At 36.1% G+C, this 1153433-nt stretch overlaps 3 protein-coding genes and 1 non-coding gene across 14 annotated transcripts; 2 read left to right on the plus strand and 2 right to left on the minus strand.

Moving 5' to 3' along the window:
- Positions 1-222: 222 nt before the first annotated feature.
- Positions 223-99199, minus strand: LOC145688128 (uncharacterized). The gene is made up of 3 exons (XM_081761903.1): positions 98851-99199; positions 97738-97813; positions 223-3263 (listed from the first exon to the last, which is right to left on the minus strand). Exon 3 carries the CDS (start codon positions 3223-3225, stop codon positions 1738-1740), a length of 1488 nt encoding a protein of 495 aa, XP_081618029.1. The 5' UTR covers positions 3226-3263; positions 97738-97813; positions 98851-99199; the 3' UTR covers positions 223-1737.
- LOC145688129 (uncharacterized) lies at positions 46803-140200 on the plus strand. Its single transcript, XM_081761904.1, has 4 exons — positions 46803-47203; positions 99884-99995; positions 111611-111739; positions 139290-140200. The coding sequence occupies exons 1-4, from the start codon at positions 46854-46856 to the stop codon at positions 139302-139304; spliced, it is 606 nt and encodes a 201-aa protein (XP_081618030.1). The 5' UTR covers positions 46803-46853; the 3' UTR covers positions 139305-140200.
- Positions 140201-146832: 6632 nt separating this feature from the next.
- Positions 146833-146907, minus strand: TRNAR-UCG (transfer RNA arginine (anticodon UCG)). Its single transcript has one exon. It is a non-coding gene; the product is annotated as a tRNA-Arg (tRNA).
- A 73998-nt stretch (positions 146908-220905) lies between these two features.
- LOC145688130 (uncharacterized) lies at positions 220906-889992 on the plus strand. Of its 11 annotated transcripts, none has more exons than XM_081761906.1 (35): positions 220906-221653; positions 290945-291068; positions 344480-344585; positions 400586-400684; positions 421971-422081; positions 451021-451197; positions 470445-471009; positions 550138-550329; positions 553982-554090; positions 560977-561076; positions 566967-567263; positions 577781-577912; positions 586845-587133; positions 593893-594737; positions 612925-613051; positions 632983-633070; positions 633414-633538; positions 638498-638720; positions 639406-639599; positions 656205-656431; positions 667735-667895; positions 723935-724094; positions 726628-726845; positions 750135-750976; positions 809541-809692; positions 813473-813563; positions 814204-814329; positions 814685-814793; positions 820555-820721; positions 827115-827248; positions 831824-831999; positions 838155-838339; positions 840180-840320; positions 847524-847685; positions 884597-889992. In XM_081761906.1, exons 1-34 carry the CDS (start codon positions 221194-221196, stop codon positions 847637-847639), a joined length of 7368 nt encoding a protein of 2455 aa, XP_081618032.1. In that variant the 5' UTR covers positions 220906-221193; the 3' UTR covers positions 847640-847685; positions 884597-889992. The 11 variants fall into 11 exon arrangements, with proteins under 11 accessions (XP_081618032.1, XP_081618033.1, XP_081618040.1 ...); XM_081761907.1 differs by having other exon boundaries at positions 639427-639599; XM_081761914.1 differs by having other exon boundaries at positions 470445-470511.
- The last annotated feature ends 263441 nt before the right edge of the window (positions 889993-1153433 follow it).

Raw genomic sequence — 1153433 nt, forward strand, 5'->3', positions numbered from 1 at the left:
CCCATTTTTGCTAATTGGCTAGTCGAATTGTAGGAAATTAAACTCCCCTGGAGTAAGCAGTTTTAAGTAATTACATAACAATTTGGACGACCTGTTCACTCAGTTTATCAAACTTTCTGGTCAAGCAACATTAGTCGGCGAAATCAGTAAATTAATTTCAGGAAAACTACAAAATTTCAATATATATATTAATAGACTATAATTACACCTGATTTTATTGACTTGAAACAACACGTTAGTTGCACTAGTCCACTCACTACAGTGCTCACATATTTATTTATTCTTTGATGCCGTATATAATTTGCATATAAAATATAATCTTCATCTTTTCTAATTTCTATAAATTACCATACAGGCTGTGTCCCGCCATAATCTTCCTCAGTCCACATAGAATACATAAAGTAATAGTAAAATCTCTATGGGGCACAATCTTTCTTCCCTGATATTGCTTCCCTACAAGGTAAACCACATTCCTCCCTACTTTTCTCCCACTTCGCAGTTGTCAACTTTAAAAACGTTTCGGATATATCAAATATGTACATTAAACTTTACACTTTAACAATTAACAACATAGATTAACAATGCAATGCATATACAATGCACAGTAAACACGGTACAATATACATCTGACAACTAACAAATATTTAACAAACATCATTTCCTTTTTCTTTTTTCTCTCTTTTGAATATTTAAAGCTTTTTACTAAGGCACTTTATCTTGACAGTCACACACCGTAAAAGAAAAAGCGGTTGAGAGCACATATTGAGAACTTTTGTAGTGTTTGCTTATAGCTGTTCCTATTTGTTATTTTATTAGTATATTTGTCACGTTAAAGTTTCAACACTATACCTTTTTTTTGACATCAATCATACTCGTTGGTATGATAACTTAATATTCACCAGTTTCGATATTCTGTTACTCCAAATTTTTGGCGCAACAATTTCTAGTGTGAAATTCGAGTCTAGTTGTCTTGATGGTTCTCTCTCAACAATAATAAATGGTTTCTAGGAAAAACAGACCCTGCTTTACGTTGTATCACTTTTACAGATATACAATATACACCTATACAAAATCATGCATGTAACATGCTTCCTGGTACTCAATATACACTAATATAAAAATTGGTTGAATAAACGTGTACAAAATATCACATAAATTTACACAATAAAAAGTAATGGAACTTCGTATAGCTGTAAAATTGTCCCTGAACGAATCTAGTCTTATGGATAGCAAATTTGATTTAAAATATGAAGAGCACACATGTGACTCTTGACAGTAAATTCAATAGTCGTTAAAGTAATGTAATAGTGGCAAAAAATGAACATTTCTTGTCATGATTTTTCTTGAATAATGAACAATGTTTTATAAAGTATTACATTCAATTTGAAGGAATAATTGACAATAACTAATTATTTCACACATGCATACTAAAATCAACTATACACGTTAAACAAATACCATCGGTATTTTTATTTCACACAATTTATCCATCATCAGCGAATGTCACAATTTATCAGAGAGTGTTCAACAACGTGCAAGTTGTCTCCACTGTTTACGTAAGGCAGTATTGTAGTTTTGTCAAATCTTTATAAAGTTAATACTGTATCATTGCTTTGTACTTTTCTTGAAGCAACTACTTCCTGACAATTTCGTATTTTTCTTAATTCAATGACTTGAACTACTCAATGTCTTCCATATTATTTTCATTATATTGAGTACTATGTTTCGGGACATCATTTACCTTTTTCGTCTATACATTCTTTCCTCTTGAATAGCAAGGTGATAGTAAAGCCGATCGTTGACATAAAATATCGAGTGCCTATCAACTATATATGGAGAGGCATTTGCCGGTAGGATCCCATATGAACCATCATTACGAAATCCAACTGGATAGTATACCATAGGTTGTGGTGGCTGAAACGGCACAATTGGTTGTTGTGGCTGAAACGGTATAATTGGCTGTGGTGGCTGAAATGGTATAATTGGTTGAGGTGGCTGAAGTGGTGCAATTGGTTGTGGTGACTGAAACTGTGCAATTGGTTGTGGTGACTGAAATGGTACAATTGGTTGTGGTAGCTGAAACGGTACAATTGGTTGTGGGGACTGAGACGGTACAATTGTTTGTGGTGCCTGCTCTGTTACTCCTCCAGGTGGTAAATACTGAACTGATCCGGATGAATGTGGTTCGGAGACCGTTGGAAGATGTGACTCTGGTATATCTTCGCCTGAAATTTCAGTGATTACTACTGAGTTTGATGGATGTGCTTCTGAAGCTACTGTGGAAGACGGTACTTGGTTCTCTGGTAAAGAGGGAGAGGTACTAGGATCACTCGTCTCGTCTGCGGGAAGTAATGTATGGAAGCTTTGAGCAGGTAGAGGTGTATAAGGTTGGGGTGGAAATGCTACTTGGCTTGGAATAGTGCCATATGGCATTGAATATGGCTGAATCGATGAATGTGAGCCTGCACCGTACCAATAATGGGTAGGTGTGTTAAGTATTGTGGAAAATGGTTCCTGATTACGTGCTGAGACAGAAGCACTAGGAACATTCGTTTCGACTACAGGAAGTAATGCATTGCAACTTTGAACAGGTACAGGTGTATAATTTTGAGATGGAATTGCAGTTTGGTTTGGAATAGTACTATACATCATTGGATATGGCTGAATCGGTAGATGTGGGCCTGTAGAGTACCAATAAGTAGGTGTGCTAAGTACTGTGGAAGATGGCTCTTGATTATCTGCTGAGGCATAGGTACCAAGAACACTCATCTCGTCTGCTGGATATGACGCGTAGAAATCTAAAGGAGATGTAGATGCTAATGCATAGAAAGAATTATGTAGTGATGTATTACATTTAACCACTTGTTGTTCTGGGGATTTCCGAGAGAGAGACGTCAGTAATTTCTTAAATTGAATTGCCATGATGTTTATCTCTGATGGTTCACATATGTACCTACGAGGAAATCTTCGAGGGGGAACACCTACAGGATCTAATCGAGATACATATCTCAGGCCATATGTGCGAATTGTTATTCCTTTTGAAGTGCTTACACGAATGGCTGGCAAATCATTCTTGATGAAATATTCATAAAGAATGCGTGTTTTACCATTTCTTGTTGTATGCCATAAATGTTTCACTTCTTCTGGCAGCGAAAAGTAAGATGTTTTCTTTCTTCTAAGAGGTAAAGCTTCTGGAGAGTCTTTATTTGAGAATAGGAACTGCATTGTTTGAAGAGTATATACGCCTCACATCAATTCATGAACTGAAATGGAAAAGAACTGCATTAAAGTTACTTGTACAGAGATAAAAAATAGTATCAGACAATTTAATTTACATAAGAAAACATTGATAGAAGTTAGATTTTATTTTCTTCATACCTTTATTTCAAGATTGTTAATTTATAGGACAACATTGGAAAAATATACTCTAGATTCCATAATCTATAACAATTCATTGTATAGCCAGCCGATCAGAAAAACATATAAAACCTTCTGTAATCCTTATGTAACTTTACGTAACTAGACCGTGAAGCAAGCTTCTCAGTTGGGCAAGTGACCTGCCAATGGCAGAATACCTATGATAATGATGATTATAGCTTATGTAATAAACAAAAAACAATTTTGCCTTCCTTGTACTTGTCATTCAACCTTCTTATCTTTCTTAATTATTAGAAAAGCAAAATGCTTCCATCCCTGTCTAATAACTTTCGTACCATTTATACATTCTTTAAAAATGGACCAATACTTAAGGTTAAACTTAAATATCAACATGAAGTGACAAATGTTGGCTAAAGGTCCACGGAAAGACTATTCTCGAATCCTCACTAAATATCGCCGAAATTGATTTCACCCAAAAGACAGAATACTGAAGCATGAAAAAGGCCTGGTCACATAAAACAACCATCAACCAGACCGATCCCTAAGATCAACAATAGGCTTAGAACCTACGAAAAAAAAAGAAAACTAACAAACAAAAAAAGCTATCGCTCAGGTATTGTGTTTAAAAGAAATTTCTTCCAATCCTTCCTCTTTTAGCTTCTACCTTCACCATTTGCCATTTTACTACTATATTTTATTATTACACTAGGCTTGATTCTATACTTTTTAAGTCTTTTTGAAATTCCAATGCTCAAAACGCTTGTTTTCATCCACATACTTTCCTTGGTTTAAAACTATATGAAACCGAAAATTTCTTTCTACACGTGGTAGTAGATGCTATGTTCCCGTGTTATAACTAACTAACTAACTAACTAACTCTATGGCCTATGGAACCCGGAGGTTCAGTGCCGCGTTCACAAAAGCTCTCCACTGACTTCTATCCTTAGCTAACTGCATCCAGTTTCTACTTTGTATTCCTATCTCTGCGAGATCCATCTTAATATTATCATCCCATCTGCGCCTAGGTCTTCCTAATGGTCGTTTTCCTATGGGTCTTCCAGTCAAGACTTTGAAAGCGTTTCTACTTTCTTCCATTCTAGCTATATGACCTGCCCACCTAAGCCTCCTAGACTTGACGACCCTAACAATGTTGGGTAAACCGTATAAACTATGTACTTCCTTGTTATGGAGTTTCCGCCATTCCCCATTCTCGTTCCTCTTGGGTCCGAATATTCTTCTCAGGATCCTGTTCTCTCGCAACCATACAGAACAACAGGCATGATTATCGTTTTATATATTTTAAGCTTCAAATTCTTCGACAGAATTCGCGACGACAAGAGATTTTGAACCGAATAGTAACACGAATTCCCTGCTTTTAGTCGACATTTAATTTCTTCGTGAATATGATTTTCATCTGTTAATATTGATCCTAAATATTTGAAAGTATCCACTTTATCAAAAGTATTATTTAATATTTTAACGCCTCCACAATTTGCCGTATTACGGTCCCGACGCACTTCCATGTATTTAGTTTTCTCTGCATTTACTTCTAAACCCATGTCCCTGCAAACATTTAATAAGATCTCTGCATTTATTTCTACTGTTCTCCTATCATCCCCTATTAAATTTACATCATCAGCATATGCCATTACCTGGTGAATACCGTTCAACTCCAGGCCCTGGTTGCTGTCTTTGATTTTCCTTATGGCGTATTCCAGCACAAAGTTAAATAATAATGGCGACAACGCATCTCCTTGTTTCAGGCCATTTTCGATGTGAAAGCTCGTGGACAAATATTTTCCTACCCGGACTTTACTTTGGGATTCACTTAAACATATCTTAATTAACCTAATTAGCTTTCTCGATATTCCAAGTTCTGTAAGAACGTTGTATAATGTTTCTCTCCTAACCGAGTCGTAAGCCTTTCTAAAATCAATAAATAGTTGATGTACCGGGGTATTGTATTCCCACTTTTTTTCGAGTATTTGGCGAATGGTAAATATTTGCTCGATAGTTGATCGATTTCGTCTAAATCCGCACTGATAATCTCCAATAATTTCATCTGCGTATGGGGTCAATCTTGTTAATAGAATATTTGAAAGGATTTTATAGGATGTTGACAGAAGAGAAATACCTCGATAATTATTACAGTCAGTTTTGTCGCCTTTCTTGTGAATTGGAACAATGATCGATTCTTTCCACTCTTGTGGCAATTCTTCCTTGTTCCAGATAAGGAGAATGAGTTTGTGTATCTTGTTCCACAATTTTTCGCCTCCAGCTAAAATTAACTCAGCGGGAATTTCATCCACACCCGGAGATTTGTGTTTCTTTAATTTCTTTATAGCGCCTTCTACTTCTATTCGATTGGGTTCTGGAATATACGGTTCTGCGGTGTGTATCTCCTTTTCTCCACGCACATTAGTTTTTGGCTGCGTGTTCAGCAAATCGTCAAAGAAATCTTTCCATCTATTTAAGATGCTATCCGTGTCAGTGAGAACTGTTCCGTCAGCTTTCTTTAATATATAAGCACTTGGTTGATAGCCTTTCTTAAATTCGCTGATCCCCTTATACATGTCCCGAATATTTTTATTTTTACTATTATCTTCAAGTTCCTTAATTTTAGCTTTCAAAAAATCCCGTTTCTTTGTTCTAAAAGTTTTGGAAGTTTCCCGCCTGATATCTGCGAAATTTTGTGTAGTTATTTCATTCGGGTTTTGTAGCCACCGTAATTTTGCCTGTTTTCTCTTTTCTGCTAGTTTAATGCATTCTTGGTCGAACCATGGTTTGTTCCTACGTATTTCCGCGTGTCCCAATTTTTCTACTGCTGAACTTTTAATGTTATCTCTAATTTCAATCCAAGTATCCTCAACACTAATGCACTCCGAGACTTCTAAAACCGAGAATCTATTTGAAACTTCAATCTGGTATTCCTCTCTTACCTGGCTCTCTTCTAATTTCTTTAAATTAAATCTCTCCGTTTTCGGACATTGAATATTACCTTTATTGAACGATAATCTCTCCCGTATTATCGCTACTACCAGGTAGTGATCAGTGTCACAATCAGCCCCTCTAAATGACCGGACGTCAATTATGCTAGATTGCCTTCTTCTATCTACTAAAACGTGATCAATTTGATTATGTGTTTTTCCGTCTGGTGATGTCCAAGTGTATTTATGAACGTCGCGATGTGGGAATTTTGTACTCTTCACGATTAGGTTTTTGGATGTTGCAAAGTTCACGAGTCTAACACCGTTGTCATTACTTTCCTTATGCAAACTTTCGTTCCCTATAATCGGTTTGAAAATATCCTCTCGTCCTACCTTCGCATTGAAATCCCCTAATAGAATCTTCATATGGTATCGCGGGAGTTGGTAAAATATCCGTTCCACTTTTATATCGTCACTCTTATCTTCAGTTGGAGCATATACATTTAAAACAATAATATACACCACCGTCCCTTGAGAGTAGTAAAAGAAAGTCTGTCAGTAACAAATTCAACCCGTTTAATTGCTGGTAATATTCGTTTGTGAACGAAAAACCCTGTTCCTAACTGGTGATTTTTATTTCCTTCCCCGTGAAAGAACGTAAAATTTCCAGAATTCACAGATCCATTTCCTTCCCACCTAACTTCCTGAACTCCTACTAACGAGGAAACGGTCTTAAGTGTAAACAACCGATTTGGCTGGGGTTCGGATATGTGTTACGGGAGACCAAAGTAGGAGACATGTATTTTGGCGTTTGGGCCCATACACAGAAATTTCCGAAATACGGGGCCCCAAAGTGGCCCTACATGCTATAACTAGGAAGCGAAAGACGTTACTTGTACAAAACAGATTTGGGTGGGGTCCGGATATGTGTTACGGGAGACCAAAGAAGGAGACACATATTTTGGTGTTTGGGCCCATTCGCAGAAATTTCAGAAATACGGGCCCCAAGGTGGCCCTACATGCTATAACTAGGAAGCAAATGACGTTACTTGTACACAACCGATTTGGCTAGGGTCCGGATATGTGTTACGGGAGACCAAAGTAGAGAAACGTATTTTGGCGTTTGTTCCCATACGCAGAAATTTCCGAAATACGGGACCCCAAAGTGGCCCTACATGCCATATCTAGGAAGCGAATGACGTTACTTGTACACAACCAATTTGACTTGGGTCCGGATATATGTTACAGGAGACCAAAGTAGGAGGCACGTATTTTGGCGTTTGTTCCCATACGCAGAAATTTCCGAATTACGGGACCGCAAACTGGCCCTACATGCTATAACTAGGAAGCGAATGACGTTACTTGCACACAACCGGTTTCGCTGGGATCCGGATATGGCTATTATAAGCCCAATTTGAAGACATGTTGTTTATCTTCCGAAAAATACCTGACAGGGCGGCAAACTTTACTTCCGCCACTGTACCCGGTTTCCTGACAGCACACGCCGTATCGATTAAATATTAATGTTCACTCTCTTGCACAAAAGTGTATCGCCCGGTTTCCACACATTCTAGCCATAGAAATACAAGCGAAAAACGCAAACATTCTTTCGCTCCGTTGACACCCTCGTGGCCAGCAGATCCCGCTCGACGGCTTGTTCCAGCTGAACATCTGTTAGGAATTGCATGGGTACCACATACGCCAACTTCATGGCCTTATTAAAAATTTACCAATATCGGACCCGTACATTCGACATTCCTTTTTGTGGGACCTAACAACAAACACAACTCTCATACCTTTGGATATATTCAGTGTTGGGAAGTAACGTAACGCAGGTAACGCGTTACTTTTTAAGTAACGTTTCCTAGTAACGTGTTGCATTTTTTCCAAAGTAACTATAACGGTAACGCGTTACAAATTTTTAAGTAACGTACTTAGTTTGCGTTACTTTTTTCGCGTTACATTTCGGATGAGTAACTACAATATATGTATATTATTTTTCTGAAACAAACGTTTCTTTCCTGTAAGTGAATTTCTCGGAATGGAGCAATGGAGCATGAACGATGTCACAAACCGACAGTCAGTCACCGGCACTCAAAGAATCAGATAAGATCATAGTACCACTTGCTGTTTTTGGAAGATGAGGACAGCCTCAGCTAAATCACGTGTACTGATTGCAAGCACCTGGAAAGTTTTGTCATAGATTTTGACAGCTCCAAATCAATACATTCAGTGGTGAACTAGGAGTGCAATGATACCGGTAGTCTATTTTACTTTGATTGGTGTTGTTTTTATAAAGATGGAGAACGAAAATATTTTACCGTTCGAACATTTGAAAGATACTTCTTCTTAAAAGCTGAAGATGATGGTGGACAGAATTTAAAAGTAAAGTGGTGCTCCAGCGGGAAATTTTGTCAACAACTAGGGTACCATAATTAACGATATAGAGTAAGGGGTTAATATGAATAAACTGTGTTCTAATGAGCAGGCTTACTTTATTACTAGAAAATAGTTTGTTGATGGTTTGTAATATTGGAGTTCTTTCAGATCAGTTTGCAGATCCTAGTCCCGTGGATTATAGAGTTTGGAACAACTAACTTTAAAAAGCATGTATTGATTTTAGAATTACTGGCAAGTTTTGATTCACCTTCAGTTAATGTGTTCTCATTTTATTAGTTGTAGTGTAATGTTTCTCAATATTCTGTATTTTCAATATTACATAACAACATTGTTATCATTATATAATTAGTTTAGCAAAAAAATAATAAGCCATCATTTTTTCTAACGCATATTGATGGGCAAGAGTCGAGCTAAAACTCGACTCAGATTCAAGTCGAGTATTGAGTTGAGTCGAAGGTAATATTGTCGAGTCTAGTTCCGAGCCGACTCACTGTTTTTGGCATCTAGTTTCAAGTCGAGTTGAGTTTGATAAATGGTTCGCTCGTTTTAACTTGTTTTGAAATCATGGCCCGATTACACTGGAAAGCGAAAGCCATGAGAAATGTAAGTTAAGGAGTAATATGGAATACTTTTAGTGTTGCTCACGAGAGGGGACACTGCTCGCATCTCTTCTCGTCTCAATATCGAGACCACAAGATATTTTTTTAATAACAAGCTCAGCTCAGCTCGGCTGAACTGAGCCGATGGCTCGAGCCGGCTTGGTTGGGATTAGCCATTTGCTCGGTTCGGCTCATCTGGGCCGAAGGCTCTAGCCGACTCGGTTGGGTGAGCTGTTAACTCGGCTCACTTCTCGGTTCGGGTCGATAGTGAATGAGCTGTGAGCCGAGCTGCTCAAGTCATTGACAATTCTAAACCTGGGCCGAGCAGTTTTGACGATATTTGGCCAGTGCCCTATAACTTTTAACAATGTTTGGCTCGAGCCCGAATACTCAACCTAGACCCTTAACCCAAATTCAAAAGCTCGTGAACAGTGTCCTTGACTCTTAGACTTCACGATTACCGAGGTTGGCAATCAAATATCTTTTTAATATTCAAATACAAACCGCCCACCTTTCATGTTTAAACACAGTGTTGTAATAATAATAATAATAATAATAATAATAATAATAATAATAATAATAATAATAATAATAATAAAAGTAGTAGTAGTAGTAGTATCATTGATAACCTATATTGTCTATGCAAAATACTTGAAGAGAGTACTCGAAACTACACACCAGATTTGGCTCGATTCCACTTGAAACTCGGCTCGAATTCGAGTCGAGTTGGAGGAAATTTTTCGAGCCGAGTTCTCGTGTCGAGCTCAAAAGTGTCTGTTTCTAGTCGAATCGAGTTTCAAAGAAAACTCTCCCATCCTAGAGTGACCAGATTCTAACAAACGAAAAATAGGACACAAGTATAATAGTATATGGTAGTTTACAGCGTCGGCAATACGCATATCCTTATTTCATTTAATGTTAACCTTAAGTTAATCAACATTTTTTTATAAAGAAGAAGCACTCAACTAAAGTATTCCAGGAATTCAACACAACTCCAAATGCTTTGATGAATGACAAAATGGTTTATTTTTATGAACATAAACTTTGTGTTGGGCTAAAAAAAATGATTTTCGAAGCGTGGTACTATTTTAAGAAATGAGAGAAAATTTAGACCGGCACAAGATAACTTCTACAGGTACTTAACTTGATCATCACTAACATAAGTTGAAAAATAAACTTTCCCTACCTTACCGATAGCTCAACGAGCCCTTCTCAGTAAAAGCAATGTATTGTAAAAAAAAAAAAGGTTTGTTGATTGTTCTGCATCCCTAGTCTTTTGAGGAGTGTTAAAAAAACACAGCGGTTCATCATTCAGGAAAAGAGTGCATTTGATTCAAAATGTTGTGAATAAAGAATGAAACATTAAGATACTGCAAATAAATTAACTCTGGACATTTCGCAGAACATTTAAAAGAAGAATATTTCTTGATTTTCTAGGCGTCTTCGCAGCACGCAGGACAGCTCTTTGAAAAACAGCACTGTACTGCGAAAATCAGTACGTCTGATCACCGTAGCCCATCCCTATGAGTAACGCAGTATGGCATTTTAGTCAATGTTACATTATATGAAAATATTCATATAGCTGTCAAGTAAAAATTTACATAAAGCAATTCAGAACGTGAAATAATAATAATAATAATAATAATAATAATAATAATAATAATAATAATAATAATAATAATAATAATAATAATAATAATAATAATAATAAAAATAAAGTAGCAGTAGTAATAGTAGTACGGAAAATTGAAGTAATAAGATTTTTTCACATATTCAAAGTTTCAGACCTAAAAGTAACGCGTTAGTAACGCGTTACTTTCGAAGTAAAGTAACAGTTACTTTTTTGGGGCAAGTAACGCGTTACATTTTAAGAGAAAGTAAAGTAACTTGTAACGCGTTACATTTTTACAAGTAACTTACTCAACACTGGATATATTATAACATATTCCAACCCAAGCCAACATTCTGCACCAATAACGCCATTCGCTTCCTAGTTATGGCATGTAGGGCCACTTTGAGGCCCCGTATTTCGGAAATTTCTGCGTATGGGCCCAAACGCCAAAATACGTATCTCCTACTTTGCTCTTCCGTAACACATATCCGGACCCCAGACAAATAGGTTGTGTAAAAGAAAAGTCATTCTCTTCCTAGTTATAGCATGTATGGCCACTTTGGAGCCCCGTATTTCGGAAATTTCTGCGATGGGCCCAAACGCCAAAATACGTGTCTCCTATTTTGGTCACCCGTAACACATATCCGGACCCATAGCCAAATCGGTTGTATACAAGTAACGTCACTTGCTTCCTAGTTATAGCATGTAGGGCCTTTTTGGGCCCCGTATTTCGGAAATTTCTGCGTATGGGAACAAACGCCAAAATACGTTTCTCTACTTTGGTCACCCGTAAGACATATCCGTACCCCAGCCAAATCGGTTGTGTACAAGTAACGTCATTCGCTTCCTAGTTATAGCATGTAGGGCCACTTTGGAGTCCCGTATTTCGGAAATTTCTGCGTATGGGCCCAAACGCCAAAATACGTGTCTCCTACTTTGCTCTTCCGTAACACATATCCGGACCCCAGACAAATAGGTTGTGTAAAAGAAAAGTCATTCTCTTCCTAGTTATAGCATGTATGGCCACTTTGGGGCCCCGTATTTCGGAAATTTCTGTGTATGGGAACAAACGCCAAAATACGTGCCTTATACTTTGGTCTCCCGTAACACATACTCGGACCCCAGCCAAATCGGTTGTGTACAAGTTACGTCATTCGCTTCCTAGTTATAGCATGTAGGGCCTCTTTGGAGTCCCGTATTTCGGAAATTTCTGCGTATGGGCCCAAACGCCAAAATACGTGTCTCCTACTTTGCTCTTCCGTAACACATATCCGGACCCCAGCCAAATAGGTTGTGTAAAAGAAAAGTCATTCTCTTCCTAGTTATAGCATGTATGGCCACTTTGGGGCCCCGTATTTCGGAAATTTCTGTGTATGGGCCCAAACGCCAAAATACGTGCCTCCTACTTTGGTCTCCCGTAACACATATTCGGACCCCAGCCAAATCGGTTGTGTACAAGTAACGTCATTCGCTTCCTAGTTATAGCATGTAGGGCCATTTTGGGGCCCGATATTTCGGAAATTTCTGCGTATGGGCCCAAACGCCAAAATACGGGTCTCTTACTTTGGTCTCCGGTAACACATATCCGTACCCCAGCCAAATCGGTTGTTTACACTTAAGACCGTTTCCTCGTAAGTCCATCCTGTATTTCTCTAACTCCCTCGTAACAGATTTTAACGCGCCTGCCCTATAAAGACTTCTAATATTCCATGTTACAAATCTCATGTGCATTTTCTTTTGCTGAGGTCGTGCCAAGTTATCAGTCCTTGTCCGAGTCTTTTGTGAATGTTTCTGAACAAGTACCTTTTTTTACAGGATGAGGGTGTTAGCCTTACCCAAACCCCCAAGCTGGAGGACCACTCCTAGTCGTCTGTCCGCGACTGCTTATTCAGTATATTCGCAGCTAACCTCTATATCTAGAGGCCTTCTCCTCGATCCGCAACCTGAGGACGCGCCATGCCGTGGTGACAGGAACCCACGTTACACGGGTTCCCGTGTTATAGGGTCCTTTAATTAATTTTTATATTCCCCCATTTCTCCAAATGATAAGAAAATGAAATGAAATGAAATTTGAGTTTTACGTCCCACGGTTATGCCGGTTAGGCTAAAGGAGACGTTGATGATGAGTAATGAATGAAAAATGGTGGAATGAAGATAGTGGGAGGAAACGGGAGAACCCCGAGAAATCCCATGCACATGGTGTTTGTCCACCACTCCAAATGATAAGAATTTGCTGTGCTCACGTCCTAAAAGCGCAATATTATGCATTTTCCTATACTACTTTCTCTTTCGTATTTTCAGAAACTGTTTCTTCTTTAAAGAGCTGTTTTTTTCCTCTTTCCCCTTAAAGCTCGCACTTCTCCCCATGCACAAAATTGTTACATACAATCATTGAAACTTCAGGAAGGGATATAAGGTTGTTAAAGTTCTTTATGTATTGAGTGCATTCTATCAGCAGAGAATATGACAGTTTAAAGAATTCTGTATTATGCTGTTTTTATTAGATGTGTTAATAAAGTTTTCCAATCATAAAGCAAACAAGAACTGTTCACAGGCTGAGACTATTGAGTTAATCAACTCGGGCTATTGATTTCCCATAGAATGTATCATTTTTAGTGATGGTACCGATATTGAGACAGACGTTTATAAATCGGAACGAGATCGGGACTCAAGATATTGAGACTTATTCCAGACGAGACCGAGACAAATACTTGCAATTTGAGACGAAACTAATCCAAATCTCGAAAATATCTCTCTCGTCTAGAATATTGACAAAAAATATTCCGCCTTATGCAGAGTCATTTTGACGCATGATTAGCGTCATACTAAAAGCCTGACTGCTGCAGGAAACATATATCAGTCGAACTCTTTAGTATGGCAGTAATCACGCGTCAGAACGACTCTGTATAGGACCCATTGAAATTATTTTTACCCAAAATTATTGAATATTTAAGCTATATGTGGGACAGTGGAACAATTGCTTTTGTATGGTCAGAGTCATAGGGCATATACTCAGTATAAAGAAGGCAAAAACGCTATTTGTTATAATGTGTTATACATTATCGAGAATTCTCGTGTAACCACTGGAATACCGAAAAATTTTCTTTCGTTCTTTTTTTAATGTTTTTTAAAACTTATTTACTTTTATTTTTATTTAATTTTTAAAACTACTTATTTTTTTATAAAATACTTAAACAATACACAACTTTGAGTTATGATTCAATATATTTTATTACCTTGCCAATCATTTTAATTACTTAAAGACCATGTTGCCAACATATTTTTAAATTAATTTTGTAAATCTAAAGTTGAAATAATTTAATCTCAACGTTCCAAGATATTTTTTCACACATAAGAAATAACCAGGAAAAGATACGTCCAAAATTTCTTGTTTTACTACAACTGTTCGTATAAGTAATGATTCCAACTTTCCTTTGACATTGGGAGTGAAATCATAAAATTAGAGGAGATTTGAAGCAGGAATTCCAGAATAGACTAGGGTAAGATCATTAAAGGAGAAGTATCATCAACTTAAAACATTTTTCAACCAGCACTTTACATTAAAAATGTGAAATGAAACTGTATATCAATATTTTTTTTTAAAAAAAGAAATGTTTTCATTAACTGTCAAAAGTACTAAATATTTTTCTCTTTTTGTCTTTATCTCTACGCGAACTATATAGTTTCAGATATAATATCAATATTTACAGTGAAATTAGGGATCGTATAATTCCGTTAAACATACTAATGTGATTGTCATCATGCGCGACTCTATGTTCCTCACCCATTGTATCAGACTGGAGTGCTGGAAGCTCTTAGCATTCTTTATTTCTTAGTTTCTCTAAATTTTCGAAACAAATTACAACCCTATTTGCTAAAATATTGGCGTTCATGTACCCTAACAGCCTCATTTCATAACATTTTCAAGTTGGATGCGAATTTTCCTATATTTATTTTCGTAGTTTTAGAGTTTCAAAGACGAATATCATTCCTGCCAAATTAAATATGAAAGAAGAAGTTAAAATAGTATTACTTCATTGTGAAACAGACTTTTCCACTTCCATGAAATAAGGAGAAATATTCGTGGTGATATCCTCATCCTGCCTTTGCAGTTGTGAACAGATACACAATGAAGAACATTAGACGTACATGTATGCTCTACATTCGAGTCACATCAATATGACCACAGTCAGTGTATAGTTGTGGTTTTACGCTTCCATCACCTCGATATTGACAGGAGTTAGTGGCCACTACCCTTTGGCCGTCTTTACCATCAGATTTCCTCCAAAAGTAATGGATGAATATGATTAAAAATGACTTCACGGAGAAAGATGTTATACTGGAAGAATTTCGGAACAGAGATTTGTGGAGAAAATTCATCAAAAACTTAGACTCCACGTAAATTGGAAAAGTGGAGAGAAAGAAGAAGAAAGTACGAAAGCAAGTAGAACATGTATACAAAATATAAAGATTGTATGTCTAATAATTTTGAAGATCCGATAAACAGAAAAACACCATTAAATATCCGTTATCCACCTTAGGGACTGCATTCCAGAAAAAATCCATATCATCTACAATTTAAAGTTCAAAGAAAACATTTGTGCACAATTTTAAGGATCTACGATTAATATTTTTCAGAGATCCGACGAATGACAAAAAAAAAAAAAAAAAAAACTTTGGGGCCTATTAATCAAGATATTGTCTTATTTGCAGCCGAGAGCACAAAGAGAACATTTGTACAAAATTTTAAGGTTCTACGTCTAATAGTTTCAAAGATCTGGTGAACGGTTAAAGATCATTCAAACCCCCTTATCTTCCATTAAGGACCTCATTTCCCAAAATACAGTTTTATCAGCAGCTTAAAGTGCAGGGAGGACATTTGTACAAAACGTAAATATTCCACGCTTAACAGTTTCGGAGATCTCGCTCAAAGCAAAATATGATTCAAGCCACCGTATCGTCCTTTATGGCTACATTTCTGCATTTTAAGAAATCCTCTCTTATCTACAATAAGAATATAGAACATATAGAAAATAGAACAATATAGAACATTAATATAAAATTTCAATTTTCTGCGTCTAATAGTGTTTGAGATCTGACGAACCTAAAAAGAATAATTCAAAATCCCTTATTCCCCATTGGGACCCCATTTAAAAAATATCGTCTTATCTAGAGTCTAAGAAGAGCATTTATATACAATTTCAAGGTTCCAAGACTAACAGTTTTAGAGGTCTGTTGATGAGTGAATCTGTGAGTCAGTCGGTGGATTTACTCTATTATATATATATATATATATATATATATATATATATATATATATATATATATATATATATATATATATATATATATATATATATATAATTTAAATCATTTACTTGATAGTAGCTATGTCTATTCGATAAGCTTCGAATTTAAGATTTGAAATTCTTTTGTCTTATGTATTGGATTTTTTTTTTGGAAAATATTTGTTAAACATATAGTGTACTTTTTTTAAAAAATAAACGGTATTAACTAGTATCTGTATCTATCAAAAACAGATCATGAGTAGTACATGACATTTACACAGATAAACCGACCAAGGGATCTAAAACAACAGCATATAAATAAACTCCCTAATTTGATCATAGTTTCCCATATGAGGTAGATTGAACTGGGAGATGTGTAGTTTCCTCAGCTTCAAGAATTTTCTTTTTTCTTTTTTTTTAAAACTGAAATCTGTGGGTGCATGCAAGAACCTGATATGTTACAATTAAAGGATTTTGAAATAAATAGCTGCAAAGTTTTCGGGCTATAATACCTATATTTACTGCTTTGATCATTACATTTTGGTTTCAGTATTTAGTAAATGATCACAACATAATATCCAGAAATCGTTGTCTGGTTATATGCTGAAATATTATGTACACAATTGTTGGAAAGAAAAATGGCATTTTAGACAGACAGTTCTTAGCGTGCATGAAATTGATATGTTACATAATGGTGACACTAGTAGCGATTGTCACCAGTTTCTTCCTCTGCTAGCGTTTATATTTCGCTTTCTACGTCTGGCTCTCTTTCGCAGGCCCGTATCCAGGAGGGTCTAGGGGGGCCGGGGCCCCCGAAATTTTTGCTGGCCCCCCTAAAATTTTCACGGTAGGCTTGCAAATGAATTATAATATGGTGATGAACTATAATAGGATTGGATCGCGCCTCCCTAATCTCAGCCAGGCCCCCCTAAATTTTTGGGCTGGCTACCGGCCTGCTCAATTTCTTTGGCGCTGAAGTAACACTCTGAATATACCTGCCACGTTCAAATCGTTCTGAATCGGCTTCCTTTGCAATTAAGTAGAACATTTATCCTAACCGCTCATAAATAACCATAAATGGCATGAGTAATATCTATAGGACGGGCTGTTGCCATCGCTAAACTTATACCAGAAAATTGTATATTTTGCTAATGTATCGAATTGCAACATTTTTTTTTTCACCAGCTCATTCGAAATATCATCCTCAACTAAAAGTACTTGTTGATTTATCTCTCTTGTGTAACAAGGAAACATGTGACTTCCTTTTATGGTGTTCAGCTTCATTTTAAGTCGTGTGAAGATGATTTGGTTGCGCTGACTTTACATTCGTAGTAGTCTCGCAATTCTGGTGAAATATAAGTAAAAAGCTTTCGCAAATCCATTACTTTCGCAGTAGACAAGTTTCTTCATCCGAAGAACAGAGCAAGCAATTCATAGAGATGTGGGTGCTGGCCACGCACGGCGATGTTGATTGTTTGCCACTTATTTATATCGCAGAGTAAGCGATATGGACAATAGTAGATTAGTCCTTGGTACTTCTAATTTTGGAAGCTTTCTGTAACTGATTCACCTTGAACACATTCTTTGCAGAATACTAATGATGAAACAACAGAAGCAAGGTAAAAGAACATATTTCTCACCATTTCTGTTACTTGGAAAAGTTTGGCTCTTTTTGATGTTCTAATAATGTCGACCCACTGATGTGGAGTTTATACTGCTGTTGTAAAACTCTCCTTCTTTTGAATAATTCCAAACTTCCTGTCACAATATAGGAAAGTACGACCAGGGAACGAAAAAAAAATGCGTTGTACATCATTAAAAGTCCACTACAATGTCGTTTGCATCAAGAGTGGAAAGAGTAGAATGCGGCGAGAACATATCAGGTTCTTGCACGCTACAACCGTTAATTCCAATTCCTGATATTATGTGCGCACCAGCTTTTGGTGGACTTGTAAACTTCCCACAACTCTGAATTTTTTACAGGAAGTCGAATGACATTTGGAGCCTTCATTAATGGCGATAACTCAATTTTCACAAAAATGTCACATATCAGGTTTTTGCATGCACCCACAGAAATATCTTGCCAATTGTGTTATGACACTCATACCCGAAACCAACCTCAGATTCACATGCAACACAGACACGGGCACCAAATATTAGACCACACGAAGGAATATGGAAAATGAATGAAAATGTCTCTTGGTTGTTCGAGATCATTTCGTTAAGAATATTGTAAATTTGTCATGCTAAATTGTTGAATTATACTATTGGCTATACTGAAGAATCTTGTAAATCTCAACATTTACCATTTTTATTTGATAATTTCGTGAAAATATCGTCTTTGCATACGAAGGTGTAAAGGTAAGAAGATAAGTGCACCATTGATATAGAATCTAACTTACATGTAGGTCTACACATAAATTCATGATATTTGAGAATTGAAATTCCATTGTGGCTGAGTGGATAATTCCTTCTCCTTTATAGGTACGACCTGTATTTGTGAATTCCCTTTTCGATTAATACACTTGCGGTTCGGACCGCATGTTAAGGTATAGACCCGCGTTTTGTATAGGCTTTATAGTGAGAAAGGACATCTCAAAGTAACAAAACTAATCAACAGTTTGGGTGTTGTACATGTTTCTATACAGAGAATGTTGAGTTGAAAGTAAATAGCAATTATCAAGATTAATGAGTTCTGGATGTAATCCAGATATACAGAAACCCGGATAGTTGGGAAAATCATCGGAAAGAGATCATGTTGTGAGATATAAAATATCCAAAGTAGCTTTTGTTGACGGAAAGAATTCAGATAATTGGGTAAATCATTAAAAATGTTATATTGAGAGAGAAGAAACTTTCTAAAAGTCATTGATAAAGAAGTGCACGTAATAAGGTCTCCTTTACAACACACAATTTAAAAAAATACAGAAAAGGAATTACTGGGTTTCTTAGAAAGCTGGGTTATACAAGGTTATTCGAAAAGAATGATACAAAACTCAACCGTATTTACATAGTAGGCCCTACCGAAAGGACATACAAAAGCAAAATTGGTCGAAGTGAAAAAAAGAAGGTTGCAAATTTTATAGTTTGTGTTGTTAGTTTACGTTATTGATACTAGAGGTGCTAGTTGCTGTGTACACAGTTAACCAGGGAGTAATCTACACCCCCCCAACACCCCCCTAACACCCCTCCAAATTTCTTTACAAACACCCCTGGATGGAAAAGGAATACTCCCCCAATCTTGTATCAATCAGTATCATATAGGTTATATATTACACCAAGTTAGAAAAGGTTTAGCGTTTAGGAAAGAAGGCAATATTCTTATTTATTTATTTCAGTTCAAAATGCGAAGCGACCTCGTTCTCATGTACGACTTCGAGAACCACATGACTTCATTGTTTCGGGCGGTGTTTCGATCGAAACAATTGACAAAACAGACCGCTGATACCTACCCTCCTGGGCTCCGCGGTCGTTTCCGAGAAAAAAGATTGATGAACAGATGCAGATGACTGAAATTGGCAACGTCTTGAGCGGTTCTTCACGTACCTCCTCCTGAATGAGGAAAAATGTGACAATATACCAGATTCAGTTGGTAAGTGCTACTCTGCAACGGGCTCGTAACCACAGGGGGCTAGGAAGGGCCTGCTCCCCCCAAAAAATTTTTAATGTCTCCTCTAGACCTCAATACAAAATGCACAATTTAGACATTTGTAAGAGAATTTTTAATGACTTAGTCCCTCCTAACATATTCATGCACCCCCAAAGCTCTGTGGCTGGTTTCGAGCCTGCTCTGCAAGTAGTGTATCAATGGACGGACGTTAGAAGGGTGTAGTAAAAACGTTTTTAGAAATGAAGAGATCGATCGAAGTAAGAATTATATATATATATATTAGACTGAGTCTAGTGTTATGCAGGAACGCATTTGGTGCTAGCTTAATTTTTTGTAAAGTATATTTTTATTCACGTAAATTCATTGAGCGGAACAGGGCTCATAGCGAGTCACTTTTTAAACTAAAATTTACTTCTTTTTCAAGTTGGTCACTAAAAGTTACTTTTTTTTAAATTTGTCACTACAAGTTACTTTTTTTTTTGAGAGGTAAAGTGACTTTTTCGTGTGATTTATGTTTTGCATTGGCAGTTTTCTAAGAAAAATATAAAAACAAATGGAAAAAGCCAGAATCTTGTTACTCATCACTCTTCTGAAAGTTTCAGTACTTGCTGCCACATGTGAAACAGTCAGCTTTATTCTCACTTCAGCTTTTATTCTTTCTAAAGCACAGTGGATGGTTGGTGGATGCTTAAGTTCTCAAGGTGGGGTTGATGAGAACCCTTCTGTGTCTATTATTTCTTCTATCATAATAATCTTTTAGTTTTGTCTCGTAATAGTTAACGCTCCGCTCAATGTGTGTGTGCGTGTTTGTGTGGTTCATCATGTTCGTCTTGTGTTATGCTTCTTGTATGTTCTTCTTAAGAGTAGGTGATGAATTTGAATATTTCACGTTTTTGAGAACTCTTAATGCGAAGTTAAATATAATGTCTGGGATGAAGAAATTCGGAAATAGGCCAGAACTGGTTCCACTTACTCAGAAGCTTTTTACATCTGCTAAGTCTGCTTACTGTAACTACAAAGCTTACTTAGAAAACCTAAGAAAGGAGGAAGCCCAAAAAGAAGAAGTAAAGAAGAAACTAAATAACAAACAAAGAGAGAGGTGATGGAGAAATTGACAAAGGAAAAATGGGGCATGATGAAATTGTGGTCAATTTTTCGTGTGCTTGTGGCCATTTTTTAGTCACTTTTCAACTATTTACAAGAGATCAGACCACTATGAGCCTGGGATTATTAAAATTAGGGCATATTAAAGAAGACAAAACAGAAAGATACAAAATATTTGTAAACTGAAAAACTTGATTTCTTGAAAAAACTAAATCATGAATAATTCTCTTATGAAAGATATTCAAAGCCAATAGCGTAGCCAGGAAGGGGCAGGAACGGAGATTAAGAGATCAAATAATATTACAACAATTAACGTTAACAACAGGGTTAGAATATTAAAATAATGAAATTGGAACTATGTACAGTGTTAATTACTAAACGAATGTAATTTCAGCATGAGACGAGGAGGTTTTTCCCAATTAATATTTTTAAAAAAATCACCCACTAAAACTTGCTGGGGGTAAATAAATTGAAATAATAGCAGAATTTTGCAAAATAATTAGACTACAATAATTCATATGTAATCAATTCACATGTAATTACTGGGTAAAATAGTGGAGGTTAATTCCTAATACAGTGAAACCTCTCTTAACGGGCATATCTCAATAGTGGACATCTTCGTAAGAGGAAAAACTTTCTTATTCTTCCATGCCATAAATATGTATGGCGTGGTGTTACGAGAGAGAACCCTTCCTTTTAGGGACACCTCTTATTTACGGACAAATAATGAGTTCCACCGATGTCTGTTTTGAGAGGTTTCACTGTATTACTTAGTTTAATAATAATAATAAATGCTCAAATGTGTAAACTTACTGTATTGAACCTACCACTGCGAAGAGCTGATATTATTATTATTGTTATTATTATTATTATTATTATTATTATTATTATTATTATTATTATTATTATTATTATTATTATTATTATTATTATTATTAGTAGTAGTAGTAGTAGTAGTAGTAGTAGTATTGCAATGGTTGCATAACCAAATATACTGTTTTCTTGTTTGAGCTTGTTTAAAAATTATATCACTATTCTGAGTGCACACCCCCCCTTTTATTTTGAACACCCCCCAAGTAAAAATTTCTGGCGTACTTACTGCAGTTAACGGTTAACATTCGTAAGTCATAAACGGCATCAGTTCTAAAAAATATAGGAATAAGTCTTAAATTTTAGATCTCATGCGGTTTAGGACTTGTGCATGTTCCATTCACTTGCTTTAGTTCTAAAATTTGCCACCACTAGTAATTCCAAATGTAAAAGCTACATTAATGTTACTACGATTAGCATTATGATTCGAATTTGACCATCTACTTGTAATATATATATTTTCTTTAGGAATTTCCAACTATTCCCTTGCTTAGGGTTGAAATTTGCGAAGAATGAAAATATGTAATTATTTGCCCGACCCCATAAATTAAGAAAATTGTTTCAAGATGATAATTTTATTAAAATTTATTTGAATTTGATTTAATGTGATATGTGTTTTCTTTGAGACTTTCCCCCAATCCTTGTTGCTTAGGATTAAAATCAGTTAAGAACGAGGGTTGAACTGACCACTAATGATGATTGAATTAACTCTCACTCTCTAATTTAAAAATGTTTCTTGCTATAATATTTGTAACAATTACTCAATTTTGTACAATAATGTGTATGTTATATTTCAGTCATTCTCGCAGTTCCGTCGCATGAGATTGAAATCAGGAAATTAATGACGAAGTGCTCTAGCTCCTCTCTTCTCAATTTAATAGTGATTTTCTTCGATAAATTTCGTTAATAAGGTGCAACATGACATACAATATAAATGTTTTATGAAGCTTGCCAAACAAACGAAATGCTATAGATTAACAATGAGGAAATGAATTTAACCCTACCTCTATCGATGTTAAAAATATAAGTTCTGCAAAAATTTGCAAAAAAAAAAAAAAAAAAAAAAAAAGCGACCTTATAAATCATAGGGTGTTTTGTTTGAGATTTGAGAGTTATTGCTATTGTATAAAGTTTGTCAAAAGGAGGATTATTAATTCATGCTATCTCATGAATCAGATTAACCATAACTTTCCTAAAAAAATATCCGGTTTTTATGAAACATTGCATACATATTCTTTCAGACTTTCCAACGGGTTACATTATTATTGTACTACATTGATTAAAGGCAACAGGAGAATTAACTTTTAGGTCATATTTCACGGGGAATTTCCTTTTTATAAACTGTAACAAGTCATGTGCTTGGTGAAACTTCTTTCACAACTTAAATAAATATAATTCCTTTTCCATTAGAATTATTTTCCACTGTGCTATGCTACACACTAGGAATGCCCATCCTCTTTGGTACATGTCACATTCCGCTAAATTTACTTCATATGTTCTCCTAAAACAGCAGCCATTGATATTGGGACCTATAATCCAACTATCTTGGAGGTGACGTAGTGCGGTGGGGAACGACATATACTGTGAGGGATGACCTTGCAGATGATCTGTACATCCCAACTGCACCAGATTCAAATCCCGGTCATGGTTCTGATCCCGGTCATTCGTAATTACGACGTTGCATAAGGACACAAAAGAGAGACATTCGAAAAACTAAACTCAGCTATTTCTCCTAAAGTGATTCAATGGCTTGTACGTGAATACTTACCTCCCAGGCCTGGGTGCAGCCTTGAGTTTTGATTAAAATATATATTCTTGTATCAATTATTCTTTTCTAAAGTCCAATTATTCTAATTTCAAGTAAGTTACTTTGAAAGATCGTCTAAAATATCAATGATGCGCCATAAGTTATAACCCGTTCATCTCTGCGGGGCCTACTACAAACTACAAATCTAAACATTCGATAAAACATTGCACTATTAGCTACTTATGCGTACTTCTAGAGTATTCTTGGCATGGATGCGATGGTAGAACCAGAAGAAAATTTTTGAACCTGTGCTATTTAGAACTTGTGTAGTTTAAGACTATTGCACCTATTTGATTTTTAGGACTTCTGCCGTTGAGGAGTTTATAAAGGTTAAAAATATTATGTTTCTGTTCGGAGCGCCAAATTTTCTATATAGGTTATGAATGAGTGAGTGTTGGGTTTGTGTTCCGGCTGCCACAATTTACCTTATAAACACCATCGTTGAAGTCACCGTTCCCGGAACTAAGATAGTTTATTACTCGATACGCCACTGTATCCGATCTGGGCATGACGTCACACATGTAAAATTAAATGGAAGAACAGAAATGAGGATGTATTCCTCTATGCTAATTATCTAAACAGCGTGGACTACGTAAATTCCAGGGCGCCTAAAAAATAGTTTCTACACGAAAGTATGAGATCTCGAAAGGGAAAGTGATCTATTTGGGTTTCGAACCCACTACCCTGTTAATTAAATGTTTAATAATAATAATAAAAATAAAGACTAATTTTACGGTCATGAAATCCTATCTTCTCGCGGTATTCCAGGGCGTTAGGAAAATAATATCTCCCTAAACCGTGAGAGGAAGCGAAAATTTACTTATTTTACTCTTGTAGTGTATGTATATTATCACATACTGCAATGCTGAAAAAGAATTAGACTCTACTGTTTGATGTATAAAGATGAATTAGACTGACTTTCACTTTCCATGAAAATTGGAATAAAAGAATTTTGAAGTAAGTAGGCAAATATCCTGAATTCAAACTTTGACTGAAAGTCCTGAAAATCAGTTTAATTTCGTCCGTGATAGATTGCACTAGAAATTTCATGCTTTTTCTAATATCTTGACCTATCAAACCCTTATAGAAACGTTATTATTATTATTACTGAGGTGAGGGTTGCAATAAGTGGCTTGCAAAAGAAAGTTTACAAATTTAAATTAACAGTGAATAAAAGCTTTAATGATTAAAAATAAATGTTAAAAAAGTCAAGTATAACGAAAGAATAACAATGAATTTTGAAAGTATAATAACAAGTAAAACAAAAAGGAGGGTAAGGCGTAAGGCCTATTCACCAAAATGTAATCTAATCAAACGTATTGCAATTTTTCTCCTTCACCTTTGACTTGAATCAATTTCTGAATGATTTGACATACTTGAAGCAGGCAATTACATAGTTCTTCGTAACAAGTCTTAACTACACTCATTTTGATTTAATATTACACACTGAGTTTTTGAAATTAAGGATCCAAATATAATTAACTTATTAACCTTACACTGACCAATATCGATTGACATAATTATACGCATTAGCAGGTAATTGCTGTTGATCAGTTGATACATAATTTTATGATTTATGAAATTAAAACGAATATGTATAGCTTCTATGGAGTCTGCCTTTGAATACCAAAATTTAGACTAAGTAAATATGTAAATTAGTGGAAAGTGTGGCATAAGGATATAGAAGTCATGACTTTTAAATAAAATTGATAAGAAATTTTGAAAGAAAACCGGACTGCCTAATAAGAATAATTGAGTGATAGCTGTGTTTTGATTCGGTTTTACAACTACGACAACTTTGGGGCCTAGCTGATGCATATTTGCATATTTACTAGTTATTAACAATAAACATAGATTATATGATATATTAATGCGAGTTACGTCGTTATTTTAACACATATATTAAATATCTTAGCACACAAAAATATAGTAACATACGAATATATATATATATATATATATATATATATATATATATATATATATATATATATATATATATATATATATATATATATATAAATGAGATATTGACATGATACACACAATACCATTACTACATGAATATTACATACATAGATCTGAATATTAGGGTAACTTCGGCAAATAACGCTAGTCGGGTAATAACGCCATTTAAAACTTTCCACAGTGCCAGCATGAACACGTGGTTCATAAGGTGACTACTTATGAGTGTGTGATAAAGAGTGATGCCTGTTGTCTTTGCAGACACAAAAATTAGAGTCCAGCCACTCGTCAGTAGAGAGAAAGCAGTGAACAAGTATCGACGTGGCAGCCGCTGAGCAGAGGAAACAGCTCGCAATTTTTTAGTGCGTCAAACGAGTTAGGCGAATTGTTTTTGTAAAAGTAACATTTTACTATTACTAAAGATATGCGTCGATAGTGCCATACTTGCATAACAGTATGATATAGATAATATGTGCAGGACGGCTATTCTTAGTGTGGAAAGAATGGTCAAAACAAAGTCTACTGCTTCTGGAAATATCGCCACTATTTCGTCGGGAAATAACGCCACTCCACATTGCAATGAACAGTTAGAGCGATTACCTCGTCAATTTCGTTGATGGAGTTAATCCATTAACATTTTCATGCGTAACTGTTATTTTTCGGGTGACTATCTATATCGCACTCATGGTAGTATATGTTGAAGTTAGATTTTTGAAGATTAAAAATGAAATAATGTTGAAGGTTAAAAGTGTTTTTGAGGTTAACCGATTTGTTTGGTTAAACCTCAAGAAATACTGGCAAGGCTGAAACTTTACATTGTTGTGGTATGTGTGGCTTTGATTTGATTTGATTTGAGTTTTGCGTCGCTTTTAACGCCGAGGCTGTACCAGACGTGGACCCACAGATTAACATGGGATCTGAACTGTAAGATTTCGCAGGAAACGAACGCAGGTCTCCCAAGACAGAGATGCATACACTAACCGCTTAGCCACGATATAACTCTTTGATATGAGTAGGTAGGGATACGGACAAAATCTCGCGGCCGAAACATCGCCGCCCAAAATCTCGCCGGTCAAAACCTCGCGGGACAAAATCTCGCCGGGCCAAAACCTCGCCGCCCAAAACCTCGCGGGACAAAATCTCGCCGGGCCAAAACCTCGCCGCCCAAAATCTTGCCGGGCCAAAACCTCGCCACCCAAAACCTCGCGTGGCCAAAACCTCGCCGCGAATGAAACTTTTCTTTAAAATTTACCCAATGAGTTTCTTAATATGCAATTCCACATTACAAAATATAATAATAATAATAATAATAATAATAATAATAATAATAATAATAATAATAATAATAACGTCTCCGTCTACGTCTCATCTACGTCTCCTTTAACCTACAGGACATAATCAAGGGACGTCGTAAAAACTCATATATTATTTCATACTTTCATAAATATTATTAGATTTTTGTTGAAATTTTAAGTTTTTAGATGCTCCAAAGTTCACGAAACTAACCCCGTTAATTGTCATTGCTTTCCTTATGCAGACTTTCTTTCCCTATAACCAATTTAAAAACATCCTGTCGCCCTATCTTCACATTGAAATCCTCTAATACAGAAAGAGAATTTTCATATGGTATCGCGGGACTTGGTCAAATACCCGTGATACTTTTTCTGAAACAGCGTCTTTTATACCGTCATCCTTATCATCTGTTGGAACATTTGCCTTTTGGTCAGGCGAGATTTTGGGTATTCCGATATTTTGGGGCGCGAGGTTTTGTCCCGGCGAGATTTTGGCCCGCGAGGTTTTGGCCAGGCGAGGTTTTGGCCCGGCGAGATTTTGGCCCGCGAGGTTTTGGGAGGCGAGGTTTTGGCCAGGCGAGGTTTTGGTCCGCGAGGTTGTCGCCGCGAGGTTCTGGCCGCGAGGTTTTGTACCCAAACCGAGTAGGTATAATATCGTGACCGCTTCAGTTACCAACTTCAGCTATAGACTCATTTATAAACGTATGCTTGGCGTGATCCTCTTTACCGCCTAGCTCTCGGCATAAGCATACGGGATCTTATAGTTTCACCCTATTTGTAAGTTTGCATGCCTGCGTTTATCTGGTTCTTTATTTCTTGGTAACAACTGGCCGAATCTGAACCAAATTTGGTGGGCAAATATAAAGGTAACCAAGAAAGTTCTGTCGCTTTTTCACTCACCCTTTCGAACATCGATATGTCACCAAGAGGTACCTGAAAGATCAAAAATTGCCCATCAGCATCGACAAACTTCTGCCAACATTCTGGAAGGCCATGAATTCCATCGCGGTGGGCAGTGAAGCGAAGAAGGTATGAAGTGCATTTTGTACCTCTACTAGGGATTTGAACTGGCGTTCTCTAAGGTTATTGTCTAAGGAATAGATTAGGCGATAATCGGACGGTGCAATGGGAGTATGGCGGATGTAATAGTGTCTTCTACCCAAGGCGTAGAATGATGTCCTGTGTCATCCTAGCCACGTCGAGCTTAGCGTTGCTCTGTAACAGGAGGATCCCGTTTACGATTCAGAAGTGCTGGCTCTAGAGTTTGAGTCTTGAACACGGCTCAACTGCTGACAATACACAGTTGTATTGATGCTCTGACCAGATGCTAGCAGTTTCAGAGCATCAGAGCAGCAGTTTCAGAGCAGACCGCGGTGGCTCAGTGGTAGAGCGTTCACCTCCGGTGCTTGGGGTCCCTGGTTCGATCCCAGCTCGCGCCGTGTGGACTTTGTGGTGCACAAACACCGTGCTCGTGGGTTTTCTCGGGTTCTCCCCTTTCCACCCACTTTCTTTATTTCACTCATCTCTCATAATCACCGTCTCCTTTAGCCTAACAGGCATAACCGTGGGACGTAAAACTTAAAGATTTCATTTCGTTTCATTTTTCACGTTGGTATTCTATATGTAAACGTTAAATAAAAATTAAGAAAATAATATCATAGCAATAAATAGGTTGTATAGTGTATTTTTTGCAGCTATTTGTCATACGGAGGTAACTTCTCAATTTTCTGATTACAGCAAGTGATTTACGCTTTCTGAAAAGTAAAGAGACTATGCGGCTATAAGCAGAAATTATTATACAAACTCTAATCTTGGTTACAGACAAAACTCACGAAACCGAAAACCATGTAAACATGAAATCTACGAATACGAAGTCACGTCTAAGAGACTTATTTATACTTAAGAAAGAAGGCAGAAAGGATTTCTTTCCAAAGGATTTCAGTTCAATAATCTGCAATGTTTTCGTATATGGTCTCTTTCTCTCCGCCTCTTACATACATACATATATATATATATATATATAAAATATTGTGTTTGTATGTTCCACCATGTAAACAAACTTCCTACATATAGTACTTACAGTCTAAAAAAAGAGTACTCTCGGGGTAAGCTTTTGCAAGTTGGAGGGGGATATATATATCGGGTATTGCAAAATAAGTGTTACAACTCTTGCGAGGTAACTCCTGCCACTGAGACAAGAAAAAAGTTATCTTGAACTTTCGGCTATCGGACATAGTTACGGATCTACAAGGTGCCGAAAGCGTGGGAAAATGACTTTCGGACGCCAATAGTTCGAAAACTATCCAACGTAAAAAGGGCGGGTAAAAATTCACTGAAGATGTCATACCTGTTGTATTGAATTTTGCATGTTTCACAATCCTACAATGCACGCGCAAGGGATTCCCCAAAGGAGCATAGGGAGTCCTGGATAATCTGCCAAATGAAAATTGATCTAAATGGATATGAATTGATATGAATTGATAGGGTTTCTACCAGGTAGCAATAATTCGTTTGTATTAAGTCGATATCTGGAACAAATACAAAATGGTGGACACCCTCATGACCTTTGTGTGTGGTTGCATAATCGCCAGGTACGGATGCTGGCCAACAGTGACGTTCTGAGTATAAATTGTAGCGAATTTGTACTCAAATACTCTAAAAAGACATCTGGAGTATCGGTAGAGCACAACAGATGAAGCAGGGTGATTCACATGTGTGGAAACACGTAACGAAAAATGCCCAGATATGCACTCATACTCAGTAAACCTGAGTTTAAAGCCTTGGAAATGTAAGGATTAGAGTCAAGAACATGAAAACCATTGTTAATTCACCAATAATATTCCCTCAAACCGATGCAATATGATGTGTATGGTTGAGTACCAATAAGGATGCAACAACTGAGGCCAAGTTGAAATTGTGCAAGGGGACTCACTAAGAAACTGGGTAAACTCAAGGAATGTCAGTAGTGGGATCGCATGATCGATATTGAAATGTGGCCAATGTGTTCCACGACACGAAACGAAACATTATAACTTTACACTATGTTCCACTTTTGTAAGAACAATTGTTTCCCAGATAGTCCGAATATACTGTAAAAAGATTTCAAGACAATACTTCAATTTTTTGAGTTGTCAGCATCCCTCTGAACTGTGGGGGGAGAAGGCTATTATCTTGTGTATTAATGTACATTTGTAAAAGAATTTCGCAAAAATATTTAAACATGTTAGTGATTTTTTTTGTCAAGTATCAGACACAATGGAGTCCAAACTCAATAAAATGAAAAGTATTCCAGTTTTCATACATATGGAAAACGTATAATATTTTAAAAATTGCAGAAAACTCGCTGAGATACAACATTGTAGTTCCTGCAACAGTTAACTCATTCCCAAATAAATTTATTACATTGGAAATAACCCATAACTCACCATGATGAAGGTGGCTGTAGTTCGAGTTCCGTCCCCCCTCCCACTCTTGGACTTATCTTTTATTTTGTAGTTGCAGATTATACTACTGGTTCTCAAATGATGTCTAATATTTACGTTCAGTTACTCTGTGAACTGTGGTATCCGCTCCAGAGATTTTGAATTTGCCAAAATAAGTCCATGGTGAGTGTCTCCACTCCACACAGAACTAGCCTCTTCTGTCACTAATTTTTTCATGCGCTCTACTGATTGAGTGCCAGGGAAATCTTGTTACTTATTCACTTGCAACTGTGGCAAATTTTATGTTATGTTGCAGCTCATCTTTGCTTAAGTGTTGCGTTAGTAGTGGCTCCGTCACTACTCTCACTGTGCCACGCCGTCACTTGATAAGTTTGAGCGTCGTACGATATATGCGTCGAGTAGAAAACTTTAAGACGGTTTTTCTCCGTGATTTTTGGCCATTGCGCTTTCCCAGTTTGTAATATTAATTCTTTAAATTTGCACTGCCACCTCACAAAAAATGGCCCTGAAGTTCACTTACCAAAGTGTGCCTTCTCCTTGTGAGTATGCATTGAAATTGACATTGAAACAGAAACACTTGAAAAAGTTTCAGCCTTGCCGAGATTCGTACCTGGTCCACCAAATAGAAGTTCAAAGCGCTAACCACTCACCTACCGCGTCATTTAAACTTCCACCCAAACTAATACCTAGTTAAAGTCGTTTCATAAAAAAAAATAAACAAAATGCTCAAATATAACAAAAACAAACAAATATAAACGAAATATAAAAAAAAATATAAACAAGAAAATATAAGCAACTTGTGTGTCTTAATTACTTACTCGAGATTTCCTTGTTTAACTCAAAAACAAGTTATATAGACGTTCCTCAATGAGAAAAATGTCACGAAACGTTCTTCAAGTTGAGGCTACGCCATCGGCAGAGCCATATTTTGTGGGGAGGCAGGGGGCAACTTCCCCCCCAGAGAAGCTTTCCGCCTTTGGGGGGGCCATTTTCAGAAAATTTTCTTACTCCATATACGATACGAACATGAAGTTAGAAATGAAGCATCAAATAGGGTCGCTACATAACATAAACAAAACAGCACACAAAAAGTAAATAGAAAAAAAAATGAGTCGTGGACCCATTTCAGTAAAAAATGTCTACTATTATGGGCTCTAGAAATAATATTTATTCGTATAGCTTTCAGATTTATCAATATTGTCCCCTTAATAATTTTGTCATGTATGGAATGGACCCAGGGAGTAACTAACTGAGCCGTAGACCTTGCCGTGCGGAAGGGCCCACAGGCTCCGGGGACCCATAAACATTAAGAGAAAGTTGGAAAGATGGGGCCCAAGAACTAGAAGAACAACTTTTTCTAGAGGGCCCAAATAAGCTTATTAATCCTTGCTCCCCAGAAAATAATCTATGTTACGGCGCTGGTCATCGGTTGCAGGCATGGTCCCGATTTACATTATATTTCGTCTTTACCATAACTTCTAATTTCCAAAGGAGAAAAGACGACAGAAATTATTGTCACATTCTTTAAATTGTATCAACACGTGTAGAAATAGACAGTTCTATGTTTATGTTCCATAACTAATAGTTTATTTTCTTATGTTCGTATGAGGAATTTGTGGCAAATTGAGGACACATGATCATGAGGCTGCTGATCGTGAGGCGCAATCCACTAGGGGTTCGAATTCCTCTAAACAGCAAGGTCGGAATTTTAACTGTCCTCAGTATTTCTGTGTTCGTCTCCCTGTAGTGTTTGGAATACGTCGAAACGATATGAGGTGCCAGTGGCGAGCAATACTCCGATTGGGGCGATTTGTTTAAAAAAAATGTGAAAGCAGGAAACTCCCATTGGAGCTACCTGGGTTCAAATCCCGTCGTGGTAATTATTAATTTTTCTGAATGGGAAGGTAATGTTTATGTAATTGATGTTGTAATTATGTCATTCCTTTATTATTATTATTATTATTATTATTATTATTATTATTATTATTATTATTATTATTATTATTATTATTATTATTATTATTATTATTATTATTACCACAGAAGGAAAGAAAAGTAACATAGTCGAAGGTATTCATAGGAACAGAAAAGATATAGAGTATGTCAGATGTTTCTTAGGTTTGCATATGAACGCAATAATATTACGTTTATGGATTTACAGATAGAATTATCATTTTATGACAACAAGAAATGGAATATAAATATTTGTTAGCTGATAACAGTAACGCATTTTGTTTCGCCCTTATTTTAGATAGAAAGGTGAGGTGACATCTTAAATAGAATCATTCCCGTGACTATCGTTGTAAGTTCGATCACTACTTGCAATTTGTGCACAGCTACGAACAATTCCTTGGAACTCATTTTTGGCCCATAATACAGCAGTAAGGACGTGTGTAGCCCTTATGTATTCATCAATTCTTGTCCAAAAACGTTACGTTTCAGACGGTTACAAATGAAGTTGATACGGAAGATGTAATTTTGTGTTGTTGGCATTTCACCTGTGAAGGAGGTCGTCTCAACTCTTAGACCCAGAGAAATTGAATAGTTTTCATGTTAGTATACATCAGAAGTATCAGTTTTGTAGATTATAAAAATTACTGAATTGCCACAGCCGGAATCGAACTCGCGTCCCCAACATTACGAAACTAACGCTTAAGCCACAACTCTAAGCAATCACTGTTCTGGAAGAAGGAAAAAATGGATCTGCATTAAATTTAGTAATTACACAGTTTTACAATTCCTGTGTAATAATGCTGAAGCTTTCTGATTTCAGTCATGATACAATAGTAAAGTATTATGCAGAAAGAATAATCCAGAGAAGTCAATTTTAACTTGATAACTCATATGTACGGAGGCGCTATATGTATGCTCTCGCCTCGGGCACTGATTTTTCACGGCACGGCATTGGACAGATACTCATATTGATTGGAATCTGGCGTTTCCGGGCACAGGATTATTTTTTTAAAGTTAATTAATTTAATGAACCTTCCTTAGTACCTTGTTTCCTATTTTGACGTGTTTTATTCACTTTTACAGTTTTCTCACTAACTCTTTAAGAACAGTGACAAAAACACAGAAATATTGAGGACAGTAAAAATCACAAACACTATTCGCACGTTTTTCCTTTGCCTGAAGTAAGACAATAAAATATGGTGAACATGCAATTTTTAATCTTCTATCTATATGGTGTCAAATCCAGAGTTGGAGTGGGTCAGTGAGTCAAATGGATCGAGTCTTCTGAGTGAGTGGGTGGGTCGTGGGTAACAACATGTGATCCACTGTGACCCATCACTCATTATGACCCACTAAGACCCACCGACCCACTCTGCATTGTAGACAGCATCTTGTGAACAGCATATTTTTTGCACCCTCGACCCTAGCCATAGAAACTAAAAACACGTTTCTGATTGGTTGCAGCTTGCGATTGTCCAAACATTCTGGTGTCTGTATTGTGTATTATAGTAAAAACATTGTCACTTTATTGGAATTGAAGAAGAAGAAAGTTGAAGAAGCAGTTGAGGTTAAATTTATATCGTGGCAGTCAAGGTTTAACAAAACAAGCCCTGTGGAGGTTCTAACCCGCTCCTCCTTCTCCTCCTACTACTACTACTTATACTGTGGATTCATATGGCAAAACTGCACACGTAACATAACCATTTTTTGAGTATTATTTTCATCTTATTTTAGTGAAAACATTTTGAAAATTGTAAAAATAAAATATTAAAAAAAAACTTTCCTTGTCCCGGGTTTGAACCCACCCCAAAAGCAATTATAATTACCAGCTCATTGCGTTCGTACTTTCGGCCACGAAGACCGCCAGTAACAAACACTTTATTTTTGCTATGTTTCTGGTACGTGGCGAGAACGGATAAATCCAAGTTACCTGAACCGTGTATTTAGCTCCTATGAGTAGGGTAGAGCGTGATTTAAAAATATGCTTCTGAACACTGGTTATATTGTCTACGATTTACTTTCAATTCCTCCATTTCTCTTTTTCATGTGTTTATGTTTACTTACCTGAGATGAGTGTCGGTAAGTGAAGAAAGAACTTGAGACAATTTTGGATATTAATATTTGTAATTGTAATAATAGCAATAGGACCTATACTACTACTTGGCTTTCGAGACACACAGTCTGAGAGTTTTAGAGGAGCTAGCTACTGGAAACAATACATTTTTGAATCACTGTAGTATATAAATTATTACATAAAAATTGAAAAAAATGAAATGAAATCTTTAAGTTTTACGTCCCACGCTTATGCCGGTTAGGCTAAAGGAGACGGTGATTATGAGAAATGAATGAAATGGTGGAATGCAGAAAGTGGGAGAAAAAAAGGGATAACCCCGAGAAAACCCACGAGCACGGTGTTTGTCCAGCACAAAGCCCACACGGTACGAGCTAGGATCGAACCAGAGACCCCAAGCACCGGAGGTGAACGCTCTACTACTGAGCCACAGCGCCCCAACATAAAAATTGAATATAACTATGTGTGCTTAATCATCACTGCCAAATTGCAGTCAAATAAAATGGATTTAGGTATATAGTTAGGCCTTAATCCAAACTGTGATGTTATCATATTGCGTTCATTATAATAATATCCTAAGGGATAGTGGGTATCCGAATATTTGCGAAAAAACTTGAGTATGTCACAATCCGTTAAACTTACTTAGCTGAAATTCAGTATATTAACTCTTTATTGAAAATGAACAGAACGTCTCGTAGCATTTTTTAACATTCTCCTTTATGGGGAGGGGTACACTTTCTACATATGGTAAATAGATAGTGGGTTAGTTTGTAAAAGTAATCGAAAACGATCGGCCGAGTTCGATTCCCGGCAGGAGCTCATGTGGTTCGGATTCACGTTAATCCGTACTTCATGCCGTAAGCATCGGTGGACCACCGATGGGCAACTAGCGACATCTCGCCAATTATTTCCGGCCCCGCGTCGACAATCCGCGGTGGCCCCTCTTCCGTTTTGAAAATTATACCACCAGCGGCCCACCAGTAGCAGAGACGCGACAAAACGAGTCTCGACTTTGCAATAATAATAATAATAATAATAATAATAATAATAATAATAATAATAATAATAATAATAAAGGAATAACAGAATTAGAAAATCAATTATGTTAACGATACCTTCCAATTAAGAAGAAAATGATTGCCACGACACAGGGCCCTAACTTGAAACCGCCACTGGCCCCCAGAGAAGCTCCACGCCGTTCGAGGGGGACCAATTTTAAGACAAAATTGTCTTACTCCATATAAGATACGAACATGAATTTATAAGCGAAGCATCAAACATGTTTACTACATTACATAAACAGAACAGCACACAAAAGGTAAATAAAACAAAAAAGAGTCGTGGGCCCATTTCAGTAAAAAAGTCTACTATTAGGGGCTCCAGAAATAATCTATATTCGTATATTATTGTCAGATTTGTCAATATTGTCCCCTTAATTAATTTGTCGTGTATGGAACGGGTCCAAAAGCATAACTAACGACCCCACAGACCTCCGGGGACCCGTAAAGAGTAAGAGAAGGGTGGAAAGAGGGGGCCCAAGAGTTAGGAAAACGACTTTTCTAGGGGGCGTAAATACGTGTATTAATGCTTGCCCCCTCCCCAGAAAAATCTAAGTTACGGCGCTGCCACGACGGGATTCGAACCCGTGTCTGGCATACGAGTTTCATAATTTGCTAATCTACCTCAAATTCCTCCTACAAGGATAAAGCAATAAACTAGTAATAAAAATAATAGAAGATAAAAATAGAACTTTTATTTTCTACACGTGTTGATGCAATTCAAAGAATGCGAAAATAATGTCTGCCGCAGGCACGTAGCTAAGGGGTGAGTCCGGGGATCCGTACCGCCCCTTCGAGACCAAAAATGAAAAAAACATTAAGGAAAGATGAACAAAAAGAAACGAGAAAAAGTGGAATCAGTGTTAAAAATATAAAGCTACAACAAGCGTTTGGTTACTCTTTTTTATGAGGAGCTTTGTGTGGGGCAAACAAGGGGGAAGTAAAGTTAAAAATATATATTATTGTAACGGAGCATTCCGAATTGCATCTAGCTCCATGCTAATCCTATGGACTACAAATGACGATCAGATAGAGTCTCAGGTAGAACTTAAGAAATACCAATAATCCCCAATAATATGAGCCTGGCAACATAGGTTTCAGTAACAATTGTTAAAGAAATTTTCAATTTCGCGGCAACACTAATCCATTTCGCGACAGGATGTTTTCACTGCCGAAAGAGATCTCGTTGCTATCCTTAACGGCATTGAACGAAGACCAGAAAAAGAAGAAAAGACAAGAAGAACCGAGTTTGAAGGACCTCGGAAGACTATATCTTTTTCAATTTTTTATATCCTTTTACTCGAGATTTCTCTATAGTTTGTTACAAAAATACTTAGTAACGTATCCTCATTTTATTGTCCTAACAAACTAATATGGGTACCTTGGTTTAAAATAGTTTAGATTGATCGAGCCTTGTGTGGGTAACCACAATATTTCAAGTGACACCTCCCCATTACAAAATCCTGGCTACACGAACCAAAATATTTTACCAGTAAAATAGTTTAGAATGACCCAGCCCCTGGTGTGATGACCTCAATATTTCATTACGGATCCCCGCTATTACGAAATCTTGGCTACGTGCCTGTCTGCCGGCTTGCATTTTCGCAGATTCCAAGAATTTCAGATATCCTCTGATCTTATCGGCCCTTACAGATAGGACATCAACAGTCATGAACTACATATAGCGGAAATTAAGGCGAAACTGCTAGGGCAACACACACGTAATGAAAATAGTTCTTGTCGTGGGGTCGAACCCTGCCCAATGATTTTTTAAATTTTCATAACATTTTTTTCGTTAAAATTAGCTTGCAGTTTTACTATACGGATCCATAGTAAAAGTAATAATAATAATAATAATAATAATAGCAGCAGTAGTAATAGTAATAGTAGTAGTAGTAGGAACGGATTAGAAGCCCCGCAGGGGTTGATTAGGTTCTGTTCTCTTGCTCAAATTTTTCTGTACATTTTACATGACCAATTTCAAACAGCTGGCTAGGGTAGCGCGCGAACACTGAAACTCTTGGGATCGGCGTAAGTGCTGCCTTCTTTTCCTCTTTGGAAATTATTAAGTTACGATGAGGAAGAATAGTAGTAATGTAAATCGGGAGCAGTTAAAAACGATGAGGTAGTCTCAACTTGAAGATTGTTTCGTGATATTTTGCTCATTGACGAAGGTCTATATAACTTGTTTTTGAGTTAAAGAAGGAAATCTCGAGCAAGTCATTGTGACACTCATAAGGAAAGTCTTCTTATTATAGTATTTGTATAATGTTACATGCAACAATTTTAACTAGCTAAAAGTTTAGATAAAAGTTTAAGTGACGCGGTAGGTGAGTGGTTAGAGTATTGAAATTCTGTTCGGCGGACCCGGGTTCGAATCACAACCAGGTTGAAACTTTTTCAAATTCAATTTCAATTTCAATACATACTCAGTGTGACAAGAAATATCTTCTCTTCTCCAGAAAGAAAAAAAAGATGTTGGAATGAGGAGAATTGGAGAAGGTCTCTCAATGGAGGCATTCATTTACAAAGTTATTTCCAGCAGTTGTTCTAGATTTGGTATTTTCAACTACTTTCAAGCATTTCCTGATAAATGCATGGCCAGTATTTATATTTATGTAATCATACAGTATGTAAAGAAATAATATATTACATACACAGCAATATTGAGATTAATATATGGTGTTCTTTGGAAAACGCGATCCGAACCTACAGATTCATCTTAGAATGAAGAACTGTTTCGTTAGTCACCTACTTTACAATTTCGCCTGAATAAACACCTGGATCAGGTCTACCAACTGCTGTCAGTGTCGCTAAAAGTTACGTGTAATTTGGGTTGCATCTGTCTAGGCGTTCTCACAACTGCAAATTACCTGGACCCCAAGTAATGGACTTAGAGCACTTAGGTGGAGATACTTTTGTGGCTGGGTGTACACAATAGGATCAAGCAAGGAACAGTATCATGCGTCAACGCTACCAAACTAGCAAAAGCACAACACTTAAATGTGATATTAGCTCAAACTGATTGTTATGTCTGAGCAAGGCAAGTCCATTAGTTTCGATAATTGAGTTGCAGGGAAGGCAGATGACACACACAAGTAGTCTGAGCAAGGCAAGTACATTAGTTTCGATAATTGAGTTGCAGGGAAGGCAGATGACACACACAGGTAGTCTGAGGAAGGCAAGTCCATTAGTTTCGATAATTGAGTTGCAGGGAAGGCAGATGACACACACAAGTATTTTAAATTTATAGATTTTCCCCCCAAGTCAAAAAGTTGGTGGCACCTCATAAACAGAGCTAACGATTTGAAATTTCTTTTTTGATTGTATTTGAATTATTTGGAAAACAATTATTACTGTGGGAAATACTGTATAAAGTAATAAATATTTAATTTGTTGTTTTAAAGATCTACGATCTCATATTTTTTTTTCGAATTTCAAGCCAATGGCGGCACCTAAAAAAAAATGAGGTATCGATTTGAAATTTTTCTATGTTATGTTAAACACATTTGGCCAAAAATGGCCACTAAGGGTAAGACGATTTCGAAAAAACGTTTTTTCGATACACCCTAAGTATTATAATAAAAGTGATACGCGTAGGGTAATTTCCCAGTTGGGGTTGGGGCCTGATTATATACTAAACGTCATTTCATTTGACTTTGCAATTTGACCGTGATGATCACGCAGAGTTACTTTCAATTTTTTATATAATAATTCATATATTACAGGTGATTCAAAAATATTTTTTCCAGCAGTTGGATGTAAACTCCATTGGGAACATCACTATCCATCTCAACGACCGAGAAAATTATGGATAAAACACTAAGATTAGTCGTTTTACATTATTTTTACATGTCACAGCTCCCAACTTCAATAACTTCATACTACTACATTATTTTCGTCTTAGATTGAAAGTAATATGTCCCCAAACTTTGGTAAAGGTTGTCCCAGACATTCTGGAGTTACGCTGTAATATTCATTTATACAGAAACATTAAAATACTTAGAGCTCTGCGAGCAATGCCTTCGATGCTGCCCCTGTACATTCAAAATCCAATTGACATGTTCGTTCAGAAGTGTTGCTATTTATCTCGGTGATAACGAAACTATGGACTCTACACTAATATCGGTCGTTTTGAATAATTTTATATGTTACTCCCTTCGACTCTCCTTATTAGATGTGCGAGGGGATCTTACTCCTACTGGAAGTTGAACTTAAACTTAAAGGTCATAAGAACTGCTCCCAATGAACTTGGGGACCCCGAAAGATATGGGTTCGACATTAACATTGGTCATTTTCAATTACTTCTACATACCACAATTTCACACATTCATACAGGGTACTAATGGGGGCTTAACTTACGTGGCATCTGGAGTGCCACTCTTTATCTAAGCGATCCCCAAAATTATGGATTCGACACTAATGTCGGTCTTTTTTTTATATATAATTTTGATGTCAGCCTCGTTCATTCCTCCTAGGAGAGCAAACGGATACTGCCACTGCTAGGACTAAATTTGGTCTTAAATGGCATTAAAATTTCTACCAATTAATTTAGTGACCAGTGCTGCATTTAGGAGCTCGGCGTCCCTATGCACTTTTGCTCTCGGCGCCCCCAATAACTAAATATTTCACCGCCCCTTAATCTCTAACTTAAAAATAAAACTTAATTCAAATATGCTTAATTAGCGAATTTATTACAGTTAAATACCACTCACTAGATGCTACAGCTACAACTACGTAACAAATGGGAAAGATGTTCAGAATTATTTTTATATTTCTTACGCTATCATTAAACATATTAGAATAGTAAAAGAGGATTGTTTATGAAATAGTATATTTGCTCTTGATTTTTTATTTTTTTCGTACGAAAAAAATAAAATATTATTTAATTTTTAAGCTTTGCGTTCTTCAATTATGTTGCCCTCTAGGCAGTGACTTAGTTGGACTAATGGAAAATGAGGCCCCGTTAGCTGCGCTGAAAACTTACGATTCGACTCTAATATCGGTTGATTTCGATATTTTTATTCGCTCCGTAACCACCTTGGGTGCTAATGGGAGCTTAATTGGACTTGAATTGAAAGTACTACTGTTTACCTAAGCGACCACGAAACTATGGATTCGATACTAATATCAATCCTTTTCTAGCATTTTTGATATGTATCCCGCCAATAATCTTTTCCAGACTGTAAGAAATATGGTTAAATTTGTTCTAGACATATCATAATTATGTTCAAACACACACATACAACCACTTTTATATATATAAATACAGAGTCAGCGAGCGAGCGAGAGAGAAAAAGCGACCCAAGGCATCAGCACTTCCACATTGCAAAAGCATATATCAGATATTGAATTGAAAATCTATGTAAAGTCTTTCTCCTGTGGCATGCTTCATAAGGACAATTTCAGTCTGCTCAGGTGACCTTTGGTGTTCATGAATTTCTTGCGAGCGTTCCGACCGTTCTGTTTATACCCTCTTTTTATGCCTCGGATAATTTTTCAAGAACATAAATGACATGAATGTTGACAAGTGACCTCTATATGGCAAATAGCTGCAAATAAATACACTACATAATTTATTTATTGCTATTAAACCATTTCCTTGATTTGTATAATACCGACGTACTGTGAACATCTATCTCAGATGTTATATTTTAACCATAATAATTACTATGTTCTGCAATGATTATGTATACAACTGATGTATTTTAATGTAACTATTTTATATATTTTTTCATGCATTGAGGAAAATATAAGTTAAAAAACATTGACTCAGATGGGAGTCGAACTCATAACCTTACGACTTGAAATCCAACGGCTTACCGCTGAGCTAACCAAGCACTCTTCGGAAGATGATTCTAGCGATGTATAGCGGCTCTCTAGATACTTATGACATTCATATCCACTGCGAACGCTGTTTTTGTTCTATTTTGACTTTAATTTTAGTACTCAGGCGAGATTTACGTTCTATGTCTTAAATTCTCCATGATTTTTACCTTCTAAAATTTCGTGACACAACTTAGGAGACTGCCTGACACGCCAGTGTATTGCTACTCATCGGTTGAGAACTACTGGTCTAGGGAATAAAAAATGCTATATCTGATGATCGGGCTTGGCAAGGGACAAGCTTGTCTCGGCTCGGCGTGTCTTATGTGGTACTTCATTTTTCGGTAATTACTGGGCGGATCTGAGTGAAATTTGATTGCCAAGTAGCCCATAACATAGGAATTAAAGATAGGTCTATATATATATATTTGATGGCCAGGTTTGGCTAGACAACATATACTGTGTTTCACAGCTTTGCACGCCGGTAGGTTCTGAGTTCGGTTCATCTTGGCTTCTGGTTAAATTGTCTGACACTGGATATTTATCTAGTTTTGCAAATAAATAAATAAATACACAGACGTATATTAGGTATTAGCAGAAGTACCTGGCTTCGCACGGAAAGTATAATGTTTATACACAATATTTGAAAATAAAAATCTGAGTAGAGTAAATAATGACAAGAAAGGCTTTTTGCGTTGTCTCAGTCATTTCCCGGTCAACTGTCGTCTATGCTCTTGACTAAACTTGAGCTTAAATAGCGCCAGGACTGCTATTAATCAGTTTAATGAGTCGGAAAACTATATGGATTCGACATTAATCTAAGGTATTTTGGACATTTATTTCCCCCCCCCCTTCCCCCCTATAGCGATGGAGCTGAACTTGGACTTAGACGGGATTGCGAGTGTGACTATTCATCTTAGCGAGTCCGAAAACTAGGGTTCGATACTAATATATTAAATTTATTTGTCATTCCCTCCCCACCTCCTGTTGGTATCTTACCCCCACAGTATTGTTTTCCAAATTGTAAATTATACATACATGCCTACTTGATTGTAAAACTGAGTTTCCGTACCGAGTTTCATCTTTCTAACATGAGGAAATTGCGAAGAACTCTAATTTTTGGCATACATTTTTAACCACCTCTTTCCCTTTGAAGCTCCTCAAACCCACTTAGGATAAACATAAGAAAATGTTAAATAGCCTACGATCTACTCCAGACTTTTCGATAAGTTACTAACAAGTATGCCAAGGCAATGATGTGGATTTATGTGCTGGACAACCTAACTTTCATTTTTATATGTTAGACTTTCTTTTAGTTTCCTGGTGTGTTCGTTCCAGATCCCAGCATTTATTAGGCTTACGGCCTTGCACCGAGTTTCTCTTTTGGTACCATTTCTACTTTTTGTTAACACACTGTTCTATTTTTTTCTCTACGGTTAATGGTAAGGAAATTGTGAATGTTTTAAATGTTATAGCGGCCGCCACTTTGAAACAAGATGACGTACTGAAAAAAAATGACCGAAACAAGAGTTGTAGACATAGTTACAAGGGTTAAGAATCACTTTTCATTTTTCCTCTAGTAACAATATTAAGGTGGCTACTGATCTCATATATTTTCAAAAGGCTGCCAGTTTTGAATGTAAATAATAGATGTAGCGTACCAACAAACGAAACCAAGTACTCCACCAAGCAAATGCATATGCCATGTATTATCTTGGTACATTAAAATTGTGAACGCTGTCGTGTTAACAAGATTCATTATATCCATACACACGGTTATATTATATATACCCTGACCTGTTTATATAACCAAGAAAACTAACATTTCGAACTTTCCCTGCTGGTTACAGCAGAAACCCTAAGACTTTACAAAATTTGAAGATCCTGCTGCTGCGGGAGTACCTAAATATTTCGGGGTGTGAAAGTAGTCCCATTTAAAATACGTGATGTGGAATTTTTAAAAATCCACAGAACCTTCTAAAAATCAGATTTTTATTAGTTTTTATGATTTTGTTTATTAGTTTCGAAAGAAATTGAAATTTAAGTTTCTATTCTAATTAGAAGTACCTAGGTCTTCAAGTTTTTCACTGAGAAAAATTACTAGATTTAAGTAACATGGAGAAATTTTTGTTCTTTTTAGAGAACCTAGAAACAAAGTATTCACTTTTGGCATTTTTCTGAGAGTTAGTGCCAGGAGGCTACAAGCATGTCAAATTTCATCATTCTGATCCTACCGGAAATGACTAATAATTACGAATATAGAAGATATTCCATTTAAACAACATGGGATGATTTTTCGGTTTCCCATAAAACACCATTAAACTGGGATTTTTAATTTTCATGATTTACTTACAAGGTAAGCTATCCAATTTCTCGACGAATATCGCATTGAAACTTGCATAAGTGGAAGAACATATTGAAAGATGGAAATATGCCTACTCTTACGATTCGCAACGTCATAGAACCGGAAGTAAAATTATCGTTCTCCCATAGCCCCTGAAAGTTATGTACTCTGGCCATACATGCCAGAATGTGATATACTGGAACCTGTTTTCTCACGAAGACAAATATTGCAAACTCAAGATGATAACAGTTGGTGGTGATTGGGATCTCTAGTACGTCATTGATGAGAACCGATGTCAAATGGAACACGATACGATACACCGATTGTAAGTTCTAAACGAACACCTTTACCCGGTGGAGAAAAGGGACATGTTGAAACCACAACGCAAAAATGGCTTTCTCTGTTTATTATTATTGTTATGAGTATGTCTATTATTATTATTATTATTATTATTATTATTATTATTATTATTATTATTATTATTATTATTATTATTATTATTATTATTATTATTATTATTAGTAGTAGTAGTAGTAGTAGTAGTAGTAGTAGTAGTAGTAGTAGTAGTAGTAGCAGTAGTAGTAATAGTATGATTTGTGTTATTAAATTGAGCAGTGTGATGAGTAAAAATAATAATAATGTGAAGAAGGCAACAAATAGGTTATATTGTTGGGCCCGTTAAGTAACAAAGGACTTCGACCCGTCTTGAGTGTCCTCTAGCACTGCTATAAAGGTTCTAAAATCCATAAACAACCATACCCTAGCCGGGATTCTAAGTCGGGACCCTTGAATCGCTGGCTTGACGCCTGAACCAACACGAACATGAGGTCGGCAATAACACGAAGAAGACGACAAAGAAATAATAATAATAATAATAATAATAATAATAATCTTATACCAGTGTTCTTAACCAAATTCCGATCACAACCCCCATATTATCACATCCTTTTTCCACGACCACCTTATAATTTCTGGCTTGTAATAAGCTTATGTCGGAATTTTAATACACCTATTGCAGATGTTTCACTATATACCTCTATTTCTATAACAGTAGAATCCATTTCTTCTATATAGTGGATACAGTAACTTCTCTAAAAACGAATGGATTAAAACCAAATTTGTTTCGTTCATTCATATTAAAAACATCGAATCCTATTCGCCATACTGTTTCAAGGTGGAGGCCGTTTCAAAATTTTAAAACTTCATAACTCCCTCAATTTTGGATCATATGATAAGTGCATTTGGATTCTTCTGGTATTTCAATATGTAGTTCTAATTAGTTTTATATCGTACCTCTGTCATTTAAATTGATTTTTAACCAACTCTGCACCTGTTGAAAATGTTTAGTGGATCATTTTCTGCTGTTCTTGACAATATGCATACAAATAAAAATTGTCTATCAGAACAAAATTCAAAATAATAATTATTTAAAAATATTTTCCGTTAGTAGATGCTAATTATATTTATCTCTTTCGCTTATCTTCGCGACCGCCAGGTTGAGAAACCATGTCCTGTACTATTTTTTCTTCTTGTAGACCTCATGTTCCTGTGGATTGAGGCGTCAAGCCTGCGACTCAAGGGTCCTCACTTCGAATTCCGGCTGGGATTTGGTTTTAAAACATTTATAGCAGTGCTAGAGGACACTCAAGACGGGTCGAAGTTCTTCGTTACTAAACGGGCCCAACAATATGGCAATTTTTTTCTTCTTCACATTATTATTATTTTTACTCATACTGCTCATATTAATAATGCAAATCATACTATTACTACTACTACTACTACTACTACTACTACTACTACTACTACTACTACTACTACTACTACTACTACTACTACTACTACTACTAATAATAATAATAATAATAATAATAGTAATAATAGTCATACTAATAACAATAATAATAATCATAGAAAATCATTTTTGCGTTGTGGTTTCAACGTGTCCCTTTTCTCCACCGGGTAAAGGTGTTCGTTTGGAACGTACAATCGGTGTATCGTATCATGTTCCATGTGACATCTGTTCTCATCAATGATGTACTAGAAATCCCAATCACCACCAACTGTTATCATCTTGAGTTTGCAATATTTGTCTTCGTGAGAAAACAGGTTCCAGTGTATCACATTCTGGTATGTATGACCAGAGTACATAACTTTCAGGGGCTATGGGAGAACGATAATTTTACTTCCGGTTCTATAAAGTTGCGAATCGTAAGAGTAAGCATATTTTTATCTTTCAATATGTTCTTCCACTTATGCAAGTTTCGATGCGATACTCATCGGGGAGTTGGATAGTTTTCCTTGTTAGGTACTGTAACGCTATAAAAGCCTACAAGTATATATACCGAGTTGAAAATTTTTATTCCAATTCCAATTACCTAAGACATGTGATTTTATGCTAAAAATAAAAAAATAACCGTTTAAATATAATGGGAATTTTTATCCTCGTTGCTTATCTCCTGAAAATGTAAAAAAAAGAGTATATTCTTAACAGTTGCTTTTTCTCCTAAAGCTAGAAGCATGCCAAATTTCTACTTTCCACTTCAACTGGAAATACTCGTAATTGTATATCAGCGAATCAGTCAGTTTATGTAGCTTTATGTATTATAGCTGAGCACATATGGGTGTGTAGGAGAATAATATACCCACTTAAATAAACAACCTATGTAGTCGAAATGAACTTGAAATACACTTTTGGAACTTCAGTATACATTTATAAGCTATAACATTCACAAGAAATATGTATATAAATTTTCACGTTAATTGAATGCTGTTATTTAAAAACGAGTCATGCTAGTGTGCTTTAAGTTCAATTCAATTTTCGAAATTTAGGAAATTACCCCTAATATTGCTCTATTAGTGTGTTAAAAAGAAATATTATATTTACGTAGAGTATATTTTATATCCAAGTTTTAAAAGGAATAATAATAATAATAATAATAATAATAATAATAATAATAATAATAATAATAATAATAATAATAATAATAATAATATCATTATTTTATTGAAATAATTTTCAGCTTCATAAAGTATTCAATTATATTTTATTTCAAGAAGACTAAATATTAAGCAAGAATTTAAGTCTCTACTTTAAAATGTATTTTACGAGGAGATTAGTTTCAAAACACATCAGATAAAAATCTGCATTCTTCCGTACGATATGCTTTTGTGTTGGGCGCTCAATAGTCGTACTCCCAATTGCGTGTTCAAGTTATTCATTGGGTCCGGCATTTGAGCTATCGATCTCCTGCGGAGTATCTCGTCAGATGGCACTGAAGATGGAGATAATATGGGTGTACAAGTGTCATGGCGGAGGTTTTGTTGATTTTCGTGCACAGTGTGAATATCGATGTGTCGGAACAAGCTAGTCTTCGAAATTCAAATGCAGAATCCGACAACTTAAGCGGCTGGTGGCGGTCGAAGAGGGAAATGCCAAAGGCACATGGAACTGTAACCACACCAGCTTTCCCCAAAAATACCACGGCTGCTTCGGATCTCAACGTTACTGAGTCTAAGCGAGATACACTGCTTACAGATCATAGTGGCCATAGCGGAGCAGCAAATGCAGTTGTTTCTTTAATTCTTGTAATCATACTTGGCTTTGTTGCATCGATGACCGTGTTTTTCTGGAGAAAGTACAAACACATTAATATCAGGTATGGTATTAGGAAAATAAGTTTGTATTCTCTCGTTTTAAACAAACGTATGGTTTGATTTGATTTTACAGATTTATGTTTGTATTAGAGTATTTCAACGCAATATTTTGAATATTTGCGTTTATTTAGAAGTAATGTTTGTGTTAACTTCTGCCTTCTTTAACCAAAATTTTAAAATTGCTATAAAAAGAAAATAAACTATTTTGTGACTACAAAGAGACTGTCGCATGGCATAATTTATTAATGAAAAAGTTTAGTTGTAAACTGATTGATTTAGATTATTATCTTACAATTGTATTTCATTATATTCTAATAATTTTATTTTGTCACAATCGACATATTTCACATATGATATATAAAATTCCATCGAATTTCAACATCAGCATAGTTAAATAATGATTTTTCTCTTTTGTTTGCACGAAGTATACTTTTCAATTTCCATATAGAATACTTAAATTAATTTATGAACGTTCTATCTTTTATACCGTTTATTCAATTCACTAGAAACTACCTCATGACTATATGGTTATAATGCACGCCTTTTGTACTGGATATACGGGTTCGGTTCCCGATGGTAGCGCATAAAGTTTGAGTTTTATGTCAACTTGTAGATACACGTCTCATATGCAGAAAGGAACATCAATTTTAAAATCAGGCAATCAAATCACTATCTTGAATGAGCATCTAGCCTATATATAGTTACTGGGCATGGATGTGTAAGGTAGATTTAATCATTGTAAGTAAGGGATGAAAATGGACTTAGTTCGAAGTTGTCGCTTTTGAGTTGAGTTCATTTTTAATTTAACGTCCCTGTGAGCAGCAAGGTTGCATGAGACGGGATCTACTGATCAACGTGGAATCCGAACGACATGAGATCCCGCCGGGAATCGAACCCGGGCCTCCCACACCAAAGGCGCGTAAGCTAATAGCTTAGCCACGAAGGAGCTCATTTGTCACTTTTGTCAATATTGGATTACATTTCCTTAAATTGTCCAAAATATATACTTTCATATTTAAATTGTGATATAATGACATGTCTGCTTTATAACTCCGTGTTGCAAAGTTAAAACACAGAAATGGGATACTATAAGGTAGTTATTATTATTATTATTATTTGTTATGGCGACTCCATGCATCATTGCCAGATATATTATTAGCTCTACGTCTATAACAGACAAGTTTCTTCTCATAATTTACCTATTTTAACCCTTTTTGTTCATAATTCAAATTTAAATTTTTAATGTATCGTAATTTATATTACTCATATTATATCATGATTAACCCTTCGAGCCGAAAGCCCGAGTACGCATTCGCAATTGAAATACCTATCCTATGGGCTGGATCCCGAGCCTACCGTCGCTAAATACAGTTTTTAAAAGATTCTACATTACTTTGCCATATATGGAGTTGCCTCTATTCCTTAAATAGAAGATATAAAGGAGCATTATTTAAATACCATCAGTAGAGTAAGGAAGTAAGGATGTAAATGCCGCGTTGAAAGATTGAAATTAATTTGAAACTATATTAATTAATCCATTGGGTGATTCAAAATTCAAATAAAAATCGTACATAAGAAAACTAAAATTTTAATATATGATGTTAACAGAAACAACTAGTTTTGAAAACTGTTTTCAGCAGTGACTTTAGTAAATAATAATAATAATAATAATAATAATAATAATAATAATAATAATAATAATAATAATAATAATAATAATAATAATAATAATAATAATAATGCTACAGGGAACACAAGTATTAGCGTAAATTACATACAAATTTCTTTTGATGAATTAAGATAAATAATTTCAACTTGGCAAGGGTTCAACAGTAAGACATAACTGGAAAAGAAGTATTTGCTTAACAATTTCTAGTATTTCTTAAAATAATTTAAAACTAAGGCAACTTTTTAACAAGGTTTTATTTTGATGAAAAGAAAACATAGACCAACAAAAGATTTTTCCTAGCCAATGTCCCTGCCAGTTTCTCTTCCTCTTCTAAATAATGTCTAAAATTGTTCTTTTCCCCCACACTTTCTAACACCCTCTCATTCGTTTCCCGTTCGACCCACTTAATTCTTTCCATTTTCCTCCTCACACACATTTCGAAATCTTCCAGTCGTTTTTCATCATTTTTGTGTAATGTACATGTTTCTGTCCCATTGAGTACTATACTCTACACGAAGCATTTTATAAGTCTTTTTATCAACTCTTTCTTCAAGATTCCGCAGAATAGTATTTTATTAATCCTAATTGCTTCTTTCGCCATTCCTAATCTTGCTTTTATTTTACGTTGATACTTCATATCATCACTAATAATACAGCCCAGATGTCGAAAAGTAGTCACCTCTGGGTGATTTTAATCATACTAAACATGAAATTCACACGAATTTTTGAAATCCCAGTCCGAAGAAGAAATATGGAAGAAAAAATTAGGTGAATTCACCGTCTTTCTTTCAACTAATTTTAATCTCTCCAAAAGCAAAAATAAATAAATAAATGGTCTTACAAAATGCACTAAAAAGCGATCAGAATTTTGTGGTGTGGTATTGGCTTATAAGTAAAAGTTTTTTTTTAATGTACTAAAAGAGGGTTTCTTTTTTTGGTAGGGTAAAATGAAGAAATAAGCTAAAACAAAGCATTGTGCGACATTTCTTAAGGTTACAGGTTACGTGTTTTCTTTCTCTCTCTCTCTCTCTCTCTCTCTCTCTTTTTTTTTTTAACATATATTAGGAAGTAGTTTGCTTGCGCCCAATGCTGTTTAGTCTTAGTGGCACTTCTTCCTTTTCCCCTACCAAAAAGAAAATATGTCTAATTTTTTTAAAGTACATTTTCAATGGACTTTATTAATAAGTCAGTAACATTGAGTTGGTCACTATATATATATATACACACACAGGATGTTAATGAACTATACCAACAAACTGTAAGAGGTGATTCCTCACATCAAAATAAGAGAAAAAGTTCATATGGACCAATGGCAAAAAGTGCATAGTTTCAGAGCTAGAGCTGTCCAAAATCGCGAATAATCTAAATTTCAATAGGCCCTATTTTGAATTCTAGAAACTCTGGGTGGTGGTTTTTATCAGCGTAAAGGAAGCCACGCATACACAATCCAAAAGTGCATATTTCATCTATTGTCAATAGGTGTAGAGGGTATTCCCTATAGGGTATAATTCTCAGATATGTTTTCAATAGAGTTTTTAGATATACCCTGATTTCAAGAAGGGTCCAAAGTAGGCAAGAGGTAAACCTTGACAACAATGGACATCCAATGCTTCGTAGGAAAGGCGGAAGTGTTAGGAACCGGTAGCTCCATGTTTATTTGTATTCGGAATAACGTGTGACGATATGTATTTCGTCACGGTATATTTCACGTTTTCTTCACTTATAAGCGTGAAAGAAAACATTGCAGCATGCGTTTTTCCGAGTACGAGAGACCGTGTTGCTGACGATCCTTAACACTTCCGACATTGCACCAAAGGATTCCGTGTTCACTGCTATCAAGGCTTATCGTTTGCCTACTTTGGACCAATCAGAAAATCAGCATATCTGAAAATTCGGTTGATGGCATGTCTGAGAATTCACCCTGCACGGAATATTCTGTACACTCATTGAACATTATTGAAATATGCATTTTTGGATTGCGTATGCGTGCCTTCCTTTATGCTGATAAGGACCACATCCACAGTATCTAGAATTTGAAATAGAGCCTCTTGAAATTTGGATTTTTCGCGATTTTGTACAGCTCTAGCTCTGAAACTATGCATTTTTTGCTTATGTCCATATGAACATTTTATCTTGTTTTGATGTGATTAATCACCTCTTAAAGTTTGTCGGTATAGTTCATTACACCCTGTATATATATATATATATATATATATATATATATATATATATATATTCCCTTTTAGTGTATTTTGTAAAAAGATGACTTTTAAATGTGTGTTACGGTTGTTTTTACTTTCTGGTCTTTATTCAAAAACCTAGAATCAGTTCTTTGATCCTAACATCCTTAACTTGAAAATATTATATGGTTTCAATCTGTGAGCATACGTACCTTATTGTTTAACAGCGTTCTACAAGACTCACAACAGTCCATTCAATTTTTTTGTAAAAGAATATTAAAGAAAAAGCTTTCTAAAGGATGAAAGAACATTTTTGCCAGACACTGTTCTTAATTTTTTTCTTAAACGCGCCATATACGTATATGGTCTCGAATCAGCACTGAACGTTACCATCTGTTGAAGTAATTCTTAATTAGCTGGCAGCAACTACTCTTGCCTAAATTTATTTGATATAACTTTATTAATTTTGCACTAAAAGCATATGATAGAGTGAAAATTTTTTGAAAATATTATATTGTGTTTGAGTCTACGTACCTCTACAAACTTTCATAGCACTAAACTAGTTAGTACCGAAATATATGTTACAAGATTTATTTCTAACAAACAAACAAATACAAAAGCAATGTAATAGAAACTCCGTTAATTCAGAAGAAGAGAACTTCATTGGACAAATATCAGAAAAAAGAGAAAGAAAATGCTCCGTAAGATTGAATCTACAACGGAGCCTTTGCCTTAAAGTATAGGCTAGCCCGCTGGACAAGTATGTTGTACTGGTCAATATAACATTTCAGGATGAAATGCATTAATATATTAAACACACAAGGCACAACATTTAGTTTATTCACATTTTTAAGTGTAACAACAAGTTAGAACAAAAATTATGTGAAAATATTCTAGTCATCCAGTTTACGTTTCTATACAATTTTGGCTAATTTCAACTCAATCAGTGTGGATTAAGGAAAGCCTCAGAGACCGAATACATAATATTGTATGGAAGTCAAACAAATTTCAATTTTTATAAAATTTATCGGGAACGTATTCTTTGAAATGAGAATTTAAATGATTTTAATCTTAATTAGTTGAGATGATCAGAAAGAATCATAAAGCCTCCACCATATTGGACAAAAATCGAATGTGTATACATTCATGAATGTTATCGTGAATCACATCCTTTAAATCGTGGGAATGTTATTATTCTCCATTTATAGGCGGTAAACTCACAGCTCATTCTTGACTGATTTTAGCTTGAAGTAGTGAAAATGAATGAGAAACCTTAAGAAAAATGTACACCATATTGTATCAAAGTTGATTTTTCTGAATGGCGAATTTATATTTTGGAACATATTCTTTTAATGAGAGCAATAAATTGACCCTTTTACCCTTGACAGATTTTAACTCCAAACAGTGGAGATAAGTGGAATATTGCAAAGCAAAAATACACTAAATTGCATCAAAATTGAATATTTCTGACGAAACTTTGCGGTAGATATTATTTTCCATCATGTTGTTTAAATAAGGAAAATTCGAAGTCAGGAAAATTTACCCCTTTTACCTTTTCCTCTTCACTGATTTTATCTGTGAACAGTGGTGATAATTTAGAAGCACTAAAGAAAATATATGTAATATTATACGTGGATCGAATAATTTTATAATACTGTAAAACTGTTTTATTATCACATTATGTGCATGTGAAAACTCGTAACAAGGCAGATTTTACTCAGTTTGACCATTTATTCTTGATTGACTTCAATCTAAAGCACTAGAGATATTTCGTAAATTTCGAGGAAGTAATATGCTAGGTTTCATTAAACATGCAAAAAAAAAAAAAAAAAAAAATCAGAAAAATGCATACACTAATTTTTTATAAAGTGCAGTGTGCAACACTGCACCAGAATAATAACTCAGACTGCCCTTGCATGTTGTAATACCAAAACTGCTTTAAAGGAAAATAAAATAAATAGCCTAAACACTGGGATATAGCAATTAGCGTATGCGGTGAATAGCCCCTTAGTACTACCAGGGGTGGGGGCTCTGAGGCCCACAGCACTTTCTTTATTTATAAATAGAGAAAACATAACACTGAGAACTAAGCAAGTACGTTTTATGATGAATGGGGTCAAGCTTGACAATATTGATTTTTTTCAAACTTTTTATCCAATTAGAAATGTTACAACATGTAAAATAAATAATTTGTGGGCCTTCGAGGCCTCCCTTGTTGTCCCTAGGGTTTATGTGACATAAAATACTATTAGGCAGTGTTCTATTTGAAAAATAAAGGATTAGTCATGTTGTGTACTGACGTTTCCATTTTGTTAAAAGTTAATAGTCAGATGTTGTCCTTCACGACGGTCTAGTACCGGCATATTGTAGCTGGGCGGTCTGAGGCAATAAAATGATAATCATGATGAAAAACCATCATGAGTTTGAGTTACACTGAAGAGAATGCCTGTTTTTAATTGTAAACTACGTTTCTGTGTTCTTATTCATGCCCTATTACGTTATATAAATATATCAGATTGAGTCAAAAATAACTCCTGTTTTTTATCAGACATTTATTTTGCTTTCAGTAAATAATAAAGTTACATTATTTATTATGTGTTTACCATATTATGTATGACCTTCTCTCCCTGGCAGCTTATCAATTAATTCCTTATAAAACGTGGTTCGTTTGGACTGAAAGAAAATTTCGACAGCCTGACTGACTTCCTCTTCAGAATTAAAGGTTTTCGATTTAAAAAAAAGTTTTGTAAGAACAGGAACAGAAAAGGTTGTAGCCTGTCGAGGCAAGGTCTGAGGAGTAACGTGGGTGTGGTAAAACTGACCATCCAAGCTCAAGAAAATTTTCTTGAGTCACCCTTGTTGTATGTGATTTCATGTTGTCGTGTAAGAGAATGAGGTTTTCTCAATTGACGAGTGCAGGACGCTTTTCCTGGAGTTTCTCTTTCACTCTCTGTAGATGCTGAACACATGTATTTGTTGTAATCTTAAAATTTGACTTCAACAACACGTAATTAATTTTAGGTCTCGACAATCCCACCACACACACAATCAAATTTTCCATGGATGTTTGCTTTCGTATCTGATAGGAGTGGTTGATCTCTATTAGAACACTGTCTTTAGCGGACGATATTGTCATAAGTAACTCATGTTTCATCACCTGTTATAATCCTGACTAAAAAAAGGTTCGATTTTTACCTGTGGGAGCAGGATTGTTGCGATTGACGGGTGATCTTTTTTTATTCTGTTCACTGAGATTGTGAGGTACCCATAATCCTAACTTGCTGACTTTCCCTCATTTCTTCTGGGGGCGGCAAACAGTTGATTGTAATGTATTGAACCTTTCTGCTATATATTTTGTTGATTCATGTAGATTTTACTTCAATATTGTCATTAAAACATTGTTATTAAGGTCGGAAGGACGCCTCGCCCTCTGTTCGTCTTTTAAAGTCGTATTTCCAGAACGGAATTTGATAATCCAATTTCTTACTCTCCAATCGGTTATTCGTCCTTCACCGTATACACTTCATATTTCTTTTCAGTTGTCGCCTTTGTACTTTTGCCTTGTTTAGGTTCCCAAAATATCATATGACGAATGTGTACTTTTGAACTCTCGATTTTAGGAGTTAGGAACAACAATTTAATGTACATACACAACACAAAACAGTTGTCAAAAGACTAATTGAACTCTTATCTATTTAGTGAAAGTAAAAACGTGTTGTCCCGGTGACTCATTGTGGATATATACAAACAATAGATTCTACCTAGCTGCATCGGAAGTCATTTTTGCCTATATAAAACAATAACTCTGAAGAATTATAAAAGCAAAGATTTTATAAAATGTATCAAAAAGGAGAAAATAATAAAATTCATTAAAATGAGAACACAACTTTTTGGTAGAGTAAAATGAAGAAACCATTATTTAACCCATAAATGGTATGCCTGTTATCCACCTCTTACTGTGGTGCAGTGTTGGGCAAATTTCAATTGAATTAACAATTAACAATTAATCTGTAAATTTAATTGTTAATTGCAATTAACAATTGAAATAAGTAATGGTTAATTGTTAATTGCAGTTGGCCATTCAAAAAGGAGAATCAATTGCAATCGATCAATTGATTGAAAGTAATTGCAGTGGAAAGTAATTGCAATTGAATTCTGTAATTCAATTGCAATTGAAATTAATTGGCAATTGATTCAATTGCAATTGAATTCCACAGCAATTACTTTCAATTGATAGATCAATTGCAATTGATTTTCACTGATTAATTTTCAACACTGTAGTTCAGAGTGGGCGTGGGGCAATGAAAACTTTAGCCACGATCAATTGACTCACCACCCGTCGTGACCCACGACCCACCGTGACCCACTCTGACCCACCACCCATCATAAACCACTCTTACCCACTGTGACCCACAGACCCACCAAAACCCATTGTCATCAACTCTGACCCATGATTCACGCCCTCTTCTCTACTGACTAAAGAGTTTAAACTTGTAATAAAACAAGCCTATAAAATTATCACCCATCGGAGTTTGAATTTCTACGATCAATCGCTCAAGCTCCGCTCTATTACAATAACGGCGGATCTGACCTTTCTGAGATAAATAAAATAGAGTTTATTCGTGTGTCTGTCTATCTTTGTGCGGCCTGTGGACGAGACGAGGGGACCGAAACTTTTCAAAATTTGATCACGGGTAGCTTGGTCTAGGCCCCAGAACAAGACGAAGAACTTTTTTTTTTTAATTCCTTACTAGGGGGTCTCAGGGGACGTTTACCGGGACCGGCCTGGTAACCAGAAAAGTCGTCCGAAAGTTACCAAATTTTGGTCAAAGATACCTTGGTCCAGGTCCCACACCAAGGCAAAGCGTTTTCAACAAAATTCGAACCAGGGGGTCTCAGGGGGCGTTTACCGGGACATGTAAAAGTAGAACGATATCAGTGTCGATTTCATAGTTTTCGCGGTCGCTGAGATCAATTGTGAAACTCCGATCGCATTAACTTCCAAATTCACCGTATTCGGCTGCGGGCCGTGGGTCAACGAAGGGGGGGATACCGAAACGTAAAGTAATCCAAAATGACCGATATTAGTGTCAAATCCATGGTTTTCGCGGTTGCTGATATCAATGGCGACACTACCATTAGCGATGACTTTCAAATTCATCCACCGTTGTATGCGGGCCTTGGGTCACCAGAGGGAGGAATTCCGAGACATGTAAAAATAATCGAAAATGACCGATATTAATATCAAATCCATAGTTTTCGGAATAGCTGAGCTCAATGATGAAACTCAAGACCGCGTTTACTTTCATATTTATCCCCCATCAGCTAAGAAAGGGGGCATTATAAAGGGGATCACGAGACATGTAAAAATAATCCACAATGACCGATGTCAAATCCGTAGTTTTCGCGGTGGCTGAGATCAATGGTGATACTTTCATTAGCGATGATTTTCAAATTTAGCCACCATTGTATGCGGGCCGGGAGTCACCGGGGGTGGGGAATTGCGAGACATGTAAAAATAATGGAAAGTGACCGATATTAGTGTCAAATCCATAGTTTTCGCTGTCGCTGAGATGAATGGTGATACTTCCACAGGCGTTGACTTCCAAATACAGCCCCCATCGGCTGTGGGCCAGAGGCGTTGTTTTTTTTTTTTTCAAAATTGGAACCAGAGGATTATAGGGACTTTTACCGGCATATGTAAAAAGTAGTAGAAAATGGCAGATGTTAGTGTCACATTCATAGTTTTCGCGGTATTTGTTGGGGGTTGGTGGGGGCCAGAGGAGATTTTTTCACAATACGAACCAAGGGGCTCTGAGGGGTTGTTCACCGGGACATGTAAAAGTAGTAGAATTTGTGTCGAATCCATATTTATTGGGGTTGCTCAGACGTATAGTGACACCCCCGATAGTGTATACGTTCAATTTCAGCCCCCCATCGGCCTTCCCAATGAAAACACATGTACGTTGTTGGATATATATTCACACAAAATATATCCAATTTTAGAAATGTTTTTTAATTGTCCTCCCGTTGTTCAGTTCGTTTACATTGATATGTTATCTGATCCATGCGAAGAACGGGCATAACAACTACTACGAAATGGTAAAGTGTTTGTTATGGAACAAATTACAATGAATTCAATTATATAGATAATAATTATAATTCATAATTATTTCCTTGTTGAATTATAGATACTTTTCAGTGGAAAACTGAATAAAATTTAAAAGTCCCAAATCAACGTCAAGTAGACCAACGTAAAGGAAAAATGTATAAAATTTCCCATATAATTAAGCTTACAAACTTAAAATTTGCATGTAATTAATCTAAATTTGCATTTTTGTGTCGTTTTGTGCGCTATTTTCTCGTTTTCTGCGTCACCGGAAATGGGTCAATGTTATCCTACAAATATGGCGGAACAAGTTAATGCTGTTCCGTCAGGAACGATTTCGAGGTCGTTTCCTTCACATCATCTTGTGCGTGTTTTCTACCGTTTTGTAAGCCTATTTCCACGTTTTGTGAATCAATGGTAGTGGGTCAAAATGGGCATTCAAAGTGGGAAGAAAAATGATCCACTCTCCCACCAGTATCGAATTTCAAGGTCGCTTTTTCGCATTGTTTAGTGCATGTTTTTACCGATTCTGCGCATATTTTCACGTTTTGTAGGCCAACAAAAGTGGGTCAAAGACGACCTACCAATATTGCAGAAAAAGACATATCCAATCCACTTTCAAGGTCCATTTTGACCCACTTCCACTGATGCAAAAAGCGACACAAATCATGCATTAAAAATGTGAAGGAAACGACCTCGACATTCGATGGTGACGGAACAGCATTATGCTATTCCGCTATACTTGTAGGCCCTTTTGACCCATTTTCGTTGTCGCACTAAAGTGGAAATAGGAGCACAAAACAGTACAAAGCAGGCATTATACGATGCGAAAGAAACGACCTCCAAATTCGATAGTGGCGGAACAATGGCTCTATTACCCCACACATTGATGGACCATTTTGACGCATTTCTGGTGATGCTCAAAACGTGGAAGTAGGCGAACAGAACGGTACAAAATACACACTAAACGATGTGAAAGAACCAACCCCGAAATTCGATAGTGGCGGAACAGTGAGCCATTTAACTCCCACTTTAAAGCCCCGTTTAACTCACCTCGGGTGATGCACAAGACGAGAACTAGGCGCAGAAAACTTTAAAAAAAGGCACTAAAGGCACGATGCGAACGTAACGATCTAGAAATTCGATAGTGTCGGAACAGTGGGTCATTTTCGTCACACCTGGTAGGCTCATCTTGACACACTTCTGGTGACGAACAAAACGTGGAAATAGCGGCACAAAACGTAACAAAACAGGCACTAGTCAATGCGAAAGGAAGGACCTCGAAATTCGGTAGTGGCGGAGGAGTGAGTCATTTTCGTCACACTTTGGAGGCCCATTTTGACACACTTCTGGTGACGCGCAAAACGTGGAAATAAGGGCACGAAACGGCACGAAACATTCACTAGTCGATGCGAAAGGAATGATCACGAAATTCGGTATTGACGGAGAAGTGGGTCATTTTCGTCACACTTTGGAAGCCCATTTTGACACACTTCTGGTGACGCACAAAACGTACAAAACAGGCACTAAACGATGCGAAAGAACCGACCCCGTAATTCGATAGTGGCGGAACATTGAGCCATTTAACTCCCAATTTAAAGGCCTGTTTAACTCACTTCCGCTGACGCACAAGACGAGGAAGTAGGTACAGAAAACTTTTTTTTTTTTAAAAAAATAGGCACTAAACGATGCGAAAGAAACGACCTAGAAATTCGATAGTGTCGGAACAATGGGTCATTTTGGTCACACTTTGGAGGCCCATTTTGACACAGTTCTGGTGACGCGCAAAACGTGGAAATAAGGGCACGAAACGGCACGAAACATTCACTAGTCGATGCGAAAGAAAGGACCACGAAATTTGGTAGTGGCGGAGCAGTGGGTCATTTTCGTCCCACATTCGAGGCCCATTTTGACCGTCTTCCAGTGGCGCACAAAACGTCGAAATACGCGCACAAAAGGGTACGCGATGTGAAAATAACGACCTCGAAATCCGATAGTGGCGGAACAGTGGGTCATTTTCGTCCCATCTTCGAAGCCCATTTCGACCCACTTCTGGTGACGCACAAAACGTGAAAATGGGGGCACGAAACAGCACGAAAATTCAGTAGTCGAGTAGTCGATGCAAAAGGAAGGACCTCGAAATTCGGTAGTGGCGGAGAAGTGGGTCATTTTCGTCCCACCTTCGAGGCCATTTTGACCGTCTTCCAGTGACGCACAAAACGTCGAAATAGGCGCACAAAAGGGTACGCGGTGTGAAATTAACGACCTCGAAATTCGATAGTAGCGGAACTCTTGGTCATTTTCGTCCCATCTTGGAAGCCCATTTTGACCCACTTCCGGTGACGCACAAAACGGAAGTAGACTCACAAAACGGCACAAAACGATGTGAAGGAAACGACTCGAAATTCATTGGTGGCGGAAGAGCAATAATTTGTTCCGCCATATTTGTAGGCCCATTTTGACCCACTTCCGGTGATGCACAAAATGTGGGAATAGGCGCACAAAGCGACACAAAACACGCACAAAAGATGCAAAACAAAGTACCTCGAAATTCGTTGGTGGTGGAACAAGTTAATGACGCCGTGAGCACCAATATAAGTATATACTGTAGTTCTTACCAGGGGCACGGTGGGTCAGTGGTAGAGCGTTCACCTCCGGTGCTTGAGGTCCCTGGTTCGATCCCAGCTCGCGCAGTTTGTACTTTGTGGTGGACAAACACCGTACTCGTGGATTTTCTCGGGGTTCTCCCGTTTCCTCCCACTTTCTTCATTTCATTCATTTCCCATCATAGCCGTCTCCTTTTGCCTAACCGGCATATGCGTGTAACGTAAAACTAAAGATTTCATATCATTTTTTGTAGTTCCTACCATCAAGGCTGAGAACTGCACGGTCCAATTTTTTAGCCAAAGTAGAAGCCCAACCGGAATAGTGATGATGTCAACCGGCCCGGCTCGGTTCAACTGAGCGTACAGCTTGAGCTGGCTTGGTTGGGATTACCCATCGACTGGGCTCAATTGAGCCAATGGCTTGAACCGGCTCGGTAAAGACGAGTTATCGACTCGGCTCGATTGGAGCCAATGGCTCGAACCAGCTCCGTTGAAACGAGTCAATAGGCTGGGTTCGAGTTAGCTTAACTAAGCCAATGGCTCGAACCGGCTCGGTTGGGGCAATCAGCTCGGTTCGGTTCGGCTCGAGCTAGCTCGGTTGGATGAGCTGTTGCCTCGGCTCACTTCTCGGTTCGGCTCGATAAGTGAATGAGCTGTGAGCGAGCCGCTTGAGTCGTTGACAACCCTAAACCCGGGTCGAGCAGTTTTAAACATGTTTGGCTGGAGTCCCATAACTTCTAACAATTTTTGGCTCGAGCCGGAATACTTGCTCCTCCTGAACTCAAACCAAGAATCTCGTGACCGATGTCTTTGCCTCCTGAAGATTTCTTGACTACCGAGATCGACAGTTAACTAATTTTTAGTATTCCGATATAAACCGCCTATATTCCATGTTTATACATGTACATGGTGTTATAATAATAATTAGTTATAGTAGTAGTAGTAGTATCATTGATAATTATATTGTCTATTGAGTTGAGTTGAGTTGATTTTAGTTTAGCGTCCCTTTCAGCAGCGAGGCTATATGAGACGTGGACCTACTGATTAACGTGGAATCCGAACCACATGAGCTCCCGTCGGGAATCGAACCCGGGTCTCCCATTATATTGTCTATGTAGGATACTTGAAGATAGTAGTACTTGGAACTACACAAAGGATTTAGCTCGAATTGGCTCGACTCGACTGGAAACTCGATCCGAATTCGAGTCGAGTTGTGGGAAACTTTCGAGCCGAGATCTCGAGTCGAACTCAAAGATGTTTGCTTCGAGTCGAGTCGAGTTTTGAAGAAAACTCGCTCGAACTCGCTCGTGCTCATTCCTATTGTATGCATGACGGGCATATAGAGTTCTTTCGAGCGGGATAGAACCATAAACATAATATATTTAAAAAATACTTAGTTTCACGGCTTTCTTCCCAGGGGGGCGAATGGATGGTAGTTATCCAGCATTTCTTATAAGTACCTTATTTGAAATATGTAAAACAGTAACAAGTGGACAATACAATATACACACATCTTCTTATCTTCAGTTTTAATTGCTGATTTCAATTGCAATTAACAATTACAATTAACAATTACAAGTTTCAATTGTCAATTGCAATTAACAATTGAATGTTTCAATTACACCCATAATCCCACGGTTTCTCCAGTACATATATATACTCTACACAATGTTCAACCAGCAGCGTCAGTAAATATCCTCTTGATGGCAAATAGTGTGTAAAGGGACTGATTAGCATCGATTATCGAGCCTGTGGCCCGACAGAACATTGTTCCAAACACCCAGGAAGCACCCACTGAAAATTATTTAGTTACATAAGTCATTCCATCTTGGCTTTGAATTTCTGTTGCATAAGCTCATGCAACTTGTAATAAACAACAAAAGTCTTCAGATATCATCTGAAACACATACTACCATAAACAACACTACCTGTTTCCTCTTAATCATCATTTTCCCAATTTCTTATTAATTTTCCCTATAGACATCACGCCTGATACTCCTTAATCACGTAAGAAAACTCCTCTTGGAAGGAGCGCATGATATCATGTCATCGTGATGCTCACGAAATCATCGTTTAAATTCATAGATCAGAGAAGTCATGGGGTCTTGTATTTACGTTTAATCAGTCACTTCCAACTTGTCCGTTGGCTGTTGAAACGTCGACATCTATGCTAGTTTGTTTTTGGAGCCAATAAGACTGCGTGCAGAGAGCCTGACTTCTAGTCTGCTGTCTCCTTTGGTTTTCGGCTCTGAAAGGAGAACCAGTCGTGGTAGGTCATAGGAGGCCCGCCTTAGCCGTCTAACGCAGCAGGACCCGTTAACAACTGACGGTTAAATTGGAAGTGACTGATCAAAATAAAGACAAGATCCCATGTTCTCTGCGACCTACGTATTCAAACGATGATTTCATGGGAGTCACGACGACATAACATCAAACGTCCTTCTAAAATGAGTTTTCTTAAATAATGGAGTATCAGGCTGTGTTGACTAGAGGAAAGATTAGTAAGAAAGTGGGAAAATGATGATTAAGAGAAAGCGGGTAGTTTTGTTTATGGTGGCACGTGTCTCGGGTAATATCTGCAGACTTTTATTATTTCTTACAAGTTGCATAAGTTTATTAACATAAATTCTTTGCCAAGATGAAGTGGCTTATGTAACTAAGGAACTTCTTCATGCTTCCTGTTTGTCTGAGGCGATGTTATGCTGGGCTACAGGTTTGATAATCGATGCCAATCGGGTCCTTCACAAAAGTAACTTGTCAACTAATGCTTTATTTTGGTCGTAGGTAAATATATATATATGCATACATACATACATACATACACACACACACACACACACACACACACACACACACACACACATATATATATATATATATATATATATATATATAGTTATGTATCTAAGTACTACCAGTCATACTTTAGACTCCTCAATCTTCCAGCCATTAAAAAAAACTTTCTTCTTATGCGATTTAGACATATGGAAAAATCTGTAGGTAGCCTACATAAATGCTGCACGTTTCACTTCGAAATTAGCATCTTATTATTATTTCTCTAATGATAAAAACAATGATCCGATTTACTCTTTAGAGGATGTGTCCACTTTCTCCCTGCATTTTAACAAAAATAATAATAATAATAATAATAATAATAATAATAATAATAATAATAATAATAATAATAATAATAATAATAATAATCTTGTTTATCCTCATACATAACTTGTTTGTAATAATGGATGTGCTTGTAAAGACTGTCACCAAATATCTCTATCTTTCCCACATTTATTAGATTCAACCAAAGTAGAAGTATACGTACTTACAGTCTTAACACTAGATTCTCATTTTTACATCAAGTATTATATGTACTACTTTTATACTTACTTACAAATGTTCATTTTTTTGCTCCCGCCAGTAGTACACGTCTAACGTTTAGAAGTACACAACTCAAATACTTTCACTCTGACAGTGCCGACATATTTTTCTTAAAGAACTACTTCATGTGTAAAGTACAGAAAACTAATAACATTAGTTACGAACCATTTCAAAAGCAGTCCACTTTATCCTTCATTACTCTAAGAGAAATTATAATACTTTTTATTATGGTATAATTCAACATACGGTGACGCACTTCCTGTTATTAAATGACATCGTATTGTCACGGACACAATGTATTCTTACAAAAGAAGTATAGATAAGTAAGGAATGTGGTAACGCTACACCATGGAGATTTGATTTCTAATGTCTACCAGGCTTAAATATCGGTATGCAGAACACATGAATTTTACGTGAATCATACAGCATTAGCAAATAAAGAGTAAATACATGTGATATTACGTATAGCGCACTTGCAGAAGTAAACTTCCAGTATAAAATTTGCATTAAATTGGTTAACTTGTACAGAAAATATTCACAAAAGAGATGCTTGTATAGAGAATTTTCTTATTCCTGTAGATGTACATAAGATATCTACGTTCGATACAGATAATTCTAGACTGCTATACTTATATTCTACATAAGAAAACGGGCCGCGGTGGCTCAGTGGTAGAGCGTTCACCTCTGATGCTTGGGGTCCCTGGTTCGACCGCAGCTCGCGCCAAGTGAACTTTGTAGTGGACAAACACCGTGTGCGTGGGTTTTCTCGGGGTTCTCCCGTTTCCTCCCACTCTCTTAATTTCACCGTTTCATTCATTATTTCATCACTGTCTCCTTTAGCCTAACATGCACAACCGTGAGACGTATAACTCAAAGATTTCATTTCTACATAAGAAAGGTGTGCTTTACACAGAATGACAGTATACCTAGGTATAAGAACAAGATATGGCTACACATATCACATACATGCACATGATGAGGTCTATGTATCATTGCAATATATATAATAACAACATTATTTACGTATGTATGTTACGTATAACAATAATTTCGTATGTATATACTACTTGTGTAGACGTAAGTACTATTGTTTAAAATAACGACAATACAGTCATTGTCCTGATATATGGAAAACACATATATGCAAGTTGTACGTTACACACGTCAGCACTCGTAGAACCTCTCTCCTTATATTAGTATGTTAAGTCTCTTCAAAATGTATATACATTCCATACTTCTTATACGCACTATCACGCTGTACGAACATTTCATTTAGCTTGTAGTACACATGCACATTACCTTTTATACAAATGGGTGTGTGGTACCCTTCATACATATCTCTGCGTATGCTGCTGGATGGTTCCCACGGTAGGCATGAAATTACAAGATTTTAATTCGGAACATCCAGATTATAGTATATTTTTTTTTCTTTCAGCGCAGTTCATATATTAGAAAGAGCTTAACAGTTGTCTGCGTATCTGCAATGTATATATCGCTGGCAGTGGCGTATTTAGGGGGGCTTCCGGGCTTAAGTCCTCCCCGAAATCTTACTTACTATAGTAAAGTATATGAAATATCTTGCAGAATTTTCACATTTTCAGACAAAGACCCCCCCCCGAAAGTTAGCAAAGCACCACCCGAAACAAAATCGTAAATACGCCACTGATCGCTGGTGTACTAAGAAATAATAATAGTTAACATGTATGTGAGAAACATAATCCACTTATATCTTTTTATCACACAGGAATACAGTAGATTCACCCTATTTTATGGATACATGGAGGAAAAATCGTATTCACTCTATCTGAAATAAATTTTCTCGAATTCGCTCTTAATATACTCTCGATGTCGTAAGAACTTAAAATTGTTTTCTTTTGTATTGCTCCCTCTTGGCTATAGGGTTAATGCATTGTTTTGACCTGGAAGGGCCAAAATTTGATCACCAATGAGAGCTCATGTGATTCAGATTCTACGTTAAGCTGTAAATTTACTTTTCGTATAACCTTGGTACCGAAAAGGGCAATTAAACTTCAATTGTTAGGAGAAAATATTAAGCCTGCTGAAATGAATTTTCACAAAGTTAAAGTTACTGTCTTGAATGTGTTAAATTGTGTTTTCTATTTCACTTTCCTTTCACATTTTTATTCCTCTAATTATGTCATAATCATTCACTTTCAGTAATCATCCGCCTCTACCCCTAACAGCACAATCACATAGCAGGCATATGCCTATCATATTCCCTCAGGTACATGAGTATGTGTCCAGTGTGTGCCTTACGTACCTCTGAGAGAGAAATCACATGGATAGCAAGTGATAGTCATAGTCTATGTCCGCCCCTAAGCACATGCCTGACATGTACCTGGGGAACGTGCCTAGTATGTTCTAGGTATGTTCCTCATGCCGTAAGCGTCAATGAACCACAAAATTACACCCCCAAAATATGTTAAATCGCCTGTATGCGTAATGTGTTTACATTAAGGTGAGTCTAAAAAACACTTTAAAAAAGTTAAAAAAATACCCGACGTGGGGGAGAACCACCATCTTTTGGATTACTAGCCGCGTACTCTACCTACTTGGCCACGGAGGCGATAAAGACAATATCGCTTGTAGAGGGATAAATTATTGAGGTCTTTTGAATTTGGCTAATCAGAGTGCTTCTTTAACCGCATATATTCGACGATAACCGTTTGGGATCAGATAAAATCTACTCGCCATGTAATTTTATAACAAAATGATGAGTGTTTATTTACTTTATTTCATTGTTCTTCCATATTCACTTTCAAATGATCAGCGACAGTTGCCATCTAATAAATTTGATGCGTTTGTTGCTTCTAGTACACAATCGCTTAGAAAAAGAAGCAACAAATGCATCAAATGTGGGAGATGAATTGAGAACACCTAAAACTAGCATGCCTAGCACATCTTGTGCTGTTAGGAAACATGCAAAGTTTATCCATAGAACGTAGGACTAAAAACTATACAAAATAATAAACGGAAATGAATGTTAAAAAATGTTGATGAATTTACAGTGTGGGAGAAAAAGAAGGAACTCCAAAAATCCCATGGACACGATGTAGTCCACCACTAACTTTATGATGTAGGGTTGAGCCACAGACCTCTCCTCGAGCCAGAGGTAAGCACTATACCACAACCCTCTATGCCTCCTGTTTGTACATACAGTTCTTTGAAATTTTTCTTAACTATCTCCTAAGTGCAGAGCTATAGCGATGAGTACATCTCGACTCCTCTCCTTCACAATAACTTTGGTGCGTATTTGCACTAGCATAACAAACAAGACGAGGCCTTTTGAACGCCCTAGACGTAGTAGTAGACATGTTACCTAAATTTACTTGAAAATATACATGAAAATTTAATTCTGTGAATCCATGCATTAACTCAATCACCCACAAAGCTGAGAAATCGAAGGGAATCAATTATTCATTTGTTCGGTTTACAATTCTTCGCTTCTAAGACCTTACGTCACATGTGCTTAGCAGTTATATTTATGAGTAGCAACAACGTGGAAACTTAAAGACCGACATCTCCTCATGACGATCATTAACAGACATATTGAAAGTTGGCTTTTGATTTTTTGAAACACTGCCTTTCCAATTACTACCATTACTTCTAACATGAGCAATAATTATATATGTTCAACATAGTTCACACTTCAACCAAGTATAATTTCTTCATTCAAAGTATAATTTCCTAAAACACAATGTTTTTTCTTTAGATTTACATTAATGATACTGTCATAGATTTTATTGTAGAATTATCTTGAACAGAATGGGAATAAAATAATCCATAAACAGATAACGTTTGCTTCATATGAGCATCAAGCATGATGCAATCGTGACTTTTTGTAATAGCCGTTTCTTTTCGGTATCAAGTTATGTACGCCAAATTTTCATATTTTCAAGAATAAAAACCCATATATAGTCTATGTAACTCATCCTATGGGGATAATGTTTAGTATGGTGGCAGATATTGGTCTAGCGCACATAAGCATAGACCAACCTGGGTACACGTATACTTCCTTTCGGCGCTATGACCAGCCGAAAATTTCTCGGAAAATGGAAAAACAAAACTCGAATCCTCTCTACCATGCATACAACAAAACAAAATATCGAACGGGGTTCGAATGATGTTCCTCTCGCACTAGAAGTGAGCCATCGCTCTTTATCACTAAGCCATCGTGCTCTCAATTTGGAGGAAGAACTACTATTCTGAAAGATGCAAAAATCTAGTAAATGTTGTGTGTGATAAACCAATGCACAAGTTTAGACGGTCAGAATGTGAAATTTATAGAATTTCCTTGGATCGGATACGTTTTCCTAAGTCAGTTATTCTTAAGTGATGGGTCTTGTCACTCAAGAGATTCTGAGGGCCGCGGTGGCTCAGTGGTAGAGAGCTCATCTCTAGTATGTGGATTCCCTGGTTCGATCCCGGTTAGCTAAAATGTGGAAAGACGTATTTCAGTATTTCAGAAAATTTCACTTCTAATATTGAAATTTCTTTCATTTATTCAAATAAGTTCTGTTGGACAAAATGGTTTGTTCGGATTTTTTACTGTGTACTCCTGTTTTCTCCCACATTATCATTCCAAAAAATTTCCATCGTCATTCACTTGCGTTAATCATCGTCTCCTTTAGCCTAAAGGGAATAATTGTGGGATATTGAATAGAATATTTCATTTCATTTTCCAGGGTTTGCTGACTGTTTGTTGGTGGGTCGTCGTTAAGTTAGTTTTTAATACCTTGTATTATTGTTGCTATTATTTGTAAGGAAGAAGGGGTCATATGGATCTTTGCAAAGTGGGAGTCATAGTCTTCGAAAGACATAACTATTGTTGTAGGTTGATTGTAGGAAATGCTAAAAGTATGAACTAGATTAGATTTGTGAGTCTTTTTAGCATTATTAGTCGTATTATGGACGACAAAGGGTTCAGGAAATTTTATATTGTTGGAGAGACGGGGAGAACAATTCTGCAATGACTAAGTAAAGAGGCTTATAGTCAGATGGCAAAAATGTAGTGGCAGGGTAGTAAGTGGAAAAATAGCACATGTAACTTCCATTTATATTTGATAAGGTCTAGACACTAATATGTCAGGATATTTATTGAACACCCTTCGTATTAGCATATTTCACATTACAATTTAGCAGGCGTTTCAAGATCATTTGTATAAGATCTACGTAGTCAATAATAGTGAACTAAGTTGCATCGATTGGCTTATTGAGTCAGTAATTATTTCTTAACCTATAAAATATTCAATGAAAAGTATTTTAAATTCGAAAGAAATTGATACAGGAAATCACTGAAACATTCTTAAAAGTAATAACGCCAGTTTTAAATTCTTGGGTTGGGGCAAGCGGATTGACAAAAATTTTAGGAGACAGCAATGTTTTGTATACGAAAAGTGTAGTTTTATATTACTTTACCTATATTACAATAGACTACATCTGCGAGGGTAGGCGTCGTCACCGGGGGCGGTCGCTTGTCCTCCTATTTCCCTCTGGTGCTATCACTGATTCTTAGCCTTTACATAATTTACAGCATCAAACACGTATTAAGGCATGACAAGTGGAAGGGCATGGCGAACGAAACGTGTGCATGACAATTCTGCTAGAGGAACTTTGTAAGAGTAATACGGAAAAGACAGTCATGTAGCATACATAATAAAGAAAGTCAAAAGGTCTTAGATAGGAAGTTCAATAGTGAATTAGTTTAGGAATGTAAATACACTAAGAAAATATTCAAAAATTAAAAAAAAGAAATAAAAAGAAAAAAGAAAGATAAGAAAAATTAGAGTAGCGGATTCTTCGTAAAATACAAGGAATTTTAATGACACTTACAAAAGTTGCACTCTCCCATGTAACATACATGTTTCAGTATTTTCATATAGTCGAACGTTAAGTCCAAAAACTACAAGCTTTATTCATGTAACCTACATTTTTATGTGCGCCACATATATTTTTTCTGTGTAAAGAAAGGAAAATTTGGACATTGAAATGACCCTTTTTTCCGTTTAGGAGCGAAATTTTCGAATACGCTGAAATACGTAATCACTTATTTTTACATAACAGTTTATAGATCAATTTTTACATCTGCAATTTACGCGAATACTCACATCCCGCACTTCTGGAATAAATAAAGAGAAATTTCCATATTATTGAAATTGCCCAATTTTTGCCCCTTAGGAAAAGAATTTTCGGAAATACGCGTTTCTTTATTTTTAATGTAGAGGTTTTATGTCAAATTTTATTTTCTTAACTTCAAGAACTCGTTAAATACAAGAGCCACTCGGAAAGTAATACCCGATTGGTTAAAAAAGAAACACCAATGTAAATAAGAATAATTTATTATATACATATGAAAACTACTTCTTTACTCTGTTTTTTCATCATAGTTTCCATAAACATTCAAGCACTTATCATATCTTGCACTAGCATAGATATTCTATCATCATAAATATCTCCCGCCTGTGCCTTGAGCCATCCTGTGACCGCATCTTTCAGTTCCTCACCCATCGCGCACAGTACTTCTTGTAGCCTAACCTCTGTGTCACTATGACATATAACACAGTCCTGGAAATTTGTGGAAACTCATCGGAAAGCTCCGAGATTGTGAAACGTCGATTTTCACGAACTTTTCCATCAATTTCCTGAACGAGTTCATCAGTGTCCACTGATGGCTGCCACTCGTTTCTTCATCATGAATGTTTGTTTCTCTTTCACTCATCACACTTGATCCATACACCGTACAAAATTCTCGATAAATATTGTTTTGTCGTAAGAAAACGCATAACAGCTCGCGCCTCACACTTTGGGGGGTTCTATTCCAACACACATTTTGAGACGCTACAAAGTGGAACTAGTGATCAGACAGCCTTCATTCTATCAGGGGTAGATGCAGACTGATCTACCGCGCACATCTATGGAAAGATGGTAGCCTGCCCCCACTACTTTATGCATAGTGACCAATCAGAGATTAATTTCCGAACTCGCCTCGTACATTATTGTTAACAAAAAAAAAAAAAAAAAAAAAAATGAACCTCTTTACATCCTTAGGATACGTATTTCCTTTCTTATATCTTGGTTCCGTGACAATAGCAGTATTCTGCTACAATTTCACCTTTTAATCTATAGTAGCATGAGTTGGGCGATAATGACTCACTTCTACTGTTTTACATAATAGTGTAGATTATTGTCGAAACTTTAAAAATTCAATGCTGAATCTGAAGTCGTAGATGGAGTCATACAAAAGCTCGTATGATCAACGAGAGAGTAAGGGGGCGTGAGGTTCGCAGGGTTTATGAAGGAGGCGCCAAGTAAACAATGTTAAACCACTGTTTTAAAAACAACAGAGTGAATGGGCCCGCAATAAATAATAATAATAATAATAATAATAATAATAATAATAATAATAATAATAATAATAATAATAATTATTATTATTATTATTATTATTATTATTATTATTATTATTATTATTATTATAGGTAAACCAGTGTGAAGAGGTATGGGAGAAATGTGTCATAACTTCTTGAAAACTTCATTCACAATCAACAATAAACTGTTCACAAAGTTTTCAGGAAAAATATTGAGAATTTTGTAAGTTAAAAATTATATTACAATATGTTTAATATGTTTGGCCATAGAACAGATATTACTTAGCTACCAACGAGTTCGATATTATGAATAAATATGTTCTTCGTTCAAGGATATGATTCACTTGTGTAATCTTCCTGAAACTTAAGACATATATTGTCTGTCTTTATTCATGTGAATACAATGCCAAAAGTGACAAATGAGTATATTGTAAGAGGAATGTTGTTGACTCTTTCTGCGGAAGGCAACTAGAGTCAACACAAAACGGCACAGCCTGCATTCTCTTTGTGTTCTATATATATGTAGCATAAAATCCATGCGTTTAGCTTATCTACTTGTACAGCATATTCGTTAAGGTCAAGTTTGCAGATCATCGTAGGTATTTAGAAATCCTGTCTTTGGGGTTGCAAGTATTCGTAAACAACGATGAATAATGAGCTGTTTGCTGACTTCAAATGTTCATACACTCTTGAACGTGTTCCAATTATGTCTTAGGGTGATGTAAGTGCCTGGTACGCAAACTATTTTAACTTAAAAACTACACTCTTACAGATGAGGCAAAAATTGTTGCAAAAAGTACTTTGCAGAGCCGTAATGCATATAATTGCAGATTATTATTTTTATTTTTGAACTGATGGAAACAATAAAATAGTTTTTTATTGAGTTAATATTTGACAAGTAGGAAACAAATGGTTCTCGTGTTGTTTAAAAATAAGTTTAAAGAGCAAGGTAAGGAATTTCAATATTTTGAAGATTAAAAATGAAATTGTTCGGACAGTAAATTCTTCAAATAAATTACAAATTATTATTAATACATATTATAAATTATATGTGATTTACTTTGGACACGCCTCTATTACTTCTGATACATCTTTGACATGACATCCAAATCTTGGTACGTACAATCAGTAGAATAGCAGCTAAATCTGATAAAAAAAGCTGACTCATAACATTGTCATTCATGCTCAAATCAATTTTAGTGGTAGGCAGAAAAACATTTCTTTAGAGAAGCAAAACCTCCTTTTGAAAACTAAAAAGAAAAAGGGTTTTTCAAAACCGGTTTCGATTTCTATCAAAATCCGTTTCGGTTTTAAAAGCGGTTTGGTTTTCTATCAAACCGATTTCGATTTTAAACTCTGTTTGGTATTCTAACATAAACTTTTTGCCTCTTCGTTAACTACTATGCTATGTATAAGTGTCGGAAGTCTTATGGAACGGCTTTGTCAGTCCGTCCATCTGTGGACAGGTATCGAAACAAGAACGGTAACAGATAGCGTGAAACGATTCTCTTGCAATAGATACATCCCAATAATAGGTTCCATTATCTCCGTTAACCCCCTATCCGAAACAAAAGGGGTTGAAATTAACCATTTTCGGCTTCAACGAATATTGTCATAGAACAAAAATTGTAATAGATGGCGACAAGCAGATTTTTCACAATCGATTCAGTGTTTCAAAAAAAAAAAAAAAAAAAAAAAAATACTGTCTTCATCCGCAGTATTCTACCAAAACTGGAAGTGATTTAAATTTACTACCATTTTAGGTTTCAATACTGATTTCCATAGAGCAAAAATGGTTAAAGATATTGAGAAGCCGTTTTTTATTTTGAGTCCCAAGAATAGGTTCCATCTTCTCCGTTAACCCTCTATCCGAACCGGAAGTAGTCGATATCAACCATTTCCAGTTTCAACGTAGAACAGAAACAGTGATACGTATCGAGTAACGCTTTTTTGCAGTAGATTCAGCGTCTTTGAACTATCACCACCCATAACACTAAGCGGAAGCCGTAAATGGCTGAAATTAACTATAACTGGTTTCAACGTTTATCGTTATAAAACAAAAAGGTTAACAGGTAGCGAAAAGTTGTTTTCCGTAATTGATTCAGCGGTCCAAGAGAACATATCAGCACCATCCACAAAACTCTGGTAAAAACGGAACTTGTTAAATTTACTACTACTTCCAGTTTGAATACATATTTAAATGAGCGTAAACGGTAAAATGTATCAAGAAGTGATTTTCTGCAATTGATTCAGAGTCACATTAATAGGTTTTATCTTCTCCGTTAACCTTCTATTCAAATCTGAAATGACAGAAGTTAACCCTTTCCAGTTTCAATGTTGATCCTTATAGAAGAGAAACGGTAATAGATGTCGAGAAGTGGTTTCTTGTAATGAATTTAGCGTCTCAGGAGAGCATACCATCACTACCCACAACACTACTAAAACCAAAAATGATCTAAATTAACCATTTCTGGATTTAAGGTTTATCACTGTAGAACAAGAACATTAATACATAGTGACAAGCTGTTCTTTGGCATCCGATTCATCGTTTCAAGAGAACACATCGTCACTATCCTGAAACTCTACAACAACTGGAAGTAGTTCGAATTTACTAATACTTCCGATTCCAATACTGATATTCATGGAACAATAATGGTAAAAGTTAGCGAAATGGGATTTTCTACAATCGATTCAGGGTCTCAAGAGTAGATTTCATCGTCTACATTAACCCTGTAGTCAAGTAGTAGGAATTAACTATTCCCTTCTTTTAATGTTGATCCATAGAAGATGGACTGTAGTTGTTGGTTGTGAGTTTAACGGCCCTTTCAGCAGCGAGGCTATATGAGACGGAACCTACTAATTTACATGTAATCCGAACCACTTGAGTTCCAGCCAGGAATCGAATCCTGGTCTCCCATGCCAAAGGCGCGTACGCTAAGCGCTTAGTCATGAAGGAGCGGGAAGCTGTAACGGATATCGGGATTTTTTTTAATCGATTCCGCGTCTCAAGAATAGATTTCCTCTTCTTCTCTAACTCTCTATTCAAACCAGAAATGCTAGAAATCAACCACTTCCGGTTTCAGAGCATAGAGCAGAAATAGTAATAGATAGCAACAAGCGGTTTTTAGCAATCAATTCAGCATCTGAAAATAACATACCATTATCACCCTCAACACTCGACCAAAAACTTGAAGTTGTTGAAATTTAGTAGCACTTCCGGTTCCAATATTTATTTTCATAACCGTAACAGATATTTCGAAAAACGGCGTTTTTGACACAGATTCAGCGTCTCAAGAACAAATTTTGTCTCAACTTTTATTTATATGTTAAAACCGGAAGTGGTGAAAATTATAATTTTTCGGTTATAAGACTGATCGCGTAATGGATATAAGGGAAATAAATAGCTAGAAGCAGTTTTTTGGTATGGATTCAATACTTTAAGAATATGTTTCCCCTCTGATTTTATTCATACATTGCACGAGGAAGTAATAAACATCAGTTAGTTCTTCCGGTTTTAATGTTAAGATCCATAGAGCCAAAACAGTAAGAGATAGTGAGTAATGGGTTTTTGATATGGATTCAGCATTCGAGTAACAAGTTCTATCTTTGATATTATTTCTCTATTGTAATTAGTAGTAATGGATATACTACTTCAAGTTTGAGTATTTAATTAAAATCTTACTTCTAAATAGAGCCAAGTTAACAAATATAGCATATCACTCAGTCATGAAATAATTCTTTTAGAAGAAAATTTGATTCCAATTATTATCAGAAACTTATCTCTAAAGAAAAAACAATTGACGTACGTGGTTGCATAACTCCTGAAAGTATGGAGCTTCTTCGTGGCTAAGCGGTTGGATTCACAGCAGAAACTCATGCAGTTCGGTTTCCACGTTAATCAGTAGACCCCGTCTCATATAGCCTCGCTGCTGAAAGGGACGTTAAACTCAAAATGAACTCAATTTCTGAAAATAATATTTGCTGCCGCGCGAAAGTGAAAAGTGATATTATTTATCTAATATCAGAAATAGAGAAAAGAAGCGGTTTGTAAATGTTAGCTTTCAGAAAATAATCATCAATACCAAAGCACTAATTTAAATTATCTCACCATATTCAAACCTCATTTCTTAAAAAAAAAAACGTTGCACATATACCGTGTAAAACTGAAGCATGAATATTTCCCACCCAACCAGGTACATTCTAGGAACGTGCCATTTAAGTTCCATATGTACCGTTTACGTACCTGGTACTTGAAACATGTACATTTCATATGCATAGCACGTGTCGCTAGGTACGTGCCTTTCGAGGCATTTCTGACACTTGAAAGGTACTTTTACATGCTTCACTGGAATGTGAGGAATGTGAATGGCACATACCCCATGTACCATGGCATGGTTGTGCGTAAGTTGCTTCGTATTGCGACTAGGGTTGCCAATTGAGCCCCTTTGTGACGAGATCTGGCCATTTTGAGAACGTCGTTAGTCACATAATTTCCAAAGAGCCAATAGTGGCTTTTTAGCCATATGCTTTTCACTTCTATAGCCACTTTCTGAGTTTAGCCACATTGTAATATATTGTGTGTGTCATTTTGCAATTTTCTGACGTTTGATGCGTTCTCTAGGTTGTAACATTCTAAACCCCACTGGCAGAATTGTCCTCATAAAATTAGCATTGATGGTTATATTGTGACGTTACACAGCAGAGAATTAGTTCAAAACCTGTACGTTAAAACTAGACGTTAAATAAAATTGTCGGGAAGACGTAAGTTTAAGTATAAACTAACTCCTTAAAGAAATTCAGCCTGATAATATAGACATCCTTCAGGAAATGGTTATCCTTCCTTTTCCATTATTATTTGGCTATGAAACAAATGCCGGAGACATATACAACCGCTATATACAACAGTGTGGTGTTGGAATGTGTAATGATTAGGATGTGATGTTTTATTTTATGTTTTTGAAAGTTCAACACTTCCAATGTACCCGTAAAAATGTACTAACGAAATAGTGCCCATGTTTTTTCAATATTCAATTAGAACTGGACAATCTACATGAAATTTGCAATCGATCAGTGAAAACGTCATCTTTCTAGAGCCTGTAGTTTCTGAGATCTCATTGTCGAGAAACATATATGTGTATTTTAAAAGAGCTCCAAAGATGGCAGCACAATTCATTTGCATGTATTTCGGAGAAGGCTTACTAAAGGCAAAGGCCTTTGAACAATACTTTAAAAGGATAAACTTTGTGAAAAATATTTATTTCAGTAATTTATTTACACTACACTCTTTTAAAAATATTTGTCTTTGTTATAAACGTGAAATCACAAATAACCGTAAATCAAAGGTTTGAATGCTAAGATTATAGGTTAGAGCTCGGTCGGTCGTAAATGAACTGGCCACCTGGAATCTCTAACCAGGTAAAAAAATAGGGTATTCGTAGCTGGCGAAGAAAAATAACCAAGTCACTTAGTGTGTCCATCCCCATTTATTGATTTTATTCGCGATCTTCGTACATACGGTTGGATTACTTGCCTCTTTGAGGCTGAGGAAACAACCGTCGAATTATATTTAATACCTCTACGGAGGTTAACGCTTGAAATTGATCTTTTCTGGTGACAACCTTGCTTTTCCTCTTGGCTTAACGATTTATTTTTGATACTCTCCTCTTCGGAGGCAGAGATAACTAAAACTCGTTGACGACTTTGGCACCTCTATCGGCTAACGATTCGTAGTGCTTCCTCTTCGGAGGAAAAGCACCTTGACAAACTAAAACCTTAGAGCACTGCTCTAAGTTCATACAGTTTATTGGGAACGCCACTACCCTTCTTGCAAGCTGGCGCCATCCCCTAGTCTAACAATAAAGATGGCTTCTCAGAAGACATCCACCAAATCTGAGAAAAAATCTCAATCGACGAAGATTCCTGCTATTAGGGGCAAAATAATCCGAGCCACATACAAACCAGAAGACTTCCTTCTGCCCTTGGGCAAGAAGAAGCAAACAGCCACTCCAGGGGAGCTTAAATCAAAACAAAGTACACTTAAGCAATCAAGTGCCTCACAACCGTCTACTTCAAACAAGCCCGAAGATATGGACTTCACAGTAGTGGGAACACTGAAGCGACGTCGGTCTTCATTGGAAAACCTCAAGAAAGCAGACTATCCGCCTCTCCCAGTCAGCAATAGGTTTGACGTTTTGTCTTCCACCCAAGCAGATAATGCTAATGCCAGCAATAATACTGCTCCGCCAAAACAACCACCCAGTCATAAGCCTCCTCCAATTTTCATATACGGCATTACAAATACATATACTTTCATAAAGACCTTGTCACGAGCATTGAAGGAGCCTCCATTAGCACAACCAAATAAAGAGCGCATTCGAATTCAAGCGTCCAACAAAGATGATTATACCACCATCAAAACTTACTGTGAGCAAACGAAGACTGAGTATGCAACAGGTGTAGCAAAGAATGACCGACCTATTAAGGTAGTTGTCCGAAAACTACCTATTGACACAGATTTAGACGACCTAAAGGAAGAATTCTCCCGACTGGGGTACAAACCAACCAGCGTCCACCAAATGTCTCGTAAAAGCAAGACGGATGACAAGAAAATAATGATGCCACTGTTCTTGGTAGCTCTAGAAAGAACTGCAGCTGTCAAAGAGATATACGCAATTAATACCTTGCTACATTACAAAGTCGTAATTGAACCATATAAACCTCCTTCAGTGCTGCAATGTTACAGGTGCCAACGCTTGGGACATTCGCAAGACACCTGCCAAGCCCATCCGAGATGTCTCAAATGCGGGCAATCACATTTCACGCAGTCTTGCAGTAAAACAGACACATCCACACCTGCCAATTGTGCAAACTGTCAGGGAGATCATCCGGCAAACTACCGTGGCTGTCCAGTCTTTAAATCTTACTCTGAAGCTCTCAAATTGCCGGCACAGCAGCCAAAGAAAGAACCGAATATAACCAAACGAGGTTTCTATACATCTTCAGCAAAGGAACCTTCGATTCCCGCTGCTGACACCATCCAACCCATGATTACAAATACCGAAGATACTGAAGCTTCCACTTCTTCCCACACCCTGCCACTTACTGCCCTTCCTCAAGATAGTTCTAAAGAAGACCTCGACTTAAAGTCCGTTCTTTCCTTACTCAAGGGCTTACCTTTCCGCAAAATATTAACCCATATCAAACGTGGTATCACTCGTTTTCGACAAGCTGCAGACTCAGCTTCCAAGGCTGCAGTAGTAATAGAAACAATAGCGGAAATGGTTGACGATGGCTGTTTCTAAATCCAGCGTATTGCATCACACACTTATCCTTGCTACCTGGAATGCAGATGGCCTAGAGGGACAAAAACATATGCTTATCAGATTTCTAACCCAACATAGAGTCGATGTCATGTTCATCCAGGAAACACATTTTACTGCTCGAATCACTACTTGGCGCCTACCAAATTACATTGTGTACCGACAGGATAGAGTGGGCAGACAGAAAGGAGGATTGTTACTTATAGTTAAAAAGGCATTCCCAGTCAGGTTGATCACAATACCACCCTTACTTACTTTGGAGGCACTTGCTGTTGAGTTAATAACTCCAGGAGTTTCATTAATATTGGTCACTGGGTACAGGTCCCCGGCCACACAACTAGAACCCACAGACTTTGATGTCATAGCTAACTTAGGGCCAAAAGTCATCTTAGCTGGAGATCTTAATGCTAAGCATGGAGAATGGAACTCCGTTACTCCAAACACTGCCGGAGATGCTTTACACGAATATCTACTCACGTCCAACTTCATCATCAGTGCTCCACCAGATCCTACTCATCATCCAAAATTTGGCGGACAGCCCGATGTGCTTGATGTCGCTCTTTGCAAAGATGTGTCTTTTACTGTCCATCCTTATGTTATTTCGGATTTAGACTCCGATCACGACCCAGTCATTTTTCACGTCTCACATAGAAGCATCGCCCATTCTGCCCCTATATTCAAGAAAATAGAAACTGATTGGGCTGTATTTAAACAAGAACTAAACACTATGATCGACCTACGAGATCGGCCCGCCACCATTGAGGATATCGACCAAACAGTTTCTCACATTACCCTAGCACTTCGTACAGCGGAAGCAGCTAGCTCCACTACCAGAATCTCTCCAACACACACAGGTCAAGGCGACAGTCTACATCTGCAACTTTATCTTCATTTAAAACGTTGGGCTAGACGCAGATGGCAGCACACACTTCATCCTGCATACAAGACTCTGTGGAATAAACTATGTGGGAAGCTCAAGATGCTGACTCAGCGACAAAATCAACAGTACTGGGAAGACACTTTTAGAAATGTCACCGTCAATGATCGTAAAATTTGGACGTACTCCAAATCCTTTCAACGTTCCTCAAATGCTTCCAGAGCAAGAGTCCTACAGGGACCACAAGGACTGACTCAAGACCCTCAGTCGCAAGCGGACATATTCGCTGACTCTCTGCAAGCACAGTTCCAGCCCAATAGAGCACGTCTTGAGCCCTATTTCCGACAGCATGTCCGAACCACATTATATCGCATGAGTAATCAAAAACCTACACATGACATCACCTTAGTAACACCACGCGAAATAGAACGCCATATCAAGTGTCTGCCTGCAAAAAGAGCACCTGGGCCTGATGGGATTCGAAGTGAGGTACTAAAACATCCAACCCGAAAACTATTGGTCTTTTTGACATATTTATTTAATGCCATCTTTCAACTATGCTACTTCCCAAAGACCTGGAAGGAAGCACGTATCATCACCATCCTCAAACCTGGAAAGAATCCGCTGCTCCCAGAAAATCATAGGCCGATAAGTCTTTTGTCCCATTTGAGTAAATTATTTGAGCGTGTGTTCCTCTGGAGACTGAAACAGCATGTCGACAATAGTGATCTTCTACCCTTCCATCAATTTGGGTTTCGTGCTCAACATAGCACGACTACGCAACTCGTAAGAGTAGTAGATCACTTAACTGTGGCTTTCAACAGAAAACAACACACTCTTGGTGTGTACCTGGATGTCTCAAAAGCTTTTGATAAAGTCTGGTTAGCAGGACTATTATATAAGCTACACGACCAAGGTCTTCCGGATAGTATTCTGCATTTACTCCGCTCTTACCTCTTTGGCAGGAAATTTCATGTGTCTATTGATGGTGTCAAATCCTCATCCAGACCAATTAAAGCAGGTGTTCCACAGGGCGCTGCACTTTCCCCACTTTTATATAATCTGTATACAGCCGATCTTCCAACCCTACCACATTGCTTCTTAGCAACGTACGCCGACGATACCGCCTTTTTCACAACAAGCAGTTCACTTATACAGTGTTACATCTATATGCAACGTCAACTGAACAGTTTACAGGAATGGGCCAGACGTTGGAGGATTAAAGTAAATACCGACAAAAGTTGTACTGTTATACACAGTAGAAGACGTATACGCACCCGTCGAAATCTAATATATGAGAACGCATACATTCCTCACGCCACACATGCTAAATATTTGGGAGTAATATTAGACCGTGGGTTAACATTCGCTGCGCACATCAAGGACATCAAGCAAAGAGCATTACGCAAAATCACAGCATTATATCCAATCTTTCGCTGCAGTTCAATTTCTCATGAGGCCCGAGTGCACATATTCAAAATGATAGTCCTGTCCACACTTACTTATGCATGCCCTGCCTGGCAACATGCCTCATCCAGTCACCTTCAGACACTCGAAAGTGTGCAAACTAGAACCGGTCGTATCATTACTGGTCACGACAGATATACTCGCAACCGCCAAATTCTGGAAGATCTAGAGCTTCCCCCTGTTAGAGAAGTTTTACGCCATCTCCACCATAAGTTCTGGCGTGCCTTACCCAGGCATATTAACCCAGCTATTGCTAATATCGGCACCGAATGCGCTCTCCGGAACGTCCATCGCATGCCACGCATATAATGATTCTATAAAGCTCGCCTAAAGTCACCATCAGCCACTCTGCGACAGTTGCAGATGTAGCCTACCATACCTACCAACTCAATAGTAATACCCAGTTTTTCACCTGTACCTCTGTATTTTGAACTCTTTCATTCTACTCATAGAGTCAGGGGCTTTGGCCCGATACTCTGCATACAACTTCAATATTACCGTGACCGTGACCGTGACCGTGCTCGTAAATGGATACTTCCACTTGGCTCTCAACTCTCCGGCCGAGGTACCTAGGTATCGAGTCTAGGCTTTGATCGATCCTGAGTTGTGGACGCAACCAGGCAATCATTGCTACGGGCGTAGTGGTGCGGCGAGATAGAGGGTTTCACCCGAGAGAGGCCAGCTATTTTTGGCTATTGCATCATTTCATTTTTCTCATTCAGGCTACCTTCATCTGAGTTACGTACTTTGTTGATTCATCACATCGACTTAGACGACCATGGATATCGACACCGGACAAACAACACCCTCACCTTCTGCTTCAACTGGTGCTATCAGCAAGACTGATAAACGCAAAAACAGCAAGGGTTCGCGGGCAGGTGTCCGATCTCGGTCGCGATCCCCAGCCCCAGTGCGAACCACTCGCAGTCAGCAAAAATCGCCACCGCCAAAAAAGCACCACTCTTCGCAACCTGTGAAACCTTCTACCGAGATGGACGTACCATCTCCAGACGATAGGCAGCAGTTTCCTTCTCTAGAAGATATCTCAAAGCCGACGTTCTATTCTTATCTGCTTACTAATTACGATCCGAAGTTCCAAAACGAGAAACAAATTTTTCTTCAACTAACAAAGTATTTCACTCGAGCACAAGTCACACAGATCACTAAAACTCGCAACGGGATCATAATTAAATCACCAGATCCTAACTTCGCAACGACTATTCGAAATAAATACTCATTTGAAATTTTTGGGAAAAACGCTAACCTGCAGAAACTAACAGATAAACATATAAAACAGCAACCTCCTCCACGCCGACAACCTGCTTTATCAGTAGTCATACGTGGGGTCGAACCAAGTATAAGCGACGATGAAGTCAGTGAGGAACTAAAAGCTGAAGGGCACTCCATTCTCAAGTGTTTACGAATCAAAAGCGTACATGGCGCAACTTACATGGTCCGCGTTTTGACTAGCTCTCAAGAGACCATTGACGATTTACTTTGTAATGGAGCTTTCATTTATAAGAAACGCCACAGAGTGGAGCCATCACACACTCCAGCTCCCCTTCCATTGCGTTGCGAGAAATGTCAAATTTATAACTCTCATAGCACAGCGGAATGTCGCAATCCTGCGAAATGCGGATACTGCTCGCAACTTCATAACACGAAAACCTGTCCAAACCTTCAAAATCCGCCAGCATGTAGTACTTGTGGAGATGCTCATCCCACTTTTAGCTACAGGTGCTAAGCACGGCCCCGTCCTGAACCAAGCAAGCCAGAACTAGTCGTGCCCTTAAAGGTTACGGCACCTACCGACAATCCTATGGATACGCCAACTTCTGTTTTTCAACCAATTCAAATCAACCAGTTTCTTTCTTTTCTCACCACAGCACTTCAAAATATTCTTCCCTTTCAACGGCAACACGTCTTCCAACAAATTCAACTGGCAGCCAAAAGAATCCTCAATGTTAACTTCCAAGCTACTTACTCTGGTCAAAATGTATATTTTCACTCTTCTATTCTCAACACTGACCTTACAACTGATACACATTGAGTTTTCAGACATGGACTCTCATATTAGTTTATTGTTTCTGAATATCAGCTCCTTACAGGAACACCGGACTTTGTTTGAACAACTTCTTTTGGAGGAAACCATTCATGCATTCTTACTAAACGAAACTCACCTTACAGCTGCACGCTCTAGCAAAGTTTCAAATTATCATGTTCTTCGCCATGACAACACCATACCAGCCCGCAGAGCAAATGGTGGGGTAGCTATTGGTTTCCCTCGAAGCTTACCATATCGCATCTTTCATCCTCCAATACAAAATCTGTCTGAAAACTTGGTTGTTACGCTCTATTTTTCAAACCTTTATGTAACCATTGCCACAATCTACATTCGCCCTGGTCATGAGCTTCCTTATGGGTTTTTTCAATATATTTCCAATAACTTCAGAATGTTTGTAATCATGGCTGACATCAATTTTCACAGCCGTACCGATCGTCAGAAACGCCATTTCCAGGATTTCATCACCACTCACACTACCGGCACTATTCTGCAACTACCCAAACCAACTCGACATGTTTCCAACACTACACCAGATGTAGTCATAGTTTCGCATAATCTCATAGACCGATGCACTGTGCACGTACTCGATCCGATGGGCAATGATCACCTTCCCATTAAACTTTCTATCACACGCCGAGTCTCCAACCTATCCAATTCTATTCCATCACGTGAAGTCCTACGTTTTGATAAAGCAGACTGGGAAGCATACCGCATTTCTCTTGCACGCAGTCTTGAACACTTAGAAGCCCCTACTACAGAAGAAGGTTTATATCATGCGCTTGACGTTATCACATCATCTATTCAGGCATCCGCAAACTCTCATATTCCCAAGTCAACTATTTCTCCTCATCATCCTCAACTCCCACCCCATTACCTTCCACTTATTCGTCGTTCTAGAGAACTCTATAGAGATTATCAACGCACCGGCAATGTCGAATCCTTAAGGCTTCATAGACAATATCAACGGACAGTCCGAAATTACATACGGGCATATAAACAACGGCGTTGGATAGACACTTGCAATAAACTTTCAGATACTGCTCACCCCACGAAATTTTGGAAAAGATTCAACATCCTAACAGGTAAAAAGACACATACGCCATATCCATTAATTCACCATGACAAAGCTCTTCATACCGATAAAGATAAAGCGGACGCTTTTGCCGATTACCTACAAACCATTTTCACTCCTCTACCACCTACTAATCAGTCAAAAACTCATCCAGTCGAAAAAGTTAATTTTCAGTCCCCTCACCTTCAACCAAATCCATCCCACTCTCTTCCCGCTAACCACCCACTTACAGCTCCTATCACCACAGTCGAAATTCAAGACACCATAGCACGAAAACGTAATACTGCCCCTGGACTAGATGAGATCACATATCGCCATGTCAAAGAAGGACCGTATATTCTCCTACACCTCTTAGCTCTCATTTTTACATTTATACTCAGAACAGGTTACATACCGTCTCACTGGAAAACCTCGAAAGTTTTAATGTTTCAAAAGCCGGACAAACCTGCCAATAGCGTTGCTTCTTAGAGACCAATTCAATTAACATCCATCTACAGCAAAATTCTTGAACGTATTCTCGTTTACAGGCTCCACCAACACCTCTCTGTTAAAAACCTTCTCCCGAATCATCAAGCAGGCTTTCGTCCAAATTACTGTATCAACGACCAACTTTTACGAATGCTCACTATCATAACTGATCATTACAATACCATCAAACCATCCTGCTTAGTATTATTTGATCTTGAGAAAGCATTTGATAAAGTTTGGCACCAAGGTCTCATTGCTAAATTGTTGAATTTCAAACTTCCTCTTGCCTACGTCCGTTTTATTTATAATTTTCTCTCTTGCAGATTGGCCTATATCTCAATCAACAGTGCTCTTTCACATCCCATCTTTCTACATTCCGGCGTGCCTCAGGGTTCAGCACTTTCTCCTTTATTATATCTACTATACGTTGCAGACTTACCGCCACTTCCAGACAACATCCAACTTTTTCAATACGCAGACGACACAGCCTTCCTAGCCTTAGGGAACACAGTACAGCAAATTAATACCGCTATGCAGTCTGCTATCAACTCCTTCGTCAGCTGGTGCAACCAGTGGAGGCTCAAGATAAATCCAGATAAAACACAAACATTATTTCTTCTTCCTCCCGGAAAACGTAGTAAAATTCAGAAAAATCCATCTTATCTCAATTTAACCGTGGACGACACTCGCCTGAAACCCGCTAATTACGTTAAATATCTTGGTCTCACCATCGACAAACACCTTACCTGGCGTCCTCATTTAAAGACGGTTGTCGCTAAAGCTTATAATAGATTGAATCTATTACGACGCTTAACTGGAACGACTTGGGGCCTCAAATCATCTGTCGTCCTAAACACATACAAGGTTTTTCTCCGGCCAATACTAACGTATGGGTTCGTGGCTTGGATAAACGCCTCTCCCTTTTATTACGAGAAACTAAAAATTCTTGAACGACATGCCTTACGCATTGCATTCCGCATTAAATTACCCAGCCCTACACATGAACTTTATGAGCGCCTAAATTTTCCCCATATTTTATACCACCTCGAAACCCTCCGACTGAAGTATATTACTAAACGGTTCGAGGAACGACATGCCCTCCTCTTAGATACTATGAAATTTGATATAGCTTATACCCCTTCTCACCCCCTTCATCATACTTCACTTTCAATTCTATTTTCATTATACCATTACACTTTACCCCCTGATCATCCCGATCTTCATGCCGTTGCTGCTTATAAAACCGACTATTCTTCACCTCTCATCTTTCCATCCTATGTTGCACAGTAGTCCTTTTGTTCTAACAGGGTTCCCACTGTCTCCATCATGGTCCTGAGCCACCCCAGGACCGGAAGATAAGCTCATTCGTCCACTAACATATCCCACGTGTTGTGATGTCCGATGCACTTCATTTCCATCTCATATATTCCCCTCATTTATGATTATAGCATTAAAGCTATAATGTCCTTCATATGATCTCATAACCAAATAAAGGCAATGCCATCGCTAGAACTAGTACCTACTCCCCATCCTTATGATTATAGCATAATGCTATAATGTCTGCAGTTGTATCATACATTCACATGTATCTATCTTCGTAATATACCTGTTGTATATTATTTTTTTTATGTTTGTTATTAAAGCTAATTAATAAAGAATGCACTCATAGACCAGCACTATATACCTTCTACCCACAATCCTCTTCCTTCTCTTCCCATATAAAGGGCATAATCCTTTGGGGGAGCTAGCCATCAAGCTAGCATTAAAAAAAAAAAAAGCTCGTAAATGTTACTGTAGTATTTTAATAGATAGTTAAATTGCCACACAGATGCCGGAGGAGGGCATATATTTTCAGAGTTAGTTGCTTGGCTTTTTTTAAAAGTACAAGCTTCTAAATTCGAACGTAAAAATGAAGCGTTAAGGTTTTAGTATTTAAGTACTCGCACCCCCAGTTGCATAGCACTGCCCTAAGGAACATTACTGACATGCCTAGTACATTCCTGGCACATGCCAATGCCAAGTAAATGTGTCAAGTACATACACGGTACGTGATATACACATAATAGATACATTCCTCGGTATGTGTCATGCACGTACTTTTGGGCGGAAGTAACCTTATTCCTTACATGTGTATTTCACATGATTGCTCTATTCACGTACCTATCATGTACATTCCAATGTACCTCGAGGAACATTCTTTACACATGATCAGTATGTACTTCTGTTGGGTGGGTTAAATACAGCGCATATCTATGTTATCTCTTAAACTGACTAAAATATATCTCTCTATTTTTGAAATTCATTTTCCATCGTTTTCGACAGGTTGTAAATTGGGAAGGATTAATTACGACACTGATTAATAGACTTCGTTTTTACTTCCTTCATGATGATGGCGATCTGCGTTCTCGTCATTGTTTTATTATTGTTGTGTAAGGTGGAAGGCAGCACACGAGGCGGTTTATTGCGGATTCATGTATATATATATATATATATATATATATATATATATATATATATATATATATATATACTTAAACAAATTGTCCTGCAGGCTAAGCGAGACGGACGATATATGGAACTGAATAATTGAAGAAATGAAAATCTGAGAGGAAACAAGAGAACATCCAGAAAACCCATGGAAACGTTATTGTCTGCCATTTGGCCTGTGATCGCACCATAATTTCACTTACCAGAGGCGAATGCTGTATCACTGAGCCACTGTGGCTTAGGATTTCTGCATGGAACGTTGGACATTGTCACTCTGGATACACTTAATGAATGGTCGTCTCTGATACACTTTCTCCCAAGTAACAATCTTCCTGCAATTTGACCCTCTTTGAAAAACAGAGAGCTTTCCTATTTTGCACCACCAACGCCTTGCCTATTCAGCATATGGGAATTCGTACTACACCTTCTTTCGTACTACTCACTATCACTCAAGTCAGCATTAACATAAGACAGTTGAAATGTACGAGTGTTCAATGCTACTAACTAACAAAGAATAAAAGTGTACAGATCTTTCCAGGATCATAAAAAGTTTGCTCAAGACAGTAAACAGAATCACGCGATTTCATGTCTGGTATATGGAATATTTGAAGCAAGGAAAGCTACATATTCTTTTATTATAAGCAACCAACACTTCTTTGCCACTGTGCAAATTACAAAGAAGCTAGCGAAAGCTATAAATTTTAAAGGGGATATGGAAGGAACCGTTAAAATCGCCTGTGAAGATCTTAACAGGTTGACTCTATTAACGAACTCGGTCGAGATAATTGTTCTATTGTCAAAAATAAATAAATAAATAAAAATAAATAAAATATTTTAAAAAAAATAGCTTTTGTTCAAGATTTATCATGTAGAGCAAGGTACAAATTTCACAATAGTAAATCCCCACGTTAAGCGGTTTGCATATCCAGGCTCCTAACTATGAAAACATTTACAATCACTCCAACCCCAATCATTTCCTTAATAACTCTTAATAATATTTTTCTCCTTCCATTTCTAACACCCTCTCATTCGTTTTCCTCTCGGCCCAGCCATTTTTCTCCATTCTTCTCCACGCACATATTTCGAAAGCCTTCACTGTAAAAACTGTATAGTTGGAATAACCCAGAATTCTGGGTTGAAAAAGTGACAACCACGCCGTATTGTCTTAGAAATCAGAAAATATGGTTATAATAACAATACGAAAAGTCAAAACTAGTAAAAAATAAAAACCTCTGGCATGACCTGGATTCGAACTCACACCGCGCGGCTGTTAAGCGCGTGCGTTATCCACCAGACCAACCGGAATCTTAGTTTAGGTTGTGTGATAACAAGAATTACAGCGTACTTTGGAAGCAATTTTTAGTCACTTTGAATTTAAAAAAAGTCAATTAAAAAAACTAAACCAAACCAAACATCACCCGGAATATTGAATCAATGCCATTAAAAGCTAGTTTAGTACAGCAGCTATTTATCAATGTTAACGTATGTTTTGAGAGAAATTGTCTTCACTCTTGGCGAAGTGTACTGAGTGAACTGCAGTGCACTTCGCCAAGAGTGAAGAAAATTTCTCTCAAAACATACGTTAACATTGATAAATAGCTGCTGTACTAAACTAGCTTTTAATGGCATTGATTCAATATTCCGGGTGATGTTTGGTTTGGTTTAGTTTTTTTAATTGACTTTTTTTAAATTCAAAGTGACTAAAAATTGCTTCCAAAGTACGCTGTAATTCTTGTTATCACACAACCTAAACTAAGATTCCGGTTGGTCTGGTGGATAACGCACGCGCTTAACAGCCGCGCGGTGTGAGTTCGAATCCAGGTCATGCCAGAGGTTTTTATTTCTTACTAGTTTTGACTTTTCGTATTGTTATTATAACCATATTTTCTGATTTCTAAGACAATACGGCGTGGTTGTCACTTTTTCAACCCAGAATTCTGGGTTATTCCAACTATACAGTTTTTACAGTGTTCAATTGTTTCTCGTCATTTTTGCGTAATGTCCATGATTCTGCCATCTTGGTGGCCGCCGTATTGGAATCAACTTGTTCCACTTACCACAATTTTCCTCCGAGCCGCTCATATTTATTTCTAGGTTTGAATGACCAAGAAGTGTATGTACTGAAAATTTGATTAAACATTCGACATTTTATTTATTTATTTTTAGTAAAGCAATTAACGTACTGAATTATTACATTGGTTTCTTCTCGTTTAGATTGAAAGATCTATTACAAGTTCTATTAACATATCTATATTTCGGATTTGTGAGGTACTCAACCAATGAGTTTTATCAGAGTGAATTGAGTAGATGCTAGAAATACTCCTGATACTCAGTGTTATCTTCGAAATAATTAAGCACTTGTTACTGATCTGGTGGCTAAAGCTTTCTTTTGTTGCACAGGGCCCCGGATTCAATTCCTGGTGGGATAATCTTGAAATTTAAACACTTTATGCTGATTAAAAACCCACCTTATACTATAGATCCACGTCTCGTATAGCTCCGGTGCTGAAAAGGGACGCTAAACCCAACCATATAGAGATTATGTTACTGGCTGAAATGTACGTCACATGGGTTCTTGCAACACAAAATTTAGGACTTTATTTCAGTTCACAAAGATGAAGTGAATTGTAGGAGAGGCAAATAATGATGATATTATATTCTTTTCAGTCTCTTTTAGTTATGCGGTATTGAAATATTAATGAAATTAACAAGCCGAGATGAACCGTACTCAGAAAGCTCCCGCCGTACGAAAATGTGGAACACAGCCTCTGTTGTGGAGCTAAGTCTGTCCATGACTAAGCCTGGCCACCAAATATAGCCATCTTTAATTCCTATACGATGTGCTACTTGCCCACTGAAGTTTGTTTAGATCTGTCGGTAGTTACGGAGAAATAAAGTACCACATACAAGGTTAGGCGTGCCAAAATAAGCCTGTCCATGGACGATCTTGGTCATCAAATAGCTACAACACTTTTTATTTTCTTCATCCTTGACAATTTGCCTATCTAATTTCGTTCAGATCCGTCCAGTAGTTACCGATAAATGCATTCAATCTGACCGAGTCAAGCTGAACCTGTACTTACCCGATCCCGACTAGCAAATATAGCGAGTTTTATTTCCTAGGCAATGGGCTACTTGCCGACCGAATTTCGTTAATAAAAATATTTCAGTTTTACGTCCCATGATTATGCCCTTTATGCTAAGGTAGAAGGATGATTAAGGCAAGTGAACGATGGTGAAAGATTTGGTGGAATGAGAATGTGGGAGGAAACTACAGTGCCTCAAGAAAGTCCACGGACATGATGCTGTCCACTACATACTTACTTGGCCGGGGATCGAACCATGGCCTCCACTCACCACAGGTAAGCTCCCTACTACCGAACCATCGTTCCCCCTGAATTTCGTTTAGATCCGGCAAGTACCAAGAATACCACATACAAGGTGGGTCGAACAGAGCCGAGCATGTCTCTGCCGAAGTTCAGCTACCAAATATAGCATTTTTATACATGTTTCCATGGGCTATTTTTAGTCCAGATCCGGCCAGTAGTTACCAAGAAATGAATTGGCACACACACACACACACACACACACACACACATATATATATATATATATATATATATATATATATATATATATATATATATATACAGACATACCTGGAGTGAAACTGTAAGCTGGCGTTAACTTTCACCGGAAGCTTACGAATAGGAGGAAATGCTAAAATAAATTCCACTGTTCCACAAACCATAAAGGACTATGACTAGCCAGATGAGTAAGGTTCAACTGGGTAATACCTTTTCACCGCATTGGCTCCCAGGCGCCATTATTTCTGGCTTTATAGACAGGGGTTCGTTATCTCTTAATTCAGGTAGCTCCTCAATTACATCATGATACTGGGTAAACGTCAAACAATTATAGTGATCCCACCGAAAATATAATCAGAGTCCACATGCAACAAAGTCACTCGCGCTAAGACTTCGGCTAAGGAGATGCTAAGTAACATTAAAACTTAACATATACTTTCTATTTAATACCTTCAATTCGCACCCACAGATAGTAAATTTTGATACGTGTACTGTCATAAAAGAGCTTGAAAAGATGAATAATAGCCGACACTATGTAACTAATATGCTGAAATGTTTTGTAGCTTTGATGTTAGAGCTTCTGGGAAGTACTTTTTCTTGACATGACTGGAAGTGTTTATTATCTTTTAATAAACTATAAGAGAGTTTTTAATATCGGAAACCACAAACGGAACATACTGCATGTAAACAGAATTCATTTTCAATATGATAGTATAAAGAAAGAGTTGAGTTTCCGCAATGCCAGCTCCTTACCTACGCCACTGCTAAGTAGATATGTCAATTTCTATTTTCTACATTTGAAAAGATATGTGTTTATCGTGCAATTCAAATTTCACAAAATTGCTGTACTAACGGCGAAGGGGGATTGAGTTGGGTCAACCTTTTGCTATACCGCTTCCGAGTAGATATGTTGTACCTGTAGTTCTTTCTATAATTTCTGTGATTGAAAATATGAATGCTTATTGGATATTTAAAATTCCAGAAATGATATAAATGAAATCTAGGAAACATCCAAAATTCATACGTTCTAAACGAAACTTTTTTGTTTTCACGTGAACATGAGATGGTCCGGTTAATATATGAACCGGGGAAGAGAATAGTAAGTGACATATTCTAAATTTTGAGTAAACTATAAGAGAGTCCAAAATTCCAATGCAATTCAGTGCAATGACACATACCAATCAAGTTTGCCCTGCCATCTGCAGGTGTATTTAAAAAATAGAACTACCTACATATTCTTCTGTTTTTTGATCCCTACCCTTTCACCTAATAACTCAACTTCACTTGCCATTGTCTTCCTCCGAGCTGCACACACACCCACATCTACTTTTCTTATATATATGGGGTGCCCGAGAACTCCCAAAATATTTCTGGGAAAATGTCAATTTTTGTCTCCTTATTGCTGTTAATCTGAAAGATATTGACCCAACAACAACGAATAGACATTGTAAGATGGAGACTCTGTGGATTAATGCTTATCTCCCCATTGCAGGTAATCTGAATGATGCCGACCTTACAACAACGAATAAATGTTGTAAGGTAAGGATTCCATAGGGTGCCCTTTGTTGAGGTATCGCCGACGTTACCATAGAGAAACACCAACGTGAACAACAATTAGAGGTTTTGTCAACAAGGAAACTCTGGAGACCATACGGCAGGAGATCGAGCAGAGTCCAAAAGCTTCGACATGTTATCTCAGTCGGAAACACGGCACCTCGAAGTCCAATGTGTGTAAAACCTTGTGTTTCGTACTGAAGAAAAAGGCTTATCATATCCAGGTGCTCCATCATCTTGAACCTGAGGACTATACAGAACGCATGGCCATTTGCCAGGACTTAATTGAGACAGTCAATGATGAAACTTTGATGGCACATGTCCTGTTCAGCGATAAGACTGCCTTTCATACTTGTGGCCGCGTCAATTGCCACAACACCAGGATATGGGCTGAAGCTCAATCAAACATCATCATGAAATTTTAACGTAACACTCTCAAGGTAAACATGTGGTTAGGCATCACCCAATAGCACATTTACGGTCCATTCTTATTTGCTGAAGTAACAATAAGAGCAACATATAGTACCTAGACATGCTTCAGCAATTTTTGCAGCCCCAATTGTTTGTCAACAACATTTTAGATTCGGTGGTGTTTGAACAATAGAGCATCCCACGTCACTTTGGGCACATTGTGCGGGATTTTCTCAACGAGATGTTCCCAGGACGTTGGATGGGATGAAGCTTAACACGGTTCTGGGCAGCACGCTCGCCTAATTTAACGTCCTTGGACTTCTTTGTATGGGGTCACATCAGGAATCTGGTATACAAGTTGAGGATTAGGGATTTGGCGTCAGCGTGTGATCAGGTGCAACATGGCGAGGGCGATCTTGGTTATGGTGGGCGATCATGTAAAACTACTGTGGTGTCTTTGACTTACGGTATCTTCTTTGATATTATAAACACTTGATTTGAATTCAAGTGCTCCTTCACAGAAATGGTTAGGAGTTTCTTGGGTAGCCTGTACGTATACGACATAAACCTTCACCAGATAATTGAATGTATCTAGTAAATTACTTATTTTTTAAAGTATTTTCAGTTGTAAGCTTTTTTTTTCTTTTCTGTAAAGTTAATTTACAAGAGAGAAACGAAAAGAAAGAGAAAGAAAAATAAATCCAGGCTACGTGAAATATTACATTGTTATCAACATATATATATATATATATATATATATATATATATATATATATATATATATATATATATATATATATATATATATATATTTGTGAATTGTCCTGCTTTATAGTTAACTAGCTGAAATGCCGTTGTTTGCACAAGAAGAATAGGAATATGTGAAATATTAAGGGCGCTAGATAAACAAAGAAAATATTTTAGGAATTAAAAAGAGGATGGTAGGTAAAGATGGTTGGGGACTACTGTTTTAAACTTTATTTATGCAAACAAGTCTTAAAGAAAGCACTTAAACTTTATATAATCTTCCTTGTGCCACTTATCCTTTGCCCTGCCCTGGTGAGAATTTCATGCAATACTGGCTTGTAGTGACCACGTAGCAGTTTGGTACGTAGTACTTACGCACTCGACGACACAATTGCATCGAACAAGCTTATTAGTAAAGGCATGGCAATGGCATCTGTCACAAAATACTGCTTCTACATTTCGAATGCATGTACGAAATGCAGAACGTTTTTTTCCACTTATATTGTAATGCTTTAAATAGGCCTATTCCATCAGTAAATTTCCATTTCCCTACAGATGCTTGTGACAAAAAAAAAAAAAAAAAAAAAAAAGGTTTCATAAACTACTGGCAAATGTAGGCTCTGTAGGAAATGTAGGAAATATAGGCTCTGCGAAAACTTAGGCACTTGCGTGGCAGAGGGGAAAAGATTTAAGTAGAAAGTCGAGTGATATTGTCTTCAAGTGTAGACAAATGTATGTGTTGCATTTGGTGAAGATCATGAACCCTTGTGCCAATAGATGGAAATTTACAGGAAATATGTAGTAATTTAAATTTATTTTGAGTTTATCGTCCCTTTCACCAATGACGCTATATGAGACATAAAATTACAGCTTAATATGGGACCCGAACCACACGAGTTTCTGTTGGGAAAAAAACGTGGGCCTCCTGTACTAAAAGTGCATATTCTATCCATATAGCCATGAGGGAATTTTTTATAATAATCTATTAACAAGGACCATTTAAAAAAAGACACTGTTTATGTATACATTGAACACGTAAGTAAAGTATTAATTTATAAATATTAAAAAGTTTGAGTCTTTATCATGCAACTGTATGTAGAAACATTCATGCATCGATGATATGCGACAATTACCGTGACACTTGTAACACCTAGCTTCAATTATTACTTTTTTACACGAACACTCTGTGTTTTGTCACGGGAGACCCGAATTCGATTCTGGGTGAGAGCTCATGTGTTTGATTAAACATTAAACTGTAGATTAATGTCTCATGTAGCATCGGTTCTGAAAGGGACGCTGAACTCAAATCCATTCTTTCAACACTAGTAATGAAGATTAATAGTGTGAGTAAAGTAGTTTGATTTTACCGAAAGGGAAAACATTGACCGTAAAAAAGTAGACAAGTGAAGTGAGCATAAAGTGGAACCGAAAAATACAGGAACAGGGCAAACGTGTTCAGACTTCTGTAGTACTTAAGCAGAACAGTGGTATCTAGTTGTATAGTGTATGCATTACTTTTATCTATACAATACTCGTATTAGTGAAGAGCGCCCGCCCCTGTGTCTTCGGTTTCCTGTCCCTCAGTTTGTCTCCTACCTCTGCTCATTCCGGCTTTCACATTTTCAAGTGAATCAAACAATAAATATCATAGTAAAAGTGAACAACAAGTATTGGAATAACCGTTTCTGTTTCAATTATTTTCGTTAGATTTTTGCATTCTGTACATACTTGGTGGGTAGGCGTCAATTAAATAAACACTTCTGAGTACATTTTTAGTTATTTTTAGTTATTTTACCAAGTCATAGCTGGATTCTTAATCTCCCCATGAGAAGAGACATAGTATATGCAGTATTACTCTTACGATGGTTCATATGGCTGTCACTCTTACATTATGTGCTATTTCTACTTCACTACTACCTCTCCCTATGTGCCGCTTACATAACTTATATTACTTGAATTTTTTATCCTAGATTTTGATTTTCTTTTAAAAAACACTACCATTTTCAATGATTTTTTCGCGTTTTCAAGATTAATCAGTATCTGAATTAAAAGTGTTATTCATTTTCGCTAATAACAAAAGCTTACAAGGGACATCACCCAATTGTCCGGCTCCGATTTCAATGAAGTTTTTCTAGCTGATAGAGGACATATATGTATTATTTGTGATGACAGAAATTTTTGCCATGGTGCATATTTTTGTATTTTTTTAATAATTTTTAAGAGTTGTGATGTGGTTATTAGAGATTATTGCAGAAGTCCCTTACTAACCTTAGTAAACGGAGCGTTAATGAAAGAACAACCATGTAGATACATATAAGGCCTAGGGGGAAGTTGTATGGTATGTATGACCTTGACGGCAGCCATCTTGAAATCCGCCATTTTGAATTAAGGTCAAGTTTTTTAAAAGGCAATAGGGTAATATGATACATAATTTCGGGCTAGAATTTAATCAGAAAGACAATGGTAAAACTAGTTTTGAGATACACCCATTTGTTGAAAAGTTACAGGCATTTAATTGTTCACTTACTACGTGCGAAAGTCCCTTACCTCCGCTGCTACCCCGCGTATTAATGATAATAAGTCGATAAAAGCTTCGGTAATACATGTTATGCTTAGAGGGAAGTGATACAGTAAGGGTATCCTTGACGGCAGCCATCTTGAAATCCGACATTTTGAATTAAAGTGAAGTTTGAAAAATGAAAACCACAGCATGTTACACCTCATTTTAATAGCAAATTTTCAATGGCATGCTTATTTTTGTCCTATAGTTAACCAGTATGTATTTAGGACTGCTTCTAATGTGCACCAAACTTCCATTATTCGATTTTCAAATTGGCAACACTCCTAATTTTCACCGCATGTTTTAAGATTCCAACTGGCACTTTGCAATTGTTACCATGGATCATGTTTTCTAAATTTATTACATTTTTTAAGAGTTTCTATTTGTCGGTTCGTGAATAGAGTTTCGTTAAAAGCATCCAGCAATCTTTCTGAATTTTGAAGACTTGCAATCTAATTATTTCTTTTAAACGAGAATACATGAAAAACCTATGGACCTATGTGACGTAAAGAAATACAAATGAAATTATAACAAACTGGTGTTATACGAACACAAAATTACCAGGAAATGTAGCCTGCATGTTGCGCAAACGACAAACAATAAAATATTTTTAATAAATACAACTTTAAAAGAACAGCAGCAATGATAGAAAATATCAAAGAGGCATAATATGACTGTTCCCAAAACATTGCACAACAATTGTATTTCGTTTTTCTTTTTGAAGTGAATTTTCATTTGAGTTTTCGTCCTATCTACTATACAAGCTACGTCTTCGGTATTACCTGAATGCAAAGTTGGAGTTGTTTTGTTATGCGATGATTCATGTTAGTAAACGAGTTTTAGAAGCGCAGGTATAGGAAATAAATAATTACATGGATAGTCTTCAAAATTCAGAAAGATTGCTGGATGCTTATCCTAACACTATTCATGAACTGACAAATCGCAACTCTTAAAAAATGTAATAAATTTAGAAAACATGAGCCATGGCAACAATTGCAGTGCCAGTTGGAATCTTAAAACATGCGGTGAAAATTAGGAGTGTTGCCAATTTGAAAGATCGAATAATGGAAATTTGGTGCACATTACAATCCTAAATTCATACTGGTTAACTAAAGAACAAAAATAAGCATAGCGTTGGCTTTTTGGGAAAATTTGCTATTAAAATGAGGTGTCACATGCTGTGGTTTTCATTTTTCAAACTTCACTTTAATTCAAGATGGCTGCCGTCAAGGATACCCTTACCGTATCACTTCCCTCTAAGCATAACATGTATTACCGAAGCCTTTATCCACTTATTATCATTAATACGCGGGGTAGCAGCGGAGGTAAGGGACTTTCGCACGTAATAAGTGAACAATTAAATGCCTGTAACTTTTCAACAAATGGGTGTATCTCAAAACTAGTTTTACCATTGTCTTTCTGATTAAATTCTAGCCCGAAATTATGTATCATATTACCCTATTGCCTTTTAAAAAACTTGACCTTAATTCAAAATGGCGGATTTCAAGATGGCTGCCGTCAAGGTCATACATACCATACAACTTCCCCCTAGGCCTTATATGTATCTACATGGTTGTTCTTTCATTAACGCTCCGTTTACTAAGGTTAGTAAGGGACTTCTGCAATAATCTCTAATAACCACATCACAACTCTTAAAAATTATTAAAAAAATACAAAAATATGCACCATGGCAAAAATTTCTGTCATCACAAATAATACATGTATGTCCTCTATCAGCTAGAAAAATTTCATTGAAATCGGAGCCGGACAATTGGGTGATGTCCCTTGTTAGTTCAATCATAAACTGAACAAAGCATAAAGTCTCAAAATCAATGACGTAACAAGAAACGAGAGCTGTTGTGACGTCACTACTGAATCTCATATATATATATATATATATATATATATATATATATATATATATATATATATATATATATATATATATATATATATGAGTGTGTGTGTGTGTACGTTCCAGCATAACTTTGGAATGGGAGCCTTTTCGCCAATCCCAAGAGAAAATGAATGAAATGAAATCTTTAGTTTAATGTCCCAGGTTTATGCCTTTTGTTCTAAGGGAGACGATTATTAAAGCAAATGAGCGATAGTGGAAGAATTAGTGGAATGAGAAAGTGTGAGTACCCTGAGAAAACCAATGGATACGGTGTTGTCCTCCACAAACTTACTTGGTCCGGGATCGAATCAGGACCCTGCGGACGAGAGGTAAGCAAGCTCTTTACAGCTGAGCCACCGTGCCCTCTTTCATCCCAATTGGACGATTCGATAGTGATCATATATATATAGTTTATAGTAGTGGTACACACACACACACACACACACACATATATATATATATATATATATATATATATATATATATATAGTTCTCAACCTCAAGTAAAGTAACAAAAATGATGAAATATTTGAGTATGATTGTTTAGCTTAGAAGTCGACCTAGAATTAATGAGGAATAAAATGTTATATAAAAAAATCAATGTGAGGTAAGTTTTTCTACACTCAATATTATTTCTATGTATTTGGTGGTTTTCCAGCACAAGAAGGTAATAGAATTCATGTATTGTACATTACCTTCAGTGAAGTTTGCTTATGATCTCAAAGCACAAGACTGCACTTTAATCTCCTGGTCCACACAATGAAGTTACTCCTGAGAAAAGGAAACATTAATAATTAGTTTTTTCATTCTCCGGCGATGCAAATTTTTTGAAAAATACATAATCATAAGATTGTTGACAAACACTGATCGTATGTGTATATTCTGAAGTTAGCTATATCTCTTACAGGACAAAGATGCAAAAAATCAGTTTTGAGTAATATTTAAACTTTTTTTTATAACTTTCGTATAATTTGTATTGCATATTAAAGTTTACTCATTTTGTTTAATCTAAACTTCTTTACATTAATCCAGAAAAAAAAACTTCCAGGCAATGAGGACAAAGAAAGAACAGAAAAGATTTTTGACATTATATATGAATCTGATAATTGTTCAAATTTCTTACCCCCTTACCGCATGCCGTGCAATATATGGCACATTCCCTTTTTTCACTTAGGTTTTTTGTGATTTATCAAAGGCATCAAATGACTGTTTTGTCTGCTGTGTGAGATATTGACGTGTATGAATAAGAGATTTTGGTGTCATCTGGCATGTTCTTTGTGAATTGTAAGTGTGTCATATATGGCACTTACTTATTTCTCTTCGGAATTAAGTGAAAAATCTCAAATTCAAGTTTTAATTCATTTTTTAAGTTCCCATATGAGGATTTCCAATATTGACTTTTTTCGCTAAAAGAAAAAAAAATCATGCAGAAAGGGGTTAATTAATTCCTCATTTGACACAAAGAGTATCTAGAAATTGCCCCCAATATTGTACTTCAGATTTAAAGGAGCTTAATATAACTAAAGGATGAATAAATCCGAGATAATTTTTTTGAGGAAGATGGGATGTTTCAAGGCAATAATTCTTAATTTAATTTTTAAATTACTAATATATCTAAATTATAGTTAACAACTTGGAGAGATTCTGAACTCATTTCCTCTCATGTGGACCATCTACACGCAGAAATAATCAATCAGACAATACAACGTTTTCGGACATTTTTTAGGACTTAAGAAAGAGGCTTGGCTTCATTTCTTTTAATGTACTATAATGTAAATATGTAGTCTATTCTTACTATATATACGAACCTGATGATGGAGCTTTAGGCGATCCTATCCATTCATATATATTGCGAGCTCAATACGTACGCTTGCTTCTTCTGTCACTCTTGTCCATCAAGTCTTGTCACTCAACTCAGCCATCCACTGTCCAGCAGCCTAACTGGAGGAAGAGAGCTTGCGCATGCGCTTAAAACAATGAGTAATATACTTTGCTTGAAGTTGTTACTAAGACAGCCGGACATGACACCATAAATCTTTATTATTATTTTTTCATCATCAAATGATAAAATTGTTAACTATAATTCATTTCTAAGGTGAAAACAAGTTATTTTAATTCAATTGAAAAGACAAATTGTTGAACATGCAAAACAGGGCTTTAAATACCATTATTGAAGTTTCAAAATACAAACACATATCAACACGTACATCTTACAACCTCTATATCTACAAAAACAGAAATTAAGAAACGTGTTAGTGGAAGACTTCAATACATGATACAGACATCTTATTGTTTTAGACTTAAAAAAACGTAATACAAAACGTAAAGAGCACGTACATTTTTTGATCACACACACAAATTCATATCATGATTCCTTTTCCATTTCTGTTTTCTTTTCTTTTTTCGTCATTTTTAGGAAGTCAATTTGACAACAAGAGTTGATATGTCAACGAATACATGCGTCTATGTACAGAGAAACAACTATTTGCCACAAACACCCACCATATGAAACAAGGGTGAATAACTAATTAAATTAATAAATATGAAATGTCATGGAAATATCGTGACTCTTACTAATTTTGAAATGAACTGAAGCTTCTGTTATCATCAATTTAATTGTTGCGGAAAGAAATGTATAAAATTGGATGTCTGAATAAGTAGAACTATTGATAGAGCTACAAATAGTTATTCGTAAAACAAATTTACAAAAGAATGTATTCAATTTTGTTTGAAACATGAAAGCTTTAATTTTTACATTAGCTTGATTACTATGATTTTCGTACTCCTCTATGTAATCACGCGCTACATCAGTATTTCTAATGATAATCTGTATTGTTTCAGTCTTCCTACTTATCAATATTCGAGATTGAGCCAATCAGAAATGGAACCAGATTTAACTGACGTTGCGGATCAACTTGGCCTAGATTTGGCAGAATCTTCAAGTGATGATGAGGTACTAGTCTTATTGAAAAATAGAGAATATTATACTTTCTGGAAAGTCCCACACCATAGATTTTTCTGTTTTTTAGTTGTAGTGAATGATTTTGTGACAGGATAAACGTGGCAAGAATACTGCTGTGTGAACATGAAGGCTATTCTTTCCGAAATGTTGCTAGTGAGTTCAGTAGATGCAAGTCCGAGCGATAACTAATATTCCGCACCACAGTGGACAAATTTCTCTACAAATCCAGAAGTTCAGATTTTGTTGTAGGTTTGCCCCATTCAGAGAGTAGACAATTTGCGATTCTGCTTACAAACAAGTGTGAAACTCAACGGGGAGCACATTGAACAAATATTGTAGTTTTGCCTATGGTGCGGGACTTTTCGGAAACCCCATATATTGCTTACATTATTTAATGTATGGAGTACAATTATTTATGGTTTCGTGTTAGGTATTCTTTATTTTGATAGTCATCAGAGTTAGGTGACCTTTAAATTAAAAGTTTAATCATAAAATAATCTGAGCAATGTTATAATACTTTGAATATAAAAAAAATATTTAACAGACTATACCAGTAATTGTTTGTTTTATTATAGTTATTACAAGACACTATATTAGCTTAAAATATTAGTAAATGTAAAATAAGATATAAACTAACGAATTTTTCTGTTAGTAATTAAAAAATATATGTTATAGTTATATATAATTCCAATAAAATAATTTATGCATTTATTGCTTTTTTAACTTATTTTTCTATGAAAGAGAAAAAAATGTCTCGTATCCTTTACGTATTTTTGTCTATCAATTGTGGATATTCTTAATGTGAGATGTTATTCCTGCAGCAGGTGACAAATTATTATTTGTAGTACATAGTGACTACGCCAGAAGGTACAGGAGGATGTCTGAACCTTAGAAGGCTTACCCTGCCCCCCTACAGCCCCCTGATATTACGTATTTTAATGTAAGTGAAATAATATAAGACTATCCTTTTTGGTACACAAAAGGTACCTCCTTGCCAAAAATGTCTTTGCCCCTGTGCTTGCCATTCCCGAGAAAAGTAAAGTTGGAGTAGTCACTTGTGGTACATGACACACATTTCTATACACAAGAAACAGCGAATATACCACGTAATGTAAAGATAAACTTTTTGCATAGCTACAATGTTTGGGCTATGTTTTGGACATCTACATGTATATATACAGGGTGCTTCAAAACCACCGAAAACATTTGAAAGGTGATTCCTGATTCCAAGATAAGACAAAAACTATAGACCAATCTGGGTGTACAAATGCATTCTGTTGGCGCTATTATCAGCCGAAGGTTGGTCGTAAAAATAAAATAAAATAAAAAAACAGCCATGACTCGAGAATCGAAATTGGGTAAAAAAAAGAATGGCCATTACAGACGGACTACGACTTTGTTCGTTGAAATATTGTATTTCATTGTCTATTTTCCTCATTCAATTTTTGATAAAATTTCCCACGGATTCTCAAGTTCTTTTGGAATCACCTTTGCGTCACTCCTGCATCACATCCAGTTATTCAGTAATAAAATCTAGGACTAAAAATTATGAACATTTTCTTTTATTCGACTTCGATCCATGAGTTATGGCCGTTTTTGCATTTCTCCGACAAATTTTTGGCTGGTCATACCGCCGGAAGGAGGCATTTGTACTCTCAGGTCTATAGGTTTTGTCTTATCTTAGTGTCTTGAATCACCTCCTAAACGTACCGGGTTTGTTTTGAAACAACCACAGGGTGTTAGTACGCACTGTTGACAACGCTTGGGAGATAAAGTTACTCACAGAAACAAGAAAACAGAACAAACAAAACAAGTAAACATTTCCTTCCAATCGCTTAGTTTCAGATTTAAGAGGTGCCGTGAACGTGAGGAAACGAACTTTCGAGTTATTTCTGGCCAGACTAGCCATTGAGCTAGGCGACATGTTATCATCTTAGATTTGTGATCTGCTCTATCCGATAATGCATTGTTAGTGTCCATTGCATTTTTGTATATGTCAATATTCAGGGGTGTACTTGTAGTGAAATTTCTGTTCTTGCAAAAAGTAGGTTACTTATTTTCTATGGAGATGATGAATCGGATTTATATTGCTGGTTTTCAAAGCCTGAGACAAAGGTGGGTACCACTGTAGCTTCGGAGGGTTTACTAGTTGGTACTTTATCGCTATATTGTAGTTGTATTGTAAGAAAATTATTTAACAATAGTTATGAGTAACGTAGACATAGTACAATGAAGCATTCATGACCACTGGCATAGAACACGGGAACATTTAAATACTAGTATCAACAAAACTTTTCAGGAAAAGTTTGAGTGTACGGCAAGACAACAGTCCCAATTTTTAATTATGCATGCTAATGTTCGTTTCATTTTACCGAAAATAGATGAAATACGTTTACTAATGTTAGAATCACAGTGTGATATTTTTATAGTTAGTGAAACGTGGCTTGACAATCCAACTGATACAAGGCTCATTAATATACCTGGCTACTCCGTTCTTCGACAAGACAGAAAACATCATGTTGGAGGAATTTTAATGTATTATCTTGAAAATTTGGATGTAAAACTGGTTGAAATACCAAACTCAGATCAAGTAGAATGCCTTACGGTAATGGTGAAAATAAATTCGCTACGCATAGGTATCGTTTCAATGTATATACCGCCAAATACCCCTACACCAAATTGTCTATTCTTGAGGATCTGATTACACATGTATATTCACAAGTTGATTGTCTTTATATACTAGCTGACCTTCATTGTGATCAGCTTTGTCTTGACAAAGCCGAAACAAAATATTTGAACCGTATCCTGGACACGTTTGGGCTTGTCCAACTCATTAATGAACCAACCAGAATAACAGAGTTCGGTGAATCATTACTCGATCTTATTATTACCGATAAAATAGCATCATGCGATCACTGTCATCCGATCACTGGGTGACACATGTTATCCTGAACATTAAAAAACCGCCAAGAAAGTCATTTGATATTATTCGTTACCGCGACTTTAATATATTTAATCACGACGCATTTCTACAAAATGCTGAAGTCTTGAACTAGAAACAAATTGAATCTCAGGAAACTATAAATGCTAAGGTTAATTTTCTTCAGATGTCTTTAAAACATCTGTTTGATCAGCACGCGCCAATGAAAACAGCTAAAGTTTCGAATAACAAATTGCCTTATGTGTCTAGTAATACGAAGCTGCTAATGAAAGTACGCGATCGTTTGCTCCGCAGGTTCAAACGCACTAAGTTGCAGCAACACTAGGATGAGTACAAAGAGCTTCGTAATTTTACTACGGCAGTTATTCGACAAGAAAAGATTGCGTATTTTTCCTTTCGTATAAATAACGCTAAAAACAATAAAACACTTGGCGGACGTTACATAATTTGGGAATAGGTGGAAAAAGTTCATCGTTAAACCTCCCTGAAGAACTAAATTGTCCTGATGTCATAAATCGTCATTTTGCTAAGGTTTCCGAAATATCAGTAACAAGTGACGATACATTTGATAAACAAATAAATCGGATCAGTTCACTGAAACACACTGCTTGTGCTCTCCTTTCATGTTAAGACCTGTTCATGAACATGAAGTTAGAAGAGCAATTGTTAACATTAAATCCAATGCAGCGGGCTTTGATGAAATAAACCCACATATGCTTAAAATAGCTTTACCTGTTATCACATTTCTCTTAACTAATATTGTGAACTACTCTTTATCGAATGGTAAATTTCCTGATTCCTGGAAACTAGCTAAAATTCAGCAATTACCAAAGAAGCCTAGTATTAAATCAACTAATGGCCTTAGAGAAATAAGTATATTGCCAGTTCTTTCAAAGATAATTGAAAAGTTAGTGCTTCAGCAAATGATCTCATATATTGATAGCTCTGGCATACTTCCATGCGAACAATCTGGGTTTCGTAAATTTCACAACACTTCTACTGCTTTGTTAGGTATTAAAGACAATGTGCTTTTTGCACTAAATGACAAATATGTGGTCATACTAGTCTTATTAGACCTCTCAAAGGCATCTGATCCTGTACAGCATGGTGTTCTCTTAGCAAAAATGAAATACTATAACTTTTCAGTAAATACCATAAAATGGTTCGAATCCTATCTACATAAGAGAAAACAGCAAGTTACTTTACGTAGTTCCTCTCATTATAAAATTTCTGAAGCTGCTGTTCGTGATAGAGGTGTTCCATAAGGCTCAATTTTAGGGCCAGTTTTGTTTACCTTATACACTGCAGATCTGGTACCTGTTGTACAGCATTCAAAGATGTACTGTTACGCAGACGACACTCAATTGTTTATAAAAGCCTTGCCTCAGGACTTTCCACAAGTTGTTCGACTCCTTAACCAAGATCTTTAGGCTATCAGTAACTGGTGTATTGATAACGGTCTTGTTATTAATCCCTTAAAATGTACTTATGCTGTTCTAGGTTCCGCTAATCAACTTAATAAAATTGTTCCTGACAAATTAGAATTACAAATAATGGACTCAAACATTAGCTATTCACCTTGTGTAAAAAGTCTTGGAGTACAAATTGATGATAAACTTTCTACAGAATCATGTCTCTACTCAGTGTTCAAAAGCTCTAGGAATACTAAGAAACTTGTACAAAATACGAGATTGTCTGTCCAAAGATACCAAACTATTCCTGACACAATCGTTGATACTGTGTTTGTTTGATTATTGTGATGTTGTGTATGGCCCGCTTCTAACAAAAAGCAATGCCATCCTGGTCGAAAAGGTACAAAATTCATGCATCCGCTTCTGTTACAACATACGAAAATTCGATCATATTTTGCCTATTCTGAACAGCAATAGTATGCTGACAATGTCCAGAAGACGACATTTGCATTATTGCTCTCTCATTTATAAAATTCTTAAAACAACACGTCGCGTGTATTTATACAAGAAACTCACTGCTGGGTCAACTATTCACACTCACTTAACACGTAAAAGAAATACGTTTGATATTCCACACCATAGACTCAAGCAAACCACTGCGGCATTTTCAGTATTAGCACCAAGGTCATGGAATGCTCTACCAAATGTAGTAAAATAAGCTAAAACATTTAATTCTTTCAAGAAAATGTTAAAAATTTATTTACTCAGCCAACAAAATGTAAGTTCAGGTACCCATGATTTGTATTCTATCACTTGAACCACGTAAATGAAATCAGACTTGACTTGGTGCATATTCTTTATTAAATAATCATGCATTGTAAAAATATTTCAACACCCTCCCCCTCTATTGTGAATCACAAGCATAACTTATTTTGTCTCTATGTTATTGATCGGTTGTGTTTGTTTTCATGTTTGTATTTTTATGCTTTTTTTTCTTCACTTGTGGTACTTGTTTGTTTGAGTGTGTTTTGTTAAAAGTACCACTCTTTTCTTTTCTTTTTTATCATCTTAATATATACCTATATTTTTGTTGTATATAACCGTATCTTTTGACTCAATTGATTGTACGTTTTTTGTATAACTCAATGTATTTCCTTGACAAGGGTTAGGTGGTAGAGCAGCAATATGCTGAACCTCGCCCGCTTGAATAAAGCCTTTTTTTTTCAATGCATGATTCAGAATCGTGTACTTGCCCCCACAGATAGCGAGTGATTCCTGGATATTCCGATCGGATAGCCGGGTCCTATTCATGACACATGAAACGACGTCCTAGGAAGTAATAAGAATTCATTGACAAACTATCGATATCTTAAATAGAAGGATTTGCGGTGTGGTGTGCGTAGTTGCATAACCACAAGAGGAAATAATGCGTGTTTGTATAACAACAAGAAAATGAAATATTTAAGTTTTACGTCCCACGGATATGCCGATTAGGCTAAAAGAGACGGTGATAATGAGAAATGAGTGAAATGGTGGAATGAAGAAAGTGGGAGAAAACGGGAGAACCCTAAGAAAACCCATGAGCACAGTGTTTGTCCACCACAACGTCCACACGGTGCGAGCTGGGATCGAACCAGAGACTCCAAGTACCGGATTTGAATGCTCTACCACTGAGTATAACTACAAGAGAGAATAATTGTGAGTAAAATGAAATGAAATAATATTTTCAGTTTAATGACTATGTGGGCTAAAGAAATTAGTGCAACGATGATGAGTGAGGGAATGGGATTATTCCCCAAAAACATACACGGACACAATATTCTCCCGCCACAAAATCACTTGGCCTGGGACCGAAAATGGGAAATAAGTAGAGGTGAGGGCTCTATTACTGACTTACCAAGCACCCCTTGAGCTCCTTCGTTTCAATATAGTTAGAGTACGCGTCTTTGGCGCGAGATTCCCGGGTTCGCTTCCAGGCTGAAGATCATATGATTCGGATCCCACTTTAAGGTGTAGCTCCACGTCTCACAAGCCTCGCTGTTGAAATAGAGGAAAACTCCAAATCAATTAATCAACCCACCATGCACCCCTTCTTCCCCATTCTTTAGAGCAGACAAAAATTGTTGACAGCGCATGGGAGGTGATGACACACATAAAAAAAATGCTTATGTAACAGAAAGTTGAAATGAATGTATTAAGGATGTAGATGTCCCGAGAAGTGCGGGAAAATGCATAATGGAAGACGAATAATGGCAAGGACAACACTGCAGAAGTGTAGTGACAGGCGACCCACAAAAGAACAGAAAATGAAATTTTCAAATATGTAAAGCTCATAGAATAAAATGAGTTCCCCTGAACCACAGTCCGACCATTTGTATAAGTCACTGAATGATATTGTAAAGTTGCGTATCTGAACGATAAAAGCGAAATTTGGAACGGCTCAGAGACTGTGTTGAAACTGTCCGCCATTGGCCTCATTATGCCGATGGCATCAGCAAATCTGTTGTTGCCTGATTCGATGAAATACGCCTAGCATTTCTGAGACCACGGTGGCAGCTGCAGTGGGTTCTCGAGTATTATGATAGATGTTTCATACACTAGACTGTCATCTTACCTCACAGTAACAGTTCCAGTGGAGTATGTCAGTCAAGCGTGGTGGTGAAGGTGCAGAATCATCACTGGCAACCCAACTCTTTGCGAACACTTCATTCAGAAATTTCTGACATCCATGTCAACATGTACGGTGTGTTAGAACCACTGTCGCTGCCTAATTGCTTATGACACATTCTCGAGTAATACTAGCAAGACGTCACAGAAACGTAAGACAATTGCTGCCACGAAGACGGGTAGGTGATAGATAATTACCAATCAGGTACGCCATTTCTTGACCGATGTTAAATTTATTCTTTGTGAGCAAACCATATTTTAGACTACGATTTTTTGTTCCACATGAAGTAACTAATTTGTATATTGGTGGTAGCATGTATAATATATGCCACTAAAATATATTACCTTATAAAAATTGCTATTAAAATTTCAATCTAATCAGAAGATAAACAATTTTGAGGTGGTAATTTCAGTTTACCTGAGAAAGTCAGATTTAATATATATAATGGAGTAACAGTGTTACACAACATTTGTCATAAATTGCACCATATTTCAAATTTGAATATTAAAATCTTCTGATTAATACAACCTTACTGCGGTATTATATACATAGGTGTATTTTCACATGTAAATAAAATGTTTATATATATATATATATATATATATATATATATATATATATATATATATATATATATATACATCTTTTATATTATATATCTATAATTATATATATATATATATATTTGTGTGTATGCGTGTGTGTGTGCAAGAGAGATAGAGAGAGAAAAAGAGAGAAAGAGATAGAGAGAACATTTAATATACTATGAATTCGCACTTGTATACGAACTATACTCAACATGTATATATTCGAAGTATAGGTCTATTACAGAGATGGAATGGGTCGGTGGGCCAAGTGGGTCAAGTTTTCTAAGTGGGTCAGTGGCTCTTGGGTCAACAGCAAGTGGCCCACTGTGACCCACCAACCACCGTGACCCACTGCGATCCACCACCCAACATGACCCACTGCGACCCACCACCCACCGTGACGCACTGCGACCCACCACCCATCATGACCCACTGCGACCCACAGACTCAGCCTGATCTACCGACCCACTCTGCTCACTGCATTGTAGACAGTATCTTCTGAAGACTGGTAAATTTGTCTTCGTTTTACTTTCAAGACCTTCATTTCCTTTCCTTTTCCATTTGTTTCTGTCTACTTATCTGAGATGAGTATATCTAACCAAGTGAAAAAAGGACTTCACTTAATAATAGCAATAGGGCTTATACTACTACTTGGCTTTCGAGACCTGTGAGTTTTTAGAGAAGCTAACTACTGGAAAAAATACATTTTTGAATCACTGTAAAATGAAATGAAATCTTTGAGTTTTACGTCCCACGGTTATGCCGGTTAGGCTAAAGGAGACGGTGATTATGAGAAATGAATGAAATGGTGGAATGAAGAAAGTGGGAGGAAACGGGAGAACCCCGAGAAAACCCACGCACACGGTGTTTGTCCACCACAAAGTTCACTTGGCGGGGTCTGGGATCGAACCCGGGACCCCAAGCACCAGAGGTGAACGCTCTACCACTGAGCCACCGCGGCCCCTTGAATCACTGTAATATATAAATTATTATATGAAAAATTGAATGTAACTATGTGTGCCTGATCATCACGGACAAATTGCAAAGTCAAATGAAATTACTTTTGGTATATAGCTAGGTCTTAATCCTAACTGGGATGTTATATTGCTTTCTTATAATAATAATATCCTAAGGAGGTAGTGAGGATCTGAATTTTTGCGAAAAAAATGAGTATCTCGCAAGCCGTTAAACTTACGGATCAGTGTATTAACTCTTTATTGAACATAAACAGATTGTGTCCTAGTATTTTTAAAAATTCTCCTCTATCTGGGGAGGGGGGCACTTTCTATATATTGAAAATTGGTAGTGAGTTGGTTTGTAAAAGTGATCGAAAACGATCGATATTAGTTAAGAAAAAATCAGAAACAAAAATCCCGTGTTTTCCTTTATATATCCATTGCTTTTAATGCAAAAATTGCTGAAACTTATGTTTATTATATGGAGCGCTTACAGCACAGGGCAATCAGCCCATAAAGTTGTGAAAAAAATAGACATAAAATTTGTACTGTAAGCTTAATTACACGGAAATTTTAAGTTTGGATTGTACGCATAATTATATGGAAAATATTACTCTTTTTTTGATTTATGTTGGTCTACTTACCTTGATTTGGGACTTTCAAATTTCACCCTTTTTTCCACTGAAAAGTATCGATAATTCAAGGAAATATTTTTACTATGATAATTTAATTGAAATTCATCGTAATTTGGCCCATGGCAAACAGCAATGTGGCAATTGAAGGGGAAGAAGGAGGGAAATTCCCATTCACCTCTGAACACTTTCCAGGAGCCTCGTTCCCTTTTGCTTTCTAGAGGGGGAGGAAACTTGGTAATGGCATCAAACCTTCATGTGTAATTACAAACATTAAATTTATAAACAAATAAGAAATATCAGTTTATCTGGCTTTAATTGAAAATTTATGCACAAGATTCCCTATCGAAGGTGTGGTAGATGACGTTTCTGTTCTCCATGAGTCGATATTGCCAACTGACATGGTCGATATGGAAAAGATGTATGGTGATAGAGAGATGATACTTCTTGCTGAGTATTTCAAAACTGACCGAGAAAAATCGTTATCAGACTTAAGTCTAACAAGCAGATTGTCGATGAGGAGTTGCAGAATCGGGTACAAGTATTATCAATTTCCACGACAGAGTGCGAACGGGGATTTCCCCTTATGAATTTACAGATGACTGATATTAGAAATAGACTAAGTGCTCAAAGATTGTCTAACTTGTTGTTCATCAATGTTAATGGACCACCGCTAGACAATCTAAAAGTAGACGAGCTAGTTATTTCTTGGCTGAAGAATGGACATCATTCCGCTGCGGATGATTTACCATGAAAAAGTTCTGGAGGCCAACAGGAAATAAACCGAATTTCAGATTTGTTTTAAAGTGGGAAATTACGAGTCATGGAAAATGTATACTTGTATTACTAATGGCTTCATAATAATTGCAATTATGCATATTTGTAACTTAAATTTAACGTGATATTTTAGTGATTACACAAATTACAATTATGAGCATACTTTATGGAGAGGCTCTCACAGACGGTACCTGAGCACCTTTATACACTATGGAAAACTAATTTTCCAAGTCTTTTGTGAGAAACATATTGTGAACTGAGAAACCATAACCTTTTCCATATTGTACATGGGTATTTTCCTGTGAATAGAAGTTTCTTTTGGAATGCGTTGAGAAATTAACACTTGAAAGAATACTCTCTTAGTACAAGTATATTTTAGGCACACACTAATCCCCCCCACCTCGAAGTGCTTCAATTTCCTCACTGACAAACGCTTTATTATTTTATATCGTAGAGGTCAGATCCACCGTTATTGTAACAGAGTGGTGCTTGAGCGATTGACTAGAAATTCAAACTCCGATTAGTGACAATTTCAGACTCTTGTTTTATTACAAGTGTAAACTCTTTAGTCAGTACAGAAGAGGCCGTGGATCGTGTTCAGAGTTGATGACGATGGATTTTGGTGAGTCAGAGTAGGTCACAGTGGATGAAAGTGGTTCATGGTGGGTGGTGGGTCACGGTGGGTGGTGGGTCACGGTGAGTCACAGTGGGTTATGGTGGGTGGTGGGTCACAGTGGGTCACGGTGGATGGTGGGTCATGGTGGGTCGTAGGTCAGAGTGGGTCATGGTGGGTGGTGGGTCAGTGGGTCGTGGGTCAAGTTTTCATTGACCCACGCTAACTCTGGTCTATTAAACGTACTCAGAAACAGGGTAACAAACACACTAATACATGTGCTGATAGCGGCTTAATGGCTTGTTTACAATTAACCTTACATATGTATAGGGGAGGATCTAGGTCGGACTTCTGGGGAAGGGCAGTGGGTTGTAATACTGGTACTTAGAGCTACTTTTAAGAGCTCCAAACTCTGGGATGGGTTCTATTTATATATAAAATAAGAAAGTCTTCTCTTCTAGCGGGGAGGGCGATCGTCCCGATCGCCCCCTTTTGATCCCCCTGTGTATGTAGCATTGCCTTGCATCAGTAACCGATGAAGCATTCTTTTATCTTTCCAGATCTAAACAAACGGGTTTCAGTAAATGAGCCGCCATATAATTACATTTTTTTTTAGGGCAACAGTATTTGAAATACACTTGTTTTGCGATCTCTTTTGAGACAATTGGCAATATCTCTAAGCAAATCAATATGTATTATATCACCTTATATTAATGTACCATTTCAAATTATGAATAAGTATCTTTCTTATGTTTCCAAGAGTGTAATATTGCTCTCATTTAAAACACGGAGAGAATATATACGTGGACCATATGATAATTTTTGCCGAATCTTAAACTTAGATTTTTAACACGATCACTAAAATACTGAAAATACTAACAACAAACCCAAATACTGTTTATATATATATATATATATATATATATATATATATATATATATATATATACATGAAACCATTCAATTGTGCTCTCAATTTTACATCAGCCTTTCATACTAACATTTCATTTGCATTTACAGTTGGAGCCGGCTACATTAACGGTAAATTCAACTCATGTATCGGAAACTTTCCATCCTAAGGTAGGCACTCCAGTAACTAATGGTACCGTCGCAAGACTCAGTTCGGCAATGCTAGAGGATTCAGATGAGGTAACACCATAGACTACTATATATTTTTTTTTTTAAAAAAAAAAAGAATATTAAGTTTTATGGATCAAAAAATTTATAAAATTGATTTATAATTATTCGAAAATTAAATATATACTTACTTAAAACAGTTAATTTTAGTATTGTTCTGTAGAAGTATTATTGTGAACAGTACTAATTGCTTTAAGAAGTTTATAACATGTAGTAGCAATATTTTAACAACTGTCTCAAGGAGAGGAAACTTGTACTATCTAATGAAAAAAAAAACAACTGGGATTCCTCATTCCATTCCCGACCATGTAAGTTTGTGGTGGCCAAAATCGTATCCGTGAGTTTTCTCGTAGTACTCCCGTTTCCTCCTACTTTTCATTCCACCAATTCTTCCATCATCATTCACTTGCGTTAATCATCCGTTTCCTTTAGCCTAAAGGACATAATTATGAGACGTTAAACTGAAAGATTTCATAAAGTCATAACTGAATGATGATCATTAATATATATATAGGATTATTCAAAAAGAAAGAACAGATTTCAAACATTTGTTTCTTCCAAACTACAAAAGATAGAAACATGATTCGAACGTTACTTGATTAAGAAAAGTTTACAATTTATTGTTAGAAATTATGGTGTACATTCAATATGAGCACCGTGTGTTACATGACAAATGTCTCTAGTTATCGAATTCACAGCTTCAACAATTCGATCTCACAGACCTTCAAGAGTGTCAGGCATGGGAGGGATAAAAACACGGTCTTTTACGTAACCCCATAGATAAAAATCACACGGAGCGAGATCTGGAAACCTGGGAGGCCACCGGCGATAAAGTTGATCTTCTTCTCCTCCTCTTCCAATCCAACGTCCTGGAATGGTGTCATTCAAGTAACGTCGAACGTGGTTAGAGAAATGAGGCCGGGCACCATCTGGCATGAAGATGAAGTCATCTGAACCATCTCGAAGTTGGGGAAATAACCAGTTTTGAAGCATGTCTAGATAGGTAAATCCTGTCACAGTTTTCTCCATGAAGAAGAAAGGCCCATAAACTTTGGTTACAGATATCGCACAGAAGACGTTCATCTTTGGTGAATCTCTTTCATGTTGAATACCTGCCCAAATTCTAATGTTATGGCGATTAACTTTACCAGAAAGATGAAAAGTGGTTTCATCGGAAAAAATTAATCGTTGAGCAAAATTGTCTTCTTCCATATCACCTAACATGCTAATGCAAAATTCATACCTTTTGTTGTGGTCGTCAGGATGCAATGCTTGCAATAACTGCAGTTTGTATAGCTTCATGTGCAGACGATGTTTTAGAACTCGCCATACCGTTGGTTGAGGAATGTTAAGTTTTATGCTTGCTTGTGATGTGGATTTGTTTGGGCTCCTTTCGTAAAGTGTACGAATACGCTCGACATTCTCGTTCGATGTGCGTGGACGTTCCGTGCTTTTCCCCTTGCAGATGCATCCATCTTCTACGAATTTTGCTTATGATGCGGCGGTTGTTTATTAAATTGGCGGCGAACTACTCGCTGAACTGCAACAATGGACTCAAGTTTTGCCAATTGTAGCACACAAAGACTTCTCCTGTGGTGACGCCGTCATTTCACTACAGACAAACAATAACAAACAACAGCGCCAATGCGGCCGTGATTGGAACTTCTATGCGGGCTGTTTAAATTGTAAACTTTTCTTAATCAAGTAACGTTCGAATCATGTTTCTATCTTTTGTAGTTTGGAAGAAATAAATGTTTGTAATCTGTTCTTTCTTTTTGAATAACCCTATATATATATATATATACACACACATATATATATATATATATATATATATATATATATATATATATATATATATATATATATATATATATATATATATATATATTCTCGGAGATTAATTTTATTAGTAAAAGTATTCAATTTTAGTAGTTATTTCAGTTAGTTGTTCTCTGGAAATTCATGAAAATCATTACTAATCTTTGTTAAGTAGTTTTGAAGTTATTCTTAAATAAATCATTCATTATTGATTCAGTAAGTTTGTAGATTTTATTTGTTGATTAAATAGCCATGACAGTTAAAATACACAATAGTGAAAGCACGGGCGTAAGATCAGAGGAGTAAAGAATTGGCTATTTTATCCTAAGATTTCTGCTGGGGAAAGGTATTTTGTTCCACCTATGATTTTCCGTGCTAATTGAAACAAAACTGGCTCTCACTTTTAAAAACGTCTTTATCAAAGTCATTAAATGTTTCTTACACAAACCTATTTCATATATTAATTTTAGTAGTGAATATAGACGAAAGAACTATAAATGAGATACATAGGGATAGCATAAAATTATCTTTCTTTTTAGCTTGATTTTCTGTGTATTTTAACTAAACACTACTCTTTAATAAATGTCTTTTTTTTCATTTTAAGACAAAAAATAATCGGTGGTTCCCTTTTCGGGACATGCTCAGTGACGGCGCTAGAGAGGGGAAAGGGGTGATCGGTCCCTAATGGCATTGCCTTCCCCGACTACCTCCAGACATGTTGTATTGTAATGTAGGTTAAGTAACAAAATTATTTTTCGGTATACACAAAAGTAGGAACACTCTAAAACATGAGCATTTCCGCTCGTCGCCTTCAAGTAATTAATGCCGGCGTCATCATTGGATAGGCCATGAAGCTCATGGGTTGTGTAAATGCTCCACACTTCCTTGACTCCTGCACACAAGAGATGATGCGGTCAGCGTCACGCTACAACCTCTACTTTCAAAGGTTGTCCCAGGTACACATTTTATTGGCTTGTTGAGCTTCTAAGCCACGTTGTGACGATGATAGAACAAAAAATATCTCAGGCGATTTGCTCATATTTCATAAATATATTTTACTAATTTCACTACAATGTGGCGTCAGCAGTTCCTTCTGAAGAAGTCTGAAAGGGGTTGTGATTTTCTTGGTTAATTTTCTCAAACATACGTCAGGTTATTTTGTTCATATTTTATCTATACTACTACACATGTATGTTGATTCCTGTCACCATGGCATGGCGCGTCCTCATGTTGCGGATCAAAGACAAGGCTTCTAGATATAGAGGTTAGCTAGGAATATACTGAATATGCAGTCACGGACAGACCACAAGGAATGGTCCTCCAGCTTGGGAGTTTTGGTGAGGCTAACAACCTTATCCTGTAAAAAGAGACACTCGTTCAGAAACATTCACAGAAGCCTTGGACCAGAACTGATAACTTGGCACGACCTCAGCAAAAGAAAATGGACATGAAAATGAGATTTGGAACATGGAATATTAGAAGTCTTTGTAGGGCAGGCGCGTTAAAATCCGTAACGAATGAGTTAGAAAAGTACAGGATGGACCTAGTAGGAGTTCAGAAAGTTAAGTGGGAAGGAAATGGAATTGTGAATTCCGGAAATTTCACGTTCTTTTACGGGGAAAGAAATAAAAATCACGAATTAGGAGCAGGGCTTTTCGTTCACAAACGAATAATATTAGCAATTAAGCGGATGAATTTGTTAGTGATATACTTTCTTTTATTATTCTTAAGAGCCGGTGGTTTGATATTATTGTTTCAAATGTACAGGAGGGGACGCGGTGGCTCAGTGGTAGAGCGTTCACCTCTGGTGCTTGGGGTCCCGGGCTCGATCCCAGCCCCCGCCACTTGAACTTTGCGGTGGACAAACACCGTGTGCGTGGGTTTTTTCGGTTTTCTCCCGTTTCCTCCCACTTTCTTCATTCCACCATTTCATCCATTACTCATCATCACCGTCTCCTTTAGCCTCACCGGCATAACCGTGGGACGTAAAGCTCAAAAATTTCATTTCATTTTCATTTTCAAATGTACACCTTGTCTCAAAAAGGTTGAGCGCATTCTTTATTGGTGTTTTGAGGCAAAAATTTTCAAAGTCCAACTTCGGGTATCTTCGGGAAGTAGTAAACCAGGTTCGAACCTCCAAGCCAGCCTTTGCAATCGGGAAAAAGTTTGCAGATGTGTTTTTCTTCTTTTAAATATAATAAGACTTGTTACCAAGTGTAGGGAAAAAAGCAACATTGATTGAAATATTTAATGATACAATATTTCGAAACTTTGTATTAATGTCAGCAAATGGTTGTTTGTCATTTAGCTCTCCATTCGTGATGGGACATTTAGATACGTAAACGAATCTTTCCATATGTAAAAGAATGCTCAAAGTTAAGATATAGAACATAATTATCACCTGAGTACTAAAATAAAAGTCAAAGTAGAACAGAAACAGCGTTTGTAGTGGATATGAATGTCATAATTATCTTGAGAATATTTATACATCGCTAAAAGTACCTTCGCCGAAGTCCTTGTGGTAGCTCACTGGTAAGTTGTCGGACCTTAAATCATAAGGTTATGAGTTCGAATCCCATCTTGATCATTGCTTTTTTAAAAATTATATTTTCCGCAATGCATGAAAAATTATATAAAATAATTACATTAAAATACATCAGTTGTATATATATATAACATAATCATTGCAGAATGTAGTAATTATTATGTTTAAAATATAAAATCTGAGATAATTTTCACAGTAGGTCGGTATTATATATGAGAATGTTAAATGCAAGTTAGGAAAATCGTTTAATAGCAATAAATAAATTATGTAGTGTATTTATTTGCAGCTATTTGTCATACAGATGTAACTTCTCAATATTCTCAATACAGCATGTCATTTACATTCGTGAAATACAGTATATTCCTACGGATATAGAAAGTGTGTAAACAGAGTATCCAAAGTCGGATCCTGCTTCAAGACACATAACTTTTCCCGATCCCCTTAACGTCACGGGAAGAAACACAAATTCTCTTTAGAACGGAATATCATTACTTAGAGTCTCATTCGAATACGTTGAATATGCTTTTGTATATTCATTTCTCTCTCTCTCTATCTTTTTTTCTCTCTCTCTCTTTCTCTCTTTCTCTCTCTCTTTTTCGCTTTGTTTATGTGTTGCGGAATATCCCAAGTTATGAGATTGAGGTCTGCTCCACGAGGCGGCCAGTCAATTAAATCAATCTCAGGCTGCCCTGCGAACCATTCCAAAACCACACGGGAAGTATGTATTGGCGACTGGTCTTGCTGGAACTGAATTACACCATCAGGCTGAAATACTCGTACAGATGGCACCATGATATTACTCATAATATCTAAGTACTGAACACTGTCCAGGTGTCCTTCAATTCTGTGAAGCTGTTCTGCTCCTCGCCTGAAAATCCAACCCCAACATGAAATAGATACATGGCCACTGCGATTTCAAGCAGCAACACATCCAGGTTCATATAGGGTGCCTCTCGCGCGATACACAAAACGGCGTCCCTCATTTGATGTTGTGAATATGGATTCATCTGAAAAAACTACGTTTTCCCAATTGCGACCCACATTCGCCTGTGCAAACGCGAGACGGTAAATTTTGTGGTCGTCTGAGAGTTTTTCCTTCACGGCAGCAACACAGCCACGTAACCCAGCATGACGAAGCCTTCGCAGAGCTGTATGCTTACTACCAGGAAAAAGAGAAGCTTCCCTTAGCTGTCTAGACGTCCTTAGTGGGTCTAACCGGGCTTCGTTTACTAATCTCGCATCTTCGGCTTCGGTTGACTCATGCGGACAACCAGAAGATCGTAAATTACCAGTTTGACGTGTAGGACCATGTTTCCGAATCCATCGCCTTCCTTAGAGGCCGGGACACCTACTCGCCTGCTAGCTGCAATTGCAGAATAGCCTTCCAACTCCCATAAAGTAATTACTGCTGTACTAACTATCCATAGTTACCAATGTTCTGAGCTGTGAGCAGGAAGCAATAGGTAAAAGCTAGTACCTGACGTGTGGTTGGTTAATTGCACGACACGCCTATTGTGGGGAACGACTTGATCAACGACTCGCGAAAGAAATCTGAAAATGGTGCGCCGTAATAATAATATTAAAAACAGTTTTAATAAAGGAGTATTAATACATACGAAAAGCTGTTTAAAGAATGAATTGTTATACTGACTTTACACGTATAAAAACATATACCATATACCAAACAGATTGAGCGATATGATGATAGCTGTATTGAGACGAACCCTTTCGAAGTCCAACTTCGGGTATCTTCTGAAAACAGTAAACTAAAGCTGCTGGTTCGAACCTCCAAGCCAACCTTAGCAATCGGGATAAAATGTACAGATATGTTTTTCCTTCTGTTAAATATAATAAGACATGTTGAAATGGTATTAAGTGTAGAAAAAAAGTAAAATCTATTGAAATAGTTAATGATACAATATTTCGAAACTATATATTCACACTCTCGTTTCGTCATTGTGATTTCCATACGAAAAATAATAATTTACGTATGAGCTCAGTTATATTTCAGAAGCAGCTTCCGAAAAGCGGTCATGTTAGCTCAGTGGTACACCCCCGAGCGTTTAAATCGTGAGTTCGATACCCGTTCAGGTGAGATTCTTTTATGATATTCTACTTTCCTCAATGCATGAAAATTATGTAAAATAGTTACATTACAATTCATCAGTTGTATATATCAGTTGAATATATATATTCATATCATTTCACGACATAAGCAATTCTTATCTTTAAAATATAACATTTGAGGTATTGACAGAACGTCGGTATGTTATATGTGAATATTAAATACAAATTAAGAAAATCGTGTAATAGCAATAAATAAGTTATGTAATGTATTTATTTGCAGCTATTTTCATACGCAGGTAACTTCTCAATATTCGCATTATAGCATTTAGGTAGAGCATATCGAAAATCGGATCGTGGTTCAAGACAAAAAAACTAGCTAGCCCCAAACTGTCACGTAAGAAATTTGCGAATCGCAAAAGTAAAGTGAAGAGATTGAGAGCGGTAATACCTTAATCGCTCTCTCTCAACTCTCTCTTATCTGCATTTATACATATAAAAGTGTATGTATGTATGTTCCAACATAACTCATGTATGCCTAGAGCAGGGTTTCTCAACCTGGGAGTCGTGGCCCCTAGGAGGTCACGAAGATAAGCGGAAGAGATAAATATAGTTAGAATCTAATACCGGAAATTATTTTGAATTTTGTTCTGATAGGCATACTTTTATTTTTTATACATACTGTAAATAACAATAAAAAATAAGTCTACTGAACATTGTCAAAGGGTGCAGAGTTGTTTAAAAATGAATTTAAATGAAAGACGTATGATATGATATGATACTAATGAGAACTATATATAGAAATACTAAAAAAATACACATGGAACAAAACCTGCACATTGAAATACAATTAAAATTGAAACCTAATGAGATACCTAAGGATGGTGTAATTTCACTAGTGCAGCAATGCCCTGTTCAATCTTCGTGATGAACATTATGAAGCCATTTTCAACTGATAAGCGATTTCTTGTCTTTGTTTTAATGTTTACCATGAAGAAAAAACTTTCGCACAAGTACGATGTAGCAAATGGAATTATTACTTTTAAAGCAGCAGATACCAGACCTGGATATTCTTCTCTCCTCATAAGGCAGAACTTGTCCAAGTCTTCGTTACAGAAAACCAGTTGCAAAGACTTGTAGCATGATCATTCTATTATTTGGGCAAGAAGTTGTGGGCTTAGATCAGATACGTTACTGGCCTCTTCAATGAAGGAGTTTAACATCCATCTTGAACCAGCACCTTCGTCGTTGGAATATAGATAGTACAGTTACTGTATCCATTGTCAATGCCGGGCGCCGAAAAAAGGGGGCACAAATTTCGAAGGAAGTGTGTTACTCATGTTAGGAAAGTAGGGATGCACGCGAGACAAGATGAGACGAGAAATGGAATAGTCTCGTCTCGTCTCGTAACCTCAAGCGTTGGTCTCGTCTCGCGTAAGGTCTCGTCTCGCAAATGTGAAGTCTCGTCTCGCGTCTCGCATAAAACTTTGAGTCTCATCTCGCGTCTCGCGCGAGACTTTCTCGCATGGTCTTGCAGTCTCGCATATATTCTAGGTCAAAATTTTGCAATGTGTTATTCTATGGCTGTTAATGAATGATGATGTGATATTCTGTCCGAAGGCAGGTATTTGACCTAAAAGTCCCTTGGCAAGGTGAATGGTGGTTTGCCATTGCTTTCCATGGAATGAATGTTCATAACATCCTAAGGAGACGGAACCTAGAGTTCAACATGGTATCCGAACTTGTGTTCCCTCCGCTCCAAATTAAAAGAAAAGTTGTGCTGGAATTTGATCGCTGGACCATTAATTTTCGTCAAATTAATAACATAATTTACAGCAAAACCAACATAAATTGTTACCGGATCCAACATTGTTTTCCAGCTTAGAGGTGTCCAGCAATATTTGGCTCTTCTAAAATGTCGTCGCCACTATCAACATTTACACGTTTTGGTCGTTTCCTTGAAGGGTGATTTTCCAGTATAAAGATGTTTTTATACCACCAAAAGAGCTTGCACACAACAAAAGAACTCCTCACAACACAATACGACCCAATTCTTTTGGTTCGATCGCGCTTGTAGCAATGTTGGATTATCGCATTTTATCAACTTTCGCTTTCAACTTACTGCCAGATCTAGAAAATAAAATTATTGACAGATATAGGGCCATTCCTACCATCTCCCACGAAACCTATAGGGACATCCTGCCAAACCAGTATTTGAATTAAACTTCCGAACTAGAGGGGGATGTTTATAGAAAGAAAATACTTATTCCATGTAAAAATATCATGTTATTTCTGCGAGCCGGGCCGTGGATAAACTTTGACGAGAGGGGATTTCCCCGCCATCCCCCAACATTAATCGCTAGTAGTAATGTGAAAAAGACAGAAACAACAGAAATATCATTTTTCGCAGCAATAGGGAGTCTTATTCGTTTTTCAGACCAAAAATAGAAGTTCATGTATTCGTGCGCGCCCGCGTGTATGTGTTTGTGTCGCAAAATAAAGTCCTAAATCGATGCTGTAATAAATTTCCAATTTACAAAGCTTTTCTTTTTTAGAAACTAAAGAAGGCTTTAATTCTGAAAATTAACCTTGATTAATAATAAATCTCATAAAATGTCTATTGCCCCAATCACTTTTTTGTTCCTGGAGGCATTAACGCTCAACTTAGAAAACTCAATAAATGTAAAATTACTAAATATACAATTAAATGTGATTCATAAATGTTGCGAGACTGCGAGAAGTCTCGCGAGACTTATCGTGCGAGACTTAACCGAGTCTCGTCTAGCGTCTCGTCTCGCAAATGCGAGACGAGATGCGAGACGAGACGAGACTTCTCGCGTCTCGCGTGCATCCCTATAGGAAAGTGCATGTGCACATGTATAAAATAGAAGGAAAAACGTAATAAAATGTGCTCAAAATCAAGAAAAGGCAGGGTTTACTTTTGAAAATTTTATTGAGCTTCGTGCCAACCATGGTGGCCCCTGCAGCTAGTCTGTCGACCTCACTCATATGTACGGAGACATCGTCGTATACTCTCGCCCCGAGCGCTGATTTTCCATGCCACGGCACTGTTCACTATAAACAAGAAATGGATTCTACTATTATAGAAATAGTTATGTTAAAAATCCCACACAAGCTTATTATAAAACACAAATTATAAAAGGGTCGCTGGCAAGAGGATGTGATAAAAGGGGATCGTGATAGGAATTAGATTGAGAACCACTGGCCTAGAGTAATTTTAACCAAATTTCTTATAGTCTGAAAAAGAGTGCTGTCGGGTTACCTATGGTGAATGGGAGGGAGATACATACTCGTATAAAAGATTGCTAGAAAATGATCGGTATTAGTGTCGAATTCATAGTTTTCGGGGTCGCTTAGATAAATAGTGTGACTTTCGATTTCGCTTAACTCCGATTAAGCTCTCATTAGTAGAGATGGGCACGAGCGACTTTTCTTTGAAACTCGACTCGACTCGAAACAGACATCTTTGAGGTCTACTCTAGGACTCGGCGCGAAAAATATCCTCCAACTCGACTCGGATTAGAGTCGAGTCAAACTAAAACGAGCCAAATCCTGTGTGTAGTCCTACCTAGACAATACATAGACAATATAATTATTCTATTATAAAATTATACTACTATTACTACAAATAATAATAATAATAATAATAATAATAATAATAATAATAATTATTATTATTATTATTATTATTATTATTATTATTATTATTATTATTATTATTATTGTTACAACAGTGTGTATAAACATGAACGATAGATGGTTAGTAAAGGAATACTAAAAGCTAGTTGACTGCCGACGTCGGTAGTCATGACGTCTACAAGGCAAAGACATCGTTCATTACCCTAAGCTGTAAGCGTCGGTGGACTACAGATGGTCAACTATTGACCTCTCGCCAAAAATTGGTGGCCCCGCAGCGAAAAATCCGCGGTGGCCCCAGTTCCATTTTGAAAACTTTACTACCAGCGGCAGAGACGCGATGAAACGACAACGAACCACAAAATTACTCTCCCAAAATATGTTAAAATGCCTATATGTGTGATTTGTTTATATTTAGGTGAGTCAAAAAAACCACAAAACAAATACCCCGGGGTGGACGCGAACTATCAATATTACGATTACTAGGCACGTGTTCTTCTGATTTCCCCACGGAAACGATCATAAAAAGCTTGCTTGTTGATGGATAAATCATTGACGTCTTAATTTAGCCAATCAGACAAACCCCTACATCTCGAGTTCTAGGAGGTGATACCGTGAACCGTTTCAGATTTATTGCTTTCTGATGGGGTACTATCTATGTGCAAAATTTTAAGCATAATAGCCGACATGCATCTTCGGTGCCTCTTATCTTTAGTACAATTTTAACCAGAGATGGTGTGGGTCAATGAAAATTTGATCCACGACCCACCATGATCCAGTATCACCCACCACCCAAATGACCCATTGGCCCACTCTGACTCATCATCCATCGTGATCCACTCTGACCCACCACCAACTATGAACCACTCTGAACCATTGCGACCAACTCCGACCCACCAACACCCATCGACATCAACTCTGACCCATGATCCACGTCCTCTTCTCCGTTGACTAAAGAGGCAACACTTGTAATAAAACAAGACTGTGAAATTATCACTTATCGGAGTTTGAATTTCTACCGTCAATGGCTCAAGCACCTCTCTGTTACTATACTGGTGGATCTGACCTTTACGATATATAATGGCAAAGTGTTTCTCAACTTCCAAATTAAAATGAATTTAAATTTATCATATATAATTATTTCTTTGTTGCTTACAGACACATTTCAGTAGAAAATAGGATGAAATTTGAAAGTCTCAAATCAAGGAAAAGTAGACCAACGTAAAAAAAGAAAGAAAAACTAATTTTCTATATCATAAAGCACCTGGAGTGCCACTCTTTATCTAATCCACCTCGAAAATTATGGATTCGACACTAATGTCGGTCTTTTATATATATATATATATATATATATATATATATATATATATATATATATATATATATATATATATATATATATATATATATAATTTTGGTATCAGCCCCTTTCATTTCTCCTAGGAGAGCAAACGGATACTGCCACCGTTAGGACTAAATTTGGTCTTAAATGACATTAAAATTTCTACCAATTAATTTAGCGACCAGTGTTGCATTTAAAAGCTCGGTGCCCCTACGCACTTTTGCTCTCGGCGCCCCCAATAACTACATATTTCTCCGCCCCTTCATCCCTAACTTAAAAATAAAATTTAATTCGAATATGCTTAATTAGTGAATTTATTACATTTAAATACCACTCACTACATGCTACAGCTAGAACTACGTAACAAAAAATAACAAATGTGAAACGTGTTCTGAATTATTTTTAGATTTCTTACGCTATTATTATACATATTAGAACAGTAAAAGAGGATTGTTCATGAAATAGTATATTTGCTCTTGATTTTTAACTTTTTCATACGGAAAAAATTAAAATATTATTCAAGTTTTAAACTTTGCACTCTGCAAATATATTGCCCTCTAGGCAATGGGACTAATGTGAAATGTGGACTAATGTGGACTAATGGGAAATGCGGCACTGTTAGCGGCGCTGAAAACTTACGATTCGATTCTAATATCGGTTGATTTCGATATTTTTATGTCGCTACGTAACCACCCTGGGTGCTAATGGGAGCTTAATTGGACTTGAATTGAAAGTAGAACTATTCACCTAAATCACCACGAAGCTATGGATTCGATACTAATATCGACCAGTTTCTAGCATTTTTGATATGTATCCCGACAGTACTCTTTTCCAGACTGTAATAAATATAGTTATAATTGCGCTAGATATATCAGAATTATGTTGAAGCACACACATACATCCCCTTTTATATTCTGTATAAATAGAGAGTGAGCGAGCGAGCGAGAGAGAGCGACTAAAGGCATCACCACTTCCACATTGCAAAAGCATATATCAGGAATTGAATTGAAAATCTATGTAAAGACTTTCTGCTGTGGCGTGCTTTATAAGGACAATTCCAGTCTGCTCACGTGACCTTTGGGGTTCATGAATTTCTTGTGAGCGTTGCGACTTTGGATTCTCTGTTTAAACCCTCGGTTTATGCATCGAATAAGTTTTCAAGAACATAAATGACATGCTGTATTATGAATGTTGAGAATTACCCTCTATATGACAAATAGCTGCAAATAAATACACTACATGATTCATTTGTTGCTAGTGAACGAGTTTCTTAACTTGTATTTAACATTCTCATATATATAATACAGACCTACTGTGAACACCTACCTATTTCAGATGTTATATTTTAAACATAATAATTACTACATTCTGCAATGATTATGTTATATATATACAACTGATGTATTTAATGTCATTATTTTATATAATTTTTCATTCATTGCGGAAAATATAATTTTTAAAAGAGCATTGACCCAGATGGGATTCGAACTCACAACCTTATGATTTGAAATCCGACAGCTTACCAGTCAGCTAACACAAGGACTTCGGCGAAGGTACTTTTAGCGATGTATAAATATTCTCAAGATAATTATGACATTCATACCCACTAGAAACGCTGTTTCTGTTCTACTTTGACTTTTATTTTAGTACTCAGGCGATAATTATGTTCCATGTCTTAACTTTGAGCATTCTTTTACATATGGGAAGATTCGTTTACATATCTAAATGTTCCATTACGTATGGAGAGCTAAATGACAAACAACCATTTGCTGACATTGATACAAAGTTTCGAAATATTGTGTCATTAAATATTTCAATCAATGTTGCTTTTTTCAACACTTGATAACAAGTCTTATTATATTTAAAAGAAGAAAAACACATCTGCAAACTTTTTCCCGATTGCAAAGGCTGGCTTGGAGGTTCGAACCTGGTTTACTATTTCCCGAAGATACCCGAAGTTGGACTTTGAAAATTTTTGCCTCAAAACACCAATAAAGAATGCGCTCAACCTTTTTGAGACAAGGTGTACATGTCCCAACAGAAGATAAGGATGACGATATAAAAGACAGACAAAGAAGTGAAACAGATATATGACCAACTCCAGCAATACCATATGAAAATTCTAGTAGGGGATTTCAATGCGAAGGTAGGACGAGAGAATATTTTCAAACCGATTGTAGGGAACGCAAGTCTGCATAAGGAAAGTAATGACAACGGTGTTAGACTCGTGAACATTGCAACATTCAAAAACTTATCGCGAAGAGTACAAAATTTCCACGTAGCCGCGTTAATAAATATACTTGCACCTCACCAGACGGAAAGACGCATAATCAAATCGATCACGTTTTAGTAGATAGAAGAAGACAATGTAGTATAGCTGATGTTCGGTCGTTTAGAGGGGCTGATTATGACAACTGATCACTACCTGGTAACAGCGATAATAACAGAGAGAATATCGTTGAATAAAGGAAATATTCAACGTCTGAAAACGGAGAGAAATAATTTAAAGAAATTAGAAGAGAGCCAGGTAAGAGAGGATTGAAATTAGAGATAGCATTAAAATTTCAGGAAAAGAAAAATTAGGACACGCTGTAATACGTAAGAACAAACTTTGGTTCGACCAGGAATGCATTCAACTAGCGGAGAAGAGAAAACGGGCAAAATTACGTTGGCTACAAAATCCGAATGAAATAACTACACAAAATTTCGTAGACATCAGGGAAACTTCCAAAACTTTTAGAACAAAGAAATGCGATTTTTTGAAAGCCAAAATTAAGGAACTTGAAGATAATAGTAAAAATAGAAACATCCTGGACAGGTATAAGGGGATAAACGAATTTAAGAAAGGCTATCAACCTCGTGCTTATATATTAAAGAAAGCTCACGGAACAGTTCTCACTGATACTGATAGCATCTTAAATAGATGGAAAGATTTCTTTGGCGAATTGCTTAACACGCAGTCAAAAACTAATGCGCGTAGAGAAAGGAAAATACACACCGCAGAAACGTATATTTCAGAACATAACAAAATAGAAGTAGAAATCGCTATAAAGAAATTAAAGAAACACAAATCTCCGAGTGTAGACGAAATACCGGGTGAGTTAATTTTAGCTGGATGCGAAAAATTGAGAACAAGATATACAAACTCATTCTCCTTATCTGGAACAAGGAAGAATTGCCACAAGAGTGGCATTCATTGTTCAAATTCACAAGAAAGGCGACAAACTGACTGTAATAATTATCGAGGCATTTATCTTCTGTCAACGTCCTATAAAATCCTCTCAAACGTTCTATTAGCAAGATTGACCCCATACGCAGATGAAGTTATTGGAGATTATTAGTGCGGATTTAGGCGAAATCGATCAACTATCGACCAAATATTTACCATTTGACAAATACTCGGAAAGAAGTGGGAATACAATACACCGGTACATCAACTATTTATTGATTTTAGAAAGACTTACGAGTCGGTTAGGAGAGAAACACTGTACAGCATTCTTGCAGAATTTGGAATGCCGAAAAAGCTAATTAGATTAATTAAGATTTGTTTAAATGAATCCCAAAGTAAAGTTCGGGTAGGATTTTTTTTGTCCACGAGCTTTCGCTTCGAGAATGGCCTGAAACAAGGAGGTGCGTTGTAGCCATTATTATTCAACTTTGTCCTGGGATATGCTATAAGAAAAATCAGAGACAGCTACTAGGGCCTAGAGTTGAATGGTGTTCCCCAGGCTATGCCGTATGCTGATGCTGTAAATTTAATAGGGGATGATAGAAGGACAATAGAAAGAAATGCAGAGGTCTTATTAAACGCCTGCAGGGACATGGTGTTAGAAGTAAATGCAGCCAAAACTAAATAAATGGAAGTTCGTCGGGATCGTAATACGGCAAATCGTCGATGCGTTAAAATATCGAATAATACTTTTGATAAGTGGATACTTACAAATAACTAGGATCAATATTAACTGACAAAACCCACATTCACGAAGAAATTAAATGTCCAGTAAAAGCAGGGAATTCGTGTTATTATTCAGTTCAAAATCTCGTGTCGTCACGAATTCTGTTGAGGAATTTGAAGCTTAAAATATATAAAACAATAATCATGCCTGTTATTCTGTATGGTTGCGAAACATGGTCGCTTACTCGGAAGGAAGAACATAGACTGAGAGTATTTGAGAATAAGTTCCTGAGACGAATATTCGGACCGAAGCGGAACGGGAATGGGGAATGGCGAAAACTTCATAACGAGGAACTGTAATTTATACAGTTTACCAAACATTGTTAGGGTCAAGTCTAGGAGGTTGAGGTGGGCAGGTGATGTAGCCAGTGTGGGAGGAACGCTTTCAAAGTCTTAACTGGCAGACCAACCGGAAAACAACCATTAGGAAGACCTAGGCGCAGATGGGAGGACAATATGAAGATAGATCTTGCAGAAATACCAACACAAAGGAGAAACTGGATCCAGTTGGGTAAGAATATAAATCAGTGGAGAGCTTTCGTAAACGCGGCATTGAACCTCCAGGTTCCATAGGCCATAGACTAAGTAAGTTAGTTAGTTAGAAGTGATTTACTCATCATCGCTCAGGGAACATTACGCGTACTATAGGAACAAACGTGAAATTTGGACCGTCCACTCCTTTATCACGAAAGCGATTGACAAGGAAGAATTTTTAGATATATATCGTATGTGGATAAGGAGGGGTTCGTTTTCTTATTTTATGCTATAAGTAATGTATCTAAAAAATCACTGAGGTTAGGAAAATGAAACTCCGTTTATAAACTTAAAATTAAAAGTAAATGAACACGTTGTCCGATGCTTTTGTAATTTCTGCATCAAAATGAAGGAAAGTAGGAAATTTCTATATTAAAATTTAAAATTTTCCACTATCTATTCCGAAAATATCAAAAGTAAGAATTTGCTTAGGTTGAAGTAAAATTAGGCATGTACGCTGTTAAGTGGAAACAATAGAATGCGTTTTCCATATCTTTAATAACTCTCAAGGGGGAAGACGGAGAAATTTCTATAATCTTTTCTTGATATTAGAATCGATGCTGTCTGTTTCATCTTAACTGGGAAATTGATGAACTTTCGAAATGATTCATTGAACACAGCACTATTTTAGGGCTGGATTTTTGTAGTGTCACTTTCATTAAAATTTTGTATCCTAAGGGAAAGATAGGGAATTCATAATATATGGCAAATATAGTATCTGAATAGTCTCTCATGTTTGGGAGATGGAACATTTAATATAGGGAAGGAGGAATTTTCTATATTTTTTCAATATGTAGAGATGACACTGATATCGTCTGCCTTATCATCACGGGAAAACGGCTGAATAGTTTGAAATGAACTTTTGAACATACTATTTGCTTCGAGCTGGGTTTTTATCATGTCATTTTCATTGAATTGCTTATCCTAAAGGGAGAAAGTCAGTTCATGTATTTATCATGTATGCCAAAAGTTGAATATTCATGAACCTCTCATGTTAAGGAGATAAAATTCGACATATAAACTCCTTATTAAATATAAATGTTCTGGTACTTCAGTGTTAAAAATGTTTCTAAAGGGGATTAGGGAGGAAACTCTAAAATATATCAATTTTTCATTTTGTATTCATAAAATGACCGAAGTGAAAAAACGTTTGAACTGTTTGAAATTATTCTTTGAACATAATTAGCACCTGGGCTGCTTGGGTTTACATCAATTCACTGAGATTGAAAACAACATCCTAACGGGATAAGGAATAACGGCTGTATGGTATGAAATACTTCTTTGAACTTATTTAGCATACCTGGATCAAGCTGACAAGAAAACGTTTGGACGGAGCCAGAAAAGAAAACTTATTTTTTCGTCTTTGATTGTAAGCATATTCAGTATATCAAAATAAGTGCCCTTGTAAACATTAACAACTCGACTGCAATTGATTTGGTAGAGAAATGCTATACAGGGCTACTATAAATTCTTTAATTCGTTTTCAAAAGGCTTTATTGTCAAAAGTATTACATGTATAAATATAAGAAACATATGAAAGTAACCACAAGCTCGAAAAGTTTTCTGCTTTGTTTACATGATGGTCCTTTCCTATACTCTTTTATGAAAGCGTGTTGAACTACTATAACAGATGAACATGTCGCATATTCTAAAACACAAAACTCTTTTCTTGCTTTATCTCCATTTTGGACAGGTATCATCTTGCCATCTGGTGTCACCTGAAATACACAATGAAACTAGATGAGTCGATTATTTTCAGATAATAAAAAGAGCAATAGCTACCATATGTTTAGTATGTTTGTACGTGTAATATTTTTGAAAATGAATGAATCATTTATATACCCCGGTATATTTAGAACTTTCGAGAGTTATAAAATTCTCTTCCTCAGACACATTCCTAGACTTTTAGTTACAAACATGTAACTTAAATCTCTTGAACTAGAAATGCGAGTTTTACTTCGTTTGAATTGCAATTAAGGGACAGAAATCTTAAGATTATGAGCAAGATTTTCCTTCGGTATAAGTTACTTCGAATTGTCCCAAGAAGAGGGAAATAGCGGGGCTTAGAAAGAAAAAAAATTGCAACGAAAATGTTCATTTCCTGATTTTATTCGCTTTTATCTTAGCAACACTGCCTGTGAGACAAACAATAGAGAACTAAGGTAGAGCTGAAAACTGAAGCCAAAAGTTCGCTAACGATGTCTTATAAAAGATAAATAAAGAGAGCAATAGCTAAGGAAGATTTACATTAGATAAAGTGTTGCAAAATAGATGTCAATTCAGTTTAGTATTATAATTTCACTATTAGTAGAGTTGATAACTAAAGCTGAAATTACTCTATCAATCTGTAATTTAAGTTAAATGGGAACGAAAAATAAATTTCAATTCAGTTCAGTATGGTAACGTCATTGTTGGAACAGTTGAAAACTAAAGCTGGAAATACTGTAAAAATATCTTATTTAAGTTAAATAAAAATATTAATGACCGATAGGAATTTAAATTAGATAAATTGTTGCAAAATATATGTCAATTTAGTTTAGTATAACTTTGTAACCACTACAGTGTTGATAATAATAATAATAATAATAATAATAATAATAATAATAATAATAATAATAATAATAATAATAATAATAATAAATGTGTAACAAGTTATGTAAATTGAATATTTAATACAGGGCCGCATTTTAACAGCTGTTAGGAAACGTGTCCGTACAAATGCTGAAAAAAGAAAAATTCCACTTAAAATAAAATTTAAGATTAATATTCTTATGTAATTGACAATCTCACTTATAAACCTGGCAACTTATAATTCAGAAGATATATTCCAAGTTCGTCTTTGTACACGTGAGAACCCTATTAATGTTACCAGTAGAGAAAATCATTTTTAATAGTTAATGATACACTGAAGAATTCTTATGAAACAACTTCTAAAATGCAAGGAAATTAATTAGTTAAATACGGAAATAAAATCATGTAGTAATTAAAAAAAGAAGAAGAAAGTTTGCATTGAACTTCTAGTGACAACTGGTTTGGATTAATTTACACTTTCGTTAATAGTTGTCGCTATAATCGGTTTCAATAGTTATGCAATTCTCAAATTTAGGTAAATTTCACATTTTCATACAAAGTTGCACCTAGGTGTTTACATGCATAGTTTCTAAAATATTAAATTGTTATTTTCGGTACATACAGTGTTAATATATATATATATATATATATATATATATATATATATATATATATATATATATATATATATATATATATATAAAATCAAAAATATTTTATATTCTGAGCATTCTTTCTACACTTATAATATACATCATTACTTTCATATCAGCCCTTTGCATAAATTTAAATTTCTTGTACTATTCATATTTTATAAGTCACATTTCACTACTTGTAATTAAACACATAACTATTTTTCCGAGCTAGTAAGCATACATTTATACAAAAAATTAAAATAAGAATGCAATCAAATTTAAATATTTATGGGAATTATTTTTGTAAACACCAGCAAAGAAAAATTCTAAATAAAATAAAAGTATCCATTAAACTGTATTTGTTTCATTGATATTTGCAGTGACTTTATGTGCAATAATAAATATTACTAGCAAATCCGCACGTGCTGCGCAAGCGCAAGACACTATTGTTGTCTGAATGATTGAATATGATACAAAATTAAAAATATTTATGGCTAGCAAAATACTTTTCATAACACGTTAATAATATTATTTTTAATTAAGAATTTTTCGATAATTACTCGAATTTAAGACGTCCTCGAATCTAAGACGCATCCCGATTTCGCTGGGTTAAATTAAGGAAAAATAGTAAATGTTTCGTTTTTACTACTACTAAAGCGCTCTTTGATATTGGTTATTTTCGGTGATTTTTATATATCCCTCTCCCCTCCCCTTGTTGGGGAGTACGACATGATAAAAAATATCCTAGGCCTGAATGTCATGTAGGCTATGTTGAAAATTTGATTGAGATCTGTTGGGCGGTTCAAGAGTTAAGTTCTATCTATTTTTATATATTAACCTCCCCTTCCCCACATCCCCTACGTTCTACTGTGAAAGTGAAAATATTTAAAAAAAAAAATACTTTCCAGTCTCGAACGTCATATATGTTGAAAATTTGATCGAGATCGCTCAGGTGGTTCAAGAGTTACTAAGCTTTATATATATCTATATATATATCCCCTCCTCTCCTCCTACCCTAAGTTCTACCGTCAACGGGATATGACAAAAACCACCCCAGGTCCGAACCTCATCTATGTTGATAATTTGATTAAGATCATTTCGGTGGTTTAAGCGTGATGAAGTCACAAAGACAGTCACTTTCATTTTTACTTTTTTTTTTTTTTTTTTTTACATATACGTCCCTACATTGTGCCGTCAAAGTAAAACGAAGAAAACATCCCAGGTCCGAACCTTGTCTATGTTGAAAGTTAGATCGAGATCGGTCGGGTGGTTCAAGAGTTATTAAGTTTTATTCATTTTTATATATTTACCCTCCTTGCTTAAGCTCTACCATCGAAATGGAATAATAATAATAATAATAATAATAATAATAATAATAATAATAATAATAATAATAATAATAATAATAATAATAATAATAATAATAATAATAATAATAAAACTTTCTTGTTTCGAACTTCATCTATGTTGAAAATTTGATTGAGATCGATCGGGTAGTTCAAGAGTTATTAACTCACGAACATGGTCACTTTTATATTTATTGATTTTTGTATATCTCCCTCTCCTCCCCATCTTATACGTTATTCTGTCAAAGTGAAATGGTAAAATCCATCCCAGGCACGAACGTCATCTATGTTAAAAACGTGTGCGAGATTGGTCGTTTGGTTGAAGAATTATTAAGTTTTATTTAATTTTTATAATTCCCCCTCCTCCTCCCCTAAGTTCTATCATCAAAGTGAATATTTAATAACACTTCCAGGCCAGGACTGCATCTACGTCAAAAATTTGACTGACATCGTTCGGGTGGTTCAAGAGATTTAGAGTCACAAGCATAGTCACTTTCAATTTAGATCTGATTTTTTTTTTTTTTTTTGTTCACAGACACCGCTTTTAATGTATAGATTCTACGGAATAAAACTGGTTTGTAGATTTTGTCATTACTATAAATTTGAGACCATTGGTTTGAAAAGTTGAAAATTACATTTTTATTCACGAAGACTCGTTTATTCTACCAAGATATTAATAATTAAGATGTGTAGTAAAATATTGTACAATGCTCGAGAATACGGTCATTTTACCCTGTGGATTGAGGGATTAAAATAAAACTAGTCACGAACCATGTTCATTGCCTTTTCCGTGCTCTCAAAATCCAACTCCTATCTAGTAAAAGTAATTTGAACTGCACTACTAAAACCAACAAAACATTGTATCTAGTTTTACCTTAATTAAAAAAAAAAAAAACTTTTAACCAAAATAATGTTTCAGCTTACTATACTGCTCAAGATTTACTAATCAGCATGCAGATGAAACAAGTCACTAATGAAATAATAGCCTATCTTCTTACTTTCCAATGGTTTTAATAAGTGAATTGTCTTTCACAATTTCAGTTTAGTACTTCGTTTTGACTTTACTAATTACACTTCAGGTGTATAACGTACATTACTTCTGAAAAGTCGACAAAATTGCAAGAACATAAAGCCTTTAGCCTCCAACCCAGACGCTCAGCAAATCAGAAATTTATACGCCTGTTTCCATGATAACGCTACATTACAAAATATGGGAATGTAAACTTATACAAGACTATAAATATAATCTGCCTATTTTTAATAAGCTTCGAAGTTTCTTAATAAATAATTTTGAAAATATTTATCCCAATTAAATAAATCGAACATTTGGAATTCTACAATAGTATTGGAATTCTTCAATAATGTAAAGTCACACAATTTAGAAGAATTTCCCTAGATAATGCATTTCAATGGGTAACAAACTTGATTACTAATATCGGTATGAGCACATATAAGCTAGTTAAATAACTACATGACAAATTAATTAGCGTAAAGGAAAACTTGGAAAAATAAATAAATTATTATTAATATACAAAATTTGCAACAAAAATGATAATATTATAAAAATAACATTATGGGTAAATTTTTTTTAAAAAATTTGATTCCTACAACTTCATCGTTGTAGAGTTGAAAACTAAAGCCAAAGATACTCTAGCATTATCTTATTTATGTTAAATTAAAAATAGCAATATCTAGAAAGGAAATCAATTAGATAAATTGTTGAAAAATAAATACCAATTGAACCACTGATTGGAAAAAGGGAATAAGTACAATTTTTTGCGATTTTAACCTGAGATAGCAGATGTGTTCCTTTGAGATAGTTACATCGTTGAGTAGAAAATAGGAATGTTTGGGCAACTCTATATGACCAATGTAGAAGACAAAATATCTCGCTGATTAGAAAAAGGGAATAACTACGTTTCTTATTTCCTTCTTCCAATCACTATAGGATACCACCATAACTGTGAGCCTGTGTGTATGTAGACAACCATTAGAGCCGTCTGCTGACGTTACGATACTTCGCCTTGTCTTCGCATTGCACAATCTATAGAGAAATATTTGCCCCAATCAGTTACAGATTTACGTGTTTTCAGTGATACAAGTGGTGATCATACAATACCAAAACTGGAATCATACAATGACATTAATGCTTTTCAGTCTGATCGTGTCATAACGCTTTACCACTGTACAGCAATATTTGTCAGTCAGAGGTCACAGTTTTTACATGTGACCGAAATTTTGTTATAATCAAACGAGAACTCAAACAACACAATCGCATTTATTTACCAGCACAGTATAACCACATGATTACGAATGCAAGAAATACTGATACTCCATTTCAGGTTTACGAAGTTGTCAATGAAGAAATCTTAGATTTTAAACATTGGTGGTAACCGTTTTACAAGAAATCTTCAGGTAGCATTGTGGACAAAACAGTGAAATTCCAAGTAAGTAAATAGAGACACTGTTTATAAAGCAGAATCTCTAGGTTATGTGCAAGCTCATAAGTTTATCAATGAACTAAGAACTGATATTTTTCGATTACTCAAAAGTAATGTCACAAACGTTCCACTGCCAACGTCAAAGGCATACGATTGGCAAGTCCCGATCAATCAGAAAAAGATAAACGATTCTTCACAAATCATCAAATGCATACCTGACCAATACAAAAAGTTTTATAGGATGATTTGTTCATGGAAAACCACTGACCAAGAAACTGCAGAAGACGAAGATGCAGACGGATAGGACTCTATGTAAAGTCATTCTATTTTGACAACGTATTTTGCTACGTATTTTTCCAGCTGTCTATTGTATTACTTTTCTTGCTGTACGAATAACATGTGCTTTACAAAAAAAAAAAAAAAAAACGAACGGTGACAATAACAGTGTTAGAAGCCTAACATACGTGATAGTTTGGATACATATATCCAAGATTAACATACAACATTGTATTCAGCATGTATATTTTCATAGCTTTCTATCATAAACTGCACATTACATGCCCTACACACAATTACAATTGCGTCCAACTCTAATTGATTGGAAAAAGGGAATATTTTTTCCATTTTTAAGCTTATTTAACCAATTGCAGTGCTACAATACAAGATTCTCCTTCTTGTCTTAGTGTTTGTTAGTTCTTTTGCTACAAGTAATCAATTATACACTTTTTGCAACAAGTACAAACAACGCCTCGGGAAGGTTTTTTAGCGTTTTTGAAAACTTAGGTCTGATGCACTTATTCCCTTTTTCCAATCAGTGATTCAATTCTGTTCAGCATAATAACTTCTTGTGGTAGAGCTTAAAACTAAAGCTAAAAGTGCTCTAACTATCCTAGATAAATTAAATTTAAGAATGATTAATAGCTTAAACGGATTGTAGTTAGATAAACTGTTGAAAAATATATATCAATTCAACGTTATGTTAACTGCTAATATGCGAGTAAATCAAAACGATTTTGTGCCACAGGCAAGTCGGTGTGATCGAATTATTGCATTGAAGATTTGCATTAATGCGCACAATAAAAATTGCAAAATTATTCTGTCAAAAATGTTTAGTTTTAATTTATTTTACACTATTTGCCAAGACAAAAGGAAATAATATGATGAGTACGGTTTCGATTTGCCACATTGTCTTTCCAGACTGATCTTTTTCAGATGCTATCCCGACGGTTTTATTATTATTCTTCATTAACATTACATCGTGCTATATTGTCTACATTATGTGCACATTTGAGAAGTTGATCAAGATCATTTCTTTATTGCCATCCTGAATTTTCCTAATTGACTATTCCAAAGCGAAAGTAAAACGAAACAGGGATAACGCACTGCATTGTATTGTATCTTTGAATTTTATGTCTCAATGTAAAGGATGAAGAGGGTGATGAGGAATGAATGACGATAATGAAATGAAACTTGAAAGGACAATACGTAATTCCTATGGTCAGAGCGGGATTGAACTTCGCAACAAGCAGATCTTGCGGTCATGATCTTGGGAGATTGTTATGAATTTTGAAGAAGCCACGTATTTTTCTTCCTACTTGATACCTTTATTAAGGCACGTCGTCACTAACCTTACAGTTCTCTTGGGGATTCAGAATTTATCTAAGACATGGTGTGACTAATCTGTTTTAACCATGCCATATACTTACTTCAATCCCGTCAATAGTGAGTGAACCCTTTTTTCTCACATTTATTCTTTTCTCTAATACATGTGTGATGAATAATATATGTACCCCAATGATTAAATATTTTGTCTTAAGGCAATTATCGACATTCTACTAATAAGTACGGGGTTATCTAGACTCCAGTAATATTAGAGAAGATTTTGTAAATTGCTAATAAGGGCAGACATCCCTCACTAATTATTTAGATAGTTACGTCTCTTTCAAAGGTGTATCTGAATTGAAATGAAAATATAATGTACAAATGTAGTTGTTAAATGTTGCTGAAATGAAAATTTGTTTTTAATGCATAAACCAAATGGCACTTTGAATTTAGTTAGAAAGTATAAAAATGTAGATGAGACATAGAGATTAATTCAACTCAATTCCTGAATTTGGCTTTCTTGTATTCTTGTTCATATAGGAAAGTACTATAAATTTTATTAGTAATATTGCTATTTAAATTTCTAGTACATTGTCTGTTGTAAAAGGTTTATGTATCGTATATTTTATGTCGAAATGTAAGTGCTGAAATTTATTAAAAATGAAAAAATAAAAACTCGAATTGTTCATTTCGAAATTAGTATTTTCATCTACTTTGCTATGTTTGTTGAGAATAGCGCAATAATTTAAATAGGAAAGTACTTTGCATTTATCTACTTTACATTGAATGAACATGGATTTCAAAGGGTTTATTTCGCTGCCATCTTCTTCAAATCCTTATTATATCCTTATTTTTGCCGACATTATTTTCAGACTTCGCAGAAAACTTGATATATTTTTCTTTAAAAATTCTTTGAAAAGTTGGAGATCAGAATCAAATGAAACAATTAAAAACAGATCTGCTCAGAAAAAGCAGTTTACTAACATTTCATATACTACATCTTATTACCAAAATTAGTGCTCGTTGTTATAATTTATGCACTCGCGAGGAAATCGATTCAAGTGTGACACGAAATTGTAGTCGAGTTTATGCGTAAACGAAGTATTTTTGTGTATAATTAAACCCATTAAAGGGAAAAAATCTCGATCTCAACCGTTCCAAAGATATAGAGGAATAAGTGGAAGGCTGGTGCTCTGATATTTTGCGAATTTTTGCATATATAGTACAAGTAAAGCAGACTTTTAGAAATGAAAAATTTCTTCATCCACGTAACTTCAGTAATACGTCGCCTTAGAAATGAGGGTTACAAAACTGAAGACTCCATAAAAATCCTAGTTGAAGAATGTTTTGTGGAGGAAGGCGAAAACAACGAAGTTCCACTGTTGCCTGAAATAGGCGTGAAAGGTGTCTATTGATAGGTTTCTTGGTACGCTGAATCGAATAAAAGCACCACATGTCAAATAGGACGAAAAATGTAAAAAAAATGGTGGCTGTCCGAACTTTCCAAACATGTATAATTTCTACAATTATTAACCGATAGGAAAGAAAAATGGCCCAAAATTGCGTTTTACTATGTATTAGTTGAGGTTGAAAATCGTAACGATCCACCGAAAAAATTGAAAATAACAGCCGTTTATACTTTCCAAATAATCGTAATTCCCGCAATTATCAACCGATATGAATCAAAGTTGCAACAAAAATGTGTGTTTGCAATACCTTAGGCGATTAGGAACATCAGCATAATTCAACAATAAAGTTTCAACCTGGCGGCCGTTTGTAATTTAAAAGGTCTACTTGTCTTTTGCAGCCCTGCGTCAAAATGTGAAGTAGGATTTGTAATTTTCTGTTTCTGGCGATGCTGATTTAAATGAAAGCATTGATGGTCATCAAAACGAACACTAATATAGTAGTTGGTTTTATTATGACAATTATTAACTAACTGCTATTCAGATATTTGTTTTAAAGAAATGGTTTAGGAAGGAACGTCGAAACAAACACGAGAATGACAATACAGATACAGTACATTATTGGCCATAGTGTAGAAGAAAAAAAGGGGGATATCAGTACTATCATATAATTGTGCTCTTCATGTCAATGGCATTTGTTATTCCTCATATCTCCTTCTTTTTTCAGTCCTGGGTAAAAGCTAGGCCACTCACCTCAACATTCAGCACCACTTTCATTCCTTCTGGCGCATCTTTCGTAATGTTCAAAAGCAATGTTCAAACATATTCATTCGCAACAGCCGAAAATCCACAAAATATCAGAAAACCAGCTTTCTCCTTACCCTCTATATCCCCCAAACGGTTGAGATCGAGGGTTTTCCCCTCTAATAGAATTCATTGTTCACTAAAACACTTCGGTTGCGCATAAACTCGTCCACCTTTTCATGTCACACTTGAATCGGTTTCCTCGTCAGTACGATGACGTATTTAATGCTTGTAAAGGAAAAATTTTAGATATTTTTGTTGATTAATCTTATACAGTGGCAAGAGGATTTGAGGTTTTTAAAAATACCTTCTGCAATCCAAACATCTGCTATGAATAGGTTAATGCTGACATTTGTAAGTGCGAGTAAATAGTGTAAAAGTAATTTGCGGAATAATAATGTGAGTATGTAAGAATCCCTATGACAAGTCCTCATGAATAAGTTCTCATAAGAATCACTATGAATATATTTGTTGAGCTTTCACAAATGGTGCAATTTCAATGCACATACATACAATGTTGTTCAGTAGTTTGGAAGTACAAGAGATCTGTCGGAAGTCCCAACTTCAGATTTATGTTAATCAAATGCCGTTGGCATTGTTATCCTGGTAGTTTCTTCAACTTTTCGTCTTATTCCTCTTTCTCATCATCACTCGCGTATATTTCCCCATTTTTTGTAGTCTTGGAAACACAATCGTGCAAATATTTTATTTCATAAATAAATTGTTATTATGTATATTTTCATAATTATTCAGTGAAATATTTATTTTGTTTTATTATTTTCATGAAGTTGTTTTAGATTAAAATCGTCTGAAAGACTAACTTGTATTTGTAATTGCAGGAGCTATTGCAATGAACATGAAGGAAGCATAGTGGAACGATGGGAAGATTGCCTGTTGAAGTATTGGAAGCAAGAAACGAAGAGTGTTGTGTTCATTGAAGAGTGGTTGCACACAATAAAGGATATTTGTTTCTTCTATTTGTTACACGAAAGATTGAATCTGCCTTGTCTCGATAATTTAAATGAAATGCAAACTATAAGAGCTGTAAGGTAGTACTGAAGGTGTAAGTTTGCACATTGGTCCCTCGATTTCATTTGCTAGACATTGGGTTACATCTGCAAAAGACAGAAGTGAAGCAATTGTGTAATGGTTATTAATGAATGTAAGAGTTTCCGTCCAATAGGACGTCGAAATCCATAATAAGGCTGATTCCAACAGATCATTCAGCAGCTAATGTAGTAAGTGCGCAAGTGCAATATAGAGAGAAAACTTTATGAATGTTCTTTTTCTCTGTCGGTACAACTTAATACACAAAACGACAGATTTTTTTAAAAAAGCATGCTCGTCCACTTTTAAAAAAAGCAAACCTAGCCACACAACCGTGCCATTAACGAACAGTATTATTTAATCTTCCCTTTTTTGCCCTCATTGAACGAAGATATGAATAAACCGATGCAGGGAAGGAAATACCAACTGTCAGTATTTTGTTCTCAGTCGACTTTAAGAAATGTATGTAAACAATGAAGATTTAAATTATATTATTTCTTTGAAGCATTATAACTTTTTTGAAACGCTTTAAATAATTTAAGAACACAAATTATTATTAATTTTTCAAGCTATCTGATTAATATGTGTCATACATATAAAAACTACAATATATATGCATAATATATATATATACTATGTGTGAAACATAAATTAATTATGTTATCCTGTATAAATCATAGAAAGCTAATAAAGTATACTATTGTTTATATTTCGAAATGAGTGTTGAAGTTGATAAAATGTTTAAGAAACAACGTGTATTGACACAAGAAATGGGCTTACCAGTGTTTTGTTGTGTTTAGATTTCGGTGCTAGGGTATAAAAGGAGAGATGTTGCAGACGGAGTGATGCTGCATATGTTGTAGTTTCCCTAGCATGCACTAAATGGCAGCAACACTCTACAAAAATGTGTATCTGTCTTTTATCCCACAAAGCCAGTGGAGTAGACATCGGTCAGGTGAAGTATAAAGGAATGTGTTGCGTTCATAGCAAAATTGTCTGGTAAAGTAACCTTTGAAATTTTGTCGAAGATAAGTTTAGTAGATCTTAATAGAGTTCGCTGGTTTTTACTTGACAAATATTTTAAGAACACTTATTAGAGTGTTGTGATTTTCTTACGCAACATTTTGCACCAAAACTAAAACGCAAAACTAAAAAAAAAAAACTATTAGAAAGCAACGGGTGCGGCATCTCTCCTCGTGGAAAAGGATTGTTGCCGCATTTACACAAGGAAAATGCAATTTCGGGTTACAGAGTCTTCTTTTCTATTTCTGATACTTGCCAGTTAGGTTCTAGTTCACTTCCATTCATTCTCACTGAAACATCTGACCACAATCATTCACAGGATTTAGAACACCTCCATCGGATACCAATGGAAGTCTCTCGCTTGTCACAGTAAAACCAACAAGCTCGGAAATAACTTATCTGACACCAAAATGTGACCTAAAATCAATCACCAGGAATAGAATCAACCCGTCCAGTATTTACCTATAGTTTCACATACCGTAAGGCGGGGTAACTTTGCACCAGATTTAAGGAATTAAAAAAATCGCATGTAACTTACAAACGTAACGATTTAGAACACTGTATTTTATACATATATGCTGATATATAAGGAAAACATTCGCGCAACTACACGAGTAAAATTTCCGTATGACCATAGTTATTGAAATATAAACTTTGGTATAAAGTTACCCCATAGGTGGGGATGCTTTGCACAACATATCAAAAAGTATGTTCAACATATGCACATAGTGTTTCTGTGCAATGCTTTCCCTTCAGGATATATACATTTCACTTCCTACACAAAAGTGGATACAGTCTACAAATATTGATATTAGAATGATGGTACCGGTATCAGTACTTAGTATGCATTATCAATATTTGTAAAGAAAACTATGTATTTTCTGGTACCGGCACAGGAACCATACTGTGATAGTTTAGGATATGCCCACAAAATTGCCAACTCAGGAACAGAAAAAAATAATCCCCGTGAACTGATTTGCCGTGGTTGTTCTTTGTGTCCAAGAATACCATCCCAAACGTAATCAGTGGAATATTTACGGGTTTTGGGGCTTTCAGGCTGAAGCTCACCCAAATTGCATGATTTCTTTCTTTCTTTCTTTTTTTTTAAGTAATCTATGTTGGTCATTTCTATGTGTATGAGCTTCAAGCCCCCCAAGAAATTTAGGGATTTCTACACAAACGAAGCTTTTCTGAGTCCCTCTCAAACTATTTTTCTGGATCCGCCATTGTTCGTAATTTATTTTACAAAGAGAAATCCATTTCGATATCTACCTAAAAAGGAAATTTACCTAAAATTAGAAGGCAGGATGTACCAGCAGTAATAATTTTCTATCTAAGGGGGTTACTTGGACCGGTGCAAAGTAACCCCAATTAGCGGCTGAAACCGACCTCTTTAGTTTTATTGTTTATGACTTTAAAACGTTTCGCATTTCAATTTCAACTATTGTAACACACTCCCATTATACACAGTAATATTCTACGAAACTGACTTTGACGTAAATTCTTGTACATGATATCTTTCAAATTTTGGCGGCCTTTAGAGTGACTGCTTTCCATACCTCTACAGCAAAAAACTCACCGGGTAATTAGAGCTGAATTTAACCGCCAACATTATAGCCAAAATACAGTTAGATGTTCTATCTTACGGTAGCAGTTGAAACTTTCACTTTACAGTTCATTGTTTTACCGACAGAGGACTGTGCAACTCTTTTCCATGTTTTGTGCAAAGTTATCCCTGATGCGCAAAATATACCCGTCTTACGGTACACAGAAAGCTCCAGTAAGTAGCTACCTTCACCAACTCTCATTCCAACAGTTCTTCGCCAAGGTCAAAAGTTCAAACAGTCTGCCGAATTACTCAATTCGACTTCCAAATTTTCAAATACGAAAATAAAAAATCACAATCAACTTCCAGGATCAAAACTGGACAGATAGAAGAATCAACCGGAAAAAGCAACCTGTGCCATATGCTACATCGAGTGGACTTGAGTAAAACATCAAAAGCTGTGTGGAATACTGGCAAAACTACTTTCTTGCGGATTCCGAATCTCATTGGATTGAGTATATTACGTGTTGGAATTTTTTACACGAATGCTACGTTCTGTATGGACCACCGTGTATGTGAACTGCGGAAGAAATAATATTGATGCGGAAAACTTGAAGAACAAAATGATCAATTCCTCTCGTGTTTTTCGTGAAACTAAAAATTCGATGCCTCTATAATTTAAAAAAAAAATCCTTGAAACTCTTCCTAATGGATGTTATTTATTTTTTAAAGTGTATGGACTATAGATCTATAGTTAAGTTTCATTAAAGTAGATATATTTGTCCCCTATTTAGTTGTGAAAAAGTGCGGCATCTCTCCTCATTTTACCCTATGTATATTTTTGAATGTTGTATAAAGAAACGGATGTTTCGTCAAGATGAAAGGTAAGTCTACAGGCTTATTAAGATCTTAATCGAAATAATATTCTTTTATATTTAATAAACAATGAAAATCAAACACTTTTTTCTAATTAAGGTTTAATTCAAGCTTTGAAATGTTATCTTTTGAAACTATTTTACTACTTAATGTTCACCCATTTCAAAGGTGCCTGTTAAGTTCTATTTCATTTTTTTAAAATACAGTATTTTAGATTAACATGAAAATAAAATTAATTGCAGTCTACGTTTGCGAACCATAACTCTTCCCTCAAAAGTGGCGTAGTTTTTATTTGCTTTACTGAGTTCTCAATAAAATATTTCTTAATCTTAGGTAAGTTTTTCATAGCTTTTGATAGCTACAAGGAACTGTCTGTGTGAGTATCAATCAGCGTTAAGATAAGGTTATTTAAGATAAGTACAAGATATGTTGCTCTTAAAGTGTGTCTTTCGAAAAGCCTTCAAAGGGGTATTTACAAAACTGGTTAGTCTAGCAATGGTATACGGAGCAGAAACATGACCAGTAAAAGAAAGGACAGTAAAAAAAATAAGTGTTACCGAAATGAAAATTCTAAGCTGAATGTGTGGGATAGCAAGAAGAGACAGATTGAGGAATGAGAGAGCAAGGGGAACAACTAAGGCTATATAGATATCCAAGAAGATTCAAGAAAGAAGACTGCTATGGTTTGGCTAATGAGAAGAATAAATAGCTATGCCATCAGAAAAGTTATTGCAATAGAAGTTGATGGGAAGAGAGGCAGAGGAATTCAAAAAAAAAAAAAGAAAAAAGAAAATGGATAAATATGCTTAAAAATGGTTTAAGGGGGAAGATTTAATAGAGAAAAATCCGGATCTAGACTTTAAAGAAAAGACTCATCAGAGATGTCGACCCCACGTAAGTGGGAAAGAAGGAGACTGTTTGTTAGTACCCATAAGAAATACATGTTAATCTTGTATATGTTAATCTTATCCTTGATCAGTAGTTAGAGGAGATCAACAGTTTGGTTTGTGTGTTTAAAGTTAAGGTTCCACTCAGCACTAGAGTTATATGGGACATGGACTTACAAATTAACGTCGGATTCAAACCACATGATATTCCATTCCTGACCGAAGTTGAATCTTCCGCAGCTGAGACGAGAGTGTTCGTTATTCAACATCACTTGGATTCAACTATCCCGACTGAGAGTTTTCCAACGTCTTAACTACCATATCTGAATATGGTAATCGTTTTAGGGGATGAACAAACTAAGCTACTTAAAGAAGGTTTTTCGAATCGTTTTAGGGGATGAACAAACTAAGCTATTTAAAGAAGGTTTTTCGAAATTAGTAATAAAAATAGTTTTTGCTTGTGCGGATTGTATACCTCATAATATATTTCTATGTAGGTGTGGGTGTGAGTATGTTTCAGCACAACTCTTGAATACCTGGAGAAAATTCAACCAAACTTAGTGTACATTTTACTTGCAATATGGAAAAGAGTATGGACGGGATAAGACCTTTTAGGACACCTAGAAAGGAGAAGGAAGGGTAGACATATAAAATGATCGAAAATGACCGATATAAGTGTCGAATCATAGTTTTCAGGATCCCTGAGCTAATTGGTGATAGTTCTGATTTCCTTTAAGCTCAAGTTCAGCTCAGTGACTGTAAGACCCCTAGTGCACTTAGTAGGAGTGTCATATAAAAATGATCGAAAACGGCAGATGATAGTGTCGAATCCGTAGCTTTCGGTGTCACTGAGATGTATAGTGACACTTTCGATACCATTTAAGTCCAAATTCATCCCCCATTAGTACTCCTGAGGGGTAAATGGTGACATGTAAACATAATTCAAAATGACGGATGTTAGTGTTGAATCTATAGTGTTCGGAGTCTCTAAGTTCAGGTGCACTTTCAGCCCAAAGTCAGCTCCCAGTTGCAGTAAGACTACCTAGCAGTGTTAGGGGGAGGAGAGGAGGAGACATATAAACTGATCGAAAACGAACGATATTAGTGTCGAATCAATAGTTTAGTTGGTTGCTTGGATGAATAGCGACAATTTGGATTCCATTTGAGTGCAATTTGTTCTCCCATTAGTAGCCGGAGGGGGAGGATTAAATTGTGACATGTAAAAATATCGAAAATGACGGATATTAATGTTGCATCATTAGTTTTCAGCATCGCTAAGTTAATTGGTGACATTCCTCCTGACGTAAGTCCAAGTGGGGGTAAGACCCCTTAGCATTCCTAGGAGGAGTGGGAGGGGAAGACATACAAATGATAAAAAACTACCAATATTAGTGTTGAATTAATAATTTTCGGGTCCCAATAGATAAAGAATGACGTTCCAGATACTATTTAAGTTCAAGTTCACTCCCCATTAGTAGCCTGGGTGGGAGACGAAATTGTAATATGCAAAAATAATTGAAAATGACTGATATTAGTGGCGAATCCATTGTATATGAGTCTCTAAGTTGATTGGAACAGTGCCAATAATCTTCAAGTTCAAGTTCATCCTCCAGTATGAGTATGGCCCTCTAACGTACTAGGGAGAGTGGAAGAGGATAATAAATAAAATGATCGAAAACGACTGATATTAGTGTAGAGTCAATAGTTTTCGGGATCGCTGAGATGATTAGCGACACTCACGATGCGATTTAAATTGAAATTTAGCCCCTATTAGTACTCTTAGGGGGGGATGGTGACATGAAAACATAAAATAAACGACCGATTTTTGGTATCAAATCCATAGTTATTGGGGTCCTCAAGTTGGCTGACGTCACTGCCTTTTTCATTTAAGTCTACGTTAACACTCCTAGGGGTTGTTTGACAGCCCGTTAGCACTCCTGGGGTGATGGTAAGGGGTTGGCATGTAAAAATAATCGAAAACGACCGATATTAGTTTCGAATTCATGGTTTTCAGTGTTGCTGAGATTAATAATTACACTCTAGATAGCGTTAAGTTCAGCCACCATCGGTATGGGGGTGAGAAGGGTGAAAAATAAAATCTTTCAAATTAATGACGTTAGTGTCGAATCCATAGTTTGAGTTCGTCAAGCTATTATGTTACAATCGATATGACATTTAATTCCAAGCTAATGCGTGGTCGGTTATGTCAGTGTATTGGGAATTTACAGGGGCAACGCCGAAGACGTTGCTTGCACATGGATATTGATATATGTATATGAATGTATACTCCATCGCAGCTCCGGAACGTCTGGACCAATTTTAACCAAATTTGGTAGACATATGAATATCAATCTGAAAGAAAATACTGTGAGATTAAAACATCCCCAGGTGTGTTAGTGTAAGGAATAGTACGTAAAAATAATGCAACACGATTGATATTAGTCTCTAATCCATGGTTTTCATCTTTGGGTAAATAAATCGTGATGCTCCCAATGCAGTTTAAGTCCAAGTTGGTTTCCATCAGCAGTGGATGGACAGGGAGGGGGAGGATGAAAAATAAAATGTCAAAATGACTAAGATTTGTGTCGAATTCATAGTTTTCGGAGTCATGTAAACGTCTGAAATGACTTGTGGAAGATAGTACTCATCTTAAGGTGGGTTTTCAACCTCATAAATTTGATTAAAGGCGTATTCTGTACGGTAGGGTATTTCAATATTAATGCCGACAAATGCTCTACAAAACTAGGATTTTTTAGGATTTGGATTTCTGGGCTTTCGGCATCTAAGGCCATGTAGCCCTTCACGATTTGAGGGATGACGTCCCTCGGCGAGCACACAATCCGGGGAAAGGGAAGGAAGAAAGGATTGGGAAAGGAAGGAAGCGGCCTGGGACCTATAAGTTAGGTACCACCCCGGCATTTGCCTGGTGTGAATGAGGAAAACCCAGGAAAACCTCATTCAGGGTGGCTGGCCTGAAAAAGCTGTTACACTTTTTCGACCGAGTGACCCCACCGGGAATCGAACCCGGGACCGCTCGCACCGAAGGCGAGAGCGTTAGCGACTACGCTACGCGGGGCCACGCTCTACAAAACTATGAAGTCTATCGTAGTCGGGTCAAGACTTCACTTAGGAATTAATATGTGTGCTATCCAAAAGAACAAGTTTCAGAATCCTAAAAAAAAATACTCACGAAGCAATTTTTAAAGAGGGAGTTTGACTACGGGCATATAATTTTAAGTACTTTTCAACTATATCTATAAAAATTGTTGCGAAAGTACCATATGCTTCTGAAAGTTTGATACTTGGATAGGGCACACAGTAGTTCCTAAGCGAAATCTTGACCCGACTATGGTTTTTTCATGTTTTCGGCTGCCTATAACTCCAAAAAGAAGCATTTGTGCACCCAGGATGGTCTATATTTTTGTCTTATCTTAGTGTCAGAAATCAACTCCCGAGCCAATTTTCGAACGCTGAATTGTAATAGTGCGGAAAAGTTGCGTATTTGCATGCCACTAAAAGAGAAAACATTGAGAAGCTCTTGTATTTTATCTTCAACTCCCCAGCATGGAATTATTTTTAGCTACTTATTAATGGTAAAGCTATTTTTAAGATTACAGCGGTAAATTTATAGTTCGCGCATATGGCCTAAAATTAGTGAATTTTGGTTCAAAATCGATTTTCTGCTGTATCACTAATAAATGTACTATTGTATGAAAAATATAGGCAGGACCATTTCTTCTTACTCGTTTGTTCAAGGAATGATTTTATATGTTCAAAGAGTGCGGCAACAAAGTATTAGCCTGGAGCCCCAATTTCATCTGCCCATGAATTTGCCCGAATTTGAGTGCAAACGATAGCTTCCGATGCGTAGAACACGCCTGTGAAGGAACTAGAGTGGTCAGATGCATCGTTCCTGCGATATCGAGTTCCAAATCTGTGGGATACCACGAGATGGCGCCAGTATCGAGGTGCAGCTGCAAGATCGCCTCTTCAGGCCCCGAGAGTATTTGTATAAAGTGTGTAGCTAACACGTTATAGTAATCACAGACATAACTCCGTATGGTATTAAACTCTTTGATGAAACTCGTTGTTTCTATCTTGCCCTTCAGATAGATTTCAGCGACTTCGACGTTGCGAAGCCCATTCTGGTTAAGGCAAAAATGAAATCGAGATATTGCAATCGAACCGAGCACTACCTATTTGTGCTGACTGGCAAGGAGAAGGCAGGTAGAGTGGCAATCATTGCCTACTACTCTACGTGCGAATCTGGAGCACGTGCAGTAGGATGTTGTTCACACGTGGCAACAGTTATTTGGTACCTCTCTTATGGCCACAACGATGAGTTTGATGTGCCCTGTCATCGATTGTCCAACGTTTCACTTCGCATTGGAAACACTTTCAATGATGAGTATGTTTTTGATTGAGTTTCATAAACTAAAGTGCCACGTCGATATTAGCCTCGATGCTGGCGCCATCTCATAGCATCCCACACCTTTGAAGCGCCATATCTCAGGAACGGTGTACCTGACCACTATGGTTCCTTCACAGGCGTGTTCTACGCATCAGAAGCTATAGATTGCAATCACGTTCGGGCAAATTCATGGGGATATACAATTGTGGCTAAACTTGGCCGCAGTCTTTGATATGGAATCATTAGCTTACAGCTTTCTGTCCATTTTGCAAAATTATTTATGTTATAATAGTTCAAATACTAAAAAAGGAATTTCACTATCCTTCACTTTCATTAATGATTTGTCTTCTTTAAGCCTAGAGAGCATAAAAATCGGTCGTTAAACTAGGACGTTCTTCTTCTCCTCCTCCTCCTCCTTTTCTTCTTCTTCTTCTTCTTCTTCTTCTTCTTCTTATTATTATTATTATTATTATTATTATTATTATTATTATTATTATTATTACTATTATTATTATTATTATTATTAACTTCCCCGTTGATGATGTTACTAGCGCGAATGTCTTTTGTGTACGGCGTTCCAGGTTTTGATTTTCAATGGCTGAAACTTGAGAAATTTGAGAGCATTGTGGTGTTTCGTATTCCATCTTAAACTCTAAATCCACGTCTCATGTAGCCTTGGTGCTGAAAAAGGACGCTTAATTTAATAAACAAGCACATTAGTAATAATAATAACAATAGTAAACTAAGTCAAACCTTCCCTGCTGCTCAAGTGACCAGCACACTTATTATTTGATGCACAGGTCCCTAGTTGGATTCCCAATTGGAGATCACATGTTTCAAATTTCACATTAAACGGTAGTATCAAGTCTCATATAGTCTTGGTCTTAACAATGGGTGTGAAATGCAGAATAAACTAATAATTTACATTTATTATTTTTAAAGTATCGAAGTGAGGAGGTAGAAAGACAAAAAAAAAAAAAAGCTATTAACAGCACAATATGCAAGGTCTCCAGTGGAGAAGGCAAGAGATATTCGAATGACAAGATTGACGGGGAATTGGTGTAGGTCCATAAATGTAGACAATTATTTACAAACTTACTTCTTTCAATTGTTCCAGATTTGGTATTTTTAGTTTATTTTAAACATTGTTTTAACTCATTCATGATCAGTGCGGGAAAGTGGCCATTTGTGATCAAAAAGACGTCTGATTGTTTTCAGATTTTTTTTACAGATCGTTTAGGAGGCGCGCATCAACCTTGATGCTTTGATAGTGATTTGGTTATGCAGCACGCACAACATTTTCACAAAAATGCCATTGTTTGGATATTTTATGTACCTTTTTCTATATTATGGTCGTTTCCTGTTTTGTTTATGACAAATATATTCAATTTGTGCCTCAAGGGGGTTTCCTATGCTGTTTCCTTATTTTTTGGCCAAAAATTGTCAATTTTAGGCTAAAAATGCCTTTTTTCTATTTATGTTTTCCAATTGTTTTTGACTTTGAGCTTTATTCGATTTTTTCTGATATAAAATACAAAATAAAATATTTGTCTTTCTAATTGGTAACATTTCCTCAGTTATTGTCCAGCTCTTAGCTCCTTTTCACAGCCTACTATGCTTTGAAAATACCCAGAGCTCGACATGAAGAGGTGGCTAAACTGCGAGGTCTACCCACCCACCCGAAGTTATGTTAGCAAACATGATTTTACTAAGGAGCGGACGAAGATTTTCTTCTAGATTTCTCCTTGAACTTTATAGTAACTTTTTATTCGAAATGTCGGCGTGTTCTCTAGATTCCGATTTCACTTTGATGTAGCTTTTACGAACGTTAACGCCGAAAACAGAAAAAAAAGAAAACACTTTGCGATGTTTTAGACAAGTAGTTCAACTCCTTGAGTGTGACAGGAAAAGTTTCGAATTTCAGTTTTTTTTTTAAATATAGGCGCCTATTTTTTATTTGTAATATTATTGGTCAACGCAGGGTTGTACACAGAGTATGAAGTCCAATAATGCATGTCATAGTATTGTTTTTCTTTAAAATTAATGATTCGTAAACCAAAAATGCGAAGACTTTCCTTGCCACACCCAAGGATTGAAACAAATTGTGAAAATCATCACAAAGCGTGTTTCTTCTGTTTTCAGCATCAACGCACGTAATGGCTTCATAAAAGCGAATTTGGAATCTAGAGAATATATACAGACATTTCGGAAAAAGTTACTATAAAGTCCAAGGAGAAAGCTAGAAGAAAATCTTTGTCTGCCTCTTAGTAAAATCATGTCTGCTAACATAACTTGGGGTGGGAAGATGAACCTCGTAGTCAGCCACCTCGTCAATCGAGCTCTGGGTTATTTTCAAATCATAATAAGCTGCGAAAAGGAGCGAAGCGCTGGGCAAGAATTAAGGAACTGTTTTCAATTATAAAGACAATTTTTACTTAGTATTTTATATCAGAAAAATCGAATAAAGCTCAAAGTCAAAAGCAATTGGAAAACATAAGTAGTAAAAGGTATTTTTAGCCTAAAATTCATAATTTTTGAATAAAAAATTAGGAAACAGCATAGGAAACCACTCTTGAAACACAAATTTAATATATTTGTCATAAACAAAACAATAAACGACCATAATGTAGAAAAAAGGTACATAAAATAGCCAAATAATGACATTTTTTGAAAATGTTGTGCGTGTTGCATAACTATCAAAACATCAAGATTGATGCGCGCCTCCTAAACGACCTGTAAAAAAATCTGAAAGCAATCAGACGTCTTTTTGATCAAAAATGTCCACTTTTCCGCACTACCCATTTTAATATTTCGTAAAATGTTTTTTTTTCGATATACCCTACTGTACATGAAGGTGAGACGTAAATAATATGAAGCGACAATTAACATGTTGTTTGGAAATTGGACTAAAGATTTTAAACAAATGGGACTAAAAATTGTAAAATATTATTTGCGTTTAAAGAAAAAAATACTCAAAGTCTAGGTATATACTAATCGATAGGTCTCACTGAGCGTAAGTAAATAGTATGTGGAGTGTAATGCGTCACATGCAGTTTCCAAGAAAATTGAGAGAAAGAGATTATTTTGTAAACCTATAAGTTGATGTAAGAAAAACACGTCATTTATTAAGATGATACTAATACTGAAGTTCATACTCATAAAGCTCTCCATTATGATAGTAACAGGACATAGTACGAAGCTCAAAATTATGCTTAACTTTTAATCTTTAGTTTCTATTCAACTAAAGTATTGCTTAAAGGTAAGAAACATACCAGTTGATAAATCGCATTGATTCTAACAAAATGGCAAGCTTAAGGGTAAATTATGATGTGTAGTTTCCGAGAAAATCGACGAAAACAAACTTTTATGGTACTAAGAAATATATCGTTCGTTGCTAATAATAGCTTAACGTTCTGCTGGAACTGATTGTTTGAACTTATTTTTATGTCCTGTGTATATCACTAAAATACTCTGTTAAATATCACATCATGCCCTCTAACTACGACACAGACACTTCTAGAAGTAACACACATACCTATTAAAATTCAAATACAATTTAAATGTATTGTAGGGCCGTGGTGCTCAGTGGTAGAGCGTTCATCTCTTAGCATGGTGTCCTTGGTTCGATCCCAGTTCGTGTTAAGTGAACTTTGTGGTGGACAAACACTGTGAGAGTGGGTTTTCTCTTAAGTCTCCCATTTCCTGCCACTTTCTTCATTCCACCATTTTATTCATTTCTCATCACCAAGACTTATTTAGCCTACCCGACACAACAGTGGGACGTGCAACTTGAAGATTATATTTTAAACGTATTGTAACATTTGGTTCTATTAATTCGATTTTGACAAAATTTTATGTACTTTTGCAAGATTTGAAACCGCGGATAGTAATTTACAGAGTAATAAAAATTTGGTATTGTAAGTGTAAAGGTAACCAAGAAAGCTTTTGCGCCCACCACTTTCGAACATCCATATGTCACCTTAGACCTACCTGGAAGATCAAAAATAGTCCCCACCAGCATCGACGACCTTCTGCCAATGTTCTGCAAGGCCATGAATTACATCGCGGTAGAACTTGGTGGATCGTGAAGCGAAGAAGGTATCAAGTGTATTTTTCACCTCTGCTAGGGATTTAAATTGGCTTCCTCTAACGTGACTGTTAAAGGAATGGAAAAGGTGATAACCACACGGGGTCATGTCCGGGAGTTCGGCGAATACAACAGTGTTTCCAATCCAAGGTGCCGAATATTGTCTCGAATGTCCGTAGCCACATGGGGTTTAGTGTTGTCCTGTAACAGAAGGACCCCTTTGCGACTCAGAATTGCTGGCTCGAGAGTTTTTCTTGAACTCGGCTCAACTGCTGACAGCACACAGTTGTATTGGTGCTCTGAGCAGCTGATAGCGCTTCCCGATGCACAATGCCGCGAGCAGTCCACAAAAGACACGAGGACCTTCCTCTGGTGCAGAGCTGGTTTCGGCTATTTTGGAAGCGGATCGTGGGACGCTAAGCAATGATGACGGAGCCGCGGAGCTTCGCACAGCATCCACTTCTCATCACATGTCAACACTCTTTCCAGAAATGGCTCCTTCCTTAGAGGAGACAGCAACGAAACACAGGTGTCTGCTCGCGTTGCCTTCTACTAAAATCATGTGGGACCCATCGACCCAACTTGTAGTGCTTCCCAGGTTGATGGAGGTGCTACCGCATGGTTTCACTATTCCCACTGAATTATAGTCCCAGTTCCTCATATGTCTGGCCACTGTTCGCCCCAATTGCTGCCTGAAAATCTTCATTTTGTGCATGTGTTTGTCTTGCGGCACGTGGTGCGTCTTTGAGTGTTTCGTTACTACCATTGATCCTTTTAAACCACCACTGCATTGCCTCACCAAAAGCCTGGCGTATCTTCCACCCCGCTGGCTGCGTTAGACCACAGTTTGAACTCGTACAGGATACACGCCTTTATGACACCCTCTGGAAGTACTATATTCAATTTGTCCTTACGCAAGTTCACGGTGTAATCGAACTGCCACAGTCAGACAGTATGTTGGATATACCCACACCAATAACTGACCTTTGCCTTACCTCCATTCCCTTTCAGCTCACGGTGTGAAGGCCAGTTCAACACAGACCTTCATCAAAAGCGACAGAAGTTTCTTGGTTACCTTTATAGTTATAACTAGCATCGATTATAAGCTTCGCTAGGTTAAAATGAAAATTTAAATACACAATTCCGTATTTCATGTGTTTGGTACCCGTGAAATATGCAGTTTTCTTTTTCAGTGGCGTGAGTTGATAGCGACTACTAAAACTCTGGATTAGACACTAATATAGGCCATTTTCGATCATTTATATATATATATATATATTTCGGGACAAAGTATTGAAAGTGTCACTGCTCATCTCAATTATCCCGAAATTTATGGATTCTTCCATTAATATGGGTTATTTTTGATCAGTTTTATGTATTTTCCTTTTTCCTACCTCAAAGATGCTGGGCGGAATTTGGATGTAAACGGGATAGGAAGTGTCATTGTTCATGTTCATGTCAGCGACATCGAAAACTACGGATGGTACACCAGGGTTATTTTTGATAGTTTTATGTGTTTCCTTTCCCCATCCTCCAAGTTGCGGAGCTGTATTTAGATTTAATAAGCACCAGGAATATCACTATGCATGTCAGAGATCAAGGAAACTATAGATTCGACACTAATATTCGTCGTTTCCGATCATTTATAAATGTTCCTCCCCCTCCACTAAGTAGCAACGTCAAAGTGATATGAGAAAACCGTCTTAAGTCTGAAACTCATCTATGATGAAAATATCAGCGAAATCAGTCGGGTGATTGAAGACTGATGAAGTCAGAAAGACAGTTACTTTCATTGTTATTTTTATCCCTCCTCCCCTCTCTAAGTTGCATTGTGAAAGTATCTCCCCCACCCCTCCCATAAGTTGCATCGTCAAAGTAAAATGATAGAAATGATCTCAGGCCCGAACATCGTCTATGTTGAAAATTTAATCAAGATCGGCTGGGTGTTCCAAGAGTTAAGTTTCATTTAATTGTATATATCGAACTCACATCCCCCACCCTAGGTTCTAGCGTCAAAAAGAGAGGATTTTATTATTTAGGATTTAGATTTCTGGGCTTTCGGCATCTAAGGCCATTTAGCCCGTGACGATTTGAGGGATGACGTCCCTCGGCGAGCACACAATCTGAGAAGAGGGAAGGAAGAAAGGATTGGGGAAGGAAGGAAGCGGCCTGGGACCTATAAGTTAGGTACCACCCCGGCATTTGCCTGATGTGAATGAGGAAAACCCAGGAAAACCTAATTCAGGGTGACTGGCCTGAAAAAGCGTGTTACACTTTTTCGACCAAGTGACCCCACCGGGTATCGAACCCGGGACCGCTCACTTCAAAAAGAGAATATTAGAAACCTGTCAGTCCTGAGTTTCACCTATGTTGAAAATTTGATCGAGATCGGTAGGATGGTTCAGGAGTGATGAAGTTACAAAGACATTCACTTGTATATTTTTACATACATCTCCTCTCCCCTCCCCTGCGTTGTGCCGTCAAAGTGAAACGACAAAATTGTAGTAGGTCAGAGCTTCCTCCATGTTGAAAATTTGATCGAGATCGCTTGTGTGGTTTATGAGAAATCAAGTTATATATATATATATATATATATATATATATATATATATATATATATATATATATATATATATATATATATATATATATTCCTCTCCCCTCCCATCAGTAGGTTCTACCGTCAAGGTGAAATTATAGAAAACTTTCTAGTCCTAAACTTCATCTATGTTCAATGTTTGATTGAGATCGGTCAGATGATTCAAGAGTTATTAATGCAAACATGTCGTGCAGGGCCCTTGGAATTTTGTCAAGGTAAATGTCAAAGAGAGGTAACACAGGGACTGCTCGCAATAGAATACGAAGTGAAATGGATCCCTTACTTTCGTTAAACGTTACGTAAAGCACCTGAAGTTCATCAATTTTCGAACACAGTCTCTCGAATTCCTTGGGTATATTTATTTTCACCAGTAATTTGCTGAATACAACTTTATACATGTATTGAAGTAGTTACAGGGGACTATTTAAAAGAAAGTTAATAAAACGGAAGATCTGGTGATGAATGTGTTATATCTGTAAAATTTGACAGTACTCGAGGTCCTTTTGTTGACGCGAGAATGTTACTTCTAGAGGCTAAAATACATTTATTTTTTCAACATTACAGAAACTAACATTATTTATTACTCTGTTTGTTTCGTTTATTAAAGAATTAAGCCGATAATGTCTATGTTTGTGGGTTACGTGAATAATTGAATGCCTCATATATGATTCTAGTATGAGAATTCTGCTACATATGTACTGAATTTTGCATTGATCTCATGACATGGTACATGCTAGGAAGAAAAGAAAAGAAGAGAACAAAATTGGGTAATTTGATTAAACAACCTCAATATCATTTGGCCTATGACCTGTCCTTCTTGAACGCTGATATGTTGTTGCTCACGTTGAATAACATAACTAAACCTTAGAGAGAAAAATCTATATTCAAATACCATACAAAGAAACGAACAAAAATAACGTCACTTGCTCATAACCTAGTTGTACCACACAGCTAAAGTGTTGTGCGGTGCAATACCTGCCTCATTCATAAAAAGTGAGAAGCATTTTTTGAATAGTGTAGAACGAATAGGTTTATTTACTAATGGCATCTGGAACTAACTACTTTTTACTCTAGTCAATACCTTTTGACGCTTGTCGCTGGGTTTCATACCTCTGGTTGCAACCACCATGTCAGTCACACTACCTTGAGTGCCTAATTCAGACATAGAAATAAGAGTAAGATTAATTTCATGGTGATTTTTATGTATTTTATTTATGGTCATAGATTTAAAACATATGCCTTTGCAACAATTTCCTTCATTATTACACCAATCGTGAAGTAACATAAATCAAGTACTTCGTTTACAACAGCACAATATTATTAATAGTATTACGATTGCAGAACCAATATAAGCAAAAATAGATAAGACTTGAACTTTATTTGAATGTGTTTATTTCCGTTCTTGATCTGCCATTGCTTTATCAATTTCTTCTCTTTTATGAAAAGCAAACTTTAAATCGTGTAAGTTATTGGGGCAAGTATAGTGCTATATCATCTATTGTAATTTGTTGATCTTTAATTCACAATAATCGTAACTTAAATTTACTCTTGGGATTACATATATCTTGGTAACATTTAATTCATATATGTTTTGAGCCTAACACCATATCCTTTGCAACTTGGTTTTAGAAATAATTTACCAATCTTGAATTCATGCATCATAAGTTTCTTGTTGTTGACAAAGTATAGTTAACTTTCTTTGTTGAGGACTTACATACAACTATTCGTTATAATCTAATTATTTCCGCAATGCTTCGGTTAGGTGTATAATCCTTTTGTTACAGGTGTCTGGTATTGAACGTGTACAGTGTAATAATTTAGCTTGTCGTTCAAAATGAACATGAGTTGACTATATTGGAAATGATTGTTTACAAACATACCATTTATTTCTTAATCGTTTAAATTTTTCGAATTCCTGACTAGTTAATTTAGCATAATATTGTTTTGTTGTATCTATAAATAAATAATATTTTTCGGGTTGTATAAAGATAAATTTGCTAGTTGAATTTCTTATTTTGATAGGTAAAGGTAATACATGTAAATATCATAGCTAACATGTTCGGTTAATGGTAAACTAATCACATAGCCTACAATATTTCAATTACAAAATACTTCGAGGTTTAAGATTTGTAAGAGGAGGTAGCCATTTGAAACACTCAACGGAAATGGAAGGGACAGACCTTGAGGTAAATTCTGAACGTCAGCACGGAAATGATTAAACATTTTGGCTGGCTATATAATATGTGGTTGAAGAAATCCCTTTTGGGGGTTAATAATTGTTTGTAAAATTGTTCCAAAATCAGGTCGAATATCTTTCAATAGCCGATCGATTTTCTGTATGTGTTCGTTAAGAGTAATTTTCATATCGAGAGTGAGATAATTGCGAAGAAGCATTTTCTCACTTTTATTATTTTCGGATGTTAAATATTCCAGTCCTTTCTTTAACTCTTTTTCAGTTTCTTGAATATTGGATATAAATAATATTGCTGACTGTTTGCAAATTACTTTTGATTACTGTCATTTCTTTTTTCGATAGCTTCAAAAATCGACTTGTTTCTGTTCTAGATTTTTGATGTGCTCGGTATAGTATCGAGCGTCACCCTCGTCAAGGGTACAAAACAGCGTCTAGCTAATGGCCCTGATGATATTGAGGATACAACGTTTTCGTCTTTTCTTAGGCCCCTGTTCTGTGATCTGCGAAATTAGTAGTTGTGTGTCTCGAATGGCTTTTATTTTCTGACTTACACTTTATTCTAATGCGGAGAAACAACTTGTCTCATTACTTTTTACTAAGTTATGTTCACGCATAATTTCAGTACTCTTAATGTACATTAATACCATTTCAAAATTTTCATCTAGCCTAGTTAGATTTTCATACGTTATCAAGAGCCACTTGGTATTGTACAGTTGTGCCAGGTCTTTATATTCGTAATATAGTCCTAGACTATCTTGGAATTTTTCAAAACGGACATATAACCCAGTAGAAACATAAAGAAATGCGAGAAGTAAAGTGAATATTATATATTCCTTCATCTGGAAGAAAAAAAGGGTTTTAATAGTACAGTTTTAATCTGTTGGCGTGACTCTTCATTGCTTTATTACGCAAGTTTGAATAATACAGTTTAATCCATCAACTTCCTGAACTTTATATGGTTCAATCCATTGAAAAGATAATTTCTTAGACCTACCTCTTCGGATTGTTTTATCAAACAACAACACAGAATCACCTCCCTAAAAAATAGTTTCAAATGAGGTCTTATCGTAGTGTGCCTTATTGTTTTCTTTTGATTGCCCTGATTTACCTTTTGCTAATTGGAAATCTAGTTGAAGATTTTCCTTTAGGGTTTTCTCAAAATCATCATATTTATAATTTGGTTCAGTTACTTTATGTTGCAAAATACCAGGGATGTTTGGTGGAGTCCAAACCAAATCATGTAGATTGAAATTAGTCGCCGAATATTTGGTTTTCCTGATTGCAAACACGGCATAACAAACGTCCCAGTCTAGTGGATTCTCTGAGACAAAGTGTCTCATGATTTGTATAAGGTTCTAGTGCATCTTTTCTTTGGAACCATTACGTTGAGGAAGATAAGCAGTAATATGTATTTTATCTATCCCGAGTGATTTACAAGTTTCTCTATCGGTAAGAAGTGTTGAAGGGATCCCAAATTTCAAAATTATTTCTTCTACAAAAGCTTTACTAACGGCGTCCGCATCTTGTGTTTGGATGCCTATGGCAAATACGTATTTCAAAAAATCGTCTTGGAATGTAAGTATACATCGATTGCCTAAGTTAGTGGGTTTGTGTGCGCCTACAATGTCCATTGCGCACCGTTCGATGATTTGTTGGGGTGTTGTAATTTTCATTGGCATTTTTGTTTTATGGTATACGATTTTGATCTTATTATTTTGACACGAATCACATTTCTGTACGTATTTTTGAACATTTGATCGCGGACTTGGCCAATTATTTAAAGCACAGACATTTAACTCTAAGTGTTGATTAATTTTGTTTACTATTCTTTTTACACCTGGATATCCTGCTAGGGTCGAATTGTGAAATTGTTTTAAGATATGATCCTTTATATCCTGACCTAATGTGTAATTTTTTATAGTGATTATTCTACTGAGTGCGTCTGCATGGCAATTCATTTTACCTGACCGGTATTTCATAATCAAATACCTCTAGCTTGATCCGCCATCGCATCAACCTATAACTAAGAACTTTAGATTTAAAATTCCTTGCTAGGGTTCTATGATCTGTGTATATTATAGCCTTTCTACCTAAAATATAAAGTCGAAAATTTTTAGCAACCCACACTCGAGCTGTTAACTTCTTTTCAGAAGTACCATAGTTTTGTTTGTGCACGATTAAAGTACGCTATTGGTCTATCACTTTTGTTATCTTCCCTATCATTTTGACTTAAAATAGCTCTAATTGCGGTCCCTGATGCATCCCTACTAATTTGGAATGGCTTGGTAAAGTTCGGTTGACATAAAACTGGATATGATGTTATTTTAATTTTGATTTTTTCTAAAGCTTGTTGTTGTTTGTCAGTCCATTCGAATTTTGCTTCCTTTCTAAGTAGTAAATGTTATGGTTGTGCGATTTTACTAATATTGGGAATTCATTTTCTATAGTATTCACATAGCCTTTTATTTGTTTAACTGTTTTTGAACTAATTATTCATTGTCTTTTCCAGTAATCTAGGATCGGTACGAATTCCGTTAGCTGAGATATTGTGATCTAAATATACAACTTCTTTTCTCAAAAATTCGCACTCGGTTGGTTGTAGTTGGATTTTATGTTGCCTGAATCTTTGAAAAACCTCAATTAACCGTTGGTTATGGTCCTCTAAGGAAGACTATACAAAAGTAAGTTATTCAGATAGACTAGGCGTTTCATACCTACAGACCTGCAAACACTGTATTCATCAACCTCTGGAAGGTACTTGGTGCACCTTTAAGTCCGAATATCATCCGATTAAATTACCAATGGCCGTCAGCTCCTGTTATGGCTGTCAATGGTCTATATGATTTCCTTGTTTCTCTTGTTTCGTTTGTTAGAGAATTAAGCCGATAATGTCTGTTTGTAGGTTACATGAATAAATGAATGCCTCATATATGATTCTAGTATGAGAATTCTGCTACATATGTACTGAACTTTGCATTGATCTCATGACATGGTACGTGCTAGGAAGAAAAGAAAAGAACAAAATTGAATAATTTGATTAAAGAAAGTCAATATCATTTGGCGTAGACCTGTCCTACTTTAATGCTGATATGTTGTTGCTCACGCTGAAAAAATAACTAAATCTTAGAGAGACGAAGAATCTATGTATTATAATGCTACAATAACAATAAAAACGTTTTTTATAATGCTAGCCCTTGGGCTATCCACGCTGTAGAAGGCTATACCCTCTTTTAGGAAAGGGTTGTAACGGAAATGAAGGAATTTAAGGTTATAGGCTTTGGGCTAAGAAATGTTTCTTTATTTATTATTTTATAATCTGTGTCATTATAGTCTTTGCGACTATAATTATTTAATAGGTAATGTAATTAACAAAATATACATTGTTTCAAATAGAATAATTATAGTTTCAAAACAATATGATACAACAACAATATTACAATATGATACATAAACAATACTGTGTTAAAGAATTTAAGTCTGTATTAATGAGTATGAAGTATGAAATGAGGTGCGATACAAGCCACAACACATAGGTACTTTTATTAAAAACAAATGCGGGTTATCTTCTACCTAGGAGCGACACTAGGCTAATATAGACAGAGGAGGCCCTATTCGATGACAGAGGGGTTACTGCGTTTGATATGACGGGTAGATATGCGGAAGATGGACATGAAGGCGGTGATCTTGCATAAGTGCTAAGTCTGGATGATTAGGCTGTGGAGTATAGCAATAGAGTGTAAAGAGTAAATTGACAGGGAAATAGTTGTATCGTGGCCGAACAGATGAAAGGGAGAGGTAATGCATGGTTTCGAAAAGCAGTGATTGATCTTGCTGGTAGCGAATGGTGATGAGGTTTCGGCGGAGAGATTCAATGTGATAAAGCAATGTGGGAAATGTTATGAGAGAATACAAGTAGCGAGTCGGACTAGGAAGAGAAATACGATGAGCGATATGAAAGGCATGGCGCTCGAAGGTTGCCAGTTTGAAGTAGAAGGAAGATGGAGCTGATGTCCAGACAGTGAACCCATATGTCAGGACGGGACGAAGAAAAACATTATACGTATTTAGAACGATGTATGATGTAAGTCCCGATGTCGTGCCACTCAGACGTTTTAGGAGATTGAGACGGTTATAGACTTTAGTTTTAGTTAAGATGAGGAATCCAAGTAAGATGTTGATCGAATATAATACTGAGGAAAGTGGCTGTTTTACTTTGACGAATTAGTGAGTTCTGGAACGAGAGAGAGAGAATAGTGATGGATTGCTGTGGTGTCTGGATCGGTTGCGTGGTAAAGAAATACGATGACCTGTTTTTTAAGCATTTATAGCGAGCTTCCATTTTCGACACCACTGAGAGAAACCATTGATCGATTCTTTTAATATGAGATTGATGTGTCCAATGGTACGGCCGAGTGCAAGGAAGGCGGTATCATCGGCATATTGAAAGGTATGTACGTCTGCGGGCAGAGTTGGGAAATCGGAAACGAATAGCAAGTAGAGTAAGGGAGACAAAGCTGATCCTTGAGGGACGCCTGAGTGTAGAGATATTGGATGGATTAAATGATTGTTAATATGAACATGGGAAATGCGGCAAGCCAAAAAGTGATAGATAAAAAGGATATATGATGTTGGTAATTTAAGGTTGATGAGTTTGAAGATGAGAGCAAGATGCCAGACTTTGTCAAATACTTTCTCTAGGTCAGAAAGCACAAGACAGGATAGGCGTACGGAATTATAATGATTTGTGATAAGGGTGCTTAAGCGTTGGAGCTGATCAATGATGGAATATGACGGGCGGAAACAGGCTATGAAAGATGGGATGAGACTGCGTGCACGGAGCCTATGAAAATGGAGCCTATTGACTAGAATGAGTTCAAGTACTTTGCTAAAAGTTGGAGTGAGTTTATAGGGCAATAGGTTACGGAGAACTTTTGACCAGGTCTCTTTTGACTCGGTCCCTTTTGTAGCCGGGTCCATTTTGACACTGGTCCATTTTACGTAGAGCCCTTTTGACGCGGGTCCGTTTTGCCTTGAGCCCTTATGTCGCGGGCCCTTTTGACAATTGCCGTTTTGTCTCGGGCTTTTCTGTTCTCGCCCTTTTGTCTGGCCCTTCTGACATAGAACCATATATATAACGCAGCAGCTGAAATGCGTGGGGCAGGCGGCGGGGGTGAGTAAATTGATTATTTATTTATCCCTGGCTCAGTAAAATTAGTTACGCTACTGGTCATATCTCTTCCTTTCTCTTCTCTCTACATCATGTCTGAAGATGAATGTTCTGACTAATAGGCTACAGCCGCGGTTTAATGTGTAAGACGATATATGCTATCAAATGTAAATGTTATGGATTTTAAATTAATATATATAGGGCAATAAATCGAAATACACTATATCGTCGTTTTGCCCCCCGTCCCGTTGGAAAAAAGTCCTGCTGGTGTTAGTGATTATCATGTTACTTAGTTACTGTATTATATTGAGCTATACACAGAATAAGTACATCTGTTTTTTTTTTTTTTTTGTTTAATAATAAGAACCTTATTTACATTTATTACGGCCTTTGCTTTACGACAGCGAAACATACGTTCAGCGTAATCTGTTTGCATTCTCAAATAATGACAGTGAGACGAATGAAATAATTGACACACACATTTAGGACTTAGAAAAGTGTCCTGCAAACATGTCGTAGTAAATTCCTGAAGAGTGAAAAGCGCTAGTAGCAATTGTTAGCAGTTATTAACTTACCATATAAGACAATAAATTCAAAAACTGAGAATACGAATCTTTTCAGAGATGACAGTGTACTGATGCTTCAAATCTGTGCCTTTACTCCCTATACCTACGTGATTTCCCTAGTCAAAATAAAAACTATTCAAAATTAATCACAATTTGTTATGCAACCATCCCTTCCTTGGAGTACTATGCGGTCACATTCACGTCACGGCGATGTAAAGGCATTGTTAGCGACGAGGATACGTTTAAAAAACATGGCCGTTATTGAATTTTTAGAGGTACACAAAGCATCATATCCCACTAGTTATACATGCCAACACAACATCGTTGTATATAGTGGTTGTATATCTTTCAGGTGTTAGTTTAGTGCCCAAATGATAATGAGAAACGAAGGATGACCATTTCTCCAGTATAAAATGAATCTTTATTATTCTGAGTGTTTTGTGCAATGAACACCACATATATCGCTGACATTACAATTAATTGTGTATGTAATGCATTTGCTTATTACATACTGCATGCAAGAAAAAAAAACAATGATCATACATGAATTAGAAACTCCAACACTAAGTAGGTTCAAATCTTCTAAACCATGCGAGATATTGAAAAAATAATTTTAAAAAATCTTCCCTTTATAGTACCCCTTGACGATTTTATCGAGACGTCTATTACTTGTGTGTGAAAGTGGACATATACCGATGTTGTGAGGAATGACTAGGAGATTCATGCTGATATATGAATGATGCGCTGTCTAAAGAGCGCAGGTTCAGCTAGTCTATATATTCTAGGTTTATATGTTAGTCTCCAATCCTTTCGAAAATGATATCTCGAGAAACCATACGTGCTAGAAATTTACCGTTTTCGCTTGTCCATTCGCAACTTTGTGTAGATTGTCCAATTCTTACTCAAATTTTCAAGAAACTGTGTCGTTATTGTTCTATTCAACATTTAAGGGCCGTTTTGAGCCCATAAAATTAACGTTGTTGCAGGTCGAAACTACGGTGTTAGGCAACCTGTAGAGAATTTACGTATGGCGGGTTGACAGACATCACAGGCGATTTGCTTAAAAAAAATGAAATCTTTAGTTTTATGTCCAACGATTATGCCGGTTATGCTAAAGGAGTCGGTGATGATGAGAAATGAATGAAATGGTGGAATGAAGAAAGTGGGAGGAAACGGGAGAACCCCGAGAAAACCCACGAGCACGGTTCTTTTCCACACCACAAAGTCCACACGCCGAGAGCTGGGATCGAACCAGGCACCCCAAGCACCGGAGGTGAACGCTCTACCACTGAGCCCCCGCGCCCCCGGGCTTTGCTTAAATCTGATTGTCGAAACCTATTCCATGCTGGGAACTTCTATGGCCTTAAGAGACGCAATGAGGCGTACTCGGACGGATATGGATTTATTAGAAAAAAAAATTCCACTTGATATCGTGTTACTTCTACATATTTGCTACAAACTCACTTCAACATCCATATATAGGAATTCACTTCCTTTGTGAGTCTCCTATCCTTTACTTGCGTGAGTAAGGGGACATGCACACTGGGAAACAGACTCATAGTCATAACAGAACGATGCGCTGACAAGGGAATATCTTATATTGATGGTAGTATTGTCCAATCAAACAATGTGCAATCGATAGAGGAGTGAAGAAAAGTGAGAAATCCAAAGTTTTACGTGCCGACACCTAGAAACACAGGAGATACAAAGGAAAGAAGGATCTGAAATCATGTAAAGATAGCAATGTAGAAGACACACTGACACAGAAAGAACTTGAAAATGATTAAAGTAATCAAAATGACATTCACACAACAGTATAATAAGCAAACATTGTACCAACAAATATGCTCAATAAATCATATGTAATGCAGTGTTGCCTACTGAGTACAAAATGAAATTTTGCTAAATGACACGGAACACAAGCAAGTCTAATTATGAATAGAACCATACCTGTAAAGACTTGATGTACAATGTTGCTAACGTTTGAGGATAGGCCTATATGAATTCCTATATAGATCTTGGATGTAGAAGAGAACATACAATACACGATTCGAACTAGTTAAAATCAAAATATGAGACCACAAACAAGAATATAATCACTAAAGTAGGAAAATAAGTCACGAAGCACAGTGTCGAAACAGTTTTTCCCAAGTTGAAAATCAGAACAGCATCAAACACAACACTCAAAACTGAAATGATGCATGCGCTTGGATTGACAGTTGATTAGCAGATTCACTTTTCTGATGCACGTAACAATGTATCACTGTATGTATTCCTCTACATCCGAGACTCATATAGAGTAGGAATTTATATAGACCTATCTTCAAACGTTGGCAACATTGTACATCAAGACTTTACAGGTATGGTTCTACTCATAATTAGATTTTCTAGATGTTATAATTTGTGTTCCGTGTCATTTAACAAAACTTCATTTTGTGCTCAGTTGGCAACACTGCATTACATACGATGTTATTGAGCATGTATGCGGGTACAATGTTTGTTTACTATACTGTTGTTCAAATGCCATTTTGATTACTTTAATCTTTTCCAAGTTCTTTCTGTGTTAGTGTGTCTTTTGCATTGATATCTTCACATGATTCTAGATCCTTCTTTCATCTGTTTCTCCTACGTTTCTGGGTGTCGGTCCGTAAAGCTTTGGATTTCTCAGTTTTCTCCACTCCTCTATCGATTGCATATTGTTTGATTCCCTTATGAGTAGTCAGCGGAGGTACAGCGAGTCTATATTGAAATAGCAGTTCATACTAAGAATTACAAACATAGTCACTTTCAATTTTATAATATAGACTAGCCTTTAGCTAGCTGGGGGCTCCGCATCCAGACCTCGACTTCTTTGAAACTTCTCGTGTTGTCGTTTTCAACAGAACTGCTTCGGGGATCAGTTTCAATTCGTAGTGCCTAACAACTGAACGACGTTAGTGATCTTCCCTATCCTCCAAGAGTACAAGAGAATTTTCAGAACCAACATGTATGTTCTATTGTATGTTCGCTTACATTACCATAATTTATATCTCACTTTCATTAATGTTTCAATTTGTTTCGGTCCTCTGCGACCGAATTTAAGAAGTTACGCTGCATTAGAGTTTGGAATATTATATAATAGTTTGGCTTCCTACCGTCTCAGGCATGAAAATAGATGAATACACAGATATATTTCCTATGACATACATTTCTACAATCTGTTAAACATAAGCTTTCAGACGATATTAAAATTTGAAACTACCAGTATATTTTATTAGGGATTAGATTTCTGAGCTGTCGGCACCTATGACCATTTAGGCCGTCACGTATGAGAATGACGTCCCTTGGCGAGCACACTATCCGGGGAAAGGGAAGGAAGGAAGCAGCCTGGGACCTTATGTTAGGTACCATCCCGGAATTTCGCTTGTGTGAATGAGAGAAAGTCAGGAAAATCTCATTCAAAATGGCTGGCCAAGAAAAAGCTTTTACAATTTTCGACCGATTGTCCCCACCGGGAATCCAACCCGGGACCGCTCGCACCAAAGACGAGAGTGTTAGCGACTAGGCCACGCGGGGCCAAAACATATGTTATAGTGATGAGCGCAAGAGTCTTGGTCTTGCAGTTTTTGCAAGAGTCTTGCAAGCAAGACCAAGACCAAGACCAAGACCAGGAATCCCGATGCAAGACCAAGACCAAGACCAAGGGAAAAATGAAATGAAATCTTTGAGTTTTACGTCCCACGATTATGCCGGTTAGGCTAAAGGAGACGGTGATGATGAGTAATGAATGAAATGGTGGAATGAAGAAAGTGGGAGGAAACGGGAGAACCCCGAGAAAACCCACGCACACGGTGTTTGTCTACCACAAAGTTCACTTGGCGGGGGCTGGGATCGAACCTAGGACCCCAAGCACCAGAGGTGAACGCTCTACCACTGAGCCACCGCGTGCTCATTTTCAAGCCACACAGGTGTCATCTTGCGCCATGTGAGCTTTCTGCGCGGCCAAACACCGTGTGCGTGGGTTTTCTCCTGATTGTTCCGTTTCCTCCAACTTTCTTCATTCCACCATTTCAGTCATTTCCCATCATCACTGTCTCGCTTAGCCTTGGTGCATAATTGTGGGACGTTAAACTAGATACTTCATTCATTTCGAAGCATATTATCGGTGCTCTTCTTCCAAAACTAAAGAGAACTGTAGTATTGGACATCGGTAATTCTGTACACATAGATGCCGATTACATGGGTATGGCTTTGACTTCTAGACTCAACCATCCGTTCGAAATATTTAATGTATGCTCATAAAATTAATATTGAAATAAGATTTTCAAGACTTTGAAAAAAACTCTTGTGCATGTTACCGCAAGTTTGATTACATGGGCTCATGATTGTACGTTGAATAACTGTTTATCAATATAACTTTTAGGATCCGTAGATATACGGCACAACGAGGATTGAGCGATATAACATTATACTACAGCAATAAATCTATATTATAAAATTGAAAATGACTATGTTCGTGACTCCTAATCTCTTGAACCACCAGACAGACCTCGAAGAAATTTTCAACATAGATGAAGTTCAGACTTGGAACGATTTTTATCATTTTACCTTGACGGTGCAACTTAGGGAAGGGGAGGAAGGAGATATGTTTATGTAAAAAATAAAAATATAAGTAACTGTCTTTGTGACTTCATCACTCTTGAACCAGCCGATCGATCTTAATCAAATTTTCAACATAGATGAGGTTTGGACATGGGGTGGCTTTTATCGTATCACTTTGACGGTAGAATTTAGGGGAGGGGAAGGGAAATTCACCAAAATACAACTTAATAACTCTTGAACCACCGCCCTATCTCGATCACATTTTCAACGTAGATGAGGTTCGGACCTGAGATGGTTTCTGTCATATCATTTTGACGATGCAGCTTAGGGGAGGGGAAGGGGAGATATATTTTAAAATGATCGAAAATGACCGATATTAGAGTGGAATCTATAGTTTTGGGGGTGACTGAGATAAACAGCTACACTTCCGATGCTGTTTAAATATAAATTCAGCCCCGTAGATTGGCGGAGGTAAGGGCATATACATATAAAAATGATCGAAAATGACGAATGTTAGTGTCGAATCCATAGTTTTCGAGTTCACTGACTTGAATACTGACACTTCCGATACCATTTACGACCAAATTCAGCTCTGTAACTTGAATGAAGAAGAGAGACATAAAAATGATCAGAAATGACCAAATGTTAGTGTCGAATCCGTAGTTTTCGGGGTTGCTAAGGTGAACAGTGATACTTCCGATCCTATTTAAATGCAAATTCAGCAGCGCAACTTGGAGAAGTACATATATAAAAATTATCGAAAATGACCATTGTCAATGTCGAATCCATGGTTTTCGAGGTCATTAAGATGAACAGTGACACTTCCGATGCTGTGCCTCGCAACGTGGGAGAGGAGGAGATATATAAATGTATTGTAAATGACCGATATTAGTGCCGATTCCATAGTTTTTGGGATCTCTGAGATGAACAGTTATACTTCTGATGCCGTTTAAATCCAAATTCAGCCCCGGAACTTGGAGAGGAGGAGGGGAGAGAAATAAAAAATCATCGAAAATGACCGATATCAGAGAGCGCTTTAGTTATAGTAAAAACTGACTAACTAACGAAACATATTATTGATGCTAGTAATCCATATTCACAAGTGAGAATGATTTTGTACAGTTATTTCCAATAACTTGGAGTTTAATGCCATTATTTTGCATTTTTGATATAGGTCAAAAGTATTTATATAAATTGACTTTACACAAAAGACAGGCAGTTGAGTCGTTTTCACTTTTCACTCAAATTATTCTAAAATATTAAGAGGTTTTATTATAATAATAATTATTTTATTTTTTCCTCTCTTTTTGGGTCAGTATTGCTGAACATATCATCATCATCATCGTAATTATTCTGCCATTATTGACAGGTTACTTGCTGCAGCTGAGAAGCTTCGATATACGGTGGTCCTGAGCTAGTTTCTTCGTCTTGATGTAGCAATATTCTGTTTCAATACCTTCCTTCAATTACAGTCTCCTTCACTCCCTCACTCTCTTTCCTTCCACTGTACCCTCTAGCGTCCCTCATAATACAGTTCCTCCTCAGCCAATATTCCAACCAGTTCCTCTTCCTCCTCTTCATTACATCTAAAATTCTTCTTTTTTTCCCTACTGCTAATATTTCTAACACATTCTCATTTGTTTTCCGACCAACACAGCTAATTCTCTCCTTTTTTCACCATGCCCACGTTTCGAAAGCCTACAATTTTTAAATCGGTATCGTATAATGTCTACGTTTCTGCCCCTAGAGTACATATTGGAATCAGTAAAACAAAATCTTAATATTTAGTTGGAAGTTTGTTTAATACAAGGATTAGCTAATTCTTGAAAATGGTTGAAAAGAAAAATATGACGCCTTTAACGTGTAAAAATGATTTTGCAATTCACGGTATTCCAATAATCTGTACCGTCTTGATTTTCTTTCATGTTTTTCAGGGGTAGCCGCCCCAATTTGGGAACCAGTAGAGTGTTGGATCTGTTAAAAAATACAAAAAGTTTACGAAACGTTGTCATTTATCTTATAAGTAGTGAAGCGTTGGCACTCATTAAAAAAATAAAGGTCATAACCTATGTTTTACACTATTATCATATTACACGAAGATAAACTATATTACATTTAGAAACATACATTGTATTTCCGTTACTATTGGCTCATTGCAGAATTTATTCTCTCTTATATTCAGAGTAAAATTTACCTATGAAAAGCATAAGATTTCTTAAAAGCAAGACTTGCAAGACTCTTGCATGCAAGACCAAGACCAAGACCAAGACCGGGTATGCAAGGCCAAGACCAAGACCAAGACCAAGGGTTCCAGTGCAAGACCAAGAGCAAGACTGGATGTGCAAGACCAAGACCAAGACCACCCTGGTACATATATTAAATATACTGAAGTATTTTTTCTAGTACTGTATATTGTTATTATTACTCAATATACATTATTTAAAAGTAGATATAGTGGTATTGCTCATTAAAATTTTACAATCAAATAATACTAAAAATTCTATTCTAAAAGTACACCAATCACAATTATTTTTTTGTAATTTGGCCACCTGTCTAAGTTGCCCACTATTCAATGGAACGGGTAGGGGCCAACATAGACAGGTTTCAATGTATTTTACTGGCAACATATATTAGTTCGTTTAGCCAAGATTTCTAATGGAGGTATGACATGAAATACAGTGGTTACATACCAGGGGCTCGATCAATCTAAATATTTTACTGACAATATACCCATATTGATTTGTTAGGACAATAAAATGAGAATATGTTGGTAAGTATTTTAATAAGAAGTATGAAGAAATCTCGAGTAAAAGAATATAAAAGAAAGTATTGAAAAATATATAATCTTCCGAGGTCATTCGAACTCGGTTCTTGTCTTCGTTCTTCTTCTTTCTCTTATCTTCGTTTAATGCCGTCAACGATAATAACGAAATCTCTTTTGGCAGTAAAGATATCCTATAAAAATGATTAATGTTGCCGCGAAATTGAAAATCTCTTTACTAAGTGTAACTAGAATCTATGTTCCCAGACTCATATTATTGGTGATTATGGACATTTTTTAAGTTCAACCTGAGAGTCTCTCTGATCGAATCGGTTTATCGATCGTCATTTGTAGTCCATATGATTAGAATGGAGCTAGATGTACTTCGGAATGCTCCGTTACAATAATATCCATTTTCAATCTGACCCCCCCCCCCCAGTTTCCTCCACACAAAGATCCTCGCAAGAAAAAGTAACCAAACCCTTGCTGTAGCTTCATATTTTTAATGCTGATTCTTCTTTTTCTCGTTTCATTTTGTTCTATCCGTCCTTAATTTTTTTCATTTCTGGTTCCGAAGGGGGTATCTGAACCCCCCGGACCCACCTCTATGCTACGTGCCTGGCTGGGTCAAACGGGAAAGAAATGAGAAAGTGTTAGAAATAGTAGGAAAGAAAAGAATACTTTTAGGTGTAACGGAAACGAGGAAGAGAAGCGGGTTGGAACATTACCTTGAAAGAAACTGCGTCATGAAGAGCGTGCTAGCACATATGATGGGAGAAACAGGGAATGGCGAAAGAGGCTACAGTTAATGGATGGTATTAAAACACGAGCCAAGTAGTATAGGTTTGATTACTTGACCTGTTATGAGTCAACTAATGTAGGTTTGATGTGTATGCGTTGTTTAAGCCTAGTTGTGACTTATATTGATATACTGAATTTTGACAACACCGAGGTGAAGCTTGACTAGTCGCATAACTTAAAACATGGGTAGGAGATGTCGCTTACAGTACAATACTTAGTTTTCCTTGACTGTGTGAATATGTTCGAAAAATGTATCGCTTTCGTCGCTCATAAGTAGCAGCATTGTGAAGCAGATGTAAATCACCGATTTCTTTGGTTCTTGATCAATTCATTCATATTTTCACCTTTTCTACTTACTCAAAATGCCATACTACAACCGAATGATCAACGCGTAGTTTTTTAAAACTTCTCGTGTTGTCGTTTTCAACAGAACTGCTTCGGGTATCAGCTTCAATTCGTAGTGTCTAACAAGCGAACGACGTTAGCGATCTTCCCTAAAGAGTACAGAAGAATTTTTAGAACCAACATGTATGTTCTATTGTATGTTCGCTTACAGTACCATAATTTATATCTCACTTTCATTAATGTTCCAATTTGTTTTGGTCCTCTTGGACCGAATTTAAACAGTTACGCTGCATTAGAGTTTGGAAAATTGTATAATATTTTGGCTTGCTATCGTCCCAGACATGATCATATAGCCTCCCTGCTGAGCGGGACGTTAAATTCAAACTCGTCTCAGGCATGAAAATATATGAATACACATATATATTTCCTATGACATATATTTATACAATCTGCTAAACATAAACTTTCAGACGATATTAACAAGAGATACAACCAGTATATTTTATTATGGATTAGATTTCTGAGCTGTCGGTATCTATTGCCATTTACTCCGTGACGTATGAGGATGACGATTTTAAAATGTGTACACTACTTTTATTCTTTTTGACTTCCCTTTCGTATAAGACCGTTTAAACGTATGTTACCATATTAACAAATATTTATAAATTACTTGTCTGTACTAAGTATTCATGTAATATTAATAAGACGAAATGTGATGTAAAAAGTGTGTTTTTAGTGGTATGTGTGGAGCAACAATCATAGTACTAATCATAGTACTCAATTTTGGTTATCCATCTTACCCTTGTGTAAAATTAGACCAGATAGTCGGTAGTCTACTTTATATACATTTACGACACACGAGATGAGAAATTTTCGAAGAGAGACGAAAAAGGCTTGCTTAGAATCGATTTCATACGAGAGAGAACCATTTGGGAGGCGAGATTTTACAAAAAATGAGACGTGACAATATAATTTTTATCTCGTCTCGTCTCGTTTCGTGGGTAACACTAATATGACATTTTAAGAAAGTAATTGCCATTCCTCTTCTGCTACTGCCCCGTCGAATCTCCAAAAATCCTTTCCTAGTGGTACCTACTGTATGTCTTGTACAAATTTCAAGTTTCTAGCTTAAGCTGTTTGGCCTGAACGTTGATCAGTCAATCAGACACTCACTCAGTCAGGACTTTTTTCAAATATAGAGATATATGAATACAGGCCGCTACTAAGGGGAAGGAACGTGCCCCGGGTGTGTGGTTGGAGGGTCGCCTAAAAGGAAAAATGAAATGAAACCTTTAAGTTTTACGTCCCACGAATATGCCGGTTAGGCTAAAGGAGAAGCTGATGATGAGAGATGAATGAAATGGTGGAATGAAGAAAGTGGGATGAAACGGAAGAACCCCGAGAAAACCCACGAGCACGGTGTTTGCCCACCACAAAGTCCACAGGCGCGAGCTGGGATCGAAGCAGGGGTCCCAAGCACCGGAGGTGAACGCTCTACCAATGACCCCCCGCTCCCACGGCGCCTAAAAGAACAAAAATAATAGATGTACATATAAATTCGGAGGCGCTGAATTTCATGTTTTCCACGGGTGAGATACGGGTGACATAAACCCTGTATGGATATAGAAAATATAATGTCTATGAAGTTGACAAGCCACTTACGTCAGACCACAATTTCGACTTTACACGTCGCTAGTGCTATGTTAGTGTTCAATAGTGACGCAAATCGTTAGTACTCAACAGATAACGTATGCTTTTAAATGATGAGTATAGGACTTCTAACTGCATGCCGACAGGCCCACGTCTAAGAATCATCTCAAAAATGAGGTAACCGTTAGAGCAATGTAAGTATCATGCAATTCTCTGAAACTATGCATGATACCTTATCTTCATTATGTTATTTTGTTTATCTCGGTGTGATATATGCCTTATCTCTGGAGAATATCACAGTAAAACAAAATTTAAATATTAGGAGTACATCATACTTTTGGACTACATCTCATTAACCATGGAAAGATTGAGTAGTGTATACTTCAGGAGTAAGTTTCAGCTTAATTTGCATCGTATATTCTTAGGATTACAAAAAAGGAAATTTTTTCTTTGCATTAGAAGAAAATTCTTAGGATTACAAAACGGAAAATAATTTTTCCGAATTCCGGGATTTTTCGAAATCGGAATATTCTAAATTCCAGATTTTTCCGAATTCCGGATTTTTTCCGAAATCAGGATTTTTCCGAATTCCGGAATTTTCCCGAATTCTTGATTTTTCGAATTCCGGAATTGGCCATCCCTAGTTAACTCCAAAATAATTGCCTTTCGCTATCAGTTTGAATAGAGGGTTAAAAGATAAGATGATATCTCTTCTTAAAACGCTAAACCAATTCGCAAAGATTACAAGTGGGGACACTTAGTCGAAAAGGTGTAAAAGCCTTTTCAGCCAGTCATCCTGCATGAGATTTTCGTGGGTTTACTTCATTCACACCAGGCAAATTGCAGCATGCAGCGGCGCCGAGTTTTCAAAATTACATTAGGGCCACCAATGATAATATTATGAAAAATTTATCTCTGTGTGTGAGAGAGAGATGATGATGGATGTACAAGCGGAATGCGATCTTTTACGATTAGTATGTCTAACGAAGACTAGTTGTTCCCCCTAAGCCTTCGTTTCATTTATTAAGAATGTCTAAATATGTCACTTACCCCGGGATGTACTTGAACCTGAACCCACAAAGTAGGAGTGATATATATATTTCCTGAAAGCTTGGGTCAAGGTAAGATCAAAACTGGTTACCAAAATTGGAAAGGTCTCATGCATTCCGCTTGGGAGCAGGACTTCACTCATTTTTATTAAGATCTTCAAGCCTGTCTATAAAGTCCGTTGCAACCCCGAAAAATCTGAAACGGTGAGAAAGATATGAAAACTCGATCGAAATGAGATTAAATCTCGATTGAAATCTCCCGGCATACCAGCAACAGTTCATGGCGAGAATTTTGAAGCTAGTGATGGTCAGAGACCCGACCTTTTTAATAACTATTTCTGTAAAACATTTACCGCCTTTCCCCCTACAACCCACCTTCCTCTCTCCTCCTCATTTGTACTAACACCTTATCAGACCTCTCTACCACCCCGGGTGAGGTTTCGGTTCTCTTGCAGTCGCTTTCTCCACATAGATCTCTTGGGCCCGACAACATTCGCTCTCTCTATCTTAACAAAACTGCTTCAGCTATTTCAGTTCCTTTATCCATCCTATTCAATAGATGCCTCAGAGAAGGATATTATCCTACCAGCTGGAAACTAGCTTATGTGACCCCAATATATAAATCAGGACTTAAAGATCAAGTATCCTCCTATAGGCCAATATCTCTTCTTTCTGTAATATTTATTATCTGCGAAAAAATAATCAATGACAGGCTTCTCAAATTCCACGTCGCCTTACATTCACACCTCTCAGCAAGGCTTTCTACCGAAAAGCTCAAGTCTCACAAACTTAAGTACTCTTCTTTCCTGTGCAGTTCAATGTATAAATAACAATACTCAATTAGATGTCATTTATCTTGATCTCTCAAAGGCCTTTGATTCTGTCAGTCACATTCTTCTTCTCCACAAGCTTGCCAATAGGTTTAATGTACATGGTAAATTTCTCTCTTTAATCACCAGCTATCTAAAGGGCCGTAAACAGAAAGTTGTTATTTCAGGGGCGACTCCTAACCCCCAACCTGTGATCTCGGGGGAGCCTCAGGGAAGCGTACTAGGGCCCCTGCTATTTGTCCTGTATATGAACGATCTCTACTCTCACCTATCAGTTAATCCTAGTGGCCTTTTGCGTTTTGCTGACGATTGCAAATTATATAGAGAAATATCATGTTTCCATGACACAATTGCCCAACAGGAAGACATAAATTATCTTCTAGACTGGTGTGAAATGTGGCAATTGAAACTTAACAGCAAGAAATGTGACGGTGTTACGATTACTCTGAAAAAGTCTCCTGTTCCCTCCAAATACCATATTAACGATTCCCCTATAACACATTCTTCCAGTCATAATGATCTTGGTGTCATCTTTGATTCGAAACTCTCGTTCTCTGACCACATCTCCTCAATAGTTAAGAAATCAATGCGAATGCTGGGCTTCTTTACCGATTCACTGAACTACGTACTGTGGCATCATTAACAACATTCTATAAAACTCTAATAGCACCCAAGATCGAATACTGCTCTCCCATATGGGCCATGGCCGCACCTACACATCTCTCTAGACTTGAGTCTGTTCTCAATTTCTTTATTGCAATAGTACGTTTTCGTGTTCCCGCTCTTCGAATATTACCTAAGGAGGAAATTTTGCGATATCTTAATATCCAGACGCCGGAAGTACGCAGAAATACCTCGGATTTGAAGTTTCTTCATAGGATTGTAAATGGGAACCTAAGATCAGAAACTCTAATTCAACAACTATCCTTACATGTCCCTTCCCGCAAAACCCGGAATACCTACCTATTCCATCTTGCACGCCCTAGGTTGACAATTATACAGAGGTCTCTTTTTCACCGAGTACCCAACTATTATAATAATCTGACAAGTGAGGTGGACATTTTTTCGAGCTACCCGGTGTTTGAAAGAGCAATAAAACGCGTGCTGGCTAAATAATATTACTTGTGCACTCTTTGTTAACCTCTACGGTCCCGAATTTATTTTACTGCACCAAAAAATTATTTCTGAATATTTTCTAGTTAGTTATATGTATATCAGTGTATTAAAAGCAATTTCATATTAAAATGTGCCAAAGGGGCAGAGGGAGGGTATGTGCTCATTTGAGTACTTTAGGGGCGTACTACATATATTTATCGTAAATATAAAAATAAATAAAGGATGTTTTTGCAAGAAACGAAGCAAGTATTAGAAGCCAGGTATCAATTAAGATTTAGTTGTTTTGTTTTGAAACAAAATTCTTTATTTTAACATCATTCGTGATACATTCAGTGTGAGTATAATTACTTATGAGAATTTAGTTGAATTCACTGCATACCATAAACGACTTTTTGCAATTGTTTAGTGAAAAATCAAAAGTTAAAGGCGAAAATATTGTTGCAGTGTTTACAAGAAATTATGCTATAATTTTGTGATGTATCTTAACAATATGAGAAATAAAGAAAATGTACTAGTTGTATATTTTTACCTTCAGTACCTTATAAGATAAGCTGCTAACATAATCATGTAATTTAAATGTTTCATTAGAACAATCATGCATTTTACATCTCGAGAATAACTTTACATTTGCCGTGGGTAATACTATCTAGCATGCACTGTTGTTTTCATAACATATAACCTTGCAAACCCGGTGAATGGATTTACCTGGTGTGGAACGCAAGAAAACAACTTCTATTTTGCAAGCAAAGGAAAGCTTCGCAGTTTATGCATTTAATCCTTGTTCTTTCTCTGCATTTTTAAACCTACATCGATATTGTGATTTACCAGGGACATGATCTGGCCAGTGATTTACTGAATCATACTTTACATGATATTGAGGCATAGGCATAACATTTTGTTCTCTTTTTTTCACAGAAATCATCTTACTGTTATTGTTACTTGGCCTGTCAACTTTGGGACTGTCACGTTTTCTGGGTCAGATGCTAATAGAGAATTAGCAATGTCTGATCTAAATTCTTAACAGATCAAAATCGTCTTTTTTGGTGTACCTGCAAGCTTACAATCTATTTTATTCAAAATACAACAGCAAAATCCAAGAAATGAGTGTGTACTCTTACAGTCCATTTCTTAGTCTTAGTGGAGATTCTGTAGTACGAAATCAATCTATCTTGCAAATCTACACCCCCATTTTCTCATTATTATGTTTTACTACAGAAGGCCTAGGAACATAAATATGACACTTGAATTCTTTGCTGTATCTTAGGACTTGATCTTGTGGTAAACTATTAAAAGCCGTAGATAAGAAGAGAAGTCTCTTATTGTTCTTCCATTTAACTATAACTATTTTACCATCATTTCTACATACGACATCACTTCGCCTCTTACCATTTCCTTATCACTCTTCAGATTTTTAAATGCTCTTCCTGTCCTGTTTCGCATTACTGTACCAGCACAATGTCATTTGCCTCCAATACTTTTTCAGCAATGCATACACTTGTAAAGAACTTGTCAGTATACACAAATTTTACAGAATCCATTGGTTCAATTAATTTTTTACAACAGCTCCTCCTACTCCATACACTTTCGCTAACTCTTCAAGAAATGTATTTTTACTTTGATATTTCAAAAAATTTAAAAGCAAACCATCACACACTGCAAGAGCAATTTTTTTAATCTCCAAGGATTGGGCTTGGAAGGAACATACTGCTTCAAACCTTCAGTTATTTTCTGTCCTGAAAAATGTATAATTTGTTCGTCGATAGCAACGGACTTTTGTTTGTGATAGCAGGTTACAACCGTGTTGGATCTCATCAACTATTGGCTTCACTTTCCAAATTTTGTCTGGTGATTCGAATCATGAGATAAGTTATCTACAAAATGGAGCATATTTATTTTTAATGCAATTAAAAGAAAACAAAACTTAAAATAGCTTTTGAAAGATAAAAAATATCTAGCAATATGAAAAGTACTCAAATGAGTACAGGGAAATAATATGTATACATAAGTCCCGAAGTACCCATCTGAGTACATGATAATTTTTACTAAGTTGTGAAATGTACAGAACGTCCAAATCACGAGTAATGTTTTTATATCAAGAAGTTTCCATTAAACTACAAGAAAATAATTTTTTATACTATACCGAAGGTAAATCAAATAATATACTCACGTTTTTTTGTCTGGACTTTCAATCCCTTCCTCTCCTGCTGCAGCCATACTTTTGAATCTAACACTGTATGCTCAATGCTCCTATCTGATGGACCCAGAGTGCACTAAATTTGTTCTCGAATGAGTACTTGAGAAGCAAAACGTGTAAGGGTGCGATTGAAATGAAACGACATATATTTACGAAATATTAAAATGAATGTACTCAAATGAGTACTGGGGGACCGTAGAGGTTAATACTATTGATGTTACTGTTGTTGTTTATTTTTTCTTTTTTTTCCGCTTGTTGACATTTCCCTGTGAAAAATGGCACAATTATGCTGTACCTGGGAATTTGTTCAATAAATAAAATAAATAAATAAATAAATAAAACAGAAAAAAATATATTTCATCATTTCAAAAGTACAACGCATCAAAGTAAAATAAATTGTCCCACAGTTCCTCGCAGGGTCACAGACGGGGTCCAACTCAAATTTTTTAAGTGGAAAGGGAGGTCAATTTGCATATAGTATGAAAATTGGTGTTGAATCTTCTTCTTTCCTTTAACACCAACTTTCATATGATATGGAAGTTAGCCCCTCTTTCCATTTAAAAATTTTAAGTTGGACTCCGTCTGGGACCCTGCGGGTGACTCTGGGACAATTTATTTTACGTTGATATGTTGTACTTTTAAAATGATGAAAGGCATGTTTTTCTGTTTTCATATCTGTCTCACCGTTTCACATTTTTCATGGTTGCAACGGAGTTTGTAGACAGGCATAAAGATCTTAATGAAAATGGGAGAAGTGCTGCTCCCAAGCAAAATGCATGACACCTCCCCAATTTTGGTAACCGGTTTTGATTTTACCTTGATCCAGGCTTGTAGGAAATATATAAATCACCCCCACTTTCTGCGTTCAGGTTCAAGCACATTACTAGTTAGATGAATCTCATATCTTTTAAATATTATAAAGTTTACATAACATTACAGGAATTAACATGACAGGGAAACGGAAATATTTTTGCATTATATGCAAAATAAGACAAATGATGTGTCATGCAAAATAAATAAATAAATTAATTAATAAAATTGGCCAGGTATTTTTTTTCGGAATCTTTGTTTGGATAGGTATTGCGTCTGTGAGGGGTGTTCCAAAAGTTGACCAAAGCAGATTTTAAAATATTACCAGGAATTCAAAATTTCAGTTCCTCCTGGCGTTTGAAATTTGATGGGCCTTTTATAAAGTGGATATCGCCTTTTTAACCATTTTCTTGTTCTTCTCTCAGTGATGAGCTTTCCGGGTGAGACAATGTCTCTATTGGCAAGCTACGTGGGGGCAATGCTCCCATAGAAACGGAGTCGTTGGAGTACATACCCTTTTGCCCACATACACTCGGAACCAATGCCGGGATGGTAACTAACTGAAAGATCACAGATCGCTTCTTTTCTTCTCCACTTCCCCGGGTGGTGAGATCATGGAGGTACGTCATCCATTAGAGACGACAGGCTTAAAAGACCATAGATACTGGTAATTCACAGAAATGTGATTCGTATATCTATTCGATTGGAAAAGAAACTCCACAAGAAATGTCTTTTTGTTTTTATTCTATGTATATCAATATTGAAATCGAAAGTTGTGGTCGATTTCTATCAGTTTTGGTTTTAGTACAAAGTTAAACTAGAAATTAAATATATTCTTGGGACGCTTAATCAATTGTAGGAAATCCCTTCTCGCTATTAACTACAGTTTCTGTTCTATAGTCATACACGTTGAAACTGGAAATCTTTGATTTCTGCCTCTTCTTGTGGATGGATTACATCTAACAACAAATTCGATTCCTAATGTTTGATCTCATACACCCTGGCCAAAATTGATGGTGATCCAATCAAGTAGTGATTGAGATTTAATTCTCTCCCAGTCGGACGGATACACAGACATAGTACACTGAGAAAAATCCGTTCTCCGGACAGCGGTATATTGTACAAACATACGGAATCCTTTTGCTTACTACAGAAATCAGTATGGAGCATACATTATCCATATGCTACATACACACTGCCCTTAGGTGTTACAACATGTCGTTGCAGCGTGTCTGCCATTTAACAGTTTTCCGTATATAACATGCATATACTTACGTTACATTCCTCAGCTATAAGTTATACACGTCCATTTGTATGTGAGATCGTCCATTTGTATGTGAGATCCTATATTGTTTCATACGGAAAATACGTATAGATGGAATACTTATACAGAGAGTATTATAAGACATGCGTTTTCAGTTATACGTCTGCTGTACGTTAAGTCCAAAAACTGCAGGAATTATGCATGTAACCTACCTTTTTAAGTACGCCACCTACAATTTTTTTCTCAGTGTAAGTGTAATGTACGATGGATTTTTGGTAAATCAAACTCATTAGAACTAATCAAACATTCTACGGAGTTTTATACTCTACGTGGTAAACGCGTAGAAGTTAAAAAAGAGCGATGAGAAAGCTTTTGAAATATGAGAGTGGAGGATAAAAGAACTTCCTTGGGTGTAACGATAATAATTCAACAAAAGAGCGTTAGGAGAAGTTGAGGACGATCAATTCTGATTCCGCTAAAAGAAGAAAAGGAAATCGTTAGACATTATTTGAGAGATCTATGCAATCTACAAAAATGATAGAAGCCAAAGGAGCTGGGGAAGAAGGAATTTGCAATTGATGAATTTTATATTAAAGAATTTCTGTAGGAGGAATGTAATGAATCTTGCCTTCTTAATTCGCTGATGATCTGTGGCAATAGAATTCTTCCGATGATGATGATGTTGACTCTGCTGATTCATGGACATGTTAACCCTCTAGAGACAGGGTTAACATATAAACACATAGTTAATTTTATCATGCTGTGGTCTCGTGGACGATAGTTATTCATGAAAAAATCAGTCTCATGTCACAATAACTATAGAAAAGTAGATGATATTTCCGATAATATTTTAGAGTCTAAATTTTATTTAGTGGACCTAAGTAAGCGTCACATTCATCACGAATACTTGTAAGTTGTTTGTGCAGACTTTAGATGTGCACGATTAATCATATGTGACCAATTTTTTACCTAACAGTGACTACTAATGGGTGGGACATAAAGTACTCAGATTCCATATCACATCCCTCATTAATAACATTTCATTCCATAGAGATCAATAACAATTGCAAATGGCATCGAATCACATGAAATCGATACAAAAGATCGAATAGAATCTTCGAAATATAGAAAACAAAGGAAAAACATGCCCAATTTCTTGTATGATATTAAAGTAACTACGGCATGTAATACTAACTATGAAGTGACGTTACTTCAGGTGACCACAGTATTTTAAATTGGTAATTAATATAAGTTAACTTTTTTCTCTCTCCATCTGGAAAATTTTCTTTTATACAATCAAGAAATTCTTTCGAAACAACGAAGAGATCTTTCTTCATTAGTGTTCACAAAGTAGGCAGATATAGGGAAATTGCCTGATTTCTACAAATTGTGATTTTTGCAGAATTACCTAGTTTCATAATATATCTTGTTTACTACGTATTTCGATCGTGAGAAAGAAATTAACCATATTTTGTTTCATTTTTGTCATTTTAGAAGACCTAAAAATAGAGAAAATGTCAATATGATCAACCACAAAAATCAAAGCCAACTTTCATGTAATACTATATGCAATGTTCTAATTTCTTGAAGTATCTATTTGAAATACTATCCTTTGTGCTGTGCCATTAATCGTGAAATATAACTAGGTAAAAGAAAATTAATCATTAAAAGAGTAGAGCAAAAAGGAATATAAGAATGCTGGACTTCCGAGGCAAGAAATATTTCATAAACCAACAGCTGAAGATTTCTAAGCATGCCTGTGCTCCAGCAAGTGAAATACCAAAAATTCCTCCACAAGATATGTAGACAGTAAAAGCATAATGAAATTTGCAAGAGTTACTAAATGAAGCTGTGAGGTATTTTACAAGCAGGAAGATCAGAGATAAAAATAAGCTATGTAGTTGACTCAAAGACCTGTAAGAACTTCAGTGTTCGACAGAAATTTAGGGGTTAATATGAAAGAATAGAATTACAGACGATGATCAAAAACTTGATGCAGATAAAAGTATTTTTACAGCGATTAAAAGAAAGTTCAATTTGGATCATAAGTTGATAACACATCACTTGAACTGAATTCTAGTTGCTGACAGCAAGAAATTCTATGAACCATACCAAATTTTAATTACAATACAATGATATAGTAAACTGAGCAATAGTGATTACATAAATGGCTTGATCATTATTTTGTATCGTGAAGTATGTACCAAGCTAATGTATCGACTCAGTTGCTCCATGGAAATAGCGTGAACATTGTTATTCACCATTATCTGTCAATTGACATTGTGTTGTTATCAATCAATGCAATAGGCTGACAGAAAATAATAAATTATACAATTTAGTAATGTGGCATTTTGTGATTACATGTGCAAGGTATGATTATTCAGTACGTGAATAAACTACTGCCAAAAAATAATGACTGATATTACATGAAGAAACAAGTGAGGACATGGTAAAAAACGCAAAGACAGCACGTGCGTGACGATGGTTGTAGCTCGGAAAAATTTAAATGTTTTGATATGTTTCATGCTAGATCTCATAAACTACGCATGGCTCAATAATTAGGCCCGGTTTTGTTTAGGTTAAGTTGTACAAAAGCTTGCGAGTGGCGTTTGTTCCATCTTTCTAGCTCCATGATCATTGCCACGTCTATAGGGTGGACAATTTATCTTGACAATCCGCTATAACGGACAAACCAAAAGAGAGAGAAAGGCGAAACGTTGCACAAAGCAAGTATAAGAAGGGGGGTATCTATATATGTATTAAACAGAACGACCTAACAAACAGTGTTGCCAACCCAATATAAAGTTATATTTTTTTTCAAATGGCACTACGTCAGATTGTCACATATTTCAAATTAAGGTGTCAAACATAAACAAAAAATATCACTTTTATTCTTCAGTATTGCAAACCAATGATTTTATAGTATTAGAAACATCCAAAGTTCGGAAGCCTCTAACGTAAATACAGTATAACGGAGATCCACAGGATAATGCACATCGAAAGTACTTCAGTGTTTGATTCCATGTTCATGGTATGACTTGTTTCGAATGAATAGAAACGAAGTTACCAGGCTTGAAAATTTTAATTTATTGAAAGCCTTTATTTCCAAAAAAATGCTTAGATAAGTATCATATCTAGTTACTTGTGTGGTTTAAAATGGATGTGTAAATTATTTTGCCTTTTACAGCACTTTGATATCTCAAACCGTTTCGGAAATATTATAAACATTGCTGAAGTTTGCAACACTGCTTAAATCGTGCAATTAAGTGAACTGCTGAAGTTTGCAACACTGCTTAAATCGTGTAACTAACAGAACTTGTTGTAATTGTAGCTACTAAAAGCTATTACTGTAATGCTATAGAAGAGAAGGGAAACAACAAATCATTTTAAATATTTTTCACAAATACTCCGTTTTCAGCAGGATAGAATAGATAGGTGTAATGCAACCTTTTGAACACATTAACTTCTGTAACTAGAATTGGATTTCAATGATTGCTGATACATTAAGTGTCTTAATACCGCGGTCAAGTGCGACGATGACTGTCGTTGGTCCAAGGGGGAGCTAACTCCCTTATCATATAGACGTTTCAATGATCATTGAGCTAGAAAGACGGAACAAACGCCGCTTGCAAGTTTTTGCACAACTTAACACAAACAAAAGTGGACCTAATTGCTGAACCATGCGTAGTGTTTTGAGATCTAGCATGAAACATATCAAAACATTTAAATTTTTCCGGGCTACAACCATCGTCATGCACCTGGTTTCTTCGCGTTTTTACCATGTCCTTATTTTTCTGTCTATGTAATATCAGTCATGATTTTTTGACAATAGTTTATTCACATACAGAATTACTTTGTGGTCTATGCAGCAATTTTTGGCACTATGTGCTCCTGAGATATCACTCCCCAAGCATGTCATCAAAATCACAAACTTCAACTTTCGGATCCCCATAAATCTACTGTGCAAGTAGTATCATAGGTGTGGATATTTCTGCAGACTCCTTACATGCAATAGTATTCAGCACAAAACTTATGAATCCCCACTTTATGCCATTCCCAAATACAGACCCTTTAAAAGTGTAATTTTCTGTACTTTTCCTAGTGATTTCATGTATTGGTTTACAACACTACAAATTTATTTAGAAGCAAGTTTATCTATTTTCCGTGTACCTCAGTCTTTCCTCTAAACATTCGTTTTTGTTTGGTGTTTGTCTGATACGTACGTCCTGAGCAACTTTTGTTTTCGTAAACGCTTGCAAATGCAAAAAATGACACTCCACCGACAACAAAGATGGCCATTCAGGAACACTTGTATATACATACGATAACGGAATTAGTGTTATTGACCTTCTCATACACAAGGTTCATCACACTCCAATTTATATAATTTTCGGAGATGGTCGAGCAACCATTCTCGCCATCTTTGGACTACTTCAGATGGATTGGCCCTTATACCAGTACAAAAATCTCTTATAATATGAGTGACTGAACTAAATGACGAAAAGTTAAGCCCTCCCCGTTGGTCTAGTAATTAGTACGTATCCATTTGGTGCACGTACGCCAGGGCTATTTTGCCCTTGCGGCGAGGAGGTACTCGTTATCCTGAGGAACGTGTTGTCACGCGAAGTGTCCAGATAACGTGGAAGAACATAATTGATGAACCCAAGAATGTGTGAAGCACAGCTCATATTCTCCTGGATGAAAGATTAGAGGCAAGCAGCATGTGTTGCTTGTTGTCTCCCATACCCAAATGTCAGGTGTAGGGGTTGTATGTTAAGAGTGAACACATGCTAGATTCTCCACTCATCTGGCCACCTACGGACACTCAAACAGCACCTGAATTGTTTTCTGACAGCACAAAGGACATTCTAGATTATGAGGAGCAGCCAAGGATGATCGTGGGCTTGTAACGCAGGAAAGTAGTGCTCGTCTCCTCAGGCCGTGACCACTTTGGCTCCTGCCAGTTAGGACAGCGCGAATGACCGTGTTCTGGCACTCTGGTACGTCTGGGAAAGAATCATGTCTGCTACGATAATTCATTATCTTCCATCGTGATTACTATCAGTGACACACTACTACCTATACGAGCTGCGATTCTAATGTCATTCCACGATACGGTCACGCTTGAAGTAATTTAATTGCAATAGGCTTTCACTGTCGTCGATTTGCCATTGAGTAGGTAAACTGTGATCCATTCAAAACTAATCCGTACACTCAATTATATGGTTACACACGTCGTGTTGTCCACAGTTCTTCCAATTACTAGTAACAATTCCTCTACAAAATGTTAAGGAAACATGTACTATAGAGAGAAACATTCTGTGGTGATAATTTTAATCGAATAGGCAGATGTATATATTTCTTCTTTAAATACGGATAGATTTTTTTTTAAGTGCGTTTCCACAAATATAGTTTCTAGACTAAATAAGAAGTATTTAATAAATGTTATTGGGTTGAAGATTAAATAATAATAAACATAAGGATGCCAAAAAATGACAAGCCTTCGGCTAGCTGCAGGCTTCATGTTCAGAGCCCGCGACATTCTACAGAGATTCGAAAGAAATGAAACCGATAATTAAATAATAACATGTATTTGAGACTGTCTTTGAACAAATTGTATCATGTGCACATAGCAGCTAGTTCACTTACCTCTTTACATAAAAAGAAATGATTATTTTAAACATTCCATGACTACGCCCTTTAGGCTAAAGTAGACAGTAATGAAAAAGAGTAGTGATGAAATTTTAAAAAAATGAAATCTTTAGGTTTTACATCCCACGGTAATGCCGGTTAAGCTAAAGGAGACGGTGATGATGAGAGATGAGTGAAATGAAGAAAGTGGGAGGAAACAGGAGATCCTCGAGAAAACCCACGAGCACGGTGTTTGTCCACCACAAAGTCCACACGGCGCGAGCTGGGACCCCATACACCGGAGGTGAAAGCTCTACCACTGAGCCACCGCGCCCCATGATGAAATTTAATTTTGTGCTCTCGCACCAGTAATAGAAGCCGGGAGTACGTCACAAAATTGATACGTACTAACTACTAGACCAACGGGAGGGCTTAACTTTTCTTCATTTAGTTCAGTTACTCTCATTATAAGAGATTTTGGTGTGTGTGAGAAACCCAATACACTTGCTTTAATGCTCTTCGTGTCTTCTCGTCTTATTTAAGCTCGTTTTACATTAATCGGCTTTGCGATGAATCAGTTCTCATAAATTCTCCTTCTTTTATTATATACAAAATTCGAGTTGTCTACAGTATCATATAAAGATATAATTATGCAATCTTCCACAATGTTTATGCTGGGCAAAGTCAGATATCGTCATGGACATATACAATTATGAAGTGGGCATATACAAAATTGCGCTCTTTCCGCAGACAATTCGAATGACATTTCTTTCCTTAATATCTTCAAATACTGAAGTGCTTGAAGAAATATTATAAAAGAATATTTTATATATATATTTTAGGTTTTTGTAATTTAAATACATGTTTTAAATTTGTATTTTAGTGGAAATTTCCATTACAAGAACCTGATCTTTTAAGTTTTTCATTAAAAATAAATATCATGGAAAAAGTTTTGTTCTCCCCTTAGAGCCTATAGAAGTTAAAGATATTCATTTTTGGCAATATTTCTGTAGGTTGGTTCCCAGCGACTACAAACATGCCAAACTTTATCATTGTTGTCTTATCGGAAGTTTCTACTAATTATGGAGTGTAGAAAGTACCCCACTTGAATAACACAAGGATGATTTTTCAGTTCCCCACAAAATCGCACTATACCTGGAATTCTTTCTCTGTGTGATTTACTTAGATATCGCTGTTAAAATCCTACAAGCATCCCGAATTTCAAGTTTTTATTTCAATTGCAATTTCTTAAAACATAAGATTTTATGTGCAAAAAAACTTTAAATAACATGGAAAATTTTTTGCCCCCTTTTCTTACCTCCTGAAAATATAATAAATATATTTTTATCAATTTTGCTGTTGGTTTCTCTCCAACAGCTATTTTCTGTTGGGTCACTTAAAATTTCGATTTTCCACGTCGATCAGAAATATCCGTGATCTTATTCTAGTTCATGTTGCCTTATAAATTACTAGCTCAATGTCCGTTCTTCCCACGAGAACAAAAGTTTATAGAAAATATTTGAATCTCTCTTAGGGTACATATTTTGAGGACTGTGTAATGATAAATACAGAAGATACTCTACTTTTGGCATAAAGTTTGAACCCACAGACTACGCCCTTTAATTAAATTGATATGATTAAAAAAATAGTTTTAGATTGGTACTAACTATCGAGGTAAGGGTGTGGTGTTACACAGAGTTGATTGCACCAAATTTGGTGTAGGATTAGCTAATGAGAATAGAAAAGAACGTGAGGAATCATTCGTTTCGTAGGTATTCGGATCAGAAATAATAGGCCCTATAGTTCTGGAGAAGTATAGCCTGTCAATCAGATATTGATGGGACGAAGCCTTTGCTCACTGTTGCGGCCAATGCGGAAGTTAAATAAAATACATATATATGCTAAACTCATCACTATAGCAATTTCTTATAATTGTTCAGAAAATTTAGTTTGTCTTAACTCTCCTATTTTCCCTTGATACCACCGACCCTTACAACTGCCCATTTGGACACAACTCTTCACAGTGTTTCACGCACGCGTACTATGTACGATTAACTTACGATCATCGACGTCCCCGAAGCTCTACGTTCCCATCTGAATTTCTTACAACAGTTGCTGTAACCCGGTGTCGCATGTTCAGGCCTTGCACATACCTATCCACTTTAACACCAATACGGTTCTCTGAACTGTTTTGTTTATAATGCAATAGTTCCACAGCACACGTTGAAAGTCTGGCATCACAAACTGTGTACAAGTCTGCTCTTCCAGATCTGTTTATGCCTCCTTGATGGTTGAGTAAGATTCAACATCCATTGACCAGTTCAGAAAGTACAAGTCACAGATTCGAGTTTCGTCTTCGACATCGATTTACTTCTGTGTATATATTTTCTTTATTTTCTTAATATAATTTCTTTAGGCTTTCTAGTGATGCATACTCAATGAACAAGAGATAAGGTGGGTAATTGCAAGAGCAGTTGATAGATTTAGTATCCCTTCATTCCTCTGGTGAGACTGAGAGCGGACATTGGCGCATTTTCTGTGCATCTCATCTTTTCTGTTTTCGTTCTATTTATTTACCTTCTTCTGCATTGGCCGCCACAGCGCGCAAATGCCCCGTCCCATCAATATATGATTGACATGCCATACTTCTCCAGATCAGTAGGGCTCATTATTTCTGATTTCTTTCTATTCCCATTAGCTACTCCTACACCAAATTTGGTGCAATTATCTCTGAGTGACATCACACACTTTCCTCGTATGTTGCAAAAATCATTTCAAACGTGACAGACATTTTCCCGACTAATCTCGACACTAATCTCAGTCATTTTTTCATTATGTTTTTAACTTCTTCTCAGCTCCCGATGCAACTAAGCTTGGACCTGAACGGCTTTGGAAACGTCACTATTTACTTCAACAACCCCGAAACCTATGGGTTACTCACTAATATCAGCTGTTTTGCATTATTTTACATATCAGCCCTTAAAACTTCCGCATCCTAAGAGTGTCTTACTCCCACTATATCTTATCTAAATTATAAGTCATACGGCTACCAAGTTTGGTTGAAACTACTCCAGGCCTTCTAGAGTCACGCTAGAATATATATTCATACTCCTACATCCAAATATAAGGTACGAGCAACGCCTTCGCTGTTTTCCCTGTAAATTTCTAATCAAGCTGACATGCCCATTCTTACTTAGACTAGGGTTTAATGTCATCGGATGTTTTCACAAATCACCTTAGCGACCCCCAAAACTATGGATTCGACATTAGTTTTGGGTCATTTGATTCCCCCAATGCCATCCTCCATGCTCATGAAGGTTGAACTTGGACTTTAACGCTATCGGAATTGTGACTCTTGATCTCAAGGACACAGAAAACTATAGATTCGATAATAATATAGACTATTTTTTTTTTAGTTTTACATTTCACACTCTTTCCACCCCCTAGGTGTGCTAGGGGACATAACTCCCATTTTTTACTTAAGTTTGACTTAGAGGAAATCAGAACTGTTACCAACTTAAGGACTCCAAAAACTGTAAATTAGACACTAATATTAGTAATTTTCGATCATTTTTAAGTGTCTGCCCTTCCCACTCCATTCCACTGTGAGGAGGGTATCACCTCCACTGTGAACTAAACTTGGATTTAAACGTCATTTAAATCATTCCACCTATCCCAATCACTATGGATTAGAAACTATAAGGTAACCAAGAAAGTTCTATCGCTTTTTTTGGAGGTGTGTGTACAATTGATTCTCAAACTGTGAGTTAAATGCGAATGGAGATAAGGCGAAGGTCTGTTGTTGGTGTGTGTATATCTAATGTACTACCTGGTCGTGGCAGTTCAGTTACACCATGAACTTGCATAAGGACAGAGTGAACATGAGGCATCCACAGAGCGCCATAAGGGTGTGTATGCTGTACGAGTTCAAACTGGGGTAAAACGCTACTGCAGCGCATAGTGGCCGGAAACTGGGAAAAGAGGTCAAAAATCGATTTTGTCAACTTCACTACCTATGAAATCTGTATTGATACTTGATTATAAATATCTCTCCTGTTTCCAAACCCAGCGTTTCAGGCCATAGGAATATTTTCGCTGTCCATAACATGCATGTAAACACGAATAAATAAAAGTGCCGAAAAATCAGTAAAAAAATGAACCAAACAATATGATGTTTTTAACCATTTATATCGTTTCTGAGATCGATGAAAGCGGTTGGATAGTACATTGGACTCAAATACTGTGTGTTTAATGAAGAGTTCTATTTGTTCTTCATTGTCATATCATTTATATGAAAGATTTGTTACCGAAAAGTTACATATACGCTGATGTTAGTAGCTCTGCAGTCTAAGCTTATCCTTGCTTATCTGTAAAATAAGGTTTATTGAGTTGACCATGAGTATTACAAAGGTTGAGCATTGGAAGTAGGTGCAGCCAAGTGCAGCTGAAGGACTAAGCCCCATCTAACTGGAAATGTGTGATGAATAATGTTGTTGTGGTCGCAATCGAGATCCGCTATCTGAGCCTTACAAAGGGAAAGGGCATATTGTCTTGTATGTAATTTTTATTCCCCTTCGTCCCTGAATCAAAATTGTAGTGATAGCCTCATATATATAGCAGTGACAAACTATCAGTCAAGTGGAGCTGTTGTGCATTACACGTCAATGGAGTAGTATATAAGGAGATTCTATACTGAATCTTTTAAACTTACCAAAACAACGTAATCCTGAACTAAATTACATTGCAGTAAGTATTAGCGCTTCTTCGAATATGGTGCGAGCACAAAACCGCAAACTTTAACTTTGTATCCTAAGGCCAAACACACATTTGTTTTACACAATCTTTTTATTAGCTGCACATACAATTAGAGGGAGAGCACATTGAACCTGTAATCGCTTCTTGGATGCATATTAACACATGTCGTAACTTCGTACTGGCTACCGATGTCCAATTTTCATAAGGCGTCAACATGTTATATTTTCAATTTATAAACTATATGTATGATTCACGATGGTGGATTTCAAGATGGCGGCTTTCATTGTTCTGTGTCCTCCCAATTTCTCCTCATCCTTACTACTCCCCTACATTGTTCCCTTGATTATATTTTGCAGCATTTGACATTTATGCAAGGGGTTTAAAGACTTTCGGACCACCCTGTATCAGGGTTATGCTTAAAACAAAATATTAAAAACTAGTGTTTAAAACATGTTTAAAACGAGGGCTGTTGTTTTATTCAGTTTGTTTTAAACGTTTTAAACAAATTGTTTTAAACGTGTTTTTTTTTCGATGCTGGTTGGACATGTTTAAAACAACTAAAATATCAGATTGAAGAAGCTAATTTAATTTTCTAACAAACAACCCATCCTCCGCAGGATTTGTGCATGAAGTAAATTACAAGCAGAGTTATATTCTTATTATAACAGGAATTACTGAAAGAAATTCTGCACGTCAGTGTGCGTATAACTAAACCAACAGAAATTCACGTGAAGTATTTGAACATTTCTTAATTTCCAAGAATAAGGAGGTTAAACTCATTATACACTATTCTAAGATACAAATTCACAAATTCAAAACTTGGGTATTTTGATCACTATCATTTCCATAATAATGAACAGTTCTCACATCATAAGCTAGAATAAATCCTCTGACAAATACAACTCATAGAAAAGAGCAGTAACTAGCCTACAAGGAGCAAGTGACATATTTTAACTGAACAGTTTTCAAGATACATCTCTATCTGCAACATGGGTAGCTAATAATGATTAGTGTCTACGGCATAACAACACAATTAACTCTAGACACCCGTCAGGGACTTTAACAAAATTGTAGACTCTCACGTTTGGGGCTCTGGTGACCCCCTAATTATCACAAAGTCATGAGTTATACACCATTGGAAAACTTATAGACCACAAATTCCAACGAGGTAACATTCGTGAAATTCCCGCCGTATTCGTAGAAAAAGAACAGACAAAAAATTATTAAAAATATGAAAATATTGACTTTGCAAGGCCCCGGCAACCCTTGCTGTCACCCTACGCTGACAAAATGATGCTAATGTGTAGGTCACATACTTGTGACAATAATATAAGAAATGGTAGCCATCGCTGCCATTGCGTAATGAATTCGTTTTATGTAGGAAATATTTAAAAAATATATGCGCAGAAAAACATTCATTGAATTAGACATTCTCTCCTCTCCCTCACTATAGTACCACGTCAATATGCAAATCATTTTTGCTCCACACATCATGTATACGAACAAGAATTATGCCTCTAGACCACTTCAGTGAAATATATCTTGTGTTATATGGGACCGTCCCGAAAATAAATGTAAATAAACCAAATTTGACCCCCCTCTTCCTCTATAAACAACAAGTAAACATACAGGTTACTATCATGTAGAGGACTACTTCATTACTTCACATATCAATTTTTATGGATGTACCACAAAGGGGGGAGGAATACCCGCCAAAACCTGATGAAAAAAATGATGAAAAAATAAAAGAAACAACTTCATCCTCCCTCTCTCGGCCGTACATACACCCCCTATATACATAATACGCAACTGACGGAAAGCTTCATCCCTCAAAAATACTTTGGTACCAAATCATCTTTCTAGCTTAATTAAGGACTGAGTTATTGATGTTTGTTGTGAAAATAAATGTAATTTACGTCAAAGAAATTAAACTCCAAAAATTGGCTAACTTTGCCCCCTCTCTGCTTCCCATATAAGCAAGAAGTACAAATACACGATATTACCATGTAGTGGCCTATTTCATTGCTTCACGTAACAATTTTTATGAATCTATCCCCCAAGAGGGGGAATGGTCCCCAATAAAACTGTTGAAAAAACAAACTAACAAACAAACAAACAAACAAAAAAACACGATATTTACCATCCTCCCACATACATGAAATGCACACCAGCAAAGCTGCATCTTTCAAGAATAAATTGCTACCAAAACCATCTTCCAGCCTTAATTTGAGGTTCAAGACCGAGCCATTGAGGTTTAAAGCCCTGACACAGGAGTTGCGTCTATGGGCGTTTAAAGATCAAGAATGAAGACGACTAGTAGAAGTAACACAAAGAAACTAAACTACATATTCTGCGGACGGAGATCGGGAAAATCCCGATTTCTTTCTCCGGAATTGAACACTTGGGCGGATCGAGATTAGGGAAGTTCCCAAAATTTGATCTACCGGTTGAATATAGATGGCAAGCCATACCTAAGAGTGTAAAAATGTAATATATATGCCTATTTAGATTATTGTTTTAAAGAAAATAAGTATTTTAAACTTTTTTTGTTTAAAACAAAGTACTTTGTTTTAAACGTTAAAAACGTTTTAAAGAAAAAAACACGTTTTAAACATAAAACGTTTTTTTTAAGAAACGTTTTTTTTCAACCCTGTCCTGTATATATAACTGCACGTATTGCAGCAGGGGTTCTTCGAATCACTTTCGCAGTAGTTGCAATCGATTTATAAAGTACAATTACATTTAGAACGATAGAGAGACGTCCGTCGACTTCTATTGTTTCGGAATAAACTATTTTTATTCGCTTTTTCCGAGTTTCCGACCACTGTGCAGCGAAGCGGAAGATATGCCAATACGTCTCTGAGGGCGTCGTGACTACACGACAGTGCGTCGGTGGTTTAACAAGTTTAAGAAGGGTGACGAAACACTCGATGACACACCTCGTGCCGGAAGACCAACACATGTACAAAATGAAGATTTTCAGGCAGCAACTGAGGTGAACAATGCTCAAACATGTGAGGAACGTGCTACAATTCACTGTAAGTGGAGAAAGCATTCGCCAGCACCTCCATCAACTTGGAAAGCACTACAAGTTGGGTTGATGGGTCCTACATGATTTTCCTCCGGGCCAGAAGGCAACGCGAGCAAACACCTGTGTTTCTTTGCTGTCTCGCCTGAGGAAGGAGCCATTTCTGGACAGGGTGTTGTCATGTGATGAGAAATGGGTCCTGTACGAAGTTGCACGCTGCCATCATCATTGGTTAGCATCTCATGAACCTTTTCCTAAACAGCCGAAAACAGCACTCTACCAGAATAAGGTCCTCCTGTGTGTTTGGTGGACGCTTGTTGGATCGTGCATCGGGAACTGCTACCAGCTGGTAAGAACGCCAATGCAACTGTGTACTGTCAGCAGTTGAGTCGTGTTCAAGAAAGACTCAAAACTCTGGAGCCGGCAGTTCCGAATCGCAAAGGGTTCCTCCTGTTACAGGATAACTTTAAACCCCACATGGCTAAGATGACCAGGGACACCATTGTATACCTTGGATGGGAAACACTATTGCATCCGACAAACTCCCCGGACGTTGCACTGTCTTATTATCACCTGTTCCATTCTTTGGACAATCTCATTAGAGGAAGTTAGCTCAAATCCCTAGTAGAGGTGCAAATTACACTCGATAACTTCTTCGCTTTAAGGCCCACCAAGTTCTACCGCGAAGGAATCCATGGGCTTCCACAACGTTGACAGAAGGTAATCGACGCTAACGGGGACTATTTCTGATCTTTCAGGCACATCTTAGGTTACGTGTCGATGTTCGAAGGTAGTGGGCGAAAAACCGGCAGGACTTTCTAGGATACCTTTATAATTTTGGAAGTATTCCATCTGTTTTATGTCACTCCTACTACCTCCCTGAGCATACTAAGGGGTCTTACTGCACTCGAAGCTGAAGTTAGATTTAAAATGCATCAGAACTGTCACCAATTAACTTATGAATCTCATAACTGTGAATTCGACACTAGTATTTTTGTATTCTATTATTATTATATGTTACCAATCTCTTAGCGGTAATAGTGGAGTCTGAACATGCACTTAAACTGTTTCGAGACTGTCAGTATTCATCTCAGACACCTCTAGAACTATGGATTTTAATCTAATATCGATATTTTTTGATCATTTTTATGTCATCCCCTCCCATTCCATCTAGATTTAACATAGGTTCTTACCCCAAATGCACGATCAATTTAGAAACCTCGAAAATTATAGATTAAATAGTAATATTATTTATTTTCTATTATTTTTACATGTCACTATTCCTCCTTCAGGGGTGATAATGGGGCTGAACTTGGACTTGAATGGCATCAGAAGTGTGACTATTCATCTTAGCAAACCCTAAGACTATGAATTCGAAACTAATGTCAATCGCTTTAGATCATTATGTTACTCCTTCTACTCACCTACGCCAGTCAGGGGAGGCTCATCCCAACAAACTAACAATGTTTTCCAAACTAATTAATATGAGTAACAGGTTTCCTGAAAATTGCTCCAGGTATTTATCACTTATGCTGAAAGATGCATACATACATGTATATGTATATATACACGGAGTCCATAAAGTCCTGCAGGAAAGTAAAACTCTATAACTTGGAAACCGTTACCTTTAGGTGTATACATTTTTGGGGTTGGAAGAAGGGAAGTTTAAAGTTTTGTTCTGGACACAATGCTCGATGACGTTTGAGTGGGTAATCACGTGACTCAAGAAGGCTTCTATTAAAGAAAAGGCACATCGTGTTTTGTCGTTTGCGGAATTAAAATCTTGCGTTTCAGTGCGGAGAAAGTTCCAAACAACGTATGGGAAAACACCCCCAGCAGAAACAAGTATCAAGATGTGGTACGAGAAGATCAAAGAAACGGGAATTGTGTCAGATTTACCATGTAGTGGAAGGCCAGGAACAGTGACGATGTGATTCACACGTTGCAGGACAGCGTAGCCAGGAGACCAATGAAGTCGCTTAAACGTAGGTCATTGGAACTGGGAATAACGAAGTGAACGTTACACAAGATCGTACGCAAGAATTTGAAGGTCCGGCCCTATAAGTTAAAATTTGTGCACGAGCTGATAGAGGAAGACTGTGACATGAGAATGGAATTCTGTGAGTCAATGCTTACCCGCTTACAAGAAGATGGTGATCTTCTGTCTTGATTTCTGTTTTCTGGTGAAGCCACATTTCATGTGTCGGGAAAAGTGAACAGGCACAACTGCCGAATTTGGGGGGTGGAAAATCCACGTGAATTCGAGAAATACAAGCGGGGTAGTCCCAAAGTCAATGTGTGATATGCTGTTTCAATGGACCTTTTGCCAGAACTTACTATGTTAGGCATCCTTAATGAGGTCCACATGCAACAGGAGGGGACATAGCCGCACTATGTCCTTCAAGTTCGACAGTTTCTTAACGAAGAATTTAAGGAGAGATGAATTAGCCGAAGTGGAAACACACCTTGGCCTGCAAGGTCACCAGATTTGTAGCCTTGTGATTACTGGCTGTGGGGACACGTGAAGACCAAGGTGTATTCGCAGAAGCCAACTAATCTGCACGATCTCAAGAACAAAATAACTTATGTGATTTTGAACATCCCAGACGAGCACCGCCAACACGCAATTTTTGGTTTCCCCAAAAAACTGCAAGAGTGTTTGGACGGGAATGGTGCACAATTGGAGGTTTGGGGATGAAACAAAACTAGCTGAAATAAAACTTTGAACCTTCCTGTAAGTACTCCAAAGAGTATTTGTTAATACATTACGTAGTTTTCAAGTTATAGAGTTTTACTTTACTGCAGGACTTTATGGCCTCCCTGTACAGTATACACTAGCATCAATTACACACTTCGCAGGGTTAAATTAAGAAAAAATAATAATAGGTTCCGTTAGTCAGTCATTTTTTACTATTGCTAAAGCCATCATTGTTATCGGTCACTTTCGATGAGTTTTATATATCCCACTACTCATGTTGCGGGGACGGCATCGGACATGTCATTGTTCATCTCAGCGACCCCGAAAACAAACAATTCGACATAATATATGTCATTTTCGATCACTTTAAATGTACCTCCCCTCCCCCACCTTTAAGTTACACCATCAAAGTGATATGAAAAACCATCTCAGGTTTAAACTTCATCTAGGTTATAAATTTGACCGAGATCGGTCCGGTGTTTCAGCAGTTATTCAGTGTTATATATATTCCCATCCCCTCCCCCTCCCTTAGCTATACCGTCAAAGTGAAATGATGAAACACATCTCAGGCTCTAAACCCATCTTTGTTAAAAATTTGATCCAGATTGATCGTTTGGTAAAAGAGTTAACTTTTATTTATTTTTTAACTCTTTCCTCCCCCTTCCCTAAGTTCTGTCGTCAAAGTGAAGAGGCAAACACCATTCATGCCCCAAATCTCATCTATGTTGAAAATTTGATCGAGATCTGTCGAATGGTTCAAGAGTGATGAAGTCACAAAGACAACCAATTTCATTTTAATTTTTTAGATACATGTCCCCCTCCCATACCTTGCACTGTTAAACTTAAGTGACAAAAACTCTTCCTGGCCAAACGTCATCTATGTTGTAAATTTGATCAAGATTATTGGGCGGTTCAAGAGTTAAGTTATATATATATATATATATATATATATATATATATATATATATATATATATATACAGGGTGGTCGTGCATGAATGTCGGAAAATTCGTGAGATGAATCTACAGGTAAAAACAAGCAAAAAATGTCATATGAACATTAAGTGAATGTGGCTTCGTTTGGACGCTAGAGGCGTCTGAAATGTCACCTTCCGAGGCGGCAATTTGCAATATCTCAAGAACGGAGAGAAATACGAATGTCGGGTCAAAACATATCAAAGGAAACCCCATCCGAAGAATCCAATTATGCATAAGTGGTGGCGAAACAGTGGCGGCGCTAGAGGGGGCACAAAGAAAGTGAATGAAACATGAAGAAAAGTGAACAATTTACACTGAAAAATTGTAGGAGGGGATGTTACTTGGAATATGCAACAACAAATGTTAATGAACAAAGGCAACAACGGCTAGTCTGTAGGGACTTTATGGGAGGCGGATTGCAGGAATACAGTATCTTTGTAATGGTGAGAAATAGGAATGTCGGGTCAAAAGATATCAAAGGAAATTCCATCCGAAGAATCCAATTATGTATAAGTGATGGCGAAACAGTGGCGGCGCCAGGGGAAGCATAAAGAAAGTGAATGAAATGCGGAGAAAGGTGAACAATTTACACTGACAAACTGTAGGAGCGGATGTTATATGGAACATGCAGCAACAAATGTTAATGAACAAAGGCAACAATGGCTACGCTGTAGGAACACTATGAGAGGTGGAATGTTGAAATACAGTATCATTTTAATGGAGAGAAATAAAAATGTCGGGTGAAAAGATATCAAAGGAAATCCCATCCGAAGAATCCAATTATGCACACGTACTGCGGAACAGTGGCGGCGCATGGAAGCTGCAAAGAAACTGTTAAACACTCTTAGTGATGAAACGTGCAGATCGTAAAAAACACGTATGGAAGATGAGACCCAGTGTACTGTAAAAACAAGAAGTATTGTACTTACCATGGTCAACATAATGCCATTCTATAGCAGCTGTTCAATATGTCCTCCTTGTTCTTCGAGACAGACAATTACACGATGGCGTAAGAATTGTCTGACTGGTGCCAATATCGCTGGCGTTTGCCGTAATGTGGCAAATGCAGCACATACACGCTGGCGAAGATCTTCAACATCATGCAGGGGCCGTGTATACACGAGACTTTTCACGTAACCCCACAGGAAAAAATCTAGGGGATTCAGGTCGGGTGAACGTGGGGGCCATGCTTGTCTTCCACCACGTTCAGATATGCACGAATGGTGTGACATGAGTGGGCAGGGGCGCCATCATGCATAAACCACATACACTGTCGTGTCCTCAGTGGCACATCTTCAAGCAGAATAGGTAGGTCAGAAACTGGAGATACGATATTGCGTTCAATCGCTGTGGTAAGAAATGTGGTCCTACAACGTTGTCTCCAATAATACCAGCCCACACATGCAATTGGAAACGCTGTTGATGCTTCGTCTCTACAATTGCATGCGGGTTGTTTAGTGCCCATCGATGGTCATTGTGGAAATTTGTGATGCCATCCCGTGTGAATAATGCCTCATCCGAGAACAATACCTGTGTTAGAAAGGCTGGTGATACACGACAGCGGCGGTATAACCAACGACAGAAACGTCGTCGGGTTTCATAGTCACCATCGTATAACGCATTGGTTCGTTGTAAGTGGTATGGTCTGAGATTATTACTATGCAAGATGCTTAGAACGACTTGATGCGAAACGTGTTCCTGCCTTGCTATTCGTCGGGTACTAATACTCGGGTTCCGGGTCACATGTCGGAGTACCCTCCTTCCAGGGGGGGGGGGTGTTCGAACGCGTCGTCGTCTCGGAATGTCTGTGTTGGGAAGGAATGACCCAGTGTCCCGCAATCGCTGATGAATACGAATAAACATCCCCGGTGCTGGAATTTGTCGATCTGGGTAACGTTCCGCATATAACCTACGTGCTTCTTCTGCATTGCCTTCCGCTAAGCCGTACATCAAATGCATATCTGCCATTTCGGCGTTAGTGTATACTACCCTATTCATTGTGGTGCATTGCACATATCGCTTGTCAACATCAACACTATTTCACACGACACAAAGTAAACCACATTCACATACACATGGATTACTGCCCTGCTTGTAGAGTGTAGCACTAAAACGCTTGTGCTGTTACTGTCATTGCCCCATTCAGTACAAATGAACTGTGCGCTGTCCTCTACACCTTCGATGCGAACGCTCTCGTTACCCACGCTTTCACTACTCCTATAACTAACTCTACTACGTGACGCTCTGCATGCCCCCTTGTTCCACCTACTGTAGCTATGCGCCCTCTGTCATCGGACATGTATCATACAGTACACCTAGAGTTGTATTCCTTGTTTCCTGATTGCTTTCAAATAGTTGTGTTTTCACCAATTTCAACTTTTCTCCATGTTTCATTCACTTTCTTTGTGCTTACCCTGGCGCCGCCACTGTTTCGCCATCACTTATACATAATTGGATTCTTCGGATGGAATTTCCTTTGATATCTTTTGACCCGACATTCCTATTTCTCACCATTACAAAGATACTGTATTCCTGCAATCCGCCTCCCATAAAGTCCCTACAGACTAGCCGTTGTTGCCTTTGTTCATTAACATTTGTTATTACATATTCCAAGTAACATCCCCTCCTACAATTTTTCAGTGTAAATTGTTCACTTTTCTCCATGTTTCATTCACTTTCTTTGTGCCCCCCTCTAGCGCCGCCACTGTTTCGCCACCACTTATGCATAATTGGATTCTTCGGATGGGGTTTCCTTTGATATGTTTTGACCCGACATTCGTATTTCTCTCCGTTCTTGAGATATTGCAAATTGCCGCCTCGGAAGGTGACATTTCAGACGCCTCTAGCGTCCAAACGAAGCCGCATTCACCCAATGTTCATATGACATTTTTTGCTTGTTTTTACCTGTAGATTCATCTCACGAATTTTCCGACATTCATGCACGACCACCCTGTATATATATATATATATGTATATATATATATATATATATATATATATATATATATATATATATATATATATATATATATATATATATATATATATATATATATACCCCTCCTCTAGGTTCTAACGCCAAACTAAAATTTTGAAAATTTGATCGAGATTGGTCGATGGTTCAAGAGTTATTAGCTCACGATCATAGTCACGTTTATTTATATATTTATTGATTTTAGTATATCTCCCCCTCCTCCCCATTCCTTACGTTGCTCCGTCAAAGTGAAATGATAGAAAACATCCCAATTCCGAAACTTATCTATATTGAAAGTTTATTGAGATCGGTCGTCAGATTCAAGAAATATTAAGTTTTATTTATTTTTTATAATTCCTCCTTCCTCCCCCTCCTCTAAGGCCAACGTCAAAGTGAATAGCTAAAAACACTCCCAGCCCGGAACCGCATTTACGTCAGAAATTTGAGCGAGATCGGCTAGGCAATTCCAGAGATTACGAGTCACAAACATAGTCACTTTCAATTTTATAATATACTAGCATATATTGCCCGCTTCGCTGGGTTGAAATGAAAATTTAAATGCACAACTCCGTATGTCATGTGTTTAGTACCCGTGAAATATGCTGTTTTCGTTTTTAATGGCATCGATTTAAACAGCGTCGTAAAGGTCATTGGTCATCTCGGCGACCCCGAAAACCATGGATTCGACACTAATATTGGTCATTTTCGATCGCTTATATATATATATATATATATATATATATATATATATATATATATTCCCCTCCACTATGTTGCAGGCCATAGCATCGGAAGTGTCACCGTTCATCTCAGCGACCCCAAAAATGTGGATTTAGCACTAATATTGGTCATTTTTGATCATTTTTAAAAATCTCTTCCTCCCCCTCCCAAGTTGCGGGGTTGAATTTAATTTAAATGGGATCGAAAGTATCACTGTTCATTTAAGCGACCCAGAAAACTTTAAATTCGACATTGATAGTGGCCATTTTCAATCATTTTTATATATCTCTTTCTCCCCGTCTTCCAAGTGGCGGGGCTGATTTTGGATTTAAACCGGATCGGAAATGTTACTGGTCATCTAAATGATCCCGAAAACTATGGATTAGACACTAATATTGGTCATTTGCGATTATTATTATTATTATTATTATTATTATTATTATTATTATTATTATTATTATTATTATTATTTATAGCTTCCTCTCCCCCTCCTCCGTGCTGCGGCACACGGCATCAGAATTGGCACTGTTAATCTCAGCTACTGCTAAAACTAAGGATTCTACACAAATATTAGTCATTTTCGATCATTTTTAAATGTTTATCCCCCTCCCCAACTATCAGATCCGATCTTAGATTGAAACAGCATCAGAAGTGTCACCGTTTCTCTCATCGACCCCGAAAGCTATGGATTCAACACTAATATCGGTCATTATTGATCATTTCTAAATTTCTCTTCCTCTTCTGCGTCTCCTACGTTGCATCGTCAAAGTAAATAGCCTAAAGCAATCCCTGCTCCTAAATTCATGTGAGTTGAAAATTTGATTGAGATCGGTGTGATGGTTTAAGAGTGATGAAGTCACAAAGGTAGTCATTTTAATTTTATATTTCTACATATATTTTCCCCCTCCCCCTCCCCTTGGTTGGCTTGTCAAAGTGAAACGATAAAAGACACGCAATGCCCGACTTTCATATATGTTGAAAATTTGGTCGAGATCGGTGGAGTGGTTCAGGAGTTATTAAGTTTTATTTATTTTTGTGGTTCAAAGGTTATTAGGTTTTATTACGTCCCCCTCCCCTCCCTCTCCCCTAGGATCTACCATTAAAGTGAAATTACAAAAAGTGTCCAGATCCGAACCTCATGTATCTTGAAAATTTGATTTGGATCGGTCGGATAGTTAAAGAGTTATTAAGTTACAAAAATAGTCACTTTCAATCTTATATATAAAGTGATTTTTATATACCTCCCCCCTCCTTCCCCTCCCCTAAGTTACTCCGTTAAATCTAAATCACAAAATCGATCCCAGACCTGAACCTCATCTATATTGAAAATTTGATCAAGATCGGTGGAGTGATTCAGGAGTTATTAAGTTTTATTTATTTTTATACCCCCTTCCCCTCCATCAAAACCCTCAGTTCTACCATTAAAATGAATAGCCTGAAACCAGTCCAGCCTTGAACCTCATCCATGTTACAGAGTTGATCGAGATCAGTCGGGCGGTTGAGAAAATTTAGAGTCACAAGCATAGTGATTTTCAATTTGTATATATACCGTAACAAAATAACGGCACCACCTAATCCAACGCAAGATATATATATATATATATATATATATATATATATATATTGATGATTCACAGCAAATAATGTTCATATTAAGCATTACATCTATCCGAGGCCTTGGCTGGTATGTATGCTAATAACTTATGAACTAATTGTTCACATAATGTCATAATAGATAAAACTACGTGTTTTTTTGTCTATATGATATAAATAATTTCCGTATGTTGTCTTTGAATAAACTAATACTATTAACATGTTGCAAAATATGACATTAAAATAATAATTATTATGATCAAAACTTAATGTATGTGCACAAATAAAAGACCTAATGAATATTAAGATAAACATAAGGGTTCACTTTCCTATAAATGTCTCTCGGAACATCGTATGCCATATCTTAGCCACTTTCAGTGCTGCCAACCTCTGTGACATGCTGTAAACCATTGCTTGACACACATTGACCTTTATCTTTGGAACCATACGTCAACAATGGCTTCGATTAAATCTATCCGATCTTAAAGGCTTTTCCATGAGATGGCACAAATTCTCAATGGGGTTGATATCAGGGGAGCTCGGTGGCCACTACAACCTCTTAATATAAATCTCCGAACATCTCGTATTAACTATTTGTGCTCTATGACAGGGGTCTTTATATTCTTGGAAGACATGAAAAGTAATCTTCAGCAGTTGGCAATAAACTTTTCGGTAGTATTGTGGTGTATTGTTCGGCAGAAGTGGTTCCAGATGAAATTTCCAGTCTGCCCACGCAGAGCCTGACACCGCTATTATTCCTAGGTGGTATAAATTTCTTTTCGCCAGGAAATATTACGAGTTTCCATTGGTCAACACCTCAGGTACGGTAAATGTCACAAAATTATTTCCTCGCTCTTATGTGCTTTTTCGGAGGACAAGGCATTTTCCGTGGCATCTTCTTAAAAATTTCTTCTTTTTTCAGTGCACTGACAATGGTCATGTGGGACACAATGATACGAACACAACCAGAAAGAGTTCGAGCAATTTTTCTTGTGATAGAAGATCGATCATTTAATGCTACTGTCTTTATTTTCCCCACAACACGCGGACTTATTTTCGGTTTTCTTCCACAATTTCTCCTCAAAAATAACGGGACAAAGCTACTTTGCTTCCTAAGAACTCTTTCTACCCTCGTGTGGCACAAACGAACTTTTGAAACTATCTGCTGCTGCAAAAAAATGATTTTAGAGCAAGTATCGTCCTTTATTTACGTGGTGACGTATCGCTTATTATTTTACTCATGAAATATACAAGTCACAGCTATTGCACAAACTTGCTACAACAATGCACACTATTACTCAGAAAATTTTTGTAAAACTATTTAATGACTTAATAAGTCTGGAACAACAGTTTCCCAAACAATTTCCACCTGTAAACAGACAATAATTAATAGGCAAGAGCAATTTCCACAAAGATATCAGAGCCACCTGCTCGGGAAGAGCAGAATTAAAGATGGCAGTGAAAATAGTACAAGAAAACATCAAGTAGCACCAAACAACAATTTGAGACTCGAGTCCACATTGTAGGATACATAATTATTTTGATATTAAAATATATTTCAATGTTTTAGTAAATTTCTTGAGTGGTGCAGTTATTTTGTTATAGACTATATATATAAGATGTATATATAAGATGTGTATATATATATATCTTATATGCATCTTATATATATACATATATACAAGAAATCTCTGCGTTTTTTGGTACATTTTTAACAATAAATGTCTTCATTGAAAATCAATTTTTATCAAATACGTATTGACCATTATTGTCTATGACTTTTTGCCATTTTTTAACTTCATAATTCCACCGTTGTAGAACTTCTATGGTTTATCGTCGAAAATCTTGGACAAGTGATTTTCAGCAGCGCTTCGGTCGGCCATTTCCTTTTACCAAGAGGAGTGTTTTTAGAGACCGAAACAAGTGGTAGTCAGATAGTGCAAGATCCGGGTTATATGATGGATGCATCAAAACTTCTCAACCAAGTTCCGTCAATTTGTTCCGAGTCATCAGAAATATGTGTGGGCGTGCATTGTCATGATGAAACACAACTCCCTTTCTGTTAGCCAATCCTGGGCGCTTTTTCTGGATTGCTTCATTCGAACGGTCGAGTTGTGTACAGTACAGGATCGAATTGATGGTTTCGTTGGGTTGCAACAGCACATAATGGACAATTCCCTTCCAATCCCACCAAACACTCAACATAACCTTGTTTACCGACAATCCATTCATTGAAGTCGTTTGTGGAGGATCACAAGCCTTTGACCATGATCACTTACGTTTGATATTCTCGTATTTCACCCATTTTCATTTCTTGTAACGAGCCTCTTCAAATAGAATAAAAAATGCACCGTCTGTCTGTCATTTGTTTCGACCCCTGCAAAACTCATTTGATGGTTAAAAATTGGCCGACCGAAGCGCCGGTGAAAATCACTTGGCCAAGCTTTTCAACGATAAACCACATAAGTTCTACAGCGATGGAATTTTGAAGCTACACGAAAAATGGCAAAAGTTCATAAATAATAATGGTAAATATGTATCATCATTCGCAAAAAAGTTCGCATATACTGTAACTTCCACACTTTCATTAGTAACTCAGTTTTCTTAATATAGTATCGCTTCTTTGTGCTTTCCTTAACAAAGTAGTATAGTAATGAATAATTATTTTTAATTTTGGAGAAAAATAAAGCAAAATAAGAAAACTATAAGCAAAAAGAGACCTTCATTCTTATGAAAGCTTAGTCTGTGAAATAATTACGCGAACAATATCCCGGGAGAAATTAGAGGGAAAATGACTCGACACAGTGCACATGTATTGGGAACACTCACTAACATGTGAAGTTATTGAACAGAAACATAAACTGAACAGATAACTACGTATTTCTGCGTTGAATTTGCAATTCATACTTCATGCACAGTTCCAATATGCAAAATCAAACAATACCTTTAGTTGAAATTACTGAAATAGAGAAAAACTACTATTTAAAACATCAAGTGTGAACCTGCGGTTGAAGCTATATATTAGCAATATTACAATGTATTCTAACATAAGTTGTCTCGGTGGTCAAGCGCGTTTAGTAGTGCTTTTGCAATTCTAGCATCGAAGGGCGGCAGTTCGAATCTGCCTCTAGCAAGGTTTTTTCTTCAATATATGGAAACATTTCTTTTGATATAAAGTTGTATTTTGAAGTGCTTGAAAAAACAAAATCAGATAAACTGCCATATTTCACAGCTCATTCACATTTATTCACCCTTTCATCATTTATATACGAAGACGCTTAAATGAGGAACGTTAACGTTGTTATAATGGAAACAGATTTCTGATTTGAATGCCAACCTTAAACCACACGTCCAAATCGAAAATTATTCATGTTTCTGATAACTATACAGGTGTATATGTAAGTGTATATGTAAAGAAAGAGTTAGAAACAAAGAAAGAAAGAAAGAAAGTGAGAGAGAGAGAGAGAGAGAGAGAGTATGTGTGTGAGGTAAAAAAATATATGCGTGTATTTTTAATTACAACGTAAAAAGTTATTGTAATTCATAATCTGGATTTTATAAAGCGATTTGAACACTTCAATGACTTAATGTCCATAAAGCTTCTTTTTTCTTGAAGCACTTTAAACTAATACCGCAAATATGTGCCAGAAAGATAAATGCAGTTTTTAGCAGGATATTATCGTCTACCTTTTGCTTCTATTGATGGTATAAAAATAATGTTGAGTTGATTTTGAGTTTAACGACTCTTTCAGCAGCGAGGCTATGTGAGACGTTTATCTACTGATTAGCGTTTAATCCGAACGACATGAGCTAATACCGGAAATCGAACCGGGTCTCTTACGTCAAAGGTGCGTACGCTAACAGCTTAGCCACGAAGGAACTCGGTATAAAAATAGAATACCACACATTACCCCATATTACTTCACCGACAGATTTCTGTTTTATGATCAGTTAAAATAGTATTTCTGGACACCGGAGCGAAAACTGTATTTGCTTTTTCATGCACTGTGCGAAAAATACAAAGAATAAACACAACAAAAACGAAACAAGGAAAAGAATTCAATGAAAAAGCTTTGCATCTCTCGAATAAATCACTCAATGTATTACAAGTGCATATCTCGAGCATTTCTAATAGAACCATTAAAACGTGCTGGCTTTATAACTTGAACGTGTGGTCTAGTAGCTAGCACATGCGTCTGTGGGGGACGGGGTCCCGGATTCGATTCCCGGTGTGAGAACTTTAGGAATTTTAAATGTTCTCAATGCGTCTGTGTTCGTGTCCCTGTCGTTCAAGGTTTCTGAAAATAACTGTAAAACGTGTATAACCGAGTAGGAAATATATACAAGTTACAGACGAGGGAAAAGCAGACTTTGGTAATGAAATTTAGGGCCACCATTCGCGAGGTAGTAGTGCACATTTAAAGTGTCAATATTACAAACTGCAATAGCCAGAAAACCCGTCTCAAAGTTTATGACCCTCCGCATATATGATAGGAAGCTTTATCAAGTGTCATGGTGAGGAGTATCTACATCTCACGCGCAAAAGTTTCTACGTTCGACTTCTACTCGAGTCATTTTACTTGTTTTAACCAATAAAGTAGACATTTGTAACTACAAGTAAAATATTAATTCTCCATATGTTAATAATGCATATAACTATAGAAATGTTCAAATCGGTTGTATTCGTAGATATATTGATATCACTAGAAATATTATGGTTACCACAGTCGCTGTGGGGGGCCGCGGTGGCTCAGTGGTAGAGCGTTCACCCCTGGTGCTAGGGGTCCCGGGTTCAAACCCTGCTCTCGCCAAGTGAACTTTGTGGTAGACAAAAAGCGTGTGCGTGGGTTTTCTCGGAGTTCTCCCGTTTCCTCCCACTTTCTTCATTCCACCATTTCATTCATTACTCATTATCACCGTCTCCTTTAGCCTAACCGGCATAACCGTGGGACGTAAAACTCAAAATTTCATTTCATTTTTCACAGTCGCTGTGCAAAAATATTCTTGACTTTTCGTGTCCGTATCTGTGGACAGTGCGAATTACAAGGGATTTGGGGGGGAAATCCCCTTTGGTAATATTGGACTTATGCTACAACGAAGAACGTAATTTCAGACTTTGCTGGAGGGGGGCAAGAGTACCACTGACATAAGACTTTCACGTTTTGTACTTGTATATTAATAAACAATTTATTTCAGTATATGTATCCTCAAACTCTTTGGGAGATAATTGTCTCCATCTTGCTCCCATAAATGACTCCCTTGGATAGAACTGTTATAGTTTCCCATGCTATTGTTGTTTGAAATGACGCCTCTGGTTATAGCATACATCCAGTATTACCAAAGGGGATTTCCCCTCATCCCCCTTGTAATTCGCACACTGTCCACAGATATAATAAACACGAAGCGCCAAGAGCATTTTTTACACAACGACTGTCGTAACCATAATATAACTCGTGATATCAATATATTTACGGAATACATTTTGTTTTTAGTTAACATGGACTATTGCAAGTTTTACAAATGATTTGAACATTTCTATTGTTTTATGTATTACAAACATATGGTGAATTAATATTTTACTTGTAGTTACAAATGGCCGAAGGATCATACTGACGATTGCTACTTCTCCTGTTGTAAAACTGTTGGCCTCAATGCTAGAAATCAGAAGAAATTAGTTTATCCAAACATTTAATCAGCTATAACGCCTGTTGGTCATGGTCCAGACATTCATATCCCAAAACCTCCATCACTGCTACAGTGTGTTAATGATTCTAGTTCGCCAAGCCAGAAAAGTGACATAGAAGATGACAACATTGTTCCATATCTCTCATATTCTAGTAAAATCTCTCACCTTGGTTCTCACTTATTTGATCAAGATTTTCTGGAATGTAATCCAGATGTCAATGCAAGACATGTTTCTTAATACTCATGTCGCACCCAAGTTCTTGAAATTTCAACAGCATAGTTTCTACATTGTTCTTATAATCTGGTCTTTTGTAGTTACCGAGAAAATTCTGTTACACTTTTGAACGCCACCCAGACATCTCTCTCAGCTGGAATAAGTTTTGCTTTAAAATCTCTGTTTTCAAAAAGTTTTCGTATATCGGGGCCAATAAATATCATTCTTTAATTTTTCCATAGGATAAGAATGGATATGCATTATATATAAACTTGAAACATTGTCCCTGTTCGCCAAGTGCTTTCACAAATTGTTTAATGAGTTGCAACTTAATGTCAAAATTTAGAAGTAATATTTTGTCCTAACGAACTAAACGTTCATGTGCAATATTTCTAGATCTTGGATTCCAAAGTACCCATAATGGCCATTCCCTTTTTATCCAATGCTCACTTCTTACCCTACTATCCCACTCGCAAATGAAACATGGCATCTTGGTATATCCAGATTGCTGTCCTAGTAAAATGCCCAAAATCTTGAAATAACCACAGAGTTCCCACCCATGTTCTTGATATTTATTTTTTTAGAATTAATGAAATCGCTTCTTTCATTGAAATCGAATGTGTAATAGGTATAGATGGGTACTTATTTTCATTGGTAAAAGGACACATTTTAAATTTGTTTTGTTAGAATCAACAAACAGTCTCCAGATAGTGGAAAGTAGAGGAAAACTTAACTAACTAAGGAAATCCAACATATCACATCAGTACACAAGAGATTCATGTACAAAGTAGGGTGAAAATTGTCTTTCTCTGTCTGTACCGGGCAAATGTCGTTCCAAATGCCACAAGGTTCCTTTTGTGAAGCCAAGAACTAAGAACTTCTGCTGATTCCTTAGACAGATTTAAGTCCGGAACCAAATCATTAAGATCATTTTGTTAATATATATCAAAAGTTGTAAATCATGAGTCAGTGAATCTTCGGGGGTGGTTGAATGGAACATACAAAGCAATGTCATTTGCCGTGCCAATGGTATGGCGTGAGCCGAAAAACCACACGTCAGCCTGTTCCTTTTGTTTAACAAACGTAAGTGGAATAATCTTAAAAACCAACAATTCAATCATATACCCAAATTTACCTTCCGCCGTTCAACCTCTTCCATACAGCAAAGATTTACCTGTGCATGTTCCACCGTAAAAATCGTCTTTGGATGATTCTGGTGAATGTGCTACTTCTGTAGATCGTGAAGAAGAGGAAGAGCCTGTCTATACTGAAAAATCGTAGGATCCACAATTAATATCTCAAAATAAATTAAATGATCTTGTTAGGGATTTGAACTTGTCCACGTCCCAAGTTGAACTATTAGCTTCGAGACTAAAATAGTGGAACCTTTTGGGGAAGAACCGTATCGCTTTCGCTGAAATTGAAATTACTTCAGCTGTTAAAATTACTTCTTGATATTGCTTACCGTTTTTGGAAATCGGTATTGAAACCGGAAGTAGTAATAAATTTCAACCACTTACAATTTTTGAAGAATTTGCAGGTGGTGATGGCACGTTCTCTTCATGCTCAATTAATTAAAAAAACATTTGTTTCTATCTATTACTGTTTATGTTCTATAGCGATGAACGTTGAAACCGATAATGGTTGATTTCTACCACTTTTGATTTGAATAGTTCATGTTTTTTAACGGAAGATTTATGACCTATTTTTGGATAGTGAATTTATTGCAAGAAACTGCATCTCGATATCTCTTATCGTTTCGCTCTGATATCTGTAGACGGACATAACCGTTCTTAGGACCTACAATATTTATTCATACTATAGTTTGAAAAAAAAGTATAAAATGCAAAAGTCACAAAGAGAGGAAAAAATTATACTGGATGAACAACAGTGGCGGCTCAGTGGCAGAGCGTTTACCTCTGGTTTCTTTGACTCTTACGAAGGTTTGCTGTTCTGTACAAATTTTTACGGACTTACGTCTGCATTGAACGTTGATTACGATATGAATGATTTGCGGTCATTCATTGATTCTTTCAAATTAAGTCTTAAAGCCGTGTTATTACACAATGGAAATAACCACCCTGTTATTCTGGTTGCTCATGCTGTAGGTATGAAAGAAACATAGGAAAATATGAAGTTTTATTTGGAAAACGTGAGTACGCGGAATATTCATGGCACTATTGTGGTAATTTTAACTTCCTTAGCCTGCTTTTGGGAATGTAATCGGGATATACGAAATATTGTTGTTTTTGTGTAAATGGGACAGAATAGCAAAAGATCAACACTAGAACGTAAAACGATAGTTTGCAAGAAAGTTTTTGTCTCCCGGACAGAAAAGTGTTACTTACGAACCTCTTGTCGAACCACAGAACATGTACTTACCGCCATTACACATAAGGTTAGGATTAATGAAGATTTTCATCAAGGGTCTAGATAAAGAGGATGGTGGGTTTTGTTATCTGAAGACACTATTTCCCCGCATCAGAGATGCAAAACTTAGGAAGGGATATTCGTTAGACCAGAAATACGGAAAGTGATGAAAGATCCACAACTGGACAAAACCCTGAGCGAAAACGAGAGAAGAGCGTGAGTTGCGCTGAAGAATGTGGTAAATTCTTTTCTGGAAAACACAAAATCTGAACAATATGCCTAAACTGTTGAAGAACTGTTACTGAGTTTTGAAGAAAAGATTGCATCATGTCTTTGAAACTTCATTTTCTCCACAGCCACTTTGATTTCTATCCCGGGAACTTAGGTGCAGTATTAGATGAATACGGTGAAAGATTTCATCAAACAATGCGTGTACTGGAAGAAAGATACTCGGGGAAATGAGAAGGGGTCTCTATGCTAGCTGACTATTGTTGGACCGTGCAAAGGGAATAGGAGGGTGCGTACAAAAGGAAACGCCGATAAGAACTTTATCAGTTTGTAAAGCAAGACAGTTTTCTTATCTTGCTTTAGTAACAGAGAACATGGAAATGTGTACAAAAGGTAACGCCGATAAGAACATTTTGCAAAGCAGTAAAGTATTCTTATTTTATTTCACTTCTGTATGTTGTGTTTCAATAATTTTGTTTCAATACATATTTTATATGCATTTTAAGTTAATGTTTATATTAATATTTAGGTCTTAGATTCATTGTAATGTTACTATGAGGTGCGTGGATGAATCTACTCCTTCCAATTGTCTATCAAAGTAAAAAAAAAACATCATCACGGGCATGGATGCTCATAAGATCTTTCCCAAGGGAACAAAACCCTGAGAAGGAGGCAATTTTGAAACAAAATAGTTCAAACTGTATATACAATGGTATAAAGCCAGTTTTTCTAAATGACAATCCAGAGGGCAAGTGCCCGCTTGAGGCACTGTCGTTAGTAGGAATTTGTATCTGTGAGGTTTTCTCTAAATTTCATACGGTTCCTTCAAAATTTAGACTCTCTTTACGAGCTCTGAAATGTTTATCCTAGCATATTAATCATATCACATACTATTTGAATATACCCATTCTTTGCATGGGGGCTGTATTTGAAAGTCAGCACCCGTGGGAGTATCGACATTCATTTCAGCGACACTAATATCGGTCATTTTGGACTATTTTTACATGTCTCAGTATTCTCCCCCCCTGCTGACCCCTGGCCCGCATACAATGGTAGCTGAATTTGCAAGTCATAGCTAATGGAAGTGTCACCATTGATCTCAGCGACCGCGAAAACTAATATCGGTCATTTTGGATTACTTTTACATGTCTCGGTATTCCTCTACCGGCCCTTCAGCTGAATGGGGTGAATGCGATCGGGGTTTCACCATTGATCTCAGCGACATCAAATACTATGAATTTGACACTAAAATCGGCCATTTTCGCTAAACGTCCCTCTGAGACCCTCCTGATTAGAAGTTAAAAAAAAAACGCTTCGCCTTGATCTGCGGCCTGGATCAAGATACCCATGACCAAAATTTGGCAAATCTCGGTCCATTCGTCTGGTTCATACGCCGCACACAGACTGGCAAACACACAAATAAACTCTTTATTTTATTTACACTATGTTAGAACTTTATTCGGCTATTTCTCAAAATTCGAGGCTGATACAGAAATTTGAGTCACGTCACTCTAATTAGCATAAAAAGTCCTATAGGAAGCAGTCATTCTTTTTGAGAAAAAGAGATAAAACTTGAAAATTTGTTGCACAGTGTTATCATTCAAACTAGAAGTGATTAACATCTACCGTTTCCTGTTTGAATGACGGCTTAACGGATGAGATGGAACATATTATTCGGATGCTAAATCGATTTCAAGAAATTATTTCTTGATATTTCTTACCGTATTTGGAAAACGGTATTGAATCCGGAAGTAGTGATAAATTTCAACCACTTTCAATTTTTGAAGAATTTGCAGGTGGTGATGGCTCTTTCTCTTCATGCTCAATTAATTAAAAAAAAAAATGTTTCTATCTATTACTGTTTATGTTCTATAGCGATGAACGTTCAAACCGATAATGGTTGATTTCTACCACTTTTGATTTGAATATTACATGTTTTTTTTTAACGGTAGATTTAGGACCTATTTTTGGATACTGAATCTATTGCAAGAAACCGCTTCTCGATATCACTTATCGTTTCGCTCTGATATCTGTAGTCGGACATAACCGTTCTTAAGACTTACAATATTTACTCATACTGTAGTTTGAAAAAAAAAGTATAAAATGCGAACGTCTCAAAGGGAGGAAAAAATATACTGGATGAACAACAGTGGTGGCTCAGTGGCAGAACGTTCACCTCTGGTGCATGAGGTCCCTGGTTCGATTACACCTAGCGCCAAAGGATTTTTGAGATGTACAAACATCGTGTGAGTGGGTTTCCTCGGGGTTCTTCCACATTATTCATTCCACAATTCCATCCATTTCTCATCACCAGCCTTAGCGTAACCGGAATATTGGAGGGAAGTAAAACTTAAAGATTTCTTTTCATTTTCAGAAAGTTCGGACAATCATAAAGCACTTGAAGTTTTACAAAGCACAGACGATGACGACAATGAAATTAATGATACAAACACTGGTGTGGGCGAAGAATGGAAATGCATCCCTGAAACTGTAAAAAAAAAAAAAAAAAAAAAAAAAATGCAGTGCAAGAGAGGATAGAAATGTCAGTGTTGAGAAGGGAAAACCACAGTACTAGGAATGTTTGCATGGCTTTTGAAACGGAACAATGTAAACACGAAAGCATACAGGAGTATTAAACCGGAAACTATTTTTAATTTTAGCAGCAAGAACAAGAAATATGTGAAGAAAAAAATATGATCGCAGATATTAAAGAAATAGCTAAAACCAAATCATAGAAAAATTATACATACAAAGGTATTAGTGGACTAAGAAAATCCCAGAGTGACATCGTAGCTGAGAGCGAAAATGTTTTGATAGAAGTGGTATTTCGAGAACCTGTGAGATATACACTTCAAAAGCGAAATAAGTCATAATGGAACACACATAGAAGAGCCACGGGTTGAAAAAATCCTTGTTTGATAACGAATCAGCTATTAAGGTATTAACGAAGAACAATTCTCCGAAGCTGATTCCGGGATACCCAAGTTCGATTCCCGGTGGGATTTCATGAGATTGGGATTAGACATTAAGCTGTAGGTCCTCATCTCATATAGCCTCGGTGCTGAACGGGATGCTAAGGTCTATTTTAGCCAATCAACCGAAGCTGATTCTATTTCAGCCAAGTTGTTCTAGCCTGGGGAAACTAGTTGAAGTATCCACTGGAAAATGTATTTACATATTACGGCAGAGAGAAGAAATTCATAAAGATTGGCAAGAATCGATAATAGTGCCTTCATTTAGAAAACGTGGTTAACGGGCTGAAATAACAAAGGAATATTTCTATTAGAAAGTTAGAAAAAGATCTTTGCCAAAATTAACACTCTATGAAGCTGAAGTAATAAGAAATCATCATTATGGTTGGTCGGTTTTATTGGAGGATAGCGTCCCTTTTAGCACCGATGTTATACGAGACATGGACTTACAGCTTTAACGTGGGAATTGAACCACACGAGCTCCCACCGAGAATTGAACCCGGATCCCCTGTGACGAAGACGCATACACAAACACTGTAGCTGAAAGAAAACTTATTATCGAACTAATTTCAGGTTCAGAAGTAATATAAGTAGGTAAACAATAGGTTGAATGTATTGTCCCTTGATAGTATGCAACCCAACTGTACTTAGACGTCTTGTTAGTTGCGTACAATCCTTTAAGACGAATACTAGAGATAAAGCAGGAATATGAAGGTACAGTTCAATAAGTTAATTCTATGATTCCATTAAAATTTATTCTATATTATTTTTTGAAAGAATTCGGAATTTCTAAGAGAAGTGTAAGGTTAATGAAGACATGCTTTAGAAAAACAATATGCCAAGTGCGAATAGATAGGAAAGTAGGTGTCTAATTCTAAGGGACGCTTTATGGCTGCTACATTTCAAATTCACATTAGAATACACGATTAGGAAAAAATGAAGAAAGAAACACAGGACTACTTATTAACACTCTATCCTCTTCAGTCCATAGGTGCACATATGTGCACCTCTGGTTTTTATTTTATTTATTTATTTAATTTTACTTGTATTCTGAGGTTTGCATCCTAGTAGAAACTGCTTTGTAACGTTTGTGTACCTTCCACCTGTGTTTATTAGTAATTTTGTTCATCAGATGGCATCAACAATAATCATATTTCAAGCGATAGGTACGAAAACAAAATGTGGACCGCTTTGTGCCAGGACTTTAGAGGCTAAATAACTATTTAAATACATTAATTATTTTAAAGGAGCTAGGTTTACCAACTACAAGTCTTTTTAAATATTTACCCTATATCTACGTGTGCCTGTTCGTCCGAAAGAAATCAAGAGACACTTAGTGGATCAGCATCAATTTTGGTCAAAGATTAGGAACCGAGTTCATTGATGAAGGTGATCTTTCCAGTTGATCTCTCATCTACGAACTTCCGCGTATTACCCCTTGATATTATGCAACCCAACTGTATTAAGACGTTTTGTTGGTTGCGTTCACTGTACTCACTTTCAATATTCTGGCTAGATCCTTCAAATGGTGTATAGGTTGCACTGCTACTTGTTATTGATTGATGTTTATCTGGATATTGCTCCACCTAGTTAGCATGTACTTTGCCTTACTTGATTGGTTGATTTGTATATGCATTCTTTGTTGAGCACCAAGAGTATATAGTACAAGACCTGCTTTAGAAATTGCAATGTGAACCACTTGTTACGTTCGATGTTCTATCACAGCGTTTCCCAACCTTTTTCAACTTGCGGCACACTATGGGTGTAACTTGAATTCTCGCGGCACACTCATACGTTTTATTACATTTAAATATAAAATACCATGGTACCTTTTTCTGCGATTACTGATCTCACAGAGAAGAAAGCTCGATCACTATTGGTAAATCATTATGCTTATTTTTCATTTTAATTTAAAAATAGAAAACAATTGGAATGAAATATTGGACTTAAGTTTTTAAAAATACTCTTTCTTTTTCGAAAACTGCATCCAAACTTTCACTAACAAGGAAGATCACTAAATAACGAACGAACAAACAAATCTCTTTTACTTTTAAAACAAAAACGTAGGTAACTCGTATGCATGTTTGTTTTGTCAATAGGATTGAATATTTTAAAATTTGAAGTTACGAAATAGTCTGCAACAATAAAGAAGCAATAATGCCATAATGTTATAACAATGATAACAAATACCTTTTTCAATATTAAAAATGTACAGAAAAGTAACGCGGTATGAAACTTAAAATTGTAGATTCATATTAGAGGTTCAAGTAATATGAAATACATTTTTCCCTATGTCCTGCAATTTAATTGCTGTAGAATTAATAATTTTGTTTCGATTTACTCGCGGCACACCAGCGACCCATTCAGGGCACACCAGTGCGCCGCCGCACATCGGTTGGGAAACGCTGCTTTATCACATGGACTCGAACCCATAACATCGCCCATCAAAGGAATAACATAACATCGCTGTAGAAATTAGACTAAGATATTTACTTCATCTTGTCCAGATTTACCCCGATGAAGATTTCTTCACATATCACCAAGGAATTCCCGTTTCTCTTGTGCTCAATTCATATTGTTTTCTATCAATGTTATATCCTCTGCGTATACAATACAGTGTTTCAGTTCATTCAGCAGGGAGTACAGAAGAAAATAAAATGTAAATTAATGACAAAAATGCATGAAAAATCTTTTGTCACTTCGACTAATATCGAAGAAATTAAAAGTGGAAATTTACAAAAGCATAATTCTTGGCATCATATTGTATGAATGTATGAAAGTTAGCATCCCAATGCCTAAGCCACACTGGAATATCCCTTCTCATGAAATCAGTGAGATCAAGTAGTGTCGCATTTGGTTCGCCGAATGGTGAATAACAGTTGGTACTCACTAAATGGTGTTGGTATTTGGGCATCCACACAGTGTCGTGAAACGGACGAACAAACGGGGAAACTTAGAGAGTTACACAAGGCTTACTTCCACAATAACTATAAGTCAACGAATATTATACGGATAATGAAATGGAGATGTGAAATGAGTGCGAACACGTCACCCGCATGCGGCGTACAAATCCGTACTCATGATGCCTAGGAGAAATATACTTTTCGATAGAACAAGAACGAGGTGATTGCACTATATAAAACAGGATTCTTAGGAAGGCGGATAACAATTCACAGTAAATTAGCTCGGCACAGAATATTATCTAATGGATAAATTATATTTTTTAAGCAATGAACCTTAGTTAATTACGTGAGAAATGCAGAAATTACAGCTTTTGTTTTACTTGACAATTTCTAGGTATAGTCTAACATGAATCATTCTTTTTAATCCTTTTACGTTTTCTCCACTTGCTTTATGAATAAATTAGTCCTTTTACGTTTTATACACTTCTTTTATGAATAAAAAAGTTGATTTTACTTTATCCTTAAATCATTTAAAACAAGGGTAATTATTATTTCATCTCTCGGCCCGTCAGGTCCAGGTTCAATTCCCTTTGGAACCACATGCTCGCATCTCACGTTAAGGTTGGTCTAAGCTTTACTTAAAAATTTCATATAGACTCAGTGCTAAAAGTCACACTAACTTCTACCAACCAACCACTATTTCATCACTACAAGCATATTTCTCACTTTAATTGTTCATTATAGTGGAATAAAGTAAAATCTACGTCGGCAGAAATTTGAGAACTACCAAAGAGCAAACAAAAGGTCTATCCATTGTCATTTCCCACAGCACTCGTTTATGAAAGTAGTTCATTTTATCTTTTAATTATGAAACTTTCTCATAAGAGAGAAGAAAACAAAAAAAAAAAAAAAAAAAAACAAACAAAGAAGCAAATTAATAACACTTTTCACTTTCGAGGAAAGAAATTACAGACGTATGGTGATCGTAAAGAAATTGAGTCTGAGATTTCAACGGATTTATATGTTTCATTGCTTATATATGAGAAAGTAATTTTTCGATATCTATTTGTCTATCCCCTCATCAGTCTTGATGTACATTCACCTAGAGGTCATACCGTTCAACGTATCGAGACCAAATTTTAATCTTAAGGTATTCATATCATTTTCTAAGTTATTTTTTGAATTTTCTTCCTACCCCTAAAAATAAGAGTATATTATTGCCGGGTAAAAATTAAAATTGTGACTTTTGTAAATGCGCCTGAAACGATTTCGTTTATATTCCATAAACAATTTTTTCAGATAACAACACCATAGTATGATTCATACCATTTCTCTGGAAAAATCTACGAAGCATGATTTATTCTTCGGGGTAAGTTTCTTAGGACGAATTTCTCAAAAACAACACAGGAGATTTTATTCATATTTCATAAATTAATATTCCTATAACGCTGCAGAAATAACTTCCATTAGAATATCCACAACGGGTAGTTTACTCTTGCAATGAGTTTTTTTTGACATTTTTGTGAAATACAACCTCTGCAATTTGGTGTTTTATATGCAGATATTTCATCAGTAACTCTAACATATGGAATATGTCATTTTCTTATGGAAAAATCTAGAAAGGGTAGTTTATTTTTTGGGGTGAGTTTTCTTTAGGCGATATATTTTCGGAAAACACCTTATAATTTTGTCCGTATTTCACAAGAAAATGTTTCATTAATAACTGCAGCAACATGCCTTAGTTTAAGAATTGGAGCGAGAAAGTTTAGTATGATGGCCTGTAATGTTTACTTGATTTTCTTTCTACATTTGATGATTCCATTTTGTTCGCGAAACTTTCCGAGCGAATATAAATTTGGTTTTAACATAGAGAAGCATTATATTTCCTATAGCTCGTAATCAAATTTTGCTCAAATAGTTTTATTTAGTTTGAAGGAATTGGAAATATAATTTTCATGTACAGATATAGACTTTTATTGTCGAGAGTACAATGTTTCTGCTGGAAATTGATAGTAGATTTCTTAATTGAAATTAATCAAATCGTAATGTAATGATTAATTTTCGGACATACCTAGCAATTAGAAAAACAATAGATTAGAAGAAAGGTAAAGGATACACTTATATTAGGATTATACTAATCGATAGTTTCTGTAGTTTTTCTTTCTTTCTGTTCCTACTTTATTAACATTTCTCTGTGTAAAATGGCAAAATTATGCTGTATCTGTGAATTTGTTCAATAAATAAATAAATAAATTCTTCCTTTAAGTCTCAAGTCTCAAGTAAATCATAATTTAATCAATTCCGCAAGTGTTGTTGTAACTATTTTGGATTAGTTTCAGAGGCTACTTGTCTCTCAACAGAGTGATAAATGATCACAATACTTAATCTCTTTTTTCGTTGGCAGCACCACGTCCATTGGAGTTCTTGAGGTACTCCCGTTTCCTCCCGCATTTTCATTCCACTGATTTATAAATCATCATTCACTTCCTTTAATCAACTGTCTCCCTGAGCCTAAAAGTTATAAAAGTGGGACGTTAAACTGAAGGGTTTTTATTTTTTTCTTTCTTTTCGAAATTTATATGGAAGTTTTTTTTATTACTCCACGTTTCAGAAGGGCTAAGTGATAGATTGCTCACATCGAGTGCAAAGTGCCTGTGCTTCGATCCCCGAGTTAATTGATTTTTTGTTGCATACATCATCGTGTCTTTGGGTTTTCTCGGGATTCTCCCGTTGCTTATCATGTTTTCATTCCACCAATTATTTTAGAATCATTTACTTTCAAGAATCATGCGTCTCTACCATAAAGGAAATAACCGTGGGACCTAAGTCCAGAAATTTCTTTTTATTTTAACTTCACTGAGCAATTTAACTCTGATTTGGTATTCATGGCCAGGTACTTTTCTGTCTAGTTTCTATTTACACTTTTATGATACCTTGCTGCATATACTTGCAAAAATTGGTATATTATATGCATCTACAAAATTTCTACATAGAAACACACCATTATGAAATGTGTGTAACAATTCTTTTAGAGAGTGTTAAGCTTATTGAAATTGTAAGATTGTATATCACTTGATTACTTTCTAAAATATAATTACATTCTCTTAATGTTTGTATCCCCAGTTTGATTTTCATATCCCAGATGTTCTTTTCACAACTTCAATACAAAATTAAATAATTTGAATAGAATTTTCAGTGATGTACTGAAAATGGCATAACTCTTCGAGTCAAAAAGAAACTGAATTAGAATTGATAATCACGTTCAGGAATAATTAATAAAAGAAAAGTTAAAATCTGCATTATCTAATAACAGTACGTATACAAAACATTGAAAGGGGTTTCATATGAAATATTAAGACCCATTTTATTTTATTTATGAGAATCAAGTTGAAAAACATGCATAAATAAAGTAACCTTGAAGTAATTTAACAAAACAGTATATATATATACTTGATAAAATTTACCTTTGTTTCTATTATGATAAGTTAAATTCTGAATAAACTCTGAGAATTTATTCAAGATAGTAAGTCAAGTGAAGCATATAATTGGATACGAAACAAAGTTACCTTTTGACTACATTGCAGTAACGCTTACAAGATTTATGAACAATTAAAGCTATGAACTTAACATAAAATCCTTCCTGATGCACTCTTATCAGGCTTTCTGTGTGAATTTATACTGTTCAGCTGATCATGTTCGTTTCCTCTCGTTTAGAGTTTGTTGGAGGAAGAGTAGGAGCATATTTCGTTTTCGTATTTGAGAAAAGGCGGGAAAATTGTGAGTGCCAATATGTTAAAAGTGTTTGGCATTGTTCTGGAGAGCAGCCTGCGTATTGAGCGGCGAGAGTGCTGTACCCCTACCAGGTCACGAGAGTGGAAGAATCCTGGACGTCGTTATCGATCTGCCGGCACCCAGACCACCCTGGCTCTCTACTCGAAACGGTTCGTGGACGTTTCATCACGGAGGAAGGCTTTGCGTTGGGCGTCAGCTTCCATGTGAGGTCATCTCGATTTGCACCGACCAGGCCAGCCGGAGAATGGAGTAGTCGCTCGGTGGTGCGTGGGGTTTAGTGGATGCTCCGACTAAGCGCGATGATCGTATCGGTGAATACCACGGGCAAACGATATCCCAATTCGACACAGTGATCGTTCGTTTCTTACTATCGCGTAGTGAGTGAAACCTACAACCACAATGTTCAGTTTCGCGAGTAAGATGCTCAATACCCTGATGGGTACAGAAGAGCAACAACAACAGCAACAGTCACAGCAACAACACGGAGCAGGTCAACAACAACCTATGCCCAGTGGCCCCAGAATGATGGGTCCTGGACAAATGCAACAGCCACGCCCCCAGGGTATGATGGGAGTACGACCTCCTGGATCTGGCATGGGGGGCCCTCGAACCCCGGGATCTGGGTTTGGGGGCCCCCGAGGACCTGGTTTTGGGGGCCCCGGGGGATTCCCACGCGGAATGGGCCCTCGCGTTAATGGGCCTCAGGGTGGAGGGCCTCCACGCATGATGGGTCCGCGGCCGGGTATGGGCCCAGGAATGGGATCTGGGATGGGTCCTGGAATGGGCCCTAGAAGCCAAGGTCCCATGCAGGGAATGATGAGACCACAAGGTCCACGAGAGCCTGCCGTTCAAACTCCAGGTAAGCTAAAAAAATTATTCTTAAGTTTGTGGAACTGAATAATGGTTAAAAAATAAAATACAGAAATAAAAAACTATCCTGTCGTAGTACAATTCACATATCAATAGTAAAAATGTTTTTTTTTAAATTTCGCTTAAATGATGAAAATATTTAAATAATTAATTTTTTTACTAAAGAACCACGTATTTTGATACTTGACATAGAGTTCTTTCATTCGACAATAATGCGTTTTGATATTTAAAATTGTTTGTAAAATATTAATATGTAAATTATTTTCATACTCTAAAGTATTACTATTCAACTAAATCAAATTCTAAGAGAATATTTAATACTATTGCTTTCTAAAAGATAATACACTACTCAATGGGCTCTTGTAACGATTTATAAATACATTTCAATCTTCTTTCTCTTCTTTATTTCAATCAATAAACACATTCCGATAATGATATTTGGTGTATTAAATTTCCAAATCAGGAATCGAACGAAAAGCAGTGTTATCAGCGCGACTCACGTATTACTATATAGTTCATTACTACGTATTGATCTCCAATTCGTAGAGAGAAGCGAAAACTAGAGTTCACGTTCAGAGTTTTGTTAGGAGGCAAGCTGGGGCTCATCAACCTCTTTGTAAAGAATACTATAAATGCATTACATAACTCATGACAACAACGTCACGATGACATTTCCCAATTTAGAATTCCTTACTACACAGTTCGAATGACCAGTCATTTATTCAAGATGGCGGACTTAACGCGATTCGTAACCAACCAATGGAAGTTTGAGAGATCAATTAAGTGAACGGTAGCTGCGTGCAGAGAGATTAATCTTATCCCACAGTAAGCAAGAACTCTTTTAATACAGAAACTTATCTGGGATATTTCTTTCACACGCAATAAACCAAGAACCAGATATTTCAAGCTTTCTGAAATAGAGCATTGAAATACCAATTAATTTTGTCATTTGTAACACGAAAAGATTAGTCGCGTTGAGTAAATAATGCCCGCTTTTTGTTGATGTCAAATTTAAGCGGTACATATACAACATGAAAATTGTATCATTCTGCATGTTTCAATCATCAAAATAAAAATAATAGAATTTGGTAATCATATTACAAAGTTATTACTATGAAAAAATTTGTTAAAACGAATTAACTATTCATAAATACTCAAATGCGTTTAATTATTCACAAATTAATCGCACTTTCATTTTTGTAAATAAATCTCAGTACGTGTGAAATATATATTTTTGCCTTATTGTGGATAACTGCAAGCATCATTGCCTTTTTCAGGTATTTATTTTATCGTATTCAAACTAGTTATATAATAGTTTATCCAGTTATGATTTAAAAACTGAATAAAGACAAAACGTAGTCTCAAGTGAAAACTATAAAATTATGTTTCGTTCAACAAAATTTTTGTCTGTGATATCTATGTGAAGAAAGCATATTTTCTACCAAGCATAAAGTTATAGGATAAAATTCGGGATATTCTTATTAAATTACTGTGGCTCTACTAGGAACTGGTGATTAGTAAAATAGCCTATCTTTAATTTAATAACACATCAATGAAAAGTAAAATTCAAGATGGCGTTTTGGCGTAAAAGAGATGGATACAAATACACTAAACGCAAATCAAGATTCGGCAAAACTTAAATTTACTTTGATAGGAAAATAAAATCGTAAATGAAGTTTCAATTGAAATAAGTTTTCATAATTTCGCATCATTTTATGAATACGCAATATGCAAAAAATGCAGCTGTAATGCAAATGTTAATATGCCACTTCTTGTCATATTATTTAAAGTTATACAAATGTAGTCTCGTATTATATTCATCATATAGTAATAATTTTGCACACTATCCTGCGACGCTTATCACATATTATTGTACTTTGACTTCTGAATAATTAAAAGGAATAGCAAATGAAATCTTCTGTCACGCCATTTATCAACTTCTAAACCCTTAATTAGAGGATAGTCAAATCATATTTGTAATGAAAAAAACTGCTAATATGTAACTTTAAAACATTTAAGAGTTACGGGTTATCTTAAATCCTAGGCAAAAACATTCAGTTATTCTTCATCTTTATTTTAAACTTAATCAGTGTTTGAATCACGCCTAGAGATGTCGCTAGTGTACAGGCAATTTGCAGAGTAGTCTAACCCTTGGAGAGAACAACTAAAATTATTTAATAACTAGCATCAACCACCCGCTTTGCTGGGATAAATTAAGAAAATATAGTAATATGTTGCGTTATTCAGTCACTTTTGACTATTACTGAAGCGCGCTTTGATATCGGTCATTTCCGATGATTTATATATATATATATATATATATATATATATATATATATATATATATCACTCTGCTCCCCATGTTCCGGAACACGGAAACGGAAATGTCACTGTTTATTTCAGCGACCCCGAAAACTATGAATTCGACACTGATATTGGCCATTTCGATCATTTTTATATACAGTATATATCTCCCCCTACCATAAATTGCGGGGCTGAATTTGGTTTTAAATGGCATGAGATGTGTCATTGTTCTATCTCAGCGACGGCGAAAACTATGGATTCGACATTAATATCGGTCATTTTTGATCATTTTTAAATGTTTCACCCCTCCCTTACCTTTAAGTTAAAGCGTCAAAGTGATATGACAAAAAACATTTTAGGTTTAAACTTCATGAAGGTTTTAAATTTGATCGAGATCGGTCCAGTATTTCAAGAGTAATTAAGTTTTATTTATTTTTATATATCTTCCCCTCCTATACCCCTCCCCTAAGTTCTACCGTCAAAGTGAAATGACAGAAACATCTCAGGTCTGAACCTCATCTATGTTAAAAATTTGATCGAGATTGATCGTTTGGTTCAAGAGTTATTAGGTTCTATTTATTTTTTAAACTCCTCCCTCTCCCTAAGTTCAATCGTCAAACTGAATAGACAAAGATTATCCAGGCCCCGAACCTCATCTATGTTGAAAAATTTGATCGAGATCGGTCGGGTGGTTCAAGAGTGATGAAGCCACAAAGACAGTAACTTTCATTTTTATTTTTTACATATATCTACCCCTCCCCTACGTTGCACCATCAAAGTTCAATGACAAAATTATCCCAGGTCCAAAGGACATCTATGTTGAAAATTTGATCGATATCGGTTGGGTGGTTCAAGAGTTAAGTTTTATTTATTTTTATATATATCTACCCTCCCCCTCCTCTAGGTTCTACCTTCAAAGTGTATATATATATATATATATATATATATATATATATATATATATATATATATATATATATATATATAACTTTCCAGTCCAGAACCTCATCTATGTTAAAAAATTGATCGAGATCGGTCGGATGGTTCAAGAGTTACAAAGTTTTATTTATTTTTATAGATCTCCCCCTTCCCTCCCTCTCCCCAAAATTCTGCCAAAAGTGATATGATAAAAAAAAACACCCCAGGTCCGAACCTCATCTATGTTGAAAATTTTGTTAAGATCGGTTGGGCGGTTTAAGCGCGATGAAGTCAGAAAGACAGTAACTTTTATTTTTATTTTTTAATATATATCTCTCCCCTCCCCTTCCCCTACGTTGCACTACAAAAGTGAAACGACGAAAACATTCCTGGACCGAACCTTATCCATTTTGAGAATTTGATCGGAATCGGTCAGGTGGTGCAAGTGTTATTAAGTTTTATTCATTTTCATATATTTCCCCTCCCCCTTTCCTAAGATCTACCGTCAAAATGAAGTGATAGAAATCTTTCCTGGTTTGAGCCTCATCTATATTGAAAGTTTGATTGAGATCGATGGGGTGGTTCAAGAGTTACTGACTGACGAACGTAGTCACTTTTAATTTATATATATATTAATTTAGTGTATATCTCTCCCTCTTCCCCCTCCCCTATATTGCTCCGTCAAAGTGGAATGCTAAAAAGCATCCCAGGCACGGACCTCATCTATGTATAAATTTGATCGAGTTTGGTCGTTTAGTTCAAGAGCTATTAAGTTTTTTTTTTATAATTCCCCTCCTCCACTCCCCTAAGTTCTACAGTCAAAGTGAACACTTCCAGGCTAGAACCGCATCTACGTCAAAAATTTTACCGAGATCGGTCGGGTGGTTCAAGAGATTAAGAGTCACAAACATAGTCACTTTCAATTTTTTAGTATAGATAAATAGTGTTATAGTATGCAAAATTTATGAAATGAGCTTCTAGCATACAATACTTTTCATTCGTATTGCCGCTAGAAATAAATAATGAATATTCTTTTGGTATCTAGCTACATTACTGGGTATGAAACTAGGGTAGGGCCAAATTGGTTGTCATTCAATTTTTGCATCGTCTCTGCGGCTCAAAAATCCTCTATGTGACATTTTCATTGGAATTGCGTTATATACTACAATGTGAGCAGAAAGTCATATTGCATCTTTCCTTATCTTCCTATATGTGAAATCTTCATAGAATAAGTGTTCTTGGAATTAGGGGAAAATGATACTTAATAATAGCGTAAATGATTAGAGACTACGCTTTTTGCATTTTCTTGAAAGTTGCCAGTTTGGGACACAATGGTTACGCGCAGCGACGGTATTCAAAAAATGGTTATTTCATTCGACTAGGTATTACTTTATTCGATTGATTGAAGTTTTACGTATATTTTCACCCCAAGGCTTAATGAGGTGAAACCTTAACAATGGGATCTCATGGACTTTCTCTACGCTTAGAGAATGCCTTTGGAGATTCCTGGTGGAAGTGCATATGTGAAGAGCCCTACGTTAAGCTGTAGGTTCAGGTATCAACCAGTCTCGTCGTTGAAATGACTCTAAGCAACAAGTGAACTACTGATTTTTATATCAAACTCAAAGCACTTCCAACCGGGAAACGAAACCTGAACCTAACGTACAAGAAACATGTGCATTAGCATTTTGACCCAGAAGGGGCATAGTTAATTTCTTGCGATAACGTCATTACGAAATGAAATGACAATTATAGTTTAACCTCCCACAATTATACACAAAGCTAATGGAAGCGGCAATGATGGATCATGAAGAATATGATGGAATGAAGAAGTTGGGATAAAACGAGAGAACCCCGCGAAAATCCACTTGGCAATTGACGTATGTTTTTCTAACAAAAAAGTTCACTTAATGTGAACAAAGATCGAACCAGGGACCCCACGTACCAGAGATGAGGACTCTACTACACGCAGGGGGGCGCGGTGGCTCAGTGGTAGAGCGTTCACCTCCGGTGCTTTGGGTCCCTGGTTCGATCCCAGCTCGTGCCGTGTGGACTTTGTGGTGGACAAACACCGTGCTCGTGGGTTTTCTCGGGGTTCTCCCGTTTCCTCCCACTTTCTTCATTCCACCATTTCACTCATCTCTCATTATCACCGTCTCCTTTAGCCTAATATGCTACTTTGTTTTGTTTATGACTTAGGTCTCATAATGGGGAGTTACAACTGACTTTTAACACATCAGTTTTCCTCTACGGATAATCTCCATTCTAGAGATTATCTCTTCATGTCGAGCCACTATCATTCTTCATTGATTTATCGTCTTTATATTGCTGGACTAGGCCGATCTGCAATCAGAAGAAAAATAGCTCAACATGTACCTTTTCGTAGTTCTTAGGTTCTAAACAACGGAACTACTAATATTGTAGAAGCAAGATAAAGTTTTTTGTGTGTGATTCATCGTCGTCTTCTTCATCAATTGCAATCTGAACCAATGGGAGTAATTCATAAACTTCCAAGAAAACATACACGTTATTTCATAAATATCATATTTTTTTCTTAAGGAAAGTTACTTATAATCATTATCTTAACGTTGAAGTAAATTTGCCTGTTGCCCTAATCAAAAGCCATATGCCCCATTGTGAAAGGCAATATAACGCAACACTTAGCTGAAAATTGGTAACCTTTAGGAAAGCTATTGTGAACATGTTTTCATAAGATGTGGTCACGTTATACCCTTTCCTTTGACTAATTTCAACCTCAAACAACAAGAGTGTCTAATCTTACACAACAAAACACTCTATGTTTCATAAAATTGGATTTTTTTACAAAATCTTTGCAGAATAGTTTTCTTAAAGGAAAAAAAATCAACTCATAGCCGCAGAAAATAAATGGCATGTTGCATCAAAACCGAATAGCTTTTACGAAAGTTAACATGGAATGCTTTTTTTAATCGGGAGGTGGGGTACTTGACCGTTCACACTTGACTGATTTCAACTTCAGGCAGTGGGGATTGTGAAAAATCCCGAAATAAAATATACGCCATAATGTATTAACATTGAATATATCAGAAAAGGTAATGGCAAACATATTTTAAATCAAGGAGAATGTTCAATTTATTCCCTCATATTCGATTGATTTGGAAAGAATAGTGAGAATTATTGAGAGAACTTTTTCCATATAACATCAAAATAAAATACATATGGGGGCGCGGTGGCTCAGTGGTAGAGCGTTCACCTCTGGTGTTTAGGGTCCCGGGTTCGATCCCAGCCCCCCGCCAAGTGAACTTTGTGGTGGACAAACATCGTGCTCGTGGGTTTTCTCGGGGTTCTCCCGTTTCCTCCCACTTTCTTCATTCCACTATTTCACTCATCTCTCATCATCACCGTCTCCTTTAGCCTAACCGGCATAACCGTGGGACGTAAAACTCAAAGATTTCATTTCATTTTTTTCAATAAAATACTTACATACGAAATTCCATGTGTTTTTAGAACAGTGATTCTCAACCTATTTTGACCGACTATACACTTTACTGAACATTCAGGACATCGCGACACTTGTTTGATATTTTATTATAAATAATAATAATAATATATTATAATAGTGAAACCAATTAGTTTTTATAATGACTCTATGTGGCACTGAGCATTATTGTAGTGGAGGTGTTGACTGGTGTATTCTGTCTCGATTTTAACTAACTATTATTAAATTCTTCAAGATTTTTAAATTCTTAAATTTCGGGACACATCTTAGGGAACTGCGTGATACACCAGTGTATCGCGACACAACGGTTGAGAACCATAGCTTTAGAGAATTCGGAAATATCGACATGCGACTTAAAATAATTGACACGTGTCATACCTTTTCCTTGTCGAATTTCCAAGAAGCTCAAATGGACTGGAATCGAATCAGAAATCCCTAGCACAAGAGGTGAACACTCTATTACATAGCACACTATATGACATTTTTTTTTGTTTTTTACGAAATGTACCGTGAAATCTATCGTGAAATCTTTTTATGGGGTAAATTCTTCTCTGGTTAGGAACAATTTGAACTGCCATCAGTGGCCACAAACAACAAACTTCGATAAATATTCCCCATAATTCATCAAAGTCGAATCAGTTTAGAGAGGTTATTGCAGAAAATAAATTTCTTATCTTATACGGAACATTCAGAGCATAAGGGAATCAAGTCACTTCACCAAAGTTGTAAGAAAAAGTTTAACACTGGTTTTCTCCTTGCATTCTAATAGTTACTTACAATATCCAGACATGAATCTTTTAAGCTCTGATAGGAGCTTCAAATAGAGATCTTAAAGATGAAATATGTCATGAATAACAAAAGTGAGCTTGATTCCTTTGTGCACTGAAAGCGCCATAAGAAGAAACTTTCAAGTTGGGATTAAATTTAATCATTTTTACCCTTTCATCCCTGACATAGTTCAATTCTATGTACTGGGAATAATTAGAAAGCTCTTAAAAACATATTAGGTCAAATGGAAGTTATGTTTTACCAAGTTATACTGAAATACCGTATTATTTGCAAGCCTGCAGCAAGCAAAGGATTTTATCCCCTTATATTCCCTGGTTCTTGACAGATTTCAACCGCAAATAATATAATTACTTCCCTCGGTTGGATAAAGACCAGCAAAAGAGAAAAAGATGATGAGAAAGGCATAAGAGGAAAGTTCATAAGTTATTCAATACTTTATAAGCAAAAACACATAAGGACTTTAAATACGAAGGTATTTGTGGTTATGATAAGTTTAATGACTCATCATTCAGTGAATTGAGAATTTATGCTGAATCAAATTAAGAAACACTGCTAATTATTCAATTGAAATATTCTTCCCTATACTACAAAATAATAGAATAAAACAAAGCAAAAGAAGTTATTTATAAAGCCAATAGCCATGACTTTTCCATCGTCTTTGTATACTTACATTCTACACGTAGCAGTAAAACATATAATTGTTTGCTGAAGTGTTTCCCTTAAATGAAGTGACCTTAAAAGTTTAGTGCAGGAGAAATTTGAAATAAATTGAGGTAACATGTCCTTAGCGCTCTCAAATAGAATAAGAAGAACTCATGTAAGCAAATGTAGCGCCAGTTTAATTTATTAATAATTGAAACTTCAAATAAACCTAGCGAGACCAAGGGAAGTCCGGGCAATTTTAAGCGAGACATCATTGTTAATTGTCTTGGGGATGCTAACAAATGGATATGGTAGAAGTGAGATAAAGCAGTGTTTCAAACTGCACACACAACACTCAGAAGAGATAAACTTACTTCATATAACTTTATTTTATGACTGCAATTTACTGGATTCTCTTACCTAATTCTATTTTTGGATACGTCTTAGCTTAATAACATTCTTTGTCTGTTCAATTGAAGTGGCTGTATCTAATATTCAATCTTGCGTTTTCACTAGTTACTAATCGTTGTTACTGTGAAACGTATAAGATTATCTGGTCCCTTATATGCCATGCCGACATTATCCCATAATATATTATAAACTTTGGTACTATTTTATGATAAGCTGGTATTTGGTTAGCACAGGACTTCACCCCCAGATCCCCGCGTTTGCCTCGCACCTCATAGTTTAGTGTTTGCTTTCATTTTTCGCACAATAAGAATACGTTTATGGTATTTTCTTTGAGAAAAAAATGAAACATGTTTCCCGCTTAGAATACATTTTTGAAAATGAAATGATAAAAGTTCATGTCGTCTCAAGTGCTAAAGTGTTCAAAAAATATTTGAACTGGTTTAATCGTTTTCCCATGCGTGATGATCCAACTGACAGCCTCGAACTCATTTCTATATATTGAGACTAAAAATGAACGCTGTGACATATACACTCTAGTTTTTTTTAAAATAGTTTATATACCAAGCTTCATACTTCTAACGTGTCTCTAATCTTAGGATATCAAAATATGGCCAATTTATAAAGTATCAATTGTAACTCCATCCTTTTTTCCCACCTTTTTTGTTCCTTCTAAGGGAAACAACAAAAAACACCGAACGACGGACATAATTATATTAAATAAAAAGTCATGTCTTCAATTTTCATGCCTCTCGTTATGGGATTGTGAGATATGGCTATCTTATTTTAACAATTGCAACCCAAAATTTTTTATTGTTCCCGTTTTTTTCTTACATTGTAGCGGATATATATATTTATATAAAACCATATCCCTTTTCCTTTCCTTTCTAGAGGAAATATTGAAAAAAACGTGAAACGTTAGCGTAATTGTTTTAAATGGGATGCCCACATGTTAAATTTAACATTTTTTACCCTTCAGAGATTCGTACATATAGACATTTTACAGTGCCATAAAAAATTGCCACATTTATTTTCCCCCTTCTCCGTCAGATATCCAGAAATCCTTCCTTAGCATAACTTTACACCACGAATCTTGTGCCTTGATGAAGGAAGTAATGTTTTATACGGGAACCCCTTTGCTCATGGCAGCCTCGCGAGATATGGTTTGTGTTGAAAAATCCCCTTTGCTTCAAGGCAGCCTCCAGGAATTTTAGGAAATGTAGAGCCCCTTTCTCCAATTCGACCTCCAGAGCCGTTATGGGTTAGCGATCAGTGATCAACTGATGCCTCCGTCTTCTTTGGTTCCACTTTTATAGGCCCTCTTCAGGTGACTCGGTCTCTTTCGGTTCCCACTGTGTTGATCTTCGTGTCTTCCAGGTTTTGTGTATTGTCTGCAGCTTACAAACAATAACACATGTCTCTTGTAAATATGTGCTCCCGCTGTAATGAGGGAATCCTTACAATATAAAGATACATACTTATATTTAATCAGATATAGACAATAGGAATAAAACGAAACATAATGACAACTTAACTCAAAATAATCTTTTTATTTGACCAAAAAAACTAATTTATTTTTAGTTATAAAAAGACTATTACCTTATTTATCAGAAGTGTTACTATTTCTGAAAATTTAATGTCAACATATATATACAGAGAGAGAGAGAGAGGAAGAGAGAAATCTAAATTCGATTGAAACACACTTACGTTCTCAATTTAAATTCACATTGTTTTATCATTAAAGTGAGAAATCATGCCTACAGACAAATAGTTGACAAAGTACAAACTTCGGAATATATGTATATTATACATATAAAAGGAGAGCTCACAGTGGAATAAGTGCTCAGAATTAAAACAATGTGTCACGGATTAGCCCCATAGCTATGCCAATTATGTAAATTATTACGAATTTTCTTAAAATTTTATTGTCTCCAATAATATTATATAGTCCTCTAAAATGGAGACATAATCACAGCAAGTGACGCGGTCGGTAAACTCCACCACAGAACACACTGAGAACCAGGATATTGTGGCCCACAACATCACAGAGCCGCAGCCATGGTATAATCTGCAGACAGTTGGGAGGAGATACTGCGGATTATACCTTCTTTAGGCGTCTGCCGCACATATACACGGCCCCTGGTTTGGAATAAGGTGAACAATGACTCATTCAATCATATCACAAGTTTCCAGTCATCAGCGGTCCATGTTGGATCATCAAGGTACCATTGGCCTCTTGCTAAAGTGTTATCCCTTGTCGTCAGTTTCGCCCATGGAATCCAAATACCGTGCTAAAGTGCTCTGAGTGACAATTCTATTTAGTTCTCAGCAGAACTTGTCAGTGAAAGATTTCTTCTGACGTTGTTTCTCTTCACCGGCGTTTTTTGCTCTGGCTTTTGAAGGTCATTGTGACCTTAGTCACTGTTCCTTGCAATAAATCAACACACTTACCAATTTTCTTCAAGCTCATACCACTTAACCGATTATCAGCAATTTGCCCTCTTTAGAAATCAGGGAAGTCACCTATTTTAGACTATTAGTGTCTGCCCAGTTCACTGAACATTGTTGCACTGCTACTCCTCAAGTAGAACGAAACTTAACCTCACACACCAACAGCAACAATTGCATTCGACATCTGACCGTTGCAAACACAGACGTCTGATGTGTCTCTAACTTCAGGTGTTTTCATTAAATTGATAAGCAATTATGCTCGCAGAATTTTTTCCAAGGGGGCAAAACAATAATTCCAAGGGGACATAAATTCCAAGAGGGTGGAATACCGACACACAAGTAGAGAAGCGAATACACACACACACACACACACACTTTTATGCACTTGTGCACACAATACATCATTCAAAACAACAATTATTTACACACCTTAATTTTGTTAGATAATGAAATAAAATTTATTTACTAAAATCGAAGATACGAATTGTCTTAGGTTGACATTATCAACGTGCTTGTAACAACGTTTCAAGCTATATTTTTATGGGATTTTGAACAAGTTCATGAAAACTTTAAATAAAATATTAGTTTAAATTCCCACGATAAAACCCATTGGTACTCAGAGTTTCGTCTTCAATTTTCAGTGGGACAGCGTTAATCACATTACGGTGCTATGGATTTCATGTTAAATTGCAGACTCATGACTCATATAACGTCGGTACTGGAAAGGGATGATAAACTTCAATACAAAAAAAAAAAAAAAAAAAAGAATTTTGGAACTAGAAATTGGATTCTCAAAGAATTTCGTATGTTTGAAAACTTAACCATTTTTCTGCACCTATAAATGGAAAGGACATCTTAGTCAACTATAGAGTGTTCGCATCTGATTCGAGGTATCTCTTTTCGATAACACGCCTTACGAAATTCTGGTGTAAATTATCATGTCTGTTGGCTTTGTGAGATTCTGTTGTCTGCTCTCACTATTTTCTTTACTCCATGTCTTCCACTCGGCCCGTACTTTAGCTTATGTGCCATAGCAACGGTACATTAAACTGAAGACTTCATTTTATTTTCATTTCTTTAGAAATGGTGAAGAAATTAGCCTTGCCATTAAGTTCAATATATCTGTACCATATTTGTTTGCTACATTGATAGAAGGAAGTAAATTTTCAAAATCCCGTTCAGACGTGTTTTAGATTGTTGATGTTTCGAAGTTATTTTAATTGTTCTTGAGTTGATTTTGAGTTTTACGTCCCGTTCAGCAGCGAGGCTATATGAGACGTGGACCTACTGATTAACGTGGAATCCGAACCACATGAGCTCCCAGCGGGAATTGAACCCGGGTCTCCCACGCCAAAGGCGTGTACGCTAACCGCTTAGCCACAGAGGAGCTCTTTAATTGTTCTTATAAAATAAAGTTCCAACTACGTAAAAGCTAGAAAGCGGGCAATTAGGTATTGACATAGACACAGAAACCCTGACTTGATTTCTGATATGAGCAATACAGTCCGAAACTGATTAGTTGCAGTTATTATTTTTAATCGGAAATGCTTGTTACATGACTGATTAGTTTAGCGTTGCACTCAGCAGCGAGACTATGTTAAACGTGGACCTACAGTTAACTATTGATCCGAATCACATGAGCTCCCACTAGGAATAGAACTCGAGTCTCCCACGCGATAGATGTGTACACCTACCGTAAGTCTGCGAGCAAACTATGAGAGATATTGGTGCCACTTGATTAAAGTGTTCATTTGCTTCGTAGCTGATATGATCTTCCTTTGTACGAGTGGCTAGAAACTGTTTAAAATTGCCAAGATAAAGTTGAATGTAAATACGAGTATATGCTATCTTTCAAATGAAATAACAATGGTGGTCATACGAACTACTACTGCATATTCTGCTGTATTAGTGCTGTCAAATTTGTTGATGGCATATTTCAAGACTAACATAGGTTCATATTTTAATCTATTGCTTTGAACAATCTTTTAAATGTGATCTCTAAGGATACCGAGTAATGTTAACTGCCATGCTGAATAAAGTATACCCAAAAATTATAAAGGGAATATAAAGTGAAAGCCTTTAGTGGGTATTTAAGATTTATTTTTGCAAATCTGTCTACAGTCACAACACTTAGACGCAAGGCGACAATAAAGCTTTTGGAACTCACTGCACAACAACAACAAAAACAAAAGGAACATCAAAGTTCGGCATTTTCTTTTGTTATAACAAAACCTCAATAGTTCTGTAAGGGCTGTACTTAATTTCTTTAGTTTGTAAAATGTACTTCATCTTTCTTTTCTGTAAGGATATTTTTTCTGTACATCAAACTGCAAAAAATATGTGCTGTGGTCACACGATGCTAGCGACTTACAGCTACTAGTGGTAGCAGCGATTAGGCGACATTAACTATAGAAATACCTAACCCGTATGTGCTACGTGTAACTCCAAGAGGGAGAAGTCAAATTTGTCCACCCTTTTTTCAAGCGATTTTTACACTATATCTATTGAATGTAACAATTTAAAGTAAAATAAGACAGAAAACTTTGAGTAGTTCCACTTTACATTTATCATAAATGGTTGCATACGTATGTGACATGTATATTTATTAAAGGGGAGGAATGTCTTAGCATACAATCTGAACTTGGATTGGAATCTTGGTAATCTTGGCGGTTACGCATTTACATCCGCTTTAAGAATAATATTTGTAACACTCTTGCAAGCTTAAGTGTTTAAATAATACTTGCTGCTGCTGGAATAAAACATTTCAATTCTATTCCTTACTGCAAAATTACATGACAAAGTTGCTGCTGGGAATTGAGTTATCACGAAGTCGATTTAAGTCTTTGCTACCTGAATTGTTTTCGTCCGTGTTTTTGCGCAATGGACGATTAAGTAAAAAAGTTGGAAATTGAGTGGTTATGAAATTGTTATGTTGTTTATTTTGTATGTATGTTCTTATCGATAATATGAGCATTTTGCAACAGGCATGTTAAGAAGTACATGAACATTATTGCACAAGAACAAAATATCACGAAGTTATATCGTAAACTTTATGATGTGAGATCTAATATTTGATCTAGCTATTTATGACTATAGTTAAATACGCTTTTGTTACGAAGTAAGAGTCCAGGACTTCGTTTTACTTCTTTTACATGTATATATTGCAATAGCTAACAAATATTCTTGTGTGTAACTGTGGGGAAAATTTTGAGCTTCTTAGACTCTGTGTTCTTCTTTACGGACTTTTCGTTTTCAATTCATGTAAAAAAAACTGGTATAATCGTATTCAGAAAACTCTTGTGTCTTTGTATCTATAGTTTAGACTAAAACAAATTAATATTAGTTAATTATCCCATTTCCACAATCCTTTGGGATCAGAATTCCGAACTTCTTACAAATGGATGAGACGTTTGTTCTATGTATCAAATGTCCTCCACATAAAACACGTATATGTATTTGCTTATAATGGTTTATATGTTTCTATTTAATTCTTTCTTGTTCGTGTTTCATTGGCTTATTAATCTTTCTTGGTATAATTCCTTAGTTGTATATTGGCTGGAAAGGACAAACAAAAATATTTTTAAGGAAATGTTGTACTAGCTACTACTCGCCCAGTTATGTAATATTATGTGGCCACAGAGTCATCGTTATTAGTCATTGCTTGTTAGCAGTTGCAATTGATTAGTTGATTTGGGGTTTATGATTCCTTTTAGCACCGAAGTTATACAAGATATGGATCTACTGCTTGAGGTGAGACCCAAACCACATGAACTCTAACCGGGAATTGAACCCGGTCTCCCACGCGAATGGCGCGTATACTTATCATAATACACGCACGAGAGAGGTCAGGAATGAGTCAAGTAGCACCATGTGACCGCTGTTCTACATCGACTTTAGGGTATACAGGGGGTTTCAATACAACACCGACAACGTTTGGGAGGTGATTCCTGACACCAAGGTAAGACAGAAAGTATAGACCAACCTGGATGCACAAATGCTTCCTTTCGGAGTTATAGGCTGCTAAAACATGAAAAAAAATTAAAGCTCCAGATCTCCAATACTATGGGACATACCTTAGTCGGGTCAAGACTTTATTTAGGAACTAGTACATACCCTATCCAAATATCCATGTTTCAGAATGCTGCAGTGCTTCCGTAACAATTTTTATAGAGGTCCTTGGTGAGTACTTCAAATTATATGCCCATAGCCAAACTGCCTCTATGAAAATTGTTGGTGAGTACCTTAGGATTCTGAAATATGTATTTTTGGATAGCGCACATATTAATTCCTACGTGAAGTCTTGATCCGACTACTGTAGGTCCCATAGTTTTGGAGCTATGGACCTTTAAACTTCATTTTTTCATGTTTTTGGCAGCCTATAACTAACAAAGGAAGCACCTGTGCACCTACGTTTGTCTATTCTTTTCGCCTTATCTTGGTGTCAGAAATCATCTCCTAAATGTTGTCAGGGTTGTTTTGAAACACCCTGTATAATCAAGTGGTACTTTCTTTGTTAAGGAGAAAATTACTCTGTCACTTCCTTCTTTACGAAAAAATCACCACGATGACAAAAACATAGTCTTTTAAAATGCAATGATATCGCATCTTTTAAATTGGAGCGAAATTGATATTATATATATATATATATATATATATATATATATATATATATATATATATATATGTGTGTGTGTGTGTGTGTGTTTGTGTGTGTGTGTTTAGCAAAACAATCATTTAAATATTCTGAAGTGATAGCAGTTATATTTCTATGATTCACCAGAGTTCTCTTGCGGATGCAACTATTGACTTTTGCTACCGGACTACAATAATAATATGACTTGTGTATGCATTATGATCTCTATCGCTTTCAGGCAAACTACTAATATAAATTTATGGAAATACTTTACATATTGAGCGCATTCTTTATGAAGGGATATTCAAATTATTTACAATGTGAGATATAACTTATTCAATATTACGTCCCGCGTTTTGGCTTTTGAATATTTGTGTAGCTATATGTTAGCATAGAACATGTAGATCGTTTTCCTTAACCAGTCTTATCTATTGAGCATTTTTCTAAAGTTACAAAATAGTTTCTTCGTTATACATTTACGTATAAGTTAAAATGAAATTAAATCGTTAATTTTTTATATGATTACTTAAAATGGTCGTTTTATATCTCCAGACTTTGCTCGTCACATAAGTGTCGGATGTCTTTTAGAATAGCTATGTCTGTCTGTCCGCTTGTCTGTCTGTCAACAGATATGAGAGCAAAAACAGCTAGAAATATCGAAAAGCGCTCTTTTGCAATGGATTTAGCATCCAACGAATAGGTCCCACCTCCTTCGTTAACACTCTCTTCAAACCGGAAGTGATTCAAATTTGCCGTTTTGACGTTTATCGCCATGAAACAGATTGCGAAAAGCGGTTTACTGCTAACGATTCAGTAAAAACACAACATATCAGGACTCTCTACAATACTCGACCAAATCCGAAAGTGGTTCAAATTTTCTATTACATCCATTACATTACATGGTTCAGATTTTTTTCAATCGATTTAGCTTTACAAGAGTAAACTCTGCCTCCCCCTTTAACCTTCCATCTCCAGTTTCAACGTTTATCGTCATAGAACGAAAACGTTAAGAGATGGAGAGAAGCGTTTTTCACAATCGATTCATCGTCTCAAGAGTACAAACCATAGCTACCCACAATGCTCTATGGAAGCTGAAAGTGGTTGAAATTTACTAGTAATATCGGTTTCAATACTAATTTCCATAGTGCAAAAACGGAAAAGAGATATCGAGAAGCGTATTTTGGAGTCGATTCAGGGTCCAAGCAATGGTTCCATCTCCTGCGTTAACCCTCTGTTCGAACTGGAAGTGGTAGAACTTAACTGTTTCCGGATTTAACGTTGGTCTTCATAGAATAGAAACGGTAATACTGTAGGTAGTTACAAACAAAATCCATGTTTAGGTAGTTAGATTCAGAGTTTCAAGTAAATATATTACTATCACCCGTCACAGCCTAACAAAATCGAAAGTGTTTGAAATTTACTAGTTCTTCTGGTTCCAATGTTTATTTCCATAAACCTAACACTGTAAAAAATATTGAATAGTTTTTTTTTTTTTTTTTTTTTTTTTTTACAGAGTCCCAAAAGTGAATTTTGTCTTTACTATCTTTTTAAACCTAAAGTGGTAAAATTTTTCGATTTCTGGAGACAAAACTGATCGCATAATAAATAAAACATGGATGCATGTAGGTTTTTTGATATGGATATGTTTCATCTCTCTCTCTCTCTCTCTCTTTTTTTTTTTTACTCCATAGAGCAAAAACAGGAAAGATACCGCAAAGCATTGTGTTTGCAGTTGACTTTGAGTCTCAAGAAGGAAGGTATAGGATTTTATTTTTGCAATCGACTCAGGGTCCAAAGAAGGATATTGGAGTTGGTATTGCATTCAATCTCCTCCGTTAACCCTTTATTGTAACCGGAAGTAAAAGACGCCAATTAGCACTTTCAGTTTGAATATTAATGTCCTTATAGGAAAATAAGTAAGAAATAGCGAATAATGACCTTTCAATACGGATTCAGCGTCCGAAGAACAGGTTTTATGTTTGGTCTCATTCCTTTATTCAAAATACATGTACTACTTCGAGTTTAAGTATTAAATTCCCATTGTTTGTAGTTTCATATTATGAAACGAAACACCTTTGTTTACATATTAAACATATACGTTTTTGAACACAACATTTGACGTAGCAAATTGAGGCGTAAATGCTGGAGGATTGTTAGATACAATTTACGTTACTTCGAGTAAAATTAAGCTTGCAACATGTGGTATTTTTCTGGTGGATAAATACCTTATACATAGGTTTTCTCGGGGTTTCTCCGCTTCCTACTGCTTTTTTTTTATTCCACCATTTTATTTATTTTCATCATCACCAGCTCTTTTAGCTGACAAAGTTAAGCCGTAGATCATAAAACTTAAAGATTTTATTTCATTGAGTAAAATTAAATAGCAATTGGTATGAATAGCCAACTAACGCTTTGGGGAAACAAAAACTAATCAAAAATGAATAACCTCGTTGTTTTTCCTGCGAAAAGTACAGACTGTAAGGGAAGTGGGAAAGGAATAAGCGTTATGTTTTTTTTTCTTTTCTTTTATGGACAATGCCCGCCTGTAAAGGGAGACATGCAGCTATTGACTAGTATTGTCCTTGGAAAGCATAAAAATCCTCTCTGCGCGCGTCAATAATTTATTTGAACAACTGTGTAGAAAAGGCACACAGAAAACAATGCTTACGCGAAGAATCGATATCTTCCAGGTGTTTACAACGCAAGTTGACTCAATAAAGATAGAAATTATTTTTGATGATACAAAAGTTTATGTCTGTAATTTTTTGCACTTTCAGTGTTATATTTTTACTCTTTACCCTAAATAATATTATTCAAATATAAAGCATGACTTCATGCATTCTTTTTCTTTTAAATATAAAGCATGACTTCATGCATTCTTTTTCTTTTGCATCTCACTACGTCCTACAAATTCGCATTAGAACTAAAGAATGATAAGTCATGGTGTGTTAATGTATACACAACTAACTACTGTGACCGTAGAAGTATAGTAGAACTTTAGATCGCAAATGTATCCTGACCAAGAATAAATGTATTATGCTTATTTCTTTAAAAAAGATTGGGATGTAAATCTGAAGCCATTTTATGCTGAAAACAAGTAATATGGGAAATAATTAGAAATGAAGTCGATCAAGACCTATATTTAAAGGTAATTATCCTAATATTTCCCATGAATGATTGAGGAGAAACTAGTGAGCGAAATTCGATTTCTGGATTTTCTCATTAAGAAAGAAAAAGAACCATTTTTCATCTAAGTCGTTAGTTTTTTTTTTAGATGTAATTGAAATAAAATGAAATGAAATCTTTGAGTTTTACGTCCCACGATTATGCCGGCAAGGCTAAAGGAGAGATAATGAGAAATGAATGAAATGGTGGAATGGAAAAAGTGGGAGGAAACGGGAGAAACCCGAGAAAACCCATGCACACGGTGTTTGTCCACCACAAAGTTCACTTGGTGGTATCGAACCCAGGACCACAAGCACCAGAGGTGAAAGCTCTACCACTGAGCCAACGCGGCCCCTTAGATGTAAATGAGCCGCAAATTGTTTATTAGGATCATACTAGTGTTCCTTATACATTATAATGTTAGTATATACAGGGCTGGGTCTACCATATGTGCAACACGTGCATTTACACGGGGCTGCAAGTTTTGAGGGGCGACAAGATAAGTCATAACTATAGTATTTAAAATAAATATTTATTTTCGGAAACATATTTTATGATTATGGGACTCCAGGGTCCTAATTTTCATAAACATCTAGCTGTCACGATTCGCATACGTCCCTTGTAAGGAGACAAGTGTGCGTTCTAAAGTGACGAATTCAGCGGCTCTCGTGTTCAATTCTATTGTGCTTTGTAGTAAAGTTTACCTTTGTTTCTTTCTTATCAATTCTGGTTAGAAACCGGCTGTTGCATTCCCACATCCACCATGGGGTCTATCTAAACTGCGAAGATGTATAGTTGGTAGACTTTTCCAACTATTACCCAAGAAAACCTCACAACAGTTTGTACTTTGTAATCAAGTCAACAGCAATCTGCCCACGATCAAACGGCGATATATCCTTCATATAATCAAACGTTATGCTTTGGATGTTCAACCACATCTAATGATTGTGCCAATGACTTAACAGATAAATCCTTCGGTTGCAGTTTACTCCACGGTGTATCAACTTTCTCTGCACTGCGTTTCTAAATTTTTGGCACTTTAGTTTAAGCTTCTTTCTTGTGTTTCACTGTCTTAATTGACTAAGGTAAAACCTAAATATTCCTTTTCATTTCACATCCTTCTATAAAACAGTAGTATGGAAAGTCATACTATAATTTTTTATTTCGTTTAATAACATTTGCATTTCGTTAAAAAAAAAATACATTCCAAATACTACTTTTAACAGAAAAGTTCTTGAGTTTCCAAAAGCATTGATTTTCAATGGCATATTGTTCTAAAGGACAAGGCTCTTCATTCTGGCTGCGTTTGCTTCCGCCAACGCACAATTAAATGAGGTGACATTTAGATAGCGCAATCTGTATTTAAAGAGCCTTCAAAGGTAATTGAAATCTCTCGGCGTCGTTTACGAAATGGGAGATAAGATTGAGAGGCGACGGCACCCGTTATGGATCATGGATGCCGAACTGCGTGGGTGATGGAAATATACCTATTCAGAGAGAACACAGCCATTATGAATACGCTTGAGGAAAAGATAAAAGCCACGTCATGTCATAAACACGGAATTGCCAAAAGAAAATCTTTCTTTTTTGTGATGTAGACAATTTCTTTTTTTCAAATGACTTTTAAAATTTCATTTCGTATTATTTAAGTGCAAAAGGATATCTAACTTCACGTTCTTAGTGATAAACCATACAGTATAGAAGAGAGGGCGAAGAATAAAATAAACTTTCAATAGCGTAGAGGAGAAACTTTATGGGTGCAGATAAATTTCGTAGTTCATATTGATTCTTAAAGTCTACATATAAGTTTCGGAATCAGTTTTGAACATTTCTAGACTGTATTTCATCTACGTTGTTCCTACTTAACACGTAGCAGTTCAGTGCACAAGGGAATCAAGTACACATTTGGCCATTTTGGACACATTTCACTTTTAAGTACAAGTTTTCAGTTTAACGTCCCATGTTATGCCATTTAGGATAAGGACCACGGATAATTAGGGCAAGTTAATGATGATGGAAAAATTAGTGGAACAAGAATGTGCAAGGAAACTTGGGTACCCTGAGAAAACCCTCGGACACGATATTGTCCACTACGAACTTACTTGGCCGAGGATCGGACCAGGGATTCACGCACCAGAGGTAAGCACTCTACTACTAAGCCTAACAGCACAATTACATAGCAAGCATATGCCTATCATGTTCCTTCCCTCAGGTACTTGGGAATGTGTCCAGTATGTGCCTTATGTACCTCTGAAAGAGAAATCACATGGATGGCAAGTGATAGTCACAGTCTATGTCCGCCCCTAGGCACATGCCTGACATGTACCTGGGGAACGTGCCTAGTGTATTCTAGGTATGTTCCTCGTGCCGCAAGCGTCAATTAACCACAAAATTACTCCCCAAAAATATGTTAAATCGCCTATATGCGTAATGTTTTTACATTAAGGTGAGTCTAAACAACACTTTAAACAAGTAAAAAAAATGTAGAGCTACCCTAGGGTGGGTGTGAACCACCAACCTTTAGATTACTTGCCGCGTGCTCTTCCGACTTTTTTTTTTTAAATTTCGTCCCAACCGGGATACTGTTCGCCATGGGCAGTTCGCGCAATTTCTGCGTAATCCAAACACGACAGGGACATGAACACAGAAAGATTCAGGACAGTTAAAATTCCGACCTTGCTCTTCAGGGGGATTCGAACCCCCAGTGGATTGGAACTCATGATCCGAAGCCGAACGCCAGAGACCACTCGGCTATTGCCACCGGCTAATTTGGCCACAGAGGCGATGAAAAGAACGTCGTTTGTAGAGATATAAATTATTGAGGCCTTTTGCATTCGGCTAATCATAGTGCTCCTTTAACCGCATATATTCGACTATAACCGTTTGGGCTCAGGTAAAATCTGCTCGCCATGTAATTTTATAACAAAATGACGAGTGTCTATTTACTTCATTTCATCGTTCTTCCATATTCACTTTCAAATGATCTACGACAGTTGCCATCTAATAAAGTAGATGCGTTTACTGCTTCTAGTACACAATCGCTTGTAAAAAGAAGCAACAAATGCATCAAATGTGGGAGATGAATTTGGAACACCTAAATGGTGCACGCCTAGTACATCTTGTGCTGTTAGGGTATCTGCAACAGTATGTACCTAAAGGACGTACCTAGAACATGACAGACATATGTCCCAAGTGAAGACATAAAAACAAATGACTGCGAGAGTGCGAAACTGAGCCAAGTATATAAATGCTATATTTGTAGTACATAGTTGTAAATATCAATTAGGTGTAACAAGAACCTAAAACTGTAGGTAGCTGAAGTTCATACTTAGTACATGAATATCATTTGTGCCAAGTGTCGGATACCTAAAAAGTAGCTTGGTCCCTAAATGGCACATACCTAGCACATCTTGTGCTGTTGGAGAAGGTACCGTGCCCCTCGGTAATTAAGCGTTTTGTACAAAATTTATGTCTCTTTTTCTTACAACTGTGTTAGTGTGAATTGATTTCCTTGTGGTCAGAATGCCTCAAATGTCAATCTCGATTCCACTTATTTTATTCAACAACAGATATATTGTAATTTCACGTTGTTATAACATTGTTAAAAAGTGGGTCATTTCTCACTGTAAAACTACGGTACCGGTAGTCTTCCAGACTATGGGGATGCAACATTGAAACGGAAAGTAGTGCTTTCAATAGAAGGATAAAAGCTGAGGTGAAACCTATTATTTGGACGCAGGTTCCATATGAAAAGTGATTTCTTGCTATCTCTTACCCTTTTTCCTCTGATATACATATTATATCAACAAACAAACTGACAGACGGACAGGATCATTCTACAACAGTTCCAATGTTTATGTATAGTTTGGACCAGGGATGGGCAAAAACGCTTTTTTATATATATATATAAACCTGAAACCGGTTTGTAGAAAAACTGAAAAGTAACGTTTAGATTTTCTTTAAAACCTGTTCGATTTTTCAGCGAAACATGCAAAGAAGAATGAACCAGTTTTAAAACAGAATTCGGGGTTTAATACAAAACTGAAACGGTTCTGATAGAATATCGAAAAATCAGTTTTGATATGAACATTTTTTAAAATCAGTTCCTGTGCCCACTACTAAGTTTGGATGTCGAAAATAATTAATTTCTAAACATTGACGGATCTTGAGAAAAGTTGTATCAAGAAAAATTAAAATTCTATTACTTCAGACTAACACAGAATCTCGCAAGTTTGAAATTAGGTATAGACTAGCTACTTAGTTTTTCAAATAGCCGTTTATAGTGCATGTATGTTACTCGTATGAGTAACATGGTGCAGATAGAAAACTTATCCTCTAAAGGTTAATGACAAAATCAATTTGAAAATTTTACATACTACCTTAGGAATGCCTACACCAGGACTAGTTTGATACAAATTTTTACGCTTAATTAATGAAGTGTAATCTGTGTATGTGTGTGCTGAATTTCTTTATCACAGCACTCACTAATTCTGAGAAAATGGAACAAGCATGGCTAATTTGACATTGGCCTTTGTTGAATAATGGGCAAATAAAGCTCATTTCAAGATTTTAAATGGGGCGATATGTTATGGGAAGAAGTTCACAAACTCCATATCTGAAATAATGATTGGCAGATACTAGGTTGGCGAAAACATGGACATGTCTCTCATGTTTTCAGAAGAGAAGGAATACGAGTCAGACGAAGAAATTGATTATGAAACAAGCAGATCGTTCAGTCATCAGACATTAGGGAACTCAAGCCGTGCACCATTGCCTCTTGTCCACGAAGTAGCTGATGCCTTATATGTTTCCGGATAATTTGGACGTCAAACATTGAAAGTTAAAAGTTATCAAAGCAACCAATCGATTCTTAGCCAAATATACGCATGATGAATTGATGCTGAAGAAACTGAATGGAAACGATCATAGTATAAATTCAGGTGTTTTATTTTCGTTACATATGCAATAGTCAAACTATTTCCATAATGAGCTCTAAATGTGGTGAGCGTGAACAATTAGAGAAGAACAATTCACAAATTTTGTGAATGCATATGAAGTAGGCATTGACATTCGTGACAGCGATATTGAACTACGGAAATTAAAAAATGCAGGATTACACTTCCTGCAAGATTGCACACGATTTTGCACTTCAAACTGTTGGCAGCAAGAGTTTAAACTTTAAGCACAAATTCAGCATCATTAATCACAAGGTAATCGTATGCGCGGCTCAAATTTAATTAGTTAACCAAAAGCCAGTATAAAATTGGTCTACAGGTCTTGTTCTGCACCACTCATCACACTACAGCGCAAGGCAAAAGCTATAACATGCGAATGTAAGCGCTGTAGCTATTTTGCGTTCCGTTAGCGCAAAGTCATGTCTGAAATGGATACCTAAAGTTTATTCAGTGAAACTTCTGTCCTGATGTAAACATTGCAGAATTTAGTACTCCGCCAGTCATCGGATGATTGGCTATCGGTCAGCGCTTCTTTCGAGAAGCACGTGCTGTCGGTGCTTTACATATTTTCCGCAAGCGACCATATTGTAAACTGTGATTCGGCGTAAGGGAGTCAAAACCACTTTCTACGCATGCCTATTTTCTTTTATTGTATTAATTTAATTTAGTTCTTAGATACAGTGTTGTTTATGTTATTTAATTGCAAGGCAATTGCATTTCTGATAAAGAAACTTATAAACAACAAAAACATTGAAAAAACAGATTATTTGACAATGGACTATTTTTTCTGCCGTATGAAGGTTCCAAGTCTCTCTAGCCAATAAAATGAAACAATCACCAAGTGTATTTGTTCACATGAGGTACTGAACGTTCCTTGAATAAAGTATAGATATCTGCATTCTTAATGTATGAGGCTTATTACAGAAGTTCTAAACGTATCTATGAACGGAACAGCAGAGAATTTATGGATTATGTTACTTTTCCAATATAGTTCCCTGACAAGTCAACACATTTTGCCCATCGTTGTTCAAGTGCGTTAATCCTGCTGATTAAAAATGATTTGTGGAAGGTATGTAAAATTTCATCTACGGCATGCATGACATCATCATCAACGTCAAAATGAGTAAATTCTATTTTTTTTTTTTTTGAGTTTTGGAAAGAGATAAAAGTCAGAAGAAGCCAAATCAGGCGAATAAGGTCGGTGGTGGACCAATCCATAGCCGCATTTGTAAACTGCTCCTATTGTGGTGAACGACTTGTGGCTAGGGGCATTGACTTGATGGAGAAGAACACCTATCATCAGGAGATATCACGCTTCTTCCGAATATTATCACGTAGCTGTCATAGAAGATCTACATAGTACTCCTCGGTCATTGTTCACCCCTTTGAAAGATAATTCATCATCACTATCCGTTCCAAATCCCCCCAAAACTGAATCCATCACTTTCTGGCTGATTGCACAGACTTGGCCTTCTTCGTAGGGGGAATGAGGGGTGTTTCCAGTGATTGGAAATTCGTTTGGACTCTGATTGGTAATGGTGGGTCCAGGTCTCGTCTACTGTTATGAATCGATGCGAAAGCATCTGGATTTGTCCGGAAGAGATGAAGATTGTTCCTTGAAATGTTTCATCTGGTGAGCTTTTTATCAGGTGTCAAAAGTTTCGGCACTCATCTCACGGAAACCGTGCTCATTCCCAGATACTGGGTGATGATTCGGTCACCGCTTACGGTTAATAAGTCCACTGTCTCAGCAATCTGTGTGATGGCAATTCGCCAATCATTCATAATGATTTCATTCATTTTGTCTATGTCCTCCTGAGTTAGTGCTTCCACAGGCCTTCCTGATCGAGTGTCATCTTCAATATTAGTTCTCCTCGTTTTAAGTTTAGCTGTCCATTTCTTCACTGTGACATATGAAGGGGCACTATCACATAAAGTATTAAACATGTCGGCGGGACCTTCTGCAACTTTAAAGTTTTCTTGCGGAGGTATTCAATAACAGCTGTTGCCTTCAGTTTCTCCATTTGGTCACACTTTGCTCACTCTTCTGTCTTTCTGGACTTGTGACAATAAAATAAAAGTATATATTAATATCAAATTTGTTATAACACCATAGAAAGGTTCAATAAAACAGCCTAAAAATATTACATGTTTATTTCTTGGTTAAACTTAGAATTTATATAACAGCCCCTGTATTACGTCAAACTTTCAAATCGACTTTCTCGTTAACCTATAGGAGATAAGTATTTTAATTGTGTTATGCTACTCAGAATATAAAGAGTTATTTGAGAAAGTGGTTTGACCATACTTCCTTTGGAATTCGTGAGATCCCCGTGTAAGGGAAGAAAACTTGCCATATATATTAATTCATTGATAAAGTAAGTCTCGTTCACGTAGATTGCAGCGATAAAATATAATTTTTACCTATAATTTTTACAATTATCTATATATTAAAATTCTAGGTTTATATGTTTATCTCTAAGGAAAAGTTTATATGTTTGTCTCCAATCCTTTCGACAATGAGATCTCGAAAACCACAAGTGCTAGGAACATGCCGTTTTGGCAGTTCGATTCCAAATTTTGTGTAAATTGTCCAGTTCTAATTGAATATTTTAAAAAGGGGCCATTTTTATTACATCTTTTTAGGGGTACACTGGAAGTGTTGCAATTTTAAAAAAGTAAATGATCATACCCTATGAATTATACATTCCGACACAACATAGTTGTATACGGGAGTTGTATATCTCTCTGGCGTTTGTTTCATGGCCAAATGATAATGAAAAACGAAGAATAACTATTTCTCCAAAGTAAGACAAATCTTTATTTTTTGGAGTGTTTTGCCCAATGAACACCGTATATCACAAACATTATAGTTACTTGTGAATGTAATGTATTTGTTTGTTACATACTGCATGCAAGAAGAAAGAAAACACTGATAATACATAAATTAGAAATTCCAACCTAAAGTAGAGCTCCTTCGTGGCTAAGCGATTAGCGTATGTGCCTTTGGCGTGGGAGACCCAGGTTCGATTCCCGGCGGGAGCTCATGTGGTTTGGATTCCACGTTAATGAGTATGTCGCGATTCATATAGCCTCACTGCTGAAAGGGGTTTAAAATCTAAATTAACTCAACTCAACAACTCGAACCGGAAATAGGCTCAATCTTTCAAACTGTGCGAGATATTGAAAAAATAATTCTAAAAATCTCCCCTTTATGGTACCGCTTGCCGATTTTTATCAAGACGTCTTACACTTGTGTCTGTAAAGGGACATGTACATATGTTGTGAGGAATGACAAGGAGATTCATGCTCATATGTAAATGATGTGCTGTGTAGAGAGTGCAGGTTCAGCTAGTGGTTTTTAAAATTATATCTTCCCTCAAGAACTACCACAAACACTACTGAAATTTAAGTTGATGCAGCAATTTTCAAAATCAAAATACAACATATTTGAATATTAATAAATATTTTTTTTTTGTCATTAGATCATTTAAATTGTAATATAAGTTAAATATTTGTCAGGTGCAGGCGGCGGCGCTACAAACACAGGTGTGTTTGGGAATATTGATCAAATTAATTGATCTCCCTTGATATGTACACTGCCGCTAACCAAATGAGATGTGGTGAACCAAAGCACATAAAAATAGAATGCCTGTGGGATGAATGTTTGTTTAATTACCGTGTTTAATTATCTGGAAATCCAATTAATCATCGGAAATGAACGGAGTCACAACGTGAAATAATATTATCAGATGAAATGAGAGTAACATTTATTTATAAAAATTCACTATTTATATTATATATTGAGAAAAAAGAAATAATTAATGATTAGGAAACAATGATCATAGAAGTTTGTTTCATTCGGACCTCTCTTTCTATGATGCACAATTAAAGCTAAATTCATGTTATACCAGTACATATGTGCATTGAATGAAATGTATAGTTTTGCGTCCTACAGCTATATCGTGTATTTTATAGGAGACGGTAAGTAATGAAATGGATGATTATGAAGTAATTAGAGGAAAGAGAATGAGTAGGAGACAGAAGAATCTTGATCAATCCGATGAACACTATGTTGTCCGCCAGAAACTCGCTTGGCTGGAATAGAAAAGGAGACACCTCACAGCAGAGATGTCTGCCATAGAGTCACCGTGCCACCTAAATTAAAATATTCTTCCAAGTCTAAATCGTGCTTTATTTCAGTGTTATTTTTTAAAGAAATGTCCACACACTTTAGTTTATAAGAAAACAGTAATGGAAGTTAGTGGAAGACAATTTCGTGTTTCTGGGTTTTCTCGAGGTTTTCTCTTTCCCTCACATTACCATACTAGTCACCATTCTTGCATACCCGTTCACTTCCCTCAGTCGTCTTTCTACTTTGGACTACATAGTGTCATTAAGGGTTGCAAAACTACAAATATTATACTTCCATCGGAGTCGATGGCGACATTTTCATCAGTGTTACAATTAGATGAGACGAGACAAGAGACGAAATAGTATTCTTGAAATACAGATACGCTTTCGGAAGAAAACAACCCGAAATTTCGTCTTGGAAACAGTACTAGTATGGCCAGTGCTTAATCGACTATATAGTACGAGATATAATTTGGTTTTCACTTGGGCATGTTCAAAATAATTGACTCGAATGGAAAGATAAATTGAATCATAAAGGTAAAAAAGAAAGTTCTGTCGCTTTTTCACCAACTACCTTCGAAAATCGATATGCCAGCTAAGACGTACCTGGAAGACCAAAAATAATCTCCATCAGCATTGACGACCTTCTGCCAACGTATTGGAAGGCCATGGGTTCCATCGCCGTAGAACTTCGTAGGACGTGAAGCGAAGAAGGTATCAAGTGCATTTTGCACCTCTACTAGGGATTTGAACTGGCGTCCTCTAAGGTGATTGTACAAGGAATGGAACAGGTGATATTCAGACAGTGCAATGTCCGTAGAGTATGGCGGATGCAATAGTGTTTCCCATCCAAAGTGTAGAATGATTTCCCGGGTCATCCTCGTCACGTGGGGCTTAGCATTGTCCAGTAACAAGAGGACCCTTTTGCGATTCAGAGTTTAGAGTTTAGAGTTTACCTTGAACATGGCTCAACTGCTGAGAGTAAACAGTTGCATTGATGCTCTGACCAGCTGGTAGCAGCTCCTGATGCACGATGCCGCGAGCAGTCCACCAAACATATAGGGGGACTTTCTGCTGATGCAGTGTTGGTTTCGGCTATTTTGGGACCATTCATGAAATGCGAACAAATGATGACGGCACCGTGTAACTTCATACAGGACCCACTTCTCATCACAATTCAACACTCTGTCCAGAAATCGATCCTTCCTTAGAAAAGGCACCAAAGAAACAGAGATGTCTGCTCGCGTTGCATTCTGGCCCGGAGTCAAATCATGTGGGACCCATCGCCCCAACTTGTAGTGCTTTCCAAGTTGACAGAGGTTCTGCCGAATGGTTCTCCACTCACACTGAATTGTAGTCCCAGTTCCTTAGATGTCTGCCCACTGTTCCCCCTCAATTGTTGCGTGAAGATCTTCATCTTGTATATGTGTTGGCCTTCCAGCATGTGATGCGTTTTCGAGTGTTTCGTCACCGTCCTTAAACTTGTTAAACCACAGCTGCACTGTCCACGTCGTTACGATACTCTCACCAAAGGCCTGACATATCTTCCGTCCCACTACAGCGGCGTTTGACCCCAGTTTGAACTCGTACAGAATACACTCCCTTATGACACCGTGTGGAAGTGCCATGTTCATTCTGATCTTACGCAAGTTCATGGTGTAACTGAAGTGTCACAAACAGGTAGTGTGTTGGATATACCCACACCAACAATTGATCTTCCTTATCTTTATTCGCGTTCAACTTGAGGTGTGAGGACCAACTGAACACAGACCTCCGCAAAAAGCGAAAGAACTTTCTTGGTTACCTTTATAGCCGTCACAAAGTAGAAGTACTGACACTTCATTATAAATCAACATACCACTAATGGGATGACGAATTGGTTACTGATCTTCAGATCTCCTTGACCGAGTGGAATGGTATTTGAGAGGATTATTGTTATTCTTAAATGATAAGGACACATTACTAACATTGTAAGAAAATATATTTAAACATGTGATCATACAAGAACAACATAAATTTTAGCCGCCAGGCGTTATAATACATTTCCTATTTAGGAATTCTTTTATCAGAGAATACTTATAAGTTTGTCATGCATTTGCACAATTCATTATATATGTAACGTCACAATGGATGTTAGGGAGGAAGAATCATTTTCTTGATCTACCAGAAGTAGATTTCGACTCGGAGGGTAGTGTGGAGTCTTTTTTTAAAAAAAATTTCGAAGTCCAAGGGAACACGAAAAATGTTCGAATTATCCGAAAATTTGCATTGTTGAAATACCTAAAATCAAGCACAGAAGACGAATGTATTTACAATAATATATATATATATATATGGGTTTTACTTTTAGAGAGCATATTATTTGCTTGGCACAATACAGCAAAAATCGACATTTAATTGCATATAAATTAAGCTACAAGTACCATGGTAAACAGCTTAAGAACAATACCACATACGCTGAATTAAGAAACAAAACCTCATACACGAGTGGTTGAGCAAGGATTAACTTCCACAAACGGTATTTAAACAGGACTGTTTCGAGAATAAAGTCATGCTCTGCGTATGGTGGAGCTATGAGGGACAATTCACCTCTAGTTTGTTTCTAAAGGTCGTATCACCAATGCCGAAATTTATTCAGATTAGTTGGAACGATTGTATGGTATTATATGCGAAAAATATCCTGTATTGGTGAACTGAAAGCGTACCCTGCCATAACAGCACAATCCAAAACCACACTCGGTTCGAATAATGCAACACCAAATTCTGGAACCTAATGAGTTCAAGCTGATTCATCACCCGGCATATAGCCCTGATCTTGCTTCTTCGGATTATTACTTGTTTCGGTCCGTGGCTCACTTCCTGAAATTACAATGCATCACCAATCAACAGGAAGTGGAAACGCCGACCAGTGACTGACTTCTTTGCCTTTAAGGCCAGGACATGGTATCCACTTGGAATCGAGGAACTGGCAGGAAGGTGTCTGCAGATAGTCCAACACGAGGGGATATACTTTGAATGTTAACTTGCGTTCATTGTACTGATAAATATAGTTATACAGCAATGGAGTATGCAGTACAAGTAATAGAGTATGGGAGAGTGTGTTTATTTATAATAAAAATGACTTTTAGGAAAAGTACAATGGGATTAAATTCCCATATCGTTTAACATTTAATCATCGTGTTATAAAATATTTGTATGGCAAACTTCTATACATGTACCCATCTCGTCTCACTTGTTTGATTTTTACACTTCCCACTCTCTTTTTGATGTATGTTATTGTAAGTGTAAGCTATGTTGGAGTACATCGTGTTAGATAAAACCCCAAATTGCAGTTCAGATTTTACTTTTAAACTAAAAGATATAAAGTAAATTTATAAACTATAATTTATTGTCTCTCGAAATATGGGTTGGCAAAAAATATCGTATCTTGTGAAACTAATATTTATTTAAGTATTGCATTTTTAAAATATTTAATAAGTGTCAGATTGTATAGCACAGAACCAAACTTTATAAATATAATCTTTCCTTTATATGGGTTTTTCCAGTCCAGTGGAGACGGTTCGGTCCGCTTGTTATAAAACAATTTTAAATGGGTGGAAAACCCAGCTACTCAAGGCTGGACCGCATTACTAACACATCAATATGAGTAAGCGAGCACGCGTATGCAACACAAATAACACAGCTGAATCAAATGTTATACATTTTTTAAAAAATGCCACATTTTCGCCTAAAATGACATAAAACATATCGTCTATTGCATTACCACATCAATGTTACCTCTCCCACGTACTTTGTCCGAGTTTGATTTCTGTAGGGAAAAAATTTGTTCGTGTTGACCTTAAACTGTAAGTTTACCTGTCATAATGGCCTCGTGCTGAAAGGAACCATAAACTCTAACCAAGCAACCATCACCATTTGTATATGCATGCATGAAACTACACCAGCAACAATATGCGTACATAATATACAGAGTTTGTCTGAAAGTAATAGGATTGATTCGTTTTAAAGATATTCACAATTTTAACACACTCACTTAATAGTTTTCAAATTATGCCCCTTCTATATCAACACAGCGTTTCCAGCGACTGTGCCAATCACTGAAGACTCCCTGGAACTCAGAAACTGGAATGATCTTCAGATTACTCTTTACGGCCTCTTGATTGGTCCGGAACGAGTCGTGGTGCTGTCCCTTCATGACTGTTTTCAGTCGCGGGAAGAGAAAGAAGTCTTGAGGAGCGACACCTGAGTTGTAGGTTGGCTGGGAAAGCTGTGTAATGCAATATTTGGTCAGGAAGTCCATGACAGCAAAGTCGGTGTAGCTCGGCATACTGTCGTAATGAAGCTTCAATGATCCAGCGATTGTTGGACGGACGAGGGAGACTCGTTTTCTGGGTTTTTCAGGTACTACCATGTAGAATGCAGTATTCATAATCTGACTAGGCGGTACAAACTCTCTGTGAACCACTCCTTTGAAGTGAGAAGTGATGATCAACATCAATTTCATTTTTGACTTTCTCATGCGGTTTATCTGGGGGGGAGGACACTCCCATAAGCAATCTTAACCATGTCATGGTCTCACTCACAGGTTTACCCACTTTGACTTAAAACTTTACAACGTACCGCTGCTGTAACAAACATTTCATTCTGGATATGACAAGGCACCTTGAAAGGGGTTCCCCCTTATACACAATCTACACTCCATGAAGGCTTGGAAAGACTGGTGCGCTGTAGCTAAGATCCACCACCACTCAACCAGTGCAGTAACATCCCACTCCTTCACCACGTTTCGCGGGGAAAAATCATTCCTACTACTTCCTTGTATCTACTGGTTAAATGACACAAAGAAGTTTTTCTCGCATCGAAAAATGTAAAATTCATCACCATTTTCAACATGGTGAAGGCTCTTTCCCTGATCTGTTTTCAAGTCTGATGGCATTCGTTTTGCTTAATTCGAGAAACAAGACCAAGTCGCTTTCTCTCATCCCAAAATGGCAGAATTATCCCATTTCATTAAAACTGTTAAGTACATTTTCACGTTAGAATATAATAGTCTTGTTTGTATACATAGATAACACACTGTGATTATACATCTTTCAATGTAATGAAAAAAATTAATTGCTTTCACGTATCAAAATAGAAAATTTAGTACATAAATTCTAACTTCCTCTCAATATTTACAAGAAATCATATGCATGACTTCATATGCATAGGTCGCGGTGCCTCAGTGGTAGAGTGTTCATCTCTGGTGCATGGGATCCTTGGATCGATAACATCTCGCGCCAAGTGAAATTTGTGGTGGACAAACACCATGTGTGTGGGTTTTCACGGGGTTCTCCCGTTTCTTCCCACTTTCTTCATTCCAACATTTCCCTCATTTCTCATCATCACCGTCTCCTTTTAGCCTACCCGGCATAATAGTCGGGCGTAAAATTTAAATATTTCATTTCATTCAAGACTACATCATTCTATAAAACTCTATACTCTAGCAACGGAATTACAAGTATATATGTATGGTTTAGTTTCCTTCTTCATTTTGATCTTTTATTTTCAGATTTATTAGTGATGCAACTATATTTAGAGTTTATTTTCTTTCTAATGTTATGTATCGTTCTCTACGATTCCTCCCTTCAAGTAAAAAGTTAAATTGACCAAATTTGTCATTAGTTTTCAGGAAACTGAATTCTCTTACTTTGTACTAATGATTCTCGTGGACGAACCATTTAGTTCTCTTTCGACCCTGGTGTGACCACTTCAACCTTAGACCTACGATATGCCAGCAGAGACTAAACACTGGAATGAGCCATACTAAATCACTTGACTAATTTTTGTTTGACACCATTGAAGTCACGAAGGTTTATATTTGTGTTATCCTACCACTTTCTTAGCTTACCGAAGTGGCTCTTCCCGGACCCTGTATTTCCATCTGGGCGATATTCTATTCTCTATCTTACCATCCATACGTTTACATGTGATATCTGTTTTTATGAAATTCCACCTTATTATTTTCTCCTTTTTATATATCTTCCATTATTTTTTGATTAAATATTTTACTAGAAACATTGTTTTTCTTTTTTAAAAAAATCACTACATTCCTTACTGCCAGTTTCCAAACAACCTTAACATCAACACAGTATAACAGGAAAACTACGCTTTTGAATATTATTATTATTATTATTATTATTATTATTATTATTATTATTATTATTATTATTATTATTATTATTATTATTATTATTATTATTATTAGATTTTGCAACTGCAGTGATGATGACAGACTTTTATGAAGTCATAATATGTTTTATGTCCGTGTAATGTATCCACTATTTATTACCTTGTTCATTATTACTTTAGGGTTTAGTTCTCGCCGAAGTATTTAATTCTTTTCACTTCATCTACATCTTAACTCTAAATAGGGGTTCGTAAGAAGTGATTCTTAAGGGGCATCATTAATATTTTATATAGATGGATGAAAATGAGACATTTTAAGCAGCTGCCATCTAAAACTTGGAATAAAACGAGCACAATCTAACACAAACAATATATTCAATCAAGAGCGTAAGAGAGGACACTGAGATTAGAACTATTGATTAAATTTAAGTGTAGCTATTGCGAAGTAGACACATTCTAGAATAATAAATGAAACTTGAACAGGGTAAGTATCCGTTATTCTAATATAGAGGAAATAATTGAAAACAAACATGTATATAATAACAAGAAAGGAAAGATAACTAGTTAGGAATTTTGTTTAGAATCAACTGTTATTCGAAAAGTTATAATGAATGTGGTACGAGAAAAAATAAGGGATCAAAATTGCCACAAACGATGTTTAAGTTCTGAAAGTATTGATTTTTTTGGTATACAGGATTGCTTAGCAGAAAACGAAGAATAATAAATTGTATCATAAAACACATTTAGCTTTTTTTCTGATCTTTAAAGAATAACGCTACCTACATGTTATGACTTTGTAACTATACCGTTCAGAACAGAATTATATTTAAATTTGACTTTTAAAAATATTACAGCATGCAGTGTGTGTTTAAAGAACTCTCTTGTGACTATGTAGATAGAATTAGCGCCTTTGGCCTGGAAGACACGGGTACGATTGTCGGCGGGAGCATATTTGATTCGGGTCCTACATTAAACTGAAGGTTTACAGCTTTTATAGCCTCGTTACTGAAAGGGACACTAAACCTCAATCCAATAGTCCCGGAAAGGATTCCTGGCGGGGGCACTCGGTCAAAAAAGTGTAAAAAGCTTTTTCAGACCAGTCATCTTGAGTGAGGTTTCCCTGTGTTTCCCTCATTCACACCAGGTAAGTGCTGGGATGGTACCTAACATAGTCCCAGGCCTCTTCCTTCCTTCCCTTTCATCGGATAGTGTGCTTGCTAAGAGACATAATCCCTCATATACGTGATGGGCTAAATGGCCTTAGACGCCGACAGCACGGAAATATAATTCCTAATCCGAGTAGCAATCAATCAAATCAAATCAAAGCAATGTGTTGAAATTTAGCTGATATGCAACACTCAATTTCGTACTGTCTTGTGGGTTGCCTAGCGTCCAGGGAATTTTCGAAAATTTTAAATATTAGGTTGGTGCGAATCAAATGTTTAATATAAGGGGTCTACCCACTCGCAATTCACCATTGTTGGACTTGTATGTACCATACTTTAGAAGACCTGAATGAAGCTTGTGGCTGGCCCGTGATTGCAAGGAATTTTCGGTAGTTGCCCTTTCCTTCTAACTGTCCATCTAATATTCAAAAACCTTCAAGGGAGATGATGGGTTACACCCATCAAACACAACCGGCTCCAATCTCCTATACAGATCCTTAGAGCCCCTGCGTGCCTACCAGTTATATTTACTGGTAGAGGACACTCCCCTATCAAGTAGGAGTCTTTTAGAAACTGCAATGTTGGCAACCAGTCGTTAAGGTACGTCTTCAGGATCGCTTAAGAACATAAAAATAATTATCCCAATCTCAGCTGACAATGAAATTAACACTCCTACTTACCGAAACTTCTTATATATATGCTATATTATATATATGGAAAAAAGTCATTATTCTCAATTAGGGTAAGCCACGATACAAAACACGAGGGGTTTTAGGACAGCTGATTCAGAATCTGACATCAAAATTACAAAATTTAAAATGTCGGATCCAATATGGTGATTACAGTTACAAAAAGTCTTCTGGTTTCAAATGTTCTGCAGAACAATCATATATGTTCTCTCAGTAACCCTTGCCAAATGTGGTTGTTCTTGGCCAACTGCAAAGAATTTCAAACCAGAAGGCCTTTTGCAATTGCAATCACCTTATTAGATACGTCATTTTGAATTTTGTAATTTTGATGTAAGGTTCTGAATCAGCTATCCTAAAATCCCCCTGGCAGTATGCTTTCTTCTACATTAAATGATTGTTTTCTGTCTTTGCTTGGAGACCACAACTAACGTTTAAAAGGTGGTTTCTTTCCTTAAGCCCATACCATTGCCGAAATAAGAAAAGACACATGTCGATTAGTTTTTCATGTTCTACAAGTATTCAAAGTTTCATTCAAATCGATGGGTTACACTTCCGTAAGTCTCCTTGTGAGTAATAAATGAACGAAATGTTCCTTCATTAATCTAGTTGTGGAGAATAATATAGAAGAAAGTTAAGCATGGTTCATCTTTCAATTTCTGACGCAATTCAATCCCGTGATTGCGAAGATATATTACTGTTTCTATTTAACTATTCAACAAAGTTTTAGTACAACATCCTCGAGGAAAACAACAGTAACAACAACAACAGAAAGGAGAAAGGAAGCCGGCCCCAATTTAAGATTTAAAAAAAACTGTTAAGAACTCATTCAAGATTCCAGGTCTCGGATTCTGAGCCCAGAACATCCCAATAGGAAAGCAATAGAGCTAACTACAATGCTACACTTTGTTGATTCATAATTCATAGAGAAATTCCTAGTCGTGATTAATAAAAAACGAATTATTTCTTAAAAGTTAACGCGAAACGCGTTTTAACTCGTTGTAGATGAATTAACCCACGTATCTTTGTTGTTATACCCTCCTCAGACCCGAGAAGAAACATATTGTTATATTTGGGTTTCATTTGAAGATTCCTGTTACATTACATGCATGCATCTTGAAGTGGTTTTGTTCAATTTTGGTCAACCATGATCATCACTGACTAGCAGTGGATAGGTCGCTCTAGCGACCAGTAGATATCAGTACCAAAGATGTACAAGCTCACCACAGGGTATCAAGAAATAACCCGGACGAATGTTTGTTAGCATACATTTATTAAACCGGAAGAATTTAACAAAACGGAATGTAGTATCAACAGCATGGGTATTTAGCAACAATATGTTCAGCCGGGTTCAAAGTTGCCGCCCCTGGCATCGATATGGAGGTCCAAACGTGCTTTAAAATGTTCGGCGGTGGGCTGCAGATCTTAGGGCGACAATCACTTCCACTCACAGCACTGGGATTGCTTCAGCGACTCCAAACGTTTGTGGCCTGTAGTGCATGCCCTCGCCTCCAAAATCGACGATACACCGTAGTCCATGGGTTTCAGATACGACGAGTAGGATGGCCATTTCGAAGACGAGATGAAGTCCGGAAAATGGGGTTCTGCACCAGTATTTCATCCGTTTCACCCAGTGGACTGGTGTGGAGTCTTGTTGTAAAGTCGATTCCGTATCGCCGAAGTACCGCTTGGCCCACGGAAGTACCAATGCCTCGAAAATGTCGTGATGGTATACCTCTAAGTTGATTTTGACCCCTTGTTCCAGGAACACCACAGGTGGCTTGCCGCTTGCAAAAATTCCGCCTGAGACAATGGCCGACCTCGGATTTTGGCGCTGTTCAACGATGGTTGTGGTACCGCGAGCCTGTGCGGACCAGGTCCTGTGGTTGTTGTGAGCTTTCTTAACGGTGAACAGCTTCTCTTCCTTAAAGAGAATGCGCTCCCATCGTTGACCTGGGGACCGGCGATTGAGAAGGCAACATCGTTCGAGTTGCACGCGATTATTTTAGCCGTGAGCAGTTGAACTTTTTGGAGCTTGTACACCTTGAGATTGACCTCGCTTTTTGTCATTTGCCTCACCGATTAGTGGTTGATCCTGGTCCCACGGGTGATTTTTCTCACGAAGACCCTCGAATTTCGTTCCACTCGCTTTTCGATGATCTTACGGTTCTTGGACGTGTTGACGGTTGGCTTTCTTCCTCACCCGGGACGGTTGCCTTCATGGCCCATCTCCTGGAATCACGAACTGCGTCTGAGACTGTCGTTTTTGAAACAGCAAGCAAACGAATAATTTCACATTGACAGTTCCAACATTTCCCTGCGTTTGGTTGTCATTCTGAAGAAATTTCTCGTGCGGAAGCCGAAAAAAACATGTACAGGTACACAAGAATAAAAAAAAAAAAACACTTATTTGGCTACAGGACACTACATTCCTGGCAGGATACGCCAAACTTTGTACGTGTTATTTCTTGTCACCCTGTATTTCAATGTAACTTTTATTTTCTCATTTATTCCTAAAAAAAATATCTCGATGATATTAGAGCTCTTACCCTACATCTTATCAGTTTATTACAAACAGTTTCCAAGGGATTTATTATATTATTACTACAACAAATTCTTTTCAGTTCTTAGAATGTTGTACAGTAGGAATTATTTTATCAAGGACCCAAAAGCCAGGGAATACCACAATAATTTGGAGTCGTAATAAAATAAAACATACCCATTGTTTCTTGAATTGAATACCACTTATGACTTTTAGGGATCTAAGGCTCAGGTCGGATAGGAGAGGGGCGAGAATACGAAAAGTTCTTTCCCATGGCCTACGTTGAAGGTGCCATCCCAGCAATTACCTGGTATGACTTACGAGAAACCCTGAGAAACGTGAGCTGCAGTGGCTCGGTCCATTGCTTCTTGAAACTAGTAACATAGTGCGGGTGTATCCCTTGAAGAGTAATCATCGAGAGATTTCGTCCTCCACATATGACAGGCTTAGAGCAATACTGCCTGCTCAGCCCATTAATTCAGCTCAGCGCAGGCACATACGCAGAAGTTGGATTTGGGGGTGCTCCGAGGTGTGTCTGAGTGGGAAATTTACGTAAAATGTTCAGAATTTTGCCAAGAGTTATACTAATTTCACAAAAAATCTTAATTTTTCGGGAAGTGCGGTCCCCAAGGCCAAGAGCGCAGATTTCTCTGTAAATTTGAAGGGGGGATTCAGATGCAGAAGGCATATATATGAGGATTTTAAGACAAATTGCATTCAAATTATGCCAAATATTGTAAATTCATAAATACAATGAGATTTGGGGACCCCCTCGGCCCCCCACGTTCGGCGCCCTTGCCCAAGACCCCTTCCTCCGCTTACGTTTCTGGCTCAGTCCATTCACAAGAGAACTAAACCAATTGCCTTTATAGTTTGCCATTAGTAAACAAACATTTAATTCCACTTCAGTGTTTTTCTAAAAAAAACAAGAAATTATGGCTTTGAGACCTCTGGTCGCTTTAGCGACCACACACATTTTCGAGATCGTAGTTTTATCGATAAAGCGTTTCAGTCGCTAATTATTACGGGCTTTGTACAATCTGACATTAAAAATAAAAATTAGTGCATGAAAACATGTCAACTTGATCAACAAATATATGTAATAAATAAATACTTACCACGTGCTGCTCCAACACGCGTATTTCTAGAAGACGCTGCCATTGTGTGACGATCCTGCTGTCTAGAGTTCACTTTTCATACTACTTGTAAGTTGGTTCTACGGAGGAAGGTTTCTTTAGCGACCAAGCGTTTCCAATTACTACAAAAATTGTTTCTAAGGTGACAACTGCCCGAAAACACATGGTCGCTTGAGCGACCACCAATCACGGTCAGGTCTGAGGGGATGCACAAGTAATGATAATGGTTCCTAAACCCAAAATAAATACATGCTGGTTTCATAAAACTAGGTCAATACTTACAAAAGTTGTAATGAAACGTTTCTTTTACTTTTCATTCTTTCTTTTTTCTTTCCTTTTTTTTGTAAATCGAATGGGGGCAGATTTACCCCGTTATTTGTCTCAATTTTAGTTTCAAACAATAGAAGTCTCTTGTCAGCCTCAAAGAAGAAACTCCATGTATCAGAAAAGCACGAAAACTTTACAGACCTTATGATGAAACACATTCTTCTATGAGTATGATGTCATCTTGTAATCCTCGAGAATTTCAAAACAAGCAATACATATTATTGGCATGACTCGAAGAAAACGTAACTTCATTAGTGTCTGCACGGGACATAATTTACAGTACCGCCACGTTCCAAAATAAATAAATAAATCAGCACCATACTTTCACTGTCCCAAAACATGTGACCATAACCATGACTTTCCCTGCTGATAGCTGTGGTATGAACTTTTTTAACTTGGGGAGAGGAGTGATTCTTTCATTTTCATTGTAAACTGACGAAAAACCTATCTTGAACATACTTTTTCGAGCCCAAGCTCGTAGCGTATAATGTGATTCACTGTTTCGAGTAATATACTAGTAATGTCTGCTATCACTCTCTGATAAATTCACCTACTACCGCGGGCAAATGCATAAATCTGTAACAATGTCTCTGGAGTAGATGTAGTTGTTGGAGTAGATGTAGTTGTTGGCCGTCTACTGTGGTCCTTGCCATACAGACACGATATCTCTATATTCTCTGTGTGCACAGTCGGAACCTGCTCCTCACTGTGCTGTTGACCACACATGGTTCCCCATACACATCATTCATGCGACATTGAATGCTGATGAGTGTTACACCTTCTACAGTCAGGGATTCGATAACTGTACTCTATTTTAACCTTATGTTAATGTATTCCATCACTAATCCTGGGACTGTGCCGTTTCCAGTGGAATGACCTAAAGAAAACATTTTAAATCAGAAGGTTCAAGATTTTGGTTGAGGATACAATTGTGTTCGTACAACAATTAATGACAAAAGACACGAGTCACCGCACTTAACATTCTCGATCCAGTACCTCAAACAAAATCATCTTATGGCGCAGTTATTATTAATGAACATTTCTTGTGAAATGCGAACAAAATTATATGGCGTCTTCGGGAAACTTCACCTGAATAAAACATCCCAAGAGTAAATTATCCTTTATAATTATTTTCTTAAGAAGTAATAATTGTAACATTATAGAGTTAATAGGGAAATGTATATTTCTGTGATATGAATAAAATCGCCTCAGTCATTTTTGAGGAAATCGTCTAAAAAACAATTCATCCTTAAGAACAAACTACCCCTTGTATATATAAAGATTAGAGGTTTGGATGAAAATCGTGATGAACATCACTCATATTATTTCCTACAGCGTATTCAGAATGGATGAGAGTATTGAGGGAAAGAAACACCTGTTTTGATCTCCGGAAGTAGACCCAAAGTTTTAACCACGGAACGTAGCGACCCTAAATTAGATATTTAAGGCCTTCTTATTTTACAAAATATGAATCTGTCATTCATTTGCATGAATTTAGAATGGACGATAGAGAAAGGAGGACGCAAATACATTAACTATAGTAAAATGTGGGAGAGAAAACTGATATTAAATGATGATTATTATTATAATGAATGAATCTAGGGCTTTTAAATGCGATCTTACGTATTATATACCTCCGCTTCTGGAAATGTCATTCAGTGTGATTTCAGGAACATTTATTTTGGATTAAGTTTATCAATTTTACAGACAATTTTATGAAAATGGTGAAAACATTTCCGGATGCAAAAAATAAACTTAGATTTAGAAAGGGTTGGTTTGTTTGTTGAAGTTTAGTGTATCTTTCCAGCATCGAGGCTATAGTAAATGTAGACTTACAATTTAAGGTGGAATCCGAACCACTGTAGATTGGGGACTCTACGATTAGGAAATCTTCCATGGCATTTCTCTACTGCAGCTGTGCAACTGTCAGAAAAAAAGAAAGATGAACATGTTTACATATTAAGCATGTCTGAATGTGAACTGCATTCTACTCTAAAACGTCTCCTTACATATTACCATTTTAGTAATCCTGAAATAAATGTATAAATCGCCTCCTCACTATTACTATATGTAACTACTAGCTCACAAACTAGATTAACAGTATCTTTTTTTTTTTTTTTTGCTATCCAAAGGCTAGCTCCCTTGCGAGGGTTATGCCCTCTATCCGGGGTGAGAGGTGAAAGTATTGGGGCAGAAAGGAGATTGGAGCTGGTCTAGGGAGTGTATGGATAATCTGGAACATCATTTATATATATATCATTTTAATATAGTCACCTTTATTTCATTATATTATGGTATCCATTTGAACATTATGATCTTGTGACCATAATCATTAGGGCAGGATCAGATGATGCTGAGGTGCGCTTGACAGGACACACACAAAAAGTTGTTAAGAACACGAAAGCTGGTTATCTTCTTGTCCAGGGGCTACTCTGGGCAGTGATGAAGACGAGTGAAGCCCTGTTAATATAATGGATTTGCAGTGCAGCATATGTAGGCCAAACGTGATGGGGAAGATGATCGGAAGAATAGGCAGGGGCAACAAAATAATCGGTGTGGTCAGGTGGGAGAGTTTTGAGGTAAAGGAAGAAGACCAGAAATGTAGGGCAGGTGACGTAATTATATCCCTGGTCGTAGTTGCGATAGATGTTCATTATGTCCAGAAGTAGAGAGTGCAGTTGCTGAAATCGGATGGTAATGAATCTAAGCCGTAGTTTTTCTATGTGATGAAGGATGGTAGGAAAAGTTATGCAGTCATACAATTCGTACGTTGGATTTGGTATGCTAGACGGAAAGCATGACGTTTGAGCACTTTCAATTTGTCATAGAAGAAACTTAAAGCACTAACCCAGGCCGGCTGGCCACACCTGAAGATGCGGCGCAAAAATACCTTATAGATATTAAGGACTGTAGAAGACCGTAATCCCCATGTGGTACCATTAAGAAGTTTAAGTAAATTTATACGATAATAGGCAATACGAATGATTTCTTTCAGATGTGGCCGCCAAGTTAGATGATAGTCGATAGTGATACCTAGGTAAGTGACCTGTTCGGTGAGTTGAATCCGTATGCCGTCAAAACTGATATTAAGAAGATTCTGATTTTTCTGGACTCGAGCGTGCTTACGAGGTGGAATAAAACTATTACCTGTTTTTTAGTGGAGTTGATATGGAGTCGCCGCTTAACACGCCATCGAAGGAAGTAGTCAATCGCTATGCTGAGAGAGAAATTTATCTTTGAATGATCCGGGCTGTGCAGAGAAAAGCAATGTCACCGATATATTGAAAAGTGTGCACATTGAGAGAAAGTGTCAGCATGTCAGCTACAGACAGAAGATATAGAAGGGGTGAGAAAGCGGAGCCTTGGTGTACACCAGAGGGAATAAAAATAGGATGAGTGAAGGTACTATTTATGGTTACATAAGAGAAGCGGTTAGAAAGAAAATGAAAGATGAATCGAAGATAAGATAGTGGAAGTCGGAAGCGGTGAAGTTTAACCCTTTTAGGATTTTTGGTAACTTTTGTTACCATGGCGTAGTATAACCTTTGACCGCTTATTTAGGTTCTACAACAGGTATTTAAGCCGGATTTTATTGGTCAAGTAAAGGATGGACCAAAGAACACCCAGATGCATTTCGCAACCAGATGGTCAACTTGTTGGTGCTAAGTAGGGGAGGAGGGGCGTTACTCTCTTATTATTTCTTAGGGGCCGCGGTGGCTCAGTGGTAGAGCGTTCACCTCTGGTGCTTGGGGTCTCGGGTTCAAACCCTGCTCCCGCCAAGTGAACTTTGTGGTGGACAAACACCGTGTGCGTGGGTTTTCTCGGGGTTCTCCCGTTTCCTCCCACTTTCTTCATTCCACCACTTCATTCATCTCTCATCATCACCGTCTCCTTTAGCCTAACCGGCATAACCGTGGGACGTAAAACTCAAAAATTTCATTTCATTTCATTATTTCTTAAGATTTTTTTTTTTTAAATTCACGCCTTTAGTTTTTGAGATATCAGATTGAAACTTTATATACTAATTGTGTGTACCTTTGGATATTTCTAAAATGTTTTTGAGATCCCTACGTGAAACCAGGGTCAGGCCCGAGGGGTACAAGTGTTCGGAGATTGTGATTTTTCAGAAAATTTTCAGTTTTCCCGCTTTTTCTGCTTCAGGTGTATCATACGGTCATGTGAGTAATAAAGTTGCAAAGCACGCGTTATCCTGAAGAAAAATGACGTTCCAACCATGACTCTGGGGGCGCGGTGGCTCAGTGGTAGAGCGTTCACCTCCGGTGCTTGGGGTCCCTGGTTCGATCCTAGCTCGCGCCGTGTGGACTTTTTGATGGACAAACACCGTGCTTGTGGGTTTTCTCGGGGTTCTCCCGTTTCCTCCCACTTTCTTCATTCCACTATTTCATTCATTTCTCATCTTTACCGTCTCCTTAAGCCTAACCGGCATAATCGTGGGACGTAAAACTTAAAGATCATTCAACATCATCCTGTCCGCCACCCCCACTCTCTCTACTTTTTACATTATACCGTTACTCAATTCCATCAAATCACCCTGATAAAGACATCGCATCAACTTTTGCCATTCATTTAGATTCGCATTATATGTTTCCGTGATTCGCACAGTAATTCATCTATTCTAACAGGTCTCATCATGTTCATGAGCAGCACCAGGATCGGAAAATAACATGCATTTGTTTAACTGACCCTTCCCCTCTACTGTGTTGTAACGTTTAGTGCACCTTACCTTCATCTCCATCTCATCATCCATCCTAATGATTATGGCTAAAGGCCATAATAACTATTATGATACTTCTATGATATATAATTTATGATCAATAAAGATAATGTGATTTATTAAATCACTTAGTCTATCCCTGCTACTATTGCTGCTACCTTTTTCCCATATTATCATTCCTTCTCTTTCCGAGAAAAGGTTGTAATCCTTGTACGGCTAGCATTGTAAAAAATTGCAGATACTATACATACATACATACTAATCCGTTCTTGGATTTCCCAGCGAAGCATCTAGGTACCAAATCTATATTCTAGTTATTACTGTTCTGTGGACGTAGTTCAGGTTGACCTTAAGTAAAGGCGAAGTGCTGTGGAGAGAATCCAGAGGGTTTCACCCTATCGAGGACGATTTTTCAATCTCATCTTTCATATCATCGTCATTATCATCCTTTTCGTCGCAGTCTTCTGCATGCATCTCGATGGCATCAGGTGGCCATTCGGGATTACCTCAGGCGCCTTCTGGGCTGTTTCTGAACTCTACATCGGTGGGGAAGGGGATTGACCGAAGGCACATATACGTTTCTCAAACCAAAAATATTGGTAGATCAAGATCACGTACACTGGCCACAGATAACGCTTCTTCATCTCACCCACCGCCTAAGGGTCATCACAGCGTTAGTGAACCAGAATAGTCTGTTTCGTCTATGAACCTCGACGACGTTAATGGATTTCCGATCCTACAGTATTTCTCCAAACCTCCGTCTTTATTAATTCCTACTTACTAATTTAGGGAGGTTGATACTTCCCTACAGACGATGAGATTCAGAAAGTACTCCTCTCGAGGTTCACATCATACTTAAATGTATTAGCATTAAAAGCGACCATGGTAGAATGTTTGTACAGTTACTTTGAAGTCTTCAGAGTCTTAGTAGCCATAAATATTTGTGTGATCACCATCCACGTCGTAACACAGCTGAGTTCTGCACCAAGTTCTCGCAGACGTTTTGCGGAGATACTCCAGAGTCACGAGAATGAAGGCGTGTTCCACAGCTGCTCGTAATTCCTGCGTTGTGCGATATCGAGTGTTTCTTACTTGTTGCTTTATGAAATCCAGAGATGGAGTCTCGGGTTCAAACCCTGCTCCCGCCAAGTGAACTTTGTGGTGGACAAACACCGTGTGCGTGGGTTTTCTCGGGGTACTCCCGTTTCCTCCCACTTTCTTCATTCCACCATTTCATTCATCTCTCATCATCACCGTCTCCTTTAGCCTAACCGGCATAATCGTGGGACGTAAAACTCAAAAATTTCATTCCATTTCATTTTGAAATCCAGAGAGCAGCGTCTGGTGTCGTCGGATCGAGACGTCTTGTAGACCCGGCAATGGGAACTGGAGAATATCATAGCCTCTTCCAATCCAGCGACCAGGCACGTCTGATTCAGGTAATTGCGCACGTGAATTGTGAAATGCGCTGGTTCTCCATCCTGCTGTATCACAACGTTGTCTTTAATACAATTTTCTTCCAGTTGAGGCACCAACCACTCATTAAACATCTCCAGGTAAGAATGTCCATTAACATTGTCTTCGAAGAAGTAAGGCCCAAAAATATGTGTTGCACTCGTTTTAGCCCACACCATCAAGTGTGCTGGGTTTCTCTCCTTTTTGTAAAACCGAGGTTTTGCCTTACACCACATTACAACGTTCCGAGAATGCACACTCCGGTAGATAGCACACTCGTCTGTGAAGAGGACTCCACCACGGGATCGTTTGGAAGGGAACGCCTTAAGGAGAGTTCTTCATGATCTTTTCGCGCATCCATGTCGGCGTCACTCAGTTCATTCACATGCGTTGGACGGTAAACCTTCAATTTTAGATGTTCTTTCATCTGTCTCATCATGGTGGCCCAAGGAATACAATCCGAAGACTTTTTACGTGTTGATTTTGGAGGCGACTGCTGCACTGATGCTTCCACTTCACGGTCCGTTTCCCTCCTTTTTGTCGGTCGACAGCTTCGTGGAAGATCTTTCATACTGCCCATAGTAAATACACGTTTTTCCCACCCCAACATTGTTGCTTATCTTGGCTGATTGATACCTAAGCTTTCTCTAAATTCACCTATGCAACTCCTTTCGTGAAGCCAAACCGGAAGACAATCTTTGTTCAATGCTATATGGACTTTGATCACAAATTGTTGATTACTCCAATTTCACTGCAAATAACTGTTACCAATCGTAAAACAAATGAACATGAATAGCAATGTTACTAGACAATGCCAAGCAGTGCTATCAAACAAATGTGGGTAAGATCTAAAACCGTCTGTATGGCAATTTTAAAGGGAAATTTTTAAATTTTCCAACTGTTACTTCCTTCTTGTAGGCATAGTTGTAATACCGGTAATCTGTACACCATAATCGAAATGCTTATTTCTTTACCTTTCGAATGAGATATAATTTTCGTCTTTACACCAACTACAAGCTAAGGTATCGCAATTAAGAAACTCAACAGGTGTCAGGGGCTGAAAAGGTACACCTCATTCTCGGAGACCAGAAGGAATGTACCATTTGTTCATATAAACCTTTAAGATTAGTATTAACCCGCTAGCATCTCCCAATATATCTGCACTTCCTTATCGTATACTATGTATAATTGAAGATGCTCCCTTCCGCTCTCAAAACGGAAATTTTCAGAAAAAGTTGGAGTATGGGTCCTATTATTTTAAGAGGAATTTGTATGCAACGCTTCATCTTCCTGAGTTTAGAGGATCGTGAAATACTCGATTTTTCTCATAAATTTCAAATCTCTGTCCTCCTCCCTCAGGATATGCACCTTAATGAAAGTATTAGATGATAGAGTCCCAGATTGCAGCATGATTATATCATGCACCAAAAATAATCACAATCATATATATATATATATATATATATATATATATATATATATATATATATATATATATATATATATAGGGTGTAACAAAAAGGTATGGCAAAATTTCAGGGGTAGATTTCTTATGATTCAGGGGCAAGGTCATATAATCGTATGTAGGAAAATGCATTGTTACAGAGTTACGGCCATTGAGCCACCTGGGGGTATGAAGTAGTCACACTTTGGATGCCTACCAATGTGACTCACTGTCAGTTTAAACTTCAATAGCTTAGCTCCTAATTAAGCTATTAAGGTAATTTTGATATGAATGTATTCCTGAAGGATAAAGCATTCCCTGATTTGCATTTTCATGGGTGGGTACAGCACCAAAGGCAAGTTTTCCAATACATCCGGAATGTGGGTTTCCAGGAAGTCTTGATAGGTGTTTCCCGTTAGCCTCTGCGGGAGTAAATGTGGGCCTATTTCCCACAATAGTAAAGTATCATCGACAATATTGCACCACATATTGAGAGCAAACTGTTGTTGCTGTCTCCTGAAAAGACGTTGATACCAAACGTATTATCCTAGCTTAATTTGGATCTGGATTATTGAAGTTTAAATTGAGTGACTATTTCGCAACGTCAGACGGCTCAATGGCCGTAACTTTGTAATGATGCATTTTCCGACATATGATCATATTAACTTTTTTTTTTTACTTGTCTACTCATAAGGAATCCACCCCTGAATTTTTTCCATACTTTTTGTTATATCCTGTATAGTTGATACCCTCCTTGCCCCGCTTACCAAAAGGGGATTTTTAAAAACACTTGGACACGGGCCTGGTTACTTTAAACGAAGAATTGTTAAGCCAAGTTTGAGAGGGTCATGAGATACTCAATTTTTCGCATACATTTTGATTGGTCGCTCTCTCTTGTTATGCGCGTTTTAACAGAAAATAAAAAGATAAAACCTACGTAAGTCAAGGGTCAAGTCAGATGCCAAAGGTCATCAAAGTCGTTCAAGATCTCAAGGAAATGTGAAGGTACAAAGAGCATTACATTCATTTTTATATAAGTAAATAATTTCATTTATTCATGTTTCTTATGGTAAAATGAAACATAAAGAGTTCTTAGAAACAGTCGCTGTTTTCCTCTTTTCTCCACAGTGCACCAGCACATGCACTATCAAGTTTACAATATGATGATCACAACAAAACACGGAGATATAACAAGCTAAAGATAATCGAAGGGAACAGAGTGTTATGTTCTGAACAAAATATAATTTCTCGAATGAGCATCTGCATAACTATTACACAAACTATGTCAATGTAAAATAATATGGTATTGTGAATAATTTATAGACATTCTTTCTGAATCTTTATGCAGTAATGTTTTTACGTATTAGAAGTTATCCCCAATCTACTAACATATTCTTCTGGCTATTATTTTAAAATCAATTCCAACTTTTGCTCTTAGCATTAAAGAATGTTATCAAGTGATAACACTTTTCTAGATTCAGCAAGTAGAAATACGATTCTTTCTTCAGTAGCCGTAACTATTCATTGGTAGTAGAGTTGAAAGTAGTTCTATTATATTAGGATTGCGAATGGTGAATTAAAAAAACAAAATGTATATTAGAGGGCGTAGCTGTGTCATTTATCTGGAGCGTGAACGGGGCAAAAACTGGGCACCGGAACACTGAAAACGAGATTTGTCGATCCCTGTATAGAGTTTAACCTTGTATCAAAGTAGGTAGAAGTGTTTGTGTTACATTATGAAAAGTTTAGAATTTTCAGTGAAGAGAGATGAATAAGCATGCATTATTTATACTGTGTTTGCTCTCTTGGAGATTGTTCTATACGTGGCACATTTAAAAATTCTTTTCCTATGGCAGATTTGGAATTGCTTTCAGAGAACCTCATTTATGGGGAAGTCTTTTATAAATTCATGGCTTAGAATAATTATGAACGCAGAGGAAAGGTCAAGCAAAAAATAAGTTCTTTTCCCTGTTTGCTAATAGGACGATAAAATGAACCCAACTTACATAAAAGGTTGATAAAAATGTAGAAAGGGCAACGATTAGAAACTTAGATGGATTTCTCGACTCAGTGTTTAAATTATCTTAATACTAAGGACAATCAGTTTATTAATCTTAAAATATTTATTTATTTTCATTCCTTACACACAAAGAAAAGGAAGAAAATACGTGTGTTATTAGTTTTCTAAATGTGTAATGTATTAATTGCTGTGCGAAAATTAAAACAAGTATAAATGACGGAAATGCATCCAGTTCATAGAATTCATGTACGAACAAAAATCATAACAATTTCAACGGAATGGTCCATGAGTGGATAAACAACACTATCAGCTGAATTCGGAATAGTACTGGCGAGACAGCGGTTTACGAACTATTCGGCTGAAAGAATATGGACAAACAAAAGCAAATATGTGTCGAAACGCCACTATACCTCGTTCATGTCGAAAGGCGTTGACGAATGTATAGCGGCTGAACTGTATATGCGATGATGACGGACGTTATTTGTTACATTACGCGATCTCAGCTGCTATGCAATAAGGCTACCTCATCACTAACTGTTACATCGCAGAACTTCTAGTTGTCAAGAACTTGTCCTTACTTCAGAAATCTCCTGAAGCATGTTTCACAGGTACTTCACAAGTATGTTTCACAAGCATATATCTGTGAATTTGCAAGCATTATTTGAGGAACGACGGGTTCTGCTATTTTCCTGGTCTGTACAGTCACCTGAGGCAACATCCATCGAATATGTGTGGAATATTGTTGTTTGGAACCATATTTGTCACGACCCTTCATCAGATACTGTCAATTGTTTTCTCACATATGAGTAGCGTGTGGGATAATTCTGCAGGGACACATCCAATGCATTCTTGATTGAATGCCACATATGGAGACCCTAAATGCAGTATGTGGAGGCTTTGTCCCTTACTGAGTTATTAAAGTTAATGATTAATTCCGAATTTGTAATTATTTTGTATAATGTTGTAAGACATGACTTTCTTCTATTTACAATTTTCACAAACAGCACTTGTATGTATTTATGGACTGAATTGGTTAGAATCGTACTATCAACTTCACATTGTTTATTTTCTTGTTGTAAAAAATCAAGATTTTTTTCGGAGTTCTTAGTAGTAGTTTCTCTTTCCTTTAGGCTCTTCTGTAGTTTTACTTTAATTTGCTGTATTATTTATTTGTGTATCGATATTCTTATGATATTAAATAAATCATGTTTTAAGATATATAAATATAATGCGATCATGTTATTGTTTGATCTGGTTTGTGGATTGTAGTTATCTGCAACTGTTAATCTCTTACAGCAAGTGTAGAAAATGTTCACCATCTTCCTGAAGGCACGACTGCATCCTTCGTGGGGTATTGTTTGATATTCTTCATAGAATACCGGGGCAAATTAATTCATCTCTGCAGTAATGGCTCGCTCCTGGTCTTTCAGAGTACGAGGATTTACTCGATAAACACATCCTTCCCCCCTCAAAAAAAAAAGAAACATAGAACGATAAGTCAGGGAAACGGGGGTGCAACAGACCTTTTGAGATCAAGCGGTCATGAAATACTTCTCCCAAAATTTCATGGTGTCTTGTTGCAGGTAACAATAACATTCATCAGTCTTGAGAAGATCTACAAAAGATATAATTACATTTTACTATGCCTGATTGTCAAGGATTTTGCAGGAAAAGAAATGAGCCCACTATCTGTTGTCGAGAAATCGCACATCATTCCCCTAGCTTCTGTGAGCAGGGCGGTAATTCACGTAAGGTGTGAAGAGTTCGTTTTGACTAATATAAAGGATATTTTATTAGAGGCGGAGAACTTTAAACTGGAAACATTGTTTTCTATGACAGCTAATATTACAGTTCTTGGTTGTTTTGAGGTTAGTTTGGTTTGGCAATTCATCATGGATATACTTACGCCGGAGCACCGTTTGCAAATTGTACAAATTTATTTTGAAAACTATGGTTCAATTCGACAAACCCATCGAGCATTACGTGCATTTTACGGTGCTCATAATCGTCCATCAGAGCCACATGCCACGCAGCGCGCGCCATAATTAATTTACTGAAAGCAACATTTGACGAACAGTTAATTTCACGAAATGGACCTGTTAACAGGCCACCTTGTTCGTTCGATTTGACGCCGTTAGATTATTTTCTCTGGATATATGTAAAGTTGCATGTCTACGCTGAGAAACCAGAAACAATTGAACATTTGGAAGCCAACATCCGACGCGTTATTGCCAAAATACATATAGCCTGATTTACTGCCGAGAGTGTGCGATAATTGGACCTCCAGATTACCCCATGTACGCGTCGTCCACGGTAGCCACATACCCGAAATTATATTCATACATTAATGGCACAAAATGATCTGTCAAATAAAGCAAATTTCATGGATATTAAAAACACTTTTCTGTGTTTTATTTCAACATAAATTTCGCCTTCTCTTAAAAAGAAAACTCCCTTTAAAATGTTCTGGCTACTAATGTAGCTGCTAAGGTAAAATTCACATCATCACTAAAAAAGAAAACTCTTTGAGTTAAACGTCCAACGGTTATGCCTGTTAGGCTAAGGAAGACGATGACTAAAGCAAGTGAATGATGATGGAAGAATTATTGGAATGAGAAAGTGAAAGGAAACGGGAGAACCCGAGAAAACTCACGAACACGATGTTGTCCACTATAAACTGACTTGTCCGGGGATCGAACCAGGTATCCCACGCACCAGATGTAAGAGCTCTACCACTGAGCCCCATGCTCCCACTAAAAAAAGAACATATTAACCAGTATGCTTATGCTATTACTTTCCTCCTGGCTGTATATTATTCTTTTAAAAATGTCTGAGGCTTTCAGTTCCTGTTCGCAACATATTCGGTATGCATGTAGACCTAAATTATTTGTAGTCTGTATGCACTCCAAAACAATATTCCTATCTGTGATAATAATTTAGGCAAATATTTTGTTGGAGACCCTCCATTCTTCTTCTTGCCAGCAACACTTCAGATGTCTGGAAACCAACTGATGGTTCGCGATACTGTTGAATTGCTTGATACAGATACACCTAAAAGTTTAACCTGAAATTATTCTTATCTTAAACGTAGTTATGTGATTTGGTTCCGAGTAGGTCTTGACATTAAACGTCACTGTACTGTTTAAAACTGCATTATTATTCATAAAAAAAGACACGACTATAATCAAAATATATACAAGCAAAGCGATTGTTGCATACTGCACGCTGACGCCACCTACTGGTAGGCAAGCTACTGCGTAGCCAAAACGTGTACTAACATCAACTATCTTTTACAAATGGCGAAATGATGGATACTCAATGTTCGTGCGCTCTAGGCAAACGATATGCGTTCTAAAATGATCACCCGTTATAAACAGGTGCAAACAAGGTAAAGAAAAGTTTGTAAATTGGGATTTCTAATTTCATGATTATAAATTATTACTTTTAAAAAAGCTTTTACTATTTTCTATTTTGTTCTTTTTCATTGAAATTTCACCTAGAAGGGGAGACCAAACGATTGATTATTCTTCTGATTTTTTTAAGCTGCTTGTTGTTGTAAAGGCAGGTATTTTGGTATGAAGAAAAGTTGTTGTACAAAAAAATCAATATTGCGGTAGAAAGAGAAGGAAAGTATTATTTCAAATCTCTTTGTGTGTCGGATTTTTAATTGTATCTGGAAGATGATGAAAGAGTGGGGATTTTTACCACATTTTGTCAACAATTGGAGCTGAGAGCAGAAACAAATACATTGTTTCCGGACGTTTATCTTCAGAACATACAAGCTATTCACATGCTCCAATTCACTATATAGCACGCGGAGGGAGTTCATGCAGGGGGAAGAGAACCGCAAAATACAGGATATGTAAAAGATTTCAAGCAAACATTGGTAACATTGGCAAGCAATTCGAAATTTACCGATAAAAATGATTTGTTAGCTTTTGAGAAGCATTTTTCTACGAAGACGTAATATGGTACTTCTGGTTAAAAAGTTGTAAACTTCTTGCCTGAACAAAAATAATTTCAATGCGAATTGAGGGTAACTACTTACACATCTTGTATCGTAAGCAACAATAAGTGAAGTTATTAGCTAGTTCAATTGTAAACTGCGTACTACACACGTACTTTTTTAAAATAAAAAATCAATGCGATTTACTCAAAAGTTAAACGTATATAGCATTTGAACTTCCTATTTCTAATTGCAGAATCTTACCAAGACAACATCGAAACGACAGCTATATAAATTTACATAATAAGATGAGAAAAGTTTTTCTAGAATCTAGAAAAGACGATGCTTCTACAAATTTATTAAACGCACTGAAAAAAAGAGCTTGGTCAGGAATACCAAATTTGTTTGGTCAGAGCATTTGGTCACTTTTTTGGTCAATTTAACCAAAATTTGGTCATTTTGACCAAACCTATTTGGTCATGAACACTATATTTTTTGGTCAGAACATTTGGTTGATTAATTTGGTTATGTCAAAGAAATCTTAAGTGATTTGGTAAAGATTTGGTTTTCCTGACCAAAGTGTTTATTTACAAAGTCACGTATATCGATTTGACTTCTGGGTAATCTTTATTTAAGCTATCAGTGTTTTGAGCGTATGTTAGTGACAAATAAAACTAACTATTTAGCTGCACAGAATGAATGCTTGAAGTGTGTGATTCGTTATGTAAATCGAGGTAAGCTTACTTTTTAGTATAAAATGTAATGTGTATTGGTTATTTTAGTGATCGTATATTTGGCATAACAAATGGGCCTTTATATACAGATGAAGCGGGCAAGTTATATTGACGACGCTAGGGTAGGGAGCAAAATTATAGCGTCAGGGGTTGGTTCATTTCCTATTCCTCCACTAGAGACTTCCGAAAAGGGATAAATCAAGTGACACTAACACTAGAAGTTTGCAAAATAAACTGGTGCATTCACTGTTTATAGATGCACAAAATCCAAAATATACGGAAGAAATAAGTAGTGTTTACTTTCTTCCCCAGATCACTTGGTGTAGACTCTGGCTCACTTAGTAGTGATTACCATTTGTTATTTGTAACTGTGATGTAGTCATGAATATAAATGGAGTGTGAACGTGTGGTATAGGAACTAAGGTGCATAAAACACGAACCAACTTGTGCTAGGTGGGCACTAGAAAGCAGGAATGCTATCTAATCGAGTCAGGACAGGAGAGTAGCAGAGGTGCCCGAGGGTTTAAAACGATGTGCGTCCGTACGTAGCAGACGCGTCAGCGACGGTGGCTTTTCATATAAACGAGATAGTTAAGAACAGTTCACTATAAGTCACATTACCGACTCCAGAGCCGTCGATGGATTTGGGGGAGATACTAAATGTCATCCAAAATATGAAGCATACTTTTGAAGAACTTTTCATATGGAATTGAAATATAGGAATTCTTACCTATGAGATCGATATTTCCTGAGAATAAAAGCATATAAGTTTACGTTTGGGACACCACTCGAAATAATTATTGAAGAAATATATGTTCCCTAGTTTACTTCTTACTGACTCCTAAAAGATTTGCACTGGGCGACATGAAAATATCTCACTTGGCATAGGTAAAATTCAAGGATGCCATCAGAAGTAATTGTTAAAAAATCACAATTCTTTCCGCCCATGAGAGATTGTGATGGACATTATCGTGTCCGTGAGTTTTCTCGGGGTTCTCCCGTTTCCTCACACATTCACATTCCACCATTTTTGTTGCAATCAATCCCTTCCATTAATCACCCGTCACCTTTGACATAAAGGGCACAAACATGGTACGTGAGACGAATTATTTTGTGGAGAGGAGTCGCGGAGGTTCAGTGGTAGAGCGTTCACCTCTGGTGCATGGGGTCCCTGGTTTCCTCCCAGCTCGCATCAAATGAACGTTGTGGTAGATAAACACCGTGTGCTTGGGTTTCATCGGGGTTATCCCGTTTCCTCCCACTTTCTTCATCCCACAATATAATTCGTTTCTTATCATCACCGTCTCCTTTAGCCTCCACAGCATAAGTGTGGGACGTAAACCTGAAATATTTCATTTGATTTTGAGGAAGTTCCGTCAGGGCTTTTGCCGGTGGGAATCATTTAACGCAGATGGTTTGAGGTAAGTGGAAACGTACCATGAAGTGCACACGATTGGTGAGTTTTTGCTTTTAAGTTTCCTTGTTTGTACTTTAAAAAAAATGTTTAAACCTTAAAAAAGTTATTACGGGATGTATATTTTCATCGAAGCTACACGTAATATTTTCACATGTACTAACTTTCCATTTGCATATTTAAGAATTTCTTGCTTTGTGACGATATTTGTTAGAAAAAAAGTTCTCATGACTTTTGCGATAACCGCATTATTTTCAGTTTAGTACTTATATCAACAGTATTTGGTAATTTCTACCAAATGTTTTGGTCAAATTCACTAAATGCAGGTTTAGTATTTACAACCAAATTATTTAGTTCCAACAACCAAATTTGGATCATTTTAACCAAATTTTTGGTATTCCCAACCAAATCCTACATATTTTGTTATTCTTTGGTCAAAATTACCAAACGCATATTTGGTACTGGTAACCAAATACTAGGTTCCTGCAACCAAACAAATCGTGACCAAATGATTTCGTGCTGGTGACCAAGCGTTTGGTTGGCGCTATATTGACCAAACGATTTGGTAACCAGCACCTATTTTTTGGTCAATTTGACCAAACCTTTTTTTCAGTGCGGTGATGATAAAGCGTATTTCTCATCTCGTATCGTTTCGTGGGCAACATATACGTAGATGCCGTACAGCCTACACTACCGCGACTCATTAGAACACTAACTTTTAGTATGTTGAGTCCATGGTTCTATTCCAGCTCGTACCAAGTGGGCTTTGTGTTGGACAAACACAGTATGCGCTGGTTTTCCTGTTTCTTCTCACATTTTCTTCATTATATCATTTCATTCATTACCTAGGTCATATCTACCTTAGCGACTGTGAATAACGATGGAACAAAAAAGATAAAAAATCTTAAAAATTTCTTTTCATTTCACACTTGCGGTTCTATTATCATGGAATAATTTTCTTCATTTCAACCATTAGCAAATATATCATGCTAAGTTCACACTAAGTCAGGAGTTTTACTTCCATGAGTTGAGTAGATTAAGAAAATATATCTTACATTTCTTTATAAATAATATCACGTTAATTCTTGACTAATAGATTTAATGTGAAGAAAATTTGTTAGTTAAAATTTGGCCAAGTATACTATTGCGGAGAAAGTTATACGAGGGTATACTGAAAGTCGTAAGCAACATGTTTTCACAACCGTAATTTTTAGCTATAAGTGAAACCAGGTATATCATCTCACTCTACAGACCTTTCTTTCTTTCTTTCCTTCCAGACTTTGACCCTGTTTGTTGCTAGCACGTGACCACAGGCAGAATTTCCAAAATGGTGGGCAACGATGTCTCATTTCGACACCCTGCTGTGATTCAATTCCTTGTTAAAGAGGACCAATCTGCTTCTGAACGGGCCGCGGTGGCTCAGTAGTAGAGCGTTCACTTCTGGTGCATGGGGTCCATGGTTCGATCCCAGCTATACTTTGGGTGGACAAACACAGTGTGCGTGGGTTTTTTCGGGGTTTTCCAGTTTCCTCCCACTATATTCATTCCACCATTTCATTTGTTTCTCATCACCACCGTCTCCTTTAGTCTAGCCGGCATACTACTGGGACGTAAAACTCAAAGATTTCCATTTTTTCTGCTTCTGAAATTCACGTCAGACTGCAGCGTGCCTACGGAGATGTGTGCATGGGTGCCAGCAATGCTAGGAGGTGGGTGAAACATTTTAAGGATGAAAACACGAGTAAAGAGGATGAACCTCGCAGTTGGCACCCTCAAGCTGCCTCCATGGAACGCAACAAGGTAAGGGTTGATGAACTGATTAGGGAAAATAGGCGTATCACTGTGAATGAAATCGCTGCAAAACTTGTTGTTGGACATACTGCGGTGCAACAAATGATTCACAGCTTATGTTATCAGAAAGTTTGTGCCCGTTGGGTCCCACGTTTGTTAACCGAGGACCACAAATGTCAGAGACTAACCATTGCCCAAAACCCTTCTTCAGATATTTCAACATGAAGGTGATGACTTTTTTTACGAGTATTGTTGACTGGGAATGAATGCTGGTTCCATCGATACGAACCTGAAACAAAACGACAGAGTATGGAATGGAACCACTTGAATTCTCTACTGAAAAAGAAAGCAACCCACTGCAATCGGCAGGGAATCTTATGATCAAGTATACTATGCATCTGGAGAGAATCACTGTGATTTTTTGATGGACTGGAAGATCAGTTCTCTGGTCCCTCATCTGCAACGTTGCCACATAATGAAATTCGGGTCTTCAGACGACCACCCGAAAGGTATACAATTATCGGCACTGTACTGCGTTATTACATCCTCATGCTATGAACTCAGACTGAGTGGTTACTTATTTTTACCTTTTATTGTGTGCATCAATGTAGAGATTGATCAACCTAACTATGGCAATTGTTCTGAAATATTATTATAAAAATGTATATATAATATATTTTTCCTTATATGTTGTTAGAGGTACTGAACACGATAATTTTCAAAGTAAGTCTGCAGATATTACATTGTACACACTTTACAGCCATGAGGACCAAATTTTGGCTCTCGCGCACATGTTTAGCAATGCATTGCAAAACCTAGTGTCGTTTACGCACTTAGTGCAGAAATCAAACATGTCCAATATTTACGCATTTCCTTTTGTGTGACGGTAATGTTTTGTAAGCGGTCAATGGATCGTGTAGAACTGAAATGATGCTTGTCCGCTCAATAACAATGGGCATCGCGACGTCTTCAGTTCTACTTGTTATGGCGGACATATCGTAAAGATAGTTTTATAGAATTTTTACCTCTCCTGCAAACATTACGAAATGTGGACATGTTTGCTTTCTGCATTAAGTGGTTCACATGTTACTCTAGTCTACATTTTTGTGTTGTACAAGTTATTTGAAATTATTTTTTGCTCAAAGTAATTTCCTGATGAGGAGATTGAATTAATGCGTTATTCTTGTTAAGGAAAAACATATTACATTTAAAAAATAGATAAGGAAACATTTATTATTTCTCACTGTGCTAAAACTACACTTGATATCCATAGCACTGGAAAAGGAAGTTATCAATCCTTACATTTACTTCAAATGATATATCAGTAATCGCTAGACATCGTATTTTTATGCCAATACATATTTAATTTCTTATATGCACCTCTCTAAAACTAGGTGAGAGTTCCTAACAACAATAAATACACTCAAATTTGAAGATTTATAGTGCATATAAATGAACATTTCGAAGGATAAAGTACCCTCGGTATATATACGGTACCTAAGTATATTAATGCTTAAGAACATATTCCGTATATTTTACTTTATTTCAGATATAGGGGGCGTTGTGGCTCAGTGGTAGAGCGTTCACCTCCGGTGCTTGGGGTTTCTGGTTCGATCCCAGCTCTCGCCGTGTGGACTTTGTGGTGAACAAACACCGTGCTCGTGGGTTTTCTCGGTGTTCTCCCGTTTCCTTCCACTTTCTTCATTTCACTCATCTCTCATCATCACCGTCTCCTTTGGCCTATCCGGCGTAACTGTGGGACGTAAAACTTAATGATTACATTTCATTTTTTATTTCAGATATACAATTATTATACCACGCAGTAAATCCAATTTTAGATTGTATTTTCAATGCCTTTAAATGTGTATGCAACAGAATGGCTTTTATGCATGGGAGGCTGGAGGAATGCCTAATTTATGAAGAACTAATATTGTTAGCAACCGATCAGCAGAGCAAAGATGTTTTCAATTCTCAAGACGTTAACAGAAATTTGACAGTGATGAAGACCCATTGTAATATCATGTCGACATCAATTCAGCAACAAGAGAAGTAAGGGATGATGTTCAGTGAATGCTTAGTTCTAGTTGATAAAATCAGAATGAGCTCCAGTCAATTTCTGATGAATTTGTGTGCTCTGTAGAAAAGAAATTGACGAACGTTCTTGCCGGAAACTCCGACTACAAGACAATTGAAGTCATGAGGAAATACCTTCAAGAGTTATATTCCAACTTGCCGAAAAATAGAGATATTAAACTTGTTCCTCTGTATAAATGATGTCTGGCAACATCTCTTGATGTCTGGTAACATCTCTTGATGTCTGGCTATAAACTGACACCAGAAAATGTAGAGAAGCATCTTGTGATACACTGTAAGGCTAATTATGGGAAGGAATAAATTCTTAGAAACTAAGACTTACTTTTCGTATATGGAAACATGTAGAAAAGTTAGGTTCATGTTATTTCGTGGAAAGTAAATGCACTGTAAAATATCAATTGTGAAGAAAACTAAAAATTTTGTTCTCATATTACTGTGTTCATTTCAATCCCATAATCTGTGTATGGTTTAAAAAATTACAATATACAAACTGCAAATATCATAATAAATTCTGAAGAGAGTCCTTGAAAGGTAAAGTAAGCTTGCCATATTGTTTTTTTACCTACAAAACTTCTGTCACAATTTCGCTGCATGTTTCAAAGTGTTCTCTTTCATTATATATTAGTGCATATTAATTGCATATTTTAACATTTTTTACAACATATGCATATTTCATGAATTTTAAGTGCATAAAAATAAGGTGTCTAGTAATCACATCGCTGTTATCAGAATTTGCCTTCCAAAATTAACAACAAAACTTCTAAGTGCAAGACTATGTAGTATACGATTGCAAAATAGCAAAATTGACGACTTGTTCTTGTTCGTTGCTGGTTGACCTTGTTTCGTGAGATGCGATAAAACCATTAAGTAATTCTCTAACGGACAGTGGTACTATCACTTACATTTATCACCTGCTTAAAGATTTTATCTTTATGAAGACTAGGTGAAAATGGCAAACCAGAAATTTCTCACAACACGAAGTGCAACTTGTTTTATTGAGAAAGGGAGGTATCGCAGATGTTACATCAAAGCGAAACTTTCTCTAGTTCTAGAGGTTCATTATTACTACAAGTAGAATGCTCTTACTTTGTACTGGAAGAAGGATTTATGGAAATATTTGAAGACATATACAAAATTTATTCTGGTTTCAAAATATATGTTTGAAGCAAGATTGATTTCATTGGAGATCCTTATGCATTCACACAATCGCTCCTGTATATCTTTACAGAGCGCCAAGACTAAGTCAAAGAGTATTCTTGTACTCTAAAGCCAGTGTCATCCCAACGCATGCAAAAACATTGGGCACAATCTTCAGTCTATCCTCATTAACTTCAAAATCCAGTTGTTTCAAAGAAACTCTTATGCGTACTTTTTTACAAGTTGAGACTAGATTTGATAATTATAACAAATCGATAAGCGAAAACGGGTTCTACTAGATTTCGGTTTCAGAACCGGAACCTTTTTCCCGAAAGAACAAAAATAAATAAGTAAATAAATAAATAACGATTCCAGGCCAGGAACCGAGAAAGAGTTCCTGAAGAATATGGTTTCGGATCTGATACCCAAACTAATATTCCGAGAGAATCGATGGCTACCGCAAAAACGAAATTAATTTTCTGAAGGAAACCAATTCTTCGGCAAAAACATTCCAGAACCTATATTAAAATTGAAGTGAAATTACAGAGAAAAGAGAAAAAGATCAAAAAGAACGACGTATCGTTTCTGTAGGTGTTCTGTTTGAATAATCATTTCGCATTGGTTCAATATCGTGTGCAAGTTGTAATGATCTTCATCTAACGGTGGAGATGCCATCATTTCAAAGCATAATAATTTGTAACTTTGGTTTTTAGTTTCGTGAAGAGAACTGATTCGTCAAAATATATTTCGGGTTTGTGAGCAGAGCAGGTACGTCGAAGTGTATTTCGATTCCCTTCTAGAAGCACACCGAATTAAAATGTTTATTTACGTATTTGTACCAGAAGCAAAAGCATTTTCTCTTCAGTTTATAATTAACAACCCTTTTTGAAGTCCAAGTTACATCCTTTTGTTGCACTCGAAATCAGAAAGTTTTCCTATTTTCTTTCTTTATATGCACTGGAGCAAATCCCGGGGGGATGAGAGGACATGTCCCTCCAATATTCGAACTAAGGGGGACTGTCCCCCCAATTATCCGATTTGAAATGTATTCTTTTGGGGAGAAATGTGATAATTTGTCCCCACAAAGAAAAGTGAGATAAAATTAATGTCCCCCCTGAATAAGCCTCAAATCTGCCCGTCTCTCAATATTGAAGACAACTCTGCTACCCTGATCCTCCACAGCATTATTTTTCAACTTTGTAAATATTATGAATAAAAAATATGGAAATGGTCTTACCTGCCCCCCCCCCCTCCAAACAATGTTGAAGACAGATTTGCGCCGCTGTATTTATGTGTATTTTTTAAAACCAGAATCCATATTTATAGAATAGAATTTTCTAAAGTCACCTTTAAAGACCTTTCTCCAGTGTTTAAACTTCTTTCTTGCCATAAGCAGATTCAGGATTACCGAGTTACATAATTACTCGAAAAGGGAACTAATGTCTTTAATGAACTTATGTTCCCCTGACAAATAATGCCGCGGAGCTGATTTACTTCACTTGTATAAGATCATCAGTGGCAAAATTGATTCTGAATTCTTACTATCACAGATTAACTTTCGTGTTCCTCGGAGACGAACTCGCTCTCTCAATTTGCTAACTTATGAGACACCTAAGTTATCAATTGTAAAGCGCTCCTTCTTTTACAGACTAGCGAACTATTACAATACATTGTCAACAGGATGTAATATTTTTACCTCTGATAGAAACTTTAGAACTCAGTTGATGGGAGCCTTATATATTAAGAGAACTTTTTTCTGTATTTTATCTCTTTTTTGTCTTTATTTTCTTTTTCCTTTTTCTCTTTATGTTCTACAGTTTCAACTAATTGGCCTAAACCCTGTTCGGCGTAAGCTCTAAACTACGATAAACAAAGCCACGTGAAACTAAATCGCTAAACTTGATTTGCTGTTGGCCTACCGACGCTTGTACTCCTCCGCAAAATAGTTCATATGATTTGATTATTACTTTTACTATGAAGATCCGTATAAAACTACTTCATTATTATAAATGACAAAAATATAATACGGATTATCTAATAACTGTAATCGAGTGTGGTTAATAAAACAATACAAATAAACACTAAGAGTGCGCAGCAATTATGCCGCCAATTTAGCTCTGAAAGCGTATTCTGCTTTTAAGTCTGAAAGATGGCTGGCATGAATCCCGGCTCAGGGAGTGTTGTGATGAAACGTCAACAAGGTAAACCTTTATTCACTAAGCAACAATTGTTTACCAACGAAATTCAAATATATTTTTTAATTTTTTGCGTTTTTTCCTTTCTGCTGCTGCTGTAAGTATCTGGACAACACGAGAGAGTATTTTCAAAATGCAAGTGTACAATTTGCTCCTCCCCATGGGGAGTGGGAGTGATACATCACTAGCCAATCGTATTTATGATAAGAGGAAGGATACAAATATTTTGTTTATTGGAGTTTAGAGCTTACGCTGAACAAAGAATAGTGTTGTTTGAAACTTTGCGAATGAATAAATAAAAATATAAATAAAATAGTCTAATTGATTTGTAGCATAAGGTGTTCCTATTCGATATGTCAAAAACTATATAGTACGAGATATGACTAGGAAAAAAAACGGATTGATTTAGCTACTGGCAAACAACGAGTAGATGAAGTTAAAGCAATGCATGATTCTATAATACGATACCCTGCCTACTGAATGACAAACTGCCCTGGATGCAGGTCAATCAGTTTTGCTGTAGTCTTTGTACAAAGCGGAACGTACGTCTGTGCTCCATCGGAAAAATGCTGAGTATTAAAATGGAACAGTGTGCTAATGTGAAGTTTCTGTGCAAGCTGATAAAATCTGCAACAGAAACGTAAGGTATGTTAAAATCAGTGTACGGAGATTATTGCTTATCACGCACACAAGTATTTGAATGGTTTAAACGTTTTAAAGAGGGACGGGAAATGGTCACAGACGACCCGCATCCAGGACGACCTTGCACGTCGAGAACAGAAACGAACATTCAAATGTGAGTGATATGATTCCAAAAAGATCGTCGATTGAGCATTAGAGCTGTTGCTGACATCACAGGAATAGACAAAGTAAGTGTTCGTCAAATTTTACATGAGAATTTGGACATGAGTAAAGTGTGTTCAAAATTGGTGCCAAGAAACCTGACATTGGAACAGTGTGTAATTACTGAATTCACTGCAGCTCCATTTTTCCAGAAGGAAGCTCGAGAACATTTGTACGGACATTTTTACAAACATTGAAAAGGATCCTACATTCTAAGACAAAGTGATTACGTGTGATGAATCGTGGTTTTTCACGTACGATCCTGAAACAAAGCGCCATCTTCAATCCATTAGAAGAGCCCGAATTATCCACGCCAGAAGAAAGCTCGAATGAGCAAGTCAAAATTCAAAGCCATGATGAGTTTTTTCGACATCCGTGGAATTGTGTACGTTCATTGCATACCCGAGGGTCAAACTGTAAACCAACATTATTATATTGATGTTTTGACAACCTTTCGTGAGCGAGTAAGAAGACGACGACCTAATTTGTGGCAAACGAAGTCATGGATTCTGCACCAAGACAATTCCCCTTTTCATAGACCCTATCAGTTAAGATATTTTTGGCTAAACATGGCATTCCAGTGTTAGATCACCCGCCATATTCGCCGGATCTTGCTCCGTGTGACTTTTTTTCTTTATTCCCCACTATGAAGTCAGCCCTGAAATGAGCCAGATTTGAGACAGTAGAAGCTGTGAAAAGAAAAGCGACGGATGTCATGAATATGATTTTTAAAAAATGACTGGTAACTTCCAATGTTCGTTTTTTTCTAGCCACACCTCGTATACATGGTGTTATAAAATTATCACAATATCTTGGGAGTAGATTCCTCACATAAAAGTAAGAAAAATTTTCATGTAGACCTGTGGTCGGAAGTGCATAGTTTCGTAGTTACAGAGTGCCGGAAAAGTGAAAACTTACTCTGAATGTCTATAGTTCCACTACTATAGGATAGATCGTAGCCGGGCAAGACATCACTGAGGAACTAGTAAGTGAACTATCCAAATATAACTCCGAAACGATCCACTTTTGATTACAAGCCCATATGAACTTTTTTTCTTATTTTGATGTGAAGAATCTGTTTTCAAAGTATTGTGACACATTTTTGTAACACCTCTTATATACAGTACGTGATTGTATAGTGAGCATTTCAGAAAAGAAGTCAGTAATAAAATAATGGAAACCATTTTAATCAATCGATGTAATTTTTGGAATGGAGATTTAAAAAATTATTGTTCACAGACAGTTCAGGTTATATAGAGCTTAGTCACACAAAAATTGTACTTCTTATTGTTAGATCAATGAAACATCTAATCTTAACTTCCATTCTCTTAAATGTTACATAAAAAAAATCCGTATTACACATAGTCTGAACACAACAATTGTAAAAAAAGTCAATTACTTGCGACAAACTGTTTCAAAGATCTGGTAAACGATTTTAGTGATCGCATTTGAAAAATTCCATTTTGCCTTCTGCTTAGAATTTGATGAGTAAATTTGTACATAATTTCAAATTTCTGCGCTTGAGAGCTTTGAAGATCTGATGAAGAACAAGGAAAAGGTTCATGGTTTATTTCTCAACCTCAACGGTCATGCTTTCCAACATTCCTCTTATCTACAACTAGAGCAGTGTTTTTCAACCTTTTCAGACGACGACATACTTTACTGAATACCTATAAATAATAAAAATTAATAGAGTAAGGCTATACGTTTCCATAAAGTGATGTCTCGAAATTGATTTTTAACTACTAAAATTTTATGACACGTTCTATGATACTACTGTACGACACGCCCATTGGAAATCCTTTTCCTAAGGTATAAAGAGAATACAGGGTGTTTCAAAACAACAAAAAAAACTTTTAATGGCCTCTCCCATTAAAAATTGACTTGGATTTGTTGATGGGGGACTTCAAAGTTGGCAACCAAATCTTTCATATTTCCAAAAGCTTTGCCTCCGCCCACAAGGATTATTTCTATGTTTATCTGTCAACATATGTATACACCATCTACTTTCTACATCCATTTCAGACATTTGGACACCCCATTATTACTATTTTTACCCGTTGAAACATTGTACTTGAATATTGATTATTTTTCTCTTTGAATTTTGAGAGAATACCACTGGAATCATAAAGTGGTTTTGGATATTATCCTTGCCCAGGGGCTGTGCCATATCTAATTGCGTATTAATGGAATCTACAACCAAAAAAAGGAATACTTCATTCACCTGACTTTGACTGAAATTTTGTTCTCTAGTTATGGTTGTTTTTGCATTTTTTCCCTCAAAACTTTCTGCTAGTTATACCGCGTAAAGGAATTATTTCTGCACTGAGGTTTATCTACACTTGTCTTATTTTGATATCAGGAATCACCTCACAAATGTTAAGACAATAGAAAATGAATGATGGTATTGAAGCAAGTAGTTAAAGAATGACATATAACATCCATACTCCGAACAAAATTTGAACCTGATCCCACTGCATAAGAAATTTTGTGATTGTCAGCCTAATAGCTTATACTGCTCGACCATTTCAGTCGGCTACTGCAGGATTTCATTTTTGAATTTACATTGTTAAACGAAATGTAAGAAAGTACTTATGCTATAGGTCTATGGTACAGGGGCGGATCCAGGACGGACTTTTTGGGGGAAACGGTGGGTCGTAATAGACTGCTACTTAGAACTACCTTTAAGAGCTCCAAACTCTGGGATGGGTTTTATTTATATATATAATAAGAAAATTTTCTCTTCTGGGAGGGCGGTCGTCCCGATCGCTCCCCCCTGGATCCACCACTGCATGGAATGGGTTGCGGGAAACTTATATTGTGCATTTCTCTTGACTTTAGCGTAGATTATTTTTTTATAAAATTACGAACAATTTTCTAAAAATCATGAGATTTGTGCGTCTAAAATCGTAAGAATTAAAAAAAGGACATTTCCAAATTAACATGTAGGTACACAATATTAATGTCTCAGTAACAGAATTAACTGATTACTCATGTTGCTGTTTATTGAAGCTTAGCATCCCTTTGAAGGATCGGGTCTATTTGAGACATGTTCTACAGTTTAAGATGTAATCCGAATTATTATAATGCTTTCAATGCTCTCACACTGGGAATCGAACAGAAGACGACGTGACTATAGGGAAGGGCTAGTCACCAGATTAGTAGGAAGGACTAATTACTCACTCATACCTGTTAACACTAAACACAATGCATCTACGTGTTTAGATAAACAAGAATTGAATGTTTTAGTGAAGAGATAGCTAAATAATCGTTAAGATAATTAAGGAACTCGAATGAAACTGATGACTTAACTCAGTAATAATAGAAATGTGCTTTTGTACTGATACTACTATCATTCTAGATGCTTCGTACACAGTAAGCGCATGTTTAACAATAATAGTTTGTGGCTATTGCTGCTCAGAAAATAATCTATAAATATTCTTTTGTTTAAGATTTATGTATATACTATCATCAATTACCCACTTCGCTGGGTTAAATTAAGAAAAAACTAGTAATATGTATCGTTAGTAAGTCACTTTTTATTATTACTAAAGCGCTCCTTGTTATTGGTCATTTTCGATGATTTTTATATATCCCCTCTTCTCCCCATGTTTCGGGCCACTGCATCGGAAGTGCCACTGTTCATCGCAGCGACCTCAAAAACTACAGATTCGACACTAATATTGGTCATTTTCGATCATTTGTAAATGGCTTTCCCGTGCTTTAAGTTACATTGTCAAAGTGATATGACAAAAATCATCGCATGTTCGTACTTCATGTAGGTTGAAAATTTGATCGAGGTCGGGCTGCTGGTTCAATAGTTATTAAGTTATTTTAATTTTATGTATACCCCCTCCTACCTCCTCCTCTAAGTTGTATCGTCAAAGTGAATAAATAAATACCATTCCAGGCCCGAACCTCATCTATGATAAAAATTTGATCGAGGTCGGTCAGGTTGTTCAAGAGTGAAGATGCATACACAGTCACTTTCATTTTTATTTTTTACATATATCTCCGCTCTTCCTCCCACTCCCCTACGTTGCACTGTCAAACTTAAATAATAGGAATTATCCCAAGCCCGAACGTCTTCTATGTTGAAAATTTGATCGAGATCGGTTGGGTAGTTCAAGAGTTATTAAGTTTTATTTATTTTTATATATCTGTCCTCTCCCCTTCCCCTCCCCTAAGTTCTACCATCAAAGTGATGCCAAAAAAAAAAAAAAAACACCTCAGGTCCGAACTTCATCCATATTGAAAATTTGATTAAGATCGGTTCTGTGGTTAAAGCATGATGAAGTCACAAAGAAAGTCACTTTTATTTTTATTTTTTTTTACATATATCTCCCCCTCCCCATCGTTGCACTATAAAAGTGAAATGAAGAAAACATCCCAGGCATGAACCTTATCTATGTTAAAAGTTTGATCGAGATCGGCTGGGTGGTTCAAGAGTTATCAAGTTTTATTTATTTTCCTAGATTTCTCCCCTCGCCTCCCCCCTAAGTTCTAACTTTAAGGTAATATGATAAAATTCACCTCAGGTCCGAACATCATCTATGTTGAATGTTTTTTTTTTTTTTTTTTTTTTTAAGATCGGTTGGGTGGTTTAAGGGTGATGAACTCACAAAGACAGTCACTTTTATTTTTACTTTTCTACACATATATCTCATCCTCCCCTTCCCTTCGTTGCATTGTAAAAGTGAAATGAAAAAAGAAAAATCCCAGGCCCGAAAATTATCTATGTTGAAAGTTTGATCGAGATCGGTCGGCTGGTTCAAGAGTTATTAAGTTTTATTTATTTTTATAGATTTCTCCCCTCTCCTGCCCCTCCCCGTTCCCTAAGTTCTACAGTTGAAGTGATATAAAAACCACCTCATGTCTGCACCTCATCTATGTTGAAAATTTGGTTAAGATCGGTTGGGTGTTTTATGCGTGTTGAAGTCACAAAGACAGTCACTTTTATTTTTACTTTTTTGACATATAACTCCCCCTCCCCTCCCCTTCGTTGCACTGTAAAAGTGAAATGAGGAAAACATTCCAGGCCCGAAGCTTATCTATGTTCAAAGTTTGATCGAGATCGGTCGGATGGTTCAAGAGTTAAGTTTTATTCACTTTATATATTTCCCCTCCCCCTCTCCCTTCCCTGAGATCTACTGTCAAAATGAAATGATAAAAGAACTTCCTAGATTTGATCTTTATATAGTTGAAAATTTGATTGAGATCGATCAGGTGGTTCAAAAGTAATTAATTCACGAACATAGTCACTTTTATTTTTATATTTATTGATTTTTGTATATCTCCCTTTCCACCCCCTCCCTTACATTACTCCGTCAAAGTGAAATAACCAAAATCATACCAGTCCCGAATCTCATCTACATTGAAAATTTGATCGAGATCGGTCGAGCTGTTCAAGAGATTAAGAGTCAGAAACAATTTTATTATATATATATAACTAGGAATTATTCTCATGGTAAATAACGTTCTCGTTCTCCGACCAAAATTAACTGTTAATAACTTGATGCTTTAAATAATTACTCTATGCAGCTTACATTTTACTTCTCATTCTTTTCCAGCTCCTGGCGTGGATTTGCCTGAAGTTGATTTAAGCCATCTAAGTGAGGAAGAAAGAGCAATGATACAAAGTGTGATGGCAAAAGCACAACAAATGGACAAACCAGAGGCTGCTTCTGGCCGGAAGTGAGTACCTTTCCCTTTCTATAAGCATTACTAAAGAAATATTGCATGCTTTTACTACCAATGTAGTGTAGAAGAGAAATTTGCTTCACATTTTTGTGTTTTGTTTAAAGTGACATAAATTTTGAAAACAGCTACATCTTGGAATGGATGAACACATCATTGTACAATGAACTTGTGACTAAGTCATTTGATCGAGAAGTATTAATTCAATCTTCTAAACAAGTACATAATTAGAGAGGAGCAACATGTGTTTTTTTACACAACATTAAAAATAAATTGCTGTTTAAGTGTGAACTGTGAGGACGAAACGTGTAATAATTGCCCAAGACGTCATGAATGAAGGAACCACCATCAAAGTGCAAGAGTTTTGAGATATTGCGGATGAAAGATGCCCAAAATTGCAACGTCTCAGTATATCTGAAATACTTTGTAATCTTCAATAAGTTTTTCCTATTGCAGTTTCATTGTTACAAAAGGTATAAATATTCTTTACGTGATTAAAAGAATGTTTTCTCTTAGGGGTTTTAAAAGGTTCCCAGAAACGAATCTATGAGTTGGAATGAAGTCAATAATTGATTATCTACAAAAATGCATTCAAGTACGTTGTCAAAAATAACTGAAAACAAAACTAGTATTTTATTCAAAATTGAGATAAGTTCATAAATGACAACTACAGACAAGAAAGCTCGTGTAGTAAAGATACCTAAACTGGCTAATGTCGTTTGCCAGAGGTATCGTTGTTTATAATTGCACGTTTCTAAGAACCTTACGAAGTGTGTTCAAAAAGAAACCAAGTTCTGCTATAACATCTTTATTGCTCATTATGCAACATTATAAACACTGTCCTCCTCAAAGTAGTCTCCTGTACTAGCAATACACCGTTTCAAACGTTTTTTTTTAATTTTTGGAAAGCCTCCTGGCACGCACTTTCTGGAATGGTGCGGAAGTCTCTTGTCGCATTGTCCTGAATCTCCTCTATGGTTTGGAAACGACGTCGTTTCAAAGTGATTTGAAGTTATGAAAGAGGAAAAGTCTGCTAGACTAGGTCCTGGGAATAGAATGGATGGGACACAACAGGAGTCTGATGTCTTGCTAGATAAGTAAGGGTGAGGAGCGAAGCGTGAGTAGGCAGATAGACACCTCAAAATCTGTCATTCCCACAATTCAGGCCTTTTCTTGTGCACAACATCCCTCAACCGCGATAAAACTGTTTGTTTACCACCTACCACGTGATGCAAATTCATGCCGAACAACACCAGCATCACCTTGAGCTTGACTGACTCATGCTTTTTTTAAATCAAAAGATCCAATATATTTCAGGCAAAAATTTTCTTGTAAGCCTTATATCTGGAGAACTACATATAGTGTAGCCAAACCCAAACTATGATTTAACTTAGTACGATACGCTTATTCCGTAAAATATAAGAAAACTCGATTTAGGGGTCGTTCAAAAATTTTGTGGACCCTGATCAAAAGTCTATCAAAAGATCCGATATATTTCAGGCAAAAATTTTCTTGTAGGTCTTATATGTGGAGAAGTTCATATAGTGTAGCCAAACCGAGACTATCAGTTAAGTCAGTATGACGTTTTTATTCAGTAAAAAAATACGAAAAAAAAGATTTAGTGATCGTTCAAAAATTTTGTGGCCCTGATCCAAAAATTCAATGTATTTCATTCAATCAAATATTTTCTTGTAAGTCTTGTATCTGGAGAACTACCTATAGTGTAGCCAAATCTAAACTATCATTTAACTCATTATGTTGTGCTTATTCCTTAAAAATTAATAATAAAAAGAAACTTGATTTAGGGTCCGTACAAAAATTTTGGGGCCACTTATCCAAAAAGAAATCCAATATATTTCATTCAACCAAAAAAATTATTGTAGGTCTTATATCTGGAAAACTACATGTAGTGTAGCCAAACCCAAACTTTCACATAATCCATTATGATGTGCTTATTCCGTAAAAAAAATACGAAAGCTTTATTTGGGGTCCGTTCAAAAAATTTGTGGCCCCTTATCCAAAAAGAAATCCCATATATTTCATTCAATCAAAAAAATTCTTGTACATCTTACATCTGCAGAACTACATATAATGTAGTCAAACCCAAACTATCACTTAACACAGTATGATGAACTTATTCCGCAAAACATACGAAAACTCTATTTAGAGGGCCTTCAAAAATTTTGTGACCCCTGATCAAAAGTCTATCAAACGATCCAATATATTTCAGGCAAAAATTTTCTTTTAGTTATTATATCTGGAGAACTACATATAGTAGTGTAGCCAAACCCAAACTATCACTAAACTCAGTATGATTTGCTTATTCCGTTAAAATATGAAAACTTGATTTAAGGGCCGTTCAAACATTTTGTTGCCCCTGACCTAATTATTGGCCAAGATTGCAATCTTTTCATCCATTTTTTGAACATGCTCCTTTTTCGACGAGGAGAGACTGGATGAAATGAAAGGCAATTGAAATGTCTCTGTAAATGTTTCTCCAAGTTTGTAGCAAAATTTCACAAACACACACGTTGTCCTTCAAACTCCTTCATTATCACCGTATCACTAACGCGACGAACAGCTTGTGCACCTGCTCGGCTACTAACGTCATAGCAAAATTAGGTAAATATCAGTTGATTGTCTTATCCTGCTGCTAGTGGCTATCAGTAGCTGCAGTGTGCTTCCTCTGCCGGTTGGCCCGTTGTTTCGAAAGTTCGATGTCGTTTTAAAACGCTCGTATGGGATCAGCCAACTTTAAGTTCTTTATTCCTCGAAACAAGATTTATGCACTTATAACATTCTAGTTTTCATCCATTTAAATAATGTTATTTTTATTCTTTATTTTGAGCAATAATTTTGAGGATTTCAATGTTTCAATTAGTGTAGGTAGTAATGAAACCTTGAAATATGTTTTGATAAATCAAGTTTGTTTAGATTTACATTTGTACCATGGATAATATACATAATATGGATACCATGGATAATATTTGGGAGAAAATTAGCTTATGTTCGTTACTGCTTGCTCTGCACCACTGGCGAAGTTGAACGGTGAGCGTTCTGGCATCACAATATTGGAGATCCAGAGATCAAATCCAGTGGCCAACTATTTCCACTGGTATCTTCCCGAGGACAATCATTTCCAGTACAAAAATTATGCTATCTTCAAATGTAGTCTCTGAACGTCTTTATTTTCAAATTCCTTTTGATTTTTATTGTTAATTCCTTATAAAATATGTTCCGCAACAGTTAACAAATATCTGTTTTACTGTTTTGTATATGTGTGTCAATGTTCACTCGCTATAAACGTTTGTATATATATATATATATATATATATATATATATATATATATATATATATATATATATATATATATATATATATTTAATTTAAGAATTGAAATTGATCTATACCAGCCAACACTACGCTAACCCAAAGCCAGAGTTAGATTGCCAAGATTCCGAAATGTCCCCAAGGGTAACGGTCATGATCGAAAGCTCATCTTTGACATTTTAAAAGAAAAGCGATGGGTCAATGTTACAACCATCACCTTTTATGCATGGGGTTCCTGATTAGATTTCAGCTCAAGCCAATTGGACTTTGTGGTAGATAAACGCTGTATACGTGTGTTTTCTAGGGCTTTTCCCGTTTCCTACTACATCCCCCATCTCATTCGTTCTAATCCTTATCGTCTCCTTTTACCTACACGTATAGTCGTTCTTTGTAAAACTGAGAAATCTCATTTAATTTCATTTTGAAATGTTAACGATATGTTGAGAAGAAATTAACTGAAACATGTAAATCAATTTTACAACTAAAAATTGCTAAAGCTATTATTTATACAAGAAAAACATTTCGATCAAGACCTTAGCAAGTGGGCTGAGAGGATTGCATTTAGAAGTATTGTATAATGTTGAAGATAGTACTGGCCTTTTGTGTGAAAGGTCAGTAGGATCCTTTACCTATTGTGCGGCACGAATATTGTGAAGATGGGCACACGCGATAGGATTGAGCTAATTTGCTTGATTACTTTCTACATTCAAAGATTCTAACCATGCAATACAGAATGCTGTCTTAAAGGATGATTTATTACAATTCGAAAGTATGATGAAAATAGGTGAAGGTTGGTTAGTCTAAAAAAAATAAAATGAAATTTTTGAGTTTTACGTCCCACGGTTATGCCGGTTAGGCTAAAGGAGACGGTGATGAGAAATGAATGAAAAGGTGGAGTAAAGAAAGCTGGAGGAAACGGAAGAACCCCGTGAAAACCCACGAGCACGGTGTTTGTTCACCACAATGTCCACACGGAGCGAGCTCGGATCGAACCAGGGACCCCTAGATCTAAAACACTTTTTAGTGTTACATGATGCATAGTATAAACACTATAAATACAGTAGATAAAGTGGTTGTACGAGCACTAAGCACTTTTCAACGTTTAAAAATACACACTATACCATTACTCATTATACTATAATCTATATTATAAAATTGATAGTGACTACGTTTGTAACACTTAATTTCTTGAACCACCTGACCGATCTCAATCAAATTTTCCACATTCATGAGGTTCGAGCTTGGGATGTTTTTTTATCATTTCACTTTAACGAAGCAATGTAGGTGAAGGCAGGAAGGGGATATATATAAAAGTTACTATGTTCCTGACTTAATAACTCTTGAACCACCCAATCGATCTCAATTAAATTTTTAACATAAAATGGGTTCAAACCTGGAAAGTTTTTTTTATTATTTTACTTTGAAGGTAGATGTTTGGGTTGGAGGAGGGGAGAAGGGAAAATATATGAAAATAAATAAACTTAATAACTCTTGAACCACCTGACCGATCTGGATCAAACTTTAAATATAAATAAAGTCCAGACCTGTAATTTTTTCTTCATTTAACTTTTACGGTGTAACGTAGGGGTGAGAGAGGATGGAGATATATATGTAAAAAATAAAAATAAAAGTGACTGTCTTTGTGACTTCATCACTCTTAAACCACCCGACCGATCTTTATCAAATTTTCAACATAGATGAGGTTCGGGCATGGGATAATTTTCATAATTTAACTTTGACAGTGCAACGTAGGGGAGGGGAGGGAAATGTATATATATATATATATATATATATATATATATATATATATATATATATATGTGTGTGTGTGTGTGTGTGTGTGTGTGTGTGTCTCTAAAAATAAAAGTAACTGTCTTTGTGACTTCATCACTCTTGAACCACTTGACCGATCTCGAACAAATTTTCAACATAGATTCTGTTCGGGCGTGGGATGGTATTTATCTACACTTTGACAATAGAACTTAGGGGAGGGGAGGTAGGAGTTAAAATTAATAAAACTAAATAACTCTTGAATCAAACAATCAATCTCGATCAACTTTTTAAACAAACAATCAATCTCGATCAACTTTTTAACATAGATGAGGTTTGGACCTGAGATGTTTTTTTATCATTTCACTTTAATCGTAAAACTGAGCGGAGGGGATGGGATAATATATAAAAATAAATAAAACTTAATAATTCTTGAGTCACCGGATCGATATCGATCAAATTTTCAACCTATATGAAATTCGAACGAGAGAGTTTTTGTCATATCAGTTTGACGGTGTAACTTGAGGAAGGGCGAGATACATTTAAAAATGATCGAAACCAACCGATATTAGTGTCGAGTCTATAGCTTTTTCAGTCGCTTGGATGAACAGTGACACTTCCGATGCCGTTTAAGCCCAAATTCAGCCCCGCAGCTTAGGAGAAGTGGAGGAGGAGATATATAAAAATGATCTAAATTGACCGATATTAGTGCGGAATCTATAGATTTTCAGGTCTCTGAGATGAACAGTGATACTTCTGATGCTTTCTGAATCCAAATTTAGCCCCACAACTTATGGGAGGGGAGGGTCTTCTATATGAAAATGATCGAAATGACCAATATCAGTGTCGAATTCGTAGTTTATGGGGTCGCCGTGATAAACCATGACACATCCGATGCTGTGTCCCGCAACACAGGGAGGGGAGGGGATATATAAAAAATCACCGAAAAATGGCCGATATCAAAGAGCACTTTAGTAATAGTAAAAAGTGACTGATTAACGGAACATATTGCTATTTTGTCTTAATTTAACGCAGCAAAGCGGGTAATTCATGGTAGTAATTAATATGATTGAAATGTTCTTATATCACACCGTCGTGGACTGCTTGAGACGCGGGTGGCGTGGGGGCTCAAGGGTAGAGCATGACGTCTCTGGTTCGATCCCAGCTCTGCCAAGTGACCTTTCTGGTGGACAAACACCGTATGCATGGGTTTTCTCGGAGTATTTCCGTTTCCACCCACTTTCTTCATTCCGTCATTTTATCCATTTCTCATCATCACCGTCTCCTTTACCCTAGCCGGCATAACGTAGAACTCAAGATTTCACTTCATTTCCTTTCCTTGAGACGCGGAAGGATTGTGATAACTGCTAGATGAAATTAAGAAAAAATGAGGGCATAAATTTTGTACATAAAGTCACAAAACTAAACTTAGATAATCAAGACGAGAAAAACTCTTTTGAGAAGCTAGACGAGAGGAGGAGGAATTCTTCGAGAATGAAGACACGACGATTTGTAAATATTACCAGATGATACAAGAAAATCTTATTTCTCGTCTTGCGCGCAACACCTTCTTGCAAGGGTGGACCTAGAAGTTTATTTCTCAGGTGTGTGATATTTTTTTTCAGAACCTATCGTTTTCTTAGAGTATTTTTAAAATATTATATCCCAGTATTTTGAATATCTTTTTCATAGGCACATACTCCGGGTGCGTGGTTTGAAGGGCGCCTAAAAAAGGCGGCGTCGAATTTCATGTTTACCCCAGGTGATACTAACCCTTGTTGCGCGCCTGCACCCCCGTGTACTTGTATGCTTATGAATTAAAATTTTGTTTTTACACTACATGATTTACGTAAATGATAAAATTTATTCTATCAAATTAAGCCAAACCAAACCATAGTGTACAGGTATGGTATAAAAATGACTTATACGTGTGAAATGTAGCTCGTTCCCCAATATTTAAAAGCTAACTATTGGTTTGTGTATTACAATTAACTATTGAAGATGAACTATATAACCATAGATATTGAATATGGCCACAATTGAGGCGGTGAAAGGAAGCAAGGCTTGTAACAGGAACTCTTATTTTATGGTAAATATCTTAAAAGTTTTGTATGAGTAGAGAAATTTGTTGTACACCACTTCCTGCGAATCATCTTCTAACCTCTAGTGTTGACATTTTGCAACCAATATTAGAGATTATATAGATTTAAACTGATGAGCAAATAAAGAGCATGCTCTATTTCCAGTTGTACCTTCAATTTCACTTAACATTTCCATTGTCCAATTACATAAAACGAGTTTTAATTGTGAATGTAATAGCGTCCATTTCTTGGATGAATTCTGAAGTGGTTCTAGTTGTTAGAAATGATTCTGTACACTGGTATGGTCAAGTAATGCAACAAGTATATCTGTGTAAAGAAACATAGCAAACGACATGATCGTAAGATTGTGAAACTATCTTGCTTCCAAACATTTATTTATGGTTAAATTCAAGACTTATTTTCCTTTGTCACTTATTTCTGAACATATGATAGAATGATGTAACTGTATTTCCAAAACTATTGGGTTTACTTTAGTAATGAAGTTAAAAGATGCGTACATCGTGGGATTTTTTTCTTGCATATACTTTAACATGTGCGTATAATATAAAGGTAACCAAGAAAGTTCTGTCGCTTTTTGTGGAAGTCTGTGTTCAATTCGCCCTTACACCGTAAGTTGAATGTGAATGGAGATAAGGCGAAGGTCAGTTTTTGGTGTGGGTATGTCCAACATACTACTTGCTTGTGACACTTCAGTTACACCGTGAACTTACGAAAGGACAGAGTGAACATGGGACCTTCACAGAGCGTCATAAGGGCGTGTATATTGTTCGAGTTCGAACTAGGGTCAAACTCCGCTGCAGCGGAGCAGAAGATATGTCAGGCCTTTGGTGAAGGTGCCGCAACTACGCTGACAGTGCAGCGGTTTTTTAACAAGTTTAAGGACGATAACGAAACACTCGAAGACTCACCACGTGCCGGAAGAACAACACATGTGCAAAATGATTATCTTCAAGCAGCAATAGAGACGAACAATGGCCATGCATGTAAGGAACTGGGACTACAACTTAGTGTGAGTGGAGAAACCAACTCCATCAGCTTGGGAAACACTAAAAGCTGGGTCGATGTTTCCCATATGATTTGACTCCAGACCAGGAGGTAATGCGAGCAGACACCTGTGTTTCTTTGCTGTCTCGTCTGAGGAAGGAGCCACTCCTCGACAGCGTGTTAACATGTGATGAGAAGTGGGTCCTGTGTGAAGACCCACGAAGCTGTCATCATTTGTTAGCATCCCATGAACCCGCTCCAAAACAGGCGAAACAAGCACTGCACCAGAAGAAGTTCCCCCTGTGTGTTATGTGGACTGCTCGCAGCATTGTGCATCGGGAACTGCTACCAGCTGGTCAGAGCATCACTACAACTGTGTACTGTCTGCAGTTGAGCCGTATTCAAGAAAAGCTCAAAACTCTAGAGCCAGGACTTCTGAATCGCAAAGGGGTCCTCCTGTTACAGGCAACGCTAGGCCCTACGTTGCTAGGATGACCCGGGACACCATTTTACTCCTTGGATGGAAAACTCTATTGCATCAGCCAATATTCCACGGACGTTGCACCGTCCGATTATTACTTTTTCCATTCCTTGGACAATCACCTTATAAGACACCAGTTCAAATCCCTAGTAGAGGTGCAAAATTCACTTGATACCTTCTTCGCTTCACGGCCCACCAAGTTCTACCGCGATTAAATCCATGGCGTTCCAGAACGTTGGCAGAAGGTCGTCGATGCTGATGGGGACTATTTTTGATCTTCCAGGTACGTCTTAGGTGACATATCGATGTTCGAATGTGGTGGGTAAAAGCGACAGAACTTTCTTGGTTACCTTTATAAAATCAATTAATGTTGTTATCCGAAATCGTTGCTCTTTAATGAACAAAGTATTACTCAGCCCAACGCTGAAATCGAGCCTTAAGTGAAGAAATCATTTGAAATATATTTTTACTTTCCATATCCAAAGTTTGTAATTACTTCTGAGTTTTCAGTTTTCAGTTGATAATTTAACCAAAAAGAAAAAAAAAAAACGCCTTCCAGCCTATATAGATTCCACGCTACAGCGCTTTAATTTGCTGAGCTGTAAACGGGTTGGCGACGTTCACGGAAACTCTTTATTTTCGCTTGGGCATTCGCTATAAATACAAGTTAGACATTTGTGTGCTCTTGCTGTACGCTTCATCATTTATATTGCCAGTTTTACGATATATGTTCACAAGATCACACATTTTAAGTTTTCAACGATTATTTCTTCTCTCTACTTTTGCTAAAAATAACACTCAAATAAGACTTTCTGACCCATTTCTTACGTTCTTTGACCGACACTGAATACCCCCCCCAAAAAAAACTGACAACAATACATACAGGAAATATCAAACGTCACCTTATTTTCATAAAATAATACACAATACTATTACACTTTTGTGTCAAAATATTAAAGTTCAATCGTGATATTTCTAAAAATTTAAAAATTTCTAAAAATTGGCTATCGCACATGCCTTTGATACACCAGGTTCCGGACATTCTCGATGCATTATGGTTCTTTTAGTTCCACCCTAAAATGTAGTTTTACGTTTCGTGTATCTTCGTTGCCGGAAAGGGATGCTTAACTCGAATCCAACCCTGGAAGTTCGTTTTGTATATTTCATATTTTTTCTTTTTCATAGTTCTCTACAGCAGTAACTGGTTATAATACATTACGCTTTCCTTTCAAGTGTGTCACTATTACGAGAATAAAATTACTATAAAGTAGAACTTTTGATACAATAGGTATATTTCCTAATAGTTTTCACATTGTAGCAACTTTAAAGGAATTTAATCATTCCATTAACACTTTTTTGTTTCAGGTTTTGATGTATTTAAAATATTCTTAAACTTTTTAAATACTTATTTAAATCATAGTAATCCACAGTATCTGTGACTGTTAAAGAAATTAATAACATTGATTATTTTTCCTATGAAAGATCGCATAAACATACAGTCAATGTTAATAATTTCCTTTTTAAAATTATGGAGCAAATCATATAGTGCATTGGAATTTTAGGTAACATTACACCGTGGGACTTTGGGCAAGAAGGTATGAAGAAATAATGGAAATAGCAAAGTTCGAATTACTGCCTCTATCATATTCTTTGCAGTATTCTGGAATTAGAAAATGCAGATACCTAATTCAGTTTTCTGTTGTTTATACACTCTTAAACTACACGAAAAGAACTTCCCATCTTATCCCTATTCTACAGCCGCATTGCCTACGCTTTGTTCTGATAGGAAAATGGGCCAGAACCTCCCTTTGAGCTTAGCTGAGTTTCTCATCTTTGAACTTCTGTATTTGCAAGATGTTCATGATTTCGACATATTATGATCATCATCATCCCTTTTATGAAATAAACGGTTGATAAAAAATCATAGATTGTCGAAAGCATGAACACGTTAAAAATACAAAATTTCAAAGATCACAATCTCAGCAAAGGGCATCACAGTGAATTGAAGATAAAGATAGTAAATAGTAGTTTAAAGATAATTTGTTTGCTGCTTTTGAAATGTCTATCTTGATAAATTTGTATTACCATGGGTTCCGATGTAGATTGAAACTTGTTTGTATTCATAGCTGCTTGCTTAAAGTGCCTTCGATTCCGCCGCATTACAGACTCTAATATATGTATATCAGTGCATATTTTTTTTAGCTTGGAAATGTTTACATCAACTTTCTTTCATCTATCATGAAAACGTGTTGATGATAACTTTGCGAGGGAAAGTATTGATTATTATACTTTTGTGATACAAATTGAAAACATGAAGAAATCAATAAATCGTACTTTGTACGAGTTGTTCCATGAGGTGAAGCATTATAATAGAAAAGAACTAACACATGTCGAGCTTATTATGCCAAGAGTCTCTGCAAGAGATTGATTTGAGAAAGGGAGTGACGCATAGAAGCCTTAAGGATTATATATTTTGCAGATTTTATATCAAATATCAAATAATGGAGAATTTTTGTGATTAATTTCCTAAACGAGACTAAATACTCATGTTCTTATACGAAATGTCGCGTCTTGTTTAAACAAGTAATAATATTGACATAATTCATTTTTGCTTCTTAATCTATGTTTCCAACATGTACTTGGTACAAAGGACAAACTGTCCTTTAATATAATACCGCGGAATGCTACAAAAGAAAAATCTATCATTTGTTCTTTCCAATATATATAACTGTAAAATTCGTCTAGTGTGACGAAAGAAATATCTGTGGAAAATGAAGTGTGGCCTCACTCATTAAGACTTGCAGAAACTAGACCAATCCATACACACAAAGCTCAGTCAATAACGAGCTTGAGAAAAAAAAAACTGAAATCATATTCAGAATAATGTGAACAAAAGCCGTTCGCATTATTCGAGGACTCAAATTGTCTTGAAAATTTATTCATATCAAATTTTTATGGTGAAGGAAAGAAACACCATTAAATTTGTCTTGTAATGGTCTCTAACAAATATTTATCGATTTTTATCTTATTCTTTTTCTTATTACTATTCATATTACCATGTATAGTTGAACTGACCGAAGAATATGATTTAAGTTAAGAATAATTCATTCGTTTATCCCTAATCGAGAAAAGTCTTTAGGTAATCTTACAAACATTTTAAGTTTAAAGTTAGGTCTAGGTATATTGAACAATTGTGCCTTAAAGCGAGTAAACACGTTTACTCGGAGCGAATGAACGGACGAATTAGAGGAACAGGTTTCCGAAAGTCCTGTTTTCGACACGAGTGACAATGAAACATCTAAATCCGTTGAAATCTCAAATTCGTGTTTTTCACGATCGCCATAACTTTTTATTTCTTATTTTTTCTCGAAAGTAAAAATAAGTCTTAATGAAAAGAATATGAACAGTGTACTTCCATCTACTTGAAAGTGTTATACCCGTTACATGAACTATTATACTTCTTTAAAAGAAAAAAAAATAGTGAAATCGATTAATTTTGAGGGCAATCAGATGTAATGTTATGTTAGAGCAACAACTAGGCTTAACCAAGCAAAAACAAAGTTCGTTCTCCATTGATTAAAGGAAAATTTAGTTTGGAGCATACAACACAACGAAAGACTAATTAGCGTAGGCAATTTGTATACGTGCAAAAATATAATCCTTAACTGAAAATGCATTTTGGTAGATAATAGTTACAAGAAGTTGGAAGTTTATTTAAATAAAGTGTGCTTTTAATCATTTGATTTTTTAAAACTGGTATGTCCTATAACCTGATTAATGGAATGTCTGTCAACAACGAAGTCTCCACATGGACGCTAAACGATGAAGGCCGGCCAAGTTTGGTCAAGATTTCACAAGTTTCATCGATCGTATTTTAGTGACATTTTTTATTTCACTAAGTCGAAGTTCCAAATTGATAGCCAATATCTGAAGAATCAATAGCCTGCACACCACAGCAACTCATATGAATACCAAGTTCATCAAAATCTATTACCACTTCAATTTTCATCAAACTTGGAAGAGTTTCCTTTTTTCTATACAATATATACTATTCTTGGGATTGATTTTCTAAAATAAAAATCAAAGAAGTGACGAAAATTGAATAACGTTCTCTAAATTTATCTTAAAACATACATAATATATAGCAGAAAATTTACTTATCTTTTCTTCACATAGTTCCACATCAAATAATTGAGATTGTAAGAAAGTCTGAAAGAAAATATGCGGATACATAATTAAAATTGAATGAGTATCCCTGAGGTTAACGGTGAAAATTGCTTTATCACTGCATTTCGTAAATGTGCAAACATACAAGTTGGGGAGAATTTCCCCCTTCAAGGTCTATTAACAGCCAATACCTTCGTCATGGGAAATCCACATTCGATTCCCAGCGGGAGCTCCTGTAGTTCGAACCCCATGTTAAACTAGATCCACTTCTTATATAGCCTCGGTGATGAAAGGGACGCTAAACACTAATCCAACCAATCCAAATTCTCCCTTTTCTTACCCTCAAAGTTAGAACCACAGTGTTTCACTAAAATTAGATTCATTTTCGAATATTATCACGGAACAGACACAAACATCTATTTACAATACAAATCCAGATCATGTTAAATATGATATTTAAAACTCACCTATGCTTGCATCAAATGCTTACTGTGCTATGGACTTTAAAAGAGAGAAAACATTCTTTTAAAAGTTAATGTATTCCACCACCTCACCAATATCCGGTTTTAATACCATCTAATAGGAGTAATTTGTAAATTTTAGAAAGACGCACACAGACTGTATCAATGAAATTCAAATAATTTTAACAGAATTCATTGTAGAATTTATCCTTCTAATTTATAAATTCACCTTTCTTATGCTTAATCAATTTCAATCCCATGATATCGGAAGATTGTAAAGCATCAAACACAATATATATTACATTAAAAGATATTATGTTTTACAAAAGTATCGTGGAAAATTCTTTTAGAGCAGATTTTTTGTCTTTTTGTCGTTACGCAACACCAATGTTGTTATGGATAGGAACTATTATTAAAATGGCCAAAAACACAACTGAGTATTGATTTCGGTGCAGTTGGCGGTTGAACAGATCATCATGTAAGAAAACGCTCACAATATAGGACGATCTCCATCCTATTATCTCGCCTCCAAGAAAACAGAACTAGAACATTGATGCGTCATCATATCATCTGTACGTGAAAAGTTCTTGCTTAGTATTGATATTTTACGTCGTTTTATCCTCTTATTCTTCACGGAATTCAACGTCAAGCATTAAGCCTATTTCAAAGCTTAAAGGGAAATAGGCCTATATATCAAGTTTCATTAAAACCAACTAAATTTACGGAAGTGTTAGTTGCACAGACAGACAGTTAGACAGACAGATGGACACAAAAACACACAATTTGATGTTCAATCTATTTCTATTATTATTATTATTATTATTATTATTATTATTATTATTATTATTATTATTATTATTATTATTATTATTATTGGTGTAATACATTGTACAGGTGAATGAAAGATTCATATTTTTAGTTGGAATATATCAGCATTTTTTTCTTGACCGATATCAATTCCAACTAATAGCTTTATTCTTAAGTCTAAAGTAAAAGTTCCTCCATGTGTAATATTTTAATATCAGAAAGTTTACTTTTTAAGTTAAAGTAGTAACTATATATATATATATATATATATATATATATATATATATATATTGTTACTACGTTTTTTCTTTGCTTTGAAATGCTGTGTGTTAACTACCTTGTCCCTGACCGATTTAAATCCCAAGAAATAGGAGTCATTATATATATATATATATATATATATATATATATATATATATATATATATATATATATATATATAAACATGTTTGTAGAAATTTAGCGATTTAAAAAATACCGTTAAACATGTTCTTTAAGATGGAGTGAAAGCACTCAATTCTTGTGGCAGAATTCTACCACAAGTATTAGACGTAATTGAAAACAAAGAAAAGAAAAGAAAACAGACGATTCTCTATTTCAATAAAATCGAAAAAGTTTAACAACATTTATTGGAGAACATATCATTCAAGACCAGAATAAATGCACTGTTTTTATTTTTGATGGACTTAAAATTAAACAGTGAGAAACATGATCAAGTTACTAAGAAAATATATGCCGTAGTGCAACATTTATTTGTTTTATTTTTACAAAAGTTGTATCGGAAAATTGTTTTGTTATAACATTAGGAATACATTGTTACATATAAGAGTTCCAGCGGAAGAGTTAATTTTATCTAATTTTAGACCTCCATTCTTTATGACTGAGTTTCGAGCGACAAGTTTACTCAAAAGGCCAGAAAAAGAGCGTGGTAATTTTTATGAAAATCAAACAAATTGTCTAGAAAATTATCTTGGAAGACAATGACAATGACCGACAGAAAAAGATAGGGAAAGAGCAGACGGACAGACACACAAATACATGTTGTGTCAAAGGTAGAAATTTACTTACTTCCTTATTTCCCTATTTAATTTTTCACTTTCACTTTTTCACGATTCTACCCTTTAAACAACAAGTAAACTACAACGGCAACTTAACGATAATAATGAAATGAATGGTGAAAGGTAACGCCTGAGTGGAAAAATATCGTTAAATGTTTATTTTTCTTTTTTTTCTTTTTTAAGATGGGATAAACACATCCCGTAGTCATGACTGATTTTAACATCAAATAGAAAAGTGTCCATTGGGATATCTTAAAGTAATCACATGCCATGTTTCACGAAAATCTGGCAAATGTAGGTTTGTTATTCTGATTTTATTATTTTCTTTCTTGCCTTTTTTCTGAAAAATAGGATTCCATCTTGCCTACAATTTTTGGTCCCAATGTTAAGGATAATTCTTAAGTCTTACTTTCATTAACTTTATTGTGAAATTTAATTTTAAAAGAAAGCAAACTTACTCAATTATTCGCAACATATTTCAACTTTAAACAATGAAGTCGAACAGTAATTTTCAAGGTAAATATATATTATTGCACAAAAATAAATTAATTTTTAAGGAACATTATTTGTTTTATCTGGGCTTGTATAAATCGTAAATTCACTATTTTCATTCTAATTCCTTACTCTGGACGGATTTCTATATCAGAAAACGGGCTTATTTTTTAAGCTTGGGAAAATCAACGCCCGATGCTTCTGACGGACAAGTATAAAAATGCACAATGAGCAGAATATTATTATCTGATTAGGAATGGATATTTTGTATGTCTAGCTATATTACTTGAAATGTCTATTCTTAGCAAGAAAGTATAAAGTTTATGGATAATATTTGAAATTCATGTGTAAATCTCCTTTTCTCTCTACTCCTAGAGTGAACTGACAAAATCTCAGCTCGCATAAAGGGATAACCATATTCAAAACTCATTTCAAAAGGTTCAGTCATTTCTTCACACACAATCGAAAATTGAAATATTGATTGAAATTGAAAGAAGGATTGTTGTAGAAGCAGAATTTTTGATAGCACTCGAATGCTTTTCACTCGTTCCTAATGCAGAGTTTGCATGTCAAACTTCAACTCCGTAACTTCAGGAGCTCGTGAGATGCATATATTTTGAGCCTCCTCCAGACTTAAGACACGCATACTAATCAAAGTGATATGATAAAAGCCCGGCTAGAGATCAGTGCTAATTATGTTCAAAAATTCATCTCAAACTGTTCAGACGATTTCTTTGTAAATGTCAACGTATAACGTACTTCATTGTCGTATATACAGAGACAGTATGTGACACATTCAGTGCAGAAAAAAATAAAGTCCACTTTTGGATATCTCTATCAGGAGCTCCTTTCAGATATTAAAAGATTCGTGTCAAGATATTGTAAATAAGTCTTATAATGTAGAATACAATTTTTAACTTTGTATGTTCTTAAACGTACCGTGCAAACTTTGATAATTGCACTTGATTCCCTTGTGCTCTGAGAACGCCTCACACACACTGCCGGAAAATAAAATTGCAACACCGTCAAATTGTTTTCCAATCTGAACTACACTTATTCCACAGACAGTACATAGTAAGAGTATTGAGCGGTTACAACATGAGGTGCATATCTATAGTGGTTTGAGAACATCACTATACCATTACACTGAAACCCCCACTTTAGTACTGTATATAGCCTCCATGGTCAGCAAGGAAAAAAAATGAAATCTTTTAGTTTTACGTCCCATGGTTATGCCGGTTAGGCTAAAGGGAGACAGGGATGATGAGAAATGAATGGAATGGTGGAATGAAGAAAGTAGGAGGAAACCATGCAACCCCGAGGGAATCCATGCACACGGTGTTTGTCCACCACAAAGCCCACTTGGCGCGGGCTGGAATCGAACCACGGACTGGACGCCATGCACCAGAGGTAGACGTTTACCATTGAGCCACCGCGGCCCGGCAGCAATAGAAGCACGGATTCTTGCATGCATTCGATCATAGAGACGATGGCCTTGCAGTACGTTCTGCCACCTGCTCCACCTGGTTGCACAAATCATCAACAGTTTTAAGCGGACGTGGAGTAGTTGTCAGTTGTCGGCCCATGATGTCACATACATGTACGATAGGAGACAAGTTTGGGGAGTGTCCTGGCCAGAGATTGCAGAACTCGTTCTGTTACACGGGCAGTACGTGCCAGGGAATTTTCTTGGTGCAACAATACATGACCCTCCTGTCTCAAGAAAGGCAGTATAACAGATTCCACCAGAGGTTGCACGTAAGAGGCACTTGTCAGTATCCCATGCACAAACTCTAAAGGCAAATGCTCATACACCGTAACACCTGAGGTGAAACTACTTTGTCTTTTACGAACGCACCGTGACAGCAGACGCTCTCCTGGTCTACGCCTCACTTGCAGTCTACCATCACTTGCATACAGAGGAATCGGCTTTCATCGCTGAACACAACGAAACGCCATTCCCCCGCTCGGTGCTCATTTGATGGCACCAGGCTAGCCGCATACGGGGATAGTGTGGATCAGTGGCAGACAGACAATTGGTGTGTACGCCCGAAGTCCTTGCCTCTAGTAATCGGTTCCCAAGAATGTGTGTGATGCTGGGATGTTGAAAGTGATAATTGTGCGGTCTGCCAATGCTACCCTCATAATACGTCAATCTTCGCGTACGTTCATGCTATGAGGACGTCCAGAACCTTCTCTACGGGTATGGGAATGGATTGATATCCACCACTGAACACGGCTGCACAGTAGATGCATCACGGCCAACGTGGTGGCCGATTCGACTAAAGGACCTACCAGCCTCTCGAAGGTCCACAATATGACCTCGTTCGAAATCACTCGTTTAACTGAATGGAGCATGATTGCGTCGTCGTGGCATGTTGTCTTGCTTGTGTTTACTGTTTGAGTCACATTAACTCACCTGCTGACCTTCTGCCTCTGCTCATACACAACACACAATCAACACAGATGGCGCCAATGTCACTCTGTGGCACTGCTATCTGTTGACCGAAAGAGTTACAAAGTTAATCATCTACTCCTCTACCACCATAGAACCTAATAGTGGATGCACATCAATATAGGTAATGTATTGCAAGATGTTGGAATTTTTGCGGTAATGTATAAATAAACATATTTTCGAGTCTTTTCTTCGAAATACAAAAAATTGATGATGAATAAGCTATTTGAGTAATTTTTTAAGCTTTTCAACTCACGAAAACTCATCACTGCTGTGAGAAAAGATTAAGTGCAATTTGAAAAAAAAAAAAATATCTCTGTTTACCAATCAAGAAAGATGTAATATCTTTTATTATACATATATAAACAAGAAAAAACTCATTACGTCAACTTGAAACAATTACTGAATTACTTGAAACAATACAAAACTAATTGAAACAATGTCAATAGTCAAGGAAATCAACGAAATTTATCCGAGTGGAATACCTAGTATGTACATAAGTACAATACCGAATGCAATGAAGCATTTAAAGATCATCTAATACAGAAGATTACATTCCTTGAACAGTGCACAATTTACATTTTACAGAATATCAAAATATAATTATCCACTAATACACGTTATTGTGATAAGCCTCGCAACAGCATCCTCAAACCTTCGCCGAGATTACAGACAAAAGATCTCCTCCAGTTCCTTACCAGAGGGTAGCGTTCCCAAAACTGATGCAACGTCCCTCTTTGTACTGCCATACTGATGCGTTACAGTAGAAAAGAGGTTACTCTAGCGTCTCCTGACGATAAATAAATGCGCTGACCAACTTCTTTTATAAAGTTAAGGCCTTCAGGACCCCATGAACCACCCAATTCGACAGCTATAGCGACAAAATGATATTTGTCGAGTAAATTGCTATACTTCCTGCCCTTTTCTGTTTCCCGGCGAGCAGCCACGTTGCCAGCTTGTGCTGAGGAAGAATGCAGATTTGAAGGGGCGAAGGTGTCGGAACAAGTAAAATCCCATAGAAGTGCTTTTCCTTTCTTCCACGGTATTAGGGTCATACCATCTGGCCTCTTGCCGTCTGCACGACTGCATCCCAACGGTTCACATATAGAAGGAACACCTGCTGAAATTAGTGCCCTCATGATTATGTCGTTGACGCTGGAGTGGCGTGAATGTCTACCCGCACTATTGGCACAGGAGAGTCCATGAAGGCCCTTCTTGTCTGCGACACTTCTACAAGCAGGACATCTGTGTTGCTCGCAAACATCTGCTCCCAAACGCAGTGCACTGGCAATTCTAAAACTGTCATTGGGAAGATGTAATCCTAAAGAAGGTGACGGAATAGCATGGAGCCAAGCGCCTGCTTCTGGAGGTGATGTAGCTAGGAGTCTGGCCTTATCTTCTGGGTTATCGGATGACTGAAGTAGAGCTGAAAAGTGGTGATTTATAAGAGGATCGTCCCAAGAGGATTGTAGTCCTCTCTTATCATTGTCAGGGGGATCTGATCTCACTATAGATGACCACTTAGCAATGCTATCGTTGACATCCGAATCCGATACTAGGCTAAGATCTTGTTGGAGAATGGAGAATCAAGAAAGATAATATTTTAAAACGTGAAGTAAGTAAACAATTGACCTTTTTAATTTTCCGTCAAATAATCCTTTCATTTTGTGAAATGGATACTATGAGAATTTATTTAATTTAAGCTTTATCGTAATCTATATACCTTATGCCATTTCTTATAATAGTTTACATTGTTCAACCTCTCAACATCACTGCTCAGGATGTCGATTAAATACAATAAATGGAATGAATATGTCACATTGATTTGTTTTCTAAAATATAAAACTTGCGAATGCTATACCTACTGAGAACTGATAGATTACAGTAAATAAATCAGTAATTTATTAAATGACGTAACTCTACTTTTTGAAGAAAAAACTTACTTCCTCCATTGGTATAGGAGTGTCAACAAGCAAGATTCGAGCAGAAAGGAAGGTTCTATATGAAGCTGAAATGAACGAAATTATAATTAAAAGTCTGAAAAGAAAACAAATGCAATAGGTATGTGACAAAATAAAACGATTACAAATGTGTTGTGATTAAGAGGTCAAGAAGGGCCAAGAAGTTTTCCAACCAACTTCAAGGATTCATGAAGTTTAGTAAGGAAGGGAGAACCCTGCAGTTCTGACTTTCGATACAGTTCTGCAAAGTTTATCGCCGCCAACAATCCATGTGCAAGAATTATTTTATCTCCACCAGTTAACACTTATTGTATTTGAAATATATACTGTCAAACTAGAGTAGGCCATTTCTATCTGCATGATGAAATGCAAGGTTTCAATGTACTAAATGTAGTAGCGTTATGTCTTTTGCATTATATAGACAACTACCTCACAAGATATATTCATGAACTTCACTTTTTCTCCGACAGATGAGAGGAGAAGAGCAATACTGTAAAGTTCTTATTGTGCCTTGAGAAAATGAAGAGTTTCAGTTTGATTCAACACTTCTTTCCTCTGTGAGATAATTCATATTTTCCAAATGATCGTGATTTTGAAGTAGTTAAAAGTTCCTTCCAAAATATGACTGGATATACATTCCGAAAGAAGTTTGTGAAATAATCGTACATTCAATGTTAGATCATGGAAGTTCGCAGTGATTATGCTTGGTATAGATGATACGATTGACTTCCTGAACTAGTAGACTCGTCTATATACGAATATTGTGAATTCCACTGAAACTGAAACTAGAAGTTTCCACGAGATAAGGGTGCTCCTTCTAAATGTCCTCTTTCAGATACTTTTGGTACTCTAGAAACTGTTCTGGGACCACCATCATCTTACATAGTATTATTTCTTCAGAATACATTATTTCTAAGAACTACAGGAGAACAACATGCAATATTGCCTCAAAGAAAAAGAAAATAATTAACATGTATGACATGTGTGATTAAAGAAAATAATTAAGTCAAAATATCTTATCTCAAGAAAATGTAGCAGTAAGTTCCAGACAGATTGAAGACATTTCATAAAGATATGGTTGGAAGCAGCAATCCATAAAGACTATTTTTTTTTTAATTTTTCAAACAATAGCCAGAACTTATGTAATATTAAACTACTCTATACTCTTTCCGATATATTTTATGTTTGTTTTATGCATTTCTGTCGTAAGTTTGATGTAATGTTTCTAATATTGTTTCAGAAATATTGTATATAAAATATGTATCAGTATTTTGCAGAGAAATTTGATTTTACACTAAGAAAACAAATAGTTAGCAATAAAAATATTAATTTATGAACCAAGGCAACTTCTCTGGTTTTAATATAATCTTCTTGATCAAGGTAAAACGCCTCGATTAGAGGCTGCATATTAAATTATTGGTATAACAAATATAAGTTTATAAAATATAAAGTAAACACAACATTTTACGTATACTACTTCTATTTTTCCTAAAAATAGTTTTTGTCTCTTCTAAAAAAATTGTGCCTATGGAGTTACGTTGTTACGTAAATTATTTATTCTACTGAATTTAAGGTTACTACGTTATTGGAAATATATTATTGCCCTCTCTACTCAATCATGGTTAAATTAGAAAATTATATGTTTAATGCTTCCTTGGGTTAATTCGTACAATGTGTCATGTAATTATTTTATCAAATGCTTGTATTATTTGGATAAACAAATTTGGTGAACGATTTGAATTAAAAGTGAAATATAAAGTAAAGCAAGAATTTTAATGTTAATATTTTAGATTATATACATCACTAGCTGAAATGCCCGCATTTTTTACGGGTCAGATAAAATATCTATGTAAACAAACAGAACAACGACAGAAAATAAAACTCGTATTTACCAATGGATTTGACACTAATTTTGGTCATTTTGGATTATTTTTACATGTCTTGGTATCCCCTTCCTCCGGTGACCCCCGGATGGCATACAATGGTAGCTGAATGTGAAAATCATTTCAAATGGAAGTGTTACCATTGATCTCAGGTACCGCGAAAACTATGTATTTGACACTAATATCTGTCATTTTCTACTGCTTTTGCATGTCCCGGTAAACGCTCCCCCCTGAGATACCCTTGGTTTAATTTTTAAAAAATAAAAACTATTAGTCTTGGTCTGGGTGCTGGACCAAGATACCCGTGACCAAAATTTGGTAACTCTCGGTCCACTCGTCTGGTCCTCTGGCCGCACACCGACAGACAGACACACAGACACACAAACAATCTCTTTATTTTATTTATATTAGATTCAGAGGAATGTGTGTTTCCTACTCAACTTAATATGATAGGAACTATTAGCGTAGATTGACAGCTGAACAAGTACTGATTAAATTCCTGCTCGACTGAAAGTATAGGTCAGTTAATACATGTTTATTCCCCTAAAAGGGAAAATATGATTATTGTAACACGAGCGCATACCGGGCGAATCAAAAATTCGGGGCCATAGGTCAACTGCGTTATAGGTAAAGATACGAATAAGTGAAAAGAGGGGAATGTTGTTGGAAATAATTGGTTCTAAATATTAAATGATAGATTTCTTTAAATCAACCCAGTCGTTAGGGCCCCATATTTTGCTCAATATTAAATGAAAAAAGCAACGTTGCGAGTTCAGTAGGTCAGTTTCCCTTGATCTCTGGCCATTCCAACAATACTGCACTGTCGGAAAACGGATTTGAGATGTTCTAGGTTTCCTCTCACAACAATGTGTACGTTCACCGTATCGTTTTTGCATGTCCTTACATTTCGTGTGAACATCTTGTTGAACTGGAAACATTATTTTATCATTCAATATTGGGCACTTTACTAATGTGGAGCCCAAACGGCTGATGCGATTGCAAAAATTCCACTATTGTAGATCGAAAACGATCTATTCCCAACAACTTTCCTCTCACTTTCATTTTTTCGTATCTTTACTAATAACTTTTTTCCCTATCGTCCCGAGCTTTTGATAAACCTCTGTATAATACCGTACATTACACAGTGCTTAAAAATTATGTGTAGTATGCTGTAAAACTGAAAATAAATTAACTACGTACCGGTAGTGGATAACATTTTAAGACATTTTGAAATGTATATGTGCAGTTCATTCTTTTCCTATTGTCTTGTAAGGTGTATTCAATATTCTAAGCTTAGGGATCTATAAACCTTGTTTACCTTATTCAATGGTTTACTACAGTACTCAAGCTGGTATCTATCAAGCAAGCTGATGTGAAATAGTTGAAGAAAGCTTAAATGAATATATCACATTTAGAAACAAAGTTTATGTAAGTTATGTCTTAACATTACTACCACTGACTAAAAACTTCATTATGTGCCACTATAACGTTATAGATGCGTGCATTTGCTATATGTAGATATTAAATATAATTAGAGTTCTGCATGTTTGTTAACCACATGTTCAAACGCATTTGTTGTTACGCTTGAAGATATTAACTTTTTAAAACATATAAACGCATCTGATTATGTGTACATTATTATATATGTCATACAGTTTATTATCTTTCATCATGTATTTATGTTATTACTTTAATCATTAGAATATCCTCGCTGCTGACATCCCTAATAAACCTATTCATTGATTGGTTGATTTTATTAGAATATAAAGTGCTTGCTATTTCTCTGATTGACAACATTGAATTGAAGATTTCTGAATTTAACGGTTCAGTGTTCGTATAATTCAGCCTGGAAGGCGCCAATTGAACAAACAGTAGATATCCATTTCCATGATCTAATTGTAATGGCAACGTACCCATGTTCCTGTCAGATTTATCGAATCGATATTTTTGTTTACTGAGACCGTGTTTAAACACAGCCACTTCGGAGAAGCATGGGCTGTGTAAACCTGAACGATGTAATGACCGCTGTAGAGTAAACTGGAGTGTAAAGTTTCAAAGTCATATAGAGAAGGTTGAACCAGAATATACGTTTTCAAACTTGTATCTTCAAACTTGTACGTATGCGTTACAGAGAGATATTACTAGAATATATATAAAGATTGTGCCAATAAGAACGCCCGATTTAATAAGAAGAAAACTACGCTTTATTTTTTTTAGAAAGTTGAATCTATTCTTACATGTTTAAAACAGGTAAATGTTCCGATTTAAGAATGTCGAGTTTGATTTGACCTGACAACACTACAATTTTATCTTATGAGTTCATTTTGCAGCTTTATTTCAGCTTTTTCAACATGGAACGCTACACAAAGGAACAACGAGTTTTGATTGCAAAAGAAAACTAATTACAAGATTGGGGTGTGTTATACATAGACCGATATAAAGCTTCGTGCAATCTTTGGGCTTGAAAGTGAACCTAACGAAGCAACAGTTCCAAATTGATAAAGAAATTTGAGGTCACTGGCTCAATAGCAGACACTAAATTATCACGTTTTCGATCTGTTGGAAACAACGCTACTGTGGTCACAGTATTTTTAAAGGTCCCAAAAAATTTGTTCGGCTACGTTTACAACAGGTGAGCATTTCAAGAAGTTCTCTACATCGTATTCTCACGGAAGATTCGCACATGTATGCGTATAACATTCAGCTAACTCAGGTACTGAAACTAAATGATAATTATCAAAGGAGAAACTTTGCGAATGGGTTTTCAGGATGCAACGGGTGGATGAATATTTTGCAAGAAGCAACGTTTAGTGATGAAGCACATTTTTATCTGAATGGTGTTGTCAGCAAACAAAATTGTCATATTATGGAGACAAAATCTCCTCGGGACGCCATTGTATGCACAGCGATTTACTGTGCGATGTGGATTTTCGGTTGGTGGAGTGATAGGGCCTTACTTCCATCAAAGCAATTCTGTTACAGTTAATGGGAAACGGTACTGTAGCTTTAGTGTCCACACTTGCAAGGAATTGATTTTGAATTCATGTAATTTCAACAAGATGGCGCTACCTGTGACTCCTCCCGTGACACAATTGCTTTGCTTCATGAGAAATTCCCTGACCGAGTACGCATTCGCAACGATGATAACTGGCTACCAAGATTGTGTGATCTTGTTTTTGTGACTACTTTCTTTCTGGGTTCCTGAAATCACAGGTTTACGCAAACAAACCCAGAACAGTGCAAGAACCTACAGTGAGAAATGAACGGGTCATTAGTTACCTCGGTAGGCATATGTGTGAAAAAGTAATTATGCATTCCATAGAGAGAGTGCTGTACTGCAGAGCAAGTCGTAGAGGACATATCATACATTATATTCCCTTTCTAAATCGGAACATTTACCTGATATAAGTATGTAAAATTATTTTTCAATTTCTAAAAATAAAGTGCATCTTGGGGTATATTAAATCCGGTGTTTTTGTTAGGACACCCTAAATCATTCTGTAGATTTGTATTGCATGTGTGGGGGCACGGTGGCTCAGTGGTAGAGCGTCTGGTTCGATCCCCAGCCAAGTAAGTTTGTGCTGGACAACATGGTGTCCGTTGATTTTCTCAGGGAACTCCCGTTTTCTCTCATAATCACGTTCCACCAATTCTTCCATCATCATTCACTTGCTTTAATCATCGTCCCCATAGTCTAAAGGGCATAATCGGGGACGTTGAACTTACAGATTTGTATTGTATGTGAGATTGATATACGAAATAATTACTGATTATTATGAAAAACATTCAGAACTACACTGAATGAGTATGTTCCAGAAAAAGCACCATTTTTTCAATGATATCACTTCTATTGTAACGAATCTACTTACATGCGAAAGACAAATACCACTGAAGTAGCATTGTATCTTTATAACATTTTGATCGAATAAAATGAAGTTTGTCATTGTCCTTTTGACAGGATATGATGATGAAATTTTCTCATTTGGAATGTTGTAAACTCTTATCTGTTCACAAAGAAAATATTACAAAATAATCATGCCGTAAGACAGGTTCAAAAATTAGATTTGCTGCTTCTGACTTGATCTTGAGCTTATTTTATTAGCCACTGGACATTGAGACATTAATTTTGATATATGAATGCTTTTTTAATACATAGAATAAGGATGTGCTATTAACTTTTCCAAATTCAATTCGACGGTTGCAGGAGAGAGGAGGAAGCGATTTTCAGTATCGTTGTACGAGTATGCAAAATCTACTTTGCGAACCGTGATTTATTTTCTAATCATGATTTATCCTCAGTTAGGAATGGTTTGTGTTACATTGATTATTTAATAAATCAACAGCCAAAGGAGGGGATGACAAACATTACTGTTTCTTATTTATTTATTTATTTTACTTGAGAGTACATTTATCTATCATTCAGTTATTCCAATTCAATATAGGAGGAACAGATGGAGAATTCGAGGAAAAAGGGGAAATTTTAACATTTTTACATGCTTCTTTAAAACTAAGTATGAACAAAAAATGCTATATCTGACAACTTCTTGCTAAGAACACGAATATCGGCTTGACTTCAACGATTGTTGGAAATTTCAGTTCTAATGGAACGGAAAAGAAAACTATTTTTTTTTTTTATCATTACTTTGATCTCTTGACATAAATATACCAAATCTGATATTTGAGAGATTTTTTCAACGAATATGAATATGTAAATGATTTACAGTAATTTAATGTCATTGTACAAGGAGTAGGAGCTGGGTAGCGGAGTATATCTTCATAAAACGCTCCCACTGGCTTCAAACTTAGATCAAGCTTTCAAATATATTCATCAATATAACATCTTAATATTCGGTAAATGGGCACTCCTGCTAGTCTTTCATACATTTTGTATTGATCGAAGTTGCTGCTTTGCAAAAAAATGAGCAGCTCTATAAACCATTTATATACCCTTGGTAAAAAGAGGTAGCAACACACATACAATATAATCTCTTCTTTTATTTTTGCCTTTTAATATCATTCTTTTGGATGATTTCCCTTTTTATTAGTTTGTGGCAGTGCTTCATTTTCACACGCCTCATAACATTTAAATTAAGAAAACTTTCATTTTTCTTGTAAGTATTGTTTAAACCTAATTTGCATATACGAATGTGAACCTCTAAGATCTCAGTCTGCTAGGGACTTGGTAGATGATGTCATCTCAACCAAGTTCCGGAAAATTACGAAACTACTTTATGCAAAGCTCACATACGCCTTGTAGATTATATTTCATCGTAGTTGTCCTGGCTTTTGATACAAGAGTTCGCAACTTGTTCGTTCAACTAGTTCTTTGATTGTCTCAAAATGCTGAGCGAACACCTAAAGTTCTGTGTTTCTTAGGGAATTGAAGTCTGGACCAAACGTAGAACTCACGAATTAGTGGTGTAACTTTGCAAAAGCACAATATTTTGGAAAAGAACAAACATGCTAGGGTAAATGGATTTATTATTAAGGTTTCCAACGTGAAGAACGAATAATAATAATAATAATAATAATAATAATAATAATAATAATAATAATAATAATAATAATAATAATAAATATTTTTCGACCTCAAGTCGAATTGACCAAATGTTAGACATTAAGTGCCAAGTTTATGGGCGACAACTTTCAGACATTGAATATTAAAAAACATTATTTGAATTACATTTTACCTGGCTACTATAGAAAACAATTATTATCTTGACCCAGTTCATTACAATGCCAATGGGACGGTCACTTATAAATTTATTGCAGGTTTAGCACACTAATAGTAGACATTTTTGTAAACATTTGATTAGGATAAATGCAATATAAGCAAATAGTTTATTCAGAAACTGTATTTTACATCAATCCAAAGAAAAGATGTCTCATCATCATTATGAGGATATCTTTTGTCTTATTCATGTTACTTGACACTTTTTATTAACAATATTTGCTGATGTTTTTTCACAAAAATTTAAAGTTTGATGCAAAATATAAAATAACAAACATTCTAAAGATTACATAGTTCAAAATTGTGAGTGATGAAAATGATAGGCATGACTCCTGAAGATAATAATAACAACCGCATAATTGTTTCGTAGCGGAAGTTCTGCATTATGCAGAATATATTATCATTATTATTCGAAGCATGCGTTCATTTTTTTCTCTCTTTCTCTCTCTCGTAGCAAAAATTAAATTGGAACAATTCCATTTCTTTGGCGAGGCAAGGCCATTTTCCTTTATTTGCACAGTCGCAGTTGACATGGTATTCGCTTACGTGGATCAATAAAGCAAACGCTGTGAGACCAACGTCTCTTCGTAGGACGTCGATACTTCCTCAAAAGGATTTATCCGGGAGCGGAAGAAATGATAACGAGAATGAAGAGATGCTGAGTTTAAAAATAAAATGCATTCATTCAGAAACGTTTGCTTTCCTTTAGGTACGGAAATAGATGCGTTTTCTAAATTGTCAGTGACGATACCAGCAGGAAATATATATTTTCTGTTCTGCTAGATACTGAGCCCTTTATTTAATATAATTTGTTGTAAGTGAGTTTTTCGAATAAAAATGCATTTGGAACTGATGACAAAATTAAGTATTCCTATAGAAGAATTTGATTTCCTGCCAATGAACTGCGACCACTTTTCCGAGTTTTATCCAATAGAAAAAGTGGAAGTATAGCAGTCGAAAAAGACTGCTACTGGGAATGAAATATTACACATTCCCGTCTACAAACTGTGTTACATATTGTTTTGGCTCGTGTGTTATTTTCTCTACTCTTTAGGATATGTTGTTAATATAATTTTGCTTCATTTTTGCGTCATTTTTGTTTTCAATTTCAATTTAAAATGCAATATTGATTTAAAAATAAAAGTAGCAGTATTTTGAAATTAATTTAAATTGAAATTGATATATACATTTTTATTATCCAGATTAGGCAATGTAACACATTTTGGAGTATCCAAATTATAAGAAACAATATGAATGTCTGCGACATTATGAAAATTATGTTGTAAGTAATGTTATAAAAATAACGAAATTCAATGGGCAATGGAAATTCAATAATATAAAGCCTTTTATTTTTAACGAATTTCTGATACGTTGTTCATATTGATTCTTTACTGATTCCATGTCACGATATCACATTTTGATTGCTAGCTCTGGCTTTGCATGGCATGATTTACATTAGCAATATTGCTACTTAGGTTGCAACACCTCCAACGTTGTTAGTATACCCCGAACTCCAGTGGTTTTTATGCAGAGTTTTATTAGAAATGCAATTTAAACAAACAAAATTAGAGTAATAATAAGGATAACATAGCTTTATTTTTTTAAGAAAATGAAATGCAATCTTTAACTATTGCGTTCTACGGTTATGCCGGTTAGACTAAAGGAGACGGTGATTGATGAGAAATGAAGGAAATGGTGGGATGAAGAAAGTGGGAGAGACTGGTGAACCCCTATAAAACTCACGCACACTGTATTTGTCCACCACAAAGCTCACTTGGCGCGAGCTGGGATTGAACCAAGGACTCCATGCACTACAGGTGAACATGTTTTGCTTACTTATTTGCTGCTAGTATAAAAATGATGGGAGTACAACATATTTGCTTTCTCTTTTAAAAATTTTGAAAAAAAAATCGCACTAATTATGAATTGATTTTCTTTGGACAACATTGTTACCAAAGATCAGTTGTAATACTGATTTTATCAGCAAACCTGCATGTGAGATACCATGAAATTCGCAAAACAATGCGCCAAAATATGACATGAAGATATCGATATAAAAAGAAACTGCACAAAGTTTGTCCATGGTATGGCAACGAATCTGAGATTATCAATCAATATAGAGGGAGATTCAAATTGATCATTGATTGATATTAGATTTTTCGTAGCATTTCTTACGACATAAACATTCATATTTGTTGAAACTTACATTAAGTTTAACAATTTGTGTATAATCAAATATTTTTTTAAACAAAAAAAAAAAAAAACATTATCTTGCCCTCTCTATATATTATTGCTTATTACAAAAGATTTTACACAATAACGTATTTTGTTTTCCTTAGCTATTTACGATGTAAAATAAACAGCAATCTGTTTTCTTACCTAATATCACACAAGCAATGGGATACAGCTGTCTCAGACAGGAGAAAACACTACTCGAATGGAATATCTCTAGTTGGGAAGGAATGTTTTTATTTATTACAATTGATTAACTGATTCACTAAGTTTAAAATCCTTTTTCAGCAACAATACTATATGAGAAGGAAGCAACTGCTTAAATTGGGATCCAAACCACTAGCCAAGTTTATATTCGAGGTAAACACCTGCACTGGAAATTGAACCCGAAACTGCGTGTGCAGAAGCTACCATGTTAGCTACTTGGCTTGAAAGGGACACATTGGATTTTGGTGAAGGATCTCTTAAAACAGGATCTTAGTGATACCCTATATAGATTGATAGTAATCTTACAAGGGAACATCTTATATTGATAGTAGCGTTGCACAATCAAACAACGTGCAATCGATAGAGGAGTGAAGAAAGGTGTGAAATGCAAAGTTTTACGGGCCGACACCCAGAAACACAGGAGATACAGAGGAAAGAAGAATCTAGAATAATGTGAAGATAGCAATACAACATATACACTGACACAGAAATAACTTCAAAATGATTAAAGTAATCAAAATGACATTTACACAACATTATAGTAAGCAAATATTGTACCCACAGACATGCTCAATAAATCATATGTAATGCAGTGTTGCCAACTGAGCACAAAATGAAGTTTTGTTAAATGGCACGGAACGCAAATTATAACATCTAGAAAATCTAATTAGGAGTAGAACCATGCCTGTGAAGTCATGATGCACAGTGTTGCCAACGTTTGAGGATAGGTCTATATGAATTCCTACATGAATCTCGGATGTAGAGGAGTACATACAGTGCCAACACACTGCGGAGCGCTTTATCAACAGCAACACTGAAAAATTGACTACCCATAATGTGTGATGTGATATAATGTTACGTGCATCAGAAAAGTAAGCCTGCTAGTCAACTGTCAATCCAAGAGCATGTATCATTTCAGTTTTGTGTGTTTGATACTATTCTGATTTTTCACTTCGGCAAACGTGCTTCGACACTGTGCTTCGTCCCTTATTTTCGTACTTCAGTGATTATCTTCTTGTTTATGGTCTCATATTTTGGTTTTAACTAGTTTGAATCGTGCACTGTATGTTCTCTTCTACATCCGAGATTCATATAGGAATTCATATAGGACTATCTTCAAATGTTAGCAGCATTGTACACCACGACTTCACGGGCGTGGTTCTACTCATAATTAGATTTTCTAGATGTTATAATTTGTGTTCCGTGCCATTTAACAAAACTTCAGTTTATGCTCAGTTGGCAACACTGCATTACATATGATGCTATTGAGCATGTCTGTGGGTACAATGTTTGCTTACTATACTGTTGTGTAAATGTCATTTTGATTACTTTAATCATTTTGAAGTTCTTTCTGTGTCAGTGTATCTTTTACATTGCTATCTTCACATTATTCTAGATTCTTCTTTCCTCTGTATCTCCTGTGTTTCTGGGTGTCGGCCCGTAAAACTTTGGATTGCTCACCTTTCTTCACTCCTTTATCGATTGCACAATGTTTGATTGGGCAACGCTACTATCAATATAAGATGTTCCCATGGGACTACGTCATATTATTATATATTTCAAATCTACATGTAAAAGGAAGACATACAATATCACATTTGTCATGCAGTGTTGTAAGCTAAGAACGCTACAGTATCACAAACATCTAAATTTCGGTGGCCTCTACAGTACAAATAACGCAAGTGAGACAGACGAGGCAATGCACATGCAAAGAACTATACTGCGTAATACTATAAGAATGATACGACGGATTTCGAATGGATACGAACAAAGTTACAAGGGATTGAAAATTTGACTTTTTCCAATGTCTTTATTGCAAAAAAAAAGAAAAAAAGAAAGAAAAAAGAAAAAAAGAAAAAGAAAGAAACTGTCTAGATAAGAACCTCATCCAATTCCATAAGTGTTTTTTTTTTTTTTTTTTTTTTTTTAACAGATGTGAGGATCATAATGCAATTTGATATCTCAAACCGTTCTCGAGATATGGTAAAAATTTTAAGGTTTGCAATACTTCTTAAAATTATGTAATTCCCTCATTTGGAAATGTCACACTACAACTCAATGGCTCCCCCAAATTTTAAACTGGCCCTCCGTTTATTTGGATGATACAATTTTTATTTGATGGTACAAAAAGTTACAAAATAATACAATAATCTAAGCTAGTTAAAGTTTGAAAATGCCATTCTACATCTAAATGAACCCACTTTGAATTATAATATATATACCTTTCTACCTATATCTATATCCATATCTCTTTTAAATATTCAACAGTAGTTCAAACTCCCATTCCCCCACTGTATCAATATTTCCTCATTCCCTGCTCCCCATTGTCTACATTCTCCATTATTTCATATATTTTTATCAACATTGTAGAATTCATTGTTGATTACATAGAGAATAGCTCACAAGATTGTTCGTTCAATGGCAGATGCCGAAGCTGTACACTCTAGAGTTGCAAGGAAACCTAAGGTGATGGATTTGTTTAGTATTTTCCCCGTAGTAAGCACACAAAAATCTATAAGAATCAGAAAAAAAAACTCCCATGAAACTTTCTTGTCACAGATCTGTGTTATCAGAATTGTTTAGACACCGTGATAGAAGTTAAAATAGGAAGATAAAAATAAACGTACAGTTGATAGACTATATCAACGATGACAGTACTTTACGTCAAAACGTAGATTAAGCTACCGTGGTACATTTAGGCTTTTCACTTTGTATGAAGTGACCCTCAGTAATGGAAAAATACTAAGATGATTATGACGATAATAGTATAACAAGGTCACAACATGGGGGAAACATACCCTTCTACTCAAATGGCATCTGTACTTCTAATCGCGTTTGAATTTGCGGTGTAGTTCTCCTAATAGGATTTTTAATCACTACTTGGTTAACTATCTCATTTCCTTATTATTTTATATCAATAGGCAACGTTTTTCATTTTAAAATAGTCATTCCTTGATAATGTTCATAAATTGCTTTATATTATCTTCAAGATTGGTTCAGAAAAGAAATTAGTAGATACGAGGAAGTACTTTATGAGTAGATTTACATAATTCTTGAACTGTTACAAAATTTGAAACACATTTAGCAACACATGTGTTTTCATTGTTTTAATCTTAAGTGTTTCTCTACGCAACAAATGAGTATGTTAACTTAAAAAGAAAGATCGTAAATAATTTCAACGATATGAATAGAATGTTGTCTTCGAGTAGATAATGAATATTTTTGCATTTCTTCATGTAGATTGTGCACAATTGGTTTTTGATTAATCAAGGTAAGTAATCATAAGATCATACAGTTAACGTGTTGACTGCTACGTCAGTCATAATTAATTCTCATTTTCTCAATTTAAACATGCATGAATGACAGGTTAAATTTGCCATTTTGTCACAGTCAAAACGGGTAAGTTTAATAGTCATTCTCGGTGTCCAAGATAAATTGATTTATATCTTCATGATGGATTGTTCTGAGTGAGTAAGAGTGATGCTGAAGAAGCTAAAAATGCTGGAAAGCGCAATCATTAATTGGAATGGAAACTAAAAGGATAGCAAAGTGCTCATGGGAGACGTGAATATTTAAACCTGGCAGTCATCATCCGACTTGAAATAATAGTCATTAACTTCAAAGTCACAGTTTTGGGCCTCGGGAAGACAACTAAATAACACTTATTAGTAGGAATACTTTCAACGTCAGGTTAGTCAATCGATGCCTCATAACAAGTCAATTAATAATCAATAATCATTTTTCTTATGTTTCTTATTAAAATATTTCAGCTAATATGTTGATTTTTTAAATTTTTTCTCAGATTATGTGTGAATAACCCGTTTAGAAAAGAAATTAAATACTAGTTTAATGAATCTTTCAGTACCATGAAATTAATAATGTTATTTTGTCCCTATACACTATTCATAATATACTTTCACAATATATACTTACTAAACATTCATTAGCAAAAAATTAACCTATTAACATTAGGATAATTCACACTTCAAATGCTCTTAGGTTTTGCTAATTGTTATCATGTAATTTGAAATTTTTGCTTGGTAATGTGTTTGCTTCAACTGATAATGAGAAAAGTGCAGGATTGATCACGTAGTTAATAATATGTTTCGCTTTTGAAACAAGTTACCGCACCCGCTCCGAATCGACTTTCTGTCCGGGGCCATACGTCGACTTCTGCGAGATAAGCCGTTATTGATCGAGGCAACCATGGGAAGGGTGATTAGTGACGCAGAGCAAAGGGTTGAAACCAGACGGATAGCCGCCGTAAGTTTGGAAATACAACTCAACAAAGGAAAACACGCAATTTTAAATAGATATAACTCAAACAGAAGTGATACTTAGTGACACTGTTTCATGTTGTTTAATAGAATGACTTCTCGAAGATAATCGCTTCCCAGGCACTTTCTCCAACAATACGCAAGCTCAAAAAACACGCAAAATGCCTACAGATCTTTATCTTTTGTTCGTTTATTTATATGCTTTATATGCTACATGTTTTTTTCCTAATGTTAACGAGAAATATTCTTGAAATAATACAATTGCAATTAAATTTTAACAGGTCTTTTTCTTGTGTGTGTAACTTATAATCCCGATTTAGATTATATCATACGCTTAAAAGAATACCACTCTATCTATTGTAAATTGTATCTGTTTAAAAGTTTTTAGAATACTTGAAATAAGCAATTAATTTTAATTTTATATAACTAGATATCGATATACTGTATGTTCAATAAAATTATCAAATATGCTGCTTTAGAGTTTGAGATGTTGTCATTCAGAAGAGGTTAATGACTTCGAATACAGGTTTTATCCATTTACTCTACTAGTTGAATATACTACGAAAGCAATGTTTTATTCAACGGTAATGTCTTTTCCACTTTTATCGGCCAGATCTTTGAATCTTTGATTTCAATTTCTTGCTAGGTGCAGAAATAATGATTGGGTAAGAAGGAGACGATTGGAGGTCACGCGACTGAACCACTCACCCGTTTTTCTGGCTTTTTGTATGAGTCAACAATGCTTGGGGAACTACTTTTTTCACTGATCTCAAAACTTTTCTCAGTTATGAGCTTTCATGCCTTATTATTATTGTTATTATTATTATTATTGTTATTATTATTATTATTATTATTATTATTATTATTATTATTATTATTATTATTATTATTATTATTATTAAATATCCTGCTTATTATTATATATTATTAATATTAAAGTTAAACAAGAAACATAATATTAAATTAAGATTAATGTAAGCTTACCTCTCGTTTAAAAATGGTCGTCTTTTTTAAAAAATATATTGTAAAATACTATTAACAGCTCGTTTTCTTATAAAATCACCTATTGCAATGAAATTATTTACATAGTTTAAAGTGTTCTTAAAATATTTTGATATTTTGCTTATCGTGAAGCACAATGAATTCTAAGCATGTTTCTTGTTCGGAGGTTCCGAATTCAATTCGGTGATGTACAGATTTTTAATTGTAACTCAACCACGTGAGACAATTCGTTAGCTCTGTGAATTAAGAGGTAGTGAACTCTAATCTACACAGCCACAAATAATGGCGTTGGTAGTAAATGCATTGACATAATGGAAGGTGTGCCATATGATCCATGATTGTTCTTTGTGAACTATTACGCCAGGTTAGACGTAGTTTAATTAATTGCAGCTGATGGATGTTCATAAAAGTGCGTCTAATTCCATGAGGGATAATATTGTGTTTGTTTCTCTGCTTTTTAAATGCACATCTCATATAGCCTCTCTACTGAAATAAACACTAAATTGAAAATCAAATCAAACCATTTTTAAGTGCACATCCCTTATCCGGACAGCGTTATATTGTACAAGTATATGGAATCCATATATTTGCTACGGAAATCTGTAGGCAGCACATGTTATCCATAAGGTACATACGTACTACCTTTTTCCCGCTTAGATGTTACACCATGTCGTTGCAGGATGTTTGACATCTAACAGTCTTCCGTATGTTACATACGTATACGTATGCTACATGCGTCAGCCATATGTTATAAACTTGCATCTATATACGAGATATCGCGTATATACAATTCTTTCTTTCGTACGGAAAGTACGTATAGATGGAATACTTATACGAAAAGTATTACAAAATATACGTTCTCAGTTATAATTTTGCTACAGGATATTAGATATAGTCGTACGTTAAGACCAAAAACTACGGGATTTACGCATGTAAGTTACGTTTTACGTATACCACATACATTTTTTCTCTATGCATATAATCAACTTTCTCTCTCTCTTTTTTTTTGGCTTCTTTATGCAACATTAAAATTATTAAGAACGGGACTTCGAAACAGGACAGGAGCTTGAATCCGACTCAGTTGGAGCGTTTACAGACCACTATACAAGATTAATTCTCACAGTATAGGGAGTTATCCACTACACGATCTTTTCTCCAAGACCGCTGTATTACAAGACGACGTCACTCGTCTCAGTATCTTCTTTTAGAATAATATCCGTACCACACTAATAGTACACGGTTTTTCAGTTCCAATACATGGCTTCTGAAGCCATATGTAAGATAGGTACATGTACCACGTTAGAAACCAAATTACTACACCCTTTGATCTGAAATGATTCTGGGTCTTGTCTCAGAGGTGTTATATCATTATTGAAAACTGGCCACTAAATTTTCAAACTTTCACTATAATTAATCCCTATAAGATTAATTATTTTTTAATTATCATTTACCTTCTCAACATCAACATTTCGGCATAGTGTCTTCTTTACGCTGCTGCCAGCACCAGCTGAAAGTTTAGTGGTTTATGGCAATACTTAATAATGGACACAGTAAATTGAAACCTTTTTGTGACAAGACTTTGCTTTTAGAAAGAGGTTATTAAATTAATGTGATCAAATTTTTCAAAATCGCAGAAACAGAAAAGGAAGTTGTGCTTCGTTCATAAATACTGCTTCTACAATAATAACTACATATATCAAAATCAAGTAGTGTATTTCCAAATAATAAAAAAAGAAAAGGATAAATGTTTCCACGCATCAACACAATGATCCTAATATGACTTAATAAAACATTTAATTTCATACGATAGCTAAATCTGTCCCAATCGACAGTTATTAATAAAAATCAACAAGAAAGAGTGTCATACAAAGGATTTTGGTTTGTATGGTGTGACATTTTCACAATTAATGTCGAAACCGGAAGTGGTAGTAGACTTCCGGTATTGATGGAGAGATTAGATTGGATATGGGATACATTCTTGGGACCCTTAACTGATTGCAGAAAACAGCTTCTCGCTGTCTATTACCATTTTCACTCTATAGCAACGTTGAACGTTAAAACTGGTAGTAGAGGGTTAAGGGAGAACGTGGTATATTGTGTTAGAATGCTAAATAGATTCAAAGAAACCGCTTTTTGCTATCTCTGATTGTTATAGCTCTATGTAGATCAATCAAAGCCTTAAGTTCTAGTGGATTTCTATGACTTCCAGTTTTAATAAAGAGTGAAGGATTGAGATTAAATGTATTCTTTGGATATTCAATCGAGATCAGAAAACCGCTTCTCATTATCTGTTACCGTTTTCGTTCTGTAGTGAGCAACCTTTCACCACTTCCAGTTTGAGCATCACTTCCATCAATTAAAAGATTTATAACTTTCGACCCTCTATGTTATGTTCAACATTAATGGTCATCTAGTAGTTCTTCAAATTTTTATCTCAGATCACATACACATGAAATACACACACACATACATCGACATACAGGGTAAATATATAAAGGTGTTTGGTAAACCAGACTCCTTAAAAGCAGAAAGTAAAAATCACTACACTTTAATCATTGTACTGAAAACTATGATAATCACATCTATTTTTTTTTCACTGAAGGAATATTTCTTTCTTTTCAACATCCCAGAAGATGAAAATTCCGACAAAATACCTTTAGAAAAGCGAACAAGTATTTTCTACATATAGATTTTTGTTAGAAGTGTTTGGGAAACAGTATTTCTGCTCTGCCTATGCAATTTTCCAATAAAAATGTTTCTATTGCATATCGATTTCTTACTACTTTCCGATGACTTGCATAGATAGCTGGTTTTACTACTGCTGGCAACTTCAAACCAATCAATGTTTATGTATTGAATGACATACTAGAAGGAATACAACGAGCTTAGGGTTTATGGAAACGATATTGGATGATGGATTTTGGAATGTTATCTTGTGCAGTTGGAGAGTGGCAGCACCATACGCACCTATCATATTCTCCTCTTTGTTGATTGTTTTTGTTGTAAAGGTGCTCACAATGAAAATTCTACAATGGTACTAGTGTTTAATTTCAAAAAAGTCCAATAATGAGATCTGTACTAATGAATAGATCTTATTGAATTGAATAAAATGAGGTGCGTTATTTTAAAATCTCATGGGTAGTTTATGAAAAAAACACAGAAAAACTGATATTTTTTTCTAAACGTAGAAAAGAACGATACTGTACGAAACCGATACCATTTATTGAGATGAAACTTGTATTAATTGATACCCCCATTAAGATCTTCGCTATGACGCTAGCAAGACGGCAGTCCATTATAAGGTTAATGAGATATAGCCTAAAATTATCATAAGCTCTTAAACTTTAATGCCTGTTAAAGTAAAATATCTTACAAATGTAGGGCGTATTATCAGTCGATAGAACTAATCAAGCTGAAATTCTTGAGGGCAAATTCTCTTGTGAGGCTTCCAAGAACATCGTAAAAGACGAATTTTTGCAGCGCTAAAAAACTAAATAGTTCGTTGTAAATAACAACTAATAATTTTTATTTTGCTGGAAGAAGAAATTGTTTCTTTATGTAAAGTATATGTAACAGAATGCATTGTTAACTTATAGATTATAATTATTGTTGTTCGTCTTTTCCCAACCATGGTAAATACTCTTTACGCACACTATTTATAATGAACGGAAACCATGTTTTAACTAATTAGAAGTTTCAATTTTATGCTTTGCTTTCTTAGTTTGTCCTCATTGTTTTCTAGTTGAAGGTTGCGACCCAGGTTAAGTCCTTCCCGTATTGACCAGAACAAAGAAAATAAAATATTTAAGTTTGCTTACTTATGAGTATAATGAGCATTTCCTGGTTGAAATTTTCAAAATTTGCAGGAAGTGCTTCTCAAGCTATGAAATTTTCCAAGGCCTGACAAGTACATCGAACTTTCTTCTGTAGAGATAATTCCAGCTTGTTAATAATAATAATAATAATAATAATAATAATAATAATAATAATAATAGTAATAATAATAATAATAATAATAATAATAATAATAATAATAATAATAATAATAATAATAATAATAATAATAATAATAATCTTATCGTGGTGTGGTCACCACCCCTATGTAAATAGAAAATGCTGAAATTAAACCCAAAAAGAAAGTATTCTAGCTATTGAGACAATTTTATATAGGGTAGCAATTTTTAGGTCTGACTACGTATTATAAATTTTGAAAGAAAAATAAAATATGTTTAGTTGCGAATAAATATGAAACCCGACGGAAATGCGTTGTTTAAAATACACAATTAATTGGGGAAACAGTGAGTCCGTTCTTGAAATTATAATGACCCGCTCAATGTTTATAATTTTGGAACAAGTGCAGTAAGTTAGTAAGCAAGCAGATATTAGCTGAAAAAGAAACTTAATCTATTATGGTAATAAATAATTTGAAAAGATACATCCAAAAGCAAATTCATTCTTTATTATTTACTTATTCCAATTTAACATTATTCCTTGTCGCTACTACTTCACCAAAGTGAAAATATGCTTTAATGATCACGATACACATATGTTGATAGCAAAAATATAGATTTTATTTACATTGTTATTCTAGAGTATTTACTCCAGAAATGACACTTAGCAAACATGCATACTAAATCAATCTATGCTCATTTGATGTGGCTGTACGTTTAAACTAAAACACGCATCACAAACTTGCACATCTGACTATACTCATTCAGGCATGCAACATGCAATATACAATGGTGTGCAAACTTAACAACAAAAGTAAGTTTCGCGTGCTGTGTCACTCCCAATTGGTATAGATTGGTGAAACTTAAACCATACATAGAAAGTAGTGCTACAGTATGATGCAGAATATAACAGAAAGAAGCAGGTGATTAGTACAAAAATTGGTATTTTATACATAAACAATAACTTGATTGAAAGCGTTGCGACTCATTATGCTCTCCGATATTATGGAAGGAGTGAAATAGTTCTTAACAAGCTGTGTGATGCATGCTTCTCAACATATTCTCTTCCTGCTCCCAAAGTTGGAAATGAGTTATGGCGTAGAGTTCTGCTATTTCACCAGTGCTGTTGACAACTGCTGGATGCTCCTTAGTGCATCTGAACGTGCTGTAAAACGTCTTCTCATAGCACACTAAATGTGCTCGGTGGGTTTCAAGTAGGGGGAGCAGACAGCAGGGGCGGATCCAGGGGGGAACGATCGGGGTGATCGCCCCCCCCAGAAGAGGAAACTTTTTTATTTTATATATAAATAAAATATATAGTTTATTTTTTGACGCTCTTAAAAGTAGCTTTAAGTAGCAGTATTACAACCCACTGCCCCCCCTGAAGTCCGTCCTGGATCCGCCCCTGATGCCAGGTTAGTCCATTTGCTGAATATCCGCTCGTTCCAATAGCTCTGCCAGTTTCGTTATTCGATGCATTCGTGCATTATCTAGTACGTCACAAACTTACATGCGTTCTTCGAAAATATCAATGTTCTACTCTCGTTCGAAAATTCTAACCGCTACTTCCCTGCTTTGCAGCCACTGAGCAAAAATTGGTTCACATGCTCATCTGTATGAAAACGTATATACAAAAATATTTATTTATATGGAATATTTATATTTATAAGAGACCTCAAAAAATAATTTCATTGCCATCAATCTTTAATTGTATCACTATATATATATATATATATATATATAATATTGGTTGTCGTGTAATAGAAGTTGAAACCAAAGTAAATTTGCTGCTTCCAACATAATTAGAAATAACATTCCAAATTTCACTTGGGCCACTTTCAATCGTATTAGAGATAACATAATTTATTTTCTTTAAAACACTATTGTTACTTTCGTATTTGGACGGCAACCAGCTAGTCCTGGAGGTCTTAAATCTATGCCTTATCTGCATAGTGGCAAGTGTTAATGATCAATGACGACAAAAATGAAACGTTAAAACTGTATGCATCATAAAAAATGTGGATAAAATATCCTGAACTTTGAATATAAGATATTTAATAAAAAAAAGAATAAACATATGTTCCCACTCATTTCTGCAGATAATTCGTGACTAGTGACTGAACTTTAGTGGATATCTTACTTATCTCGTTAAAGAACAGGGAAGTGAATGACACCAAAATGAAATTCCCGAGCAAGTGATCTTCAAGAGTTTTGACATATCATGGATTAAATTTGCAAATAAGATAATTAAAAGGAATTAAAATTGTGTTTAATGTTCATTTGGAAAATATTTATCGTTTCCATTTTTTTTTTAAATCTCAAGTATTCAACCTAACTGTCCAACTCACCGTTACAAGTGGTAGACACAACAGAACACATAACAAGACAGAGCTAACTCAAGTTTGTTCAAAGGTAAAGAGGGCAGGGGGAACTTTGATCTATTTGTAAAATATGACTATTGATCTGTAATTTACTCTAAATAGAAGAGTTTGATAATGAACAAATAATTCCGTATGTACACATTGAGATAGGATTATATCCGATAACAAGTTGCTACTACATTTTGTTTGTAATTACTTCATTTGGTTTAGTTCAGCATCTAAGTTAACGCCTAATAGTGTATATTTCTAATTTTAGTGATTATCTTTACGACGTAAAATTCAATTGACATGACACGCATATTACAAAGGCTGGATACAAAGTAATCGTAACATTGTTATAATTCTTAGCTTGCTTTATGCACAGAAGAACACCTGTTACATTGCTTCAATGTAATCACCTCCCATCTCTATCACCTTCTGCCACACGTTTGGAAGCCACCCTATACCGTCAGCGTGTCCACCTTTGTAGATGTTTCGCAAGAACCGTCATATGGCATTGATGACGGCTTCTCTTGTGCTGTAATGCTTCCCAAAAAGTGTTTTCTTCATTTTGGTGAGGAAGTCGCGAAGTCCCTGGAAACATTGTTGTGCATTGGGCCCACATGCAAACTTCAATCTTGATTCACGCATTCGTCTTTCCGAAACATATTGTTATGGCGCTTTCACTCTATATCCTCTAGTTTATGGCACTGCTGTTTTTGACTGAATAACACAAACTCGTTCCCACCTGTCGCATTTCATTTCCTTACATTCCTTTAATCCTGACGAAAATCTTTAATGCCTGGACGAAACCCTCTGACGTGAAAAAGAAATTACCTAGGTAAATTGAAATATTTTAGTTTAACATCCCACAAATATGCCCTTTAGGCTAAGGAAGACAGATGATTGAAGCAAGTGAATAATGATGGAAGAATTGGTGGAATGAGAATGTGTGAGGAAACAAGAGTACCTCGAATATCCCGGATATGAGGTTGTTCACCAGAAACTTGCTTGGCAGTGGATCGAACCAGGAAACTCACGCATCGGAGGTAAGCGCCCTATCACTGTACCACCGTATCTCTCACAACCCTCTGACGTAAGAACAGTGTTACCGTAACTTTTATCGAACCTCTTTTTTTTTTGTCTAGGATTGGAACAACTATATCTTTTAGAATAGCTGAGGCTGGTAAGCATGTTTTCATACGTGTTCTGTTTAAGAGTCTTTTACAGAGTGAAGTTATGTCGAGTAGTATAGGTGTTGAGACGAATCGCAAATTAACAAAGAAACAACGTGTTTTCGTTCTACAAGCTTGTTAGAAATATGTCAAAAACACAAATGTGGTGACAACAGACTTCAGGAAAAGATTTCCACGTATAGAACCACGATAGAAACCTGAACCAACGATTCGATGCTTCAGGTACAGTGTATGATCTACCGCAAAGTGGATGACTACATGAAGTCTACGAAACGAAGTAAATACGTTACAGGAATGAATATGAAAAAATTGGCTAAAACTTCTGCACGATCACTTGCAAGAATGTGATCGGGACTGGCGTGTTGAGTTTTTTAACTAATTTCTCATTCGGAACAAAGCTGACAGAGACTTCTGGAAACGAACTTTGTGGATAGATCGGGCCTCGTTCAAGAGGAACGGTCACGTAAATAGACACACTTGTATTTATTGGAGTCATATCAATCTACACAAAATTGTGACAGTAGAGTTAAACATTCCTGGTGTCACTCTTTTTGAGGTGATATGCGGAATGTTGGTATCATAACATTATCCTTTATTGTAGGAATTGTCTGTTACCAGTGACGAATACCTTCAGATGTTGTAGGAAATTGTCATTCCAGAACTTGAGAATAACCTTTAAAAAAACCTCCAGTTTACGCCTCATTTTGGTGTTGTGAAGGATTTTATTAACCAACATCTCAATGAATGGATTGGCCGTCGTGGTACGACAAATGGACCACCCCTTTCATGTGATATCACAGTATGCGACTTCTATATCTGGTGTATTGTCAAAGACGAGGTGTTTTCACGCAACTGCAAGATTTGGATCACTTGAAATAGACCAATCATTCAAGGGATTCGGTAATCTGTACGGCGTAGAGCATAATTAAGAACATATTTAACTCGTAGTGAAGTAACATTTACTATTTTGTTCTTGTTGTGCAAAAGATTTAGAGTACGTAGAGACAAATAGTTGTGTTGAGTGTGCATGAAAGAATAAAGATTGTACTCAGAATTCCAAATATATTTTTCCTTTATTTAATAGTAGTAAAGATACATCGCGATTGATTTTGGGAAAACAGATAGAATTTTTCACCAGGAGACTTACTTAAAATAGAAAGGAACACGCCTACGTATCTGTTTTAGTTCGCCTATGGGAACTCGTTTGTCTCTTGGGAGAATTTCCGCCCGAGGAAACACTTCGCTCATATATACTTCAAGGACTGCTGAGAGTTGCTACTGAATACTAATGTAATGGATTTGTTTCTTGTTTTCTCTAACATGAACCCCAGGGAGTACACTTCACAGAAGCTGAAATATTCGCAGAACACTGAAATGCTTTGGTATGGATGCCTGAAGAATTTACGTAATGCACGAGAGGCAGGAGGCAGTAGATAATATGTCAAAACTTTAGTATGGTTTGATTGTTTAAGCGAGCATTGTAGCAGAGAACAACGTGGGAGGTAACAGATTCCAAACTGAACCAACGCAAAAGTTTCTGAAGTTTTATGTGATTAGGCAGTACTCCTATGCATATGGGAAAAATATCCTCATTAGACTTGATACCTATGTTACATGCTTGTCCGTCTAATGTATACTTGAGCTCCCTCGTGGCTAAGTGATTAGCGTATGCGCCTTTGGTGTGGGAGACCAAGGTTCCACTCATTGCAGGAGTTAATGTTTTTTGGATTCCACGTTAAGCTATAGGTCCACGTCTCACATATTCTCGGTGCTGAAAGGAACATTAAACTCAAATCAAATCAAGTCTAATGTATACTTAGCAGGCGATTAATAGGAGTTTAAATGACCTACATCTTCAGCAACCAGTTACAACTTACAAAAATTTAATATGTTTGCAAAAACAAACATATTTACATATGGAGATTAGGGGAAATAACCTTGTTCAGAAAATTTTCATGCTCATTGCACTATAAACAACAAGGGTAAAGTATTATAAAGATGTAAACGCCATTTTTGTAATCTACAGTCATTTTTACAAAAACTAATATTTTTAAAATGATCTACAGTTATGTTTACAAGAACTATAAATAATATATTTAATAAGTTTAGAAAACGCATGTAGTCTTCGTTCTAAATGGATAAAAGATTATTGATACAAAGATCATTAAAACCAACTAGAGAATAGTTGCATTTTGAGGGCAATCTCGAATCAAAATTGAATTTCTTAATACACATTACAAAAATCACTGAAAATCCATGAATTACTGATTTTTTTGTCTGGCAATTTTCTTTTAAGGTTAATGAAGTCGATAAGTAGTGGTGGTAAAATTGGAAGAATTTCCTAACACGACGTTGTAAACCATAAGTTTAATTAGCCCGGGATCAAACGTACATGTAAAATCTTCACACCAAAAGTGATCAGTTTCTACTGATCCACTACAGTATTTCATTGTGTTTTGATATAATTTTACATGGCGTACATTGCCGTCCAATTTTAACTTGAAAAGTTTAATATATCGTGGATATGAGAAACACGGAGGTTTAGTGGTAAAAGGCTCATATCTGGTGCGAAGGGGCCTAGTTCAATCTCAGATCAGTTGAATTAGTAGTGGATAACGACGTGTTCGTATTTTTCGTCGGAGTTATCCAGTTTCTCCCACATTCTTATTCCAAACATTCCTTTGTAATTACTCACTTTAATTAGTCTAAAGGGTATATCTCTAAGACGTGAAATTAGATATTTCGTTTCATTTCTATCGTGGATATAATATCTTTAAAACCTAGTCATTCTAAACGTAACCAAATACATTCAGATGCTAGGAATGCACATAATTTGACTATCAGACGAATGGAAACATCATTAGTCTGCAACATTGAAGATGTTGAGGTGGTAAAGCTGAATATACATGTGCAGAAACTGACTGCTGTTAATGCTATGCTAGATACTTGTCTGTAGTGCTTCAGACGAGGTAGAACGTAGCCATGCGTTGAAGAGGGAAGATGGTGGTGATGTGAATGTATGACTACTCAGAGTATCAAACAGAATTGTGATTACGTAGGTAATAGGCGCAGATGTAGCTAAGATGACCAGTGTGTTAGGTGTATCGCGAGAAACATTCTTCAAGGTGATGAAGGTCTATAGAAACCACACAAAAACAACAAAGACGAATAACAGACGAAAGAGTGGTCTCAGTGACAAGAATCACTGAACATAGAGGAGAATTGTTATGAAGAAGAAATCTAGAATAAATTTGACAGAAGTCATTCTGGAACTAAATCTGGAACAACCAGTTTAGAAAATTACAGTCCCATTCGAATTACATAACCTGAACATCCGGTTTGAGTTACAACTTCCAAACTGCTTATCAGCGTCAACAACGGTTCAGCGCGAACGAAATAATGCGGAAAACAAAGTAAACCGCAGGTAAATGGAAACGCAAAATGGATCCAATTAGCTTTCTCCCAAAAGCAGGCCGTGTTTATGTATAGCAGATGCTCAAAAAGCTTATGCCTGATATGTCTTTTCTCTCTACCATTAAATATTGCAGAACTCTGGTGTTGTAAACCACAACTGTCTTTGTATAGTTTAAACACTATTATCACGAGCACAAAACGTATTACTTCCAATCATTATTTGGACATTTTAGGTGATCACGTGTATCCTCTGATCCAGATGTTGTTTTCAGATAATGTCGTAGTATAATTTACCAACACGACAATGTTAAAAGTCACATTGCTGGAATTGTTGGGGCGTGGTTTTATGACTATCTGGATAAACTGTAACACTTCTTTCACTTCAGTCTATATTTGTAATTTAAAATTGAAAACCAGTGATTATTCTGGGTTTTGATTTCAGAGCATAAATCTCCTGAATATTTGAGACGGAGCTTAGTGCTGCGCTGCACGATAAATGGCACATTATTCTTCTTGAATACTTTTATGGTTTATATGCCCTAAATGTCTCCATTTTCCATCATATCGCCACTGTTATGCAAGGTAACCATGATGTTACACGTATTAAGCAGATAACTTGCATTTTATTGAGTGTTTCCGTTACTTTGATAACCATATAATGTCTATACAAATCGTGTGCAAAATTATAAATCTAATATTCTTAATATTACAATATAAAATAAAATGGTTAATACTACCTAGCCTATTGCTCTTTTTACTTGCTCCTTTTAAGAAAATAGCCATATAATTGTCAAGACTTGTAGGCCCAGAAACTCAATTTGTGTTGCTAAAATCCATTTATCCAGTTTCAGTTTTTTGAAACACTTGAACGTCGTGTAAATTTTCTAATAATCACAATAATTTAATGTCTCTGGAACAAAAAAGTAAAAGAATAGTGTTTTGTGTCCTGTAATACATTATCTGTAGCAAAGAAATCTTCTCCGCATCTTGAACCGTTTCCTTGGCAACGGCTGGCAAAACGTCGCTGGGTGAAACAATAAAGAAAAGTTGTCGCGATTCTGGAACAAGAAGCAGACACATTGGCAACGACGAGACAATTTGGGTCAATGGAAAATTGCTATAATGAAAACTGTGTTTCGTCAAGCGAAGGACATATTCCAAAGCTGGAGTTTATCCTCCATGTTCCAGAACGGACATATTTGGTTGTGTTCCAAGAGATAAACAGCTTGCTACTACCAGTTTATACATAAATCACAAACACCAACGAGAACGTTTGATCATTGAATAAAAATTGTGGTTTTACTTTGTATTGATATACGGCACATATGGAGAGCCAAGACTATTTTCATATAGTTTCCATGTAGTTTTTCCAACATTGCAGAGTCACCTTTCTTCACATTATGTTTTGATATATCTTAAATGAATTCAAATGGAATGTTTATGACATCGCTTGTAGATATTGAATTAAATTAATTTCTATGATAAAATGACAATAACCTAAAATTGATCTGTTGAAATATACTCTTAAAGTTTAACGATCTTCAATTTAACTATATGGATCAAAGTAAACAGATTTCAAATTGAAGCAGGTACTGATGAAAGAATGAGTGAAATGAAGCTAGTACGAGAATGATGGGAAAATACAGAACATAATATTGTCTATAATGAAACAGCAAATTCTGAAAGCAGAGAGGAGCGCTTCACCATTAAGCAACCATAATTACTCTGTTTATATACTGATCCAAAACAAACAATAGCATTGTTATTTCCGAATCACAAGGTCCTAGTTCTAATCACAACTAAGTCGTCTATTATTGTGTTTCTCTCAGTTTCACCTTGCAAATGCAGAAATGATACCTCTAGTAATAGACCCGTAACAACTTTCTTACAAAATTTTCTTCCCGTTTTTCTTTATCCCACTTGTATACACATGCATTTCACAGGTAAATCACTTGTGGACTTATAGGTGTATCCAAATCATTCTTAAATAGGTAAATAAATATTTAAACAAATAAATAAATAGAAAGGAACATTTGCTTTTAAGGATTTCACAGGAAGCAATTGCGTTATCAATATAATGATTTAAATATCGAACTGCTGTCCGATGAGGGTGCTAATATATTGAAAAAAGAAAAACGGGGCTTGATTTAATATTTGGATTTGCTTTGGATTTTCAGACCAGATCTGAATGAATGTGGATGTGATGATTACTTTCTTTTAGCATAATGTTTCATGGCATATATATATATATATATATATATATATATATATATATATATATATATGTTGGGAGCAATGTTCGAAAACGGCCATTGGCCGAAGAAAGTGATCAATTCTAAGTTTGGACAGATGCAATTATCCAAAGTACGAAGAAGTCTATCATTTCGGGGTTTGGTCGCTTAATAGTATCCAAAGCTAGGTTTGGATAATTACAGTTCATCCAAAGCTCAATTTAGAAAGGAAAATAAGAAAAAAATTTATTAATTTTTTCACATTTTACACATTTTACAAGATTTTTATTTTTCAATGTTTAAGAAATGAAAATGTATATCACAAAATTCTGTCAAATAAGAAGTATGAAATTCGTATATGAATAAAAATAGTTCTTCGTATTAATTCCTTCTAATTCAGCTTACTTTCTTTTTTAGAAGACTTTTAGAAAATATGCACCATATAAAAATAAGTACAATAATTAATTAAGCATTAACAGCAAAGTGCGTTAAATGTTTTAAGTTCAGTTATTAACACAATGAAACAGTGAAGAATTTGAAAAACGTGTGCTGAAAATTTTAAGCTGTAAGTGCGAAAAAATATAATGAACTTACAGTTATAAAATGGAATAACTGAAATGCAGATTCGCCACATATACAGGCTCTTCAAGTACATTGTAATAGGTCAACTGTCCAGTTACTTGTTCCTACACGCACTTGAGGAATGACACTTTGAGTTACACTTTACACCCTTCTTTACACAATTACATTTTTTGTTCAAACAGAAGTTCCTGCAGCCGCACTTAATAAACCCCTGCCTGGAGTGTGTTTCTGCTTCAGCTACACTTCTAAGTGAAATGTCTCTCTGCGGAACATCACTGATCTGAAGAAACTGTTCATCTGCGAACTGGAACTCATTGCGCGCGTACAGCTTTCTAATAATTCCCGAAGAAGTCCCCAACTGGTAGAGATCGTTATCGTTTCTCCCCATAACCACAGCCATGACGTTCCTCGGAGCAGCTCTGCCTCTGTCCAATTCTGGGATTTTGATTAGAACAGTTTGTCCTACGTCTGCACGAGGGAATTTTTTACTTGACGCCATTAACATTTCATTTGCTTGTCGCTTTAAATGTATTTTGGATCCCTCACGTGCCTCTCGTATACTCTCACTTCTTGTGCAGATGTTGCATCTTTTTTCTTGATTTGCGCACGGACATGGAGATTCATTTGCTTCCACAATTGCAGTGTTGATGGTCTCTAAAGAAGCTGGAAATTCTGGAAAAGTCTCTCTTTCCTGCCGAAGATTATTAAGGGAATCACGAACGAATGAATGCTGTGCGTCCTGTCCTGAAGTGTCTTCTTGTACATCACGAGTCAATGAATACTGTACATCCTGTCCTGAGCCTTCCTCTTCCTGCATGGTGTCACAGTGTGGATCACGAGTCAATAAATTCTGTACATCCTGTCCTGAACCTTCCTCTTCCTGCATGGTGTCACAGTGTGGATCACGAGTCAATGAATTCTGTACATCCTGTCCTGAGCCTTCCCCTTCCTGCATGGTGTCACAATGTGGATCACGAGCCAATATTTCTTGTAGATCTTCCTCATTGGTCAAGTCTCGTAATAAATCACATGGAAGAGATGAATCCGAAAGTCCATTTCTCATGGGAACGCCAAACAAAGCCTCGTAGGGGCTCCGGTTAATGCCCCTATGGAAGGACCTGTTTTTCTTCATCTGGACAAAACGAAGACCCTCAGCCCAAGACGAACAGCTATTTTCTGCCATCCATGTAATAAGAATGTCTCGAACATCTTGGTTCGCTCTCTCAACACTTCCTTGAGACTGAGAGTGGCGCGGCTTGCCGTGCACTATTTTCGACCCAAACACTGAGGCCAGCTCACTTGTAACTTCAGCTGCGAACTCACGTCCGTTATCACTTTGAAGAATACAAGGTGCACCAATAATGCAAAATATATCCATCAGATGATAAGCAACTTCTGATGCTCTTTTTGTCTTTAATGGGCGCAAAAACAGAAACTTTGTGAGATGATCCTGATAATTTAATATGAACTTGTATCCTTTGTCCGGTTCACTCTGCATGTCGATAAGATCAACCTGACCCCTAGAATTAAGCAGATTACTGAGAATAGGTTTAACAGTCAGTCCTTTGCACTTTTGCTTCTTTTTCAACTGACACTGCCCACACAATTTGAGATAAATATTGATGATCTCTCGTGTTACATTACAGTACTTTAGCTTAAGTTCTTTGTCCAAGCATCTCAAACGTTTGTGGCCAGTGTCAATGTGAGCTTTATGAATGACACTGTATAATTCTCCGGTGTGACAGAAATACCTAATAACACTATCACCATCTTTACGTTTTTCGATAAGTTTCTCAACCCCACCAATACTTAAAACATCATATCTCTTCAGGCGACGATAGTCCAGTGACGTCAGTGACTCACCTCTTTTCTTTTTATCTTGCGAAGCCTTCACCTCCAACAGCAATTCATTGTACTTCTCTGGAGATAACAAGAACGTATTATCTGCTGTACTAGCTCGAACGTAGTCGTCTAGTTTTGCTTTGAAGTCTTCTGCTGCAACCATACTCATTGTTGCGCACGGTCTTCAATTTCACTTCAACGAATAAACAATTGTGAGTGGCAAAGAAAGCATACACGTTAACACATAAAGCTACCGCCTGACTGAAGACTGACTTCTGCTTTACCCTCCCTATATTCTCCGAATGCGCATGCGCCACGAATAAAAAATTGCAATGACATCTCGCAAGAACAACTGGAAATAACTAAATTGAGCTTTGGATGAACTGTAATTATCCAAACCTAGCTTTGGATACTATTAAGCGACCAAACCCCGAAATGATAGACTTCTTCGTACTTTGGATAATTGCATCTGTCCAAACTTAGAATTGATCACTTTCTTCGGCCAATGGCCGTTTTCGAACATTGCTCCCAACATATATATATATATATATATATATATATATATATATATATATATATATATATATATATATATAACAGTTTGTAAATATTATGTTCTTATCTAACTTACTCTGTTCTGTTGTGTGTTGAAATGATTCAATTGGGAATAAAATTATTGTCAAGAATACCCAATAAAATTTTCCAATTTTTGATTGGTTAGCGTTGTCAGTGGAGGGGCGAGAGGAGTTGGGATCGTTACTTACAATCACCATTCTTCTACCGTTTTCAGTCCCAATTATGGTTTGGTTAGAAGTTCATCGCGCATACCCAGCCTTTGAAAAGAAGTAGTTCTGTAATTACAGCGCGAAGAGATTTTCGCTTAAAATTTGCTATTTCACGATAAAATGTTTCTGATCTGTCTTACATGTCTTACAGTAGGTCGAGGATTTCCAAACGACGAGTACAAACTTTAAAAAAAGAGAGAGAACATAGGCTGACCTAAAACTGCAAATACGCTTGACAATATTGAGGCTGTGAGATTGTCTGCTTTTCAATTTCCAAAACTTTCTGGAAGGGAGCATACTACAGCTATTGGACTTCCCAGGAAGAGTGAAGAAGAATTTCACGTAATTAAATAGTTTTTTCAATACCAGTTTATGTTTTTGAATAAACAAGTTTCTATCTGCAACATTTTCGGTTTCATTGGACTTTAAAATGTGTGAAGCTTTATTAGGTCACACTCTACAACTACACTTCTACATCTGAAAATTCTTCCATAAATTCTTATTGTTTTTATTCCATATGTTATATTTGATTACTATAGATCTGTAATAAGTGAGTTTCAGTATAATATTCATTAAGGTAATAATTTGCGTTTGGTGTTATATATATTGAATTTATAATTCACATTTTCAAAGTAATTTATGAGTAATAACGCCTCAGTTAATTTGAACCACTTCTGCTTCTTTATTACAGGATAATACATTCTTGAAAAATGTTTATAAACTGTATAACAAACACTGGTTTCTGCGACTTTGTATATACCTAGTGATATAGGACGTTATGAAGGACAGGACGTAATATTATTTGGTATCAGAGCAATTAGTCGGATTTTTATTTGACACATTATACTCATAGTAGAATTTGAATCTTCGAACACTCTAGATGCGAGACTATGGACTGTATCAGTGATTATGAATATTTAGAATCAATGATTATGATTAGGTTACACTAGCCGCGCTGGAAAGAAAAAGTAGAATACAATAGTATTCGAATAAAGTTTCAATGTTATGAGTTTTGTTGAATGAAACTTTCATTTGCGAATTGAATGATTCATTGATTGGAAGGTTAATGGGGACGGAAGTGAATGATATAATTCAACATAAAAGCACTCCATTAATGTTTTGGTAAGTTTATCCTCGATGTTAGAAATAATAAATATGTTTTATGTCTTTTAGTTGTTGTCCATATGTTTAATTGATTTCTTGTATGGACTTGCATTCCTAGTAGATGACTGTCGTAAAAACATGCATATATAAGTATATGCTGGCAAGTGAAAACCGGAAATGAATTACTACAATTATATATTACTGGTGGTGTTTTTTATTATTACTGTTAATTGTGTCTGCTATTTAGTTTATTTGGCAGAGATTTACACTTTGTTGTAAAATTTGAGTAAAAGGAAACTATATATGTCAATAAAAGAGTATTTGTAAAGACGTGGGTTGGTAAGAAATGTCAATGACATTTCTTTTACAAATTGTACTCGATATGAAAAATATCATTATACACAACAGGAATAATCAGTCTATTTCTCTTAATGTCACCAAGAATTATTTTATTTTATAATTGTGTATTGGCATCGGATTAACATTTAGACTTGTGTAAAACATCCAACATTTGGCTATAAATTGAGACTTCTTGTTTACAGAGATGTAGAAGATCATCAACTTCCCGAAGCACAACATCGACGTGGGCCTCCTCCGCAACCAAGTGACCTAGCACCGAGATTCTGTTCTATATGTAACAACAGAGAGGTATGTGCTTATTACAGTTTTCCATTATTTATGTCATCATCATATTGTAGTAATTAATTTATCACTAATTTTGCATGTCCTCTATAATACAAAAGAAGTAGAGTAGTCTTTTATTTTTATTCATAGTGGCATAAAATGTAATTCTAAATGGATAGTGTACCCTGCAGTTACTCAACTATAAAATTTCATTCCATGTCTCAATATTAGTAAATACCAAAGATAACTTATATGAGATACTCAGAGACAAATCTTTGTTACATTGAAAAGTCAAAAAAATATCTCAGCATCCCATTTTATTGTATCATTTCAAAATTCATAAATGTGATCACCAAACATTTTACCGATTTTTAGAATGGTACGAAATACATTATGTCTTTACAGTCAATACATTTTGCGGAGCATAATTTGAATGTGAGAGCAATGAATTTCTTGAAATGTAGAAGCTATTGATCTAAATGTTTCAACCAATATCTGTCAGACTTAGATCAACAATGTACTTTTGTATCGATTTGTTTTTGAGTAATGAAGGATTTATCCAAAGTCAGAAGATCTTCAATAAACGTATTTGGCAGTGGGGAAACCATGTTTGCTTCTCAAGTGCAGTACATGTATACAACTCTATAGCTTCAAGAGATCTCACTCTCTTAGTATATACTTACCAGATGTCAGTGACTACCATTCTTGCCTGAACTAGTTTGACTGACACAAACCATCATTAAATGATTCTTAAGTAGAAAATATGCAGTTATTTTTGCTAAATAATTCTGGGAATTTAGGTAATTTATGTCAAAGTTAGATTGTCATAGCATATTATTTTAAATTATTTAGTTATTTTATGTCTTGATAGCAAACAGCTAAGTTATATACACTTTACACTATGACATGTTGAGCAATTCATACAATTGACTTGGCAATTCTTTTACAATTAGTAGAGGTATAGTAGTAAGTATACAATATATTTTTAATTAGCAAGAGAATTTTCTAAAATTCTTTAGATTAATTAAGTTTAGGATCTGTAAGATTATTGACAAACATCAATAACGTGTTTCTCCAGAATATTTCAGAGCTCAGTTACAAACCTTAAGTAATAATATATAAACACATGTAAATTGTAATTATTTCAGCTTAAACGCCAAATAAATGTAGGTGGTCTACTAATACCTTCAGTCGGAACAGAAAACAAATTTGATTTCTGATATAAATTAAATAAAACTACGTAAAAATCATTTCACAAGGTTTTTCAATTAACTAAGTAAACAGTTTAAACCTTAGGAATTGTGTTAAAAATAGGGTCCAACATAATTAATTATGTCATTAGTAAGCAAAGAGGTATTGTTTCATCTTCTAACTTTGAATATTTGAAGTTTGTTTTCAACCTTACCGTAGGTACTGTAAGCTACATATTAAATATCTTGGAATTTTTCCTCTTTCTGTTGAAGGCAAATGCTGTGTATTATGTTCCTCTCTACGCCTTTATTTTTGCAACATTTTTATACTTCCTTTAACTGGATTCAACAAGTTACATTTATTTCAATTAGCACTTCTAGCTCGATGATAGAACATACTTTGTATATTCAAATGCACTATTGTTCTAGAACTATATGTATTACACGAAAGATTATATGATAGAAAAAAATACTAAATGATTAAATTTAGTTCACTTTATTTTGCGAGATCACACATTAGTATGCCAAGTCACTTGTCTAAAAATACACACTGCACTACACTGTCAATATATTTCTTTTATCGGATAACATTTTTGAAAGAGCAAAAATCAATTGTCATTAACAAAATTTATTTTTTCTGGTGTAGGAACTGGAGGATTATATTCTAAAATTTTCGGATGCTGAAATATTTCTTTGGCTCAGCGTCGTGCCATAAATCTTTCAGAGAAAGTGAAACTCGAATTACATGTTTGGAGCTCGAGTTTTGAAACCCGGAACATTTAGATTTAGTCCGGGATTCGATCTCATAATTTTTATTAGACTCAAACACAAGCAGGTTCAAATAATACAGATATAATTAAAAACAGGTCATCCTATAAAGATAACATAATATATGATTGTTTTATTTTTATATTATCAAAATTACATTATTTTATAGAAATATTATATTTCAGGTTCAATACAAAATACGACTAAAAATTACATTTCAACAAACATGATCAGTTGCAATTTGTCAATATTTTCATCTGCCAGGTAATAGTTTTGGGAATCTCACACAAAACTATATTCATATTAAGGCTATGACTTGTGAAGTATGCAATTTAATTACTTGCAATTCAATTCCTAGAACATCAGGAAACAGAGTCAAGCTTCATGTGATAATGTAAAGAAATTACATTTGTTACAAGAACATTTATATCACTAAATCATTAAATTAAATTGTTAATTTATATTCATATTTTTTTGAATGTTCGGTATAATAAAGTTCTGATTTCTATTAACTATAAATTAAGTATTACGTTCTTTTTTAAAGGATTAATCAGTTTTGCAAAATAATATTACGACACTCGTTTTATTGTTTGATGTTACATTCTGTATTTTCTCATGTTCGGTGAAACTAAATAAACAAGACAATAAATTGCAGGATATTCTTCAAACATGAATAAGATAATCTGTAGTTCTTCAAAGATATACAATATAACAAAACAAAACTCTCAAATGGTTCATACGTACAGGCGAATTAACAAAACAAAAAAAAAATAAATACAAACATCAACACAAAATAGGTATACAGAACAAAGCACATATATTTACTTTAAGACATACATACTAAAAGTTCAACTTTATTCATGAATACATGTTTTTAGAATTACTTTTAATTGATTTGTTAAGAGTGCAATGTCGTTCTGTAACCTTATAAATTGATCTAGAATGTAAAAAGACAGAAAATGCAATTTAGAGTGTTGTATATGTGGAACATAACACTAATTTTTCTTTGGAAAGACAAGATTGTTGTTACTGACAACACATAGGAATGATTTGATTTGATTTTGGGTTTAGGGTCCCTTTCAGCAGCGATGCTATAAGAAACGTGGACCTGCAACTTAACGTGGAATTCGAACCACACGAGCTCCTTCCAGAAATCTGACCTGGACCTCCCATTTCAAAGGCGCGTACGCCAACTTCTTAGCCACATAGCATATAAAATAAACTTTTGTGAACACATGATATTTCATTTAATATGAAAATAAATGCAATAAAACTGAAGAAATGTCAATTTCCTTAAAACAGTGTATAATAATGGTATAATTTTAGATGTGTATTTCAATATGAAGCTAGTTTTCCATTTTTCGTAACATTTTACTAACTTACTAAGAGACCTAAATATTTTTTTCACCACAACAACAATATTCGTCATGTACACTATCCTATTCGAAGATAATCTAATCAGAATTCTTGTTATCTACCTTCTAAGTATTCTGTTTTGTGCATAGTATTTCATTGGCTTATTCTAAGGTCCCGTTGCATCAGATTTCACGACTAGAATTATTTACCGCCGCATATTTCCCATGCATAAAGTATCCCGTTCATCATACATCCTCGATCTTATCCAATGATATACAATGGCCAGTTCATATAGTATTTTGTATTGTTAAACTTTCTCCATTTGCCCATCTCTTCGTCTATTTTTTCAAAAGCCTTCCCGGTTATCCTAGTGGCTAGAGCGTGCGTCTTTGGTACACGGGGTTTGGGTTAGATTGGGAGAGCATTAAAACAAAGCATTACTGTGGCCTGGATTCCAACTCAAACTCTAGGTCCGCGTCTCAAATACCTTTGGTGCTGAAAAGGAGATGCTAAACCTGAACTACTTGGACTAGAACTAGAATTGAACTAGTAATTTTTCTCAGAAATATTTCCTTCAAAACTTCCTTTAAAAAAAGTTTGTTTTTCTTTGTAGTGGATGAATTCATATGTATACAAATGAAATGAGTGAACAAAGTGAAAACTAGCTGCATTGGATTTATGCGGTGATTTCACATCAACCAGTTGAATTTGCGACATTTGTTCGGCTAGATTAGTTAGTGCTAAAATGCTGCAGTTTAACATATGTAGTTCCGATGAACATCCGTGTAATGAAGTCACGATGCATAGTATTATAATATTGGTATCACTAATCCTAATTCTGCATCTACCCTTCACTTGAGTGTTAATTTCATTGTGACTCCCATACATCCTTTGAGCTACAAGATGCTGCTCTAATGGCTTAATGGACGTGCCTAGCTACATTAAGTTAAAGAGCAGTAGTTGCCTGTGAACACAACACTCACAACATATTAAACAACAGTAGTAACAGTATAAAAGTGTTTAAAACCCTATGGCCACTTTCATAACAAACCTTGTTATTGTAAACAATTACCCCTTAATGCGAAGCTTATAATATATCTTCAAGATGTCTTTAACAAATATTGATGGAAGAATTAAAATAATTGCAATGCAGGAATCGTAAGTTCAACATTTATATATCTAGCAGCAAACACTTTGCTTACAAGCAATGTTGCGTTCGAGAAAATGCTATAAAGCTTGCGTGTATCAAAGTAGCATGACACAAAGTCACAAATTTTAAGAGGGAAAACCTTTTACCAACACTTCAATCATATCATAATTGCTCTCCGTTTATAGCAGAAAAATATTCTTTTGATGTATATCTATTACACAGCAAATGCATGCCAAATTTCAAACAGTTGGTCCAATGAACACGCCTTACGTTTGTCAACATTAAATGATAAATCTAGATCTACACCACCAAAGAATTTATATACAGCGTGTTTCAAAACAACACCGACAATGTTTGGGAGGTGATTCCTGACACCAAGATAAAACACAAATTATAGGCTATCCTGGGTATACAAATGCTTCCTTTCGGAGTTATAGGCTGCCGAGAACATGAAATAATGAAATTTAGAGGTGCATAGCTCCAAAAGTGTGCGACTTACCTTAGTCGAGTCAAGAGTTCACTTAGGAACAAATATGTGCGCTTCCCAAAAATACATGTTTCAGGATCCTAAGGTACTCACGCAACAATTTTTGTGGAAAGGCTTTGGCTATAGGCATATAATTTGAAAGGTTGGTCTATACTTTTTGTCTTATCTTGGTGTCAGGAATCACCTCTCAAACGTTTGCGGTGTTGTTTTGAAACCCCTATATATATATATATAAACTAACGTATAAAACCATTTTATGCATTTGCATTTAGTCTATGAAATCTATTTAACGACATTTTATATTCCTAATGATGTATCAACAACAGAACGTTACACATTGTTTAGAGGCAATTTTTAAACATTGAATTTGCGAATGTGTTTTGTCGTTCCAGTAATCCGCACTCACTAGCATGTTCGTCGATTCTACACGACCGCTATGGAGAATTTGTTCAACTTAATGGCCAACATTTTGAACACATAATGTACAGTCACGATTCCTCTTAAATTTACAATATAAGCGTGTGTTAAGTAACATTTAGTTGACATCCCTTTGACAACATTTCTTATGTTTCATTATGTTGTGCAACAAATAAAAAAATGAATGTCAGCGATGTGATTTCAGTACTGTTTGTTTTGCCGCATACTGTATGAAGACAAATTTTAAATATTAACTCTTTCTGCTGTGCTTCTTATATAATTAAGCAATTTTATTTTAAAAATATATCAGCTAATTTGCAAGAGTCAATGATTTGATATATCAGAACCCAGAGAAAGGTAGAACTCTCAGTCACTTCAAAGTGAATTCTAAATATTTTGGCATGAATTATTATTATTCCATAAGTTTATTCCGGTCAGTTGATACTAAGACATATTAAGAAAAGGACATAACAGAAACTGTAAATAGGCCCCAGAGACAAACTACAGTTATTTACAGTAACATTTATTAATCACTTATCACAATGGTTAATACAATGCGTGATGCATACTACAATATTTTTACAAACTATCTAAAAGTTATTGAAACTGAGAAACAATCAAAAGAGAATACTTCATTAATTTCATGTAGATCGTTTGAGAAAATGGTTAATTTTCTCCCTCCTCCCCCGACAAGAGATTTTGTTAATTGGCTTTTCTTTATAACTTAACCAAACTCAGAGTTTAGCTAAATCGCTTTCTAGAGAAAAGAACGCTAGATTTACCTCATTTCACATAAACTGCTAGACAAAATCATTAGACTCGTGGTAGACCCATCGTCCATGACTTAGTTTTTAAAATTCAGAACTAGCTAAATCACTTTCTCGCACTAATTCATTTCTATAAATTGTTAGACAAAATGAGCTAATTCGCCCGTGTTTCACTGGGGCCAATACTTTTACTCTGGGTCCCTCTGAGTCACCCATACTGAATTGGTGCAAGTGATACTAGGTTCGTATCTTCTGAAACGAACAAACTCCTATTATACAAAATTTCGTGCCGTTACGTCGAGAAGTTCGAAAGCTAATATGGAAAAGTATCTGCCTAAATATCTTTATTATCTTCATTATTTTTTTCGAATGGATGTCCGATCTTATTCAAGGAAATAAAAGCCTTCAAGATACCAAAATCTGTTTCGTTGTATATGACGATAAATAGTTAAGTCCTGCAGGTCAAAATTTGCATATGCTAATACTGAAAAATTACTCTTTTCCCCTTCGGCCTGGAATTTTCAGAATTCATGCTACATTATGTCATCATATAAAAAAATAACAAAATCCATAAAGTATGTAGTTTTCCGCGAAAATTTAATTTCCAGGTTCTTGAAGTTTCTTGCACGAAAGGCTTGAACGGTAAACATTTTGTCCCGAGGAACTAATAATGTGGAGAAAGGCTTGTTTCTCTAGCTCAGTGATTCCCACTTGCGAGGCGTTAAAAGCAAGCAAGTGTAAGTAATTGTTATAGCTAAATCCCGTGTTGACAAATACAGAAACTTTACTGTGCTCAACGTGGGTTCAATTCGTTACTTGGGTGGTATACGTTTCATAGAACAACACAGACTCGACTCCCTCTTAATTACACATCAGTAAACAAATAAGTCCAACTTGAATAGTTTCCGTTTTCACACCTATATTTATTATCATTACCTCATATGACCACATATAATAAATCTACTTCTAAGACGCCACATTTACACACATAAATCTCTAGCCCTCTTACTACGTCCAGTACCTACTACACAATTAATATAATTAACAATTCTTCAATGGGCTTTAAACTTAAATAACTATGGCATCCATATCAACAACTATTCGATATTCAATTCAGTACATTATATTACTAACAAACACTAACTTCTTCTTTCTTCCTGAAGCATGTTCAAAATTCTTTCGCGCTTTCTGCCACATATCAGTCTAATTCCCTACAGCAAGGAGCACAAGCTACTGCAAGCTACAAAGTCAGTCATTCAGAAGAATCAAGAAGATCGCAAGCTACGAATATGACTACATTCGAAATTAGAAATGTTACGAATGTTGTAACAGAAAGGTATTAAATTAAATACCGTACAGACACGAGATAAGTATTAAGTAAGAATTGTAGTTCCATTCAGAACAAAGCTGGTAGAAAACAATATTGTACTCAAATGTATTACAAGGGTGTTCCTCGAGATAAATTGGTATTATTATTATTATTATTATTATTATTATTATTATTATTATTATTATTATTATTATTACATTTTTCATTATTGAAGATTTGAGAATTGAATGCTGCATCTAAAATCGCAAAATAGATCCAAGAATCACCAACGAGCAGCAAAGAGGGGTGAGGATTGGAATATGGTTCACAAAGGGGACATGAAATATGCGGGGTTCATGATAAGGCGGTCAGATAAACAATGTTGGAAACTACCATTCTAGGTGGTAATAGTACAGTCTTCAGATTTCTTTTCCCTGCAATTTTCGTTGTATGTGAACTTCAAGTCGAAACTATTCATTCTAAATGATAATATACATACATGTAAGAAACGGAGTCGCACTTTTACCTTTGGAAGAAGATCTCCTTATAGGTGGTACCTTACCACTTTACATAGGCACGTATTTGAAAAGAAAATAATGGTGATATATTTTTTAAATTACTAGTACAATACAATAAAACAGCTCAGAAGAAACATAATGGAATAGCACAACATTAGAGCAAGTGGTCTACCTCTACGCTTTATCGCACGTTGGCAAGATGTGCTGTGGCCTATTTGGTGGATCGGTTCCGCTCTGATGCACCCGATCCGCTTTCTTCAATCTGGACCTTAGTCCTCGTGCAAGTTGTGCACCATCAAGATTTGTCCCCTAACCTTGACGCCTTAGCGTGTAACCCCTATTCTCTGAAGGAATGCTATACGCCCACTGCGCGTCAGAGCTAAAGCCCACCTACCAATTACCTACTGGTGGAGTCAGACTGCTAGCGAGTCAGTCCTACAATACTCTGCAGATATGGCGCCCGAGCGTTTCAGGGCAAGCCTACCTCCCCCACACGCTCCCCGTTATCCAGATTTCTGGGATTAGCTCACGTATGGTACCAAATCTCACTGATGACCACAGCCCGGCAGAGTCCAACCCTAATCCGGGAGCTCCAGGCATGCCCGAAGAGGCTTGTACAATCCCGACCCTGCCTATCTCTATCGTCCAACTGGCAACCGCCTTGTCGTGTAGAGGTACCATGCACACTTCGTGATACTCCCGTATCTCATCCCGAATCCAATGGTACGTGTTAAGTTACCATTTGAGTTTGGTGCCAGCCCATATCCTACAGAGTTTCTTCACTTCAGTATATCAGAACCGTTACCCAGATTCCTGGGATTGGTCCCTCCCCTACCTCCGTTCAGTCCCCCAGCAGGCAGGAATCCGACATTCCCCTCCCGGTAGGATCGTCCAAGCAATACGGGACTTTCTCTAATTACGGTAGAGGTACGCCGTACATTACCAGAGCCAATGACTGATGTAGACTGTCTGTTCAAGACAGACATTCCCATTTGGGAGCCGTCTCTCCACTGGTAGGCCTGCTTAAACAATACGGAACTACCTATCTTTTACGTGTTTAGGTACCTCGTACACGTCGTAGCTAAGCTACATTCCGAACCCAATGGTACGTATAGGCCACCATTGGGAAGGACCACCACACCCTCCCTCGGTAGGGTCGTTCAAACAATACGGAACTACCTCCAATTATGGTAGAAGTACACCATACATTACGAAACCCAATGGCTGATGTAGATTGCCTACCTTTAAAGACAATGGCCATTTGGGAGCGGCGGATCCCATGGTAGGGTCGTGAATACTGCAACCAGTCGGTGACAACAAGTATACAGCAACACTACCTCAGCGCTCCTGACGTACGAGTGTGCATTAGGATACTAGGTATCTCATCCGGGAAAAAAGAGCACGCACTACACACTCTTTGAGGGCAGTACCTACATTATCCTCCCGGTAGGGCGTTGGATCCGCCCACGTCTTGTGCACACCAACTATCTCCTCTTTCATACGTGTTGAGGTAACATGTAGCCTTATCTGCTTGACCTAAGGGCACAGCTTAGTTGCCCATTTCGGAGGATAGCCGAAGCCTCACCTCCACCAGTATGGGCGGCAGTTAGAAACTACCTACCTCGCTGAGGACGTGACGAGGTCACACGTACTCTCCCGGATCCAATGGCACGAGTTAGTCGCCCATTTCGGAGGATAACAGAAGCCTCACCTCCGCCGGTAGGTTGTTATCCTGATACGCACTGAAAACTAGCAAACGTTGTCAGCTCTTTGTACAGGATAGACAAGAGTGAAGCGTGTTCCCACGCTACTCCCGAAACCCTATCTGCCCCTGAGGGTAAACCAGGCCACCACAAGTCATGTGACCAGGCAAAACACAGAGGGTCCCTCCCCCTTTCTCAGCACGGGCTTGGGACCGGACATGGCGGGGTTAGGATAGCAGTGCGGGAATAGCCTGACAGGCAGAAATCCGTCTACTAGTTGCATTTACTGGTAAAGGGAAATCTCGTAACAAGTGGGAGTTGACTAGCACCTCCATTGTTGGCGCCGGAGTATTAAGGCAAGCTTACATCTGCCATTTAGTGACAGAAGCGTTCCTACACACCACAAGATACCAAATCCCAGCATGGTCACAACACGGTTGATTCCAACCCAAGATCTGGAAACCAGAGAGGACGTGCGACCCCAACTTGCCTACCTCAGATCAAGACTGCAGCGCCACGTGCATTACCGTAGCCATTCGTTCCATACGGGAGTGGGACAAACCTCTATCCTCCGACAGGATATCTGATCAAATTTGGCTTACCTTACTATGTGACAAATAAAGATGTTGCCAGTGAGAATTTAATTGTATTTCGATTGACATAAGACATTTTCAGAGATCCGAGTAAAATGCTAGGGAATTTGGAATCCTTCATTTGGGTTTAACTAATGACTCTTATGGGATGATGTGGAGGTAAGACTCCACAATGGTCGACTTCGGCAATTACAATAGTCAACACCATGCTTAGTAGCCTTTAACTGTCAGGATCCCTCAAGTATCAATTTTACAGTTGCTAGTTGAACTACTTCGCCGTATTGGAACCTGGGTAGAATGAGAAACAAAATCCGCCCTTACCGGGTGGTACAGTTGAAGGTGCCTTACCGACTACACCATCAGGCCCTAATGATCATACAGCAAAGAAAATAATAATATTGACAATTTGCCTATGACCAATCAAAGAAATCTTGATTATCCATTCTAAATAATTAATATTACCTATTTAGAAAATATTGTTCTCTGCACATCAAACAAGTCACCGAATATTGTTGCTCTATTAAACAAACAGTTGGTTTATTAAAATAAATTATCCTATAGCAAATAAATTCGGTTCGATAAAATCATAAATTTTCGTGTGTATTTGTATGACAAGCACATTATCTGTCTTCAAAGTCTTACGTATGGTGCGTTCAGTGCAAAAGGATATCAAGTCTACACTTGATAGTTATCCACATATTTCTTTTTTAAGATATCTATCTGAAGCTACTTTAAGAGCTTAAAAGATTAATCTTTAAAATATTATAAACAGGTTCTTACAATGTAAAACTCAGTGTTAACATTTTCATGTACTTAAGCCTACCGTACAAACGTCCTCTCTTTTCCATAACTTTGATGATTGGATTTGATTCCCTTGTGCTCTGAACGCTTTATATTACAGTTGTTTTGTGTCAGTTCAATTATAATCTAAATCCGATTCCGCTTAGATATTTTATAATAAAACCAGTTGAGAATGCTCCAAGAGCTTTGCCAGAGCGAACTTAAAAAGAATGGACAGATGGAGCGGGAAGGGTCACTGTCATTGTTCCTAGATGTAACAGTAAATCTTTTTGTCCACACCTTCTTCTCTTTCGCGAAAAAAATAGCAAAATATCATCTCTCTATGACTTACAGTTCTCGAGATATGGCTGCTTAACTATCTAGAAATTCGAACTTTTTTGGCCAATATCTGGGGAACGGTGGTCAGTTGACCAGTAGACAGTTAATCAGTGGCCACCGGTTACTATTTGGTACCAAAATGTTCACCATTCTCTTAGGAATTGATCAACATTAATATGATTTCTGTGTGACTTTTCGTTCCCGAGATGTGGCTCCTTAAATCTCCCGAAATCGGAACTATCCTTTGGCCAATACCAGGGGAACGGTAAGTCACAGTAAGATGATATTAGTGTTAATTAATCCATAATAAAATGTTAAATTTTTTCGTACCGATATTAATTGATGGCCATTATCCAACTGGCCACTGGCTAGTGGCAACCGGTTATTATTTGGTACCAAAATATTTACCATTCTCTTTGGTATTGATCAACATCAATATCATCTGTCTATGACTTACGGTTCACGAGATGTGGCTCCTTAAATATCTAGAAATTGGCCATTTTGGGCCAATATCACGGGAACGGTAAATTACAGAGAGATGGTATTGGTATCACTCAATACCTAAGAGTATGATAAACATTTTGATGCTGATAATAATCTGTGACCACTAGCCAACTGGCCATTGGCCAAACCAGTGTCCAGTTGGACAGCGGCCACCGGTTACTATTTGGTACCAAAATATTTACCATCCTTTTAGACATTGATCAACACCAATATGATTTCTCTATGACTTACGGTTCCCGAGATATGGTTCCTTAAGTCTATGGAAAGAGATATGGCCAATATCTCGGGAACGGTAAGAGTAACGCGAAAAATTTGCGACACTTTCTCTGATAGTTTTTGATGCTCTATGGAATGCGGGGTTGAAAATTGAAAAACATCGCAAATAACAGACAGACGGACAGATAGACACACAGACATAGAGAGTTCAGTATCTAACTTTTTAAGTTCGTTGAACACAATTTAAAACGCACATCAAAATAAACTTCTGTTTTCAACAAGGAAATTTTAATGGAAATGCAAATTATTAAAAATTTAAAGTTCTAGAAAATCTAGCAAAACATTATATTATTATAAAGTCTCCACTTCTAATTTATTCTAATTTCTAATGGATTGGCATGGATAAAGTAAAATATAAATAGATCCCTTCATTGAATTAGTTTACTTCGCTTCTTCAGGCTCAGAGAGAGAGCTTGACATCTACGGTCTCTCCTTGATCCCTTCTAATATATCATATCTAACTTTTAAACAATCAACAGAAGAAATCCATTGTGCATCTTGTTTTCCATTGCAACTAATTGTCATATATTCAGCACAACTCACAGTGAGTGTTTTAACTTAAACATTCTTAATAATATTAAAACTTTGTTGAGCTTTGGATCTTAAACTCCATAATTTTTACATTTTTGTATATTTACTACCAATCTATTGCCAAACTTACAAACATTTGAATGAACGTTGAACACAAAGAAGAATAAAATCTCCTTAACGACGTAAGATTGAAAATATTCGCATCAACACTAGCATTAGAAGTTCTCTCCATGGCTTCTATTGCTGTTAGTAAAACTATCTACAGTCTCTGTTAAAATTGTTGTTAGTGTTAAGTGAAGAGTAATATCGGAAATGGATGGTCATTTCGATTATATTACCCACGAAATTGCACCAATTTCCCCAAGAGAAATATTTTACAATTTTATATCTCTCCATTTAAATCAGACTCATGTAACTACGAAATGGGACATTAAAGTCTGTATTGACCTGAGATTTATTTTTTTTTTTATTTTATTATTACAATTGAATGTGTTTCACTTGACCCAAAAGCATTGTTATTACTGTATAGTATGCTACATAAAAATTTTAAATTTCCAAGAAATGTGAAGAGAAAGTGCGATTTCCTAACCATTTCTAAGAGCTGGTACGTATTAGGCACACTTATTGCACAACTAAAGCTGTGAAACATGAAAATACGCGTACATATCTTTAATACACATATCTTTCTTACATATCTTTAATATATTTTTGGAGAGATATAAAATGAATCTTTTCTGAGCAGACAGTATTTCATGTAATTAATTATAAAAGTCATTTCACGAATATTAAGTTCTGAAAATGCACTTCACAATACAAATAAATGAATAATGGCTGTACTCTTTGGTAGTTACAACGTATATCCGTATATGATCTAAATTATTGATTGGCAACCTACAGTCTATGGGACATATACAGCCCCTAAAACGTTTTATACGTCCTGCGACATGATTCCTAGTCTGGCGGATTTAACATAAGTTCTGAGAATCAATGCACCCCACCCCATTATGGGAAACTTTTAGACACGCACTCACAATTTCATTCATAACATATCAATTCGTAATTTCTCAATCAATAGAGCTTAGTATTACGAAAAGTGTATAATGTGCTATTCTTTTTTAAAATAAATTGTTGGCCACCTATTTTTTCTTTGGTCCCCGCTTAAGAAAGTTTGCGCACCACTATTCTGTACATAATAGATCTGAACGTTCTTGTCGACACTTGTTGCTTTCTTGTTGTGGATTCATAATAAAGGAAGAGGAATGTGGTTATCTGGTGCAAATAAAGGACAACAGTTCAAGATATGACGGATGATTTATTTATGTATTTATTTGAAGTTTAGTTTTCTTCCCTTACTTTTTTCTTTTCCTTTTTCCCTTTTTTTTTAGAAAACATACACTTTATGTTAGTGGATTTAACGGTAACGATGGATTTGTACGAGGAGTGACTCAAAAGTATAAACTATCAGGAAACCGTAAAAGGTACAGATCTGATCTTGTGTTCATTTTTAACATAATTCGCTTGTATATCAACACACTTACTCCAGTGTCATTATTCCAGTAGAAAAGAATCTTTAAGCAATGACTACAAGATCTCCTCCATGACTGTGATCACCTTAGTATCACTTGTAAAACGTTGTCTAACTAGAGTCTTGTTACATTTTGTAACAAATGAAAATCTGTGGGGCAAATCGGGTGAATAAGGTGGATAAGGAACGAGTTCAAATCCGCATTTATGAATAGTTGCCATGGCAACTACTGAGGTGTAGCCTGGAGCATTGTCGCAGTGGAATAAGACTCCTCTAACCGTATCCTTGGCATTTTTTCTTGGATTTGATTTCTGAGATTTTTCACAAGGCCTGTAGCCCTGTAATAGCCCTGTAATGGCGTGGCCACTTTGAAGATAATCAGTCATTATCAAACATTGAGGATCTCAAAAACTGATTTCATTACTTTGAAAGGTGTAACCCCTCTCTTCTTTGAGGTGGGGGATGAAGAATGCTTACACTGTTTGGATTGCTGTTTGGTTTTGGACTGATAGCATTAAACCCAGAATTTGTCTATAATGATGAATCGCTACAGAAACTTGTCTACATCACATTGAAATTGTTTAATAACATTGTATACTGAGTGCGCTTTTGTTCAATAGTCAGAGACATGGGATTCATCTCGCTGACCTTGGTTCACTTCAACAGCCTTTCTGTTATGATTGAATCTTTGTACCCATGTTTTGATTGTGAGATATGAAGGGCCGGATTCACCTAAAGTATTGACCATATCCTGGAAAAATTGTATACTTATATTTCTTCCAAGTGGAGATACTTTACTACAGTTCTGTACTGGATATTTTTTTTTTCATTTTCCCAACTTCTGACATCTAACTCACTTCCAGGACCTGTCAAAGACAAATCCCTGAGAGCCATGCTATTTGTACATGTTATTGACAAAGATTGTGCGAGTACTATCATGATACATAACTTTCTTTCTAGCTTATTTCTTTCTGAGTTAGTCTCTAAAGTTTTATTCAGTCCTCGTATTTGAAGATAACACTCCCACCAAAATAAACCCCAAGATAAATTTACAGAAAGCACGCGCATTATCAACTTGTCCATGGAGAAACATGGCAACAGAGGATAAATGTTTCAGAGCGAAGTCTTACGAGGAAAGGTTTGTTAGAATAAGAATAAATGGATATTAAGATATTTCATAAATTATGTCCTTCTATAATGCTAATTTTGCTCTTTCATAACCTAGTAACTCAAAAGTGTGATTTTTTTTAAATGATCGAATTAGATTTGTTCTTTCTTAGCTTTAATATTTTTTATTTTTATTTCTACCATTTTCCGTTTTTCATTCTGTATTGCAGTCTGAAATTAAGTATAAGTCTTATGTTATTAAAGACACAGCCACTATTTATAGCTAATAAACAAAATAAGCGCAAGAGCGTAAGGATTCACTGATTTACAGACCCTTATGCAAGAATTTATGCACTTGCGAATTAAATCATATTGATTTTATACAACAACGACGTGTTAGCTTGTTGTATTTTGTATCTCCTCTCACACGTTATTAACAGTGCTGGCAGATATTTGCGAGATAACCCTAGTAACACAAATTAGTAGCATGCTGATTAATGCCAGTGCTTGAACTTCCCTAACTCTGCGTTGTTTCTTATCTATAAATGCCATATGACAACGATATCCCATTCAAGGGTGTCTAGAGCTTACAACTAGTGCCGCGCTTAACAAATAAACTTGAGTAACTTTGCAAAGTCTAATGACAAAATACTTCCTTTTGACTTTCTCTCAGTCCTTTCTCATCTTTATTCTGTCTCTCTCTTTTTCTCTCCTTCTCTATCTATTTTCTATTTATAGATAGTAACAGAGATCACACCACACCGTCCCGCTGGTCTAGTGGCTAGCGCGCGTGACTTTCGTGGACGGGGTCAGGATTTCCATGGTAGATTTGTTATGTTTTTCCTTTCTTACGTACAAAATTCAATATTTTAAGATGTTATAATTTACTTCACTCCATCAGATATCTCAGAAACAATAAAATAATTTAAAATAAATTATTAAATAGCATTCATGAACACAACCTACCTTGTTAACTACTTAACAAATATACTTAAACAAAAACATCAACCACTGTCTACCAGTCGACTGGCAAGTCATGAGAGATGGTCTGTCTCACACTGTCTGTATAGATCACTGTTATTTTGTATGACTCCCTCTAGTTGAGTAGTGGACAGAGAAGTAAAGCGTAGTGATTTCTGAAACAGGAAGTAGTCTTTGAACCTAAAAAAGTTGGCCACCTCTGGCCTATGTGCTAAACAAAACTTATTAATATACTAATATTAAAGCAAGTGAGTTTTGCTTTACAGAGCCAAACTGTGCTATACTTCCGAACTACGCGAATGCAGTAATCAAACTTGAAGTAGTACATACATAACTTCTAGTTTTAATAAAACAATGAGATGAAAGATAGGACTTATTCTTCGGGCGCTGAACTCATATCAAGACTCCATTACTTAGTATATCTTACCAGTTTTGCTCTATAAAAATTAACACTGAAACAGGAAGTGTTAATTGATTAGAGAATAAAATTAGAGAACACACATATTCTTCCGATATTGAGACCACATCTAAAAACTGCTTGTCGCTCTTTCCGTTTTATCCATTATGCAATCAGTATTGTAGCCAGTAATCGTAGGTCTTCACCACGTCCAGTTTGAACATATATACATAAAAGTAGAGGCAAAACTCATTCTTAGGGCACTGAATCAATTAAAAAAGACGCTTTTTGAGATATCTTACAATTTTCCTCTATGGAAACCAATATTGAAACCGGAAGTACTAGTAAATTTCAACTACTTCCAATTGTGATGGAGTATTGCCTGTTTTGATGGCATGTTCTCTTGAAAGGCGGACACGATTAAAAGAAACAAAAGTGCTTATTACTATCTACCACCGTTTCTGTTCTGTAGCATTCAACGATGAAACCGAAAACTTTAGATTTATACCACTTCTGATCTGAACTATGACGAGCGCTTGCCTTAACTCGAATTACGTCGAGGGCCGCTAGCTATTCTTTCAGCTACGACACACATCACGAGGATAAGTGTATTTATTAAGGAACAAGCTAATATAAAAATATCAAATAGATAATAGGCTCAGGATTTTCTAAAGTAATAACTTGTCCCAAATAAATTACTTACTAAATTTAGGTTATATAGAACAATATTCAATATGAGTTTAATCAACGAAATAAAAAAGGATAAATATATTTTTGTAACTTCTATAAATTAATCAAAAGTGAACTTAAATGACACAAAAAGCCATAAAAGTACAAACATTAAACAAATAAATAATAATCTTTGGATCTGACTGAAAATAGAACTCCAAATAACTAGTGATCCGTTGAACGATATACTGTCAAAACAACAATCCTTCCTTTGTGCATAGAAGGCTGCTGATATAATATAATATAGAGAGTTAAAGGAGAGAATAGAACCTATTCTCGGAATGCTAAATTGATTGTAGAAAATGATTTCTCGATATATGTTAACGTGTTCGCTCTACGAAAATCAGTATTGAAACAAGAGGTAGTAAATTTCAACCACTCCCCGTTTTAATAGAGTTTTACGGCTGATAATTATATGTTTTCTTGAGACGCTCAATCAGTTGACAGAAAACCGCGTTGCTGCTATTTGTTACCCGTTTTGTTCTACGGCGATAGACGTTGAAACTGGAAATAATTTATTTCTATCACTTCTGGTTTGAATACACGGAGAATGAAGAAGATGGAACCTACCCTTGGGTCACTGAATCGACTCTAATAGCAGTAAATGTGGTGGTGCAAAAATGTATCAGAAATCTGTGTTATACGCGTAGTTTATCCGGTGACAATTATTTCGGGTATAAGTTTCCATTCTTATGAAGTTAAAAAGGCCAACTGATTGAAAAACCGTAATCTCCGATAGAGTAATTTCGCTACTTTTTGATTTTGAGAAAAATCGTTTGAAGAGATTAGTTGTTTCACTCGAGCATTAGATCCACTGTACTCTATAGGATACAATTAATTTTTAAAAATGATTAAAAGTTTTATTAGGTGCTTAAATAAAAGCTCTAATTGGTTACATTTAACTTTTCTTTTCTTTATTTTCTTTTTCTCACATGAAGGCTCAGTGGTACAGCGTTTACCTCTGGTGCGTGGGGTCCCTGGTTGGATCCCCGTCAAAGTATGTTTGCAATGGACAACATTGTGTTTGTGGGTTTTCTCGGAGTACTACCGTTTCTTCCTACATTCGCATTCCACCAATTCTTTCATTATCATTCACTTGCCTTAATCATCCGCCTCTCTTACAGTAAGAGGCATATTCGTGGAACGTAAAACTGAAAAATTTCTTTTCATTTCCATTTATTTCTGTTTTCTTAAGTTTGGCATGAAGCAATTTTCGGTTACACGAATGTTAATGCTCAAATCTAAATATATTTACGGCTTTTGTCTTATTTTGAAATAATTCAATTCAAACAATACAGTTTTTAAGTGCAATTAAGTCATTACAATATTTTTAATCGGTAAATTACCTGCACGCTAGCGACATATATATTATCGTTAGGCAGACAAGCAATAGACTAGGTAGCGACATTTATTAACGTGACTGACATACTGTGACGCTCGCGCCGTTTATAAAAATTTAGTGAAGGACTTACGATTTTTATGACATGTAATGACTCACAGAAGTGAAATGTGGTTAATCTAAACTACGTTATGATACAATAAATCGATTTGTCTGTGCGTTCTCATACTCAAATCACTCATTTCCAAGCAACCTCAGAAAATTGCTTTTCTTAGACGTCTTTTACTCATGGAATACGGTGAATCGAAATTCATTTCCGAATACGGTGAATCGGTACGAATTAATACCGTGAACCAAAATATAAAATTCACAAAATGAGGTGAATGTGCTTTGACATAGTTTCAAAGCTTTCAAGGCTATTCAGATTTATATATATATATATATATATATATATATATATATATATATATATATATATATATATATATATATATATATATATATATATATATATATATACAGGTGTTTCAAAACAACACCGACAACGTTTGAGAAGTGATTCCTAACACCAATATAAGACGAAAAGAATAGACCAGGTTTGCATAAATGCTTCCTTTCGGAGTTCTAGGCTGCCGAAAATATGAAAAATAACTTTAAAGTTCAATAGTTCCAAAACTATGGGACTTACAGTAGTCAGGTAAAGACTTCACTTAGGAACTAGTATGTGCTCTATCCAAATACCCATGTTTCAGAATCAGGCAGTACTTCCGCAACAATTTTTATAGAGGTGGTTGGAGAGTACTTCAAATTACATACCCATACCCAAACTCCCTTGCTTTGTGAGTACCTTAGGATTCTGAAATATGTATTTTTGGATAGCGCATATATTAGTTCTTAAGTGAAGTCTTGAGCCGACTACGGTGGGTTCCATAATTTTGGAGCAATTTACCTATAAAGTTCATTTTTTTATGTTTTCGGCAGCCTGTAACTCCGAAAGAAAGCATTTGTGCACGCAGATTGGTCTATACTTTTTGTCTGATCTTGGTGTCAGGAATCACCTCCTAAACGTTGTCGGTGTTGTTTTGAAACACTCTGTATATACAGAAGAGGGTAAGTGGTCATAAAGTTTCAGGACACTGTTCTAACCAATACTCGCCGAAAATAAAGTTAATGAATAGTTTATACATGGCTAATGCATATATACTTTTAACGACCATTATTCATAATCAAAATTCTATTTCTAATGCATGTTATGACGGTAATAAGTTTTGAGATTTCAATGATATGCAGTGTGACGATTGGTCATCGCCTGCAGTGGGGTCTTATAGACAATCTTTCAAACTTCAACCCCAAACATAAAGAACGCTATACGAAATGGCTCGAAATTTGAATGTAGCGAATTTTGCTTCAGATACGAATACGTATTCAATGGAACAAATTTAATACAGGAAACATGCATATTAAAGACACACAAAACATTTTTTTACGGTAACAAGAGGTTAAATTTTGCTAGTTTATGGGTAGTGCCTACTACTATGAATAGGGTTGGATTAATACCCTTAGATTCCCTAGAGATTTTGGTGCCCTCATATACACAGGATATATATATATATATATATATATATATATATATATATATATATATATATATATATGTAATTCAAAATATATTCAATAATAAACCATAAAATAAAATTTTTTTATCGAAATTAAACAAAATTTACATTAAAATGGAAATATATTTTTATATATTTCCACTTTATTTTTATTTGAAAGGTTTTCTCCTATTTTTAAAATTGAGAATCTATTTTTTAAATTGATCAGATCCTCAATCATTACTATTATCAATCATGATGTATATCATTACTACTGTTATTATTAATATTACTTCAGCCAAAAGACAAATTTTAGATGAAGCATACGTGTGTTTATTTCCTTCCACCTATATTGTGAAGGAAGTGTACAAATTCACAGATGCCTAGATGATTTCCTCTGCTTTTATTAGGCTATGTGAAGGGATTTTTTTTTCGTGCAAAATCATGACACTTCCTGAAGGTCTGCACTCTCTGAGTGTTCTTATTATTGTTGCATATATTTGTATGTAATCATTTAATGTGGGGCACCATTTGCGGAATCTAGTTCAGCTGCATCATTTGCAGTATTCCACCATGTAGCGAATGGACCACGGTAAATTTAACTCTAGAAAATATCTGTGATGCTCCCTTTCCTTGATAGCCCTAAACACGTGATTATTTTACTCGATGGTTAATCCATGCCTGTCTATAAAAAAGCTTGCCAAAACTTGAAACCCTATGAATAATGTTTGTTTCTTTTCTAAAAGGGAGTAGTTTTCAATTGTTCACATATTCTTATAAGAAAATAAATTGCACGAAATAAAATATTGCACCTATTAACAGAAACATGAATCTTTGTAACTACACTTCCACATACGAGGAAATATTGCAAATTGTTCTTCATTCCTAATAATTAATTATCTTTCAAAACTTATTTTGTTTTCAATAAAATATCATTTATCTAATCACAAATTTACCGATTAAATAAATTCCATCTTTTATTGTATGTGTTACTTTTCAACGAACAAGGAATGCTTATATGATAGTATTCATTTCTTATTAACGTTTCAAAGTATGTTCTAATAAAAGATATTCCATTGTCATTAAAAAGAATTTGTTAATTAGATGAAGAAATAATTCGAACGTTAAATATAAATAATATTTTCCAGTGTTAATGATACTAATATATTTCTAAATTTACCGAAGGATTTCATGCATGTATATTTTGTTTTTCTGGTGCTTTGTATTTTTAAGCTATACTACAAGAATTTTATATAAAACGAAACTATATAATCGGTGTACCATCTTAACCGCAACATGCAGTATTAACACATGACGTTTAACACGTGACATTAAGGCTACGTAAAGCAGTATCTTCAAGTGATTATGTGGGTTTTAAAAATCAAATTAAACTAAGTATTTATTGTAAGGTCTTTCCACACTCGATTATTTGAGGCTGAATATAGGACAGAAAGAACGATATTTCCACACCAGACTGAGCAGAAAGCGCCAAGATGAACGAAGGAAAGGTTTAATTACAAACACCGAGTATCCATAGAGGAAAGGTGGTACTTTGTAATACAACAAAGGAACTGTTTCCTGCCTTGCACGGTCTAATCCCTTCTGTTAGACAGAGCAGCTTTTCCAGTTTCAGGTGTGTTAGCCAATGTTCTTTCATGATCCATCCTTGATCATGCGCCACGGGGTAATCATATTTCTGAACCGACATTGGCCGGCAGTGTACGAATTCGAAGCTCATTGATGGTATACAAATTGTATTTGAAGAACTCCCTTTAATCCCTTTCTTACACTGAACGTAAACAAATTTCCGATAACACTTTTAAATCATTGATCACTACTCTTTCTAACAGCATAGAGAAGGATGTAAAAGAACATATATGGGAGTATATGGTGTATACTTATTTATTTATTGTCCAGTGTATACTCACCTAAAATTTACGAAGGAACTGGCTTGTATAGGGTTGAATATACACTATGTTTTTTAACCTATGAAAAATTCTAGCATTAGACCGCTGAGTATAGGCTATATTTAGATAGAGTTGTAACCAGCTGTTTTATCATTTACGAAACCCCAACATTTTCTTCTGCATATTCTTTGTAAATGTTCAATTAAAATGTTATTTTCTGAAATGGAAATAATTATCGAAACTTAGTATGTAAAAATAAGCAAATAGATTTGTAATCAAATACTAAAAGTAAAGGGGGGATTTGTCTATTGTTGTATATATAGAGAAATATCTGCTATCTGCAAGTCACGAATAACCTCCCAAATCCGACTCTCAAACATGGGGGCGGTGAAAGAAGCGGTAAGAGTAATTGAATTGTTACATCAGTAGTCGACATCTAAGGACAGAAATACTACCTATTACCCTTAACTTCTTTGATAATTGAGAGAAATAATAACGCTTGTAAGATCAGGTATGAACACACCACCCTAAGAATAATGTGGAAATATCTTTTGTCGATACGAAACACTTGGTGTCCCTGGTTCGATTTCAGCTCCCACCAAATAAGCTTTGTGTTGGACAAAAATCGGGTCCGTGGGTTTTCTCGGCGTTCTGCCGTTTCCTTCCACTTTCATCATTTTACAAATATCATCTGTCTCATCATCATCATCTCTTCTATCCCCGGTATATAATTGTGGGATGTTAAAATACTACTACTACTACTACTAATAATAATAATAATAATAATAATAATAATACTATATTACCGATATTGCAAGAAAACATTTATTATTAGTTTTGTTTTAACTCAGTTGAACTTCACGATTATGTACCAAGGTTAAGGGAGACGGTGATGTGATGGTACAAATGAAATGGTGAAATGAAGAATATGGGCTGTAATGGGGAAACCCCTAAAACAACTCAAACGCACGGTGTTTCATTAAGCTCATTTGGTGCGAAATGGGATCGAACCCGAAGCCTCACACTTCAAAGATGAACGGTTTACCGCTAACCCACTACGAAACAGTATTAGCTATATTATTGTTTTTTTTTTTTATTTACTCAAAATAAATATAAGCGCTAATGTCTCGATAATTTTTGAGTTAAAGATATCCGCCTTCATCATGGAAGACCCTTTTTTTGTTTTTACTTTCGAGTGACGATTGGGGAGAATAAAGTACGGTGATGGTTAAACAAACTGAATTCGATATATCAACGGATTTTCAGGTTTCATACCCCCTACATAACAAAAAAGTGATTGTTCGATGTCTGTTCGTCCGTTTGTCCTGATGTTCACTTACCTAGAGGCTATACTATTCAACGTATCAAGATCAAATTTTAAACTTAAATTTTTCATGATTCGTCAGGGTGCTTCGAATTTTCATTCCTCAAGGGTAGTTTACTCAAGGACTGAAACGAAAGAAATGTAATCTTCTCGAAAACGGCTCAAATGATTTCTTTTATTTTTCATAAATCTATATTATTGTGTAATTTGTTTCTCTGCAAAAATTAGAAGGGGTACTTTACTCTTGAGGGTGAGTATTTCGTAAGAGCTTCTCGAAACACACATTTTCGAAACCTTAAAAAAATCTTCACACAACAAGTATTCAAAAGATATTTTAACGAAAAGAGGTTTAACTTTCGTAGTAGTTTCCCCGTAAACGTGTATTGCCTTGTTAAAAAAGAAAACAAGCTTTTGTTTAATAACCCTGTAAAGTCACGCTTAGTTAGGCTTGTATACGGTATGTATAATAGCATGAGGCTTTTTGTTTTCCCTCTTTGAAGTTTTATTATATGGCTTTTGCCAGCAGTGCTTGTTCGCCTTTAATCAATTTCACTGATAACTCTGCCACCTAGCGTCAAATGATTGTACTTAGTAGTGGACACGTAACGTAACATCTAAAAGCTTTCTAAGCTCTCAGCGTTTCTTCTCGTTCCTTGGTCAAGGTATCGTTGAAAATGAAATGATTTTTTTTTCAGTTTAACGTCCCACTATTATACTATTTATTCTAAGAGAGACGGAAACTTAAGGCAAGTGAATGGTGATAAAAGGATCGGTGGAATGAAGATGTGAAAGGAAACGAAAGAACCCCGAGGAAACGCACGGACATGTTGTGCACTACAAATTCACATGGCTGGGGATCGAACAAGGGTCCTCACGCATCAGAAGTAAGCCCTCTACCACTGAGCCATCATGTCTACACCTCTCTCAACTCTAAACTTAAACAATAGTACAATGGCCCAAGATTCATGTTTTAACATGCTGGAAAGTTGGTGCAAAAGATAAATTGAACAAAACGTATTTTTCCTTTCTACGAGTCCGTTGTCTTGATTTCTCCGAATTCTTTTATTCTCCCTTTTTTTAAGTTCAAAAGTCCCAGTATTATGCATCAAAGCTAAGGGAGGCGGTGATGGTGAGACAGTTGATAACACCAGTGGAACGAAGAAAGTGAGAGGAAACAAGATAACCCCGAGAAAGCCCAATTATATAGTAATTGCTCACAAAATTATTACCTACTTGATGTGGGATAGAAAAGAGCCAGAAATCCCACACACTAGAGATGAGTGTTCTACCACTGAGCTACCGCGGCCCTGCGTTCAATATGGTTGCAGAACTACGTGGACATGAGAAAACTTGACAACCCACTTTTCCTAGATTTGACAGATATGCATATTTCCGATTACAAGCCTTACGTATCGAAAGAAATGAATGGCGTGTCCCTGATTCAAAAAGAGAACTATTTCGTGCTTTACTGTCAAACGCGAAACCACTGATAGTTGGATTAATATTATATAGAGGGTGTTAAAGGACTAGATCCAAAACTGTAAGAGGTGATTCCTTACAACAAAACAAGAAAAAAAAACTTCCTGTAAACCTGCGGGGGGAATGTATATTTTCGAAGCTAGGACCGTCCAAAAGTGTGGAAAAATACGTCACAACACGCATTTTGTATTGGATACATTTTCATTAATGTATAACATTTTGAAGAGTGCAAATTGTTATACATTATTCACTAATAAATTTAAATTTTAAACTGATAGAAAGTTCAACAGTTGAAATGTCTAATCAGAGATACTTATCACTTACAACAGGGTTTGAAAATCTTTGAGTTTTACGTCCCATGGTTATGCCGGCTAGGCTAAAGGAGACAGTGATGATGGGAAAGAATGAAATGATGGAATGAAAAAAGTGCGAGGGAACGGGATAACACCGGGGAAACCCAAGCATACGGTTTTTGTGCACCACAAACTTCACTTGGCGTGAGCTGGGATCGAACCAAGGATCTCAAGCACCAGAGGTGAAAGCTCTACCACTGAGCCACCGCGACCCCACAACAGGATTTGTTTAATACAAGAATTTGTTAAACACTTCAGGAAGCGTAAATATGGATGTAATTAATTTGAACTTATCTTTCATTCCAAGTATTCTTTGGTGCGTTTTATAAGTGTATAAACAATTAAGATTTTTATTATAATGATTATAAGAATATTTAATAGTTAAGTCATTCATGTCCATTAGCATCAAGGAAGTTATTGTTATATGTGGGAGAACTGCTCAAATTTTATTAAATTTATCCAGATTAACACGTCCTTGGAATTAATGCTAAAATATGAAAACCCCGCTCTTTAAGTAGCATCACATGACACGTAATATAGCGTGCTAGTGCCAGTTGTTTACAATCTATCTGATGTGAAGTACGTTATCTCATAGTTCTGTTTTTCTTTAGCAATTGGATGGGTTGCTAGTTGTAAAAGACGTTAATGAATATGTCTAACCGTGACTAGCGCATCCAGTACTTGGTTTTCGTGCAAACTAATTACACTGGTTGCTCAAGTCTAAAAGATCACTTGACAAGAAAGGATTATTTCCAATTATTTTTATATTTACTACAGCTATAAGTTAAAGTGAAAGTAAAAGTATTGAGATTTTAAGGATATTTAACGACAATGAAATAGAGCAAATAACACATACATCCATTAAATAAATTACACATTTTTTTTTAAATTTCAGTTTTCAGATTTTAGTGGTTATTAATTTAATTATATTTTTCAATATAAATATACTTATAGTTGCTTCCCGTAATTCAATTGATTCACTACACTGTATACAACTCTTAGTGATGTCTACATATTATGTAGTATTCTTATTGATTTTTTCATTCATTGAATTTTATTGCAATGTTAAAAATAAATCATAAACACAATTGAAATGTATTTATAGCTAGGTATGGCGCCTAAGCTATTGTCCACTGTACACTACAGGTAAAAATCGTGCTTAATTAAATGCTCTAATTGTTTATGTTGTTTTAGTTTGCCTAGCAACTAATTTATGGTTATACAAATATGAATGCTCAAATCTAAATACTAACGTGTTACAAATTTTGGTTTAAATTCGTTTAAAGCCAAAATGTGCCTAAGCATTTGTGCTAGAATGTGGCTGGTGTGAAATTTGTTACACAGCTAAATATGACAACTTAACAGTTTGTATCAGACAATATTTAGGGATTAGAAATTACTATTGTAGACTTATTTAAGATGCGTTTGACATCACACTAGTCTGATAGGGCTCGAAACACTTTCTTTAACAACGTGTACTTCGTTGTGAATGATTTTAAATGTACTTTTTAAGATTTTCATTTCCTAGATCCATGAACTTTGTAAAACATTTATTTGCAGCGAAGAACTTAGCTGAAACCTTGTCATGAAACTATTTACTGTATATATCGGGCGTTCTAAAAATGACGCCCACGGACCACGGAGCACTGTTCAACAGGCCAAAAGAAAGCGAAAATGTTATATGATGGTATACCCTCCGGTGCCTCCTTCAGCCGCTACGGGTGATCAAAATTTCACAATGTGGCAACGTCGCAGATTAACTTGGAGCCATTAGCAAAACTTTACGAATACAACAAGAAGTTCAATCTATTGTACACTAATAAGAAATGCTAGTGTCAATCAATATCGACTTAGCTGCCATCTGGAAAGAATCGATATAACTATTTGATAGGTTGGTAGATCTAATCTATGGTTTTTCATTTACGACGTTGCCACATAGTGCAATTTGTGTCTCCAGAGGAGGAATCGAACGATATACAAATGTATATATATATTTGCTTTATTTTGGCCTATTAAATAAAGCGAAAATATTATATGATAGAATGCTCTCTGGAGCCTCCTTCAGCCGCTGCGAGGGAAAAAAATCACTATGTGGCAACATCTCTTATTAACTTGGAATCATTAGAATTGCTCTAGAAAACCGTGGCTCTAATGTATGGTTCTTCATCTGAAATGTTGGCACATACTGCAATTAGCGTCTCCAGACGAAGACCCGAAAGTATATATATATATATATATATATATATATATATATATATATATATATATATATATATATATATATATATATATATATATATAGTGCAGGGACAGTTTATATATCTGTAGCATCATGTCCAAGTTATTTTTTTTAATTTTTTTTATAACTGTTTTCGGCTTCCTTCTTATACACTTTTTAAGATAAATTTACAAAATTATTATTGAATTTTGGGGTATCGTTATGGGCCTTGTTTTAATAATAAACAGCAAAACATGTTTCTATTCAGTATCATCACTATTTTCAAATAAATAAATTGAAACGATGCAGATTAATTTTCAATTAATTCGTCACAATGTATTACTGTTGAAATAAACAAAAAAATCAATGTTCAAATCTAAATATGGTTACATAAATTTGAAATTGTCCTACTTTGAAATAATTAAATTGAATCAATGTAGTTTTTAAGTTGCAATTAATCGTCACTCTAGTTTTAAATCGACAAATTTCTAGCACATTAGCGGCATATATTAGCACCAGTCAGCCATGCAGCGACATGTATTAGTGTGTTTACTGTTAGGAATTAGCATCACCCACTGACATGTTTATCTTCTCAAATATGATATGCATTTATACATTTTATTTACTTATCAAAGTTGAAGAGTCAATTGAATTGGAAACATTGGCACTTGGAGGTCGGAAGGCATTTTTTGAAGGAAGTCAGTCAGGAACCGTAAATCAAAGGCACATAACATCATTCAGGCATCCTTCTGTCGGGACCCGTTCATTCTAGGAAGTTGAATTTTTTCCAGATGTTGTCCTTACACTCTCAGCTATCGATAAGAATCCATTTTGAGAAATGTGGGTAGTGGTATTAAAAGTTCTTTTTTATTTTTAGTTTATTACATTGCTTATTTCTAATGCTCAGATGTGAACAAAGAATTAATTTGCGTATGAATATTCTGGATATAAAGAATTTTCATACCTCGTGGGAGAAGGCGATTTGGGCAAGCATGAAGACTGGAGGAAATCATTTAGGGTAAGCATTTCTAAAATTCATTTTAAGTAAGAATTTTGAGTAACAACTGGAAAGGACATTTAAATTTCGGATACAGGAGTAATTTAACACAGTTTCAATTTATGCAAAATTTGCTTAGGTGTGCTGTTAGGCAAATGAATTACAGGGAAATGGGAATAGACTAAAGACATTACCTAACTTTTAGTTTATCTAACCTAGGTGAATCTTCCACTTTCGAGAGATATTTCGAGAGATCGAGAATTGTCTTGACATTGTTAAAAGTTATTTAAAACACGATTGTGTTTATTGTGTACGTAACTACCAAAAAATCAAAGTTGCGTCAAAAAGTATATGAAAGAAGAAAAATTTGATATAACAATATTTTCATAAACTTTATTTTTCCAGTGCTAAGTTTGAGATGAACATTACGACATCCGTACGAAATACTACTCAATGCAAACAAAATTCTAAGTTCATTTATTAATCCATTATGAGCATACGAATATCTAAAAATGCAAATACAGCATAAAAATATACATATACAGTCTTTTTCAAAGAACATTGGCATTCACTGTTTCCAAAACAATGAATTCTTACTCACAGTTGGAAATAAATTAAAGAAATATGGATTTCATTTGGACAATGAAGATCTTCCTTTGGACTTGAAGTATTAATATTTTCTGATTCTGGTTGCCAGAATATGGCGTTTCACAACAAGGTAGGCAGCCAAGATATTTAAAACAAAACTGTACACTCACATGTGATTGTCGTAAGTTCTAATTTAAAAGATTTGATGTCCTTTACAAAATTTAAAAAGAAAACAATTCTTAAAAGTAAATTTCACTGTAACAATTGTATGTTTCATTGTATCAACCCCGATAAAGCTGTTTTTACAGTTCTATAATGATAAATGTTTGTTTTTACTAGAATTCAGATTTTCTGTTTTTTTCTGAATTACAGACAGAGCATGATCAAGCTAAAATGACATCTTTTAATTCTGATTCGCTTCGTTTTACAATGACAACGCATTCTTTCCATTCAGCATTGCTGTGTCGCTTTCTATATTCCACATTTATTATCTATCCAAGCACATAATACACAATTCTATTACGTAAGTGACTGGTATTGACAGCGCATTGCATAAAGTGTAACGTGAAACAAACGGAATTGTTAAGATAGCGTTCTCGTACACATATTTTTTCCTTCGCACTATTATTCTTTCAAGTGACTCGATTGTGCCATACCACATTGTTTAAACACTTCTGTTTATATTCTGAATTGAAACAATACCTAGAAGTTGACAATACGATTTCACGCAATGAGACGTTTGTTGTTAGTCGTTTCCGTAAACAAGTACATCACTATTCTTGATTGTTCATCTGAAGTAACTTCATTCAATAGTATTTGTGTTTTCCGAAGATAGAAAATTGTTAAGGGTTATTCAGACTTCTATGGTTTAGTTTTAGAATTATATGCAATCTGAGAATTTACCAATATGTTGAAAAATGATATTTATATATAAAGCCTACTCAGAGTGGTGAGATATCAACCAATATGATTTTAGATATCGGAAAAGAGATAACTTTAGTTATCGTTCAATCACTTTAATTGTAAAACTCAAGATGCATTCTAATATGTAGATTACTGTTTCTACTGTATTTAAAGAATTGTTAGAGAAGCATCTGCTTAAGAAAAAGGAAGTAAATTAGACTTCGAACGCTTCGTTTTTGTAGGGTTGCCATATGTCTGTATTTTGTGCGTACTGTTTGCATTTTTGGGTCTGTGTCCGTGTCCGTATCGTACAAAGCATGAAACAGGAAACTGTCTGTATTTAAGAGTTTTTGGAGCTGCCCGAAAATTTCCGAGTCGAAAATCGCTAAAATCTCGGGCGAAATTTAGTTTTTATTATTGACGTTGGTGGCAACACTGTTACCGTCACAGATCAGAACCGCCATAGAGCCATATCACCGCTAAAAATAGTGAATGTTCTTCTTCGTGCCCATAAACAGTACTAACATATGCAATAATGTTATTTCGAAAATCATACTAAGTATCACTATAATCATTTAATAGGTTTTCTTTTACAGTTTTGATACAATGTTTGTTAGCTTTTAGTTTTTTTTTTTTTTTTTTTTTTTAATGGCATTCCTGGTGTGATAAAGGCAAATGCCGAAGTTACTAATTAATGTAAAAGGATTGTGTTTTCATCATACATCTTATATTTTAGTTACTATGGAAAAAGTAGGTTATCTTTTTTTTTAGAAAAAAAATCTCATTTTTCTGCTTCAGGTATCTTTTGGTTAGATTTAATATACGCAATCTAATGTCATGATTTATTATATTTGTGTTAATGAAAAAAATCACAAAACATGTTAGTTTCCAAAAGTGTTTAAGTATCACAGTAAACAGTTGTGTGATAACCTAAAAAGCTGATTTTTAGTTAAGAAATTTCAAAATATTTATTCTGTGTTTGGCCACTGTATCTTTGATGGGTAGTAATTTTAAGGCTTGTCCGTATTTTGGATCAGAAAAAATATGACAACCCTATGTTTCTGTGTATAATGAATTTAAATATCTACTCCAACAACTTGCTTTTTTTCTTTTTATCGTTTTTCCCCCAGATGAGAAAATTTGTAGGAGTAGAAAACAATTTGATTTGATTTGAGTTTAAGAGTCCAGTTCATCAATGGGATTGTATGGGACGTGGACCAACAGTTTAACGTGGGATCCGAACTACATGTGCTCCCGCCAGGAATTGAGTCCTGGTGTTCTGCGTTAACTAGATAATTAGAGTGAATAGCTATATGCAAGTTAAATAGATAAATTTCAAATCTTGCATTTTTGTTTAATTCTTGTCCTGCCTTTGATTTCAATAGAAGAAAATCAACCACGAAAATAGTATGTTGTAAATACAGTGCGTGTAAGGTCACATGATTGCTTTCACGCTGGTCTAGTGGCTAGTGGGCGCGTTTTGGCTACACGAGGTCCCGGATTCGACTCTCGCTTGAAGAGAAAAATTAAATGCAATCTTTGGATTTTACGTACCTGGGGTATGTCGGGAAGGCTAAAGGAGACGGCGAAGATGCGAAATGAATGAAATGGTGGAATGAAGAAAGTGGGAGGAAACGGGAGAACCCCGAGAAAACCCACGATCACGATATTTGTTCACCACAAAGTCCACACGATGCAAGCTGGTCGCCTGCAGAGAGTAGAAATTTGAATCCATTACGGTGGTTCGGGTTCCAACTTAAACTGTAGGTCCATTTTTCATATAGCCTTAGTGGTGAAAGGGACGCTAAACTCCAATTGAACCAATGAATGGTACGTGGTCGATAAGCCTCATTTTAACTTTACCAAACTTGATAAAGGTTTCATATGCTTAGCTCTTCCTGTGCAGACTTTTGTTTCTGGAGTTATGAGCCATTAAATTTGAAGTTTAGACTTAGTCAAATTTTCGCAAAATAAACGAATAAATAAATAGATAAAAATAAATAAATTTCCGTTTAGAAGAAAAGTACATGGAACAAAGTTGTTATTAAAATTTAATCTGAGGTATAAGAAAGTAAATTATGAGATGATTGATTATTTACGTTGTAAATGCAGTGTGTGTTTCGAGTAAAAATCAATAACACAGGATTTTTTCCTTAATAGGGAAATTTGCCAGTTATGTTTTTTACTTCTATTTTTATTAATTTTATATTTTCATATTTATAAATGTGTATAGAATCTTGATTATTTAGACAATTCGAATATCATATCTAGATTTCAAGTAAAAAATTCGTCTTTGTATTGGATTGTGAACATAATCGTTGACTTGGATTCCATATTTAACTCCAGGTCCACTTTTCATATATCTTCAGTTCGGAAAGGGACTTTGAACTTCGTTTGCGAACATACACCAGAGATTGACATGCATGTTTCCTCGTACGTAGGAAGTAAAGTGATTGCACGTATATGAGAAAAAATAATGTTTAAAGATGCGATAAATTTTCTATTAATATACAAGTTTATTACAGATATTTAAATACAATAAGCTGGAAAATGAAGCACTGAATAAAATTACTGAAGCATTTTTCTTAAATTCTCTTCGAAAATGTATTTATCTTCTTATTTTTTTCAGTTCTCTCAATGGTGCTGATTTCTTATAGCTCCCATCTCCATTTTAAAGATATGGTCTTGATTAAAAGTGTTTCTTTTTTTTTAATATAAAGCATACACTTCTGTTTATGAAAACTTTTAGTAGTTCACTAATTTATTATGTATCTCATTTCTCTTCTCTCATAAACTTTAAGTGACACATTTTGAGTCTTCACCTCCCCTTCTGGACACACTTCACTTCTTTATAAGCTATAATTCTTCGACACTCCAAAATATTTTGGAAACAACATTTCAGTATTAATTCTAGAAGTGTTAAAAGTTGCACAATGTGACTATAACTATTTCTATTTCCTTAGTGTCAACATTTGAAACGAGGAATATAAAATTTGTTTTTATTCAGTTATGCATACACAAGCATCTACACCCCTAAATATTTTGTCAGTAAATCTGACCAATTTTAGTTTAGTTTCCTTTGATGTACAGAAAGCGTTGTTCTTTGTTGAATACTGAAAGTTATTTTCCAGATGGTCAATATGTTTGGAAATTATTAAGAAAGAACACTGTAGAGCATATGTTCACACAATTGTACTGATGATTACCCAACGTTATAATGTGTAGTGCATGATTTATTTAAGAAATCAATTGACTTCAGTTTATAGAGAACAATTTACTCGTTGATTATAATATATAAATTTTAAATTATATTAAAGTTAAATAAGTATATTTTAAAATGTATGGTGGACGACAAAAACCCTAAAGTAAATTGGGTACAATTTGGATAAAAATAACTATTTTAATCTTAGTTTTCATATTACTGCTTTAATTATTCATGTTCTCCTACATAAATGGAATAAGAGATTTGTTTAGACACTTCTAATCTCTAAGAAACTCTGCTAAAGACAGTAAAGAGAATCGTCAAAATGTGCATGTATGGGAAAGAGCAAATAGATAATAACCCTTAAACTCACTCTTACCTATTAAGATGTTAACGAATTGTCTCCGTTAATGAACTCAACAGAGACAATCGTTCTACCTATCAATTGAGAAAAAAAAAAAAACACAAAAATTCGCTTGCTTGTGTGGCGTAAGGAATATAAGATAGCCACTGTTAAAGTCATTCTTATCCATTAAGATATTGACGAACTGACTCCAGTGAAATAATCACTCTAGCTATATATTGTATATAAAAAATAGAAGTCAAAAATTCACTTTTGTTCCAGAATTATTGTATGGAGTAACAGAAGGACGGACTTACTTAACAGTACAATATTAAAGGATTCAATGCGTAATCGTTCAAATAGAACCAACCTAACAACAGGAGCTACAAAATGTGAAACAAAAACTATTTTTATGCAAAATGTATCCGCTTCCATAACCCAACACTTAATTTTTATAGACACAGGGTGGCGCGGAACCGACTCACACATTTCAAAATTGAATATTGCACAGGTGCGATATCTTGGAGTGGATTACGGATAGGAGATTAGAAGAAAATAGGATACTATTTTATAGGAATACTATAACGGTTACCGTGTACATATTTGGAGCATTGAATAATGCATTTTCTGTGTTTGTACTTATTACGAAACGAAGTCAGTCATTAAAGTGTATCGATTCTTCAGACCTGCTGCATTGCATTGTTAACTGATATTATGCTAAAAATTCATTGTAACTCTTGCAATGTTCTTATGAAATGACGCCCTATCTATTATCCATCACCCAGCCGCAACTCATTCCAAACTATCGCGTCTACGCAATATTCATCATCGAAATGTGTTATTCTGCTCCGCGTTAGCCTGTATAAAAATAGAATATATGTGCGCGTGTGTGTTCCAGCACAAGCGTGGAATACCTGGAGCATTTTTAACCAAACTTGTACACGTATACTTACTGTTTGTAAGCGAATAATGTTGGAATAAAACCTCCTTGGCACATCTAGGGTGAAGTGGAAGGGGGGGGGCACATACAAAATAATCTAAAATGACCGATATTAGTGCCGAATCTATTGTTTTCAGGTTAGCTTATATAAATGAATCATTGATTTAAGAAATGTCGTAAGTCAATAATGTGTATATCGTAAGTCAATGATTTGTGACATTTCTCAATTCAGGGACACTTGTTGCAGCTCGATGTTGCACGAACTATTATCGTGACCTCTGACATATCACAACCCAACGGTGTAGCTACCCTTCAAAGAATCAAAGCTGCATGTAAACTCATTTTCGGCATGAGGCTGCCTTATGACGTTTCTCAAATCAGCGATTAATAATAGTGACACTTCCAATGCCGTTTAAGTCCGATTTAAGTCCCCATCAGCACCCGCGGGATTGAAATGGTGACATGTAAAAATATCGAAAACGATTGATATTAGTGTTTAATTATTAGTTTTCGGCGTCGCTAAGTTAATTTGTGGCAGTCCTTATGCCGTTTAATTGAAGGTTCAGCCCCTGATGGAGGCAAATCCAATTTAACACTTCTCGGGGTAGTGGGAGTTGAACACACACTAATAAAAAGAAGACCGATATTAGTATCGAATGCACAGTTTTCGGGGTCGGTTAGATAAAGCGTTTTTCCCCAGATGCCTTTAAGTTCAAGTTCAGTCCCCATTAAATTCCTGGAGCGGAGTGAAATTTTGACATGTAAAAATAATTGAAAATGATATATATTAATGTGGGAGCCATGGTTTCCGGCGTTCTTAAGTTGATTGGTGGCAGGTACGATTACCTTTTAAGACCAAGTTCAGCCTCGAGTAGTAGTAAGACCTCCTTGCACACCTAGAGAGATTGGAAGAGGGTAACATATAATTATATTCGTATAAAGTCCATAGTTTTCGGGGTCGCTGAGACGAATAGCGACACAACCGATCACGTTTCAATCCTAGTTCAAGCTCAATTAGTGCTCGTGGGTGGAGCGGAATGGCGAAATGAAAAAAAAAATCGAAAACGACCGATACTAGCATTGAATCCTTAGTTTTGGGGATCCCTAAGTTTGTTGGTAACACTTCTTTATACAATTTAAGTCCACGTTCAATCCCCATTAGCATCTCTAAAGTACTGTAAAGAGGTTGATATGTAAAGACAATCGAAATCGACCGACATAGAGTCGAACCCAGAATTTTTGATGTTACTGATATTAATAAGTATATTCCCGATAGCGTCAAGGTCCAAGTTTAGTCCCCATCGGCATGAAAGGTGAGAAAGGGTGAGAAACAAAATGCTTCAAATAACCGAGGTTAGTGTTGAATCTATAGTTTGGGTTCGTCAAGTTATTAGGTTACAATCGTGTTGATATTTGATCCCAAGTTTAGTCATGAAAAGGCATGTCAACTGGATTGTGAATTTTCAGGTGTTGTTCGAACATCTGTGTATATTTCGATGTATGCGTATGAATGTATTTAAATATATTCCAGCATAATCCTCAATCTGGACATGACTCTCAATCTATAATAAAGGAGCATTCTGTAGAGGGAAATACTCCTGGAGTAAGAGGGCCCTAGTGGTGGGAGTTGGAAAAAGATACATGTAAAAATAATGCACAATGGCTTATATTAGTGTGCAATTCATGGTTTTCAGGATCGCTGAAATGAATAATGTTGCTTCCAATGCCGTTTAAGTCCAAGTAAATCCAAATCGGTAGAGATTGGGGGAGAAGTGAAAAAAAGGTTAAAAATGACTGAAATTTGTGTCGAATTCATAGTTTTTGGAATGAGGAAAACGATTGATCCGTTTCAAAGAAATTTAGTACCTACTTCAGGCTGGGTTTTTAGTCATATCTAATTGAATATTCTATGGGGGAGGATGTTTCAGTAATTATACAAAAGTATAGTATCTTCAATACTTTTACCATTACACTTTCACTGAAATAAATATCTAAATAAGAAGGGGATTTAACCATTTCCTATAAATCTACTCTCCTCGTTCAAAGAATGAGCATTTTAAGTAGTTATCTATATCAGGTAATCTAAAATGTTTTGAGCCTCTTGCAAACGAAATGGTGTTATTGTCCCTATCTCAGGGTGTATGTATCACAACGGATCTGACTTCATTTCAATTCACAACTGACAACTGAAATTATTAGATGTGAAAAAAAGTGTTTGAATTCCTATTATCAAGCGTAAGGTACTGTGCCGTGAAGATGAGCAAATTTTTTATGCAAAACTACTGTTATCAAAAGTAATAATCAAAAGATGGTTCATCCACTATCGTTCTGGAAATTTTGATGTTCAAGATATTTCTCGCAGTAGGTGACCAATCACTGCGAAAGTAAATAATATTCTGGATGGTATTCTGGCAAAAGTCGAGGAAGACAGGAACATAAGCAGTCCTGACCTCATCACATTTGAAAAAAACCTGGCTCATTGTCAGAAAGAAGCTCGACGTTTGGATGTCACATGATCTGACGCAGAAACATTTACTTGACTGAATTTCTACCTTCGTATCTCTACTGAAACGTAAAAAAACTTGAACCATTTCTGAAGCGGTTAATCACAAGTGATGAGAAGTGTATAAACTATGATAACAATAGACGACAAAAATCGTGGTCGAAATGAGCAGATGCTCAACAGTCTAAATCAAAGCCCCCACTGATATCCAGGAAGGTCATGCTGTGCACTCGGTGGGATTGGATGGACATCCCATGAGCTGCTTCCACAGGGAAGAACGATAGAATTTAACCTGTACTACTGATAAGTAGCGAGAGTGCACCTAGGAATTCAAAACAAATGGGTAGAACTGGTTAAAAGAAGGAGTGGAAAAATATCACGCTGTCAATGCCAGACTGCATACATCCTTAACCACCTGTCACAAATTGAGAGAACTCGACTGGAAAGTTCTAATGAATCCATTGTATAGGTCGGACCTGGTACAGTCAGACTATCATTAGTTTCAGTCTCTGTGTCAAGTTTGTTTCAAAAGAGGCCTGTGAAAACCACCTGTCACAATTTCTTGACCATAAAACACTGAAGTTTTATAGTGACAATATTATGGTGTTGTCGACATAGGTCACCAAACTAAATGGTGCATATGCGGTTTTATAATGCTATCTTGAACCCACAATAAATGCATTCTCAATTTTAATCTCCAAAGCTCAATACTTTTTAGACAACCTGATATTAGGTTTCCTCCCAGAGTTACCGTATATACCAAGTATTTCCCACTAATAATAATTCAGAAACACTTCGAGGTTCCTCGTAGCTATACGGTTAGCACACCCACTCACCTTGTGAGCAGGAACCCGGGTTAGATTCCCGTGGGTATTCATGTGGTTCGGATCGCATGTTAAGCTGTAAGTTCATATCGCAAATAGCCGTAGTAGTCCAATCCAAGCAATCGACCAACTAGTTCACGAACACTTCGGGAACATGCAATATACTAAGTGTCAGATAAGATGAACAATAAAATCTTTCAGTTTAACGTCCCACGATTCTGCCTTTTACACTGAGAGAGACGAATGATTAAGACAAATGAATGGTGATGGAAGAATTGGTGGAATGAACATGTGGAAGGAAACGGGAATACTAAGAGGAAACCCACGGATATGACATTATTCAACACTAACTTATTTGACCGGAAAACGAACCAAGAACCCCACTCACCAGAGTTTAGCACTCTTCCATTGAGCCACCATGCTTAGATAGGATGAGATTAAGCAGTATGTCACTAAGCTATTCGTTAAAAAAGAACTCTTGTTTGATAATGCCTATTTTGCATTTCTTTTTCTATCAACATAGAATATAGTTTCATATAAAACTGTACATAAAAGCACAGTTTCATACACTATCATTACAAAACGAATTGATTCCTTCTCCTGAAAATTCCAAACGCACAGATATTGGATTTTTTCTAAGATTTAGTTTAGCGAATAATACTGATAACTGTTGTTGATCGATTATAAAAAGTTTAAACGAAAAGTTTATTTCTATCTTAATTTATATTCTAGTAAACTATGGAAAGTGAATTTAAAAGTACCAGACATCACACTAAATTTTTTCACTCTAATTTCTTAAACTCAATCATGATATACTGCAATTATTAATGGAACATTTTATTGTAAAATACGAACAAGACGATAAGGTGTTATTAGGAAACTTTGCACGAAGAAAACTCATCTTCAAATAAAAACTACTTCTCGTGTTTATTTGAACGAGAAATGACTTACCTATGCTACGTATTAGAGTTATCAATGAAATATTTGTTTATAAAATATCAACAAAATTAAATGAATTATATTTGACAAAATTGTCAAAAAAACATCAATTGTCAAAAATTGTCAAAAAAACTAAACTACCTTATGCGGATATTTTCGCGAGAAGTATTTATGCAATATTATAGGATAATTAATGAAATATCCTATCCTAACAATGTATAAAACTACATGAACTGACATAAATTAAGGGGGTACTTTCGGTCGACGTGGAAAGTTGAAATTTGACATGCTTGTAGCTTTCTGGGACAAACCCACAAGAAAATTGCCAAAAGTAAATATTTTTAATTTTTAGGGGGTCTAAAGGAGGCATGAAAAAATTCTCATGTTATTTAAATGGGCCTCTTTTTGGACATATAGCCTCATGTTTTAGGTACTTGTAATGGAATAAAAACTTGAAATTTGGGATGCTTGTACGTTTTTTTAGTGTTACCTAAGTAAATCCTTAAAACTACAAAAAATTCAGCTTTAGAGTGGTTTCATGAAGAACTGAAAAATCTTTTCCATATTATTTATATGGAATACCTTTTACACCCCAAAATTATTGGGCACTTCCTGTAGGGCTACAATGATTAAATTTGACATGACTGTAGTTTTTTGGAATTAACCCACAGGAAAATTGCCAAAAGTGAATAATTTTAAGTGAAGAGTAATGAAGGAATTCCCATGTTATTTAGACGGACCATTTTTTGGACATGTAATCTCATATTTTAGATACTTGGAATTGGAATAAAAACTTGAAATTCGATATGCTTATGTGTTTTCTTTAGCGTTAACTAAGTAAATTGCCCTAAATAAAAATTTTCAACTGCAAATTGGTTTTATGACGAACTGAAAAATCTTTCCCATTTTATTTATATATGACATCTATACCCCAAAATGTTTAGGCAGTTCCGGCAGGATTAAAATGATAAAAATTTGGCATGCTTGCATCCTTCCGGGACTAACCAGCAGAAATTTTTTTCTATTTTTTAAGGGGTCTAAAGGTGGAACTAAGAAATTCCCATGTTATTTAAATGGACGTATCTCTTGGGATACAAAGTCTTATCTTTTAGATACTTGAAATACGAAAAGGAACTTGAAATTTAACAGAATTGTGGGTTTAAGAGATGTGAGGCCGTAAGTCGAACCCCCAGCTAGCCAAAGGCTAGTTTATTTACAAAACACGATAAGAAGTTATTAGGAAACTTTGCACGAAAAAACTCACCTTCAAATGTAGCTAAATTACCTTGTGTGTTTCTTTGAATGATATATGACGTACCTATGCCATATTCTAGGGTTATCAATGAAATATTTGTTTAAAAATTGTCACCAAAATTAAATAAATTATATTTGACAAAATTGTCAAAAAAAAAAAAAAAAAAAAAGAACACGCTAAGACTAAACTACCTTTTGCGGATATTTTCGCGAGAAGTACTTATGAAATATTATAGGATTATTAATTAAATATGTATTTATAAAATATTAACAAATCTCCTGAGTCGTTTTTAGGAACACCATCCGAAGAAAAACTCATCCTCAAGAATAAACTACCCATCGTAGACTTTTTTCAGGACAAATGGGTTATGTCGAATTTTAAGTTATTGATGAAACATTAGTATATGAAATACAAACAAACTCGCGTGAGTCATTTTTGAGAAAAACTCCCGAAAAGAACTTATCCCTAAGAAAAAATACCCCGTAAGTTTTTTTTCTCAGAAAAGAAATTACTTATACCACAGTATAGGATTGTTAATGATATATTAATATATGAAATATAAACAAAATCGGTAGAGTTATTTTGGAGAAAATACATTTTTCTTTTTAATTTTACTCTTCAGTAAGCTACCTTTATTTTTGGAGAATGAGGAGAATTCGAAAAACACCCCTAGAGATTCTGATAAAAAGCAAATTTAAATTTTCGTGCGGATAGGTTGAATGGTATGGCCTCTAAGCGACTGCACACGTTTACATGGGATGAACGAAAGGATATGCGTAAGTTGTTAATCTGAACATTATTGCTCCTAAGTCCACAAGTGTAACTAACAGTTCTAATGAAAGTACTTATTTTATCTTTTCAACATAATTGTATATCTTTGGTAATTATCATTTACGTTTATTTTGTTACTACCCAAATTTTACAGAAAAACCTTAGTCGTTCAAAGTATACGAAAAGCTCAAAAACGATAAGATTTGGTGGTGGTGCTAATTTATTATTGCTCCTAGGTACATAATTATACTGTCAGACAGAAAAATAAATACGAAATTGCCACGTTTAAATAATTTTAGTATGGATGAATACATAAAAATATTCCATGTGTCTATTTTTAAATATGTAAAGGTTTTTTTTTTTACATAATGAAAATTCGGAGTTAATTCTTACTTTGAGTTTCCATATATTTATCTAAGATGAATTGATTTAGGATATTTATATCTATATGATATATATATATATATATATATATATATATATATATATCTTAATTAAAGGACATTTTGAGTTGCAATTGTGTTGTCAACATATCGTTACTTCATCTGGTGCTGTCAACATATCGTTATTACCAACTTCATCTGGTTTTCCTAGCTGTCACTCATTTAAGTACTGACCAGATCCCACACTATTTGGCTCCTATGATATCAAGAATGAGTAGATCTATCCTGGTATGGGATCGACTATGCTCTTATTCGTAATAAGAGGAAACATCTACTATTTGTATAATTTAATACATACTACTTTCTTTGAAAGCTTGTTCTTTCGGGTAATGTTGTTGCAACTAACTTTGAATAAGTTAACCAACTGAGGTATAGTTGGCCCTGATTTAATCACTTTTACTTAGAGTTACAGGAATTTATATCAAAATTTCTCCTTCAATTCGGACACTATTGGAAAAATAAAATCTATTAAAAAATGGTAAGTTTTAACGTAACTTAACGTATAAAAAGTTACAAACAGTTTCCTCAGATCTGCTCCTTCAAAAGATGAGGTTTTTTTCCTTAAAAATGAGGATGAGTTATTATATCTCTGTAACTTGAAACATTTAGAAACAGTACTATTTCAGTACCATAGTGCCGCTTATTGAATAAACTCAAAGCTACTCACTTTTCCTTCTCTAAATTCTTATGAATTGTTCAAAAAATGATATTGGCCGTAGATTTTTTGCACAGTATATTTCTTGAAAATTATATTTATTTATATTAATTAAGATTGTTCTTCAATCACTTCATATTACAATAGTGCTGTTAATCTTTTAAGTTACGGTCACGAGTTCGATTCGACGTTCATATAGCCGTGATATAACATCGGACCAATGGAAGTGCTCTTCACCCTCCTTATTTAATTAATCAATCTTTATTATTAACTCCTAATTCCTGTAACCTTTATTTGCAAAGCAGTAAGTAAAATAAATGTCATATTATAAAGAAAAAATGTCACACAAAGTATACACACAAAATTCTAACTTAATTATCTTTTAATTCTTCTTCTTCTTATTATTCCTACCCTTATTATTGGTGAATATATAAAATATAAACAATAAACTTGTTTATGCAGCCTAGAAGAAAGCATATTCCAAGTGTAATGAAAATTGGACATATTTTTGGAAAGTTGTGAAATAAATAAACACACAAATACCGTTTGAGTCGAATAGTAGACTAATATTTATTTCAGAGAATTCACTACCGTACTCTCGACCAATTTCAATCCCAACCAAGAGGAATAATTCTTAAGTCTCAAACAAAACTTGTGGTATGCTTTTTGAAAATCCGAAATATTTTATGAAAGTTACCATCAAACAGTTTCGTACAATTAATGGTGAATTCACCTCTCATCTACCAAATAGTATGCCTCAATGGGAATACTCAAAGAAAACATGCTTGACGCTCAATGAAAATAAGATATTTTTAGAAAATGTATAGTTTTTTGATGGGATGAATTCACCTCTTTGCTTCTGACTGACCTATAATATCTAGTGTGGGAGGTTTTTTGCAATCATGGAACATACAAATTCAATCGTCGAAAAGCTCAAGTGAACAGGTCATTAAAGAACCGTGTAACATCGTGTTCATCTACGAAGTGTAGGACATTACATATCACATGCAGTCTGGCATTATTCTGTAGGAAATTGGTTCCACCAGGACCTCCAGTAAAGAGACCGTTAACGGTCCAGCATAATGTCAATGCACCGTTGGCTGAAAACAAACTCTCAAATGATAATTGAAGAATTTCATTAACACTAATAGTGCTACAAACCATCCCTGAATGGTACAAAAATAATATTTTCTCAAAAATGACTCTAACGATTTTATTTATATTTCACAAATCAATGTTCCAATATCAACCTCATATGGTGGTACATCATGTCTCTTAGAAAAAATGTAGTAGTAGTTTACTTTTGGGAGTGAATTTATTTGAAAGTATTCACTTTATCGAAAATATTATTTGATATTTTGAAGTATCCATAATTTGAAATATTACTATCCCAGCGAACTTCCATGTATTTAGTTTTCTCTGCATTTATATCCAAACCTATGTCCTTAAAGGCGTTTAATAAGACCTCTGCATTTATTTATATTGTTTTCCTGTCATCCTCTATCAGATTTACATAATCAGCATACGCTAGTGAATGACCTAGTGAATACCATTCAGATGTAGGCCTCGATTGCTCTCTTTTATTTTCCTTAAAGCGTACTTCAGAACAAAGTTGAGTTGAACACATCTCTTTGTTTCAAGCCATTCTCGATCTGAGAGCTCGAGGACAGAAATTTTCGTACTCGACTATATTATGGAATTCGTTTAAACACATCTTAATTAATGTAGCTATTTATTTTATTTTATTATTATTATTATTATTATTTTGTATTCCAAGTTCTGAAAGAATGTTCAACAATATTTCCCTTCTTTACCGAGTTATAAGCCTTCCTAAAATCGATAAGTAATTGAAGTAGTTGGGTAATGTATTTGCATTTTTCTTCAAGTATTTGTGGAGTGGTAAACATATGATCGATAGTTGATCGATTTTGCCTAAACAAACACTGATAATCTCTAATAATTTCATCTGTGTATAGGGTCAATCTTGCTAATAGAATGTTTTGGATGTGTTTGTGGGATGTTGAAATAAGAGAAATGCCTTGATGATTATTACAATCTATTTTTACCTTTTTGTGAATTGGAATAATGATTAATTTTTTCTACTCTTGTGACAATTCCCCTTTGTTCCAGATAAGGAAAATGAGTTTGTGTATCTTATTCCACAATTTTTCCACTCCAGCTAAAATTTACTCAGCCGGAATTTTGTCTACACCTGGAGATTTGTGTTTCTTTTAATTTCTTTATGGCGATTTCTACTTCTGTTTGGTGAGGCTTTGGAATATACGGTTCTGCTATGCACATTTCACTTTCTCCACGAAAAATAGATTTTGGCTGCTTGTTAAGTAAATCTTCAAAGAAAACTTTCCATGTAGATGTTATCTGCATCAGTGATAATTGTTCTGTCGGCTTTCTTTAATCGCTAGGTAGATAGTATTTCAAAAATTCGTTGATACCCTTAAATATGTCCCGAAAAAATGCGTTTCTTTGTTCTAAAAGTTTTGGAAATTTCATACCTCATGGCAACGAAGTTGTGTGTAGTTATATAGTTTGGATCTTGTAGGCATCGCAGTTTTGCCTGCTTTCTCTTCTCTATTAGTTTAGTGCAATTTTTATCTAATCTTGGTTCGTTCCTATATATTTCCGTGTACCCCAATTTTGCTTCTGCTAAAATCTTAATGCTATTCTTAATTTCAACCCAAGTAACTTCAACACTATTGAACTCCGAATCTTCTAAAATCGAAATTCTATTCGACAGTACAATCTGGTATTTTCCTCTCACCTGTCTTTCCTCTAGTTTCTTTAAATTAAATCTCTTCGTTTTCAAATGTTGAATATTTCGTTTATTCAGCTATAAACTCTCTCTTATTAAGACTGCTACCAGGTAGTGATCAGTGTTACAGTCAGCTCCTTTGAACGACCGAACATCAATTATGATAGACTATATTCTTCTTGCTATTAAAACTTGATCAATTTGATTATGTGCTTTTCCATCTGGTAAAGTCCAAGTATTTTTATGAACGTCGCGATGTGGGAATTTTGGATTCTTCACGATAAGGTTTTTGAATGTTTCAAAGTTCACGAGTCTAACAGCGTTGTCATTACTTTAATTATGCAGACTTTCATTCCCTATCCTCTCGTCCTACCTTCGCATTGAAATACTCTAATAGAATTTTCATATGGTATCACGGGAGTTGATTAAATACCCGTTCTACTTCCTCGTAAAAACAGTTTATTATATTGTCATCCTTATTTTCTCTTAGGGTACGAATATTTAGAACAATAGTATTACACTACCTTAAGATTACTAAAGAAAAGTCTCATTAACAAATTGAACCCGTTTAATTGCTGGTAATATTAGTTGTGAACGAAAAACCTTGTTCGCAGTTGGTAACTTTTATTTCCTTCCCCGTAAAAGAATGTAAAATTTCCGTACTTTACGGCTCCATTTTCTTCCCATGTATCTTCCTGAACTAGGTCCATCCTATATTTCTGCAACTCACCCGTTACGGATTTTAGCGCACCTGCCGTATAAAGTCTTCGTGCATTCCATATTCAACATCTCATATCCACTTTGCTGAGGTCGTGCCAAGTTATGAGTCCTTGTCTGAGGCTTCTGTAAACATATCTGAACTGGCACCTTTTTTTCACAGGATGAGGTTGTTGGCATTCTCCTCTATCCACAACCTGAGGACGCGCAATGCTCTGGTGACAGCGAACCACCTTGACTAAAATTGAAGTTATATTTCTATTTCACGCCTTCAGTGCACATGAAAATCAAAGCCACTTTTGGTAGTTTGGACATATTGCACCTTTAAAATCCCTATCTAAGTTCCCTTTCAGAGCTTAAAGGATTCACCTTCAAATATTGTAAATAGGTTTTATAATGTAAATAGAACTTAGGTAACATTTACATGTACTTAAGTGTACAAATTTTATATCTCTTTCCGTCACAATTTTCGTCACAATTTGATTTCCTTGTGCTCTGAACGCCCAATTTGTGAATTTCTCCTAGGCAGAAATGTATCTGTATGTGTTAAAAAAAAGTATTTTAAGGACATTATGAAGGGAAACAGTCGGTGCTTTTCAAGTGCTTGTTGGAGTATTTTGTAAATTATTATTCTTAATTGCATTTACAGGGAGAAAATTAAAAAAATATGTCAAACCATACCTTGTGTTATTTCATAAAGATAAACAGAGGATAGTCAACTACAGTATAAAGCCACATTATTAAAATTATTATTTATTTTAACATTATCTTGAAATTTTCAAAAGAAGTGTCATATTCAGTAGTATCTTTCTCTAAAATAAATTCTTAAGCTGACATATTGGTTTCTAATTAAACTTCAGAAATAATCTTGTATTGCAAATATGTCCTATTGTATATTTTAATGTGTACATTCGTTCTGTAAATTAAAACTGTTAAATGTACATGTACAGACAAAAATTATTTAAACTCATAGTGAAAATTCAATTGCCGAAGTATAAATTTTCATTTAGCTTGAAATCCTAAACAGGGTCCTGCTTTTGATGTTCTAATTGCATTATAGGAAGGAGTTTTTCTTTGAGCATTCTAATGTAATTTACTATCAAAAGAATCTATGTATGTACGTAAGAATCAACAAAATTTGCAAAATTCTTTTACGACCATAAAGAAATATCCTGTAAATATTCTATCATAGATTGTTATTACCATGAAGTTTAAAATGACTCCAGCAGATGGCAGCGCTTGCTAAGCATTTCCTGAATGTACTTACGTACCGAAAACCAGCCGGTAGCTAAGAGCAGTATTATCTTCCAACATAATCATCATGAACAAGACAAACATTCAATAAAACTCTTTCTAGCACTGGAAATAATGAAGAAGCAAAAGTTGTCTTCTATACTATAAAACTAGTGACTTTCAGCTCGAATATGATCTATTGCACGTAATATTAAAAGTAACAAGTAAATTCTAATATAAAGAGGAACGAGACACTGCACACTCTATACCGCTAAACTAATTGAATCGATAATTACAAAAAGTATCTAAGTCCACTTTGTGTAAATTTGAGATACTAAAGAAAAAAACTATTAAAATCCAAAACTACAGACTCCTTTTGCGCTCGACCTATAGTTCGATGTTACGTTTACATCGTTGCAACACTTTCCACAGTTGACCTTCCTATACACAGAGTTGTGTATACCCTAGAGAAATGGAAAAGTTCATAAACGAATTTTTTTTTTAAATGTGACTTAGGTTCTTTCTGCATTCAACGATTCAATTGAACTGTCGTGTAATGAAAGAACACTTCGTATAGTTTAGTCTTATTTGTTATTAACCCCAATTTCAGACATGAAACATATTACAGTTAGAAGTCAGTAAGTACTCAATATAAAGAGAACGAGCAACTAGCAAGGCAATATAGGTTCAAGTTTCAAAGTAATGTTCTCCTTGTGAGTTTTCCGAGCATTTTAGTACATATAGTACATATAACTTCTATTAATCATATATTTAGTTATTTGATGATTTAGCTAATAGTTCTTTATTCCTTAAAACAAATAAAAGAATACAATGACGATAGTAATGTTCAAAATAATAATAATAATAATAATAATAATAATAATAATAATAATAATAATAATAATAATAATAATAATAATAATAATAATAATAATAGAAGAAGAAGAAGAAGAAGAATAAATTAAAACTAATATTTCACTTTAAGTTTTGTTACTGATTTAACGTGTTTCTTCGTTTCAAAACGGCCTGTTATTATCAGGCATTGTTCTTGGTTTCTAACAAAACAATCAACAATTAATCATATTTAAAATTTATAACTATAAGTAGTTGTTCCAACCGCTAAGCTCATCAATTATGTTTATTTAATCTATAGTCATAATTAATTGTTTGACATCATGTTCACAAGTGAAGCAAGGATTTCAGGTACTACATTATAAGCGTCTCTAAGATGAACAGTTCATTCATTACATGAGTTGAAATGAAGACTTTAAATTAATATAAAAATAACTAATTACTACGAATATTATGAATATTGTCTAGTGAGTAGATTAAGACCTATCAATATTGAAAAGTATATATAATTAAAGTGCAGAAGTGTGTCATGGTTTTCATATTAATTTTTACGTAAGTCAAGAGGTGGTATCCGTCATCTCTATATGGTTGTATACAATTTCTAGTAGAACTTGCCGTTGTTCGGGGGATTTAGGATTTAGATTTCTGGGCCTTCGGCATCTAAGGTCATTTAGTCCGTCACGTTTGAGAGATGACGTCCCTCGGCGAGGACACTATCCGGGGAAAGGTAAGGAAGAAAGGATTGGGAAAGGAAGGAAGCGGCCTGGGACCTATAAATTAGGTTCAACCCCGGCATTTGCCTGGTGTGAATGAGGAAAACACAGGAAAACCTCATTCAGGGTGGCTGGCCTGAAAAAGTGTTTTACACTTTTTCGACCGAGTGCCCCACCGGGAAACAAACCCGGGACCGCTCGCGCCGGAGGCGAGAGGTTGCCGTTGTTCGAATCCCATTTTAAGCTGTAAGTTCATTTCTCTTCTAGACCAGTTGCTAAAATAGGGCCTTAAAATTTAAAACATGAACAGCAACAGCGTAATAGCTAATGCGTGTCTTTGTTTTTGTTGTTGGTTGAAGTTTAGAGTTCATTTTCAGAACTGAGATTACATGAAGGATACACTTATAGTTTCAGATGGAATCCAAACTACTGGAATGCGTTCATTGCTATACCACTCAGGGACGGATCCAGGACGGACTTCTAGGGGAGACAGTGGGTTGTAATACTGCTACTTAGAGCTACTTTTAAGAGCTCCAAATTCTGGGATGGGTTTTATTTATATATAAAATAAGAAAGTGTCCTCTTCTAGGGGAAATGATCGCCCCTATCGCCGCCCCCCTGGATCCGCCCCTGATCCCACTGCTAATTGAATCCAGAATCACGTGCAAAAAATATACCCCAATCATTAGAGCAGTGGGAAAGGTATGTGTGCCCTTCATATGTCTGGTATTGGATAAGATTCCGGTGGAGCACATGAGTTTGGTGCCTACTCAATATTGTGAAGGACCTTTGCAGTCATTTCACCACACATTACCGAACGCACACTCAAGAATTGGTTCCAAACATGAATATTCATCGTAGATCATAGATTGGAATGTACCGCATTACATTCATATAAAAATGTATTGTTAAAGTTAATATTATTATATTCCGTGTGTTCTTTTATGCCTGAAGTCGTCCAGCCAGATCACTAAAGTGATATAACAAGAAAGTGAAATTTACTTTAATAAACGCTGCAACTCATAATGAAAATTACACGTCGTAAACCATAGGGAAAAATGATAGACCATATTAGTGTTGCTCAAAAAGTGAAACAAAAGGAGAAGTAAAGTTTTCTCGCTTCGTCTTGTCTCCAATCTCAAAAAATTCTTTCTCTCTCAACTTTCGAAAAGCTTTTCTGGTTTTGAGTCTCGAAGAGCTTTTCTCACCTCGTGTCGTCTTGTACATTTTTGAACCAATTTTATAACCTATTTCTTAATTTTATCTAGAAGTTATCGTAATCTTTCCCCGTCACGAGTAGTTCACGAAAGATGTGATACAACAATATTTAAACCACTTTTATTAGTAGAGTATATTGTGTAATAACTTCGTATTTTTAAACTTTGGGAAATGCTCTTCATTGTGTTCGTACAGTCGTTTTATCAATTTATAATGCTTATACTATGAATTCGTATAGCACTAAAAAGTGTTCAAAAACTTGAATGAACTAGTGTTGCCCACGAAAGACGACAAATTTATGTTCTTGTCTTGAGACCACTCCCTCAAATCACTTTAGCAAATCATAAGACACTTAAAAATCACGTAAATGTAGATTCAAAAACAGAGAATCCAGATAAATAACTGCTGTTTGGAGAGATATGTAGAAACTTCGAATGTTTTAAAAAATTGCCGCACAGCGTTAGTGTAAATATAAAGTAGTAAAGACTGTTAATTGGAACTATTGACTGATTATTTTATTCTCAAAACATATTGCCCCAATAATTTTACAAATGTGTTTACAAAATCTAAAATTATAACAATTTTTCAGAACAAGACTATTTCAAAAGTATAATGAGTCTAACACCAGTGCCATCTAGTGTGTGAAAATTCTATAAAATACTTCCATCCTCATCCCTGTAGAATTAGCCGTTGCATATCTGGGTTCTTTGTGGTATAAGTCAAAACATGTTGCTTCCTGACTTCCACCAGCTATACTCTTGATGTCCGGTATTATATTTTATTTACAAATATTTGTGCTTTGACTTCCTCTTTTTCACCACTCAGACTATATAGAATGCCAGCGATTTAGAGTTTAACACAAAATCCAGACACATATATACCCAGCTCAATCATTTAGCTAGGAGAGAGCTCAATTATATGTTATCATTTTGTATTGCAGATATTAAACAAAATTATACACTTAAAACATATATATGGAATAGAATATATATGGTATAGAGGGGAAAACAAAATGGTGTAGAATATAAGCCATGTAGATTTAGTGCTCAGCAACTTGGCTAAAAGAGCAAAAGCCTATATAAAGCTATTGTGTGTCTTCTATGTGACTCAGCTGAACGAATAACTAATTAAGTATATGTACTGTATTGGTTTGGTTACGAGTTGAGTGTTTGTGTTTTGCGTCCTTGTGCAACAGTGGGTTATTTAAAAGAAACAGAGCCTACTATTATCACGACCGAAGCTTCAATTCGTTGCAATTGGCGGGTGCTAAGATCATTATGTTACGAGCAGCCCTCATGGTACTATAATACGTTCTTCGCATTACTATCTCGCCTCTCGGAGAACTGATTACAGACCGGCCCCGGGGATTTAGTTACGAGAATGGTGTTCTACTCGTACAAATTATATATATATATATATATATATATATATATATATATATATATATATATATATATATATATATAATTTGTACGAATATGTATAAAGTCTTCAATTAAGCTGATATTGTGTGGTTGTTTAATTACCTGCTAATTGTATTGTAGACTCGCTAATTAATTTGCATTGTGGAACAGTGAGCTATCCCATCCTCGTTTTTCATCAATATTGTTGATAGCAAAGTTTAATAAAAACAGACATGAAGTGAGTCACAATTTTTAACCCACTCAGGCTTTAGGAGAAAAAGTTTAAACAAATTAAATGATTCAATATTTTGTGAACCTACATAAACTGAGATTAAGATTGCGCATATAATTTATATTGCTTATAAAAACCAATATATATTACTTAGTCTGTGGAAGTAATTTTACCAAGGTTGAAATCCACAGGTCTGCTCTTCACAGCTGACTACTCGACTACTCACCCACATAATAATGCGACATTTTCTTCCGTAATACCTACTATTCACATTCACTTGATGTGCCAATTCGCTACCACACGGTATACCTAGTCACAAATATTATATATATATATATATATATATATATATATATATATATATATATATATATATATATATATATATATATAACGTCAACAACATTACGGATTTAATAATTTCTTTAACATCTATTTGGAGGAAACAGTGAAGAAGTATCTACAAAAGAGTTATGATATTTCGGTAATATGGAAGGGTGAAATGTGTAGGATGATATTGCTCTTTTGCAGAGTCTGAGTATTTACTCTTTGAAGCATTGTGGTACTAGTATTATACCACCTTTTACATACCACCGTGCTTCAAAGGGTTAACAGAAAAATCTTAGAAGTATGTGGTATGAAAATGAACGTTAAGAAAGTAATTCAATGTAGATTAAACAGAAGCGCTTTGTGTGAAGATGGAGAATGGGAGAAAATATAACAGTTACATACCTAAAACTAAAGAACTAACTGTATAGCCTATGGAACCCGGAAGTTCAATTCAATATTCACCAAAGCTTTCAATTGACTTCTATTCTTAACCAACTGGATCCAGTTTCTACTTTGTATTCCTATTTCTGCGAGATTCATCTTAATATTGTCTTCCTATCTCCACTTTCAGATTGGATTTCCAGTTAAAACGTTGAAAGTGATACCACTTTCTTCCATTCTGGATATATGACCTACCCACCTGAGCGTCCTGGGCTTGATGACCCTAACAATGTTTGGTAAACGATATAAATTAATTAGTTCCTCGTTATGAAGTTTTCGCTACTTCCCTTCTTCTTGGGTCCGAATATTCGTCTCAAGATTTTATTCTTAAGTACTTTCAATCATGGTCGTTCCATCAGATTTCTACCATGTTTCGCAATCATACAGCACAACATGCATGATTATCGTTTTATATATTTTAAGTTTACATTCCTCGACGGAATCCGCAACGACAAATGGTTTTGAACTGAATGATAACACGAATTTTCTGTTTTCAGTCGACATTTAATTTCTTCATGTATATGATTTTGGTCTGTTAATATTGAATCTAGATAATTGGAAGTATCCACTTTATCGAAGTATTATTTGATGTTTTGACGCATCCATAATTTTCATTATTACGATCTCAGCGAACTTCCATGTACAGTATTTAGTTCTATGTGCATTTACTTATAAACTCATATCCATATAAGCGTTTAAAAGACCTCTGCATTTCTTTCTACTGATTTCCTATCATCCCGTGTCAGATTTACATCATCAGCATACTCCATAACCTGATGAATACCGTTCATCTCTAGGCCCTGTTTTCTATCTTTGATTTTCTTTATAATATATTCGAGAACAAAGTTCAATAATAATGGAGATAACTTATCTCCTTGTTTCAGGCCGTTCTCGTGTGAAAGCTCGTGGACAGAAATTTTTCTACCCGAACTTTACTTTGGGATTCTTGTAAATACATTTTAATTAATGTACCTAGCTTTTACAGTATTCCAAATTCTGCAGGAATGTTGAAGAATGTTTCACTCATTACCGAGTTGTAGGCCTTTCTAAAATCAATAAATAATTGATAAATCGGTGTATTGTATTGTCATTTCTTTTAGAGTATTTGTCGAATGGTAAATATCTGATCGATTGTTGATCGATTTCGCCTAAATCCACACTGATGATTCCAATAATTCCATCTGAAAATGTGATAAATGTTACTAATACATTGTTTCATTCCTAGTTACCATTGTTAATAAAGATTAGAAGTTCAAAAGTGAAATACAATCAGTGATAGGAATTGTGAAAGTGGTATATCTACCAAAAAATTCTGACCAAAGTATATATTATCTAATATATCATAGCTTTTATTATTTATTAGGTAATATATGCTTTGGTCAGAATTTGTCTTTTATTTTATATAAGAATTTCCAAGGCTAAAATGAGTGTTATTCAGCTACCTCTAAGTAAAAGAAAAGTGTATTTTGTGTTTTTTTGAATAACAAGTTAAGAGAAAAGATTATCAGATCTTGTGTATAGAGTATTGATGCAAGTGATTGGAAACTATTGAAAACTATAGTAGCTTTCGAAAAATGAACCTGGGGAACAATGGATAAAACTAGCTCTGTAGAATTAGAAATCAATTAGTGAAGTGCTGGGAATAGTAGTTGAGAAAAGAGGCAATTAAAAAGATAAAAAAATGTTAGAATTGTGTTTGAGAAGGGGTATTATTCTGATGGACGTGACAAGGCACGGCAGAAGGAAAAAAGGAGAGGGAGAAAATATACATATTACATATGGTATAACACAGGTGAGAGCTAAGTCAAAACAAAAATATTAGTCATAAAGGATAGAGGCTTCTCTGACCTGCCAATGATGGCAGAGTGCTTGAATGAAGATAATCTAATAATAAAATTTTTAAGTTATTTAAATATCAGTAATATATTGTTCTCTATACTGTAACAAATTGAACCGGATTCTAAGGCTCTAAAGGGTTGTTAAAAGTTATTTTCTTGAATAAACTGGAACTATACCAGAAAATGTATTGCTAACAATATTTATATGCAACAACTTTAATCTATATTAATTGAAGCTAGAAGAAAGCCTAAATATTTAAGTTCTTATCTTTGTCTTGAATGCATTTTCTCTTGAGAGAAAAATAAGTTTGGAAAGTTAATTTCCTCCAATCTTATTTCATTATGGCAGAGTATAAATCCTGTTCCGCCTGTCAATTTCAGGACAAACATATTGCCTCTGTTGGTTCTTACATAAAAGAAAACTATTGACTTTTATTAGAGCATAAAGGATTATTTTCCTCAACTGTACGTTCAAAACTGATGTCACAGAAAATATATTACAACGTTATTGCTATTTCGGTCTCCCGTGTTCACATTCAACCGAGACAATATGGCGTCTTTCAGCTCGCTGGAACTTCGTCTACAAACAAACAAAAAATAATCTCTGTCCCCAACCAACATTTATTTAATGCGTTTAACAATTGTTAAAGTAACAGTGAACGCACATGTTAAAGATTTGTGCTGCTAAGACTTTTACCAAGTAATGATCCTAACGTAAAACAGTTATTTTTGTTACAAGATTTTAAATTATGTTTCATGGTAGGGTAAAATCGTAAATTAAAAAAAAAAAAAAAAAAAAAAAAACTTGTTGAGTCTAAAAATCACCCACTGATTCCGTTATTTCAATTGTATGGTACAATTAACTACTTGAACTAATAAGAAACCAGCTTCAAATTTGACAATTATATTCATTTTGCAAAACCAATAATATCTTATACTGAAACATAATCAAGAAATTTATCTTTTCTTCATTTAACTGTACCTAACCTCTAGTAAACGATTCCTTTCCGCTCAAAGATTCGTATTTTAACAAACTTCATACAATAACCACTTTCAAGGCTTCTTGAATTTGATTGTTGAACGTAACAGTAGCAAACACTTCTTTATCAATCTCAAAGAGTTTCTACATGAAACACAGATATGTATCTTAACGTGGGATGCGAAATAGATGTGTATTTCCTTCGAGATATAATCGAAAAAGCATGCAGGCTATTTGTCAGTTTAAAACTATTCTGACGATTTAATATTGCAATTTGTTTCAATTTAATTATTTCAGAATACAACAAGGGCCATAATCATATTTAGATTTGAGAATTAGTATATGTATACTTGTGCAGTCGTCATTGTGACGGGGGGCCGCGGTGGCTCAGTGGTAGAGCATTCACCTCTGGTGCTTGGGGTCCCGGGTTTGATTCCAGCCCCTGCCAAGTGAATTTTGTGGTGGACAAATACCGTGTGCGTGGGTTTTCTCGGGGTTTTCCCGTTTTCTCCCACTTTCTTCATTCCACCATTTCATTCATTTCTCATAATCACCGTCTCCTTTAGCCTAACCGGCATAACCGTGGGCCGTAAAACTCAAAGATTTCATTTCATTTTTTTTTTCATTGTGGCGATTCGATTCCAACTTAAACTGCGTTGCTTCAATTAAGTTATTTAAAAGTGGATAGTGATGATACTGAATATGAACGTGCTTTGCTGCTTATTATTAGAAGATAGGATCTAAAACCATATTCGAACTTGAGTATTTAAATTTCTGTAATCGCATATTGGTTGGTGGGCAAACTACAAAAAATAAATAATTAAATTTATGAAATGTAAACAATTGAAGTTCTTAATTAAACCCAATTTTATATTACGGTCAACAGCGGTCCGAAGGCTACTATAATAATAATAATAATAATAATAATAATAATAATAATAATAATAATAATAATAATAATAATAATAATAACAGACTGATCGTGACATAAAAATGGTAAGGAAAAATGGATAGCGTTGATTCTTATTTTGAAGGTTTGTCAATAGTTTTCCACAAGCAAGAGATTACAAAAATGAGTTATGCACACAATCATAAAAACAAAACGAATGTAAAATCAACTTCTTAAAAAGTATTCAAAATGCAATATCTCCGGAAAACGTATTAGTAATGTGATTTTCATTAATCAAGGAAAACATTTTCATGACAGAAACGTAATCCATAAGTGTTAATACTGAAACCCAGAAAGTTAAATAGTATTAATTAAATAACATGAACTCCTCTTTTTCATTTCAGGTGTCCGGCCACAGTGGTCCTCCAGGACATGAGTGTGTAGAATGTCGAAGTGTTACATGCCAAAGTTGCGGTGGATTGGTACCCTCTCCAGATGAAAAGGTAAATAAAGATAGCTCAATCTATTTGTTTGTCATACTGTTGTATCATATATACGTATTTTACATATGTACTAGTCTCAACTTTGATATGTAAGCAACAACAACAAAAGATAACTTAGTTGTGCAGTATACTTGGAAGTTTCCAACGCCGTACCCTTGAAACATTTAATAACCAATTAATAAGAATAATTCTTAAACCTTCCAGGAAATTCATGATTATTTTTACGGAAGTTAACCTAGATCATTTACTTGAAACCTAAAATAGTTTTGACCGATTTCAACATTAACCACTAGATATCTTTGGGAAGCTACCGATAAAATATTAATCAATTTTTCCTTCATTTGATTTTGCTTTGGAAAATCAAGCACACAATATATCGTAAGATTAACCGAACTCATCGATCGGAATCAAACTCGGTGTAGTGGTAGATCTTGACCTACTCTATAAGGAAATGTAAAATATTATGTTGTGTAGGTTTTCTGTTCCCAAGTTGTGGTCGGTCAAATTTTCCTTTAGAAACGGCATACACCAAAATATTGTCAATTGTCGTAGTGGTAGACTTTGACTTCCCATATAAGCGTGTAGAATATTATGCTGTGTAGAATTTTGGTTTCCGAATTATGGACGCTTAAATTTTAAGTTACATTTTTCAGAAACTAAAAGGTATACTCAACCGATCAGGATAAAACTTCTCATGGTTATAGAATTTGACCTATTATTTTAGCATGTGAAATACAGTGTGTCCGTAAAGTTGCACAACCCAAAATTTAATTACGTATATCTTTTGAACCAAGAACGATAAAGAGCTTAGACTTAAGGCAAATATAAGCGTGTTCTATGTAAATATTTTTGAGATCATGGCCAATGTTGGAATTTGTAACGTTTTTGTATAGTTACAAAAGAAAGTACCGAAAGTGTAAAATAAAAATGCACAAAATGAAGAAAATAAATATTCATTTGCAGAAAACTGATTTCCTGCAGGAAAAAATTGCTATAAAAAATACCCACCTGGTGGTTGGCATAAAAGCACAGGTTATCAATTATGTGCAAATTCTTATTGCTTATCATTAATTAACCTAAAACACGCGTGTTGCAGTAAGTTTACGACAACACTGTTGGCAGGAACCGTGTTTCTGTCAAGAAACACCCATTTTACAGACTTGCGTTAAGTAGCTTTTTCACATGGCAACACTGCATGAACTTTGTCACATTTTTGCACCAATGGATAAACGTTGATGCAAACTGAACATTAACATAGGGATTCACCCACAGGAAGTCAGTTTTCTGCAAGTGAATATTGATTTTTTTTATTTTGTACATTTTTTTTATTTCACACTTTCGGCACTTTCTTTCGTCACTACATAAAAACATTACAAATTCCAAGATTGGTCATGATCTCGAAAATATCTACATAGAACACTCTTATATTTGTTTCAAGTCTCACGTCTTTGTCGCTGTTGGTTCAAAAGATATACAAAATCAAACTTTGGGCTGAGCAATTTTACGGACACACTGTATTATGTTGCGCGGCTTTTCGGTTTCCAAGTTGTGGAAGTTCAAAATTTGGGTAACATTATCAAAAACAAAATAAAATAAATATCAACAAAACTCATCCGAGTGGATTCGAGTTGGTATGGTGCTGGACCTTAACCTATTAAACATTATGTTGTGCAATCACTTTGTTTTTAAGTTATGGGTAATCAAAGTTCTAAACCAAATTATTGGACATAATAAAAATATAAAATTACTGTTTATTAAATAACAATTAAAGGCCAGTCTTGGGAAAGAAATCAGATGAAAGACTTTTTTAAAGATTTTGCGTCTTACTCTTCTGTTAAAATTTAATGTTTCATTTTTTTAAACTAAAAGTAATTTGAAAAATGTTTTATTATCATAATATGCAAATAAAGAAACTTCCAACTTGGAATTAATTTATTTCCTTTCTTCTCCTCTTCGTTTCAAAACGTGTAATGAGAGTGATCGAGAATCTGTGTAAATGAAGAAATATAAATCAAACCCGAACAATTTCCACCACGTTAGAATGTATTTCTTTAAAATCATATATATCTATATGAGCAAAGTTTGATATGGGACGGATAAAATTTCTCTTTGCTTCTATGTTCCCTAGGACAGTCAGACGGAAGCTACTGGTGAAAGAAAGACACATTCCGTGCTTCATTAAAATGATATCTTCCTTATTTATCGTACTACAGCGTTGAACTAACACTGCAAGCGCCCACCACAGCTATTTCAACAAGGTGTCTGCCGTTCAGATGTGGAGGTTTTGTCACAATTTGAACTGTCTGACTGATGCTGTGTATCGTTCTTTTATAATATGCATTGCTCACACATAAATATCACTGTAATTTGGCAATTCTTTGTACGAGCGTCAATATAAAGCAACTAAGTGACCCAGATTGAATGAAGTCATCTTTTTATATTGCACCCTTTGGCATCATCGAGACGTGATGGAGTTTGTGCGAACTTTCTCTTTTCGCTTGACTATTTTTCACTACTTTAATGCAACGTGAACTGGCCTCCTACGATACTATACGTTGCACTGAACCAACTTGGCTGCCGACCGTCACTGAACCAACCGTCAGATATGACGGTTAAAGAATTTAAACTCTGTTATAACAATATTTATATATGTGTCTGTATTTTCATTAATTTCGATCGTGTCTGAAGAAGGATATGCTAGATATCCGAAACAGTTACAAATTATAATTTAAAATAAAGTAAAGTTTTAAGCTTTGGTCAGTGTCTCTTTTGTTAAAACAATTAATCCAAAGCCATGAATAGTCTTACTATAGTTTCATAACATTAAAATATCTCTAATCTTAAGGCATTTCAAGATATGTGTATTTTATTATAAAAAATTGAAACCCCGCCTTTTTTCTTGATGTCTTTCTTCTCGACGTCTAAAGGAAACATCACAAAAAGCTTAAAGAAGCCTCTAATTATTTTAATTTAAAAGCTCAAATACCAATTTTCATATTTCTAACCTTAAGAGATTTCTAAATGTGGCCATTTTTTTACAATTCAAACTCCCTTTCCTTTTCTTCCCAACGTTTTCGTCCTTTCTTGGGGAAATATATAAAAGCTGTATCATAAGGGTGGGGTATCACAGTAAGGCTATATCACATTCTTGATCTCTTATTGTACACCTGACAGGTGGAAAATATTAACGCCTTTGTTTACACCAAAACATGAGGCTCACCCAAACTGTAGTTGTGCATAATAACTGGACCCTAAAAGGTTGCAAATGTGGTGTGTTCCGTCGCTCTCAGAATTAAGGTTTGACTAAGAAAGATCCTATACATCCTTTGTCAAAAGATCACCGTAAAGGCTATTAATTGTTCCTAAACACGTAATTGAGGGGCTGTTCTCCTATGACTTCTTAGTTGTTGATAGTAATACGCTGTGGTTTCTGAAAAATGGAACAATAAGAACTCATGGTAAAAATGCGTCGAAGCTCAGGGTATTTGCATGACGGAATATCACGTACGAACGAGTGCAGTGTCAACAGGATCAGTGGTCGAAGTGATGCGGTGGTATGCCATACCGCCTCTGGTTTTTCAGTAATGAGGACATACCGTCTCTGATTTTTCAGTGATCAAAACAATATTTAAATAACAAGTATATTGAGTCAAAATCATAATGAAACATACCGTCTATGCCTTTTTTCCACTTCGAACACTGAACCGGATGATGTATGCGTGAGACGGTTAAAGAATTTAAACTCTGTTATAACAACATTTATATATATGTCTGTATTTTCATTAATTTCGATCGTGTCTGAAGAAGGATATGCTAGATATCCGAAACAGTTACAAATTATAATTTAAAATAAAGTAAAGTTTTAAGCTTTGGTCAGTGTCTCTTTTGTTAAAATATGAAACTATGTATATAAGCTCCTTATTCAAAACAAGTGGGCATGCATCACAGCGTATCCAGAAATTCCGTCAGAGTGTTAGTGGAAATTCCGCTTTTAAGAAGAGAATGGGGCAAATTCTACTTTTTTAAAACATATATAAATGAGTTTGAGGTTGTCAGTTATCATCAGGGGAAAACAGGAGGTGAACCATTTGAAATGAATTTTTAAACACAGTTGGCACGTGTGCTAACATGGATTTTTATTGTTTCACTTTGGTTGAAATGTGTATTCTAAGTAGCAATTGTTTCATATTTTCGCTAAGAAAAATACCATAAACGTATTCTTCCTGTGCTAAGAACGAAAGCCAAAGCTGAAATATGAGATGGGAATCCTTAGGCCGAATAAATACTAGGGTCTGTTGGCCTAAGACCATAGTTAGCCGAAAATACTAGGGTAAAGTTTGATATTATCATAATAATTTTGACAAAAAACTTAGTTCAGTTAGGAAGAGTAAACATTGCAAAGTTAAAGTGATACAAGGATAAGACTACATTTAAACTAGAGTGTATGAGATATTCAGTTATATCTTTAAATAATAAAAAAAATTGTGAACATGTATCATTGATGCTTGTGGCGAATGTGGTAAAGTGTTCAGAGCACAAGGAAATCAAGTCCAATAACCAAACTTGCGAGAACGAGACACACAGTTTGTTCGGTTCGCTTAAGTACATGGAAAAGCAATAGGGTTTTCTTTAAGAGTTATTTATTATAGTTTGTTGAGAGTTATACTATTAGAATTATTTACAATATCTGGACGTGAACCTTTAAGCTCTGAATACAGCTTCAGGTAGAGATTATATGAAAGAACATCTCCAAAATGACCAGTATGTGATGAGAAGTGGGTTCTTCGCGATATTCAACACTAGCGTCATCGTGGGTTGGAACTACATGAACTCACTTGCAAATAAATGCATTTAGTGGACTGCTCGGGGTGGCCGTAGATTGGATTTTAGCCTTCATTTTCAGAACCGAAGTAATATAAGACAGTATGCAGGGCTACACTTAACATTTTTGCTGCCCCAAGCCATTGAAAAAAAAAAACACTCAATATCAATAAATACCAGCGTAGAAACTTTAAGACACCGAAGTGAATAATCATAATTTAAGTTGATAAGCGTTAAAAACTGTAGGTAGTTCTTGAAGTTAATCAACAATGTAAAGTTCTTGTTAAAATTACAAGAAAAGAATACACTGCTGAAATGGAACAATAATTTTAAGGAAAAAATGGATCAAAAGATTGTGATCTTGGCCAAAAATTAATTTTACACTGCGCAGAAAAGAATTTTAAGAATGATCAAAATATGGATCAAAAGATTGCGATCTTGACCATAGTTTTTGAATCAGGGGCCACAACATTTTTGAACGGCCCCTAAATTGAGCTTCCGTATTTTCTACGGAATAAGGACACCATAGTGAGTTAAGTGATAGTTTGGGTTTGGCTACACTATATGTAGTTCTCCAGATATAGGGCGTACAAGAAAATTTTTGAATGAAATATATTGGATCTTTTGATCCACAAATATAAATAATTAAAATAGTTAATTATTACTTTTTAGCCAAACAGATTATTGCTATATGAACGTTAACAACATTTCAAAGTCTGATGCCATATCCATATAAGGATATTAAAAAAAAAAAGATGATCTGAGAAAATTTGTGTCCTCCAAAAATTTGCAGCCCTCAGGCTATGGCTTATGTTAGTTTATGCGCAAGTACGGCATTGATAATACATACTGTTTAAAGTGACATTCGAAACACTATTTGAGCAGTAGCGATATCCTCATGTAACGACGTTTACTGACAAAAGAATGGGATTAAATTTGATTATCTCTCAAAGTACAACATATACTCGCTGAGTTTCATACTCCTTCGTGCTGCAGTTCAAGATGAACAGTAAAGCCACTTTAGTTTGTAACATGCGTAATGTATTCGTAACCGAACACCGCAACGTTACTGGTCAAAAAGGAATAATCGCCCCATATATATATATATATATATATATATATATATATATATATATATATATATATATACACTACCCCCGAAAAGTTTTCGTACAAAGTAGGTTTATGTATACTTTACGTGTATTCGAGAAAAAGCAGACATATCAATGGAATTTATTTTTATCTGGAACTTACAATATGTATTTGAGAGGAAAATACAGAAATTTAACAGAAATGGACTATTGCTTTGTCAAAAGCTTAAATCTTTGATCTTCCGAACTGCCCTATCAAGCTCATTCCACAGTAGCTCAATTGGATTACAATCCGGTGATTGTGGGAGCCACACCATATTCTTGAGAATTCCATGTTGTTCTTTTGCTGACAAATACCCTCTACAAAGTCGGGATGTGTTTTGGGTCATTGTCTTGCTGCATGTTGGACCCACAACCAATTAGTTTCTTCCCAGATGACACTGAGTGTCTGTTCAAAATTTGATGGTACTGTTTTTTCTGCATTGTATCCTGTATTTACAATAAATTCCTCACTTGATTGTTACCAAATCAACCCCACACCATGACAGAACCACTCCGTGCTTTACCGTTGGCAAAATACGCGATGGAAGCAGTCTTTCGCCCTTGGAGAGACGCACGAAAACCCTGCGTCTATCACTGAAGAGACAAACTTTGATTCATCAATGATTAAGCACTTGGTCCACTGCTCTGGCGCCCAGCTTGCAGATTTTCTTGCCCATAGCAATCTCTCTCTCTCTCTCTCTCTCTTTTTTTTTTTTTTTGTTTTGAGGGCGCAAGAGCGGTTTCCTAGTTGCCACACGACCGTTTAGTCCCGCACTAACCGCGTCCGGACAGTTTCATAGCTAATCGGCTTTTCGCGAGTTTCGTTCACTTCAGCTTGTATTTGGGGCACTATTTTCAACCTGTCGCGTTTGCTTGTCACCATAATGTACTTGACCTCCTCTGCAGTAGCAGCTCTAGGCCTTCCAGATCTTGCTCGAGAGCGATTTTTCCCTGTTTCAGCAAATCGTTTTAAGGTATCATGCACTGTAGTATGGAGTGTTTTCACTTTTGCGGCTATTTCCCATATTGTACAGCCTTCTTCTCGTAAAGTAACTATTTTTGCTCTCGTCTCAATGTCCAATTCCCTTTTCGTACGGGGCATTATGCTTACTAATAGGGAACACTTTACACCCCACTTCAACACACACACACAACAACATCTAGCGTGCAATAGACAACTCCCAACAGTGAGATCTGAGAGAGAAGTAGACAGAGCAGCTTCAGAGACACCTATGAGGCATTTATTGTGTGTTCGACCTTCAATTTGCAGTATAATGGTCGTTTTGTAACGCACGCGTACGTAATGCACCATCACAACGGCGCGATATTTAGGTTTATTTTTCTTAATTCATCCACAACAGGCCAAGACTTTTCTCCCGTCGGGTTTTAAAATGTTTCACCTTTCATTTGTGAGCAAATTGTAATATCCGGAAACATTTCGGGGGTAGTATATATATATATATATATATATATATATATATATATATATATATATATATATATATATATATATATATATATATATTCTTAATGAGATTTTGCTTCTCCCAATTACTTATATTTCAATACTTATATTTCACTAGCAATCGAAGTAATACTTAGGAGAAATGAGAAAGTAAAATAAATGAAACAATCTTATATATATATATATATATATATATATATACCAGCAATCGAAAGAGAGATTTACAATAATTAATGTACAACAGTAAAGTCACCAATCTATTAGATACTAGTATACACAATAATCACTTAATGCAATTTATCTTACATACGCGTTTAACAACTATTCAAACTATTCAATTTGTATTTAACATCATTTAAATTTGTGTTGATGTTGATCAGTTGAATTCTGCCTCACAATTGAGACATATAACTTGAGGAGTAAAATTGCAACAACTAAATTACTTAATTAGCCATCAACGCTGTTCTAGTCCAACGCAAACACTATGATATCGATACATTTCGTTTTTTTCTGTGATGACAAACCACTACAACCTAGGTCAAAAATTTTTGACTAGACAAATTTTATATTATATTTTATATTTTATTATGAATTTAAATATATAATTATGAATTTAAATTGATCGGAGTCAGAATAGTCATTTTTGGGTTAATTCTCCAGAACTATCACCTAACCTAACCTAATATATCCACAAAAAGTCTACCGCCTATTTACTACCAACGTAAAATACCAAAACGGAAGAAAATAATATACTCCCTCATAAACATTCAATCAATTTACAATCAAATACTATAATCATGCACCAGTCGCCATCGGTACTAATTACCAATAGGGTTATTATAAATAGGTCCCTAGCGTGTTCAATTTTAATTCATTACGGTTACACCATCAAATCACATCGATTATATTATCTGCTTTAAGATGCCAGTCTGAATACTCATACTCGAAAATAAAGTAAAATAATCCACTTTCCTCCAGGAGTATAAATTGAGAAATAGCAATCTTTTCTTGAATTTGATACAATTTTGGTATATAAAAGAACATCCAAAGACAATATCAACAATACAAATTCCCAGTCCTGGAATACAGGAAAACAAGCATTAACACAAAATGCATTAAAATTATAAAACAAAGTACTCTAATCACAGATTGATTATTGACTAGCAATAAATGTATAATGCAGTGAGATTTTAACAATAGGTTCTTTTCATGAAAAAACTATAGGTTTGATAATACATATACTTTTAATTTTCTCTCCACTCCCTTAATTTTTTGTTAACAACACATGAGCTTTTGTTATATCTCTAGCATTGTTTACAAATGTAACCTGGGTAGTATTAGACCCCAGAAATTTTAAATTTTGTACGGTTCTAACTATCTTGAATATAATGATTTCAATATTTTATTCGACGAGAAACACTTAAATTACGTTTCCAAGAGTGTCTTATCATCAATCCGATAGGTAGTATGCAAACGCTTTTCATCAAAAATCTTTTTCTTACGATTTCAAGCTCGTTCCATATTTCGAATGGTATTAACCCATCTAACTTTTATTTAGGATGTATATCCAGTTATTGTATATTCCACTTTCCGTTCTGTCGATTGCTAACATTATAATTATAAATTAACTCCGAAGGAGAATAAACCTTCGTGCAGGGCCTAATTGACCGAAAACTCAATTTCATATATTCTTCAATCTCATTGGAATGAATTTTTTAACTGTTCTCGACAACAACGATGTGTCTCTCCGCCTGATTCGACGCACTATGGTAATAGATACACACATGTCTCTTTTACACAATAGAAGAAATCGTTGAATTTAGGAGTCAAGGATGGATCAGAAGTTAAAGTTACAAAGACGATATTTCTTGAGTTTCGTCTGTTAGAGAAGAATGAATGTGTGCGGTAATTTTAATACATAGAGTTGGAAACTGTGCAGAGTTTCTGCCAACCACACTTATGACGTTAGTTATAGGTAAACATAAATGGTGACTTCAAATTAATCTATAATGTTAATGTGTGTCATGGTATTTTCATTTATAGGCTGTAATCCCTCTGTGTAGCCGCGTATTGTTTCTCTCTTGCCTAACAGGGTTATCAACCTGTTAAACAATAGAGAACAAATTTCTAAGCAATCATGAGTTTGTACGTATAATTGCTGCAACTACTAGTGCAATAAAATATTTATTTTACTTAAAGAAGAAATCAATATAGCTTCATTTGGCTACATATTTAATTTTACAATTCTGTATACTGTTAACAAAATTTTAAAAAGATCTACATAATTTTGTCCATTGAAAGTCGGAATTTTATTAATATGGGTAGAAAAACTACGACTCTTCATTGACTGTCAATTTGTCAAAACATGTATTGGAAGGCTGAAATGGCTGATTACGAAGCATACTACCACTTTCACTTTTTATAGGAGCACAAAAGTTCAGCGGTACAGCGCTTACCTCTGGTGCATGATGTCCCTGGTTCGATTCCAGGCTAAGTAAGTTTATGGTGAACAACATCGTGCCCATGGGTTTTCTCGGGATACTCCCGTTTCCTCTCTCATTCTCATTCCATCAAAGATTCCATCGTCATTCACTTACCTTAAGCATCCGTCTCCTTTAGTCTAAAGGGAATAATCGCGAGAAGTTGAACTGAAAGACTTTCTCGCTTTCATAATTTTACTTCCACAAACTGGTTCCTTATCAAAAACTTGATTTTGTAAATGTACTGTTGCTTCTTTATCAACACTTTTCTCGTCCTGACCTATAGTATTTTAATACCCTTTCTTGCAGTTTGTTTGGCTTTCAAAGTTGTACACCTACTTGAATGGGAATACGTGCTCCACGATAAGTACAACTTTTCGCTATATTTCCGATACACTAGTATTCTTGCCCAAGAACTACCATCGAAAAAATGAACAATTCAAAAAAACGATTTAATAGTTGTTTGAAAATGCCATTATCACCGTCAGAAGAAACATTCAATGCTAATTTCCTCATTTTCTATTAATAAAACTCATATTTAAACAGAAATAGCTGATTTCTAATGATAAATGTAACACACCTAGCAATACACTCTCTTCTGCGTAAATTATTCAGCAACTAGGGTGAGTAATAATTCAGATTTATATAGTAACTACAATTCCTCTTCCGATTCAAATAGTGAATCTTTACTTATCAGCCGGTCTTATTGAAATAAATATCTTTCCATTAATCAATCTACTAGAAAAAGTAACATACTCAGTTATAATATATATAAGAATGAATTTTTATAATTACAATTATGATACAGTTGTTGAGAGCTTGATTTAAGAGTCCAAGAGATGTAAAAAGACATAATTATGAGGAAGAATTAGTGTAACGCGCGTTATGTATCCGCGACAGAACACCACAACGCCATTGGTCGAGGAGAAGTAATTCCCTGTCTACACAAAAATTCTTAATGATCTTTTATTTTCTCCAAATATATCTATATCTTCTATAATAATATTTCTTTTCTGACAAACATACCATTCGTAAATATTTTTACTGGGGCATAGAACTTGAGGCGAAAAATTCCAACAACTTAGTTATTCAATTTACCACCAACTGCGTTACAGTCGAACGCAAATTGCATGACATCTTTAATTTTCATTTGTTTTATGATGACACCATTAGAGCGGGTAAGAGAAATTTAAAGTCTGTTTCGTTTACTGTAAGAGAAAGGGAGAAGCCAATCACTAGTAACAAACACTACAATTCTCAATAAAACGTCGAAGAGTAATAACTTTCCATGCCCTCTAATATTTGACACTTTGACCAAACAAATTTACGAGAACAACGTTACGCTCAATCATTTCATTTATTGCAGAGAAGGAAGGGGTTTTACGCTCGTCTTATGAAAATAGTTGAAATCATAGCAGATGATAAAAGATGTACTATTTCCATCAACACGTTATAGTGCATGTTCACATAACTAGTTAATTTCTTATACATAATTTTAAAGGTGTCAAGAAAGATATAAAAGATGCTTGAAGATGTGATAATTTACATGCAATGCATAGATTGTTTCAATACTATTTTGGATTACCTCTTGGACATTGCCCACAAAAGTAGTACATGCGGGTTAGAGTAGGTAAAAGAAATAAAAGGTACGGGTCATTGCATGAACATTTCAGACTTCAATTTCTCAAATTAAACATGTAGGCCTACCGTGTATATGATGAAATATGAACACAATTTTCTGAACCACTCTTCTGAAAACCTTCCGAACAAAAATAGCCTCCAAGAAAGAACTTCTCGTGTAGACTACACCAAGTAAATTATTTTCGAATAATACAGAGTTGTTAAATATGCATATATATATATATATATATATATATATATATATATATATATATATATATATATATATATAAGGTAACCAAGAAATTTCTGTCGTTTTTTGTGGAGGTCTGCGTTGAAGTGACCCTCACACCATGAGTTGAATGCGAGTGGAGATAAGGTGAAGGTCAGTTGTTGATGAGGGTATATCCAACATATTACCTGGTTGTGGCAGTTACACCGTGAACTTGCGTAAGAACAAAGTCAATACGTATAGGACCTCCACAGAGCGTCATAAGGGCGTGTATGCTGTACGAGTTCAAACCGGGGTGAAATGCCGCTGCAGCGGGGCGGAAGATATGCCAGGCCTTTGGTGAGGGTGCCGTAACTACACGGACAGTGCAGCGGTGGCTTAACATGTTTAAGATTCGTGATGAAACACTCGAAGATGCACCACGTGCCGGAAGAACAACACATGTACAAAATGATGATCTTTAAGCAGCAATTGAGACGAATAGTGGCCATACATGTGAGGAAATGGGACTAGAATTCAGTGTGAGTGGAGAAACTATTCGGCAGCACCTTCATCAACTTGAGAAGCACTACCAGTTGGATCGATGTTTCCCATATAACTTGACTCCAGGCCAGGCAACGCGAGCAGACAACTGTGTTTCCTTGCTGTCTCGTCTGAGGAAGGAGCTACTTCTGGACACCGTGTTAACATGTAACGAGAATTGGGTCCTGTATGAAAACCCACAGTGCTGTCATCATTGGTTAGCATCCTATGAACCGGTTGCAAAACAACCGAAACGAGCACTGCACCAGAAGAAGGCGCTCCTGTGTGTTTGGTGGACTGCTTGCGGCATCGTGCATCGGGAACTGCTAAAAGCTGATCAAAGTATCAATGCAACTTTGTACTGTTTGCAGTTGAGCCGTGTTCGAGAAAAACTCAAAAGTCTGAAGCCAACACTTCTGAATCGCAAAGGGGTCCTTGTGTTACAGGACAACGCTAAGCTCCATGTTGCTAGGATAACCCGGAACACCATTCTATGTCATGGATGGGAAACACTATTGCTTCGGCCATTCTCCCCGGATATTGCACCCTCCAATTATACCCAGTTCAAATCCCTGTAGAGGTACAAAATGCACTTGATACGTTCTTCGCTTCACGGCCCACCAAGTTCTACCACGATGGAATCCATGGTCTTTCAGAACGTTGGCAGAAGGTTGTCGATGCTGATAGGAATTATTTTTTATCTTCCAAGTACGTCTTAGGTGACATATCGATGTTTAAAGTTGGTGGGTGAAAAAGTGATGGCGCTTTCTTGGTTACCTTTATATAAAGCATTAGAATCATTTGAGATTGTTTCGCAATTTTTATTACATCCTAACGTACTCTAATTTCGGTGTGCTTAAAAAATCAAAAATCCTTTTGAAGAGTCTTCTAAAAAGCTCTAGCTGCAAATTTGGCTTCGGTACGTTGAACTGTGGCCGCCAGATGAGTGTACATATATTGCGACGGATGAACGGACAGGCGAACAGATGGATAATCATACAGAAATAACTTTTCTTTGCATGTAGGGACAATGTATAAATTGAAATCTCGAATTCAATTTTATTCAGGACCACCGCTCTTTCTTTCCCCATATGATCGCTTGAAAGTAAAGCTAAAATTCCATTATAATTTGTGATTCTAGTTTCTTAGGAATGATGACAGTATAGTATTTATTTTCATTGGTATTTGTAACTTACAATACGGAGCGAACGGTCCCGGTTTCGATTCCCGGTGGGGGCACTTGGTCGAACAAGTGTAAAAAGCATGTTCAAGCCAACCATCCTGATGGGGTTTCCCTCATTCTCACCAGGCAAATGCCGGGGTGGTGCCTAACTTATAGGTCGCAGAACGCTTCCTTCCTTTCCCAATCCTTTCTTTCTTGGTACCTGACTTGCAGGTCCCAGGCCTCTTCCTCCCTTCCCCAATCATTTTTTCCTTTTCTTTCCCCGGATAGTGTTCTCGCCGAGAGACGTCATCCCTCATACGTGATGGCCTAATATGGCCTTAGATGCCGAAAGCCCAGAATTCTAAATCCTAACTTGTAATATTAAGTCCAAGTGTTTTCGCGGAAGCACATTCATCCTCAAAGATTAACATTAATGCGGTCATTATGTCAGGAAGAAAGAGGGACTTCTAAGTTTCCAAGATCGTACCTTGAGGAAGAGAATTGCGGGAAGAAGGACGCGGTAATTCTCAGTACGCATTCAAAATCTCTCCGAATATTTAGTAATATAAGCTGGTTACAAATTTCTCTTGTATTTTGTCAGTATTCGTTTCCTCTTTTTTTCCCATTGGGTATATAGTTTTGCCAGTTTCTAGTAAGGTGTTTTATCAACGTATTTAATTTTCATTAATTATCATACTTAACCCACTCTATATACTACTAATTTCCTAATTTGCACTATATACCTCTATATGCAGATATTTGAAGAACTGTTCTTCAAAATAAATATCAGCTTGTGTAAAAGTATTGAGTCATTGAAAGTCCAAATTGAGAATACATTTATTGAAACTGAGTAAATAACTCTATGGCCTATGTTGCCATTGGAGCTTGGATACTCAATGTCACATTCATAAAAGCTTTCCATTGACATCTGTCCTTAGCCAACAGGAACCAGCTTCTACTTTTTATTCCTATTTCTGCGACATTAATCTTAATATATTCCTCACGTGTGTGCCTAGGTCTTCCTAATGCTCGTTTTGCAATTGGGTTTTCATGTAAAATTTTAAGAGCTGTCTTGAGTTGAGTTGATTTTAACGTCCCTATCAACAGCGAGGCTATATGAGACGGGACCTACTGATTAATGTAGAACCCGAACTACATGAGCTCCCACCGGGAATCGTACCTGGGTCTCACACGCCAAAGGCACGTACGCTGACCGCTTAGCCACGAAGGATCTCATTAAGAGTGGTCTTATATTATCCCATTCTCGCTACATGATTTACCTACTTCAGTCTCCTAGATTCAATGTCCCAAACAATGTTAGGTGAACCGTATAAATTATGTACTTCCTCGTTATGAAGATTCTGCCATTTCCCACTCCTGTCCATCTTGGGTTCGAATATCAATCTTAAAATTTTATTTTCAAATAGAACGTCTGTTTTCTTACCTTAAACTAAGCGACCGTGTTTCGCAACCGTACAGTAGAACCGGAACAAATATTGTTTTATATATTTTAAGCTTCAAATTCTTCGACAGGATTCACAACGGCAAAAGATTTCGAACAGAATAATAGCATGACTATCCTGCTTCCAATCGGCATTTAATTTCTTCGTGGATGCGATTTTTGTTTGTTGATGTTGATTCTGAATACATCTACTATGATTTGAGAATAACCTAATGAAACCACTTATTCATAATTTTGTCCGATAAACTTCTGTCATTTTTTTCGGGAACAACGTGATCTTGTCGCTATAGAACTTCTGCGGTTTTTGGTCAAGAATTATGAGATGTGGTTTTCACAGGCTTCTTTTAAAACTAACTCAACACTACTCAGGGGTACTGCTGAGACGAAAACGAATAAAAACCTGAAGGTTCGAGGCCTGGGCTATACGATGGATACATTAAGACCTTCCAGCCAAGTTCCATTAATTTTTGTCGGGCCGTTAAAAGTGTATGTGGTCTGGCGCTATTAGCGTGGTATACGACATTCTTTCTGTTGGCCAATTCAGCCCGTTTTTTTTAAAAAAATTGTTAAATACACTCGCGCTAATTGTCAACAGTGCAGATACGAGTCTATTGGTCTACTCGTTTGCAGCACCTCCTGATGCACGATGCTTAACCAATCCATCTAGCGCACAGCATAACCTTCCTAGCCGTAGGTGTGGGATTAACCGCAGACTGTGTAGCGTCTCGCAGCGACCACTATCATTTCCGTGCATTTTTGTCTTAGGTACCCACTTTTCATTACTCGTGACCTCCCGCTTCAGAAATAGTTCGATAGGAAAGCGGTCGAGTAAATGTTTAGGTGTCAGATTATGTGGCATCCAAACGTCGAGCTTATTTTTGAACCAATTTTCTCCAAATAACTTAGTGATGAATATGATGCCAGGGCTGCTTACGTTCCGGTCTTGCTCGACTTTTGACAAATATCATCCACTTTTGTGTGTTTGTTTGCCTACTGCGGGGAGCATCTTGGATATCAAAATTTCCAGAATGAAAGCGACTGAACCATTTTTTGGCTGTTGCTTTTGATAACGTATCTTAAACAGCACAAATTTATTCTTGCGCAGCATTTACACCTTCATCGAAATAAAACTGTAAAATTGTGCAGTTTTGCAGAAAGATCAATCATCTGCACTGCGCCAAACCTTATGCCTGATTATAAAAATTCCAACACTTTTAACACATCTAATACGCATTTTCAACTGTCCACTGTCAAATGACATTGGGCCTAACTGGTTTCTGGATAATGTACTATGAGAATTGGGACACGATGCAAAAACTCAATACTTTTTAAATTACCTGATATTAAAGTGTGACATTTAGTTTTAAGTACTGGTCTATTGATTTATTATTAACATGTTATCCTACTCCTTAAAAAAAGTTTGATTAATATGAAATATTTTGTTTATTGCGAAAAGAGTAACTGCCATTGCTGAAAGTAAAGCAGAGCTACAGTAAATGGTTCTTTTGTGGTTGCATGATCACTTCTATCGTCTATGGTACAGGAGACTCGGGTTTGGTTATCCGTTAGAGCTCATATTGTTCGAATTCGATATTAAATTATATGTTCATATTTCATGTAACCTCTGTATTGGAAATTAATACTAAGCTCCAAAATAATTGACCGAACAATGAAGCTTGGTTACACACAGGATTGTCAACCGTCCCTATTCTGTCGGGACTGTACCGATTTCTGATTTATTTGTCCCGTGTCCCGACCAGACACTCATCTGGACGTATATTGTCCCGATTTATCGATTTTCAAAGTTAATTAATATTTTATTAATCCATTTTTACCAAGGAATAACTTATTCTTTTACACACACAGCTTTATGTATAGAATCAATTTAACGAATTTGTGTTTTAATTTGACTCATTAAAAAATAGTTAGCATCTCGTCTTTAGTTTATAGTTACTCTCTAATTGTTTTGTGTTAATAATTCAGCTAATTATAATGATAGTATATTCCATGCAGCGATAGAAATATTGTTTTTGCAGCATCTACATAAATGCGACTGTCACTGCAGTGGCAGTAACACCAATCTCTCTATACCAAAGGGAATAGCCAAAGAAAAGACTTGTTTAGTTCATAGTCTGTTTCAGTCATCCTTTAAAGGAACTCATTTGTTTGTGATAAAAACCAAAGATTCTATATAGCTTTTTTTAACCCCTTCCACCCAGAATTTTTTTGTGTGTGTTGAAAAAACATATGTTCACAGTATTTCCTGTTGCAATGATGCCACGTCATAGATCCCCTGTTTTGCTTCACCGCGAGTAAGTAGAGGTACCAAATTATGAGATTGACCCAAAAGAAGAGTGTTATGATTACATGAGGAAATTGCATGAATTAATATTAGATTTATGATTATAAAAAGTTAGTGATTCCAAATGTTATCATCGGGCTGGAAAGAGCTTGTTTATGTTAAATAAATTACAATTGTTTTGGTTTGAATTTGTTGTATGATGATAGTAAAATAATAAGACTTGATTTTAGTAATACTTTTGTCAATAATACTTTAACAATGTTATGCACCCATTTGTGATAAAAAAAAACCTGCTATATAGTTTTCTCTCTGTTTGTATTAAGTAAATTGCAGTTGTATTGGTTTGAATTTGTTGAATATATTGCTTATATTAGTGATGAGCAGTGGGTGGGAAAATAAAAAGAATAAGGTGCCGCATTCAGTCAGGTTCGTGCTATTCACGAGATTTTTACATTGTTTTTAACGACTTGTCGTACATGTAGTCGTCTTCGGGGGGGGGGGGGGGGTTCTAACACCGATTGTCCCATCCCGATTTTTTCTTAAGGAAAGTTGGCAACCCTGGATACACATGTTCAAGATTTCAGGGTATCTGACTGTGAGGCAAGTATCCTAGCGGGTATGGATGCGTATTAGATATTTAGCTATGAAAGGGCACCCAGAACATCATGCATCTCTAATCCTTGTCACCTGTCAGACGATCGCAGCAATTGTAGCACGTGCAGGAAAACAGAGAAAATCATGAAGTTAGCGTTTGTAAATTGCAGAAGCGTTATTGTGCTTTAATTCAACAAAGAGCCATACGTTGCTAAGATCACCCGTTACACCGTTGTACAGGTAGAACTAGGTTGTAAGACAGTGAACTATTTCTCCAATTTTCTGATATTGCGTTGTTTGATTACTATTTCTTCCATCTGTTAGTAAACAACCAGTAGGGACAACCTTCCACAAGATTACCCAACTACTGCCTCATTTTTGTTTTTTATTGAGTTCTACCACCGTGGGATTCCTAGTCTGGTTGAGCATTGGAACTAGGTTATTGCTGCTGATAAGTACTATTTCTTATTATACAGAAGCAGCTAACTTTATGTTATCCACTTTCTCATTGTAGAATTAAAATTCATCAGAACTTTCTTGGATACACAATATATTGTAATTTCGTTCAATCAAGACCTAGCATTTAATTTAGGTTATGAAGCAAATACATTTGCATTTATAGATTGCAACGATAACGTTTATATTAGTTATAGGGCAATAAGGACAATGGTCTGATACCGTATGATAACAATATCTATAGGGCAATAAGGACAATAGTCCGGTACCTTATGATAACAAAGCTTCTGGCCAGACTTGTTTAAACTTGTTTTACATATGCTGTTAAAGATACAATAAGTGAGGAAGCTATAGCCTAGTTAATTGAAGTGTATTTTTAGTTTCTGTGAAATGAATGATAAGCATTAAAGAAATACAAAGTTTCAAATGAATAATATAGTTTAATTTGTTGATATAATTATTGTGGTAAGTTTCAGTGGATACTAAAATAATTTTAAAACGAACTGGGACAGCAATATTTAATTATATGTATGTTACATCAATAGGTACCTACTATACAATGGGATGTTAAGATATTGAAATGACATTAAACGTTACACCAAGTTCATATTATTTTCTAGACTTATTCCAATATCAGCAAATTCATTACTACTATTTTCTGTACGAATTGTGAATTATTTTCTGTACCATTCTAGGAAAAAAATGCAAATATTTCAAGGAAATGTGTTTATTTAGTTGTTAGATATATATTGAGAGCACACTATAAAAAAGATGTTACTAGGTTGTCCAGCGGGCCAATCCACCACTTGACTATGAGTACAATTACATTAATTTGATAGACCTACTCTTTTGTGATACTTTCAAAATAAAATCATCTAGCAAACCCTTAATCCTTGCACTCTGTTGAATTTTTATCTCAGATTCAAGTTCTTTTAAGAAAAATATTCTGTATTCAAATACGAATAAAATGTCGTAATGCCTCGCGGTTTGTAAAACAAATTTATTAAATTAATCTCTTTACAACATTAAAGAGAAAAACATTTTTATAATTTACGGTTTAATCCTGTTTTAACCCCTTTTCTTCATGATCATTCTTAATAAATGTTTTATTCTAATTTTCTCGCATACACTTCTTAACTATTCCTTATTTCAAATTATATAATCCCTCTCACCTGTCTCGGAAACAGAAAAATGTACCTTTTTAGTTTTAGGATTTTATTCCTTATATCGACTTTAGAGATTGTTATTTATCGGAAAGCATTATTTATTCGGATGACGCAGTTAGACTTTTAAGATTGTGTTGTTAGTACGCAGTCCGTCCTTTCGTTATTCCACATAATAACTATTGAATGGATGCGATATTTTATTGTGTTTTCAGCAATCGACAGTTAGAATAATTATCTTGACCGAGTTTGTTAATGGAATGTATCTGTTAAAACACTAACATATAATGGCGACTTTAATGGTAGCAATCTAAAGTCAATATCTGATACGTGAAATCATATTTTTGAACTTTTTCTTGCAATAGGTAGATGGAGTGATTATCATGAGTTTGGTAATACAGTTAATCCTTTAACAAATTAACGGAAAACGGCAACTCGATAGTTATATATAGTCCATACATGTAACTGAATTTTTAAATCTTTTTTTTTTCAATAGCTCGCTAGCTCATCTTTCTCGGTCGAGTTCGTTAATTGACTCAACCCGTTAACGCATTAATGGATAACCGTGAATACTATACGCCATATCCTATATATGAAAGAGATTTTAAAACAATGCAATATATAGCTAGAGCGGTTATCTCGGTCGAGTTTGTTAATGGACACATTCAAGGATAACGACAACTTTAACGGTGGTAGTGCATAGCCCATATACATAAGTGGACATTTTAATTCGGTTTTCTGCAACAAGCAGCTAGAGCTATTACCTTGGCCGTTTTTGTTAGTTGAGTCATTTCGTTAAAATTTTAGCGGATAACGGCGACTTTAACAGCGGCTACCTTTGGCCTATGTCTCATAAATGTAAGCAAAATTAAAATTATGATTTTTGCAACATATAGATGGATGAATTATCTTGGCCGAGTTTTTTTAATTGAGTCGATCTGTTAATGGATTAATGGATAACGGCAATTTTAACGGTGGCTATCTATATCCCAAACATCTTAACAAATTTCTGAATAATGTTTCTTGTAACAGATAGCTAGTGCAATTATGTCGGCCAAGTTTGTTAATGGAGTTAATCCCCTAACATATTAACGAATAGAAGCTACTTTAACATTGGCTATCTATATTCCATATCCCATGCATGGAAGATAATTTTTAGTTCTGTCTTTTGCGACAGGTAACTAGATTTATTCGTCGAATTCGTTAATGAAGTCAATCCGTTAACCTATTAACAGGCAGCAATGGCGGCAATCTATATCCCATACATGTAAGCGAATTTTTGTAAATCTGTTTTTCTGCAACGGATATAGAATGATTACTTTTGGTCGAGTTCGTTAATAGAATCAATCAGCTAACATCTTAACGGTAACGGTGAATCTCCATATCCCATAGATGGAAATGCTTCGTATGATCATGTTTACTGTCATTGCCAGAGTTTGTTTATTCTTTTTTTTTTTTTTTTTTTTTTTTAGAATTTGTTAAGGAATAAGCATTCCTAGTGTACAAGTAAACTTTCTAAGAAGTTTGGAAATGGAATGTCCTAATATAATTTATAATTTTATCTTTCTGCAAATGTTCTTAAAATTAATCGAAAAAAATAGCGGATATCAGGAGTTCAGAATAACAATCTGTTAAGTTCAATCTTAATAAGTGTTCACTTAGTCTACATCAAACAATTACTGGTATTTTACATTCTCATAGATTTTTACAGATTTATAATGAAACAACAGCAACACTATCATAAAGAACCATTATAATAAGCACTTTTCATTTTCATTACATACATGCTTAATTCTCAAATTCTGAAATAAACACTTTAAAATGCCTTTTTGAGTAGAGAAATTAATCTTGCCTTTTTTTTTTATTTTCAGAAGCAAGAATGGATGTGCAATATGTGTATGAAACGGACAAAAGTAGGTCCTGTAGGACCACCAATGTGGCAGCAGCAACCCCAGCAGCATCCTCCACATCAGCAACAGCAGGTAAGCTCAATTAAAATGAGAAATTGGGGAGAAAAATGTTTTCTCGATTATAATTTGTATTCTCACTAATTTGTCTTCCAACATGAACTAAACTTACGTGCTAATCCAGTCCAGTCCTGACACATGATGTAAATTTTAAATATAGAATAGCACTTTTCTGACTTTATGGATCATTTATAAGAACAAGCATACTTTCAAAGAATTTGAAAATTTGTTTCTCCTCTCGAGAAAGAATATGACTCTTGAAGCTTCAAAGTATGAAAGACCAAACCAAATTAAACGAAATAACATAAGTAAGCCTATAACATGTACGATACAATATATAAATTATTTCTTATAATGAAGAAAACGAATAGACATATTTGAAACCATTGTATTTATCAAACATTTTTACAACCAAGACAATAAAAATATTATTAAGTATTCTCACCGTCGGCAGGTCTACGACTTACGCGTATTTTTCTTTCTTTCTTAAGTTCGGGTCTGGAAATGTTTCTTTCACGTTTCACAATTTTCATCCTCCTCTTGTAACTCCCAATATTTTCTTGTATTATTTAAGTCATCGATCAGTTGTATTATTCTCCTTCCTTTCCTCCCTCCTTCTCCCTTCTTCCTTACTTTCCCTCCGTATTTCCCTCTATAGCGTTAAGGAGAAGACTATTTCTTCCCAAGATGTATCCAATTAAATTGACCATTCTACGAAGGATGCTGGCCAAATACGTCATCATCGTCCTATTCGCTTTAAAAGTCTTCTTCTATTACTATCTCCGTGCATTTTATCACCTCCATCTTCCTCCAACATCACACTTTGAAGCCCTCTAAATATTTCTTCTCTAACTTCTGTAATGTCTAAGCCTCTGATCCATATGTAGCACTTGATCAGCTTCTTCATTCTTGGTTTTTCCTTGATTCAAGCACAACTTCAATCTCTTTTCTGCATATATGTTGCAAATGAGTCCATGATCACTCCAGTTGACCTCGCTGTCTATGAGTATTTTCAGAAGTTTGGTCCAATGAAAAGGTAGAAAGCTTTTTGCCACTTGGTGAAGCACAAATAAACCTCTTCTCTTACTTCAAGCTCGTTCTGATATGATCCATATCAATTCAATTACATCTCTGGTATCTTCTCCTTTCCGGAATCCAAATTGATCTTCCCACAACATTTCTTCCATTTTACTTCCCAACCGCCTATTCAGTATATGTGCGATAATACACGTATTTCCGTGTGGAAAGTAATGCTAATGGTTTTATAATCACTGTAATTCTTTGTCTACTTTTTCTTAGGTAATGAAACTATTTTAACATCTAGAAAATCCTTCGGCCATTCTCTAGTCAAGTACAGTCATTGTCATAAGTGAAGTCAATACTTTTATTGCATTGTCTTCTAATGTCTTGAGTAAATCCGCTAATATGTCATCGTCTCCCGTGACCTTCTTCCTTCACATATCTGTTGGCTTGTACTATTTCACTTTTCAATATAATGAGTCATTTCTATTCTTCATCTCCTCCTCCTCTGCTTAGATTGCAATACTTTGAGCAGTTCACCTAGTCATACAGATCATTTATGCTTTTCGTCCATTATCCTAAGGATTCGTTTGTGCTATTTAGTTCTTTTGTTTGTCTTTGATTCCAAACATACGTATACTTTCCTTAGCTTCACCTCCCAATTCTTGTGCGCTCTGATGAATTGGATCGTATCCTGCGCGCTGTTGAAGTTGTATTATTTCTTCAAACATTTGTTCTACATACCTTCCTCTGGCTCTAGCAGTTTGTCTTCTAAATTTATTCTTCAGCCTTCTGGACTCTTTGATTTTCATGGTTTTCACCTTTCTGCGTTCCTTCATCTACTTAATCATTGTTTTAGTTATCCACGGTTTTCTCGGAGTTCTTCCGATCTACCCAAAGTCTGTTGTTGTTGAGTATACTTAGCAGAATCTATCTTTTCCACAGCTATGTTCTACGCTGTATACCATATTGCCCATTGCACATAATTTTTCTTCTATTTCCTCTTTCTCATCCCTGCCTACTCATCTTAGTCGAGAGCTCCTCCGTGGCTAAGCGGTTAGCGTACGCGCCTTTGGCGTGGGAGACCCGGGTTCGATTCCCGGCTTGAGCTCATGTGGTTCGGATTCCACGTTAATCAGTAGGTCCACATCTCATGTAGCCTCGCTGCTGAAAGGGACGCTAAACTAAAATCAACTCAACTCAACTCATCTTAGTCGTTCAAAATTCAATTTTCAATTTCTCCTCCGATGTCTCTTGATTGTCTTTAACAAGATTTGTACTTACGCCACTAGAGGATTGTGGTTCGAATAAATATCCACTTCTGGTTGTGTTTCCACGTCTCGTATACTATTCCTGAGACGCTGCTTAACAATAATGCAATCGATATGGTACCGTTTCTTGTCTCTCATATACTGCCTACAGGAGTCAATAAGCATCTGGTTCTGTGTGTATATTCTACCCAGTATAAAAGATCCCATTATTTTACTCGCAATTCTTTCTCCCATCGCATTGGTGGAGGACCCCATTACTATAGCGCTGACCTTACCTCTTTCCTCCTGATTAAATATACCACTAATTTTGTCATATATCACTTATATTAAGCGGCGACAAAAGAAATACCACTTTGATTACTTTTTTTGGTATTTTGTTTCTTATTGCTATCGCAACACCATTCTCGGCCTTAACGCCACCCGAATAGAATATTGTGTAATTCCAATACACTATTTGACCTTGTCTGTCCATGACACTTCACTAAAATACACTAGTTTAAATTTACGTTTATCCAGTTTTGCCCATTTCTCCTTTTAAATGTTAAAGTTTGCCCGCACGTTTCATTTAAAGTCCTTACGTTTCAGGTTCTTATGCTGTAATGAAAGTTATTACTAAGATCACACAGTAAGACACACAGGATTCTTTTGCTAAATGTTCGTCTCTCCGTCCACCACTTACCGTTCACGATAACTCCTGAACGGATGGGGATTTTTTTCTGCAATAGATAGCTGGATAAATAGGTACCTAGATCTATTTGGTTCACGACTATTGAAGCAAATAGAAAGTTGTGCAGGATCCCACAATCCTTTACGTAACTTATCGTTAACAAAACATTCTCTGAACGTACATGCATACAGACAAACATACGCCAATACGGAAATGGTAAGTCTTCGCCTAAATCTAGTCGTATCTGGATTTACATTAGACATTTTGACCGTAATACAATACTTCCTTGTTACAGTATAGAATGGAAGTAATAACAATCACTCACAGAAATGTAATATTATGATACCAATGTTGTAAAGAGTTTGTTTATATGTACAGTATTTTTCCAGTTAGAATTTGTTTTCATTTATCAACATCGAAAACGTAAGCGTAACTTATATTACTCCGAAATGTCTATTCTCGAAGTGAGTGAAAGGATTTAACATGCAATACCTTCCAAACGGTACAAACTATGCTAAAATTCACTACACCAATGAATTTCTGAGAAAATTGAACATGAATTTGATGTATCATTTGCACCTATTTCCATTTAAGAAAACGAAAGTTGAATCAAATATTGGGATCCAAGATGGCGGCTGGGGTGGATAGCATGTGTCAGAGAAGCAGTGCTTAATCAAATTTGTTTTGCATATGCCCGCATTCATATCCAGTTACACCTAAACAAACTAAAAGCAATTTTGAGTCCGAGTGTATGATTGAATTCCGGATATATGAAGACCCATAAATATTACCGGTAGAGCCGCTAAGATTAGTACAACACACATTGAGCTGCTGAGAACTTTGCATTTGAATCAATTTTACACGAATCCCGAGGGGACACTTCGCGAATGTACCTTGTAAGGAACATTGTAGTGATGATAATGTAGAAAATGGTGGAATGAAGGAAGTTGGAGGAAACCGGGAATCTCAATAAAATCTGTTTTTTGTTCACCACAAAGCCTACTTGCGCAAGCTGGGACTTAGCCAGAGACCTCACACACCAGAATGAGTGCTTTACCACTAAAACTCCCCGCACACTTATTTTCTTTGATTTAACAATTCTGTGCTTAACGACAATCATACTAGCAGTAGTACTTCTTTGCTTATTTACATATCCATTTTCATCATTGTTACCATAAATCATCGTACTAAATATTTCTCGTGGCCAAGAAACATTTGGAAAAGTGTTTTTTCTTTTTAGAAAAAAATAACAGGAATTCCGTTATCTTTCTGCAAAAATATCTTTCAATTTTTAAATTCACTACCGACATGAATAGGAAATTAGCGTTAAAATTCTTTACTTCAGGTTTAGAAAAAATCTGAATGTAAGACTAATTTGATTATTGTTAGGGACAAACACATTAAGAGGAAGAACATAATAATTTTTAGACTTCCAACTAAGCAACGCTTAAGTATAAAATGTCTTAGTATAGAACAGCATGTAGACAGATAGCAGAACAAGAACGATAAGAGATAGCCAGAAACGGGTTTTTGGAATCGAATCATAAGACTAGATTCCATTTTAACCCCTTCTACTAACAGGAAATAGTAATAATTTACTACTGCTTCCGGTTTCACGATTGATTTTCACAAAGCAAGATAGCGAGAAATGGTTTTTCGATGTGGATTCAGTGTACATAGAATAAATTTTTTCTAGATCCCTCTATTTGAACCGGGATGGTTGAAACCTACCATTTCCGGGTTTAATACTGATCGCCATAGTGAAAAAAACGTAATAGGTAAAAAGAAGCATATATATGAGTGCGTGTGTATATTCAGTACTGCAAGAATACGTCCCATCTCCGACTTTAGACCTGCACCAAAACTGGCAGTGGTAGCAATGTATACCACTTCCAGTTTCATACAGAAGAAAACTGAATATGGGAAGGAATGGCTTTGGATATGGATTCAACGTCCCAAGATATCGTGACAGTTAGAAATATACCGAGAGAACTGATGCCCTGCTCTTATTTCTCTATTCCAAAACTATAACTTATCTTTCAATTTGATTTTCATAGAGTGAATACGGCAATAGGAATGACAAACCGTTTGTGATATGGATTCAGGATTCCAGGAATATATTCCCTGTCTGGTTTATTTATTCTATTGAAACTGGAAATAGTAAAATCTAGTGCAACGTAAATATTTAATATTGGATCCTTGTGAAAGATAGCGAAAAACTATTTTTGATAAGAATTTGGAATCCGAAAAGCAAATTCAAACTGTGATCTAACCCATTTATTACAACCTGAAGTTATAGACGCACACCGTAGTTTTAGAACATAAAACAGCTACGGAAGCCTTGTCCATCCAACGGTAAGATATTACAAGAAACAGTTTTTTTTGATACACTGTATGATTTAAGGGTCCCAAGAATAGCTACCATTTCCGAAATTTTCTCTTGTTCCAACCAGAAGTGGCTAAATTCACTATTTCCATTTTTAACGCTAATGGCAATAAGAAAAGAAACAGTAAAAGATAGCCAGAAACATGTTTTGGATGTAGAATTAACATCTTAATAATTGATCCTTTCTATGACCTTACTCCTCTACTAAACCTGAAGTGGTTGAAATTCACTGTAACTTCCGCTTCAATATTGATCCTCATAAAAAAAAAGCTCAAGTACATTGCAAAAAAAGAATTTCTTGATATGAATTTATCGAACAGAGTTTTCTTTCAGTCTAGCTTTATCCCGTTTTTGCGAACGAGAGTAGCAACTATCTACCATTATCGGTTTGAATATTGATATCTATAAGAGAAACGTTTTTTGTATGAATTAAGCATCCCAAGGACAGATGCTATCTATGCACATAACTTACTGTAACCAGAGCTGGTTGAAATTTATAGCTTCCGATTTCAATACCACTTATCACAGAGCAAAAACTAGAATATGTATCGAAGAATGACTTCTTGTCATGACTTTATTGTTCGCAGAATAAGTTCAATTTTGGCTTTAATACATCGATAGAAATCGAAAATAATAGAAATTTACTACCATTTTCTGTTTGAATGTTGATCATCCATAAAACTAAATCGGAAATAGCTATAGAGAAATAGTTTCTTAGATATGAATTCAGTGTTACCAGAATAGGTTCAATCTCGGTTTCAATCCCCATATATAAACCGAAAGTTGCAGAAATATGTTGCTTCCGGTTCTAATATTGGATATTCATAAAGCAGAAACTATAAGAATAACGAAAAATGGTTTATTGGTTTATTATATAAGTTCAACATCAAAAGAGTATTTCCTATCTTCCCTTTACCGGTACATTGAACGCAAAACTAATAAATCTATCGCATCCTGTTAGAATACTAGTCTCTTATAGTTTGGAAGTATACCATAGTTTCATGACGTGAAACAATGGTCATTTGAATTCTATAAGAATAAGTATTGAAAGAGTGATGTAAATGAGTAATAATTTTCTCTATACATCGTAAATTTTTCGGACACAAATGAACAAGTTTGACATAGTACTCACATCAACATATACTATGTCACAACTAACGTTGTACCCAACTTGATCACCAGCATTCTGAACAATTCTTCGACACTGTAATTTTCGTTTTAGTGAACTGCGCTGGAGAACGATTATAGATATCCCTTACCACTCTTCTCTGCAAGCTTTCCGATGACTGTCAATAATTCAGTTAAATCAATATTAGAAACGATGTTTAAGGAGTTCAAACACAGAAATCAATCAAATTAGTATGAAGGCTCTTAATCTGAATGTCAATAAAAGATAAAAAACATGGTCAAATCCTTTAAACTCTATTTGGTGATAAAAGCGGGAGATGTTTTATCCGTGCGACTTGTCTCATGAATGTCTCATGCATTTGAATACTCACATTTTGGAATGTCATGTCCATACAAACGTGAGATATCAGTATTAAAAATCGGAGTCATTATGCTTGACTAGAAGTATGCGACATTCACTCTGACACGTCCATAAAATTTACATCAACTTCCCAGCATACTGAATTCTCGCATCAACCATAGAACTGTTAGGGAAAATTGCTTTTCAGTAGTGTCTTTTCATTGTTAATTAAGTATGTAATAGCCCATATATTCGACCGCTGTTAGCCAAGTACGTGTACTCCAAATCAAGTTGACTACATACTGCAATTGCCACCTGCTAGTTGGCGTTCATATACATTTCTGAAGTTGCTATTTTATTCAGCAGGTTGTAGAGATCGGACATGGTGTAGACGGGTCTTACAGTAACACTGAGACCTCATCCTTTGATGAATGATTCAAATGAGACTAACTACAGAGAAATGGACCACGTGGTCAATTCCTGTTTGAACAATTATGGAAGGGGTTTCATGGCAATCCACGCACGTAATTCTGACATATATCATACATATACCATGAAATAAAGTAAATAGACGCTCGTCAATTTATTATAAAATTACATGGCGAGCAGATTTTATCTGATCACAAACGGTTATAGTCGAATAGTCGAATATATGCGGTTAAAGGAGCACTCTGGTTAGCCCAATTCAAAAGACATCAACAATTAATCCCTCTACAAGCGATGTTCTCTTCATCGCTTCTGTGGTCATTCGGAAGTGCATGCGGCTAGTATTTCAAAGGTTGGTGGTTCGCGCCCACCCTAGATTAACCCTACATTTTTTTTTACTTGTTTAAAGTATTGTTTAGACTCACCTTATGTAAACACATTACGCATATAGGTGATTTAACATATTTTGGGGGAGTAATTTTGTGGTTCATTGACGCTTACGGCATGGGGAACACACCTAGAACATACTAGGCACGTTCCCCAGGTACATGCCAGGCATGTGCCTAGGGCGGACATAGACTGTGACTATCACTTGCCATCCATGTGATTTCTTTTTCAGAAGTATATAAGGCACATACTGGACACATTCCCATGTACCTGAGGGAACATGATAGGCATATGCCTGCTATGTAATTGTGCTGTTAAGGTGGGGTCATTTAGGGACATTTCGGCACCATAACCTTCGAGTAGTCGCGCCGCGATCAAAAGCACCGCAGGGAAATTACTTTTGATCGTGTGTCCATTCTCCATTGTCCGACAGACTCCACCGTAATCTTCCCTCTCACCTTACCGAACATTCCTGCTCAATCACTCCGTTATCCGTTGTTTAGTTTAACTACTAGCGATTGTTTAGTTACTCTGCGGTGCTTTCCACCGCGCGCGACTAACCGTGTAATGTTTTTTCTCAGTGTTTCGCTCTACACGTGACCTTTGCTTTGGAGATGTTTTAAGCTTTATAAACATAAATATTATTTTAATGGACGGAAGAGAGGTCGACAGAGTTAACAAACTGATGCCAAGTGTGAAAAAAGAGAAAATTAGAAATGAACAGCTTAAAACAACGGATGGAAATGTTAGGAATGGACTATATGGATAAATCAGCCGAGATGATCTCGTGGAAGCTTTCTCTGAGGAAGATCATAACACATATATATACAGTGGCGGGTGCAAGGGGAAGCTATAGGGGCTATAGCCCTCCCTGACGCTCAGGTATACACTGGATAAAATGGGCTTCAATTCTGCTTTATACTGGACAAAGCGGCAAAATATAGTTTAGCCCCTCCCTTGATCATATCCTGGATCTGCCCCTGTATATATATAAAATAAGTGAGTGAACACGAAAGGTGAAATAAGGAGTCTGCGAGCGACTCTGAAGATCTTAAACCCAGAAATGACCAGCGATTCCCCGAATGTAGTAACTGCTTAAAGTGGGATCCGAACCACATGAGCTCACACCGGGAAGCGAACCCGGAAGTCCCACGCCAAAGGCGTGTATGCTAACCGCTTAGCTACGAGTGAGCTCTAATTGAATGTAAAATGCGCTGTGAAGCTTTGTTTTAGTGTTATGTTGATATAGTATTTATTTTACTAATTTACTATTGCATTTCTATTTTTAGACGAACCAAAGAGTTGACAGAAACAAAAGATCGTCATCAGATTTAGAATTGTCAATAAAACCAGTGCGTACCTATCTATCTAAAGAAATATGTAACGAAAAAAATAATTTTATTCCAAATAAGAAATAAAAAAAGAACATGTCTAATTGTAGGTTTCTCTAATAGTTATTACTGTAAAACTTATTATAATAATAAAAATGTTATTCCCTCTTAATCAGAAAATATACAAAATTACGTTTCTAATACAAGAAAAATGTTTAAAACGATATTTGCAACACATTATGTTCTTGCGGTCCTTTTGACAGCGCGCGACTACTCGCGTTACTTTTTCAGCGCGACTTCTTGAGGGTTAAGAAACAACTCGACACTACTCTGAAAGTTACAATAATTTTATCCTGCAAAAGCGATATTTGACAATAATCCTTATCCTAGTTATAAAACACAAAATCTTCCCCGTCAATGCAGTACTTGCAAATACAAGAAAACGTAAACGGAATGGTGTGGATCAGTAGATTTTGGAAGTCTTGCTGGAGAACTCGACACTTACTATGGGAGATGTCGACACTATATGAACAATGAAATCCTTCACATCTTTGAAAACAGTGTCCTTTACAACAGGCAATGAACTACTAGATGTAAGGTTTCTATTGTCTATATATGATCTATTTGTAAACTTTGCTGCAATTAATTACATCTAAGTTGAAATACAATAACACTCAAACAACGTAAGCTCGTTAATAACGAACTTCGTTTTGAACCTGTTTTGCAACATATTGTATTTCAATATTTCACTATGCATAATAATCAATAATCGAAAATCTCAATTTAACACAATCATCTTCGGAATCCATATGCGAAGAATCGAAGAGAGGCTGATTTCTTCCAACTGAAACTGACTTTCTCATGGACTTCTTTCACAACATTTTGCCAGGGTTCCTACGAACAAAGTTGTCGTAAGATATGTTGAAATTGTTTCTCAAACTGTGGAAGAAAGATACAATAAGAATTGACAATTTTGAGTACTGTGTAGTGGGAGCATTAGAAGCTTTCTTTAATATATCAGGATCTTTGACACATGTACTATGCTAATGTAAAACCAAAGGTACTTTACCATTAGGGTTATACTGGACTAAATGACCGAGAAGCTGAGAAAGCGTACTTTTTATGTAACCTAATCCTATTATGTATACACTAAGATGAACCAGACGGTAGTCCTTTTGTCTGATGACTTTCCTTATAACAAAGGAACTACATGTCGAAATCTTCCTACAATCACTGTCGATTTTTCCCCTAAATACATTGATCAACAAAAGCTGGAACGAGTTGTCACTGTAATAAGCAATGTGTGTCAGCCTGAAGGTATATACTCCATCATAATACCAATCCTTTGTCTAGTTCCATCAACATATATTACCAATATACCTTATATTTTACTTACTGAAACTTATAGGATGGATATTTTTTTCTTAAATAAAGCCTTGTGTACCTATTTTAGAGGCTTCTGCTTCCTTTGCAACAGACAAAATCAACTTCTTTGCATATGCATCTTGTCACTGAGAATCGACACTAACCTTCCACGTACTGAATGTTTCTTCTTGCGTACGTGTATGATTACTAGCTTTGTCAGACCTAAATGTCGAGATCTGAGAGTCCAGATCTCCCTAAATGACTCTATAACGTGTCTTTACTTTCTCTGGTATTCAACATAAATCACCATCTCTGCGAATGCTTACCTGCGTTTTACACTAATTCCACATTGTAACAGTTTCTGTATGTACACAAGGAACTTGTGCTTATTCTGAAATACACTTAAAGTGTCGTAAATGTCACTAATATTAAAATACTTTAAAAATATGATATGTTAAATGTCTATCGCTGTCATTGCTTCTTTTCACACATCCCAATGAATATTACTAAAAGAATACCAAATTACGAAACATAAGTGTTGCAAATTAATAAAGAGATAGAATAAAACAATAGTACACAAATTAAATAATAATACATAATGTTATAGTAAGTATCTTTAGCATTTAAACAATCAGGGAATTTGAGCATCCCTGGTATAAAGGATATATATGACTAGAAGAATAGTCCAAGAGATGTCATGATTAAAGAAGAAGGGGTAAACAAAACAAATAACACAATATATTGAAAATTCAAATAGTACAAACCATCAAGGTCATGAGAAGGAGGAACACCAATGGGGACGACGAAATACTATTGGAGCTGCTCAAAGGATTAGGAGACGATGCAATGAAAGTACTGACTTCACGTATTAACAAAATTTACCTAACAAGGGAACATCTTATATTGATAGTAGCATTGCCGAATCAAACAATGCGCAATCGATTGAGGAGTGAAGAAAAGGGTGAAATCCGAAGTTTTACGGGCCGGCACCCAGAAACACAGGAGAAACAGAGCAAAGAAGAATTTAGAATCATGTGAAGATAGCAATGCAAAAGATACACTGACACAGAAAGAACCTCAAAATTATTAAAGTAACCAAAATGATATTCACTCAACAGTATAGTAAGCAAACATTGTACCCACAAACATGCTCAATAACATCATATGTAATGCAGTGTTGCCAACTGAGCACAAAATGTAGATTTGCTAAATGGTACGGAACACAAATTATAACATCTAGCAAATCTAATTATGAGTAGAGCCATACCTGTGAAGTCTTGATGTATAGTGTTGATAACGTTTGAGAATAGACCTATGTGAATTCCTGAGGCCACAAACAAGAATATAATCACTGAAGTACGAAAATAAGTGACGATGGAAAATGTCGAAGCAGTTTTGCCCAAGTTGAAAATAAGAATAGTATCAAACACAGCACACAAAACTGAAATGATGCATGCCTTTGGATTGACAATTCATTAGGAGGCTCACATTTCTGATGCACGTAATATTGTCTCACCTCACACGTTATTGGTTTTGTTATAATTTGTGTTGTGTGCTGCATAACATATGATGTTATGCAGCATGTCTGTAGGTACAATATTTGCTTATTATACTGTTGTGTAAATGTCATTTTGATTACTTGAACCATTTTGAAATTCTTTCTGTGTCAGTGTATTTTTTGCATTGCTATCTTCATATGATTCTAGATCCTTCTTTCCTCTGTATCTTCTGAGTTTCTGGGTAGGCCCGTAAAACTTTGGATTTCTCACTTTTTTTCACTCCTCTATCGATTGCGCATTGTTTGATTCGGCAATGCTACTACCAATATAAGATGTTCTCTTGTGAGTCAAAATTGACTGGAAGACTATCCTGAAGTTATAGTGGTTGTATTACCTATGGAAAGATAAACATAGAAGTGCGCTGATCATAGAACCGTTAGTCTTATTTCCCAAACTCGAAAGATTATTGCGCACATCCCTTACAAGCAGTTAGAAGCTAAGATAGAAGAGATGTTGCACGAAGATAAATTTCCATTCCGGAAAGGAAAGGGTACCAAAGATGCAATTGGGCTGATGAACATTATATCAGAACAACTTCTTGAGGTAACGAAAGAGATGCGTTTGTGCTTCATCGAGTGACAAAATGCACTGAAAAATACGAACTCCAGATTTAAGGAGAAAACAAGTATAATATGCTTTCCGTTGGGAACACCATGACAGGAAGGTGGTAACAATCATAATACTGGGTGAAACACTCTTATTTCCTGTGGCGACGAACGTCAGTAAGTGATTGCAGTGCTTACTGTTTTCACAGGAGTAATTGGTGCTCTAACTTACTGACGTACGTCACCACAGGAAATAAGGGTGTTTCACCTAGTATTATGATTTTCACTACCGTCTTGTCATGGTGTTCCTAACATAAAGCATACTATCCTCCTCTTCTCCTTAAATCTGGACTTCGTTTTTTTCAGTGTGCTTTCGACTGGGTCAATTGGACCAAACTTTCGGAAATATTTAAATAAATCGCTGTCCACTGAAAGGATCGTCGACTCATTCACAACCTGTATGCAGGACAAAGAGTTAAGTTGCCCCTTAGTCGAGGACGTACCAGCGGCGACTTTAGTGGTAGGCCGGTAGTCACGGGGTGCCCAAAAATTTTGAAAAATATATAAACGCAATAAAGGAAATAATAAAGAGTAAATATATTTTCCACTATTTATATTAATGTCAGAAAATTATTTAACAAATAGCATCAACTACTACTGTATAAGTAATTTCCTATTGTCATTAATCAATCAAATGTGTATATGTATCCATAAGCGAGGGAGCGAGCCTACCCAAAATTAATATCCTAAAGCCGCTCCTGGAACAAACCAATAGTGATAATTTCAGAGAGTAATCAGACAAGGATTGAGTATGTCACCCCAAATATTCGACGTTTACAGTTAATGCTTAATGAAGGAATTGTTAATGGAAGCTGGAGATTTCAAGTTTGGAAGACAGATTATTAACTAGCTGAAGTATTTGGATGACAGTTATAATCACAGCTAGACCCAAAGAAGGACTACAGGAGATGATGAATAAAATAATTGACACTGGCAAACAATATGGAATGCAATTGTCATCAGAAAGTCGAAAGGAATGAGAATATCTCGCTGAAACACACCCTTACGGATCAAGCAATTAAAAAATAGCTTGAAGTGGTCGATCATTTCATATGTCTGGGAAGTATTTTGACACGAGAGATGCCTGCTGTACCAAATAAATTAGGTCAAATATTGCCGTAACCAACGTGATAGCAACAAGAAAAGATTACTCTCAATTAGCATGCTTAGCATTGCACTAAGGAAAAATCTGGCCTATATGGAGTATGGGATTGTAATTGAAGATTTGCTTTGAAGATTTACACATTACATAAATTAGAGAAGAAATATTTAGAGAGCTTTACAATGTAGTGTTGAATGAAGGAATATGAAGAAGATAAAACGGTCGGAGAAATAACGAACTAAGACGTTTGCAAACTAGAAGAAGGGACGAGGATATTTTTGACCAGCATCCTTCCTAGGAAGGTCAACAGAATTGGACACATCTGGTGAAGAAATTTTTTTTATTCATACCACTATTGTAAGCAAGATGGAAAGAAAGGAACGAACACGAAGAAGAATAAGAACACAATTTATCGATGATTTGAAAATTAGTCGAAAATATTGGGACTTAAAGGAGGAAGCTGAAGATCAAGAAATGTTGGAGAAATATTTCCAGATCCTAACTAAAGAAAAAATATTCTATTAGTTCCAAGACCTGCCGACAGGCAGCATACTTAATAGTAAAATATAAACCTAACTACATTGACTTCTTGCTCATAAAAACAGTAGTTTCTATATTTCGTAGAAATGTTTAGATAATCATCCGTCCTATTTCATTGAAATTCATAGTTTCCTCTTCATTAAGTTTTCCCAATGTTAGCTCTAATCTACTTTCCTTAAAGTTTATACACTGTTATGTTTAATGATTCATGTTTGATACCCAACTAGAATTTCATTCACTCAACAGTTTTGATTATACACAGATCAATCAATGGAATTTTCTTTCAAATATATCTATATATTTATAGATAAACCTACATTTTTTTAACTACGAATAAGTAACCCTATTTGAAATGGATTTTGTTTTTTAGTTTAATGTCCCAGTTAGGTACTCTAGCCAGAGAAGACTGATAACTAATGAAAATGAATGATTGTGAAATTATTTTTCTGGTCTTCCACCGGAATTGAAACCGGAACCACGTGCACTAAAAGCATGCGTCATCCACTAGGACAGAGGAGCGCAGGAATCAAGTCAATTTACTAGTTTCCTGTATCCCTCACATCAAATTCCTGACAGATTCATATTCTCTAAAACAAAACTTCTATTTTATGTGTAACAATTCGAAAAGAGACACAATTGTAGGTAAATATGTCACATTCCTCCCCCCCCCGTTTTCAGTCGAATTTTCGAAAATTGTTTTTGACCTGCTGCAATGATCAATTACCCAGTTATTTCATCGAAAATTATTCATACACAGAAAGTACGAGTAGCTTTGACGCCAGAAGTAAACATTCTAACTTAATATACAAATAATAGGTTTTATGTCGCTTCGTTATTATGGGGAAGATGTTAAACTTCTTATAATATTAATATCATCACAACATATTTCGACAATTCATAAAATCAATTGCTGCTCTTGTAAGAGCTTGACATATTATTATTATTATTATCATTATTATTATTATTATTATTATTATTATTATTATTATTATTATTATTATTATTATTATTATTATTATTATTATTATTATTATTATTATTATTGATACAGAAGAGGGCAGAAAGATGCACAAAAAAATAAGTAATGAACTACGAAGGAAAACAGACAAAGCGAGGGAAGACTTTTAGAAAAGAAAATGCGAGGACATAGAATAAATTAGAAAGAGTTGGGAAATATGAGGAAATGAACATGGAGGCGAAATCTATGGAATTTCTTAGGAGACAAAGGGGTATTATGATGGCAGTAGAAAATAAGAATGGAAAGGTAGTCAGCAAGACAAATGAGGTCATAGGAAGGTGGAAAGAATATATTGAAGACTTATATGAGAGTAGGGATAGACCATGTGGCCTAAATTTTGAAGTCGAGAATGAAGTAAGAGAGGATGATAAAGGATTTATTATTCTTCGGGATGAGTATGAAAAGGATATATCCGAGATTAGGAGTGGAAAGGCAACTGGGATAGATAATATACCAATCGAATTCATTAAAAAATATGGGAGACAAGGGAAAGAAAGAATTGTTCCGACTATGCAATGAAACATACGAAATAGGATAGTGGCTAAAAGAATTCTGAAGACGATCATGAAACCGATAGCTAAGAAATCGAAGCAAAAGAGATGTGAAGATTATAGAACTATTGGTATCATATTTCATTCCACTAAAATTCTGCCCCGAATACTGAAAGAAGGTTATATGGAAGAACAAACGAAAAAGTTGAGGAGGAGCAGTTCGGGTGCAGGAGAGGTAAGGGCACAAGAGATGCTATTGGATTCTTAAAGACGATCGGCCAAAGATTTATATAAAAAGGGAAAGAAATGTATGTTGTATTTATTGATCTAGACAGGCTTTTGACCGAGTGAATAGGGAATTGTTGTTGGGAGTTCAAAAGAAAATTGCGTTGGAATGGAAAGATCGAAGACTCATAAGAAACTTATATATGAGCTAACAAGTAAGTGTTATGGTAGGGGAAAAACTGTCGGAGGAGAGTGCAATTGGAAGGGGAGTTCGACAAGGGTGCTGTCTCTCGCCAACACTATTTAATATCTATCTAGAAGAAATAGTGAAAAACGACTGGAAGCGTTCGAAATGTGGATGTGGAGAAGAATGAAAGGAATTAGTTGGGTCGAGCAGAAAACGAATGAGAGAGTTAGAAATGATGGGGGAGAAAAGAACACTTCTAGATATTCTTGAGAAGAGGAAGGGAAACCGGTTGTGGCATTGCCTAAGAAAAAAAAATGTATCATGAGAAACGTCCTAGAGTATATGGTAGCGGGAAGGAGAGGGAAGGGGTGAAGGAAACTACAATTAATGGATGATATAAAAACAGAAAGATCATACATGAAGACTACTCCAGCCTCCCTCAGTTTAAAAATATTTTGGGCCGCTGTGGCTGAGTGGGAGAGAGTTCAGCTCTGGTTCTTGGGGTCCCTGGTTCGATCCCAGCTTGCGCCAAGTGAATTTTGTAGTGGACAAACACCGTGTGCGTGAGTTTCCTAGGGGTTCTCCCTTTCCTCCCATTTTCTTCATTCCAGCATTTATTTTATTTCTCATCATTACCGTCTCATTTAGCCTAGCTGGCATAACCGCGGGAAGTAAAACTCAAATATTTCATTGAAAAATGTTTTTCATGATAATTTCCTTTACAACTGTTCGATTTTGATATAATATGTCGTACATTATCTTTAAGCTTGACAACTATCCACTCTCAATGGAGCTGTAATTAATAAAGAATGAAGTCGTGGTTTCACCCCCTTTCGATTCTTTTAGACTTCCATGACACCTTGTATAAATTCATGCGGTTTTGATATTATTTATATTTTCTTTGACTTTTCCGTCATCCGATGTGCTGAGAGATGAATTTAGCTCCCTAAAGTGGTATGGATTACTTCCCCTCCCCTCAGATTAAAAGAAGACTCTTCGTAAAAATTTCAGATTTTCATGGAATTGGTGTGTGGTTCTTGAGATTTAACAATCATTCCCACTATTTGCCTTTAAAATCAATTGAGATCAAGGGAGTAGACCTCATCCTCCTCAGGTTAAATTGTAAGTTCTATTTAATTTTCGTAAATATTATTTGATCTTATGTGGTATATTGGAACATGTTGCGGTTTTCATGATAATTTCCACCATAGAACATAATTTCGATCAAATATCAGGGATCACATAACCTGTCCTCAGAAAGTTTAAAAAAAATATATTATAGATTTCGTAAAAAAGTGTATTTTTTCCGAATATGGTCCTCTTTATGATAATAACTTTCAGTCGTTTCAGTTACTTGTACTTGAAATGCGCTGATAATGTGCAAGGACATTCTCCCAGTTTTATATATTTTTCTGAATATTCATTAAACACACACAGTTTTTTATAGAACGTTGTGATTTTTGTCGGAGATAAGGGACTTACTCATATAGTTTTGGAGTGAAATTTGTGGGAGTATCGCTCCTTTAAAAATGTAGAGCATCTCTAGTTATAATTTTCCCCTATGAGTGTTCAATATAACTTATATCTAATGAGATATATTACAATAGAAGCTAATTAGAGCATTGACTATTGTTGACAAAATTTTAAAATGTAACTGAGTCTCTGTGTGATAATTTGTTCGTAGTCAAAGACTTATGCGATTATTTTTTCGTTACATAATGTTTCTCGCGTGTATTACATTCAGTTAAGTAACGTTTAATTACAGTTTAATTGTTGATTTTGGCAAATAATATAGCTACTTCTCAGCTGTTCTGCTGCTTTCTGCTATATTGCACACTTGTTACCGCTAAGCGTTCATTTCGCACCAGGGTTGAAAGCGATGCCACTGTCATGGAAAGCAGGTGCTTTAACCAGTTGGTTAAAAAGCAGCGTGTTACTGTTTGATCCACTTCTAATTAAGGCCACCAGATATAATCCGTTTTCCTATCCAGTGAATGTAACTAAAAGCAAGTTTTTGTAAACTTTTTATAAGCAAGTAATTGTATTTCTTTGATAAGTAGAATCATGGCATGATAGAACATTAATGGCAGAAATCTTCTTACATTATCCCAAAGTGATATTTTAAAAACATTAAAAGTAAATAGATAAAAATAAATGACCTGATTAAAATGTATTTTTCTGCAAAATGTTTCACGTTAATTCCATGTGTAACAGAAATACCTGGATCATTTAAGTTTAAATTACTTACTCTAAAAGAAACAGGGTAGCGGTGGCTCAGTGGTAGAGCGTTCACCTCCGGTACTTGGGGTTCCAGGTTCGATCCCAGTTCGTGTCGTGGGGACTTTGTAGTGGACAAACACCGTGCTTATGGTTTTTTTCTCGGGGTTCTCCCCCTTTGTTCATTCCAGCATTTTCATTCATTCATCATCACCGTCTCCTTTAGCCTAACCGGCATAACCATGGGACGTAAAACTAAAGATTTCATTTTTTCTAAAAGAAACAGAATCTCAATTTCCGAGTACAGATTTGCCAAATAAGAAAATAACTGATGTTTTACAATAGTTAATATTGTTGGATCTAATTGATGAAATCATCGTAGGATCAGCTGCTTATCTACTTTACTAAGGTATAGGCAATAAAAAAATCAGATTTTTATGAACTTAATCATATAGACATATCTGGAATTTAACATCTCTTGAAATCTAAATACAAAGCTGAAAGTCTTCTTCGATTTGTGTCATGTGCATTTCTAATTGTATTCTTAGTACAATTACTCAATTTTAAGCTGTGGGACCGCGTGGCTCAGTAGTAGAGCGTTTTTTATTTCTGGTGCATGGATCCCTCGTTCGATCCCAGCTCGCACCAAGTAAACTTTGTGATGGGAAAACACCGTATACCAGGGTTTTCTAGGGGTTCTCCCGTTTCCTCCCACTTTCTTTGTTCCATCATTTCATTCATTTCTCATCATCACGGGCATAATCGTGGGGGCAAATAACGTAAAGATTTCATTTCAGTTGTAAGTTGTGATCATTCACCGTTCATGGGGATTAAATTAAAAATTATCTTTTTTTTTCTATAAAAAGACGTAGATTCTTTACTAGTGTTTCCAGTTATTGCGTTTGTAATTCGTATGTATCTGAGCCGAGACTACGTACATGTTTAAGGTATTAAAACTGATTTTCCGTCCTGTTTTGCATGTTTCCCTTCAACATGCGTGGTCATTGTGGTGGATTATTGATTCAAACAGTGCAATGAACTGAATCGCTTGTCACGACACAACTCTCATCAGCTGTTATATCAATATTTGCGGTTACTTCAATTTAGATTCTAATCCATTTATTTATGAATTGCTCTATCACGAAAGTGAGGGTTACATGAACAAAGGTGTGCATGAAGGGTAAGAAGTAATAACATAATGCATATCTTGCTACCCTTCTTGTATGTGCAATTAAAGTCTTCTTGCTACTTCATCAAAAGGAATCTTTAATATGAGAGATACTGTTTATTGCTTGAAATTACAAATAATTATTATTTAAAACAAAACATACAAGGAATTATAAGAAGTCTCAGAATGTCAACAGTGTTGCGATCATAGGATAGAGGTCTCTTAAGTCATCAGGTCATACTAACGAAATTTTTCAATAAAACTCTCAAAGTTCGTTTGATTTTCTGGATCAAATTTTAGTTTCGTCGACTTTTTGTGTGTATATCCTATCTATAGAGCAAAAGTAAATTAGTAAATGAATAACGCTTATATGTAAACCTCAAAACATTCAATAGTCACTGATTGCATAAATACTTAGGGGAAAATGTTTAGATATTCTCAATCCTTATCATAACCGTAAGACGACTCACACCGTAAGCCACTCTAACTCCCAATAGTTCACAATCAGGCTAAAAGTTGTCGCTAGCTGTGTTTTCTTCCTACCTGAAGCCAAGAAATGTAGCTAGTGTGCAGGAAATTGTAGTTTTGTCGACTTTCTTGTGTGTATCCTATCCATAGACCAAAAACATCTCAGTCAGTGAATAACACTAATATGTAAAGTTCAAAATATTTAATAGTTACGGATTGCATAAACATCTAGGCGAAAACATTTAGATATTCTTAGTCCTTGTCATAAACGTCAGATGCTTCACTCGTCAGCCACGCTAACTCCCAATAGTTCACAATCAGGCTAATAGTTGGCGCTAGCTGCACTGCCTAAAGCTAACAGATGTCGCTAGCGTGCAAGAAATTTACAGACCAGACGAGGACATGAAGGAACAACTTGGTTTGTTTCAATTGAACATAAACAGAGAGCACTTTGTTTATTGCGTTGTGTTTTGTCTTTCAATCCATGACAGAAACATGACATAATCAGCATTTACTCTCCGAGAATACGCAGCTTCGTTACAACCTAGGATATAGTTTAAGTTCTTCTCCACTATCTTCATTCTCAAATTTGACGTTTTGTGGTAAAAAGCTTGGAAGGACCTCTGGACTACTCAGCCGTTTTGTCAAAGAAAATACGATACACGCGTTCCCATAATTTATGATTACTATATACGTGCGCTATTTCATTCGCTTCGGTCTACTTCTCCCTATGCACTTGGGGCCGACTTCCAAATCTTGAGGGAGGCTTTTGCCCAAACAACTCTTTTTCTACAGATTTTTTTAATATATATATATATATATTTGGTTATTTAATTTTTAGTATCTTCCTACCAAATCTGATCGCAATGGACTTGGATAAGTAAGATGATGTTCCTTGTAAGTAAACACAGAAAAAAAAATTCTGTGCAGATATTTTAAGGGAAAAACTCATGTCGCCACAGAATATTTAGACCAAATTTTACATATATATATTTATTTACATTACTTTATTGGTCTTAAAAAGTTTCCGGTCATCAAATGTTTCCCACGATGCTCGTTTAACTATTAGAAGTGGGGTTATAAACATTTTTAAATCATTCCAAAAATAAGGAAAGTTATAGATGTTCAGTTAGCTAGCTGTATTCCCCGCTTTAATGATAATGCAAGTTCAAGTAATGAAGAAGATGATAAAGATACAACGAATATTACACGCTTTTGCGCGTACTGAATTTTCTTCTTGTTCTAAATGTCAGATGGAATATTTTTACAATTTTTTGAGCTGTAATTGTTGCAAATATATTACACGGAAAGGCATATACGAGGGAGGACTTCGGGATATAAAAATGTTGTTCACATTTCATGATAGTTTCGGTTCTCAGATGTTTTTTTCGAAAATCGAATAACTGAAAACCGACACCCTTTTTCCGGTCTCAAAAACTGGAAATTGACATTTCTGCTTTTAAAACCGGAATCGATTTCCAGTTTTTGAAATTAAAACATCTGTTATAAAAGTCGAAATTTAGTTTCGGTTTTGAAATAATAAAATGGTTTCAAAAGTCATCAACAATTGAGAGTTTTGGTCATCTCTCCATTACAAAAAATACTTCCACGCAAATAAGGGTGCTCGAATTAGGAGGAATGGTATTTACTTTCTTTCCATTTCTTTAAGATTACCATTCCCCAAGTTTTTGAAACATTCCCTATATAATCAGAGCTCAAACCGAGAAATCCCAATCGCTAGCACTGGTACCCTATATACTACACCTTCATCTTCTTCACATATATTATTCCTTCTACTTCTCGTCTTCTTAACTACTTCTAGAGTTCTTCGTCTTGTATAAAGTGAAGTGTAAGGATTGTCATATGGTATACATGACGGGCACAGGGAAAAATCAAGGAAACAATGAAACAACATAGGGATGGTGTTAGGATTAAGAGGGAAAATAATGCTATATAGAAACATGTTAAAGAAACGGGGTATAATGTAGATTGGGAAGGTGTGTAAGGATTAGAAAGGGAGAAAACAACAATATAAGGAAATGGAAGAAACACGTAGGATAAAGAAAGAAGGAAATGACGAAGTAACGAACTGGACAAATGGGCTGTTAATACATGAACTATGGAATAAATTGTTGGAACAAATTGATGGAAAACAGGACTAGACTGATTTCCATGTAATTTATTTCGATATATTTCTATTTATTTAATAGTACTATTATTATATAAAGTTTTATTTATTTAATGTTATTTCTATGTAATTTTATGTTGTTAGATTTAGAATCAGAGCCCATAGACGATCCACGGTTTGAGTAAACATCATGTTTGTGCAAACACTGTGTTTGCAAACACACTCGGCCATACACGGTTCAGCAGTTTGCACAAACTTCAGTTCAATTTTGAGTTTGATCGCGTAAACACGTCCACTGAAGCAGCCTGTTTAGGAATAGTAAATGCTTGTGCCTTGGAAGGGAAAGACCAAGGGAACCAAAAAGGAAGATCTTGTACTTGCATTTATCTTCTTTAGTTCTCTGTGGTATGCAGAACGAAATGAATTGATTTTATTCCTCACAGACTCTCTATCCAACGTCTGATCTATTTCTTTCATTTTATTCACCAATTTCTCATATGCCGCATTTTTCAGATTCCTGTTTTTATAATATTCACTCTTTACCTTCCACAGTTCAGCTAAATTTGATAAAGTTCAATAAATTCTCGCCAGAATTCTTGATTCCTATTCATTGACACCATAGCGCAAGAAATAGGGCCTTCGCTTATATACACTAGACCTCCTACTTGGAAATAAACTCGTGTTAGCACAAACATGCACATACACGGTACACGTGGTTGCGCAAACATCATGTTCGTATAAACAATTTTTGAACGAGTTCGATGGGAAAAAGGTTTGCACAAACAGTTCATACAGCATCATACACGGTCAAACTGTTTACACAAACAGCCTTGTTTGCACAAACTGTGGACCGTGTATGGGTCCCATTAAATTTAAGGTTGTATCTAATATACATTAAGGGAGGACAAAGGGAGAGTGTTTAGGGTATTATCGAAGGAGATGGACACTTATAAACAACAGGTAGATTGACAGAAGAAAAATATGAACACACGTGGACGGTTAATTAAGTCCAGGCAGGTGGCCGATTCAACAGGTGTAGGCCCAAGAAGAAAGATGCAGATGACTTCAGGTGGCTTTGTAAACAAACAAGGAGTGTTAGGCCTTTCCATGTTTAGTATATATTTCAATGTCCTGAATATATTTCTTTCAGTTAGTGTCTGCTGAAGATAACGTTAAGTTGCTGAAACCGTAACACTGTATTTTAGTTTTAATGGATAAGTGAATATACTCTGCTCAGAAAAGTTTTAGTTATTCTTGTACGAAGTTCCAGAGTCGCGATGAATAGAGCTACTTGGATCTTCATTTGATATCATCGCTTACATACTGAAACAAATAGCAGGCGACTGTTTTTGCCATACAAGTGGAAAATTAGTCAATCGGCAACGCGCTAGTAGCTGGAATCACATAGATAGTGACGCCCATTTTGCCTCTAGTAGTTTTTTTTCATAACTCTATGGCAATAACTCATTTGGCCTGAAAAGAACTACGAGCGGGAGTTTATTCTTGGGGGTGAGTCTTTTGGCCGATAAAGATTTAAGTGATTTTGTTCATATTTCATAATTAAGTATTTCATTAGTAACCTGATAACACGGCATTACTCGTTTGTCCCGAAAACATTTACATGGGGTAGTTTATTTCTAGGGTGTGCTTTTTTCGGTCGACTTTCTCAAAACCAACTAAAATAATTTAAATATTTCATTAATAACTCTATAATGCTGCGTAAGTTAGTCTTTACGAATAAACTCACAAGGTGCAGTTTACTCTAGGGCGTGACTTTTTTCAGTTTTGGAAAATACGACTTCCACAATTTTGTTATTTTATACACAAATATTTCATTAATGACCCTAACATATGGCATAAGTCATTTTCTTATGAAAAATCTACAAGTTATAGTTAACTTTCGAGAAGACTAACACATTTCTTTGGGCGAAAATTTCCGAAAACACCTTATAATTTTGTTCGTATTTCACAATGAAACGTTTTATTAATAACTGGGATACAAAATGATTTAGCTTACAGAGTTCTAGCAAGAAAGTTTAGTACGGTGGCCCGTACTGTTTTATTTGGAAACAAAGTTGTCATATTAGAACAAAACAAGCTTACAAAGAGTAGTGTAGCTACGATTACTTTCAGGGAGCAGGGGCCATTAAAATTTTGAGGGACATTTATTTAATGCGCTTTACTTAATTAATGAAAAATAACACACATGCTAATTTTGCAGTGAGCGACCGTGCTTCACTTGGTACACTCATGTCCAAAATAATTTTCGCATATCTATAACTGTCTTCTTGCAAGAATAAATTTGATAATGATTTTGCAGGGTACTTTTAATACTGCCCTAACACCACAAGAAATGCTAGGCATGTGCCATTTAGGTGTCCCAGCTACATTTTAGGTACCCGACACTTGCCACATATGATATTCATGTGCTAAGTATGTACTTCAGCTACCTACAGTTTAGGTACTTGTTACAACTAATTCATATTTGCAATTGTGTACCACAAATATAGCATTTATATACCTGGCTCAATTTCGCAACAGTCATTTGTTTTCATGTCCTCACTTGGGACATATATCTGTCATGTTCTTTAGGTCCTTTAGGTACATACTGTTTCAGATACCCTAACATCACAAGATATGCTACGCATGCTCCATTTAGGTGTTCTAAATTCATCTCCCACTTTTGATGAATTTATTGCTTCTTTTTCTAGGCGATTGTGTACTAGATGCAAGAAACGCAAAAACTTTATTAGATATCAACTGTTGCCGATCATTTGAAAGTGAATATGGAAGAACCATGATATAAAGTAAATAGACACTAGTCATTTTGTTATAAAATTACATGGCGAGAAGATTTTTATCTGATCCCAAACGGTTATCATCGAATATATGCGGTTAAAGGAGCACTCTGATTAGCCAAATTCAAAAGACCTCAATAATTTATCCCTCTACAAGCGATGTTTTCTCCATCGCCTTCGTGGCCAAGTCGGAAGAGTACGCGGCTAGTAATGCAAATATTGGTGATTCATATCCTCGTTCACCCTGGGGTACATTTTTTTACTTGTTTAAAACGTTTTAGACTCACCTTAATGTAAACACATTACGCATATAGGCGAATTAACATATGCTGGGGGAGTAATTTTGTGGTTCATTGACGCTTACAGCATAGGGAACATACCTAGAACATACCAGGCACGTACCCCAGGCACATGTCAGGCATGTGCCTGCTGGCGGACATAGACTATTACTTGCCATCCATATGATTTCTCTCTCAGAGGTACATAATGCACATATTGGACACATTCCCATGTACCTGAGGGAACATGATAGGCATATGCCTGCTAAGTAATTGTGCTGTTATGGTGATATTATGTGTATAGTCAGGAAATATTTATTTGTGGTAAATTTCATAGAAAAAGAATTATAAATACGAAAATTAGAGTAAGTAAAACAAAATGTTGCTAAATGGACAAGAAAGTTTTATTTTTCGTTTTATTGTTCTTATTTACTGCTGTTTTGACATGAAATTTGCCACATACATGTTTTCGCCGATTATGCATATACTAACATTATAAGAAATACCGGGCGAATTCGTTATCAAATTATATTTCTACAAGAACATATTTATAGACATGCGACAATAATTTTGGACATGAGTGTACATCTCTGATTTAACATTAGGGTTTTTAGAAAGGAGACGGAGTCCTAATATATATATATATCTAGATATATCTACATTAGGTTTTCTAAAGCTCGCTCAACAGAGGTAATGCTATTAGAAGTAAAAAGAAGAAGAAAATATCTTATGACTTTTAAAATCCAGGGCTTTGTTTCGGGATAGATCCCGGTAAAAATATAAGGATTTGGCAACATCGATGGCAAAACAAGTGTCTAACAGCAAGGGATTGTCATTGCTTGGTGCGGAGTAGGAGTACGTACGTAACTATCAATCAGGAGATCTGTATTCAAACCAGATTTCTGGATTTTTTCTTTGCTCTATATTGACAGTGTCTATATTCTAATGTACAGTGACGAAAGAAAGTATTCTTCAGTTGACAAAATTTCTTTCCCTAATAACTCACCAAAAAATAACCTATTAGAGTACCGATTTGAGCAAGTTATCAAGTTATAACTATTCTAAGGCTAACGAGAAATAGATCCAAATTAATTCATTTGTTCCCGTGTTATTGACAAAAGAAAATTTGTCAAGTGTCAAATACTTTTTTCCCATATTTACCAACTTCGGGACCCAAACCAGGCCCCTCGCACACTTGAAGCGAGCCTCATAGCTATATTTTACGCAAGGAATGCGCATACGATGCATCTGTATGTAAGTTTTTTCTGTGTTGCAGAATATTACTGCCGCATGCCCATTTTGTAGCACAAATTAAATATGTTCAGACATGCGACTGTACTATTTCTGTTTATGCACATTATTTCCACTTTTTATATTTTCTTTTACATGCATTTAAAATAACGTTTGCATGGCGAAGAAAGAAAACCAGAAAATGTAAATCGATTTTGACGATTAAAAAGTTGAATTCTGAATTGAAAATTGAAATCGAAAATCAATTTTGAAAATCGAAACAGTAAATCTGTTTGGAAACCCGAAAACAAAACTATTTCTCTCGAAATTTCGAGTTTTTCAAAATTCAATTTTCGGTTTTCCAGAAAATCAACTCGGACAGCATTAGTTTTAGCTCTCCTCTTGAACAAGACGTTATGGAAAGTAAACAGTTCTCCTACATATCAAAATGTACATTAAAAATATCCCTCGTGTCCTGCAAGGATAGAAGATTGAGTTCTTCAACCCGCTTGATGCAATGCTGCGTACGTCACTTTTCACACGTATATTGCTGAATTTCCACAATCAAGATTTACTTGTGCAATGAATGAAATGATCCTTTAATTTTGAGTCTACGGGTTTACCCTACAGAATAAAGGCAACGCATTATTAATAATAGTGTACAATCATGAAAGAATTAGTGGAATGAGAATGTGGAAGGAAGTGGAATAATTGCAAGAGAAACCACTAGCACAATGTTGTCCTGGGATCAAACCGGATGGTTTTGCACCAGAGATGAGCGCTCTTCCAATGTGTCTCTGCTTTTTCTGCTAATAAATTTTCAAATGATGCAGTAGTCAACGTCGTATGGTTTATCAGTTGATACGGGGAATTCTGCAAAAATATCAACTAATCATCTTATGTAGATTTCATAAATCCAAAAGTTCCTATTTTCTCCCAAAATGCAATAAAATTTCAGTTTGTCCCACGTTATACCCTTTACGCTAAAGACACGGATGACTAAACAAGGTGAATGATTATGATATTTTCTGTGCTCTTCCAACGGACTCATGCGCTAGCCACTGGACCAGTGAGGAGCCCATTCAAAGAGAAAGATGTATAAATCATCATCGCACGGTAACCACAGATTTAGAGAAGCTAAATCACACTACATAGTGTAACAAAAAGAAATTTTAAAAAGAGAGAATTAATGAATAACAAAAAGTAAATTGAGGTAGTAATGTATTTAGTATTTGTTAGATTGAATTAAAAGTCAATTAATATACGTGTATAGTTATTTTTTTTAATGAGTTGCTTTCAGAAGGAAGCAGTCACGATATAAAAGCAGATCATAATAACATCAATGTTTCCGAGTGAAAAGTAAGTTATCATATAGGCCTACTGTCAATTCAAACGAATTGCGACTCTTTGTTGAGCGGAAAGTACGTTGTGTTTTACTTTAGTTTATTTACTTTTTTTTGTAATTAGAGGGTCAAGGAGGATTAACAATTCGAGTTATAAGCTTCGTTTCCTATCATCTTCAAATCTGTACTGGATACTTTGTCAGCATTCCTACACAGATTTTTCACGGTCTTGACGGTTTCCTTACGGTTCAGTGTGATTACCGCAAATGAAAAGCTCAAATTCTCTCAAACCATCGAAACTATATTTGGCATTGACATGCAACCCTATTTTTCTTAACAATTTTGTTAAGTTCGTGCTAATACATTGATGCATAAATCATAGGTTCTCATTCCTGAAGTAACTGAAGTGTAAATCGGGTTGGTTTATTTCTTCCACTATGTATTTTGATTTATGTAATTAATTCTAGTGCATTCAAGATACTACTGTAGCTATAGGATTTGTTCATAGTGGTAGCAGTTTCCTCGGACATTTATTCGTTCATCTATTAGAATACTAAAATGGGCATAATAATATGATTTTTTTTTAAAAAAAACATCATTTGCATGCACTTATCTAAATCATTTCATTTGTAATATATATCAGGGTCTGTGGTGATACTAGGATCAATCAATTTGGTTAAAAGACGATTTAAAAAAATGAATAAATAAAATTAAAAAAAGAAAATGTTTAACGTTTGATGGAAATGATGAAGGATATTCTTTGTTTGCTCATTACTGTCATCTTCCATTAACAGCATTACATTACATGTTTTTACGCAGAAAGTATAGCACAGAATGCAAACTATTGTCAAAACATCACACATTAATGTTCATCATTACTGCATTAATCATTTAAAACTGCTACATCTTACGGTCTTAAAATTGTTAATCTTACATTTGGTAGGTATGTGAACTCGTTTTCATATCCATAATCAGTGTTTGTGTTATTAGCCCATGAGTGTAAACAATCCAGCACAGTAGAATTTTCACATAAACTAATATGTTATTTTTATTACTGAAAAATGATATCATACTGATTTGATTTTCAAACATCACTTATATTTTCTGACACCACACATTCCTTCACTGATTAAACCACGATTTAAGGTTTTTTTGTTTGAATTGCTTTCTATTATTTGTATATTTATGCCTCTATTTCCTGAGTTTAGTGCACTTGGGGAACGAGAAATCCCTTGCATTGGCTTATTATTCCTAGAAGCACTCTTCCTCCCTACAGGCGTACCTGTTCAAGGGAAGTGCCGGTTTTCAAGGAAACGGGGATTCCCCCGTGTACGTTCGTAATGGACTCTACAGCAAGTTTGGTGGCCCTTCAGAGCTTAATGGAGAATTCCAACTTCAAGGTCGCTCTTTCTACAGGGATTCACGTCGACTCTCAGACCATGAAACGGACAGGGTAGGCCCGCATGTCATTTCCACCCCCACCCACCCTAAACTGACTGTTTCGTACGTAGCTAGTTGCTGTTGTTAAACCGAGTAAATTTGAAGAACCTTTAATTGTTGTCCTTATATCGTCATGCCTGTGTATGTGTGTATGAATGTATAAATGTAATTATTATTTATATTTCATGTTTACATTAATCCAATCTTGTTTTCAGGTACTCTAGAAAATCACATGATTTGAAAATAATTATTTCTTAAATGAAATTGATTTAAATATGATTATCTGACTGTGTAGTCAGAAAAAAAATGTACGATTGTAAGCTTTCGCTCCAGTGATTTTAACATAAATGTAAAATAATTTACCCATTCAAAATTCATTTTCAAGTAGTTATCCAAAAAATAGAGCTGTGAATAGTCCTTATGCGAACATCTATCTTATCTATTAGCGTGCTTCACGAAAAATAAGAATATATTTAATAACTTCCTTTATGAACTTTACGTTAATAAATCAATACTGTGTAACATCATTACTATTTCGATTAACGCCATAGTAACGCTTAGACCGCATAAAACAAGTTTTGTTCATCTCTCTCGTGAAATGAACTCTCCAAATTAGAGATGAAAAGAAACACTAAAATTATTTATGACAAATTTCTTGAGAATAATTTTATTAACATTACACTTATCCAGGTCTATTGTCATTGGGAAAATATTAATTTGTTTGGTTGGAATTTGGACATTGTATAGAAATTGAATTTGAACAGGTCTCTAATTTTCTTTGCTTTCATATACTGGAATTTTTGAATTGGTTTGTTCAAACTTACGATATATTTCCCTAGGTTCACTTGACAAACCATGTCTTGAGATAAGCAAGTCAAGAATTCTTACAGAGAATCAAAGATGAAACCATGTGCAAGACGTTTGTTCTAGTTAGTGTAGATAATCACTAGAATTTCATATTACAATATCTAGCTTCTGTTACCTATTTAATATTTTTTTTAAAGTTTTTCAAGTCAATGAAGTCATCAAGCAAATTGTCGCATTCAATTAATTGCTAATGTTGATATGCTACAAATATATTTATAATACATAATGGAGGAATGCTTTCCTAATGTTACGAAGGAACAAACCAGATAATATAGAAGAAAAATACTCAAACAGAAGAGCATAATCTTAGCAATGACTTTTAATAATAAACTATTAAATGCAAAGAATAAAGAGTTACAGATATGCCAATTGTTCCCTTAAATCAAAACACACGAAGCCAAGACTAATTTGTTTGTTCTTAAAAATTTAATCACTGATACGTGTAGCATGTTGGTAAGCACTTTGTTCGCTATATTTATTATCTAGTGATCTCCAGACGGTATATTGCTTATCTCTATTTTTGTATTATAAAGAAAACTATAACAGGTGTTCATAGTTGTTACTGGTAGATTTAAGTGAACTTCACATATTTATTGTTCTTTTTATCATTAAACTATGAACTACGAGTTTAATGAATACTAACAAGACAACTTAATTTGCACAGTCTTTGAATGATACAAATACAGCAATACACATAACATAAAGTGCGGTTACTTCACGAGAATTGTTCCCGTAGATTTGCTCAACTATAACAGGTCTTCATATTTAGAGATTTTACAAACGTTTATCAAAAAATAATTTTGATGAAGCACGTGCATTATTCTTACTGTGTTTTACAGACCTAGTGTTAAATTCTGAAGCCGGCTACAATGCTTTATGTTCTCTAACTTGTAATAGATCAGAGGATACTACGCAACGCTTCAAACTGATGTCACAACATTATGCAAATTCTGAAACAAAAAGAATGCAAATATTTAGTGCTCTGTGGACAGTCAAATAATGATGAGAGAACATAAAATATCATATTCTGAATACTTATAAACGTTTAAGAATTCTTATGAAAATTAAAGATTCAATGAACTCAGCACATTCATTGAATAAATTATGTACTTTAAAATTAAGTCTCATTTTTCTCTCTCTATTTAAGGTAAATCTTGTCTCGTTTGTCAATTACCTTGTTTCGTTTATCATCATATCATATATTTAAGTAAAATAGAAGGTTGGTTGCAAACATATAGAGATTGGGTTTGTTTGAGAGAGGGCTGGGTCGTAAAGATGACGTATATGTTGGCTTAATTTCATGATTGCAATGTGTATGCTGTGTGATGATTAGTTTGTGTTAACTGGAGACAGCTGCTGCGAAAAACAACTGATGTTTAGAGAGGTTTGCTATTTAAACTAATTACTATGGTTATCGGTTCAGACTCCTAGATTTAGCATGAAAACGTCAGATGTCTGACTTGCCATAGATTTTCGAGAAGTGGCGACAACAGATGCAAAACTGCAAGCGAGGTTGGAATACTTCCTTAGCATCGGCTGCGGAAATTATTCGACAACCATTAACTATGATTCGCTTCTCTCGTTGAAAGCTTGGACAGTTCCTAGGTCAAGCAGAATAATCATCCTTATACTTAAAACAATAGGGCTTAGTGTCTTTTCAAGGCTCCGCACAATCTGCACAAATACCGCAGTCCCATTTCATGCCGTGTACTAAAACACTAAAGAAAACTAGGTACGTATGGTCCAACCTTTAGACGATAATATCCGACTTTTGCGAATATCAGGAGCATGGGCAGACTAGCAGTAATAATTAGTGACTGTGTTGAAAGCAGTTTGCTTTCGAGCTATTTTAATCTTATCCTTTCCTCACTTATGTCCAGGAGATCCTAATTTAAAATTACACTCCGACTAACATTCAAGAGACTATGATGTTCTACTGAAACGAGAAGTAATACAATACTCTCTAATTTCAGTAGCATCTCTGCTTGTTTCTCTTTTACCATTTCCACTAATATAATATTATTTCGCAGCTTTTGGGTGTCCTTAACGCATCCAGCTATGTAGTAATACATTTTATAACAAAAGGGAACAAGCCCTTACCACTACAATACCATTTGAAAAATTGGCATTCTTCCTTCCAATTATAAGATAATGTACTAAATGAATCATCATACTTGTCTTTACCTCATCCGCTGCAGCAGATTGAGTTTCCATCCCACTCACTTTAGATTTTGGGTTTCTACGAGTGGTTGATCTCGAACCCAAAATTAAAGGTTGTGTAACGATATAATTGAGTTTATTTAAAACAAATTAAAAATGAACATTATGTGTGGTCTCCGCAACGCCGCACCAGAGTGTACATAAAGAGAACTTACACTACTCCTCTACCCATTCCGTACTCACGACCTCACAATACAATCAATGTAGAGTGGACAGGGTAAAGTGAATGAAAAATACAACAAAACACTATACCCTGGGAAAACACATGACTCCTAAAAATGAAAAGGACAAACGAAACATGAGAGAGAATCCTAAAATGACAAAAAGGCAGTAGCTACGTGCACGGTAATCGTTTACTCATTTCCTAGCCGGTAAGGATTAATGACGTTACTGTGAATGTCTCAGTAACTGATGATAGCGTGTCCTACTTGAAATTGTAGGAAACAGGAAAATTGTGATTTTCTAATTTAGTGTGAAAATTAAATTTGAGAGGCCACTAAAATTTAACAGTTTCTGTGTTTTACGTGATTTCATACCTAAAGAGGTAAAACCAAACTTTATACAACTAAGAGTGGTCGAATCTCGAACAATTGATTAGAATTAGGAGTTGGATTTCTGATCTTTCGTCATCTATGACCATGTTAGACCCTCACGTATTAAAGATGATCATCGGAGTTTACACTGCCTGCTGGATTGGGGAAAAGGAAAGGAATTGAGAAAGAACGAAGTGGCCCGGACCATTATGTTAGGTACTATCTCGGCATTTTCCTGGTGCGGATGAAGGAAACCAAGAAAAACCTCATCAGGATGGCTAGCCTGAAAAAGCTTTTACACTTTTTCGACAGCATGTCCTCACCGTGAATCCAATCCGGGACCGCTCGCATTAAAGGTGAGAGTTATAGACTATAGTGCACGTGGCCACTCTCGGACAATTGAATGTGCTCGTGATGAGGTTTAACGAGAGAATTTAAAGAAGAATTGAAATTATTCGAAATTAAATACAAATATATCCATAGTACAAATTATTAATAGTTAATTTGCATATGATACTTGACATACTACCGATATTAATTACTCTTTCATTACACACTGTTGAAGTAGTTAAAGTGGCTATACTCATGAAAAATGAATGAAATAACCATCCCATTAATGCACCCTGTAGACTAAGAGGGCGTATGATTAAAGTAAGGGAATCAGCTATTACAACAAAAAAGGTATGCAGATTTACAATGGGATCTATATCTAGATTGATTCCATATATGTTGTATTTTCCTCTAAATCTACATCTAGTTCTTTCAATAACTGTTTTATGGGTGGTGCTCCATTCCTCTCTGCAGGTTTACTTTAGGATAGCTTAATCGGTATCGCTATAAGCAGAGTGCCTTTTCGATAAAATTCTACTCAAAAATCCTAATAAAAACACGCAAACACCTATCCACCTTCACAAGTATGCAACCTACCAATTGCGTATAGACTTTCAATATGCTTGCAACAATTTGCAAGAGCGACAAGTATAGAAAGCACCACTAACCAGTGGTAGGTGGTTACTAGAAATACAATTTCTATTTAAATCTGGTTCAGGGTGTTAGCGCTGAAAAGCATCTTTCTCTTTCATAGTCAATTTCAGCTAGCTCTAACTTTCGCTTAAATTTATTTTGGAAATTGTAGATGAAGATTGTTAGCTTTATAATTATTGAAAATTCCACTATTTACACAATATAATCTCCAGGCAGTTTAAGCGTGCTAAATTTACATTTTGCACAATCCTATGTTTGCACATTATGAGTTGGTATACTTGAAATCACTTTCACATACCACACATAATGATTTCAGTATGGAAGATTCCGTGTCTAACGCCTCCCATTTCCCTTCGTTACCTGTAGATATGCACCGCATAGATAAAATTCCAATATTTTTTTGCAGACTCAGAAAGAAAATACTTTACTAATTTTTATTTCAAGTACTTACTCTTTACAAGTACATCTCAAATTGATAGTGATACGTTCCCTGACGTTTACCCCAAAGTGGGGAGCGGAAAAGCTCGATCCTCACAATGTGATAGTTTGGACTTAACTCCTCCTAATTCTGATGCTCACAAAAGTGAAGGTTGTTATAATGCTTTTTACTGGTATTAAAGAGTGTTCCTTTTTGTTTTCTCGTAACCAGATGAACAATAAGAACACAACACGAAAATACAAAGCAATGACAATGTTGAATGCTCATATTACTCGTTTGCATGAAGCTTAATGGAACAGTTTTCGTCCTTGTTAAGACACAAATACACATCACATTTTTATATACTTTGTTCGGAATAGTAACATATAGCCCTAAAATCTATCATCTTGGAGCTTTAATTTTGTCCACTATAGGACATTGATTATACCTGTGAAATCTCTTGTTTCTTGACGGCAGTGCTTTAGGTCTTCTAATCTTAACTATTTTTGGTTTCTCTTCGGCATTTTCTGGCCATTCAAAGTGATCAGGCGAGTGCTTTCAAGGTGGTCCATCGAGGAGGTACTCTGAAATAGAGAAATAAAATTCCAGGAGATCCAGCTGATTTTGTTTCTTGACACTTAGTAGCTTGCAGTCTTACGGTACTCGAACCAGAGTTACTATTGTCAAGTCAAAAAATTAAAAATCACTTTAAGAGCCCACTCCTTGGTTCTAACCCATGTCCGATAATATTGCAGCATTTGATCATTTTATTCCTAACAGCAGGACGACGAACACTAACATATTCCTTATTTTGATTGCGCCATCTTCGGACATCTTCAGTGGGGTTGGAGTCATTACTAGCCGAAACAATCACAATGGATTTGTTGCCCTTCCACTGTAGCAGAGTTATTTTGTTATCGTCTCGTGTGAACTCTTCGAATTCTCCTCACTTCATGTCTTTCTCGTTAGGAAGTTTTATATTTCTACAATCTGAATTATCCTTGGAAATGATTATAAATTGAAGTGTTCCAGTTCGATTTATCTGCCTGCCGCTTAACCATTCTAGAAGAGAAATCGATGTTAAACATACTTGGAAATAAACAAAACGTTTTACATGCAACGTCCTGACCAGTCTTAAGATCACTGCTGGATCATGGCCTAGACTGGTATTTGGATAAGGAGTACTGGACCCCTAATGAATTCCGAAGTCTAATACTATTCGGGTATCGTTGTTCAGCCTTAGCACTCACTTTTGTGCGGGTTACTAATAATTGTCCAAATAGAGCATTAAATTTTTAAACAAAGTTCATAACATTCACTGAATAACATCTTGCAACATTTAATGTAACAACGCATACAATAAGAACACGAAATAGAATGACAATCGTAATGTTTACAAATGTTTTCAAAATTATTTATTGAATAGTCTCTAGCTAGCAATATCCTTCAACGAAAAGAATTCAGTATGGCAAATACTTGTGAATAAATTAGATTGGTGCGCACCAATTTTCGTTGTTTAAATCCTTACAATAGTTCGAGCTCGGACCGAAGCCTTCTTAAGCAGCATATGTGTAATTCAAGTATTGTGGATATACCTTCATAAAATTGAGTGTCTGGTCTGAAAGGGATATATTTTTATTAACTACATGGTGCTCAATCAAATTATTATTACATGTCGCACTTTACGGGAGAACAGAGCTCGATTACAGGAAGAACTCACGTTAAACTATAGGACCACGTCTGACATGGCTTCGATGCTAAGCAGGACACTAAACTTTAATCCGAACCAATCCTGTAAATTTTACAAATTGTGGAAACCTATTGTAAATCGTTACAAAAGATATTTGTTCATCATAAGAATTTGAAGCCATCAGATAATACACCTTTACATCACGTTTCTTGGTCCAATTAATGTATTCTACAATATTATTTTCTTGGCACCTGCCCACCAGCTGTGATATTTGCTAGCAGCGAGGCTATGTAGGATGATACCTGGAGTTTAAGGTGGGATCTGAAGTTAGAGCAACCTAAAATTTGTAAAGACAATTTACTTTATGCGCATACCCACATTATTTCGCGCCTGGTCTCTATGATTCTCTTCAGCATTATCGCGCACATACACTAGATACGTCCTTCCCTAAACCAGAACAAACAGGAATATTGTTGGTAATGATTACCTGGCACAGTTTAGTATGCATTTCTCGTATTTGTCTTTCTTATGGCATATTGTTGCAAGCGTACTATGAATATATATAGGAATTTGTAGGTTTCATACTTGTATATGTGTATAGCCCTATGTCTTTTCTTGGGGTGCTTGCGTTGAATTTTACCTAAAATATGCGGCATTTATGGCCATATGGCTATGCCCTCCTAAAGTGAGCCTACAACGAGGTGTGCAACACCACCTATATAGGATGATTATAGAAAGAATTAGAAGTAAATTTATTGGGGAAGAAAGGATAAATGGAATGAATTTAGACATGGAGCCCTAGTTTAAATCTGTACAGCATTTTGTTCGTAGTAGTTGATTCCCTTACTTTAATCATCCGTTCTCTTAACCTACGGGGTGCATTCATGGAACGGAAATTTATTTCGTTTCTCACAAGTATAATCACTTAAATTACGTCAGCAGTGTGTAATAAAGAAGTAATTCACATCGGTAAGTATCTATAATTTCATTTCTAACTTAACCAATAATAATCTAGTTTCTACTGTAGATACATCTATATCTTTTCGTAGAAATTTGCGAGCACATTCATTCCTTCGAGATTCGGTCACTCTTAGTTCTACAAAGTATTTTTTCTTTTCTTTTCTTTTCGGATATGAAATCATGTAAAACATCGAAATCGTGCAATTTATGTGGCCTCTCCATTTTGATTTCCGCATCAAAATCAGAAAATTGCCTTTTCCTAATCACTGTAAGTTGAAGCATTTGTCGATCATGCTGTCATCGCTTACTACGCCACGCCGTAACACTTACCGGCTACGGATTGCGTAAGTGGTAAACGTGTACGTAGCTACTGCTTAAGAAATACACAGTCCTCGCTAATTAAAACGAACAACTATTTTAGAAAAACAAAGAAGCACATTTTTTTAGAAGTAGTTTTATATTTTTCAAGTTTTTTATTATTTTAATTTATTTGTACGCAATATAAACAAAACACTGGACTCTCACACCATCAGATCAAGATGACTGCACGTCCATATTGTTTGGAATCAGGAGCTTGCTGATCATTCATTTTCCAGACTACCATTAACTGTTCACAAGTCCGTTTTGAGAGAGCAGGCACAAAGTTTGAGGTGTTCGCGGCTAAGAAGACTGGCACAAAACACAGAGATGAAATAATTATTAACCCCCGTATAAATGAAACTGCCATTTAATCTCCACCCTGTTCTGCAAGATGAAGGTCATCTGAAAGCAATCAATTATTATTGTTATATTGTTCACGAATACAATAAATTTATCAAATAATGAGTACTTGCAGAAAGCGTTATCTCTTTAGTGTGAATTTCAATATATACTGAAGTACTATCAAATATTTTACAATATTTACTTCAGATTCTCACCATGAACACATGACTTTATCTTAATGTCTCTGTTTTAGTACCGTTAAGAGCCAGAAATCGAGTATAACAAACGAATGCCGAATGAATGTAAACTCGAGTTTACAACCGAGTTTCTATTTCTATTTCTAACTTGACGGACTCGTGAGATAATCCATTTTTGGCAGAAATGTTGAACTCCCTCTACCCCGTAGAATATGCTCTTTAATTAAACTAACATTAAATTAATGTTTGGCAAAGCGAACCATTTTGAAAAGAGAAGCACAACATTTCTCCTTAAGTTAGAATATAATAATAATAATAATAATAATAATAATAATAATAATAATAATAATAATAATAATAATAATAATAATAATAATAATAATAATAATAATAATAAAGAAAATGGAAAATGAAGTTAAAACAATATCGACAGGATGAGGATAGGAATTATACTTCTTGACTTTCGACATCTATGGCCATGTTAGCCCGTCATGTATAAGGGATGACGTCCTTCGATGATCACATTGCGTTGGGAATTGAGGAGGAAAGAATGGCAAAGAAACGAAGCGACCTGGGACCACTATGTTAGATACCATCCTGGCATTTTCGTGGTATGAATGAGGAAAACCCAGAAGAAACCTCACTCAAGATGGCTGGCGTGAAAGACTTTTTACAGTTTTTCCACTGAGTCCTTACAGGGAATCCAACCCAAGACCACTGGCACCAAAGCTGAGGGCGTTATCGACTACGACATGCGAGCCCACCAATGGCAATTGGAAAAGAGAACAGAATCGACTATATTAATTAGAGAGAAGACAGTAGCAAAAACAAGTAGTTTCTAGATAGCACTATCACTGCAGATTTGATATCAGAATCGAAGAAAACATTAAGAGAGAGAAAAAAATAGTTTGCTCGTCATTTGAGAAATAGGAATAAGATTCACCAAATGTTCCGCGCAGGGTGCTACACTTCACGATGCAGCAGATGAAAATTATGGCAGAGCTATTTAAAGCTACTGTTCAAGTGAAGGTATGGAGAAGAATAGATAACATATGCTGGATGGAACGAAAATCCATTGAAGAAGTAATACCAATAGCCAAGGAGAGACAAATAATATTGGAGATTATTAGAAAGAAAAAAGGAACTAGCCAAAACGATATTTCCGTAGAAATTGAAGCATTCACCTGGAATAGCGCTGTATAACATATTTCAGTGAAACGGAGGAAAACTGAAATAAGCTCCCATATACAACAATGTTTCACTCAAAGTTTGCTAGTATACTACAACCATATTTAAAGGAATAGAGAAACGCTTGTTTTAGAATATATTAGTCATGTTCTTTAGAGCATGATTCCACCGGTGGCTAAGAAAAGCACAAAATGTGCTATAGAGCGTTATTCTGGGTTATTCTCCAATTGCCTTGATACAAAATGCATTTGAAACGAGAAGATGAGATGGAAGAATAAGATTTCAATTAATTGACAACGTTGAAGAGAGTAACCCTTGCGTCAAAATGAAGAAATCAGTAGAGGAAACTTTTAACTTTGAGGAAAAAGACTTCGTTGGCTTTCGAAGATGAGGACTGGACTGCCTTGCAAAAGGTGTCATAGTTTTTCAAATCTCTGGTAGAACTTATTCCTGGCTTTATAAAGGGAAGTTTGATACCACTTAATTTAAGAAACACTCAAACTGGCTCATAATGCCTCAAAGTTATGTCCGACCGAAACCAAAATCGAGATCTCACCCTCAAAAGCACAAGTAAATTTCCGTATCTAAAACATAAAATTAATATGAATTTTAGAATTTTTTATAAACATATTCAATTTCTTTGTTGGAAAAGTTAATTTTGCTCGCTCATTTAATAGTGTTACTCCCTGTACATCGATACAGAATAAGGCATTTATCAATTTTATCATATATACTATGTTAGTATACAATTCCCTAAAGTCTTTCTTCATTAAAATTCTCCATTAAACATTGCTAAGGACAGTGCTTTTGGTGACAAAGGTCAACTTTATGTCTATAATTCTATCACATTGCTCTTCTAAACTAATATTTCTCTCTTGTTCAGAACGTTTGAATAACTTCGAATAACCTGTTCAGAACGTTCAAATTTAATCCTATATCAATATTGAAAACAACAGACAACATACATTTCTGAAATATATATATATATATATATATATATATATATATATATATATATATATATATATATATATATATATATATATATATATATATTAGGGTGGTTCAGCATAGAATGGTAAAGAAAAAAATATCTCTGATCTAAACGCATAGTTGCCAATTTTGATCCATGTGGTATAAATATACTGAATGAAAAATTTCATCGCAGTAAAAAAGTAGTATTTAGAGGTCACTCAAAGCCTTTAATTATGCTCCATACCTGTTATTTGAAATATTGAACGTATTCGCATTTAAGCGGTGATGGACCTTTTCGTTGTTTTGTGCAATGCTTGTGAATTTCATCCAAAAACAACATTTAAAGTGGCCAGGATTTCGTAATATGGGGAGAAGGGATCCGTGACATGAAATAACCCCGTTACAACAATATGCATTTTTAACTGACACTCCCCGTTTCCTCCACACAAAGCTGCTCATAAGAAAGAGTAACCAAACGCTTGCTGTAGCTTTTTATTTTTAACGCTGATTCTTCTATTTCTCGTTTCTTTTTATTAATCCTTCCTTAGTTTTTCCATTTTTTTGGTTTCGAAGGGGGTCCATACCCCCCTTGGCTACGTGCCTAAAATGGCGTTTCTAGTGTAGGCATAAATATAAGACATATAAGTCCACGACTGGAAGAGAAACGGAGTCATATTTATGATTGGTATCGTCCAAAATACGGATAAATTTCACCTAATTAATTATGCACCTCCCACAATTTTGAAGAACATACTAGAGGTCCAAATATTCCACTGTTTCAACGTCTCCAAGAGTTTTGACCAAACCTTAAGCATTATAATTTTAAGGCACTGAAAGACGAACGCCTTTCCATGCCATATGTACGAACGCTGAAAAATGTTATGTTTCTACAAAATTGTCTTGTACATAAGGAAGATAATTACTATGTTCCCCATGATGACTATAAAGAAATGATAGATACTTGGTGAATTTCCAAAGGAGTACAGTTTCAAGTCACCAGGTGCTTACCATATGGCTCGTTGGATGAGAAAGGTAATATGCTGCTTCAAGATATAAATTTTCCGCGAAATGTTTAAGCTTACAGTCAAAGAGGAAAAAAGTCTGCGGGAAGTGTGTTTATTTGCAAGTGTTACATACGTGAAAGCATGGATTTCGTGTCCCAAGACATGTGATGCCCCCGTCAACGACTTACTTCTGTTCAAGCAGATCAAACAATACGCCATAACCAATAAATCTGTGTCTGAATCTGCAATGAACAAGTTTCAAACTCACTTGTGGTATCTTGAAGCAGAATTAGTTCCACTCTCACTGGTTTCTGAGAAGTTGCCTATCGAGGACAAGCGGACTATTATAAATCGTCTTAAGGTTTGTGAAGAAACTTGGAGTTCAAGAGGCATAAAACTCACAGACTGCCACGGCTTAGAAACAAAGAATCTTTATGATTTGATTAATTCAGCCTCTCTTTGCGCCTTACGTTCTCTTCGAGTTGACATCAATTTCATGTTCCAATGTAATACCGAGCACTGGAGTAACTCAGGACAAATTCCAAAAGGACAAACAAATCGTCGAGTCACTTAAGGTTGTCAACGATGCTGTTGAACGTTCAGTAGCCCTTATGTCCAATTTCAATGAGTCAATCACAAGTAAAGAAAGTGAAATGCAGAACCTAATTCAAGTTGTTGAGGACCACAGAAAGCGTGTTTCAGACGCTCGGAAGAGCACTTTGAAAACTTACCAACTTCGTTAATAACCTTATTTTTTCTGTTTAAAATGATCAGCAACTGCATATTTAGAGGTATCTAACTTATTTTGAAATCAATAAATGGTAATTTTGGTAATAGATATTTGCAAGTTTAGTAATAATAATAAATAATTCATTTTGTAGGGCAAAAAGTGCAATTTACTTTATAAGGATTGATTTTTTAAACCTCCAATATGTCTCGTATACGACCTAATTGTTTGCATCCTATGGCACAACTTCGTGTCGCTTGAGCGACCCCTAAATATTATCCAATTGAGTTGATTTTTTGCAGTGAAATATACAGTACTTGTAGGAAAGGAACAGTATTAGCAACTATGAGGAATTAAATTAGCAAAAAAAAAAAATAAATAAATAAATAAATAAATAAATAAAAATAAAATAAAATAAAATAAAAAAATAAAAATTGGGGGACCACCCTATATATATATATATATATATATATATATATATATATATATATATATATATATATGTATGTATATGTATATAATTAATTTCCTGACTTTGGATATCTTTTATAAGGAATAACATTACAATTATATTTTGCTTCAATAGAAATATTAGCTGACGTGAGATTTTTACTAACATTTATGTAGTTAATCATACATGTATACTATAAAAGTCATTGTTAGCATTTCGACTTCCTAGAAAATAAAATAAATAAGATATTAACAAAACACTACAGTTTTAGAAATTGATTCAGAAAGGCAGCACAGTCGGTATATATATACAGGGTGTTTTAAAACAACACCGACAACGTTTGGAAAATGAAATGAAATCTTTTTTTAGTTTTACGTCCCACGTTTATGCCGGTTAGGCTAAAGAGACGGTGATTATGAGAGATGAGTGAAATGGTGGAGTGAAGAAAGTGGGAGGAAACGGGAGAACCCCGAGAAAACCCACGAGCACATTGTTTGTCCACCACAAAATTCACTTGGCGGGCCTGGGATCGAACCCGGGACCCCAAGCACCAGAGGTGAACGCTCTACCACTGAGACACCGCGCCCCCAACCGGCAACGTTTGGGACGTGATTCCTGACAACAAGGTAAGACAAAATGTATAGACCAACCTGGGTGCACAAATTCTTCCTTTCTGAGTTATAGGTTGCCAAAAACATGAAAAAATGAACTTTAAAGGTAAATAGCTCCGAAACTATGGGACCTACCGTAGTCGGGTCAAGACTTCACTTGGGAACTAGTATGTGGCCTATTCAAATATCCAAGTTTCAGAATCTTGCGGTACTTTCACAACATTTTTTATAGAGGTAGTTGGTGAGTGCTTCAAGTTATATGCCCGTAGCCAAATTCCCTTTATAAAAATTGTGTGAGTACCTCAAGATTCTGAAACATGTATTTTTGGATAGCGCACATATTAGTTCCTAAGTGAAGTCTTGACCTGAGTACGGTAGGTTCCGTAGTTTTGGAGCTATGGACCTTTAAAGTTCATCTTTTCATGTTTTTGCCAGCCTATTACTCCGAAAGGAAGTATTTGTGCACCCAAGTTGGTCTCTACTTTTTGTCTTCTCTTGGTGTCAGGAATTACCTTTCAAAATTTTTGGTGTTGTTTTAAAACACCCTGAAGAATTTTATAGTTGTAGTGCCAAATTCATTGTTCATCATGGTTATTATTTTACTTTAAAGAAACTTTTAAAAACACTATATGTAGTTGTGGATGATTTAAAGCTTTGATAAGCAACGCGTACTTAAATAATTATGTAATGAAGATTATGCGTTGTACTGCATATTAGCTGTTTTTATACTAGTCTTTCTCTTCTTTCAAAGTATCAGTTCCCACGATTCGCTATCATATCATTCTTGCGTCATTAGTTTCATTTTATCGTTAACTGAAACACTCACTGTGTTCATTATTCTTTTCCTTTATTTTCTTTCCTATGAAAAAAATAACTGTTCCTCTTTCTCGACACACTACATCCCAAAGCGAGGATTGTTCTCTTGATTAACTTCCTGTAGTCCTCTAAGTTCACAAGTTACAAATATTTAAATAAGTTAAAAATTATAGCGAATCTGCTTATGTATAATTTAAGTCTCATGCTTTAGTGCAAGAATTCGTAAGTATGTTACATATTTAAAAAGTATATAAAGTATACGACCATCGTCAGTAACACAGTGTTATAATATAAATATTTTAGCATTATTGTTGAGAGTTTATATGCTATCAAGTAATAAATAGTGAATGAAAGAGTAAGAAATTTATTTAAATTTCAATTGATATAATTAGAATGTCCTAGCATGCGATAATTTGGTCCAAGAATATTCGAGAATTCGTTTTAATATAGTTGTCAATATAAATTGTTTTATGCCATCAAGTAATAAATAGTGAAAGAAAGAGTTAGAAATTTATTTAAATTTCAATTGATATAATTAGAATGTCCTAGCATGTGATAATTTGGTCCAAGAATATTCGAGAATTCGTTTTATTACAGTTGTCAATATAAATTGTTTTCCTATAAGTACAGACATGTTCTAAATAGAGCTGCTTACAAAATTCTGACTTGACTTAGAGTATTTCAGAGACTACTGCCTAGAAAAGTGATTTTACTTTTACATCCATTCATACTTTTAGAATTGATTCTTTTAATAATCGACGTTAATCAAAATTCCAGGAAAACCTTGCGTATTTTAATCTTAATTCATGTCATAATGTGTGAAAAGTAGAGAATAGCTTTCATTTAAATAAAAAATAAATTACATTATAATCAGTGGCGTATGGGCCAAAGAGTCCCGGGCCTAGAGGTATACATTTTTAGGGTAGACAAATCACTACTCAACACCGCCACAACTTTACAGCATGCCCTTTATGTCACTTGGAGAAATATAGCCTACGTTTCTTTCCTCATTGTAAGTTTAACACTTTTAAATTATGGCCTTTTTGAGATATTTTATAGGCTTTTACTCAATCAGCTATTGCATCAAGGCTATTTGACGTAGGATCATGGTTCATAAATCGTTTTGTTTCTAATAAACCAGTGTTTTCAACTGCATCCAACTGCAAATTTTTAAGAAAAAATCCCTTTTCCTCCTTTTCCCTTTTTCGGAAATTTTCTCGATTTGGTACATGATAGAGACATTCAAGTGGTACCGTTGGTAAGGATGTCTTGCGCCAAACAAAACGGAGTACCAATCATGTTTCTACGATAATTAGGGATGAGTCAGGAATTTTTTATATAAAAATTGTTTTCCTTTTCTCATATAGAGGAAAGTTGTTATTGTTTGCACATGGGGAAATATTTTTCCCTCCCTTAGTTTTGAACATATAACATTAAAACTTCGTACAGTTATTACATATAGTATGTAGTATGTTTGAAATTTTTGGGGGGCTCTGTGCGTTAACACAGGGGCTGGCCAGAGGGGCACAAAATCGGGAAAAAATGGATTTTTTTCTCAAAAATTTTCCTTTTCCGAAATTTTCTCCACTATGGTACACGAAACAGACATGCGAGTAGCACCGTTTAAAAGGCCGGTTCATTGCAAAGAAAACTAAGTACTATGATGATTTTACGATAAATAATAATGTGTCAGAGATTTTTTAAAAACTGCTTTTTTAAAAACCCATCGTCCACGTTTGTGACGTCCCTGCCCCCAGGCAGAGCACGCGAGACTGCAAAGTGCCCATAAAATATGTTCTATGATGCTTGCATGCTTGAATGAATGCAAAAAAAACGGTTTAAAAAACTTTACTAGAGATTTATAAAGCTATTTCCGAAGGTCGATGCCATGGCAACTATAGTTGCCATATAATTTAAAAGGGTTAAACTATAAGCATAATAAATAAGAGTCTTACTATCTTGGTAATTCTACAGATCAAAATTGATGTCACAAAACCATTGAATTATAAGAATATCCGTAGATACTCTAGGATATTTTAAATAACTCATAATGCAAATATCGTTTTCAGAGATTTACAGGGTATACATACAATTTGTGGTCAGGGTCTTCAGAAGTGCAAGGAGCTGTTGTCGACCTGGAAGCGGAAAATACCTAACACCATACTGATTATAGGTCTAAGTGTTCAAAGTTATGTTTGTTATTTTCATAATCCACTAATGATTATCATGATGATATCGAGGTCCAGGGTTCTAAACCGTGGCCGTCCTGATCACATGAAATTTCTCCGACTGTCTAGACACATCAGTTGAATATCGGAATAGTGCATTCAAAATAGGACCTAACCAAGTTCTTTCCGAATTTCTGGCTATCCTAATGCCGACCTATGCCATAGATGTTTTCAACCCTAAAAATAAAGTACAACCAGTCAGTCTTGGAGTCTATTTAAAGAAGTACTCCAGATTGAATTTATCTCCATTACAGCATTCCGTAAGTCATTTTTAATATTAGAAACAACGGTGAAAATCAGAGGGGGGTGCAAACTTGTCCATAAATTAGTACTACTTCGCCCAAATAAAGAGTTCGAATTGACAAGTCCTTCTCTATATCATAGCCTTATGTATTTAAAGATACACCATGGTATTGTGCGACAACCACAGAATATATTTTGCATCTACATATTTCGTCTACTCGAAGTAGTCGTAAGCGTATTTTTCGTTTTTCTCATTATGTTCTTCAATTCCAGTGAAATCAAAGTAATTTCGGGGAGCTTAAAATATAATGTTTGTTACTGTCGAGATGAGCCTTTAAAGTGATAATTCAATAGCGCATTTCATACGCTCACATTCTCCGATCTGCATGACTTTTTGTCAGTGAAATTAACCCAAAGAAAACAATTATACTGAAGTCGGCTAAACAATTACTCATAACACTACAACAATGGCCCATCTACTCATCCTCGGTCATTCAGTTCGCGTCGGCTATTGCCTTATTGTAACTTACTCGCTGGTTCTCTTGTTTCAATTCCCCGTTTCACTGACAAAATATGTGGTATTAAAAGCACAAAACTGCAGTAAGCAAGAACATACTAGCATTATATTGGTATATTCTTTGTAAGCCGATTCATAACTGTGTGTTTTTCTTCCTCCCATCGCTTTGTTATGAATGAATCAGCTAAAATGCATCAATAATTCACATTCTATGAGGGTTATCGCAAAAGAATGACAACTATTTTTTTTTTTCGAAAATGGGAACGAAGCAAGACATTCTGAAATACAGAAATGGAAGTAGTACATATATACACAGTACGTGTAGGAAATTGGTTGGACATGCATACTAAGCCTGCCATACGTCCCGTAGAAAACGGGACAATCCCGATTTGGGACTTGAGTGTCCTGCGTTCCCATAAATTTAGTCGGGACAGGCGAATGCACAGTATTTTAATCCCGTCCAGTTTCTACTCTCCATTAGCTTATCGGAAAGTGAAAAATTAAAAATTGACATTGGTTGGGAACCCTGTTAGTAGTCAACGAACAATAAGCTGTGATAATTAACAGCTTGGAGCAAGTTATCGTACCACCCTTTCTGATTTCATAGCGAGAAAACCGCGCAGAGTTGCAGTTGTCCGTCGGCAAATAAAGGGGTCAAGGGGGTCTAGTGCATCAGGTATTGTTGGTAATAGCCTACATTACAAGTGAACTTTTTCAATTTTGTATCAACGAGAATGCCTAAACCGAAATGCACCTTTTCTTCCAATTTGAAGAAGTGCCCTTTTCTTAAAGCAACGAAGTTGAACTATTAAATTGGCTGACAAAATTTGCCATGCTACTTTTTCCATTCCACAAGGTTCAAGTTAACAGAATTTATAAATAATAGGCTAGGGGCGCAGAATTGTTCTTTGGTTTAGGGCTAAGATGTATGAATGCGGCCCTGGCAATCACACACGGACCCTGAAAGGAGAAAAATAGCTATATTTTCATCAGATTAAATTGACAAACGTAATTTTGGCACATACAGCCACTTAAATAAATATTAATAAACGCGCGAAGAATATCGAAGGTAGATTGTATCAGTGATTTGAAAAAAACGAGATTATTTGCATAGGTCTATTGTTTTCCCGTAAAACATTTTTAAGACTTCATCTTGAGTTTTTAAGGCGATTCTTTTCTAATTGCACTGTAAATACCTTCACTCCGTACAATTAGTTGCAGGGAACGAAGAGAGAACAGTAGCTGGAGCTGAGCGAATTGTGATCCATCATACTGTTATGCATAACAAGAGCAATAGTTCATTGGATTGTGTTGGAAACTTGGGGGGAGGCGCATCGAAGATGTCCCGTATTCTCGTGAAAAAAGTATGGCAAGCGTAATACATACCCCCACCAGAATATAGTACGAGAAAAATGAATATAACAAATCTTTTGTTTCATATGCGTTTTACCTCGAATTGCAACATTACAGACCCTTAGAAGTAACGCAAGTGCACGGTAATGAGTGTGGAATTGCCTGCATCAGCGATTCATCAGCGTCTGTTGAACTCTGGTCTGGGGGTGCATATCCTTTTGTCCAGAAGCATTAAAAAACACACGTGTATTATGTAGTAGTATGTAAGCTATTGATATTCACTCTGCTATGTTCATAATTTTGCCGACAACCATAAATTTTTAATGAGTGCAAATATCGAGATGCTTTTATATGTATTCTGAAAAATTGTTGTCCTTTGTCTTTTCAAAATACTAAACGGTAACTGGGGAAGGAAGCTAGAAAGTACAGTCAGGTAAATAAGTACACAACTAAAGTAGACAATTTGGTTGCCCTAAGCATTGATAAACATTTATAAACCTATAAATGTTAACGCTATCAATGAAACCTTTCCTAACTTATTGGTCTTGCTCTAGAGGTAAATATTGTATTTTTCAGGGTTGGGAACAGCAGCAACGTGCAAAGGAGCAACGAAGAGAGGCAGAGCAACGGCCGGAGAGAGATCGTGAGTATTCAAGTTCAATGGCCAATGGCATGTCGGAGCCGACAAGCCCTGAGCCCTTGCCGGTAACTAAGCCGCTTGAGCTTGGGTCCCCGCCCAACTCCCAGAGTTCGTCCTCGATATCCTATCCTCTTCCCCCTAGTTCTACCCTTCCCGAGACAATTCCAGAGGAAGGTGAGAAAGAGGTGGAGAAGGAAGAAGAGGAACGAAGCAAGGAGGTGGTAAGGGAAGAAAGTGTGAGGGAAATAGAAAGAAAGGCAAAGCGAGAAGGTGAGGACGAGGAACGGTCCGAGGATGAGGAGGAAGAAGAGGAAGAAGAAGATGAAGAGGAGGAGGAGGAAAAAGAAGAGGAAAGTGATGATGAACCTGAATCTCCTGGCATTCTTCCTAGTATTCCATTCTACGATCACAGCCCAGGAGAAGTGTATACTATTCCTGAGGAGGAAGAGGAAGCTGCTAGTCCAACAAGTGGGGATGGAGTTACCAGCTTACGGCGTCGAGGTAAGTGAGCCTATGGGTGACCGGGACCAGCCCAGTTTACTTCGCATTTCCTTTCTACGCTGCTAGAATCTAAATTATGCTAAAACATCATATAACAAACACTAGCAACCATTCACCAATATGACTTTTAATTGATAATATAATTCTACATAATACTTTCGTTAACGTTCATATTTGAGTAAAAGCTCTTATGTTTGTTAGAGCATAAATATTTGTGCCAAATTATATCATAAATACACAGACTATGGGCTAATATAGAAGTCATCTTGCAAGAAGTCATTTTTCTAATCGCTACCTTAAAATATGTTTATTAGCCTAATATGGAAACTGAAATCAATTACTTATTATTTTTATACAGTTCGAATTCCTATTTATGGTACAAAACGCTTTGCTAAGTTCTAGCAGCATAGGAATAATTTAGAAAAAAATATGGAAACTTAAAAGTGCAAGTTAATATGTATTGGTGATTGTTGTATTTTGATAATACCAGACCTGGGCTGAATCTAGTCTCCCAAATAATTAGTAAAGGAAGTAGCTGTTTGCTCTGCAATAGGATCACACTTAGAATAGAATATTGCCTGTTTTAATTAGCAGTAACGTGTTGTACGTAGAACCCGAACCTGCTCAACCCGAACAGTAGAAATCTATTCAGAGCAAGCAGCGCTTCCGTTGCCAGAGTTTTTCCACCTTGGCATGAATGATTAATTTCTGCTCTCCACAGCACTGAGCAGAGTTTATTGTATTTTAGTAATATTGCACAAGGTTTGGTGGTGGAGGAGAATTATTTTCTTATTTGTCAATGTGTATTTATATAAAACACGGGGATAATACTGTGGTACAAGTGAATGAATGAATATTGAGGATGAAATGTTCTCCTTCCTCTGCAGCATTTCAATCACTGCGACGTGCATGCACTTTTGCACTTCATCGATAACGATTTGCCGCTAATCCCAGAGCGAGTGTTATTTTTCTGAACTATATTCAAACCAGAAATTCCACTTTCTATCCTTAAACCTTACTAGGACCTGCTAGTGATGTAGTCTTATTCCTAAGGTTTCTGCCTTTTGATCAGTCACCTTATTAAATCAGGTAACTTCTTCTTGTCGTGTTTTCACTGGCTATCTGTTAGTCTGCAATTCTTCCTCACTCATTCTTCTGTCTATTAATTGTGTTTCCTCACGCTTTTGTGTTTCTGTAGCATTATTGCTTTTGCGGCTGTTGCCCAATTTCAGCTCAGGGAGGACCAGTTTAATATCACCCATCAGATGTTACTTTATACTCTTTACGTGATTATTTAAAATGAGAATGTACACATGATTGTCAGAATCCTCAATTAAAAGTTACTTCAAAGTTACTGAAAATTATTTGAGTGAAAACTGAACGTTAGTTAAACTTTCTTTTAAGTTTACCTATTCTTTTTTCTTAGCTAGCATGTCCATATATATGATAAGTCAAATGTTCTTTTAAATTCGTACATTATTGAGTTTTAAAGTTTCTCATAAATAAGTTCATCTATTGAAATATTCATAATAAAACTATTTCTAATATAGATTTCCTTTAATTAATCATGAGTTAAAAATCACCAATGTAATGCAAAGTCCAATTCTAAGACGCTTGCTTAAAAATTATAAGATCACAAATCGGAAATAAGTAAATCGGGGTTATTTATATACTCTTTATTTCAATTAAACTGTAAATCATACACAGGTTTAAAATTGGAAGTATAAGGAATCACTGAAAGTTCACTGAAATAAATCCCAATGCGTAGTCCGAATCGTAATGTAAATGATACAGACTGCGTAGCAAATATATTGTACATTTTAGTACCGTTCCACTCTTGCATGTATTGTGTAGCATATATGCATACTCAGTACAACAATCTATATTTCTAAGGAATATGTAGAGCCCCACATTTTTCTCCAACTTTTTATTTTTAAGATGGTGCATTTTGTACCGTTCTCCTCAAACATGTTCAGTTAGGTTTAAAGCGTAAACTGCCAATTGTAATGATAGATATCGTCAGTTTAAAAGAATTAATTCAGCAACTTATTTCTGCGAGAGGTTGTGTTAGTGTCATACAAGAATAGATAATCGAATCATACATACCTTATGCTATATACATGTTGTTACAGAACGGTGCCGTCTTTTCTTACGTCTATTTCATTTTCTATACAGGGTTTCTCGGTAGAAAGTGGCAATACTTTGTGAAAATAGTAGTATGGCTGATTCTAAGGAAAAATGTTCATATGAAGATAGGTCTGATTTAGAACGATAATTAACGTAAGAGCAGAAATAAAAATGAAGTTGAAAAACATAACAAAAGCATAATATATAAAATATAGAAATGGATAGCTTAATTGTATTTGTAAATACTAAGGAACACGTTTGTTCTAATTGTTATTGTATTAATTCATGGTTAGCAACAGTCAGTATATGATAATGTAATTAATGGTGAAAAATACAATGCTAACACGTGGTAGTTGGTACTGACATGAACAACTGTGAGGAGGTGAAAAGGTCATGTAGCAGGACACAGCAGATTTTTAAAAATGTCGCCCCAACATTAATGCACTTCTAAGAGCATGTGAGTACATCTTGTGTTGTACTACGGAGGTACAGGCGGTCCGCGGATTAAATCACTAGCATTCATAATGCGAACTTGCAGTCTATTCTTTGTATCCACCTTACAACCTTCTGTTTCATACACGCCCATAAACAGAAATCAAGAAGGGTGAGTTCAGAAGAATGAAGTGGCCAAATAACAAGACTATCATGGCAGATTCATCGATTAGAGTAGCTGGCATTCAGATGTTCAATGATCAACCGACTGTCAAGAGACGGTGCTCCGTCGTGCAGCAAGATAAAGTTTCGCCTTGTGTGCTAAGGAACATCGTCTGACTAGTCTGTCAAGTTATTTTGTAACAGATGAGGGTATCGCTGTGCATTCATGATTCATGAAGCATAAGGGGCTAACAAGAATGTCGCCTACCGTGCCATATCATACGTTTGTGAAAAATCTGAGTTACAGTGACAAGGGTTGCGTTAAGGTTTTTCCGATCCCAGGTGTATCTATTACGGCTAGTATTAACAGTAGTATGAGTAAAGGTTAACTCATTAGTGAATAAAATGTATGACACTATGCTGGATTGTATAATAACCAATGAAAAAATTGAATGCGGGAAGCGTAATCTATAGGATGTTAGTGCTGCGCTGATTGGTGTTGAAATGAATACAAATTGTATGTATATAGTGTCCGCCATGCACAGGTATGTGGGATACCCAGACATGTTGACTTTTGTCTGGCACTTGTGGTAGACTGCGTTGCACCATGGAAATTATTTCCTCCTCTTCTTCCACAGTTTCTCTGGTTTCACGTTTGGAAGTCACTTTAGCACTGGGAATTGTTCCATGTTTTCTCAATGCACAAAACGTATTAGCAAACACCCTTTTGGTGTCCTAGGTAATGGAAAACGCCTACTTGTTCTTCAGGAGCCATGTGAACACTTCCATTATAAAACTCGTAGACAAAAACACCATGTCATCATACCCCTCATGTGTGTATGTAAGTGTCATTTTTAAGGTAACTGTATATGGAATACTTCGGAAACAATTCAGATAACAACTCACAAATATGCATGCGTTCCAGGTGTACACTCTCATAACACTGTACGTGTGGCGCTTTGATGAGTAACTGTGTCACATGTTCTGCCACCTGTTGACAAATTGCGAACTTACTATGAAACATTCCTGATCTACAACATTTAAACAGACATGAGCCTCGAAACTCCTATTCAGTAATTGTCAGGGAAAATGATGATTTACCTACTAGCTACTACGTGACTTCTATCTACTTCAATAAATAATTCACTTCCGAAACATGAAAGTGCGGTGATGTTGGTGGCGGCATTTTTAGTTCTGTTCATATCACAGTTATTGTTCAAAATCGGTTCTATGTGCGTCTTAAATTTTCTTGCTTAGAATCGCCCATAATACGATTTCCTAAAGTATTGCCACATCATCCCGAGACCTGCGTATTGAGGTGTGTATGGGGAATCACCATAATGTTCCATACAACAGGGTATTATTGAAAAGCAATGAGGTCGCGTTGAAAAATGTTAAATTCTACAGGAACGTTAAATTCTACACGATCTTCAGATAAAGACATGACTCAATTATTGCGAACAAAGTACTCGCTCGTCCAATCTTTGATCCAGACCACACGGACTTCGGGTGCATCACAGACAAGGAAATCAATATATTATTCCTTCAGATATAACCCATGCAATGCCCATATATATTGTACTATAAATATTTTGGACGAGGAAGTTTCAATTGAATATAATCTCCCCACCCTACTATATTCTGATAGTTAAAAGATTCCTAAGAAGTTTTACGAATGTACGCTGCTGTTTCGTTAGACTAAACTTTATGTCAGCAACGTGTCTTTCTATGTTCAATATAATAAATTTCCCACTGGAATTTAAATCTTCTTAAAACATCAGTGATATTCTGTAAACTATTCTTTTTGTAAGATAAAACACTTATGATACCGTTCTTTAGATTTGGTACCAGCTTTCTGTTTATTTTGGAGTTTAACTTCCTTTCTAAGTAGAGATAGAAGAGCTCTTTTGGAAATATGAGCATTTTCCTGATTGAAAATAAGTTGATTTTACAGCTTTTTGTACCTGGAAAAGTTTAGCTTTTTCTTTTTTAAAAATAAAGTTTAGTGGAGAAATAACCATATATTCCATCTTGGTTTTCCAATTATAGCAACAGAATAATATTTAATAACTCATTCTGAAGAGAAAGTATTGAAAAAAAATCAGTAATCAAACAAAATTGATCATTTAATAGGACAGAAAAAATACAAATTGGTAAACGCACTCTAGTTCTAACGAATTGTTTACAGATTCATCAGGTTAACGTTCAACGACGAAAACAATTTTCTAAAAAGTTTAATAATGTTCTGAAAATGTAGTAGATTTCGCGTGACAAAAGTATCCTTTAAAATTTAAGAATAAACTACTTTATTACAACTGTATTTAACATTTATTGAGGTCACTTAACCCCTTTCTGCATGTTTTTTTTTCTTTTAGCAAAATCCTCATATGGGAACTTGAAAAATGAATTAAAACTTGAATTTTAGATTTTTCACTTAATTCCGATGAGAAATAAGTAAGTGCCATATATGGCACACTTACAAGTCACAAAGAACATACCAGATGACACCAAAATCTCTTATTCATACAGCAGACAAAACAGTCATTTGGTGCCTTTGATAAATCACATAAAAGCTTAAGTGAAAAAAGGGTATGTGCCATATATGCGGTAAGGGGTTAAGTTCGAGAGAGGGAAAGAGAGAGAACGTTTAAACGTTTAAGAGACAGTCTTATTTGCCAGTTCCTACACTGAGAAAAAAGGACTAGGATTTCCGTGTGGATACATCGTATTTACGCGGATGCGCTCCTTAAGTAATGTAATTTCATGTATAAAAGTACAGCAGGTGGGAACATCATGCCAAGACTGGAGTTTGGCGTCGAACTAGACTCGCTGCGATTGGATAATTTTATTCACATGATTGATTTCATGTTAAAAACTATTACTCTCGTAAAGTAGGGAGTCACAGATTTAGAAAGAACCAAGAGGGGACACTCGTAGGAAGGTAGTAACAACATTATATACCTAAGTTATCACCTTCGGAATGGGTATGGCGTTAATTCTTGATTTGAAATGGTGGTCCCACAATACAAAATTTTCGCTGGACGGTGGTGTAGATCGTACTACTGATGAAACAACATTACTTAATGTGGTGACGCACGTAACCTGGTAAAAACAGCATTTACATGCCGACTGGATTATGTATTTTTCTCCGTGTAGTCCTGGTGTAGAAACCATATGTTTTCCAGCTCCTCATTCCTCTTTCTTATTATGTTTTTACAAAGTCTGGTCAAAATGTCAATGTGGTAGTGCTGACTCTCCAATGTAAACTCACTCAAGCATTACTACTCCATGAATGTTAAAGAACACAGGCCTTAACTTTTGAGCGTGACAAGTGTACTGCCACTACAATTAGTCTTCGGATTGCCGCTTAGTCTCCGGGTCCTAGGTAAAAAATAAAATTTTGTGGAAGGCGGTTACAAAGACAACAAACTGCCTGAATGTTCATTGTCTTCAACAACATTCTCTCTCATCGAAGAAACGTTTATTGTATTGAAAGAGTTGGGCTCTGTACATATAAGTATTACTATGTACCGAGCCATTATTCTGAATGTTCAGAAGGCGGCCTTTTAATTTCCACATCAAATTTAATGTTAATCCTTAGTCCGACTTTTAAAGTGGTCATTTTCCGAAGTAGCCAGGTTATACGTGATCACGGAATGATGTCTCACTTGGAATTGAAAGTGTCGGGCGAGACCAAACTCATGATGACGGAAGAGTACTAGAGATGCTTGAACTGAACACTAACAAGTTTACTTCAACTGCTTCCGCTAAGGAAATATAAATTCAATACTTTTTGTGTCACATCGCGTGTTATTACTTCTCATCTTCACTTCTGTGCTTTTAATATGGTGAACGCAAGGAAATCATAAGAAGGCTCTTCGAACTTTCATTTGGAGTACAGTCTTATTTTTACGCAAAAACTGTTTTACTGATTGCCGTGGTTTGTGTCACAACAGGCCCGAAAGTACTTAAAAAATAGTTATTTTCAAGTAAAATTATTAAATTCTTGAAAGAGATTCAGAAGACGGGTGGACATCCTACTATATCAAGTGAAAATAATTATTTTGTTAATTCCTTGCTCCGAAAAAGAATAAATACTTCGTGGATCGCAATACTGTTTGGTGTGGTAATAGTTCATTTACCTACGTTGAGTATGGGGGCTTCTTGTTACATAGAAACTAAATTCCTACGTACTTACATGAATTCTGTAAAATCCACTGTTAAACAGAGAAATATTACTCTCAGTACGTGTTTGTTTTGAACTTTATATAATTGCAGAAATTTAAGTATATAAAGATTAATACGAATACGCCATTAACTTCTTCATATTCTACATTAAACGGTGCCACTAGAGACGCAATCGAAGAGGGTAGCACAACATATTGTTTTCGTAGCTACGGAATACTATTTGCTAGTATAAAATAACGATTAAAATATTCGAAATTGCAAATCATATTCCTAAAATTCTGCTACTACTACTGAGGTGAATTACAATGTGTTACGCATGGAAACTATTATCTAAATTTTATGTTTGTTAAGCCCCCAAAGATGATATATTTAACACTTTATATTTATATACATTAATCTGGTTGTTTTCCTAAACTTTATTGTTTGGAGTTGTTGTAAATAGCGCACCTACAAAGAAAATACGGTAAACAAAGTAGTTTAGAAGTAATTTCTACCAAATATTTACCTTTCTATATTCCTAATCCTAAGGGGATTTTTCTTTTTGTATTTCGAAACTCAATTTACACTGTGTTACGAATACAAGTTCTAGCAAAGGTTTTATTTATGTGATTTTTCGTCCTTCATTGGATTTGTCCAGAAAATAATACAAAGACGTTTAAATCAAACTCATACGATCGGGAACGAACTTGACATGGTAAAACTTTGCCTGCTATGTAATGATGAGAATTATTATGTTGTGCAGGCTTTTGCTTCCCGAGTTATGGGAGATCAAATTTTTAGTCACATCTAAGAAAAAATCATTAATTGAACTGATCCCATCGCTATCGACTTGATCTGATATATTTATAAGCGTGTGATATGTTAGGTTGTACAGACATTTGCTTCCCGAGTTATTTGTCGCCAACTTTTGAATTATATTTTTGAAAACATAAAAGACACACACACACGCACACACCATACCCGTTTAATCAGGGTCAAGCTTGGCATGGTGATAAACTTTGACCTGCTATATAAGCATGTAAAATATTATGATGCAGGTTTTCGGTTCGGAGTTATAGGCGTCCGAATATTTAGTCAGATTTACACACACATCATATATATACACTCCATGACGTATATATATGATGTACTCTTCCTAATAATGGTTCACATTCGACATCGTTTTGCTAGTAAGCACATAACGTTAGACACCTGCAAAGTGAAACAGTACAGTAATAATCACACCAGTTTCGTGTTCTTATGCAACTACACAACGGATAGTAGCGTTGCCAAATCATTCGAATACAAACCAAATAATCTTCTGCATGAGAATGATTACTCAAATTAATAGTAATTGAACATAATTTAAATTATTATAGTCGTAAAGGAACATAATTTAATATTTACGTAACTGCAAATGTGCAAACGAGTGAATGAAGTTGAGTCCAAGAATATATTAGTTACATGTTTATTTTGGCTGACAGTATATATATATATATCCTGTCGTTATCATATGCATATACTGTTGTCGTTATCACTGTACTGTCTCACTTTGCAGGTGCCTAACGTTATGTGTTTACTAGCAAAACGATATCGAATGTGAACCATTATTAGGAAGAGTACATCATGGTTCTTTCGTATGTACATTTTTGTATGAATAGTGAACCACTTTCGAGAAAATATTTAACCATTGGAGTGACATAGCTAAGGATAGAGTGGCCAGGCAAAGACAATTGGGACACAATAAGAAACATTTGCTAAAAGTGGGGATGGTTCGAGGTTACGAGCAAAAATATCGGCTGAAATTCATCGACTGGAGAATTCACCATCTCAATGAGACATGGCTCTGAGATTATATCTGTGTACGGTCAGATAAATTCTTCGCGGATTTATAACCTTAACAACCTTCAACACTGTCACCACGTTGCTGAACATAAGATAAACTGTTGCTATTTGTAGGAAAGAGGCATGGGAGAGGGGGATAGGAATGGAAGATGGTTTCATGTTCGAGGAGAACTACATTCATTTCATGCGTAATAATGCCATTTGGACAACTTTGTACCGCAATACCTCATGAAATGGAAGCTCCAAATTTTACCGTTGGTAGAGAGAAGTTTTTTTGCAGATAATTTTGTTTGTCAACGGGCAAGATTACTAGGGAAAGTTGGAGGTATGCGAGGTGGACAGAAACGCGAACATGAATTCTGCCTACTTCCACCAATCCATCATGACCCCAATGTATCGGAAATACGTATTTCGTTTGTATGGAGCAGACAAAAACAAGGTGCGGATTTACACGTAAAAGTCTTCAGTCACTTCTTCCGTTTTCAATACAGTATGTTATGAAGCAGAAAAGTGGAGTCCATGAGGTGACAGATTATCTTTCATGACATTCCTGTCAAAAACCGGACACCAATTGACTTTTAGCGCACTTGGATTGCTAAAACGACTTCTGACACATGCTCTCACTGCCTAAGTGCCTATAAAAACCTGCAAGGAGGATTGAAATGAAAGTGCTAGGACTGTGCTCAACGAAGTTTGTAGCAATGAAAAGTGTGATGTCAGGACAAATGCATAATCTTGGTGCACCGATAGAACACAACCAGTAATTGTGGCGCGGATTTTCGTAGGGTAATAGGACAATTTGAAAATCAGTCAAATATGGACCTAACAACCTGACTTTATAGAGTTTGTTATTGTGAAGTATAGCTTTCTAATATATTATGAAGTTTCATTAATAGTTATTAGTTGTCTTATAACTGAAAAATGAGAATAGAGCTTTAAAGTTATCAATCATATATTATTAGTAATATTGAACTTTCTTGTATGTTCTACTTACATTTGGGATTTAATTGTCAAAATGGTTACATTATTGCGAAGTCTTTAGTTTACTAGATTGAATATATTACCACACTAACCAGAAATTTAATATAATAATAGCATAATTATTAATACTTTCTTCATTAAATCTTAAGACACTTTAGGCCCTATTGAGAGTTGTTTTAGCGTCGTGTTAAGAGTTTGATTAACTCGTGATGCTGGTTTCCATATTTAGAAACAAATCAATGAATTTAGGAACAATTTATATCGAAAAAGGTCAGGCATGACTTTTCCGTTATGTTTGTCCAAACTTGAAATCAAGATATTAAAGTGAGTATTTCCTATCTTGATTTATTTAAATGTGTTTGGACAACCCTGCGAAGAAGTCATGACTGATCTTTTTTATATATAAATCGTTGATGACATCACTAGCCTGTTTCTAAATACAGAAGTTGGCATTACGCATTTCTCAGATTCTTAATACGATACTGAAAATGACTCTTCATAGGGTCCTGTGTATTTTAATAAATACACGCGAGTGAATATATTAACTAAAATCATGATTAAGTCTAACAGTTTAAAAACATTTTAAAGTAAGGGCGTGAAATACGTAGTAAATTGTATATAAGTGTGTGCGATTTTAAAAACAAATAAAGTATTTTCTACCAATAAAATGTTACATCACAATTAATTAGAAAACAGGAAATTTGAATTAAATTGGCGTTGAGCAAACAAAGTTTAATTTGCTTGACTATAAATTGGTTATTTGGTTTGAAGTTGAACGTCCTTTTCAGAACCGAGGTTACATGAGACGTAGACCTACAGTTTAACGTCAACTAACTGGATTCCTACTGGTACTAGAACAAGGATATTCTGTGCTGAACAAGGATCTAACCCATATAGCCAGGTGGGAACTTTTTGAAGCTATAAAGTACAGTGAAAATTTTAGACTTGTTCAAACTGTGGAAGACACTGTTATAGAGCGCTTTTGCTCTCTTGTCTTTACTAAAATTAAAATAAAAAAGTTTAATTATTCAAGTTAGACAAACAAAGCTTCGTGTTTGCTCTACTTACAGCCTTGTGTCGCTAGTATAGCCAATTACCTTCACAAATGCACTAATTTGCGTAGCTTCAACAGCTTTAAATATCACATGTTTGTATGTAACCTTTGAAAGTTGTGATTTTGGTTTGTACGTTACTACATGTATTCATTCCGTTCTGTTCGGTTGTGTATGTGTTTATGTTTCTCTTTTAAAAAAATTAATTTACGGGCTATCGTATTAACTTTGTCGCGCACATTACTCAACTTTAGTAGTATACCCAGAATATTCGCAAATATGGTATTCAACATGTTGTTCAAAGTCTCAGTTGGTAATTTAATAAGAATCGATAATCGGAAATACAAAGGAATTCAGTTTATTATTTCGTTACCTAGCAAGATTTAAAGAAAAATGATTGAACTCTACTAGGTTACGTTAGATTAAGACTAAGCCTAAGAAGTTTAGCTTAGGGTAACTTATTATTATTATTATTATTATTATTATTATTATATTTTATTTTATTTTTGCTTGTGCCTGATAAATTAGTTGGGTTAGGTTAGTTTAGCTTGGCCGTTCAGATCAGTGTAAATGACAAATATTTGCTTTTTTTTTTTTTTTGGTAGGTTTGTATAATAACAATCTTTTCGACTACATTTAATTTTGTATCATAAGAGCATTCTCACTCAAATGCATTCTCTCCTCCTTGTGATCTCTCAAAATGCATTTCTTAACTGTTTATAGTCAGAAAGATTATATTCCGTAACTAATACGTTTCTACTGAAAAATGACGCGGTTAATTGTCTCACTGTAATCACACGTTAAAATGCTAGAATTATTATGTTTATAGTTTAATAAACTAACTTCAAACGAAGAGAAACAATTCCCTGCTTCTAATTCGAATTATCTTAGAAAAAAATTCCCGGAAACCTTACATTGCTGGCAGGCCAGAAATGTTCGTAGTTCAGAAGGAAATAATTAAATTTCAAAGTAGAAGTTTGCTGGTCACCAACTATTCATTATAAGATACCGAATAGTACTCCAGAAATCTAGAAAAATTTCATTCAATAATCATACGCATTCACTTGAAGAGAATTTCACTTTTAATTGAATCATGAATGAAGTCATGATGTTGAGCTATTGAGCCATTTAGGAATCTTTCTTTTTTCTTTTTTAATAAATATACATGCTGTAGAGCTGTCAATGAAATATTTCTTAGTGATATACAAATACTTCTGACAGTTTTAGGGAAAAGTCATCCGAGTCTGCCACAACCATCGGTGAACTGGTCTTTTTTAGGGGGAGGGCGGAATGTATTATGCTATATCAAATAATCGCTAGTAGAATATTTATTTATCGAGTATGAAAGATATAGGTAACCTTTTTATTTTAGAGCGACGATAAGGGAGAAGAAATTATGGTGGTCGTGGAAAATTCAATTTCAAGATGTCAACGTATTTACACATTTCATTGATTTATTGATTTATTGATTTATTGACATATAACACAACAGGCACAGGCCTAATTACAGTGTTACATAGTATATCGTTATACAGATTATATAGGTTAATAAAGCAATTGGCAATAACTACATTTGTCTTACAAAATTAATAGACTTCTTAAAACTACTTACATCCATTGCCAGTACATCCAGGTTGAAATTTTCTTTAACTAACCTGTTGTAGGTTGCACTAACTCTCCATATAGGAGATCTGCTTAAAACGTTTGTTTTCGCTGTCATACAAAAAAAATGTATTTTTCGAAGCAGTGCGCAATTTAATAGATGGTACTTGGATACATATTTTTTCGTTAAGATCAGGACAGTCTATTTTGCCATGAAAGAGTTTGTGTAAAAACAATAAATCAATATTTCTTCTCCTGAGTTCTAATGTTTCAAAATTAAAATTTTCAACAAGGTTAATGTAGCTTTCAAATTTTGGATAGAATTTTGTTTTCTTAAGGGTAAGAAGCCTTAAAAACTTAATTTGAGTACGCTCAATCAAGAATGAGTATTTCTGTATATTAGGGTTCCATGTATTACTACAATATTCTAATTTTGACCTGACGTATGCATAATACAGCACAATTAAAGTTTGATCATTTTGAAAATCTTTACTGACTCGATAAATATATCCAAGATTTTGTTAGGCTTCTTTGCAAATAGTTTCAATATGTTGAATAAAGGTTAATTTTGAGTCAAAAATAACTCCCAAATCCCTTATAAAATCAAGCTTTTTTTAGTTTTTCCCCTAATATTGAATAATTATATTGAATATATTTTTCTTTTCTAGTGAATGTTAAATAACTACATTTACGAACATTTAACTTAAATTTATTGTTTTTACACCAAACTTCAAGATTTTGTAAGTCACTCTGAAGTTCTAAACAGTCCTGAATTGTTTCAATTCTGTTGAATATTTTAAGGTCATCAGCAAAGAGTAGATTTTTAGAAAATTGAAAGCACTCAGGAAGATCATTTACCGCCAAAATGAAAAGTAGAGGTCCCAGATTCGAGCCTTGAGGGACAAATGTTATACGTAAGAGTTTTTATAAGATTCCCTAGGAGCATTTTTCGAATTTTCTTCCTACTCCCAAAATTAGGGGAGTTTGTTGAAGGGTGAAAATGGATTTTTTTCATAAACGGCTCTAACGATTTTATTTAAATTCCATACATCAATAGTTAGTTAACAACCTTATATTGTGAATAAGTCATTTGTCTGGGAAAATTCCAGAAGAGGTAGTTTACTCTTAGGGGAGAGTTCTTTTTTTTAGAAGGATTTTCTAGAAGAAAATGACAAGTGACTTCGTTCATATTTCATAAAGATATATATATATTTTATATATATATATATATATATATATATATATATATATATATATATATATATATATATATATTTATATATATATATATATATTTTAGTGCCCTGACAATATAGCATGATTCTTTTTTTCCTGAAAATGCTCACAAATGGGTACTTTTTCCGGGCCATTTACTAAAAAAAAGATATGCAGATGATTTTGTTCATACTTCATAAATAAATATTTCAATACTAACACCACAATATGGCATAAACTATTTATTGTGAAAAAAACACAAGGCATAGTTGCACTTGGAGGCAAGTTTTTCCGACTGATTTTCTAAAACGTGACTTAGGCGATTTTGTTAATATTTCACAAATAAATATTTTATTTCTAATCTAACAATATAGTATAAATCCTTTATCCTGACAAAATATACAAAGTGCATTTTATTTTCAGGAGTGACCTTTTTGGTGATTTTCTTGAAAACAACTGAAACGATTTTGTTCATATTTCGTAAATAAATATTTAATTTAAAACCTCGTAATGTGGCGTAACTCAGTTCTGCTGAAAAACTCCACAAGGGATCGTTTACTCTTAAGGTTAAGTTTTTCAAATGATTTTCTCAAACGCAGCTCAGGCAACTTTATTAATACTTAGTAAATAAATATTTCATTAAAAAATCTGGTCATGTTGCATAACTCATTTCTCCTGAAAAAGTTCACAAGGGTTAATTTATTCTTCGTGAGTTTTTTTTTGGCGATTTTCTCAAAAATTTCTCACTCAATTATGTTCACATTTCTTAAATAAACGTTTCGTTAATAACTTCACAGTACGCAATGTGTCTTTCTCATGAAACAATCAACAAAAGGACGTTCACTGTTGTGGATGAGTTCCTTTTTGGACGCTTTTCTATAACCGACTTAGAAGATTTTCGAACACGCTGGAACAAGTGTGCTTTTTTTTTTTTTAGGAATTATGTAGCAAATTTCACATTGCAAACATCAGAAAATCCTCAAATTTTATACTTTCTCAAGAAATAACGAGAATTTCGGTACTACTTGAAAAGCACCCTTTCCCTTTAGGAGCAGAATTTTATAAAGCCCTTCAATATGTATTCTCTTATTTTTAACTAGCGGAATGTCCGTTATTCACACAGAAAGAATAAATTTTTACGGAAAATATTTGAAGGTCATATATACAGCATTTTTCTGGTTGCAAATTCTTGTCTAAGCAAGTTTGATGTCGCTGATATCATTATGATAACTGCTCGCTAAATCCCTCCTAAATAACTTTTCATTTTGATAAGACCGAGTTACGATCGTACGCCTAACACTCTCGGAGATGTAATGGACGCAAAAAAGTATTCAAGCCTTCTTACTGTACTTAGTAGCCGCATTAAAAGAAAGAAAGAAAGAAAGAAAGAAAGAAAAGAAAAGAAAAGAAAAGAAAAGAAAAGAAAAGAAAAGAATAGAAAAGAAAAGAAAAGAAAAGAAAAGAAAAGTTCCACTTTATCTAATGCTTGAAATGAAAGATGAACATTTATATTTCAAGGTTCCGAGATTAGGAGTTTGATTTCAAAAAAAATCCGTCTGTTTGTACAAATCTTCCTAACATTAGTATAAAGTTTCAAGGTCCAGTGTCTAATAGCTTCGGAAATCTGGCAGACGACAAAAAATAAATCAAACTCCGTTATACTCTTGAGAGGCGTCATTTTAAAGAATCCTGTCTTATCTACAGCTTAAATTGCAAGAAGAACATTTAAACAAAATATCCAGATTCTACACCCAATAGTTTCGAAGATCTGGCAAACGGCAAAAAATATTAGAGCCCCATTATCTTTCCTTAGTGACCACATTTTAGAAAGTTATGTCTTATCTACCCGTGTAACGTGGGTTCCTGTCACCACGGCATGGCGCGTCCTCAGGTTGCGGATCGAGGAGAAGGCCTCTAGGAGGTTAGCTGCGAATATACTGAATAAGCAGTCGCGGACAGCCGACTAGGAGTGGTCCTCCAGCTTGGGGGTTTGGGTAAGGCTAACAACCTCATCCTGTAAAAAAAAAAAAAAAAAAAAAAAAAGCACTTGTTCAGAAATATTCACAAAAGCCTCGGACAAGGACTGATAACTTGGCACGACCTCACCAAAAGAAAATGGACATGAGATTTTGAACGTGGAATATTAGAACATGGAGTATTAGAAGTCTTTATAGGGCAGGTGCGTTAAAATCCGTAACCAGTGAGTTAGAGTAATACAGGATGGACGTAGTAGGAGTTCAGGATGTTAGGTGGAAGGAAATGGATCTGTGAATTCCGGAAATTTAACGTTCTTTTAAGGGGAACGAAATAAAAATCACAGGTTAGGAACAGGGTTTTTCGTTCACAAACGAATATTACCAGCAATTAAACAGGTTGAATTTGTTACTGATAGACTTTCTTTTATTACTCTTAAGGGACGGTGGTGTGATATTATTGTTTTAAATGTACATGCCCCAACTGAAGATAAGGATGAGGATATAAAATACAGTTTTTACGAAGAAGTGGAACGGATATTTCACCAAATCCCGCGATACCATATGAAAATTCTATTAGGGGATTTCAATGCGAAGGTAGGACGAGAGGATATTTTCAAACCGATTATAGGGAACGAAAATCTGCATAAGGAAAATAATGACAACGGTTTTAGATTCGTGAACTTTGCAACATCCAAAAACCTAACCTAGACTCGTGAAGAGTACAAAATTCCCACATCATTCCCGACGTTCATAAATATACTTTGACATCACCAGACGGAAAAACGCATAATCAAATTGATCACATTTTAGTAGATAGAAGAAAGCAATCTAGAATAATTGATGTCCGGTCGTTTAGAGGGACTGATCACTACCTGGTAGTAGCGATAATACGAGAGAGATTATCGTTGAATAAAAGTAATATTCATTGTCCAAAAACGGACAGATTCGATTTAAAGAAATTAGAAGAGAGCCAAGTAAGAGGGGAATACCAGATTAAAGTTTCGAATAAATTCTCGGCTTTAGAAGATTCTACGTGCACTAGTGTTGAGGATAGCTTGATTGAAATTAGAGATAGCATTACAATTTCAGCAAAAGAAAACTTTAGACACGCGGAAATACGTAGGAAAAAGCCATGGTTCGACCAAGAATGCATAAAACTAGCAGAGAAGAGAAAACAGGCAAAATTACGCTGGCTACAAAATCCGAATGAAACAACTACACAAAATTTCGCAGATATCAGGCGGAAAACTTCCAAAACATTAAGAACAAAGAAACGCGATTTTCTGAAAGCTAAAATTAAGGAACTTGAAGATAATAATAAAAATAAAAACATCCGGGACATGTATAAGGAGATCAGCGAATTTAAGAAAGGCTATCAACCTCTTGCTAATATATTAAAGAAATCTAACGGTACAGTTCTCACTGATACGGATAGCATCTTATGGGGCGTTTACACTTAGTCGATTTAGTCGCACGACTAAATCGACTCGCTGCATTTGCCATTAAATCGAAGCAACTAGGCCGAATCAGATTGATGGATGTGTTCAATTATTTCAACCACAGAAAATAGAACGTCTTTTAATTCAGTTGCCAGTCGATTAGTCGCCTTCGATCAACAAGCGATTAAGTTGAAGTCCCGTTTACACGGTCGATTAAGTTGACAGTGAATTCAACTGAATCGAAAGCAAATCGACTAAGTGTAAACGCCCCATTAAATAGATGGAAAGATTTCTTTGACGATTTCTTAACACGCAACTAAAAACTAGTGTGCGTGGACAAAAGGAGATACACACCGCAGAACCGTATATTCCAGAACCCAACCGAATAGAAGTAAAGCTATAAAGAAATTAAAGAAACACAAATCTCCGGGTGTAGATGAAATTCCGGCTGAGTTAATTTTAGCTGGAGGCGAAAAATTGTGGAACAAGATACACAAACTCATTCTCCGTATCTGGAAAAAGGGATAATTGCCACAAGACTGGAAAGAATGAATCATTGTTCCAATTCACAAGAAAGGCGACAAAACTGACTATAATAATTATCGAGGCATTTCTTCTATAAAATCCTTCCAAATATTCTATTAGCAAGATAGACAATATACGCAGATGAAATTATTGAAGATTATCACTGCGGATTTAGGCGAAATCGATCAACTATCGACCAAATATTTACCATTCGCCAAATACCGGAAAAAGTGGGAATACCCCGGTACATCAACTATTTATTGATTTTAGAAAGGATTAAAACTCGGTTAGGAGAGAAACATTATACAGCATTCTTACAAAACTTGGAATACCGAGAAAGCTAATTAGATTAATTAAGATATGTTTAAATGAATCTCAAAGCAAAGTTGGGGTAGGAAAATTTATGTCCACGAGCTTTCACGTGGAAAATGGCCTGACACAAGGAGATGCGTTGTCGCCATTATTATTTAACTTTGTTCTGGAATACGCTATAAGGAAAATCAAAGATAGCAACCAGGGCCTAGAGTTGAACGATATTCACCAGGTTATGGCATATGCTGATGATGTAAATTTAATAGGAGATGATAGGAGAACAATAGAAAGAAATGCAGAGATCTTATTAAACGCTTGCAGGGACATGGGTTTAGAAGTAAATGCAGAGAAAACTAAATACATGTGCGTCGGGACCGTAATACAGCAAATTATGGATGCGTTAAAATATTAAATAATACTTTTGATAAAGTGGAGTTTCAAATATCTGGGATCAAGGTTAACATACGAAAATCATATTCAATGAGAAATTAAGTGTCGACTAAAACCAGGGAATTCGTATTACTATTCGGTTCAAAATCTCTTGTCGTCGCGAATTCTGTCGAGGAATTTGAAGCTTAAAATATACAAAACGATAATTATGCCTGTTGTTCTGTATGGTTGCGAAACATGGTCACTTACTCTGAGGGGTGAACATAGACTGAAAGTATTTGAGAACAAGATCCTAAGACGAAAATTCGGACCCAAGAGGAACGGGAATGGGGAATGGCGGAAACTTCATAACGAGGAACTACATAATTTATATGGTTTACCCAACATTGTTAGGGTCATCAAGTCTAGGAAGCTTAGGTGGGCGGGTCATGTAGCTAGAATGGAAGAAAGTAGAAACGCTTTCAAAGTTTTGACTGGAAGACCAATTGGAAAACGACCATTAGGAAGACCTAGGCGCAGATGAGAGGACAATATTAAGATGGATCTCGCAGAGATTTGAATTCAAAGTAGAAACTGGATGCAGTTAGCTAAGGATAGAAGTCAGTGGAGAACTTTTGTGAACGCGCCATTGAACCTCCGAGTTCCATAGACCATAGAGTTAGTTTGTTAGTTTTTTATGTCTTATCTACAGCCTAGGAACCATGGGGAACATTTGTACAAAATTTCAAGATTCTACGCGGAACAGTTTCCTATAACCTTTGATGAATGAATCAGTGAGTGATTCAGTGGATTTCTTATATATAATTCTATCATGTTACTTTGAATATAATGCGTATCTTAAATCGAGAGGAGAGCACAAATTTATACAAAAATTGAGTACCTCACGAATCTCTCAACTTAGGATGAAGATTAAACTTGGTATATAAAAAATTGTTCATTTATAATAATAGGACACGCGTCCTAGCGTTTTTGAGAGTTCTGTTTTAAAGGGGGCTAGTGGGGAATATATATAGGGTAACTGGTAATTCGATGTATTCCTTGCACGGGGATACTTTTACAAGTGCTTTCAAACATTTTCATCTATATAAAAGGGGGGTCGCAAATCAATAGTTTAAGATTAATTGGCACATGTGTGATTTCTTTAAAATTTGCCTTCTGACGAGAGATGCACGAGAAAGATTTACCCTGACCCACTTCCACATATCATAGGGCGATGGAGTTTTACATGTCTAATTATACACACTTATGTAGGTGTTGTGGTAATGTACAGTTTGTAACTCTGCACCGTTTCTGTGTTATAGGTCCGAAAGTGAAGGAATGTGTAATGGTCGAAAATCCATCACTGCATCTCAGAAAGCTGCGTGGCACCATCAAAGAAGTGCTTTACTCTAATAAATTAAAACAAGGCTGGGAAAGGGTGGAATGAAGATGGTTGTCGGTCAAGTGAAAACGCGAACTATGACAGATTTCATACCTAGGGTCGTGCATATGTCTGTCCAACATTCGGGCAGTGGACGGGTGCGTTGTTTTCCAGGAGGCGGATACCTTTTGTTAGTATGTCATGCTCTGGGATTTCAAGGAATTCCGCACCGCAGTGAGGCATAGTATATCCTGGTAGTTGTGGTTTCCTTTGCTTGGAATGCAAGTATTAATACCTCATGCTGATCCCAAATAATCGTGAACATCACTTTGGTCGCTCAAAGTTGAACACGGACTTCTTTTGGTGGTTGTATGTCGGCACGCTGTCATTGGTTTGGATAGGTTTTCCCTAGTTTTCTTCATTCTCACCAGGCGAAAGCCAGGATGGTACCTTGTAGAAAGCTAGGGATAGTTTCTTCCCAAATCCTAGGCCTACCTAAAAAGCCGATGTGACCCCGAAGTTGGAGATCCGAACTCGTCCTTGAGTCATTCCCTTCGATAAATAATAAGTAAAGAAGGAAGGAAAGAAAGGACGAAAGAAATAGCAACCGAATACATCGCTTTAATAACTCAAAACCAAATTACGTCCATTGCCTTACCAATTGCTACATTGACAAAATAATTTTATAACTTTCTACATAAGTAAAAACGTAAACCTTAGAAAATCATAACAAAATAACACATTTAGCACTGTAGCACTAAGAAAAGCTTGTGGGAAATTATTTATCTACGTAAGGTATTACTACTTACTTTACAAGCAAATCGTACCACGATTACCAAGATATGATATGCTTCACTGCTGCGTGTGCTGAGGGATTCTATTATGAAGTCCCATAGTGTGACTTGCTGACAAATGGTGTCCGCCTCCTAGAAAACAACGCACCCGTTCACTGCCCGAGTGTTGGCCAGACAGATACACAACCCTGGATATGAAATCGTCATAGTTTGCGTTTTCTCTTAATCGACAACCATCTTCATTCCACCTCTGCCCAACAATGTTGTCATTTCCTAGGGGCAAGTATTTTTGCGATGTTGCCATGCTGCTTTCTGAGTTGCAGTAATGAATTTTTTACTACTACACATTCCTTCACTTTCGGACCTATAACACAGAAACGGTGCAGAGTTACGAGCTGTACAATACCACGTAACCTACATAGTTACACAGGATTACACACGTAAAATTTCATCGCTCTACTACATGTGGAAGTGGGTCAGGGTAATTCTCTCGTGCACCTCTCGTTAGAAGGCAAATTTTAAAGAAATCACACATGTGCAAATTACTCAGAAACTATTTATTTTCGACTTTCGTTTTATGTAGGTGAAAATGTTCGAAAGTACTTGTAGAATACCCCGTTGCAAGGAGTGCATAGAATTACCAGTCACCCTGTATATAAAATTAATGTAACGGTATTTATCTGTGATCTTCTAACTGCGCAGATTTTTATTAATTTTGATATATGAGTGCAATTTGGTCTGCTTTATGTTTTTAGGATATTTCACGAAAGGGTGTGAATGATAAGGTTTATGACACGTAAAAGTACGTTTGACCCAGATAACTCCTCCTAGAACGCAGCACTAATTTTGGTGATCTTCCATACATGAGTGAAGTCTGTCGCAACCTAGGTTTCAGTATATTATCAGAAAGGAAAGGAGAAGGCCTGAGGAATAACAGTAAAAATAATCGAAACGACCGATATTAATGCCCAATCCATAGTTTTTGGACTTGCTAAGATTATTATTATTATTATCACTCACGACGTCGTTGAAGTCCAAGTTCATCCCCATCGATACGTAAAAATACTGGAAAACCCATGTCCAGCCCATATGTCGATTTCCTAAATCATGTTTATGTCTGTCCCTCCCGCTCCCCTACGATTCCTAGAGGTATTGTGCCCAATGGGGTCTGAATTTGGACTTAAACGACATTAGCGCTGCTTCCAATTAACTTAGCGTTGCTGAAAACGATGCTAAAACGATATAATGCTAAAACTAACGATTCGACAATAATATCGGTCATTTTCGATATTTTACATGTAACCATTTCACTTTCCGGGAGCTAACGGAACTTAAATATGACTTACACAGTATTTGGAATGTTACTGTTCATTTAAGAGACACCAAAAATCATGGATTCAACACTAATATCAGTCGTTCCTGATTATTTTATATGTATTATTTTCCCCTCCCTAAAGAGTGCTAGGAGTTTCTTACTCCAACTGAGAGCTGAAATTGGACTTAAAGCTCACCAAAACTGTCTAAGATCGACTTAGGGAGCATCCAGTTTGAATTATTTACACATATCACCATTGCCCCCACCAGAGGAGTTCTAATGGGGGCTGAATTTAGATTTAAACGACATCGGAAGTGTCACTGCTCCTTTCAGGGACCTCAAAAACTACGAATTAGACACTAATATAGGGCTTTTTTGATCATTTTTATATGTCACCCTTCATACTCCCACTAAGTATTCCAGGGGGTCTTACCCTCACTGAGGTCTGAACTTGACTTAAAGGGCATCGGAAGTGTCACCAATCAACTTATGGTTAATGAAACCTATGCATTCGACACTAATAACGGTCATTTTCGATCATTTTTATATATCCACCTCCTTTCCCCCAAGCTGTCTTAGGGGGTCTTACCCCGACTGTAAGAAATATGTGCGTCAAACTTTGGGCATATTGCTCGTGGCGTTTCAGAGTTATGAATAAATATATATACTTGACCTTGACTTGACCCCCACCCACGTTAAGTTTTTATTGTGTTACCTTAACTTAAATGAGTATTCTAAGAGGAGGAGCTGGAATTCAAAATTTATGCGAAAAACTGAATATCTCATTATCCTATCAACTTAGGAATATGAAGCTTGATAAATAAGTTTTTCATTTAAAGTAAGTGTGTACAGTCACTCACATATGTACCTGGATTCCAAGTAATGGAATTATAACGGTCAGGGGTCCAGGTACTTATGTGGGTGTTTGTACATGCACCAGTGTTATTGAAAATTCCAGGTTTAAAGGGCAAGATGGATATATTCTTACCGTACCATATATATAATAAATCAAACTGTTTACCCATGAGTACCTGTTAGACCGCTGCACTGATTTTAATGATTTTTGGAACATATGTTGACCATGGCATAAGTTCGGCTTTTATAATATTGCTTTGGTTAAAAGTAAATGTTCTCAGAATTTCCCGTTTTAAGGGAGTGATAAAGGCAGTATATTCTGTCTATATATACACGTATTACGCCACATACACTATTTTAATAAATCCCTAAACCCCATATTTGCAACTATTTTGTGTCAGTGGTATAAATTCCCTTGTTCAAATTTTGAAAATGATGTGCAATATGCTATAAAGTGATATTTGTACACACACGTCTATTTACACAGCTTATCAAAGAGTGGTAGTCAGTAGCTTGGGTCGAATTTTCTTTATGTGATACACCGAAATCTTGATAAGAAAACAGTTTTCTTAATAAACATAACCATCAAGCTTGCAAGTTTACAGCAAAGAAAGTAGTTGCAATCAAAATAACTTGCATGTAGGTTTCCAACGTAAATCAACTGTAAGTCTTCTGCAAGCTTATAGTACAGTAGTTAGTAATGCATTAGCTTATTCTGTGCACAATGTGTAAAACCCTATTGAACCAATCTTTTGACGTATCAAATAATTGAGTCCTGGGGTACCAATATTAATACTGATTGATTTAAAATTCTCCATGCATTCTTGTAGGTTGGAAATTACTATATGGGTTGGGGTGAGATCTGCATTATGGTTATTAAGGATGGAGTTCTATATAAGGCAGCATACGAGAGTAGGAATTCAGATCTCAATCTTGAAGATCAGTATGTTGGTGTCTTCGTCGTGTTTCTTTCGAAAGTATACCAAAACGGCTCTATCCTCCACTATCACATCAACATTTCCTTAATGAGTGTTGGACAAATACACCAGTTCAACGTACTACCCCCGTAACATCTATCCATTTCACACAGTACTTGCAAATCCAAACAGACAACTTCTGTGCACAAGTCCCTCAGTGGACATCTGAAAACTACTACGAATAAGAAAACATCAAATGTAGTGTCGATAGTATCCAGTCGCCACGACTTCAGAAACAGCTATGTAAAATATGATGAAACTTATTGTGTGGTGTGGAATATGGGGCACATATTTTGTGGGTTCCATGTTAAATGAACACGCTCAATGTGTTTGTTAATTTAAGGCACATTGAATAGTGGCTGATATGGGAACCTCTTATGCTTGGAGTTGTTTGCGTCATTTGTGATTCTAGAAGGCATGTTCCCAACATACTTTTAGCATAACGGTGTTCCTCCTTACTATTAGGAGCAGGTCAGACTTTGATTGGATGATCTATTTCCTGGCGACTGGGAGTGCAGACGCGGACAAGTGGAATAGACATCGCGGTTCCCAGACCTCATGCCTCTGAACTTTTACCTGTGGGAACATGCAAAAGCCGTAGTGTACTTGATCAAAATCGACAGTTTCCGTGCACTGCAGCTGCGCATAACAAACGACCATGTAAGTGTGGATCCTGATTTTCAGAAGGACGCACAAAAACTGGAAAAATATATTTTGCTATGCATTGAACAACCTAGTTACCACATTGAGCGCGTATTGAACTACTGATCTCCCACATTGATACATGAATCACTGTTACAGGAATAAAGTTTGATATAAAAACTGATATCCAATTCGTGTTTTTGGTGACTTTGTAATCTCAATCGATAAACTATATCAAATGATTCCTTTCCTATTTACAAAAAATCGATTGGATTCAAGTTTGACTTCAAGATTGTTATAATGAGGGTTGTATGTCATTTTAAGTGAAGTCTCACCCTTACTATTCATAGCACAGATTTCGATATATCCTTGTACTCATTTTCAACCTACAAGGGTGAATGGAGACTTTTAATCTATCTGTAGTTATAAGCCAAGAACAGTGATTTACAACAACTATTAGATCTACTTCAAAATTCTACGTTCCACATATATGTATTGTAAGTTGCTTGGGCACACTAGTTTGAAAAGATGAGATACCTAGGTAATTATCAAAGTCACTGACAGTAAGAATTAGTATTTTTTTTTTTTTTTTTACTTTTACATAAGAGCTTTATGAAATACACATTCGTAGTAAGTAAATAACAACATGTATTTTCAGTTGTGTTTCATAAAAATATTTTTAAGGGCTTGTAACCTTTCTGGCATATTTTACACTAACAGAAATGTTGACGTTTTTGTACTTGTAACTATCCTCATACAGAGCCGGATTAAGATTTGATGAGGCCTTAAACTATTGAACGTAATGGAGCCTTTATATGTCTAGATGTCCTTTGTCAATGACAAATTGTCTGCACTGCGGTGTGCAATTGCATGTTATATGGTCCAAATGCAACCAGTCTATCAAGAACGTAGGCATTCTATATGCAGAAATGAACAAACTAGTGATATTTTTGGAACAGGCTAGCAGCAGACATCCCATTACGTACATCATAAGAGCATACACAACTCAAAATATTGTTGATGTATATAATGTTTATAACTTGTTTTTTTTTTTTATTCTCTATAGTTTGGAAATGTAGATCCACTTTTTTCTGTAATATTTGGAGCCCTAGGTTATAACATGTTTAGCTTACACGAAAATCCGGGACTGTTCTCACATATGTTATATACTAAAAAATAACCTAATGCATGAAGTTTCCACGATTTCATTTTACGCAAACAAGAATATTACATTAAAATATTTTTAAACGTATGGATAGCGTGTACTTAAGTTCTTACACTCTCAATATTGGATAGAATACTGAAACACAAAGACTTATCATAATTGCACTATGATAAAATTAGCAAGACGAAACAAATATATCATCAATTGGGCTTTGGAAACACATTTTGAACTTTCAATGAAACTTGGTTGTAAACGTTAAGCGTGGAGATTTTTGGTATCTGTAAGACGCACACTGGCGTTAAACTTTCAGAACACTTCCACAAGCACGATAGTCTTGGCGAACCTGGTAGAAGTGAAATATTCTCTTGTTACCAACTTGCATAATACATTTAGAGGGTTAGAAATCCGCCAAATCTTGTACATAAACCAGCAAAAGTATCTCCCCCTTAACTGCTCTAATTCCATTACTTGGGGTCCAGATAATTTCCAGTTGTGAGAACGCCTGGACAGATGCAACCCAATTTACACGTAACTTATCTTGGCACTGACAGCAGTTGGTAGCACGGAGTCACGTCTTTATGCAAGGAAAAATGCGAGTAGATCACGCACGAAACAGTTCTCCATTATGAGACAAATCTCCATGGTTCAGAGCATGCTGCCCAATGAACACCATATATTATTTTCAATATTGTTGTGTATGTACCGTATTATGTCGCTATATGTTTATGTTCAGAAAAATGAAAACACTGACCACGAATTAAACAGAGAATACTTAAAAGTAGATTAAGAAATATCGAACGTAGAACAACTGCTAGAAAAAGTTTGTAAATGATTGCCTCCATTGACGAACATTCTCCAATTCTCCTCATTCCAACAACTGTTTCTTTCTGGATAGGAGAAGATCGCTCTTGTCACACTCAGTATACATTGAAATTGATATTGCAACATTTTAAAAGTTTGAACCGGGCGAGATTTAAACCCGTGTCCACCGAAAGAACTTCAATGTGCTAACCACATACTACTGCGTCACTTCATCTTCCACCTAAGCCATTAGCTAGATAAAATCGTTGCATGTAATATTATACACAAGATACTAATGCTCGTATAAGGAGACGTTCCATACGTGAGTGTCACAATGACGCACTTAAGATTTCCTTCTTTAACTCAAAAACAAATTACGGGCGCGGTGGCTCAGTGGTAGAGCGTTCACCTCCGGTGCTTGGGGACCCTGATTCGATCCCAGCTCCCGCCGTGTGGACTTTGTGGTGGACAAACACGGTGCTTGGGGATTTTCTCGGGGTTCTCCTGTTTCCTCCTACTTTCTTCATTCTACCATTTCATTCATTTCTCATAATCACCATCTCCTTTAGCCTAACCGGCATAGTCGTGGGACGTAAAAGTTGAAGATTTTCAAAAACAACTTATATATACCTTCGTCAATGAGGAAAATAACACGAAACGTTCTTCAAGTTGAGGCTACTTCATCGTCTTTAACGATGGTCCCGATTTACATTACTACTATTCTTCCCCACCTTAACTTCTAATTTCCAAAGAAGAAAAGACGGCAGACGTTATTTTCCCATTCTCTGAATTGCATCAACACGTGTAGAAAAAGAAAATTATATTTTTATCTCCCGTAACTACTAGTTTATTTTCTTATCTTTGTATGAGAAATTGTTAGCAGAGTGGTAAAGTATGAAACTCGTATGGCAGAGACCCGGGTTCGAATCCGTTTTTTGTTTATTGGAAGGTATTGTTTACGTAATTGGTATTGTAATTCTGTTATTCCTTTATTATTATTATTATTATTATTATTATTATTATTATTATTATTATTATTATTATTATTATTATTATTATTATTATTATTATTATTATTATTATTGGAAAGTCTAAACTTGGCTACATATTTTATAGTTTATGACGTTTCTGAATTTCAAGTCATTTTGTTGACATGGTACGTATCTGAAATAGTGAATTGCTTTAATCATTAATATTTCTAACAGTAGTAGCAGTGGAAGAAATACTAGTAGTAGAAACTTATAAGCAGTTGCTGGGAAACCTTTGTGTGTGATCATTAGTTTGGTTGACCCATAGTTACGATTACATATTCATTACATTACTATGTTTTACATATTCATCAATTGTTCGCTAATCATGTTACGTTCCCGGACAGTAGGAATCAAGGTTGATACGGCTGACATCATCTTTCATAGTTCACTTTTCTATTTTTTTATTGTGAGTGCACTGAAGAAAGTTGTCTCAACACTAAGACCGAGAGAATTTGAATATTTTCCATGTTACCTTACATTGAAAATATCAATACTACAAATGGTAAAAAATTCCTTTAATTACTCAATTATATCGAACCCACGACCACCGGGATGTGAAACCAATGCTTATCCCACTCCTCTAAGACATCGCTGTTAATTAAAGGGGGAAAACTTAGTATGAAATGGCTTCAGCAAATTACACACTTTTACGGTTCCAGTATTATAAAACACTTGTTTCGGACAATAAATTAGAATCATATTATGTAGAAACAATAGTCAAGAACATTAAATTCTAAATTGTCAAAGTGAATTGTTAGTAATGAGTGATAGAAGTAGTATTAGTTGATGATGTTGTAGCATATAGATATGAGGAAGTTTAACGCCCTGCTTGAGCGTCGAGGCGAAATTGTTATGTAAAACTACAGTTTAAATACATCTCTTTGGGTATTTTATCACGAGCCATTAATATGCATTGCAGATTGTCGAGTTCAACATTTTATCTAGTCTACTCCATATTGTGGAAAGCAAAATCTCTAATCGTTGGCCCCTAAGACGTGATGTATGGCCCGCGCACTTAAACATAGTTTCTATACATATTTTCTGTTTGTCACTTGATTTTGTATAAAAGTTTTGTTTTTGTACAATATTAGAAAAAGATAAATTATTACGTTAACAACCTGAAACTCACACTACCTCATTCCGAAAGTGTCGGTGGACCATCGATGGACAACTAGCGACATCCTGCCAAAAATTGGCGGTTTCGCATCTACGATTCGCTGTGGTCCCACTTTCGTTTTCAAACTTATACCACCAGCATCGAAGAGACGAGATACCAAGGAACCACAAAATTACACCTCTAAAATATGTTAGATCGCCTATAGGCATGATTTCTTCACATCAAGGTGAGCCTAGAAAGTACCCTTGGGTAGGCGCGAACTATTAACCTTTGGATTACTATCCGCGTGTTCTTTGACTTTGCCACGGAGGCAATGAACTAAAATTCACATGTACAGCGACAAATCGTTGAGTCTTTTCAATTTGGCCAACAGAGTGCTCCTTGTATATTCGATGATGACTGTTTCAAATAAGAAAAAATGCGTTTGGCATGCAATTGTATAATAAATTTACGCGCATCTATTTATTTTCTTTCATAGTTCCCCATATTCACTTTCGAATGATCGGCGACAGTCGCCATCGAAATTTGCAATTATATGCACTCATTTCAAGATCTTTCACTTCACCACGTAGAGGCTGGCGTTGCTCTTGATCCCGAGCTCACTTTAGAAACAATTCGTCTGGAAAAAATAATATATAATAACTGCATGCACATGATTCTCGATAGTTCATGGTGGTCCTTTCGGGATTCTTCGCAAAGAATCGAAGGAGTGGGCCAAAATGAAGTCCTCGCTCCGGGAGACAAACTTTCTCCGGAGTTCCCAACTGGGCCCCTTATTATTATTTACATCATTATTTTTATTATTTTCTCATACTATCACTAAATTAGAACTAATTCTATGTGAACAGATATATATGAGAGGGTAACCTTCGGTACGGCCACAACCACATGTGACCTCATAATTGTGTCATAGAATAAGTAGCTACTCTATTCTGAAATAAGTGCACTAATAATAACAGGACATCATTTTGGCATTCGAAGTTTAATGATATATTTTAAAAACAATGCATCACAAAGGGCAGAACTGCCATAACGTCATATTTATTAGGTATATTGAATACAGCTGTATCAAATTACTCAACACCTGATAAGGAGGCCCTGAGGCATAGCTGGGGCTCTTCCCAAATTTCCTAAGGTAGAAGTCTTCCATAGAAAACTTCCATACAAAATAACGTAATAAACAGAAAATACGTATAAAAAGTACATTTGAGTGCGCAGGCCAACGCTTAGAGATTTTGATTTCCTCAATATCTAGTAGACTGGATAAAATGTTGAACTCGACAATCTGCAATGCATATTAATGGCTCTTGAAAGAATATAATTATGAAGAAATATACAAAGAGAGATATTTAAACTGTAGTTTCATGTAACAATTTCGTCTCGATGCTAAAACAGTGCGTTAAACTACCTGATACCTAAATTCTGCAACATCATCAACTAATACTACTTCTATCACTATTTTCAACAAGTTTACTATAATAATTTAGATTTCAATGTTCTTTACTATTGTTCATACATAATACTTTCTATTTTATAATGACCGAAACAAGAGTTTTATAATATTGGAAACGTAAAAGTGTGTAATTTGCTGAAGCCATTTTACAAGATTTTCCCCTTTAATTAACAGTGATGTCTTATAGTAGTGAGATAATCGTTGGTTTCACATCCAAGTGGCCGTGGTTTAAATATAATTGGGTAATTAAAGGAAATTTTTACCATTTGTAATATTGATATTTTCAATGTAAGGTAACATGGAACATATTCAAATTCTCTCGGTCTTAGTGTTGAGACGACATTCTTCAGTGTGCTAGCAATAAAAGAAAATAGAAAACTGAACTACGAAAGATGGCGTCAGCGGTATCAATCCTGATTCATACTGTCTGGGAACGTAACGTGTTTAGCGAACAATTGATGAATATGTAAGGCATATCGTAAGTATGGGTCAACCATACGAATGATCGAACACAAAGGTTTCCTAACAATTCCTTATAAGTTTCTACTACTAGTATTTCTTCCACTGCTACTACTGCTAGAAATACTAAAGTTTAAAGCAATTCACCATTTCAGATACGTACCATATCAACAAAATGACTTGAAATTCGGAAATGCATAAAATATAAAATATGTAGCCAAGTTTAGAGTTTCCAATAATAATAATAATAATAATAATAATAATAATAATAATAATAATAATAAATAACAGAATTACAATACCAATTACGTAAACAATGCCTACCAATAAACCAAAAGCGGATTCGAACTCGGGTCTCTGCCATATGAGTTTCATACTTTATCACTCTGCTAACAATTCCTCATACAAAGATAAGGAAATAAACTAGTAGTTACGGAAGATAAAAATAGAATTTTCTTTTTCTACACGTATTGATACAATTCAAAGAATGCGAAAATAATGTCTGTCGTCCTTTGTTCTTTGGAAATTAGAAGTTAAGTTGGGAAAGAATAGTACTAATGTAAATAGGACAATCGTTAAATACGATGAAGTAGCCTCAACTTGAAGAACGTTTCGTGTTATTTTCCTCATTGACGAAGATCTATATCACTTGTTTTTTTTAGTTAAAGAAGGAAACCTCGCGTAAGTCATTGTGACACCCACATAAGGAACGTTTCCTTACACGAGTATTAGTATCTTGTGTATAATCTTACATGGAGCGATTTTAACTAGCTAATAGTTTAGGTGGAAGATGAAGTGACGCAGTAGTAAGTGGTTAGCGCATTGAACTTCTATTCGGTGCACACGGGTTTAAATCTCGACCCGGTTCAAACTTTTAAAATATGTCAATATCAATTTCTATGCATATTCAGTGTGACAAGCAAGATCTTCTCCTCTCCAGGAAGAAACAGATGTTGGATTGAGGAGAATTGGAGATTTTTTGTCAATGGAGGCAATCATTTACAAACTTATTTCTAGCAGTTGTTCTATGTGTGATGTTTTCATCTACTTTCAAGCATTTTCTGGTTCATTCGTCGCCAGTGTTTTTATTTCTCTGAACATACAGTACCACCTGCAGTCAGTGCCGAGAGAAGTTATGTGTAAGTTGGGTTGCATCTGTACAGGCGTTCTTACAACTGCAATTTATCTGGACCCCAAGTAATAAGATTAGAGCACTTAAGGGGGGGATACTTTTGCTTGTGGCTGTACATGGGAAGCACTCACGTGCTCCTAACATATATGCTATTTGAGCAGGGTGTTTTATTGTTTTCCATGTCCACTTTTGCTTGTAAATCTCTTACACGATTATTTTATCATCATTCAATTATGTATTAAGTATTTAAATATTTCTTTCTCACAGTGTCAGTGTACTTCCTTGTTTCTCGTAACATATGAAGGAAATAGGGGCATTCAAATATGTTTGCGCTAGGTGATACCAGGAAAAATTAAGTTCAATGATCTAATAATAGTTTATGCAGTGGTACGAGTAGACCAAAAACAATCATAATTTACTTGGAAAGCGTTTTACCAGAAAAAAAAACAGAATTTAAAAAGGAACAAAGAAATGGGAAATGTCCCATCATCAGTACAGCTCTTTATGACCGAGTCAGAACTACTTTCGCTTTCATCTCGTTCGATTCCACTCCAATTTTTTGATTTGCTTTATTTTCCGCACTACGTTCCAAACCAAGTCGTTGTTAGCAACGCCATCTACTAGATAATATATCGGAAAAATGCACCATTGTTTGATATATAAAGAAACCAAAAATAGTTGGAAATAGATTGATACCACAGAGTGTCAGGAAGTAAAGTAGCACATTTCTCCCATTGTAGCGCAAGTTTCTAAATACTCCGTCCATAGAAGTCCACTTTCTTAAGTATACACATTTGCGCTCAGCCGACTTCTTCATCGGAATTGAAACATTGGCTGGCAAAGAAATTTTTCATTGGGGCATAAAAATATCATAGCCTGAAATTTCCAGATCAGGACTATACGGCACGTGCTTGAACATCTCCTGAAACTTCTCGAGTTTCTTCCGAAGAGAAGCAGCAATATAATGCGTGCATTGCTATGAAAAATTTTGAAATTTCCGGTATTAATATTAGGTCGTTTGCCATCATGATACGCACAACACAACTTTGCAATATTTCATACGATGCAACATAATAGTAGCCCCGCGTATTAGAAAATCTACAGTAGAATCCTTGTTGCATATCCCAGAATACAGTCACTGGCACTTTTTCCGCAGAATTGAGTCACTTTGACTTTCTTCTTTGGTTTAAATTAGATATTTTCCCATTCAATTGATACCTATTTTGCTTCAGACGTGTAAAGGTAGTCTAAGGATTTGCCACCAGAAACGATACCTTCTAGAAAAATATGTCCTTCAGCGTACCGTGCAAGGTGGTCTAGGAATGTCATTATTCGCTGCCACTTATGGACATCTGTGAGGTTCTTCGGCACAGTCTAATGTAGCTACGGTTTATCAAGTTATCCACATACATGCACATTACTTATTTGTGAATTTCACAAGGGATTTGTCCTTTCTTACAAAAGAATTACACTTCTCTACTTTTACAAGTAGACGATGCAACACACATGCCATCATTGCTCAGTGGTTCAATTATCTACTGCTAGAGGTACGCCTGATCTAGCATCTGCCAACTATAATGCGAACTTCAAAGTACTTACAAATTTATTTAGAAAAATGACAGTTTGACCGGCCAAGGTTTGAACTCCGTTGACAAAGTTCAATGTTCAATACTAGCACTAAAAGACTTCAGAGATTTCATTCACTTTTCAGTTTCTTACCAAAAATTGTGAACAAATTTAGTAGAATAATAAAACAGAATTAACAAAATAAATAAGATACTTATTATACATAAAACTTACGAGTTAATAAGTTTATTATATTAGCTTAAATACACTGAAAGCCATCTGTAATGTTTTCACATCACATATATTCTAGATATACTATCAGGGTTATTTTATAATTAAATTAGATCAAAAATATTTAAAAAATTAACTGTTACATGAATTCAGATTAAAAATAATGTAGACACTATATAATACTTCCTCAACTCCTTGCCGTAAATATTGAAAATGAATTGCCATATTCTGTAATGTCCCAACCATGTGACACTAATAAACAAACAAGAAGACTACAATCTAACAGCTGCCATGTGATTTCGAAGACAGAATATGTCATCTATAACAGCGCCAGTGGCGAGACTAAACAAGAGACCCCGAAGATCCGATGTGAAAAAGAAAAGCAGCAAACATCTGAGCGTAAATCTGCTCTGGGATTTCCCCACTTTAAACGGCTGCATTGGACTGTGGAGTCTCCTTACCTAACCAAAACTTGCTCTGATCGGCTGTGGAGTATTCCCATACAAATTAACCCATTCTGGTAGGCTGCACTATGCCGTAAAGTACTCCCACCTTCTTCAGTGCGTCGGGCCGTCAAGAACATCGTATACATCTGCGTTGGGCTGGAGCTTCCTATCTAATTAACATATTCTGGTCGGCTGTACTGAGCCGTGGAGCTTCTAGAAAAATCTCTCCAGATTAACACCTTAGAAGATAGAGGACAGGAATAAAGGACACTATTGTGTCTCCGGATGCTCGTTTTGTTAAAAATTATTGTACTTAATATTTTCATAATAAAAGGTGAAAGGAGAAAATCTAAAGATCTCGCGTACACCGGCTCTACCGATTCTAACAATAAAAGAAATATTACAATACTGTAATATAGTTACAAATGTAGCGAATCTCCCTGCTAACGTAACACGGCTACGAATAAAGCATTTTCTGTACCGCCCCCCAAAAAAAATTCCTTTTCAATTCCTCTGCTGTTTACTACACGCATTAGCAATTGGTTAAATCAACGACTTTTGTTTGTTTGTAAAATCGATTCTTAGTGCCGTACAAATTCGTATTATATATTTTTTTAAAAAATTTGGAGACTGGAGGAAATGGTTCTATAAGGGAATTGCATTTATAGCCCTCTATAAGTGATGATATCAGATTTACCCCCAGGGATTTCACTGCAAAAGAGGTTAATGCACTACTGCAAAAAATGCTATAAACAACATTGAACTCGATTGCAGATATGCCAAAAGGGGAAATTTCGTAGCTCCAGGGGTATATAATTCCCGCAGGGGTCATCCCTGAAATCATCACTGTGCTCTACTATCAAATTATCGTGCTTTTGTATTGTGTAGCTTCATTATTAATGTGAATAACATTTTACTTCAGAATGTCAGTTTATGTCTCAAACTCAAGACATTAGTTAGAACAATTTAGACTGGAAATAAATGCTGATTTGCATAAAGGTATTAAATAAAATAATGCAGCAGCCTTTGTGCGTTTATATTTGGTGCATTATTACAGATTTGCAAAGAGTTCCAAAACTTATGTTCGTAGGCAACTATTGAATTGTTCTACTACGCAAAGTAACACTTGTTAGATATGTATAGCATAGTGAAATTAATGCACTGACTTTATTACTAACAGTTCAATAATACAAGACTAACTAATAAAAGTTAACCCTCAGAAGCAGATATAATAAATAGGAAGTCCAAATTTGCAGAATGTAAAGCATGGAAGGATCAATAACTGATTATCAAGACAGTGCTGTGGACCAAAAGACGGTTGGGTAGTAACAACAAGCAGAAACCGACCAGAAAGTCATAGTTCAGTGTTAGACGAAGGTTGGTGTGGTGTTGGTGTGTGCAAAGCTGTTGGAAGATGCTTCATCGTTGAATGTGAGAATACTTCCAGCAAATTTCGCTCTTTAGTCATGGACGAAAGTAGCGTATTGCACTGAGAAAAATTTTCATAGAAAATTTAACAGTAAAGACATGTAAAGTTGATTTATTCGTCATTCCGTACATAAATTACGTAAATTTGGGCTTGAAACCATTAAAATGTTAATTTATCATATGGCGAAGTGGAAATACAACATGCTGCATTTTGCCTTTTATGAAAAATCTGTAGTACGCAATAAATGTAAGTAACGACAGGAAGGTTTTCAGCTCTGTAATGTTAAGAATACATTCCAGACTGGACAGAAAATGTGACGTCATCCAAGAAATAAATGTCTTTCAGGAATGAAAATATTACAGGTTATCCTATTCAGTACGTTTTTTTTTCTTTGACATGAGTAAAGAAAATATCGCAGAAAGATTTTTTACATTATAAAATTAAAAGAAACTCAATAATGTGAAAATGTTCGTAGTAAAGTGCAAACTTCATGTCAGGAATGAATTTTTGTCATGATAATGAGACGTACCCATTCTACAATGCAAAGAGCAAACAAATCCGTACTATACATATACATTCTCAATAATGTTGAAAATTCATTCTTCCGAAAGGTCCTAAAAATCACTTGAATTTACGTACTTTTTACCCGTAAATTTTTCTCACTGTGCGAGTATGGTTTATCCTTCCGCGACATTGGTGCTCTTGTTGGACGGAATGTGGCCACAGTGCAGAGCATACGAACTCGATGGCTCCAAATGAGAGACTGCGCAACGACCGCACCAGGATATGAGTCAGTAGCTAAAGATCTCGGCGCCAGGGTCGAAGTAGAATTCTACGCTCCCTACACTCAATTTACCAAGATTTTCCTTTTTCTCTTTACATATAAGAGAAACAACTTTTGTTGTTATGAATTTCTATCAAGCTGCTTAGACACACAATTGCATCAGCCAAAAGTGATCATTATGTATTCTTTTACAAATAAGAGCTGTTCTCAAGAGGCTAATTTTGGACTTTTCGTAAACTTGACAAAACTATCTTTGGTTGTATACAAATCCACTTGGAGAACAATTATGGAAAGAGCATGGAGCCCTACTGTAGGATAACAGTGTTAGACATGGAGTTGGCGGACGCAGGTGGTGAAATTCGAATTGCCTGGGTCTTTGAGCACAATAGTGATGTCAGAAATCGGGCCCCGGCCATGAGGTCCCAAATATGTTTAATAGGCAAATAGAAGATACACGAGCCCAAATTTTTGGGACCTCATTTCTGGGCCCTCAGGTCCCTTGTCAAATCTCGGACATCTCCAATGCGCTAAGGGAACCCGGAAATTTACAGCGCCACCATCTGCATCCAAAAACTCCATTCTCCAAAGAGAAATAGAACGGACACGAACCCAAAATTTCATAACTCAATTTCTGGGGCCACGAGGCCAGAGCCTTATTTCCTACAATACCACTGTGCTCAGCGGATATGGACCTTTCTAACGCCACCACCCACGTCTAACTACTCCACATCTAACGCGATTTCTCTACCGTAGGAGGATTTTAATGGAATTTTCTCCTTGTTCTTTACAACTATTTACAACATTCCATACTATCGATAAGAAATGGAACTTAAATACAGTAGAGATTATGTGCTTTCAAATGTTCAAAATAAGTGACAGCATTAATTTCCAGTAATAATTGTAAAGTTTTATAATTTTATCCTGTATGTGACCACACAAATAGCATTTTATTTTTTTATTCTTTTACGGTAAAAATAATTTTGTGAAATGTAACAGAAATTCAAAAGCAGCCTTCTTTACGAATTTCTCAATATTGATCGATGTAGGTGAAGAATATATTTAATGTTTGTGTTTAAAATCCAAAATATAATTTGGGTACTACATATGTTTGAAATTATAGAAATTACTTAATTTCTTAATGAATGAAAGTTCTGAATTTATGGTTACTTATTATTAACTAACATTAAAAATACACTAACACACACTCTCTCTCTCACGCACACACATATTATATATATATATATATATATATATATATATATATATATATATATATATATATATATATATAGGGTGTAACAAAGACCCTGTGGTAGACAAGCAAAAAAAGTTCATATGACCATATGTCGGGAAATGCATCGTTACAGAGTGACGGCCATTGAGCCGCCTGACAGTGTAAAATAGTCACATTCTGGTCGCACCTTAATGTGACTCAATTTAAACTTCAATACATTAGTCTCTAATTAAGTTAGGAAGATCATTTTGGTATCTATGTGTTCCTGAAGGAAGCCGCCTTCCGCAGATATGTATTGTATGTATGTGAGGGTTACCACGGCGGACGGGGAAGGTAATTAAGTGTTTTTTGTTTGTTTTTGCATCATAATTTTAGGGAAGGCATTTCTTCCACCATAGAGGTACACTCATAAAATGCATATCGAAATGAAATGAAATCTTGGTTTTACGTCCCACGGTTATGCCGGTTAGGCTAAAGGAGACGGTGATGATGAGTGATGAATTAAATGGTGGAATGAAGAAAGTGGGAGGAAACGGGAGAACCCCGAGGAAAACCACGCACACGGTGTTTGTCCACCACAAAGTTCACTTGGCGGGGCTGGGATCGAACCCGGGACCCCAAGCACCAGAGGTGAACGCTCTACCACTGAGCCACCGCGGCCCAAAATGCATATCGGTGGAAAGCTTAACCCCACCAAAAACTTTGGGAGGTGATTTTTACATGAAATGAAAGAAAAAAGTTCTAATAAACATGAGTCGAAAAACCTCTTCTTTCAGTTATGAACCGCCGAATATTCGAAAAATCACGTTTCGAAACGCCCTGACTTACAAACTATAGGACCTATCCGAAGCGGTTTAAGGAATTACACAGGGACTAGTATGCGCTCTGTCTAAATATTCATGTTTCAGAATTCACTGGTACCAGCGAAACGAATGCACCATTAGTACTTAAAGGAGTATCCCTATACCTCAACTTCTCTTTTACAGTTCGTTTCACAAATAACGGAGGATGATAAAACATGGATATTTAGATAGAGCGCATACTAGTTCCTGTGTGATTCCTTAAACCGCTTGGGATAGGTCCTATAGTTTCTAAGGCAGGACGGTTCGAAATGTGATTTCTCAAATTTTCGGTGGTTCATAACTCTGAGAGGAGACGTTTTTCGGCACATGTTTATAAGAACTTTTTTTCTTTCATTTCGTATAAGGAATCACCTCCGAAAGTTTCTCAGTGGAGTTACCTTCTTCCTCATTCAAATTGGAAGCATTTCATATGTCAATGAATTAAAACAAAACACTCGCATTGATAATTTTTTTAAGACGAAGTTCTTTAGGTTAAGATCTGATCCTTAAGACTCTATTGTACAACTGCTTCAAGTTCGAAAATGTTATTATTCCCCTTGTATACCTTCATTTTTAACCCTTTCACTGTGGAAGGCGACGGAAAAAAAATTTTCTAACCTGCGAATGTCGATTATAGTCGACGTGTTAAAATTTGTCTGTATCTTGGTTTTGTCGATTGTAGTCGCCAAAGGTTTTCTGTGTGATTTCTATTGTTTATCGAAAACAATAGAACACAAAAAAATGAACGGTACAACTTTGGCGACTACTCTCGACAAAGCCAAGATACGGACAAACAAATTTTAACACGTCGACTATAGTCGACATTCGCATGTTAAGGAAATTTTGTTTCTGTAGACAAAAGTCGACTTCCTCTGTGAAAGGGTTAATATTCCCGCGGAAACATCAGCTTGCGTGTGTCTCTTCACTCCTCTCATTTGCATACCGATGTGATTAATCCGGTTTTTCAGAAAAAGCAAGATTAACTAAGCAAACTCATCACCACCAGAACGCTGAACACGTGTTTCAGACTTTGACCGTTTTTGATCTTAAAAACGATCCTGCTTGCACACTATAAGCTATTAATCGGAACTTTTTAAATCACATGATTATTAACAAATCATGTATAACAATTTTCTTTAAGTAAGAGTAAAAATTTGTTGTGACTTTTATTGAAACGTTTGGGTTGCAAGCGGAGCGAGGAGAAAAATTAACAAATCCAGTTCTTTGCAAGAGCAGAGAGGAAGGAACTTTTTAACAAATCCAGTTCTTTGCAAACCGAAAACAGCATTGACTTAAAAGGCCCCAATAGTTTTTTTTTTCGGGGCGACGAGTTGTTTCCTCATTTCCAAAATTTTTCTTTCTTCTTGCTTGTTCGGCGCCCTCTTCTTATCAGCGCCTGGGGCAACCGCCCCGCTCCCTCCCTAACTACGGCTCTGCCACTAGGACAGAAGTTTTGTGCATATGGCTCTGACGGATAGGATAGACATTCCTGCACACTGGCAAGCACAAGAATTCTAGGTTGTCTGGCAGAACGATGCGCATTTGCACGGTGACTCTTCCTACTGCTTTTGCAGAGTGCAGAGCCTAGGTATGGAGCAGTAAAATGCTGTGTCGAACGTCCTGTATGGAGAGAAGTATGGCAGGAAGTCCCTTTCTCAGAGTAACCTGTAGCATCTGTAGCATCATGATAGCCGCAACCGTACCTGGCGATACCGAGACACCTAGGCTGGGCGAAGCCTGCAATGTGCATCGCCACGTCCGGCACCAGGTGTTGTAATGTGGAGTGCTATTGGATTTCGTGTCCGTTCGTGCCTCTACGCATTAACGGGTATTTGTCAAGCTAAGGATGCCTTTACGAAGTGTTAGATCCAATTGTGGTTCCTTTAGTGCAAGTCCTGCCGGAGACTGCATTCAGCAAGATAACGCGAGCCACTGCTCTACAATTCCCAGCTGGACAAATTTTTCCTCTGTTTCCTTGGCAAGCACGTTCCACCAAGTTTTGGCCGATTAGTCACGTCTGGTCGATGGTTTCACAACGTCTTTCACATCTGCAAATTCTTCCAGCTACAGTTGACGAACTGTGGCTTCATGTCAAAGACGTGTGACTTGCCATACCTCACGGGAATATCCAAGGGTTCATCCTATTGATACTTTTCCGCGTTGCAGCCGTTCTTTCCGCCGATGGTACACTCACAGGCTACTGTTCGTATTCAGATATACTCTGTTGTCACCAAATTTCTTCGTGTTGTACACAGCGGCAACTTTATCCTTTGCTACTTGTATATACAATCAAGTCTCTACTTGCTAACTTTTGGCCTGCTATCTTGTCTCCTTTTCTTCGATTGTATTTTTAATGAGAGCAGTGTATGCGCGAGATACTTTGTTATACAATCTTGCAATACTAATTATTCTCTCTTGCTCTGATTTTTTCTAATATACTCAGGGTTGATATGTTTAAAACAAAATGTTTAAAACAAGTGTTTAAAACATGTTTAAAACGAGGGCTGTTGTTTTATTCAGTTTGTTTTAAACGTTTTAAACAAATTGTTTTAAACGTGTTTTTTTTTCGATGGTGGTTGAACATGTTTAAAACAACTAAAATATCAGATTGAGTAAGTTAATTTAATTTTCTAACAAACAACCCATCCTTCGCAGGATTTGTGCATGGAGTAAATTACAAGCAGAGTTATATTCTTATTATAACAGCAATTACTAGACGAAATTCTGCACATCAATGTGGATATAACTAAACCAACCGAAATTCAAATGAAGTATTTCAACATTTCTTAATTTCCAAGAATAACGAAGGTTAAACACACTATACACTATTCTAAGATCCAAATTCACAAATTCAAAACTTGGGTATTCTTTGATCACTATCATTTCCATAATAATGAAAAGTTCTCACATCATAAACTAGAAGAAATGCTCTGACAAATACAATACAACTCATAGAAAAGAGCAGTGACTAGCCTACAAGGAGCAAATGACATATTTTAACTAAACAGTTTTCAAGATACATCTCTAGCTGCAACATGGGTAGCTAATAATGATTAATGTCTACGGCATAACAACACATAGACTCCCGCCAGGGATTTTAACAAAATGGTAGACTCTCACGTTCGGGGCTCTGGTGACCCCCCTAATTATCACAGAGTCATGAGTTATACACCATTGGAAAGCTTATAGACCACAAATTCCAATGAGGTAACATTCGTTGAATTCCCGCTGTATTCGTAGAAAAAGAACGATCATAAAAATCATTAAAAATATGAAAATATTGACTTTTGCGGGGCCCTGGCAACCCTTACAGTCACCCAACGCTGACAAAATGATGAATGTGTAGGCCACATACTTGTGACAATAATATAAGAAGTGGTAGCCATTGCTGCCATTGGGTAATGAATTCGTTTTATGTAGGAAATATTTTTAAAAAATATGAGCAGAAAACATTCATTGAATTAGACATTCTCTCCCCTCCTCCACTATAGTACCACGTCCATATGCAAATCATTTTTGCTGCACACATCATGTATACGAACAAGAATTATGCTTCTAGACCACTGCAGAGAAATATATCTTGTGTTATATGGGACCGTCCCGAAAAGAAATGTAAATTAACCAAATTTGACCCCCTCTTCCTCTATAAACAACAAGTACACATACAGGTTACTATCATGTAAGGAACTACCTCATTGCTTCACATACCAATTTTTATGGATGTACCACAAAGCGGGGGAGAAATACCCGCCAAAACCTGATGAAAAAAAATTGATGAAAAATTAAAAAACGAGCTTTATCCTCCCTTTCTCGGCCGTACATACGTACCCCCTATATACATAAAATGCAACTGACGGAAAGTCTCATCCCTCAAAAATACTTTGGTACTAAATCATCTTTCTAGCTTAATTAGAGGCTGAGCTATTGATGTTTGTTGCAAAAATAAATGTAATTTACGTCAAAAAACTTAAACTCCAAAAATTGGCTAACTTTGCTCCCTCCCTGTTCCCCCATATAAGCAAGAAGTACAAATACACGATATAACCATGTAGTGGCCTACTTCATTGCTTCACGTAACAATTTTTCTAAATCTATCCCCAAAGAAGGGGAATGGCCCCCCAAAAAACTGTTATATTTACCCTCCTCCCAAATACATAAAATGCACACCAGCAAAGCTGCATATTTCAGGAATAAATTGGTACCAAAACCATCTTCCAGCCTTAATTTGAGGCTTAAGACTGAGCCATTCAGGTTTAAAGCCCTGACACAGCAGTTGCGTTAATGGGCGTTTAAAGATTAAGAATGCAGACGACCAGTAGAACGTAACACAAAGAAACTAAGCTACATATTCCGTGAACGGAGATCGGGGAAACCCCGATTTCTTTCTCCGGAATTGAACATTTGGGCGGACCGAGATTAGGGAAGTTCCCGAAATTTGATCTAGCGGTTGAATATATATGGCAAGCAATACCTAAGAGTGTAAAAATGTAATATATATGCCTATTTAGATTATTGTTTTAAACAAAATAAACATTTTAAACATGTTTTTTTGTTTAAAACAAAGTACTTTGTTTTAAACGTTTAAAACGTTTTTAACAAAAAAAACATGTTTTAAACATAAAAACGTTTTTTTGTTTGTTTTTTTTAAACATGTTTTTTTTTCAACCCTGAATATACTTGAACAATCCAGCGGAAAAGTCGTAGATATTCTTTTTGCTATATAAATCTTTGCTAATTTTACTAGTATGTTCCTAAATACGGAACTTAGTACCACAGACTGGTCAAACTCTTAATACGATGCTAAAAACTACTTTCCGTAAGGCCCTTGGAGTTTTGAGCAATATCTGGGTTGACAGATTACGCAAAGCCAGGACTGTGTCAGCTAAACCAGGATATATGGTAGAAGTAACTATTTTAAAATTCTTCGTCTTCTTAGCAACGCAGTACGAATTTAAGATACATGAATTATAACTTTCCCTAACTTGTTTACATACCAAGTCCAAGTAACGTTGTACTTACTATACCAACAGATGATGTATACGCATGATGGCCCTTGTTTTAAGTGCGCGAGTAACATGCCGAAATTCAATTACAACCTTCGACTACTTGAAATTAACGCACGAGCAAAGTTTTTTCCGTATTCACCTAGCCTTGAAAAATTTTATAGTGTAATGAAAACAGTGCAAATGCCTATTTTGTTGTGTTTCCTATTACACTTTCTTCTATTTAAATTGTTGTGCATTGCTTCTTGATCCGCCCTCGTACTCGTATAAATTTATTTTGGACTACTTTTGATTGCTGCTTCAAACGCTAACCAATAAACCGCATTCTTTCCACCCTCCCTGGATAGGCAGCAATGTCAATATTTTTCCCCATCTTATGCAATCGAACAGTTCTTATGTTTTAAGTAATTTTCTATATATCGCAATGGAGAAGTTTTGACCAGTTTTAATAAGAATGTTAGTACTCAGAGTAGCCAAGTGTCTTTTATTCTGTCTTACTCATACAGCGCATGAACAATGGCTACATTCACTGTGGAAATTTTGGACATTACCAATTTTCTCGGATTTGGTAGCATTACCAATTTTACCGAGTCATAAACGGTGAAATAACACAAATTCCTACAATAGGAGTTGATGAAACAAAGTTAATTATGTACTTTCTTCATGCATTACAATTTGTCGATCGTAGTCTCGTACTGATGAAATGTACAAATTAAAAACATATATGAACTATACATCTCATAAATTAGATCTGTTTAAAAATTAAAGTCATGGTGAAAGAACTCCTCAAATTTAATTATTTATGTATTATTTTCAAAATCTCTCTAATACTCAAACAGGAGTTGCAGTATATCCATTGCTTTCATTTAGAATTCTCGAATTATTGAGGAACTAAAGTATTTGATGAAAATGTGGTCTTTATAGAAGTCTGTACTTACTAAGTGTTATTAAATAAAATGATTAATAACTTTAAAGACCAGTAGAATCACATAATTATTGGTGAGCAATCAAGTTTTCAGTGGATGCCAAGACCTCTAAAACTTCTACCATTCATATTTGTAATTATTTCTAAGTATCAAATTGCTGTAATCTAAATTTTGATCTTGCTACTTGCTTGATTTCCAAGTGATCAAGGAGTAAGTAATATTATGTTGGGAATAATTATGTAGAAGAGCATTGCAAAGCAATGTTATATTCTGACAACCCTCTTTCCCACCTCACATTGATTAGGGTTACCCAAGAGGGACTTTTAAGATCGTAATGTCAGTACGCCCGGTACTCCAGACGATAACTTTTGTATGAAAGCAAATACATGAATTATGGTTTTGCAATAGAGATCTTAAGCGATTTTCTCGGCCGAGTTCATTATCATGATTTTTTATTTTCTATGAAAAAAAAATTGTTTTGATAGAGAAAACAAAAATGAGTAATTGAAGTACCGGTACGCTTAAGAGCGCCATCTATGCGGAAACTGTGAAATTACAACTAACTTAGAACGTTCCCAATCTGGTTCAACATGCATTAGCAACTACATACCGTTATGTAGGTAAGAACAGAATATTTACCACTATGACCCATATCTATTCCACTATGCACTGTAGGGTAAATTAAAAACTATAATTGGTCATATTTTAGAAATCTATTAGTATTTATATTTTCTTTCTTTCTTTCTTTTAGTTTGCTCACTATCACTCCAAACTCCATTCATATTTATGCAATTACTTAAGTACTTCGTAATACAGACCACATCAAAATATATGCGACCCTAAAAAATGCTTTATTTTTGTCTAGCATTCATGAAAAAAATGAGAGTGGTTGTAATATGTAAACCGTATTATTATCAAATGCATACAAGTATGTTTTTGTGTGGCTAACATTAGGTTACACAAATATTAATGCCCAAATCTAACTATTATTACTGCCTTTGTCTTATTTTGAAATAATTAAACTAAATCAATGTTTTAAGTTACAACTAAAAGCTAACAATAGTTTTAAATTGGCAAATTTTCTGCATAGTTTAACAACCGGTAGCGTAAGTAGTGATATCTATTAATAAGACTGTTTATTATTAGATATTAACGTAACGCACAGATTCAAACAATTGCATATTTTAGTAGGATTTTGATTGTCTTTAACGTTCTCATTGCTTCATCAGGCAACGTAGATGTTCCACTTGAATTTCCTCTATTTTTCTGAACGAATCTTAAATCTGAATTCCAAGTACATTATAGTGGTTAATTTGTAAAAAAAAAAAAAAAAAAAAAAAAAAAAAAAAAATCAAGAACAAGTAAGACAACTCTATAGTTCATTTTATTCAAAGACACTTAAAAATACTAGTAAATTTTCAACCATTCCTTTTGGTTATATTATCAACAATTTTAAGTCCAAAATGTAATCTGGAAGTAAAGAAACTAAATAAAAATGTTTATCTTGTTGCATTTTAACTCTCATTAGGAAGATTTGTTATTAGAAGATAAAACCTGAAACTTTTGAGAAAGCGTAATACAGATACTGCTCATCTTCTATCAATCAGTTTATGTTATCTGAGTGAAGAATACGATAAATCAAAAATAGTTTTTTTTCTGAGATATATATTGTATATTTCATTGTAAGTATTCTTAAGTTTCAAAGTACACCGCTCGATATTGAAAATACACCAGGCAGACAATATAACACCACCGAAGTTGGCGTGTAAAAACATAATGGTAGGAGTAGAAGATCATTAAAGTTACCGCTCTCTGCGACGCGTGCCAACGTTGCAGCGGAACAGAAATGGCGACGATCTGTAGACTGTGTGCCCACCATGGACAGTTAGAGCGGCAGCAATGCGGCGAGATATTTGAAAATATCCCATGAAATGTCTTCCTGAAGTATGACAAGTATGTCTTCAACATGAAGCCACAGCTCATTAACTTATCTGGCAGAGTTTGCAGGCGTGTGCGATGTTGGACAATCATCTTCCGGACGTGTTCAACTGGCGAGAGATCGGGAGATTGCGCTGGAGAAGGAAGCAGAGGAACATTATATCTGGCTAGGAAGTGTAGGACAGAACGTCCAACATGAGAGCTCGTATTATACTGCTGGAATATAGTCTCTTGTACGACTCGTCCTAAAGAGATCACAAATGGGTCCATCACCCTGTCAATGTTTCGTTAGCTTGATCCGTAGGAGGCACAAACTAGAACAGAATCCAACGGTATCCCAACTATAACACCCGGTGACGAACCAACACGCGACGTGGTGATGCAAGGTGCATAAGTCTCCCAGCCTTGTGCCATGGTAACGCCAGATACGAATGCAGCCATTATGATGATGCAGACAGAAGTGAGATTCGTCTAAAAGGAAGACATCCTGCCCTTCGTATCTCCATGCGCGAGGTTCGCAACGCCCATGCTAGCCATTACAATGGGCGCCGTGTGAATATTCCCCGCTCTGCTAGACGAAGTTTATAAGAACACTGAGCTGCACAGGAGCTAAAACAGTGTTTACACTAGTGGCAGTCCAATCCGCCACAAACATACCCATTAGCTAACTAACTATATAGCCTATGGATTCCAGACTGTCAGTGCCGCATTCACAAAAGCTCTCCATTGACTTCTATGTTTAGCCAACTGAATCCAGTTTATAATTTTACTCCTATATCTGCAAGATCCATGTTCATATTGTCTTTCCATCTGCGCCTAGATGTCCAAAATAGTCTTTATCAGATGTGATTCTAGTTAAAATTTTGAAAGTGATCGTACTTTCTTTCAGTTTTGCTACATGGTCTGTTCACTTGATTTAACGCTTGTTATTACGGATCAAAACATAATGATATTTATGTAACTCAATATTAACACATGTCAATGGTCCGTGAATGACTTCGACTACATTGTGTTATTTCAATACCAAGAATTCGGTGTTGCGGCTAATATAAGCTAACACAGACGGAGTTAAATTTTGTAATATGCAACGGTGGATGAGGTTAATTTTGTAGTTCGCAAATGTCACCGCGGCAGTGTTAAAGTGTCTGGTGGTTAAACTAAACAACGCTGAAATAATAAGACCACCGTGATGTTTTTTTCTATATGTATCCTATGTTGTTAGTATCTTCAGTTCGCATGGTGAACACAAGCCGTTGAGGTACTAATATTAATAACTGTATTATCGTTCATTAATCAAACTTTTCATTTGTTTAAACAATGGTGTGGCATAGTAGTCACAGCTGTCTCAAGTTCTTAATATCAGATATATGAATTAACACTGGAGTTGTTAGCATGCATATTCCTTGCCAGTATGTCTTAAATACTTAAGTAACTGATGTCAAATATGTGCATTAGTTTATATTTTTAGCTATGAATAAAGCTTTATGCAGTATATTTGACATTCATACTTGACATTCATATTTGACATTCATGACCAAGTAAACTTTGTGGTGGACAAACACCATGTGTATTGGTTTTCTGAGTTCTCCCGTTTCCTCAGACTTTCTCCATTCTACCATTTCTTTTATTTATTATCGTCGTCTCCTTTAGCCTAGCCCATATAACTGTGGGACGTAAAACTTAAAAAGTTGACATTTATACAAGGTTACGAACGACACGGTATATTTTCTGTAATCTTTCACGAAAATAGAATCGTGATCATATGCATTTTCTAATAGCGCTTACATTAGGAGAAGTGATTCAATCTGTTTTTCATATTCTTGTTATTTTTTAACCTATAATGAGTCTTTAAAATGGCACTACTAAAATTTGATATAGCATTTGATTACTTTGCTGGTCATTTCCCAACGTATCTTCTTTCATTCATGAATCGTGGTTATCAAATCGTAACATTAATATCCATGATGGGTGACTATATTTTGTTCATAGTATAAATATTTATTACACCTACTTTATTATCCTTCACAATAGTAATTTCCTTTCAATTAGGAAGATTTTTTTTGTAAACGTATTTGTCTCTCAACTGTATATAAAGCAACACCAGTAATATTTTATAAAATCACCCCGTACTAAAAGTCTCAATGTGTACTTGATGTAACACTACAATTTTAAGAATTTCGTATAAAATATAGCGGAGTTAAACTAGCGCTAGGCATATGTCAAAATTTAACACAACTCAGGTAACAGGATCATTGTGTTAAATTAACACAGATTTTTATTGTGTACATACAAAAATTAAGAGAATATCCTTAGGATTTTTATTGACTCTGAAAGATTTTCCAAAAGCTGTTTTTAAGATTTTCCAAAAATGATGTCACAGAAACAATCCTAAATAGAGTCACCAGTAAGAATGGATGTACAGATCCTACATGTTCCTCTGGCAAGAACTTCGAAACGAGTCAACCAAATTTATTAGAGTTTTCTTCTACATTTGAGATGCAACATTGAAAAATGTATTCCAATTGACCAATTAGTTCGGAAGAAGTTGACAAAAGAACATTTAGGGTATATATACCCGTTGTCTATGACTGTGTCTATATCAATTTAAATGCAAACATAAAACTGGAAATCATTCAATGGAATCAAGTGCAACAAATCTGGGGTTGAGAAGTAAACTAGTATAAGTCATAAAATATTAATTTCACAAGAGAAGCGAAAAAAGTGTTGCAAGACAATATTTTGTTCAATTGCGTTGATATTTTATTGACGGAAAAATTGTTCACTTCCTGCGTTCCAGTTGTCCACATCTCAAAACGTACCTAGTGTCCCTCGTACAAATGTAAGTAAAAAAAATATAATAACTCAATTTAGGCCCAAAAGTGACTTGGCATAGTTTACCTATCAGCCACAGAAATATAACCTTTAGAAGATTCTTGAGCAAGGTAATTTTATTAGCAGAAAATGGGAACTTCATCGAGTATATGAAGCAAATATCACCCATAACTCCATCTTCTTACATAATACCTAACCAGCTATGGTTTCTGTACCTATAGATTTTACAAGTATTATTTGCCCTTTTGACACTGAAACATCGAAACATGCATTAGTTTCATAAATATAATTTCCTAATATCTGAAGAAATCCATTATTCACAGGCTACGTTCATAAAGAGCTCCGAAAGAACTTAAGTTAAATGGGACTTTTCTTTATTTTTTATTAACGAAAGTTTAACGCTAGCATTTACTGCTGAGAAGATATATAGGGCCTTATGCAGAGTCGTTTTGACGTATGATTAGCGTCATACTAAAGGCCTTACTACTGCAGAAAAGATGTGATAGTCGAACGCTTTAGTATTGCACTAATCACGCATCAGAACGACTTTACATAAGGCCCATAATGTTTTAAATAAAAGATCCGAACAATATTCGAAAAAATGAAATGAAATGAAATCTTTCAGTTTAAAGTCCCACGATTTTGTCTTTTAGGCTAAGTGAGACGATGATTAAGGCAAATGAATGATTATGAAAATTTGGTGGCATGAGAACGTGCGAGGAAACGGGAGTTTCTCCAGAAAACTCACGGACACGATGTTGTCCACTACAAACTTACTTGGTCGGGGATCGAAACAAAGGTTTCCACGTGCCAGTGGTAAGCACTCTACCACTGATTCATCATGCCCCCTCCGAACATTACTCGAATTTGATAGGGTACACCCACTGGGGATCAAATCCAGGAGCATGTAAAAATAATTTACTATTTTTCACCCACTCTGTATGCCTATATTAGATATTTCATATATCGTTTATCTTAAACAATATTTGTACAGAGGCAACTCGTGAGCTAATGGACATTCTGATTATTATTATTAAAGATAGTAATCCTCATTTTACACGACTCAGTTGATATAAGTGCAAATAATACATACGATAACTAAGTTGTCCCATCGGTTATTATTATCAGAGCCTTAACCCAATCGACATGAAGTCAGCAAGTTCTGCTGTCTTGTCCTGTTGGATGTTAACTCAATCGGCACGAACGGAAAGCTTTCTAACAGATTTTTTGACATAGTCTCACTGTAATGATCAAGTGTAACCAAACTGCATTAAATAGGATTCGTATCAGGTAACTGCGTGATGCATTGTAACTTCTGTATGCACTCTTTTGTCAATTTGGATTCCTAAAAGTGTTGCAAGAAAATTACTGCTTATGAACAATATATATATATATATATATATATATATATATATATATATATATATATATATATATATATATATATATATATATATATATATATATATATTACTAACTCTTACCTGATAGCATTTAAAAAGTTCTTCGATATAGAGTTTATTTTTGCTATAACCTTGCACATCCATTCCTTGAGCTCCGATATCCCTGTGCGTCATGTCATAATAAACAAATATATATTCCTGATGGTTGATTGGCTGAATGCTGCAAACATACATGCAATGAATACATCAAAGTTAATAAGTACGTTGCCAATCGTAAATATCTACACACCATCTCTATTTCCCGTTCTACAGAGTTAGCTACAGTGAACACTGCATGCCACTTGCCCTATACATCTCAGTTATTGTGCTGTTGGATATAGTCGATCTGAACGTAACCTAACAGTCACCTTTTCTCACCTTTTAAATTTCATAATAACCTAATTGAGGGTTGTCTGCTCAATATTTCGATTTATTGAATTTTGCTTTTCGCTTATATGTGTATCAGCTTTCGATTATCCAAAAACAAGATTTATTTATTTAAACCCACTCAATTATACCACATTATGAGTTTGGCATGCCAAAGTTATACCCCTTTACGTACAGCACTTAAAGAAATGCAAAACGTTGGTAAATGATATCTTCACATACACGTAGGCCTAATTAATTCATATAATTCAAATAGACATTGAACAGATAACACATAACAAAATGATAACATGTTTTAGATTCTTGACTGATTTACATATTTACTTTTTATAGAGTAAACTCTTAATTAGGTATCAACGAACAAGCCTAAAAAATATTTTTTAATCTTTAGAAAAGTACACCAAATTTTAACAGTTGACCTAAAATTTCATAACATCTCATTTCAAATAATATTTATATAAGATTACATAGTATAATAGAATTTAAGATGTACTTTTCGCTATGGTCACTGAGTTTTAGCAGATTTTTTCAACCAATTCACTTAAACGTATACCTTTATATGAACATACATATATAAATATCCACGCTTCCTCGGTGCATCCTTTTCACCAAACTGGTACGTTCCAAAAAATACACTCATCAAATAGATATAGATGAGTCTGTCATTCCTTGTGATCTACTAATTCTTACACTGCAAAGTCATATACAGAAGTAAAACAAACGGAAGACATTTTGTGAACCGAACTCAAAATCTCCCGACGTGTGAAGATGTGGAAGACAGTCACTGCTGCCGAGTCGAGCCTCTTCCTCGATGAGCTTGGCCAACAAGTATACGATCTTTATTCCTTAGACGATTCCCATCAAATTTGGTTCAAATTCGTCCACTCGTTCCCGATAAATAAAGTACCACGTGCAAACCGAGCTGCACGCTAAACTCCAACCAAGCAGCCAAGTCATATAACAACGCTATAGACACTTTAAGTTACAGTGGGAAATATGAAAATTAACTCAATGTTTGCAAGATAAAAAGTAAGGTTTTAAGTGGAAATTAAATTTTTGAAAATAAAATATAGCTCCGTGACTGAAGAAGACATGGTTCACTCTATATTTTTCTACATATGTGACGGTCCTTCACAAGGACAGAAGAACAAGCAAATAAAATGGTTTTGAAAATAATATACAATTATAACTAGTATATAAATGCAATACAATCCTATCGTATAACATAAATCCAGTACTTGTTTCTTCCTGTCATACCACAAGTATAATTTTTGTGCCCTATACTGGAATTGTATCGAGTATCAATAATTAGTAAATTTTTAGTTCTTAAAATGATACCAAACTTACCCTTCTAAACCAATTTTCCTTTTTTGTCTTTGGTGTTGACTATATTATTTGCAGTGGAAAAATATCCGTAAGTTTTCTATTGTTTAACGTTGATACGTGAATGTCATCCATTTGCCTCTTTCCCATAAATAATTCTAATGTTCTTTTACTGAAGAAATATTTTAAACAAATTAAGTCTTAATTTTGACGTTACATTTTACCATGCATTTACCTTAAACTTGTAAACATAAAGAAGGGGAATTTTAAATACATATGAACAATAGCAAAACAATAAAATTTATAAAAAGGGAATTATTCCAAAGAAAACCATGCATATACTTTCACTCAGCGTCAAAGTTACACGATGTGACCAGTGTTCGACCTCCCAAATTTGAGCTCCAGATGTGTGCTCCACTATTGGCGAATTATAACCATATTATTTGATATTGAATGTTACATATAAACCAGTTCAAAATTTTGATGTTAGACTTTTATCAATTTTCAAACTAAGACAAGTTATTTCTTTATGTTTAAAACCTTTACAGTTAAGCAAAAAAGTCAGTGACTAATTATCTGATTAAAATTTCTTAATTATGAATGCCTTCTGACTATTCTTGGTAAGGTACGAGTATTAAGTAAATGGCATAGATTGTTCACTGGAATTTAAGTTCACATACTTACTTTCTCCCTACTTTGAGAAAGAACATTTTATTTATTTTATTATTTTTTTTATGTCCAAGTATGTCTCAATTTTACTAAAGTTATGTGGAGCACGGAACATCAGCACAATTTTTGCGGTAATGTATACTAACGAAACGATTCGCATGGTTGAGAAATACAAAAATATTTGGATAATTTATGAATTCTAAATACATAAGGTCAAAATAGCCCCGGACAGTTTACAATGCCTTAGCAATACAAAATACTTTTGAGTACATCAGAAGAAGGAAAACTACAGTGCAATTCAAAAGTAACCGAACTCTGAATTGAAATTATTCAGATATAGTTCAAATAAAGTAGTAATGCACAACAACATTTCATACCTGCCATTTTCATGAAATACATTTTACTTTTTTTTAACTACTAAAGCCTTACATTTCCTTTATAAACGATATTCAAAATATCCTTTACTATCCTCAAGATCAACTGACCAAGTGACACCATGTTTAATGTAACTTTTTATGTGTTAGTTGGAATGATACTCGCCGTTCTGACTATGCCGTACCGCAAATCTTGAGCCATCGTGGGGTTGCTGTGTTATACTAAATTCTTCAGATAACCCTATAAACAATATATGGTGAGCCGAGGGACCATAAATATTTTGATATAGACTGCTCTTGAAATAACTCTCGGAGAATCTCTATGCTCATGTACCATGTATGGGGCTTAGTCTCGTCCTGTTGGAACTAACAATAGAATTCAACTTTTCTAGGCACAACCACAATCTAAGTGATAATATCAACATACATTTAGAGAAAGTTTGGACCCACAATTTATTGCCTAGAAATTGTGGATGAAATACCGATTTTAATCCTATCTGCAAAGCTGCATGTCTACCAAAGACATTACACGACACAATAATTGTTATTTTCGGGCATAGAGAAACCAGGAAACCGCTGCTAAAAGATATAAAGGCAACATTAATATAATGTTGACACAAAATACGCTTCTACAACAGCAACTGCGTCTTTGCGTGAGACGGATTGGTTTTTCTCAGTTCTTGACTTCTTGTAAACTCTAACATATGTGCTCACTTGACACTTATATCTGACTATGACAATACATTTTACAATGTCCCTCACAAATATTGCAAGAAACAATACTCAAAAATATTTTCATGCTTTTCAATTGTTACATTTTAACCCGCCATAGCACGCGCCGCGGAGTCACACTCCGCGTATAGAGAAATATTAGTTTTCTTAAAACTGTTAAAACAGCTGTAAAACATATTTAGGTAATTGTAAAAAAAATGCAAAGAAAATATTAAACAATTTAATATCGCTTCAAAACAAAATACACATTATAATAAGATAAATAAATATTGCGGAGTGAGACTCCGCGCGCGCGCCTTGATGTTACAATTGACCATGGGTGCTACGGAGGGTTAAAATTCACAGTTCAGCGACTTTTGAATTCCACAATATAATAAAAAGCAGCATCAGAGAGATATGGATAGCAACAATAGTGACTGGACTGGCTTGGTATAGTATAGGATCCAATTCATGCTTTGTTTCTGTGGTGACAAACCGAGTTAATTAAGCCATATATTTAATTCTTTATTAATAATTCGACGCTCAATAGTGAATGAAGATATTATTCACTATTAAGGGGTTTATTTTTCAACAAATTTCTACTACAAATATATCTCAGAGGAAAAAGCTTTAATGAAAACACATTTATTTGCTTTCTTTCACAACTGTGTTCTTAAAGAACTACAAAAAAAAGAAATAATAATAAAGGAAATAATTTACTGATGGTATTGAACAACTAATTGTAAATATCCAATTTCATGTATTATTTTTTAAAATGTTATATAATACAAAATGTAGTTCAGAAATAAACTGTTTGAAAGGTATTGAAATACTAATAACTGCATTTTACAATAGCAATGAAACAATAACAAGGGTGACGATTTTAATTTTTAACATAGATGTTTTAGTTGAGATGTAAATTTTAAATAAGAACAGACATACTTCAGGAAATAACTAGCCATACATGCTATTGTTAATAAATTCATTAAAAGAAAAGCTGGAAGCCACATATATTGCACGTTATTTAAATTCAGAATAATTTAAGGCTTTATAGTTACAAAATTTTCCTTTTAAAACAAATTTCGTGCGTTATATTGTAATAACATTCATTCAAACAGATGGGTGTCGATCATAATCTTCCCTGAGCAGATCCTTTCTCCCTATCCTGTTGCACGTTTCCCTTCCAGGGTCCAACCAGGTAGCTCCCAGCATGCGGCATGAAAAATGGTGGAAAAACTCTGGTCTTTATTCTTTCTTCTTTTGTTGTTTGGGTGCTTCCAATTTCCAACGGGCACACGATCCTTCCTCTCTTGTCACAAACCAAAATCTATATCCTTGGAAAATAACTTTGCGATGACAATACAATGATTTCTTATATCCTGCGAGTTATTTTAAAATGCTTCAGGTTATTGCTTTCTAATTCTGTTCAAGGCAGCTTTACGTTCTTGGAATTCCAGTCTCTTAATACAGACATCTTCGTCTTCAAATAAACAAAATTAAGTTCCAATAACTTGAATTCATAAAAGAATGATAAATATGTCATGAATAATTAATACCTTTGTTAATGGGGTTCCTTATCATCTCCAATTCATATTATTTTGAAGTAACTTCACATTTACAGTCTTCAAATAAAGGAAGGTAAGTTTAGTACAGTATATGTTGCAGTCAATACATTTTATATATTTGATACCTAATTTTTCACAGAGTATTAACTATATGTATATGATCTCGAAAAGAACAAGTAATTAAGTAGACTAAAATGTAATGGTTCTTATGAAAAGGAGTAATTATTGCGCGAGAAAAATACTCAGTGATATTTGATATTGTATTAGTTGTTAAATGACATGCAGCTTTAAAGATTTTAGTCAAGATAAATATTTCAAATTGATTCCTAAAATTTAATTGACCATATTGGTTGCATTCCATTGTTGATTTCGGAACAAATACCTATAAATTAATTATTAATGACAATTCACAAAATATACGATTGAACATGTAAGAAAAATAGCAATATATAAATATATATTCAAAAGTTCTCAATCCGCTATCAGTTGATCCTAAAGTTAGCCTGTATTTTTACTTTAACAAGTATATTACATTCAAGTATATAATGTAAAACATATCTACACACATTTTGACACATTGCTGAGTGGGTCCTGATAAGTGAAAAGTATTCTTAAAAAATGTTTTCTGAAAGTATCAAAAAATTAATTTTCTTTATTACAAAACAAAAGAAAAGAACTGCTTTTGGAAAAGATAACTTTGAAAGTAATCGTCTTCAAAATTATAATTCAAGTTTAATTTTAATAATTTAAAATAATGAATTTTAACTGTTATAAGGATTCAAATTGGTGTATTTGTTGGAAGTTCCGGATGTATAATATTTTTTCATGTGCGTTAAGACTATTTAAATTTTCAGTAATACTTCCTATTGCCACATGATTCTAACAAAAAATTGAGTGTTAAATTTTAAATTTCAAATTATAAATTATAGATAATATTTAAAGTACACGTGAGTCTATACAATCAATAATAAAAGCCATTATGTAATTGTCTGTTTCTTCGCTTGTCTGTGTGCCTACATCGCGCTTATTTTCGTACAATTTATTAGATTTTAATAGACCTTGTAACACACTTTTTTAACGTTTTACAAATAGACATATAACTTGAAGTTGAAATCGTAGGAAGTTAAAATGGAATAAATTCATTAAGTAAGAAACAAAATAATTTTCCACAATAACGATGGTAACAAATAATTCAATTTTGATTAAATATGTTCATTCTTTAAACTTATTAATCATTTTCAAACTTGCAAATAAAGTGGTGAAAAACATTTTTTTTTAAAAAAATAAATTCCTTGATAAATGTCATAAAAAACATTTTGTCATGGAACATTGGACGTTTCCTTTAAGTCTGAAGACTAATTGTTTGGTGTTGAAATCAGTCGTGGAAAGGGTGAAATCATTTCATCTTTAGAAACACTCTATAGAGAACTTACTATCTTATTCTCATTATTATACATGACGTGTACTTTACTTGAGGCTTCCATTAAACCATATTTTTCGGGATTTAATGCAGTAAGAAAGCGAAGTCATTGCATCTTTAAAAATGCCTCTTTATACTATGTTATATTTTTAAAAAAAAATAATATGTCCGTTTCAAATGCTGTTTACATTAAATATGGAGTACGATTTCCTTCACTGGGAAGTTGCTTGAGGTTTAAATCAGATACAAGGTGTGAATCCACTTCCGTATATTAAGAAAATAAATGTATCTTAATTATAAATTTGTTCAAGTTTACTAGATATTGGGGAAACGTATTGTAGGTTTTCTTCGAATATTACAAATAGAATCGAATAATTGAAGCTAAAATTGGTCAAATACTATAATAAACTTTGACCTAGTTCTTTTTAAAAAACCTTTCGGGAAAAATTGTTTGAAAAGGAAAAGAGGAAAAGAGGAAAAGATTTTCGTGGGAAGTCAGAGTATTGCTCTTAAAACTTAAGAGTGCTACTCTAACTTGGGAATGAAATTTACTCGTAAGAGTAAGAAAATTATTTCTAAAAAATTGAACAAAAACATTCTTTGGTAATCCCTGCTGTGCACGCAACACCAGTAATAGGAAAAAGAAATTACAATGTTATCATGTTGCTCACTTTGGATTCTATAATTTGATCACTCGCTCTTATAATATGTGTAATATTTTTTAAAACAAGTTTAAGCTTAAATCACGGAAACATTGTAACTGATACTGATTCTCCAATTGCACCTAAGTATAGCTTCATAACTATTGCCTACATTTTCATAGAATCTGAATTTATCTGGCATTATATATTCGAACTACTTACAAAACTTATACCACTTAATACATGTTTGGAAATCAAATACTTATTAATAAGACGGCTTCCTGTTAGAGGGTCGCATATGGCAGTTGTTATTACACTAAAATAATATCTGTGAGTATCAAAAGATCGATATCCTAGCTTTCACTGAATTCCCTGTTGAGTTAGAGATTACGGATTAGAATCGAGATTATCTTCTATAAATAAGTGCACAAACCCATTACAGCCATACCCTCTGTTATTAGTATAAATAAGAATATGATCTAGCGGGATATTTTAAATATTTAAGTTTGCATAATCATAGATGAAATTAGAGATCCCCATAAAGGGTAAATGCTCAAATTTTACAATGAATTTTTTCAAGTTGAAATAATCTCCAGAATATTATTGTAGCAGTTCGAAAAAGGATAAACTAATTTTGGAAATAGCTTAGTAGAAGACAAAGGAAATTAAATACAACCAGCATTGACGAACTGCAGTAAAGAATTCTGAAAAAAAAATATCCCTTGTTAATATAATATGAATATTAACCCTTGTAACTTTTCCTAGATTAATTTTTGAAAGGCATATTTTCTCACGCGTGATTCTTTTAGAACTCCATAATAAAATATCAACGGGACAGATCGTTTCATGTATTTATACATCATTGTACGACAAGTTACATTGTAATGTACATATCGATGTAAAATACAATTGTAAAAGTCTGTGACTTAAAAAATAATATTATCTCCCAAATATCATGCTAATGCGCCAGTTACTAGCTGTGTAATGTTATATAACTTTTATTCTAAGTATCACTTGCAGATTATTTCAAATTCAAATATAGGCTGCCAGAAAACACATTTCAAAAGTATCAGATATAACAATTTTTATATGTAAATTTCACTTGTAGTTAAATTCAATTAATAAAACACAAAGAAGGAAAATTCTTCTAAGAGAAAAAATGCGAATAGAGTTGATGGAAACCGAAGCCATAACTAACAACATTACATACAATCAGAAACTATTAGACATAATAATAAATAATAACACCTTCTTCATGCATCATTCAATAATCAACGGTTCAAATTGCCTGAATATCACTAGATCTTACCCACATGTTCTACAACCAACTAATGCAACTATACACAAAATGGGTGTGCCACCTCTGACTTTGTGTTGTGCTTCGATATAATATGCTTGTGCAAATCTTTTTTTTAAAAGTTTATGTATTAATGCAGTCTTATGAGAGCTTGGTATGAATGTCTTTTGTTCCGAATTGCAAGAATGAATATCATACTACTGGACCTAATGAATACATCTCACTTGAAGACCAATACCATTTGAGGGACCTGTATGGAGTAATGGACATCCATAGGCCATAATGTATGACATAGTGAAAAATACTTACCTAACAGTGCACAGTGGAATATTCAATACGTAAATTGAATCACTTAGAGAAATACGGAAAACTATATTATGCATTCTTGGTTCTAAAAGTGTGAAACAAATAAATGAAAATATTGCAATGGTTTGAGAAAACTGGAAACTATTAGGCGATGCTGAATTAAGATGGCATTTCTTAACTGTGTTAAAACTACAGGCTCGACTGAATATAAAGAGTTGTCAGAAATAAATAATTGGACGAATATGACCTATTTAAAAAACAGAACACGGATCTAAGTAACATCACTAAAGACATTAAGAAAATAATATGTTTGATTAATACAATTCCATTATTGTTTTCGTTCTTTCCTAAGAGATTTAAAAACAATGAGAAAAGGAAGCAAGAAACAGGATAGCTATTTAATACTTCAGTAAAAGAACTTAATTCACCACGACGTTAATTTTATGACTGTTTAACAATTTTAAAAAATATCAAATTTGCATGCTGTTACACTCATATGTGATATGAATTTCTCTATATGTCTAATATATTCATATCAGGGAAGACAAGTATGTGTGTAAGATAAGCGTAACTAATTTGCTACACTTGTTACTACTACATTCGACTTCGCAGATGATATACAAGTATTTTCACGTAGAAACTACAAGAAACAAATCAATATCATCTAGATGATAGAGTCAATTGTAGACGGTTATTTGCTAAAATGAAACAAAATGGACCCATAAATTAGAACGAATGAAACTGAATATATATTATACTTCTTACTGCAATAAAATATTTCAATAAGATACTAATACATATTATAAATTGAGGGATGGCCGAATTAAGTATCATTTGCTTTTTACCAATACCATGAGAACCGGCCACAGCACAACAAAGTGAAATACCTTGAACCCAAAGGTATGCAAGGAATAGATTAAATTTTGATGTTCGTATGGAACGAGGTTTCAAGAAATACTCCAGAAGATACTACAAAAGAAGAACACTACCAGATGTAACTATCTGAGACTAATGACTAATATACCAAAATAAAGTAACTTGAAAATAGTTTTATTTTATTACCGGCATGTAACAACAACTTCTTATTCTATTAATAGTACATATTTTATTGAATTGCATTCAGTAAAGCAGCTGCTACAAATGACTAATTTTGTTCACAGGAATAATTAATATGCTTCCAGGAGCTGTTCTTTTGCGTTGTTGTGCAACTATCGAAATTGAAGAATAAATATAATTTTGTTTTGTTCTCTTATACAACCATTGATAATTATTCCGATTTTACCATATTCAAGAGCTCAGTGTTGGTGCAACTGCTAACAATAAGAGTTGGAATAGAGGGTACCCACATTAAGTAATAATTAACTTTCCTTACATTTACGGTTCTTAATACTAAACTATTGTGTTGTTCATAGGACTTTTTGAGTTTATCATGAATGTACAAATAAACATTTATTATTTGCCTCAATTCATGCTCCATTCTCTGCAACTCTAGTTTCGCTATGTAATTTGAAATTCCTACTGCCGCGACTCAATTTTATTATTTTGTTGACTTTTTCTAGCTTTAAATTCCCTGAAAAACTCACATATAAGAAAATAAGAAAATTCTGAATAGAGATCCTTGACTATAAGGATAATTTTGTTGTAGACGTTTCTATGGTGTAATATTTGAAGAAATTGTCCGTTTCGATTATGCAACAATATATTTTATGTGCTAGTCTCTTAATGCACATCTAAAAGGAAGAACTATTAAAATTAAAATAGAAATAAAAATGTTTATGCTAGTAGAGCTTCTAGCTAAAAATTTGTTACTGGGTGAAGATATCAAATTCCTGAAACTAAACGAAGATTCTATAAAGCACTGGGTTAAATTTATAATATGAATATTTCCTTGTTCAAGAACTTTATATACACATCTATTTATGACAGATCTATCCGTGATAGCACATAACATACAATTTCCGTAAATTGCTTCACTCAAATACTTCATATTCTTTTTCTGCAATATATTTTTTTTTTAGAAATTAAGACACATGTGTGCGGTACGGATATATTTCATGTAAAACCTAATCTTTCATTTGCCGTTTGATAACCAGCTTTACCTACGTTCTCTTGAAATGTATTAGTTGGTTAGATGAGTTAGGTGTCACTATGTTTGTAAGTTTCCCACACACTTCATGAACTTCGCGCAGGATTTACACACCCTTGTTCGATCCTTCACTTTTTATGACTAGCATCGTGTACAACTCAAGCCTGCGCAGACCAAACCATGTGGCCAAAACTTCATTGATTTTTCGAGCGTTGAATGAGATTACTCTTGGATGAGCATAATCTCAATGGATATGCGAAAAGTTATTAACATTATGTGCATTAACAAATTATTTTATTACTTACCTTTATAAATTTGGATATAATCTTTTGTGATATATATATCATCTTTAGTAAACCTTTTAATGTAAATAAAGTTTTACACTTAGCTAGTTTGATATATTTTTTAAAGTATCGAAAAAGTTTAACGTCTATGATAATGATAACATTAGCAAAATTTGAAGATAGTTAAATAGAATTTCATTTACATATTTTACTTTTGAAGGATCTAAAAAAATCTATAACTTTTGTATGGAATAGATTTACTATGATTTACAGAAATGTGTTAAAATTTTGCTGAATTCTTCATCTGCTCGAGGAAAGGATATATAGAATATGGCAGAAGACAACAGATATAGTGTTTTGATATACCTTTAAAGCAAATATATAAAAATTATACTTTTGCTTTCTTAGTTCTTTTGAAAGGTATTTCAAAACCGGTAAAGAGCACACATAAAAATTAAGATGACATGTCAATAACCGTAATACATATTTCGGAAAGTCATATTTAATCCGGTCTGTGATAACATCAATTACTGGTATTACGATCTACATCTTTCTGCAATACCAAAAGACCGAACCTACTATTTACATGGAATTTTTAAGTTTCTCTAATATAAAAATAAAGAGTAAAAAGCAATTTTCATAGCATATCTTAATTAAGTTTGGATATAAATAGTGAAAGAATAATTTTGCAAATTATTTAAAAAAACGTATTTTATAAAATAAAGGAACACTTTATTGACAAGATTACAAAATTACGTTAGGTTACAAAATTTATTTCTAATCAATGTAGGTAAGTCTTTCAAGTACCGATTCACAAGAATATTTATTACCATAAACGTAAAAAGATATTTAAACGTACTATGATGTACTTGTAAATTAACTGGTTGTTACACAAGATATCGAAAAATTACTTCTTCATATACTAGACATATAAAAATATATTAAATTGTGAATATTACTACACTTAAAATTCAAATCAATAAATATGTATTTTCGTACAATACATTTCTGTAGTGGGTATGAAGTTTATATAGCATTTATCATAGAGTTTGAGAAAACTTTGTCCAACATAATGGTTTCATGGTTTTCTCTATTCATATCAACCTTAATAGGAAATTGTATTCGTGAGCAATTGTGTAAAGGATCTTACTTTATTCAAAGACCGTATTAACAAAATAACATACTTGTATAAAATTATTATTATTATTATTATTATTATTATTATTATTAGTAGTAGTAGTAGTAGTAGTAGTAGTATTCAAAATTCATTATGATAATCAAATTAAATTAAGGAGCTCTCTTAGTGTTCAAATTACATTTCTCTTCTAATGTTACAGTAATTGAAAGTACATTAATTAGCCAGCCTTACTTGTGCCTACTTATATAATAAAGTACTTTCACATGTTCAGAAAGTTTAATATTAATTTGCTGTGAAAACGAGAGTTTTATGTCAAAGTGTCTTAGGAATGCATTTCAAATCAATTATTTCTTAAAAGAAAATTTTAAAATTAAGTGACTATATTGGCACTTTATTTGAACGAACTTACAGCAAAGATTATCGAAATATAGGCATTTTAAATAGAGCGATAGAAGTACAAGAGTAAGAGAAGATCCATGAATCAGGCCGAATTCACTCCATAAGTAGGAAATTATTGAATTTGTATATATATATATATATATATATATATATATATATATATATATATATATATATATATACAATATGTGATCAAAAGTATCCAGACACCCCGAAAACCATACATGCATTGTGCTGCCACCTACTGCCAGGTACTCATTATCAGGAACCTCAGTAGTCATTAGACATCGTGAGAAAGCAGAATGAAGCGCTCCGCGAAACTCACGGACTTCGAACGTGGACAGATGATTGGGTGTCACTTGTGTCAGAAGTCTGTACTCAAGATTTTTACACTCCTAAACATCCCTAGGTCTACTGTGTCTGATGTGATAGTGAAGTGGAAATGTGAAGGCACACGTACAGCACAAAAGCATACAGGCCGACCTCGTCTGTTGACTGACAGAAACCGGCGACAGTTGAAGAGGGTCGTAAAGTGTAATAGCAGACATCTATCCAGACCATTACACAAGAATTCCAAACTGCATCAGGATCCACTCCAAGTACTATGACAGTTAGGCGTGAGGTGAGAAAACTTGGATTTCATGGTCGAGTGGCTGATCATAAGCCACAGATCACGCAGGTAAATATCAAACGACGCCTTGCTTGGTGTGAGAAGCGTAATCATTGGACGATTGAACAGTGGAAAAACGTTGTGTGGAGTGACGAATCACGGTACACAATGTGGCGATCCGATGGCAGGGTGTGGGTATGGCGAATGCTTGGTGAACGTCATCTGTCAGCGTGTGCAGTGACAAAAGTAAAATTGGGAGGTGGTGGTGTTATGGTGTGGTCGTGTTTTTCTTGGAGGGGGCTTGCACCCTTGTTGTTTTGCGTGGCACTCTCACAGCGCAGGCCTACATTGATGTTTTAACCACCTTCTTGCTTCCCACTGTTGAAGAGCAATTCGGGGATGACAATTGCATCTTTCAACACGATTGAGCAACTGTTCATACTGCATGGCCTGTGGCGGAGTGGTTGCACGACCATAACATCCCTGTAATGGACTGACCTGCACAGAGTCCTGACTTGAATCTTATGGAACACCTTTTGGATGTTTTGGAACGCCGACTTCGTGCCAGGCCTTACCGACCTACATCGATACCTCTCCTCAGTTCAGCATTCCGTGAAGAATGGACTGCCATTCCCCAAGAAACCTTCCAGCACCTAATTGAAAGTATACCTGCGAGAATGGAAGCTGTCATCAAGGCTAAGGGTGGACCAACACCATATTGAATTCCAGGAGTACCGATGCAGGGCACCACGAACTTGTAAGTCATTTTCAGTCAGGTGTCCGGATACTTTCGATCACATAGTGCATATTCAAGAAAACATTATATTACATATACCAGAATCGTACAAACATAGTAAAAGCGGAAATATCCGCTTTCGCATGGAAAAGTCATGTTTATGAACAATATTGGAAAATAATGAACTGAGTAGAATAAACAAAGATTAAAACCACCTTCACCGGTGCTTCTGTCAATTACTAGGCCAGATGACATACACGTTCTTGAAAAAACTTGGGCTTAAATATAACCTATAGGCTTAACTACCAGAAAACTATGGATTCGATACTAAACTCAGTCATTTTGAACATTTCAGTTTTCATCCCTTCTCACATTCATACTGGTAGACCTAAACCTGCACCTAAACTTCATCGGAAGTCTCACTATGCACCTCATTGGCCATAAAGACTACAGATTCGACACTACCAGCGATCATTTTGTATTGTGTTCACATATCACCCAATTCCTACTCATCCCCTAGGGATATCTTATCTCTTCAGTTCCTTTTTTCACATCTTAAGTTATATCTGTATGCCTACGTATTTCTAAAAATTAATTCACATACCAAGTTTCATCTTCCTAATATGAGGAGCTCGTGAAATACTCTGCTTCTTTTCATAAACTTCAAACCACCTATTACTATTTCAACCCTTCTTCTTTCTTAGGATCACATATCAAAAAATTCTACATATTTTATGATTTTTTTCCAGACTTTGGTCTCTTCAATACAGTTACTTAGAAGTATACCAGGCCATCAGCGTCTGTTTGTATACCGGACAAATACACATACAAACGGAATATGCATTCATTCATTTTTATACATAAAATGTATTCAAGTTTCACAACACAAATGTTATAGTTGAAGATAGTTATCTAGAAGTAAATTTAAAAGAATTTAATGAAATTGTTTATATATATCGTTGTAACATTTTGGCATATATCACTACTACAGCTGAATACAAAATACATATTTATTTTAACTTTTTGTTACATTCTTAACTCTGATTGAAATTAAAGATAAATCAGGCTGATCTTTCGTTATTTTCATTATTTTTTAAAAAATTTAAATCAAAATAACCTCAACATACTTTCTGTAAAATATTGATTTCAGTTATTATTATTATCATTTGTTACTTTTCTGCTTGTTAATTACAATCCTAGCAAATCTGCATTTTGTGCTGTAGTAATTCTAAATTCAAACTTAAAAGCTTTCTAAAATAAAATTGCGTAGGCTCTTCATTTGTTAAACTTATGCTTTTATTGTCGTTTAAAATGCCAGTTCAACCTTTAAGAAACAAACCAAAGAAAACGTGGTGTGCTGTTTTTGAAATATAAAGGGACTCTAGCAAATTACACCAGATTCTCTGGTTTATCCATATTTAATTTTTGAAAGCAAGTAACACATTCATATTTTCGGAAGCAAAGAGTCCCAATACACTAAGTCATATATCTTTATATCAAACGATGCAAAAGAAACATTTAAGATTAGAAAAAAGGTTATAGTCCTCGCTCCCTTTGGAAAGGGATTCGAAAATATGTACGTATGAGTGATTGAAATGTTTTTATTCTAAGCATCAAAAAATATCCATATACAAACTTTTGTGCTTTTATGTTTGATCGCACGTAAGTTTTCACTTTCTATGCACCTTCAGGATGATACTTCTAAACTCGAATTAAATTAATGAGATGTTTGTCTTGTGTGTCAGAAAGGATCTTACACACAAAATCCTTCAAAGAAGCATGAAATAACATAAAACGACCTGCCGAAATTCTAAGAGGATAGAATTACTGAAATTCCTGCCAGTGAATTAATTGTTCGATGAATCAAAACAAAGAGAAAGATAATATTAATCTGAAATATAACTACTCCTGTATAAAATTGTCATAAATTTAATGCAAAAAGATAGTTTAGATTTGATATTGTGAGTAACGTGCAATATGGATAGTATTCTTTTATTCTGCTTAAATTAGAAACTTAGAAGTGCATACAAGGCTAGTAGAATGAATTAATTACAAGATTAACCCTCCAAGAACATCAACCAAAATAATCTTATTTTAATACAAACAATAAATTATCATATTTGGTGCACTTATAGACCATTTGGCTTTCGTTGGCGATAGGACTAAATTATCTTTACCAATCAAATTTTGTCTTATAATTAAGCCTTTCAAATTTGCCTAAGCAAAGTATTCAAATATTCACGTCTTTTTATTAATATTGAAGGAAATGGTTTCAAAGGAAAGCTTCACATTTTCATATATATATATATATATATATATTTAAATATCACCATAATCGATTCCTTCATATATATTTAAATGAGTGTGTTTTACCTTTGAAAAGAAGACAATATTCATTAATACTTTAATAAAATATAATTGCAATTTGGAAATTCAGTTTGCACTCTTTCGTAACTTTTCCTGTTTCTTCGTGTGCTTTCATATGCTCAAAAAGTAGTCAGAGGATTCTACTTTTTTTAAAAAAAAATATATTATTTGGTGACTACAATCATTGCTTGAATATATCTCCATGAACAATCTGAATTACATTTTTAAAATAATTACTTGTTTATGATAACAGGTGGGCTTACATGTGATGTCTATTTTATTGGACGCAATGTACGTTTCATGTTAACCTATTTAAAGTTTTGTATGTTATACTGTGAAACAAAAGAACTTTATTTTAAGAAAGCATGTATTATTTTAACTGAGAATGTTATAGTAACGTATATGCAAAATTTAGCTTATACATGTTTTTGAATATTGCTGTATGTCTTTAAATTTGATTAAAGAACAATTCAATTTTATTTCGAGATTTAAATGAGGTCCTGTTCAATCCCTATATTCAATATTTACTTATAAATTATTGAACTGGAAATTTTTTTCTAATTCTTCATTCTTAAGATACTTTTAAATCCAATCTTTTTAACATTTATAGATGTTTTATTTATTTTTGAATATCATATTATGATTCGCAACTATTTCTTAACTAAGTAACACAACGAAATCATTACTACAAGTAAGCGGAACAGTATAGCTTAATAATAGCAGTTTATTACTCGTTACAAAATGTTTGTGAAGTTGGAAGCACCATTATAACCTTTCTTGTATACATAAATATTAATACTGTAAGTCCACAAACTCTCAAACAACACATACATAGAGCACAAAGAAATCCGTCTTGGTTCCTGTTCTTCAGTTATCCGAATCAAGCACCACCCGCAGCTCATATGTATCAGGTAGGTATCTTACTTTCGCTTAGTCCATGTGCATTTTATTTTTTCTCAGGCTGTCTGGTACGTATCAGAAACCTTTTTATATTTTTGTGAAAACATAAGATTTTGTTTGGACAAACTGCAGTCAAATGTTTTATTGTTTAAGTTAATAAATAGTAAACCGAAATTCTCAAAGGGTTCCTCGTGAATGGTAAATTATTCTGCGAATTAATAAATTCTTCTGAATATTTACCAACTAGTTCGTATAGTAACTTTTGAATGCAATGTTTGTCATTGACTTGTATTCCAAACAAGATCGTGTTTTTTTTATTTAACATTTCAATACTATTAATCTGTTTTGCATGAACTGTTGTCGTATACATGCTTTTCTTGTATGATCTTTACTCTTTTCCTGTTCGTAGTATTGCAGTTTATAAGAGTAATTTCGAACTTTAAAAATCAAAGTTTTTTTTTAGTAGATAACGAAAGTGTTTAAAACATATCATTACTCTCTGAATAAGAACTAGTTCATAATCAAGTATTTGTACAAGTTAATACTATGATAATTTCTAAATTATTGGCTTTATATAAAAATATGCATATATTGTCATGCTAGACAAATACATTTATAATAAGTAAATGCACTAAAATGTGAAATTCTTTCTGAAGAAAAATGAAATTATAATTTAATGACCATTTTCCTGAAATTAGAAAGGAAAGAATTGTGACATTTATTGATTAAAATGCATTTCATCACTAAAGTTAAAACTACAGTGTCTGCTTGCATCTTCACAGAGATATTGTGTGGTATTGAGTGGCATTGTAAACGTGTTGGACGGTGTAATATTTCAGAGCAAGCAAAGTTTACAAATATTTAATAAGAAAAATATCAAAGCAGATTTATTTTAAGAGAAAATAAGTCCATGTCTTGAAATTATATAAAAAAATCAGAAAAACAATCATAACTTTCATATCCCAAATATATACTTCAGTGGAGTGGTTAAAAGTAATTAAAGACAATGAGAAAACTCACGGACATCTCACAGTCTATGATCTTGTGAATGGCTCAGTGGTAGAGCACTTACCTTTGGTACCTGGTTCGATCGTTACCAAGTAAGTTTGTGGTGGTCAACATCGTGTCCGTAAGTTTTCTCGGGTACTCTTTCCCACTTTCTCATTCCACCAATTCTTCCATCATCATTCACTTGCTATAATCATCATCTCCCTTAGCTTAAAAGGCATATTCTTGGGACGTGAAACTGGAAGATTTCATCTCATTTTACTTCGATGTTGTCAACCAAATCACCTGAGATCAAACCAGGAAGTAAACAATTCAATGTGGAAGTATTTATTTGACTTATGCTTAGTCTTAGGTTGGAGCACATGTAGTTTATATCCCACATTGAACTACAGATCCATGACACTTGGCAAAGAACATTGAATTAAAAGCAATCTTAATTTAATATAAATTTGAGCAGAGTACTTTACATTCAGAAATGTAATTTAAGTTCATTCGTTGCCTGTATGTGATTTTGAGACATATTATATGTATGTGACCGTGATAAATTTGAAAGCTCTTTGCTCAATAATATTCTATTTTAGAGTACCAATATATCAATTTTCTGGAGTTATAAATGCAAATATAAGAAAAAATATCTATTTAACTTTGAGCGTTAAAAGTTGGCAAACCAATAGTTTAAATAGATTATAGTTCTTCAAAATCTTTCAAACATTTATTTCCGTTACTCTAGTGATTCCTAAACTGGGAGAAATGTAACTGAAATATTGTACTATATAGACTACGTAAGACAAGAAACAGTGATTCCATGGATATCTATATGAAATCGAACTCGGGTCACGTTTACCAGAGGAATGCATTGTATTAGGCCTACTAGGAGCGTAGAAGTTGCAGTATTAACAAAGGTGGATACTAAGTGCAAATAACAACCTATGATTTTAATAAATGGAGATACTTTTGTACCTGATAATATATTCGTGAGTGTTCATCATGTTGTTTTTAACAAACGAGCAATTATCTAAACATAATTTTATTTACAAAATTTATAAATTATATTCAGCATTTAGTGTAACTTGGTGTTTTGCTTTTATGGTATAAATTATTTTGTTGAAAATGCCATGAAATTTAAGATTTTGCACTTATTATTAGTGTATATTGCCTAGAGTACTCACTTAGTTGAAGCTTAAGTGTTGGTAAGTAAAGGGAAAATGGTGTAACAAGGATTATATAATTAAGTGCATGCAAAATATGTTTCCTAATTTGCATATGCTTTAATTGCAATGGTTTCTTATTTCATAGCTATACTCTTTAAGCTCGATATCCCCTTTCACAAAACCAAATTCCCTAATATTCCTGAGCTTATACCATGTCCTAGATGAGTGTGGTTGGTTGCCTCAATAATATCACAAAAACTTTATGGAAATATGTATTTAAGGAAATAATTGCTCTCCTCCATAATGTGTTTATTGACACTTAGCTAAATTATCGGAAACAAAAATTAAATACTATACGAGTATTCTATTATAATTTTAACTTAAGAGTTCATTATAGTCAGTTTAAAAAGTACATGAAATATATAAACTGAAAAACAGGATATTTTGTTGAATAGTAACATGATAATTCTAATACATTCATACCAAACAAAAGCATTAATGTCTAGAATTTATTTTATCTTTCCGAATTTGACGTTGATGAAAACTTCAATAGTTATTTCTTAAATAAGCTGGCCAAATCGAGACAAAATAACGACGAAGTTCAAAACCTATTATATGTGAAAAATCGGGAAAAACTAGTATGATGATCCAATCAAACCTAATTTACTTTATTACATCTTATGTCCATTCTACCGAAAACGCTATTTTATTTTGCTACTACATTACTATAATCACAGTTATGCAGAATGTTATCTGAACAAGTAGAATTACATATTATTAAATTAAAATATGATTTCCCGTAGTAAATCAATATCTTATAAATTATGAACAAATAAAGGTTATTGTGTAAAATCTTCAAGAATTAAGCGTTGCTTTTTATAAAATCGTCGAAAATAATTTCTTCAAATATTATTGATCATATACAGACATTTTTTCATTACAACATGATGAGTTGTGAACTTGAATTTAATTTGCAATAATCACCAAGGTTTGGAAATTTGCAATATAACATCTTTAAAAATATTAAAATTTTACAATATGGATTTCATGCAGGCGCATCTAACATATTCTAAATGTGTTCTGTGTTATTCAAAACACAACACAAAAGAAAACTAAGCCCTGAAGTTTGATTATAGTTTACTTGGATTTTATTTTCAAAGTCAAGTGGAAGAGCTGCATATCATGAATAAAAAAAAATATTTTCTAACATTAAAAGCAATTAAACATTTCTAATGAGACAGCACTCTAAACTCCTTCGAAGTATTTGAATATTTGAATTTACATACCATGAAATATTAGTTTATAAATGCATCAGGAGATTTATCGGCAAAGTGGACAGAAATATTCAAGAATAAATCTAGAAAACACACACACACATGAGTTGGACAGAATAATGTGAAATGCATTTGAAAGTCACATGTAAGTTTCGAGCGTTAGTGAACAACATGTGTTGAGGTTAACTATTTTTATTTTTGTCGTGTATGGAATGGACCAGGGGCACCAGTGTTCGAGCACCCCTCAGAATTTTTTTGAGGGGTGCTCAGCATCCACGCAGAAAACAGCAAAGAAAAGAAGAAACAAGAAGAAAGGAGAACGAAAGAAAGAAAGAAAAAGAGGGAAAATTCTAATATTTCAGCTCGTTTCTTAAATGACAGTAGGGTCTGATATTTTCACAGAGCGGAGAAGAGCATATAAAATTAGGTCAAGTCTTACCAGGGGTGAAAACATACAAATTCCGAATTGTGATGCTGAGGATTAGGGAATCCCATAAAATGGATATTAATGGCAAGGCTGCTATAGTCATGACCCTCATGACACTAGTGAATGTTAACAAACTGCTCTGATGGTACAACGACCACAGGACGTAAACTACTGATAAACACAAACATGTTATTTGGTCCGATGAGTCGACATTCACACTGTTTCTTAGGTGTGTTTATGTTTCAAACACTGTCAGAGCCGACGCTTCGGACCGTCTTCCACCAACAGTGTAGCATACTAATGGTTCTGTGACAATGTGAACGGTGATATTTGTAGTTTTCTGCAAACCTCGTTATATCGTTGTGTAGAACGATGACTGCCAAATCCTATAGAGCAAATTTTAGGTGATTACGTTTTCCTCTCGGCCAAACAATATTTCCTGCTAGAATGGCATCTGTCAATATGATTTGGCTAAGATAGTCAGCAAATGATGTATGGAGCATAAACAAGAACTTTCACACCTCCTCGGAGTTATACAGTCCAGTGCTGAAATGAGACATGGGTCACCTTGTCACTTGGGTAACGATTTTTGTCTAGGTCATCCGAGTCTGGTACTCTCTTCTAAGACCTAGTCTGACAAGGTGATCAGAACAGACCCGGTGACTCAAATAGATCCAGTATCCCGGAAGGAGCCAAAATATATCAGCATTACTAAAGAACTTTATATTTAATTAATGATGTTCACTACTCGAGCTGAAAAATTTATTTCCTTGATTTCCAGCGTGACATTTCTTCATCAAAATACCATGTGTTGAATATTTCAAATGTAATGTCATGTTAAGTTGTGTTCCTTGAAAAATAATACAGTGGTTATTGTGTAACATAAGTGTTTGAAAAAACGTTGTTTGGGTTCAGACGAATATTTTATATATTAAACGACAAGTTTTATACCTTCAGTCGATTAAACTTTGACGATCTCTCATTAGAAAAACATGTAGCTTACCCTTTTTTGTGATTCTCTCGCGTTTATACTCTGATAAACCTTGTAATTGTTTTAGTACAGTGCTTTGACACACACAAGCGGAAACAACAAGTGACAAAGAAAATTATATAGATTTAGTGAGAAGATATATATAATGAGAGAGAGAAAGAGTGAGTGGAAATAATCGTGTTATCGTCTGTTAGAATTGCATTAATAGCATCACAAATACTCCCTGTGGGTTTCGTCTCCAAGTCAGACGGGATCACTCCGGTTCATGGGTCTGACCGGTTGACACCGGGTCTGTCCAGGTCCCGAGTCATGTGTCTGTTCTGGTCAGACCAAGTCATTCTGGATCATAGGTCTTTCTGGGTTACTGCTTCAAACCTGGTTACTTCCGTTCGTGGGTTTGGCAAGTTTACCGGGTCTCGTGGGTCATAAAGCTGACAGTTTCTGTGTCTTCCAGGTCATAGGTCACGAACTTCGTGGCCCATTAGTCGTCGGATCCTAAAATCATCCAGGGATTATAATCTGTTTAGAAAGCTGCGTGCGGTTTCGTTTTCATTCTCAATCACCTCCCATAATTTATCTTCTGTATCAGTCCATTCCTCGTCAGATTCTGGCTGTCTTGGCCGCAAAACATGGTACCGTACGATGCTAGATATGCTTGTCACTCGTTTATTGCTTGCTCACATGCTCACATTATTTTGTCTAACCTATATATATGAGAGCACACTAATGATTTTTCATGATGTTAAAAAGGCATGTATCCATTCAAAATCCAGTTTGTTAGACTTGTTTTGTAAAATAAATATCACTGCTCATGTAAAGAAATTAAAATTTATGGTGCTGCTTCCCCTGAAACAAATTTATTGAGTATATTTGCGTTTAGCAAAAAGCTGACCCCTATGCCTTGATATAAGCTTTACAAATTCCAGGAATTCGTTTCATTAATGTATCAAAGTTTTGTGAAACTATGCTACTCCAGTAGCTCTGAAAAGCCTTCCAAAGACCTTAAATATTAGTTGGAATATATTTACATACTGTCCTGTCAAGTTCATCTTACGATAACTCGATGGATAACAAATCCAATGGGTGTGGAGATTATTTAACTTGTTGGTGATATATATGTCTTCTTTTCATTGCAGATAATTACTGCAATTCTTAAGAGAATGCTTGGCATGGTAATCCTGTTCTGGTACAAAATTACTGGCCCAAATACTCGTTCCTGATGGAACTCAATGCTTCACTTGAACGTTGTCAAACACTCTTTTTTCATTATTCGTTTACTTCGAACTAAATTATTAACTTTGTAGTTTGTTAATCACCTCCAAACAGTGTACTACCTTCTCCGTGCCTTGGTGTATGCACTATACGGTCAGGATGAAAGTGTTCTCGAGACAACACACAAACTTCTAGCATTGGAAGGCGAAAGTTGTAATTTAGATTCATCGGTCCAGAGTGCCCTCTTTCACTGTTCATCGTTCCAGTCTTTATTATATTTTACGTTTTACCCAGGAATATCTTTTTCGTAATGTTTCCCGATTGAAGGAATAGTTTACTTACAGCGTTCAGCCCTGCAAGACCATAGATTTGAAGACGCTGGGCCACCATACAATTTCATACCGATTGGGAATGGCTCTATCATATTTATATTGGTTCTTTTGGAGCGGTTAAAGTTTATTCCGTTTGCTTGTTTTTCCACTGAACTTGTCCTGAAGAGAATTTGTTATTTTTAGAAGATCAGTTCGTTTTGTGTGATATTTACACTCCTTTGTGACTATCTTTCAAGAGTTCGACGCACTGCTCCGCCTGACCACTGAGCGATTTTTCGCAGAGAATGATTCTCTTCTCGTAAAATAACCACTTGAACCGATTCGACTCTTAGTTAATAGCTTTTCTTAAACATTTTGTAGTATTTGCAAGTTTTTCACACTATTCAACTGGTTCACGTGAATTAAAACAGTGTAATAACATGTCACAGATTTGCATCCAAGTTTACCCATATAACGACACGACTGAATAGCGCATACACAACTGTTCATTGAAGTAAAGAGACAACCAATAACGAGGGTTTATACACACACCACTTGATGTCGTAGAAACGATGTATCATCAAACAAAGCGTGACGTTAGTTGTCTGTTCATTAGTTATCTGTTTATTGTCAAGCAACTTTCCTCAATAAATTTGCTTCGATGTCAACAAGACCATGAGTTTTCGTTTTCTTAAACGAATAACGTTGTTTATTTTTAAAAACGAGTCCAATAAACATGGTTTTATCTGGATACAGTGTCTTTTATTTTGCAAATTCTGAACAATTAATAGTGTTCTCGCACTTTTGACAATGACTGTATATACGATGTATCTAAATAAAGTAATAAGGTGATTAAGAACTCACAAATTGACAACATTGCGCTTCCCTTACTACAGAGTGGGTGCCAGTATACCATGCAGTCTCAGCGTGAAATGTTGAGAAGTAGAATTGTTATGCTGCATCACGAAAATACGTCAACCAAGTTAGAACCAAAGATGTACTATTAGCTTCTCTTTGAAACTTTCGTGCAATGTGAACCAAGACTGTACAAAAAGTTAAATAGGCATATGGTGATGGTGCCATATCTCAGTCGAATGTGTTAAGTAAGTTCAAGGCATTTTCTGAAGTCCAGAAATCAGTGAAAGATGAGTTTCGGTTTGGCAGGCTAGCCACGTTCATAAATTACGCAAATATGGAACGAATCCGAGACCTTGAAAGGACTTTGAGTTGAGTTGAGTTTGAATTTAACGTCCCGTTAAGCAGTTAGGTTATATGAAGCCTGGGCCTACTGATTAATGTGGAATCCGAACCACATGAGCTCCCGCCGGGAATCGAACCCGGGTCTCCCACGCCAAAGGTGTGTACGCTAACCATTTAGCCACGGAGAAGCTCCCTTGAAAGGACTGGTCGTTGGTTAACTGTCACAGTAATAATAGACAAACTGGATTTGAACCGCACGATCGTCCATCAGACTTTGACCAAAGAACTGGGGATGTGAAAACTCTGTACAAAATTGGTACCAAAAAATCTCACTCCTGATCGAAAGCACAACAGAGAAGACTTGTGCCACGCTCTTTTGTAGCGGATTGAAAATGATCCAGAATTTTTAAAGAATATCATAACAATTGACGGGTCTTAGAACTTTGAGTATTAAATCAATGAAGTTCAGAATGGCCACTTACTGCTCATCAAGACCGGAGAAAGTGCGACTGAGAAAGTCATAAACAAAATTCGTGTTCATTTCGTCTTTAACAGTATAAGCATTCTCCGTAAAGAATGAATGTCTCAAGGGCAAAATGTTAACAGACATTTTACTGCAAACAGTTACTAAACCGGGTAGTTCGCATGCAGCGACACAATCTTAAGTACCTCGATGCTGCATTACAATGCTCCTTGTCACACAGCGCTTTTGGTTGAGTTTTGGAAAGAAAAACATCCCTGTCTTTTCTCAGCATCTGTATTCGCCTGACTCCGTGTTTCCTGTGACTTCAATCTTTCTTTAACTTGAAAGCACATCAAAGGTTATCACTACGGAACCACAAGAAACATCAAAGTGGCTATAACCAACCAGCTGAAAAACATCCTGTTTTATGTGTTCCAGCATTACTGTGAAATATGGCACAATGTCTCATGGTTGCATGGTTTCCGAACGGAATTAGTGGTAAGGGGACAGAGTGCAATATAATACGATTATATTATAAGTAAAAGTGAGTTTAAAGAAAAAGCCTCATTACTTTATTTCTAGACCTCATATATATATGACATATTTCGACACCAGGAACTGACTAATCACATAACTAAACATTCTTGTACTAGATTGCATAAATCAGTTATATAGACAATATTACGCTGTACATCTCATACTAACAAATTAATAACTTGTAACATACTTTCAACTTTGTCGCAAATCCTCGAAACAATTGTGAGGTACACTAATTGGCAATCCTTATTTCGGTAGCTCAGGTTTTGCATGTTTCAGACGAACTTTTATGCTTAAAATGTTTTTCACTAGGCGTACAAATGTTTGTATTTCTTCAACCAACTCTCATTCATTCAACTGTACTGAATAAAATTAATGATATTAATTAGCGCTTGATATGCAATTTAGTGGATGCGCCATATTAAGAGTTACATTATCAGTTTCTTTTTACTTTTTCTTTCTAATTGTAAGTTGTATTTTTTTCAAGAGAAAATCGGATGATACATAAATTCCAGAGGCAGATAATGAAAAACAAATACATGTTAAAAATAAAACTTTAACAAATTATTGAAACAAATTGTTGAAACAAATTATGGAATAATATCGAATAGTTCATAATCTGGCATTATTACCATTTTCAGTTATAAGTATTTTTATAGGTGTATTGAACTTTAAGTTTTAGCTAGTAAATGTTCTGTTAATTTTTCTCTACTATACTTATGTGTCCTAATTTTCTCCATTCTTTTTTGTATTATTTTACCATATATAATATATTTGTTCTTTTCAACTGAAGCATCTAAATTGTGTAAATCTTCGAGAGTATATACCTGAACTCGACAGAAAGGAAAGGGATGACAAAAACTATAACTTCTTCGGAAGTATTACTTTCCGAAGTACTTTCGGTCAGTGAAAAACTAAAATCTTCAATAAACAATTTTACGTGTCTCTGCCCATGAATTGAATTGACCAAAATCTTGAACTTGTTGACTTGATTTCGCCGAGCTAAGTTGAACAAAAGCTGAATCATTCCTTTATTTCAATATTGAAATGTTGAACGATCTTACACATTAAATTCATATAAGATCAAATTATAAACTACTACTGAAAGCTGTAAAAACCGATGAAATTTATTCCAATGATAGTTAATTTTCATACTTGTTTATGTAAACAGGAGACTGATTTTACGAAAATTGCAAGTTTTCGAATTACAATTTTCATAAAATAAATATATCCACTCTTCTTTACGTTTGGATTTCAGATGTAGTTTGCAGGTACGTATTTTCCGTGCATGCAAATATTTCTTTACGCAAAATTAGTTCACAGCGCTACTACAAAATTACTTTTCCCACTTCTAATCATTTCAGAATGTAGGTATTACCACTTTTCTACCTCTTGACCCTAGCTGATATATATGTGCTTCCGTGAAATTCATATTCCAAAAACCTTCCACTTACTATTTTGTGGTTTGAATTTTTACTCCCTCTTTCAATGAGAACTTATCAGATAATACATAGTCACAAACAATTGAATACATTTTGAGGAACACCATTTTATTTTTAAAAGAATATAAAATTCATCCATTAACAAAACTTGTCAAAATAGATAAAAAAAATCCGTATTACATTAGATAAGTCCAAAGGTATTTTGAACTTTTACTTTTAAAAAACAAAGATGATAAGTAATACCTGCACGGAAAATCATAAACAGTCCTACATTAGTAGAAATAATCTGTCTTTAATGAATCTTAGGTAGTAGAATTCAGCAGAACGTGAATCAAAGAAGTAATCCAGTGCATATTTAATCTCAATGAGGTTTCGGAACTGTCGCCTTCGGAAATAGTTTTCTAACAAATGGATCAGATGGAAATCCGATGACGCAATATCTCGAGAATATTGGAGTTGCCTTATCCTTTCCCAGTCAAGTTGGATAAGAGTTTTATATGTGATCTTAGCAACACGTAGTGGCTCGTTCTTCTGAAACATAATAACACCTTTAGGATTCAAAACTACTAGTTCCAAGGTTTTCGGTTTTTCATGCACGAGTTACGATATTATGACTATGACTATAGTTGCTGTTGTTGTCTACCCAGATAGTAACAATTTACGATACAAGAGGCTCTGGAGAGTTAATCAGACACAGAAGATGCCATGGTGGTGGTATCCTAAGGAGATAAGAAAGAAACACAGACATTTGCTTCTCTCCCTTTCTGAATCGCCATGAATTCGTACGAGAAAATCGTTTTATTGTATATTGCTTCAAAGCTAGAACAGTTGTTGGCCAAGTGTTTCTGAAGTCTTCCAAAGTAACTCTATGTGGCCATTATATACTTTAGTGCCCACCTTGAGTGTCCGTGGAATGTTGATGTGCTGTACATGGTGCTTTCTAAAAAGATTCATCGTAGTTCGTAAATTTAATAAATCACTATCGTACTCTCGTTTCATTTACTGCATCTCCACAAAATGCCTCTTATATATTTCTTGCACTTCTACCAGCTTTTGTTTCCAGTTTAAATTTGTACAGACAAATAACGTTGTTTTGGATTTCCATCTCTGACATGCTCTCACTGGTGTCCCTGTTTCACTGGAACTGCGATAAAGTAAACTTAGTATTGCAATACTGTAGTAGAAACAACAATGGTAGATATAACTACCGCGTAAATTTCCACGCATATCGCTGAAAGATCTGTAAACACACACAAAAACAACATATTCCTAGATATTACTGTAATACCACTCCACAATTAAGTATTAAACTACAATTATTCATCTTATTGTGCAGTTATTGTGTGTTGGGAAATATTTTGCCTAATAAATTTAACTTGCTAAAATCTAATTCGCATACAACAATGTTGTTAATCCGCTTTAGCTTTGACCTTGTTGTACTCAAAATTGCAAGATTTCATTCATGAAAACGACGAAAATAGGCTCTATGATTTTAAGTATTTTCTCCACGCTTTTTCTAGTGACATAGAACAATTGTAGAACAACTTTTCATAAATTCTTTCATAACAATTTATGTATATACTGTGTATCAGCTACACTTATTTTTTCGAATCTAGAACTTAACTCGTTTTCCCTATTCAATCGTACATTCATTTACAAGAGTAGAAAAATGACACTTTGGGTAATATGTAACAGTATCATACAATTCTAATGTAATTAGTAATATAATCGTATATTAATACAATTAATAATGGGAAGAAGATTAACAACTCTAAAACGCAAACAAAAAAAAAACACATGCAACAGTTCACATTGAAGATCACTAAGAGCTGCCTCTAGAATATGTATCATCTAAAGTCAAGTTCAGAATTTTACATATATTATATTTCCATTTTTTTAGGAATTCCACAACAAATGGAAGGAGATCTCTCGTCCGGTCCAAGACGTAGAGGACCACAAGAAGACCATCGTCATTCTCCTCGGGCACAACTTCGTTCTCAGAAATCTCTCGACGGAAGAGGAATGAAGGGTGAAATGATGGTAACTGAACAACGAGGACCTGGGCCAGGGTCAATGACCGGTAAAGCAAGAGGTACGTAAAATAAAATGAAACTTCACTTTGATGCCATTATAATTTTGTACGACATGTAAGTAATGTAAGAAAATAAATAATATATACCCTTACATTGTTAAATATTTCCTCAATTGTGACACAAACAAATACAATATCGCATGTGATATTGCCAGTACTATTAATAAATGCCTTTTTTGATCACGATACTTACTATAAGTTAGTGGACTTTCATCCTGATCAGTGAATTTTATTTATCGTAGTTTGGAATAGATGCCAAATTTTGGATTACGCTAGCTTATCAATCAGATTGTCTACTCTATTATCGAGAGTAAACAATCTATGCAAACTCTATTATCGAGATGTTTGTCAAGTCTCTTTGCCACAGTTCTATATTAAATCCCGATTTTACAGTAGTTTCAGACAACAGAGATTTACGAAACAAACAACGTAAAAGTCCAATGAATTACCAACTTAATGTTTTTGACAACACAGTGTTTTAGTTCTTATGCATCTATTTGTGTGACATTGAAGATGAAAAATTTGTATGTATGGAAGATGAAGAATTTGTATTTGCTTTAATTTTTATATCGTTTCTGTATTTTTGAAGTGAATTTAATTACAAAAATAACTAAAAATTTATTCATCTATTACCTTTATTTAATTTTGATCTAGTTTTTCAACTAAGTGAAGCGTGTCTCGCAACTCCGCTTCACAAAATTGAAGAAGTATCTCATTTGCACTTTTAGCCCGTAGTACAGATTGTGTTCGTGCCGAAATTGAAATACACTCATGTTCAAAATTATTGTCACATGTCTATAAATATGTTGTTGTAGGAATATAATTTGATAACGAATTTTCCCGGTATTTCTTATAATGTTAGTATGTGTATAATCGGCAAAGACATGTATGTGACAACTTCGGATGTTGAAGTAATGCAACTCTCGTGGGACTGTAGTTGTAGAACCAGGTCATTCTTGATACTCATTAAGTTCTATAGTATGTTTGCCGCATTAGCTCTGCGGTTCTTTGTGACAATCTTTTTCAATATTCGTCAATTAATGTTACTCAGGTTTAGTTTTAATCCATTACTCCTCTTCTGGTGATGTCTTTCCATTTGTTGTGTATACCATCGTCACTTTGGAAATACATGCTCTACAAAAGCATAACACTCTGATGGTCTTGGAAACAATTGCTACAACTAACCGATACCAACAATTTGGCATCTTTGAAAATCTGAGGAGTCTTTCATTTAGCACCACAAACAGTTGAGCTAATGCACACAAAAATTCGTACTACAACCTCTCACATACTACTTATAATTATCTACAGCTAATCATCCTCAGTGCATGATTGTTAAATATTACTCGCAAGGATTATGTGTTTCAATACATTATTGTCTCCATTATTTTAATAACTGTGTGTGTGTGAGAGAGAGAGAGAGAGAGAGAAAGAAAGAAAGAGAGAGAGAGATAGCACATGTCATCTTGAAAATATTTCAAAAAATATAAACGCGAGGAAAAAGTAGTGAAAAAAGTGCTGCTTTTCAAAATTGTTGTTTCTGTACGTATTCGGTATTGTGGAAGCTAAATTTGATTAGTGTTTGAACCGCTTGAACGATCATATATTAAAGTCAGGAGCGAATCCAGGACCGACTTCTGCGGGGGCGGTGAGTTGTCATACTGCTACTTAGAGCTACTTTTAAGAGCTTTAAACTCTGATATGGGTTTTATTTATATATATAAAATAAGAAAGTTCTGAGGGGCGATCGCTCCCCTGGATCCACCAATGATTAAACTAACATGATTTATTTATATATCTCTTTTATTTTATAGCCTCCAAGACTTTGATTATGTTCCATTTGTGACAGATAAGAACTACTAACACTTATAGAACTCTCAGAAACAGACGCTGAATGAAAGAGGAAGAAACTATCTACGTATTATCTCAAAATCCAAAAAATCTTATCTGAACTTTCACACTCAGACAAAGATACTTGCCAAAATTGCATTATTTATATATAATTATTTATTACTAACAAAGACCAAATACAATTACTTATAGTAATTACTTTTTGTGATTACAGATATTTGTAGTGACTCGGTGTTTAAACATTACAAAATAATAACAGTTGATTCGACTTCAAGGAGAATATTCACTGAAAATGACGAAGCAACAATGAGCTTAAATTTAAAACACAGATTGAAACTTAAAACTGTTAGTATGCTTCAGGCCTGTATTGACCTATATAAGGGAGAAAAAAGTTGGGTGGGTTCTAGTTTTATGTGGCTGAGGTCTTTCCGGACGATTTTCTCAACAATGAATCATCCGATTTTGTTCATATTTCACAAATAAATATTTTATTAATAACCTGACAATATTGATTTATTAGGTAGTTAATAAATCACAAAAATATAACTCATACATAGGTGGTGTTATCTAAATGTGTGTGATATATTAAATATGTAAATTTGAGGATAAAATAGTCATTGATATCAATATCAATATTATTGTTTTCGGTGTCACTAAAATGAATGGTGGCAGTTCCGATGGCATTCAAGTCTTCGCTTAGTCAAGAACGTGCATGTTGTTTGGCCCGGAGATTGATAGCTTGTCGTTATTCATTCTATTATACTCTTGATTTTTTGATAGAAGTACGCGGAAAATCTTGCTCGTTGAATATAAGTAACGTGGTGGAATGTAAAAACGAGTGAAAAAGACCAACTTTAATTAAGCACTAACTATTAGGTAAGGATCAACTTAAAATAGGTAGGGTATATTACAGTCGAATCTACAGTCTTCGGGTAACTGAGATAAATAGTGACACTTCCGGTGTCGCTTAAGTTCAATTTCAGACCCTTGTCAACCTGAGGGTGAGTCAATTTCCCACGAGTGCTACTACGTTTACAAAATACCGGTCTAATGGGAGAAGGGTGTAGAAAACAATTTCTACAATTGTAAACTGAATATAAAACCTTGCTATGTTCAAAAATGGAAAAGTTTGGTTAAATGTAAAAATGTGGCATATGTGCCTAATACTACACAGTGAAAAACTGGCTATCTAGTATTCACTGTAAAAGTAATTCAAATAATCCCCAGAAGAACGCGCGTGCCTATATGTTCCATTAGTTCTGAAGTAACATCTGGCCTCTTTACACAATATTTTCGTTTTGGGACTTAGCACGGATTTTGTATTCAGTCTACAATTGTCTTCGTCACATTGAAATTAATATTGTCTTTTATTTGTGATGGCATCGCGGATAAACGACTAATCTGATTGAAATTAAATCTAGACATAGTACCTACTTTAAGTTGGGTTTTCATCATGCCAGTTTCAGTAAAGGGCGTATCCTAAAGGAGTAAGGGTACAATATATCTTATATTTTTTATCGTTATACTTTCATTGAAACGCTTGTCGTAAGGGATAAAAGAGGGTCCAAATACTTTCCACAAAACTATTCTTCCCATGTGAAGAACGGACATTATCTAATTAAGCTTATTCACATTGACACAACACATAAATGTAACTAAAAGGAAATATAACCATGTCTTGGAAAGTGTTCCTAATAGTTACATTTTTATTGCCATTTGTTTTCGTTTAGGCAGAAATTAAGATAAACATATTGAATACATTTGAATGATTTAGTCACAGGGCAAACTTAATTCATTCCAGGAGAAATTGGAATGAGAGGACGAACTGGTTATCCTGGTGGAACGATGCCTGGAAGAACTGGTCCAAGAGATGAAATGTTTGGTGAGAGTGCGGTTGTCTCGCAACATAGGTATGTTTAAAGAGTGAAATAATATTTTTTCTTAATGTGCAGTTTTCATGTGAAGAATTCCAATATCCTAAATAAAAACGTATTATATAATGCGACGTAATGATGTAGTATTATGTACAAATTTTAGTTCAACAACAACTGCTTAACCAAAGTAATATGCTTCTGGATCGACAGTCTTGACAGCAGCAGTCCTCCTCGCTGTTCTAATGGCTGGCACATGTGACTTTGGTTCACGTTGTCCCGGGTTCAATTTCCAGTGGGAGAGCATAAAAAGTTTACTTTCACAATCATTCACTTTCATTAATAATCTGTCTCATCTAGTCTAAGGGGTATAAACACAGTACGTAAAACTAAAAAAAATCGTTTTACTTTCAATCTTGACATCACTCCTGCTAAGCATGATTTTCATGCCTCGAGTAAGAGTAAATAAAAATTCTATGCAAAGAAGTTAGGAACAGTAAGACAAAAGACGAGTTTTTCTCTTGTCGGAAAAGTCCCTTGCAGCCAAGAAGTGATCAAAATGAAGGAAAATATGAGAGATAAGTGGTAGAATATGTAGTCTGCAAAGTTTTCATATTATTTATATAGAATGTCCACAACGTTTGGTATGATTTGTAAATTGAAATAAAACATACACCCGTTAATGTAGCTCTCTTCGCCGGTGTCAGCTCTTTATTGCATCAATGTTTTCAGCTTCTTCACCATGTTCATGGCTTTCAAAATAGCCAACAATGATATACTGTGTACCAAGCTAACTTCATAATGCATTAACATATTGGTCCGAAAACATTACATGATGCTTGAACGAGTACACAATATAAACCTCGAGACGGAAGTTTCCAAAATGCTCATATAATATTTAATTACAAAAATCAGCTATCTATACAAAAAAAGCTTGTACTGTATTGTACTGTTGCTTTAATAAGAGTTATTTGATCCGTGAATCTACTCAATTAGACATAAATATATTAGCATACCTGATTAGTCATAAGAGTTAGAATACATGATATAAAACTATTCTCAAGTGTTTGTTTCTGAACATATTCGTTTCTAATCACTATCATCCTGGGGCCAACACGTGTTGCCATCATATGTTCATACAATGGTCAATATATATATATATATATATATATATATATATATATATATCAGTGTTGTTCAAAATATCTGATACAGCAAAGGACATAACGACATGGAAAAAACATGTGATACAACGTTTCATGTACGAAATTCAATAAACGATCGATGTTTAGTATTATTATTGTTTTCTTGAAAAATCAGGCTAATTAATTGATACAAGTAATGCAGAAAAATATTGTTTAATTTCATACAGAAACAATAGCATCATGTGTTAGTTGTCCATATTCCACTTTTATTTGATCCTGTTCAACATTGATGTTGTTACTGGTAAATTCAAACGACCATGCACGATGTATGAAGCGTGATGTCTTCGAGTAAATTAGTCTAGATTAAAGTGTTTGTTTTCACTCCAATAAGCTCAGAAATATTATGAGTACATTGTATATTAGCAGACAAAAAGCAGAATAACGTGTAAGGACGAATCTATAGTATTATACTGTATATATGGAAGGGGTAAGAAAGTTGCATGTTCCATTAACTTATTTACGTGATGAAATTCAATCAATTTTCATCGAAAGAAAGTTCTCAATACCTGTAACAATCACTTTACAATAATCATCACATTTCCCTCAATGAAGGGAACAAATATGTATAATATGTGTGAATACAAGGTACTAGTAATGATTTAACCATTCTATTTCTTATATTGTGCAAATTATTAAATTTATATTTTTCATTCTGCTTATCATTTTGTCAATGGTATGTTATTTTAACCTTTTGGGGTTCAGATATAGAACGTTGAGCTTAGGGAAGTATATATAACTGGCAAATCTGATAGTCGTGGGTTCTAAGTCTTCGAAGATTCAGTAGAACACAGTATCTATTGTTTGAGTTCCGGCTTTGACATTCGGGACCTATATATATAGCATCCATATAGAAACTTATGTGTCCTGGATGCAAGATCTCCATCTCGCATAGACGTACAGTTTTACAGATTTCCACCAGGAATTGAATCAGTTTTGAGCTTCTTGGCCAACACAATACCTATCTTGATTTTACTTAGAGTATTCTTATTTGCTACCAAAGTTATAGTCCCTTGGATCAATTTTTAGACGTCAATTTTTCAAATATTCACTAACTACTTCACAGTTTATTCAAAACAAGTAATATATCTTATACATTTTAACTCTGATTTCTCAACTTCCCAAACATGTAAATTTTACTTTATGAATAACTAATAAAATATGATACTCAACAACTTAAAATTTTCTACACAATACGGAAGAGCAATACAAACTGGTTGATTGTTTTAATTTTACAGAAAGGAATGAAATAATTGCAATTACTATTTCCTATAAGTTTGTCAACTAGAAATGGACTGTATATTAGAGAAGAGAGGAGAATAGCCATCTGAGATTTGTCTGCTCTTATGCAGTCTTTACCAGTTGTTCTTCTAAAAAAAAACAGCCAGGATTTTCTACCAAGGTACTTTCTCAGTAGAAAAAAAAACAACAGGGCCCATCTCCAACTTCTCCCTTCTTTCATTGTCACTGAAGGAAAATAAAACAAGTACTGAGCATATCATTTTGAACTATTTGCCTTATTATAACAAGGGTTAGATATAGAATGTTGAACTTGGGGATTATTTAGAGCAGGCATATACATTTGTCATCAGTTCAAGTTCTTCGAAATTTTAGTGGTAGAGATCTTACTTTGGACGCAGTACCTATTGTTTTCTATTTTCTCCAGGCCTTGGCATTTGAGCTACATTCTTTCGAGTTTAGAGTTCTTTGGTGACACCAAACAGGCATGGACTTACAGTTTTACACACGATAAAAAAATTACACGGTTCCTTCCAGAAATTGAACCTGGGATTTTGAGCTTCTTGCCAGATACAATATCTCTTATTATTTTACTTGGGGTATTCCGGTTTGCTACCAACATAATAGTTCGTTAGATCATTTTCATAGACGTCTAATTTTATAACTTACAACAATTACTTCAAAGTTTGTTAAAAAGAAACAATGAACTGAGCTCCACAACTCCCCCATATTTCTTTTTGATGATCAACGTAAACAAAAAATAAAAAATAATATCAATAGACAGAAACAGTGATAGAACGCAAGCGTCCATGTACGGGAGAAGTGGGGCTTAAACCCTACTAGTTCTGACTACTGGGCCTAGTTTTCCATGCAGTTTTTCCATTATTGGTTATGAAACAGGTCTTACAATTTTCGATAGGCACTGTTATTCCTGGGAAAAGTGATTGAAATCAGTAATTCAAATAATAAGAAGATAATAAGAGGAAATAAGTCGACTTTTACGGTATATCTGCTTTTGAAACTGCATATTCATGTAAAAATATAGTATTTTCTTGGAAAAATAAAATGTTTCTACTCAGATGGGTGGTTAGTCAAGGCATATGGGGGATAGACAAAGCAGAGATTTTTCTTTCTTGCATAACCAAAGTTTCTTTTTCTTTGTCAATACGTGATTCTTTAGTGGATATAAATCCTTGAGATTTTAATGCTCAGTATTTCTTTTTTTTTTTTTTTGTCCTGTATAATTACTGCATTGCCAAACTAAACGAAAGTGTATATTACACGTAATGTATGTCGTTAAGTGGAAAATTGAAGAAAATAATCTAATTCGTATATGTATTCACAATCTAATTCCTATCTAAGTCGTATAAGAAATGTTTAAGTCGTTGGGTGTAATATGTCGTTGGTTTTTCTTAAGGTAAAATTTACAATTGTCTTATTGCGACTGTAACACACAAACTAATAAATATGGACTACCTTACGTGCAAAACTCAGTTTGTAACAGAATGGTTCGAGTTCAGAACGTTTTAACTGCATCAGTAGCAAAACTCGAGAAACCAGGAGAACTTCATGTGAACATTTCGCAAAAGATATAAGGGAGTGTTTCAAGTACTAAAAAAATGTTTTATCTGTTCGAATTGTCAAATATGTGATTAAAACTTTATTAGACATATTATTGTTAAATTTTCACATAGTATGTTTTGCAAACGAAAAACAAAATTGACTCGTGCGATTCTGTGGTTCTCTCCACAATAAAGTATTAGACGCTTGAGTTAAGTCTCACTGCTTTCTGCAACAAAAAAGTTTATTCCAAACGAACGGTACATTACATTTTATTGAAATTATTCTTTTTGGAAGCTACAAGCATTTCCCACTTTTTTGAGTAAGACATGAATTTCGTCATTTTTTTAAAGTCAAGTTCCTTTGAGGCGATCCACATATCGAGCATTCTTTTTATATCTTCAAAATATCTGAAGTGTTGTTCAGAAAGGCGATGCTGCATCGACCGAAACAAATGTTAATCTGAAGAAACAATGTCTGTTGAATAGGGTGTTTTGTGAAAACATCCCATTGAAGTGCATCTAAGGTTTTCTTCACTAACAAGGAAAGCTATCCAACTCCTCGACGAGTAGCACATTGAAACTTGCACAAGTGGAAGGACATATTGAAAGATGGAAATGTGATTACTCTTACAATTCGCAACGTCGTCGAACCGGAAGTAGAATGATTGTTCTTCCATAGCCTCTGAAAGTTATGTACTCTGGTCATACATGCCAGAATGTGATGCACTGGTACCTGTTTTCTCACGAAGGTAAATATTGCAAGCTCAAGATGATAACAGTCTGTGGTGGGTGGGATCTCTAATACGTCATTAATGCAAACCGATGCAACACGATACGATACACCGATCGTACGAGTTCCAAACGAACACGTTTACCTGTTCCCTTTGCTCCATCGGGTAAACGTGTTCGTTTGAAACTTACAATCGGTGTATCGTATCGTGTTGCATTTGACATAGGTTCGCATCAATGACGTACTAGAAATCCCAATTATCACCGACTGATATCATCTTCAGTTTGCAATATTTACCTTCGTGAGTAAACAGGTTCCAGTGTATCACATCCTGGCATATATGAACAGAGTACGTACATAACTTTCAGGGGCTATGGCAGAACGATCATTCTACTTGCGACTCGACGACATTGCGAATTGTAAGAGTAATCATATTTCTATCTTTCAATATGTTTTTCTATTTGTGCAAGTTTCAATGCAATACTCGTCGAGGAGTTGGATAGCTTTCCTTGTAAGTTTGCCATATGCAGTTTGCCATTGTCTTGAAGAATAACAAGTTAATCATATCTTGGCGCATTGCTGGCGTTTTTCTTTGAATGCTCGATTCAAATTGAGTAATTGTGTTCAGTAGTGTTCAGCTTTAACAATTGACTTCCATGAATACTTTCTTGTAGCGTTGGTGTTGTTGTTTCACTGGGACGAATCCATGATTTCTTGTACGTTTCTGAATATTTTTCACTGCTTTTTAAGTGTGTTACCAGTTGGCGCATCTACATTTATTATTCCAGACAACTTTTTAAACGTCTGAGATGAGTCCTCTTCCAGTAATGCCTCTAATTCTCCATCTTTAATTTTTTCGGTGGACCAGGACGCTCTTTGTCACTTATTTCAAAATCGTTCTCTTGTAATTGTCTAAACCAATCTCTACAAGCTGATTCAGATAGATCATGCTCTTCATACGTCCCCATTAGCAAACGATGGCTGTCAGCAGCAGATTTTTTTTAAAGATGAAAGCACTTTCTGCATTTGCCTTTTATTGAAAAAAAAAAGATATTTTCAAGGCAATAAATTATGTTCTTTTCACTCCAATCTAAGGTCACACACCCAATTACCACACTTACTTTTCACTATGATGAAATAGCACAAATACTGATCTCTATTAACCAATAGTAAGGATTAATTCAGGTACCTAATAGTAAGTAATTGCACTATTTCGTCCATGTAGTAAACTTAAATAAAGTACTTCATCTAATAAAGAATATTATTTTTATGAAGTTGTGAACTTTTGGTTGCTTTAAAATGTGTCATTTTCTTAAAACGTGACTACAAATTGCTGTTATTGAACAATTTGAGAGAAGAAACATTCCTACAAATCTGTGAATTAAGGTCATGTAGAGATAAGGTGATGAGGTCTCCGTAAAATGAGTACCTAGCATGTATGATGATGTACATAGTATATCTAGATAAATGTAGAAAGACAACATAGTAGAAATTTTTCACATAAATTTGTTTTATAAATCCTAATAATATGGTTGTATCGTATCATTAATACTTGAAAATGCACAAAAATGTTAAAATTGTACAAATCTCTTAAAATGATTACTAAACGTCTACTTTGCATATACTTACATATTTACTCATGCCCGCTAGACTCTTTAATTCTTCTGAGCATCGATCCTTTTCAAATTGTTTACATAATATTGATTTTTCTTGCTAAAGGAATACAAAAGATAATTTTCCTGTAGATATTCTCACTTTACATTGCATTCTTTTTTAGCAAAACTATTTACTTCTCACATAATTTTTACTCTGTGGCTTGTTTCCTGAAGAAAGAAAAGATACAGTATATAACAGGTAGTTTTGCAGCATTAGCTCATATGGACACCATTTCCGTTATGTAAGTTTTTGAGACAGATTGTGTACAATGATCAAGAGGTACCAATGTCTTCCAGTTTCTAACACTCATTTTTCTCTAAATGTTAGGTATGACTATGATTAGAAAAAAATAACTTATACATTAAAGATTCTAAATCTAAATTGTAAGAAATACTCTTTTCCTACTTTTTTACTTATCGAATTCAATTACTATTAACTGAAAAAGCAACACCTCGTTAGTACTAAATGAAGCCAAAAGTAGATCTGTGTTACCATGTAGTTATTTCCAGAACTGTTATTGAATTTCTGTTTTATAGGCCAATGTCAATATCCGCAAACGAAGTAGCTCCTCGAAATGGAATGATTCAGGGTGAAGGAGGAATGGGACTTGAACACGAACCAATGAGAAACATTCAGGTAAGCACTTTCAAATTTTTGTTGAACTTAATCCATGAATATTGAAAATGTATTATTCTATATACAACTGAAAACTTATTAAAATTATGCTTTATTAGCACCAAGAAATATATCTCGAAGTATTATAAACCAAAGTAATGGATTAAAAGCTACGAATTTAAGTATAATATCGTTATCTGGTTTCACTGTTTTGATAAATTCGAATTAATATCGATTAAAATTATTTTACAGTTATGTACATACATATGCCAGCTTTAAATATTTTCCAAATATATTAAATTTTCAAGAATAATCCAATTCTTTCACTTCTATTCACAGAAGTATCATACCGCAGTTAGAGTAAGTAAAATTCATGTTAAAGTTATCGAAAAGGTTTTCGACAATAGATCAATACGTTACAAAAACATGTTCTCCGTGTGTTACTGTTTAAACTTTTGACATCACAAAATAATCTTAATCAATATTTTAAATTACTCATATATTGAAACAAATATATAACTTAATGTAATAATTATAGTACGCTTTACAACAAACATTGTTTCAAATTTATTTTTCATTATTGAAACATTATCAACATTATATACTTCTTTCTAACTTAATTTCAATTACTTCACGATAAAAAGAATTAATCTTCCACTAATATCAGTATTTCCTTTGGAACAGTTATTATTGATATCTCTGCTTGTAGCCAAGGCAAAATATTACATTGATTACAAACGATACTGAGAGATACCACTAGAAGTGTATGAAATACCGAGAAAAATGTGTGTATTATAAATTGTAAAACATTGGATACATTACATTAAAATACATAAGAATATTCAATTCACGTGTTCATAATTTCCATTCGTTCATAAATCAATTCTGCTATTAATTTGGAGGAAAGTATCATCATTTAATGAGTATTATGAAAATTTCGAATGAATCTAAGTTAATCTAATCTAATATAAATAAAAAAGAGTTTGTTTGTGTGTTTGTGTGTCTGTCTGTGTGCGGCCTGGAAACCAGACGAGTGGACCGAGAGTTACCAAATTTTGATCAGCGGTAACTTCGTCTAAGCCCCAGGTCAAGACGAAGCGTTTTTTTTTTAATTTCGAACAAGGGGGGTCTCAAGGGGGCGTTTATCGGGACCGGCCTGGGATCTGAGCTGAGAGTTACCAAATTTTGGTCAGGGGTAGCTTGGTCCAGGCCCCAGGCAAAAACGAAGCGTTTTTTTTAATACGAACCAGGGGGGTCTCAGGGGAGCGTTTACCGGGGGATGTAAAAGTGGTAGAAAATGGCCAATATTACTGTCGAATTCATAGTTTTCACGGTCGCTGAAATCAATGGTGAAACTTTGATCGCATCTACTTCCAAATTCACACTATTCGAGCCGGGGGGGCTATTACCGATACATCTAAAAGTAATCCAAAATTAGGCCTACCGATATTAGTGTCAAATGCATAGTTCTAGCGGTCACTGAGATCAATAGTGACTCTTCCATTAGCAATGACATGCAAATTCAACTACAATTGTATGCGGGCCGGGAGTCAGCCTGGAGGGGGGGGGGGTACCGAGGCATGTAAAAATAATCCAAAATGACCAATATTAATGTTAATTCCATAGTTTTCGCGGTCGGTGAGATCAATGGTGACACTTTCATTAGCGATGACTTGAAAATTCAGCTACCATTGGATGCGGACCGGGAGTCAGCGAGGGGCGGGAATGCCGAGACGTAAAAATAATCCAAAATGACCGATATTAGTGTCAAATTCATAGTTTTCGCGGTCGCTGAGATCAATGGTGACACTTTCATTAGTGATGACTTGCAAATTCAGATACCATTGTATGCGGGCCTTGAGTCAGCGGGGGAAGGGACACCGAGACATATAAAAGTAATCCAAAATGATCGATATTAGTGTCAGATTCATGGTTTTCGCGGTCGCCGAAATGAATGGGAATACTTCCACAGACGTTGACTTCCAAATACTGCCCCCATGCGAAGAATGGGTATATTAAGCTAGTTTATAAATATAACAGTCTGTTTATATGGTATATTACAATAGATAAAGGATTTAAAGGAATATGTACAAATTACTTATATATTGACATTGTTATATTTACAATGGGTAATTGGCAGGACACGTACAAGTAAAAGTAAAAAAGTAAATATTTGATGTAGTTTTGCTTCTCTAAATGTAATTACCTGCCAGGATAGAGCCACCTGCTGATTAGGTAACGTATATTAATCTGTCCAATGTAATATATATCGAAACAACACTGATGGTGTTTGGGAGGTGATTCCTGACACCAAGATTTGAAAAATGATCATATGACCTATGGGGAAAGACTTTCACAGCTAGAGCTGCCCAAAAGGATAGGAGAGCTACATTGCTACATACGTTATTTCAAACACGAAAAACCATGGAGTGGCGAAGCATATCAGCGTAGAGGAAATCACATATATGCCATCCCAAAATGCATATTTCAGAAATGTGCAATATGTGCGCAAGGGATTCCCTCAGGACATAAATATCATACATGCTCCTAACAGAATATCAGATATTCACTGTATTAAAGGTGGGTCCGAAATAGGCAAAAGGTAAGACTTGATAGCAGTGAATACAGAATGCGTCACCAGGAAGTCGCAAGTGTTAGGAAACGCCATCTCCACAGTTCCCTGTCTTCGGAACAATCCGTGGTGTGATGAATTACTTCACGCCTACGTGTGCAAAACGTGAAATATGCCGGGAAAGAATATATCAAAATGCTTTGAACTCTTTTCTTATCTTGGAGTCGGGAATCACTTCCCAAACGTTGTCGGTGTGGTTTTGAAATACCAAATTACCCGTACTGCACTCTGAAAATCTGAATAAGTAAAATAAATAAAATTTTAGGAATGATATTTAACGTATTTTGCTGTGCTCTATTGAATAATGCTATTTTTCGCTTCTGGGTTTTACCGAAAGTACGTTATTATAACCGAAAGATTATTTTTTTAATGCAACACGGTACTTTTCGTAAGGGTTTCAGATTCTACGTGAAAAAATATTTTAAAAAATATTTGAAACATTTTTGTGAAAAAGAAATTCTTGTGAAAAGGGCTTCTAAAGACCTTTAAATAATCTTTGAAATCTGCTGTTCCTGAATACAGTATTAGTTTCTACTCTTGATAACTAAATAAGTAAAATATACAAAATTTTAGAGACAATATTTCATGTATTTGGCTCTGCTTTATCGAATTGATCTATTTTCAGCTTCCGGATTTTACCCGAAGTACGTCATTCAGACTGTAAGCTGGAACTTTTAATTACAATATGGTACTTGTCCCCATGGTTTCTGATTCTACGTGAAATTGGGAAGTTTTGTTTGATACATTTTTGCGAAAAATGCTTCTAAAGACATTTAAGTGACCTTTGAAATCTGCTGTTTCTTGAATACGATATTAGTTTTCAGACCACCAGTACAACCCTCTGAAAATCTGATAACTAAAATACACATTTCATCTCTACGCTTGCGCAATAGATCAGTTTCGTTTGTACACGTGCGCAGCAGGTCAGAATCTTCTCTCACAGATACAGTAGATAGAAATCAACATCAGTGTAATCATGATTCAGTCTTCGACGTAGGTACAGCCTCTCTTCGTGCTTGGCTTTACGATCTAGCTATGGAACATCGAGATAGTGCTGAACTTCTTATCGCATACCCTTTCATCAAACCATATTCCACGTTTAGTCGCCAGCTTTGTCGCACTAGGCTGGAATATATGCATGTCCTACAAGAATTGTGTGACTCAGGCATCATTGGACCATGTAATGAAGAATTTATTGCCTTTCCTATATTTTGTATCACCAAGATTGATACTATACGTGATGTATACAATTGTTTGCAATGGACAAATCTCTACAAATATGTGTCTCATTTAACTTTATCACGTATAACTGATGTAGTCCAGCTGGCCACACCGTCAGATTATCTGCTAAAAATCGACCTACCTCAAGAGATTATATCATGTAGGGTCTAAGTCTAAGGTTATGCACTCGTTCCTGTTTTGGCATTAAACGTGTTAATTCTTTGTTTCCATTCATACGTTTGCTTGTGGACTGGGTCTTAAGCGCTTTAATTATATCTGATTGGGATTGGTGAGTCTTTATATATGACATTTAAAGAGGACAGATAGTTGGTAACCGCCTAGTTGGTGAGTCTGTGACAATATTCCTACGTAGCCTCAGACTATCAACAGCTACTGTGTCAAACGTCATGTAATCATATAGTGTGAGTGAGAAAACCTATTTTCCGAAACATTATGAGCAAACATCAAAGTATCTGATAGAAGTAGAGGTCGTTAAAGCTGTTTTTCACCTTAGGTAGGAGGACAAGTGCTCCGTGGGAGACCACAGATCTCAATTGCCATCTACAGGACGTCGTTTTCACGCAAACAAAGCGGGATCGTAACAAATTGAATATTCATAGCCAATCTTCTCTTGACAAGAGTAACGCCCACAGAGACTGGACGGCTAAGCATTTGAAACATGTCGAGTCGTCAAATAAATCCATAGTTACTTTATTTCCCACTGAAGGGTAAGGCGAGTCGTGTGAGTAACCTACTACTATTTCTTTCAAAGCCATCGTAGTCAGCCAATACCATTCAATTCAGAGAAATAATCGGCCTCCCAAGTTAACGTGTAACAATAACGTCTTCTGATTTAAAATATTACAAATATTATATATAGTGCCTACCGTTATTACAGTTTCCTTGTAACCGAAAATATATGTCTTAATAGTATTATATCAATACAAAAAAACCTTAGCCTAAGGTATTAGCATGTACAAATCTTAATTAATTTTAAGGAGACCTCAAGAAGAAAACTGGAAACTGGCTAAGAGGTTTTTGCTGATTTCATTGGTTCGCTGCCAAATCTTTTAATAATAATGATTGAAAGTTACGAAAATTTTTGAGTTAATGACAAAATTGAGACTAGACTGACTGGGAGGCAAAATGATACTTTGTATTCCAACATCAATGTTGTGATGGAAACATTTCTCTCAAAAACATCTTTCAATAAAGAGTTAATAAACAAATAAATATTATATTCAAATAACTCCGAGTCGTTGTTGGAGTTTTTCGTAAATAATTACGGAATTATATCGACATGATCTAAATATACCCATATTATCACTTTTCATTATTGGCATGCACTTCTAAAAATGCATTTTTATTCACTTTTGACGAAAGTAACCATCTTTCCTAAGCCACAACCTGAATGTAAAACTGTATGAAGAAATAACACTGTGATTCAAAAATATATAAACTTGCTTTCTTGAGACTTATTTCTCTGTTCGTATTTAAATCAAACAATTAATAGAAACAATTCATATACTTCTTTAAATATCTAAATATGAAAAATCCAACAACACTGCAGGTTCACATTTTTATGTATAGTTTAAAATCCGTATTTCCTATTTTATTTATATAGGCGGACAAATAATTCTTTTCCGTTTCTTTCCAAATTTGAGGACTTATTTTTGAATTCTATAGTATTATGTGTTACTTCTTTATGTACAAAGTATTTGCAAATGACTTTAATATGTGTTCAAGTTTCTTTATTTTTCAGTTTCCTTAGTGTACCCGTAGTACTTTCCATCAATTAAATTAATTGAAATGTAGAAAAGAATCAATAGTAACGTAGATTTTATTTTAATATGTTTAGAAGCATATTTTATATATAAGGGTAATATAAATGTCCTACAGTGCCATTTTTGTATAGAGAAAATAATTCGAAGTTGATGTAAACCATTAGTGCAGCCTATACATTATAGTACCAAGTAGCAGATTCCCTAGAAGTCCTTGGCAAAGTTACCACTAGCTTCCTAACCCAAACTTAGTTACCTTCCTCTTGTTCTACTCCAGCTCATGGACCACAATATGGAATTTACCAGCACAAGTACAGGAATTACAGTAACATCGAGTTTATCCCAAAACCACCAAGAACAACAGCAACAGTTGCTTCAGCAGCAACAAAAGCAGGAACAAGAGCATATTCAACAACTTGAGTTGCTACAACAGCATCAACAGCAGCAGCAGCAACAACAACACATACAACAATTACAACAACAACAAAATCTACAGCTGCAATCACCATCAATGCAGCATCAACAATCCAATGAGCAAAGTCAGAAACAGAAACCTAAATTGATTGATCTTCAGGTTTGTACAAGTGTCAAGTGTGCATTGGAAAAATATTGCTGCATTGTGGTAACATGTTGCTTTTAGAACCTACGCTTTCGTGTTAATGACTACAATGATTAAATAATGCAGTTAGAGCTATCTTCCTCTTCCTTCTCGTCTGCTACTTCTGCCTCTTGCACTGAAACAGAATGTTGATAGAAGAGATCCACTTGCACAGCTTATATGTGTCTGTTTGGTGGTTATTATGTTGTCCTTGTGTTCAGTGTTTTGTTGCCTGTGCAGACCAGAAATCAGGTATGGCGTGTATTAAAGAGAACACGTACATACGTATTTCCATACACGCATATCAGTATAGGTATCTGTGGATACATGTGATTTAAGTCTAGTTGTTTGTTTCATAGATGTAAATGTACTTCCAACTATCATATCAAACTAGCTATCATATAATTAAATATTCATTATCAAAACAACCTTCAGGACCATTATGAATCAAACACGTTACCAAGAAACGGCAAGAAATCAACTGAACTTAATTAAACCCTTAAATATATTTTTTTCTCTTCTATGTTCTTGTACTTTACAAATTCCATGAATTTCATGTTTTAAAACATTCTTAGTTGCTTAAATAGTAAACCAGTGCTTCAATGTATTTTGTAGTTCACACTTCTAGTAGTTGTTTTGTGGTAGCATCTGTGTTGCACAACAACCAATCAACACCGTTTAACGTTTCACTCTTCATCTAGCAAGATGTGTATCAATACAGAAAATCTTTTTTTTTTTTATCATTAGTATAATACAAATGCAAAGACCACCAAGTGAAGATATTTTAATTTTGAAAATACATAAGCTTTCTGGAGTACAGTTTCAAATGTAAGGCAATATTAGAGGAAGGATAATATTAAATGAAGTAAAGTTTCAATATTTTCAACTTCATGATAATGTAGTGTAAGAAAAATCTTCAATATCTTCGAAGAAAATATAATTTACTTTTTTCATTGTCAGGACGTATGAGAACACAAAATTTTATCAGTTCTCTTTCGGTTGCAGGTTTATGTTTCATGTATTCTTTAAGATTATGAAGTAAAACTAGGGAACTTTGAAACTAAGCAGTTGAAAATAAACGTATAGTTCATAGAATTTTAGAGAAAGAATATATTTGGCATTTGTAAATTTGCTTTCAATCCGAATGTTTTCGTAAGGAAGGAAAATATCTAAGTAACTGATCTACTTATTTTATGAATACTTGAGGGTCTTGAGTACTTTACCATGATTTTTTATTACTTCTAAAAATACTTCTAGTGAGTTGATATAATGGAAAAAAGTTAATATATTAAAGAATATCATTAAGTTAGTAACATGGTGAGTGTTTAATTACTCCTTAGTAATGTTCAATCTATTCTCTCAACAGTCCTACGTGAGCTCCCTCCTGGCTATGTGGATAGCGTACGCGACTATGGCGTGGGACCCGGGTTCGATTCCTAGGGCAGCTCATGTTGTTCGAATCACGCGTAAACCTGTAGACATAAGTTTCATATAGCCTCATTGCTGAACAGGACGTTAAACTCGTATCCAATCAACAGTCCTACTATTTTTCAAAACTTCCAACTTTCCGAAATTAAACTTAGAAAGCCATATTATACAACTTTAAGAATTTTAGTTGCAAGTCAAGTGGCTGCTATGTTACATTCCCTCAATATATTCAACACGGCTGTGGCAATGATATGTAGAAACTAGGGTAAAGCATATGCAAAAAAATACTTTATTTTCTGCATAATTTTATGATTATGTCTGAACACCATAGAAGTCTACGAAATGTTTTAGTGATTCCTCATGTTTTGTCTTGGTGTTTTGTACCAATACACATTCTAACTCACTTACGTAATATAGCTAGTGAGACTACTGGGACAATACAGCAGAAGTTAAGTAGATGGAATTTACAGCGTGTTTCAAAATGGTATTTGAAGAACAGAAAATTAGGGAATCTGAAAAGAAGGATAGTTTGACAGTTATAAGATAAGGATTTGTTTCATACAAGAACTGAGTAATTGGGTCTTTACTACATAAATATCCATTTGTTTCCAATAAATAATACTTATTTGATATAAAAGCATTATGTCTTATTGCATTGTTTCAAGAACATAAATCCTAAACAATACTTCGTTAATTGATTCCTTGAACTCGTTTCTTTCTATAATCTTGATTAGAAAAAATCCACAAAAGTAGAAAGCCATGTATCAACTCCTAATGATAATTTTGAAGCTTTCGTGGCAAATATCTATTCGGAAACTTCACCGATATCTTAACTGTTTGTCATGTTGCACATTAATATCAAACTGCACTCATACTCAACCACCACATTGAACTTTTCTTGTGGTTACGTTTTTCACTACGTTATATAGGGTGTCCAATATACAATGCAACCCGGAGTTTGGGATAGTAGAACATTTGAACTTGAAGTGATACGCAAATAATGGTCATACCAAAATGAAGCTTTGTTCATGCATATATTTTTAAACTAAGAAGAAATGATTGAAGTATACTAGGAACCACACAGTGTTGCCAGGTGTAACCGGAGGTGTAAATCTTTTTTTTTTTTTTTTTTTTTTTTGCAAAACACAAATTCACTCATAACTCATACGTATGGACGTTCTGTTGTTAATTTTCAGTTTCTTTAGTTGGAGTAGCTTGGAAACTATGGAGCAGACAAAAAATTTTTCATTTCCGTCGATAACTAACCGGATGTGGCTTCTGTAAAGGGAAACTAGGGAAATCGTAGTTTTCATAAATTAACACTTTGAATTGGCAACTTTGCCGATTTTTCACTGCATCAAAAGTGTGTTAAGGATCTGTCTACATTATGCAATTCCTGAAAACAATGAAGAACAAACTTTGAAATTATCATGATAAAATTTTTACTTACATGCACCCGGCAACACTGCTATTCATTTCTATGGGGCTATTTAAAGCAAGAGGTGTACAAGAACAATTCTCGAACTATTCAACATTCGCAGTGCCATTGAGAACATTAACACTTCTAATCTTTGTAAAGTTGCTGCCAACCTGGTGAAACGTGTGAACCAGTGTTTGAATCAAAACAGCGGACACTCTCAGCATCCGCTGTAGAGCTGGTAACTCATTTCTGATAGTAGCAGTGTTGCCGGTTGCATGTAAGTAAAAGTTTTATCATGATAATTTCAAAGTTTGTTCTTCATTGTTTTCAGGAATTGCATAATGTAGACAGATCCTTAACACACCTTTTTATGCACTGAAACATCGGAAAAGTTGCCAATTCAGAGTGTTAGTTTTTAAAAACTACGATTTCCCTAGTTCCCCCTTACAGAGGTCTCACCCGGTAAGTTATCGGTGGAAATGAAAACTTCTTTATTCTGCTCCATAGTTTCCAAGCTACTCCAACTAAACAAACTGAAAATTAACCACAGAACATCCATACGTATGAGTTATGAGTCAATTTACATTTTTTGCAAGAAAAAAATGATTTAAAGCTTCACTTACATCTGGCAACACTGTGTCGTTCAGAGTGTACTTCAATCGTTGCTTCCTAGTTTAAAAAATATTTGCATGAACAAGGCTTCATTTTGGTATAACCATTATTCGTGTGTCACTTCAGGTTCAAAGGTTCTACTAACCCAAACTCCGGGTTGCATTGTATATTGGACACCCTGTATTTTTATATAATGTTGTAGTATAGTTTGAAGATGTGAACATTTTGTATCTTGCAAACACTATTATTTACTACAAATTAATTGTCCAGTTATAAATATTTAAGTTTTAATTCAATAATACTGAAACGTATTCGATACTTTCGTTTCAAAATAAATTTGATATTTCGTGTATGATATATGTTATGTTTGAATATTCACAAATTTGATACCTTTCACTACGTAATTTCTCACGCACTTTATATGTGTTAGTACAGTTAAAAAATCTCAATCCCATTTACAAAATACTTAATACTTATAACTGCAAATATGTAGTTTGAACTGTACATAGAAAATCATTAACAATGACAATGGTCAATGTGGTAGTTCTTTACATTATTCTTAATATAACTTAACAAACTATTATAGATAACGGTTAATGATTGCTGATATCTTATGCCTCCCTATGTTGGTATATTAATACAATAAGCTACATGTAGTTATTTGTCAGAAAAACTGCAAATATATTAAGAATAATTTTTAAAAGAATTGACACAATTCACTGTATTTTTAAAAGTCGAGAAGTTACAAATAATATCACTTTCATTGCTAGACATAATTTCATTGTTTAGCAACTCAACCTGTGTGGTAAACAAGCACGTTGACTCAGTGGTAGAGCTCTCACTTCTGGTGCGTGGGATCCCTGGTACAATCCCCAGCTAAGTAAATCTGTGGTGGACAATATCGTGTCCGTGGGCTTTCTCGATGCACCCCCACTTCCTCCCACATCTCGTTCCACCAATTCTTCCATCGTCATTTACTTGCTTTAATCACCGTCCCCCTTAGCTTAATCTTGGGACGTTAAACTGAAACATTTCATTTTCATTTTCGTTTTCAATCTATGTAGTTAATTGTAAGTGTTGTGAGTAAACCACATATTAGAAATGTTGAGAATCTCTGAAAATTGTAATGGCAAATTCGTAATACTCTTAAAGATTTGTTGTTTTATATATCTACCTATCACATTTAATGGAATTTTAAATAAGTTTTTCTCTTGCATAATGGCGGATTTTAACTTAAGTAATAAATATACTGTTTGAATAAAATGTGTCATATAACGTTGGTTAATTTTAGCGAAGGTTTCAGGAACTTTCTAAACATCTTACTACTCGAGCTGTTATTCATCTTACTAAGCGCTGTAATAATTGAAAAAATAAATAGTTGTCAAAATAATGAAGGACAAACTTTGCATGCGCTGTTAGTTATACTATTCGCCAACACAGACTCCCGATCTAACTATTCGCCAACACAGACAAAGGACCTGTTCAGATACGATATATTGATGATCATGATGAAATTCAATATCTTATTTGGCACGTTCAATATCTCGACGTGAATATTACTGAACATCTATGGTCAATTATAGGGAAGCGAGCCCAGTGTACGTCTGTGATTCTTTCACGAGTTATGTATCTTTACTCAGCAGAGAGAACATATATATATATATATATATATATATATATATATATATATATATATATATATATATGATCAGTCCTGCAGCTGAGAGGTCGTCAAGACAGGTTCACTCCTTCCAAACTTTCAGGAATTGTTTAGATAATATAATTTTCAGGGATATGTGCAAAAATAACAAACAGTCAAGAATGTAATGGAATCTCAACTTAGCTTTATCCACAAAAAATCTCGGAAAATTATCTTAGTGTTCTGACTGCAGGCCTATCTGTAATGCACACTAATGTGTGGTGAAACACCGTATTAATCAGATAAACTGAATTATGATAAGAATTTCCCATTATTTTAATAAGCTATCCTTAGCTATTCTTATAGAAATATAACTCTTTTGAAACGCGCACAACTGTTTAACACACGATATTTTCTTGGCAGTATTGGAAACTCCATGAAGCTAAATGTGCTATTTATGTAAAAAAAAAAAATAATAATAATAATAATAAAAAGTGACGATAGCAGAGACATAATGCACTTCATATTCCTTTAAATTTTAACTTGACTAATTGATTTGTTGGACAATGTCTTTTGTTAGCACAGGAAATTTCATATTCTAAGACTTCGACTTTTTTCTCAGTTTAACAGGATAATAATTTACCAACTGTATATGGAAATGTATTTTATTACGAAGGTGTTGGTTTGCGTACTTACGGTCCTATAATATTCCGATTTTAATAAAAAAAAAACTAAAGATGAAATCTTTGAAATTAAATCTTTAGTTTTACGTCCAACACTTATGCCGGTTATGTTAAAGGAGACGGTGATGATTAGAAATGAATGAAATGGTGGAATGAAGAAAGTAGGAGGAAACGAGAGAACCCCGAGAAAACCTACGAGCACGGTGTTTGTCCACCCCAAGGTCCACACGGCGCGAGCTGGGGTCGAACCAGAGACCCCAAGCACCGGAGATGAACGCTCTACCACTGAGCCACCACGCCCCCCCCCCAAAAAAAAACTAAAGATATAGAGAATTAGAGAAATTATAGCTAATTTAAATAAATCCTCACTGACTTCAGTTTTTTTTTTTTTTTTTTTTTTTTTTGTGGTTCACTTAGATGGATAAACGCAAATACTACTTTCTGAATATGCGTTGAAGGGGAAAAGATCAAGATAGAGACGCTTGAGATATCAATAACTAGCTCTATTTTGTTTTTGCTATAATGATGATTACTGAAATTGACTTAGAAAAAATCTATACGGATTTACCCTCCAAGATTTAGCCTTAAAAATTTGAAATTCCTTAAAAAAAAAATATGTTGTTCTGGATTTATTCTGGATTGTACGGAGAGGTAGAGGATAATTATTTCCTAACTTTTAATATTTCCCCACTAGAGGGAAAACAAAATTTTATCTCAATTCAGAGTTCTCCAATGTAGTTCTCTGATCAAAACCATTAAGTATTTATACTGCTACCATCTTTGTAGTGTATTCACTTTTTTTCTTCAATCACCTTGCTGATATTTTCATCACACATTTGTAATTATGGCTATCTTCGTTAATATATGTACGAAGATAATTGAACTTAAAACTTTCATTGATTGTTTACTTTATTCATTTTATTCACATAATCAGTCTTGTTATGTTCTGGTGTTTCACGTTTTAACCTGTAGCACACTGTTAACTATAATTGCTGACGCAGTTATTAACTCTCAAATTATATTAAAATCACATGAATTAATTTTATCTAACTGTAGAATTTATTTTCGGTCAGAGTTTTTTCCTAAACGAATCCATTGTCCTAATGTTTTCCTAAACGAATATAAATTAATCTCCACATCACATTTGGGACTTAGCTGCCTTTCCAGAATCATTCGTGGAGTGTTTAATATTTGATGCTTAACAAACAAAACAAAACTTTAAACTTTGTAAAACATCCTCTTCTGGATGTCATTAACATATGCCTAAACAGCGTTAAGCTCTTCTTCTAATATTATTAAATTGAAAGAACTTATTATCTCTATGTATATTTAAATAGCACTGTTTGCAGGATAAATTCAGAAATATGGAAACAAACTTCATAACAATAATTCTGTCGCTTTCTACCATTACCAGATTAGGTACGAAGCGAACAATTTTAAACGAATTACTTAGTCTGTTGTTGATAGAAGTCTAGTCACATAATGACACACATATACGATTTCTTTCTATTTTAATCAAATCAAAATTTACTTCGCTCCTATACGTGTGCACAGCTTGGGCTTCTTCATGGCTATTTATACTTGCATGAAGTCCACATGTGACAATTTATTAAGATAGCCTTTCAGCAGTTAACATGCTATAAAACTTCCCGAAATTTGGAAATTTCGTAAATTTTGTAGAGTTCGTTAATTATTACAATTAATAGGAATTAAAATTAAAAAACCGTTGAGAACGTGAGGAAATGTTACATAATATTCCATAACTATTCTATCAGCCCTTATTTCCATTTTGTACTAATTCACAATAACACGCTAATTAGGGGAGGAGTCTAATTAAAAGTTGATCTCCGGACAGTATATATAAGTGATGACCAACTCCTAGCAGCCAGAAGGAGTGGAAGTCTGATGATGACACAGTTATTGTGTTGAAACTGTTACGTGATACTATTTTTTTTTTTACATATTATCACATAGCCTTGCTCAGTTGTTATTGTGTAATAATATTCCAGTATAATGTGACTTTATATTGTTTGTAATAAGAGCATCAAAGACAAAACAAACATATTATAATAGTATAGACCGTCGGTAATCAGAGCTTAATAGAAGGAATATACAATAAGAAATAACTATTATATTTCATTAATTATTACATATTCGTAATCTACATTCAGGGTTTCCACTTTCTCAGTATTAGTTCAAATCTACATCTGGTTTTTGAAGAAGTTTCTAGACAACTGAAAAGATGACTTGATGAAGTCAGAGAGTGTTATAAATAAGTGTTAAATGTATCAGAGGGAGAGGTAAATACTGTAGGGTTGAATTTATATGATTAGTACAGGAAAAAGTTTATACGAAATGGGTGGAAACTTTGGTTTGTGGAGAAAATATTAAAACATGAATGGGTGGGACATACGCATACTGCTAAGGAATTTGCTATTCAGGTCATGGATCTCTGATTCTAAATTAGTGATCCTACCAATCCACGATTTCCCAACTAAGGTCCAGAATTCTCTGAATACTTTTTCTTCCTTTTTAATGTTTATTTCATTAATATCTTATGTTCTGCATTGCAGGACACAACTCTTGATATGAAGTGCCTCCTGATATATCACTTATGCACAAACACACACAGTATATCACGATTATGTTTAACACAGTCACCGGTAGATTAGTCACTTTAAATTACTCGTCTTTACTCCGACCTTAATCAACGAATACAAATACTTGCATACCCGTGAAGGTCGAAACTTTTGCGGATCCATGAACAGCCAACAACTTCGAAACTACCTAAGTTACCCAAACCGATCGAGATATATTATACCTACAAATACCTAAGAGTATAAACAATTCGAGACTAGTCCTGTTTAAACAAAAGTACTTTATTTACCTGCTATATTTACATATTGCTACCTTGGAAATAGTTCATTTCCATACTGATACAACGCTCCTATGACTTCTGAAAATACGTTTTCTATTCTAGAAGCGTGTCAAATGTTATCTGTTTTTCGCACTGTATTTTCGCAGTAATATCTAAACCACAACCGTTGAGCTTATCTTTATTTTCTTAAAGATAAGCTAGATATTGTTTCTGGCGAGAAATTCACGTGCGAAGGCGGTCAAGGTTTAGTGTCCTCATGGAAAACTTAGATTTTAGCACGTTACAGATCCAGCCCCTTTTTGCAAAAGGTCTTTCTCTGAGTCGTAAAATCGGACAATAGAACCCGCTCTGGTAACTGGAAATGAATAACCAATGCACTGTTCCACAAATGTGACAAAGAAAATGAGGATTCAATTTCTTGGTTACGAACCCGCATCTCGTTTTCGGTCGTGAAGATGATGGAATCTTGAACTGTTGCAAAATCGCTTCATTTCTGTGCCAGATTTATCAAGCTTAACGTAGACATTTTTGTTCACGCTTTGTTTCAACTTGATGAATCGTGCTAACATACGTGATCAGAGTCTTTCCAGCTGGATAGCTCCTGATATACGTTGAAAGATAAGATGAAATCTTCCAGTTTAAAGTCCCACAATTATACCCTTTAGACATGTATGATTATGGCAAGTATATGTTGATGGAAGAATTGGTGAAATGAGGATGTAAGAGAAACTGGGAGTACCCCAAGAAATCTCACGGACATGATGTTGTTTACCACAAACTTACTTGACTGGGGACCCAAGCCCCAGAGTAAGTTTTCTATACTGAGTCAGCATTCTCCCCATTGGAATATGAGTGTTAGTACACTCATATATGAAGATCTTTCCTTCCTGCGGTTCGTGTAAAGCGATGTGATGACATATGTTGTTCAGTTTCGAAACTAGTCTCGAAAGTTTTTTATACTACATCATATATGATTCACTGCTTCACACTCTCTTCAGTGCCACGGTGATCATTTTTGTGATGTCCCGTTTGTGCCGTACCTGTACATGTGGAAGTATACAATTAACCTCACTCCCTCCCTAACTAACTCTCTTCTCTCTCTCTTTCTTTCCTTCTTTCTTTCTGTCTTGCCTTCTCTCTGCATATACGTGTGTGTGTGTGTGTGTGTGTCATAGTACAAGGCCCAAGGGATCTAGGTTCACCTACTAATGTTTTACCTTTTTTTCTGAAACCAAGCTCTATCGGCCGTATGATTCATACACAATTTCTTCGTATTTTAGTCGCAGACATTCAAATCACAAAGTGTTTACCTTTTCCCTTCTCATACATTTCTGCTTATATCATAGACCTTTTTTTCCTCATTCTCTTTTCTTCTTTGGTCTCATAGATAATCACATTGTAACTCAATATGCTTATAAAGAAATATTTATGTTATTCATGACAGTTGTAGATCTCATTGTTTCCTTTATAATTTCATATGTGTATCAGTGTGTTTAGGCTCCCCTATTTATCAACTTTCGTTATAATTGGTCTTCATGTAGGTTTGCCTTTGTTTTGTGAGATTATTATTTGGCATGTCTGTTTGATCGTATTGAATGACATTAATTTGTTCTTGTCCTTTGTTGGGTATTGTGTTGCAATGAATTGTTGTACTGGACATTATGGGTATCAGGTCATGCTCGATGAATGTATTATTGGTATCTGTAGATTCTAGAAACATAATTGAATGTAGTCCGTAGCTGAAATCGTCCTGTGGCTGTTTGGAGTCGCAATGTTGTAGAGTAGTTTAGAAGGATCAGGTTCGATGCCCTAAGGCAGTTCTTTCACCTGCAGCAAACCTCCAAGAAGCCACGGGCTCCGAGGCCTGAGCCCGCCGATTGGTCACCAGTCACCGACCTCTCACCTATCTTAGATGTGTCCCCATCATTGGAGAAGGCTGAACAGGAGCTGATGCAGCGCTTTCAGGTAATTTCATTCTACTAATATTTGTACGTCTCCTGGTGGAAGCATTGCTCCCTCGAACATAATGTTTTGTCTTCATTTTGTCAAAAATGTACTTCATTTTTAAAGAAACGTCTTCTTTAAAGCTTCGATAACGTTTAACTTTTAAATGACTACCCTTCGTTTCCTTAAAATAATGCTAAATAAATTTACTAGTGTTTTAGTGTAGTACCAGTACTCTAGTGTTGCGAAACTTGTCTTCATATTGTTTGATCTGTACACTGCGCTGGTATGGTCATCTTACCTTTCAATAACTTCTTTTCATACCAAACCCTCGTTCAAAATTTGCATTTGAAATCATGATTACAAACTAAATAATTTATATTATATGCCATTAATGGAATTTACCGAGTAAACTAAGGTAGCTTTGGTGTACATTTACCAACAATCTATCTACTAACAATTTTACGTGGATTTAGCGCAAGTGAAATAATTTCGTCCTTCATTGATTACTGCAAAACTTCATTTTGAGCATACATTGCAACAAAAGCCTAATCAACATAGGTAATTTTCATAAGTGCAAAAAGTCTGCTATTTTCCATTTGAATATGCCTTTTTGTTGCCAATCTTCACAAGAAATTGGAAGACGACTTCAATACAGTATTCCTGTTTATTGTTTGCATCGTACCTTTACTTTAAATATGTCTTAAATTCTAATTGATTCACTCGATGGTTATCAACAATGAATATTGCACATACATACAAAGAAGGTCAGGATCTACAACCATGCTCATTTTTTTTTTTTTTTTTTTTTTTCAAGATAGGATGATTTCGTTCTTGCTTAGTTGGAGTTCAAAGTTTCTTTTCGACCACGAAACTGTATGAGACGTAGACTCTTAGTTTAAGGTGGAATCCGAAGCAGCATCATGTGTCCAAATTTCAAGGTTCCTACCGGAAATCAAACTCGGAAGCCCGTGCACCAGTGGCGTCGCACTAGCCATTAAACCAGTGAAAGGAGGCAAGATCGAATAAGTTTCGTCGACCGTGTATTAGTGAAAGTTCTTGAGTACACACAAGAGTATTAGTTTCACTGAGTATACAAACCTCAACTTCGATGGTCAATATCTCTGAAACTAAACGACTCCTACATCACAATATTTCATATACGTGCTAAGGTCGTAAAAATCTACGACCATGCCAAGCTTGCTGAAGATGGGATGAGTTTCATTGAATACGTCTAAGTAAAACTTTTTTCGAACATTTAACCAAATCCAAGCCTCAAATTGGGCCAATAACTGAAAAATAGCAGGTCTGCATATCATACTATTTCACATGCATATTAAACTCATCAAGATGTATCAACAAACCAAGTTTGGTCAAATTCTGAAGAGTTTTTATCGAAAGTACATTATATAAAATATCTTAAGTCCAAATTCAAATTTGGTGGCAAATAACCTGAGCACTAAAGGTTTGCATACCACAAGATTGCAAATACATACTAATCAACCATAGTTCTATCCCATATCAAGTTTGGTTAACATTGAACAAGTTTATCTATCGTGTTTTAGTTAAATGCCTTGAGTTAACTGAGTGCACATTCAATTTTCCTGATCAAATTCAAAGATCAAAAGTCTGCAGCCAAAAATGATTTAGAAGCGTGCTGAAGTTGTTGAGATTTACCAGCGTACCCAATTTGATCAATACAGGAAAAATTCTATCCGTTGCGTTTTAGCGTAATCTCTTGAATTCATTGAGTTTAAATTCGACTTTGATAGTTAATAGCTTGGGAACGAAAGTCTGTATGCAGTAATATTTCATACAAGTTCGTATATCTCTCTACCATCATACAAAGTTTGATCAAGATGGGATGAGTTCTATCGATGTGAATTTAGTGCAGAATTATTGCAAATATATCAGGGGCGCCCAAATGAAATTTTCTAGGGGGCATCTCCATGATTGCTATATTGCGACTGGTATTTCTGGTATTTAATACACGTGGTTTGCTATATTACGTATACATTTTCGTGAGCCAGCGGGGCCCGAGAACCACCCAGCCCCAGTCTTCGGGCGTCCATGAAAAAATATGTATGGAGAGATTATCGTTAGTTGAATTAATTCTCATTTTAAACAATGGCAAATAAAATGTTCAGCATTAGAAATAGGGCAAAGCACCTCTTTACTCGACTTAGACGTTCGTTTCTCCGGATACTCCTCCGAGATGTCTGAACTGGCCGTAACCAAATTCGAGATTGTGATTCGAGAGTGGACCCTGAGTGTCATAAGAGGTCACATGTTCCGATCGGACATACATTGAGGAATGTTCACCGAAAAACGGGATTATCATAGATATAACCTTGAAAAAGCATTTTGCGCGTTAATTCTCATTTCAAACAATGGAAAATAGAATTTTCAGCATTAGAAAAAGGGCAAAGCCCTTTTCTTTTCGTTCTGCGAACATAATTTTTCAAAGCCATTATTCTTTTCGTTTATATATAAAAAAATCAAATATTTGCATGTCGTGTTCGTTCATGAAAACGATTGAAGCACTAAAAACTTCTATGAATAATAAATAAAATCCAATCGCTTAGCTCCAAATTTGCAACTAATGCATAATTAGTATATACCGTCCTTCTAATAGATTTAAAAATCGGGTGAGAGATGATAAGAGAGAGACTACGAAAGTTCAGTACATGTCATGACTACCAAAGTAAATCTCCCGTTTTACGCGTTCTTACGACTAGAAATAATAATATTTTCGAACATTGTTTGGCATGCTCAGTAATACCACAAGGTTAGCAGTATTGCTAACACGACATAAAGACTATTCTTTTTAAATGGCACTACGTTAGATTATTATGCATATATTTCAAATTAATAAAGATACCCAAGAAAGTTCTGTCACTTTTTCACCCACCACCTTCGAACATCGATATGTCACCTAAGACGTGTCTGGAAGGTAAAAAAAGCTCCACCAGCATTGACGACCTTCCGCCAACGTTCTGGAAGGCCATGGATTCCATCGCAGTAGAACTTGCTCGGTCGTCAATCGAAGAAGGTATTAAGTGCATTTTGCATCTCTACTAGCGATTTGAACTGGCGTCCTCTAAGGTGATTGTCCAAAGAATCGAACATGAGATAATCTGACAGTACAATGTCCGGGAAATATGGCGGGTGCAATAGTGTTTTCCCATCTAAGGCGTAAAATGGTGTCCGGGCCATCCTAGCCACATAGTGCTTAGCGTTGTCCTGTAACAGGAGGACCCGTTTTCGATTCAGAAGTGTTGAGCTTTTCTTGAACACAGCTCAACTGCTGACAGTACAGAGTTGCATTGTGATCTGACCAAATGGTAGCAGTTCCCGATGCACGGTGCCGCGAGCAGTCCACTAAATACACAGGAGGACTTTCTTCTTGTACAGTGCTGGTTTTGGCTGTTTTGAAGCTGGTTCATGGGATGCTAACCAATGATGACGGCGCCGTGGAGCTTCATACATGACCCACTTCTCATCATATGTCAACACCCTGTCCACAAATGGCTCCTTTCTCAGACGAGACAGCAAAGAAACACAGGTGTCTGCTCGTGTTGATTCTGTCCCAGAGTTAAATCATGTGGGACTCATCGACCCAACTTGTAGTGCTTCCCAAGTTGATTGAGGTGCTGTCGAATGGTTTTTCCACTCACTGAATTGTCCCAGTTCCTCACATGTCTGGATACTGTTGTCCTCAATTGCTGCTAAAGATCTTCTTGTAGATGTGTTGGTCTTCCAGCACGTGGAGCGCCTTCGAGTGTTTCGTTGCCGTCCTTTAACTTTTTAAACCACCGTCCGCGTAGTTGCGACATCCTCACAAAAGACCTGGCATATGTTGCGCCCCACCGCAGCGGCGTTTGACCCCAGTTTGAACTCGTACTGAATACACGCCCTTATGACGCTCTGTGGAGGTCTCATGTTCACTCTGTCCTTAAGCAAGTTCACGGTGTAACTGAACTGCTACAACCAGGTAGTTTGTTGGATATACCCACACCGACAACTGACCGTGGTAACGAATTTAATGTTCTTACCATCAAGAAATAATGCATCAGCGGCTGTGCTCGATTTTCAAACTCTGTCTATTAACTATGGTCCTGCACCTCAGTTCCCAATGAAGAAGACTGCGTTGAAGCACGCTTTGATCAACTCTGTTCCATTCCTCTAGCCAAATTTTCCAAAGACCATCGAGTGCGCTCGGCTGTCGATGTCCCAACGCTCTTTTCAGCAATGGAATCCTACAAAAATCCATATGGAAATTTCTATCCGGAATGCATACCGGCATTGCATGAATTCCATTTTTCACGTACCATGCGCTCCATGTACGTAGTATGGCTGGACGGCTTGTCCTGGCGAGTGACAACACAAGATATGCCACAACCATATAGGGATGGGAGATCATAGTTGTATAGTGACTATTCGTCTGGTAATAAGTTGCATTGATTTTAGAATTTTGACCACTCTGCGTAGCTTAAGTTACCACTATCATATACAACAACCGTCTTCCTGTAAGTTAATACACAACATTTTCAAAATACCCACTATAACTTCACGAGAATGTTCACATATGCTGCTACCTAGTGACGGAGTTAGTTACTATAAGAACGAAACGATCTGATGTATATGAACTGGAATTTAGTGTGTTGATTTGGATTTTATGATAGAAAGAAAACTGTTTTGTGATCAATATTGAAATACTTGACAGGTATTATAATTTTTGTATGATAGAGCTAACATCTTTCAAATAGTACGTACATTCCACTTCGTAGATGAGTTGAAAGATTGTTTTTTAAATTACCATTAGAAAATCTGTAAGGTAATTGAAAATTCAAAAAAAAAATCAAAAATCGTTATTCTATTAGATGTGTTCAACTGATGTTATGTGTCTTCCTTCAATATTTCTAATTGAATAACGTGTGCGATTTTTCAAGAATTTAAATAATTGTGGTTTTGAAAGGAAGGATTTGCACTTTATGTTTCTGCTACGTCGATCTTCTATATAAAATTATAAATATGTTTAGCAGACGACATTCACATTGATTAAAATGATAAATTAGCACATTCCTTGCTCTTTTTCTATTGATCCAACCTCTTTATATTTTGCAGTAAATGTAGTACATTCACTATCTAGATTAATTTTAGATTATGTTACACCCATTGAATTAAGTCAGACACTCAAATCTCTCTATTCGTTATGTCTCTAAAGATAGACACAAAAATTACACTAGGCTACCAAGTTTCAAAATTACACTGTGTGTGAAAACGGTAGAATTAATCCTTTGTCCCCTGATTGCTAGTCTGCTAGAACCAGAGATAAATTCAGAGGGAGTCTAGGGCGAATTTCTGTCCTCATAAATAAAAGTTGTGGAATTAGTATATGCTGATGCAATAATACTGACGTTTTCACCACCTATATGCCCAAACTCATGCTTTAGCAAATACTGTTCATGCAACTCTGCCAAATATCTGGATTTCGATATTGATTCTAAAAGTAAGATGTACTCTAATCCAATTACGCAAGTCAATACAAGCTTTTCAATCCCACAATCCTTTTAAAAGTACAGGGAAATTTTATTCTTTTTCGCTTCCCTCTCCTTCCCCAAAGATCCACATTCCTTGGAAAATAATTAAATAATTTACTTTAGTTTAATGTCTCATGTATATGCTCTTTAGGCTAAAGGGAACGGATGATTAATAAAAGCAAGTGATTCTAAAGGTAAATTTTTGTACTTCCCCTGCGGCAATCAGACCTGAGAGTACGTGCGCCAAACTCACACGCACTAGCCACTAGACGAATGGGGAAGAGGTTTTTATATTTTTTCGAGAGAAAACGTAACTTAATTCTCTCCTAGCTGAAACTTTACAAGAAAATGTATGTGTCAGCCGAAAATCATACGTTTAAAGCACAAACACAATCATCGTAAAATTTATTGATCCTGAACATTAACTTGATTATAATTACACTTACAAGATATCGCGCAATTCTCTAAACCAGTGCTTTCCAGTTTCCCTTAGAGTAACACTGTTATTACACACAAGTTTACATGACATCAGGTGTCCACCTATAGAAATATTTCTTAGGAATATCCGAAGTCGAATGATTGGAGGTATCCGGACGGACCCTGACGCAGATAAAACACAAGCATGTTACAAAGTTATGAGAGAGTTCGGACTCCCATTCACTAGTTTTTCACCATACATTAAGCAGTCTGGTATGTGACAGACACTCTTCATCGACCTGTACATACATGAAACCCATTTTTAGATATTCCTGGCTATGTAAGCAGAAATTCATGTTCTAACAACATTAAAAACAGAGATATCTATTGGTATCATTGAATATTACAAGCACAAATTGTTAAAAAAATGTTGATCACGCAGTTAATGCACTCAACGAAAATGAATAAGAATTGTTTTATCACAAGTTATTCATTAGTTTAAAATTCTAAACTTTTAGCGAACATGAAGATTCTTGATCTTGAATAACTCTGCTTTAAACTGCGAACCCTAATTTATTAGTCATTGATATCGTCATTCCTGTCTTTTACAGATTAGTTCTCATCTATGATGAAATCGAATAAAAAAGAACACATTTTTATACAACCTGCTTAATGCAAGGTAGAAACTCACTGAATTGTCGATTATGCTGTATTGTTATTGCATTGGTAATCTTCATGCATATATTCCTCTATACCGGTATAATAACTTTTCATTACTACAGAGATGGTGAACTATTCCTACATTCAAAAACAACTATATAATTTATTTAGATCTTTATGGGGTGCAAAAAGATCAGGCTACTTATAATAAATAAATTGAAACTTTGAAAAGCCGTTGGATATACTGCAGCAGTAAAACTCTCCGCCTCCTCCCCCGCCCCGATCCTAATGCGATATCGCAGTAACTGAGGTAAACACAACACTGCCGAATCCATCCGAAATCACCATCGCTATATTGATCAGCTAATAACTCCACTTTCTCTTATATACAGTGTGTTTGAAAAAGAACTCCCTAGTTTTAATGTGTCCAGAATCTGTACAAAGTGACATACACTATTCTAGTTTGTGGTGTTTGATTTGTCAGCTCTTCAAGTTTGGCTCCCCTGCAGTTGGCAGGTCTGCTTGACCTTGAGACAGCACCAGTGCTGTTTCTCCCCTGTTTCCTCAGTTCAGTCCAGGCAGGCGTGCAGTGCAGTACAACTCAGCAACAATGTGTATTCCGCAACAGAAAGCTCAGTGTTATTTGGCTTTTGAAAACTGAGTCAGTTATAACAGTGGAACGTAATTTTAGACGTCACTATGGTGGTGAACCACCGACAGCAAAAACTATCAGTCATTGGCTAAAGTCTTTCAAGGAAACCGGTAGTGTTTTAAAAGCAAAACCACCAGGTAGACTGAGGAATTCTGAAGATGTTGAACAGATCCGTGTTTCTTTAGTTTGGAGCCCGAAAAAGTCATAGGCCAGACGTAGTCTACAATTAGGAGTGCCTAAAGATACTGTGTATGATGTTGTGCGTAAAAGACTTAAGTTGTACACCTACATATTGCAACTGTTACATGAAATTAAACCTACTGATGAAATCGAAAGGTATGAGTTTGCTGCTAATTTTCTACACAGAATTGATGATGATGTCAATTTTTTTTCTTTTAAATCTCTTTTCTGATGAGGCTACATTTCATTTCAGTGGAACAGTTAATCGTCATAACTGCAGAATTTGGGGAGCAGAGCATCCACATGAAGTTATTCAGCGACTCTCCTAAACTTAATGTCTGGTGAGGTTTGATGGAAGATCGTGTGATTGGTCCTTTCATTTTTGTAAAAAATAAAACAAAATAAAATAAACGGGGTCGTTTACTATGACATGCTGACAGAGTACGTCTTTCCCCAAATGGACGATATTGAGGCGGAAAAGGGGCTTGTGTTTTTTCAACAAGATGGCGCCTCACCTCATTACAGTAGCCATGTTCGTGCGGCTCTTGACACTCGCTTTCCAGGAATGTGGATAGGCAGGGCTGGCCCAATACCTTGGCCACCACGAAGCCCAGACTTAACCCTACTGGACTTTTCCTTATGGGGGCCACATAAAAAATGTGTACAGTGAAAAGATCAGAGACATCAATCATTTACGGGAAAGAATAGTCGTGGCGGTTGGGACAGTTACACCTGAAATGTTGGTAAATACGTAGCGAGAAGTGAAATATCGTCTCGACGTGTGCAGAGCCACAAATGGATCCCACGTTGAAGTCTACCAACATTAAACAAAACTTGAAGGAATTCTCTTTCATGATATGTACTCATTGGTGTAAGTTTTCAAAATTAAATTTATACTTAAAACTAGGGAGTTCTTTTTCAAACACCTTGTATATATATATATATATATATATATATATATATATATATATATATATATATATATATATATATATATGCAAAACTTGATGGATACTTCACTAAAGAAGTAAGAATCTACATTAGCTAGGTTTTGTAAGGAGGAAGAAATGATGTTTCTGAACACAGAAGACATTATGCTTTTTATCAACAAATCCATTTACAAAATCTTAACAGAGTTTGTATCTGGACGCCAGGGCTATATACCGTATTGTACTGTGTGCTACTTGTAAATCTTCTAAAGTATTTCTGGTAAATATATAAAATTATTAGACCTTCATTTAATTTTGTTTTGCTCTGGTAAATACACATTGAATGTCAGTTGCTTATTGTTATCAAAAAGTATTTTAAATTCCATGATGAGTTTAACATTAGATTGGAAAGGATTTTAAATTTGAAGAAAACTTAAAGCATTTGAACCATTTGCAGTTGACGAAGCGAAAAGTGAATAAGTATTTCATACTGAGTTTCTCGCCATAAATGTTGGTATCTAAAATGCTTGTTTGTTTTAAAATAATTATTTTATCTTTCTTCCTGTCTCTAGGATCGTAGTGGTATGGACCCTGCTGCCCGAGCCTTAATGAATCAAATTCAACAACAACATAAGCAACAGACTCAACTAGCTCAACAACAACAGCAACAGCAGCAGCAGCAGCAACAACAACAACAACAGTTACAACAACAAACACAACAGCAAGCCCAACAATTGCAAAACTTGCAATCACAATTTCAATCGCAGCAGCACATGCAATCTCAAGCACAACCGCCAACTTCTAAGCACACAACATCAGGAACAATTAGTGGCATGCTGGCAGATTTCAGTCGAGCTTTAGGTATGTGTAGTATTTATCTAATTAGTATTACAGTAGTTGTTGTTGGTTAGATTAAGCTAATGCAATTATCGTTGCCGGAATCTGAAAATTCTCACATATTTTTAATCGAAATATTTATACTTCAAAAGTTAGGAGTTCTTCGGTATCTTTATTATACGTAAAACCTTTAAATGCCATTTTACCTATTTTTATGAGTTCACTCGTGGGTGATCGTTAGCTTTCTTACTTTTAATACAAGATCAATCCTCGGTGGAAAACCATATGTCTTAATGAACCAAATTCCATGTCCCATTTAGGCCCATGCTAATAGTCCGGCGGAGAAGCTGATGAACCATGATTTTTTATATATAAGGTTTTTCAGCTGATTTTAAATGATTTTGGGGTGCTGATTTCGAATCCTATGAGTGCCACTCTGTAAACCTTAGGGAAACATCGCGAACGTGGCGTAAAGAAGGGTGGTGTTCTCTTACTTTTCGCGTCATAAATTACTGGATTATCTCAGAATATGGATATACATGATGATGATGGCATTTCGGTAGGAGGTAGAATGATTAGATGCATAAGATTTGCAGACGACATGGCGCTTGTTGCAGAATCTGAAAAGAAAATCAATAAAATGTTAGAAAAAATGAGAAAGGGCTCTGAAGAATATGGGATGAAAATAAATGTTAGAAAGACAAAAGCCATGGTGATTGGAACGAAGGGGTCGGTGTCAAATATAAAAGTAGGAGGGGAGAAAATAGAACAAGTGGATAGTTTTCGATATCTGTGTAGTATTCTTAGTAACAACATGAAGTGTGAACGTGAAATAAAAGCAAGGATAGGAATGGCGAAAGAAGCCTTTAAGAGGAAGAAAAGTCTGTTTGTGGGACCTTGAATAAAGAGTTGAGAAAAAGACTCATAAAATGCTTCGTGTGGAGTGTTGTACTGTACTGAAGAAACGTGGACATTATGTAAAGGTGATGAAAATCGACTGGAAGCCTTCGAAATGTGGGTGTGGAGAAGAATGGAAAGAATTAGTTGGGTCGAGCGGAAAACGAATGAGAGAGTGTTAGAAATGGTGAGTGAGAAAAATAGGAAGAGGAAGAGGAACTGCTTGGGACATTGCCTAAGAAGAGATTGTATCATGAGGGACGTCCTAGAGGTAAGGTAGCGGGAAAAAGAGGGAAGGGGCGAAGAAGACTACAATTAATGGATGATATAAAAACAGAATAATCATACGCGAAGACGAAGAAGTTAGCGGAGGACCGTGAAGCATGGAAGCTTCTCAGCTGCGGCAAGTGATCTGCCAACAAAGGCAGAATACCTATGATGATGATGATCACAGCATAGTTTCATTTTCCTCATATCCTATTAACAGTAGAATGCCAATTCATGCATATGTTATAAATAACCATACTAGTAACCAATTAACGGAATTTGATTATTTTCTCACAAATGTCAGGGTTGCCAACTATCAATAAAATTTACAAAAATATTTTTTTATACAGAATATTTTATTTTACAAATTTTCACGTAGAAAATGTTAGGAACAAGAGACGTGTCATATATATTCCAAATATACAGTCCTTAAACTCTCATATGAGCTATGACAGACAATCACTAGAAGGGAAATGGGAAAGTACAAATTTTTACTTCTAAATATCGTTAGTATAAAAATAACACATTCGGAACAATTCATATATATATATATATATATATATATATATATATATATATATATATATATATATCAGTAAACTATTTCCAGTTTGTCTAGCCTTAAACGTGTTGGTTGTGTAGAAATTTTAGTTTTTCTCTTGAACGTCATAATTACCAACTATGACGGAGTTATGTTTTATAGTATTTTAAGTCGAATTTTTATTGATAAAAACGTAAAAGTAAACAATATCTACGCAAAGTATATGCAATAGTTTTATTTACTCTACATGTCACTTCGAATACGCTATAATCGTAGGAAAACTGGTCATTTGGGAAAGTTACAATTGCGACAGCGATATAAGAAATATTTCTTTCGTAAAAGGGAGTAATGTGTTTCTTAGTGTATAATTTTAAGTTTTCATGCAGTACAACAAAAATAAACCAAACCAACAATGTTTTTTTCAACAGAATATCCATCTTTACATGCTGTTAAAAGCATTAACATTTGTTGTTTTGAGAAAATTGCAACAAAGCACAAAACTTTATCAGAATCAACGCACAGGGAAAGTAGTGGACTCCTCTTCATCACTCTCTTCTGGTCGTTCTGGTCCATTCATATACTCACTCTAACAGGTACAGAACGATGTGCTCTTCGATGATCTTTCAAGGCAACCATAACCATGATAGCACCATGTTGTGCATGAGCTAATTAAGTTCACCACTACAGGCTCTACAGGTGTATTTGCGGGCAACATATGAGGTACGTATTCTTCTGCAGCATATGGCAAAAATTTCTATCCGAAATATCTTATATGTAGATCAGGAGGATTAATTTGTTCAGCTGATTTCCATATGGCTCTCTGAAGATAAGCGCGCTTATAATGTTCCAGCAATGCACCAACAGTTGGAGGAAGCTTTGAGAGAGATGGCAGACTTGTAATTGTCTTGCTAGCCATCTTTCTCTTCCATAGTCCAGCTCGTGATCCTTTGATAACGGTTTCTCCACGGCTGTATTACTGAGTAACAAATGTATCATACTGCTCTACTATTAGACTTTCTTCAGCTTTGGGATCGCCAGCTGATGCAAGTGTGCCTCGAAACTTCAATAGAATGTTCAGCATTCGCCCTTTACCAATCCCATCAAGAGATGAAGTACCGGTAGTATCGCAGCCAGTTAGAGTATGTGTTGCCAGAATATTCACCATATACACTGAGCACTCTTACAGCTTCATTTATATCAATTACTTCTCTGGATACAGGGCATTTTTTCATTACGATTGGTGTAGTTAGCTTTTGAACATATACATGATATCCAAGTAGCACTAGTACATTCGTGTCGTCACACTTCAACCACCGTAAAGATTGGTCAGGAGCATGTCTAGCCTCCCTAAGAACTATGAACACCATATATACATCAGCTTCTTCGTGTGCTGTTGGTCCTACTCCTACTTCAATGGGGGATGATTGTGTTCCAGTGATAAGCAATCTATGAGATTGATCTATGCTAATGTCCATTAGCAATTCTAAGATTAATGAAATAAGTTGCCTTCTCATATTTATTGACGTATATACGAACGCTCTTTTAGGTAAAGAAGTTGATAAGGTAAGATTATATTGTCTTACATTTCCTTGTTGTCGCTTCCTTCGTGTTGCTGCTTTGATGCTGTTCTCATAGTGTCTGTCGAATACTACATGTAGAATATGGGCTTGTTTAAGATTACTTTCCACCATTGCTGTGAAATGTCTTTACATATATTTCTTCAGTAGCCGGACGTGCTGGCCATGATACGTGCCAGAGCATTGCACAACCGTCAAGAATGACAGTTTGATGGGTGCTTACTAGCGATCTTGATGATTTCATTACGGCAAGTTTGTGTTGAAGCACACTTTTTGGGTTTTCTCGCATTTCGCCCTTCTCATTAAACAGAGCAGTCGGAACTGGAGCTAATACATGGTAAAGCACATAATAATCCACATTATTATCACGAGATGATACGAGCAGGCCTATTGTGCAACCATAAATAACACTGTGGTCAATTATAATTATCAGCTGAGAATAACTTCACTGATTTCGTAACGTCTAACATTGTTTTAGTTCTCTTGGAAATACTTCGGTGAAAAATTTTTAGACCATTTACACACAAAGTGAGTCAGGTGCTGTGTTCCCACTTTAAGAGCGTCTTGTACGTTTAGTGCACTCTCACGCAAAATTTGACCACTAACAATATTAACTAAGCCCTACGTGTATGGCTTTTGCTATCAAGGGATTCGATATATGTTGATAAAAATTCACGAATCTTCTCGCGATCTGCACAGTGAGCTTTGATACGTGGACCTATCTCCACTTTGTGATGGAAAACTAAGTCCTTATTTTCCATCTTCCTCATATCGTCTACATCTTTCTGAATTTTACCAAACACGTTTTAGGAAACAGCCCGTATGGCTAACGCTTTCTCCTACAGGATAAATCCATTTACAACAGCACGTCCATGACCATATCTCATGTATGTACTTTCGATAAACTAATTAGTCGATATCCCATTCCAGACACTCTTTTTGTGCTTTACTACGTGTTCACCAACAATGATTTTGAAGCAGTTTGATTCTTCTCAGGTAGAAGTTAGTTTACGATCTCGCCTAAACAGAAAATAAATTTGCATGTTCGTAATTTTAAAACTTTTCGTTTGCTGTAATATGTAAAAAGTTACTATTGTACTTCATGAAAAGAAAAAATAAGCCTACGTTGACGAAAGCAAAATTTCTTATAAAATTTTGCTCCCAATTATTGTTTCCCTTGATCGTCTGAAATTATATGAAGAGTAAATAAAAGTATTACATATACTTTGCGTAGGTATTGTTCACTCTTACGTTTTTATCTCTAAAAATTCGACTTAAAATACGATTAAACATAATTCCGTCATAGGTGGTAATTATGACGTTCAAGAAAGGAACTAAAATTTCTACACAAGGAACACGTTTAAGGCTACTCACAATTGATTAAGAGACAAACCGGAAATAGTTTACTGATATATATATGAATTGTTCCGAATTTGTTTTTATACTAACGATATTTAGAAGTAAAAATTTTTACTTCCCTATTTCCCTTCTAGTGATTGTCTGGCTTTTAGTCATAGCTCATATGAGAGTTTAAGGACTATATATTTGGAACTTATATGATACTTCTCTTGTTCTTAACATTTTCTACGTGAAAATTGTGTAAAATAAAATTTTCTGTATTAAAAAAATGTAAATTTTAGTGATAGTTGGCAACCCTGACATTTATGAGAAAATTATCAAATTCCGTTAATTGGTTAGTAGTATGGTTATTTATAACATATGCATGAATTGGCATTCTACTGTCAATACGATATGAGGAAAATGAAACTATGCTGAGATAATCCAGTAATTTAAGACATGGAGAGTGAGAGTACACCACCCCTCTTTACCCCCGTTTGCGGAGTTTCCCCAAGGTTTGCAGAGTGGCATTCCAAAATCATATAACATCAGCTGAAAATAATAATATATACAAAAAATCATGGTTCGGGTAAAAATTGCATCTTCTCCCCAGAACTATAAAAAGAAGTTAAATTCGAAACAAACAATATATTTTTAAGGTAAACAAAGGTTGAATTTCAACGAGACTTACCTGAATGTTAATGCATGACTCTCGATTATAAATGTAAGATTATAAATTCAAAGTGAACTATTGTCATGACACTAATCTAACTTCGATCAGTTAAGCTGATATCAAATATTTAATTTCTTTATAAGGAGAAAATATAAAAAATGTGTGTTAGTACATTGAAAATAATGTAGTTTTATTAAAAATACTCAAAGTCAGTGTTCTTCAATAAAAAGTATTCACTCGTTGAATAGCTACAAACATTTAGTGTCTTAGGTTGAATTAACAAATTTAAAAGAGTATCAATATCGTAATCCTCTAAATAGGTGTTCATGAAACTCTCTTAGAAAATGAATATATTTGTTATCGTCATCGATTATGAGAATATCTGTCTTTCCATTTTTTTTTTCAAAACAAAGAATTTCGTATTTTAAATGGAAATAAAATATACAAGGTGGATCATTTTTCATGATATGAACTTTGAGCTTTTAAACAAACGTCTTAAAGACACTGAAAGTTTGTACCAAGCAAACATTAACAAGAGCAAATTGTTTGACATACTCTATTTCATGTAATATTACCACATTAACAGTGTTTCCAACCTAACATAAAGACATTTTTCCAGTGGCACTACAAGATATTATTACATATTTTAAATCTACATGTTAAACGAAATCTTATAATATCTCAGTGCTACAAACTACATTGCTGTAAGTAGAAGTATGATTTTTGTTTTCGTCTATAGGAAACTATATAAGTCCTCAAAATGTAACTAATCTAAGAACTTTTCAAATGAAATCCTTGTGAAAAATTCAAGTTTTCAAACTGTTGTAATTTTCGTTCTGTTTATTCTGATTCCATAATAATATGATCATAGTATTAACTAAGATGCTTTGGATGTGCATCCTCCTTTCTATTTTATTTGCGTTATTACTGGTTGTAGAGACCTTCCAAATTTGGATGTTTGTTTGAAACATTGAATATTAAGTATTGTATTGTGTTTTCAATTAACATGTAAATCTGAGACATTTAATATTCTGAGCAACATTTTGGAGGAATTGGAAATTACGCTAAACAATTTCCTTTGTCGATATTTCCTTCATTCAAAACTTCAGCGTCTCGCACCTTTTAGTTTAAAAGTTACAAATGACGTTTCAATATAAACGGTCCATCTGTAAGTCTAAGTGTCACACTTGTACAATATAGACTACTTAGGTAAATAGGATAGATGGAAAATACCAGGTGGAGAATTTGTGTGATAAGAAAATAAGAGGAAGCAAAAGAATTTCTAGAGAAATTCACGAGCACGATATTGTATATCCACTTGAATCAAGTCAAGAATCCTTCTCACCCGAGAGCTTACAATTGACCCACCGGCTCACTTTTCACTTTTTTAATTTTTATAATTGAATCAAGTACTGGTCAGACATGTCACATGTAACAATTTCAAAAAAATACATATACTGTTGTCATTTTGTTACTTCTGCTTGTTTCAGGATTAGGTGGCACTTCCCCAAGACCTTCGCCTTCTGAAGAGAAGTCAGTTTTAAGTCAACATGAACATCTTGATCAACCACCACCTCCTCCATATCCTCTACAAAGTGGAATAATGCACAAGCAACCGGATCAGCAAGAGCAGCAGTTCACCACACAATTGCAGCAATTGCAGCAGCAACAGCACCAACAAATGTTTCAGAGTGGCCAAAATCAGGTGATGTTCGGACAAAATCAAATGCAACAACCACAGCAGCAGTCTCAATCCGGTATTTCTGTAGCTCAACAGCAAGTGCTTCAGCAACAATTCTTGACGCAGCAACAGGTGCAACTACAAAATCCACAGTTACAACAACAAACAGTTGCTCTTCCTACTGTACAACAACGCAAAAACGGTGTACAAACTTCAGTGTTTGAGAACCAACAAACGTTTACAAGTGTTCAAGTTCCTCTAAATCAACAACAACAAGCTGTGCAACGGCAATTTATTCAACAGGCTGGACAACAAACACAAGTTTTCCCTCAACAACCCCAACAACCAACCCAACAACAAACACAACAACAGCAAATTGCTGTTTCTCTTATGCATCAGCCTCAACAGACATTTACTACAGAATCTCAACCACAGTTTGTAATAGCTGGGCAACAACAACTCACACCCCAGCAACAACAAATGTATCAGCAACAAATGCAACTCCAACACCAAGCGCAACACTTGAAAAAAATTAGACGAAGTCTACCTCATTCAACAACGGACACAACACAAGTACAACAACAGTTACAACAGCAACAACAATTACAACTTCAGCAGCAACAGCAACAGTTGCAACAAATTCGGCAGCAAGTTGTAAGTGTACTTTGTGGCATGATTTCTCCAAATTCATTTAATTTGTTATTTGTGATTGTATTATAATTAAGTTTCATTATTTAAACGATTCTAGTATTTATAAGTAATTTACAACATTAAATTACAAAATAGCAGTGCTTATATTCAACAAAAAATAATTTTGTACTATGTCGTGTAAAACATATTTACTGTTCCAGCATTGTTTAGTATGGTTCACCAGATTTTATGAATATTATTGTTAGTCGTTTGAGTTTAAATGAAAAATTTTCTTTATCTCTACTGAAGTAACTAATAACAAATATGGTAACAAGTTGAGACTGTAGTTCAAAAAGTACAATTTTATGTGTTTTGTGTTCATTTTATGACAGTGCACTTTGTAAACAGGCATTTGAAACTCGATATGTTTAAAGAATATATCAAATGTTCCCTAGTTTTGTTAACCCTTTGAGCATTAGACAAGTATTACTATTGTAAAAACATAATTGAATTGGAAAGACCTAAATTCATTCTTCTGAAGCACTATTTCATTAAGTACCTGCAACGTCTTGTTTCTTTATCCCATTGATTTGTACGAAAAGAGTTATCATTCTTTTTTTTAAAATGCATGGGAATTGTTGCGGTTTGATTTTACTTATTACTTCTTTTTAACACCATTTAAATATATTTTGTTTTGTAAAAATAAGTTAGTAGTATATATACGTTTAATGTTATACAAATAAACGATTTATAAATATCAATATAAGTTAAGCACCAACAACAATATATTTATAAATCTTAAAATTATGTAACACAGAATTTAATGTCTAAAAGTATAGGGAACTTAAATTAGTTTAAAGATATTAATGAAAATCACTCACCAAAAATTCCTGCTTCAAAGAAAATTATTTTCCGCATAACTCAAAGAGTTGAAAAACCAAGGCGGTACATATTTTTAATAGCCTTAATGCTTTATAGAAGTGCAACGTGTCTATACAACAGTTATACAAAGAAACCGAAATTGTGAATAAAATGTAACATTTTACTCATATAAATGTTTTATTTAGCACTGAAACCAGTATATCATCAACTTTTATGTTGTGCGTAGTTTTCAGAGCTTCAGACACCGCCACTGAATTATGCGCACATCTGTGCGCCTATGTAAGTATTCCGTTAGTCATCATGAAGTCGTAGTCGGGTATGGAATGTGCGCAATTTTGTTTCTGGTTTCATGAATCCCAATCGGCTAAAATTGTTATCAGAGAAATTTTAGGACAATTATCGCAAAGAGCCAACCAAAGACAGACTGTTATTGCAAGGAAGAACCGTTATCGATACCGATTTCGTAGCATACCGGTGAAGGTAGGGCTGTAGTATCTGAGAAAATTGTAGAATAACTGTGGCCGACATTTCTGTATAGTCTACGAAAATCAATAGACGTGCCAGCTTAGAGTTCAAAATTTTTAAACTTACAGTACGAAAGGTATTGCATCAGCAGCTGGACAAATTGTAATTTTTGCACGCTTTGAGTGACAATGAAAACGAGTAATGTAAATTTTGTTTAGAAAATGGTCAATGATGATTTTCTAAACAGAATTGTGTTTACTGACTAGGACACATTCCACACCAACGTTAAATCCATAGACATAATGTTCGGATATTAGGTAATCGAACATGTATGGTAAATGTGTTTTGTGCCTTAAAGGTGAACCCAATTTACGAACGTTCTCTTTTGCTAAGCCCACTATCATTGACATATCATATCTGGGCATGATCGAGCATTATTTAATATCATAATTAAGTCAAATATAGGTGAAAATTTTATTTTCCACTTCTGCATTTTTATCCTGAAATCACCGCCTACTTCAATTTGCAAAGTGCCGATGTGAATTGGTCTTGATGGAGCAATTCTGTGACCACCTCGTTCGCCTTACATATCCCCATGATTTCTTTAATAGGAAATTCCATTAAGGAACATTATTTGTATCTTACTCTTCTCAAAAACACCCATGAGTCGCGGAATCGCATAACATAAGCAGTTTCCACCATCAATGCAGGCATGATGCAACATATTTGACAGGAAATTCCTTACCTCTAGCACATCTGTCGTGTGATAAAAAGGGGTCCATTCATATTGAACATTTGTAAAAATAAATTGAATATATGCTTGGTTTCAGTACTGTATAAAACATTTCTGTTAGCAACGTACTTTATTCACAATTAACAGTTACTTTTGTATAGACAATATATAGATTTCCTGTATTTGCTATAATTATAATAACAGAGTTAGTATTTTAAAAAAAAAAACAGCTTATACTTTTAAAGGTTTAAAATGTATTGTTGCTAAACCTTTTAAACTTTGAATAATATATATCATGCTCTTTGTGCTTGAGAGTTCTGTACAGTTTGGCACTCTTGCGCAAAAATCGAACTATAGTAAAATAGCTTTTTCCGCTTATCCAAGTACGGTTAGTTATCCTAACGTTAATTATTATACGCATAATTTAATATTAGAGTAACATTAATCAAGCACTAAGACTATCTTTCACTGTTCTCGTATTATATTAGGTGATTTTGTTACCCCCAAAATTTGCACTGCAACAGTGTTTTCAACCTTGGGAAGTGAAAGACGAGCAAGGGAAGGCAAACTACCGACAGAAGTAACTTACATTTGTAATTACAAATATTACGAATGTTGTAACAAAATGGCGTGAAATTAAATACATACACATTCCAAATAAGTATTGAGTATGAACTGTGTCTCTATTAAGCACAAAGCTCGTAAAAAATAATACTGCACTACAACGGTAGAGTTGTTACTAAAATTAATATAAATTAGTAAGAATTAATAATAATAATAAAAGATTTGAGAGTTCAATGCTGCCTCTGAAATCGCAAAAGGGATTAGACCAACGAGCTGCAAAGGTGGGATCTTTAATTATTCAGGGTAGCAGAATTCACAAAAGAGGCGTCGGGAAAACAAGGTTGGGATCACTGCACTACAACAGTCACTCATACTACGAATGAGAGGATCTACCAATCCTGTGATATCCTGTGATAAGGGCATCAGGTTGTTTCCTATTGCCTTTCTACAAATAGTAAAAGTGTGATCAGTTCAGGAAAATAGAATAATCACAAATTTACCATATAAAATACAGTATAAAGAAATTAGCTAAAGTGGGCCATTTAAAATAAAATAATACTCTAGTTTGATATTTGTGTCAGCTCAAACGTTTAATATCTCTAGGAAATGTTTTATAAATATATTTGCTAATGGTTTCTGATTTGGGAAACTCATTGACATGAATATAAATTCACTGGAATTCCAGAAATTTCTCAATTCTGAAGTTGTCTTTCTATCAAGTGATTCATAGGAAAGCTTCATATTGTGTCCACCATATTGAATTTCCCTTCCTTCTTGCCTTTTCGGGGTGTAATTTTAAATTTCACGCTAATTGGATTAAATGTGTGTAACTTCTTTTCTGAAAAACGAACATTGCCAGATTTCCTCAGTTAATGTCTTACTGTTCAAAAGTAGTATGCAATAGAGGTTATATTCCCTCTCATCTTTCCCTAAGGGACAGTTTTTAAAATTCAACCAATCAAATTATAGGTGTATATTTTCCTTGCAAATATGACATCATATACGAAATTTCGTGGCTTTATGTCATACTTCGGAAAGAAAATACTGTACGTAAGTAAATTCCTCTATCCATTCTTTCAGAGTAGAATTTAAAGTACTTGCCCAAATGAAATAAATATTTTTGATAGATGTATTAAGAAGCTATCATACGTGAAATTTACCGCTTGTATGTCTGTCAATTTAGAAGTTGCACGTAGTTCAAATTTTATCTTTTTCGGGGGAAATTTCCAAATTTGTGCGAGTGAGTAGCATGTTTGTGTTTTGTATATTTAAGAAAAAATATTAAATTTAGTGTATGTTTCCAATAGTTTAAAAGAAACTTTTAGTAATAGTTAAAAATTTTCCAATGCTCTGGTAGGATGCATAAAATTCATCACAGTCAGTATTATGTTCATCTACTGTGTATGTTCTATAGTCTGCGGTTCTACAGAGAGAGACTAAAATAGACCCTCGACTCATTTTTGTTTTATTTAGCTTTTGCGTGTTATTTTGTTTATGTAATGTAGTGAGTCCTGTTTGATGTTTCATTTATAATTTCATGTTCTTATCGTATATGGAGTACGAAAATTTTGTCTTAAATTGGGCCCCTCGAAGGGTGGAGGCTTACCTAGATAAGGGCATTCGGCCCCCTGAAGAAGTCGTTATTAGGAGGAGGGCCGTCGTTATTAGGAGAATATTACTACATTGAGTGAGGAGATGATACCCATGAAACACAGTCAACTGCGAAAAAGGCTGTTAGTGCGATATCGTCATTGAAAGATGGCTGGAAGTATTCATTAAAGTGATTATCAACGTGGTAGAGTTGCTGTTCGTCTTCAGGCAGGTCAATCTGTCACGGAATTTTCATGTGATAGGCGTATCAGGTCTTATTTTCCAACTTCAGAAAAAACTGTAACAAGACAAACAGATGTGTCGGTGCATGGTAGAGATCGTGAAAGGTTGTAGCATTTCGGCAGGATGATCCACAGATCAGTTGGCAAAAAGGAATCGATCTACCACTCCATCCGTAATTGCTCACGCGTTCACCTTGATATTTCTATATAATACACAGAGAAAAATCCGTTCTCCGGACAGCGGTATATTGTACAAATATACGGTATCCTTTTGCTTACTATAGAAATCAGTACGGAGCATACGTTATCCGTATGCTACATAATCACTGCCCTTAGATGTTACATCATGCCGTTGCAGGATGTCTGACATCTAACAGTTTTCCGTATATCACATGCATATACTTATGTTACCTTCGTCAGCTATATGTTATATACGTCCATTTGTATGTGAGATCCTGACCGCCTACATTGTTTCATACAGAAAGCATGTATAGATGGAACACTTATACAGAAAGTATTATAAAACATGCGTTTTCAGTTATACGTCTGTTGTACGTTAAGTCCAAAAACTACAGGAATTACGCATGTAACCTATCTTTTTAAGTACGCCACCTACATTTTTTTTTCTCAGTGTATCCATGTGCTCTTCAGAACTGATTAACGACACCTGAATAATGTTCGGTAGTGTGCTCAGAAGACAGGTATTATCCTCAGCTCCTGTCGTGCCAGATGATAGTTTAGGGGAGCATCGTGAGAATGTCTAATGGAGATGGTCCAATATGATTTTCTTAGATGAATGACGGTTCTGTGCAAGAAGAGACGCCGGATATTGTATATTGTGGAGAGAAAGGGAAGCATGATATTATCCATAGTATATCTGTGAATGTAAGAGGTATGGTGTCCTATAGTCATGTTATAGGTGGGAGTAATGAACCCTAGAAATACATCACTGAAAATCTTCGAGACGGGATACGTTACTGGAGAAGAGTATCTATCAATATCCTGAAAGGCCTTACTTAACTTTTCCGTTGTGCAGTGGGTCTTGACGCTGTTTGTCTGGCTGGGTGCCAACACGCTCCACACATAACTATTTAAGTTAGAGAAGCACTGAAGATTGACAGCGAAAACCGTATGGATTGGATTGCATATTCTTCAGAATTCAATTCCATCAAATATGTTTGAGTTTCTCTCGAAAGTGAAGTTGCAGAGAAGGGTCCCCCGCCCCGGACACTTCAGGCTCTGAAAATTGCATTTTCGAAAAATGTGGCAACCTTTCCCAGGTTCTCCGGAAGACAATCATCGATAGTATGCCACACTGATGTATGGAATGCTGTGTTGTGCAAGGTGAGCATACGCCTTACTGATATAATCAGAACTATCTGCAAAGAGGTTTTCGTGGTGACAAACACCGTGTCCTGTGGGTCTTCTCGGGGTTCTCCATTTCTCTCCCACATTTATCATTCCGCCATTATCACCCATTTCATCACCACCACCTCCCTTAGCCTCGGTGCGTGGTCGTGGTAGGTTAAACTAAAAAAAAAGAACTCTGTACACATGGCAAATTGTATTTCATGTTTTCTCTCCATATTGTTTTGCTTTAATTTTTATTTTACTATACAGTCATTGTCAAAAGTCTGAGCACACTATTGATTTTTCGGAATTTTCCAAAACCAGAAAAAAGAAAAACGACATTTATCCGTACAATGCCCACTTTGCTGGACTTGTTCTGTAAACTAAACATCATTAATCATAAAATAAATTAAAACATATGGGCCTGTTTCCACTGAGACAAATTTATTCAGTGTTTGGGTTCAATGAAATGCCGATGCCTAACCTTGATGAGATCTTTACAAATTCCATACATTTGTCCACTAATTTACCCAACTTTTGCGAAGCTATGAGACTCTAGTAGATCTGAAGAGCCTTCTAAAGACCTTCGTTATGCATTTGCATCTATTTGCGGACTGCTTTGTCAAGTTAATCTTACAAGAGCTCGATGGATAACGAATGTGAAGACAGTGGTGACAATTCAATTCGTTGGTGACGTAATCGTCTTCTTTGCAATGCCAATCATTACTGCATAGATTGGAAGATTGATTGGAATGGTAATCCTGTTGTAGTACGAAATTGTTGCTCAAAATCTGCGTTCCTGATGGAATTTAATGATTTACTCAAACCTTCTGAAACACGTTTTTATCCATTATTCCATTAATTCGAACTAAATTATAAACATCCCCAAACAGTAATGTTAACCTTACCCATGCCTTGCTGTAGGCACTATGTGGTCTGGATGAAAGCGTTCTCGGGACGACACCACACAAACTTCTAGCATTCGAAGACGAAAAGTTTGAATTTAGATTCATCGGTCCAGACTGCCCTCTTCCATTGTTCACCGTTCCAGAGTGCCCTCTTCCATTGATCACCGTTCCAGAGTGCCCTGTTCCATTGTTCACCATTCCAGTCTTTATTTTATTTTATTTTTATTTTTATTTTTATTTTTATTTTTATTTTTATTTTTATTTTTATTTTTATTTTTATTTTTATTTTATTTATTTATTTTTTTTTGCCGAGGAGTGCCTTTTCGTAATGTTTCCTACTTGAAAGAATCTTTTCTTTACCGCAATCCTACACAGAAAACCACAAATTTGAAGGCGCTGGGCCACCGTCCAATTTGTTACCTATTGGGAATGGCTTTTCCACAGTTATATTGATTCTTTTGGGACAGTTAATGTTTATTCCGTTTAATTGTTTTTCATTGCACTTGACGTTAAGAAAAGTTGTTATTTTTAGACGATCAGTGCGTTTCCGTGTGATATTTAGACCCCCTTGTGAATATCTTTCAAGAGTCCGACGCACTGCTTTGATCGACCGTTAAGCGATTTTTCGCTGAGAATGACTCACCTCTCTCAAAATAAACACTTGAACACGTGCCTCGAGTCTTAGTTAATAGTTTTTCTTAATCATTTTATATTTTTTGCATGTTCTTTACACTATTTAACTGGTTCACACGAATGAAAACAGTAAGATTGGATATCACATATTGGCATCCAATTTTGCCCATATTACGACACCATTGAATAGCGCATGCCCAACTGTTTGTTGAAGTAAAGATACAACTATTGAACAGCTCTTGTATACAATTTATATGCAAATTTTGTACAAGGTAAATTGTCATTTCCGCCTAACATAAGACCTTTAATTTAAAATGTGTGTATAAGTGTAGTATAATATAGTTTGGAATTAGCCTAAATTGGACTATATCTGTTTTAGACATCTACCACTAAACTAAATTACCTGCCATCGTAGCACACAAATGTAATGATAATAATAATACAATACAATATATAATTCTAAAATTAATTTGCTTTTACAGTTTCGTTGTATCGTTAAACTTAGTCTGTAATTGCTAAATTCTGAATCATGAATTTATAAGAAAATCTGTTGAAAAATTTAATTCCCTTTACTTAAGACACATATGGTGACCGACAGGATGAATCAGTAACTTAGAATGACTCGTAATAGAAGCAGCAGACAGCAAAGTTTAGAATAGATTATTTAAATTATAAAAGGTTAAGGTAGATTGTTTCTTATTCTGTCTCTCTTACGTCATAAATGAACTCAAAAGCCCAGCCTCCCTTGCATTAGTCACTGTAGATTTTTAGTGATGGTTTGTATATATGAGGGATTCCATGTTAATTAAACAATTAAGCCTATTTTTTGGGGGGTTATTGATTTGAAAGCGTTAATTAATTCATACACTACTAGAGGACACAACAAATCTCGTTATCAATAATAAAGCTCCTAGAGAATGTGTTAAAATTATTAAACATGAAACATGCTATCGTTAATAGAACTGAAAATAAATTAACTATGAAGAAATAAAGCAATGGTGGGAAAATGCATGCTACAATTCTGGCCAAAGTCTCTGACCCATGTGGTTAAAAAACTTGGTAAAAAGTTATGGGTAGGCCAAGAACTAAATGGGACAGAATGAAACCGAATCGTGTGAGAATCAGTTGTAATAATAATAGTTTGATTGCGTAACATAAAATATAATCCAATAGTAAATTTTATTTCTCAGTTGATGAATATTAAGTATTGTATCCACAAGCCACAAAGTGGGGAACTAATAATTGATATAAAGTTTAATTACTAGCTCAAAATCTCTATGGAAATAATCGATTTTTTGTAATTTAGAGATGGATAATTAATTGGATTTCAGAAACCGGTTACTTATGATCAGAGTTTGATAATGTTGCTTTAGACACCAAATTGGATTTTACAAAACTATTTTCAAATTATATCAAGTTTCACTGAATATTGTCATCAATATTTTTAAAAAGAAGCGTAGCAATTATTTGTGTGGTTACTATGAGCTATTTCAGTTAGCAAGCTTTCGAAAAATAACTTCAGCTCATAAAGAAGTAAATACAGAGTAATACATAGATAGATAATGAGGAAATTCATTATAACCATCCTGAAAAGTTAATCTTCACACAGAAAAGAATTACTAGGTATGGTACGAGTAGCAACTGGCTGAATTTCAGGTCGTATTAATTTCTAGTGGACATCATTATAATCTGTTTTCTTAATTCTTCACGCATTTTCATTTCACCAATAATTTCGTCAACGTGCACTTCACCTTTTTATTTTATAGAACTTTCAAAGCCACCCATCCCTTTATTTTATAGAAGTTAGACGTAGGAAGTTAAGAATAGTCGTTTCGTTCCAGAATAAAATTAAGTTATAGACTTTTGATTCTAAAATAATGAAATTTGGACTACTTCAGTTCTACAATCAATTAAAATAATTACAATATTTTTGCAAGGTGAATCTAATATAAACAAAATGAAGAGTTTGTGTGTTTTTGTCTGTCTGTTTGTGTGTGACCTGGGGTACAGACGAGCGTTTTGAGGGTTACCAAAATTTGGTCACAGGTACCTTGGTCCAGGCCCCAGACCAGGGTGAAGCGTTTTTGTCAAAATTCGAACCAGGGGTCTCAGGAGGGCCTTTACAAAGACATTTAAAAGTAGTAGAAAATGACCGATATTAGCGTCGTATTCATAGTTTTTGCGGTCGACGAGATTAATGGTGAAACTCCGATTGCATTAACCTCCAAATTCACCCTATTCGGCTGCGGGCTGGGGATCACCGGGGGGACGGATACTGAGACATGTAGAAGTAATCCAAAATGACCGATATTAGTGTCAAATCCATAATTTTCGTGGTCGCTGAGATCAATAGTGACACTTGCATTAGCGATGATTTGCAAATTCAGCTACCATTGTATGAGAGCCGGGGATCAACGGGGGTGAGGATATCCAGACATGTAAAAATAGCCCAAAATGACCGATATTAGTGTCAAATTCATAGTTTTCGCGGACGCTAAAATGAACGGTGATACTCCCACAAGCGTTGACTTCCAAATACAGCCTCCATGAGAAGAATCGGTATATTCAGCTAGTTAACAATAAAATATAAGAAATGCAATAAAATGTTACTATTTCGAACGATGAAATGTTATTTTAATTTGTTAGTTTGAAGATGGGCGTGGGTTCCTTTCATCACGGTATGGTGCATCCTCATATTGGGGATCAGCGAAAAGGCTCTAGATATAGAGATTAGCTGCGAATATCTTGAATAAGCAGTCGCGGACTGACGGAAAGGGGTGGTCCTTCAGCTTGAGGGTTTGGTATGAGGCTAACAACCTTATTCTGTAAAAAAAAAAAAAAAAAAAAAAAACTATTTGTTCAGAAACATTCACAGAAGCCTGGAATCAGAACTGTGAATCACACGACCTCAGTAAAGTAAAATTAACTTGAGATTTGAACATGGAATTTAAGAAATCTTTATAGAGCAAACATGTTAAATTCCGTAACGAGTGAGTTATACAAATATAGTATTGACCAAGCAGGAGTTCAGGAAGTTAGATGTGAAGGAAAGGGGTATATGCACTCCGAAAATTTTACGTCCTTTTAGAGGGAAGGAAATAAAAATCACCAACTAGGAACACGATTTTCATTCAAAAATTAATAATATCAGTAATTAAACGGGTTTAATCTGTTAATTACAAAGTTTTTAATCACTCTTAAGGGTCGATGGTGTGATATTATTGTCCTATATGTACGTACCTTAACAGAAAATAAGGATAAGGATATAAAAGGCAGTTTTTACGAAGAAGTAGAACGTGTATTCGACGAACTCCCGCGATACCATGTGAAAATTTTATTAGGGAATTCCAATGCAAAAGTAGAATGAGAGGATATTTTCAAACCGACTATAAGGAATGAAAGTCTGCATAAGGAAAGTAATGAGAACGGCGTTATACTCGTGAACTTTGCATCACTCAAACACTACAAAGTGAAGAGTATAAAATTCACACATTGCCACGTTCATAAATATACTTGGACCTAACCAGATGAAAAAGAACACAATCAAATTGATCACGTTTTAGTAGATAGAAGAAGACAGTGTAGTGTAATCAATGTTTAGTCGTTTAAAAGAGCTTACTAACACTGATCAATACGTAGTAGCAGCGATAATAAGAGAGGGACTATCGTTGAATAAAAGAAAGATTCAACATCTGAAAACGGAGAGCTTTAATTTAAAGAAATTAGAGAAGAGCCAGGTGAGAGGGGAAATAGCAGATTCAAGTGTCGAACAGATTCTCAGTTTTAGAAGGTTTGGAGTGCAGTAGTGTTGAGGATATGGGTTGAAATTAGGGATAGCATTAACATTTCAGCAAACGAAAAATTGAGGCACGTGGCAATACATAGGGACAAACCATGACGGCCAGGAATGGACTACATTATCAGATAAGAGGAAACAGGCAAAACTGCGTTGGGTAAAAAATCCGAACTACATAACTACACAAAACTTCATAGATATCAGACGGGAAACTTCTAAAACTTTTAGAACAAAGAAACGAGACTTCTTGAAAACAAAAAATAATGAACGTGAAGATAATAGTAAAACCAAAAACTTTCGGGACATGTATAACGCCATTAACGAACTTGGTTGGGAAAGGCTATAACCTCGCGCTCATATATTAATGATAGCCCGACGGAACAATACTCAGTGATAGAGATAGCATTTTGAATAGACGAAAAGATTTCTTTCTCGATGTGCTTAACATGCAACCAAAAACTAATGTTCCTGGACAAAAGGAAATTCACACAACAGAACCGTATATTCCAGAGCCTAATCGAACAGAAATAGAAAATGCTATAAAAATTAAAGAAACACAAATCTCCGGATGTAGACAAAATTCCGGCTGACTTGATTTTAGCTGGAGGAAGAAAGTTGTAGAACAAAATACACAGATTCATAACCATTCACTGGAAAAATAAGGAATTGTCACAAGAGTAGAAAGAATCAATTATTGTTCCAATTCACAAGAAAGGCGACAAAATTGATTGTAATAATTATCGAGGGATCTCTTTTCTATCAACATCCTGTAAAACCCTCTCAACATTCTGTTAGCAGTATTGACCTCACACGCAGATTAAATTATTGGAGATTACCAGTGTGGATTTAAGCGAAATCGATCAACTATCGACCAGATGTCTATCATTCGACAAATACTTGAAAAGAAATGGGAATACAGCATTCCGATTCATCAATTATTTATTGATTTTAGAAAAGACTACAACTCAGTTAGGAAGAAAACATTGTACAACATTCTTACGGAATTTGGAATACAGAGAAAGCTAATTAGATTAGTTAAAGTGTGTTTAAATGAATTCCAAAGTAGAGTCTGAGTAGGAAAATATATCGTCACGAACTTTCACGTCGAGAATGGTCTGAAACAGAAAGATACCTTGTCGCTATTATTATTCCACTTTCTTCTGAAGTACACTCTAAGGAAATCAAAGATAGCAACCAAGACATAGAGCTGAATGGTATTCACCAAGTTATGGTGTATGCTGGTGGTGTAAATCTAATAGGAGATGAGAGAAGAACAATAAAAAAAAAGCTGCAAAGACTTTATTAAACATTTGCAAGAACATGGATTGAGAAAAAATGCAAAGAAATCTAAACATATGGAAATCCGCCCGAATCGTAATACCGCAAATTATGGATACGTCAAAATATAAAATAATACTTTCGAAAATGTGGATACTTTCAAATATGTAGGATCAATATTAACCTACCAAAACCATATACACGAAGAAATTAAATGTGGAATGAAAGCTAATAATGCGTGTTATTATTCAATTCAGAATCTTTTGTCTTTGCAAATTCTTGTCTGTCGAGGAATTTCAAGCTTAAAATACTTAAAACGATACCCATGCCTGTTGTGTTGTATGGTTGCGAAACATTTCCGCTTACTCTGAGGGAAGAACGCAGACTGAAAGTACTGAGAATAAAATACTGACTCTCAAAACTCGATTCGGACCCAAGAGGACGGGAATGTGGAACTTCTTAATAAGGAACTGCATAATTTGTACCTTTCACCAAACATTTTTAAGGTCATCAATTCTAGGAGGCTCAAATTGGTAGATCATGTAGCCAAAATGAAAAAAAGTAGAAACGCTTCCAGAATCTTAACAGAAAATCCAATCGGAAAGCGGCCGTTAGGAAGACTTAGAAGCAGATGGGAGACAATATTAAGATGAATCTCGTAGAAATAGGAATACAAAATAGAAACTGGTTCCAGCTGACTAAGGACAGAAGTCAATGGAGAGCTTTTGAGAGCGCAGTATTGAATCTTTGAATTCTATAGGCCATACAGCTAGTTAATTAGTTTGAATATGTGATACCCTATATACGACTATATTATAAATTTAATTGTTTATGTTCAAGCAATAATATAGTATAGTAAAAATTATTATTATTCTCACATCTTTCAGACGAAAGTTTTTCAGTTAAATTTATCTCCTTCCCAAGAGAATGATTGAAAGCATTCCCATCAAGATGACGTAATTAATTTATTCACGAAATTTATCTAGAATAGAAAAGCTGTTTTTAGCCAAAGAAAAGTGTATTTAATTTTCGATTTTGCCACTTGCATGTACAGTATTACACAGAGAAGAAAAACGTATGTGGCGTAAGTAAAAACGTAGGTCACATACGTAAATCCTGGAGTTTTGGACTTAACGTACGACTATATGTAACATCCCATAGAAAACGTATAACTGAAAACGTACCGTAAGAAGGGGTTACTTTGCACATCAGGGGGTTACCTTGCACAAAATATGAAAAGAGTTTCACAGCCGTCTGTCGTAAACCCATGAACTGTAAAGAGGAAGTTCCAACTGCCACCGTAAGACAGAACATCTAACTGTATTTTGGCTATAATGTTGGCGGTTAACATCAGTTCTAATTACCCAGAGGGTTTGTTGTTGTAGAGGTATGGAAAGTAGTCACTCTAAAGGCCACCAAAATTTGAAAGATAACACGTACCAGAATTTCCGTCAAAGTTAAGTTAGTTTCGTAGAATACTACTGTGTATCATGGGACTTTGATGCAATAGTTGAAATTGAAATGTGAAACGTTTTAAAGTCATAAAAAAGTAGAAGTGGAAGAAGGCGGTTTCAGCCTCTACTCGGGGTTACTTTGCACCGGTCCAAAACACCGCTTAGATAGGAAATTATAACTACAGGAACGTCCTGCCTTCTAATTTTAAGTAAATTTCGTATTTAGGTAGATACCGAAATTAATTTCTTATTGGAAAAAAAATTATGAAAAGTTCCGGATCCAGAAAAATAGTTTGAGAGGGGCTTCACTCAGACAACCTTAGCTTTTTTTCTTAGAAATTACTAGCTTTTGGGGGGAACTTGAAGCTTATACGCATAATAATGATTAACATTAGATTTTAAATAAAGAAAAGAAATCATGCAATTTGGGTGGGCTTCAGCGTGAAAGTCCCAAACCCCGTAAATCTTCCACTGATTATGGTTGGGATGATGTTCTTGAACATAAGGAATAAATCAGGCAAATCAGTTCACGGGGATTGTTTCTGTTCCTGAGTTGGCATTTGTGTGGGACATATGCTAAAGTATTAGAATGTGGTTTCTGTGTTGGTACCAGCAAATACATAATTTTCTTTGCAAATATTCGTAATTCATACTAAGTATCAATACTGGTACCCTCATTCTAATATCAATATTTGTAGCCTGCATGCAGTTTTGTGTAGAAAGCAAAATGTATAAATACTGAAGGGAAGACATTGCACACTAACGTTATGTTCGTATGTTGAACATACTTTTTTGTATGTTGTGCAAAGTAATCCCAGCTATGGGGTTACTTTGCCCCAAAGTTTACATTTCAATAACTATGATCATACTGAATGTTTACTAATGAACTTTCACTAATGTTTTCCTTATATATCTAGCTATTATATGTTTAAAATATAGTGTTCAAAATCACTTCGTTTATAAGTTACATGAAAGTTTCTTTAAAATTCCTTAAATCTTGTGCAAACTAACCCCGTCTTACGGTATGCTTTATAATACTTTCAGTATGAGCGTTCCATCTATATGTACTTTCCGTATGAAAGAAAGAACTGTAGATGGGCGGTAAAGACCCCACATACAGATGGACACGACACGTATCACATATAGTTCACGTATGTAACATACGGAAGACTATTAGACGTCAGACATCCTGCAGCGGTATGATGTAACATCTGAGAAGAAAAACTAAAATCTTTCAGTTTTACGTCCCCCAGTTATTTCGGCTAGGCTAAAGGAGACGGTGATGATGAGAAATTAATGAAATGGTGGAATGAAGAAAGTGGTAGAAAACGGCAGAACTCCGAAGAAACCCACGCACATGGTGTTTGACCACCACAAATTTCACTTGACGCAAGTTGGGTTTGAACCAGTGAACCCATGTACCAGAGGTGAACGCTCTACCACTGAACTAGCGCGAAACCATAAACGGGAAAAAGGCACTACGTATGTAGCATATGGATAACATATGTTACGTACAGATGTCCGTAGTAAACATATAAATGCTATATATTTGTACAATATACCACTGTCTGGATAACAGATTTTTCTCAGTGTAGTTTTCGTTCTTCATGCATCCTCAAAACAGTAAAGTTCAAAGAAGTCCTATATCTTTCCCTACAAAGACTTTATACAGGTTTTGAAAGCGAAATCACATAATATTAATATGAAAAGTAGAAATATATATATATATATATATATATATATATATATATATATATATATATATATATATATATATATATTAGCCAGCACATACTTCAAAAATTTTATAAATTAGTAATATTTTATCAGAAAATTAATGTTTACAATCTAACATTTTCAAAGAGAGAATTTTCAGTTGTTCGTATTAAAGTTAAGCCCCGTCTATACATTCGTAGGTTTCCGGTTATTATTAATACATTAGAGAGATCATTTATTCTGAGATTCCAATTTATCACGGGGCAAATCATGGGATATTTTTCATCCTAAATATTTATTTTTAATTTCGGTTAAGGGTATTCCCTACCTTTCCATTACCATTAGAAAACCATAACAAAGCCCTAACATCATTGTTTTTTTTTCTTTTTTTTTTTTTGTAATTTATGTATCAACCTCCTTTTCAACAACTTTTATGCTACATTTGTATACTTAAAACGGTATGGGATGCAAACATGTTACTTCCAAATATGGATATCATTATATTATGGTTAGGACAGTTAGCCATTACATAATAAAGAATTTCAAATGGACTCGGTATAATCAACAGTGTTTAAATAAGCGCTCCTCATCCAATCTCTTAGCACTAAGAAGACATTTCCATGGGGTGTTTGGGATACAGATATGCTTTCGTCTCAGACGAATTTACGAACAGTATTTTATAATATATTACTTACAATAAATGTGAACTAATTTCATGTTGTATAATGCAAAAGTGACCACATTCAATATGCAGATGGTCAATTTACTCTATTTGTCTTAAATGAGATTAAAAGTATAATTGACTATGCCATTCTTTGAACGTTACTGTGCTTCGGCTCTGCGTTGTTCCATAACGCATTTTCCTAATTTGAAACTGGAGTAAATTTAATTTGTATCAGTAATTTGATTACTGTTTTAACACAATTGAGGAAAATATCAGGTTGTATAAAAGTATTGGGCCTTTGAAAATCAATATTGAGAATGCATTTATTATTATTATTTGAAACTAACGTTATGAAACCACACAATCACCATTTTGTTAGATAGCCGGCATCACCATAATCACGCCACAAACGAACTTTTGTGATTTCTGGTCAAAGTGATGACAAGTTTTTTTCCAAGACTTCTTTTGTAATTAACTTAACACCAATAAGAGAGTTCTGCAGAAACCAAAACAAGCAACAGCCTGACGCTGTCAAATTCGGGCTATACGGTGGATGAATTAAAACCTCCAATCAAGTTCTTTCAATTTCTGACGGGTAGTTCTTTCAATTTCCAAAAAATACCTGCGGTCTGGCGTTGTCGCGTGGTATACGACACCCTTTCTGTTGACAAGTTCTGGTCACTTATTTTGAGTGGTTAGGTGCACTCGAGCCAATTATCAACCATACAGGTTCAAGTCTATCGTTCTGCTCGACGGTAGCAGTTCATGATGAATGATGCTAATCCAACCCACCACCACACCTTCTTGGGTGTCAGTGCGGTTTTTGCCATGGATTGTGGTGCACCTCCTCTCATCGACCTTGATTTTTCAAACATTTTTATCGTAGGTTACCAACTTTTCATCATTCGTAATGCATCGGTTCAGAAATGGCTCGAAATCGTTGTGTTTCCATAGAGATTCGCAGGGTCGAGTAAATGGTCTTTTTTTTAGCTAGGTCATATGACACCCAAACGTCGAGGTTCTTTTTGTCACACTATTTTGGGATGGACTTTTAGCTAATTGGCGATGTTATAACTCCCTGAGCAATTTCTTGGATGTTGCTTATGATAACGTATCTTCCTCATGGACACGGTCTTGCGCAGCATTTGCATCTATAACGAAATAAAATTGTGAAATATGGCGCAGTTTTGCGGAAAGCTCACACATCTTCACGAAGTCAATACCTTATGTCTGATTATGAAAGCTTCAAGACTTATTTACATCTGCTAGCCTTAATTGTCAAATGTCAAACGACGTTAGGTTTGACCCGCTGCAACTCATAAGCCCTAAAATTCAGGAAACTAACTCGATCTTGTATGCAAAAGGCTCAGTACTTTCAGACGACCTGATATAGCAATTTCATTGTATAATAAAATAAAAAGAACATACTTTTTATTTCATATTTTCCAGTTGCATGCTTTAAGAGGACAACGAAGGACTTTTTCCTGAAAATAACAGTTCACAAGCTTACTGTACCTTATCGTAAATAATGATAATTTAGTACGATGATAATTCAAGTGTTAGTGGTATCTAAACAAAAATTAGAAAGGGGTATATAACGGTGCTTCAGATAAGAAGATGTAATTAAGAGCTAAGTGATGTGCAATGTGTATCTATGTAATCAACTAAAAGTCGTTTCTGAATAATGGCATTTTAAACTTTTTTGAATGCAAGAATCAAAATACCTTGTAGGTATATGTTAGACAGACTAAATATTTAATGTTAACGTTGAAGTGTGTAGTCAATAATAGTTAGCTTACAAATACTTTCACTATTTGAATCATTTACCTTTGTTCATTGTATACTTCAGATCATTAGCAATAAAATAACACAATGATTATTTTACGTGTTCAAATAATAATAGAGATTCAAATTATGGTTTAATTTTCTATTGTAGTTACAAAGAAAAGATGGTGTGATAGGATCAACAGCTGCACAACCATTAGTAAGTAACCAATCCTTGGTTAATTCAGGAATGGGCGTTGTTTCCACGACTTCTGTGCTGTTCCAACAGGCTTCAGGTGGTAAGTTATATTTACTTATACATATTTTCTTGAATTTCAGCTAAAAGAATGCTTATGTAATATAAACTTTGTAAATTTTAAGTTTCTGTACGTATATCATCACTAAGTTTCATATGTTAAATGATATTAAGTTTTATCATGGTGCACAAAATAATTCCTTAGTATACTTACGTATTATACAACGAAAACGACACATTCAAAAAAGAATAGAAAAGAAATCAAATGCATTCTAACAAATACTTGGAATTATTTCTGTCATTGAAATGATTAATTTCTAGAAGGATAAATCAGTTCTATAGTGTCACAGAAAAGTGGTCTGAAACAACATTTGAGTTTTATGACAAATGATCACAATCCACAAAAAACACATTACTTTAGAAAGGAGTTAAAACGATAAACAACTATGAAAGAAAAACAATATAAATAGAATTCGTAAACACGTACCTATTCATAAAATATTAAGGAATTAGTTACTGTTAATTACCGGGACAAAACGGCATTTTTCCTTACATATAGATGTCAATACTGAAACATTGTTAATTCATTTTCGTGTTTGCTTCATGTGTCTTAAGCAAACGTAAATAGAGTTGATTAAAATGTCAAATTTCATAAATATATTTTCCTAGTCACCAGTAAGACATAATATCCAAATCAGTGTTGTTTATAACGGTAACAAAATGCTAAAAGAAAAATCCGTATTAATGTATTTCCTTGTTCATTTCCTTTTAAAGTACATATTGTTTATTACTCTAAATTTCGTAATGAATAAACTATCTACAACAACTGTTATAGTTAGCTAAAAGTAATTATTACTAAACAATATATAATAAAACTTATACATTATAAAATTACTAATAATAAAATGACCTAATGTCATGATTTACTACTAGAAATTAAAAGTTCGATGTAAATTAAATGTAATGAATTTTATTAGTGTATTTCATAAATCTTAAACTTCATAGACTGTACACAGTAAAAAATGGTTGTGTTAATTCAATTCAATTTTAACACAGGGCATTGGTTCCAGCGTGACTACAACTATGCGGTGTTAATTCAACACAAACCCCTGTGTATTGACGTTTAACACAGGAGGTGTGTTACGTATTTAACACACAACCGGTGTTGAGCTGTGTTAAATTCGGATGTGTTAGTATTTTCGTTGTTGATTCGACACGATGTCGGGGTCAGTAGCATGTGGAAAAGTGTTGAGTGTTATTTGTGGTGGTGTTGCTCCAACACGAAACTTTAACACAGTGTGTAGTGTATTAATTATTTTGTGCTAATATTACAATATGTCAAGTATCAATATAACAGTCTCTGTGTTATTTCAACATCATTTTATTATTATTTCAACACACAATCTGTGTCATAATTCAAGGTCAAAGCCGTATAAGTAACACCGTTTTGATGTTAATTCAATACTTCCTATGTTAAAATTCAAGCTCAGACTACCAGACTAACACCGGTTTTGGTGTTAACTCGACTCCACTTCCGTCTTACTACTACACCTATTTATGTGTAGAAATAACTCCGTGTGCGTTATTGATGTAACCATTTTTCTGTGTTGGAAAAGCTTGTTGTGTGCATGCTTACATTCTAATTTTAAAAATGAAATGAAATGAAATCTTTGAGTTGTACGTCCCACGGTTATGCCGGTTAGGCTAAAGGAGACGGTGATTATGAGTAATGAATGAAATGGTGGAATAAAGAAAGTGGGAGGAAACGGGAGAACCCCGAGAAAACCCACGTACACGGTGTTTGTCCACCACAAAGTTCACTTGGCGGGGCAGTCTAATTTTAAAAATATGAATTGTAAACTATAGAACACTTCATTTAGAAAATCTTCATAAAATGTTTTGTCGTCCTCTCCTACATTTATTGTGAAGTATTTCTTGATGGTACGAAACACAACCTTCATCAACATCTTGTTAAAGAATGATAAGAAACTCTTACCTATATCCTTATAGTATGTTTGCCTCTTAATCGTGTTTCTACTTGTCTTCCGCCATTTTTGAAGCACAGTCCCCGATGTTGATTGGTGACTTCTAGTGCAGTGTAGAAGTGACACAGTAATACGCTGTTGATATATTTCTTTAGAAACATTATGTAAAACAACTGACAAGTAAACCTTACGTTTGGGTGAATCGAGTTGCTGACTGAGACACATATGAGAAAGTAGTACTAAATGTGGTCAGTATTTCAGTGAAGTTATAGGTGCGAAGCTCCAGGGGTTTAGGAGATACAGCTACCAGAACATCACATGGAAGTACAGAATACTCTTCATACAGTTGGAGGTAAAAGCCCTGTAAGACCTCTTGTAACGACAAAAGGCGAATAACAAATATATGGGTACATATTAGGACTAGGGAGAAGTTATATAGTAAGGGTATACCTGACGGCGGCCATCTTGAAATCCGCCATTTTGAATTAAGGTTAAGTTTTTAAAATAGGAATAGGGTCATGTGATACATGATTTAAGACTCAAATTTAATCAGGAGAACAATGGTGACGTTAATTTTGATTTACGCGCAATTGGTAAAAAGTTACAGGGAAATTAAATATTGTTGCAGCATATGTATTAGTCCTTTACTCCATCTTGTAAAGTTTGTGTTAATGATAATAATTAAATAAAAAGCGGGTGGATAAATATTAGGTCTATGGTAAGACATGGCCTATTGCCTTGACGGCGGCCATGTTCAAATCCGCCATTTTGAATCACACAAAAGTTTTTACCAAAACGCATAACAGTGACACCTTATTAATAGCAAATTTTATCAAAAATCCAACGATATAACCATTTTTGCTTTATCATTAACCAGCACAAAATTAAATGGGAATAGAGTAATGCAATAGATGACTTCGGGCTAGAAGTTAATTAGAAATACAATGGTGGCGTTACAATGTTAGTTGTTTGATGAGCAAAAATGGTTATACCGTTGGATTTATGGTAAAATTAATAAGGTGTCAATATTATGCGTTTTGTTTAAAACTTTAGTCTGATTCAAAATGGCGGATTTGAACATGGCCGCCATCAAGGCAACTCTTACCATAGACCTAATATTTGTCCACCTGCTTTTTATTTAATTATTATCATTAACTCAAACTTTACAAGATGGAGTAAAGGACTAATACATATGCTGCAACAATATTTAATTTCCCTGTAACTTTTTACCAATTGCGCGTAAATCAAAATTAACGTCACCATTGTTCTCCTGATTAAATTTGAGTCTTAAATCATGTATCACATGACCCTATTCCTATTTTAAAAACTTAACCTTAATTCAAAATGGCGGATTTCAAGATGGCCGCCGTCAGGTATACCCTTACTATATAACTTCTCCCTAGTCCTAATATGTACCCATATATTTGTTATTCGCCTTTTGTCGTTACAAGAGGTCTTACAGGGCTTTTACCTCCAACTGTATGAAGTATATTCTGTACTTCCATGTGATGTTCTGGTAGCTGTATCTCCTAAACCCCTGGAGCTTCGCACCTATAACTTCACTGAAATACTGACCACATTTAGTACTACTTTCTCATATGTGTCTCAGTCAGCAACTCGATTCACCCAAACGTAAGGTTTACTTGTGAGAACACATCGCGCGGTTCGCACGTTGAAATTTTCCGAATACCTAGATTTGTTTAAGTATTTGTTTTTACTATGTGTGTCTGTAGCTTCAGTATATAAGTCTTTATAATTAGATTCCCAACATAGTTGGCAGTCACGCAGAAAACAACACCGAAGATTCTACACTTGTGTTAATTTAACACACATGCTGTGTGTCAACTACCGGAATATGACACACACAACTCCAAATGGAGAGTGAGTTGTTCTAACTATCTGTTTGTGTTATATTTTAACACAATCGTGTTAACACATAGGCATGTCGTTGAAATAACACAACGATTTCTTACAGTGTATGAGTTCATTTTTACGATACTATCATTCATCTGTTACTGTACACTTATCAAAATATTTTCATGTATTGAAGGATAATACGCAAAAGTAATGGATAACAATTTCTTATTTCCTTTATACCAAATATTTGATACGGCTTTACTGTACTGATAATTAATGTAAATTGTCAACACCGACGTTTTAAAATGGTATACCAGAGATTTTATGCGTAAAAGCTTTATAAATATTTACTGTTGGATGGAATATGTATTCATAGAATATCAAATTATATTGGCGGGTAAAAGACTAAGCCCTTAAAAAACGAAATGTATAATAAGAATACAAGTATTTTTTCCTTGGTCTGTTATTGAAGTAAGTAAATACTCTGTAGCTGAACAAGTCGTATGTATTAAATGTAACATAACGTTCTTGCATACTTTTTTCAAATTTCCTTTAAATTATTTACCGAATTATCCTATCTAAACTTTTTTATATTTATCAGAAATTCAATACCTACTTTATGAAAATAATTAACTGGAAGAAGCTGCGGAAATATAATTTTTCGTAGCTGTTCGTCTTACTATTGTTGTCTGTTCCAAAACGAGATGACCTCAAAATTTGAAGATTTTTTATTGTTTAGTATTTTCATTAAAAATATCCCGTTTTGCAATATAACTAGTAACCAGAAACTTTTAACCATTACTATAAAGAGTAAGTTGTAAAATTTAATATATATATATATATATATATATATATATATATATATATATATATATATATATATATATATACAGGGTGTTAATGAACTATACCAACAAACTGTAAGAGGTGATTCCTCACATCAAAATAAGAGAAAACGTTCATATGGACCTATGACGAAAAGTGCATAGTTACAGAGCTAGGGCTGTCCAAAATCGCGAAAAAGCTAAATTTCAATAGGCCCTATTTCGGATTCCAGAAACTGTGGATGGTGGTTCTTATCAGCGTAAAGGAAGCCATGCACACCCAATCCAAAAGTGCATATTTCATTAATTGTCAATAGGTGTAGAGGGTAATCCATACAGGGTGTAATTCTCAGATATGTTTTTAATAGAGTTTTCAGATGTACCCTGATCTTAAGAAAGGTCCAAAGTAGGCAGGAAGTAAACCTTGACAACAATGGACATCCAATGCTTCGGAGGGATGGCGAAAGTGTTAGGAACCGCAGCTCCATGTTTCTTTCTGTTTGGAATAACGTGTGATGATATGTATTTCGTCACGGTATATTTCAAGATTTCTTCACTTATAAGCGTGAAAGAAAACATCGCACCATGCATTTTCTCGAGTACGAGAAACCGTGCTGCTGACGATCCTTAACATTTCCGACATAGCACCAAAGGATTCTGTGTTCACTGCTATCAAGGCTTATCGTTTGCGTACTTTGGAATAATCATAAAGTCAGAACATATCTCAAAATTCGATTGATGGTATGTCTGTAAATTTCACCTGGCATGGAATACTCTGTACACCCATTGAACAGAGATGTATTTTTGGATTGTATGCGTGACTTCCTTTATACTGATAAGGACCACCATCCACAATCTCTCGAATTCGAAATAGGAACTCTTCAAATTTGGCTTTTTCGCGATTTTGGACAGTCCTAGGTCTGAAGTTTTGCACTTTTTCTCTCATTTTGATGTGAGGATTCACCTCTTAAAGTTTGTCGGTATAGCTAATTAACACGCTATATATATATTTAAATATATATATACATATACATATATATATATATATATATATATATATATATATATATATATATATATATATATATATATATATATATATATATATATAAATGTGGAGCGTTTTTTTCAAAACTCGATAGAGAACAAAACATCTTTTTTCAAAGAATTGCATTTTTGTTCTCATTGTTCATAACCTCTATCGAGTTCTGACAAAACGTTCATGATTTAGTATTCTATACACATTTCGAGATTTGTCAACTCTTATTTCACAGCTCTATTGGTAGCATGAAAAGTATACCTCCGTTTCTCAAAATTTGCTCTATCGAGTTAAAAAAAACGGTCCTCATATATATATTAGATATTTTTTTAGTGAAATATTGTGGTAAAAATCTTTCGGAACACTGCATTTATTAATTATATAAAAATAACTGAGAATGAAATCCTTACTTCAATTTCCAGTAATTATACTCTCTAACTAAAAGCTTTTTTATGGATAGAACAATAGTGCAACATGTTTTGGCAGCAGGAAATGTGTTTCTCGTACATCTCGCTGTAGTTACTGTAGCTACATTGACATCTAAATACCTAAACATCTCTTTAAAAAAAACTCCATTCTCTCCCATTTATAATTTGTTACTGAAAAGTTCTTATTAGATCCACAATAGAAAATCTTTATTCAGGTTTTAAGTTGCAGTGTGAAAACGGGATTAACTTTTAATTTATATTAATTTTTCCACTCAACGAAGAATACATGGTGATTGTGCACACTTCGTAGAATTTTTGAACTCTGGTCTATGGATATTTAAACGAATGAAATGTAAAGTGATCCATTTAAAGCTTAATGGGATAGAGAGAAAACCAGCTAACAGACCGAAAACAATGTGAGGAAAGGCACGAACGAAAATAGAAAGGAGCACGAAAATCAGGAAATGTATCCATGTGACATTCTACGAGAAAAAGGTTTATGTACAGGGATATCAGTAGTGAGTATGATCTCCCAGCACTGCACGACACACAACACAACGTGATTGCGTGCTGAGTATGAGGTCACCAGTAAGTGGTTGGAATATGGTTGGACTTTCTTGGGTCCATACCTCCCTGAGCTCGGGAATGGTATTTTGGAGCCGTGTGACAGCGTGCAATTCACCTACCAAGCATGCCTCATGTATATTTTAATGAACTTTAAAGAATTGTCTTTTTGTCCTAATCTTAATGTAACCATCTACTATGCTAGCTCGATAGGGATGTGTATTATCATCTATTACAATGAAATCAGGACCTACTTCACTCCAAGACTGAAGAACATACTGGCCTGGGATATCATCCCAATAATGAACACTTGTAACCTTATTAGTGGGGCGGGTTAACTCGAAATATAAGAAGAATTGTGCACTTTATAACTAAAGCATGAAATTTTCAGAATATGGTGTACATGCCACAAGGTTTACTTTAAGATGTGGAAACATCTTGTGCTTGACCCCTGTTGATTTTGCAAGGTTGTTGACCTTGGTGCACTACATAGTAGTCCAAGAAGTATTGAAATTTCCTAATAAATGTCAAGTGCTGCAAAATATAACCAAATAAGCAATGTATGTGGGTAATGGGGGTGGGGGAAAGTTTTTGAGGATACATGACAATGACGTCCGCCATCTCAAAATCCGCCATCTTGAATCTTCCTTAATTTTCTTAAATAGAAAGCATTACATATGATATGTCATTTTAATAGCAAATTTTCTCACAAATTCAATACTGTGCTTATTTTTGGAAGTTATGAGTCATTTTTAATGTGTACCTAACCACAACAACAAAAAGGCAGAAGAATCTATCAACAACGCAATCATAAAGTACTTATTCAATGTGCTGTCCGTTTCTATTGACTGTTATTTATTCTGAGTTTCCACAAACTCAAAATGTTACGCAAAGTGCCAGCTGGAATGTTGGACCATAAATCTGTTTTGGAGATGGACAACATCAATAATTTCCACCGAATACACTACAGACATAACTAAGTTACGAAAAAGAAAATTAGGTGATATTAAAGTGAAATAAATAATAGCCTACCAGAAAAATAAAAATGTTGTAACTAACTAACTAACTAACTCTATGGCCTATGGAACCCGCAGGTTCAGTGCCGCGTTCACAAAAGCTCTCCACTGACTTCTATCCTTAGCTAATTGCATCCAGTTTCTACTTTGTATTCCTATCTCTGCGAGATCCATCTTAATATTATCCTCCCATCTGCGCCTAGGTCTTCCTAATGGTCGTTTTCCTATGGGTCTTCCAGTCAAGACTTTGAAAGCGTTTCTACTTTCTTCCTTTTTAGCTACATGACCTGCCCACCTAAGCCTCCTAGACTTGACGACCCTAACAATGTTGGGTAAACCGTAAAGTAGTAAAAATGTTGTAAAGTAGTCTATTTATTGTAGTATTCCTGTATTGCAATTACAGTTTTCATATGAGCTAAATATTTCTGAAATTATTACAGCCTCCTGAACAAAAATATAACGTTGTGTATTTCTTGCATTGTCCCGACATTTAAAGCATCCAGTACATCCACTTCTGCACGAGCAGTGCCACAATTTGTAACAAAATTTTTGAAGTTCTGGAAGATTCGTCCACTGAGGTTGCTAACCCGTTTCTTCATTTATCCATCCTCAGTACATGGGGCTTGGCAAATGTGGATCCAAAACTAAGGATTAATTCCAAATATTCGCCTGGTAGAAAACACGATTCAAGTGGAACTTCAGAGCATCTTGTGTTGGCGGAATGTTTTATAGCATCCTAGACTTGTTTGAAGAGAGCTGTTTCCTTGCTTCATTAACTTTAATACAGTCACTTGTCCTGTCATACATGAGAACCACAAAGCGTTCTAACTTTTCCAGGGAGCCTCACTTACACTTGTTGACATCTGAACCAACTCCTCAAAGGCATCGGTTACCTCAGGGAGAACTTTCCAAGTGTCCCACCTGTCTTTCTTTTTCCCTTTGCCAAAGAATGCAGATATGGTGTCTAAGCCCGTAAAAGCATGAAACACTGGGAGGGTATCGCAGATTCTTGGATCCAAATTTGCCACCAAATCATGAATAGGAATGTGTCTGAAATTCGAATCAGCTCCGAAAGCTAGCCACATTTCCTCAGGTTTACTCTTTAGGAATAAAGCCAAAACCAAATCAACTACATCTGTATCTACTGTACTTATAGATACTTTTTTGCTACCATTCTGTACAGCATCTAAACATGAAGAAACAGACGTTTGTCTGTTTCCTCATGAGAACAAGGAGATAATTTACTTACATCGACCACTCTGGATCACAAAGCACTGTACTTCCCTGTGTCGCATATATTGTCTTGCCGTCATGTATTGGCATATTTATTACTAGTTCATCCATATACTCGAAGAGTTCTGTTTTATTTATATCTACGGTTAGAAAATCTTTCCAGTTCCTTGGTAGTTGAGTATTTGGTCCTACTTTTCTTCTGACACCTCTTGCTGTGTTATGTCCGACTGTAGCTTTGAAGCTCTTTGTTCTGTACACATCAAAAAGTATATCTACACGATTCGATCTAGTTAATTGAGTGTTTACGTAATTCAGGAACACATTATTCCTTGAAAACTTTTGCAATGAAAGGATTCAACATTTTTATAATCGCTGTTCCGTCTAGAAACACGACATCTAGAAGTGGCGAGTGAACTGAAACAGTATCCTTTGGTACTAGGGATGCACGCGAGACGAGACGAGACGAGAAATGGAAAGTCTCGTCTCGTCTCGCAGCCTCAAATGTTGGTCTTGTCTCGCGTCTCGTCTCGTCTCGTCTCGCAAATGTGAAGTCTCGTCTCGCGTCTCGCATAAAATTTTGAGTCTCGTCTCGCGTCTCGCGCGAGACTTTCTCGCATGGTCTCGCAGTCTCGCATATATTCTGGTCAAAATTTTGCAATGTGTTATTCTATGGATGTTAATGAATGATGATGTGATATTCTGTCCGAAGGCAGGTATTTGACCTAAAAGTCCCTTGACAAGCTGAATCCTTGGTGGTTGGCCATTGCTTTCCATGGGATGAATGTTCATAACATCCTAAGGAGACGGAACCTAGAGTTCAACATGGTATCCGAACTTGTGTCCCCTCCGCTCCAAATTAAAAGAAAAGTTGTGCTGGAATTTGATTCCTGGACCATTAATTTTCGTCAAATTAACCCTTTCCGGTACCCGGCTTTTTGGGCTATTTTTTAGACTTTCAGTCAAGCAGCTACTGCATCGTCACTATTTATCCTAGGATCATGGTTCATACCTCATTCTTTTCAGAATAAAGCTGGCTTTCAAATGGTATCACTTGCATGCTCATGCCATATACCAGGAGCGGGAAAAATTATGTCAAAGGGAAAATTACGGAGGTAATTTTTTCTCGCACTTTGGGCCCCTCTGGAGCGGCCCTGTGTGAACGTAGCCATCTAAAAAAAATTTTGATAAATAGTACTTGGTATACTAAATGTGTGTACCAAATTTCAAGTTTCTATCTTGAATAGTAAGGGCGGAAAAAATTTTATCAGGAATTTCCACCATGCCCCAAATTACCGTAAAACACCATGATCTCAGGTAAAAAAAATTCCTGAGATATCCCTAATTACCCTAGGGTCATATTTCGCCCATCATTCTCTTCAGCTTAGAACTGCCTTTCAGGCGGTATGACTCACGTATCTCCATCATGTACCTAAGGCTGGAAAATCCCGAAAAAAGGGATTTTTGGGGTCTAATTATCCTTTTTTTTCAACTTTTAGTCCCTCTGGACCCCCCTGTTTTAACGCAGAGATCTAAAAAAAATCTGATAAATACTACTAGGTGGGCTGAATATTTATGCAGAATTCCAATTTTCCAGGTGCAAAAGTAAGCCCGCCAAAAAAATATATACCGACAATGTCCCATATTCCCGTATACAGAGGAACATTTTAAACACTCCCTGAGACATCCCTAATTACCCTAGGATCATTAAGAATAGAACTGCCTTTCAGGCGGTACCATTCACTTGTCTCCGTCATGTATCTAAGGCGAGAAAATCCCATGAAAGGGATTTTTTGGTAAAAATTTCCCTTTTTTTAACGTTTAGCCCCTTTGTACCCCCATGTTTTAACACAGAAGTACGAAAAAAAACTTGTAAATACTCCTCGGTGGACTGAATGTTTGTGCACAATTTCAATCTTCTAGGTGCAAAAATAAGCCCGCAAAAAATAATACCGAAAATGTCCAAAATTCCCCTATACAGAAGTGTATTTTCATAAAAATTCCCTGACACTTCGCTAATTACCCTAGGGTCATGTGTCGCACATTATTCTCTTCAGAATAGAACTGCCTTTCAGGCGGTACCATTCACTTGTCTTTATCATGTATTTAAGGCGGGAAAATCGCGAAGAAAGGGATTTTTTGGTAAAATATCCCTTTTTCAACTTTTTGCCCCTCTGGATCCCCCCTGTTTTATCGCAGAAATATGAAAAAATCTGGTAAATACTACTCGGTGGACTGAATGTTTGTGCAAAATTTCAATCTTCTACGTGTAAAAATAAGCCCGCCAAAAAATAATGAACATAGACTGGACCCACAATATTAAAAGAAAATATATATTTTAGAATTATGGCGTCATCACCTCCTATGTCTCGACGCAGGAAGGTGTGAAACCATACGTAAGGTCTTCTACAATGCCTCTAGACTTGAAAAAAAAACCGGACGAAAAAGCTCAAATAGGAGAATTATAACGCAATGTACCATGAAATACCCCGTATGGTACAGATTGTAATGGGATCCCCAAAGGGTTAATAGCATAATTTACAGCAAAACCAGCATAAATTGTTGCTGAATCCAACATTGTTTTCCAGCTTAGAGGTCTCCAGCAATATTTGGTTCTTCTAAAATATCGTCGCCACTATCAACATTTACACGTTTTGGTCGTTTCCTTGAAGGGTGATTTTCCATTATAAAGATGTTTTTATACCACCAAAAGCGCTTGTAGACAACAAAAGAACTACTCACAACACAATACGACCCAATTCTTTTGGTTCGTTCGCGCTTGTAGCAATGTTGCATTATCGCATTTTATCAACTTTCGCGTTCAACTTATATAGTGTTGCCAGATCTAGAAAATAAAATTACTGACAGATATAGGGCCATTCCTACCTTCTCGCATTAAACTTATAGGGCCATTATACCAAACCAGTGTTTGAATTAAACTTCCGAACTAGAGGGGGATGTTTTTGATAAATATATAGAAAGAAAATACTTATTCCATGTCAAAATATCATGTTATTTCTGCGAGCCGGACCCGGGATAAACTTTGACGAGAGGGGATTTCCCCGCCATCCCCCAACATAAATCGCTAGTAGTCATGTGAAAAAGACAGAAACAACAAAAATATCACATTTTGCAGCAATAGGGAGTCTTATTCGCTTTTCAGACCAAAAAACAGAAGTTAATGTATTCGTGCGCGCCCGCGTGTATGTGTTTGTGTCGTAAAATAAAGTCGATGTTGTAATAAATTTCCAATTTACAAAGCTTTTCTTTTTTAATGATGTTTAGAAACTAAAGAAGGCTTTAATTCTGAAAATCAACCTTGAATAATAATAAATCTCATAAAATGCCTATTGCCCCAATCACTTTCTTGTTCCTGGAGGCATTAACGCTCAACTTAGAGAATTCAATAAATGTAAAATCACTAAATATATAATTACATGCAATTCACAAATGTTGCGAGACTGCGAGAAGTCTCGCGAGACTTCTCGTGCGAGACTTAACTGAGTCTCGTCTCGCGTCTCGTCTCGCATGGTTTAGTCTCGTCTCGCGTCTCGCATAAAATTTTCAGTCTCGTCTCGTGTCTCGTCTCGCAAATGCGAGACGAGACGCGAGACAAGACGAGACTTCTCGCGTCTCGCGTGCATCCCTATTTGGTACAATGCAGCTTACCCGATCTGACTTCGTACCAGTTCTTAAATTTCCACCTTGTGATAGGGATGGTGTGTGGGCTAGTTTTCATGGCTGAAGAACTCATCAAAATCACCCTCACTTGTCTGACAAGATATGAACAACCGAGAGAAGATACTACAGTTATTTTTGAGTGCTTCAGGTTTTAACTTGTGTTTAGATTTGGTTTTCAGTGGAGGTTTGCTAAAGAGCGGTAATTTGTTTTTATAAATTGTGTCAGTAATTGGTTTTGTACGTTCAATTAGCCGTTCCTACAAGAAAGTCTTATATTATTTCCTACTCACTGAGACAAATTTTATGACCGTGTTTGCAACAGATTCATCCATAACTATCTTCGTATCGAGAACCGAAAGATCTTCGTTTTCTTCCAAGAATGAATTCCCCATATTCTTAATAACTTCAGTTAAGGACTGGACATCTTTCAAGAAAACATCTCGCACACTAGGGAATTGGTCATGATGTTGCTGATCACTATCCAAAACTCACTGCTATTTTGGGAAACAATGATTCTCGAATTCTTCACGTAATGTCCCAGGATTTCCAGTGAGATCAACCGTTCCGCCTGACCAATTATCGCAGCATTGTTCTGTTCATGACACAGATCGAGAGCCATTCCTGAGAATTCTTTGCTTGTTTTATGCACGACAAAATTTCCAGCTGTAAATTCAGCATGAATGGCTAGGTGCCTATAACGAAGAATAATCATATCCCACACATGAACCGAGAGCCACCTGGAGTACTGAGTGTGATCCAAGGCAAACATCCAGGGGAGCATGTAAATTATTCATTGTAGCTTTGGAAAATTCAAATTCAAATGAAATGAAATCTTTAAGTTTTAAATCCCACGATTATGCCGGTTAGGCTAAAGGAGAACCCCTAGAAAACCCACGAGCACTGTGCTTGTCCACCACAAAGTCCACACGGCGCGAGCTGGGATTGAACCAGGGACCCCAAGCACCGGAGGTGAACGCTCTACCATTGAGCCACCGCGCCCCGTATTGGAAAATTCAAGATTGCTAATAAAACTCCAACTGATCAAAGCAGTATATAAACTCTTAAAATACATATATACTGCTTTGGTCAGTTGGAGTTTTATTAGCAACCGGGGAAGCAATTCAGTAATTATCTTCTCGCAAAGTTCTGACATAGAGAAGCATGACGACTTCCAGTAATAGGGTATTGAACCAGAAGTCGAAATGTACACTTTCCTTACTTCTTTGCTGCACCTACTCATCAAAAGACACAGAGTTCCTGTTGCACATTATGCTCATTGTAAGCATCACGGAGCAAATGATACAAGCAAATGATACACTGTAACCTGATGAGCTCGACGAGTTCTGGTGACATGACTAGCTTTAATTAAGGAATCAGCTTTCCCCGAACTTACAACATCAGCTTCCCCTAGAGCTGTAGTTCATCCGTTACCCTTTACGTATTCTCCAAGTACCTTCAAAATGGCCATCTCAATGTGGAGACCACCAAGCACGTTTACGTAATGATCTTCTCTATAACAATCTGACCATGTCCACTGAATTTTCTTTGCTTTGGCCTACAGGGGTTGGTCAACTGTCAAGACTGGAATTTGTCCTGGGTTTAGGAAATAAATAGCTGGTTTCACAACGTCCATTCTATGACGTATCATGGGCATTTTCACTGTGTGGGCATTTTCAACAAAAAGAGGTAATAGAGCATTCAGTGCTGGAGGAGGGGGACATTTTCTTGTTCACAATGAACTTCCTGAACACAATGTTCAGGAACGGACATGTATTGGATTTTCAAAGTTTAATTCCCCAAAAAAATCGGTGACACCTGCAATACACAAATAGGTAAGTATGATTAGCATACATTATTTAATTTGAATCATGAAAAGCTATAAAAAGTAAACAACACACAAAATGACTCATAACTTCGTACCAGTTAATTGATAGAGCAAACGTAAACACAGTATTGAATTTTTGAGAAAATTTGCTATCAAAATGGGATATCACATGCAATACTTTCCCTTGAAGAAAGTTGAAGAAAATTCAAGGTGGCGGAGGACATTGTCATGTATCACTAAAAACTTTCCCATGCCCCTATTAACCACATGCATTGCTTATTTGGTTACATTTTGCAGCATTTGACATTTATTAGGAAATTTCAATACTTTTTGGACTACTATGTAGTGCACCAAAGTCGACCTTTCAAGGTGAACAGAGGTCAATACAAAATGTTTCCACATCTTAAGATAAACCTTGTGGCACGTACGTTATATTCTGAGAACTTCTGCTTTAGTCATAAAGTGCACAATTGTTCACCTAACCCGCCCGCCCTACTATATACCGTGGGAAGACAAAGGGTTGTTCAAGATCCCAAGATGATTCCATCACACACGATAAATCTTCTACCCCTGTCATGGTGTAGGTCAGTAGTGTTACCTAGAAAGTATCAGGTTCCAGCTCTCTTCTGATGAATGCATGTCTAGAATCACTGGTAATACTAAGCCGGGATTCATCTATGAACCCCTCCCTTCTTGGTACATGCGTCCTCTGTACCAATTAAAACGAACTTTTCTTTGCAGTGGAGCCAATTGAATACACCTTGCTGGTCGTCTAGTATACATGTGTCTTAGCTAATGTCTGCACACTCTAAACCTTGAAAGGGTAGTCAATGTGGCAGGTGCAAGATCTCTACCGAAATCTAAGGCGGTGCTGTATGTATTAGATCTCTTGTTAGGCGTAAAAACATGCCTAATTGAGCAGCCTCCACCAAATCATCCAGAAACGTTATTGAGTAATCGCTGGATCCTTAAAATGAAACTCTTGTGGGATATTGACTTCACCCGACACTTCCAACTGAATCTGACCTTTCTCCAGTCGTTCGATGATTCTTCCAGGCATGGCATCATCACTTTGTTTTCTTTGCGTTATTCTTCTACACGTGCACCGGCAATAACGTCAACAATGGGACTGTATGTACGCTGTATGTAACTTCTCGAATGCAACTATTGGTGTGTTGGAACAGAAACCATCACATACTGGACATCAATGTGTGTATACAACGTCTCCAAGCTATAACATTGAGAATTAAGTACGGCAAACAGTCAAGGATTAGCCTTGAGATAAACTCAACGTATTTACAACTGTTTCCAACAACAATGTGTATGCAATTTTGCATATTATTAATTTCTGTACATGAGTATGTATGGGAGATTCAAAAAACTCAAGACATTTCTCTTGACATTTCTTTAAAAAGAATTGAGTAGATACAACTTTACCTTCGTAAATAGGGTTACAGGTCCTATGTTGTAGGGTTGTTGTTAGCCATGAATGCTATCTTAAAATTTGCCGAATTGGATCAACATCACATTTTCTAAATGCCAAGTGCGTCAGGTAGGGTATCAAACAACATCTGATTTTTAAAGAATACTGTAATCAGTTTCTCATAGCTGTAAAAAATTCTGACGATATTCTGAGTAAATGTTAACATGCTTTACTGTGTTATCCACTCGTAGCTTCTAAAGTAAGTTCTTAATATTGGCCCTCTACATACCTTGCTATCCACCTCGTGCTATCCTCCCACATGTGTATCCTCGGGAGTACTTTAGTGCAGAGCTCCATGATATAATGACGAAGGTTGATATACATCACAGATTTTCGTGGAGTAAACAAACTGTTTCAAGTAACACCACATACAAAATTCCTGAGTCATGGCGAGTAATCTGGATGGCGATTCTCTGAGGCCACGCCCCAATACAATTTCTGGGAATCGGACATGCTGGAAATGGCAAGGAAAGTTGAAATTAGTGAGAATGGAAAGAAGAGCTACATCCTAAAACAGTTTGAGATAGCACGAAGAAACAAAACTGGTGACGGTGAATATGGGCATAATGGTATAGGTGCTTCATATTTCAAGACACGCGTTTAAATCTATGACTTCTTTGCATACGTCAAACCAGTGAGAGTTTGTGTCACTTAAGTACATAAGGTTCTGACGGCTTATCTTGTAATTTGCATAAATAAGCATCGTCCTAAAACAAAATATTCTGTGAGAACGAGGGATCCCTTAAATGCTATCATAAGGCCTAGGTAAAAATTTGTCCCATCTATCTGAGTCATCCTTTGGTAAATTCTAATCTATTTGTACATTTATAGGTGCAATTTGTGGGTTTGAAAAAAATTTGGAATGAGCGTCTGGCTGACTTCATACTCCGATGTTACTCACCGTGTGACTCTTCTTTGGATTTTTCCAAACTATGTCAGGATGATCGTAGGCATTTTCTGCTAAGTAGCTGTTTTTGGGCGGTTACTGTGGAGTTTGATTTCTACACTGCCTCTTACATTAAACTTCGTTATTAAAATGCGACGGTTGCGTGTGAAATTAGAGTGGTCTTGCGAAGTTTATTGTCGAAATTCAAAGCTATGATACAGAACTGTATTGCTGTCTTGTATTGTCAAGGCAACTTCTATTATTTGCAATAAATAGAAATGTTACTAACTTTAAAAATAAGTTTTCTATAATTACAGTTATGGAGGAAGTTCATAAAGCTTCCAATTTAAGAGAAATTATCGTATTTGCTAACGCGCATGACCCGTTCGCTAAATGTGACGTCGATCCAATATGGTGCATTTCAGAATACGGGTCATGACCCGGAAATAACTTACAATATAGGCTCTCTAACTTAATTTACACATGTGAATATGAATTTGCCGTAACCTAATTCGTTTTGAAGCAAGAGGGATGTCATAATAACTTGAAATTACTCTGTATAGACCCTATTGTGTATAGGCAGTATGTCAAGAACTAAGGGGTACTTCATACGGCATTGAAAGAACGATTAGTCGATGTTTGTGCAATTATGTTTCCAGTATAATGAGAATATTTAGATCATAAATAACAACGCATTCCTCTCCCGACATCTGTTTTCCATTTATTATTGTGTAAAATGAGAAAAAAAAATTCTGCCAGAAAATGTGAAATTTTATGTTTTACTGTGTACAAATCATATTTCTCAAACAAATACTACGTATATTTCCCGCATTTACATTTCACTTCTCAAAATAGATCGATTTCATTTAACTTCAGATGCATGTTCTTCATTGCTATTTTATTCAATATTTACTGTTTAAAACCTTTTCTGTACGTATAAGAGAATACGAAATATAGAAATAATTATTATTATGGAGCAAAGTATTGAAAAAACAATTGAGTTTTCTTTCACAGTGTTAAACTGCAGCAGATTTCCAAACTACGGGAATTCAATACTCAAACTTGAATTAGTATATCTATAACTACTCGTTATAATAGAAAAATAAAATCAAACATTAAATTCTGTTCCTCGGATGCTGAATCCATATCAATAAAATATAACTCGCTATCTCTTACCGTTTTCAATCTATGAAGACCAAAATAAAAACCGGAAATGGTAGTTGATGTTCATCACTTTTTGTTACAATGAAATAAAATCACACAGGAAACACATTCCTAGTACTGAATCCACAATAAACAAAACTGTTTGACGCTGACTATTTCCATTTTATCCATTTTGGAATCAGTGATATAATCGAAAAATCGTATATTTTCACCACTTCAGTTTCAACAGGTAGATAAAAGTCGAGACGTATCTCAATCTGTTTCAAAAACCGTTTTTTTATATCCTTACCGTCTTTTGCTCAACGGAAATAAGTATTGAATCCAAAAGTACTAGCAAATTGCAACCACTTTCGGTTTTAGCAGAGTGTTGTTTCCTTGAGATCCTGAATCAATTGTTGAAATCCGTTCGTCGTTATCTATTACCTTTTCGTTGTACGACGATCAATGTTAAATCCGGAAACAATTGAATTTTACCACATCTGGATTGAATAGAGGGTAAACTGAAGACATAGGACCTGTCTCTGCAACATCGAATCGATTGTAAGATCCGCTTCTCGACATCTTTTACCGTTTTTCCTCTTTCGAAATCAATGTAAAATTGGAAATTTCAACCACTTCCGTTTTCCATAAAGTGTTCCGTAGGGAGATGGTCGACTGCAAGAACATGTTTGTCTCTATCTGTTACCGTTTCTGTTCTATAACGATGAACCTTGAAACTGGAAATGGCTTATTTCTACCACAGCTGCTTTGAACAGGAGGAAGAGATAGAACTTGTTCTTGGGACGTTGATTCGATTGCAAGTAAGCACATCTCGATATCATTTACGGCTTTTGCTGTACGGAAATCAGTATTGAAATCGGAAGTACTAGTAAATTTGAATCAATTCTGGTTTCGGTAGAATATTGTGGGTGGCAATGATGTGTTCTATTAAGACGTTGAACCGATGAAAAAAAAATCGCTTGTCATTATATTTTCCCATTTCTGTTCTATAGCGATAAACGTTGAAACGGAAAATGTTTATTTCTACCACTTCAATTTTGAATAGAGTGATATGGGACATATTCTTGGGACACTGAATCGACTGCAAGAAATCGCTTCTCAATATATTTTACTTTTTTTTTTTTTTTTGTTCTATGGAAATCAGCATTAACACCGGAAGTAGTAGTAAATTTAAATCATTTCTGGTTTCGGAAGAGTGTTGCGGATGGTAACGATATTTTTCCTTGAGACGCTGAATCGATTGGGCAAAAAATTATCACTACCTATTATCGTTTCTGTCCTATTTCGATGAACATTAAAACAGGAAATGGTTTATTTCTAGCACTTCCGGTTTGAGTAGCAGAATAACGAAGAAAATGCAATCTATTCTTCGAAGCCGGATCGATTTTTAAAATAACTCAACCTTTTATCGATGTCTTGTTCTATTTTTGGTCTGATGCTTGTTAACAGATGGACGACAGACGGACATATAGCTATTCTATAAGATTTCCGACACTTATGCATAGCACAGTTTGACAGTTTAATAATTTGATATACAATCGCAAAAAAAAATTACGTTATTTCTTGAAATATCAAACAACGTTAATTACGTTTACTTTCTAAAGTTAATATTAGAATAGGATTTGTGAACTTTTTTATTTCAAGCGTGATTTTTATTCTTTATCCTGTAAGTGCACAAACACTATGTACATCTTCATATGTACTCAGTATTCTCATTCATTTCCCGATGTTAAGGAATATTATTTTGTAAAATTGTGTTGTATAGTATTTTCTTTCTTGATAGTTGGTTCCATCAAATCAAGCATTGAACTAGGTTATAAACTATTTACGAGTATTATTGTAGCATTCTTTTCTTCCTCTTATATCAACTTTCTAACAAAGTGCCGGAGAAAGTAACAGACATTTATCATTATTTGTGAATTGTGGAGATCCCATTCTCTGATATTCGTAAGCATATCAGACTATATAATTTCTAACAATCAATTTCAACAGTTGAAGGTACCACCATGATGAAGCCTCAAGTCGTGTCTCCAGTCGCTGGTATTGTTGTCTCCGGACAAACACCCTCAAGCAATCAGAGGTACTTATTAAAATGATTTTCCTTTCTTGTTAAATTTCGGAAAGATAAATTTGAACAATTAATTAATAATACTTAAAATTTTGCCATAAAAGAATCTAAAAATATATACGTTAGGAGAAAAGTTACAGTTAACTTAGCCATTGCAAAAGTATCAATTAGCATTATAATAAATTATATTAGATTACAAATTAGAGCAAATCAGTTAAACCAAAATAATTCATATTAAGAGAAAAGCACGAAAATTAACTCTTATTTGGCACTCCTCTTAATTAAGATTAGTTCTCCGCAAGAACTAATTTCTAAACACTTCTTATCTACATTGCTTGTGACCTCTATTTTATAGGTCACTATTATATTATCCTGATGTGTTACACATGAATCCACAAACCAGCAGGGACTCAGCTGTATGCGTGTCTCCTGCATCAGCACCCATGCTTGTGGTACCATCCACAGGATTAATAATGCCAGGTACAGCTTATATGTAACAGCACAACTGTTAGAAGTACAACATTTGTAGTAGGACTGCACTTAGTAAAGTATTCACCACAACACATTTAGCCAGTAGACACACGTTGTAGTTACTGAATTTAGATTGAATAATAGCATAGATACATCACGTCAAACATTTATGCCTCAATCCCTTTTTAATTTATTATTTATTAAAGTAACACGTGAATATCGTGAAGGCGAAGAAATAATAATAACCGCTGATAATATTATTAATTTAATTATCAATATCTACTTTAATAGTAATATCCTATTTTTGAATTTGATGTGCATTTAAAGTAATTATGGTTGTCACGTTGATAGATCATGCATCCTCTTTTCACAAAAGGTCGTAGCAATTAGTTATGCCTGCTAATCCAACGTAGACTATAGAAGTTAGAAAGTACATGTTTGTTCAATATATTATAGTATTTGTTCAATAGTACCTGCTTGCTTTACGTTTAAATGTAGTATTCTCAACTAACTCCTCGAAAGGAAAAAAATGTTGATTTAGTATAATGCTACCAGAAGTTGAAAGTAACACAAAGCAATTCAGTAATAAGTAAACATTTATCTCCTTACTACTGTTCTGCTATGTAAACTCAAATTATATTTGTTGAGATGTTAATACGGCAAAAGTATTCTTGAAATACTTATATATTTAAATTTTAAACAAACCAGAAGTTACTGTTGTAATGGGCTTACAATTTCTACTTAACACTGTTCGAATCCTACGTTACGCTGTATGTCCATGTCTCATGTAGCCTCGCTGCTGAGAGGAACACTAAAATCAAATCCACCTAATATACTTATTACTTAACACTACCATAAAGTTTCAAACTTTTGTGACATTTTAATGTCTTCAAATGAATTACTCAAACATCTTCTGTAATATGCTATCTCTAAAACTAACAGAAAACGATCTTACATGAACACGAATTCAGTCATGGGGTACTTTGAATAGCTGGCATCTATCTTTAAATTGTTACAATAAACGAAGCAAAAATACATGATATTGCTGTATCATATTACATTTTTAATCATAAGAGCTCCAGTTTCTTTAAAAGGAATCACACTTTTAAATATTCAAAAAATTCCACGTGAATTAGCCGGTATCGATGTGTTCTCGCATTTTCTAACTTTACTTTGAGTTCAATTTTTATATGGTCTGATGTGTCGTAAAATATTAACGTTCTATTCGCCTTTAAAGCGGCTGAATTTTATTATCGATTTCATTTATAAAAATACAATTCACATATTTTACTAACTAGAAGAACACTTTCAAAGATTGTAAATGTTACCGTTACATTTTATATTATAACCAAATATTGAATAAATTCATATTGTATATTCCCATAAAGTCATATCTACACGTATCCAAAATATAGAGGTGTCAAGAATGTATCGTAAATGACAATACTTGAATGTATTCTACACTGGCCTAAACATCTGGAAAACGGTAAAAAAAAATTATTTTAAAAAAGCAATCCGGATAATTACGTAAAAATAATTTATGTGTGCTTGACAGTCTGTATTTTATAGCTAATACAATGCTGTAATAAAGCACTATCACTGCACACAGCCCCACATGGGGTTTATGCAAGTAGGAAGAGTCAGTAAGTTAATACAAATAGACAAGTGCACCAGAGAAATTAACTATTCGTAAGATATTAGGTTTTCTCGAACTCTAACACAGCTGCACACATGTTTTACATTAACTGAATGAGGTTGTCGATAAGACACTGGATGAATCTTCGTCGTATCTCCAGGAGACACATTTCCAGGTGTTGGAGACATGTGGGAGGTCTTGGCCTTGCAGCAATATGTCTTCCAAGATCATCCCAAACATATTCTATTGCATTGAAGTTTGGGAAAGAAGAGGACATCTTCGCGATGGCCTCTTTCTGCAGTATCCTCCCGCAGTTAAGACGGATATTATCATGCATGAAAGTGAACGAGAGGAAGTCAATGGCACAGTATCAGGACTGATAATTTCATCTCTGTACAATTGAATTGTCAAGTTACCTTTCCGGATGACATCCCACTAAGATCCCAGTCCAGTCCGCACTATAATTCCAGTGCTTCACCGTGTTGTGATGTTTCATGTACATAGATGGAACAATTACAACTTTCAGGTTATGTAGATCTATCATCGACTGCAAAACTGCAAAATAAAGCAGGACTCGTTCAAAACGAGAACACGTGATGCTACGTACAATTATGGTTGTTAAGAGACCACAAGAAATTTTGGTTCTGAATGACTAACCCATATGATATTTACGTTTTTTTAGTTACACCTTTTAATTTACAAATAATAGCGATAACCAAAAGCCAGATACATATGCTTTTGTATTTAGTAGCTTGAAATGAACGAACATCTGCGCTTATAATAAGACGAGGTCCAACACCTCAACAATACTAACGAAACAATTTATTTTGTATATAACTACATAATCTTATCTTTTAGATAGTTTTAAATAGAGCACAAGACAATACATTAATTCTGGATTCATATATGAACAGTTACAGTTCACAAAAAATACCATATCTTTAGTACTATACCATATAATTTAGCTTCCATGGGCAAACAAGTTCCAGTATGAGTTCCAGTATTGGTTTTATCAAGTACGTAATTAAAACAAAAGCAGTAAGGAGCTCTTGTCATATTTAGATAATTAACACACTTTTTATATGAATACCAGTCTTTATTGCAAACGAGTTCCTTGTCGTTGAAGGTGAAAACAAGTCCTATTTTGGGTGAGACAGAATTAAAGTTTGACCCATTATGGTAGTTCAGACTGCACCTTAAATTTTAGACTCACATCTCCTACAGCCCAGTGCTGGGAATGATAAACAAACAAGCAAACAAATATATATTTTATTTATTGCAATAGAATGTGTCAAAGAAAGCTTGTTTCATTGAAAAAGAAAATTTACTTATTAAACTTTTATTTGCAGATGTATTTGTGTTCTTTTTTACTAACATAATACACAGAAAAGAAAAAAACACAACAAAACTACTGAAAGTATACAGGCTTACCTTCTCATAAAACTTGCTGTGAGCCAGTGATACCAGGCGCATAGTTCGAAGTTTTCATCAAGAAAGCATGGAATTTCCCATATAATTGTGATTATTCCCCCATCCCAAATAATTTTATAGAAACAAAATAGGAATAAAGAAATTAACAATTATATATCTATGTCTATATAAATAAAACACCATGGTATTTATATGGGACACCTTCTACACCCCAAAATTATTGGTCACTTCGTTCAGGGCTATAATGATTAAATTTGACATGATTGTAGCTTTTCGGGACTAACCGACAGGAAAACTACCATAAATGAATATTTTTAATTTTTAGGGGATCTAAAGGGGCGATGAAGAATTTCTTCATGTTATTTAAATGAACGTTTTCTTGGGGTTCAAAATCTTATCTTTTAGATAGTTGAAATACGAAAATAAACTTGAATTTCGGTAGAATTGTGAGTTTAAGAGGTGCGATTTCGTAGGCCGAGTAAACGTGGGGGTCAGGGGACGAAGCCCACAGTTGGGCCGAATTCAGGAAATGTTACGAGCATATGCAGGAAATTTACTCTTGATGCAAAGGCTGATATGTAAGAGACGCGATGTCGTAGGCTTTGCAAACGCAGGGATCTGACTGTGCAATCCCCAGTTAACCAAAGGCTAGTATATATATAAACTTATGAAACGTGTAACCAAGAATTATTTCACTAATTTACTATGTTAATGACTTTGGATATGTTTTGTAACAAAGTTTTGCCACCATGATGCCCCCAGGGCGGGGCAATGAGGAGTAATGTTTTTCCCTGGATTTTCAAAAGGGATTCGGCTCTTCCAAATACAGTTGAAAAGAAATTAAATTCGCTAAGTCATACACTACAGCGTTTAAAAAATTAAATACACCAGCCAGCGTCACTTTAAATTTTTCAAGGGGAAAGAGGTCAAGATTGTGAACCAACATAAGAGTTTTACTTTATCGAAATTGCTTCCTACCTTTCCCAAATGACCTCCGTAATAAATACTGCAGTAATCTACAGTAGTTCATAAATTTAATGTGTGTAAACAATTGTTGTTTTGCAAGAACTGTTATGTGTATGCGTATATCTATCTATTCATGCGTGTGTATTCATGACTTCGCATATGTGTCAGTCTTCTTCCACCCTCACCTTCGTCTTGGAAAAAATCATCCGGATGTCTGTTTGCCACAATATTTCAACGCTGTACGCAGAACTGTTTGGAACTCATTTCCTGTAACTCATGTTAACCATCCTTCAGAAACAGGATCACCCAACTACTCATACTAGAAATTTCGTACATATTAAGAATACAAAAAATACAACAACGAAACTCATATTGTTTTTCGCAGAAATAGCGTCCTCATGCGTCCTATACTTTTTTGTTGCCGAACGTACGCATGTCAATACTCCATTTGAAACAGTTAGAGGGCGCCATCGGAAATAGTAGTTTATAAATTATAGTTATTTCCATTATTATCTAGTAATGCCTTTTAGCCCTGGATAAAGATTTATGCCTGCAAAGTTATATGCCATAAACGATATGCCGATGTACCTGTGTATGCCATAAATAACATAAATAATATATCCTAGTGAAATATATTCTGGGAAAGTATATGCTCCTAAAATGAGAGAAATACGCTCCAATTTATGCTAGGTGATTACTACAAGCTAGAATTTTAAGTATACCGAGTCAAGGCAGGGCGAAGCTTGGGGACCGCACAGTATCTTGAAGGTGCATCAGTAGAGAGTAGGCGCATCAGCAATAACAAACAACCTCATAGCATCATGAAATACTCTTCTTTTACAGATACTTCATGAAAGATTCCTAAATTTTGTGCCACACTGTATAGGTATAACAATTTCATTTCCCATTAGTGTACAATGATTTTACCATTGCAGGTACACCTATAGGAACTCCACAAGGAACGCCTGTAGGAACGCCAAGAAGCGCAAGAGACACTGGTGGTGATTCTTCTGACACGCTTAGTGAGACAGACTCGCAGAAGTCGTTGAGAATGCGTCGAAAGTTGCCTCCAATTCCATCTGACCAGGAAGCGGCGCCTCTTCCATCAAGTAAAAAGAGAGAACGAAGTAAATCACAACCAATACAGGATAGATTTAGGTAAATATATAATTTATAATTGTCAATTTCTTTCAAAATTTGCGTTAATCGTACTGCAACTTACAATCATATATGTAACTCATTTTAAAATTTCGTAAGAAAAGTAACATGGGAAAGTATATTAGCTTTCACGGAAACCTTGAGTTTTTTAAACACTCAAAAAATGCAATAGTATAATAATAAGAAATATTTACCCTTCATTAGAAATACCATTTGTTTCACACACATGACAAGATTTAAAATAAACAAACGTATAATATAAAATTGCTTAACGAATAAAATTGTTTTTCACCGTAACGTGGACAAATAGTTTTACAAAATATATAAAAATGCATAAGCTAGTTCTTTTTCTGATGCTACTAAGAGTAACACTTATGGAAAACTTGTGAGAAAATTTGTTTTGGGATACTTTGTTTATTAAAAGTGCACATGTATTTCATAACTCACTCAACTGTTTCTAACTACATATTTAAATGCAATAATGGTGCAAGAAGTCTCATTTGAAGAGCCATAAAATTTGAACTATTATAGTTTGTTTGGATTCCACGTCTCGTACAGCCTTGATGCTATAAAGGGACGCTAAACCATAAACAGCTAACTTCAACGTAGTAATATCAAATTCAACATGTTGAAATATCTATTGATTCATGTTAGTATCCACAGAGCATGCTCATTCCAGCTGTAGTGATTTCTTTTCCATTCCTAGATCGTTTTCTCCTCTACGACAAACTTCGTTAGATAACACAATAAATGCACGAACGAATTTAACATCAAATCTTACATTGGCTCGCCCAAGTGCCAGTGAAACGAACCTTAGAAAAATTGCAATGGGAGTTGATCCAGTTACTCGGCCTGGTTCCGCTCTTGGACTTTTACAAGGTAAGTTTGTTTCATTCCTTTTCCATTTCTAAAACTTCTATATGGGGTTAACAATTGTTTCAGATGGAACTTTTTACATTTTGGATCGTCGGAGAAGTCATGGTGTATTCTTTTCTATTTTTCGAAAATAATTCATTATAAAAAAATCAAAGATCAATCGATGACAAATTCCCGTTTCGTTTGAAAACGTTTCGTCATCTTTTAGTTACATTCGGAATTTGTGTTCATACAATAACCTGAAAAATGGTTAAATTTTGCTTAAAATGGTGTATTTGTGGGAACTTTTAAGAACAATTTTAGATTTCATTTGCATCCATTGTATTACAACAATATTTTTGGTAGATGTAATTATAATAATATATAATTTCTCATAATTTCATAATTTTAAGCAGTGTTCCAAGATTTAACCTTTTTCCCATATCTTCAGAACAAAACATATTGCTGCAAAAGGCATTGCGATCTACACATCTATTGAAAAACATCTATGTGATTGGATGAGGTACTCATCCAAGTAGTTTTTCGAAATAAAGACTTTTGAAAGAAATCAAATTTTCAACATCTTATAACTTTGTTCCTATTCATTCGAAATCCGTTATAACATGATCATAGCATTAGACAGTAAAGTACTTCGGATGTGTATTGCCCAGTCTCTCTTACTTGCGTTATTACTGTTGTAGAGGCCACCAAATTTAGGATGTTTGTGATATTCTAGCGCCCTTAGTTTCCAACATTGAACAAAAAGTCTAATATAGGAAGTTTCCGTTTATTATGTTGATCTGAAATATACAATACCCTGACATAGTGCTACTTCAAAAAAATATAACTTTATTGGGTTAGCAACACTGTTTACCTTTGGTGATATTATGGAGTATGTCAAAGAATGTCTCTTCCAATATTTGCATGGTACAAAATTTTAGTATTTCTGTTCATTAGTTTAAAAGTAACAAGCACGGATCAATATAAATAGCCCACCCTGTATGTACTTATATATGTAAAAAAGTAGAGTCACTGTCTGACTCACTGATTTACTCTTCAACATATCTCATAAACTACTAACCATAGAACACTCAAATTTTGTGTAAATGTTCCTCCTCCACGCTAGGCTGTAGATTTATATATATAATACGAGCTTTGGCGAAAAAAAATATTTTAAGAGGATGGTGGCAGGCTTAAATAATTTTTATACTTCTCCAGATCTCCAAAACTAAATGGTGTAGAACATAGAAATGTTGTATTAACGTCTTCCTTGCATCCTAAACGGCAAATTAGGGAAGGGTCTTGGAAGTTGCTTATCCTAAGGGATAATTGAGAGTTTATATATACAGGATATATAGGGTGGATATGGACCATTCATCTTGATACACAGTTGTAAGTTTTAAACTAATAAACAAAAAACTGAAATTTAGTACCATACAAAAATCGGCAGCAAGACATTGTTTGATATACTCTGTAATACAATGTAACGCCCCTATCCGTAGCCTAGCGGACAAGGTGGGAAAACCCAATCCAACCTGGCCGCAGAAGAGGCTTTACACGCACAAACACCCAGAAAGCTCAGCTGTTATTTTCAATTCGGAAATCCAGAGGGGTAATAATACATAAATTAACATTAATTATATAAACCAATAACAACACAACAATTTAAGAAAAAAATATGTTTATTACAAATAATTACAATAATCTGTGTTTTCGCTGCCAAGTCAAAATCTGGATTCATCAATTATTTATTCAATCAGTTTTAGAAGCGACAAAAATAATAATAATTCCAGAAAAGAATCATCCGATGTATCGTAAATCTTTAAATTCGAACAATAAACTATATTCTCCAGGCTAGTCAGGAACCTCTCAAGTTTGACGCAATTATCTATACTCTAGGCCAGTCAAGGACCTCTTTAATTTACCATAGTATATTTTCTTTCCTTTTAATAAGAATTTAATTCGCACCTTAAATAAATACTGAATGAAGATTACCTTTTCTTTCAAATCAAAGGAAAAGTTTCCGTAGATACTTATTAAAAAAATACTATTTTAACTAATTTAACGCAAATTAGTTTGGAAATGAAATTTTACGACCGAAAACAACCGCAACAGACTTTACTACATCCAATCAAATGTGTTGTAAGTTCCAAACATTATCAAACATAAACCGGTCAAACATTACCCTAAACAATACGAATACGTCAAACAATCTTTACTTTTTAGAAAAAAAAAGAAATAATTTTTACGTTCAGTTTATAAATATTCAAATCAGAATTAATAAGATTTTCGATTTTTACTCCATTAATCAAAATCATGAACTTCACACCTGAAATAAACATAGGGTAACAAGTACATTTCAAAGGTTTCGAGTATAATCCCTCTACCTTTGCTCCCCTGGATTTTCCGAGTTTACTCGCGTTAAATTTCTATATATTCCGCGGAAATCTAGCCAAATGGAAGCCAACAAGACAACCCACTGAAAAACACAGAATGAACGCAGACAAACAATGTAATAGGAAAATTGAGAAATCATTCACCTTTGGAAATCCACGTTTTTACCTCTTATTTTTGTAGTTTTTCTGCCCTCAACTGCCTTGGACTCACTTCTCGAAACAAGAATAATCCACAGTATAGTGAGGTTATGCTCAGGGTTTAGTTTTAACGATCCCAATTCAAACAGTAACTTAATTGAGAAAATGGGACGTAGATCCACAATTTCCCACATTCACAAATTTGAGAAAAAATTCAGAAACAATTATAATTATGTGATCCTGAGTATCACAAAGGCACTTTTCTGTAATTTGCTTGTTAACAGAATCAGAGAGAGCTAAACCAAGCCTCCCTTTCAACACTTTTATCGACTTTTCAAGCAACACTAATTTCACTAGTTTTATAGGAACAAACAAAAACACGTAATATTGCACTAAATGAAATATTACGATTATCATAATCCTCACGTATTAGGGTTATTCTTATTTCACTTCAATATCACACTCTTCTACAACGAAGACTTCAAGACAAGAAAAAGCGAAGCAAACACGAAACGTCCGTTTCGATTCGTAATCCATTCGAACAACCAAACAAACCAGATGTTGCACGTTCGGATATTCCAGCCCAAGTCAGCTAGCCGAGGCAAGCTGCTTGCGGTGGCAAGGCTATGACCATACGCAGACACCTACTAGCGCATAAGCCAAGACCTTGAAGCTCTTGATTGTGAACAGAAAAAGGAAATCTTCTCACAAGCGTTATTTCATTCATGTCTTTTCTCCTTATTTTTTTTAAAAGAAAATGATGATTTTTTTAAATATAAAGCTTAAGTCTCCTTCATTAACACAAATTATACTAAATACATTAATATTAATTGACCATTTTTATCGTAGATTTATATTTTTTATTTTTTATAATTTCTTTTTTTTTCGTTACTTGTAACGGGCACGTTACAGACTCGCCGCCCTAGAGAGAAAAATTCTTAATCCAAGAATTTTTCGACATCTTCTTCTTGGCAAGTTACGGAAAACAAAAAGATCATAAGACACAAATTTTAACAAAACATATATACAACAATAAACTTTTATAATAACTCTCAAATGAATGACAATATTATATGTATATATATATCAAACAACGTTAAATATTCTAAAATATTTTCAATTTTTCAAAAAAATTTACTTAAATATATATAGTTATTTTGCTGCTATTTACAATTTTTTATTTCACTATGGCCATAGTAAAATTTATATTTACAATAATAAGTAATAATTTAAATTTTAATAAAAATAGCAATAATAAACTGATAAATTTCCAAAATTACTAACATCTTTAATGAAATTACAAATTCATTGAACAATAAACTAGTTGCAAATTTTAAGGATAAAGCAAGGTCTTTCTAAGGAATTTTAATTTTCGTCCACAACTCTATCTAGGGTTCTTCTATCTCTATAAACCTTTACTTCTGAAACATGGGATCGACGATAAGAATCTCGTGTATCATTTTCATCAGAAACAAGTATCGTATTTGGAGTTAAGAAACTCCTCACCACAAACGGACCATACCACTTATCTGCTAAGGACTTAGCAATTTTCTCCTTCAATGAAGATTTTACGTGAGTTTTTAATAACACTCTATCGCCAATATTGAAATTTACTGGGTTTCTTCTTCTCATCATCAACTTCCGTCGTTTACTCCAGCTCTTCTCCATATTTACAATTGCATTATTCCACAATTCAGCAGATGACTTACCACCATAATCTGAACTTACGATGTTCCATCGGTTATCTAATGGTGTTGAATAAGGACGTCCGTAAAACAATTCGATTGGACACATCTTCAGTCCCTCATGCTCGCTAATATTCAGTGTAAACTGTAATTGAGGAATAAGATTGCTCCACAAATGTTGCTTCTTCGATATATAGGCACGTAACGCCGCCCTTAAGGTTTTTATGAATCTCTCCGCTGCATTTCCTCCCGGGTGATAAGGACTGAGTCTGATATGACGAATCCCCAATCCAAACAAAAATGTTCTAAATTTCTCTGACACAAAGATGGATGCATTGTCTGTCGATATGGCCTCCGGAAAACCTAACCGATTGAAAATCTCCATCATTTTATTTGCTACCACAGTTGAATTGATAGTCCTCAACTTTTCCAATACAACGAAGCGACTGGCGTTATCAACCCCAATCAAAATAAACTTATATCCCTGAGAATTTGGGAGAACACCTACTATATCGAACATCCAATGAGCGTTAATCCTTTTGCTGAATTCAGAAGCTAGATTACCCATCTTCTTTTGATTAAATTCTTTCGATTTTTGACAAACATCACATGTTGAAACATAGTCTCTAACATCCTCTTTCATTTTTTCCCACGTAAATTTCCTCATCAGCTTTTTTAATGTCTTATAAGTACCAGAATGACCTCCCACTAATCTGTCATCATGATGATATTCTATCAAAATTTTCCGTAGTTTTTTAGGAATTACTACCTTAAATGGATTCATAACAGATTTGGTCTTCTTCATGAGTATTTTATTATTCAGAAGGTATCCTGAAATACTTTCCCCACACTCTAATTTCTTTCTTACTTCATTCAGCTCGATGTCCTCTCGCTGTAACTTATCGATCGAATCTTCTACTAAAGGAAGTTTCCACCTATTAGCTATTTCCATGTTCTTTTTAAAAGCAGCTAGTCCTACAGGCCCTTCCAAAATATCGAACTCAAAAGGATCATAAATCCTGGTCAGAAAGTCCGCAACTGTATTGTCCGCTGATCTGACATGTTTTATCTTAAAATTGAACGGACACAGTATTTCCACTAATGGACCATATTTCAGGAGTCTTTTGCTATTATTCAAAATCCAAGTTAACGCCTTATTATCTGTGAGTACGTCAAATTCATTTATCAGATAATGTTTATAACGTGAAATAGTTTTAACAAGGCTTATCAGCCTCCGAAAGCCATTTACTAAAGTAAGCAACAGGCTGAAGATTGCCTTTCTCATTTTTCTGTGAGACGCACCCAGCTACGAACTTCCCGGAGCCGTCCACGTTTACAATGAACATCTTGTTTAAATCCGGCGTTTTTAATACGACATTTTCAATCAAAATGCTCTTTAACCTGTCTAGCAACATTTGATGCTCCTTCGTCCATTCAAACTTAACCTTAGGTGACTTCAAGGCACTCAAAGGTCCCATTAATTCTTGAAATTCAGAAGCAAACCTTGAATAATAATTAAATAAACCGAGAATTTTCATAAGACCACGTCTATTTCTAGGAGGAGGGATATTTTTAATAGCTGACACCCTACTAGGATCTATTTCCATTTGATCGCCTTCTATCACATATCCTAAATAGTTAATTCGTCTGTAAAAGAACATACATTTGTCTGGGGACACAGAAATACCATATTCTTTAAATCGTTCCAATACCTTTTCAACCATTTTCATATGTTCTTCAATTGAATGGGAAGCTATCAGGACATCATCAAAAAATAATTTAACACACTCTTCTCTCATATCTCCTAAGACCTTTTCCATCGCACGAGACAAAATATTACTTCCAGTCTTAATTCCTACTGGAAGACGAGTATACTGATAGCACCCTTTTGGAGTTACAATAGTTGTAATGTCTCGGGAACCGTTATCTAACTGGATTTGAAAGTACACAGGGCGTAAATCTATTTTCGTGTACACGCGCTTATCAGCTAACCCTGTAAGGCATTCTTCTAAATTAGGAGACGGATATACGTCATTTACTATAAGAGAGTTAGCCTTAATGTAGTTTCCAACAATGCGATGAGTATTATTCTTATTCCGAACCAGAAAACAGCTACTTGCAAAGTTAGAATGATCAACTTCCTCAAGAATACCCTGATCCAATAACTCTTGAATTTGATCACAGAAAATCTTTTCTTTGTTTTTTGGAATAGGAAATGGTGTATCTTTAAATGGTTTATTATCCTTTAGATATAGTCTACCAATAAAATTTTTAATACACCCTACTCTATCTGATATCACATCTTTATAATTTGCTTTTATAGAATCAATGAAAGAGAGCACCTCTGGTTCATTGAATCTCCAAGAATCCCGATTATCTTTGTGGTTTTTCAACTGTGTGCAATCCGGGTTTTTCACCTGCATGGTAGTCTGATCATGTAAACTATCTGATGTATGAGGCTCGTCCGAAATAAACTTTTTATTTCTCTGGATCAACTTGTGAAAGTTTTCAGCTTGATCGACATCAATATCTGATACCTCAGAGCTGCTACCACCATCTAATGAATTCAGCTTATCCACTTTATTCACTGGACCACTGCAATGTCTAAGCTCCACTTTCTTTTCAGCTAAGTTTTTATCCTGAGCTATCACTAAAGTTTTATTCTTTGATCCTTTCCTCCTACGATTCCTACGCTTGATTTTCTTTCCACTAGTATTAGCATCGGGTTTCACAACACTATCGTGATCCTTATCTGGCAACCTAGCATTGTTCGCCGAATGTTCACTTTGACCAAGTTCAATATTCCGAACTGCAGATGTTAAACCAAAAACAAAAGGTTGATTAGACTTTTCTTTTAAACTATTTTTATTTTTATTCCCTAATTTGTTCATTAACCTAGAATTCGCAATGCACTGTCCCGAATTTTCCAAGTTAAAATCGGATATTTCATTTTCACCACTCTGATTTCCACAAAAACGATCAATCACTGAGACACAATTGCCCCTTGAAGACGAAATAATATACTGAGTCCCAACTGGATTTGTAACTTCGAACCTTTCAATCGCACCACCCAGTGTTTTCCCAAAATTCGTATGTGTTTCATCCATCCATATGGATTCAAGGGAATCTTCAATTTTACGAACGTCTCCAACTTCTGAATCAATCATAGATCTCAGATGATTCAGCTGGATAGCACTAGGCGCCTGAATTTCTAATAAATTGGATTCAAGATCTAAATAATCCAAATCACACTGAGTACTCGCATCATTCTTCCGAAAATTAAATCCATCCTCACAAATAAAAATTGAGGCCATAAATTTTGAAATAGAAGAACTAGCACGTTTATTAGAGCGATGATCAGTTAACATTTCATCCTTTGGGCCAGGCTCATCACCAGATTTAAATCCCCTCAGATGTTTATCTTGAATAATCTTCTTATAATTTAATCTAACCCGTTTCTTACCACCGCGTAGAATCAAACAGTTTCTAGCATAATCTATAACTGAGTTTGTTGATCGTAAGAAAGGCGTTCCCAGAAGACACATGCAAGGCAATTGTTCCACAATCTTAAAATGATATTCTCTCAAAATGACCTAAGAGATTCAAAGCCAATATTATCTCCCGGTTCGTTGAAAAATTTAACCCGGACGGAGCATTTACCACCTTTTCAGGAGTCAAGCTAATAAATTTTTCTAATCCACAAAGTCGCACTAAGTCCAGTCGAACAATGTTAAAACTTGAACCTCCATCCACACAAATGTCTGTTAAATAATTATGAATTTTACCAACCACAAAGGAAGGGACGGTATTATCCATTTCACTAGGAATAGTTTTAACTGAAGTATTAGATGCATTAAATTGATCAGACCATTCATTAGGAACCTTGTTTTTTTTCCATGAACCTCAGGTTCTACCTTCAACCGATTCTTTACATTAGTAGGGTAAGAATAATTTAATCCTTTATTCTGAGAAATATTTTTATCACCCACTGGATATTCTCGATTTTGAGAACCCTGATCATGGTTTGACATTACTAAATTAGTCTTTTTCCGTGAAAAACCCATCTCCCTATTATATTCCAACTGATTTCTAAAATTTAATTCATGTTTATTAGCAATATCCATTAACTCGGACCGGGTAGCTGGGATGTAATAATTCAACATTTTATATCTATAATTTGGATTCATGACGCCTACTATGATATTAACCATGTCTGACTCGCTATCCATAAAATTCAATACATTCATAGCAATTACTATGGATCTCACATACTGATTAACTGATTCAGACAGGCGTTCACGTCTATAAATTCTATCAGAAATAAGTGAATGCAATGCAACAGGCGTAATAAAATTATTAACCAGCCTAGATTTTAACTCATTCCAAGATATTTGATGATTTAATGCAAACAAAATTTCTTTTAATAACGAACCTTCACATTTCCCAACAAGAACAGAAAGAATCATACTCAAAGAGTAGTTAGTATCCATTAGAGTTTCCTCAATTTTTGCTAATATCCCAAAAACTAGCAAACTATTACTGCCATCTGTTGTTTTAAATTCCTTAAATTTTGATTCTAGAAAATCACTAGTTTTTTTTAAATGTATACTTCATCAGGAGATTATGCTCAACATTTGAAGATTCATTAGTACTAGGCAAAGTTGGCAACCCTGTTAATACATTGTCACCCATTTGATTTCCCTTGGGCGGAGAACAATACCGCGGATGTAACGAAGTCTTTGGAGTTGAATTTCTAATTTGAGAAACCCTTCGGTAATAATCTCTAAGATACAAATACCTAGAAGGAACCTCATTCTTACCAGGACCTGAATTTCCAAAATTTCTCGAATTCCTATCATTATTAGAACCAGAACTCATTAAAGGCTCATTAAAAGCAACTTGCCTCTGATCTCGAAAAGATTCATTCAAACTCCCAATATTAACAAATCTACTAAAATTGTATTCATCCGCAGGTGACTGCAAACTACCCCCACATTCCAAACTATTAGCTCTCATAGCTGGTTGTCTAATATGAAAACTACCTTGAGTTGGCGGAGTCAGTGACATATTCAACCGTCCAAAATCAGATCTAGTATCTGCTTCAAGACTACCGGTTCTATCAAATGTTATCAATCCTGAATATTGCTCCGGAATATCAATACTCACATATTCCATCGGATTACACATAAGTAATATTATCGAACAATACAGATATAAATACAACATAAATAATTTAACTATAATACATAAAAATACAATACTAACTACGAACACTACTCCGACCCAGAATTTTTGACCAAATGGAAATAACCCTAATAATTCCTTGCTTCACCTTAAATCCAATTTATCAAACATACTATTAATTCATAAATGAACAATAATTTTCAATAGCAATCACTAATTAAATTTGAATGCAAAAAGCAATTTGCGAAATTCCAAAAATAACAACGAGTAATACTTACAATCAAAAAACTTAAATAACAAACGGATTTGAAATACTTACAACAAAAAATTAAATAACAAACGGATTTGAAATACTTACAACAAAAAATTAAATAACAAACGGACTTGGGATACTTACAACAAAAAATTAAATAACAAACGGACTTGAAATACTTAAAACAAAAAAATTAAAAACGGACTTAGGCTGGAACCAATTTGTAGACACCTACTAGCGCATAAGCCAAGACCTTGAAGCTCTTGATTGTGAACAGAAAAAGGAAATCTTCACACAAGCGTTATTTCATTCATGTCTTTTCTCCTTATTTTTTTTAAAAGAAAATGATTTTTTTTTAAATATAAAGCTTAAGTCTCCTTCATTAACACAAATTATACTAAATACATTAATATTAATTGACCACTTTTTATCGTAGATTTATATTTTATATTTTTTATAATTTATTTTTTTTCAAACAGGACTTGTTGAATTTATTACATATTTCAAATCTACATGTTAAACGAAAACTTACAAGGGTACATTTGATATTCAATGTTTCAAACCAAGGCCACTGCAATATCAAAAACATCACAGTATTGGTGGCCTCTATAGTATTAACAACGCAAGTGAGACGGACGGGGCAATGCACATCCAAAGTACTTTAGTCTCTGATACGATGATCGTGATATAGTGGAGTTAGAATAAATACGAACAATGTAATAAGGGATTAAATAGTTTCTCAGAAGGCTTTATTTCGTAAAATTGCTTAGATTAGTACATCATCAAATTGCATAGATAACTTTCAATAGAAATGAAAATCATAATGACGTTTATATCAACTTTATATCTCAAACCATTCTTGAGATGTGGTAAATTCTGTTCAAGTTTGCAACACTGCTTAATACCATCTACGTAATTTGGTATGATACTTATCTAAACACTTTTCCGGAATAAAGTTATTTTAAGAAAGGCAAATTATTAATTTATTTTTTTCTTCGTTTTTTTCCTACTTGTTCGAAATATTTCATATGATGATCGTAGTATTCGGCACTAAAATACTTTGGATGTTAGTTGCTCTGTCCATGTTATTTCCATTGTTACTATTGTAGAACTCTCCCAAATTTGTTTTTCGTTGTTTGTGGAACTGTAGCGACATTAGTTTGGAACACTTCATAATAGGAGTGAAATGTTAAGTTTTATTTTACATGTAGATTTGAAATATGTAATAAAATGACTTAGTGCTAATTGAAAAAATACATCTTTATATTGGGATGACAACACTGTTAACATGGTGGTATTAAGAAGTATATCATAAAATGCCTCCCTGCTGATATTTGGATAGTTTGCTTTGGTCTATTATTTTAAATGTTACAAGGGCGTATCAAGATAAATGTTCGACCCTGCATATATATGTATATAGAGTGGGCACAATGTCGCTTTCAACAAAACAAAGAAAGAAAAGAAATATGCGAGCGTTTTTTTGTTGTTTTTTTACTAGTGTTGGCACTAATATATCCCTCAGTGTGGCTGGACCGGTAACCATGTTTTCGTACGTGTTTTGTTTAAGAGTTGTGTACTGACTATGAGTGAAGTGTGAAGTAGTACAGGTGTTGGGAAGAATAGCATATTAATGAAGTAACAACGTACTTTCGTGCTTCAAGCTTTGTGGAAACAAAAAAAAAAAATCAAATGTGATGATTTCAGGAAAAAATTTCCAGGCGTGGAACATCATCACCTCAAGCCAAAAGGGATCTGAACCAACGATTCGAGGCTACATGTTCTGTGTATGATCTACCGCGACGAGGAAACTACGAAGTGTTCTAAACTAAGGAAACACGCAACTTGTTTCTTAGAGTGGTGTATATAGCCCAAAGAAATCTGGATGAAAGCGCACGTGACTTTGAAATGGCATTATCATTTGAAGGATCATGCTAAAGGATTTGAAGATGAAACCTTACCGGCTAAAGCTTCTGCACGTGTTGCACGAATATGATCCGGACTGGCGTGTGCAGTTCTGTGAGTGGTTTCTCATTCGAAACAAAGACGACAGAGACTTCCGGAAATGAATTTTGTAGGTAAAAGAGGGTTCATCCAAGATAAACGGTCACGTAAATGGACACAATTGTATTTATTGAAGTGATACCAATCCACACGAAATTGTGATAGAAAAGTTAAACGTCCTTTGTGTCTCTGTTTGTAGAGCTATTTGGATTGATGGTCAAAGGACCATTCTTTTAAAAAAAAAAAAAAAAGTTGCCAGGGACAATATCTTCAATGTTGCGATAAGTTGTCAATCCAGAACTTGAAAATAACCCTCCTTGCTAAAACATTCTGTTTACGTGGAAACAAGATGGAACATTGCCTCACTTTGGTGTTGTTGTGAGGGATTTCTTGGATCAAAATTTCGATGAATGGATTCGTCTCCATTTTGCAACAAGTTGTCCGTGCCGTTCATGTGACCTCACACCATGCAACTTCTTTATATGGGATATTGTGAAAGACAAGGTGTTTTTCAGGCAACTGCAGGATTTGGATCATTTAGAACAGATAATCAGACAATTATTCACGATATTGGATGCCAATCCTCAGTGGTCTCATGATATTTGCAAATGAATGCTGAAAAGAGATACTTTATCAATTGAAAATGATGGGAGATAGTATGAACAGTATTTCTAAGTACAATAAAGATCGTCAAGTCACGAAACTATTAGACACAGAACTTTGAAATGTTGTATAAATAATCTTCTTGTACAGTACGCTGCAAATAAGGCGAGGATTTGGAAATTGTGTGTTTTAGGGGTATAGGAGCTTAAATAGTTTTTATTTTATGTTCGGAAGATATTCAAAACTGTTAGACGTAGAAAATTGAAAGTTTCTATAAATGTTCTTCTTGTATCCTAGGTTGCAAATAAAGAAAAGCTTTGGGAAATTGCACATCCCAGTTGGAGATGGGACTTAAATAGTTTTATGGCGTTTATCTGTTATTCACTTGCATTCAATATCGAAGACGAAGAGAAATAGAACGTAGGGGGAGAAAGATATTAAAAATATTGTTCGCGGCAACAGCTAGGTTATATGCTAGTTTAATCATATGTTGTAGTTAATGCGAAAATATTTATTTACCTAAAATAAACAAAATTGTAATAGGCGCTTCCGAAAAATTGTCTATCGAAGAAAACATTCAATGAGCAAACCACCTCTTATGGACTTTCTTAAAACGAAAAAAGATTTATATCGTATTGTAGATTTCTTAAAGAAACATTTTTTTTTATGAAACGTGTACAAAATTACCTGCATTGCTTTTTTCAGAAAATTGTTCGAGAAAAACTCACCTCCAAAAGTAACCTACCCGTCTTGGACTGTTTAATAAAATTATTTATACTATAATAGATTTGTCAATGCAATATTTATTTATGAAATACAAACAAATTTGCCAGAGTTGTTTTTGAGAAAAACTTCTAAAAAAAACGTCCGAGAAAAAATCACTGCAAGAGTAAACTATCTCCTTTGCACTATTTAATTAAAAAATTATACCGTGTTGTAGGTCTTCATCGGCATCAGTTTCGGCTGGTCATCCACTCTCTTAGCTTACCTCAGTCTCTGAGAGACCTAACCTAAGCCAAGCCTCTTAGCTTGCCTGGAGCTCTTAGGTCTCCTGCTCACTTAGCTTGTCTGGAGTTCTGTGGTTTCCATGCCTGTTTAGATTGCCTTGAGCACTGTGGAACCTAAACGCCTCCCTACTTGCTTGGACGACAGAGAGTTTCTAACCATAGCCACTTAGATTGCCTGGAGATCCGCGGTATTTTTCCGTTGGCTGCTTGGAACTTGGAACATTTATTTTACCCAGACAAACTAATAGAACATTGTATTGGTCTTCCGACTATAAGTAGAGTGTTATATTTATACATAACAAAACTTTTATAATAAAAGGTTGTGGGACAAAATAAAAATCCTAAGTGCTAAATTGCGCTATCTACTACATTATCAAGATAATTTTATAATATTGTGGCCTTATTAATTACAATTTTCGTTAAACATTATTAAATAATATAGGTATATATTATTTAATGTATCAATGCTAAATCTTTCCTTAAAACGTTAAACAAATATTATTTAGATTTAATTGAGTTTGGATTATTCTGGTCGATAGTTCAGGGAACCATGTTAATACGTGTCATTAAATACTATTTTTCTATACTGCTTAACACCATATCATTAAAGATTGGTAGTAGATTGGTTGAATGAATATTAAACAATTTTAGATCGCTCTTTCTGACTGAGAGTATCCAATCAAATTACATCTAGAGCTCCAAAGTAGCTTTGTTTCTTTTCTTAAAATCAGTGATATGCAATTACAAGAATACTATTGAAGTTTACTAATTTATAGATTTTTTTAGTTTACGAATTATATTTTAAAAAACAGTCCAAATCATAGTGTTTTTATTGATGTAATATTGTTCATAAGCCACGCAAAAAGTATTTCATTAGCCTTGATATATTATCCATTAACAGGAAATTTGATTATTACTTTGATTCTTTTATACAGGGTGTTTCAAAACAACACCGACAACGTTTGGGAGGTGATTCCTGACACCAAGATAAGACAAAAAGTATAGATCAACCTGGATGCACAAGTGCTTCCTTTCGGAGTTATAGCCTACCGAAAACATGCAAAAAAAAAAGAAAAAGAAAAAAGAAATTTAAAGGTCCATAGTTCCAAAACTATCGGACCTACCGTAGTCGGATGAAGACTTCACTTAGGAACTAGTATGTGCTCTATCCAAATATTCAAGTTTCAGAATCCTGCGGTACTTCCGCAACCATTTTTATGGAGGTAGTTGGAGAGAACTTCAAATTATATGCACATAGCCAAACTCTCTCTATAAAAATTTCTTCCTGAGTACCTTAGGATTCTGAAACATGTATTTTTGGATAGCTCACAAAATAGTTCCTAAGTGAAGTCTTGACCCGACTACAATAGTTCTCATAGTTTTAGAGCTATGTACATTTAAAGTTCATTTTTTCATGTTTTCTGCAGCTCCGAAAGGAAAAAAATGAAATTAAATCTTTGAGTTTTACGTCCCACGGTTTTGCCGGTTAGGCTAAAGGAGACGGTGGTTATGAGAAATGAATGAAATGGTGGAATGAAGAAAGTGGGAGGAAACGGGAGAACCCCGAGAAAACCCACGAGCACAGTGTTTGTCCACCACAAAGTCCACACGGCAGCTCCGAAAGGAAGCATTTACGCACCCAGGTTGGTCTATACTTCTTCTCTTATATTGGTGTCAGGAATCACCTCCCAAACGTTGTCGGTGTTGTTTTGAAACACCCTGTATACACATACCTTACACTGTTTAAGTTTTAGATGCAAGTTAGTAATATTAAATACCTCCAACACTAAAAATATTAAATAATTATTGGTCATTAAATGAAAACATTATTGTGAATGAAAAGTATTTTACGAAATGAACCAACAAGATGTAAAGGCAATGAATAGATAAACAAGAGAAATGTTGCAGTGTGATTAGCATGTTTTGTAAATACTAACTAAAGCGTATAGCAAATGTGATTCTTGTCAGTTTTCATACACTACAATTTGTGAAAAATGCAACACCAAGGAAAACTCGTCTGAGTGGAATTAAATTTATCCCATACATGTAAAAAATGAAATGAAATTTTTGAATTTTACGTCCCACGATTATACCGGGAAGGCTAAAGGAGACCGTGATGATGAGTAATGAATGAAATGGTGAAATGAAGAAAGTAGGAGGAAACGGGAGAACCCCGAGGAAACCCACGCACACGGTGTTTGTCCACCACAAAGTTCACTTGGTGGAGGCTGGGATCGAATCCGGGACCCCAAGCAACAGAAGAGAACGCTCTACCACTAAGACACCGCGGCCCCTCCCATACATGTATTATGTAACTATAAAAATATTGTTAAATTTAGAACTATACAACATTTTTAACTTGATACATTAGTATAGTGTGGCGGTGGAGCCTCTGTACGCCGCAAACTTTGATTATATATAAAGTGGTATAGAAATAAACTTTTATTGAATGTATTTGTCAGAAATCGTCTGCCACTCTACTTATATGCGAGTCCACAAAATTCCAGCAATACCTGCTGCAAAACCGCAATGAGTAAGGTATCAATTATCCCACGTGACATATCAAACAATTGTCTAGTCCAGACAAGCAGTGAGCTTCTTCGAAGATAGCTTCCACATATCTGGGCACAACACGACCATCTTTCACTCTGCTCGCCAGCGACGGTCTTCACGCACCAGCTATATCCTGATGCGTTTGTAGTTTTTGGTCAATATAAGCGTAAATGTATGCATGTCGTTATTACAGTATTCAATAGGTGCCACCAAACAATCAATCGGATAAATCCACATTTGTCATCGTTCTCCAGCTTCGAGTAACACTCTAGACGAAGTCATACTGTCCGTCACGTCTACATGGACAAGATGTCTCTCATAACACAATGTGGTCACATTGCATGATCTACTGTTCGATTGTCGCTGCGTACAGTTCTTTTCTGTTTGTTGTTTCCACACACGCATTTCTGCCATGATGGTATATCCTCTACGTGCACCAAGTTCGTGGTACCAAAAGCTGCCTTCCGTGGACGACCATGCAGTTACATTCGAACTCGTCTGTTTATATTGTGTTCTGTCAAATCGACAGGCCATATTTATGGTTGCTCACACATTTCCCGTCTGCTTGTCCACGCTCAATTACCTGAATGTTGCATAAAAAATCCTCTCACAGTACTAGTTCAAACCAAACTGAAAGTGTTGTTCATCCACATGCGCCATCCTACTGGAGTTTTACGTATATCTTATCCTGCCGTACAAACCCTCTAAGTTTGGATGGATGTAATTCCTTCTTGGTGTTGTAATTATCACAATCAGCAGTGTATATAATCATAAATTACTTTATGTTTTTGTTTTCTTTCTTTCTTTAGCTTCCAGTGTTGTCAGTAGTACAGGAATTAGAACCACTACCTCAGGGATGGCATCTGGAGATTTAACTACTACAACCTCTGTACTGACTCCACTTTACTCCTCCCCAAGACCTTCTGCTAGTCTTGCTGACCTCGCTTCGTGTTTGCCTCCAGACTTACGCCACCTTCTCGGTTCCACGGGAGTCTCAAATACATCGTTTTCGGATTCTTTACCATATGGAAAACAGGTTATTATTCCTTGCATTATTTCAGTTAGTATTACTATTAGCCTAACTTCTAACACTAAATTTTAATTATGAAGAGGACGGGGGAAGAAATCTGCAGATTTTCAGAGTTCAACAGCACAATAAATCGAAGTACAAGATTTTTTTCTGCCATACTCAACCATCTTGTCTACTACTAGTTCACTTACAAAGCTAATTTCTCCAAATTGTGTTTCAAACTCAATTTCTACAGATTTAAGTGATTCTCTGTATCAAATATCAATTCAAAATATAACAGCTCCTAGCTTCTTCATTTCAATCAAAAGTGAACTTTTTAATTTATTCCCCCGTGCTCTTCTTATTGAAATCTTTTTATGGAATTCTGTGTTGCTTTACATCCTATATTTGTGCACTTTAGTCTAGAAGAGACCACGAGAAATAAGTAATCTGATAATGAAATGAATGATGAAAGAGCATTATATAATATACTGATCAGGATTCAAACCAGCGTCGAACACCTCTTGTGATCGCTACTGCATGCTACTTCTCTGTCGGAAAAATAAGGTTTCTAAAACTATTATTATTTTCAGAATAAAACTTGATCATTTGGTATATACCGACCACTGAAATTAAAATATTAGTTGAAACATATCTTTAGTCGAGGGTAAAAGTGGATGTGAAAAGTTAGGGGGACGCATGACGTCACGCAGTCCCCCATGCCTATCTTTGTCCATTGTAATTTGTTTAGAAAGTTGGGGGACGTCATAGATATTTTCTGGAAGAGGGCTGACGGCGTGCTCCGCGATCCCCCTCAGTTTTACCCTCTATAGTACAAACTGGATGTATATTTTAAGAACATCGCATTAGTGTACTTAACAGAAAATTTAAACACAAGATTAGTGTATTTTGTGATCGGCCTTTAGTGCTTCCCCGAGTTAGTTTACACAAAAGATTTTCCTATTTTATTAACTATCGGGGTGGTGCAATTGAAATGCCCAACTAACGACCACCATTTTGAAAGACCACCATTTTGGTCTGAAAGTCTTTCAAAAGTCTGAAAAATTAGAGAGAAACTGCGACAAAACTAACAGATTAAATCAAATATACAAAATATAAAACAAGAAAATATAATAATAATAATAATAATAATAATAATAATAATAATAATAATAATAATAATAATAATAATAATAATAATAATAATAATAATAATAATGTAATAAACCAGGCAAATGATTAAACAGTTCATGTTCGTCAGGTTACTTTGAATTTTTCGTCCTTACGTCTTGTTAACTGTCATTGTAGGCCTAGATGAACACCTAATACCAAACTAGAGTCGATTGAAAAAAATATTGTGAGCGGTATTCTTCACACATAATTTTTTTCGCTCTGAAAATTCCATGACATAATCGTTACCTCAATGACAATGACAGTATCTAGGACATAGTTTCTCATGTCTTTAAAATAATAAAACAAAGATATTTTAAAACAATCAAAATCTCATTTGTTACATCAGTTCGTAGCTGCAGGGAATTAATCTAAGTGATGGTGATTTGATCACCTTATAAAAGCCATCTATAAAAATTAATGAAGTTACGTTTAGTGCTCTGTTTTATGCTCTCACGAACCTCTTAATACACCAATTGTAAAAAATATATATATAGATAGATAGATATGGGCAACCAGGGCAAGAGTGAACACTTTTTGTAAATCAAAGAATTGCGGTGGAATGGTGACAGACTAAAACGCAACATGTTCTCTATGTGAAGGACTGTTATCTCTAATAACATATACAGTTTAATTGCGGCAAATCAAGCAGAGGATACAGAGAAATAACATAGTTTTGACGAAGGAAAAATTTTGTACTCTTGCCCCACATGGTGGGGTAAGAGTAAACAATGGTTGGGGCAACGATGTACAGTCGAATCAAAACATAGAAACGTAGGCATAAACACCAAAAAATACATTGAATCATAGATATATATGTACTGGTTACATGGAACTAAGGAAGTTATAAAATACCAAACAGATTAGTGCCAAATGGAACTGCTAACAAATGTTACAGTACTGTATATCATACATGTTACAATTACAAAATATGAAAATCAGAGAAATCAGTTCAACATTCATCATGAAGCACAAAAATGTTACTTGCGGTGCACACACTGGTCATACACGTACACAGACTTCCTTTGATTAAGATTGGAACATTATTCGTGAGATCACTCGTATATGATACAGGAAATCCTCATTTCACCGATGGTGTATCTGAAAACAATTTCCCACTGAATTGGATGGGCGTAGCCGTGAGTGTAGATGACTTTGATGCGAATTTCTAGCTTATTTTGTGTTACCGTGCAACATGACATATGCTCAACAACTCGGGCTGCGAAATTCTAAACGATAATGCAAACGTTTTGTTAGTAGTCTATAGCCGCCAACTTCTGTCTTACCTCTGCAAATGTTTTTTACTCAATGTTACGTGTTGGCTCCAACATTTTCTTTACCCAACTGTAAAACAAGCGGCAAGTGTGAACGTTCACACTTGTCCCGTACACTCTTGCCCCGCTTCAGGTATCTTCCAATAATTGCCTGCCATCTCCCGCCAGAGCAATTTTTTCTTTTGCGTACCACTGATAAAAAATACGAACTTATACAGCTTTTCCAGGAAATATTTCCAATCCTGCACCTTCAGCTGAAACTACGTTATAAACTGTGACACTTACCTACGAATCTTTTACTTCTTTCCTTTTGCAACAAGCTTTCTACTCTGCTGCTCTTCACACTGCACGCACACGGTTCCCCTCCTTTTCCGTTCCTACATGTGTCATGCCGAACTAATTTTCAACATTCGTTTGTTTACCGACGTTGCCACTTCTTCGTCAATAGCATTTCCACTCATGCCTCAGCGTTCACTCTTGCCCTGGTTACCCATATATGTATAGCTATTGATATAGATACATAGATACAGATACCATCGTAAATGGTTCCACTTGATCATGTTCCACTACATTGCAACATTCTCTTCATACTACGTTTCCTTAGAACTCCCAAATACTGTATAACTAAGACTCATACTTAAAAATAGTTTCCAACACTTCTAACAGTAGCGTAAATCCATTTTTTTCAGGGGGGAGCAATGAAGGACCAAAGAAAATTTTGAGGGGTAATGTCCAATGAATGAAAAATTTGATTCAGACAAATTATATATATATATATATATATATATATATATATATATAGTGCGTTCCACGAATAACACTAAGGCCCATCTCCTGTTGAAACCAAGGCAGATAGAAACATGAAACCTTTTGACACTTCAAGGGATATAAAAGACAACATTATGCTGATATGGAAAACCTCCCATGCGCTAAAGGAAGTTACGGGAGTAACTACAAAATTTTAAATAGCTGCCCACCGTGTGGTATCTCGTTGGAAAGGTAATCACGTGTAGAGACCAATTTTGGAAACTACATGTCGCTAGTGTGTCCCTATCCAACAATGCAGCCATCCGTAAAGTACGGTCGAAGTACGTTCCACGATAGGAACACGCTAGCGACATGTAGTTTCCAAAACTGATCTCTACACGTAATTGTCTTTCAAACGAAGTACCACACGGTGGGAGTAGCTATTTAAAATTTTCTAGTTATCTCCCGTAGCTCCCTTATGCCCCTTCTTGGGGGATTTTCCTTATCAGCATAATGTTGTCTTTTATGTCTCTTGAAGGTTACAAAAGGTTTCATGTTTGTATCTGCCTTGGTTTCTTCAGGAGATGAGCCTTAGTGTTATGCTTGGAACGTATTTCGACCGTATTTACGGATGGCCGCCATGTTGTATAGGGACACGCTAACGACATATAGTTTCCAAAACTGGTCTCTATTTTACTGTTTCGTTACTGTTGTGCTTAGTTGGTAATATACGCTACAAACCGTTTGCTTATAGTTGTGCATTTTATAATTTCGTCAAATTACATTGGTCAAATTTAATTGATCCGTCTTATATTTACATGTCATCAGCATGTATGATCGTCATAATATACTCTTGATACTCAATTATACTATTGACTGTTGCGCAATGGATAATTGAATGTCAACTCCTAGCCTGAAATCCAGTAGGAAACCATATGAGATGTGTTTCCACATTCTTGTGGAATCTTATGAGCTTTCGCCTAACAAAAATCCTAATAAGCTAAACACAAAGGAAATCTAGTTAGTGTCTGTTCTTAATGGTTTTAATATCATATCCGTTCTTCCCTTTTAGAAACTTTAATGTATTTTCCGAAAAAAAAAATTAAACAGTCAGCAGCAAATCTTAATTGAAATCGTTAAGAATTGATATTTTAAAAGATCTAAAGTGCTCTTAAATCAGCACAAAATGGTTGTGTTTTACTCTAAAAACTCTAGCAAAAGAGATAATATACCAAATTAAGAGAAATTTATTTTCAAATTAGATTGTACTTCTCAAAGTTCAGGAGAACTGCAATCGGAGTTAATATAGTACGGATTCTACATTAAATTATACTTCCACATTATAAATTATTTAAATTTATTAACTAACTAACTAACTCTATGGCCTATGGAACCCGGAGTTTCAATTCCGCGTTCACAAAAGCTCTCCACTGACTTCTATCCTTGACCAACTGGATCCAGTTTCTATTTTGTATTCCCATTTCTGCGAGTTCCATCTTAATATTGTACTCCCGAGTCAGTCAAGCCAGGTTTAGGCTTTTACGAAGTTTCTGTGAATGTTTAATGATTTAAAAGAAGTGTGAGACTTGTATTAAGAATGTTATAAGATGAGCCCTAACTTAATTTCATAATGAAAGTTATATTTTTTTTTCTTCAAGGAGAGTTTCAATTAGTTAATGGGTGCTTTAAAAAATAGTATACATAATAAGAAAAAAGTTGAAGTTTTCTCTTAATAACAGCCTTCAAGAATATTGAAATTATATTTTACCACAGTGTGTTAAATTTATAACGTATAGTGTGTACAAGAGTGGCCATATTTCATTAGCCAGTGAGAATACCAAGATTTTGCTTATAATCATCAGTGGAAAATTTGAATTATTTCCTCAAACACCAGACAAGATATGATAGGCTACTAATCTATGATAAGCAATAATATTAGGACAATTTCAGCTTTCAGCCTTGATGGGCATACCTATTGACTGTAATAATTTCTTGAGCACTTTTCATACAATAAATTCTATTTTTTGTTAATAAATCGGGAACTTCTACTAATATAATTGAATAGCCCTTAATAGAGGCTTATTTGAATAATTTATTCATAAAGAATATAAATTTATTTAAAAATATATTCAAAAGCGTGCATTGTAATAAACACATAGCACAATGCATGTATTATCTGTCACAAAAGAAAATGCATGTTTTTCGCGGGATAGTGTCTTTTGCCCATTACTATGAGAATGAAATCGTTGCGCGTACCTTCCTATACCTCGCGATTTAATTGATTTTTTATAGGTCCAATCCCTAACAAAATCGATAACTGTATTATCTTTCTCTTTGCAGTTCACATGAGACACTATACAAATATCCTAAAACTTAACAGAAAGAAGAAAAAAACTATCTTCTTTAATAGCTTGAAACTTACGGCTATTAGCCAAATATTTGTGAAGTACGCAACTGCTGCTATATTATTCCATAGCTCATTCGATTCTTACAGGACTCCTACCCACAAGACTCGTGTTCGAATCTTCGTCGTTCTTTGCTTTTTTCTAATTGATCAGATAGGACAACAGCAAAAAGAAAAATTGGATTACAATTTTAGGTGTAATTCGACATTCTGCAATTTCCCTTTTTTCGTTGTTGTAGTAAAGCAAAGAAGGTAAAGTAGAATTTTACAAGAATAAAGACTGTTCTAGATCTTACTACTAACAAAAAAATATGACTAGGCTTTCAGCTAAAAATTAAATTAAATTTTCTTCAATTGTAGTACACAAATAGCTATGACGTAAGAGATGGATTTAAGTTATTTTGTGTGAGATCAGTACATTATCTGTCATCAACTATATTTCTGGGAACTCAATATAACTATTTTTTTTCTTTAGATAAAAACCCTCATCTTTAGTTCCAAAGAAAACAGAGAGCATAATTCAAAATGTCACTATGCCGTTACGCTTCGTTACATAAATAAATGGAAAAGATGAGTACATTCATACTTATGCTTAAAAATGTAGAAGATAATGTGACAAACATTATGAACAATTCTATAATAAATTACGTAATAGTTTATAATAAAATAAACTGCAATAAAGTGCAGTTTATTTGAAGTTTTCAAAAATATTTGCCCTTATATGCCGAATATATAGGAACACTTCTAGTTTCTTGAATATATAGGAACACTTCACCTTGAAATATACGTCTTGAATTCAATTCTTGGTAGAATCTGAAATATGTGAAGAACTTTAAATGTTGAAGAACTCAACACAAGTTTGGCGTCCCATAGCTATAAAATTGTCGTTATAATCTGACTAAACTAACGATAAATCCAAAGAGCTGAATTCCGTTTTTAGAAAAAAGTATCTGACTACAGTGACTTCTTATCCTTTGAGATTGAAACAAACGTTCTTTTTTACTTGATGTTTGGAAGCAATTATAAAACTAGTTAAGAATTTCGTAACTTGCAAGCAGTAAAACCCGTGATTCGGCATGGCCTGAATAGACCTGGAGACAGTGAAACATCGTCATACACACGGAGAATTTGTATGACACTGTTAATATAGTTCTGCCTATTCTAGTGGCCTCGTCTAGTAGCTAGTGAGTGCGCCTTTGGTGCATGTAGTCTTGGGTTCCAATCCCGTTAGGAGACCCCTAAATGTTATTTTTACTATCATTTACTTTCATAAATCATCCATCTCCTTTAGCCTAAAAGACTTAATCGTGACCGTTAAACTAATTTTTCTTTAACGTTCATTTCTAAACGTAGTTCTAGCAACATGATTCTCCCGTTTCTTCTTAATAAATCTATAATTACATTTCTCTCTTGATGTGGGTGTCTGTCATAACATTGCACTGAAAGATAACTACATATTTTATAAGAGTATAAACGTGTGAGAATCACAGAAACGGTAAGTTTCTCATGATTTACTTCAGAGACGGAGTGGGTCAGTGGGTCGGTGGGTCAGTGGGTCAAGTGGGTCAAGTTTTCTGGGTGGGTCAGTGGGTCGTGGGTCAACAGCATGTGACCCACTGTGACCCACTACGATCCACCACCCGCCATGACCCACTGTGACCCACCACCCACCGTGACCCACTGTGACCCACCACCCACCATGACCCACTGCGACCCACCGACTCAGTATGATCTACCGACCCTCTTTGCTCACTGCATTGTAGACAGTATCTTCTGAGGACTAGTAAATTTGTCTCCGTTTTACTTTCAAGACCTTCATTTCCCTTTCTTTTCCACTTGTTTCTGTCTACTTACCTGAGGTGAGTATATCTAACCAAGTGAAAAAAGAACTGCAGGCACTTTTGGATATTGATATTTTTAATAGTAATAATAGCAATAGGACTTACACTACTACTTGGCTTTCGAGACCTGTGAGCTTTTAGAGCTAACTACTGGAAAAATTAAATTTTTGAATCACTGTAATATATAAATTATTATATAAAAAACTGAATGTAATTATGTGTGCCTGATCATAATGGTCACATTGCAAAGTCAAATGAAATTACTTTTGGTATATAGTTAGGCCTTAATCCAAATTGGGATGTTATATTGCTTTTATTATAATGCATAATATCCTAAGGAGGTAGTGAGGATCCGAACTTTTGCGAAAAAAAAATGAGTATCTCGCAAGCCGTTAAACTTACGGAAATGAAATTCAGTGTATTAACTCTTTATTGAAAATAAACAGCATTTTTTAAAATTCTCCTTTATGTGGGGGAGTGCACTTTCTATATATGGAAAATTGGTATTGAGTTGGTTTGTAAAAATGATCGAAAACGATCGACGTTATTTAAGAAAAAGAATAGAAACAAAAAATACAGTGCTTGGCTTCATATATCCATTGCTTTCTGCTATAATAATTGCTGAAGCTTATGTTTATTATTTGGAGCGCTTACAGCACAGGGCAATCAACCCATAAAGTTGTGAGAAAAATAGGCATAAAATTTGTACTGTAAGCTTAATTACACGGAAATTTGAAGTTTGGATTGTACGCATAATTGTATGGAAAATTTTACACTTTTTCTCCCTTTACGTTGGTCTACTTACTTTGATTTGGAACTTTGAAATTTCATCCTTTTTTCCACTGAAAAGTATTTAATAATTCAACAAGGAAATAATTATACTATGATAATTTAATTGAAATTCATCGTAATTTGGCATATGGCAAACAGCAGTGTGGTAATTGAAGTTGAAGAAGGAGGGAAATTCCCATTCAACTCTGAACACTTTCCAGGAACCTCGTTCCCTTTCGCTTTCTAGACGGGGGAGGGTACTTGGTAATGGTATCAAACCTTCATGTGTAAATACAAAAAATAAATTTATAAACAAATAAGAAATCATCAGTTTATCAGGCTTTAATTGATAATTTATTCACAAGATTCCCTATCAAAGGCGTGATAGATGAAGTTTCTGTTCTACATGGGTCGACATTACCAACTGACATGGTCGATATGGAAAAGATGTTGTATGGTGATAGAGAGATGATACTTCTTGCTGAGTATTTCAAACCTAACCAAGAAAAATCGTTATCAGACTTAAGTCTAACAAGTAGATTGTCAATGAGAAGTTGCAGAAATCGGGTAGAAATATTATCAATTTCCACGACAGAGTGCGAACGGAAATTTCCCCTTATGAATTTACAGATGACTAATATTAGAAATACACTAAGTGCTCAAACATTGTCTAACTTGTTGCTCATCAATGTTAATGGCCCACCGCTAGACAAGCTCAAAGTAGACGAGCTCGTTATTTCTTGGCTGAAGGATGGACATCATTCCACTGCGGATGATTTACAGACAAAAAGTTACCAACAGGAAATAAATCCGATTTCAGATTTGTTTTAAGGTGGAAAATTAAGTGTTACGGAAAACGTATACTTGTATTACTAATGGCTTATTTGTGTTATTCAACTTTGTGCCTATTTTTTAGTAAATCTCTTCTTTGCTTTAGGTAACTACTTTGAATAAATATTCATTATAATTGCAATTATGCATGTTTGTAACTTAAATTTAACATGGTGTTTTAGTGATTACACAAATTACAATTATGAGCATACTTTATGGAGATGCTCTCACAGAGGGTAACCGAGCACCTTTATACCCTATGAACAACTGATTTTTCAAGTTTTTTGTGAGAAAAATACTGTGAACTGAGAAACCATAACCTTTTCCCTATTGTACAGGGGTATTTTTCTGCGAATAGAAGTTTCTTTTGGAATGCGTTCAGAAATTAACACTTGAAAGAATACTCTCTTAGTACAAGTATATTTTAGGCACACACTAATTTCCCCCCACCTCGAACTGTTTCAATTTCCTCACTGACAAACACTTTACCATTTTATATCGTAAAGGTCAGATCCACTGTTATTGTAGCAGACTGGTGCTTGAGCGATTGACTAGAAATTCAAACTCCGATTAGTGACAATTTCACAGTCTTGTTTTATTACAAGTGTAAACTCTTTAGTCAGTTTAGAAGAGGCCGTGGATCATCTTCAGAATTGATGACAATGGATTTTGGTGAGTCAGAGTAGGTCAAAGTGGATGAGAGTGGTTCATGGTGGGTGGTGGGTCAGAGTGGGTCACCGTGGGTGGTGGGTCATGGTGGGTCGTGGGTCAGAGTGGGTCATGGTGGGTCGTGGGTCAGTGGGTCGTGGGTCACGGTGGGTGGTGGGTCAGTGGGTCGTGGGTCAAGTTTTCATTGACCCACGCCAACTCTGATTTACTTATAAGGAATCGTCAAAATTTAATCAAGAAAGCCCATAAAACTTGTCGTGTAGAAAATAAGAAGAAAATAAGAAATACTGCCGAGCTCAAACAGTGTTTTGTTAAATCCTTTTTCGTTGTGAGTGTCCAAAATCGCTGCATTACTTTTACTACAAAATAACGAATAAACGTAAAAGTATATTTGAAATAGGAAGACTTGGTAGATTAAGAAATATCACATCGGGAATCAAACATGTAAATATTCGAGCTAGAATAGTGGACATCATTAATTCTATATAGACGGGCCGCGGTGGCTCAGTGGTAAAGCGTTCACCTCTGGTGCATGGGGTCCCGGGTTCAAACCCTGCTCTCGCCAAGTGAACTTTGTGGTGGACAAACACTGTGTGCGTGGGTTTTCTCGGGGTTCTCCCGTTTCCTCTCACTTTCTTCATTCCACCATTTCATTCATTTCTCATAATCACCGTCTCCTTATTTAAGTCTATATTCTATCATTCATAAATATGTAGAGCTGACATTTCGGTTACTTGTGGGCCATCGGTCTCTCAGAATAGCTAGGTTCGTTTAGATTACCGAATCTATCTGAGTGAGGCCGGATCTGGAAAGCAATCCCCGACTCGGCTGACTTGGATAAAAGTCCTGACCAAAGAGATCCAAGTGGCAACAGAAGCAAATAATTCACAAAGAAATAAGATTGTACGATATCGATAGTAAAAATAAATCTCTAGCAAGGTGAGCAATCTAAACATGATATCGTGTATATTCAGTTTAAAGTTCTTTTTTTTTTTTTTTTTTTTTTTTTTTGTCAGAAGCCAGTTTTAAAGTTAGGTGGTAATGGTAAATTATTACATGAACAATTTGAAATACTGAAAAGTTGTTGGGGAAAATATCCAACTAAATCTTTTTTAAAAAGCTGAAAAAGTATATGGAAAGAAGTATTAAAGACTATGCATACAAAAGTCTAGTGGTAATGCTTCGTAAGCTATTGACAGAGTAATGGCTAGACAAGAAAAGAATCGCTTGAGAAATAAAACTGAACACTGTTTGGCATTAAACTTAATTTGCTGTTAGTGTGACATATATTCAATGTAATATAATTCTTACAGACGAAAGTCGCAGCTTGACTGTTGATAACATAGAAAATCTTGTTATATATTATTCTTCACATTAAATTAAACATAACAATTCATATTGGATATCAAGAAATAATTTAAGCATACAAGGCAACAACAATATTATTAATCTATGTCTAATTAAACAATTGAAAAAAAAAAACGTTATCTAACATATAACGGAAAATGGCTGAACCGTTTGAAATGAATTTTTAAATATAGTTAACAGCTATCTCGGACTGGCTTGTTGTATGTGTGAAATTAATTTAGAGCATCTTTAGCGAGAATCTGTTTCCTCTTACAGTTGCCTAATTATATGCGCAGTTTGAAAGAACAACTGCGGGAAGAAATCAAAACCGCTACATCTGACCGTCGAAGGTTGATGGGGCTGACTGACAAAGAACGAGAAGCCCGACTACGCAGGGAAAGGGAAAAGTTTGAAGCTCTACGAGATCCCCTGAAACGGTAAGTTTGTCATATAGTTCTTAAATAAATAGTATTAAGTTACCCAAAGAATAAAACTTTATTTCAACTGTAATCTGAAGCAAAATTACAGTTGTTTGTTTGATCAAAAGTTGTTAGTTAAAAATAATCTGAGGAGGATCAAATTATTCAAATCTATTCTAGCAAATCAAATCCAGTGGAATCATTTTTGACACAGTTTCCTGAAAGGCATTCCATTAATATTTCATAAGAAAAGAGTAACTGCCCAAGTCCACTGTTTATAATCAGCTCTGCTCCATTTAAACAGACAGACTCGCTAAGTTCAAAACATGCCAACATGACAGAGTTGTATCAATTTGTTACAACGAGAGCTGCAAAAAGAGCTGGCTTCTTTAGGATAAGGATTTTTCCATAATACACGGCTTTCTTGGGAAAAATGGATTTTTAATTTTTTTTATGATTTATTTATTCCAGTATCACCTTTGTTTTCCTTCAGTGGAGTATGCAATTTAAAAAGTGCCTTTACAACATTCACAACTTATTATAAATTCTTTGTTCAGTCCGGGTATGGTTGTCTTTATTAAGTTTCAAACTGGTATTTAATTGATGGAAAGCAAGTGTAAGTTATGCAACCCACCAAGTCGCAACGATCACGTTGGTTGCCCAACCACCTTAAAAAGTTTTTTTTTTTTTTTTTTTTAATTATACGTCCTGTCATATGTGTTGTACGGGTTGCAAAGTTCAAACTGACAGAGAAGAAAACAGTATAATAAACCAAGAAACAGATACAAACTAATATTTCTTTTGTGTAGAATTTCGCTTACATCTCGTTTTCCGTTCGGAAAACACTTTATTGTGAGTTCACAAAAAAAAATAAAAATATGTGGACAAGGCAAGTTTTAATTAAAAATGATGATTGTGTAAGAGTTTTGCCAATTAACTAAACATCTTGGTTTCACCAAACACAGTGTATACAACAGAGAGTTGACTCGTAATATAACAAAATCCTTAAGACTAAATCTGAATGCTAGTTGGCGAAACTTTTACACAATTATTATTTTTAATTAAAACTTGCTTTGTTCAGAGACTTATTTCTATTGTGAAGTTACTAAAGTAAAATAAAGCTAGCATGAACCAGATATTGTGAGCTTCAGATATTCTATTAGAATTCAATATAACTTGTTTATAAAATTAAAGCAATAAACATCTGTTTTAGATATGATGTTCCCTTTTTCTTCTTCTTCTTTATATTATCCTAATGTATTTAAAATACGAAACTTGGATATCGCGTTTCTAATCTTCTCCTGCCTGAATTTTAACAGGTTTAATAATTGCTTTGAATATAGATAGACACACTTGTTCCATGCGATCTTCTACATAAAAAGATGTCTTTAGCTCTGAGAGAGCTGAAGTTTTAATTTACGCATAATTTCCAAATGATAATTTTGTCCCACTAAGTCTGACTACAGTATATTGTCAGGAAAGTTATTGCTAACATTGTTAAATTTTTAACATAACATTTTTGTCATAGAAGATAACTCTAACAGCTCAACAAACAATTTGCAGAAACTAAAAAAATACCATTGCCGATTTTTACTTTTACTTTCCTATTGAGTGATCAATTATCCTTAACTATTCAACTTCTCATATTTTTTTCTTCCAACTGTTTCATAGAACAGTTCAAATTAAATAAATTTTCATGTTATAATGGAAATAGAAAGGTGGAACGTTCTGTTATTTGAGACTCTACCTGAAATTTTTTGAGTCTCTACTTACAACATTCTGCAAGAGAGTAACTAACTCTCCTGTATTTTCCGTAAAATTTCGCGTATTATAGCTGCTTTTTCCCTCACATTTCCCTTTGTGATATTTTATTAGAACTATGCTAGTGTTCATAATCATATTGTTATGTTAATGCGTACGTAGGTCTGCTACTAAACACGATTACTCCTGAACGATTGTGAATTTCTGAATTCTGTTCTGCCCTAGACAGCTATGATCATTCCAGATAAGCTGATAGGAGATCAAAACTTATTTCCTCACCACCACGATCACTCACGTGATCAGATAAAAATATAAATTTTGATCTTCCTGTTTCCACTATTAACCACCGCAAACGGAGGTATAGAACAAGGGTGCACCCACTGGGGGAAGGGGCACACCGGGTCCGGATGCTTCCCAAAAGTTTCGTAACTCGATACACATTTGTACACTTTCTAAACATAACTATACTTGGAGAAATTATTTATACGGCCTAAAGATTTGATTTTACACCTTCATTTCCTTATAAAAATCAACTACTTCCATCAGATTTTCTGAGAAAATAGGTGGCAGTAATTAACAATTACTTATCGTCTTTTCGGATGCAGAATAACACAGGTTTAACACTACATAGACGTATAAGACCCCCCTCAGAAAAAATTGGAACACTCCCAATAAAAAATCTGGGTGCGCGTCTGATATAGAATATAGGTAAATACAAATATCTACATAGTTAATTATAACTTTCATAATAGCTCTCTATATTTTAATACACTTTTGTAACAATTATCTATATTACTAAAATAGATAAGAGGTCTTTTAGTATAACAATACATTTAAATAAACAGTTGTCGTTTTCTTGATACTCGAGTTGGTGAAATGATGTTTAAATTGCAAACGGTGAGTAGGTTGGGAATTAAATGGGTACTTACTGTATACACACAATAACTTTCCATTAATACGCAATCCAAAAGTAAATACAATCTATATGGGAATAGTATAAGAGTGCTAACATAATAGCGGATTTATAAATGATAAAAAAACACGTTTCTCGTATGGATCTTTTATAAACAAATGTACTCACATTAAACATAGAAAAAGAGTAATATTGAGGGGGTAGAAAAAAATGATAAGTCTCATTGTCATTTTGTATACAGGTAATGAAGTTTTCTGAAAATAATTTAATCAGTGTGATACTTATTAGCGATTTAAGCATAGAAAGTTATAGAATAAAGACAAACAAAAAGGGATATTCGATCAGGTGATTGGCAGATAAAATTTTACATAGTAATTTAATCATTTCTAACTTCAGTCATTTCTATCAAAAGGTTGATTTTTCTCAATTATCAACTTTTTTGACAACACGCGTCAATTTCAACATGAATCGTTTGATTCACAACCTCTTCCGACTCTTAAATTAAAAAAAAAATGGAAATTAGCTTAATAACGAAAGAATATCTATTTCTAGAAACTCAACTTCAAAAAATACGACTTAAGTTACACTTTAATACATAAATAATAATCAGTACTTCTTTTAAAGACAAAAATTAAAAGTGCTCAATGTGAGTAGCGTGATTAGATAGCGACTAAAATGAATAGCAATGCCTTGTCAGCATCAGGTGCAAGCTAAGTGGGATAAAAATTGAATAATTTAGATGTTTTTCTCCCTGTCAAGATTAGCAATTTTGTTTTACACTTCTCGAAAGGCAGAAAGGTGGGGACAAGACGAATTAATTTTGATTGCCTATCAGCTTATCTGGAATTAATTATAGAGCGATTATCTCTGCCGAGTTCTTCAATGGAGTCCTATTAACATCTTTACGGGTAACAATGACTTTAAACGTGGTTATCGTTATCGTATTCGATGATAAATATATCCATCGCATAACGTTAATATGCAAACCTTAAAATATTAAGAAGTTGGAAGTTATATAAACATCTAGGCAAAAATTTTAGATATTCTTAATTCTTATTATAAAGACAATCGTATTCATTCAAAAATGTACACCCTATTCCAAAAAGAATGAGCGCGTGGATATGGCTGTTTCCAGCTAAAAATTTTCAAAATCCACCTTCAGGTATCTTTAAAAACAGTAAACCATAGATCCCAGGTTCGAACCCGCACGTCAACCTTCGTAATTGAGAAAAAATGTGCATAATGTGTTGTTTTTTCTTTTAAATGAAATAAGGCATGTTGAAATATTATTAAGTGTAGCAAGAAGAAGCTTTAATTGAAATACTTAATGGTAAAATATTTCGAAACTATCTATACATGTGAATATATGCTGGTTTTGTCATTTACGTTTCCATATCTAAAAGAATATTTCCAACGAATGTAAAGACAGCGAGCATAGTTCTCGCACCATAGTAGAATCAAAAAGACAAAGGAGGAGGAAAACGGACGGAGGACAGCATTTGCAACGGATATGAATGTCATTGTTTTGGAAATTCAGTTATATTTCGTTAGAAAGAACTCGGCAGGAGTGTTCATGTTAGCTCAGTGATGCCCTCCCCGCTGATCTAGTGACTAGCACATGCACCTTTAGTGTACGGGTTCGATTCCCGGTGAGGAGCCTTTGGAACTCCTCGATGTTTGTGTGTTCGTGTCCTTGTCGTTATTGGTTACTAGATAAACAAGTTAAATGAAATAAAACGAGTAAACCTAATAATAAAGTATTGGCTGCAATGAGATTGCGCACACTTTTCCAGTTTTATCAGTTTTTTCTGATAAGTCATTGACAAGCTGTCATTATGTACAGGATTGCGCACAGAAAAATTAAGCAATGTTGTCAGATGGAAAACATTTTCTCTTCTGTTATGTAAATCTGTAAGAAAAGAGCAGCGGAATATCCGAACCAAGGGTCGAATAAAATTACTAGGACTGAGCTAATTTAGAAAATACAGAGGAATTAACACATAAGGATGGAGAAGCTATATACTGTATTCGAAAAAAAAAACACCAGTTCGAGAAATATTACTAAAGCTGTTCAGTAAATGATTGAAAGAAAAGTTCAGTTCAGTTATGATGGAGAAAAGTTTATATTTATAAATGAAGGAGTTAAGATTATCGTCCTAACTTGTGCGAGTAACATTAGGTACGAACAATGTTAGCATTTACTGTGCATAGTCGTAGTGTATGTAATAAAACTAGCAGGTAGCTACATCATACTGTTTCTAATTATATATTCTAACTAGATTTAGGAAGGTTATTTAAAATATATATTGACAGATTCCATATTATTAATAAGTAAATCATGCAATTTTGCAAGGATTATATTGGAATGCAGTGTAATTAGTATGAGGAAGTAGTTTACTCACATCGTTGTATTATACTAATAATATTGTAATTTAAGTTTATTGTATCGCACATATTATTGTAACAAGTATCCTATTATACGACCAGACGTTAACGACAGACCTAAATAAATTTACCAAAGCAAAACTTTACGACAATGGAGAAAATTATTCACTTTTTCAATTTTCAATTTTTCCATAAAACTTTGCTAGTAGTGGGAAGTATGTATACTATATTACAGTATTATTATTAATATTATTATTATTATTATTATTATTATTATTATTATTATTATTATTATTATTATTATTATTATTATTATTATTATTATTATTATTATTATTATTAACATTAAGAATGTCATCATAAATGTTTGCTTTGTTTTATTTAGGTTCCCACCTAGAATATGGGCTTCAGAACCCTCAGTAGCTCCTCGAACGAAAATAGAGCGGAAACATTTCACAAACATTACAATTAATAATTCTATTCACTTGGTCCAGATATTTATCAGGTGATCTCTTCTCTGTTGGAGATACAATCAGAAACAAAATTCCCACCTAGAATTTAAAGAAACATAACATTATATTGAACCAGTATGAAATGCTTAACCCGGCTTTTTAAGGTAAATTAGAGACTTTCAGTCAAGCGGCTACAGCATCATCCCTATTTATCATAGGATCATGGTTCATACCTCGTTTTCTTTTTACAATAGAGCAACCTTTCAAATGGTACCATTCACATCTCCTTATCATGTCCCTGAGGCGGGAAATTTTGATTGAAATCGGGATTTTTCTTTGAAAATATTTTTTAAAAACTTGAGCCCCTCTGGACCCCCACTGTGTTAATGCAGAGACCTGAAACTCAACTGGAAAACACTAAGGGTTGTACTAGGTGTCTGTACAAAATTTCAAGCTTTTATCTTGAACAGTCAGGGCGGGAAAAATATCAATAATTCGCACAATGCCCCAGATTACTGTAAAATACCTTGATCTCAGGCAGAACATTTCCTGAGACATCCCTATTTATCCTAGAATCATAGTTCGCCCTTTATTGTCTTCAGAATAAAACTGCCTTTCAAACGGACCCTTCACATGTCTCCATCATGTATCTCAGGCGGGAAAATAGCGAAAAAAAGGATTTTTTAAACCACAAGATCCCATTTATTTACCTTTTTGCCCCTCTGGATCCACCTTGTGCTAACTCAGAGATCCGAAAAAATCTAATAAATAGCACTCGGTGGACTGAATGTTTGTACAAAATTTCAATCTTCTAGGTGCGAAAGTAAGCCCGCCAAAAAATAATGAAAATAGGCCTAACAAAAATATTTTTTTTAAAAAAAAGTTATGTCATCACCTCCTATGTCTTGACGCAGGATAGGCGTGAAACCATACGTAACGTGTTCTACAGTGCTCTAGACTTGAAAAAAAGTAAAAAGCTTTATTGGTTCTTTTTTAATCGAATAATGAAGACGCTACTTTAGTACCTAAAAATAGGTACTAGAACTCCAAAGGGATTTAGATTATGAGACAAGAAAATTTTAACATTTGGATTGTAAATTTGAAGGTATCATGACTTCTTGTATCTACTGACCGAATTATATTTAGTTAATCCTCAATATAATATGAATTTTATTTCTAATTTCTGTTTCTATCCTAGTCTGAAGGAAAACCTTCTTTGCGCACAGATTTTAAATATACCATTGTGGCAACGTTGGGCAAAAATCTGTGTTCAGAAAGACCAACAGAGATTTGTGCGCAATTCGGGATCTATAGTGTGCGCAATCCTGTTGCTCCCAAAGTATTTAAGTTACCGAGACACATTCCGTGAAACTGTTAACTTTAAAAACTGGTAAATCGAGCAGTTCTAATTGTAAGATGATGAGTTCTATTCCCGTTTGGGTAAAATTGTATGTATGTAACACTATTTTCCTCAACTCATGAATAATTTTGTATAAAATTATATTTGAATAAATCAATGGAATACTTATTCATATAATCATTTCAGGGCAAAAAAAATCATTAGTTTTAAGATATAACATCTGACAAGTAAACCTTACGTTTGGGTGAATCGAGTTGCTGACTGAGACACATATGAGAAAGTAGTACTAAATGTGGTCAGTATTTCAGTGAAGTTTTAGGTGCGAAGCTCCAGGGGTTTCGGAGATACAGCTACCAGAACATCACATGGAAGTACAGAATAGTCTTCATACAGTTGGAGGTAAAAGCCCTGTAAGACCTCTTGTAACGACAAAAGGTGAATAACAAATATATGGGTACATATTAGGACTAGAGGGAGTCATATAGTAAGGGTATACCTGACGGCGGCCATCTTGAAATCCGCCATTTTGAATTAAGGTTAAGTTTTTAAAATAGGAATAGGGTCATGTGATATATGATTTAAGGCGCAAATTTAATCAGAAGAACAATGGTGACGTTAATTTTGAATTACGCGCAATTGGTAAAAAGTTACAGGGAAATTAAATATTGTTGCAGCATATGTATTAGTCCGTTACCGCACATTGTAAATTTTGTGTTAATGATAATAATTAAATAAAAAGCAGGTGAATAAATATTAGGTCTATGGTAAGAGTTGCCTTGATGGCGGCCATGTTTAAATCCGCCATTTTGAATCAAACAAAAGTTTTAAACAAAACGCATAACATTGACACCTTATTAATAGCAAATTTTACCATAAATCCAACGGCATTGCTTTATCATTTACCAGCATTTGTTATCGCATAAACAAGTTGCTAATTTAAGGAAAAATGACCAAAGAGGAATTGAGTCATAATTGAACTTGAGTCTTTCTTCCAGAAAAGTCCTCAATTAGTACAATCAATATGTAGTTCAGAAAAGAGTGCATGACTTGCACAAATGCTCTGCTCACAGTGAGCACACCTGACAAAGGCAATCGAGTTACACATGACACATCTGTCGTTAACAATTCCGTCAAAGCAGTAGTTGTAAGGAGCGATCCATTTAATTTTGTGCTGGTTAATGATAAAGCAAAAATGGTTATGGTAAAATTTGCTATTAATAAGGTGTCAATGTTATGCGTTTTGTTTAAAACTTTTGTTTGATTCAAAATGGCGGATTTGAACATGACCGCCATCAAGGCAACTCTTACCATAGACCTAATATTTATCCAACTGCTTTTTATTTAATTATTATCATTAACACAAAATTTACAATGTGCGTTAACGGACTAATACATATGCTGCAACAATATTTAATTTCCCTGTAACATTTTACCAACTGCGCGTAAATCAAAATTAACGTCACCATTGTTCTTCTGATTAAATTTGCGCCTTAAATCATGTATCACATGACCCTATTCCTATTTTAAAAACTTAACCTTAATTCAAAATGGCGGATTTCAAGATGGCCGCCGTCAGGTATACCCTTACTATATGGCTTCCTCCTAATCCTAATATGTACCCATATATTTGTTATTCACCTTTTGGCGTTACAAGAGGACTTACAGAGCTTTTACCTCCAACTGTATGAAGACTATTCTGTACTTCCATGTGATGTTCTGGTAGCTGTATCTCCTAAACCCCTGGAGCTTCGCACCTAAAACTTCACTGAAATACTGACCATATTTAGTACTACTTTCTCATATGTGTCTCAGTCAGCAACTCGATTCACCCAAACGTAAGGTTTACTTGTGAGATATCTCAGGTGTCTATAGAACACCGGTATTTTGTATGTGAATGTTAAATATAAATTGAGAAAATAGTGTAATAGCAATATTTGTTTACAGCTATTTGTCATACGGAGGTTATTTCTCAATATTCTCAATACAGCATGTGATTTACGTTCTTCAAATATTGTCAGAAGCGTAAAGAGAACATGCGGATATAAACAGAGAATATCCAAAATCAGATCGTTGTTCCAGACAGTACTCTCACTTTTTTATCATTTTCATATGTATCCCCTTCATTTTCATTTTCATTTTCATAAGTATCTGTGTACATATATACATACACACACATACATACATACATATTCATGTGAAAATGAAAATGAAAATGAAGGGGATACATATGAAAATGATAAAAAAAAGTATTGATATTTGTGTCAAGTCCATTGTTTTCGGGGTCGCTTAGATAAATAGTGACATTCCCAATGTCGTTTAATTTAAGCTCTTATTTGCACTCAGGGGAATGACGTAATGACACAAAAATATCGAGATCGACCGATATTAGTGACGAATCGTAAGTTCTGAGCGTTGCTAAATTAATTAGAAGCAATTCTCATGTCGTTTATGTCAGCGTTTATCCCCTACTGGTAGCAAAACTCCCTTAGTTCTTTAGGAATAATGGGAAGGGAAGAAAAATTACAATAACGACCGATATTATTTTCGAACTCAAAATTTTGAAGGTCACTCAGATAAAGGGTGACATTCCAGATGTCATTTAAGTTCAAGTTTAGATTCCATTAGCACCCTGAAGGGATGCGTGAAATTATTACATGTGAAAATAATTGAAAATGAATAACATTAGTGTCAAATGCATAGCTTTGGGTCCAAAAGTTGATTGGTAGCAGTTCTAATTACCTTTAAGTTTATGTTCAACTTCCAGTAGGGATAAGATCTCTTAGCACACCTAGAGGGAGAGGAATGGAGAAACGTATAAAATGATTGAAAACGACCGGTAATACTGTAGAGTCTATAATTTTTGGGTTCATTGAGATGAATAGCAACACTTCCGATGCCGCTTAAGTCTAATTTCAGCTTTATTAGTAAAACTGGCGTGAAGAGTATGGTGACATGAAAAAAGAAATAATCAAAAACGACCGATATTAATATCAAATCCACAAGTTTTCGGGGTCCGTAAGTGAATTGTCGACAGTCCCTATGCAATTTAAATCTACGTTTAGCTCCCTTTAGTAGCCCTGGGTTGCACAGTGGACAAAAATGGCAATCTAGCCGGAATAAAGTCCGAAAACTATTTTCATGATTCGAACGTCATACACGTTGTGATGATGTCACATATAATGGTCTTTATGTTTTCAATACCCTTAGTCACGAGAAATAAACAAAGATACGATTAGGACCTTCCAATGTTGACCTTTCTGCTTGAATATTTTGCATACTTTTGTGTAGGTATGTAACAATATTTTCCTCAATGCATGAATATTTATGTAAAATAATTATATTTGAATAATTATAATTACCAAACCGTGTCAATGTTTGGTTTTGATTGTACGTGGTGGACGAAACTACGTGAAATAATACATTTTTTAGCGTTATGGTTTTTCATACATATAATTACTTTGAATGTAGCTCCATGTACTGTCACCACACTTAGCTTTAGTGTCTATAACATCCATCAACTTCGTATCTCGTGAAATAAACCTATAAAATAAAGCTTCTCTGTCTTCATGTAGAGTTATAATTCGACTGGCACTTAATGGCACTGTGAAAGTTACACAATTGTTTTGCTGAAGTGTTCACTTTTAAGATGTTGAAATAAATATTTGCCCCTAACTGCTCCTTTCCCTTATATTTCTTTGCAAATGCCCGCACGGGCCGCGGTGACTCAGTGGTTGGATTCGGTGACTGGGTGTTGCCGGGAGTAGACGTTGATAATTAAGCTCCGGGAGGAGATAAACTTTTTTGCGAGGTTCGACCTCTATTCGATATATTACTATAACTAAACAAGGTTTTACAAATTTTGGTTGTGTTTTGTGGCTCCAGTGCAAGAATTTCGCAAGAATAGTGTAAAATTTGGTTTTGGCAAAACCACATGCACGATACGCCCTAGTTCGGCTGAATTACATGCATGGTTATGTGCAAATCTTCCCGACATATTTGAGGATATCCAAGCTTTACAGCTCCATAACGAAGATTACTGCATGTTTGTTCAATTCAAAAATAGTGACAGTTACGAAAAATTCATGTCTAAGGCTCCAGACAAATTACCTTTTACCCATTTTGATCAATCTGTCAGTGACGTGTATATTACGGACCCACAAGTTACCTCACGAGAATTAAAATTATGGACTTCCATTCGATTTTCCTAATGAACAAGTGTTTCAGGAATTATGTAATTATGGTGAAATGAAAAGTGCGTATGAAGTATGGAAAACTGTGTTCCTTACACGCCTTTATAATGGTAACAGGATTTTTTCGATGAAGTTAAAAAACATATCTCTACTCTATTATATTTCGACACTATTAAAGGCAATGTCTCCTATCCAGGACAGTTACAAACTTGCCACGCTTGTGGATCACTTTATCACCTTATTTCCATGTGTAATTAGCGGCGACGTCCTGTCCGGTCCATGTGGCTGGAAAGAGACACCTCTGTAATGACAGATTTGCGTCAAGTTACAAAAACTACACGCCATGGGCCCGAACAACCGATGCCCTTGAAGTCCTCTGTTAGTGCTACAAATTCCGACGCTACGGCCCAACAAGTGTCAACACCCCTGCCTACTTCAGAAACTGACTTCCCTCAATTGACATCAATTGACTCATCCGCTTCTACATTAACAGCTAAGCAGCCCTCAGCTCCCACTGATTTGGATGACGGGGTGGCACTCTCCCCCGTCCCCCAGGAACACCACCTTCATCTCTCGCTTCATATTTGACAGTCGTACTTCATGATCCAGCGACAGGTCTTCCTTCTGCAAAGCAGGACATGATTTAGTGCTTCGTCCAGCTTTAGCTCTGCCTGCTAACGTCTTTAGTGATGATACAAACTGTTTTTGCCTAAATTATCAGTGAAACACTTGAAAAAACGTAAACCGAATATACGAGAAAGTGTGAGTGACCTCCAAACGCCTGACCTTGTTCAATAGCAATCGTGGTAAGACTTCACTGGTTTATTTGCTTCGTCTCGTCATCACTAGCTGTATTCTGTTCTGGTGTTTTGCTTCCTGCTTGTGTTACTTGCGTTATGTGGGAAAGCTATGTCAGTTTGGATTTTTTTTCCTGCTTATGTCTAGCCACGATATTAACCTATGTTCAAGAAGTTCATGTTTTTGTGTTTACAAGCCAGTGCTTATTCTGTGTGGGGGGGTCAACAATATGTATGGCGTTTAACAGACTTATTTGGTGTATGTGTTGTTCTGCGGGCGAGGTACACTGGCAGGTATGTGTCCTGGATATTTTTACGGCCTTGTAAGGTACACATTTATCATGTTGGTACGCTTCTTGTGTTTTACCTAAGGAACGCTGGGGGTCAACACCCGTTCGTATTTAACTTTAAATATTAATTCTATAAGCAGCATACCGAATAAACAGCTATTAGCGCGCTTCATAGTGCTTCACGATGCTGATATCTCTTGTTTGCAGGAGGTGAAGGATTCCGACCTACCCTTTTTGTCTAATTATACTGCTGTTGTCAATATTGCGCCCCCAACATTGGGTACTGCTTTATTTGTGAAACGAGGACTCTACGTCACGCATATACACATATCCTAGTCAGGGCGAGCCATTTGATGTGTTATTGATGGTATATGTATTTTGGCTGTCTATGGGCCCTCAGGGACAAATTATCGCATTGCCCGCGAAAGTTTTAATTACGAAGACGTTGTTAACATGCTACCTATAACACGATATCCGATTTTGTTTCTTGGAGACGTGAATTGTCACAAGTTTCCTCAAGATACGAGCGGTGAATATCACTCATCTCCAGCTTTTCACCGTTTTATTACACATTTGGGCTTAAAAGACATTTGGCTTCTTTTTGATAAAAATCATACTTTTACTTTCAAATCAGCCCAAGTGGGCGCACGCTTGGACAAATGCTATCTCCCAGCAAGCCTCCTAAGCAGAGTATTTGATATACAGCAATCTGCGGCTTGCTTTACAGACCATACAGGTATTAAGCTGGAGTTACGCTTTCCGACGCCACTTCCAAAATTATATGGCCGCAGTTATTGGAAATGAAACAATCAACTTTTAACCATCGACCACGTCCATAGTTTATTTAGTGCTAGTTGGACACGATGGCTACGAGCTCACACGATCTATCCTAATATTAACATTAGGTGGTGTCACTACATTAAACCCCAAATTCGAAATTCCTTTCAAAGCATGGGGAAATTACATCGTCTAAACTATCGCGAGATGCACGAATTCTTAAACAGTGTCCTATGCGAACTATGGAACCAACTAAGTAGCGTTTCCAACATGGCGGCGATAATGCGTGTTAAGCACCAATTGAAACAGCTGCAACATACCCAATCTCTGAGCGTTCACATCGACGACGGGACGGCAGATAGACTTGTTTGTGAACCTTCGTCTTTGTATCATTATGTTAAACGCCTCAATGGCCAACAATATCAGTTTATCTTCCATGTGTCCACCTCGGATAGACAACAGCTCACTACCAAAGACGCCCTGTACGTGCATTTTCAGGAATATTACACGTCATTGTACTCATTACCCGATGTTAATACAGTACATCTCCCTTTAGTTACAAAGATTCCATCGTGCCTATCCGAACAAGACTGCAATTCTTTACTTGCGCCCATCACTCTTACCGATATACAGACAACACTCTCCCAAGTTAAACGAAATACATCTCCGGACAAAGATGGAATTGGGTACCGCTTTTACTCAAGCTTTTTACACTGGTCGGTCCAATACTTTGTGAATTATTTTATTTTCTGTTGCAAGGTGGACCAGTCTATCATCATGCAGGCGTAATCATTCTACTACCCAAAGGTAGCATTCTGACAAGTGTGGCGGACTATCGCCCGATCTCACTTCTAAACACAGATTACAAACTTTTTACTAAGCTTTTAGCCACTTGTATTAAGCGAGTTATTCTTCCGCACTCTGCCCCGCTCAAACGGCGTTACACCTCTCCCACAATATTCACACCGCGCTTGCGACCATTCGCGACTTCCTTGCTTATGCCCGATTTCAATCTCTTCCCGTAGGAGTTCTTGCATGCGATGTTTGAAAGCCTTTGACACCCTATACTGCTCTTATTTGTTTGAAGTCTTACAAGAGTATCACTTCCCTCCTCAGATACTTAACGCTTTGCACCAGCTTTATCACAATACTGCTTCACAGTTACAACTTAATGACCATCTTCTTCCCCCTTTTGGGATTCATAAAGGTGTTAGACAAGGTTGCGCTCTCTCGGGAATATTATTTTGCGTTGCACTAGATCCTCTACTTCATCATTTCCAGCACCCCCTGCATCGGCTTTTCACAGTTTCCTTTAAATAACAGCCATTTCGTACATGGACGCTTGAACGTTTCTCTGTGATACCAATGCTCACCTTGTCTCAGTGTTACAAAAAGTCGAAAGCTTTTCCCTAGCGAGTGGTTTACAAACTTAACCTACACAAAACAACTCTTTTTCTACGGTCAATAACTTTCAGACCTTGCTTCGCAGGGACGTATTAGCATCTCTGACTTGCACAACAGAATCAGTCATTTTAGGTGTCCGATTTCAAGTCCCATCCCGCACGTTTTACGATCATATTTGGCAGCCATTACTCCAGGCGCTGCGTATGAACTAAGCAAAGTGAAGCTTACATACTTTTACCCTAGCTCAATGCATTCAATATCTGAATATTTACATTAGATCCAAGCTCTGGTTTCTAGCTCGTCTATTTCCAATGCCAGAAAAATATGCGCACCAAATTGATTCATTATTTGGTTAGTTCATATGGAAAGGCTACATGTTCCGAGTGCAACGACACATTTCATATCTTCCGTCTGTACGTAGCGGTTTAAATTTAATCAGTGTGCGTCACAAATGTCGAGCTCTTTACATGATCACCGCCCTGCATCATCTGGAACATGCCTCCTACCGCACTGCGCAATGTTTCCAATGCTGGGTAGAACGCCTTCGGCCAGGCAACAATCCTGCCCACGTTCGTTTTCCTGAATCGTGTCCAACGTACATCTTACAGTTCATCCTGGGCTGGTCCTGAGTGAAAAACCTTCCACGTCTTGGACTCCAAAATCTCCCTATATCACAATGTTGAAATCTGATTTCATAAATGTCACCCCACTATGTCAAGACAGAGAATCGCACCACAATTGTCCTGCTATTTGGCGTACCATTCACGCGCCGTATCTTATAACCTCAAAAAGAGAAGTCTGGTATCGTTTAGTAAATAACTTGACTGTCACAAAAGCCAGACTGTTACAGATTGGTAGGAGTACGTCCGACATATGCGACTTTAAAACACCGATATACACGATGCACGGCTACGCACCCTGCGTGGCAAACTGTGTTCCTTTCTTGAGCTGATTTGTCGCTGTTCAGGGAGTTATATCACTTTCGATTTCCTTTTATTTCCGGAATTTCAGTGGTTCCCTCCTGCTAAACAACGAGCAGTTACCTGGCTCATGTGCTTTACTATTTTATTTATAGACAATTACCAACCATTCTGTGATCGACATCTATATTTGGCATACTTAAATCGAGTTCGAAAAAAACAATTTACTCACCTAGACAAGCAAAGATTGTTCGCTCGATTTCTCCAGGTGACTCTCGATGTTCACTCTTAAACTGTAATGTTCTTCGTATTGTATAGTCTCCTTGCACATATATTTTAGGTGTTTATATTAGTCTTTAGATATAAGTCTATACATATAATTATGTCTCTCATGCAAATGTAGCATAGAATGTATTCTATTGTTCTAAATAAATACATTTTAAAAAAGTGGTAGAGCGTTCACCTCTGATGCATGGGGTCCCGGGTTCAATCCCTGCTCCCGCCAAGTGAACTTTGTGGTCTAAAAACACCGTATGCATGGGTTTCCTCGGCGTTCTCCCGTTTCCTCCCACTTTCTTCATTCCACCACTTCATTCATTTCTCATTATCACCGTCTCCTTTAGCCTAGTCGGCATAACGAGGGACGTAAAACTCAACGATTTCATTTTATTTCATTTTGCAACAATCCGCATCTATAATGATGGCTTCGGTGACACGACGCGAGATGTTCAACTTGCTACAGAACAACATAGGGAACAAGAGTACGCTTGCAGCGTATGTCTGCAAGAAACTGGGAACAGAAAGGGATATACTGAGCTGTGCACATGTAGTTGTGTAGACATTTTTGAATGATTTTAGCAAGCGGTGGAAGAAATGTTCCAGAACAAAAGAGCGATTTCTCAATGTGCATAATGACTGACTTGATAAACCATTCAAATTTGCCCCAAAAGTGAGTGTTTCCTTTGAGTGTTCACACCTGGTCTATCAACATGAAAGGTTAGAAGGTCCAAAAAAAGTATTTGGGCAATGTACAGAGAGAGGAGAGTAAATGAAAGTGAAGCCGTTAGTAAAATACACAGCCAGCAAGAAATTCTGTAAACTGCTAAATATTCTCTCCAAACTTGGAGTCAGCGGGACACAGCCCCCATTGTAAAAAAGATTACATAAACCAGCCCTCAGAGAGCCACAAAGATTAAAACAGCTTATAGATCCCCTGTACTTCTTCCAGTGACGTACACAGAAGAGGAATTCCAAACTTTAACTGCAAATGGGGCTGTGATGGTAGTACTGGCCACAATGAATACAGGCATTTGCAGATACCATCGCTCAAAGTGATGCTGACATATTTCTAATTTCAATGGTACCTTTGCCGCCTTTCTGTGACCAAGAAAGTAACAAAAGGCTGATATTGTGGCAAAACCCAAGCCCTACGTCGACAAGATTCTGACGTCCAATCAAACTAATGTATACACGACTCCAAAAGTGTATTACCACCTGCTATTCTCCCTTTCCTGCAAAAGCAGGCAACCCAGAAAACACTGGCGTTGAGGTGATTGAGAATTAGAAAGGCGTTGGACCAAACGTTAATTTTGTTATAAATATAGCGCTGTGGCAAACTGCAAATAACAGAAACAAATTGTTAAGAATGGCAATTTTATTATCGTGAGAGCAATGGATGACATGAAAAGTTACGAAATGATCTTGCTTAAGCAGTTCAAACAAGAAGAATGAAAAGAAACAGATAACAAAGGAAAGCAGTTTCTCATCATTTTCAAAAAAAACTCGCAAAAAAAGGAAAAGGTTACATAATGTAAATGGCTAACAGCACAAAAACAAACATCCACACGAAACGGAAAAAGAGACAAACACAAAATAAGGAACGTCAGTGGCGTATCAAAGTTGCGGATAATAATAATAATAATAATAATAATAATAATAATTATTATTATTATTATTATTATTATTATTATTATTATTATTATTATTATTAAAAACTTGAATCCTTTTCAAAATTTCATTATTGTAGACATTATTGTAAAAATTAAGTTTTATTTCTTCATCCACAGCAAGTCTTAAGGACCATATACCTACATATACCTAACTCCCCGAATATTGATATCGAAAATTTTTATGTTGATATATCGATGGCGATATATTCGCGATATCGAATGTTGATATATGCCAATATCAATATCGATGATATCGATATATCGGCATATCGCACAGGCCTAGGTCCTAGAAATCATGCAATAATAATAATAATACGAATATGTAGAGGATGCTTGAAACACTCATTATGTCACTTTCAAAATGAATGTGAAGCTTAGTGGTGAAATAAAATACTCAACTTCCAATAGAACTGTAGACCTCCGAGACATCTAGCATAATGTCAAACATTTAGCACATGCTTTGTTTCCGCGTTGTTCGCTTGCAAATTCGACAGTGTTTATTGGACGTACTGATTGAGATACATTCTAATAAACCCAGTAGGTAGCGTAGGTCATATCTTCAATTCCAGACTACTAATGCGAACTGAACAAAAAAAAAAAAAAGAAAGGAAGGAAGAAAAGAAATGAAAAAAGAATGAAAGAGGAAATGAATGAATGCTACTTTACTGCTAAATTTCTATCAGAAACACCCTATATTAAAATTCCAAACTGTATCATAATGAAAAGCCACAAATTTCCAAAAGGAAAATTGGATGTTCCTTATAGATGTAGCAGACCTTGCATGTTTCAAATTTCAAATGTGAATAAAACGCATTGAATTATAGGATGGAAACAAATTTTCTGTCAAACTAATAGAAATAAAATGCTGTTTTCAAATAACCAAAGAGGAGGGCCATTTTCTAGTCATCTCCAAAGGTTTACCTGTTCCGAACGATTTCATCTATTGCGGATATAGCGTTGTAATTCACACAGTTGGAGTCATTATTTTATGTGAAGAAACTATATTACCTGGCAGAAAATCGAACCGAGATTTTCTGCGTGTAAGTCTTGTACGATAACCACTACTCCAGCGATCACTCTACCCAAACTTTGCTTAACAAGTGGTGTGGTGTTTCTTTCTGAGGACGATAACACGAAAATTGCTGCAGATTAATGAAGTTTTTCGAATGTCCTGATAATTTCCTTGCCCTTTCCCAACCAACATTCGCAAATTGTCTCTATCATGATACAGGTGTTAGCTTCCACATTCTTAAGGATTGTTAGTTCACTACGAGAAGTTGATTCTTAACGATCATTTTGTTATATAGAAATCAACTTTGGCGTTAACAGGACTAGAACCTAAGTTGGATAAGTGTACTCTTGTAAGTCCGCTACGATACCAATACGCTATCATGCCACATAACACTAAACACCAAATATTACTAACATTCAGCTTTGGAACGAACGGCTTCTACTTGTAAGGTTATTTACACCAAAATGCACAACGAAATTCATTTATTCGACGACCTAGAGACAAATTAGTGCCCACTAATAAGCGATTGACATACAATCCAGGAAAAATTACAGAAATAATAACATAAACTACAGTAATTTCGCCGTGCAAGCTCAAAAGTAGGATATTATTATTATTATTATTATTATTATTATTATTATTATTATTATTATTATTATTATTATTATTATTATTATTATTATAACAATCAGGTTTACAACCAGGGTCCCATGTGTTTATCTTGCATGGGAGGGTCGCAAGTCTGCTACGCCACTACTGTCCCTTATTCTGTGTTTGTCGCTCTTTCCATTTAGTGTGGATATTTATTTTTGTGCTGTTAGGCTTTTATATTAAGCCTTTACATTAAGTTTCCTTTTTCTTTCTTTATGAGATTTTTTTTGAAAAAGGATAAAAACTGCTTTCCTCTGATATCTAATTCTTACCATTCGTCTTGTTTGAACTTCTTAAGTAAGAACATTTTGTAACTTTTTATGTGATCCATTGTAATCACGATTAAAAAAGGCTTAATTCTTATCAACTTATTTTATTCTCTTATTTGCAGTTTGCCACACTGGTATATTTGTAATAAAATTGAAGGTTGGTCCAACACATTTCTAATTCTCAACTACCCCAACGGCAGTGTTTTTGGGGTTGCCTGCTATTGCAGGGAAAGGAAAATTGCAGGTGGTAATGCACTTTTGGAGTTGTCCATACAAGAAGAAGACAAGAAAATGTCGTTTTGACCTATCTGTGTTGCATGCCTGGATCCGCTTTTTCGAATGTATTATCCGCATTTCACAAAGTCTTGACGTGAGAAAATGGCAAATGAAAAGTACCCTATAATAACGCTTATGAAAGATGGAAACATGTTATCCAACGCTTACATCAAATGATGGATTGGGGCCGCGCTGGCTCAGTGGTAGAGCGTTCACCTCTGCTGCTTGGGGTCCCGGGTTCGCTCCCAGCCCCCGCCAAGTGAACTTTGTGTTGGACAAACACCGTGTGCGTGGTTTTCCTCGGGGTTCTCCCGTTTCCTCCCACTTTCTTCATTCCACCATTTCATTCATTACTCATCATCACCGTCTCCTTTAGCCTTCCCGGCATAACCGTGGGACGTAAAACTCAAAGATGTCATTTCATTTTCAACTGATAGATTTGCTCGTCGATAAACCAAGACAGAGAGGTAGCGAGTCCACGAATGACGGTAACACAACTAGGTGTTTTTTTTAAAAAAAAAGAATGTTCAGTTAGCTTCATAATGTTCAGTTAGGTATGTTCTTGTTCTTTAGTTGCAGGTGTATATTCTTATTTAAATGTATATTCAAATTCATTTATAATATTCTTATTTCGATTACTGTGTCTGTATTATATTTGCATCTACATTCATCTTTGTCTGGCTGTGTTTCCAACTACATACAGTACAATAATAAAAGAACTGCAATACGTCTCGAACAATATTTGTCACTTTATTGACGCAGAAAGAATTCGTACATGGTTTCAATACAATCCAAAATTCACCATTAGTGCAAGGAAGTATGATCTAGTCGTACTATAGGTCACTATAGGTGCATTGATAACATATTCAATTTGGTACTAATTACATGAAATGAAATGAAATCTTTAAGTTTTACTTCCCACGATTATGCCGGTTAGGTTAAAGGAGACGGTGAAGATGAGAGATGATACTAATTACATAATTGGATTGATGCCGGCCCATTTATTATGCACATCAGTATTTTTTCAGGCTAGATCCTTGTTTTTGTCCACTGTGGGTCAGTGGGAAGGGGTTGACATGTAAAAATAATTGAAAACGACTAATATTCGTGTCGAATCCATAGTTCTCAATGTCACTGAGATTAATAATTACAATCCAGAAGGCGTTAGAGTCCAAATTGAGTCCCATTGGCATGCGGGGCGGGGGGTAAGAGATGAAAAATAAAATGTCTCAAATGATTGAGATTGGTGTCGCATTCACAGTTTGAGTTCGACAAGCTATTAGATTGCAATCGCGATGACATTTAATCCCAAGCTTAGGCATGAACGACCATACAAGCTGGATTGGGAATTTACAGCGGCAGCGCCGAAGGTGTTGCTCCCATAGGTATAGACATTTGGATGTATATGTATGAATGTATGTTTCATCGTAACTACGGAAAGTCTGGAGTAACTTTAACCAAACTTGGTAAATCTATGTCTTTCAATCTGGAAAAAATACCGTGGTAGTAAGGCAACCCATGATATGGGAATTGGGAGGATTGGCATAAAAATAATGCAAAACGTCTGATATGTGTGTGCAGTCAATAGTTTTCTGGTTCGCTGCAATGAATAGTGAGGCCTACGATGGCGTTTAGGTCAAAGTTCATCCTCATCGGCAGAGAATGAGGGAAAGTGAAAATAAAGTGTCAAAAATTACTGAAAATTATGTTGAGTTCATATTTTTCGGAGTAGGGAAAGCATCTGACCTATTTTTAATGAGTTTTGCAAGGTACCCACGTCCAGCTTGGATTTTGATTCTTATCAATTTTATTAAAGGTGTATTTTCCAGGGGTAGAGTATTTCAATATTCTTGTCAAAAGTAGAGTATCTTCTGTATCTTTTTTCATTAAACGATGATTCAAATAAATATTCTAGGAGGAAGGGGATTCATATATTTTCCATAAACCTATTCTCCCCGTGCGAATAATGGATATTTCGGTGAATGAGCATATATATGAATTAGTGTGTATATGCACCCCTTAGTAAAATGTATATAAAACTACGACGGAAGATTAGAAACTAAGGTTACAAGGCCGATATTTATGAAGATTCGTCTGTTATAGAGGAATGCGGAGAGTGTGATAATTTTAATACATGGCATTGGCAATTGTGCAGAGTTTCAGCCACCAACCACCTATGGAGCTTGTTGTAGATAAACACAAATGTAGACTCGTTTGGGAAACTTGTCTCGCGAAGAAGTACGCTCAGTTATTCGATTTCTGTGGGCAAAACATGTAATCGCAGGTGAAATTCACCGGCAGCTGGTAGAAGTTTATGGAGAGGCTGTGTAGTCAGCATGTCACAGAATGGTGTCTAAAGTTTGCGGCTGGTAGAGGAAATGTCTCCAACGAGGAGCCGACTCAGCTGGATCAGGACAACAGAAGAATCACGTAACAGCAGCTGATGGCAGAATTGGGAATGTTGTTCGGAAGTGTTCGTCACATTGTGCACAATATTCTGTAATACTGGAAAGTGCAACGTGGCTGAACAGGCAAGGACAAGATTCTTACCAGGAGAGAATCCTCATACTCACCCCACGGTGTGATAAGTACCTTAACCGGTATGAAGACTATGTCGAAAAATTATCTAATGCGTGTATTATCTATTAGCTGTATTGGTTATATGAAATAATATATGCACGTTTCACTGCAGGATTTGTAATCTTACTTTGTGATCACTAATGTCCGGATTTGTATGTAATTACATATTTTTCCTTCATATGTAGGTTCGTCAAATCCTTAAATGTTTGTGATTCACACTGTAGGGTGCTCCAACTCAAGTTTCATATGACATATCTTTACATATTTTGACCAATGTTAAATATTTCTATGGTTTCCACATATTTTTTACATAAAACTGTCTTAAAATTTTGCGTTTACTGAAATTTTAATTTAAAATTTAAAAAAAACTCTCCAACTGTGTGAGGCTTGATCTAGATTCAATTTTGTCATGTCAATCTTTTCGTTTCTTTACCGAAAGAGAAATCTTTCTCTCTTTTTTTTTATTTGTCAAACCATGTTTCGCAGAATTTTCGCCGACAACAAAAGAAATATAAGAAGAAACAAGTAAAAATCCTCCCTCCGGGATACATTAGCAGCACCCTTTATTCTCAACTCTGGAGGAAGACAGATCACGTGCCTGACAGGCGACTGGCCAGGAAATTCTTAAAATGAAGTCTATTTGATTGTTGTCGAATTAGGGAAAAACTACGTAGTTCATATATACTTGGATTTCTGTGGACGAAACAACAGACGTTTTGGGACGTTATGTAGTAAATTTTGTGATTGGAAAGTTAAATGAAGATGCTCCATCAAAATCCTATTTTATTGCGAGTAAATTGCTGGAACGCACGAATCATTCCGCGATTGCTCTCTTTGTAAACAATGGTCTTAAAGTGTTTTGGCCGGGAGGAATTCAGGAAAAGTCCTTGTTCTCTATACAGATAGTGCAGCGTACATGATAAAAGTGCTTAGAGCACTTAGCAGTTTTTTACCCTCACTTAATTAATTTCACCTGTATGGCCCATGCTCTTCAGTGTGTTCCTGAAGAGGTAAGAGACAACTTTTGCGAAGTAAATCAACTAGTTTCTTCCACGAAAAAAAAATGTTTGTTAAGGCGCTACAACGTGTTCAAGTTTACAAAAATCAACTGCCAGATGTGCCACTTCCTCCGGAGCCTGTGCTAACGCGATGGGGCACTTGGATACAGGCAGTACATTTCTGCAATGAACATTTTCAAAAGCCTGTTGTTCATTCATTTCCATCAGAGTCTGTTGTGTCAGTTGGCATTGCTCAGAATCTGCTTAATGACTCAAAAGTAGCGTGTGATATCGCATACATGGACAGCAATTTTGGTTGGCTACCTACAAGCATTAAAAAGCTAGAGAATGTTGGGTGGCCTCTTCCGGAATCCATGGAAATCATAGAGGATGCAAAGAGACTGCTGCAAGATGTGTGGAGATGTAGGAGAAGAAGTTCGAAAGAAACTAAATGCAGTACTGGAAAGAAACCCAGGATACGACAGTAGTGTGTGAGATTCTCAGTGGAGAAACAAGAACCCCCCTGAAGATATTTCCCCGAACAACATCCCCCTGTTGAAATACGCTCCTGCTACCTCATGTTATGTGAATAGATCACTCTGCATACAAGAATATTTTATCCGATCGCCGACAAAATTTTACTTCTGATCATTTGGAAATGTACCTTGTAACCCATTGTTTAACAACACATAGTTGAACTGCAGGCACATCTTCTGTAAGTACTTTATTTCAAATTAAAAATGTTCATTAGTGGAAACATTCTTCAATCTTAGTTCAGCTGGTATTGTTTAAAAGATATAGGACTGCCTTCACCTGCATGAAATAAATATATATAAAACAATACATTTCGTCTTAAGTTGCTTTTGGTATTTAAATTTGTATATTGCGTATAATTCATTTCAAGATTGGGCCGTGGTGACGGATGCGCATTTAGTGTAAAAGGTTCTAGATTTGAAACGGGACCACACCACATGAGATTTCTGACGTACAAATGCCGTATGCATTGCTTTTCTCGGGGCTTTCCTGTTTCTTTCTAGCCGATTCACATCTTCCTTCATTCGCGTCTGATTTTTATTACCCTGCAATCAGTCACGTCAGTGACGTATGGCTGTCTTAGCTGTTCAAGCATATCACTTCATTGGGGGACTTGCATTAAGCAGGATAAAGTGTAGTATATTTTCCTTTTTATTTTCATAATTCGTTTAAATATTGCATACTCATACATGTGTTACTATTACGTTTTCATAAATATGTAACATATGTAATATTACATGCTCTTATATAATACTACATATTTCTTACATTTTTAAACGATTTTTGTTACATATTTATGTACATAATTAGGGGGTTGATATTACATAAAAATCCGGACTCTACTGATCACTCCTCATATATATCCGTCTTTGTGAGTGAATTTTAAAGAAAAATATCTGAACAACTGAAAATAAACGCAGAAAAACGATTCTGTAGTAAAATTTGTTGAGCAAAAAACGACGTGCATAAAATATAACTTTCGAATTAAAGAATAACTACTGATAATGTAGAACAAAGACATAGTTAAATTATCAATATTTTTATTACAAAAGGAAATTCCCAATCAACTCAGATAATAGATTTCACTAAATACATATGTCTTCTGCCACCTTCCACATTTAAGTTCTTTGGTGCAGTCAATATTAACTCCATATTATGCTCTACTACAGTTTATATGTGAATTGTACAAGAAACATGCCGAAAGTTATTAGATACTAAAACTGAAATAGCGTTGCGTACTGAAATATATCACGTTTAAAAGCGTGTGCTCTCTAGTGGTGAAGGGCACAATATCAAGGCCGCATGTTTTTTGTTTGAAAATTAAAGCGCTGGGGGAAGCGCTCGCTCTGGGCACCCTAACACCGTAATTAAAGATGAAACTGTCGCAGTATTAGGAAACCTTGTATCTCCATATCACTTACGAGGAAATTCAGTCAACTTTTAAGATTGGATCAACTGCAACCCAGTTCATAATAAGAGATTATGTCAGTCTTTCCAAACGTTGCAGTTCCAAAGTTCCACAAGCGCTTATGCCTAAGCAAAGAGATGGCAGTGTGGAGGGGTGCTGCTGAATGCTTAAAAGATTTTTGCAAGGGAAAATAAAAACGTTTATAATATCGTAACAGGTGAATTTACAACTATGACGCCAAAAGAAAACACCAGTCCACAGTATGGTGTTTTCAAAATGAAATTTCACCTTCGAAAGTCTAACGAGAACGCAGCATAGGTAAAGTTCTTTGTGGTATCTTTTTTTCTTCTAAGACCGGCCATGTAGGAACTATACAGTTAAATGATCGATGCACACTGAAAACAGAATGGCACATGACATTATCTTCCGAGTGTCTTTGAACTTTGGAGATCTACCCACTAAAAGCCTCCACTGCCCCACTTTCTATTTCATCAAGACAGTACACGACCACAGACTGCAGCGAAACTCTGGAATTTCTACAGGAAAGTGAAGTTCATAAACGACCGCACCCAGCTTATTCATGAGATTTAGCTTCATGTAGCTTTGCCTCCTTCCCGAAGCTCAAGGAAAAGATTCGAGGACGCTTTCAAGCAAGTGCAGAGGCTATTGCAGCCTATAATAATGAAATTTCTGATATTCAAAAAAATAATAATAAAATGTTTGCCTCGTGTTTTCAAGAATGCAAAAGTGATTGATGCATGTGTGGACTATTTTGAGAAATTGTAAAAGGTATTGTATAAATAAACTGGTTTTTCAAAGAGTATGTAAAAACTTTCGTCATGCCCCTCGTATATAGTCATCTGGTATTACCACTATTCTCCTTTCATCTTAGTTAATTAAATACATTATTGACTCTTTGACGAATCTGTGAATCCCTGAGATGACCCTACAGATTGCGATAAACTTAGCTCCAAACCACTATGTTAAAATTAAGACTACTCCTAGGTTTGAACGCGGGTTTACGCTCACTCTAACAAAGCGAAAGAACTATTTAATTGGGTAACCTAGAGCACCTCTCTGTTTATTCAGTGTTATCTAATCTAATATAATATATATATAATAAAGAATTTGTTTGTCTGTGTGTCTGTCTGTCTGTGTGCGGCCTGGAAACAAGACGAGTGGACCGAGAATTACCAAATTTGGGTCACGGCTACCTTGGTCCAGGCCCCAGACCAGTATGAAGCACTTTTCTTCTAAATTTCGAACCAGGGGGTCTCAGGGGGGCGTTTACCAGGACATTGAATTTCATGGAAATGAAAACTCTGCTATAGTACAACAATTACACTCTACAAAAATCACGGAAATAACCGAAGCATGAGCTTCCCATGGTGCACTTCTAATTTCTTCACAGAGCAAGAAGAGCATTTGGTCCACATTATTTTAGGTTTGTTGTATGAGGAGGAATCTTCGCAATCCAAGCAAAAGCAATGCTCTGTCTGTTTATATGATACTTTCTTACTTTTTTCTCACTGGATTAGCCACTCCCTTTCTGGTCCTTCTCATCAACTCTTGTCACATTTAAATTATCGTCTTCTGGATTACTTAATTTTCTCTTTAAACTTTTCTCTGAAGTATTTCTTCCCTGTAACACTTTTCTACTTTAATAAGATTTTTTGAACGAAATATCTGGCAAGACACAAATACTTTCATTTTACACATCTTTCTCTGTATATTTTCGAACCAACTTTAGAATTGGTGTAATTTTCTATAACTTATCTTTGCACTTAGTAGTCGTAGAACACTTACCATGAATTTAATACGAATGATTTCAAAAATTGTCGCTCTTTGTCCCAACACCATTCCAATTTTCCTTTATCTCTATACTGGCAACATTGCGGTGATGCAGCTAGTAGATTTCCACTAAATAATTAAACAAAGTCCTGCATGTATAACCATGTACGTATCAGTAACTTATCGTACTACACAATAACCTACGAATCTATTGTACCAATATTTTAAGAGCGCGAAAATTGCACACCTGGTATGAAAAAGTTGTTTTTTGTTGCTCCTACAAGAATGCGTCAGCTTTCTGTGTTGACCAACGTATGCTGTCGAACATAGCAAAGAAAATCACATCACATGATTCAACTCTTGTCGCACTGCGCCAACAAATGTCTACACAAATAAATATTTAATGACGTCTCGATGCTATTTATTCCTTTTCAGACTGACAAATTTAGACATCAACGTATTTAAACTTTGAATGTTGTTGCGTTGGTGTGATTGAAATGTGCTATTTTACATCTAGCTGAAAACTACTGTCTGTAACACAACCAATAGATGAACCAAAGTCACAAATACGATGCCACAAATTCCGTAAATGTTCAGAAAAGGTTAGGGTGCCCAGTCAATCACGAGGCTGTATTGTTGAACCGGGTTATGTAAAAGTGCCCAGTGGAGAACAAATTACGAGGATTTTCCTTTACATGTTCAAACTGTGACGTTCTGCACATCTAGCCTCTAAAAAGATCTACAGTACTTTTATGTCAGGAGTGCAGATTGAACGCACCACATGCTGTTGGTTTGTAAAATTTTGTGCCAACGACACAGCATTGGCACACTTGCTCCACAGCCATCGACCAACAGCATGTCTTCATGGGCTTCTCAGGAACACAATGAAGTCGAATCCTAGGGAAACCGTTTGTAGACGAACTAGGTATACACCATACCACTGCCATTCAGCGACTAGAAAAGGTAAAAAAAAAGGACTAACTGGTGCCACATGAGCCAACAAGGGTAGCCATCTCGAGATTTGCAGTCCTCTGAGTGTACTGGATAATCAGACTGTCGCTTCTGACAAAAGGTGGATCTATTACGACAATGTTAAAAAGTCAGAACAGTATTGGTTCGCCTTCAACATCCAGGACGGTTTCCAAAATCACCCTTCCACCCTCAAAAGGCGTTCCTATTGATGTGATTGTCAATCCCCCGACTCCTCCCCCTCTCCATACATGCTGTACTGTAATATAGGTCAAACAATAAAATCTATTATTTGCGGTATAAAAAATATCTGCCCCAAAAATATCCATCCTTCCCGCTTGTCCCAAGAAATTAAAACTGGCGTCATCACTGGTGATACATCATATATTTCTCCGTCGAAACGAAGCCATCATTGTGTATTTTACAATGCTGAACGCCATACTGTAAACTTGTCCACAAGCAGCCAGGGATAGTAAACATTCATTGTATCATCATGTTGGCCGATTGTTTGAGCCCACCTGTCTCTCAAAGGAATGAAATGAAATCTTCAAGTTTCGCGTCCCATGGTTATGCCGGTGAGGCTAAAGGAGACGATGATGATGAGAAGTGAATGAAATAATGGAGTGAAGAAAGTGGGAGGAAACGGGAGAACCCCGAGAAAAACTATCACGGTGTTTGTCCACCACAAAGTCCACACGGCGCGAGCTGGGATCGAATCAGAGTGTCTCTCAAAGGACAATGCATACTGTTCATGCTTTGCTGTATGGAACATTTTCTCACCCATCGTATCATCCTAACATCTCTAGCACGGATACCACCCTTTCCAGCATTTTGATCACTTCTTACAGAGAACTTCGCTGATGGCCTGTGGTACAACGTGCGATTGGGGGACTTTTTTTTTGCATCGCAGCCCCCAAACTTCTTTCGTCATTGAATCTAAACGTTGTCTAAACAGCATAGGCAATAGTGCGATGACAAATATATGCAAATCCAGCTGGAGGTTGTCTAACCAGGTATTGCACTTTTTAGGTTTGGTCTTTAAAAGTGACACATGTCAGTCAAAAATTTCAGTGACACCACCCATATTTGTGTACATACAGGTACACTAAGTATCTTTCTTTAAATATGCTTTGCAGTTGTGAAGTTCAGCAGTAAATTTAATACTATAGAACTAAGTACACCCAAGATTAACGCAGATGTTCTAGCATTATTACGTTTCCACTCCACTCTCACGATTTTTGTATCTTTTTCCGAATGCAACTCCATTAATTTGCGAACATTTTTAAAAATCATCAATGATCGACGTCATTTCAAATGTCCAAAGTGCATTATCACTTGCCACCTCCACATGGGTAACTTTTCGGTACCAATTAGTTTACCTACTTTCAGTTTTGAGTCAGATATTCTTGGGCAATTTTGTGTAGTTGCGCATAAAACAAATTGTTTTCAGTTTCAGTTTCCAAAAACAGAATCATTACCTCAATAATTACCATACTAACTTACTGTATTGCCTTTTATATGATATACTCGCAATGTAAGAATCGTTACACGATTACAGAAGTCAATGTTGATCCACAGAATTGTCTCGTCACCCAGATACCCATGATTGATTCAAGAGCTGTTGGCCCTCTCTTTTAATTTAATTATTTTTGTCATAAGCAAAATGAGGCGTATTTCTATTTTATTTGTTAAAAATTAAATTATATATACAAGAACATGCATACTACATGACATTGTGCAGAATGTTATACATTTTATATATATAAATGAATGTTCATTCGTTTGCGTATATGTGTCAGTGTGTGTGTGTGTGTGTGTGTGTGTGTGTGCGTGTGTGTGTGTGTGTGTGTGTGTGTCCGGTATACAAATCCACATCGTTGTCTTGGCCTACTTCAAAGGGATTTTATTGAAAAGAAACCATAGTTTGGAAGAGACCGTAGGCTAGATAGAACTTTTGGATTCGAATTCTAAGGGAAAGGAGGAGGCTTCAAAGGGAAAGACGGGGCTCAAACTTTACGTAAAAAATAGAACATCTCACGATTTTTTGTTAGGAAGATGAAACTCGGTATGTAACCTCATTCCTACAAACAAATTTAAATACACAGATTACTTACACGTTGATGCTAGTGGTCTACTGTGCCACGCTTAGTTGCATGCATGGAGAGCATGCCCGCGACAGTTCGGTCTATTTAATAGACTGGTTCCGCCAAACAAGGCACCCCGCCGGTAGTTCCTCAATACGCTATTGATTCACATGCACTATCTGCACCGTCAGAATTTGCCCCTTAATTCTGACTCGCCTAAGCGATGTAACTCCCATTCACTGAGGGAGTGGGATACGCCCACTGCGCGGCCAGACCGAAGTCCTGAGTGCCTACCAGTAGACCTACTGGTTGAGGCAGACTGCTAGCGAGTCAGTCCTACCATGCTCTGCAGGCATGGCGCCCGAGCGTTATAAGGCAAGCTCACCTCCCGCCCGTGTTCACCGTTACCCAGATTCCTGGAATTGGCTCCCACAAGCTACCGAATTCCACGGTATGACCACAGCCCGGCAGAGTCCAACCCAAGTCCGGGGCCCCAGGAAATGTCCGAGGAGGCTTGTTCAACCGCGGCCCTGCCTACCTCTATCGTTCAACTGGCAACCGCCTTGTTATGTAGAGGTACCATGCTCCCGTATCTCATCCCGGACCCAATGGTACGTGTTAAGTCACTGGTGCCGGCCCATATCCCACAGAGTTTCCTCCCTTTAGCAGGATCAGAACCGTTACCCAGATTCCTGGGATTGGCCCCTCCCCACATCCGTTTGGTCCCTCGCAGGCAGGATTCCAACACTCCCCTCCCGGTAGGGTCGTCCGAACAATACGGGACTTCCTCTAATTACGGTAGAGGTACACCGTACATTACCAGAGCCAATGACTGATGTAGACCGTTTTCTCAAGACAGACATAGTCATTTGTGAGCCGTATCTCCCCTGGTAGGCTCGCCCAAAAAAATACGGGGCTACCTATCTTTAACGTGTTTAGGTACCACGTACACATTGTAGCTAAGCTACTGTCCGAAACCCAATGGTACGTGTACAACACCATTAGAAGGGACACCCACACCCTTCTTCGGTAGGGCCGTTCAATCAATACTGAACTACCTCTTATTACGGTAGAGGTACACCGTACATTACCTGACACAATGGCTGATGTAGACTGTCTACCTTTAAAGACAATGGCCATTTGGGAGCGGCGGCTCCCCTGGTAGGGTCGTGGCTCCTGCACCCAGTTCACACTACTGGGACGAAGAAGTGACCCACTTCCTAAACGCTCCTAAGGTACGAGTATGTGTTAGGATACTAGGTATCCCATCCCGGACCCAAGAGAACGCATTACACTCTCTTTGAGGGCAGTACCTACATCTTCCTCCCGGTAGGGCGCTGGATCCGCCCACACTCTTGGACACACCAGCTACCTACTCTTTTTAGCGTGTTGGGGTACCACGCAGCCTTATCTCCCGGACTCAAGGGCTCGGCTTAGTTGCCCATTTCGGGGGATACCCGAAGGCTCACCCCCGCCGGTAGGTACGAGAGCCTAAGTACCTACCCCACTGAGGACGTGATGGGGTCACACGTACTCTCCCGGATCCAATGGCACGAGTTAGTCGCCCATTTCAGAGGATGTTCCCCCCCCAGGCTCACCTCCGCCGGTAGGTTGTTGACACTACAATGCACACGCTGCCATATGGCAGTTAAAGTACCGGCAGCGAGCAAGGTACGCAGTGTCACCCTATCTCTCCCGTGCAACCTCCGCTCCCGGAAAAGGATGCGAGAACGGATAAGGAACACGGGGGTCCCTCCCCCTTTCTCAGCACGGACTTGGGACCGGCCACGGCGGGGTTAGATAACTTAAAATCTGGAAAAAATATTGTGGAGGTAAGACACTCTTAGGAGATGCTGTAACGTTCATTTGTTGAAAGGAGGTCGTTACTCGACACGGCCCTTCTACTAGTGAAGACCCGCCATATTTAAGAAGATTTTTTTTAAAAGTTAAATAGTGTGTCTTCACTTGTTGTTCATCTCAACCATAGGTTGGTGGGCAACATGGAAATTTTAAAACTTTTCTCTTCCTTGGGAAAGCTGTTTTATACTTTGATAAGGCCTCTTCTTCGTAATTGCATCTAGATATTCTATCCTTGGTCTTCCTCTTCCTGGTTTTCCTTCTGCCTTTCCTTCTATCAGCACGGTGATCGAATCGAAGTGCCAAATAAGATGGCCTGGCACGTTGTTTCTTCTTTTACCTATTATCTTCATGATCTGTCGTCCTTCATTTGCTTCCTTTAGTAGTCTATATCTTCATTCCTTTTCCTTGCGATCCATGATATGCGCAGCATTCTGTGCCAACACCACATTTCAAATGCTTTCAGCATGGATATTTCAGCTTTTCTCAATGTCCATGTGTCTGATACGTACAGCGCTACGCTCCATACCAGTGTCTTAATAAATCGTTTACAAAGGTTTAACGACATATTTCGTGATGTTAGTAGTCCTCTTTTCCTATTGAATACTTGTTTGGCTTGCGTTATTCTGGAACTTACGTCTTTTTCACTTCCTCCGTCCGAGGATATTAGACTCCCTAAATAAGGAAACAACTTAACGTCTTCGATTTTCTCTCCATCTAGCCATACGTTTGGCTCTTCCTGTCCTGCTCTTGCGCACTTTATCGCTTTCGTTTTCTTCTTATTTATCCTCATTTTACATGTTATTTCCAGCTGGTCGTTTAAGTTTGAAAGTGCTTCCTGCAAGTCCTTTTCGTTCTCCGCTATCAATGCTATGTCATCAGCAAACCTTATTGAGCTGAAAACCTGACCACTTACTTTTACGCCTTTCTTGATTTTATCAAAGAATTCTTTCATAGCTTATACTATATAGACATTGACAGAAGAGGTGAAAGTCCACATCCTTGCCTCACTCCTTGACTTATTCTTACTTACTTCTGATCTCTTCCTGTAACAGCTGTCTGGTCCTTACAAAGTTGGTATATTGTTATTCTGTCTCTGTAATCCACTTTCAGATTCTTCAACGCTCTGAACATGATATTCCAATCTACGTTGTCAAAAGCTTTGGTAATAATATTTCTAATGGATATACTTTATTTCCATATTGAATATAAACACAACGTTAAATTCCTGGAAGTGGTAGCAATTCAGTATTTATAAATAGCACTAAAGACGGTTGAAGGTGGCTATTCAACTTTAGTTCGATAATAAGTTATTTAATTAAAGTTACTATATCTTTATAGCAATCAATCTGTATTTACAAAGATATATAAACGAACATTAACCTCACAACTACCAATTTCCTCATTTGAATCAATACCATAAGATAATTTACTTTAGTAACTCATTAGCATCGATTACCTGCTTTGCTGGGTTAAAATGAAAATTTAAGTGCACAACACGTATCTCATGTGTTTGGTACCCGTGAAATATGCTCTTTTCGTTTGTTTGTTTTTGTTTGTTTGTTTTCTTTTTTTCGTTTTTGATGGCATCGATTTAAACGGCATCGGAAAGATCAATGTACATCTTAGCGATCCCGAAAACTAAGGATTCGACACTAATATGTGTCATTTTTGGTCACTTTTATATATTTCCCTCTCTCCCAAGTTACTGGTCTTAATTTGGATGTAAAGGGGATCGGAAGTGTCACTGTTCATCTCAGTGACCCCAAAAACCATGGATTCAACTCTGATAGTTATTATTATCGATCAATTTTATATGTCCTTCCTCCCCCTCCCCCAAGTTGCGGTGTTGAATTTGGACATAATCAGCATCAGAAGTCACTGTGCATCTCAGCGACAACGAAAACTATACATTCGTCACTAATACCGGTCATTTCGATCACTTATAAATGTTCCTCCCCCTCTTTCTTCCCATAACTTGCAAAGTCAAAGTGATATGACAAAACCATCTTAGGTCTAAACTTCATCTATGATGAAAATTTCATCAAGATCGGTCGGGTGATTGAAGAATGATGAAGTCAGAAAGACAGTTACTTTCATTTTATTTTCAACGAACTTAAAAAAGTTCGTTACTGAATTCTCTATGTCTGTCTGTGTGTGTGTGTGTGTGTGTGTCTGTTATTTGCAACTTTTTCAATTTTGAACCCTGCATTCGATAGACCATCAAAAACTATCAGAGAAAATTATTAACTTTTTCGCGTCACTTTTACCTTTCCCGAGATATTGGCCAAAAAATGGCCGATTTCCAGGGATTTAAGGAGCCATGTCTCGGGAACCATAACTCATAGAGAGATCATATTGGTGTTGATCAATATGTAAAAGGATGGTAAATATTTTGGTACAAATAGTAACCGGTTGCCACTGTCCAACTGGAGACTGGTTTGGCCAGTGGCCACCAATTAATATCGGTACCAAAATGTTTACCACACTCTTAGATATTGATTAACACCACTGAAACATCAGCAATGTTGCCAATTTCGAGTGCTAATTTATGAAAACTACGATTTCCCTAGTTCCCCCTTACAGAAGCCTCATCCGATTACTTGTCGGTGGAAATGAAAAATTCTTTTTTCTGCTCTATAGTTTACAAGCCACTCCAACTAAACAAACTGAAAATTAACCACAGAACATCCATACGTAAGAGTTATGAGTCAATTTACATGTTTTATTTTTAAAAACTTATTTACACCTTTGGTTACATCCAGCAACACTGCGTGGTTCCTAGTGTATTTCAATCGTTGCTTCCTACTTTAAAAATATATGCATGAACAAAGCTTCATTTTGGTAAAACTTATTTGTGCATCGCTTCAGATTCAGAAGTTTTACTATCCCAAACTCCGGGTTGCATTGTATATTGGACACCCTGTATTGGGGATTTATTAGGACCAATATCATCTCTATATGACTTACTGTCCCCCTGATATTGGCCAAAGGACAGTTCCAATTTCGAGAGATTTAAGGAGCCATTTCGGGAATCGTAAGTCTCACAGAGATCATATTGGTGTTGATCAATACCTAAGAGGATGGTGAACATTTTGGTACCAAATAGTAACCTGTGGCCACTGATTAACTGTCTATTGGTCAACTGGCCGCCATTCCCCAGATATTGGCCAAAAATTTCGAATTTCTAGATATTTAAGCAGCCATATCTCGAGAACTGTAAGTCATAGAGAGTTAATATTTTGCTATTTTTTGCGAGAAAGAGAAGGTGCGGATAAAAAGATTTACATCTAGAAACAGTGACAGTTATCCTTCCCGCTCCATATCTCCATTCTTTTTAAGTTCGTTCTGGCAATGCTCTTGGACTGTTCTCAACTGCTTAATAGTTGAAGAAAGCATGAATGTGTCGAAGCACACAGTTCACTCGGCACATTGTTAGATATGGATTCCCGCAGGCGATGTCCAACACGTAATCCAATGGTAACACATTTCGTCAACGGCAACGACTGAAATGTGCACCTGCCCATCCTCATTGGACTGTAGAGCAATGGCAACGCTGCATGATCCAGGGTTGCCAATTTTCTTTAAGAAAAAATTGAGATGGGACAATCAATGTTGAACCCCTCCCCCCCCCCTTCCCAGAGACGACTACACGTACGGAGAGTCATTGAAAATAATGTAAATAATCACCTGAATGAATGCGGCACCTTACTTTCAACGAACTTTAAAAAGTTCGTTACTGAATTCTCTATGTCTGTGTGTCTGTCTGTCTGCCTGTCTGTCTCTCTGTCTGTCCGTCTGTCTGTTATTTGCAACTTTTTTTCAATTTTGAACCCTGCATTCGATGGAGCATCAAAAACTATCAGAGAAAATTATTAAATTTTAAGTGTTACTCTTACCGTTCCAGATATATTGCCCAAAAAATGGCCGTTTTCCAGGGATTTAAGGAACCATATCTCAGGAACCGTAACTCATAGAGATATCATATTAGTGTTGATCAATATGTAAACGGATGGTAAATATTTTGGTACCAAATAGTAACCGGTTGCCACTGTCCAACTGGAGACTGGTTTGACCAGTGGCCACCAATTAATATCGGTACCAAAATGTTTACCATACTCTTAAGTACTGACTAACACCTAGTGATCGAAGTGAGACGGTATGCGGTGGTATGCCATACCACCTCTGGTTTTTCAGTAATGAAGACATACCATCTATGGTTTTCCAGTGATCAAGACAATATTTAAATAGCCGGTATGTTGAGTCAAAATCATAATAAAACATACCGCCTCTGTTTTTTTCCACTTCGAACACTACTATCACCAATGTAATCTCTCTATGACTTACCGTTCCTGTGATATTGGCCAAAATTGGCCAATTTCTAGATATTTAAGGAGCCATAGTTCAGGAACCATAAGTTGTAGAGATATTATATTGATGTTGATCAATACCTAAGCGGATGAAAAATATTTTGGTATCAAATAGTAGCCGGTGGCCACTGTCCAATTGGTCACTGGTTTGGTCAGTGGTCAGTTGGCCAGTGGCCATCAATTAATATCGGTACGAAAATGTTTAGCATTCTGTTAGGTATTGATTAACACGAATATCATCTCTCTATGACTTACTGTTCCCGTGATATTGGCCAGAAGATAGTTCCGATTTCGGAAGATTTAAGAAGCCATGTCTCGGGAACCGTGAGTCATAGAGAGATGATATTTTGGTAATTTTTGCAAGAAAGAGAAGACGCGGATAAAAAGATTTACCTTTACATCTAGGAACAATCACAGTTATTCTTCCCGCTCCATCTCTCCATTTTTTTTAAGTTCGTTCTGGTAATGCTCTTCGAGTATTCTCAACTGGTTTTATCTTCCCACCCACTGCTCATCACTAGGTATAAGCAATATATGCAACAAATTCAAACCAAATCAATTGCAAATTATTCATTATAAACAAAATTTAGACAGAAAACTAGATAGTTTTTTATCACAAATAAGTGCATAACATTGTTAAGGAACTACTGACAAAAAGTACTACTAAAATTAGTGCTCTCAAACGGGTCAGATCAACTCGGGTCGGGTCAGTCGAATCAGCTCGGGTCGGGTTGTCGGGTCAGGCTACTCGGGTCGGGTTGTCGGGTCGGGTCACTCGGGTCAGTTCACTTTGGTCAACTTAGTTTAGGTTGAGCTTAAACTCGGCTAGAGTCGAAAGTACTGTTTTTCACTAGCTGCCTAATTAAAAATAGCAATTTTCAATTGACTTTATAGAAACCATAAATCTATTTTGAACACTTGCAGCTAGTGTTTTTATAATAAATGCTTATTCTTGTACTTGTGTGTACTTTTAAATGTGGAAGATTGATTTTACCAATCGACTGTAATATTAATATCTACGCCAATATGGAGTCTGTATTTAGAACAAAACTATAAGTTGTTTAAGCAAGGCCAAAAGAAAGATTGGATATGGACGACCATTCCCAAGCGGAGCCGCGGTGGCTCAGTGGTAGAGAATTCAACTCTGGTGCGTGGTGTCCATGGTTCGATCCCAGCTTGTGCTAAGTGGGCTTTGTGGTGGAGAAACGCCGTGTAGTGGGTTTTCTCGGGGTTCTCCTGTTTCCTCCCACTTTCTTCATTCCGCTATTTCATTCATTTCTCATGGTTACCATCTCCCTTAGCTTCGGTGCAGAATCGAGAGACCTTAAACTGAATATTTCATTTCATTTCACCAAGCCCAAGAACATCGATACAAGAACAAGATAATGATTGGATATGCAAGACGAAGTGCATAGTAATCTTGCTCTTGGCCTTGTTTTGGTGATCACCAAGTATCGATGAGCATATTTTCTTGCTTTCCGTATAGTATGAAAGACCATAATCAAAATCACACTTGGTCTTCATTTGTACCGATGGAGCAAGCATTCTTGGCTCTTGTATAGCATGAAAGACCACCAAGACTACGAAATGCAGGACCAAGACTTGACTGTGCAAGACAAAGAATAAGACGCAGTATTGATGACCAAGGCCCACGGTGCGAATTGTTTGAATTTCATTTGTTGGGCTGAAAGTGATGAAATAAAATCAGTACTTTATAACTAATTATCATATTGTATTTTTAAATTTTAAATTACAAAATTCATATTATGTATCTTCTTACTTGCAACTATATATACTGTAAAATACGTTTTAATTACCGAAAAAGAAAAATCAAAGTGGCACGGGTCCCGGAATCGTAAGAACCTATTTTGGAATGAAAGTTGAAGGGTTGGAAAAAATCACAGGTGTTCTCCCGTTTCCTCAACCCTTATCATTGTAGTTAAACGATTTCCTTTTGTCTCCGCCAAGAGACCCTTGCTACTGCCTTCCGAGCAGGTGAGAATACTGACCTTGAAGAAAAATTTCGTCACATAGAACTAAAGCAAGAAAAAAATTCTCCCACGTCGGACATTGATATCAGTTATAAAAAGAAGTGAGCAAACCTCAAAAGTGTCGAATATTCCCTAAGATCCATATACAAATCCCTTCTTGATCTAGCTAGTGGTTAACGTGTAAGACTTTGGTACACGTGGTCCGGGTTTAATTCCCAATGGGAGTGCATTTTGGCGTTCACCCATTGTCGTGACGTAGTGCTCTCAAACGGGTCAGGCTACTCGGGTCGGGTTGTCGGGTCGGGTCAGCTCGGGTCGGCTTGTCTGGTCGGGTCGGGTCAGCTCGGGTCGGGTCGGGCCAATCGGGTAGGATCACGGTTCGGGTCACCCGGGTCGGGTTGGGTCAGTCAATTCGGGTCATGGGTCGGGTCGGGTCGGTCTTCAACCCAACCCGACCCGACCCGTTGAGAGCACTAACTAAAATCAAGTCTTATTTTTTAGCTATCATCATACATAGTCTTTGATCCAGTAAAATATTAATTAACTTTGAAAATCGATAAATCGACACAGTATGCGTCCCGTCGAGTGTCCGGTCGGGACGCGGGACAAATAAGTCAAAAATCGGCACAGTCCCGACAGAATCGGGACGGTTGGCAACTCTGGCATGATCTGATGTATCTCGATACTGCCCTCAATCCCATCGATCGCCGGGGTCAGAATCTGGCGTATTCCAGGGAACAACTGCTCAAGACGTTCACAATAATGTAACGACAGGCTAGAGGTGGCTCTATTAAGATTTGAGAAACTTTTATATTGTCATCCATGGCACCAGTAGTGGGTATAGAAGGAAATATAATGGCTCCTGGCTATCAGTAGGTCGTTGCTGATCATGTACAGCCACTCAGTTTGCCATATTTCTAGCTTGGAGTGGCATCTTTCAGCAGAACAACACTCCTTGTCACAAGGTCAGCGTTATTGTCAGTAGTTCGAGTAGCACAATGGTGAATTTCAATTGCCGCAGTAGCCCCAAACTCACCTGATCTTTGGGATGTCATTGTCAGATTCGAACTCATCGCTTCCCTAGTGGAATTTACAGAAATTAAGCGAGTTCTGTGTGAAGATCTGGTGCCCGATTCCTCCAGCCACCTATTCAGGATTCATTACTATCATCCCAGACCGCGTTGCTGTTGTCCTGCGAGCCAAAGGTAAACATACCAGATATCAAGTGATAATCGTAATGTTCTGTCTAATCAGTGTAAGTGGACACGCGTTCGAGCTTTCTCAAAAATTCTGCTTCTAAGGTGAGGAAGGAAAAACTTATAATATTTAGATTTCCAATCTTATATTCATAAGATGTCTAATGTGAAGTAATGACCTAACCGTTTGAAATGAATTTTTGAACATAATTATCATCGGGTCATGTGGATTCATGTAATTTAACATCGATTAATATACGATTCCTTAAGGAGGGAGGTAACGATAGTTCAAATTGTTTTCCAAGAATAAAGTATATCACCATTTCCTGAAATTAGTGAGATGAAACTTAGCATGGAAACTCCTTATCAAACATAGGAGAGCGTGTGTCTCAGCGTCCTCAAAAATTTGCTTCTAAGTTGGGGCGTTGGGGCACTGGGTCAACTTCTACAATATGGTTTTCAATTTTTGAAAAAACGACTTATTTGTTTAAAATGAATTTCTGTAAATAGTTAGAATTTGATTGTGGTCGTATTCCTATCAGTTTATTTTGATCGAAATACATACCAAGAAGGATAAAAAGAGCTTCGAACTATTTGCCAATAATAGAGTATCAGGAGTCTCGGCGTTATAAACTTCTCATTAAAAATAAATGATTACGTGTCTCAGCATGATTTAAAATTCCGCTTCTAAGGGGAAAAAGGGGTCATTTTCTGTAATATTATAATTTACGATTTCCCATTCATAAAATACTAAATGTGAGAAACTTTCTGAACTGTTTGAAATAATTTTTGAACATGGTTAGCACTTGGGTCAAACTAGGTTTCTATCATTTCATTTTGATTAAAATATGTTTTCCAACGGGTGGAAGTGAGTTCAAATTTTCATCAAAGTAGTTGTTCACAAGTATATGCTTCTCTGTTTCAGTAATAATCACACCATGACTTAATTTAAGAACAGAAATGATAATTTAGTGCCATAGCCTATATTCTTTGAGTTTATATAGATATATTATTTCACAAAAAAGTAGTCAAGACTATTTCAAATATGAGTTCAGTTGATTGAGTCATTTAATTCAAAAAATAAGAGTATTTGACCCTTTTAATTTCTTGGGTTAAATCCCTCTACCTTCTAAAGATAGAACTGCGTAGTGCTTGTGAACTATTGGATTATACACACACTCTCTCATTACTGCGATTGCCAGCGCCAGAACTCGGTCGACGAGGATCGATACACGATGCGGACTGATGCAGTGAGGATGCAAGAGGAAGGGTAAATTCAGTAGCATGGAATCATGGAGTGGATGAGGCCAAGTCAACTGTGGAGAGCTGAAGAAGAAAGTGCATTTTATGGTTTTCGTGTATATCCAACTCTTCCAGGGTCTTATAATCAGGATAATACCCAATGGATCAGTTACAGATCTGGGTAGGGCGAGCTTACGGAGATGTGTATTTTGGAAGTATAAAAGATATAGACGATGTATAGTAGAAGTCGATGTAGTTTTGTATACTGTGTGATCTTGTTAAATACCAGTGACCTAGGTACAAGTAACAAGTGATTGTGAAATAGTTAATTTCAAATACCATTTCATTACTGTGGATGATGCTTGTGATGCATTACGGCTTAAGGATTCTAAAAATCCATTTGTCCAGCGACTGTCCCTCCGTACGTACCACAATGGAATTGCATCACTCCTTTATGTGTTTTTTCATGAATATTTTTATTCATTTTACCGTATCAAGAAATACGTTGTGCGCAACTTATATTTCGTTTTAAGTTGACCATGAAATCATGAGTATGTAATATAACTGTATTTAGTTGCTTTCTTCTTTTTTATTGCATTTTCTCTTTGTTAACATTGATATATGGTGTTGCGATCGTGTAGTTAATTGCTTTCATATTTCCTAAACATTTTTCTGCATCCAGGCCATCTACTATATTATCATTATCAAATAATATATTTGACAATTTGTTTCTGTGCTTTCTTGCTAGTAAGATATCAAAAATATGTTTCATTTGTATTGGTCAATTTTATGAATTTCAATTTTGTAATAGATTACCTATCAATTGTTAACATTTTCCTTTCTTGGAAAAGAACTTTTAAAAATCTTTTTACTGTCTTACCTGTGGTTTGCTATTACCAATACAAAACTCGTAAATATTCTGTCATCACTTTTTTAAAAAAAAATGATACTCATACGAAACTTGAAAGGGAAAAAGTTCTCCAAATGATATTCAGCTAATTCTTGCAACTTTCAGAACTTTCTGCTCTTCGTTAATTCTATATTTGATACTTCTTGGTGATCAACGGGTATCTTAAAACCAAGGTGGCATATGCTATTAGTTAATTAGTAACATATTTTAAACATCATTTTACCTTTTTTCAAGTACAAAACGTTAACTTCGATTATACATTTTGTTTTTACACGCTACAATTTCTCACCACAGTCACTGCAGCCTCACATTAGAGCCAATTCTAAAGTTATCTTCTTGTCTACATATATCTTTTACTTCTCTAAGAAATTCTGTGTAAAGAGATAAATACAATAGTATCTTTCAGCAGACGGCAGATTTTAAAAAGGATCCAAGAATGTTTTGATTAGAGTAATATGCGTAATTTGTTTAATAATATAATAGTACTGAGGGGAGAATAGTGGCTCAGTGGTAGAGTTCTTACTTCCGGTGCGTGGGGTTCCTGGTTCGATCCCCAGCCAAGTAAGTTTGTGGTGGACAACATCGTTTCCGTAGGTTTTCTCGGAGTACTCCCGTCTCCTCCCACTTTCCCGTTCCACCAATTTTTCCATCATCATTCACATACTGTAATCATCGTCTCCCTTAGCCTAAAAAGCATAATCGTTGGACGTTAAACTCAAAGATTTCATTTTATTTTTCAATAGTACCAAAATTCGTGGTATTCGTGGTACTTCTAAAATTTGTGGTATATTTGCGAAGGAATATCTTAATGTGAAACATTATTCTAGTAAAAAAAACTGTGAGAGTACGGTATAACACTGCAGGACATATATTATGGTATCACCTTAGCATTTGCATAAACATCAAGTATTTATTGTGGACACATATACAAAGAAAAGCTTAATATGTTCCTTCGAAATGCTTCAACTGAAGTGCGTGTGGAAATACATTTGTGAGCTTCATAAAAGGGAAGTTTCATTACGACATCAGAAAAGTAATAGCAACATTTCAATTGTGTTTCTGAATCATGAGATTAACATTTTTTCATCTTAATTTCAGTACAAGTGATCTTCATCACGACAAACACATAAAAAAATGTGCTTAACCAAAAAAGAATGTTTCACATATTTGGCAGTCTCTTTATGAAAATATGCCCATAGATTTCAATACAAGCCAATAAACCGGTAAATGTACTAGACAGAATGCTAACGTTTCAAGCCGCCATATCTAAGTAGTCAAATCATAACAATAAATACAAAAAGTTATATGCACTACTTCTTTCTTGTTACCTATTAGAATGATTCTTCCCCATGCGATATAGTGACGCCATTGATGTTTGTTTCCATTCATTGTAATGTGATTAGATTCCATATTTATGTTTCTGTGCTAAATGATAATTTTGTTTAAATCCACCTCTTGTTCTATAAACTTGAAAAAATCCGGATTTCTTTAGTTATTAAATATAACGTATGTACTAAATATTCGTAAATATTGAAAAACATGTTTCTGTTATATTTGAAATGCAATGATACGTTCACTCTTAACACTTCAAAACAGGACAATGCGCAAGGTTTGATGAAAAAATTGATGCTTCGTTAGAGAATCTTGTTACCATAGCGCCCATTTTGCATATTGATCAGTTCCAGCAGAATCCGTGAACAGAGCTTTCTGCTATATATACACACTAATATTCAAGGAGGTGGGGAAAGAAACAAGAATAAAGCGTAATTCAATTTTTGTTTAAAAACGTCGATACGTAGGTATTCTACACGATCTATTTAAGTATTAACATACTATTTTTAAAATGTCATATTTAATATAATTTCCTTTTGGTAACTACATAATCATCATAATCAAAGATTTTCAACCCATAGCTGGATGAAGGTCTCTACAACTCTTCTCCACAACCATCTATCTTGGACAGTCATTTTCCTTGTTACTTCAGAATGGTTTTGTCACACCAGCATGTATAGGGATATTCTCTAGGACCTTTCTTGTTTCTTGCTTTTATCCATCATTTCTTTTTTCTATATGTCCAGCCCACTATCGTTTCATTGCATTTACTTTCATGATACAAGTAAATTCGTCACTCCTGTGATCTTTGTGATCAATGTTACTATTTTCCTATCTTGCCGAGTAATTCCTAACATACATCTCTCCATGCTTCATTGAGTAGTCTGCACACGGTGAATGTCTGATTTTGTTACTGTTTACGTCTCCGATCCATATGTCAAAACAGGCAGAATATATTCACTAAAAATTTTACACTTTAGGTATATTGTTGCTTGGCTTTTCAGTACGAAGATGTTCCTACCAAATGCACTCCAGCCTAACTAATTACTTGGTTAACTTCTTCTTTAATGTTGTAATCCTTGAATATCTTCTGTTCCAGGTAAATGCATGTATTCACTTCTTTTAATTCCGTATTTTCAAATTCAGTTCTTGACTTCCTTGTTAAGATGGTGAACGTCACCTTAGTCTTTTTCATATTCATTTTCCACATTTCCTTGTTCTTGATATTAAGTTCTTCTATCATATTTTGCAAATCTGTATCGCTGTTTGCACAGAAAACGATGTAATCAGTGAAACGAAGGTGAGTTATATGTTACCAATTAACAATTATTTCTTTATTCTTCAAGTTAAGAGATCGAAACACATACTCAACTTAGTTTGTGGAAGGTTGGGATAACCGGTATCATCCTGTCGCAGGTTCTTCTTTGTTTTTACGGTCTTTGCATATTTGCTCTGGCTTGTTTATGAATGTTATCTATAACTTTTATATAAGCGTCTTTGACACCACTTGATTTAAAAGCATTAATAACCCACGATGTCTTCACCGAATTCCAAGTCTTCTCAAAGTCGATCAACGCAGAACATAAGAGTAATTTATATTTGTTTGGTTTATCTATTAGTTCCCTCATTACTTCAATATGATCTATTTTCCTATAATCACTTTTAAATCCAACCTGTTCCCTTGGCTGGGAGAGATATAACTGTTTTTTTTTTGTTTGTTTTTTTTTTATTTTTTTTAAATCTGAGCGTCAATATTTTTGTAAACACTTCATAAATTGTTGGAGGTAGGTTAATAGATCTATAATTGCTCAAATCTTCTTACTGTTATTTCATGTACAGCAATATGATCATGAAACTTCTTCGCTTCTCGGGCACTCGACCACTTTGTACGTATTTAGTATTAAACAGCACTAGGACCGCTTCTTCACAAGCTATCTTTAGTATGTCTAATGTAACTTCATTTAGTCAAGTGCCTTTCCTTGTTTTGTGCTCCTATAGCATATATTACTTCTGCCTGAAATACGGGGGATGTCTTCTTCCTCTCCATCTTCGGTTTCTTTCACTTTTGGTTCATTTGAATATAACTTGCTATAGAATAGTTATCTCCTTCAGTATTTCTTCACACTGTGCCATTTTCTTTTTTTCTTTTTTTTTCAGCGGTAAGATCTGTTTCCGTGCATTATTGAGGCTCTGCTTTGCCTTCTTAAAACCCATGTTGTCGTCAGTCGTTTTTCTCACTAACTTTCTGTTGAACTTCCTCATATCTTCTGTAATACCTTCCCGTATTGTCTTGCAAAGTTCCACGTATTGTGAAAATGAAATGAAATTTTTGAGTTTTACGTCCCACGCTTATGCCGGTTAGGCTAAAGGAGACGGTGATGATGAGAGATGAATGAAATGATGGAATGAAGAAAGTGGGAGGAAACGGGAGAACCCCGAGAAAACCCACGCACACGGTGTTTGTTCACCACAAAGTTCACTTGGCTGGAGCAGGATTTGAACCCGGGACCCCAAGCACCAGAGATGAACGCTCTACCACTGAGCCGCCGCGGCCCCTCCACGTATTGTATTTTGGGTGTCGCACTGTCATTATTAACTTTCATTTCTCTTCTTTCCTTCATCAGATATCGTGTTTCTTTGAAGACTTTCTTTTAATTCTTTTTCGTTGTAATACTTCCTACGTTCATTGCTGTATCCATCAGAATTTCTGCAATATCCTTGTTAGCTTCTGAAATGTCCATATCCTTGTCGAGTGCGGCAAAACAGTTTATCAGTTCGCTGCTGAAATACGTTACGTTGCTCTCGGAAAATTTCCCTTTCTGCACGTTACTGTCGTACTATAAGCTTACTTCTTTCCAGCTTGATCTCCAGGTGTAGTTTACACACCTTACCACTTGATGGTCTCTTCCTATGTTAAAACTGTTCAGAACATTGTAGTTTTCAATCACATATCTTTAATTTCGCTTCTCCGTCCACTTGGATGTCTCCATGTTCATCTTCTGAGCAGCTTTTCCTTGAAGAAAAAATTCATAATGTACACTCATGTCCAAAATTATTGTCACATGTCTATAAATATGTTGTTGTAGGAATATAATTTGATAACGAGTTCGACCGGTATTTCTTATAATGTTAGTATGTGTATAGTCGGCAAAGACATGCATGTGACAAATTTCATGTCAAAAGAGCAGTAAATAAGAACAATAAAACGAAAATAAAACTTTCTTGACCATTTAGCAACATTTTGTTTTACACATTCTAATTTTCGTATTTATAATTCTTTTCCTGTGAAATTTACCACAAACATACATTTCCCGATTATACACATAGTATCAGTGTTAAAAGTATCCCGCAAAATCATTATCAAATTATATTCTTACAAGAAGACAGTTATAGATATGCGACAATCATTTTGGACATGAGTGTACATCTGCTTGACTTCAGCAAATTTTACTAAGAGGTTTCCAAGTTCGTCGCATTTCCCATATCCGAAATTTCCTATTGATTTCCGTTTGGCTTCTTTTATCCTACTCTGACGTTGAAATCTTCCACGATAACCTTTACGTAATGATTTTCTTTGTTATTTTTTTCTAATTTCTTCGTAGAATTCTTCCACTTCCTTTTCTGAATGACTTATTGTGGGTCATATACTTGAATCATTTGTAGTGTGTATCTCTGGGAGAGTTTGACAACAAGCCTTGCTACTCGACTAAAGGTAATACATATCTCCAGGACATTGTTTTATGCTTTTTCGTTGATAAGAAATCCAACACAGCGGTCTTGCCACATTCTGATCCTCTGTAATAGAATAGGTGTCCGCTCTTCCACTCGATCAGTTCTTCTTTTTTTTTCTTATTTTGCTTAATCCGATGATGTTCCAATTGATCTGTAGTTCTTCCTCCAAATTCTGGAATATTTTTATGATGCAAGAGATCTTCCATTATACATAGCAAGGGTTAGTTTTAAATGGCAAAGTCCGGTCTCTGCCTGCATATGATTCGAAACATTGCCTTGCTCAGTCACAATTTGACCTCCGGAGGATAAGGATCTTGCCTTATTGTGTTCTGTCATGATTAGTAAAAGAAGTTGGAGGTCTTTGGCCAATGAAACCGTGCTCCCAGACATGTTGGTGATAGTTCTCCCTGCACCTTCCTATTATTAGTGAAACCCGTAAGTTTCCAGCTACAGTTACCTTTTACAATTTCCAGTTTCCTGTGGAAAGGAAATTTCCATTTTGTAACAGGGGGAAGTATGGGTAGGACATTCGGTGCTAGTCCGGCTGGTTCCACGCATCTTAAGCAAAACAGATAAAATATTAGTCACCCCTTTAGAAGAAACAGTGGTCCGTTTCTATCATTATAAATGGCGTTTGGTTGGCAACACCTGACTGAAAACCATTCTTGCTCACCCATGATCATTGCATTTAACTGGAGATAGCGCATCATTCAGTTATATGAAAGCAGTTCGTGAAAATCGGACGAAGCATAGATGTAACAGAACGGCAAAATGGAGTCATTGTGTTTGGACATGTGCGTGGGAAGGCAATAAAGTTGCCGGATTTGTTGGTGTATCAAAGCAGGCTGCCCAATGTTTAAGTGTTTATAAGAAATAGTCTAACATGCTTCCGAACGCGAAAGAGCATCAGAATTGTGATCGTAAAAGGATATTATAACCTAGTGGGGATACCAATGAGTTTCACGTTTCGTCAACAAAAATCGTTTCCAAACCCGACAGAAGTTGCCGCAGAACAAAAATGCTAGTCATCCCAATCAATTTCTTTCCAAAATAGGTAGGGTGATGAAACAACAGATAAATAATTCGAAACTTAACAATCATTAATTTTGAAGTATCAAATCGAGGAGAAAGTATTTGAAAGAGTAGGATTTACTTTGAAGTCTCTGGCAGGACTGTTGGTGGCTTAGCGGCAACAATTCTAGAGCAATCAAATAAATGAGAGTAGAAAAATACCCAGAGAAACTGGTATGTCAATCATGTGATAGAGTATCGGCAAGAGCCAACGTAAGTCTTCCCCGTACAACAGAGTGTTTTTTTTAGGATTAACAAGACATAGAGTTATTTTTTAAATCTCCCAAAAGAAAGGATTGTTTCGCAAAATGTCCTAGATATTGTAATACCGACAATGTGATGTTTCCAAATTTTTACAGTTAATACTGTTTTTGAACAAAAAGATAATATTCTTAAATATTTTGAGAAAGATAAAAGACACCGGAATAAGCAACAAAAATATTGTATTGAAGCAACAGGACTTGTAAAAATATTGCAAAATCCTCAGTTTATTTATTGGTAGTCTTTTGTTGCAATTCCATGCTGCGTATTTGCATCCTGTTTGATTCTATTCAAAAGAAGTTTATTGATGCGTTTAAAGCAAAGGGATCTGTAAACCATTTTCTTAGTTCTGTAGATACTTTTTGCAAATTGTATGAAAATGATATTTTTAAATGAGCCGTTGGTGAAAAAATAACAGATTGAATATGAAAATATTATTTATAGTGAGAGCAAGGTAGTCAGCGAGAGAAGTGAAGCCTCAGGAAGATAGAAAAAACATTAAACTACAGATAAATAGTTTAGCCTGGATCTTGAAGTAGAAAATGAAGTATGCGAGAACGAAAAAGCGTTTAGTATTATTCGGGATGAGTTTGAGAAAGGTATATCCAAGGTTAGGAACGCAAAGGCAACCGCAATAGATACTATGTCAATCGAATTCATTAAAAATATAGGAGACAAGGACAAGAAAGGATTGCTCCGACTCTGCAATGAAATATATGAAATAAGAGAATGACCAAAAGACTTCCTGAAGACGATCGTGGTACTGATGGCTAAGAAATCGAACCTAGAGAGATGTGATGATTATAGAACTATTAGTATCATATCGCATACAGCAAGACTTTGCTTGGAATACTGAACAGAAGCCACAAATGAAAAATAAGGAGGAACAGTTCGGGTTCAGGAGAGATAGGGATACAAGAAATATAATTAGATTATTGAGAGTGATCAGTGAAAGATTTATATTTAAAAAAAGAAAGAGATGTATGTTGCATTTATTGATCTAGAAAAGGCTTTTGACCGTGTGAATTAAAAATTGCTGTTGGGAGTTCTAAAGAAGGTTGGGTTCGAATGGAAAGATCAAAGATTCATAAGAAACTTATATATTAATCAAGAAGTAGGTGTTAGAATTGGAAGGAAATAATAGCGGAAAGTGCAATTGGAAGAAAATATCGATAGAAATGCTGTCTCTCGCCAACATTATTTAATATCTACCTAGAAGAGATAGTGAATTAGCCTACATAATCAATACGGCATTTCGATAGGAGATAGAATGATCAGATGCACACGGTTTGCAGATGATATGGCACTTGTTACAGAATCTGAAAAGAAAATCAATAAGATGTTAGAAAACTTGAGTAAAGACTGTGAAGAGTATGAGATGAAAAGAAATGATTGAAAGACAACAACTATAGTGATTGGAATGAAGTAGTCGGTGTCAAATATAGAAATAGGAGGGGAGAAAATAGAACAGATGACTAGTTTTCGATACGTGAGTAGTGTTATTAGTGGCGATGTGAATTGTGAACGTAAAATAAAAGCGAGGATAGGAATGGCGAAAGAAGCCTTTGGGAGGAAGAAAAGTCTATTTTGTAGAATCTTGAACTAAAAGTTGAGAAAAAAACGAATAAAATCCATCGTGTGGAGTATTGTACTCTGTGAGACAGGAACATGGACATTATGCAAAAATTATGAAAAAGACTAGAAGCATTCGAAATGTGGATGTGAAGAAGAATGGAGATAATTAGCTGGGTCGGCCTGAAAACGAATGAGAGTGTGTTAAAATGATTGGGAAGAAAAGAACAATTTTGGATAAAATTGATAAGAGGAAGAGAAACTGGTTGGGACATTGACTAAGAAGGAACTGTATCTTGGGTGACGTGTTATAGTGTAGGGTGGCATTAAAGCGAGGGAGAGGACGAAAGAGGCTACAATTGGTGGACGATATCAAAACAGAAAATTGTACGTGAAGAGGAAGAAGTTAGTGGAAGGCCGTGGAGCATGAAAGGTTGGCAGTTGCGGCAAGTGACATACCAATAATGGCAGAATATTTATGATGATGATGATGATGAATAGGTTGACAGATCTAGAAGTTTCGTGATAGATTAGTATATGTGAGGTTAGAATACTAAAGGTCGGTATGATTAGAGTGTTAATGATAGGTTTCACTTTTCAAGTCATTTGTATTTCTCATAAATCAAAGCTACTGTATTTTTTTGTTTACAAATTTCATGAATAACTAATTCCCTGATAGTGAATTTCAGACAAATTTGAAAATGTGCAGGAGAACACAGTGGCGTAACTAAAGGCTTGGGGGCCATCCCGCAGACAGCCTGGGCCGGGGCCCCTTCTCTACGTCCCACTTCACGATTTGAGGACCCCTGGTGGCTTGAGGTCCCCCGCAATGCGGGGTCTGCGGGGCCCTTCGAGAACAAATGGTTTAAAATTGGCAACTGTATTAGAAAACTTGTACTGTCGCAAAATTATGCTTTGAGTGCAACGCTCCTTCCAGAATTGTCCATGATAATGTTTTGAACCTTCTCAGCGTGTGATGGTGTTAATAGTACTTGTCCAATGAGGACTAGGGAAGGTAAACTATCCTTCTCTACGCTTATTGATGCTTAATTTCGTAAGGAATGGAAACTAAATGCTCTGACAGTACTGTTGTTGGAGTAAGGCATATTACTTCATTGAAGATGTAGTAGAGGAATTTGTTACGGCCAAACATAGAAGACTAGGAATGATATACAAAAAACAACAGATAATCACTGCTTACGTGATCTCTACCATTGTCCTAAATTGTAGATATTTTGAGTGTGTCCTACAAGTTTTAAGCCCTACGAGACGCCATTGCTTGTCATGTTACAATTCAATTTGAAAAACAATATTTAACGTTATCAGAGCATGTTTCACTAACAGTTGAAAACTATGAAATCACTGCTGACTCAAACATGCAATAATGAACTGTATAATGTACTTGTTAATCCTGTCATTAGCGTATCTGCCGAAGAACATGACTGCTTATGTAAAGATTCTTTGACTCATGCTAGCTAACTTCAGCAATCGCACAGTGGGAGATTTCATCGATCTAGGGGGAACTTTATTCAGTGTGTGATGCATATTTCATTTTTACATGTTTTGACGTTCTATTCGATTGAAATATGCGATTTCTTTGATAAAGAATGTTGTTTGTTTGTTATTTACCAAAGAAGTAACATATGTGTGAGAAAGGTAAACACGATCACACACAGTTGGTGAAAGAACAACAATAGGATTGATGTGGTCAGCTTATATGTAAATAAACGTTTAGTGAAAAAGAGTACATTACACTAGGCAGTCAGGACAATAAACAAGAGTCAGCGAATACGCAAAACTATGTTCATTAGTCTGAATTATTGCTCTGTTCGGAATGATCAGAGAAATGATTCACATAAGGCGCTTTTAGCTATCGTAGTTCCTCGGGCAACATGTCTGAACGTTTGGTTTTAGCAGAAGCACGTTTACTGGCAATATATGGATCAGAGGTGATCAGCAATCTATGAATTAAATCCGTGTTGGTATTCACTCTGGATAATTTTCATATGAAGAATTCCCTATATGTCTTATTGTCCTTATTTCGAGCCTCCTGTACTTCATCGGAAAGCTGGTCTATTGGTAGAATAGTCACGGAAATAATACTTCTCCTGTGAAATAGGACTTTGAGTACTCGTACAGGCATATGATATCAAGAATACTCTCGCAAATACAGTTTCCAAGTGCAACGAGCATACTCACCAAATTTGTTTGTATCAGTTGGAAAAACACAATTTAAGCATTCTAAAATAATGTGAAATAACTTAATTAAATCGACATTTACCCCAGTTATTTGGAACGATTTTTCAGCATTCCGAAAAAACTTGCGGGCTGTATTGCCATCATTGGTGTTACCTGCTTGTTGTTTCGGCATATCTAAAAATACTCTGAGCTAACTACGAAATTTTACTTCGGCACGTTTCTTTTTTTTATTCCATTTTCATCTGATTTTCTTTGCCTCGTACATGCCTCGTACATGTGAGAAATGCAGTGTAATGTTTCTCCTAATTGTTGCGACATGGAGTAGTGGTATGCCAGTCAACCCATCTCCTCTCTGACTCGTTTGTGATTTTTTTTTTCTCAGGATGTCTACATAATACGGCTGTTGTTAGTGAGTGTAATGTACGTAAGCACGCATATAGAATGCCTGATAAATGTACCGATGGGAGACAAACCATTAACATTAAAACTTACGAGCCCTACCTTCAAAAGCAGATTCCTCGGTATCAATATACATTACAGGAGCAAAAAATGACAAAAATGCGACCCGTCACGTGACCTTCGGACGCTGAAAACTTCGCCCTTCTTGAGGCAAAGAAAGAAATTGACCAAAAAATTTGTAATTTTCCATCCAAACTACACTAACCCAATGACAACTTTATCGGTAACTTGCTCAAACGAAATTCGAAAAAAAAACAATCGACTCACTCTAGTGAATAATAATAATACAAGTTTGTCACAACAACAAAACAGTCATAAATTACTTGCGCTGGTGGCTAGGTGTTAAGATTGAAAACTGTAAGTAATTCTGAAAGTTAATCAATAGTGAAAAGCTTCTGAAATTGCGATAAAAGAATACCATGCAAACAACAGAAAAAGAGAAATAATGAATATTAATTCATAACAAAATTGTCAATTACCTCTAGCCAAATACACGCTGAGATATTCAAAACAACGTAAACGCCTGAAATCCAGAAAACGCAAAATGGCGGCAGCCGCTGCGACGCCATGAGATGTTATAAAAAATAATTAATTGTGGTTTTGAATTACTCTTATACCGACTTAACATTTCTGAACAAATTAGTTTTTTTTTTTTTTTTTTTTTTTTTTTTGAAAAGGTATAGCGGCAATTTTCCTTTTTTCTCTATCACTGAGATGGATTGACCCCTAAGATGTTTGTTCTGCTAACTGTGGAAAACTAAGAAACTGAACAATAATTACTTTTCTTAATTACTTCTGGAAATCATACTTACATGAGAACTATAGCAAAACAACAGGGTCCACTAGGCCTCATTAATATAATTAATTTCTATCAATAGCATTTCACCATTCTCTTTTCTCATCAGAAATCTAAATTATATGCAGCTGGTTGTATCAAATACGAAAGAGAACACATTAGCGTTGTGAAGGATATTTCTTCATAATAATTCACTACAAAATCATGGCTCTTTTCTTTCTCCTCTTTACGAGTATACTAATACTAACAGAAGAGCACGTTCTTCATACGGAAGAATAAGGTTTAATGAATATAAAACAGAAGGTATGGCTATTGTAGAAATTGTCCCTTTCCCCTGTTTGAAATTAAGCATTTATATACTGAATTTCATATCTGCAACTAAAGCAAATTCTCACTCAACACTTTCAGAAAAAAAAAAGAAATAAACATTTCAATATTATAGAATTGATCATTTTCCCCATTTAGAAGCGGATTTTTTGGAAACACTGAAAGCAGTATTTGGTTATTTGTAATGGAGTGTTTATAAGCAAAGTTTTACCTCTGTAAGTTTATGGATTTGTGTGATATAGTAAAAAGGAGGTATTTGATCCAATTTTTAGTATGTTTAGTAAGTTAAGAAAAGAGTTATTTCTATCAAAAAACTGGCTGAGCAAAATAGTATCAACTTTATGCTTTGTAAATATAAATAAAATCGAACTATCCAAGCATCACGTCAGGATTAGTATTATGAATTAGATTTCTGGGCTTTCGGCATCTATGGCAATTTAGCCCGGCACACATGTAAGAGTGGACGTCCCTCGTCAATCACAGTGCCAGGGGAATTGGAGAGGAAGAAAGGAAGCGGAAGGGACTATTATGTTAGGTACAATCCCGGCATTTGCCTGGAGTGAATGAGGAAAACCCAAGAAGAACCTCACCCAGGATGGCTAGTCTGAGAAAGCTGTTACACCTTTTCGATAGAGTGTCCTGTAACGTGCAGGTCTTCTAGTAAATTTTGTAAATTTGACGGAAGCTAGCACAGGTCTAATAAGTATATATCGTGTGAAGTATAATATGAAATTGGAAAATCAAGAAGTTTATTAACAAGTAAAAGAATGATTTTTTCTTACACGTTGAATAACAAATAGTCTGTTCGTGCCTATCAACAACAAGTAATATATAATAATGAAGTTCCGAAATAGTAATTTAGATAACGTATCCTTTGAATAATTCTTAACCATGAATTTCTTTTATACTTAATACTACAAATTACACTTGAAATAGAATAAGAAGATAAGCACAAACGATTCCTATGCAAATGGCCTCGTGACAAGTTTACAATATTTTTGAAGGTTAATAAGACCAAATATATATTTTTAGATTAGGCCTTTTTATGCCGGAATGATACCATAGAACTTCCTTTCCCATTTACAAATCATTTTAAAAGAAATTTAATTAAAACATTGTATAAATTTAGACGTAAATTTAGACGAGGGTATTATTCCTAACCCTACGTCTTACCTGCTAAATCCAAAGTGAGTGGTAATCGGTACGGCACGGTTTAGCTTCGGCTATGGTAACGTAATTGCCCACCAGATGGCAGCACACTTCAGACACAGGCTAGTATGTTACAGATTATCTCTCTCTCTCTGCAGAATGATAATCATTGTGCTCTTACAAAACATTTTCTTATTCAAAAATATATACAGAAACATTTATTGGGACTATTACGTTACAGTCCCCAGCGCCAAGCAACACGTAGTTAGATATTCCTCCTCGTCTCTATCCCAATATCACCCCATTAAATGGAGTAAATTTGGGACAAGTTATATCATCAAGGCAGTATGCGTTGGAAATATAAAATGCACCAATGTTAGGCTTGTAAAGAGAATGTTTACTTTCAGCTATTTTTCAACAACCCCGCTGAGCATATTTGTTTTAAAAACTGTATATCAAAGAAATGCAGAAGAACACAAAATAACTCCCATTGTGCAAATTAACGATTAAAATTACAGTAGTTCAACAATTAAGTAGAAAAGAGGAAACATTTGTGGTATAAAAATGCAATAATTAAAACGAGGGAAAAATTAACCAAAGTTCACATAAAGTAAAGTAATCAATTAAATATTAGTCATAAAAACCGACTCCTGTACACTAAAGATTCTGTGGCGCCTTTTTGTGTAAGGGAATTTATTATTACAAAGATCTCATGAGTCCAGTGTACATGTAACGTCGTTCTGTGGAATTATAGGATCCAGGTATTTGCCAGTTTCCACTTCCAAGCTCCTATCAGCATCAGCATTTAGTGACATGCCAAAAGAATGGTCTAGTGTTTTGCGCACCGTACTATTTGTCAAATTGGTTGTAAGTGTTGGAGACATATCAGGACAGCATAAGCAAGCTCAGTTTGTACAGCTGAGGAAGTTTGAGCGCGAGAATATTGTGAAAGGCCGGCAAATCGTTTTGCAGAATCGTGCAACATGTGCAGCAAGGGATCTATGTACGCTATTGTTCCGAGGAAAGTAGGAATGACGGAGTAACGCATTACCGTGGTTCATGATTAATGGTTGTTCTTTTTTGTTGTCAATATTGTTGTCTTTTTTTATTTTCTACTTGTGTATTTTAAAAGCTCGCAGCTTCTCAAGCTTACATAGAATTTTTCTAATCAGCAGTAAAAATATTACTATAATCTGAATAATTATAGTTGATTTGATTACTACAAATATGTACAGAATATATTGAAAAATATGGCAAAACACTTTTTATAGCTAATTTTTAAACAAAGTAAAAGAAAGTAAGAAAGAAATGAAATCGTTACTCGAACTAGGTGGAACAACTTTACTAACACTGAAATAAAAAGAAACATACATGTTTTAAAATTGTTTCCAGCATTAGAGTAATTTGCTCGAACATGTAAATGTATTAGACAAAAGAAACTTACGATTTTAAAGATCACTTCAATATCTTTATGAAACATTTTCTTCTTATTGGCTAATATATTATCTTCTCCAGAATGTTCCTGTTCAGCTTAGCTATTTGTAACATAATCTAATTTAAAATATGTCAGATATATTACGATATAAGATTACTTTCATCATATTCGTGCTATACAAATCATTTGCATGCATTTTAAGGAAAATATTTGCATGAAATGTTTTATATTCTTAGTTATTTCAAAATATTTGCTTCTTAATTCGTGTTCTTTTATCACAATGATAACGTATTCACAAATATTGTCTAAACAGGAGTAACTCTTGTCAATTGTTACGTGCTGCTTAAGTGCTTTCTATCTCATCTAACATTTGATTTCTTAAATGTAGATTGGATCTTCAGAGAAAATTAACGTCTCCAGTTTTGGGTAGTCACGTAGGAAGAGCGCGAAAAATTCGAGGACATCGACGACAACTTTCAGACCCTAAAATACATCCTCCATTTTCTCCCATTAAGGAAGATGGCGACTTGGAGAATGAATACGAAAGAGTATGTATAATATATTGTTGCATCCTTCATTTAATTTGAACTTGGTCACCACGATGTGGATTTTTCTCTGTTATGTTGTTTAGTTATCATCTTTCCTATTCATTAGATTTCTTTTCGTCTTAGTCCTTCATCCAGTATGTTAATTTGGGGATTTTTTTCTAAATATATTGTATAAGGTGTATCTTTATAAAACTTATGCATGTCAGCTAGCACTTAATTTATGGTATACCGTGAAACTTGACAATCCGAGTTGTATAATCAACAATGAATAATTTGTCTTTATTAGAGATAACTTTTTTCTTAATGTATATGTCAAACCTTGACAGAGTTCATTGCATTGTTTCTGTTACGTTGCATAAAAAACAACAGAAAGAAAAAAATCTTGAATGGAGAGAAAACTAAGTTTTCAATTCTGTAATCAATAACTTGTTTTCTCATTCGACAATAATTTTATAATTACTAATTTTCGATTTATACAATTTCAGCAACTATCTCCTTTAAATACCTCACACATTGCTGTAAGAATTTTCAGAAAAAAATTGAATTCAGCTAAGCCTCATTAACAAGATATTTTCAGGGAGAGTATAGTTTTTTTTTTTTTTTTTTTTTGTTTCTTTTTAATATTCATACATCCTTCAAAGAGTTTCCACAATAATCTGCCGAAGTATAATTTTGAATATGATTATAAATTTTTACATCTTTGATTTAAATATCAGCTTCTTAAATAGTTATTTATATTTGCCTCAAATCGTGATACTTTTCTTAATTCAGTAATACTTTCTGTAAGCCATGGACCCTCTATGTCGTTATCTTGTCCCCGATGGAACTGGCGTAAGAGTCAATGAGAATTTCAATGTTCAAACACTAGTAATTTCAAGTGACACATATTTTTATGTAGAAAATTTAATTTCAAAATTAATTTTCAAACGCCTAACCCAGTAGATATTCCATACATGTCCTTAAGAACTATTAAAAATGGAAGCTATCCTGGGAAGCAGGATAAGATCAATTGAAATCAAAGTAATGAAATTCAACTTTTTGACAAGGAGAAATATAAATTCAGTGAATATACATTTACAAACTACAAAAGATGAATGAATATTGTGTCTTACCCATATGCGAAAGATTAGCTTTGAGTTTTCACTGAATTTCTTGCATTTAAATCATTTCAGATACGTAAGTTCTGTTTTGTTTTTTTCTTTTTTTTCTGTAGGAGTAGTTTCTACCTTAAAATTTAGCATTGTATAAATTGGATTAGAGAAGGTAAGATTAATTTATCATTTGATACAATTTCTTTATTGCACTTTGTAAAAATTGTTGTTTTTCAGTCAACATTCTTTTATTACTTTAAGAGAACGAAGAAATACTTTTATGAGACCCATTTCTATTAAGAAGCATATTCTAATTACAAAATCTAAGAACAAAAGTTAAGTAGTTATTACTCATTCGTTAATTTGATAGTATAATTAATTCATAAATTTTGTATATTGTATCCAATAAAATAAAAAGAATACTATGTAGGAACTTTCCAGCTTCAAAATTCAAATTTATCGATTGAAAATTTACGGAAAAAATGACATTTCCAACTGTTATAATGATGACGAGATTGAAACAGTATGGAAACAGTTAATTTATTGTCTCTATGTGCTCATGTGTTATATTTTGCCTTACGTTACCAAGTGACTTGGCTTTAATATACTTGAGTTTTAGAATTTTCTTCATGTTAAGATTCATTCTACTGATGAAAATTTGCATAGTATTTACCGCTTTCAGATTTGAATTTACTAATTAAAACTCTAAGGAAGAAGGAAATAGTTATCATTTAAAAACAAATGAAGACGATTTATTATTAGTGACAATACTTTTTCATTCAAGTTTAAATTGTGACGTTGTGAAGAAAAATACTGTAGAATGATTCATTGAATGGAAATTTGATAACAATAAGAAATTCCTACGTCTTTTGTTCCTATTTAACATGTCAGGCAAAATTATTGAATAACGTGCTTGAAAAATATATTATTATATCCAAACAGCTGAATGCTATATTAAGCCGAGACCGCTAATGTGGTCTTGCAATTTAGCTCTCTTGGAGAGGAGATAGTGCATTGCGAAACACCCTATGCTGTCGTGGTTGGTTTTGCATGATGTCTGGCTCGAAGTCCACGATAATAGTAAGTCCCGTCCTTGATAACCCGGTTGTTACCTAAGGACACGAAACAAAAATAACTTATCCAATGCTATATCCTAACGTGTACGTAAAAATACAACATATGTTAGCAAAGGCTTTTTATTGTATAAAATTTGCTACTATTGTATTAAAACTGTACTGGGTAGACAAGTTCTATCGACAAACAATAAATGGATTTTTATTTCAATAATTCTAGCCGCAAAGTTAATAGATACTTAATTCATGACTACTATTAACTTTTCAATATGTTATATATATATATATATATATATATATATATATATATATATATATATATATATATATATATATATATTGATAATCATGTCTATTTCTCTTGAACAGAGTTACATGGGTTTCCTGCATCCGTCATTGAAGCCACCGTATAAATCATATGAGTACGAGTCCATTGACGATACTCTGCGGCGAGCAGAGTGGGATCCTTCTCAGTCTTACCTCACATCATCTTATGCAGCAGCAGGTGGTGCTCTACGAGAGACCGCTATTAATAGCATTCTTGATGAGGATCCTGATCTCCGGAACCGCTACCTGGCCAGCAGCAGGTAATCAGTGGAGGAACAGTGACAAGAAAGTAATTAACTCTTAATCTATCATTAGTACTTTAATACATGCTTAGACATGAGCAGCCTTCACCTTCATGATCACTTAAGGAATGTCTTGAGTGAATGTAAAAGTTTTACTTAATAAACTTGTAAATTAATACAGCATTCTTTTGCTGATTAGGTTGTAGAAAGTTATATAAGCTTTTTTAATTTATTTTTCCTTCTTTTTATGTGGAGAAAAACATGTTAGTAAGCATATTGATAATCAGGTTCAGAAGTGCCTAGCATATAAAATATGCATTACAAATGTAAAGTAAATAGTGCAAGAGTACATATATATTTATAGTTTGGCTCAGCATAGTAAGATTTACTTATCAGCTAGTATTCTACAATGGGAATCATGAAGTATGCTAAAATTAATGCATGAGATATGTATATATCTATAGCCTTTGAAAGTAATGAGACTGAATTAAAACTCTTACCATTATCAGACTTAAAACTATAGTTTTCATATAGTTTTCTTTTTAATTGTATCAGAGTATAAAGAGTTGTGGCTTTAGTTCTCTTTCTCTTCCAAAATTTGGAAAACAATCTCACCTCAAGTTTCATTGAATTAATTTATGTGATTATAATAACAACCATCAGAATAACTCGAACAATACGTCTGTTAACATTTATGTATGGAGTAGTAATCTCACAAAATGTACTGATTTTGTGTGGCCAATTAGAAATTAGTGATGCTAAACCTTCTTTATAAAATCTTGAACGGCTGCCTTCCATTATTGTTGAAATCAATTTAGTGGCTCTCTCCTGAAGTTACTTTAGTGTGGTACTTGCAGAAGTAAAATTCATATGTAATTTATTTCTTCCTGTAAAGAATACTGTATACCCTGTGGATTCAAAATTATCATCGTAATTACATTAAATTTTATAGTCAGTACTATACCATCCAGTAGTTAAACATTAAGGAATATGTATTCATAAATTCTTGTCTGATGAAACCATGTAGAAACAAAATTAACTCTTGAGCTAGTTGTCACAAAAAATAAAAAGAAATAAGTGAAAAAACTCTTCCCTACTAGTATTTAAATCATCTCATTACTTTTCACCAGTCTATATATATATATACTATCGAAATATATATTTACGCTGATGATCTCATTATAGTGAAGAAGAAAAACAAGTTTTTGGAATGTGTCATTTTATAGTAAATTAATAGGTTTATCGATTAGGAATAAATTTTAAAGCGTAGCTTATGCAGCTGACTGACGTATTGGCATGTAGACTAAACGTTTCATCTGCTTTTATCAGCAGACTGTCTGAAGCCATTACTGACAGTTTGTTGTGTTTAATAGTGCATAACACACCATTAAAATGATATAATAAAAAATTAAAGTTACATTACGCAATAGAGCGAGTGTATTTGATGATTTGAATGAATTGCACAAATGTGTGTGTGTGCCAAACCGCATGTTTCGTGGCAGTGGACATTTCTATTGCGCTATTCTTCCTTTTAAGAAGACACAAATAAACATAATGCACAAAATAATGCTTCATTGTGACATGCCATGTTGCATGTTATTTAGAAGTGAAACATGATGTAGGTACCTATAGCATTGCATGTTTAATATCTTTTCACATAGATGTAACTCGTGTTTATGATTATTTTCACCTATTCTTCATTGACTTTAATATCGACTAAACGTAAAGACCAGCTTTTATTTTAACAATCACATATATGTTACAACATTGTTTTATGTTACGTAAGGTACACTGATTCCTAATTAACACATGGATAAACATTTTAATTTAGTTTTAAAAAAGAAGTTTACATATTAATGAAATTGAACAAAATTAAATTTTATAAATTATCCATATTAAGGTAGATACGCTTGTGATCTCTTTTATTCAAATAGCTATCTCATTAATCGATAAGTTCTATCACAGAAATCACGTTCTTTATTGATAAAATTTTTAAAAAGAAAATTTACATTGAATTGCTGCAAGTCTAAGTAAAGCAAAATACTCTTACAATATTAGTGAAATTAATAATTTAGATCCTCATTCTTTTATTTACACACACACACACACACATATATATATATATATATATATATATATATATATATTTAAAAATCCGGTGCCGATGGCGTGGTCCTGTAATCCAACTCTCTTCCAAGTGAAACAATGTAAGCCTATAGTGTAAGAATTGATCATGCATGATGTTCTGTGCACCCAACTACACCAAACTAAGCCCTGGTTGTAGCTCAGGCCTTATGTTGATAATGGACCCTGTCTTCATACCCATGATGTTGAATAAGAACATAAAACACAAAAACTCAAGCTCCATAATATTAAAAACAAATTCAGGATTAGAACTATCTTTCTTGTTAAACTCTTAACAAGTGGTATAGAGAAGCTTAAACAAGGAGCTTAAGCATTACCACGAAAAGTATAATGCATATTAGCAGTTAAGAATGCAAAACCACGAGATATAATGTTTCTTGTTTGACATAATTTTAGAATACAATATATTTCTGACAATTTTTCATATTAAATTCTTCTACAATAAGCACAATACAAAAGCAGTAATTAGCTGAACACACGTGGTCTCGAGTAGTTATTTATGAGGCAAAAGGCGAAAACTTTACTTTTCAGTTTTCGTCTCATATAGCCTCGCTGCTGAAAGGGACGTTAAACTGAAAATCAACTCAATTACTTTTCAGTTTGTTTTCGTATACAAGACTTTTACATATGGATTTAGGACTTGCCTGCTTACAAAATTGACACTTCAATGTACTTCTTATAAACATCTATTCTGCATATTTCTGTCTATAAACGAGTTATTAAACCTGAAAACCCAGAATTTTATTGCATTACTAAACTCATTATAGGGTAATATACCTCAATGATACCATTTTGGAGAAAGAAACAACGAAGTTAACACTATAAATTTCGCGCACTTGGGTTCAACATCTTTATTCCCTACTACTATAATTATATTGTTAATATTTTAAGTATACTTTGAGTATTTTAAATAATTTTTGTTTATATATTAATCTACAAAATACGTAAAAAATTTCGAATTCTATCAATGACGTGTATATATATTTTGCATGTTGTAACCACGAATACAAATTTTCTTGTCAAACATATAAACAATAATTTCTGTTTCATTATATATATATTTTTTAAAGAATCCTATTTCCTTATTTGTTTTCCAAATTACGTTGTCCTTGTTGGTTAAGGTTACAATAACGTACTGATAACTGGAAAATCATATCAAATACAGAATTTTCATCCGTATTTAACTTATTGATGAATAACAATTATTTGAAAAAATCAAATGAAATTGTTCAGTGTTACATAATAATAATAATAATAATAATAATAAAAATAATAATAATAATAATAATAATAATAATAATAATAATAATAATAATAATAATAATAATAATAATAATAATAATAATAATAATAGAAGGAGAAGAAGAAAATGACGTTTCACATTGTATATCTACGACATACTACCGAATTATGAGATCCACTACTGAAACCGAAGTGCTATATATCTTCAACTTTCGATTTTAATAGAGCAATGAGAGGGAGATAGAACCTGTTCTCGGGATGACACTGAATCCATGTCAAAGGACGTTTCTTACTTCTTAATGCTTTTGCTCTAATACTTGTCAACAGAGAAACGACCGGCTCGATAAGACTTTCCATAATTCTGTATAGCATAGTTTGAAGGTCTAATGATCATATTATAGCATTTTATAATATCAAAATGTACAGATAAATAACAAAATCATCAGAAATATACTGATATTTCCGTAGGAATAACAAGTATGTAGAAGAATATAATGTTTCCAATTACAATTTCGAACAATGGTAAGATAGTTTTGGACATCTGAAGGAAATGAGTAAAGGAAAATTGCATTGCGTTTATTTGCAATCTAATGAAGAAACTTACAATATGAACAGTAATACAAAAGAGTCAGTAATGTGCTCAACTACAGTAATGAAATAATGGAAGTTCCTGAGTTGGGTTAACTCTAATTTAAATTACTTCGAAGGCAATATTTTTACTTGGACAAATCAGATAAAAGAATAGAACAGAATTATAGTATCGATTGCTAAATTTTAAAGAACGGTTTAAAGGAATAATTTATTATTATGTTAACTTATTACTACGTAGAGTGGAATTCAATTTGAAGTAAAAAATATTGTACGTAATCAAATATTATTGTCATATTCGATGCTCTATTTGAAGAGTGTATGATCGTGCCCCATCATGAGATGTAAATTTCCATTTTTATTTTCTTTTTTAAATAACTAAAACAATGCTTATTACAATGAGAACGGATATGCATTTGATTTTGTGTTTCGGAACATTTCTCACTCACTTTTGACATAGTAGAAAGACATTATTTTATTTCTAACCCTTTCCCACATATCACAATTTTTCTTGCATTCTTCCATTATTTTACAATCACTTTCTTATGCACAGTGTAAAGATTATCTAGGATTGAAATTAATTTTACTTGTATCAATCAATTAAAATAGGTCATTCTGTATAATTAGATAAAACGATGAGTTATTCTATGTTGATTGGTGCAGTAATTCCAGTTGTTCTACTTGTACGTCGAGTACAGCAAAGTCGCCAACCGACTTTATATATCTTTAATAACGCCAGGCTAAGATACTTAATACCATCAATTAGAAGTGGCAGCAAATAAATATAAATACAACGACAGTAATGATGTAAACTTATCCCACTACACTACACTTTGCTCAAATCCCACTACACATGATCAAACTACTTCTTTATTATCTGATAGATAGTTCACTTATCTTCAGTAACTTTTGAACATTAAAACATACTTCTATAATGATTCGATTAATACCTAACTCACTTCAATTTTGTAAATGATGCTTCGCATTATCATAGAAATGCTTTATCTATCATAAAAACTAACGATAAATCTGAACAGTGATAAATAACAACTTTTCATACGACGTAAGGTATAGTTCTGTTAAGGGTTTTCCGCTCACTTGCTTATACTTGTAACCAGTGGTCGAAATGAGACGGTATGCGGCGGTATGCCATACCGCCTTTGATTTTTCAGTAATGAGGACATACCGTCTCTGGTTTTTCAGTGATCAAGACAATATTTAAATAACAGGTATGTTGAGTCAAAATCATAATAAAACATACCGCCTCTGCTTTTTTTCCACTTCAAACACTGCTTATAACTAGCCCCGAAAACTTGTTACAACACCCTCTTGAAGCAATGTATGAATTTTGACATTTGTTCCAGTGAGATCGTCCTGTAATGAACCATTCAGTGCCCAAACATATTGTCACTCCATCTTTCTTACTATTATCTGATGGAAATTTTCTACTACGCAAAATTCGTTTCACTTCAGCAAAAATTACTTAACACACGGAGACCATGTCTGAGTTCTATATAGGTTGATTCGTGCCTCCTACCAGAGTTTTAGAGGATAATCTGCACAAGTACTGTGAAGATAGACATTACTATGAAAAAGAATGTCCTCTTTTGAAAGCAATCTGGGTTTAGTAGATTTGTTGGCATGCTGAATCATTTATTTCTTTATAAGGTATATTTGTGACCATCCTTAATCCTAGTGTCATGTAGTGAGTGGTAGTATTAGTAACATCATGTGTGCTAATATTCGTTTGTCTGGTCGTCGTTAAATCTAATTAAATATGGTTCTCCCTTTACAATTTAAGAACTCAAGAGAATGAGGAACAGCTCTAATGCTGTCACTTCCAATTCATAAAATCAAGCAACACAATCAGTGATCAGAAATTCCTGATTCAATAGAGACAACTGATAAGTCAAAGTACAATGAATTGATCTAATACGCTTAGTTACACTGTTATATTTCCCCATTTCGCTTTAATCACTTAGAAACGACTAATATACAGATACAAAAAATAATTTCCACAAACCCTCTTCATTCCTTTAATGTATTAATTATATAAAGGTATTCTAAAATTATTATAGGCTCATAAAAATGATTTTATTTACCCTTTCTTTTCTTCAATATAAATAAATTGAAGAAAAGAAAATAAATTGTAAACTAATGTTCGCGTAGGTGAAAACAAGCATTCGTTCATAATTCGTACAATTTATTCAATATATTTGAAGCCCTAGTTATTTACCTTCATAGCTGAAATATAGTTTATCCCTGTAATTTCATTGTAAAGTTTAAAAATAGTGGATAAGTGAAATAAATGCATATTTTCTAGTTCTTCTAAGACTTTGCGAATATTAGTAGGCAGGAAAGTCAATTAAAAGGTAGATGTTAAAATTCCAAATTCTACTCAGAGAAAACAAAAAGCCTAGTATAAAAATTTGTTACAAAACCAAGTAAGAATGAGAAATGGACCACGAGGCAATAGAAATAGGTTCTTCCTTTTGCAACGGACTTACTTGAGAAATGTCATATTGTCATGGAATTTGTTGTTCTCCTTTGCGTAATTTTTGCCTTGTGTAGTAGCTGTCCTCGTTTAAAGTAATCAAAACTTTACTTGTTTTGTTTATCTATGTCTGCTACGAAGGTCTACTGTTTTGACCACAATTGATTTAATATAAAATTCATCAACATTTTCTATTTACGAACTTACAAAGTAAGGATTTTAAATGCATTATCTATGTCTCCCACGTTGAACAAAAGTATGGACAACTTAATGGGTAGCTAATTCTATGAAGTGACAACCTTTACATATTTCATTTTAATTTCTCGATCTCAACACACGAAAAAATAATGTATCATTTTGTTTTCTTACATGAATTTAATTTTCTTGTATAATTTCAGTGAAAATAGTGAAACATCTGAGTAAGTTCGACATTTTTCTGCCAAACTGACGGTGTCAAATATTATCAGAATATGTTATTTATACAATGTGTAACTAAATACATGTTAAAACGTTACGGAGAAAAGTCAACACACAAAACAAAACAAAAAAGTATATATAACACATAATGGAATTTGTTGTAATTTTAGAGTTACAACTTGCCGCAAATGGTGGAAAATGACACATACCTCATAATGAACAAATGAAAGGTGCAAGAGAAAGTGGTCCTAAATTTTGTAGAGCAAGTCATACTTGAAGGACATAATTGTGTCATGAGGGAGCACTTTCTCTTGCACCTTCCATTTGTTCATTATGAGGTATATGTCATTTTGACAGTCGTGCTCCCTCACTTAAATCTCCATAGTATAAGTGGAGATTTACTAAATCTCCACTTATATTATTCTGATAATACCTGTTCATTATGAGGTATATGTCAGAATAATATAAGTGGAGATTTAGTAAATTCTAAATCTCCACTTATTGTACAGCACCTGTAATATGCCAGTCTGTCACATTTCGTGAACGCGGCACGGCACGGTGCAAAGCATTTTTCAAAGGAATATCAAAATTCCTAGAGTCCGCGTTCACGAAATGTGACAGACTGGCATATTACAGGTGCTGTACAATAAGTGGACAGAAGCTGATAAGTGGCTAACAATACATATGCATTGCATAGCCACCAGAACCACTAGCTGCAATCAGTGATGTACCTCAGTAGACTCCCCTGCAGAAATTTTTGTTCCCCAACTGGGACGACAGTGTACTAAAGCACACAGCACACACGAGCAAATTGTTACAATGCTTAAATTCCAAATGAAGCCAACTTTTTAATGATTGCTCTATGTGTCTGAAATGAATATTCAGTTTTTCTCAATTTTCACCATAAATTGATTTTTTCATTTTGTTGATTTCATTACATATTTGTCATTGCCTTGTTTTCAGACTCTACTTTGAATGATAAACATTGCACTTTTAAAAATTTAAAGAATATCAATGATGCAATTTTTATTCCCTTCGAAATCGGAATGATTACTTTGTTGTATCGTTTATAATGTTCGAGACATGTTTTGCAAATATCTGTAGCACAAACATTCTGATACCTCAAATAGAGAGTTACAAAAAAGTTAAATTAAAAAACAAATACAATCAAAGGAATAAATAGAAAGGAGAAACAGAATTGATAGTGTTTATGGTTGAGTCAGTATCTGGGAAGATACTCATCAAATACTCTGCTAGAGCAATTGACGTTCTGCTCTCATTTTACCATAGCCTAAATCGGACAAGATATTTACCAAGTTAAAGCATATATTTATCGTCTGTAAATTACGCCTTCATATACAAAAGCACGGAGGATACTTATTGATGACAGCGTACTTTTTGTAGAATGATGTCTCGACACATTTTTAGCTTTCACAAACATAGTGCCATTCCGGGAAACAAAAGGCTTTACTTTTCCGTGACTTTCCAGGTATGCTGATATACAATGGAAACTCATCTAATTTATTGTTCCAAAGTCAAAAGGACCAGACAGTCAAGGATAGAACACAAAAGTCACTTAGAGCACCAGAGGTTTGATTGTTGAAAATTCTCAAATTCTCCTTATCTAGTTATATTCTTTCGTTTTCAAATGTGTCTCTCCTCGTCGTCTATTTGGTATCCTAATACTTATCCTCAAATTGCAACTTTCCTTTGTACCTTTATTTCCAAATCTCTTCCTATCTTCGCTTTTAATCCTGGAACAATTCATATTTTTATTGATAACTTTTGAGAATCTTACATACATATATACACCAGCGAGAGAGCTACATGATTTTCTTTTTCATTGTCCATAAAACTAAAAACTTGAGCTCCCTCGTGGCTAAGCGGTTAGCGTACGCATCTTTGGCATGGGAGACATAGATTCGGGAGCTCCTGTTGCTCGGATTCCACGTTAATCAGTAGGTCCCGTCTCATATAGTCTCGCTACTGAAAGGGATATTAAACTCAACTCAAACTAAAAACTTAAAGTTTTATAAAGTAAACTTTCTATTTAATCTTTATTCTGGGGTAAGTGTATTTGAGTCTTTACTTCAGGTGAACTCAGAATAGGAGTAATAATAAAAAAATTAACCCTTACAATAATAAAACACTATAGCACGTTAATTGCTATAAAAGTTAATTTCCTACTATGTTCAGATTCTTTATTCGTCCAAAATAAAACTAAGCTGTAACCTTTCTCAAAGCAGTTTCAAAACTATTATAGAAAATGTTTGAAATGACACAAATAAAAGAAAGAAAAAAAACTATTAATTGCAGAGAACTTATTTGGTACATACATGATCATTAAATCGCAATAGCTTTCTTATATAAACCAAAACAAAACGTTTCGTAAACACACATTCTATTAGAGAAACTCAAAATTGGCGTTTTAAAAATACATTTCTCTAGTGGAGAGACAGCCAAGTCCACTAAAAATGAAATTAAAATGTAATTAACCATAATATCATAAACGCCGTTCGAAATCCCATTGTATGTATGTCAAAATTGGCGATTTAAACTCTTCATGCGATATAACTTACTTCAATGGCTTATATGAGCCACCCAATGTTGATTAAAGATGGTAAACGTATTGAAGATATGGTCAATCAAATTTCTCTTCTGTTTTACTATATATATTCGCAAATTGCTCGAATATTTGGTCTGATAGCTGCTGACAACACAGAACTCAGTTTCCTCCATCCTCCCATCAAGACAGAAAAATATGTAAAAGAGCTAAATGTATCATTAATATTGAACATTTCTCCTTACAAATAGGATTTGGGAACAATGTTTGTTCAGTGATAAACAATTCAAGCACTAATTCAATATTGCACATGTGGTTGAGCTGTAATCAATCAAATCTTGCTAGAAAAAACATTACATAGTCGAAAAATAATGTTTTAAATGATCTGACTTAATGTTCTAACCTATTCTCAATTCACACTACAAATGTCTCAATCTTTTTCACTCTTGTATAACAAGTAATAATCATATCTCATATATCCATTTGTTACTTTCTCATTTCTCTAATTTTGTATTGATGTAATTGTTATAAGTTTTTCATAATACAAATACTGAAGCAAAAGGCTTGAAATTTCTCTAATTCACCTCAGGCACTTTATTTTTCCCTGAGCCAGAATAGATTACTATAGGAAATTTATGACTTGATGTCTTCGTACTGTTTTATAAAGAAAATGTGATACTTGTTTATTGTGCTATGCTTTCGTTCATAAACTCTAAATCTTTCTACTTGAAAAGAAATTCTATAAATAAGTTACTCATACCTATTCCTAGTTTTAAATTAAGTGCACTTGCTATTGAACTTTGAAACTTCTAGTAGTATGCTACAAATTAAACATCCTGCTTATTCTTATAAATTTTAAATGAACATAAAATTCTGGTGTGGGTTGTCTCTACTTACATATTCACAAACTAATTATCAATAGATTTTCACTTGTTGCCTGGCTTTCAGCAGCTTTGCAGGCTTTGCTATGTTGATAAGCATCGTAGTTCAAGCTGAGAAAACAATGAATTGAGTACTATACATACGTTCCAGTATCTTCACCAACTGAATACGCAAGAGCTCAAACACCTGCATTAATTACTATATTATTTGGCTTCTCTTTTTTAATGTATGTTAATAACTTGATTTTTTTTTACTGAACATTTTATCAAACATAGTTTAGATTTAAATATTATTTTCTCTATAAATAATTCAAAATACAGTAGGTACTCTTTACTAAAAATGTTTTAAACTAAAACATTCGGAAACAAACACGTAATTCGTTTTAAAAAGAACACTGGTGAAGACCAACATATTTTACAGTCTTAACATAGTAATAAATTTTACACACTTCTTTAGTTACAAATTTAGCAAATAAGAACGCACTATAGTATGTCTTAGTTATCGTAGATTATTTCTTGTAAATACATTTTGCTTTGGAATCACCAAGAGTTCTCGCTATCACCCGTATAACACATCAAAGTCGTAGTTAGCTTCCACACAATCACAAGATTTATATATACAGGGTGGGCCATTTTAATTAATCCACGGAAATATCTGAAAAATGATAAAACATAGAAGAAATGTTTCAAGTACACGTTATATATTGCTAAGGGGCAAACCCAATTCCGCTAAAAGTACCCCTCCCCGCCCCCCCTAAATAGGGGTAACGGGGGGTAACTTTGAAATATCAAATGGGAACATGGGTTGAGTAATACATCGTTCGAAAGGTCTTGGAAAACTAAGTATCGCTGTACCAAAAGATGTTCCATATTGTGCACCGGTTTCAAAATGGCCGCCACAAAATGGTTCGGAAACTCCAGTACTCGTAGTGTGAAAACCATGGAAGGTAAATGAATGGAACAAAATTGAAATACGTAAATATCATAGGGCATATCGAACGGTGTGGTCCCTGTGATCCCAGTGGCCTCCCTAAAGGGGTCTTGGGGGCTAACTTCAAAATTTCAAATAGTAACATGAGTCGAGTGGTACCTCGTTCGATAAATCTTGCAAAATCTAACATATTGCAGGAGAAAACGATTGATGGGAAATGGCAGTGTTCTCAAAAGGCCGCCGAAACATAGTATCCGTGTCAGAGAAAAGGTCACCCGTAGTATGAAAGCGATTGGAGATAAATCAACAAAAGAAAAACTGGAGTAGCTAACTGACGTAAGGCACATCGAGAGGTGTTGTCGGGGTGACTCCAAGGGCCAACTGAAAGGTATCCGGGGCCAACTTGAAAATTTCAAATAGCAGCTTGAAGCGAGTAACATCACGTTACATAGACAAATTAATATCAAACAGCTTCTGTAAGAAAATTTTCGACATGAGACACCGTTTTCAAAATGATCGCAAAGACATGGTGACTGTGTCTAAGAAAACGTCTAGTGCCCATAGTATGAATACGGTTAGACATAAATGAAAATAACGAAAATGCAATGCGTGCTGGTTATTCAGAAAGCATTTCGGGGATATACGTACACACCGTTTCGTCCCTCAAGCTCACAATATGACATGAATGCTAATAGTTAATCAAAATGTAACTGTGGCCATCCGCGTTAACTTAGTGCACCAATTCTCTATGCATGAAGTCTGCCTTCCAAATAGCATTGGGTAGGTCAAGCGTACGCCCGAACCGTTGTCCGGTCGGACATTGAAATTTTGAAGTTAGCCCACAAGACCCCTTCAGGGAGGCCACTGGGATCACAGGGATTATATCATTCGATATGCCCTATGATATTTACATATTTCAATTTTGTTCCATTCATTTACCTTCCATGGTTTTCATACTACGGGTACTGGAGTTTCCGAACCAGATCATGGCGGCCATTTTGAAACTGGTGCACAATATGAAACATCTCTTGGTACAGCGTTACTTAGTTTTCCAAGACCTTTCGAACGAGGTATTACTCGACCCATGTTCCCATTTGACATTTCAAAGTTACCCCCCGTTACCCCCATTTACGGGGGGCGGGGAGGGGTACTTTTGGCGGAATTGGTTTTCCCCCTTAGCAATATATAATGTGTACTTCAAAAATTTCTTCTATGTTTTATCATTTTTCAGATATTTCCGTGGATTAATTAAAATGGCCCACCCTGTATATACATAAAAAAGTAAAAATCTCATATATATCGTATGTCTTAAACAAAGTAGAAAAATGTTGAAACTGTTACGTATCGGTCCTCTAAATTTGTTTATTAAATGACACAACATTTCAGTCTAGAAACCCTGCCACTATTCTAATGTATAAAATATGACTAAAGCAATATATAAATCAACTCACATTTACTTATATGTTCGAGATACTTGAATAGAACATGAACTTATTGCTTTATTTTCTTTTAAAATTATGTTCAGAGAACATAATTCAAAGAAATATATTTTAGAAAGATATTTCATAGTATCACACAATATCTAGAACGTAAAATACACGTTTTTAGTAAGAAAAATAATTTTCAAAAACATTATTTCAATGAATCTTTATGTAAACAACAAAATTGATTATTAAGAATCTATAATCACTTATTGTAGATTCTTCCTGATAACTTTCTCTAGTAAATGGATATTTCTGTAAATTAATATATTCAAGAAGTTCATTCAAGTATCTCATTATATTAATTCTGTAACTTATTTGGAAATATTATAGGTATAATTTTAAATTTTTGTTAATGTGACTTTTGTGTTTCAACTTTGCTGATAGTGCGCTAGTAATTCAATTCCTAATTTTGTCTGAAAGTTAATATCTATATGAATGATTTCTTTCAACAAGTAATTAGACAATTTGAAACATCAAGCTTATGAACTTAGTTACTTTCGTAAACGGAAATAATAAATAACTTATTTTCACTTGATAACGCATAAAATTTTGAATTTACTTTCCATGATTAAACAATTAAAGCAACGAATCTGCGTCAATTCCTAACTTTAATCTATAAACTGATATTACCATATTGCTATTATATTAGTATAATAATAAAATGCATTATAATAGACAGACGATAGAGAATAGTTTGCATTTGTTTAGTTTTATTTACTCGTACTTTTCAATAGATCAGACTTACTGTTTAGTAATTTGTAGGTCCTCAACCTTACGTTAGTATTACCATCCTCCACAGTAAATGGTTATTACTCTTATCTATCATGTGTGTGACTTGCATTAGGTTCCCGACAGAAGCACAATTTTCATCAACCTAACATCATCGTAGACTGTGTAACTAACACACAACATCAACACGAAAATTGCTATAAAATATTGAACATAAATACACTACTAGCGATTAATCACTACTGCCAAAAGTGATTAGTACCAAATACCAACCTAAAACGATATAGTGATAGTAATAATAATAACTGTCTCGAACACCCTGTACGGAAAATCAGTGTTTGGTATTGTTGTGCATGTACCGTTATTTGAAAGAACTTTTAAAGAAACTATCATAACATGTAAGACACTACAAAATAAATGTCAAGCACGCAGATTAAATTGCTTCTTACGGTATTTGAATATCTAAATTTTCTAGGCTCAAATCTCAAATCAACTATTCAAAACAAGTATTTAAAATGATGTTTTCAATGCAATTCGAATATAGTTAGAGCTTAGAATTGCGTCAATATTTGTAAATTTTATATTTTCAATACGAAGTCGGTCTAAAATTATAAAATCAATAAATCGTAAATTTGCACATTTTCATTGCAGTAGAATTATTATACTATTCAATACCATTGTTTGATACTTTATATGCAAAGTTTTGTAAACAGTATTCACCCAGTAAAAATACCTTATCTAGTGCCTTGTGAATAAATAACTTATCGAAGATTTTGCTTTCATCATATCTTTCAAACCTAATAATTTTCGCGATATTGAACTATAAGTTTAATGATCCATTTTCATTTTAAAACAAAAATCTAACAAAACATTTTTGAGTAAATAATGTTTTTTTTTTTCAAAATTAAAGAAATGTTATTCCATATCAAAAAGTCTAGCTCTAAGTTTGCCTTAAAGTATCTTACATAATTATATTTGAGCATTCTCTCTAGTAAAACAGGACATAGTATGAATATCAAATGCATTAACAATTTTGCTCTTTTTGGATCAAAAGTTCCAATATATTTCAGGCAAAAATTTTGCTGTAGGCCTTATATCTGGAGAACTACATATAGTGTTGCTGAACCCAAACTATCACTTAACTCAACATGATGTGCTTATTCCGTGAAAAGTACAAAAACTCGATTTAGGGTCCGTTCAAATATTTTGTGGACCCTGGTCCAAAAACTAATTATTGGCCAAGATCACAATCTTTTGATACATTTTTCAGATTATTCCTAAAATTCTTCTTATAATAAAGTTCTTAATAATAATAATAATAATAATAACTTAAAACTTTAATGAGAGAATTCCCAGTGAAATTTAACTGATTATAAATATAAATTAATTTCACTAAGTTCAAAAAGATGAAGATACATATGTAGATTTTCCAAAATGTGTCCAATTAACTTTGACTAATAACAGTTTCTAATATTACTATACTAGATGGCAGTAGAATGAGAATTGCATACAAACAAGCTAGTGTCCTTTGAGAGTTTTCCAAGAAATTTGAATAAGTCACATGTCCAACACCGGGACGTCATCAAGATAACCATCTCTAAAGATAGAAGTGAAAAAAATGCCGAAAAGTTTCATAATCTCGAAATCGGACAATTTGAGCATTTTTGTTCTGTTTTTGGGTAAAAGTAAGCTAACGTATCAAGTGATGGCAACTCGTGGTCTTTACAATGTCTATGTTGATAGTAAATCAACCTTTAATGATGTAATCACAAAATTACCTTTTTCAGAGACTACCTACGCAACTCGCAAGATCACCAGAAATAACTGTGATGTGTGATGGATTGTATGCACAAAACATAAAAAGTGAACTGTTAATGTAAATAGGTAACGCGTCATAATTACGATAAATTTAATATTTTCCTGGTTGGCAATACTGAGTCGACATATTTGTGAAACGTGCAATTGTCTCTTCACTCGAACAGAATATTATGTAGTTTGCAATACCAAGAAAATGCACTCTATTGTGATCTGTGTAAGTGGAATCTGTGATTAACAATGTAAATATATTAACATTGTGCAACATTTTGTATTCATGATACAGGATAAGGGGAATATTTGGACATAAATAATGATATTAATGTTACACGTAAAGTAAAACAACGTCTGTTTCGACAGAGTATTTCCATGATAGGGTTAAAACATGAGTGTGAGCTCGTTTTCCAGAATTAACTTCATCCTTATGGGATTACTTAAAAGATGTTTATTTTATTAATTTACAAATTTCACAAATTCTGCAAAAAGCATTGAACACACTGTTAACAAACTAAGGGTCAAAAATTAAAGAAAATTGCTCCATACGTTAAGAGGTCGCAACACTGCCTACTTGGTAAAAGGCGAAAACGTTTTCTTAATACGTACTGTAACTACGCTGCACTGTTGCCAACTAGTAAATATGAACGTCTACTTCATAATATACTATAATTAAATTGTTTTTCAAAATATTTGCCATTCAGTGTTGTCTAGTGCAGACATCCGTCACACATCAAATTGTGCTTTTTGGTAATCATTGTGTTGCTAGTTGCACAAATATTCTCTGGAAAGTGCAATTTTGTGATTACATCATTATAAAGTCTACTTTCTGAGACTCTACTCTACTTTGCTTCAACACTGCAAACACTGCACAATCCTATGATTCGAATAGTTAGCGTGTTCTATAAATAAAATCAAAACAAAATCCTAAAACTGTTCTATTTTAGACTCGGCTTTACGATGATTTTTGTCTTTTCTTCACTCATAAAGATTGTTACTCTTGTAATATTCAATGTTAGACACGTGTCATATTTGTGTTCCGCTGAAAATATATCAAAGGGTAATTTTTTATATATAGTCCTGAATCTACTCCTATGATTCATTACACAGTTGTTACCAGCCAAAATTGACGGGATGCCCAACATGCTCAACATTATTCTATTCACGTTGTCTTGTGTGGAACCAAAATCACTTACTATCTACATGAAAATTTAGTTGTCCCAGCCAGCGACAAGTATAAGTGATAGATGTCGTGAAATGGCAGATACAGTAAACGAAGAAAAATAAAATCATATTTCACATCAAATTTAATAAAATTTTGGAAAGCTTGTAACCAAAAGTATATTAAATTAATGAAGTGCTCCAACTTACGAATGAGCTAAACGAGAACAACAATTTTTAAAAAATACAAATATTTGCATCAATATTCAGAAACTAGATATTCAATATCATCTCACACTCTTAGATTAATCTCACTTTAAAGATGATGAATATGAGTAGATAGTAGATTTTGTAGCGAATGTTTTCATAATAGTTACAAGTTTGTTTATTACGACATATGCTGTGGCAAGGAATATTTTAGAAGAAAATCTGCCAGGGTCTATGTATCTGTGACATATACCATTTGTCTTCTGTATTGTGAGAGCACCATGTTCGATTCCCGGTGGGAGCTCACAGACACTAGCGTGTGCAGGACATTGAGAATGTGGGTGCCAGATCTAAAGTACCACCATATGGAATGTCGTCCTCCCCCCTTTTCCCTAAGAAAAGATAGCGTAATTGCACCCGACGCTGCGTCGGCGACGCACGGCACACATGCAGACGGGAAATAATTTACACGTAATCTCTTCTCAGTTTGTAATAATTCTACATAAAAAAAGTTTGTCTAATGGGGGTGCCAAGGCACCCATGGCACCCACGTTGCGCACGCCTATGCTCACAGAGTTCATTTCACCTTAAGCTGTAGATTAATATGTCATATTGTCTTGATTAAAAACGGACATAAAAGTACAGAACAATCAACGAACAAACTGGTATTTGTCTACTGGGATTGAGGAGGAAAATTAAGGATAGTAGCCCTCATGAAAGTGTAACATTACAAAAAGGACAAGTTTAGTTATTGCATAAATTACTGCCATTGCGGTAAATTACAAGTGTCAACAACGACATTTTGCTACACGCTTACCGAAATTACTTCTTCTAACAGAGAAGATTTGTTGATACATTTTACTTACGGTCATAATGATAAATAGCGTGTAACGGTAACCGGAAGCTAACTAAAAAATTAGATATTGCTCGTTGTGAATCACCTTCCCATATTAATTACGTTAGAACTTTAACTAATATAATTTTGCGTTTTGTTAAAACATTTTTTTTTTAATTTTTCTCTATCATCAGTAGTAAGGAAGTTATGTATGTTTTTAAATTTCCAAGCGGCCGCTATTTCGAAACAAGATGGCATATCGAAAAAAAAGATCGAAATCATTATGATTAAAAGTTGCAGAAATCATTATGACTATGAAGAAACACTTTTCATTTTTCCTCTAGAATCAATATCAAGGACTTACGGGTCATTTAAAAATACATACGGTCAAATTTTGAAAACCCTATAAAATCCCCTAAAAGCAGATTTTTTTTATTTTTCAAGAATCTTTTGTTCATCAGATTCAAAAACCTACGAGCACAGCAAATTTTATTATTTTATTCTAATTGCCATTACCTAAAACATGTGATTTTCATGTCCGAAAGAATCTATATATTAAAATGCTAGGTTTATATGTTGTCTCCAAAGAAAAGTCTCCAAAGATTGCTCAACACTAAAGAAAAGAAATTTTTAATAGGAACTCAACTTAGACTTAATTGCTATCGGGAGTGTAACGATATTGAAAACTATGGACTCGACGCTAATATCGGTCGCTTTCGATTATTTTTACATATCAACCCTTTCGACCGCATTGGACTGCAAATGGCGGTGAAACTTAGACTTAAACGCTATAAGAAGTGTCATCAATCAACGATACTAATATCGGTTGCCTGTGATTATTTTTTATGTCACCATTACCCCCCTTTCCAGGGGCACTAACAGGAGATGAATTTGGATTAAAAAGTATCGGGAGTGTCGCTATCCATCTCAGCAATCCTGAAAACTATGGACTCTATATATCTGTCGTTCTTTTCATCATTTTTATATCTGTCAATCCCACTCCCCCCTAGCAATGCAAAGGGGGTCTTGCATTCACTGGAGGCTGAATTTGGACTTTAACGGCATCAGGATTGCCACTAATTAACTTAGCGACGCTGAAAACTAATGAATCAGCATTAATATCAGTGGTTTACAATATTTTTATATCCCACAGTTTCAGCGTTCCGCGTGTGTACTAATTGGGGCTGAGCATAAACATAAATGGTATCGGAAGTATCAATATTTATCTAAGCGACCCGGAAAACTATGAATTCGACATTAATGTTAGTGGTTTACGATATTTTTACATACCACCGATTCAGGCTGCCGCATGTGTACGAATGGGGCTGAGCTTGAACTTAAATGGCATCGGGAGTGTTAGTATTTATCTAAATGACCCCAAAAACTATGTATTAGACACTAATACCGGTCGTTTTCGATCTTTCTAATATGTATTGCCCTTCCGGTCTCCCTATGTGTGCAAGGGGGAGGGGGTGTTACACTCAGGGGGGAGGACTTGAACTTGGACTTAAAGAGGATCTAAACTGTCACCAATCAACTCATGGACGTCGAAGACTATGGGTTTGACGCTAATTGTTTTAAATCATTTTGTATGTCTCCTCCTTCCCCTCCGCAGCTAGGTGTGCTAGAGAGGTCTTACCCCAACAACTCTTTACCAGGTAGCAAGAAATATGTGTACCAAGTTTGGTTAAAATTGTTTCATGCGTTTCAGAGTTATGGTGGAATATGCACACATATACATACATTTTTGTATATATAAAGATTGGAAAATTTCCATATGTGCCTAATCAGTACTTAATTATTTCCTATTATTTCTCGATTTCCGTTCTAAAATTCGTTGTACAGCTACCTCAGTATTCTAAATTCATATTTAAAGCTCATACTAACTTCTAATTTGAACTGCTTATAATAGATCAATAGTTTTAGAGTATGTAGGTTTAAAATTCCTTTTCCACGTCTTCCAGTAACTTATAATTTTGGAAAGAAGTATTTTTTTACTTATATGTATCATATTTTTGTTTTTCCTCAGTCTTTATGTAATATCCATCTCCGTATTTGCTACTTTTTCATCACTCATTACCTGATATATATAAATTACAGAAAATTTAAAAGAAAGAAGAAAAGATACATTTTAAGTGTTTTCGCTTTATACTTCATCAGGCACAGAAAGGAAGAAACAAATAAAAAAAGGTATTAACTGAGAAGCGTTCAGTTACATACCTACTCCCGCTTCTTAGTATATCCTTTGTTTCAACTACATGTGTAGAAACATAGTGGTAATGTTTCTTCTCGGAATGTGTTCATAGCATATATTCGTATATACATGCAAGGTAAATACATGTTACATGGTAATTATGAAGCTATAAACGAAACAAAAAGAGCTGAAACAACTGACGATACAGCTAGCATTTGACTCTAAATATCTCGTACTCGTACTCGAAGTATAAAGAAAAGTGAAGGAAAGGCAAAAAATAAACAATATATATATATATATATATATTAGAGACAAAAATCTGGTATAGTCATTGTCAGCCATATTGACAATGTGCTTCAGAAAGTTGTGACGAAAAAACGTATAGCTAATTAAAACCCGATCAAAGATTACCAAAAAGGAGAGGGGAAAAATCGTTAAAGAAGCATAGTTATCTGGAAACCACTATAGAGAAATCACTTGAAATAAAGTTGTAATTTGAAATAGTAGTGAATAAGAAAGTTACGATGTATGAAGAAAAGACTGGGATTGAGGAATGCTATTTTTTGTTCAGAGAGAGTAAGGTGACAAATATTGTAAAACTAAATACAACAACAACTACTACTGCTACTACAGGGTGTTGAGAAATAACTATGCAGTTCATAACTTGCCATATTTTATTTTCCGTAAACCACTTTAAACAACTGAAATTAACTCGAAGCTAAACTTTGTCATGGAAGTTATAAGAGATGCTGGAAGTGATCTTTGGACTTTGCAGCATCACGTCTTGCACCTCCGCCACCTTCTCTGCGGACGTGGCTATGGATGGCCTACCTGATTTTGTAGCATTATGAACGCTTCCGGTCTTTCGAAACTTGGTGATGAGGTTCCGTAGAGCATTGCGGTTAGGCATCTTCCCTCCTGGGAACTTTACTGCAAATGCAGCTTGCACTGCTGAGGTAAACTTTTCTTCATTGCGGAACACATGCTCCACAAGAAACACTCTTTGTTTAATCGTCAGCATGATGACCTGGATCTCAATGATGTCACACAAGACGTTGGTCTTCAATCAAACCGGGCCTGTGAACAAATACAAATAACTGGTCAAATATTGTTCAAATATGGTTCAAATATGGTTCAAATATCTTAAACAATGGAAAATGTCCTATTACTAATTGACAATCATATCAGTCATCATTTAGCACACCACAATATTGCACTGCATAGTTACTTTCTGAACATCCGGTATTACTACTACTACTACTACTACTACTACTACTACTACTACTACTACTACTACTACTACTAATAATAATAATAATAATAATAATAATAATAATAATAATAATAATAATAATAATAATAATAATAATAATAATAATAATAAAATAAATAATTTAAAATTAAGAGTAATAAGGATGTAAATAATATATTTAGCTGCGAAAATTATAACCAAAAGATCTCGTGTAAACATCAATTTCAGCATAATAAATACAAAATAGTAATTACAAGACAAAGAAACTTCCAGGGTAAAAAAGAAATTTAAACAGGGATTTTTTTTTTTTTTTTAAGGATCGTTGTTAAATTTTAGTTATATATTAGTGTTACGGGAAAATTAATGGCATTTTTTTTTTTTTTTTTTTACCAAAATTATATTATATCTTGATGATATGTATGTTCATCGAACTTCCTACATGTAAAGTTTACATATGTACTAACCTTCCATTCGCATATTTTAGAATTTCATGCTTCCTCCCCATTGTCGCTATAAAAAAAAAAAAAAAAAAAAAAAAAAAAAAAAAAAAAAAAAAGTTGTCATGACTTTTGTGGAACCCCCTTGCAAATGGTTATCAAAATAATGGAAAAACATAAAGAAATCGCAATATTTAAAACAGTGCTATGTCACTGTTAAGGTGAGGAATGGAGGCATATAACTCATAAGTGGTTTCCGGAGAAACATTGTACCACTCCTCATCCAATATAGTACTCAGTTCTATCAGCAAAAATTAAGGAGAACATCTTGAAATAAAATGAAATGAAAGTTTTACGTTCTACAGTTATGCAGGCTAAGGTAAAGGAGACGGTGATGATGAGAAATGAAGGAAATGCTAGAATGAAGAAAGTGGAAGGAAACCAGAGAACCAAGAGAAAACCCACGTACACGGTGTTTCTCCACCACAAAGCTCACTTGGCGCGAGCTGGGATCAAACCAAGGACTCCATGCACCAGAAGTGAACGCTGTACCACTGAGCCTTCGTGGCACAAACAGAACATCTTCTCTGGTTCAATGATGTTGAGTGGATGGATCAGGAGAGGTGTATTAATTAATCCTGATGTTCATGAACCCACCCCTCAATAGCTCCAACAGTGTGAATTTGGCGCACTGTCATCTTGAGAAAATACGTCATTCGCCGAAAACAGCATATAGACAATAGGTTGCACGTGGTCACATAAAATTTTAACAAAATCACTGGCAGTAATACATCCCTTGACCACAATCATAGAACTCACGAAATACCAGAAAATTGTGACCCAGAACTAGTCTCCGCCATGTTTTACGGTAGGTAGACAGTTCGAAGCATGGGTATCTTTTGACGTTTACCATATACAAACTGCGTGTTGTTGGAAATAAAATGAGAGAGTACTCATTGGATCATATTATGCATTACCAATCGTCGGAGATCCACTCTGCACGTTCAGGGTACCATTTTTATCAGGCTAAGTTGTTTGAAACTTGAAAAGTAATCGTCAATGTTCAGATTTTACGATTTGCATCGTACTGTAATTGTCTCAATAGGCTGATGTTATCTATGCTGATTGAGTTTCGCAGTCACTTTAGCATTCGTTTGATTGTCCTTGGTAGTCATCCAATTCAATGCTCGGGGATCACCGTCACTGAGGCCTGTCTTCCGTCAGTCATTACTCTTCAGCGATGTTTTATCATGAGTTCTGTAGGTCGTCATCCCGTTGGACAATGTTTTTCGTAACACATTCTGATTAGGTTAGGTACACTTGACCCAAGTAACCGCGCACACACAATTTTGACTTGTTTGAAATTCAGAAGTCTCTTAATTTTTAACACCATCGTCTTTTTTGTTTTCGGCACATATCTCTTTTCTTTCCCGTTTGACGTACTACAGATGATCAGCCAACACATCATTAAGAACGGTCAAACATATCTTATCCAAGATATGTCCATTATTTTGATAACCAATATATATCACAAAAAATAATAAAATAAAATATTATGTTGAAGGCCATGGTTTATTCAATGATATAGACTATTCTACTATTTCATTTAATAATCAACAATAAGATGATCAAGATCAAGCATATTATTATTATTATTATTTATCAATCTAGGAAAATTGATACATATTGTACCAAAAATTTGAAAGAAATCATTCATATCTAAAGTTCTTATAGATTTAAATCATAATAAAATGACACATGTTTTCTTTTTTTTTTCTTTTTTTTTTATCTGTTACTAGCATTTCCTCTCAGTAAGATAGTACTGATAATAATATAGTATTATAGGAATTAATACTTATTGTTAACGCATGCAAATGTACCCTTATCTGATTTAAAGGCCAAATTTTGTGGTTTGAAAAGTGTATTTCTTATCCACAGGTATCTCTTTCGGCGATCCAGTGAGGGAGGGGTGGGGCTGGACAGCTGGCGACCGGGTCTGGAGCCTAGGGAAGTGAGGCGTAGGGATGGCAGGAAACATCGGAAACCTCGTTCTTGGCATCCTTCTCCTTATGTCAGTGATGATGAAGACGATCAGTTGACAAGAGAAGAGAAAAAACAGAAGATAAAAGCCGAGATTGCTAGAAGAAGGCAACAAATTGAAGAAAACGCACGACTACATGAAGAACTTTTAAGACTTGCCCGGCTAAGAGAGTCGGCAGAACTTGGGTTTATGCCCACACCAATATCTGATAGGTTTGTGTATAGTGGATCCCCCTCCCATTATGGATCTGTGTCCTTGAGTCCCTCTACTAGGGAACGAACAAGCGTCCTCAAATCCATAGACGAAATTCTTCGTGAAGAGGCTGGTAAAAGAGACTTTGGTGGAAGTGTAGGTGGATCTTCGACCAGCTACTATGCAGGTCAGGGTCTTCATTTTGACTATAGATCTGCTGGTTCCCCTCCTACTCGGGTGTCTAGTTCTTCAACCTCCTACCACCTTCAGCATCCAGGCTCCGGCCCCGGCCAGCGTTATGGCCTCACTGAAGAAGATCGCAGTATAGATCGTATTGCATCAACTTTCAGGACTGACGATTACACAAGTAGTGTGTACGAACGCCTGTCTGATTTCTCACCCCTCACCACGGACACCGAGAGCATTACTGACTTCACTCCAGCTGCCATGCCGCTTTTGCCTGATATGCCAACACGGTCCAGAAAGCTTTTGGAAGATCTTGGAAGTTCACCGATCACTGAGTCTGTGCTTTCTCTTCCCCAAAAAGGCAAGTATGGCACCAGACTGTACGCGAAATAAGTCTTCTTTCTCTCCTTCAAGTGGTGGCGACTACGCTCGTGAATGCCCCAGCATCAGTTGGTGTTGTGAATTTATTGTATTTGCAGAAAAAGATTACTCTTGTTCTCTGTCACCTTATTCCAAGAAACTAAATCTTTTTACCTTATTCATTTCCCTCCCTCCTCAAGTGTTGAAACTGATTTTAACCGATAAATGTGTTTGAAAGACTTCTTCTTTTCCTCTGTCTCTGTTATTTTGATATAAAACAAAGTTGTCCAAGCTGCTGGGTGTGAATGGTGTGTAATGATTGTCTGTACAGCAACAAGAGAAGCAATAAGGATGGATTTGTGAAGTGTTATATATATATATACATATATATAAAACTAATATTAATATTAATACTACAATATTAACACTTGGTAGGAATATTGTTCAAACTTGAGTTTTGTTAAGTTTTAATCTGATTCTTGTTGCTGAAACTTTTAACTGTCACTTGTGATATGCCTTAAATGGGCTTTGTTTTTTCATAACATAATATGCATCAATGCCTGATAATGGCAAGTACCAGAACGTAATGGCTTTCCTTGTCTTTTCTGGCCAACTAAGATTGTGCCTTAATGGTGATTCGGCTGTTTGTCCCATGTGTCACACATGTACGGTGTAATGTGACCTGTAAGTCATGCACTTCCCCTCCTGCATGCTTCACTGCTTATCACTCTGTACTTGTCAGTTTGATGCAAATGCATGTAATATACTATTCGTTATTAAATTTGTTGAAGAGAGAGGTGAAGAGTTTTATTCCTGCACCACAAAAATCCTTGAACCAATCGTCCACTGACTTATTTTCTACTTTCCTATCATTGATGTTGGCTTCAGTAAATAAAAGTTGGTTTGCTTTTATTCGTGGTTTTTGATGTAAGTGGAATATTTGAAAGTGCTAGATGCGAGAAAGTCACTGTTGTCGTGGAAAGTTCATATTTTGATGTCATTTGTTTTTACATTGTTGTAATCAGTGCTCATTCTGTGTTACTGTAGATATTTCTTACGTGTTTCTTATTTGACTGTCATCTTTTGCTACAAGAAAACTTTAAACAATTTTCTCAAGTTCTTTCCATAATTGGCTTATATGTATATTTGAAAAAAGAAAAATATTTACACTGAAAAATCATGGTATCAAACAATTGATGTGTTTCATACCTTTATTTCTTGTAAGGAAGAATCAATTACAAGAAGTTATCATTTGAAAATAGCTTTAGTAAGTTCTGCAGAATTTTTTGTGCTATACGAATTTTCTTTCTATTTGCATTGAATCAAAGTATCAATACTAATGATTTAATTTTCCTGTCTTCTATAAGACCGGAAACAGTTTAATTTAAAGAAATTGTTTAAGAACTAAACCATAAATGCAATCCTCATGTTTAGAATTAACAAATGAAACTTTTTTCTTTCCTTAAAATTCTAATTTCTTTAAATATGTAAATTGAACAGTGCACTTCCTCTCAGATTTTTTGTAAAATGTCTGTACATGTGAATGAAATGCAAAGGAGATAATTTGCCTGAAACATGCTTCTATTGCATGCATTTGTGAATTTCAATTTTTCCTCTGTGTAGTAGACTTGTAGGTTTGCGACCATCACTGCATTGCTGACATAGGTATCAGTTGTTTTCACTATTTTCAGTTTCAGCATTAATATCTATAAGCGTGTGTATGTATATATATATATAAATTGAGAGAAAGAGACCGTGCGTGTTAGAAACAATTCTTCAAACAAAACGTTTTATATACTAGCATGCTTCTCATATATTCGTTTTTTTCTCCTGTGTCTGCAGAATTTTCTAAAATTGGATCTACCAAAACCTTATTTATTAATAATCTATAATGATTTTACTGAAAAATAGAACATTAGTCGAGGTAATAACAACTTCCAAGAAAATCCATTACTTAGCTTCAACGACTTAATATAAATAATGCTTGCATGTTACTCCACTTAAAAATCACAATTAACATAATGACGAGTTTTCGGCAAATTTATCGTTTTAAGAAATCCAAAGTCGTATCAAGGATTTAATTAAAGTTTCCTTACAGAAATATAATATATTTCGTTTTTATACATTTCATACTTTACACAGAATACCGTTTATCTATTTATCAGATCTGATGTATTCAATATTAGCATTAGAACAGCATGCCTTGCGTTCGGAGCAAAATTATCAAGACAAAGAATAGTGTCCAACTACAATAATATTTAAAACTGGACTATACATCTTTTAAAACACTTCAACTTAGAAATATTTATGCACGAAACACTATTTCTCATAGTAAATTTTGGCCATTTTATGCTCACTTTATTCGTAGATTCTCGTTCCTAGTTTGAAACATTTACTTTAAGTTTGTCACATTTTGCCTTTCAAATTGTAATATTTGAAAAGATAAATTGCAGAACTTCTATACGTTTGACCAAGCCAATGTATGGAAAGTTATTTGAGGGAATTGTTTTCCTTTTTTTTTTTTTCTATCACTGAACTGCGACAAAACAATTTAGCAAAATTTGTCGCGATAATAGTACCGACGTATAGTTGAAACAATTGTTATTTATTTTAATAATTAGGGAATATAATGTATGTTGAATAAAACAGTGATTAATATGAATGAAAAATGTGCTTAGCAACAGAAGTAATATAAAAAGAAAAGCCAACAGAAACATAGAACGACTGTGTTAATTGTGTATATATGTTATATAATGTAGAGTTACTCCACTGCACATAAAAAAGAGACAGTTAATGATATATCGTTTTGTGACTCGATTATGCTTCCAGTGCCAATTTAGAAACATTATACCAATTTACAAAATTAACTAATGTAGTAACTTGGGCAAGATTTCCCGGTTTTTATTTACCGAATGAATTGTATTATTATTATATGGTAATCTGTATTGTGATACATAAAAGAAAGGAGAAGATGAGTTTCCTTATGTTATGGTACCACTTCGGCGTTCAATATTTCAGACTAGAAAAGTCTATGATGGCATATAGGTTAAATTGAGTATCTAGTATCAAAACTTGAAATAGTTTTCATTGGATTGAAGTGTTTAGTTAGTTCTTGGGTAAGTAGCTTCAACAACTTTTTTGATTTGGAAAATTTAAAAAGACATGTCCAATTTTATAAAAGTTTGTCACTCAACCACCATATGTTATTCTTTTTATTGATCTTACAAATAACAATTGTCTGAAACATAGTTACTACCAACAAGTCTATGAGTCATCCATACATAATCTATCATAAACATAATTTCGTAATTACTGACAGAATTACATTATTTTATGCATAGTGAAACACAACAGTTAGGAGGAAAGTCAGTATTGACCGAGATGTACTGAAGTTTTTCAAACAATGAGATTGCTGGAGAAACACATAATTGTGAAACAAATCAATTGTTTGGGGGTTTTGTTCGGGAATACATTTTTGACCATGATTTGATAGTGAATACTAAATAGAATATTTTTAAAAAAAGTTTTATTGCAAAAAATGATATCCTTAGTCACTAAATACAATAAACTTCGGTAAATAGGTGTATAATTTCTCAATGTTGGTCTGCAAGTAAACGGAGATGAGACTTTAAAACAGCTAATACAAGGATATTTTGTGACCTGCGTCTGTTTCATAGAATTTCTTACTTTTGCTAGTATAAAAAGAACTGGTTTATGTCAATTAAATTTCCTTCATTTTTTTTAAACATTGAATTTGCCTATTTTTAACATAGGAGAATAGTAAGGACAATTAGCTGAAAAAAAGATAACAGCTTCTAGCCAATTCAAACTTCTCTGTATTTAATCTGTTCAAAATGTCATTTACTACCTAAATATCGTAATTATTTATGTTACGGAGAACGATGTTAACATACTATTGAAATATGTTCGAAAATACAACTCTCTTCCTATAGGAGACTTGGGTGCTATTTTCGGTGAGAGTACATGTGGTTCGGATTCCACGTTATGCTGTAGATCTGCATGTAATATAGCATGGGTATTAAAAAGTTCGTTTGACCTAAACAAATAATGTTCTTCGTATGCGCCTTTTAGCTGAAAATGATTCATTAAGTTGAATGTTTCAATATCAACTTGTTTGAAATGATAATTATTTGCCTGTAACTTAGATTGAATATGGACTCCTTCATTCCACAGTCCAAAGTGTCACTTATATTCGATAAATTTTGCTTAATGGACCTGTTAAATTTGAACATTATTTTAAAAATCGTCAATAATATATGTAAAAATGAATGAAGTTACCACATTTTATAGACTTAAGGAATAAAAATACTGGTATGTCCCGCACTCGAACAAGCAGATGTAACCCAGAGGCAGTGCGAATATAAGGCGCTACACTTACATGACTTCGGCACAAAGAATGGGCCCGCTCATGTTATGATTATGATCAGGATTTGATAAGGTATCCAATTAAAACGGGCTGGGTGAATCTCTCAGATGTATTTGGATTAGGATAGAATGAGTGAATAAATCCCATCTTCACCGGGGTTCGAACCAGGGCTGTCCACTTGGTAGGTAGACGCCGTATCGATTACGCTGCTGTGGCTCTACAGATTTATTGTTTACACTGTAAGATATTATTATGTATTATCTAATATATAAAACATTTTAGACAAGGAATAAATATCATAGAAGTAATCTTGGTTATTTTAAACTAGTTTCCTTTAGTTTATAAAAAATTTTTCAATTAGAACCATATAAATTTTACAATAACAGCAATAAATATATCAATAAAATTTATAGATTTGGTTTTAAATTGTTTAAAATAAAATAGCCCTGCTTTACATGATGCTTTCCAGTTACTATATAGACCGCTTCTGTAAATCACAAATTTATATCAATTTAAATGTACTATCTTCAATATAAATCTTTGTTTTCTTCCATTGTTCTTATAGACTTCAATCAAACGTTGCTTTCTTCACCAATTCAAACATTTTGGTTGTTTACTACAGTTTATTTTGTTCGCATTCGATTTACATGATTGAATTTCATATCTATATACCTATCATTATGACGGTTTAATAACTAAAATAAGTCATATATATTTACAACCAAAAATTAGTGAAGAAGTAAAATATTCCTAAGTTGTGTATTCTCTGTAATAAAAAAAAAACGTTAAATGAACATTTATGGCTATTTTTGTATTTAAACGCATTTCCGAGAATGTAAGAAATATGTTCTTCGATAAAACTTAAGACACTTAATAATATCTTAAGTAAATCAGTTGAAAATTATTCACTATTATAAGTTATTGCCTACATATTAAGCTGTTAATGATACTTTTAATTGGTTCTTCAAACTAAACATAACTATATTTTGCTCATTATAACAGCACAATGTTAAACTGACTTCTCGTAGCAATGTTAGGTTTGAAAGCTTATGTTAGCAATGTTAGGTTTGAAAGCTTATGTTATCAAGTTTCCTAAGCATAGTCATTACATAATGAACGTACAATTTTCCAAGAAAGTAAAAGGTAAAAGCAGCTATTGTAACACGCAGCAAATCGCTTTTAAATTGCATATTAACATCACTATAGCTTTATGTTGTGCATGTAGCAAGCCACAAGGACTGCTTGTTCTTAGTTAGCCGGTATATCTTCACGCTTTATATGGACACGGAGGTTTCAAATACGAAAGCTATGAAGCAACATATACGAATAGAAATTGTTCTAGATATTTACTTATATCAGTGAATTTAATATGCTAAGATAGTATTTTTACTGTTATTTTTATATTGTTTAACAAAATTAAAATATAAATGGCTTTTGTTACTTTCTTTAAAACTACTAATCGCCACATTAATATTGGAATTTACCTACTTGCTATAAACAAACAACAATTGCTAGTGATACTTTGAAATCATAAAACAATGAATTTGCCATCATAAATCAAGAGATAGATAACGTAAATTTGAATTCTTTTAACAAACAAAATAAAACAACAACTTTCAAAGGATGGAAATATATACAGAGAATGTGACTGTACCTAAAAAACAGAATGACAGAGACAAAGGAAATAACAAATTTTTTTTTTTAATTTTTCGAAATTATATTTGATATTGATGTGCCTATTTCGATAATCCAAACTTAATTAACAACATTTCTTCCTTGAATTTACCCCTGATCCACCAAGGTTCTAGTACAAGAAATGATGCTCTTCATGGCTAGGTTCTCTATTATATCTACTTTTTTTATTCCTGGAGGATAACGGATTGTGACAGTGAGGACCACTTATTTTATTATTGCTATTAAAAACAAACGTGACGATTAAGTTTCAAGTAAAATTGATCCAATGTCAAAGGTTCAGTCCTCTATTCGAAGGTGTAGTTTGTTTCATCTATTATTTACAATGCTCTTAGAAATCATTTAAGTATTTTAGCATTTGATATCTCACGGTTAATAGATTTTTCAATCTATTCTTTGCACATTCAAAGGATCATCAAAATATTCAAGTTGAAAAATCTTTAAGGAGACTTCTTATATTTCACGCAGTCCTGAACCAATCACAACATTTAGTTTAACAATAACTTATTCCAAGAAAACTGGCCCCTAACCATTAATATTTCCTTCATATCATTGTATATTATAATTCTAAAAATGTCTTGCACTGGTTTAATTTATGATACATATAAATTACCAGTTCTACCAACACATTGCAAAAGAATGAAATTTTCAAAAATATTTGTGCCTGAAAATTGAATTTCTGGAAAAGGATATAAATAAACTTTCTGAGATAAGACTCTGTTGTTTGAGTTTGACAAAAATACCTCAAGTAGAAGAGAAGTAGATTCGATTTTCATGAGATAAGTGAATTTGACTATAAAGATAAAATATTACAAAATGAATTACTTATTTATAGCTATATCAGAAAAGAAACTCAACTACGTGCTCAATTAATTATGTTTCTGTGACACTCTTTATCAAAATATGGAGAAGGATAGAAATAGATAAATGTAATGCAATAAGAAATCAAATATCGGAAATCTTATTGTAATAATACTTCTGGGGAATTAATTGTCTAAGATAACCTAGTACATCACAGAAACTGGCGAAAATAATAATTGAAACAAAACGACACTTCGATAAGAGCCAAAAAGCAAATACCATATAAATTTCCATGTATTTATGGTATAAACATGAATTTAAAAAAAAAAAAAAAACTATCTAATGTTATATAATAATAATTAGGATCAGCATTTATATAGGTACTAATTTCTTTTATGAGCAGAAAATCGTATATATATATTGTTTTAAACATCATCAGATCTGTTTGAAGTTTCGTATACGATAACAAATAAATAAATTATAATTAGTAATTAATAATTTGTGTAGGATACATTTATATAGTATTAATGTTAAGTTCATTAATTCATTTTAAAAGAGAAAAAAAAATCCTTGAAATTTGTTACAACTTCAAAATGGATCAGTTTGTTATTTCAAAATAAGACAAGATTCCCAAATCTGAGATCCACTAAAAACCGACTAGTTTCTCTAGATTTTCTCGAGCTGTGTTTTCTCCATTTTATAATTTCATTTCGTAAAATGAAAATACCTCACCACTTCACAGAACGCGATACAAGTACATTTAAGTACACAAATTTTAGTCACAGTTAATTCCACGTTTTATCTATAACTACAGTTCCTATTAATATTCCAAAGCAATACAAGTGTTACCTAATCTGAGCTTCTGTACATATACAGAAGCTCAGATACGAATATACGGTTATCAATATGATGGAAGCACATACAGGAAATTTAACTGACTTGAATAACATGGTATAGGACTACCGTTAACCTGTAGAACAGCTCTGATTCATCCTGGAATGGAAGCATATGAGTCAAATGATTTCCAATGGGATTTCTTATAATTCATCATGTAATGTAACACTTAGTTTCGTCCGCGACGATTAAGGGAGATATCTGCTCCAGATTCTATGATCCAGAACTGACCACTGGTGTTCAATAATATTGAGGTGTGAGGATCGGACGAGTCAGGAGAGGTATTGTAGTTCTTTCAAAGTTTATGAATCCACACTTCAATAGGTTCAGCAGTGTAAAATGACACCTATCTTATCTTCAAAAATTGTGTCGTTGGATGGAAGCATCTGGACCATGAAGTGCACGTTGTCACCTAAAATGTCCACATAATCACTGGCAACAATGCGCATTTGAGCATAATCACAGGAACCATGGAATACCAGGAAATTACGGCCACAGCGTTATAGAGCAGCTACCAAGTTTCACTGTAGGTAGGAGACAGTTCGAAGCATAAGCTTCTTTGGACGTTCAACACATATAAGCAGATTCAGTTGCTGAAAATAAGCTGAAAGAGGATTCATAGGACCATATTATGCGTTTCCAATAATCGGAGGTCCACTTTTCACGTTCTAGACACCATTTACAATGTGCTAAAACGTTGTTGGCGTTGATCAACGGCTTGAAAATTGAAACCTGCGCTGGACTTTGATTGTCGCAACAGGTTGTTCCAGGTGGTGATTGAGATCCGTAGTCACTTCAGTCGCATTCGTTCTACAGTACTTGGTGACAGTGTGGACGGACGGGGAGATTGGTGGACGGGGAGAAAATTCCCTCCGGGGCATATCTCCGATCGTGGTCAAGGAAAATTATCAGTACTACTTTAACTCTTTGAGTGTTAAAATCCCCTCCCTCCTGAGGGAAATTTTCGATGCTTGGTGACAATTCTCCCAACGTTCAGCTATTTCTGTTCTTCAACTGAGTCTTCTGGTCCTCTCACTATTACTCTTCGCAAATGTTTTGTCATGAATTCTGTAGGCCGTCATCACCTTGGACACTGTTACGAACACGTAATACACTGGCACCTTAGAAACACTTGTGCTAATTAACTGCGCACTCACAATTTGGTCTCTTTGAAACTGAGAGAGGTCTTCTATTTTGAATCACCATCCTCTGTCCGCCCGACTTACTACAGGGATCACATGACATGTCTCTAACAATAGCTAAGTGATGCACACGCATCCACACTGTTACCCCCTCGTGTCTTACATGTTTTAAATTACGTGTTGCGCCCTACGTGTTGGGTGTTTCCATCATCTTGATAATCACTATCATTTTGTACATCAGTTGAGCAAGAATGTGATTTAATGGAAATTTTAAAAAAATGAATTTTGCACTTCATACAAAGCCAATCTAGAAGGAGCCTTTGTAAATACCTCAAAATACTATTGAAAATTCCAAATTTAACATCACACTGTCAGTAGTTAACTGATCTCAAACCACTCTCAATTATGATATTACATTACTTCAGAAAAGTTTCAAAAGATTTGGAAAAATAGATCAAGGGGCGAAGTAGGTACCAGCTCGATATTCTGGTAACTAAAATAAATGCAAGAGAAATATATTTATCAAATTTGAACTAGACAAATACTATTACATTAGGTGAATAATTAAAACTGAAGCGAAAACAAATATGTTTAAGAAGTTCAACAACGGAAATTACTAAAGTATGTAAATCAATGCGCGAAAAATATCTAAATACACATATATTATAAGAAAATTTTTCATGTATTAAAATATGCGTATATTCAGACAGAAATAACCTTTCTATGACTTGTTTTCTGTATGAAACATATGTTTTTTTCTTCGATTACTATTGTTCATTTTAAATGCATTTGAAGATAAATTATGTCAATAATAATAATAACGATTCCTCTATATTCCATACATAAAGTGCACGATACTATATAAATTGGGCTCATCAGTTTTGAATATACATAGACATACGAATTTTTCATACATGTATTTGAACTTAGATCACATTTCAAAATAGTAAATATTATTTATATATTTATCACGGCTTATTTCGTATCACACATATTATGATATATTTTAATCTGAGATCATTTGATTTATTTTCTTAATTTCTTTTCAATTTTTGGAAAAGGTCATATGTTAAAAAATCATTCTCATTTTCTTCTCGTTGACCTTGTAATTATCACTTAAATTTATCGTGAGTCATATATATATATATATATATATATATATATATATATATATATATTTCTCTTAGCGTATTAGCAAACTAGAAGCTAGTGTATAAGGGGACACTTCAAAGAGAAACCAATTCTTAAGATTAACAGCGATGATGCTGCACAGTGAGAAATTGAGCTTTCATTATTAGGAAATATTGAATTGCATAATTGAGAAAGAATAAAAGATATCTTTTTTCGGTATACTTGTAATTCAAAGATGAAGCTGGAAATCGTAAGAAGAGCAAGAAATATTTTAGAGGAAAAAATACGAGATATGTATAGCATACATTGTACTCGAATTAGGAATTTATGGAGATGTGTTAAAGATGTCTGTATTTGCGATTATTTTCTTCGAGGATTTTTATATATTCATGCAAAGATATCTGCTAACAGTGAGAATGCCATCTATACCAAAGTGTTTTGACTTTTTTTTTTTAGTGTAATATGTTGGATCGGTAATAAGCGTTAAAATATTAAGGGTAGATAAAACTTATCATTTTATGTCAACTATTTATACGCAAAATGTGTGATTGCGGATCAAATTTAAGGTGAAAACCTTACTTATCTGAATGCTTGCTGTGTCAGTCTAGGATTAATAACCTACTGGCCAATCTGTTTCTTAAAAACAAATATTGTATTTCTCTGCAAGATTCACTATAAATTTTCTCCCATTTTTAGTCTTGTGTTATATAAAGCAACATTTCACAGATAAATCAATACTAGTACTAACAAATCATCTTCCTTTTCCCGTGTTGTGTAATCTGTAATTGTACTTAGAATTCATCGTTTGTAAAATACTATAAAATCATATTTATCATAATACTCGTGTATGTAATAAATAATAAGTATTTAGCTTGTTAATCACCTTCAGAGCGGCGATGGCTCCGTGGTTCATCTCCGGTGCGCGGGGACCGTGATTTGATCCCAACTTGCGCCAAGTGGACTTTGTGGTGGACAAATAGCATGTGTGTGGACTTTCTCAGGGTTTCCCTTTCCTCCCACTTTCTTTATTCAACCATTTTGCTCATTATGATCATCATTGTATTCCTTTGCCGCGAAGCTTAATCGTGGAAGTTAAACTAAAACTACAAAATAATTACCCTTATATCTACATTTTTCTCGCTTTACTCGTGGATTTAGCTCGAGAAAATCTACTGCCATAGTTTTATCCTCCATAAATTACATATATCGAGGATTAGAATGTACGCTGTTGATAGAACATTTGGAAATTTGAATGAAACAAGACTAGGCTATCATTTTCTAATACATAATATGCTTATAGATAAAGAATTTTAATAGCTTCACTTCTTTGTTCAAGGTTGAAGGTTATTTTTTCGGTCATTTATTGTCAATTTATTCTTGCATTATAAATTTGCTCTTGGAAATTGGACTGAGTAACTGGTTGAATAATCCTTCTGGGCAAGTCCAAATGTAAAATATCTTGAAGGGCATGCATTGCCTAGATATATCTCGTTTGTTCGCTCATCTAATAACCAAGGTCAAATGTTCCATTCACAGAGCTAGACATGTGAGGTTTTTCTGGGTTTCTCCCAGTTTCACCAGATTAAAGCCAAACAACATATTACATCTTTTCTCTTGATCGTACACTCACCGCGTGCTATTCATAACATTACTATACCTTTGTGCAAGCTAAAAGAATGGACAGAGAATATCTGTAGAAGTTACAAACAGAAAACACAGCATAGTAATTTCTTATTTACTATATGATGAACGTAATTTAAAATACAAATGTACTAACTTCAAACAAAGTGAATAGTATATAAAGCTTCTGAGGGAAAAAAATATAAATACACAAGTGTGCAAAAACTTTTGTGAAGTAAAATATACTTTTAATCAGAATAATAGGAACTAGCTAATAAATCTATTTACTAATCCGAAATATTTAGTGCTCTCACAGAAAAGAAAGAAAGAAAGGAAGAAAACAAAAGAGAAAGGAAAATGTAATAGAAAGAGATTTTTAATTATATTACTACTTCAAATAGTACCCAAGCATTACGTCCATATTTCCATTACAGCTTTCGCAGTAAATTTCTGTGCAAAGCAAACTTCTGTGCATGTAAATTTTTGGAATATTCTGTGCAAAATTTCCTTAAAATATCATTTACAATATCTGATTTTTTTTTAATTTGGGTAAATAACAATATTTTCTTCAAATACGAATTTTTAAAACTTAAATTACTATTTTCTAGGGGAAGCAATGAAACAATACGCTGATATTTTTCCTTTTGAGATTAACAAAAATAACCCTATTAATTGGTCTTTACCATTTCTTACAAGAAACATGGAAATGTGCTGACATTTCCTCAATTCAGATAAACAAAGAACCATGGTTAATTAGTTATATCACTAAACTGTCATGTTGTTCTTTCATAACTTTGAAAAAATTGCCTTCTCTATTTCTGCAATGTATCGTACTAGAAACTTAAGGAAAGAAATTTTAATAGGCTGCATAAGATAGAATGCAGTGTTGCAATATTAATAATTATGCAGATTCAAATCATGATATTCCTTTTAGTATACATTTTTATCATATTAGGCAGCGAAATGTTTTTTTTTTTTTTTTCTTAAATTTTAGATCTAGTACAATTATAATAAAATTTTTACAAAGGGGTTTCAGTTCAGTAGGTCTACGAGTGGTCATTTTATTAGACACACCATTCAACTTATGCACTGGAAAATATTGAATAGAGGATGAACTTGGACTTTGCTGGTGAAGAAGAATGGTTAAGCAGATTATGTTTACTATATATAGTGTGGTAGTGGAATAGGCAAAAAAAAAAAAAAAAAAAAAAAAGTGATTTGTACATTCATAATTGTACAGATACCCGAACAGCAGAAGCAATTATTTCGAAAATAGCTACACTGATGCAATTTTTGAAGTTTTTCTCAAAATCCCACCGTAAATGTATGAAGGACGTATAATTTCTAGTTAGCCTTAAAAATAAGGTAAATAAAAGGGACTAGAGATAATTCAGTATGATTGGTTGGGCGTAGAAGAGAAAGACAACAATGTAAATGGCTGTAGATTATAACATCCAAAATATATAAGATTACAGAACAACGATTTCACGAATGGCTTCTTAAGAATTAACGCTTAAAGAAGACTTTTATGTTAAAGGCGAAAATCGAGCAGATTTCCCTCCAATTTGCCTAGAGAAATTGAGACTTTGGACGCCTCTGGTAAGCAAATATTGTGGGAGACGATTAGATCAAAGAATGTTTGTGGTTCAATTAAATTTACGCAAAATCCTTAGTTAAAAAGGAAGTCGTTTTCAGCGTCGTATTAAGAGTGTGACCAACGCGTAATGTTAACTTCAATATTTGGAAACACGTTAGTGAAGTCAGCAACGATTTATATCGAAAATGTCAGCCACGGCTTTTCCATAGGGTTATCCAAGCATATTAGGGAAAATCAAGGTAAGAAAGAATTTTACCTTGATATCTGCTAATGTGTTTCTGTAATGTGAATTTTATGTGAACATACTTTGATTCTTTCCCTTCAAAATGGTAATAATTGTTGTTTCGTATTGTTCACAAGTAAACCACAATGGACTCTGAAGTAGACATGAGGATCCGACAACGGTCTGTAATCGAATACCTGTTCAAAACCAGTAATGAATCAGCCACATCAATTCATAGGAAGTTGCTTCCGGTTTATGGGAATCACCCATTGGATCGCGCCAACATCCAAATTATTCCAGCGGTTTATGAAACCTAGACTTTTCAGATCAGGCCAAAAAATTATTGCCTCCTTTTCCTGGGATTAGTGGGGTGTCATTTTCATACACTTCTTGGAACATGGCTCTACCATTAATTAAGGAGTCTTATTGTTTGTCTCTGGATAAGGTACGATGTGCGTTCTAGACCAAAAGACCGGAGCTGCAAGGTAAGGTCATCAATCATGACAATGCAAAGCATCATATAGCCATGATGACACAGCAGAAAATCATGAAAATGGGATGCAAAGTTTTCCCTCAGCCTCCCTACGGTTCAGACTTGGCTCCTTCGGATTTCTTCCTGCTTGGTCGTCTGAAGACCCATCTGCGAGGAAAAGCTTCCACAGTGCCAAGTCCCCCATTTCTTGGTGAAACAATGGTGTAAAAGTCAGCCACCTGAATTTTGTCAAAGTGCATTCAAGGCATGGAAAGAACGTAGGACGAGATACATTACAGCAAATGGAGTCTACATTGAGTGACATGGTCTTGTAGCGAAAGGATCAAAGTAAGGATCAAATTTCATCATCATATTGCAACTAATGACAACATTATAACCATCTGTGCAAAGCTTATTGAATTCTCCTTACATATTATCTATCCAGGTTGCCTTTCCATTCCTAATCTTGGATATAGACACAGATATGGTTCTGTCACGTTTGTAACTTTGTTCGTGAGAGTGAAAATCCAGTGTGTTCTCATTCGTCATATATGAAACATACTTTATCTTCTGGTATTTGATAAGAGAAGGGGAAATAAGATACATATTCCACTGGTCTCTGATCTTCATTCGATGGACTTACGATAAGTACATCATGTATTTATGATGTCAATCCTATCCTCTGACCTTGTCTGGAACATTCTGGACCCCATCATCCAACAATGTATCGTGCGTCCTCACCATAAATCCAGGCGGCCCCTGCATACTCTCCCGATATAGACTTTCAGCTCTAGCCTGTTTGGTCTCCACAATTAAGTCTTATTGAGCACGTGCAAGGCATGATGGGACGGCGTGTAATACCGGTTCTGAAAACGATGATACCTCAAGACAGACAGGTATCTGACTGGCTATGCGTCCGAAATGAAGTGTGGTCACTTAGGACTTAAACATTCTATTAAGAAGAATACTGTAACATGTTCAGATTTGCCAGTGGTGGCACATTGGGAACAGTATCGCATACATCGCCTTCTTCTGTCCGAGACTCGTGAACTCCTTTTGTGTATTCTTAAATGCAATTGCGTCAGTGTATTTCTACAGTCCTGATATATTTTATTTATTTTATTTTATTTTATTGCGATAGCATCACAATTTCTTTGATACTCTCGTTACTATGTTTCTTTTTTGAAATCCCAAATTATACAGTTTATTCTTTTTCTCATACAACTCAGTGTATTCTTTCCATAATCTCTAGCTGCATTTCGCTCGTTAAAGACTCATTTCCATCTTTAGTTTGTATATTGTAGTCGTTTTCCTTTCCTATCTTTCTATTTTCATTGAATTTACCTCCATATACATTAGAAAAATTTCTCTATTCTTCCTCTCGTCACTTTTCTATCTATTGTATATATATATATATATATATATATATATATATATATATATATATATATATATCCCCGTCTTTGTCCATTTTCCTTCTGTATTTGCAGTTCAATTTTTTACACATTATTGCACATTCTTCAGTGCAACTTTGTTTCCATACTTTTCTTTCCCTAGTTTGCCAAAGTATCTTCTACAACCCATGTTTCTTAGCTGTCTTAGCTGTGTTAACATCTTTACTCGTATAGTTCAAAATGCTTCCACAATCAGTTAGTCCCTGTATCTACTTCCTCTCAACTCGTGTATGTCTCTTCAAAATGCAAGCAAAACTGATATCACTTCATCATCTTTAAACTTTTCAGTATCTAACTTATTGTGTCCTACTTTTCTTTCTAGATAGATTTTTCAGTAGGATTCCATGTCAGTCAGCACAAGATTGTGATCTGAGAAATTTTGAGTTTTTGACCTGGTAATAGGACGTATCAACTGATGTGTCTAGGTATCCATTGTATCGTGCTGTTGGAAGTGTTACAGTGCGAAAAAAAAATGTGGCCTTCCTTGTAAGGCAGCCAAAGCGCAGAGAAGGCAGGATGGAGATGTGAGTAATTATTCCTCGAGGCGAATTGGAACTCTCGATATATATATATGTAACTGTATGTGGTTCGAGTCCTGCGGTTCCCTATGAGAGCTTAGGCGTTTATGACAGTACGGGATTCAATTCTCTATGTCCTGAAAGTCTCCTTTAGGCTTTAATAGCGATTCGGAGGCTTTACTTAAGACGATCATATAACCACTGGACGGTACGGTTCAGAGTTCGGGTTAGAACATTCTGAGAAATTGACGTAAAGACTGATTCTAATCTATTTTCAATGCCGATACAATTTAATAATGCGAAAATTATTATGTTGTATGGGCATTAATTATTTATGCTGGAAAGAAAAAGTAGATTAAATTCTCTTAAACTATAAAACATAAATTTATATCATTATAATTACTTTGAAAAAGGATATGCGAAATTTCTCTTTTTCACTTTAATTAACAACACTGAAACTACACAAACACATTAAATTATCTCGATTTAAATTATTGAATATGGTAATGCAATTTTACACTTGGCCCAATTATTCTTATTACAATTGCGGAAGACGCGGTAGTCGCGAGCAACCGGTTGAACTTCACTACATCGTACCTTTTTTTTATTATTTCGCACTTTCACTTCTCACCCACTTTGATGCGGAATAATTTCTGGCGGTTCCAGGGGGGATGCACTTAAAGTTGGAGGTACGAATCTCCTTACTTTCCATTTTATCTTCTTTCGGGTGGTCTTGAAGTTTCTCCATTGCGCAGCTAACTCCTTGCCGTCAAGAGGGCTTTATAAGCAGCAATGACAAACGTTTAAGACTTCAATTTTTCTTTTTGAGGCAACACTTTCATTATCATGGCATATTAATTACTAATGTAGCGTAACGCACTGTAACGCACTGTTACTATGTTCATTGCACAAACGACAATAATTAATTTCACTCGAAGTTAAACAGACTGAAAACTATAGGCTACTGAGATTTAAACGTAAATTGTCTTGTTCGTTTGCCCGTCCATAGCTGATTGGCTGGCTCTTTTTTCCGTCTCCCCATGCTTCTATCAAGCAGAGGGGCTCGCATTACGACCTGCTGATGTCAGAGCTAAAAATAACTATGACAATCTATCAAAGGGAATGTTTGGAGACGAGATTTGCTTTCTATGCACCTTATTTGGAGAAACGAGAGAAAAATTCTTAAAAGTGCTTTTATACGAGGTTCACTTAAAAAGTTAAAATTTTCTTAAATAACATTCGATGAGTTGGACTATATATATAGTGAGAGAGAGAGGAATAATTAAATGCAACAGCTAACATAATTTCAATATACGACCTGTCCACAAAAACACTCCATGATTTTAATTGGTCATAAATGAAAACCTTTTGGAATTTTGTGTTCATTTTTTTCCTAAAGATACATTAACACATGCGTTATATGTTCATTATAGGCACTGGATATAGGCCTCACGTGTCACGCAGCAAACATCTATTCGATAAGCAAGCTCACTCCGCACTCTTCGAAGCGTATCTGGCTTGATTGTATTGATAGCTTCTGTAATTCTTTCTTCAGAATTTCCATAGTTGGGGGTAATGGAAGTACGCCCACTGTGTCTTTGAAATAGCCCCACAGGAAGAAATCACAAACAGTAAGATCCGGTGACCTACGAGGCTACTTGAGAAACACTTAGTCATTGCGTCCAGCTTGACCAATCCATCTGCTTGGCAGGATATCATTGAGAAATTTACACACATTGTGATGATAGTGCGGTGGTGCTACATCTTGTTGAAAAAGACACCTTAGTGAGATATGGCATCAACCAGTTCCGTAACATATCCAGGTAATTTTTGCCAGACGCAGTTAGATCTTCAAAAAAGTACATAAACTCTCCGTTCTGATATGGGACAAAAGGCATTACACTTGAGTGAATCAAGTACCACCTCCAGCGTGGTATGGGGATTCTCCGATACCCATATTCGCACATTGTGTCTGTTGATCTTTCCATGCAGGCGGAAAGATCAACCTGGGTAGTTGGAAGAGTCATAATATATTTGTACACACAATATAAATTACTATAAGTGCTTTCATTTAAAATCAGATCACACATGAATGTAAACGCACAGTGTATGCAACCCTGCTCACAACGCCGAGGATTCAGCTGATCCAGATCTTCTGCTTTGTTCTCATACCATTCGTCTTCATATCCAGAATCAGCTGGAAACTGAACCACATCGAAGTCACTAGCAGAAGTATCCTTCAGATTCTTGAAATAACCTTTGTAATGGGTCGCAAATTGTTTGAGCTCGCGTGACAGAGTTTCCTTAAACCCCGGTATTTTCTGCTAATGTTTTCAGAGCTCCATCTGGTAATCACTTTTCTTTATTTCTACATATTTCTTTGGATCCATTAAATGTTCAAACCTCTTCTCAATACTTGTAAAAGCTTTGTCACAAATTCTGTAGAAGGTTTCCACTTGGAACTCTTTCCATTAGCCTTCTTGCAAAGACGACGCATTATCAGAGCAGTTTTCATAAAAAAAGCGTTGTTTACTCCGAATTCTTTTCATTGCAAAATCAGCATCCACTTTGAGATGAAGTTCGTTTTCTTCAAATTCTCTGTTAAGATTTTCCGAAAACATTTTAACGTTTAATATAGGTGAGAATATTTCTTTCTGAAAGACTCGAACCTATTGCTAGTGTTTGGACCATTTTCCATGCCGGTAAGTAGTCCATGTTTGGGGACAGTAGGTAATTCGAAGTTGGTGTTGTAAGCTCAAATAGCTATAGCTATGCGTAAAGAGCTGCTGTCATTAGAGTTTCAAATTTCAACCATTTGTCTCGTAAACTTCTTGCTGCGGCCTTAGTATTTCCATCAATGTCACTGGATGTATTTATTTCCTGCAGTACACTATTATTAAACTGCACTCCTTGATACCATAACCAGAATCTTCGTTCCTGCAGAACACGGCTGAATGAGATTTATGTTTCGCCCACTATCGTGCTACTCCAAGCTTCTGAAGCCTTTTAACATTTTCGTGACCTGTATATTCCTTTTCATTGTTTCCATCCAAACTGACATTCGCAAATGAGAATCGCGAATGAAAATTCCTGTAGACTGAAATAAATCAAAACAAACTTTCTGACTCTTCGCTGTACATAGTGTTGCACCAGTGACAAGGTTAAGGAAATGTGACATACAATAAGTATACACCACTCTAGGGTTCTCCTGTTTTCATAAATTTTGCAAACCATTATATTTACTCTTCATATTAGCTGTCCTGTCAAATGAATATTCAACAAGCTTGTCAATAGATAGTTCAATATTACTGAACATTTGTTTTATAACTTCTAGCATGTTTTTTCTGTGGTCTTGTGAAGACTAATTAACTTAACTAAGCTTTCACAAACAAAAGTTTGATATGTGTACCGTAAACTATGCAGAGTTATCTAGAATTGACACATCTTGAGTGCAAGCTACTTGCAAACTATAAATTCCAGCAGAAATAATTTTACGATAGTTTTCTGAAAATGTTTTCCTAGTATAAGTATCACCTTATTATTTGGCGTGGAAGACCCGTATTCGATTCCCGGTAGGAGCTCATGTGGTTCGGATTTCACGTTAATCAGTAGGTCAACTCTCATATAGCCTCGCTGCTGAACGGGACGTTAAACTGAAAAATCAAATCAACTCAATTCGTAGCATGTAACGTAGTTGTATCAAAATCATTTCTTATTTTAATAAAGCCCTTCTCGCTGGTCTAGTGGCTAGCGGGAGCGCCTTTGGTGTATGTGGTCCCAGTGGGAGAGCAGTAAACATTTACTCATATAATCTTCCATTTTCATTAATAATCTTTCTCCTTTAGCCTAAAGGACATAATCCTGTTACGTTAAACTAAAAAAAAAAAAAAAAAATTGACGTTTTCTTTTGTATTATTCTACAATCGTGTTGCACCTTGCCATTTTATGCTCATACCAATAAACAAATGCAGATGCGCTTTTGTGTTGAGCTTTGACCCAGTTTGTAAACGTAAGTCTGGGCCACCAAATTTTCCTCACATTGAAAGCTTTGGAGATGTTGGAAGCATGTTCCGTTAGTACATTTGCTTTGCGATCACTACTAAAATCAATAAATCCAATAAAATAAAAAGTCCATCAATGTCACAATTCCTATGTATTGTAATAGTAATAATTGTAATACTGTGCAAATTTGGCATTTCGTGATTTCGTTGGTTAGTTGCTTAACATAGTTTAGCGTCCTATTCAGCATCGAGGCTATATGAGACGTAGACCTACAGTTTAACGCGGAATCCGAATCACATGAACTCCACCTGGAATAGAATGCAGGTATTCCGACAATATTTTACTTATTATAATGGCTACAAATCTTGTTTCTTAAATTTTAGACAATAATCTCTACGAAATATAATTAATTAGCTAGCCCCGAATGTCACTAGATAATCCAGAAGACGCTGTGGAATGTCAGAAATGCAAATTTAGTCTGACTTCCGATTCTCTATCATCATGTCTTCTAATTAAATCTATCAGTTCAATATAGTTCTCGCGATCACTGAAGTCTCGAAATTCATCGTGTCTTACAAAATGCAAGTTCATGTTTAGTTAAAAAATTGAAAAAGATAGAAAAAACTATTAAATAAGCCACATGCCTAGTTGCCAAATGAAAGGATCCTTACTTTTTTTTTAGTACTACTTCGGGAACGGTGTGATCTTGCGATAGTTTATCTACTTCCCAACATTATCTATTTTTTTTTTCTAGTTGCTAAATTAAGTCTCACGAAAGACAGACAACTTTCCACACGGAAAGAAGGCATGGCCAACAGTATAGTTTCGTCCATTATTTCATTTTATTTTTAACATCTGGTTAACCATTTAAAAGAATTATAATTTTGTTATGTCAGGTGGCAGCTAAAATTATTGCTTTTAGTTGTCAAATCAGGTATTAAACTCTACGATCGAAAATTATTGACAATTTATTTGTAAATAATCTTGCACTGAAAGAGTATATTAATAAATTATCAACAATCCAACTACAATCGTCACTCCAGCCTTCAACAGAGTAGCAGCCGCAGATATGAAACACACACACACACACACAATAGAAAACACGCACATACAAAGGCATCAACAGAAACGCCACCTTCAGGAAGGCTCTTAATCTAAATGCTTGGACTCCTTTACACTGTAACTGCTTATCCTACGAGTGATATCAGTGCTTAGCAGCCCCACTCTGATGGAGTGACTCCAGTGAGTATTAGCTAACGAGACTTGTAAGCCAACACGTTGATAGCTTTATTATAGTAGAAAAGATGATCTTGGCAGAAGGAGGGGAAATCTTCTTCTTTTTAAGTTTTACGTCTCACGATTATGCCGACTAGGCTAAAGAAGACGATTATGATGAGAAATGAATCAAATGGTGGAATGAAGAAAGTGGGAGCAAACGGAGGAAGAACCCCAAGAAAACCCACGAACACGGTATTTGTCCACCACAAAGCTCACTTGGCGCGAGCTGGTATCAAATCAAGGCCCCCCTGCACCAGAGGTGAAGGCCTTATCACTGAGCCACCACGGTTCGTGAGGGAGGGGAAAGTCTGATACCCTAAAGATTTAGCAAGGAAACAAGACTCCGTTTATCCTTTTAATTCAAAAGATTTCTAAATTTTCCAAGAAGAAGTTTACTGTTTCCATAATTTTAAACTGTAATCACTACTAGTAGAGCATGTACGAACGCCTCGCCTCTTGTTAATTTGTTTATATCTCAGCGTAATTTTACATGCAGTTACTATTAACCCATTTTACACTGGAAATATATCCAATCGGCAAAGCCTATGGAATAGTATGGGCCTCTATACCCCATTATTCGTCTCGTTAGACTAGTAAAGTGTCTGGGAAAAGCTGTTAGGACGAGTGGTCACGATTACGAAGCATAAGCACTAACATTAATATACAATCATTTACTAATTCTATGTGGATTATAGAATTCTACCTTGTCTGGTATAATATTATTAAAAGTCACACTCAGGGACTAGCCGCATTATTACCAGGAAACAACACGCAATTAAATAGGTGTTTAGTAAAATGGCATTTAATATGTATACTGTTGGAAGAATTTATGAGACCTGTTAGCAGAAAAATATTAAATGATTATATATTATATGTTAAAATTTAATATAGATTTTAGATATGAATTTAATAGATTTTAATGAATTCTTCTGGGTGTTAATGTCATTTTTTTTTTCTGTGTACTTTTACCAATAGCTACAAACAAAAGATAAATTAGGTATACTAAAATTATAATTTCAGTATTGAAACAGTATGTTAAGGCATATATTCTTTTCAACTTAAGTATCACAAGGATCAAGTAACTATCAAATATGTTTTATATATTTTTTTTAGTATATATAGAAATTTCAAATGCACTATTCATGCATAACTTTTTGCAAAATAAATAAATAAAAGATAAAAATATACACTCAATCGAGAAGAGAGAGGAAATATGAATTATAGTGCTTTGTTATATAAGAATTTCTAGATTTTCGTATCTTATTTAATTCAACTTCCTTCGGCAACGTTAAAGGACATATATATATTCCTTATCAATAGTCATTTTGTCTTTATGTTTAATATAAAATATAAGAAAATTATCTTGAAATCCCATAAATGAAACCCTAGTTTTTCCGTTTAAAACTAATCTTAAAAGATGAATCATGTAACTTAAGTAGTGGATTTTTTATAGTAAATAAGGCTAAATATTAATCAGTTCTTTCTCTCGAGAACTTGATAATAAACTATATAAAATCTTTTAATATAACATATATGTTTCTAATAAATATGACTATATACTATCGAACGAATGTGTCACAGATTATAGAACTAAGACTGCCAGAAAAGTGCCAATGGTTAGGATTAAAAATGCGTTCACTTTGCTACGATCTGCTAGGGGGACTAAGATGAAAGGAAACAAATTCAGTGAATACCAATAATTTATATTTTTTTGAAATATAGGTCCTCGATAGAATTTATATAATGTGATACTCATTTGACTAGTCGAGCGTGATCAAATTACCAAAACTGTGGTAGGGATTCTACCACATATTGATCGTAACACAATTTTCTTTTCAAAGCTTCTAAAAAAGTGTAGAGACTTGACTTGGTACTTGCTGTTATAAGACTTTTCTTTATATTTCTATATGTAGAATCTTGTACTTCTGTTTAAAAAAAAAATAAGTAGGGTAAGTGCAATTATAGTCAACACACTTCCAAAGATTTTTTTTTTACTTTATGAAAGAAAATGTATGAAATCTCAAATTCTCGACTATTGAAAGCAATTTTTACATTTTAAAGGTTCCAGTTCCACCTTTACTAAGATAATATTTTAGTAGTGTCCTTATATTTCGTCTTTTTAAAGTATTTTCTGCTTATTCTGAAAACATTTAATATGTGAGAACAATTTTTTTTAGTTTAGTCATCCTCTGTTACTTCTCTATATTTTGAATTATACTCTATCGCTAACTGAACACAGTCATGAATAAGCAGTGTAGTTTCGTTTGTTTTCATCTCAAGGGATGATTTTAAAGACTATTTTGAATTCAACAAAGAAAATTCCTCGTCTAAATCAACGATCTCAATTTTTTCATTGTATGTACTCTGTTCCCATATAAAATTCAATCATGTAGTATAGTATTTTAATATTTGTTATTAAATATTTTGTTCTTGTCATTCTGTAATTTCCAAAATTTCAATTCGGAGAAAAACGTATTTTTATTTTCTTAAATGATACTTAAGCGTTCGTACTGTTCAACAGTATTTAAATGACACAACTTCATATTAACATTGAACAGTTTTTTTTCTCCACCTTTTGCCTTGTTTATATGAGATCGGCCTTGCCTTTTGCCATGTTTATTTTTATATTAACATCGAAAAATAAAATCATAAAATGTTACGAACACGATTCGATAGAGCATAGACATATCGTTAATTTTTTCATAGTAGTACTCAACATAATATGATAATATATAATATCCACAGCTACTGTAAATGATCTTAGTTATATTCTATCTCTATATTTTAACCTAATTAAGTAATCACACTTACAAACATTCGTAGTTTTCCACGAGTCTTTTAACCGTTTCGGAACAACATTTTTCCTTATATTTCAAGAGATTTTAAAATGTCATTAATTAGCATAGTGTAATAAATGGTACCTTGTTTTAAAGGTATTAAAACTTTTATTTTTATTTAATGTTATTATTTATTCGTTTATTGTAAACCAAAAGGGTGACTTTCTGTTGCCATTTTGAATAATAATAAGAAAAAAATTACAAAATTAGTGACATTCTTAAATTATTGAGAGGGGAGTTTCATTTTCTAATACCCTTAATCTTATCATTAGACAGTCTTACGTTCATAAAATATAACTACACAAAAATACTAAGTTTTAAATTTGTGTTCAATTAGTTTCAGAATTATGTGAGTCTCTACGTGAAAATCAAGTACATAATTCAAGTTTATATACATTCATAATGAAAGGCATATTATTCTCTCATAAGCTATGCATATTCAAAACTAAATCAAACTTTCATATGCAATTCTAAAAATTAAGCCAATATGTTACTTGAAAGGAGAGTGGAAGAAGGAAATTTGAAAATTATGATAAAAATGTATTAACCTTCTCGTGACCACCCCATTTTTCTTTAGTTTGCAGGGATTTTATTTATTTATTTATTTATTTATTTATTTTACATTTTCCACATTATTTACCACATTACGATAAACTATACTTATTATGAAGTTACTGCGACGTTCTTTTATTTACTAAGCATAATGATATTTTCTATTACCATTTGAAGGGCTCAGTGTACAAAGGATTCAACTCCATTTTTGGCCATTTTGAACGTATTTTATATTTAAGATCTTTGCCTGAAGCTCGTGCTTAAAAGATTGATGTCCAGTTATTGTAAATAACTCTTATAATGCAAAAAATAATGTTTATGTTTCCATGTATATAAGTAGACTGTACAAACTCTGTCTCTTTTTCTCACAACTTTGAAAATTTAATATAAATCCACTGTTCTCTGAATGCCCCATTTGTGGAAAAAGAAAACGACAAAATTACAAAATCATGGGAAATTTTAAATCTGACTTTGGGAATCTCTACTCAATCCCCGCTAGGTCTTAATCATTTATTGGGTAATTCTAATAGAATTTTGGAGGTAGAAAGAGACTAAGAAACTTCTAAACTGTGAGAAAAATAAGGATTTTTATACTTCAAAATTCCGAACATGTTAAACGTGTTGATGAGTACGCAGTAATCAATATAACACATTCTTACTCCCTCTTCTACAAAATACATAGAACATATTAATTTCTATAGAGTATTTGTAACTGTGCTTAAAGAATTTAAACTCACTAACATTTCATAGCATCATTATTAATATTCACGAAAGGATTATTTCAAATTCAAATTGTAATATAAATCCAAATATTTTTATCAAGCAAGATGTATTCTGTTCTAAGTTTCGTCAGTAGAAGAGAATGAAATAATAATAATAATAATAATAATAATAATAATAATAATAATAATAATAATAATAATAATAATAATAATAATAATAATCGTTAAAAGACATCTAAGTCTTTCTTGAAGGGGCCATTTGCATATCAGTCACTTCTATCATTAAAACACAGTTGAGTTATGACAAATACCCACAATCTTTATCAAATTTGAAGAATCATGTTTATTATTCTGGAAAATAAATACAGAAAAACTTATTAATTACACTTGCAACATACTTCAATTTCTTCCTGTATATTTATTTTCGATCTAAATTTGATTAAGTGTTAGATAAAGAGAAAGCTTAAAATACTCCATATTTCTTTATAACATGAACATAATTATAACAATGATAAGTATGATTATAAATAAAATAAGAATAGAAGAAGGGATAATACAAGTAATAAGATATAGCGTAAAGTACGAACGTATCCACTTCCTCGTATAAAGTTTTATAGCACTAGTTGCAACTTCAAGGAACTAGCTATATAAAAGAACATAATTAACTCGTATTTTACATTTCTTTAATACGGACTCGTGCAGTCGTTAACATTTGACTTCAATATGGTACATCATATCCTGTTACTTCTTACAATACTTTATGTTTAGTGACAATTTATAAAGTGTAATATGATAACAAGCTTTCATTACAGCGCAGAAATGATGTAGAAAAGACAACATTTAGAATTTCTTTCCTCACGTTGAAAGTATGCAAAAAGCGGAATTTACCGTACAATACTATGGTTAAAAAATCGGGTTTTTCTACCTCCAAAATTTCTTTGGTATACGATAACTTCAATTATTTAACAATTATCAGTAGTATGTAATGTAAAACTTTAGGATGTTTGGACTTACAGGAATTTAGAAAATAAAAAAGAAAATAGAAAAGAGACAACAAATAAAATATCAAAAAATTGTAATTCTCGGAAATTGAGAGTTAATTTTCAGAGTTTACCAGTAACATCCGTTACACTTGTAAAGGGTACATCAATAGAAAAGGTAACTAGCCAGTAGAGAATAAATAGCAGAACGTGTAAAAAGGTTATGTGATATATAGTCGGAAACGCTTCATTCGAAAAAAAAAAATGTCTAAACACTAATGGGTGAGACTATATTCTTGAATTCTTGTACTATAGCGTAAGGAGAAACGACTGGTGCACTGCACATATGCAGAGTCAAATAGACATTCGAATTAAATATTCTGAAACTAAAAACAGTGTTGAATACAACGCAGTAAAGCCCGTGTAAATCAGGGCAGTGCAGACCGGTCGCTTTGAATAACTGCGGTAATGTCTATTCTCTGGTTGAAGAGCTCTACAGGTATGTCGTTCTTATCTGGTACACTATACTTTTTATCCCTTCCAGAAGCTATACTCAATAAGAGTTAGTTCGAATTACAAAGATAATGACTGCAAAATAAGAACAATTCAATCCAAATGTATTAAATGTGAAAATATAGAGTCGCGCGCTATGTAGTGAGCGCTGTTTATTATTTCTTTGTATAATGCCAAACATCAAATTCCAAGAGTGATGTTCGGTACAGAAATTAGGGTATTTATAGCAAAATCGCGATGAAGTCTGTACTACTTAAGAGTTATCCCCTAATATTAAAAACAAGTGATAAGAGCTCCAATATGATGAAAGCACGAAGAATGTAACCGGGCAATAGGTATAGACTAACAATCGGACTGCCTCTGAGCTCCGTACTGTAGGAAATGGGCTTATCTTTGACATAGGGTCAATCCATTTGAAATCACCTAATTTAAGAATAAGATATTCTTGACAAAATTTATAATTTTTTTAACTTTTGTACACAAAGTTGTACTATATTTAAAGACCTGGAAACAAGCATTCGTTCATTTTTAAATGACAGGAATGATCAGTTTCTCTTTGAACAACCATTTTGCATATGCCCATAAGTGTATTTTGCTCTTTACAAAGGTTTTAAACAATTTAGTTCCGTTATTTTTAAATTTTTTTTCAAACCGAAACCATTTGAAAGAGAATAAAATGTATAACATTTTATATCCGGTGCACAAAATTGTAGAAAGTTTGAAAAGCACAAATTGCCATTTTTAAAATTAAAAATTTCAAGAAGAAACATCGCTACATTTTTTCTAATTTCTTCCTGAAAGAGTATATATATATATATATATATAGGTCTTCAAACATTGTGGTTTTTAGAAAATCGGCTATGTTCAACTTCTCAAATTAGCTATCTCGGAAGGAATACATTTGAAAGATCTCAAATTTTCACAAAACAATTGTGTTCGTGTAGTAAATGTTATCACTGGGACTTAACTAGTTGTTGAGTTTCTTTTATTTTTCTTTCTTTTTTTATGTGTCGAAATTCAGATTATTAGCAACCGAAATACAACTAAATTAATGGTCCATTCTACAAGCAAACTATATAAGTTAGGTATTAAAACATATAGTTCAGTTCAATTATGCATGTTGTTTTGTTGTAATAACATTTTACTGGGACAAATTAATCATTAATTGTGTTTTGAATGAAATAATTATTAAAAACTAAACGCTGCTTTGTCTATGTTGTTTTTAAGCTTGTGCAACTCATAAAGTAGTCTAAACCCATTTACTAATAGGAGGTCCCATTTAGCTTACTGTTACGCAATTTGCAAAAGAATACAAACTTACAGCCATCTTCAAATTTGGCACGGACAATTGATCCTCAGCCGGTTTGAAGCTAAGATATCTTCCTTTAAACCCACTTTCTCTCTATATATACACATATGTATTAAACTCTGAGAGAAATATCTGCCCATCCTATCTCAGCTTTATGAATCTACTGGCCTGTACATAATTCTGCTAACATAGGAGCTAGAATACCTGCACATTCGCGTATATACATATACAAATAATCAGTAAAATATCCAAATTTTTAAAAGACCTTAAGTGATGGCAATAATGTTTCACCAAAAGACCACTCACGAGCCGTTTATGGCTTTTTGGGAGAGGTGCGGCCAACGAAAGATGTCGGCTTCAATGTAAAGGCAGCTGGCTGAGGACCGTCTTGTTGCACCGACTTTTAAGAAGGTATTCTTTTGTATTTTGCTTAATCAGTAAGTTAAATTGGACCTTAAATAATAAAGTGAACTTAGGCAGTTTATGAATTTCATAAACTCAAAAGCTACATAAGACGATACAGTGTTTATTTTTAATAATTATTTCATTCAAAACTTAATTAATGATTAGTATGTTCAGTAAAGCAGTATTACAATTTTTAAAAAAACATGCACAATTAAACTGAACTTAGTTGTACAATGAGCCATCAGTATAGTAATACTCTAGTTGCTAATAGACTGAATATCACCACATAATAATAATAATTAAAGCAACACAACTTAATAACTAGTCAAGTCTCAGTGATCAAAGCTTAACCATTTGTTATTACACAAATGCAATTGTTTTGTGAAAATCTGAGATTTTTCAAGTGTGTCGCTTTTGGGATATTTCCGGATAAACATAGTCGATTTTCGAAAAACTCCAAAGTTTGAAAGCCCATAACGAAAAAAGAATAAGAGTCTCAGGTATCAAACTCTTGTAGAAAGCAGTATACTACAAGGCCTATATCTAGAAAAAAAAAACTAATTAACGGCGAGTCTTGTTTTTTCTTTGAAATTTTTAATTTCAAAAATGATAATTTGCGTCTCTCAAACTTCAAGTTTCAAAGATTTTTCTAAAGGTAATAATTCTCTTTCAAATGGTTTTAGTTTAAAATCAATTTTTTAAAAGTTTCGAGCTACAGTGTTTACCGCTAACCATTCAAAAATGCAAAATACGCTTAAGGGCCTATACAAAATGTCCGCTCAAAGAAAAACTGATTATCTTAGGAATGAATGATTTTTTTTTTTTTTTTTTTTAACTCTTTGAATATAGTACAACTTTGCGTACAAAAATCATGAAATAATAAATTTTGTCACCAACCATCATTGGTTGATTTGATATGGATTTACAAATATGTAGCTTGAGCTTTTATGTCAGTGTCGCCAAAATAACAAATTCCTAGGAAGATTTTAATTCTATTTCACACCGTGAGACGGGAACAACTGCTTAAAAAAAAAAATAACCTACAATACAATGTAAGTTATTATTTCTATTTAAAAAAGCCTACAGGGGTAGTTTACTGTTGGAGGTGAGATTTCTGCATAATTTTGTATCAAATTATTTTTTTTCATATTTTGTGAATAATTACACATTTCATTAACCACCTATAATGTGACATAAGTTATTTCTCTTTGGAGAATATAAACGGATAGTTCACTGAAAGTTAGTTACTCTCTGACGATTTTTCTTTAAAAACTGCTCAGACGGCCTTGTTCATATTTTACAAATATTTCAGTAGCAACCCTACAATATGGCATAATTTATTTCCGTGTAAAAGTGAAAAAGAGTAATTTGCGGTTGAGGACGAGCTTTTATGGACAATTTTATCTAAAATGAATAAGGTGATTTTGTTCGTATTTCACTAATAAATATTTCACCCAATATGGCATAGGTAACTTCTTTTGATAATGTACACAAAGAATAGTCTACTGGTGTGTTGAGCTTTTCTTGGATGAGTTTCTGGAAAATTGTTCTAGGGATTTTGATCATCTTTCATACAAGCACTGGATAAAAATAAATGGTAACATTGTTATATAATTCGTATCTGGCTTTGTTCACAGAAAAATACCTGTTACATTTCTTCAATGTAATCATTTTCCATCTCTAAAACTTTCTGCAATACTTATGGAGGTCACTGTACACCATCAGCGGCTCAATCTTTGTCGATGTCCTGCAGAGACCGCAATACGATACGGATGATCTTCTCTTGTGTGGTAGTGCTTCCCGCGAATTGATTCCTCCATTTTGGCGAAGAGGTCCTCACGAAGTCCCTGAAAATGTTGTTGTACACTGCGCCCACGTGCCACTTCAATCTTAATCCACGTATGTTGTTCGTCTTTCCGAAATATATTGTTATGACGCTTTCACTTTCCTCCTCTACTTATGGCACTACTGCTTATGAGTGAATAATACACAGTCATTACCACTCACCACATTTCATCGCCTCACATTTCATTACCAGCTACGGAACTCTCGTAGCGCTGAGACATATTCCTCTGACGTTAGAACACTGGTGTCACTACTTACTATCCAATCTCTATAAATGAATATTTCATTAACTACTCAACAATTTACTTTCCTCAGATTTGAGAAAGGACAGTTTAGTACTAGTGAGTATTTTTCTCGGTTACAATTCTAACAATTGTTTCCTATTGCATAAACAAATACTCCTTATATAACTCCATAATTGACTCAATTTAATTATTCTCTCAAGAAAATGCACAAAGTTTGAAGGCAATTGTTTCAGACAATGTTTTTAGGAACGATTATTATAGATTTTGTTCATATTTATTAAGTGTATATTTCATTAGAAGTTCTGTAATCACCGGCTGACATGTAGATTGCAGAGCCCTGGAGTGCAAGAGCTATAAGAAATTAGTCAGGGAAAAAGTTCAAGGAGATAATGGACCTTACATAATTCATGAGTTTTCAGTTTTTATATCACCTAATTTGCTTAAAATCGTTTAATTTAAAAACCAGTGGACTAAAAATCTGGAGTTGCATATTTTGGGTAGGGAAAAGAATGAGCAATACATTTCTTAAATCTATAAGCCCAGAAGCTTTCTGCCAGTTTACTACCAGGATCAAGTTGTATGATTACAAAAATCTCTTTTCTTTAAGCTGCTTGTCTTAAGATGGGATAAACTGTGCGACTGTGTTTGATGTTGTGTTTAAATTACTAAAATAGCTCTATTTTATGTAATTAACAATTCTAGAAAACTTGAGAAAGGGAATTAAACTTTACGTTCTTAATTTATTTTTTCTGAAAAAATAAAATCAATCATAAGAATAGTGTATATCGTAAGCAGTCGATAAAACTTATCCTATTTTGACCAAAATTGATATGTTGATAGAACTTCACGAGCTTAGTAAACATTTGAAACATTATGGTGCGGAGATCTTTGATTCCTGAGTTATTGGCTATCAAAATCTGGATTTGGCTTAGTGAAAGGATGTTTTATCTGGCATACTGTCGATGATACAAATTTGATCGTGGCCAAATTTGGCATGGTAATAGGTCACTGCAAGCTCAGTATACATATGAAGTGCTATGGTGTGTGGATCTTTAGTTGTCCCTTGATAGCCCATCGAACTTGAGTTTGGACTTAGTAAAATGAATAAATTTCACTAAATCGCGATTGATAAATCCCACCCGATCTTGACTAAACTTGGCATGATAGTAGACGTTGAAAGGCTTTCTAGCATTGTATGGTCTACAGTTCTTTAGTTTCCGAGTTACTGGTCATCAAAATGGGATTTGAACTATACGAAATCAGAAAATTTTACTAGAAAGTAATCATAGGACCAAAATCGGGATGGTAATAGTCCACAAGCTCAATACACATGAAATATTATTGTTTGCATGTCTTTGGTTATTGAGTTATTGGTCAAAGTTGGTGTTCGTCTTAATGAATATATCGCATGCTATCAATGAAATTCATCCGATATTGACCAAACTTGTTATGGTGGTAAAACTTGACTAGCTAGATACGCATGGTAATGTAATATGAAATATTATGGTGTTTTGTACTTAATTCAGAATTATTTATATATTTAGCTCAGAAGCTAATTATCTTTGGTAGTCCCATATAAAATTTCCCACCCATATAAAGGTTATGGTTACAAAATACTGAAAAACGTCCATTTTCATTTTAAAGGGGATCTACAAAACTGTTAAATTCAACCTTTCAACTTTACTTCTTTCTGTGTAAGACTACACCCCACTTTGAACTTTGAAATAGCAATATGGATCGTTTAAAATCTGTTGCTGTTCTCCTTTCAGAACTATTAGTTTCTTTAAAATCATGTGACTACTTCTAAGAAATTTTGCGATGAATATTTTAAGCTGGGAAATTAACTTTATTCAGGGTATTTCAAAACAACACCGACAACGTTCGGGAGGTGATTCCTGACAGCATGATAAGACAAAAAGTATAGACCTACCTGGATGCACAAATGCTTCCTTTCGGAGTTATAGGCTGCTGAAAACATGAAAAAATGAACTTTAAAGATCCGTAGCTCCAAAACTATGGGACGTACGGTAGTCGGGTCAAGAATTCACTTAGGAACTAATATGTGAGCTATCCAAAAATCCATGTTTCAGAATCCTAAGGTACTCACGCAACAATTTTTATAGAGGAAGTTTGGCTTAGGCATATAATTTGAAGTACTCACCAACTACCTCTATGAAAGCTGTTGCGGAAATACTGCAGGATTCTGAAACATGTATATTTGGATAGGGCACATACTAGTTCCTAAGTGAAGTCTTGACCCGACTACCGTACGTCCCACGTTTTGGAGCTATGGATCTTTAAACTTCACTTGTTCATGTTTTCGACAGCCTATAACTCCGAGATGAAGCATTTGTGCACCCAAGTTGGTCTATACTTTTTGTTTTATCTTTGTGTCAGGAATCAGCTCCCAAACGCTGTCGGTGTTGTTTTGAAACACCCTGTATAGGATTCAAGTAGTGATTTGTTCTAGAGGATAAATTAGTGAGAAATTTAACACTTCGTCGGTTCTTAAAAAAACTGTTGACATTTTCAAGAATATCAGTTGCTTCGGAAGAAGTGGCGGTGAAAACTTATATAAAATCCCGATACATATACCAAAAAAATAAGTGAAACATAATAATACAAACTGAAAGATATACTCTAATCACTTTCGCTGAGTGATTCATTAAATAAATAGCGAAAGAAGTGAGAAAATTAAGTAACAGAGAAGTAGGTATGAAGCATCCAGCTGGGAGTCATGTTGAATGGAAGGGTCACATGATAGTGTAAAAAGGCTGAAAGTAGATAGAGATTAGTGAGATAAGATAAAACTATTAGGACCGGTGGTTTGGTAAGAGTGCAGAGAAGCAAAAGAAAAATGAATATAAGGAAAAGTTTGTATATATGTGCAAATGAAATACGCAAAGTTGTAAAGGATGTCCTTCATTAGATTTTTATTATTTTCTGTCAAGACTGATCTTTAATTGCTATTTAAACGGTATTTATTTCATTTTCACTATGTCAAACGTTTAGAAATTCGATTGTGCGTAACTCTGGAAACTCAGAGCCTTCACAACATAATATTTGACACGCTAATAAACAAATTAAGATTAATCACCAGGCCAAGTTTGGTCCTGATCGGATGAGTTCGATGTATGAGTTTTTGTTTTCGGAAATATGATAAAAAATTCGGCCACGTATAACTCGGAGACCATAAGCTTGCACAACATAATATTTTATACATTTATATAGCAGGTCGAGGTCTACCATTATGATAAATTTGATCCCGATCAGATTATTTACATGTATATCGGGAAAATATAACACAAATATTGACCGTTCATAACTGAGGAATCATAAGCCTTCACAACGTAGTATTTTATATGATTATACAGCTAGTCAAGCTTTATCATCGTACTAACTTTGGTTCCTATCGGATGAGTTTGGCTGAACTCGTACGATGTACAAGATGGACAATTCATCTTGATACGTTCTGTAACTTTCAAACTAATAGATACAAAACACTGAAATTTTGTACCCTGCTAAAATCAACAGGGGACATTGTCTGCCATACACTCCAATACGACCAGATTAACAGTGTTGCCAACTCAACATGGCACTACATCATGTTATTGCATACTTCAAATTTACACAATTAAAGAAAAAACTTATAATAGCACACTTATAGTGCAATTGTGCAAATTAAGGACGCTATAGCATCACAAACATCAAAAATCAACCAAATTTGGAGGCGTCTGCAACAGTAATAACGCATATAAGATTTGCGGTCAATATATTTCTCAAGTACCTCAGTATCGAATATTACGGTGATCATATGACATACTCCTAACAAATAGAAAGAAAGTTACAAGGAATTTATTTGAGTATTTTCAAAGGACTTCTTTTTAGAAAAAGCACTTAGATAAGTATCACATCGAATTACGTTCATGGTTTTCAATAGGCATAAAGAACATAATGCCGTTTACAAGAACTTGTTATCTCAAACTATTCGAGAGATATGAAAGAAATCATAAAAATTGCTGTATTGTTTAAAATGACGTATTTGTGGATACTTTCTAAAATGGATGTTTCTTTCCTTAGCTTCTATAATATTACAAGAATAGTTTCTGGCAAGCGTTATTACAAGTTGTCAGAATTACATAATTTTGAGAAGTGTTGCAAACTTAACGAGTGTTTACCATATCTCCAGAACGATTTAAGATATCAAATTGCTGTAAACGGTATTAGATCTTCACGTCTATTGAAAACTACATCTGAAATTGAATGAGGCACTTCTCTGAGCAGTTTTTCTAATAAATGACCTTTAGAAAAGTCTAATTTTGAATCTCTGGTAACTTTGTTCGTATTCATTCGAATGCTGACATTTCATCATCATAGTATTAGATATTAAAATACTTTAGATATGTGTTGTCCCGTCTGTCTCATTTTCGTTATTACTGCAGAAGAAGTAACCAAAGTTTTGATGTTTATGATCCTAGTTCTTAGTTTGCAACACTGAATAGCAAATCTGCATTTACGTTTGAAATGTATAATAATCTGATGTAGTAACATTTGAAGGAAATATAATTTTATGTTGGATTGACCACAATGTTAACATTGTAGCATTGCAGTGTATGTGAAACAATGTCCCCTTGCTGATATTTGCATGGTACAAAATTTCAACGTTTTTTAATCTATTACTTTAAAAGTTACAAGAGCGTATCAGGATAAATTCCCATGCTTTATAGTGTCCTTGATTTTTTAAGGAAAAATCAAATTAAGGACGAAAATACGGGAAAAATAAAAAAATAGAAATATTGCATCGGTCCATAAGGTCATAGCGTTTTGTAAATCAACGTATCTTTATTCACGTACGTATACAATACTCTAATAATAAACAACACAAAAATAGGTGGTTAAATTATACAAAATACTGTATTATTACACACGTCAAAACACTTACTCCCCTATTCAATAATATACTTGCCTCCGTTGTCAATACTATCTGTTAATGTTGTGGAAGTGTTCAATGCCGCTCATATAGTACTGCTGTAGCTTTGAGTTGAAGAAATCAGTGAACCTAGTTTCAAAAGCAGCTTCACCATCAAACACTTCTCCCTGAATGTGATTACAGAGAGAGAGAAAGTTAGAAAATGTGGGTGCGAGATCAAAGGAATAGGAAGAGTACGGAGCAGTTTCCCAGCCGAGTTCTTCAACTTCTTTAAGCAACTTGGCTGAATGTCAACGCGTATTATCATGCAGTAACAACATTTGATAACGCCTAGGTCGTTTGTCTGTAACAGTGGTCATGAGTGTCTTAGTTGTTAGCTATACCCAGCAGCGGTGATCATTTCATTTCTCGGAAGTAATTCATTGTGAATGATTTAATGTTTGTCGCAGTAGACGCACAAGACGATTTTTTGTAGATGCATACTATTCTTGGCACGGAGAATTTTTTTTTTTTTTTGCTGGACTTAATCATTCTTCTCTCTTTTTGATATTGACATATAGACATTATTTTTTGTCACAAATGTCGATCACAAGCTAATCAGTGACGGTCAAGCAATGACACATATGGTTAAACGCTATTTTTTGTTTGCGTCACTTATATGTGGTGCCCATACATCCAATTTTTCAATTCTACGGTGATTGATGTGTATTCATGGTCGGAGAGTGCTGATGAAAGAATCTTGAAATTGTTGAAAAACATTATGGTGAAACAGATAGAAGTTCTCCAAGTGAATGGGACATACAATAGGAAGTATTTGATGTTATGGGAGTAGAAAATCTTGTAAAGGTATTGTTGGTAGGTTAAATGTACTTCAGTCTCGATGCGTCCACTCACAAACCTGACGTTCACGTCAATGAAGATGACTATATAGTTGGAGAAGGACTACATGAATTTGACCTGGAATTTATTTAGAAACTATAGAAATAAATCTGTGCTGGTTGACTATGGGTCATCTATGCTATCATCTACGAATCTAGCCTGACGGAATGTTGAACTGATGAAGGACCCCACACTTCCGCCGAAGAAATACCAGAAACACAGGTGTAAAATTTGCCTTATATTCTATACCAGTTTAACATTCCAACATTCAATCACGCAGATAACACACTTTTCACCATTCTAGTTGTTGTGGTTCTCCCAGTCATATTTGCATCCTTAAAAGCACTCACTCTGGTAAAACTCCGAAAGAGGAGGTAAAGTTTTACCAGAGAGAAGATAATTTTGCAACTTGTTGTTAAGTGCCTAATTAAGGAGATACAGGTAGTTTTTGGAAATTTAGTGATAATGACCGCAGATTCTTAGACTGTGACCATTAACAAATTAACTCACTCAAATCAAAACCAGAGAAAAATTTATTTTGCACTTTGATTAAATAAATACACACATACATTTTTCTTGTTTCAATGTAAGGAACACATTGACTGAGTTTGTTGATGGTCACAGTGTAGCCAGTCTGATGTCATCATCACTAAGTTGTCTAAAACTCTAAAATTGCCCGCATATCCGAAACTTTCTCTTGTTCACACACACACACACACACACACAAACAAACACACACTTATATATATATATATATATATATATATATATATATATATATATATATATTACGCAAGGGTTCGATAAAAAGTAATGCTAACATTGTTATAATTCGTACGTGGCTTTCAATGTAATTGCTTCCATCTCTATCACTTTCTGGCACACGTATGTAAGACGTCGTATTTTTTCTTCAGCCTGTCAATCTTTGTCTATGTCCTGCAGAGTCTGACATATGGCACAGATGAGCTTCTCTTGCATTGTAGAGCTTCCTGCGGAGTGGTTTCTTCATTGTGGCCAAGAAGTCGTCACGAAGTCCTTGAAAACATTGTTGTGCACTGCACTCACGTGCCACTTTAATCTTAATCCACTCACGTTGTTCATCTTCCCGAAACATTGTTATGGCGCTTCCTCTTTTGACTAAATAACACACAACCGTTACACTCACCACTTTATTGTCTCACTTTCCTTTATCAGCTAAGAAACTCTTGTAGTGCTGAGATACATCCCTTTGACATAAGAACAGTTTGTCACTACTTTTTTAACCAACCGATGTGTATATATATGTGGGGGACGCGGTGCCTCAGTGGTATAGTGATACAGCGCTTATCTCTGATGCGTGGTGTCCCTGGTTTGATCCCCGGCCATGTAAATTTTGTGGTGGACAACATCGTGTCCATTGGTTTCCTCCCACATTCTCATTCCGCCAATTCTTCCATCATCATCATCAGCAGCAGCAGCAGCATCCTTTTGTCTCAATCATCCGTCTCCCTTAGCCTAAGAAGCATAATCGTCGGAAGTTCTACTAATATATATATATATATATATATATATATATATATATATATATATATATATATATATATATATATATATGCGTGTGTGTGTGTGTGTGCGGTGCATCATATTTTTCTTTATTCTGCTAAGTTCAATTTAGGTGCTTTCAGCTTCCGTTATACCAAAACTGATATTTCTACATAAACTAATTTCTGCATATTAATAAAGCCATTTGTTTGGTCGCTTCTTAGTATCCTTATTTAATCTGATGTCGTCTATGTTTAATCACTTTGGTGTCAGTGATGATGGGGCGCAACATTACAGAAAAACAGTTCAAATAATTCTTATAATTTTTTTTTGCAACAGTTAAATCTTCGGCCTCGAAAGGTATCTATCTCTTCTTTCTGGTACCTATCTTTTCTTTCTTGCGGTAAAGGATGGATGGGTCTGAGCAGGGGAAAGGGATATCACCCACTGTAACACTTGGAAAATATTAGGTTGTTTATAGTGACAATAGACTAAGAGCAGATTATTGATATTATATATTGAAAGAAAAAATATTTTTGTCGGCTCATCTCCTGGAAATAACATATATATATATATATATATATATATATATTTCTTAACTAGGAGGCGCGCGTGCCCCATTCTGGATCCACCAGTGGGAATGCAATAAATCGGGGGGGGGGGGGGTGAAATTTCCCAAATTTGTGCAATTAAAGGGAACGTTTATATCTTGTGTATCAAAAAGCTCCTGTGCACATCCAACGTTGAAAAAGTACTCCTCCTGCCTAAATTAGAACACAACACTGAACTCGTGCAAGTGATTAATATTCGTACTCATTGAAACATCAGCTCTCATATTCCAAATTTCGTGCCTTTATATCGGAAGGTTGTAAACAGCACGTAGCAATAGTAAAGTTTTCCACGTAATAATACGTTTTTTTGAAGACTGGAACCATTAGGAAGAAATATACTTTCCAACAGCGAAAGAATTGTCCAAGTCACTTGAGTAGTTCTAAATATTACGTATAACTAACATACGAACTTTACGAATCTTTTATCTTTATAATATAGTATAAGATTAGTTATAGTGTGTAATATTATATTGTTTATAATCTGGAAACCAATTGTGCCTAATTTTTAGTAAAATTATCTGTAGTCTAGCAAAATGATACGATGTTTAACATAGGAGACAATATAATAATATTTTAAGATATCTTGATATTTTAATTTTAGAGAGAGTGATCAGTTAAATATTTACCAAAATATTATCTAAAAGTGAAAATTCTTTTCAATTTTAATTGTAACACCCTAAAGTGGTATTATTTTAGCTGCGAAACGGTCTTAACTCAATTCCAATTCATCAATATATATTTCATAAACTTTTTTGTTAGAAGAATTAATTTTACCTGATATATATATATATATATATACTCGCTCATGATTTTAGCAAAAACGGACTTACTAATAATATTATCAAAATCATTAACAGAGATAAAAAAACGAATATGCAGCTAATATAATTATATGAAACACTTAACAGTTCCAGAAAAATTTGAAATCAAGAATCTAAAACGGAAAATTATTGAATAATATAAAATACATTTAAAAATATGCATCACATACAGCTAGTAGAAAGAAAACCTTCAAGATATTAGGGAGAGATATTTAGAAAAGAAAAATTAAAATAAACCCAAAAATTCAGAAGAACAGAAGACAGTCATTTCTGAATACGACAAAAACGCCAACGATTAAAGAATAATTTTGGAATAAATCATCTTAGTTGCTGTATATTATATGGTTCTGTACTTTTATTTATAGGTATGAGTTATGCGTATGTATGACTTATATTTGTATAGAAATGAGTATTTACTTGAATTTTTGAGCAGAAACTATGAAAGTCAAGCTTGATAAAAGTACACTTTAAGATGATAAAATAAGAACTTTCCTGACAACTAATAAAATTATAACATTGCTTTCTCATTCCATTTGAGAGATTGAGAAAGGATGTTTCATCGCATCTAGTAACAAATTCAAACTATACTTGTAAGTCAACATTTAATTTATTCACGTAAGAAGCAAACCAAAAGCCAAATTGTGTCTAATTTATGGGGAAGTAACTGGTGTAACTGGTACAGTTGTTGGTATTTAAGCATAATTATTTATAAGAGAATGTCATTTCACCTGTTCAGTTCTTTTTCTCCTGTGGAGTAATTACCGTATTTGAATTTTTTATGTACATATAAAACATAAGTTTGCGTTATCACCTTAGATATATTAAAATTGTTAATTATAATTCAAATTTATCGTTAAGAGTTATAATAGACAAGATTTGTAGTGAAACGAGTTCAAAATAACATGATTTTTATTGAAGTTAAATATGTAAATTATATGCACATTAAAATGGTTTTATTCTAAATTATCTAATAATATTTGGGAGTGCTATTTCCATGTATTTAATACGCTAAATAGTGAACTGTGTGTTCAAGGTTAAAGTTATCTATTCTCCAAAGAAGTTTCGAGTATTGTGTCCTCCTATACAGCTGTCATATAATAAATAATCTCAAAATTAAATTAGGGTTTATGTTACTCTAAATAATTCCACCCAACCTTTAGAACTCTGAAGTAAACATAAATCCTTTTCGTTATCAAGGCTTCTAAAGATGAAATTTCTTTCTTTTTACAAAATATAGAAAAGCAACATGGTTCACATTACCATGTTGAAAACGCTTACTTTATTTCCTATCCGTTCTCTCTTTATATTATTATTCTACATATTTTTGTAGAAATAGTGATATCTTACAACATCTACCTACGATATATAAATATGTAAGAATATGTACTACAAATATAATATAACCTTTTGCAAATTTCAAGGTGCCAGCTGAAATTTTAGAAGTACCACAAATTGCAAGAAAGAGGAATTAGTACGTCAAACAGACATAAAGTGCTTTATAACTATGAATATTTTGTAGTATTATCTATCTTGAGAATTTCATTGTTATTGATATATTAGAATATTAGAAACAAGAAAAAGAACAAAGAAAGATGAGCATTTCAATTACCTTGTCGCGTGATTTTAACATTAAAACCAGAATATAATAGGAAAATTAAAATTAAGGCTACTTGTAAAAGAAAACACAAAAAAAGTTAATATCTTTGTTTATTATGAACTACCTGTAAATTTTCAGTAACCTATACATTTAGTAGGCAACAAAACAAGAGGTATAACATTTTGTTAAAAATCAGCAAATATTTTTCATTTCTCTCTATATTAGAATTAACAAAATATAATTGAATAGTTCTTGATTTTACTTCTTCAAATTGGCCATTGCTTCATTTTAGCATCTAAATATTAGTATGAAGTACGTAATTTAACGTTATCGAAACGAAAGATATGTAACTTTCTATAAGAAAAATTGTAATGTGAAAAGTTCTTCTCAATTGGTACATCAAGTGTAATGGATTTTCACATTGTCTTCTATCTTTATTGATAATTAGAACATAAAGTATATTCATTAAAAATGAACTTTCTGTTTTGCCTCAGAGATGAGTTAAATACAAATTCTTAATATTTTTTAATTAAATTCTTTCCAAATAGATCATTAACGCGCATACAAATTGAAGCATAGAAATGTATTCAGGTAGTATGAAAAAATAGCTAGCTAAACTACATAACATAAGGTTTGCAATGCATCTATATTTTTTCTTAAATTGACGTAGCAATTTTACTACTCACTTATAACATACCCCAATTCAGATATTAATAAAGAAATCACTGTACTGCTTTCCACATATAAATTAATCTGTTTACTTAAATTTAAACAACGTAGAAAATGGGAAGGAAAGGTTAGTCGCAGTTCCTGAATTAACTAAGCAACTCTCACAGCTAGTTCACAAAGCACAAGCTCCTGTCTTCCAATCTGTTTAAAATAATTGTGTGCCTTACAATACAAACAGACGGTTAAACCAAGAATTCACTTCCAAAGAAAAAGTGAACCATTCTTCATGAGGAGTAGCAATCATTGCGTGAGGAGCGGAGATACCTGCACCAGATTCGCTGCCCCAAAATTGGCCATATATTTCCAATGATGTTAAAGTAGGGGGATTGAAAAGGCATGATGATGTGTTGAAGTTCATTTTAATGTTCCTAAAATAACATCTGAAGAAATCTGGCTATGTGTATTTGTGCATTATCATTTTGGTAGGCCATGTCATTCTTTGTTATTAGGAAATGTTTGTGGCATATGATGCACCTGATTACATAAACTGTTCACATAATTACTACCAATAATTTTTCTTTAGAAAGTAAAAATGGGACCAACAGAATATCACGAAATTATAGTCTACACCAGTATAGAGACACCACCATGGTTCACAATAGGAAGTAGGCAGTACAGGTAATAATCCTCTTTCGCTGTCAGCCATATATGCACTTGGCTTGTTGCAGGAAGTAAGGAGAAAAATGACTCCTAAGACCATTCGTTTGCAATCATTCGCAGTTCGTGTCTTATATTCTCGGAATCATCTTTAAGTGTTTGCTACAGTGTTCCTAGGATTCGGATTGCAACCCGATGGTCGACGTTGTAGTTATGAAACTCTCATCGGACTGTGATTGCAGAAATAAATTGTTTCATTTGGTGACTGAATTCTGTAGTCAGTTGTGCAGCATTAGTTCTACGATTATTTTTAGCAATCCTCTATAAATTTCGGTTATCTTCGTCACCTAAGCTTGCAATTCGTCAGCTATTCCTCTTCTCTGATGATTCCTTACATGAGTTTTGAATTACATCATCTTGGACACTGTTATTCTGCTGGTAGTCCTGGAGACACTTGCGTCAAATAACCATACACCTCCATTTTACACCACAAAAGATACATTCATGTGCAAAAATTAAGAATAATGTAGTTGCAGGATGAATTACACGAAGAAACAGTCATATATTGACGGGAGGTGGAACAGCTGATGGCAACGGACCAAAACCAGTGTAAGAGAAGACACATAATAGGCAACAGGAATGAAAATGCACGGAGGGTGGGTGGGGGAGGGTGAAAATCAGGAAATTTACCCATATGGTATTAAACGAAAAAAGGGCTACGTACAGGGACGTCAGTAGTGTATGTGATTTTCCCGCACTGCAAGACATGAGCACAACGTAATAGCATGCAGAGTATGAGGTTATCGTTAAGTAACTGAGGTGTGGCTTACCATTCTTGGGTGATTGTCACCCTCAGCGCGTCAATGAATCTCAGAGCTATATAACGACGTGCAATTACCCTACTAAACATGTCCCTCATATGCTCTCATGTGATTGACTGGTCCAATCGAATTATTCAATGTCCTGAGTCTCAGGGTCTTTATCCACTATGTCCTCGATAAAGACGTGCATTATCATCCATTAGAATGAAATTAGGGCCCACTGCACCCCAAAATGGACGAACATACTGGTGCAGGATATCATCCCAACACCGTACACCTGTGATGGTATCCCACGGGAAGAAGTGCAGATATGTGCTAAGCTTGAGGTTGATTCCACCCTACCCCATAAATTCTCCACACCTGTTATGGTCAAGTTCGGTAATGTTAGGCGGAAGGAACCATGTTTCACGCTCTTTCCAGATGAATTCATGTCTAGAATTACTGGTGAGACTAAACGAGGATTCATTTGTAAACAGGACGTAGCTAATTTATTCCTGAATCCATGTATGATGTTCTCTGCACCAATTCAGACTGGTTCTTCTTTGCAGTGGGATCAATAGAACACACTCTGCAGTCGTGTGGCATATAGGTGTCCCTCTATTAACAGTCCGTATACTGTAAACCTTGAAACTGTGATCCCCTGTAGTAGTTGCAAGATCTCCATTGAGATCTGAGGCAGTCCTTTTTCTATTGCATGTGGTTGTTAGGCGTAATAAACTGTGCTCTTGGTCAGTGATACTCCTTGGATGCCCTCGGTCAAACTTCGGAAAGATTTTTATCCTTGAAATCGTTGCCAGACTCTTGAGATGACACTTTGTGAGACACCGAGATTAAGCGACACTACCGATTGGGTCTGATACTTCTCCAGTCGTTTCATGATACTTCCACTCATAATACAATCAATGTGGTTTCTTTGTACCACTTTCTCACCTAAATACTAGCAATAAGATGAATTATACAGCTGTGTGTACGTTGTATGTGACTTCTTGAACTGTTGGCGTACTGAAACAGACGCCACATACCCGATGTTAGGGGGTGCATACTGCGCTTCCGAGCAATGACACTAGGAACCATGTGTGGCAAACAGTCAAGACCTGGTATTGGGATAAACTCAATGCATTTATAACTCTTTTCAACAAGAATTTTTATGCAATTTCGCATTATTTATGTCTTTTACATGAATGTACAATATTATCAATTGCAATATTATTTCTTTCTCTCTTTTTTTTTTTTATCCTGTGCTCTTGCTGATCTCTTTCTTCATTTACTTAAAGCGTGGTAGCACCATATTTGTGTTCCACCTGGGCGCTTCTCAGTTTTTTCCTGTTCTAAATTTCTAACTTTCTTTTCTCCATACTTCTTTTCTACCTGATGAAGCATTTTAGCGAAAATTTTCATACTGTACTTTACAATTGTGATTATATTTCTATTTTTTCTTGGTAACTAATCCAGTCTATATTCAAGTTTCTATTTTTTTTTGTTCCAACCACATGCGCAAGATGCACATATAATACACACTGCTGTTTACGAAAATTGCAACATAGAAAATACACGTGTAAGTGGAATGATATTTAAACTTCAGAATCGTTACATTAATTTACAGGAGTTGTTACGATTTCAGAACTGTATAACACTTCTAACCTTGAAAAATGAATATGGTCTGACAGTGCACGTGGTATAGTCAGAGCTCTGTACTACATGGCATCGAATCAAACTGAAATCGTACGTGTTCCTCAGGACTCGCCTGACGAGCTAATTGTATGATAGTTCAGAAGACCTAAATACTGTCTACTGGAGAATCTTGAACAAAGTGTCGACTTACCATGTCTCACACATGTTCAATGTGCGATATGTAAGGCCAGTGAAACAATTGCATCCATCATTCTACGGAGAGGTTGCACATTCCACAATATATATGACCGCACACATTTACAGCCTGAAATATGACATCAGTGGTTGTTTGAAGAAAGAATACGCCTCCGTCTCTACAATTTCTCTGATGTAGCGGTCATTAACGAGGTTGGCCACAACGTGGAAGAGGTGAGATTGCTTTTCGTACCCAATAGTCTCATACCATCACACTTACTGGCTCGATCACTACGACATTGTACGCTGGTAGATTGTGCTGATCACGAACATCTAACAAATACGTAACTATTATTGTCAAACAGGCTGAAGCAGGCCTTCTCCAAAAGCATGACCACTTGCTCCTCCCTGTTGGCCTAATGGTTAGTGCGTGTTCCTTTGATGCACATAGTCCTGGACTCGATTTGCAGTGAGAAAGTAATAACATTTGAACGCATTACGGTGATTCCGTTTCCATCTTAAACCGTAGGTCAACATCTCATATATACTCGGTGCTGAAAAGAGACGCCAAATTTAAACAAACAAACGACCTTCTGCCACTCAGCACTTTAGCGACGATGTTTACGTGCACATTCTAACCTGTAGCATTTGTGGTTCTGGGTCGATGGAAGACTATACAGAGCATGCCTGTAGCCAATCCAGTGCTCAGCAGACGCTGTTCAACGCCACTTGTTACAGTAATCAAACACGAAAAATAAACACACTGCTGAACAAGACTGCACTTATTTAATATAAAAACACATTTACACGTGACGTTTCGATCTTCTAGCCAAGATCCTCATCAGACGTACACTCTTGGCTCAGAGTGTACGTCTGATGAGGATCTTGGCTAGAAGATCGAAACGTCACGTGTAAATGTGTTTTTATATTAAATAAGTGCAGTCTTGTTCAGCAGTGTGTTTATTTTTCTGATTTTATTCGCAAGACGTTGACTATGACTGTGTGTCAGTTTAATCAAGCACGAAGCTAACACTCTGGTCGACGCTGTACAGTCTGTAACAGCCATGTGGATAACATGTCTATTATCACGTAGTGTGGGTACATTGGATGGTCTACTACCAGTAAGTTGCTGCGTATGATTTCCTTCTATTAATTGCTTTCATACGCGTATCTTCTCGTGACGGTATGTTCTGCACGTGCAACAATTTCGCCATTTAAAGAGGTACCTTCTGATAGGTCGACTATGCAGCCCCGTTCAAATGTACTTGTCTGTTTATATTGAGCTCTTTGACTTTGAGTTTGAGTTTAACGTCCCTTTCCACAGCGAGGCTACATGAAGGGCCCTTTTGACGTCAAAGAGGAATAATTGATCTAGATTAAACGTTTCATGTTCACTTGTTCATGTCCACTGTCTAAGTGCTACATAAACCGTCATTTTCCGGTACTAATCTCAATGAAAAACCAAGATAGATACTGGACTACTGCATGCGCCATTCCATTAAAATTGCAATTATTTGTACTACGTAATAATTTTTCGTACAAATCTTGTGAGTTTGGAGGTACTCCCGTGATTCCTTCATGGTATTTCAATTATCACAAACAGTAGTGTGTATATATACATGTGACACCTCGAAATAATCTGTAGTATAAATATTTGATAATGAGTTAATGTGTACACACACACACAGTATTAACGTAAGATTATATAAAAGGACGCAACGTATACAATGGGAAAATGTATCAACCAATTTAGAATAATAGTCCCTTCTAAAACGTGTGAAAAAATTGAAATGAATAATAGCATAATGAATAAATCGATACTTTATGGTAACGAAGCAATCTCGTTCAAAACGGTTAAATAATCCAGATCCTCCTGGCTAGTTAATGCATTTACTTTTCATAAAAGTGATTGAATGCAAAGAAAGATCTCAGTCAAGTTTGCCTTGTCTTTCAGGTTTAGCCAGATTTTATATATTGTTCTAAATTTTTGATTTTCTAGCTCATCACCATCATCGTTGTCATAAGCAATGTATAATCATTGGCAGGTCACTTGCTGCGAATTGAGTATTTTTTATGTAATATGGTCCTCATCTAATAGCTTCATCTTGACGTAGAAGCTTTCTGCATTAATCCGCTATCGAATATTAATTGTAATTTTTCATCCTTCTCTCGTTTTTCTTCTATCATGCTTGTATTACGTTCCTCAGAATATAATTTCTTCTCAAGCAGTGTACTACCTAGTTCTATCATATTTTCAATTATTTTAGATATTGTTTCTTTCTCCTGTATCACTCCTAATACTTCTTTGTTGAGTTTTCATTTCACTCAGCTACATTTTTACATTCTTTTCAACAATCACAATTTGATGATTCCTAGTCGCTTTTTGTCCCATTTTTCATAATGTCTACGTTTCTTTTTTCCGACCATATTTCAGATCTCCATAAAAAGGGCTATCTAGACACAATAAACTGGTTACCTGTACTACCTTCCCCTCTTCAAATTCCGCATCTTTCACAGCTTTCTTAATCCCAATCTCAACTGCTTTAGTACTTTTACTGTTGACTTTCATCTCTTATTTTTAATAGCCTTTCCTCAGGTTTCCTAATTCCCTATTAATTTTTTATTCATACTACATAATAACGACCTCCTCTGAAGCAAGTTCATGTAACTCTTTGACCTCCTATCCAAATATCATCTTCTATAATCAAACCCTTCCTAATTATTTCTTTCAAATATATATTGAATAAAGTTGGTGAAAAATAGTGACCCTGTCTAACACTCTTTCCCCACTACATTTTATTTTCTATTTTAAATTTTATCCGTTGGTTTTATTCGTTATAAACTTTTCATGAGTCTTTAATTTTTTTCTATTCCATTCAAAATATCTTCAACACTTCCCATTATGCAATTAAGTTGGAATTTTCTATACGTAGGTAAAGGTACTTAAGTACTTACTAAAATAAAGGAAATACTCACAACACGGAATTTTTATGATTTAGTTACGCTTAACATTCATGCACTTGGCTGTCTTAGGTTGGCGCTGTATTGGGCTATAACAAGTAGCACGCGAGGTAGTGGAGAACAGTTTCATATTTACAATAGACAAGATGTTGATGCTGAAAGTGAAGAAACTCTCCGATTTTCAAAAGGTACAAATTGGAAGTTGCGCCTCTACTTAAACTAAACTTAACCAAAACTGCCAGAGTTAATTGTACCGAAAGCAACAGTGTCCAAGATGATGATAGTGTACAGAGTTCGTGGCAAGAGACCGTAAGAGAAGGGGAACAGTTAACGGTAATCAAGTCTAGATGACAGGTATCACCGGATATTGAATGGGATTCTAGCAAAAATAGAATCATAGAACTAATTGGGCTATTGGGCATAACTAAATACAGACTTCAATTAGCATCTATAACAGTCTATTTTTACACTCCCAGTCTAACGAGAGCAACATAACCACAACGTCAGCGGCCTGGTTGAGATTTTGAAAGCATTGATGCCTTGCGGAAAACATGATGAAAAAGACCTTGCGGAAAACATAAAACAATAATCACCAAGAACTGGATAGGAGGAATATGAGTCATCTTTCTTCGAGTTTTCAACAACAGGTTGTGTTTATGTATGGAGGACCCCGAAAGTATTTTATGCTCTGAACTGCCTTCTCCCTACTGTGAAACATGATTGCAACTCTATGATGCTGTGGGCTGAAATTGTCTGGTAGTTCTTTGGTCCTCTTATCATACTTACAGGACGCATTTCTGCCAGTTATTATGTAGAAATTTAATGTGGTCAAACGTGTCCTATGGTCTAGATGTTGTTTCCGGGCAATGATGTAATTTTCCCAGATGGCAACGACTCAACTCACTGCAGAAGCTGTTACAGAGCGATTTCATAAACATTGAGATGAACTATAAAACTACCCCTGACTCTCCTCGCAGGTCTAGCGGCGAGCGCGCACCTTTAGTGCACAGAGTTCCATGTTGTTTTGCGGTGGGAGAGCCTTGAAAAATTTTAACACTTTACGGTATCAGATTCCATCTTAAACTGTAAATCTATCCCATATGACCTCGGTGTTCAAAGGAACGTTAAACTACAATCCAATCACCAATATCTCCCATGGCCCGCTCAATCCCTGTCCTACTTCAGCATTATCAAACTCCTGTGGTCAGCTCTGGAACTCATATCCTCTTCCATCCTTGCCGATGGTACTGAATGCTGCATTACATGAGGAATGGTATAATATTCTCTGCATTCTCAGTGGTACCATCTCACATCCCACATATTGCAAAGTACAAATGTTTCCATTATTTTCATAACTATCTATACATGTATTCATAATTATCATTAAGCTTTACAAAAGGTAAAATAATTTATCATCCATCTAACTTGAATATATTATATACACAAATTTCAAATGTATCTTAAGACTTAAATCTAAGTCTTGTCTTTCACTCTTGAACACTAACCTTTTTCTGGACTTTCTTCGAATTTTATAATTCACGTATGTACAGTACGCTTTTATTTCGTACCTAGGAATTTAAACGATCCTTATTTAACTTTTTAGGGTCAATGTGTAGTTTTGTATGATAAACTCTTACCATTTACTTCTATTTTATACTTATTTATATTGATTTGAATTCAGGATTATAAAAAATTACAAAATTGAGGAATATAGACAAAGGTCTAAAATATTGTTGAAATTTGTTTGTTTGCTATGAATAGGATATGTTATTTAGTTTTCTCCTACTGCAGAGACAAAGAAGTCATAAATCGGGAAAACATATCCCAGGGAAAAATTTTATTTCTTAAATAAACTATCACTTATTCTCTTTTATCTGTCATATTATTTTAGACTTCAGTATCCATCAGAAAGTCATGTCTTTTGTACCATTCATCTAATCACTTAATTACTTATTATCCCTTTAATTTCATTTTATTAATTAATTTATTATTCTCATCATACAATTCCAGAAATACGTTACGTATTTGTACGTTTCTTCAGCATGTTAAATTATTGTAATATTCAACATGTTCTCAAAATGAAGTATGTTAAATTATTGTAGCATGCCATTGCAGTTTTAGGAACTTCATTATAAAAATAAATTTAACGGTTGGCTAAACGATTTCTTTTATTGAGAAGAAAGTACAAAGCAGCATTTTATATCTTATTTTTACATAAATTTATTAAAAAATAACAATTTTCAAACACCACAAATACTTTAAAATATTTCCTTAATATTTGGATATTTTTACTGAACTTATGTACACAAATATATAATAGTAACTGAAGTAAAATTAATATTTTAAATGTTTAAATTTGATTTGGTTTCTAAGTAGTGAGAACATAAGGTCGTGTAATATGGATAACACATATTTTTCATACGTACAGAGACGGATAAGTAGAACTCATTCACAAAGCAACTAAAGAAGGATACAAGTGGAATGTGTGATTATTATCATTGGATTCTATACAAACTCTTAATATTATTTTCGAATTTTGGTTACTCTTATGAAAAGAGTGACCATTATTTATTATGGTCTACTGATTCAATATCAGCTGGATACAAAATGATAGCAAAGATATTCTCAATAAAAAATATATGTTCAGAGTTCTGACTTCAGCCATCACAACACTTGAATTCTAGATATTTAGTTGTTATTTAATTATATACCGGTATTTTAAGTATTCCTGTTGGAAGCACCAAAAGAACTATTACTCTTATAAAATACCAATTAAATATAATTAAAAGTTCACTATTTTATAACCCAAAGAGTGTTTGGATATAAAAAAAAAAAAAAAAAAAAAAAAAAACGAAGTAGAAATCTATTCTAAAGCTCATATACAGCCTGGGTAGTTTGACCTACTTCCGCATAAAAGCATTGATTTTCTTTTGGAAATATGTAGTTTTGTTTCTTTCTCTAACAATATTTATTTCGATTATAGTCATAATTGAGGTTATTAGTTCTTAAGAAAAGGAAATACTCATCCCGTCATGGACTACCATTGGCCTACCACATGCTATATTAGAATTAGAACTTACAACATTACAGTAGCATATTCTCTCTAGCTTTTTATTAGAATAACTTCATAAACTTACCAAACATTTTTAACGATACATGAACTTCAAATATAATACAAACTCTATAAAACACTATAGAGATGTGAAAACAATAAATATTCATTAAAATATTAATGAGCCTCCATCAATCCAACCAATGCAAACTGTTACAATTCGATCAATAAATTATGAACAATATAATATCTTACTTAACAACGACCGATCTATTTAGGTACGATCAACCTACTTCCTGCTACATTGCCATTATCCAACTATTGGATTATTTTCAACTCTCAAAAAGATATTTATTTGTAGTATTGGAATATGTCAATGTTTAGTATTAGAATGCGGTTTTCGTCCCAGATTTTATTCTAGTGAAGTTTAATTGATAGATGTAGCACAAATAAATAATACAGTAAATTCCAGAGCTTATTGTAACTTTTACCGTAGGAATAATGAAATAGGTAAACGTCTCTCAGAAAAATTAAAACTGAAAGGAAACACATATATGTGAGAAACGTATTACATATACGTGTTTGAAATGATCAAGAGTGAATGGTGTTTCGATTATTATTAACATGTCAACAATCAACTAAAATACACTGAAGTTTCAAACTTTGGATATATTCATTAGTAGGTTTTACCAAGACATTGAGTTATGCTATACTAGAAGACTTAACAGGATATCTGTTAAATCATTCCCTATTTTTAAATCATTGTGATTTTTCTATGAAAGAATTTTTATGAAACTAGAATATTTAGAAAGAACAACATTTGAGCTTTTGTTTGATATCTTGTTAAAATTCCACTTAAGGACAACCATTTTCAACACATTTCCTTCAACGAAATGTACATTTGCTACTGCCGCTTGCAAAAAAGTTTAGGAACGTTATTGATCACGTTAGGAACGTTATTGTTGCTCCCAGTTCATCCAAATTGCGTGGTTTTCTTTTGTAAGTTTCTTCCTTGGCCCATTTCCCTTTCCCCCTCAAAAAAGCAGGACGTCAAATCTGGGCTCCAGTTGGCCATTCGTGTGCACCACATATCCCAATCCCACGACCTGGTAACTTATCATGCAGCCATTCATGGAATTCGTTATCGTAATGTGCAGGCAGATGCACCATTGTCTATAAAAAGAAGCTGTGGGCTGCTCCACTATGAAATTACGGGTAACATAAGAGTTTTCAGTATATCCAGATACATCTCACCAATCATTGTGACACGCATAGAGAAAGGACAATGTTGATGACGTCAAACCACACCACGCTGTTATCTTCGGACGTCCCTGGACTTTTTCAATTCAAATGTTCGGGTTATCACGATCCCTGAAATGACTGCTTTGTCTGTTCACAAATTCACAAACATAAAACACTACCTCATCACCCCACATAATGTTGTCAAACAGTTCTGCCAGTCATTATACCAACCTAAGATGATTTGAAAATAACAAAGAGTAGGCTGACCGTCAACTTCTGCAACAAGACCGTCGTGTTGCAGTGCGCATGATTGAAGAGCTTAATTTAGACCGAGATGTGTACCACCAAATTTTGGGTAAAGATTTAGTCTAACAGAAACTGAACGCAAGAATTATTCCTAACTCACTGACTACTGAACGGAAAGAAACTAGGGTAACAATTTGTTCTGACCTGTTGGAAAGGTCCATGACAGACAGAATATTGCTGTCAAAATTATTGCCAAAGATGAAAGTTGGTGCTACCAACATGATCTTCAAGCAAAGCACCGAAGTGCTCAATGGCTAGACAAGGGTTCACCAACATCAAAAAAATTGAAGCGGCAACCTTCGGAAACAAGGTCGATGTTGATCACATTTTTTATGCCAGAAGTTTGGTACATCATGAATATGTACCTCAAGGACAAGCAATAAATCAGAATTTTTATATCGCGGTGTTCAGCGTTTGCGGGAGGCAATTCAACGGCACCATAAAGACTTCTGGGCACAGAGAATGGTTCGTACTGCACGAAAATTCAAGACCTCATACAGCTGTATCAGTCTAGGAATTTTTAGCCAACCATCATATTTCTGTTCTACCACATCACCCAAATTCACCGGGATAAAAGCAGTTGAGCATAGAGAGCCAAGAGGACTACTTCCATGAAATCAACGACTCTTAGTTTGTGAGTTCATTATATTATATTTTATTAGTTCAGTATCTTTTCTGACAAACCTTGTATTTTAATTTCCTCAAGTTCTTATATACAATTTTATTTATTTATTTGCTTTAGAGGTTTACATACTTTGAGGAGGCGGGAGGAGGCGATGAGGAAACAAATACTGAAGTGATACATTGCACATACCAATGCGGCAGTCAAACTCGCACCTAACATCTTTTCTGCTCATTAGCCTAGTGCTACAATCACTAGACTATTCCAGTCGGCTCTTATATACACATATGAAGGCAGTTCTCTCTTCTAAAAAGTACTTGTCAATCAAGGTGTACCTTGCGTTGACCGGTAGTAGTAGGTCCTACTGGATTTTTTTATTTCGCATTCTTTCTTCCCCAACAATTATTTGAATAAGTAAAAGTCAAAAAGAAAAAAAAACTATAATTCATCATACATTTGAATCACAGAAAAGAAAGTGGAATGACTTTTTGACTAAAATTGAGCTCTAGTAACACTTTCAACTCTCAAACACACTGTATTTTGTAGACTTTTTTAAAAAACATCAAACTCATCCTCACAGAAGCTAAGAACAGAAAACTCCACCTTTGAGAGGAAGACATCGCTTTCTCGCAATATGTAGCACTGTATAATATACTCTGAAAGTATTGAAACGTGTCTTTTGAAGATGATAAATATATTTTGTTTGTGCGTACGCCATAACATCAGTATAATTTTAAACCAGTGAACACAATTTCACAAATCGAAGGAAGAAAGAAGGAGCCTGTGTTTCATAAGGTATTCTTAAAGTGTTAAGAGAAGATGTCAGCAGAATGACAGTAAGTATTACCATTACTAAAGCGAAAAAATCAAATTATAAATGTTCCTATACCTAAAAGACGAGCAACTGTGGAGAAGAAAAAGAAGAAAGAAGAGAAAGAAATATTCCGATTAATGAATTTCATATAATTTGAACAAGATGAATCCGGTTCTGATTTTTTTTTTTTTTTTTTTAAGTGGAGAGGTTTTGTTTAAAAAAAAATCACTGTGTTTGGTTTATATGTCAAACTTTATTCGCATATATTCTTTTTATCTTTAGACGCCATTTCTAAATAACTTCTTTACTCTAGAAAACTGTTTTGAGTGTTATCCGCTTTATCTGCTTTTAGTGTGGTAATTAATGTTTGTATAAATTTACTGTATTAAGGTGACTGACCTCACAGTCAATGTAAAGAAGAGCAATATAATTTAATAACCTTTTTCAAGAACATTCAACAAGAATAGGAAATATGGACCTTAAGAAGTTGTGTAAAAAAAAAAAAAAAAAAAAAAAAAAAAAGAAACCGAAGAATCCACCATGAAGAAGGTTATCAGAAGAAACCTATGTCCAATAGACCACAAACTGTTCGACTACACTAGCTTAATTAAATATGAGATCTTAAAATTTAAAGACAGTTAATGTGATTTTGAATTAAGTTGTCTAAATAATACACAGATATTGGTAGTGTATTCATATGGTTAAACTTAATATACTTCTTCTTCTTACTTCTTGTTTCCAACAGCATAAAATAAGTAAATGCAAAGAATAAGATATATTTCTATTATATCTTTGAAAATATGAAACAATATTGAAAGAGCATTGGCTTCTAAATATAACATTTATTCATTTATTCACTGTCATTCCCTCTCATTGCCAACTTATAAACATCTGATGAACTTTTCTGAAAATTATTTAATCATCGTAATAATTGTTAACAATTTAAGCATCAAAAATTGTTGAAAAAATCAATTAAAATTTGAGCAGGTAATTGGAAGGTGCGATTTTGAACATTAATTTATAAGTTCAATTGCTTTAATTCAACAATTTGGTTCTTGTGAGTTATCAAGTTCTTTGACCACACTACTCATTCAGAAGCCAACACTCTTCTCATATTGCTTCATAGGTTTCCAGACACAATATATATATATATATATATATATATATATATATATATATATATATATATATATATATATATATATATACAGGGTTTGTATGATAAGTAATGAGACCAGGTCTGGAAACATTGTTTTATTGATCTGATCTGTACAGGGACTTAAAAGCTTTCGAAGTACTCTCCTCTTGCGTCGATGCACTTCTGCAATCGATGTTTCCACGCTGCAAACGCCCCCTGGAAGTCAGCAGCCGGCATGTCCTTTAGAAATGTGGTCACGGCTGCTTGGATGGCTGTGACGTCTGCAAAACGGGTTCCTTTCAAGCGGGGCTTCAGCTTCGGGAAGAGGAAGAAGTCGGCCGGGCTCACATCTGGGCTGTAGGGTGGTTGTGGAAGGACTTCCACCCCAATCCGGGTCAAAAAGGAGGTCACTAAGAAGGCGGTGTGGGCAGGGGCATTGTCGTGATGCAACTTCCACCGACTAGCGATCGCCGGTCTTTTCCGCTTGACGCTCCTGTGCAGTCTCTCAAGGACTTGTTTGTAGAAGGCGGCGTTGACGGCTTGTCCTTGGGGTACAAACTCCTTGTGGACCACCCCCACATTGTCAAAAAAAACAATCAACATTGTTTTCACCTTTGACTTCGACATTCTGGCCTTCTTGGGGCGCGGGGACGCAGGAGTGTGCCACTCCGCGCTTTGACGTTTCGTTTCAGGGTCGTACTGGAACACCCACGACTCGTCACCTGTTATGACGTCATCTTCAAAGTTAGGGTCACTGTTCATGAGGTTCAACAGTTCCTGACAACAATCAACACGTCGTTGCTTTTGTTCGTCAGTCAACACTCGCGGCACCAGTTTCGCACAGATTTTTCTCATTCCCAATTGTTCCGTCACAATCTTGTGCACTGTTGTGTGGTTCATATCGAGTTCATCAGCAATCAATCTCAACGATAATCGACGGTCTGAGTTCAGGAGATCCCTCACTTTTGCCACAGTTTCGTCCGTAGTCACTGTTGTCGGGCGTCCAGCCCTCTCCAGATCCTCAACGCTTTCCCGGCCGTTCCGGAACGCACTGTGCCAACGAAACACCTGGGCTTTGGATAGGGCTTCCTCTTTGTAGGCCTCCGTGATGAGAGAAAGCGTCTGAGTAGCCGTTTTCCCCAGGCGAACGCAAAATTTGATCGCATAACGCTGTTCGATGGAACCCTCCATGTTTGTTGATTTTCCGCCGTGACAAGAATGTTCACAAGGGCTTTGTCCAAGGCTTGTCCGCGCTCCACTAAGGCTCGGAGCCAACTGACGCGCGGTGCGTTGCTTTGCTCGGACCCCCCCCCCTACATCCTCCATCACCGACAAACCCGCTCCAGCGACACGCGCGCCGCGGCGCGGCGAGTCTCATTACTTATCATACAGACCTTGTATGTGTGTGTGTGTGTGTGTGTGTGTGTGTCTGTGCTGGTGTGCTGACGGTAGTTGTAAATAACAAACGAAATTACATAACTAGAGTTATATTTTGATAGTATGTAATTCTTTATCTGATGAAGAAAAAAAATGGAATGGTGAAATGAGATATGTGCTATTGAAGTCTAGAAAATTCATCTCAACATTGGCAAGCTAAGCGTTTAACCATTAAGTTTACGGGCTACATTGACTCTTCTGCAGAAAATTGTTAAAAGTCATACGCTATATGTTTCAAGATTTCTTCATTTTCTTTTTTCTTTTCCATTTTTTTAACTTTAATTTTAGTTTTAATTTCAATAACAATCAGTACTCGTAACTTATCTGTTTAGACACAATTAGTGCTACCACTTGAACTGTGCTGACGGATATGTGTTTCATTGTATGTATATATATTACACAAATGATGTAAACAAATTATATATTATTCCAACTTAATAGGAATTTAGATATGGACATCTTCATAACATGTTATATCACTTATTTAAGTTAAAAGAAAATATGTATCACAACTTCAATCAGCTATTTAAATAAAATCTAAAATTAGACATATTTTATCATAGTGATTCTCAGTGTTCTTCATAGGTAAAATATATGATGCTACTTTGAAAGGGTAATCTTTAAAATAATAAATAGATAAATCCACATTATGTATTCTGCAGTTTTCCGGATTCCATATTTTGCTTTTAAAGAAATCGAATTTTCCTGAACGTTAAACAAAATTAAGAAAGAAACACAGTACTTAACGCGATTGTAATATAACTTGATTTCTCTCTTGCTTTCGTTGAAGCACAAGAATTGACCTCGAAACTTACATATGCTTTAATGAAAACCTGTAAATATGAGAAAAACATGAAACAGAGGTAGTTTTCAGTTATCATCTTTGTTTAGTACACACTTCGACACTATTAACCACATAATCCATGCCCTATGGAAAGTTTCTTATAGTTTATCTTGTGAACTGGCGTAGAGCGTTTTCCATTCTTTCTTCATCCAAGATTTCTGGTGTACCTTAACTACCTTCTCAATACTTATTTACCCTGTTTCAATGGCAAAAGTGTTTATAGCTAAGGAAACAATAGTTAGTGAAAATTGGTTCTTGTTTCCTTCCATTTACAATGGAATTAATCTCAGGTAAGTGTTCATTTTTCTCCAGCCTGCGAAATTTGCTTTATAGATATGTATATCCAAAACGTAACCTTTCACCTCAAATAGCTTTAGCAGTAGTAGTGTGGTAGTTATAGTAATAACATTATCTTTTTAGACTATATCATTTAAATGAAAGTCCACTTTTATTATTATTATTATTATTTCTGAGACATCACAAATAAACCTCTGTATGTACAAATGCATTTAAAGCCTTATTTACAATTAAATGCAAAAACTTGGACATTTACTTTTACTTGAGAGCCCTGCACGCATACCTAGTGGATTGTTAGCATGATACAAAGGCCTTTCTCCTTATTTTTGAATAAAATCTCTTGCACGCCTGTGTATCAAACAATCTCTTCTACAGATGTGAATACAGGACACTTTCGAAAGAAAGGTAAGTGTCCAAGTTTTTTTTTTCAAATACTTCATATGTTGTAGCCAAAACTTTGGTCATAATTCGCCTTCTTTGTTAGACATTAAAAATCAACTCACATTTTGCCCAATTACTAGATAAACTGATAAATTATTATTATTACTTATTTTTATTTTTTTTTTTTTACACTTAGTATCTATTCCTGAATACTGATCACATATAAGGTAGTTTTCACAAAATAGAACTTGCACAAAATATTTTATGTTTTTATTTCTGAATATATACTTCTATTACTTTTCTGTCTACACTTTAATATCACAAGACCAACAGCAACATTTTTCAATATAATTTTTTATAGAACATACAAATTAATATCCACATCAATCATTCTTTAGAAGAAATAATTTCAAGAAAGCATTAACTGATATTGGCTACAGCATGATCAACCCACTATTTTTTCAATCATTTAATATCTGAATTTATAACCTTAACATGAATGGAAATTATATGTATTATTTGTGACTTACAATTTAACAGGAAAGAAAAGATATTCTGGTAAAATTCCTAGTAAATCCCAATCTTACTCGGAGGACTATGGTACTCTTGGAGGAAGTTCAAGAAAGGCACAGAAGTCCAATCCAGTGGGATGCAGTGGGAATGATGCCAGGGGCCAACCGAAGAAAGCGCAAGTAAGAACGTAAGCTACATTTCCAAATCATAAGCCAGGTGTTGTAATGTGTGTTTGTTCTCTGCTACATCCTTGACTGAATTATCACTGTATAAGCATGACGTCAGACGGTAATGCCAATTATACTTCATTTTTGAATGTGGAACTGAAAACACATTCTAAATCATTCTATCATTAAATGATTTCTCAAAGGATATTGATGTTAATGAATTGCATCTTCAGCTGTGAAATGTGCTTGCATGATGCTTTATGCAAAAACGAAAAGCGCATTTTGTTTGTTCTGCAATCAGTGTACTTACATTATGTTGCACTGTGTATGTTTGTGTTATAAAAAAGATGCTCTTCCTTCATCTTACTTCAACTGGTATCAGAAAAAGTTTACCGAAAACAAAATATCCATCGTGCTTTCTATCTCTATACTTATTGATAATCCCTTACTACACAGTTCAAACATTCATAGTATTTTTTGACTACTTTTATAGCCATGGAAAAATTAATTTTTCTGAAAAGGTCTCATAAGTAGAAAACTAACAGGTATCTATTTAAAATAAACATACGTTAATTCTAGAGACCACTCTGTACTTCGTATGAAGTGTAATAGAATATGGAATATATATATATATATATATATATATATATATTTCATATTCTTTGCATTTCTTATATATATTGTATAATTGTGAATTACAACATTTATTTTCAACAATGAAAGTAAGAATCAAATTAAAATGATTAATAACTTTCACTAGAACACGTTTCTGTAGAAAGTATTCACATGAAATGCTAAGTCGGTTGTGTACCAGGAATGACAAAACAGTTCACTTTGAAAGACTTGAAAAATTTTATACTCCATTACTAAGCATAGCTGATTCATTTTTGAGTAATATTAAATTATACTTCATCTTAAGCATGTGCCAAGTCCTTCCTTCTCTTAATCTCTGCATGGCCATCAATTCCCAGTGATGTTTTCTAATCACAAAAGAGGACTAAGATCCAACATCATCACTTTCTTTCAGGAAGAATATTTATCATCATCAGAAAGAGATACAAACACACTTAGTGAGAGTTTTTATTTTAGTTTCCTTTCAAGGCGTTTGATTTTTATTGACCTTACCATACTATATTAACCTTATAAATAGTACGTAACTAATTTTATTACTTTAAGTTTAAATATTTTGATATAGAAAAGTAATCTTCATTGAAGCAAATTAGTAAGGTTTGACCAGGCTTGTTGTACTGTAGTCGCTCTTAATTTATTAACATTAGCTCCAAAATAATGTTTCCAAGAATATGGTCAACATTGTAAGAAATAAGATTTGAAACACTTTCTATACTGATGAACAGTAAGATGTAGTGAATTCTACTATTCTTAGTTTTGCAACAGCAACTGAGTTTGCATAATGTTGCACTAAAGGTGGTAGTTTATTTAAACGTAATTTAATTGGTGTTTACGTCGTAAATCAGATGGCCTCCTCTTAGATTCACGGTGTTGTTTCTTATATATATATATATATATATATATATATATATATATATATATATATATATATATATATATTATTTAATTATTATAAGCGAATATTAAAATAATAATGCCTTCAGTAAATGTATCATTAGATTTTCAAGTCTTGTCTTATAGGCGTTGGGACTATGTGAAAGGAAAGTGCTTACAATTTAATTATTGAGGAACATGGACGTAAAGAATATATCACTTTATATGGTTCAAAGAAAAAGACGTTTTCTGACAATTAAGATGGAGTTAAATATGTACTTGTAACTAAACAAGCAACTTTGCATAAATTTTAAGAAATAATATGATTCAGTTTAAAAGAAAGAATATTTACAATTTGGAATTCCCAAGAAGATTGTAACATTGGTAAAATAATATCTTAGTAAAATGGGCAGTAAGGTGAGAATAGAAAAGAATTTGGTACTTGCAAATTTCATAACAGTGAAGAAGGGAAACTCTTAATCCATTACTTTTAATTTTGCTTTATAGCGTGATTAGGAAAATTAAATAGTCATATATGATTAACATTTAATGATTTTAATCAGCTGCTCATCTAGTGAATAGCCCTAGTGAAGAGATGATAGGTTTGCAAAAAAAAAAAAAAAAAAAAAAAAAAAACTGCAATTTTCTTCGTGTCAGAGAGTGAAAAGTCGATCTGGAAGTACATGAAGTTAAGGTAAAGGTCGCGGTGATAACTAGAGAGGATTTTCATAAAAGCAACAGAAATATTTTTCGATGATACTAATAATGAACGGGAGATGAACATATTTAAATACTTAGACGTAGTTGTATCAAGTAAAAACGAAAAGAGTAAAGAATAATGATTAGTAGCGGACAATATATGATACTTCAAATACATATATGAAATTAAAAGTAAAATATCTACATTAAAAATAATTTTGTCTGTTATAATGTATGATGTTGGAATTAGACACTTATCTGCAGAGAATAATACACACTGAAATTATTCGAACACAAAGTTTTGAGAACAATATTTGGAACAAAATTGACCAACAAGCAGCGTCTGTATGTGTAAAGTTAGTTGAAATTAAGCTACATGCATTCCTTTTATTTCTTCATGTATGATGGCAATTGTATTTCCAAGTTATGTACATGATTTTGATTTAATTTCATAAGCAGTTTCAGTTTTTCAAATCGCTATAATGGAGAAATCTTGATTTAATGAAGGTTTATTGTACTAGTATAATATATGTACTTTCTTTCGGTATTTAACTATTGATATTTAACTGTTCTTTCCGTTACAACAACAACAATAACAAAACACTTATGTCAGTATATGATAATTTAAAAATGCAAAATAACATGGAATTGCTATTCCAAATTGCTCGCTGTCCTGACAGCTATTTGCAAAATGAAAGAAGTTTACGTTTTCTTTTTGTGACTGTACCATTTTTAATATCATAAGGTAGTTTCTTTTTTCGTGGTTGTTCTTTTGCTAATTTGTAAGTGAATTGTTATCACGCTTCCTTTAATTCCAAGTTTGATTCCAGGACGGAGAACTAATCTCTTTGTGTTAGTCTAGTATCATTAGGCTTTCAATGATTTGTTTGAATTAAGAAATCCAATCTTCAGTTTTTTTCGAAAGCCGATATTAACAGTGATGATAGCCAATGTACTAATCATACATAATCTAACTTAAATATGTACCAGATCTTGGCTTCAATGAATTAAATCTAATTACTAGTTTCGTCTTTGAATATCCATAATTATATTACAAGTATCAGTAACATTAAAGCATTATAATAGTTATATGTAACAACTTATTATATATCGTATTATAATAGTTATATGAAATGTTAAATATTGCAGAATAAGATATTATATATTTATTTATTTATCTGTTTGTTCGTTTTGAAATTTTGAAGTTCTTTATCTGCAAATGTATGCAACATTTTCATTAAACATTCGATGTACTTGAACCCCAGCACAACTTTTTTCATGTGTAAACCTCCAGATCGTAAGTGTTGTTGGTGTCTTATAGTTTATTTTAAACAATAAAGTTATGTATTTTATTCCTGTTTGTAAAAAAAAAAAAAAAAAAAAAAAAAAAAGTGTTGTTGCTAGTAAGTGTAAAATATGAATTATTACATGAGAATTTTTCCTATATTCACTAAGTTTCAAACTCATATGGACAGAATAAATTACCTTATATCACAGTAAATATTCTACGTAAAGTAGTAAATTTGTCTTATGATACTTATTATAATTAATATATAAAGATTCAGTTCTTTGTGCCTCTTGTTATTTCAGGCATCCTATCTACAGCACACAACGGCGAAGTACAACTTTCCTGTAAAACGACTGCTTTTGACTCGGGATCCCAAGGATAGATCAGTTGGAGGTACCTCCTTTTACCTTATTTCATTACAAGAGACAATCTACTTCAATTGCATAGACTTAAAATCAGAATCATATATTTAGAAATATATATTTAAAAAAAAAATTGTTATTAAAACGTCAATAAGAAATTATCGAAAGAATTATTGGTTTTTATATTTTGAAATGGTTCATCAAGAAGTTTAAATTTTATTTATATGCTGCAGAATGAATTTCAAGCATTTGTTTAAAGGGATATACAAGTTTATACCTTTATTCTCAAGCATTACATTTCGAGTTCGTAATCTTGAAAACAATATTATTATGTAAACTAAGGAACTTCTATTTCCGACAATTGGTTTAAGAATTTCCTATACTGGTATAATTTTAACATTTGCTTTACTGATGAGGAAGCAACAAAGATAAATAAATATAATTATAAGTTCTGGCTCGTAATACTGTATTATAATATTTCTTTTCAAAAAATAAATTTCAAATACAAGGATTGAAACAATTTGCTCTTTCTTCTAGTTTTATATAAATAGAAACTAATATAAAAATTTCCTGGAAAAAGTAAATTTTTTCTTTATTTATTCAATATTTTAGTTTTTTGAAGCACGAAAGTTCAGTATCACCTATTTTACCTAATTGTGAGTGACTTTCAGGCAATGGTCTTGGCATGAGGGTAATAGGAGGAAAGGAGATCCCCGGCTCTGGAGGTCAATTAGGTGCTTATGTCGCTAAGATCTACCCTGGAGGAGTTGTAGAAAGCCTTGGAGATATAAAAGAAGGTACTTAATGACTTTATATGACGCAGAACACATTAACTGACAGATTTTGTTTTCTAATTCTAAAAGGATGAAACTTAAACATATAGTAGTTATGATTTTTGAAAAGAATTAAAAATACCTTAGAACAATCTTTAAAATATTTCTTCCTTTCACATTGCAGTAAATTGAAGCAAAACTCGAAGCTAGTTTACTAGAATATATCAGAATAATGTTAATCATTGCATTCATGAGAAATACAGTAGAGTGTTCTGGTTTTTGCCCCGTGGTTGATTGCGGAACAAATCTGAATTTTATATATTTATGTCATTTTCCTAGCTTCTAAGAACTTAAGCTAAATTCACTCTGTTAATTCCAGGTGATCAAGTATTAGAGTGGAATGGAACGTCTCTTACAGGAAAAACGTTTGAAGATGTTCAAAAGCTTATATCGCAGTCTGAAGGTGAAATAGAGATTGTTATCAGGAGGTAATGAACTGTAACTTCTTACTACATTATGAGTATTACTCACATCTACTTTGCTTAAAAGATAAATATAGTAACTTAACTGAAGAAACGAAGTTACTTGAAATCAAACTACAGGGTGTCCAATATACAATGCAACACGGAGTCTGGGATAGTAGAACTTTTGAACCGGAAGCGGTACACAAATAATAGTTATACCAAAATGAAATCTTGTTCTTGCATATATCTTTAAACTAGGAAGCAACGATTGAAGTACACTAGGAATCACACAGTGTTGCCAGATGTAACCGAAGGTGTAAATCAATTGTTTTACAAGACACGTAAATTGACTCATAACTCATACGTATAGATATTCTGTCATTAATTTTCAGTTTGTATAGTTGGAGTTGCTTGGAAACTATGGAATGGAAAAAAGAATTTTTCATTTCCACCGATAACTAATCGGATGAGACCTCTGTAAGGGGTTACTATGGAAAACGTGTTTTCATAAATTAACATTCTGAATTGGCAGCAGTGCTGATGTTTCAGTGCATCAAAAGGTGTGCACTGAATCCTTAGATCTGTCTACATTATGCAATTCCTGAAAACAATGAAAAACAAACTTTGAAATGATCGTGATAAAACTTTTACTTACATGCACCCGACAACATTGCTATTCATTACGAACTGAATTGTCAGTTCTAAGGCAGATTCTGGAAGTGCCTCCGTTTTGATTCAATGAACAGCAGTCAGGTGCGTGTAAGTAGAAGTTTTATCACTATCATTTCAAAGTTTGTTTTTCATTGGTTTCAGGAATTGCATAATGTAGACAGATCCTTAGCACACCTTTTGATGCACTGAAACATCAGCACTGTTGCCAATTCAGAATGTTAATTTATGAAAACTACGTTTTCCCTAGTAACCTCTTACAGAGGCCTCATCCGATTAGTTATCGATGGAAATAAAAAATTCTTTGTTCCATTCCATAGTTTCCAAGCTACTCCAACTATACAAACTGAAAATTAACGACAGAACATCTATACGTATGAGTTATAAGTCAATTTACATGTCTTCTAAAACAATTGATTTACACCTTCGGTTACATCTGGCAACACTGTGTGGTTCCTAGTGTACATCAATCATTGTTTCCTAGTTTAAAAATATATGCATCAACAAGGCTTCATTTTGGTATAACAATTATTTGTGTACCGCTTCCGGTTCAAAAGTTCTACTATCCCAAACTCCGGGTTGCATTGTATATTGGACATCCTGTATTTCTATAAATTTATATAAATCAAGACATGAATTAATTCATATAGAGACTCTACTTTTTGTATAGTCGAATACAAGCTAACAACTTTTATAATATATAACAATAATATAACGCCAAAACTGCATTGGAAACTGTTAGCTAAGTAGCAGACAAAAGTAACTGTTAGGCTTATACATATTATGAAACGTTCTCACATAAAGTTTTGAAAAGTCCCAGCACGTTATAGCCCTAAGCAAAATCTTATGACTATGTTGAGCACCATTCAAACCATATCAGCAAAATTTATTATTTATTGCAATTTAACATCAGGTCAACAGTAACATGGCAACTATAAAAATTAATTGAATTCTGGTTTAATTGTTGAATTCTAGTTTCTTAGTAAAATTACTCTAACTCTTTCTTTATGTTCGTGGAAAAATCGAAAATTAGTTTTGTTTTGTAAATCATCATTACCATATGCATTCTGCCACTATTGACAAGTTCTTTGCTACGAATTGGCAAGCTTCATGTACTCTGGTACCCACTAGTCTCTTCCTCTTGACGTGAGAAGTGCTTTCTTTAATATCGATCGTCAAGTTTAGTTTCTTCTCCTATCCTTTCTAATTATACCATACCATTTACCATACATTTTGCCTACAATTGATTCTCAAATAACGACCTTAAAAACATTTAATTATTATCACTACTGCTGTTCTTTCCTCTACTTTTAGTAGCTTCTTCTCATTGCTTTACTATTCCATCCAATAAATTAAGACATTGAATGAAACAAGACATCAAACTAAAACTATTGTTTGATGATGATATATATTACGATGTTATTTATTTCAATGTCATCTACCGATTTGGTTTAAGGGATATGCTGTAGTGCTCAATTGTTATGGGAATTTAACGATAAAAAAGTCACTTTGTGAAGATATTGTTTCGGGTAAATGTTCCTTTCATTTGATTCTTCGAATGTGCTTCAGAGTTTCCACTCGCTCAGAACTTCTCCACTCTTTTTAATAGCCATATTTCAATTTATTATAGTCTTCTGTTACAATTTTTCTATAGTGTCGTATTTCTGAACCATACAGTCCTATACTTCATACAGAAACATGCATAAACGAAAGTGGTAAGTCTTTTTCTTAAGACCTTGTTCAAAGACCAGAAAAGAAGTTGTCTTCTTTTCTCCATTCAGGAGTTTTTTTTTTTTTTTTTTTTTTTTTTTTTTTTTTTTTTTTAAAGTGTATCGTTCACAAGTCCAACAATATGAAATCCAAGTAAACATGTTTTCTCAATATTTCGTTTCGTCTTATTTATTTGCTCTTTTCGAATACAACCTCTTCTTACAAGCACTACTCAGTTTTTGTAGGTAATGCTGTCTTGTTAGCACAAGCTTCATCTTCTTTAGCAGTATGCAACATCTTTTAGTGTTACATTGTTTTTCCCTTCACGGTTGACGTTTCTACAATTAAAAATATCTTTTGGAGGTTATAAAATATACAACGTTTTTCCGTTCAATTTGTATTTCAATTTATATTGTTATCATAATTGAAATATCTCTATGAAGTTACTGTGTTTTATGGCTAATGAGTGAATTGAGTATGTAAATAATTTTCAACGAACTTAAAAAGTTCGCTACTGAATCCTCTATGTTCTTGTGTCTGTCTGTCTGTCTGTTTGTCCATCTGTCTGTTATTTGAGATGTTTTTCAATTTTGAACCCTGCATTCGATAGAGCATCAAAAACTATCAAAGAAAGTGATTAAATTTTTCGCGTCACCCTTACCGTTCCCGAGATATTGGCCAAAACATGGCCGATTTCCAGAAACTTAAGGAGTCATATCTCGGGAACCGTAAGTCATACAGAAATCGTAATGGTGTTGATCAATATCTAAAATGATGTTAAAAATTTGGTACCAAATAGTAACCGGTGGCCACTGTCCAACTGGACACTGGTTTGACCAATGGCCAGTTGGCCAGTAGCCACCAATTAATATCGGTACCAAAATGTTTACCATACTCTTAGGTATTGATTAACACCAATATCATCTCTCTATGACTTACCGTTCCCGTGATATTGGCCCAAAATGGCTAATTTCTAGATATTTAACAAGCCATAACTCGGGAACGTAAGTTGTAGAGAGATTATATTGATCAATACGTAAGAGGATGGTAAATATTTTTATATCAAAGACTAACCGGTGACCAATGGCCAGTTGGCCAGTGGCCACCAACTAATATAGGTACCAAAATTTTTACCATCCTCTTAGGTATTGATCTAGACCAATATCATCTCTCTATGGCTTACCATTCCCATGATATTGGCCAAAACTGACCAATTACTAGATATTTAACGAGCCATAGCTTGGAAACCATAAGTTGTAGAGAGATGATATTGATATTGATCAATATATTAGAGAATGGTAAATATTTTGGTACCGAATAGTAATTGGTAGCCACTGTCCATCTGACCACTGGTTTGGCCAATGGCCACCAACTAATATCGGTACCAAAATTTTTACCATTCTCTTAGGTATTGATCTAGACCAATATCATCTCTCTATGGCTTACCATTCCCATGATATTGGCCAAAACTGACCAATTACTAGATATTTAACGAGCCATAGCTTGGAAACCATAAGTTGTAGAGAGATGATATTGATATTGATCAATACATTAGAGAATGGTAAATATTTTGGTACCAAATAGTAACCATGGCCACTGTCCAACTGACCACTTGTTTGGCCAGTGGCCAGTTGGATAGTGGACATCAATTAATATCGATATGAAAATGTTTAACATTCTATTAGGAATTGATAAAGACCAATATCTCTCTCTATGGCTTACCGGTCCCGAGATATTGGCCAAAAGATAGTGCCGATTTCGGGAGATTTAAGAAGCCAAATCTCGGAACCGTAAGTCACACAGAGATCATATTGGTTTTGTTCAATACCTAAGAGGATGGTGAACATTTTGATACCAAATAGTAACCGGTGGCCACTGATTAACTGTCTACTGGCCAAGTGGCCACCGTCCCCCAGATATTGGCCAAAAAAAGTTCAAATTTCTAGATATTTAAGCAGCCATATTTCGAGAACTGTAAGTCATAGAGAGATGATATTTTACTAATTTTTGCGAGAAAGAGAAGAAGGTGCGGATAAAAAGATTTATATCTAGGAACTATGACAGTTATCCTTCCCGCTCCATCTCTCCATTCTCTTTAAGTTTGTTCTGGCAATGCTCATTGAGCATTCTCAACTGATTAAATTTAGAATATTTATTTAGAACAATATATATTTTTTTTAAAAAATATATTTACTCTGTGAGCTTTGCTTTAGGTCGGTATTACTGTCTGTTTATTGAACTTTATTTTCCAGATTAATGTTATAAAGTACAGAAACTACTAACTAACGTGAATTCTCAGTTAAGTAGTAAGATTCGTATCGAAACTTTTGAAGATCTCATAGGTTCCCACACAGAATCATGAGTAACAGGAGCATGTACACAGACCTGTCGGCTCTGAAGTAGCACAACAGTTAGAAGTAAACCCTTAAAAACCAATTCATTTAGTTATAATGTACTTAAATTTGTTTATGTAGGGGAAATACATCTGATACTTTTCATACAAAAAATCAACTGTTCTGTATAAGTTTTGTTATTCCAATATTTAAAAATACTATATCGGCATTTTCCAAATAAAAATGAGGAAAAAAATCCTTAAAAAAGACAGTCTCGATAACCGGTTTCAGGATTAGTGGTTGAGAACTCATAGTTACATGTAAAAATGCTAACTTCTCACCTACACTCAATTGAATCAATACTTAATGGATTACAGTCGTATTACTGTGTAAATTACCTATGAGCCTTCAGTAAATTATACCTTTACTTTTCTTCATTGTATTCTGGAAAGCCTGCTAACTCCACCCTTTCTCCGTTCTCTTTCGTCGATCCTGCGAGCGAATAGGCAGTTTCGTACCGTTTTCTTGTTAAATTTCGTTACCTAAAATTAAGATTTAACAAATAAATTTATCTTTGTGCCAACTATGATAACAAGAGGCAAAATACTCAGAAGTAAATTTTGAGTACAAGTGAAGAAAGACAAAGGTATAATTTTAATTATTTGGAGGAAATGCAAATTTTAATTATCGAACTCATTTCTCTCGCATCCATCTAGTTCATTTATGATTCAAATATTTATGATCAATTACCTTGTAATGATTCTTTAGTATTCTGTGTCATTTGTAGGTTACACCCTTCACTTTACTGGATGGTAAAACTTCAACTTCTTTTCACTTCTTTGATTCAAATGTTAATGTTAATCTTCATACTACATAACAGTGAAATGTACGTAGTATGTAATGTTATATATATATATATATATATATATATATATATATATATATATATATATATATATATGTATGTATGTATGTATGTATGTATGTATGTGTGTGTATGTGTGTGTGTGTGTGTATGTGTAGAAAATACAGTATTACAGCGGAACTTGAACTTAAGTGTTATTACTTTACAGCAACCACAATATGTTAACTGGAAAAAATACACCCCCGCCGAAACCACCCCGAAGAAGTTTACAAAATAATAATCATTCTAATAATAATGAAATTGATCTTAATGGAAACAATAGTACAGTTCATAGCAATTCCTCTTCTTATGATGATATTACATGTGATAATCCTGGTAAGTCTGATATGTAGTAATAAAAAAAAAAAAATAAGTAAAATTTAATTTATAATTTTAAGTTAAATATTGGATTATTTTCAAAATACGTAAACGATTTATATATACCTACATTGATAAATAAAAAAATGTATACTACAAAGTGAATCAAAAATCCCCTCCTACACCTTACGAAATTAAATCGAGTGTAGATACCCAGAAATGGTAATTGTAATGACACGTTAGGCCAGAGGGAAATCTTTATGGTGCGTGTGAGGTGAACGGCCGCCATCTTCCTGTTCAGCATTTTGAATCTCGCTTAAAATATTTAGATAGGAAGGAGGTCATGTGATATATGAAACAGGGCTAGAATTTTAAGACAAGCTCAATGGTATAAATAGATTTAACATAACTGTAATAATAAGTTATAATTACATGAATCTCAGATTACCTCTTATAAAATGTGTTCAGTGTTCTGGCCGTGTTGCGCTATGCATGTTTGCAGACATGTCTCCCAAGTTGTATGAACACGGAGCAATATCACATGTGTGATTTGTGCACATGTATCCTCCAAATGATCCAGTTCCCTAATATTTTCGCCATATACCACTGCCTTTAGGTTACCCCTCAGGTAAAGGTCCATTGATGATAATTCAGGTGAACTGGCAGGCCATTCCACTGGCCCACGTCAACCAATCTATAGATCAGGAAATGGTTCATCCAGATACTGACGAACCTGCAGTCCATAACGAGATGTTGTTCCATCATGTTCGTGAAATAAGGGAAAGCTGCCACCCGGGGCCGACACTGAGGGAAGAGTGAGTTGTTCTAACATGTCCAAATAACGTTCTGCAGTTAAGGTGCTAGGAATAACAAATGGGCCAATGATACGTGTGCCCAAGATCCCTGCCCACACTATAATTTTTACCGCACCAACTATTTTACATGGATATGTCCACTTGAGGTTATCTGGAGACCAGTAGCGTAGATATATATATATATATATATATATATATATATATATATATATATATATATATATATATATATATATATATATTATTTCCCCTGTAACAAAGATTTGCTTCATCGGTGTGTAAAATTTGCATTGCATAGTTGGGGTTCTTCCGCAATTGTTTACTGGCCACTCACAGAATTGCACTCTTCGATCTGGGTCATCCTTAGAAAGATGTTACTGCAGCTACAGTTTGTAAGGATGCCACTTATGCGTCGTTGACACCCTCCAAATAGAGGTTTGGCTGACATGGCATTCCCTTGAAAATCAGCGTATGCTGCGCTGTGGAGACTTAACATATACATATTGAATAACGCTCAAATAAATTAAACCTCCTGTCGTTACAACTTACAGAGCAACATACCAAAGAAAAAATACATTGTACCTTAAATGTAATTATATTAATTTCTAGTCTTCGGCTAGGTGGGGACTTCGCCTCAAGAGTCCCGCGTTTGCTTGGACTACGGCCTCGCACAGATTTTTTTTCCATACCATTATAACGGTATCAACGTTATATACCCCGTAGAACATTTTATTTAGCCTTGGTACATATAGTTAAAATCCTTAGAAGTGAACTTTTGCCAGACAGAATACTTGGGAGTGCAGCTAGAAGCTTCAAACGAATATACATATACCTGAGAGAACACCTAGAGGTTTCAACAGAGCATAGATATATTATTTGGGAGAGTTTTCATATAAGGGAAAGAAAAAAAAGCAAACAAAAAGTCTTCATCCGATTAACTTCGTTGGTTACATCATCATTTATTATAACTATGGCATCAGTTGATGTTCATCGAAGCTTGTAGAAGGCTAAAACAGAGATTTCTCGATATAATTTCGTTAATAACTAAATATAATTGAATAGTACTTATATTGTGATGCATACTAGTGATAAATGTTGAATTTTCCATAGTGTTGTCTTTTTCCTATGTTTAGGGAAAAGAAAGAATTATATGTTGTCCTCATTCCATCTTCGTCCCACCTATCTAGGGCCAGACACAGTGAAGCCATATCAGAGGAAAATGATGGCATTCGAGCCATCATATGATTAACAGAGACGAATATGTATCTTGTGATAATTGCGCCATTTCAAGGCGCCTTGTGATTTATTTCAATATTTTAATAGTTTCTGTTGAAATACATAAAAGTATATTCTTTTAGAAATTAAAATTACAAATGTTATGTGCAGCAATGATAGTAACAAAGTCTTCTTTAGTGAAATTCTACCTGCAAATTGTGATACGGTTCGTATCAGCTACATAATGAAGCAATCAAAGTAACTAGGAAATTTAGTGTTTACTTACATAAAACGGAACAATAACAATTTGGTGATACCACATAACAAGGATAGTGAAATTCTATCGTCCAGTGTTTGGAAAATAATTTTTATCTGTTATTCGCGATACGTGTTAATTTCCGTCAAAGGGCATAAATAGAAATAATATTAGTAATGATGATAATCCAATGATTATGCTTTTTTGTGCTAATAATTTTGTGTTCGTATTTATCATACAGGTAAAGTAGACCTATAGTGGTACTTTGAATTTTTTTTTTTTTTTTTTTTTTTACAATAAATTTATTATAAAGTATCGTTCTTCTTACCAATGCTCCAAACTTAACGAATATTTTAATTAGATAAATCTGTTCTCATGACAATATTTTGGTAAAATAATTTTACTATAGTGCAATTCGTTGTCACAATTTCTTTAAATAAAGGTAAAATAATTCGAAATTATCATTACAATCATTTTGAAATAGAAAAATCATTACAAAATAACAGAAATGGACCAGCTATAAGAAATTATTTAAATCATTGAATATGGTTACAGTTCCTTCGCTTCTCAAAATTACTTGGGATCATTTGGATAATATTAAAAGCAATGGTGATTCATAACTATCTTATACGTAAGAAAGATAACTTATCTACTGTGTATCATAGAACATCTGCATACGGAAAATAACATATCTATATGGATGTAAAAGTGTACAATAAGCTACCTGGGTATATGAAAAAATACTCATAAAAAGAGCTTCTTTGTCAACTCAGTAAGCAAACTCCTATTAAATAACACATTTTATACAGTAGATGAATACCTAAGCAGTACATTGTGCAACTTCTAAAAATAATTAAATCCCTATTGTATATATCAGATGGTAAATACAAACATACTGTATGTATACTCTATATACATAGTATATAAAATAGTAATTAAATCCACACATACCATTGTTATATAGATTGTAAAATTGATTTATCTTTTATATATTTTCACAAGTTCTTAAAAACAAGAGCATTGTATATGTTCTAAGTGTTGTATCTATTTTTAGTACTGATAAGTTCTATACTATTTTGTACAAACGTACACGCAATATGGTCTATAGAATGATTATTAAATCTAATCTAATCTTATATAACTTAATAACAGTATATCAGTGTTGCCGTACATGTTACTAATTAGCGAAATTCAATGTGGTTCGTCTCGCAATTTGGTTCATCTAGACAAATCTCTAGATTGACCACTTCTCCTACTTATTTATCCTTCCATCAGCATCTTTTGTGCCGGTCGTGGTCGCCCACCCTGGTTAATGCCAAGAATCGAATCCTCGATTTCTTATATAATAGGCTCATTCCCGACGAGGGACGTCCGGGATCCCTCCCCGGATCATTCCCCAACTCATATACCCCTGTAAATTGTCACCTCCTCAGGGACCAATAGAACTCGAATCGTATACTCTTAGAAATTGGGATGCCCTTCAAAGGGACGTACGGGATCGAATCCAAACCTCTTAGATGATTTATACTTTTTGTTAAAACATTTTCATTTTTTCCATACGATCACTAATAAGGAAGTTATGGTGATTTAAATTTTAAAACGATTGATATTTTGAAATCAGAATACGTATCGAGAAAACGGTAGAAAAAAAAGAGTTGTAAAGAATCCTTACCAGGATTAAGAAACACTTTTCATTTCAACTCTATCTTCAACATTAAGAAAGTTATGTATCTACTTTTTTATATAATTATGTCCGCCATTTCGAATCAAGGTGGTGGATGTAGCTGACAAATAAATGAAACCAAGTAGTTTACCAAGCAAATGTACATGCAATGTATCATCCTGGTGCGATCAAAATTAAAACACTATCGTATAAACAAGATTCATTATACTCATATATATCCCCGAACCCTCTCTTATATCACAAAAAACCTAACATTTCGTACTTTACCTGTTGGTTACACCCTAAATCCTAAAACTCTACAAAGTTTTAAGATCTTGCAGCTGCCGGAAGTACCTTAACTACTTCTATTCTGGGGTGTGGAAGTAGTCTACTTTAAAATACATGGGGTTGAATAGAACCACCTAAAAACACATTTTTCTAATTTTTGACGAATTTCCTGTTTTATAGGTTCAGAAACCTAGAAGCGTGCAAAGTTTTGAGTTTCTATTCGTATTAAAAATAACTAAACTTGCAAGATTTTCATTGGAAAATAACCCCATTTAAATAATATGGGAACATTTTCTTTTCCACCTTCGATCCTCTTAAAACTAACACTATTAATATCTCGGAATTCTTTACGTGGGTTAGTCTCGGAGGCTACAAGCATGTCAAATATCATTATTGTAGTTCTATCGAACGTGCTTAATAATTATGGGGTATGGAAGGTGTCTCATTTAAATAACATGGCGAAGATTTTTCAGTTCCCCATAAAAGCCCAATAAACTTAGATTTTTTTTTTATTTTTGGTGATTTACTTAGATAACACTAACAAAAACCTACAAGCATATCAAGTTTCAAGTTTTTACCCCAATTCTCTAATTTCAGTACCTAAAACGTGAAATTTTATATATATATAAATGCCCATTTTAGTGACAATAGGAATTATTTCATTTCCCCTTTTTTACCTGCTGGAATTGTGAAAATATATTTTAAACAATTTTCCTGTTGGTTTCTCTTCTAAAAGTATAAGCAGGACAAATTTCAACTTTCCACGCCAACCGGATGTACCCGTAGTTTTGTGTCACTTCATGTAGATTTGTATTTTATTGGTTACTAGCAGCGTTCACCCCGCTTCGCTGCGGTCACCCCGGAACGCAATAAACTTTGTTACTTAGATAATTTTTACTTTTTCGCTTTCAAGTGATATGATAAAAACCATAGAAGATTGCAGTAAATCTTAACATTATATCGCCTGTCATTTATGTTAACCCGCCCCGCTTCGCTGCGGTCATCCCGGTGCTGGCATATTGTAAAAGTGTCTGTAAAAATAAGCAAATCAATTAAAAAATTTTAAACAGAAGATTCAAGCTATTTTCCGCTGTATATCGCCTGTCATTTATGTTAACCCGCCGAGTGACACGGTCATGCGGGTTGCATATAAATACGTTTATTTTTACCTATGATGAACTTATAACAAAGGATTTGTACGTTATGGACACTTGAATGGTCAATTATCTCAAGACACTGGTAATTAAAAATTAAAGTGATATGATAAAAACCATCTAGGGTCCAAATCCTAATAACCCCCCAAAAATGAAAGAAATTGGTTCAGCCGTATTAGCGTGATGAGCGGACAAAGGATTTTGTACGTTCTCTTTTATATATATAGAAGATAGAATTTGTCAGTATTTCTGATAATATTCACTGAACAGTTAAATTAATTATAATTCCTAAATTAAACTATAATCACATTGTTTACTCAATAAACAATTATTCACGTAAAACAAACTTGTGAAAATTTAATTTTTCTCTTTCACATGGTGATCTTAATTGCTTGCTGTATTTGAATAAAACATCAATGTTATTCTTTATATTGTATTTTTATATTTATAGTACCTGTATATATCTCACCTATTTTTATTCCAGTAAAAAAGTACTATATAAAAGTAGCCACATATATAGGTATTTAAGGAGTTGTACTCCATGTACTATTTACGTTTGGATGTAATTGTTGTTAGGAAGCGATATAATTTTTTCTCTTTTAGAAATGCTTTAGCAAATGTCTCTTAATATGTTTAGCAACAGTATTTCTCATGTATGATTTTCACCTAGTAATATATTTTCTCTACATTTCTTACCAAGTTTTGTCATTATTGATAAATGTTTAACAAATTTTACATCCATCATTTTAAAGAAATCATTATTCACATTTGCGGAAAAATATATAATCTGTAGTAAATATTTTTAGATTAAAAGAAAAGGGATATCAGAGATAGATTAAATATTTAAGTGAAAAATATGTTTAAAAATATGGAAATGTTATTTATATCATTTGGAGCCATTCTGAAACCGCAACACTAGCAACTAATGGTTAATCTAGTTTGGTAAGAAAGTCGTAAGTAGATATATTTATTTACATTTCTTCTGCAATAAATTTAAATAACGTTTTCTTATACCTGTAGGCCATAATTGCACCAGTGAACCAGAAAGAATAGTAGTGCAGTCGCCAGCCGTTGAGCAGTGTGAGCCTTCGTCTTCGTCCCCTAATAAACCCATTACTGCTCAACCAACCACAGCAAATAGTATGTTAAACAAGGTAAGACAAATATTCTAAACCTCTAAGTTCTTGTTGTAGAATTATAAAAGTTGAACAGAATACATAGAAACGAATCTCATTTGAAGAAAATATGATTGCAATTGCAGATAATTTTACCGAATTAGAAAAATTACATATAGTGTTAATTAACCTCTTCCACACAAACACAAGTTTAATTCTTAATCCTGATTATAAGCAATGTAAAAATACATCTATTATTTAATGATAAACAATTCTTACTATTTATTCAATAAATAATTTTAATAAGTACTAAGTGCTATAACAAGACAAATTGAGGAGTTGAGCGCAACAGTGGTCTAACTCACATTTTTAAAAATGGAGAAAAATCAAGTTAAAGTTAAACACGTGTGCTTTTTGTACAATATACCAAAAACAACCACAAGTGGTTGAATGTGTCATTCATTGTATATGTACATGTTGTACAAAAAACACGTGTTTAACTTGATTTTTCTTCATTTTTGAAAATGTGGGTTAGACAACTGTTGCGCTCACCTCCTCAATTAGTCTTAAGATTATTATTCTTTGTTACTAAATTTTAGCAAAGGACTTCAACCCATCAAGAGCCACTGATTACGTAGAATTTTTGTTTGCTCCAAATATCACCCTATATTTAAATATGGAATTCTCCTCAGCCGCTTAAGGATAACGTGAATGTACTCTCTTCCTTTGTTGTAACATAGGATGATACATATTATTACAAAAATGTGGTGTTAGTGGAAATATAATATTCTACAAAGTGCATTTGTGATGCTAAATGCAAACACAAGTATGACAGTGAAAAGTTAAACGAAATTAACCCACCCAATTTTTAAATAATATTTTATGGAACTATATATCCAATTACACAGTAAGATCACTTGTGCCCAGCATGTGCAAGCATCGAGACGGCCCCTTTTTGCTTTCGGCCAAGCTACATAAAGGATCTGTGAATGTTGGTGAAACGTCAACAGGACTAAAATTACACAAATTCTGTAATTTTATTCTTTTAAAAGATTATTTCTCGCATCGTATTTCAGAAACTTCTTCGTATGCGTTAATTTCGTGCGTGTTACACATTTACAAGGTTCATCTTTCTATTCTAAGAATATGGATAATACATAATACAAAGTGTAGAAAATCTAAATGATGTAATTTTTAGTGAAAACTATATTCTAAATATGATAATTGCTTTTTATAACATCAATGAAATATCCTGAGTGATAATGTGTTCTTAATAGTGAGTATTTGTAAAAGCGTATTAACTATAACCTCCGTTGGCGTAGGTGAGCTTTACGAAGTTTGCATGAAGATTTTTGCTCATCATTAAATTTTAATGCAAAATTAAACCTTTTCCTTTTACGTGTCACTAGTGCGTAATATTTTTTTTTCGTTTGAGGTCCATACTTTAATTTTGTTCTTTTCTATGTTATAGTTTCTTGAAGCTACATGTAAACACGATCGGAAATCGAACTTGATAATTATTAGTGCTATTTTCTATACGGTCTCTCCCTTTTTTCTCTCCTATAGGCCACCAATAAGTTGATGAATAAAACTCGCCGTTAACTAATGACTGGTAGTCTTTACAAATCTGTATAGCGTACCAAGCGCCGGATAATAGTATAACTAATGCTTCTGTATTTGGATTCGAGTCCCGGGATATAAGGAATTCCCCCTATACCATCATAGTATTTTCGAGTCAAGCTGATGAAAGATGAAATTTCTTTATAAATTGATAAAAATATACATTCAACACAGATATTAATACACTATCCACTGAACTTTACCCTTTCCCATCGATATGATCGTTTCTTTACTTTTCACTGAAACAAATTTTCACGTTTTCAGCAGTAGTATGATTTCTGTGCAGTATGAAATATTCATTACAATAAAAGAAATTAAAAGAAATGAGCGAGAACACTGTTTTCGAAAAATAATTCAAGACAACATGAGACAAATATTGCCATGTCCACGTTTTCGTTACAGCATTTAGGGATAGTAAAAAAAAAAAAAAAAAAAAAAAGTAACCTTAATTACTTCTGTCTATTCTGTCCAAAGATGTGATATTAGCGGAGGCACTATCTAAAATAGCATACAAAACTAACTAGCGTACTGGGAAACTTAATTTCTTTTATTTACTAAATTGGCTTGTGACAGTTGTGTTATATTAAGTATTATCAGTATTTTCAAGTACAAATAAACAGAGTAACATAAAATATGTTGTTTGAAATAATGAAAGAACAATAGTAAATGTTCTAATTACTATTGAGATTCTTTACTTTTCTCTATCTATTTAGCTTAAATCAGGCGCAGCTCGTGAGGGAATTTAAGCCGGTAGAAACTAAAGAGTTACCACTTCAAATTAAAGGAAGGATGCTTAATGTTCAAAATGTTGTATACAAAAATAAATACATTAGGTTATTTTCCTTCCCTTAATTTGGAGTGATAAAACTTTTATTTTTACCGATGTGGCTTCCTTCACGAGCTGCCTCTAGTTCAAATACACCACTTACTATTATATATATATTTGGATATTGAGCATTCATCCTGTCACGTCTTCGGAAGTCCTTGTAATATTATTATTTTGTGGACTCATTATGGGCTGTGAACACAGGATTCATTCTGTGTAGCAAACTTTCCATAATTTGGCGAAAAATTGTCACTTGGAATATATCGGATACTTAGGTGCCACGAAAATTAAATATGTCGTCCTGTCCTTGGCCTAGAATCTCAATTCATACCTGATGTGTGAGTACCTCAGGTAAGAGCTCTAAGCAGAAAACCCAGCTGGCGAAAATGTTGTCTACACACTGTCATCCAGCACCCACTGCAATCTAGCACCTGCCATTGTCCTGAAAGCTATACCATAGGAAATAATACTGTAAAAGTCTTGACAATATTAGGAGATGGTCTTGAAACTTTTACGTATCGGCCTTCTATATGACGTATTATTTCTTATAAGTGGTTTCCAGTTCGTATTGTCTCTCCGAATAGTACACATATTTTTCTAGTAGAATGTTCCAAATACTCGGATATCATAGGTACGAGGAGTGATGAATAATTTTAATCGTGTTTTGAGGAATATAGCTTTCCTCAGTTCCAGTGTTCTAGATTTTATTTGTGATACTGATTTCATCAATGTTCATTGATGATTTAATTCTCTGTATTTTATATAGCGATGATTATTTTATTCTTTCAACACTCTTTGTTTAATCTCAACTTCCGTCATATTTTCTTTTATCTCTTAATATCTAATCCACAATTTAACTTCCGCTGTGTCATCCCGACCATCTTATTTTCTGTTAATATACTGGTCATTGTTCTATATCCTGACAGGGCTTAACAACCTAGTCACTGACATCCACTAAATCTTCAGTCCATCAATTAATCAACTATCAGAATGTTAAAGTAGATCTCTGTTATCATTGTGCCATCAGCAACAATTAATGGTCCGATGTCATACCAAGATAACTTATCCCACAAACGAAGCTGTTTTTCGGAAAGATATGGCATTCACGCACATTTATCGGAATAAAAATTGAGAATCTTAATTCATCACCTCAAAGAACTTATTTTGATTATCCAAGTTTCATACTATCAACATCACGAGAGACGGTGTGTTCAATCATATCTCGTAACATGGAGTAATTTACAAGTATACCAAAAATTAATTTCAATAATTTCAATTTCAGTAAATTTTGTGCTTGAAACAGAAACAAGCATTAATCAACATTGTTCAACAATGTAACTAAATTTTAATAACAAAAAATCATTCTTAAAGAAAACCTGTTAACAGAAGTTATCACAAAATCAAAAGAATGCGGGTTGATAGGCCAAAAATTGGCCTATCATACGATCAATATAATTTAATTTTAAAAATACTTTTGGTATTTTTATTAACAATCTTTATAGCTGTACAATTATAATATTTTCTTCAACAGTGCAAGTTTGTCTTCTCTATATATAAAATTATATATTTCATTAGTTCTCGCTTTTTATACACTTCCGTTCACTTTTTAAAACTCCGGACTAATTGCCCCACGAAAATAAAGCACCTAGTTTTAGAAAGTTCGTTTTGGTGCCCTCATTCCAAAGATATAGAAAAGAAACTTTTAAATGTTGCGTGTGACATTACTGCAAGTAAGTTCGATCTACATAACTCAACTTTAAGTTTAATATACACACTTACAAATATTATTTTGTAAAACGAATGGGTGAGTAGAATCGAAGTTAAACAGTGTTGGTTAGCAGGATTTATTTGTTGTATTTACTTTTTTGGAAACAATATCACGACGAACTTCATAAGCAGAGTATAGTAACTTGCACTATTTGGTACAAATATTCTAATTATACTACATAAATTACATATTCCTTATTTATTAAAAAGATTTAATAAATATAGAATATATAGTTCGTACATTACATATTCTATATTAAAAAGATTCAATAAGTCTAGAAGTAGAAAAATATACTGAAATATAGGATAAAAAGGGGACTTATCAACCTTCACCTTTTCCGGATAATTATGTATATATTTTTTACATAATTTATATGTTTAAATTCTTAAATTGTTTATAGGTCATTCCTCGTTCAGATATACCTTTGGGAGAAGTTCAACTTCAAGTGTGCTACGATACTAGTGCACAAATTCTTTATGTGACTGTGATACGTGCGAAAGGTTTATTGACTAGGCATGATAGTGATAATTCAAAGCCAGATCCTTTTATCAAGGTGTATCTTCTACCAGGAAGAAGGTAAGATACAACTAATTAGACATTAACGCTCCAATTCAATAGTTGGTATTTTGTATATTTAAAAGAATTAAAACTCAATGATCACTAGTTTCTAAGTATTATCTTCATTCTAAACTATGTAAATTACTATGATAAAGAAAAGACTTAATAAAAAACATAAATTATTGCAGTTACATGATCAACTAATTAGCATTAACAGAATAAAAATATAAAAAATATACTGAAACTAATAATATGAACAGAATTGAAATGCAATGTTATTCATGATAACTAATCGGAGCATTGGAACCGATTCTTTAAAGATAACATATATTAGAACAATTTGTGCTTATTGTTGCTCCAAGTTTTTAGTCACCATAATTTTCTCACACATGAAAGTACACTCAGAACTTGCAACATAGTGGGTTTGATGCCAAAATTGGTATTGTGGTATACCATCTTTCTTATATTCTTCAACTATCACTGTTACATTACTTACAGGAAAATAACTGTTTAAATATACCTATGTCACATTTATCCACAACTCACGAGTAACTATTATCCACACAAAACACAATTTGTGAACTATTAGTTCAGCATTGTTAATACTCATAAATAGGAATTAATAGTACCAACAAACTAAGTTTACTTTTAAATTTATTTCTTCTTCTTCTAAGCGTTTTTCACAGTTAGGTGGGGTCGGCTTTTTGGATCGCTGTCCTCTATCTGTTTCTATCTTGTGTCATATCAACTGTAACACAACACTGTCCCATATCATTCTTCAAACCATCTCCTCACTTCTTCTTTGGCCTGCCTCGCACTAGTTTCCCATTCAGTTCCATAGCATCCATTCGATGATGTACATTTCTTTACATACACAGCACATAAATATATGAGCAATCTCTTCCAGCAGAATGAAAATGATCAATTATTTTTGGCAACAAAAGGCATACATTTTAAGACAATAAAAAAATAGTTCTCGACTCTCTCGAAAGTTACACATGGGAAATTACTGTTAATGTTATCTATAGATTGCTATATGTATCAACTTCGAACACTATTTTAATTAAACAGAAATCAAAGTTTAAGAGTTAATCATAATTTTCAGTTATAACTCATAAACCATATTACGTAATGTCATCTTACTAAGGTTATAATAAAGAGCTTTATAAGTGAACTACTAACAAATTCGTTTTTCTCTATTTTCTCGAATAGTTTTGTTGAACTCATTGAGATCTATCAATTGGTATACGTCTCAGTTTCAAGCGCACACACACACACACAAAAATCCCTTGAACGTTGATAATATTGTCGAATTTAGAAGATTTATTAATTTACTGACACCGTTCTGTACACCATTTTGACTTGAGGTACTTAGTTCTAGATTCTCGCTAATCCTATATGTATTATCAAATTTGACGCTGTCCGTATCTCTCTCCCTCTGAACTTGTCTCAGCATTCTTCTTCTTACTTTTCCTAAACAATATTCTTGTACACTTTTTACTAGCAAATGAAATTTAATGCATTAATGTAACGGAATTGCCTTCATCTCAACAGCATTTGAGTTTGACTTACCATGTGAGCTGTCATTCACTTCATATTCCTATCATCTTGATTTATTTGTCCTAATTCCTGTAGTCTATACTCCTTCAAACATGATCCGAAATTGTCTGCAGAAAATATCAAGTTACATAAACTCCTCAAATTCCTCAGATGTGACTCTACTTCTTTCTCAGGAGGTTTACTAGTAACTAATTAGTTTACAATCAGATACCATTGATTTTGTATGACGATAGCAGTGGAAGATTTTGGGTGTAGAAAAATATTGGTTGTTAGTAGAATTTTTGAAAACAATTGAAAATAGCAAACTTTAACTGTATTTGTAATTAGCATATATAAAGGTATTATAGTAAAAACTAAAATATGCAGAATTTTTTTAAAAAGGAAAAAACATTTTCAAAGGTGGTATTATATAAAACTCAATTTTCACAATGAAAAAAAAAAACATTAAAAAATCAATTGAAATCTTTAGTTTAACGTTCACGATTATGCCTTCTAGGCTCATTGAGCCGGGCGATTAATGAAGGTGAATCATCATAATAAAAAAGGAAGAACGAAGGTGTCGAAGATAAAGGAAGAAACAAGACATGATATTGTCCACTACAAACTCATATGGTCTCAGTGCCGGACTGGCCACGTTGGCTACTTTGCAATCGCCAAGGGCTCGAGGCCCGAAGGGCCCCGCAGGGATCACGAGGCGCAGGAGCTGTAGGCCTTGGTCGAATTTTCGCGATTGCAAATGCTTTCTAAAATCTTCCTACCAAAAAGGTTGCGGAAGCCTAAGTTCATCTTTCCGAAAGAAGTCTTCTCGGGCCCCCCTTGCTCATATCAGTACGGTCCCGTGAGTCAGTAAAACTTCGTACTTAGCGAAGGGCCTCTCTAGTCCGTAACGGCTCCTTGCGCTTATTCGCTTTCACCAGTTGTGAACTTCACGATTACGTTCGATTGTCTTAGTATTATTGTATTATTTTCTTCGATTTGTTTCCTACAACATATTTATTCAATACAGAAAATATGATTTTGTCACTTATCGTGTTTTGCAATTGACGTGTTTATATATATACACACTAGCATACATGGGCGGCGATTAGGGGGGCAAGAGGGGGCAGTTGCCCCCCCCACTTTTTGAAGTGAGGCCCTCATTTATATAGTTTCATTTGGAAATGTAAACAGGGTGTCCACACAATTTAGAGAAAAAAATCTCTGACTTTTCCCTGACTTCCCATGACGAAAATTCCAGATTTCCCTGACCCCTGAATAACTTAAATTATAGAAAAAAGAAAGAAACCCCATAATAGTTGGCCTTGTTCTCTTCCGCTTCTGTTTCTTTCTCTTTTCAAACTTCTTTCCAAAGGCATGTAAATTTACAAACATGTGCATTAGGCCGATATTGATTAGGCCTACATATTTAAATATTACACAAAATGTAAAGTTACAAACGAAAGTGTGCAGTATACAGAATACTTACGATATGAAAGAAAATTACACATTATATGCTTACACATTATAATACCAATTACACAGCATTATAATATTATAATATTATAGTAGTAAACAGTTCATACATGATTTTACTGATGATTTAAAGAACACACACACACACACATACACACATATTATGTAACACATACTTTTGCTGGTGCAGTTGTTAAATGCAACTCATTTAGAAATTTTTTCCCATACTTTCTCGCATAGTTTTCTTCTCATTGATCTGAATATCCTTCTTGTCTCCGCAGTTTAATTTTCTTCCCTTCTTCCTCCAGCTTCTTTAGTTGTTGCTGAATCTTCCGTTTCTCTCTCCTCTTCTCGTCTCCAGCATTTATTTCTCTTTTCCAAATACACCTGATATTGTCTCTTTGACCTTCTTACTGAATTTATCATACCTCTTGTAATTATTAATCCTAATGATCCACCTATTCTCATCACAGAATCATATATGATCCGTTGAGCCACCAGAGATTCTTCTTGTAAGTTATCAACAATGAGAATTTTATTTATTGTAAAACCACTTTCAAAAAATGCGTTTCCGTGAAAGAAGATAAAACACAATTTCAGAACTGACCATAAGTCAACGAAGTTCTTCATGTTTCCTAAGACTAAGTAAAAAAAAACTCATCAAGTTCAATACCATCTCTGTCATTGGGTATGAATTTATTCGACTGTTCCTTAAATTCTTCAGTCTGAGCTTTCACTGTGAGCTGGAGATACTATTTTCTTCGCGTTCTCAGCCACTTGTCCAGATATCCTCTTGGCACGATGCAATTCTTCTAGAACAGCGTCTACCCTTTTGAGCAAATATTCCAGGTTGCAGTTAGATGTGTTTCTCGCAAAAAATTAGTTTCAACAACTATATCAGAGAACACTGACTCCCTCAATATCATCATTGAGAACATCACATTTTGCATCTAGTAACAGTAAAGAAATCAATCCTATTTCATAAATTCAGAAATTGAACAATGGACCTAAATCGATTTTTCCCTGACTTTCCCTAACCAATCTGCCATTTCCCTCACTTCACCTGATACATTTTTAGTTCCCTGACCTTTCCCTGACTTTCACTTATTTTCCAGAATGTGGACACCCTGGTAAAGGTTTTGTATGTATTACTGTTTCATAGAAAAAATGGTGCCATATGATATTTGCCGTTGCGTGAGTACGTATTAGTTATTTGTCTTCCCGTGAAGTTAAGAAAGCTACAGGAATTGCGTTTTAATTGCAATTCAAAGCAAATAATATTGCAATTGCATATTTCTTTAAATGTCATAGCATATGTTTGCAGTACTTACTGTATTTCATTTTCTAAGAGTAAAAACATTCATTTAATGGCATATGTGAAATTAAAAAAATAAGTTGTTCATTAATTCCCAGTTTCAATATAACTTCTGCCAAACAAGCGTCATTATTCATTACTATGATTAATATTATCCCTTCTATTTATTTGCTTTGCAAATTTATTAAACAGTCTGGTCACACAATTTTCCAGACCGAATTTTAAGATGTTCATGAGCAAGAACTCAAATCTCTTCTTACACTTTCGTTGTTTTAGAGTATAAAGGACTAGTACGTACCTGTATTTCTCTTATGTATTTACTTAATAAAATATAAATACGATATTCGGTATTTTAAGTGAAAAAAGATAGCATCCTATCAGCTATAAAACCTTTCATCAAACAGTATTAGAAACAACCAAGAAATCTAACACTGATATACTTAGGTACAATTGTTCACATCATGTCTTGCCCCCCCCCCACCACACTTTTAACCGCCGCCACTGCTAGCATACTATTACCCGCTTCGCTGGGTTGAAATGAAAATTTAAATGCACAACTGCGTATCTCATGTGTTTAGTACCCGTGAAATATGTTGTTTTCGTTTTTAATGGCATCGATTTAAACGCCATCGGAAAGATCATTGATCATCTCGGTGACCCGGAAAACCATGAATTCAACACTAATATTAGTCATTTTCGATCATTTTATTATCTCCTCCTCTCCCAAGATGCGGGGCTGAATTTATATTTAAACAGCATCAGAAGTGTCACTGTTCATCTCGGCGATCCCAAGAACTATAGATTCAACACTAATATCGGTCATTTTCGACATTATATATATATCTCTTCCTTCCCCTCGCCCAAGTTGTGGGTTTGAATTTAAACGGGGTCGAAAGTATCACTGTTCATCTAAGCGACCCAGAAAACTATAAATTTGACGCTAATAGTGGCGATTTTCGATCATTTTCATATATCTCTTTCTCCCACTCCCCCAAGTGGCGGGGATGATTTTGGAATTAAACCGGATCGGAAATGTCACCTGTTCATCTGAATGAGCCCGAAAACTATGTATTATACACTAATATTGTTCATTTTCGATCATTATTATATATAGCTCCCCCTCCCCCTCCTCCGTGCTGCGGCACACGGCATCAAAATCGTCACTGTTAATCTCAGCTACTTTTAAAACTAAGGATTCGACACTAATATTCGTCATTTTCGATCATTTTTAAATGTTTATTCCCCTCCCCTACGTTGTACCTTACCCCTTCCCAACTATCAGGGCTCCCTTGTATGTTGAAAATTTGATCAAGATTGGTTGGGTGGTTCAAAAATTATTAGGTTTTATTAGTTTTTATTTATGCGTCCCCCTTCAGTGGTTCAGGAGTTATTAAGTTTTATTTATTATTTTATACCCCTCCCGCATCCCTCAGTTCTATCATCAAAGTGAATAGCCTAAAGCCAGCCCAGCCTCGAACCTCATCCATGTTTCAAATTTGATTGAGATCGGTCTTGCGGTTCAGGAGATTTAGACTCACAAACATAGTGATTTTCAATTATATATATATATATATGGGGGCCTTTAAGGACCCACGCCAACTGCATAGCCTGATTCCTCTCACCAGGGATGAACCCTCTACTACTGAACCACCGTACTCCCCTTCCTGTTAATATAGATATATATACTTGATATCTTAGAAAAGTTTACTCAGCAATAATACCAATAAGATGAAATTTACATGTTACTCATATTTTTCACGGAAACACAATTATTTAAAAGTTAGATTTCATGATCTTGAAAAAACCCAGAGAAATACGACTGAAATATTCTTTCCTTTCTCCTTAGTGTTGAACATCAGCGACAAACTCGGTACTTCTCTCAAACTAGTGAGCCTGAATGGAATCAAACCATGGTATATCCAAATGTTGCTCCTGAAGACCTCAAGAATCATTATCTGGAAGTAACTGCCTGGAATCACGATATATACAAACCAAATGAGTTCCTTGGAGAGTTGGTTCTTAACTTATCAGGTTCGTCTTAAAATTTATGTGTTCACGAAAGCTTAGAAATCCAAAAAGTAGTATGCTCTCAAATAATGTTTAGGAGAAATATTCCAAAATTAGTCAATGAGTAGTTGGCATTTGTGTATAAATATGGTATTGTTGAATTACTATGTAGTATATTCTGAACTGAAAGTACTATCTAAGATAAGTAAAGAATATAATAGCAAGCCTATGTCCAAAATTGCTTCGTTTCAGAATTACAGTCAGACGAAATCGTGAAAGAAGTAGGTAGAACAGTATTTTGCTGAAAATAACTCAAGTGTTATTAAAGTTAGGCATACGGATGTAATATAACCAGTGGTCGAAGTGAAACGGTATGCGGTGGTATGCCATACCGCCTCTGATTTTACTATTATGAAGGCATACCACCTCTGGTTTTTCAGTGATCAAGACATACCGTCACTGGAGAGTAGATGCTAAGTATCTTTAATAAATCTATTTTTATACACACTTATTGACAAATAGATTTGCACGTAAAAATATTTTATTTCTTATGTAGAAATAATTTCTAAAATGAGAACACCGACATTTTTGTTAGCTTTTTCCTATCTTTTGTTTACATGAGGTGTTTTCAAAGAAGTTAATCTAGTTAATATTTTGATGTGTCATATTGAACTGTTTCTTTGTTATATATATGTGTGTGTGTCTTCTTACCTTAATGCATGTAAATGTCGTGTTTTAAGCATGGGCGAATTTAGGGATTGTCTGATGTGGGAGTGGATCTTCCAGGGGTTTAGGATATCTCTCAGTCGAGTAGGGGATCCGGGAGTTTTCCACAGGAAATTAATATAAAAGTTTGGTTTTTGAACATTTTCATGTATAATTCTCTGTAATACAACATAAGGGGATATTTTTCTTTACAGAAAGTTGTTGGCGGGGGATCAAGGTCTCTTCATACCCCCCCTCCCCCGTAATTACAGAGAAGCACTTCAATGGTTTTGAGTTATTATGTAAATAAAAATGCAATCTTTTACCCAACATACCCTCACTGTATTTCAACATTTAGATAAATGGTATGTCGAGTCAAAATCGTAATAAAATATACCGCGTCTGCTTTATTTACACTTCGAACACTGAATATAACTTGCTGTTATTCAAACCTACCTTGTCTAAGGTTATTTGTATCGTAATTCTAAGAGAATCATGAAATAAGTTAACCCTTTTATGTAAAATATGCTCATTACTTTAATAAATATGATTATAACGATTTGCCTAACTTTGATTTTATTGGGTTTATCCACTTCTGAACACACACAGCTAGTTATTTAATGATATGCACATGAAAGATTTTCTCCATGGTATATGTGTAAACAACTATATAATTAACAATGTGTTAATCTGTGTGTCGGTTAAATATAAGGTTGTATATATAAAAATATTTTGCTAACACAAGACTGGCATTCAATATGTTTCAAGTCTAAAAGTTGAAATGTTTAATCTAACCTACAGACCGTTTTAATTCACTTTTTCTGCAGTTTCAGAGTATTTTTGGTGAGTATTAACACTGACAGATTTCTGAAGATTTGTGGTATGCATGGCATTTCTATCATATAAATAAAAATAAGAATGTTCTATTAATTATAATGATAAGTACGTGATAGAGTGATTATTTCATATATCACTGTATAAGATCTGCAAAATACAGCCTTCGCAAAAGCTTATATCTTTACTTACCATTGAATTTCAAACATATTTTTAAGTAATCCTAGAACTTCTTAGTTTTGTGTACTTTCGCATTATTTGTCTTAAATTGGTACCCTTGTATAATTCTAGCTCTGTCTTAATTTGAATAATTCTGATTTTCCAGATCAGAATGTTGTAGACGAGCAACCTCACTGGTACAAGCTTCAAGAAATGGCTAATGTTCGAAACGATGGTCCACAAACACTTAACTCATCTTCCATTCAACCTCAGATTTCGGAAACTTCCCTCAATAGCCGGGGATCTGGTAATAATTTATGTTGATTTATAGATTAATTTTAAGCGCACAAAGGAATTTACAACATTACTAGGGAAACAAAGTACTCTTATCAGTTACTATTTAATTCAAGGGGTTTGGTTGAGCAAGGCAACTCTTTGAATTGTATTTAATTTTTACAATTCTCTTAACTTGTTTTCTGACTTTTTAGTTTGAAGATGAGATCATAACCCGAAGCTTCTCATTATTTAAGCATATATCAACTGTATTTGCTATGCCACATTATATGTTCACCTTTAAATTCTGAATCTTCCTCTTCGCATGTCTATTTTTTATTGATTAAACAAAAATTATTTTAGAAAATTAATTACAACACTGACCATAAGTTGGTATAATTTTATTTACAAAACATAAAATACCTAAACATTGTAGTGAGGCTTATATCTATCAATGTAAAAGAACAGATTCTTCCTTCTGTGCCTTTGCCTAAAACACAGCGTTAATTGTAATTACACTTTTTTGTGTGTGACATTGTTTCATTATGTGTGGATTTTCTACTTAATGTTACCAAGATACTTGGTTTGGAGGTTAGGTTTTATTCTAAAACTTGCTGCTCTATATCTTTCTAGTAGTTTAGTATTCGCTATTTTTGGATTATTATCTTACAGAGTGGAAAAAAATATATAAACAGAGAAAGTGTTGCTCAGAATTATATATACACTTTTGTGCCTTATTTGTAACCTAAGCTTCTGTTTGTACGCATAATTGTTAAAATCAAACTATAAACATCAGTTTGAAACACGAGGTTCTTTAATCATACAAAAAATTCTAATTATGAAGTCATTTAATTCCTAATACACTATACTTTGTAGTTTCTAGCTAAGGATTATGTATTTTATCGTATTTCTATAGCTATTTCTTAGATTTGTAATATAATTTTGAACAGTTGTTATATACCACTACTCCCTTTATGTGTACACTCAATCATATTTTAGAAGTAACAAGAATACAGCTGAAGATTTTCAATACTCAACACATTGTAAAATCATAAGTTTAAGTCATTAAGGATAAGTCGGAAAATATATAATTACATATTAACAATTTAGGAATACATGAAAGAAAGTCTGAAATTTAGTTCATGAATAGATATTGACGACAATATAATTTATTACGAATAGTTTGGACTACTAATCCAGACAAATACACTCATTCATATCTATTGCATTTGTTTTCCACAAATTCATGATAATGTTAAAATAATGGGTTCGTAAAATAATGTGTTTATACTGTACAGCTTTGTGTTTTATTTGACTTATTCTTTGACGTAATCTTTAATGAAACCGCTTTAGTATATTATAGGAGCAAAAATCCTTACTATAATTCTATTCTAGTGTTAATATACAACACTAAGCATTCATTACAATGCTTCAATACACTTTTTGTTGGCACATACTAATTACTTCTAGTAATGTTGCTAACTACACGAATAACAGATGTAATGTCCATATACTAGTTAACATACTTCACAACACTCTTATTTGGTTTAACATATATTAAAATATACTAAAGAACTAAATATTTAACATCACATCCGTTTTTCTTCGCAGTAAATATTACACCAGCAATTGGTTCACAAAATACTCAAACCTTTTTGAACATTTTTTTCTTTTGCATGTGCAAAGTTAATGTTTGTTTCTACGTATTTAATATCTAACAGATTTCTGTTGCTTGAATCTTTTATGAAATGTAATCTTAAATTAATATATTGCGTCCTATTGAATTTTCAGTATTTTTATCTATATTATTTTCTCCTTGATTATTTACCAATAGTTTTGTTCTTCCACTTTCTCCTAAATGTTTTTTGACTTCTTTTAAATTTACTAATTCTTGAGCTTCTGATGAAGTTGATATATGATCTGATTCCGTTGAAGATAATGCAACACAATTCTTTTTTTAAATACCCATTCCATGAATTACTATAGTTCTACTAACGCTTTTCCTGTCATTTTTATTTCATGCCCAGTCTGAACGTGATTATCTATACAAATTGAAATCTTTACTTTTCTAAAACATTAGATCTTTGTTCTTTTAACCCAAGTTTATTAAAAGTTTACTATCAATTTCAACTCCTTTTCAACCCTGAAGTTATATGAGACATAGGCCCACAATTTAACGTCAAATCTGAACCTTCAATCGGTCAAACCTAAGTTTGCTGCTTCAAAAGTGAGAACTGCACGATCACCTTCGTTCCCTTTTAGCATAAGGAAAGCCACGTTGTTTTTATTATTTATATGTTTGTCGCTAAGAACTTTATGTGAATTTTGTTAAAATCAATATTAACGCACTAAGATATGTTTCTTTGTAACTGTATTTTGAGTTATTAATTCTATCCTCGTCAAATAATAAAAACTGTTAATTATATCTCGTCCTCAACGTGAAAAACTGGGCTTTTCTTCAGGACATCTGAAAGACAAAGGTTGGGTAAGTACAACTAATAACTGCGTGATATCACATCAGCTCTTAATACCACTGGTCAATTCAAGTTTCCAAAGTGATCAGTAATGTCACAACCTGTCGCTATCGAAGCTCCCCAGTTGCCTCAAGATATTAGAGAATACCGAGAGATATTTGTTTGACCAAATCTTGAACGAGGAAAAAAGAGCATCAAAAGTATCTGCACTGACCATTCTGGCTAATCGCGCTGATACGAAAGCAATATTTGTATTATCCTTTCCTACGACCTTCTTCCCTTTGTGCATGCTCTTGAAGACGAAACTTATGCCTCAGTCCAGTTGGATATTTGGGTCTTAATATAAATTAACAAGTATCAAGGCAAAAGACCATTACAATAATTAATATTCAGCCGACTTCTAATTGCTGGAATCTAACATCACTGCACATCTATATGGTATTGCAAGGAATGTCTTACCACTCTACTCATCACGACTCTGGAACTCACTAAAGGAATAATAAACACTTCTGACCAGAGTATATATACTTATTTATTAAAAATTAAATTACAGTGTAACGGTTTCGACAACTTAACGTTGTCTTCATCAGACACTAACTGAAAAACATATCTTCAGAGTATAGACATTTATACTGAAAATAAAAGTACTAAAATTCATTGTTTGCATGGGAAGATATATCACAAACTGACGTGTAAGGTTTGTGATATGATATACACAGGGGAAACAGGGAAAAAAACTTAAGGAGAGAATAAAACAACATAGGGATGATGTGAGACTTAAGAGAGAAAATAATGCCATATATAAACATGTTAAAGAAAAGGGGCATGGTATAGATTGGGAAGGTGTAAAGGGGATAGAATGGGAGAATAGGCCAATGATAAGGAAACGGAAGGAAGCACAAAGGATAAAGAAAGAAAAAAGTGACAAATGAATGAACTGGACAAGTGGACTGTTAATACATGAGCTATGAGATAAATTATTGGAACAAATTGAAGTAAAAGAGCAAGACTAGACAGATTTATATGTAGTTAATATCCATATATTTAATATTATATATAGTTCAATATTGTACATAGTTATATATAGTTTAATATATTGTTATATTTTATATTTTATTTTTTATGTCTATATATATTTTTATATTGCTGTATTTATAATCAGTTGTATTTAGTATAGTCTGTTACTTTTAAATTATATCTAATAGGCATCAAAGAAAGATTAAAGTTTTAAGGTAATTGGTCAAGTATAAATAACAGGTGTTTTACAGATGTTTGGAAATGATAAACACAGTTGAGAGGGTGGTTAAGTCAGGGCAGGTGGCCGACAGATGACACCTGGGGAAGTACGACTCAGGTAGCTTTCCATGCAAACAATGAATTTTAGTACTTTCACTTTTAGTATAAACGTCTATGTTCTGAAGGTATCTCTTTCAGTTAGTGTCTGATGAAGACAACGTTAAGTTGTCGAAACCGTTACACGGTAACTTAATTTTTAATAAATAAGTGTGTATATACTCTGGTCAGAAGTATTTATTATTCCTAGAATGACTTAATTCCAAGTGCTTCTTATACTTGTTTATGTGATTTCTGTTGCTTCGTATAGAAGTCGCTTTTCTATTGTTCCTGTCCGTTTCTTAATGCGTTGCTAGTACACTGTATTTCAAACAACGGAATTTAGATTCCGAATGAATAATTATTCGATTTAATCGGAAGTTCTGGCTTGACCTGCCTTTCAGTGACATACATTCGCTTCTTCTCCGTCACGGTGTCCGCCCCGTAGTGTATTTCGATTAAAAAAAAAAAAAAAAGGAAGAAATTATCAACATTCTGCCTTCATATTAGGAATTGGAATCTCAATTTACCTGGCCGGTTTCAATGAGACGATCTGTCTGTCTGTGTCGCATCCATATATTTATTTTGGGAAGATCTCCTACTACATCTTAAGAACGAGACGAAGTATTGAAAAGTGGAATTTAAATTCGTTTCCAGTGCCCCCAATTATACATTTGTTTTCAATATGATGATTTCTCTACCAACGTCTTCGTCAGGGATACATTTTAGAAATCTACAGCTAGTTAGTGCTCCATAAGTTCCATTCGCTTTCTTTGTCATGGTATATCTAAGGTGGTACTTGAAACGTCCTGTACCTCTAGAATAAAAACAGTTATCAACAAATGACCTTTATATTATTCGCAATATTTATATCATACGTTAGAGTTTTATCTCTTTACTCGTTTTTCCTGAAATGAACGCTCTCCAAAGAACGTTACTTTTTATATAACCTTTAGACCTAGAAATGCCGGAATATCAGGTTAAAGAAAACGAGGTAATTAATTGTGATGCTAAGAGAAATTAAACCAACGACCACTAAATTTTAAATTATAGAATATAGAAATACTGAGATTTTGAGATAGTTAAGTTCTATACAATTGAGAATAGTAACTATTATCGACGATCAAAATTTAGAAGTTAGATAACATTACTCGCTTTAATTGCAACAAGGGAAATAATGCTGATACTATTGTTAAAATTACTTAAATCAAATACTCTAAGACGAGTGATTCTTGGTTGGAAGTTTCCTTGTAAACTTTTTCTTGAAAATAGGTCTCGCAATTTGGAATAAATTGAGTGAATCGAATGCTTTTGGGCAGTATAAATCAATCTCGATAGGTCTTGATTTTTGGAAATCTCCCAATTCACTTAGAGGGACATTTAGAAAACGCATCATCCACCTCTTCCAAATATTATCAATTGTTCTTCATTCGAATTGAAATTCGGTTGGAAACAAAATGTTCAAACAATTAGGCGTGAGTGGATAAAAGTTTTGTTACAAAACCAATATTTTTAACTTTCTGTTTCAAATACAAACTAATGTAACATAAGACATTATTTTATCTTCTACTCATAATTTCAATGGTGCTAAGTAATTCTAATAAATTGGTAACATCATCCAGATATTACAAATACCTAGGGAAACAAGTGACGTAACACGATGATTCATTTGCATATTCAATTATCTAGTTAATTAATTTTTGTTCAAATATTCAAATAGGTGATTATTTGAATATTAACATAACTTGATCGTAGGGATTGTTTTGTTTTGCATCTAACGCTTGAAGTAATCATTACATTTCAGTTTGTTCAATTATAATTTCAGTGTAAAAAATATGGCCTTAAATTTTGCTATTATAGGAACTATTCAAGGAAGCATCATGACTATTTTCTTTGCCTTTTCCTAAATGGCCTTCTTCCCATAACCCTTAATTTCATCTCGTCTAATAAAAAAAAAAGCTTACATTTGTTATAATTAGATATCAAGGAATTTCTAAATAGTTGGGAGTTTATAAGTCGTTTAAACTTCTTTACAAATTCCTTACATTATAATCTACTAAATTACTGTGTTGATTGTATTACTTAATTATTGTTCTGAATGCATTGCTCAATTAAAGTACAGTATTATTTGCGTTAAAAGCGCTGCAATGTTTTAAAAATAATAATAATAAAAACTGTTTTTGGTATTCAACCATTCTGAAGTTTTTACAGAAGATTGAATTGAATTGAATTGAATTGAAAATGCCTTTATTAATGTGGCGAGGTTCAGCCGTAGGCTGCTCTACCACCTAACCTAACAAAAGTACAATTAGGAATGTTACATGGAATATATATAAAGGTATTTTACACGTACATATATAACGATAATAAACATATAGCGTTTAGTTAACTACAAACTAATATTATATATATAAAGGAAACCAATATGAAGTAAGAATATAACAGTTGTTCAGATACAGTAGGCCCAGTACTTGTCCTCTATACTACAATATGCATACAAATTGGTTTATTTGCTGCAGTCTAAGGCGTAGGTACTCAAGCTAAGTTTCTGTTGATGTAAAAGATTATCCTTTACCCTACGTTTGAAGGTCAAGAATCCTTTGCACTCGATTATATCGGAAGGTAATGAATTCCAGGCTCTCACACCTGAAATAGAGAATGATTTCGCTGCTTTTGTTAATATATGCCGCAGGATGTCAAGTGTTCGGGAACGTTTTGTTTTGTATGGATGGATTTCATTGATTTCATGTATTTCATGTGTATCGAAGGACCAGATCTTGACGGAGAAAGTTCTTGTAGTTACTGTAAACAATTGACACCAATTTATAATCTTTCAAATAAAGAAACTTCATCACAACAACTCTCTTACAATTTGCCATCCATCTGCTTGCAAAAAAGTATGTTCAGAAAATCTATTAAGTTCCCTATCAGAAAATAAACTGGATTAATTGACAAATATCTTTATTGTGCTCTGTCTGGACTTGTTCCATCGATACTTTGCCGATTATTTCCAGAATTATTGAAATAAAGAATACATACTGAAAATACTTTCCCATGATCACATTTATATCTTGAAAAGAGTGTCTTTTAGCAAAATTAATAATCATTTATATTTTATTGTGGTGTGAGAAATGTATCTACAACGTTAGCTAAATTAGTTGTGAGTCATCCAACACATACAAACAGTACATACAGTACATTATATATATATATATATATATATATATATATATATATATATATATATATATATATATATATAGTATAACTTGTATATATATTCTTCTCTATATAGAGAATGCACCACTCAAAATCATTATTCGATATCTAGCTATAATAGAACATATACCTCAAATATTCCACAACAAAATTATGTACAAAATAAAATGTACATTCTAATATCTTGTTATTTTGTTCCTGTACATCTTCAGCGAACGTAAAAGGCATGAGGACTTCCACTCGCGTTTCTATGTTTCCAACAGCCAACATATCAGCCAACGCACTTCGTCCACAAGGATGTCATGGAGCCTTGTGTTCCATTTTGTAGCACACAGCTCTCTTACTTTCTTGGTCTTTACAGCTTTGTGTTACCAGTAAGTGTAGCTGTTTCTGTGTACATTTGAGAAGGGGGAGTACTTTGCATTATTACTGCATATATAATTGATATTTGTTTATATGTATATGTGTGTATGTAAGTACGTGTCTGTATGTGTACTTTTGCAATTACACATTTTATATCCCTAAATGAAACTTCCCCTTCTTGTTGATGTTTTGCATGATATGTGTAACTGTATTTGCTCGGTACAAATAAGAATTCTCAAATCGTGAAGGAAAAACCTCTCATTAAAGCAAATGTATCTTAGATGAAAGTACTATAGTGAGAAGTACTCGAAAGATTGAATTGCGATAGTAAAAAGTTAAGTAAACTGAAGAATTGAAGTAATTATTAATCAGAAATTTATAAAATTATAAACAAGGTAAAAGTATTATTACTAACAATTCTTCATATGATATTAACGTATAAGAACGAACAACGACAGGCCTCGATGTACAACCATATGAAAAAATGTCGCGTACATTGTGACTGATGTTTTGCCTAAAATACGTATATCCGTTTTCATTATATTTGAAGCTTTTAAAGATCTCAACAGGGGGAAAGTTCACTGACAACAATAGTCTCAATATTTTTGTTCAATATTAGCGCAAAGTAATGAAATTAGAAGCTAAATATATAAATAAGGCCAAACGTCAATACTATAAAAGAATCAACCCATTAGGGCTGCAAAACATTTCACAATTCAACGCTCAACGTTAAGAGCTAGATGGGAAGGATAGGACAATAGAGGATTCAGGAGGAAATTTGGAATATTTCATTAAGTCTTTTTCTGTCACGAAATTGTTACAGGTATTACCTGTAGCGTCCCAATATTTGTATCTATAAACTGCTTTACATATATATCAAGAAAATAATGAATATTATATAAATATCTAAATACGCTAATTGTAAACCTTCCTTACCATGGATATACATACATCACCAAGTGATTTCACACAATTGCTAGAGTAATAACACACACAAATTCATATATATATATATATATATATATATATATATATATATATATATATATATATATATATATATATATAGCTAGATAAGTAGATAGATATGTATATCATTCCATTCTACTTAAATAGTTGAATCCATTTCAGTCGCTTTTCGAACGTATGCAGATTACAGATAACTTGAATTTAGGACTTAAACATTATTAGCCATACGTTATAGATATATATTATTAAATTTGTCTTGAGGGATTGAATCCATTGCAGTCACTTCCGAACATCTCCAGATTAGACACACTTGGGTTTAGGTATGAAAACGTGATCAGACGGACATTACATATAATGTTATTAGATTCGTTTGAAGGAAATTCGTATGATCCATAAAATGAATTACGTTTATAGAATAATTAGCTGAAATGCTTGTGTTAAAATAGTTGTATTCCCTTCCCTGTTAGGATACATAATTCCAATGAAAGTGTAATGGCAAAATTACAAAAGATACTCTACCTTTGGAGTAAATTTTGGTGCAAAGCTTTTACAATTACTTCTGCATATCCTAAAAGTTAGTTTATTATATGCCTTACTGTTCAGTGATATTGAGTTATTTTTATTACAGTTATTTTCCTTAAAACGTACAGTAGAATACTTTCTACATAAAAATTTAGTGGAACACTTTTCTTTAATATATGGTTGCAGAGGTGTGTCCTGGAGGTCTGGACCCTCTCCCCGAAATCCCGACCTTTCTCTAAGATTTGCCTAATTTTTGGGGCAACTTTAAAAATTTTAATACCATTATTATTATTATTATTATTATTATTATTATTATTATTATTATTATTATTATTATTATTATTATTATTATTATTATTATTATTGTATTATTAAGTTTTGTTAACTTAATAGTTCACTCTGTTGCAAAAAGATTAAACGCTTTCTTTATGGTTATTTCAGTCGTAACCCGCTCAGCTCTGGAGTTTGTGTCACTGGGTATATCCCAGCTTCCGCCCAGTTTGTGTTGTTCTGGAAAAACGCCGTGTGTGTAGGTTTACTCGGGATTCTATTTCCTCCCACTGTCTTCATTCTACTATTTCTTTCATTCTCATCATCGACGTGTCCTTCAACTTAGCCAGCATAACCATGGAACGTAAAACTTAAAAGCAATTTTTATTAGGGCTCTTGTGAGTTCAGTAGCCCTACTTTCTACATTAAATTTTATTGGAGATCTTTTGTTAAACATTTAGCTAGTTGTAGGAACGTACGCAGGGTGTATGACCTGGTAGTCCGGACACTTCTCTCCAATGCCGACTATTTTGTAACTTTTGCCGAATGTTAGGGGCGATTTTACAGATAATTATACAATCTGTCCTCATACGAATTTGTCTTCTATATTATTATTATTATTATTATTATTATTATTATTATTATTATTATTATTATTATTATTATTATTATTATTATTATTATTACTGAAAGTTTGAGACCTCAATATTACGTCCTATTCTAACAAGATCGAGGGCAATTTCGGGTCTGTTTCAGTGGTACACTCCTGTTCACATAAACTTGGAAACTTGTTTCGTAACCAAGTCGAAAAGGTAAGCCTAGATCCGTTACAATTCTTTGGGTAAAAGAATTCGGAATATGTATGCGTTGTATTGATTTTTTTTACAAAATGTATTTACAAATTACAAATATAAAAAAGAATAGTTCCTATTTAAAAGTTTTGTTGAACTTGTATATGGTACGTGTTGGAAATAGCGAACGAAAATATTATTATTATTTCTAGGAGTAGTAGTAATACTGGACGGTAGGAAACAATAACGTTTGCTTTTGGTCAGAGACTCTTATGACTCATAGTAGGCACTAAAGATGAGCCTGATGTATTCATGAATCTTTTGCTAAACACGTTACGTTCTCAGACAGTATGAATCAAGGCTGTAGATATGTGACGTCATGTTGATATTTCTCCTGTGAAGAAAGCCGTTTATACTCTAAGACCGAGAAAATTAAATATGTTTTATGTTATTACACATCAGAAGCATCGATATTGTAAACGGCAAAAATTTCCTTATTTATCTCAGCAAGAATCGAACCTAGAACCCCAAAATTACAAAGTGAAGGCTGAAGCCACTACCCTAGGAATGCTCTGTTAAATAAGAAGAAAAAAGCACTCGTGTACGTATTAAATTTCATACGTTTATGTTTTAATATCGACGAAACACACTGATTTCGGTCATGATAAAATACTGTAATCTAGAGTATACATAAGATACTATGCTATATTATAGTTGCTATTGTCTCGTGGAATCAACTGTCATTATGTAGTGCAAATTTGGAGATAAAGTCACTGTAAGCCCCTATAGTCTCCTACTTCCTCCCATATATATATATATATATATATATATATATATATATATATATATATATATAGTGTGCGCGGAAAGTATTGACGCCTAAAGCTTTTTACACACCATCCGCGCACTTCCTTAATGACACCGCGTAAAGTATTGTCGCTCGCTAGCAGGAAACAACCGCCTGTTGTGTTACTTGCTGTAGAGTAACAAGGTTCAATTTGCTCTGGTGGGTCGACAAGATTACTTGGAGTGTACACTTGCTCTTGGTATTCCATGTAATTTTGATGCTGCTCTATGTGTGCTGCGATCTCATTTCTTTGTGACAAGATGCGTTATTGCGTTCTGATGCCTGGTGAAACTGAGGCGGTGGTTGCCCTGCTTAAAGCTGGTAAAAAATCAAAGATATCTTTAGGCAAACGGGTCTGAAGCTGAGAATAGTACAGCATTTGGTGAAACGTTTTAAGGAGGAAGGAGAAGTCAAAATGCCCCGTCCAAAACCAAAGTCTAATAGGTCTATGAAAGCGTCTCAAAGAATGCTAAAGATCATGAAAAGGTAGCTGCAGAAGCAACCTTCATTAACAGCTAGGGAATTAAAAGAAAACAATCCTGCATTGCTTGGTAATGTGTCCCTACGGATGGTGCAGAAGAAAATTCATGACAACTTATGGCTACGAAGTTACAGAGCTCCCGGAAACGCTTTCTTACATAGGATCATCGTAAGAAAACACTGGCTTTCTGTAAAAAGAAAATGATGTTTGGACTGTTAATGACTGAAAAAAAAAGTGTTGTGGACTGATGAAGCCACGTTTTTTGTTAGTGCCACTGGCTGCCTGCGAATGTACCGTCTTCCTTGTGACGATTCCACCCTTCCCCAGCACACATGTCCATCTGTGAAACACGCTGCCACTATCATGGTCTTGAGTTCTTTAGTTACGGTGGTGTAGGAGAATTAGTTACTCTCTCTAGAAACCAGACTATGAATCAGTTTCTCTATTTTGAGATATTAAACGATGTTTTGGAATCGTCCTTTGCAAAAAAAAAAAAAAAAAAAAAAAAAACAAACGGAGCGTCTTTTTTATGCAATATGAGCTCCTTGTTATACAGCCAAAAGTGTGGTATCTTGGCTTAAATATTCTTGTGTCTCATTTTTTAAACATTAGCCAGGGTATAGGGGCGCGGTGGCTCAGTGGTAGAGCGTTCACCTCCGGTGCTTGGGGTCCCTGGTTCGATCCCAGCTCGCACCGTGTGGACTTTGTGGTGGACAAACACCGTGCTCGTGGGTTTTCTCGGGGTTCTTCCGTTTCCTCCCACTTTCTTCATTCCACCATTTCACTCATCTCTCATCATCACCGTCTCCTTTAGCCTAACCGGCATAATCATGGGACGTAAAACTTAAAAGATTTCATTTTATTTCATTTGGCCATAGTATAGTCTAATGTTAAACATAATAGAGAACCTATGGTCTGTCATGAAGAGACGTTTACAGGGTATGGACATTTCTACATTGCTTCTGCTGGAAGCTGCCATCAGGGAGGTTTAAGACAATTAGCCACTTGTTACCCTCCAAACTCTCGTCTTGAGTGCTCTAGAGCTAGTGAAAGCATACAAGAAGACGAAAGGATGTCCAACAAAATACTGACTATCCCATAAGTATTCTAGTATTCTAACTTTTATTTTGTAATGTGTTCGGTGTCTTTTTATTTGTGGTTCTAGCTTTCACTTGCGTCGCGTCAATACTTTCCGCGCGAACTGTATATATAGCCTTTCCATAATTTGTTTAATTTTCTACAGCACTGGAAGAAGAAGAAGTTTTCATACCATTACCGTGGAATTGGGCATTCTTGTTGAAAAATGTCTGAATTTTTCAAATTTTAACAATAAATAACAGAAAGTCATTGTTTAGCCCTCTTTTGATTGCATAAGCACAAAAGTTCATTTTCCTTATGGGAGATTCAATGTTAAATTTAAGAAGCAGTTTTCTGCAATGATTGTTGGTAAGGATTTTGTGCACATTAGTATTATTTGTAACAAAATGCAATAACGCTCATCTGCAAATGCTAGTATAGTCGTTTCGAACATTATTTTGGGTAAGGCTTCGCTTTTGGGGGGTAAAATGCGTAAAAGAGTGGTGGTTGGAGTGTTACCAAAATCCGAAATTGTATTTTGGAAGCGCCAGTAAGTGCCAGCATAATCACAAATGTCAGAGAATGAATGCTCTGAAGCTCCTTGCATGTGCCAATGACTGATATCGGGCTACAACCAACCTTCTAAAAAAAATTACCATAAATATCCTTAGAAAGGACTACCAGAAGTAGATTTTTTTGATTAATTAATGTGAAATTCGGAATTCTTGTAGTAGAAAGGTATTTGTGTTTTAATATAGGATATTAGTTTGGTAACGCACCGACATAGGGGAGCAGGAGCGAAACATATGATGGTGAATCTTTATATGAATTCTAAATTTTATTCTGAAAATGCCAGTGAGCGTTAGATTAATCACAAATTTCACAGAATTAATAATACGATGCTTCTTACATGTGCTAGTGAGAGATATCAACCCCATTGAAAATTCCCATAAAAAATGGCATAAATATCTTTAGCATGATCATACAGAAAGAAACTTTTTTGGTCAAATAATATGAAAATTGTCGTTCTTGTGGTAAAAAGGTATCGAAATCAGGATTGCTATTTTTGTAAGGCAGCGTCTTAGGGTGCACAGGGAACGAAACGCGTGGTCTTTATAAAAATTCCAAATGTATTCTGGAATTGTCAATGAGCGTCAGGTTAATCACAATTGTCACAGCATTAATACTGCGATGCTCCTTGCATGTGCCAATTACTAATATGGGCAGTTGCCTAAACCCCATTTTGCAACATATCTACCAGGTGACTTGAAACATAAAATTGTACAGAGTGTAGAGATGATCACTCCAGATACGTTGGAGAAGGTGTTCACAATGGCTACAGTAAATCGAATTACTTATTTCTTGCTCGTTCAGGAGAGCATGCTTAATAAAAGTAAGTTGATTTTGTCTGTCTCACAGGTTAATCATATTTTTAAACAGTTAATGATGATAAAGCCACAAAGTGTTGTTTTCAAGAAGGAGTAATTTTGAAGAAATTATTATTGTTCCCCGCGAGGCATTTGTTTCTAGTACAACCGTGTGTCCATGGTATACGATTTCTTGATGTATTTAACTGTGCAGTACATACGAGTAGGTTATTGTCTAAAAAGTGGGATCATACTATTATTGTGTAGGAAGTATGAAGAAGCTACGCTCTGTTTGCGAATATAGAATTCAATATTGAAATGATAAGCAAAGCTACTAAACATGTAATTTTTAAAATGTTACTTTGCATTAACATTTTTGGTGTGTGTTTGTGGTTTCTGCGACATTTTCCATTGCTATTTTATGTTCTATTTCGAGCCGGCTTTGCTTAAGTGTGCAGAAAATACGTTGCTGACTTATGAGTGTAATTTTGTGCTATAACAAGAGTCTCAATTGATTTTTAACAAATACAAATTCTTTATATTGTATTCCAGTGACACCATAACAACAAAACTATATGCATAATCTGTTACACTGATAGAATTTAATCATTTACTGCGGATTTGAGTTTTCTAAAATCACAAAATTTGTCTGCAATAATGATAAAATACATAAGGTATCTATCTTCTTCCCGTATATCCTTGGTAAGGATATTTATTGTGATTTTTTGTGAGTTTTAGAAGGAAACTGTAACCACATATCAGTCACTGGCAGATGCAGGGAGCATCGAAATATTAATTCTGTGATATTTGTAATTAATCTGAGGCCAATTTTTATTTTTAGAATAAAATTTGACATTTTTATATTTAAAAGCAGACTCTCAATTGTTTCGCCCCCTGTGTTCTCCTAAGGCGGCGCGTTACCAAACAAGAACTTTCCAAATTTGAAAAACTCATACCTTCTTACTACGATGGCACTAAATTTCACACGAATTGAACCAGAAAATAGTTTCTTTCGGTATGTCCCTGCTAAGTATATTTATGGTAAATTGTTCATGTGATCTTTAGAAGAGAGGCTGAAGCCTTACATTAGTCACTGGCACACCCAAGGAGCATCGGAGCATGAATCTGCGACATTCGTGATTAATCTGTCGCTCACTGGCATTTCCAGATTAAAATTTGGAATTCACATAAAGATACACCATCATATGTTTAGCCCCCTGTGCTTCCCGAAGGTGGTGCGTTACCAAAATAACATCCTATATTAAAATACACTTACATTTGTACTACAATAACACCGAATTTCACATTAATTGATCCAGAAAATACCTTGAACGGGAAGGGACTCGAACAGGAATCGAACCCGAGACCCTTTGCACGTCATTCATAGACGCTTCTCACTCTGGTACGCCGTCGCTTGATAACTTTATGCATCGTGTCATATATGTGACGAGTCGGAAAGTTTTAGATGCTTTTCTACGCTACTTCAGGCTACTGCGCTGTCCCAGTTTGAAATATTAACAATTTAAATGTGCACTACTACCTCGCTGAAGATGGCCCCGAAATTCTTTTACTAAAGTCTGCTTTCTTCTTGTAAGACCTGGAGAAATTGAATACGTTTCATGTTATTATACATCAGAAACATCAATATTGTAAATGATAAAAATTTCCTTATTTACGTCAGCAAGAATCGAACCCACAGCCCTCAAATTACGAAGTGTACGCTCACGCCACTACCTTAAGACTGCTCTGTTAAGTTACAGGAAAAAACAGTCGTATATGTAGAAAATTGCACACGTTCACCTTTTAGTATTGACGAAGCACTCTGATTTCGGTCATGATAAAATATTACAGTCCACAGAATTCAAATTTAAATAAGAAAAAAACAGACATACAAACACGCAAGGAAAGGAAGGAGAAAGTGTTCTTAAGAATCATTCAAACCCTTAATTGGAACCTGGTGCCACAAACTACCTTTTTCTGATTCACCGAAAGTATCTCTGTAACTTATCTCCATTTTCTACTCGCTTTACAGTTATTTCCAGTAACCTTGAACGACAGGGACACGAACACAGACATCGAGGACATTTAAAATTTCAAAGCTCTTCCACCGGAAATCGATCCTGGGACCCCGGGCAATGAACTATTTAATGGATGGGGTAATTGGTTCGTTCCTAAGGCAAGTATGCTTGAGGTGGATAACATAGTGCTCCTGGGTTTTCTCGGGACATTCCCGTTTTCTCCCACTTTTTCCTTCCACTAATTCGTCCATCATAATTCATTTGCTTTCATCATGGTCTCCTTTAACCTGACAGACATAATCGTTAGACACTAAAGGCAAAGATTTCAATTCATATCATTTTCAAACCAGTTAGCCAAAACGAAACAGAATCGAAAAACAGTTGTATTTTCTGTTGTTCATTAACGTGCTTTTTAAAAAAATATACGGAGAAAAACATGGGAAATCGTAATTCCACTCAAAAATCAAACAGCAGATTCATAATACATTAACATACAACGAAAGCATTACATATCTTTCGGAACTTTTCCAAAATATGCTCCCATGCTCCTTGCATGTGCCAGTGACTGATATGGGGCATACAGCCCCTATTCTAAAAATCACCATAAATATCCTTAGAAAGGACTACAAGTAAAATATTAATTTACCATATGCTCATAATGCATGAAACAATAGAAATGTTCAAATTAGTTGTAAAACCTTTCAATGTTTCATGTTAACCATCAACAGAATGTAACCTAGTCTGTAAATATAATGATATCACGAGTTATATTATGGTTATCACAGTCGTTATATAAAGAAATATTCTTGACGCTTCGTGTCTATATCCGTTGGCAGTGTGCGAATTGCAAGGGGGATAAGGAGGAAATTCCCTTTGGGAACACTGGATGTAAGCTATAGCCAAAGGGGATTTCCCTTCTCATCCCCCTTACAATTCACAAACTGTCCACAGATATAGACACGAAGCACCAAGAACACTTTTACATAACGACTGTGGTAACCATAATATAACTAGTGATATCAATATATTTACCGAATATGTTACATTGTGTTGCTAGTTAACTTGGAACATTAAAAGGTTTTACAACTTATTTGAACATTTCTATTGTTTTATAGATCACAAACATAAGCTGAATTAATATTTTACTTGTAGTTAAAAATGGCTACTTCATTGGTAAAAGCAAAAAAGAACTCTGACTTGAGCGGCAATCTAACCGGCGACCCTTTTCAATTGAATCGTAGATGGTTCCCCCCTGCCACGCCGCCACTTGGTAACTTTATGCGTCGTATCCTATATTAGACGAGTCGGAAACCTTAAGACGTTTTCCTAGGCCATTCCTAGCAATTGCGCTGTCCCAGTTCGTAATATTAACACTTTATATTTGCACCACTACTTCGCGAAAGGTGGCCCCTAAGCTCATTTAAGAAAGTCTGCTTTCTCCTTGTTAGAGTTCAAACGACTTTCTTCACAGAGGAAATATTAACATGACGTCACATGTCTACAGCCTTGATTCGTACTGTCTGAGAACGTAATGTGTTTAGCAAAAGATTCATAAAAACATCAGGACCATCTTATATGCATATAAATGTGTGACTAAATCCAACCTTTATTTTCCCTACCAATTGTGGAATTGTTAACTTCTTCCAATTTTACTAGTACCGCTAGAAGAGGAAATATTTTCGTTCACCATTTCTAAACCGTTCCGTATATCCGTTCAACAAAAATTTGTAAATAGGAACGATTCTTTTTATATTCGTATATGTATTTTATAAAAAATCAATATAGCTCATACATATTTCAAATTCTTTTAACCAAAGAATTGTAACAAATCTAGGCTTACTTTTTTCGACTTGATTACGAAACAAGTTTCCAAATTTATGTGAACAGGGGTGTACCACTGAAACAGACCCGAAAATGCCCTCAATCTTGTTAGAATAGGACGTAATATTGAGGTCTCTAATCTTCAGTAATAATAATAATAATAATAATAATGATAATAATAATAATAATAATAATAATAATATAGAAGACAAATCCCATATGTAATACTACCTGTGCTATCTGTAAAATCGTCCCTAACATTCGGCAAATGTTATGAAATAGTCGGGATTGGAGAGATGTGTCCGGACTGCCAGGACATACACCCTACGTATGTCCCTACAACTATCTAAGTGTTAAACGAAAGGTCTCAAATAAAATTTCATGTAGAAAGTAGGGCTACTGAACTCACAAGAGCCCTAATAAAAATTGCTTTTAAGTTTTACGTTCGATAGTTATGCTGGCAAAGCTAAAGGATACATCGATAATGAGAATGAAAGAAATAGTGGAATGAAAAGAGTGGGAGGAAATAGAACCTACATACACGGCGTTTTTCCAGGACAACGCAAACTAGGCGGAAGCTGGGATATACCCAGGCACACAAGCTCCAGAGCTGAGCGGGTTATGACTGAAATAACCATAAAGTAAGCGCTTAATCTTTTTGGGACAGGATGAACTATTAAGTTAACAAAACTTCAATAATAATAATAATAATAATAATAATAATAATAATAATAATAATAATAATAATAATAATAATAATAATAATAATAATAATAATAATAATGGTATTAAAATGTTTAAAGTTGTACCAAAAATTAGGCAAAACTCAGAGAAAGGTCGGGATTTCGGGGAGAAGGTCCAGACCTCCAGGACACACCTCTACAACTATATATTAAAGAAAAGTGTTCCACTAAATTTTTATGTAGAAAGTATTCTACTGTACGTTTTAAGGAAAATAACTGTAATAAAAATAACTCAATATCACTGAACAGTAAGGCATATAATAAACTAACTTTTAGGATATGCAGAAGTAATTATAAAAACGTTGCACCAAAATTCCTGCACAGTTCATAATTTGATGAGCTGCGAAATACAAAGTAACAAAATAGCATACAAGATTCAGTCTACAGAGCAATTGTTACTTAAGGAACAGACATACACTATTTAGAGAATCGAGATATGGTGAGAAATGTTTACGATACTTTTCGTCTCGTCTTGATTCTCATCTCCAAAGCGAGACGATAAATTGAGTTAGCCTTTTCCCGTCCCGAATGTAAAATGTTAATTCTCGTCTCGAATTTGTTTGTTTTGTTTTAGAAACAAGATGGCAAATTCCTCTTCTCGTGGGGAACACTAAACAAAATCGTAATATTCTTGACAAATGTCACGTTTCGGCTTGTAATGTAGGACCTGAGCGATGATAATCTCCTAAATTTAATCTTCTACTAGATAATAATAATTATTATTCCTGAAAATTTGGTAGTTCAAGTATTGAAACATCTGAGTATTCAAATATAAAACTTGTGTCATCGCGGTTAATCGCCACCAAAAATTCTAAAGTAAAAGAAATACTTCCCGTCCGTAGATCCGTTCCGGATATATCCAAATTATTAGTCTCACGTTTTAACCACTGAACGACGATCACTACGCGGTAAATGATTCGTCTTTCATGTGTTTACTTTAGGTTTCTTTATCTCCGCCTACAAAGTTCTACTTTAAATTTCTTCGTTTCAAAAACTTCTTTCGTATTACTTTTATGATAATATAAGTCAATAATGTTTACCATAGTTTATATTAATAACTTGAGTTGTTCTTAAACCATTGATTCACAAATTTGTTTCTTATCCAAACGAAACTACAGATATGACAGATTGCTGCATTTGCTTCCAAAGCAGTCGCCATTACCTGGTGAAGGATTTATGTCGGCCACGATGCAATGCAAACTAGATTTAAAAATATGTATATGGAACATTTGGATGCCAGAAGGATAAACCAATATTTATAACTTAGTATTGCGTGCAGTTTAGCATAAACAATAAGCCGGGAGAAGAATAAAATGTACGGTCTGCCGTACTAAACTTTCTTCCTCTAATAACTTAAACTTAATCATGTTATACTGCAGTTGTTAGTGAAGCATTTTTTTGTGAAATACGAACAAAACTAGTTTTCGGAACACTTCACTTTAAGAAAATTCATCCCAAGGTTAAATTATGTTTTGTGGATTCTTTCATAAGAAGACATTTGAGCAACATTATAGAGTTATTAATGAAATGTATATTTATAAAGGATGAATAAAATCGCCTGACTTGTTTCTGAGAAGATTTTCTGGACAAAGCTCACCCCTAAGAATAAACCACCCTTTGTATATTTTTGTTTCAGATCAAATGAGTTATATCATATTGTCAGATTATTAATGAAATATGAACAAATCGCCTGAGCAGTTTTAAAGAAAATCATCCTAAAATAATTTACCCCCAAGAATAAACTACCTTTCGTATATTTTTCATGAAAAAATTAGTGATGCCATATAGTCAGGTTATTGATGAAATTTTTAGATTCTTGTAAACTTTTCTCATAGAAATCACATATCACATTATAGAGATGTTAATGAAATATTGATATATGAAATGTAAACAAAATCTTTAGAGCCGTTTCGACAAAACAGTACGTCGAATAGTACGGCCTTTTGGCCACTGAACATATTTACACTGGAACGAATTGACGGACAGACATCCAAAAATAAATTTTTCGATTTGTAGAAGCCACGAAACTGGTAGATCCGTAGAAAATTTTAGTTCGATTTCTTTCACAATCACAATACCTTCTCTCTCCTATCATCGCTCGAAGGCAAGAATGAAAAGCAGTAAAAATGCACATGTGTGAAACAAACTATAAAAATGCAGATGAAATCAATGCATTTATACGTTGGCAACCAAACAAAGACGATAGTCAAGTGACAAGAAAAAAAGTGACAAAGACATATACATAGATTGATGTATGTTAAGAAGTACAAAAGAAAAGAAAAGACTATGAAGCTTTCCTGTTTGTGACGTGGAGATCGTGTCATGTACTAATTTCCAACAGTAATTTCCAAGCATTTGGCATACCAGATTTCCCATTGGATTGCTGCTCCAATATCTAAATTGATTCGTAAAACATCTCACCATGGTCATCAGACACAGATCCTTGTTTTTATTTTTATTTTTTATTTCAGTGTGTTATTGAAGTCCATTGTTTTTATTTTCTCGAAGTCCATTGTGTTTGTCTTCTTGGTAGAACGCTTATATCTGGTACCAAGAGTCGGAGATTTAACGCCAGACCATGTGAGTTCGTGGCTGATGACATTAAGAGAGAGAGAGAGAGGAGGGAGGGAGATTCACATATGGAGACAGACAGGGATATATTAACATATGGAAGGTTAGAACTGGAGAAACAAATGGTCGGACAGTATCCGTATTTTGAGGAAAATCGAGATTTTGTGACTCGTAGGAATCAAACTTTTTCAGTCAAACACATGACTAGAAGTTTGAGAAGTGAGTTTTAGGTTTACTTCCCACGATTATTCTGTATATGTTAAAGGAGACGGGGTTTAATAAAATGAATGATTGTGAAAATAAATTTTTGTATTGTTGCATCCAAACCGAATACGAGAGAACATGCGCTAAAGGAATGTCGCATATTGATAGGGGGAAACGTACATCTCCAGAAAATTCCAACATTTCAAGCACCACTCTTAAGGGCACAAATCATCGTCATCAGTTCACCAGATAGACTTAAATGATCATTTTCACGACATCGCTGCTGAGTAACTAATAGTGTCTGCAATGCCAAATTGCACACAGTTACTAGGAACGACATGTGCAAAAGTGTTACGTGTGGTCCGTCATGTGATGGGGACCATGGAAGGTTGAGATAAAAAAAAACAGATACTGCATTTTTCGTAGTTGAATCAATCACACACTGACTGACATAAATGTTTGGTATGTTTCCGACGAGCTACAAATACTAAATTTCGTACATTGATAGGCGATTACATATACATCTCAAAAAATTCTAACATTTCAGGAAAGTGGTGGTAAATGAGGATTCTGCAGTCAACTCTCATAACTCTAGGCAAGTTTTTGGACAAAATGAAAAAGAATATGTTTAATACACTTTCAACAGATTATTTACGTAAAGATTTTTACACATATGTTATTATGCTTTCTTATTACGAACAGATGATTTTTAAGCGAATTTATATACAAAAATATATTTATGCAAGACAGAAGCAATCTAAATGTTTATGGTTCCTTTTTAAAATAATCTCTAATCTTATTTTGGTTCTCTAATATAGAAAATCAAGTACAGCAATATAATAATCTTTATATTCATCAATTAGTATATTAGGACCAATACTTGATAAAAATGTTGCTATTCGATCTTTAAATTTTAATACTGTTTTTTTATATTGTTGTCGTTGTTGATATATAGGTTGATTCATGCTTTTGGAATAATTATTAGCTACCAACTTTGCTGCATTAAAAAATTAAATAATAAAAAAGTTTTACCACATCCATATGGACCTATAATAAGACTTTGTATATCATCAAGTAATAATTCTCTATTTTCCTTTTTAGTAGATTTTTCTTTAATCATTTCTTTTACATTTTTAAATTTTCTGATTAATGATAGAGAAAATGTTTTAAGTGTTTGTTTAAGTTTAGTGGCAACATTTCTAATGTACTCTTCATCTATAGCTTGATAAAATGTTATAATCATCCCTAATTATTCTTTAAATGAGTTAATACAATTAACAAGCTTTTGTATTTATCTTTGTTTTTACCAATATTAAATTTCGAAGATTAACTTATTGGAATTGTGCTACTAGTAGTTAAAAATATTATCAAAATTGAATTAGTAGTAACAGGGATAAATGTATTTTAAAACAGTTGTTGCAATTGATAATACTAATAAAATAATTAAACTATACTCGATATATTTAATAAATTGTAATTTCTTTTTCTTCTTTAAATATAACTATAATCGCAGGATCTCTTCTATTGATTTTATTACTTTATCTCTTGGAATATCTTTGGGTAAATTAAACTCATTCATTTGTTATATAATAAACTATGAGTATGAGTTTTAAATTGACTAGTTGCGATTCAGTATTAAAGAATAGATTTCACTATGAAATAGGTAATGGTAATAACGAATTAAATATATGCTTGATCGGCTTTTATAGTATGTACTTAAACCTCAGAATTAGAGAAGGAAGAAATAGATTTAATTATGGTGGTAGAAAAATTGTTGTTCCAGAAGGGCAATACAGTATAAAAGAGCTTAACAATTACTTAGAATATCAATCTATAAACATTACACTATCGGAAAATCCTTTGGAAAACTGAGTAGAAACAATAACAGACAGTGAAGTTGTAAAAGTTGGAAATACTGGTGTGGTTCTTTGTCTTTGAAGATGAAAAAGTTATAGAAAAGGATAAACTGTATATTGGAGACGAACTATCAAGATTTCACTCTTTCGGCATGATAAATATTCACTGTAATTTTGCTGATGGAATGTTTGTTATAAGTGGAGGTTACGCCCACAGGAAAATGAGAGTTATAGAGTCATTTAGAATGGATGTAGAGTTTAAACATAGAATTTCTATACAAAATTTTTATCCGTTATTTTTTCCCTCTAACAATAGACAAAATAAACGAAATGAAATTGAAATAGAAATAGCAGATGAGGATGATAATTTGATTGATTTTGGAGGAGCAACTACAAATATACTTTTACAAACAAGAATCTTTTTCTGTAATAAATGGATAATACTGAAAATATTTGAAGTTGTCAGTTGCAGATTGAATTGCAACTGGTTACAACAGATCATAACTTATCTTGGCTGAAGAATTTGTCTGTATTATGCCGTAACTAGTTAGCTAAGTCCTTTAAACACTTTCAGAACTAGGAAATATATTTCAAGAACTTGGTACAATCGATATCATAATTTACCTTGGATAAAATGTATGACTTCATTGATTACTTTTCGTACTTGTTCGGAACTGCGCTTCTTTTTGACATGGAGTGTTTCGGATTAGGGTTCTATTACTCCTTGATTCCCAATAGTATTCCCTAGGAAATGGCGTGCAGCATATTGCTAATTTGGAACAACGATTCTTTTCATAGACAAATGAAGACCTAATTGTGATCCCGATTATATGTCGAGTATGTAAACCGGGTAAGAGAAAAAACTTTTATGCAATCTCAAGAACATCAACTCTTAGCGCTCTTTTTACATGCATTACTTTGCACTTAACAGTTGACTGCTTGTACTTACATCTGTGAAATCATGATTCCTTGTGAATTGTATTGTTCAGTAGCAAATTACACCTATACGAACTATCAGACTGATGTGGTAATTAGTTTATCTTGTATTTTGTATCTAGAAATAAAAAAGTGACTAGCACGTGTACTTTTGGAGAACATACTCCGGAGTTCAAATCATGGTGGGAGATCACAAAAATTAAATTTCACAATCATTCACTTTTATTAATCATCCATCTACTTTATCCCAAAGGGCATAAGTGTGAGACGTTCAACTAAACCTTTTACTTCCATTTTTATGTTTAGGAGGGTTTTGCTATCCTTCCTCTCGGAGTTGATCAACCCACTCCCTCGGAGCAAAGGTAAATTAAATTGTGATTGTGTGTCACTTTTGTGCAAGGCATATTCTTTCTAAATAGTGTTGCAGTGGGGCAGCCACACCATATTTTGATTTCGCCTTTCTCATAGACAAAATTTTCTGGAAGAAAGCTCAGTTACCATCACAATTTGCATAGATCACTGTGCCATTAGTACTGGTAAGAATCCCTTTACTTAACACGTTACTAACTAGTGCAATATAAAAAATTTCCTGTTTAAAATTCCATTTCAATTTTTATCTCTTAGTTGACACTTAATTTGAAAGCACTTATTATAATTAAAATGAATAGATGTGTGCTTTTGAAGCACAATCACAAAATTAATTCTGAGTGTAATAGAAGCCATAATATAACTGATGTTCTTAAAATTGTAGTCACATGTCGATCAAAAAAGTAGTAAATGCAATACTTTTTTCTTAAGTGAGCAAAATTACTTGTACCGCACACTTAGGAAATTCACAGCTGTACAATGTGAAGTTGTACTGTTTCACAAAATAGTAAGAAATATGATCACAGGTATAGACAGAGGGATTGTTATGCACCTCATTTTTCGATATGAATTTAATGCGTTATATCTCAACTCATAACATGAAGAACTGTTTGCCACCTTTCACTTTAATCAACAGGTAAACATTCAGAGATTGGAATGCTGCAGGTAACATATGCAATAATTTCATGACAGAAAAAAACTTCACAAAATGTTCGGAACGTAGATTTGAATCTACAATGGCATTCTTTCACGAATTTTACTCTAAGTATTGAGCTTTGAGTAGAGAAATTCCTTGCAGTTCAAAAAGGTGTTCCACTTTATAGTGTAGACAGATGACGAAGGGTTGTTCGTGTTTAAGTATTCTAATTTCATTATCTTGTGTTAATATTGAACAAAAAATAAGGAAAATATTAGTCACTAGTCTTTTTCTTCTTGCAACCTGCAAAAATTTTTAATTACATGGTGAGTCATAAGTCTTGCAATATTTCCACAACAAGAACAGTGGCGTGTATATAGGACCTGATCGAACGAAAGTACAAGACTAAACTGGATTAACAGAGAGTGTGGCAAGCAGACTATAACACAGATGCCGCCTCTGCGTCAGTATCTTCAGTTAGTTTTTAGTGGTAGTAACGATTGTGAATATTTACGATGGTCATATATTCAGGGGAGGAGACGCTAATTTATAAAGCTTTGGGTTCAATCCAATACTATCTCGTCTAATACAACCAATTTATAAGAAATCGGGGGTTCAGCTCTTAATATTGACCAACAGTAAATGGCCACGACTGACAAGAAAGCTGCTGGTAGAAAGGAAACTACAGAGAAGTGGCCAACCCACAGATTCGTCGAGACGAACCAAATTGTGAGACGAACTACATTGAATTTCGCTGTTTAGTATCATGTAAAAGAAACTGGAATATTATTCTGATCTTCAAGCTTTGCTGGCGTCTACTATTAATCCAATGTTCTCGGGATTGCTGCCAGAGTGAGTGTTGCTGTGCTGAGCTTTCGTTACCATACAGCGGCAACATCTTCAGAGCTATGTGTTGGAGTGTGCTGGTCGTACAATTTATATTGTGGTCTTTAGTAAACGCTGTGTTTCTATTGGTTGTTTTTGTTGGCCAATGGCGTGCTCTGATTTTGCTGGTGGAAACTGCTTTCTGATTGGCTGATGGTTCTTTTCGTATTGAGAAGCTGGATCCAGATGTCAGGTAGATGATAACCTTCGTCTCTGCTGATGGATGGCTTGTATGTACGGATGAATAGAGATTCATGTATTTTCCTGTCCCAGAACTGTTTGCTTTTCTTTGGTACTTCAGTTTGGTCCCACATGGCCGTATGATTGTATTGTATGCAGTGTTCGGCTATTGCAGATTTTTCAGGTTTTTTAAGTCTGGTGTGTCGCTGGTGTTCCTTCGTTCTCTCTTCAATGTTCCTTCCCGTTTCACCTATGTAAGTGGCGTTACATTCACAGGTGACCCTATAGATGCCTGGTGTCTTTAATCCCAATGAGTCTTTTGCAGTTGGTAGTCAACTCCTGATCTTCGGTGGAGGGCAGTGTACAGTCTTGATGTTGAATTTCTTCAATAGTCTTGCTAGTTGGTTGGAGGTTTTTCCCATATATGGAATAACTTCAATATTTTCCTTCTCTGCCGTGTTGTCCTCTTTTGTGGTGCAATTTCTGTTACTGCATTTCTCATGGCTGTCTTGATCTGTTTCGACGAATATCCATTGAATTTGAATACCGTTTCCAGGTGAGACAGTTCTGTGCTTATATTATCTGGATCTGATATTTGGTATGCTCTGTGTATTAGAGTATTTAACACCTCCATCTTCTGTGCAGGATGATAAAAACTGGTTGCATCGAGGTAGAGATCAGTGTGCGTGGGTTTCCTGTAGATTGAGTGGCCTAGACTTCCATCTGGTTTCTTGTATACGAGTACGTCCAGGAACAGGAGTCTTCCTTCTGTTTCTGCTTCCATTGTGAACTGGATGTTGCGGTGTATAGAATTCAGATGCTGCAGGAATTCGTCGAGTTTCTGTCTGCCATGGGGCCATATGATAAATGTGTCGTCTACATATCTGTAGAATACTTTAGGTTTGTATGTTGCTGTTTCTAGCGCTTTGTGTTCAAAATACTCCATATAGAAATTCGCTATTACTGAAGAGAGAGGAGAGTCCATTGCCACACCATCGCTTTTTTCGAGGAAATTGTCTTGGTAACTGAAGTAGGTAGACGTTAGGGTGTGTCTGAAGAGATGTACTATATCCTTGCTGAAGTGCGATTCCAGGAGATTAATAGAATCTTCTAGTGGTACCCTCGTAAATAGAGAAACCACATCAAAGCTGACGAGTATGTCATCTGCGTTTGTCTTGATGCTGTGTAGTAGTTGTACGAAATGGCTGGAGTTTCTGATATGGTGTGTAAACTCCCCTGTTAGTGGCTGTAGCAGTCCTGTTAATTTCTTGGCCAAGTTGTACGTGGGGCCTCCTATGGTGTTAACTATGGGTCGTAATGGAACTTCTTTCTTGTGTATCTTCGGAAGACCATAAATCCTTGGTGGTATTGAACCCGAAGGTTTAGGCCTCTTCTTTTCTTCTTCATTCAGACTGGAACTTTGTATTAATCTGGAGGTTTTCTTTTCGATAGCCTTCGTTGGATCTCTGTCTATTTTTCTATATGCTGGATCTTCCAGTAGGCATGTCAATTTGGAGTGGTAGTCTTCTCTGCTGAGAATGACGGTCGCATTCCCCTTGTCTGCTGGTAATATTATGATGCTGTCATCTGCTCGTAGGTCATTGAGGGCTTCCGTTTCTTCTCTGGATAGGTTGTATTTCGGCTTACTGTGTGTAATTCATTTTAAGAAGAAATTCGAAAAGCTTAACCGAAGACAAAACCCTGAACCATCTCATCCGAGCAGAGAAAAAGCAGTGGTGAATCTCTCCAGCAAAAGACTAAGTGAAGCAGCTACAAGTCTTCTATGCAAAGGCCTGAAATTCGCTCCAACACCTAAACACATTCCCATCACGGAAACTGTAAGCGGTATTGAACAAGCAATAAAACACTTAGACCAAGAAGCAGCAGACCACATACGCACACAAGCCGTTACGGTCCTTATGAGGGCCAAGCAGAACTTGATGGCATCGAACTGATACCACACGCAGCATGTATTTCTGACCTTGCCCCGTCGAATTATTATATATTTCAGCCCATGATACACTTCTTGAAATCTCGATGGGGAAATCAATCAGAGAAGATGGGAACAGCTGTGACTGACTTATTTTACTCTAAGAAGAAAGAGTGGCATCTACGTGGAATCGATGACCCGGCAGGAGGGTGGCTACAAACACTCCAACACAAGGGACTATACTTTGAATGTTAACTTCCTTTTGTTGTACTGTAATAAATACGGATATGTTGCATACCAGAATATTGCAAGACTTATGACTTACCATTGTATATAAAGAAAACAAATATTTAAAAAAAAATGACAGTGTAAACGAACATTTTGGTAACTGGATAGTGTAACTGTACATACACAAGTTATTAAAATTTTAAATATATCTATTTTATTCAGGAGGATGATAAACATCCTATACAATTTGTTTTTAGTATAAACATTTTCTGGCTAAATAGGTTATTTTAAAATAAAAAAATACAGGAAAATAGTGTTCATGTAATAGTAAAATAGACAGAATATGTTTGAGTACTAATATAAATTACATCTTCAACCTGTACATACTGATGCTGTCTCTGAAATTGTATTTGCTGAAAAATGTTAACAAAGCTGTAATTGCTTGTCAAAGAGGAAAAACGTCTATGGGAAATATTTCAAGTTACGTATATTTGAACCTTCTTTCTTCACCTTAGAATAGTACTCCCCCTTAGAATGACTTATTTTAATCAAACTGAATTTATAAGAACCCAGTTGAAATCAAGTTCTAACTACATTTAAAAAATCTTCTGAAAAGGTTCAGTGATATACAAAGTCGAAGATCTAGAAATTACCCCTTTCCTCTTTTAGAAGCGGAATTTTCCAAAATGTTTGAAGATGTATTCACTTAATTTTAACATTGAGCCTTCAAGCCAAATTTCATCTGCCTAACGTGAGGGTCTCTTGAGATACCCTATTTTTTATGAAAAACTTTGAACTCCTTTCCCTCTTTGGTATACGCACTCTAATGAAACTGACAGGACCGAAGTAGTAATTATGGTCAAAAATTCATTTTAAACAGTTGAGTTGTCTTTTCGTGACTATGTAATAGACATAATCGATTTCGTGTAAATCGATATATTTTTAAAATGTATAAGACGCATTATATGTTACTTATCAACTGTAAAGGAAACAACATTTTATTTTCTTACAAAATCATATATTCTTGTTCAAAAGGACTAAATTCCGATTTAAAAAATTAAATTTTGTAGCTATTATTGAGTAGAACATAATTTTCATTTTATATCTTATTAATAGCGAGAATACTAAAATGAAGAAACATGTAAATTAGTCTTCTAAATTTTTGTGGCATAGAAAACTTTTTTTATTTATTTATTTGCTTAGATTTGTCCACTTAGTTTCAATTAGTCTTTTTATCTTAATTTTTATTGGCATCGGATGAGTACCATCATGAATAAAAGTACATTTTATAATGTAATCTCATAAACACATATACGTCTATATAACAGTTATATTAATCGTTAACTAAAAACTAACCTTTAAATGTAAAGAAAATATAATATTTACAGAAATGCTTCATACAGAAGTAAAACCAGCATATCGTCAAGTTTTATGTCGCAAATAGTATGTGAGTTTAAGACGCTATCACTGGACGGCCTGTGCATCTTTGTGTCTGCGTAGGTATCGCATAAGACGTCATGGATCCACACACAGGTACAGAGTGTGCGCATTGTTGTTTGGAGTTTGATGAACCTCGATTGAGGAAACTGTTCAGATAAACTTTAGGACAAATTATCACGAAAAATCACTTCAAAGACAGACTATAATTACATGATACAATCGTTTTATTGATACTGCTTGTGTAGCATACAGGACGACAGCTGAAGATAGACATACAGTTTCTGAATAGACGGTCGAATAAGTGCTGCAGATATTTTTGCATAGTCTAAGGAAATCAACTAGACGTGCCATCTTCCAATCGAACATTCCTAAGACTACAGTACGGATGGTATTGCCTAATCGCATGAAATTTACACCATACAATTCGCTAATTTGGATGACAGTGACAAAGAAGTTCGAGCTAAATTCTGTGAGGAAATGGTGAACAGCTTTGAGACTGATGATAATTTTCTGAACAGAGTTATGTTTAATGACGAGGCCACATTTCACACCAACGGTAAGGTCCATAGGCATAATGTTCAGATATAATGTGAGCAGAATCCGTATCAGGTAATCCAACAAATGTGGAAATCAACAAAGATAAATGTATTTTGTGCATTAAGCATGGACAAAATTTACGGCCTTTTCTTTTTCCTAAGAACACTATCACTGGAATATCACCCCTGCACATGCTTGATAACTATCTAATGCCGCAATTAAGTCGAGATATCGCACATATTTCATTTTCTAACAAGATGGGGCTTCTCCATATTCTTCACTTACTTTATACTTCAATCGGGAAGTACCGACGTAAATTGATTGTGATAGGACGATTCGTGGTCACCTTGCTGGATACGGTCTCATGGGTTTCTTTATCTAGTGTTACATTAAAGAACATGTCTTTGTTCTCCCGTGTCTCAGAAACGTCGACGAGCTGCAGGACCGGATAACACAAGTAGTTGCAATCATCGAAACAGATATGATTCAACGGATCTGACAGGAAATCTATTACCAGTGGGACATCTGCTGTGTGATGAAAGGTGCCCATATTAAACACTTGTAAAAGAGCTTAGGATATGTTGGTTTCAGTGCTGTATTAAACATTTCTGTAAGTAATGTACTTTACTCACAATCAACAGTTACTTTTGCGTAACTGGCATTGAATGTTTTAAAATACAAGCTCATGAGATGTAGGAGTATCGACTCGCACTAAGGATAAACGATTTAGAACTGAGAGTGTGACGCGAGCAAGATAGTAAACGTAATTGAATTGACCACCTGAAGAGAGTAAAACCAAGAATTAGAAGGACAATGTTTGATTTAAATTGTGCAATGTACAAATCTTTTCTAAATTGCTAAATATATACTATTATAACGCTTCTGCAAATGGGAAAAGTATTGAGATATACGAGTAATATGTGGTAATAACGAAAGCAGAATTTTGGTAGTGTGGATGCAGGTTGGAGACGGACTAGACAATAAAACAAAAGTACTAACACGTATATAATAAATACGTTTATGCGCATACTTCAAGAAACTGCATACATGTGTACACATACCTGTAAATTATGGATGGGTTCGAAGAAATGTCTGAGAAAATCTAAAGGTAAGAGTGCAAGTTTCAAAATGTAAATTACTTAAGTACAAGAAGTACAAGATATTTTATAACAAGTTCTTCTGTTGAATGGAACTATGATCTTAATTATTCAATGGCATCTTCAAAATTTATGTTCATAGGAAGCGACTTTTCAACTTAAAGCAACATGAACTAAGCACAGGAAAGAATAGATATTCAAAACTGAATGAATTGTTGTAGAAAAATGAAAAGCAGAGTTAATAAGGGTGAAGCTCCACCCACTGTGCGGCCGACTACGCATTTAGGTACTAATCCAATAGCTTGACAAATTGTACATTTGGAAATCTATGCTGTTTTTTTTAATTACTTGATAATGTTATAAATGTGATCTACGTATGTAAAATCGACAACTTAAAGTATTCAGAAACGATAGTCCAGATTAAATAATAAACTATCTCCAAAGTTGTTTTTAATACCCAGCACTCCTGTCGTTTGTACTTAAACATGAAGTGTGCACATTAGGGTGGCCCAGCATAGGATGGTAAAGAGGAAAAGATCTCTGATCTAAACGCATAGTTGCCAATTTTGATCCATGTAGTCTAAATATACTGAATTAAAAATTTCATCGCAGTAAAAAAATATTTAGAGGTCGCCCAAAACCTTCAATTATGCTGCATACCTGTTATTTGAAGTATTGAACGTATTCGCATTTAAGCGGTGATGGACCTTTTCGTTGTTTCGTACAATGCTTGTGAACATTTAAAGTGGCCAGGATTTCGTAATAGGGGGAGAAGGGGTCCGTGACATGAAATAACCCCGTTACAACAATATCCGTTTTTAACTTACACCCTCCGTTTCCTCCACACAAAGCTGCTCATAAGAAAGAGTAACCAAACACTTGCTGTAGCTTTTTATTTTTAACGCTGATTCTACTTTTTCTCGTTTCTTTTCGTTTAATCCTTCCTTAATTTTCCATTTTTTGGTTTCGAGGGGAGGGGGTCCATACCTTCCCTTACCTACGTGTCTGAAATGGCGTTTCTAGTGTAGGCATAAATATAAGACATATAAGTCCACGACTGGAAGAGAAACGGAGTTATATTTATGATTGGTATCGTCTAAAATATGGATAAATTTCACCTAATTAATTATGCACCTCCCACAATTTTGGAGAACATACTAGAGATCCAAATATTCCACTGTTTTAACGTTTCCAATAGTTTTGACCAAACCTTAAGCATTATAATTTTAAGGCGCTGAAAGACCAACGCCTTTCCATGCCATATGTACGAACACTGAAAAATGAATTTGTTATGTTTCTACAAAATTGTCTTGTACATAAGAAATATAATAACTATGTTCCCCGTGGTGACTATAAAGAAATGATAGAGCTTTGCCTGTTGATACTTGGTTTCAAGTCACTAGGTGCTTGCCATATGGCTCGTTGGATGGGAAAGGCAATATGCTGCTTCAAGATATAAATTTTCCGCGAAATGTTTAAGCTTACAGTTAAAGAGGAAAAAAATCTGCGGGAAGTGTGTTTATTTGCAAGTCTCATATACGTGAAAGCATGGATATTGTGTCCCAAGACATGTGATACCCCCGTCAACAACTTACTTCTGTTCAAGGAGATCCAACAATACGCCATAGTGAATAAATCTATGTCTAAATCTGCAATGAACAAGTTTCAAACTCACTTGTGGTATCTTGAAGCAGAGTTAGTTCCACTCTCACTGTTCTCTGAGAAGTTATCTTTCGAGGACAAGCGGAATATTATAAATCGTCTTAAGACTTATGAAGAAAATTGGAGTTCAAGAGGCATAAAACTCACAGACTGCCACGGCTTAGAAACAAAGAATCTTCATGATTTGATTAATTCAGCCTCTCTTTGCGCCTTACGTTCTCTTCGAGTTGACATCAATTTCATGTTCCAATATGATCGCGAGCACTGGAGTAACTCGGACAAATTCCAAAAGGAGAAACGAATCGTCGAATCACTTAAGGTTGTCAACGATGCTGCTAAACGTTCAGTAGCCCTTATGTCCAATTTCAATGAATCAATCACAAAGAAAGAAAGTGAAATGCAGAGCCTAATTCAGGTTGTTGAGGACTACAGAAAGCGTGTTTCAGACGCTCGAAAGAGCACTTTGAAAAATTACCAACTTCGTTAATAACCTTATTTTTTTCTGTTTAAAATGAACAGCAACTGCATATTTAGAGGTACGGTATCTCACTTATTTTGAAATCAATAAATGGTAATTTTGGTAATAGCTATTTGCAAGTTTAGTAGTAATAATAAATAATTCATTTTGTAGGGCAAAAAGTACAATTTACTTTATAAGGATTGAATTTTTAAACCTCCAACATGTCTCGTATACGACATAATTATATGCATCCTATGGCACAACTTCGTGTCGCTTGAGCGACCCCTAAATGTTATTCAATTGAGTTGATTTTTTGCAGTGAAATATACTTGTAGGAAAGGAACAACATTAGCAATTATGCGCAATTAAATTCGCAAAAAAAAATTTTGGACCACCCTAGTGTACATGGAACCCCCCTATTATCAACGTGAAGAACTTCATGAATTAATGTTGAAACTTCTCCTACACCATCGTGTTCCTGCTCAATTCAATAATATTGAGTAATGGCGATCGCTCTAAATATTTCCTGATCTACCTCAATGAACACGATTTCGAAGCTCAAAGCATGTACTGAACTATACTTAGCATTGTCTACCCCTTCATTTTGATTCCTATTCTAACATGAATCCATAACCACTAGCGTCCTTAGATTTTGAATATTGGGTAGGACATGCTACGTTTCGCATGCGCAAGTTATTCTTTACTGCACGCTTTGTAATGGTTTGGCTTGATTTAATATAGTAGAATAAATTTAATGATTTATTGTAAGTCACACAGTAAAAAACAAAAATGTCGTTCATAAGCAAACAAGTACGCAGGGGCGAAAACACAGGCGTTGGTATATATTTGGTGGTGCAAGGGGCCCTTGGTTCGATCCCAGCTCGTGTCAAGTGGATTTTGTGGTGGACAAACACCGTGTGCATAGGTTTTCTCGGGGTTCTCCCGTTTCCTCCCACTTTCTTCATTCCACCATTTCATTCATTTCTCGTCACCACTGTCCCCTTTAGCATATCCGGCATAATCATTGGACTATAATATGATGAAAAGCAATTCCTGAAGAAAACGTTATGTTCTGAAAGCGGAAAAACGGTATCTCCCCTCCCCCGAAATATAATCTTAAGTTTGTTCCTGGTAGTATGTACAATTTCCTACTACAAAAGAATTCTACAAATTCGACTGTTTCATCTGAAAAGAAAAACATGTTACACGCGTTAAAATAATATTCATTCGGCAGTCATCTAAGTTATCAATCTCATATCTCATTGGACAGTATACGAATATGAAATTCATTTATTTCTGAATATTTCAATTATGAAAACATGAATTTTCTTTCTTTTAACAAAGGGAGTGGTTAATTTTGATTACAATGTTATACTACAAAATAGTATTTCAATCGAAATTTGCTTGTTTCTTGCAAATGTAGTATTAAACTAAGCTCGTGCATGCAATGCATTTTGTCACTCAACATTGTCGTTTAATAAATAATTAAGCATTACAAAATAGTAATATAACAATAATCAAGTAAATGAGCCTAGTATATCTGATATGCACCTATGTACGCACAACAACAACTTTTCTGGTAAAGTTCTGATAGCCCTGCTTCAAGCTTTAATAGTCCCTTGTTGTAATTTACACAAATCAAATTTAACATTCTAGAAATAATTAAACATTGATATGAGAAAAGATTAAGGTAGCCAACTCTGGAAAACGAAACTTCCAGCACTCCCTCACAAATTACTTATAATATAGGCCTGCCTTAATCAAACTTGCCGCAATATCCATGCTCCTACTGTTAAAATATCGACCAATTGGACACCTTAGAAATGATACAAAATTATTGGGTGAAGGTATGTACTCACTAACACACTCTAACATCCCCATGTCCCCAAGTATGCAGAAGCTGGTTTAGTTATATCATAAAAATTATGAATTGCTCGACATTACTTTCACTTCCTTCTTTGTTGTTACTTTCTTTTCTTTGTCCACTTTACAATTGCATTGTATCTTTGTATAGAGTACATAAGATATATTTATTCAATATCTTGGTGTAATTTCTGAAACCTGAATAGTTTACCTAGGCAATCATGTTAATTTTTAATAGGTACCTTTTCCTAACAAGACATAGTCAAATTGAGGTTCAAAAATTGGGAAGGATAACTTAAGAATAATCAAACATTCGATCAGAAATAGCTACATAACTGAATTTTTATTAGTACTTTCCCTATGTACAAAATATATTATAGAAATCATTGTTTAATGAGAATGTAAACAAGAAAAAGATTAGAAAATGAAACATAAATTGAGCAAAATAAAACGTAAATACTTAAGTTGTACGATTAGAACTAAAGAAACACTTAATTAGAATATTTTATTAATACAAGCAACCAGAATAGTGTACAGTTCCTAGCTCAATTTATCTTGTTAATATTTTCTGAGTCAATTACTATTCAGTAGAATTAAACTAGTGAGTAGGAAATGGAGAACATTCCACAACATCTTAATTTTGTAAAACGAGAAACAAAACCGCTTACCACAAATACTATTGCTTACATAAAAATGTTTGTATGAAACATTTGTAGCGTACGTTAATACCATTAGTTACCCAAAATACTAAAAACGTAATGAGATTGGACGTTTAGTTATATAGAAATTGCTTTCGTGAAATGTTTTCCTTTACATTTGAAATATTATCGCATACAATAAAAGACAAATTCTAACCAAAACATATATTGTTTAATAGACAATAGCGTTACAGTTTCGGCAAAGTATCTTTATCTTTATCACATACACTATGAAATACAATTTCTAAGACTACAGTTTATATATTTCTTAAAATGAGAGGAGGTCATATCTAGGAACCAATAAGATTCGCCGTTTCATTTTCAAGAATTTTTAGTCGATTACATATTTTCAACTTTTAATGATCCAACTTTCACTTGCAAGCTAAACTGCTCAGAAGAGAGAGAAGAAACATTGCATGAAAATGAAAAGAAGCAGAATGGATACGAAGAAAAAAAGCCAGGAACTTATGAACTGGAATAGTGAACTAAATATACATGATGTATGAACGAAGATACCGAATAAAGGAGAAGAAAGAAGAAGTAACACAAGTGTATTGAATAGCAGATAGCCAATTAAAAGTTTATGTTCTCAAAACTGAAAGTTGTTCATTAAAATAACACAGGTGTACCAATTAAAAGTTTAGCTCTCAAATGAAATTTGGATCATTAAAAGTTGTAATCAATTAACAATGGCTCCTTATGGTTCCGGAGTTATTGGCGGTCGAATTTTTAAATCATTGGATATAACGAGTATCCTTAAATAGTAATCAAAGGATGACATTGGACAGAAGAAATAATCTAATGAAAGTTATTTTTTTATGACTATGCATAATTCAGTTGTAAAAAATGTTAATTTGTATTGATTGTTTGAAAGCAATCAGTCAAACCATCTCAGTTTCTGTCATAGAAAATTAATTTCAATATTATTTATGTTCCCTTGGTAAATCAATGGTTGCAACATAAAAAAACAAGTGCATTCAATTCTCCTTAGAGTTACTTCCATACCTAGAAAGTATGGACTGGAAAATATTTTCTGTATTTTTTATATTTATTGAGTTAAGTTTATATTAGTAATCATTGCTATAATATTCAACTGTTATTCAATTTAAAATATTGTGTAGAATACTGCTCAATGTAAAGGATATTTCTATGCATAACTTTTGCATTGATCTTATTAAACAGCTAAATTAAATAAACGGTATAACATCTACTGTATGGTAGAAAGTATATTTTAATAATCACGTATGTTCCATTTCACTTACGGAAATAGAAACAAAAACATTATCACATTCTCTAGAGACACTTGCAATAAAATTGGACAACAATGCATGGTACTCGACGTTTTATAACAGACTAGAGACATTCTAAACATTTCATCTACCCGTGTGAAATAACTTGAATGTACCATTACCATTTTTATATTTGTGTTTACTATTCTTGCTTGTATTTTGAAACCAATTTATTTTCTTCTTCTTCTCACTTCTCCGTCATTTATCCATCAGGAATAAAAATGTTTAATCAAGCCTGAGTAGGGAAAATCTTTAACTAGTATATTATGGAAGCATGGAAGGTGTCCTGGTGGTTATCAAGTGACTGCAATCAACTGTCGACAATACGTCAAGATACATAAGAGTGATGCAGGTGTAAATGTGCTTTTTCATGTTAACAAATAGAAAACCCCTGTCATACGCTTAATGTTACTTATGTAGTTGCAGATTGATTGCAACTATAAACATAAACTACTCTCTTCCTTTCATCTGTTTAATGTGAATTTTTGAGAGATGCATTAATATTGTCTTGTACTTCAGAGCAAAGTTTTATTTTTACTTAAAAATACTCTAACAGTATTTTTACTTAAAATACTTGAATTACATTTTTTAAGCATTAAAAATTGACGGTTTCACAAAAATGCAACGTAAAGCAGTAACAGGCATGCCTTAAATATATGAGGGTCTTGGAGAAACATAATGATATGTCACTTTTTCCAACTTCCGAGTAAACTGTAAAAGAAAATTCAACATTTCCATGCAATTTACTCCAATGGTACATAGTTTCCCCTGACAAGCAAGAGTTTTACAAATAAGCTTCCCCTTACATCTACAGGTACATTCCCAAAATTAAACTACTTACATACTGTTCTGTGGTATGGTGATAAGCTATTCCACCCCATGACTCAATTTTCCGGAAGTGGTGCTTACCCCACTGTTCACTAGAGCTGCTCATATATATACTATTGTTTGTAAAAATTGAAACACAAATTGAAACATGTGTCTGATTACCTTCAGACTTATACAGCAGTTCTAACCTTGATAAACCAGTATGACGTAAGGGCTTCACGTAAAAGAGCTTCAGTCATGGCGTCTGAAAATCGCTGCATCGAATTAAACAAATGGGTGTGTTCCTGAGGAACAATCTACTACATCGATGGTATGTGAGTTCCCAAAATACCTGAGCTTTTTGCTGGAAAATTGTGAAGAACAACAGGCCGAATAACTATATAACACGTATGTTCAATGCCCGACATGCTAAGCCAAGAAAGCAGTGGCACTCCTCGTCACTTGAAGAGGTTGCAAATTCCAGAATAGATGCAAGCAGACATATCCTGCTGAAACACGGTATCCTGTGTTCTCTAAGTAGGATCTTGGCCTCTAGAACTTCTCTAACGTTCGGGCCATTGGTGGGGTTATCCTCAATGCGTAACAGCCGAGACCGCGTGTTGTACCCGATAGATTTCATACCATCACACTTCCCATTCGATCGTTCGACAGCTCATAATACAAGTCACCTTCATCATTGTCTGACAAGTTGAAATGGAACCCATCCAAAAACATCACTGTATAACCCTCAGCAAGCCAAAAATGGTCTTCACGTACCCATTCTAGCTTGAAGCTTTTATGATTCTGGGTGAAAGGAAACCCAATCAAAGGCATGTGTGTGTCAGTTCAGAGTCCAATAGATGCTATCGAACCACCGATTCAGATAGTTCATATTCATTACCGTGCTCCACCGTCAAACTAACAATCTAGACGGCGCTGTACTGTGTCATGGACAAGATGACTGTCATTTTGTGGTATGCATATATTGAGCAATTCCACTGTATTATCGTCTCTGCGTACTATTCTCTTCTGATCGTCACTTCAACAAATTCATCTTTGTCGTTGTGGTGTATATACTCTGTACACACACCAGCGAGAAACCGCCTTATCTTGGCCGATCGTACGTTTTCGTTTAAATATAATTGTATGTATTATCTTGCGCCTTTTAAAGTCGATGCGATATAGCGACATTTGAACACGTTTCGTGTCCGCTTGTTTTTAGTTCATTACTTCAGGTCAACGCATGTTACCCTCTCGCGATACTACTTTGCAACAGAATCCAGGGCGTTGGACTCACGCATTCATCATTTCTCTGAAATTCTAACCCTTCCTAGTCCATACCCTACTGTACAAATTCTCTTAATTTAGACGCATTTCTATCATTTTCTTGGCGTTGCAATTTTTAAAACAGAAGTTTGTGTGTATACACTGGTGGAAACGTTTTTCGAGAATACCTAGTACAATTTCACGAATTAAACTCAAAGTTGGTGCACAATAAAGTTAGGTTGTGTGGTAGGAATTCCAACATAATACTCTTGGGACACAACAAACATGTTATAATGTGTGTTCAAAAACATAATTACTCAACCTAATAGCAGCGTAACCGATCACACTAGCAGTTGTTCGGCAAGATTTTCAATCATATGGATGCTGAATGTCTGTATGATGATGATATCGGATCTTGGCGTAGTTGAGCGATGAATGCTAAAGAAAGCTAGATCAGTGATGAATCCATTTCGTCCAAGTAAAATACTAATAAGAGAAATAATTAATAATACCATTGAGAGAACAAATATTAAAACTGTCGCAACATGTAGCACAGTGCTCGTTTGGGCTTAGATTGTTAGATAGGCATAACGGCCAGAAAATGAAATGAAATCTTTAAGTTGTACGTCCCACGGTTATGCCCGCTAGGCTAAAGGAGACGATGATTATGAGGAATGAAATGGTGGAATAAAGAAAGTGGAAGGAAACGGGAGAACCCCGAGAAAACCCACACACATGATGTTTGTCTACCACAAAGTTCACTTGGCACGAGCTGGGATCGAACCACGGACCCAATGTACCAGAGGTGAACGCTTTACCATTGAGCCACCGCGGCCCGCATAACGGTCAGAGTAGAAAGCATATAACGAGTAGAGCACGCGGTATTGCACTAGTGATATAGACTCAGTGTTATCCTGCTGGAAGATATGATCCTGAAAACTACCCAGATACGATAGGAGGCCAATATTTGTACATATATAAAACACACTAGTCATACTTCTCTGAAAAAAGACCAGAGGTGATTAGGGTATGAAACTTATTGCCACCCATGCCAATTTTTCAGGTGTTCGTTCTGTATGACGAGTATGAAAATATTTTCCCTCACACTTGCACGTGGGTCATTCCCTGTCAAATCACCTAATTTTAAAACATGACCGTGCTTCAATGTCTCAGATTCTCGTCATTTTTTTCACACATTAATACCAGTAAAATTATGCTAAATTATTTTTTCCGATTTTTTGGATGAGAAATGGTCCTGGGAGAAATTTTTGAAAAATGTGAATTTTGCTTCAATTTCACTTTTTGGCACTCAGATCATGAAACTAAAATTACCATAACTTCCTCATTTTTGAAGTCACTGGGCTCATCCAGGTGTCAAATGAAAGCTTAATTTTTGCTCTTTCAGTAGATTCTAAATAACCTTGCAAAAGGTTACACTGTCAAACATTAACAGGCATAAAAAGCAAATTTTAGTTTTTTTTTGTTTTGTTTTTACAAATTGTGCCGTTGCTCAAAATTTACAACTATGAAACTTTTCAAACTTTTTTGTACATTCATCTTAACACGTACATGGCATGGTTAAAAAATAAAGAGGGTGTTTTTTGTATTTTTGTATTTATTATTTTTTATGTACGGAAATATACAGTTTTAAGTGTTGTTACAAATTGTAGCATTGATCGTAAGTTACAACTATGAAACTTTTGAAACTTTTTAAATAGAATCATCTTAGCACATACATGATATGGTTAAAAAAATAAAAAATGTGCTTTTGGTATTTCTGTAATTATTATTTTTTATTTATTTATTTATTTATTTTTATTTATTTATTTATTTTTATTTATTTATTTATTTTATTTTGTATTTTACATGTATGGAAATATACAGTTTTAAGTGTTGTTACAAATTGTGCCATTGCTCATAAGTTACAGCTATGACACTCTTGAAGCTTATTTTTATAGAATCATTTTATCACATACATGATATGGTTAACAAATAAAAAGGGTGCTTTTGGTATTTTTGCAATTATTATTATTATTATTATTATTATTATTATTATTATTATTATTATTATTATTATTATTATTTGTGTTTTAAATGTACAGAAATATATGTACAAATTTACTGTTGTTAACAGATTATGCCTTTTGTATTAAGTAGTGATGGCCAATTCTGGAATTTTTACTTTCCGGATTCCGGAAAGTAAAATCGGAAACATTTTGAAATTCGGAAAAATTCCGATTTCGGAAAAATCTGGAATTCGGAAAAATTCCGGAAAGTGAAATTTCCGATTTCGGAAAATTTTGGCCATCCCTACTCTGAAGTGACAACTGTCACACTTTAAAACTTTTTCAAATAATCATCTTAGTAAATATTAGGTATACTTAAAAATAGAACTGGTGTAATGTGTAGTTTTGGTATTACCATAATATTATATTTTTGTACTTTAACTATGACTTTCAACTTTTTTCCCAATTGTACCATCGCTTAAAACTATTAAACTTTTATAACTTTTTATTGGATTAGTTTGCATTTACTAGGTATGATTAAATAAAAAGGGATACCTTTTTCTGTAATAATCTTGCGGTTTTGTGAATGGAAAATATAGGCCTAGCAATGTAAGGGGTGGAGTGACTATTACAAACCCTATCAACAGAATTAAGAAACAATAGACTAATGTACATAGATGAAAACAATAAACATACATACCATAATACTTCTTAGAATTACATAGATTTACATACAAAATGTTGTGGCCTATATTTCACAGCTCATTCCTTTTATTGGTGATATGATGTCTTCTTTTAACTTTGCTTTCAGTTGCGTAAGTCCGGGCTGATTTGCTTGTAAGAGATGGAACAGGAACTTCCCATATGATATTTACAAAAGGTATCCTACAAAAGTCTTCATTTTCTGGCCAGTAAAATATAGAAGGCCCAGAGCGATTCATGAATTGCACTCTGACTATAAAAATACCAAGAGCACCCTTTTTATACTTTAACCATATCGTGTATGTGCTAAGATGATCCTATAAAAAAGATTTCAAGAGTTTCACAAATGTAATTTACGCACAATTACACAATTTGTAACAAAACTTAAAACTGTATATTTCCGTACATGTAAAATAATAATAATAATAATAATAATAATAATAATAATAATAATAATAATAATAATAATAATAATAATAATAATAATAATAATAATTACAAACATACCAAATGCACCCTTTTTATATTTTAACCATATCATGTATGGGCTAAGATTATTGTATTTAAAAAGTTTCAAAAGTTTCATAGTTGTAACTTACGAGCAATGACACAATTTGTAACAACACTTAAAACTGTATATTTCTGTACATAAAAAATAATGATTACAAAAATACAAAAAACACTCTCTATTTTTTAACCATACCATGTACGTGTTGAGATGAATGTACAAAAAAGTTTCAAAAGTTTCATAGCTGTAACTTTTGAGCGACAGCACAATTTGTAAAAACACCTAGATGAGCCCAATAACTTTAAAAATAAGGAAGTTATGGTAATTTAGTTCGATGATGCTGAGTGCCAAAAAGTGAAATTGAAGCAAAATTCACATTTTTCAAAAATTTCTCCCCGGCCCATTTCTTATCCAAAAAATCGGAAAAAATTAATTTGGCATAATTTCATTGGTATTTATGTATGAAAATTTTTTGAAGAGAATCTGAAACATTGAAGTATAGTGCTCTTGGTGATTTGACATGGAATGACCCACGTGTACACTTGCCCGTGTACGGACACGAACACGGCTGTAACTGTATTTGAGACAGAAACGACTCTTATTTCTCACATGGTCTCTATTCACCTTTCCAATGTAACCTCGATCAACATCACCGATTATATCTTCCAAGATGAGCAGAAATCAGGACTTATCTTGTGAGAAAAATGAAGGAACGTAAACTTCCCTCTAAATATCGATTGTTTATTGTTATTGAGTTCATATGAGTGGTCACAGTATCTCTGATTGTAATCGTCATCATGTCAATTAGGGCAAGCCAAACAATTATATTGTCCAGGCGCTTCGCGGTGTGTCGCGGGGCATGTGTGCTCTGGGAATCCTCTATCTCCAATTGTGTACACTTCCGATGGACCACCAACACGTCAGACCCACATTAGCTGAATTTTGCGAAAAGATTTCTCGGAGTCCCACAGTCACATTTTACAACCACGCTAGAAATCACTTAAATGTATAATAGGAGTTCTCTGGTGTTGTGTTAGCATTTCAGACACTGACTATGATCCACACACACAACGGATTCGTGCACGTAATTATACTCGTAATCTTGATTGATGATTTTCAAGCTATTAGCATTGTGCCCTCAAGGGTGACCGGTGTGCTAGGACCTTAAAATTAAAATTAGCAGGTTCTTTGCGGACAAATATTCTTTGATACAAACTTTGTTTGAATTGGGTGTTCTTTCTTAAATGCTTTCTACCTATATACATTGTCAAAAGTGAGTGTATTGTTTTGCTTGAACTCGAGACTTTCTGAGTAGCAGTTTATTTTAGTTTTTTAAAAAATTGCATCCCTCTCTTTCAAATTTTTATGTATGTAAACTATTTTGTGACAAATTGTACTTAATGTCTACAAAGTACTACAACATAAAAACGAATTGGATTAATTGATTCTTGGGAAAAGTTTTGCAGTCTTTGTTGAATGTGATGTGTTGTAAATGCTTTATACTCATCGTGCTTCATATGATTGTATTCTTCATTATTTGTTCTTGTTTGACTCTTTCCTTTGCAAATAGCGTACTTAAACTAACCCAAGTTTTGTATGGATGTATTAAATTTTAAATTCTAAATAATCAATCATTTTGACTAACCTGTTAGAAGCATGATCAGAAAATTGATCAACTGGTATATAAGATGTTAAAACATAACTACAATTTAAAGTGTAATAATTAGGTTAGATACGTATTATTGCTGCTATTATGATTACTATACAACTATCATTATTAATGATTTTTTTTAAATTTAAATGCAACCAGTAAAATTTTACCGGTTCTTGATGAGGTGCTATTTTCATTTCAAAGAAAAAATAAATTTTTTACTCTTCTCTTTTTCAGAAGAAGGATCAATATCTTCGAAGATTCAATATCTGTAGGAGCTACGTCATTTTCACCTTGTGTCTCCAGGCGCTTACTTTCAACAAGAAATAAATGCATACAATCAGAATTTTTTTGAAGCGTTCACAGAAGTTGCTCACTTGATTCAATACATTGCCCGATGCCTCTTTCATGTGATGTAAATACATATTTTTTCATATGAATAATGTTGCAGGCAGTAATAATTTGTTGTATAGTTATTTTTCTCCTAGTGGAAGTTCCCAGTGATCTGAAACAAAATATAAAAAATAAGAGTGAGAAAACTGTGCATAAAGAGAAAATCAAGGGTAAATGCTCGACATTAATACAGGGTTTCCTGTGCCTATTCCATTTTCTATATTAATATGTTGTCTACATGAAAATGTGCAAATGATTGCATTTTCAGTTTTGTATGATTCTTTTGTTATAGAATTAATAGATAGAGACAAATAATCAAGATATTTCTCTTGAAATGTAATAATTGACACAAAAAGATCATTCTACATTAGAAATGAATACATATCTATCTCAAGAAAAGTAGTACTACTTAATTACTTAATAAAATTATATTATTCTTTATACATTGTATATGTCTCAGCTTCATGATTATTATTTATGATGTAATCACAAACGATATTATAGGTTTAATTTATTTTTTTTAATTCTATTAGTAAACTAATATTCAGAGCCTACAATAAGAATAATTTTGATATATAATTGAATTATCAAGAACGTTGCATATCGAAACACTTTTCAACATATCTATCTACATATTTAGACAATATTAGGAGCGGAGAGAATTGTGTTTGCAATGAATAGCAAAGTTTAAAAGCTGAAAATAAAAATACCGTTACCATAATATGTTGAAATAGAAACGTAAAAAGCTCATGTAAAAGATAAGTCTTTCCAGAGGAACAACAAGTAAAAGAAAATCTATCCCATTTCTATATATCTCTACTCTGTTATTATTGATTCAAGTGAGTGTGTATAAGATATTGTTACTTTCTCTAGACTTAATTTCGTGATGTTTGTAACTAGTTGTGTATGCTTGTGAGCGAATATCAGGGAAGTATTTTAAAGAGACGCACTTTGCAAGACTTTGGAAGTGACCAGTAGATTATCTTTTTATAGGCATTTTGAAGTTTCATCTTTTGTTAACATTACGGTAGTGTTTCTGGACAGGTCACTGGGAAAAGTGAAATTATTTTCGTAAGTTTTCAGTACTGCTCATTTAGACACAACTTAGTTGATACCGTGAGATAAGCGTTACGTTCAGTATTACAATTTGATAAACTACTGTTTAGCATTTCCAGTAGAACTGGCATCAGGGAAATCTTTGTGCCTACGTGTGGATTCTTCAATGTGTGCCTGCAAGTGGAATTAGTGATCTAATATCAGTACTGTTAACGAGAAAGAGCAATGGCATCATGATCCTATAGAACGTTGCCACTCCTACAGTAGTTCATGACAAAATACGTCTGGTAATTCAGCATAACCTATATTGCTAATCATGCCTCAAAGTTAAATAAAAATTGCAGAACATTTGCCTCCAACTGAACTATATTGGTCTCTTCTAGGTGATTGGTCACAAAGTAGAGATCAATAACGATGAACTTTACATTCCGAGGGACTCCTGGCTCAGTGCGTCAAACACACTTATCTAATGTACTGTTTCTTTCGTCTATTTGTGAAGTAAAATCTCTGTTAAAGAAAATAAATCCCGACTCTTTTTCAAGCAATTCTTTTCTCCATTTCAGCAAATTTCTAAGTGTAAAGTTAGTGTCGATCTGTTATTCTGTGAAAATTATCATCCAATAAGAGGAATGCTATCGTATATTAAATTTTTGGTTTCAATGAGATTCGGTCCAGCTTTTGTGAGTGAATGTAATTGAGTTTTACTGTGAACTAAGTAACTAAGAGATTGTTACAAAAACAATTGTGATCAATCATACTACATTTATACTCTCAATTATCTGAGTCATTCCACAAGAATCTTTACAATTCAACAATCAATATTTTCTCTATCCATTCTTTCTATTCCTTAAATTCGATATTAACTTATCATTCAAAGCATCTCTTATAACTTTTTTTTTTTTGCATTCCGTTAATTATTTCGTTCCCTGTTCTCTCAAAATATTGTCATATCCTTTGAGTGTTAATATCAGGGCCGAAAATTGTGGGGGGCTGGGGGCAACTGCCCACCAGGGAAGCTCCTTGCCATTCAAGGAGGATCATTTTAAGATAAAATGTTCTTACTCCATATACGATACGAACATGCAATTATAAATTAAGTATCAAATAAGTTCACTACAATACACAAACAAAACAGCATACAAAAGGTAAATAAAACAAAAATAATATGTGGGTAGTGATGAGCGCATGGTTCTTGGTCTTGCAGTTTGTGCAAGAGTCTTGCATGCAAGACCAAGATCAAGACCAAGACCAAGACCAGGAATCCCGATGCAAGACCAAGACTAAGACCAAGGGGTGCAAGACCAAAACCAAGACCAAGACCGTACCTGCAAGACCAAGACCAAGACCAAGACTCTTGCGCAAGAGTTTTGCACAAGTACCGGTACTATTTGAATTTTTTAATAGAATGTAAGAAGGGGAAAAATCATTACATCTTTCACTTGAATTTCTTGGCTTCAGTAAAAATGTCGCTGGAGTGAATATGTTTCCAGTAATTTATGCAATCCGTGTGAGTCGATGTGCTTCTGTAGCATTGGCATGGGAGACCCGGGTTCGATTCCCGGCGGGAGCTCATGTGGTTCGGATTCCACGTTAATCAGTAGGTCCACGTCTCATATAGCCTCGCTGCTGAACGGGACGTTAAACTCAAAATCAACTCAACTTCTGTAGCATATAGCTACAGTATGTCATTTTCTGAATCAGTTGTTCGCGTTTTCTGTAGTTATTACTCGTTTTCAAGCCACACAGATGACATTCTAATCAAAGCTTGTTGCACACAAAGAAATGTGTCATTGGTGCTGGATTACGATGCATTCCTGCGTTTTTAAACAGTGACGATTACTTATCGGGAAATCAGACACTATTCTACAAGTGTGTATTATCTGGAGTAAATTTAAACCTTTGACTTTCGAGCTGGTAAAGTTTGTCGGCCTGGGATAAATATAGCAAAAGAGGGATTTGATTTTCGCCCTTCAGTTGCTTCTGATGCGGTGGCTCAATGGCAAAGCGTTCACCTCTGGTTCATGGGGTCCCTAGTTCGATCCCAGCTTGCACCATGTGAGTTTGTGGTGGGCAAACACTGTGTACGTGGGTTTTCTCGGGGTTTTCCCGTTTCCTCCTACTTTCTTTATGCCACCTTTCATTCATTTCTTATCACCGTCTCCTTTAGCCTTGGTGCATAATCGTGGGACGTTACATATCATCATCATCATCATAACTATTCTGCCATTATTGGCAGGTCACTTGCTGTAACTGAGGAGCTTCGATGTACGGTAGTCCTCAGCTAGTTTCTTCGTTTTGACGTAGCAGTTTTCTGTTTTAATACCTTCCTTCAACTCGTCTCCGCCCCTCTCTCTTTTTCCTTCCAACATATCCTCTAGCACGTCCCTCATAATACAGTTCCTCCTCAGCCAATGTCCCAATAAGTGTCTCTTCCTTCTCTTAATTACATCTAAAATTCTTTTCTCCCCTACTGCTACTATTTCTAACATATTCTCATTCTTTTTTCGTTCAACCGAGCAAATTCTCTCCTTTTTTTCACCATACGCACGCTTCGAAAACCTCCAAATTTTTCCTGGCTTTTGCTTAATGTCCATGTTTCTGCCCCGTAGAGTACATAATGGAATAAGTAAAACAAAATCTCAATATTTATGTGGAAGTTTGTTCAATACAAAGATTAGCTAATCCTCGTTGAAAAGAAAAAAAATCCGAAATCTGATGCCTTTAGAGTGTAAAATTAATTTTTAAATTCATGGTATTTCAGCAATCTGTTCCGTCTTTCATAAGTCTCAGGGGTAGCCTCCCCAGTTTGGGAACCAGTGTAGTATTGAATCTGTTAAAATATATATATATATATAAGATTACGAAACGTTGTAATTTATCTTGTAAGTAGTGAAGCGTGGGCACCCATTACAAAAAAAAAAAAATAAATAAATAAATAAAGGTCACCACCTATGTTGTACACTATCATCGTATTTATTGCGCGTATATTACATTTAGAAATATATATTGTACTACCGTTACTATTCGCACATTATAGAATTTATTATCTCTCATATCCAAAGTAAAATTTACCTATGAAAAGCATAAGATTTCTTAAAAGCAAGATTTGCAAGACTCTTGCAAGCAAGACCAAGACCAAGACCAAGACCAAGACCAAGACCAAGACCAAGACCAAGACCAAGACCAAGACCAAGACAAATACAAGGGTTTCAGTGCAAGACCAAGACCGGATGTGCAAGACCAAGACCAAGACTACCCGGGTCTTGGTCTTGGTCTTGGTCTTGCATTTGCTTATCACTAGTTGTGGGTCCATTTCAGTAAAAAAATGTCTACTATTAGGGGCCCTAGAAATAATATTTATTCGTACGGCTTTGAGATTTGTCAATATTGTCCCCTTAATTAATTTGTCATGCATAGCACGGGCACAGGGCCGTAACTAACGGCCCCACAGAACTTGCCGTGCGAAAGGTCCACAGGCTCCGGGGCCCGCAAAGAGTAAGAGAAAAATAGAAAGAGGTGCCCAAGAATTAGAAAATCGCCTTTTGTAGAGGGCCCAAATACGCGTATTAATGCTTGCCCCCAGAAAAAGTCTATATAACTTAAAGACTAGAGATTATTCCAGCAAAGACCAAAATATTTTTGTAAACCCGATTTCCATTAGAGTTGAATTCTTACAACACATAATGAAAGTGTTCATCTGAAAAATAGATACAAAAATACCAAACAATAACCTCTAAGTAATGACGTATACCATACACCATATACTAAATACACTTATTACAGCTCAAAACAACTTGTTAGCAGTAGTCACCATCATTGTGATCAACGAATATTTCGGTATTTATTTTTCATTTTACGTTGGTGTTGAGCGAATGTGTTAGAAAAGTTCAAGGCAATATAGCCTATGTTATATAAAGAAATTAAAGGAAATATCAGTTTATACAACAAGTCCTTGTCAAATACAATAACCGAATCTATAATAGCTTATGTCGAATAGGTATAAGAAAGGTGAGGGATTCCTATGAGAATCAGAAATATAAATAATTTTTTCTCTACTTGAAAATTTGAGACAGTAATAGGTATTTCGCAAGTTAATCCAATAAGACAGTATTTCCTGAAATTTTGAACATTTTAAATGGTAAGGGATGGCAAGTGGAAATAGTAAAAACGTGCGAAAAGTCCAGTCGTTATATATATATATATATATATATATATATATATATATATATATATATATATATATATATATATATATATATATATATTCTGCTTTATATAAGAAAATATTACTACTACTACTACTACTAATAATAATAATAATCTAATAGAAATGCATCAAAGAGAACGCTCAAAATTGTTCTATTTTGCAGACACTGAATACAAAAAAACACAATACACGTGATCACCATGTCGCAAATGCTACCAATTTACACGATGAATCATACACATTTTTTCTACAGAAATCAACGCTATAGTTTAACAAGTTAGAATGCTCCGTTCGACAGTTTCTGGAAGAGTTCTTCCCCTTCTACATTGAACTCCCAAAGCAGCAATCGCCTTCACAATTGCTATTTATTACTCTTTGTTTTCTAAATGATCTTACATGAGAAAGGAGGACCTTACCTCTTTTCGCATAAAACTACCCCATAATGAATAGCAAAGAAGAATACGCCTAAGGAGGCAATAAAAGGCAGATATCGGGAATAGCCTAATCATAATGAATTATGGTACAAATTTTTCTCCTTTTGTGTATGTTTCAGTGTTCGTAAAACCACTTAAAGTAATCAATTATTATGCACATGCATATTTAAAAATTGAGCATATCTATATTTTTTCACCAGAGAATAACAAAAGTAACTCGTATAACCAAGAGTGTACGTTAAATTTTATGAGGGTTTCAGAATTTTTGCGCGGTGGAACGCATGCTCTCTGTGCTCATAGTCTCGAACATAATCCTCGATGGGAGAAGTGGGAGATTGAGTTGAGTTCTGATATCTCTCATTTCTTACTCATGAGAGACAGGAAGTACTCAGTTTGTATTTTTTTTAACTAATTCAAAGCATTATATCCCAAAATGTTTTAACAATCCCTCTACGAAGTTTCACCTATCCCACCAACATTTTAAGCTCCTAAGGTTTCTAGTACTCAGTTAAACTCAGATAACTTTTACATATTGTTACAATTACGTAACATTCATCTGATCAATTTCATTTACAGATATTGTATCTTGTGTGTGTGCGAAAAAGTTGCGTATCATCGACTGAGGCAGCCAATGACCGCCCGTATTTTCAAAAAAATGCTATTGACAAAACTGCTGAGCATGTTTCATCCCCCGGGTCATAGATTATCAGAATCTAAAATCAGATTTTGTCCACCTGTAAGAGTTTTCGTGTTATTGGTACTCACAATTTTTAAAAATTTCTTAGTGTCTAAAACGCACCACTGACAAAAATGATACAATCACCCTTTTGAAGAACGAACTACTAAAGTTTATAGTCAGATTTTATCTGTAACCAGTCTCGGGGTTTTAGGATTGCAAACGAACAGAATACAACGCTAAACATTAAACCAAACTTAATATGAATAGAGAGGCTGATAGGTTCCCATGTAGATGAAATGGAAAGGGTACAGTACTTCCACAACCGCAACACAGAATCGTGAAAGTTACACCACTGGAGTATGTGTGATGTAACTGCTAGCAAACTAGTCATGCTCTGCGAGGTGTAATGGTGTCGAAGGTGAAACAATTCTGGGAAGATTACATTCTAGCACTTTCGATGCACACTTCTGTTGTTCCAACATAATTACACACTAGCACAAAGAGCTCTTCCGTGGCTAAGCGGTTAGCGTACGCGCCCTTGGCGCGAGAAACCCGGATTCGATTCCCGGCAGGAGCTCATGTGGTTTGGATTGCACGTTAATCAGTAGGTCCACGTCTCACATAGCCTTGCTGCTGAAAGGGACGCTAAACTGAAATTCAACTCAAATTTAACTCAACACAAGGGGTCACGGTGGCTCAGTGGTAGAAGGCTTACTTCTGCTGTGTGGGGTTCTTTGATCGATCCCCGGCCAAGTAAGCTTGTGGTAGACAATATAGCATCCGTGGTTTTTCTCATGATACTCTCGTTTCCTCTCACTTTATCATTCCACCAAATCTTTCATTATTGTTCACCTGCCTTAATAATCCTCTCCCTTAGCCTAAAGGACATAATAGTGAGACGTTAAACAGAATTTTTTAAATAAACAGTAGCACGAACAGGGATGGCTTTGTAATGTAAGCACACAATCATGATTTTCCAATGAATACAAAGAATAAGAACTAATAAAAAAGTAATAATAATCATTTGTTCTTGTATAGGAATGGAGAATGACCGATTTTAGTTAATAAATATAAAATGAAAAATGAAAATTTAATATTAAATGAAAATATAAATAAAACTGGGATTTTAATAAGGAGAATAGTTAAATACATGTACATAGAAATAAGTTTGATCTTCACCTCAGACTTGTCTTCATTAATATGAATAATTGTCTATTCAGACTCAAATATTTTGAATAAATAGACATAATCTCTTTTCCTATAGTTGCACTTGTTATGGTTGTAATTTTTTCCGAAATACAGCCTCTATGGACACTTCCCGCGCTAAAAATACCATTGCTTTGATTGTAGAGGACATTCCATTCACACGAGTTCGGACCAAGAATCCCAACGTGTTAGTATCGTTTGCATTCCCAACTTTTCTTTTCGGTCTTCGCAATTTGCAGTTTGGACTAACTGAAGACACTCCAATTCATTTACATGTGTTGGAAAATAGGATTCGCATGCAAATGTAATGGAGAATGCAGAAACCCATTTAATGTTCTTATCTCTCTCTCTCCATATATATATATATATATATATATATATATATATATATATATATATATAATTATTATGATTCGTCGTATTTAGTGGGAAGGCAGGTGACTTTGTAACTACACAACAGAGCCTTCCCTGAATTTACTACGAAACCATTCATGATGACAATTTTGAAATGTACGAGCATAGCACTGTGAGAAGAAGAAACTTCTTCACAGAAGTCAACGCTTATGCAGATGAAGAGAGCTTTTTAATTTGTGAAACTGCATCTGAAATGAAATGAAATCTTTGAGCTTTACGTCCCACGAATATGTCGGGTAGGATAAGGGAGACTGTGATGATGAGAAATGAATAAAGTGGTGGAATGAAAAAAGTGGGAGGAAACGGAAGAACCACGAGGAAGCCCACGCACACAGTGTTTGCCAACCACCAAGTTCACTTGGCGCGGGCTGGGATCGAACCAGGAACATCATGCACAAGAGGTGAACGATCTACCACTGAGCCACCGCGACCCAGCTGCATCTGAATTGCTGCTCGGTATACGGGATAAGGCAGGCCTAAGAGTTATGTTGTTCTAATATTGATCTCCCGAAACATGTTTTACTACTCTTTATTATTATTATTATTATTATTATTATTATTATTATTATTATTATTATTATTATTATTATTATTACTATTATTATTATTATTATTATTATTATTATTATTATTATTATTATTATTATTATTATTATTATTATTATTGTCGTGTCTTATGGAGGAAGGCTTTTATGGCCATATAGTAGACGGTTGACTGAGTTGTATATAGCCAACTAGCATATAGACTCCGAACACAATCATCATTATGAAATTCTTAAATAAAAAAGCCCACCGAATACTTGTGAATTTGTTCAAAAAATGGTTAAAAATTGTGGAAACGAACATCTACATTTAATTTTATATCCAAATAATCTTCTGTTAATTCATTTTACTCAAACAACAACACACTTACGAACAAGAACTTTGACTAACATAAAAAAATAAAATTGTAAATTTAGAAAGAAACATTTTACAGAGTAAAAGTGGCCCAAAAGTAGTTATACATTCCCGTACAGATCAGCTGTCTGTATTTTATATCATTTCTTATTGTTATCAAACAGGTAGACCTAGTTTATTTATTATTTGTTCTTAACGTTTCTTTAGTTATAACTTAAGCCCGGAACAGTCGAAGCAAATAAATATATCAACTAGAATGTTATACTTGATCAAGGCAGGGGTGTATACCTACTTTTGGGCCACCCTATAGTTACAAGACATAAATGTACATTTTGTCGTGAAATTGTCTCAGGGTATTTATCCTCTCCTTACTTTCCAGATTGATAAATAAATGTTGTATTACAATTCTAGAAAGATGTAGACCGTGTAAAAAAAAATGTTGCAAATTATTAGTAAGCAATCATCTAAATTATTTGATATATTTCCACAAGTTACATCTTTAGTACCAAGCTTTTAGCAGCTGAGTCAGCCTCAATTCTCAAGCTTTTGACGGATACGATTAGCTAGGACTGGAGATTCTTGAGAATGAAGACTGAGGCAATGCTCGACGGAGAATATTTTTCAAACACGGTTGAATCATCGTGAATACGTCCATAAATTCACTCTTCGTGGAAACGTAAATCCTCCACCAGCAATTATAGCTCAGTTTTATTAGAATTCATGCCTTCCTAGACACATTCAACATATGCTATATTCACTAAGCTATGGAGGTTTCTTTTACGAGGTTTATGCTTGCATTACATTTTAACAGTTCGGATTCTTTCCCACATTCCAATATTTTTACATTTTTTTTTCTCTAACAGACAGTAGAAAGAAGCAATGATCCGTCATTACCGTCTTAAAATTGTTATCCTCCAGTAGAAGTCAATTTCTAAAAACTTATATATTTTACTACTTCTTCCAGTATTATGATTAAAATATCCTTTATTTGTATTACATGAACATTAAGCCAAGCCAAAACTGAATTGAGAGAAATGAATCAAATAGAAAACATATCGCCTGTGTGAAATATTCAGCCGAGAATCAAAGTTTAATTTATGAAGAAAAACGTATTTAAGGTTAATCCACGGTTATAGTTATATATGTAACATTTACTTTTGTGTCTGTCGACCAGATAATTGAGAGTTCTTTTTCTTAAGAAGTAGGGAAGTTGTAACTGAAATAAGCAAAACAGTAAAAAAATAATAATGGTACGATTCTGTTAATTTCATTAGCTGTCAATGCTGAATTGGAATATAATCAAATATTGCTGACTGGGAAACAACGCTTTGTTGTTCTTCGCAACCATCATTCGACTTTCTTATTACTGGTGATATCGTTGTAAGTTTTGACTTTAACCTATGATCCTTAATACACTTAATAAGAGAGTGATATCTTACGCCGCCAGTGCTATGGGCTCAGTATCAATCATTATAAGTCGCCCTCCTGATTGTTGAACTCTAATATGTCAACTTGTTACATTTTGTAAAGAATGTGACTCTCACGAACTTTTAATGTAACATAATACAATGTAATGTATAATGTAATTTTTAAGAAATGCAAATAAATTAATTATTACAGATTTGATAGAATGATTTCAAACCGGTCTTCTCTTCTACCTTGACATCTAAATGTGTTATTTTTCCACTAGGTATGAAGTTTACAATACTTAAAAGACTTGTGCGTGATGTTTTGATGCCCAATAAGACGTCATTGCCACTGATTGATTGATTGGGATATTCAATGGAAATATCTGTGACGAGGCTATTTCTCTCCGTCAAGAAAAAAAAAGGCCAAGGATTCACACAATGTCGCTGATAAAAGGATTGCACCTTTGATTCATGCGGTTACAGAATCTATTCCCGGCGGTAGAGCACAAAATTTTAATTTCATAATCATTCACTTTTCATTAATCATCAGTCTCCTTTAGCTTAAAGGGCATAGCCACGAGATGTTAAAAAGAAAAAAAATAATTTCGTTTCTTACAAGGATTGCCAATATATATAAAATAAATAAAAGAAAACATGATTTCTAAAACACAGAAAAGGGAATAAAAGCTCATTAAAAATAAAACGAAATAAATAATTTTCAAAAATATAACCAGTTGAGAATGCTCCATGAGCATTGCCAGAACGAACTTAAAAAGAATGGAGAGATGGAGCAGGAAGGATAACTGTCATTCATCCTAGATGTAAAAGTAAATCTTTTTATCCGAACATTGTTCTGTTTCTCGCAAAAATTCACAAAATATCATCTCTGTATGACTTACGGTTCCCGAGATATGGCTGCTTAAATCTCCCGAATTCGAAACTTTTTGGCCAATATCTGGGAACGGTGACCAGTTGCCAGGTTATCAGTGGACGCAGGTTACTATTTCGTACCAAAATAGTTACCATCTTTTTAGGTATTGATCAACACCAATATCATCTCTCTATAAATTATGATTCCCAAGATGTGGCTTCTTAAATATCTGGAAATCTGTCATTTTTTTGGGCAATATCTCGGGAACAGTAAGAGTGACGTGAAAATTTAATCACTTTCTCAGATAGTTTTTGGTGCTCTATCAAATGCAGGGTTCAAAATTGAAAACAAAATCGCAAATAACAGACAGACAGACACACAGACATAGAGAATTCACTAACGAACTTTTTAAGTTAGTTGAAAATCAATATTAAAGCAAAAGTTCCCGAAAAGCTAATAATAACAAAGAGAAAGTAAATAACAATAACTAAAAGTTTAGTAATAGAAATAAATCATGTGAGAGCTGAAAGGGCAACTTCAGAAATCTTAAGTATTTGAATTACATATAAAAGCAAAAAATACGATCACTAAAAACAATTTGTCTGCCAAGATCCGACGAAGAGTTTTAGGCAGTCCAAACCGTTCTCTGAGAGGTGAGTATGCCGGACATTCTACAAGAATGTGATAAACATTCACAATCAGTGAGATTAGAGTATCCGAACACAAGCGCTTTAGGATCGCTTTATCTTCGCGACTAGTATGCAAAGACGTCTGAGAACTGTCCAAAACACTTTATAGAGAATGAAACTTATCTTCCTCGACCTGATTCCAATCCGCGTGCCAATGAGAGCGTATCCCTTGGACAAAATTACTATAGAGATCAATGCAGGGGAGAGAACACTAAAGCACAACATGTTTCTCGTTCTCTCAAATGCCCATATATTCAAGCAGAGAGCGGGCAATAGAGCCTTATTGCTATAACTGGTGGGATGTTACAAACATGTCTTGCTAAATTCTGACCTGTCCTCGTCTGTGATCAAGGCAGAACCAAGAGATATATTTGGAACCGTCAATAAAAATGTTGGAATTGTTTATTGCGCTAGTAATACTCCAAACTCGTAGTATTTCTAGATAGTTGACGCTATTTGACTGTGACGACCTTGGCAAAGACAATAACAATGGTGGAAGAGTACAAACGTATAGCAAAGAAAAGACAGTCACACAAATTCGTCCACAACGAGACTCTCGTACACACGAACATACCAAAGACAACTCGAAGATGTACTGCATAGCGGTCGTTGAATTGATTTTGAGTTTAACGTCCTACTGATTAACATGGAATCCGAACCACATAAGCTCCCGTCGGGAATCGAACCCAGGTCCTTCAGGCTATAGATGCGTACGTTAACCGTTTAAGCACGAAGGAGCTCCGGCATAGCGGTCGCATATCCGGTCTGTATAATTTTAGAGAAGTGTTTCACGATGGTGCATAGTGCGGTGAGTCAATGGAGAAACGAACAAAAGTCGAAAGCAAATTAAAATAGAGTTTTATGGATAGTACATTCTTTTTTTTACGTCTTTTGGTACATGTGAAAACATTGTTACGTAAAAAAAAGAAAGAAAGAAAAAGAAAATAAGAAAGTAGAAAACTTTTGTGTGTGGGATATGAAGGTACACTCATGTCCAAAATTACTGCCGCATATCTATAACTGTCTTCTTGTAAGAATATAATTTAATAATGTTTTTGCAGAGTACTTTTAATACTGATACTATGTGTATAATCAGGAAATGTTTATTTGTGGTAAATTTTATAGGAAAAGAATTATAAATACGAAAATTAGAATGAGTAAAATAAAATGTCGCTAAATGAACAAGAATTTTTTATTTTTGTTTTATTTTTCTTATTTACTGCTCTTTTGACATGAAATTAGCCACATGCATGTCTTTTCCGATTATACACATACTAATACCGGGCGAATTCGTTATCAAATTATATTAAAACAACAACAGATTTATAGACATGCGACAATAATTTTGGACATGAGTGTACATTGCTGAGAGACATTGTCAGAAGTTAAATTCGAAATGAATAAACACTTGGTAACTAGAAACACTTTTGTCAGAAGTGAAGGCTGTCTGTATATGCATTATGCATGATACACTTCTAGACATAAAAATCTAGACTTTCTTCCCAGGGGTGTAGTCAGAAGGTTTAAGCAGGAGGGGCCCATCGGTTTTGATGGGGGCCCAGCTACAATGTACAAAAACCAAAAAAAGTGTTGCAGCTAGTGTTTTTGAGGCCTGAAAAACCGGAAAATATTGGTTTCCTTCCGGAGAACTAAAAACACTGTTCTTTTAGCTTATACATATTATCATTATATTTATTATTTTATTTATTTATTTTTCTCCATAAATTACGTTCCAGATAGCTTTTATTATGTTTAACCAAGAACTACTGCCCCGGACCAAACATTATACCTCTGTGCATAACTATTTCAATTTAAGCCCTTGTACATAGAACCTATCTATAAAGGTAATCAAGAAAGTTATATTGCTTTTTCACCTCGTATCACCTGGGGCTAAGGCTATCTGGAATCTCAAAAATAGTTCCCATCAGCATCGACGATCTTCTGCCAACGTTCTGGGAGGGCATGGATCCCATCGCGGAAGAACTTTGTGGGCGGTGAAGCGAAGAAGGTATCAAGTGCATTTTGCATCTCTACTAGGGATTTGAACTGGCGTCCTGGAAGGTGATTGTCCAAAAAATGGAACAGGTGATAATCGGTTGGTGCAATGCCGGGGAGTATGGCAGATGCAATAGTGTTTCCCATCCGAGGCGTATAATGGTGTCTCGGGTCATCCTAGCCACGTGAGGCTTAGCATTGTCTTGTAACAGGAGGGCCCCTTTGCGATTCAGAAGTGCTGGCTCCAGAGTTTTGAGTTTTTCTTGAACACTACTCAACTGCTGACAGCACACAGTTTCATTGATGCTCCAACCGGCTGGTAGCAGTTCCCGATGCACGATGCCGCAAGCAGTTTACCAAACACACAGGAGGACCTTCTTCTGATGCAGTGCTCGTTTCGGCTGTTTTGTAACCGGTTCATAGATGCTAAGCAATGATTACGGCGCCGTGGAGCTTCGTACAGGACCGACTTCTCATCACATGTCAACACCCTGTCCAGAAATGGCTCCCTTCTCAGACGAGACAGCAAAAAAACACAGGTGTCAGCTTACATTGCCTTCTGGCCCGGACCCATCGACCCAACTTGTAGTGTTTTCCCAGTTGATGGAAATGCTGCCAAATGATTTCTCCACTCACACTGAATTGTAATCCCACTTCCTCAGATATCTGGAAATTGTTCGCTTCACTTTCTGCTTGAAGATCTTCATCTTGTACATGTGTTGGTCTTCCGGCACGTGATCCGTCTTCGAGTGTTTCGTTATCGTCCTTAAACTTGTTAAACTCCCACTGCACTATACACGTAGTCACGACACCCTCACCAAAAGCCTAGCATGTTGCGCCCCACTGCAGCGGCGTTTGACCCCAGTTTGAACTTGTACAGCATACACGCCCTTATGATGCTTTGTGGAGGTTCCATGTTAACTCTGTCCTTACGCGCGTTCACGGTGTAACTGAACTGCCAAAGCAGGTAGTTTGTTGGATGTACCCACACCAACAACTGACCTTCGCCTTATCTCCATTCGCATTCAACTTACTGTGAGAGGACCAATTGAACACCTCCACAAAAAGCGGCAGAATTTGCTTTGTTACCTTTATACATAAGACTAATTTTCTTTGAAATTGCATTTAATTTCTTTAAGATTTCCTGACAAAAATATGTATTTATTGTTCGTAACTTAAAAACATAATTATTTTATTAACAGCTATATCTCATTTCCTGTTTTACACCAAGTAGCATTAAAAAGAGCGATCGAAATTCAAACTGAAAAACTGAATAAAAACGTAATTTTTCACCAAATTTTCTATCTGATAAAAAAAGTTTTTTAAACACTAATTACATATAAAAATATCATGTATTTACTAATTAGTTTAGTACCATTGTTTAATGGTAGTATTTATAGTGCCTTGTTAAAACGTTTGACTTCAAACTGTCAAATATTAATCGCAGTAAATTGTGTAATCTGCTGTGACAAAAAGTATACCATATTACGAGCAATTATTTTCCGATCGTATAAGGAAGAGATACCATACTATTTTTCGATCGGTTTGGTAAAATAATATTTTTCCATACTATTTTATGGTAAATTATTAATTATATGTAAACTTTAAAGCTTGTCATTTGGGGAGCTTGGCCTCGTTGGGCCCCCATGGCTACACTTCTGTTCCTTCCAGAGACTAAATTCAAAAATACGACCCTAGATTCTTACTAATTTCCTTAGGTCTGACTCATTTTCCCTAGATTTCTATTAGAGACAGGTTGGAAATTGACCGTGATTTGGTTGACTGTACGCTGAACGTTCAAAACATACCCACTATACAGTAAAATACTCTAATTTTAAATCGCAAAATACGTGACCTGTATTTCGTATACAGAACGATTTAAAGAAACAGAGAGACGGAGGTAGGGGCAATATTGTAATTACAGATAAACTATCATGAATAGCCATCTTATTTTCATGTTTTGTTAATTGTTTTACTGCCAATTCGAGTCTTCTTACCATATGTCTTTGTCCAATGCCCATCCTCGAATCCAAAACTTTATTAGAAGAATATCAAAATCACCACAGTACAAGCAACAATATATTAAATATTCTGCTCTTTTCTGGAAACATGCGACTCATCCTATCTATCTGTTTCCTAGTAGATAGAGATGAAAGCAGCTACTTTTTTCCAAAAGAGTTGAAAATCTCAAAAAAAAAGGTAAAATGCCATGTATTTATACTATTAATACTACAACCTTCATGACACCATGAAGTTATACGTTAAAAATAATAGAACATAAATTAAATCAAAATTTCAAGAACCGATATAGACTGACGTTAAAATATTTTCTTGCGCATACTGCGATATGTTTTTGTCCTCGGACAATTAAAACAATCACTCTTTCAGCGAAATAGTTAAAGTCGTCTGTTACTTATTTTCTGTTATTTGTATTTTCATAAGTAACATCAACTAATTCTTGAGAAGTCCTACTACAAGTTAACTCTATAATTAGTAATGAAAATAAAAATACTTGATGTGAAGAAATGCCGGTACTTAAAATGAAGAATCTATATGAACAAAAACACCAGAGGTGCAAAAAGTGCAGCCAAGTTCGTCAGCCTCAAAAAGTGTTGAGATGAGGATGGATGAGCCAAGTTCCTTGCCTCTGCATCTGAAACGAACACTGGAACTTGGCGCGAGGTGTCTAACATATTCGAATACACCAAGATGTCCGTTCCTAGTTGCACGGCCGGGACATTTCAGCCCTAAGGCTAGTGGTGGCCCCCAAATCCACCATGCTCACAAACACTAACCCTAAGGATCGCCAACATCGTTTTCCTTGACACTTCGTGGAGGAATATAAGTTTTCCTTGTCTGCGTTTCGAACCACTAATATTACTGCAATACAGTGGCGGTTTCTCTTAATGTTTGCATGTTTGTACAAATCTCTTTCCAATATTTTCACTTTTTATTTGTGCTAAATCACTTTTCGTTTTATTGTCAACATCATCTTTTTTTAAACAAGTGCGTTTGGAACCGGGCTTGATAGTTGCTTTCTGCTTGAGAGTCTGCCAAACTCCCTAGCTTAACAGCTTCTGGGCCACTGCGGGGGTTACGCAGAAAGAGGAGGGTTATCACGCCGCGCGCTGCCTCATAAGGATCCATATGCTTGCAGATCTTTTGCAAACAAATCTACCAAACAAAAACAGTTTTTCCAAAACATAACGCTTTGAAACTGGAACTTCTCCACCGCCCCCCCCTGTAGTATTGGTTAACACGGTTCTCGCCTGAAGGGGAATAGTCTGTTCCTTTCTGACAATGTTGCGTACCGTACCAAGTCGCTACAGAGAGAGAGAGAGAGAGAGAGAGAGAGAGAGAGAGACAGAGAAAGTTGCGCCTTGAATAAATACGAGATTTCCAAGTGGTCATAACTATTGGTTCTGTCAAGCAAGTAAGATCAAGGCAAGGAGATACTAAAGGCGACCCCGTGAAGAGTGAAGACAAATTGAGGGTGTCGATATTTAATACACTCGTATCTGAAGGAGTAGAAATTTGGCAGCATTGATACAATGTTTTCCTTTTCATGTGTGTATGGGTGAATGAGAAAATTGGAGGGCAGTTTTTTAGAAAAAGAGCGTTAATTGGGGAAGGGGTGAGATTTTAAAGCGGGCAGTGGACTTTGTAGTGCTGTATGTTTGTGTGCGTGTGTAGACCTATGTATGAGGTCTTTGTTGTTCATTGGAATATTGTAGCTGCAATTGCATAATTACGTGTCTGGCTCTGATATACGTGAACTATTCTAGCAATGCAGTAGCAATGAATTCTTTAACGTCTCTGTTGAATTAGCCGTTTTCGAAAAGAACTTCACAAGCAAACCTACTTGTGAAAGACATCGGAAGACCGATTCCGACTCTCAATATAACGCAAGTAATTAAAAGTCAGAAACGAACATTTACAAGGAAGTTTAATCTCAACTTGCACGAACAGCATAAGTGGTTATGTGAATGTGAAATTAAAAATGCTTTGCTTTGTTTTCTCTGTTCGTTGTTCGGGGCTAGGGAAGATGCATGGAGTAAAAAAAGGTGCGGATATCCAGCATCTGCACGACAAAATAAATAAATAAAAACATGAAAATTCGTCAGCTCACATAAGACACGTTCTAATCTCACTGTGTTGGGAAGTGTGAATATTGCTGCTCAACTAGATGCTAGTTATAGGCTGTCGATTGAGAATCACAATCAAAAAGTGACGCAAAGCAGGTACGTGCTCAATATAATCATCAATTGCATTTGGTTTCGTGACACCTTCGAATTGGCTTCAAGAGGACTTGATGAAAAACAGACTCTTCTTCAAATCGAGGCGTATTTCGTAGATTAATTAATTTCGGTGCAGAACTTGACAGCGCTGTCAAGAGACATTTAGAAAGCACAACAATTTTCAAGAGTACGTCAAAAATCATACAAAATGAGCTTCTCCATTGCATGCTCGAAGCATGCCATGAAGAAATCGCTATTATTTATATCAGTGGCGGAGCCAGGGGGCGATTGCCCCCACAGAAGAGGAAACATTTATTTTATATATAAATAAAACTCATCTCAGAGTTTGGAGCTTTTAAAAGTACCTCTAAGTAGCAACAACCCACCGCCCCCCCTAGAAGTCGTCCTGGATCCGCCCCTGATTTATATTATTATTATTATTATTAAACTATTATTTATAATAATAATAATAATAATAATAATAATAATAATAATAATAATAATAATAATAATAATAATAATAATAATAATAATGAAAAGGAAAGGTCATCCATTGTGCACCACCTAAAATTCAAAGCACGAGCCGACACTGCTGCAATATACTGTATATGTGTCTTAACGCCTTCGCGAAGTTGATATTCCTAAGGTTAATGGTGACCCCAAACCCACCACACCCACCACCACTACCTCTAAGGTTCATTAACATCATTTTCCTTGACACCTCGCGCCAAGTTCCAGTGTTCGTTTCAGATGCAGTGGCCAAGGAACTTGGCTCATCCATCCTCATCTCAACACTTTTTGAAGCTGACGAACTTGGCTGCACTTTTTCCACCTCTGGTGTTTTTGTTCATATTTCACTTCTTTTTGTAGTTCACCATGTCAATATCGTATATTGGGATTCTCAATTGTGGCATATTGTTGGATTTAAATTTAGAATTGTACATTTTTAAAGGAGTCACAATGTGTCACATGTAACATTAGTTCCCAAGGGCTCTCCCAACGGGGATCGAACCCAGGTCCCTGTACAACAAAGGCGCACATGCTAGTCACTAGAACAGCGGGAGGATTTATTCTATTAAATATCTATCAGACAGTTATGTCCAAACGAGATTCTAATTCATTTACCCGAACTACAAAATCATGATCGCTAACATCTCATTTTTCATTACCTAAATACGAAGAGTATCAATAGGGCCCAAAATCCTTGATGCTGAATCCTCGCTGATACATCACTAGACATGGTTGGTATTTCAATGTACTTAGTTGTTCTCTACCTTTCCACATTGCGAAATTACGGAGTTCATTACATGATCCGCATGTTGCGCAGTTTCATACTGCCTCGGGTTTTCCTTCCAACGATATACACCTTTCAAATGCCTTGTAATCTTAATCATAATTACCACCAACATATCCTTACTGTATATAGAACTACATGAACTGACATAAATTAAAGGGGTGCTTCCGGTTGACATGGAAAGTTGAAATAATGAAGGAGGGATGAATAATTTCTCCATGTTATTTAAATGGGTCTTTTTCTGAACCTATAATCTCATGTTTTAGGTACTTGAAATTGGAATATAAACGTGAAATTCGGTATGCTTGAACGTTTTCGTTGGTATTACTTAAGTAAATCAGTAAAAAAAAAATCCAACTTTAGAGTGGTTTTATGCGGAACAGAAAAACCTTTTTCATGTAATTTATATGGGACGTCTTCTACACATTAAAATGTTTAGGCACTTCCGCCAGGATTAGAATGATAAAATTTGGCACGATTGTAGCCTAACTAACCTACAGGAAAATTGCCAAAAGTGAATATATATATATATTTTTAAATATTTTTTAGAAGTCTAAATGGAGATGAAGAAATCCCCACGTCTTTAAATAGGCGTTTTCCTGGGATACAAAATCTTATCTTTTAGATAGTTGAAACGGGAAAAGAAACTTGAAATTCGATAGAATTGTGAGCGTGAGAGGTGTGAGGAAGTAGGCTGAGCAAAGGTAGGGGTTTGGGGGCGAACCCCCAGCTAGGTAAATTCAGGAAATATGAAGAGCAAAGGCACGAAATTCACTGTTGATGAAAAGGTTGATACGTAAGAGATTCGCACACTGTTCACAGATAGAGACACGAAGCATCAAGAACATTTTACATAACGACTGTGGTAACCATAATATAACTCGTGGTACCAATATATTTACGAAATCGGTTAGATTTTGCTGCTAATCTCACATAAATCCGAACAATTGGCTTTCTCATTTCTTCGAAAACTTCATTAATTCTAAATATTCTCACCTCTACATTCTCTTACTTATTAAATAAATTTCAATATCTATTTAATACCAATGACTGCAATAAAAGAAAAATCTTCACCGAAAAAAGAAAAAAAATGGCTTTCCTTGTCTGGGGTTCCAACCACGAAATTTACGGCAGTATGTATTATCTGTCAGGAAAGTAAATGTACACCTATTTTTCGAATCTGGCATTCCTGCGCTCCATCCGTGGAGAGTATGAGAATTAAATAAATCAAATGTTTACTGAGGGGCAAAAAGAAAAGTTTAATCTGAATAAGACATTGTAGAGGAGCACAAGCTGTGAATACGAATAGTGCATAGTGTAAATAAAGGATGACACCGAAAGAGAAAGCCAGAAACAGCTGTTAAACTTAGAAAAAAGAGTAAAAATTGTCGAAGTGGGAACATAAAACTCAAATACAACAAATACGCCGACAACTAAACGTTCACCACGCCATGATCTTGGTGTAGTGGTTAAGGTGCTGGCTTACAAATGAAAAGAACGCGAGTTCGAATCCCCATCAAGGATGTTTTTTAAAAATTTTGTCAATAATACATACAGCTCATGAGAGATGGTAAAAGAGGCCTATTTAGTCTTTCGTAGCAATTATAATTGATAATGTTTAATACTGATAATACTTTTTGTCTTTGCGTATTGCTTTTATTCTCTTCTTAATTTTGAAAGAGAAGAATATCCGAACAAATGCCACCAAAATTCCTCGTATTTTGAATGTAAACGCCATTTGCAATTAGTAAAGAATATAAATTGAACGTTCCGATGTAGCTGCAAAAAGTAAAAAGAAAAACATGGAAGTGGAGTGTTCGAATCCATACTCATGGCTATTAAAAATACAATTTCTACATGCTTTACACCTCCCGACCACGTTTCTACGTTAGCAATTAAGAGGTTTGTGTTTAGGTTAGGCTGGTCAATACGTTTTGCAAAGGGGCCCGGTTTAGCTCTGACGCACCACAGGTGCGAGCAGGGAGCAAAACATCTTTTCTCTCTCCCTCTGTGTGTCTATTTATCTATCTATCTGTATATATATATATATAACGCTATTTGTGAATGCCATAACCACCCTAATTTTCAGCGGATTGAGACGAAACTTGGCACAAACATTAATTGTTGAAATATCTTGATGAGTTCGTTAACCAGAATAATCAGATGAAAATGTTCAAAATGGCGGCCCTTCAAACTCTTAAAAACTTCCAAAGGAACCAAATTTCGCCCATAAATAGGTATTCAGAAAGTTTGAATAACTTTTCCTCTTTTACTGATATATTTGTGTGCAGGGACTTATTGAAATATTGGATCCGATTAATCGCATAAAGAAGGTTCACGCTCTTTCGCTACGGTCAGGCTTTTTTTTTTTTTTTTTTTTGCAAAAGGGAGTTATTTTCGTATCGGAACAAGATGATTGTTAGTGATGATATGAAATTACACATTGAAAGTGAAGTAACTTGTGAAACGTGTTATTTGAAAGAATAAATAATAAATGTGCTTTCCCCTAACACAGAGAACTGTAAATCATGCATTTCGAGTTCGGGAGCGTGAATGGCGAGGAGTGTTATTTGATTTGCTTTTTAGTAACACATTGCATTGCAAATAAAGGTAGGCAACATTAGTGGTAAGTAAAATATTATTATTATTATTATTAATGATAATAATAATAATAATAATAATAATAATAATAATAATAATAATAATAATAATAATAATAATAATAATAATAGGTGCTGTTTGTGGCAAGGCAATATCTTCTTCAAACGTAATAATTGTAACGCCATATCTCCCTTACAAACAAAATATTAGCAATTTATCTCGAGAGAACGGGAAATTGTAGAGTGATGGGAGCAACGTTGGACAGTATGCACTCATAGTAATCAGAAAAATAAGCGATTTCAATGCAAAATGAACGAAGAGTCATTGTCATGGGTAGTCATGGAGCCACGGCAGAGCCCTCTTTAGGCAAAATGTTGATAACTTATATCGAGAGAACAGGAGGTGATAGTGAGATGGGACCAACGTTCTGCCGTGTCATGACAAAACGCTGTAACTTTGGCGGAGCAGTTTTGCGAAAATGAGCCGTAAAGTTTTCATCCGAAAATGTGATCTGTATCGTGTAGAAGAAGAGTAACTGGGCAATAATGGTCAACCAATCAATTTTCACCAAATTTAATCACACAACATGCATTTACGTAACATTATATGTAATCACGTGTTTCCAAAGTCAAGATACACTGGTTCTACACGATACAGATCACATTTTCAGATGAAAACTTTACGGCTCTTTTTCGCAAAACTGCTCCGCCAAAGTTACAGCATTTTGTCACAACACGGCAGCGTTGGACACTGTGGACCCATAAGGCGCATCGAAATTAGTGGGGGGGGGGGGGCGCCAGCCAGCCATACTTATTTCCACATAATAATATAAAATTATATTGTCGAAATACACACACGAGTTAGCTAGTAATATTTGATATTATTATTATTATTATTATTATTATTATTATTATTATTATTATTATTATTATTATTATTATTATTATTATTATTATTATTATTGAAAGCGTCTTTTCATTACGTGTGCATGTTTGACATGAAGCCAAAGAGAAAATCCATCATTCGTAGAAAGAATAAGAATAGTCAGTTACTTTAACTGTGAACGACAGCGAAAAATACGAAAAGAGTGATTAGCTGTAGCGAAAAGAAACAATACTTTCTCTCAAATGGATAAAAAACCAAGCCGAGATAGATTCGAACTCGCATGGACGGCGTGAAAAGTCAGTGCTTTGTCCACTTTTTTTTAACTGACTCACCGAACGTGTTTCAGTAACTTACTTATTGCTAATTTTACTTGCTTCACTCGTTTAACACGTCGTTACACGCACCCGCGGCAAATTGCCGCAATTTTGCAAAAACACCTGCACTTTCCTTATTCTAAGACAATAGGGGCGGAGGGGCCGAGTTATCCCCTATCCACCCCACCACCACCTGACCCTGACCGGTTTTGCCAGTCACGCGCATGGTTCGGGAGTTGAAGGGTGTGTATTGGTCACCGTGAGCAAATTGCTAACGGCGCGTGTGATCACGTAAAGATTGTTGTGAGCAGGCTGCTAACGGGCGTGTTCTAGTGTTAAGTGTTGTATTTTAAGGGCCGTTTGCTCATTCTTTTAACGTATTGTTTGAAGAGTAGAACAACAGGTGACACTAGTATCGTACAAAGCTGCAAAGAACAAGTATATTGTATTACTTTCCACATGGCAGGAGGACGATGAGTTTGGTGAAAGTACAGGTGATGCATGGAAACCATCAATTACCTTCTACAACAAAAGCAAATGTGGTGTAGATGTCAGTGATGCCATGCAAAAAGAGTATAGCGTATCGAGTGTATCAAACCGCTGGCCACTAACAATGTTTTCTTTGAATCGAATGTTGGTGGAATAAATTCATTTGTTATTTGGAAAGCCAACAACATGGGAGATAATGAATTCAACAAGCCTGCAAGAAAAGACTTCTTGAAATCACTTGGCCGACAGCTTATTTTTGATCATGCGCAAAGAGGAATAGCTGCGAACTATCCAATCGCAAGGTCAATAAAGGACCGGCTAGTTGAAATATTCCAACTTCAGCCAATTAGACAAGAACCTGAAGCAGCACCTGATCAGCGAGGTCACAATAGAGTTTGCGGTATTTGCCTTCGTAGAAAGAACAGGAAAATTACTGTCTTATGCATCAACTGCAACACTCCGAAATGCAAGGAACATAAGACAATCATGTACAAACTGCACCGAGGGTGGCCAAGGACTAGCTGCAAACGATAAGGACGGAGAAGGTGATGTAAATAAACGTTCTAAATTTCACTGGACTAGTTTCATAACATCACTGTTCTAGTACATCAATGATGTTTTTGTACATTTTTTTTGTATTTGTAATAATAAAACATGTGTCAATATGACGGAGAAAATTTCCTATAGCCCAAATAGCTAATGCGGCAATTTGCTCACAGCGCGTGTTCTGGCGTTACTTTGTAAATCAAAGAGTGCAGCAATATGCTAACGTGACGTGTTCTCGTGTAGTAATAGAAAATTCAAAAACTGTGAAAATATAACAAAAAATTTCTCAAAATTTTTAGGTTAATCTTTTTTAGGCACTGAAAGTGTCTATAATAAGCTAAGAAGCCAAAATTTCATAGAATAAATTTCTCACTCTCAATAAAAATGTACAAATACTGAAATTAACTATCAAAACTTGCGTGAGCAAATTGCCGTCATGGCGTGTCCTCGTGTTACAATTGGGGGGCGTGTACTGACGTGTTAACTTGCTTTTTCTAATAACTTATAACGACAGAGGCACGAACACAGAAACATAAGGAACAGTTAAAAATCATAGATGCTCTCCCGCCGGGAATCGAACCCGGGACACCAGACACCAAAGTCGCACGCGCTAGCCACTAGACAAGAGGGGAGGGCACTGCTCACTCTCTGTGTCGTTAGGGATTACGACCACTGTATTGCCAGCTATCACTTCTATGGGTTGTATACTATGATCACATGTTTCTTCTTTGCTGGAAGAGTTAAACCTACATTCTATGTAATACATGAGGTATTTAGACCTACATGCTCTTCATATAATGTAATAAAAGGGTCATGCTGGGAATAAGAAAAAGAACATTCCTTGGACAAAACGGAAACTATTGGCATCAGAAATATTTATCTACGAGGCATGCGCAGAAACATAATTCAGAATAGTTACTGTTTAGTTCAGTAAGGGAAGAAAGAGGTATAAAAAGCAAATATGTCGCGTCAACGAGATCGACCGGAGTTGACAGAGGCGGAAGCAGATGTGTAGTAATACAACAACTTGGTTAAATTGATAATTGGTTCTTTATTCTGTAGTAGATCGTATCACGACTTTACGGGAGAGCAGAGAAAGACTTACTAACGCTGTCATATAGTAAGCTTTAGTAACACGATCATATAGACACAAATGGATGTAACTGTGAGTACTACAACTTGGATTTAACGAAAGCCGTTTAGATATTCAGTGGTTTGCAGGGTTGTATAAGACACAAAAAGATAAGACACAATACAATTCTTCATACCTCAGCTTCCAGTAACTAGATACATGCAATTTCTGGTTAGATACTGAAACTGCTGTCGGATTTTAATACATGACGTATTGCAGGATACAAAATGCTTTGTATTACTTGTTTGTTTGTACACAGCTACTAGCTTAGTGTTCTGAAAGGTTGTGCATAAACTACGTATACCCAATTCCGGAATTATTACTTTCCGAACTCCCGAAGGTAAAACCGGACAAATTCCGGAATTCGGAAAATTCCCATTTTGGAATAATTCCGGAATTCTGAAAAATCCGGAATTTAGAAATTTCTGATTTCGTTAACATTTCGGGATTCGGAGTTTTTCTCAATTCCGGAATTTTCTAAATTCCGGATTCTTCCCGAGTTCCGGAATTTTTCTGAATTAGGGAGTTTAACTGAATTCCATAATTTTCCGAAATCCCGAAAGTGAAAGTTCCGCTTCCAAAAAATGAATTTACTTAGGTTAATATGAATCGTGGCGGAAATAGGTCTTTGAGCAGGTAATGGCGACTGCTTTGAAAGAAATGGTGTGTATGAGAATTCAATCTGTCATATTTGTAGTTTCGTGTGGATAAAAAACAAACTTGTGAACCAACGGTTTAAAAAAAACTGAAGTTATTAATGTAAACTTTGCCGACATCATAAAAGAAATACGAAAGACATTTTGAATCGAAGAAATATAACATACAAGTTTGCAAGCGGAGACAAAGAAACCTAACGTAACCAGACTAAAGATGAATCGTTTACCGCGTAGCGATCAAGGTCAAGCTGTTTTCGAGGGCAAGTTTCGAGTTGAGTCGAGTTTGATAATGGCTCGCTCGCGCGTTCAGTTCGTTTTAACTCGTTTTGAAATAATGGCCTGATTAGACTGGAATTGCGAAAGCCATGAGAAATGTAAGCAGTAACGTGGAATACTTTTAGGGTTGCTCACGACAGGGGTGCGTCTCGTCTCGTAATTTTAGTGCATCTCGTGGGGCAATTTTAGTGTATCTCGTCTCGTCTAGATAAGGAGAAGACAAGAGTTTTTTTTTTACGAGACAGCCTCAAATGTTGTAATCACCAATATTAGTATATACTGTAGTTCTTAAAATCAAGGCTTAGACCTGCCCTGTCGAATTCTTGAGCCCAAGCAGAAGACCAACTCGGGTAGTGATATCAACCGGCTCGGCTCGTATCAACTGAGCGAACAGCTCGAGTCGGCTCGGTTGGGATGAGCCAATGACCCGAGCCGGCTCAGTTAGAACATTTGAGCTGAGTCGATGGCTCGAGCTTTCTCGGTTGGGATGGGTCCCCTACTCGGCTCATGTGAACCGGTTCAAGCCAGCTAAGTTGAAACTAGTCCATCGGCACGTTTCGATTCAGCTGAAATAAGCCGATGGCTCAAATCGGCTTGGTTGGGTGAGCTGTTGGCTCGACTCACTTCTCGGTTCGGTTCGATATTGAATGAGCTGTAAGCTGAGCCGCTCGAGCCGTTGAGAAGCCTAAACCCGGTCCCAGCTGTTTTGAACATGTTTGGCTGAAGCCTATAACTTTTAGTGTTGCCACGAGACGAGACAGAACTCTTTTACACGAGACACGAGACGAGACAGACTACTTGTTCCGTCTCGAAAATGAAAACGTTGGCTGGAATGGCCAAGATTGAAATTGCCAGTGGTCATATAGATTGCAAAAGGAAAATCCCCTTTGTGAGAAAACATGTTGAAAAGCCTTCATAGAAAAGTGTCATCTGTCTATTAAATGAAACAATCGTGATACATGAGCCTCCAAGAATATCATCCTTAATGTCTTGTCCCCAATTCCTCTTGCTGTAAACTGAGGAATTCTCATTTTTTTCATTTCTGGCTAGAATGATGCCAAACAAAATCAAAGACAGAGAAGATTTTTACAAGGTCAAGAAACCGAACTACCACCACCATCTATTCAGTTTGAAAACTGGGTAAGGTCTACATTCATTACAGGCTGTAGTTGAAAGTTCTGGCTGAGATGGCGGAAGAGAACAGAACAGACTACACTTGTCTTTATTCTCTGGTGGCGGTATTCTATTTGCTATATGAACCGAAAACGGCAATTGAAGTATGTTATCTTGCAACTAAAATTTTGTCTTCTCTCTCTCTCTCTTTCTCTCTCTCTCACACACACACATACACATAAAAACACACTTTTACCATTTTACCAATCGTTCGCTTATTATACAGCAGTCATGTTGTAAAATTCACCTCTTCGTTTGGAAGCCGGGCGAAGGACAAAGAAAGCAAAAATATTGTCGACGAACCCTTCAAATTGTTTGCTTTTAGCAAATTTATGGTACTAACCTTACCACTGGAGTTGAAGAGGTTTTATAGGGGGCCTTCCTTTTGTTACGCGGAAACGTTTGATCTGACCAAAGTGCGAAATTGCCCTCTGCTTCCATGTGGAGAGGAGGGGAATACTTCCCTTTCCTAGTGAATAATATTCATTAGAACCTGAATTATCTTCAAAAATGGTTTTTTTCAGGCGCATAAAATCTTTCGAACTTGATAAATGTAAAGAACATTTGGTATAATATTCATGGAACTCCGTTGAAAGCAGAAAATATCATGAGAATGATCAGAAAATATGAGAATGAGAATTCGAACATTGAAGAACATAATTAACAGGAAAGAAATAGGATACCCAAACCATATTTTTAAACCTGCTATAAAATGTATATCCTATATTTTTACTAATTCCTTACTCCCATGAAAGTATCCTGGGGAGGATATTCTCTCCAATTTTTTCAGACTGAAATCCTTTTATTTCGTACTATTTCCCCCCCTGACACAATACGAAAAAACAAATGCTGTTAAAATCCATACAGATGACCCTTCCGGGACTAACTCGGGGCCTTCAAGCCGATGGTCTATCGCCGCAGACCGCTCGGCTTGGTATGAAGATGTACGTTGTATGATTGCGAATAGATCACGACAATATAAGAAACTTTAATCCAAAATGGCCACCCAAAAAATCAACTTTTTTTAGACCACTAGCTAATCTGGGTGTACTGTCATGAGTTCTTTACACAAACGGGGCAACCATCACATAGTATCACACACCCCGCGGTTATGGGAACACATTTGAGCCATGGAGGTGAAGACTGGCCCCAATCATTCTTTCGTCCGATGTGTCGTTCAGCTCCCATTACTATGAAACTTTAAGTAGAGCTTACTGTGCAGTAACATAAAATTTCAATCAAATACTTTCCATTACTCAATAAAATTATTTGGTTCCGAGTTTTTTTGTATAATAATAATAATAATAATAATAATAATAATAATAATAATAATAATAATAATAATAATAATAATAATAATTGCAACAAATCTAAACATGCTAAAATGGGAAGTAATTTTTGATTGGTATGGGTTAACACTATGAAACCTAAAGGCTGGAATATATGAAATCAAAGTGTACACACATATCTATCTCTCTATTTATCTATATATCTTTCCATCTCTCTCTTTCTCTCTCTCATATATATACAGAGACTATAAAGCAAGTGGGTTGATAGTATACGGTAGTGTCCGGGATAGTGACACCTTTACATCGAACTTTGCTTGTCGTGTAAACATTATTTGACATTAGTGGCTTCATCTTCGACGTACCTATGAGCAATTTACTGTATATTCGTGTATTAAAACTCGTGAAACAAATTTCAATGTTTCAGAATGTAAAAAAGAAAGAAAAAAAAAGGTCGAGAAGCTTCAGACAACTAACAGCAGAGATATACTATCTTGTAAACTATTTGTCCTTGCCTTGTAAGCTTATTTCAATTTATTTTTAAGACCGTTAGGCAACTTTGGCCAAATGGATGATGATGGGGAAATTAGTGGAATGAAGAAAGTAGTAGGATACTAGACAACTTCGAGAAAACACACACATTCGAAAAATGAAATGAAATTAAATGAAATCTTTGAGTTTTCCGTCCCACGGTTAGGCTAAAGGAGACAGTGATGATGAGTAATGAATGAAATGGTGGAAGGAAGAAAGTGGGAGGAAACGGGAAAACCCCGAGAAAACCCACGCACACGGTGTTTGTCCACTACAAAGTTCACTTCGCGGGGCTGGGATCGAACCCGAGACCCAAAGCACCAGAGGTGAACGCTCTACCACTGAGCCACCGCGGTCCCCACACACATTCAATGTCCACCACAAAGCTCACATGGCACTAACCGAGATCGAACCGACTACCACATACACCAGAGGTGAAGGCTTCAGAGTGTAGCTAACGTGACATTTCTTGTCTTGTGTGTTTTGGGTAATACTTGTAACTTCGTTGTATCTTGATTAGCATGGTGCAACCTGCTACATTTTACTTTCGTTCCCATGGTATGCTGCTATATTTTTACGAGACAAGACGAGACAAAACGAGACAAACGAGACGAGACGAGACGGACAGAACCTCTCGAGACGAGACACGAGAAGGGACGAGCTCATTTTTTGAGACGAGACATGCTTTGCGCGAGACGAGACAGCATGAATTCTCGTCTCGTCTCGTCTCGTGGCAACACTGAAAACTTTTAACAATTTTAGGCTCGAGCCCGAATACTTGCCCCTTCGGAATTCAAACCCAGAACGTAACCGATGTCCTTCCCTCCTGAAGACTTTTCGACGACCGAGATCGACAGTCAATTGGCTTTTACTATTCAGATACAAACCGTATATCTTTCAAAGATTATACACGGTGTTGATATAATAATAATAATAATAATAATAATAATAATAATAATAATAATAATAATAATAATAATAATAATAATAATAATAATAAAAGTTTAAACTTGCCATTGAAATTTGGCAAAACTTACTTAAAAGTAGAGATTTCGGGGAAAGGGTTCCGTACCTTCAAGACACCTCTGCAACTAAAAACATTTTAAACTACAACGTTCCGTTGAAGTTTCATGTAGAAAGTATTCTACTGTATGTTTTAAGGAAAATAACTCTAATAAATATAACTGAATATCACGCAACAGTAAGGCATATAATAAACTAATTTTTAGGATATGCAGAGGTAAATATAAAAGCTTTGCTACAAAATACCTACACAGAGCATAATTCAATGAGCTCTGAAATATAATGTAACGAAATAGCCTATGAGATTCAGTCTACAGAGCAATTGTTACTTAAAGAATGGACATACATTATTTCGAGAATCGAGACAAGACGGGAAATGTTTACCATACTTTTCGTCTCGTCTCGATTTTCATCTCCAACGTAAGTCTTTCTCTGCTCTCCCGTAAAGTCGTGATACGATCTACTACAGAATAAAGAACCAATTATCAATTCAACCAAGTTGTTGTATTACTACACATCTGCTTCCGCCTCTGTCAACTCCGGTCGATCTCGTTGACGCGACATATTTGCTTTTTATACCTCTTTCTTCGCTTACTGAACTAAACAGTAACTATTCTGAATTATGTTTCTGCGCATGCCTCGTAGATAAATATTTCTGATGCCAATAGTTTCCGTTTTGTCCAAGGAATGTTCTTTTTCTTATTCCCAGCATGACCCTTTTATTACATTATATGAAGAGCATGTAGGTCTAAATACCTCATGTATTACATAGAATGTAGGTTTAACTCTTCCAGCAAAGAAGAAACATGTGACCATAGTATACAACCCATAGAAGTGATAGCTGGCAATACAGTGGTCGTAATCCCTAACGACACAGAGAGTGAGCAGTGCCCTCCCCTCTTGTCTAGTGGCTAGCGCGTGCGACTTTGGTGTCTGGTGTCCCGGGTTCGATTCCCGGCGGGAGAGCATCTATGATTTTTAACTGTTCCTTATGTTTCTGTGTTCGTGCCTCTGTCGTTATAAGTTATTAGAAAAAGCAAGTTAAACGAGTGAAGCAAGTAAAATTAGCAATAAGTAAGTTACTGAAACACGTTCGGTGAGTCAGTTAAAAAAAAGTGGACAAAGCACTGACTTTTCACGCCGTCCATGCGAGTTCGGCTATCTCGGCTTGGTTTTTTATCCATTTGAGAGAAAGTATTGTTTCTTTTCGCTACAGCTAATCGCTCTTTTCGTATTTTTCGCTGTCGTTCACAGTTAAAGTAACTGACTATTCTTATTCTTTCTACGAATGATGGATTTTCTCTTTGGCTTCATGTCAAACATGCACACGTAATGAAAAGACGCTGTCGATAATAATAATAATAATAATAATATCAAATATTACTAGCTAACTCGTGTGTGTATTTCGACAATATAATTTTATATTATTATGTGGAAATAAGTAAGGCTGGCTGGCGCCCCCCCCACTAATTTCGATGCGCCTTATGGGTCCACAGTGTCCAACGCTGCCGTGTTGTGACAAAATGCTGTAACTTTGGCGGAGCAGTTTTGCGAAAAAGAGCCGTAAAGTTTTCATCTGAAAATGTGATCTGTATCGTGTAGAACCAGTGTATCTTGACTTTGGAAACACGTGATTACATGTAATGTTACGTAAATGCATGTTGTGTGATTAAATTTGGTGAAAATTGATTGGTTGACCATTATTGCCCAGTTACTCTTCTTCTACACGATACAGATCACATTTTCGGATGAAAACTTTACGGCTCATTTTCGCAAAACTGCTCCGCCAAAGTTACAGCGTTTTGTCATGACACGGCAGAACGTTGGTCCCATCTCACTATCACCTCCTGTTCTCTCGATATAAGTTATCAACATTTTGCCTAAAGAGGGCTCTGCCGTGGCTCCATGACTACCCATGACAATGACTCTTCGTTCATTTTGCATTGAAATCGCTTATTTTTCTGATTACTATGAGTGCATACTGTCCAACGTTGCTCCCATCACTCTACAATTTCCCGTTCTCTCGAGATAAATTGCTAATATTTTGTTTGTAAGGGAGATATGGCGTTACAATTATTACGTTTGAAGAAGAATTGAGGAAGATATTGCCTTGCCACAAACAGCACCTATTATTATTATTATTATTATTATTATTATTATTATTATTATTATTATTAATAATAATAATAATAATAATAATAATAATAATAATATTTTACTTACCACTAATGTTGCCTACCTTTATTTGCAATGCAATGTGTTACTAAAAAGCAAATCAAATAACACTCCTCGCCATTCACGCTCCCGAACTCGAAATGCATGATTTACAGTTCTCTGTGTTAGGGGAAAGCACATTTATTATTTATTCTTTCAAATAACACGTTTCACAAGTTACTTCACTTTCAATGTGTAATTTCATATCATCACTAACAATCATCTTGTTCCGATACGAAAATAACTCCCTTTTGCAAAAAAAAAAAAAAAAAAAAAAAGCCTGACCGTAGCGAAAGAGCGTGAACCTTCTTTATGCGATTAATCGGATCCAATATTTCAATAAGTCCCTGCACACAAATATCTCAGTAAAAGAGGAAAAGTTATTCAAACTTTTTGAATACCTATTTATGGGCGAAATTTGGTTCCCTTGGAAGTTTTTAAGAGTTTGAAGGGCCGCCATTTTGAACATTTTCATCTGATTATTCTGGTTAACGAACTCATCAAGATATTTCAACAATTAATGTTTGTGCCAAGTTTCGTCTCAATCCGCTGAAAATTAGGGTGGTTATGGCATTCACAAATAGCGTTATATATATATATGTATATATATATATATATATATATATATATATATATATATATACAGATAGATAGATAAATAGACACACAGAGGGAGAGAGAAAAGGTGTTTTGCTCCCTGCTCGCACCTGCGGTGCGTCAGAGCTAAACCGGGCCCCTTTCCAAAACGTATTGACCAGCCTAACCTAAACACAAACGTCTTAATTGCTAACGTAGAAACGTGGTCGGGAGGTGTAAAGCATGTAGAAATTGTATTTTTAATAACCATGAGTATGGATTCGAACAATCCACTTCCATGTTTTTCTTTTTACTTTTTGCAGCTACATCGGAACGTTCAATTTTTATTCTTTACTAATTGCAAATGGCGTTTACATTCAAAATATAAGGAATTTTGGTGGCATTTGTTCGGATATTCTTCTCTTTCAAAATTAAGAAGAGAATAAAAGCAATACGCAAAGACAAAAAGTATTATCAGTATTAAACATTACCAATAATAATTTGTACGAAAGACTAAATACGACCGATTTTACAATCTCTCATGAGCTGTATGTATTATTAACAAAATTTTTAAAAAACGTCCTTGATGGGGATTCGAACTCGCGTTCTTTTCATTTGGAAGCCAGCACCTTAACCACTACACCAAGATCATAGCGTGGTGAACGTTTAGTTGTCGGCGTATTTGTTGTATTTGAGTTTTATGTTCCCACTTCGACAATTTTTACTCTTTTTTCTAAGTTTAACAGCTGTTTCTGGCTTTCTCTTTCGGTGTCATCCTTTATTTACACTATGCACTATTCGTATTCACAGCTTGTGCTCCTCTACAATGTCTTATTCAGATTAAACTTTTCTTTTTGCCCCTCAGTAAACATTTAATTGATTTAATTCTCATACTCTCCACGGATGGAGCGCAGGAATGCCAGATTCGAAAAATAGATGTAAATTTACTTTCCTGGCAGATAATACATGTCTTAGTCCAGTTTTTAAAAGTTAATTGATTCACAGAACGTGCCTCGCTTAACTACTTATTACTAGCTTTAAGTTATTCTAGTCGCACACTGAGAAAAAATGTATGTGGCGTACGTAAAAACGTACGTTATATGTATAAATCCTGTAGTTTTTGGACTTAACGTACACTACACGTATAACTGAAAAAGTATATTTTATATACACCTTCCGTATAAGTGTTCCGAATAAACGTACTTTCCGCACGAACGAAAGAACTGTATGTAGGCTGTCAGGATCTCACATACAGATGGACGTATGTAACTTATAGGTGACATACGTAATGCACGGAAGACTGTTAGATGTCAGACGTCCTACAACATCTAAGCGGGAAAGAAGGCAGTACGTATGTAGCATATGGATAACGTATGTTAAGTATTTATTTCTGTAGTAAACATAAGGATCCCGTATATTTGTACAACATACCGCTGTCCGGATAACGGATTTTTCTCAGTGACCTTAGCTTGTTTTTCAATTAACCTAGAACAACAGGGACACGAACACAGAAACATCGAGTAGAGTTAAGATTCCAAAGGCTCTTCCACCGGGAATCGAACCCGGGACCCCATACACCAGAGGCGCACGTGATGGAAAATAGATCAGCAAGGAGGGCACCCACTTGACCACTCGGACGATTGACATTATCGCTATGCACATGATGTGTTGAATAACGGAATCACGCCCGATTTCTGATTGTAAGGGCAGATTTTTGCCAATGAAAAATTTTCCATAGCAAATTCCTCAAATTTCATTCTCAAGCCGTTATAGGGTACCTTCATGAAGAGTTTCACATCTTTATCTCATTAAGAAGTACCTAATAGCTATGGACAGTTTTTCTCCCATAAAAATTCCCATAGCAAGTCATTACGTAAGGTAGGTACCATTATGGAGAGTTTCAAAACTCGATCTCATTTGGAAGCACCTAATCAATGATGAGTGAGTAAATGAACCGATGTCTGTGTGCGTAAGGATACTTTTTCCCCCATAAAATAATTAGGTAGCACATTCCTTAAATTACGGACATTTTTCATATTCAAGCCATTATAAGCTACCTTTATGTAGAAATTCACATCTTCATCTCATTGGGAAGTACCTAATGGGTACGGACAATGTTTCGCCTATAAGAAATTTCGCATAGCACATTCCTCACATTTTGGACTTTTTCCATACTCAGGTCATTATAAGGTACCTTTATGCAGAGTTTCACGTCATCTCAATGGGAAGTGCCAAATCAATGTGAAGAGTGAGTGAGTGAACCGTTTTCCGTTTGAGTAAGGACAGTTTTCACCCATAAAAAATTTTGCATAGCACTTCCGTAAATTTCGGACATTTTCCATATTCAAGTCATTATAAGGTACTTTTATGCAGAGATCCACGCCTCTATCTCATTGGGAAGTGCGTAATTAATGTTATGAGTGAGTCAGTCAGTGAATGAACCGATTTCTGCTAGGCTAAAAAGTTATTCACACATAAAAAATTACCATAGCATATTCCTCAAATTTGGGACTTTCTTTCATACTCAAATCATTTTAAGGTATCTTTATGCAGAGTTTCACGTCTTTATCTCATTGGAAACTAGCAAATCAATGTGTTGAGTGAGAGAATGAACCGTTTTCTGCCTTTGCTAAGGCCAATTTTTCACCCATGAAAAAATTCCCATAGCATATTCCTCACATTTCGGAATTTGTTCACAGTTAAGTCATTATAAGGTACCTTTATGCAGAGCTTCACGTCTCTATCTCATTGGGAAGCACCTAATCAATTTGGTGAGTGAGAGGACGAACCGATTTCTGCTTGGCTAAGGACAGTTTCTGGCCCATAAAAATCCCATAGCACATTCCTCACATTTCGGACTTTTTTCTGCACTCGAGTCATTATAGGGTACCTCTATGCAAAGTTTCACGTCGCTATCCCATTGGGAAGTACCTAATAAATTTGGTGAGTGAGAGAATGAACCGATTTATGCTTGGCTAACGATAGTTTTTCTCCCATACAGAATTCCCATAACACATTCCTCAGATTTCGGACCTTGTCCATGCTCAAGTCATTATAAGGTACCATTGTGCAGAGTTTCACGTCCCCATCTCATTGGGAAGTACCTAATCAATTTGATGAGTGAGTGAAACGATTTCTTGCAGGGCTAAGGACAGCCTTTTGCCCATAAAAATTCCCATTTCGGACATTCCTTACATTTCGGACTTATTCCATACTGAAGTCATTACAGGGTACCTTTATGCAAAGTTTCACATCTCTATCTCATTGGAAAGTATCTATTCAATTTGATGAATGAGTAAGTGAAACTATTTCTTCCTTGGCTAAGGACAGTCTTTTGCCCATAGAAAAATTCCCGTAGCACATTCCTCACATTTCGAATTTTTTCATACTCAAGTCATTATAGGGTACCTTTATGCAAAGTTTCACGTGTCTCTCTCATTGGAAAGTACCTAATCAATTTGATGAGTGAGAGAATGAACCGATTTCTGCTTGGCTAAGGACAGTTTCTCGCCAATAAAAATTCCCGTAGCACATTCCTCACATTTCGGACTTTTTCCATGCTTCAGTCATTATAAGGTACCTTTGTGCACAGTTTCCCGTCTCTCTCTTATTGGGAAGTACCTAATGAATGTGATGAGTGAGTGAGTGAAACGATTTTTTCCTAGCTAAGGACACTTTTTGTCCATAAAAAAATCCCATAGCACATTTCTCACATTTCGGATTTTTTCATACTCAAGTCATTATATGGTACAGTTATGCAAAGTTTCACGTCTCTATCTCATTGGGAAGTACCTAATCAATTTGGTGAGTGAGTCAGTGAGTCAGTATATTGCATATTTTAGGGGTCCACTACTCAAATATGGTTGAAGGTAGGAATGTGATATTTGGCATATGAGTACATCTCTTGGATATTTCCTTAAATCCAAAATCTCATATTTCTACCCTTAATAGAATCGTTTTTACAGAACCTCAAATTCGGCGATTTTACCCAAAGCTCTTGTTCGTCTTCACGTACATTTTTTTGTTGTTGTTTTTTGGTTTTGATATTGTCCACCTCTTTTTCCTGCCATCATAACCTTTAGCACGTCCCTTATGATATAGTTCCTTCTTACCCAATGTCCCAGCCAGTTTCTCTTCCTCTTCATAGTAATGTATAAAATTGTTCTTTTCCCCCACACCATTTCCAACACCCTTTCATTCATTTTCCGTTCGACCCAGCTAATTCTCTCCATTCTGATTCACACCCACATTCCGAAAGATTTCAGTCGTTTTCAATCATTTTTTGCGTAATGTACAGTCCACAGCAAAAAGCCTGCTACACGAGCATGTAAGTTTATTGTGAAACGACGAAGTCTTTTGCTCCAAAATAAGTGTACAGGGGAGGACGCCGAAGTTTCTTCTGGCGTGATTCGTGCCACTTAGATGTTATGATGATCCCCTGCGCTGTTAGGCGTAGTTTCACAATACACCTAAATGCTCATGTTGTAGTTTTTTTTTGCTTCGGACTGTAGCTACATGTTTCTAAACCATAGAGTACAATAGTGCACATGAAGCATTCTATAACTCTTTTTCTCTACCTCTATTCAAGGTCGCACAAAATAGTAATTTCTTCCTTCTAAAGGCTTCTTTCGTCATTCCTATCCTCGCCTTTATTTCACGTTCACAATTCATATCATCACTAATAATACTACCCAGGTAACGAAAACTAGACACCTGTTCTATTTTTCCGCTTCTACTTCTACATATGACATCAACTCCCTCGTTCCAATCAGCACAGCTGTTGTCTTTCGAACATTTATTTTCATTCCATATTCTTCACAAACCTTCCTCAAGTTCTATAACATCTTATTGATTTTCTTTTCAAATCTGCAACAATAATCCAATAATCCGATTGTAACTCTTGTGCCCTTACCTCTCCTGAGCCCGTACTGTTCCTCCTCAACTTTTTAATTTGTTCTTCCATACAACCTTTTGTTCAGTATTCGAAGCAAGATTTTTTGCTACATGAGATATGGGATTAATAGTTCTATAATCCTCACATCTCTTGGGTTCGATTTCTTAGCTATCGGTAGCATGATCGTTGGCAGGAAGTATTTTGGCAACTATCCCGTTTCATATATTCCATTGCAAAGTCTGAATAAATTCTTTCTTGTCCTTGTCTCCTATATTCTTAATGAATCCGATCGGTATATTACACTATTCTAAAAAAATAACTTTTCTTCTATTTTTGAAACAAAAAGTTGTGACCTTAACTTGAATTTTAGCGCAGAATTCAAATCTTTTGTTGATTTTTTCTCTATCAGGGATAATTTAAAAGTAATCTTTACTAGAAATTTTCTTAAAATATGTCATAAGTTTCTATTATGTTACATATAATTTTAAACAGATTGGCAAAACTGCACAAGTAGATTAACTATAGATGTTCGTACTAACTGTAACAGTAGATTGGTTACCTAACTACCAGCGCACTTTCCCCCTCCACCCCTGACTACTAAAAATTACAAATCCTCCACTGACCATTACACTTTAACACAGAAGGTTAGCATAAAGCGAGATTGGGTAATTACACTGCGCATATGCTTTTATGACATTTGAAATCATAAACGCTTACATCTAAAAACTTACATCTAAAAACTTACAATCTAAAACTATTTCTCTTCTATCTTATAATGTCCCCATGGTAGGGTATTGACCCCATCCTTTAAAACACATCTCTTATCATCCACGCAACTTAAAGCTAACTTATTTACTTCTATACTGTACAAATCGTGCTTATAACTTCTAATCAAATTCATCTTCTTATAATATTCTTTTTGGCTAATCAAACAGTCCTTATACTCGTTAAATGACAGTTCTTTATACACGACACTCTTCTTAACACCTTTAGCCTTCTTACAACACTTTTCCTTATCGAACTTACCTTTAAAGTCTTTATCTGTTAAATCTATTTGAGGTGCTTTTATACTGTACATCTTACTTCTTAAACCCACAAACTCTTCTATGATTGTACCTTTAATCTCATCCTTCATCTTACCAAGTATTTTCTTATTGATTTGTGGTATCTTATATTTGTTATCTTTAGGGTAGTCACTGGTATCGAAGTAATCAATGTAGTTTTTCATGTCCTCGTACACATCTTCTGTTTGGATATGATATATATAGCTATCAGTATCTGTATAACATACTTCTATTTTGTCTTGGTATTTTGGTTTCATCACATTGTAATGGAAGTCGTACATTAAATATTTCGATAGATCTAAGATACTCATTCCAACATATATTGGTTTATTGAAAGTTAATTTTGTTTTATTCATTATGATTGCACATAGATTCTCAGTATAAATAATTCTATCTTTAAAATTTGGTTTAGCAATTAGTTTTTCTACTCTTGTTGGATCACATTCTATTTTTATAGGTTTACATCTCTTTGTAATATTTTCCATAGTCTTTCCGAAAACTGAATTGTTCATGAGCTTATAGAAGTCTTTTTCAAAATCATTTGTTGCTCTAGTTCTCATCTGCGTGTTTAAATCAATATATTTCTTTAACCAATCTGATTGTTCGAACTCTATTACTCGATGTATCTTGGTAAGTTTTAATCCAAGTGAAAGACATTGTTTTAGGTTTCGATAGTGAATTACATATTTTTCTTTGTCATATAGGGTTGTTAAGAGTTTTGATTGTTTTGAACCAGGTGGACACATGTTTTGAGGTGCTAATGGGTAGTCTTTGTGATAGTCATGCAATTCTTTAGGATATTCAAGATCAACTTCTAATATGTAACCAGTATCAGAATCATCAGGTATATTTGTGAAATCTATTTCTCTTATCTCATCTTCACTTAACCATCTGAATCCCTTATACGGCATATATTGACTCATTGCCCACCCATACAAGTTATTGGCATCTAGATACATTAAGTAAGAATCTTCTTTATTCTTATTGTAATCTTCCATATACTTATTGTTTGCTTTCACATATCTTTTTGAGCATTGACTAATCCCGCCTCTTATACCTTTTTCTATCATCAATACCATATCGTAATCAGTTAATAACTCTAGTTTTATAGTTGTCATCTTTAACATTGCATCCCAAGCTAAACCTGGTGCTGTCATATACCAAGCTGGATCGAGACCATAAGCTTTAAGACATGTTTCTCTAAAGTTCTCAAACACATCCGCTAATAACAACACATCGGTTTTTAGATATAAGTCATGGTATTGTCCGAGATTCTTAATTTTAAATGTTTTCCACACTTTCTTTGCATACTTATAATCCTCATCACTTATATGTATTTTGGTTAGCTTGTTGAAAAATGCTTTCTTTGAAGGAAATTTTCTTTGTTTAAACTTATTCCAGTCACTAACATAATCGTACGGGTAAACACCTTTTCTTCTTACAAGGTTAAATTGTTCTTCATCAGGATAGAAGTGTTGTGTGTGAGCCATTTGTTCTTTCGTTAGGTTTGATGATAATTTGTCTAAACTACATGTCAAAAATCTAAATGAATCTACGAATTTTAATTTGATAGTTCCAACTTTTTTACTGAATGATATGTAGCGTTGCTCGTTATTAGGTATTAATTCTATTTGTTCTTTATTACATCCTAGCTCTTTTATAAACAAGTGAGAGTCATATCCAGATAGATTATGTATAATCACTGGTACAAACTTTGGTACTTTAACTTTTAAATTGCAGTTATTACATAGAGGTGCTACAAACTCTCCTGTTATATGATCGTGATGTTTAACCTTGTGGTTTTCGGGTGTATATTTTACTTTACAGTAAGAACAGGATTCGGATTGGTTGAACTCTTTTATCTGTTTACGTGTTAATGGTAATTCGTTATTTTGTTTGTATATGTTCGATATGTGTTTGGCTTCTTTTGTTAACACTCTAATAAATTTAGTAGCAGTGTTTTTACCTCTATACACAACAGGATTAGTTTTACTTCCATCACTTTTTACAATATAGTAACAGAACCCAGATGGTTTGTGCTGTTGATATTTTTTGGTATATGACTCATCTTCTGGATAACATTGTTTACATCCCATAACTTTATGTAGCAGACATTCAAAATCAGCGTAAATCACAAATGGCAACTTCATCGTAAATTGATAGTTTTTAAATTCAACGTATGTATCTTTCGGTGGCATTTCTATCTTAACAGCTTCGTGAGTGGAACAATCTTTTTCGTGTTTATCTAATGCACTTTGTGAGTAAAAATATAACAAGCATCTATCACATAAGTATTTTCGAGCTCTCCATTTAGTTATTTGGCTGCTTACTAATCTACTTAGATCTTTAATCCAACAATAGTGTGTTTTAACTTGGTCTTCATTTTGTTCTTTTACATATAATAAATTCACATGGATGTCTTTTTTGTTTTTAGTATGATATAAAACGTATATTGTATATTTTCCATCATCACTATATGTATAAACGTTAAATGATATATTGAGCCGTCTTTCAATTTTTGGGATGTCACTTAGTTTTACAGGAAAATGAATATCTTTTAATATTGTTTCTAAGTCTTTAACAACTTGCTTATACTTTGGTGGCCGTTGAGGATCTTTTTCAACAGGATGCAATGCAGAGGCAATTGAATACAAGAAACATTTTTCATCTTTGTTCTTTACATTGATAACTGCTTGTTTTCTTTTGATTTCCTTTGGTAGTTCTATATATGATGATACTCTATATGGTGCATATTTATTAAGAGCTAACTCCAAGTAGTTTATATTTGTAAGAGTCCATCCAGAACCTCTAGCTTGGAACTCGTCCATTCTTGCTCGTAAAATTTGTTTAGCATCACTTATGAATTCTTTTAGATTGGTTGATTGGAATACCTCTTTGTTATTGATGTTGAAGTAAATGTCTTGAATCTCTTTACCTTTCTTATATTGACATCTTATTAGGAGATTAGCCTTTAACGATCCATGTTTTTGTAAGCTGATGTTCAATCTATTTATTAAAGCTTTTGATGTTGAATTGATATATTGTTCTAGAGGATCATGTTCTTTGTAAGTTGTTATAAATCTCCATGTTTCTAATCTTGATTTGAATGCTGTGCTTTTAAGTTTTACATCGATTGGTTGTGATTCAACTTTGATTCTTGGTTCTTCAATTACTTCTTGTTTAAAGGGGAATATATTTCTAATCTGCCTTCTGCTTTGTTCATCATCATGTTGTTTAAGAAGGTCTATCAGTTCTGCTTTTCTTAATCGGGAATATCTTCTGATTCCCCGCTCTTTACATTGTCGTCTTAACTCTATTACAGTAAACTTATTATAATTACTCATCTTATTTATTATATAGAAAATCTTCGTTAGTACTTTTCACCGGGTTATTTCAGCTCATTTTCATTTTTCTAACACATCGTTTAAACATCTGCACGCGTCTGCCATTGCCTACATATGTTTCCTCGTTGTGTTAGACTAGAACTTTCATGGGATTAACCCATCAAAGTCACATATACACATTTAAAACTGAATCATTTTTGTAAACTTACTCATCATCATCATCATCATCATCATCATAATCATCACTACCATATTTGTATTCATCATCACTACTCAAATCAGATGTCTTTTGTTGCATTACTAATAACTCTTTTTCCTTTAACAGTATTTGCTTCTCTAGTAGTGTTGCTAAGAGTTTAAGATCATGATGAATTAGTTCAAGTCTATCATGTAATAAATCAAAATGTGCTTCCATATTTGTTATATAGAAAACCAACAAAAATGAGATAAATTTAAATCTAAGAATAAAAACAAACATGACTAGCTAGTTTGACTTCATATGATGCCTGTTTGAAACCCTCGGAATTCCGATGATTAATTTTCTACTCATAGTAATTTCCCCATGTGCAAAATCCCACACAGCTATTTTTGGTAGCGTCGATCGGAGCTCCCTAGTTTGTTCTAATACAACGCTTCGTACTTTGATGAGCTAACCCATAAAAGCAATGGTATATTTAGTTTCTCGTACTTAAATGTCTCTTAACTGAATAAACCTGTCAACAAGATCTATATCACTTAAATCTGTGTTCATATGCGAACCGTGCCAAGTTATTCTATCATCATATTTTTCTTTAGCTCTGTTGTATAAGTTGACAGAGTTTGGATCGTCGACGTTAAGCAGAATACTCATACTTGGATACTTAAGTTTGAGTTGTTTAATCCTACTTTCGTAATTGTGTGTTTGTACTCTTCCAACCCAATACTTATATCGTTCTATTCTTTCTTTTTGATCTCGTTCTTCTTCGTCATAGTAAAAGAGTATATTCTCAAGTTGTTCTTTAGTAAGGTTTTTCTTGATAATGAATAGCCTATGTATCTTTCCTGGATCTTCTGTATATGGTGCTGCAACTGTTTTAAGATAATCAACTTTGCTTTCTAGTTCTTGATTGTACAATCGTAATTGCTCCATTTGTTGTTCTATCTCTTCTACTCTTGATTGTAACTCTTCTTGGTCTTCTTGAATCTGTTTAAAATTAGAAACGCAATAGTCTTCGATGATATCATAGCATTTGTCGTAGAAGTCTTGTGATATCCAAATAGCAATAGAGAGAAATATCTTTTTGTAGACATATGTTCCGGAGATAATAACATTTGTTTCTGCATCTCCTCCTTTTACTAAATATGTAGAAGAGCGACCGCTGGAATTCCGGCAGTCGGTTTTCTCATCGTAATACCTTATTAGTTCTTTTGATTGTTTATTTTCTAGCCAGTGTCTAAACCTCTTACCACCGCTCTGACACAGCTTAGTAGCGTTGAAGTATCCTGTACTCTTATCTATAATCAACTTGAAATCGCCGAAGATACCATACCAATAATTGTCCTTGATCTGTTCATAGCAAATGTCATTAAGACTATGTGAACTATCCATAGTACTCATATTTATTATATAGAAAATCTTTATTTTTAACTTCATTTTCGTTACCAGCTAGTTTTACTGTGTAAGATGAGATTCTGAAGTTCCTAGCTTCGGAGGAACTTATTTCCCCATGTGCAAAATCCCACACAGCGAAACCAAACGAAGCAAGCAGATGGTACTAAATCTCAGAAAATTTTTAGCCCCTCTGTATTCGGAGGTCCAAAATGTTCTTAAGGGTGAGCAATACCGACCCTGGAAATATGCTATGAGGGGTAACGTTTCATTACCCCCTTATCTCGTTCAAACTATCCTTTTATGGCATAATAACCATAAAAGACAAACATTTATATTTACACTACAACATTACTCTTATCTATCCAACTATTATGTGAATCATCAAACCCTAGCCATTTGACATATACTTTGTCACCTTTCTTTCTCAACACCTTTTCTACCAAGTATTCATCCTTATGTTTCGTCTTTAATAGTTCTGGTTCGTAAAATCTACCTTGCACATCCTCTTCTTCTAAATCTTTAATTCTATATGTAGGTGGGTTAGATGGAATAACTTCACTAATAACAAATACTTCTGTTGACCAATTAGGTGTATATCCTTTCTCAAATAACCCTTTCGACTTACTTATACGAACATGATCACCTAGCTTGTATTTGGGCTTAACACGCTTATATTCTTTTTGATACACTTTCTCCAATATTGTTCGCTCATTCTTCTTATTAACTTCTACAGGTTTTAAACCAATTGTTCTATGAATTTGATGATTATACTCTTTAACTAGTGTTGGTAATATCTCTATCCATTTGTAATTCCCTTGTGTCGTGAACCTTTTCCACATGTTCTGCTTAAGCGTTCTATTGAATCTTTCAACCACAGAAGCTTTCTTACCACTATAGGTTGAGTAGTGATTAATCTTATTTTCCTCCATTAACTTCTTAAACTCTTTATTGTAAAACTCTTTACCTTGATCTGTTTGTAAGTTGCTAGGCTTTCTCGTTCTTAATATGGATTCGAATGCTTCTGTAACATTCTTCCCACTCTTATCTTTAACAGGAACAGCAAACACATATTTCGAGAACACATCTATAATCGTTAGCAAATACTTATAACCTTTATTGATTTTGGAAACAAATTTTAATACTCCACTATCCATTTCTACAAGATCAGCCTGCCAAAGATCATCGATACCTTTTATAACTACACTTAATCTGTCAAAGTTTTTTCTAGATGGTTTGTGAATTTCTTCTATAATGTCTTCTCTAACACCTTTACCTTCTTCTAGTCAATCAGGCTTCTTAACGAATTGAGTTTTAGTAACGCCACATACAGAACAAATACCTTTCTTTAGATATCTTCCATTCTTTGTTTGTTCAATTCTAATGCTATCTTTCTTCGTATCTGTTGATTTCTTACACTTAACACAATACATCCTGTTTATTATATAGAAAATCAATAACTACCGTTGTTTAATATTATGCTTTCAACATTCTCACCATCATCATCACTATCTTCGTCTTCTCTTTCTACATGCATAAGAAGCAATAGCAATTTACCATGTTTCAGATCAGAACCTTTAGATGGCCTAACTGCTAATAGATAATTTGTATTAAAGTGCAATGGAAAAGTTTCAACTAGAGAACCATTTAAATATAGATCTATATAATACGTATTGTAAGATGACTCTATATGAATTAACCTACCTTTATAAAGAAATTTGTATGCGATAGATAGATTATGTATTAAAAAGAACGGAGTTTCAACATTTTCTGATATCAATCGACTATGAAGCTCTATAACATGACTCCGTTTGATGAAGTTAAGCTCTTCTTTTAACATAGCAATATCTTTTCTCACAACTGTATTATCTAACTCTGATGTCATTTTAACATTACCAAAGATATCCATATTTATTATATAGCAAACGTCTTTAGGAAAGCTCTCTTTCTATGTACATTACAACAAACAATAATTGTCCTTCCTCCATAGCTGAATTTTTATTTGGTTTAATCGTAATTATGTCGTTCTTCTTAAAGTCGAAAGGTATATCTTTAATCAAAGTATCACCCAAATATATATCTAGAAAGTATTTATCCAAACTTAAGTCCATGTGCATTATTTTCCCATTATAGAGAAATTTGTAACCGTTAGAGAGATTAAATATTCTAAAGATTGGCTCCTTAACGTTTTTAGCTCTTAATCGATATAGTAGAGGCATGGTTTCTTTCTGCATAACCAGTTTAGTAGTATCCATCCTAATCTTTTGAAAATCTTCTTTCTTTATGTATGTGTCTTGCAACGTTTCTAATGCATCTCCAAATCGTTTTCTGTCGTTCTCTAATTGGGCTTCTATTGACCTAAGTTGACTTACGCTAACAACATCATTTAAATTTTCCAACAATTTTAATTTTTCTTCACTAATATCAACATCACCTTTTCTATCTTTAACATTACCAAATATATCTATACTCATTTATTATACAGAAAATGCCCATCCTAATTTTTCAAAACATTTCTTTAACATCTCTATTTGTCTAGGTGAGCGTTTAAAATCAATATCAACATGAACATCATGCTTTCTCAACAGATAGTACAGTACACATTTCAAGTTAATAAACAATGCTCTTTCCGGATACAGCTCCCTAAAGACCTCATGTAAGTTTTCGAAGTCGTTTATAAGTGTTTCCTCCATATGTTGTAATTTTAATGGTTTTTGATCGGTAAGGTGATAGTGTATTAAATAGACATCATCATAATATTTCGTGTATTTGTTTTTCTTTAGTACTTCTAGAACATCTTTTGTTGATATTAAATCTCTTGGTATATCTCTAAGTTTATCATGTAACACCTTGAGCACCTCTTCGGGAATAATTCTATCCTGTAAAGCCTGCAAACGAGATAACTGTAACTTAAATCTTTTTATATTATCATACCATGGTTTTCGTACGCAAGCAGCTTTCGTTTCTTCACAAGTACTGTAAACCCAACCACTCTCTACAGAACAATCGTCACAAATGTAACTACTCATACCTTTTGTTAATGACTTACTACCACAATAACTGCATTGTAATGGCCTAGAGCTATAATTTGACAACAAGTCCTTTAAGGTAATTATTGGACGTAACTTTTCCAACTCTTCTTCCGTGTACAAAACTTTTGGTATTAACCTTTTCCATAGATCAATAACATTATATACGTTGTCTTTATCTTTTAAGTCTATCTCGCTAACATCCTGAAAATACTGATAAAAATTATATCTATCTAGTTCATCTAGTTCATCCTCATGCTTCTCAAAATAATCTAAAAATCTATTGTGTATAGCTTCCATATTTATCTTAAAGCAAAACTTTTATGGATACAAAACCATAAAAGCACTTAATCATTTTTAATCATATACATAACGTCGCTAAAAGAATACCCTTGATTTAGAAGATTTAAGACCTTAACACAAAGATGACCACATATAACTGAGTTAAAGTCTTGTATTCGTTCGTCATTGTAAAGTAAGTTTTCGGTACCAAGATATTGTGTCAGTTGTTTAGGAGGAACACCACCATAGGAATCGAACACGTACTTTATGTTGTTATCTTTCCAATAGCATATCCAATGAGTACCAATGTTTTCTGATTTATCAAGGTTAACTACGCCACACTCATTTACATAAGGTTTTTGTGGAAGTTCATCACTCATAAATACACCTCTAAATCGTTTTATCTTTAATTCTTTAGCCAACCTCTCTATATCGAAGTTGGTCAATGGTTTTAGTTTTTTGACTTCTTCGGTTTACCCGCCCCCTGCTTTCCTTCCATAGCCATATTGTGTCTTTTTTGTTCTTCAAGTTCTTGTTTATTCTTCTTAGCATCAAGTACAGTTTTAGTAATCGCTGCTGCACCACCTGCTAATGAGCGAACTGCTCCTAAAGCTGCTAGAATGGCTGGAATTGTAAAGATAAAACCACCAATATGCTCTTTCTTAATCTTTTTCATTTGTGCAGTAGTTAAAGTTAAATCCATTCCTTTACCTTCTTTAATTTTCTTGGCTTTATCGTTAAGTTGTTTCTTTGTTAATACATGATCAATATTTAAATCCTTTAGTTCGTTATAAGGAACACTAAACATACAACCTTTAATAGAACACATCTTCCTATTTATCTAAGAGAAAATCTTGGTTTGCAAAAGTACAGTTGTTGTTGCTCCACCAAAATCAATTAAGGAATCATTCTCATCTGTTATCCTTATCTCAAAATTGTCAACCTTGTCTTTGGATATAGGGAAAAATAATGGATAAGTAGGCACGTAAATAATACTATGTTTGAACTCAGCATCTGTTTTGAATGATGCTATAATTCCTGTTTCTCTATGTGTGTATTCTGTATCTTTAACAAACATGCCATCTGCTATATTACAGTGAACATTTATAGTATCAAACGGATAAAACTTTGGCAACTTACTTCCAATATGTGTTTTGTTCTTTTCTAAAACTTCAAAAACATTAAACCCGAGGACAGTGCCTATACTCCCAATTGTAACATCATTACTATCAGTTTCAATTTTAACTCTATTTCTTAAATGATCTTCTGATAATGTTAGGTTGATGGATTGAGATTTTAAATATTCATTAAGACTGTTTAAGCTGTATTGTCCTTCTGGTATAAAAACTTGTCTATCACCATATGAGAAACTGTTTTTTTGTGTTGTTATGTTTGGTGTCAGATATGTACTGTAAAACCCAACTAGTCCTATACTTAAATAGTTGCTGCTGTTGTCTAATTCGTAATGGAGCTTCTTCTTTAAAACAGAAGTATCACTCGTTAGCTTAAATACCTTAGCCATTTATTATATAATAAATGAATGAATTTGATTTACCTAGAGATATTCCAAGAGAGAAAGTAATCAAGTTAATAGAAGATGTCATTCAAAAGTTAGAATACAGTTTAAAGAAGAAAAAGAGAAAACTACGAATTGTTAAATATGCATACTACACTTTGATCGCGTTGTCGGTTATTCTTTCTGCAACAACTGGGTTTATTAATATTTTTATACCTGTAACAATTTACTCGATATTGACAACGTCTCTTGCAACTGGAAGTGCTATAATAACAGGTTTGTCTTCGAAGTTAAACATAAGCAAAAGAAAAGACGAATATAAAACCATTGTCACTTGTATTAACTCATTTAAAGAACAGTTAGAGATGATAATAACATTGAATGGCGAAATGGATGGCGAATATATAAAAGATACGTTGCTTAAGATCAGAGAACAACTTAAAGATATAAGATAGGCTATGTAAATACAAGTCAAGTCTCTAATCTTTGGCCCTTCACATGTGTAGGGCCTAAAAGTCTTGTAAACGTTTCAACTGTTTCCTTCGCATCACGTAAGACCAAAGTTTCAGAGAACAACTTAAAGATATAAGAATTTGCCCCGCTGTATTCGGAGGTCCAAAATGTTCTTAAGGGTGAGCAAAACGCTCACCCTACAGTTCATCCTCAAACTGTTTGAAAGGGGTCCAGTGCTGGTGGACCCCCTGATTTTCTCTATAATAAATGAGTAAGAAAACTATTAATTGGGATGTAAAAGAGATGATAAAAGAAACAACAGCTAAGAAAAGAAATGGAGAGCTTATACCTGATGATGTTCGTTGTCTTATCGTGGGTCCGTCGGCGTCTGGTAAAACGTTTTTACTATTTAACTTCTTATTACAGCCAGGTTGGTTAAACAATAATTACTTCTACATATATTCTAAAAGCATGAATCAGCCAAAGTATGAGCAGTTAAAAGATCGATTTGAAAAGGCAGAACTAAAGTTTAAGAAGCAAATAGCAACGTTCTTAAGCGGTAATGATTCTATTGTACCTATTGATGAATGTGAAAAATACTCTGTTGTTGTGTTTGACGATTACATTTTGGAGAATCAAGATACTGTTAGAAATTACTTTACAAGAGGTAGGCATAGACATTTAGACTGTTTCTATCTTGCGCAAACATATTCAAAAGTACCTAAACAGCTTATAAGAGATAACGTCAACTTCCTATGCATATTGTCAAGACCATAGATAATTATTAATTATTGGTTTAATTTGTTTAGTTTAATTGTAGTATGGTCTTGAGTTTCAGGAGACCTAATTTACTCTTGTTTATCTCTAAAGAGATATGTGCAAAGAATACAGTATGTGTATACTTCAAATTGTATGAATTCTAGTCTATCAACAAGAGCTTGTAATGTTATGTAATAAATTTGTTAACATCCACACTTTTCTTCGGACAATGAGGACATCAAGAAAGTGACATTGTTTCGTGTCATCATGATTGAATTGAGGTTATGAGAATTTGGTTGAATAAGATCTTTTTAGATCTGGGACGCACGTGGACGAAAATCGGCCCGAGTACTGAAACCGTATTACTGGATCGTCAGCAGTTTGAGTTGTATAAAAACCTTTTATTTTATTCAATGAGATCATTATCAGAGATGATTATCAGAGGATCACTGTCAGAGGATCAATATTAGAGAAGTAGCATTTAAAGTTCTACAATTCGTCAAGTTAAAACATTATTAACTTCAAATACTAAGAGAACAGTCTAAGAAGTTTCAACGTTGAAATACAACTGACTGCTGTTACTGGTATACGATCATTCAGTGCTTGGTTCGACTAATCATCAACAACAGGTATGTGTCACAACCAAATTCTGTGCTAATCCAATTCGTTATACATGATTTACACATTAAATTACACTTTCTTAAGTCTTCATTACACAAACAACACTTCACACATAAATGATTACTAGTTCTGTTAAAATACACATGTTTAAGTAGACATTGTTGTTATCATTTTAATAGGGCTCTGGTTGGCCCTCAATCAATGCAACCAGTGGTGGAGTATCCCCAAACTTACCTCTCATATAAATGCGAGTAGATATAGATTCGCTTCATGCAAATTAGATCAATCTGGGGAGCTCAGAGTGCTCTACATATTCAAGTTTTACTAAATTTTATCAAGAGCTCCCCAGGTTGGCATGGTGGAGATGCTGGGTAGTTATTATTATTAATTTGTAAATAGTTATTATTATTATTATTATTATAGCTTAAGGGAAGTTATTAATTTACTAAAGTACGATATTTTATATTATTAGATTAAGTATTATATTTTATGCACGTAGTATTAATATTTTGGAAATATACATACATATAGACATAACTGATGAAGAAGTAAAATAAACATAAAAGAAAAACAGAACATAGACTAATAACTAGAAAAGAAAATGTTAAATGTCAATATTAAGAATTAGACTGTTTGTTATTAAAGTAACACCAAGTGCTTATAATGAAGTACTTTAGGGTTCATGACCGTAGTTTTGCGAGTCGATTTAGCGAGCGAGTAGGGCCGCTCGTCCTCAACCAAAGCCCCATCTGGGACGGACTAAAAACCGACCCTTTTTCTTTTGAAAATCGTATCGCAAAATTCCGGAATTCGTGGATTATTGTAAGTTAGGTTAATTGTCGATTAAATTAAAATTTAAAGCATTGGTATATTTAGCAATTAAGTCTAGATCAAACTTTTCCTAAGATAAGTCCCTAGATAGGTAAGAATTCAACTTCTCAGGAAGATAAAGAATGGCATAGGACCTCACTTCATTGAGAATTTTTTTTTACAAATCACATTAGTCTTCAGCGACAACATTGAAAGAGGTAGCTAAATGCATCTGAAGGAATAGTAAGATTATAGCCTCGTTGGATCGCTTGTAAAGCAGTGATAATTTATTTAATTGTAGAATCTTACTTATCTAGAAAAACGATCCGTGGAATACAAAAGTCAAAATTAAATTATTAATGAGTTCTTAGAACTGTTAAAAAACTAATAAACATTTGAAATATGAACATTATTGTGAATAGTTCATAGTAAATCGAACTAGGTTCTGAAATGTAACGTCGCGTTATGTAATGTAAATGATAAAGTTTAATTATCGACAATTCAACTTATTACCATAGATATTATTATTATAGGAAAGTAAATGAATAACAACATATACAAATATAGACATTAGAAGTAAATAATTACTGAAGTTAGACAATTATTTTTGCAGGATAAGTGATAAATATAAATTAATGAACTATAATGTAATAGAAGTAATAATAATAATAATAATAATAATAAAGAAAATATCTATAAATAGACAATAAGTAGTCGATTATGTTAGGAAGTCAATATATACTGTTCTAACTTGAATTTAGACGAAACAAAATTGTCTGTTGTTTAATGGCCAACAAACGCAGAGAAATTGTAAGCTAATATTCAGGATTTTAACATGTATATATTCTCGAACAATGACTTTAATCCTAATTGCATAGTGCGCAGATGCATGCGGGATTTCTTTTAAGAATTGACTATCAATTTTGAAAATATATTCACGATTATAGAATTAAAATTCTTATTATGACTACTTTAAATATTATCAATAATATCCAAAATTTTGAACATAGATTTCAAATAATTAATGATAAGTATAAATAAAGCTTAAATAACATTTTAATAGAGTGCTAAGGTTATTTGAAATTGAACTTAAACTGCATAGGCAAAATCTATTTTCACTAATGAGTACAAGTGTATTTTGCTTGTATTGAATCTACATAATGTTTTAGCAATAAGTGGGAAATTCAGTTTAAATTGAAATATTTTAATTATGAAATTTTGAAATGAGTAGAGAAAAATAAAATAAATAAATAAAAGTTGAAAATTTGGAAATATAGAAGTGTTCTGCAAATGTAATAAATAAGGAAAACAAACATTAAATTAACAATTATAAAATAAAAAAATGGCAAACAAGAAAACATGCATGGTACGTTACCGAACGGCTATATAAAACTGAAAGAAATCGCGAACCGCGGAAAACGGGAAAGGAAAAGAAGTAGATATAGGTTAGGTTAAGTTATACATTAATAAGCTACAATGAATAGAGTACAAATATGTTTTTCGTCAAGCTAAAATAAGTATTAGAGTATTAAAGTAAGAATCTTATTTGGTAATGGATTGTAAAAAAAAAAACAATAAGTAATCAATAAATCAATAAGTAGTCAATAAATACCTAATCAATCAATCAATCAATCAATCAATAATTATTGAAAATTAGTATCACCTATCAATCGATTGATGATTTATTATTTATTAGTATAGGCCTGATATTTATGAATGTAATCTTATAGGTGATAGAAACAAGAATTTATATATATATATATGTATTAGATGTTTAAGGTATCTATTTTGTACTAATAATGGCAATTACTATTTATTTTACCGTTATATTATATTAGTATTTAATGATAAGTATTGACTATTATGTGTAATATGAAGAATAAATATGAAATATGAATGAAAAAAAAAGAAGAAAATATTACGTAGACAATAGATGAGGTATTAGCCTATCAAAAGTAACTACGTTAAAGTCTGAAATCAAAATAGATATTATTCTAATAAATCAATTTTGAGGTTGATTCAGTATATAATATCGAAACAGAACCTACATGTAAATTAGCTCAATGCATGATCTCGTGAGACGCGAGATTCAGTAGCTAATAAAAGCCAGATTTAAGTACATGAATATGTCAATAAATATATTAGTTTTAAAAGTATTAAGTATTTAGAATTTAGCAATATATATATTTAGGGATATAACAAGCCTGACGAGAACATATTTTGTCTTTATTACAGAAAAGAAAAATGGAAAAATTAGTAATTATTTTCTTGGCAGCAATCGCTATAACCTCCCTCCTAGGCATTATGTTAGTAGCGATAGGAATATTTCTTTTTAAGAAAGCAACTAGAAAAGCGGAGAAGGTAATTTCCTGTGAGACGTCTATCCCACATATTTTTATAGTGGACTCACCACAAAGCAAAGAGCGAAATAGCATAAGCGCTACAACACACAAGAATGATGATGACATCATTTCTTTCAAGAATCTTTTTAACAGTAACACTGAACACTGCGACACTGAAAAGGGATCTACCTCATTCATGAACACAAATAAGGGGGAACATTCAGACACGCACATAACTATGCACAATGACGAGTCACTAATGCACAATACAGCCATCTTGAACGAACAGAACAATATTTCAAATTCGTTTCCACCACCCCCCTCCCCTCTTACTCAAGCAAAATTAGACACTCTTCATTTTCTGTATACACTTAACCCTGAAAACACAAATTTTACAAAAAGCACAGAAGTGACACACGATGAAAGCACTATGAGCACAGCACAAGCAAAGAAGTCGAGCCAGAACACCGTCCCCGAGCTGATTTCCACGCCCGAACTGGACTTAGTGGAGGAGTGTGTTTCGAGAAACACCCCGAAATATGTAAAATTTTACAATAACGTAATTCAAAGGGAACTTCTCCAGTTACAACACGGAAGTGCGATAATCCCGTGCAATATACGATTAATATAGTCCAGTTATTCTACAAAAAACGCTAAAAATCAGACTTTCGAGTAGCATGGAGTCTATAACGGAAGAAGCCCCATGTTGAAGTGACGCTTCCGAAGTATTTCATCATCCAGAGTGACTGGATGTGAACTAGTGTTGCTAAATATGATGAGAGTTAATGTTATTACAGGGGGACAATGAGCGAAAATAAACTAGTGTTTTCAGCCACCCTGTATAGCTTATTACATTCATTATAGTGAAGAATAATATGTACTATATTTTGTTTCTGTGTAGTGTACCTAGTTACGTTAAAAATAGAAGAAGAGGGAAAAGTGAAATTTTATTTCCCACTGTGTTCATTTGTGTCTAAACGTAGTGAAAAACTAAATGAGCTTTCTACTCTGGTGGAGTTATAGCATGAGATCCCTTAGTCAGCAGTAACTCAGTCAGACCACATCGGTACAAAGTGCAAAACCACACCTATGTTATCAGAGACTTTGTCGGATCTCTTGTTCTTCATTGCACTTCTTTTCCCTTTCATCAGCAAGGAGAAGAGTAACTGAGATATATACACATACAATATGTGTTTTGTTCTTTTCTAAAACTTCAAAAACATTAAACCCGAGGACAGTGCCTATACTCCCAATTGTAACATCATTACTATCAGTTTCAATTTTAACTCTATTTCTTAAATGATCTTCTGATAATGTTAGGTTGATGGATTGAGATTTTAAATATTCATTAAGACTGTTTAAGCTGTATTGTCCTTCTGGTATAAAAACTTGTCTATCACCATATGAGAAACTGTTTTTTTGTGTTGTTATGTTTGGTGTCAGATATGTACTGTAAAACCCAACTAGTCCTATACTTAAATAGTTGCTGCTGTTGTCTAATTCGTAATGGAGCTTCTTCTTTAAAACAGAAGTATCACTCGTTAGCTTAAATACCTTAGCCATTTATTATATAATAAATGAATGAATTTGATTTACCTAGAGATATTCCAAGAGAGAAAGTAATCAAGTTAATAGAAGATGTCATTCGAAAGTTAGAATACAGTTTAAAGAAGAAAAAGAGAAAACTACGAATTGTTAAATATGCATACTACACTTTGATCGCGTTGTCGGTTATTCTTTCTGCAACAACTGGGTTTATTAATATTTTTATACCTGTAACAATTTACTCGATATTGACAACGTCTCTTGCAACTGGAAGTGCTATAATAACAGGTTTGTCTTCGAAGTTAAACATAAGCAAAAGAAAAGACGAATATAAAACCATTGTCACTTGTATTAACTCATTTAAAGAACAGTTAGAGATGATAATAACATTGAATGGCGAAATGGATGGCGAATATATAAAAGATACGTTGCTTAAGATCAGAGAACAACTTAAAGATATAAGATAGGCTATGTAAATACAAGTCAAGTCTCTAATCTTTGGCCCTTCACATGTGTAGGGCCTAAAAGTCTTGTAAACGTTTCAACTGTTTCCTTCGCATCACGTAAGACCAAAGTTTCAGAGAACAACTTAAAGATATAAGAATTTGCCCCGCTGTATTCGGAGGTCCAAAATGTTCTTAAGGGTGAGCAAAACGCTCACCCTACAGTTCATCCTCAAACTGTTTGAAAGGGGTCCAGTGCTGGTGGACCCCCTGATTTTCTCTATAATAAATGAGTAAGAAAACTATTAATTGGGATGTAAAAGAGATGATAAAAGAAACAACAGCTAAGAAAAGAAATGGAGAGCTTATACCTGATGATGTTCGTTGTCTTATCGTGGGTCCGTCGGCGTCTGGTAAAACGTTTTTACTATTTAACTTCTTATTACAGCCAGGTTGGTTAAACAATAATTACTTCTACATATATTCTAAAAGCATGAATCAGCCAAAGTATGAGCAGTTAAAAGATCGATTTGAAAAGGCAGAACTAAAGTTTAAGAAGCAAATAGCAACGTTCTTAAGCGGTAATGATTCTATTGTACCTATTGATGAATGTGAAAAATACTCTGTTGTTGTGTTTGACGATTACATTTTGGAGAATCAAGATACTGTTAGAAATTACTTTACAAGAGGTAGGCATAGACATTTAGACTGTTTCTATCTTGCGCAAACATATTCAAAAGTACCTAAACAGCTTATAAGAGATAACGTCAACTTCCTATGCATATTGTCAAGACCATAGATAATTATTAATTATTGGTTTAATTTGTTTAGTTTAATTGTAGTATGGTCTTGAGTTTCAGGAGACCTAATTTACTCTTGTTTATCTCTAAAGAGATATGTGCAAAGAATACAGTATGTGTATACTTCAAATTGTATGAATTCTAGTCTATCAACAAGAGCTTGTAATGTTATGTAATAAATTTGTTAACATCCACACTTTTCTTCGGACAATGAGGACATCAAGAAAGTGACATTGTTTCGTGTCATCATGATTGAATTGAGGTTATGAGAATTTGGTTGAATAAGATCTTTTTAGATCTGGGACGCACGTGGACGAAAATCGGCCCGAGTACTGAAACCGTATTACTGGATCGTCAGCAGTTTGAGTTGTATAAAAACCTTTTATTTTATTCAATGAGATCATTATCAGAGATGATTATCAGAGGATCACTGTCAGAGGATCAATATTAGAGAAGTAGCATTTAAAGTTCTACAATTCGTCAAGTTAAAACATTATTAACTTCAAATACTAAGAGAACAGTCTAAGAAGTTTCAACGTTGAAATACAACTGACTGCTGTTACTGGTATACGATCATTCAGTGCTTGGTTCGACTAATCATCAACAACAGGTATGTGTCACAACCAAATTCTGTGCTAATCCAATTCGTTATACATGATTTACACATTAAATTACACTTTCTTAAGTCTTCATTACACAAACAACACTTCACACATAAATGATTACTAGTTCTGTTAAAATACACATGTTTAAGTAGACATTGTTGTTATCATTTTAATAGGGCTCTGGTTGGCCCTCAATCAATGCAACCAGTGGTGGAGTATCCCCAAACTTACCTCTCATATAAATGCGAGTAGATATAGATTCGCTTCATGCAAATTAGATCAATCTGGGGAGCTCAGAGTGCTCTACATATTCAAGTTTTACTAAATTTTATCAAGAGCTCCCCAGGTTGGCAATATTCAGACAAGATGATACTAATCTTAAACATGTATATAATGAGTTTGTTGGAGGAGATATGTCTTATGATAAATTTAAAGAGTTGTGTTCAAAATGTTGGCAAGAAGATTATGGTTTCATAGTAATTGATATGACAAGGAAGGTAAACAATGGTAAGTATAGGAACAAGATAAAACACTTCTTGAACGTTTGATGTTTATTGACGTTTTACGTTTTAACGTTTGACGTTTATTGACGTTCTTTGACGTTTATTGACGTTTTTTCACGTTTATTGACGTTCTTTGACGTTCATTGACGTTCGTTCGTTTGCTATACAATAAATGGATGAGAAAGAAATTGATAAGAATATTAAGTTGAAGGAGTTCTTGATAAAGGGCTTCAAATCTTGGAAGAAAGAAAGAGCAGGTATATACGATAAATTTAAGACACAAGAGCAACCTGTAATTGATGCTATTCAAAACTTAGGAAGTGAGATCAAAGAAGTAGCAGAACAAAATAAAAATATAATAACTGAACTTGTTCCAGTTGCACATAAGACGGCTTCAATAGATCCTAGTCTGCTAGAAACACCTAAAAAGATAACTTATGATAGTTCTCCAAGTAGTAGCGATACGCCTATAACGGGAGAAATAAAACAAATGAGAAAACAAATTAAAGACAGAGTGGAAGGAGTAGAACCTTTAACAACAGCACAGTCATTTGGTAAGATTGCGACGAAATATTCTAGTAAAAGAAATGATACTGTGTTTGGAATAAGAACTGTAGAAGAAGATGGAAAAATAATAAACAAGATAGGAAATTTGGAAGTTAAAATGAATGGTGATGATTTGATAATTAATGGTAAAACTTATAAAGGAACAGAAGGTCTATGGGAATTGTTAACGACGAATACTAGTAAAACCATTGAAGATTACGATGATGATGATTTTGAACAGTACAAGGAAATAATTATAGAATCAGATGCCGCCTTCCAAAAATATAATCGAGATAAAAAGGTAGCATCTAGTAGAGGCTCAAAGTACATTAATATTATCAAACCTATTTGGGATAATTATATTAAACCAACTTTACCCCCAACTCCTAAAAAGAACACGACACCTAAAAGGACTGGTGAAGGAATTAAACAATATACAGAGATACCTAAAGAATATATATGGATGGATGATGTGAGAAAGCTAATTGATCGGTTAATAGTTATAGATGGAGAAGAAAAGGCTGGAAATCGTAACTTTTACAACGAGAAAGTAGGTATAGTGAGTATGATTAATAATAAGCTTTCACAATTCGTTCCTAATGATCCAAAAGGCATAGGTTATTTGATTAAGATCTTAAATACGTTACCACCACGATTCTGGAATGATGAGAAGCTTGGGAAAGGATTAGTAAATGATTTGATTAATAAACTCCCATTTGAATTACATATTCCAGGTTTTAGATTTTGCGGGCCTGGGACTAAGCTTCAAGAAAGGTTAGAGAGAGGTGATGAAGGCATTAACCCATTAGATGAGGCTTGTAAAGAACACGATATATACTATAGAGACAATAAAGATACAGAGTCGAGGCATATTGCAGATAAGGAACTGGAAACTAAAGCATGGAAAAGAGCATTTAGTAGTGATGCGCCAATTGGTGAACGATTAGCTGCTTTTGGGGTTGGTACTGCTATGAATGCTAAGGTTAAGTTGGGATGGGGATTATAAGTTGACTATGTTTAACAAGATTTCCCCATGTGCAAAATCTCACATAGCGGCAATTCACCGCCCCGCGTTAATCCACAACCTTGTTATTATGTATAATTCTTTTATGGACATATCCCATAAAAGCGCCAAGGAGGAGTTTTAACCCCCCTTACAGAACGTTCATCCTCAAACAGTTTTTATCAACGATGTTTCAAGATTTTCTTTATATAAATGGATGGTGTTGAAAATTACGAGTTACAGAGTTTTAAAGCTAACACAAGAACATTTAATAATTTGAATGAAGCTAACAAAGATATTGAGTTCGATTTGGGTGATGGGTTCGTACATCCACACAAAGCAGATTGTCATATGACTTTTGAAGTTGTTGGTGCATCAGTTGGAGGAACATTTGGCGCAAACGATACTATAAAACTTGTAGATAACTTCTTCCCATTCTTCTTTTCTCAAATTGAGGTTAGAAAGCATGGAGTTGTTATAGATAAGGTTGAGCTACCTGGTATAACATCTACAGCTGTCGGAACATTAAAGATTTCCAAGCCAGAAGTTGAATATTTAAAACAAGCAGGATTTGAAACAGATGATAAACTTGGTCTAAGAAAGGACTTTAGCGTTTTGTATCCATTAAGATTAATTCCAGGCTTCTTAAGTGATTATAAAGAGGTTATGTGGAAAGGTGGATTGAGAATAACATTTACAAAAGCTAACAACAATAACGATGTTTTGTACAAATGGGCTGGATCAGGAGCAGCTCCTCACGATGAAAAAATAACAATAAAAAGTATGGAGATAAGAATGCCTATTGTTGAATACGAGTCTAATTACGAAAACAAGTTAAAGTTGAATATTCTTAAAGAACCAAAAATCATGTTTTCATTCCATACTTATCAGTGTGTTCAGAAGACTGTTGTAGGTTCTTTCTTGGAGTTTGATGTTACTACTCAATTTAATTCTAGACAATTTGATATGCCTGATTTCGTAGTTGTAATGTTCCAAACTGATAGAAGTGGTAAACAAACAGCAGATGCAAGTAAGTTTGATCATTGTAAGGTAAAGAATATCTATCTTAAGAATGGGAGGAATGAGGTATTTCCAAAAGAATCAAGAAACTTAGATATTACTAACAAGGATTATTTTAAGATGTACGAAGATTATACTGCATTTAAGAGAATAACATGTGGCAACACCGAAATGTACTATGACCCTAAAGAGTTTATAGATAACAGACCAATGTATGTGATTAATTGTAGTAAGAGGAAGAATGTATCGGTAAATGAGAGAACAAACATAAAGATTGTTGTAGACTTTGCAGAAGCTGTGGCTGCTGATACTATATGTTATGCGATTTTAATTGGGCGAAAGAACTTTACATATGATCCCAAGAATGAGAAAGTAGTAGAAGAGTTTTAGATAGTTAACAAAATATCAACGGACATATAGAGATTTTAAGGGTGAGCGTTTTGCTCACCCCTTACGGTTCAAGAATCTAAGAGCCAGTATCACTGACCCTTTATCAGTTAACCATAAGCGACTTTAAAGGGTATCGAAAAGATACCCTTGCATCCTCAAACTGTTTTCATTAACGATTGTTTTATGAAAGTTTTTCCATCAAACGAAATTGACGAAAATGATTAAATATTTTTGGTGAAGATAAAAATTGATGAGTGACCGTTGATTTTCTATATAATAAATACGATGGCAAAACACGTTGATTTTTTAAACAAGCTTGAAAGTCTTGAGCAGAAACAAGTTGTTGGATTAAGAGAATTAGAATTAAATACAGAATATAAGATTGTGAAAATGGAAAAGATTAAAACTAAGTTTGGAAAGAGCATTTTGGTCGAGTGTGAGGAGTCCAAGTTTTTTCTTCCACCTAGATTTACAAAACACTTAACAGATAAAATGATTGATGAGATCGTTAAAGATGGAATAAAAATCAAATACACAGGTCTAAAAGAAAACTATCCAACTGTTGAGTTCTGTATGTAAATCCAAAAAATGAACGAAAATGAACAAAAATATGTTGTCATAAGTAAAAAATGGAGTGTTTAGAAATGAATCCTCAAAAAAGTTCATTCTTACTAATAACTTCAATGTAATTGTGAAAAATGTGCAAACCGAAGTTCAAGTATTTTTTGATATTAACGGTTGTCTATTCAGCTTGAATTATGATCAGTGGACAGAGTTTAAGAAGTCATTGTTTCCTATAGAGAACGAGGTTAACAGAAGATTCCATTATCAGTATCCGAACTTGTAATTTTAAGTATGTTCTAAGTGTTTTATGGTGATAAAGCCATAAAACTGAGATCTTTAAACATACGCAATGCATAAGGAGAAGCAGTACTTTTGAATATCATTCGAATTTTAAATATCCATACATAAATAAGAGATTTATTTGAGTTTTTTGTAATTATATCCTTAGAGTTATGCAATTTATAAGACATTCGATAGATAGGAAATTTATTTGTCTATTGATTACCGTTTGAATTTTGAAAATCGGTTCATAAACAACGGAGATATAACAAATTCGGAATAGTATCCTTAGAGGTATGCAACCCACAATACAGTCAAAAGATGGCAAATTTATTTCTCTGTCGAATGTCGTTTGAATTTTGAAAATCGGTTAATATTCGGTGAAGTTACAGAGAATCTTAGAAAAAACCAAAATTTCGGGAATTTTTTACGGGTTTATTTTTGAGTTTTCGAAAAAATGTTATTCTTTAAAAAAGTCTTAGAATTTTATGTAGATTATGCTAGTGTTTTTTTTCAAATATCTGAATTTTTATTTTTACAGTGTATACCAACTCATAATTTTTTTCAGAAATTTGCCAACTTTTTTATTTGATGAGTTAGCACATTATAACTATGGGGACGTAAGACTACCCTATTAAAAATATTTTGGGTAAACACTATAATATTGGGCAAGTGAGTTGGCAACACTGACATTTTTTTTCTTTTTTTGAACATTGATGTTTTAGCTATATTTGCTAGCTAGGTGGACATTCTAAGAAGTTACTCAGTTACTCAGTAGATAGTGCTGTATATCATGTAGTTTATCACTTTGCTAATAGATGGCGTTGCTTGTAGAAGTATTTGTTCATATATAAGGACCAATTTTCACTCATATATACAGCGTTAATCCGTAGCTCAGTTGGTTAGCGCGCAGTTGCATAAAGCTTGTGGTTCGTAGCTGGTAATGTAAGTTCGAATCCTCGCCATGGAATTGCAAATTTATATCTACGGCCGGGGTATAAATTTGTAATTTCTCAAGGAACTGTAAAGTGAACTGAGCTATACTGCTGTCTTTCATCACAGATGGTTACAGTGTCCTCACCTCTGACTCATGTGTGGATATGGCTGGGCGTCTCTGTTACTTGGGACAGCAAAAGGGGGGAAGGAAGGGGGAAGGAAGGGGAACCTGGCGCCAGGGATGGGATGGGGTGGATGCAATAAGATTGTGAGCTGTGTGGGTGAATGTTGTGACTCGTATTCAGATAGGTAGCTATACTGAGGCTGGGTGGAAAGCCACAAGTTCACTTACAGACCTCAAAGGAAGGAAGGAAAGAAAGAAAGAAGAAAGGCACATAGAAATTGAACAAAAAATCCTAGGATCTATCTGGGGGGAAAACAACAACAACAACATCAGCGCTGACCTCTCAGATGGATCCTAGGATTTCTGCGATGGCAGTTTTGCTAAAATAAACTCTGATTTTTTAAACATATTTCTTATGATCTCGTGTTGTGGTGTTCCAATGTTAGTACTGGAATCGTTCAAAATGAATCAGTGACAGATCACCTGTTCCGAAGCTATATGTATTCCTTCTTATTGAGTTTTTAAAGCTAATTATTAACGGATTTTCATGATTCAAGTGTCAAATGAAAACTTATAAACTAGAGATTAAGATGCAATAAATATATTTTGTGTAGGATTCCATTGTAAGTTTTTATGATTTCAAATGTCATAAAAGCATATTCAATCTCACTTTAACATTGTAGTTATGGGGATACTTTGCGCTGTGTGACTTTGTTAAAGTACTATGGTCAGTGGAGGATTTGTAATTTTTAGTAGTCAGGGGTGGAGGGGGAAAGTGCGCTGGTAGTTAAGTAACCAATCTACTTGTAACCTATTAAAAGCCTCATATTTTACAATAATAAACATAATAAAGACAATATTCAGGTATGCATTAGGTTTAAATGCATATATTATACTAAAATATGTATATGTATCAATTGGTTGGCACAAAATTACAAGTCTATTGACTATTTTTCTTTTGTACTTCACGTCTTTCTTCTCCCTAGTAATTATCCAACAATAGTCCGCTAACATAGTAGGCATTCACTTCCCTTCATATCGTTTCTATATAGTGGAAATGTCTTTATGAAACCTTTCTCCGTGTTCATCCAATACATCACTACAACTCTCCGGCAAGAAGTTTAAATAAGAATCCATGAAATGAACTTTCAAAGACATATTGCATCCTAACTCTATAGGCTTCAATCATTTCAGTCACTAGTTTCTTGTAGTTGGAAGTTTTGTTTCCTTTAAGGAAATTGTCCACTACTTTGTTAAAATATATCCATGCTCGCTGTTCTTTTTCTGTCAGACATTCTTCGAAACGGTGATCTTTTTGTAGTGCTCAAATATGAGGGTCCATAAATACACCTTCCTTTATTTTTGCAGCTGAAAGACAAGGAAATTTTTCAGCAAGATGTGCAAACGCAGGGCCAGTTGGATGCATAGCCTTTACAAACTGCTTGATGAGGCCCAGTTTTATGTGAAGCGGTGGAAGAATGATATCTTGACGCGCGACGAGACTTTCACGCTGCACGTTTTCTTTCTCACCAACTACCCTATTTCGTTCGGGCCATTTCTTTTTAGGTAGTGAGAGTTCCTATCTCGACTATCCCATTGCAAAGGAAACATGCATATTTTGTGTAGCCTTGTTGCATTCCCAATAACAACGCAATTACTTGAAATCACTACACATTTTCCACTTATGCTCACTGTATTTAATTAATATTAGAATCTGTTCAAGAATCTCATAGTTTTCCTTACCTAAACTAGCATATGCAATTGGAATAGAGAACAGTTTATTGCCATTGTGGAGCAAAACTAACTTTTAACCCATCTATAAAAAGTCTCCACTCCTCTGGCTTGTATCTGATGTCCAAAGCTTTCATTAGTTCATGAACGTCGTTGCAAAATGTCAACGTTTTTTCACTTGAAAAATATGAACTAAAAGTATGTTTTCTGTGACGAAATACACTGATATTTGTACTAGAGTGCAAAAGATTATATTGGTGCAATCTCGAACCTGGCAGTTCCGCATGGTGTTTACTTAGATCGAGATCACGCACTATATCATTTAAATCTGGCTGTCGTAACAACCGAGGAGCTGAATCACTCGTTTCTTGATATAGTGGATCATTTGTTTCTGGTGATGTATTAATTTGTGAGCGTAATATGTGAGCGTAATACCATAATTTTGCACACAAATAACTATTTACATACCAAATACGTTGGATAAGGTCTAATTTGCGTAATTTTTGTTGGAGAGACAGCCCGCGCACAGTATCCAGTAATGGATCCCAAATCCTTTCATAATGGATACTGTCACTATTCTAAAATGTAACACCCAATATTTTAACTTGATCTACTACTTCAACAGTTGAGAAGGGCTCTGGAATGCATTCCATTTTCCAGTTATGAAATGTCAACACTTTTGTTTTACAGAAATTGATACGTTCACCACCAATATCACTGAATTGTCGTAATTGGGCAATAATATAGTGAAACTGTTGTAATGTCGTGCAACTAATATTCACATCATCAGCATAGGCCGTGACGGAGAGATTTTGCAGGTCGTGAAGCGGAGGTTGTATATACGCAGCAGTAGGTTATGTATGTATGTTCTGCAGACAACTTTCCCCCTCCCAATATTTTCTGACCAGCACACAAGAAAGCAAAAAGCATTTTACATAAGGGGTCCAACTAACTATACATAGCACAAAGTGTTTAGATAATTGCAACTCCAAAGTAGATTGGGTATTGTACACTATGTATTAGCTTTTATCACATTTAAAATCATAAAAACTTATATCTAAAAACTTATAACTTACAGCGCTGTCTTTGATTGAACAGATAGTTTTTGTTTGATCCAAATCGGTCCACAGATAGCTGAATGATGAGAAGTTAAAGTTTAGTATGAACACAGTCAATTGTATACATTCACTCTCATCTGACTCGCTGCTACATACATATACACTCTCGTCACACACACACACATACAATTCAGTTGAGAAGCAAGAGCAGTACAACCTTTCTTTCTCTTTTTTTCTTAAACGCGACTCACACTCTGGTTTCTCTCTTCCTTCAATATAGCTTCTAGGTAGCAGCCGTGAGAGGGCGCTGTACCAATGACGTAGTCTCCATGAACGAGACAACGCAATACATGACGTCATTGAATCCATGACGTAGACTCCATTAACGAGACAACGTAATACATGACGTCATTGAATCCATGACGAAATATCTCTTGGTTCTCTTTCTCTCTTTCCCTTCTCTCAGCTCTGAACGACAGAGAGGTTTGTGCAATAGAAACAGAGAGAAAATGATTAACAGTGAAGCAACGGCGATGTATACGTCGCTTAACTTTCCTCTCGTAACGGTCAGCTTTCAAGCGAATGCATGTTCGCCGTTATAATCTTCCTCGGCAGAGTTAGCATCTAGTTCCAAAACGCACCACATACATGCGCTAGTGTCTCTCTCTCTTTCCTTCCCATCAACATTCAGTGATACTAGAATATTAGAATTAAATCCTAAGTTGTAAGACGAATTCTAAAAACAGGGTTGGAAACTAATTATTTTTAACGTTTTTTCCAGAATTGTTAAAATTACGAATTAAGCCTTGAAACTATTATCAATGAATTACCACCAAATAAGGTAAACATGATAATTTTTTGAACACGATAAGCAACCTTGTTATCAGTGGCATATTGAAGGGGTGCTTTTTTAAAATCTTTATATCTCCGTTGTTTATTAACCGATTTTCAAAATTCAAACGAAATAAATCTACAATTTTTTGAGTGTCCAAGTGGTTGCCTACCTTTAAGGATAGTACCTCGAAACCGCTATATTTCCGTTATTTATTAACCGATTTTAAAAATTCAAACGACGATCAATAGGGTAATAAATCTTCAATTTTTAAAATGTATTGTAGGTTACATAACTCTAAGGATGTTATTATAAAAACTCAAATTACTTCCTTATTTATATATGGATCTTTAAAATTCAAATGGCATTGCGTTCTGTATGTCTAATGGTCTTAGTTTTATAGCTTTATAACCATAAAAATCTTAAAAATCAATTAACTATAATTTAAAAAATACTTAAAATTACAAGTTTGGATACTGATAATGGAATCTTCTGCTAACTTCGTTCTCTATTGGAAACAATGATTTCTTAAACTCAGTCCATTGTTCATAATTCAAGCTGAATAGACAACCGTTAATATCAAAATCAACTTGAACTTCGGTTTGCACATTTTTCACAATTACATTGAAATTATTAGTAAAAATGAACTTCTTTTGGGGATCCATACTAACCACTCCATTTTTTTACTTTAGAATTTTTTTTATCATTTTTGTTATTTTTTGAATTCATTTCTAAAGTAAAACTGATGTATTTTATAACCATTATCTAAATCTTTCAAACCTTCATACTTAACAAACGGCTTATATTTTTTCATGTCTTTCAACACTTGCTCAGTATCATCATTATATCTTTGTGGTAATAATCTGTGATATTTTTCATCTAAATGTACTAAAACTCTTTGACCATAACGTTGTGTTTGAATCAATTTCCATAATGTTATCTCGTACTGTTTACTTTTTTCTAACTCATCTATGCGAAGGAATCTCATTGCTTTAACGTCATTTTTCTTAATCAAATAATTAGCCATAGCTTATTTCTTATAAGGAAAACGTTCGTTTTATGAAAATTTCATAAAACCGCTTTCTATTTGAAATTTACGTGCAGAATTCAACAGTTGGATGATTATCTTTTAGACCAGTATATTTGATTTTTAATCCATCTTTAATGATCTCATCAATCATTTTATCTGTTAAGCGTTTTGTAAATCTAGGTGGAAGAAAGACCTTAAACTCTTCGCTTTCAACTAAAATGCTCTTTCCAAACTTAGTTTTATCTTTTCGATTTTCACAATCTTATATTCTGTATCTAATTCTAATTATCTTAATCCAATAACTTGTTTTTGCTCACGACTTCCAAGTTTATTTAAAAGCTCAATATGATTCGCCATCGTATTTATTATATAGAAAATCAATCATCACTCCTCAATTTTTATCTTTAACAAAAACTTTTTTAATGATTTTTGCTAATTTTAGAATAACGTTTATGGAAAACCTCCATAAATATTACAAAAATACATTTAACTATCTAAAACTCTTCTATTACTCTCTCATTCTTAGGGTCATATGTAAAGTTTTTTTTGTCCAATTAAAATCGCATAGCATATAATATTATCAGCAACAGCTTCTGCAAAATCTATTACAATCTTTGTTTGTTCTCTCATTTACCGATACATTCTTCCTCTTACTACAATTAATCACATACATTGGTCTGTTATCTATAAACTCTTTAGGATCATGGTACATTTCGGTATTACCACATGTTATTCTCTTAAATGCAGTATAATCTTCATACATCTTAAAATAATCCCTGTTAGCAATATCTAAGTTTCTTGATTCTTTTGGAAATACCTCATTCCTTCCATTCTTAAGATAGATATTCTGTACCTTAACATGATCGAACTTACTTGCATCTGCTGTTTGTTTACCACTTCTATCAGTTTGGAACATTACAACTACGAAATCAGGCATATCAAATTGTCTAGAATTAAATTGAGTAGTAACATCGAATTCCAAGAAAGAACCTACAACCGTCTCCTGAACACACTGATAAGTATGGAATGAAAACATGATTTTTGGTTCTTTAAGAATATTCAACTTTAACTTTTTTTCGTAATTAGATTCGTATTAAATAATAGGCATTCTTATCTCCATATTCTTTATTGTTATTTTTCCATCGTGAGGAGCTGTTGCACCAACTCCTGTTCCAGCCCATTTGTACAAGACATCGTTATTGTTGTTAGCTTTTGTAAATGTTATTCTCAATCCACATTTTCTCATAACCTCTTTATAACCACTTAAAAAGCCTGGAATTAATTTTAATGGATACAAAACGCTAAAGTCCTTTCGTAGACCAAGTTTATCATCTGTTTCAAATCGTACTTGTTTTAGATATTCAACTTCAGGTTTGGAAATCTTTAATGTTCCAATAACTGTAGATGTTATTCCAGGTAGTTCAATCTTATCTATAACAACTCCATGGTTTCTAACCTCAATTTGAGAAAAGAAGATTGGTAGGAAGTTATCAACAAGTTTTATAGTATCATTTGCACCAAATGTTCCTCCAACTGATACACCAACAACTTCAAAAGTCATATAACAATCTGCTTTGTGTGGATTTATAAACCCGTCCCCGACATCGAAATCAAACTCAATATCCTTGTTAGCCTCATTCAAATTATTAAATGTTCTTGTGTTAGCTTTAAAACTCTGTAACTCATAACTCTCAATACTATCCATTTATTATAAAGAAAATCTTAAAACATCGCTTTTATGGAATGTACCCACAAAAGAATTATACATAATAACATTTAAAAACTTATAATCCCCATCCCAACTTAACCTTAGCATTCATAGCAGTACCAACTAAAATAGCAGCTAATCGTTCACCAATTGATGCATCACTACTAAATGCTCTATTCCATGCTTTAGTTTCTAGCTCCTTATCTGCAATATGCCTTGACTCTGTATCTTTGTTGTCTCTGTAGTATATATCGTGTTCTTTACAAGCCTCATCTAATGGGTTAATACCTTTATCACCTTTTTCTAATCTTTCTTGTAGCTTAGTTCCCGGACCACAGTACAAAAATCCTGGAATATGTAGCTCAAACGGTAATTTATTAATTAAGTCATTTACTAATCTTTTTCCAAGCTACTCGTCTTTCCAGAATCGTGGTGGTAATGTATTTAAGATTTTAATCAAATAACCTATACCTTTCGGATCATTAGGAATAAATTGTGAAAGCTTCTTATTAATCATACTCACTATACCCACTTTCTCATTATGAAAGTTATTATTACCAGCATTTTCTTCTCCATCTATAACTATTAACCGATCAATTAACTTTCTTACATCATCCATCCATATATATTCTTTAGGTAATTCGTTGTATATTTTTATTCCTTCCCCAGACTTTGGTGTTTTCTTTTCTGTTGGTGTTGGAGGTAAATATGGCTTAATATAATCATTCCAAATAGGCTTGATAATATTAATGTACTTAGAACCTCTATTAGATGCTACTTTTTATCTCGATTATATTTTTGGAAGGCAGCATCTGATTCTATTATTATTTCCTTGTACTGTTCAAAATCGTCATCATCATAATCTCCAATGGTTTTATTAGTATTCATCGTTAACAATTCCCATAGACCTTCTGTTCCTTTATAAGTTTTACCATTAATTATCAAATCATCGCCACTCACTTTAACTTCAGAATTTCCTATCTTATTTATTATTCTTCCATCTTCTTCAACAGCTCTTATTCCAAATACATTATCATTTCTTCTACTACAATATTTTGTTGCAATCTTACCAAATGATGTGCTGTTGTTAAAGGCTCAACTCCTTCGACTTTGTCTTTAATTTGTTTTTTCATTTGTTTTATTTCTACTGTTATAGGTGTATCACTACTACTTGGAGGACTATCATAAGTTATCTTTTTAGGTGTTTCTAGTAGACTAGGATCTATTGAAGCCGTCTTATGTACAGCTGGAACAAGTTCAGTTATTAGATTTTTATTTTGTTCTGCTAATTCTTTGATCTCACTTCCTAAATCTTGGATAGCATCAATTACAGACCGTTCTTGTGTCTTAAATTTATCATATATACCTGCTCTTTCTTTCTTCCAAGATTTGAAACCCTTTATCAAGAAGTCCTTTAACTTAATATTCTTATTAATTTGTTTCTCATCCATTTATTGTATAGAAAACGAAGAAACTTTAAAAAACGTGAAAAAACGTCGAAAAAACGTAAACCGTTAAAACGTCAAACGAGAAAAAACATCAAACGTTTATAAAGTGCTTTATCTTGTTCCTATACTTACCATTGTTTACCTTCCCTGTCATATCAATTACTATAAAACCATAATCTTCTTGCCAACATTTTGAACATATCTCTTTAAATTTATCATAAGGCATATCTCCTCCAACAAACTCGTTATACACATGTTTAAGATTAGTATAATCTTTTCTAAATACGCATAGGAAGTTAATGTTAACTCTTATAAGCTTTTTAGATACTTTTGAATATGTCTGTGCAAAATAGAAACAGTCTAAATGTCTATGTCTACCTCTTGTAAAGTAATTTCTAACAGTATCTTGGTTCTCTAAAATGTAATCATCAAACACAACGACAGAGCATTTTTCACATTCATCAATAGGTACAATACAATCATTACTGCTTAAGAACGTGGCTATTTGCTTCTTGAAGTTTAGTTCTGCTTTTTCAAATCGGTCTTTTAATTGTTCATACTTTGGCTGATTCATGCTTTTAGAATATATGTAGAAGTAATTATTGTTTAACCAACCTGGTTGTAATAAGAAGTTAAATAACAGAAAAGTCTTACCACAACCAGATGAACCCACAATAAGACATCGAATATCATCAGGTATATGTTCTCCATTTCTTTTCTTAGCTGTTGTTTCTTTTATCATCTCTTTTACATCCCAATTAATAGTTTTCTTACTCATTTATTATAGAGAAAATTTTGATTCAAACCCGATAAAATCGTCGGGTCCTTATATTATAAGTTAAGCCCTAGATGCCAGCATCTTTTATGATCTTATATCTTTAAGTTGTTCTCTGATCTTATGCAACGTATGTTTTATATATTCTTCATCCATTTCACAATTTAATGTTATTATCATCTCTAACTGTTCTTTAAATGAGTTAATACAAGTGACAATGGTTTTATATTCATCTTTTCTTTTGCTTATGTTTAACTTAGAAGACACACCTGTTATAATAGCACTTCCAGTTGCAAGAGACGTTGTTATTATTGAGTAAATTGTTACAGGTATAAAAATATTAATAAACCCAGTTGTTGCAGAAAGTATAACCGATAACGTGATCAAAGCGTAGTATGCATATCTAAGAATTCGTAGTTTTATCTTTTTCTTCTTTAAGCTGCATTCTAACTTTTGAATTATATCTTCTCTTAATTTGATTACTTTCTCCCTTGGAATATCACTAGGTAAATCAAACTCGTTCATTTATTATATAATAAATGGCTAAGGTATTTAAGTTAACGAGTAATACTTCTGTTTTAAAGAAGAAACTCCATTACGAATTAGGCAACAGTAACAACTATTTAAGTATAGGACTAGTTGGGTTTTACAGTACATATCTAACTCCAAACATTACAGAAAGAAATAATAAATTATCATTTTGTAGTAATCTTCCTGACTATCCTATTCTTACAAAACAACTCATAGTTCAACCTGGTCAATATAATTTAAAAGAATTAGAAGAATATATTAAATCAAATCTTCCATACTTTAAGGATACTTTTAAAAATATTAAGTTTACTGAGGACAGAGAAAAAATAGAGTTAAAATATTTAGCGAGCAATGTGGTATAACCTTAGATACCATTAATGCTGTATTAGGGTTTAGTGAGAAAAACTTAGCTAGTAACATAGAACATGTTGGAGATAAGGTACCAAAGTTTTATCCGTTCGATACTATAATGTTCAAATGTTTTTTAAAGATACGGAATACAAACATTGAGAAACAGGAATTATAGCATCATTTAAAACAGATGCTGAGTTAAAATATAGTATTATTTACGAGCCTACTTATCCATTATTTTTCCCTATATCTAAAGACAAAGTTGATAATTTTGAGATAAGGATAACAGATGAGAATGATTACTTAATTGATTTTGGTGGAGCTACAACAACTGTACTTTTACAAACCAAGATTTTCTCTTAAATAAATAGGAAGATGTGTTCTATTAAAGGTTGTATGTTTAGTGTTTCTTACAGTGAACTAAAGGATTTAAATATCGATCATGTATTAACAAAGAAACAACTTAACGATAAATCCAAGAAAATAAAAGAAGGTACAGGAATGGATTTAACTATAACTACTGCTCAAATGAAAAAGATTAAGAAAGAGCATATGGGTGGTTTTATCTTTACAATTCCAGCCATTCTAGCAGCTTTAGGAGCAGTTGGTTCATTAGCAGGTGGTGCAGCAGCGATTACTAAAACTGTACTTGATGCTAAGAAAAATAAACAAGAACTTGAAGAACAAAAAAGACACAATATGGCTATAGAAGAAAAACAAGGAGCAGGTAAACCAAAGAAGTCAAAAAACTAAAACCATTGACCAACTTCGATATAGAGAGGTTGGTTAAAGAATTAGAGATAAAACGATTTAGAGGTGTATTTATGAGTGACGAACTTCCACAAAAACCCTATGTAAATTAGTGTGGTATAGTTAACTTCGATAAATCAGAAAACATTGGTACTCATTGGATATGCTATTTGAAAGATAACAACGAAAAGTATGTGTTCGATTCCTATGGTGGTGTTCCTCCTAAACAACTAGTACAATATCTTGGCACCGAAAACTTATTTTACAATGACGTACGAATACAAGACTTTAATTCAGTTATATGTGGTCATCTTTGTGTTAAGGTTTTAAATCTTCTTAATCAAGGGTATTCTTTTAGTAACGTTATGTATATGATTAAAAATGATTAAATATTATTAAGTTTAAGTGCTTTTATGGTTGGTATCCATAAAAGTTTTGTTTAAGATAAATACGGAAGCTATACACAATAGATTTTAGATTATTTTGGGAAGCATGGAGATGAACTAGATGCACTAGATAGATATAATTTTTATGAGTATTTTCAGTATGTTAGTGAGATAGACTTAAAAGATAGAAACAACATGTATAAAGTTATTGATTTATGGAAAATGTTAATACCTAAATTTTTGTACACGGATGAAGAGTTGAAAAAGTTACGTCCAATAATTACCTTAAAGGAATTGTTGTCAAATTATAGCTCTAGACCATTAGAGTGCAGTAATTGCGTTGGTAAGTCATTAACAAAAGGTATGAATAGTTATATTTGTAATGATTGTTCTGTAGAGAGTGGTTGGGTTTACAGTACAAATGAAGATATGAAAGCTGGTTGTGAAAGAAAACCATGGTATCATACTACAAAAAGATTTAAGTTACAGTTATCTCGTTTACAAGCTTTACAGGATAGAATTATTTCCAAAGATGTGTTGAAGGTGTTAAATGATGAATTTAGGGATATACCAAAAGATTTAATATCAACAAAAGATATTCTAGAAGTATTAAAGGAAAACAAATACATGGAATATTATGATGATGTCTATTTAATACACTATCACGTTACCGATCAAAAATCATTAAAATTACGACATATGGAAGAAACATTTATAAACGAGTTCGAAAACTTATACAAGGTCTTTAAAGAACTGTATCCGAAAAGAGTATTGTTTATTAACTTAAAATGTGTATTATACCATCTGTTGAAAAAGCATGATGTTCATGTTGATATTGATTTGAAACACTTACCTAAACAAATAGAGATGTTAAAGAAATGTTTTGAAAAATTAGGGTGGACATTTTCTTTGTATTAAATGAGTATGGATATATTTGGTAATGTTGTAGATAGAAAAGGTGATGTTGATATTAGTGAAGAAAAGTTAAAATTGTTGGAAAATTTAAATGATGTTGTTCGTGCAAGTCAACTTAAGTCAATAGAAGCTCAATTAGAGAACGATAGAAAACGATTTGAAGATGTATTAGAAACGTTACAAGACACATACATAAAGAAAGAATATTTTCAAAAGATTAAGATGGCTACTACTAAATTGATTATGCAGAAAGAAACTATACCCTTTTATGTCGATTGAGAGCTAGAAACGTTAAGGAGCCTTTTTTAGAACATTTAATCTCTCTAATGGCTACAAATTTCTCCAAAATGGTACAATAATGCTCATGGAATTAAGTTTGGATAAATACTTTTTAGAAATATATTTAGGTGATACTTTGATTAAACAGTTACCTTTTAGCTTTAAGAAGAATGATATAATTACAATTAAACCAAATAAAAATTCTGCTATGGAAGAAGGACAATTATTGTTTGTTGTAATGTACATAGAAAGAGAGCTTTCCTAAAGACGTTTGCTATATAATAAATATGGATATTTTTGGTAATGTTAAAAGTAGAAAAGAAGAACCTAAAGAATATAAAATAGATAAAGTTTTTAGATCAAATTACACATCCTGGGTTGATTTTCAGAATAAAAGATTGGTTAATGTATCTAATGCTATCGATAAACAAGATGTTGTAACATTAAAACAGCTTGAATCAGTGAAAGAAGAGTTTAATTTACTTACGCGAAAAGAAATTGTAGAATTACCATGTCGATTGGCTGAAGATGATGTTGGGAAACCAGCCTTTTTGTATATAATTTAGCTGCCGCATACAAATTTCTTTATAGAAGTAGGATAATGCATATAGAAGCACATCTCAATTTATATCTTATAGACATATTTTTAAATGACACTCTAGTTGAAAGTTTTCCATTACACTTTAATATAAATGATTAGTTAAAAATTAGACCATCCAAAGATTCTGAATTGAAAGAAGGTAAATTATTATTGCTTATTATGTATACAGAAAGAGAAGATGAAGATGAAAACGAATCAAGTGATGACGATAATGTTAAAAGTATAGTATTAGGTAAATGATAAATTTTAATTTTTTTGATTTTCTATACAATAAATAATAATGTTAATGTATTGTATTAAATGTAAGAAATCAACAGATACGAAGAAAGATACCATTAGAATTGAACAAACAAAGAATGGAAGATGTCTAAAGAAAGGTATAGGTAGTATATGTGGAATTAATAAAACTCAATTCGTTAAAAAGAAAAATTGACTATATGATGTAAAGGTGTTAAAGAAGACATTATAGAAGAAATTCACAAACCATCTAGAAAAACTTTGACAGACTAAGTGTGGTTATAAGAGGTATCAATGATCTTTGGCAAGCTGATCTTGTGGAAATGTATAGCGGAGTATTAAAAGGTGTTTCCAAATTAAATAAAGGCTATAAGTATCTGCTAACGATTATAGATGTGTTTTCGAAATATGCGTTTGCTGTTCCTGTTAAAGATAAGAGTGGTAAGAATGTTACAGAAGCATTTGGATCCATATTAAGAGCGAGAAAACCTAGTAACTTACAAACTGATCAAGGTAAGGAGTTTTACAATAAAGAATTTAAGAAGTTGATGGAGGAAAATAAGATTAATCATTACTCAACCTATAGTGGTAAGAAAGCTTCTGTTGTTGAGAGATTTAATAGAACACTTAAACAAAATATGTGGAAGAAGTTTACAACACAAGGAAATTACAAATGAATAGAAATATTACGAACATTGGTTAGTGAGTATAATAATAGAGTACATAGAACAATTGGTTTAAAGCCTATAGAAGTTAACAAGAAGAATGAGCGAACAATATTGGAGAAAGTGTATAAGAAAGAATATAAGCGTGTTAAACCCAAATACAAATTAGGTGATCATGTTCGTATAAGTAAGTCGAAAGGATTATTTGAGAAGGGATATACACCTAATTGGTCAACAGAAGTATTTGTTATTAGTGAAGTTATTCCATCCAATCCACCTACATATAGAATTAAAGATTTAGAAGAAGGGGATGTGCAAGGTAGATTTTACGAACCAGAACTATTAAAGACGAAACATAAGAATGAATACTTGGTAGAAAAGGTGTTAAGAAAGAAAGGTGATAAAGTATATGTTAAATGGCTAGGTTTTGATGATTCACATAATAGTTGGGTAGATAAAAGTAATGATTTTCTATACAATAAATATGAGTACTATGGATAGTTCTCTTAGTTTAAATGATATTTGTTACGAGCAGATTAAAGATAATTACTGGTATGTTATTTATGGTGATTTTAAACTGATTATAAATAAGAGTACGGGATACTTTAACGCTACTATGTTATGTCAATATGGTGGAAAAGAATTTGGGAACTGGATTAGAAATAAAGAATCAAAAGAACTAATAGATTATATTTCAAGGGCTCACATGCGAGCCGATCAAATCTTTCGAAAAATAACAGGTGGTTAAGGAGAAATATGGAATGAATTAAGAGGAACATATGTTTGTAAAGAATTGGTTTTAGATATATCACGATGGTTATCTCCAGAGTTTTATCTTAAATGCAATCGAATAATTATTAACTACTTTACGCAAGATTTTATACATCTTCAAGAAAACAACGAAGAGTTTAAAACAAGAGTAAAGAGATAGAACGATTAATGAACGATTTAAGAATAGAAAACACAAGACTTAGAGAGATAGCAGCACCATATACAGACGATAATTCAAAAGATAATTGCCTAATCATATACAAGAAGAACAAACTTAATGATCCTTTCCCTTATTATGCTATCAGATGCCAAAAGAGAAGCCTATATAAGCCTCTTAATGAAGCAAAAAAATATCCGAATCATGTAATAATATACGAAAAGTTTAGAGATCCTAACAGTATTAAGCTATTCAACCTAATGCAGCAAGAACTAGATATTCGTAAAGGTAAAAGTAATGAGTTTTGGACATCCTTATCAGAAGAAGATTTGGTTAAAGAAATTGATTGTTTATATGATCAGTTAATATCTGATAATTAAGGTTACGACTTTTATGGTATAATAGCCATAAAAGGTAATTAGTTAAGCATTAAACAAACCATCAGCTGTAACATTGAATGTTAAATTTAATATACTACCTAAATCGGAATTATTATGGTATCTTCTTATTATAACTCTCCAATCTACGAAATGTCTAAATAAATATATAAACTCTACAGAGATGTGTTGACAAATTGAAATGTTATGCCAATGAACACTATTTTTGAACTCTGCAATAAATTCTTCTGTTAAATTTTGAAACATTGAAATCATTGCCCAATTTACTTTGTCAGCGTAATCTCTTATAAGGTTTTCTGATAATTGCTGGGTCCCACATAAGAGCCACCAAGAAAGTTTATCTGCATGTTCTCGTATAAAATCTTCAGAGAGTTTGCTTCCATAAGATATAGCATCAAAATCATCTTTGCCTATAAACTCATTAATAAATTCTTCAGATAGGTTTTGATTAAACGATACTTCTCTCCAATGAACATTATCTGCAAATTCTCTTATAAAGTCTTCTGATAAGTCTTGTCTTCCCGAAATAATCTCCCAATCAACTTTATCAGCTAATTCTCTTATAACCTCGTCTAATAATTTTTTTTCCATGAACATATTTCACTCAAATTAACTTTCTGCTGATATTTACGTATGGAGTCCTCTGTAATGTGATCATAGTTATATCTCTCCTCATAATCATCATAACCTATAGATAACCATTGTTCATCAGTCAGTGAATCTAACATCTCATCGGACAAGTTCATAACGTTTGCATAGAGAATGTTTTGTATAAGATACGAGTTCTTTTCTTTAGTAGCTTTCTTGAACAAATGATCTAACATACCTACGGACACGCTAAAATTTATTTTGTCTTCATCATTATAGCCACCAATATCTAAATGTTTACATACACAATCAAATATAGGTTTGTAAGATAATATTTCCTTAGCACTAGTCATATTCACCTGTTCGTTTTTATTCTTAGATATTTTAAAATTTATTTCATTTTTGCTTTTCTATATAATAAATATGGAGAAACATTTTGATTTATTACATGATAGACTTAAACTAATTCATCAAGATCTTAAACTCTTAGCAGCACTACTAGAGAAGCAAGCACTGTTAATAGAGAAGCAAATAGTGTTAAAGGAAAAAGAATTATTAATAACACAACAAAGACACCTGATTTGGATAGTGATAAATACGAATATGATAGTGATGATTATGACGATGAGTAAGTTTACAAAAATGATTCAGTTTTAGATGTGTATATGTAACTTTGATGGGTCTTTCCATGAAAGCTCTATAGTAATACATCAAGGAAACATATGTAAGCAATGGCAGGCGCGTGCAGATGTTTAAATGATGTGTTAGAAAAATGAATGAAAATGATTTAAAAATTTTTGGTGAAGATAAAAAACGATAGAGTGATAATAAGATTTTCTATATAATAAATAAGATGAGTAATTATAGTAAATTTACTGTAATAGAGTTAAGACGACAATGTAAAGAGAGGGGGGTCAGAAGATATTCCCGATTAAGAAAAGCAGAACTGATAGACCTTCTTAAACAATATGATGATGAACAAAGCAGAAGACAAATTAGAAATATATTCCTATTTAAACAAGAAGTAATTGAAGAACCGAAACCAACACGTATACTTATAAAAGTAGAATTAGAAGAAACAGCATTAAAGAAGCGTTTACAAACTATTAAAGTTGAAAATATAGGAGGATATAAAGACCCAATAAAATTTTTAAATACAAGTGGAAGAGTTGCTATTAACAAAATCAAAGAATTAAAATTTCACCCTGTTAAAGTTAACCTTATTTTCATTTGTGATTATATAAAAGATAAAAAAATACAAGAGCGCAATTTCAAAACATCAAACGAGAGAATATTAGAATCAACTGACTTAAATGAATATATATCTCATGCAAAACAAAAACTTCGTAGAGAAATGGAAGAATTTGAAGGTAGAGGATCAGGATGGACATTACACCAAATTAAATACTTACAAATCAGATTAAACAAATATGTACCATTAAGAGCTTCTTCCTATATTGAACTTCCTAAACCAATTAAAGATAAGAAAGCGGTGATTAATATTAAAAATAAAGACAATAAATGTTTCTTATACGCTATTGCAAGTTACTTAAAACCTATAGACAGATGTTCTCAGTATCAAAGACCTTCGCATTATAAACAGCTTGTTAATAAGTTGCAAAGAAGTATTGTGATAACATTGAATTTCCAGTACAATTAAAAGATATTCCAAAATTTGAAAGAAGAAGTAATATTTCTATCAATGTTTACAGCTATGACAAGAACTATAATGTATATCCACTTCAAATCACAAAAACAAAGCAAGAAAAACATGTTAATTTATTATATGTAAAAGATGACCAAAATAATAATCATTTTTGCTGGATAAAAGACCTATCACGATTAATAAGAGGTCAAGTGACAAAACATACCGAGAAGTTATACTTTTGTGATAGATGTTTAACAAGGCACTTTCGAAATGAGAAGCAGTTGCAAAACCATGAGCTATATTGTAAAGAGCATGAGGCTGTTAGAATAGAACTTCCTAAATCATATGACAATCAAATAGAGTTTCAAAACTATAATCGATCATTAAGAGTTCCATTTGTGATAATTGCTGACTTTGAATGTATCTTATGTAAATTAAAAATAGAGCATAATTGTGCTAAAACAGTAAAATATCAAAAGCATGAGCCAATGAGTTTTTGTTACTATGTCAAATATTCAAATGGAGATTATAAAAGCCCCTGTTAGTTATATAGGTCCAGTTGCTGCAAAAGTATTATTATAAATGTTACAAAAAGAAGCAATAGAAATTATGAAAATATATAAAAGGATAGTTAATATGAACCCGCTTACCGAGGAAGAAATAGAAGCTTATAACAGTTCGGATACTTGTCATATATGTGAGAAAAACTTAAATGACACCACCAACCGTTGAGAAAAAAATAAATATATTAAAGAAGATAATACGGTTCTACAAGGATAGTGATGATATGAGTGAAAAAATAAAAGAATGGAAATATGAATTAAGAAAATGTTTGTATAAGATAAATAAAAATAAAGCAAAAGTAACAGATCATGATCATTTAACTGGAAAGTTTAGAGGTGCAGCTCACAGTTATTGCAATTTAAACTATAAAAATCCTAATTTTGTTCCAGTATTTCTTCACAACTTAACTGGCTATGATACACATTTGTTCATTAAGGAGTTAGCTTATGATACGCACAAAATTAAACTGATCGCAAATATTGAAGAAAGGTACATAACATATGAAAAATATATAAAAGCAGGACCAAAAGATGGAATAAATTTAAGATTTGTTGATTCATTTAGATTTATGTCAAAGAGTTTAGCAGAGTTAACTAGTAATTTAAAGCCAGAACAATTTCGGCAAGCATTAAAGTATTTCCCGATTGATAAACTTGATCTAGTTAATACTGAAGGTGATTATCCGTTTGATTATGTTGATTCATTTGAAAAATTAGAAGAACTTGTTCCATTAACTATAGACAAATTTACAAACAGATTAACAGGAGAAAAAATGAGTCCTGAACGCCATAAGCTTCATGTACGAGTTTGTAAACAATTTGATCTGAAGTTAGTGAGGGACTTAACTGAACATTATAACAAAACAGATGTCCTTCAATTAGCAGATATATTTGAGAATTTTAGAGATGTGTGTTTAAAGGCATATGGATTAGATCCTGCATGGTATTATACAGCACCTGGCTTATCGTGGGATGTAATGTTAAAGATGACTAAAATTAACTTAGAAATGTTAACTGATTATGATAAAAAACTAATGCTAGAAAAGGGTATACGAGGAGGAATCTGACAATGTAGTAAACGATATGTAAAAGCAAATAACAAATACATGGCATGTTATAATAAAGATGAGTGTTCAACATACCTAGCATATCTAGACGCAAATAACCTATATGTATGGACGATGAGTCAATACATGCTTTATAAAGACTTTAAACCTTACATAGATATAATGAACATTCCAGATGACTCAGAAACTGGCTACATATTAGAAGTAGATTTAGAATATCCGAGATATTTACACAACAAACATTCTGATTTACCATTAGCTCCAGAAAACATGTGTCCACCATAATCTAAACAATCAAAACTACTAACAACACTTTATAATAAGGAAAGATATGTAATTCACTATAGGAACTTAAAACTATATATGTCGCTTGGAATGAAATTAAAAAAAGTGCATAGAGTATTAGAATTCAAACAATCAGACTGGTTAAAGAAATACATTGATTTAAATACAAATATGCGAACGCAAGCTAAAAATGAGTTTGAAAGAGATTTTTATAAGCTCATGAATAACTCAGTATTCGGAAAAACAATGGAAAATATTCGAAAGAGACAGCCCATACAATTAGAATGTGATCCTGAAAGAGTAGAAAAATTAATTGCAAAACTAAATTTTGATTACAGAACAATATTTACAGAGAATTTGTGTGCTATACATATGAAAAAAGACCGATTGGCATTTAATAAGCCAATATATGTTGGTATGAGTGTATTAGAACTATCAAAACTATTAATTTATGATTTTCACTATAACACTATGAAGCCGAAATATGGAAACAATATAGATTTGTTACATGGAAACAGATAGCTTTATATATGAGATTGAGACTGATGACTTTTACAAAGATATGGCAGAAGTAATTGACCAATTTGACACGAGCGAATATGAGGAAAATAACATATATGGACTACCACTAATAAACAAGAAAGTAATAGGTAAGATGAAAGATGAGAATAAGGGTAAAATAATGACGGAGTTTATTGGGTTAAGAGCGAAGATGTATGCTTTTAAAGTAGAAAAGAAAGAAAAGAAAAAGGCTAAAGGAGTAACTAAAGCTGTAATATCAAAGGAGTTGCAGTTTAATGATTATAAAGAAACATTATTATTTAAAAATGTTAAAACATATAAAGACATAAACCTCATTAGAAGTTATAAGCATGAGCTATATACCATAACAGTTAAAAAGCTAGCATTAGATTCTTCAGACGATAAAAGATATATATTACGAGATGGTGTAAATATATTAGCTTGGGGGCTTTATAAGATAAAGTAAAAATGTAATTACGTATAGTGTAGTGTAGTGTAGTTTTAGTTATAAGTTTTTAGATGTAAGCGTTTTATGAATAATTTCATAAAACAGTAGTTTATTTATCTTTACTCCCAATGTGAATAAGGCATCATCCTTACCCTCCATTTCAAAAATGCGTTTATATAATCATTCCACTTGTTATTATTATTAATATAATTGATAAAGATATGATGTTTCTTAAAACTGAAATAGTAGTCTAAATTCTTGTAGGGCAAAGCATTATTCCGCAGCTCGTATATTTTATGAAGATGATATTTTGCTCTTTCATCAAGTTGAACTTTTCCATTCTTATAGTCGGTGTAAAATTCTAAAAACATTAATTTGATATACTTCAGTTCGTTTTGTAAGTTTGTAAATTCTTCTCCAGATAATTGTTCAGGATTTACAACATTATAAGCAAACGCGCCCATTTTTTCTATTTCATCATTTTGTTTGTTCATTTTATTCCGACATGCTTTACACTCATCTCGTCTTGTATTTCCATTTCGAGCAAATTCTTGGTATTGTTTTAATTCTCCATAAATTACACACTTTTTCATGATTTATTTAATATAAAATATCCAAAATAGTTATTTCATTTTTGTTTGATTTTAAATGCTATAAAAACCTATACGCCCATTCAATCTCACTTTAGCATTACAGTTATCTAAATACTTTGTGCTATGTATAGTTAGTTGGACCCCTTATGTAAAATGCTTTGTGCTTTCCTGTGTGCTGGTCAAAAAATATTGGGAGGGGGAAAGTTGTCTGCAGAACGTACATACATACCCTACTCGCAGCCAACTTATATAAAAGAGGTTCAAGAGCAAGCCCAAAAAGAAACATGGACATTGGACAACCTTGTCGAACTCCGCTGTTCAGTGAAATGGACTGAGTGAGAAAACTATTTATTTGTAGTCGAGCTGTCGCCGTGCTATACAGTTGCTGGATAATGCTAAGGAAGCTAAGCGGAAATTTATATGCATTGAGCACTGCAAAAAGATAATCATGTGATAAGCGATCAAAGGCATTTTGAAAGTCCAATGACCCGAGACAGGCCGATTTCCTAGCAAAAAGAAAGTATCCTACTACATCTCGGATCTTCGTAAGTGTATAATACACATTCTTTTCTTTATTGAGCGCTGCTTGAAAATAATTAATTTTATCAGCAAAGAGATTGCGCAGGCGCTGCACTAAAAGTTTGGTGAACAATTTTAAGTCGGTATTTAACAAGGTTATGGGCCTACATTGTGTTTCATCTGTGCCGTCTGCAGATTTTGGAAGAAATATCACGTGACCCTCATTTTGTAGAAAGTTTGGAGATTGTAATGGTTCATTTTATAGGGCAAGCATGTCCTTCCCGACTATATCACAATACTTTTGATAGAATGCATACGATAATCCATCTTCCCCAGGACTGGAGTCACGATTACACTGAGCCAGCGTCTTACTTATTTCCTCTTCTGTAATGGGCGACATTAAGCACTGTCGCTCCCTATCCGACAGGACGGGAAGGGGGAGATTCAGGTATTGCTGGTATCCATCTTGAGGTGCCTCATGTTTGGCGTACAAGTTCCTACAGTGATCGAAAAAAAACCTGCTGTATCTCGGGGAGGAACGTGATCATTTGATTATCATGCTTTATTACGTCAATAATCTTAGCAACCCAACGTTTATGTTGAGTAATGTAATGATACAGGGTAATATGTTCATCGGGAAGACAACCGCCGGGAGGCAGGCTATGGGCATATTTTCTGACCGAAGTAGCCTGGATTTGATTGATCCAAGCCTTAGTTTTGTTAATGGCTATCATATTCTGCTGTGAACTGGGGAGGAACCATAACTCCTGGAGAGCTCGATACAGATATGCGAGACTTTCTCGTTTTTCTCGTCGTACTTCAGCATCTTGCCGCTTAAAAAAAAACTCTGTATTTTCGGCTTAACGTATTTAACCCACCATTCATTTAAAGTTGGATAGTAATGACGTTGTCGGAGCCAGTACTCCCATTTCAGACGAAAGATGCATTTCGTTTCAGCATGATTAAGTAATTGCTTGTTTGATTTCCACTCAGTCTTCCGTAAGTAACCGAAACACCTAGGTTGTACTTGCATATCCATAGTATTGCTGCGTGATCCCTGAATGGTATAATCCGTAAATGAGCATCGGTGACAGAAGCGATTAAGTCAGGTGTTGTATGACATCTATCAATGCGACTAGACACATTTTGAGTCTTATAGGTAAACTGAAGATCCTGGCGGTGTTGAACCCAAGCGTCCTTAAGTTTGAGGGAGGAAATTAATTTTTGGAGAGCAGGGGAAGGAATGAACTTCGAGGTAGTGTCTATCCCACGATTCACAACATTAAAGTCCCCAGCCAATATATTTTTTTTGGAATAGGGGAAATAGGGGTAAAATGTCTTCATTGTAAAATTGGTCTCTTGCATTCGTATTATTTGAACCACTCGGGGCATAAATGTTAATCAGAGTAAGATCATCACAAGTTACGACGATACACCTGCCAGATGGAAGATACACAACATTCCTAACCTCGACACCTCTTTTACACAAGATGGCAGTACCTCGGTGCTGAGAGCTCACGTTCACATAGGCTCGATACATAGGGAGGAAGTCAAAATTCTGAAACGCTACTTCTTGCAGTAATATGAAGTCAGCCGATGTTTGCATGATAAAACTACGTAATAGATTACTATTACTATCACTAGAAATCCTCGGATATTTAACGAGATATAAGATCGTGAAGTGGAATTAGGAATTGCTTGCATAAACAATGTATAAACAATTAAAAAAATAAATAAACAATACAGGGCAAACACTTCCCTGCAAAACCTTGGACTTCCCGACACATTAGTAAACACTATGGTTATGTTCATAGAATGTAAACACCAGCATTAGCCATGTAGTGTCGATCGAAGGACAATAGAAGATTCTTACCTCTCAAGTATAAACAAGTAACATTCCTGCCCTTGAAGAGGAAGGAAGCCTTTACATGGAACACTTGCTTTGACTGTCGCGTGATATATTGGTGTTAATCGACAGGTATACACCAGAGCCCTACAAACTCAGGCCCAAAGACGGCCGGGCCCGGCCCGGATGGATCTGAATTCTGTGCCCGGCTCGACCCGGCCCGGCCCGAATCTTGAGCCGGGCTCTAACACACTGTGAACGACGGATCGGAAACTAATGTTGGCAGCCTGTGTTAATCGTAATGTGCTTAGGAAATTAACTCTTTATTCAAGACTGTAAAGTACTGTATTTCTACTACTCTTATTATTACTACTACTACTACTGCTATTATTATTATTATTATTATTATTATTATTATTACTAATATTATTACTACTATTACTATTACTACTACTACTATTATTTCTACTACTACATCTGCTACGACTTCGCGTCAGAGTTGACATGTCTGGTGGTACATACTTTACAATCTAAGTATAGAAAAAATCGAAGAAATAATAGTTATTATGGCCGGTCTGCGTAGAATGCGAACCGATGCTTGACGAGGGGCAACGGTGGCTCAGTAGGTAAAACACTCACATCTGGTGTTAGAGGTCGTCGGATCGATCCCTCCTCGTGTTATGTGAGCTTTGTGGTGGACAAACACCGTGAGCGTGGGAGTTTTCGGATTAGCTAGTTTTCGTCCACTGTCTTCATTCCACCAATTCATCCATCATCATCCATACGTCTTGAGCAGTAATTGCCTAAAGAACATATGAGAAAGCCAAGTCCTTGACCTACTAATTAGAATTTGGTACGCTACCATCAGACCACGGAGGCCGAAACCATGAACTGGTGTGTTCATAAGGTTAGTAGTAGTAGTAATAGTGTAAGAAGAAACAGTAGTTGTAGTGGTAGTATTAGCAGCAGCAGTAGTAGTAGTATCCGCGTTACAATTAGAAATAGTATCAGCAGTAGAATTAGTAATAGTAGTGTTATACCAGCGGTTACTGGCACAAATACTGGGTGGATGATGGGGACAAATCCCCTTCTTTGAACTGGGGGGACTGTCCTCCCCAATAATTTGATTTGAAATGTGTTTCTTGGGGAGAAATGTGATAATATGTGTCCGATTGCCACAAAGGGAAGTGAGCTGAAATTGATGGACCCCAGAATAAGCCTCAAATCTGTCCGCCTCCCAATGTTCAAAAACACTGTGCTCCCGTGATCCTCCATAGCATTGTTTTTCAACTTCATACATAATTTGAACATCGCTTAAACAAAAATATGGGAACGATCTTACCCGTCCCCTAATCTTGAAGAGAGATTTGCTTCGCTGCCAGTAGTAGTAATGTTAATAGGAGTAGCGATAGTAGTCGTAGCAGTAATAGTAGTAGTTGTATTAATAGTAGACGTAGTGGTATTATTATTAGTTGTCGTTCTATTATAGTATTACTAGTAATAGCAGTAGTAGTATTTGCTATCGTATTTCTATAGTAATATGAGTAGTAATAGTAATAGTAGTATTAGCAGTAGTCGTTGTAATATTAGTACTACACACGGTGTAGCAGTTTCACCTATCTTCTCTGTTACTCGTAACGCATTAGTGAACGTCCATGAGCTGTATTATATAATAAACATGGCTTTACAGAGCAAGCATAGATAACAAATAGACAGAACAGGGATATAGAAAGCAAACCTTGGGTAACCTTTTACACAATTTTCCCATTCGAGAAGGACAAATATACAGTGCAACGTTATGACGACACATTTCTCATTTTCCATTGAATAGTGAACCATTGACTTACCACAATTGGTTGTTCTCAGGTCGGTTACGCTTGGCCCGTTTGTGCCCGGCCCGGTCCTGCCCCTACTCCGCCCAGCTCGAGAATCGGGCCGGGCACAGAATACAGATCCAGCCGGGCCGGGCCGTCTTCGAGTCTGGGTTTGCAGGGCTCTGCACCGTATAGGTAAAACTGGTACACCGAATGTGATACTAATACTACAACTACTACTACCAATACTACTATTACTATTATGAGTACGAATGCTAGTGCTAATTCCATTATTGCTGCCACTGCTACTACAATTACTATTACCACTACTGCTACTCCTCATTACTACACTCCTCATGAGTGTGGTGGCTCAGTGGTAGAAGGTTCACCTCCGGTGCCTGGTGTCCCTGGTTCGATCCCAGCTCGCGCCGTGTGGACTTTGCGGTGGACAAACACCGTGCTCGTTGGTTTCTTCAGGTTCTCCCGTTTCCTTCCGCTTTTTAATTCCACTATTTGATTCATTTCTCATCATCACCGTCTCCTTTAGCCTAACCGGCATAACCATGGGACGTAAAACTGAAAGATTTCATTGTTTTCATTACTTTACTAATACGACAGCGAATACCACTACTGATATTACTAGTAATACGAAAACAAAACAATGAAAATAAAATCTTTGAGCTTTACGTCTCATAGTTATGCCGACTAGGCTAAAGGAGACGGTGATGATGAGAAATAAATGAAATAGTGGAATGAATAAAGTGGGAGGAAACAGGAGAACGCCGCGAACCCCCCACACGGTGTTTGTCCACCACAAAGTTCACTTGGCGAGATTCGTAAGACCGTGTATAACTTAAATAAAGAATTGCATACAGGTGGGAAACCTGTTAAAAATGGGTTTTATTATTTTAAATAAATTATAAGTGTCATAATGGTGAAAAACAACCATAGTAAAATTTAAAAAAATATATATTAATATTATTTTACAAAGGTGAGAAACCATAATATTTTAGAATAATACTTTTATTATTTTATTCGATTAACAACTCATTGATTATGTGTATTATTGTATTGTTATGTGTCTTTTATGTATTTATGTATTTATGTATGTATATTGTTTTAATATTTTTTTTAGTTTTTCGGATCAAGAAATAAAAAGAGGAAACGAGGCCTGATTTAATAATAACGTATCAGGCAAAGAATATAAGATCCACACCCACTTTCTGGAGTAGATTAAAAACGAAAAGAGAGATGAGATTAAACACTAAAGAGAGATTAAAAAGAGTTAGGGGCAGATGCGTCTGCCAATAAGACCGTATGAACACGGCAAAGGCAGGGGTAGCGAAGGACAAAAAAAAAACTTGGCGAGAGCTCGGATCGAACCAGGGACCCCATACACCAGAGGTGAACGCTCAACCACTGAGCCACCGTTCCAGGAACACCTAATCGACCCTGGGGACTTGGTCATTTATTTGATCATTATATTTTGTTATATTTGTAGCATCATACTATAAACAATACATAAACATGTAACACCATTCGATATTTGCCTTGCTAATTGAACATTACTACAAATTGCACTGATCTTATGAGCACGCCAGTTTATGGTTTTGGCCTCCGTGGACTAATGGTAGCGTACCAAATTCTACATACTAGGTCAAGTACTTGACTTTATCATACGTTATTTAGACCACGGAGGTGTGTACGGCTCAGGCTGTATGGATGATGATGGGATGAATTGGTGGAATGAGAACAGTGAGTGGAAGCGGGACCACCCCAGGAACTCCCACGCACACGGTGCTTGTCCACCACAAAGCTCACATAGCATGAGCAGGGAGTGATCCGACGACCTCTAGCACCAGATGTGAGTGTTTTTTCTACTGAGCCACTGTTGTCCCTCGTGGATCAAGCATCGGTTCACATTCTATGCAGACCGGCCATAATAACTAGCATTTCTCCATTTTATTCTGTACTGTACTTAGAAGGTAAATTCGGTACCACCAGACATGTCAACTCTCACGCGAAATCGTAGCAGTTGTAGTACTATTAGCAGTGGTCGTAGTAGTAGTAGTAGTAGTAGTAGTAATAGTAATAGTATTACTACTACATCGCAGTCTTGAATAAAGAGTCAGTTTCCCAAACACATTACGATTAACATAGGCTGACAGTAAGACCGTATGAACACGGCAAACGTAGAGGTAGTGGAGGACATTTAAAAAAATAGGCTGACAACATTAGTTTCCGAACAGTATTTCAGAGTATCCGGGCCGGCCCGGCTCGGTTCGGCCCGATATGTGCTCAGCCCGAAATGTGCCTGGCCCGGTTCGACCCGGTTCCGCCCGAAATGTGCCCGGCCCGGCTGGGCCTCGTCTGGTTTGATATTGCCTGAAACGGGTCGGGCAGGGTTGGACCGGGCCGGGCCGGGCAACGGGCCGAACCGGGCGCGCCCGGCCCGTGCAGGGCTCTGGTAAACACGGAGCAACGTGTTATTCGTGTTATTCATTTCCTATTGCTATGTTTTCACGTGCCACTGCTGCTGGCAGCGATACAGTCTGAGAATTCCACACAGACAACTCACTTGTTTTCGATGCACTGTCTTGCAACCTTTTTGTTTTCCTTTTTTTGAAAACTGGGTCACTCACTACAGCCACTGAAGGGGAAGAAGGAATTACCACAGTGGAGGGGGAAGGGGATGGAGAGCTAACAGACTCTTCTTGTTTTTGTGGGCACTCAGACGAAGAAATAGTATGCACAGCGTGTTGTATCTCTCGTAGTTGTATAGGGTGCTCACAGGTGACACCACTATCTTGTTTCCGTTCCTCTGGTTCTGTTGTGGCAAGTGGTTCAGAATGACTTGAAAGAGGGGGGAAGTCCTTATCACCCATGGAGATTAACATCCTCGGCAACTGAAATGTTTTCCAATTCCATATTTTGGGCATTAGTCTCATTAGTCATGGTTTTTGCACTAAAAGATGGATAAAAGTTCGGATTGGTGGGCATTTTGCCAGTAGAAAGTTCGGTCATCTAAAATCCAGTAACGGGAACTGAAGACATCTGAGCTTTCGTTTTGCGAGGGCAGGAACTTGCGGCGTGGGTAAGAGCCAGACAAATGAAGCACGTGGGTGGTTGACCTTGATACATCACAATAGCACGACAACCTTGGACCACAATTTTTGAGGGAATATGCTTTCCTAAACACATTTGCACAATACGATTGCCATTGTAAATGGGAAAAGGGAGGGCATTCGACCACATTTCTTCATTTTTGGACATGATCTTTCCAAAGGGGCAAAGCACAGCACTAAGTTTATCATTACTAATTTCCATCGGGAGATCTAAAATGCGTACACGAGTGTACTATATACTAGCATTTGAAAGTTTGACCTGACTTACTGTTCCATTTTCATGTCGAAAATCCAGTGATTCCGGGTGTCGTCGTAAAAAGGTGTCAACATCCTCTTGCGATTTAAATTTTAAATATAAGCTATAATCATCATTGTGAAGTTGAATAGCTTCAAGATCGTGTATTGATAACTGTAACTCGTTAATTAACCAAGTCTGGATGAGCGCCACCGAAGGCTGGATATTTCGTGTCGTCTTGTCAAATGCAAGCCGCACACTATTTTTCCGTAGGTTATTCATGGCTTAAAAAAACAAAACGGGGTACTATATTCAATAAACTGCTTGTCATTGGTATGAACTGTTAGTTTTAACTGGTACACTGTATTTCCTACTACTGAGAACACACGACTGAGTACAGCAAACTAAACACACAAACAATTTCAAACGAACGTAAGAAGCTCGTTGAAATCGGAGGCACACGACAGCGATGTTCACTACACCACTGCTCACGGCAAATTATGACCAGTTCATACGTCTTCACTAAGCTTCTTTAGACTTTTGTGTAAAGTGGTTTCCTGCTCCACACTTTTTTTGTTTATGTCGATACGACTATAAGTTTGTGGTGAGGGCGTTACAGGTCTTGCAATGCATAAAAGTCTTTCGTATAAACTACATTCAATTTTACGTCCTAATAACTTATATACAACAAGTTGAAACTGTGAAATGATTGGGGTTGGAGTGATCGTAAATGTTTCCATAGTTAGGAGCCTGGATATGCAAACCCGCTCAACGTGGGGATTTACTTCTGTGAAATTTAGTACCTCTGTACACGTCCATATAATCATATAAGGTAATAAGACTTTATCAAATGGAATAAATTGGATCAATAACCGAACACATGGTCGTACTAATTTTTATCATTTTTTTAACCGTAAAAGAGAACGAGATGAATCACCGAAATTTAAAACTAGCGATACATATTAGAGTCCTATATTATTATATCAAAGTTTTAATTTGGACAATTTCCAAAATTTAAGGGTGGGCCAATGTACACTCGTCCAAAATGATTGTCGCATATCAATAACTGTCTTGTAAGCATATAATTTGACAATGATTTTGCAGGGTACTTTTAATACTGACACTATGTGTTAAATCGGGAAATGTATATTTATGGTAAATTTCATAGGAAAAGAATTATAAATACGAAAATTAGAATGAGTAAAACAAAATGTTGCTAAATGGACAAGAAAGCTTTATTTTCGTTCTATCGTTCTTATTTACTGCTCTTTTGACATGAATTTTTCCACATATATGTCTTTGCCAATTATACACATACTAACATTATAAGAAATACCGGGCGAATTAGTTATCAAATTATATTCCTACAACAACATATTTATAGACATGCTACAATAATTTTGGACATGAGTATACCTCTACCAAAATTTTAAGATGGAAGCATCGATGTATCTATATCTCAAGAAATAGAATAGACCCCTGTACATGCCCACATAATTACATAAGGTAATAAGACCTCATCCAAAAGGAATAAAATGGGTCAATAACCTCCGAAATTTGATTTTTTGTATTTTTTACCCATGAAAGGGAACAAGGTGGACCACCCAAATTTATGGTGATACATATTAGGGTACTATTATACCAAATGCTTAAATTTGGCAATTTCCAGAATGTAAGGTGTGGGTCAAGGTACCCCTCCCAAATTTTTAAATGGGCGCACCAATATACACATGTCTAATAAAAGGGAATGAAACCCATACACTCCCACATAACCATATAAGGTAATAGGACCTCATCAAACGAATAAATTGTGTCAAAAACCGAACATGTGATACAACGTATTGCTTACGTTTTTATTTTGGCAATTCTTTATCCATGAAAGGGAACGTGGTGGACCACCCAAATTTGTAGTGATAAATATTAGGGTTCTATACTATTATATGAAATGTTTAAATTTGGCAATTTCCAAAATTTAAGGGGTGGGCCAAGGTACCTTTCCCAAAAATTTAAAGGGGTGCATTAATGTACTCATGTCTTATGAAAGGGAATGGAAAGTACACTCCTAAATAACCATATAAGTTAATAACACCTCATGAAAGTGGATAAATTAGGTCAAAAACCCCGAATTTTAATTTTGGCAATTTTTTACCCATGAAAGGGAACGAGAGAGACCCCCAATACTGATAGAGGTACATACTATGGTCCTAGGATACCATATGCAATTTTTAGATTTGGCAATTTCCAAAATTTAAGGGGGCGTTCTTATAGTAGTAGGCCCGCCCGTAGATCTAGTCGAGTCACTCAAAAAATTTTTAACGTCATAGGTCAAAGGTCAATGCCCTTAGCCTGGGATCAATGACCTAGGAAGTCTTAGAACCACCCCCTCTAGATTTTGGCAAGGCAACATTGCCCCACCCGCTAAATTTTGGCAGGGGTACATAGGACCACCACCCCTTAAATTTTGGAAACTGCAAAATCTAAAAATTGGGTATGGTAAAATAGAACCAAGGTATGTGCCTAGGTATTAGTATTGGGGGTCCACCTCGTTCCCTATCATGGGTAAAAAATGGCCAAAAAGTTAAATTTCGGGGTTTTTGACCTAATTTATCCCCTTTGATGAGGTCTTATTATCCTATATGGCTATATGGGTGTATACAGAGGTCCACTCACTTCCATAAGACACGGGTATGTTCAGGAATCCTTTAAAAATTTGGGAGAGGTAAGTTGGCCCACACTTAAATTTTGGAAACTGTCCAATTTAAACATTTGGTGTAATAGTATGAAACCATAATATGGATCACAATAAATTTGGGTGGTCCACCTCGTTCACATTTAGGGGTTCAAAATTGCCAAAATATAAACGTAAGCATTACGTTGTCCCACGTGTTTTGTTTTTCGCCCATTTTATAACGTGCGTGAAGCTGGCCCATATATATTGAGCAAAGTTTTAAAAAAATAGTACCAAAAAATGTACTAAAAATGTGCATCAAAAAATGCAAAATTTTAAAAAATGTGCTCTTCAAATTACCAAGAAAGTAGAAGACTAATTTGGGCAGGGCTAGCTTCACGCTAGTCGAGCCCACTCAACGCAGGGCCCCCAAACTAGTGCCGAATAATAGTGCTGAAAATGTGCGCCCAGAAAAGCATCAAAACGAAAAAAAAATTTTACCGCAAAAAAAGGGTTGCCAAGTTGGAGGCCAGCGTGAAGCTAGCCCCGCCCACCCAACACAGGGCCCAGCAACTAATGCCGAATAATAGTGCTAAAAATGTGCTCCCAGAAAAGCATCAAAACAAAAATTGTGCACAGTTATTTACCGCAAAAACAGGGTTGCAAAGTTGGGAGCCAGCGTGAAGCTAGCCCCGTCCACCCAACGTAGGGCCCCCAAAATAGTGCCAAATAATAGTGCTAAAAATGTGCTCCCAGAAAAACATCAAAACAAAAAATGTGCTCAGTTATTTACTGCAAAAGGAGGGATGCCAAGTTGGGGGCCAGCGTGAAGCTACCCCAACCCACCCAACGCAGAGCCCCCAAACTAGTGCCGAATAATAGTGCTGGAAATGTGTTCCCAGAATGCATCAAAATAAAAAAATGTGCTCAGTTATTACCAGCAAAAGCAGGGTTGCCAAGTTGGGGGCCAGCGTCAAGCTAGCCCCGCCCACCCAACTTAGGGCCCCAAACTAGTGCCAAATAAAAGTGCTAAAAATGTGCCCCCAGAAAATCATCAAGACAAAAAATATTTACCGCAAAAACAGGGTTGCCAAGCTGGGGGCCAGCGTGAAGTTAGCCCCGCCCACAAAACGCAAAGCTCAAAAAAAGTGTCAAATAATAGTGCTAAATATGTGCTCCCAGAAAAGCATCAAATCAAAAAAAAATATTTACCACAAAAAAGGCTTCAACATTTGGGGGCAGCGTGAAGCTAGCCCCACGCACCAACGCAGGGCCCCAGAACTAGTGCCGAATAATAGTGCTAAAAATGTGCTCCCAGAAAAGCATCAAAACAAAAAATGTGCTCAGTTATTTACTGCAAAAGCAGGGATGCCAAGTTGGGGGCCAGCGTGAAGCTACCCCAACCCACCCAACGCAGAGCCCCCAAACTAGTGCCGAATAATAGTGCTGGAAATGTGTTCCCAGAAAAGCATCAAAATAAAAAAATGTGCTCAGTTATTACCTGCAAAAGCAGGGTTGCCAAGTTGGGGGCCAGCGTGAAGCTAGCCCCGTCCACCCAACGTAGGGCCCCAAACTAGTGCCAAATAATAGTGCTAAAAATGTGCTCCCAGAAAAGCATCAAAACAAAAAATATTTACCGCAAAAACAGGGTTGCCAAGTTGGAGGCCTGCGTGAAGCTAGTCCCGCCCACCCAACACAGGGCCAACAACTAGTGCCGAACAATACTGCTAAAAATGTGCTCCCAGAAAAGCATCAAAACAAAAAGTGTGCTAAGTTATTTACTGCAAAAACGGGGATGTCAAGTTGTGGGCCAGCGTGAAGCTAGCCCCGGCCAACCAACGCAGGGCCACAGAACTAGTGCCGAATAATAGTGCTAAAAATGTGCTCCCAGAAAAGCATCAAAACAAAAAATGTGCTCAGTTATTTACTGCAAAAGCAGAGATGCCAAGTTGGGGGCCAGCGTGAAGCTACCCCAACCCACCAAACGCAGAGCCCCCAAACTAGTGCCGAATAATAGTGCTGGAAATGTATTCCCAGAAAAGCATCAAAATAAAAAAGTGTGCTCAGTTATTACCTGAAAAAGAGGGGTTGCCAAGTTGGGGGCCAGCGTGAAGCTAGCCCCGTCCACCCAACGTAGGGCCCCAAACTAGTGCCAAATAAAAGTGCTAAAAATGTGCTCCCAGAAAATCATCAAGACAAAAAAATATTTACCGCCAAAACAGGGTTGCCAAGTTGGTGGCCAGTGTGATTTTAGCCCCGCCCACAAAACGCAAAACTCAAATAAACTGTCAAATAATAGAGCTAAAAGTGTGCTCCCAGAAAAGCATTAAATCAAGAAAAAATATTTACCACAAAAAAGGGTTCCCAATTTGGGGGCCAGCGTGAAGCTAGCCCCGGGCACCAACGCAGGGCCCCAGAACTAGTGCCGAATAATAGTGCTGGAAATGTGTTCCCAGAAAAGCATCAAAATAAAAAAGTGTGCTCAGTTATTACCTGCAAAAGCAGGGTTGCCAAGTTGGGGGCCAGCGTGAAGCTAGCACCGTCCACCCAACGTAGGGCCCCAAACTAGTGCCAAATAAAAGTGCTAAAAATGTGCTCCCAGAATATCATCAAGACAAAAAAATATTTACCGCAAAAACAGGGTTGCCAAGTTGGGGGCCAGCGTGAATTTAGCCCCGCCCACAAAACGCAAAGCTCAAATAAAATGTCAAATAATAGTGCTAAAAGTGTGCTCCCAGAAAAGCATCAAATAAAAAAAAAATATTTACCACAAAAAAGGGTTCCCAATTTGGGTGCCAGCGTGAAGCTAGCCCCGCGCACCAACGCAGGTCCCCAGAACTAGTGCCGAATAATAGTGCTAAAAATGTGCTCCCAGAAAAGCATAAAAACAAAAAATGTGCACAGTTATTTACTGCAAAAGCAGGGATGCCAAGTTGGGGGCCAGCGTGAAGCTACTTCAACCCACAAACCGCAGGGCCCCCAAACTAGAGCCGAATAATAGTGCTGGAAATGTACTCCCAGAAAAGCATCAAAACAAAAAAACCGCAAAAACCGGGTTGCCAAGTTGGGAGCCAGCGTGAAGCTAGTCCCGCCCACCCAACGTACGGACCCAAGCTCCTTCAACCCACAAACCGCAGGGCCCCCAAACTAGTGCCTAATAATAGTGCTAAAAATGTGCTCCCAGAAAAGCATCAAAATAAAAAAAGTGCTCAGTTATTACCTGAAAAAGCAGGGTTGCCAAGTTGGGGGCCAGCGTGAAGCTAACCCCCCCCAACGCACAACCCTCTACTAGTGCTAAATAATAGTGCTAAAATGTGCTCCCAGAAAAGCATCAAAATAAAAAAGTGCTCAATTATTTACCACAAAAACCGGGTGGCCATGTTGGGGGCCAGCGTGAAGCTAGCGCCGGCCACCCCAACACAGGACCCATAAACTAGTGCTAAAAAGTACTCCCAGAAAAGAAACGAAACAAAAAATGTGCTCAATTATTTACAGCAAAAACAAGGTTGCCAAGTTGAGGACCAGCGTAAAGCTGGCCTCGCCCACCCAAAGCAGGGACCTCAAACCGGCGCCAAATAATAGCGCATAAAATGTGCTCCCAGAAAAGAAACATAACAAAAAATGTGCCTAATTATTTACCGCACAAACAGGGTTGCCAACTTGGGGTGCCTGCGTGAAGCTAGCCCCGCCCCGCCAACGCAGAGCTCCCAAACTAGTGCCAAATAAAAGTGTAAGAAATGTGCTCCCAGAAGAGCATCAAAACAAAAAATTTGCTCAGTTATTTACTGCAAAAACAGGGTTGCCAATTTGCGAGCCAGCGTGAATCTAGCCCCGCCCACCCAACTTAGGGCCCCCAAATTAGTGCCGAATAATAGTGTTAAAAATGTGCTCCCAGAAATGCAATAAAAACAAAAAAAAATACCGCAAAAACAGAGTTGCCAAGGTGGGGACCAACGTGAAGCTAGCCCCGCCTGCACAACACAGGGACCCCAACTAGTGCCGAATAATAGTGCTAAAATGTGCTCCCAGAAAAGCATCAAAACAAAACATGTTCTATGTTATTTACTGCAAAGAAAGGGTTGCCAAGTTGGGTGCGAGCGTGAAGCTTGCCCCGCCCAACCAACGCAGGGCCCAAGAACTACTTCCGAATAATAGTCCTAAAAATGTGCTCCCAGAAAAGCATCAAAACAAAAAATGTCCTCAGTTATTTACTGCAAAAGCAGGGATGCCAAGTTGGGGGCCAGCGTGAAGCTACCCGAAGCCACCCAACGCAGAGCCCCCAAACTAGTGCCGAAAAATAGTGCCGGAAATGTGCTCCAAGAAAAGCATTAAAATAAAAAAATGTGCTCAGTTATTACCTGCAAAAGCAGGGTTGCCATGTTGCGGGCAAGCGTGAAGCTAGCCCCGTCCACCCAACGTAGTGCCCCCCAACTAGCGCCGAATAATAGTGCAAAAAACGTGCTCCCAGAAAAGCATCAAAACAAAAAACGAGCACAGTTATTTACCACAAAAACAGGGTTGCAAAGTTGGGAGCCAGCGTGAAGCTAGCCCAGTCCACCCAACTTAGGGCCCCAAACTAGTACAAAATAATAGTGCTAAAAATGTGCTCCCAGAAAAGCATCAAAACAAAAATATTTACCGCAAAAAAAGGGTTGCCAAGTTGGGGGCCAGCGTGAAGCTAGCCCCGCCTACCCCACACAGGGCGCCCAACTAGTGCCGAATAATAGTGCTAAAATGTGCTCTCAGAAAAGCATCAAAACAAAAAATGTGCTCAGTTATTTACTGCAAAAGCAGGGATGCAAAGTTGGGGGCCAGCGTGAAGGTACCTCAACCCACCCAACTCAGGGCCCCAAACAAGTGCCGAATAATAGTGCTGGAAATGTGCTCCCAGAAAAGCATCAAAATAAAAAAGTGCTCAATTATTTACCACAAAAACAGGGTGGCCATGTTGGGGGCCAGCGTGAAGCTAGCCCCGCTCACCCCAACGTAGGACCAACAAACTAGTGCTAAAATATACTCCCAGAAAAGAAACGAAACAAAAAATGTGCTCATTTATTTACAACAAAAGCAAAATTGCCAAGTTGAGGACCAGCGTAAAGATGGCCTCGCCCAACCAAAGCATGGCCCCCGAAACTAGTGCCACATAAGAGTGCCAAAAATGTGCTCTCAGAAAAGAAACAAAACAAAAAACGTGCTTAAATATTTACCGCAAAAACAGGGTTGCCAATTTGCGGGCCAGCGTGAAGGTAGACCCGCACACCCAACGCAGGGCCGCCAAACTAGCGCCAAATAATAGCGCTAAAATGTGCTCCTAGAAAAGCAATAAAACAAAAAATGTGCTCAATAAATTAGCACACAAACAGGGTTGCCAACTTGGGGTGCATGCGTGAAGCTAGCCCCGCGCACCCAACGCAGAGCTCCCAAACTAGTGCCAAAAAATAGTGTAAGAAATGTGTTCCCAGAAGAGCATCAAAACAAAAAATTTACTCAGTTATTTACTGCAAAAACAGGGTTGCCAATTTGTGGGCCAGCGTGAAGTTAGCCCCACCCACCCAACTTAGGGCCCCCAGACTAGTGCTGAATAATAGTGATAAAAATGAGCTTCCAGAAAAGCTTCAAAACAAAAAATGTCATAAGTTACTTACTGCAAAAGCAGTCATGCCAGGTTGGGGGCCAGAGTGAAGCTACCCCAACCCACCCAACGCAGAGCCGCCAAACTAGTGCCGAATAATAGTGCTGGAAATGTTCTCGCAGAAAAGCATCAAAATAAAAAAATGTGCTCAGTTATTTACTGCAAAAGCATGGATGCCAAGTTGGGGGCCAGCGTGAAGCTACCCCAACCCACCCAACGCAGGGAACCCAAAATAGGGCCGAATAAAAGTGCTGTAAATATGCTCCCAGAATACCAAAAAAACCGCAAAACAGGGTTGCAAAGTTGGGGGCCAGCGTGAAGCTAGCCCCGCCCACCCAACGTAGGGACCCAAACTACTGCCGTATAAAAGAGCTAAAAATGTGCTCCCAGAAAAGCATCAAAATAAAAAAAGTGCTCAATTATTTACCACAAAAACAGGGTGGCCATGTTGTGCGCCAGCGTGAAGCTAGCCCCGCCCACCCCAACGCAGGACCCACAAACTAGTGCTAAAAATGTACTCCCAGAAAAGAAACGAAACAAAAAATGTGCTCAATTATTTACAGCGAAAACAAGGTTGCCAAATTGAGGACCAGCGTAAAACTGGCCTCGCCCACCTAAAGCAGGGCCCCCAAACTAGTGCGCATAATAGTGCCAAAAATGTGCTCCCAGAAATGCATCAAAACAAAAAACGTGCTCAAATATTTACCGCAAAAGCAGGGTTGCCAATTTGCGGGCCAGCGTGAAGCAAGACCCGCACAACCAACGCAGGGCGTCCAAACTAGCGCGAAATAATAGCGCTAAAATGTGCTCCCAGAAAAGCAACAAAACAAAAAATGTGTTCAGTTATTTACCGCAAAAACAGGGTTGCAAAGTTGGGAGCCAGCGTGAAGGTAGCCCCGGACAACCAACGTAGGGCCCTCAAACTCGTGCCGAATAATACTGTTAAAAATGTGCTCCCAGAAAAGCATCAAAACAAAAAATGTGCTCAGTTATTTACTGCAAAGAATGTTGCAAAGTTGTGGGCCAATATGAAGCTAGCCCCGCCCACCCAACGCAGGGCCCCCAAAATAGTGCCAAATAATAGTGCTAAAAATGTGCTCTCAGAAATGCATCAAAACAAAAAAATATTTACCGCAAAAACAGGGTTGCCAAAATGGGGGCCAGCGTGTAGCTAGCCCCACCCACCCAACCCAGGGCCCAAAAATATTGCCCAATAATAATGCTAAAAATGTACTCCCAGAAAAGCATCAAATAAAAAAAAATATTTACCGCAAAAACAGAGTTGCCAATTTGAGGGCCAGCGTTAAGCTAGCCCCGCCCACCCAACGCAGGGACCCGGACTAGTGACGAAAAATAGGCCTAAAAATGTGCTCCCAGAAAAGAATCAAACTAAAAATGTGCTCAGTTATTTACCGCAAAAACTGTGTTGGCAAGTTGGGGGCCAACGTGAAGCTAGCTTCGCCCAACCAACGCAGGGCCCCAAAATAGTGCCAAAAAATAGTGCCAAAAATGTTCTCCCAGAAAAGCACCAAAACAAAAAAAAATTACCGCAAAAAGAGGGTTGCCAAATTGGGGGCCAGAGTGAAGTTAGCCCCGTCTAAAACTCAAAGCTCAAAAAGTGCCAAATAATACTGCTAAAAATGTGCTCCTTGAAAAGCATCAAATCAAAAAAATATTTACCACAAAAACAGGGTTGCCAATTTGTGGGCCAGCGTGAAGCTAGCCCCCCCCACCTTAGGGCCCCCAAACGAGTGCCGAATAATAGTGCCAAAAATGTGCTCCCAGAAAGGCATTAAAAACAAAAAAAATTACCGCAAAAAAAGAGTTGCCAAGTTGGGGACCAACGTGAAGCTAGCCCCGCCTACCCAAAATCGGGACCCCAACTAGTGCCGAATAATAGTGCTAAAAATGTGCTCCCAGAAAACCAAAAAAAATATGTTCAGTTATTAGCGCAAAAACAGGGTTGCAAAATTGGGATTCAGCGATAAGGTAGCACCGCCCACCAACGCAGGGCCCCAGAACTAATGCCGAATAATAGTGCTAAAAATGTGCTCCCAGAAAAGCATCAAAACAAAAAATGTGCTCAGTTATTTACTGCAAAAGCAGGGATGCAGAGTTGGAGGCCACCGTGAAGCTAACCCTCCCAGCCAACGCAGAACCCCCAAACTAGTACCAAATAGTAGTGCTAAAAATGTGCTCCCAGAAAAGCATCAAAACAAAAAATGTTCTCAATTATTTACAGCAAAAAGAGGGTTGCCAAGTTGAGGACCAGCGTGAAGCTAGCCCCGCCCAAACAACGCAGGGCCCAGAACTAGTGCCGAATAATAGTGCTAAAAATGTGCTCCCAGAAAAGCATCAAAACAAAAAATGTGCTCAGTTATTTCCTGCAAAAGCAGTCATGCCAGGTTGGGGGCCAGCGTGAAGCTACCCCAACCCACCCAACGCAGAGCCCCCAAACTAGTGCCGAATAATAGTGCAAAAAACGTGCTCCCAGAAAAGCATCAAAACAAAAAACGTGCACAGTTATTTACCACAAAAACAGGGTTGCAAAGTTGGGAGCCAGCGTGAAGCTAGCCCAGTCCACCCAACTTAGGGCCCCCAAACTAGTGTAAAATAATAGTGCTAAAAATGTGCTCTCAGAAAAGAAACAAAACAAAAAACGTTCTTAAATATTTACCGCAAAAACAGGGTTGCCAATTTGCGGGCCAGCGTGAAGGTAGACCCGCACACCCAATGAAGGGCCGCCAAACTAGCGCCAAATAATAGCGCTAAAATATGCTCCTAGAAAAGCAAAAAAAAAAAATGTGCTCAATAAATTAGCACACAAACAGGGTTGCCAACTTGGGGTGCATGCGTGAAGCTAGCCCCGCGCACCCAACGCAGAGCTCCCAAACTAGTGCCAAAAAATAGTGTAAGAAATGTGTTCCCAGAAGAGCATCAAAACAAAAAATTTACTCAGTTATTTACTGCAAAAACAGGGTTGCCAATTTGTGGGCCAGCGCGAAGTTAGCCCCACCCACCCAACTTAGGGCCCCCAGACTAGTGCTGAATAATAGTGATAAAAATGTGCTCCCAGAAAAGCTTCAAAACAAAAATGTCATAAGTTATTTACTGCAAAAACAGGGTTGCCAAGTTGGAGGCCAGCGTGAAGCTAGCCCCGCCCAAACAACGCTGGGCCCCAGAACTAGTGCCGAATAATAGTGCTAAAAATGTGCTCCCAGAAAAGCATCAAAACAAAAAATGTGCTCAGTTATTTCCTGCAAAAGCAGTCATGCCAGGTTGGGGGCCAGCGTGAAGCTACCCCAACCCACCCAACGCAGAGCCCCCTAACTAGTGCCGAATAATAGTGCAAAAAACGTGCTCCCAGAAAAGCATCAAAACAAGAAACGTGCACAGTTATTTACCACAAAAACAGGGTTGCAAAGTTGGGAGCGAGCGTGAAGCTAGCCCAGTCCACCCAACTTAGGGCCCCCAAACTAGTGCAAAAAAAGTGCTAAAAATGTGCTCCCACAAAAGCATCAAAACAAAAAATATTTACCGCAAAAACAGCGTTGCCAAGTTGGGGGCCAGCGTGAAGCTAGCCCCGCCTACCCCACACAGGGCGCCCAACTAGTGCCGAATAATAGTGCTAAAAATGTGCTCTCAGAAAAGCATCAAAACAAAAAATGTGCTCAGTTATTTACTGCAAAAGCATGGATGCAAAGTTGGGGGCCAGCGTGAAGGTACCTCAACCCACCCAACTCAGGGCCCCAAACAAGTGCCGAATAATAGTGCTGGAAATGTGCTCCCAGAAAAGCATCAAAATAAAAAAGTGCTCAATTATTTACCACAAAAACAGGGTGGCCATGTTGGGGGCCAGCATGAAGCTAGCCCCGCTCACCCCAACGTAGGACCCACAAACTAGTGCTAAAAATGTACTCCCAGAAAAGAAACGAAACAAAAAATGTGCTCATTTATTTACAACAAAAGCAAAATTGCCAAGTTGAGGACCAGCGTAAAGCTGGCCTCGCCCAACCAAAGCATGGCCCCCGAAACTAGTGCCACATAAGAGTGCCAAAAATGTGCTCTCAGAAAGGAAACAAAACAAAAAACGTGCTTAAATATTTACCGCAAAAACAGGGTTGCCAATTTGCGGGCCAGCGTGAAGGTAGACCCGCACACCCAACGCAGGGCCGCCAAACTAGCGCCAAATAATAGCGCTAAAATGTGCTCCTAGAAAAGCAACAAAACAAAAAATGTGCTCAATAAATTAGCACACAAACAGGGTTGCCAACTTGGGGTGCATGCGTGAAGCTACCCCGCGCACCCAACGCAGAGCTCCCAAACTAGTGCCAAAAAAATAGTGTAAGAAATGTGCTCTCAGTAAAGCATCAAAACGAAAAATTTACTCAGTTATTTACTGCAAAAACAGGGTTGCCAATTTGTAGGCCAGCGTGAAGTTAGCCCCACCCACCCAACTTAGGGCCCCCAGACTAGTGCTGAATAATAGTGATAAAAATGTGCTCCCAGAAAAGCTTCAAAACAAAAAATGTCATAAGTTATTTACTGCAAAAACAGGGTTGCCAAGTTGGAGGCCAGCGTGAAGCTAGCCCCGTATAAAAAACGCAGGGCCCCAGAACTAGTGCCGAATAATAGTGCTAAAAATGTGCTCCCAGAAAAGCATCAAAACAAAAAAATGTGCTCAGTTATTTCCTGCAAAAGCAGTCATCCCAGGTTGGGGGCCAAAGTGAAGCTACCACCAAAAAAAAAACCAACGGAGGGCCCCAAACTAGTGCCGAATAAAAGTGCTGTAAATGTGCTCCCAGAAAAGCAAAAAAACCGCAAAAACAAGGTTGCCAAGTTGGGGGCCAGCGTGAAGCTAGCCCCGCCCACCCAACGTAGGGAACCAAACTACTGCCGTATAAAAGAGTTAAAAATGTGCTCCCAGAAAAGCATCAAAATAAAAGAAGTGCTCAATTATTTACAACAAAAAGAGGGTGGCCATGTTGGGGGCCAGCGTGAAGCTAGCCCCGCCCACCCCAACGCAGGACCCACAAACTAGTGCTAAAAATGTACTCCCAGAAAAGAAACGAAACAAAAAATGTGCTCAATTATTTACAGCAAAAACAAGGTTGCCAAATTAAGGACCAGCGTAAAGCTGGCCTCGCCCACCTAAAGCAGGGCCCCCAAACTAGTGCCGCATAATAGTGCCAAAAATGTGCTCCCAGAAATGCATCAAAGCAAAAAAAGTGCTCAAATATTTACCGCAAAAGCAGGGTTGCCAATTTGCGGGCCAGCGTGAAGCTAGACCCGCACACCCAACGCAGGGCCTCCAAACTAGCGCGAAATAATAGCGCTAAAATGTGCTCCCAGAAAAGCAACAAAACAAAAAATGTGCTCAATTATTTATCCCGCAAACAGAGTTGCCAACCTGGGGAGCCTGCGTGAAGCTAGCCCCGCCCACCCAACGAAGAGCTCCCAGACTAGTTCCAAATAATAGTGTAAAGAATGTGCTCCCAGAAGAGCATCAAAACAAAAAAATTGGTCAGTTATTTACAGCAAAAACAGGGTTGCCAATTTGTGGGCCAGCGTGAAACTAGCCCCCCCTTAGGGCCCCCAAACCAGTGCCGAATAATAGTGCTAAAAATATGCTCCCAGAAATGCATTAAAAACAATAAAAAATTACCGCAAAAACAGAGTTGCCAAGTTGGGGACCAACGTGAAGCTAGCCCCGCCTACCCAAAACAGGGACACCAACTAGTGCCGAATAATAGTGCTAAAAATGTGCTCCCAGAAAAGCATCAAAACAAAAAATCTGTTCAGTTATTTACTGCAAAAACAGGGTTGCAAAGTTGGGAGCCAGCGTGAAGGTAGCCCCAGACAACCAACGTAGGGCCATCAAACTCGTGCCGAATAATACTGTTAAAAATGTGCTCCCAGAAAAGCATCAAAACAAAAAATGTGCTCAGTTATTTACTGCAAAGAATGTTGCAAAGTTGTGGGCCTACATGAAGCTAGCCCCGCCCACCCAACGCAGGGCCCCCAGAATAGTGCCAAATAATAGTGCTAAAAATGTGCTCTCAGAAAAGCATCAAAACAAAAAAATATTTACCGCAAAAACAGGGTTGCCAAAATGGGGGTCAGCGTGTAGCTAGCCCCACCCACCCAACCCAGGGCCCAAAAATATTGCCCAATAATAATGCTAAAAATGTACTCCCAGAAAAGCATCAAATATAAAAAATATTTACCGCAAAAACAGAGTTGCCAATTTGAGGGCCAGCGTTAAGCTTGCCCCGCCCACCCAACGCAGGGACCCGGACTAGTGCCGAAAACTAGTGGTAAAAATGTTCTACCAGAAAAGCATCAAAACAAAAAAACTGCTCAATTATTTACCACAAAAACAGGGTGGCCATTTTGGGGGCCAGCGTGAAGCTAGCCCCGCCCACCCCAACGCAGGACCCACAAACTAGTGCTAAAAATGTACTCCCAGAAAAGCAACAACACAAAAAATGTGCTCAATTATTTACAGCAAAAACAGGGTTACCAATTTGCGGACAAGCGTGAAGCTAGACCCGCACACTCAACGCAGGGCCGCCAAACTACCGCCAAATAATAGCGCTAAAATGTACTCCTAGAAAAGCATCAAAACAAAAAATGTGCTCAATTATTTACCACACAAAGAGGGTTGCCAACTTGGGGTGCCTGCGTGAAGCTAGCACCATCCACCCAACGCAGGGCACCCAAACTAGTGCCAAATAATAGTGTAAAAAATGTGCTCCCAGAAAAGTATTAAAAAAATTGCTCAATTATTTACCAAAAAACAGGGTTGCCAATTTGGGGGCCAGCATGAAGCTAGCCCCGCCCGGCCAACGCAAGGCCCCCAAAATACTGCCATATAATAGTGATAAAAATGTGCTTCCAGAATAGGATCAAAACAACAAAAATATTTACCGCAAAAACAGGGTTGCCAAGTTGGGGGCCAGCGTGAAGCTAGCCCCGCCCACCTAACGCAGGGCTTCCAAACTAGTGCCAAATAATAGTGTAAAAATTGTGCTCACAGAAGAGCATCAAAACAAAAAATTTGCTCAGTTATTTACCACAAAAACAGGGTTGCAAATTTCGGGGCCAGCGTGAAACTAGCCCCGCCCACCCATCGTACGACCCCCCAACAAATGGCGAATAAAAGTGCTGAAAATGTGCTCCAAGAAAAGAATTAAAGAAAAAAATGTGCTCAGTTATTTACTGCAAAAGCAGGGGTGCCAAGTTGGGGGCTAGCGTGAAGCTAACCGCGCCCACCCAACGCAGAGCCCCCAAACTAGTGCCAAATAATAGTGCTTGAATTGCGCTCCGAGAAAAGTATCAAAACAAAAATTGTGCTCAATTATTTACCGCAAAAACAGGGTTGTCATGTTGGGGGCAAGCGTGAAGCTAGCCCCGCCCACCCGAACGCAGGACCCCAAAACCAGTGTCAAATAATAATGCTAAAATGTGATCCCAGAAAAGCATCAAAAATAAAAAATGTGGTCAATTATTTACCGGACAAACAGGGTTTCCAACTTGGTGTGCCTGCGTGAATCTAGCCCCACCCACGCAACGAAGGGCCCCCTAACTAGTGCCGAATAATAGTGCTAAAATGTGCTCCCAGAAAAGCATCAAAACAAAAAAAAAAAAACGCAAAAACAGGGTTGCCAAGTTGGGGGCCAGCGTGAAGCTAACTCCCCCCACCAAACGCAGAACCCCCAAACTAGTACCAAATAATAGTGCTAAAAATGTGCTCCTAGAAAAGAATCAAAACAAAAAAGTGCTCAATTATTTACCACAAAAACAGGGTGGCCATGTTGGGGGCCAGCGTGAAGCTAGCCATGCCCACCCGAACGCAGAACCCACAAACTAGTGCTAAAAATGTACTCCCAGAAAAGCAACAATACAAAAAATGTGCTCAATTATTTACAGCAAAAACAGGGTTACCTATTTGCGGACAAACGTGAAGCTAGACCCGCACACCCAACGCAGGGCCGCCAAACTACCGCCAAATAATAGCGCTAAAATGTACTCCTAGAAAAGCATCAAAACAAAAAATATGCTAAATTTTTTACCACACAAAGAGGGTTGCCAACTTGGGGTGCCTGCGTGAAGCTAGCACCGTCCACTCAACGCAGGGCACCCAAACTAGTCCCAAATAATAGTGTAAAAAATGTGCTCCCAGAAAAGCATTAAAAAAATTGCTCAATCATTTACCAAAAAACAGGGTTGCCAATTTGGGGGCCAGCATGAAGCTAGCCCCGCCCGGCCAACGCAAGGCCCCCAAAATACTGCCAAATAATACTGATAAAAATGTGCTCCCAGAAAAGGATCAAAACAACAAAAATATTTACCGCAAAAACAGGGTTGCCAAGTTGGGGGCCAGCGTGAAACTAGCTCCGCCCACCTAACGCAGGGCTCCCAAACTAGTGCCAAATAATAGTGTAAAAATTGTGCTCCCAGAAGAGCATCAAAACAAAAAATTTGCTCAGTTATTTACCACAAAAACAGGGTTGCAAAGTTCGGGGCCAGCGTGAAGCTAGCCCCGCCGACCCAACTTAGGGCCCCCAAACTAGTGCCGAATAATAGTGCTAAAAATGGGCTCCCAGAAATGCATTAAAAACAAAAAAAAAATAATTACCGCAAAAACAGGGTTGCCAAGTTGGGGACCACCGTGAAGTTAGCACCGCTTACCCAGCACAGGGACCCCAACTAGTGCCGAATAATAGTGATAAAAATGTGCACCCGAAAAAGCATCAAAACAAAAAATGTGTTCAGTTATTTACCGCAAAAACAGGGTTGCAAATTTGGGAGCCAGCGTGAAGCTAGCCCCGGACACCCAACGTAGGGCCCCCAAGCTCGTGCCGAATAATACTGTTAAATATATGCTCCCAGAAAAGCATCAAAACAAAAAATGTGCTCAGTTATTTACTGCAAAAGAATGTTGCAAAGTTGTGGGCCTATGTGAAGCTAGCCCCGCCCACCCAACGAAGAGCCCCCAAAATAGTGATAAAAAATAGTGCTAAAAATGTGCTCTCAGAAAAGCATAAAAAAATATTTACCGCAAAAACAGGGTTGACAAGTTGGGGGCCAGCGTGAAGCTAGCCCCGCCCATCCTACGCAGGGCAACGGACTAGTGCCGAAAAATAGTGCTAAAATGTGCTCCCAGAAAAACATCAAAACAAAAAATGTGCTCAGATATTTACTGCAAAAACAGGGTTCCCAAGTTGAATCCAACGTGAAGCTAGCCTCGCCCACCCACCGTGGGGCCCCCAAACTAGCGCCGAATAATAGTGCTAAAAATGTGCTCCCAAAAAAGCAGCAAAACAAAACATGTTCTTAGTTCTTTACTGCAAAAGCAGGGTTGCCAATTTGGGGGACAGCGTGAAGCTAGCCCCACCCACCAAACGCAAAGCCTCCAAACTGGTGCCAATAATACTGCTAAAAATGTGCTCCCACAAACGCATCAAAACAAAAAATATTTACGGCAAAAGCAAGCTTGCAAAGTTGGTGGCCAGCGTGAAGCTAGCCCCGCCCACCCAACGTAGGACCCAAAAACTAGTGCCGAATAAAAGTGCTAAAAATGTGCTCCCAGAAAAGCATGAAATCAAAAATTGTGCAAAATTATTTACCGCAATAACAGTGTTGACTAGTTGGGTGCCAGCGTGAAGCTAGCCCCGCCCTCCTACGCAGAGAGCCAAACTAGTGCCAAATAATAGTGCTAAAAAAGTGCACCCAGAAAAGCATCAAAACATAAAAATTTGTTCAATTATTTACCGCAAAAACAGGGTTGCCAAGTTCGGGCCCAGCCTGAAGATAGCCCCGCAAACCCAACGCATGGCCCCCAAAGAAGTGCCAAATAATAGTGGTAAAAGTTTGCTTCCAGAATAGCATCAAAACAAAAAAATGCTCAATTATTTACCCCAAAAACAGGGTGGCCAATATGTAGCCAGCGTGAAGCTAGTCCCGCCCACTCAACGCAGCGCCCCCAAGCAAGGTACAAATAATAGTGTAAAAAATGTGCTCCCAGGAAAGCATCAAACTAAAAAAATTGCTCTGTTATTTACCGCAAAAACAGGGTTGCCAATTTGGGGTCCAGCGTGAAGCTAGCTCCGCACTCCCAACGCAGGGCCTTCAAACTAGCGCCACATAATAGTGCCAAAAATGTGCTCACAGAAAATCATCAAAACAAAAAATGTGCTCAATTATTCACCGCAAAAACAGGATTGCCAAGTTAAGGCAAGCGTGAACCTAGCCCCGGCCATCCAACGCAGCGCCCCCAAGCAAAAGCCAAATAATATTGCTAAAAATGTGCTCCCAGAAAAGCATCAAACCAAAAGTATGTTCAATTATTTACCGCAAAGACAGGGTTGCCAATTTGGGGGCCAGCGTCAAGCTAGCCCCACCCACCCAACGCGGGGCCCCTGAACTAGCGCCAAAAGATTTCGCTAAAAATTGGCTCCCAGAAATACATCAAAACAAAAAATTTGCTCAGTTATTTACCGCAAAAACAGGGTTGCCAATTTGGGGGACGGGGTGAAGCTAGCCCCGCCCACTAAACGCAAAACCCCCAAACTAGTGCCAAATAATAGTGCTAAAATGTGCTCCAAAAAAGCATCAAAACAAAAAATGTGCTTAATTATTTACTGCAAAAACAGGGTTGCCATGTTGGGAGCCAACGTAAAGCTAGCCTCGCCCACATAAACCCGGGCCCCCAAACTAGTGCCACATAATAGTTCAAGATTAGTGCTCCCAGAAAAGCATAAAAACAAAAAATGTGCTCAATTATTTACCGCAAGAACAGGGTTGCCAATTTGGGGGCCAGCGCGAAGCTAGCCTCGAACATTAAACGCATGGCCCCAAAACTAGTGCCAAATAATAGTGCTAAAAACGTGCTCCCAAAAAGCATCAGAAAAAAATATGCTCATTTATTTACCGCACAAACAGGGTTCCCATATTGCGGAGCCTGCGTGAAGCTAGCCCCCGCCCACCCAACGCAGGGCCCCTTAACTAGTGCGAAATAATAGTGTAAAAAATATGCTTAAATAAAAGAATCAAAACAAAAAATTTTCTGAAATACTTACCGCAAAAACAGGGTTGCCAAGTTGGACGCCAGCGTGACGCTAGCCCTGCCCACCCAACGTAGGGACCCAAACTAGTGCCGAATATTACTGCTAAATATGGACTGCCAGAAAAGCATCAAAAAAATGTGCTTAGTTATTTACTGAAAAAGCGGGGTTGGCAAGTTGGGGGTGAGCGTGAAGCTAGCCCCGCCCACCCAACGCAGAGCCCCCAAACTAGTGCCAAACAATAGTGCTATAAATGTGCTTCAGAAATACATCAAAACAAAAAATGTGGTGAGTTATTTACCGCAAGAAAGGGTTGCCAATTTTGGGGACGGGGTGAAGCTAGCCCCGCCCACCCAACGCAGAGCCCCCAAACTAGCGCCAAATAAAAGTGCTAGAAATGTGCTCCCAAAAAGCATCAAAACAAAAAATGTGCTCAATTATTTACTGCAAAAACCGGGTTGTTAATTTGGGGGCCAACGTAAAGAGAGCCTCGCCCACATAAACCAGGGCCCCAAAACTAGTGCCACATAATAGTTGCAAAATAGTGCTCCCAGAAAAGCATGAAAAGAAAAAATGTGTTCAAATATTTACCGCAAGAACAGGGTTGCCAATTTGGGGGACAGCGTGAAACTAGCCCCGCCCACCCTACGCAGAGTCCCAACTACTGCCAAATAATAGTGCTAAAAATGTGCTCCCAGGAAAGCATCAAAACAAAAAATATGCTCAGTTATTTACTGCAAAAGAATGTTGCAACGTTGTGGGCCTATGTGAAGCTAGCCCCGCCCACCCAACGCAGGGCCCCCAAAATAGTGCCAAATAATAGTGCTAAAAATGTGCTTTCAGAAAAGCATCAAAAAATATTTACCGCAAAAACAGGGTTGCCAAGTTGGGGGCCAGCGTGAAGCTAGCCCTGCACACCCAACAAAGGGTCCCCAAAATATTGCCAAATAATAATGCTAAAAATGTACTCAAAGAAAAGCATCAAAACAAAAAATGTGTTCAGTTATTTACCGCAAAAACAGGGTTGCAGAGTTTGCAGCTAGCGTGAAGCGAGCCCCGGATAATCAACGTAGGGCCCCCAAGCTCGTGCCGAATAATACTGTTAAGAATGTGCTCTCAGAAAAGCATCAAAACAAAAAATGTGCTCAGTTATTTACTGCAAAAGAATGTTGCAAAGTTGTGGGCCTATATGAAGCTGGCCCCGCCCACTCAACGCAGGGCCCCCAAAATAGTGCCAACTAATAGTGCTAAAAATGTGCTCTCAGGGAAGCATCAAAACAAAAAAATATTTACCGCAAAAACAGGGTTGCCTAGTTTGGGGCAGCGTGAAGCTACCCCACCCACCCAACCCAGGACCCTCAAAATATTGCCAAATAATAGTGCTAAAAATGTACTCCCAAAAAAGCATAAAATCAAAAAAATATTTACCGCAAAAACAGAGTTGCCAATTTGGGGGCCAGCCTTGAGCTAGCCCTGCCCATCCAACGCAGGGCCCCGGACTAGTGCCGAAAAATAGTTCTAAAAAAGTGCTCCCAGAAAAACATCAAAACACAAAATGTGGTCAGATATTTACCGCAAAAACAGCGTTGCTAGTTGCATCCAACGTGAAGCTAGCATCGATCATACACACCGTAGGGTCCCCAAACTAGCGCCGAATAATAGTGCTAAAAATGTGCTAGCAAAAAAGCTTTAAAAAAATTTTCTCAGTTATTTACTGTAAAAAGCAGGGTTGCCAAGTTGGGGGACAGCGTGAAGCTAGCCCCACCCACCCAACGCAAAGCCCCCAAACTAGTACCGAATAATACTGCTAAAAAATGTGTTCCCAGAAAAGCATCAAAACAAAAAATGTGCACAATTATTTACCGCAATAAGAGTGTTGCCAAGTTGGGGGCCAGAGAGAAGCTAGCCCCACCCACCCAATGTAGGGCCCCCAAACTTGCGCCGAATAATAGTGCTAAAAAAGTGCTCCCAGAAAAGCATCAAAACATAAAAATTTCCTCAAATATTTACCGCAAAAACAGGGTTACCAAGTTGGAAGCCAGCATGAAGCTAGCCTCGCCCACCCAACGTGGGGCCCCCAAACTAGCACCGAATAATAGTGCTAAAAATGTGCTCCCAGAAAAGCATCAAAACAAAAAATGTGCAAAGTTATTTACTGCAAAAGCAGGGTTCCCAAGTTGGGGCCCAGCGTGAAGCTAGCCTTACCCACCCAACGCACGGCCTCCAAACTAGTGCCGATTAATAGTGCTAAAAATGTTTTCCCAGAAAAGCATCAAAAGAAAAAATATTTACGCAAAAACAGAGTTGCCAAGTTGGGGCAGCGTGAAGCTAGCCCCGCCCACCCATCGTAGGGCCCCCAAACAAGTGGCGAATAAAAGTGATAAAAATGTGCTCGAAAAAAAGCAACAAAGCAAAAATTGTGCTCATTTATTTACTGCAATAGCAGGGTTGCCAAGTTGCGGGCCAGCGTGAAGCTAACCACGCCCACCCAACGCAGAGCCCCAAAGTAGTGCCAAATAATAGTGCTTAAATTGCGCTCCGAGAAAAGTATCAAATCGAAAAAAATATTTACCGCAAAAAAAGAGTTGCCAATTTGGGTGCCAGCGTTAAGATAGCCCCGCCCACCCAACGCAGGGTCAAGGACTAGTGCCGAAAAATAGTGCTAAAAATGTGCTCCCAGAAAAACATCAAAACAAAAAATGTGCTAAAATATTTACCGCTAAAACAGGGTTGCCAAATTGCATCCAACGTGAAGCTAGCCTCGCCCACCCACCGTAGGGCCCCCAAACTAGCGCCGAATAATAGTGCTAAAAATGTGCTCCCAGAAAAGTATCAAAACCAAAAATTGTGCTCAATTATTTACCGCAAAAACAGGGTTACCATGTTGGAAGCCAGCATGAAGCTAGCCCCGCCCACCCAACGTGGGGCAACCAAACTAGCGCCAAATAATAGTGCTAAAAATGTGCTCCCAGAAAAGCATCAAAACAAAAAATGTGGTAAATTATTTACCGCACAAACACAGTTTCCAACTTGGGGTACCTGCGTGAATCTAGCCTTGCCCACCCACCGTAGGGCCCCCAAACTAGCGCCGAATAATAGTGCTAAAAATGTGCTCCCAAAAAAGCATCAAAACAAAAAAATATTCTCAGTTATTTACTGCAAAAGCAGTGTTGCCAAGTTGGGGGCCAGCGTGAAGCTAGCCCCACCCACCCAACGCAAGGGCCCCGGACTAGTGCCGGAAAATAGTGCTAGAAATGTGCTCCCAGAAAAACATCAAAACAAAAAATGTGCTAAAATATTTACCGCTAAAACAGGGTTGCCAAATTGCATCCAACGTGAAGCTAGCCTCGCCCACCCACCGAAGGGCCCCCAAACTAGCGCCGAATAATAGTGCTCAAAATGTGCTCCCAGAAAAGCATCAAAACAAAAAAAGTGCTCAATTATTTACCACAAAAACAGGGTGGCCATGTTGGGGGCCAGCGTGAAGCTAGACCCGCCCACCCCAACGCAGGACCCACAAACTAGTGCTAAAAATGTACTCCCAGAAAAGCAACAAAACAAAAAATGTGCTCAATTATTTACAGCAAAAACAGGATTGTCAAGTTGAGGACCAGCGTAAAGCTAGCCTCGATCACCCAAAGCAGGGCCCCCAAAACTACTGCCACATAATAGTGCCAAATATGTGCTCCCAGAAAAGCACCAAAACAAAAAACGTGCTCACATATTTACCGCAAAACAGGGTTGCCAATTTGCGAGCCAGCGTGAAGCTAGACCCGCACACCCAACGCAGGGCCGTCAAACTAGCGCCAAATAATAGCGCTAAAATGTCCTCCCAGAAAAGCATTTAAAAAAATTTGCTCAGTTATTTACAGCAAAAACAGGGTTGCGAAGTTCGGGGCGAGCGTGAAGCTAGCCCCGGCGACCCAACTTAGGGCCCTCAAACTAGTGCCGAATATTAGTGCTAAAAATGGGCTCCCAGAAATGCATTAAAAACAAAAAAAAATAATTACCGCAAAAAAAGGGTTTGCAAAGTTGGGGACCAACGTGAAGCTACCCCGCCTACCCAACACAGGGACCCCAACTAGTGCCGAATAATAGTGCTAAGAATGTGCTCCCAGAAAAGCATTAAAACAAACAATGTGTTCACTTATTTTCCGCAAAAACAGGGTTGCAAGATTGGGAGCCAGCGTGAAGCTAGCCCCGGACACTCAGCGTAGGGCCCCCAGGCTCGTTTAAAATACTGTTAAAAATAAGCTCCCAGAATAGCATCAAAACAAAAAATGTGATCAGTTATTTACTGCAAAAGAATGTTGCAAAGTTGTGGGCCTATGAGAAGCTAGACCCGCCCAACCAATGCAGGGCCCCCAAAATAGTGCCAAATAACAGTTCTAAAAATGTGCTCCCAGAAAAGCATCAAAACAAAAAAATATTTACCGCAATAGGGGGGTTTCAAAGTTGGGGGCCTGCGTGAAGCTAGCCCCACCCACCCAACGGAGGGCCCCCAAACTTGTGCCGAATATTAGTGCTAGAAATGTGCTCCCAGAAAGGCATCATTACAAAAAATATCTACGCAAAAACAGGGTTGCCATGTTGGGGGCCAGCGTGAAGCTAGCCCCGCCCACCCAACGTAGGGCCCAAAAAATAGCGCCGAATGAAAGTGCTAAAAATTTGCTCCCAGAAAAGCATGAAATCAAAAAATGTGTCAAATTATTTACCTCAATAACAGTGTTGAATAGTTGGGGGCCAGCGTGAAACTAGTCCCGCCAACCAGAACGGAAGACTCCCAAACTAGTGCCAAATACCTGTGCTAAAAATGTGCTCCCAGAAAAGTATCAAAACAAAACATGTGCAAAGTTATTTACTGCAAAAGAAGGGTTGCCAAGTTCGGGCCCAGCGTGAAGCTAGCCTTACCCACCCAACGCACGGCCCCCAAACTAGTGCCAAATGATAGTGCTAAAAATGTTCTACCAGAAAAGCATCAAAACAAAAAATATTTACGCCAAAACAGGGTTGCCATGTTTGGGGCCAGCGTGAAGCTATCCGCGCCCACCCAACGCAGAGCCCCCAAACTAGTGCCAGATAATAGTGCTTAAATTGCGCTGCGAGAAAAGTATCAAAACAAAAATTGTGCTCAATTATTTACAGCAAAAACAGGGTTGCCATGTTGGGGGCGAGCGTGAAGCTAGCCCCGCCCACCCCAACTCAGGACCTCCAAAACCAGTGCCAAATAATAATGCTAAAATGTGATCCCAAAAAAGCATCAAGAATAAAAAATGTGGTCAATTATTTACCGGACAAACAAGGTTTCCAACTTGGGGTGCCTGCGTGAATCTAGCCCCACCCACACAACGAAGGGCCCTCTAACTAGTGCCGAATAATAGTGCTAAAAATGTGCTCCCAGAAAAGCATCAAAACAAAAGATGTGCTCAGTTATTTACTGCAAAAGCAGGGATGCCAAGTTGGGGGCCAGCGTGAAGCTACCCCAACCCACCCAACGCAGGGCCACCAAACTAGTGCCGCATAATAGTGCTGGAAATGTGCTCCCAGAAAAGCATCAAAACAAAAAAAAAACGCAAAAACAGGGTTGCCAAGTTGGGCGCCAGTCTGAAGCTAGCCACGCCCACCCAACGTAGAGACCCAAACTACTGCCGAATAAAAGAGCTAAAAATGTGCTCCCAGAAAAGCATAAAAAAATGTGGTCAGTTATTACCTGCAAAGCAGGATTGGCAAGTTGGGGGCCAGCGTGAAGCTAACCCCCCCACCAAACGCAGAACCCCCAAACTAGTATCAAATAATAGTGCCAAAAATGTGCTCCCAGAAAAGCATCAAAACAAAAAAAGTTCTCAATTATTTACCACAAAAACATGGTGGCCATGTTGGGGGCCAGCGTGAAGCTAGCCCCGCCCACCTCAACGCAGGACCCACAAACTAGTGCTAAAAATGTACTCCCAGAAAAGCAAAAAAACAAAAAATGTGCTCAATTATTTACAGCAAAAACAGGGTTGCCAATTTGCGGACAAGCGTGAAGCTAGACCCGCACACCCAACGCAGGGCCGCCAAACTACCGCCAAATAATAGCGCTAAAATGTACTCCCAGAAAAGCAACAAAGCAAAAAATGTGCTCAATTATTTACAGCAAAAACAGGGTTGCCAATTTGGGGGCCAGCATGAAGCTAGCACCGCCCGGCCAACGCAAGGCCCCCAAAATACTGTAAAATAATACTGATAAAAATGTGCTCCCAGAAAAGGATCAAAACAACAAAAATATTTACCGCAAAACAGGGTTGCCAAGTTGGGGGCCAGCGTGAAGCTAGCCCCGCCCACCTAACCCAGGGCTCCCAAACTAGTGCCAAATAATAGTGTAAAAATTGTGCTCCCAGATAAGCATCAAACAAAAAATTTGCTCAGTTATTTACCACAAAAAAAGAGTTGCAAAGTTCGGGGCCAGCGTGAAGCTAGACCCGCCGACCCAACTTAGGGCCCCCAAACTAGTGCCGAATAATAGTGCTAAAAATGGGCTCCCAGAAATGCATTAAAAACAAAAAAAATAATTACCGCAAAAACAGGGTTGCCAAGTTGGGGACCAACGTGAAGGTGGCACGCCTACCCAACAGAAAGACCCCAACTAGTGCCGAATAATAGTGATAAAAATATGCACCCAGAAAAGCATCAAAACAAAAAATGTGTTCAGTTATTTACAGCAAAAACAGGGTTGCAAAGTCGGGAACCAGCGTGAAGCTAGCCCGGAAACCCAACGTAGGGCCCCCAAGCTCGTGAAGAATAATACTGTTAAAAATATGCTCCCAGAAAAGCATCAAAACAAAAAATGTGCTCAGTTATTTACTGCAAAAGAATGTTGCAAAGTTGTGGGCCTATGTGAAGCGAGCCCCGCCCACCCAACGCAGGGCCCCAAAAATAGTGATAAATAATAGTTCTAAAAATGTGATCTCAGAAAAGCATCAAAAAAATATTTACCGCAAAAACAGGGTTGACAAGTTGGGGGCCAGCGTGAAGCTAGCCCCACCCACCCAACCCAGGGCCCTCAAAATATTGCCAAATAATAGTGCAAAAAATGTACTCCCAGAAAAGCATCAAATCAAAAAAAATATTTACCGCAAACACAGAGTTGCCAATTTGGGGGCCACGGTTAAGCTAGCCCCGCCCTCCCAACGCAGGGCACCGGACTGGTGCCGATAAATAGTGCTAAAATGTGCTCCCAGAAAAGCACCAGAACAAAAAATGTGCTCAGATATTTACTGCAAAAACAGGGTTCCCAAGTTGAATCCAACGTGAAGCTAGTCTCGCCCACCCACCGTGGGGCCCCCAAACTAGAGCCGAATAATAGTGCTAAAAATGTGCTCCCAAAAAAGCAGCAAAACAAAACATGTTCTTAGTTCTTTACTGCAAAAGCAGGGTTGCCAATTTGGGGGACAGCGTGAAGCTAGCCCCACCCACCAAACGCAAAGCCTCCAAACTGGTGCCAATAATACTGCTAAAAATGTGCTCCCACAAAAGCATCAAAACAAAAAATATGTACCGCAAAAGCAAGGTTGCAAAGTTGGTGGCCAGCGTGAAGCTAGCCCCGCCCACCCAACGTAGGGCCCAAAAACTAGTGCCGAATAAAAGTGCTAAAAATGTGCTCCCAGAAAAGCATGAAATCAAAAATAGTGCAAAATTATTTACCGCAATAACAGTGTTGACTAGTTGGGTGCCAGCGTGAAGCTAGCCCCGCCCTCCTACGCAGAGAGCCAAACTAGTGCCAAATAATAGTGCTAAAAAAGTGCACCCAGAAAAGAATCAAAACATAAAAATTTGTTCAATTATTTACCGGAAAAACAGGGTTGCCAAGTTCGGGCCCAGCCTGAAGATAGCCCCGCACACCCAACGCATGGCCCCCAAAGAAGTGCCAAATAATAGTGGTAAAAGTTTCCTTCCAGAATAGCATCAAAACAAAAAAGTGCTCAATTATTTACCCCAAAAACAGGGTGGCCAATATGTGGCCAGCGTGAAGCTAGTCCCGCCCACTCAACGCAGCGCCCCCAAGCAAGGGCCAAATAATAGTGTAAAAAATGTGCTCCCAGGAAAGCATCAAAATAAAAAAAATTGCTCTGTTATTTACCGCAAAAACAGGGTTGCCAATTTGGGGCCCAGCGTGAAGCTAGCTCCGCACTCCCAACGCAGGGCCTTCAAACTAGTGCCACATAATAGTGCCAAAAATGTGCTCACAGAAAATCATCAAAACAAAAAATGTGCTCAATTAATCACCGCAAAAACAGGATTGCCAAGTGAAGGCAAGCGTGAACCTAGCCCCGGCCATCCAACGCAACGCCCCCAAACTAGTGCCGAATAATATTGCTAAAAATGTGCTCCCAGAAAAGCATCAAACCAAAAGTATGTTCAATTATTTACCGCAAAGACAGGGTTGCCAATTTGGGGGCCAGCGTGAAGCTAGCCCCACCCACCCAACGCGGGGCCCCTGAACTAGCGCCAAAAAATTGCGCTAAAAATTGGCTCCCAGAAATACATAAAAAAAAAAATTAGGCTCATTTATTTACCGCAAAAACAGGGTTGCCAATTTGGGGGACGGGGTGAAGCTAGCCCCGCCCACTAAACGCAAAACCCCCAAACTAGTGCCAAATAATAGTGCTAAAATGTGCTCCAAAAAAGCATCAAAACAAAAAATGTGCTTAAATATTTACTGCAAAAACAGGGTTGCCGTGTTGGGAGCCAACGTAAAGCTAGCCTCGCCCACATAAACCCGGGCCCCCAAACTAGTGCCACATAATAGTTCAAACTTAGTGCTCCCAGAAAAGCATAAAAACAAAAAATGTGCTCAATTATTTACCGCAAGAACAGGGTTGCCAATTTGGGGGCCAGCGCGAAGCTAGCCTCGCCCATTAAACGCATGGCCCCCAAACTAGTGCCAAATAATAGTGCTAAAAACGTGCTCCCAAAAAGCATCAGAAAAAAATATGCTCATTTATTTACCGCACAAACAGGGTTCCCATATTGCGGAGCCTGCGTGAAGCTAGCCCCCGCCCACCCAACGCAGGGCCCCTTAACTAGTGCCAAACAATAGTGCTATAAATGTGCTTAAGAAATACATCAAAACAAAAAATGTGGTCAGTTATTTACCGCAAGAAAGGGTTGCCAATTTGGGGGCGGGGTGATGCTAGCCCCGCCCACCCAACGCAGAGCCCCCAAACTAGCGCCAAATAAAATTGCTAGAAATGTGCTCCCAAAAAGCATCAAAACAAAAAATGTGCTCAATTATTTACTGCAAAAACAGGGTTGTTAATTTGGTGGCTAACGTAAAGATAGCCTCGCCCACATAAACCAGGGCCCCAAAACTAGTGCCACATAATAGTTGCAAAATAGTGCTCCCAGAAAAGCATGAAAAGAAAAAATGTGTTCAAATATTTACCGCAAGAACAGGGTTGCCAATTTGGGGGACGGCGTGAAACTAGCCCCGCCCACCCTACGCAGAGTCCCAACTACTGCCAAATAATAGTGCTAAAAATGTGCTCTCAGGAAATCATCAAAACAAAAAATATGCTCAGTTATTTACTGCAAAAGAATGTTGCAAAGTTGTGGGCCTATATGAAGCTGGCCCCGCCCACCCAACGCAGGGCCCCCAAAATAGTGCCAAATAATAGTGCTAAAAATGTGCTCTCAGGGAAGCATCAAAACAAAAAAATATTTACCGCAAAAACAGGGTTGCCAAGTTTGGGGCAGCGTGAAGCTAGCCCCACCCACCCAACCCAGGACCCTCAAAATATTGCCAAATAATAGTGCTTAAAATGTACTCCCAGAAAAGCATAAAATCAAAAAATGTGTTCAGTTATTTACCGCAAAAAAAGGGTTGCAGAGTTTGCAGCTAGCGTGAAGCGAGCCCCGGATAATCAATGTAGGGCCCCCAAGCTCGTGCCGAATAATACTGTTAAGAATGTGCTCTCAGAAAAGCATCCAAACAAAAAATGTGCTCAGTTATTTACTGCAAAAGAATGTTGCAAAGTTGTGGGCCTATATGAAGCTGGCCCCGCCCACTCAACGCAGGACCCTCAAAATATTGCCAAATAATAGTGCTAAAAATGTACTCCCAGAAAAGCATAAAATCAAAAAAAATATTTACCGCAAAAACAGAGTTGCCAATTTGGGGGCCAGCCTTGAGCTAGCCCTGCCCATCCAACGCAGGGCCCCGGACTAGTGCCGAAAAATAGTTCTAAAAAAGTGCTCCCAGAAAAACATCAAAACAAAAAATGTGGTCAGATATTTACCGCAAAAACAGGGTTGCTAGTTGCATCCAACGTGAAGCTAGCATCGCCCACCCACCGTAGGGTCCCCAAACCAGCGCCGAATATTAGTGCTAAAAATGTGCTAGCAAAAAAGCTTTTAAAAAATGTTCTAAGTTATTTACTGCAAAAAGCAGGGTTGCCAAGTTGGGGGACAGCGTGAAGCTAGCCCCACCCACCCAACGCAAAGCCCCCAAACTAGTACCGAATAATACTGCTAAAAAATGTGTTCCCAGAAAAGCATCAAAACAAAAAATGTGCACAATTATTTACCGCAATAAGAGTGTTGCCAAGTTGGGGGCCAGAGAGAAGCTAGCCCCGCCCACCCAATGTAGGGCCCCCAAACTTGCGCCGAATAATAGTGCTAAAAAAGTGCTCCCAGAAAAGCATCAAAACATAAAAATTTGCTCAATTATTTACCGCAAAAACAGGGTTACCAAGTTGGAAGCCAGCATGAAGCTAGCCTCGCCCACCCAACGTGGGGCCCCCAAACTAGCGCCGAATAATAGTGCTAAAAATGTGCTCCCAGAAAAGCATCAGAACAAAAAATGTGCAAAGTTATTTACTGCAAAAGCAGGGTTCCCAAGTTGGGGCCCAGCGTGAAGCTAGCCTTACCCACCCAACGCACGGCCTCCAAACTAGTGCCGAATAATAGTGCTAAAAATGTTTTCCCAGAAAAGCATCAAAAGAAAAAATATTTACGCAAAAACAGGGTTGCCAAGTTGGGGCAGCGTGAAGCTAGCCCCGCCCACCCATCGTAGGGCCCCCAAACAAGTGGCGAATAAAAGTGATAAAAATGTGCTCGAAAAAAAGCAACAAAGCAAAAATTGTGCTCATTTATTTACTGCAATAGCAGGGTTGCCAAGTTGCGGGCCAGCGTGAAGCTAACCACGCCCACCCAACGCAGAGCCCCAAAGTAGTGCCAAATAATAGTGCTTAAATTGCGCTCCGAGAAAAGTATCAAATCGAAAAAAATATTTACCGCAAAAAAAGAGTTGCCAATTTGGGTGCCAGCGTTAAGATAGCCCCGCCCACCCAACGCAGGGTCAAGGACTAGTGCCGAAAAATAGTGCTAAAAATGTGCTCCCAGAAAAACATCAAAACAAAAAATGTGCTAAAATATATACCGCTAAAACAGGGTTGCCAAATTGCATCCAACGTGAAGCTAGCCTCGCCCACCCACCGTAGGGCCCCCAAACTAGCGCCGAATAATAGTGCTAAAAATGTGCTCCCAGAAAAGCATCAAAACAAAAAAGTGCTCAATTATTTACCAAAAAACAGGGTGGCCATGTTGGGGGCCAGCGTGAAGCTAGACCCGCCCACCCCAACGCAGGACCCACAAACTAGTGCTAAAAATGTACTCCCAGAAAAGCAACAAAACAAAAAATGTCCTCAATTATTTACAGCAAAAACAGGATTGTCAAGTTGAGGACCAGCGTAAAGCTAGCCTCGATCACCCAAAGCACGGCCCCCAAAACTAGTGCCACATAATAGTGCCAAATATGTGCTCCCAGAAAAGCACCAAAACAAAAAACGTGCTCACATATTTACCGCAAAAACAGGGTTGCGAATTTGCGGGCCAGCGTGAAGCTAGACCGGCACACCCAACGCAGGGCCGCCAAACTAGCGCCAAATAATAGTGCTATAAATGTGCTTCAGAAATACATCAAAACAAAAAATGTGGTCAGTTATTTACTGCAAAAGAATGTTGCAACGTTGTGGGCCTATGTGAAGCTAGCCCCGCCCACCCAACGCAGGGCCCCCAAAATAGTGCCAAATAATAGTGCTAAAAATGTGCTTTCAGAAAAGCATCAAAAAATATTTACCGCAAAAACAGGGTTGCCAAGTTGGGGGCCAGTGTGAAGCTAGCCCTGCACACCCAACAAAGGGTCCCCAAAATATTGCCAAATAATAATGCTAAAAATGTACTCAGAGAAAAGCATCAAAACAAAAAATGTGTTCAGTTATTTACCGCAAAAACAGGGTTGCAGAGTTTGCAGCTAGCGTGAAGCTAGCCCCGGATAATCAACGTAGGGCCCCCAAGCTCGTGCCGAATAATACTGTTAAGAATGTGCTCTCAGAAAAGCATCAAAACAAAAAATGTGCTCAGTTATTTACTGCAAAAGAATGTTGCAAAGTTGTGGGCCTATATGAAGCTGGCCCCGCCCACCCAACGCAGGGCCCCCAAAATAGTGCCAAATAATAGTGCTAAAAATGTGCTCTCAGGGAAGCATCAAAACAAAAAAATATTTACCGCAAAAACAGGGTTGCCAAGTTAGGGGCAGCGTGAAGCTAGCCCCACCCACCCAACCCAGGACCCTCAAAATATTGCCAAATAATAGTGCTTAAAATGTACTCCCAGAAAAGCATAAAATAAAAAATGTGTTCAGTTATTTACCGCAAAAACAGGGTTGCAGAGTTTGCAGCTAGCGTGAAGCGAGCCCCGGATAGTCAACGTAGGGCCCCCAAGCTCGTGCCGAATAATACTGTTAAGAATGTGCTCTCAGAAAAGCATCAAAACAAAAAATGTGCTCAGTTATTTACTGCAAAAGAATGTTGCAAAGTTGTGGGCCTATATGAAGCTGGCCCCGCCCACTCAACGCAGGGCCCCCAAAATAGTGCCAACTAATAGTGCTAAAAATGTGCTTTCAGGGAAGCATCAAAACAAAAAAATATTTACCGCAAAAACAGGGTTGCCTAGTTTGGGGCAGCGTGAAGCTAGCCCCACCCATCCAACCCAGGACCCTCAAAATATTGCCAAATAATAGTGCTAAAAATGTACTCCCAGAAAAGCATAAAATCAAAAAAAAATATTTACCGCAAAAACAGAGTTGCCAATTTGGGGGCCAGCCTTGAGCTAGCCCTGCCCATCCAACGCAGGGCCCCGGACTAGTGCCGAAAAATAGTTCTAAAAAAGTGCTCCCAGAAAAACATCAAAACAAAAAATGTGCTCAGATATTTACCGCAAAAACAGGGTTGCTAGTTGCATCCAACGTGAAGCTAGCATCGCCCACCCACCGTAGGGTTCCCAAACTAGCGCCGAATAATAGTGCTAAAAATGTGCTAGCAAAAAAGCTTTTAAAAATTTTCTCAGTTATTTACTGTAAAAAGCAGGGTTGCCAAGTTGGGGGACAGCGTGAAGCTAGCCCCACCCACCCAACGCAAAGCCCCCAAACTAGTACCGAATAATACTGCTAAAAAATGTGTTCCCAGAAAAGCATCAAAACAAAAAATGTGCACAATTATTTACCGCAATAAGAGTGTTGCCAAGTTGGGGGCCAGAGAGAAGCTAGCCCCGCCCACCCAATGTAGGGCCCCCAAACTTGCGCCGAATAATAGTGCTAAAAAAGTACTCCCAGAAAAGCATCAAAACATAAAAATTTGCTCAATTATTTACCGCAAAAACAGGGTTACCATGTTGGAAGCCAGCATGAAGCTAGCCTCGCCCACCAAACGTGGGGCCCCCAAACTAGCGCCGAATAATAGTGCTAAAAATGTGCTCCCAGAAAAGCATCAAAACAAAAAATGTGCAAAGTTATTTACTGCAAAAGCAGGGTTCCCAAGTTGGGGCCCAGCGTGAAGCTAGCCTTACCCACCCAAAGCACGGCCTCCAAACTAGTGCCGAATAATAGTGCTAAAAATATTTTCCCATAAAACCATCAAAAGAATAAATATTTACGCAAAAACAGGGTTGCCAAGTTGGGGCAGCGTGAAGCTAGCCCCGCCCACAAATCGTAGGGCCCCCAAACAAGTGGCGAATAAAAGTGATAAAAATGTGCTCGAAAAAAAGCAACAAAGCAAAAATTGTGCTCATTTATCTACTGCAATAGCAGAGTTGCCAAGTTGCGGGCCAGCGTGAAGCTAACCACGCCCACCCAACGCAGAGCCCCAAAGTAGTGCCAAATAATAGTGCTTAAATTGCGCTCCGAGAAAAGTATCAAATCGAAAAAAATATTTACCGCAAAAAAAGAGTTGTCAATTTGGGTGCCAGCGTTAAGATAGCCCCGCCCACCCAACGCAGGGTCAAGGACTAGTGCCGAAAAATAGTGCTAAAAATGTGCTCCCAGAAAAATATCAAAACAAAAAATGTGCTAAAATATTTACCGCTAAAACAGGGTTGCCAAATTGCATCCAACGTGAAGCTAGCCTCGCCCACCCACCGTAGGGCCCCCAAACTAGCGCCGAATAATAGTGCTAAAAATGTGCTCCCAGAAAAGCATCAAAACAAAAAAGTGCTCAATTATTTACCACAAAAACAGGGTGGCCATGTTGGGGGCCAGCGTGAAGCCAAACCCGCCCACCCCAACGCAGGACCCACAAACTAGTGCTAAAAATGTACTCCCAGAAAAGCAACAAAACAAAAAATGTCCTCAATTATATACAGCAAAAACAGGTTTGTCAAGTTGAGGACCAGCGTAAAGCTAGCCTCGATCACCCAAAGCACGGCCCCCAAAACTAGTGCCACATAATAGTGCCAAATATGTGCTCCCAGAAAAGCACCAAAACAAAAAACGTGCTCACATATTTACCGCAAAAACAGGGTTGCCAATTTGCGGGCCAGCGTGAAGCTAGACCCGCACACCCAACGCAGGGCCGCCAAACTAGCGCCAAATAATAGTGCTATAAATGTGCTTCAGAAATACATCAAAACAAAAAATGTGGTCAGTTATTTACTGCAAAAGAATGTTGCAACGTTGTGGGCCTATGTGAAGCTAGCCCCGCCCACCCAACGCAGGGCCCCCAAAATAGTGCCAAATAATAGTGCTAGAAATCTGCTTTCAGAAAAGCATCAAAAAATATTTACCGCAAAAACAGGGTTGCCAAGTTGGGGGCCAGCGTGAAGCTAGCCCTGCACACCCAACAAAGGGTCCCCAAAATATTGCCAAATAATAATGCTAAAAATGTACTCAGAGAAAAGCATCAAAACAAAAAATGTGTTCAGTTATTTACCGCAAAAACAGGGTTGCAGAGTTTGCAGCTAGCGTGAAGCTAGCCCCGGATAATCAACGTAGGGCCCCCAAGCTCGTGCCGAATAATACTGTTAAGAATGTGCTCTCAGAAAAGCATCAAAACAAAAAATGTGCTCAGTTATTTACTGCAAAAGAATGTTGCAAAGTTGTGGGCCTATATGAAGCTGGCCCCGCCCACCCAACGCAGGGCCCCCAAAATAGTGCCAAATAATAGTGCTAAAAATGTGCTCTCAGGGAAGCATCAAAACAAAAAAATATTTACCGCAAAAACAGGGTTGCCAAGTTTGGGGCAGCGTGAAGCTAGCCCCACCCACCCAACCCAGGACCCTCAAAATATTGCCAAATAATAGTGCTTAAAATGTACTCCCAGAAAAGCATAAAATCAAAAAATGTGTTCAGTTATTTACCGCAAAAACAGGGTTGCAGAGTTTGCAGCTAGCGTGAAGCGAGCCCCGGATAATCAACGTAGGGCCCCCAAGCTCGTGCCGAATAATACTGTTAAGAATGTGCTCTCAGAAAAGCATCAAAACAAAAAATGTGCTCAGTTATTTACTGCAAAAGAATGTTGCAAAGTTGTGGGCCTATATGAAGCTGGCCCCGCCCACTCAACGCAGGGCCCCCAAAATAGTGCCAACTAATAGTGCTAAAAATGTGCTTTCAGGGAAGCATCAAAACAAAAAAATATTTACCGCAAAAACAGGGTTGCCTAGTTTGGGGCAGCGTGAAGCTAGCCCCACCCATCCAACCCAGGACCCTCAAAATATTGCCAAATAATAGTGCTAAAAATGTACTCCCAGAAAAGCATAAAATCAAAAAAAATATTTACCGCAAAAGCAGAGTTGCCAATTTGGGGGCCAGCCTTGAGCTAGCCCTGCCCATCCAACGCAGGGCCCCGGACTAGTGCCGAAAAATAGTTCTAAAAAAGTGCTCCCAGAAAAACATCAAAACAAAAAATGTGCTCAGATATTTACCGCAAAAACAGGGTTGCTAGTTGCATCCAACGTGAAGCTAGCATCGCCCACCCACCGTAGGGTTCCCAAACTAGCGCCGAATAATAGTGCTAAAAATGTGCTAGCAAAAAAGCTTTTAAAAAATGTTCTCAGTTATTTACTGTAAAAAGCAGGGTTGCCAAGTTGGGGGACAGCGTGAAGCTAGCCCCACCCACCCAACGCAAAGCCCCCAAACTAGTACCGAATAATACTGCTAAAAAATGTGTTCCCAGAAAAGCATCAAAACAAAAAATGTGCACAATTATTTACCGCAATAAGAGTGTTGCCAAGTTGGGGGCCAGAGAGAAGCTAGCCCAGCCCACCCAATGTAGGGCCCCCAAACTTGCGCCGAATAATAGTGCTAAAAAAGTGCTCCCAGAAAAGCATCAAAACATAAAAATTTGCTCAATTATTTACCGCAAAAACAGGGTTACCAAGTTGGAAGCCAGCATGAAGCTAGCCTCGCCCACCCAACGTGGGGCCCCCAAACTAGCGCCGAATAATAGTGCTAAAAATGTGCTCCCAGAAAAGCATCAAAACAAAAAATGTGCAAAGTTATTTACTGCAAAAGCAGGGTTCCCAAGTTAGGGCCCAGCGTGAAGCTAGCCTTACCCACCCAACGCACGGCCTCCAAACTAGTGCCGAATAATAGTGCTAAAAATATTTTCCCATAAAAGCATCAAAAGAATAAATATTTACGCAAAAACAGGGTTGCCAAGTTGGGGCAGCGTGAAGCTAGCCCCGCCCACCCATCGTAGGGCCCCCAAACAAGTGGCGAATAAAAGTGATAAAAATGTGCTCGAAAAAAAGCAACAAAGCAAAAATTGTGCTCATTTATTTACTGCAATAGCAGGGTTGCCAAGTTGCGGGCCAGCGTGAAGCTAACCACGCCCACCCAACGCAGAGCCCCAAAGTAGTGCCAAATAATAGTGCTTAAATTGCGCTCCGAGAAAAGTATCAAATCGAAAAAAATATTTACCGCAAAAAAAGAGTTGCCAATTTGGGTGCCAGCGTTAAGATAGCCCCGCCCACCCAACGCAGGGTCAAGGACTAGTGCCGAAAAATAGTGCTAAAAATGTGCTCCCAGAAAAACATCAAAACAAAAAATGTGCTAAAATATTTACCGCTAAAACAGGGTTGCCAAATTGCATCCAACGTGAAGCTAGCCTCGCCCACCCACCGTAGGGCCCCCAAACTAGCGCCGAATAATAGTGCTAAAAATGTGCTCCCAGAAAAGCATCAAAACAAAAAAGTGCTCAATTATTTACCAAAAAACAGGGTGGCCATGTTGGGGGCCAGCGTGAAGCTAGACCCGCCCACCCCAACGCAGGACCCACAAACTAGTGCTAAAAATGTACTCCCAGAAAAGCAACAAAACAAAAAATGTCCTCAATTATTTACAGCAAAAACGGGTTTGTCAAGTTGAGGACCAGCGTAAAGCTAGCCTCGATCACCCAAAGCACGGCCCCCAAAACTAGTGCCACATAATAGTGCCAAATATGTGCTCCCAGAAAAGCACCAAAACAAAAAACGTGCTCACATATTTACCGCAAAAACAGGGTTGCCAATTTGCGGGCCAGCGTGAAGCTAGACCCGCACACCCAACGCAGGGCCGCCAAACTAGCGCCAAATAATAGTGCTATAAATGTGCTTCAGAAATACATCAAAACAAAAAATGTGGTCAGTTATTTACTGCAAAAGAATGTTGCAACGTTGTGGGCCTATGTGAAGCTAGCCCCGCCCACCCAACGCAGGGCCCCCAAAATAGTGCCAAATAATAGTGCTAAAAATGTGCTTTCAGAAAAGCATCAAAAAATATTTACCGCAAAAACAGGGTTGCCAAGTTGGGGGCCAGAGTGAAGCTAGCCCTGCACACCCAACAAAGGGTCCCCAAAATATTGCCAAATAATAATGCTAAAAATGTACTCAGAGAAAAGCATCAAAACAAAAAATGTGTTCAGTTATTTACCGCAAAAACAGGGTTGCAGAGTTTGCAGCTAGCGTGAAGCTAGCCCCGGATAATCAACGTAGGGCCCCCAAGCTCGTGCCGAATAATACTGTTAAGAATGTGCTCTCAGAAAAGCATCAAAAAAAATGTGCTCAGTTATTTACTGCAAAAGAATGTTGCAAAGTTGTGGGCCTATATGAAGCTGGCCCCGCCCACCCAACGCAGGGCCCCCAAAATAGTGCCAAATAATAGTGCTAAAAATATTTTCCCATAAAAGCATCAAAAGAATAAATATTTACGCAAAAACAGGGTTGCCAAGTTGGGGCAGCGTGAAGCTAGCCCCGCCCACCCAACCCAGGACCCTCAAAATATTGTCAAATAATAGTGCTTAAAATGTACTCCCAGAAAAGCATAAAAACAAAAAATGTGCAAAGTTATTTACTGCAAAAGCAGGGTTCCCAAGTTGGGGCCCAGCGTGAAGCTAGCCTTACCCACCCACCGCACGGCCTCCAAACTAGTGCCGAATAATAGTGCTAAAAATATTTTCCCATAAAAGCATCAAAAGAATAAATATTTACGCAAAAACAGGGTTGCCAAGTTGGGGCAGCGTGAAGCTAGCCCCGCCCACCCATCGTAGGGCCCCCAAACAAGTGGCGAATAAAAGTGATAAAAATGTGCTCGAAAAAAAGCAACAAAGCAAAAATTGTGCTCATTTATTTACTGCAATAGCAGGGTTGCCAAGTTGCGGGCCAGCGTGAAGCTAACCACGCCCACCCAACGCAGAGCCCCAAAGTAGTGCCAAATAATAGTGCTTAAATTGCGCTCCGAGAAAAGTATCAAATCGAAAAAAATATTTACCGCAAAAAAGAGTTGCCAATTTGGGTGCCAGCGTTAAGATAGCCAAGCCCACCCAACGCAGGGTCAAGGACTAGTGCCGAAAAATAGTGCTAAAATGTGCTCCCAGAAAAACATCAAAACAAAAAATGTGCTAAAATATTTACCGCTAAAACAGGGTTGCCAAATTGCATCCAACGTGAAGCTAGCCTCGCCCACCCACCGTAGGGCCCCCAAACTAGCGCCGAATAATAGTGCTAAAAGTGTGCTCCCAGAAAAGTATCAAAACCAAAAATTGTGCTCAATTATTTACCGCAAAAACAGGGTTACCATGTTGGAAGCCAGCATGAAGCTAGCCCCGCCCACCCAACGTGGGGCAACCAAACTAGCGCCAAATAATAGTGCTAAAAATGTGCTCCCAGAAAAGCATCAAAACAAAAAATGTGCAAAGTTATTTACTGCAAAAGCAGGGTTCCCAAGTTGGGGGCCAGCGTGAAGCTAGCCCCACCCACCCAACGCAGGACCCCCAAAACTAGTGCCAAATAATAATGCTAAAATGTGCTCCCAGAAAAGCATCAAGACAAAAAATGTGGTAAATTATTTACCGCACAAACACAGTTTCCAACTTGGGGTGCCTGCGTGAATCTAGCCTCGCCCACCCACCGTAGGGCCCCCAAACTAGCGCCGAATAATAGTGCTAAAAATGTGCTCCCAAAAAAGCATCAAAACAAAAAAATATTCTCAGTTATTTACTGCAAAAGCAGTGCTGCCAAGTTGGGGGCCAGCGTGAAGCTAGCCCCACCCACCCAACGCAGGGCCCCGGACTAGTGCCGGAAAATAGTGCTAAAAATGTGCTCCCAGAAAAACATCAAAACAAAAAATGTGCTAAAATATTTTCCGCTAAAACAGGGTTGCCAAATTGCATCCAACGTGAAGCTAGCCTCGCCCACCCACCGAAGGGCCCCCAAACTAGCGCCGAATAATAGTGCTAAAAATGTGCTCCCAGAAAAGCATCAAAACAAAAATAGTGCTCAATTATTTACCACAAAAACAGGGTGGCCATGTTGGGGCCCAGCGTGAAGCTAGACCCGCCCACCCCAACGCAGGACCCACAAACTAGTGCTAAAAATGTACTGCCAGAAAACCAACAAAACAAAAAATGTGCTCAATTATTTACAGCAAAAACAGGATTGTCAAGTTGAGGACCAGCGTAAAGCTAGACTCGATCACCAAAAGCAGGGCCCCCAAAACTAGTGCCACATAATAGTGATAAATATGTGCTCCCAGAAAAGCACCAAAACAAAAAACGTGCTCACATATTTACCGCAAAAACAGGGTTGCCAATTTGCGAGCCAGCGTGAAGCTATACCCGCACACCCAACGCAGGGCCGCCAAACTAGCGCCAAATAATAGCGCTAAAATGTCCTCCCAGAAAAGCATTTTAAAAATTTTGCTCAGTTATTTACCGCAAAAACAGGGTTGCGAAGTTCGGGGCGAGCGTGAAGCTAGCCCCGCCGACCCAACTTAGGGCCCTCAAACTAGTGCCGAATATTAGTGTTAAAAATGGGCTCCCAGAAATGCATTAAAAACAAAAAAAATAATTACCGCAAAAGAAGGGTTGCAAAGTTGGGGACCAACGTGAAGCTACCCCGCCTACCCAACACAGGGACCCCAACTAGTGCCGAATAATAGTGCTAAGAATGTGCTCCCAGAAAAGCATTAAAACAAACAATGTGTTCACTTATTTACCGCAAAAACAGGGTTGCAAGATTGGGAGCCAGCGTGAAGCTAGCTCCGGACACCCAGCGTAGGGCCCCCAAGCTCGTGAGGAATAATACTGTTAAAAATAAGCTCCAAGAATAGCATCAAAACAAAAAATTTGATCAGTTATTTACTGCAAAAGAATGTTGCAAAGTTGTGGGCCTATGAGAAGCTAGCCCCGCCCAACCAATGCAGGGCCCCAAAAATAGTGCCAAATAACAGTGCTAAAAATGTGCTCTAAGAAAAGCATCAAAACAAAAAAAAATATTTACCGCAAAAACAGGGTTGCCAAGTTGGTGGCCAGCGTGAAGCTACCCCAAGAACCCAACCCACGGCCCTCAAAATATTGCCAAATAATAGTGCTAAAAATGTACTCCCAGAAAAGCATCAAATCAAAAAATGTGCACAATATTTTTCCGCAATAACAGTGTTGCCAATTTGGGGACCAGCGTGAAGCTAGGCCCGCCCACCCTACGCAGAGCCCCAAACTAGTGTCATATAATAGTGCTAAAAAAGTGCTCCCAGAAAAGCATCAAAACATAAAAATTTGCTCAATTATTAACCGCAAAATCAGGGTTGAATAGTTGGGGGCAAGCGAGAAACTAGCCCCGCCCACCACAACGGAGGACTCCCAACCTAGTGCCAAATAACTGCTAAAAATATGCTCCCAGAAAAGCATCAAAACAAAAAAATATTTACCGCAATAGCAAGGTTTCAAAGTTGGGGGCCAGCGTGAAGCTAGCCCCACCCACCCAACGGAGGGCCCCCAAACCTGTGCCGAATGTTAGTGCTAGAAATGTGCTCCCAGAAAGGCATCATTACAAAAAATATCTACGCAAAAACAGGGTTGCCATGTTGGGGGCCAGCGTGAAGCTAGCCCCGCCCACCCAACGTAGGGCCCAAAAAATAGCGCCGAATGAAAGTGCTAAAAATTTGCTCCCAGAAAAGCATGAAATCAAAAAATGTGCCAAATTATTTACCGCAATAACAGTGTTGAATAGTTGGGGGCCAGCGTGAAACTAGTCCCGCCAACCACAACGGAGGACTCCCAAACTAGTGCCAAATACCTGTGCTAAAAATGTGTTCCCAGAAAAGCATCAAAAAAAAAATATTTACGCCAAAACAGGGTTGCCAAGTTGGGGCAGCGTGAAGCTAGCCCCGCCCACCCATCGTAGGGCCCCCAAACAAGTGGCGAATAAAAGTGATAAAAATGTGCTCGAAAAAAAGCAACAAAGCAAAAATTGTGCTCATTTATTTACTGCAATAGCAGGTTTGCCAAGTTGCGGGCCAGCGTGAAGCTAACCACGCCCACCCAACGCAGAGCCCCAAAGTAGTGCCAAATAATAGTGCTTAAATTGCGCTCCGAGAAAAGTATCAAATCGAAAAAAATATTTACCGCAAAAAAAGAGTTGCCAATTTGGGTGCCAGCGTTAAGATAGCCCCGCCCACCCAACGCAGGGTCAAGGACTAGTGCCGAAAAATAGTGCTAAAAATGTGCTCCCAGAAAAACATCAAAACAAAAAATGTGCTAAAATATTTACCGCTAAAACAGGGTTGCCAAATTGCATCCAACGTGAAGCTAGCCTCGCCCACCCACCGTAGGGCCCCCAAACTAGCGCCGAATAATAGTGCTAAATATGTGCTCCCAGAAAAGCATCAAAACAAAAAAGTGCTCAATTATTTACCACAAAAACAGGGTGGCCATGTTGGGGGCCAGCGTGAAGCTAGACCCGCCCACCCCAACGCAGGACCCACAAACTAGTGCTAAAAATGTACTCCCAGAAAAGCAACAAAACAAAAAATGTCCTCAATTATTTACAGCAAAAACAGGTTTGTCAAGTTGAGGACCAGCGTAAAGCTAGCCTCGATCACCCAAAGCACGGCCCCCAAAACTAGTGCCACATAATAGTGCCAAATATGTGCTCCCAGAAAAGCACCAAAACAAAAAACGTGCTCACATATTTACCGCAAAAACAGGGTTGCCAATTTGCGGGCCAGCGTGAAGCTAGACCCGCACACCCAACGCAGGGCCGCCAAACTAGCGCCAAATAATAGTGCTATAAATGTGCTTCAGAAATACATCAAAACAAAAAATGTGGTCAGTTATTTACTGCAAAAGAATGTTGCAACGTTGTGGGCCTATGTGAAGCTAGCCCCGCCCACCCAACGCAGGGTCCCCAAAATAGTGCCAAATAATAGTGCTAAAAATGTGCTTTCAGAAAAGCATCAAAAAATATTTACCGCAAAAACAGGGTTGCCAAGTTGGGGGCCAGCGTGAAGCTAGCCCTGCACACCCAACAAAGGGTCCCCAAAATATTGCCAAATAATAATGCTAAAAATGTACTCAGAGAAAAGCATCAAAACAAAAAATGTGTTCAGTTATTTACCGCAAAAACAGGGTTGCAGAGTTTGCAGCTAGCGTGAAGCTAGCCCCGGATAATCAACGTAGGGCCCCCAAGCTCGTGCCGAATAATACTGTTAAGAATGTGCTCTCAGAAAAGCATCAAAACAAAAAATGTGCTCAGTTATTTACTGCAAAAGAATGTTGCAAAGTTGTGGGCCTATATGAAGCTGGCCCCGCCCACCCAACGCAGGGCCCCCAAAATAGTGCCAACTAATAGTGCTAAAAATTTGCTTTCAGGGAAGCATCAAAACAAAAAAATATTTACCGCAAAAACAGGGTTGCTAAGTTTGGGGCAGCGTGAAGCTAGCCCCACCCACCCAACCCAGGACCCTCAAAATATTGCCAAATAATAGTGCTTAAAATGTACTCCCAGAAAAGCATAAAATCAAAAAATGTGTTCAGTTATTTACCGCAAAAACAGGGTTGCAGAGTTTGCAGCTAGCGTGAAGCGAGCCCCAGATAATCAACGTAGGGCCCCCAAGCTCGTGCCGAATAATACTGTTAAGAATGTGCTCTCAGAAAAGCATCCAAACAAAAAATGTGCTCAGTTATTTACTGCAAAAGAATGTTGCAAAGTTGTGGGCCTATATGAAGCTGGCCTCGCCCACTCAACGCAGGACCCCCAAAATAGTGCCAACTAATAGTGCTAAAAATGTGCTTTCAGGGAAGCATCAAAACAAAAAAATATTTACCGCAAAAACAGGGTTGCCTAGTTTGGGGCAGCGTGAAGCTAGCCCCACCCACCCAACCCAGGACCCTCAAAATATTGCCAAATAATAGTGCTAAAAATGTACTCCCAGAAAAGCATAAAATCAAAAAAAATATTTACCGCAAAAACAGAGTTGCCAATTTGGGGGCCAGCCTTGAGCTAGCCCTGCCCATCCAACGCAGGGCCCCGGACTAGTGCCGAAAAATAGTTCTAAAAAAGTGCTCCCAGAAAAACATCAAAACAAAAAATGTGCTCAGATATTTACCGCAAAAACAGGGTTGCTAGTTGCATCCAACGTGAAGCTAGCATCGCCCACCCACCGTAGGGTTCCCAAACTAGCGCCGAATAATAGTGCTAAAAATGTGCTAGCAAAAAAGCTTTTAAAAAATGTTCTCAGTTATTTACTGTAAAAAGCAGGGTTGCCAAGTTGGGGGACAGCGTGAAGCTAGCCCCACCCACCCAACGCAAAGCCCCCAAACTAGTACCGAATAATACTGCTAAAAAATGTGTTCCCAGAAAAGCATCAAAACAAAAAATGTGCACAATTATTTACCGCAATAAGAGTGTTGCCAAGTTGGGGGCCAGAGAGAAGCTAGCCCCGCCCACCCAATGTAGGGCCCCCAAACTTGCGCCGAATAATAGTGCTAAAAAAGTGCTCCCAGAAAAGCATCAAAACATAAAAATTTGCTCAATTATTTACCGCAAAAACAGGGTTACCAAGTTGGAAGCCAGCATGAAGCTAGCCTCGCCGACCCAACGTGGGGCCCCCAAACTAGCGCCGAATAATAGTGCTATAAATGTGCTCCCAGAAAAGCATCAAAACAAAAAATGTGCAAAGTTATTTACTGCAAAAGCAGGGTTCCCAAGTTGGGGCCCAGCGTGAAGCTAGCCTTACCCACCCAACGCACGGCCTCCAAACTAGTGCCGAATAATAGTGCTAAAAATATTTTCCCATAAAAGCATCAAAAGAATAAATATTTACGCAAAAACAGGGTTGCCAAGTTGGGGCAGCGTGAAGCTAGCCCCGCCCACCCATCGTAGGGCCCCCAAACAAGTGGCGAATAAAAGTGATAAGAATGTGCTCGAAAAAAAGCAACAAAGCAAAAATTGTGCTCGAAAAAAAGCAACAAAGCAAAAATTGTGCTCATTTATTTACTGCAATAGCAGGGTTGCCAAGTTGCGGGCCAGCGTGAAGCTAACCACGCCCACCCAACGCAGAGCCCCAAAGTAGTGCCAAATAATAGTGCTTAAATTGCGCTCCGAGAAAAGTATCAAATCGAAAAAAATATTTACCGCAAAAAAAGAGTTGCCAATTTGGGTGCCAGCGTTAAGATAGCCCCGCCCACCCAACGCAGGGTCAAGGACTAGTGCCGAAAAATAGTGCTAAAAATGTGCTCCCAGAAAAACATCAAAACAAAAAATGTGCTAAAATATTTACCGCTAAAACAGGGTTGCCAAATTGCATCCAACGTGAAGCTAGCCTCGCCCACCCAACGTAGGGTCCCCAAACTAGCGCCGAATAATAGTGCTAAAAGTGTGCTCCCAGAAAAGTATCAAAACCAAAAATTGTGCTCAATTATTTACCGCGAAAACAGGGTTACCATGTTGGAAGCCAGCATGAAGCTAGCCCCGCCCACCCAACGTGGGGCAACCAAACTAGCGCCAAATAATAGTGCTAAAAATGTGCTCCCAGAAAAGCATCAAAACAAAAAATGTGCAAAGTTATTTACTGCAAAAGCAGGGTTCCCAAGTTGGGGGCCAGCGTGAAGCTAGCCCCACCCACCCAACGCAGGACCCCCAAAACTAGTGCCAAATAATAATGCTAAAATGTGCTCCCAGAAAAGCATCAAGGCAAAAAATGTGGTAAATTATTTACCGCATAAACACAGTTTCCAACTTGGGGTGCCTGCGTGAATCTAGCCTCGCCCACCCACCGTAGGGCCCCCAAACTAGCGCCGAATAATAGTGCTAAAAATGTGCTCCCAAAAAAGCATCAAAACAAAAAAATATTCTCAGTTATTTACTGCAAAAGCAGTGCTGCCAAGTTGGGGGCCAGCGTGAAGCTAGCCCCACCCACCCAACGCAGGGCCCCGGACTAGTGCCGGAAAATAGTGCTAAAAATGTGCTCCCAGAAAAACATCAAAACAAAAATGTGCTAAAATATTTTCCGCTAAAACAGGGTTGCCAAATTGCATCCAAGGTGAAGGTAGCCTCGCCCACCCACCGAAGGGCCCCCAAACTACCGCCGAATAATAGTGCTAAAAATGTGCTCCCAGAAAAGCATCAAAACAAAAATAGTGCTCAATTATTTACCACAAAAACAGGGTGGCCATGTTGGGGGCCAGCGTGAAGCTAGACCCGCCCACCCCAACACAGGACCCACAAACTAGTGCTAAAAATGTACTGCCAGAAAAGCAACAAAACAAAAAATGTGCTCAATTATTTACAGCAAAAACAGGATTGTCAAGTTGAGGACCAGCGTAAAGCTAGCCTCGATCACCCAAAGCAGGGCCCCCAAAACTAGTGCCACATAATAGTGCCAAATATGTGCTCCCAGAAAAGCACCAAAACAAAAAACGTGCTCACATATTTACCGCAAAAATAGGGTTGCCAATTTGCGAGCCAGCGTGAAGCTAGACCCGCACACCCAACGCAGGGCCGCCAAACTAGCGCCAAATAATAGCGCTAAAATGTCCTCCCAGAAAAGCATTTTAAAAATTTTGCTCAGTTATTTACCGCAAAAACAGGGTTGCGAAGTTCGGGGCGAGCGTGAAGCTAGCCCCGCCGACCCAACTTAGGGCCTTCAAACTAGTGCGGAATATTAGTGTTTAAAATGGGCTCCCAGAAATGCATTAAAAACAAAAAAAAAAAATAATTACCGCAAAAAAAGGGTTGCAAAGTTGGGGACCAACGTGAAGCTACCCCGCCTACCCAACACAGGGACCCCAACTAGTGCCGAATAATAGTGCTAAGAATGTGCTCCCAGAAAAGCATTAAAACAAACAATGTGTTCACTTATTTACCGCAAAAACAGGGTTGCAAGATTGGGAGCCAGCGTGAAGCTAGCCCCGGACACCCAGCGTAGGGCCCCCAAGCTCGTGAGGAATAATACTGTTAAAAATAAGCTCCCAGAATAGCACCAAAACAAAAAATGTGATCAGTTATTTACTGCAAAAGAATGTTGCAAAGTGAAATGCATTAAAAACAAAAAAAATAATTACCGCAAAAACAGGTTGCCAAGTTGGGGACCAACGTGAAGGTGGCACCGCCTACCCAACTCGAAGACCCCAACTAGTGCCGAATAATAGTGATAAAAATATGCACCCAGAAAAGCATCAAAACAAAAAATGTGTTCAGTTATTTACCGCAAAAACAGGGTTGCAAAGTTGGGAACCAGCGTGAAGCTAGCCCGGAAACCCAACGTAGGGCCCCCAAGCTCGTGCCGAATAATACTGTTAAAAATATGCTCCCAGAAAAGCATCAAAACAAAAAATGTGCTCAGTTATTTACTGCAAAAGAATGTTGCAAAGTTGTGGGCCTATGTGAAGCGAGCCCCGCCCACCCAACGCAGGGCCCCCAAAATAGTGATAAATAATAGTTCTAAAAATGTGCTCTCAGAAAAGCATCAAAAAAATATTTACCGCAATAACAGGCTTGACAAGTTGGGGGCCAGCGTGAAGCTAGCCCCACCCACCCAACCCAGGGCCCTCAAAATATTGCCAAATAATAGGGCAAAAAATGTACTCCCAGAAAAGCATCAAATCAAAAAAAAATATTTACCGCAAAAACAGAGTTGCCAATTTGGGGGCCAGCGTTAAGCTAGCCCCGCCCTTCCAACGCAGGGCACCGGACTGGTGCCGAAAACTAGTGCTAAAATGTGCTCCCAGAAAAGCACCAGAACAAAAAATGTGCTCAGATATTTACTGCAAAAACAGGGTTCACAAGTTGAATCCAACGTGAAGCTAGTCTCGCCCACCCACCGTGGGGCCCCCAAAGTAGCGCCGAATAACAGTGCTAAAAATGTGCTCCCAAAAAAGCAGCAAAACAAAACATGTTCTTAGTTCTTTACTGCAAAAGCAGGGTTGCCAATTTGGGGGACAGCGTGAAGCTAGCCCCAACCAACCAACGCAAAGCCTCCAAACTGGTGCCAATAATACTGCTAAAAATGTGCTCCCACAAAAGCATCAAAACAAAAAATATTTACCGCAAAAGCAAGGTTGCAAAGTTGGTGGCCAGCGTGAAACTAGCCCCGCCCACCCAACGTAGGGCCCAAAAACTAGTGCCGAATAAAAGTGCTAAAAATGTGCTCCCAGAAAAGCATGAAATCAAAAACTGTGCAAAATTATTTACCGCAATAACAGTGTTGACTAGTTGGGTGCCAGCGTGAAGCTAGCCCCGCCCTCCTACGCAGAGAGCCGAACTAGTGCCCGATAATAGTGCTAAAAAAGTGCACCCAGAAAAGCATCAAAACATAAAAATTTGCTCAATTATTTACCGCAAAAACAGCGTTGCCAAGTTCAGGCCCAGCGTGAAGCTAGCCCCGCACACCCAACGCATGGCCCCCAAAGAAGTGCCAAATAATAGTGGTAAAACTTTGCTTCCAGAATAGCATCAAAACAATAAAGTGCTCAATTATTTACCCCAAAAACTTCTTGGCCAATCTGTGGCCAGCGTGAAGCTAGTCCCGCCCACTCAACGCAGCGCCCCGAAGCAAAAGCCAAATAATAGTGTAAAAAATGTGCTCCAAGGAAAGCATCAAAATAAAAAATTTGCTCTGTTATTTACCGCAAAAACAGGGTTGCCAATTTGGGGCCCAGCGTGAAGCTAGCTCCGCACTCCCAACGCAGGGCCTTCAAACTAGTGCCACATAATAGTGCCAAAAATGTGCTCACAGAAAATCATCAAAACAAAAAATGTGCTGAATTATTTACCGCAAAAACAGGATTGCCAAGTTAAGGCAAGCGTGAACCTAGTCCCGCCCACTCAACGCAGCGCCCCCAAGCAAAAGCCAAATAATAGTGCTAAAAATGTGCTCTCAGGAAAGCATCAAAACAAAAAATATGCTCAGTTATTTACAGCAAAAGAATGTTGCAACGTTGTGGGCCTATGTGAAGCTAGCCCCGCCCACCCAACGCAGGGCCCCCAAAATAGTGCCAAATAATAGTGCTAAAAATGTGCTCTCAGAAAAGCATCAAAAAAATATTTACCGCAAAAACAGGGTTGCCAAGTTGGGGGCCAGCCTGAAGCTAGCCCTGCCCACCCAACAAAGGGCCCCCAAAATATTGCCAAATAATAATGCTAAAAATGTACTCAGAGAAAAGCATCAAAACAAAAAATGTGTTCAGTTATTTACCGCAAAAACAGGGTTGCAGAGTTTGCAGCTAGCGTGAAGCTAGCCCCGGATAATCAACGTAGGGCCCCCAAGCTCGTGCCGAATAATACTGTTAAGAATGTGCTCTCAGAAAAGCATCAAAACAAAAAATGTGCTCAGTTATTTACTGCAAAAGAATGTTGCAAAGTTGTGGGCCTATATGAAGCTGGCCCCGCACACCCAACGCAGGGCCCCCAAAATAGTGCCAACTTATAGTGCTAAGAATGTGCTCTCAGGGAAGCATCAAAACAAAAAAATATTTACCGCAAAAACAGGTTTGCCTAGTTTGGGGCAGCGTGAAGCTAGCCCCACCCACCCAACCCAAGACCCTCAAAATGTTGCCAAATAATAGTGCTAAAAATGTACTCCCAGAAAAGCATAAAATCAAAAAAATATTTACCGCAAAAACAGAGTTGCCAATTTGGGGGCCAGCCTTGAGTTAGCCCCGCCCATCCAACGCAGGGACCCGGACTAGTGCCGAAAAATAGTTCAAAAAAAGTGCTCCCAGAAAAACATCAAAACAAAAAATGTGCTCAGATATTTACCGCAAAAACAGGGTTGCTAGTTGCATCCAACGTGAAGCTAGCATCGCCCACCCACCGTAGGGTCCGCAAACTAGTGCCGAATAATAGTGCTAAAAATGTGCTATCAAAAAAGCTTTAAAAAAAAAGTTTTCAGTTATTTACTGTAAAAAGCAGGGTTGCCAAGTTAAGGGACAGCGTGAAGCTAGCCCCACCCACCAAACGCAAAGCCTCAAAACCAGTATCGAATAATACTGCTAAAAAATGTGTTCCCAGAAAAGCATCAAAACAAAAAAATATTTTCCGCAAAAGCAAGGCTGCAAAGTTGGTCGCCAGCGTGAAGCTAGCCCCGCCCACCCAACGTAGGGCCCACAAACTAGTGCCGTATAAATGTGCTCCCAGAAAAGCATCAAATCAAAAAATGTGCACAATTATTTACCGCAATAACATTGTTGCCAAGTTGGGGGCCAGAGAGAAGCTAGCCCCGCCCACCCAATGTAGGGCCCCCAAACTTGCGCCGAATAATAGTGCTAAAAAAGCGCTCCCAGAAAAGCATCAAAACATAAAAATTTGCTCAATTATTTACCTCAAAAACAGGGTTACCAAGTTGGAATCCAGCATGAAGCTAGCCCCGCCCACCCAACGTGGGGCCCCCAAACTAGCGCCGAATAACAGTGCTAAAAATGTGCTCCCAGAAAAGCATCAAAACAAAAAATGTGCAAAGTTATTTACTGCAAAAGCAGGGTTCCCAAGTTGGGGCCCAGCGTGAAGCTAGCCTTACCCACCAAACGCACGGGCTCCAAACTAGTGCCGAATAATAGTGCTAAAAATGTTTTCGCAGAAAAGCATCAAAAGAAAAAATATTTACGCAAAAACAGGGTTGCCAAGTTGGGGCAGCGTGAAGCTAGCCCCGCCCACCCATCGTAGGGCCCCCAAACCAGTGGCGAATAAAAGTGATAAAAATGTGCTCGAAAAAAAGTAACAAAGCAAAAATTGTGGTCATTTATTTACTGCAATAGCAGGGTTGCCAAGTTGCGGGCCAGCGTGAAGCTAACCACGCCCACCCAACACAGAGCCCAAAGTAGTGCCAAATAATAGTGCTTAAATTGCGCTCCGAGAAAAGTATCAAAACCAAAAATTGTGCTCAATAATTTACCGCAAAAACAGGATTACCATGTTGGGGACCAGCCTGAAGCTAGCCCCGCTCACCCCAACGCAGGACCCCCAAAACTAGTGCCAAATAATAATGCTAAAATGTGCTCCCAGAAAAGCATCAAGACAAAAAATGTGGTCAATTATTTACCGCACAAACAGAGTTTGCAACTTGGGGTGCCTGCGTGAATCTAGCCTCGCCCACCCACCGTAGGGCCCCCAAACTAGCGCCGAATAATAGTGCTAAAAATGTGCTCCCAAAAAAGCATCAAAACAAAAAAATGTTCTCAGTTATTTACTGCAAAAGCAGTGTTGCCATGTTGGGGGCCTGCGTGTAGCTAGCCCCACTCACCCAACGCAAAGCCCCCAAACTAATGCCGAATAATAGTGCTAAAAATGTACTAGCAGAAAAGCATCAAATCGAAAAAAATATTTACCGCAAAAAAAGAGTTGCCAATTTGGGTGCCAGCGTTAAGATAGCCCCGCCCACCCAACGCAGGGTCAAGGACTAGTGCCGAAAAATAGCGCTAAAAATGTGCTCCCAGAAAAACATCAAAACAAAAAATGTGCTAAAATATATACCGCTAAAACAGGGTTGCCAAATTGCATCCAACGTGAAGCTAGCCTCGCCCACCCACCGTAGGGCCCCCAAACTAGCGCCGAATAATAGTGCTAAAAATGTGCTCCCAGAAAAACATCAAAACAAAAAAGTGCTCAATTATTTACCACAAAAACAGGGTGGCCATGTTGGGGCCCAGCGTGAAGCTAGACCCGCCCACCCCAACGCAGGACCCACAAACTAGTGCTAAAAATGTACTCCCAGAAAAGCAACAAAACAAAAAATGTCCTCAAGTATTTACAGCAAAAACAGGTTTGTCAAGTTGAGGACCAGCGTAAAGCTAGCCTCGATCACCCAAAGCAGGGCCCCCAAAACAAGTGCCACATAATAGTGCCAAATATGTGCTCCCAGAAAAGCACCAAAACAAAAAACGTGCTCACATATTTACCGCAAAAACAGGGTTGCAAATTTGCGGGCCAGCGTGAAGCTAGACCCGCACACCCAACGCAGGGCCGCCAAACTAGCGCCAAATAATAGCGCTAAAATGTCCTCCCAGAAAAGCATTTAAAAAAATTTGCTCAGTTATTTACCGCAAAAACAGGGTTGCAAAGTTTGGGGCCAGGGTGAAGCTAGCCCCGCCGACCCAACTTAGGGCCCTCAAACTAGTGCCGAATATTAGTGCTAAAAATGGGCTCCCAGAAATGCATTAAAAACAAAAAAAAAATAATTACCGCAAAAACAGGGTTGCAAAGTTGGGGACCAACGTGAAGCTAGCCCCGCCTACCCAACACAGGGACCCCATATAGTGCCGAATAATAGTGCTAAAAATGTGCTCCCAGAAAAGCATTAAAACAAACAATGTGTTCACTTATTTACCGCAAAAACAGGGTTGCAAGATTGGGAGCCAGCGTGAAGCTAGCAACGGACACCCAGCGTAGGGCCCCCAGGCTCGTGCCGAATAATACTGTTAAAAATAAGCTCCCAGAATAGTATCAAAACAAAAAATGTGATTAGTTATTTACTGCAAAAGAATGTTGCAAAGTTGTGGGCCTATGTGAAGCTAGCCCCTCCCAACCAATGCAGGACCCCCAAAATAGTGCCAAATAACAGGGCTAAAAATGTGCTCTCAGAAAAGCATCAAAACAAAAAAAAATATTTACCGCAAAAACAGGGTTCACAAGTTGGGTGCCAGCGTTAAGATAGCCCCGCCCACCCAACGCAGGGCCCCGGACTAGTGCCGAAAAATAGTGATAAAAATGTGCTCCCAGAAAAACATCAAAACAAAAAATGTGCTAAGATATTTACCGCTAACACAGGGTTGGCAAGTTGCATCCAACGTGAAGCTAGCCTCGCCCACCCACCGTAGGGCCCCCAAACTTGCGCCGAATAATAGTGCTAAAAATGTGCTCCCAGAAAAGCATCAAAACAAAAAAATATTTACCGCAATAGCAAGGTTTCAAAGTTGGTGTCCAGCGTGAAGCTAGCCCTGCCCACCCAACGAAAGGCCCACAAGCTAGTGCCGAATAAAAGTGCTAAAAATGAGCTCCCAGAAAAGCATCAAATCAAAAAATGTGCACAATATTTTTCCGCAATAACAGCGTTGCCAATTTGGGGGCCAGCGTGAAGCTAGGCCCGCCCACCCTACGCAGAGCCCCAAACTAGTGCCAAATAATAGTGCTAAAAAAGTGCTCCCAGAAAAGCATCAAAACATAAAAATTTCCTCAATCATTAACCGCAAAAGCAGGGTTGAATAGTTGGGGGCCAGCGTGAAACTAGCCCCGCCCACCACAACGGAGGACTCCCAAACTAGTGCCAAATAACTGTGCTAAAAATGTGCTCCCAGAAAAGCATCAAAACAAAAAAATATTTACCGCAATAGCAAGGTTTCAAACTTGGGGTCCAGCGTGAAGCTAGCCCCACCCACCCAACGGAGGGCACCCAAACTTGTGCCGAATAATAGAGCTAGAATGTGCTCCCAGAAAGGCATCAATACAAAAAATATCTACGCAAAAACAGGGTTGCCATGTTGGCGGCCAGCGTGAAGCTAGCCCCGCCCACCCAACGTAGGGCCCAAAAAATAGCGCTGAATGAAAGTGCTAAAAATTTGCTCCCAGAAAAGCATGAAATCAAAAAATGTGCCAAATTATTTACCGCAATAACAGTGTTTAATAGTTGGGGGCCAGCGTGAAACTAGCCCCGCCCACCACAACGGAGGACTCCCAAACCAGTGCCAAATAACTGTGCTAAAAATGTGCTCCCAGAAAAGCATCAAAACAAAACAAGTGCAAAGTTATTTACTGCAAAAGCAGGGTTGCCAAGTTCGGGCCCAGCGTGAAGCTAGCCTTACCCACCCAACGCACGGCCCCCAAACTAGTGCCAAATAATAGTGCTAAAAATGTTCTACCAGAAAAGCATCAAAACAAAAAATATTTACGCCAAAACAGGGTTGCCATGTTTGGGGCCAGCGTGAAGCTATCCGCGCCCACCCAACGCAGAGCCCCCAAACTAGTGCCAAATAATAGTGCTTAAATTGCGCTGCGAGAAAAGTATCAAAACAAAAATTGTGCTCAATTATTTACAGCAAAAACAGGGTTGCCATGTTGGGGGCCAGCGTGAAGCTAGCCCCGCCCACTCCAACGCAGGACCTCCAACACCAGTGCCAAATAATAATGCTAAAATGTGATCCCAGAAAAGCATCAAGAATAAAAAATGTGGTCAATTATTTACCGGACAAACAAGGTTTCCAACTTGGGGTGCCTGCGTAAATCTAGCCCCACCCACACAACGAAGGGCCCCCTAACTAGTGCCGAATAATAGTGCCAAAAATGTGCTCCCAGAAAACCATCAAAACAAAAAAGTGCTCAATTATTTACCACAAGAACAGGGTGGCCATGTTGGGGGCCAGCGTGAAGCTAGCCCCGCCCACCCCAACGCAGGACCCACAAACTAGTGCTAAAAATGTACTATCAGAAAAGCAACAAAACAAAAAATGTGCTCAATTATTTACAGCAAAAACAAGGTTGCCAATTTGCGGACAAGCGTGAAGCTAGACCCGCACACCCAACGCAGGGCCGCCAAACTACCGCCAAATAATAGCGCTAAAATGTACTCCCAGAAAAGCATCAAAACAAAAAATGTGCTCAATTATTTACAGCAAAAACAGGGTTGCCAAATTGGGGGCCAGCATGAAGCTAGCCCCGCCCGGCCAACGCAAGGCCCCCAAAATACTGTAAAATAATACTGATAAAAATGTGCTCCCGAAAAGGATCAAAACGACAAAAATATTTACCGCAAAAACAGGGTTGCCAAGTTGGGGGCCAGCGTGAAGCTTGCCCCGCCCACCTAACCCAGGGCTCCCAAACTAGTGCCAAATAATAGTGTAAAAATTGTGCTCCCAGAAGAGCATCAAAACAAAAAATTTGCTCAGTTATTTACCACAAAAAAAGGGTTGCAAAGTTCGGGGCCAGCGTGAAGCTAGTCCCGCCGATCCAACTTAGGGCCCCCAAACTAGTGCCGAATAATAGTGCTAAAAATGGGCTCCCAGAAATGCATTAAAAACAAAAAAAAAAATAATTACCGCAAAAACAGGGTTGCCAAGTTGGGGACCAACGTGAAGCTAGCCCCGGAACCCAACGTTGGGCCCCCAAGCTCGTGCCGAATAATACTGTTAAAAATATGCTCCCAGAAAAGCATCAAAACAAAAAATGTGCTCAGTTATTTACTGCAAAAGAATGTTGCAAAGTTGTGGGCTAAGGGAAGCGAGCCCCGCCCACCCAACGCAGGGCCCCCAAAATAGTGGTAAATAATAGTTCTAAAAATGTGCTCTGAGAAAAGCATCAAAAAATATTTACCGCAGAAACAGAGTTGACAAGTTGGGGGCAGCGTGAAGCTAGCCCCACCCACCCAACCCAGGGCCCTCAAAATATTGCCAAATAATAGTGCAAAAAATGTACTCCCAGAAAAGCATCAAATCAAAAAAAAAATATTTACCGCAAAAACAGAGTTGCCAATTTGGGGGCCAGCGTTAAGCTAGCCCCGCCATCCCAACACAGGGCACCGGACTTGTGCCGAAAACTAGTGCTAAAATGTGCTCCCAGAAAAGCACCAGAACAAAAAATGTGCTCAGATATTTACCACAAACACAGGGTTGCCAAGTTGCATCCAACGTGAAGCTAGCCCCGCCCACCCTACGCAGAGACCCAAACTAGTGCCAAATAATAGTGCTTAAATTGCGCTCCGAGAAAAGTATCAAAACAAAAATTGTGCTCAATTATTTACCGCAAAAACATGGTTGTCATGTTGTGGGCCAGCGTGAAGCTAGCCCCGCACACCCCAACACAGGACCCCAAAAACCAGTGCAAATAATAATGCTAAAATGTGCTCCCAGAAAAGCATCAAGACAAAAAATGTGGTCAATTATTTACCGCACAAACAGGGTTTCCAACTTGGGGTGCCTGCGTGAATTTAGCCCCACCCACACAGCGAAGGGCCCCCTAACTATTGCCGAATAATAGTGCTAAAAATGCCGAATAATAGTGCTGGGCTAGCTTCACGCTGGCCCCAAACATAGCAACCCTGTTTTTGCGGTTAATAATTGAGCAAATTTTTATTTTTTATGCTTTTCTGGGAGCACTTTTTTAGCACTATTATTTGGCACTAGTTTAGGGCTCTGCGTAGGGTGGGCGGGACTAGCTTCACGCTGGCCCCCAAATTGGCAACACTGTTATTGCTGTAAAAAATTGTGCACATTTTTTGATTTGATGCTTTTTCGGGAGCACATTTTTAGCACTTTTGTTCGGCACTAGTTTGTGGGCCCTACGTTGGGTGGGCGGAGCTAGCTTCACGCTTGCTACCAACTTTGCAACCTTGCTATTGCGGTAATAATTTTTTTTGTTTTGATGCTTGTCTGGGAGCACAATTTTAGCAGTATTATTCGGCATTAGTTTGGGGGCTTTGCGTTGGGTGGGTGGGGCTAGCTTCACGCTGGCCCCCAACTTGGCAACCCAGCTTTTGCAGTAAATAACAGAGAACATTTTTTGTTTTGATGCTTTTTTGGGAGCACATTTTTAGCACTATTATTCGGCGCTAGTTTGGGGGCCCTACGGTGGGTGGGCGGGGCTAGCTTCACGCTGGCCCACAACTTGGCAACCCTTTTTTTGCGGTAAATAATTTTTTTTTTGTTTTGATGCTTTTCTGAGAGCACATTTTAGCACTATTATTTGGCAATATTTTGAGGGCCCTGGGTTAGGTTGGCGGGGCTAGCTTCACGCTGGCCCACAACTTGGCAGCCCTGTTTTTGCGGTAAATATTTTTTTGTGTTTTGATGCTTTTCTGAGAGCACATTTTAGCACTATTATTTGGCACTTTTTTGGGGGCCCTGCGTTTTGTGGGCGGGGCTAGCTTCACATAGGCCCGCAACTTTGCAACATTCTTTTGCAGTAAATAACTGAGCACATTTTTTTTCATGCTATTCTGGGAGCTTATTTTTAACAGTATTATTCGACACGAGTTTGGCGGCCCGACGCTGGGTGTCCGGGGCTAGCTTCACGCTGGCACCCAACTTTGCAATCCTGTTTTTGCGGTAATTATTTTTTTGTTTTTAATGCATTTCTGGGAGCCCATTTTTAGCACTAATATTCGGCACTAGTTCGGCCCCCAACTTGGCAACCATGTTGTTGCGGTAAATATTTTTTTTTGTTTTGACCCTTTTCTGGGAGCATATTTTTATCACTATTATTTGGCAGTATTGTGGGGGCCCTGCGTTGGCCGGGCGGGGCTAGAACATGCTGCCCTCAAATTGGCATTCCTGTTTTTTGGTAAATAATTGAGCAAATTTTTTTAATGCTTTTCTGGGAGCACATTTTTTATAATATTATTTGGCACTAATTTGGGATCGCTGCGTTGGGTGGGCGGTGCTAGCATCACACAGGCACCCCAAGTTGGCAACCCTGTTTGTGCGGTAAATAATTGAGCACTTTTTTTGTTTTGATGCTCTTCTGGGAGCACATTTTAGCGCTAATATTTGGCGCTAGTTTGGCGGCCCTGCGTTGGGTGTGCGGGTCTACCTTCACGCTGGCCCCCAACTTGGCAACCCTGCTTTTGCATGTAATTACTGACCAACTTTTTTTATTTTGATGCTTTTCAGGGAGCATATTTTTAACTCTTTTATTCGGCAGTAGTTTGGGTCTCTACGTTGGGTGGGCGTGGCTAGCTTCACGCTGGCGCCCAACTTGGACACTCTGTTTTTTCGCTTTTTTTCTTTTGATGCTTCTCTGGTAGCACATTTCCAGCACTATTATTCGGCACTAGTTTGGTGGCCCTACGTTTTGTGGGTTGGGGTAGCTTCACGCTGGCCCCCAACTTGGCATCCCTGCATTTGCAGTAAATAACTTAGCACATTTTTTGTTTTGATGCTTTTCTGGGAGCACATTTTTAGCACTATTATTCGGCACTAGTTAGGGGGTCCTTCGTTTTGTGGGTGGGGCTAGATTCACGCAGGCACCTCAAGTTGGAAACCCTGTTTGTGCGGTAAATAATTGAACACATTTTTTGTCTTGATGCTTTTCTTGGAGCACATTTTAGCATTATTATTTGGCACTGGTTTTGGGGGTCCTGCGTTGGGGTGGGCGGGGCTAGCTTCACGCTGGCCCCCAACATGGTAACCCTATTTTTGCCTTAAATAATTGAGCACAATTTTTGTTTTGATACTTCTCTCGGAGCGCCCTACGTTGGGTGGGCGGGGCTAGCTTCACGCTGTACACCAACTTTGCAACCTTGCTTTTTGCGGTAAATATTTTTTTGTTTTGATGCTTTTCTGGGAGCACATTTTTAGCAGAATTATTCGGTTCTAGTTTGGGGGCTTTGCGTTGGGTGGGTGGGGCTAGCTTCACGCTGCCCCCAACTTGGCAACCCTGCTTTTGCAGGAAATAACTGAGAACATTTTTTAATGCTTTTTGGGAGCACAGTTCTAGCACTATTATTCGGCGCTAGTTTGGGGGCCCTACGGTGGGTGGGCGAGGCTAGCTTCACGTTGGATTCAACTTGGGAACCCTGTTTTTCCGGTAAATATCTGAGCACATTTTTTGTTTTGATGTTTTTCTGGGAGCACTTTTTGAAAACTATTTTTCGGCACTAGTCCGGGGCCCTGCGTTAGATGGTCGGGGCTAGCTCAAGGCTGGCCCCCAAATTGGCAACTCTGTTTTTGCGGTAAATATTTTTTTGATTTGATTCTTTTCTGGGAGTACATTTTTAGCACCATTATTTGGCAATATTTTGAGGGTCCTGGGTTGGGTGGGTGGGGCCAGCTTCACATATGCCCACAACTTTGCAACATTCTTTTGCAGTAAATAACTGAGCACATTTTTTGTTTTCATGCTGTTCTGAGAGCACATTCTTAACAGTATTATTCGGCACGAGCTTGGGGGCCCTACGTTGGGTGTCCGGGGCTAGCTTCACGCTGGTTCCCAAATCTGCAACCATGTTTTTGTGGTAAATAACTGAACACATTTTTTGTTTTGATGCTTTTCTGGGAGCACATTTTTAGCACTATTATTCGGCACTAGTTGGGGTCCCTGTGTTGGGTAGGCGGGGCTAGCTTCACGTTCGTCCCCAACTTGGCAACCCTGTTTTTGCGGTAATTTTTATTTTTTTTGTTTTTAATGCATTTCTTGAGCACATTTGTACCACTGTTATTCAGCACTAGTTTGGGGGCTCTAAGTTGGGTGGGCTAGGCTAGCTTCACGCTGGCCCCGAACTTTGCACCCTGTTTTTGCGGTAAATAACTGAGCAAATTTTTTGTTTTGATGCTCGTCTGGGAGCACATTTTTTACACTATTATTTGGCAATAGTTTGGGAGCTTTGCGTTGGGTGGGCGGGGCTAGCTTCACGCTCACCCCCAATTTGGCAACCCTGTTTATGTGGTAAATATTTTTTTGTTTTGATCCTTTTCTGGGATCACATTTTTATCACTATTATTTGGCAGTATTATGGGCGCCCTGCGTCGGCCGGGCGGGTCTAGCTTCACGCTGGCCCCAACATGGCAACCCTGTTTTTGCGGGTTTTTTTGTTTTGATGCTTTTCTGGGAGCACATTTCCAGCACTATTATTCGGCACTAGTTTGGTGGCCCTGCGTTGGTTGGGTTGGGGTAGGTTCACGCTGGCCCCCAAATTTCATCTTTGCTTTTGCAGTAAATAACTGAGCACATTTTTTGTTTTGATGCTTTTCTGGGAGCACATTTTTAGCACTATTATTCGGCTCTAGTTCTGGGGCCCAGCGATGGTGGTCGGGGCTAGCTTCACGCTGGCCCCCAAATTGGGAACCCTGTTTTTATGGTAAATATTCTCTTTTGATTTGATGCTTTTCTGGGAGCACATTTTTAGCAGTATTATTTGGCAATATTTTAGGGGCCCTGGGTTGGGTGGGCGGGGCTTACTTCAATCTGGCCCCCAATTTGGCAACCCTTTTTTGCGGTAAATATTTTTTTTTGATGCTTTTCTGGGAGAATATTTTTAGCACTATTTTTTGGCACTATTTTGGGGGCCTTCGTTGGTTGGGCAAGGCTATTTTCTGGGTGGTTCCCAACTTGGCAACCGTGTTTTTGCAGTAAATAACAGCACATTTTTTGTTTTAATGCTTTTCTGGGAGCACATTTTTAGCACTATTTTTCGGCATTAGTCCCGGTTCCTGCGTTGGGTGGGTGGGGCTAGCTTAACGCTGGCCCCCAATTTGGCAACCCTTTTTTTGCGGTAAATATTTTTTTTGATTTCACGCTTTTCTGGGAGTACATTTTTAGCATTATTATTTGGCAACATTTTGGGGGCCCTGGGTTGGGTGGGCAGGGCCAGCGTGAAGCTAGCCCCCCACACCCAAAGCAGGACCCCCAAAATAGTACTGAATAATAGTGCTAAAAATGTGCTCCGACAAAAGCATCAAACCAAAAAAAAATATTTAACGCAAAAACAAGGTTTAAAAGTTGGGGGGCAGCGTGAAGCTAGCCCCGAACACCCAACGTAGGACCCCCAAACTATTGCCAAATAAATGTGCAAAAAATGTGCTCTAGAAAACCAAAAAAATGTGATTAGTTATTTACTGGAAAAGCAGCGTGGCCAAATTGGGGACCAGCGTAAAGCTAGCCCCGCCCAACCAACGCATGGCCCCAAAACCAGTACCAAATAATAGTGTAAAAAATGTGCTCCCAGAAAAACATCAAAACAAAAAATGTACTCAGTTATTTACCGCAAAAACAGGGTTGCCAATTTGGGGCCAGCGTGAATGTAGCCCAGCCTACCCGACGCAGGGCCCCTAAACTAGTGCCGTGTGATAGTGCTAAAAATGTGCTCCCAGAAGAGTATCAAAACAAAAAATATTTACCGCAAAAACAGGGTTGCAAAATTGTGGGCCAGCGTGAAGCTAGCCTCGTCCACCCAAAGCAGGGCCCCAAACTAGTGCCAAATAATAGTGTAAAAAATGTGCTCGAAGAAAATCATCAAAAAGAATTTGAACAATTATTTACCGGAAAAACAGACTTCTCAATTTCGGGGCCAGCGTGAAGCTAGCCCCGTCCAACCAACGTAGGGCCCCCAAAAACTGCTAAATAATATTGCTAAAAATGTGCTCCCGGGAAAGCATTAAAACAAAAAAATATTTACCGCAAAAACCGGGTTGACAAATTGGGGGCCAGCGTGAATATAGCCCCGCCCACCCAACGCAGGGCCCCCAAATTAGTGCAACATAATAGTGCAGAAAATGTGCTCTCAGATAAGCATGAAAACAAAAAACGAGATCTATTATTTACCGCAAAAACAGGGTTGCCAATTTGGGAGCCAGCGTGAAGCTAGCCCCTCCCACCCAAACGCGGGACTCCCAAACTAGTGCCAAATAATAGTACTAAAAACGTGCTACCAGAAAAGCATCAAAACGAAAAATGTGCTCAATTATTTACCGCAAACAGCGGGTCCCAATGTTGGGGGACAGCGTAAAGCTAGCCCCTCCCACGCAAACGCAGGGCCCCCAAAATAATTCCAAATAATTGTACTAAAAATGTGCTCCCAGAAAAGCATCAAATCAAAAAAAAATATTTACCGCAAAAACAGGGTTGCCAATTTGGGTGCCTGCGTGAAGCTAGCCCCACCTACCCAACGCAGGGCCCTTAAACTACTGCCAAACAATAGTGGTAAAAATGTGCTCCCAGAAAACCATCAAAACAAAACATATTTAACGCAAAAAAAAAAGGGTTGCTAAATTGGCGACCAGTGTGAAGCTAGCCTCGCCCACGAAAAGCAGGGCACCCAAACTAGTGCCACATAATAGTTCCAAAAATGTGCTCCCAGAAATGCATCAAAACAAAATAAGTGCTGAATTATTTACCGCAAAAACAGGGTTGCCAATTGGGGGCCTATGTGAAGCTAGAGTCACCCACCCACACAGGGCCCCCAAACTAGTGCCAAACAATATTGAAAAAAATGTGCTCCCAGAAAAGCATCAAAACAAAAAATTTAATCAATTATTTACCGCATAAACAGGGTTGCCAATTTGGGGTCAGCGTGAAGCTAGCCACGCCCACCTTACGCAGTGCCCCCAAACTTGTGCCGAATAATAGTGCTAAAAATGTGCTCCCAGAAAAGCATCAATACAAAAAAATATTTACCGCAAAAACACGGTTGCAAATTTGGGGGCCAGCGTGAAGCTAGCCCCGCCCACCAAACGCAGGGCACCCAAAATAGTGCCAAAAATAGTGCTAAAAATGTACTGCCAGAAAAGAATCAAATCAAATAAATATTTACCGCAAACACAGGGTTGCCAATTTAGGGGCCAGCGTGAAGCTAGCCTCACCCACCAAACGCAAACCCCCCAAACTAGTGCCACATAATAGTGCTGAAAACGTGCTCGCAGAAAAGCATCAAAACAAAAAACGTGCTAAATTATTTACCGCAGAAACAGGGTTGCCATCTTGGGGTGCCTGCGGGAAGCTAGCCCCGCCCACAAAGCGCAGGGCCTTCAGTCTAGTGCCAAATAATAGTGTAAAAAATGTGCTCCCAAAAGAGCAACAAAACCAAAAATTTGCTCAATTATTTACCGCGAAAACAGGGTTGCCAGTTTGGGGCCCAGCGTGAAGCTAGCACCGCCCACCCAACGAAGAGCCCCCAAACTAGTGCCGAATAAAAGTGCTAAAAATGTGCTCGCAGAAAAGCATCAAAAAAAATATTTACCGCAAAAAAAAGTTGCAAAGTTACGGGCCAGCGTGAAGCCAGCCCCGAATACCCAACGTAGGGCCCCCAAACTAGTGCCGAATAAGAATGTTAAAATGAGCTCTCAGAAAAGCATCAAAACTAAAAATGTGCTCACTTCTTTACTGCAAAAGCAAGGTTGCAAAGTTGGTGCTCAGCGTGAAGCTAGCACCGTCCAACCAACGTGGAGAACCCAAAATAGTGCCGAATAATACTGCTAAAAATGTGCTCCCAGTAAAGCATCAAAACAAAAAATATGCTCAGTTATTTACCGCAAAACAGGGTTGCCAATTTGGGGGCCAGCGTGAAGCTAGCCTCGTCCACCCAATGCAGGGCCCCCAAAAAAGAGCCATATAATAGTGCCAAAAAGTTGCTCGCAGAAAAGCATCAAAACAAAAAACGTGCTAAATTATTTACCGCAAAAACATGGTTGCAAATTTTGGGGCCTATGTGAAGCTAGTCCAGCCCACCCACGCAGGGCACCCAAACTAGTGCCAAATAAGAACGTGCTCAATTATATACCGCAAAAACAGGCTTGCCAATTTGGAGGCATATGTGAATTTAGCCCCGCCCACCGAACGCAGGGCCCCAAAACTAGTGCCAAAAAAGTGCAAAAAATGTGCTCCTAGAAAACCATAAAAAATGTGCTCAGTTATTTATTGCAAAAGCAGGGTTGCCAAGTTGGAGGCCTGCGTGAAGCTAGACCCGTCCAACCAACGTAGGGCCCCCAAACTAGTGCCATATATTAGTGTCAAAACTGTGCTCCCAGAAAAGCATAAAAACAAAAAACGTGCTCAATTATTTACCGCAAAAACACGGTTGCCAATTTGGGGCCAGCGTGAATCTAGCCCCGCTCACCCAACGCAGGGCCCCTAAACTAGTGCCGAGTAATAGTGCTAAAAATGTGCTCCTAGAAAAGTATCAAAACAAAAAATATTTACCGCAAAGACAGGGTTGCAAAATTGTGGGCCAGCGTGAAGCTGGCCTCGTCCACCCACACCAGGGCCCCGAAACTAGTGCCACATAGTAATGCCAAATATGTGCTCTCAGAAAAGCATAAGAAAAAACTTGCTCAATTCATTCGCTCAGCCGCGTTACTGTCAGCCGGTGCCTTGAGCATTCAAAACCGGCGAAGTATCATCATTGCGAATGATTTCTCTTTTGGGTTTATTTATTTCATAATTTTGAAGAAGGAAAGGGAAGGGGAAAAGGACGTGAAACCTAAACAAGGGATTGGACAAAAAAAAGATGAAACGAACAAAAAACAAAAAACAAAAAAAAATTACTAAACTTAATATTTGCTTAACTCTACTCTTATTTCTAGTCTTGTGAGATTTTGTGTGTTTTTTTGTTTTATTGAGTTTAAGTTTGTTACGTGTGTGTTGTTTTGAATGTCGTATGTTTTGTGTTTTCGTGTTTACCTATTGGTCATCTTCTTCTTTCTTCTTTTCTTCAGGTTTTCACTCTGTATGTTTGGTTTCTCTGGTTTCTGCCTGCATTTCTCTCCTGTGTGTTCTATTTCACATTTGCACTATTTACACTGGCTTTTCACCTTTATATTTTACCTCTTTTCACTATCCTGCATCAACACTACACTACACTCACTATTGACACTGACTGCTTTTGATGAAATCACTAACCTTCACCAACTAGTACTTACACTATGAAACACACACGCTACACTTACTTTTATCTAAATTTTCACATTTTCAAAACTTTTAATTTTCTGATGCTTCTATATAGGCGTTTCCTGTTACTTTTGCTTTGATGCTTTAGTGTTCTCAGTTGCGTATCAATGCCAGTTTCCACCCATTTGTGCTGGCTTGAGGTCCAGGGCCCACTCAGAGCACTTAGTGCAGGCCCTGGTCCGTTTTATCCTTCGGCCGGCACGCCCGGGATGGGCCGTCCTATTGGCGAGAGTTGCTCTATTATTTATCTCTGAGACACTATCCTCGCTTCACCTCTACTCATGCACTCACGCAACATTCACTCTTGCACCGGAGTTCCTTTCCAAACCGAGAGGCTGGAGGTGCAGCACGCATTCTGGTCCTCGGCGAAAGCACGGTGATCCAGTGCTTGGATTCCAGGAGTCTTTTCTCCGGTCCGAGGACTTCTTCACACATTCTTCCACTTGCACTCATCCTTCTATTCTTCTTCTGTAAGTTTTTCGTCTTAGTTCGGAGTATTCATTTGTCAAATTTTCCAATTTCTTGCAGTCTTCCTCTACTTCTATTATTTCTTTCAGTGATTTTTCTCTTATTTGAGTTCTTAGTTCTAAAATTTCTTCTAATAATGGACACCACATGACATGGTGCTCAGGAGTTCCTTCTTCTCCGCATTCACACGTTGGGCTGGGTCTTAACTTGATTCTGTGGAGGTGTTGTTCGTATGGTCCATGGCCTGATAGATAATGAACCAATCCATATGTTGGATTTAAGTGGTTTATTTTTAGTCTATCGACGATGCTAGGAAAAATTCTATGTAATCGTTGCGCTCCACTGTATTCCTGCCATTCTTTATCCCATAGTTGTATTATGTTGTCGTTAATTTCTTTCTCATCTTTTAGATCCCTGTTAAAAATTTCTCTAATTTTCCTTTTCTCTTCTTTCCTTAACCAGTAATTAATTGCCCTTTGCAATAACACATAGTTCATTGGTTGGATACCAAGGATTATACAGAGTGCGCTATGCGAAGTAGTGTTAAAAGCTCCAGACATTCTGATTAATAGGTTTCTTTGTGGTCTATTGATTTGATTTCTGTAAGTCTTATTTCTTAATAGTCTATCAATCCAAACGCTGGATGCGTACGCCATGGTAGCTGACAAAATAGTTTCTTGGTATAGTCTTAGTATTTTTAATGGTAGCCTGTATCTGTTTCTTGCAATAGTAGTCAATTTATTCGCTACTCTGTTTCCCCTTTTTACTATATATTTCAAATGTTCATCAAATTTTAGTCTATCGTCTAGCATTATGCCAAGGTATTTTATGCTTTGCGCTCGTTCTACTCCTACTCCATTTAATTTTATAGTCGGGTTTCTTTGTAGTTTTGTGCCGAAAATTAGATATTTGGTTTTCTTTGATGATATCCTTAATTTACTCTCCATACTCCATTCTTCAAGTGTTTCTGTTATCTTTTTAACTTTTTCTTCTAATTCCCTTCGGCTGTTTCCTGATGTTGTTATTACGACGTCATCGGCGAATGCCACTATTTTATCGACTTCTTGCTTTTTGTTTATTTTTTCCAAGCAAGGTTGTAATTCTATGTCCCATAGTAGGGGTCCTAATATTGATCCTTGTGGGCATCCTTTCTCTGTTTTAATTATTATGTCGCCCTCTTCATTGGGTATTATTATTTTTCTGTTTTCTAGATAGTTTCTTATCAAATTCAGTAAGTATGCTGGCATTTCCAGTTTTTTTACATTTTCAATTAAGGATGGAAACCATAAATTATCAAATGCTCCTTCGATGTCAATGAAGAGCGCTAATACATATTTCTTTTCGTATATCTTTTCTTTGATATCATCTAGAAGAGTATTTATGGCGTCTTCTGTTGATTTTCCTACTCTGAATCCAAATTGTAGTTTGTCTTCAGTTACGTTTCTGTATTTTTGAATTCTGTTTAATATTACTCTCTCAAAAATTTTATATATATTTTTTAATAAGCATATAGGTCTATATGAGTTTACTTCTGATGGATCCCTTTCTGGTCCTTTTGAGAGAATAATTAATTTTGATGCTTTCCACGGCTCTGGAATTTCTTGTTTCTTTATTAGTAAATTGAAAAGCTTCGTTAGGTAGGGGACCCATAAATCTTTAGTCTTCTTGTATATTTCGTTTTTGATGCCATCTATACCCGGAGATTTCTTGTTTTTAAGTTTTCTAAAGATCTTTTCTATTTCTTCGTTAGTGACTTTGTCCGATTCTGGTACAGTTCCTGTATGTTGTTCACCCATTTTGTTTCTTAGTACTGTGTTTCTTTCTGTGTCGTTATTGTTTTCATCTCTGGGAAAAAATTGTTCGCTAAAACTTTTAGAGTTTCTTCTCTGTTTGAGGTGTATGATCCATCTAATTTCTTGACTGTATTTAATACTAATGGGTTTATTTTTTGTGTTATGAGTTTGTATGGAACACCCCATGGATCTATTTCAATATTTTTCTTGAGGTAAAGATCCCAACTTCTTTTCTTAGCCTCTAATATCGCTTCCTTATATTTATTCTTTGCATTTCTATATTTTTCTAATCTTCTTTCCTTTAGTATTGGGTTATAAGTTGCTTGATAACTTTTCCGGGCTGACGTTGCAAGTCTTTTTAATCTTTGTAGTTTAGGTGTCCAAAAGTCTTCATATACTCTTCTTTCTTGACTTTCCGGAGTAGCCTCTTTGAAAGCTTTTTTTGTTGCTTGTTCAATTTCGTTGATTATTTCGGTCAAGTTTTCATCTTCATTTATTTGGGGTAGATTTAATTTGTTCTTGAAAGTAATCCAATTTGTCTTAGCTATATTAAATTTTTTTTGCTCTTTTCCATTTTTCTCAATTTTCATATCAAATAGTATTATTTCGTGGTCGCTGAGAGTGAGTTTATCTCCAATCTGCCAATTTTCAATCCTACTTGTTATTTCAAATGTTCCGCATGTCACATCAATATGAGAGCTGCTTCTATTCCCTACAAAAGTTGGTCTGTTTCCTATGTTTGAGATTACAAGTCCGTTTTGCATTACAAAATCTTCAACTATTTCTCCTCTATCATCTGTTTCCGGGGCACCCCATAAGATTGATTTTGCATTTGTATCGGCAAGGATTAATATTTCCGTATTATTCCTCTGCCATATTATCTCTTGAATTTTGTCTATGAAGTCACGTGTTTCTAAGCTGTATTGGAAATACGCATTTATTAGCCAGAATTTCATGTTTCCACACTTAACTTCAGCTGTTGTTATCCAATTGTTACTATATTGGGTTAGTTTAAGTACTTCAATTTCTCTATTCATGAAAACTATAGCTGTTTTAGATTCCTGTCCTCCGTACATTATTTTTGAGCTTGCTGGAAAGGTTGTTAATTTCCCTTTTAGTAAATATGGTTCTTGTATTGCTACGATATCAATCTTTTGGGTTTCTATTAGTCTTCTAAGTTCCATTGTGGCTATTTTACTTCCTTGTGCGTTATTCTGCATAATTTTCAAATACTTCTGATTTTTATCCATATCTCGTATATATGTAGGCATCCGTTCCTGATTTCGTTGGGTCGAAGTATACTCTACCATGCGCACGCACCAGTTGTTTGTAAACATTTTCTAGCGTCCAGTATATCCCTCGTCTCTCAAAAACCTCATCCACTAGATCAAGTAATTCCCATCCGTTTGCTGGGAGATCATAAATTCGCAGTTCAATTCTATCGGCTTCCTCCAAGGTTGGAAATGTTATAGTTCTTCCATTTATATGAATATCTCTTACTATCTGTCTTAGTGCAGTCATTAGGATTTGTTTTTCTTCCAATTTTGCTAGCCTATACATATGGTTTATATTTTCGTATAATTGTACATTATTTATTAAAATTTCTTCATTTGATGTTTTTACTGGAGTATTTTCTGTACTTGAAACTTCCGGATCTTGGATTTGTTGTATATGTTCTTCTTGAATTGGGAAAAGATATTTTTCTTCACCGTGGACAAATGATTCATTAATGTTAGGAGTCTGTTGCATACATTTATAATTCTCTTCGTTAAATTTCTTTTTCCTATTCTTTTTTCTATTTTCTAGAAGTGTTTCTAGTTCTCCTTTTTCCTTGTCGTTTTTTGTTAACTTCCCCATTTCGTTTTCTTCAGTTTTTATTTTCGATTTTTCATTTTCTTTTGTATCATATGTTTGTATTTCTTCATCTCTCTTTTCTTTAAGTAGTTGTCTTTTTCTTTCTAGAAAATTTTCCAATCTTTGTTTGTCCCTACGTTTCTTACTTGGGCTTTTTCTCTTTGTATTTACTAATTCTTTCTTTTTACTCTCCATAGTTTATTTTAGAAATTATCCTTTCTCTGGCTACTTTGTATGAGACACATTCTTCCGTTTGTGGGTTTTGACATACTTTGTGTCTTAGTTTACATGGTATACATATCTTTTTTCCTTTGTCTTCACATTCATCGCTTTTATGTTGCAATGAGCCACAATATCTGCATCTCATTTTTTCCTTATTGTCGCAATATTTCGTAACGTGACCGAATTCTTGGCAAATAAAACATTGAGGAACGACCAGGAAATCTTTTATTCTATGTGCCTCATAATCGATGTAGACTTTTTCTTTTTCCACTAACAGTTTCCTTATCTTCGGTTCAACTTCTATCACCAAGTGGCATCGTTTTTCTTGTTTCTTTCCTGCTCGAAACCTTGCTTTACTCTTTTTGGCCTCTTCCATCTCGTTTTCATCGAAATTCTGTTCGATAAAAGCTTGGAGTAGTTCTTCATCCTTTAATTCAGACGGTACCCCATATATGATCATCAGCGGGTTTTTCTTCTTAGTTTCTTCGCACTTGAAGTTTTCCTTATTTCTTCTTTAGCCATTATTTTCCTAATGTCTTCTTTCGTTGCAGTTTCAAGTACTACCATATCTCTGGTAGTTCTTAAACCAGTTATCTTTAATTTCTCTTTTCGTGGATCAATAGCCCCTGTTAATCTTTCCGCTGTCTGCTTTGATGTCTCTCCTTGATTCGGTTTTATTATCAATGCCGGTTTTGTTTTTGCTTGCATTTCCTGTATCTTCAGTTCTTTTTCAGTAGGTTTTCTTTTTTTAATTACGTCTGTCCATAGTTGTTGTTTGTCATCGGTTTCCGTTTTTTCTGTTCTTTTATGCCTTTCTTCAATCTTTTTGGTTAGCGTTTGTATTTCATGTATAACTATGTCTGTGTCGGTCTTCTGCTTTTCTGTTAATTCTTCGATTTTATCCCTATATATGTTTCTTTGTTGTTCCCATGATATCTCTGCTCGTCCGAAAGCTTGTTGTGTATTTATTAGTTCTTCTTTTTTTTCTTCAAGCTTTTTTGTTAGGTATTTATGTTCATCTTCTAATTTATTTAACTTCCTTGTTTTTTCTTGTAGTTGCTTTCTTAGTTCATTTCTGTTTTCTGTGAGTTCTTGAATTTCTGTTTCCAGTCTTTTATACTGCCTGTCTCTGTCATTCTTAATTTCTGCTTTTTCCTGTTTTAGCTCCTCTATTTCCTTTTCTAATTTCACGTTTATTTGCCGTAACTCTTCCATTTGTTTTTTCTCTTCAATGCGGCTGCCTTTCTGGCCTGACATCATTTCCATTTCTGTTATTAGTTTTTCTTTCTGGAGGTTGTCATATTTCTCCTGAAGTGTACTGTTAATTTTCTCCATTTGGCCTAGTTGCCCTAAAAGCTGTGCCCTGTCCTTAACCCATACTATGGCCCTCTTTTTTAGTTTCTCAAGGTGGGATCTTCCTATCTTTTTCCAATCTAAGAGATTTTCTATGTAATTCATTTCTTGCTCTAATTGCCCCATTGTGTCGAATCGTGTATCTTCCAAGGTGTTTTTCTTAGTTGATTGTTCGAATGTTGAGGATTCTTCTCTCGCTATTTTTCTTTGTTCTGTTTCTTCCGCCCTAGATTGACGTACTGTAGGATTTATTGGTGACTGGTATCTAGCTGGCGTCCCTGGAGGGGAACGATACATCGCCATTTTTTTCCGTATTACGCGTTTATGTTTAAGTTTAAATCACTAAAATTATAAATACTATTACACTTAGAGTTTATTCCGATAGGCAAAAGTTTTTAGTTTATGGGCCGATTTGCACAAAACCCTGTAGGGACACTTTTGGACACCCTTCCCGATCGGTGGGATCCGAGAGGGGTAAGGTTCCTGGGGAGGGGGGGTTCCCCGATATTCTTCCGAAAATGGGGTCAAAAGTCAAGACCTATCCCATTTTCGGTCGAATATAGTTCAGAAAGGGGAAGGGGAGAGGGAGGACATGGGAGGGAATGAGGGGTTCAGGTCCCTGGTCCTTTCGGTCCGGGTGCCATAGTGTCCCAAAATTAGCTTAGAAGCCCATATTATACCACTTCATGCTCGAGAGAAAAGTTAAGTCCAGGATAGTGAAAAGAAAAGTTTAAAGGTAATATTATTTCCCAAGCAGAAAATACTGTACTTACAGTTTTCTTTGCTTCTTGTATCACTCGATTTTCTTGTTCATTCACTCACACCGGATGCTGATCTTGCATTTATTACTTTTTAGAATTGTTCTTCCTCCATTCTCAGCCACAATGTTAATAAACGGGAGAATTTTTAGGTTTTTTTTTTATTTTCTTCGCAACCGTTTGTTCGATTTTGGTGCGGTTTTCTTTGTCTTATTCGTGAAATTTTCCCGAATCGATCGGTACTTGCTCAATTATTTACCTCAAAACCAGGGTTGCCAATTTGAGAGCCAGCGTGAAGCTAGCCGCGCTCAGCCAAAGCAGGGCCCCCAAGCTAGTGCCACATAACTGCACACCCAACGCAGGGCCCCCAAATTGGGCCAAATAATAGTGCTAAAAATATCCTCCAAGAAAAGCATGAAATCAAAAGAAATATTTACCGCAAAAAAGGGTTGCCAATTTGAGGGCCAGCGTGAAGCTAGCCCCGCCCACCCAACGCAGGGCCCACAACTAATGCCGAATAATATTGCTAAGAATGTGCTCCCAGAAAAGCATCAAAACAAAAAGTGTGCTCTGTTATTTACCGCAAAAACAGGGTTGCCAATTTAGGGGCCAGCGTGAATCTATCACCGCCCACAAAACGCAAAGCCCCCAAAAAATTGCCGAATAATAGTGCTAAGAATGTGCTCCCAGAAAACCATAAAACAAAAAAAATATTTACCGCAAGAACAAGGTTGCTAAGTTGGGGGCCAGCGTGAAGCTTGCCTCGCCCACGTAAAGCAGGGCCCCAAAACAAGTGCCACATAATAGTGCCAAAAATGTGCTCCCAGAAATGTATCTAAACAAGAAACGTGCTCAATTATTTACCGCAAAAACAGGATTGCCAATTTGGGGGCCTATGTGAAGCTAGCCCTCCCACCCAACGTAGAGCCCCAAGCTAGTGCCATATAATAGTGTAAAAAATATTCTCCCAGAAAAACATCAAAACAAAAAATGTGATCAATTATTTACCGCACAAAGAGGGTTGACAACTTAGGGTCCCTTCGTGAAGCAAGCCCCCCCATCCAACGCAGGGCCCCCAAATTAGTGCCAAATAATATTGAAAAAATGTGCTCCCAGAAAAGCATCAAAACAAAAAATTTGATCAATTATTTGCCACATAAACAAGGTTGCCAATTTGGAGCCAGAGTGAAGCAAGCCCCGCCCCACCCAACGTTGGGCCACCAAACTAGTGCCGAATAATAATGCTAAAAATATGCTCCAAGAAAAGCATCAATACAAAAAAAAAACATTTACCGCAAAAACACGGTTGCAAAGTTGGATGCCAGCGTGAAGCTAGCCTCGCCCACCCAACGCAGGGCACCCAAAATAATGCCAAAAAATAGTGCTAAAAATGTGCTCCCAGAAAAGAATCAAATCAAAAAAATATTTACCCCAAAAACAGGGTTGCCAATTTGGAGGCCAGCGTGAAGCTAGCCTCGCCCACCAAAAGCAGGGCGACCAAACTAGTGCCACATAATAGTGCTGAAAATGTGCTCGCAGAAAAGCATCAAAACAAAAAACCTGGTCAATTTTCTACCGCATAAAAAGGGTTGCCAATTTGGAAACCTATGTGAAGCTAGGCCCGCCCACCGAACGCAGGACCCCAAAACTATTGCCAAATCACAGCGTAAACAATGTGCTCCCAGAAAAACAAAAAAAATGTGCTCAATTATTTTCCGCAGAAACAGGGTTGCCAACTTGGGGTGCATTCGTGAAGCTAGCCCCGCCCACAAAAGACAGGGCACCCAGTCTAGTGCCAAATAAGTGTAAAAAATATGCTCCCAGAAAAGCATCAAAACAAAAAATTTGCTCAATTATTTACCGCAAAAACAGGGTTGCCAGTTTGCGGCCCAGCGTGAAGCTAGCACCGCCCACCCAACGAAGAGCCCCAAACTAGTGCCGAATAAAAGTGCTAAAATGTGCTCGCAGAAAAGCATCAAAACAAAAAAATATTTACCGCAAAAATAAAGTTGCAAAGTTGGGGCCAGCGTGAAGCTAGCCCCGAACACCTAACGTAGGGCCCCTAATCTAGTGTCAAATAAAAGTGCTAAAAATGTGCTAATAGAAAATCATCAAAACAAAAATGTGCTCAGTTCTTTACTGCAAAAGCAGGGTTTCCATGTTTGGGGGCCTGCGTGAAGTTATCCCAGCCCACCCAACTCAGGGCCTCCGAAATTGTGCCAAATAATATTGCAATAGATGAGCTCTCAGAAAATCATCAAAGCAAAAAATGTGCTCAGTTGTTTACTACAAAAGCAAGGTTGCAGAGTTGGTGCTCAGCGTGAAGCTAGCCCCGTACAACCAACGTGGGGAACCCAAAATTGTGCCGAATAATACTGCTAAGAATGTCCTCCCAGTATAGCATCAAAAAAAAATTTGCTGATTTATGTCCGAAAAATAAAGTTGCAAAGTTGGGGCCAGCGTGAAGCTAGCCTCGTCCACCCAAAGCAGGGTGTCCAAACTAGTGCCATATAATAGTGCCAAAAATGTGCTCAAAGAAAAGCATCAAAACAAAAAACGTACTCAATTATTTACCGCAAAAACAGAGTTGCGAATTTGCGGGCCAGCTTGAAACAAGCCCCGCACACTTAACGCAGGGTCCCCAAAATAGTGCCAAATAACAGTGAAAAAAATGTGGCCAAAGAAAATCATCGAATCAAAAAAAAATTACCGCAAAAACAAGGTTGCCAATTTGGGGGCCAGCGTGAAGCTATCCTCGTCCACCCAAAGCAGGGCCCCGAAACTAGTGCTGAATAAAAGTGCTAAAAATGTGCTCTCAGAAAAGCATCAAAACAAAATATGTGCTCAGTTATTTACGAAAAAACAGGGTTGCCAATTTGGGGGCCTATGTGAAGCTAGCCCCGCCCCTCAACCCTGGGCTACCAAAACTACTGCCAAATAATAGTGCAAAAAATGTGTTCCCAGAAAACCATCAAAACAAAAAATATTTACCGCAAAAACAGGGTTGCAAAGTTGGGGGCCAGTGTGAAAGTACCCTTGCCCAAGAAAAGCAGGACCCTTAAACTAGTGCGACATAGTAGTGCAAAAAATATGCCCCCAGAATAGCAACAAAACATAGAACGTGCTCAATTCTTTACCTCAAAAACAGGGTTGCCACTTTGGGGCCCAGCTTGAAGCTAGTCCCGCCACTCAACGTAGGGCTCCCAAACTAGTGCCGGAAAATAGTGCCATAAATGTGCTCCCAGTAAATCATCAAAACAAAAAGATATTTTTCGCAAAAACAATGTTGCCAATGTGGGAGCCAGCGTGAAGCTAGCCCGGCTTGCCCGAGGCAGGGCCTCCAAAATAGTGCCAAATAATAGTGCTAAAAATGTGCTCCAAGAAAAGCATCAAAACAAAAAATGTGCTCAATTGTTTACTGCAAAAGCAAGGTTGCAAATTTGGGGGCCAGCGTGAAGCTAGCCCCGTCGAACCAACGTAGGGCCCCAAAAGTAGTCCCGAATAATAGTGCTAAAAACGTGCTCCCAGATAACCATCAAAACAAAAAAATATTTACCGAAAAACAGTGTTGCTAAGTTGGGGGCCAGCGTGGAGCTAGTCTCGCCCACGAAAAGCAGGGCCCAGAAACTAGTTCCACATAATAGTGTCTAAAATGTGCTCCCAGAAATGCATCATAACAAAAAACGTGCTCAATTATTTACCGCAAAAATAGGGTTGCAATTTTGGGGGAATATGTGAAGAAACCCCCGCCCACCCACGCAGGACTCCCAAACTAGTGCAAAATAATTGCGCTAAAAATGTGCTCCCAGAATAGCATTAAAACAAAAAATATTTACCGCAAAAACAGGGTTGCCAACTTGGGGGCCAGCGTCAAGCAAGCCCCGCTCCCTCAACCCAGGGCCCCCAAAACTAGTGCCGAATAATAGTGCTAAAAATGTGCTGCCAGAAAACGATCAAAACAAAAAATATTTAACGAAAAAATAGAGTTGCAAATTTGGTGGCCAGCGTGAAGCTAGCCCCGCCCGCCGAACGCAGGGCCCCCAAACGAGCTACAAATAATAGTGTAAAAAATGTGCTCCCAGAAAAACGTCAAAACAAAAAATTTGCTCAATTATTTACCGCACAAACAGGGCTGCCAACTTGGGGTGCCTGCCTGAAGCTAGCCCCGCCAACAAAACGCAGGGCCACCAATCTAGTGCCAAATAATAGTGTAAAAAATGTGCTCTTGGAAAAGCATCAAACCAAAAAATTTGCTCAGTTATTTACCGCAAAAAAAGGGATGACACTTTGGGGCCCAGCGTGAAGCTAGGCCCGTCCACCCAACGCAAGGCCCCCAAACTAGTGCCAAATAATAGTGTAAAAAATGTGCTACCAGAAGAGCATAAAAATAAAAAATGTTGCCAGTTATTTACCGCAAAAGCAGAGTTGCCAAAATGGAGGCCAGCGTAAAGCTAGCCCCGCGAACAAAAGGCAGGGCCCCCAATCTAGTGCCAAATAATAGTGTAAAAAATGTGCTCCCAGAAAAGCATCAAATCAAAAAATATGTTCAATTATTTACAGAAAACAGGGATGACACTTTAGGGCCCAGCGTGAAGATAGCCCCGTCCACCCGACGCAGGACCTCCAAAATAGTGCCAAATTATAGTGCTAAAAATGTGCTTCCAAGAAAACATCTAAACAAAAAATGTGCTCAGTTGTTTACTGCGAAAGCAAGGTTGCAAATTGGGAGCCAGCGTGAAGGTATCCCCGCCCAGGCAACGCAGGGCCATGAAAATTGTGCCAAATAAAGTGCAAAAAATGTGCTCCCAGAAAAGAATCAAATCCAAAAAAATATTTACTGCAAAAACAGGGTTGCGAATTTGGGGGCCAGCGTGAAGCTAGCCCCGCCCACCAAAAACAGGGCCCTTAAACTAGTGCCGCATAAAAGTGCCAAAAATGTGCTCCCAGAAAATCATCAAAACAAAGAACGTGCTCAATTATTTACCGCAAAATCAGGGTTGCCAATTTGGAGGCCTATGTGAAGTTAGCCCCGCCCACCGAACGCAGGGCCCCAAAACTAGTGCCAAATAAAAGCGCAAAAAATGTGCTCCTAGAAAACTATAAAAAATGTGCTCAGTTATTTATTGCAAAAGCAAAGTTGCCAAGTTGTGGGCCAGCGTTAAGCTAGCCCCGTCCAACCAACGTAGGGCCCCGAAACTAGTGCCATATAATAGTGTCAAAACTGTGCTCCCAGAAAAGCATTAAAAAAACGTGCTCAATAATTTACCGCAAAAACAGGGTTGCCTGTTTGGGGCCCAACGTAAAGCTAGCCCCGCCCACCCAACGCAAGACCCCAAAACTAGTACTGAAAAATAGTGCTAAAAATGTGCTCCCACAAAAGCATCAAAACAAAAAAATATTTACCCCAAAAACAAGGTTTCAAAGTTGGGGGCCTGCGTGAACCTAGCCCCGCTCAGCCAACGCAGCGCCCCAAACTAGTGCCAAATAATAGTGTAAAAAATGTGCTCGCACAAAAACATCAAAAAGAATTTGAACAATTATTTACTGGAAAAACAGGCTTCCCAATTTCGGAGCCAGCCTATGCTAGTCCCGTCCAACCAACGAAGGGCCCCGAAACAGTGCCAAACAATATTGCTAAAAATGTGCTCCCGGAAAAGCATCAAAACAAAATAAATATTTACCGCAAAAACAGGGTTAACAAATTGGGGGAAAGCGTGAATCTAGCCCCTCCCACCCAACGCAGGGCCCCCAAAATAGTGCCAAATAATACTGCTAAAAATGTGCTCCAGAAAAGCATAAAAAATAAAAAAATATTTACTGGAAAAACAGGGTTGCCAAGTTGGGGCCAGCGTGAAGCTAGCCCCGCCCACCCAACGTAGGGCCCCAAAACTAGTGCCGAATAACAGTGCTAAAAATGTGCTCCCAGAAAAGTATCAAAACAAAAAATTTGCAAAGATATTTACTGTAAAAGCAGGATTTCCAATTTGGGGGCAAGCGTGAAGCTAACCCCGCCCACCCAAAGCAGGGCTCCCAAACTAGTGCCAAAAAATAGTGGCAAAAAGTGCACCCAGAAAAGCACCAAACAAAAAATGTGCTCAATTATTTACCGCAAAAACATTATTGCCAAGTTGAGGGCCAGCGTGAAGCTAGCCCCGCACACCCAACGGAGGGCCCCCAACTAGTGCCGAATAATAGTGCTAAAAATTTGCTCCCAGAAAGCATCATTAAAAAAATATTTACCGCAAAAACAGTGATGCCAATTTGTGGGCCAGCGTCAAGCTAGCCCCGTCCACCCAACGCAGGGCCTCCAAACTAGTGTCGAATAATAGTACTAAAAATTTATTCCCGGAAAAGCATCAAAAAAATAAATATTAACCGCAAAAACAGGGATGCCAGTTTGGGGCCCAGCGTGAAGCTAGCCCCGCCCACCCAACGCAGGACCCCCAAGCTAGTGCAGAAAATAGTGCTAAAAATGTGCTCCCACAAAAGCAACAAAACAAAAAAATATTTACCGCAAAAACAGGGTTGCTAAGTTGGGGGCCAGCGTGGAGCTAGTTTCGGCAAAGAATAGCAGGGCCACGAAACTAGTGCCACATAATAGTGCCAAATATGTGCTCCCAGAAATACATCATAACAAAAAACGTGTTCAATTATTTACCGCAAAAACAGGGTTGCAATTTTGGGGGCCTATGTAAAGCTTGCCCCGCTCCCCCAACCCTGGGCCCCCAAAACAAGTGTCGAATAATAGTGCTAAAAATGTGTTCCCAGAAAAGGATCAAAACAAAAAATATTTACCGCAAAAATAAATTTGCAAAGTTGGGGCCAGCGTGAAACTAGCCTCGCCCACGAAAACCAGGGCACCCAAACTAGTGGGACATACTAGTGCCAAAAATATGCTCCCAGAAAAGCAACCAAACAAAAAACGTGCTCAATTATTTACCGCAAATAAAGGGTTGCCAAGTTGGGGTGCCTGCGTGAAACTACCCCCGCCCAACCCAACGCAGGGCCCCCAATTTAGTGCCAAATAATAGTGTAAAAAGTGTGCTCCCGGAAAAGCATCAAATCAAAAAATTTGCTCAATTATTTACCGCAAAAAAAGGGATGACACTTTGGAGCCCAGCGAGAAGCTAGCCCCGTCCACCCAACGCAAGGCCCCTAAACTAGTACCACATAATAGTGCCAAAAATGTTCTCTCAGAAATGCATCAAGACAAAAAACGTGCTCAATAATTTACCGCAAAAACAGGGTTGCCAATTTGGGGGCATATGTGAAGCTAGCCCCGCCCACCCTCGCAGGACACCCAAACTAGTGCCAAATAATAGTGTAAAAAATCTCCTCCCAGAAATGCATAAAAACAAAAAATGTGCTCAGTTATTTACTGCAAAAGCAGGGTTGCCAAGATGAAGGCCAGCGTAGAGCTAGCCCTGCCCACAAAACGCAGGGCCGATATCTAGTGCTAAATAATAGTGTAAAAAATATGCTCCCAGAAAAGCATCAAATAAAAAAATTTGCTCAATTATTTACCGCAAAAACAGGGATGACAATTTAGGGTCCAGCGTGAAGCTAGCCCCGTCCACCCAACACAGGGCCTCCAAAGTAGTGCCAAATTATAGTGCTAAAAATGTGCTTCCAAAAAACATCAAAATAAAAAATGTGCTCAGTTGTTTACTGCGAAACCAAGGTTGCAAAAGTAGGAAACAGCGTGAAGATAGCCCCGCCCACCCAACGCAGGGCCATCAAAATTGTGCCAAATAATATTGCAAAAAATGTGCTCCCAGAAAAGAATCAAATTCAAAAAATATTTACCGCAAAAACAGAGTTGCCAATTTCGGGGCCAGCGTGAAGCTAGCCCCGTCCACCCAACGCAGGCCCCCAACTAGTGCCGAAAAATAGTGCTAAAAATGTGCTCCCAGAAAAACACCAAAAAAAATATTTACCGCAAAAGCAGGGTTGCCAATTTGGGGTCCTATGTGAAGCTAGTACCGCCCACCTAACGCAGGGCCCCCAAACTAGTGCCGAATTATAATGCTAAAAATGTGTTCCTAAAAACCATCAAAACAAAAAAAATATTTACCGCAAAAACAGGGTTGCCATGTTGGGGGCCAGCGTGAAGCTAGCCTCGCCCACCAAAAACAGGGCCCTTAAACTAGTGCCGCATAATAGTGAGATAAATGTGCTCCCAGGAAAGCATCAAAACAAAGAACGTGCTCAATTATTTACCGCAGAAACAGGGTTTCCAATTTGGAGGCCTATGTGAAGTTAGCCCCGCTCACCAAACGCAGGGCCCCAAACCTAGTGGCAAATAATAGTGTAAAAAATGTGCTTCCAGAAAAACTTCAAAACAAAGAACGTGCTCAATTCTTTACCGCAAAAACAGGGTTGCAAGTTTGGAGGCCTATGTAAAGTTAGCCCCGCCCACCGAACGTAGGGCCCCCAAACTAGTGCCAAAAAAAGTGCAAAAAATGTTCTCCTAGAAAACCATAAAAAAACGTGCTCAGTTATTTATTGCAAAAGCAGGGTTGCCAAGTTGGGTGCCAGCGTGAACCCAGCCCAGCCCACCGAACGCAGGGCCTTGAAAATACTGCCAAATAATAGTGTAAAAAATGTGCTCCCAGAAAAATATGAAAACAAAAAACGTGCTCAATTATTTACCACAAAAACAGGGTTGCCAATTTGGGAGCCAGCGTGTAGCTAGCTCCCCCCACCCAACGCAGGGCTCCCAAACTAGTGCCATATAATAGTGTAAAAAATGTGCTCCCAGAAAAGCATCAAAAAAAATGTGCTCAATTATTTACCGCACAAACAGGGTTGACAACTTAGGGTGCCTGCGTGAACCTAGCCCCGCCCACCCAACGCAGGGTCACAAAACCAGTACCAATTAATAGTGTAAAAAATGTGCACCCAGAAAAAATCAAAACAAAAAACGTGCTCAATTATTTACCGCAAAAACAGGGTTGCCAATTTGGGAGCCAGCGTGAAACTAGTCGAGCTAACCCAACGCAGGGCCCGAAACTAGTGACAAATAAAAGTGTAAAAAATGTGCTCGCAGAAAATGATCAAAAAGGGGAATTATTTACCGGAAAAAAGGGGTTGCGCAGTTGGGGCCAGCGTGAAGATAGCCCTGCCCACACAACGTAGGGCCCCCAAACTAGTGCCGAATAAAAGTGCTAAAAATCTGACCCCAGAAAGGCATAAAAAAATATGTGCTCAGTCATTTACTGCAAAATCAGGGTTGACAAGTTGGGAGACAGCGTGAAGCTAACCAAGCCCACCCAACGTAGAGCACCCAAACTAGTTACAAATAATTGTGCTAAAGATGTGTTCCCAGAAAGGCATCCAAACAAAAAATGTACTCAATTATTTAGCGCAAAAACAGTGTTGCGATTTTGGGGGCTATCGTGAAGCAGGCCCCTCCCACCCAAACGCAGGACCACCAAACTAGTGCCAAATAATAATGCTACAAATGTACTCCCAGAAAAGCATCAAAACGAAAAATGTGCTCAATTATTTACCGCAAAAACATTGTTGTAAATTTGGGGGCCAGCGTGAAGCTAGCCCCGCACACCCAACGCAGGGCCCCCAAAACTAGTGCCAAATAATACCGTAAAAAATGTGCTCCCAGAAAAACATAAAAAATGTGCTATATTAAAAACCGCAGAAACAGGGTTGCCAACTTGGGGTTCCTGCGTGAAGCTAGCCCCGACCACAAAGCACAGGGCCACAGTCTAGTGTCAAATAATAATGTAAAAAATGTCCTCCCAGAAAAGCATCAAAACAAAAAATTTGCTCAATTATTTACCGCAAAAACAGGGTTGCAAGTTTGGGGACCAGCGTGAAGCTAGCACCGCCCACCCAACGAAACGCCCCCAAACTAGTGCCGAATAAAAGTGCTAAATATGTGCTCGCACAAAAGCATCAAAACAAAAATATTTATCGCAAAAACAAAGTTGCAAATTTGGGGTCCAGCGTGAAGCTAGACCCGAACACCTAACGTAGGGCGTCTAAACTAGTGTCAAATAAAAGTGCTAAAAACGTGCTCCTAGAAAAGCATCAAAACAAAAATGCGCTCAGTTCTTTACTGCAAAAGCAGGGTTTCCATGTTGGGGGCCAGCGTGAAGTTAGCCCCGCCCACCTAACCCAGGGCCTCCAAAATAGTGCCAAATAATAGTGCTAAAAATGAGCTCTCTGAAAAGCATCAAAACAAAAAATGTGCTCAGTTGTTTACTACAAAAGCAAGGTTGGAAAGTTGGTGCTATGCGTGAAGCTAGCCACGTCCAACCAACGTAGTGCTCCCAAAATTGTTCCGAATAACACTGCTAAAAATATGCTCCCAGAAAAGCATCAAAACAAAATAAATATTAACCGCAAAAACAGGGTTCCCAGGTTGGGAACCAGCGTGAAGCTAGCCCCGCCCACCTAACGCAGGGCCCCCAAAATGTTCCCAAATAATAGTGCTAAAAATGTGCTCCCAGAAAAGCATTAAAAAATATTTACCGCAAAAACAGAGTTGCCAAGTTGGGGCCAGCGTGAAGCAAGAATTCCACACTCAACGCAGGGCCCCCAAACAAGCGCCAAATAATAGTGCTAAAATGTGCTCTTATAAAGGCATAAAAAAATGTGCTCAATTATTTACCGCACAAACAGGGTTGCCAATTTGGGTTGCCTGCGTGAAGCTAGCCCCGCAAATCTAACTCAGGGCCAACAAACTAGTGCCAAATAATAGTGTAAAAAATGTACTCCCAGAAAAACATAAAAAAATGATTAATTATTTACCGCAAAACAGGGATGCCAAATTGGGGCCAGCGTGAAGGTGGACCGCCAAACTAGTGAGGAGTAATAGTGCTAAAAAAGTGCTCCCAGAAAAGTATCAAACAAAAAATTATATTTACCGCAAAAAAGTGTTGCAAATTTGGGGCACAGCGTGAAGCTAGCCTCGCTCACCAAAAGCAGGGCCCCTAAACTAGGGCCAGATTATAGCGCCAAAAGTGTGCTCCCTGAAAAGAAAAAAACTAAAAATGTGCTCAATTATTTACCGCACAAACAGGGTTGCCAACTTGGGGTGCCCCGCCCACCCAACGCCGGGCCTCAAACTAGTGTTAGATAATAGTGTAAAAAATGTGCTCCCAGAAAAGCATCAAAACAAAAAATGTTCTCAGTTATTTACTGCAAAAGCAGGGATGCCAATTTGGGGGCCAGCGTGAAGCTAGCCCCGCCCACCCAACGCAGGGCCTCAGAAGTAGTGAAGAATAATAGTGCTAAAAATGTGCTCCCAGAAAAGCATCAAAACAAAAAAAGTGCTCTGTTATTTACTGCAAAAGCAGGGATGCCAATTTGGGGGCCAGCGTGAAGCTAGCCCAACCCCCCCAACGCAGAGCCCCCAATCTAGCGCCAAATAATAATGTAAAAAAGGTGCTCCCAAAAAAGCATCAAAACAAAAAATTTGCTCAATTATTTACCACAAAAACAGGGTGGCCATGCTGGGGGCTAGCGGGAAGCTAGCCCCGCCCACCCTAACGCAGGACCCACAAACTATTGCTAAAAATGTGCTCCCAGAAAAGCATCAAAACCAAACCCTTATTCACCGCAAAAACAGAGTTGCCAAGTTGATGAACAGGGTAAATCTATCCTCGCCCACCCAAAGCAGGGCCCCCAAACTAGTGCCATATAATAGTACAAAAAAGTGCTCCCAGAAAAGCATCAAAACAGAAAACGTGCTCAAATATTTACCGCACAAACAGGGTACCGAACTTGGGGTGCCTGCGTGAAGTAAGCCCCGCCCAGCCAACCCAGGGCCACCAAAATATTGCCAAATAATAGTGGTAAAAATCTATTCTTAGAAAAGCATCAAATCTAAAAAAAAAATTACCGCAAAAACAGAGTTGCCAATTTGGGGGCCAGCGTTAAGCCAGCCCCGCCCACCAAACGCAGGGACCCGGACTAGTGACGAATAATAGTGTTTAAAATGTGCTCCCAAAAAAGCTTCAAAACAAAAAATGTGCTCAGTTATTACCTGCAAAAGCAGGGTTGCCAATTTGGGGGCCAGCGTGAAGATAGCCCCACCCACCCAACACAAAGTCCCAAAACTAGTGCGGAAAAATACTGCTAAGAGTGTGATCCGAGAAAAGCATCAAAACAAAAAAATATTTACCCCAAAAGCAAGATTGCATAGTTGGGGACCAACGTGAAGCTAGCCCCGCCCACCCTACGTAGGGCCACAGACTAGTGCCGAATGAAAGTGCTAAAAATGTACTCCCAGAAATGCATTAAATCAAAAAATGTGCTCAATTGTTTAACGCAAAAACAGGGTTGCCAAGTTGAGGGCCAGCGTGAAGCTAGCCCCACCCACCCAACGTAGGGCACACAAACTACTGCCGAATAAATGTGCTAAAAATGTGGTCCCAAAAAAGTATCAAATCAAAAAATGTGCTCAGTTAATTACTGGAAAAGCAGAATTGCCATGTTGGGGGCCAGCGTGAAGCTAGCCTCGCCCACCCGAACGCAGGGCCCCCAAACTAGTGCCGAATAATAGTGCTAAAAATAAACAGAAGAGCATCAAAAACAAAAAAAAATACCGCAAAAACACGGTTGCAAAGTTAGGGGCAAGCGTGAAGCTAGCCCCGCCCACCCAACGCAAGGGCCTCCAAATTTGTGCCCAATAATAGTGCTAAAAATGAGCTCTCAGAAAAAAATCGAATCAAAAAAATATTTACCGCAAAACAGAGTTGCGATTTTGGGGTCCAGCCTGAATCTAGTCCCGTCCACACAACGCAAGCCCCCAACTAGTGCCGAAAAATACTGCTAAAAATGTGCTACCAGAAAAGCATCAAAACAAAAAAATATTTACCGTAAAAACAGGGTTGCCAATTTGAGGGATTATGTGAAGCTACCACGAACCCCTAACGTAGGGCCCCCAAACTAGTGCCGAATAATACAGCTAAAATATGCTCCCACTAAAGCATCAAACCAAAAAAATTATTTACCGCAAAAACAGGGTTGCCAATTTGGGGACCAACGTGAAGCTAGCCCCACTCACCCCAACGCAGGACTCCCAAACTAGTGCCAAATAATAGTGCTAAAATTGCGGTCCCAGAAAAACATCAAAACAAAAAATGTGCTCAGTTATTTACTGCAAAAACTGGGATGCCAAATTGGGGCCAGCGTGAAGCTAGCCCCGCCCACCCAACGCAGGGCACCCAAACTAGTGCCGAACAATAGTGCTAAAAATGTGCTCCCAGAGAAGCATCAAATCAAAAAAATTTCCCGTAAAAACACGGTTGCAAAGTTGGGAGCCAGCGTGAAGGTAGCCCCGCCCACCCAAAACAGGGCCCCCAAAATTTTGCCAAATAACAGTATTAAAAATTAACTCTCAGAATAGAATCAAATCAAAAAAATATTTACCGCAAAAACAGGGTTACCAATTTGGGGTCCAGCGTGAAGCTAGCCCCGTCCATCCATCGTAGGGCCTCTAAACTAGTGTCCAATAAAAGTGCTAAAAATGTGCTCCCAGAAAAGCATCAAAGTAAAAAATGTCCTCAGTTATTTACTGCAAAAGCAGGGTTGCCAAATTGGGGGCTAGCGTAAATCTAGCCTTAACCACTAGTGCCGAAAAATAGTGCTAAAAATGTGCTCCCAGAAAAAAAGTAGGGTTGCTAAGTTGGGAGCCAGCGTGAAGCTAGACCAACCCACCCAAAGCAAAGCCCCCAAACTAGTGCCGGATAATAGTGCTAAAAATGTGCTCCCAGAAAAGCATCAAAACAAAAAAATTTTGCCGCAAAAGCAAGGTCTCAAAGTTGGGGGCCAACGTGAAGCTAGACCCGCCCACCCAACGTAGGCCAACAAACTAGTGCCGAATAAAAGTGCTAAAAATGTGCTCCCAGAAAAGCATAAAAGTAAAAAATTTGCTCAGTTATTTACTGCAAAAGCAGGGTTGCCAAATTGGGGGTCAGCGTGAAGATAGCGTTAACCACCCAACGCATGGCCCCCAAACTAGAGCCGAATAATAGTGCTAAAAATGTTCTCCCAGAAAAGCATCAAAACCAAAAAATAATTATCGTTAAAACAGGATTGCCAAAATGGGGCCCAGTGTGAAGCTAGCCCCGCCCACCCATCATAGGGCCAGCCTTAAACTAGTGTCCAATAAAAGTGCTAAAAATGTGCTCCCAGAAAAGGATCAAAGTAAAAAATGTTCTCAGTTATTTACTGGGAAAGCAGGGTTGCCAAATTGGGGGCCAGCGTGAAGCTAACCCCGCCCACCCCAACGCACGACCCCTAAACCAGTGCCAAATAATAATGCTAAAAATGTGCTCCCAAAAAGCATCAAAACAAAAAATGTTCTCAATTATTTACCGCAAAAACATAGTTGCCATTTGGAGGCCAGTGTAAAACTGGCCTCGCCCACCCAAAGCAGTTCCCCCACATTAGTGCCACATACTAGTGCCAAAAGTGTGCTCCCAGAAAACCATCAAAACCAAAAACGTGTTCAATTATTTACTGCCAAAACAGGTTTGCCAATTTGCGGGCCCGCCCAAAAAACGCAGGGCCCTCAACTAGTGCCCAATAATAGTGCTAAAAATGTGCTAAGCATCAAAAGCATCAAAACAAAAAATGTGCTAAGATTTTTAGAGCAAAAACAAAGTTGCAAAGTTGGTGTCAGCGTGAAGCTAGCCCGACCCACCCAACGCAGGGCCCCCAAAGTAGTCCCGAATAATGGTGCTAAAAATGTGCTCCGAGAAAACCATCAAAGCGAAAAAATATTTACTCGCAAAAACAGTGTTGCTAAGTTGGGGGCCAGCGTGGAGCTATTCTCGCCCACCCAACGCAGGAACCCCAACTACTGCCGAATAATAGTGCTACAAATGTGCTCCGAGAAAAGCATCAAAGCAAAAAATGTGCTCATATATTTACCGCAAAAACAGGGTTGCCAATTTGGGGGCCAGCGTGATGATAGCCCCGCCCACACAACGCAGGGCCCCTAAAGTAATCCCGAATAATAGTGCTAAAAATGTGCTCCCAGAAAACCATCAAAACAAAAATATTTACCGCAAAAACAGGATTGCTAAGTCGGGTGCCACCCTGAAGCTAGCCTCGCCCACGAAAAGCAGGGCCCCCAAACTAGTGCGAAATACTAGTGCCAAAAATATGCTCCCAGAAAAGCAACAAAAAAAACGTGCTCAATTATTTACCGCAAATACAGGGTTACCAATTTGGGCGCCTATGCGAATCTAACCCGCCCACCGAACGCAGGGCCCCCAAACGAGCTCCAAATAATAGTGTAAAAAATGTGCTACCAGAAAAGCATCAAATCAAAAAATTTGCTCAATTATTTACCGCAAAAAAGGGATAACACTTTGGGGCCCAGCGTCAAGCCAGCTCCGTCCAACCAACGCAAGGACCCGAAACTAGTGCCGAATAATAGTGCTAAAAATGTGCTCCCAAAAAACCATCAAAACAAAAAAATATTTACCGCAAAAACAGGGTTGCTAAGTTGGGGGCCAGCATGAAGCTAGCCTCCCCCACGAAAAGCAGGGCCCCCAAACTAGTACCACATATTAGTGCCAAAAATGTGCTCCCACAAATGCATCAAAACCAAAAACGTGCTCAATTATTTACCGCAAAAAAAGGGTTGCCAATTTGGGGGCCTATGTGAAGCTAGCCCCGCCTACCCACGCAGGGCACCCAAACTGGTGCCAAATAATAGTGTAAAAAATTTGCTCCCACAAAAGCATAAAAACAAAAAATGTGCTCAGTTGTTTACTTCTAAAGAAAGGTTGCAAAGTTGAGGGCAAGCGTGAAGCTAGCCCCGTCCAACCAACGTAAGGCCCCCAAACTAGTGCGATATAATAGTGTGAAAACTGTGCTCCCAGAAAAGCATAAAAACGAAAAACGTGCTGAATTATTTACCGCAAAAACAGGGTTGCCAATTTGAGGTCCAGCGTGAAGCTAGCCCCCCACACCCAAAGCATGATCCCCAAACTAGTGCTGAATAATAGTGCTAAAAATGCGCTCCCAAAAAAGCATCAAATCAAAAAAATATTTACCGCAAAAACAACGTTTCAAAGTTGGGGGCCAGCGTGAAGCTAGCCTCGTCCACCCAAAGCAGAGCCCCCAAACGAGTGCCACATAATAGTGCCAAACATGTGCTCTCAGCTAAGCATAAAAACAAAAAACGTGCTCTATTATTTACCGCAAAAAAGGGGTTGCCAATTTGGGAGCCAGCGTGAAGTTAGCCCCGCTCACCCAACGCAGGGCCCCAAACTAGTGCCAAATAATAGAGTAAAAAATTTGCTCGCAGAAAATCATCAAAAAGAATTTGAACAATTATTTACCGGAAAAACAGACTTCTTCCAACCAACGTAGGGCCCCCAAATTAGCGCAAAATAATAGTGCAGAAAATGTGCTCGCAGAAAAGTCTTCAAAACAAAAAACGTGCTAAATTATTTACCGCAGAAACAGGGTTGCCAACTTGGGGGGCCTGCGTGAAGCTAGCCCCGCCCAAAAAACGCAGGGCCCCCAATCTAGTGCCAAATAATAGTGTAAAAAATGTGCTCCCGGAAAAGCATCAAACCAAAAAATTTGCTCAGTTATTTACCGCAAAAAAAGGGATGACACTTTGGGGCCCAGCGTGAAGCTAGCCCCGTCCACCCAACGCAAGGACCCCAAACTAGTGCCAAATAATAGTGTAAAAAATGTGCTACCAGAAGAGCATAAAAATAAAAAATGTTGCCAGTTATTTATTGCAAAAGCAAAGTTGCCAAGATGGAGGCCAGCGTAAAGCTAGCCCCGCCCACAAAAGGCAGGGCCCCCAATCTAGTGCCAAATAATAGTGTAAAAAATGTGCTCCCAGAAAACCATCAAAACAAAAAAATATTTACTGCATAAACAGGTTTGCTAAGTTGGGGGCCAGCCTGAAGCTATCCTCCCCGACGAAAAGCAGGGCCCCCTAATTAGTACCACATAATGGTGCCAAAAATGTGCTTTCAGTAATGCATCAAAACAAAAAACTTTTTCAATTATTTCCCGCAAAAACAGGGTTGCCAATTTGGAAGCCTATGTGAAGCTAGCCCCGCCCACCCACGCAGGGCACCCAAACTAGTGCCAAATAATAGTGTAAAAAATGTGCTACCAGAAGAGCATAAAAATAAAAAATGTTGCCAGTTATTTACTGCAAAAGCAAAGTTGCCAAGATGGAGGCCAGCGTAAATCTAGCCCCGCCCACAAAAGGCAGGGCCCCCAATCTAGTGCCAAATAATAGTGTAAAAAATGTGCTCCCAGAAAAGCATCAAATCAAAAAATATGCTCAATTATTTACAGAAAACAGGGATGACACTTTAGGGCCCAGCGTGAAGCTAGCCCCGTCCACCCGACGCCGGACCTCCAAAATAGTGCCAAATTATAGTGCTAAAAATGTGCTTCCAAAAAAACATCAAAACAAAAAATGTGCTCAGTTGTTTACTGCGAAAGCAAGGTTGCAAAGTGGGAGCCAGCGTGAAGGTATCCCCGCCCACCCAACGCAGGGCCATGAAAATTGTGCCAAATAAAAGTGCAAAAAATGTGCTCCCAGAAAAGAATCAGATCCAAAAAAAGAATTACCGCAAAAACAGGGTTGCCAATTTCGGGGCCAGCGTGAAGCCAGCCCCGTCCGCCAAACGCAGGCCCCCAACTAGTGCCGAAAATGTGCTCCCAGAAAAGCATCAAACCAAAAAAATATTTACCGCAAAAGCAGGGTTGCTAATTTGGGGGCCAGCATGAAGCTAGCCTCGCCCACGAGAAACAGGGCCCTTAAACTAGTGCCGCCTAAAAGTGCCGAAAATGTGCTCCCAGAAAAGCATCAAACCAAAAAAATATTTACCGCAAAAGCAGGGTTGCTAATTTGGGGTCCTATGTGAAGCTAGCCCCGCCCACCTAACGCAGGGCCCCCAAACTAGTGCCGAATAATAATGCTAAAAATGTGCTCCTAAAAACCATCAAAACAAAAAAATATTTACTGCAAAAACAGGGTTGCGAATTTGGGGGCCAGCATGAAGCTAGCCTCGCCCACCAGAAACAGGGCCCTTAAACTAGTGCCGCATAAAAGTGCCAAAAATGTGCTCCCAGAAAATCATCAAAACAAAGAACGTGCTCAATTATTTACCGCAAAATCAGGGTTGCCAATTTGGAGGCCTATGTGAAGTTAGCCCCGCCCACCGAACGCAAGGCCCCAAAACTAGTGCCAAATAAAAGCGCAAAAACTGTGCTCCTAGAAAACTATAAAAAAATGTGCTCAGTTATTTACTGCAAGAGCAGAGTTGCCAAGTTGTGGGCCAGCGTTAAGCTAGCCCCGTCCAACCAACGTAGGGCCCCGAAACTAGTGCCATATAATAGTGTCAAAACTGTGCTCCCAGAAAAGCATTAAAAAAACGTGCTCAATAATTTACCGCAAAAACAGGGTTGCCTGTTTGGGGCCCAACGTGAAGCTAGCCCCGCCCACCCAACGCAAGACCCCAAAACTAGTGCTGAAAAATAGTGCTAAAAATGTGCTCCCACAAAAGCATCAAAACAAAAAAATATTTACCCCAAAAACAAGGTTTCAAAGTTGGGGGCCAGCGTGAACCTAGCCCCGCTCAGCCAACGCAGCGCCCCAAACTAGTGCCAAATAATAGTGTAAAAAATGTGCTCGCACAAAATCATCAAAAAGAATTTGAACAATTATTTACCGGAAAAACAGGCTTCCCAATTTCGGAGCCAGCGTATGCTAGTCCCGTCCAACCAACGTAGGGCCCCGAAACAGTGCCAAACAATATTGCTAAAAATGTGCTCCCGGAAAAGCATCAAAACAAAATAAATATTTACCGCAAAAACAGGGTTAACAAATTGGGGGAAAGCGTGAATCTAGCCCCTCCCACCCAACGCAGGGCCCCCAAAATAGTGCCAAATAATACTGCTAGAAATGTGCTCCAGAAAAGCATAAAAAAAAAATATTTACCGGAAAAACAGGGTTGCCAAGTTGGGGCCAGCGTGAAGCTAGCCACGCCCACCCAACGTAGGGCCCCAAAACTAGTGCCGAATAACAGTGCTAAAAATGTGCTCCCAGAAAAGTATCAAAACAAAAAATGTGCAAAGATATTTACTGTAAAAGCAGGATTTCCAATTTGGGGGCGAGCGTGAAGCTAACCCCGCCCACCCAAAGCAGGGCTCCCAAACTAGTGCCAAAAAATAGTGGCAAAAAGTGCACCCAGAAAAGCACCAAACAAAAAATGTGCTCAATTATTTACCGCAAAAACATTATTGCCAAGTTGAGGGCCAGCGTGAAGCTAGCCCCGCACACCCAACGCAGGGCCCTAAAAAATTGGGCCATATAATAGTGCTAAAATTGTGCTCCCAGAAAAGCATGAAATCAAAAAAAAATATTTATCGCAAAACAGTGTTGCCAATTTGAGGGGCAGTGTAAAGCTAGCCCCGCCCACCCAACGAAGGGCCCCCAACTAGTGCCGAATAATAGTGATAAAAATTTGCTCCCAGAAAGCATCGTTAAAAAAATATTTACCGCAAAAACAGTGATGCCAATTTGTGGGCCAGCGTCAAGCTAGCCCCGTCCACCCAACGCAGGGCCTCCAAAGTAGTGTCGAATAATAGTACTAAAAATTTATTCCCGGAAAAGCATCAAAAAAATAAATATTAACCGTTAAAACAGGGTTGCCAGGTTGGGAGCCATCGTGATGCTATCCCCGCCCACCCAACGCAGGGCCCCCAACAAGTGCCGAATAATAGTGCTAACAATGTGCTCCCAGAAAAGCATCAAAACAAAAAATGTGCTAAGATTTTTACAGCAAAAACAAAGTTGCAAGTTGGTGTCAGCGTGAAGCTAGCCCCGTCCAACCAACCTATTGCCCCCAACTAGTTCCGAATAATAGTGCTAAAAATTTGCTCTCAGAAAGCATCATTAAAAAAATATTTACCGCAAAGACAGTGATGCCAATTTGTGGGCCAGCGTCAAGCTAGCCCCGTCCACCCAACGCAGGGCCTCCAAACTAGTGTCGAATAATAGTACTAAAAATTTATTCCCGGAAAAGCATCAAAAAAAAAAAATATTAACCGCAAAAACAGGGATGCCAGTTTGGGGCCTAGCGTGAAGCTAGCCCCGCCCACCCAACGCAGGACCGCCAAACTAGTGCAGAAAATAGTGCTAAAAATGTGCTCCCACAAAAGCAACAAAACAAAAAATATTTACCGCAAAAACAGGGTTGCTAAGTTGGGGGCCAGCGTGGAGCTAGTTTCGCCCACGAAAAGCAGGGCCACGAAACTAGTGCCACATAATAGTGCCAAATATGTGCTCCCAGAAATACATTATAACAAAAAACGTGCTCAATTATTTACCGCAAAAACAGGGTTGCAATTTTGGGGGCCTATGTAAAGCTTGCCACGCTCCCCCAACCCTGGGCCCCCAAAACAAGTGTCGAATAATAGTGCTAAAAATGTTTCCAGAAAACGATCAAAACAAAAAATATTTACCGCAAAAATAAATTTGCAAAGTTGGGGCCAGCGTGAAACTAGCCTCGCCCACGAAAAGCAGGGCACCCAAACTAGTGGGACATACTAGTGCCAAAAATATGCTCCCAGAAAAGCAACCAAACAAAAAACGTGCTCAATTATTTATCGCAAATAAAGGGTTGCCAAGTTGGGGTGCCTGCGTGAAACTACCCCCACCCAACCCAACGCAGGGCCCCCAATTTAGTGCCAAATAATAGTGTAAAAAGTGTGCTCCCGGAAAAGCATCAAATCAAAAAATTTGCTCAATTATTTACCGCAAAAAAAGGGATGACACTTTGGAGCCCAGCGAGAAGCTAGCCCCGTCCACCCAACGCAAGGCCCCTAAACTAGTACCACATAATAGTGCCAAAAATGTTCTCTCAAAAATGCATCAAGACAAAAAACGTGCTCAATAATTTACCGCAAAAACAGGGTTGCCAATTTGGGGGCATATGTTAAGCTAGCCCCGCCCACCCACGCAGGACACCCAAACTAGTGCCAAATAATAGTGTAAAAAATCTCCTCCCAGAAATGCATAAAAACAAAAAATGTGCTCAGTTATTTACTGCAAAAGCAGGGTTGCCAAGATGGGGGCCAGCGTATAGCTAGCCCTGCCCACAAAACGCAGGGCCGAAATCTAGTGCTAAATAATAGTGTAAAAAATGTGCTCCCAGAAAAGCATCAAATAAAAAAATTTGCTCAATTATTTACCGCAAAAACAGAGATGACAATTTAGGGTCCAGCGTGAAGCTAGCCCCGTCCACCCAACGCAGGGCCTCCAAAGTACTGCCAAATTATAGTGCTAAAAATGTGCTTCCAAAAAACATCAAAATAAAAAATGTGCTCAGTTGTTTACTGCGAAACCAAGGTTGCAAAAGTAGGAAACAGCGTGAAGATAGCCCCGCCCACCCAACGCAGGGCCATCAAAATTGTGCCAAATAATATTGCTAAAAATGTGCTCCCAGAAAAGAATCAAATTCAAAAAATATTTACCGCAAAAACAGAGTTGCCAATTTCGGGGCCAGCGTGAAGCTAGCCCCGTCCACCCAACGCAGGCCCCCAACTAGTGCCGAAAAATAGTGCTGAAAATGTGCTCCCAGAAAAGCACCAAACAAAAAAATATTTACCGCAAAAGCAGGGTTGCCAATTTGGGGTCCTATGTGAAGCTAGTACCGCCCACCTAACGCAGGGCCCCCAAACTAGTGCCGAATTATAATGATAAAAATGTGTTCCTAAAAACCATCAAAACAAAAAAAAATATTTACCGCAAAAACAGGGTTGCCATGTTGGGGGCCAGCGTGAAGCTAGCCTCGCCCACCAAAAACAGGGCCCTTAAACTAGTGCCGCATAATAGTGAGAAAAATGTGCTCCCAGAAAAGCATCAAAACAAAGAACGTGCTCAATTATTTACCGCAGAAACAGGGTTTCCAATTTGGAGGCCTATGTGAAGTTAGCCCCGCCCACCGAACGCAGGGCCCCAAACCTAGTGGCAAATAATAGTGTAAAAAATGTGCCGAATAATACTGCGAAAATGTGCTCCCAGCAAAGCATTAAAAAGTTGTGCTCAGTTATTTACCGCAAAACATGGTTGCGAAGTTGGGGGCCAGCGTGAAGGTAGTCTCGTTTACCCTAAGCAAGGCCCCCAACTAGTGCCGAAAAATAGTGCTAAAAATGTGCTCCCAGAAAAGCACCAAACAAAAAAATATTTACCGCAAAAGCAGGGTTGCCAATTTGGGGTCCTATGTGAAGCTAGTACCGCCCACCTAACGCAGGGCCCCCAAACTAGTGCCGAATTATAATGATAAAAATGTGTTCCTAAAAACCATCAAAACAGAAAAAATATTTACCGCAAAAACAGGGTTGCCATGTTGGGGGCCAGCGTGAAGCTAGCCTCGCCCACCAAAAACAGGGCCCTTAAACTAGTGCCGCATAATAGTGCCAAAAATGAGCTCTCAGAAAAGCATGAAAAAACCAATGCTCAATTCTTTACCGCAAAAACAGGGTTGCCACCTTGGAGCCCAGCTTGAAGCTAGTCGCGCCACTCAACGTAGGGCTCCCAAACTAGTGCCGGAAAATAGTGCCAAAAATGTGCTCCCAGTAAATCATCAAAACAAAAAGATATTTTTCGCAAAAACAAGGTTGCCAATGTGGGGGCCAGCGTGAAGCTAGCCCCGTCGAACCAACGTAGGGCCCCCAAAGTAGTCCCGAATAATAGTGCTAAAAACGTGCTCCCAGATAACCATCAAAACAAAAAAATAATTACCGAAAAACAGTGTTGCTAAGTTGGGGGCCAGCGTGGAGCTAGCCCCGTCGAACCAACGTAGGGCCCCCAAAGTAGTCCCGAATAATAGTGCTAAAAACGTGCTCCCAGATAACCATCAAAACAAAAAAATATTTACCGAAAAACAGTGTTGCTAAGTTGGGGGCCAGCGTGGAGCTAGTCTCGCCCACGAAAAGCAGGGCCCAGAAACTAGTTCCACATAATAGTGCCAAAAATGTGCTCCCAGAAATGCATCATAACAAAAAACGTGCTCAATTATTTACCGCAAAAATAGGGTTGCAATTTTGGGGGAATATGTGAAGAAACAGCCGCCCACCCACGCAGGGCTCCCAAACTAGTGCAAAATAATTGCGCTAAAAATGTGCTCCCAGAATAGAATTAAAACAAAAAATATTTACCGCAAAAACAGGGTTGCCAACTTGGGGGCCAGCGTGAAGCTAGCCCCGCTCCCTCAACCCAGGGCCCCCAAAACTAGTGCCGAATAATAGTGCTAAAAATGTGCTGCCAGAAAACGATCAAAACAAAAAATATTTAACGCAAAAATAGAGTTGCAAATTTGGTGGCCAGCGTGAAGCTAGCCCCGCCCATGAAAAGCAGGGCCCCCAAACTAGTGGGACATACTAGCGCCAAAAATATGCTCCCAGAAAAGCAACAAAACAAAAAACGTGCTCAATTATTTACCGCAAATAGAGGGTTGCCAATTTGGGCGCCTATGTGAAGCTAGCCCAGCCCGCCGAACGCAGGGCCCCCAAACGAGCTACAAATAATAGTGTAAAAAATGTGCTCCCAGAAAAACGTCAAAACAAAAAATTTGCTCAATTATTTTCCGCACAAACAGGGCTGCCAACTTGGGGTGCCTGCCTGAAGGTAATCCCGCAAACAAAACGCAGGGCCACCAATCTAGTGAAAAATAATAGTGTAAAAATTGTGCTCCCGGAAAAGCATCAAATCAAAAAATTTGCTCAGTTATTTACCCCAAAAAAAGGGATGACACTTTGGGGCCCAGCGTGAAGCTAGCCCCGTCCACCCAACGCAAGGCCCCCAAACTAGTGCCGAATAATAGTGCTAAAAATCTGCTCCCAGAAAACCATCAAAACAAAAAAATATTTACTGCATGAACAGGGTTGCTAAGTTGGGGGCCAGCCTGAAGCTATCCTCCCCGACGAAAAGCAGGGCCCCCAAATTAGTACCACATAATGGTGCCAAAAATGTGCTTTCAGTAATGCATCAAAACAAAAACCTTTTTCAATTATTTACCGCAAAAACAGGGTTGCCAATTTGGAAGCCTATGTGAAGCTAGCCCCGCCCACCCACGCAGGGCACCCAAACTAGTGCCAAATAATAGTGTAAAAAATGTGCTACCAGAAGAGCATAAAAATAAAAAATGTTGCCAGTTATTTACTGCAAAAGCAGAGTTGCCAAGATGGAGGCCAGCGTAAAGCTAGCTCCGCCCATAAAAGGCAGGGCCCCCAATCTAGTGCCAAATAATAGTGTAAAAAATGTGCTCCCAGAAAAGCATCAAATCAAAAGATATGCTCAATTATTTACAGAAAACAGGGATGACACTTTAGGGCCCAGCGTGGAGCTAGCCCCGTCCACCCGACGCAGGACCTCCAAAATAGTGCCAAATTATAGTGCTAAAAATGTGCTTTCAAAAAAACATCAAAACAAAAAATGTGCTCAGTTGTTTACTGCGAAAGCAAGGTTGCAAAGTGGGAGCCAGCGTGAAGGTATCCCCGCCCACCCAACGCAGGGCCATGAAAATTGTGCCAAATAATAGTGCAAAAAATGTGCTCTCAGAAAAGAATCAAATCCAAAAAAAATATTTACAGCAAAAACAGGGTTGCCAATTTCGGGGCCAGCGTGAAGCCAGCCCCGTCCGCCCAACGCAGGCCCCTAACTAGTGCCGAAAAATATTGCCGAAAATGTGCTCCCAGAAAAGCATCAAACCAAAAAAATATTTACCGCAAAAGCAGGATTTCCTGTTTGGGGCCCAACGTGAAGCTAGCCCCGCCCACCCAACGCAAGACCCCAAAACTAGTGCTGAAAAATAGTGCTAAAAATGTGCTCAAACAAAAGCATCAAAACAAAAAAATATTTACCCCAAAAACAAGGTTTCAAAGTTGGGGGCCAGCGTGAACCTAGCCCCGCTCAGCCAACGCAGCGCCCCAAACTAGTGCCAAATAATAGTGTAAAAAATGTGCTCGCAGAAAATCATCAAAAAGAATTTGAACAATTATTTACCGGAAAAACAGGCTTCCCAATTTCGGAGCCAGCGTATGCTAGTCCAGTCCAACCAATGTAGGGCCCCGAAACAATGCCAAACAATATTGCTAAAAATGTGCTAAAAATCTGCGTCCAGAAAAGCATAAAAAAATATGTGCTCAGTCATTTATTGCAAAATCAGTGTTAAGAAGTTGGGAGACAGCGTGAAGCTAACCCCGCCCACCCAACGCAGAGCCCACAAACTAGTGGCAAATAATTATGCTAAAGATGTGCTCCCAGAAAAGATTCAAATTAAAAAATGTGCTCAATTATTTAGCGCAAAAAAGTGTTGCGTTTTTGGGGGCCAGCGTGAAGCCAGCCCCGAACACCCAACGTAGGGCCCCCAAACTAGTGCCGAATAAAAATGTTAAAATGAGCTCTCAGAAAAGCATCAAAACTAAAAATGTGCTCACTTCTTTACTGCAAAAGCAAGGTTGCAAAGTTGGTGCTCAGCGTGAAGCTAGCCCCGTCAAACCAACGTGGGGAACCCAAAATACTGCCGAATTATACTGCTAAAAATGTGCTCCCAGTAAAGCATCAAAACAAAAAATATGCTAGGTTATTTATCGCAAAACAGGTTTGCAAATTTGGGGGCCAGCGTGAAGCTGGCCTCGTCCACCCAATGCTGGGCCCCCAAACAAGTGCCACATAATAGTGCCAAAAATTTGCTCCCAGAAAAGCATCGAAAGAAAAAACGTGCTCAATTATTTACCGCAAAAACAGGGTTGCAAATTTTGGGGCCTATGTGAAGCTAGCCCCGCCCACCCACGCAGGGCACCCAAACTAGTGCCAAATAAGAACGTGCTCAATTATTTACCGCAAAAACAGGGTTGCCAATTTGGAGGTCTATGTGAAGTTAGCCCCGCCCACCGAACGCAGGGCCCCGAAACTAGTGCCAAATAAAAGTGCAAAAAATGTGCTCCTAGAAAACAATAAAAATGTGCTCAGTTTTTTATTGCAAAAGCAGGGTTGCCAAGTTGGGGGCCAGCGTGAAGCCAGCCAAACCCACCGAACGCAGGGCCTCTAAAATAGTGCCAAATTATAGTGCTAAAAATGTGCGCCCACAAAAATATCAAAACAAAAAATGTGCTCAGTTGTTTACTGCAAAAGCAAGGTTGCAAAGTTGGGGGCCAGCGTGAAGCTAGCCCCGTCCAACCAACGTAGGATCCTCAAACTAGGGCCATATAATACTGTCAAAACTGTGCTCCAAGAAAAGCATAAAAACAAGAAACGTGCTCAATTATTTACCGTAAAACCAGGGTTGCCAATTTGGGGACCAGCGTGAAGCTAGAACCGCCCACAAAACGCAGGGCCCCAAAACCACTACCAAATAATAGTGTAAAAAATGTGCTCCCAGAAAAACATCAAAACAAAATATTTACACAGTTATTTACCGCAAAAACACAGTTGCCAATTTGGAGACCAGCGTGAAGCTAGCCCCGGCAACGAACGCAGGGCCCCAAAACTAGTGCCAAATAAAAGTGCAAAAAATGTGCTCCTAGAAAACCATAAAAATGTGCTCAGTTATTTATTGCAAAAGCAGGGTTGCCAAGTTGGGGGCCAGCGTGAATCTAGCCCCGCCTACCCCACGCAGGGCCCCTAAACTAGTGCCGAGTAATAGTGCTAAAAATGTGCTCCCAGAAAGGTATCAAAACAAAAAATATTTACCGCAAAAACAGGGTTGCAAAATTGTGGGCCAGCGAGAAGCTGGCCTCGTCCACCCACACCAGGGCCCCAAAAATAGTGCCACATAGTAGTGCCGAATATTTGCTCTAAGAAAAGCATAAAAACAAAAAACTTGCTCAATTATTTACCTCAAAAACAGGGTTGCCAATTTGGGAGCCAGCGTGAAGCTAGCCCCGCTCACCCAACGCAGGGCCCCAAACTAGTGCCAAATAATAGTGTAAAAAGTGTGATCACAAAAAATCATCAAAAAGAATTTGAACAATTATTTAACGGAAGAACAGGCTTCCCAATTTCGGGGCCAACGTGATGCTAGCCCCGTCCAACCAACGTAGGGCCCCGAAACAGTACCAAATAATAGTGCTAAAAATTTGTCCCGGAAAAGCATCAAAACAAAATAAATATTTACCGCAAAAACGGGGTTGCCAATTTGGGTGCCTGCGTGAAGCTAGCCCCGCCCACCCAACACAGGACCATTACAATAGTGTCAAACAATAGTGCTAAAAATGTGCTCCCAGAAAAGCATCAAAAGAAAAAAATATTTACCGCCAAAACAGGGTTGCCAAATTGGCGGCCAGCGTGAAGCTTGCCTCGCCCACGAAAAGCAGGGCCACCAAAGTAGTGCCACATAATAGTGCCAAAAATGTGCTCCCAGAAATGCATTAAAACAAAAAACGTGCTCAATTATTTACCGCAAAAACCGGGTTGCCAATTGGGGGCCTTTGTGAAGCTAGAGCCGCCCACCCACGCAGGGCCCCCAAACTAGTGCCAAATAATATTGAAAGAAAGGTGCTCCCAGAAAAGCATCAAAACAAAAAATTTAATCAATTATTTACCCCATAAACAGGGTTGCCAATTTGGGGCCAGCGGGAAGTTAGCCCCGCCCACCAAACGCAGTGCCCCAAACTAGCGCCGAAGAAAAGTGCTAAAAATGTGCTCCCAGAAAAGCATCAAAACAAAAAATGTGCTCAGTTATTTACCGACTAAACAGGGTTGCAAAAATGTTCTCAGTTCTTTACTGCAAAAGCAGGGTTTCCATGTTGGGAGCCAGCGTGAAGTTAGCCCCGCCCACCCAACCCAGGGCCTCTAAAATAGTGCCAAATAATAGTGCTATAAATGAGCTCTCAGAAAACCATCAAAACAAAGAATGTGCCCAGTTGTGTACTACAAAAGCAAGGTTGCAAAGTTGGTGATCAGGGTGAACCTAGCCCCGTCCAACCAACGTGGGGAACCCAAAACAGCGCCAAATAATGCTGCTAAAAATGTCCTCCCAGTAAAGCATCAAAACAAAAAATGTGCAAAGTTATTTACTGCAAAAGCAGGGTTGCCAAGTTGGGGGCCAGCGTGAAGATAACCCCGCCCACCCCAAGCAGAACTCCCAAACTTGTGCCATAAAATAGTCCCAAAAATGTGCATCCAGAAAAGCATCAAAACAAAAAACGTGCTCAATTATTTACCGCAAAAACAGGGTTGCCAATTTGCAGGCAAGCTTGAAACAAGCCCCGCACAGTTAACGCAGGGTCCCTAAAATAGTGCCACATAATAGTGCTAAAAATGTGCCCCCAGAAAAGTATCAAATCAAAAAAATATTTTATTTACCGCAAAAACAGGGTTGCCAATTTGTGGGCCAGCGTGAAGCTAGCCCCGCCCACCCAACGAAGTGCCCCAAACTAGTGCCGAAGAAAAGTGCTAAAAATGTGCTCCCAGAAAAGCATCAAATCAAAAAATGTGCTCAGTTATTTACCGACTAAACAGGGTTGCAAATTTGGGGGCATATGTGAAGGTAGCCCCACCCATCAACCCAGGGTCCCCAAAATGTTCCCAAATAATAGTGCTATAAATGTGCTCCCAGAAAAGCATCCAAAAAAATATTTACCGCAAAAACAGAGTTGTCAAGTTGGGGCCAGTGTGAAGCTAGGCAAGCCCACCCAACGTAGGGCCCCAAAACTAGTGCCGAATAATATTGCAAAAAATGTGCTCCCAGAAAAGCAGTAAAACAAAAAATGTGCTCTGTTATTTACCGCAAGAACAGGGTTTCTAATTTAGGGGCCAGCGTGATGCTACCCCGCCCACAAAACGCAGGACCCCCAAACTAGAGCCGAATAATAGTGGTAAAAATGTGCTCCTAGAAAACCATCAAAACAAAAAAAAATATTTACCGCAAGAGCAAGGTTGCTAAGTTGGGGGCCAGCGTGAAACTAGCCCCGCCCACCCAACGCAGGCCCCCCAACTAGTGCCTAATAATATTGCAAAAAATGTGCTCCCAGGAAAGCATCAAAACAAAAAATGTGCTCTGTTATTTACCACAAAAACAGGGTTTCTAATTTAGGGGCCAGCGTGATACTACCCCGCCTACGAAAAGCAGGTCCACCAGACTAGTGCCACATAATAGTGCCAAAAATGTGCTCCCAGAATTGTAACTAAACAAAATACGTGCTCAATTATTTACCGCAATAACAGGGTTGCCAATTTGGGGGCTTAAGTGAAGCTAGCACCTCGCACCCAACGTAGAGCCGCAACCTAGTGCCAAATAATTGATATCAAACTAATGTTTTTAGAATTTTACATCGACTATAAGAATGGAAAAGCTCAACTTCATGATAGAGCAAAATATCATCTTAATAAAATACACGAGCTGTGGAATAATGCATTACCCTATAAGAATTTAGACTACTATTTCAGTTTTAAGAACCATCATATTTTTATCAATCATATTAATAATAAGTGGATTGATTATATAAATGCATTTTTAAAATGGTGGGTAAGGATGATGCCTTATTCAAATTGGAAGTAAAGCTAAATAAACATCTGTTTTATGATTTTTAAAATCATAAATCTCCTACATCTAAAATATTACAATGGAATCCTACACAAAATATATTTATTGCATCTTAATCTCCAGTTTATAAGCTTTCATTTGACACTTGAATCGTGAAAATCCGTTAATAATTAGCTTTAAAAACTCAATGAGAAGGAATATATACAACTCCGGAACAGGTGATCTGTCACTGATTCATTTGAACGATTCCAGTACCAGCACAGGACCGTCCAATCCGATTCTCTTTCCTTCTCCTCATGCCAACATACATATATCTATTAGCCTCTTCCTTCAACACAACTTTTAACTAGCAATGGCGAGATGGCGCTGTACAATGACGTAGTCTCCTCGAAGGAGAATACATCATACATGACGTCATTGAATCCGTGACGAAATATCCTTTAAGTCTCTTTCTCTCTATCCTTCCCATCAACACTCAGCGATACCAGAATATCAGAACTAAATCCTAAGTTGCAAGACGAAAAAGAAAAAAAGTAAGTGTATCCAACTCAATATTTAATCGGAACGTTCCAGGATTTTAATTTTTCAAGTTATCGCTTTAAAACATATAGGGATGAATTCACCCCATTACTAATAAATATGATAATTGTTAGAAGTGAGTTGACAACACTGGCAGTCTTACCCCCAAATAACGTTAAAATTCAATAGCTCGGTCCCTAATTAACCGATTTCAAAAATTCGAACGGCACATGAATACAAATAACATAACCAATTCTATAAAATGCACAAATGGTTGTATAACCCTCAGGATATGTTTCCCTTTTTCAATATCTCACTAATTTTCATCAAATCGAAAAAATAAAAAATACTACCATAATCACAATAAAATTCTAAGACTCTTTTAAAGAATAACATTTTCCCGAAAACTCAAAAATAAACCCGTAAAAATTCCCGAATTTCGAATATGCTATAACATCATCAAATATTAACCGATTTTCAAAATTCAAACGACAATCAATAGGCAAATAAATTTAATATCTATCGAATGTTTTGTAGGTTGCATAACTCTAAGGATATAATTACAAAAAACTCAAATAAATCTCTTATTTATACATATATCTTTAAAACTTAAATGACATTATGTTCTGTATATTCAAAGGTCCTAGTTTATATATTGTCTTGATACTATAAAAACACTTATACACTTAAAACATACTTAAAATTACAAGTTCGGATATTGATAATGGAATCTTCTGCTAACCTCATTCTCAATAGGAAACAATGACTTCTTAAACTCTGTCCACTGATCATAATTCAAGCTGAATAGACAACCATTAATATCAAAAACAACTTGAACTTCGGTCTGCACATTTTTCACAATTACATTGAAATTATTAGTAAGTATAAATTTCTTTTGAGGATCCATTCTATTCACTCCATTTTTTACTTCTGACGACATATTTTTGATCATTTTTATTATTCTTTGGATTCACAAAACCGATCATCATTTGAAATTCACATACAGAACTCAACAGTTGGATAATTATCATTTAGGCCAGTGTATTTGATTTTTATTCCATCTTTAACGATCTCATCAATCATTTTATCTGTTAAGTGTTTTGTAAATCTAGGTGGAAGAAAGACCTTAAACTCCTCACTTTCAACTAAAATGCTCTTTCCAAACTTAGTTTTAATCTTTTCCATTTTCACAATGTTATATTCTGTATTTAATTCTAATTCTCTTAATCCAATTATTTGTTTTTGTTCAAGACTTCCAAGTTTGTTTAAAAGCTCAATATGACTCGACATCGTATTTATTATATAGAAAATCAATGAACACACTTCAATTTTTATCTTCACAAAAAATATTTAATCATTTGAAGACCGCAAACGCCATTGAAAGACACGTAGATGAAGAAGACAAAGTTACATACAAACAAATACGGGTCCCGGAAAACGGGACCCACGTTAATCCGCAACAACATACAATCTTCATCATTTTTTATCAATTTCGTTTTATGGAAAAACTTCCATAAAACAATACAAACATACATTTAACTATCTAAAACTCTTCTACTACTTTCTCATTCTTAGGGTCATATGTAAAGTTCTTTTGTCCAATTAAAATCGCATAACATATAGTATTAGCAGCCACAGCTTCTGCAAAGTCTACTACAATCTTTATGTTTGTTCTCTCATTTGCCGATACATTCTTCCTCTTACTACAATTAATCACATACATTGGTCTGTTATCTATAAACTCTTTAGGGCCATAGTACATTTCGGTATTACCACATGTTATTCTCTTAAATGCAGTATAATCTTCATACATCTTAAAATAATCCCTGTTAGCAATATCTAATTTTCTTGATTCTTTTGGAAATACCTCATTCCTTCCATTCTTAAGATAGATATTCTTTACCTTACAATGATCAAACTTACTTGCATCTGCTGTTTCTTTGCTACTTCTATCAGTTTGGAACATTACAACTACAAAATCAGGCATATTAAATTGTCTAGAATTAAATTGAGTAGTAACATCAAACTCCAAGAAAGAACCTACAACAGTCTTCTGAACACATTGATAAGTATGGAATGAAAACATGATTTTAGGTTCCTTAAGAATATTCAACTTTAACTTGTTTTCATAATTAGATTCGTATTCAACAATAGGCATTCTTATCTCCATACTTTTTATTGTTATTTTTCCATCATGAGGAGCTGCTGCACCTGCTCCTGATCCAGTCCATTTGTACAAGACATCGTTATTGTTGTTAGCTTTTGTAAATGTTATTCTCAATCCACCTTTCCACATAACCTCTTTATAATCACTTAAAAAGCCTGGAATTAATCTTAATGGATACAAAACACTAAAGTCCTTTCTTAGACCAAGTTTATCATCCGTTTCAAATCCTGCTTGTTTTAGATATTCAACTTCTGGTTTGGAAATCTTTAATGTTCCAATAGCTGTAGATGTTATTCCTGGTAGTTCAATCTTATCTATAACAACTCCATGCTTTCTAACCTCAATTTGAGAAAAGAAGAATGGTAAGAAGTTATCTACAAGTTTTATAGTATCATTTGCACCAAATGTTCCTCCAACTGATGCACCAACAACTTCAAAAGTCATATGACAATCTGCTTTGTGTGGATGTATGAAGCCATCCCCCACATCGAAATCAAACTCAATATCTTTGTTAGCTTCATTCAAATTATTAAATGTTCTTGTGTTAGCTTTAAAACTCTGTAACTCGTAGCTCTCAACACTATCCATTTATTATAAAGAAAATCTTGAAACAACGCTTTTATGGGATATACCCATAAAAAGAATCATACATAATAACATTTAAAAACTTATAACCCCCATCCTAACTTAACCTTAGCATTCATAGCAGTACCAACTCCAAAAGCAGCTAGTCGTTCACCAATTGACGCATCACTGCTAAATGCTCTTTTCCACGCTTTAGTTTCTAGTTCCTTATCTGCAATATGTCTTGACTCTGTATCTTTATTGTCTCTGTAGTATATATCGTGTTCTTTACAAGCCTCATCTAATGGGTTAATACCTTCATCACCTCTTTCTAATCATTCTTGAAGCTTAGTCCCAGGCCCGCAAAATCTAAAACCAGGAATATGTAATTCAACTGGAAGTTTATTAATCAAATCATTTACTAATCCTTTTCCAAGCTTCTCATCATTCCAGAATCGTGGTGGTAATGTATTTAAGATCTTAGTCAAATAGCCTATACCTTTTGGATCATTAGGAATAAATTGTGGAAGCTTATTATTAATCATACTCACTATACCTACTTTCTCATAAAAGTTATTATTACCAGCCTTTTCTTCTCCATCTATAACTATTAAAAGATCAATTAACTTTCTCACATCATCCATCCATCCATACTCTTTAGGTATCTCTGTATATTGTTTAATTCCTTCTCCAGACATTGGTGTTTTCTTTCTTGGTGGTGTTGGAGGTAAAGATGGTTTAATATAATTATCCCAAATAGGCTTGATAATATTAATGTACTTTGAACCTCTACTAGATGCTACTTTTTTATCTCGATTATATTTTTGGAAGGCAGCATCTGATTCTATTATTATTTTCTTGTACTGTTCAAAATCATTATCATCATAATCATCAATGGTTTTATTAGTATTCATCGTTAACAATTCCCATATACCTTCTGTTCCTTTATAAGTTTTACCATTAATTATCAAATCATCGCCATTCACTTTAACTTGAGAATTTCCTACCTTATTTATTATTTTTCCATCTTCTTCTACAGTTCTTATTCCAAATACACTATCATTTCTTTTACTATAATATTTCGTTGCAATCTTACCAAATGATTGGGCTGTTGTTAAAGGCTCTACTCCTTCCACTTTGTCTCTAATTTGTTTTCTCATTTGTTTTATTTCTCCCGTTATAGGTATATCACTACTACTTGGAGAACTATCATAAGTTATCTTTTTAGGTGTTTCTAGTAGACTAGGATCTATTGAAGCCGTCTTATGTACAACTGGAACAAGTTCAGTTATTAGATTTTTATTTTGTTCTGCTAATTCTTTAATCTCACTTCCCAAGTTTTGAATAGCATCAATTACAGGTTGTTCTTGTGTCTTAAATTTATCATATATACCTGTTCTTTCTTTCTTCCAAGATTTGAAGCCCTTTATCAAGAACTCCTTTAACTTGATATTCTTATTAATTTCTTTCTCATCCATTTATTATATAGAAAACGAACAAACGTCAATAAACGTCAATAAACGTGAAAAACGTCAATAAACGTCAATAAACGTCAAACGTTAAAACGAACAAACGTGAAAAAACATCAAACGTTTATAAAGTGTTTTATCTTGTTCCTATACTTACCATTGTTTACCTTCCTTGTCATATCAATTACTATAAAACCATAATCTTCTTGCCAACATTTTGAACATATCTCTTTAAATTTATCATAAGACATATCTCCTCCAACAAACTCATTATACACATGTTAAAGATTAGTATCATCTTGTCTGAATATGCATAGGAAGTTAACGTTATCTCTTATAAGCTGTTTAGGTACTTTTGAATATGTTTGCGCAAGATAGAAACAGTCTAAATGTCTATGCCTACCTCTTGTAAAGTAATTTCTAACAGTATCTTGATTCTCTAAAATGTAATCATCAAACACAACGACAGAGTATTTTTCACATTCATCAATAGGTACAATAGAATCATTACCGCTTAAGAACGTTGCTATTTGCTTCTTAAACTTTAGTTCTGCTTTTTCAAATCGATCTTTTAACTGCTCATACTTTGGCTGATTCATGCTTCATAGAATATATATAGAAGTAATTATTGTTTAACCAACCTGGCTGTAAAAAAAATGAAATAGCAAAAACGTCTTACCACACCCAGATGGACCCACTATAAGACATCGAATATCATCAGGTATAAGTTCTCCATTTCTTTCTTTAGCTGTTGTTTCTTTTATCATCTCTTTTACATCCCAATTAATAGTTTTCTTACTCATTTATTATAGAGAAAATCGTCTCTTTTATGATCTTATATCTTTAAGTTGTTCTCTGATCTTAAGCAACGTATCTTTTATATATTCGTTATCCATTTCACCATTTAATGTTATTATCATCTCTAAGTGTTCTTTAAATGAGTTAATACAAGTGACAATAGTTTTATATTCATCTTTTCTTTTGCTTATGTTTAACTTAGAAGACAAACCTGTTATTATATCACTTACAGTTGGAAGAGACGTTGTTAATATTGAGTAAATTGTTACAGGTATAAAAATATTAATAAATCCAGTTGTTGCAGAAAGTACAACCGACAACGTGATCAAAGTGTAGTATGCATATTTAACAATTCGTAGTTTTCTCTTTTTCTTCTTTAAGCTGTATTCTGACTTTTGAATGATATCTTCTATTAACTTGATTACTTTCTCTCTTGGAATATCTCTAGGTAAATCAAACTCATTCATTTATTATATAATAAATGGCTAAGGTATTTAAGTTAACGAGTGATACTTCTGTTTTAAAGAAGAAACTCCATTATGAATTAGACAACAGTAACAACTATTTAAGTATAGGACTAGTTGGGTTTTACAGTACATATCTAACTAAAAACATTACAGAAAGAAATAATAAATTAACATTTTGTAGTAACATTCCTGACTTTCCCAATCTTGCAAAACAACTTATAGTTCAACCTGGTCAATATAATTTAAAAGAATTAGAAGAATATATTAAATCAAATCTTCCATACGCCACCGATGCTTTTAAAAATATTAAAATTACTGAGGACAGAGAGAAAAATAGAGTTAAAATATTTAGCGGACATTGTAATATAATCTTAGACACCATTAATAACGTATTAGGTTTTAGTGAGAAAAACTTGACCAAAAACATAGAACATGTCAAGATAAGACACCAAAGTTTCACCCATTCGATACAATTAATGTTCACTGTAATATAGCAGATGGCATGTTTGTTAAAGATACAGAATACACACATAGAGAAACAGGAATTATAGCATCATTTCAAACAGATGCCGAGTTTAAACATAGTATTATTTATGAGCCTACTTATGCATTATTGTTCCCTATATCTAAAGACAAGGTTGACAATTTTGAGATAAGGATAACAGATGAGAATGATTCCTTAATTGATTTTGGTGGAGCTACAACAACTGTACTTTTACAAACTAAGATTTCTCTTAAATAAATAGGAAGATGTGTTCTATTAAAGGTTGTATGTTTAGCGTTCCTTACAACGAACTAAAGGATTTAAATATCGATCATGTATTAACAAAGAAACAACTTAGTGATAAATCTAAGAAAATTAAAGAAGGTAAAGGAATGGATTTAACTTTAACTACTGCACAAATGAAAAAGATTAAGAAAGAGCATATGGGTGGTTTTATTTTTACAATTCCAGCCATTTTAGCAGCCTTAGGAGCAGTTGGCTCATTAGCAGGTGGTGCAGCAGCGATTACTAAAACTGTACTTGATGCTAAGAAGAATAAACAAGAACTTGAAGAACAAAAAAGACACAATATGGCTATGGAAGAAAAGCAGGGGGCAGGTAAACCAAAGAAGTCAAAAAACTAAAACCATTAACCAACTTCGATATAGAGAGGTTGGTTAAAGAATTAAAGATAAAACGATTTAGAGGTGTATTTATGAGTGATGAACTTCAGCAAAAACCCTATGTAAATGAGTGTGGTGTAGTCAACTTCGATAAATCAGAAAACATTGGTACTCATTGGATATGCTATTGGAAAGATAACAACATAAAGTACGTGTTCGATTATTATGGTGGTGTTCCTCCTAAACAACTGGTACAATATCTTGGTACTGAAAACTTATTTTACAATGACGAACGAATACAAGACTTTAATTCAGTTATATGTGGTCATCTTTGTGTTAAGGTTTTAAATCTTCTAAATCAAGGGTATTCTTTTAGTGATGTTATGTATATGATTAAAAATGATTAAGTGCTTTTATGGTTTATATCCATAAAAGTTTTGTTTTAAAATAAATATGGAAGCTATACACAATAGATTTTTAGATTATTTTGAGAAGCATGGAGATGAACTAGATGCATTAGATAAATATAATTTTTATTAGTATTTTTAGGATGTTAGCGAGATAGACTTAAAAGATAAAAACAACGTATATAATGTTATTGATTTATGGAAAATGTTAATACCTAAATTTTTGTATACGGAAGAAGAGTTGAAAAAGTTACGACCAATAATTACCTTAGAGGAGCTGTTGTCAAATTATAGTTCTAGACCATTAGAATGCAGTAATTGTGCTAGTAAGTCATTAACAAAAGGTGTGAGTAGATACATTTGTGATGATTGTTTTGTAGAGAATGGTTTTGTTTACAGTACTTGTGAAGGAATGAGAGCTGCTTGCGTAGGAAAACCATGGTATGATACTACAAAAAGATTTAAGTTACAACCCTCGTTTACAAGCTTTACAGGATAGAATTATTCCTGAAGAGGTGTTCAAGGTGTTAAATGATGAATTTAGAGATATATCAAAAGATTTAATATCAACAAAAGATGTTTTAGAAGTACTAAAGAAAAACAAATACACAAAATATTATGATGATGTCTTTTTAGCAATCAGAGATCATGTAAGAACAAAATATCAACGGGCATATAGAGATTTTAAAGGTGAGCAAAACGCTCACCTTACGGTTCATCCTCAAACTGTTTTCATTCACCTATCAAAAACCATTAAACTTACGACATATGGAAGAAACACTTATAAACGACTTCGAAAACTTATACGAAACCTTTAAAGAACTGTATCCAAAAAGAGTATTGTTTATTAACTTAAAATGTGTATTGCACCATCTGTTGAAAAAGCATGATGTTTATGTTGATATTGATTTTAAACACTCATCTAAACAAATAGAGATGTTAAAGAAATGTTTTGAAAAATTAGGATGTACATTTTCTGTATAATAAATGAGTATGGATATATTTGGTAATGTTAAAGATAGAAAAGATAATGTTAATATTAGTGAAGAAAAATTAAAATTGTTGGAGAATTTAAATGATGTTGTTAGCGGAAGTCAACTTAGGTCAATAGAAGCCCAATTAGAGAACGATAGAAAACGATTTGAAGATGCATTAGAAACGTTACAAGACACATACATAAAGAAAGAAGATATTGAAAAGATTAGGATGGATACTACTAAATTGATCATGCAGAAAGAAACTATACCTTTATTATGCCGATTGAGAATTAAGAATGTTAAGGAGCCAATCTTTAAAATATTCAATCTTTCTAATGGTTACACATTTCTCTATAATGGAAAAATAATGCACATGGAATTAAGTTTGGATAAATACTTTTTAGACATATATTTAGGTAATACTTTGATTGAAAATATACCTTTTAGCTTTAACAAGAATGATATAATAACGATTAAACCAAATAAAAATTCAGCTATGGAAGAAGGGCAATTATTGTTTGTTGTAATGTACATAGAAAGAGAACTTTCCTAAGGACGTTTGCTATATAATAAATATGGGTCCAATACCGTGTTTGATCCTATTTTCCTAGCTTAAGATAGCAGTTGAGTATAATGAACACGACGACAGCCCACTTAAAAACAGACAAATATAAGCCAAGGGAGGGGGCTACAGCGTAGCCTCCGGTGGTTATAACAACTTTACACAAGCATTGATACTTAGTCGGCATTAACAAAAGTGAACAAGAACAAACACAGAAACATTCCTTCAAATATGTCGGTTCTTCAGAACTTTATTTTCAACAACCAACAACTTACAATTATTCTAGATAAGGATGGTAACGCGTGGTTTAAGGGATAGGTCGTTGCAACAATTTTAGAGTACAAAGACGCCAAGAAGGCACTTGCTATTATAGACGATGAAGACAAACAAAACTTTACTAATATGGACAAGGGAGAGTTTTACCCCCCCCCCCTTACAGAACGTCCATCCTCAAACAGTTTTTATCAACGAGTCTGGACTTTACTCACTTGTGCTCTAGTTTTACTGTGTAAGATGAGTTTTTGAAGTTCCTAGAATCCCAGGAACTTTGAAGTTTGTTGATTTTCTATACAATAAATAATGATGATGTATTGTGTTAAGTGTAAGAAAGTGACAGATACGGAGAAAGATACCATTAGAATTGAACAAACAAAGAATGGGAGATATCTAAAGAAAGGTATTTGTTCTGTATGTGGTGTTACTAAAACTCAATTCGTTAAAAAGCCCGATTGACTATTTGGTCTAGGAATTAATTCGTGCGGTTGGTACGCACACATTGAAGCTGTAGTACAAACACAAAATACATAAATACCTTAAGAAAAATATTGTCCATCGCTAGCCACCACTTTCGCCCATCTGTCAGGCAATGTACGGATTCCGTGGCGAAAGAAGTCCTCATCCTTGGAAGCGATCCAGTCAGAGACCCATGTTTCGATATCTTCTGAAGAAGTAAACTGCTGTCCAATCAAATCGTTGTTCATGCAATCGAACAAGTAGTAGTCCGAAGGAGCAACGTCTGGTGAATACGGCGGGTGGGGTAAAACTTCCCATCCGACATTTTCTAAATAGGTTTTGACCAGTTTTGCGACATGTGGGCGAGCGTTATCATGTTGAACAATAAGTTTATCATGTCTGTTCTCCCATTCTGGTCGTGTTCTGGCCAGAGCTTGCTTCAAACGCATTAATTGTCGTCGATAACGTTCTCTATTCATAATTTCACCCGGTTGCAGCAGCTCATAGTACACCACACCTTTCATATCCCACCATATGCACAGCATAACCTTTGCACAGTGAATATCTCGTTTTGGTTGTGATGGACCTGGTTCACCTGGTTTCACCCAGGCCTTTTTTCGTTTAGGGTTCTCGTAATGGATCCACTTCTCATCACCCGTAATAATTCGATGCAGAAACCCCTTTCTGCTCTGTCGTTGAAGCAGCAATTCGCAAATGGTTTTTCGTCTTTCAACGTCTCTGTCTTTCAATTCATGTGGAACCCAATGTGACATCTTTTGAATCATTCCCATGGCTTTCAAGCGTTTGGAGACTGTTGTTTGATCAACGCCTAATGCTGCTGCAAGTTGTTCCTGCGTTTGACACGAATCCTGCTCGAGCAATACTGTCAATTCTTCGTCTTGAAATTTTTTTGGCTGTCCAGCTCGCTCTTGGTCTGCCAAGCCGAAATCACCACTTCTAAACCGTGCAAACCACTTCTGACACGTTCGCTCAGCTAGAGCATGGTCACCATACACTTCCACCAAAATACGATGACTTTCAGTCGCACTTTTCTGCATGTTAAAGTAATGCAGCAGGACACCCCGCAAAACACTTTATCAGGCACAAATTGCGCCATGTTCACTTAACTACAACTGGTGTTGTTGACGCTTTAATCCACTGCCCTATACTACGAACGATACGCGATGACAGGGGTTTGCAACACATGTGTGGATACACGGAACTGTGGGACGCTCCGTTCGTTGCACCATCTCTTGTCCACCCGCACGAATTAATTCCTAGACCAAATAGAAAAAGGTAAAGGTGTTAGAGAAGACATTATAGAAGAAATTCACAAGCCATCTAGAAAAAACTTTGACAGATTAAGTGTAGTTATAAAAGGTATCGATGATCTTTGGCAAGCTGATCTTGTTGAAATGGATAGCGGAGTATTAAAAGGTGTTTCCAAATTAAATAAAGGTTATAAGTATCTGCTAACGATTATAGATGTATTCTCGAAATATGCATTTGCTGTTCCTGTTAAAGATAAGAGTGGTAAAAATGTTACAGAAGCATTCGAATCCATATTAAGAACGAGAAAACCTAGTAACTTACAAACAGATCAAGGTAAAGAGTTTTATAATAAAGAGTTTAAGAAGTTAATGGAGGAAAATAAGATTAATCATTACTCAACCTATAGTGGTAAGAAAGCTTCTGTTGTTGAGAGATTTAATAGAACACTTAAACAAAACATGTGGAAAAGGTTCACAACACAAGGGAATTATAAATGGATAGAGATATTACCAACATTGGTTAGTGAGTATAATAATAGAGTGCATAGAACAATTGGTTTAAAGCCTATAGAAGTTAATAAGAAGAATGAGCGAACAATATTGGAGAAAGTGTATAAGAAAGAATATAAGCGTGTTAAACCCAAATACAAGTTAGGTGATTATGTTCGTATAAGTAAGTCGAAATGGTTATTTGAGAAGGGATATACACCTAATTGGTCAACAGAAGTATTTGTTATTAGTGAAGTTATTCCATCCAATCCACCTACATATAGAATTAAAGATTTAGAAGAAGAGGATGTGCAAGGTAGATTTTACTAACCAGAACTATTAAAGACGAAACATAAGAATGAATACTTGGTAGAAAAGGTGTTAAGAAAGAAAGGTGATAAAGTATATGTTAAATGGCTAGGTTTTGATGATTCACATAATAGTTGGGTAGATAAAAGTAATGTTGTAGTATAAATATAAATGTTGTCTTTTATGGAATAATAACCATAAAAGGCTAGTTTGAATGAGATATGTTACGAGCAGGAAAATTCATAAGAACTCATAGCATATATTCCAGGGTCGGAATTCCGGCTGTGATAATTATCAAAAAAATTAGCAACACAACAAAAACCCACTGGAGAAGAAATACGCACCTGCTCTTCTACATATCTAATAACAGGAGGAGATAAAGAAAGAACGAGGGGGAAATTTTATAAATGGCTAGAAAATAAACAATCTAAAGAGTTAATTTCTTATATAAAGTCATTGCACCGAATTCGTGGGGATGACTTTAAGATTAGTAAGAAGTAAGAAACTACTTGAATATTATGATAAAAATTAACTGGAGCAGATATGCTCCGATAAGAATCAACATTTTTTATATAATAAATATGAGTACTATGGATAATTCTCTTAGTTTAAACGATATTTGCTATGAACAGATTAAAGATGATTACTGGTATGGTGTTTTTGGTGATTTCAAGTTGATTATAGATAAGAGTACAGGATACTTCAATGCTACTAAACTGTGTCAAGATGGTGGAAAAGAATTTAAACATTGGTTTCAAAATAAAGGATCGAAAAACATAATAGAGTATTATTCCAAAAAATTAGCTGGCCTACATCCAAGCCAGCAAAACTCCACGTATTATATAGAACCAAAAGGTACAAACAAGAAAGATCTATTAATATCTGGAACATATGTCTATAAAAAAGTATTTCTTGCTATTGCTTTTTGGATTTCACAGGACTTCTATGATAAGTGTTACGATATTATTGAAGACTATTTCTCTAAAGACTTTAAACGATATAAGGATGATAAAGAACGACTCGAAACAAAGGTACAAGAGATAGAAAAACAAATGAATCAATTACGTATAAACAATGAAAAATTAGAAACTGAAAATCAACACCTTAAATCAATCGCAGCTGAACATACAGAAGATCCAGGGAAAGTACACAAACTAGTTATTATTAAAAAGAATCTCTCCCCTATTCAACTACAAAAGATATTAGAAAAGTATGAAACAGACAAAAGAGAACAAGTAAAGAGCTATGAGAGTTACAGGTATTGGGTTGGAAGAATTCAAGAGTGTAATGCTTACACAATGCTTACAAGAAAAATATCCAGACATGACTATATTGTCTAAAACCAAAGACCCAAACTCAATCAACCTTCTAAATAAAGTAAAAGAAAAGTATGATTGTATAATTTCGCATGGTTGCCATGTAGACCTAAAAAATGTTGATGGAGAAGATGATGAGTTTATTATTGATTTGTTTTTAAGTATAAGAGACAATTAACAATAAGTTGTGTGTTTAGATATTTGTAAAGGTTACAACTTTTATGATATAATAATCATAAAAGTTAATTAGTTAAACATTTAACAAACCATCTGTTATAACATCGAATGCTAAATTCAATATACTACCTAAATCGGGATTATTATGATATTTTCTTATTATAACTCTCCAATCTACGTAATGTCTAAATAAATATATAAACTCTACAGAGAGGTGTTGATAAATTGAGATGTTATGCCAATGAACTCTGTCTTTGAACTCTTCAATAAATCCTTCTGTTAAATTTTGAAATATTGAAATTGCTTCCCAATTTACTTTGTCAGCGTAATCTCTTATAAGGTTTTCAGATAATTGTTGAGTTGCAGATAAGCACCCCCAAGAAACTTTATCTGCATGTTCTCGTATAAAGGCTTCAGAGAGTTTGTTTCCATAAGATATAGCATCAAAATCAACTTTATCTATAAACTCATTAATAAATTCTTCAGATAGGTTTTGATTATACGATACTTTTTCCCAATCAACTCTATCTGCAAATTCTCTTATAAAGTCTTCTGATAAGTCTTGGCTTCCTGAAATAATCTCCCAATCAACTCTATCTGCAAATTCTCTTATAAACTCTTCTGATAACTTTTTCCATAAAGATATTTCGCTCAAATTAACTTTCTGCTGATATTAGCGTATGAAATCTTCTGTAATGTGATCATAGTTATATTCCCCCTCATAATCATCATAACCTATAGATAACCATTGTTCATCAGTCAGTTAATCTAATATCTCATCAGACAAGTTCATAACGTTTGCATAGAGAAAGTTTTGTATGAGAAATGAGTTCTTTTCTTTAGTAGCTTTCTTGAACAAATGATCTAACATACCTATGGACACGCTAAAATTTATTTTGTCTTCATCATTATAACCACCAATATCTAAATGTTTACATACACAATCAAATATAGGTTTATAAGATAATATTTCCTTAGCACTAGTCATGTTCGTTTTTATTCTTAGATTTTTTAAATTTATCTCATTTTTGTTGGCTTTCTATATAATAAATATGGAGAAATATTTTGATTTATTACATCATAGACTTAAACTAATTCATCATGATCTTAAAGTCTTAGCAGCACCACTCGAGAAGCAAATACTGTTAAAGGAAAAAGGATTATTAATAATGCAACAAAAAACATCTGATTTGAGTAGTGATGATGAATATAAATATGGTAGTGATGATTATGATGATGATGATGAATAAGTTTACAAAAATGATTTAATTTTAATATGTGTATATGTGACTTTGATGGGTTATTCCCAAGAAAGTCGTGTTCTAATACAATATGCTAATAGACATCGAGATTTCCCAGGTCACATGAATATTAGCTGTTGTATTAGTTAACAAAAATGAATTAAAAATTTTGATGAAGATGAAGATTGAAGAGTGATTATTTTCTATATAATAAATAAGATGAGTAATTATAGTAAATTTACTGTAATAGAGTTAAGACGACAATGTAAAGAGAGGGGGGTCAGAAGATATTCCCGATTAAGAAAAGCAGAACTGATAGACCTTCTTAAACAATATGATGATGAACAAAGCAGAAGACAAATTAGAAATATATTCCTATTTAAACAAGAAGTAATTGAAGAACCGAAACCAACACGTATACTTATAAAAGTAGAATTAGAAGAAACAGCATTAAAGAAGCGTTTACAAACCATTAAAGTTGAAAACACAGGAGGATATAAAGACCCAATAAAATTTTTGGATACAAGTGGAAGAGTTGCTATTAACAAAATCAAAGAGGAATTAAAATTTCACCCTGTTAAAGTAAATCTCGTTTTCATTTGTGACTATATTAAAGATAAAGAAATACAAGAGCGCAATTTTAAAACATCAAACGAGAGAATATTAGAATCAACTGACTTAAGTGAATATATACATCATGCAAAACAAAAACTTCGTAGAGAAATGGAAGAGTTTGAAGGTAGAGGATCAGGAAGGCCATTACACCAAATTAAATACTTACAAATCAGATTAAACAAATATGTACCATTAAGAGCTTCTTCCTATATTGAACTTCCTAAACCAATTAAAGATAAGAAAGCAGTGATTAATGTTAAAAATAAAGACAATAAATGTTTCTTGTATTCTATTGCAAGTTGCTTAAAACCTGTTGAAATACATCCTGAAAGACCTTCACATTATAAACAGCCTATTAATGAGTTGCAAAAGAAGTATTGTGATAATATTGAATTTCCTGTACAATTAAAAGATATTCCAAAATTTGAAAGAAGAAGTAATATCTCCATCAATGTTTACAGCTATGACAAGAACTATAATGTATATCCACTTCAAATCACAAAAAACAAGCAGGAAACTCATATCAATTTATTATATGTAAAAGATGAAAAAAACAATCATTTTGTTGGATAAAAAACCTATCACGATTAATAAGAAGTCAAGTGACAAAACATGAGGAAAAACTATACTTCTGCGACAGATGTTTAACGAGGCACTTTCGAAATGAGAAGCAGTTGCAAAACCATGAGCTATATTGTAAAGAGCATGAGGCTGTTAGAATAGAACTTCCAAAACCATAAGACAATCAAATAAAGTTTCAAAACTATAATCGATCATTAAGAGTTCCATTTGTGATAATTGCCGACCTTGAATGCATCTTATGTAAGTTAAAAATAGAGCATAATTGTAGTAAAACAGTAAAATATCAAAAGCATGAACCAATGAGTTTTTGTTACTATGTTAAATATTCAAATGGGGACTATAAAGCCCCTGTTAGTTATATAGGTCCAGATGCTGCAAAAGTATTTATTGAAATGTTACAAAAGGAAGCAATAGAAATTAAGGAAATATATAACAGGGTAGTTGATATGGCCCCGCTTAGTAATCAGGAAATAGAAGCTTATAACAGTTCGGATACTTGTCATATATGTGAGAAAAACTTGAATGACTTACCACCAGCTGTTGAGAAAAAAATAAATATATTAAAGAAGAAAATACAGTTCTACAAGGATAAAGATGATATGAGTGAAAAAATAGAAGAATGGAAGCATGACTTAAAAAAGTGTTTGTATAAGATAAATAAAAATAAAGCAAAAGTAAGAGATCATGATCATTTAACTGGAAAGTTTAGAGGTGCAGCTCGCAGTTATTGTAATTTAAACTATAAAAATCCTAACTTTGTTCCTGTATTTCTTCACAACTTAACTGGCTATGATACGCATTTGTTTATTAAGGAGTTAGGTTATGATACACAGAAAATTAAAGTGATTGCAAACAATGAAGGAAGGTATATAACATATGAAAAATATGTAAAAGCAGAACCAAAAAAAGATGGAATAAATTTAAGATTTGTTGATTCATTTAGATTTATGCCAAAGAGTTTAGCAGAGTTAACTAGTAATTTAAAACCAGAACAATTTCGAGAAACATTAAAGTTTTTCCCGATTGATAAACTTGATCTAGTTAATACTAAAGGTGATTATCCATTTGATTATGTTGATTCATTTGAAAAATTAGAAGAATCTGTTCCACTATCTATAGACAAATTTACAAACAGATTAATAGGAGAAAAATGAGTCCTGAACGTCATAAGCTTCATGTACGAGTTTGTAAAGAATTCGATCTGAAGTTAGTGAGGGACTTAACTGAACATTATAACAAAACAGATGTCCTCCAATTAACAGATATATTTGAAAACTTTAGAGATGTGTGTTTAAAGGCATATGGATTAGATCCTGCTTGGTATTATACAGCGGGATGCAATGTTAAAGATGACTAAAATTAACTTAGAAATGTTAACTGATTATGATAAAATACTAATGTTAGAAAAGGGTATACGAGGAGGAATCTCACAATGTAGTAAAAGATATGTAAAAGCTAACAACAAATATATGCAAGATTATAATAAGGATGAGTGTTCAACATACCTAGCATATTTAGACGCAAACAACTTATATGGATGGGCAATGAGTCAATACATGCCTTATAAAGACTTTAAGTTGATTAAACCTTACATAGATATAATGAACATTCCAGATGATTCAGAAACTGGATACATATTAGAAGTAGATTTAGAATATCCAAAGTATTTACACAACAAACATTCTGATTTACCATTAGCTCCAGAAAACATGTGTCCACCAGAATCTAAACAATCAAAACTACTAAGGACACTTTATAATAAGGAGAGATATGTAATTCACTATAGGAACTTAAAACTATATATGTCACTTGGAATGAGATTAAAGAAAGTGCATAGAATATTAGAATTCAAACAATCAGACTGGTTAAAGAAATACATTGATTTAAATACAAATATGAGAACGCAAGCTAAAAACAAGTTTGAAGAAGATTTTTATAAGCTCATGAATAACTCGGTATTTGGAAAGACTATGGAAAATATTAGAAAGAGGCAGCCCATACAATTAGAATGTGATCCTGAAAGAGTATAAATATTAATTGCAAAACCTAATTTTGATTACAGAACAATATTTATAGAGAATTTATGTACTATACATATGAAAAAAGAGCGATTGACATTTAATAAGCCAATATATGTTGGTATGAGTGTATTAGAACTATCAAAACTATTAATGTATGATTTTCATTATAACACTATGAAGCCAAAACATGGAAACAATATAGATTTATGTTCCATGGATACCGATAGCTTTATAAATGAGATTGAAACTGATGACTTTTATAAAGATATAGCAGAAATAGTTGACCAGTTTGATACGAGCGAATACAAGGAAAATAATATATATGGACTACCACTAATAAACAAAAAAGTAATAGGTAAGATGAAAGATGAGAATAAAGGTAAGATAATGACAGAGTTTATTGGATTGAGATCAAAGATGTATGCTTATAGAGTAGAAAATAAAGAAGAGAAAAAAGCTAAAGGAGTAACTAAAGATGTAATATCAAAAGAGTTGCAGTTTAATGATTATAAAGAAAGTTTATTTAAAAATGTAAAAACATATAAAGACATAAACATCATTAGGAGTTATAAGCACGATATAGATAGCATAACCGTTCATAAGCTGGCACTAGATTCCTCGGACGATAAAAGATATATTATGCGAGATGGTGTAAATACATTAGCTTGGGGTCATTATGGGATAGAGTAAAAGTGTAATTATGTATAGTGTAATTTTAGATGTAAGTTTTTATGATTTTAAATGTCATAAAAGCATATTCAATCTCACTTTGGGCTATTCATCTTTGTTAAAGTACTATGGGTAGTGGCGGATTTGTAATTTTTGGCAGTTAGGGGTTGGAGGGGGAAAAGTGTCCTAGAACCTACATATATACCCTACTCCCAACGCAGGGCCGCCAAACTACTCCCGAATAACAGTGCTAAAAATTTGCTCCCAGAAAAGCATCAAAACAAAAAATGTGCTCAGTTATTTAAAGCAAAAACAGGGCTGCGAATTTGGGGGCCGGTGTGAAGCTAGAAACGCCCACCCAACGCAGGGCCCCCAAACTAGTGCCCAATAATAGTGCTAAAAATGTGCTCCAAGAAAGACATCAAAACAAAAAAGATCAATTATTTACCGCACAAACAGGGTTCTCAACTCGCGTTTCCTGCGTGAAGCTAGCCCCCGCCCGCCTAACGCAGGGCCCACAAACTAGTACCAAATATTAGTGTAAAAAATGTGCTCTCAGAAAAGCATCAAAACAAAAAAATTGCTCAATTATTTACCGCATAAACAGGGCTGCCAAGTTGGGGGCCAGCGTGAAGATAGCCCCGTCCACCCAACGCAGGGCCCCCAAACTAGTGCCAAATAATAGCGCTAAAAATATGCTACCAGGAAAGCATAAAAACAAAAAAATTGCTCAATTATTTACCGCAAAAATTGGGTTGCCAATTTGGGGGTCAGCGTTAAGATAGCCCAATCCCATACCTAACGCAGAAAACCCAAACTAGTGCCAAATAATAGTGCTAAAAATGTGTTCTCAGGAAAGCATAAAAACAAAAAAATATTTACCGCAAAAACAGGATTGCCAAGTTGGTTGCCAGCGTGAAACTAGCCCCGCCCACCCAACGCAGGGCCCCCATCATAGTGTTAAATAAAATTGCTAAAAATGTGCTCCAAAAAAAGCATCAAAACAAAGAAAATATTTACCGCAAAAACAGGGTTGCCAATTTGGGGGCCAGCGTGAAGCTAGCCCGCCCACCAAACGCAGGGCCCCCAAAATAGTACCAACTAATGGTGCTAAAATTGTGATCCCAGAAAAGCATCAAATCAAAAAAAATACTTACCTGAAAAAAAAAGGGTTGCCAATTGGGGGCAAGCGTGAAGCTAGTCCCGCCCACCCAACGCAGGATCCCCAGACTAGTGCCAAATAATAGTGCTAAAAACATTCTTCTAGAAAAGCATAAAAAATGGGCTCAATTATTTACTGCAATAACAGGGTAGCCAAGTTGGAGGCGAAAAAGATGCTAGTCTCGCCCACCAAAAGCAGGGCCCACAAACTAGTGCCACATAATAGTGCAAAAATAGTGCTCCCAGAAAAGGATCAAAACAAAAAATGTGCTCAATTATTTATTGCAAAAAAAGGGTTGCCAAGTTAGGGGGCCAGCGTGAAGCTATCCACGCTCACTCAACGCAAAGCCTCCAAACTAATGCCAAATATTAGTGCTAAAAATTTGCTCCTAAAAAAGCATCAAAACGAAAAATGTTCTCAACAATTTACCGCAAAAACAGGGTTGCCAAGTTGGGGGCCAGCGAGAAGCTAGCCCCGCCCACCCCAACCCAGGGCCCCCGAACTAGTGCCAAATAATAGTGCTAAAATTGTGCTCCCACAAAAGCATAAAAACAAAAACTGTGCTCAATTATTTACCGCAAAAAAGGGTGGCCAATTTCAAGCCCAGCGTGCAACTAGCCCCGCCCACCCCAACCCAGGGCTTCCGAACTAGTGCCAAATAATAGTGCTAAAAATGTACTCCTAGAAAAGCATTAAAACGAAAAATGTTCTCAATTATTTACCGCAGAAACAAGGTTGCCAAGTTGGGGGTCAGCGTGAAGCTAGCATCAGCCACCCAAAGCAGGGCCCCCAAATTAGTGCCACATAAAAGTGCCAAAACTGTGCTCCCAGAAAAGCATCAAAACAAAAACTGTGCTCCAATATTTACCGCAAAAACAGATTTGCCAAGTTGGGGCCCAGCGTGAAGCTACCCCGCCCACCCAACGGATGGCCCCCAAACGAGTGCCAAATAATAGTGCTAAAATTGTGCTTCCAGAAAAGAATCAAAACAAAAAATGTGCTCAATTATTGACCGCAAAAACAGGGTTGCTAATTTGGGTGCCAGAGCGAAGCTAGCCTCGCCACTTAAGGCAGGGCCCCCAGTCTAGTGCCAAATAATAGTACTAAACAAACGCTCCCAGACAAGCATCAAAACAAAGAATGTGCTCAATTATTTACCGCAAAAACAGGGTTGCCAATTTGGGGGCCAGCGTGATCCTAGCCCCGCCCACCCAACGCAGAGATCCCAAACTAGTGCCAAATAATAATGCTAAAAATGTGCTCCCAGAAGAAAATCAAAACAAAAAATGTTCTCAGATATTTAGTGCAAAAGCAGGATTGCCAAGTTGGAGGCCAGCGTGAAGCTAGCCCCACCCACCCAGCGCAGAGCCCCCATACTAGTGCCAAGTAATAGCGCTAAAAATGTGCTCCCAGAAAAGCATCAAAACAAAAAATGTGCTCAATTACTTACCGCAAAAAAAAGGTTGCCGATTTCGGTGCCAGCGTAAAGCTAGCCCCGCCCACCAATGTATTGCCCCCAAACTAGTGCCGAATAATACTGCTAAAAATGTGCTCCCAGAAAAGCATCAAAACAAAAAATGTCCTCAGTTATTTACTGCAAAAGCAAGGTTGCCAATTTGGGAGCCAGCGTGAAACTAGCCCCGCCCACCCAACGCAGGGCCCCCAAAATAGTGCCAAATAATAGTGCTAAGAAGGTGCTAACAGAAAAGCATGAAATAAAAATGTGCTTAATTATTTACCGCAAAAACAGGGTTGCCAAGTTGGGGGCCAGCGTGTAATTAGCCCTGCTCAGCCAACGCAGGGCCCCCAAAATAGTGCTAAATAATAGTGCTAAAAATGTTCTCCCAGAAAAGCATCAAAACAAAAAAAATATTTACCGCAAAAGCAGGGTTGCCAAGCTGGTGGCCAGCGTGTAGCTAGCCCCATCCACCCAACGCAGATTCCCCAAACTAGTGCCAAATAATAGTGCTAAAATTGTGCTTCCAGAAAAGCATCAAAACAAAAAGTGTGCTCAATTATTTACCGCAAAAATAAGGTTGCCATTTTGGAGGCCAGCGCGAAGCTAGCCCCGCCCACCCAACGCAGGGCCCCCAAACTGGTGCCAAATAATAATGCTAAAAATGTGCTCCCAGAAAAGCATCAAAACAAAAAATGTTTTCAGTTATTTACTGCAAAAGTAGAGTTGCCAATTTGGGGGCCAACGTGAAGCCAGCCCCGCCCACGCAACGCAGAGCCCCCAAACTAGTGCAAAATCATAGTGCTAACAATGTGCTCCCAGAAAAGCATCAAAACAAAGAATGTGCTCAATTATTTACCGCGAAAGCAGGGTTGCCATATTGGAGGCCAGCGTAAAGGTAGCCCCGCCCACCCCAACGCATTGCCCCCAAACTAGTGCCAAATAATAGTGCTAAAAATGTTCTCGCAGAAAAGCATCAAAAGAAAAAATGTGGTCAATTATTTACCGCAAAAACAGGGTTGCCAAGTTGGGGGCAGCGTGAAGCTAGCCTCGCCCACCCAAAGCAGGGCCCCCAAACTAGTTCCACATAATAGTGCCAAAAATTGGCTCCCAGAAAAGCATAAAATCAAAAAATGTGCTCAATTATTTTCCGCAAAAACAGGGTGTCCAAGTTGGGGGTCAGCGTGAAGCTAGCCTCGCCCACCCAAAGCAGGGCCCTCAAACTAGTTCCACATAATAGTGCCAAAAATTGGCTCCCAGAAAAGGATAAAATCAAAAAAGTTGCTCAATTGTTTTCCGCAAAAACAGGGTGTCGAAGTTGGGGGTCAGCGTGAAGCTAGCCCCGCCCACTCAACGCAAGGCCCCTAAACTAGTGCCAAATAATAGTGCTAAAAATGTGCTCCCAGAAACGCATCAAAAGAAAAAATGTGCTCAAATATTTACCGCAGAAGCAGGTTTGCCAATTTGGGGGTTAGCGTGAAGCTAGCCCCTTTCACCCAATGCAGGGCCCCCAAACTAGTGCCAAATAATAGTGCTAAAAATTTGCTGCCAGAAAAGCATCAAAACAAAGAATGTGCTCAGGTATTTACCGTAAAAAAGGGTCGCCAAATTGTTGGTCAGTCTGCGATAGCCTCACTTACCTAACTTAGAGGTAAGATACTAATATGTAAACATGATGCTTGAATTGTGCTAATATACGTATATTGGCTCAGAGGCCATTTTATACTAAAACACTGCGCAAATGTTAATATTTGAGGAAGTTAAAAGAAGGCGGCATTGTTCTTTAGTTCTAGTACCGCTAAAGATTTCGCCTATTGTACCGGAAAAGTGCGGGAGAAACAAGTCAGGATCATCGACCTCGGAAATATGGACCCCCCGATTGCTAACCCAGAACGCTAACCACTTGCCTATTCTCCGAGCTGTTTGCGGTAGAAAGAACGCTAGCAACAATTTGTGTCTAGAGGGAATTCTTGTACAGGATGGTTCCAAAAATCTTATGTCGGGAGTCCCGGGTTCGATTCCCGGCGGGAGCTCATGTGGTTCGGATTCCACGTTAATCAGTAGGTCCACGTCTCATATAGCCTCGCTGCTGAACGGGACGTTAAACTCAAAATCAACTCAATCAACTCAAATCTTATGTCAGTGGAGTAAATTTTAAAATTTTAAAATAGTGGGGTGAGACCGATATGCATTTTATATACATAGGATATTGTCATAGACCTTACCTGGTGGCCATCTTGATATCCGTCATCTTGGATTCAACTTCAAAATTTCAAATGGGAAGGGGTATGTGAGACACGTTATGTAGCTCTAGTATTTTCTCAGAAATTCAGATTGTGATTGTTTTTAGTATCTCCAGTGGCGTATTTACCATTTTGTTTCGAGGGGGCTCTGGTAACTTTGTTCCTGAAGATGTGAAAATTCTGCAAGATATTGAATTTACTTTGATGTAGTAAATACAATTTCTGGGGAGGATTAAGCCCGGAAGCCTTCCTGAATACGCAACTGACTATTTCTAATTGTTTTTGAGACATTTATGAGAAACACGTATCACTTGTCGTTACAATATGTGTTTCACAAGCTGCCCATTCTGTTCAATCGTCAATATTAATCACTGCTCCCTCTCTGTATGAACTCTGAATAACACTTCAATCTGTAAAGAGTATATGATTTTACGGATTCGGCTCTTCAGGTATCAACATCCCATATCTTCACTGCGTAAGCCGTCGAATTGACGTGGCCTTAGAGGTTAAAATTTAAAGGCGTCAAGATCAGGTGATCGTGGGGACCACTCAACAAGTCCCCTCCGTCCAATCCATTTCCACGGAAATTGTTGATCCAGATAAATTCTAAACGAGGCGGAGCCCCATTTTGTTGGAAGAATGTAGGAAAATTACCACCTTCGATAACCGTGATGGAAGCACATCCTCTTGCAGTAATAGCAGATAGCCATCTGCAATTAGAGTCCTATCAATGAAAGAGGGCCCTTCGTGTCCCCCAAATTCCACACCATACCATTGCCTTCGGTGTTTCTACAATTTTGCTGGAATAAATCCAATGCGTATTGACAGAAAACGAATATTTATGGTTTTCCTTATTAACTTCGTCATTGACGTACAAAACAGGTTCTTAAGACAAAATTATCTGATGTGCGAAGCCCGGTGTTTCTTGAATTTGTTGCGTGGCTCACTCTGCAAATTGTACTTGACGATCAGTCTTTGCTCTTTTTTGTCCAACCAAGGAAACAATTTTGTACTATTCAAATTAAGAAAGGAGGGAAGGAAATTTCAAAATTTGGGCCATTTCTTTCACCTGTTTTACGACATTTTCAAGTTCGACTTTTAACTAGTTCAGAGTTCTGTCCAATTTTTTTACATTTTTGTACCATCATGAAATTAACCTACCGTTCTAATTATCAAAGGAGTACTATTTTAAAATTTGGGCCACTTCGACCACTAAATTCTGAACTAGTTAAAATTCAAATTTGAAGATGTCGCACTACAGGCGATCAAAGTGGCCAAATTTTGATATATCTCTGCTTTGTTAATTTGAATGGTACACAATTTCTTCCGGGTGATACAAAAATGTACACAAAATTTTAAAATTGTCATTCTTTGTTAATTTGAATGGTACAAATCATTTTCTTGATGGTTCAATAATGTACCAAAATCGGACAAAATTATGAGCTGGTTAAATTTTGAATTTGAAGATGTACCGGCACTACAGATGATCGAAATGGCCAAATTTTGAAATGGCCCTCCGTCGTTGTTTAAATGATATGCCTTTTTTTGGTTGGACAAAAGTGAACAAAAACGGACAAAATTCTGAACTAGTTAAAATTCAAATTTGAATGCTTCACACTACAGGTGATTGAAGAGGTCGAAATTTTAAAATGGTCTCCCTCGTTTATTTGAATGGTATTTTTTGCCTCGGTGGTCAGAATGTATAAAAATAAGAAAATTTTGGGCTAGTTAAAATTGGAGTTTTAAAATGTCACACTACATGTATTCGTAGTGGCCAAAATTTTGAAAATGATACAAAACTTTTCTCGGTTGGACAAAAATGGACAGAAATTGGACAAAAATCTGAGCTAGAAAAATTCGAATTTGAAGATGTCAAACTACAGGTAATCGAAGTGACCAAATTTTGAAATGATCCTTCTCGGTTAATTTCAGCGGTATATTTTTTTCTTGGTTGAACAAAACTAGACAAAATTATGAGCTAGTTTAAATTCGAAATTGAAGATGTCGCGCTACAGCTGAACGAAGTGGCCAATTTATGAAATTGCCCTCCTTGGTTAATTTGAATGGTATTTTTTTCTTGGTTACACAAAACTGGACTACATTCTGAACTAGTTAACCTCTTCGTTCCCCCACGTCTCCTGTAGGAGGCATAACCATAGTAGGAGATATTTTTGAGTCACTGAGTCCCAATGTCGCCTACAGGAGACATAGAACCCCGACACTCACAACACCGTCACCCGTTTCTTGCCATCACTTGTATGCTAGCCGAAGCTATAGATAGGAGCAAATACAGTAATACATGCAATTATCATCAAAAATATGCTCAGGACCGAAGAGGTTAAGATTGGAATTTGAAGATGTCCTACAACAGGAATCGAAAAGGCCAAATTTTGAAATGGTCCTCCCTCGTTTATTTGAATGGTTCAAAATGTTAGTTGGTTTGGACAAAAATGGTCAAAAATTGGACCAAATTCTGAGCTAATTAAAATTCAGATTTGAAGATGTCGCACTACAACCAAATGGTCCCGACATTGTTTCCTGGACGGTTCCTGGAATCGTAAACCACAGTGCAGTTTTCTAATATGAACCTGTTTCAAAGAGGTAACCGAAAATCGGAAAAATGGTTTTATTTTTTTTTTCTTGATATGTGTTATAGCAAAAATACTCTTTAAAAAAACTGAGAAATCGTAATTTCCTTTCCAAAATAAAACAAAAGATTCAAAGTTACTTAATCTGAACAAAATCATTACATTTTTCAGTTCTTTTCTTTTTTTTAAAAAAAAAAAAAAAAGATTTAAGAATATCCTGGAAAAGTTTCAATCGTGTGTCCGTTTTCTAGTTGAATCGAAATATGGTTTGGTTTCTGAAATAAACCGACAGATTTGTTTCAACCTTAAACTGAACCTAAACCGGTTAACCTGTAGTATCGGTATTGTTTATCATTTATTAAATTGTTAAGTTCTCCAGGAAAGAATATAAATTTCATTACTGCCAATGCCAATTTACGATAAATTATTACAGAGCAACCAATGCAAACAGTCTAGAACTCTTGCAAGTCACTCACAAAGTACCTTTGAGGTTCAAGTTTATTCTTCCAATAAACTGAATTATTGTAAGTACAGTAGAAAAAATAACTCAGAGGGGAGTGAAACACTAAGATAAGTGGAGGGTGAGCCTCTGTGAAGGGATTATTGAACGAAATAGCGTTTGTTTTTCAACAATGAAGCTGAGAAGTGCGATAAGTAAATGTTAAGACGTTTTCATTTAAGGAATTTGCATTTAAGGAATTTCTTAATAGACGATGTACTACATGCAGTAGCAAAGATGGCTAACTTAACGTCTTAAAGATATCACCATTAACTAGTTATTATAAACAAATTATCATTGTAGCATGTATGCATTATGTTAAACGTGGTAAGCATGAAATAACGTGGTAAAAAAATTTAAAAAAAAAACTTAAAAAATAATAATTATGCGCTGCCAATATATCCCTCCGAATTAATTTCAGAGAAAAAAAATTGCATGAGCAAGATTTCCCAACCACCAATGAAAAAATATTCCGGTTCAAAATATACATACCTATATACACTCTCAATATTTCTAGTAGAAAAAATGATATCTAATATGGAAGGGAATTTAGCATCACTATTTGGTATTAGATCGATCGGCTGTTTCTGCGGTAAATAATTGAGCACATTTTTTCTTTTGATGCTTTTCTGGGAGCACATTTCCAGCATTATTATTTGGCACTAGATTGGGGACCGTAGGTTGGGAGGGCGGGGCAAGCTCTACTCTGGCACAAAAATTGGCAACCCTGTTCTTGCGATAAATAATTGAGCAACTTTTATTAAATTCTTTTCAGGAAGCACATTTTTAGCACTATTATTTGGCACTAGTTTGGGGGCCTGCGTTAGGTGGGCGGAGCTAGCTTCACGCTGGACCCCAAATTAGCAAACCTGTTTTTGCGGCAAATAATTGAGCACATTTTTAGCAGTATTACATGGCACTAGACTGGGGACCCTGCGTTGGGTGGGCGAGGCTAGCTTCACGCTGGTCCGCAACTGGGCATCCCTGTTTTTGCGGTAAATAATTGAGCACATTTTTTGTTTGATGCTTTTCTGCGAACACATTCTTAGCACTATTATTTGGCACTAGTTTCGGAGCCCTGCGTTGGGTGGGCGGGGCTAGCTACACGCTAGCCCCCAAATTGGCAATCCTATTTTTGCGATAAAAAATTTAGCACATTTTTTGTTTTGATGCTTTTCTGGGAGCACATTTCTAACACTATTATTTGGCATTAGTTTGGGGGCCCTGCGTTGGGTGGGAGGGATAGCTTCACAATGGACACTAACTTGGCAACCCTGCTTGTGCAGTAAATAATTAAGCACATTTTTGTTTTGATGCTTTTCTGGGAGCACATTTCCAGCTTTATTATTTGGCACTAGCTTGGGGGCTGTACGTTGGGTGGGCGGGGCTAGCTTCACGCTGGACCCCAACTTGGCAACACTGTTTTTGCGGTAAATTATTGAGCACATTTTTTGTTTTGATGCTTTTCTGGGAGCACATTTCCAGCATTATTATTTGGCACTAGATTGGGGACCGTAGGTTGGGAGGGCGGGGCAAGCTCTACTCTGGCACAAAAATTGGCAACCCTGTTCTTGCGACAAATAATTGAGCAACTTTTATTAAATACTTTTCAGGAAGCACATTTTTAGCACTATTATTTGGCACTAGTTTGGGGGCCTGCGTTAGGTGGGCGGAGCTGGCTTCACGCTGGACCCCAAATTAGCAAACCTGTTTTTGCGGCAAATAATTGAGCACATTTTTTTATGCTTTTCTGGGAGCACATTTTTAGCAGTATTATATGGCACTAGACTGGGGGCCCTGCGTTGGGTGGGCGAGGCTAGCTTCACACTAGCCCCCAAATTGGCAATCCTGTTTTTGCGATAAAAAAATTTAACACATTTTTTGTTTTGATGCTTTTCTGGGAGCACATTTCCAGCATTATTATTTGGCACTAGATTGGGGACCGAAGGTTGGGAGGGCGGGGCATGCTCTACTCTGGCACAAAAATTGGCAACCCTGTTCTTGCGACAAATAATTGAGCAACTTTTATTAAATGCTTTTCAGGAAGCACATTTTTAGCACTATTATTTGGCACTAGTTTGGGGGCCTGCGTTAGGTGGGCGGAGCTAGCTTCACGCTGGACCCCAAATTAGCAAACCTGTTTTTGCGGCAAATAATTGAGCACATTTTTTATGCTTTTCTGGGAGCACATTTTTAGCAGTATTATATGGCACTAGACTGGGGGCCCTGCGTTGGGTGGGCGAGACTAGCTTCACGCTGGTCCGCAACTTGGCATCCCTGTTTTTGCGGTAAATAATTGAGCACATTATGTTTTCATGCTTTTCTGAGAGCACATTTTTAGCACTATTATTTGGCACTACTTTGGGGGCCCTGCGTTAGGTGGGCGGAGCTAGTGTCACGCTGGACACTAACTTGGCAACCCTGCTTGTGCAGTAAATAATTAAGCACATTTTTTAATTTGATGCCTTTCTGGGAGCACATTTTTAGCAGTATTACTTGGCACTAGATTTGGGGCCCTGCGTTTGGTGGGCGAGGCTAGCTTCACGCTGGTCCGCAAATTGGCAACCCTGTTCTTGCGGTAAATAATTGAGCACATTTTTTGTTTTTATGCTTTTCTGCGAGCACATTTTTAGCATTATCATTTGGCACTAGTGTCTAGGTCATGCGTTGGGTGGGCGGGGCTAGCTACACGCTAGCCCCCAAATTGGCAATCCTGTTTTTGCGATAAATAATTTAGCACATTTTTTGTTTTGATGCTTTTCTGGGAGCATATTTCTAAGACTATTATTGGGCACGAGTTTTTGGGGTCTGCGTAGGGTGAGGGGGGATAGCTTCACGCTGGACCCCAATTGGCAACCCTGCTTGTGCAGTAAATAATTAAGCACATTTTTGTTTTGATGCTTTTCTGCGAGCACGTTTCCAGCTTTATTATTTGGCACTAGTTTGGGGGCCGTACGTTGGGTGGACGAGGCTAGCTTCACGCTGGCCCCGAAATTGGCAACACTGTTTTTGCGGTAAATAATTGAGCACATTTTCTGTTTTGATGCTTTTCTGGGTGCACATTTTTAGCATTATTATTTGGCACTACACTGAGAAAAAAATGTAGGTGGCATACTTAAAAACGTAGGTTACATTCGTAATTCCTGTAGTTTCTGGACTTAACGTACAACCGTATATAACATCCTGCAGCAAACGTAGAGCTGAAAAAGTATGTATTATACGTACTGTCTGCATAAGTGCAATGACGTCATTCGTGTGACGTCATCTGCAATAACAAGTATATACGGAGGTGATATCTAGCTTTGTGACGTCAGGATCGTATGTAGCATGTCGGTTAATAATGACGACACTCACTGACCATCAGGACGGAGCATAATTTCAAGAAGTATGCAATATACGTTCTGTACATATGTTTCTTGCGTTTAATCCCGAGACAGCATCTATATTGTACTTGTGCCCCGTATGTACAACTAGATACAGTATACGTATTGTACGTATGTATTATACAGATTTTCCTTATGTCGCACACAGCTTGTCCCGATACAGCATACAGAATATCCGTATGCACCATACAGAGTGCACATATATAGCTTACAGACTGTCTGCATGCAGCATATAGATTATACGTATGTCGCGTACAGGTTGGCCATATGTAATGTATGGATTGGATGTATATAGCTTATAGATTGTCCATATGAAATATACGGATTTTACCTGTATCGCATACATATTGCCTTGTTGTAATATATGGATTGGACATATTCAGTATCTAGATTGTACGTATAGTGCACCATTATTGAAGTGCTGCAACATACTGCAAAATGCATGGTACATTCTTACTGTAATGTTGTCGCATATTGTTTTTCTCTGTACGGAAACAAAAATAGTTTAAAATATGGTTGATCTCCTTTGTGCCAATAATAATAAAATTAACAATACTACACTTTTCAAATCTTAGTTTGGAGCAGTGAAACTGTCCAAAGAAATGTATTTACCTGCAGGGTGTCCTGTAAGTTTGGGTTTCCTGCTAATTCGTTGGAAAGCTACTGCAAAGCCAAGTGTTGAAAAGTGACACAATCGTTAATTTTAAAATTATGGGCACAAAGAAGGTTACCATATGTTAAACTATTTTCGTTTTCATACGGAGTAAATCAATATGATATATTACTGTAAGAATTTATCATATGGTTTGCAGTTAGTTGCAGCACTTCAATAATAATGCAAAATGCACAGCCATATACAATCCTATATTCAAACTCAAACAAGATTTACGTACAATCATTTATTAAGCTGTTATCATCCATTAAAGATTATTTTACCTCATTCTTTTCCTTAATAGTATCTTCTTCTAAAGTGCAGTTGTTACCACAAGAGGCCTGAATAGAATTTTCCAGAAATAACTTCTCTGTACATTTTAATTAACAGGTATGTTTTTTTTTTAATGTCGCAATAATTAAAGGTATGCTGACAGCCGAAAACGTGTTCGCTCACAAGATGATTCCTACTCAGTACTCGCCATTAAAAATGCAACACCAAGAAGGAGACTGGGTAGCTGCACCAAAGTTCCCAGGCAGATACCTAATAGTAAGTGCAGAATATTCTTAAACGTCCGCTGTATTCGCTGTGACAACGTGGTGACAGCGGAGGCGTTGTGCAGCCATCGACTAAACATATTTATCCTTCCCTGCTCTAGACATTCTGCAAATTTGGACTTTCCGGGATGCATCCTTCTTAGTGCAACATTTTAGGCAACGAGCAGTTTAACAGTCTCATACATTGCTTAAAGAAAGAGCAATGATTCTCAGAATTACTCAGAAGATATATATACAATAGTTTAAAACGGTTATTTCAATCTTTGCAATTCAGAGCATGAAAAGAAGTATAGCTAAAGGAACACTGATTTTAGCCAGATAGTAACTAGTAAACTCAATCACACTCAGTACCATTAGTTGCTTGGTGTTATCCGTAAGTCAGAGATCATGGTATCTCATTTCGTGTAGATCTTTGCATTTATTTAATGCTAAAAATGTATTTTATCGCTAATTGAACCCAGTACCATATATATACCGACAGGATGTACCTTAGTCACAAGGTGACATGAGTGAAACACTAAACTATTCGATTGACTCCTGCGGCCTTGTCAACCCTAGAGAAAGTTACAAAGTGATTAAGTAAATACGGAACATAGTTCATACAAAGTATAGCGATGTATGAAGTCTCCGTTTCATATGACGTGGATAAAGAATACATCTGAAATATCAACAAAGAAATATATAATGATTTCTCTGGATAATTTGGATTAGTCCAGAATTCGAACACATACGTTGGTAAGTCCAACTTTTTTTTTTACTTCTTTCTTCGGATTCCCAATAAAGTTGACTACTGAAAAGCTGAGTTATAGATTCTATATTAAAACAACACAGGGGCGTCATTTCAGACTTCGATTGGGGGGGGCAAGAGCACCACCGACATAAGACTTTCATGTTTTGTACTAGTATATTAGTATACAATTGATTAAAGTATATATGTTCCTCAAACTCTTGGGGGGGGGCAATTGCCCCCTCCTGCCCCTCTAAATGACGCCCCTGAAACAACACCTTCGCTAGACATGTTCAGTATACACATTGCCTTACATACAGAATAATACATTAGTTCTTAATGCATGTCTGAAATAATAGTGCTTCGTATAGAATTTTACTTCATCCAATCGTAATAACACAAAGATAAAAAATATTGCGAGGGATAATGTTCTTATTACAGAGAAAAAGAGTTGAAATGACTTAACACTAACAAACATTTTCTTTAAACAGAGATAATATTTTATTCTAATTTATGGAAGAAAGAAATAATTTGTAGTATAGTATTTTTATTAGAGTTATATATTCGTACAAAAGAATGTAAATACAATTGGGTCTGTCTTCAGAAACGACGTACTTTTAGCCACAACCTACACTGCTTTTCACTGTCTTCCAAGCAGAATTTTGGTTTTGTTTTGATGCACGAAATACCTGAAACAAAAATCAGAAAATATTAAATTCAGTGTGCTTAACTTGGTTGTACTTAACAATACAAAGTATCTTAACATTTTTGAGATTAAATGGACAAAATCTGTTCGGTCAGGTATGGACTTTTGGGTTGCACGTAGAAAAACTATGAAGTGTTTATTGATGCTGAACAACAACTCAAAATGTATTACTATTCAAAAGTAAGTGGGTACCCCAATGGTGTTCGGGGTACCATGGGGTACCTAATGTCTGTATTTTTTTAGATATGTGGAAATGTATGTCTCTAAAATGTAGGGAACTGACATTTGTTTACCGAAAACCTCAACTCGGTAAGCCTTAGGGATATTGAGATATGGGAAAATAAAGAGCGACACCATAGAAGTGTGGGGTTTGCGTACTAGGTGGTGCAGTTTCGGAAACGTAATTACGAGGGCTTACAACAACCTCAAAAGTAGTTTCAATTAAATACAATACACACACGCCCTGATGGGGATTTTCGGGTACCATGATATTCGCGGAACTCTCATTTCTAAATATTCTAAAATATGTCTTAATAACGTTTTAAAGAACGTTAAAGATGTGTGTTTACCGAAACCGCAAGTCGGTACACCCAACAGTTACCGAAATATGGTGAAATAAAAAGCGACACCATAGGTACGTGGAGCTTGCATATTAGACAGTACAATTTAGAAAATTAATTAAAATATGACTATCAAGATATTATCAAATAAAGGGAGGATCCATACAGTTATGCGGTTTTCGTGTTAGGTGGTAAAATTTCCGAAACCGGTCATGGAAAGTTAATAAGCATCAGTAGCAATTTCATCTTAAAATAATTAGGTATTTCCATGGAGTTTAAGAACATCATTGGGTCTACCAAGATTAAATTTTAAAAGCTTTGGAAAATATATTTTGACATTTGTAAAGAGTATTAGAAATATGTATTTACCTAAAACTTCCAGCTAGTACATCTAGCAGCTAGAGAGACACCATACAATAAAAGCGTATTAGATCTTGAAATTTCAGAAAACAATTATTGATCCTAACAAAAGTTAAATAAGATGGTACTTCTATGGGTTAAGTGAGTACCTCAGACTCGTCAGTACAATTTCGATCGAAAGGTTAATTCAGCTCTAAATTTTCTTTGGACAATTCCAAGCGTTCATCGGGCTCTGAAATAAAGTGAACATTTTTTGTCAATATCTAATATAGCAAGCGAGATATAAGGAATTATGTATTTTATGACGTCGTAAAAATAGAGACCCATATGGATTTGTACTTTTGAGTATTTGCTGTAAGAAGAAGAAATTTCAGAAAACAACCGTATATAACTTAATAGACAATTAAATGGGCGAGGGCACGGTGGCTTAGTGGTAGAGTGCTTACCTCTGGTGTATTGGGTTCTTGGTTCGATCCATGGCCAAGTCAGTTTGTAGTGGACATTGTATTCGTGGGTTTTCTCGGGGTGCTCTCTTTCCTCCCACCTTTGCATTCCATCAATTCTGTCAACAACATTCACTTGCTTTAATCATAATCTCCCTGAGACTAAAATGCATAATCGTGTGTCGCTACACTGAAATATTTCCTTTTGTTTAATTTTAAAATTAAGTAGGGAGTTAAGTGTGATCGTATTTCTATGGGTTAAGTGAATACTCCAATAGTTTCTGCAAAAAAAGATTAGTTAAATACCCTACCACTAAGCTACTGTGTCCCCGCCCATTGAATTGTCTATTAAGGTATATACAGTAGTTTTCTGAATTTTTTTCTTATAGGAAAGACCCAAAATTGCAAATCCATAAAGATCTCTATTTTTACGTCATAAAATATATAATTCCTTATATCTTAGTTACTATCTTAGATATTGACAGCGAATTTTCATTCTTTTGCACAGCTCGATGAACCCTTGGAATTGCCTGAAGAAAACCTAGGACTGAACTAATCTTTCGATCGAAATTGTACTGAGGTACTGATTTAACCCATAGAAGTACCATCTTATTTAATTTTGTTGCGACCAATAATTGTTTCCGAAATTTCAAGATCTCATAAGCTTTTATTTCACAGTGTTTCTCCAGATGTTAGATGTACTAGCTGGAAGTTTTGGGTAAACACATATTTCAAATACTGTTTACAAATGTCAGATTATATTTTCAAAAGCTTTTAAAATTTAATTTTGGTAGACTCCATGATGTTCTAACACCCCATGAAGATATCTAATTACTTTAAGATGAAATTGCTACTGGTGTTTATTAACTTTCCATGACCGATTTCGGAAATTTTAGCATCTAACACGAAAACCCCTTAACTGTGTTGGTCCTCCCTTTATTTGACAACATCTTGATAGCCGTTAGTCATATTTTAATTCAATTTCCGAATTGTAGCATCAAGTATGCAAGCCCCACATACCTATCGTTTATTCCCCCCCCCAAAAAAAGTTCTTTACATTTTAGAGACATGTATTTCCATATATCTAAAATGCAGAAATTAGGTACCGCATTGGAACCCCATTGGAGTACTCACTTACTTTTGCATAGCAAGGTAAAAACGCCAGTGGTTCTCACTTTGTTTGAAAACATACTATTTTGTCTCTTCTCTGAGCATCGTGAATCTGTCGGAGCTGTACCATAGTTGGAAAGACTCACTGATCCTTCCTATAATGACCATGTAGTCAGAATTCAAAAAGGAGTAGCCGTTGAAGGAAAAACAATATTTTAAAATCCTTGCACCAGTTGTCGTCACCTTAAAATCAAAATGCTCGAGTAGTAGTCAGGATTTTCTACCAGTGTTCGTCACTCAAATAACTTGACATAATTTATTCAAAAACGCACTGTGTATCAGTTTAGGGTTAAGATTACAATATAAAGTAGTAAGCTTAATAACTTTGCATCACTTTTAGCACTGAAGAAAGAAAATAAAACCGTTTTTACATACTTTTTAAAGCAATCTCAGAAAAAAAATGTTAACTGAATTCAAAAGTTAACTGTATATCACTTCCACGTTAAGAGTACAATATTAAATACTATGTTTAATAACTATACGTCACTTTAAACTCTCAAGAATGAACATAAACGTTTGTACATACATTTTAAAAACAATCTGAGAAACAAAATAAATTAACTGAATTCAAAATTTAATTATACATCACCTTAAGCTTAAGAATACACTATAAAATGCTGAGATTAATAAAAAATGAAATCTTTAAGTTTAACGTCCCACGATTATGCCGGTTAGGATAAGGAGACGGTGATAATGAGAAATGAGTGAAATGGTGGAATGAAGAAAGTGGGAGGAAACGGGAGAACCCCGAGAAAACCCACGAGCACGGTGTTTGTCCACCACAAAGTCCACACGGCGCGAGTTGGGATCGAACCAGGGACCCCAAGCACCGAAGGTGAACGCTCTACCACTGAGCCACCGCGCCCCCTGAGATTAATAACAATTCATTACTGAAGAATGAAAACAAAAATGTTTTAGCTACCTGTATTGTATTTACATGTTATTTCTCATTAACTTTTTTTTTTTTTTTTTTTTTTTTTTTTTTGCTAACTCATGATCAAGTCTAGGGATGCGCAAGAGAAAAGATTTGAGATTGTCTCCTCTTGAAAAGGTGCCGCGAAAGTTATGTCTCGTCTCGAAAACTGGATCCGTTTCTATTGGAAGAGCTATGTCTCGTCTCGAATTTCGTAACAAAAATTCTGTCTCGTCTTGTCTCGTGCGCATCCCTAATCAGGTCCATAGCGAAAAACTTCATTTCGGAGGGGGTTCGATAGGGCTTTGCGATATCCGAATTTAGATATAGATAATCGATATCGACAAACTATCGAAACTTGTTCGAAATATCGAAAAATACAGCAATATCGAAATATAAACAATATCAAAAATCGAAAATATAGAAATGTGAAAGAGATCAAGAATATGGATATATCGATCAAAAATGGATATATGATCTTGGAATACGATTTGGTGGAATAATGAGGGAGAAAAATAATCATTGATTAAATATTAAATTGAAAAGAAATAAGAGCCTGACGCTCAAATACTTATCTATCCGGCAACCATCTTGATCCCCATAAAATATCATGAAGTGCTTGATTGATTCTAAACCCAATAATAGTAATAGTAATTTAACAACAAACACAGAATATATAATTTACGCACCTTGAAATGTAGAAACTAATGATTGTAATCCCCAGCTTTCCAATAGACCTTTGATTTCTCCAAATGAAGATTCGGATATCTTGTTTCTTCTCAAGCAATAATGGGTTACAATAATCAGTTGAAGTCCAAAGCCAAGTCACTAAGTTAAGCATGAATATAAAAGAATTCATTAGTTAGATGCATACAAAATCTTACGCATGTAAATCCGAATCTACTTGTATTAAATTGTAAATTTAAACAAACTAAATTATACTACTTTGGAAAGCATCTCCAAATATAATGTTTTCATTCTAAAGTGAAGGAATTTTTAAAATCGAATGACCCGTTTGCGCTGTACACTCTCTATGCGCCCAATGTGAAATGAAAATGCAACGTTGCCATTTACCTGGATCCACAACATAAGTGAGTGAAGTTACTGTCTTTTACGCTAACATGTCGATGGCCAGCCCCCGTTTCAAACAGTAACTTCATTCACTTATGATGTGGGTCCAGGTAAATGACAACGTTGCATTTTCATTTAAAATTGGGTGCATAAAGAGTATACAGCACAAACATCTTGTCCGATTTTTTTAAAAAGTGTTCACTTTAGATTGAAAACGTCATATTTCGAGATTTTTTTTTCCTCTTACATTTTGTTGTAACTCTGATAACAGAGTTATCCTATGTTAGGAAACTTTTGAGACATCCTGTATACATCATAAGAAGTTCCTTTCTAAATTCTACACGGATGTGGTTACATTGAATGTGAGGTGGGTGATGGGTGATACACATTAGGCCTTTTGGGAGTACGTCACACGAACGACCGTAATTTTGTGTTCAAAATTTTTATGAACTGGTGGGATATGTGATACATATGGTCACGGGCTAGAATTTTCTCAGTATGTCAAATATGCAATCAGATTTCATGCAGCTTAATTTGGTGAAAAGCTATTGCCAATTGAACGTTACATTTACCTCTTTCTTGCAGATGTTGAACCATGCCGTTAGCACGTGAGGAATGGATCGAAATAATCAAACTGTGGGGCAGGAGAAGTATATGAGCAGTGGTTGCCGATTGCAGAGTCATCCACAATGTGACTCTGTGTCACATGTTTCAGTGTCACAGTAATTAACTAAATTTGAGAAGACGGTCACATTCGTGAACATACATCGTAGCGGTTCAAACTCGCGGGACCTTGTTCCTTCCCCATTTTGAACCGGTACATGAAAATGCCATTTTCTCCATGTTTGCCTGCGCCGATTTTGAAAATTCCTGCACTAATCGATTTCTCTCGTCGAATACTACAAGAATCAGTTAAAATCTCGCGGACCCTTTTTTCTTCCCCATTTTGAACTGGTACATGAAAATGCGATTTTCTTCATGCTTGCCTGCGCCGATTTTGACAAGTACTTCACTAATCCATTTCTCTCGTCGAGTATTACAAGAATCAGTTAAAATCTTGTGGTCCTTTCTTCTTCCCCATTTTGAACCGGAACATGAAAGATTTATCTCCATCTTTGCCTGCGCCGATTTTGAAAATTCCTTCACTAATCGATTTTTCTCGACGAGTATTACAAGAATCAGTTAAAATCTCGCGGTCCTTTTTTCTTCCCCATTTTGAACCGGTGCATGAAAGTGCGATTTTTTTTCATGCTTGCCTGCGCCGATTTTGAAAATTCCTTCACTAGTCGATTTCTCTCGACGAGTACTACAAGAATCAGTTAAAATCTCGCGGTCCTTTTTTCTTCCCCATTTTGAACTGGTACATGAAAATGCAATTTTCTTCATGCTTGCCTGCGCCGATTTTGACAATTACTTCACTAATCCATTTCCCTCGTCGAGTATTACAAGAATCAGTTAAAATCTTGTGGTTCTTTTTTCTTCCCCATTTTGAACCGGAACATGAAAATGAGATTTATCTCCATGTTTGCCTGAGCCGATTTTGAAAATTCCTTCACTAATCGATTTTTCTCGACGAGTATTACAAGAATCAGTTAAAATCTCGCGGTATTTTTTCTTCCCCATTTTGAACCGGTGCATGAAAGTGCGATTTTTTTTATGCTTGCCTGCGCCGATTTTGAAAATTCCTTCACTAGTCGATTTCTCTCGACGAGTACTACAAGAATCAGTTAAAATCTTGCGGTCCTTTTTTCTTCCCCATTTTGAACCGGTACATGAAAATGCGATTTTCTTCGTTTGCCTGTGCCGATTTTGAAAATTCCTTCACTAGTCGATTTCTCTCGTTGAATACTACAAGAACCAGTTAAAATCTCGCGGTCATTTTTTCTTCCCCAGTTTGAACCGGTACATGAAAATATGATTTTCTGCATGTTTACCTGCGCCGATTTTGAAAATTCTTTCAGTAATCTATTTCTGTCGTCGAGTACTACAAGAATCAGTTAAAATCTCGCGGGCCCTTTTTTCTTCCCCAAGCCAATATTTTTGTATATTTTGAATGTATTCAAGTATGGAACAAAAGTATTATATAATTCCCTTAGTAGGCTTCTCAACTTAATATTTTTCAACTTAAATGTTATTTATTTTAATTAATTATTTTCTTGTGACTCTATTTAATTGCAATCGTTCATTGGGGAGAAGGGTGGCCATTCTCAAATATATAAATACAGTATTCTTAAAATTTATGTGTTCTCGTACTATTAGTTTCTTCCACTAGACCTGGAAATTGCAAAATTAATACCTGGAAAACCTGGAAAATTCAGGGAAATTGAGTTCCATATTTATGTATGAACACTGCTATTTACAATTTTTTTCGAATAGGGAGAACTGTACGAAAGGGTGTTTTGAGAATGGTATAACAGTATGTTGCTGGGAGTGTTGTTCGAAATGAAATCTTTAAGTTTTACGTCCCACTATTATGCTGGCTAGGCTAAAGATGACGGGCTGTTGTTCGGTGGGGGTCAATGTTGCCAATTTTGGGTAAAGTCGCTAAATAAGGGGAATTGGACCTCAACGATAGCGTAGGGTGACCATAAAATTTTCAGTTAAAAACGGGACAGGTTCTTGCAACCCTAGACTTTTAGATCTACCTTTGTTCTTATCAGTGCCTTGATATCAGATTTCCTCCTCTCTCTCTTCGTTACAGAGCGGGTACTTATGAAAAAGGAAAGACACGTTGAAGTTTGTTTAACACACAACCAACTGCTAAAACCTCTGCTGCCTTTCGAGCAGTACTGCGAACTACAGAGTATGTTTAATATAGGGAATTTCAGTTCAATGTTTGCCTCTTTGTTATTATTAATTATTAATACTTTTAAAAGGAGTAAAGATGCTGGGTTTGTTATTTACATCTTTCATTTACATAAAACGGGACGAATACTACTGTTTTCCATCTACTGACGGGACGGCCGTGACACGCCCCTAAAACGGGACTCTCCCGGTCAAAACGGGACGTATGGTCGCCCTACGATAGCGACAAAAAATATTTTTTTCCGATTGGAGACTTTTTTGGGTGATTTTTAAATGACGATTTACCTACTTACACATTTAGCGAATTTTTGCTGCAAACAAAATGTTCATCTGTAGAGAAGCATTATTAGTTCAAAACAGTTTTTACGTTCTTTTTTTCTGTTTGTTTGTTTTAATCAGCGCAAGTGAAGAAGAGTTTGGAAATACAGCGTACTCACTACCCCACAATCCTGCATTGTTATGTTACCCTTGCCTTCTAACGAAGAACAACTACAAACTTGATGTCCTTTAGTTCGCAGAGTTTCCGTTGGGAGACACACGTAATACATCATTACCGATAGCAACAAGATTAGCTATAGATGCGTGAATAAAGGCGAGGAAGGTGTTTGTTATATTTGTCCTTTGGGGTCTTTTAATTATTCTGCACTTTTTCTTTTACAAAAAATTGCTTAACGTAAGTACTGTAGTGTTAATTATTTCGGAACTATTTTGACCACAACATGAACAAAAGTACCCGAAACAACCTGAAATGATCCCTGAATTAAAGGATTGGTTGCGCCCTGTTTACAAAGATGTGAATAGAACCAGCGGCGCAAATCTGTCTTCAACATGGGGGGGGGGAAGGGTAAGACCGTTACCATACTTTTTTTGGCGATGTCCAAAATACTTATGCAGTTGAACAACAATGTTGTGGAGGATCAGAGTTGTCTTCAGCTTTGGGAGGCTGCAGATTTGAGGCTTATTCTGGGGGACATCTATTTTATCTCACGTTCCTTTGTAGCAATCGGACAAAAATCATCAAATTTCTCCCAAAAAACACATTTCAAATCGGATTATTGGGGAGAAGTCCCCTTCAGTTCCAAGATTGGAGGGGACATGTATCTGTCATCCCCCCCCCTTGGGATTTGCGCCAGTGAGTAGAACATATTGTTTAGTTTACATCTACAACTTTAACAATGCTTATAGACAATGAATTTCTCGATTATTTCTTATAGCGACTTTTCACCCAAAATTGGAGTCGTCACTTCTCGTTTCGCAAAAATATTGCGAACATTTTAGAAACTGGTTGCGGGGAGAGCTACAATGGATGATTCAAATTATTTCGTCGCTTCCGCTGCGAACCTAAGTACAAGATTCCAAAAGTCACATTTTTTTGGTTCCAAACATATATCTGCTGGGTGAAAGCATAGACTGGAATGTGTTGCCTTTCCTACCTTATCTTTAATCCCATAGTAGCTTCTTTCCGAAAGTTAAAAAAAATACAATTCTTCCTTTCTTAATAGTATTTATTACCCAAAGTATTACGTAAGCATTGTATGTTACTTATGTAGCTCACAGAGCCGCAGCTATGAGCGAGCAAGCAAAGCACGTGTTCCGGGCGCGTGGTTGGAGGGGCGCCTAAAAGAGAGGTTATATATTAGTACTTTTCCTGGCGGTATTTAATACTTTTCATCAGAGTGCGAAATTATGAAATCAAAGTGAGAGGAGACTGGAGGAGTGAAGAGAGGGAGAAAGAGAGAGAAGAAAACGCTCGCACTTTTACACTTCAAAGTAAATTAAGTCTTATTTATTTTTTTCTGTCCCCCTCCTCCCCTTCCCCTAAGTTCTACTGTCAAAGTAAATAGCTAAAAACACTCCCAGGCCAGAACCGCATCTACGTTGGAAATTTGATCGAGATCGGTCGGTCGGTGCAAGAGATTAAGAAAAAATGAAATGAAACCTTTGAGTTTTACGTCCCACAGTTATGCCGGTTAGGCTAAGGGAGACGTTGATGATGAGCAATGAATTAAATGGTGGAATGAAGAAAGTGGGAGGAAACGGGGGAACCCCGAGAAAACCCAAGCACACGGTGTTTGTCCACCACAAGGTTCACTTGGCGGGGCTGGGATCGAACCCGGGACCCCAAGCACCAGAGGTGAACGCTCTACCACTGAGCCACCGCGGCCCCCGGCCGGGAATCGAACCCGTGTGTCCCACGTCAAAGGCGTTTTCACTAACCACTTAGCCACGAGGGAGCTCATCTGTGAGGCAGTGTAACCCCCCCAAAAAAAGAAAGAAAAAAACGCACACTGGATGTTTGCGCAACTGAGGATTAAAACATTCTCAATGGAGTATGAGAAATAGTAAACGTCAATCAATGTGTGCTTTTGCTTATTCATTACTTCGTTAATACTTAATTCCTTCTAGAAATAGTGAAACAATACTATGAAGAAACACTAATTAAACTAATAACAATTACGTTGTATTTCTTACCACACCACGAAAGTAATATACCGTTTTTACCACCCATAGAATTTGAACCTACTATAGTACTATACTGCATTAGTCACGCCGTAACGAAAGCTGAAATTCAAACACCTTGCACTCGTAACTGTTGAAGCTGTATTGAAGCTACCTGTATATCACGCGGCCTGCGTTGGTACTCCTCAACATAAATACGTCACAGCCCAAAGCCTGGAACATCACAAATAGAAGACAGGGGCACAAGCAGTGCCTGACACTTCACGAACTCAAACCCACCAAGACTCAACTCAACATGACCTTCAATTACGTTCTAGAAACCAAACCAATGCTAAGGCACAAACTCACCAACTTCCTATATGAAAACACAAGAAAAAAATCTAACTTTTTGGTTCCAAAGTGATGACATAACAATAATACTAAAAAGGTTTTAATTTTCAGTAACCCAAACATTAATTAACTAGGGAACATAATAAAGCAAAAATATATAAATAAAAATAAAAATAAATTAAATTAAAAAATAAAAACCTGACAAGTAAGCTCTCCCTGACTACTTTTTTTTTTAATTTCAGTGAGGCTGTAAAACATGTCAATATCTTCGTAAAATATATATATTTCATTGTAAACAAGTTCTTTAAACAAAAGAAAGTTATGTAGTAGAGCGCTTACCTCTGACGCGTTAGGTCCCTGGTTCGATTCCTGCTCCCGACAAATAGGCTTTTGGTGAACACTGTAGGTGTGGTTATTCTTAAGACTTTCCAGTTCCCTTACATTTTCTTGATTCCACCATTATTATGTATCTCATCGTCACCTTCTCTCTTACATTGATGTACAATCATAGGGCGTTAAACTAAAAGCAAAAAAAAAAATCTTGCAAATATCCTAGTAAAAATGAGTTTTCTAGACTATACAAGTGGCCCCGCGTAGCGTAGTCGCTAACGCTCTCGCCTTCGGTGCGAACGGTCGCGGGTTCGATCCCGGTGGGGGAACTCGGTCGAAAAAGTATCAAAAGATTTTAAGTCCAGCCATCCTGAATGAGGTTTCCTTGGGTTTTCCGCATTTGCAGCAGGCAAATGCCGGAGTGGTACCTAATATATAGGTCCCAGGCCGTTTTCTTCCTTCCCCAATCCTTTCTTCCCTTCCTTTTCCCGGATAGTGTACTCACCGAGGGAAGTCATCCCTCATATGTGACGGGCTAACGAGGCCATTGATGCCGAAAGCCCAGAAATCTAAATCCTAAATCTTCACTACACAAGGGAATTTTCGCGCTGAAAACGGTTTATTAGCAATTATGTTAAGCAGCTCTTTAGTAAATCTGGACCAAGAAATAAATCGTCACATATAAAACGGAATGAATAAACACATAACATTCATTTTGCTACCTTGAAACGTAAAACGTTTCAAAACATTAATATTCAAAGATTTCTCAAAATTCAGATTCACCCATTCCATTCTCCTCAATCATTAACGAGTTACAATAGTAAGAATTGTAGTCATAAACTACATTACTTACTTAGTACTATATTAAAGCAAGTTACACTAAAAGAATATATAATTAATGGAATATTTAACTAAAGTAATAGTTAACTAGTGTACTTACCCAGGCATTTGTTTCCTTCCTCTCTTCTTTTCCGTTTGTAAACAACCTCGTTTCGCAAGCAAAAGACGGTAGTTCAATGACGTCAGCCATGGCGAAAGAAAGAGGTGTCTATAGGCGGCCTGGATCTCACACACAGATGGACGTATATAGCATATAGCTGAAGTATTTAACATACGTATATGTATGTAAAATACAGAAGATTGTTAGATGTCAGACATCCTGCTGCGACATGATGTAATATCTAAGCGGCTAAAAGGCAGTACCTATGTAGTATATGGATGATGTATGCTCCGTACAGATTTCCTTAGTAAACATAACGAATCCTTGTATTTGTACAATATACCGCTATCCGGATAATGGATTTTTCTCAGTGTAGTTTGGGAGCCCTGCGTTGGGTGGGCGGTGTTAGCATTACGCTGTCCCCCAAATGGCAACCCTGTTTGTGCAGTAAATAATTGAGCACATTTTTTAATTTGATGTCTTTCTTGGAGCACATTTTTAGCACTATTATTTGACACTAGTTCCGGGGCCCTGCGTTGGATGGGCGGAGCTAGCTTCACGCTCGACCCCAACTTGGCAACCCTGTTTTTGCGGTAAATAATTGAGCATATTTTTTATGCTTTTCTGGGAGCACATTTTTAGCAGTATTATATGGCACTAGACTGGGGGCCCAGCGTTGGGTGGGCGAGGCTAGCTTCACGCTGGTCCGGAACTTGGCATCCCTGTTTTTGCGGTAAATAATTGAGCACATTTTTTGTTTTGATGCTTTTCTGGAACACATTCCTAGCACTATTCTTTGGCACTAATTTCGGAGCCCTGCGTTGGGTGGGCGGGGCTAGCTACACGCTAGCCCCTAAATTGGCAATCCTGTTTCTGCGATAAAAAATTTAGCACATTTTTTTGTTTTGATGCTTTCCTGGGAGCACATTTCTAACACTATTATTTGGCATTAGTTTGGGGGCCCTGCGTTGGGTGGGAGAGGATAGCTTTACAATGGACACTAACTTGGCAACCCTGCTTCTGCAGTAAATAATTAAGCACATTTTTGTTTTGATGCTTTTCTGGGAGCACATTTCCAGCTTTATTATTTGGCACTAGCTTGGGGGCTGTACGTTGGGTGGGCGGGGCTAGCTTCACGGTGGACCCCAAATTGGCAACACTGTTTTTGCGGTAAATAATTGAGCACATTTTCTGTTTTGATGCTTTTCTGGGAGCACATTTTTAGCACTCTCATTTGGCACTAGTTTGGGAGCCCTTCGTTGGGTGGGCGGAGCTAGCATTACGCTGGCCCCCAAATTGGCATCCCTGTTTTTGCGATAAACAATTTAGCACATTTTTTGTTTTGATGCTTTTCTTGGAGCACATTTTTAGCACTATTTTTTGCCACTAGTTTCGGGGCCCTGCGTTGGGTAGGCGGAGCTAGCTTCACGCTGGCCCCCAAATTGGCAACACTGATTTGCGGTAAATAATTGAGCACATTTTCTGTTTTGATGCTTTTCTGGGAGAATATTTTTAGCACTATCATTTGGCACTAGTTTGGGAGCCCTTCGTTGGGTGGGCGGAGCTAGTTTCACGCTGGACACTAACTTGGCAACCCTGCTTGTGCAGTAAATAATTAAGCACATTTTTTAATTTGATGCCTTTCTGGGAGCACATTTTTAGCAGTATTACTTGGCACTAGATTTGGGGCCCTGCGTTTGGTGCGCGAGGCTAGCTACACGCTAGCCCCCAAATTGGCAATCCTGTTTTTACGATAAATAATTTAGCACATTTTTTGTCTTGATGCTTTTCTGGGAGCACATTTCAAAGACTATTATTGGGCACGAGTCTGGGGGGTCTGCGTTGGGTGAGGGGGGATAGCTTCACGCTGGACCCCAACTTGGCAATCCTGCTTCTGCAGTAAATAATTGAGCACATTTTTTAATTTGATATCTTTCTTGGAGCACATTTTTAGCACTATTATTTGACACTAGTTCCGGGGCCCTGCGTTCGATGGGCGGAGCTAGCTTCACGCTCGACCCCAACTTGGCAACCCTGTTTTTGCGGTAAATAATTGAGCACATTACGTTTTCATGCTTTTCTGGAAGCACATTTTTAGCACTATTATTTGGCACTAGTTTGGGGGCCTGCGTTAGGTGGGCGGAGCTAGCTTAACGCTGGACCCCAAATTAGCAAACCTGTTTTTGCGGCAAATAATTGAGCACATTTTTTAATTTGATGCCTTTCTGGGAGCACATTTTTAGCAGTATTATTTGGCACTAGATTTGGGGCCCTGCGTTTGGTGGGCGAGGCTAGCTTCACGCTGGTCCGCAAATTGGCAATCCTGTTTTTGCGATAAATAATTTAGCACATTTTTTGTCTTCATGCTTTTCTGGGAGCACATTTCTAAGACTATTATTGGGCACGAGTTTGGAGGGTCTGCGTTGGTTGGGGGGATAGCTTCACGCTGGACCCCAACTTGGAAACCCTGCTTGTGCAGTAAATAATTAAGCACATTTTTGTTTTGATGCTTTTCTGGGAGCACATTTTTAGCACTATTATTTGGCACTAGTTTGGGAGCCCTGCGTTGGGTGGGCGGTGCTAGCTTTACGCTGTCCCCCAAATTGGCAACCCTGTTTGTGCAGAAAATAATTGAGCACATTTTTTAATTTGATGTCTTTCTTGGAGCATATTTTTAGCACTATTATTTGACAGTAATTCCGGGGCCCTGCGTTGGATGGGCGGAGCTAGCTTCATGCTGGCTCCCAACTTGGCAACCCTCTTCTTGCGGTAAATAATTAAACACATTACGTTATCATGCTTTTCTGGGACCACATTTTTAGCACTATTATTTGGCCCTAGCTTAGGGGCCCTGCGTTGGGTGGGCGGGGCTAGCATCACGCTGGCCCCCAACATGGCAACCCTGTTTTTGCGGTAAATAATTGAGCACATTTTCTCTTTTGAGGCTTTTCTGGGAGCACATTTTTAACACTATTATTTGGCACTAGTTTGGGAGCCCAGCGTTGGTGGGCGGAGCTAGCTTTACGCTGGCCCCCAAATTGGCAACCATGTTTTTGCGGTAAGTAATTGAGCACATTTTTTGTTTTGTTGCTTTTCTGGGAGCACATTTTTGGCACTATTATTTGGCACTAGTTTCGGGGCCCTGCGTTGAGTGGGTGGGGCTAGCTTTACGCTGGCCCCCAACTTGGCAGCCCTGTTTTTGCGGTAGATAATTGAGCACATTTTTTGTCTTGATGCTTTTCTTGGAGCACATTTCCAGCATTATTATTTGGTACTAGATTGGGAACCGCAGGTTGGGAGGGCGGGGCAAGCTTCACGCTGGCACAAAAATTGGCAACCCTGTTCTTGCGATAAATAATTGAGCAACTTTTATTAATGTTTTTCTGGAAGCACATTTCTAAGACTATTATTGGGCACGAGTTTGGAGGGTCTGCGTTGGTTGGGGGGATAGCTTCACGCTGGACCCCAACTTGGAAACCCTGCTTGTGCAGTAAATAATTAAGCACATATTTGTTTTGATGCTTTTCTGGGAGCACATTTCCAGCTTTATTATTTGGCACCAATTTGGGGGCCGTACGTTGGGTGGGCGAGGCTAGCTTCACGCTGGCCCCGAACTTGGCAACACTGTTTTTGCGGTAAATAATTGAGCACATTTTCTGTTTTGATGCTTTTCTGGGAGCACATATTTAGCAGTATTATTTGGCACTAGTTTGGGAGCCCTGCGTTGGGTGGGCGGTGCTAGCTTTACGCTGTCCCCCAAATTGGCAAACCTGTTTGTGCAGAAAATGATTGAGCACATTTTTTAATTTGATGTCTTTCTTGGAGCATATTTTTAGCACTATTATTTGAAAGTAATTCCGGGGCCCTGCGTTGAGTGGGTGGTGCTAGCTTCATGCTGGCTCCCAACTTGACAACCCTCTTCTTGCGGTAAATAATTAAACACATTACGTTATCATGCTTTTCTGGGAGCACATTTTTAGCACTATTATTTGGCCCTAGCTTAGGGGCCCTGCGTTGGGTGGGCGGGGCTAGCATCACGCTGGCCCCCAACTTGGCAACCCTGTTTTTGCGGTAAATAATAGAGCACATTTTCTGTTTTGAGGCTTTTCTGGGAGCACATTTTTAACACTATTATTTGGCACTAGTTTGGGAGCCCTGCGTTGGTGGGCGGAGCTAGCTTTACGCTGGCCCCCAAATTGGCAACCATGTTTTTGCGGTAAGTAATTGAGCACATTTTTTGTTTTGTTGCTTTTCTGGGAGCACATTTTTGGCACTATTATTTGGCACTAGTTTCGGGGCCCTGCGTTGAGTGGGTGGGGCTAGCTTCACGCTGGCCCCCAACTTGGCAGCCCTGTTTTTGCGGTAGATAATTGAGCACATTTTTTGTCTTGATGCTTTTCTTGGAGCACATTTCCAGCATTATTATTTGGTACTAGATTGGGAACCGCAGGTTGGGAGGGCGGGGCAAGCTTCACGCTGGCACAAAAATTGGCAACCCTGTTCTTGCGATAAATAATTGAGCAACTTTTATTAATGTTTTTCTGGAAGCACATTTCTAGCACTATTATTTGGCACTAGTTTGGGGGCCTGCGTTAGGTGCGCGGAGCTAGCTTCACCGTCGACCCGAAATTAGCAAACCTGTTTTTGCGGCAAATAATTGAGCACATTTTTATGCTTTTCTGGGAGCACATTTTAGAATTATTATTTGGCACTAGTTTGGGGGCCCTGCGTAGGGTGGGCGGGGATAGCTTCACGCTTGACACTAACTTGGCAACCCTGCTTGTGCAGTAAATAATTAAGCACATTTTTGTTTTGATGCTTTTCTGCGAGCACATTTTCAGCTTTGTTATTTGGCACTACTTCGGGGGCCCTGCGTTGGGTGGGCGGAGCTAATTTCACGCTGGACCCCAACTTGGCAACCCTGTTTGTGCAGTAAATAATTGAGCACATTTTTTATTTGATGTCTTTCTCGGAGCACATTTTTAGCAGTATTACTTGGCACTAGATTTGGGGCCCTGGGTTTGGTGGGCGAGGCTAGATTCACGCTGGTCCGCAAATTGGAAACCCTGTTTTTGCGGTAAATAATTGAGCACATTTTTTTGTTTTGATGCTTTTCTGCGAGCACATTTTTAGCGCTTTTATTTGGCACTAGTTTTGGGGCCCTGCGTTGGGTGGGCGGCGCTAGCTACACGCTAGCCCCCAAATTGGCAATCCTGTTTTTGCGATTAATAAATTAGCAATTTTTTTTCATCCTTTTCTGGTAGCATATTTCTAAGACTATTATTGGGCACTAGTTTGGGGGCCCTGCGCTGGGTGGGGGGATAGGTTCACGCTGGACCAAAACTTGGAAACCCTGCTTGTGCAGTAAATAATTAAGCACATTTTTGTTTTGATGCTTTTCTGGGAGCACATTTCCAGCTTTATTATTTGGCACTAGTTTGGGGGCCGTACGTTGGGTGGGCGCGGCTAGCTTCACGCTGGCCCCGAACTTGGCAACACTGTTTTTGCGGTAAAAAATTGAGCACATTTTCTGCTTTGATGCTTTTCTGGGATCACATTTTTAGCACTATTATTTGGCACTAGTTTGGGGGCCGTACGTTGGGTGGGCGCGGCTAGCTTCACGCTGGCCCCGAACTTGGCAACACTGTTTTTGCGCTAAAAAAATGAGCACATTTTCTGCTTTGATGCTTTTCTGGGAGCACATTTTTAGCACTATTATTTGGCACTAGTTTGAGAGCCCTGCGTTGGGTGGGCGGAGCTAGCTTTACGCTGGCCCCCAAATTGGCAACCTTGTTTGTGCAGTAAATAATTGAGCACATTTTTTAAATTGATGTCTTTCTAGGAGCACATTTTTAGCACTATTATTTGACACTAGTTCCGGGGCCTTGCGTTGGATGAGCGGAGCTAGTTTCACGCCGGCCCCCAACCTGGCAACCCTGCTTTTGCGGTAAATAATTGAGCACATTACGTTTTCATGCTTTTCTGAGAGCACATTTATAGCACTGATATTTGGCACTAGTTTCGGAGCCCTGCGTTGGGTGGGCGGGGCTAGCTTCACGCTAAACACCAGTATGGCAACCATGTTTTTACGGTAGATAATTAAGCACATTTTTTGTTTTCATGCTTTTCTGGAAGCACATTTCCAGCTTTATTATTTGGCCCTAGCTTGGGGGCCCTTCGTTGGGTGGGCGGGGCTAGTTTCACGCTGGCCCCCAACTTGGCAACCCTGTTTTTGCGGTAAATAATTGAGCACATTTTCTGTTTTGATGCTTTTCTGGGAGCACATTTCTAACACTATTATTTGGCTCAGGTTGGTAGCCCTGCGTTGGGTGGGCGGAGCTAGCTTCACGCTGGCCCCCAAATTGGCAACCCTATTTTTGCGGTAAATAATTGAGTACATTTTTGGTTTTGATGCTTTTCTGCGAGCACATTTTGAGCACTATTATTTGGCACTAGTTTGGAACCCCTGCGTTGGGTGGGCGGTGCTAGCTTTACGCTGTCCCCCAAATTGGCAACCCTGTTTGTGCAGAAAATAATTGAGCACATTTTCTAATTTGATGTCTTTCTTGGAGCATATTTTTAGCACTATTATTTGACAGTAATTCCGGGGCCCTGCGTTGGATGGGCGGAGCTAGCTTCGCGCTGGCCCCCAACTTAGCAACCCTCTTTTGCGGTAAATAATTTAACACATTACGTTATCATGCTTTTCTGGGAGCACATTTTTAGCACTATTATTTGGCACTAGTTTGGGGGCCCTGCATTGGGAGGGCGGGGCTAGCTTCACACTGGCCCACAAATTGGCAACGCTGTTTTTGCGGTAAATAATTGAGCACATTTTCTGTTTTGATGCTTTTCTGGGAGCACATTTTTAGCACTTTTATTTGGCACAATTTGGGGGCCCCACGTTGGGTGGGCGGAGCTAGCTTTACGCTCGCCCCAACTTGGCAACCCTGTTTTTGCGGTAATTAATTGAGCACATTTTCTGTTTTGATGCTTTTGTAGGAGCACGTTTTAGCACTGTTATTTGGCACTAGCTTGAGGGCCGTGCTATGGTTGTCGGAGCTAGCTTCACGCTACCCACCAATATGGCAAACATGTTTTTGCGGTAGATAATTAAGCACATTTTTTATGCTTTTCTGGAAGCACATTTCCAGCTTTATTATTTGGCCCTAGCTTAGGGGCCCTGCGTTGGGTGGGCGGGGCTAGCATCACGCTGGCCCCCAACCTGGCAACCCTGTTTTTGCGGTAAATAATTGAGCACATTTTCTCTTTTGAGGCTTTTCTGGGAGCACATTTTTAACACTATTATTTGGCACTAGTTTGGGAGCCCTGCGTTGGTGGGCGGAGCTAGCTTTACACTGGCCCCCAAATTGGCAACCCTGTTTTTGCGGTAAGTAATTGAGCACATTTTTTGTTTTGTTGCTTTTCTGGGAGCACATTTTTGGCACTAGTTTCGGGGCCGTGCGGTGAGTGGGTGGGGCTAGCTTCACGCTGGACCCCAACTTGGCAGCCCTGTTTTTGCGGTAGATAATTGAGCACATTTTTTGTTTTGATGCTTTTCTGAAAGTACATTTTGAGCACTATTATTTGGCTCAAGTTTGGGGGTCCTGCATAGGGTGAGCGGGGCTACTCTTCACACTGGCCCCAACTTGGCAACCCTGTCTTTGCGGTAAATAATTGAGCACATTTTTTGTTTTTATGCTTTTCTTGGAGCACATTTCCAGCATTATTATTTGGTACTAGATTGGGAACCGGAGGTTGGGAGGGCGGGGCAAGCTTCACGCTGGCACAAAAATTGGCAACCCTGTTCTTGCGATAAATAATTGAGCAACTTTTATTAAATGTTTTTCTGGAAGCACATTTCTAGCACTATTATTTGGCACTAGTTTGGGGGCCTGCGTTAGGTGCGCGGAGCTAGCTTCACCGTGGACCCCAAATTAGCAAACATGTTGTTGCGGCAAATAATTGAGCACATTTTTTATGCTTTTCTGGGAGCACATTTTTAGCATTATTATTTGGCACTAGTTTGGGGGCCCTGCGTTGGGTGGGCGGGGATAGCTTCACGCTGGACACTAACTTGGCAACCCTGCTTGTGCAGTAAATAATTAAGCACATTTTTGTTTTGATGCTTTTCTGCGAGCACATTTTCAGCTTTATTATTTGGCACTAGTTTGGGGGCTGTACGTTGAGTGGGGGGGCTAGCTTCACGCTGGCCCCCAACTTGGCAACACTGTTTTTGCCGTAAATAACTGAGCACATTTTCTATTTTGATGCTTTTCTGGGAGCACATTTTTAGCACTATTATTTGGCACTAGTTTGGGAGCCCTGCGTTGGGTGGGCGGAGCTAGCTTCACGCTGGCCCCCAACTTGGCAGCCCTGTTTTTTCGGTAGATAATTGAGCACATTTTTTGTCTTGATGCTTTTCTTGGAGCACATTTCCAGCATTATTATTTGGTACTAAATTGGAAACCGCAGGTTGGGAGGGCGGGGCAAGCTTCACGCTGGCACAAAAATTGGCAACCCTGTTCTTGCGATAAATAATTGAGCAACTTTCATTAATGTTTTTCTGGAAGCACATTTCTAGCACTATTATTTGGCACTAGTTTGGGGGCCTGCGTTAGGTGCGCGGAGCTAGCTTCACCATCGACCCCAAATTAGCAAACCTGTTTTTGCGGCAAATAATTGAGCACATTTTTATGCTTTTCTGGGAGCACATTTTTAGCATTATTATTTGGCACTAGTTTGGGGGCCCTGCGTTGGGTGGGCGGGGATAGCTTCACGCTGGACACTAACTTGGCAACCCTGCTTGTGCAGTAAATAATTAAGCACATTTTTGTTTTGATGCTTTTCTGCGAGCACATTTTCAGCTTTATTATTTGGCACTACTTTGGGGGCCCTGCGTTGGGTGGGCGGAGCTAGCTTCACGCTGGTCCTCAAATTGGCAACCCTGTTTTTGCGGTAAACAATTGAGCACATTTTTTTGTTTTGATGCTTTTCTGCGAGCACATTTTTAGCGCTTTTATTTGGCACTAGTTTTGGGGCCCTGCGTTGGGTGGGCGGCGCTAGCTACACGCTAGCCCCCAAATTGGCAATCCTGTTTTTGCGATTAATAAATTAGCAATTTTTTTTCATCCTTTTCTGGTAGCATATTTCTAAGACTATTATTGGGCACTAGTTTGGGGGCCCTGCGCTGGGTGGGGGGATAGGTTCACGCTGGACCAAAACTTGGAAACCCTGCTTGTGCAGTAAATAATTAAGCACATTTTTGTTTTGATGCTTTTCTGGGAGCACATTTCCAGCTTTATTATTTGGCACTAGTTTGGGGGCCGTACGTTGGGTGGGCGCGGCTAGCTTCACGCTGGCCCCCAACTTGGCAACACTGTTTTTGCGGTAAAAAATTGAGCACATTTTCTGCTTTGATGCTTTTCTGGGATCACATTTTTAGCACTATTATTTGGCACTAGTTTGAAAGCCCTGCGTTGGGTGGGCGGAGCTAGCTTTACGCTGGCCCCCAAATTGGCAACCTTGTTTGTGCAGTAAATAATTGAGCACATTTTTTAAATTGATGTCTTTCTAGGAGCACATTTTTAGCACTATTATTTGACACTAGTTCCGGGGCCTTGCGTTGGATGAGCGGAGCTAGCTTCACGCCGGCCCCCAACCTGGCAACCCTGCTTTTGAGGTAAATAATTGAGCACATTACGTTTTCATGCTTTTCTGAGAGCACATTTATAGCACTGTTATTTGGCACTAGTTTCGGAGCCCTGCGTTGGGTGGGCGGGGCTAGCTTCACGCTACACACCAGTATGGCAACCATGTTTTTACGGTAGATAATTAAGCACATTTTTTGTTTGCATGCTTTTCTGGAAGCACATTTCCAGCTTTATTATTTGGCCCTAGCTTGGAGGCCCTTCGTTGGGTGGGCGGGGCTAGTTTCACGCTGGCCCCCAACTTGGCAACCCTGTTTTTGCGGTAAATAATTGAGCACATTTTCTGTTTTGATGCTTTTCTGGGAGCACATTTCTAACACTATTATTTGGCTCTAGTTTGGTAGCCCTGCGTTGGGTGGGCGGAGCTAGCTTCACGCTGGCCCCCAAATTGGCAACCCTGTTTTTGCAGTAAGTAATTGAGCACATTTTTTTATGCTTTTCTGGGAGCACATTTTTGGCACTATTATTTGGCTTTAGTTTGGGGGCCCTGCCTTGGGTTGGCGGGGCTAGCTTCAAGCTGGCCACCAATTTGGGAACCCTATTTTTGCGGTAAATAATTGAGTACATTTTTTGTTTTGATGCTTTTCTGCGAGCACATTTTTAGCACTATTATTTGGCACTAGTTTGGGACCCCTGCGTTGGGTGGGCGGTGCTAGCTTTACGCTGTCCCCCAAATTGGCAACCCTGTTTGTGCAGAAAATAATTGAGCACATTTTTTAATTTGATGTCTTTCTTGGAGCATATTTTGAGCACTATTATTTGACAGTAATTCCGGGGCCTTTCGTTGGATGGTCGGAGCTAGATTCGCGCTGGCCCCCAACTTGGCAACCCTCTTTTGCGGTAAAAAATTTATTACATTACGTTATCATGCTTTTCTGGGAGCACATTTTTGGCACTATTATTTGGCACTAGTTTGGGGGCCCTGCATTGGGTGGGCGGGGCTAGCTTCACATTGGCCCACAAATTGGAAACGCTGTTTTTGCGGTAAATAATTGAGCACATTTTCTGTTTTGATGCTTTTCTGGGAGCACGTTTTTAGCACTATTATTTGGCACAATTTGGGGGCCCTACGTTGGGTGGGCGGAGCTAGCTTTACGCTCGCCCCAACTTGGCAACCCTGTTTTTGCGGTAAATAATTGAGCACATTTTCTGTTTTGATGCTTTTCTAGGAGCACGTTTTAGCACTGTTATTTGGCACTAGCTTGGGGGCCGTGCTATGGTTGTCGGGGCTAGCTTCACGCTACCCACCAATATGGCAAACATGTTTTTTCGGTAGATAATTAAGCACATTTTTTATGCCTTTCTGGAAGCACATTTCCAGCTTTATTATTTGGCCCTAGCTTATGGGCCCTGCGTTGGGTGGGCGGGGCTAGCATCACGCTGTCCCCCAACTTGGCAACCCTGTTTTTGCGGTAAATAATTGAGCACATTTTCTGTTTTGAGGCTTTTCTGGGAGCACATTTTTAACACTATTATTTGGCACTAGTTTGGGAGCCCTGCGTTGGTGGGCGGAGCTAGCTTTACGCTGGCCCCCAAATTGGCAACCCTGTTTTTGCGGTAAGTAATTGAGCACATTTTTTGTTTTGTTGCTTTTCTGGGAGCACATTTTTGGCACTATTATTTGGCACTAGTTTCGGGGCCCTGCGTTGAGTGGGTGGGGCTAACTTCACGCTGGACCCCAACTTGGCAGCCCTGTTTTTGCGGTAGATAATTGAGCACATTTTTTGTTTTGATGCTTTTCTGAAAGCACATTTTGAGCACTATTATTTGGCTCAAGTTTGGGGGTCCTGCATAGGGTGAGCGGGGCTACTCTTCACACTGGCCCCAACTTGGCAACCCTGTCTTTGCGGTAAATAATTGAGCACATTTTTTGTTTTGATGCTTTTCTTGGAGCACATTTCCAGCATTATTATTTGGTACTAGATTGGGAACCGCAGGTTGGGAGGGCGGGGCAAGCTTCACGCTGGCACAAAAATTGGCAACCCTGTTCTTGCGATAAATAATTTAGCAACTTTTATTAAATGTTTTTCTGGGAGCACATTTTTAGCACTATTATTTGGCACTACTTTGGGGGCCCTGCGTTGGGTGGGCGGAGCTAATTTCACGCTGGACCCCAATATGGCAACCCTGTTTGTGCAGTAAATAATTGAGCACATTTTTTATTTGATGTCTTTCTCGGAGCACATTTTTAGCAGTATTATTTGGCACTAAATTTGGGGCCCTGCGTTTGGTGGGCAAGGCTAGCTTCACGCTGGTCCGCAAATTGGCAACCATGTTTTTGCGGTAAATAATTGAGCACATTTTTTTGTTTTGATGTTTTTCTGCGAGCTCATTTTTAGCGCTATAATTTGGCACTAGTTTCGGGGCCCTGCGTTGGGTGGGCGGGGCTAGCTACACGCTAGCCCCCAAATTGGCAATCCCGTTTTTGCGATAAACAAATTTGCAAATTTTTATTTCATCCTTTTCTGGGAGCATATTTCTAAGACTATTATTGGGCACTACTTTGGGGGCCCTGCGCTGGCTGGGGGGATAGCTTCACGCTGGACACTAACTTGGAAACCCTGCTTGTGCAGTAAATAATTAAGCACATTTTTCTTTTGATGCTTTTCTGGGAGCACATTTCCAGCTTTATTATTTGGCACTTGTTTGGGGGCCGTACGTTGGGTGGGCGCGGCTAGCTTCACGCTGGCCCCGAACTTGGGAACACTGTTTTTGCGGTAAAAAATGAGCACATTTTCTGCTTTGATGCTTTTCTGGGAGCACATTTTTAGCACTATTATTTGGCACTAGTTTGAGAGCCCTGCGTTGGGTGGGCGGAGCTAGCTTTACGTTGGCCAACAAATTAGCAACCTTGTTTGTGCAGTAAATAATTGAGCACATTTTTTAAATTGATGTCTTTCTAGGAGCACATTTTTAGCACTATTATTTGACACTAGTTCCGGGGCCTTGCGTTGGATGAGCGGAGCTAGCTTCACGCCGGCCCCCAACTTGGCAACCCTGCTTTTGCGGTAAATAATTGAGCACATTACGTTTTCATCCTTTTCTGAGAGCACATTTATGGCACTGTTATTTGGCACTAGTTTCGGAGCCCTGCGTTGGGTGATCGGGGCTAGCTTCACGCTACACACCAGTATGGCAACCATGTTTTTACGGTAGATAATTAAGCACATTTTTTGTTTTGATGCTTTTCTGGAAGCACATTTCCAGCTTTATTATTTGGCCCTAGCTTGGGGGCACTTCGTTGGGTGGGCGGGGCTAGTTTCATGCTGGCCCCCAACTTGGCAACCCTATTTTTCCGGTAAATAATTGAGCACATTTTCTGTTTTGATGCTTTTCTGGGAGCACACATCTAACACTATTATTTGGCTCTAGTTTGGTAGCCCTGCGTTGGGTGGGCGGAGTTAGCTTCACGCTGGCCCCCAAATTGGCAACCATGTTTTTGCGGTAAGTAATTGAGCACATTTTTTTATGCTTTTCTGGGAGCACATTTTTGGCACTATTATTTGGCTTTAGTTTGGGGGCCCTGCGTTGGGTTGGCGGGGCTAGCTTCACGCTGGCCACCAATTTGGCAACCCTATTTTTGCGGTAAATAATTGAGTACATTTTTTGTTTTGATGCTTTTCTGCGAGCACATTTTTAGCACTATTATTTGGCACTAGTTTGGGAGCCCTGCGTTGGTGGGCGGTGCTAGCTTTACGCTGTCCCCCAAATTGGCAACCCTGTTTGTGCAGAAAATAATTGAGCACATTTTTTAAATTGATGTCTTTCTTCGAGCATATTATTAGCACTATTATTTGACATTAATACCGGGGCCCTGCGTTGGATGGACGGAGCTAGCTTCACTCTGGCCCCCAACTTGGCAACCCTCTTTTTGCGGTAAATAATTAAACACATTACGTTATCATGCTTTTCTGGGAGCACATTTTTAGCACTATTATTTGGCACTAGTTTGGGGTCCCTGCATTGGGTGGGCGGGGCTAGCTTCACGCTGGCCCAAAAATTGGCAACGCTGTTTTTGCGGTAAATAATTGAGCACATTTTCTGTTTTGATGCTTTTCTGGGAGCACATCTTTAGCACTATTTTTTGGCACAATTTGGTGGCCCTGCGTTGGGTGGGCGGAGCTAGCTTTACGCTCGCCCCAACTTGGCAACCCTGTTTTTGCGGTAATTAATTGAGCACATTTTCTGTTTTGATGCTTTTCTAGGAGCACGTTTTTGCACTGTTATTTGGCACTAGCTTGGGGGCCGTGCGTATGGTTGTCAGGGCTAGCTTCACGCTACCCACCAATATGGCAAACATGTTTTTGCGGTAGATAATTAAGCATATTTTTTATGCTTTTCTGGAAGCACGTTTCCAGCTTTATTATTTGGCCCTAGCTTAGATTCCCTGCGTTGGGAGGGCGGGGCTAGCATCACGCTGGCCCCCAAATTGGCAACCCTGTTTTTGCGGTAAGTAATTGAGCACATTTTTTGTTTTGTTGCTTTTCTGGGAGCACATTTTTGGCACTATTATTTGGCACTAGTTTCGGGGCCCTTCTTTGAGTGGGTGGGGCTAGCTTCACGCTGGCCCCCAACTTGGCAGCCCTGTTTTTGCGGTAGATAATTGAGCACATTTTTTGTTTTGATGATTTTCTGAAAGCACATTTTGAGCACTATTATTTGGCACAAGTTTGGGGGTCCTGCATAGGGTGAGCGGGGCTACTCATCACACTGGCCCCAACTTGGCAACCCTGTCTTTGCGGTAAATAATTGAGCACATTTTTGTTTTGATGCTTTTCTGGGAGCACATTTCCAGCTTTATTATTTGGCACTAGTTTGGGGGCCGTACGTTGGGTGGGCGCGGCTAGCTTCACGCTGGCCCCGAACTTGGCAACACTGTTTTTGCGGTAAAAAATTGAGCACATTTTCTGCTTTGATGCTTTTCTGGGAGCACATTTTTAGCACTGTTATTTGGCACTAGTTTGAGAGCCCTGCGTTGGGTCGGCGGAGCTAGCTTTACGCTGGCCCCCAAATTGGCAACCTTGTTTGTGCAGTAAATAATTGAGCACATTTTTTAAATTGATGTCTTTCTAGGAGCACATTTTTAGCACTATTATTTGACATTAGTTCCGGGGCCTTGCGTTGGATGAGCGGAGCTAGCTTCACGCCGGCCCCCAACTTGGCAACCCTGTTTTTGCGGTAAATAATTGAGCACATTACGTTTTCATGCTTTTCTGAGAGCACATTTATAGCACTGTTATTTGGCACTAGTTTCGGAGCCCTGCATTGGGTGGGCGGGGCTAGCTTCACGCTACACACCAGTATGGCAACCATGTTTTTACGGTAGATAATTAAGCACATTTTCTTTGATGCTTTTCTGGAAGCACATTTCCAGCTTTATTATTTGGCCCTAGCTTGGGGGCAATTCGTTGGGTGGGCGGGGCTAGCTTCACGCTGGCCCCGAACTTGGCAACACTGTTTTTGCGGTAAATAATTGAGCACATTTTCTGTTTTGATGCTTTTCTGGGAGCACATTTTTAGCACTATTATTTGGCACTAGTTTGGGAGCACTGCGTTGGGTGGGCGGTGCTAGCTTTACGCAGTCCCCCAAATTGGCAACCCTGTTTGTGCAGAAAATAATTGAGCACATTTTTTAATTTGATGTCTTTCTTGGAGCATATTTTTAGCACTATTATTTGACAGTAATTCCGGGGCCCTGCGTTGGATGGGCGGAGCTAGTTTCATGCTGGCTCCCAACTTGGCAACCCTCTTCTTGCGGTAAATAATTAAAAACATTACGTTATCATGCTTTTCTGGGAGCACATTTTTAGCACTATTATTTGGCCCTAGCTTAGGGGCCCTGCGTTGGGTGGGCGGGGCTAGCATCACGCTGGCCCCCAACTTGGCAACCCTGTTTTTGCGGTAAATAGTTGAGCACATTTTCTGCTTTGAGGCTTTTCTGGGAGCACACTTTTAACACTATTATTTGGCACTAGTTTGGGAGCCCTACGTTGGTGGGCGGAGCTAGCTTTACGCTGGCCCCCAAATTGGCAACCATGTTTTTGCGGTAAGTAATTGAGCACATTTTTTTGTTGCTTTTCTGGGAGCACATTTTTGGCACTATTATTTAGCACTAGTTTCGGGGCCCTGCGTTGAGTGGGTGGGGCTAGCTTCACGCTGGCTCCCAACTTGGAAGCCCTGTTTTTGCGGTAGATAATTGAGCACATTTTTTGTCTTGATGCTTTTCTTGGAGCACATTTCCAGCATTATTATTTGGTACTAGATTGGGAACCGCAGGTTGGGAGGGCGGGGCAAGCTTCACGCTGGCACAAAAATTGGCAACCCTGTTCTTGGGATAAATAATTGAGCAACTTTTATTAAATGTTTTTCTGGAAGCACATCTCTAGCACTATTATTTGGCACTAGTTTGGGGGCCTGCGTTAGGTGCGCGGAGCTAGCTTCACCGTCGACCCCAAGTTAGCAAACCTGTTTTTGCGGCAAATAATTAAGCACATTTTTATGCTTTTCTGGGAGCACATTTTTAGCATTATTATTTGGCACTAGTTTGGGGGCCCTGCGTTGGGTGGGCGGGGATAGCTTCACGCTGGACACTAACTTGACAACCCTGCTTGTGCAGTAAATAATTGAGCACATTTTTTATTTGATATCTTTCTCGGAGCACATTTTTAGCAGTATTATTTGGCACTAGATTTGGGGCCCTGCGTTTGGTGGGCGAGGCTAGCTTCACGCTGGTCCGCAAATTGGCAACCCTGTTTTTGCGGTAAATAATTGAGCACATTTTTTTGTTTTGATGCTTTTCTGCGAGCTCATTTTTAGCGCTATTATTTGGCACTAGTTTCGGGGCCCTGCGTTGGGTGGGCGGGGCTAGCTACACGCTAGCCCCCAAATTGTCAATCCGGTTTTTGCGATTAATAAATTAGCAATTTTTTTTTCATCCTTTTCTGGGAGCATATTTCTAAGACTATTATTGGGCACTAGTTTGGGGGCCCTGCGCTGGGTGGGGGGATAGGTTCACGCTGGACAAAAACTTGGAAACCCTGCTTGTGCAGTAAATAATTAAGCACATTTTTGTTTTGATGCTTTTCTGGGAGCACATTTCCAGCTTTATTATTTGGCACTAGTTTGGGGGCCGTACGTTCGGTGGGCGCGGCTAGCTTCACGCTGGCCCCGAACTTGGCAACACTGTTTTTGAGGTAAAAAATTGAGCACATTTTCTGCTTTGATGCTTTTCTGGGATCACATTTTTAGCACTATTATTTGGCACTAGTTTGGGGGCCGTACGTTGGGTGGGCGCGGCTAGCTTAACGCTGGCCCCGAACTTGGCAACACTGTTTTTGCGCTAAAAAATTGAGCACATTTTCTGCTTTGATGCTTTTCTGGGAGCACATTTTTAGCACTATTATTTGGCACTAGTTTGAGAGCCCTGCGTTGGGTGGTCGGAGCTAGCTTTACGCTGGCCCCCAAATTGGCAACCTTGTTTGTGCAGTAAATAATTGAGCACATTACGTTTTCATGCTTTTCTGAGAGCACATTTATAGCACTGTTATTTGGCACTAGTTTCGGAGCCCTGCGTTGGGTGGGCGGGGCTAGCTTCACGCTACACACCAGTATGGCAACCATGTTTTTACGGTAGATAATTAAGCACATTTTTTGTTTTCATGCTTTTCTGGAAGCACATTTCCAGCTTTATTATTTGGCCCTAGCTTGGGGGCCCTTCGTTGTGTGGGCGGGGCTAGTTTCACGCTGGCCCCCAAGTTGGCAACCCTGTTTTTGCGGTAAATAATTGAGCACATTTTCTGTTTTGATGCTTTTCTGGGAGCACATTTCTAACACTATTATTTGGCTCTAGTTTGGTAGCCCTGCGTTGGGTGGGCGGAGCTAGCTTCACGCTGGCCACCAATTTGGCAACTTTATTTTTGCGGTAAATAATTGAGTACATTTTTTGTTTTGATGCTTTTCTGCGAGCACATTTTTAGCACTATTATTTGGCACTAGTTTGGGACCCCTGCGTTGGGTGGGCGGTGCTAGCTTTACGCTGGCCCCCAACTTGGCAGCCCTGTTTTTGCGGTAGATAATTGAGCACATTTTTTGTTTTGATGCTTTTCTGAAAGCACATTTTGAGCACTATTATTTGGCTCAAGTTTGGGGGTCCTGCATATGGTGAGCGGGGCTACTCTTCACACTGGCCCCAACTTGGCAACCCTGTCTTTGCCGTAAAAAATTTAGCACATTTTTTGTTTTGATGCTTTTCTTGGAGCACATTTCCAGCATTATTATTTGGTACTAGATTGGGAACCGCAGGTTGGGAGGGCGGGGCAAGCTTCACGCTGGCACAAAAATTGGCAACCCTGTTTCTTGCGATAAATAATTGAGCAACTTTTATTAAATGTTTTTCTGGAAGCACATTTCTAGCACTATTATCTGGCACTAGTTTGGGGGCCTGCGTTAGGTGCGCGGAGCTAGCTTCACCGTGGACCCCAAATTAGCAAACCTGTTTTTGCTGCAAATAATTGAGCACATTTTTTATGCTTTTCTGGGAGCACATTTTTAGCATTATTTTTTGGCACTAGTTTGGGGGCCCTGCGTTGGGTGGGCGGGGATAGCTTCACGCTGGACACTAACTTGGCAACCCTGCTTGTGCAGTAAATAATTAAGCACATTTTTGTTTTGATGCTTTTCTGCGAGCACATTTTCAGCTTTATTATTTGGCACTAGTTTGGGGGCTGTACGTTGGGTGGGTGGGGCTAGCTTCACGCTGGCCCCCAACTTGGCAACACTGTTTTTGCGGTAAATAACTGAGCACATTTTCTGTTTTGATGCTTTTCTGGGAGCACATTTTTAGCACTATTATTTGGCATTAGTTTGGGAGCCCTGCGTTGGGTGTGCGGAGTTAGCTTCACGCTGGTCCGCAAATTGGCAACCCTGTTTTCGCGGTAAATAATTGAGCACATTTTTTTGTTTTGATGTTTTTCTGCGAGCTCATTTTCAGCGCTATAATTTGGCACTAGTTTCGGGGCCCTTCGTTGGGTGGGCGGGGCTAGCTACACGCTAGCCCCCAAATTGGCAATCCTGTTTTTCCGATAAACAAATTAGCAAATTTTTATTTCATCCTTTTCTGGGAGCATATTTCTAAGACTATTATTGGGCACTACTTTGGGGACCCTGCGCTGGGTGGGGGGATAGCTTCACGCTGGGCACTAACTTGGAAACCCTGCTTGTGCAGTAAATAATTAAGAACATTTTTCTTTTGATGCTTTTCTGGGAGCACATTTCCAGCTTTATTATTTGGCACTAGTTTGGGGGCCGTACGTTGGGTGGGCGCGGCTAGCTTCACGCTGGCCCCGAACTTGGCAACACTGTTTTTGCGGTAAAAATTTGAGCACATTTTCTGCTTTGATGCTTTTCCGGGAGCACATTTTTAGCACTATTATTTGGCACTAGTTTGAGAGCCCTGCGTTGGGTGGGCGGAGCTAGCTTTACGTTGGCCCCCAAATTGGCAACCTTGTTTGTGCAGTAAATAATTGAGCACATTTTTTAAGTTGATGTCTTTCTAGGAGCACTTTTTTACCACTATTATTTAACACTAGTTCCGGGGCCTTGCGTTGGATGAGCGGAGCTAGCTTCACGCCGGCCCCCAACTTGGCAACCCTGCTTTTGCGGTAAATAATTGAGCACATTACGTTTTCATCCTTTTCTGAGAGCACATTTATGGCACTGTTATTTGGCACTAGTTTCGGAGCCCTGCGTTGGGTGGGCGGGGCTAGCTTCACGCTACACACCACTATGGCAACCATGTTTTTACGGTAGATAATTAAGCACATTTTTTGTTTTGATGCTTTTCTGGAAGCACATTTCCAGCTTTATTATTTGGCCCTAGCTTGGGAGCACTTCGTTGCGTGGGCGGGGCTAGTTTCACGCTGGCCCCCAACTTGGCAACCCTATGTTTGCGGTAAATAATTGAGCACATTTTCTGTTTTGATGCTTTTCTGGGAGCACATTTCTAACACTATTATTTGGCTCTAGTTTAATAGCCCTGCGTTGGGTGGGCAGAGCTAGCTTCACGCTGGCCCCCAAATTGGCAACCCTGTTTTTGCGGTAAGTAATTGAGCACATTTTATTATGCTTTTCTGGGAGCACATTTTTGGCACTATTATTTCGCTTTAGTTTGGGGGCCCTGCGTTGGTTTGGCGGGGCTAGCTTCACGCTGGCCACCAATTTGGCAATCCTATTTTTGCGGTAAATAATTGAGTACATTTTTTGTTTTGATGCTTTTCTGCGAGCACATTTTTAGCACTATTATTTGGCACTAGTTTGGGAGCCCTGCGTTGGTGGGCGGTACTAGCTTTACGCTGTCCCCCAAATTGGCAACCCTCTTTTTGCGGTAAATAATTAAACACATTACGTTATCATGCTTTTCTGGGAGCAGATTTTTAGCACTATTATTTGGCACTAGTTTGGGGGCCCTGCATTGGGTGGGCGGGGCTAGCTTCACGCTGGCCCAAAAATTTGCAACGCTGTTTTTGCGGTAAATAATTGAGCACATTTTCTGTTTTGATCCTTTTCTGGGAGCACATCTTTAGCACTATTATTTGGCACAATTTGGGGGCCCTGCGTTGGGTGGGTGGAGCTAGCTTTACGCTCGCCCCAACTTGGCAACCCTGTTTTTGCGGTAATTAATTGAGCACATTTTCTGTTTTGATGCTTTTCTAGGAGCACGTTTTTGCACTGTTATTTGGCACTAGCTTGGGGGCCGTGCGCATGGTTGTCGGGGCTAGCTTCACGCTACCCACCAATATGGCAAACATGTTTTTGCGGTTGATAATTAAGCATATTTTTTATGCTTTTCTTGAAGCACGTTTCCAGCTTTATTATTTGGCCCTAGCTTAGGGGCCCTGCGTTGGGAGGGCGGGGCTAGCATCACGCTGGCCCCCAACTTGGCAACCCTGTTTTTGCGGTAAATAATTGAGCACATTTTCTTTTTTGAGGCTTTTCTGGGAGCACATTTTTAACACTATTATTTGGCACTAGTTTCGGGGCCCTTCGTTGAGTGGGTGGGGCTAGCTTCACGCTGGCCCCCAACTTGGCAGCCCTGTTTTTGCGGTAGATAATTGAGGACATTTTTTGTTTTGATGATTTTCTGAAAGCACATTTTGAGCACTATTATTTGGCACAAGTTTGGGGGTCCTGCATAGGGTGAGCGGGGCTACTCTTCACACTGGCCCCAACTTGGCAACCCTGTCTTTGCGGTAAATAATTGAGCACATTTTTTGTTTTGATGCTTTTCTTGGAGCACCTTTCCAGCATTATTATTTGGTACTAGCTTGGGAACCGCAGGTTGGGAGGGCGGGGCAAGCTTCACGCTGGCACAAAAATTGGCAACCCTGTTCTTGCAATAAATAATTGAGCAACTTTTATTAAATGTTTTTCTGCAAGCACATATCCAGCACTATTATTTGGCACTAGTTTGGGGGCCTGCGTTAGGTGCGCGGAGCTAGCTTCACCGTGGACCCCAAATTAGCAAACCTGTTTTTGCTGCAAATAATTGAGCACATTTTTTATGCTTTTCTGGGAGCACATTTTTAGCGTTATTTTTTGGCACTAGTTTGGGGGCCCTGCGTTGGGTGGGCGGGGATAGCTTCACGCTCGGCACTAACTTGGCAACCCTGCTTGTGCAGTAAATAATTAAGCAAATTTTTGTTTTGATTCCTTTCTGCGAGCACATTTTCAGCTTTATTATTTGGCAACGTTTGGGGGCTGTACGTTGGGTGGGCGGGCCTAGCTTCACGCTGGCCCCAAACTTGGCAACACTGTTTTGGCGGTAAATAATTGAGCACATTTTCTGTTTTGATGCTTTTCTGGGAGCACATTTTTAGCACTATCATTTGGCACTAGTTTGGGAGCCCTGCGTTGGGTGGGCAGAGCTAGCTTTACGCTGGCCCCCAAATTGGCAAACCTGTTTTTGCGATAAATAATTGAGCACATTTTTTGTTTTGATGCTTTTCTTGCAGCACATTTCCAGCATTATTATTTGGTACTAGATTGGGAACCGCAGGTTTGGAGGGCGGGGCAAGCTTCACGCTGGCACAAAAATTGGCAACCCTGTTGTTGCGATAAATAATTTAGCAACTTTTATTAAATGTTTTTCTGGGAGCACATTTTTAGCACTATTATTTGGCACTACTTTGGGGGCCCTGCGTTGGGTGGGCGGAGCTAGTTTCACGCTGGACCCCAATATGGCAACCCTGTTTGTGCAGTAAATAATTGAGCACATTTTTTATTTGATGTCTTTCTCGGAGCACATTTTTAGAAGTATTATTTGGCACTATATTTGGAGCCCTGCGTTTGGTGGGCGAGGCTAGCTTCACGCTGGTCCGCAAATTGGCAACCCTGTTTTTGCGGTAAATAATTGAGCACATTTTTTTGTTTTGATGCTTTTCTGCGAGCTCATTTTTAGCGCTATTATTTGGCACTAGTTTCGGGGCCCTGCGTTGGGTGGGCGGGGCTTGCTACACGCTAGCCCCCAAATTGGCAATCCTGTTTTTGCGATTAATAAATTAGCAATTTTTTTTCATCCTTTTCTGGGAGCATATTTCTCAGACTATTATTGGGCACTAGTTTGGGGGCCCTGCGCTGGGTGGGGGGATAGCTTCACGCTGGACCAAAACTTGGAAACCCTGCTTGTGCAGTAAATAATTAAGCACATTTTTGTTTTGATGCTTTTCTGGGAGCACATTTCCAGCTTTATTATTTGGAACTAGTTTGGGGGCTGTACGTTGGGTGGGCGCGGCTAGCTTCACGCTGGCCCCGAACATGGCAACACTGTTTTTGCGGTAAAAAATTGAGCACATTTTCTGCTTTGATGCTTTTCTGGGAGCACATTTTTAGCACTATTATTTGGCACTAGTTTGAGAGCCCTGCGTTGGGTGGGCAGAGCTAGCTTTACGCTGCCCCCAAATTGGCAACCTTGTTTGTGCAGTAAATAATTGAGCACATTTTTTAAATTGATGTCTTTCTAGGAGCACATTTTTAGCACTATTATTTGACATTAGTTCCGGGGCCTTGCGTTGGATGAGCGGAGCTAGCTTCACGCCGGCCCCCAACTTGGCAACCCTGTTTTTGCGGTAAATAATTGAGCACATTACGTTTTCATGCTTTTCTGAGAGCACATTTATAGCACTGTTTTTTGGCACTAGTTTCGGAGCCCTGCGTTGGGTGGGCGGGGCTAGCTTCACGCTACACACCAGTATGGCAACCATGTTTTTACGGTAGATAATTAAGCACATTTTTTTGATGCTTTTCTGGAAGCACATTTCCAGCTTTATTATTTGGCCCTAGCTTGGGGGCACTTCGTTGGGTGGGCGGGGCTAGTTTCACGCTGGCCCCCAACTTGGCAACCCTGTTTTTGCGGTAAATAATTGAGCACATTTTCTGTTTTGATGCTTTTCTGGGAGCACATTTCAAACACTATTATTTGGCTTTAGTTTGGGGGCCCTGCGTTGGGTTGGCGGGGCTAGCTTCACGCTGGCCACCAATTTGGCAACCCTATTTTTGCGGTAAATAATTGAGTACATTTTTTGTTTTGATGCTTTTCTGCGAGCACATTTCTAACACTATTATTTTGCACTAGTTTGGGGGGCCCTGCGTTGCGTGGGCGGGGATAGCTTCACGCTGGACACTAACTTGGCAACCCTGCTTGTGCAGTAAATAATTAAGCACATTTTTGTTTTGATGCTTTTCTGCGAGCACATTTCCAGCTTTATTATTTGGCACTAGTTTGGGGGCCGTACGTTGGGTGGGCGAGGTTAGCTTCACGATGGCCCCGAACTGGGCAAACACTGTTTTTGCGGTAAATAATTGAGCACATTTTCTGCTTTGATGCTTTTCTGGGAGCACATTTTTAGCACTATTATTTGGCACTACTTTGGGAGCCCTGCTCCGGTTGGGCGGAGCTGTGCTTCACGCTGGCCCCCAAGTTGGCAATCCTGTTTTTGCGGTAAATAATTGAGCACATTTTCTTTTTTCTGCTTTTATGGGAGCACATTTTTAGCACTATTATTTGGCACGAGTTTGGGGGCCCTGCGTTGGTAGGGCGTGGCTGTTAACCCACAAATTGGCAACCCTGTTTTTGTTGTAAATAATTGAGCACATTTTCTGCTTTGATGCTTTTCTGGAAGCACATTTCTAGCACTATTATTTGGCACTAGTTAGGGGCCCTGCGTTAGGTGCTCGGAGCTAGCTTCACGGTGGACCCCAAATTAGCAAACCTGTTTTTGCGGCAAATAATTGAGCACATTTTTATGCTTTTCTGGGAGCACATTTTTAACACTATTATTTGGCATTAGTTTGGGGGCTCTGCGTTGAGTGGGCGGGGATAGCTTCACGCTGGACACTAACTTGGCAACCCTGCTTGTGCAGTAAATAATTAAGCACATTTCTGTTTTGATGCTTTTCTGGGAGCACCTTTCCACCTTTATTATTTGGCACTAGTTTGGGGTCTGTACGTTGGGTGGGCGGGACTAGCTTCCCGCTGGCCCCGAACTTGGCAACACTCTTTTTGCGGTAAATAATTGAGCACATTTTCTGCTTTGATGCTTTTCTGGGAGCACATTTTTAGCACTATTATTTGGCACTAGTTTGAGAGTCCTGCGTTGGGTGGGCGGAGCTAGCTTTACGCTGGCCCCCAAATTGGCAACCTTGTTTGTGCAGTAAATAATTGAGCGCATTTTTTCAATTGATGTCTTTCTTGGAGCACATTTTTAGCAGTATTGTTTGGCACTAGATTTGGGGCCCTGCGTTTGGTGGGCGAGGCTAGCTTCACGCTGGTCTGCAAATTGGCAACCCTGTTTTTGCGGTAAATACTTGAGCACATTTTTTTGTTTTGATGCTTTTCTGAGAGCACATTTATAGCATTATTATTTGGCACTAGTTTCGGGGCCCTGCGTTGGGTGGGCGGGGCTAGCTACACGCTAGCCCCCAAATTGGCAATCCTTTTTTTGCGATAAATAATTTAGCAAATTTTTTTTTCATTCTTTTCTGGTAGGACATTTCGAAGACTATTATTGGGCACTAGTTCGGGGGCCCTGTGTTGGGTGGGGGCATAGCTTCACGCTGGCCCCGAACTTGGCAACACTCTTTTTGCGGTAAATAATTGAGCACATTTTCTGCTTTGATGCTTTTCTGGGAGCACATTTTTAGCACTATTATTTGGCACTAGTTTGAGAGCCCTGCGTTGGGTGGGCGGAGCTAGCTTTACGCTGGCCCCCAAATTGGCAACCTTGTTTGTGCAGTAAATAATTGAGCGCACTTTTTAAATTGATGTCTTTCTTGTAGCACATTTTTAGCAGTATTATTTGGCACTAGATTTGGGGCCCTGCGTTTGGTGGGCGAGGCTAGCTTCACGCTGGTCTGCAAATTGGCAATCCTTTTTTTGCGATAAATAATTTAGCAAATTTTTTTCATGCTTTTCTGGGTGCACATTTCGAAGACTATTATTGGGCACTAGTTCGGGGGCCCTGTGTTGGGTGGGGGCATAGCTTCACGCTGGCCCCGAACTTGGCAACACTCTTTTTGCGGTAAATAATTGAGCACATTTTCTGCTTTGATGCTTTTCTGGGAGCACATTTTAGCACTATTATTTGGCACTAGTTTGAGAGCCCTGCGTTGGGTGGGCGGAGCTAGCTTTACGCTGGCCCCCAAATTGGCAACCTTGTTTGTGCAGTAAATAATTGAGCGCACTTTTTAAATTGATGTCTTTCTTGTAGCACATTTTTAGCAGTATTATTTGGCACTAGATTTGGGGCCCTGCGTTTGGTGGGCGAGGCTAGCTTCACGCTGGTCTGCAAATTGGCAATCCTTTTTTTTGCGATAAATAATTTAGCAAATTTTTTTCATGCTTTTCTGGGTGCACATTTCGAAGACTATTATTGGGCACTAGTTCGGGGGCCCTGTGTTGGGTGGGCGCATAGCTTCACGCTGGACCAAAACTTCGAAACCCTGCTTGTGCAGTAAATAATTAAGCACATTTTTGTTTTGATGCTTTTCTGGGAGCACATTTCCAGCTTTATTATTGGGCACTAGTTTGGGGGCCGTACGTTGGGTGGGCGCGGCTAGCTTCACGCTGGCCCCGAACTTGGCAACACTCTTTTTGCGGTAAATAATTCAGCACATTTTCTGCTTTGATGCTTTTCTGGGAGCACATTTTTAGCACTATTATTTGGCACTAGTTTGAGAGCCCTGCGTTGGGTGGGCGGAGCTAGCTTTACGCTGGCCCCCAAATTGGCAACCTTGTTTGTGCAGTAAATAATTGAGCACATTTTTTAAATTGATGTCTTTCTTGGAGCACATTTTTAGCACTATTATTTGACACTAGTTCCGGGGCCCTGCGTTGGATGGGCGGAGCTAGCTTCACGCTGGCCCTCAACTTGTCAACCCTGTTTTTGCGGTAAATAATTGAGAACATTACGTTTTCATGCTTTTCTGAGAGCACATTTATAGCACTGTTATTTGGTACTAATTTTGGAGCCCTGCGTTCGGTGGGCGGGGCTAGCTTCACGCTACACACCAGTATGGCAACCATGTTTTTACGGTAGATAATTAAGCACATTTTTTGTTTTGATGCTTTTCTTGAAGCACATTTCCAGATTTATTATTTGGCCCTAGCTTGGGGGCCCTTCGTTGGGTGGGCTGGGCTAGTTTCACGCTGGCCCCCAATTTGGCAACCCTGTTTTTGCGGTAAATAATTGAGCACATTTTCTGTTTTGATGCTTTTCTTGGAGCACATTTTTGGCACTATTATTTGGCTTTAGTTTGGGGGACCTGCGTTGGGTTGGCGGGGCTAGCTTCACGCTGGCCACGAAATTGGCAACTTTGTTTTTGCGGTAAATAATTGAGTACATTTTTTGTTTTGATGGTTTTCTGCGAGCACATTTCTAACACTATTATTTGGCACTAGTTTGGGGGCGCAGCGTTGGGTGGGCGGGGATAGCTTCACGCTGGACACTAACTTGGCAACCCTGCTTGTGCAGTAAATAATTAGGCACATTTTTGTTTTGATGCTTTTCTGCGAGCACATTTCCAGCTTTATTATTTGGCACTAGTTTGGAGGCTGTACGTTGGGTGGGCGAGGCTAGCTTCACGCTGGCCCCGAAATTGGCAAACACTGTTTTTGCGGTAAATAATTGAGCACATTTTCTGCTTTGATGCTTTTCTGGGAGCACATTTTTAGCACTATTATTTGGCACTAGTTTGGGAGCCCTGCGTTGGGTGGGCGGAGCTGTGGTTCACACTGGCCCCCAACTTGGCAATCCTGTTTTTGCGGTAAATAATTAAGCACATTTTCTGTTTTTCTGCTTTTCTGGGAGCACATTTTTAGCACTATTATTTGGCACCAGTTTGGGGGCCTTGCGTTGGGTGGGCGAGGCTGCGAACCCACAACCTGGTAACCCTGTTTTTGCGGTAAATAATTGAGCACATTTTCTGTTTTGATGCTTTTCTGGGAGCATATTTTTAGCACTATTTTTTGGCACTAGTTTGGGAGCCCTGCGTTGGGTGGGCGGAGCTGTGCTTCACACTGGCCCTTAACTTGGCAACCCTGTTTTTGCGGTAAATAATTGAGCACATTTTCTGTTTTGATGCTTTTCTGGGAGCACATTTTTAACACTATTATTTGGCTCTAGTTTGGTAGCCCTGCTTTGGGTGGGCGGAGCTAGCTTTACGCTGGCCCCCAAATTGGTAACCCTGTTTTTGCGGTAAGTAATTGAGCACATTTTTAGTTTTGATGCTTTTCTGGGAGCACATTTTTGGCACTATTATTTGGCACTAGTTTTGGGGCCCTGCGTTTTTGGGCGGGGCTACCTTCACGCTGGCCCCCAACTTGTCAACCCTGTTTTTGCGGTAAATATTTGAGCACATTTTTTGTTTTGATGCTTTTCTGGGAGCACATTTTTAGCACTATTATAATTTTGGGGCCCTGCGTTGGGTGGGCGGGGCTAACTTCACGCTGGCCCCAACTTTTTAACCCTGTTTTTGCAGTAAATAATTGAGAACATTTTTTGTTGTGATGCTTTTCTGAGAGTACATTTTTAACACTATTATTTGGCGCTAGTTGGGGGCCCTGCCTTGCGTGCTCAGGCCTAGCTTGAAGCTAGCCCCACCCAAATTAATCTTCTAATTTCTTGGTAATTTGAAGAGCACATTTTTTAAAATTTTGCATTTTGTGAAGCACATTTTTTGTACTATTTTAAAGAAATGTGCTCAATTGGGATGGGCCAGCTTCACGCACGTCATTTTATCCTCTTTAGTGATGTCTTCTTACCTTATATGGTTATATGGTCATATATAGGGGTCCATTTCCTATCATAAGACATAGGTACATTGGTGCACCCCTTTGAAATTTTGGGAGGGGTACATTGACGCACCCCTTTAGTTTCGGAAATTTACCAATTTAAGCATTTGGTGTCATTGTATAAGGCCTTAATATGTATCATGATGAATTAGGGTGGTCCATCTCTTTCCCTTTCATAGAATGAAAATTGCCAAAATATAAACATAAGCAATACGTTGTAAGTAGTTATATGTAGGATTTATGGCCATTTCGCAGTGTTGCCTGTACTGAGAATAATTACAGTGATTCTTTTTTCCCCTAAATAGGTAAATTTTCCTGATTTTTTAGTGATTTTTTTGCAGTGTTGCAGCGAAAAGTAACTAGATTTTCGATAATTTTTGCATGTAACATAATTATTGTTCCCTTTTATGACTTATTTTAAGCACAATTCAATTAGTTTTTAATTATTAGTTTGCAATTATTCTGGATTGATAACGCGTCAGATGGTGCCACTGGCGCCCTTACTGTTTGGTTGTGCCGCTTACTTTGTATATCTTATCACGTATGTGTGACCTTTGCGCTGGCGCCATTACCGTCGCGAGTTTTCCGTCGCGAGACTGCTTTGTATATCTTATCACGTATGTGTGACATTTCCGCCGGCGCCCTTACTGTCTGGTTATGCTGCGACTTTGCTTTATACTTTTACCCCCTACTTTGTATATTTTATCACGTATGTGTGACCTTTGCGTTGGCGCCATTATTGTTGCGAGTTTTTTGCCCGCCTGCTTTGTATATCCGCCGCCCGGCAGCCACGGACGCTAATGGTATTTTCCTTTATAGATAACGACACACTATGTATGTTTATTTAATACTTTAACTTAAGTAAGAAGACAAAGTTCACTTACCTTTGATAACACCTCCGCTGTTGCCTATTTTCTAGTTGCGGTTGGTGGTTCATTGATGTTGACAATTTTTTTATGACGTAGAAGAACTTGTTGCGCGAACCGAAAGCAAACAAATATTGCGATACCGCCGTTGTATTTTCCGGTTTTAGGTATATTTATAACCTCGGTTGACTATTTGATTTAGGCTATTTTTGAATTTAATATAATAATAATTAATTGGTTGAATATATAAATTTGATATTGTAATTTTATGAAAAACATAATTATTGTGCACTTATGTATTGAAGAATATTTTTTAAAAAGTACGAGAAACTATATATTATAGGAATGTGGATATTTTTATGGCGCTTACACGTACACTATCCGAAACTAACTATGTTTACAAGCTAATGTTGTATGTTGGTACTTTTATGTTGCCTTTTTCCGGAAACATGGCTTATTTGACACTGATTGCAGGTACAGCATTTGATTGTAGGATATTTGTTGCACCTTGCAAGTCAGAACCATGTTCTTTATAGACAACTCTTTTTGTTATTGTTAATACAGCTTGAATTGGAGTTTATTATTATTATTATTATTATTATTATTATTATTCTAAGTAAATAGAATTGGAACTTGGGCTCTTTGAATTACTACTTCGTTATGTCAGGATATATTTGCCTGGAAGAGAGTTAGTTTGTATGTTGCAGGAAATTATTATAAGCACATGATTGCGTTTTTAGTATATGAAATTGGATATAGAAATAACAGTACATAACATGTAAATGCGATTGTTTTTATTGCCCGCTCCTATTATTTAATTGTGAAATTGCACGTTACAATTATTTGATATGCAATTATCATTTTGTTACTAATTGCGGAGATCATATGATTTTAGTTTACTTTTGGATTGTGATATTCAGATTTTAATGTTTAGTGTGTGTATCCTACTAGTTATGTAATCGGTAGCAACGAACAATCAATTTGAAAAATGCGTAGAAGTCTTGTTTGCCAACATAATTTTGCGCTGTTTAGATTTCATATTATATATGCATAAGAATAGTCATTCCATATATAGGTTGAAACTGAAATTGTATTTTAGATATTTGGAGGGTGGATATTAAGGATACCCATTTTTTTGTTTTGTTAGATACTTATTTTTTATTTAGGGTGCTGCATTTTTTATTTACAATATTAATGCATAGACATTTAAGATATAAGACACGAATTTAATAATTTTATTACTAATTAATACAGCTTGTATTCAAAATAATGGTGAGATTATGGATTGTCAAGTCAGGCGTGAATTTTACTAATTAAACTATATTTATTACGTATGGCACTAATTTTACTAGAACCTACAATGGTTTTAAGCTGTTTTGCCTGCATGAAATTAGCATTAACGGTTTGATTTACATTGAATTTATTTGAATTATGCTTTGAAATTAGAATTTTTTCTTTATAACGGGAAACTTTATAGTTGAGCTTACTTAGAAAGCTTGTTACAGCGTTTCAATGATATATACGTTTATTGCATGATGGTTATTGTTTTTGTAGGTGAAATGAATATTTGTTTACTGAATGAAGACATGATTACAGAAATATTTGATTTTTGATAGTCTTATGAGGAATTGAACTAAAAATTTTACGCTCCAGAGGTTACAATTGTACACTAAATAATTATAAGTTTATCGTCCTACGATTATGCGTGTTAAGCTAACTTGTATCCGAACACTTTGTGGTGACTTTCCCTTTTAAGATGAATGAAACGGTGGAATGAGAATGTAGGAGGAAACGGGAGAACCCGAGAAAATTCCATATGTACGATGTTTGTCCATTACAAACTTACATGGTCCAGAATTGAACCAAGAGTATTGACGATACTAACTACGAAGTGTGTTCACTATAAGTAAGAATAGAGGATATTCCATTGTTGGAAGCGATTTTAATGGGAAATATTTGATAATTGTAGGGTAAAAGTTATTCAATTTATGTGATAGATAGTGTTGCAGAACTATTTATATATTATGTGGACTATTAAGACTTACAATGGATACAGTACCGAGACTATTGATTTAGGCGAAGATCATAGTTGATGCCTTTTATAGGGAGTTTTTAGCTTAACCTTGCCGAGGAGTGTATTATTATACTTTGAAGTAAATATACTACGAATATTTAATCTTGTACTCACAACTGGGCTTGATTCACAAGCCTTTTGGTTAACACTTGGATGTGCTAGCTGATTATTTATTTTTATGTTGTACAGCAATATTTTAATGTATGTGTTTTATTTGACTTAATTTATATATATTTAAATCACTAATGGAATTATTATAGGTAAAAATTGTTTTTGTATCGAAATTTTATGTTAAGTGTCTTGGTTGTTTACCGTAAAAATATTTTTATGGAGTATATGTGAATTTGATTATATTTAAGACTAGAATATATTGTTATTGACAGAGTATTTGACATAGGTTTAATTGAAGTTGGGAATCAGTGATTCACAAATTGACATGTGATGCATATATGACACATTGATATTTAGTATAGTGTAGATATATTTAAATTTACAATGCACGATAACATTAGAATTTGACATGAATTGCATTGTGGTACCCTACAGAACCACCATATGAAGATTTGGCTGATTACACTTTGTATTTTGCTGAACCAGGTCCTTTAGGAGATTAGTTTTGTATAGAGATACAGATGAACTATACGCTATTACTGTATGATGGTGAAAAATGATTGATACTTTATTGTTTGGATATTAGATATAAGGCTTAATGGTTTCTAGAAAAGAGTTTACGGAAATTTGTGTGCATTAAGATTTTGGAATTTTTAGATTGCAAGATATAACTTTGTTTGATGTTATTTGGTTTATTTATGGATGTTGATTTAAATTTGTTGAATTATAATTACAATATTCAAACTTGAAACCTGTTTAATGTATTATATTTATGTAACATTTCCAGAAATAACTACAAATTAGTTTGTTATATCACATTAGGTCATATTAGAAACTATTTATCAGAATTGGTAACTATATTTGAAATAAGATTGAAGACAAAAAGAACTATGCTTCAATTTAGCGATGAATAATATTTACTTATTATATTGATTAGAACTTTAATTATGTGTTCAATGATTTACTACTTTATTGTTTATATATTGCATGCATTTTAGGATAAATTAGTTTTCTACGACTATTTGTAGATATTACAGTAGGATTAGAACTTATTTTATATTGAAATATGACACAATATTAAGTATGAACTATTGATAACTAATACTAACTACGGTTTACTAGGAACATAAGTTTAGACTATACTTTGTAGGTTTGAAATTACTAGTCTTTTAAGAAGTAGATGATTACTATGTTTGAAGAGCAAGGACAATTGATTTGTACAATAGTGACAGCTATTATACTGGATTGGAGATACTTTATTTATATAACTTTAATTTATTAGTATTGCAATTAGCAGATAGAAGTACATTATTTATAAATATTGATGATACCGACTCTTTTAATTATCTATAAATAGTATGTTTATTAATGTCATTTAGATTTACTTAAAGGGAATTAACTAAAGTAACAGTTTTAACTATGACCAATATTATGATCCACTGGAGAATGTTTTGAGTTGATATCAGTGAAATGTACGGTAGAGACTTATTATATTCTTGGAATTATAGTTTTAACTAAGAAATGCTATGATTATGAATTATTATGATCTTGAGAGATATAATGATATGTATTGCTTTAATAATAAGAATTAATTGATTTAGAATATTAGGATTGACAGATGATTCCCGGAATATTGTTATTTATTTATTTTAGATACAAAGCACCACAGCTAGTGACAAGTATCATCCTCTTGAACTACTAAACACATAATTGACAGATTGCCACATAGTACTTTATAACATAAATGCATTGCAATTACATGTAATGCTAACTGAAGAGTGCACTATTGACATTTAATTAATAGATAGCCAGGCCACCACAAATAGTGACAACTATTGTTTACTTTAAAGCTATTTAAATATAATTGACAGATGGGTATGTTTTCCTTTTATAATAAGATATATTTGGTTTACATTTATGGTGACAGTTTTGTTTTCGGCATTAGTCACTTATTTTAGATATGAGGCAGCGCAACTAACGACAGCTATTATTTTATTTGAAGTATTAAATACATGAATGTTAGCGTGATTTGCTCTTTTGTCATAAGATGTATTTGTTTTACATTAAAGTTGAATATTTTGATTATTACAATACTGAAATTTATATATGTTAGATAGAAGGCAATACAACTAGCGACATTTATTAACTTATTTGAATTATTAGAATGTGTGAATGCCAGTTTGATTTGTTTCCTTTTCATTATAAGATATAATAGGTTTACATTTAAGGATTGATTAGTATAATACCAAGATTAGTCATGTTAGATAGGAGGTAGCACAACTAGCGACATCTGTTGACTTATTTGAATTATTAATTGCATGAATGTCAGATTGAATTGTTTTACTTCAAATATTCATTTATTAAACCATAAATATTTTTAAAATGCCTGTACAGTAACAAGGTATATTGACGTTAAATACGACTCAGTATACGTCATTACCATGTACTACATCGTATTTAAATTATTAGATTTGAATGACAGACTAGGACGTTTTACTGTTATACTGAAAGACTAATTATTTTGAATATTTATTCATTCAATCAATAAATACTAATGGATAGGCATTATATTTTCTTTTACATAACTTTATATTTAATTTATTTTGCTGCTTATATTAACTTGTTATTGTAGACATTTTCTTTGTTAAAGAAATTTGATAAGATAAATATAATTGTATAAACACAGGTAAATTGAAATTATATATCTATAGCCTATATATTGAATAAATACTGGTTTGATTTACGAGTTGATGATGAAAGTTGAACAAACACACTGTGAGTTTTATATTTGTATATCAGTAAGCATAACATTAAGGATAACTTTCTATGAATATAGACTAATTCTTGTACTGAAGAACACTGTATTCTTATTGAACAGAAATTTTTCAAATACATGAAGTTTAAAGAATCATAAGGAATATTTACAAGTAATTGGTAAAAAAAACTAAAACGATGAGACCTGACTTTATGATGTGGAGATATATTAGGAGAATATGATGGATAAGAAAATAATTTTTACTTATGAAGACTATGTATTTTTGTTTAATAGTGACATCAATTATTTTTATTTCAGATTGTTTATAGACACAAACTATACACTATTTTCACTACTGATGAATTACATGATAATTTAATTGTATTATAGATTATGACACAGTATTTTCAGTATTAAGTGCTTTGAAGGTTTGAAATCCTCCCAAAACAATGTTTGTGAATAGATGAATGTTATGTCCATTTATAAATGTTTTAATAAACGTATTAATCAGGGATCAACACATTGTAGGATTTGTTCATAATTTCAGCACATACAAAGAATAATTTAGTTATCAGTAACTATAAGCGCTTGTTCATCTTAGGTGACACATTTTGAGACTATATTGACTTTAACAATTGCATATTATGGTTTTCATTATAATGATTCCTTTATTTTTTGCAAGATATGTTTATGTTACGTTTGTTGAGCCTATCTTTTCAATATAGTGACAAATGTTTCAACTGTATTATGATATTTGAATGAAAATGATACCAACCAATTTGTTTTATTATTAGAGGTTTATTTTGCGGAAGAGTATGAAGGATATG

This window comes from Thermobia domestica, chromosome 6 (assembly GCF_964235325.1).
Source record: "Thermobia domestica chromosome 6, izTheDome1.hap1.1, whole genome shotgun sequence".
NCBI classification, from domain to species: Eukaryota; Metazoa; Arthropoda; class Insecta; order Zygentoma; family Lepismatidae; genus Thermobia; species Thermobia domestica.

Excerpts from the sequence above, each read along its gene's own strand:
- LOC145688128 (XM_081761903.1), bottom strand. The coding sequence starts at position 3,225 with ATGCAGTTCCTATTCTCAAATAAAGACTCTCCAGAAGCTTTACCTCTT.
- LOC145688129 (XM_081761904.1), top strand. The coding sequence starts at position 46,854 with ATGGCGGAGGTTTTGTTGATTTTCGTGCACAGTGTGAATATCGATGTG. Across the intron at positions 47,204-99,883 it reads TACAAACACATTAATATCAG|TCTTCCTACTTATCAATATT; the intron begins GTATGGTATTAG and ends GTATTGTTTCAG. Across the intron at positions 99,996-111,610 it reads AATCTTCAAGTGATGATGAG|TTGGAGCCGGCTACATTAAC; the intron begins GTACTAGTCTTA and ends TTGCATTTACAG.
- LOC145688130 (XM_081761906.1), top strand. The coding sequence starts at position 221,194 with ATGTTCAGTTTCGCGAGTAAGATGCTCAATACCCTGATGGGTACAGAA. Across the intron at positions 451,198-470,444 it reads CAGACCATGAAACGGACAGG|GGTTGGGAACAGCAGCAACG; the intron begins GTAGGCCCGCAT and ends TGTATTTTTCAG. Across the intron at positions 639,600-656,204 it reads CGCTCTTGGACTTTTACAAG|CTTCCAGTGTTGTCAGTAGT; the intron begins GTAAGTTTGTTT and ends TTCTTTCTTTAG.